Source organism: Nomascus leucogenys, chromosome 13, assembly GCF_006542625.1.
Source record: "Nomascus leucogenys isolate Asia chromosome 13, Asia_NLE_v1, whole genome shotgun sequence".
Lineage (NCBI taxonomy): Eukaryota > Metazoa > Chordata > Mammalia > Primates > Hylobatidae > Nomascus > Nomascus leucogenys.
In genome coordinates this window covers 75,448,415-76,427,682 of record NC_044393.1, presented here as the reverse complement: position 1 = coordinate 76,427,682, position 979,268 = coordinate 75,448,415, and the positions used below count along the sequence as shown (strand labels likewise).

Here is a 979,268-nt window from a genome sequence, read left to right as displayed (position 1 = left end):
AATATTTATACCTCATGTGTTAAATAAATGATGGTAATAACTTTGCCCTTATTCCTGACTTGTTAGGTATGCCATTAAATTTTACCAGCTTTTAAATGTTAGCTCTTAGACTGAAATACAGGTCTTTATCAGGTTAAAGATGTGGTTTGATGGTTCAAATATACTAAGCATTTTATTAGAAGTTGTTCAATTATATTAAGCATACTCTAGGCAACTAGAAATGATCATGTGATTTTACTTCTCTGGCCTATTATCACAATAAATTATGTTAATAGTTTCTCAATACTGGATTATTTCTGCATGAGATGTATCCTGTTAAATAATGGTGTTTTTCCCCTTTTTTTCTTGTAGCAATGTTGAACTCAATTTCTTACATTTTATTTGGATTATTGCACTTATATTTATGAATAAGATTGGGTGTAGTTTTACATTTTTGAATTCTACCTTTATCAGCTTAAAAACCTAGATTGGTACATAGCATATGAATTGCCTATTCTTTGGGGTCTGGAGAAACTCACCCATAACATTGTTTAGGCCTCAATCTCTTTAAGGGAGGTTGAGTAGAAGACAATTCTCTGAAAACTTAAAAAACCTTTTTTTTTAAGTTTTAACTGTCACGTCTTGAGTATCAATTTAAAAAATCATATTTTTAAAGAAAAACATGCATTTTCATAGAATTTTAAAATTTGTTGTCTATATATAATTATAATTAAAAATATTTTTCTCTGTATCTCTGGTTATGGCTTCTTTCTCATTTCTGGTCTTTTTAGTTACTTTTTTCCTTTCTTTTATTAGACTTGCCAGTCTTTTTAAGGAACCAACACTTAAGTATTTCATCAGTTCTATTTTTTCTATTTGATATAATATTAATATAACTTTTCATCTTTAATTCCTTCCTTTTTTATGTTTATTTTGTTGTTTTATGAATGTTTTGTACTAATTGATGGCTTAGTTCATTTATTTTCATTTTTTTATTTAATAATAGGACACATAAGACTATAACTTTGCCTCTGGGCACAGCTTTGACTGCATCTCAGAAGTTTTGGTATGTAGTCTCTTAATTGTTGCTATTTAAAAATAATGGATTATATTACTCTTTTTATTTTATTTTTGACATATTATTTAGGATAGTGTGAAGTTTTTGTTATTGTTAATCCTACTTTCTTTTTAATAAAGAAACATTAATATTTATGTTGCTACTTTAATAAAGAGCTGATTTTGTTTGGAAAAAGTGAAATTATCTCTGAAGCGGTCTCATCTGAAGTTGTATACAAGCACCGTGGAGAGTTCCTTGTTACAAGATTCTACCAACAGCATCAGCTAGTGGCAGCTATACTAATTATTGACAGCAGGGAATTCGTATACCACTAATGCCAATAATTTATGGGAATTCTGATTTTATAAAGTCCTATTTATCCATATGAAAGTTAAGAAAGAACTTTAAAAATGTTTATTGGACCTCAAGTATGATAAAACTTAAAAGGTCATCTGATAACTAGAGCAACTCATCAAAGTTTATGAAATCAGGAAGGATTTGAATATTGTGAAAATGGACTTTGTCTCAAAATGTTGGCATTAGAACTATTTTTCTTTTAGACTTGGCAAAAGTAGTTTGAAAAATATTTGTTTTTTATAATTACAGATGTAATTTATGTACATAAATAAAATAAAAATACCCTGTAACTTCATTACCCAGAGAAAAGCACAGCTAACATTCTGTTGTATTTCCTACTAAGATTGTTCCTGTAAATCTTTCTCTCTTTCTTTTTGTTGAATTGGGCTCATATTGTTTTTGCTTATTTTTTTTCACTTATTATCTGTGAGCATCTCCCTGTGATGTTGGAAATGGAGATGATTGGGAACTCATTGATCTCAGTAACTGTAGCTCTAGGGCAGGGCTCTTCTTGCTGTGGATTCTACTGTCCAAGCTGCTTGCTTTTCAAACTGGAGCCTTGAAGGCTCCATGATATCCTTCCACTTAATTCCTTTTTTTTTTTAACTGGCCATAAGTAGTTTCTATCCCGTATACTCAAGAACTCTGATACAGTGATTTTTTTTTTTTGGATTGATAGCATTTTCAGAATTCTACTGCCAAGAGATATATTATGCATACATGTGCAGGCATGTGTGCATACACACACACACACAGACACACACACATGCACGCACACACATACACACACATCATACAAGTCTGGGAAATATAACCTACTTTATTTGTCTATTGGGGATTCACAGGCCACATTCTTATATTAAAGGCTCCTGGACAGGTGCGGTAGCTCACACCTGTAATCCCAGCACTTTGGGAGACTGAGGCAGGTGGATCACTTGGGTCAGGAGTTTGAGACCAGCCTGGCCAACATGGTGAAACCTCGTCTCTACTAAAAACAAAACAAAACAAAAAAAGCTGGGCATGGTGGCACACACCTGTAGTCCCAGCTACTTGGGAGGCTGAGGCAGGAGAATTGCTTGAATCTGGGAGATGGAGGTTGAAGCCCCAAGATTGTGCCATTGCACTCCACATTCCAGCCTGGGTGACAGAGTGAGACGCTGTCAAAAAAAAAAAAAAAGCCTCCTAGAAGTTCTGCATTAAAGAAAAAATGTTTGCTTCAAAATATGTATTTCTTTCAAACATTTTGTTATTGAATACTTTCTTCTAATAAGACCTGTTAATAATTTTCATACAACTTTGGAAACAGTGAGTTTGTTTATTGGCTTAGCAACATACTCATAGGCCTTTAGTTTTGTTTCCACATATCAGTGTCAATTAAATTAGCATTAATAGTCAACTCTCAATTGATTTATCATATGGAGAAAGTTTACTTTCTTTATTTTTGAGATGGAGTTTCGCTCTTGTCACCCAGTGAAGTGCAATGGCACGGTCTCAGCTCACTGCAACTTCTGCCTCTCAGATTCAAGCGATTCTCCCACCTCAGCCCCCCGAGTAGCTGGGATTACTGTCACGCACCACCTAAATTTTGTATTTTTAGTAGAGACAGAGTTTCACCATGTTGGCCAGGCTGGTATCTAACTCCTGACCTCAGGTGATCCACCCACCTTGACCTCCCAAATTGCTGGGATTACAAGTGTGAGCCACTGCGCCTGGCCAGAGAAAGTTTACTTTCTGATGCCTCTTGTTGCTTACTGATTAGTTGGTTCCAGCAGTGCTATAGGATGTGATCTCAGGATTGCAGTCAGACTCAGGCAAGACAGGTCCTGCTTTGGACTCATACTTTACAGGGCTCTGCCCTGGCCCTCCTTTGGGTACTCCTGCTTTGCCAGGGTAAAGCATCTATGCAGCCAAGGGAATATGTCCACCTGGAACCTAAGCTTTCTTCTTTAGGCTACATTCTGGGCTCCTGGGGCCCAGAACTCTCAATCCAAACAGCCCTACCTTCAGGTCCATCCTATTGTGCCATCAATTGAGCACCCCAGGACCAAAGGGAAGCCAAAGGATGGCCATTTGCAGGGGTGTGGACACAGCCTGGTTCTGCAGGCTGAAGAACCACACACAGGCATGCGAGGCCCTTTGGCGAGATGCAGTGGGGGTGTGGGATAGGGATCTATACTTACCAGGCCACCATGTTCTAGCACAGAACTCCAAGGAATCTAAAAATTCTTAATTTGAGTGTAGCCTTCTAGGAAATTATGTAGGTATATTTGTCAGCATACAGCAATAGAACACATTTTATTTAACAATTCATTGGCTGGGTTTGCAACTTTGAAAATATTTGGGGCTGGGTGCAGTGGCTCATGCCTGTAGTCCCAGCTACTGAAGTGGCTGAGGCAGGAGGATCTCTTGTACCCAGGAGGTGGAAGCTGTAGTGAGCCATGATGCAGATCCTGACAGAAAGAAAAAGGGAAGGAAGGAAGGGAGGGAGGGAAAGAAAAGAAAAAGAAGAAAATATTTTGCCATATGGTATATAAGCTTCTGTTTTTACTCTTCAAATATTAGGGGTGAGATTGGTGCTTGGAGGCTACAAGCAAAAGTTGCAATCACAATGGCACTGGGAAGTCTTGGGGCCTCAAGGGAAAGTGGCTGCAGGGTGCAACTTGAGGGAGAACCCTGGGTGTCAGTCACAACACTCAGCCTGATGGAGCCCTAAAGCTTGGCATGAAGCACAAAAGCCTTCAGTCTTTGAATAGACCATACACTGAATAATGAGTACTTCAGCAGGGACCTCTGACCACAGTGGACTGAAGACTAGAGACTCTTACCCCAAGTCCTAGGCACTACAGAAGCCTCCAGAATTCTGTGCTCTTGAAGGCCTGCCAAAACATGACTGATTTTGATTTTTTTCCTACATTGGCAAGTGAGAAGCTCAGAAATCAGACTGAATTTTATTTAGAAAATTAAAGTAATAGCACATCTGTTAAACCCAAGTGTAATGGTATGAGAGTCACAGTAGCCAAATTGTGATAAGTACAGAATAGTACAAAACAAAGCACAGGATGCCTTGGAAGAGTGAAACAGAGGGACCTCTCTTGGTCTGGAAGTTGAGGGAAAGTTCCTAGAAAGGGCGACATTTAGCTAAGAGGTGAAAAATGAGCAGGGTTTTCAGAGAGTGTTAACAGTAAGAAAAGAAGAAGAGCATAGCAAATAGGAGAGAAGATCATATGGGGAGGTTGGAGGTGGGAGAGAGCAGGATGAATTAGAACTAAATGGAGGCCTGCAAGGTTTGGAAGTTGAAAGCAAGACAGAGTGGATGGATGAGACGAAGAGGAATGACACAATGATGCTCTATCACATCATGGTGCTCTATAAACCGCATCATGAACTTCTCCAGGAAAATAATCAGACCATGATTTTTACCTTCAATGATTGAGTTCATGGTTTAGTGGGAGACAAAATTCTAATGAGAAAATAATTCAAAGAGGTAAGTGCTGCACTAAAGATCTACTCACTGTTATCTGAGAGCATGGAAAAAGGAGCACTTAAATATTGCTGAGTGAATCAGAGAAGGATTTTCAAGAACTTGAGTGCTTAAGTTGAGCCTGGAAGTTGAGTGGGAGTTTTCTAGGACACAGATGGGTGGCGAAGGAAAGAGAAAGGGACAGGGAAGAGCAACAGCAAAATCTTAGGGGATAGAAAAATGCGGTATGGATGGAGGCTGGGGTGAATGTCTTGCTAAAGAGCTTGGATGTTTTTGTATGGGTGATGGCAAGTCTTTAAAGACTATGAGAAAGATCATTCCTAGAAAAATGTGGAGGATGAGTTTGAGGGATCTGAAATTGGTGCAGGGGAACATGGTAAAAATTGCCATTATACGGGTGAGAGGTGGAGTCCCTGAATGAGAGAACTGGTGCGGGGGCACCGTTGGGGAGAAGATGGTCTCAAGAGATGTTTCACCAGTGGAAGAAACCAACAGGCTTCCCCAGATCTTTGTGCCTCACTCAGCTTGGCTTCATACAACTGGTAAGTTAATAATGGGCCAATTTGTAAGAGAGAAATCTGATGATCCCTTTCACACTAACCTATCAATGATAGCAGCTCAATGTCATTTCTCAGAGAATGTTGAATTAAAAACAGTATTTCCGGAATGGGCAAAGAGTGTGTTGAATGATGGAATTTCAGATGCTTTGGGGCTTGATAGGGAGGTAATTACTGAGTGCAGGAAGGGCAGGAAGAAGAGACGCTGCTTCCCTTAAATCAGTGCTTCTCGGCTAGGGGCAATTTAGTCCCCCAGTGGACATTTGGCAGTCTGGAGGCACTTCTGGCTACCATAAACTTGGAGTGGATGTTCTAGAGGTCATTGTCCTTGCAATGCATGGGACAGCTCCCTCACAGCAAAGAATTGTCTAGCCCAATATGGCAATAGTGCTGAGGTTGAGAAACCCTGCCCTAAATCATACTTTGAGTGGCTCTACATGAAGACTTGCCCTATATCTGAGTAATGTAATTATTAGGTTAAACAATCATAACTTGTGGGACAAAACCAGAAAGTAACTTCCATTCCAGGTTTGAACTGCTCCTTTAAAATGATTCTGTGGGGTTTGTTCTTGATCTGTTATTGGCTGAAAACTTGGACACGCCTCATGAATTTTCTGGTCACTATTACACAATGAAAAAAGTCTTGAAACTGCAGAGTACATTCTCAATTCAGTAATTAGCATGTCTAGTCTCTATAATAATAATAAACTTGATTTAAAGTGGAGCCTCTCCCTTCCCCTGGCATGGGGAAGGCTGCGCTGGAGGAAGCTGGAGTGGCAGGCTTTTTCTCCCTTTCTGTGCCCAATGCCCCAACTCCTCCCCAGCTTGCCAAGCCTCTGGGGTTGGAGCATGGGGTGGGAGTAGGGGAAAGAGTGCCAGGAAAGTTCTTCATAGACTGATGGTGTAGTGAGTTGGCATGGAACTCTGTGCCTGGCAGGTATTTAAAGCTGATTCTCTCCTCTTGGATATTTTGGGGGAACTTTATTACCTAGAGTTCCCTTTTGTGAATAATACACTCTCTCCTAGCTTGGGGCTTCTTGAAAAACCATCTGTGGTAAAGAACCAAGGGATTTTGTTTTTGTTTTGTTTTAATTTCCATTCTGCCTTGGATTGATACTTTTGAAAACACACAGTAAAAATGAATTACCATGAAGATAAAATGAAAAAAAGTCATGCAAAATAGAAGCCCACGTTTTAAATCATCACATTGAATAGATATAAAATTACTGTCAAGCTGCTGTAAAATTTTCTAAAAGCTTACTTTCAAGGGCTGGGTGTAGTGGCTCATGCCTGTAATTCCAGCACTTTGGGAGGCCGAGGTGGACAGAACGCTTGAGCTCAGAAATTTGAGACTAGCCTGGCCAACATGGCAAAACACTGTCTTTACTAAAAATATAAAAGTTAGCCAGCTGTGGTGGCCTCTGACTGTGGTGCCAGCTACTCAGGAGGCTGAGGCAGGAGGATCACTTGATCCCCAGAGGTGGAGGTTGCAGTGGGCTGAGATCACACCACTGCACTACAGCCTCGACAACAGAGTGAGACCCTGTCTCAACAACAACAACAAAGCAAAGCTTACTTTCAATTTCTGTACTATTCCCATCATAGACCAGTAACAGTCAAGTAACAGTCAGTGGACCAGCCCTGATCCTTGTGCCCCACATGAAGAGCACAGATCTAACTCATTGCTCCTTCCCTTGTTTCCTAATGCCTGGGAGATGGTGATATTTGGCTTTTCTCCACTGAGGCTTGTCTGCTCTCACAGTGACTGAATCTCTCTCTTTCTCTCTCTCTCATTGTCCACTTCTGGTCCATGGAAAACACTAAGGCATCTTTTGCCCTGATGTGGCCCTGGAGTACAGGTTGCCCAGTGAGACATCCTCCCATGGCTCACTGCCCAGCTGCTAGCCAGCGGGTGCTCCTCAGGAGTGGTTGGACAGAACAATTGTTCCCTGCAAAGATGTCCATGTCTAATCCCCAGAACCAATGAACACATGTTGCTTTACATTGCAAAAAAGACTCTGCGATAGGGACGTGATTAAGGATCTTAAAACAGGGAGATGATCTCAGATTACCCAGGTGGTCCCAAATGTAATTATAAAGGTTCCTCTAAGTAAAAGAGGATCCAGGAGAATCAGAGAAGATGTGGATAGCAGAAGCAGAGGCTGGAGGGAGACACCAAGGAATGCCAGCAGCCTCAGAAGCTGGGCAAGGGAAGGGAAGTGATTCTCCTCTAGAGCTCCCAGAAGGAACACATCCCTGCTGATGCCTTGATCTTATCTGTGGATGAACGGAGACTTCTGATCTCCACAACTCTTTTTTTTGAGACAGTCTTGCTCTGTCACCCAGGCTGGAGTGCAGTAGTATGATTTTGGCTCATTGCAACATCTGCCTCCCCGGTTCAAGCAATTCTCCTGCCTCAGCCTCCCAACTAGTTGGGATTATAGGCGTGTGCCACCACTCCTGGCTAATTTTTGTATTTTTAGTAGAGACAGGGTTTCATCATGTTTGGCCAGGCTGGTCTTGAACTCCTGACCTCAGGTGATCCACCTGCCTTGGCCTCTCAAAGTGCTTTGACCTCCAGAAATTTAAGCTGACAAAAATGTGACTCCAGCCTGGGTGACAGAGCAAGACCTGGTCTAAAAAAAATATAGATAATAAACCCACTAAAATTGTGGTAATTTGTTGTAGCAGTAGTGGGAAACTAATACAAGCAAGACTATGACCAAAGTTCACTATAGCCTCAAATTTGAAGGAACGCATAATAACCAATCTGAGTGGTCCTTTAAAGTCCCTCTACTTTGACTTGTCATAGGTCAGATTTCAGTTTCATTTTTAAACTGCATGATGCTTGAAACCTTGGCATAACTCTCTCTTAAGCAGCTTCATAGCTCTTTGTGGAAAAAGAAATAAAGCCTCAAGCTTAACTGCCAGTCCTTAATGAGCAGTTTACCAATGTTGAACTGAATGAAAAAGCTTTCCAAAATTACAAGCCTTAAACCTGCAGTTTTACTTCTATGTCTTTTTTTATTGATACAGAATACCTGTGCATATTTTGGGGACACATGTGATATTTGCATACATGCATAAAAGTGATGATCAAATCAGGGTAATTGGAATATCGATCACCTCAAGCATTTATCTTTTCTTTTTGTGGGGAGGATTTTAGTTCTTCTCTTCTAGCTAGTTTGAACTATACAATATGTTATTATTAACTATGGTCACCTTACTGTATTATCAAATACTAGACAATACTCCTTCTAATTGTATTTTTGTACCCGTTAACCAACCTCACTTCATTCCCCCACCCCCTATTCCTTCCCCAGCCTCTGGTAATCACCAGTCAACTCTCTCTCTCCATGAGATCTACGTTTTTAGCTCCCACTTATGAGTGAGAACATGCAATATTTGTCTTTCTGTCCCTGGATTATTTAACGTAACATAATAACCTCCAGTTCCATCCATATTGCTGCAAATGACAGGATTTCATTCTCTTTATGGCCAAATAATATTCCATTGTGTGTATATAGCACGTTTTCTTTATCCATTCATCTGTTATTGGACACTTAGGTTGATTCTCTATCTTGGCTATTGCGAATAGTGCTGTGATAAACATGAGACTGCAGATATCTCTTCAATATTTTGACTTCCTTTCTTTTGGATATATACTCAGCAGTGAGACTGCTGGATGATATGGCGGTTCTATTTTCAGTCTTTTGAGAAACTTCCATACTCTTTTCTATAGTGACTGTACTAATTTACATTCCCACCAACAGTGTGTGAGCCTTCCTCTTTCTCTGCATCTTCACAAGCATCTGTTATTTTTTGTCTTTTTGATAAGCCATTTTAACTTGAGTGAGATGATATTTCATTGTGGTTTTAATTTTCATTTCTCTGGTGATTAGTGGTGTTGAGCACTTTTTCATATATCTGTTGGCTATTTGTATGTCTTCTTTTAAGAAATGTTTATTCAGACCTTTTGCCCATTTAAATTAAATTAATTAATTTTTTTGAGACAGAGTCTCATTCTGTCACCAGGCTGTAGTGCAGTGGCATGATCTTGGCTCACTGCAACCTCCACCTCCCGAGTTCAAGGAATTCTTGTGCCTCAGCCTCTTGAGTAGCTGGGATTACAGGCATGCACCACCACGCCTGGCTAACTTTTTAATATTTTTAGTAGAGATGGGGTTTTGCCATGTTGGCCAGGCTGTTCTGTAACTTCTGCCTTTTGCCCATTTTTAAATCAGATTATTTGTTTTTTAGTGAGTTGTTATTGTTCCTTATATATTCTGGCTATTAGTCTCTTGTCTGATGAAATATTTTCTCTCATTCTGTAGGTTGTGTCTTCATTTTTTTGATTGTTTCCTCTGCTGTGTAGAAGGTTTTTAGATTGATACAATCCCATTTGTCTATTTTAGCTTTTGTTGCCTATGCCTTTAAGATATTATCCAAAAAGTCTTTGTCCTGATCAGTTTCCCAAAACATTTCCCTTATATTGCTTTCCAGTAGTTTCTTAGTTTCAGATTTTAGATTTAAGTCTTTAATCCATTTTGATTTGATTTTTTTTGTGCTGTGAGAGATAAGGGCCTAGCTTCATTCTTCTGCGTATGGTTATTATGTTTTCCCAACACCATTTATTAAAGAGACTATCCTTTCTTCAGCATGTGTTCTTGACACTTTTGTGGAAAATGAGTTGGCTGTAAATGTGTGGATTTATTTTTGGGTTGTCTGTTCTGTTCCATTGGTCTATGTGTCTGTTTTTATGCCAGTATCATGCTTTTTTGTTTACTATGGCTTTGTAGTATATTTTGAAGTCAGGTAGTGTGATACGTTCAGCTTTATTCTTGTTGCTCAGGATTGCTTTGGCTATTCAGGGTCTTTTGTGGTTTCATATGAATTTTAGGACTGTTTTTCTCTATTTCTGTGAAGAATGTCATTGGTATTTTGATAGGGATTGCATTGAATCTGTAGATCACTTTGGGTAGTATGGATATTTTAACAATGTTAATTCTTCTAATCTATAAGCATGGGATATTCTATGTCATTCTTTAACATCATTAATTGTTTCTAAGTAAAAGGGATATGCAGTTAGCAATTCCACTTTAATTATTTTCTCTGACACTTTTAAAATACAAATATTTTAAAGTGCTTTGTAGAAATTAGATTTCATTCAAATAATGTCATTTATCCCTCTTTGTAGGTTTTTGTTAGCAGGAATCTGAAAATAATACATGCAAACCCAAGTTTTTTTTAGGATAAAGCAACACTTAAAGGAAAATACAGTTTGCTATTGTTTTACTCAACTGACTCTCACTAATCCATAATATATGATGCTTTATCATTGTGCATAATACATCAAATACAATGGCCTAATGCTAACCTCCTGAAAGCACTTCAGCTATTATAATGGAGATTCCATTTCTTTAAAGTCAGTAGAAGTTCTATATTTAATAAGGGTAGGCTGAGGTTCAGAAAGAAAGAACAGTGAGGGCAAGACTTAAAGTTCACAGCTCTCAGAAATATTCCTAGTCATACTTCATAATGTAGTTATTTGCTGACTAGTTAAAATGTAAAATAGCATATTAAATTCAATAGAATGTCAGAAGTTATTTCTCTAGATCAATTGCCCAGGAAATATCTCCACATAGTAGAATGATCATCCTCTTGCATATAAACGTTTCTAGTAGTTGCCCACATCAGCACCATATCATATACAGAAAATCAAAGGAACCAAATGAGGAACTAGAGATCTGTTGCTTGAGAAAATCCATTTTGAAAGGACTGATTTTCTGGCTGAAGCAAATGCTTTAGGATAATCATATTTTTAAAAAAGTTACACTTTATTTTTTTTTTCTTTTAGACTTCTGCATTCTCATGTAAGTTGAAAAAGATGACAAAGGAACAAAAAAGAAGAGACATGATTTGCTTTTGAGCTGTCATCATTCTGGAGTCCCCATCCAAAGAACTCAGATCATTTTGATTGAATGAGTTAATAGAAATGAATACAGAAAATTGAAGTACAAATTGAAAGAGAGTGTGACTTAATAGGATAAGCAGAGCTTTGGAACATGGATCTGACATCTAATCATTTTTTTTCACAGACACTATTCTATCTTTTGATGCTGACTTCTAGGTTTTGAATAAAGTGGAATACATAGAAGTCATTTAACTCAGTGCTCCTGGAAAACATAAGTTAATAAAAGTGAAACACTCTTAAAACACAATGAGATATAGAAAGTTTAACTATTTTATGTATATGGTCAAAGCCTGAAAGAAGGCTTTAGCCTTCACAGCTGGGAAAAGAAAAAGGAAACCTAGAATCTAGGAGTTAAGGTACTGTTCATGCTTTGTTTTCAACACTAATCTTTTTTTAAAAAACTTTTATTTTAAGTTCAAGGGTACATGTGCGGGTTTGTTACATAGGTAAACTTGTATCATGGGAGTTTATTGTACAGCTTGTTTCATCACCCAGGTACTAAGCCTAGTACCCATTAGTTGTTTTTCCTGATCCTCTCCTTCTTCCCACCCTCCACCCTCTGATAGGCCCCACTGTGTGTTGTTCCCTTCTATGTGTCTATGTGTTCTCATCATTTAGCTCCCACTTATAAGTGAGAACATGCAGTATTTGGTTTTCTGTTCCTCAGTTAGTTTGCTAAAAATAGTGGCCTCAAGTTCCATCCATTCCCTTGCAAAGGACATGATCTTGTTCTTTTTTAAGGCTGCATAGTATTCCATGGTGTATATATACCACATTTTCTTTATCCAGTCCACTATTGATGGGCATTTAGGTTGACTCCATGTCTTTGCTGTTGTGAGTAGCGCTGCAGTGAACATACACATGCATGTGTCTTTATAATATAACAATTTATATTCCTTTGGGTATATACCCAGTAATTGGATTGCTGGTTGAATGGTATTTCTGTCTTTAGGTCCTTGAGGAATTGCCCCATTGTCTTCCACAATGGTTCAACTAATATGCACTCCCACCAACAATATGTAAGTGTTCCTTTTTCTCCACAACCTTGCCAGCATCTGCTATTTTTTTGAATTTTTAATAATAGCCATTCTGACTGGTGTGAAATGGTATCTCATTGTAGTTTTGATTTGCATTTCTCTAATGATCAGTGATTTCAACACTAATCTTTAAATTTGTTTTAGGTAAGGCTTTTTCCCCCTTAATTACTTAGAAACTTGAAGTAATTTATGATGTATTTAAATGTCTACTCATAGATTTGAGTTTCACATTTTTGTATCGTGGAAATGCAAGTCATCAGTACTTTTCTAGGCTACCACTGGAAACCACATTTTACGTAGTCCTTTAAGTTAAAAAAAGTCCTCTTTCTTGTTAGAAGAATAAGCATAACCCTAATGATGGCCCACTGTTTTTTCTAGCAATGCACATTGGTATTCATCTCTAAGCTCCAACTGTATTAAATGTATTCTCATTTTAGTTGTATAACAGAAAGAGAAAATTTTAAAGATAATTTTCACTTATGTGTAAAAATGATTCCTGAAATGACAGCTGAATCCTTTCAGAGTACTCAGAGGAGATAAGCCCTGGTATTAATACTTCTGAAATCAGGGCTGTACCTTATCATAGTTTTCCATTTTTAGATGGGTCGTTTTTTATTTTTACGTTTAAGATTCCTGACATTGGTGGCAGTGGTGATTCTTTTATCTCAGTGCTACTACAAGAGAGAATCCAGTCTCTAACAAGATACTTAAAGCTTAAAAGGAGGTAGACTTGTCCTAAATTCTGCCTTGTCTGGAAGAAAGATCAGGTTGTTCAGAAGGTAGCCAGTTCCTCAGAGTTCAGGTACTGGCCTAAACTGGCCAATACAATCCCAAGTCTCCATGAAGATTTTTTTTTTGGTAAAGACAACAAATTCACTGATTGAGAAAAAAGTCTTCAGAAATGATACACTATGGTTCAGCATTGAAAAGTTACTATGTACAAGGAAAGGCACAGAAACAGAGCAATAGGACATACATTTGATACTGGTGAATCGGATATTCATTGCTGGAAGAACAACTTCAATTCTGTACTTTATTTCAAAACCAAGTGTTTTAAGGTACCTAAGAAAGGAAGTCTCTACAAGCAAAGGAAGGTGTGGTATGTTTCATTCCTGAGATATAGGCAAAAGGACAGCCTGTTGCAGCCCAATTAAAACCTCTGAAAACAGAAGAACTTGCCACGTCTCTCAGAATAGGTAATAGAATTTTAAAGCAAAGAGAGAAGCAGGTGGGATAAATCCATGCCTGGTGTAACTCTATCGTTAAGGAATCAAACATGAATTTATTGCAGACTTCCTGCTTACCTTTGACTAGACACTCCTTAACTTCAAGTGACATGTGATTTCATTGAGGAAGAAAATTAAACCATGAGTTTAGTCAAAGTGGCAATGCTTGTAAAACCTAGGTGTTCTTTGATGTGTCTTGAAATTATAATGTCAATGCAAAGGTGCTAGACAGGATCAAGATCAGGTTAGCACAGATTACTGGACACCTGTCTGTAAGTATAAAAGCAATTGTTTTAGTAAGTATAAAATAAAAATTCCAAAAGACAAGAAAGCAGTGTTATTTACTTCTTAGTAGTACATAAATGAGTGGCACCTTAGATTCCATGACTTGTTCTGGAATCCTATGTCTAGCACAGCACCATCATCCTGGGGGAGCTCAGTAAGAGGTTATTGACTTGCTGGCAGAATGAATGGCACAGTGCACCCTGCAGTTGGATGCTTTTTACATGGGCACTCAGGAAGTTTGCAAAGAACACCTAGGTTTTATTAGCATTGCCACTTTGACTAAACTCATAGTTTAATTTTTTTCCCTCAACTCAAGGTGGGTTATCACTGGCTGTATGGATTCCTATTATGCTTGGAATGTGCTCCCATTATTCCACATACTAACCAAAGAGGACATGTGTGTCACATTGGAAGAGACTTTAGTTATGTAGAAGAAAGGAGAGGCAGTAGCTCTAGATGTGAATTATTTTCTGTCTTAGCACCAGCTTTAGAATGGGGTATAGCAGAGAGACTAAGATTACGGGCTTTGGAGGAGTCAGGCAGGGACAGGTGGTACCACTGACTTGACAAGTGGCTTTCCTGAAGTTATTATCTAAGTCTCAGTAGCTTCCTCTGTGAAAGGATAATAATAAAGTAACTCCCATATAATGGGGGTGTGTGCTTAGCACAGTATCCGGCACATTATAAGTGTCCAATGAATGTTGTAATGATTGTTAAATATAGAAGGAATCAGTTTTCCCTCTCTAAATTATGGGAGACGAAAATACATGAAAAGTTATATGAATGAATTTTAGCCACCAGACTGGCTAAAATTATAGAAACTGGCAACACCAAATGTTGGCGAGCATATGGAGCAACTAGATTCTCCTATATTCATTGTTGCTGGGAGTGAAAAGTGGCAAAATTACTTTGAAAAAATTCTGGAAGATTCTTATAAAATTAAATATGCATCTATCCGATGACTCAGAAATTGTGGCCAGGCTCACAACTGTAATCCCAGCACTTTGGGAGGTCAGGAGTTCAAGACCAGCCTGACCAACATGGCAAAACCCTGTCTCTACTAAAAATACAAAAATTAGCTGGGCATGGTGGTGCATGCCTGTAGTCCCAGCTATTTGGGAGGCTGAGGCAGGGGAATTGCTTGAATCCTGGAGGTGGAGGTTGCAGTGAGCCGAGATCATGCCACTGTACTCCACCCTGGGTGACAGAGCGAGACTCCATCTCAAAAAAAAAAAAAAAAAAAAAAAAAAAAGAAATAAAAGAAAAGAAAAAAATTGTATCACTAAGTATTTATTGGAGGGAAATAAATGCATATGTCCACTCAAAGACTTGTACAAGTATATTCATATCAGCTTTATTTCTAATAGCTGGCTGGATACTGGCAACATCTGAAGTGTTCTTCAAGAGGAGAATGGACCAACTGTGGTGTATCCATACAATGGAATACTACTCAGCAATAAAAAGAATGGACCTCTGGCACTCCAAAAATCATGGATCAATCTCAAAACACCATGCTGAGTAAAGGAAGCTTTACACAAAAAGTATATAATGTGTGATTTTATTTCAACAGTTTTAGAATGGGCAAAATTGATCTATGGTAAAAATAAAAACTGAGAACAGTGGTTATATCTGGTGTGGGAGATAGGGATTGACTGGAGAGGGACCTGAGGGAACTTTCTAGAATTATTTTAATGTTCTAAACTTTGATAGAAGTTTGGATTAGACAGGTGAGTGCATTTGTCAAAACATAAATGACTTAAAATGTGTGCATTTCACTGTATGTAAATTTAATCTCAAAAAGAGGAAAGAATTATAGACAAATATTGAACTCTAGCTGGTGATATGCATGCTGATGTGTTCAGGAGTGACAGGTACTAATGTCTGCAATGTACTTTGCAATGCATCAAAAATAAGTTGAATAGAAGGATGAATACATGGATGGTAAATATGTTATAAAGAAATTATAGTAAGGTGTAAATGTAGTAAAATGTAAAAGATCAAAAAAAGATGATTAGAGGAATAGATGGATAAATATATTATAAAGCAAATGTAGTAAAATATTAACTGTCAGATTTAGGTGGGAGAATTCAGGTGTGCATAGTACAATTCTTCCCATGTTTCTGTATATTTGAAAACTTCTATAGTAAAAAGATGGGGAAATATGGCATATTTGCACTTGTCTAGTGGTGGGTTCCTCTTCCTAAAGTTGAGAGGTCATGGCATGCAACTCCCAGTTAGGCCTGTTCCTCCTCAGTTTTCTTTCTTCCCAGACAGTTCTATTCTATTTCCATTTGTTTTTGGGGTTTGATTTCTAGTTACTTCCTACACATTAGGGAGAACTCAAATGTTCTGTCTTGGCCTCTCTGCTTCTCAGCTATTATTGATGACAGTTTCTTAGGCCACTCAAATTCCTGTCCTCACCTAATCTCACCTGAGTTTCCTCAAGTCTTCTGAATTCTCCCAGCCTGCCTGGGATGGTTCTGCCTCCATAATCCGTAGACACTCCCTAAGATGGCGCACGGAGGGAAGAATGAGGTACTCATCTGGTGGCTTGGTCTATCCAATGCCGCTTCTTCATGGATGTATGTGTGTGTGCTTGATGGTGCTGGGTGCTTTTTTTTTTTAACTCTAGGAATTGGAATATTTATCCCACGAGAGATAAGGGCTGTCATATTAACCTTCTATAGTGTCAAGGGCACTGACTCAGAAGCCAGGAGACTGTTTTCTTCCCTGCTCTTCCACTAACTCTAGTCATACAACCCTGGGTGAATCATTTGCACTCTAGGCCTTAGCCCCTAAACCTGGAAAATAAGAGATTGGAGTAGAGACTGTGTAAGGACTGTTTTAGTTTTGAAAATCTGAGGCCAGGTGTTTAGATCAGTTCTGGATTCAAATCCTGTTTTATTGCTTTTTAATTATTGGTCTTAGCAAAGTTATTCATATTTTTTGAAAATCTAGTTTTTATCTGCAAAATAGGAATAATACTAACAGTGTAGTATTTGTGCTTATTTACAAAGCATGTAAAAACCTCAGCACAGGCTCTGGTACACAGTGAGTATGCTCCCAATGCTAGCTGCTACCACTGTTACTACTATTGCTGCTGCTTCTGCTACAGCTACTCCTACCATGAGAATAACCTGGAAAGGCTATTGTGAATATATTTAGCTGTAGAAGTCCTCCAAGGGCTTCATGTTTCTTTCTCTCTCTTGGAGACACCTTTATTGTTATTCTTTTTCCATTTAAATAAAGTGAACTTAAATATTTTCTCTCTGATTTAGAATTGCTTAGATGTATTTTCAGTAACTTTAGGGAGTGTGCTTTTTAAAAAACCATATTGATTTTTCAGGAAGGATATCATATTAAAAATAAGGATCCATTTTAATTCCACATTCTTTGCATGATCTTTCATCTTCTAAAGGCAACGATCTTCATAATCTTTGTTCTGCAAATCATAAGGACTAAACTGAAAAATCAATTCTTCCTAAGAAAGGAAAAAAGAACTGTTATTAAGAAGTAAAGAATAGTCTGAGGATGGTGTGAGCAGAAGATCAATGGAACCATCAGAGATGTCGTTAGTTCCTTACTAAAAACTAAACCATCACCTCGGGCTGTTGATGATGAACGTCTAATCCCATTGGAATCAATCCGTGGACATACAGGCAAATACCCATCAGCTTCAGCTCTCCGGATCTCTGCCTTTTTCTTTTCACTCTTAAAAGCAAAAACAAAAACAAAAGTCACAACAACTCAGAACATTAATTCTGTTAGATAAATACAATATTTAAAAAATAATTTTAGCATAAGACACAGGATGCTTTTAGCAATCTAATATCCTCTCCTAATTCGAAGCATTTAATTAGAACTTTTTTTTTTTATTATTATACTTTAGGTTTTAGGGTACATGTGCACAATGTGCAGGTTTGTTACATATGTATCCATGTGCCATGTTGATTTCCTGCACCCATTAACTCGTCATTTAGCATTAGGTATATCTCCTAATGCTGTCCCTCCCCCCTCCCCCCACCCCACAACAGTCCCTGGAATGTGATGTTCCCCTTCCTGTGTCCATGAGTTCTCATTGTTCAATTCCCACCTAGTTAATTAGAACTTTTAGAAGCCAGAGAGTACAACTTTTAACCCCAAAGTTGAGTTATATTTATAACATAAACAATAATACATTATTTCAGAATGCTAGGAATCTAGAATCGTGATTACACAAAAGACAAGAGTATTTGATCAGAAGTCCTTGATATATATATATTATATATATATATATATATATATATATGTATGTATCCTTTGTCTTGAAGCATCTTACCATCTCTTTGAGGGTCTTGTGGGAAATATGGGCGCAGAGGACAGAACCTGCAAATGTACACTTGTTAGCACTGTGGCTCCAAATCATAATGTAAAACCTTAGAGTGGAGGATTCCTTTGCTGCTACAAGAAGCATCTGTGAAGTGTGTACTAAGGGAGGCAGAAAGACCACTCTTTCTTTTAAGCTCATTTTAAAATCTCAGATCTCACCACTAATGGCAAGGAAAGCCAGTTTAAAGCAAGCCATCTCCTGGCCCCCTACCTAGGTCTTCTCAGGCTGGCACAGAAGTTCCTTGGCTGGGAGAGAGTTTGTGTCTCAACTTGGGAGATACTCAGACCCTGAGGCTCCCTGTACACAAGAGATCCAGTTGGGTAGAAAGAAAGCATGGGGAGGAGAGGAAGGTGAAGATGGCACCCAAGAGCCTAGCAGCTGTATCCAGGCTGCCAAATCCTTAGTTCCATGCACCAGTGGATAGAGAATAGTTGCAGCATCTTTTCTGAGGAGACTGAACAGGTGTAAGTTATATTTCTCAGTTGCTCCATCTGTACAATGAGAATAGTAATTTTCGCATAGGGTTGCAAGAATTAAATGAGCTAATTTATATAGTTATTACTATCTCCTGCATAATTATATCTTCAATAAATGTTAACAATTATTATCATGCACAGTCCCACAGAGCTTGATGTCAGTGTTAGATTACATGAAAGAATAAAGGTGATATGAAAGGTGCTGAATTGTGGCAAAGCCACTGCTTGGGTAGAACAAGGAGTTAAACTCATTTTCAGAAAGAATCTAAAATTTGCAGTTGTTAAAATTAAATATAGTTGTTGATATTAAATGTTGCCTGTGAAAGAAAACATTTCATCTTTTATTCCTCAAGTTAAACAGTAGACACTATAAACTCCATACTTTATCCAGATCACCGTCACCTTTGGAAAAGTACATGCAGTGGTGAAGTTCATCCTTCCACCATTATCTCCAGGGTTTTGAGCCCCAGAACTGTTGTGATAAAGATGCCCTCCCTTGCATGCCTGACTCTTCCTCACTGCCACATTGGGCATGTGGCTGGGAAAAGATTATCTGTTGTCCAGTTTAGATCAGAAATGTAACTTGATTACTAATCCCTTTTATTCCAATTTCCTAAAGAAACATGTTGTTTCTAAAAATTTTTACCATTAGTTACTCTATGAGAACAAACAGGATAAAATAAATGGGAGAAGCCCACAGTTAAAATGCAAATGTCTGAAGTTTTACAAAGTTAAATGTTCTTCTTGGGGCTAACTATGAAATTCGAATCCTGAGCCTGCAGCAGCAGGAGAGGTGAAAAGTGAAGAGAAAGAGACACCTGATAAATACAGAATGAGTGTTTTGTTTGTGGCAGGCATGATGTTCACATAGTCACAAAATTCAAGTGGTCAACACAAAATAAATTTCTTTAATCTAGAACAAAGTAATTAGAAAAAAATATATTCTTGCCAATTCAAAGTAGTGCAATCACTGTCAAACAGGGTCCTCCTTCCTCCTCTCCTCACCTGCTCCCTGGCTGTGATCTAAGTCCATGGGAGGTCTTACACATCACCCCAGGGACTTAGATCACAGCCAGGGAACAGGGGAGGAGAAGAGGAAGGAGGACTCTGTTTGACAAGGATGGGGTCTTACCCATCACCCCTAGGGACTCAGATCACAGCCAGGGAGCAGGGGAGGAGGAGAGGAAGGAGGACTCTGTTTGATAGTGATGGGGTCTTACCCATCACCCCCAGGGACTTAGATCTCTTAGGTCTGTGCCTAAGAGAACAGATACCACAGGGGAGCAAGACAGCCCAGATTCCCTCCCTGGACACCAGGGCTGTCTTGCTTCCCTGTGGCATCTGTTCTCTCAGGCACAGTCCACACATGGCGAGTGTTCCTCAGAAGTTCAGCATTTTCCTCTCCAGATTTGGTCCTAACCATAGCTCTGGTTGGCACTCGCTGTTCTGAGGGTCAGCAACATCCTCCCAGGCTCTACTGGTTCATCTGCAGCCTCAGCTATCAGTCTGCTCACCTGGAACCATTCACTCCTCAGTAGCTTTGCCGGCTTTCAATCATCGACTGCCTTCAATGCCTCTCTGGATTTCTTGGAGGCCTCAAGAATCGAGGTGGGAGAGGGATGTTCATCTCTGACCTAGCTCTGCTTACAGGGCCAGCTGCCAGGGTCCATGCTACTGCAGCTGCATGCTGGTGGGGAGTGCACAGAGGCTGCCTCCTTCCTGAGATCTCTGATGGCAAGCAGGGCACAGTTCCCCTCTGGTCTCAAATCCCCAATCTACTAAAAATTTTCAACTCTCTCCCCTCTACAGCTGAGAGGGAGCAGGCAAGGAACAGTGTGTGCCCCTAGGGCCTTCATGAAATTATTATCCATCGCAGGACAGTGGCACACCTGAGGGAACGCTATTCACATCATAGACACCATTGATTTGTACATTTATTCTGATGATTTTCACATATCTTGAGGACGGAGTGCTTTTTTTTTTTCTCTTCTAATTCACACAAAGATACCACATAGACAAATGGTAGCCCAGGTGCCCTGGCCAGTATGGAAACCCTTCTTCTCCTCTCCAGGCTCCTCTCCCCAGCCCAGAATCTGCCCTTCATGTGTTGGAAACTTGTTACTTACATCAACACACACCATTTCCCACTCTCTGGATTGTTGCTGAAATGCTGTGCTTATAGTTCTCTCGGCCTAGTTCTTGGTATTCAAGCTAAGATCTGGAAATCCAACCCATCTGACCACTTCCCCTAAGTCTTTCCTTTTACAAATACCTGGCTCTTAAAATGAAAAGTCAGAGCTATCAAGGCTCTAATTGGGAACTCAAAGCTGGGAATTTGACTCCATTCATGCTGGGCATGATGTTTCAGCACAGACAAAAGAGATCTTGGTAATGAAAAGATGAGGAACCACAGCTCTTGGCTCAGGTGAGATAGATAAAGAAACCAGCATGATTCTCCACACTTGCTGAACTAGCAGAGCAAGGAGAGAGGCACTGAGAGAGACGCCATCTAGGGATAAAGGTAAAGTGCCATTGGCTGGTGGGATGGCAGGAGGGGCGTCCATTGTGCTAAGTCTCACAAATATGTTCAGAGTGGACAGATTTGGACCAAGAGTGAAGAACCACCACAATGGTCCTGTCTCAGCTGAAGTTCTGTATAAGCCTATCAAGCCTTGGACGTGACCACTGGCTTCTGGGAAGCAGCCCTGTAGGAGAAACATGCCGTAGGATGCAGGCTTTTTCTGGGCACAGGTATGAGCTGTGTGAGATTGATGGAGGAACAGCCATCAACAGAGACAGGCGGGGCTTGTTTCAGCTTTGGAGGCTCACTAAGGGACGCATTAAAAGTGCAAACAGCATAGGGCAGACAGCAGGCTACTTGCAACCTTTGATCTCCTTCTTACCTATTAGAAACCACATTGTCAGATGTTTCTTTTTCAAAGGGGAGGATGATGCGATATAATCACCTTTCTACAAAACCTCTGTGAAAGCACCCAAGCTCAGCTCTGCTCAGCCTGCAGCCTGGGTTTGTGAAAAGCCCAGCCCTGCTCTCTTCATGTTTGGTTTTTCTGCTTTATTCATCACCTCCTACCTTACCACCGACTCACACAGCTAAGCTACCTCCCCTGGCCATGTCAGCTCCACACCAGCCTGGGAGGAAAGTGAAGTTTCAGAGTTTCATTATTACCTATAATTCAGAGAACTGCAAAAGCCCTGCTGTGCTGCAACTAAGGATTGCCGTACGTACATAACAGTTTTTTAAGAAGATAAAAATTTAAAAACAAAGAAAGGAACAGCAGAAAGCCTATAATATTTTAACTATTCTTTCTACAATTTTGATTTCTATTAATCTATGGAAACAGAGCACTAATCATATGACTTTAAAGGTATGTTGTTTAAAAGACTAGCTAGGAAGTCAACATTAACCTTCTATTTTACTTAAAAAAAAAGAATGACAAATGTATAATGAATCCTTGCAAGTCCAGCTTCCACATATTGCTAGCATCTGAGTTTATGTCAATGGAGTCCTTTATGTGACAGTGAGAGATGCCATCATTGAGGCTTTATTTTTATTCTGGTAATGTAGCTACTTGCACGGGAGAGAGAGAAGAGAACTCTCATCTATCGAGTGCCTAATATGAGTTGAGCTCTGTACTAGGTGCTCAGTATTTGTCATCTCATTTATTACCCCCAATAGTTTTGTAGAATATGTGTTAGTATCCCCATTTTATAGGTGAGTAGAAGGAGACTCTGAGAAACTATGTAATTGGATTAAGTGAACATAGCTGGTAAGTAGGATCTGAATCTAGGACCTTCTGATGTAGGACCTGACTCCAAAGTCCATGATATTTTTATTATGTCTATGACCTTGGATGGTCCAAATGCTTTAATCTTGTACTGGATTCCAGTGCATCGAAGTAATTTTACCATTTCTTTGGAAAAAAACCAGTCCCCCCAGTTCTACTTGGTTCACAAAATTCATGCTAGCCCCATTCTAGTAAATGCTATTACCTATCCATCCTCTTAGACCTTCCGACCAACTCTTAATTCTTTAAATGCTAATCTAAGCCTCTGTTTATGGCAAACACGTGTTCCCATCAAACAGGTTTATGTAATTATCTATAAACATCACCCAAAGAAAGCTATTCACACTTCTTTTTAGTTTTTTTTTAATTGGGTCACTGATGTTTTGATATTAATGGCTAGATTTACTTCAGTAATACTCGTTACACAGTAGAGACACATTTAATTTTTTTAGTCCAACATTTATAATGCTTCCCCCACTACTCACTTCTGAATCTTGTCAATTTTTATCATGAAGAATGGTCAGCTTTGAATTATTACATCATAAAGGGAACCCACAGTTATATTGCTCAAGGGACAAATGCTACCTAGGTAAATAAACCATGATATCTTGTATCTTAACATGAGTAATGCTGCTTGTAAATGACAGTACCTTGAGATATTTGTTAAAGTGAATGGGAAATTATGAGCAATTTCGATGCATGATCTGTACATTTCAAGTTTATTTGTCCATTCATTCTTTTATTCATTCAGTTAATTGGTTATTTTGTTTTCAAAAGACAATTGTGGTCTGGAATTTTCGGCAGAAGTATAGTAGAAACTTCAGTTAAACAAGCAGGCAAAATATCAGGACTTTTCTAATGAAGTGCATTGACTGTTAAGTGGCTGGTTCATTGGGTGGGAAGACAATGCTGCCACTAAGCTTTGGACTAAAGCTCTAAAGAAAGAGAATAAAAAAGAAACACTGTTGTGTACAACCTCCACACAGCACCAGTCTCCAGGATCCTCACTCAGGAGCTGCTAGACGCAGCTGCTCACTCTGGTTTCCATTTTTACATATTGGGATAGGGAGGGACCCACTGGGCCATCAAGAGGGACCTGTGCTTGATCTGGTTCTCTCAGAAATCTGTGAGTTTTTCCTGTAGGAAATGAGGCATGCTCTGTTTAGGCCAGTGAGTTTCCAGCTTTGATTCACATAAAAATCAACTAGAGTGCTTGTTGAAAATCTGGATTCCTAGACCACACCCGCAGAATTTAGATGTAGTAATGCTGTGGTGGGACCCAGTAATCAGCTTTATAACAAGCACTCCCTCTGCATGTTTTTTTTTTTTTTTTTTTTTTTTTTTTTTTTTTGAGACAGAGTCTTGCTCTGTCGCCCAGGCTGGAGTGCATTGGCACAATCTCGGCTCGCCGCAACCTCCCCCTGCCAGGTTCAAGCGATTCTCCTGCCTCAGCCTCCCAAGTAGCTGGGATTACAGGCACGTGCCACCATGCCCAACTAATTTTTTGTATTTTTAGTAGAGACGGGGTTTCACCATGTTAGCCACGATGGTCTCCATCTCCTGACCTCGTGATCTGCCCACCTCAGCCTGCCAAAGTGCTGGGATTACAGGCACTTGATCTGCACGATCTTGAAGCGAATGCTTTGGACCAAACTTGAAAAACCCTGTTTTAAGCATTTGGTCTCCAAAGCTGGAGAAGTCCAGAGGTTGGTTTCTCGAGGTCTAGATCCTGTTTCTACTTTCTGTATGACTTTGAGCAAGTTATACAACCATTCTGTGCCTCAGTTTCCCAAATAAAAAGGAGTGAATCTAATTCATGGAGTGAGAATTAAATGTGTTAATCCATTTAAAGCACTTAGAAGAATGCTTGGCACACAGTTGATGCTCAATAAAAGTTAGTTATTGTTAAGAACTGAAAGGAGAATTCATTGAGGCTTCTTCAAAACTTCTTTGTACATCTACTCTGGGACTTATCGGCCTAGAATGAACCAGAGATCAGGCCACACAATGAGGTTCATACCTATACACAGCTGTGACTACAACAATTTGAGTGCTTCTAAAGTTTTGTTTTTCCTTAGTTCAAGTCCATCAGGGAGAGAAGTAAAAAGCAGTGAGGTTGTCCTGTGGTGAAATGCTCTTCACTGGGCTATCTGACAGAGACATTTCCCAAATGCATTATTTGGGCAAAGTGAAACATTAAACGAATACATACAGAACAAGGTACTGCAAAGAGAATCTTGAAACAGAGTGTCAGTTTAACATAATCTGAAGAAGCACATTTTGTCTCTTCACTTTTCAGTCTTCTTGTGTTTGTTTTATAAGTAATGTCTTGGCATTTCATAGCACTCATTGGAGAAATGGGGAAAAGTATGTCTACTATATATTCCCAGAAGCAGAAGTTTCCTAAAAACTATCTTTAACACAGAAAATTATTATGTTTGATGTACTGAATGACTACCATATGCTAGGGAGTGAAAAGTACTGTCTTCTGACAAGAAGGCCAATAATCACACAGCTTTTCACAGAGCAGTAAAATATCCATAACAAGGCACTTCATTAAAAAATGCTAAATACTTACATGGTATGATGGTTAATACTATCAACTTGATTGGATTGAAGGATGCAAAGTATTGATCCTGGGGGTGTCTGTGAGGGTGTTGCCGAAATAGATTAACATTTGAGTCAGTGGGCTGGGAAAGGCAGACTCACCCTTAATCTGGGTGGGCACCATCTAGTTAGCTGCCAGCCTGCACAGAATATAAAGCAGGCAGAAAAACCATGAAAAGACTAGACTGGCTTAGCCTCCCAGCCTACATTTTTTCCTGTGCTGCATACTTCCTGCCCTCAAGCATCAGACTCCAAGTTCTTCAGCTTTGGGAATCCGACTGGCTTCCTTATTCCTCAGCTTGCAGACAGCCTATTGAGGGACCTTGTGATCATGTGAGTTAATACCACTTAATAAACTCCCCTTTATATAAATATCTATCCTATTCTGTTTCTCTAGATACACATGGTCTCTTGCTTTGTTTAAGTAATTGACATATGGCTATAGTCCATCTTGAAAACACTGACGGCATCTACTTTTAACATTATTATTTATCTTTTTTCTTGTAACAGGAGGAAAGAGCTTCTGCTCTTCAGTTCCCATAAATGTGAAGCCCTAGAGTAGGGTAAAGTCCCCGCTTTGTCTGCATCCTCTCCACTCATACTCCATACTCTGACTCTATCAGAGAGTATCCTACTCCTACTCTATGAAAGCCCCATCACATGGAGGGTTGCCTCTTTAGCTTCCCCCACAAGAGGAAGCAAAAGCTTAAAAAGAATCCATTATTCTTGGTCTTCCTGTCCATCTACATGGCTGTAGAATTATGGAATCAGTAGGTCCTGAATTTGCAATGTTCTGGAAAGAAACTTCTCCTTCTGTCCTCCTACTATTCTCATCTCCTAAAAAAATAAAAGTTAGGGGGTATTGTTGAATTTTTCTAAAAGCCTCTCAGAATACAGGATAGAGTTGGGAGCTTGTAATGAACCTGTTATTATTTTTTCTAATGTGCTTTTCAAAATTGTGACAAAATATACAAAACAAAACATAATATTTATCATTTTAACCATTGGTAAGTATGCAATTCAATGACATGACATACATTTATAGTGTAGTCATCACCACTTTCCATGCTTAAAACTTTCATCATTCCCAAAGAAAATTCTGTATCCATTAAACAATAACTCCACTTTCTCCCCTCCTCCTCCAGCCTCTGACAACCACCATTCTACTTTCTGTCTCTGAATTTGCCTATTCTAGGGACTTCATAAAAGTGGAACCACACAATATTTGCCCTTCTGTGTCTGGCTCACTTCACAATCTGTAATGTGTTCAAGGTCCATCTTTGTTGTAGCATGTGTCAGAATTTTATTTCTTTTTATGTCTGAATAATATTGCATCATATGTATGGACACATTTTGTTTTTCTATTTATCTGTTGATGGACACTTGAGTTGTTTCCACATTTTAGCTCTTGTGAATCATGCTGCTATGAACATTGTGTGCAACCATTTCCTTGAGACTCTGCTTTCAGTTCTTTTGTGTATACACCCATAAGTGGAATTGCTGAATCATATGGCAATTCTGTATTTAACCTTTTGAGAAACTGCCATACTGTTTTCCACAACACTGCCCTGTTTTATAGTCCCACCAGCAATGCATAAGCATGAGCATTCCAATTTCTACACAATATTGTCAACACTTGTCATTTTATTATTATTCTAGCCCTCCTAGTAGGTATAAGGTGATAGCTCATTATTATTTTTAAATTTTTAATTTGTTTTAAAATTTTATTTTAGGTTCAGGGGTACATATGCAGGTTTGTTATATAGAAAACTCATGTCACAGGGGTTTGCTGTGCAGATTATTTCATCACCCAGGTACTAATCCTAGTACTTATTAGTTATTTTTTCTGATCCTCTGCCCCTTCCCACTCTCAACCCTCAAGCAGGCCCCAGTGTCTGTTGTTCCCTTCCTAGTATCCAAGTGTTCTCATTTTTTAGCTCCCACTTATAAGTGAGAACTTGAGATATTTGATTTTCTGTTCCTGTGTTAGTTTGCTAAGGATGATGGCCTCCAGCTCCATTCATGTCCCTGCAAAGGATATTATCTTCTTCTTTTTCATGGCTGCATAGTATTCCATGGTGTATATGTGCCACATTTTCTTTATGCAGCCTGCCATTGATGGGCATTTAGGTTGATTTCTTAATTTTGCTATTGTGAATAGTGCTGCAATGAACATATGTGTGCATGTATCTTTATGGTAGAATGATTTATATTCCTTTGGGTTTATATCCAATAATGAGATTGCTGGGTTGAATGGTAGTTCTGTTTTTAACTCTTTGAGGAATTGTCACACTGTTTTCCACAATCAGTGGACTAATTTACACTCCTACCAAAAATATATAAGCATTCTCTTTTCTCCATAACCTCACCATCATCTATCTTTTGACTTTTTAATAATAGCTATTCTGACTGGTATGAGATGGTATCTCATTGTGGTTTTGATTTACATTTCTCTAATGGTCAGTATTATGAGCTTTTATTCACATGCTTTTTGGCCACATGTATGTCTTCTTTAGAAAAGTGTCTGTTCATGTCCTTTGCCCACTTTTTAATTATTTTTTTTTGTAAATTTAAGTTCCTTAAATTAGATTGGATTAGATTTGATTGGATATTAGACCTTTGTCAGATGCATAGTTTGCAAATATTTTCTCCCATTCTGTAGGCTGTCTGTTTACTCTGATAGTTTCCTTTGCTGTGCAGAAACCCTTTAGTTTAATGAGATCTCATTTGTCAATTTTTGCTTTTGCTGCAATTGCTTTTAGTGTCTTTGGCATAAAATCTTTGCCAGTTCCTATGTCCAGAATGGTATTACCTAGGTTATCTTCCAGGGTTTTTATAGTTTTGGGTTTTACATGTAAATCTTTAATGCATCAATCTTCTGCATAATGCTAGCCAGTTATCCCAGCACCATTTATTGACTAGGGATTCCTTTCCTCATTGCTTGTTTTTGTCAGTTTTGTTGACCGTCACATGATCGTAGGTGTGCGGCCTTATTTCTGGGCTCTGTATTCTGTTCCATTGGTCTATGTGTCTGTTTTTGTAGCAGTACCATGCTTTTTTGATTACCGTAGCCCTGTGGTATAATTTGAAGTTTGGTAGTGTGATGTCTCCAGCTTTGTTCTTTTTGCTTAAAATTGCCTTGGCTCTTCAAGGTCTTTTATTTATTTATTTTTTGGTTTTATATGAATTTTAAAAGTTTTTTCCTAGTTCTGTGAAGAATGTCATTGGTAGTTTGATAGAAACCTGTAAATTGCTTTGAGCAGTATGGCCGTTTTAATAATATTGATTCTTCCTCTCCATGAGCATGAAATGTTTTTCTATTTGTTTGTGTCATCTTCGATTTCTTTGAGTAGTGTTTTGTAATTCTCATTGCAGAGATCTTTCTGCTCCCTGGTCAGTTGTCTTCCTAGGCATTTTATTCTTTTTTGTGGTACTTATGAATGGGTCCAAATTCCTGATTTGGCTCTCGGCTTGGCTGTTTTTGGTGGGTGGAGAGGTCTGTAAAGGTCTATCAGATCCACTTGGTTCACTGAGTTCATGTCCTGGATATCTTTGTTAATTTTCTGCCTCAATGATCTAATATGTCAGTGGAGCGTTAAAGTCTCCCATTATTATTGTGTGGGAGAGTATGTCTTTTTCTAGGTCTCTAAGAACTTGCTTTAGGAATCTGGGTGCTCTTGTGTTGGTTGTGTATACATTTAGGATAGTTAGGTCTTCTTTTGGAATTGAAACCTTTACCATTATGTAATGAATGCCCTTCTTTGTCTTTTTTTGATTTTTGTCAGTTAAAAGTCTGTTTTGTCTGAAATTACGATTGTAACACCTTCTTTATTCTGATTTCCATTTGCTTGGTAGATTTTCTTCCATCCCTTCATTTTGAACCTATGGATGTCACTGCCTGTGAGTTGGGTCTCTTGAAAAGTATATCATTGGGTCTTGCTTTTTTATCCAGCTTGCCACTCTGTGCCTTTTACATGGGGCATTGGCATGGTTTGGCTGTGTCCCCATCCAAATCTCATCTTGAATTGTAGTTCCTATAATCCCTACACGTCATGGGAGGGACCAGGTGGAGATAATTGAATCATGGGGTGGTTTCCTGCATTCTGTTCTTGTGATAGAGAGTTAGTTCTAACAAGTCAGTTGGTAGGCTCTTGCTCAGTTGTGTTGCCCCCCTATATTTCCTCACAGTTGTAGCTGTGTTCCGTTTCAATTCTCTGAAAGTAAGGGCTCTTCTCCCACTTGAGTGCTGGATGTAGATTGCAGCTTGGCACTCCCAGGCTGCCCACCACAGCTCTGGGGTGATATTGGGGTTTAAGTTTTCTCCCCAACTTGGAGGTAAGAGAGGAAAGGACCTTTGCAGTGTTTGTGGCTGAGGGTCTTTTACTTGTCTCTTGAGGCTTCACCCCAGAGAGATGCAGGTCAGCAATTGCTTAGTGCAGTCATCCCAGGATGGGGTATCTGTGATGTGGGCCCAAGCTGGGGGTTCCTTGCCTGGTGACGAACAAGGAGGGTGGATGGGATTCATAGGAGATGGACTGACCTCCTTTCCTTGGGTTGACTGCTGCTTGTTGGAGGTGTGGATAAGGCACTTAAGGTTTTTGCTCCTTTGTTAGTCTGAGGGTAACAGGGGCAGAGGGGTTGTCAGATGCCTCTGGGAGTCTCTCCCCAGGGAAACCCAGGGTCATTACCAGTAGGTATGCTCAGCCATGGGTGGGGTGACTGTTCTGTGGTCATAAGCCAGGGGCTCTGCCTGGGGAAGAGTAGGGGTGGGAGTTCCAGGGAAGAAGGGCTCGACTCCCTTCCATATAGTGGCTATGATGTTCTGGAGGTGCCAACATAGTGACTAGGTCCTTTGTTCTTTTCCCAGCCCAAGGGCTGTTAGGGCTGTGCCACTGCAACTGCAGTGGTGGAGAAGTTGTGGGTTGACTCTGGGATTTTCTCCTCAGAGAAATGTTGGGTTGCTTCTGATTGAAGTGGTCAGGCAGGGGCAGGGTAGCTGGGCTGAAATCCCAGGTCAGGTGGCCCTGCCCAGTGAGGAAAAATGAGGACTGGGAACTGTGTGAAGAACAGTCTGGTCACTTTTCTGTAAAGTGGGTGCTCTGTGCAGGAGTTCCATCCAGCCTCTGGTCCCTATGGACTCTCCAGAGCCTGTCTCCAGAGCCTGTCTCCTTGCTCTCTCCAGAGTGTGGAGACAGCAAGGGCGAGGGCTGCAAGACAGCAAAGATGGCAACCCACCACTTCCACCGGGAGCTCTGTCCCAGGTAGTTGCAGAGTCTCTACTTGCTCCTCGGCAGGTGGTGGCTGGAGGACCTGCCCAGTGAGGAAATATGGGATGTAACAAATAGTCTGGCCACTTTTCCATAAGGATGCTGCAGTATGCTGGGAATTGGCTCCAGTCCCTAGTCACCTCGGATTTTGCAGTACCTAAAGATATCAACAGTGAAAGCTGTGAAATAGCAAAGATGGTGGCCTGCCCCTCCCACTTGGAGCTCCCTCCCAAGGAGGTATGGACCTGTTGCTGGACCAAACACACTGGCTGGGATGACAGGGCCCCCTGCTTGGGAGGCTCCACCCAGCGAGGAGGAATAGAAGTGGGGACTTGCATAAAAAAGCAGTCTGGCCACATTTCCATAGAGCAGCTGTGCTGTGTTTGGTGTCTGCTCAGCCCTTAATTGCCTTGGCCTCTCTAAAGCCTGAAGGCAACAACAGCTAAGGCTGTGAAACAGCAAAGATGGAAGCCTGCCCCTCCCTGTGGGAGCTCCATCTTAGGGAGGTGCAAAGCTGCTACCCAAAGCTTACTGGAATTCCAAGCCAGTGGGTCTTATCCTGCAAGGTGCTGTGGAAGTGGGGCCTGCAGACCATTGCTGCTCACCTCCCTGGATTCAGCCTCTTTCCTAGGGGTATGTGTAAGGGTCTAACCTCTTGCTTTGCCAGAGTTGCAGCCACTTTTGCTGGGAAGCCCAGAAATCTAAAGCTTTTAGGTCTTTGCGTGTGCCTGAGTGGCTGCTCTGCTGAGACTCCATGTAGCTCTGTGTGTCAGACTGAGGGCCCTGGAGAAGTGGGTTCATGAGGGTGACCCAAGGCTTGCAAAAGTTGTGGGAGAAGCATGAGTCCCTGGGGTTGCTCACTTACTCGCCCCTTCCCTGGGTTGGGCAGGCTCCCCTGGCTCTGGTGGCCTCCCAGGTGAGTGGTTGTCCTGCCTTGCTTTTCTCCATTCTGAATGGGTCAAGTTGTTTTCTTGATAAATTCCAATGCGTGTACATGGATGTATCAGTTGGAGGTGTGTATTTACTTGCTTCTTCTGTTTTTCTCCATGAGAGTGGCACACACTAGCTGTTTCTAGTCAGCCATCTCGGCCAGCCACCTCTGTAATTTGTTTTAATGTTGAATTTACAATCGAGTGTTGTGTCCTGTTCTTTCCCTCTCCCTATTAGCAAGTAAACTGTCTGCTATATTGATTTATCAGTGGTTATGCTCCAAATTACATTTCTATAATACAGAAAGTTTATCCAGTAATATAGTCTTTTAAGATCGTAAACTCCTCAAGTCTTGTAGTTTAATCCAGTAAGCTCTTATCTAATATCTATAATGGGTTACAGGGTAAGAAGGATAAAAGATGAACAAAGTTTATCCTTTCCCTCTAGGCATTTAGAGTCGGTTAGGCAAGAGAGATGTGCAACCATTAAAATAGTTCTGCTACAGTGAAAGTTTTGGTAAAGGCCATAATAGAGGTAAAAATTATAGTACAAAAATATATGGTTTACTGGAAAAAATGTTTACAAATATTTCTGATTAATCCAAGACTTATCATCTCAAAATTGTAAAGCTTGGAAGTCATTTAGTTCAAATCCCTCATTTGACCAAGATGTGGAACCTGAGATGCATAGAGGCAGAGTAATTTGCCCAAGGTCACATATCATGAGTTGTTAGTCTTAGATCTACTTCCATGGTCATGTTCTTCCCATGATGCCAAATTGTTTTTGGAGTTAGTTTCCTACTACAGTGAGGCACAAAAGAAGTGCTTCTTGATGAGGATGATGATTTAACCCAGAATCTATACACCACCCCTAATTTTTCTTCACTTAGAAAAAAGATTTTCTCTAGAAAATATTGTAATTAAGGTAAATTTTCTTGCAACTATCGCCCAAATATATCCCCCTACTCAAAGAAGACAGTCATTAAGAAAGAGAGGGACTCTGGGGTTGAAGTTGTGCATGCAGACACATGCACACACGTGTGTGTAGAGGGAGGTAGAGAGAAAGAGAACTTGTCTTTATTGTCTATTTCTTGGGCTTTGCTTCTTTTCAGATGTGGCTCTCCTTATATAATTCAGTGGAATCTGAAACGTATATATCCTATTAACATTTCAGGTTAATTTTTTGGAGCACTGATAATGTGCTGGGCTCTATGTGGAAAGATAAGTGAATCTGTTAAAATACATTTGCTGAGCACCTGTGATATACCAGGTACTGTCTTAAGTGTGGGAATCTAGGGGTGAACAAAACAGACAGTTCCTTCTCCAAAGAGGCTTAAATTCTAATGGGGGAAGGTAAGCAATGAACATGTAAATGAGATAACCTCAGTTATTGTACAGGCTGTGGAAGACAAAACCAGATAGTGTGGTAGAGGGTGGGTGGGGTTGGGGTTGGAGAGGCTCCAGCTAGCATGCTGGGGCATGAAATTTGAATGATGATGGGGCTGCAGACTCACAAAGATATATAAGAGAGGTATTCCAAGCAGAAAAACTGCAGGTGGGAACATGCTTTGCATGACCAAGGAACAACAAGAAGGGATGGCTGGTCAGGGTGCAATGAACAAGAGAGAAAGTGGTAGGATAAATATGTAAAGGTGATACATCATACAGAACCTTGTGTGAGACACTAAAGAGTTTGTTGTTTAAGTGTGATGAAAAACATGCTTTGGAAAGATCACTTGCTTTGGCTGCTGCATGAGAGAAAGACTTCAGGAGTCAAAAGCCAGAAGGGAGATTACGGGGATGCATCAGATGAGAGATAATGGCAGCAAATGAACTCAGGCGTAACAATGAAGAAGTTGAGAAGTAGTCAGATAGAAAAATATTTGGATTGAGGAATTGACAGGAATTATTTATGGATTAGATATAGAGTTTAAGGGGAAGAAAGGATGAAACTTAGGTTTCATCCCTCAAGGAACTAAGGGAGAAGGTGATGTGGTTTACTAATATGAGGAAAGATTTGTTCAAAAGGGGAGAACTTTTGGTTTAGGTGAGGAAAAGTTAAAATCAATAGTTCTGGCCATGTTAAATTTAAGATTTCTAGACATCTACATGAAACATGAAACTGGTGAGCAAGAAAATTGTGCTAAACTAGATAGATAGTCCATGTTGGAGAGAGAAATTTGGAAATCATCATCAAACTGGGGGTACTGAAATCCTAGAGTGGGTGAAATCATTTAGGAGGAGAGTGCTTAGGGAAGATAATAAAATAGGTCTGCGGAAAAGTTCTGAGTCACTTCATCATTTCATTGTTTTAAGAAAAGGACAAGCCAGCAAGGGAGACTGAGAAAAGCAACCACTGAGGTAGGAGGAAAACCAGGTGAGTGTGGGTCACAGAAGTCTAGAAAAGCAAGATTTTCTAGCATGATGGAGTGATCATTATGTCCAATAATCCCACTGTTTAGATGTCAGTCATTTATGGCCTTGATGAGAACCATTTCAGTGGTTCAATGAGGACAAAGCTGTATGAAAGTGGGTTGAGTAGAGAACAGGAGGCAGAAACAAACAAACAAAAAAAAACCAACGACAAAACAATGAGTGAAGAACTTGCTCCTGAAGTTTTGCTATGAAGAGGAGCCAAGAATCAAGGTGGTAATTGTGGAAATAATTTTTTTTAAAGATGATTTTTTTAAAGTCATTACAGTTTTAAGTCATTTTGTTTTATTTTCCAGTAGTTTTTTTAAAAAGTCATATTTATATGGTGCTAGGAATCACCCAGGAGAGAGAGAGAGAGAGAGAGAGAAAATGACTATGCTGAAGGGAAAGAGAAAAATCTAGAGGGATATTTTGGGGAAGTGCAAAGGAATGAATCTAGGCTATTTTTTCTGCATGTTGGGATTTTCTGGCAGAGCTGATGTCCCATCTGAGATTTGTGGTCATTCTGGGTATTTTAGAGGTCCAATAACATCCTTCCTTCTCTCCCAAAATTATAGCCAATTGAGGAAAATGCAGGTTTATTTTCCTCTGCTATCCCTCTATTCCTTTCAGGAAGATTAAGACAAATTTTTATTTGTTCAATGTATTTTACAAGTTTCCATCTTTCCTATATGGTGGCACAGTTCTTTCTGGGTCTTTTTTCCTTTTTCTTTCTATGTTCTGTCTGCCAGAGATTCTTAAAAACATGCTCCTTTGTATTTTGCCCTTTAGATTGTCCAATAGTGAGTTCTGAGTCTGCCCAAATTATTTGTTGCTAAAACAAATATTGTCTACCACATTCATGCATTGGATTATTCCTTCCAGGAGCAATACTCCCACTGTATCATTATCTGGCTTTTATATTTTTATCTTTCCTAGCTTCACTTTAGTCTATCTCACCTTTATTGGTACTTTCCACAGAGTCGTAATTTTATAAATTTTTCAAGCATGCTTTTTTAGGGCACTGACTACAAAAAAAAAACTATTGCCTGGAAACGCACCTAATATTTCTTCAAGTTTTTATCTAGTCTTCCAGATTATTCCTTTTAAATTTTGTTTAAATATGTGCAAGCATTTCTTTGAGAGTTTCTTAGTCCATTTTATGCTGCTATAGCAGAATACCACAGACTAGGTAATTTATAATGAACAGAAATTTATTTGGCTCATGATTCTGGAGGCTGAGAGGTCCAAGAGCATGGCACTGGCATCTGGTGAGGGCCTTAGTGCTGCATCATCCTATGTAGAAGGTGGAAGGGCAAGAGAGGGGGAGAGTGAGAGAGCATGATGGGACTGAACTCGCTTTTATAACCAAAATACTTTCAGGATAACTATCCTACTCCTGTGATAATGACTTTAATTCACTCATGAAGGTAGAGCCCTTGTGACCTAATCACCTTTGATTAGGCCCCATCTCCCAACACTGTTGCATTGGAGACTAAGTTCCCAACACATAAACTTTGGGGAACATGTTCAAACCATAGCAGGAATTTTACATTAAAATGAGCAAAAACATTCTGTGGTCTAATCTCATGCAATGTTATTATATTAAAAAAAAGAAATAGAATAACATCACATAAAAGAAAATTACCTCAGAAAGACATGCTCATTAATGGATTAAAGTGCTAAACTACCATTTCAAAACAAGCTAAAAGACATTTTTAAATCATACAAGACAGAATTAGAATTAGAAAGACTAAAGCTGACAGATAATTAAATAAAAATATTATAAACTAAAACAGTGATTGTAGGAAGAAAAACATCACTAGAAGCATCATAATATGAATAAACATTAAAAAATGCCAAAAAGGAAAGTGGAAAAGTTTAAACATTTATATAAATTCATAAAAAGAGATTTAAGAGAAAAATGACAAATAGTGAAGATGGGTCAAGAAGATCCAACATAAGGGTAATAGAAGTTTTTGAAGAAAAAATTCCAAGGAAGCAAACAGAATAAATAGTAGAAATTATACTTTAAGAAAACATTCCTAAAAAAATTAAAATGGCATACTGAAATAGCACACTTAAAATTTGTATGCAGAAAGACCAACGTGAAGACACATGCTTCTAGAATTTAAAGGAAAGGAAAAATCCTTTGTGCATACAGGCAAAACCTATCTAACCAACCAACAAAGTCCAAACATATGAACTACAAGAGAAAGAATATTAAACTTCTAACAGCAGTGCTTTATGACAGAAGAAAATTGAGCAGTGTATTTCAGCTACTCAAAGAAATAAAAAGTAGACAAGGAATTTTGTATCCAGAATAATTGACTTTCAAGTATAAAAGGCTTAGACAAACACAGCAGTATAAAAAAAACACAGGAAATATTGAACATTTCCTAAGGAATCCAGTAGACAGCAAGTTTCAGCCAACCAACACTATTAGAGAAACACTGATATAAATACAAGTGGTAATTATAATTGGTCCTGTTGTTATTCAGGGGACTGTTGTGTTTGTAATATGGGCTAAAGTAAAGGAGTAGTCATGGGTTATATTAATTCTTTTATTTCATGTGTCTGTCCTTGAGAACTAGGAGTCTGAATGTGGAAGAAAGGATTTTTAGATGTAACATAGGAGAGGTTAAGTAAAAACCCATAGTATTACTTTTGAATTGTGCTTCTTAACATTTCTATGCCAGGGGTATGGTCTTGAAATCCCTTTTCCCACTAAAAGACACAAGAAATAATTGAGGAAATAACTGATTCCAGGTCTGGGACAGGAAATGAATAAGATGAGTCTAGAATATCTTGTTATAAGAGCTAGTAAGATGACTATCAAACTGGAAGAGGTTCCCATTGGCTAGAGATGGGACAATCTAGCTTTATTAAGGACATGAAGTTCAATGGACTGAAACCCATAAAATATGTTTAAATTCATAAATTCATAATGATATATAATTATTGATAATATTCAGAAGATGACAGGAAATTAATTCATTATCTTGGAACCATCCACCCCATTTTTTTAAAGGAAAGAATAAAGCATTTACTATATGAACAATACAAGTGGGTACACTGGGTAACAAAATAGTAGATAAAATAAAACACCTACTTATAAAAATATTCCAGCTAATAAATAAAGACAAAGTGTAGAAATAGAATTTTACTACTCCCAATGAATTCATGAATCTGAATGATGTGTATTAATGGCTGCTAACATCACATGAGAGACAAAATAATTGCTTCCAGACTTACCAAAGGGATTTAACCTGAGTCTAATCAAGAGTCTGTTCCCAGCTGCTAATTTGCAGGAAGCACAAAGGACAGAATAATATGTTGAACCATGAGTCCGCACCATGAATCTGCAACCAGTGATATCCAGACTGTGGGAAACCAAGTCAAATGATATACAACCTCAAATAGATAAAATGTAAGAAAAAGAAAAAGATGGAAGGGAATATCTGTAGATTAAAAGAGACTTAAAAGAACTAATAAAATATTCAAAATGGGCAAGACTAAACTATTGAGTCCAAAGATACATGCATGCACGGGCAATAAAACAAAAAGAAATAAAAGGCAGCGATTATTATAATGTGGAGGTTACTTCTGGAGGGAGGGAGGAAGCTGTGATTGGGATTAGGATATGTGAAGGCTTCTGGAATGGTTGACAAAGGGCAATTTCTTTTAAAAAATATTTTAATTTTTGTGGGTACATAGTAGGTGTCTACATCTGTGGAGTACATGAGATATTTTGACACAGGTATGCAAAGTGTAATAATCACATCATAGAAAAAGAGGTATCCATTCCTTCTAGTATTTATCCTTTGTGTTACAAACAATCCAGTGATACCCTTTTAATTATTTTAAAATGTACAATTTAATTATTATTGACTATAACCCCCCTGTTGTGTTATCAAATACTGGGTCTCTTTTACTCTATTTTTTTGTACCCATTAGCCATTCTCACATTTCTACCCCACTCCACTACTACCCTCCTCAGCCTCTGGTAAGCATCCTTCTACTCTCTATCTCCATGAGTTCAATTGTTTTGATTTTTAGATCCAACAAATAAGTGAGAACATGCAATGTTTGTCTTTCTGGGGCTGGCTTATTTCACTTACCTTAATGGCCTCCAGCTCCATCCATGTTGTTGCAAATGACAGGATCTCATTTTCTTCTTATGGCTGAATGGTACTCCATTGTGTATATGTACCACATTTTCTTTATCCATTCGTCTGTTGATGGACACTTATGTTGCATCCAAATCTTGGCTATTGTGAATAGTGCTGCAAAAAACATGGGGGTGCAGATATCCCTTCAATATACTGATTTCGTTTCTTTTGATTATATACCCAGCTATGGGATTACTGGATCACATGGTAGCTCTATTTTTAGTTTTTTGAGGAACAAAAAGCTAAAAAATAACCTGTTTTCCATGGTGGTTATGCTAATTTACATTCCCATCAACAGTGTACGAGGGTTACCTTTCTCTGAATCTTCTCTAGCATTTTTATTGTCTGTCTTTTGGATAAAAGCCATTTTAACTGGGGTGAGATGATATGTAGTTTTGATTTGCATTTCTCTGATGATCAATAATGTTGAACACCTTTTCATATGCCTGTTTGCCATTTGTATGTCTTCTTTTGAGTAATATATATTTAAATCTTTTGTGTATTTTTAAATTGGATTATTAGACTTTATTCCCTACAGAGTTGTTTGAGCTCCTTATATATTCTTGTTACTAATCCCTTGTCAGATGGGTAGTTTGCAAATATTTTCTTCCATTCTGTGGGTTGTCTCTTCACTTTGTTGATTGTTTTCTTTGCTGTGCAGGAGATTTTTAACTTGATGTGATCCTATTTGTCCATTTTTGCTTTGGTTGTCTGTGCTTGTGGGGTATTACTCAAGAAATCTTTGCCCATTCCAATGTCCTTGAGAGTTTCTCCAATGTTTTTTTGTAGTAGTTTCATAGGTTGAGGCCTTAGATGTAAGTCTTTAATTGTTTTTGTTTGATTTTTGTATATGGTGAGAGATAGGGGTCTACTTTTATTCTTCTGAATATGGATATCCAGTTTTCCCAGCACCATCTATTGAAGACATTGTCTTTTCCCCCAGTGTACATTCTTGGCTCCTTTGTTAAAAATGAGTTCACCATAGATATGTGCATTTGTTTCTGGGTTATCTATTCTATTTCAGTGGTCTATTGGTCTATGTGTCTGTTTTTATGCCAACACCATGCTTCCTATATCTGTTTTGCTTCCTATATCTCTGTAGTATAATTTGAATCCAATAGTGTAATTCCTCCAGGTTTTTTTTTTTTTTTTTTTTTTTTTTTTTGCTCAGGATGGCTTTGGCTATTCTGGGTCTTTTTGGTTCCATGTAAATTTTACAATTGTTTTTTTCTATTTCTGTGAAGAATGTCATTGGCATTTTAATAGGGATTTTATTGAATCTGTAGATTGCTTTGGGCAATAAGGACATTTTAACAATATTGAGTCTTCCAACCTATGAACATGGAATAGCTTTCTTTTTTTGGTGTCCTCTTCAATTTCTTTCATCAGTATTTTATAGTTTTCATTATAGAGATCTTTCACTCCTTTGTTTAATTCCTAGGTATTGCATTTTTATTTGTGGCTATTGTTTTTTATTTCTTTTTCATGTTGTTCACTGTTGGCATATAGAAATGCAACTGATTTTTGTATGTTGATTTTGTATCCTGCACCTTTACTGATTTTATTGATCAGTTCTAACCACTTTTTGGTTGAGTCTTTAGGTTTTTTTAAATATAAGATTGTATCATCTGCAAACAAGGATAATTTGACTTCTTCCTTTCCAATTGCTATTTGTTTTTCTTGTCTTATTGCTCTAGCTAGGACTTCCAGTACTATGTTGAATAACAGTGGTTACAGTGGGCATCCTTGTTGTCTTCCAGATCTTAGAGGAAAGACTTTCAGTTTTTTCCCCATTCAGTATGATACTAGCTGTGGGTCTGTCATACACGGCTTTTATTATGTTGAGATATGTTCCTTCTATACACAGTTTTTTTTTTGGTGGGTATTTTTTTTAAATCTTAAAGGGATGTTGGGTTTTATTAAATGCCTTTTCAGCATCAGTTGAAATGATTATAAAGTTGTCATTCTTCATTCTGTTGATATGATGTACCATATTGATTGGCTTGTGTATGTTGAACCATAATTGCATTCCTGGGGAGAAATCCCACTTGGTCATGATGAATGCTCTATTTAATGCAATGTTGAATTAAGTTTGCTAGTATTTTGTTAAGGATTTTTACATCAATATTCATCAGAGATATTGGCCAGTAGTTTTCTTTCTTTGATGAGTCTTTGCCTGGTTTTGGTATCAGGATAATACTGGCCTCACAGAATGAGTTTGGAAGTATTCCCTCCTCTATTTTTTGAAATAATTTGAGTAGGGTTGATATTAGCTTTTTAAATATTTGGTAGAATTCAGCAGTGAAGTCATTAGGTCCTGGGTTGGGTTGGGTTGGGTTTGGGTTTTGTTTTTTTTTTTTTTAACTGGGAGACTTTTTATTATGGCTTTGATCTGGTTACTTGGTTATTGGTCTGTTCAAGTTTTGGATTACTTCATGGTTCAATCTTGGTAGGTTGTAGGTCTCTATGAATTTATCCATTTCCTCTAGATTTTCCAATTTATTGGCATATAGTTGCTCATAGTAACCACTAATAATCCTTTGATTTTCTGTGGTACCAATTGTAATTTCTCCTTTTTTTTTAAATCTCTTTTTAAAAATTTATTTGAGTCTTCCCTATTTTTTTTTTTTTTTTTTTTTTTTGAGATGGAGTTTCACTCTGTCACCCAGGCGGGAGTCACCAATCTTGGCCCACTGCAAGCTCTGCCTCCTGGGTTCATGCCATTCTCCTGCCTCAGCCTCCTGAGTAGCTGGGACTACAAGTGGCCACCACCACACCCAGCTAATTTTTTGTATTTTTAGTAGAGATGGGTTTTCACTGTGTTAGCCAGTATGGTCTCGATCTCCTGACCTTGTGATCTCCCCGCCTCAGCCTCCCAAAGTGCTGGGATTACAGGCGTGAGCCACCACACCCGGCTGAGTCTTCTCTATTTTTCTTAGTATGCCTATAGGTTTGTAAATTTTTTTTTTCAAAAAGCCAACTTTTCACTGATTTCAGTCAATATCTTCTATATTGTTTTTTCATTTCATTTTCATGTATTTCTGCTCTGATCTTTATTATTTCTTTTCTTCTATTAGCTGTGGATTTGGTTTGCACTTGCTTTTCTAATTCCTTAAAATGCATCATTATTTATTTGAAGTTTTTCTTCTTTTTTGATGTTGGCACTTATAGATGTAAATTTCTCTCTTAATACTGCTTTTGCTGTATCCCATAGGCTTTGGTATTTTGTGTCTCCATTGTCATTTGTTTCAAAGAAGTTTTAAATTTTCTTCTTAATTTCTTCATTGACCCACTGTTCATTCAGGAGGATGTTGTTTAATTTGTGCATGTTTATATAATCTCTAAAATTCTTCTCGTGTGGCAAGTTCTTGAGCTGTGTCATGGTTGGTTGTAAGAGTGTTTGCTTTATAATATTCACTAAGCTATATATTTGTTATATGCTATTTTCTGTTTCTGTTTTTTTATAATATAATGGTAAAGGAAATTCCATGTGGCTATGCTTTCTAAAGTCTAAGCCACCCTATCAAACTTCACCAGGAGCCTCTGATGAAGGCCAGCCCCAAATTTGAGGCTTAGCAAGTGAGGTTTCTTGGCTTTGCCCAGGAAAGAATTTGAGGCTTAGCCAGTGGTGGTAAACAGCAACTTTTTTTGAAGTGGCAGTGTATAGCAGCAGCAGAGGTACTACTCCTTGTGGAGCAGAGCTACCTCATAGGCAGTAGATACCCAGAGTAGCAGCTCAGAGGCAGTTCTGCACTCATATTTATACCCCCTTTTAATTATATGCAAATTAAGGGGCATTTTATGCAATTTCTAGGATGAGGGTGGTAATTTCCAGGTTGCTGGGCCCTTACCATGGAAAGGGGCAGTAACTTGTGGGTGTTGCCACGGCAATGGGAAACTGACATGGCACACTGATAGGTGTATCTTATGGGGAGGTGCTTCCACCCTGGGTCTGTTTTAGCTAGTCCTCCACTTGGTCCAGTGTCTGAGCCCCACCTCCAGAGTCTAGTCCTGTCTCTTACCTCACCTCAATCTCAAAGTGTTACTTTTTCCTCAAATTCCATTCTTCATTTATTTTTCAATATCTCAGCTCAGGCACAAGCCAGGCCTAATACATCCTGGTTTGCTAGGGGACAAGTCCTGATTTTCCTGGAGTGTTCCCTTTTTTTCTTTAAAGTGTCTCTGTTTGAGCAATGAAGTGTATAGTATAGCCACCCTCTTAATAAATAATGCTATCTCCTTTCTGTCCGAATTCAGACTTATTGAGAAATAGCCCATGAACCCAACTGATAGAAAGCAAAATGTCAGCTTCATAACTGATACAGCTGGTGGAGAATGAAGCTCTAGGTCTTGTTAACGTCTTACCTCAAAATTAGGCAGATGTACCACCTAGACACAAGCAGCACTGAGCACCATACCACCACTGTCCTCCACCCAGTCTGCAGTGGGGCCACCTCATGGAACAGCAGAGGAATGAGTAATGGAGGGTAGAGGGCAAAAAAGGCCAATAGTATTGCCTGCAGTGCTTCCTCTGCATGGAAACGTGAATCTGCAGAGAAGAGGTTTCCTCTGCAACTGTCACACATTTAAAATGAGGGCAGTTTTATGTATCGTTTTCTACAGCTCTGTTCCATGGGTCACTTGGATGCATTGAGCGAGTGCACAGGTTGGTTTAACTTGGCCTGGGATTTTGTTAGGTGACTGCTAAGGTCTAATATCAACCAACTGTAACCTATAAATTTATTTGGGTCAAATCAATCAATACTATAAAATATAAACCAAGGGGGGAAATTCAAATATTGGCCTTTTTTCAAATTGATAGTGGTATTGTTATGTTAAAAAGAGGTACTATCTTTAGAGATGTATAAGGAAATAGTTACAAATGAAATGGTAGCATGTCTGGGGTTGTCTTTGGAATAATCTAGTGGGTGGCCACGCATGGTGGTTCATGTCTATAATATCAGCACTTTGTGAGGCTGAGGTGGGGGGATCACTTGAACACAGGAGTTTGAAACCAGCCTGGACAAAGTAGTGAGACCCCCATCTCTACAAAAACAAAAATCTAGGGGAATGGGACTAGGTAAAAGAAGATGGTCCATGAGTTAATGATTGTTGACACAACTTTTATTTTTTTAAAAGCAGTCACCCATATTGTCACATTGCTGAAGCACAATAAGGACGCTGAAGACTAAGAAATACCCTTGGACTGAGTTGCTAGAAAGTCACTAGTGACCCTTAAGAGAGAAGTTTTGTAGATTTGTGAAGAGTCAAGAGAATGGAAGTGTAAGCTATATTTCAAGTCTTGAAGGAGTGAGAAATTAGGAAGTTGAAGAGCAAAGGACATAGAACTGCTGACAATAGAAAAAAATAACGTGCACTGTCTTTCTTCTTTATTTCACAAATGTACACAAATCAAATTTAGAATTATTTTAATAGTAGGATCAAATTATACATTATTACAGAGTGAAATATACAATTAGTAAAATGAAGAAATATTTAAATACTAAAAATACTTACATCAGAGTTTAATAGGGTTTTAACAATCATTACTCATTTTTTTAACTTTTCACTTAAAAATAATTTCACACTTACAAAATAGTTGTAAAAACAGTACAAAGGATATCTGCAAGCCCTTTGCCCAGATTCCCAGAAGCTTATACCTTACCTAATGATAGTAAAATTATTAGAATCAAGAAATTAACATTGATAGAGTACTATTAATAATGCATATCAAACTTCAGCAACCATTCCATGAATTTCCTTTCTGGTCCAAGACCTAATCCAGGGTTACATGATGGATTTAGTTATCATGTATCCTTAGGTCTTTTAATCTGTGCTAGTTCCTTGGTCTTTTTTGTCTTCCATGAACTTTGACACTTTTTGAAGAGTATTGACTGACCGGTTATTTCGAAGAATGTCACTCGGTTTGAATTTTTCTGATGTTTCTTCATGATTCAAATTAGGTTATGCACCCTTTTGGCAAGAAGACCATAAAATTGATATTCAATGCATCATATTGAGAAGCACATGATATCAACTTATTCCATTACCGGTGATAACTTTTAATCACTTAAGAAGATGTCTACCAGGCTTTTCCAAAAAGTTATTCTTTTTCCATGGTGATTAATATGCATCTATGGAAAGATACTTTGTGACTCAGTAAACTATTCTGTATCTCATCAAACTTTCAGAAGTTTAAGAATTTATCAGTTATTCTTGTCTGAAGAAAAATGATTACTGTGATGTTTGCCAAATTGATTTTCCATTTTCATCATTCCTTTATCCAACATCTATAAGTTGGAAGCCTACTGTGAGAAGATTTTATTTGTTTATTTATATCATTGTGGGCCCTTGGTTTCTTATTTTAGTCTATGGGTTGTATAATTTTTTCTTATTGTTACTTAAATTTCCTCAAATCTGACTATTGAGAGCCCCTCTAAGTTGGTTGCTGTGTCCTTTTGACATATTTTAAGTTGTTCTCATTTGAAATAAAGACATGCTAAAAATGTTGACTTAGAAGCTGAGAAGATACAAATCCAGAGACTTCTGGAGGCTCATCCCTTCTGCTTTTCCACAAGCTTGGAAAGAAGCTGATTCTTCAGAAGAGTAGGCTATCCAGAGGCTGACCTCAGGACAGTTCCCCTTTCTAAGAAGGTCATCTTCTTTCCATGACGTTCCCACTTTTTTATAGGTGTCTAGAGCTTTCTCGGCCCCTTTCCATGCTTTGATAACTATGTAAGGTGGCACAGGTGTGGGGTCCTTTCTCCAATGTGCTTTCCATGGTATGCCTGGATATTCGTGACGTGAGATTGCCTCACTGCAGGATAGCAAGAGGATGGAGCTCATAACCTCTGATGTTTCTTTGACTGCTTTTTCCTAAAAATCTTATTTCATATTTGTATCATGTGGTGTCCATGTCGTGTTTGCACAACAGATCACAGAATGCAACCCTATCATTTAGATTATACTCATGTAATAATTTTAAAGACTATTATAATTTTCCCCATGATGAAATTAATTATTGTGAGTACCACATAGACTAATATATACTTACTCTATGTAAGTTTTAACGAAATTATATGTGTCATTTTATACTGATTTACAGTATTTCTGTATTTTAATGGTGTAAAAATAAACTACTTAAACATGATATTATGAATGATTAGAAAATGGATGAAAGTGACAGTAAGTTAACAATTAATCTAAGTATAATGTACAATGAAAAATTAACAAGTCCAAATTAAGTTTTTGGGATATTTTACATTAGATTAGTTATGCATTGCTTAATGACAGAGATACCCTCTTCTGAGAAATGCATCACTAGAAGATTTTGTCATAGTTCAAACATCATAGTGTGTACTTACACAAACCTAGGTGGTATAGCCTACTACACACCCAGGCTATATAGCTTATTGTTCCTAGGCTACAAACCTGTACAGCATATTAGTGTATTGAATACTGTAGGACACTGGAACACAATGTAAGCATTTATGTATTCATCCATATCTAAACATAGAAAAGACGGTAAAAATACAGTATAAGAGATAAAGAAATGGTACACCTGCCTAAGGCACTTGCCATGAACAGAACTTACAGAACTCAAAGTTACTCTGGGTGTCAGTGAGTGAGTGGTGAGTGAATGTGAAGGCTTAGGACCTTGTTGTACACTACTGCGGACCATAAACACTGTATGCTTAGGCTACACTAAATTTATAAAGTTACGTTTCTTTATTCAATAATAAGTTAACCTTAACTTGTAACGTTTTCTACTTCATACATTTAAAATTTTTTCTAACTTTTTGACTTTTGTAATAACACTAATGTTAAAACACAAACACACTGTATAGCTGTATAGAAGTATTTTCTTTATAGCCTTATTCTGTAAACTTTTTTCTATTTTTAAAAATTTTGGGGGTCCAGTGTGGCAGTTTGCATTGTAATTCCAGTACTTTGGGAGACCAAGGTGGAAGGATTGCTTGAGCCTGAGAGTTTGAAGCTCAGTGAGCTGTGCTTGTACCATTGCACTCCAACCTGGACAAAAACAGACTCTAGCCTAGGCCTACACAGGATCAGGATCATCAGTATGACTGTCTTCCACCTCCACACCTTGCCCCACTAGAAGGTCTTCAGGGGCAATAATACACATGGAGCTACCATCTCCTATGATAGCAATGCCTTCTTCTGGAATACACCTGAAGGATCTGTCTGAGGCTGTTTTACAGTTAACTTTTTAAAAAACAAGTAGACATGGTACACTCTAAAATGATGATAAGTGTTGTCTAACAAATACATAACCCAGTAACGTAGTCATTTATTATTGTTATCAAGTGTTATGTACTATGCACAATTGCATGTGCTATACTTTTATGGACTGGCAGTGTGGCCCATTGCTGACTGAAACATCATGATGTGGTGCATGACTGTAATTTCAGGTATGGGCTATAAAGAAGCAAATATCAGTACAAATGTGCAAGTTTTTATGACAAAATATTTTGTTCAGTTTAATTGCTTTTAATTTTTTAAGAATTAAGAATGATTATATTTTGTGAGGTTTTGCTTTAATTTTCCAAGTGACTTCTAGACCCTAATGGATATACTGTGTTATTGCAGGGGCGTTCTGTGAGGGTGGAGCTTGAGACTCTTGGCATTTAAAAGGGGGCAGGGATTTAAGGTGAAAGGAGGCAAAGAGATACGCTAAAAAGGAAAGAAGGAAAGAAGGAAAAAAGGAAAGACAATTCAAGGAGGAAAATTTAATATCTATTCAGAGGCAAAATCATATTTGGCTCTGATTTGGCAGCTGAAAATAGAGAAGCTCAATTTTTGATTAAATTATGTAGTATATGCAGTGGGATGGGCTGGTGGAGTAAAGAGTTCATGCTCTGAAATCAGACCAACCTGGGTTTAGCTCCAGTGTCACCACTCATGAGCTGTGTGACGTTAGACAAGCTCCTGAACCTTCCTGAGGCTTATGTAAAATGACAATGTTTATGGTAAAGAACCTAGCACAGTGAGTAGACCATAATAAACTCTCTGTTAAGTGTGAGCTATTACCATTATCTGAGACCAAACAATGGGGCAGTCATTTAATTATACATTTAATATCAGTCTGAAACTATTAGGATGAAAGTGATGCCAATGAAAATGATCAATAATTTTGTGGTTTTACAGAAACATGGAACAGCCTCCCTTACATACGTAAATGAATCTGAGATTTTAAAAGCTCCCTGCCTGGGGCATTCTCAAGGATCCTGCCTCTCATATATCGTAATTAACTCCATTGTAACCACTGAGCTGAAGCTGTGGATTCCTTAGTGCCTGAAAGCTGACATTTAAAAACCGTGGACAGAGCTAATCTGAGGGTGGAAGAACATTGTATTGAGGTAGCACATGACTATTGAGAAAAAGGTGTTACCTTTTCTTACACAAAGTTTGACCACTTGAAGTTCAAATGAATGTGGGTTGATTGAAAATGCCTGGTGGTGTCATTTAGCTGTTTCTTAAAAAGGTTTTTGAAGACTTTAAGCTGTAACATTTGAGCCTGTGGAACTAAACAGATGCTTTCAGGGACTCGGTGTGAGTAGTGTTCTCCTATTATAGCCTGGGTCATAATTCATCAAATATTCCTGTAGTGGCCTGGAAGAGGCAATATATCTCCTGAGTATGCACAGGGGATGTATTCTAATGCTGGAAGATCTGGTTCAGTAACCGAAAACATATTTAGAGCTAAAAATGAAAATTCCAATGGGCAATCCCATGATTTAAATAAATGTTTAGGCTGGGCGCAGTGGCTCATGCCTATAATCTTAGGCTTTGGGAGGCTGAGGTGAGAGGATTGCTTGAGGCCAGGAGTTCAAGACATGCCTGGGCAACACAGAAATACCCTATATCTACAAAAAATGAAGAAATTATCTGGGCATGTGCTGCATGCCTGTAGACCCAGCTACTTGGGAGGCTGAGGCGAGAGGATCACTTGAGCCCAGGAGGTCGAGGCTCTAGTGAGCTGTGATTGCACAGCTGCACTCCAGCCTGGGTGACAAAGCAAGACCCTGTCTCTAAAATAAATACATAAACAAATACATTTCTAGAGGATCTGCTTCAAGTTAGCTAACCATCAGCTTCCAAGATGTTGATGCCATTTGTGCTCAGAACAGAACAAAGCTCTTGTGGGAACAGAATTATTACTAATTTTAATTTTTCAGGATAACCATTAGCATCTTTGCTCCAATCATAGAGCAGCCGAGTCCTGGTGATATGGGCTGATTTTGTGCTGTTGCAGATGACAATGTCACACTTGTTTTCTTGTATTTTTCACATTTTTCCATGAGTTGCCTGAAGTCATTCATTTAGTGGGTTATTGCCTTGGATAGTGTTTAACTGCTCTCAAGACTTCTGGAAATATTTGAAGCATGGGACAGGTGTGGCCAGCCTAGCCACCTTCTTATTCTTATCCCCACAAATGATCAGACTAGCAGTTCAATTAAGAGAAAATGCTTCCTAGCAAACTACCAGCCTGTTTGCTGAATGAGGTACTGTGGCATGGAAAACAGGGCCAGCCCTTGCAGTATTTTAGTTGAATTCACCTGCCTAATATTAAATAACATCTCCACTTCTCATCATTGGAAAGTAGAGAGACGAGGGCAAAAGCAGAAAGAAGATGTCGAAAACACACCAATGAGCAAGCCATATTCTCTAACTTCTGACCCAGGGACCATCACTTTGCTAACAAGAATTTCCAGTGGATTGCACCGATTCTTCCTTCTCATTCTATTTTCTTGTTTTTTTTCTTTCAACTTTTATTTTAGGTTCAGTAGGTACGTGTGCAGGTTTGTTACAAAGGTAAATTGCATGTTACTGGAGTTTGGTGTACAAATGATCCCATCACCCAGGTAGGGAGCATAGTACTGGATAGTTATTCTACCTTTACCCCCTCTCACTCTCTCATCCTCCCTGCTCTGGTAGTCTCAGGTTTCCATTGTTCTCATGTTTATGTCCATGTGTACTCAATATTAGCTCCTACTTATGAGTGAGAACATGTGATATTTAATTTTCTGTTCCTGCCTTAGTTTGCTTATGATAATGGCCTCCACCTTCATCTATGTTATTGTAAAGGACACAATTTCATTCTTTTTTATGGCTGCATAGTATTCCATAGTGGGTATGTACCACATTTTCTTTAGCCAGTCCACCATTGATGAGCATCTAGGTTGATTCTATGTATTTGCTATTGTGAATAGCACTGTAATGAACATTCGTGTGCATGTGTCTTTTTGGTAGAATGATTCATTTTCCTTTGGGTAAGATTGCAGGGTCAAATGCTAGTTCTGTTTTAAGTTCTTTGAGAAATCTCCAAACTGCTTTCCACAGAGGTTGACCTAATTTACATAACAACCAATAGTGTATAAGTGTTCCCTTTCCTCTGCAACCTCACCAGTGCGGGTTATTTTTAGACTTTTTAATAATAGCCATTCTAACTGGCATAAGATGGTATTTCATTGTGAGTTTGATTTGCATTTTTCTAATAATTGCTGATGTTGAGCGTTTTTTCATGTATTTGTTGGCCACATGAATGTCTTCTTTTGAGAAGTGTCTGTTCATGTCCTTTGCCTATTTTTAAATGAGATTATTTGTTTTTTGATCATTGAATTTTTACGTTCCTTATAGATTTTACATATTAGACCTTTGTCAGATGCATAGTTTGTGAATATTTTCTCCCATTCTGTACATTGTTTGTTTTCTCTATTGATAATTTCTTTTGTTGTGCAGAAGCTCTTTAATTAGTTTCTACTTGTCAATTTTTGGTTTTGTTGCAAATGCTTTTGTGGACTTAGACATAAATTATTTCCCAAGGCCCATGTCCGGAATGGTATTTTCTAGTTTTTCTTCTGGGATTTTAATAGTTTTACATTGAAGTTTTTAATCCATCTTGAGTTAATTTTTGTATATGGTGAGAGGTAGGGATCCAGATTCAATCTTCTGCATATGCCTACCAAGTTATCCCTGAACAATTTGTTGAATAAATAAGTCAATTTACCATTGCTTTTTATTGTCAATTTTGTTGAAGATCAGGCGGTTATAGGTGTGACTTTATATCTGGGTTTTCTATCCTGTTCCATTGGTCTATGTGTCTGTCTTTGTACCAGTACCATGCTGTTTTGTTTACTGTAGCCTTATAGTATAGTTTGAAATCATGTAGTAAGATGCTGCCAGCTTTGTTCTTTTTGCTTATAATTGCTTTGGCTATTTGGACTCTTTTATGGTTCCATATGAATTTTAGAATCTTTTTTTTCTAATTCTGTGAAAAATGACATTGGTAAATAGGAATAACATTGAATTTGTAAATTGCTTTGGGCTTATGGCCATTTTAACAATATCAATTCCTCCAATCCATGAGCATGTAATGTTTATTCATTTGTTTGTGTTATCTCTGATTTATTTCAACAGCATTTTGTAATTCTCATTGTAGAGATCTTTTACCTCCTTGGATAGCTGTTTTCCTAAGTTTTTCTAAAAAATTGTTTTTCTGGTTATTATATATGGGATTACGTTCTAGATTTGGCTCTCAGCTTGAGCGTTATTGGTGTATAGAAATGTTACTGAGTTTTGTACATTGATTTTGTAACCTGAACCTTTGCTGAAGTCATTTATCAGTTCTAGGAGCCTTTTGGCAGATTTCTTGAGGTTTTCTAGGTATAGCATTGTATTGTCAGCAAAGAGAGATAATTTGATTTCTTCTTTTCCTATCTGGGTGCTTTTTATTTCTTTGTTTTGCCTGATTGCTCTGGCTAGAACTTTCAGTACTATCTTGAATAGGAGTAGTGAGAATAGGCATCCTTTTCTTGTTACAGTTCTTAAGGGGAATGCTTCCAGTTTTTTCCCATTCAGTATGATGTTGGCTGTGGGTTTGTCATAGATGGCTTTTATTATTTTGAAGTATGTTTCTTTGATGCCTAGTTTGTTGAGGGTTTTTAACATGAAGGGGCATAGAATTTTACTGAAAGTTTTTTCTGCATGTATTGATATAAGCATATGATTTTTGTTTTTAATTCTGTTCACATGGTGAATCACATTGATTGATTTGTGTACGTTGATCTAACCTTACATCCTAGGGATAAAGCATACTTGATCATGATGAATTAACTTATTGATATGCTGCTGGATTCAGTTTGCAAGTATTTTCTTGGGCCAGGTTTTGGTATCAGAATGATGCTGGCCTTGTAGAATGAGTTAGGGAGAAGTCTCCACTTCTCTGATTTCTTGGAATAATTTTAGGAGGATTTGTACTAGCTCTTTGTTGTATGTCTGGTAGAATTCAGCTGTGAATCTGTCTGGTCCAGGACTTTTTTTAGCTGTTAGGTTTTTTAAATTACTGATTCCATTTTGGAACTTGTTACTGGTCTGTTCAGGGTTTCAGTTTCTTCCTGGTTTATTCTTGGGAGGTTGTGTGTTTCCAGGAATTTATCCATTTCTTCTAGGTTTTCTAGTTCATGTGCATAGAGATGTTAGTAATGGTCTCTGAGGTTTTTTTTTTTTTTTTGGTGGGGTCAGTTGTAATGTCATCTTTGTCATTTCTGATTGTGCTTATGTGGATTTTCTCTCATTCTTTCTTTGTTAACCTGGCTAGTGGTGTATCATTCTTATTTATTCTTTGAAAAAACCAAACTTTTGGTTTCATTGATCTTTTTAATGGATTTTTGAGTCTCAATTTCATTCAATTCTACTCTAATTTTGGTTATTTCTTTTCTTCTGCTAGCTTTGGGGTTAGTTTGTTCTTGATTTTCTGGTTCCTCTAGATATGATGTTAGGTTGTTAATTTGAGATCTTTCTAACTACTTGATGTAGGCATTTAGTACTATAAACTTTCCTTTTAACACTGCTTTAATGGTTTTCCAAAGACTTTGGTGTATTGTATCACTGTTTTCATTAGTTTCAAAAAGTTTTTGATTTCTGTCTTAATTTTGTTCGTTACCCAAAAGCTATTCAGGATCAAATTCTTTAATTTCTATGTAATTGTATTGTCTTGAGAGATCTTGGTATTGATTTCTACCTTTTTTGCACTGTGGTTTAAGAGGGTGGTTAGTATGATTTCAGTTGTTTTTAATTTATTGAGACTTGCTTTACAGCCGAGCATGTGGTTGATCTTGAGTATGTGCCATGGGCAGATAAGAAAAATGTAATTCTGTTGTTGTTCGATGGAGTATTTGGTAGATGTCTATTAAGTCCAATTAGTCAAGTGTTGAGTTTAAGTCCAGAATATCTTTGTTAGTTTTCTGCCTTGATGCTGTGTCTAATGCTGTCAGTGGGGCTGTTGAAGTCTCCCACTATTATCGTGTGGCTAAGTCTCTTTTTAAGTCTCTAAGAACTTGTCTTATGAATCTGGGTGCTCCAGTGTTGGGTGCATGTATATTTAGGATAGTTGAGTCTTCCTGTAGGACCCTTTATCATTATGTAATGCCCTTCTTTGTCCTTTTTGGTCATTGCTCGTTTAAGGTCTTTTTGATCTGATATAAGAATAGCAACCCCTGCTCTTTTTTTGTTTTCTATTTGCATAATAGATCTTTCTCCATCCCTTTGCTTTGAGCCTATGGGTGTTACGTGTGAGATGGGTCTCTTGAAGACAGCAGACAGTTGTGTCTTCCTTCCTTCTTTATCCAACTTGCTACTCTGCGTCTTTTAAATGGGGCATTTAGCCTGTTTACATTCAAGGTTAATATTGATACATGAGGATTTCATCCTATGATTATGTTGTTGGCTGGTCGTTATGTAAACTTGATTGTGTAGTTGCTTGCTAGTGTCAGTGGGCTATGTACTTAAGTGTGTTTTTCTTTTTCACTTAAAAGAAAGCTTTTATTAACAAAAGTTTTTCTGAATCTAGATTTCAACTTTAGTATTAAATAGTCCAAGGGTTTGATTTATGAACATTTATTCCAGTTTAGTCTTCTTAAATACATTTGTTTGCTGTATATGTTTAACAGGTAAAAGCTATCAATTACCAGCTATTTCAAAAACGGTAACTAACTACACTGGAAAACGCAAATGTATAGAATTTTATCATTAGATCAGAGTTTAAAAAATCAAAGGATAAGGATTTGTTTAAAAATCTCTTATCATTAGGGCATTACACCTTTTTCAGAACAAGTGTAATTTGCAGAAATTATACAAGGCAGATGTTCATCAAATATCAATTATTTAGTGATGTTTTATTTGGAAGAAATGTTATTTCACTTGTAAAAACTATCTCCAGTTACAAAAAAGAATCAGAAACCTTATTAAATTTAACCTGCTTTTACAAATGTCCTAAGAATTCTTAAGCTAAACAATTTTTAAGTAGAAAAATGATAATTTTAAAATAGTTTGTTATACTATTTCTATGGTTTATGTATATATATTAACTGTTCTGTTGATAGGAAACATGACTAGAAGTTTATCACATTAAGCACAGTAAAATAAAGGGAAGAGCTAATCATCTTCTAGTAAAAATACTCTCTATGCAACTGTTGCAAATGTCAAAGCTATTATTTAGTGGTTGATAATTGCCTGCTACAAAATATAAAACAAAGTACATTTATTGAACTGTTTTTCAATTTGAAGTTGCCCTCTGACATCCCAAATAAGGAATTCCCATAAATAAAAGCTGCAGTGCAATTCACCCAGTGGTTAGTTTCAGGCCAAGCCTCCCCCCACCATTATCCTTGTTCTTCCCCACCGCCCCCAAATCCTGCAGTGGCCCTGTATTATTAAAGACATTAAGTACCTGGGGTTTATGCTTCAGAGCAAAACATCATTTGAGTGATTTCAAATGATATACAGCTCCTTCATGTAAAAAAGATGTTTTGTGGTCACAATTACTTCAAAAAGTAATTATATTAAAATAATCTGACATATCATACCTCAGCAATTACAAAACCATGATTTTGACACATGAAAACTTTTAAGTTAGGCAAATGTGAAATGCTAAAAGATGTGAACAGCTGTTCTTCTAAGTTAGAGCACTGCAAAACCCAGGTAATGACTTTATTTTTTTCAGTAAACATAACCAGCCCGTGGTACAGCATACTAAATCACAAAGTACAAATCCAAGGAAGTTAATACCTTTACTAAGATACAAAACTTTGGCAAATCAATACAGTATTCTTTAATGAAACCATACTTTTGTTGGAGTCATGTTACTTTAGTAATAATTTTCATTCCAAAAATATTTAAGTACCAAATCAAAACACTGGTTTTGAATGGTGGTTTATAGCACGGCAAGTTATTTTACACAAAATATATTTTAAAACTATACAATTTCTCCTTTTAAGTGAGTTCCCTTGTGCAAGCTGTTGAAGTGTACAGCAGCAGGGCAAGGTGCGTCTATAGGAGGTGGCTCTGCTCCGTTCTGGGGTTGGTCCAAAGTCAGGTGGAGTTCCAATATATGAAAAGCTTGAAAATTCTACCTTAAGGAGATTCAATATCAATACCAATTTCCAAGGAGTTCTTGTTGAATTTTCACAGAAAGACTGGAACCCTCAAAATCAGATAGTAATTTCAAACAACATTAATTTCAGATGATCCCTTTTATTTAGAGGCCCTGCATCTGCTTTGATCAAAAATCTCATAGTCTTACACCAGTTTATAAAAAAAACTACCTAAAATATAGTTGTATTTTTTAAATAACAAATAAATATATAGTCAGCTTGGAGAGACCTGGGCTACCCAACGTTGTCTACCAACTTTCATGACCACTTCTCTGCAAATGCTGCTGCTGCCATTGGAGTCCTTATGCTTCCTCTTGCTGAGGCTGTCAGTTCTTCAATCTCAGCATTTAATTTATGTATTACCCATTCTATTGCTTCTTGGCCTTTACTAGTGTTTGAGGACATCATACTTGCCATCAGTTCTTCAAAGTAACTGCTGAGGCTAACTCCTTTCATGGTGATTATGGCTTCTTGAGTCAAAATAGTTTTTCCTGGGTCCTGAGGATGTGGTTTGTGTGTAAGTCTCTCATCTACTGAAACCATATTTGTAAATGAAATATTAGTAGATTTAAGTTTCATTGTTTTCTCTACAGGATCAACTACGGAATGTTCTTGCATGTATGTTTTCATTCTTGCTGCACCAATAAGAGACTTCACAATGGAAGGCAGTCCCCACTCTGTGCTGAGAAGTCTGTGGCTGTGCAACTTTCCAGAGGGATCTATATGTCTGTCCAACACATCAACTCCAACCACAGTTGGTTCATAGGGTTTGGGTATTTCTGCATTGCAGCTGTTGTAACAGTTTCCCATGGGTGGTCAAAGATGTGCTCCGAAGTCCAGATCTTCATGGTGCCGGCAGCCTGAGTGATGTCCAGGTGGTGCCAGGGACAACGAGGCACAGAGGCTACACCAGCCCCCACCCCCTGCACCTGCAAGTGTGTATGTGTGTATGTGTGTGTGTGTGTGTGTGTGTGTGTTTTTTTGATGGCAGAAATCTTTCTTTTGTTGCCATATTTAACACTTCCTTAAGGACCTTATGTAAGGTAGGCCTAGTGGTAAAACACTTCCTTACCATTTGCTTGTTTGAAAAGGATTTTATTTCTCCCTTGTTTACGAAGCTTAGTTTGGCTGGATATGAAATTCTTGGTTGGAAGTTCTTTTCTTTAAGGACACTGAAAATAGGCCCCCAATCTCTTCTGGCTTGTAAGGTTTCTGCTGAAAGGTCCACTGTTAACCTGATGGGGTTTTCTTTTTAAGTGACTGGCTCCTTTTCTCTACCTTTAAGATTTTTTTCTTTCCTGTTGGTCTTGGACAATCTGATGACTGTGTCTTGGAAATGGTCATCCTGTATAGTATCTTGCAGGGGTTTTCTGAATTTTTTGAATTGGCCTGTCAACCTCTCTAGCATGATTGGGAAAATTTTTGAAAATTATATACTGAAATATGTTTTCCAAGTTGCTTACTTTCTTTCCTTCTCTTTCAGGAATGTCAACGAGTCATAGGTTTGGTCTCCTTACATAATCCCATATTTCTTGGTGGTTTTGTTCATTTTTAAAAATTCTTTTTTTCTATATTTTTGTCTGCTTGCATTGAGTTAAAGGAGTAATCTTCAAGCTCTGAGATTTTTTCCTCAGCTTGGACTATTCTGTTGTTAATACTTCCATTGTATTCCAAAATTGCTGTAGTGAATTCTTCAATTCTGGAAGTTCAGTTTGAATCTTTCTTAAAATGGTTATATCATCTTTCAACTCTTGGATCATTTAAGTTGAATATAGTTGATTGACTTAAACTATAAGTTGGAGCTATGAATGTTTTCAGATGGAAAAGCCTCAGTATAGCACTCCTGAGCTGTGTCCTCTAGCCCTAGGGGGCTGGGACCATCCCCATGCCTTTGCCCTCTGGCCCCTCTAGGTTGAGCACTGGCTGTACTGAGGTTGGAGGGTTGAGGTGCTTCTAGGCCACTGGCAAAAGTGCTCTGTTGGTGGCTGCTGACTAAAGTGTTGCATCAGGGATTGCCAGCAAAAGCACTCCAGGAAGACAGTTGGGGGGCCATTGGTGAAAGTGCTCCAGTAGAGCAGTGGGGGCCACCAGTGAAAGTGCTATGGTGGGGTGGCAGGGGCCACCAGTAATAGCACTATGGTGTTGGTGATTGGCAAAAGTGCTCTGGCAGAGCAGGGGATGCTTCACTGTGTGCCTGATTTCATGGAAGTGGCCAGGCAGGGACCCTGGGAGGGACCAGTGGATGGGTATGTGTGTATGTAGATCACACTTAACTTGGTCCCATGGAAAAGACAGCCCTGCTTGCCAGGTCAAGCAGTTAACAAAGGTCACAGTCACCTAGAGAAGTATGGCGAGCCTTGTGGTATGTCCGTATTCCTTTGCACCCCTTTGTACACCAAATTCCCGAGGTTCCATGCAGACTGGATCTCTGTCTTTACTGTCTCTCCTGGTAGTTTTCCCTGCCAACTTAAATGCTCATGGGGGCCATGCAATCTCCTGCAGCTAGGATCCCAGTGGTCCATGGTAAGAGTTAGCCACTCTGCAATTCCCTCACTCACTCCTTGCTTGGGAGCTTTCAGGGGCAGGAATGAGACTCAGCACTTGGCAACCTTGTGCAGGGTTCCCAGCTTCCTCCCACTTCAGCCCCAGTATCTGCATCATTTCTCCATCCACTTTCAGTGCATTCTCTCATAAGATCTGTTTGGAATATGCCATGCTACTCTGGCCTCTCTTAGTGGGAGAAGCTCTTCCTGGCTGGATTTAGCCAGCCATCTTGTCCTTCTCCCGTTTTATCCCCATAATATCCTATTTTCTATCTCTCTTTCTTCTGAAGTTTTCTGATGGCCGTAAAAGGAATAAAAAGAAAAAAATAATTGGATGGAAACTTAATTTCCTCATCCAAAGAAAAAAAAAAGAGGGAAATGCTAGCTTTGTAACTTATAGTCTTTCCCCCGATCAGGGAGATCAGGGTTATTACCTTAGGGGAGAGACAAGTGAAGAAGACAAATTCTTGACTTTTAATTTCCAACAGTTTAATAGTTTCTTGATGTCTATGGCAGAGTCAAAGACTGAAATTGGATAAGTTCAGGTTTTTGAAAGAGAAAAGGTATTTTGATTTCCCAAAGCCTAAGAGACTGAAGGATTCAGAGCACAATGTTTATACAGTAGACACTAGAATGAGAAGACAGTGCGAAGTGACAGCTAATTCTTCCCCTCAACGGGCTTGGAGGTAGATGCTGATATGGCTCTGAGAGAAGTGCCTCATCCTCAGCCTCCACCATGGACCAGCAGCAATAATCATATCCAACCCATGTAGTATTTACTATGTGCCAGCCAGTATTCCAAGTATACATATTTTAATCCATTTACTCTTCTCAACAACCTTATGATGTAGATCCCATTTTGTAGATGAGAAAGCTGAGGCACGAAGGAGTCAAGAGACTGGCCCAAAGTCTCATAGCTAGTAAGTGGCAGAGCCAGTGTTTGCACTCTGGAAGTTTGACTCTAGAGTCCTTGTTTAGCAGTGACCAATCCCTGGGTGAGGTTGAGAGAAGGTTCAGATTGACTTGGAGGGTTCCAAGAGCAGAGAAAAATTGTGCTTGCTTTGTGGGTGAGGCCTGAGGGCACAGCAAACCTCATGGGCACATTGAAGCACTAGCAAAGCAGAGACGGCAATGAGGCCAATCTAGGTAAGAAGGGCTCTGGAAATTCTGAGACTCCTACAGCTTAGAGAAGAGCCCACAAGAATTTTCAATGTCCCTAGTGGGTTGTGGACGTGGCTGAGAGAGGTTGTGACAAGGGTTTCCAGTCAGGAGCAGCATGGAAAAGTCAGAGGCCATTGTGGACCCAAGCACACCAACAGAGGATGCTATGGAGATAGAGACTAGTGACCAAAGACCAGCAGGTGAAAGTGCTGTCATCAGATGCCAGTGGAGAAGCTGCCTCACTTCGCAGCACCATGATGCATGCAGTTCCCACAGAACTGCACTGACATCCCAAAACAATGAAAGGGAAAGCATGAAACCCTGAATTTGTCTAATTTTATCTTTGAAGTGACTGAAGAACCACTAATTTGAATTAATTTAAATCGGGAAGATTAACTTTCCTGCTACAGAGAAGATTCAGAGCCTGAGATAGAAGTTTAGCTTGATTACAGAGAAAAGTAAAGGTTCTATTTTTGCACTCCTGTTTATTGGCTTGTGAAAACTGTATTCAGTACATAATTCTACTTAAACCATATAAATTCAGCATGAGAAGCCACCATATGAACTTTCTGTTAAGTTTTCAAATATAAAAGTGCTTATTCACAATAGCAAAGAGTTGGAACCAACCCAAATGTCCAACAACGATAGACTGGATTAAGAAAATGTGGCACATATACACCATGGAATACTATGCAGCCATAAAAAATGATGAGTTCATGTCCTTTGTAGGGACATGGATGAAACTGGAAACCATCATGCTCAGTAAACTATCGCAGGGACAAAAAACCAAACACCACATGTTCTCACTCATAGGTGGGAATTGAACAATGAGAACTCATGGACACAGGAAGGGGAACATCACACTCCGGGGACTGTTGTGGGGTGGGGGGAGAGGGGACGGACAGCATTAGGAGATATACCTAATGCTAAATGACGACTTAATGGGTGCAGCACACCAACATGGCACATGGATACATATGTAACAAACCTGCACATTGTGCACATGTACCCTAAAACTTGAAGTATAATAATAAAAAAAAACAAATATAAAAGTGCTTGGTAGCTGGCCTGAGGAGATGAGATAGACTCTCAGTCCTTTGTTTCATGTTCTAGTGCAGACACAACTCCTTGAAAAGCAATTTCCACTCAATTACATTCACGTTGCCTAGGCTGGAAGCAGTAAAGGGAAATGAAGGACATTTCAGTGCCAATGTTATGTTGGTTACTGATACCAAATTATCTCTGGATTAGAAACATTGCGGTCCATATTGTGGCAGTAAAAGAACTTCATACCCTAGCTATGGATGAGGCTAATGTGTGGGTTTATAGACCTTGCATTCCCCAGAGTGCCTTATAAATCTGTGAGTTTTTCCCAAGTGCTCCATTTTACGTTTGGATCCTTGAAAGAGCTGGAAAATCAGATGAATAAACACACACACATGCTAAGAGCTACCCAGTTAATTATGCATGGCAGGAACTATACTTGTTCCATTTCTTTTTTCTGTTTATTTCATAAAGTTTTAAAAACATTTTTTGTCAGACAAACATTTTCTGAGGCAAAAGGGGCTTCTATTTTCTGAATAGAGGGGAACAAAAAAATCCCTCAATAAGAATTTATTGGCCTTGAAAAGAAGTTTAAATGGCCAAAGTGGGTCTGCAATCTGCTCCTAAACAAAGAACAAGCAGATTCTTATTGTTGCTGCAGTCATTTAATATTTCTTGTGAATCATCAGTGCAAAGAGCCCTATTTCGGACTCAGCACATAATTATTTCTTAGTTTTGTTGCTAATAGATAAGTATGTTTGAAGTCTTTTCCATCAGAATGTTCTTCATTGAGTCCAGGCATGGTGGCTCGTGCCTGTATTACCAGCACTTGGGGAGGCTGAGGCAGGAGGATCACTTAAGGCCAGGAGTTCAAGAGCAGCCTGCCCAACATAGAAAGACCCCATTTCTTAAAAAATTTTAGTTGGGCATGGTCGTGCACACCTGTAGTCTCAACTACTTGGGAGGCTGAAGTGGGAGGACAGCTTGAGCCCAGGAGTTTGAGGTTATAATGAATTATGACTGCACCACTGCACTCCAGCCTGGCAACAGAGCAAGACCCTGTCTCAAAGAAAAATGATCTTCATTGAATTTACTTGCATGCTTCTTTGCTAAATCAGCCTGCTGGCTGGGAGCCAGGGGAGGCTCTAAGTTGTTCTATGACTCTATGCTTCCATTTCTTTCTTATTGCTAAAATGAAGATAATATCTGCCGCAGACATGTATCGTAGAGATGCTAGGGTAATTTGTGAGTTATTACCTGAAAAGCACTTTAAGTAACTTAGGAGAAAATAATCATAAAGTATGAACCAGCATTACTTTCACATTGCCAAGGACAGATCTCACCACGTAACAGGTTGCCCCAAGAACATCCACTTAGGACAGAAAGTAGTGATTCAGAAGTCACTAAATGCATCTCACATTTTTCAACATCTCCTCATCCCAACACATGGAGCTGCAGGACCTAAGAGGCACAGGCCCTCAGCCTGTTTCACAGTCTCAGCATTTTAGTTCTCTTGTCTATCAACTCTGAAAATGCCATTCACAGGATTGCCTTAGAGAGTAAGTCACCAGAGTAATTAGAAAGTGCTTTACAAATAAAAAGTGCTATATATAATGAAGAATAATATTCAAGCACATGCATTTTGAGTGCAGAGATATGGGTATTTGTCTGTTCAACTTTTTATTTGCAGGAAATGAGTATGCTGGCTGAACTAAAGCTGTCTACAGCTTTTAAGACGACAGCTGTGAGATACTTAAAAACATATGCTGCTCCATGTTTTGTCTGCTTGACATTGCCAGATTGAAGATTTAAAATGAGTTTCAAAGAATTTCTATCATACTGCATATTTTGAAAGCTTTTTCATAAAGAACACAATTATTAACAGTCTACTAAGCCACCTCTCTGATGGGCCTGCTGTGGTAAATCCCACCAAAAGAATGGTGTGTCCAGTGGGTGACCAGAGTTTTCTTGGACATGTAAGAACTCTTTCAGCCTACAGCAGGGTCAACTGGAGTCCAAGATTGGCAACAGGCCCCCAACAGTAGCATAAATCTGAACGTTGTTAGTTTGGCGGACCATGGCTCATTTTCAATCCCTTTATGGTGTTATAAACACAATAATATTTTCTCCTTTATGCTTCTTTTGAACTGGGGGCACACATTGTCTGCATTCTGGATAGCTAGTCAGTGCTTGAACATTATGGTTGCCTAGTAAATCCTGAATAGCAGGCCACCATTGATGAAGAGCAGACACAAACAAGTATTTCGTCTCTTTCATATTTTCCAAGTTCCCCTGAAGTAGAGTTCAATGCCATTATGAAGATACTTTTTGTTCTCCAATTCTGAATTAGGAGTATGTATGACACATACTCCTTAGAGTTCCAAGAGAGTTATTATATTTTGGTTATGTCTTAGATGGAGGTTCCCTGATAGCAGATTCTGGGAAGCCAAAGGCCTCCTGGAAGATCCAGGCTATTTCTGCAGATTGCCCTTGTTGGAGAACTGCAGCCCTGAGCCTAGCAGGGTGGTTACTGATTGGACAGTCATGGCAACATCAAGCCAGCAGGGAAGGAAATGGTGAGTGAGGAGGCAGAGGGACAGATAACCCAGGGTGCTAAAGCTGACATCAGGGCATGACCATAGATGGGGAGAAGACTCTGGAGAGTGGGTGCCAAGATTAGGGGGAGGCTTGAGTACAGAATAAGGGTGGTCCGATAAAAGAAAAATATATCAAACACGTGAGAAACGAAGCCAGTTTGGGGAGGGGGAAATGGAAAAGGAATAGGGAGTAGTATAAAATTCGAAAGTAAAATAAAAGAGAGACTTTCCTAGGACCAAGTAAAGCAATGTGCCATGAGTTATGGAAGTCAATTAGCTCAATCCTCTGCTCCTGCTCCTCAACGAAGGAGGACAAAAACAAAAGCTAGATTCCAGCTTCTGCATCCTTTGTCCATGTAGCAAGGAGCGTTCCCCTGAAATAGTGACTCTCTTTTGTTCCATTAAAGATTTTAAACTTGCTGGGTGCAGTAACCCCAGTACTTTGGGAGGCTGAGGCAGGAGGATTGCTTGAGGCCAGGAGTTCAAGATCAGCCTGGGGAACATTGGAAGACCTCGTCACTACTAAAAATAAAAATAAAAAATCAGCCAGGCATGCTGGCACATGCCAGCTACTCAGGAAGCTGAGGTTGGAGGATCACTTGAGCCTGGCAGATTGAGGCTGCAGTGAGCTATGAAGGAGCCACTGTACTCCAGCCAGAACCAAATAGACCCAAGTAGGATTGAGACTAAATGACTATTTAGAGTAACAGTTGTATCATTTTAAAGTTTTAGGCAATACCCTTTTTGAAGATGCCTTAGATTTAGGAGTAGAAGTGTAAACATTAATTAAAGTAGATAAAACCAGATAGAGCAACTCTGTTAAACAGATTTCAAATGGCAAATGAAGACCCATTAAATTACACCTTATATTAATATAACTAGTGAGCATAGAAAGCATGCTTGTGTTGGAGCAAAAATGTAAGATTTTATTCTGCGATTTCATTTGAAGTTCTGCATCCTTTTCCCTAATTTTTAGTGTCTCCCAAGATTCTTGGAGGACAATTTTATTCTTCCTCTACCTTCTTTTCCTTTTACCTCTTCCTATTATTCTCCCTAGAATGCTTTGGGTCATAGACAGAGGTGAATGGGACTAGGGGGAATCAGAGTAAGATAAGAACTTTTTTTGGTGCCTAATTTGGCTTTTAAAAGTTCCTTTCCATTTCAAACCTTTTTTTTTTTTTTAAAGAAACAGTGAAATCCACCTAGGTAGTAAATGAACAATATTATCTTCTCTTATTCATATGATAGTCTCTTCATTTTCAGGTTTTATTCCATCAAAAGTTGACATTTTAACATAAAGTGAAATTTCCTCCCACTCCCCGCCATACAACTGGGAAAAGGCACCCTTTTGCGAGTAGTGTGATATGCAAGATTTTGTGAAAGGAGATTGTATCTAATACAGCCACAAATTTTAGGTATGTATCCATGCCTTTCTAGATCTGTGAACAGCTAAAAGTAGCAACATTTATGTTTAAAAATCATAAGAAATCAAAATTTAAACATAGAAACAGTGATTCATAACCATTTCAGTCCTGGGAAGATGGAAATAGTTGCTTCAAGCTTGAGAAGACCACCAGAGCAACTCATTAGGTTCAGTGTAAGCCTGTCCCAGTGCTGTCTTTCTTTGGACAAAGATTTAAGGCATGGTATGTAGCAAGTTCAGACTACCTGCTACACAGCCCTCTTGGGTGCAAGAGTTGCATAAGATGAGTCAGTTTTTGTGCCTAATTGTTATCATCTTTGTCTCACTGACAGGTGTAAACTTTATCAATTTGTCCCATGTTTGAATTTTTGATAAAGAGTCAAAAACCTAGTTGAACTTTTATATGAGAAGGAGTTTTGTCGAGCCCACAAGTGGTTCTCCATTGGGAGCTGAAGGCTTCCCCCTCCATCTGCAGGGGCGCCTTGAGATGTGGGTCAGGACTGTAAGACACATGGATGGATTAGTGAGAGGAGTAATGCAGGGAATGTAACCAAGCTGTCCCAGGCCACATTTGTCATTAGGGAGTAAGCCATGCTAGCATGAGCCCCCACCTGTCTGACTCTGGTGGCCTCTCAAGGTCACTTGCATTATTTCCGGGTGTTGTTTTTAGGGTGCTTTATGCACATCTTTGCACCAGGCTGGCAGCAGTGATTCGTGCACCCTTGATTCAGATTCTATTCTAACTTCGATGTGGTAATGTCACTTGGTGATTTCTCACTGCTGCCATGCCCAGCACAAGAATTCCTGCGACAAGTCTGGGCTGATTCCACGTTTCCAATGCTTCCAGAGTTCAGGTGTTCCTGCCTTCTTTAAGGGGCTGGGAGAATGGCCCTGCTGCCCTGCACTTTGTTCCCCTAGCCATGAGGTGGCTCTGCTACTCTGGAGCTGCACTAAATCTCTCAAACGCTTCAGTTTTGGAGTGAGGGACAGAGATGGAGTAGTTACCTTACCCTTTGCCCTTTCCTCTACGTTTGTCTTCTTAATCCTCCTCCCCTTTCATTACACCCACCCCAGTCTCTCCATGGTAGAAGACATAATGCTATGCATATGCCTGTGAGTGTGGGGACACAGGTGCTGGGGTGGGGACACAGCTTAAGAGAAGGGGGAAGGAAGGTTTGGCTGTCCTCAGTATTTGAGGCTCCACGCAGCCAGGTGAAAATATTGTGAAAATTAATTGGTGCATAGTTGGAGAGAATTGTGGGATTCCATCATTCCCCTTTATCTCTCTGCTTCTCTTTATTTAGTCTCTAGTGACCTCTGTGCCAAGATGGGCTTGCAAGTTCCCCTTGCATAGGGTTCCTTAAATTTCTGAAGTGGAGGGAAGAGTCTGGCTGGCAGATTGAGCCATCTCCTCACTGAACCTGAGAAAAGAAGGTCTTTATCTCTTCTGCTCAAGCCCAGGCCTTGAGTGAGAGACAGGGTGTCTGAGGCCCTCATGCACTTTAGAGCAGCCCCACAGGCAGCTGCAGGGACTTGGGTTTTTGAGAAAACAGAGTGGACATTTGCCTTGTGGGTCTCAGCAGCACCTTACCCAGAGGCTGGTGGCTGCAAAAGTGCTCAGGGCACCTTTATGAGCACTGGCAGGTATAAATAATATTTCAGAGAATATGTTGAGACTACTTAAATAAATAAACTTCTCCAGCATCTAAGCAATGCTCATTTACAGAAAGTCAATAGGCTAATTATCCTTAGCTATTTATAGAAAGAAGTCTCCCAAGGACAGAGAGTGACTTGACAACATTTTGTTGCATTATTACATTTACTTAATAATAAAGAAAACAAAATTTCTTTTAAAAATACCTTAGAACTTTAATTGCTCTTCCCTCAATAGGAGAAAAACCGAATGGCTGGAATTAACAGCTCTATCTTACTTCCGTAGAAATATATGGTTGGCAAAGCACTTTCCAATACACAACCTTGTTTAATCTTTACAACTGTACTGTTTGATGATGAGGAACAGGGCCACTAAGGGCTTTGCCCAGGGTCATACGGCCAGTGGGGAGCAGAGTAGGATCATCAGCTTTCAAATCTTATTTCATGATTCTTTAGTGCATCTTAAACTTAGAGTGAACTTGAACAAGGTGAATGTAAAGTCCTTAGCACTTCCAAGGCTATTTTAGCCCCTTCAAAAGTCTTTCCCTTTCTTTGGGAAACCCCTCAACTTTCTTTCTCTCTCTCTCTCTTTCTCTGTTTTTTCAGTGAAAATGTTTGAGAGATTTTTATGATTTTCCTTTTGAGTTCTTTGGCTATGAATACTCATTTTATTTAAAGGTTGGCTGAGATGTCTTTCTTAGCAAGCACAGTGAATACTCAGGAACTCTTGCAAGTGAGAAAAATCTATTCTACAAGTTGTTTTCAGATGTAATAAAGACTTTACATATATTACATTCAATAACTAATAGATTCTATATAATGTTATGTATGGTAGACATTTTATTAAGCATTTGTTTTAATTTTGCAGCTTGCTTTTCATATCTTTTTAGGGATTATAACTGTTCACAGGTCTTCAAAAAGCACATTTTCAGTTTTCCCATCTATAAATTGGATATAATAATAGCACCTACTTCATAAGGTTGTTATGAAGATTAAATCCCTTTCAGTTAATAAACTTAAAGCTCTCAGAATAGCAGCTAGCACATGGTACTCAAAAATCATTAGCTATTATTATTCCTGTTAGACAAAAGAGCTTTTATTATGCACCTCGCCACAGAACAAATTTGTAGGAAGCCAGCAATTCAACCATTGAATCCCAGTACAATCCATCTATTTATGCTAAATATCCAAATAATTTTGGAATATAGCTCTTAGGAAATGATATGGTTTAAGAGAACAGACTATAAGGTGTAATCATAGTCAACTATACCAAAGACATTAATGAGAATGTTTTAGTGAGAAGCAAAAATCAGTTCTTTCCAGTAGAGTAGAATAGAATAGAGTAGCATAGTATACAGTGGTTAAAAGCATTGATGTCCTGGCTGGGTCCGGTGGCTCACGCCTGTAATCCCAGCAATTTGGGAGGCCGAGGCGGGCAGATCACGAGGTCAGGAGATTGAGACCATCCTGGCTAACACGGTGAAACCCCGTCTCTACTAAAAATACAAAAAAAAAATTAGACGGGCCTGGTGGTGGGTGCCTGTAGTCCCAGATACACAGGGGGCTGAGGCAGGAGAATGGCGTGAACCCGGGAGGCGGAGCTTGCAGTGAGCCGAGATGGCGCCATTGCACTCCAGCCTGGGCAACAGAGCAAGACTCCATCTCAAAAAAAAAAGTAAAGTAAAGCATTGATGTCCTGTTTCAAATCTTGACTTTGACTTTACTATTTGTGTGATCTTGGTAAGTTACTTGAGCGCTCGAGACATCTGTTTCTTCATCCATAAAATAGAGGTATTAACAGTGTGTATATGAATGTCAGGGAAGGACAAAATGAGGCAGTACTTAGTCCAGTGCCTGGCGCTCAGAGTGATGGCCAACAAATGCTGGCTGTTAGAATCATGATTATGAACTTGGGGCCAGAGTCCAAACAGAGACTGGTTCTTTCTTTAGTCCAAGCAGTCCTATAGTCACTTACCCTCTTTCTATCTCCCACATACCCAGGTTTTGAAAAGCTTCAGATTCTTTGCTTATAGTGGAATAAAAAAATTTTGCATCTTTCCCTTTTTTTGAGATTTCAGTACCTCCCCAGATGTAAACCTCCATTTGAGAATCACTATACATTCTGCATATTTCTTCCAGCCAAGAAAATGTTGTCAAGTATTGATTTGCTTTCTGTAGTTTTTATTATGAAAAATGCACAGACATGTATTTATATTTTTGTATGTATATAGTTTCTGTATTTGAAAACATAATATTGAATCAATTTTTCTAAAAAAAACTTCTACAGCTACATTTTTTCATTCTTCTGTTCAATTTGTCCATCTGAAATATAGCCCATTAGTGGTAGAAGATAAAGTTCCAAGGATGCTATTCAGTTCAGTTGGCCATAGGTTGGAGAAGAACCCAAGCTTTCCAAGGAAATTTACTGTTGTCTGTGCGTACACACACACACACACACACACACACACACACACATTTATATTTAAATGTATAACTCATATTGTCATGAGTCACTTGTTTGAACTCTTTTATCAAAAGTAATCTATTTTTCTTTTAAGAGAAATAGTGATCATTAATTTCTATTAAGTATTTTTCTTTTTTCCTTGTGTAACAGCTTTTTATTTCAACCCCAACTTCTTTTATTTAAATGTGAAATTTGTAAGTCAAATATGGCAAATGGCATACAATGCAAAATTACCTTTAATTCATTACTTTACAGTTTTATTCATTTCCATAATAGGCTTCATAGTGGGAAAGTATTGACTTTTAAGCCAATTAATTTAGAAATGATTCCTATTTCTAAGACACAGCACTGGTCATAACCTATTCTATGGTTCATCACTTTTAGCTATGGATGAGCCTCAAAGAGATTTTGTAAGAGCTGAAAATTTGAAAATGGGGGTAAAACGAAGCAAGTAGATATTTGTGTTGGGCAGAAATTTGTACATTACCCCTGGGATGTGAGATAAGAAAAGTAAAATAAAATGTTCTAGAAAGGAAGAAAGGCAGAAGTTATGGCTTCATGCAGTTGAGTGGGTAAAAAATAAAGGAATGTTAGCATTAGACGTCCAAACAACATAACTAGATATGGATCACACAGGACATGGAGATTTTTAACCTATGTATGTAAGTCATTCCAAAAAACGATTAAAGGATAAAAATGCTTAGTTAATTTGTTACCAGAATCCCTCTGTGTTTAAAAATCACATTCACACTAATGTTAAATATAAAAATACCACATATCCTATGTTGATAGCATATGTTCCTGAGCCTTCTCCTAATATATCCCATGCCATAGAAAGGTTATCTGCTCATGAACTTATGTGTAGATTTTACATTTTATTTGCTTTATACAACACATAGTATTCTAAAAAATGAGTTGCTGTATATATATATATATTTTTTTTTTGAGACAGTCTTGCTCTTGTTTCCCAGGCTGGAGTGCAGTGGCACAATCTCAGCTCACCACACCCTCTGCCTCCCGGGTTCAAGTCAGTCTCCTGCTTCAGTCTCCCAAGTAGCTGGGATTATAGGCACACACCACCACGCCCCGCTAATTTTTATATTTTTGGTAGAGACGGGGTTTCACCATGTTGGCCAGGCTGGTCTCGAACTCCTGACCTCAAGTGTTCTGCTCACCTTGGCCTCCCAAAGTGCTGGGATTACAGACGTGAGCCACCGTGCCTAGCCCAAAATAAATTTTTATAAACAAGATGACTTTTAAACATTAGAGGAGGTCTCATTTGATTTTACTTATTTATTTTAAATTAAAACATTTATATATCTGGGGATACAAGTGCATTTTTGTTACATAAATACATTGTGCACGGGTGAAGTCTGGCCTTCTAGTGTGCCCCTCATCCAAATAGTGAACATTGTACTCAATAGGAAATTTTTCAGCTCCCATCTCTCCTATCCTCCCATGTTTTGGAGTCTCCAGTGTCCATTATTCCACCTGTATGTTCATGTGTACCCATTGTTTAGCTCCCATTTATAAGAGAGGACATGTGGTGTTTGACTTGAGGCCATTATTCTCAATGAAATAGCTCTCATTTTAAAGAATTGAATAATTATTATTTGATTTGGTAATTCTCTAAGCTCAACTATATTAGGTGTTCAAAACAGACAAAACACAAAGCAAAGACAGAAGAGCTCTGGGAAGAAAGAGAAAACAAAGATTGTTTATAATTGTTATAAATTGGGAGGGGAGGGCAGATTATACATATATATGTATAGCTGTATAGATATGTCTATACACATACACACATAGTGGTTGACAAAAGGAAAATATCTATGGACACACAAAAAATTCACAACATCAGTTGTATCTAGGAGGAGAACAGGATGGATGAGGGACAGGAAAATAGATGACTTTTCACTGTACATTATTCTGTACTACTTGAATTTTGAACCACGTGTATATGTTAACTCTTCTATCCCCTCAAAAGAAAGTGACAAAGGCTGTCTTTTGACTTTGTAGCTTTTTGGCTAGATACTGTTTGACTTTGTGAAAACACAGATCATTCCTTCATATATCTATAATTATTTAACGAGTGTCTATTATGTGCCAGCTACTGTTCCAGACCCTTGATTGATCACGGAAAACCTTTCTGAGGAAGTAACACATGGGCTGGACCGGAGTGTTCTGGGCGGAGGGAACAAATGCAGAATACTCAGGAGGGAGATGGGTGGAAGGACAAGCCATTTTTGAGTGAATGATCACTGTGTGGGCGGGGCCATGTTAGTGTGTGTGTGTGTGTGTGTGGGCATGTATAGGAAATAATGCACAACACTCTCTCAGGTTCACTTCAACACTGATCTACATCCCTGAAGGATGGCAGCATCAGCATTTCACCAGAATGCCAGGGAGCATGAATCCCTAAAACCATTTCTGGGTTATATTATTCATATTCTTAGGCCTTGCCACTCCGTATTGCCCCCATAAACACCAATAATCCTGGGAAGGAGCATATTAGGTCTTCCCTCACAGAGATAAGCTCAAGATATTCTTCCCTTATAATCAACGAGAACATTCAAAAAAGAAGAGAAGAAATGAGAATGGCAATTTGGCCTCATGTTCAGAATCAGCTGTGTGAATACTATCTTTGCAAGGAGGAGAGCATGGGCCCTATATCTTTGAGGATTTAGTGAGATTTAATGAGACCAGCTGGTCTGCAGCAAAATAATGCTACAGGTAGAGGCAGTAATTTACATGTCCCCCACCTCACGAGTTTTTTTCTTTAGAGTAGGTCATAAATATTTTTCCATTTATCGATAGCAACTTATCACATATCAAGTACTGTTCTAAGTGCTTTCATATATGAATTCATTTTATCCTCTTGACATCCTTATTGCTATTTCCATTTCACTGATAATGAAATGGAATTCCAGAGAGGTTAGATAACTTGACCTTATTTACAAAGTTAGTGAGCTCAGGCCTGGGCTTCAAACCTAGGCAGGCTACTTCCAGGGTCCATGCTCTCCTTGACTATATCAGCAAAAGAATACATCTAAACTGCCATATTTTCCATCTCAGAAGATTACCATTCAGTTTGAATATTGATGTAAACACCCTTAGACAAATAATAATTTAATAAAACTGAGTGCCAGCATTTAGATTACATGACAGTTAGAAAAGAGATAGAGAAGAAAGTTTATTGACTTGCATGTTCTATCAGAAGATTTGAATTGGTTTAATTCAATTTTCTAGATGAATTTTAAAAAAGAAATTAATATGGGGTAATATTGCACTCCTCTCTTATTAGATAAATATGTTAATAGAGTGCCTTTTGGATATGAAAGTTTAATAGTTAAAGGATCTGTTAAGCTTATCGTAGAGGCACCTTGGAACAGCAAACAAAGGGTGGTAAGCTCAGGGTCCCTATTCAATAGCCTCACGTTTATCTGTTCCATGGGACAAATTCTACCTTATTGCACCATTACATTTTATTCAGGCAATATTAGCAAGTACAATGACCTGTAAAGAAAAATTAACTTTCAATAAAGATATCAGGAATGAAGTAAAATATGAGAAGTTAATGCCCTTGCTGCTAGAAACCCTAAAATGTACCACAAAGTTCTAGCAGTAAAATTTCTTTGAAATACATGGTGCCTCGTGACAGGGCTTTTGTGGAAAAATACAATGTGAAAGAATACTCTTGCTCTTGCTAGCTATTTCCCAACAAATTGAAGATGATGTGGTTCCTTCTAAATGCCTCTACAAGATCTAACATTGTATCTATCATCTCTCATTTAACTATGCAGCATGGAGAAAATGCATAATTTACAAAATCTTTCTCTCAGATGTCAAGTTCCCCAAGCTGTGTGTATCTAGAGCTGAAGTTTCATTTATTACTGGCCCATGACTACGGGCCTAGGGATATTACTTTTTCTCAGACTCTGCTCCACACCCAGAAACACAGGTTTGCACCTAAAATATCAGAGTGGGAAGGGATTTGGCATGAGTCCAGTAGGAGGGCAGCAGCATTCAGGTATTAGCTTGGGAGCGTGTGAGTGTGTGCCTGTACATACATGTACACACCAAGCCCCCCACATACATGTATGTACACCCTCAACACCACACCTATGCATTCACACACATACACACTTAGACACATTCACACAGACACACGCACACACTCCTCTCCAGAGATGTCATATTTAAAGGTGGTTTCGTGAACATGGAAGAGGCCCTTGGCAAATTTAGTCCTATTTTAAAGTCCTGTTATAAAAAATAATCCCTGTAAACCCGAGCAGAATATTTGAAAAAGGACTAATCTACTAAAAAGTTGTTTGGACTTAAGGTAAGATCCCAGAATGTATAATTGAAGCACATCATCTCTGATGATAGGTAAGTAGTCATAATGCTCATGTCATGCCTCTGTTTGAGATCCTGCATTGTGTCCCTAATCCTCATCACTGTTAAAGGGTCAAAACCAAAGTTGACCCTTGAACAATGGGAGGATTAGGGGCATGGATGCACCAGGCAGTGAAAAATTCATGTATAACTTTTGACTTCCCCCAAACCTAACTACTAATAGCCTACTGTTGGGTGGAAGCTTCACTGACAGCAAAAGCAATTAATGCATATTTTGTATGCTACATGTATTATATACTATATTCCTATAATAAAGTAAGCTAGATAAAAGAAAATATTATTAAAAAGTCTTAAGGAAGAGAAAATGTATTTACTATTCAGTAAGTAGAAGTGAATCATCATAAATACTTGTTTCTTGTCTTCATATTGAGCAGACTGAGGAGGAGGAAGACGGGGGTTGGTCTTGCTATCTGAGGGATGGCAAAGGTGGAAGTGAAGGAGGTGGAAGAGGGGGCAGCAGAGGCAGGCACAGTTGGTGTAACTTTAGGAAAATATGTGGTAATTTATCTGACTTTTTTGCTTTTTCATGTCTCTAAAAATGTTTCTATTTAGTACCAATTCTTCCACCATTTGCTTTAGTTTCAGTGCCCATATATAGAAAGCCCATGTTGTAAAAGAAATCAAAAGCAATCTTGGATAATCTGAGCCCTTCTCCCAGATTGTCTAACGTCAATTTGTTTTCTGGCACTGCTTCTTCCACATCTTCTTCCTCATTGTCTAACACTGGTTCAGAAGAACTCACCTCCATCAAGTCATCTTCTGTTAATTCCTCTGGCATGGTATCTATTAACGCTTGAATATTTCCAAGATTCGTATCTCGAAACCCTTCACTCCCCAACTTTTTTGCCATATCCCCAATCTCTTTCATAATTTCCTTGATTGCCTCTTTTGTAAATTCTGGGAAGTTATGAACAACATCTGGATACAGTTTTCTCTAGCAGGAATTTATTGTTTCAGGCTTGATGGCTTGCATGAGCTTGTCTGTAAAAAGAGCATCATCTTCAATGGTGTAATCCTTCCAGACTTTCATGATGTTCTCCCTACCGGGTTCTCTTCCATAGCATTGACACTCCTTTCCATAGAGTACCATGTGTAATGAGCCTTGAAGGTCCTTATGATCCCTTGATTCAGAAGCTGAATTAGAGACATTGTGTTTGGGGACAAGTAGACCACTTCGACGCTTTTGGCGTTTACCTCATGGGGTTCTGGGTGGCCAGGGACATTGTCCAATATCAAAGAAGCTTAAAAGGCATTTCTTTTTTATTTACTTATGTATTTATTTTTATTATTCTTTAAGTTTTAGGGTACATGTGCACAACGTGCAGGTTAGTTACATATGTATACATGTGCCATGTTGGTGTGCTGCACTCATTAGCTCGTCATTTAACATTAGGTATATCTCCTAATGCTATCCCTCTCCCCTCCCCCCACCCCACAACAGGCCCCAGTGTGTTATGTTCCCCTTCCTGTGTCCATGTGTTCTCATTCTTCAATTCCCACCTATGAATGAGAACATGCGGCGTCCGGTTTTTTGTCCTTGCAATAGTTTGCTGAGAATGATGGTTTCCAGCTTCATCCATGTCCCTACAAAGGACATGAACTCATCCTTTTTTATGGCTGCATAGTATTCCATGGTGTATATGTGCCACATTTTCTTAATCCAGTCTATCGTTGTTGGACATTTGGGTTGGTTCCAACTCTTTGCTATTGTGAATAGTGCCGCAATAAACATACGTGTACATGTGTCTTTATAGCAGCATGATTTATAGTCCTTTGGGTATATACCCAGTAATGGGATGGCTGGGTCAAATGGTATTTCTAGTTCTAGATCCCTGAGGAATCGCCACACTGACTTCCACAATGGTTGAACTAGTTTACAGTCCCACTAACAGTGTAAAAGTGTTCCTATTTCTCCACATCCTCTCCAGCACCTGTTGTTTCCTGACTTTTTAATGATTGCCATTCTAACTGGTGTGAGATGGTATCTCATTGTGGTTTTGATTTGCATTTCTCTGATGGCCAATGATGATGAGCATTTTTTCATGTGTCTGTTGGCTGCATAAATGTCTTCTTCATTTATGTTCATATCCTTCGTCCACTTTTTGATGGGGTGGCTTGTTTTTTTTCTTGTAAATTTGTTTGAGTTCATTGTAGATTCTGGATATTAGCCCTTTGTCAGATGAGTAGGTTGCAAAAATTTTCTCCCATTCTGTGGGTTGCCTGTTCACTCCAATGGTAGTTTCTTTTGCTGTGCAGAAGCTCTTTAGTTTAATTAGATCCCATTTGTCAATTTTGGCTTTTGTTGCCATTGCTTTTGGTGTTCTAGACATGAAGTCCTTGCCCATGCCTATGTCCTGAATGGTATTGTAAAAGGCATTTCTTTATTAGTAAGGTACTTCCTGATTTCAGGGACAAAGCATTGATGGAATCAATTCAGAAAAAACGGGTTCTCGCTGTCCAGGCTTACTTGTACAACCAAAGACTGGCTGTTGGTGTTTATCTTTTTCCTTCAAGGCTCAGGGGTTAGCAGCTTTATAGATATGGGCAGTCCTGAGCATAAACCCAAATGCATTTGCATCATACAGTAGAATTAGACTATCCCTTTCTGCCTTAAATCCTGGTGCTTACATCTCTTCCTTACTAATAAATGTCTTTTGTGGCATTTCTCCTCACCAGAACATGGCACTTTCGTCTGCATGAAAAACCTGTTCAGGCAGATATCCTTTCTCGTCATGATTTGCTTAATGATGTCTGTTACCTCTTGGTTGGCAGAAGCTGCTTCTCCTGTTATCTTGACATTTTTAAAGCCAAAAATCTCTTTCTAAAATTATCAAGTCATCTTTTGCTGGCATTAAATTCTCTAGCTTTGGATTCTTCATTTTCCTTTTGCTTTAAGTTCTCATATAATGACTTTGCTTTTCCTTGAATCATACTGGAGTCTATAGGTATGCCTTTATTGTAGAAATCCTGCACCCACATTAAAGCTGCATTTTCAATATGAGATAAAAAGGTATTTTGCAAAATGTGCAAAGTTTCCGTGCCTGCTTGCATAGCTGCAGCAATGTGTTCACAGATTTTCTTTCTTTTTTCTTTTTTTACCATGGTACTTATGCTGGATCATTTATCTTGAAATGTTGGGCACCTGCAGCTGCAGAACTCAGTGTAGGGTACATATCAAGCAGATGTAATGGCATGGCTTTTCTCTCATGGCTTTTCTTGGGAGCACTTCCAGCATCACTAGTGGCACTTTGTATGGGTCTCATGATGTCATTCAAGGTTTATGGTATTGCACTAAACACAATAAAAAATATGCAAGAACTGCATCAGATAACTTTTTACTGAAATATGCAATTTTCTAGAGAGATGAACTGCTTATGTGGAGATGATTAGTGTCACATTTTAAGCACGTAATTGAGCTCACCAATAGCAATGGAAGGTGGCTATGAAAGTATTACAGTGTATACTACAGTTAATTTCATGCAGTTATGATTTAATACTGCATCTTTATGTTGGTTTACATTGATCTCAACTGTGAATGGTACCACGCAGGGTCTTTGTGTTGTGTGCATACACTCTGATAAGTTTTAACTTCCTATAATAAATTTGTGTAAATTTTATGATAGTAAATGATAACATAAGCTAGTATCTACATATATTTTACACATTAATGACATATCTAACATTTGTTAACTTTTTTTTTTTTTTTTGACAGCGTCTCACTCTGTCCCCTAAGCTGGAGTGTAGTGGTGTGATCATGGCTCACTGCAGCCTTGACCTCCTGGGCTCAAGCGATCCTCCTGCCTCAGCCTCCCAAGCAGCTGGGACTACAGGGGTACACCACCACACCTGGCTAATTTTTAAATTTTTTGTAGGGGCAGGGTCTCACTATATGGTCCAGGCTGATTTTCAATTTTTTTTTTTTATATTTCCAGGCAGTGTGGTTTGTCTGCAAGTTTTTTCAATTTGTCTCAAATCTCCAAAATGTGTTTCAATGTTTATTGAAAAAATGCCTCGTATAATTGGACCTGCACAGTTCAGACATGTTTTGTTCAAGGGTCAACTCTACTTCCCATTTCACCCAGTGTAGAAGCTGAAGTCCTCACAGTGCCTTTCAAGGCTTCCTCCTCCCTCCCTCCACCTTGAGGCCTTCACTTCAGCTCTTCCCCTGCCTGGAACACTTGTCCTCTGACTCATTCTCTCCCCACTCAGGTTAACTCCAATCTCACTGTCTCAAAGAAGCCCACTTTGTTCTGCTTTCCCACCCTGCTATCCTGATCTCATTTACCCGGTTCCCCCCTTTTTTCATTGTATTTAACACTTCTAACCTATGGTATAATTTACTTATTGATCTTACTTATTGTTTACCATTTAGCTCCTCTTTCTAAAATTTTAAGCTCCATGGGGACAGGAATCTTTGTTTCACTCACTTATGGGTCCCAAGGGACCAGAAAAAAGTCCTAAGTGAACAGTGGCATTCAGTAAGTATTTGCTGAATGCATGATTGAATTAATTGAACAACCACATTACAGATATTATCTTTAATCCTTTTAACAATCCTGAGCACTATGATTCCCATTTACTAGGTGAGAAAACTGGAGCTTAGCTAGATTATCTTGTCCAAAGCAAAAAGGGTTACCAAGAGCTAATGACAGGATTTATACCCAGGTCTGCCTTTCACCAAAGCCAGTGTGCATTCTTCAGTGCTGGTCTCACATCCTCTCAAGTAGGATTATCATAGATAGAAACAGACTGAGTTATGTTTTGTCATAACATGACAGAGGCGACCCCATACAAACCAAGGGAAGCCTGTGTTTTTTGTGATTCTGGGCTTGAACATGACCCTTCCTGTAGTTTTGAGGTTTTAGGGCAGGTGATTGAGGATCAGAGAGAGGGCACTATGGTCTGAAGGCTTACGTCTCCCCGAAAATTCATTTGTTGAAATTCTAACATCCGAAGTATTGAAAGGTGGGGACTTTGGGAGATGATTAGATCATGGGGGTAGAGCCCTAAGGAATGAGATTGGTGTCCTTCCCTTAAAAGAGACCCATGGAGTGTGGTGGTTCACACCTGCACTCCCAGCACTTTGGGAGGCCAAGGCGGGTGGATCACTTGAGGTCAGGAGTTCAAGACCAGCCTGACCAACATGGTGAAACCTTGTCTCTACTAAAAATACAAAAACTAGCCAGGCATGTTGGTGGGTGCCTGTAATCCCAGCTACTCGGGAGGCTGAGGCAGAGGAATTGCTTGAGCCCAGAAGGCAGATGTTGCAGTGAGCCAAGATTGCACCACTCTAGGCTAGGCAACAGAGAAAGACTCTGTCTAAAAAAAAAAAAAAAATTACGGAATTTGTTCACTGTTTCACCACATGAAGACACAGCTAGAAGGAGCCATCTATGAACCAGAAAGCCCTCACTGGATACTGTAATGAATCTTCCAGCACCTTGATCTTGAACTTCCCAGCGTTCAGAACTGTGAGAAATAAATTTCTATTGTTTAGAAGCCACTCGGTTTAGGATATTTTGTTATAGCAACCTGAAGGGACTAAGATGAAGGAGATGATTCCAGAAGGCTGAATTACACATTCCTGAATTTGCACATAAAATACACTAATCTAGAGAAAAAGGGAGAGAGTAGACCTGGGTCCAAAAGGATCTGCAGTAAGCAATATTGCATTCTCTTTGGTTTTGATTTTCAGGTCCCTATTCAGTAAACATCTCTTAAGATAGTGTCTCTCAAACTGGAGTGTGTTTAGAAATTTCCTGGGCATGGCCAAGTACAGTGGCTCACGCCTGAAATCCCAGCACATTGGGAGGCCAAGGCGGGTGGATCATTTGAGGTCAGGAGTTCGAGACCAGCCTGGCCAACATAGTGAAACCGTGTCTCTACTAAAAATACAAAAATTAGCCAGGCATGGTTGCTCACACCTGTAGTCCCAGCTACTGGGGATGCTGAGGCAGAAGAATTGCCTGAACCTGGGAGACAGAGGTTGTTGCAGTGAGCCAGAATTGTGCCACTGAACTCCAGACTGGGCAACAGAGTGAGACTCTGTCTCAAAAAAAAAAAAGAAAAAAAAAAGAAATTTCCTGGGCAGGATATTAAAAATATAGATTCCTAGGCTCCACTCCAGAAGTGCTGGTTTAGTACACCTGTGGAGCAGAAGTCTGCATTCTCAAGAAGCTCTTCAGCAGTTTCAAAGCAGGTGGCCCAGAGATCACACCAGAAATCTGGCCCTAAGATTCGTAAGTGAAAACAAAGTAAGTGACTTTAGGGACTTGTCAAGTCCTTCAGATGTTTGATATTTCAGTTTTTATCTTTTTCCTTAATAATGGAGGATTGCATCATATTAAGACATTGAAATTGGCTTAACTGCTCCCTCTAAGGAAGCTTTGCCATTTGGCTGGTTAGTGATTGGAACCTACTGACGGGTGGCCATTGGAATGCACAGTCCCTGCATGCAACATGTTTTCTGGAAATATTTGTTGACTTAAAATCCAAGTGGTTTGCAACTTCTCCTGAAGAACTCAATAAATGGAATACAGCAATTATTCTCAAGACTATTGTTAAGTTTAGTTGTTAAGATCCTAAGTACTTATGTCCCTAAGCTGTTCTCCCAAGTTCCACAATTTATGAGGTAGCTGGGTAAGTGGAAGTATTGAATCAATGACTTTCGTGGTATAGAAAATTCTTTCTTTTTCTTGACATCTCTTTGTTGTCACCATGTAGTTGGGAGATGCGCCTCCACAAAGACATGATTAAAGGGAAGTCTACACAATGAATTTGCTAATAGTATTTTCCCTGTTTACAACTAACTTCTGATTAAAGCCCTACACATGTACTCTCATTGGAGGTAAGGGTATAGCTGGCTGCCTGTTTCAAGTAGAACCTTAGTGGTTACAGCTTTGGAAAGACATCTATCTCAAGGTGAGAGCTTCATTTTTTAAAGTCATGAAATTAAATTTGTCACTTCATGAAGCTTAACTTTTCTTAGGGCTAATTATATCAAGACACATTCATAGAATGTTTTCTTAAACAGGAATCCCAGTGTACCCAATTGCAATGGAAGGACCACTTCCCCCAGCTGGTTGAATAAGCAGTCCATTCTTGGATGGTTTGGCAGCTATTGCTGAGAATGCTGCCTGGAGACCACCGAGTAAGAGTGAGGAAATACAGTGTTGCTAAAATAATATTTGGTTTAGCCTTATATATTGCCGTGTTAGCTTTCTACAGCTTAGGACTATTTTTGTCTAAATAAGTTCTGGTTAACTATATTTAGGGTCCTCTTTTCTTTCTTCTGAACTGAAGTTACATGTATAGTCAGGAGCTGCCCAACATTTTGGTCAACAATGGATGACATAAGTGGTCCCGTAAGATCGTGATGGAGCTGCAAATTTCCTGTTGGTTAGGAGTGTTCTATACAGTGAAAGGCTTAGTGACACCATGGCCCAGTAACATCTTAATGTCACAGTGCAATGTATTACTCACCTGTTTGTGGTGATGCTGGTGTAAGCAAGCCTACTGTGTTGACAGTTATATTAAAGTATGGCACATACAATTATGTATCGTATATAATATTAATGTTTATTATTATTATAGTAAATGACTGTGTTACTTGTTTATGTATTTACTATATTTTTAAGTGCTATCTTCCAGGGTACTCCTTTTGCCCATTTAAAAAAAGTTAACTGTAAAGCAGCCTCAGGCAGGTCTTCAGGAGGGATTTGAGAAGGCATTGTTATCCTAGGAGATGGCAGCAGCTCCATGGGTGTTATTGCCCCTGAATACCTTCCGGTGATGTTGATGATGCTGACCCTGTGTAGGCTTAGGCTACTGCCTGTGTTTTTGTCTTAGTTTAAAATAAAAAGTTTAAAAAATAAAAAACAATTAAAAATAGAAAAAAATATACAATAAAGAAAGAAAATTTTTGTATAGCTATATAATGTGTTTCAAGAAATGTATTATTACAAAAGAGTAAAAAAGTTTTTTTAAAAAAAATTAAAAAGTTTATGAAATAAAAATGTTATGGTTGGAGAAAGAAAAAATTTAAAATAAATTTAGCGTAGCCTAAGTGTACAGTGTTTATAAAGTCTACAGTTTCGTAATGTCCAAGGCCTTCACATTTCCTCACCACTTACTCAATGATTCACCCAAAGTAACTTTTCTTATTGCTCCATTCATGGAACCAGCTCTATTCATGGTAAGTGACCTAGACAGATGTAGCAGTTTTTAATTTTTTATACTGTGTTTTTACTGCATCTTTTCTATGTTTAGATAAATAAATACTTAACATTGTGGTACAATTGCCTACAGTATTCAGTACAGTAACATTCTGTACAGGTTTGTAGCTTAGAAGCAATAGGCTATACCATATAGTCTAGGTGTGCAGTGGATTATGCCCTCTAGGTTTGTGTAAGTACACAGTTTGATGTTAACACAACAATGAAATCATCTAATGACACATTTCTCAGAATGTATCCCTATCATTAGGTGGCATGTGACTGTATTTATTTTGGTAATCCTGTTGCTTTTGACCCCTTTATCAATTACCTCAAACTTTTATTATAACATTACTTAAACAACATTTAATAATTCATCTTATTGCTACATTTTATCAAGTTACTTTCCGATTCCTAATTTTATCTTCAAACTGTCTAAATTAAATGTAGTAATAATGACAACATGTGCCCCATTAGGGACCTTATCTTGAGGATGATCCTGAGGATCAGAGTGACTTACCTAAGGTCATCTAGCCCACCAGTGGTAAAATCTTGACTAGAAATCCCAGTCCTTTGGCCTTCTAGCTGGGGACACGGCCTCACATTCCTATGGCTAACAGGAGATATGGGAACTGTTTTCAGCTGTAGAATTGACAACTAACCAGCTTACCCGGGAGGACAATCTATTATCCTGGTCTCTTTAACACAGCATTCTAACCAAGAGAACCAGTCTGTGGGGGTTATCCCAGATGATCGGTCCCATTCATCATCATTACTAGAGGGATAATGAAGCAATGCTTGCTTTGTGTAGATCTCAATCTAATTACTCCAGCTAGTGAAATTTGTCTAAGAATTACAAAAAGTTCTCATTACCTCTATTTTATTGAAATGTTCAAATATTGGTGATAGGGTTTTGAAATTATTTCCCCTTTTAAAAAAGCATTAGCCCCTCTGAAGCCATATTTTTATTGTAGGCATGAAATTTCACAGTTTAAACAGAATATACATCCTTCTCATTGTTACATGGCACATACTCCAAAACTGACTACACAATTGGATAAAACAATACTCAGCAAATTCAAAGAACTGAAATCATATCAACCACACTCTTGGACCACAGCACAATAAAAATAGAAATCAATACTGAGAAAATCACTTAAAACCGTATAATTACATTGAAATTAAACAACCTGCGCCTGAATGACTTTTGGGTAAACAATGATATTAAGGCAGAAATCAGGAAATTATTTGAAGCTACTGAGAACAAAGATATAACACACCAGAATCTCTGGGATACGGCTAAGACAGTGTTAGGAAGGAAGTTTATAGCACTAAACGCCCACATTGAAAAGTGAGAAATATCACAAATTAACAACCTAACACCACAACTAAAAGAACTAGAGAAGCAAAAGCAAACCAACTCCAAAGCTAGCAGAAGACAAGAAATAACCAAAATCAGAGATGAACTGAAGAAAATTGAGACATGAAAATCCACACAAAAGAACATGAGTCTGGAATTTGGCTCTTTGAAAAAATTAATAAGATACACCCCTAGCTAGATTAATAAAGAAAAAAGAGAGAAGATCCAAATACACACAGTTAGAAATAACAAAGGGGATATTACCACTGATACCACAGAAATTTTTTTAAAAAACAAATTGGAGACTACTATAAACACCTCTATGCACACAAATTAGAAACTCTAGAAGAAATGAATGAATTCCTGGACACATATAACCTCGCAAAACTGAACCAGGAAGAAACTGAATCCTTGAATAGAGCAATAATGAGTTTCAAAATTGAATTAGTAATAAAAAGCATACAAACCACAAAAAGAAAAAAAAGCCTAGGACCAGATGGCTTCACAGCCAAATTCTACCAGGATATATAAAGAAGAATTGGTACCATTCCTATTGAAACTATTCCAAAAATTTGAGGAGGAGGGACTCCTTCCTAATTCTACGAGGCTGCATCATCCTAATACCAAAACCTGGCAGAGACACAACTGAAAAATAAAACTTCAGGCCAATATCCTTGATGAACATAGATGCAAGAATCCTCAATAAAATACTAGCAAATTGAGTCCAGCAGCACAGAAAAGAGCTAACTCACCATAATCAAGTAGACTTTATTGCTGGGATGCAAGGTTGATTCAACATAAGCAAATCAATAAATGTGATTCATTACATAAACAGAACTAAAAACAAAAACCACATGATTATTTCAATAGATTCAGAAAAGGCTTTCAATGAAGTTCAGCATCACTTCATGTTAAGAAACCCTCAATAAACTAGATATTGAAGGAACATACCTCAAAATGATAAGAGCCATCTATGACGAACCCACAGCCAACATCAGAATCAATGGGTAAAAGCTGGAAGCATTCTCTCTGAAAACCAGCACAAGAAAAGGTTGCTGTCTCTCACCTCCTATTCAACATAGCATTGGAAGTTCTGGCCAGAGCAATCGGGCAGCAAATAAATAAAAAGCATCCAAATATGAAGAGAGAAAGTCAAGCTATCACTGTTTGCAGTTGACATGATTCTATAACTAGAAAACCCTATAGACTTGGCCAAAAAGTTTCTTCAGCTGATAAACAACTTCAGCAAACTTTTAGGATATAAAATAAACAATCAAAAATCACGAGGATTCCTATACACCAACAACAAACAGGCTGAGAGTTAAATCAGGAATGCAATCCCATTCACAATGACAACAAAAAGAGTAAAATACCTAGGAATACAGCTAACTAGGGAGTAAAAGATCTCTACAACAGGAATTATAAAACACTCCTCAAAGAAATCAGAGATGACACAAACAGAAAATCATTCCAACTTATGGATAGAAAGAATCAATATTAAAATGGCCACAGTGCCCTAAGCAATCTACAGGTTCAATGCTATTTCTATCAAACTACCAATGACATTCTTCATAGAAGTAGAAAAAAACTATTTTAAAATTCCTGTGGAACCGAAAAAAGCGTTTGGATAGCCAAGGCAATCCTAAGCAAAAAGAACAAAGCTGGAGGCATCACATTAGCCAACTTTAAATTATTCTAGGGGGTTACCATTACCAAAAAAATATGGTACTGCCACAAAAACAGACACATAGACCAATGGGACGGAATAGAGAGTCCAGAAGTAAGGCCACACACCTACAATGATTTGACCTTCAACAAAGCTGACAAAAACAAGCAACAGGGAAAGGGCTCCCTAGTTCCAAGGTAACTGGATAGCCATCTGCAGAAGACTGAAACTGGACTGCTATCTCATACCACATACAGAAATATACTCAAGATGGATTAAAGACTTTTAAATGTACAACCGAAATCTATAAAAACTCTGGAAAATAACCTGAGAAATATCATTCTGGATATAGGACTTGGCCAAGATTTCAGGATGAAGATGCCAAAAGCAACTGCAACAAAAATAAAAATTGACAAATGGGATCTAATTCAACTAAAGAATTTCTGCCCAGCAAAAGAAACTATCAACAGATAGACAACCTACAGAATGGGAGAAGATATTTACAAACTATGCATCTGACAAAGGTCTAGTATCTGAAATCTTTAAGGAACTTAAACAAATTTAGAAGCAAACAAACAACCCCTTTAAAAAATGGGCAAAGGACATGAACAGACACTTCTCAAAAGAAGACATACATGTATCCAACAAATATGTGAAAAAATGCTCAACATCACTAATCACTAGAGAAATGCAAATCAAAACCACAATGAAATACCATCTCATATCGGTCAGAATGACTATTGTTAAAAGTAAAAAAATAACACATGCTGGCAAGGTTGCAGAGAAAAGAGAATACTTATACATTGCTGGTGGGAGTGTAAATTAGTTCAACCATTGCAAAAAGCAGTGTGGCTATTCCTCAAAGAACTTAAAGTAGAATCACCATTTGACCCAGCAATCCCGTTACTAGGTATATACCCAAAGGAATCTAAATCATTCTACCACAAAGACACATGCATGCATATGTTCATTGCAGCACTATTCACAATAGCAAGACATGGAATCTACCTAAATGCCCATCAACAGTAGACTGAACAAAGAAAATGTATATATATATATATACATTTATATATATATATATATATATATATATATATATATATATATGTCATGGAATACTTTGTAGCCATAAAAAGAACAAATCAAATTCTTTGCAGCAAAATGGACAGAATTAGAGGCCATTATCCTAAGCAAACTAACACAGGAACAGAAAACCAAATACCACATGTTCTCTCTGATATGTGGGAAGTAAATAGCAAAAACATATGGATACTAGGAGGGAAACAACAGACACTGGGCCTAGTTGGGGGTTGAGAATGGAGGAGGAAGAAGATCAGAAAAAATACCTATTTGGTACTATGCTTATTACCTGGGTGATGAAATTATCTGTACACCAAACCCCCATGACACACAGTTTACCTATGTAGCAAATGTGAATATGTACCCTGAACCTAAAATAAAAGTTAAAAATAAAAGAATAAATAAAAATTTTTCAAACTTTAGTTACTTTCAAAGAGAAAGGTAATCACTATTTGTTCTTTTCACTTGGTGAAAAACTGCAATGGCTTTTCATGTCCCTATTTTATCCAAAAGTACATTGAATTTTTCAAAAAGTACATTTTTCTCATATTTCCTAGTACAGAAATATGTAATGTGGGTACTGAATACACATTGTGAAAAGGATGCACAACTATTTGCTTTAGTAATCAAGACTTTCACAGAGAGAAGCCAAACTGCAAGGGAGTAGCCAAATGTCTTTATGTGTTTTGGGGTCAGAGAACCAGGTAGAACCACAGTTGAAAGTTCTATTTGCTAAATAACCTAATGTTTCTCTAATGATATATTGTGAAGACCCTTGATAAATTTTGTAAAGAGAAAATCATGACTCTCATGCAAATATAGAATGAGCAATTGTCAAAGATTTTATTCAACTCACTAATTAATGAGGAAACTTGAAAGACATTTAAAACTGGTTCCAAGAGCATTTTGAGTTGCTAGGAATTTATAGGCAATGCTAAAATAAGATGGAGGGATTAGATACAAAAGTGGTTAATATTCAGTAGAACCATAAACCATAACTCCTCTGGTTATCCACTGTAGCAAGCAAAAATCTACAGGTTAACCACTGTCTCTGCAGAGTTGTAAACTGGCCTTGGCAATAAAATGCCAACCAAGCTCAGCACTTGACTGAAAAGGTTCCCAGTAATCCCCTTTTGCCTATTTCCAAGTTTCAGATAATTTTCTGACACTGTGGTGTGCTAAAGTTTTCTTATCATCATGAATCTCTTACTTCCAGGTCTACTTCTTGCACTGATCCCTTTCTTCATCCTTTTATTACCTTTTTCTGTCTTTAATATGTATTTTCCCTTCTAGTTGAAACTACACTTAATTTTTGTCTTGGGCAAAAGTGAATTGTGGAATTTAATCTGTGACTTCCCTTTCAGTCAACTAATACTCTCCTCTTTTGTTTCATCCATCCCTCTGTCCTTCCATCATCCATCCATGCATCCATCTTTCCATCCATTCATTTTTCCATCAATTTTTATTCATTTGTTTTCACATTTATTCAACAAGTATCTACTGAACTCTGACTACAGGTAAAGCATGTGTTAGGTGGTGTGGAGAATAAATCCTTAACACATCATATTCATACCTTCTCTGAATTCAAGTTTATAAACTAGTTGGTGTGACAAACCATCCATGAAAATTATGAGTTATCTTTTTTTCACCAAGACTAAAATAATAAAATTTATCATTGTCACAATCCAATAGTTTTTTTGAATACCTACCTGGTCAACCAAGATTGGCCCTCTCCAAAGTGAATTATTATCAATACAGTTCCCCCTCCAAAAAGCAGAGTTTGATTGGGAAATTTTTAATTTTGCCTACAGAACCATATGCCGATTCAACAAAAATTTAGAGTCTGTCGTGCTCTGGGAACTGGATGGGCACTGGGAATACAACCTCACAGAACTTTGCTAAAAGGCAAGATCTTCCCTGGGATATGTTATCTTTCTACAGTACTGGTAGTCACTTAAATATTAATGTAGGATTTTTCAAGAGTAGATTTTTGTTTAGGATAGAGACTGTAAAGGCATTTGAACACTCAAGGGGTAAGAAGAGGAACCCTCTTGAATGAAGGAATGAAGAAAAACGACGATGGAGTTTCAGACATTTTAGGAATATATGAGAGAGTTGAGAGAGTTGTGAAGTTGTTTAGTTTTGTATTTTGTTTGTTTGTTTGTTTTGGACAGAAGAGGATTGGTTGGTTATTTGTTGGTTGGTTGATTGGTTGGTTAAGGAGAGACAGAAGAGAATTGAAGGGAGAGAAGGACATCACAGAAATACCACTTGGGCCCTGATTATGGGGGTGAGAGTAAGGCAGGTGGAATAAACAAGTTCTAGAAATGCGGAGGGCTTCATCATCTTAGTACATATAGGCACTAAACATGCCGCCAAGGTTGCATGGTAAGACACTTAGAAGCCATTCTTGAGAAGCCAAGTAGCTTAACCCTAGCTGAATTCAAAATTTAGAAAATCATACTTCCTTGTCTGTCTAATTAATATGTATACGGCTGCTTTCAGCATTTAGTTATTTGGTTTGACACAGTTTAGTGATCTAAACAGTCCTCTTTAATACACAGAAGAAATAGTCTGCGTATGTTAAGCATTAAGAGTTTCCATGATGCCCCTGTGTTAAAATGTTCATAATTTCACTCCTGGGGGACAGGGTATGAGGGATTGGCAAGAGGAAGACTAAGGACTAAGGTCACATTAGCTGCGGAAGAGGAGCTTTAGCAATCTTTGTCAGTTTGTTGGCATTGCCTAGAATTAATCCTGTTCTGAGGGAGGAGTCAAAGTTGTTGTAGGATCCATCCCTTTTATTCACATGTCTTGAAAATAAGATTGAAATAAAAGCTGTTGCTAGGATAATGCTGTGCTAAAGTGGAGGTAATGTTTAACACGTGCGTTTGGAAAATGTAAATAAATTGCCATATTTGCCTTCTTTATCTGTCTCCTCCATTTGAATGTACTTGTGGTGAAGACTTTTGGTCAGGTGAATTAAAAAACTCAGTAAACGTTAGAGCATGGTTTAGTAGAAAACATATTATTGCTTCTATTTAAAGTATACATTACATAGAATAATCTACAAAGAAATGTGTAATACTGTAAACATATATATTATGTATACATACTTAACTATAGTTAAAATTTACATTAGATACATATACATATATATATTTTTCTGTATATGCATAAGACTCAACCCATTGCCGTAACTCCCAGAAAGGAGTCCAACTACAGTCATGGCTAATGCCAAGTCCAGTAACCATGGGCTCTTTTAAGAGTCCTTGTGTGTGCAAAGGATGTGTCCAACATCAAGAAGTCAGTCTTCTATTCCCATCTTTTTCTATAACTCACCAGGGGACTTTGAGCAAATTGCTTCCTTGCTCTGGGCATCATCAGTTTTCTCATCATGACATGATGGGTTAGGACAGGATCATTCAATAGTTTTTTCTAGCTTATGGATTCTAGGTCTGACCAAAATTTAAGTTCTTTAGAAACAATGCTTCTGTTTTGGGGGTGACTTTCATTCTGTTCCTTCATTCCAAAGCAACCTTCTGGCCTCCCTTCCTGCCTTAGCTGCCCTACCCTTTCTTCTTCCCTTTCTGTTTTCTTCTCTTTCATCTTCTTTCAAGCCTAGTTGGAAGTTGTAGTCCTCATTGATAGAGGGAAGATTCAAACTTCCTCCCCTCACACTTTTGAACTTTTATAAAAAAGAATCTCAGACTTTATGTGGTTAATTTTAGCTTCACAAATGTATGTGCTTGAATGCATTTACCTGAAAACAATTCTTCTGAGAGAACAATGCTGGCAAAATGGCTGGTCTTGTCAGACGGTTAGATGACAGCGTACGAACTCTGCCGATTGTGCACAGTGCAGTCTCTGAAGACACGATAGTATTGCCGATCTGTTTACTCTGGAGTTTACAAAATTTTCACCTGATTTAGACTTGCACACAGTGTATTATCTAAACGTCTTTATGGTAGGACACTGGGTTTGCTTGAAATATTCACTAATGTGAGGGGATGTTTTGGCCTTGCCTGGCAGTGGGGAAGAGTGCAGCCCTGCCTTGTGGTGGCTGGAGCACCATCCAGGGACATGCAGGTGTCTCTGGGAGTTTTCCTAGTCAAGGCACTGCTGTGACACAGTCTGTAAGCTGTGACAGTGACAGGATTACACCTCAGAGTGCAGCAGCTGGAGGCCCTCCACATGCTGCTAAAACAGTATCAGAATTGAGGTGAAATGTTTAATTTTAGGCTTTTAAGAGCTAGGCCTTTTTTCTCCACAAAGCCTGAGATCAAATTGTTGCTTATCATCTTTATTTTCCTTGCTGGCGATAAAGTTCTTGACCATCATTCATCAAGAATGGATGCAGCAACAGATTTGCAATGTAGACTATTTAAACCAGTTTAACACTGAAAGCCCTGTTTTTTACTATCTATTGTAAGAAATCTTCAATCCACAGGTCATGTGCAGAGATTTTAAATTTAGTTCAGATTTGACAGTTTCCAATTGGAAACCTTGAACTTTTATTTTTGAAAATATCTCTTTCATCAAGGAAGGATTTGCTAAAAAGGTGCTCTTTTATCCTAATGCTAAGCACATGATATAGACACTGAATCCGACCATTATAGTTTGAGCGGGGACATGAAAATTCTTTTTCATCAAGGGTCACAGGAGAGAAAAATCTATTGAGGGTCACACCAATGAAAAATAACTTAACGGAGTTAAAACATAAGGATTTATAACAAATAAACATCTGTCAAGGTTTTAAATTTACAACAGCGAACAGGAAATTCTATTCCAGAAGTAAAACATATAATAAATATCTTTCTATCCTATAATTAGTTCACTTAAGGAGTGAGGACTGAAAGACATGGAGAAAGGAAGATGGAAGAAAGGAAAATGGAAAGGGAAAGGGTAGAGTTAGGAGACAAGGGGAGAAGAACCTGAAGAAGGAGGGAGAGAGAAGTAAGCAGGCACAGAATACAGAAACGGGGTCTTTCTGTAGGCCAGCCTAAAGACCCCTCCCAAATTTTGATCATCCAGTACCATGTCTTTGTGGAAAGATTAGTTTCCAGCTTTCATTCAAGTCTTCATATTTCATAACTCATAATCTGGACCCAGATCTGCCCTCCAGCTGCTGTTCTGGGCACAGTTCCCTTTCTTCCCTTATGGGTCCACTGCCCTGTGATCTCACTGCTCCCCATGCTGTTGGGCAGCTTTTCCTGCCTGCAGCCCCTAGCGTTCCCACCAGCCTGCACCTGCCTCAGCTCTACCACCACTTCCCCACTCCAAAAACTGCACCCAGAACTTGCTCCTGGCAATCCTCCTCGATTCCGCTTTTCTAGCTCAGAGAAGGGAACTGGGGATTCCTCCCTCACTTCTAATTTAAGGCAACAAAGACACAGATGGCTAGAGTCTTCTCTGCAGCCTTCATTTTCTCTCCTCTTTCTCCTTTCCTTCCTTCTTATTTGATTCCTTTGCTTCTTCTCTTTCTTTCTCCTCTCAGCTTGAAATGGGTGGAAAATTAACAAGTGCAATAACTCCTCCAAATTATTCTCTTTCACTCTTCTTCCCTTCAATGAAGTCACCGCTAAGTATGAATATGGAAGAAGTGAGAAGGAAGTAGGAAGAGGAGAAGAAAGGGAAAAATAAGATTGATATCAGGTACTGCAGGAGAAATCCTTTAGAGTGCTTTGTGACCACCCAGAAATAAAAGAATAAAATTAAAGCTGTTAAAAACCAGTGGGATCCCTGCCCACTGTTACTTCTTCACCTCACACACTTATTTTTCCCTGTTTGAAAAAATGCAATAACGCATTAACTCTCCATTAACTAGAGTGCTTTATAAATGGTATATGCTGTTCCTTGCTCAAGAGATCTAACTGTAGGTGAGCATGTTAAAAGCTTTACACGTCCCCTTGTAACAGAGCCTTCCAAGTACCAACTGTAGACCCACCTGTGGTAGGCAGACTTCTACGGTGGGGCCCAATAAGCCCTGCTTCCTGGCATTCATGTCATTGTGTAGTGTAATCACTTCCTTTCCATTGAGTGTGAGCTGGACCTAGACACTTATTTCTAATGAATAGGATATGGGCAAATGTGATGGGAATATGGCAAATCTTCCAAGATTAGATTATAAAAGGTGGTGACTTTCATCTTGCTGATATTCTTTTGCTCTCTTTCTCACTTGCTCACTCTAATGAAGGCAGTTACCATGTTATGCGCTGCCTTAGAGAGAGGCCCATGTGGCAAGGAACTAGGATGACCTCCACCCAACAGCCAGCAAAGAACTAAATCCTGCCAACAACCACTGAGTGAGCTTGGAAGCAGATCAGATTCCACCCCAGCCCATTTTCAAGACTCATCTTGAAATGACTGAGGCCTCAGGTAACATCTTGATTGCAGCCTTATGAGAAAACCTGAGCTGAAAACCTAGGTAAGCCATGCCTGGATTCCTGACCAATAGAAACTACAAGCTCATAAATATGTACAGTGTAAAACTGTTAGTTATGGGTGTACTTTGTTATGTAGCAGTAGATAATTAATATGTTGCCTTTTAGGTGAACTATTCCTTTAGCAGAGTCCTTTTTGGTATCTCAATACCCTTAGGTGGAATTCATGATTTGCTTACCTTAAGTCACATTTTGCATCCAGAAGATATTTTAATAAGATTTTTTTGAACTACCTGGGAAGGGGGAAACTGTTTCTCACAAGCACAGGAACACGCTCATTATTTCTTCTCTACCAATTCTTCCTAGAACAGCTTGGTCTTATCTTCTCAAAACTTTCCCAAACTCGTAGAGCACCCTGATCTGGCTTATATAATTTAGCTGTTGGTTGTGTATTTTCCTATATTTTCTCTATATGATTGTACATCTGTCAGGCTAAATTGGACTGTCTTATAATGTAGTGGCTATGACCTCATTTGAGTCCCTGAGCCAAATGGGTGTTCAAGAGCGAAAGAATCAAATAGCTTGGCTGGATTCATTATTGAGTTCATGCTCATTTATATCCTTTTGTTTGGCTATTACTACCCGGTCAGATGAAAGGCAGTAGCAAAACAAGCCAAAGAATTCTGTCACTAGAAGTCTCATGAAATTATTGCTCATTTCTGACATTAAGATTATCACAAGAAGTTTTTGTTATGAACTTAAACTCATATGAAATGTAATATAGATTGTTTTCTGGACAATATCAGCTAGCAGCTAACATTTATGTTCTATTTACCAAACATTGTCCTAATTGCTTTTCTTACTCAGGTTTCTGAGATTCAGAATAAAAATCTAATGAAATATAAAACAATGTAAGGTTTAAGTAATTTTTAAACCTAAAGAGATGAGATAAATGTATGAATCAAAGTCACATTAAGGATTAAGTGACATCCAGCAATTTTTACCAAGTGTTTTCAAATATGATGTATAGTAAGCTTTCTTTAGTGTCACCTTTTGGCCTCAAAGGGAGCTACACTGTGTTTGTGAGGGGTGGTAGTGGTGATAGTGGTGGTGATGGTGACAATGGTAGAGATGATGGTGATTGTGGTGGTAGAAGGAATGGTGGTGATGGTGGTGATGGTGGTTGTGGTCATGGTTGTGGTGATAGTGGTCATGGTTGTTGTGGTGATGGTTGTGGTGGTGATGGTGGTGGTGGTGATGGTGGTTGTTGTGGTGATGGTAGTGGTGGTGATGGTGGTGGTGGTGGTGATGGTGGTAGTGATGGTGATGATTGTGGTGAAGGTGGTGGTGGTAGTGGTGGTGGTGATGGTGGTGGTGATAATGGTAGTGATGGTTGTGGTGGTGGTGGTGATGGTGGTGGTGATAATGGTAGTGATGGTGGTGGTGGTAGTGGTGGTGATGGTGGTAGTGGTGTGATGGTGGTGGTGGTCATGGTGGTAGTGATGGTGATGATTGTGGTGAAGGTGGTGGTGGTAGTGGTGGTGGTGATGGTGGTGGTGGTGGTGGTGATGGTGGTAGTGGTGTGGTGGTGGTGGTGGTGGTGATGGTGGTAGTGATGGTGATGATTGTGGTGAAGGTGGTGGTGGTAGTGGTGGTGGTGATGGTGGTGGTGGTAGTGGTGGTGGTGATGGTGGTAGTGATTGTGGTGGTTGTGGTGAAGGTGGTTGTGGTGATGGCAGTGGTAATGGTGGTAGTGGTGGTAGTGGTGGTGATGGTTGTGGTAGTGGTAGTGATTGTGGTGGTGATGGTGGCAGTGGTGGTGATGATGGTGGTGGTTGTGGTGAAAGTGGTGCTGGTGGTTGTTGTGATGGTCATGGTGATGGTGGTGGTGGTTTTGGTGATTGTAGTAGTTGTGAAGGTGATGGTTGTATTAGCCCGTTCTCAAGCTGCTGTAAGGACATACCTGAGACTGGGTAATTTATAATGGAAAGAGGTTTAATTGACTCACAATTCCTCATGGCTGGGGAGGCCTCAGGAAACTTACAATCATGGTGGAAGGGGAAGCAAACATGTCCTTCACATGGCGGAAGGAAGGAGAAGTGCAGACTGAAATGGGGGAAAAGCCCCTTATAAAACCATCAGATCTCATGAGAACTCACTCACTATCACAAGAATAGCATGGAGGTAACTGTCCCCATGATTCAATTATCTCCCACTGGGTCCCTCCCACAACACATGGGGATTTTGGGAACTAGAATTCAAGATGAGATTTGGGTGGGAACACAGCCAAACCATATCATTAGTGGTGGTGATGGCAGAAGTTGTGGTGATAGCAGTAGTGGTGGGGTGGCTATTTGACTCTTTCCAGGTTACTCATCAGATAACTCATAATTACCTACTATGTGCTCAGGGACCCAAATGAAGTCACAGCCAGTACACCATAAGACAGTCTAGTTCAGCTTGACAGATGTGCAGCAATATAGAGAAATGTAGGAAAATAAACAACCGATGGCTGAACTGTGTGGGCATGATTAGGATGCTCTAGAAGTTTGGGAAGGTTTCTAAGGAGAAGATAGGACTAAACTGGTCTGAGATGGATGGGTACGGAAGAAAGTAAGTATGTTTCAGAGCTTGGGGGAAAAACAACTTCCTTTTCTCAGGTAGTTCAAAAGAACCTTTTTTTTTTTTTGATACTTGAGAGAGGTGATAAAAGAAGAGATGAAAAGCAATTCTCTGCCTTGGCCTGAAGATGTTCCTGGTCCCAGCGAGTGGCTATTCAGTGAAGAGGCAAACACTACAGTGAGGCAGAGGAGCTGCCTTATCTTAGGCCATGCCAGTGATAGGGAGGTCTGGGCTCAGGAAGGAGACAAATGTGGCCTTGTTCCTCTGAGTCATAAATGTTATCAAGGAAGGGCACATGACCATGATTACAGCTTGACCTCAATTGGTTCTTTGAGAAACAGGAACATCTTCCACCTGTGTTTCCTACGTTAGTGGAGACGGATGTTACCATGTCCACATTATAGGTGCTATAACAATTGAATTCCCAAATTTCAGTGACTCAGTGAGTTTCTCTTTCACCCAAAAATTCAATGTGGATGTTTCTGGTAGGAATGCAGCATTCCTCAGCTTGGAAATTTGAGGACCCAGGCCCTTGCATTTTGAGCTGCTAATCTCTATCTCCACTGGCAGAAGGAGAAAGAAAGGGTGAGAAGGTGTCTGCTTCTTGACTTCCTTGACCCAGAAGGGACACGCATCACTTTTGTTCATACTGTAAGTAAGAACTAGATATTTGACTCCAGCTGGATGCAAGGGAGGGAAGGGATATGTAGTTCCTGAGTGTGTGCGGCAGAGGGGACAGCCTCTTTCCAGTAAAAACTCTACACTATTGAAAGGGGAACATGAACCTTGGCCGGACAGGTGTCTTTTTGCCAACCACATGTTATAGGTCAGGAACTGCAGTACAGAAATGTGAAAGGGTCAAGATAATACGACATATTAATGGCAAAGTTAGGGGTGGAACTCAGCCTCTTTTTCCCCCCAGAAAATACTTGATGGAACCTTCTCAGTGTTAAACCCCATCTAAAGGGAGAGTGGAGTAAAAGAGAGAAAAGAGAGCTTCTGTGGCCATGGACAGATATGAGCAGATAGGCACCCCTTCCCTGGGCTCCTCCTTTCTCAGGTCTGCCTCCTTAGGCATTGCAAGCAAGTATTCATATATTTAAATGTGCTGCTTGCTGGCTGCCTGTGAGGAGAATGATTTCCTGAATGCAGTACATTTTAAATTTTAGTGAACGTCATTTCCTGGAATGTTTGCAAAACATGCAGCTTCCCAGGCCCCATCCCAGCAAGACTGATTCAAACAGCTCTGGGATAGGGCCCAGAAATCTGTGCTTACAATCAGCACCCCTGTGATTTTGAGGCAGGTGGTCCTTGCAACACACACAGAGAGGCATTGCCTTGATTAGCACAAGTTTTATGAGGTTTGCCTACACAGGTGTTGCAGAGGCTAACTGTGACCTGCCCTTATTGTCTTGTCCTTGACCCCTGATTACATATCACTTGCCTACTAACAGCCAGCCCCTGCGTTTTTTTTCCAGAGGTCTTTACATGACCTCTGGAGGCTGCTTTGCCATCCATGTGACAGGCTAGAATTGCCAGAGAATAAACATCATCTGGGAGCAGTTCTTAACTAACACCTTATAAGTGTTGGTGTATAGATACCCCAGCTCCCTCATCCCTCAGTTGGACCCACTCTCTGCTGTGTGTTTTACACTGACTTCCAGAGTTCCCCACTGGCATTAGGTACCAGGTGCCTACAGTGGTACCTAGCTTGATGATGCACCTTTTATTGGCTCACTTCCCCACCTGACTACTGGGATTCCCTCCACCTCTTAAACTACCTGCTCTTGAATCCTTGTTTCAGGTTGTACTTCTAGGGGAACCCAAATGAAGCCAGTAGAGATGCCCATATACTGTATGTCAGAAATTCTTAAAGCATCTTTCCCATGATTCGTGTATGCAGGTATGAGTTGACTGTGGAAGTGCAGAACACACTCATTCATGACATTGGTGTCATGAACCTCATTGGCTCTATCTGACTGTCAGTCTAACATGTCTGATCTTGCTTCTAGCAGCCAGTGTCTAATAAACTGAGCAAAACCCACGTGGTACACTCACTGCCACGTGCAGATGGTCTAGCAAGAAAAATATTGTCTTCGTTTCCAAAAGAAACAAATCCCATTCCCACTTTCCCCTGTCAGCTTTGCTCCATGTGGGAGCATCATGCTGTTGATATTTCTCTTGGGTGAGTAGCCTGCAAAGGTTCTCAGCCTTAATGATTACCCCAAAGCAGGAATTGTGGCATAAATCTCCATGTGTGGAATATATATCACAGCTTGAGTTAAATGGACCCCAAACATATGGCATTGTTTTTTGCATTTTCTAACACATGGGCAGTTTCTCACATTTTAAATCAACTGAAAATGAGAAGATTATAGGCAAATCTTCTTGGAGGATTAACTACTAGGAAATATACTTGGTTTGAATAAACATTTGGGGTGGGATGGAGGATGAGGTCAGACACTTTCCAAAGACAGATTGTATATTGCAGAAGGTGGGAGCCCAAGGGGAGGCAAGGTGGATGACTCTAGAATAACCTGCATGTCTGGACGGCCTGGTCTTCAGACACTCTCCCCTGACTCAGATTGCAACAATGAGCAAGCAGCATCATGGTGTTTGGCCCTGACGAATAAGAGGTTGTACAGCCAATGACTTTTTCCTATGAACCAGTCCCTCCTGGAGACAATCTTTCTTCCTGTGTCCCAGTGTTGCTATCAGTCTGGGCGAATTATAACCGGTACAGGAGCCTATGTCACTTGCTCAGGGGCTATTAGATAAAGCCATTGGAAACACTGAAGAATATATAGAAGGGCTCTATTCCTTATTGACCAGATTCCATGTAGGATTTGAGTGACGGTTCTACTTTGAGTATCAAGAGTTAAAGATGATGCAAAACCAAGCATCGGACTTGCACTTTCCTTAGGAGAGATCAAGTCTAGTTTTCTCGCAGAAGGCTGCACCAAAAAGGGCAGCGATGTGCCCGTAAGACATCAGTTCTCTGCAGGTAATGATCAATAGGGAAAGGAGAAAAGCAGTTCATTAGGCATTTCTTCCCCAAGCGGCTCACTCAGCTTCCTTAGGCCTCCAAAGCCACAGCCAGCCTTATTGCCCTTATTATTAAAATGGGCCCACTAGAGCACCAGGCTGCTGCCCTCTTGGCTCATGCCAGGCAACGACCCTACTGGCCCTGCAGCTGGCCCCTAGCCTACCCTGAAGACGATGTGTGGTCAGCAGTTGCGGATGCCCAACGTATTTGCGGGCCTCCTCTGCCTTTCCCCTCCGTCGTGTCTCTTTTCCCCTCAAATTTATTAATGCATACGTAGTAAAGGGTCTAACACGGACTTATTCATACCTCTACGTTATCTGCGATAACATTGCTCAGACCGAGATCATGGGTCTGGAGTTTGGGGTGGAGTGGGCTTCCTGCAATAGAAATCAGGCCGCTGCACTTAGTTTACACTTCTGGGGGAGGAGGGATCTCTTCCAGTCCCTAAGAAAAGAAAATCTTTAAAGCGTCTTACACGCAGGCATGCAACCAGGAAGTCTACCCAGCCCCATCTCCGCATAAATTAGGAGCTCTTCCCTCTTCCCACCTTCCTTGTCCCAAGTGGCACTGGCCACTGATCACCCTCTTCAGAGCTGCACCAGACATTCACAGGGAATTGAGGTTCCCTATGCAGAAAGGTTTTCAGACAGAGGACCCAGCCCATTTTCTCTCTCCAAATCCTCCTCCCTCCCTCTTTTGTGGTTGCAGATATAAAATAATGATTCAACAATCAAAGAGCCTCTCATAAGATGAGAGAAGGAAGGGAACGAAAGGGGAAGAGGTGCCCTGGGCTGAAAACCTGTAGATTTTTTCTAAGTGACAAAGGGCAAGGGTCCTTTTTTGAAATTAGGAGAGAGACAGCTGTTTCCTCAATCGAAACTTTGCACATTAAAACCAGCCTTGGGAAAAGCCAACACCACCAGGGAGGAAGTGCTATGGGGTTTTGAAGCCAGACACTGTGATTTCTGGCTCTAATACTTTCCAGCCGTGTCTCTAAGCCTCAGTTTCTGCCTCCATCTGTAGAATGGGATTAATAATTTTGATCATCTCACAGAGTTGAGGCGAAAATTAAAATAACCCGAACAGAACAGGCGATATATACAGGAATTAATGCAAGATTCCTGACATGATGCTTATAAGTTCATGATGCTTAGGAAGATAAAATTCATTGTAGAGATGCCGAACGGGGGTCTAGAGCCTGCCTTTTTGGGGTCTCTCCCGTCCTTCTCCATCCTCCTTATCTCTTGGGCTGCCCCCTCTCCCCCCGCGCCCCGCCCTCCCTGGCTCGCTCGGGCCTAGGGCGCCGCCTGCAGTTGCGCGCGGCCGCCTCTAGATGGAACTTTCTCACCAACGCAAGGCCCGGCCGGAGCAGCTACCCGGGAGCTGGGCGGCGAGGGGCTGCTTCCACTCATTCTGGCGGGTGCAGGGTCGGGGGGCCTGGGCGGTAACTAGTGGGGAGGAGCGCTGGACCGTGCACGTCGAGCCCGGCAGGTTTCCACAGGCGGCATGCGAAAGGAATCCCGAGGTTTCCCTGCATAACCTGAGCACGGCTCCTGCGGAGTTTCCTGCCCCGCATCTGCGGCTCCTTGAATTATCTCAATAAAATGACCGTCCCGGTAGCCACCCACGCCCCTTCCTGCAAGGTTCCCGCAGCAGACCGCGCTGTGTGGTACCTCGAGCCCTGGGGACTCTGTAGCACGCGTCCCTCAGACCCTCGGGGGCGGGGAGTGGGGAGACAATCGCCCGAGCCGTGGGGCGGGACAAATGGCGGAACCGCCGCGCGGCGCCAGGCAAACTTTGCAGGGGAATCGCGCGGCTTGCCGGCTCTACTTTAAGCATTCCCGAAAAGAAAGCATGTGGCGGGACACTTGTCATCTACCATGTGTTATTCTCGGTGACGCTTTCTGGAGCTGTGTTCACCGGGGACCCGGGCTCGCGGGTGCTGCCCGCTGTGCTCGGGGGGGGGCGTCGCGCCTCCCCGCGCCGGTCCCGGGCTCGCCAGGCAGCCGGAGCCGCTGGGCTCCTCCTCAGCCATATTCCTCCTTCTACCGCTCCCGCTTCTTCCCACCCTCTCACTCTGTCGTTGGGTCCTCCCCTTTTTCTTGGGGGCGGGGAAGGGGGGATGATTTTTAAAAATCAGAACTATTGACATTTCTGGTCTCCTCGTCGCTTCGGGCTGAAGCGCGGAGGGGGATCCGCGGGCCGAGGGTCCCCCTCCCTGCCCGCGCCAGGGCCGCTGGGTGACACCGAAATCCAGAGGCTCCCGCCCCTGGGGGGTTCCTCCTCCCGCTTCCCGAGGTGACTGGTTGGCGCGAAGCGATTGGCGATCCCGGGCGCGATCCCGGCCGCGGCTCCCCGCGCCGCGCCGGGTGAATGGCCGCGGGCGGAGGATCGGGAGGCGCCGGGCGCAGACCAATCGCGGCCGCCGGTGGGAGTATTTGTTATTCACATGGAAGAGACTTGGCGCCGGCTAGGCCAGCTCAGCCCCCTCAGCCCAGAGATCAGCCACAAGTGCGGCCGCTGTGCTCGCCTCACGCGGCGGCGGCGGCGGCGGCGGCGCTGACATGGAGCTGCGGGCCCCCAGCGGGCTTCCTCACCGCGCCCTCTGCGGGGAGCAGGGTAAGACTCGCTGCCCGGCAGCAGAAAGCGGCTCCGAGGAAAGCAAGTGCCGAATCACGGGACGAAAAGCCCCTGGCCCCCAAACTTCCCAGAAACGCCCTGCTTATTGGAAAAGGAGAATCCCCCCGTTTTATTCCCCTTTCCGTTTTCTTCTCTAAAACCTTTCAGCGGACAGCCAGGTGCACCATTCCTTCTCCAATCGCTCTAGTGATTTGCTTTTCCTGAGCACAAGTAGATGGCCCTGCGCGTCCGTAGTCTGTGAGAGAAATAGCGGGCGGAGGTGACGGGAATGGGGGGAGAAGGAGAGTGGGCACCAGGGGGCGAGGGGCTGGCCGGGCATTGGAGCTTGATTGGGTGTCTGTTGATTTTACGTTGCAAAGAACAAGGCAGCCACCCCTCTTGTCTGCCCGTGATTACATTACAGTAAAGAGGTTCAGAAAAGAGGGAGACTTCACCCGGAACTCCCAAGGCTTGGAGATGTGATCCCCCAAAAGTTTAGTCGGCGAATGGGAGACTGAACGGTGACGGGAAGGGGGCAGGCGCGCTCGGCGCTCTGACGGGGCGTGCGGCGGCAGGATTTTAAAGCGCTCTGCCTCGAATCGCCTGCCCCGGTTGACCTCCCGGACCTGCTCTGGTGGAATCCGGACTTGCCCCGCGGAGATGACGAGGTACCTTCGTTTCGCGAACCTAACAGGAGGGATTTCCGAAGTTAGCGGCTTCCGGGATGAGTCGGGGTAACCCCCGCCCTCTGAGCGTGGGCTGGATGGTTGTCGAACCAGGACCTAGGGAGGATGGGGGTCGCGGGGGAAGCCAGGCGCTTCAGGGTCCTCGACACCCGCATCCCCGCACGGCGCACGCTCTGCCTCGAGTTTGCGTTCTCCGAGTTAGCACGGCGATCTTGGGATTTCCGTGCCCCTCTTTTGTGGCTTTCGGGAAACGCTGGAGTTCCGTGTCCTGTTGGGGGTTGGGGGATGGAGAAAAGGTCTCGGGGATCTTGTTTAAAAAGCAAAGGCAAACGCGCCCCGACAGCTCCTCGGCAGCTCCCGCGGCTGGCGCGGCCCCAGTTTCGGGCGGCCCCGCGCGGGGCGTGGGCGCGGGCGCTCGGGCGGCCAGGTGCGGCGGGGGCGGAGGCTGCATCCCCAGCGCGCGGGGGCACCCGGGCGGCGCCGGAATGCCCCGGGGCGCGGGAAAGGCAAGAGCAGCCTGGCGCTCCCCCCAGGGCCCCAGTCTCTATCTACGCAGAACCCGGCTTCAACAGCCCAAGGAACTGAGAAGAAAAAGGAACGTGCGCTGGGGAACAGGGGATCCGGGCGGGCTGAGTGGCTGCTGTTATGGTAGAGATAGAAACAGAGAGGTAGAGATGGACCGCTCAGCCAGGCCAAGCGCGAAGCCCATCCGCCCAGCCAGAAAGCTCGGAGATCCCTTGAGCTTCGTACAGTTGGTGAAAAAATAACAGAATCACCAAAAAAGAAAAAAATTCCCTTCGTCTGACACGCGCTCCCTTGGTGCAAATGAAATGCGGAGGGACACGCGAGTCACCCAGTTGCGCAAAACCGCACCCCCGCGGTTCCCTGGGGAATTACTTCCCCCGTGGCCCAAACTGCGAAGCCTGGTGTCAGAGGGTGTCTGCGCACCCAGGATAGCGGGGGTGAAAACAGACCCCCTCGCCGGGTGCAGAAACCCTTAAGTCCCCTAAGCAAGTCCTACCCCGGGAGGGAATGCCTTATTTGCCATTTGGGGGATCCTTTCCCACAAACCTGAAGGTGCGGGAGTCTCTGGAACACCCAAGAATACACTAGAGTCTGGGCTACTACCGCGATTGAATACAAATCCTGCCAACTGACAGAACTGGAAAACAGGCTTGGTGGTGGAGATACAAGAAAAATCATGAACGGGAGAAATGCATTCCTATGGTAGTTTGTATTTTGCTTGAAAGAAAAATAGAGAAAAAGAGCCACCAGCAGGTAGATCGTGGATAAACAGCTTATTGCACTTGCCTGTAATTTCCATTTTCCGTTATGAAATTGTTTGTCAATAATTGCAAATGGCTACAGAAACCACTTTAGTTTACCTTGGTCACTTGCTTGTGAATAATACGGTGAAAGATCGCTGTAGGAGGCAGAATCAGCTGTGTGCAATTCATTCTCTGGTTCTTGAAAATGTGTGGCTCGATAATTTTGAAAAGAAAAGCTTCCTCCGTCGGGGAAAACGAACCAAGGTTTTTTAAAATGCAATTTTCCCATTTTAGAGTCAACTACAGGTTGTACCATGTCTAAGATAGAGAATTCTTGCTTTTGAATAAGGGATATGGGGAGAAATAGATGACGGGAGGCTTTGTAGGAGACAATCGACCCGGAATAAAGAAGAAGATACTGAGAACACAGCTCTATACTGTTATTTAGGCTCAATTTGTTCTGTTTGGATTGTGCTAGCTAGTTCTGCCCTGTTATGCACCCTTCGAAAGTTATGGCTGCTTGAATAATTCTAAAAACATCTACATCCAAAAGGAATAGAGAAAAGGAAGAGCTGAGCTCCAGTGAGTGCAGGAGAAAGTTAGAAGTCTGGAGAGATGTGCTCTTTTCAAAGTTGGCTGAGCAGGTTGAAGCTGCTTCGGGGCTTGTTTAATTGGTATTTATGCAGCAAATAACCCGTCTGACATTCACATTGGCAATTGCATGCCAATCTTTGTGTATGAATGTTCCGTTGTCTTCAGGGCACGATGCACAGCACACTACACACGTTTTTTTCCTTCCAAGTTTCCTTCCTATCACCTTCCTCAGGTAGTTAGAATGCCCATCATAAAGATGACCTTGCTTTAGTTGGGGGGAGTGGAGTTGCTCTGTCCCAGTGTCTTAAAAGAAGATACTGCTTGAATTTCTCTCTTCCTGGAACCACAGCCAAGATCTGGCCACATCTCCATGTCTGTCAAGTTGGCTGGCTTGTGGAGGTCCAGGAAACTTGCTGTTTTCTTGATAGACTCTGACTGGGCATCCCCAGACTCACAAATGTGGTTCATTCAGTAGGGATGGCCACTTCATGTTGTTCCCAGGAGAGGCTATGAGCTGAGAGTTGGCTGGCTTATTGTTTCCATTTTAAGAGAGGGTTTTCTTTCTGCTAGGAATTGGAATTTTGATTTGGGCTTTCTCTCTTCTTTTTTTTCTTTGATTTTCATTTCTACTTGGTACTTTGACAAATTGCAACAAACTCAGCCACTCACTGGGAGGGACCCTGAGCATAATATTGTCTCATCCCACCACTTTCTCAGTGGTGGGCGTTGCTGTTGGAATGATTTGAGAGGTACTATTGAGACGCTCCTGACTCCTAGCTCCCTGCTCTGGCTTGTTGCATTGCTAGCCTTAACCGTTATTAATGGTGATATTTCTTTGGTAAATAAATTATGGCTCTCCTAGGAATCATTTTGAGAATGCAGATGTTCCATTTGGGGATGACAGTAATGCATCTTCAGGCTTTGATACCTGCTAATGAATCCACTCACTCCCTGGGGAGGGCCAAGGTAATGAAAGAACAAAGGCACTGAGGGAAGGAAGAGACCTAGTTCCGGGGAGGTCAGGGCAGGGCAGGGCAGGGCAGGGCAGGGCAGGAGGTGAGCAGAAGTGGGAATATCTAGGGGAGGCCTCAGAGGAGTATAGATTGTTGGACACATGTGTTGCCAATTTCATACTTTTCCAGGCAGGGTTATGCCTAAAGCTAGAAAGCTGCTGGCTATTTATTGACTGACTTTTCCAGTGGTCATGACCCAGCGGTAGAAGCATTATATTGTACCTACAACTTAGGAAGTTTTCCGATTGTCTTGTTTTCACAACAGGAGATTATCTTGTCACCACTTTCTTCAGAATAGCGATTTAGATGCTCAGTGTCCCTGACCTTTAGTTCTCCAGGTGAGGCATGGTACTTCCGTTGACTTCTTCTTGCGTCCTTTCCAGTTTTCCTTCAAGCTCTGTGCTCTCCATATAGGCTTACCAGGGTTGACTTTTTTTGGACCTGTGACCCTTGTTAAGGTCTGACTAGACCCAAGTGTGATGAGAAAGTGGTTTTCTTAGATCTTCTAAGTAAATTACTCCAGTGACATATTTTAGTTCTAGGACAGATTGTTAAACTAATAGTATCCCTGTGCATTCTTATAGCACTTGGCAGTTTATAAAGTACTTTGACACACATTATATTGTTGGATTTCACAAACTGGAAGATGGGCGAAAATCATTCCCCATTTTAGAAACCAAGAAACTGAGATCTGGTTAAGTGACTTCCCAGTGCTATACAGTGAGTACTGGGGGAAGTAAGACTAGAATCAGTGTCCCCTAGGACTCTAGAACATCTCACTCACAGTCCTCATTATCAAATCAGGGTTAGTTTGCGATCCAGCATGGCCTCCTGCCCCCATGGGGCATGGAGTAAGGGAAGGAACATAATGGCAGTCCTGCATTTGAATCCTCGCCTGAGACTTTAGACACAGTCATATAATCTTTCTGTTTTCAGGTTCCTTAGATCCTGAATGGAGGCTATGATACCACCTCATAGTTGTATTTTAGAGAGAAATGAAATAATGTGTCTGCAGCTCCAGGCACACTGCTGGCATTCAGTAAGTGTTGATGTCACCCACTTTCTCTCTTCTTATCTGATACATATTATAAAAAGTAGCTTATCATTACTTTAAATATGGTCTTTTTGTGCAATAGCTGTGTTATTGGAAAAATAAGGGCACAAATTGAATTCTCCTAAATCAGACTGTTTTTTTAAATGCCTGGGATTTAGCTATTTAAAGGAAACCTGTGGTGAATTCTTTTGTAATGCAAATAATTACTTTCTAATTTATCTGTTTAGTAAGTCGAGCTTCTCCTGTATCAGATTTTTTAAAATATGAGGCTGGCTTGTGTAGAAGAGCTTTCACAATCCTCTCACTGATGAAAAAAAGTCACTCAACTTGCAAACAAAATCAGTTATTGTGTTCAGTTGGCAAAGCCTTGCTCGATGTTTGAGCGTAATCTCATATTCCCTTATTATTAAGTAATAGAATCTCAGAATAGGAAGCTGGAAGACACCTTAGAGATCATGTGGTCCATCTCACTCATTTCACAGATGAGGAAATGGAAGCACATAGGGGTGAGGGGACATGTTCAGTGTTACCAGCCAGTGACTGTCAGACAAAGATCTGATTCCAAGCCTCTGTTGCCAGGGGAGAGCTCTGTTTGCCCCATCCTCACTCTGCCCCACCAAGAATCCACAGACATGCACACATATTGCAGCATGGGAGATGATACAGAAATATGATGCATTTTCAAAACAACCAAAAGAGCTGCAAGTGTGAGCAGTCATATGAATTGATGAGAATATTCAGCTTAACCTTTTTGTTAAAGAGCTAAATGGAATGCAGCATAGGAATGCTGCTTTGGCCTTTTTATGAGAAAAAAATTACAATTCTTGGATAATGGTATTCCTCAGTGAGGATTTTACCCTATCATATTTTAATCATACCTGCTAAATGCCCAAGGAAGATGTGATGGCAGACCCAGAGAGACCCTGCATGTGTTGGTGGGTGTGTTCTCCTTGACATCAACCTGGCCAGGAGACCTCATTTGGAGCAGAAGTGTTTGGACAAACCGCATTGGATCTTCTCAGCCCTTTGAGAGATTCAGAAATCACCTGCCTGGAAATGCCCCCAGATTGTCCCTTCCTAATTAGTACGTTATTGTTCTTCCAGAGCTAAGCATCGAAGATGTGCACCTTTCTGAAAGATTGCAGTGGAGGGGCAGGGCTGTTCCCTTTTCTTGTGCTGCCACAGCGAGTCCCTGCAGCACTGGGGTCTTTCTCCAAGCACAGGACCCACCTTCTGGGACAGATGACTTTGGTGGCACTGCTACTTATCAGCTCACCGTCTCAGGGGTTGGGGCCATGTTCAATCCCTCTGAGCCTTCTTTTCTCATTTATGCAAGAGCTAATGCCTGGTGTATGAAAATTTATGGAGATACTGTGTTAGGTACTTGACACTGGTACAGAGAAGGTGTGTAGAAAATAAAGCAGAATTCTGGGCTCTGGCCAGTAAGGAGGTGTCCTTCTGGCCTTTTAGGAAACAGAGCACATTTAGGGGGCCACAGGCTCAGGGTCCAGCCAGGGTGCCTGCTTCCAGGAGTCTTAGGCCAGGGGACTGCCCATGGAGGGCCCAGTGATGTATGATGTGCCCTGTAAGTAAGGGTGGGCTGGCGGGGGAGTGCACAGGAAGGGCTATGAGGGTTCATGGTTAAGCCTCCCCAAAGGGTTCCACGGCCTCTCCCTGTGGGCCCAGACATAGTGCTGAGAGGATTTGTCCCCCTCTGAGATTGGTTTCAGGAGTCCAGACCTCACGCCTCCTTGAAACAGTCCAGCACAGGCCAGGCTTCTGCCACATGTCAGAGGCAGGTCAGTTTGAGAGAGGAGCTGTTTATACTTTAAATCAAACACAAAACATACAATAGAGGTATTTGGATCTATAGCTCTGAAGGATTATGGTTTCTTTAAAACTCATAGACTCCACTAGGATGAGTTTGGATTAAAGCTCACAAGAATTGTACCAGAGCAAGATAAGTAATTTAAGATTATACAATGAAACCTAACTGATGTAGTTTCTCACAAATTTTCAAATATATTTTTCCTTAGGTTTTTTAAAAGGGGAAACTAAACCTTCTGGCAGTGGAGTCTGATTTTTATGACAATGTATCAGATTTTGAAATAAATGCAAGATTTAAATATTTTATAAGTAGCTCTGATTTTATTGTTTAAAGTGACAAACGAAATTCAGTAAAAGCTCACCAACTGGGCAAATACAGAAACAGTTGCTCTGCTCTAGTAGAAAATGAATTACAGACTAAGTTAGCAACAATAACTCCTGTTTACTGAGCCAGATACTATGCTTTCCATGTGTGCTGTGTGGCAGGTTCTATCACCCCTTTACAGACAAGAAAAGCAAGCTTCAGAGAGGTTACGTGCAATTAATTCTATGTTCCAGAGACGGAAACTCCAGCAAAAATTCAAGTGAGCTGTCCAACAAATGAAACTGAAATGAAACCAAAACTGACCCTCTCCTTTTCCATTTCAGTGCATTCAACCACTAAACAAAACTGATTCCTGTCTCACTGCTATTCATCCCCCAATCTTTTTTTAAAAATTAAGGCTCCAAACAGAGCTACGAGATGCCAAAGAGAGTAAACAATATTGCAATCACCAATAATTTTAAAAGCGACTCAATTTTATTTCTTTCTGGACTGTACAGCAAGTGGAACTAGGTTAATGCCACATGGATAGGTAAGGGTGCATTGTGACGAACAGATGGGCTGTTTGTATGTTCGTCTGTAATTGAAAGCCACTTACTCTCTTAAGTGTTTTAAGTACTTGGGGGATGGCTTGGTGTAAAGAGGAAAGGCGGGCCCAAGACCTACTCCCCCTAGACATTTCTCCTTCACCTTATTTATTCATTTAGTCTGTACTCTGTCAGAACAAGGGTCAGCCCAGCCATGTGGAATTGGTCTCAAATTCTCAACTAGTGATCGGAGTTAATGGGGTTTTACTATCACGTGACTGGTTTTCCTTGTGAAACTGTTAAACACAATCTTACTTCTCTTAATGGGTGGCCGGTGTAATTTATGGCCTATCACTTAAATGGTTTCATCCAGAAAATCAGGTTGACTTTCTGAGTGTTTCCTTTTGTGGAATGCCTGAGGTCAGGCTGTTATTGAATCACAGATTTTCCGAGGGAAAAGCAGCTGCTAGGAGAATCCAGTGTGAGGGACTACCAGTTAAGTGGTGAGAAAAATCAGAAAGGACGAAGTATTTTGGGGGCAGCACAGAGGAAATCTAAGGCTTAATGTGTGCCGGGAGGCAGGGAATACTTGTCTTAGGCTGCACAGAACTATCTCAGCCGAGTGGGCCATTGGCTGGCGAGGCTGCAGGTGTTTGCTCAGAAATATGGGGCAGTGGGCTGCTATGAGCCCTCTTTTCTAATCTGAAAGTGCAAAAAATGCAGCTTTCTTTGAAGGTGTTTGGGCATATTTTAAGTTATCCCCCAGGGAAGCACCATCTTTCCTTTCGGGACAAGAAGGATAAAAAGAAAATTTTATGAACTGGAACTTGAACAAGTGAATGGAAAATACAAGCAGATGTTGGTTGGCTAGGGTACAGGAGAACTGTCCAAATTTCAGGTTTCAAACCCATATATAAATAGGTTAGAAATGAGCATTAGATTAACTATCTTGCCAAAGTAAATTGGTGCTCTTTATCCTCTTAATTAGCTGTGCATTACAAATCTCAGATTCCCTGTGTTAAGTCAGTTCTCATTTTCAGTCACATCTCTTCAAAAGTCGTTTGAAAAAAATCTTACGGAATTAAGGGTGAAGGCCGTAGGAAAAAAAACTTTGTAGATTTGCGTGTAGACTTTTTCACTTCAAGTTATTTCAATCTTGATGAATTTTTCCCCACTGAGTCAGACAAAATTAAGCAGCTCTTCAGTTGATCGCCAACTCTGATTTGCTCCTAGTGATTCTGGGATCAAGGCATGTTTCCCTCAGAACTGTTAATATACCCATTGCTCCCATCCCGACAAATTAATTGGAAACCCTGACAATGGTAATAGCAATATCTTCACATGTCACCTTCCCTGTGTGTTTCATTTTCAAGTCTTTGTTTTCTTACCAGAGAATAAGACAATTTATACGAAATAGCTGACTTTCTATGTTAATTTTTTTCACAAGCTACAAAACTTACACATTTTTTAGCTCTTTGGGTGGATTTTTTTCTCTCTTTCACTTTGTAATTGAATAATCACTTTTTCCTACTGGGTAATTTGAGGCACTAAAAAAAAGTCATTAACAGATGACTGGCTTGTTGAATACATCACAGAAAATAATATTTATTATGATTTTGTTGACAAAATTAGAATGCAAAATTCAGATAGCTGCAAAAAAAAAATAAAAACAGATTTGAAAAGAAATGGTGCCATCAGTTGCAGAATCTTTACCTTCATGGAAATAAGGTTTATTGAAATAAAATGATAAATAAAAATGCTTTCTGGCTTGGGGGAATCAACCTAGTTCCTGATACTGTTCTGTTTCCCTATCTGCAAAACAGATACTGTTCTGTTTCCCTTGTCATCAATCTCCCTGTTTAGATGCAGTGCAGCCAGGTGTTCAGAGTCACAGGGGGACAAAAAGAATTAGTTTCTTACTGAATAGGGGGTTTTTTTTTTAAAGAGGCTGGCATAAACAGGGCTGCAAAATGTAAAACATGTAGATCCACTGAACTGAACCCCCTTTTTTCCCCTCTTCCCAGGAATAATTCTGCTACAAGGCTGATTTCAAGGACATGAATTGTTGACCTCATCCCAACATCAGAACCTCAGATGTTCTAATTTTTGCACCATTCCAGGCAAGTTGATCTTATAAGGAAATAAAATTGAACCTTAGGGGTCTGATGGAAATTCACTGTGACATTCAAATCAAGAAAACTTGCTGATGCCCACAGAGCCTTTTCCCCATGGGCCCTGATGGTAGCCTCCAGAAGGTGCAGCCTCAGGTGGTCCCCTTTCTTCTGTGGCAAGAATAAACTTTGGGTCTTGGATTGTAATACCACCTGTGGAGAAAATGGTATGCGAGGGAAAGCGATCAGCCTCTTGCCCTTGTTTCTTCCTCTTGACCGCCAAGTTCTACTGGATCCTCACAATGATGCAAAGAACTCACAGCCAGGAGTATGCCCATTCCATACGGGTGGATGGGGACATTATTTTGGGGGGTCTCTTCCCTGTCCACGCAAAGGGAGAGAGAGGGGTGCCTTGTGGGGAGCTGAAGAAGGAAAAGGGGATTCACAGACTGGAGGCCATGCTTTATGCAATTGACCAGATTAACAAGGACCCTGATCTCCTTTCCAACATCACTCTGGGTGTTCGCATCCTCGACACGTGCTCTAGGGACACCTATGCTTTGGAGCAGTCTCTAACGTTCGTGCAGGCATTAATAGAGAAAGATGCTTCGGACGTGAAGTGTGCTAATGGAGATCCACCCATTTTCACCAAGCCTGACAAGATTTCTGGCGTCATAGGTGCTGCAGCAAGCTCCGTGTCCATCATGGTTGCTAACATTTTAAGACTTTTTAAGGTAGGTAAAGGCATTGTCTTTCTGACCATTGTGAAAGGACAATGAAATGCTATGACTCCAACTGCAGATTTAAGAAGAAAGTGAAGATGGTGAAGGTGCTCATAGACCCTTTTGGTGTCACCAGGTTCCTCAAATGGGGCATTCTGTATGGGGCATTCTACATGTATTGGTTTAGTTCCATTATTTACAATTAACTGGATTAATTTTGACTCTTTTTTTTTTCCTGAACAAAGAGAAAGGTGATAAGTTCTGTGATATATTGGGTCCTTGTCATCTTGGGATAACCTCCTTATTAGGCTCATTTTAAATTAAACAAGCATTTTTGCAGAGAATAATGAACTCTGAGCACATTTATCATGGAAAACATTTCTATGGTATTTGAGCTATTTAATTTACTGAGTGAAACTTCTTTAAGGTGGAATGCTCTGTTATGACAAAAGTTTGTCCATGAACAAACAGTATTTATTACTAATGTGTAGATGGGAGTGACACTCTGGGAGATGAGATGGCCATAAAATTGTCAGGCTTATTATAACTACAATAGAGCAGAACGTTATTAATTCAGACTGCTCTTATACAGACTTGGAATAATTATATATAATTCTTATTGCATTAAAAGTTCAAATTTAGCAGGATAAATTAGACTTTTTGATTTAGGTTTGGTGATCTATTACCCATATGTTACATTTATATATTGAATAAAATTGGAAATATGGAATAATATATGTAAAAATACTTTGAAAAGTATAAAGTGCCATGAGATAAAATTATTGTTAACTCACCATTTTCATTAACTTTCTCATTTTTTTATTAATAACCAATATGTAGTCTTTTGTAATAGACAAAATTTGTTTAATTGAAAATACTTTCACTCTGGTTTCTTACTTAGGGGAACATGAATTTTTCAACTTAATCTGAATTAATGAGCCTTTGTTTTATATTGTGAAAAATGGTTCCTGGCTGGGCGCAGTGGCTCACGCCTGTAATCCCAGCACTTTGGGAGGCCGAGGCGGGCGGATCATGAGGTCAGGAGATTGAGACCATCCTGGCTAACACGGTGAAACCCCGTCTCTACTAAAAAGATACAAAAAATTAGCCTGGTGTAGTGGCATATGCTTGTAGTCCCAGCTACTTGGGAGGCCGAGGGAGGAGAATTGCTTGAACCTGGGAGGTGGAGGTTGCAGTGAGCCGAGATCGTGCCACTACACTCCAGCCTGGGCGACAGAGCAAGGCTCTGTCTCAAAAAAAAAAAAAAGGTCCTATGCACATTAGATTTAGAAATATTAAAAGAATATAAAGAAGTTGGACAGATGACAGGTATTGTGACAAATGTGAACAAAGTGATGGGAAATGTCACACAAAAGATGAAAGGAATTGAATCAAAGGATTTCTGGCTTGGCAGATATCTCAGAGGCACATCTAGTCTGGCCCACTCATGACACTGGAATCCTCTTTCTAACATCCCCTTGAGTGGCTGTGCGGCCTCTGTATGGATTTTCCTAGTTTAGAAGAGAAAATGCTATGAGGCAACTTAATGGCTATTTTCAGATACATGAAATTTTCTCAAATAAGGAGGATGCTAAGCAGAAGCTCTCTGCGTCTAAGGAGTACTGAAGGGGCACAAACAGGCTTCAGGGTGTGCTGGAGACATTTGAGCAGGACATTAAGAAGCGCCTCTTGACAGTGAGAAGGACACAATTAAAACATATAGCCAGAGTTGCTCTAGTTCTCCATTTCTGGAAACCTTCAAGGGAAACTAGGCAGTTGTTAACCATTTCTCTTAGTTAGAGGGACTCCTTGCTTAGAGGGAAGATGTGGAACCAGAATTCTCCAGGTTTCCTCCCATATCTTGGGATCTAGGATTCCTCCCAGCTACCCCAGTTCTGTGCCACGTGGCATTTTCTGCTCTAGGGTGGTGTCCATCTCAGACATTTCTGTAACTCTTCTCTCTGATTTGGACTCCCTCCTCACCTGCTCCAAGGCATCTCTTTTCTATTTTTAACTTAGCAGCTGTGGTTCAAAAACATCACTTTTAGAGGAGAGGAAAAGTTTCCTAAGAATCTTCTCCTTTTGGTTTCCCTCCCCTTATAAACCAATTCGGGTTCCCGCCAATACCATTGTAATTCCTGTGAATCCTGGCTGTTTCCTGTAGCCTGGTGCCCAGCCAAAAGTGGGCAAGGATTTGAGGAGTGTGGTGGAGGAGATAAGGTGTTCATATGAGGTTTTCCAAGCTTGTGTGCATTTTTTTTTTTTTTTGGCCATAGAATCAGCTTATCTGCAAAATGGGAATAATAAGATTGTGTTAGATTGTTGGGTATATTTAATGAGAAAATGCAGGAAGGCTTCCATCAGGACCTGGTCATGTCTTTTGGTTTTTTGGGCTATTGAAGGAAACTCCAGGCCACTTAAAGGCAAGAGGGTGTTTTGTTTTTATGCACCGGGGATCTGGCTTCTCTCTTCTCTAGTCTTCCCTCACTGACTGGTTAGTTCTCTTAATTTCTTGGGTAATTCTGGAGGGACCCCATCTGACTGGGTGAGAGGGTTACTACTGACTCTCTGGGCAGAGTCCAATGCCCCAGGCCATCTCTTGAGACACCCACGAACACAAGAGCTGCCCTTAACTGAAGTGCAGGGAGTGGGTGGGTCACTTAGCGCCAGGAGGGGGCGCTGTTATGGTAGATGTCATGACTAGCATGATCGGTTCACTGGTCCAGAGTGCGCGTTTAATCTACAGAAGCAAATCTAGTTATTAACCAAGTTATTGGACTTGAAAATCGTCTGTAATTCGAAAGTCCATCAGTGAGATGTCAGTGCCTAGCCCATCTTACAGGTAATTCTGGAACCATAAGAATGTGAATTAGATAATAGCAACTTATGCTACTTTGATTTTTGTGTGACTTTCAAGAAGCACTCCATTTGTAGTATTAATTATAAAACAATTGTGATAGAAAATTGTCTATGTATGGATGACTTCTGTTTATACATATATGCTAGGACGGACATGAAATATTAGAATAGTTATCAGAGGAATGATTAGCAGTTAATGCATTGGAGATTGGCGTATAGCTCCTTTTTGAAAAATAATACTTTTCTTAAATACTAATTTTCCAAAGGCTATGACTTGAGTAAAAGTAAGTTTTATGACAGTTTTCTCAAGCTTAGGCCCTTTCAGGGTAGCAAAAGACCCACAGAATCTAAAAATATGCCCAGAAATTAATGTATTGCTAGTTATTCCCAGATAATGGAGTTAAAGAAGGTAGAGCATCTCCATTGAAGACATGCAATGAACCTGGATCATAAGGAATACAAACAGGGTCTTAATTCATGAACTTACTCACTGTCATGCTCAACAATAAACATAAATTGGGGTTTTAAGAATGTGGTTGCGATGTGTTTAAAATTTTATGGAAAATATTCGGGCCGAATTTGGAAGTGATCCCTAAATGTCTCAGTTTTCTTTTTTTGGACAACTTTAGCAAGGCCATGTATTTTACCTGCAGCATCTTCCTGAACTAAAATGTGAAGGAGACAACATCTTCCATGCAGCCCCATTTACCACCTTCTTCAGTCTTGCTCCTCCTGTGTCAGCCTCTCCAGTCCTTTATTCCTAAGTGTTCTCCTAATCAAAACCTGATGCAAGAGATCTATGTGTTGTCAGCTATCTGTGTTAGTATGTCTGTGTTTAAGTCAGAGGAGGATTTTATTTCCTTCAGGATCACTAATTGTGGAATGAAATGGGATTTGTCTTTGTAAAGGAGATGCTGGCATCAGAGGGAAGTGGTGTCATCCTATCTTTGTTTCTCTTCTTATCCAAGCTCAGAAGCAAATGAAAAAAACGGGCCTCTTTAACTTCAGGAGAGGGTTGAATAAGGGCCTGGAGCTGGACACAACCTGGGAACAGAAGATGCCATGTGGCGTAGGTCCATAGGATACTGAATGCTTTACTAGATTAGTGATATTCAACCCCGAGTGTATGGTGGGGTTCATACTGCTGTTGCCTCACCCACAAGGGGTGTGGGCTGCATTATTAAAACTACCTGGGAGGCTTTTCGAATGGCAGGATCCAGTGAATGACGTGTGCCTCCCAAGCCCCTCTCCGGGAACTATTTTTATTGAGATGAGTGTCTCATATCCCTCAGGTGTGTTGGGAGTGGAAACAAACTTGAGAGTTACAGAACAAGAATTTAATGATCTGAACTTTTTAGATGCACTAGTGTGCCCTAACACACACACACACATACATACGTGCACACACACATCGTATATCAGCTAACATGGGGCAGAGCAGACCTAGGTGATTGCTTCACTCATCTAGCATGCTAATGGCTTTAGATAACAGAGGTATCAATTAGAATAATGTGACATGTAACTGCAGAATAGCAGACCCAGAACAGCTCCATCCTATACAGAGGTATAAAGGACACCTCAGGGGCTTTTGTATTGAAGATAACCCAATGCAAAGAGGGGCCCAGCTCCCCCTAAGAGATTGTGTAGTTTGGAAAGAATTTAAAAAGGAGAGGGTCTTTGGAAATGTTTGAGAAGCCCATAAATTTGCGTTTTATAAAGAGCTCATTTTTTTCCCTTTTCTAGAACATTTCCACTCCTCTCCTTTAAAGCAAATCGATTCCTCCAAACACTAATCATATGTCTTACGTTGAGCAAAGATTGAATATTCTAAGTTAAAAATAGCACATTGATGCTGGAGGTAGCTCACATTAATGTCCACAAAGATGCATTGGGTCCTAAGAGGACACTGTCAAAGATAAATCCTCTCTCTTTTGTTTTTCTAGTTAACTTTACCTGGATTGTTAATTTTCTACCCTTGAAGGATAGGGGTTAGATAGTCTGTAGTGTATCCTTCCCAAAGCAATCAAATGAGACTTTTAAGTAGAAATCCATTTGTGGGTGGGCTAGATAATTTCACCCTATGTGGAAGTGTGCTGGTTATAAATGGCTAAAATTGATCTTCATGTGAAGTCAATGAAATACTGAGAAGCATCTTGTTTCCCTGGCAGTCTTCGCCTACCCTGCTATGTTTATGAAGATATATTTTCTTCCAAGAGACTCTACTAATTGTAGCAACCACTTCCATAAAGCCAAGCATTTTTTGAGTTATTTATTGCATACAATGGGTTTTATTAGCTGCAAAACTTTGAAAAAGTAAATCTGCCATATCCGGGCTCATCTAGAGATGAACTCATAAATGAGTGCAGTCAGTAAACTCAGTAGGAGGTAAATTTCGTGTTCAATCTCATTTGATGGCAAATAGATAATGGAATATTGGGAGATGGGCTTCTTCAGTCAACTCTTTGGTACTGTAGCAGGGTTTCATTTAACTTTGAAAAGAGCTCCCTCTCCTTAGATGAGAGAGGACTGGTAAGTAGCACTTAAACTCCCAGCTACAGAGATCTTTCAAAATGGGGACTTGGTAGTGTCTTTCCCCTTCTTAAAACTCTTTAATGGCTAGGGTTTTCCCCAGGATGAAGGTCCACCTCCACTTCGGGGATCCTTTTCTCACTTTCCTTGACTAGATTTTCTCTTTGATACAAGTAACAAAGAAGCAGCTTGTGCTTCCTTTCCTTAGCATCTCTGTCACTGGGTTGCAGTTGTTTACCTACTTGTCTGCATCCCCCACTAGACTGTAAGCACCATGTGGGCAGGGGCCGTGTCTATCTAGTTTGTTGCTGTATTCCTAGCACCCAGCATCGGCCTGTCAGAGAAATAATGAATGAATGAATAAATCATATCTCTCTACTCTCTCTCTCTCATCCCAATCTCAGTGTTGGAAATATGTGTTGAATAGATAGGAAAGAAGTATAATTTTGTTTATTTTTCTTGTATTCTCCTTTAGAAAAAGGAGGGTGATATGTTTAGGCTTTGTGTCTCCACCCAAATCTCATCCTGAAATGTAATCCCTATAATCCCCGCATGTCAAAGGAGAGACCAGGTGGAGGTAATTGAATCATGGGGGTGGTTTTCTCCATGCTGTTCTCGTGATAGTGAGTGAGTTCTCACGAGATCTGATGGTTTTATAAGGGGCTCTTCCCACTTTGCTTGGCGCTTCTCCGTCCTGCTACCTTGTGAGGAAGGTTTCTTGCTTCTCCTTTGCCTTCTGCCATAATTGAGTTTCCTGAGGCCTCCTCAGCCATGCTGAACTGTGAGTCAATTAAACCTCTTTCCTTTATAAGTTACCCAGTATCTGGCAGTTCTTTGTAGCAGTGTGAAAGCAGACTAATACAGAGGGAGAAGCGGAGAAAGAAGGAAACATGATTATATTTTGAGAGTTGCTATTTTCATGTGCTTTCTCTTTTTCCTACAAATTTCTGTTTAAACATATTTTTAACATTAAGAAATTGCACTGTATATTTCAAAATTGTTAAAAAAGTAGATCTTAAAGGTTTTCACCGTACACCAAAAAAAGCGTGAGGTGATGGATTTGTTAATTAGCCAATTTAATCACCCCATATTGTAAACATAAACCATCACATTTTACCCCATAAATACATATAAATTGTCAATCAAAAATAAAGTAAAATAATTAAGCAAAATACATGAACACATTCTCATTTTGGAAGGTTTAAGCAATAAATAGTATGAAAGGAAAGTCCACTTCTAAATGCATAAATCCGTTAATAACACATGCACACATGATTTTGTTAATAGATATGTGATTTATTGCTTTCTTTTTCACTTAATATATTTGGGAAAATTTTCCATGTTGGTTAATATAGATGTACTGCAGTAATTCTCAACCCCGGCTGCATGTTAGCATTGCCAGCGTAGCTTTTAAAAATTATGGATGCCCAAACCCTAGCCAGGACCAGTTAAATTGGTTGGGGTAGAGCCCTGCATTGGCATGTTTTAAAAGATCACCAGGTGATTCTGATGTTCGTTCAAGAATGAGAACTGCAAGACTTTATTTTTTTAATAATTGCTTGGTTTTTAATCATATGGATGGATCATACTTTATTTTACAAATCTCTGATAAACAAGTTACTTCCCTTTGCTCTTCAAATTTGTTATTTGAAAAACAGTTGAAACAATGCTAGAGCCTCATCCGAATACTATTAGCTCTAGAATGAATTTTGGTGGTGTAGGGCCCTTTCTTGGACCAGCAAAGGGGCCAGATGAGTGAATTGCTAAAAGCATCTTGCTGTAAGACAGGGTCACGGGACACAGACATTCCAAGTCATGTCTCTTCGAAACATGCAGTAACTTAGAATCAGCATCATGATCATATGCTCAGACAGTTCAGGGAGCACCATGACTCTTGGGCAGAGCACATTTTAAACTTGGTGAATTTAAATTAAATTTATTTTCTTTCCCCTAGCCTTAAATGGCCTGAAATCCTGAAGTGAATACCAAAGACATCTTAAGAGCGTGCTTAGTGATAAATGCCTATGTTTGGGGTGTTTTAAATAATGAGGTTGTTTGAAAAGTAGTGAGAAGTCTTTCCATAAGAATGGTTTGTGACTGGATGTTATATATTTTGGTTTACAAATTGTGTGAAAACCTTTCTAGAATAAGTCAGGGTCTATGTAAATAAATCTGCATAAGGAAAGTACTGTGCTCTTTCTACCCATTCACCCTAGAGACTGCAGGTTTTTAAATTTTATAGACTTCAGAGCAGTTTTAGGTTCACAGCACAACTGAAGATTGCAGTGGTTTTAACACACTTCCTGGGCTCTTCTGATAGCTTTTTGCAACCAAAGGTAATGCCTTCCTAGGAAGACTTAAAATCTGAAGGCTTTCCTGTGCTCAATCCAATGGTTATCACACTGTAGCATGCGAGAAATCACCCAGAGTGCTTGTTGAAACACGTGTTCCTGAGCCCACCTGCAGAGTTTCTGATTCAGTGGGTCCGGGGAGGCCCGGGGTGGGGTCTGAGAACTGCCATTTCTAATGGTTCCCAGGTGATGCTAATGCTGCTCTTTTGCACATCACGCTTTGGAAGCACTGCTCCATACAAATTGCTTGCTGGCTGACTTAGCAAGTCAAAGTGTGCAAAACAAAAATGAGATTTAACAATGTTCTGTCTGGCAGCAGCTTTTTTCTTTTGACACACACCTGGTTGGATTTCTGTTCATATTGGTCATAATCACAGCAGCTGTTGTGTGGATTTATTTTTAATTGTGTGCATTTTTGAGTTGTGTTCCTTATTAAGTAATGCATAGCTCATGAATAATAATCAGTGCAATGGTCACTTAAACAGAATTTCTTAAAGTAGGGTCAGGCAGATTACCATTTTACACATTTTTACTACTTGAGACAGTAGAGCAGACTGATTTAAGAAACTTAGATTGTAAGATACACATTAATTGGGAATTGAGAACAGTAAAAGATGAAAGAGGCTATGATTTCTCTCAGCTACCAGCAATTTGTCTTCAGAAACCATGACAGCTACCTCCTGATTTCCATTATGCAATGAGATTGCAAATAACATTCCACAGGAGTCTTAATCAATAGAGGGTCACAAGAGGCCCTTGTTTCTCCACAGTGGGAAAAGGGCTTATTTACCCATTTAATTGATATAACACACTTTCTGGCAAAAGAGACATCTCTTTTAGCTGTAATTGGGGGCTTTTCCTATCCCCAAACGCTGTCCTCACAACCTGCGTCTATACATCTAATCTTTATGTATCTTGAATACATAAGGAATACCAGGCTGGCAAGGTGTAGGGGTCTAGGCATAGCATTGTGCACAGCCACTGTTATCTGTTTCTAGAATGAGGCCAGTCTCTGCTGTATTACTTCATTAGGCTCAGCAAGCTAATAGACATGTGTTCTCAATGTTGGCCATTAGTCTCCCTCTAAGACTCTTCAAGGTTCCCTCTGGGATTAGGGAGGCTGGTTTCCTTGGTGTAATACAGCCCTGGCTTAGTCCCAGCTTCAGGGACACCATGGATCTGTCTCTGTATCTCCTGCAGTGCCACTGAGGCTCCCTTGGGACATGTGGATGGTGACTTATTCTTGCTCTAGTTTCTTACTCTTGCTTCCTCTCACATGGATTGAGAGTGACCTCTAGCTTCGACTAGTGCCTGTACTATTTCTTTACGTTGTGGCAATTCTATTTGTTAGTTTTCAGAGTGATTTATCATCTCATCTCAGAGTGTTTGAACTTATATTATTTCTAGAACAAATACCATGTCATACTGATGTAAATTTCTTAGATATTTGTGACTTACAGATATTATGTTTGTTATCAGGAGATGTCTGTTCAAATTATAGATTATTTTAACGTATTTATCTAGTGGTGCTGACACTCTTGAGTAAAATAGATTAATATGAATGATATGAAATAGGTTGGGCTCTGTAGTCAGACTGCCCGAGTTCAAACTTTGACCTAATGCTTGTTAACTGTGTTACCTTAAGCAAGATAGTTTATCTCTCTAATTCTTAAGCTTTCTTATCTGTTAAACAACCCAGGCCGGGTGCACTGGCTCACACCTGTAATCTCAGCGCTTTGGGAGGCCGAGGCAGGTGGATCACAAGGTCAGGAGTTCAAGACAAGCCTGACAAACATGGTGAAACCCCGTCTCTAATAAAAATACAAAATTAGCTGGGCATGGTGGCATGTGCTTGTAATCCTAGCTACTCAGGAGGCTGAGGCAGGAGAATCGCTTGAACCTGGGAGACAGAGGTTGCAGTGAGCCGAGATCGCGCCACTGCACTCCAGCCTGGGTAACAGAGCAAGACTCTGTCTCAAAAACCAAACGAAAAACCGCAGTTAATAATAGAACCTTTTTCATAAGGTATTTAATGAAGACAAGTAAGATACAGTTCAGAGTCCTAAGCAAAATCTCTGCTCCATAGGAGGCACCATAAATGTTTGTTATGATGATGATAATGAGGAGGAAGATATTTACGTCTGCTATTAAGAGGATATTCATTTTGAGTGGTACCTCTCCTCCAGTTTCTCAGCCATTCATGCTGACTTGCCCTATTTTGTGAACAAAGGCAGATTGGCATTAAAGGTGTAGTCACTGGTCAAGAGACAACTGATGGGCCAGGTGTGGTTGCACACACTTGTAATCTCAGCACTGTGGGAGGCCAAGGTGGATGGATTACTTGAGTCCAGGAGTTCAAGACCAGCTTGGGCATCTGAGACCAGCCTGAGCAACATGACAAGATCCTGTATCTATAAAAAATACAAAAATTAGCTGGGTGTGGTAGCATGCCTTTGTAGTTCCAGCTACTCTGGAGGCTGAGGTGGGAGGATTACTTGGGCCCAGGTGGTTGAGGCTGCAGTGAGCCATGATCATGTGACTGCACTCCAGCCTGGGAAACAGAGTGAGACCCTGTCTGTCTGTGTCTGTCTGTCTCTCTGTCTGTCTCTCTGTCTCTCTCACTCACTCACACACACACACAAAGAAACAGAACTGATGGCAGGTCCAGATTGGTTCTGGCATAGGGCAAGGCTATCTAGTTTTCTTGAAGGCCGAACTTGAGACTAGGACTTCATCAGCTCATGTTCCAGCCAAATGAGCTAAGAAGGTGGTGTACTGCTATCCTTCCAAATCCATGTGTTGGGTGGTGAGTCAGTTTTATTCAAAAAATGGAAAACCCAGAGAAACATTAGTTTTCTATTTTTTTAAATAAAGTTGCACAAAATTTTAATATTGTTTCAGCACCGAAAGAAAAATACTCTTAGGATTTAATTGTTTTTTTTAAAAAAAAAGAACAATAAAAAAGAAAAAATCACCAATTCTGGCTCACATAGGCCACAGGTTTGATGGTGGAGTTGTGGTTGAGCATGAACAGCTGAATAACCCCGGGGGTGGGTGGCAGCCCTCAAGCCTGTCCTTTGGGTTGGAATTCCCTTTCTTTTCCATGTGTGGTAAGGACAGAAACACAGGCCTGCTTCGGATGAAGAATGTTACCTTTTGTTGAGGGAAGAATTTTTTTTTCTGCCAGAGATGGCTGACATGACACTAATTCCTATCATCTCTGATACAAATGTCAGAATGAAAGCACTAAAAGGCTTCAGAAATACTTGTTGTAGAAGTCACATTCATTTTAAGACAATCAGAAAAACAGTGGAACTAAATGTATTGTATTCTGATTCACACTGTGACCTATCTTGTGCCACCTGTTTAAAATGTGACTAATTCAGTCAAACATATCAATTATGCCCTAGTAAATTCTCATTTCAATCAAATATGGATAATTTACTCAAATATAAAAGGACTTCACAGGGAAAGAAATCAATGCAGAGTTAATGTGATCTAGTCCTGTCCTAGCCTTGTGAGACAGTGCTGAACAGTGCCTGGTATAGCTTCTAAACCCAGTAAGTGCTAAATCTCTTTTTTTCCCCCACCACCGTCAAGAGAAGTAGAATAGTGTAAGAGATGGTAGCATTTAACCCACCTATTCTCCTTCTGTATCTTATTAATACAGGTAGGCAGGTAATAACCCACCAACAGGTCTATGCACCATCCCATAGGTATATGCAGCATGTTCGACATTGTAGTGGATAATATGAAAGAAAAGAAGACTCTAAGCCATCAATGTTGCTTGTACTCTAGTTGAGGGGAAATGACCAAAATCCTGTAAAATAACCACAAGCAATATAAAACTGTGTAAAAAGGGCTACAATGTGGTCCTGGGGTTTAAAAGAGAGGCTGACTTCATCCGAGGAAGCTGCAGTTAGCCAAGGTTTCTTAATCAGCTCTGTTACAGGCTGCTGCAACAGAATACCTTAGACTGGGTGGCTTAAACAATAGCCTTTTTTTTCCCCTCGCTTTTCTGGAAGCTGGAATTCTGAGATCAGGGTACCAGCTTGGTGGGTTCTTGGTGAAGGCCCTCTCCCTGGTTTATAGGTGCTGTCTCCTTGTTGAATCCTCACATGGTCCTGAGAGAGATAAGTAAAGCTCTCTCCTGTCTCTCCTTATAAGGGCACTTACAAGGGCTCCACGCTTATGAGTTAATTACCTCTTAAAGATGCCATCTTTAAATACCATCACAATGGGTGTTAGGATTTCAACATGAATTCTGGTGGGGGATACACATTCATTCCATAGCACAAGGCTTCATGCAGTAATGTGGGATCAGGCTGGGCTTAGAGGAATGGGTAGGAGTGTGCAAACTGAGAGGCTGAGAGAGGAGGAAGAGTCTTCCAAGACTGGGAATCCTGTGAACTTCTACCTGATGCCAGCTCATGTTCAGCTATGTGGGGGTGGAAGTATGTGGAAACCTCTTTCCCTCTCACAGCATCTCTCTGCTATGACAAAACTTCAAAGGATTATTTTAGGAGTCTCTAGGAGGATTAAAAATGAGGAAGGTTGGAGTGCTGTGTTCCCAACTTCCACTGCACACAAAACTGGGGGTCCCAGTAAAAACCCAAGCCAGTGAGCACAGAGCACCCAGAGGGCACAATGCCGTACCCTCTTAATCAGCACTGTAGAACAGCTAAACAGGGGTGAATTGCTGTCGAATTTAAGGAAAGTGTTATCAAACCTAGGAGAATCCCTCCTCCCAACCCTTTCCCCATCCTTTGCACTCTGGGAATCCATGTAACTTAAGATAAAACATTTTGCTTTATTTTTCATTTGCCACGTGCATATCTTGACTGTTTACACGGTTATCATTCAATGTAGATACACAATTAATTGCTAAGAGAGAAATTAAATGCATTGCCGATGAATTTATTTTATTTACTTCATTCCAATAAGAAAAGCCACCATTCTTGAGGGACTCATGGTTCTTTTCCGTTTTCCTAACCCTTGAGTATACAGGGAGTAATCATACCTACACTGTCTCTGTTTCAAAAGGTGGTCGTAGATCTCAGCAAGGTAAAAATTTGAGATTTGACAATATTCCAAGTGTAAAGGGTTTTGATTTGGAAATAGGTTCTGTATTCAAAATGGCATAAATGATTATTTTTCTTCTTTATGCTGTAGCACTTTAATTTGTAATTTCTACCCTGGTAACCCCACCTATTTAAATGAGAGCTCAATGTGAGATCTTTTGTTGCCTTTGAAACCACTGGTACAGAATTTTAAATCCTTGGATATTTTTCCTCTGCCTGAGAAAGGAAGATACAGGAAATATCATTTTTTTAGTTTGGGTAGCTTTATTTCATTTATATTCATGTAGCCCAAGCATCTAGTGAGTTTTGCTGGTGTATAAATTAATATTTACAGGTAAAACCTTGCTGAAAATAAAATAGATTAAGTGGAGAATATTTTTCCCACAGCTTTCATCTCTAACAAAAATGAAAAAAATCCAGCACCACTCCTTTACTGAATGCCCCATCTGTCGGCTCCTTGCTGCTCTGAGCCAATATCTTCTTGGGATTGTTTGGGGCCAAGGGTCTGCATGTGAAGCAGGGTGGGTTTAGCACATGCTGGGAGAATAGGGATTTTAATTAAGACTTATATTTACCCTTAAATATTTCTGTGAATTATGGAGAACTAAAATTGAAACCTGTATCTTTGGACTGAATTACAGTAAAATTTCAGCCTCTACTGATCAGTGTTATGCATAGTATATGATAAATTTTTTCAGATATTAAATCACTGATCTAATATATTGTAGTAGTACAGGATTGATGAATAAATATTATTTTAACACCTTATTTTTTTAAAATGTTATGATGTTTAAACTAATAGCATTAATATTTCATTCCAGTAAAGTGGTACAAGTTTAGATTTTGAAGTAAAATATTTGTATGATAAGAATTTCCCCAAAGAATCTATGCCCATCTAGAAAATGGTTCTTATGAAAGAAAAGTAGACAGTTTTGCATTGTACTTTGTCTTAGAATGAAGTTCAGTAGTAGAGTTCCATGGTTTTCAAATAAAATGGATAATACCCTATGATTCATGGATATTTGGACATTTTAAAGATGTTTTAGGAAGCTTGGCATAAAATAGTTTTTTTTTTAAGTGATTTTTTTCCTAATTCTCCAAATGCCTGGAATCATGAAACCTTAGAATTGGAAGAGATTTTTGAGGTTTTCTTATATAGCCTCTCATCCAAACCAAAGTCTATTCAAGTAAGACCCTTGATAGGTGGTGATTCAATACTGTCTTTGTTCTTCAATTTGAGTTAAACATCTCTCTGCTCAATTCCCCTGTCTTGTGCATCTCTTTTTCATGAGACAGTCCTTCAGCTGTTTGACGACCCCGTTCTTCCTGAGCCTTCAGTTCTCCAGGCTAAACATCACCTGCTCCCTATAACAGAAACAGTGCAAGAGGTAATGTTTATTGACAGCTTCCCATATGCCAGGCACTATGCTAAACACGTAACATGCCTGATCTTATTGGATCCTTACCACAATTCTGTCAGATAGGTATGGTTTTCAGATGAGGAACTGAGAATTATCTAAGGTTACATGGAAAGTAAGTGGTCATGTGATATTCAAACCTATGTGTCTGATGGACTCAAAAGTCCATGCTTTCAACCATTGCTTTTTACTGCCTTTTAGATGGTATGTTTTCAAATTATTTCTGTAGTTTCCTTTCTCTAAACACAGTCCTGCTGTTAGTTTAACCCCATTCTAAGTTAAAATAATTTTTCCTTGCCATTCTAGAAGACTGCCTTTGAGCAGGAAAATTAAGCCTTTTAATGCAGAGGACTTCAGCTCTGTAAGCCTCATACTCTTATTATATCGCTGGCTGGAATGGCAGATGGGCTGGCCAGCACACCCATGGTGGGCAGTGGCCTCAGTACAAGGATGGAGTCTGACTGCCCCGTGACCCCATGTATCTTCCCTGCTGCCGGAATGATCACATGGCTTCCAGAAACATTGTGTTCCTTTAGCAGCATTGATGGGAGCTTCCTATTGTTCCAGATGTTTTCTGAGGAGGATACTGGATAAGAGTTTGTATTATTACAGATGGTCAGAGCAGTTTATGTATCAGGAAGTTTTCCATGGAAGGAAGAATATATCCAAAATTCTATTTTGAAGCTGATGGCAAGATGTGGTGAACTTATTTGGATGTTAGGAAAACACTGTAAACACCAAAATAAATACTCGTGGTTTGCACTTACTCCTTTCCCAAACTAAAACAGGACCTGTGACAGCATTTCCTGAACACATGGGATCAAGCTCTAGATCAAATGATGAGTTGATAAAATGAACATATTTGTATTAAGCTTTTCATTTACTTCTCGTTTCCACGTCTAGAATCTAGAGTCTAGAATGGTTGGATGGATGTATTAGGACCAGGGTGTGTATGATATTATTAATGTCCGAAAAACAAACTACTCATTTTCACCTCTGTGGGGAGAGACTGGAGTTCTAACAGTGTCTCCTGTACCTTGGCAGAGGAAGAGTATTGGGTTCTTTCAGCCACTTTTTTGGGGGTAGACTTGGTCGGCAGCCCGACCTATCCATCCCTGTCCCAGCCTCAGAGCCTCCCAGTGGCGCTGCTGAGCTTTCTCCCATCACTACAGAGTCCGCCTCCTTCCTCTGTTAACCCTTGCGATTCCTTTCCGAGGCTCCTTTAACCTAAACTTAATGTATTTGACTCTACCTTTACTTTGGAAACACTTTTGATCTTTTTTAGAGTTCCTCTAGGTTTTCCTATTAGATAAAAACAGCTTTTTATACCTTTTGTTTCCATGGTAATGAATTCCAGGACTGCTTTATAAAACCACTAGCTTTGTGTGCCAGTGGAAAGTTGCAGCATTATGTACTAACACAATAAACATCAGCCCACCCATAAGAGGCGTGCAAGCCGGTAGAAACACTGTAGCACCACAGTCATGAAACGATGTGAGCATATTATTTTTTACTGCAATAAGCAGAATTTGGAACATGAGCCCTGCATTGCAGGCAAATGGTTTGGGAGCTCTAGCATGAATTCTAGTGTTCACTAATCAGCTCAAGGCAGAAAGAGCCAAATTAACTTGAGGCGTTTATTTTCAAATTTAACATTATATGGAAACCATGGAACCCCATTTCCAATTTTTTTGCAACCTTCCTGAGTTTTTACAAGTGCCAGTTCTCCTCTTAGGAAGTCCTAGGTGGGAGGAGAGGCTTCCTTGGGCAATTTACTTTTTGGTGTAAGGAAGATTGTTTCCAAAAAATTCAGGGAAATCTTCCTGGTTTGTCTGCAAATATACCTCTTAAGAATCTCAGGTACAGATCAGAACTCACAGAAAAATCTATTAGAGTTGGCTGAAGACAGGGCAAACATAAAAAGTAGATTTCCTGGGAAAAAATTGAAATATTTTTATAAAAGGCGATAGGCTTCTGAATACGTGGAAGGAGAAGGAATAATTGGAATTTGTTTTTTGTCAACCCTGACTCTGCCCTCTACAGCCTTCTCTTTGTTAGATCATGGGTTGGGGGAATGAGAAGCAAGAGAAAAGGCAGAAAGAACACGAGAGGTTGGAAAGAAAGATTAGAGGTGTGTGCTAAGTTGATTGTGCTAATTTGAAAAGAGACAATGAATCAAAGCTCCTTTTTCCCTATTGTAGATTTTAATATTTAAAGTTACCGGTGCCATTACTGATTATATTAAGATGCTTTTATGTTGATCTGATTAAAATTACATTTGAAATAATGAATGATATGTAATGTACAAATACCCTTATATTTGGAATAATGAATGACGTGTACAAATACCTTCCCAGATATGTATATTTTTTAAAGCGTAAACATTATCAAGAAGTGTAATGAAAGTTTTTAGAAGCATTCTTTTAGGAGATACAAAGTTAAGGGTCTAGAAACACAGAGCAGCACATGGTTTACTACAAGACTGTGGGGCTATCTTCTTGCCTGGAAGGATTCAGGACTCCTGTCCCTAATAAAATTAAAAGGGAGGTTCTCTGGAACTTAGTGTCTGTTTTGTCTTAGTATTTCTAAGTCAGAAAATGCCTATTATAAAATATCTATATAATATATAGTATATATATTATAAATATATAATCTATTATAAAATAGATATTATATCTATCTATAGGTAGAGTTTACCAACGCTGACTGATTTGTACCCAGCTCATTTAAGCATTTGGGGCACTGCTCCAAATTGTTGTTTCTTTCTTCCCCCTGACCTAGCTGCATCAGATCATTCTCAAAGACACCTTAGTTCCATTTTTTTTTTTTCCAGCAGATAGGTTGCACACAAAGCATAGCTTTTGGCTTTTGGTAAACAGAATGCAAATGTACTGTTCTCTCCCAGGAGGGAACCTCCACCATGCTGAAGGTGAGCTGAGACCTTGAGCCTTGACAAGGAGCCCCCTTTGGGTGTGCTGGCAGGTCAGCCTGTGGGCTTTGAGAAGAGCCTTCCATGAGCACCAGGGCACACATTCACCAATGCAAGGCAAAGCTCTGCGGAAAAGCCTGGTGGGTTCATCCCTGTCCCACCCTGGATGTACCCCCAGAACAGCAGAAATGACTGTGCTCCCCGCCTTGTGAAAAGGGTCTAGTTTTAAAGTGACCCAGCAGAAGGAGGGGCAGATGCCTCCATTCCTCCTCTCCAGTTTGTCCTGGGACCTTTTCCTGCTGTTCTGTGGGTTCTTTGAGCATTTTATAGAATCCAATTTTGATTTATCTATATTGCTTTAGAGTGTATCTTTTGACATGGCTTTTTAAACATGTAGACATACATGATTTATCATTGCCTACTATTATTTTCATTTTATTAGATCCAGTGAAGTATAGAAACCTAGATGTGGGCCAGGCACAGGGGCTCACACCTGTAATCCCAGCACTTTAGGAGGCCAAGGCGGGCAAATTGCTTGAGTTCAGGAATTCAGACCAGCCTAGGCAACATGGCAAGACCTTGTTTCTACAAAGAAGTAAAAGAAAAAGAAAATTACCTCCCTTTACCCTTCCCATTAAATGATTGTCTTAGAGATTTCTTTTGCATACCTTGAGAACCGCATTAGACAGTGTTAATGATTTTTTTAATCATCAACTCAATCTAGAAAACTCAGAAGCAAACTCGATTGTATTTATATTTTTGCCATGATTTTCTCTTCCTTCCTGATGTCCCAAGACATTCCTTCTTTTATCATTTCCTTTTTGTTTAGAGAACTTCCTTTAGTCATTATTTTAGGGCAGGTCTGCTAGTGACAAATCCTCTTAGTTTTTCTTCATCTGAGAATGTCATCCCTGAAGAATATTTTCTCTGGATATAGAATTTTGGATTGATAGTTCTTTCTTTCAGCACTTAAAAAATGTTGCACTGCTTCCCACGGGCCTCCTTGGTTTCTTTTGCAAAATCCTCTTTCATTCAAATCGTTCTTCCCCTATGGCTTCATGCATCATTTCTCTCTGGCTACTGTCAAGGCTTTTTCCTTTGTCTTTTTGTGGGACCGTGATGCATCTTTGGTGTGGATTTCTTTGTGTTTATCCCATTTGGTGCTCAGATTGTTGATTCTGTCTTTTGCCAACTTTGGAAAGTTTTATCCATTATTTCTTCAAATACTTTTCTAGCCCCATCCTCTTTTTCCTCTCCTTCTGGGAGTCAGATGACCTACCTTTAACATCTTTTTTTGTAGTTCAACACATCTCTGAGGCTTAGTTCATTTTTTTCTCCAGTCTAATTTATTTTGATTGTTTATGGGTAATTGTTTTATCTGTAAGTTCACAGATTTTTTTGGCCTCTGTTCTCTTTATTCTGCTGTTGAACCCATCCATTGAGTTTTTTTTTTTTTACATTTAATTTATAATATATTTCAGTTCCAGAGTTTCTACTTGGTTCTTCTATCTTCTGTTTCTTTGCTGATACTTCTCATTACTTTGCTAGTTCTTCGTAGTTTTTTGTTTCAAGAACGTTTGTAGTTGCTCTTGTAACAGGAGGAGGGGTCCTCTTACAGTTCTCCAGGTGACCTCCACTCCCACTGTTGGAATGGCTTCATTACTGCTGAGTGGTGGCTGGTAAGACCTGATTCTCTACCAGCCTCTTCTGACACCTCTGCAGCCATGTTGCCACCTAGCAGAGATGAAAGTCCAGCCTCCACACTCAGCCTCTCAGAAACTATCCTGGTGGAGGTGTTGGGGCTCCTCACTACTGTCTAGGTTCCCTACTAGGTCTTTGCTTGTATGAGTGAGTCCACAGTTTGTGTGTGCACGTGTGTGTGTGTGTGTGTGGTGCCGGGGGTTGTGTTTGGAGTAGAGTGGTTATTATCTAAACGTTTTCATTTTTTTCTTCAGTCTAAAAGGAGCTAGGCTGCTCCTTTCCTGGTTCTTTGGACAAAGAGAGGAGCTTTTTTTTGCTTATTTGTTTTTGGTCTATGTGTATTGGTGTTTCCAGGTTGCTGGCTTTTCAAGTATAGATGAGGAAATACATGAGGGAAAAAGAAAATTCAGGAACTCGTTGCCATGTGATTCCCTGGGTCCTGAGGTCCTTAACCCGCTCCCCACCTTTCGGTATCTTCTTATGCTTGTTTTAGATCTAATGCTCAGTTTTTAGCTAGACCTATGGGAGAAACAGGGAAGAGAATGTTTACTCTAACTTCCTGTCAAAGCCCCTCTTGATCCTTACATTTGTCTACACCAGATGCTCTTCTTGTTCCACTCTCAATGTCAGAGAACAGGGTGTGCTTTCGAGAACATCCAGTAATTCTTGTACGTAGCTTGGCTTGGAACAGGAACTGCTGCAGGGTAGAACAAGTCTCAAGCACTGGAGAACAGGAGGTAGAGGTGGTGAAGTGGCCCAGTCACTTGCTTTGTGGGTAGACAGACCTGGGTTCAAATCCTGTTTCTACCATATATTTGTTACTTAACCTTGATGAAGTTATTTAACTTCTCTGACCAATATTGTCCCCACCTGTTGCGAGGATTAGAAGGGACATATTTCTGGTGCCTGGAACATATCGGGCACTATACATGAATAGCCATTATTGTTACAAAGCAGGTTATAAGTTCTCCAGATATTTTGTCAATAATCTGATCTCTGCTGTGAAAGAAACCGGTGCAAACTCATTTTCTAGGATGCTGTTTTATGTAAACAAGTCATAGTTAAATAATTCCTCCAGAGTGACAAACCTTTTTAGTTTTGTATCCAGATAAGAACATCAGTTAGAACATGTAGCAAAAACAGTGATTCCTCTGAGAAAGTAGGGTAGCGTATTTTCAAAAGCAGTGGGTGGCTTGTTGGTGATTTGTGTTTTAAGACAGGGTCTTACCCTGTCACCCAGGCTGCAGTGCAGTAATGTGATCTCAGCTTACTGCAGTCTCCGCCTCCCAGGTCCAAGGGATTCTCATGCCTCAGCCTCCTGAATAGTTGGGACCATAGTTATGTGCCACCACACCCAGCTACTTTTTGTATCTTTTTTGCAAAGATGGGGTTTTGCCATGTTGGCCAGGCTGGTCTCGAACTCCTGGCCTCAAGTGATCCATCTGCCTTGGCCTCCCAAAGTGCTGGGATTGCTGGCATGAGCTACTGTATGTTGGTGATGTTAATGCTGTAATGAAAACCCTCATTCTCTGTTTAAGAGATTTCACCATGTAAGAAGCAAATTAAGGGACACTGGAGGGGCATTTCTCTGCTTCCTAAGGAGCACCGAAGACTAAATATTTTAGGGAGTGTTATGCTGCGGATAACCTCAGCTTGATGATTCACTGACTTTAGAGTTTCTTTCAGCTCCTAACTACAAGTCAGGTGAGAGCTGAGAGGGCAGGAGGGAGGGACTTGGTGCTTCTCCCAGGAGGAAGAGTGGACTTCTAGGCTGGAAGGGACAAGGGGGATATTCCTGACTGAGGGACTGGATTGAATGTTGATGGGCTCTGGATAAAGATTGTCATGGAAGCCATTTGAGCACTGTGGGGCCTGAACCAGTATACTTGCTTGGAATGCTCAGAGAGAACCCCAGTGTCAGGTTATATTCCCTAGAAGCAGAGCTGAATATAGGAGAATCTTAGCAAAATGAATTATTAACGAGCATTCTCAGGAGGAAAGGATGCACTTTCAGGTGAGGTCCATCCTGAGCCTGATCCTGTGGATGCCCTGAAGCATCAATCATAGCAGGGTGTGTTCTTCCTTGAGGCAAGAAAGTAGGAATTTTGTATCCTTGCATCAACCAGTCTTGGGCTATGGACAGCCTGGTCCGAAGTGATAATTCCCAGGCATACTTGGGCAAGGTGGCTTTATCACCCAAGAATGGTTCTCTGGAGAAGATTAGAGGTGTGAGGTTAGCAGTAGCACTGGTGACAGGTGGAAAAGGAATACTGGGCAGGGCTCAACGGGGTCTACAGCCCCAGGCTTCATCAGTGGTACCATGTGAAAACCACTGGCCTGGGTTACAGGAGGCTTGGCTTGTACTCCTTAATTTTCTTTATGACCTTGAGCAAGTCGTTCAGCCTCTCTGCCTTACATGTAAATGACAAGATTGGCATAGGTAGACTTTTAAGGCCTGTTTGACTCAGGTGAGTTGATTGAGAACATTTAATTTAGTAAGACCAGGGCTTCCTGGCCTATGGTTGGACCATAGAAACCTTCAAGAAGAGCAAAGGAGGGAAGTATGAAGTTACTGCCACATGGCTAGTGGCCCAGGAAGGTGCCTTTGGGGACTTGGAAGTGAAGAGGCTTCCTTACCTTGGGGGCTAGGGACCAGAATTATACCTGCATGGGCCAAGGGTGGAAGGGCTGCATGGCTTGGTGACCAAGGGGACAAGAAGGAAGACCACGTGAAGGATTGAGCCTAGAAAGCAGATTCTGGGAGGAGCCAAGCTTGCCTAAGTGGTTACAATGGGATTTACTCTGCTAAGAAGTTTGACTAAATATGTTCCGTGGCTGGGCACAGTGGCTGACACCTGTAATCCCAGCTACTTGGGAGGCCAAGGTAGGGGGAGTACTTGAGTCCAGGAGTTTGAGACCAGCCTGGGCAACATATTGAGACATTGTTTCTACAATTTTTTTTAAAATTAGCTAGACATGGTGGCATGCACCTATAGTCCCAGCTACTTGGGAGACTGAGATGGGAGGATCATTTGGGCCTGGGAGGTAGAGGCTATAGTGAGCCATGATTGAGCCACTGCACTCCAGCTTGGGCAACAGAGTGAGAGCCTGTCTCAAAATAAATAAATAAAACATTAAAAGAATGTGTTCGGCATCTGAACTTCAGCTTTTTATATTCTGTCAACATTTTTTCTTGATTTTCATTCCATTCTTCATTAGATGGAAGGCTTATTAAAGATCCTATTTTTTTGTAATTTGGTAATGTTATTAGTAATGTTTTAGGATAATTCCTTGACTTAATAGTTCTTTTACTGCAGCTTTTGCCCTGGTCAGTGGAGGAGGCATATGATTTTGTATTTTCATATATGTCCATGTGCTGGAACTGGACAGCTCTGGGGAGTAGTGAGAGAAGATAAAGTTGGGAAGACCTTAGCAATGTCAGTTCTGGAGCTGTCCGAAGTTAGTGGAGCTCCTCCCTCTACTGCCGACAGTTTCCTTCTCTAGGATAGGGTTTCTGATGAGAATATTTCATTGTTCTCTAACACAAGTAGTCAATGTTTTGCTCAGTTTCTTTTGCTGAAATAGTGGTATAGATTCAGTAGGTTGGGACGGTAGGAAGGTTCCAGTTTGGTGCAGCAAAAGGGAAGTCTTACCAAGGAGTGAGGTGCTTGTTTGCTGGGTCCTGCCAAGTTCAGGTATTGCTGAGTGGGTGGATCTTTTAAGAGGAGGAGTCTGTTTGCTCCCAGATCAGCAGATCCGTGGTGGTCTGCTGGGGCTTGTACCTCTCAGATGCCTTGTCTCCCCTGGATGTTGCTTTTGGGATGGGTATAGTTGTTCATGGGTGCATCGCTGAATTTGCATAAGGCTAGTGTGGCAATGGACTCTCAAAATATCTGTGGTCATAAATAGGAACTTACTTAAAATTTTAGGCCTAGGCAGGAACATCACTTGAGGCCAGGAGTTTGAGAACAGTCTGGGCAACATTGTGAGACCCCCACCTCTACAAAAAAAAAAAAAAAAAAATTAGCTTGGTTTGGTGGTGCATTCCTGTAGTCCCGTTGATTGGGAGGTTAAGGTTGGAGGACCACTGGAACAGGATTTCGAGGCTACAGTGAGCTAGGATCATGCCACTGTACTCCAGCCTGGGTACAGAGTGAGACCCTGTCTCAAAACTAAAAGAGTAAAATATTATGCGTGACTCTAAAACTAGTTTTATTTACAACGAAAAATTACTAATTCTAAGTACCTCCTTAGAAGATTTAGTAAAAATGACTTATGGTATAATTTCTGTCATGAGAGACAAAAGTTCTTTACTATATTTCTATCTTGAGGTAACTTTCTGTATTTCAGTCTTGAGGTAACAGCTGACATTCTCAGGAAGTGGCTTCCTTCCTTGGCTGAGATGTCACCTAGACAGATACAGATATCACCATTTGCTACTAATGATGATTGATGTTAGTAAAAAAAATGTTCTTCTATGTCAAGAGGGCACTTGGAAAGCAGGTCATAAAGAGCAGTTCTCACCATCGGAAAGCATTTGTTATCACTCATGCTTTGATGTGGCAAACACATTGCAGTTCTTGGCATAATGAGAGGCAGGTTTCAGGAGTTACTGCTGCAACCAACTCTTACCTGCCAAACTATAAAGACAAACTATTTTGAGGATTAAAGGATGGGATCCCTTTGTGCTTTGTGGAAGCAGAGCTGAAAGGTTCATAATGACAGAACCATTAGGAGGCATGAAAGAAAAAGAAGCAGCAAGGCTTAAAGTGTTCTGTGCTAGAAAGGAGTTGATGCCCTTTGAACATTTAAGTTCAAATAATGTGCCATACTTTATCTCCAAAGACAACACTACTGACCCACTGTCAGTAGACCATGGGCTGTGGGTTGCTTTCCAGCAGAGAGGATGGATTTTCTTCAGTTTTGTCTACTCATGCTTGACAGAGATTTCCTTTGGGACCAGTACCAGGCCCCAAGGAGCCCCAGCCTGGAGAAAGGGAGGCTGGATCATCATGGCTGACGCTCACTATGTACCAGGTTCCCTTCTCAGCATTTTACTGGACTCACCTCAGTTGTCCTTCACAACCAAGCACCCTATGAAGTAGCAATGCTTATTATCCTCACCTTACATTGAGGAAACTGAGGCTGAAGGAGGCAAAATAACTTGCCCAAGGCCACACAGCTAGTAAATGGTGCAGCTGGGATTTGAACTCATCAAGTCCAATGCTAGAGCTGAATGAGGCTCTTAAGCATTGTACCCTGCTATAGTGTAGTTAGCAGTTGGAAACATGGATGCTGGAGTCCAAAGAACATGGACTCAAATCCTCATTCCCCAGCTGGTCGCTATGTGAACCTGGGCAAGTGATTGAACACCGTTGGGGCAAGAAAGGAAGTCAGAAGCCTGGGACAAATCACGACACATAAGAAGCACTCAATGCATGCTGGCCACTGTTAGTGTTTTGGTTATTGTTTTGTTTTTATCCTGGAACAGAGCGAAGCTAAGAGGTAGTGGTTCTCTCCTTGAGGGTGAATAAGAAAGAATTAACTGGGCATTACCAATGTTGACAACGTGGATTTCTGGGCCCCACTCATGAGAGATGCTATTTCAGTGGTTCTGGGGGGTTGGATGGTAAATGGTTGGACCCAGTCACCTGCATTCTAAAGAAGGGCTTTCAATGATGTGGAGCGGTGGACTTCAGACTGGCCAGAGGTGGCATGTGCAAGGCTTTGGAATTTACCAAAATTCAGAGCTTAATTTTATAATTGATTTGTTTAGCTATAACTGAGTGACAGAGTGGAACACTGATATTCTGTAGACTATCTCTTAGTCATTAAAAAACAAAAACCAGCACAAAAGAAATCACCAAAAGGAGTCAATACGTTTTACAGTTCCAGTACTGGCCAATTCAGAATGTGTGCTGGAGCAAACACGGGAGTATCTAACAGACCTGCAGAGATGGGATATGAGAGACCTACGAGCCACATCCTGGTTTTATAGCTGCTGAAGGTGGGGGCCCCCAGGGGTAGAACGACTCTCTTAGAAATCATATGATTAGTTGATGGGAAAGTCTGAAACAGGACTTTGATATTTGGCCACCTGGCCATCTCTGGACAAGGGGCCAAAACTGGAACCTTTTGGGAAGCTCTGCATTCCCTGAATTCAGGGTGATAGCATGAAGTAAGGAGGAATCTCACACCTGCTTGTTGCTGCGTGTGCTTTTTCTGTCTGGATGCTTTTCTCCACCATGCCTGCCAGTAACTTCCAGCTTTTCTTTAGGGCCTTTGGTAAGCTGCCTTTTCAGGGACAGTTTCCCTGCCTGTGTCTTACACTTGCTCCCAACAGAGTTTGTTATGCCCCCTTTGGTCACTCCTGAACCTAATGGCATTTTTTGCACTTAGTTAATGTGTTTTGCTGCTGTCACCTTTCCTCTGATGCACTTAGATGGTACAAGTAGAGCCACCCTCCTATTTTGCATGCTTGCAGACATCACTGACAATTTATCCATTTATGTTTTCATCCATATGTATACCACAGAGCACCCACTACATATGCCAGGTACATTTAGAGAATATAGAGAAAAGTAAAGAATAAATGAGAAAATATACAAATAACTCAATAATTTAAGATACTGATATGGACTATGAAGAAAATTTAAAAAGGGTGATGTGACAGATAAATGATATGGTGGGAGAGATCCTTTTTACAGGGTTTTTAGGGAAGGGCCCTCTCAAAGTGTGTCTCATTTAAGCTGAGACTCATGATGAGAAGTGGGACCCATGTAAAGAACTAAGAATATTCTAGGTGGGAGGAAGAATATGTGCAAAAGAGCTAAAGTGAGAATGAACTAGGCACCTTTGAAAAGCAGAAGGAAGCTAGTATGGATAGAATGGAGTGAATAAGAGGAAGACTGGGAGACAGGCAGGGCCACATCTAGGAGGGCCTCCTTGTAGGCCATGGAGTTTGGATTACAACCTGGGAGTAATGGGAAGCTATTAGAGGTGCTTCAACAGGGAAATGGCATAGTGTGGGTTGTATTTTAAGAGATCACTCAGTAGTCTAGACTTGTCCTCAGATTCTTTTTTTTTTTTTTTTTTGAGACAGAGTCTTGCTCTGTCGCCCAGGCTGGAGTGCAGTGGTGCGATCTTGGCTCACTGCAACCTCCGCCTCCTGGGTTTAAGAAATTCTCCTGCCTCAGCCTCCCGAGTAGCTGGGATTACAGGTGCATGCCACCATACCCGGCTAATTTTTTGTATTTTTCGTAGAGACAGGGTTTCACTGTGCTGGCTGGTATCGTCTGAATCTCCTGACCTCGTGATCCACCCGCCTCGGCCTCCCAAAGTGCTGAGATTACAGGCGTGAGCCACCATGCCCGGCCTCAGATTCTTAATACAATACTCCAGGAAATCTCTACTTATTGATCAATTTGCACTTAAGGCCAGAAAATTTTTAGACATTCTAGCTAAACTCTTTGAGGGCCAAGTTCATGTTTTAATCACTTTTGTTTGCCTAGCACTTTGTACCTTGCAAAGAGCAGATTCTTGGTGAATATTTATTGTATGAATGAATGGTTTTTGCATTGTTTGATCCTTTGGCATAACAAAGTGGCAAGGCTCTCTCTGCTGCGTGACTTTTTAGCAAGTCCACTGAATGGTAGGTGGTAGCATATTGTGAAAATGGATTGGTTGACACCTCACCTCACCTCTGCTCACATTAAACATTTTTTTTAGTTCTAGAAAATTCAGTTGTAATTAAGCTGGAAGGTAACAGAGTAGGACCTCTCCAAAGCCCCTGAAATGACTGCCTTGCTAGCTTTTAAAGCATCAGATAGAGAAGGCCTGTTGAATGTTTGCTTCTAGTATTATGAAGAATAGATATTTGGAGAAACTCTCTCAATTACAGACACTGAGAAATGTTGAGTGTGGTATAAAAAACAACCTTTTAAATATGTAGCTAAGCTCATAAAAATTGAATGTAAATCTCTACAGAGTTAAAAATGGAGAGAGAGCTGACACCAGGGTGGTGAGGGAGGATCTAAGATATGGGCTGCCTTGGGAGTGTGTGCAGATAACAGAAACTGAGAGCTTCGGTTTTAATTGCCATACAACAGGGATGAGTAGGGGTGCACTGTGGAATGGGAGATGAGGACTTGGGCACTACAAGGTCAACAGAACTGATTAAGAGTCAGCAAAAGCCAGGAATCTTGAAGATCTACACCCTCAGTGAAAAGATGGACTAGAAAAATCCATTTGGCAAAGAAAAACTGCTATGAGAAATTGTTCTGGCCTTGGCTGGGGATGGGGGAAATGTCTCTCCTGAGAATTCTGAACTCATGAAGGTTTAGGGCTTAAACTCAAATTATCCACATATGCCGTCCAGGAAACCTCAAGCAAAGAATTAAGATAATTCCAGTTTGAGAGAGACTCAGGATTCCAGCAGAATCGGAAAAGAATCAGCTTTGTAGGAATGTTCCCACAGCTGTGGCTCTTTAGAATTCTCACAGATTAAAATCAACCACATATGACTTCACAATGAAAAGTTTCCAGTTACACAGAGTAAACAAGCCATCAGTGGAAACAACAAACAGTAGAATTAGACTTCCCAAGAACTTGAATTTAAGAATTATCAGTCAGAATATAAATGAAATGTCCTAAAATGTTTCTAGAAATAAAAGATGGATTTGAAAACATGAGCAAAAAGCTATTAAAAATGTCTAGGCAGAATTTGAAAAGGAAACAAATGAAATTTTTGAAATAAAATTATATTCAAAACTGATAACTCAAAAAGGAAAAAAAAAGGTTTTAACATCTGATATGGTTTGACTCTGTGTCCCTGCCCAAATCTCATCTCGAATTGTAATCCCCCACCTGTCAGGGGAGGGACCTGGTAGGAGGTAATTGGATCATGGGGGGAGATTTTCCCCATGCTGTTCTGTGATAGCGAGATCTGATGTTTAAAAGTGCGGCACTTCCTCTATCACTCTCCTTCTCCTGCCGCCATGTAAGACGTGTCTTGCTTCTCTTTCACCTTCTGCCATGATGGTAAGTTTCCTCAGGCCGCCCCAGCCACTTGGACCTGTGAGTCAATTAAACCTCTTTTCTTTATAAATTACCCTCTCTCAGGTAGTTCTTTATAGCAGTGTGAAAACAGACTAATACAACATCCAAATATTTTTCTGAAAATCACTGATTAGAGTTTGAGTTCATTATACTGTTATATGCAAAGTCTAAAAATCATAAGGATATACCATGATGAATTTCCATAAATTAATGTACTATGTAACCAGTGTTCAGATCAAGGAACAGAACATTACCAGCATCTCGTAAACCCCCTTTCTGTTCCCTTCATGTAATCTTTTACTCCAAGGTCAACCAGTATCCAAAAGTAGGGGTGTGACTATTATGCAAGTATCCTGAATTCTTATACCATTTTAATTTTGCCTATTAAAAACATTTTATTCATGGATTTATATACTATATAATCTTTTGTATGACCTTTGTCTCTCAACATATGAAAAAGGATATAAAAACTTCATATTTTTTCCATATAGTTATACTTATTTAATTTAGTATTCTATTGTGTGAATATGCCACATTCTACAGCTGTTGGGCATTTGGGTAATTTTCAGTTTTGGGCTATCGTTTATTCCTGTTGGGTTTATTCCTAGGAGTAGAATTGCTGGTGACAGAGTATGCATGTATTCAGCATTAGTAGAAATTGCCTAATGGTTTCCAATATTTTTCTAAACCAGATGAAATCTTGTGTGGAAGTTCAGTAAACAAAACCATATTCAAAACATCAAAACAAAGTAAACATAAAACCTAATGGAATGGATGGATGGATTAACAACAGATTAGACCTAGTGAAGGAAGAATCAGTGATTTGGAAGATAAATATGAGATATTGCCCGGAATGCAGCACAGAAAAAACAAAAGGATAGAAAAGGAGATTAAGAGATAAAGGATAAAATTAGAAGACCCAATTTATGTGTAATTGAAGAGAGCTCAGTAGAATGGAGTCAGGGAAAGAGAGCCTAAAATTAGCCAACTCAATATTATCCAATAATGTGAGCTACACACATAATTTAAAATTTTCTAGTGTATAATATATGTGTTTTTATTTAACTTGATATATGCAAAATATTTCAGCAGGATGATATAAAAATTATTGAGGTATTTTACATATGTCATACTAAGTCTTCAAAATCTAGTATATAATTTTGTACCTACAGCACATCTCAGTAGTTTAGGCTAGCCACATGTCAAGTGCTCAGAAGCCACATATGGGCTAGTGGCTACCATAATAGTGCACATTTAAGGTGCACTATCTAAGGTGCACATCTAAGGTGTATAAGGGAAGGTGAATTGAGTGAAGTTCCAGGCATTTGGAGAAGTGAGCCAGTTGAAGTAAGAGGGCTGTGTCATGACGGTGGGAGGAATGTGGGTAAGTGTATCACCATAGAGACAGCACTGGGCTTTGGGTTTACACACATTCATATCCCTCGGTACAATTATTATACCCTTCAACATCCAGTGAGTTGCAGAATTACAGCTGTTGAGTAGTTCAGAACAATAGCAAACAATAGCTTAGTACAAGAAGAGAAATCTATCTGTTGAATTTACTACAGAGGAGATTCAGGACCTCAGAATTTAATTGTCTTCATGCAAATTTGACCAGAAGCCTAAAGTGAGCATGTGTGACGTTTACATCAAAGATCACTGTGTGTATTAATAGAAGCAGGCTGGTTGGAAGTGGTTTTCATTTCTTTGGCTATAAGGATATGAAAACTTGACAATGAATACAAGTAGATTGTTACTTTGGTTTTCATGTCTCAGTTAAAAAATAACACCATGTCCTAGTGTGCTCATATAGCACAAAAGCTATATTATCAGGCTGTAGATCAAATACCATATGAACTTGACCCAAATAACCTCAGACTTCCTGCGAAATTCTATGTTTGGGTTAGATACGTGACTGTAGTCAGTTGATTCATTTTATTTTGACAGCTCAAAAACAGCGAAGCAGGGCACTTGGAATCTCTGTCTAGCCTCAGCTGTTTGAAAAATAGTAATAGAATTGAAAATATATTTCTGTCCTTAAAAACACCTCTAAAGTGCTGTATTTGTGTAATGATAACACTTTTTATGCTGGCTCTGCCGGTCCAAAAATAGGGGTGTGACTATTATGTAAGGGAGATCATTATGTAAGGTTGTGACCTTTATAATGGAACAATTCTTATTCCCATACTCTAAGCATGAAACTCAGCCAAATAAATGCTGCCATTATGTTTGATTATGGGGTAATAGTGAAATTATTGGTTTAATACAATTATCCCAAATACTGAAATATAGGGTTCTGTTAGTCTGTTCCCGTTGCTATAACAAAATACCTTAGACCAAGTAATTTGTAAATGATAGAAAATTATTTCTCAGTTTTTGAGATTGGTAAGTCCAGGATCAAGGTGCCAACAGATTTGGTGTCTGGTAAAGACTTGCCCTCTGTTCCACAGATGGTGTCTGGTTGCTGCATCTTCACAGGGTGGAAGGAGCCAAAGCGGGGTAAACTTGTTCCCTCAACCCATTTAAAAGGGCAATAATCCCAGCCATGAAGGTGGGGTCTTCCAGAGTCCTCACCTCTTAATAACATCACCCTGGGGGTTAAGTTCTGTGGTGGTTAATACTGAGTGTCAACTTGATTGAAGGATGCTAAGTATTGTTCCTTGGTGTGTCTGTGAGGGTGTTGCCAAAGGAGATTAACATTTGAGTCAGTGGACTGGGAGAGGCAGACCCACCCTCCATCTGGGTGGGCATAATCTAATCAGCTGCCAGCACACCTAGAATAAAGCAGGCAGAAGAATTCGGAATGACTAGACTGGCTGAGTGTTCCCGCCTTCATCTTTCTTCCATGCTGGATGCTTCCTGCCCTCGAACATTGGACTCCAACTTCTTCAGCTTTTGGACTCTTGGACTTACACTAGTGGTTTGCCAGGGGCTCTCAGGCTTTCGACCACATACTGAAGGCTGCACTATCAGCTTCCCTACTTTTGAGGTTTTGGGACTCAGACTCGCTTCCTTGCTCCTCAGCTTGCAAATGGCCTGTTGTGGGACCTCGCCTTGTGGTTGAGTGAGTCAATACTCCTTAATAAACTTCCCTTCATATATACATCTATCCTATTAGTCCTGTCCCTCCAGAGAACCCTCATACAAGTTGCAGTATATGCATTCTGGAGGGACATGAAGATTGAGGCCATGACAAGTGTTCTAGAAGGTTCTACCATACTAACTCTGAGATGTTCTTTGTATTGGCTTTCAGAAATTTACAAAACAGTCTGTCTAATGTACCTATATGGTACCTATAGTACTTTGGTACCTATATGGTACTAAATTGATCATCTTATAAAATATGTGAAAGCATGTCTGTCAGATGTTGAATCTTTTATTTGTGCTCATTTTCTATGAAACCAAAGGGATAGTGCCAGTGTTCCCCTGGTGTCTTGGAGCTGAGCACTGGTGGTGGTGAAGACCATCCAGTGGAAAGAGTGGTAGGCTAGAAGCTGGAGGGTCTGGTTGTGTGACTAGGGAAAGTCACTGGTCACTTTCTGTTTGGGTGCTTTTTCCACAGAAAAAATTTATCATATATGCTAGGATTGGAAGACATCTTAGAGATTATTTATTCTCACCTCACACCTAAATTATTAGAACTCTTTAAAGCATCTGCAACAAATAATGATCTAGTTTTGGCTTGAATGGGCCAGAGGCTACTCCCTTACAACACCACTGCTCCATTGTTTGGTGTTTCACAGGCGTGGAACATTCTTCTTTGTACTGAGCCAAAACCTTTTTAGCTAATGCCCAGCTCATAAACATTATTAAATATGTTTATTATTAAAGTAAAACATTATTAAATATGAATTTAAAAAAACTATGCAAATCTGTATCACTGTTTACTGGTGTGGTGTGGACCTAATGAATGCATCTAGTCTGAATTGTAATGCTTAAATTCTTACTTTCTTTTCAGCAAAACCCAAACTGAAAAAACTAACATCTTTGTGATGTGGCCTCATAATCCAGGCATTGAGCTGCTGTGGGTTTGTCTTGATAGGAGAGAAAAGAATTCTGCCTCTCTAGGTTAACTAGGAATGCTCACATTTTTTAAAGCTGGTTTTCAGGCTTATCTTTAGAGTTTAACATTCCAACTCTTAACAGGGTTAGGAATTCTCCCACTTCTACTTAACAGCTTGCTCCTCAGGACACGGAGAGCCTCCTAGGTTTCTCTAGTATGGGGTAGTGGGTGAATTATATGTTGTGGGGATGCTGCAGGTCCAGGAGCTCTCATTGAGCCATGGGGTTGGGGGTAGGGGGTTGCCCCTGATTTGTTGCTTTGTTTTACAGGATATTCATTCATTCTTAATTCACTCGCTAGTATTTGCTGAGAGTTCATGTGTTTAGCACAGCTTTGTCTCAGGAAGCCCTAAATATCCTCTTCAACATGTGTTACCTATCACCAGAGGAACTACAGTGAAGATGGAGCTACAGCAGGCTAGCTGGGGAGGCCCAGAGGACTGGACTTGGATCTCTGGGATTTCCCCTTGGGTACATTACAATCCCAAAAGGACCCTGCCCCTTTTCCCCACCAGTCTTAGTCCCTACATTTGAGGAGGATGCTGGGATCCCCCTGGTTCACTCCACTCCTGCCACCGTGGAAACTCTGACTCTAGCTCTGAAGGTGTAGAATTTAGACTGGAGCAGTGAGGGGGGTGGCAAGTCATGGAGCTGGAGACCAGGCAGGGGCTGCTGGATTCTCAGGGTTTCTGGAATGAATGTCCTTCTGTCACTTTCATGCTCCTCTTTCACTGAACAGTCAACAGCTGAGATCTTGGCTGGATTTCATACTGGACAGCGTATTCTTGACTTTACAAAAGGTGGTGGGGTGTTAACGAGCTTCCTTCCTGATTTAGCACTTGAGTAATTTTTTTCCAGCCACTGCTGTGTATCCCTACTCCTTATCCAGTGTGGTTTCCAGATGGATTTACTTCCTAGCAATTTCGGAGTGCAAACTAAAGGTGTAGTGTCTTGTTCTAGGTGCTAAATCTTGTTGAGGTAGAGAGAAGGGAGAAACCTGAACTATATTTAAACAAATACAGTAAGTCCCTCGGCTCGTGATTGGCTGGCCGTCGGTTCTTGCAGCTGTGCAGCAGCACCAAGCAGAACTTCATTTTACCTATTTATATCCCCGATGTTGAAACAAACACACACTATTAGACATTCCAGAGTAAAGCTCCTGTGGGAAATGGAACTGGGAACTATGTATCCCCAAGGGAAAGCCAGACATTCAAGGCAAAAGCTCAACAGGAAAACAAAGAAATTTGGGCTGCTTATACACTGGAAAACTCAATGCTGCTCTGTAATGATATGACTGAAAACAAGTGACTGCTACGATTACAGGCAGCATGAGGTGGAGGAGAGACTGGTAATGCTAGATCACATCAAGTGTACCAAATCAAGTGGTTAGAGGACTGGAGAAAGTGGCAGATCTGCGAGATTTGAGATGAACAAGCAAAGTGGTCATTGTAAAAGCTTTCTAATGACATGTATGGTCTGCCTCCCAAGAGGATCCTGACTTCCTTGAGGGAAGAGGCATGGCAGAGATCGGCTCTAGAGTCCCAGGGTTTGGTACAAACTTTGGTTTCCTACTCATTAGCCAAGTTACTCAACACGTCGCTATGTCAGTTTCATCATGGAAAAATCACAAGATCTTTAAATCTGTGGAGACTTTATTTCTTATAAAGGGTTATAGCCTGCAGGCTGGCCATTTTTGAAGGCTGGGAAGTGTAGCCTTTGGCAGAGGCTGTTAACAGACGCTTTGAGGGAGGAAGAGGTGGAACAGGAATTTATGCTGAGGTTGGCCAAGTATACATATTCAGCAGGTTACAGGAGGAGCTATGAATATTCATGAAGTGGGAGAGGTACATGTGTGATAAGCAAACATGCATATTACCTGCATCCCATATTCACTTTGGGGTAGAGACTTAACATTTAAGTGTCTTACAATTAGGCCTTATATGGCAAAAGGTAAGGCAGGGACACGAAGGCCCTCAAGTTTACAGCCTGTGTAAACCAGCCAGAATCAGTCCATGGTCCATGGTCTCTTATTAGGAGAAAGTTACTAAACCACAGCTGTCTCTTGTCCAATCAAAGCTGTGGGTATGGCTTGTGGAACTGGCTGGGAGTCAGCGTCTGGTGAGAGTGCTGCAGTTGTTTCAATAGTGCTTATCTTGAGGCCAGTGCTGGTTTAACTGCTAGAGAAAAAGAAAAACCTTCTGGCAGTTGGAACAGAATTTACTCTTTAAGTGTAGAGGGTGCATGACTTAACCCTTGCCTGGCATGGCCTTAGGTAATCTTTATAATTTGGTATCTTATTGCCACAGAGTCCATCTTGTTAGTCTTAGGATCTCTATGTTAACATTAATGCTGCTCAGTTGTTTTGTCTAAACCACAAAAAGGAGGGGATGTAATGAGACGTGTCTGGCTTCCCATCGCACCATGGCCAGAAACTCAGTTTCTAAGGTTTCTCTGGGGTCCCCTTAACCAAGAGGGGGTTTGTTCAGCCAGTTGGGGGCTTAGGATTTTAGTTTTAGTTCTCATCTATGGAATAGTCATGGTAATAACACCTTCCTAGCAGGATTGTGATGGGGATTGTCAATGGCAGATGATGTGCTTAGCATGGTGGCTGGTACTCCTTATGTGTTCAGTATCATTGTTATCTATATTTCTGTCATTCACATTGGTACTTGGCTCATTGCCAACATTCAGTAAGCATTTGTTGAATAAGTAAATGAGCATTTATGATTAGTGTTTTAATAAAAATTTCATCTTCACTTAATTACTTCCCTCCCTTGCTGGTAAATATTATTTGATGAATTACCGAGACATATCGAAAACTTGGGAATAAGGGTCCTGAAAATAAGGGTTCTGATGGTTCAAATGCATAGATAGTAAATACAAATATTTTCTCTTAAGAACATAATCAGCAATTTAATAAAAATAAAAATTGCTCTCCATATGCTTCATCATTTTGCAAATATAAATTAGTGTGCAGTTAACCATATTTCTCCCCAGGTCTGCTATTCCTCGTGTGTTTAATAAAAAGTGGCTGCATCCTCTCAAATATCTAAGCCAGAAACCAGGGGAATCATTGCTGGGATTTTTCCTTCATTCCTCACATGCATTCATGTTTGTGGTCATACAAGCCATGTCCCATTTCATATCCCGATTAGCTTCTGAACCTGTCCTGTGTGTCTGTCTCTGCTATTACTGCCTTAGACCAGCTACTGTCAACTCTTGTCTGCAATTAATGACATAGTGCTCTGGCTGATAATTAAGGAAAAGTCTTCTAGGAATGTCCAAGGTAACCAGTGGTTGAATTTCCTGCTGACAATCTCTTTAGTGTTTTTGCACAGAGGATTTATGAAGGATTTAAGCAGCTTGGATTACTGTGAGTCTGCAGAACACTGGAGGTGCTTGCTTCCTCTCTGGGTGAATTACACATGAGAAGACTGCTGTGGAAGCCTATTGGACATGCATTTGACATGCATGTGCCTGGGAGTTTTCTGAAGTTTTCTGTTATGGAGGCACACTGATTCTGAGGAAATAAAACTTCTCGTGAGTACAGGAGATGTAGCTGTGGAAAAGTCCAACACAGATGAGAAAACCATTTTCATATATATCAGAAAAATGTTATTTATTTTATCGAAGTTTATTTAGCAAAGCCCACACATGTCTTGAGGCTAACCTACTCAGGGCAGTTGATAGCCAGGGAATGTTATACAGGGTTATGGAATCAATCCTTCAGAATTCAGAGGCTAAACGTTTCCATATTGATTAGGAAAACCCCGGTTAAATGGATTACTATATTCAAATCGGCTGTTCTGAGAGAGGTCTTCACCGCACTTGGGCAAGCTTATTGATAGGCTTACCAGAATGGTTAGGGAATCCAGCCTGGCAAGGAATCGCAAAGCACATTGCTGGACTGGTGTGACTGCACCTCACCCACAAGAGCTGATCATCCTCTCTGTAGGTAGAGGTTGAGGAAGAGCCTGGGATGCACAGCATTTGGGTGGAGAAATACATTTGTCAGGAAATAAAATCGAATAGTTCGAAGACTGGTTCTGGTGCTGGCGTCCTTGATGCTGGTAGCTCAGTTCTCCCATCTATACCTGGCAGGGCTTCCTAACGGAGTCCAGGGTGGATTGTGGCTCTTCGAGCATCAGATTAGTCATCCCTGTGGGGATGTAGTTGCAAGAGATAATGGTCATATACATTTCTGCTTCTGGTGAAAAAAGAGGAACTTATTTTGTGGATAGGTGCCTGGAGAGAGATGAGGGAAAGAGATGAGAATACAAGGGAATACATGGAGCCTGGGTAGAGAGAGAGGTGAAGGTCAGAAGGGGAAAAAGTCGTGTTTGTGAAAGACCATGTGAAAGTTTGGGCACAAACAGAACCATAGGGCCCAGGTAACTAACTGTAATATCAGCAACTGGGGGAGCCTCCAGCTTTCTCTCTCCACCCTGCCGTAGATCCCAGGTGAGGTTTCACATACTGGGCCCTTCTGATGGCCTCTGCAGAGTGGTAGAGAGTGGCGAACAGTGGTAGAGATGCTGATTTTTATGTCAGTGACCTGGTGGTAGCCCTGTAGATGTGGCAGTGTGCCAGGTCTCTTGCCCGCCCCACAAGGAGACAACTAGCAAGAAGGCCAAAGTGGAGGGAAATGAGTGGTTGGTTTTGTGCACATGGCAGGACATCTGATAGTGCTCTCAAATTGGTTGGGGAAGGCTTCAAAGAAAGCCTCTGTCTTGGTAATTCAGGCATTAATGGAAATGTGACTACATTTGTTTTCGTAGGTTGGTGGCTCCTCCCATCTCACCGGCTTGAATGAAAGTTCTATGAGGTCAGAGGTTGTTTTGTTCACGGTTACATGCTTGGCACTTGGTAGGGACTCCATTCATATAGACTGAATGAATGACTCCATTACTAATGCTAGAAAAAAATAACATACAGGGCCAGCTGTAGCAGTGGCACGTCTGTTCGCACTGAAAAAGAAACTAAGGCAAAAGCACCACGTAAAATAGAATTGCCTGGATTTTCTTGTCTCATACAATCAGGATCAGCACAGTTTTGTCTTTCAGCAAACCAACAAATGGAAAAGGCGAAGGCTATTGAGTGGGTACTGCCTGTGTGACAGCTGTCAGCGTCATCCTCTAGCTCCTATAACTGTGGTTCTTGAGGCTCCCATGGCGAAGGGGAATGGAAATGAAGCCATTTGTACATAAGCTACATTTGGTGAAGAATAACAACTTATTGATTCAGGCTGTCCGGGAAGGCCATGTTTCTTCTCCGTGCCTTTTCATTTCTTGTCTGGGTTGCATTGAAAACATAAATTGTACTCAAATGTATTAATAGCTTTCTAATGTGAGCTCTCAGTCACAAAGAAATGAAAAGAATTATTTGAAGCACTAAAAAAGGCCAGGGTTTCAAGCTGGTTTATTTTACCTGATATGTTATAAAAAAAAAAAAAAAGAAAGAGCAACCGGACAGTAATGTCAAATCGGAGATGCCTCAGTATGGTTTTCTCAATAGAACTGAGTAATATATTAGTGAGTGCGTCTAACTAGCAAATGGGATCAGGAGCATCATGGAAATAAAGACAGAAAAGTGCCTTAACAGCTTTAAAATTCACAGATGGCAAATCAAGTAAAAGATCTGTTTATCACTCTCTGAACACTCTGTAAAATGCACATTGGAGGGCTAGGAAGTTTCTAATGGCAACTGCTGTGCTTTGGGAAAACTCGGTGGAACCCTTGGCTCTCTGACATTTAGCTGCTGCAGAATGGGGAAGCTGCTTTCCTGACCATATTGCTTTGGTACAGTAAAGTTGAGAAGCTGTTGTCCTTTGCTGGGAGTATCCGAAGGCAAAAGTTAGAGAGTTAGAAATGTATAATAATGCACTGGAGATTGTTAAGCCGTGTACTGTGTTTCATTAAGTCTTGTACAAACAGCTTGATAAAGAACATTACAGAATATTAAAAGCACTTTCTAGTGTTTAGGCTGTTTGTGTCTACAATTCAGTGAATGTTGTGTACATTAACTGCATGGCTTGAGTCCTGTTATTTTTATGCCATGAAAATGTAAATTAATAAACTCCACAATTAGATTCTATAATACATTTTGACTACAACTCTTACATTTAGCATATTTTATAAACATTTCAATTTGACCTGTCCTTATTTGCATGACATACGTTTATATAACTTTATGAAAATAACATTTAAGAAGTTCTACAATACAGGCATTTCTTTTCTAGTTATGGAGCTTTTTTTTCTCTTTCTTCTGTCTCTCCCACTCCCTTTTTCTTCCTTTGGTAAACCAATGCATGCAAAGTTCAACCTTTCAAAACTCCCCGCCACCCCCTCAACCCCCCTTTTTTCTGAGGTTTCGACAATTGGTTCTTATTTTTCAATTTATTTTATTTTGTTTTATTTCGAGATGGAGTCTTGCTCTGTCGCCCAGGCTGGAGTGCAGTGGTACAATCTTGGATCACTGCAACCTCCACTTCCCTGTCAAGCGATTCTCCTGGCTCAGCCTCCCAAGTAGCTGGGATTACAGGGTTGTACCACCATCCCTGGCTAATTTTTGTATTTTTAGTGTAGACAGGGTTTCACCATGTTGGCCAGGTGAGTCTCAAACTCTTCACCTCAGGTGTGATTCACTCGCCTCGGCCTCCCAAGGTGCTGGGATTACAGGCATGAGCCACTACGCCTGGCCTCAACTTTTAGATTCAGGAGGTATATGTGCAAGCTTGTTACAAGAGTATATTGTGTGATGCTGAAGTTTTGGGTGTGATTGAACCTGTTATCCAGGTAGTGAGCATAACAGCCAATAGGTAGTTTTTCAGCCCGACACCTGCACCCCTTATAGCCTCCAGTGTCTGTTTCCATTTTAACATCCATGTGTACCCCATCAAAACCCCAAATTTAATCACTTGGTTTCCTAATGATTTGCTATGTAATATGAAAATGTAAACATGTACTTGATAATATTTACCTATCCATAAATGATAGTTTCATTTATGACATGATCTCAATTAGATATCCAGTATTAATATGGATTCAGCCATGTTCTCCTAAAACATAATTCATGGTGAAAACCTGGTATGTAGCATTTGGCCTCAAAGACAAGTCTTAGGTCTGTCTTCTAATTAAATGTGAGGAAATTGTCTACATAGTTTAGGCCCCAACATTCTGGCTTTATCAAGCTAAAAAGATGAATGTATTCGGAAGATGAGGATTCTTGATCCTACCTACTTGATCCTCTGTGAATCCCCCTTAGGTCAGAGGGACTTCAAAAGATGAGAATGACTAATTTTTTAGAGGATTAGGATGAAACCAGCACATTTGAAGAGGTCCACAAGTATATGAGGTCTTATAACTTTACTGAAATCCTGCCACAAGTGGAAATTAATTCTGAGATTATCTACATGTAAGAGTTCCCAAAATACTGGTTTTTCTTTGTTCTTCTTAAAAAAAAAAAATCTAAAGAAGCTGGGATGAACTCAGAGCTGGGGGAAAGCTCTGAGTGTCCAATTAGTCAATCCCACCCCTTTGCTAAACAGATGAACTTACATAGACCAGAAAAGGTATGTGTGGGGATGAGCCTGAGGAAACTTGGCAGGTTTTTATAATGGAATTCTCCTTTTTAAAATTAAAATCATGTTGGGCATCTTGATTATTGACACATAACTGATCTGAAAGTTTTGTTTTACCTCCCAAACAATTTTGGGTTAGTCCATACCAAAGCTTTATTTCTCTTCTCTAAGAAAAAATATATATGATAAATACTTCTACAAGTAACTTAAAGCACTGCTGGTTATTTGACATATGTCTGCAAAAAAAGCAAAGCTGAAGAGTATTCTAAAAATAAATAGTATAATGAACTGAATAGTATTTTGTCTGAAGCCTTTTATGTTTTTCCCTTTAGAGCATCTTTCTGCTTAAAATAGGCACTGCCATCATCGTGTTCCTCTAGCTAATGAAGGTCCTGTACAGTTCTTGGACTGGGGGAAAACGGGAGAATGGTTTGTGCTTTTCTAAAAGGCACAATTTGCATCCTTTTTAACAACAGTCAGTGTGGTTTCAGACAAGGCTGCTGAAAGGTGAAATGAAAAGAAATCCTGTCCTCTTGTGCCCCCATTCTCTCATGATATAGCACAAACAATGCAGGGAACTGGGGTGGTTGTAATCCTGAAGGGGCAATCAGCATCCAAGCCAGTGGAACCTAACCTTTATCACGTGCCATCTCTGCAAAGATTCGAAAAGGCCTTGCTTCTTTTGTCACACAGACGGGTACATCTGTAAAAGAAGGGACTAACTAGTCACAATGGCTGAAAGGTTCTTTGTCTTTTACTTGTAAACTTGCAATAGGACCAACTCTTCATCTGTGACATATGTTCTCATTATTTGAAAGCAAGTTTAATTTCTACTTAATCATTCAATTGGCTGTGCATTAGCAATCATCTTCAAACAGAGTTGAAAATCCACTCTAGGAAAGGTGCCAGTGGCCCATGCCTGTAATACCTGCACTTTGGGAGGCTGAGGCAGGAGGATCACTTGAGGTCAACCTGGGGGCAACATAGTGAGACTCCTCTCTCTTAAAAAAAAAAAAAAATGGATGCAGTGGCTCACGCCTGTAATCCCAACACTTTGGGAGGCTGAGGCAGATGGATCACCTGAGCTCAGGAGTTCAAGACCAGCCTGACCAATATGGAGAAACCCCATCTCTACTAAAAATACAAAATTAGCCGGGCATGGTGGCACATGCCTGTAATCCCAGCTACTCAGGAAGGCTGAGGCAGGAGAATTGCTTGAACTCGGGAGGCGAAGGGTGCAGTGAGCCGAGATTGCACCATTGCACTCCAGCCTGGGCAACAAGGGCAAAAAAAAAAAAAAAAAAAAAAAAAATTAGGCATGGTGGTGCTTGCCTGTAATCTCAGTTACTTGGGAAGCTGAGGCAGGAGGGTCACGGAGCCCCGGAGTTTGAGGTTACAATGAGCTATGATCATACCACTGCACTCCAGACTCTAGCCTGGGTGACAGAGCAAAACTGTCTCTCAAAAAAAAAAAAAATCATTTCTATGAAAAATAGCACTGGACAATACAAGTCAGAGGTCATATTCTAACTTGGCTAATGGACAAACAAGACAAAACAACAAAAACCACCACAAAACATCTCTCAATGAAAGAAACAATAACAACAGTAGCTAGCATTTATTGAGGGCTTACTATACACAGGGTGCTTTATAAGAATTAGCTCATTTGGCCTTCCCAGCAGCTGTACAAGGAGATGCACCACAATTATGGTCATTTTCATTTCATAGGAAACTCGCTCAGGTGAGTTCAGTAACTTGACTAAGGCCACAGAGCAGATTTGGGATTCAAATTCAGTACATATCTGTGTTCATGGTGACAAAGACTTTTGTCCAGTTTATGTGCATCATATTGTGATCTGTGCCTAGTATTCAATAGCGCAGTAAGGAAATTACAGTTTACAATAATTTACTGTAATTTAAAAATAGCTAAAAGAAAATTTGTAATGTACCCAACACAGATAAATGAGGTGATGGATATCCCAATTACCATGATTTGATCATTATACATTGTATACATGTATCAAAATATCACATGTATTCCCCAAACTTGTACAATTATATCAAAAATACGAAAGTGTGAATATTGGTTAAACAAATGAACTATTTGATAATCAAGAATCAGACAACCTCATTAGGCCTAGATAAACCAAAAGGTCTTTTTTTTTTTTTTTTGATTCCACGTCTAGAAAGCAAAAGACATAGAGTATGAACATGGTTTGGGGTTTGCATTTCAAATACGTTTTGCTAAAGAAATGGCACTGGGTCTACATGTATTATCACCCAGAGGAGGTAAGTTTATAGAGTATAAGTGTTTCCTTTGCCCACTTTCTGTGCCCCACGTCATTTAGTAGTAGATGCCTCTGAGATAAGAACAATGAAGAATAATGTTCTCCCTTTTACCTTATGCCTAATCTATACTTGGTTCTCCTTCAGTGTTTGATACTTTGTTCTCACAAATAAATGGGCAACATCAAAGAAATCCCTGGTTTGCTTACCTTTTTATTGTTCACTCCTTTCTCAGGGATGTTTTCCCTTTGCTGTTCCCCCTTTTTTTTCTGACAGACATGATTCCTTTCATTGAAAGAGATGAAAGAAACTAGGATTGTTTAGTCACAACAAAACAAAACAAAATACACATACAAATCAATGAATTTTGAATTGTGAAGCACATTAGGAAAAAGTATTGTTTCTTTGGTCACAACCCTCTCCCTCTTGCTAGGATGTGCATAGAGATAGCTAATTAGCAACTCCTCTGAGATGAAAATCTTCAAGTACAAACTAAAATGTTGGCCCCTTCCAACTTCTTTGACAATTGTCTGTGTAGGTTGTCGAGATTTTGTGAAGTATCTTCTTAAAAAGTAGTTTACACATATAAAATTAAGTAATTTTTACATATGAGCATTTAAAAAGTGGATTAGAAGCCCTTTTGGAAATGAGTTAGAAATCTTGAGAATTTGAAACAAAACCAACTACCCAAAAAACCATCCTCAAATCCATATGCTTAAATGTGCTACGGTGATGCAAATAATATAGAAACAACCTAGACCAATATTAGTGAATTCATAATTACAATAAAATATATAGCTAATAGTTATCATGTATGTACCATGTATCAAGAGCTCTTCAAGATGGCCTCCCTGTAATCCCAGCTTCTTGAGAGGCTGAGGTGGGATGATTGCTTGAGCCCAGAAGTTTGAGACCAACAGGTTTGAGACCAACCTGGGCAACATAGCAAGACCCAGTCTCAAAACAAAACCACCTCTTATCACTTTAAATGTATTAGCTCATTTAGTCTTCACCAAAACCACATGATAGCACTCTTATTATCATCTCTGTGTTACAGGATGAGGAAACTGAGGCACAGAGAAGTTAAGTGACTTGTCCAAGATCAAACACCTGCAAAGTGAGAGAGTCCAGATTTAAACTCAGGCAGCCTTGCTCAAGGCTCTGCTTTGTTGCCTTCAAATTATGAATAAATTAACAGGTTATTTGGCAAGACTAGAGATAATTATGAGGAAAGTGTAACAATGTGGAAGCATGTGCAGAATAATGTTATCTAAAGGATACTTGGCTGGTAGGGGCATGTGTGGTTTTTTGTTTTTTTGTTTTTGAGATGCAGTCTTGCTCTGTTGCCCAGGCTGGAGTGCAGTGGTGCGATCTTGGCTCACTGCAACCTCTGCCTCCTGGGTTCAAGTGATTCTCCCACCTTAGCCTCCAAGTAGCTGGGACTACAGGCATGCACCATCACACCTGGCTAATTTTTATATTTTTGTAGAGATGAAATTTCACCATGTTGGTCAGGCTGGTCTCGAACTCCTGATCTCAAGTAATCTGCCCTGCCTCGACCTCCCCAAGTACTGGGATTATAGGCATGAGCCACTGTGCCCAGCTGGGCATGTATTCTTGTTATATAATGACTATGTAGATAGAGATTGAAAACTATTATGTAATAATGGTTGATATTAGGGTGTAGGAATCCCCCCAAACTTGAATGTCACATTATCTCTTCATAAATAAATTAATGAAAGCACATTAAAGTGCTCATTATCTATGTTTTTATTTTGCTATTAATACTTGTAGGTGATGTCATTTCATATATCCTTCACTAAGAGGTTATAATAATGTAGAGAGACTTAAGCTTTTTGTTTATTTTCCAAAAATTCATTTATTTATTCAATATTTATTAAATGCTGGTAGTTTACACTAGGCTGTATTTGGGTGCCGGGGAAGACAAAGATGTGTAAGGAAAAACAAATACCTACCTTTAAAGATAAAAACCAGGCATTTTGCAGGAGGGGGTGGGTAGGCAAGTACACAAGTAGCCTCAAAACAGTGGCATGAATGCTATGAAGAGAGATGCTCAGGGTTTTGTGGGAGCAGAGGGAAGAGCACCTCATTTTTCTGGATAGGCTCATAAAGGAGGCCCAGAGGAGTCACCTGAGTTAAGTCTGGAAGGAGGAGTAGGAAGTGTTCCTGGGAAAATGATAGGGAAGGCCCTTCTAAGTTGACAGGAGAGGGAGATGATAGTGCATAGGTCCAGAGGGGATAGAACTGGCCCCATTGAGGACTTTAAGTAATTCAACAAGTCTGAAATGGATAATTAGGGTTGCTGAATCTAAAAGGCCTGACTTGACAGGGTAGAATTCTGTAAGGTGTGCGGCTTAACTAGTTTTGTTTGTTCTGAGCTCTAATAATTATTAGCTAATTTTTAACTTACTGATTAGTTAAGATTTTCTCCCATTCAAGTAGTCGTAACAATATCTAGACTCTGGAATTTTTGAAGATGACAAAATTATTTGTTTTGAATGACTGATCCCATGTTCCATAAAGAAAACTATATATAAAATTAAATGGTGTAAGCATGTGTAGGTATGTTTTTCTCTGTATATCTACATTAAAATAGTAATAGAGGATAAACTAATTTTAAAGAATAGATAGTACATTTAAAATTTTTTTAAATTTTTAACTGACAGAATTTGTACATATATATCGGGTTCAATGAGTGGAATGAAGGTTGAAGCACCCTTTGTGGGAAGGATGGCAAAGAGAAATGGGTGAGGACCAAGTTGCTGTGGGAGTGATCTATAATAAGATCACTATTTGATCCCTATAAATAGCCCGACAAAACTAGAGAAGTCAACGTGAAACTTTATTTTGACGTTTTAATATTCTACTTGATATTTCACCTGGAATCTGGGGTGGGGGAAGGGGGATTTAGACACCTGTTTGTAAATGTGACCTGGAAGTCCCTGGAAAACGTGACTTGACTGGTATTTATTAATTCTTTTGATATAAAGTCTCTTAAAATGATTTTCCTATGTAAGTGTGACTAAGGAGTAATTTATGCTGATTTCCCTGATGTCTTGCCAAAATCAGTCTCATTACTTGGTATTCGCATTTTCCATGTCCCCCGTACAATCAGTCCATCAGGAAAGCTAGTTAAATGAGAGTTCAGATGACTTCTTAACGGATTAAACATTAAGGGTTTTGTTGGAATGGGGCCATTTTCCAAGTATTATTTATTTTCTTAATTTTAAAAAGTATTTGGTGCTTGAACAGATATGCCCTAGGATCCGCAAGTTACCTTGTCCTTTCATTATTATGCAGAAGGAGCAAATTAATCTTTAGGGTTATTAAAGGTTGAATGGGGGCTTTCTTCAAAATCTTCTATTTTATAAGCCTTGGAAGTAGAACGGATATTTAGAAGATAACCTAATCTGACACCCTGATAATAACAATACTCATAATGATAATAGCTAACATTTACTCTCACCTGTGTATTAGCTTATTTACACCGCAGTCCTGCAAACATTGTTATTTTACAGATGAAGAAACTAAAGCTAAGAGAGATTGATGAAGTTATCCAAGGTCATAACCTTGGTTCTTTGGACTCCAACTCTAAAGCCCACATTTTTCTGTCATCCTTTACTGTTTTGTTATATACTCGAGGATGCTGAGGCAGAGAAAAGCTAGTTATTGAAAACATAGGACTAGTTTTGAAAGAGTGGGGGGAAGCTACATCTTTGGACCCAGTCATTGGAGGAGCTCAGACCCTGTGGGTCAGCTGGTGGTAAATGAGGGTCTTGCTTCTTTCTGGGTGCCCTCTGTCACCAGTAGGGGTGGCTCATCTTTGAGATAGGGCCTCATGTGTCTTGCTCATGCTTCAAGTATAATTCATGTAATGACAGTGATTGAATGCTGATGCTCTTGGGATCTTATGTTGTATATTTGTGTTTGTTTTTGTTTTCTGATGCTTGGATCAATGATGAAAATGTTTCCTGAAAACATACTGCAGAAAGAGCTCTTTGGATGGGCTGGAATCTAAGTTTTAGAGATACCAAAGCTTATGAAAGCAGTTTCCTAAACTATGAGAGTATCTTTTCCCATCTTTTTCTGTCACTTGCAAGACTCTATAACATTTGAGAAGGTGATTATTAGGATATGTTCCATAGCCACTGTTCTTGACCCAAAGTATTACCAATTGCTCAAGAGAAGCTACTACCTCACTCCTGAAGCCTCAGAAAGACTCAAAGCCTCTTGAAATGCCATGGACGTCTTGCTGCAAATTAGAGTTGATATGAGAAGTAACCTACCTCACATTCACTTTGAAGTTTTGTCCTGTGGAGTTGACCTACCTGCTAGGGGATTCATTCCAATAAAGAAAAGTAGATTTTGACCAAATTGGGTCATCCAGCAAACAAATGATAGGAAAATTTCAAGCTTCACCACAGCCTGAAACATATGCCTGGGTCAGTGGTGTAAACTCTCTCTTCCATTGACCAGCACTTTGACTGGACATTGATGGAGGTTATGGCTTTTACATACTCATTTATGTTTGAAGGTTGTATGTATGATGATGTTGTGTTCTTTTGGTGAGAAGAAAAATATTAAAAATACCAACATGTATTAAAAGCATAAAAACAAATTTGTGTTATGCATTTACTTTGAGTAAGGCTCAATGTTAGCCACTTAGGAGCGTAACTGGGCATTCAAATATGGTTTTATCCTTAGAAAATGTGTAATCTATTAGGGAAACAGTGAATACTTACATAAGTCTTATGGTAGCTATATGGACAGCAGAGAAATTAAAAGTATTGTTTCTCTCTGGAGATCTCACTGACTTTGGATTTGGAGTACTTTAAAAAAGTGGGAAATTGGACCTTAAAAGATGAGTAAAATGTAGGTGTGGAGAGGCTTGAAGGTGGGAAACATGAGATACGTTTAGGGGAAGGGGATAAATAGGTCAGTCTGGCCAGCTTGAAGGTGGGAAACATGAGATACGTTTAGGGGAAGGGGATAAATAGGTCAGTCTGGCCAGAGCAGGGTCAGAGTGTGCATACAGAAAGTGGGTGTGGGTGAAAGCAGAAGGTGTGGACTGGCTGTGTTCCAGCTTGATATCTCTTCTCCAACAAGGCTTTGGGCAGCTTCAAGCATGATTAGACATTTTGTTTTAATAACATGAAGAACGTGAGGATGGCAGCCCAGTCCTTATACTTGTGTAGAACATGACCTTCATGTTCAGTGGTACCAGGGGTTCCTTTGCTGTGTACAACATAAAGTGCTCCCTGGCTTGGAGTCATATATTTTTTAAGTGTCTCAGACTTCTTTCCTTTGTGAGCCCTGATGGGCTCCCTGAGACTCGTGATAAAGCGCAAACCTATCAGGTGAAAGCAGATATGTCATAAATTAACACACAGGAGCTCAGAGAGCTTTCTTCGCAACAGTCTAGAATCTGAGATCACAAATTGCAGTATCTCCCAGAAACAAGATTTTAGAGTTCAGCTCCCTAGAGAAGTCACTTCCTCCATGCACACCCCTGCCTGAGGAATTTTAAACAACAACAACAAACTGCAAATGGACTAAAATTTAAATGAAGCTTTAGTATCTGTAACAAACTTTGGTTAGCTATTCAAAATAATGATGCATAATTTGGTAGCATAAAACGTATGTTCTTTTATGCATTTGCTCTGTTTACTTCCTCCAAGTTTTTATTTGAAAAGGTATTTCACATATATTCTGTGCCCCAGGTAGAATTTCTTAATCAGAATATTGTGCAGATCTCTTCATATTGAGTTTACTTATAAGGTGGCAATACATTAATGGGAGTAGCAGTTGTTAAACACCATTTTACAAAAAAGGAGAAACGTGTTTCATCAGTTTGCTACCACAAATTGAAACATACATGCAAAACCATGAGTTTTAATAAATGTGACATAAGTTAACAGAGCATGGAAGATAGAAGAATGGAAAATGGTGTCCCTAAATCAATTTAATGTGGTACCAGCCCCAAATAAACAACAGATTGGGCCTCTTCAGCAAAACACCCTAGAAAAACGAAGGTTGTCAGAAATTCTTCACAGTATGTTCTTCATCATATTGCAGCAGAGATTATCTGACAGAATTAAGCAGAAAGTCAGTTATGAGAAATTTGTCCTCTTGGTAGCTAATGTTGAAAATATTATTTATATTAACAGGCAAAATAGGCTGGTAGTACACAAGCAATTATCTAAATTTTATGGGTGTGGTTCTGCCCATAAATCTGTGTGATGATGGCATATCTCTTATGAGACTACATTACCTTTCAGGTTACCATAATTGCATTGAATGAAGAGAATGTCCACTTGAAGATTAAGGCATCAGAGTGATAGTCACTAGCAGATAGACAGGAAAAAGGTCCTGGTCTTCAGCAACAAAAGAAACTTTACAATTAGCTATAAATGAATATAATTTGAACACTGACCCCTTTTATATTCATTATATTCTCTGGAACTATTTCATTGCTAGAAGGTTAAGGGATTGAAATTAAAACACTCTCCTTTTTTATATGATAAAAACAATGTAGGTAGTTAAACTGTCAAATACATTGAACCCAGAAATAGAGATTCTGATTTTTGTAGAGATGAAATGTAATTTCATTTCAGCGTTCTTTCAATGTGACGCTTCTTCTGATATTGCAGAGTTATTTAGTCTTGGCCCTGATGTAAAGGAGTTGGTATTTCTAAAATATAAACTTACATAATTGAATCAGATGAGAAATACAAATCTAGGAATCAGAATGTAATACTTTTCATTTTGTCAAACCTGTTAAATGAGAGTATTAAATTTAAAATACTGAAATAATTTTTTAATCTATTCATAATCCTTGTTATATCAGATAGGATATTTTAATTCTCCTCTGTAAAAATTGGAAAAATGTACTGTTGTCATAGACTTACATAAACGTTCAAAGCTTTTAGTAGCTCATAAGTGTTTACCAGACCACTTGACTAAAGAATATCCATAGAAGAAAGAAATCAGTTCATTCACAGCATGATTTTTTTAGCTCAAGCTAATATTTAACTAATTATAATGACAATAAGAATGAGTTAAAAAATAATGTCTGAGCTAGATATTTATTAGAAAAAATAAGCACTGTCTTTTAGTTTGGTTACTTCAGTATCTATAAATATGCATGGGTTCCATCTTTGCAATTCATAATACTCTTTTTATTTTTATGTAAATATACTTGGGGTAGACTGCATCACTGGTCTTAATTCTCCATCTCTCCCTGTACCACTTCCTTTGCCATTTAACTTTACAGTTCATTTCCACTGAGGGCAGGACTTTTTTTTTTTTTTTTTTTTTTTTTTTTTTTTTTTTTTAAGACCGAGTTTTGCTCTGTCGCCCAGGCTGGAGTGCAATGGCATGGTCCCGGCTCACTGCAACCTCTGCCTCCAGGGTTCAAGCAATTCTCCTGCCTCAGCCTCCTGAGTAGCTGGGACTACAGGTGTGCACCACCACACCTGGCTAACTTTTGTATTTTTAGTAGAGATGGGGTTTCACCATGTTGGTCAGGCTGGTCTCGAACTCCAAAGGCAGGACATATTAACAATTCTCTGTTCCTGGGCTCCGCTGTGTGGCTTGCTTTGGCTACTAGAATGAGGTAGAGATGAGGGTATACCAGCTCTGAGCTTAGACCTCAAAAGCCCTCGCGTATTTCTAGTGGCAAGCTTCTCTTGCATCGCCATGACAACATGTCTGCATAGCCTGCTCTAGAGGATGAGAGATATGTGGCACAGGGCAGAGGAATCCCTGTTGCCCCAGCCAAGGCCAGCTGATATCAGCTAACTGCCAGCTGACTGCAGACGTGAAGAAGTCTGGCCAAGATTAGCAGAGCCATCTAGCCAGCCCTCAGCTGACCCAGGCATAAACAATACATGCTTATTGCTGAATGCTACTGAGGTTTTTGTGGCTGTTTGTTATGCAGTACTATTATGGAAGTAGATATCTGATACATTACTTTTGCGGCTCTACCATCAGAGGTCAAAATATGTTGACTTGTATTTTTCCAGCAGTGGGGATGAGTTGCTGTAAGCTGGTTGCTTTCTTTCAAAAGGTTCTCCTAACAGTATAAATTTGAGGGGGCTGATTGGCTCCTGGGGGTCACAGAATAGTTTTAACTCTGTAAGGCTCAATGGTTCATGAACCAGACAGAGATGCAGGCTTTGACCTTGACTTCTTTTCACCCACAGTTATCAGTTTTACCTCCTTTCCTTTGTTTCTATTTTTTCCTTTTTTTAATTGTTCAGCAAATATTAACTAAACATTTAGTGCTTCCTATGTCAGACAGTCATTAGACCACAGACTAGACTGAGGGAGAATTTGCAAAATGCACTTAATTTGAACCAATTAAGAAACAATTTAGGTAAAACATCAATTTGGGGATATGTGCTGAATATTTAGGCATACAGTTCTTCTATCAGGAGAAAGAAACTGGACCTGCTGTACAGGGCAATGAGACAGAATTCTGCAGATCCTCTATCAAACTGAATATAATGATGCCCATCCCCCTCTGGCCAGTCCTAAATAAAGCCACTTCTCTGCACTGGAGATGACTCATTGCATTCACAATAAGGCACTTGAGAATTACTGTTTACAGAAAGCATCACCAGCAGCAGGGTTTAAGAATACCCCACAGTGAAAACACAAACACATTTGTAATGATGAGTGATGGAAAAATATCTCAAACCTGCTTAGGTCTGCAGGTCTTCCTAGCATACTGTGTATACGTGTGTTAGGTGGTAGGGAGGAAATGCCACACTGGAAAGAGAACACTGAGGGTAGATGTTTGACTACAATCCAAATTCCTATAAAAGACACTTCTGAAGCTTCTAACTTTTATGGCAGTTTTGGATTTACGATACAATAGAAGAAGTTGGGAGATGGAAACCATGAGAAAATAAAAGTTCCTTTCACTGCTTTGAAGGCTCAGTGTTTATATGATCGTTTAATACAAGATAAAAGTCACAGGGATAGGAGTGTGGAGAACTGATTGGAGGAGAATTGTTGTCAACTCAGCCCTGGTGGATTGATGGGGGAGGCTCTGCCAGGTCAAGGTGAGTGAATGTCATCAAACTTGTCTGGAGGGTTTGGATTTGACTCCCTGGATAAAGTGAATTGCTTGATTTACTAACAAGCTTTGCTTGCTATTTGATACGCACTGTACCAGGCTTGGCTGGAGGTGCTTTTGATAGATTGGTTGGGGAGATTAAGCATGGCATGAAAACAAGTTAAAAAAAATTATGTCAAATGTACTATATGTACAAAGTAACAATCTTATGTACAAAATAATAAAGCAGAGATGGCAGTCCATTCATTGAAGATGGTTTTTTTCAAGGTGAGTGTTGGTCTTTTGCACAATGCTTGAGATGGAAATGACTTGGCTGAGACTATGTGATGAGTGCTCCAGAAGGGGCATGGCATTGGCAGGGGGTAGGGGTGGAAAGCTTCTTGGAGCTCAAGTAGCCCTTCATCCTAGAAACTGCAGCAAAGCTTAGATCTTCCTGTTCAGTATTTTATTAATGTCTTTAAGAACTTTTCACTGTAATTATTTGAGGCACAATCATTTAGAACCAATGACATTTGGCTCAGTCACTTACTAGTTATATGACTTGGGCCACGTACTGAGCTGTGTTTCAGTTTTCTATAAAGTGGAGTTATCAATAATGCTTCTATCATAAGTTTATTGTGAGGATACAATGAGCCCTCCTGAAATACCCCATGTAGAAGTGCTCAGAAATGATAACTGCTATTGCATGTCAAAGGTAGGAATTTTTAATTTTATTTCTAGAACCTAGCACTGTGTTCTTCCATTGCAGGCACTCAATAAATTTTGTTAGATGAATGTGTGAAGAGTGGCTGACGGCAAGGGGCCAACCACAAAAAAGATTGTTACATGAGATCAAATGAGTTCAGTGGAGGAATAATGAGTTCAGAGATAAAAGAGACCTTTGATTTTTTTCAGCCCCATTCTAGTATCATTTTTACAGATGAGAAAACAGGTCTGAGTACATTCAGTCATTTGAACGTAGTGAACAGGATGATGATATAAAGATATTGTATCGGAGAAAAATTATTCTAGAGTGGAAAGATGAAAGGAGTCAAGGAAGTGAGAACAGGAACCATGGGCTCCAAGGTCTATAATGGTAGACCTGACATAGCAGAGGCCATGATGGAGGGACATGCCTGAAAATCATGCAGAGAAAGAGCCAGGAGTTAGTGATTGAGAGGAGAGCTGAGAACACCAAATGCATATATGTGACAAAGGAGTTAGTGCCAGTTATGGCCTCTTAGCTGGTAGCTTCGCAGATTATCTGGGTGAACTCCTGTTTGCTATTTGTATGAAAAACCCTGAATTTAATGTTCTGACTTCAGGGATTGGAGACTCACTTAAACTATGCAGACAGACATGCAGTTCTTATTTTAATTTAGATGTTAAAAAACCACTCCTGCTTGCTTTGACATGACAATTCTTTAAAAAAGTAAATCCTCTCTCAAAATAGTTTTGTTTTGGCACTGGGGAAAAAAAGCATATACATATAACGTCTCAGGGTATGTAGTGTTGGGGTTATCATAACCTAGATGTTTTGATATTAAATGGCATTCTTTTAAACAGCTTGTACTTGTCTTTGTCAGGGAATACCACTTGGAAGAAGGCAGTTCTGGGCTCATTAATAAACACTATGTTCTTATTGTGTGTTCTCAACTAGAGTAGGAGATCTACAGATGTGTATCTTGCTCTCACTGTCTGAGGAGATGGATGCATTGAAGGTAAGAGGGGCCTCACTGAATTGTGCAGCACTTGCTATCTCTTGGTTGTGCACAACTGTGGAAGCCAACCTCAGGTGACTGAGTTCATATAACTCCAACTGCCAGAACTTTAGGGAGTCCTTTATTTCTCAGATCCCTCACCTCATGAAACACATCCCAAATGAGGTCCCCTTGACTAAGGTCTTTCATGCCCACCACAATCTCACAATAATTATGTGCTATGCATAAAGGGCAAGGAGAACAAAGAAGGCATAACCAACTTCTGGGGTTCAGAATAGGCTCCACAGAGCAGGTGCATCCTATTTACACTACTTTTCCCGTAAGTAAGGGTTCTTGAATTATAATTGAAAAGCCCTTATCAGCAAATTAATACATTTTATATTCTCTTTGTACATGTTTTATGCTTTTATCAGTAAGAGTTTAGGCAGGTAACAGATGAAGAGAAATAAACTAAGGAACAGTTTCAAAAATGTGGGCAAGGTCAAGAAAAGCTAATGAGGGGTGGTGCAAGAGCAGAAGGCAGCTGGGGAGAGGCTATCTGCTAGGAACTTGGGGAAGGAACCCAGCCATCCTCCACCACAGCACAGAAGGGAGGGAGTTTAGAAGATAAATACTCTTGCTTCACTCTCTTCCTGCCTTCTGCTCTCCTGCCACTTGGCCTTCCTGGGACGCCAGAGTGAAGGGATCCCTTAATGTAGACCATAAAGGCCAGACTGCTGGGGCAGATTGGACACAAGGTAGAAAGTGTTATCTGAAGAGGCAATGGAGAATATCTAGCACAATACCTGCTACAAGTCTTGGTTTGAACATTCGTATGTATCCATGTCTAATCAAAATATAAGGTCATTTTCCCCTCACCCCACCAAGACATTAATAAATATATTTGATTTACAACTGATCTAACTGGTTTTTCTTGCCTAGATATCTGCCCTGGTTATCTCTTTAGCCATGGTTTATACGATGTGTCTCTCTTCTCCACATCACCTCCTTCATCTGTCTGTTCTAAAGCTCTTTTTGTTTTATACTGTTATTGCATATTTATCATCATTCTGTATTCTCCATAGTACAAGTATATACATATAGAATTTTGTTTAGCTCTTTCCTCTGTTAAGTCTCAAATCAGTGCACACTATTAAGTCACAAAATATCCTAGTGAAATAGATAGTAATGCATATTTAATGAGAAAGAGGTTGAGAGACAGAAATTTATTCAGATGATTAAGTGGGTAAAATGTTTTGTGTCCAAGTGAAAGATTACTCACACCAAATTGTATACATAGATTATTGCTGGGATCACCTATTTCTTGAATACTACATTGCCAGGGATCCTGGATCTCTTCCTTCTTAATCTCCCAAATGCAACAAGTTCTCTTAAATAATATTGACGCCCGAGCTGATGAAATTGGCTGAGCCCAGTGCATGGGCAGTCATTTGGGTAAGGAATGAACTTTTTCATAAAATCCAACTTACCAAATTTTTTTTCATAGATTATGCTTTGGTGTTGTATCTAAAAATTCGTTGTCAAACTGAAGGTCACCTGAATTTTCTCCTCCGTTTTCTTCTAGAAATTTTATAATTTTGCATTTTATATTTTAGTTTATGGTCTGTTTTGAGTTAATTTTTGTTAAAGGTATAAGGCCTATGTCTAAGTTATTTTTCTTATTTTTGCATATAAACATCCAAATATTCCCATGGCATTTGTTGAAAAGGCTCTTTTTCCATTGAATTGCCATTGCTTCTGTGTCAAAGAGCAGTTGATTATATTTGTTTGGGTCTATTTCTGAGCTCAGTATTTCGTTCCATTTATCTAGTAATATATGTCTATTCTTTTGCTAATATGACATTGCCTTGATTACTGTGCCTTTATAGTAAGTTTTGAAATTGCCTATTATGTGTCATTCAAGCTTACTTTACTGTATTCTGTTGATTATTCTAGGTTTAAAACTTAAATGGATAAATTTTAGAATCAGGTAATTTATAAAATAGCTTGCTGAGATTTTGATTTGGATTGCTTTGAATTTATAGACCAAGTTGGGAAGAACTGACATCTTAACAATATTGAGTCTTCCTATCCTTGAAAGTGGAATATCGCTCCATTTATTTAGATTTTGTTTGATTTATCAGTTTTGTAGTTTTCTTCTTCAGATCTTATACATATTTTCTGAAACTTTATACCTAAGTATTTCATTTTTGGGGTGCTATTGCAAATGTATTTTCTCTCATTTCAAATACAAATTGGTCATTTTTGGCATATAGACGAGCAATTGACTTTTGTATATTAACCTTCTATTCTATAGTGACCTTGCTATACTCACTTATTAATTCCAGGAACTTTTTCCCCTATCCTTTGGAATTCTGCACAGAGAAAATTGTGAATAAAGAATTTAATTTTGTCCTCCCCAATCTGTATACCTTTAATTTCCTTTTCTTGTCTTATTTATTTAATTAGGACTTCCAGTATGATGTTAACTAGGAATGTTGTGAGGGGACATCCTTGCCTTGCTCATGATCTTAGAGAGTTACTGGTTTCCCACTATTAAGTAATGAGGTGTTTTGCAGCTGTTCTTTATCAAGTTGAAGAACTTTCCCTGCATTCCTACTTCGCTGATAATTTTTATTATACACGGATATTGGATTTTGTCAAATGCCTTTTCTGTACCAAGTATTGTAATATTGCTTTTTTTTCCCCTTAGCCTGTTGATGTGGTGAATTACATTCATTGGTTTTTAAACACTAAAACAGCCTTGCCTAGCTAGAATAAATCTCACTTGATCATGATGTATAATTATTTTTATATATTGTTGTATTTGATTTGCTAATATGTTGAGGATTTTTACATTTATCTTTGTGAGAGATATTGATCTATAGTTTTCCTTTCTTGGAATATTCTTATCTGCTTCTGGTGTTAGGGTAATTCTGGACTCATAGAATGAGTTAGGAATTGTTTCTATTTCCTGTAAGAGATAGTGGAAATTGTATCATTTTTTCCTTAAATTTTTGGTAGAATTCACCAGTGAAGCCATTTGAGCCTGGTGCTTTTGTTTTCGTGGTTGTTAATTATTGATTCAATTTCATTGGTAGATATGGTCCTCTTCAGATTATCTACTTTTCCTTTTGTGACTTTTGGTAGTTGTGTCTTTTGAAGAATTCATTCATTTTATCTAATTTGTGGGCAAAGAGTTGTTTGTACTATTTCTTTATTATCCTTTTAATGTCCATGTGATCAGTAGTGATGATCTTTCTTTCATTTCTGATATTAGTAATTTGTGTCTTCTATTTTTCTTGGTTAGCCTAACTAGAGGTTTATAAATTTTATTGAGCTTTTCAAAGAGCTTCTTTTGATTTCATTGATTTTTCTCTATTGTTTGCTGTTTAAAATTTTATTGATTTATGTTCTGATTTTTATTATGTTTCTTTTTATTACAGGCTTCCAAATTGTTCTTTTTCTCTAGTTTGTTTTTTATGGAGACTCTTTAGACTATTGATTTTATGTCTTCTTTTCTAACATATGCATTTAGTGCCATAATTTTCCTTTAGATCTACTTTACTGAATACCACAAATTTTGGTGCTATGTTTTCATTTTTGTTCAGGATATTTTCAATTTCTCTTGAGACTTCCACTTTGATCCCATGTGTTACTTAGAATTGTGTTGTTTAATCTTCATTTTTTTCTATTTTCCAGTTGTCTTTCTGATTTTGATCTATAGTTTAGTTCTGTTGTGATCTGAAAACATACTTAGTATGATTTCTATTCTTTTAAATTTGTTAATGTGTTTTTTTGATCCATAATGTTCTATCTTGGTTAGTATTCCATGTGAGCTTTAGAAGATGTGCATACATGTTAAGGATTATTATGTCTTTGTGGATACTACTTGTCTACCTTATGTTATGCCTTTAAGTATTTTTCCTGAAGTTGCATTTGTCTAAAATTAATACAGCTATTCCAGCTTCCTTTTGGTCAGCATTAGCATGGTATGTGCTCTATATCTATCCCTTTACTTTTAACATATTTGAGCTTTTATTTTTATTTTTCCATAAGTTATTGGAGTACAGGTGGTATTTGATTACATGAGTAAGTTCTTTAGTGGTGATTTGTGAGATTTTGGTTCATCCATCACCCGAGCAGTATACACTGCACCATATTTGTAGACTTTCATCCCTCGCCCCCCTCCCACTCTTCCCCCGAAGTCCCCAAAGTCCACTGTATCATTCTTATGCCTTTTCGTCCTCATAGCTTAGCTCTGACATATTAGTTAGAACATACGGTGTTTGGTTTTCCATTCCTGAGTTACTTCATTTAGAATAATAGTGTCCAATCTCATCTAAGTGACTGCAAGTGCTGTTAATTTATCCCTTTTTGTGGCTGCATAGTATTCCATCATATATCTGTCTGTCTATACACACACACACACACACACACCCCACTTTCTTTATCTACTCATTGATTTATGGGTATTTGGGTTGGTTCCACAATTTCGCTATTGTGCCACTATAAACATGCGTGTGCAAGTATCTTTTTCGAATAATGACTTCCTTTCCTCTGGCTAGATACCCAGTAGTGGGATTGCTGGGTTAAATGGTAGTTCTACTTTAAATTCTTTAAGGAATCTCCACACTATTTTCCATGGCGGCTATACTAATTTATATTTCCACTAGCAGTGTAGAAGTGTTCCCTGTTCACTGCATCCATGCCAACATCTACTGTTTTTGATTTTTTGATTATGGCCATTCTTGCAGAAGTAATATGATATCGCATTGTGGTTTTGGTTTGCATTTTCCTGATCATTAGTGATGTTGAGCATTTTTTTTTATCATTATACTTTAAGTTTTAGGGTACATGTGCACAATGTGCAGGTTTGTTACATATGTATCCATGTGCAATGTTGGTGCGCTGCACCCATTAACTTGCCATTCAGCATTAGGTATATCTACTAATGCTGTCCCTCCCCCATCCCCCCACCCCACAACAGTCCCTGGAGTGTGATGTTCCCCTTCCTGTGTCCATGTGTTCTCATTGTTCAATTCCCACCTATGAGTGAGAACATGCTGTGTTTGGTTTTCTGTCCTTGCGATAGTTTACTGAGAATGATGGTTTCTAGTTTCATCCATGTCCCTACAAAGGACATGAACTCATCATTTTTTATGGCTGCATAGTATTCCATGGTATATATGTGCCACATTTTCTTAATCCAGTCTATCGTTGTTGGACATTTGGGTTGGTTCCAAGTCTTTGCTATTGTGAATAGTGCCGCAATAAACATACGTGTGCATGTGTCTTTATAGCAGCATGATTTATAGTCCTTTGGGTGTATACCCAGTAATGGGATGGCTGGGTCAAATGGTATTTCTAGTTCTAGATCCCTGAGGAATTGCCACACTGACTTCCACAATGGTTGAACTAGTTTACAGTCCCACCAACAGTGTAAAAGTGTTCCTATTTCTCCACATCCTCTCCAGCACCTGTTGTTTCCTGACTTTTTAATGATGTCCATTCTAACTGGTGTGAGATGGTATCTCATTGTGGTTTTGATTTGCATTTCTCTGATGGCCAGTGATGAGCATTTTTTCATGTGTTTTTTGGCTACATAAATGTCTTCTTTTGAGAAGTGTCTGTTCATGTCCTTTGCCCACTTTTTGATGGGGTTGTTTGATTTTTCTTGTAAATTGGTTTTGAGTTCATTGTAGATTCTGGATATTAGCCCTTTGTCAGATGAGTAGGTTGCAAAAATTTTCTCCCATTTTGTAGGTTGCCTGTTCACTCTGATGTTAGTTTCTTTTGCTGTGCAGAAGCTCTTTAGTTTAATTAGATCCCATTTGTCAATTTTGGCTTTTGTTGCCATTGCTTTTGGTGTTTTAGACATGAAGTCCTTGCCCATGCCTATGTCCTGAATGGTATTGCCTAGGTTTTCTTCTAGGTTTTTATGGTTTTAGGTCTAACATTTAAGTCTTTAATCCATCTTGAATTAATTTTAGTATAAGGTGTAAGGAAGGGATCCAGTTTCAGCTTTCTACATATGGCTAGCCAGTTTTCCCAGCACCATTTATTAAATAGGGAATCCTTTTCCCATTGCTTGTTTTTGTCAGGTTTGTCAAAGATCAGATAGTTGTAGATATGTGGCATCATTTCTGAGGGCTCTGTTCTGATCCACTGATCTATGCCTCTGTTGTGGTACCAGTACCATGCTGTTTTGGTTACTGTAGCCTTGTAGTATAGTTTGAAGTCAGGTGGTGTGATGCCTCCAGCTTTGTTCTTTTGGCTTAGGATTGACTTGGCGATGCGGGCTCTTTTTTGGTTCCATATGAACTTTAAAGTAGTTTTTTCCAATTCTGTGAAGAAAGTCATTGGTAGCTTGATGGGGATGGCATTGAATCTATAAATTACCTTGGGCAGTATGGCCATTTTCACGATATTGATTCTTCCAACCCATGAGCATGGAATGTTCTTCCATTTGTTTGTATCCTCTTTTATTTCATTGAGCAGTGGTTTGTAGTTCTCCTTGAAGAGGTCTTTCATGTCCCTTGTAAATTGGATTCCTAGGTATTTTATTCTCTTTGAAGCAATTGTGAATGGGAGTTCACTCATGATTTGGCTCTCTGTCTGTGATTTGTGTACAAGAATGCCTGTGATTTTTGTACATTGATTTTGTATCCTGAGACTTTGCTGAAGTTGCTTATCCGTTTAAGGAGATTTTGGGCTGAGACAATGGGGTTTTCTAGATATACAATCATGCCATCTGCAAACAGGGACAATTTGACTTCCTCTTTTCCTAATTGAATACCCTTTATTTCCTTCTCCTGCCTGATTGCCCTGGCCAGAACTTCCAGCACTATGTTGAATAGGAGTGATGAGAGAGGGCATCCCTGTCTTGTGCCAGTTTTCAGAGGGAATGCTTCCAGTTTTTGCCCATTCAGTATAATATTGGCTGTGGGTTTGTCATAGATAGCTCTTATTATTTTGAGATATGTCCCATCAATACCTAATTTATTGAGAGTTTTTAGCATGAAGGGTTGTTGAATTTTGTCAAAGGCCTTTTCTGCATCTATTGAGATAATCATGTGGTTTTTGTCTTTGGTTCTGTTTATATGCTGGATTACATTTATTGATTTGCGTATGTTGAACCAGCCTTGCATCCCAGGGATGAAGCCCACTTGATCATGGTGTATAAGCTTTTTGATGTGCTGCTGGATTCAGTTTGCCAGTATTTTATTGAGGATTTTTGCATCAATGTTCATCAAGGATATTGGTCTGAAATTCTCTTGTTTGGTAGTGTCTCTGCCAGGCTTTGGTATCAGGACGATGCTGGCCTCATAAAATGTGTTAGGGAGGATTCCCTCTTTTTCTATTTATTGGAATAGTTTCAGAAGGAATGGTAGCAGTTCCTCCTTGTACCTCTGGTAGAATTCGGCTGTGAATCCATCAGGTCCTGGACTCTTTTTGGTTGGTAAGCTATTGATTATTGCCACAATTTCAGAGCCTGTTATTGGTCTATTCAGAGATTCAACTTCTTCCTGGTTTAGTCTTGCATTTTTTAATGTGTTTGTTGGCCATTTGTATATCTTTTGAGAATTGTTTATTTATGTCCTTAGCCCACTTCTTGATGGGATTGTTTGTTTTTTTCTTACTGGTTTGTTTGAGTTCATTGTAGATTTTGGATATTAGTCCTTTGTCAGATGTGTAGATTGTGAAGATTTTCTCCCCCTCTGTGGGTTGTCTGTTTACTCTGCTGACAGTTCCTTTTGCCATGCAAAAGCTCTTTAGTTTAATTAGGTCCCAGCTATTTATGTTTGTTTTTGTTGCATTTGCTTTTGGGTTCTTGGTCATGAAATCCTTGCCTAAGACAATGTCTAGAAGGGTTTTTCCAATGTTATCATCTAGAATTTTTATAGTTTCAGGTTTTAGGTTTCAGTCCTTAATACATCTTGAGTTGATTTTTGTATAAGGTGAGAGATGAGGATCCAGTTTTATTCTCCTCCATGTGGCTAGCCAATTATCCGGCATCATTTGTTGAAAAGGGTGTCCTTTCCCACTTGATGCTTTTGTTTGCTTTGTTGAAGATCAGTTGGCTGTAAGTATTTGGGTTTCTTTCTGGGTTCACTATCCTGTTTCAATGGTCTATGTGCCTATTTTTATACCAGTACCATGCTGTTTGGGTGACTATGGCCTTATAGTATAGTTTGAAATCAGGTAGTGTGATGCCACCAGATTTGTTCTTTTTGCTTAGTCTTGCTTTGGCTATGTGGGTTCTTTTTTGGTTCCATATGAATTTTAGAATTGTTTTTCTAATTCTGTGAAGAATGGTGGTGGTATTTTGATGGGGATTGTGTTGAATGTGTAGACTGCTTTTGGCAGTATGGTCATTCTCAGAATATTGATTCTACCCATCCCATGAGCATGGGATGTGTTTCCATTTGTTTATGTCATCTCTGATTTCTTTCAACAGTGTTTTGTAGTTTTCCTTTTAGAGGTCTTTTGACCCCTTGGTTAGGTGTATTCCTAAGTATTTTATTTCTTTTTTTGTAGCTATTGTAAAAGGGGTTGAGTTCTTGATTTGATTCTCTGCTTGTTTGCTGTTGGTGTATAGAAGAGCTACTGATTTTCATACATTAATCTTGTATGTGGAAACTTTGCTGAATTCTTTTGTTCTACGAGATTTCTGAAGGAGTTCGTGGGGTTTCAAGGTAAATGATCATATCATCAGTAAACAGCGACAGTTTGACTTTCTCTTTACTGATTTGGATACCATTTATTTCTTTTTCTTGTCTAATTGCTCTGACTAGGACTTCCACTACTATGTTGAAGAGGAGTGGTAAGAGTGGGCATCCTTGTCTTGTTCCAGTTCTTAGAGTGAATGCTTTCAACTTTTCCCCATTCAGTATTATGTTGGCTATGGTTTTGTCATAGATGGCTTTTATTACATTAAGGTATGTCCCTTGTATGCTGATTTTGCTGAGAGTTTTAATCACAAAGCAATGCTGGATTTTGTCGAATGCTTTTTCTGCATCTATTGAGATGAACATGTGATTTTTGTTTTTAATTCTGTTTATGTGGTGTATTTATTGACTTGCATATGTTAAACCATCCCTGCATCCCTGGTATGAAACTCATTTGATCATGGTGGGTTATCTTTTTGGTATGTTGTTGGATTTGGTTAGCTAGTATTTTGTTAAGGATTTTAGCGTCAATGTTCTTCAAGGATATCGGTCTGTAGTTTTCTTTTTTGGTTATGTCCTTTTCTGATTTTGGTATTAGGGTGATGCTGGCTTCAGAAGATGAATTAAGGAGGAGTCCTTCTTTATCTTGTGGAATAGTGTCAAAAGGATTGGTAACAATTCTTTTTTGGATGTCTGGTAGAATTCTGCTGTGAATTCGTCTGGTCCTGGACTTTTTTTGTTGGTAATTTTTAAATTACCATTGCAATCTCACTGCTTGTTATTGGTCTGTTCAGGGGATCTAATTCTTACTGATTTAAGCTAGAAGGTTTGTATCTTTACAATAATTTATCCATCTCTTCTTGGTTTTCTAGCTATGTGCGTAAATGTATCATAGTAGCCTTGAATGATCTTTTGTATTTCAGTGGTGTCAGTTGTAATATCTCCTGTTTTGTTTCTTAGTGAGGTTATTTGGATTTTCTCTCTTCTTTTCTTGGTTAATCTTGCTAATGGTCTATCAATTTTATTTATCTTTTTAAATAACCAGCTTTTTGTTTCATTTATCTTTTTTGTTTCAATTTCATTTAGTTCTGCTCTGATCTTTCATGGTAACTTCCTTTCTTCTGCTGGGTTTGGGTTTGGTTTGCTCTTGTTTCTCTTGCTCCTTGAGGTGTGACCTTAGAATGTCAGTTTGTGCTCTTTCAATCTTTTTGATATAGGCGCTTAGGGTTATGAACTTTCCTCTTAGCACCACCTTTGCTTTATTCCAGAGGTTTTCATAGGTTGTATCATTATTGTCATTCAGTTTGAATAATTTTTTAGTTTCCATCTTGATTTTGTTTTTGACCCAATACTCATTCAGGAACAGGTTATTTAATTTCCATGCACTTGCATGGTTCTGAAGGTTCCTTTTGAAGTTGATTTCCAGTTTTATTCCACTGTGTTCTGAGAGAGTGCTTGATATAATTTCAACTTTCTTAAGTTTATTGAGGCTCATTTCATGGCCTGTCATATGGTTTATCTTGGAGAAAGTTCCATGTGCTGTTAAATAGAACGTGTATTTTGCGGTTGTTGGATGAAATGTTCTCTATATATCTGTTAGGTGCATTTGTTCCAGGGTATAGTTTAAATCCATTGTTTCTTTGTTGACTTTCTGTCTTGATAACCTGTCTAGTGCTGTCAGTGGAGTATTGAAGTCTCCACTATTATTGTGTTGCTATCTCATTTCTTAGGTCTATTAGTAATTGTTTTATAAATTTGGGAGCTCCAGTGTTAGGTGCATATGTTTAGGATTGTGATATTTTTCTGTTGGACAAGGCCTTTTACCATTATATGATGTCCCTCTTTGTCTCTTTTAGCTGCTGTTGCTTTAAAGTTTGTTTTGTCTGATATAAGAATAGCTACCCTGCTGGCTTTTGGTGTCCATTTGCATGAAATGCCTTTTTCTACCACTTTAAGTTTATGTGAGTCTGTATGTGGTAGGTGAGTCTCCTGAAGGCAGTAGATGGTTGGTGAGTTCTTATCCATGCTGTGGTTCTGTATCTTTTAAGTGGAACGTTTAGGCCATTTACATTCAATGTATTATTGAGATGTGAGGTTCTGTTGCATTCATCTTGCTCTTTGTTGCCTGTATGCTTTGATTTTTTTGCTTTTTGTTTTGCTTCTTAACATGTATTTTTGTTTTATAGGTCCCGTATGATTTATGCTTTAAAGAGTTTGTTTTGATATGTTTCCAGGATTTGTTTCAAGATTTAGAACTCCCTTTAGCAGTTCTAGTAGTAGTGGCTTGGTAATAGGTGAATTCTCTCATTATTTGTTTGTCTGAAAACAACAGTATCTTTCCTTCGTAGATGATGCTTAGTTTTGCTGGATACAAAATTCTTGGCTGATAATTGTTTTGTTTGAGGAGACTGAATCCCTTCTAGCTTGCAGGGTTTCTCCAGAGAAATCTGCTGTTAATTTGATAGGTTTTTCTTTACAGGTTACCCGGTGCTTCTGTCTTACAGCTCTTACGTTTCCTTCATCTTAACTTTGGATAACCTCATGACAGTGTGCCTAGGCAAAGATCATTTTGTAATGAATTTTCCAGGTGTTCTTTGTACTTCTTGTATTTGGATGTCTAGGTATCTAGCAAGGCCAAGGAAATTTTCCTCGATTATTCCCCCAAATATGTTTTCCAAGCTTTTAGAATTCTATTCTTCCTCAGGAACACCAATTATTCTTAGGTTTGGTTGTTTAACATAATCCAAGACTTCTTGGAGGTTCTTAATCTTTTTCTTTGTCTTTGTTGGATTGGGTTAATTTGAAGACCTTGTCTTCGAGCTCTGAGTTTCTTTCTTCTACTTGCTCAATTATATTGCTGAGACTTTCCAGAGCATTTCACATTTTTAAAAGTGTGTCTAAAGTTTCCTGAATTTTTCATTGCTTTTTCTTTAAGCTATCTACTTCCTTGAATAATTTTCCCTTCAGTTCTTGCATGATTTTTTGGATTTCCTGGCACTGGGCTTCGCCTTTCTCTGGTCCTTCCCTGAATAGCTTAATAACTAACCTCCTGAGTTCTTTTTCAGGTAAATCAGGGATTTATTCTTGGTTTGGATCCATTGCTGGTGAACCAGTGTGATTTTTTTTGTGGGTGTTGAAGAGCCTTGTATTGTCATATTACCAGGGTTGGATTTCTGGTTCCTTGTCATTTGGGTGGCCTCTGTCAGAGGGAAGATCTAGGGCTGAAGGCTGTTGTTCAGATTCTTTTGTCCCTCAGGTGTTCCCTTGATGTAGTACCCTCCCTATTTTCCTATGGATGTGGCTTCCTGAGAGCCAAACTGCAGTGATTGTTGTCTCTCTTCTGAGTCTAGCCACCCAGTGAGACTGCCCAGCTCTGGACTGGTACTGGGGGTTGTCTGCACAGAGCCCTGTGATGTGAACCATCTATGGGTCTCTCAGCCATGGATACCGGTGATTGTTCAGGTGGAGGTGGCAGGGGTGTTCATTGGATTCTGTGAGTGTTCTTAGCTTTGGTGGTTTAATGCTCTATTTTTGTGCTGGTTGGCCTCCTGCCAGGAGGTGGCACTTTCCAGAAAGCATCAGCTGTAGGAGTATGGAGAGGGACTGGCAGTGGGCAGTGCCCTAGAACTCCCAAGATTATATGCCCTTTGTCTTCTGCTTCCAGGGTGGATAGGGAAGGACCATCAAGTGCAGGCAGGGCTAGGCATGTCTGAGCTCAGACTCATCTTGGGCAGGTCTTGCTGCAGCTGATGTGGAGGACAGGGTTGAGATTTCCAGGTCACTGGAGTTGTGTACCTAGGAGGATTATGGCTGCCTCTCCTGAGTCATGCAGGTTGTCAGGGAAGTGGGGGAAAGCCAGCAGTCACAGACCTCATCCAGATCTCACATAAACTGAAGGTCTCAGTCGCACTGTGCCCCCACCCCCAATAGCCCGGAGTCTGTTTCCTGGCGGAGGGTGTGACAGGCTTGAAAACTTGCCCTGGGCTACCCGCCTCCCAGCTGTGAAAGAAAAGGGCTTGATTCTTCGCCTGCCTGTGGAGTCTGCACACTGGATTTGCACCCTCCCCTGAGTTCTGAGCAGGAGGCTTCCCACCCTTCAAATTGTTACAAAGTTCAGCTAGAGATTTTCTTCCTCCTGTGGAGTTTTACCCCCTGCTCCTCTGGTCACCCTCCCAATGGATCCCTGTGGTGCCAGGCAGGAGTGGGCTGCTAGGGGACACAGCAAGCTCCCAGGGCCTTTCTGCTGCTTCCTCTCCCCTGTATTTCACTTGGCTCTCTAAATTGACTCAGCTCCAGGTAAAGTTGGAAACTTCTCCCACAAACAGACCTTCAGCTTCTCCAGTGAGGGTCTGGACTGGTACTGGGGGTTGTCTGCACAGAGCCCTGTGAGAGGAGATTCTCCTTTTCCCATTTCTGCAGTTAGGGCACTCACAGTATTTGGGGTGTCTCCCAGGTCCTGCAGGAGCAGTCCACTTCCTTCAGAGGGTCTGTGGGTCCTCTTGGGATTTCTGGTTTGTTCTTGCAGTCATTCTGGAGCTAAAATTCACAGTGTGAGCCTCTGTACGTTGCTGTCTCTGGAGCTGTAATCTAGTTCTGCCTCCTGTCTGCCATGATGATCCCACTTGAATTTTTAATATTTAGTTTCTGGTAGGCAACATATATTTGGACCTTGTTTTTTCAATCTACTCTGACTACCTTTTTGTTTACCTTGTGTTTTTAAACAATTAACATTTAAAGTGATTATTGGTATAGTTGTATAAATATCTATCATGTTCGTATCTGTTTTATAATAATTGCATTTGTTTCTTTTTTTGTTCCAGCGTTTTCCTGCCTTGTCTGTTTTTAATTGAGCACTTCATGTGATTTTATTTTATCTCCTTTCCTAGCAATTACATTTCTTAAAAATTTTTTTAATAGTGGTCTAGAGTTTGCAATATAAATTTTTAACTTATCTATATCCAGCTTCTAATAACACTCTACAATTGCATCTGCACTTCAGGTTCTTAATCATAACAGTATCCCTCATTTCTCCCTCCTATCTCTTATGACATTGCTGTCATTCATTTCACTTATTCATATTCTATAATCATCCAATACATTGTTAGTATTATTATTTTAAGTACAGTTATCAGATGATTGTATCTCCATTTATTCCTTCTCTATTAATTTTCCTTTATATAGATTTGAGTTTCTGACCTATATCATTTTCATTCTCCTTAAATAACTTTTTTTTTTTTTAAATTTCTGCAGTACAGGTCTTCTGGTAATGAATTCCCTCAGGGTAGTTATTATTATTTTTTGCATGAAGGAAGTCCTTCTCTTTTACTTTTGAAGAACAATTTTGCTAGATATAGAATTTCCAGGTTGGTGATTTTTGACTTTCAACACTTTAAATATTTCATTTCATTCTCTTCTTGCTTGCATAGTACTGATGAGAAGTCTGCTGTAATTCTTAAACTTGTTTTTCTATAGGTAAAGCATTTGTTCTTTCTGGCTTCTTTTAAGGTTTTCTCTTTGTAGTTGGTTTTCTGCAGTTTGAATATGCTATGCCTACAAGTAGTTTAAGTGTTTATCCTTTTCTCTGAACCTCATGGATTTGTGGTTTTGTGTTTGTCATTAATTTTGGAAAATTCTCAGCTGGTATTCTTTCAAGTATTTCTTCTGCTCCACTTTTTCTTCTCTTTCTGGTATTCAAATTATGTATGTTACACGTTTTGAAATTGTCCCACAGTTCTTTAATATTTTCTTCTGTTTTTTCCACTATAGTTTTTTTTTTGCATTTTAGTTTTCAAAGTTTCTATTGACATATCTTCAAGCTCACTGATTCTTTTTATAGCCATGTGCAGTCTACTGATGAGTCATTAAAAGGCATATTCAGTTCTGTTAGTGTTTGATCTCTGTCATTTCCTTTTGATTCTAAGACTTTTCTTAGTTTTGGTTACATTACCCATCTGTTCTTGCATGTTGTCTAATTTTATCATTAGACATTTTTTTTTCATTAGGTGGGTAAGCTTCATGAGTGATGGAGTCAAGGAAAACTTTCTAGAGCATGTAAAATTATATCAAATAGGGAGTTGCCATCTCCTTATAAGACTAATCTGGGTAGAAGCTGTCATTTATGAAAGAGAGGCTGATCTATTACACTCAACACAAAAGCTCCCTGTTTGTCCATAAGCTGTTCCCATACGTGACTACCTTAAGGGAAACAGGCATCTGTAATTTAAGCATTCACATGTAGGCTTCAGAAGTATGGAAGCCTACATACTGGAAAATTACCAGCTTAGAATTGAGTACTGGTAAGATACTTGATGTTTATGAACATCAGAGAAAACTTTAAAACAGCTTTTTATACATGGTTAGGAAATAGTCATTCTTATATTTGCCCAATCCTAGCTTCAAATTCAACTTTTGGTGGAAAGTGTGGGTAAAAATTGGTAACAACCTTGATGCTTTTCATCTTGCTTCTGATAGTACCAACCTTGGAAGAGACTGAAAAATAATTGAGAAGTTAAAAACCTTCTATTGTGACTAAGAAATATTAATACATTTTACTGAAAAAACGCATAGGTAGAATGAATGTAATAGTAGTTTTTAAAAAAGAGAATTTGAGGACCAAGAGGACCAATTAGGCTACCAGGAGACATCCTTTGGTCAGCTTTCCTGGGAGTAAAGTTCATAGGCCAGGTCAGTACCTCAGGAAACATCCTTTCCTTCTGCTCAGAGAATGAGTTGGCCTGAGGTAGAAGCTGGCTTTGGTTCAAACTTCAGGCAGTCAAATCTTTCTCCAGGGGTCTTCTTGCCTCTACTTTTCCTACTTCCTAGCATGGCTGCCATGCACAACTTCTGAGTTTGCCTTTCTTTTCACTATATCCTCCAATAATCCCTGTTCAGTTATAACAGTGAAAGAGGGAAATACAAATGGACAGGACATTATGTACATCTTGTGTATGTTTGAGAACTGTTAGCATTGTAGTCAATTGTAGATAGAAAATGTATGTATGATGAATATCTAAATATTGAGGTCTAGGGGTGTGTGTGTGTGTGTGTGTGTTGCTGTGAATGTTTCTGGTGTTCATTCCCACCTGTCAGTTATCTGCTTAATTGTCAGTTAAGGGCTAATTTAATTTATATCAAAAGTCAGTTTTCATAGGTTAAGAATTCAAGAGCAATTTATAGTTTTACAGAAGACTCTTGAAGATAGTAGGTGAAAAATAATCTCAAATGGTCAAAGTTTTAGCATCAGGTGGCACCTCTAGACCCTTACCTGAAGAATGCCTCTCCTAAATCTGAAAGGGTTGACCAGGTGTGCACCTTGGGGAAGATGCAAGGCAAGAAGCCAGGGAAGAATGGTACTCCTAGTCAGTCAGATCAGACGGATCAATCTTGGTGATGAATGGGGACAGATGTATTAGGTGGGTCACCCCATATCGCTCCAGGAAGATTGGAGGGCTTTTAAGGTAGTCAACCCACTTATACTAAGGCCACTGTTTTAAAAATCATGAGTTGTATCATGTCATTCCTCTGCTTAAAGCCCTGCGGTGGTTCCGTGTTTCACCCAGAGTAAAAGACAAAGTCCTTTTAAAGGTTTAAGAAAGCTCTGTACAATCTGATCCTCCTGACCTCTCTGATTTCATCTACTACTCCTTTCTTTCCCTTTCACTCTCTGCTTCATGTCCTTCTTGTCTTCCTGGAACAATCCAGGCCTGCCCCTTCCCCATGACCTTTGCACTGGTTGGTTTTCTCTGCCCAGAATACACTTTCCCTAGATGTCCACATGGCTAATTCTCAACTTTTTCAAGTTTTTGATCAAAAGACACCTTCCCAATAACCAATAGCTACGCTATTAAAACTCCAACTTCCTGGCACTGTTTTATCATGCTGAATTTATTATTTTTTTTCTATAGCCCTTACTGCCTTCTAACATATTACATAATTTACTTGTTCATTATGTGTGTTATTTGTCTGTGTTTTTCTATTAAAAGGCAACCTTCCAGAGGGCATGAAATAATATTCCTGGTGCCTAGACCAGTGCTTGGTACAGTGGTAGATGGTTAATGGTTATTTGTTGAATGAATAAAGGGGCGAATAAATGCATGTTAGTTACTTGTCTTCTACTCCTTTCTAGGAAGTGTTTTCTTCTAGTTTTCCTATAACCCACCATCTTAAGCCAGCTCACAATTTTGATGCAAGCTTGTATGAGACAAAAAAGTAAGAAAGTCAGAGAATCTGAGAAAACTCCAGAAGGCATGTTGGTACAACGCATGTTTGCACTCAGAGCACATAACATTTTAATCCTCCTTCCTTTAGGTGACAAAATTATCTTAAAAATTATTTTATATGAATAATATATGCATGATAATGGCCATAAAGGAAATACAAATTGTGGATTTTTTTTTTTTTTTTTGAGACAGTCTTGCACTGTCGCCCAGCCTGGAGTACCAATGGCATGATCTCGGCTCACTGCAACCTCCACTTCCTGGGCTCAGGTGATTCTCCTGCCTCATCCTCCTGAGTAGCTGGGAATACAGGCATATGCCACCACACCTGGCTAATTTTTTTTTGTATTTTTAGTACAGATGGGGTTTCATCATGTTGGTCAGGCTGGTCTTGAACTTCTGACCTCAGATGATCCACCTGCCTCGGCCTCCCAAAGGGCTGGGATTACAGGTGTGAACCACCACGCCCAGCCAAATTGTAGAAATTTTTTATTGGAGATCATATATATAATTATGCTAGTTAAAAAGTAAAGAAACATATAAAATGTTATGTACATAGAAGGAAAAATGTAATGGATTGGTAATTTTTAATTACATTAGTATAAATTTTTGCACAAAGGGAAAGAACTATTTATTGGTTTATGACAGTAATAAATATTATAGTTTATTAAATAATCATACAGGAATAACAAAAGAAATATCAATTTTAAAGATATTAAAGTTTAGTAAAATCATATATAAAGTTTACACTTACCAATAAAAATACTACATCTCACATTCCATATTTCAGTTCATCACTTTACATTTTTAAAAACAAAAATTTCATTAATCATGTGGAATGATGAATTAACTTGTTTCTTTTTTTTTTTTTACAATATCCTATAATTATTTATTTTGAATCTTCTGTTTAAATGTCAGAATATGGAGTATCATAAGATTTTTTTGAAGTGAGCTGGAATGATTCCCAAACCTTCACAAACTTGCTTATGGAACAGATATGTGTGTGTCCAAGACTGCATGTGTCTGGAGTCAGCTGTGTAACTGGGAGTTCTCTGAATTAGCTTACTTGTAGACTATAGTATATAGAGGTATACCTTGGGGATGTTGTGGGTTTGGTTCCAGATCATCACAATGCAGTGAATATTGCAATAAAGTGAATTAAACAAAATTTTTTGTTTCCCAGTTCATATAAAAGTTATATTTACACTATATTAGTCTATTAAATGTGCAATGGCATTATGTCTAAAAAGTAATATACATGCCTTAATTAAAAATTTATTGCTAAAAAATGCTAATGATCATGTAAGCCTTCAGTGAGTCTTGACTTGATGTTGATGGCTACTGACTAATCAGGGTCATGGTTGCTTAAGGTTGGGATGGCTATGGCAATTTCTTAAAATAAGGCAACAATGACGTTTGCCCCATCAGTTAACTCTTTCATAAAATATTTCTCTGTAGCATGCATTGCTGTTTGACAACATTTTATCCACATTAGGACTTCCTTCAAAAATTAGAGTCCATCCTCTCAAACCCTGCTGCTGCTTTACAAATTAAGTTTATGTCATTTTCTAAATCCTTTGTTGTCATTTCAATAATGGTCACAGTATTTTCACCAGGAATAGATTCTATCTCAAGAAACCACTTTGTTTGCTCATCCATAAGAAGCAACTTCTCATCTGTTCAAGTTTTATCATGAGATAGCAGCAATTCAGTCACACTTAAGGCTCTACTTCTAATTCTAGTTCTCTTGCTATTTGCATCACATCTGCAGTACTCCACCAAAGTTTTGAATCTCTCCAAGTTGTCCATGAAGGTTGGAATCAACTTCTTCCAAACTCCTGTTAATGTTGATATTTTGATCTCCTGAGTCACAAATGGTTTTTTTAATTCATTTTTTTTATTCCAATAGGTTTTTGGGGAATAGATGGTGTTTGGTTACATGAATAAGTTCTTTAGTGGTGATTTCTGAAATTTTGGTGCACCCATCACCCGAGCAGTGTACACTGTACCCAGTGGGTGGTTTTTTATCCCTCACCCATTTCCCACCCTTTCCCCTGAGTCCCCAAATCCATTGTATCATTCTTATGCCTTTGCATCCTCATAGCTTAGCTCCCACTTATAAGTGAGAACATACAATGTTTGGTTTTCCATTCCTGACTTAACTTCACTTAGACTACTGGTCTCCAGTTCCATTCAGGTTGGTGCAAATGCCATTATTTTCTTCATTTTTATGGCTGAGTAGTATTCCATGGTGTATGTGTGTGTATCACAATTTATCCACTCATTGATTGATGGGGATTTGGGCTGGCTCCGCATTTTTGCAACTGCAAATTGTGCTGCTGTAAACATGCATGTGAAAGCATCTTTTTTATGTAATGACTTGTTTTCCTGTGGGTAGGTACCCAGTAGTGGGATCGCTGGATCAAATGGTAGTTCTACATTTAGTTCTTTAAGGAATTTCTGCACTGTTTTCCGTAGTGGTTTTAGTAGTTTACATTTCCACCAGCAGTGTAGAAGTGTTCCATTTTCACCACATCCATGCCAACATCTATTATTTTTTCATTTTTTGAGTATGGAGATTCTTGCAGGAGTAAGTTGGTATCACATTGTGGTTTTGATTTGCATTTCCCTGATCATTTAAGTGATGTGGGGCATTTTTTCATGTTTGTTGGCCATTTGTATATCTTCTCTTGAGAACTGTCTGTTCCATGAATCACAAATGTTTTTAATGTCATCTAGAATGGTAAATCTTTTCCAGAAGGTTTTCTACATATTTTGCCCAGATTCATTAGAGAAGTCACTATCTATGGCAGGTATAGCCTTACAAAATATATTTCTTAACAATAAGACTTGAAAATTGAAATTATTCCTTGATCCATGGGCTACAGAATGGATACTGTGTTAGCAGGCATGAAAATCACAGTTATCTCCTTGTATATCTCCTTCAGAGCTCCTGGGTGACCAGTTACATTGTCTACGAACAATAATATTTTGAAAGGAATCTGTTTTCCTGAGCAGTAGGTCTCAACAGTAGGCTTAAAATATTCAGTAAATCATGCTGTAAACAGATGTTCTGTTGTTCAGACTTTGTTATTACATTTATAAAGCATAGGCAATGTAGATTTAGCATCATTCTTAAGGGCTCTAGGATTTTCAAAATGGTCAATGAGCATTGGCTTCAACTTAGTTACGAGCCACATTAGCCCTTAATAAGAGAATCAGCTTGTCTTTTGAAACTTTGAAGCTAAGCATTGAGCTTTCCTCTCTAGTTAATCCTGGATTGGAATCTTCTTCCAATAGAAGGCTGTTTTAGCTACACTGAAAATCTGTTGTCTAGTATAGCTGCCTTCATCAATGATCTTAGTTGGATCTTCTGGATAACTTGCTGCAGCTTCTACATCAGCCGTTGCTGCTTCCCCTTGCACTTTTATGCTTTGGAGATAGTTTCTTTCCTTAAACCTCATCAGCCAGCCTCTGCTTCAGACTTTAGTTCTGCCGGCTCCTCACCTTTCTCAGCCATCATAGAATTGAAGAGAGTTAAGATCTTGCTCTAGATTAGGCTTTGGCTTAAGGGAATGTTGTGGCTGGTTTGATCTTCTGTCCAAACCACTCTAACTTTCTCCATATCAGCAATAATGCTGTTTCACTTTCTTATCATTCATGTATTCACTGGGTAACACTTTTATTTTCTTAAGAATTTTTTCTTTATATTCACAACTTGGCTGTTTAGTGCAAGAGGCCTAGCTTTTGGCCAGTCTCAGGTTTTTATTTGCCTTCCTCATTAAGCTTCCTCATTTCTAGCTCTTTTTTCCCTTGCTTATTTCTGATTTTTATTCCACATAGAAATAAAAAACATTAAAAGTTAGAAGTTTTTTTTTTTTAATACTTTCCACGGTACATGTGCAGAACGTGCAGGTTTGTTACATAGGTATACACGTGCCACGGTAGTTTGCTGCACCCATCAACCTGTCATCTACATTAGGTATTTCTCCTAATGCTATCCCTCCCCTAGCCCCCCCACCCCCAACAGGCCCCCGTGTGTGATGTTCCCCTTCCTGTGTCCATGTGTTCTCATGGTTCAACTCCCACTTATGAGTGAGAACATGCAGCGTTTGGTTTTCTGTTCTTGTGTTAGTTTGCTGAGAATGATGGTTTCCAGCTCCATCCATGTCCCTGCAAAGGACATGAACTCGTACCTTTTTATGGCTCTATAGTATTCCATGGTGTATATGTGCCACATTTTCTTTATCCAGTCTATCACTGATGGGCATTTGGGTTGATTCCAAGTCTTTGCTATTGTGAACAGTGCTGCAATAAACATATGGGTGCATGTGCATGTGTCTTTATAGTAGTATGTTTTATAATCCTTTGGGTATATACCCAGTAATGGGATTGCTGGGTCAAATCGTATTTCTACTTCTAGATCCTTAAGGAATCACCACACTGACTTCCACAATGTTGAACTAATTTACACTCCCACCAACAGTGTAAAAGCATTCGTATTTCTCCACATCCTCTCCAGCATCTGTTGTTTCCTGACTTTTTAGTGATCACCATTCTACCTGGTGTGAGATGGTATCTCATTGTGGTTTTGATTTGCATTTCTCTAATGACCAATGATGAAGAACTTTTTAAAATATGTTGTTGTCTACATAAATGTCTTCTTTCGAGAAGTGTCTGTTCATATCCTTTGCCCACTTTTTGATGGGGTTGTTTCTTTCTTGTAAATTTAAGTTCTTTGTAGATTCTGGATATTAGCCCTTTGTCAGATGGATAGATTGGAAAAATTTTCTCCCATTCTGTATGTTGCCTGTTCACTCTGATGATAGTTTCTTTTGCTGTGCAGAAGCTCTTTAGTTTAATTAGATCCCATTTGTCAATTTTGGCTTTTGTTGCCATTGCTTTAGGTGTTTTAGTCATGAAGTCTTTGCCCATGCCTATGTCCTAAATGGTATTGCCTAGGTTTTCTTCTAGGGTTTTCATGGTTTTAGGTCTTTCATTAAGTCTAGCTTTTAATTTATAGTGAGAGGCTTCCTTTCACTTGAACACTCAGAAGCCATTGTATGGTTACTAACTGGCCTAGGTTTAATCTTGTGTCTGAGGGAATAGGAAGGTCTGAGAACAAGGAGGGAGATGGAGGAATGGCTGATCAGTGGAGCAGTGATGACACACAAAACTTATTGATTGAATTTGCCATTTTATATGGGCACATTTTGTGGTACCCCAAAACAATTACAATAATTAGATCAAAGGTCACTGATCACAGATCACCATAAAGGATATAATAATAATGAAAAAGTTTGAAGCATTTGCAAGGATGACCAAAATGTGACACAGAGACACAAGTGAGTACATGCTGCTGGAAAAATGACAGCGATAGACTTGTTTGATGAAAGGTTGCCACAGACCTTAAATCTGTGAAAAATGGAATATCTGTAAAGTGCAATAAAACATATGCCTGTATAAAAGGATGAGTAGTAAAAATGTGCTATTTTAAAGTTTGCATATATATTATTGAAACCCAACAGTAACCACAGCAATTGTTAGAACTTATACAACAAAGTTTTGGTGTGGAGGGAGCAGTATTTTATTACTTATATTAGTTGTTGGCATGTACATGATGATAAGAAGCAGACTGGTTTTTGGTCAGTTTCATTATTAAAACATTATTACTTGTATAAAGTGTTCGTTATGTTTGTAAATTCTCTACAGACAGGGTGCCTCCTTTTTGCCTGCAGATTGCCCCCACTTTCCACCTTCGGCCACACTGGGAAACCAGACTCTAAACCTTTTATGCCCAGATTTTAAAAGGATGTTTTAGAGTTAGTGATTTCCTACTCTTAGTGAAGAAACTTTCAATTTAATTCAACTCACACTTGCAGATCATAATTTTTAATCCAAACACAAAAGGAGCAAAAAAAGGCTCCTTTCCTTTGATCAGGGTAAAGTATTGTCTAGAAGATTAAAATAAGTTACCCCAGAGGGCACTTGAAGGTGAACCAATACTAGTTTAAACAGGTTATTTAAGAACAAATATTCAGATCCTTTAAAAAAATTTAAACTAGAACAATCCAGGATATTTTCATAAGAGGACTCCATAAGGATGTGAGAGTGGAAAAAGCTAGCATTTTCAGGTATCTTTTCTTCTCTGTAATATTTTAACTTGTGAGATGAGATTGAGTTTTTGTTATAAGAAAGCAACATTCTCATATTAATTTGTTTTAATATTTAAAACATTAATTGTTGCACATGCTAAAGAGCTTTGTGTTCAGTCCCATTGCCGCCTTTCCTGGCTCCTGGAATGTTTTGTGCATGAGCCAATCTTTGGCTGATGGCTCCGTCCCAGCACTCATGTGGACCCTGCAACAAGCTGAAAACCGGGCTGATTTTGTATGGCCCTCATTTATCACAACTTCAGAAACCAGGTTTATTAATCTGAGTTGCTGAGTTCCTGGCTGGCAAAGAAAGGCTCTAAATTTATGTGGCTTCAGTGAATTCCTTAATCTTAAGAATTTAATTTCTGAGCCTTTTATGTTTTCTAATCTTGAGTGATTTGGGGCCTTGTGCATAAAGAAGGAAAAAAAATCACCAGAGAAAAGAAGCAGGAGGTAAAGAGGAATGTTAAGCCAAGATATTTGTTTATATTTATTGCTTCACAGTGGGAAAAGTCCAGGATCTCAGGATTAAAGTATCCTGTATTATTTTATATATCTAGAGGTGAATGTGTGTTTTAAAATCATTCCATTAACCCACTTACAAAGGACTCATTGGTGATGATTTTCATTAGTAGAAATTTTTTTCCCTTGGGAAAAAGCATCCTATTTATCTTCCTGATTCTCCTGATACTTTCCAACACAAATCCTTATTTTATTCTCAGATTTTGAAATTGTCAGAAAACTGATGTCAGAGTTCTTGGATCATGTTGCTTCTACTCTCCCATGCCCAGATTTCTCTGATTCTCCCACTCCTACCAGTACCAAAAACACACCTCCCTGAAGTTAGCAGCTTCTTTTGGGATCTCCTTTCACTTTGGCTATATATGGCAGCAAAGAGAATAAAGAAGAGGGAGTAAAGAAGTGGAATAATTCAGTGACAATGACTCTGATATAAAAGGAAAACAGCTGAACAGTGGCATGAAACCAGTTTAAAGGTGTAAGGCAGGCTGTGGGCAATTTCTTAGGAAACAAAGGTGAAGAAAGTAAAAGGCCACGTTTGTGAAATGGCAGCAAGAGAAGACTCTGTCAACAGTGTGAAGAAGTTGTGATGACAAAGGACTGTGTTTGAAAAATTAGGTCAGTATTAGAAAACATAAGGAAGATAACATTTAAAATGAAAGGAGAATGCAGGTTTGGAATGCATGCTGAAGGTTTATGATGTGAACTTGTCCACTGATAAGTCTGCCAACCCAGGTTGGGATTTCTGGATTATCACAGCTACTGAGTTGGAAAATATATCATTCCCAAATATTTGAAAGCTTTTGATATATATATAGATATATATTTAAGAAGATTCTTTAGACTGTAAAATGAGTTTAAAAACTAATTTCCATATGTGTTTTATCATCAAAATGTCACCTTTTTAGAAAGGGCATCCCAGTCCACTTTACCAAAAATCATATTTTCCATCATTTTTACTCGTTTTGGTTTTGCCATAGCATTTAGCACTAGTTGAAACCTGAATATATATCTGTTTACGTGTTTATTATCTGCCTCTCCTGCTAGAAAGGAAGCTCCATGAGGGCAGGGGCTTTATGTTTTTCACTGTTACATCCTCAGGACTTAGAAAAAACCAGATATATAGTGGAATATTTGCTGAATAAATGGTAATAATAGTACCTAATATTGATTGAATGCCTAGTATTAGCCAATCTCAGACTCATTCAATACTGATATAAATCCTAATAAATAAGTACTGTTATTAATCCCATTTTGCAGATGATAAAACTGAGGGCTGAGAGGTTAAGTAACTTGCCCAAGGTCACCTAGGGATTGATGGAGGTGAGATAATAATTACTAAGAAGAGTTCCTTTTGGGCCAATATGATTAAGACAGACTTTAAAGGAGAGGTGAAACAAGCTAAATTTTGAGATGAGTGTTTTGAAGTGGAGAGAGAGCCAGGTACTCTATGATAGTGTGAGGAAAAGCTGCCTACGATGGCTATGAAAGAGGTTTTTATAAAGATTTCCAATAAGGTGTGCTGAGAGATAAGATTGGAACCCTCCAAAGTCTGTGTGTGCGAAGGCCAGTCCAAACTGGGTGAATACATTGTTCAATTTTCAAAAGAATTTAAGAAATAGTTTATAATACAGATCTTTTCTGAGTCAGATTGAATTGTTCTCCTAATTACAGTGAATTATTGAGATTTTACTGTCTAGTCCCAGTTCAGAAAGAACCACAAACAGATCATTTGTAGCCTTTACTTTTAGGGCTAGCTCCAGGCAAAATAAAGTAGGCCATTGTCGTTGTATTAGTCGTTCTTGCACTGCTATAAAGAAATACCTGATTCTGGGTAATTTATAAAGAAAAGAGGTTTAATTTGCTCATTGTTCTACAGGCTGTACAAGAGGCATGATGCTGGCATCTGCTCAGCTTCTGGGGAGGCTTCAGGAAACTTACAAACATTGTGGAAGGCAAAGGGGGAGCAGGCACATCACATGGCCAGAGCAGGAGCAAGAGAGTGAGGCGGGAGTTACTACACCTTTTAAATGATCAGATCTCACAAGAACTCACTATCCTGAGGACAGTGCCAAGGGGATGGTGCTAAACCAATCATGAGAAATTCATCCCCACATCTAATCACCTCCTGCCAGGCTTCACTTCCAACTTTGGGGATTACAATTCAACATGAGATTTGGTTGGGGACAATTATCCAAACTATATCATTTATCTTGCTGATATTCTCTGCTCATTCCTCCTCTGCTCCTGTGTCAGTCCAGGTCCCTATGGGAAACAGCATCTCCCAAAGGGGTGCTTAAACAATTTTTTTATTGTTAAAAAATTTCTTTATGATGGAAAATTTTAAACATGTGCAAAAGTAGAGAGAAAATTATAAAGATCCTGAACACTTTTACTTCGATGATTACCAAATCATGATCTCTTAGCTTTGACAATTATCAAATCATGACCAAACACGCTTCATTTAAATATCACTTTGTCCATAAATATTTCAGGATGTATCTCTAAAAGGTAAAGCCCACTTGAAAAATAATCACAGTATCATTGTTACACATGGAGAAATAATTCTGAAGAAAGTGGTTATGGAAGCATTTATTTAGAAGAGGAATTAAGGGAATTCAACATGGGATGGTGAAGCACCCACACGCTAGTTACAGGGGGAACCCCCTACCACCTAGGCTTGAAGAAGCTGCTGAAACCCATGGAGGTTGTATTTGTAGGAGAGTTCTGCCAGGCAGGACCCGTGGCCTTCAGCAGAGAAACAGTCACTGCCAACCCAGCAGGGAAAGAGGGTGTTATACGTAACTCAACTTGTCTCTCCTCCTACCTTCTCATCCCTGGCAAGTCCTTTGCATTGATTAAACTCAACAAGAAGCCAGAGAGAAGGGCAGGCTGTTATGGCCCCTGCCTGATAAGCTTCCTGAGGCCTCACCAGAAACAGATGCCAGGTCTATGCTCCCTGTACAGCCTGCATAACTGAGAGCCAATTAAACCTCTTTTCTTTGTAAATTACCCAGTCTCAGATATCTCTTTATAGCAATACAAGAACAGCCTACTACAACCCCTATCCCTCTGTTACACACCTTCTTCTGAAGATGTCTTTTCAGGCTTGCATTTACCACACTGTACCCCAGACCCCGGATCTATTTCTTTGGGCCCCACCCATCATCTACATAACTAAATACAATAATCTACTCTGTGAACAGTGATAAGGAGTAGAGTTAGATATTTTGGTTAAGAAAGCCCTTTCCCTTCCAAAGGCATTCCTATTTTCAGCCAATCTTGATGGTACAAAACAAGAGCTATATTTTAATATGCTAGCCTCAGACATTGATAAATCATGGCATAGGGAAGCTACTCCAACTGCCTTTCAAACTTATTTTGCTTTGCTGTGTTCCAATTAGGTTTAAAATAATAGATGAGAAAAAGTAGTTCTGGTTCATTTAAGACAAGCCTCCAGTAAAAGGCAGTTTGGAGTTTGCTGTTGGAAGCCAGCAGGGGTTATAAAATCCAGAGCCTAGTTAAATAAATCCTTTTACTATTAACTCCCTACTCAGACAGGAGGGAGAAACCAGAATGGTTAGTCTAGCAAAAAGAGAGAAGGGGAGATCCTTATAGTTAATACTTGGTTACCCAGGCAACCACTCCCTGACTGCAAGAAAGCCATCCTGAAGTCTTGATTAGATGGAAGAAAAAGGCCTGGGATCTTCCTTTCTGCTGCCTTCTCTTCTGGCCTGGGAAAAGAGGAACCAAGAAATAGGAATAAGTGGGAAAAAGCCCTGAATGGAGGTGTTGGTGAGAGAGAGGCGGTGGTTGAGGGAGGAAGGCTATCTTTTCACTGGTGCCTTCTTGTTAGAGCTGAGGAAGGGGCTGCCCCAAAGGCTTGGAGCCGTTTAGTCTTTCCAAACCACAGAACCCACCTGCAGCTCCTGTTCTTTGTGGCCTGGAAGGCCCCAGGGCTCCAAAATATCTTAGTTCTGGGAGAAAACGAGAGACCTGGAAGCACGGAATTTTCAGAACATAAGAGGATCTTACAAATGCTATATAGTTCAACATTGTATACCAGAAGAGTTAAAGGACCCATCAAGGATCACACATCTTGACAGGTGTGTGAGCAATGAGTAATATTGCATTGTGTTTACTCTAACATCCCTGTGATCAGCATGTGTCTTGCGGTTGATGTGATGAGGAAGTATTGAGTTATAATTTACTTGATAATTTTTTTTTCTCTCATAGTGGCACATAAAATAAGGGTACATCGTATAATCAGTGATCCTTAAATCCACTGAAATAGGGTAAACAGTGACAGAATAGTGTGTCTTTCTGCTGATGCACCCTTTAAATCTTTTTATATATATATATTTTTATTATACTTTAAGTTCTAGGGTACCCTTTAAATCTTGTTTGTCATTATAGTTGTGTTTATTCATGTCTTATAGAAATTATTTAATAGATTTTTTTGGTAGAAAAAGTGCATTCAAATAAAGAATGGTATCTTTTCTTTCCGATATCATCTGTTCATGTTTGGAATAAGTCTTTTGCTTCCGCAGCTCTACTGTACACATGCATGCACACACATAAGTGTATGCATGGACACACATGCACTAAAGTAATGCAATTCTCACATCAGCCCCCTGCAATTGCTTCCCTAGCTAGAGCTGACTGAGACTGAGTGTCAGGGTTTGGTGGTGATTGGATGATGGAAGAATCAATTTGTAGGAGTATAGGCTGGAAATGGGAGGGAAAATCTAGGACTGGAAGAAAGATTCTATCTCTCCAGCTGTTCCAGTAGAGCCTGGACCTCCCTGTCTCACAGATCAGCTTCCTCTTTTGTGCATCTTGTTTTTTCTAAATCTTGATGTTTCCCTCCTCTTTTCCTTCTTTGCTCTTCTCTCAGAGATCAAAGGGCCACACAGGTGGGATTTATCTTATGAAGACAGGAACATTATGTGATTTGTTGTTTTCCTACCTCAGGTTCGTGGTTCTTAAAAATTTGTATGGTCGTGTTTCTTCTTTCAATTAAAATTGTTTTTGTTGTAAGTAAAAATTTTAAGTGTATGGTAAAGAATGTTTAAGCAACTCAGAACAGTACAGAGAAGAAAGTAAGAAGAATGACCTCTAATCCCCGTCATCCAGAAATAATCATTGTCCTTGACTGTTTCTCCTCTAATCTGAGAACTCTTGTTTCTACTAAGAAAAGGCCACTCAGGCTCTGCTTTTTGGTGTTTGATCCACTTTTCTATTTCCTGGGAATAGGCTGGGAGCCAGAGAGCTCAGTCAAGGTGGGTGCAGGAGTTAGTCTGGATTCTCACCTCTGAGAGAGGTAATGCTAAATGTTCACCTAAGGGCGGGGGAGGGGGGGTGACCTCTATCCCTGCAGGCATCCCCACTTCTGATCCTCCCTCAATTCATCCTTAGCCTAGAGGCTTCTCTTTTACCGGAAAACTGCTTTTTCCTCCCTAGCATCCCTTCCACAGCTCCCCAGAAAAGGGAAAAAAGGCCCACCCTACTAAGTTGGCCTCTTTCCAGATCCATTATTGATGTGAGGGTGCAGGATTTTGCAGCTCTGCTGTATAACTTGTGAGGGGTGTGTGTGTGTGTGCGCGCGTGCGCGTGTGAGTTGGAACCTCCTTACACCCTTACACGGGCCACCCTGCTCTGCTCTGGAATCTTCTTTTTTTTTCCTCACCCATTATTTTCTGAGGTAATGGCCTTAGCTTGTGGCTTTTTCTTTGTTTGCTATGTGTTGGCGGGTTTTTGTTTTAATTTTTGTTTGCTAGTTTTTGTTAATTTTATTAAATTTGGATAGAGGGACATGACATGAGTGAGTTTCTTCTATCCTCCAACCCTGCAAGTCCTGTTGGCAGGTTTCCACTCCCAGTTAATGTGAATTTGGTAAACTCACTAATCAAACACCCTCCTTTTTTGCAAGGAGGGGTTATAAGGACCTCAGAGTGTATATTGGTGGCTAGGGTTTAATCTAAGTAGGTGTATATATGCTACCTCTCCTTTTATATGGTATTAGATTAGTGTTTTCTTGAAAGAGATGTATGTTAATAGTCTTTGAAATACCATTTTCCAGTTTTCTTATGCTTAGGCAATGCTTTTATAAAACCTCTCTATTAAACATATTCTTTTACATTCCATTAGAGTATTCTTTAGTTTTGCTTTCCTACTATAGAAGTAAAGTCAATTTTCAGAATCACCTTTTATTTGTGAAAACAAAGTAGGATGCTTCAGTTTTGCGAGCATGTTTTATTGCAATTTATGTCAGTTTTTCAGGGAGGAGTTCAGCATTTGGATTATTTTGTTTAAATTTTAGAATGCTGTAATTTAATAAAAACCAAGTCTTTGTCTTTGGTTTATTTGCCATTTAAATAACCACAACTCTTATGAAAAACAATGTAAAGCTTAGTGGCGCTGTACACATGTACAGCTAGGGAAGAAAAGCCTGTGGCAAAATGACTGTAAATATGATTTACTAAATGAGGATTATCTTAAGGAGATACACACAATTTAAACATTACAATTTTTTTTAAAGTTCAATTTTCAGTCCTGTCATTTTTTTTCTCCCAGAAATTTAAATGGCTTTTTATTGCCATGTATTCATTCCAGCATGTTTGACAACCTGTGTTGAAATCAATGCTGCAAGCTTTTATAGAGCTGTTTCAGCAGTGCCATACTTTTAAAGTTAGTAGTTGCCTTGTCTAAAAGCTTTGACAGTGTTTCTTTTCTCCTGACATTCTATGTAACAATTAATTAGGTCATCTTTAAAAATAGACGCTGGTGGCTAAACTCAACATACGCTCAGTGTTTCCTATTAATTTTCTGTGCTCACAAGTACTTTACCTTGCATCTTATTATCAAACAGTGACTAAAATGCTTAATTTAGATGAGTAATTTTAGACAAGAAGAACTGTATGTAGATCAGATCTGTTATTAGTTTGCACACAACAAAAGTGATGTGGAGAATACCCTGGAGAGATGAAATCAAAGCCTTCGTTTTCCTTTTCCATGGCCTGGTCCACTGAGCAGCTGTAACCACTTGCACACAGCCTGCTCTTACCAAACCTGAATGTGAGGAGGATTGCATCAGCGTAATTTCCATACAGGCTTTCTCCTGGGGAGCATGCTTCATGGCATGTTGGGGGACCAAGAGGACTTGCTTGGAGAGTTTTGTATGCTGTCACTCCAACTTAAGTTAGGGCCCTTCTAGAGGTCGTGAGGCAGATAGAGAAACAGAATGAAAACAACTAGTTGTTTATTGCTACCACCTACAGCTAGGGGGCAGTAAAAAGACCAGGAGAGCATATTCAGCCTTTTTTTTTTTTTTTTGGTATAGATGGTGTGATGGTCTGAATGTTTGTGTCCCCCCACGAATTCACATGTTAGAACCTAATACCCGACGTAATAGTATTAAGAGGTGGGGCCTTTGGGAAGTGATTAAGTCATGAGGGCTCCACTGTCATGAATAAGATTAGTGCCCTTATAAAAGAGGCTCCCTTGCTCCTTTTCCACCATGTGGTGACACATTAGCAAGGTGCCATCTTTGAAGCACAATCAAGCCCTCACCAGACACTGAATGTACTGGTGCCTTGATCTTGGACGTCCCTGCCTTTGAAACTGTGAGAAATAAGTTTCTGTTGTTTATAAATTACCCAGACTAAGATATTTTTATTATAGCAGCAGTAATGGTCGAAGACAAATGGAATGTCATGTCTTCACCCAAATGTGTGGTCAACCATTGGATTCCTGAGTTTTTTTCTGTCTCCACTGACGAGAGTGGATGGTGACGATGTCCTTTGTCTGAACTGGAAAAGACAATTTGTGGCTGGCCTTTCAGAATAGGACAGTTCTGAGAGCTATTCCATGTCCTCTGTAGGCTGACAGGCTTTTATGCCTGACCTGGTCTCAATGGTGTACTCCTTTGAGATGGGGTAAGGACATCTCTGAAAAAAGCAATTTTTAGGGCTATTAGAGCTGACAAAGTCTGGGTTTACTTGTATAAAATCTTTAGTTGCTATCTTGTAATTTTTTTTCTATTTATTCTCTCAAATGCCAATAATGTCTGACTTTCAGCCTCCACCCATCTTTGATGGGGTTGTTTGTTTTAATTACATCTTAGGTACTGAGAGTTAAGTTAATCATTATCCTTAGTTTAAAGCACATTGCCATCACTGATTGGTGCAAAGCCTTCTTCTTGTCTTATTTTCTTTCTCTTTCATCTTCCCTGATCACTGCTCCAATTCCCTTCTCTCCCTTAGCATTCACTTTGGTGTCTTTGATGTAATTGTTTTACATTATGTGTGTATCCTTCTTAAGTCTGTGATATTGTTTTGCATGTGAATGTGTTTTTAACTTTTATCAGTGGTATTGTACTATAAATCTTGCTTTGTTTTCTACTTTTATCCATGTAGCTATGCTTATCATTAATGCTTGGTTAGGCTGCAGTCACAACCAACTTGCATTTCTGTGTCAGCAACAATGTACATTTTTTTCATCCATGATAAAATGGGTTGGCTGTGGTTTTTCAAAATTACAGTATTAGACCATCCACTAAGTCTTGTTGTGTTCTCATTAATAAAGGAGAACACCTATTACTATATCATAAATTTGTTTTTAAAAAATATTTTGGTAACTATTTTTCAACATAAATGGTTTTATTTATAATCTTATGTATTTGTGTTATGCAATGAATAACAATTTTAAAATTTTTTTCATTTTAGAATGAGTCCATAGAATTCACCAGCTTGCCAAAGTGATTCATGACACCAAAACAAGAACCTTCAGTGTAGTCTGTTATTCCTTGATTCTTTTCTATACATTTGACTTCTTTTTTCCCTCTCTTCTCTCCTGTCCTCTTTTGTCCTCTTCTCTCCTCCTTTCTCCTCCCCATCCTCTTTTCTTTCTTTTTCTTTCTCCTCTTTCCTTATGTTTTCTCATTTCCTTGTTCTTTCCCCTCCTTCCCTCCCTCTATCCCTTCCTCTCTTCCTTCTTTTCCTTGTTAGACCTTTAATCTATAGTTTTTCACCTTTCTTTAATTCATAGAAATTTTCAGGAGTTATTTCCTCAACTACTTTATTATCCTCTCCTCTGAGACTCTTGTTAAAAAGATGTGGACACTTGTATATTTCACAGATCTTAACTATTACACTTTATATCTTTTTTCTTTCCCAATACCTTATGAGATAATTTCTGCATCTGCTCTCAATCATTGTTTGGTTGTATCCATTCTGCTATTTATTCCATCTAGGAAGTTGTTTCAACTTTATATTCTTCATATATTGTTTTTCTTTTCAGATTTTTATAACTTCTTGTTCCTGCTTCATGTTATCAATAATCTCTCTTCCCTCTTTGATGATATTTATTTTGCTTATTTTAACTTCTCAATTTCTCATTTTCGTTAGTTCTGATTTATTGGATGTAAGTTGTTCAGTGTATTGCCTCTCATCATGACTGCTGCCTTGAACCCTATCCCACTTTGTCTGCTTCAGGTATCAGGCATGTAGAGGAAGAGCCAAAGCCAGATCCTAGTCTTTGTCATTCCTGGTGAGTTTAAGAAGAGGAGGGTGATGGAGTGCCCCAGGACACAGAGTTCATATCACCAAAGCCTGTACTTGAGGTTAGCATTTGCTGCCTCTTTCTAAGAAACTCTGCTCTTACGTAAAACTGTCTATGCCTCTGCTCTGAGCCTGCTCTCTTTTTACACCTTAGTTTGCTAATTGGTTGTCAAGTCCTAAGCTTTGGGCTGTAGAGAGGGACAGTGAGGTAGAGGAACCATTTAGGGATAGGCTAATCTTCTCCCAACACAGCCCAGATTCCAGCTCTGCCCCAAATATACCCCGTAACTGCCACGAAGGTGGGCTGGTGCTGCTATTCTTCCACCCCAGTGGTGGTAAGAGAGCAAGTGAAGTTGTACAGAGCAAAGAGAGCCCAACTCACATGCATAGCCCCAGCCTATCCACTCACATACTGCCCCTCCTTCCTCCACACTGGCTGCCACTTTTCTTCCACACTTGCTTACGACCAATCTCTTTCTCCTCAGAGTTTCTTCATAGTCTTTATCTTAGGTTTCCAGATTTATACTCTTGTCTTTTATAAGTAACCACTGCTAGAATTAGCCACATCTTACAACAATGGGCTCTGGGGGTTATTAAACATTGGCAGCCATCAAGAGGGCCTCAATTCCAGGTTTTCTACTACCCTCTCCTGTGCTGAGCCACAAGTTTAGCCTCCTATTGTTTCCCATGTTAAGATGTTCCTTGATTTTCTTCCATGAGCACAGATCCCTAGAGACATTAAATCAAAATCAGCATAAGGAGGACAGGACTGATTTCATTCTTTCTCTACTTCTTATATAGTACTGACATGTGCTTCCAGGCTGTTTGTGTGCTTATTTTATAAACATGTTTATTGAGTGGAATTTTAAGGTCTTCACATGGAAAAACTTGTGAATAAAACTTTCGTGAACCGAACTTGCCATTTGGTTCCAGATAAGTTCTTTTTGTGCTTTTCTTTTTGTTTCCTGCGTGGTTCAATATGGTTCCAATTGCCACATATCCACCTCAGTCCACTTGGTAACTTAGCCTTTCCCTTCTCAAGGCTTGATGGTTTAGAAAGACATTCAGCATGCAGATGGGTGGGGTATGCAATATACCTCTTTGACCTCCCTCATGTATTTGTTCAATGAAGTAAATATTTTGGAAGATATTTTATTTTAAAAGATTGATGAGAGTTACGTAGGATGAATCAAAGAAAGAACTGCATCCTATTTCAAGAAAATAAATTTCTCCAAACAACAGAGCTATGATCCTAGAAAGTATAAAAACACCGGAAATGCTGTGCTGAGTTAGATCAGACCAACTGGATGTATCTTGCTCAGTGCTCCAGCTATGGTGGCAAAGTTACAGGTGGCACTTTGTGAGTAAGTGTGGGGTGGGCACGCCCTGCTGACAAAGTAAATAGCTCTAATTTCCACCCAGTGACATGCTGGAAACATCATCCTAGATTATAGCTAAGTCCTCCTTGGAACGTACTTGTACTTTCGAGTCTGTACCAATTCTTAGAATAAAACGTTTCATGTTTGCCACCTGCTGTGTAAAGTGGCACTCCTTTTATTTATTCTACAGCCACCTTCTTCAGGCTTTCAGGGGTGCCTTTAATTCTAATATTTGTGAATTTGGAGAATGAACAGTCTTATTTCCATAACCCACATGTCTTTTGTTATATTTTATACATCTTTAAATCAATATGAACCTTCTTGTTTCTAGACAGTTTGAGTTCAAAAACTGATAAAGAAATCAGTGTTCATTTAAATTATTTCTACTTTTTAGAAATTTTATTCAGACTCCAGTAGTGCATACATCGTATGTGTTCCTGAAATTAGTTAAAAAAAAAAAAAGTTATAGTCCATGGGTTGGAAAAAGGAAATAATCAAAAAGAATTGATATCTAAGAAATGTCATTTGTCTGCAAGGTAGATGAACAGTAAAACTTAATTCAACAGACATGCATTGAGAATCTATGATGTGCCAGTTGCTTTTCAAGTTATGGGGAACAAAGGTTAAGCGTAGTTTCTTCCATGCCTAAAGCCACGTTCAGGGACACAGTATGGGGTGGGCTTCTTTACTCTGTGAAAGGGGCAGGACAGGCTTTGTAGAAGAAGAGACATCTGAGAAGGAGGAGTGGGAATTTATAATGGAAGGGGTTGGGGAGAGAAAGGACTCCAGTGAGAGAGAACATCACTTACAACATCACTTGGTGTTTTAAGCCAGGAAGTACTTTGGAATAGCTGGAGCATAAGGTGCAGGAATGGAAGTAGCAGGAAGCAGCTGGAGGGAACTGCAGGTGGGGAACCGGGACTGGATCCTCAGCAAGAGAGCTAGGCGTGATTTATTATTTTTCTGCCTGAGTTCCAAGGAAAAGTGCCTTTTGCAAAGTTGGAAAGCTGGAGTATCAGAATGACAGGTTTCCTTTAAAGCTTTTCCCCAAACTCCAGGCTGACAAGCACAGTTTTCTTACAGAGGCAGTGATATATGGTGCTACACTGATTCTTTTGATCCTGTTTCTAGAAGCCTGCTACTCTCAAAGGTGGTTTTCCGCAGAGATAACTGGGCAGCCATCTCATACTCACCACCCGTGCTCCTCACGTCCCCTCACTTGTACCTCTCCTCAGCTGGCTTCCTGTGTACCAGTGACCTACCTTGAATGTAAAATCGAGGCCTCTGGTTTTTCTTTATGTATATGTTGGCCCTCACTATCAAATCAATTGTGTTTTGCAAACCTAAAAGAAGACCAGTATTTATTTACCATTTACTGTTTATGTTCAGACAATTCAGATATTTGCCATTTCTAATTGAGTCAAATATGAGCATCTACCTTACGCCAGGAGCTGTGCTAGGTGCTGGTGACACAAAATGAATTAAATCATTCAGTAGTAGAGTAAATTGACAGAAATGGATTGAGAGATTTGATGCTTCTCAAAGTTCATAGTCACCAACTTCAAATTGCCTAACTATCCGCTGTTTCCCAATTAACTTGCTCTACCATATCCCATAGTGACTCTTTCAAGTCACCACTCTCCCCACTTCCACTTTCTCAAGAAATGACTTTCTGCTACTTCACAGAGGAAGTGGAAGATATCTGACCCATACCATCACAACTTCCTCCAGACCTTTCAGCCTACAGCCTAATTCATCATGTGTCCCTCCTATCAAGGTTTCGGCTGTGGTCTGGATTTGATCTTCCACATTCTCATACTCCTTGTGCTATCAATTTTTTTATAAAATTTCTTTCCCCTTTACAACATTTCTGACTGCCAGGGACACCAGGATTGGACTTGTACTAGCTTGGTATAGCACTTGGATTAGCTGTAACTTCTTGACTGCAGAAGTGCTTCTGATGGCTGTGAAATATGCCTTTCCCATGGACTATAAATAAAAATGAGCTTCACACTTCATTAATGAATCCTTCCTCTCAATGTCCCAAGTGGTCCAAATGCTAAAGATACAGTATTTCACAGCAGGTTGTGTGATCAGTTATGTAACATACCCTTTAAGTAATTGGGTTATGGTCTTGTGATTAATGTACCCTGATATTCACATTGAGAAAATGGGGAGGGTGTTAAATACCTTAAGAAAATGAAGAGCTGTAAGAATTTTGTGATTCATGCGAATAAGACTGACTAATTTGTTCTACAAATGGAATGCCTGTGATTTAATTTTGATTGACAAGTGGTTCCAAACTATTAAGAACATAAGTAGTATATAACAATTGAACTGTAGTCCTGTGAAACATGTCTGAAAATTATTTTTATTCATGGTTTTACTTTTTGGTAAATTCCTTTGGTGATCTTTAGATGGTTTTCTCCAAGTGTCATCAGATGCATCTCCAATTTAAAGAAATAATCTCTGTATCATAATACCTACACTCTTGTATAAAGAGAGCTCAAAACAAATTGGCAAAGGAAAAGTCACCTAAGGACACTAGGCTGACCTTCCCCTGGGATCAATTATTGATTACTGTGGAGATAAACTGAAATGAGATTAGCTAGTCTGCTGATCCTCATGGAATTTGCAATCCAGGTTGAGTGTCTTTCAAAGCAGAATGAAGTTGTTAATCCGGTTGGTAGAATATTTCCTATGCCATAGATACTCTCAATCATGCTTATATTTGGATTTTAGGGAAAACCATATCTAGTATTTCTTTCTGACTTTGCTACCTTTACCTTTTCTGCCCTGTCTTGCCACTTTTGCCTGTTACCACCACCACCATCATCCTGTATGTCATAGTTTGGATTTCTGTATTGTGCCAAGTGCTTTACCTGCATTGCTATATACCCTTAGACCGGCTCCTGCAAGGTGATTGCAATGAGGAAAATGAGTTTCAAAGAGGTTAATGAACTTGCTCAAGTTTACTCACTAAGTGATAAAACTCACATGGCAACTAGGCCTGAATGTCTTAAAACATACGCTCTGGCCCCTTCCCACTCTGTCTGTCTTGCTGTCTTCCCTGTTCCTATAGTTTCTGTACTCTTTGTTCAGTTTTCCCTAAGGTGACAGGAAGTGAAGGAGAGATAGCAGTTTCCCTATTTTCAACACTAAAAATAAACATGAAAATTCAACAATTGGCAAGTGAGAAATCGTAAGTAACTTTAAAGGGTACTGGGAACACCTAATATTAACTGTTTTTTTTTAATCTACAGAATTAAAGGCTTTGGAATGCAAAAGAGAAACCTACGAAACCTCAGAATATAGAATATAATCTACATTCAGTAGTTCCAAGAGAAGAAAAGTGTAACATCTAGCTTTCTAACAAGCTTTCAAGGCACATAATATCTCTTCTTTAGATTTGTATTCTGTAAAGTACAAGTCCCTGGGCCTTGTATCATACTGAAGAGATTTTTCTCTGAGATTCTCTGTAAATACACAGGTTCAACTTTTGATACATCTCTGTGTATTTCTTAAAATCCCAGTAGAAAGCCATAAACTCAGGGGCTCAAGAACACCGTGAGGACAATAATGATGATGAAATGCAGAAGTTGCAGCGTGACTGGACAGCATCCTGATCACCTCCTATGTGAACTGTTGAAAATGTTGTTGATGATACCCTTAATTTGATGTGGCTTTTCACAACCATCCATAATTGGGTGTTGGGGTGTTTTTTCTTTTATGACACAAACAGATCTTCGGAAGAAATAAGAGGTCCTTAGATAAGAAATAGTAGAAATCCGAGGAAGATCCATGGAAGAGATAAGTTGCTTTTTGCTAGTGGGAGATGTGCTGGAGGTGGTCGCTCTGTATGGTGAAGAACCACAAGAACCCTTAGGTGGTTGAGTTTGTTGAAGTGTCATGTGATTTTCTCTATGGAGGTCAAGGCTGGAGAAGGATCTTGAATAGCATAACCTGTGAGGGCTAAAAACATACCCTCTAGGCCAGGTGGAGAGACTTTTGGAGTATAGAGTCTCCAGTGCTATCCTAAGGAGGCCTGACCTCCCACAGAGTTCTTGTGTATCAAGGAGCCGGGCAGCCACACACTTAGCGATGACAGCATATGTTGTTCCGCCAAGGAAAGAAAGTGCTTCATTTCTGCTAAAACCCGATGTGTATAGCTAAAACCTGTTGTTCTGCTAAAACCTGATGTATATAGCTAAAACCTGATGTTCTGCTAAAACCTGATGGGTACAAACTGGAAAAAACAAAAAGCAACTACCTTCTTAAGCCAGCATTTCATAGACTCGCCATGATGGCAATCTTGTTTTTGAGGCAGGGCTTACCTACTTCAGATACAGGTATGTAGTAACATCTGGAGGGTTTCTCTAATTCTGGGCTTTATGAAGCCAACCCAGGGGTCAGCTGAGAATGGTGGGCCCACACTGTGTAATGAGACCCATATAGACTCTACTCTCCTTCAACAGAAGGAAGCAGTAGAGCATAGAGGTTGAGGACAGGACCGGGAGTGGGATTCATTTTGAATCCCATGCCATCACTTTAAGTGGTGTGTTTGGGATGTGACTTTTACAGTCTTTGTTTTTTTCAATTGTCCCATCTGTAAAATGGGAATAATAATACTTATGGTCTATTATAGTCGTTGTCAATGAGGTAGGTAGAGTGCTTAGTGTAGCACTGGGCACCACCAACACTGAGTGCAAAAGAGAGCCAGTGGGGCTCTGATTTAAATTTCCAGTTTTTCCCCATTAAGACTTTGGACAGCCTGATGCCTTTGTCTTCTTTTCTGGTCAGGTTCTGGTAGCTCCTGGCTTCTACAGAGCCCTCCTGCATGTCCATGTGCCCTGTTCCACTGTCTTGAGAACAGCCACTGGTTTCAGTGACCAGCCTCCTTTTGAAGTCCCTGCCGTTGCAATGCCTCTGCTGTCAAATACCAATTCATTAGCAATTGTTTTCCAGGAGGCAGAATTTTTCTTTCATATGAGCCCTCCATTCTATGCCTGTCTTCTTTCCTGTTTCATTGAGGCAAGGGAAATAGAATTTTATTTATTTATAAAATAAATTGTATTGTATATATTCGAGGTATAAAACATGTTAAGGGATACATGTAGATAGTAAAAAGGTTACTATAGTGAAGCAAATTAACACATCCATTATCTCGCATGGTTACCCTTTGTTTTTGTGGTGAGAGCACTCATTTAGCATGAATCTCATATAGAGTACAATTTTATTACCTATGACCTTCGTGTTGTACATTAGACTTCTTCATTCTACATACCTGCTATTTTGTATCCTCTGACATACATTTCTTCATTCCCCCACCCTGACCCCATAACCACTGTTTTGTTCTCCATCTCTGATTTTTTAGATTCCACGTGTGAGGTCATGTGATTTTTTTTCCCCCCGTGTCTGCCTTATTTCACTTAGTCCTCTAGGCCCATCCATGTCGTGGCAAGTAGAATCTTGTTCAAGACTGAACAATATTCCATTGTATATTTGTACCACGGTTTCTTAAGCCATCTGTCCATTAGCTGACACTTAGGTTGTTTCCCTGTCTTGGCTGTTGGGAATAATGCTGCAATGAACATGGGAGTGCAGATGTCTTTACAAAGTGGTGATTTTATTTCCTTTGGGTATATGCCCAGAAGAGGGATTGTTAGGTCATATGGTAGCTCTATTTTTAATTTCTTTAGAAACCTCCATATTCTTTTCCATAATGGCTATACCAGTCTGCATTCCCACCAATAGTGTATGAATTCCCTTTTTCCATACCTTTGCCAACACTGGTTGTCTTCTGACTTTTTGATAATAACCATTCTAATCGGTGTGAAGTGGTATATCATGGTGGTTTTGATTTGCGTTTCTCTGATGACTAATGGTATTGTGTATCTTTTCATCTACCTATTGGCCATTTTTATGTCTTCTTTGGAGAATGTCTATTCAGGTCTTTTTAAAATTGAGTTATTTGTTTTCTACTATTAATATATGAATTCTTTATACATTTTAGATATTAACTCCTTATCAGATATATAGTTTGCAAATATTTTTTTCCCAATCTGTAGGTTGTCATTTCATTTCGTTGTTTTCTTTGCTGTGCAGAAGCTTTTTAGTTTGATGTAGTCTCATTTATTTTTGTTTTTGTGGCCTGACCTTTTCATGTGGTATCCAAAAAGTCATCAAGGCCAATGTCCATGAGCTGTTGCTCTTTCTCTTCTAGAAATTTTATAGTTTCTGGTCTTATGTTTAGGCCTTTTATTTAGAGTTGATTTTTGTGTGTGGTGTAAGATAAAGGTCTAATTTCATTCTTTTACATGTGGAAATCCAGTTTTCCCTGCACCATTTGTTGAAGACTCACCTTTCTCCATTGTTTTCCCTTGGTGCCCTTGACGAAAATTACTATGCTGTGTTTGCATTGTCATTTGTCCTAAGTTATTTTTAAGTTTTCCTTTTGCATTCTTCTTTGACCTATTGGTTGTTTAGGAGCATGTTATTTCCACATATTTGTGAATTTTCCAAGATTCTTCCTGTTACTGATTTCTAGTTTCATACCATTGTGGCCTGAAACAATACTGTATATGAGTACGGTATTCTTAAATTTGTTAAGATTGTTTTGTGGCCTAACATATGGTCTATCCTGGAGAATGTTCTATGTGTGTTGGAGAAAAATGTGCATGTATTATACTGCTGTTGGACAGAAATTTTTGTCTATGTCTCCTAGGCCCATTTGGTCAAAAGTGCTATTCAAGTCCAGTATTTCCTTATTATTATTTTTGCTTGGTCTATCTATTGTTGAAAGTGGGGTATTGAAGTCCCCTATGATCATTGTATTGCTATCTATTTCCCCATGTCCATTATTTGCTTTATGTATTTAGGTGCTCTGGTATGGGGTGCATATATATTTACAATAGCCATGTCCTCTTGATGAATTGATCCCTTAAACTTCTTTACTGGAAAAGTTGCTTTCTAATTGGTGGATTGGATTGGGCAGAAGTAGAGATACCTGAATTGACTCTGTTGCACCCATTTAAGAGATATTCCTTGTAGAATATTTCATGCCTAGTATGGGGAAGGTCAAGGCTTCTCAAACTTTATCATGTCTACAAATCACTGGGGGCATCTTGTTAAAATACAGAATCTGATTCAGTGGGTCTAGAGTGGGACCTGAGACTCTGTATCTTCAACAAGTTTCCAGATGATGCTGGTTCATGGGCAAGGGGGTGGGCCACATTAATGTGTTGAAGAGTTGAGTTCCAAGATGGGCAATAGTAGATACATTACTTTACAAACAACAAAGCTTACCGTGCTCCTCTATACTAATTTTTATTTATTTAACTCATTTTAAAGCTGCATTTGAGGCACCAATAATTTTACAAAGCTCTAATATTCTTTGGGTAAACAACATAAAATATATGGTAAAGTCTCGACATATAAATGTAAAAGGATTCAGGCATTATAGATAAAAGGAGAAAACAGCAAAATTGGGTTGCATTAGTTAATTCTGAAAAGCTTCTAAAAAGAGGTGTTTTGAACCCAACTTGAAAGATATGGCAAATGTGGATTAGAGGATATTAGAAATATACTAAGTTAGTATACTTGCACAGGGCAGAAGGTGGAATTAAGCCTTAGGGACAGCTGAAGCAAGGTGAGTCGGGGGGTAGGAGGGAATTTGCCCAAAGCAGAGACCAAGAGAAAACTGCAGCTTATTAGTAGTTAGCAGAGAAGTAGCCAGCCAAGCTTGCAGAGAGCGTTACGAAAGGGTTTAACAATATGTATTAGGAAACAAGGTCCTTTAAGGTAAACTTGAGCTTCCAACTCTCTATCAGTGAAGCCTGTCAGAGGACCCTCATCCTCAGCAGTAGGAAGGTAGCATTTTTACTTTCTGTACTTTGGCTGGAACATGTTTACTTTCAGCTTTGCTTGGTTTGGTGGTGGGGTTCAGACTTCTTGGGAAACACTGATTAGCTCTCTGAGGCTTTCTGTGGCTGCCCAACTTTCATTCATTGGACCATTCATTTGTAAATTCAATATTGTTGAATCTAGTGCCTCTATGTCTACTGAACCTCATGCTAAAGGTGTGATAATTGCATATTTGCAGTTAAATAGCAACAGCAATAATAGCACACAGAAAAATACCATCTAACTTAGGGAGAGATGCTTTCCTAATGCCTACCAAAGAGCTTCCTACACTGCGAGTAGACAATGGTTTTAGGTGATTAGTTTCTGTTCCCCTTTTGTTTCCCTAAGCAACCCCCTTTTTAAGTTGGAGACCCTTTCTTTGAGTTGAAGAGCCGGCAGGGGCCAACTTTTAGGTCATGGAAGATCCTCTCAAGAGGTATGGGACTGCAGAGGTGAGGTGGTATACAGAGTTACTGTCAGATGAATGCCAAATTTTAATGAGATTTTTGAGTAAGTGGAGGTGAACAGAGGGATGTTTGTGAAGGGGAGGGGATTAGTAGCCTTAGCTGTGTCCTACTAGAGCTGATACTCATCTTTTGTGAAATATCTGGATAACTGAACTAAAATATTCAGTTTTGATCTTGCAGATTAAAACAGGAATTTCAAGAAGACCATATGTCCTGGTTCTCATATTCTTCAGAATTCTCAGTTGGGGAAAAACACTTACATGTCCAAAACTTGGAATTTGTTGTCTCTGAGTTTTCCTGGGTTTGTCCCTGGGTTTCCCTTGTTTCCCTGTTCCTCTATCTCCTGGAGCCATGAGACCCCCGCACTGTTTTTTTCTGAGGCTCACTTTTGCCATGGAGAGCAGTTGTGAGTCTCTTCAAGCCATAGCTCTGGGAACCACAGTTTTCAGGAATTGCCATGCAAGGGACCCTAGAATGCCACAAGTATCTCCTACACTCTCTTCAGCGGCAGAGTGCCCCTGATGTGGGTTGTATTTCCTTAGGGTCTGCATGCCTTTTCTGAATGATTCTGAAGGGGAAAATATAACAGAGAGGCTGGCTACCCTATGAGACCTATCTATATTACACTTAAGAAACAACCAAACACCGCATGTTCTCACTCATAGGTGGGAACTGAACAATGAGAACTCATGGACATAGGAAGGGGAACATCACACTCCGGGGACTGTTGTGGGGTGGGGGGAGGGGGGAGGGACAGCATTAGGAGATATACCTAATGCTAAATGACGAGTTAATGGGTGCAGCAAAACAACATGGCACATGGATACATATGTAACAAACCTGCACATTGTGCACATGTACCCTAAAACCTAAAGTATAATAATAAAAGAAACAATTAAAGCAGAGTAGATTAAAAAATAGATCAATAACTTTTTAAACTTCAAATCTGACTTACTAAATACAGAGTATTTGTCTCCTGGACTTGCTGTCTCAATACTGGCTGCGGCTCATCTTAGTACCCTCTCAGGGCCCCAGAGAGGCCCAGAGCATCCTCTACCACCAGCTTGCTCCCATTTTGCCATAGCCCACTTTGCACCAGAGACCAAAAAAAGTGTTTCTCAAGGTGAATTTATCTTACAGAGACTGCTTTTTTTAAAGTAGGGTTGCCAGATAAAATGATGCCAATTAAACTTGAATTTCGGATAAACAATGAAGAATCTTTTATTGTAAGTATGTTACATGCAATATAGAAAACAAAAACACAAACTTATTTGTGTTTTTGTTCTGTTTGTTTTGCTAAATCCAGTAATCCTCAGAGCAGGATTTGTTCTATTTTCTTGTTAATTCACTGACTAAGTATCCTAGGCATCATTTTCAGCATTATTATGCCACTCTGCTTCAAAGTGTTGAATGGCCCATATTTATTTTCAAAAATAAATGAATTATATCTAATTTTGCTTTGAGAAATTAATAATGCCATTTGACACAATTAGCTACCCCTAGTGTATTACCAAATCAGAGACAGGTATTACAGATGTTCAGTAATACAAAAACTTGATATTATGGAATTGGGTTGCTAAGCTTGACAAAATTGTTAATTTGGATTTAACAGCCAGGCATGAATCTTTAATTGTAGAAAGACATTAAATACTTTAGTGTACTGTGCTTTTTCACAAGACATAGAAGTGCCTTGAAACAATTATTATACAATTATGCTATCACTTGCATCCTACATAATAAAGAGAATATGGTTCATAACACTGAGAAACTTGAAAAACGTATTTGCAAATGACATTATGACTATGTAAGTACATAAAAGGGAAATGTTTCTGATCATGATTAGTTTGGGGTTACCATGTTTGCAAGAAGAGATATTTAACTAGAATCAGATTTAACAATTTTCATCAGGCTGTTTACAGTTGAGAAATTAATTAAAATGTCATCTGTTTAATTACTATTTGTTATCCTTAATTAAAATGTTAATTGAGTACATTTGTGTGTGCAACATACTTAATATGTTGACTTTTTGACAAAAGCCATGACAATGTCTTCTACCTTTTACATTCAGATGTTTGTCGACTTAATGCAAATATTTTGGGGAAAAGATGCATATATTAAAGAAACATAAGAGCATAGTTTGAAAGATCATTTTTTTTCTGCTAGAACTGTAAATAACCGATCTGTAGGAAATTAGCACTTTAATCAGCAGAAAGTAGATCTACCAGAAATGTGCATTTTAGTCTTGTATTTGCATATGAGAAAGAAGGACAGAAATTAATCAGCTGTAAAATGTCCATCCAGAATGACATTTCTAAGTAAAGAAATTGATTATGGGGAGATGCACTTTAAACATGTTCTTGCCTCACTGACAGAACAGACTAAAGGATAATGAAAACCTTTATATTCTTTTATATTGATGTATACTTGACCTTTTCATTTGAGCAACATTTGAAATAGTTGTTTAAAACAACATATAGAACTATGCTGAATAATTAGTTTGGATTTTCTTTTAACAATGGTCATGATTTTTCTTTTTCACACAAACCTGTGGTATTGACCTCTTTTTAGTAAATAAACATATGCTGATTGTGTTTTGAAAAGCAAAGATATCTCATAGATCAGTATAAAAGCAAAATGGTTCCTTTTCAAATAATTTATGAAGGGTAGTGCTTTCCCAAAACAGCACTGGTTAGCAATAGCATCCACTGTGCCCTACCAGCAATGCAAGTCACTGGGGATTGAAAAGACAGATGATGGAATAGACATAGTTCTTTGCTCCTACTGAGCTTCAAGTTTAAAGAACTTACTCTTTTTTCTTCTTGATAAGCTTTATGACTTTAATGTCTAGTGGAATGAGATGAGCCAGCGCTGCTTAAGAAGTAATAATGAGAATAACAAATAAGCAGTTTTATTTAGTGCCCACACTGTTCCAAGTACCTGTCTTTTAATCCTCAAAACAATCCTGTATGTGCTATCATTATTCCCATTTTTCAGATGAGGAAATGAGTCACAGCCTTCTCAAGGTCACACAGCAAATAAGCAGTGAGGCTGGGAGTTGAGGCCAGATATTCTGGATAGAATCTATCCTCTTATTCTCCTACTAAACTTGTGGGTACTGAAAAAGTTTTGTGCAAGAGATATCAAAATATTTTTAGCACCCACACATTTATACCTATTGCAGCAAAGAGAAGAAAAAGTGCTTGTGTTAACTCTTTGGTTCTAAACTTAATGATTTGTTTATAGTTTTTTAATGACCATTAAATATTAAAGAATGATTAAAAGCAAACAAGGGGAAGCATAGGCCTGTAAAATAAGTTTTCTGAGAATAATTTTTAATTTTTTTCCATACATAATAAGCCTTTGCCCTTAATGGGGATACCATCAGTAATTTTGTGGGGCTACATGGCCTTTGTTAAAATTTTAGCTCTGCCACTTAGCCAAGTGATCATGGGCAAATTTTTTAACCTCTGTAAGCTTTAATATCTTCTTTTACAAAATGCAGATAATGATTTCTCCCTCACAGGGTCGTCATGAAGATTAAAGGTAAAGCACATAGCGTGCAATGATGGGCTTATGCTTATGCTAGACACCCACTAAATGTGAGCTACAGCTGTTACAAATTAAATAAGCAAATTATGTTGAGAGTTATCACACTGGATATTAGTTAATACCTATTAGGATATCTCTGAAGAGATTTAGTAACAACAGAGGTAGATGTATAGTTTAACTGGCTTAAGACAATAGGCTATCACAATTTCAGTGGTTTGCCCATTATTAGAAGTGACTATCTATTAAGGATAAAATGAATCTTCTCCATCTGTTACACCACTAGGAAATATCCGCCAAGAGCTGGTTCGTTTTGCTGTTTTCCTTCCCTTCCAACAGGCTTACCTGTTAGAACTGTAGGAAAAAGGCAAAATTAAAGGGGAAGATGCAAAACAGAGCCAAGAGAGCTTGGCTACAGGAAGCCATGCTTAATCTTAAAGGCCAGCTTGAAAGGGGAGAAGGGGAATGACTTGGACTGTCCCTTTCACTTCACCCCTCTAGGATTTTCCACTCTGGAAGGATGATTATTGGTTGGTTGACTCCTTGGAGTGGTGGAAAGATGCATGGGCATCTCCTTACTCTCAACAGTGACTTTCAAACGGTTATTTTTTTTTAAATCATGACTTACACTAATAAATATATTTTACATTGCTGTCTGTTCTACTAAACATCATAAATGCAGAGATTTTTATCTGTTGTCACTAATGTATCCAAGTGTCTAGAGAAGTACTTGGCACATGGTAAATGCTCAATAAATAGTTGTTGAATCAATCTGTCTCTCCATCCATCCATCCCATCCATCCATCCATCTATCCATGCATCTATCAATTCTATTAATCATCTTTTGTATATCAATTTTTCTGGAAAAATATTTCATCAAACATTGTTATGCTTACTATTTGCTTACAGTGCATTCTCAAATATTCATAAAAAGAAAAAAACTGAATTAATTTGAGTACATTTATTGATGGAGAGAACCTTAATAGGTCATTCTTTGCAATACTCAGGGTTATGATCTGCAATTTGAAAAACACTAATTGTCATTGGGAGCAATTGGCTTTGTGTGTAAATTGGCTTGTGTCATTGGGACTTCTCTTTCTTGCTGTCACAATGCCTCATTTAGCTTGTGTATTTCCCCAGTCCATGCGCTAGCTTGTGCACTCATATTACCCTAACCAACTGCGTGCTAGTAAAATAAGTCAGTTAGTATAAGCTGGGTATGGTGGCTCATGCTTGTAATCCCAGGACTTTGGGAGGCTGAGGTGAGAGGATCACTTGAAGTCAGGAGTTTGAGACCAGGCTGGATGACAAAGTGAGACCCCGTCTCTACAAAATTTTTTAAAAAATATTAGGTGCACATGGTGGTGCATACCTGTAACTTGGGAGGCTGAGGCAGGAGGATTGCTTGAGCCCAGGAAGTCCAGGCTGTAGTAAGCTATGATCACACCACTGTACTCCAGGCTGAGACCTGGTCTCTTAAAAAAAATAAAAATAAAAAAAATAAACACACACACACACACACACACACACACACACACACACACACACACACACAAGTCAACTAGTATTAGTTCTTGACCAGCTTCTGGGAAGTTCTGAAAGCATTTGTTGCACTCCAGTGGGTCCTATTTTTGTGAAGCCCCAGGCTAATGGTTCATTATTGGGTAGTGCCATAGTCTAGTCTTGGTCTGTGCCTGAGCTGGTTTGGATGTAGCTCTCCATAAAGGCAGAGGATTGCAAACAGTAACCTGTTATAAAGTTCTCTCCACAATGAGCATACTTCTCCATACAGATGCTGAAATTAAATTATTAATGGATTTTAACACTTTTAAAGTCTTTTTATTTCTTTTTGAGGTATCTGTACTTAAATTTTATGCTCACTGTAGCTATGAAGAAGGAAGGAGATGAGGTAGAGAAATTGATGCAATTAAGTGTTGTGATAGGTGTGAGAACTGTGAAAGTCTTTCATTTCCTGAGAAAATATGTGAGAGTAAAAAGGATAATGTATTCAAATGTTAGGTTCATTGTGAAGTAGGACTGGGGATCCTGTTTCTGTACGTTTTCTGATCTTCAACAATTTTTTGGATTATCTGACTAGAGAAAACAACATTTTGGCTTAAGTCTTGAGTAAAATTAAGGTAAACTATCTAGAAGAATTAATTGAATATGAATTCTAGCATCTACTCAGGTCTGAGTGCCATAGCTTCGCCAGGGCATCTAGAATGTCATGTGCCAAGATCTGGACCTGTAAACCCCTCAGTTGTGTGGGTGGGTTGGGCACTGGGGAGAGGTTAGGTTTACAGAAAGAGACAGGCAGGCTAAAGATGAGAGCTGCAGGGTTGGTGAGAAGGCAGCTGGTAGTGGCCTAATATAGCCATTGGCACCATATAGGTGCAGCAAGGTCTAATGAGCAAGGGTTGACAAATTGTGGAAGCTCAGTGATGGTCACCTCCAAAGCAGGTAATATTTGGAATTCCAAGGAGCAGACAAAATAACATTGAGTTAACATTGCTGTCAGCATGCAGACAATCACAAATTCTGAGTTGGGACTGGTAAGAATAATTCAGGGTCATAATCCTAGAGGGTCATACATCATGAGACCAATGATGAAAGTGTAGGAAAAAAAACACAACTTATATTATCAACATGGAGTGATAAATGGAGACTTTGTCTCCAGTTCAGGGCACATGCCTGGCTTTCAAAAGTGAGTCACAAGGATGGGTTTAATGACAAACAGCAGGAGTAACTTGACACTGACTACCAGAACATGAGGATCGTGTTCCTCCTTGCCAAATCAAGATCAGTTCTTGAGAGACAAAATTGGAGGTGACCCTAAAGCTGGGTGGCATTCAAGGGCCCCAGGTGTTCAGAAAAGGAAATGGAGAGATGGAAATCAGTCAGGGCCCTGGCAGTGGGCCCCTCATACTCCACCCAAGGGCATTTTAAATACAGGTAACAGCACTAGAATAAGAAGGGCAGAGCACTTGAAGTTAGACAGAATAAGTCAGAATCACTGAGGCTCATAGTAACCTGGGGTGTGAAATATCTTTTAAGTAGTTACATTGTAGTGTAGAAATATTATATTTGCCTTTCAACACCATTGATAAGGGACAATTGGGAAAATAGAACAGTGTTTCTCAACTGGAAGAGATTTACTGTCTCAGGGACATTTGGCAATGTCTGGAGACATTTTTTGGTTGTCACGACTGTGGGGTTGGGGACAGGGTTTGCTACTGTCTAATGAATAGAGACCAGGGATGCCACTAAACCTCTTACAATGCACAGGATGGCCCTTCACATCAAAGAATTAACCAGTCTAAGATGTCAATAGTGCTGAGATTGAGAAAAGCTGAAATAAAGATTACTCTGCATAGTCTTGATTGAATATTGAATTTATATGAGCAATGCAATATATTTCTGGGTGCACATAAATTAGTTCTGACTTTGTTGTTGGCAAAACATGACTCGACTAGAGAGTAAATAGCCTAGGCATATGCTTCCCTGGAGATGCAGAGCAACCCAGCCAGCAAGCAGAGTGGGGCTGCCCTGGAAAACATTGATCCATGGGCCTGTGAGGAAACCTGTGCTTCTAGCATGAGTGGTACATTGTCCCCAGCTGTGACATGGCTTCCATGGGATTCTGTGTAACGTTTACTATGTTTACTAGGGATCACTTGGCCTTTCCAGCTACTCTGACTTTTTCACTCTACATAACTTCCAGTAGAAAGAGCTTAAAGTTAAGGACTTGTGTATTTCTTTTTTTCCATGAATTTCTGCCTACTGCCCAGTCTTGGTCTACTCTAACACAGGCTTTCCATGAGCTACAGAGATTTAGTGCAGATAAAGGAAAACAATCGTAATGATGTACTTGCAGTGGAGGGTGCTGATGAGAGATTGATGATTATCTTGAGGAGGTTTGATGACTTTAAAAAAAGCAACTGATTCCAAAACTGAAACTTAAAATCTTTGCTTTGGGGGTAAGTGAATATTGCTTGAAGAATATATGCCAGGATTACTTTTTAAAAAATAGGTCTACTTAGACTTGATTACGAGGCAGTTTGCTCACTGCTCTTTTCTCTCTGAGATTTTTGCTTTCATGGCTCCATTTTTCAAGATGGTACCACACTAATGTGACTACTATGAGGTACTGTGACTGTCATAGTTAGCCTCAAAGTTGGATGTATTCAGGTTACATTTTGTTATCTCTTTTCTGTGGTAGGAAGAACATGAGGCCCTCAATAGGTATGTGAGGTGTTCCAGATACTGTCAAACTTAATGTACAAAGTGCAGTGTCTTGGTTCATGGGAGAAGTTTCTGGATAACTTACAATCATGAAACTATGAGAACACATTGTTCTTTCCACTGTCCACCAAATCTAAGCTGATGGGCTGGAAGTCAGCACAACAAAGTAGTTAGAATTTGTGGGCTCAGAGGTCAGACACACTTAAGTTGGAGTTCCACCTCTGCCACTTACTATTATAGAAGACCTTGGGCATGTCGCATATATCTGTCTGCTTACGGTTTCTTATCTGTGAAATGAGGAATATTGTTGTGAGGATTAAATAATATATGTGGCTCATTTGACAGAGTGCCAGTGTTAGTAAGGACAGAAAAAATGTTTTTGTTATTATCACTGTTGTTAATTGCATTGGACTCTGTTTTGTTCTGATTTTCTTCTTGTTTAAGACAGAGAGGGTGAGCTGAAAGTTGGGTTTCAGGTAGGTTGTGCTTTTTGGTATTCTTCAGTGCTTTTCATCACTAAAGAGAGTTGTTTTATCTCTTTTCTTTGGGTTTTTCCTTAAGTTGCCTTGGCATATGTGTGTATGTGTGTGTTACAATTTTTAAAATTTATAGTGATGCAGGTCAAATTCCAGGAGACAAATGCTTTATTAACCCAAATACTAGTTATGATGAAATGGAAATGTTGTGATCCCGTTAAACACCAAGTCATTCAGATCCTGGCCCTGGGATCAGTCAGATGACAGGAACCCTCAGCTTGTTTGTACAAATGAGAAGCCGTGAAGAAAATCTGCCTGCCTGGGCTGCATATTCTCCAAGTGAAGGGCTGGAGCAGTATTTCTTGTATGAGGATCATTTGGAGTGCTTGTGAAAATACAGGTTTCTGGACCCCGTGTGGGGAATGGACAGGTTCTGCAGATTCTAACTGATTTGATTATCTAAGAGATGATGTGTGTAGGGAATATTCGAGCCTCTGGGTATACTGGCCCAATTATATAAAATTAACAAAAAAATAATATTTCAAAAGAATGCAATGGGTGGGGAGGAGGATTCGATTACATGATTTTCTTGTTTGTAAGAGGTAGATTGAAGCAAGGGCTTTGCAGCTCTGCACTGAACCGTTAAGGGCTGTGGAAACTCTCTTGTGCTATCTGTTTTCAACATTCTTTGTGAAGAGGGAATTGGAGGTGCTGCTTTTATACTTTTGATTGGGACTGGATAACCAGTTTGGAGAAGAGAGAGAGGGAGAAAGTAAATATTTGATTTGTGGCAAACAGGCTGCTGTAATCTTGGCAAGTTGTTAAAAAATTAGGATCTCATTTTTAAAAGGAAAGGAGCTTAAGCAATTAGTACAAACTCTAAATTGAAACTTTCCTATGGGTTTAGAGTCAGGTAAAAAATATTTTAATTTCTTTACTTTTTCGCAAAGGACAGTAAATGAAGAAGATTGCCTCTAGGCAAAACTCAGTTATTTAACTTTTTACCCAGAAATTTTATTGCATTTTGAATCAAAGAAGAAATTCACCTGGTATTCAGGATTCATAGTTCTGTTTTTTTTTTTTTTAATAGCAAAGCAAATTAAATTTTGGAAAGCGACCCAGACAAACCCAAAGATGGCAAAACAATGGAAGAATTTTAAATTTTAACTTTAAGTAGAAAAACAAGAGCTCATTATCATAGCCAAGTAACCTAAGTTTAAAAAAGGAGAAAATTTATCAGGTTAAGAATGAACATTCTTCATTTTATGTTTAATTTACTTGATAAAATCTATTCACATACAGGAGGAGCCAACTGCGATTACCAAATATAAGTAGCAGTTTATTAGTTTCTATTATATGCTATGTGTTGTGCTAGATCTTGGGATTACAGAATTGGATATGACATAGTTCCTGTCTGTAATGGCCCGTAATGTAGTGAGGTGGTGAGAACATGAGCAGACAGTGCCTGTACAACTTGGGGGTATCCACATTACTAGGCATTTATAGCTCCAGTTTGCAAAGTGCCTACTCTCTGGCACTGTGCTAATGACCTGACTATATGGAATGTGTGTGTGTGTGTGTGTGTATGTTTATTCATGTGTATGTGTATAAACTCCAACTCCTAGAACAGTCCTGCTTTTATCTTCATTTTATAGATGAGATAATCAAGGCTTACACAGGTTAAGTCATCCAAGATCACATAGCTAGTTTTTAACAGAATTCATATTTGAACTTGGAGGTCTGAATGACCTTAAAACCTATGCTCTTTGCAGGATAATGTGACTTTTACCCTATGATCTAATTCTTGTATACATTCTTTAAAGCTAATATGCAATTATTCTTTTTTTTCAGAAATGTATGTAAATATCCTTAGATTGAAAGTCTTTTAGAAATTGCCTGTATCTGATGGGGAATTTTCTCAGGAGTGGAATATTTAAAAAGAGAGCTTGAGCTCTTAGCAATATGGGGCCCTTCTGCTTGGTACACATTCCTCTCGGAAAAAGAAGTGTAAGTGTCCAAAACATCCTCAAATGCTGACACATCCTCCTTGTTAAATGAACAATAAATTTACTCTTTGTAGAGATGTCTATTGCCTGTGTACATACATGTTTATAGAAATAGTGAGTTGAGTCTCAAAGTACAGCACAGATGCTGACATGTTTTTCCAGTCCTGGGTAAGTTTGTAGCTGAGCTTCGGTACTAGGATTTCAAAGATCTGAATCAAAAAATATATCCCTTCAGTGGAAAGAGAGAAGTCTCTGATCTGTCACAGCCTACTAAATTTATGTTTTAAATATCTTCACATTTTATGTTTTTTTTTTTTTTTTTTTTTTTTTGAGACGGAGTCCCGCTCTGTCGCCCAGGCTGGAGTGCAGTGGCGCAATCTCGGCTCACTGCAAGCTCCGCCTCCCGGGTTCACGCCATTCTCCTGCCTCAGCCTCTCCGAGTAGCTGGGACTACAGGCGCCCGCCACCACGCCCGGCTAATTTTTTATATTTTTTAGTAGAGACGGGGTTTCACCGTGGTCTCGATCTCCTGACCTCGTGATTCGCCCGCCTCGGCCTCCCAAAGTGCTGGGATTACAAGCGTGAGCCACCGCGCCCGGCCCACATTTTATGTTATAAAAGTTCTGCTGGCTTGTGCTTTATAACACACAATTGAATGGTACTATTATGGATGCTAGCTTCCTTCCAGGAGGTAGAATGAATACAACATAATCCATTCTGCCATAACATGAGCTATTAGAAGTGATGCTTCTGGCTATTAGGGGTAAATCATATCTGTGGAATGAATGAAGAGTTTAGACTATTCGCAGTGTATTGGATTTGCCTGTTTCACAACTGCATTCATTAAATTCAAATTTGATGAGAGCTGCTCATATTAAATTTGATAACCCCAATTCTAGCAAGTTACACATATTATAAAGCTCCTTTGAAAATTCTATGATATTCATGTTATTTTTGTCCTTTAATAACTAAGCCATTTTTAAATTAGGTGCCCATATGTAGCCATGTGTTAGTGAAAGTACTTCTTAATTTATGACTTTTATTGAATTAGTTCAGAATTCAGTGCTCTTGTCTGATTTTATCTTAATGCTTTGGTATTGAAGAATCTAAGATTACTGAATAATTTTAGTCTTTCAATTGAATTTGATGAACTTTTGTGGGACTCCTACAATATCCAGAGCATTGTGCAAGATGTAGTTGGTTTGAAGAAGAAAAATAATTCTCAATTTTTTGAAATTACTATCTAATGAAATAATAATAGTTAAGATCTATTTGCCAGAAATCAACAACCTCCTTGGAGCAAACCAAATGGAGAAAATGACCTATCTTATCATATTTAAATTTTTCTTAAGAATAAGAAGAACGATTGTAGATGAATGTAAATATAATCTCTCTGCCCAATTGCATGTAACAGTTTCATGCCTGGTTTATGAAAAAAATTACTCATTAATTCTTAATCTGTCAACTCTGACTTTCTAACTAGCCTCTTCTCACCTATTCCCATCCCGAACTACAGACCAATGTTAAATCTGGAGGGAAGGTGGGGAAAGATCAGTTGGAATTAGTAAAATGTCTTTATTATAAATATTTTAAATTGTAGTTCTATTATTTTCAAATATCTATAATAGCTCAAACACTACCTAAAATTTGGAACATTTTTAGTTAGATTTCTATACACCTGCTTTAGTGAACAGTGAAAAAAAGATTTACAATTAGTTTTACACAAAGCTCAGATTTATTTATATGGAAATGGGCATTCTTAGATTTCACAAAATAGTTTCTTTTGAATGGGTTATTTTTTTTCCTGAAAATGTTTTCATCATATGAATTTACCGAGTAAACTTCCTTTTTGAATGGATGATAAAAACATAAACCCTGACTCAACCTAAATCTTCTCTAATTCCAAATTAGTAAAGTCTAAATCATTGATCTAAAAAAAATGACAGGTAGTCATATTTTTATGATTAGAATTATTTAACACATCATTTTTTAGCATGATGTGTTAAACATAAAAATCTTTTTGCCTGTTATATTTTCATCATGTTAAATTTCTGTTATTCATATGTTTAATACATTTTTAAAAATTGTTTATGAAGTTTGCAGAAATGTTAGCTGTTTTAAAGGTCTTTGTGAAAGTTGCAGACTTATGTTCAGAGCTCAGGAGGAAGCTAGGTGAAATTTTGATAGACTTTTCACTTAGCTAAAATGTTTTTTATGTCCAGAAGATGTATGTCTTGCCTATATTTTATGTTAAGACCTTAATTTTTTTTGTATATAAGAAAATGTCTATCAGTTAACAGACCAGGAAATATGTGGGCACTGCTCTGATATTTATAATGTTTTAAAATATTATGGTAGCAAGATGAACAATGTTACATTTTGATTTTAATTTTTTCTCTTTAAAATTTGTTTTGCCTTTCCTACAATTCAAATTCTATTAATATTTTGACCATCTTTACCATTGATATCAAAAGTTTTAGTTCATGCTTGAAATAATCCCATTTGGTTCTCACACTTTCTTTGTTGAATCATTACAGATTTTAAGGTAAATCAGGCCCACTGGAATTCATGTAACAGTGATTTAACAAGTCAAGGTGCTATTTCATGGAGGTGAGATCTGTAACAAGATGTGACTGTTTAAATTGATCTTTGAAGTGTTGAACACCTTTATTGCAGCATAGTAGATATTTTCTCTTCTTTAGTAATTTTTGCCATTTTTTCTTAATGAAGGAAACTTTCTGAGCACAAATGTACTTAGCAACAAGTTCTTGATTTACCCGGAAGTTAAATCTTAATAGAGTGCCTGATAGAGTATATGATAATAACATGAAATTATAATGATAGCAGCTAATGCCTAGTCAGTACTTTTATGTACTAGGCTCTGTATTAAACGGTTTACATGTATTATTTAGTCTCATAGTTAGGCCTACTTTTTGGAAAGAGGAAGCTAAGGGATAAACCTATGAGGATGAATGGAGATAATATCCAACTCACAGAGATAAAATGAGATGGAAGTAGTGTACACACCCAGAATTTGCCTGGATGCCGAAGTTCATGTGCTTAATGAGTGCATCTGTCTCAATAAAGATACTTTTCTTGGCAGCCCACCTCATTTAGTCAGCTAGAACTTTCAGGAAGATAACACTTTTTGACTACTTTGTCATTCAGTAGCATACACATTATAGAGAATTAAGAAAAAAAAAACCCAAGAAGGGTGAAAAAATGCCAGTTTATCTTGTTTGTATTTATTAATTTTTTTTTTTTTTTTTGAGAGGGAGTCTTGCTCTGTCGCCCAGGCTGGAGTGCAGTGGCGCGATTTTGGCTCACTGCAAGCTCCGCCTCCCGGGTTCATGCCATTCCCCTGCCTCAGCCTCCCGAGTAGCTGAGATTACAGGCGCCCTCCACCATGCCCAACTAATTTTTTGTATGTTTAGTAGAGATGGGGTTTCACCGCGTTAGCCAGGATGGTCTCAATCTCCTGACCTCGTGATTCGCCCGCCTCGGCATCCCAAAGTGCTGGGATTTTGTTTGCTTTTTTAGAGACAGGGTTGTGGTTTTTTTTTTTGTTTTTTTTTTTGAGACAGACTCTCACTGTGTTGCCCAGACTGGAGTGCAATGGCGTGACCTCGGCTCACTGCAACCTCTGCCTCCCAGGTTCAAGCGATTCTCCTGCCTCAGCCTCCTGAGTAGCTGGGGTTACAGGCGTGCGCCACCATGCCCGGCTAATTTTTGTATTTTTAGTAGATATGGGGTTTCACCAGTTGGTCAGACTGGTCTCAAATTCCTGACCTCATGATCTGCCCACCTCCGCTTCCCAAAGTGCTGGGATTACAGGCGTGAGCCACTGCGCTCGGCCCTAGACAGGGTCTTCTTATGCTGCCCAGGCCGGTCTGCAGTGCCTGTGAACAGGCACAATTATAGTTTGCACTACTGGCTTTGAACTTTTGGGTACCAGCAATCCTTCTGCTTCCTGAGTAGCTGGGACTATAGGCATGTGCCACTATGCCCAGCTTGTTATCTGCTTTTTAAAACATTGGTAGAGATTTATGGGACTGATTCAATTCTTGAAACATTCCAGCTATTACTCTACCAAGGGCCTTACTTGGGGAATGTGGGTCTGGGGACTGGTCATGCTATGTGCCCTGCTTTTGCCAGTGAACGTCTGGGACTCCTCTTGTCCATTCATCCACTCCAGCCACAGAAGCATGTCGTAGAGTGCCCACACCTTTTCATTTCTTGGCATAATCACATCAGCTCTTCTGCTTGGCAACCTCTTCCTCAGGTACTTGCAAGGCCAGAAAGGCATGGCTCCCTCCTGTCCTTCAAATCTCAGCTTAAATGCCATGTTCTCAGAAAGTCCCTATCTGACCCTCCAAATAAAGTGAGATTCCTCCTCACTTTCATCTCTCCTACACACTATTTCCAGTGTACTGCTTTCATTAGCTTCTGTCAATTTGTTGTCTGTTTCACCTACTAGATCCTAAGCTTCTTGAACCATGTCTGTCTGTCTTATTGTGTCTCTAGCACTGAGCAGAATGGCATGTGATAGATACTCAGTACTAATATTTGAGAAATGTATGAATGAAAGACCAGATGACTTGGAAAGCTTGGAAAAGGAGAAGAAATAATTCAAAGGAACAAAATACAGTAAAAGTAACTTTCTCATTATAGCCTAAGCAAAGGAATTGAGATGAGTAGCAGCAAGCGAGAGGGGAAAGCATTTTCTGTTAGCATGTGAATCTCAGATTTGCCCGACCACTTTGAAAGTGAACAAGGGTGTCCCAACTTCATCTTCTGAGAAACAGCTGTGTCCCTGTTAACTTTTTTTTTTTCTAACAAAGCAAGACCCTGATTCCAAATCCAGGCCTCAGATTTGCTGTATTCCAGAGAAGGCTGATTGTGGCTTGCCATAGATAATGAAGACTGGTCTGTGGTGCATAATGGATTCTAGTTTGTCCCTATTTATTTTTTTTTTCCTTAAGACTGCTGAATTCAAAATAAATGACATGTTTTAAATGGCTACTCTTTATTTTGAAAAATGTTATTAGAGTTAAAAATTAAGTTCATGCTGTTCAGATTACTCTGGCATTTAAGAATTCAGAGCTGCATAGGTTTAGGGAAGAAAACATAATTAAGCATAAATAACAGATTCCAGGAAACAAAGGATAAAAAGAGGAAATGTTAAATTATAAGAGTAATATAGCAAGAAATAATAGACATGCAGCAAGTCTCCTACCACAAAATTGTGGTAGATGGGTTCAGTCAATTCTGTCTTTAAAGCCTGGTTGAAAAAAACACAGAAATGAGAATTATGGAAAATTGATTTCCTAAAAATATGTAAGTCATATTATCATTTTAATAAAATAAAAAAATTAGGAACTTGGGACTGTGAGATACCTTAAACCAGTGTCCCCTCAGGCAGAGAAGAATTGAGAAGGTGATATAAGGAAGCCCTCATTATCTGACAGTCCCTAGAGCTGGAATATGACACTTACATGTGATTCTACTTAGAATGGGAAAAAACTTTTTCAGATAACTAGTTTAAAAAATTGATTGAGGCTTTATATTAAAAATCAAAACAAAATTATGAAACCACTTTCCTCTGAAAACTTTGTTGTCTGTCCCTTGGTCTAATCATCGCAGAGGTCATATGTCCATGGTTTTGCACATGATTCTGGCAAGTTTTCAATGCTGCTTCCAGTGACTTTCTATAACCCTGGATCTTTTATAAGATTTCCAATTTCATTTTGCAGTTGTTTTGCATTTTACTTTTGGCTATTGTAAGCAATCAACAAGAAGTTGATTAAAAAATTTTGCCGGGAACAAAATGAAGATTGGGAGGGGGAGCCTGTTTCAGAGGTCAGTGGCTTAGTGAATATTTTCAGTTATGACAACTTGCTTCTCCATGCAACTCCTGCACTAAGGTTTCTTGGGCAACACATGCTCAGACAATTAAGAACTCTTGTAATTCTGCTCCCAAACAAAAAACTTTTTGTATTAGTCTATTATCATACTGCTACAAAATTATTACCTGAGACTGGGTCATCTATAAAGAAATGAGGTTCAATTGACTCACAGTTCTGCATGGCTGGAAAGGCCTCAGGAAACTTACAATCATGGCAGAAGGTGAAGGGAAAGCAAGGCATGTCTTACATGGCAGCAGGAGAAAGCCATCAGATCTCATGAGAACTCCTTCACTATCATAAAAACAGCATGTGGGAAACTGCCCCCATGATCCCATCACCTTCCACCAGGTCCCTCCCTCACTCTTGGGGATTATAATGCCAGATGAAATTTGGGTGGGCACACAGAGCTAAACCATGTAATTCCACCCCTGGCTCCTCCAAAATCTCATGCTTTTTTCACATTTCAAAACCAATCATGCCAGAAATTTCTTCTGCCAGATACACTATATCATCTTTCTCAAGTTCAAAGTTCCACATATCTCTAGGGCAGGGGCAAAATGCTGCCAGTGTCTTTTCAAAAGCATAACATGAGTGACCTGTACTCCACTTCTCAGTAAGTTCCTTATTTCCATCAGAGACCACCTCAGCCTGGACTTCATTGTCCATATCACTATCAGCATTTTTGTCAAAACCATTGAACAAGTCTATAGGAAGTTCTAAACATTTTTCTGCCTCTTGAGCCCTCCAAACTGTTCCAACCTCTGCCTGTTACCCATATCCAAAGTCACTTCCACATTTTCAGGTTATCTTTACAGCAGTACCCCACTCCCTGTACCAATTATCTGTATTAGTCTGTTCTCATGCTGCTATAAAGATACTACCTGAGACTGGGTAATTTATAAAGAAAAGAGGTTTAATTGACTCGCAGTTCCACATGGCTGGGGAGACCTCAGGAAACTTACAGTCATGATGCTTCTATGATTGGGAGGGGAAGGAAGACATATCATACATGGCAGCAGGAGACAGAGGAGGTGAAACTGCCACTTTTAAACCATTAGATCTCATGAGAACTCTCTATCATGAGAACAGCATGTGGGAAACTGCCTCCATGATTCAATCATCTCCCACCAGGTCTCTCCCTCACACATGGGGATTACAATCTCAGATGAGATTTGGGTGGGGACATAGAGCCAAACCATATCATTCCTCCTGACTTGCCACAAATTCTATTACCGAGAAATGACTCAGAGATTGAGTAGCTTCACAATTATCTTAATTGGCTGCAACAGTGGTCCAAATTCAGAAAATTATTGTTTGACCCACGTATTAGTTTTCTAGGACAAACTAGAAAGAGTAAAGAATCTCTATCATGACTTTGGCTTAAGGGACAATAACTACATTCATGATTGGGCTGCCAACAGCAGTCTTTTGGATTGATTTTTCTCATTGGTTTAGCTTTCCATGGTCTGGGAATTAAATCCCCTACTGTGTGCAATTTACACTTACTGAGAAGGGCAGTATCATGGCAAGCTGTTCTGTGTCATGTCTAGATGAGGATGAAAAATAAAATTTTTTAGCAGTTTTGCACAAGTGTTAGGGAATTTGATTTTTGACTGTTTTGAATATTTAACTTACATGAGTACATGTATATTTAAGGTATATAATAAAGTGACGATTAAAATTATACTAACAAAAGTTTGGTTTTATGCCCAACAATTTAGTTTCTCAAAGATATTGAGTACTTTTGCCTTGATGTGGGGAAAGCAGTTCAAAGGAAATAAATATCTGTTCATAAAGTAAGGCTATTAGCTAATAGCTTCAGCAAGGAATGGTAAATAAAAGTATTCAGTCTTGTTTATACCTCAACTGAAAGGCTAATAATTTTTGGGTTTATACCTTTGATTCTATAGATTTATTAAAAATGTTAGGATGTGAAAATGTTGACTTTAGCTGGGTTTCTGCTGTGAAATTCATGATGCATGAAATTTTGACATAGACATTCCTACATATCATTTATTCGTAGGAAGAAATAATTCCAATTTATCAGGTTGGATATGGTGAATAAGGAGTCATTCTGAAGTTATATGATTAATATTGATAATGCAATTGCCATAGGACCTTAATTTATGTGGTTTTATTTTTTGTCCTGTCAGTTTTCTTCCTTGTAATCAAATATTAGCTATTGTTCAGTCCTTTGCTGGGCCTTCTCCTGTGGCAGCTGCCATCCAAAAGCTGACTGGAGAAGAACAAATTCAGAAGGTAGATATAAAGGAAGCAGAGCTTATGACAGGGAACATTTTTTTCCCTGCTTATTCCTAGGGAAACTATATAGTATCATAGAAAGAATGTGGTCTTTGGAATCTGAAAGATTCTGGCTTAAACCTTACCCCTTATTCATTAGCTGTATGTAAGCAAAGGACCCTAACTTTCAAGTCTGTTTTCTTACCTATAAAGTAGAGATAATATCTGCTTTATAAGATAGTTGCAAAAGTTATAGTATACATAAAAGTACTTAGAAAGTTTACAATAATTAGTATTACAATAATTACTAAGATTGAAGGGATCTTTCAGATAAAGACAGATCACTTTGGTAAGAGTGAGTGGTAAACCTGGTACTTGGTGGGCAGGTTTCCTGATGGATAGCTGCCAGGCTGTATGGAAACAGTGGTATAAACAAAACGACTCAGCTTGATGGTCTTGGCATGAGACTTAACCTTCCAGTAACTCCACTGACATCAGAGTAGTATGATCCTCAAAACTAGATGATTATCAGGATAGTTGGAGAAAGTGCTTGGTGTCATCCTTAAACTGAATTAGAATCTCCATATGAGGTTAATAAATCTGATTTTTAAAAAGCCACCCAGGTAATTCTGACACTCAGCTTTGGAAACCACTTCTTAAGATTCAGACCCAGATTTTTCAAACCAACTGTGAGCATCATTGGGTGAGTAGCTACACATTATTTTTAAGACCCTTTATCTTTTATATTTTTTGATAACTATTGTTGTTTTCCACTGTGAACCAAATTAATATAATTCCTTAATATCATCAAAAACCCAGTCTATATTCACTTTGTATAAATTATCTCACAAATGTCTTTTTATAGTTGGTTTGTTTGAATCATTATTAAAAAACGTCCACACATCACATTTGGCTGATATATTCCTTAAGTCTTTCTTCTTTTTTAATATCATTGATTTGTTGGAAACACTGTGTCATTTACACTGTAGAATGTTCCATATTTTGGATTTGACTGTCTTCTCATGGTCATTTAACTTGCAGCTCTATTCTTGTATTTTATATAAATTTATATAATTTGACATTGAGGCTTGATTAGATTCAGGTTCAATTTATTTTGGGATTATAATATTTTAATGTGTTCCAGTTCATTGCAGTAGTTATTTTTTTAAATGCACATTGTCCCATTTTAGGTCAGTGGGAACTCCTTCATATTGGCTCTGGTGTTTTTTGACGCAACATAGTGTCCTTGATAATGTCCTTGCTCTCTGGCACAATAAGATGTCCCAGGTTCATTTTGCTGTATATCTAGAGGAGTGATTCTTAAAAGAACTTCGCTCCATTTCAGTAGGGGAATGGTATTTAGAGACCATAATCTGAGTGCCAGGAGAGCTCCTGGCTACTGCATTGTCATTGCATTTAGCCTTTTCAGAAGATACAGTTGGGAAATGCACACTTGAAAATAAATCATGAGTTTAGACTGACGTTTACAACTCAAATTTAAGATTACAGAATTTTTACTTAATTTGCTTTATTTTATACTAGTATCTCTTTAGTCTTATGCTGAAAATGTGAAGCCATTCATCTTAACTTGTACAGTTGTGCTGGCCCTCAGTCTATTTGCTCTTATATCTACTCTCCATCCTCTGTAATGTAGCAGGGATGACCCCTGAAGTTTGCATTTCTCTGATTCTCCTGTCAGCTGGCTTATAATTGGTCTTTGTTCTAGTAGGAGATTAGCAGGTGGGAAGGAGAGATACTTCAAATAATTTCTTCCCTTCCATCTCTGCCTGTGAATCATCTCCGGCAGCAGCTGTGTCTCCCCTGAAGCCTCAGCTCCCATTGTACTGGCTTGTCATGCTTCCGTCTTTCAATGAGTGACCCTGGCCTCCCTGGCTGTAGTTGTACCACCTTCTCTCTTTCTCTCTGGTTTAGGCATGGTAGTTGCTTCCTTTTGGTGCTAGTGTCTAGGTTGCCTCACTGTCCTTTGAATTTTAGTTCTTTTGCCACCCATGTAACTAATTCTTTACATTATGAGTCTTTCTGTCTTATTATATTCCAGTGGTTTCTATTACTTGATTAGACTGATGCAGTAGTATTGCTTAGTCATTTCACATTTCATTTCATCAACAGAATGTTGTGAATCTTTAGCTGTTTAGAACTTGTAAACTGAATCCTGACAGTCATTATTATCATGTCATTTATCAATCATCAGTCATCACACTGTGATACCATTTCATACATTTATGCTTTTCCTTTTTAATTTCAGCTGTTAGATTTTGTCTAGTTGTACTTCCCCTCTGGCTTCTGAATTTGCCATTCTGACTATCACCCCACTTCAGACCATTATGACAGCCTCCTTAAATATTGTAATAACTTCATAACTCTTTCCCTACCTCTAGTCCCTCTATTCTACAGTCTATTTTAAAATTTGTTGTCAGATTTATTTTTATAAAGTACAGATCTGATAATGTTGCACCATTAGAGAGAAAATCTGTGGCTCTCCACCACCTACCAAATTAAGCACAAAATTTGTGCTGGCCTTCAACATTCTCCACAAAATATCCCCAAAGCTACCTCTATGTTGAGACTCTCTTCATACATACTTCAGTCTATTTATCTAATGACATGCAAAATCCTTGGAAATAGGGAAGGCATCTCTGACTTTGCCATGGAGGATGTGTTGTTTGAAATGTTTTGTGGAGAGACCAAGTCAAATGAGGCTTAAAGATAGTAAGCAAATTTGTTTGTCACCATCATAGAAATGATTCCTTGTGCATTTATTAGAATTATTTTGATTACTCCAAACTCCTGAAAAGGCATATTAAATATTTGATTTTTTCCACATTTATTATCAGTTTTCAGGGTAAGAAATTGATGCCCAAGCAAGTTCTAGTGGTGACCAGTGTTTTTTTTAGTATTATTATGACTTCATGCATCATTGTATATTTTATATATTTGTATTCATTTAAGTTATTCTAGATGCACGTTGTCCCATCCTAGATAATGAGTCTGTCTTTTTCAGATGTTAAAACAGAGATTACAATGAATAAGTCCTTAAAGATAAAATGACATTCATATTTTATAGGCTTGTTTATTCAAGGCTGAGTCCTGGGTCTCTCTGGACTCATTTTAGAAGCAAAATGTTAGTGATTAAAGAAGCTACTTATTCTCAGAGAAGGTCGTTGTTGACTATTTTATTGTCACTATGGGCTCACTAGGTTCTTTGTCATAGGCTGTATTCGTTCGTTCATTCATTCATGTTTGTTGAACCTTTTAATACTAGTTACTCGAAATGTAGTAAGATGGACAGGACCACTGTCTTGCGAAGTTTAAATCCAACAGGAGCTACAGACATTAAACAATAAGTTACAAAAATAACTATACAATTCCAATGAAAGCAGACACTGTGAAGGAGAGATTCGGAGTATTATGAAAGCCTGTGTCACAAGGCTTTGACTTGCTGGGGGAGTGGAGCAGGGAAGGCTTTCCTGGGGAAGTGATGTTTAAGAAGAAATCAGAAGGATGAGCAAGAGTTTGGGTGGGTGGATATATGAGTAGGGAGCACAGCAAGTGAGAAGGTCTTAAAGAGAGAAGAAACACGGTCTCTTCAAGGACTGAAAAAAGGCCACTGTGCTGGAGTGTGGAGGCCTAGAGGATAACTGAAATAGATTGGAGAGGCATGCAGGGGCCAGGCCACGTGAGGCTTTCTTTGATCACGGTATGGATTGCACAGTTTTTAGAGGGTTGTCATAATGGGTTCTGCACTTGGCTGACGGTGGGAAATAGATTGGAAGGACATGAGAGTGTCTGCTGAGATGTCACAAGATATGTGAGTAAGAGCTAATAGGGCATAGGCCTAAAGGTGCCAGTGGAGATAAGATATGTCAAGACACCGAGATATTTTGAAGGTAAACAGAATATAGTGATTGCATGAACATGAGTGTTGAAGGATATGGAAGTAGGAAAACATTATACCAGGATTTCAAATAACTTAAGGAGGACTTGGTTTTGAAGGGTGTGTGCTGGGGTGGAAGGAGAGACCAGGCATTGATTGTTTAAAAAAATCTTTATTAAAGAATAACTTATAATAATATGCACCTAGTGTAAATGAGTATTTGATGAGTTTTGACAAATATATAAACCTGTATATCACAGTCACAATCAAGATACAGCATTTTTCCATCACCTAAAAAGTTTCCTTGTGCCATTTACAGTCCTCTTACCCTGCTCTGGCTCCAGGAAATCACTGATCTATTTTCTCACTATAGGTTAGATTTGTGTTTTCTGGAATTTCAATAAATGGAATCACGTTGTATGTAATCTTTTGGGATTGGCTTTTATTGCTCAGTATAATAGTTTTGAGATTCATTCATATCACTGTGTTCATTGGTAGTTTATTTTTATTGCCAAGTTGTATTTTATTTTATTGCTACACCACAGTTTGTTTATTCAGTCACCTATTGATGGATATTTAGGTTGTTTTCAATTTTGGGCTACTATGAATAAAATTGCGGTGAACATTTGAGTACAAGTCTTTGTATGAACATGTGTTTTTATATCTCTTGGGTAAGTATACCTAGTAATAGAATTGCTGGATTATGTGGTAGATGCACATATTTATATTTTATAAGTGTACATACATATGTACGTATGTGAGTGTGTGTATACCCCCCACACACATAAGGGATATATATATCTGCCAAATTATTTCAAAAGTGGTTGTAGCAATTTGCATTCTCAACAGCAATGTAGGAGAGTTTAAGTTGCTTCACATCATTGCCCTACTTGGTATTGTGTTTCTACCTTTGGGAATTCTAGTAAGTACGTAGTTATATCTCATTGATTTTAATTTTAATTTCCCTGAAGAGTAATATGATTTAGCATCTTTTTATTTATCCATTTGTATATCTTCTCTTCTGAATTTCTGTTCAAGTTTTTTACCCATTTTAAAATTTGGACTGTTTGTATTGTTGTGAGTTGTAAGCGTTCTTTAAAAATTCTAGGTAAAAGTCTTTAATCAGATATATCTTCCAAATATTTTCTCCTCAATCTGTGACTTGACTTATATTTTATTAATAATGATATGTGAAGAGGTTTCTCATTTTGGTGAATTCCAATTTGTTAATTCACTTTATGAACTGTGCTTTTTGTATCTTTTCTAAACATCTTTGTTTACCTCAATTTTGTGAAAATTTTCACTTTAGTTTTTCTAATAGTTTTATTAGTAGTAGTATTTAAATACATTTAAGGAGTGCAAGTGCAATTTTGTTGCATGGACATATTGTATAGTGGTGAAGTCTTGGCTTTTAGTGTATCCATCACCTGAATAATGTTCATTGTGCCCATTAAGTAATTTTTCATCACCCACCCCGTTTCTCTTCCCAACCCTTCTGAGTGTATTAGGAACTACCATTCTATATTCTGTATGTACACATTATTTAAGTCCCACTTATAAGTGGGAGCATAGGATACTTGACTTTCTGTTTCTGAGTAATTTCACTTAAGACAATGGCCTCCAGCTCCATTCATGTTGCTACAAAAGACATGCTTCATTATTTTTACAGCTGAATGGTATTTGTTGTCTATATGTACCTCATTTCTTTTATCCAGTCATCCACTGATAGACACTTAGGTTGAATCCATATCTTTAGCAAAGATTGTGAATAGTGCTATGATAAACATATGAGTACAGGTATCTTTTTGATATAGTGATTTCTTTTCCTTTGGGTAGATACCCAGTAGTGGGATTGTTGGATGATCAATGATAGTTCTACTTTTAATTCTTTGAGAAATCTCTTTACTGTTTTCCATAGAGATTGTAAAAATTTACATTTCTACCAACAGTGTATAAGCATTCCTTTTCTCCGCATCCTTACCAACATCTGTTATTTTTTGACTTTTTAATAGTAATGGTTCTGACTGGTGTAAGATGATATCTTATTGAGGTTTTAATGTGCATTTCTCTGATGATTAGTGATGTAAAGTATTTTTTCAAATGTCTGTTGGCCCTTTATATATCTTCTTTTGAAAACCGTCTTTTGCTCACTTTTTAATAGTTATTTGTGTGTGTGGTTTTTTTTTTTTTAGTTCCTTATAAATTCTGGATATTGGTCCCCTGATGGATGCATATTTTTCCAATATTTTCTCTAATTATGCAGGTTATCTGTTTGTTCACTCTGTTATTTCTTTTGCTGTGTTAAAGTTTTTTAGTTTAATTAAGTACTAATTTATCTAGTTTTGTTTCGGTTTCTTGTGCTTTTGAGGTCTTAGTCATGAATTCATTGTCTAGAAGAGTTTTGTCCTGAAGAGTTTTCCCTAGGTTTTCTTCTAGTATTTTTGTATCCTTGCATGTACTGCTGTATAGTTTTATTATTTATGTTTGGGTCAGTTGTCCACTTTGACTAATTCTTATGCATGGTGTGAGAATCAAGTGTCTTTTTTCTTCATATGGATATTCAGTTCTAGCACCATTCGTTGAGAAGTTATCCTTTCCCCTTTGAATTTTCTTGGCATCTTTATAGAAATTCAACCTACCATTTCTAAACTCTTCACTTTTTTTGATTAATCTCTATATCTAGCTTTATGCCAATCCTTTGCTTTGTTGATTACTGTAGTTCGATAGTTTGTTTAGAAAACATTTAATGAATTATTCAGATTTGCTCTTATTCTTCAAAATTATTGTAGCTATTGTAAATTCTTTGCATTTCCATACAAATTTTAGAATCAGCTTGCTAATTTCCAGTGAAATGGACAGTCTTGCATCTTGCAGACTCAGGGGAAAAGCATTGAGCCTTTCACCACTAGGTATGATTTTAGATGTATTTTTTCAACATGTCCATTATCATGTTGAGGATATTTCTGTAGAGTCTTAATAAGCTCAGACTTTACTTATTTATTTATCTATTTTGTGAATGGAAGTTGAATTTTTTCAAATGCTTTTTCTACACCAATTATGGTTTTGTGTTTATACCGTTAATATGGTGAATTGATTACATTCCTTGTCATTGTTTACTATTTTTATATACTCCTAAGGTTGATTTCTTAATATTTTGTTAAAGGGTAGGGGCTACATCTGGTTCCAGTTATTTCATTTTGGCTAGAAGCACAAGTCTGTGCAATCAGTTTTGATCATGTTGAATTTAAGGTAAATTTAAAATTTCTAAGTGGAGGTTCATTATCTAATTGGTAGTAGGTATGCATTTTAGAGAAGTCTGAGTTGACTATTTCAGAGATAAGTTTGGACATTGTAGTTATACTGACAGTGATCAAAGCCATAAACTTGTTGGACATTGTCATCTTGTGAGAATGAAAGGGTGCAAAAAAACTGGGGCTCAGGTCAGGCCTCAGGGAACCTCACTTTTAAATTGTAAGCAAATAAAGATGAACTAGAGGAGATGACAAGGAATATCTAGAGGGGTAGGAGAAAACCAAGAGAGTGTGTTGTAGAAGCCAAGTAAAATATTGTCCAGATTTTAATGCTGCTGATTCAAGTGAAATGAGGACAGCAAATTGACCATTGGATTTTGTGACATGAAAAGTTTTATGATCTTGCTTAGAGCAGTTTGAATACAGCCCTGGGACAAAAGCCAGTCTCAGTGCTGAAAAGTGAGTGGGAGGTAAGACAACGGAGAGGGTATTTAGTTGAAATTTTAAAGTTTGGTTGTAAAAGGTAGACAAATATTAGCTTGAGAGCTGGAGTTGGATAAGGAGTTGAGTAATGGTTTCTTTTATTTTCTTTTTTAAAAATATTTTCTTTTTGAATTGGAGAGGCTTGAGTATATACAAATGCCAGTAGAAAGGACCCAGTTGAAAGTACGTGGTTAATGACTTGAAAGAGAGAGGCAATAATCTATAATGTCAGGCTCAAAAAGGCTGCTGCATGTGCAATTCAGAGCAGAGTTGAGGCTTCACCTTAGATAGCAAAGGTGACATTTTTTCTTGTAACGCAAGGAAAGGGAAAGGAAGAAGGAAGGGAAGGTTTGTCATGTGATGATGGGAAATTAAGAGCTATCTTTAACTGACGGCTTCTATTTCTTATGGGGAAGAAAAAGATACATTCCACAAAATGTTTGAAAAATATTTGACCCATATTGAAATAGATCTGAGGAATTTTTGAAGAAAACTTGGTAATGTTTTATTAGAAACCATGGGCAGAATAATAAAGTTATCTTAGTTCATTTTGTATTGCTATAAAGGAATACCTGAGACTAAGAGTAATTTATGAAGAAAAAAGGTTTGTTTGGCTCATAGTTCTGATGGCTGGAAAGTTTAAGATTGGGTGTCTGCATCTGATGAGGGCCTGAGCCTGCCTCCACTCATGGCTGAAGGCAGAAAGGGAGCTAGAGTGTGCAGAGGTCACACACAGAGAGGAAATGTGAGACAGAGGGAAGGTGCCAGGCTCTTTTAAATAACTAGCTATTGAGGGAACTAACAGAGTGAGAACTCACTCCCCCAACCTTGGAAGGGCATTAACGTATTCAGGAAGGAGTCCCCCCAGGACCCAAACACCTCCCATTATGCCCCACCTCCAACACAGGATGAAATTTCAACGTGAGGTTTGGAGGGGACAAACATTCAAACCATAGCAGTTGTATAGGCACAGACATGTTTGATTGCAACATCTGGCTGATAACTAGTTTTGAAGGGACTCAGTAGCCCTGGTGACTATTATATGGATGAAATGAGACACCCTAAACCAAGGCTATGCCAGTCCAGAATGATGACTTACAGATGATTAATTCAATAGTAGCCACTTAGCAGGGATGGAAGGCTGGAGGGCAAACAGTGACTTCTTTGCTTATTCCATCTCCTGCTACAGGGGATTAAAAGTCTTTCTTTTCCTCTTTCCCATCTTCTCCTGTTCCTGAAGTTCAACGTTGACTCAAGCCACACTGCCTTCTCCACTCATCCCCTTACCCTTAGTCCCTAGTCTTACTTCTCTAATGCGGGTTTCTCAACCAGTATATTTAATCTACCCCCCACTTTTCTCAGTCCCTCTCCCAAAAAGTCTTTTTATGACGTGTTGAATTTTTTTATCTCAGTATTTCCATTTTCTTTTCAGGTGTTTTTCCTCCTGCATTTTTTGAGCTACCTTGAATTCCGCTTGTTGTCCTACTTTCTATTTGTTTACAAAAGAAAATGTCTACATTTGCAGTACCTCAATCCTAATTTAAGTTAGATTATATTCTTAAATGTCACCTTAAACTACTTTAAATCTCCTCAAATTTTTTTTCTTAGAATTAAAAATTAAAGGGCATCCAAAAAGCAATGTGTATGTCTCATCAAATTTGAGGTTGAAATGTTATTTTTTTTAAAAGACAGACGTGCCTAAAAGGTTTTCTTGTTTTTTCTTTTTCTTTTTTTTTTTTAAATAGCCTAATGATATTTACATACAGTCTCTAGCAAAGCATTATGGAGACATTTACATATTTAGATTATTTAGAAAATTAGAATTGGAAAGACAATAAATGTCTTCATATATCTAAGTTATGGTCTGTGCAAAAGGATTCAGCTACTCATAAAAAAAGAAAAGTATATTTTCATTTAAGCACCGAAAATGTGGGAAGCTTTTGAGAAGCAGTTTTACTAGGTAGACTGTTGATATTAAAAGTCAGGAATCCTGAGTTGTTTTACTGTCGCTAGTAAGCAGTTCATCAACAATGTCCATGTGTTATCTGCTATGTACAAAGTGCTTTCCTAGGATTTGCTGAAGAATAGCAGTGTATACCAGTGTCTCAGCTCATAAGCCTACTCTCTAAGGTAAAGTAGGTATAAGAAATGAATTTGCTTTTCAAAACTGAAGTGAAAGGAACTTTTTTTCTTTGATATCAAATAATTCTGACACTGAGCCACATTCACTAGGGTGTCAACAATTCAATCATATTCAGTTTGGAGACCTAGCCTTCAGTTTCCAAGGCTACTAATATGGTTTGGCTCTGTGTCCCCACCCAACTCCCATGTGGAATTGTAGTCCCCACGTGTTGAAGGTGTGGGGCCTGGTAAGAGGTGAGTGGATCATAGGGGTGGTTTCTAATGGTTTAGGACCATCCGCCGAATGCTGTCTCGTGATAGAATTCTCACAAGATGTGGTGGTTTAAAAGTGTGTGGCACTTCCCCCTTTGCATGCACTCTGTCTCCCTCACCCCTGCTGTGTTTGCTTTCCCTTTGCCTTTTGCTATGATTGTAAGTTTCCTGAGGCCTCCCAGCCATCCTTCCTGTACAGCCTGCAGAAAGAACTGTGAATCAATTAAACCACTTTTTTCATAAATTACACAGTCTTAGGTAGTTCTTTAGAGCAGTGTGAGAGTGGACTAATATAGGTACAGAGGAGTTAACCACAGAGATGCTCACTGTAGCCCCTGTGGGCTATTAAAAGGAGGGGGATTCCATTCCTTCTATGGCAAGCATGGGAAATGAGCTTCTTTGAGGGTTCCTGGGTTCTCAGGCACTACCAAGGAAGAAACTGAAGATCTCCCTCATTCCCAAGTCTCTGGTGAACTACTATTCTCTCCCTCTATTTCCATTTCCAATTCCTCCTCCTCAAACCTTGGGAGATGCCCCTCCTCTAGTAATTCAGCTCTATAACCTCTATAGGCCAAGTCTCCTGAAAATGAGCTAATTCGCCAAGACATGCAGGCTTGATTGCTCATGTGGAGGGCACAAAGGAAAAGAAATCATTTCATCCATCTCCTAAAGCAGTAACAATCAGACAGAAATGAATATCTTACTAAATTATCCTGCTGCATATGAATGCTATGGAAAATGTATCGATGACAAGGTACATTGCATCTTTTATTTGGCATTTCATCATGCAGGCTTTGCCAAATTTTTATTTTTCAAAAACTCATCTGTTATTTTCAAATAAGTAAGAAATATATTTAAAAAGCTTTTACTGACTCAACACTTGATATGACATATTTACTGGTCTATAGATTTATCATGACACTAAAAATAAACTCCATGCTAGCATTTGATGCAAGAACTGAAACATAATACTCTTAAAAACAGAAATTTGGATGCAGAATATTTTTGATATGAAATTTCTAATGATTATGAGATGTTCACCCTAGGATAAGTGAACATAATGTTCAAGGCATCAACTTCTTCATAAAGTGAATTAGAGGGAGCTTTTATATCTCCTCATAACAACATGCAGAGCTACCAAAATAATCTTTGCAATGAATGTGTTTAAATCCCTTTGAGCATGATATGGAAAAATTTCAAAGAGAAACAGGGCTCTTGAGTACACATTCAATGTTTCATACTATAGCAGAGCTTTTCCAATTTTATTGTGAACACGAATCACCTGGAGATCTTGTTAAAATTCAAAGTCTCATTCAGTAGGTCTGGGGTGGGGCCTGAGATTCTACATTTCTAAGAAGCTCCCAGGTGATGCTGATGCTGATGCTGTGGGTTTGCCAACAGCACTGAGTAGCAAGATTGTAGAGAAAACTTAGTGCCACAGTTACTGTAGTCAATACTGTTGAATTCATCTTTTGTAATGTGAACATATCTTTTATACCAAAACATATGAGCATATGTTTTCCTCTAGAGGAAATTTGGACCTTAAATTTAATTTTTAAAGAGTCTTCATTTCTGGTGGCCAACTGGCCACTGAGAGGTATGAAAAAGAGAGGGCTTTAAAGTAGTTTTTTCTAATTCTGTGAAGAAAGTCATTGGTAGCTTGATGGGGATGGCATTGAATCTATAAATTACCTTGGGCAGTATGGCCATTTTCACGATACTGATTCTTCCAACCCATGAGCATGGAATGTTCTTCCATTTGTTTGTATCCTCTTTTATTTCATTGAGCAGTGGTTTGTAGTTCTCCTTGAAGATGTCCTTCACATCCCTTGTAAGTTGGATTCCTAGGTATTTTATTCTCTTTGAAGCAATTGTGAATGGGAATTCACTCATGATTTGGCTCTCTGTTTGTCTGTGATTGGTGTACAAGAATGCTTGTGATTTTTGTACATTGATTTTGTATCCTGAGACTTTGCTGAAGTTGCTAATCAGCTTAAGGAGATTTTGGGCTGAGACAATGGGGTTTTCTAGATATACAATCATGCCATCTGCAAACAGGGACAATTTGACTTCCTCTTTTCCTAATTGAATACCCTTTATTTCCTTCTCCTGCCTGATTGCTCTGGCCAGAACTTCCAGCACTGTGTTGAATAGGAGTGGTGAGAGAGGGCATCCCTGTCTTGTGCCAGTTTTCAGAGGGAATGCTTCCAGTTCTTGCCCATTCAGTATGATATTGGCTGTGGGTTTGTCATAGATAGCTCTTATTATTTTGAGATAACTCAAAAGAGCCCGCATCGCCAAGTCAATCCTAAGCCAAAAGAACGAAGCTGGAGGCATCACGCTACCTGACTTCAAACTATACTACAAGGCTACAGTAACCAAAACAGCATGGTACTGGTACCACAACAGAGACATAGATCAATGGAACAGAACAGAGCCCTCAGAAATGATGCCGCATATCTACGACTATCTGATCTTTGACAAACCTGACAAAAACAAGAAATGGGGAAAGGATTCCCTATTTAATAAATGGTGCTGGGAAAACTGGCTAGCCATATGTAGAAAACTGAAACTGGATCCTTTCCTTACACCTTATACAAAAATTAATTCAAGATGGATTAAAGACTTAAATGTTAGACCTAAAACCATTAAAATCCTACAAGAAAACCTAGGCAATACCATTCAGGACATAGGCGTGGGCAAGGACTTCATGTCTAAAACACCAAAAGCAATGGCAACAAAAGCCAAAATTGACAAATGGGATCTAATTAAACTAAAGAGCTTCTGCACAGCAAAAGAAACTACCATCAGAGTGAACAGGCAACCTACAGAATGGGAGAAAATTTTTGCAACCTACTCATCTGACAAAGGGCTAATATCCAGAATCTACAATGAACTCAAGCAAATTTACAAGAAAAAAAACAACCCCATCAAAAAGTGGGCAAAGGACATGAACAGACACTTCTCAAAAGAAGACATTTATGCAGCCAAAGAACACATGAAGAAATGCTCATCATCACTGGCCATCAGAGAAATGCAAATCAAAACCACAGTGAGATACCATCTCACACCAGTTAGAATGGCCATCATTAAAAAATCAGGAAACAACAGGTGCTGGAGAGGATGTGGAGAAATAGGAACACTTTTACACTGTTGGTGGGACTGTAAACTAGTTCAACCATTGTGGAAGTGAGTGTGGCAATTCCTCAGGGATCTAGAACTAGAAATACCATTTGACCCAGCCATCCCATTACTGGGTGTATACCCAAAGGACTATAAATCATGCTGCTATAAAGACACATGCACACGTATGTTTATTGCGGCACTATTCACAATAACAAAGAGTTGGAACCAACCCAAATGTCCAACAACGATAGACTGGATTAAGAAAATGTGGCACATATACACCATGGAATACTATGCAGCCATAAAAAATGATGAGTTCATGTCCTTTGTAGGGACATGGATGAAACTGGAAAACATCATTCTCAGTAAACTATCGCAAGGACGAAAAACCAAACACAGCATGTTCTCACTCATAGGTGGGAATTGAACAATGAGAACTCATGGACACAGGAAGGGGAACATCACACTCCAGGGACTGTTGTAGGGTTGGGGGAGGGGGGAGGGACAGCATTAGGAGATATACCTAATGCTAAATGACGAGTTAATGGGTGCAGGAAATCAACATGGCACATGGATACATATGTAACAAACCTGCACATTGTGCACATGTACCCTAAAACCTAAAGTATAACAAAAAAAAAAAAAAGAGGGCTAAACAAGGCAGACCAAAGCCATGCATAGATGACAGCTGCATAGTTGGAAACTTCATATTTGGAAAGTGTGTGGTACTCACATAATTCTGGAACCCAGCCAATTGGCCAGCTATGACTTGAGGACCCCTGGTGCACCAGATGATCTTCAGTTTATGCTGGGATTGGTGTTTGTGACAAGTTTTGGGCATGTCGTTTTGAGATACCTGTTGGACACTTAAGAGAGAGGTCAAATAAGTAAGACATGGGTCTGGAACTCACTGAAGAGATTCAGACTGCATTTATAGGTTTGGAGTGGGTATGAGTGAAAACAAAAGAGTGTAGGCCATATCCTAAAGAACACTAACACTTAAAGGATGAAACAAAGGAAGAATAGCCAACAAAGGAGATAGAGATTTAAGAGGAAAATTGGAGAGCGAGTTATCCTTTAGGCCAAGTAAGAGAGTGTTGACATATAGTAAGTGCTTAACAAATACTTGTTGAAATGAAAAACAGGAACAAACAGAAAGCAGACTGAACTGGGCTCATGAACACCTTTCACTAAGACTACTGAATTGTTAGCTTTTCCTAAGCAATCTATAGCCTTTCATAGGTTTGTTTCTATCAGATGCTGTCTTCTCTGCCTGGAACACCTTTCAGTCATCTTTTCTTTCTTTCTTTCTTTCTTTCTTTCTTTCTTTCTTTCTTTCTTTCTTTCTTTCTTTTTCTTTCTTTTTCTTTCTTTCTTTCTTGTGTGTGTGTGTGTGTGTGTGTGTGTGTGTGTGACAGGATCTCGCTCTGTCACCCAGGCTGGAGTACAATGGCACAATCTTGGCTCACTGCAAACTCTGCCTCCCGTGTTCAAGTGATTCTCATACCTCAGCCTCTTGAGTAGCTGGGACTACAGGCACACGCCACCATGCCTGGTTAATTTTTGTATTTTTAGTAGAGATGGGATTTCACCATGTTGGCCAGGTTGGTCTTGAACTCCTGACCTCAAGCGATCCACCCAACTTGGCCTTCCAAAGTGCTGGGATTACAGGTGTGAGCCACCAGGCCTGGCCCCATTTCTTCGTTCTTGCCTCTGCTCCCCATTGCCTGTTGTGTTTAGATGTGCTCTCTCTGAACTTGGGAACTTGGCTAGCCCTTTTTGCATTTACCCTTCCCCTGTTGACCTATGTGATTGCTGTCCAACCTGCCCCAAACTTGTCTCAGACCATTTTGTTGGTACCCAACTGGGCCAGGAGGCCCCCCTCTGCAGAAGGAACCGTAGCAATTGGGATTGATGAAAACCAATGGAGGCAGATAATATTTAGCTGATCATAGATGCTAGTATCTCCTATTCACTGTGATACCATATATGGCAATGGTTGGTGATGTCTAAGCCCCCGCCAAGCCATGACTTACAACCCCAAAGGAGTTGTAGATGTGAACAGAGGTAGAAACAGGGAGGAAGCTGAACACCTGTGGGGAAAAAAAGCTACTGAAGAATTAATATCAGATTTACAAATGGACCCAAAGTAGTGGAGGGTAGAGATGTTTAAGAAATGAATCTGGGGTCGGACTACCTGAATTTGAATCTTATTCTGTCATTTACAAATTACTTGGTCTTGGGCAAGTTACTTCTCCAGATTATGGTTTAGTCATTCATAAAATGAAGCTAGAGCACTAAGCACAGTTCTTGGCCAATATAACATGTTAAATAATTGTTGGCAAAATGAACATGTACACATGTGTATGCACACACACATATGCACACATTATGGAATATGACACATAAAGAAGGCTTATAGAGAGCAGTAAGCTAGGCTTCCCAAAAATGTTGACAGGATGAAAGGGCTAATCAATTTGTTTAGGAGAAACTTAATGTATTGCCTTTTGGATACTGAGATGATGCCTTCTCAGAGGAACATATCCTTGCATTCTGTAGTATGTAGTGGAATAAAGGACTCTGAGTCATTTACATCCTTTTATCAACTTCTCCTGTTACCAGTGATGGCCATTTATGAAATCAGCTATTTGGTCTTTGGAAATGGAGTGGGTTTTCCCCCTGTGTAAATGGAGCTCGAATGAAGACCTTTAACCTCATGTGTACCTTCTTCTAACCTACTGAGTTTACTAACTTAGGTAACAGAAAGTAAATGAGAATTTCCAGTGCTATTAGGTGTTCAGAATCAGTACCTGAATGCTAGCTGGGAGATAAATAATGACTTGAAGACCAAGATTTTGTGAATGTGGATAATCACTAAAAATCCATGAAATTGCCAGCCAGGAAACTTATTTGCACAAACGTCCTTATCAACATTCTTTTTTATTTGCAGGAGTCAAATCATGTACTATTGGCTGGCAGAATGCCAGTCTAAATGGGATATTTGCCAGCTTAAAGTTTATTGACTTCAATTTGTTAGTTATAATTACTGACTTTTTATTTTATAATGTTCTAGTGCTGACATGCTTGGGGGAAAAATTGAACCACAGCAGTGATTGCACAGTAAGGAAATCAGAAGAGGAAAATTAAATGCTAGGTGATAGTTTGAAGTCAGCATTGATGGGAATGAGTGGGTGGGAGAGTTAAATTTTTAAGTAACTTAGCAAATGATGCTAATAAAGTGCCAATGACATTGTTTTGGTTTTTCTATTATAACACAATGTAATTTATTATTTTTTGTACTCATGTAAGAAAATCACTTTATAGAAAACTTTCACTGTCTTAAGCAGCTCATTTCAAAACTCTGCCTACTTTTTCTTTTAAAGAATAATAGAGATTTCATTTTGAAATCCCAAACTGCTTGAAGACTTTACCAAGAAGATATCAAAGAAACTGGCAGAAATAGAATGAAATCAGGGAATGCAATTCTCCATGTCTCCCTGGGATGCTGCCTCACTGAGCAGAGTTTCCAGAGGTGGACAGATGCATATATTTCTCTTTCCTCCTCTTGAGAGGTGCAGAAACTGTATGTTACCGTGTAAAGAAACAAACAAAGCAAAGCCAAGCCAGGTTCTTTTAGAATTAGTTCTAACCTGCTTCTCATATAGCTTGAAGTCCTATCCCAAAGCCTTCACTGCTTGAGTACAAAGAAGACAGTTTCCTCCTACTTTTCAGTCACTTATTTTTTACTTTCCTAAGGAAGGAAACAAATATTAGAGCTTATGAGTAATATAAGTATACATTTATTTTTTTCTGGGCTCTTGACTTAAAGTTGCTTCTTAGTGTCTTCTGTTTTCATTCATCTGTTTACCTTTCATCTATCCATTCATTTATTTATTCATGACTTACTCTTGCAAGCCTCAGGACTCAGAGATCTGTGAGAATGTAATGCAAGTCCCTGCTGATAAATTACGTAGCATTTTCTTGATAGTCCTGACATAAGAACCCCAGTTATGCGTATAGTATTTGAAAACATTATTTGTAATAAGCATGGGAGATGGTGGTCTATGGTTTAATATTTTTCAGCCTGTGGCAAGTTTTCTAAAATTAAGTACCTGTCAGTGGATTGCCTGTCCTCTTCATTTCTGCAAATTGGGTAGTGTACACATCTGAAGGAGATCTCAAGTGAAAGAGGCAATCTGTGGCTGGTGTTCAGTGTCCATTCCTTTTTCTTCTTCATTTTTCAATGTGTCAACTTAATGTCACTTCATCAGGGAAGCTTGACCTGTCCCTTGCGGACCAGGTGAGTGGCCCTGTAACTCTTAGCGGCAGATTCGTAGCTTTCACAACAACCATTACAATTGCGGTTAAATGTTTATTTGGTTGATTATTTATTGAATGCCTGCTTTTTCCATTTGGCCATATGCTCCATGGGGCTGGGAGGACCATGTATTGTTTACAGTCCTGTCTTCAGGGCCTGTCACCGTGTCTGGCATGTAGTAGGAGCTAATTTGTTGAATGAATTAATAAAAAAGTAACCATTAAAAACATTTAATTTAACTATTAGAAGAAGTGTATGTATTGGTTTAGCCTTTTAAATTTCTGTGTAATTTTGCATATGCACTGATTGTAATTTTTTAGAATCACAGAGTACTTAAATATATGGAAATTTAAATAAAACTGTTCAATTTTTTTAAAAAGGCAAAATTGAAGATAAGGAGGTGCTATAAACTAGAGAAACTATAAAATTAGTTGGAATATTAAAGTCCTCTTTTTAATTTTTTGAGTGGCAGTGTCTTTCTCTGTCACCCAGGCTGGAGTACAGTGGTGCAATTATAGGTCATTGTCACCTTGAATTCCTGGGCTCAAGTGATCTTGCAGCCTCGGCCTGCCAAGTAGCTGAGGCTACAGGTGCACCACCATGCCTGGCAAATTTTTTAATGTTTTACAGAGATGGAGGTCTACTATGTTGCCCAGGATGGTCTCAAACTCCTGGCCTCAAGGGATCCTACAGCCTCAGCCTCTCAAAAGGCTGGAATTACAGATGAAAGCCACTAGGCCAAGCCTAAAGTCCCTTTCTTTGAAAGTGAAAGTTTTAAATCCAACTTGCTAGTAGAACTTTTAGGGTAGTTAGGCTTAAAAATCCCCACACTACTAGTAACTTGATGGATTAGAACAATTCTTTTCCTAAGGAGCTGTTGTGCTTTCTCCTTGTAAAATGTAATTAGCAGATGTAAAAAAAGGTTTATTAATCTTATAGGGTATAATTATGATAATTATGGTTGCTTATATGTAAATTATTTCATGTTCATAGATTGCTTCTCTTTCATTTTAAGTAAACAGGTTAGAAGTCAAAATGCCATTACCAATTTGATTAAAATCATTACATTTCTTTCTAAAACATGGTATTAGTTATTTTATTTTCCATAAGAAATCCAAACTTCATTAGTCTAATCTTAGGATTGGGATTTTCAATAGCCAAATCAAAATGTCTTAGTGTAGATTTTCTTTTTTTTTTTTTTTTATTTAGGGTTTTAGGGTACATGTGCACAATGTGCAGGTTTGTTACATATGTATCCATGTGCCATGTTGATTTCCTGCACCCATTAACTCGTCATTTAGCATTAGGTGTATCTCAAAAATATTTGAAAGCATCAAATTATGAAAAATTATGAAAAAGTAATATAATGTAGTAATGTAGTAATATAATGTAGAAAACTGAAAATCTGCACAGCTATCCATACATTTAGTTCACATGTCCAGTGAGCAATGATTAATGGTGCCTTGGCTAGATAGCTTCTGCTTGGCCTGCCACAACCACTTTCTTTTGCTGTCTGCTGGCTGCCCTGGAAGGTTCCTTTGTGCAGGCAAAGTCAAGTTCTCTTGCTCTCTGGCTTCCAATAGATTTGGTCAGCGGGCAACCCAGCAGGAGGTGTGTATAAGGGAGAGGCCAGAATGTAATTTCCTTTTGAGTTTGCCAGGGGCTGGCTGTGTCCTTTTAGAGAGATTACTGCTCCCCTCAAGGTGGCTTCCGTTCATGACTCTGTAACTGCTCTCTCTTCGGGCTCTTGGGTAACAACTGCCAACCTCGACCTCTGACTCCTTCTGGGTTGTGGCTTTCCACTGCCTTCCCTATATGCTGCTCCTGCCTTGAAAATAGTCCCTTTATTTAGTCTCCTTGAGTCATTTGTTTTCTTTGCCTCTATGACTCATACAATACCCATGAAAAGGAGGTGAGAAAATGTGCCCTTTTACAATTCAATGGTCTATTCAAATGAATTATCTGAATCAACGTATGACTTTGTAAGTGTAATATATATTTATACTTTCAGGCAGATATAGATACAAAAACACACTCTTTATGTTTTGAAGAAAATGTGTCTCTCATGATTTGCTGCTAAAATTTTAGGTTCACCATTAGTAGCAAACCATCTTTGAATTATTCATCTAGCAGTGAGAATGGATTGATCTTGTCTCTCCTCTCTCAGGTTGACTTTGTTAGTGTGCTCTGCATTTGTGAGAGGAAGGTTCTGGTGAGGAGTGTGGTCTTCATCCTGGCCCATAATGGAATTCAACTCATGACCTTAAACCTACTAACTGTGTTACACTCAGCTGTGTTAACTAACCACAGGCCCCTTTGGTGCAGGTGTGTGTGTAAAGCTCTGCTTGGTCTTAATGAGCTCATGTTGGGGAGATAGATAAAAATATGGTGCAATATATTGTACTCCTGGCTCTCCTTGACCCCATGATTTCCCATTTCAGTAGGCTTCCTCTCCTTTGCTTTTGCTAAACTCTGTTGTGCATCAAAACCCAAAGGCTCACATCCTCCTCTGAATCAACTATGGGAACACAACTGAGAAGAAAAGGGCAGAGACTGAATTTCCTATTTGACACCAACTTGTACAAACAGGAATCTTAACTGTCGACTATGTGGACAGGATTATTCTGAGCCAGTCCTGATTTGGGGAAGGAATACTACTACTTCATGTTTTTGGATGCAAACTTGGGGTAATCATCCATTTTCTTTTTTGTTTCACTCTCTGGCTTTACAGTTGCTTTCTTCTTTTCCCTCTCCTTAGCCTGTTTTGATGAAGGTGGGAGGAACGTGAAACCTCAGGGCAGTGTCCGGGAGAGTTGGGCCAATGCTGGACGTTGACTTCTAGTCCTAACTCCTCATTTATATCTTATTTCTGATTATATACTGATGTTTTGCCACAAGCAACTAGTAGTTTTAATACTAGAGAGCAGTCAAGTATAAAAAGACAAAGTTAATGGCTATAATAATTATGCTTTTTTTGACCTGAGTTTTGCAGCAAAAACAAATCTACCCAGAGGCCAGGTGGTAGGAAGCTATCATCCTGATGGCCACTGTTGCTAACCACCATCACTGGAAAAGTGCTCAGGCAAGCACTACCCCCTAAGGGAAGAATGCGGCTTCAAGCTGATCTTTCATTGGAAAAAACCAATGATGTTATTGAGTAGCACAAAGAACCCACCCCGCCAACCTGCTTCACCAATTAAGTTCCACGATCAATGGACAAGGTTGTTTATAGAGAACAAAAACCTTTTTTGGCAAGCGGGGGGAGAAACGCTTTTTCATGGCGAAAATGTATGTGATTCAGGTCTTAAACTGTCTTCTGTCTGCAAACCTGTACTCAGATGTATGCAAGTTTCTTGCAGAAGGATTGAAATTTCCTAGAATTTGGAGGGGCTTCCTCTAAGCTGTGCTTTAGGTGGCTTTTTGCTAGCCTTGTCAGGGGTGTCTTGGCTTCCTTGGGATATTTAGCAAACCAGTAACTGTGGTGAACAGATGCAAAACTTACGGCATTCTGAATAGACAAAGCAAGTTTCAAGCTTATGGCAATATTTTGATGTGCAAGCAGTGGGAAACCTTGAGGCAGCTGAAGTTGTTCTTCCTTGGACCACAAAAAGAGTATTTCTGGTATCTAAAAGTCTCTGAGTCCCTTGGAGCCTCAGAAATCCTTTATTTCATCACTCAGTCATGTACAGTAAGGCTCAGTGAAAGCAACATGGAGAGAGACAGTTGGTTTGGGGGAGATGTAAGCACTTTTTTTCCCTGTCTGGAATATCCATCTTACAGATAAAGATAAGAAGGGGTAAATGATCAAATAATCTATGATGTTGGCTTTTGATTAGAAATGTAATTTTTATTCTTTAATGACACACTGAAGTCCATGGGCTGTCAAGGTGTTTTCCAAGATAGTTATGAAGTTTTCATGGCCATTTTTGGCATTTCAAAAAGCAAAGTGGCAGTTGTAAGCTTCCCTACAAGGAGACTGCACAGGCTACAACTGAAGCTGCACTTCGGTGATTTGAACTGGAATTCCATCACTTCAGCTTGGTAAAAACAGATGCCTTGTGCTGATCAGAAGTTTTGCAGCTGAACGGATCTTTGATTAAAAAAGAATATGGGAAATGGGTGGTGTTTTAACTTAAATAGTTTTATAGAAAAATCTTTCAAAGTTAGGATACATGGAAGAAAATAACAAAAGGAGTTCTTGATTAATGGATGGATGGGCTCATTTTACTTTCAATGAATATTTATTGAACACCTACTATCTCCTGGGAGCTCATGTTACATCTGTAAACAATGCAGAAAATAACCCTGTGGAATCTACATGTTAGTAGGGGAAATAGAATACACAAATTAATGCAGGTGGTGAAAGAGGAAGGAAATAAGTAGGGTGATGAGGTAATAATGGAAGGTGAGGAGACAACACTAGATGGGGTGGTCAGGGAAGGTCTGTTGAGCTGAGGCTGAAGGATGAGAAAGGCCAGAAAGGACTTACTTGGGAAAATGTTTGTGGTGATATGTGTGAGTGCTGGAGGTGAAACAAAAAGGAAGCCAGTGTGGTTGGATCAGGTGAGTGAGAGGGATAGGTGGTCAGTTGCCAGTTCAAAGGATCCTGTGACAAGAGGTTTGGGCTATATTCTAAGGGCAATGGGGAAATGATTGAAGGACTCTAAGCAAGATTTTTCTAAGATCTTTTTTTTTTTTTTTTTGAGACAGAGTTTTGTTCTTGGTGCCCAGGCTGGATTGCAATGGTGTGATTTTGGCTCACTGCAACCTCTGCCTCCCGGGTTCAAGTGATACTCTTGTCTCAGCCTCCTGAGTAGCTGGGATTACAGGCGCCCACCATTACGCCTGGCTAAGTTTTGGTATTTTTAGTAGTGATGGGGCTTCACCATGTTGACCAGGCTGGTCTCGAACTCCTGACCTCAGGTGATCTGCCCACCTCAGCCTCCCAAACTGCTGGGATTACAGGCGTGAGACACCGCACCCAGCCTTTAAGATCTATTTTTGTAAAATACCAGTTTTCTTGCTGATGTGGCATAGATTTGAGAAGAGCATGAATGGAAGCAGGAAGAAGAGTCAAGTGGCTTTAGGAATCCAGATATCACAATGGCTTGGACTAGGGTGTGGCTCTTTGCTCCACCATTGCTGCTAGGTCATAGCCTAAGATGGCTAATGGAACTCCAGGCATTATGTCCAAATTCTAGCCAGCAAGAAAGAAGGAGGATCATGAAAAAGGCATGCCTTCTCCTTTAAGGATCCTTTTCAGAAGCTTCACTTACCATTTCAAGGAAGGCTAGGAAATGTAGTCATGTTCTGGGTGGCTAGGTAAAAACTGGAGGTTTCATCTAGAAGAACAGATACTAGAAGACAATAATCTCTGCTAACCCCTGTTAATAATATATGTAAATGAATTTCTTTTGAAATACAATTTTAATCTCCTTGAGCTCTAAGTCAAATTTTTGGAATTTCTCGAGTTTGCAAGTCCAATATTCACAGAATAGCTAGTTAAATGTAGATTAAGTAATTAGCTTTATTAACAGCTGGGCAAGCACCAAATAACTCCCCAGGCACATGACTATCTGTTAAGAACTGCATTCGAGATAATTCAGCTTGAACCTGTGCCTCCTACTCTTGCACCACATCTCAACCTTGGGACCCACTTCTGCCTGCACAGAAGACTTAAAGTTCACTTGCAGTGAGTAGCATGGACTTCAAGTATTTCTCAAATGTCTGGTTGCCAGTGGAATATAGAGAGAAGAGGGTGGGCTTCCTTTCCAAGAATTGAGGCCCAGCATGGTCTCTTGACATTATAGAGAAAAGAAGCCTGAGACGTATGTGGACAGGTCAGAGAATAAAGGGAGAGCCTGCTATCCCCTTCTGCCCAATAAACGTAGAGCTCTGGCTTTGATTTCTTTCCCCCTCCATGGTGGGGAAAGTCAGTAAAGGAATGGAGAGTGAGAGAGGAAATATTTGTTCTGGAGCTCCCAAAGAGGGTGGAGTTGGGGGGTAGGAATCTCCTCTTCCGTGGGCTGAAGTGAGAATACAGTGAGAGAAGAAAAAGCGTTTTTCCTAACCAAAATAATTATTAGAAAAGTGGAATGTAAAAAAAATTTTTTTAAAAAGATGATGAGTGTCCTGAGTTATATAATTAATTGACTCAAATATGCTTCATTTGAGTAATAGAAATATGGCCTTATTTAAGCCCATACGATATTTTTATGAAGTCTCAGCACAAAGAAAACAAGAAATGAAGGAAAGCAAAATGACAGGTGTTTTCAAATATGCAATAGGATGCCTTAGGGAAATGAAGGAGAAAGGAAATGAGAAAGTCACCTAAGGACAGTGGTAGAGAAGGCTGGAAGGGCAGGTGGCTAGAGAAGGGCTAAGAAGTTAGGGCAGGGCTGAGATTGGGGAGCCACAGCAGTGTTGTCTTCTACAGAGACTTGTCATAGGGGAGTGTTCATCAGGCTTCTGGCACACCCAGGGGTAATGAAAGAGCAGTTCACAAAAAGATTATTTGTAAGTGTGGGCACATTTAGAAAAAACAAGGGATGATGAAGTGCTTAGGAGCCAACAGCAGTGGGGAGACCTTACAGGGGCAATGGTACAGAGTGGTCACTGGAATCTGGCAGAAGCTTTAGCTGTGGGTGAGGGGCTAGGGTGAGAAACACTGAGTCAGTGGAAGAAGCTGGGGGATAAATATCTAACTTCTTTCTGTCGCCTCTTGCCTTCCCATGTTCTGCTAGTGCCTCCGGGACAAACTCAACTAGAAGCCAGAGGCAAGGAAGCCCAGGCAGTATGGTCATAGAGAGCAGCCTCCCAGGATCTTTGGCAGGATAGGGAAGGATCAGGAGGGTCAAATGGAGAATAGCCCACACAATATTTTGGTGGAATTCCAGGGAGGAGGTGGTGGGGAAGAAGCTGTATTAAATTTCCTGCAGCAGTTTAATTAATTAATTGCCCTCAAACATTCATTGACCACTTGCTCTGCCTGGTGTTGGGGATACCAAATAAAGAAACAGAGACCCTGCTTGGTCTTGAGAGGATCATAAGCCAGCAGAGTCATGATTCTAATGTTAGATGGTGGAGGCTTTGGGAGACAGGAATAGCAAAAGACAGCTCTGCCTGGTGGAGTTAATGAAACTGTCCCCAGAGGGAGGTGACTTTTGAGCTGGATATTGAATTTGTGTAGAGGATCATTAGATAGAGGAGAGCATTAAATCTCCCTGGTATGGAGAAGGGTGAAGATGCTGTGAGAATATGGAGAGAAGGTACAGGTCAGGGGAGGAAGATGAGACAGAATCTGATGATCTTTGTGAACCAGACCGAAGAGTTTGTATTTTATCCTTTACGTTGGCAATGGGAGTTAACAGAGGCTTATAAAAGACACTACTTTTTTTTTTAAAGGATGGAGGAACTGATAATGGGTGCATTTCCTTGCAACTTCTTTTCTTGGGATGCTTTCCTTCTTTTTCCTTTCATTTTTTTTCTCTGCTTTTCTTCACCATTCACCACCTTTTTTTCCATTGTTGTGTTTCTGGTAATGAAACCTCCAAGGTTAAGGGGGTAGTTACAGTGGATTTGATGTAGGGAAAATAAAAGAAAACATTCCAGGTCTTTAAAAAAATTTCTACTTCAGTTGCCAGTAGGGGTTTAATTTGTGGATGGTAGAAATACTGGGGATGCTGGCACAGAAATTAAAATGCTTAATGAACCAATGCTTAGTGGTCTACCACAACAAAATAAAAATGAGATGTGACTTCATGAAAACTTGAAAACTTGTCTTGAAATACTATTCATATACCCTGATGTGTATTATTGTAGAGTGAAAAAATAAAAATACAAACACATACTCTCACATTACTTTCCCACACATTGATCTGCAAAGAGAAAACTCTTCAAGACTTTGGGGAGAAAGTCCATTACTGAATTAATCAAACAACCATCTTCTATCTGCACTTTTATTTTTTATACCCTTTGCACCTGTTTAATTAATCCTAAACATGAGGCTGACTGCTAATTAAACAGCCTGGTAGTGACTGACTGAAGGTAGTAATTTGAGATAATTAGTTTTGGTTTCAAACAATTTTCACACTTTCTGCTCATTTTTAGAAAGGGTGGCTCATTATTATAGGCAGGGTGGGAGTTGTGTAAGTCATTTTACTGCTGGACTCTTAGTAGCTCAGGAAGTGGGAGTATCGGTATCCAAAAAGGACAAAGAAATGGTATAGTGCTATACAATTTGCTATAGAATGCTCCCCTATTCCCTTCCCCCCACACAACCCCTGCTCGCACATACACAGAATTTCTTCTAAAGTGAAAGTCAGATGGCCGACTTATTTTCGTTAGAATATAGGAATGCACATACTTTTGATATTTGGGAAATTTTTACCTAGTAAGAGGTAGATCTCACTAAGTTATCCATGGTTTCCTTCCCAGGTCCTCTGAAAACAAACAAGAAAAGGTGAAAAAGGGCAAGATTTGGTGTGTGGTTTGAGATTTGGAGGGGTGTCTTTGCGAGTAGTCATGTACTATGGAGTCACAAAATCTAACCAGGGGAAAAATTTGTCAAGATAAGGCCAGTATTATCTGGCAGAGAAGGCAAAGGGCAGGATGAGGTGGGTCAGATGGTTTTCATGGTCCCACAGTGTTAACAAATAAGTTAACACAGTCCCCACTAGGAGAACAGAACCAGAAAGAATTTGGGGTTAAATGGGCCACGCTATTCTGGGTACTCACTGTTACGGCCAGTGTAGGTGGATCCAAGTTACATGGAAGGGGAATGAACAGTCAGCACCCTGGACAGCTCCAAGCACATTGCTCTGCTGCTGCTCCCGGGGTGACTTTTACGTTTTAGGAACTTCACTGTTATTTCACTGGCCACTAGTAGGGAATAGGACTCTCTAGACTTAGGAAGGTTATTTAGATGTTGAGAGCTTTACAAATATGTCAAGGGTGGAGTTGAAACGTTTATATAGATTGGGAATCATCTGTCTAGACTGTAGTGGGGACTATTGGATCCCAGAGTGTGCAGCCCTGTGGGGAAAGATGGAACTGCAACTCCGACATCCTCTTTGAGCACTGACATTAGCTGCAACATGTGATGTAGCATAAAGTTAATTTTTTCATGTACAAGTCAGACCTGCATCTTGAACCAAGCTGCCTGAATTAGGGCAACTTGGAGTCACTTTGATCTCTGAACTTTCACTCATACCACAGCATGGCAGCAGAGGAGTTACTATACACAATCACATAGCTCACTCTCCCACATTATTGAAAAATGACATAGGATTCCTCGTTTTGAAGAATTTCTGGCAATTCTCCCCATTAAAAGAAAAATAGTCTCTTCTAAAGAATTTATGGTCTGGATTCCCTTTTCTGTGATGTTTTGAAGGGGGTTAGAATGATGTTTCTATGAGAGGATATGTGGCTGCTGGCAGTTCTCAAATCTTTTTGTGGCACTCTGATTATATCAATAAACAGTCAATAGACTTGCAAAACTATTTAAAATAATTTACTAAAAATGTAGTCTTACAATTAAAATGGTATCAAGTGTAAAAAAATCTCATATTAAATTCCCTGTTAGTCATTGTATAGCATTTATGTCCTGTAAAGCCAAAGCCAGTTTCAGAGGCGATCTTTTCTGATGCATATGCCTTCATTTTTCTCTCCTTTCTGCACCAGTGCTTATCATGTACAGACTAAAAAAAGCAACATCAACAAAAGCACAAATGTTTTGCTTTGGCTCCAGAAACAATGGAAACTAAAGCAAAATGAAATTCTTTCTCACTGTTTAGAAATATTGTGCATTGAGAGAAAGTAAGCCTATGGGCCATTCAAAAATACTTTCTAATTAAATTGGTAGTCATAAAACTGTATTTTGGCTTCAGGTTGATATGTCTAGGTTTCTGGTATAGCCTTGGCTGTTTAGCTTGTATGACAATCCATCATTCTTCAAGATTCCTCATGGGTTGAAATGACCCATCATTTGTTTTGCAGATACCTCAAATCAGCTATGCATCCACAGCCCCAGAGCTAAGTGATAACACCAGGTATGACTTTTTCTCTCGAGTGGTTCCGCCTGACTCCTACCAAGCCCAAGCCATGGTGGACATCGTGACAGCACTGGGATGGAATTATGTGTCGACACTGGCTTCTGAGGGCAACTATGGTGAGAGCGGTGTGGAGGCCTTCACTCAGATCTCGAGGGAGATTGGTAAGCATATATTTATCAGATAATTGTATTTGGAGGTGACAGATTGCTGATGCCTGAGCATCTCCAAGTGCTCTCTTATCTGTAGGGAATAATTAGAACTCCTACAGATGCATGAACTAGGCTGTCCACTCTAGAGGGAAGCTGGGTTTATTATAAATGATTTTGTTTTTCGTAGGTCTATCAAGGTGACACTTGGGTGCTAATTTAGGAAGTAGGACTCCTGACTCAAATGAACATTTTTTAAAGTTGCCTGTTTTGACAAGGGAGTTTGCTGGCACATTAGAACCACTGTAAATTTGAATAAATGACATACTATTTGATTGTTCTAGATGGAAGTTTACATTAGCAAGTCATTAAATTTAAAAAAAGTCAGTGGAATTTAACATCCAACACTAGAGGGATTAAGTCTAGTAATCATCTTAAAACAATGCTGAAGTAGCCCCCAAGGCTATACTTAAGCAATATTCTTATTGTCATATTGACTTTTTGCATTTTTATTCTTAAAACTCTGAAGCTTAGGATGTGATGAAGGGCAAGATGTAAAAACTTGTTTACAACAAGGTACTGCTGATGTCTATCCTGGGCTTTTTTTTCAAGGTGCTTATTCAAGTGTCTAGGCATTTCACCATCTTGTATGTGTACCCATGAGGTTGTAAATCCATTCCACTACTTTGAAAACACAGAGCAAAACAAAGGAACAACTTAGAGCACAAATCTTAACTGATGATTTGTCAACAACGAATCTTTGTGAATGAAATATGTTATTGTTACTTAAGTACTATTATTCTTATTAAGAGTGAATTTTTCTATAAGTAATAATATTTTGTGGAAAAATTAAAGTGACCATTGATTGTTTTTCAGTAATTTTGAGCCTGAAGGAAGACATTATGTTGACAAATTTATTGTTTTTCTTAGAGGCCTGGACTCAGAAAAAGACCATGGGACTGATTTGGGCTTAACCGTAATTACCAAGGACAAAAAGTCTGATGTTATTGAAATAGGATTTTCACTTGAGAGACTTGCAGATGACTGCAAGCTTTTCTGTACATAGTAGGACATAGAAAATTATAATACACAATATTTAGTATCTTTAACATTTGTTCCACATTTGTGCTATTGCAGAAAATGTATGAAAGGCCTGGTCTTGTTGGACAGATTGGGCTAATTGATTTAATTGGACAACTGTTCACACCTGCTGTAAGTGTGCATTATGCCATAATCTTTGCTCTCTGGGAATTTATATCATTACTGCTATAAAACTGATTCAAAACATTCAATTGATCTTTAAATTATGACAAATTATATTATCTTCTTGGGTAACAATCTAAAGTTTATCCTTAGAGGAAATGCCCACTCAAATGAAAACAATAGCTTCTGGAAACAGGGTTAATGTATTATTTAAGCAGCTGATGTCAATTCTTACCAGAGTGATAATTTAGCAAGAGGAGAGAACTAATAGAGTATGTACTAAAATAAGTTTTCCACAGTGATCCTGGACATTCTGCAACTTGAGGACACATTTTATGTGCATGAGATAGATTACTATAAAAAATTCAAAACAGGACATAATCTGCCAATTGTTGCAGAATCCAGCAAAATGCATTGTTCTAAAAGTTAAGTGAAGCCACAGTTTTATTCTTTTGACTAAAATAAGAAATACTTCGTTTTTAATTTTTAGAGAGCATTGCTGTGCTTTGGTAATACTGTCACATAAAAGGATTTAGATGGTGCCATTCATTATTCCTGTTTCTATCATAGTCATTAGCATGGGAGAAAATAATTTTGGTTCCTTGTATATGCTCTTGATGAGAGCAACACATTTCTTCTGTGTTGATCTTTTCAGTATTCTGTGACTTGATTGGTTGTCCATTCTATTTCAGTTCTCACTTATCTGGGGAATGGAGGAGGGATGGATTGTCAATTAATATGCAGAATACTGAAAAGGCCAAATTAGTACCACACTGGAGTATGCCATGGAATATATTAAATATCAAAATCATCCCTCATTTTAATGACAAAGATTTTATCTAGAACAAAAATAGCTGAAAATTAAACCTTTTACATGACAATGATATTAATGGGAATGGCAAATGGTAGCAGCTTAACCCATTCTGAAATTATCTGATGTCTCTAATGAAAATTCATTAGTTCTGTAACATTTGCAGCTCTTACTACAACATTGATGACATCTGTCACCATGTTAGTAGTGTGTTTTTAAAAAAAACTCAGTAGCTTGACTGAGAAGGAGATGTATACTTTCAATTTTTTTGGAGTGTCTGCCCATTAATAGAATTGTATATTTCCCCAACTCATAATGTTTTCTGTACTTTGTTCTGAATTTCTCTTTAGCAACATTGATTGCTAAGAAATTTCTGTGTAAATTGAGTCTTCCTCTGTCTTACCTCTGATTAACTCAAGCAGATCATAATGGAACGATGGTGAAGTGAAAATTGGTTTAGTTATAAATTGCTTGTACAGTTTGATTAGAATGTTTTTCATTAAAAAAAAATCAGACTTGGGGAAGTGTCCTTTGCAAATCTGGGAGAATAGAGTTTATGAGTGTATGGTGGTCATGATCAGACCTCAGTGATGGCTTTTTCCTAGTTGAGATCTTTCTGAATGGGAGAGGGCCAGGAGACACTTGATAAAGACAAATAGCCCCTTGATATTCCAGCTGTTATAGTGTCATCCCAAGGCATCTCTTGACTATAGGATTACTGCTGGAGAAGGAAAAAAACCATATTTGGTATCAGCAAATAGCACAGTTTTACTGACTGGAGCATAGTTTGTATAGTGAATTATGGGAGACAAAATTGGAAGGCTTGACATAGACACATGATTATTTCCAGTCATAGGGTGTTTATTTTATCCTTGGTTTTCTAGACAATGGAGGTGTGTTAGGCCATTCCTGCATTGCTATAAAGAAATCCCTGAAAGTGAGTAATTTATGAGAAAAGAGGTTTAATTGGCTTATGGTTCTGTGGGCTGTACAGGAAGCATGGTGGCATCCACTTCTGGGGAGGCCTCAGGAGGCTTACAATCACGGCAGAAGGTGAAGCAGGAGCAAGGGGAGGGAGGTGCAACACACTTTTAAATGACCAGATTTTGTGAGAACTCACTATCTTGAAGACAGTACCAAGCAGTGAGAGATCTGCCCCCATGGCCCAAACACCTTCCACCAGGCCCTGCCTCCATCATTGGGGATTACATTTCTACATGAGATTTGGGTGGGGATAAATATCCAAACTATATCATTCCACCCTGGCTCCTCTCAAATCTCATGTCCTTTTCACATTGCAAAATACAATTATGCCTTCCCAATAGTCACCCCAAATGTTAACTCATTGTAGCATTAACTCAAAAGTCCAGGCTGGGTGTGATGGCTCATGTCTGTAATCCCAGCACTTTGGGAGGCTGAGTGGAGTTTGAGACCAGCCTGGCCAACATGGTGAAACCCAGTCTCTACTAAAAATAAAAAAATTAGCCAGGCATGGTGTCATGTGCCTGCTCTCCCAGCTACTTGGAGGCTGAGGCAGGAGAATTGCTTGAACCTGGGAGGTGGAGGTTGCAGTGAGCTGAGATTGCACCAATGTACTTCAACCTAGGTAACAGACCAAAACTCCATTTCAAAAAAAAAAAAAAGATGTCCAAGTCCAAAGTCTCATCTGAGACAAAACAAGTCCCTTCAACCTATGAGCCTGTAAAATAAAAAGTTATTTACTTCTAAGATACAATGTGAGTAGAGGCATTGGATAAACATTCCAGTTCTAAAAGGAAGAAATTGCCGAAAGAAAGGGGCTGCAGACCCCATGCAAGTTCAAAACTTCAAAACACAGCAGGAAAGTTATTACATCTTAAAGCTCCAAAATGGTTTCCTTTGGCTCCATGTCCCACATCCAGGGCACACTGTTGTGAGGGGTGGGCTCCCAAGGCCTTAGGCAGCTCCACCCCTGTGGCTTTTCAGGGTTCAGCCCTTGTGTCTTCTCTCGTAAGCTGAGTTAACTGCAGCTATTCCAGGCACAGGGTGCAAGCTGCTGGTGGATCTACTATTCTGGAGTCTGGAAGATGGTGGCCTCTTTCTAACAGCTCCATTTGGCAGTGCCCCACTGGGGACTCTGTGTGGGGGGTCCAACCCCACATTTTCCCTTGGCACTGCCCTTGTAGAGGTTTTCTGCGAGGGCTCTGCCCCATCAGCAGGCTTCTGCCTGGGTGCCCAGGCTTTTCCATACATCCTCTGAAAGTAGGCAGAGGGTGCCAAGCCTCATCACTCTTGCAGTCTGTGCGCTTGCAGGCTTAATGCCACATGGAGGCTGCCAAGGCTTATAGTGGCTCATACTCTCCAGAGCAGTGGCATGAGCAATATCTGGAGCCCTTTGAGCCAAGGCTAGAGCTGGAGTGGCTAGGATGTGGGTAACAGTGTCCTGAGGCTGCACAGGGCAGTGAGGCCCTATGACTCTAGGCTGTGATAGGAGGGACGGCTATGAAGGTCTCTTAAGTGCCGTGGAGGACTTTCCCCCATTGTCTTAGATATTAGGACTTGGCTCCTTTTAGTTATGCAAATATCTCTAGCAAGTGGTTGCTCCACAGCCTGCTTGAATTCCTCTCCTGAAAAAGCTTTTTCTTTCTCTGCCCAATGGCTAGGATATAAATTTTCCAAACTTTTATACCCTGCTTCCCTTTTAAATATAAGTTGCAGCTTTAAGTCATTCCTTTGCTTCCACATCTGATGTAGGTTATTAAAAGCAGCCAGGCCACATTTTGAATGCTTTACTGTATAGAAATTTCTTCTGCTGTATACCCTTGGTCATTACTTTCAAGTTCAAACTTCCACAGAGCCCTAAGGCATGGACAGAACGCAGCCAAGTTGTTTGCTAAGGCATAACACAGGTAACATTTCCTCCAGATTCCAGTAAGTCCCCATTTCCATCTGACACCTCAGCAGCCAGGATTTCACTGTCCATATCGCTATTACCATTTTGGTGAAAACCATTTAACTGATCTCTAAGAAGTTACAAAGTTTCCCTCATCTTCCTCTCTTCTTCGGAGCCCTCCAAACTCTTCCAGCCTCTGCCTGTTACCCAGTTCCCAAGTCACTTCCACATTTTCAGGTATCTTTATAGCAATGCCCCACCCCTCAGCACCAATCTTCTGTATTAGGCTGTTCTTTCATTTCTATAAAGAAATACCCAAGACTGGGTAATTTATGAGAAAAGAGGTTTAATTGGCTCATGTTTCTGCAGGCTGTACAGGAAGCATAGCAGCATCTGCTCCTTGGGAGGCCTTTTCAGGCTTACAATCATCACAGAAGGTAAAGCAGGAGCAAGCACACCACATAGTGAAAGCAAGAGCAAGAGAGAGTTGGGAATGGGAGAGATGCAACACACATTTCAGCGACCAGATCTTGTGGGAACTCACCATCCTGAAGAGAGCACCAAGCCATGAGGCTCTGCCCCCATGACCCAATACCTCCCACCAGGCCCCACCTTCAGCACTGGGGGTTACAATTGCACATGACATTTGGGCAGGGACAAATATTCAAATTATATCAGGAGGAAACTGCTGAGGAGAGGGGGATCTGTCAGAATGTATATTTAAGGTTATACTATAAGAAGTAGAAGACAAGGAGACCAGTTCAGGGGCCACTGCAATAACAATCTTGGCCTGATTTAGGGCAGTGATAATATAAATGGAAGAGGAGATAGACTTGGGGGTCATTTGTGAGGTGAAGTCTATGGAATTTAGTAACTGGACACAGAGCTTGAGGGTATGAAAGAAATTAAAGTTGAACTTGAAATTGCATATCTGGGTAACTAGGAAAAGGCAGGTACCATAAACAGAAAAGAGACAGTAAAATGAACACAGTAAACTTTAGGTACCAGTACATAGCTTTGTGGAGAAGAATAGCAAGGAACATTGATCTAGAGCCAAGCAGGAACTGAGATATAGATCAAAGCTCATTCTCATAAAATTGATGGTTGAGTATGGAAAGGTGGTTGCTAAGGTGAGAAGTATAGGGGAGTGAGGATGGACTCATTCGGAGAAGCTTTCATATAAAGGTGTGTGATATGGTTTTTCTGTGTCCTCACCGAAACCTCACCTTGAATTATATTAATCCCCATGTGTCAAGGGTGGGGCAAGGTGGAGATCATTGAATCATGGGGGTGGCTTCCCTCATACTGTTCTCATGGTAATGAGTAAGTCTCATGAGATCTGATGGTTTAATAAATGGGAGTTCCCCTGCACAAGCATTCTTTCCTGCCACCATGTAAGACGTGACTTTGTCCCTCATTTGCCTTCCACTGTGATTGTGAGGTCACCCCCAGCCATGTGGAACTGTGAATCAGTTAAACCTCTTTCCTTTATAAATTACTCAGTCTTGGGTATGTCTTTATTAGCATTGTGAGAACAGACTAATACAGTGTGGGAATAATGGCCTAGACATTGCAATAGGGAGGTAACAGTATGGTAGAGTGTTCTCTTTTCATGGGTTTATGATCATGGGAGGGCTGTCAGTCTCCTTTGAAGAAGACTTCAATTATGTGAGATGATAAAAGCAGCTCCTCAAAAAAATTTAAGGATGTTGAGCAGTGTTTCATAAGAAAACAGGAACTTTTGCCAGAATTCATAGCTGAACATGCACAGTAGGGTTGGGGTTAGGGCTAGGGTTCCTACATGAAGTGAGGTCCTTGAAAGGAGGTATTTTATAGTAAACTAGGTGGCTTAAATAATAGAAATTTATCATCTCACTGTTCTGGAGACTAGAAATAAAAAATTAAGGTGTCAACAGGGCCATGCTGCTTCTGAAACTTGTAGGAGAGAATCCCTCCTTGCCTCTATTAGCTTCTGGTGTTTGCTGACAATCCCTGGTATTCCTTGGCTCGTAGATGCATCACTCCAGTCTCTGCCTCTACCATCACATGACCATCTTCTTCTTGCGTTTGTCTCTGTGTCTTCTCTTCTTATAAAAATGAAGACATATTGGAATAAAGGCCCACCCTACTCCAGTATGACCTCATCTTAACTAACTACATTTGCAATGACCCTCTTTCCAAACAAGGTCACATTCTGAGGTACTAGGGTTAGGATTTCAATGTAGTTTTCTTGGGAGATAATTCAGTTTTTAACAGAGGGTGAAGGGAGGTTATACTCAGAAGGTTAGCTTCCAGTGATAGGGATGAGATTTGGGCTAGGAGGACAACAGGTTAGTAATAAGGATGAGAGGGGCTTAAGCAGACAGAATTTGGTTGACGGAGAAGCCTGTAATATAGGGAGTTCACAAATTCCTTTTGGAATGTTACAAATGTTACAGAATTCTACTCTCCCAATCCTGATTCTCGGGTAAATGAGGTAACCTAATGGATAATTCAGGGTTCCAGACTGGGGTAAGTGATGGGATCTCAGTGTCTGTCTGGCTTTCCTAGGTACAACTTCCCAGTAGGATCACAATAGACACTGCCAACATAGGTGTGTACCTGCTGTTCACCCGCTCCACTTTGTGTAATTCCGAGAAGCTTCTCTTTGATGACACCTGGAATATTACAGACATCCAGAGATTTTTTTCCGGCCTAATTTATTTTTATTTCCCCTTTTGGTCTTTTGGCCTGAGGGAAGGGAATAGCTTAGTTGCTGCTGGTTAGGACCTACATGTTACACAACTCTCAGCTATTAGATCTACAGTCCTCTATTTCTGTCTTGTTTTAATTCCTTGATATAATGTTTCATTGATATTATAATAAAGGGGTTGATAATATTCACTCATGCTTTTCCATCATAAGCTCTGGGCCTGGTGGCTCATGACTCAATAAGTGACTTCCTTTAGTCTTTAGGCAGGTTCCTTCCCTTCTTTGTCTTACAGTATTATTTTTAAAAGAAGACAGGATAATAAATCTTAATGCTACTGCTATCATTATAAGCTAAAGCTTTATCTTTGAAGATAAAAGGAATGTGGGAGAACATATCTTTTCATTGTAGATTTGCACAGTATGGCGGCACACCTTCTTTAATCAGTCATCATGTTTATGAATGGCTTATTGAAGATGACAGGCCTTCAAGTCGTCATTGCATACATTACAGGGGGCAGAATAGACCTAATTCTGTCAAATATTCTATATGTGTCTTTCTCCCCCTAAATTTGCAAATGCTGGAAGCTTCTGACTATTGTTTGACATGTTCCAAATATTAACGTCTTAGAGTTGGAAGGGACCAGAGAGTTGTTGGGATGGAAGATTCTGTTTGAAATGTTAATGTAATAAACCAATTTAATTAATTCATTTTTTGCGTATGTGAAATGACAGCTGCCAAAAAGTTTGATAGTGTTTTTTGTGTTTTTTTTTGTGTGTGAGGGTCAAGCAATAAAGTAAGGAAAATTTCATCCCTAGTGTAAAATTGAAACGTGTTCACTGATCATATTTTTAATGTATCTTAGTACAGTTTTAAAAGAAAGCATTTCCCCCTCTTGGGTTATAAACAAGAAGCAAGTTTCTGTTAACTGAAATGGATTCACTTTAAGATTAAAACAAAGTATTTTCAATGACAGAAAGGAAAGAATACATAAAGAGCAGTGTTTCCCCTCAGATGTTCATTGCTTTGGGAAAATGACTTCCAGCAGGCAAAAATCAATTTGACAAAAGTATTAATGTTGTAAAATGCTATGAATGAAAGGAAACAATTTAATTCAATTGAAAATTTTACTTTATATTCGTACAGCTGAGTTCCATTGATAACACCACATTTTGAGTTACAAATCATATTTAATTAATATTAACACCAGGTAATTGGCAAGAATAACTTCAAAGGAGGGCTGAGAAAATTGCAAATTGGAACTGCAGGTGCAGTGATACTGTAGAAGCTTTATAGGGATCCAAAGGACATGCATATGATTTTAACAATTATTGCAAAACCTGATCAAATAGAGTGTCATTTCAAAGCTGTTCTTCGCCCCAGCCATTCCTAATATTTAGGGCTTAGTAACTGCCAAGTAGCAACAGCTGCTATTAATATGAAACAGCAAACAGCATTCAAATAAGTGCTTTAAAACCTATGATTCTAATGCTGTAGTTAAGTTTTTAGTAAACAATGGCAGTTTGATGCAGTAGAACCAACCTTGGAGTTAGAAGCACTTCTTTAAATCCCTCTTTTTCAATTATGAGATTTCGTTAACAAGCTTCTCTGAGAATTAATTTCCTTGTCTGTAAAATGGAGGCCCTGTCTGCTCAGTAATAATCCAATGATATAATTCTTGTGAATGTTCTTTATAAACTCAAAAGTGTTACTTCATATCAGGTATTACTAGTGAAAGGAATGGGGATAATACAGATTTTCCCCCAAAAGGCATAACAAAGCTGTATATTATTATAAAGATGGTAGGTATGTTGCCTGGTGTGTAGGATATTTGAAATAGCAGAGTGTTTTTGCTGAATTTGTTAATTACCTTCAATCTTAGCTATATGTGGCTAAGATTCTACGTGAAAGACCAGAGAGGAAGCTTTCGAATGACTCCTGACCACCTCCCCTCTCTTTTCTCTTTTCCACTTCTCAATGCCATCCACTCACTTCTGGGCTAAGTATTCTACCCTGTCCTATTCTTGTCATCCTTGGTTATTGAATATTATTTACCATGTCACCTAACAGTTGCTTCTGCTTGAATGTGACCATTCAGTTACCACTTTAAAAGAGTTGATTGAGATTTGAGGACAAGTTTGGGGTATCTTGCCTCATCCTTAGCAATGTGCTTCCAGGGTCCCTGTGCTTAACTCTGTGGTACCACTTGCCACTCTGATTGTAGTGCTGATTTCTCTGTCAATCTCTACTATCAGCATGTGTTTTTTCTTAGTGGAAAGATCCCCAATACCCAGTATAGTACCTGGCATGAAACAGGTGCTTCATGAATTTCCGTTGAATGACCATTGTCACCAGATTCACGGTTGTGTTAGTAATGTGAGTTTGGGGGTAAGGTTTGCTCAGCCTCTGGGAACCAAAGGGCAGAGCTACTTCCAACCACACCTTATGCATTATCTTTGATAATGCATGGGAACCTTCAGGGGTTACTGTAATGTTAAGTCACTTAGAGTTCAAGTTTTTATTGCTGGCAAATACCAAAACTTATAATCTGTAGGCTCATCCCAACCCTAATCTCTTAGGCAGCACTGGGGAGTGGTTAAGAACTTCTCACTGGCTGGGTTTATGTTCCAGATTTGTCATTTTGTAGCAAAGGGATCTGGGTAACTTACTTAATCATGTTGTGCTCCAATTTATTCATGTGTAGAATGGGGATAACAATTGTATAAAAATTGGGTGAGATCATACCTAACAATGTGTGGCTCATGGCTAGTGTTCAACAATGGTCAATTTGTATTTTTTTTTTTTTTTTTTGAGACCCAGTCTCACTCTGTCACTCAGGCTGAAGTGCAGTGGCATGATCTCGGCTCACTGCACCCTCTGCCTCCTGGGTTCAAGCGATTCTCCTACCTCAGTCTCCCGAGTAGCTGGAATTACAGGTCCGTGCCCCCATGCCTGGCTGGTTTTTGTATTTTTAGTAGAGATAGGGTTTCACCATGTTGGCCAGGCTGGTCTTGAACTCCTGACTTCAAGTGATTCATCTGCCTTGGCCTCCCAAAGTGCTGGCATTACAGGCATGAACCACCACGCCCAGCCTCAATTTGTATCTTGTAAGGAGCCCAACTACACCAGCAGCTAGCCTATGAGTGTTCTTACTGGCCTGAATATGTATCCAATTTGCTCAATGAGCAAAAGGCAGCAGAGAGGCTAAATGCTCAATTAAGGGCAGCCCATTCTTGCCATTCCTGAAACTTGCTCTATACCTTAGCAGTGATCAATCTTATTGTTTCTTCACATAAATAATATACTACCTGGCATAATGCTGGCCCATAGTTAAATACATGAATTCATGAAATACCAGTCAGAAATGGCTCACCAAATCTGCTTGCTTCTTTTTCATTTTGAATCTTCTTAAGAATGAATCAATTCAGTGAGCATTTATAGTGCATGTGTCAGGTACTATAAATGTGTCAGGTACTTGTGCTGGGCTTTGAGGATACAGAGACAAATCATGGTCTTTGCTTTCTAGCAGGTCACTGTGTTTCAGAGAAGATGGAGATGCAAACAATTACAAATTCATGTGATCTTTGCCTCAGTGGAGGCATCATTTAGAGGCATTGCCCCCAAAACACTATGCCTGAGAGAGGGCATCCTGCAGTTCATATAAGGAAAAGACCTGGCATGAGACAGTGGAGCAGGACAGCTATGGACCCCAAGCTCAAAGGAAGTACACAGTGGCATATGAGTTAAAGTAATTCAGACAACTTGAGTAGAAACACAGTTTCCTAAGGAAATAAAGAATGCAAAAAGTTGAATGTAGAATATTATGCCAACTTTGTAATGTAATATATGAGAAATGTTTAATATGTGTAAAATATCTAGTGTTTGACGGTTCTTATTTCTTTATCTATTGATGATTACTCTCATGTATCCTCTTACATGCAATCAGTGTGTGGCTTTACCTGACAATATTAGTCCCTGCTTTCCATGATCACCCCTGCCAAGCATCACCCATGCCCTTGGCAGCAATTTTAATTTTGTTCAGTTCCTGAGTCTTAGCCAGGGCCAACAGCTTCTACCCAGCATCAACCCACAAGTTGCCAGGGTTTGGAATGGTTTTGTCATGATGGACCCTATATATGGTTGTCCTGGGGTGAACCCTGAGCCCTTCTCTGTCACTGCAAACTCACAGTGATGTCCCACCAGACATTTGACTTACACTTCAGATCCTTGGAGATGGACCCATCCCTATATTCTGGCCTCCTGATTTTGGACCATGACACACTACCTGTTCCTTGTCAACTTTACCTGACTGGGTTGAAAGGTCTCCTCCTCTGCCTTTATTCTCACACAGCTAGTAAGGTTTGACTATGCATGAAGCCATTGAGCAGAATCCTGGCTATTGTATGGGGCCCTGACCCCCTCTAGCTTGTTGTCTTTATATTTCTCATGTTCTTTTAGTGTCATACAAATGAATAAATGTGAATTCCCAAGCATAAGGGAGTTTAGCCTCAAGCGATAGTTTGAATCTCTTTCCCAGAGATTCCTATGCAAATGCTTCAAAAGGGCCAGGAGCTTCACATGAACTGTGTGGTCCCTGTTTTCAGTTATTTATTATTTCCTGCTACTAACTCCTATTGCCAACTGTATTAGTTTGCTAGGGCTGCTGTAACAAAATCCCATAAACTGGGTGGCTTGAACAACAGAATTGGCCTCCACAGTTTGGGAGCCAAAAACCTGAGATAAAGGTGTCAGCGGGCTTGGATCCTCTTGAGGCTGTGAGGAGGAATCTCTTCCAACCTCTGTCCTTGCTTCTTGTGGTTTGCTGGTAATATTTGGCATTCCCTGGCAAGTAGAAGCATCACTTCAGTCTCTGCTTTCCTCTTTACATGGCATCTCCCCAATTAATTAAGTTCTGTCTGACCCAAGCCCATATTTGTTCTGGTTCTTTGGGTGAATTTTGGCCCTGAGATTACCCATTTTCTCCTGAGGGATTAGCTTCTGTGATCAGAGCCTTGCCAGCTGGTCTCTGCATGCCTCCCAAGTCATGACAAGTGTGCTTCTCTCCCATGCTTAGCCCCAAAGAAATCACATTCTTTTATTTTCCTTTCCAAAGTGATTTCCTTGTTAAAGCCATTGTGTTTGGAAACTCCAGCACTAGATGAGAGCTTTAAGATGCAATCTGTACTTACTGTGTTGATAGAAGAACATAATATAAAAACGCCCTTCTGCAGAAATGAAGCAACATCAGAATCTATTTATATCTTTTTTTATAGGCCTTAAAAGAGTTGGCCTGAGAATTAGTGTGTTTTCTCAGTTTACTTCATCATGTATCAACTAAGCAACAAATATAGTTTCCTTGAAAATAAATGGCTTTATAATATAAAATCAGAAGGCTATCAGATGAATAGTTGATTGAAATAGGTGCCAGTTATTTCAGGGGTTACGTCTGTTGGTAGAACTGGGCTGCAGAGTCTCTGTCCTCTAGGATCTGCATGTTTGACAGACTGGGCTTCTTTCTTTGCCTTTTTCACTCTTACCTGACCAAAGCCATTTCATGATTCGTTGGGGGTCCCACAAGAGGAAGGCAGAGGAATGGAAAGAAAGTGAAACTCAAGTCAGCACATTTTGTTTCTTGTTAACAGCTCTGGGAAGAGATTTGGTTGGGAAAAGAATTTCAAGTAATGATTTAAACATATCTTCTGGCAGTTGTAGCAGTGAGGAAAAAAAATAATCTCTCTTGTAGCAGCTCAGATACACTTCCAAGGCATTGGTACTTACGGTCATACGACTCTAGAGTTACATTTACATCATGAATCATGGCTGGCATGTGCATAATGGGCTATTAAGGGAAATAGGGATGTTCAGAGTGCATTGCTAGCCTGTGTGTTTCATATCATGGAGGGAAACCACTGTTTTCCCCTTTAAAATGTTGCTTGATGATAGTGTCAGAGGAAACTGATGGATGGAATTATTCACGAGAGCTGATATGACATTTTATTTAACAAATATTTGAGCCCCTACTGTGTGTTGGGGCCTTGTTCTAGGTGGTAGGGATATGATGCTGAATGAGTCAGACCTGCTTCCGGTCCTCGTGCAGTTTCCGGTCAAGCTTACCCTCTTTGCATTTTTCATGTCCTTGTAGTCTCAGATCTCTCTAGGCTACAGGAATTTTGCCTAAGCCTACAGAGTGAGATGCCATGAACAGAGAGTCCATGAAAAGGTAGAGATGGCCTACATCTATCATAATAACTACTTGACCCCTTGGGTGTTTTGGAGATGCTAGAGTTCACTTGAGGTGTCCGTGGCATGCTGAGGGTAGGGGTCACACATTTGAATGAGAAAGAACATGTGTGCATGTGTTTTTGTGGGCACACACAGAAGGCTAGGCCTGGACCGAGGAAGGAGCTAGGCCAGCTTTTCCAGGTGCAGTTGTTTGGGAGCATTGCCAGGTGCAGGTGGCATGAAGAATTCCATTCAGGTTTATGGAGCACAGATCAGAGATGGTGGTCTTGGTGAGGACCTGAACCTACTGCCACAAGGCAAGAGAGTCACGTGTGCCACCTCACAGCCTTGTATCTCTGCATGTCCTCCACGTTAGTTTGGTTAACATTTTCTTTTCCTTCTTTTTTTTTTTTTCCCCCCGAGACAGAGTCTCACTCTGTCACCCAGGCTGTAGTGCAGTGGCACAACCTTGGCTCACTGCAATATCTGCTTCCTGCGTTCAAGTGATTCTCGCGCCTTAGCCTCCCAAGTAGCTGAGATTACAGTCATGCACCACCACACCCAGCTAGCTTTTTGTATTATTACTATTTTTTAGTAGAGACAAGATTTCACCATATTACCCAGGCTCATCTCAAACTCCTGGCCTCAAGAGATCCACCTGCCTTGGCCTCCTAAAGTGCTGGGATTATAGGCGTGGGCCACCGTGCCCAGCCAGTGTTTTATTTTCTTTCTGTTCACAGTTTATTTCCTGGAAGCCTTCCCTAATCTACATCCCCTCCTCTTCCCACCCAAGTTAGATTTCTGTTCTATGTATTCTGTCAAATGAAAACAAATCCAGACTTAGAGAAGGAGGGATTTTATTCAGAAGAAAGACCATTGCCACAGAGAGAATGCTCCAACCTCAGAAATTGGCAAGTGTCACAAAATCAAAAAGAAAGAGGCTTCCATTATACAGGGTAGGGAGAGATAAGCAAAAGCTTAATTAAAATTGTAAAAGGGGAGCAAGCAATGGAGGGATGACCAGTGGAGCGGGGGAATGACCAGTAGGACGAGGTGATAACCAGTGGGATGGGGGATGACTAGTGGGATGGTGGCGGGGGTCATCAGTGGGACGGGAATGATCAGTGGACGGGGGGATGACCAGTGGGACGAGGGGATGATCAGTGGGATGGTGGGGGGTGGTCATCAGTAGATCAGTGGGATGGGGGAATGATCAGTGGGATGGTGGGGGGGGTCATAAGTGGGACGGGGGATGATGAGTGGGACGGGGGGCATGACCTGTGGGACGGGGGGATGACGAGTGGGATGGGGGGGATGATCAGTGGGATGGTGGTGGGGGGATGACCAGTCATCAGTGAGACGGGGATGGTGGTGGGGGGATGACCAGTGGGATGGGGGGGATGATCGGTGGGACAGGGGAATGATCAGTGGAACTGGGGGATGACAAGTGGGATGGGGAGGATGATCAGTGGGGTATGACAGGAATTGTCCTGCTGTGGTCAGCTGATTCTCAGTGCAAGCTAATAAGGGGGCCACATTCCAGTGTTTAGTGCTTTCTCAGGCTTGGGGCCAAGTAGAATTCAGGGACCTGTAAAAAGGAGAGAATCCTAAGTTCTGTCAAGGCAAAGAGGGTACGAGGTGAACGACTGTGAACACTTGGTCAGTTTCTGAGGTCCCATGCAGACATCTTACCACTTTTTAAATTACTCCCTTCTTTTTCTTCAGAGGTGGAGAGCATACCACAGGCATCTTTCATTAGCACTGTAGCTGCACCGTCTAGAAGATAATCTGAGAGTGCTTGTTGAATGAATGAATAAGTGGACATGGCAGGTGAGTGCATGCTGGAGACAGGACATCAGGAAGCAGGTAGCTTGGAGAAAGTCAGATGGCGTGGCTAACGGTCCACGTAAAAATTGTTCTGTAGCAGAGGATGGGACCCTGCCCTAGGGTCAGGGCTCAGCATCTCATTCTGTTTAGCAGCAGTTGAGAGACATGGGATCTAGGTTCTGGGGCATGCCTGTGCCCTGCAACAGGAGGGCACACATGGGAAGGAAGGAGAGCCAGGAATCAGAATTAGGGCCAGGTTTCAGTTGGGAAACAGAAGCAGTAGCTTAAGTAGATGATAGCAGGATTGACACCCAGGTTGCTAAACTTGAGTCTGAAAACCAGAACCAGATAGTAGATCTACCATTCTTAGATTAAGAACCAGAGATCTGCTATGTCAGGCAAATAGAGTGGATGCAAAATCAGAAGTAGATAAATCTGATGAATATATTATTCCTCTTTCAATTGGTTTGGAATGTTCCAGGTATGTAACATGAGATGTGAGTCATGATTGCAAGATATCCTAAGGTCTAAAGCTTCTGCTATTGAGTCATGACTCCAGACCCTGATGAACTTGCTTATTCACCATTCATTTAACACATAATTGGTACCCAAATGAAGTTCCGAGAACTTGTTAGGTGCTGGGAATTTACAGATCTGGTAAAAGTCTTTGAAGGGATTTGATTTGGAGAGGTGTGGTACAGTTGAGGTACATGTGCAGAAACTGGATTGCAGGGTCAAGATGGAAGCAGAAGATTAGTTAGAAATTTATTGTGTGTCTCCAGGCAAGAGCTGGGATTGGCTTGGACCAGAGAGGGAATGAGGGCAGGAAGCAAGTTGGTATTGGCACAAGTGGTCACAAGGTCCCAGGCATGGAGGAGGGAAATCACGTGATGCTGTGGGGATCTATTCCATTGAAACAAAACTCATTTAAGACATCTTGGCCAACCGCAGTTTGTGTCCTGGAGCCCTTAGATTGGGATGGGTGTGTGCAGAATGACTATGTGGCTCCCCAGAAAGAATCTCACAGAGAATGATGAAGAGATGGGACATCAGATGAATTATTTCCTGGCAAAATTCCACTCAAGACTCAGCATCAATGATACTTCCTTAGTGAAGCCTTCCTGGATTCCCTTAAGTAGTGTTAGATGAGCTCTATTCTGTGATTGCAACATTGTGTGTGTACCTTCAGTAAAGAAAGCATTTATTTCACTGTCTCAGACAGGACTCAAATGTAAGCCTATGAGGCAATTTAGGGTCCAAAAACTTAAAACAGTATAGGAATAAATCTGAATTCTCAGGTAGGGTTAGCTCCACATTTTAAAATGAAGTCTACAGGAATGTATCTTGCTCCAGCTCTGGGCTCTGCTTTCTGGTGTGCTGGCTGTATGCTTAGGTTTTGCCCATGTGGTAGGAAGACGGCCACCAGCAGCTGTAGGCTTGCATACTGCCAGCTTAGTAACTGTATTCATTTCCCAGAGCCGCCTTAACAAATCACCACACACTGGGTGGCTCAAAACAACAGAAATTTATTCTCCCACAATTGTGGAGCCAGAAGTCCAAAATCAGGGTGTTGGCAGGGCTGGCTCCTTACAGAGGCTCTGAGGGAGGATCTGCTCCATGCTTCTGTCCTCACTTTTGGTGGCTGCCAACAATTCTTGGCATCCCTGTCTTGTAGCCACATAACTCCAGTCTCTGGCTTCATTGTCACATCACCTTTCTCTCTGTGTACTTGTATTTTCTCCTTTTCTGTCTCTTATAAGGACATTTGTCATCGGATTTAGGGCTCACTCTGTTCTAAGGTGATCTCATCTCGAATTCCCTACTGCAGTTATGTTTGCAAACACCTTATTCCAGATAAGGTCACATTCTGAGGCTCCAGGTGGATGTATCTTCTGGGGTGATATAGTTCAACCCAATACGGCACCTTTAGTGGAAAGGATGTGCTTCACTTCCATTTGTGTTCGCAGAAGTCCAAGGCTTGGCCCCCACTGTACAAGAAGTGACAGTTCATCACTCAAGCAATCACTGTGGCCTAGGGAAGGTGCTATTCACTTTAGCCATGCATGGGACATATGCCCATTTCTGGAGCTGGGGAGAGAAAGGTGGGGTGAGCTCCACTTGAAACATATGGTCAAAACCACAGAGAGGAGTCATTTCTTAAAGCTAAAGTGTGATGCTGTCCTACAACAAGAAGAAGAGCTGCCTGGCAGGTGAACCACACAGATGTCCATTGCACATGCTGTATGGTGTCAGTCCATTGACACCTCTGCGTTCTATGTAGACTGTAACTTTCTTGGGGGAATTAGCAACCTGGTCTTATTCATCAGTGCCCAGGGCATGAAAGAGCTCTAGCAACATATGTTAAATTCAGTTACAGTAGCCAAAATTCCCCTGAAAAGTAGGATCTAAATGTAACCATGCATCATAATATTTGTCAGAAATAGTTTTGGCTTTCATCTAAATGACAACAAAACAGTTTCAAGGACAAGAAAAAGCTTCTGTTGGAGCATTCTCCCCAGCTTTCAAAAGGCTCTCCATTCTATGCTGCCTTCACCAGCCCTAGTGTGTTGGCAATCAAAGGAATTAACCCAGGGCCTTCATGGTTATTGAGAGGAACCACATCTACCTACCCAGTAGTTATCTGTGGCAGAATGCAGACTTCACTCACCACCACCAATTGAGTCCAGTCAGTGAAAAGAGCACATATCGCATACCAGCTAAAGGGCTCCCCTAACAGGACTTCTCACCAATGGGTCACTCTGACCACTAGCTAATTGGATGGCAATCAGAGGAGCCCTGGCAAAAAGGAGAGAAACAGATATTTTGTTTGACTGTCATAAACGTGGCTGAGTCCTCTATTTTTACAGAAAATATTTTATTTCCTTTTATGGTTTCTAAATTATTTTTCATTTCTTCATTTAAAAAATGGAATTCCATGTGTGATTGTCAGGAAGCATGGAGGCCTTGTGTGTTCTGTGAATCGTGAAGCAGGCAAGGTGCTCTGGGGGAGCCCTATTATTGAGCACTGACTTTTAAAATGTCAATGTAACTGGTATATGTAATAGGTGAGACTCCATAGTACCACTTCTTTATTTTAAAATTTAAAATTTTCAGATTCATTTTATTTTTTTTTATTTTATTATGGTAAAAAGTCTTAAACATAAGCTCTATTCTTAACTAGTTTTTAAGAGCATGCTGCATTAGTGTTTACTGTGGGTGCAGTGTTGTACAGCAGATATCTAGAGCTTATTCATCTTGCTTGACTGAAACTTTTTGCCCATTGATTAAATAACTCCCCATTTTTCTCTTCCCATAGTTCCTGGCAACCACCATTCCACATTTTGATTCTATGAACTTAGCTATTTTTGATACCTCAAATGAGTCTTGCAGTACTTGTCTTTCTGTAATGGGCTGATTTCACTTAGCGTAATGTCCTCAAGCTTTGACTTTTGTTTTTGGAAACTTCTTAATTTTGCCTCCTCATACTGATTTTACACCTGTGAAGGTCTAGGATTCTCCCACCCCCATCTGGAAGATATATTGGTCTCTTACTCTTCATTCTCTAGTCACTTCTAAATATATGAAAAGTCTCATTTCAGTTATTAAAATGTCCAGTCCTGTGTAATAAAACTGAAATTCAGCCAAACTGAAAGTTTCTCCCCTCCCACAGCTTGGGGTTGCTCTAGGCTGGAACCCTGCAGTGGAGAAGGGCCTGGGGCTAAGGCTGGTTTCTTCTCTGCTGCTCTTTTCTCTCTTTTTCTCCTGCCCCAGCTGCAGGTCCTGTGTTAATGTCCTGTCACAGTTAAGGAAGCACCTTAGCAGCAAAGGCATTCCTGGCGTCAGGTGTCATAGTACCTGTCCTTAACTGGAGGTGCTCTCCTTTCCACCCCTATTTATTTTTTCCTTGGAGAAACTTTAGTTTTCTCCCCAGCTTTTGGCATCGAGCCCTCCCTATGGGCCAACATATGCTTCAGGTCTTGATCTCAGCAGCATGAACTTGTGAGTTCAGCTTTTCTCTCCCTTGCTGGTAAACAACAAGCTGGAGGTACAACTTGATTAATGAAGGTGGAACAAGAGCAGAACTCTGGTTTCTTTTATTTATGCTAAAACAAGAGATGTCCCTTGGTCACATTCCATAAGATGCACTGCACCCTGGCTGTGGGCACGGTGCTGTAATAGGCACTGGAGAGGGACACAATAGTTGCCCTTCAAAGTTTAGAGCCAAGATGAGAAAATAATTGCTAGATATACGCACATAAGCTGTGCAGGTGCAGAGGATGAGGTGACTGGTTCCAACCAGGGACATTATGGGAGGGCTTTATGGAGGGGAAGCTTGGGCTAGGTACTGAAGGAAGGGGAGGTACATGTAGACAGAGACCGGGGAAAGAGATAAAGGCATTTGAGACAATGTGTGCTTCATTGAGTTAAAGACTTTCATTGATGACTGCTCATGATTGCTTCGGAATTTGGATACATAGCTTTCTCAATTATTTAAAAAAATACTGGGCCGGGCGCGATGGCTCACGCCTGTAATCTCAGCACTTTTGGAGGCCAAGGCAGGTGGATCACGAGGTCAGGAGATTGAGACCATCCTGGCTAATATGGTGAAACCCGGCCTCTACTAAAAACACAAAAAATTAAGTGGGCGTGGTGGCGTGTGCCTGTAGTCCCAGCTACTTGGGATGCTGAGGCAGGAGAATCACTTGAACCCAGAAGGTGGAGGTTGCAGTGAGCTGAGATTGTGCCACTGCACTCTAGCCTGGGTGACAGAGCGAGACTCCATCTCAAAAAACAAAACAATGAAAAACAAACAAAAAACTTTGCTTCCTCTGGTATGAATGCCTTTGTTTTCTTCCTACCTTCAATTTTATGATCCAGAGGGCCTGCTCTATTGACAATATGTATGTTTCCAATATTCTTGATATGCATACTCAAGATAGATTAAAGACTTAAATGTAAGACCTAACACCATAAAAACCCTAGAAGAAAACCTAGGCAATACCATTCAGGACATAGGCATGGGCAAAGACTTCATGACTAAAACACCAAAAGCAATGGCAACAGAAGTGAAAATAGACAAAAGGGATCTAATTAAACTAAAGAGCTTCTGCACAGCAAAAGAAACTACCATCAGAGTGAACAGGAAACCTGTAGAATAGGAGAAAATTTTTGCAATCTACACATCTGACAAAGGGCTAATATCTAGAATCTACAAAGAACTTAAACAAGTTTACAAGAAAAAAAAACAACCCCATCGAAAAGCGGGCGAAGGATATGAACCGACACTTCTCAAAAGAACACATTTATGCAGCAAACAGACATATGAAAAAATGCTCATCATCACTGGTCATCAGAGAAATGCAAATCAAAACCACAATGAGATACCGTCTCACACCAGTTAGAATGGCGATCATTAAAAGGTGAGGAAACAAATGCTGGAGAGGATGTAGAGAAATAGGAATGCCTTTACACTGTTGTTGGGAATGTAAATTAGTTCAACCATTGTGGAAGACATTGTGGCAATTCCTCAAGGATCTAGAACTAGAAATACTATTTGACCCAGTGATCCCATTACTGGATATATGCCCAAAGGATTATAAATCATGCTACTATGAAGACACATGCACACGTGTGTTTACTGCGGCACTATTTGCAATAGCGAAGACTTGGAACCCATCCAAATGTCCATCAATGACAGACTGGATTAAGAAAATGTGGCACATATACACCATGGAATACTATGCAGCCATAAAAAAGGATGAGTTCATGTCCTTTGCAGGGACGTGGATGAAGCTGGAACCATCACTCTAAGCAAACTATCACAAGGACAGAAAACCAAACACTGCATGTTCTCACTTATAGGTGGGAATTGAGCAATGAGAACACTTGGACACAGGGCGGGGAACATCACGTACCAGGGTCTGTCAGTGGGTAGGGGGTTGGGGGAGGGATTGCATTAGGAGAAATACCTAAGGTAAATGACGAGTTGATGAGTGCAGCAAACCAACATGGCACATGTATACCTACATTAACAAACCTGCTCGTTGTGCACATGTACCCTAGAACTTGAAGTATTTAAAAAAAAAAAAAAAAAAAAAAAAAAAAAACCTGTGATCTTTCCTTCCACCAGTGCAGTGATTCCTGCACTGACACCACCAGTGTGAGTGGGTAAGTTAGTGATGGGACAGAAACACTTCTCAAGATCTTCAGGCTTGGCCAAGGTGAGTGAGGCTTAGAATCACTGTCTCCCTCAGTGATGATGTGCTCTGTCTTTCTGTAGATGTGACACAATTGTGCCATGGGTTAATTTTATTGACTTATAGAATCTAAGGCTTATTACAACCTCATGTCCCCCATGTTATTGATGGTCTTGTGTCCACAGAGAACTGTAACATTTTGTGTTTAAAAATTCTAGTGTTTGCAAATATCTTGAAGGAACAGCCTAGCCTCACTCTATTTTTAATATTCTGCAAATCCTTTCTCCCTTGGCCACCAACTCTGTTTAGAGGTTGAGAAACATCTTTTTAACTCCTAAAAGATAAAAAATATCTTATCAAAACTCTTCCCAAGGAAAAGTAGACCTACTTGCTGTTTTTTAGGCACCTTCAATGATTTTTAAGCCCTGTATTACATTATGAGATACTAAGTACTGTTTTTTTTTTTTTTTTCCTCACGAAGGGAGCAGATAAATCACAAATGTATTCTCTAGAAGTTTGTATCTCTGCTAAGGTCTCCAATACATGTATAAAGTACTTGTTCTCTTATTTCTGGGTAGTATGTTGTCAGGTGTTCAGGTTCCCCAAATGAACAGAACATAGCACTGTCTCCCAGGGATTTATAGTCTAGAGGGGGTGTTACTTACAGTGGTTGGTAAATTCTGTACTGAAGCTCTGGAAGGACAAGGATGATTTATTTTGCCCAGAGATATCAGGAAACACTTTCAGACAATAATGGTGTTTGAGCTGATTTTGGGGGAAAAGGGAGCAGCATTCCTTTCGAGAAAGAGGGGGGCAGCATTTGCAAAAGTTTAGAACCAAGGAAGGGTTATGGCAATTTCAAGGAAGCAGATTTTTGTTGTTGTTATTGTTAGGTAGGATGCAAGGTGTGTGGGGGCTTAGGAAAGGGATGATGGGGGGACCTTTTTTCTAAACCAAACTAAGGAGATAGGGCATTTGAAGAATTATGTAAAGGGCAGCAGCATGACCAGATTTGTGTTTGAGGGAGTTCCTTCTGATGGTAGGCTGAAAAATGGATGGAAAGATTCAGTCCATCTGTAGGCAGCAGGTTGAGTTAGTAGGGTGTTGCAATAGTCCAAGCAGGGAATAACAAGGTCCTAAATAAAGCTGTGGTTGCAAGGATGGAGGTGAGGTAACTAGTAGGAAGACCTTTAGGAAGTAGAATCAAACAGTTGCAAGCAATGGGGTATACAGAGTGAGGGAGAAGGAAGAGGCAGGGATGGTGCTCAAAGTTTTGGCTTTGGCACCTAGGTGAATAATTATATTATCAACGAAAGTGAGGAGAACAAAAAGAAATGCTTTGAGGTGAACTAATATTTTAAAAAATATTGAGTACCTTGTTCTGTTAAGTGCACAGTGTGATGGTTAATTTTATGCGTCAACTTATCTGGGCCAAGTTGCACAAGGTATGTGGACAAATATTATTTTGGATGTTTCTGTGGTTCTCATCCCATCAGCTGAAGGACTGAACAGAAGTTTGACCTTCCCTGAGCAAAAGGGAATTCCTCTTGGTTGTGTTTCTGTGGAGTACCCTGATTAAAGCAACAGGCTTTGAGGCCATGCTGCCTAGGTTCCGATCCTGCTCTGGCACTTGCCCGGTGACATCATTGTGTGACAATATTAGACAAATGATTTCTCCAAGCCCCACCTGCCACATCTGTAAACAAGGTTAACAATGTTCTTGACCTCCTATGGTTTTTGTAATCATTAAAAGAGAAAACCCATGTAAAGTTTTAAGCTTAGGATCCAGCATGCAATAAGCTTTTAAGAAATGTTTGCCATTATTATTATAATGGAGGAAACATTTACACAGTAGTGTTAATGACTAATAACAGCTAAGACTGTTACTTTCCCAGGAGAGATTTATGTCATAATAGGGATCAGAGTTTTCCATTAGAAGAATTAGCCTCTTAGCTTAATGCTTTGCACATTGAACTAATAGGTAAATATTCATTGACTGGTCGAATTATTTCCTGGTATCATTGAGTGGGATTGAGAACTAAAGCAGGTTAAGAAGGGAGAAACTGAGGCCCAGAGACATGAATAACTTAAGATCATAGAGTGAATTACAAGGAAAGACTAGCACCAGGGACTCAGGTTTCCTTGTTCCTGGTCTATTGGAGCAAGGAAGCCCACTCCTGAATCCATACCACATAACCAATCCCCAAGCTGCCACACCAGCCCTGGCAGAGTGGACTACATTTTATATCCTCTTTGGCAAAATCCCTAAAGAGCCTGTTCCTGAACAGACCAAAATATATAAAGACATTGTATTTTTTAATTAAATAAAAATGTTTCCAGGATTATCAGCCCGTATGAATATGGAATGAAAGAAGGCAAAGAGCGGTATAGTTTGTTCTCTTCCTTTTCTGGTGAGCATCTGCAGGAGCAGTGTGGGCTCAGTGTGTACCCACTGACTCTGTGTTCACTCTCCCTTGAATCCCCTGCCACTAGACTTCCTCTCTACTCACTCTGGTGAAATTACTATTACTTTCTTAGAGGTTCTTTCTGAGGCCAAGGCTAAGGCCTTTTCCTGGCTTCCTTCCTTCTTGACCCCTTTGCATCCTCCAGCACTGCTGATACCTTCAGAAATTGTCTCCTTTATCGGCACTCAGAATTCCTTCTCCCATGCTTCTCTCTCTGCACCTTTACCTCCTCCTACCCATTATGGCGAATGTTTCTAAAGGAACTGTCCTTGGCAATCTCATCCAAGCTTTCAGTTTCAATTGTCGTCTCTATGCTGATGACTCCCCAAATGATATCTTCAGTTCTGATGTCTCATCCGAGCTCCAGACTCACACTCTCTCATTCATATTCATCTGCTCTCTCTTTTTCCCTCTGCCTCCTCCCTCTCCTTCTGGCCCAGGCACAGTACTAGGTGTGGGGGTTTACCCATGAAGGCCGCAGTTTCTACCTTCGGGTTCCAGGTTAGTGGGAGAGAGACAGGCATTGACTCACCCAATTACAGCACTTCTGACAATTTGAAAAATACAGGGCAAAGATGTACCTAAGGTTCTGTGGGAACACAGGTAAGGTAGGTTACTAATGTTTCACTCTTTCTGGTTAGGGGTGATGCCAGGTGTGGCTCCATGAAGCCAATATCTGCATTGCATTGTGAAGAATGAGAAGGTGTTAGGTAAAAGGGCTCTAGGGACCATCCTGCTCTACTGCACAGGGATGGAGAAGGCAAGCATGTGTTTGCAATGGCAAGCTGTTCAGTGTGACTGGGGCACAGGATACATGGAGTTCAGGGTGGAGGCAGGTGAGGGAAATGGGGTATGAGAGAACAAGCTGTTCTGGGCGAAGGCTAGCCCAGAAAGGACCTTTCGTGCTATTCTAGGGATTAACTGTCTGCTAAACATCTCTAATTAGAATCCCATTCCTATATTCTCTGACACTGAAATCTTCTCCCTTAAATATCTCTGCTAACCATATTAAATTTGAGCTAACAAGGGGATACTGAGGGATGAATGTTTTGTTTATAGAATGCGTTCATTTATGGTAAAGGGAAGAAAGGTTGCTTTTGAGGGCAAGCAGGAAAGATCCATCCCAAAACTAGCTTAAATAATGAGTGCGTTTTTCCTCCTATATAGCAAGAAGTCTGGAAGTGTGTTGGCTGGTTGCGTCCCTCTGCAAATGAAGGCAGCGAGGATCCAGCTCCTTCCCACTGTTCTGTGCTTCTACCCTTAGCATGTGGTCTTTCTTATCAGTCAGCCCTCATTGTCTCCTGGTAGCAGGTCTAGGGATCACAAGTAAATGGTGACATCTATAGAAAAACAAAGGGAAGTTTGTCTTAAAATAATCTCTCCTTTTTTTTTTTAAAAAGAGCCAAAAAGCCTCCAGAGACTTCCAGGGGACCCTTCCTTATATCTCCTTGGCCAGAATTCAGTCGCATGCCTACTTTTAAATTAATACTTGGGAAAGGAGTGAGATTACAATATCTGAGTTAGACTATACATTCTCAGTGGTGGCAGAATTGCCACCGTGGTGACCAAAATTGGTTCTTGGGGACGGGGGATGTACTAGTTTCCTATGCTGCTATTACAGATGACCACAAATCTAGTGGTTTTAAACAAGATAGATTTATTATCTTTCATTTCTGGATGTTAGAAGCCCAATAATTACGGGCTGTAATTAAGGTGTGTTAATTATTCAGCAGAGCTGTGCTCCTTTCTTAATCTATTTTGCTGTGTTTTCCAGCTTCTAGAGGCTGCCAGCATTCCTTGGCTGTGGTCCCCTTCTGTCTTCAAAGCCAGCAATGATCAAGCGAGTCTTTTTTTTATGACGACCTTTCTCATTTATGACTCCTCTGCCTCCCTCTTCCCAATTTAAGGACACTTGTGGTTACAATGGGCCCAGCAGAATCATCTGGGATCATCTTCCTGTCTCAGATTCAGCTGGATAGCTACCTTAATTCCATTTGCAACCTTAATTTTCCTTTGCAGTGTAACCTACCATATTCACAGGTTCCAGAGATTAGAATGTGGATGTCTTTTTGGGGCTGTTTTTCTATGTACCACAGGGACAAAAATAATCTTAGATGTTACAATGGTTTATGTTCCTCCAAAGGATATTGTATCTGTGAAATTAAACTTTTACAGGATGGGGAAGGAGGTTTGAGAGTACTTAAGGAAAAAAAAAAAAACCTACGAAGTCTCCACTGGGGGCCTTTTTGTTTGATAAATACTGGGTATAACTAACTAAACTGAGATTCACCAGTTGGGCTCTGGCAGGGCCAATGTACTCCGAAGCAAATGGCCACTGCCAACCAGTAGTCCATGAGGAAGGAAAAAGGGGAAACAGCTACTGGGTCTGCAGGAGGTAGGATTTGCTCTAGGGGAGTTGTTTGAAGCTGAGGCAGGGTAGAGGAAGGGTAATCGGCTGGCATGAACTTTGACAGGGAAGAGCAAAATTCAGATGGTTTCTGTAGCTGTTAGCTCTTCCTCACTACTATTTTCTATTTGTTTTTATTTTATCTTTAAATAAAGGAAATGATGAAATATCTATCCTTAGAAGGCATCAAAGTTTGATTGTCATTAACTTTAAAAAATACATGGCCAGGAGTGGTGTCTCACGCCTGTAATCCCAGCACTTTGGGAAGCCGAGGCGGGTGGATCATCTGGGGTCAGGAGTTCGAGACCATCCTGGCCAACATGGTGAAACCCCGTCTCTACTGAAAATACAAAATTAGCCTGGTGTGGTGGTGGGTGCCTGTAATCCCATCTACTCGGGAGGCTGAGGCAAGAGAATCACTTGAACCTGGGAGGCAGAGGTTGCAGTAAGCCCACATCACACCACTGCACTCTAGCCTGAGAGACAGAGCGAGACTCTGTCTCAGAAAAAAAAGAAAAAACACAAAGCCCACATGTATATGTAAATAAATGACATTGCCTAGTACTTCAGTTATGCTTATATATCATGGTTGGATGGCTTGATGCAACAATATCTGGAAGATGAGATCAAAATCATTGATTAGAAGTGTTAAATTGAAATTTCCTATTTCTTTCATACATCCTTTTCCTTATAGATGAATGTCAATTTTTCTTTCTCACCAACCGATTGTTATCCAGAAGTTACTATTTGAAATTCCATTACTTAATGAAGTGCTTACAAAGCTTTGGAAAATTATTCCTAATTCTAAAATAATTATACCATGTATACTTAGTCAAGAAAAATCAGCATTTATGTGTGCTTTAGCAATATTTAGATAGGCTGTTACGTTTCTTCCTTTAAAATAGCCCTGATTGCAATGCGAATTGAAAGCTGTGATTCCATCACTGAAAACTGGGATGGGGACCATCTTCTCAGGTTGATATTCTCTGTCGACAATGGGTGTCTCTAAGAGCCATGTTGAGTCACCTTTGGATCTTCACACTAAGTGTGATCTTTTCAACCAAGGCTGTACCATGCATCATCATATAGTCATCCCCATGACATTTGTACCTTCTCTAACAAGAGTTATGATTGCCCTCAGCTACCAAGATAATCTCCACTCTTCTGCCAGGCTTGATAATAAGATTGGAGGAGCTGCTCTGTGAAGATTCAGTTTCATTCTATAAGGATTATTAAACACCAATTCTATGCCAGGAACTGTGCTAGAGGAGCTAAAAGGGAATGATCTATGCTGCTAAGTGGCTATGGTCTAACAAGGTAGACGGATGGTAGGACGGTGGTGTGTAAAAAGTGTCATGAAAGCACAGATGGAGGGGTGGAAAGAGGGACCAGGAAAGGCTGCCAGGGGAGGTGACATTTCATCTGGATCTTGTTAGTGCAACTGAAGTAAGAAAATGCTATTTTAAACTATTGCCACGTTCTAAGGAGGGTGGAAAGAATTTGGATATGCCTAGGACTGTAGTTGGTATTTGAATAGACATGGCTATAGCCAAGTCACTATAGATCAGGGTTTCCCAACCTACAGCCTTCTCAACTCTGTGACATTTGAGGCCAGATAATTTGCTGTTGTAGGAGCTGTCCTGTGCATTGCAGGATGTTTACCAGCATCCCTGGCCTCTACCTACTACATGTCAATTTCCAGCACCTCCTCACTGAAACAACCAAAAATGTCTTGAGATATTTTTAAATGTTCCCCAGTGAACAAAATACCCTCCAGTTGAGAGTTGCTACTTCTAAGTAGTAGAACAAGAAGGATACAGAATCTCAAGCAATCTTGAAAGGAGGAGAAAGGGGGAGCAAGAGAATGAGAAAGAAGAGTAAAAATAAGAAGATGGTAAAACTTGAGTTACCAAGGGGGTTGTTACCTGGCAGAGAGCATAATTAAAAAATGGGCCTGTCTACTGGCCAGTTCGAAGTGGTTTGTTTTAATGCAAACTGCCTCTAATACTCTCGTATTCACAGTGGCCCTGTGTGGGTGGTTTTTGTTTTGTTTTGGGTAACAGTCTTTGGAACGGGTTTGATTTTCACATATGATATAGGACAGAGAATGTCACCTTCACCCCAGTAGCTAGGCTATAACTGGAACTTGTGTTAGAAAAGGAGATTAGAAGCACAAGGCTGGAACCTGCTCTGGAAATCACAGCAATTTGGGGGAAGTTCATGGATGCACATGAAGAACAAATGAAAGGTTTAGGCGAATACAGTTTAAATCTCAAGGAGGGAAGAGATTCTGGTTGAGAAGATCTGGGTTATGCGGGAAAGAACATGCCAGTTAGAGTTTTCATATTACTTATGAAAACTCCTGACATTTGCGTGGCTGAACACCAGAGAGAGGGCTAGAGTGAACACCTGGGCTCTTTGAAGACCTCTTGAAGTTCTTATTCCAGCACAGTTGCCCTTCTCAGCACAGATACAGACACATACTCACACAGACACACATCTGCACACACACTCCGTTGAAGACCTGGACTTAGGAAAATAACATGGAAATAGTATGGGGCACAGAGTAACAAAGGCTATAAAGGGAGAACGGCACATGCATACGGGGTGCAGGTAGTGGTCGAAGGATTGGACTGGCTCACCCTTGGGATCTTTGTGTGACCCTGGAAGTCATTCCATCTCTCTGGACTTTAGTTTCTTCCTCATTAATGGCTTTGATTGGCCTAAATTGTCCACTGTTTAACCACGGGACAGCTCTAAAATACTGTGAATCCCTGAGAACGATAAGGCATAATGGGCGTGACTTCTGTTCTCCACTTGTGCAGGCCTTACCTAGAAGGGCATTTGTTTATAGAGCTTGAGCCAGACCAGCCCAGTGGATGCCAAAGCCGGTTTTGGAATGGACACGATGGCCAAGAGCAGAGCAAATGGCCTTGTTACAGCTTGGGGCTCTAGTCAGCCACCAGATCCCTGGGGGGTCCCTACCAGGTCTTGCTCTTCAGGGACTTCTTAAAGGGCATTAAGATCTGGGTGTTGTCATTGGAGGAAACTTAAGGAATAAAAGAAGAATGGAGGAAACTTAGGAATAAAAGAGAAGAATGGAAACCACTTCCACGTCAGGCGTTAATCTTCCTGAGCAGCTTCCTGCCTCATCCCAGCCTCTCTCTGTTCTTTCTGCTTTCCTGGGCTCAAAGCCACACTCCTTTTAGTAACTATTCATTGCTGATAATGATGAATGAAAACTGACCTTCTCCCCCAGATACTCTGGGTGTTTGCTGTGCTCTCAAGATGGATCTGAACATGGAACAGAAATAGAGGGCTTCTGTTTAATGTATATTACAGCATTAAAACTCTATTTGCCTCTTTTTTCTTTGTCCTCAGGTTATCCATCCCTGTTTGGGATTCGGGGCTGCCTTCATGAACGTTTTTGCTATACTGTGTCAAGTTGTTTACAATTTCTGCTTCTAATGCAGCTGTCAGATGCTCAAACTCTCTATTAGTCAAAGAGGCTCCCTACTGACCACCTTTCTCAAGTTTCTTCTTTTTACAATGTTTTTGACAAGACTAAGCATATCAAACCATCTTTTAACAATTGTAAAGCTTAATATTGGCCAGCATACAATTCAATTCATTAAACATTGTAGCACTGTCTCTGTGTCAGGCCTTCTGCTGGGTGCTCTTGGGTGGTATAAAGGTGAATAAGATAGGGAGTCGTTCCCCTAACTAATGCTACCCTTGTCAGTGAAACTGGTGGGAGCTTGGGAGACAGGTATGGGTGAGCAGGCTGTTTTGCCCCCTTTATTTCAGGATCCCAGTGAACATTAGTCCAACCAGGTGGTCAGTGCTGGCCATTCACATGCCTTCCTCTCCCTTCCCCAATAATGGGAAGAATCCCCTTGGCAAGTGGCTCAAAAACAGGTCTGGACTATGTCATAAATTAGATTCAACAGCTTCTTGGCAGGCTTCATAGGCCACTACTACTCCCTCCACATTATCCCACTCAAAACCAAAGAAGGTAGATTTATCTCATGGATAATAAGACAAATGTCCTTATTTATTCCGGATTTCTCTGTTGTTAGATATACCTCCCCCCAACCCCCTGCCCTACATATACTTCGCTCTGACTAAAAGCTTAAAATTCCAACTAAAACTAATTTATGAATGCATTTATCAAGTAAATATTTTAGTGTATTTCCATCAATTTTATTTTTTGTAATCACTTCCATTTTACTAAACTATGAATGTAGCCAAATTTTCTGTAGTGGTCCATTAGCTAAGTAATTGTGGGAAATATGTAATTATAAAGGACTTAAAGTAATGCTACATTTTGTGGAAAACACTATTTGTTACCTGTGATTAACTGGGTAACCTATAGATTGAGCTTAAAGCCTCACCTGGTGAACCTATAAGATCCTGGCGGCTGCCATCCCACCTCCCACCTTTATCCCTGAGATCTTTACTAGGAACTTGACTATGGACAGCATTTCTTACCACAGAAATCTCTGGGAAAATAAGCCTTTATACAAAATGAGTAAGACTCCTACATAAAATGTGGCTGTCTATAGGAAGGAAACACACCTATAACTCTGAGAGTGAAATTAGTTTCAAGAATACACAAAGGATGAAGCCAGTCTTTTGTTGGAATACTCTGCCTGGGAGACTGCTTGTAAACGGGACACTGATGAACACCTGAGGAGTATCTTAAAATCCAAAGTTTTCAATAGATCAGGGTGAGCCCTAGACAGGGCTTGACTGTATCAGTGAATCCAACTGTCCAGCTGTGTCAGGATGAAGGCACTAACTCATCCAAGAGGAGGTGCCAGCAAGAGATATTGTCAGTCTAGCATTTAAAAGGGGGAATGGTGAGCATATAGAAGGCAGTTTATTAATATCCAGCACTGTTAGGAGACAGGGCTGGGAGACTGGATGAAATATTTTGGTCTTACAGGCAAGGCAACTTGTATAATGGGGAAGGATGCTTTGGGTTATCTCAAGAGGCAGGTCTGAAAATCATCTTCTCATTTCAAATGATAGTGTGGGTTATCGTGAGCCAGTTCCAAGGTGGCTAGCAAAACTGAGTTGCTGGATATACAAAGCTGAGACTCATCACCTAGAACAGGGCAAGTGGGGACATCTCAGAAGCTCTGTCCCCAGAGGAGCAGCACCCTGCCTCATTCTCTTCCAGTACACATATTGTGACCCTCTGCTGTCCTTGTCCTTTGCCTATATTGCACAATTTCATGCTCAGATGTGATGGGTGAATGAAAATTGGAAATGTAAAACATTGACTATGTGGAATTAAATTTTCATGAATGACAAAAAGGCTGAGTTTTACATGGAAGTCCCCAGTAGCCACCCCTACCCCAGTAATGTTGCCCATGTTCTAGATTATAATCAACAGAATACTATTTTATTGCTACCTTCTATTATTTAAAAGTTTAATATTGTTTGGAATATCAGATTAATTCAGGATACTATTGTATTGCCATCTGGGCTTATCAGTAGCAACTACTTCCATTTGCAAGTCTTATTAAACAAAACACATTACAGCAATTTGTATGTGAAACATTCCAGCATTACTAAAACTTCTATAATGCTGAAAACACAAGTTAAATGAAAGCATATTCCTTTGGTTACCTAAGGTTTGATTAATGTTTCAGTCTTGTCTGTAGAAGGATTTTCAAGGACAAAAACTCCTTACAAAAACTTTAAACTATTTAAGAGCCAATGACTCATATTCGACAGGACTTTCTGTCTAGTTGGAGGAGCACAGTCTTATTATATATATAAAAATGTCTGAAGAAAGCTGGTTGCAATCTAGGGGATTCTCTGGGCTGGGTCTTTCTTCGTGCCCTCCGTCTGGTGGCTTGCTCCCACCTCATGATTCGTGAGAACCTGAGTGGCTCCTAAAGCTTGAACTCCAAATGACTCATGCTGTTTCTATTAATTTGCGGGGTCAGTTTTAGTTTCATAGACTTTGGGAAAGCCAAGCCAATCAGGCTGTGGAGCTAGACAAAATAATAATCATTCCCCTGACTAATAAAGGTCCCCATACCATTGGGGGGTAATAAAGGAGTCTTGTGGGTGATGCAGAGAACAGAGCCTGTACTTTCATTTTCCTGAAAGAGTAAGTGGAAGCTTCTCAGCTAGTAATCCCTGACCCGTCTAAAAGTATCCGTCTTCTCAAAACCTGCAATCATTATAAGCATCCTGAAGGATCATCTTCAGGGTTTCACTGATGGAATGCAGACCATCTGTCTTACTCATCTGCCCCCTTTGCAGTCATGGACCATTACTCCGCTCTTCTGTTCATGGGTTCAGAGTGATCCAGAGGCACTGGCCTTCTGCCCTGCATGCCTTTGTGTGGCTGATCCTTCCTGGCTTTTAAGCAATTTTCTAGGTCCTTCTAGTACTTAGAAGTTTGATCCCTCTCAAAGGTCTGCTCAGTGGGCTGGAATCGGGTGGTGTTTGTTCCTGCCTTCTGGGCAGAGGAAGGCGTTCTTCCTACAGCTGTGACGGTGATGACTGACTCTCCTCCTTTCCCCTTCACTTTCTCTTCCCTCCTCTGAGAGTTGTTCCTGTAGAATACTACTTTTTGAAGAAAAAGGGAAAAGGAAAAAGGAAGCAAGGATGGCCTTTTTTGAAGAAATAAAAGGGAGGTGGGCTAGCTTTGTCTCCCCTGGTGCCTTGTCAAAATAAAAAAGGTGAACTAGAACAGTGTCTGACCTTATCTTGCCCGTCTTCAAGAACTCCCTAAAAATAATGTTTAAGATGTATCATATGGGTTGGAAAAACACCTACAGCTTTCTCTCCCCAAATTGAACATCCTTTGTGTTTCTCTGTTTCTAGGTAGCACTCTATTTTCACTCATTCCATTTTACTGAATTAATATTTTTAAGTGCCCCTGATTTGTGTGTTGAGCCAGATGCTGCAAAAAAAAAAAAAGTATAATATGAGGGTTCAGCATTTAGTGCTGGCAGGGTGGGCAAGAAACAGACATAAAATTCTCATGAAACAGTGGAAGAAAGCGTATAACCAGTTTGAGAACAAATGATGCAGATATAAATGCTAAAAAGTTTCAGAGATCAATATAATCTGGAGTGGTTGTGAAAAATAATCCACAAACACAGTGAGACCTTGGAGAACATTAAAGGCCAGGCTGAAGATCATATTTTGTTCTACAGATAATGGGAAACTTTTAGGAAATATGTTAGCAGTCTCAGAGATCCTATTGGAAGAGGGGCGCACATAAGAACTCTTTGTGGAAGAACTGACTCAGTAAAATGTGAATGAAGAGTTTGTGCAGATAGGGACAGCTTCTGACACCCTCAAATGCAAGTATGAGGAAAATGAAGGGAGAATGCTTGCTGAGCTGAGACTACAGGGTAGTTGGGGGAAGCGTGGATTGTACAGGGTGATGTTTGGGTGAACCAGGTGTGCACAGGCAAGGAGACACTATATATTACACAGAATGGTGGAAGCTAGTTGTCTATGCCTGAAAACAGCATAAACCTCACCATGTCTCAGTGGGAAGAAGAGCCGCACTGAAGACAGCTTGAGTAAGAACTGAGCAATCAAAGGAATGGAGAGAAACTGGAGTTCAGGGGGTAATTTCAGTGGTATCAGTAGCATTCCACATAGCAAAACTGGGCATGTGGGAGTAGAGAGGGAAAATACTGAAAGCAAAGATACATATTTCTATTTTTACCATACTGAATTTCAGTTGGGGGTCTGATATTCAGTTTGAAAATCTTGAATGGAGAAGCGGCCAGTTGGATTTATTTCTGGCAAAAAAAATATGTATATATTAGAAAAGATCAACTATGAACCTCAACTATGTCACCATATTTTTAATCTATTAATTTGATTTGCATTCAGAGACCACATTATCTTTTGAGTTACAATGTTTCCTATTATCTTTGAACTGACCTCTACAAATAAGAAGAGAAATAGAAATGTCTGAGTTGCCAGGAAAGGTTATTTCCACCTAGCTTTTGATCCAGTCCAACTAACTAATGAATCCCCCGTCAGGGGCTAATAAAGGAGGCTTGTTGTGAGTGATGCAGAGAACGTAGCTCCAAATGGTCTTAAATTAATGTCTGTTCACCTTCATGCTTGACTTTGAGTCTAATGACATCCATGCACAAAGAAGGCAGGGTGTGGTGGTCTTAAATCATTATTTGAAAACCAAGTCTGTAGAAAAAAAGTCCAGTTTTAAGCTCATTAAGGGATCCTGCTGAATACTCTAGGATATCAAATTAACCATTTGAAAAAACCTTTTAAAGTTGAGTTGAAAAACTAGGACATTTTTTCAAATCTTTTGAGATTCTGTTTTTGAAGTGAATAAAACTCAGAGCTTTTTAGGTTTTTTTTTTCCCCCCAGCCACGATAAAGAGAACATTAAAGGACATTTGCTTAAACTACTTACATCAAGTCTAAGAAGTTACTTTGGAGAAATAACTTCTTTGGCACTGATGTTATTTTCTGTGAAATAGTAAGGATCATCTGGAACCTGGGACTCAGAAAATGCAGTTTGCAGACCCTGATATTTGGACTAGCTAGACGATTTGGAAGGTAAAACGAAGGTACCTATTCTGGTACATTATTTAATGCTGTTAGAAACTGAAGATGAAATGAACTGTTTCGGAATTTTTCTTAGGCAGAATTATAATATTTCCAAAAAGAAAAAATTACCTTTCTTCTCTTACCCAGTTTAATGGCTAGAGATTATGGGCTTTGAATTCAGAAAGAGACAGGTTCCAGTCTTAACTTTGCTGTCACCAGTTCTAGAACCCTGGGTTATTTTCCAAGTTTCATCATCTTTAACATGGGGATAATCATAGTCCCCTTCAGTTCAGAATTATTGTGAGAGTTAAACCAATTTGTTTATACATATAATGTGTTTGTGAGAATACACATGGTGATAGCTCTTAATTTTCACTAGTAATAAAAGTCAAAACTGAGGAAAATAATCTCTGTGCTAGCTCATTGTTTTCAACAAGCTTCTGAGAGACATCATGGTTTATAGTGACTTGAAGGGTCTTTGCTTGGACAAGGTTTAGGAAGAGTTATTGGCTGTATTGACTTCTATGCATTATTTCAGAAAGAACTCACAATTTCTGTGGTTTTTACTGTTCAAAGATGGTGGTGAACTTTATGTCATCTTCCATTTGATGCTTGTGTTTGTGATATAAGTAAAAATCAACTTCAGAGGTTTTAAAGGGTAGTACTCACTCTTCCACCTGGAAATCATGATTTTTCTTAGAAAACAATCAAACACAGTGAGGCGCTCAGAATGGGGCTTGTATATAATGATCCTTATGTAGAAACCAACACACTTGACAGATACATAAGTGAGTGGATGAATTGATTGTCCAAGTGTGTTTTAGAACATTTCAAGTATAAATATCAGGTTGTCTCTACCAGATATCCACTTTTTTTAGTGCAATGGTATTTTTAAAGATAAGTTAGATCTTGAAAGCTAAGGTAAATTTAAAAGAAAATGAACTGAATGTGTCCATCATCCTGTTACTGAGATTGGCAATGAATAGTGATGATGAACAATTTTTCAAATTTGAAAGTGACCTATTCGTTTTCAGATGGGATATTGGCAGGGAAAAAGGAAGGAAAATAACATTTGTTGAACACCTACTAATGTTGGACATGGTATTCTATATTTGCTATTTTATGACTTCTCACAAAATCCCTGGCAGTTGTGAGTTATAGTACCCATTTATCAAATGAGGAAAGTTTGTCTCAGAGAGGTTACGAAACTAGGATCATACACTTAACCAGTGGAATAAACAAATGCTCTTTATCATGATACCGTATTGCTGCTTCATTTGTAAAGGAATATTTGTCTTCTGTAGTAAAATAAATCAGCGTATAGAATATCACTAACTTCTAGTTCTGAGAGAGGAACCTTCTGGTGGGAAGAGGTGAATGTCAACAGTTCTCTACTTTCCTCTTGGGGTTCTCTCATCTGCTTTGTCCCAAGTATACAGTCCTCACCCTGGCAGCAAGTCATACTCATGAATCCCTATCTTTACAAAAGAATTTCCTACCCACAAAGGGGTGATTTCTTTTTTTTTTTAATTAAAATATTTGTTATTGGCCAGGCACAGTGGCTCATGCCTGTAGTCCCAGCACTTTGGGACGCCAAGGCAGTTGGATTACTTGAGGCCAGGAGTCGGAGACCAGCCTGGTCAACATGGCAAAACTCCATCTGTACTAAAAATACAAAAAATCTAGCTGGGCATCGTGGTGCGTGCCTGTAATCCCAGCTACCTGGGAGGCTGAGGCACGAGAATTGCTTGAACCCACAGGGTGGAGGTTGTAGTGAGCTGAGAGTGTGCCACGGCACTCCAGCCTGGGCAACAGAGTGAGACACTGTCTCTAAATAATACATAAATAAAAATAAAATATTGGTTATAATGGAGACAACAGTGTGTACTGGCTGCCTGTGGAAAGAGTGGAGAGAAACTTTGTCTTCCAGTGAAAATGGTTCAATATAACAGAAACCCCAATCTGAGTACCATATATTATGTTTATAATAACATTAAAGACTTTTCCTTCACAAAAGCAGGGAAGCCCTATAATTCTGGTGCGATCCTCCTCTCTTTATGTCAGTGTTTTAGTGGGAGCTTTTCTCTGTCCACACATGCTTAAGTATAAAGTGATGCATCCTGGCATAAATGAAAGAAAGAGAACAGCTGACTGGATTCAGCTAACAGGAGAGCACAAAGAGAAGACAGGCTAGGAGGATAAGGTCTTCTTATCCTCTCAGTAAATATGGGTATTTTATTCCCATATTCCTCCTCACTGTGTGGTGTAATCATCTCTACTCCAAGATTCAGCCTGTCTCCTGCTCTGGGACCAATCTTGTCTTCAGTCGGTAGCTGGTAAAAAGCTTTAATTAAATACTCCTGTTGCCCTTGCAGCAAGGTCGAGTCCAGCTCTGACCTTGTGTTCTGGCTCCAGCAAGGCAGCTTTTCTCCTGTTTCTAGGAAGAAATCCTTCTCCATGTGTGCCCGAGTTTTATTTGAAGGTTTTCCCTCAACCTGACCCTAGAGTGACTAACCTGGTTTGTCTAGGACTGTCTTGGGTTCAGCACCAAAAGTCCCATGTCTCAGGAAATGTTGCTGTCCCATGCATCCACAAATGGTCAGTTACACTGCAAGCTCCCATTCTGGTAATGTGCCTGGAATCCCCTTAGCACTAGGCGTGGCATTCTTATTGTCTCTTGCTACGTTTGAAACCTTTGAATAAATTGCCAAATACTCTGGCTATTGATGAGGGAGTTAATAAATTGAATTTGGAATGCTGGCTACAAGTTCCCCTAAATAATGTGATTTTGACTATCAAACCACCCACATCTTTTGAGCACAAATTCTAAATGATTACAATTTTGATTCGTAAAAGAATTTCTTTAATAGTAGATATTTCAGGAAATTATCCTTGACTAATAGGAGGGATGGAAGGAATGGGGGAAAACTCAAGGCTCACCATATCATGGTAAATTATTTATTTATTGTTTATTTAGTGGGAAAGGATCTCCTCTGTTGTGTGCTTTCAATGGTCTAAAGGGATTTGGCACAGTTACCTAAATACATGCAATTATAAACCGTATCTCCCTTTGCTGTTCTCCCTGAATCACCAGCCACCTTTCCCGGAACTTTGTTTAAATTCAAGTTTTACATGATCCTTAGAGTGCTGTTATTTGTAAGTAAAAAATTTAAATAATAATATGAAAATGAAGATTATTGTAACAATGATTTATCTAACAAGATGGGACCTGACATACTATTCTAAATTGGATTGAGTTTACTTTTGCTATAAAAGAAATGTCAGTTTTATCTAATGACACTTTTAATTGCTTGCATTGAATGCAGGATAATACCCTTTAAAACAAAGGGGAGACATTTAAGCATAATGAGGAATTCTCAAGAGCAGATTATAGAAATAAAGCTTTTATCTGTCATAGGCCGTCTCAGAGAGAGAAATGGACAAACCTAGTAAAGACTGTTCCAGATAGTTTCTGAAATCAAGCTAAATATTGAATGGGCAAAACAAACTTTCACAAAATTAGCTTACAGCAAGGCAAGTCTCCTTTAAGAATTTTAAATAAAGAGTACTACTTGATTGGGTAGAATTCTGTGTGCTGTTTACATGAACTGTCACATGGCAGGAATCGTTTAAAAAAAGAATACGGCACCTGTTACTACCAGATGTGTGGCTTCCTTTGCTACAGGATGATGGGTATACGTTGCAGAAATGCTCATGTGTGATTTGATTCCTGAGAAACAAGCATTTTTTTTGCTTTAATGGTAGTTTATGATGCTCCTCTTGAAGGGTCTCATGTGAGAACTCTTGGCCAACAAAGATGAAGGGCAACAGGGCCCTCACATGGGTAGGCTGTTGGTGCTGTGTGGAATGGACAGAGCCTACTCTAGAAAGCCTGTTGGCATTTGGGCCTTTATCACATCAGAGTGAATACTGGTACAAGAGACAGCACAGACTATTTGGGGAGAATCTCAGCTCTGCCACTTAATAGCTAGGCAGTTTTAGGCAAACCACTTGGCCTCTCCGAGCCCTGTTGTCCTCACTTATAAAATAATACCTCATTACGTTAAGTGAAATAAGCCAAGAACAAAACATTAAGCACCACGTGTTCTCACTCATATGTGGAAGCTAAATAGTTCATCTAATCAAAGAAAAAAGAGCAGAGGCTAGCAAAGGCTGGGAAGGGTAGGGGGAAAGGAGACATAGGGAGAGATGTGTTAAAGCTTACAAAATTACAGCTAGCTAGGAGGAATAAGTTTGTGTTCTCTAGCACTCTAGGATGACTACTGTTAATGATACACAGTTTCGAATAGAAGCAGGATATCGAATGTTTCTAATACAAAGAAATGATAAATATTTGAGTTGATGGATATGCTAATTACCTAGATCCCACTATACATTCTATATATCACAGTATCACTATGTAACTCATAAATATGTACAATTATGTGTCAGTTAAAAAACAGAATAAAAAATAATACCTTTCTCACAGGTTTGATTTGAGCATCAGATGAGATAATGTCTGAGAAAGTACCTTCTAAACTCTTAAATGCTACACAAAGGTTAACTATTTTCCCATAATGTGGTTTATAATTGCATGCGTTTAGGTATTCCGTCAGTCACAATGTTACCTTCAAAACCCAAGGCCTGATATCAGTTGTTCTGTGACACAGATATTACTCCTCTCCCTAGGTATGAGCATTATAAAAGGTTAGCACTATATTAAGTAATAGATCTATTGCTCTACTAAATTATTCATGATTATGTGTTCAGTGAATGATCGGTTTGATTGAAATAATCATCAGGTGTTCTCAGGGCTCTGGAGAAGAAGCTGATAAATGACATAAGGTTTCTTCAATGTGATGACTTTGCTACCATTAAAAATTAAGAAAAAACCATTAATTGAATCACTGTGGGAAAAAAAAGTCATCAAATTCCAATCTGGAGTGTTAAAGGATCTGTTTTTTGAAGTAATTATTCTTTTTAATACATCAAAGCTTTTCGGCAAAAGTTTCAGAATCGTGAATGATTTCAATGCTTTTCTGAAGATCAGTTTTTGAGTAAGAAAGAGAAAAAATCATTTCTTTTTTTTACAGGGAAAGATACGTTAATTTTTTTAAATGAAAGAATGAATAGGTCTGGTTCATTTTGACCAGGAATTTTAGTAGTTGTTGAAAAGGTTTGTGCTGGGAAATAGGTGCCCCCACCATCTCTGTCCCAGACTTCTCTGGTGGGCTCTGCAACTGTGGCAGTCACAAAAGAATGAGAATTCCACTTGGGCAGTCTGTTGTGATCTCGACTTGCTCACATCTAAATTAAACCACTTTCTACCTCCACCACCACAGCCCCCTGACATCCTCATTTTTGTCAGTAGCCCAACATTCTTCTTATCTTTCATCCTCAAATTATTCAGATTGTGCTTGTCTTTTTTGCTTTCCAGCATTTCTTTTTTTAAAACATTTAATTTATTTTAGGTTTGGGGCTACATGCGAATGTTCATTACACAGGTAAATGTGTCATGGGGGTTTGTTGTACATACTATTTCATCACCCAGGTATTAAGCCCAGTACCCAGTAGATATATTTTCTGCACCTGTCCATCCTCCCACTCTCTCACCTCAGGTAGACTCCAGTGTCTGTTGTTTCCTTCTTTGTGTTCATAAATTCTTATTTAGCTTCCATTTATAAGTGAGAACATGTGGTATTTGGTTTTCCATTCCTCCATCAGTTTGCCTAAGGATAATGGCCTCCAGCCATTCCATGTTCCTGCAAAAAACATTATCTGGTTCTTTTTTATGGCTGCATAGTATTCCATGGCATATATGTACTACATTTCCTTTATTCAATCTGTCATTGATGGGCATTTAGATTGATTCCACATCTTTGCTATTGTGAATAGTGCTGCAATGAACATTTATTATATGCATGTGTCTTTATAGTAGAATGATTTATATTCCTCTGGGTATATACCCAGTAATGGGATTGCTGGTTGGAATGGTACTTCTGCTTTTAGCTCTTTGAGGAATTGCCATACTGCTTTCCACAATGGTTGAACTAATTTGCACTCCCACCAACAGTGTATAAGTGTTCCCTCTCCTCTGCAACCTTGCCAGCCTGTTATTTTTTGACTTCTTAGTACTAGCCATTCTGACTGGTATAAGATGGTATCTCACTGTGGTTTTGATTAGTAATTCTCTAATGATCAGTGATATTGAGCTTTTTTTCATATCCTTGTTGGCCACATTTATGTCTTCTTTTGAGAAGTGTCTGTTCATGTCCTTTGCCCACTTTTCAATGGGGTTGTTTTTCTCTTATAAATTTGTTTAAGCTCCTTATAGATGTGGGATATTAGACCTTTGTCGGATACTAACCTTGAATAGCTAAATACCCCACTTAAAAGGCACAGAGTGGCAAGCTGAATAAAAAAGCAAAATCCAATGGTATGCTGTCTTCAAGAAACCCATCTCATGTGTAATGACACTCGTAGGCTCAAAATAAAGAGATGGAGGAAAATCTACTAAGCAAATAGAAAACAGAAAAAAGCAGGAGTTGTAATCCCAATTTCCAACAAAACAGATTTCAAGCCAACAAAGATAAAAAAAAAGGCAAAGAAGGGCATTACAAAATGGTAAAGGGTTCAATTCAACAAAAATACCTAACCTAAATATATATGCACTCAACACGGGCGCACCCACATTCATGAAGCAAGTTCTTAGAGACCCACAGAGACATAGACTTCTGTGCAATAATAGTGGAAGACTTCAACATTTTACTGACAGTATTAGAGAGATCATCAAGGCAGAAAATTAACAAAGATATTCAGGACCTAAACTCAACATTGGACCAAATGGGATATGATAGACCTCGTAGAACTTTCCATCTAAAACAATAGAATATACATTCTTCTCATTGCCAAATGGCATATACTCTAAAATCAACCACATAATTAGACATAAAACAATCCTCAACAAATGTAAAGGAACTGAAATCATACCAAACACACTCTCAGACCACAGCACAATAAAAATAGAAAGTCAAGACTTTGAAAATCACTCAAAGCCATCCAATTAAATGGAAATTAAACAACATGCTCATGAATGACTTTTGGGTAAACTGTGAAATTAAGGCAGAAATTAAGAAGTTCTTTGAAAATAATGAGAACAAACAAACAATGTACTGGAATCTCTGGGACACAGCTAACGTAGTTTTAGAGGGAAATTCGTAGCACTGAATGCCCACGTCAAAAAGATCTCAAATTAAAAACTTAATTTCACAACTGCAAGAATTAAAGAATAAATCCACCCCAAAGCTAGCAGAAGATGAGAAATAACAAAAATCAGAGCTGAACTGAAGAAAATCGAGACATGAGAAACCATGAGTTTATTTATTTATTTTTTCTTTTTGTTTGTTTTTGAGACAGAGTCTCACTCTGTCACCCAGGTTGGAGTGCAGTGGTGTAATCTCTGCTCACTGCAACCTCTGCCTTCCTGGTTGAAGTGATCCTATTGCCTCAGCCTCCCATGTAGCTGGAATTACAGGTGCCTGCCACCACAAGTGGCTAATTTTTGTATTTTTAGTAGAGACAGGGTTTCACCATGTTGGCTGGGCTGTTCTCAAACTCCTGACCTCAAGTGACTTGCCTACCTTGGCCTCCCTAAGTGCTGGGATTACAGGCATGAGCCACGCACCTGGCCTGGCCTAGGAGTTGTTTTTTTTTGTTTGTTTGTTTTTGATGGAGTCTCACTCTGTCATCCAGGCTGGAGGGCAGTGGCGCGATCTAGGCTCATTGCAAGCTCCGCCTCCTGGGTTCACGCCATTCTCCAGCCTCAGCCTCCCGAGTAGCCGGGACTACAGATGCCCGCCACCATGCCTGGTTACTTTTTTGTATGTTTTGGTAGAGACGGGTTTTCGCCATGTTAGCCAGCATGGTCTTGATCTCCTGACCTCGTGATCTGTCTGCCTCAGCCTCCCAAAGTGCTGGGATTACAGGTGTGAGCCACTGCACCCAGCAGGAGTTGGTTTTGTGAAAAAAAAATAATAATAATAATAATAAAATAGATAGGCCACTAGCTAGAGTAATAAAGAAGAAAAGGAGATCCAAATAAGCACAATTGGAATTGACGAAGGAAATATTACTACTGACCCCCACAGATATAAAAACAACCATCAGAAACTACTGTGAACACCTCTACACACACAAACTACGAAACCTAGAAGTGATGGATAAATTTCTGGACACATACACCCTCCCAAGACTGATCTAGGAAGAAAATGATTCCCTGAACAGACCAATAACCACCTCTAAAATTGAATCAGTGATAAATAGCCTACCAACCAAAAAGTCCAGGACCTGATGGATTCACTGCCAAATTCTACCAGGTATATAAAGAAAAGTACCAGCCATCCTTACAATATTTCTTATATACAATGTGTTCACAAGTCCTGACATTTATTTTGCTGAAAACATCTCTGGTTGGACTCTCACACCCCCATGTCCCCTGACACCAGCTGAACCCCAGCTTTCATGCTTGCAGTGTCATGGTGGCTCTGACTCCTGGAATTCCTCCAATTCCTCCTGAATCTTTCTACAGTACTGCTTTTATTACACCATTCCTTCTTCTATAAATGGCAATGACTCTCTATCGCATGCTGTGTCAAGCCAGCTCCTCTCTTGGTGTATCCTTTTTAGTCATGTATGTTTCCCCAGATTTGCTGGGATCCTCCTGCACCCCTGGCTTCACCAGCTTAGCTATCTGCCTTTTCCCCACATCATCTCTTTCTCTAAATTAGCTGAGATTAGCCTTTCTTCTTCTTTTGTTTCTTTCTCTCTCCTTTTTTGATGGAGTCTCCCTCTGTTGCCCAGGCTGGAGTGCAGTGGCGCGATATTGGCTCACTGCAACCTCTGCCTCCTGGGTTCAAGCGATTCTCCTGCCTCAGCCTCCTGAGTAGCTGGCATTACAGACACACATCACCATGCCTGGCAGCCTTTCTTCTGTAGGGAATTTTGGATGGTCCAGCATCAAGGAGGTCAAGAAGCTGCTTTGAAAATTGAGATTCACCAACTTTAACTTAAATTTAGGATTCTTTAGTTAATCAGTCTGGGGCTCTCCTATAGTGTGAAAAATCAAGAACATCCAGTATGGAAGTATAGTAGACTATTTCCATTCTGGTGGGAAAAGTATTCTCCCCCACTTTAGCATCTGCAGGCCTGAATCGAGCAGTGACAAGGTAGATACTGAGATTACATTAATAAAATCTGTCATCAGTAACGATAGCAGAGAGATGTCAGTCAACACCCCAGATGGTAGAGGAAGATCTGGAAACACAGTAGAGCTTGAACTTCCACAAGCATCAGCAGGGGGAGGAAGGGTGTGGGGGAAAGGAAGATAGAAGTGGAGATGAATATTCTGCTCCAGGGGCCCCAAAGCCAGAAATTATTGATTAAATTGGTAGCTTGATCTGTGCCCATTCACCTAGTAACCATGGGAAAATAAGTTGGGTTAATTTTAAAATAATGCCCAATTCATAGAGACACTTGAAAATGTTAATGTATTTTTTGGTTAAAAATAATGAGCTATCAGATTAATTCAAACAGCTGAATTTTGTAGTTTGTATAAGTATTAATTGCATTCCTTTTCAAGATCATTAAATAAGTAACTGAACTAAATGAGATAACATATGTAAATCACCTAGCACAATTTCTAGTAGCTAGCATAGTCCTTAATAAGCGGGAGTACTTTTACCCCTTCCTTTCTCTGAATTCGATGATTTAAAGAAAATTATTCATGTAGGTAAATAAAATTTAATGTCTCTCTGTGGATATTTTGCTTCAGTTCATGTGAATCTTAAGAGTCCTAAAGAAGCAGAAGAAAAGATATGGGGACAGAAAGAATAAGTGCAGTTGTTTGTTATACCTGTCTTAGGTATACAAGGTAGGTGTGCAACATGGAGGCAGGCACGTTTCATATGAACATGTTCAGCCCCACTTTCAGGGCCACCCTATTGCTATGTAACTGGACATATTTGCACAAATGAGTCCCTATTTGAAAAAGCCAATATGTGGAACCCTGAACTTGCCAAGTAGGCAAATTATGGGTGATTATTCCACTACAAAAGATTCTTTGCTCTGAAAGACAAAAAATGAGTTAAATGTTTTTTTTTCTTTTTGGCTACATGCATCTGTTGCTTAAACTAAATTCTATCTAGATGAAAACTACATTAATATACAGCTGAATAAATCTGCAAAAACTAGGAATTTCTGATGTTGCTATTCTTGTTTATCTTCTGGATTTGGAATTAAAAAAAGACATACCATACTTATAATTCTTAAAGAAACAAATCTTAAGAAGTTCACTAACTCCATATTCGACTGTTATATATTATTGGGTTCCCATTTTCAGCAGATATTTTGCCTATATTTTCTGTATTCCATTTACTAAATATATCACTTATTCAAGCAAATTTCATATTGTATCTTGTTTCTTACTATCCTATTCATGATAAAATTTTGTATAAACTATCAGTGAAAAAGAATTGTTATTTGAAAACTTTTTCTCTCTCTAACCAAATTAATACTTACTGCATGTCTTTTGGAGTGTAGGTACTAGTACTCTTCTTTGTATCATTTTATAAAATAGATATGTTAATGAATATATATGTATATATATCGTATATGAGTATTTATTTGGCCATACATTAAAGATTCAAAGCCATACATTAAAGATTTTATCAAGTTTAAATAATTGCTCTCATAACTTCTAAAAAGATATGTGTTTGTCTAGCTTAAAAGTGACATTTTAGAAACTTGTTTGAAAACTTGCCTTTCAATATCATGTAGTTCTCAGAAAGATGAAGTCTTTTGGGACTGAAATCCCCTCGAGTTTTTATTCTTTTGTCATGTCTAGTTTTTCAACACCTCTTGAGGATTGTGGTAGCTGTAGAAAATGTATACCAGTGACTTTCATGTGGGGCATAATGTCAGAATATATAACCACTTATCATTGACTGGGCTGAAGTGTTTCTTCAGTGCTTGTTTTAAAGGTGAATCAGCAGCAGGGATATTCCTAATCCATCCAATCCACAAGAAGAGAAGTTGCCAAGGTTTTTATTGCTGGTCAGATGCTTTCAAGAAAGTACAAGTGGCTTTTATTTTCAGTTTTTATTTGGTTACAAAGAGAGAAGGAACATATTTGGTCTCATGGATGGAAAATGCTCCTACAAGATAACTCCACTGCATTGATGTAGCATATTCATGAGTTATCTAGAGGCTGTTTGTAATTATGATGAAGGATTATGGTAATATGAGTGTGAGTCAGTACCTCTTAAAAGTCATTTATATGGGCCAGGTGCGGTGGCTCTTGCCTGTCATCCCAGCATTTTGGGAGGCCAAGGCGGGCGCAATCACAAGGTCAGGAGTTACAGACCAGCCAAACCAATATGGTGAAACCCGGTCTCTACTAAAAATACAAAAATTAGCTGGGTATGGTGGTGTGCACCTGTAATTCCAGCTACTCAGGAGGCTGAGGCAGGAGAATTGCTTGAACCCAGGAGGCAGAGGTTGCAGTGAGCTGATTGCGCCACTGCACTCTAGCCTGGGTGACAGAGCAAGACTCCATCTCAAAAAAAAAGAAAATTATATGAACCGATCATTTTGAGAAAACATCTACAAAATGATGGAGTTAGTCTAATACTTTGGTGTCTCCCACATGTCCGACTTGTCCAATTCTTGCATTTGAATCTGGAATTTTTTTCTCTTCTGCCTATTCATTTTTCAAGACACAAAAATATGTTATCTTCCCTATAGGATCTTCTTGGCAACCCTAGATTATCCTTTCCTTTTCTGAGTCCTCAGAACACTCTGTCATATCATCATTAGAGCCCTTAGCAGATTGTCTTGAAATCTGTTGCTCACCTGTCTCCCTTATTGCTCTGTGAGCACCTCAAGGTGACACTGTTTCTTCTTTTTCATCTCAGCCCTTGTACCTAGAACAGTGTCTGGCACACAGCAAATGAACTGATGAAAGAGAGGTCACACACTGACAGTCTGCACAAACCGCCCATTATGTTTAATGAACTGGTAACTACATATTTTTCGAAGAGTTCATACGTTAATTCAGATAACATTCAGATAAATGTCTCATCCAAATGCCCAGGTTTATCATGGTTGCTAACACGGAGACTCTGCTTGTCACCAAGCCTGTGATGGCAAAAGGCCCTCTCTCACAGCTTTCAACACCCCCTCCAGCCTTATATAAATGTCTCTAGTCAAAACTATTGACTGGATCTGCCTCCTATCCTCCATTACTTGCTATTTCAGAATGTTATAGAAGAGGAATATTGTGGTGAAGGAAAACAATTTGAGGAAGGTGGACATTGAGGGCAAGAAATTAGAAACAAAATAATTGAGTTTTTTTTTTTTTCACCAGCCTAAATATGATCCTATTTTAGGGCCTGGGAAAAAAAGGAGGAACTAACATTTATAAATGTTTATCTTTAAAATGGGATTCAAGTGTAACTAGTTATGGGGCAAGGTGAGTAACAAGCCATGAAATCTATCCGCATGAAAACTATCTCCTCCAACTCTAAGCTGTAACTTTCAAATTCTCCTAATTTGAGATCTAGGAAGTTTTAATAGACCAGGAAATGATTTGTCCAGTTGTTGTTCTCTCCTAACGACCAGGAGTGCGTTGACAAGAACAAAGAGAAACTTTAAAGCTCTCTTGCCCTTCCTGGGGCCAAGCTGTGGGGAGTGCTGATGAATTTAATTTGATGATATTATGCCATGACATTGTGTCAATATGCGATGATGTGTTGTGATGGCACAGCGTCATCACGTGGTGACGCAACATCATGACGTAAGACGTCACAACGCCAGTTAAAGACGTGATTCCAGGAGGGTTTTTAAACTGAGCAACAGATCCACAATTATTTAACTAAAAGCTTGAGATTTTAGAGAGGCAGCTAAACTATAAATTACAGGTTAGAAAATGTTTCTTTGCATGAATTATGGCTCTTTTTAAATTTGTATATGGCTCCTTCTAGAAATTGTAACCTCTGTTCTTGCAAGGCAGCTTTAGAAATCAAAATATAATTTCATTTAATAGACTGTTTCTATCACAAGTTTTCCCTATATTAGATTTTTTTTGTGGGATATGAGCTGGTGCTAAATTTAAGCATAATTTCACAATGAGATTTAGAAAATATAATCTTTTAATTTGCATATTTGTTAAAAATTATTTAGTACCTCATAGAGCTCCAGGTAAAATGATTTATAATTGAAATTATATTGTAACTAATATCTTTTCTGGGCATACATTTTATAATAATCTTGCACTCAGATTTTAATAAGAGATGTGTTAAAAAGGAGAAATGATTTGCAAATATGTTTTACTTTGTATATGTGTGAAATCTTGGAAAAACCTTTATATGTTTTGTGCCTCAGTTCTACCATCTTTAAAATGATGAAGATGCTTTTTTTATTATTTTTATAGTGATATTGTATGGACAAGCTATATGATGTTTGTAAATGTTCTTTGTGTTCTTTGGAACAAATGTTGTTATATAAATCTAGGGTACTATTAAATACCTTCTCCAGAGCTGCATAGACTCTGCTCATGAACTTGAAATCCAGTGGGGAAACATTTGTTAGATTAGAACCAAGATGGATTTTATGTTTGATTCTTCATCTTAACTTTTCCCTCTGATTGCTTCATTTCTAGATTTACATGTTTAGAAATGAGTTATGCTGAAGTATAGAAGACAGTGGCATAAAAATATTTTTGATATTTAAAGTTTTGGTAACTCTCTTCTGTAAACGTGGATATAAAGGTGTATGTTTCTCACTGGTGAAAGGAACTTTACAATCCACATTAGGGTGAATATAATTTGAGCAAAAGTTCAAATTTTTTTTTCACTCGTATGTAGCTTTGTCAGTTCACAATCCAGAGAATACTGGAAAAGCCTGAAGTGTCACAAAGCTGCTTCACTACATTTAATTTTCCGTGGTGAAGGGAGGAGATCGCTTTGTTGTTTTAAAATTCACTTTTGCTTTATCACTCCTTCTGCAGCTCCAGTAAAAATGTACCAAAATTTCATGTATCCTGAAAGTGATACATGACTTTTTGATGGAATTTGAAATGGTGGTTGATTACTTTTGAATACTTAAGCTCCACCGGTTAACAGCTCACATCTGCAGAAAAACAATTAGCAAATTTGTGAATTATCATTGGTTTACACATTAGACAAGCAAAGTAATTCTTTATAACGTTAACCAACAGGCTGTGTCTTGATTACAGGATATTGTTGTCCATTAATAAATGGAGCTATTTTTAGATTTTGCCGGTGTATATACGTTTTACTTGCTTGCCTTTCATGTCTCAGTCACCATTATGTGCCAGTCTCCAGGACCACCTGCATAATCTGTGGGGCCCAGTGTTCAAAAATTATTGACACTTTTAAGACATTGACAGTAGATCATTAGCTAAGTGTACCTCCCTTCTGCGTACAGGCCCTGGGCAGCTGCTCAGGTTGTACACCTATGCAGATCTGCTAGGCATGTCATGCATTTGGCAGCTTTGGATTTAATGTGCTTCTACAGTTTATGGCCTGTTTGTGTGACCTTCTCCTTCTTTAATGTTAGTTTTGGACTACTTACTTACTTTTATCTCTTTCTAGATAATAGTTTACTTATAATATTACTTTTATCTCTTTCTAGATAATAATTACTTTGTGCTGGCTGGGAATGATCTATGGCCATTTCTTGCTTATCTGTACTCAAGAATAATGTAGAGCAACATATCATCAAAAATTTCTTGAAATAACTTGAATTAATGAAACCTAATTTAAACTTGGGGAATGCCTAGTTCAAATGAAAGCTGAATTAAACAAAATTTTAATAACTTTATTTTTTCAAATGTGTACAGTATTCAGTAAGGACTGCTAGCAAGGACTTATAACTGTTCAGTCCTACCTGAGCTGAGCTAAAGAATGGGTCATTAAGAAATTGGGAAGATTTATTTGTACAGAAATCATAAGCTATTTATTTTTAATGGTGTGTTTTTTTGACTTTGGTTGTAAGGTCAAGCTTCCTCCCAGAATCTTGTTTACACTAACAATTTACTTCGCAAACTTTTTTTTTCCCCTTAGAGATAGCAAACCTTGATCCTATTTTCTTCTGAATTATTACACATTTCAAATGGTAGAATCTGAGCTAATGGGGCTTTGGTGTTTTTTCCACCTTGATAAGAAGCATATGTGTGTTATGTGAGTGTGTGTGTGTGTGTGTGTGTGTATACATATTTGGGGATGGGTAGCAGATTGGACTTCACATCATATCTTGCTGAGACCGTCAGTAATGTGAAAAAGTCTTTTGCAATCACCTTTCTCTTAGGCCATTTGTAGATTACGGATTTATTTTCTTTCAGGTTTGCAAGAGACCTCAAAATTCATTCAGACAAAGCTCCCACTAGTGACTTAATTCCCTATACGATATTCTACTAATCGGTTGTTCAGCCTTTTGTCCCTCTACCCAACATGGGAGAACTCACATTCTGATAAGTCCATACCATATATTTCTTTATTGTGCCAAGTCACAATCTCCTTTATTTGAGCCTATTAATTCTCATTTGACCTCTTTGGATCCTTCAGATGAAGACTATTTTCATTCCATAGACTACCTAAAAAATATTTAAAGATAGATGCCGTGTCCTTCTTTAGTTTTCTTTTCTGTAGATGAAAAACATCATTTTAAAAAATGTTCCCTTATCTGTCGTGGGGAAGTTTCTTCTGGTATAAGAAATTGAATATCCAGTTTGTCTATTTCTTTAAGGTTCAACACCAAAATCCATCTGCAGCATGGAGTTAAGTTATCTTTGGCAAGGAGAGCAGGCCTATAATCTCACCTCTCTGAGAAACTTTTATTTCTATTATTATAGAAATTTCTTGTTTCTATTATTGTACCTAAAGGTGGTATAGCTTATGGGCAGACATACCATATTGTTGGTTCGTATTGAATTTATTGCCAACCAAAGTTTCTATGTTTCTGTCTAGGTAGCTGCCAACTATTTTTTTTTTTTTTAGCATTCTGAACTTGAGAATTATTATTTTTGATCTTATGATTATCTCTGTTAAATTTCGATTTGTTCAACTTGACCCATATCTGTACACTACCATATCTATTTTGGTTTATACAACCTATTTATTATCCCACTCAACGTTTTGTCTTAACATTTTTAGGACCTTGTTGTCTATCTAAGCCATTGATAATATTTGGGAACAGAAAGAGGTCCAGAACAGAATCCTGTGGCTCAATTCTTTTTCCAGGTTGAGGTTCTTCTCTTATTCACTAGCCTTTTGGGTACAAATGTTCAACTAGTTACTAGTTGCCCTAACATCCAGTCTACATTTTTCCATCTTTTCTGTTTGGGTATGTTGTTTTCTGTTTTCTGTCAGACGTTTTGCTGTAATGCAATGCATATTATTGACTGCATTTTATAACCAAACAGACTAATAACCCCCTCAAAGAAAGTTATGAGGTTGATGTACATAATATGATATATTAAGCAGTTTAGTAGGATAAAATAGGTACCACAAATAATTTCCAAAGTCAGTCATTCACAGTAAAGTCAACCGTATTTACTTAAATAAGAATAAGGTCTGGATGGATCCCACTAAGTAATTCTCATTTTGGGCCCTCATTATTTTAGTTTTGAGTTAGTTTTTTAATCAGCGAGGCACATCATAACAGTGAATAATAGGAAATTTCAGGGGAGTACTAAGGAAGAAATATAAAGTTGTAGGTCAATGTCGAATGCCGGTTAGAAGTAATTAGATATACAAGGGTGAAGCTCTTATAAAGTTAATTTACAAAGCATATGTCTGTCTTTTGGGTATTAATATTATCACTGAGATGGACCAAGTCAGACTTAGAATGCTGACTCGTATTTAGTAGTACTGTAAACCTATACCAGTTAAGAAGTATCTACCTCTCAGAGTTACTGTAAGGATTAAAAGAGAAATTGTCATTTAATGTCACTAGCATAGTATATCAAATAGTATGAACTTAAAATTAATCCTGTTAATTCAGTAAGTGTTAACTGTATGCTGTTATGTGCCAGATATTGGGAATTTTTTGTATAATAACCAAGATGAAATGTATACTCCCCCCCCTTTTCTTTTCGAGACAGAGTCTCGCTCTGTCACTCAGGTTAGAGTGTAATGGTGTGGTCTTGGCTCACTGCAACCTCTGCCTCCCAGGTTCAAGGGATTCTCCTGCCTCAGCCTCCTGAGTAGCTGGAACTACAGGTAGCCGCCACTATGCCTAGCTAATTTTTGTATTTTAGTAGAGATGGGGTTTCTCCATGTTGGTCAGGCTGGTCTTGAACTCCTGACCTTGTGATCCACCTGCCGCAGCCTCCCAAAGTGCTGGGATTACAGGCGTGAGCCACTGCATCCAGCCCCTTCTGTTAAATGAAATACACATATATGTATATAATCAATATAAGTAAGTATAAACACACACATATACACACTGCATTGAATCTAGCTTGGATCTCATTAATGAGTTTATCATTTCTCAACCAAAAGAGTTCCAAACTTAGACTGAGACTGGCCACAATGCCAGATCAATGGATTTGTTAGGTCATTCCATAGAACCAAGGAGTTTCAAAGACGGGGAGACCTTGTAAATAACAAAGTCCATTTTGTCTATATCATAGATTAGGAAACTGAAGCCAAGAGATGTTGAATGATTTCCTAAAACCACTTAGTGCATTTTAGAGCTAAAACCATACATTAAATATGTTTCCTACCATATCACACTCACCAAGTGCCTAAAAAGGAGCATGGAACCCTCAAGCTTGTGATATGGTGTCACAAATCATAAGGTAGAAGATGCCATTTTAACTTGGCCTGCTGATTTGAGTGTGCAAATCAGTAAAACTGAAAAAGAAAACACATATTGATAGTGAGTATATTTTTTGTACATTGGAAATATTTTGTAGTAAATAATAAATTAGTCAAAATCAGTCGCCCTTTGTAGGCATAGTTCATCAATATTATGATGTTAATGTTGTTGAAATGACTGAGCACATTCAAAGACAGAATCTACACACTAACCTATTTGGAAAGGGAATTGCCTATGTAAGGCATAACGTGAGGGAAGATCAAAGGAATCAGTTACTAAACATGAGAAACTAAGCTTTCCTTCATTGAAAAAGTCAGCTAGTTGTATTGAATCATATCTAATGTTGGGGTGAGGGATAAGGAGATAGAGGTGATGCCTAAAAAGTAGGAATAAAGTAGTGAACATTGCTGTAATGTTGATTTGAAATTCTCTTCCACTTAGTGAAATTCATTGCTCAGGGAAAAGATTCTCCTTCAAGAAAAGGTTGCTTGCAAATTCAAGGTCATTTTCTAAATCCTACACTGCTTATCTATGTACCAAAATTTTCTGGTTTTATTTTTATTCTTTTTGCCTTAAAATATATCTTCGAACACAGGTTCTACAATTCCTGCTTTGTGATGTGTTATTAGTCCCCAGCCCATTTGCTGGGGCCATTGTAAACACGGGGCTATTAGGGTGGACAGCTGGACAGGGAACAACTACTGAGAAGGTTGTTGCCTGTGCATAGAGGGGATAAAGAGAAGGGGCTAAGAGTATTTCTATTTGAGAACCAAAATATATTGAAGAGGGTGCAAGAGGCAGAGAGCTTCAGAGGTCACTGAACTCAGCCCCTTCTATTTTGCAAATGGGAAATGAAGGCCCAGAGAGAGAAAGTAATCTGCCCAACACCAAAGAGCTAACACAAAATTGGGTTTACAACTCGGATAAATTGACAGCAGACTCCAATTGATTTTTTTTTCTTATCAAAAATTTTCATGAAGCATTTTAACTATACAGAAAAATACATAAAGTCATATAAGAAACCCATGTGTACCTATTCCCTTTCTCCCCAGGTCACATCTTAACCAATTGCTATATTTTCTTTAGATATTTTAAGAAATAAAATGGGTAAAGCCCCATGAATACACATCCCTGATTCCCCTTCTTCCTCTTTCCTAAGGGCTAACTATGTATCATTCTTATGCATGCCTTTATGATTTTACTACATGTGGGCATGCCACAAACAATATTCAGTATTGTTCAGCATGTTATAAATACTATATAAATGTTATCAAAATGTATGCATTGTTTTACAATCTGCTTTTTTTTTTTTTTTTTCTCAACATTATGTTTTTGAGATTTCTCTGTGTTGATACATGGAACTCCAGTTTATTCATTGTAACTGTGAGTAGTATTTCTATGCACAAATATGTCACAGTTTGTTAATTTGTATTTGGATAATTTTTCATTATTGGAAATGGTGCCATAGTGAACAAAAAGAATATATATATGGTTCTTTTTGCACTGGTGTGAGTTTCTTCAGATGTGAGTTTTTCTGCTGGTGGATCATGAAAAGGTTATGGTGAGCTGCTCAGGCCAACACAAATAGGGTCTGGGGCAAGCCTCTGGCAGTCTTATCCACTTAACATGGGGTATTGTACAAATGCCATCATTTTCTCTTTTGTTTAAACTTTTATTTTAGGTTCAGGGTACATGTGCAGGTTTTTTGCCACGAAGGGAAAAGGTTGGGAAACACTGCTGAAGAAGTGGTTCTCAGTCTTCACATGTCTCAGAATCAACTGGAGGGCTTATTAAAAAGATTGTTGAGTTTCGCTCCCTGAATTTCTGATTCTGTACACCCAGAGTGGGGCCCAAGTGTTTGCATTTTAACAAATCCCAAGTGGGGACCACCTTTCAGAGCCACTAAGGCATCTATCTAGGAGTTGACTTGTGGGTTCCAATTGATTATTCAAATACACTTTCATTATTGCAAATATTGTATTATAATTAGTATATCATATAATAAATCTGGAATATAATTTAAAAATAGAAATGATAGGATTCAAAAATCTACTAGCTTGGAATTTGCAAGCTTTTGTGTGAGAGAAAGATGGAGAGCATTTAATTATGCTCAGAAATAACCTCCCTATAATTGCAAATTCTGTGTTCCTTTTTGAGTGTGCAAACCAGGACAAGGACTTTAAAAAGATAATTACATGAGAAAAGCAGTCCTTCCTTCTTTCTCCTCTTATCTTTATGGTGTAATCAATAGGTCTACCACCATTCACCAAGGAAGAAAAAGTAAAAAGGGAAATGTTACAATTAGAACATCTTCGGCTCTCAGCAAAAGTTGCAGAGTTATCAGAATGTGTCTTTGATGCACACCTCTTTTGGGTCAGTGTGTGTCTATGGAAGTTCACTCTCACTCCTGTCCCTCCCATTGCATGCTTCGGCTTCTCTGGACACCTCTGCCTTCAGAACTTTCCTTCCCCTTCCATCTCCCCTTCTCAAAGGACATCTGTTTATCTCTCCTTGAAAAGATGACACCCCATTTATACCTTCAGTAAAAAGAGACTAATGAAATAAAATCTTTTGCAATCAACAATTCAGGTTGGTAGGGAGAATTGGTGCTGAAATGGACCTTCACTCCTACCTCCACCTCTAAAACACACTTGAAATGGATTCATACCTGGTGTGAAGTAGCACTTCCTCCATGGTTCCAGTCTTCTGAATGGTCTTGGTACCCTCCCTGTCTGAAAATGAGGGCTCCTTATCAGCTCCTGCTGTTCACACATCCCCCATGCACAGTTAGTCCCTGTTGACTTGAATCTGTTCACCTTCATCCACCCTGTCTCTGCCTCTGTCCAGATCACTGCACTTCTCATCTGGGTGATTGCAATGGCCTTCTAAATGTGCTCCATTCTTGTTCCCTTCCAGTCCATTCTTCACATAGTGGCCAGACTGACCTTTAAAAATAAGAGCTAAATATGTCATTCCACTGCTAAAAATCCTTCCTAAGTGGCATCTCATTGTCCTCAAAGTTAAATCCATATCTTTCAGCCCTACCTGACCTGGCCCTTGCCTGTCTCCAGTATCACTTTATGTGGCACCCACCTTGTGCTGCTTTCCAACACGCACACCAGACTCCCCCACTTCTTTTTTCCTAAGGCATTGGATTCTCCTCTGTATCAAGCACAAGCCCTTCTCTTTACTTGAGAAGTTCATTCCTCCCTCACTGCTTTGCTCTTCTCCTTGGTAACCTGTACCCTTCCTTCAAGTGGAGCTTAAGCATCACTTCCACAGGGCTGTCTTCCGTGACCATCGTCCCTCCACCATGCTGGCCTGGCTTTGCTCCCATGTTAAGAACAGCTCTACATCTTCCCTCCTTCTCATGGCTCTCCTAATGCTTCTAAGTATTTATTGTTTGGTTTTCCTACTAGGCTATAAGCTTAATGAGGATGGGAATCCTTGCCTATTTATTCTTAGCACTGAATCCCCAAGACCTAAGATTGTGCCTAGGGGCCACTTAATAATTGCAATAAATATCTGTGGCTGGTTGATATAAATTATTGACTGCATTTCCACATATGGATTGCACACACATATGTATGTGTTTGAATTTCTCAACATCATTTACTTGTAAACCTGTGTCAGTGTGCATGGTTTACAAAACTCAACATGAATAAACTGGAGATAAAATTTGTATGACCTACTTTTATGTTGTTTAACATAGAGCCACCCAGTTTGTCACTGAAGAATATACAGAAATATTTCATTAGCAAATCCTTCCATATATATTAGCATTCTTGCCAGTAATGTAGGCTACTCTCTCTGTGTGTGTGTATGTGTACGTTTAACAGAGAGAGAGAGAGAGATGATTTTTCTAGACCTACTAAAATTATGATGGAAGACATTTACAGTGTGCAAGATGAGATTTGAACACGGAATCTACCTATCAGTCAGCAGGCTTAAAAAAGAAGATTCAACACTCAAGTCATGAAGTGTCTTTTAAAGAATATAATTTGAAACTCTATGGGAGAATAAGAATATAATGGTGAGCCTCTAGTTCCTAGGGCTAGAGTAAATAAATTCCCAAGTCTATAGGTTTATTTGAAGCAAATCTAATACGTGAAAACTTAGGGGCTTTTATCCATAAGCGATTCAAGAACAAAATCCAGGAGTCTGGATCTATAGCATCCAACTAGTTTTTATTTTAAAAGTATGATTTATCTAAAAATTCATAAAATATAAAATATACATGATTAGTCTAAAATCATGAAACTCTTAAAATAATTATAATATCATACATTAAATAGTTTATGAAGCATTTTCACAAGGTGAAATCCAAACTAGTCTAACTTCAGATACCAACCTTTGACCTTGGATGGACTCTAGGTTTAAAACCAGCTCTGCTTTATATTAGCTGTGTGACTTGGCAAGTTATTTAAACTTTCCACGTCTTAGTTTCCACATCTGGAAGAAGGGCATAGTATATATCTTATCCAACTGCTGAGAGATTAAATGACGTGAATTCTCCCTCAATACTGCCATGGCCTCTTGAATGGCTTTGCAGCTTCTATAAACTGTACTCACCACAATAGCCAAAGTAAGCCTTTAAAAATCTGCCAGACCACCTTATTCCTCTGTTTAAAATCTTTCAGTGGCTTCTCATTTTGGTCAGAGTAAAGCCCACCAGGGCCTCTGCAATCTGGTCTCTATAACCTCTCTGATCTCACCTCCTATTCTCTCTGCTTCATCTGTCCCAGCTACCCCAATCTCCCTGCCATTGCCTGGACACACCAGGAATGCTCCTGCCATGGGCTTGGGGGTTCATGCTCTCACCTCTTTGAAATCTTTGTTTAGATGGCACCTTTGCAAAGAGGCCTGCTGAATATCCTTTACAAAACTGTAGTTCTTTCCCCTCCCCCTCCCACTTACCATTTTCTGTGTGTTTCCTTTTTCATCACTTACTATTTGCTCTATTTTTATTGTTCATCTCCCTCAATTAGAATGTAAGCTTCCCAAGGGCAGGAATCATTGTTTGTTCACTGTTATATTTCAGACACCTAGAACAGTGCCTTGCAAATAGCATTCAATAGATCTTTGTTGAGCAAATGAATTTTAAACAAAGTAACTTAGTAAAGCACCTAGCTATATATTGGCTATCACTATATATTGAAAAAATGTTGGACAGTTTTATTGTTTAATCAGAGGAAGATATTTTGCATTGCTTTTTTATTTTTTGAAACAGGGTCTCATTTTGTCACCCAGGCTATGTGTAGTGGTGTGATCACTGTTCACTACAGCCTTAACCTCAACCTCTGGGGCTCATGTGATTCTCCTACCTCAGCTGCTCCAGTAGCTGGCACTATAGGTATGAATCACCATGCCTGGCTAAGTGTTTCTGTTTTTTGTAGAGATGAGATTTCACTATGTTATTCAGGCTGGTCTCAGACTCCTGGGCTCAATCTGATACTCCTGCCTCAGCCTCCTAAAGTGCTGGATTATAGGCATGAGCCACTGCATCTGGACTGCATTGCTTTTTAAAAGTGTAGAATGGCAAGGGGAAAAAAAGAAGAGAGAAGGGAAAAAAGAAAGGGGAAAGAAGAGAGAAGAGGAGAGAAATGTAAACATGAAAGAAGGTAGAAGGAACAGAGATTAAGAGAAGTCAGGAAAAAAAAAAAACTTAAAGAAACCTCTTTGGCCTCCTTTCCTGCTTATTCACTAACCCCACAATTTAGAGCGAAAGTTGTAACAAGGGCAATTTAATATGCTGTATATTAGGGTGAGCAGTTTTTTTCTGTAAGGGGTCAAATGGTCAATATTTTAGGCTTTGTGGGCCATATGGTCTCTGTATCAACTACTCAACTATGTCACTGTGGCTCAAAAGCAGCCATGGGTAATATGTTATCAAATGGGTGTGGCTGTTTTCCAATAAAGTTTTAAAAAAAATTTTTAACAGCAAAAACAGGTTGTGTAGGCTGTAGTTTGCTGACCCCTGGCCCAATGTATATTGTTGCTAAATGTTCAGTGTAGACTGCAATGTAGGGATTAAATTAAAGAAAATCAAATGTCTTCATCAAGATCTATTCATGATGAAATCGCACACCAAACTAGGAATGCAAGGGGCCTTCCTTAACCTGATAAATAGTATTATAGTTAGCGAAAAATGACAGCAAACATAAATAGTAAAGGTGAAAATTTTAGAAGATATCTTTTAAAGAGAGTAAGACAGGAACGTTGCTATTTCTTTTTCCATTTATCATGATATTGTTAGTCCTGGATAATACAGTAGGGCAAGAAAGAGAAATGTTTATAAGGAAGAAGAAAGAAGAAAGTAAATTTGTTCATACTCAAGAGTATATCATTATTTAAAAGAAAATTCAAGATAATTCATAAATTTGCAAGGCCATTAGATATAAAATCAATATGCAAATTAATATTCTTATAATAATAAAAGCTAACATTTACATATAATTACTATGTGCCAGGCACTAGGCATTTGTTAACTTATTTATCTCTCACAAACAGTCACTTTATTAGGTAGCATTATTATTCCCATTTGAAATTTGAAAAAACTGAGGCACAGAGTGATAAAGAGCTTGCCCACGGTGACATACCTAGTAAGTAACTCCGTCTTCCATACCAGAACTAGCGCATTAAAAATGTAACAGAAAAAATGACTTTCTTTTCTTTTCTTTTTTTTTTTTTTTTTTTTTTTTTTTTTTGAGACAGAGTCTCGCCCTGTTGCCCAGGCTGGAGTGCAGTGGCGCGAACTCAGCTCACTGCAAGCTCCGCCTCCTGGGTTCACGCCATTCTCCTGCCTCAGCCTCCTGAGTAGCTGGGACTACAGGCGCCCACCACCACGCCTGGATAATTTTTTTGTATTTTTAGTAGAGACGGGGTTTCACTGTGTTAGCCAGGATGGTCTCAATTTCCTGACCTCATGATCTGCCTGCCTGAAAAAATGCTTTTCATAACATCAACTAAAACTATATGTTACTTAGGAAAAAATAGAAAATATAAACATTATTGAGAGAAAAGTCTGAAATGATTAGAGAAATAATACTATGCTTATTTAGATATGTGGGATGTTTCAGTATTGAAAAGCTGTCTAGTCACAATTGAAACATTTTGTGAAATTCCAATTAAATATCAACTGGTTGTGGTGTGTATGTGTGAGAGATTTGACAGATTCTATAATTCATATAAAATTTGAAAGAGTAGCCAGACAATTGTGAAACCCAAGCAAGCAGGCAGAAAACAAGGACTTGCCTATATATTGATTTGTAAAAAAGCTTCAGCACGTGACATGGGGCTTTGGAGTTAGCACAGGGATAGACAAATTGAGAGAACACAAGAGGTAGCTTGATAAGTTATGCACATGTGGGATCTGGGTATATGGTGGAGGTGGGATTGCCAATTAGTGAAGAAAGAATGGAATCTATTTTTTTGGTTGTTGTTGAAAATATAATTAAGTCTCTACACCATTTAAAAAAATTAAGATGGATTAGAGACCAAATGCAAAAAAGGAAACTTTATGACTGTATGTAGAATACAGTTACAGGATAGATAGGTAGATATAGATACAAAAGGATATTTTTATGATATCAGGTAAGGAAAAAATAATGGATTAGACTGCCTGGAGTTAGGCATCTCTCGAATGACTGAAGACTGAAAACAAAGGTAAACCTAGACCACATCCTGGTGGAAGATATTGGGATATATGATAGATCAAAGACTCCCACAAATTACTGAAAAAAAAAAAAAAAACTCCAGATAATGAAATAGAAAACAGGGGCAAAGAATATGAATATGCCACACTATTTATACATTATTTAATAAAACAGAAAATAAAATCTTTCCTTTACATTCTAATGGAGAGAAGGCAACCTATAATAAAATGAATAAACTTGACAGTATGTTCAAAGTTGATAAGTGCGATGGAACAAATTAATCAACAGTGATAGACTTTGAAGTCATGCATTTGAGTTGATAAAAGATTTCAGGAAATAACCTAAAATAATACTCTATAATATTTATAGGCACATATAAATATGGTAAAATATGGAAATGTCACTGAATATGAACCACATTCATGACATATAGTGGCTGTTTCTGAGGAGAAACAGAGGGAAATGGGATTTGGGAGTATAAATTCATTTGCAACTTTTTTAAAATAAAAAAATCTGAAGCAAATATGAAAAAATGTCATTTTTAAATTTTGGGTGGTGGATATGTAGGTTTTGCTATATTTTCCTTTGTACTTTTTTTGTGTACTAAAGAAAAAGATTGAAGCAAAGAATACACTTAAAGCACTTAGCATGTTGTTGCCTGACCCACTGGAAGTGGTCAGTATATGTTAGCCATTGCTGCTATAATTGCTGTTATGTCCCTATTTAATTACCTCCCTGCAAAGTCATTATATAGCCCTCAGCCTGCCTGACACCATCCCTGGCTGGACATTCCCTCTAAATTAGCTCTGCTGTCCTGCTTGACATGGAGGGATTTGAAGTTTCAAGCCAAACTTTGGTACTTAAATTCCTTGGTGATTGATTTTTTTTTTTAGCTAAACTGTAGTTCAAAAGAGTACCTACTGAGAAACATTGTGTGCATAATTTAGGTAGATTGCTAGTAAAATATTTATTTTAATTACTTTTAATATCTAAATTGTGCCAGAACTTTTAAATAGACTCAATTTCATGTCCCATGTGGAAAAGTAGATGCATCTTTCTAACCTTGGTTACTCTAGGGCAAGGTGTGTTAGCCACCCAGATTGATCTTCCTTGTCTGTAGGCAGGTGGAGTAGGGAGAGTGGGCTGTCCACCTGATGGTGGGGAACAGGAAATCTCCAGCCCTTGAGCTTGGTTCTGCTTCAGAGAGAGGGTGTGTGTGTGCCCATGATTTCTGAAGAGGGTTAATTATTCTGGGAACAGTAGCTTCCTCTCAGATGCCCTCCTGTGCAGCTGCTGTTGGCAGTATCTGGTGAGCTCTGAGCTTCCCCTCCACAGGTGCCCCCACTTCATCAGAGAGCCAGCTCAGTGCTGCTGGGGGAGCCCCTTCCTCTGTTCACCTCTCCCTTCTGAGCAAGGGATTAAGCAAGACTTGAGAAAATTAGGTCCTAAGAAGAGGCTTTAAAAATATGTAACTTGTGTGAAAAAGGTAAAACAAATCAAGTTTGTCTTTGGTATTCTCCAGCTCCCCCTTTAGGACTCCTGTCCCCCTAATCTCTAGAAACCTCTTGGTCACTGTTCTTTCGGAAGTCCATTGCCTTACCATGCACCTGGCTACCCAGCATCTCCTGCAGGTGACTCCAGAGCCACCTATCTGCAAAGGGTTTTTTTTTTTTATTTTTTTATTTTTTATTATACTTTAAGTTTTAGGGTACATGTGCACAATGTGCAGGTTTGTTACATATGTATACATGTGCCATGTTGGTGTGCTGCACCCATTAACTCGTCATTTAACATTAGGTATATCTCCTAATGCTATCCCTCCCCGCTCCCCCCACCCCACAACAGGCCCCGGTGTGTGATGTTCCCCTTCCTGTATCCATGTGTTCTCATTGTTCAATTCCCACCTATGAGTGAGAACATGCAGTGTTTGGTTTTTTGTTCTTGCGATAGTTTGCTGAGAATGATGGTTTCCAGCTTCATCCATGTCCCTACAAAGGACACGAACTCATCAATTTTTATGGCTGCATAGTATTCCATAGTGTATATGTGCCACATTTTCTTAATCCAGTCTATCGTTGTTGGACATTTGGGTTGGTTCCAAGTCTTTGCTATTGTGAATAGTGCCGCAATAAACATACAAGTGCATGTGTCTTTAGAGCAGCATGTTTTATAATCCTTTGGGTATATACCCAGTAATGGGATTGCTGGACTAAATGGTATTTCTAGTTCTAGATCCCTGAGGAATCGCCACACTGACTTCCACAATGGTTGAACTAGTTTACAGTCCCGCCAACAGTGTAAAAGTGTTCCTATTTCTCCACATCCTCTCCAGCACCTGTTGTTTCCTGACTTTTTAATGATTGCCATTCTAACTGGTGTGAGATGGTATCTCATTGTGGTTTTGATTTGCATTTCTCTGATGGCCAGTGATGATGAGCATTTTTTCATGTGTCTTTTGGCTGCATAAACGTCTTCTTTTGAGAAGTGTCTGTTCATATCCTTCTCCCACTCTTTGATGGGGTTGTTTGTTTTTTTTCTTGTAAATTTGTTTGAGTTCATTGTAGATTCTGGATATTACCCCTTTGTCAGATGAGTAGATTGCAAAATTTTTCTCCCATTCTGTAGGTTGCCTGTTCACTCTGATGGTAGTTTCTTTTGCTGTGCAGAAGCTCTTTAGTTTAATTAGATCCCATTTGTCAATTTTGGCTTTTGTTGCCATTGCTTTTGGTGTTTTAGACATGAAGTCCTTGCCCACGCCTATGTCCTGAATGGTATTGCCTAGGTTTTCTTGTAGGATTTTAATGGTTTTAGGTCTAACATGTAAGTCTTTAATCCATCTTGAATTAATTTTAGTGTAAGGTGTAAGGAAGGGATCCAGTTTCAGCTTTCTACATATGGCTAGCCAGTTTTCCCAGCACCATTTATTAAATAGGGAATCATTTCCCCATTTCTTGTTTTTGTCAGGTTTGTCAATCTGCAAAGGGTTTTATCTTTAAAATTCTTTTTCCGTTTCTTCCTAAAACCTTATCACCCATTGCACGTCCCCACTTCATCTTAATCAAAACCATGACCCCTCTATGCCTTGGCACCTGCCATTTCTTTGCTCTTCTGTCTAGATATATAACCCATTTCCTTTCTCTTTGGTGCTCTACTTGGCCCAGTTCAAATGCCAACCTGTTGCAATCCTGTTACTTATCCTGCAGACAGGTATTTTCCCCTGTCTCTGCTCTGGAGGCCCTTTGAACTGTAAAGTATTCCCCTGGCAGACAGAAAATGGAATCTTTGAGGCTGAGGCTCTCAAAGTTAAAACAGAACCAGGTGGTCCTAGCTGGGGGAAGGAACGGTAATTGTGTTCTCAGAAAGATGTAAAAGTATCACGGGACCTCTCTTTCTACAATCAAGCTAAACCAGTTCCTATTGTTAGTGCCAAGATGAACGGTGACCCAATCCCCCTTCCTCTCACCAGAAAGAAACATCCACCAAGAGTCCTGGTTTTGGGTTTGGAAACCAAACAGAGCTCAATCAGAGCTCAACCAATCAGAGCTCCCTTGAATCGACTGGATGAAACAGAGCTCAGCTGTATCAACCAAGCAGGGCTAAGCTGTATTGATCAATCAAAACTCAGCTGTGCCAGCCAACTAGCACTAAGCTAGTTTCCGTCGTTCATTTGCATAAACCAACCTGACTGGAAACCTGGGTAGGAGGTTTTTCTATAAAACACAACACTCTCATTGTTCTCCGGAACATAACTTCATTTTACACAGCAGGGTGTGTCTCTCTGATTTCCAAACTGTTCACTGGAATAAAGTCTCTTTCCTCCATATTCCTGTAGAGAACTTTTGTTCATAGAACATAATCTCTGTCAGCATATCTAATACATTGTACTATAACTGCCTGTTGGTACATTTATCTTCCTCTTAAATGGTAGAGAATACATTTTGATAATTTGTGTTTCCCCAAATAGCGTAGTGTCTGATCATTGGCACTAAATGAATTAATTAATTAATGAGTGAATGGAAACTTCTATTTTATAAGTCCAAGGAAGACACTGATAAATTTTGGGTTGAGGTGATGATGATTTGTGGGAGCCCATATGTCATATATTTCAGCCTTCTCTGCCTGAACATTACCCTGCACCGGCATTGTAAAGGAAGTAAAATGAAACACCTCAGCCTCCTCTCTCCTACAGATGCAACCCTGCCCTGAAACCTGCTGATCCCAGCCCACTGTCTATGCCCCATTTTGTTCCCCTGCTTTTGGGACTGGCCCTTGATTCAGAGAACTTAAGAAGAGCCTCACTGCCACTTTATGCTCTGGGTAATTTACCCCCTCCTTGCCTGACCACAGACATGCTAATTACTATCATTTAAAGGAACTACTTTCATTTATTATTAATCACTATAAAACTCTAATTCAATGTGTTTTCCATTATTTATTTCTCAAACATGAATTGAACACCTGCTGTCAACCACTATGCTACGTATTGGAGATGCAAGGATTGGACTTACATGTCAGATTAGTTATATCTTTTTGCTTTAAATCTGGCACATTTTTCTATTCATGTACTGTTTGTTTTTCCCCTTCTCTTCCTGATGTAGCATGTTAGACAGCTCATAGCTTTAAGAAGGAGGCATTTTGATTCCCCATCCAAAGGAAAGAAGGTAGGCTTGAAAGGTGAGAAGCAGAATGAGTTTGTGTGGTAACTTGGGACCAAACTCCCAACACCACGTTTGATCTTCCCATTCTGGGGTTAGCAAACTGGGCTTTGCTTTGGACAAGCCTCAGTGGGGTCATCACTGTCCTTATTTACATTATTAATTTGGGTAGTCTCTTTTTTTTTTTTTCCACAAGGAATATAAAGTAACTTGCAGGACAGTTATCTTCTATGTAGCTATAATTCTTCAATCATTGGGGTTTGGTTACACTGGTTTTACTCTTATAGAGCATGAAATATTTGTGTGCGAGAGAAAATGAGATGATTCTGTAGTTTCACTTTGGTAACTGAATAGGAAGCATGGTTCATTCAGTGGAAATTTGGATGGGCATTTGTGGCATCTGAGCGTAAAGTCCTTGCTGGGCACTGTCCGCAGTGATGGAGGTCTTCCAGTGAGGTGGCCATGAGAATGTGTCTCTCAGGTATTGGAATATAATAAACTGACAAACCCAACAGCTCTGCTCTGAAATCCATCACCAGTGCTGCCCATGAACTGTTCTTGGCTGGTGACTCAGCATAGCAGGGCGACTAAAGCATCCCATTCCTGGAGATACAGGACTCCTCTATAGTCTTGCAAAACTTGCCTTAGACCTGGACTATAATATCCCTCCTCCCCTACCCATCTCCCCTCCTTCCCTCCCTCCCCCTTCCCCTACCCATCTCCCCTCCTTCCCTCCCTCCCCCTCCCCTACCTATCTCCCCTCCTTCCCTCCCTCCCCCCTCCCCTCCCTCCCCCGTCCCACCCTCCCCATCCTCCCCACCCTCCCCTCCCCTCTCACCCTCCCCACCCTCCCCTCCCTCTCACCCTCTCCACCCTTTCCTCCTTTCCCCTCCCCTCCCCTCCCCTCCTTTCCCCTCCCTCCTTTCCCCTTCCCCCCGTCCTTTCCCCTTCCCCCCGTCCTTTCCCCTTCCCCTTCCCTTTCCCCTTTCCCCCTCCCCTCCGTTCCCCTTCACCTTCCCTTCCCCCTCCCCTCCCTTCCCCTTTGCCTTACTCCTCCCCTTGCTTCTCCTTCTCCTTCCCCCTCCCCTCCCCTCCCTTCTCCTTCTCCTTCCCCTCCCCTCCCTTCCCTTCTCCTTCTCCTTCCTGCTCCCCTCCCCTCCCTTCTCCTTCTCCTTCCCCTCCCTTCTTCTCCTTCCCCCTCCCTCCCTTCTCCTTCGCCCTCCCCTCCCTTCTCCTTCCCCCTCCCCTCCCTTCACCTTCCTCCTCCCCTCCCCTCCCCTCCCTTCACCTTCCTCCTCCCCTCCCTCCCCTCCCCTCCCTTCCCTTCCTGTTCCCCTCCCTTCCCTTCCCCCCTCCCTTCCCTTCCCCCCTCCCTTCCCTTCCTCCCCTCCCTTCCCTTCCTCCCCTCCCTTCCTCCCCTCCCTTCCCCTCCCTTCCCCCTCCCTTCCCTTCCCCTTCCCCCTTCCTTCCCCTTCACCCCCTTCCTTCCCCTTACCCATCCCTTCCTTCCCCTTCCCTCCCTTTCCCCTCCCCTCCCTTTCCCTTCCCTCCCCTCCCTGTCCCCTCCCCTCCCTTTCCCTTCCCCTCCCCTCCCTTTCCCCTCCCCTCCCTTTCCCCTCCCTCCCTTTCCCTTCCCCTCCCTTTCCCTTCCCCTCCCTTTCCCTTCCCCTTCCTTTCCCTTCCCCTCCCTTTCCCTTCCCCTCCCTTTCCCTTCCCCTCCTTTCCCTTCCCCTTCCTTTCCCTTCCCCTTCCTTTCCCTTCCCCTTCCTTTCCCTTCCCCTTCTCCCTCCCTTCCCCTTCCCCACCTTCCCTTCCCCCTGCCCTCCCCCTCCCTTCCCTTCCCCCCACCCTTCCCTTCCCCCCACCCTTCCCCTTTCCCCTTTCCCCTTCCCCTCCCTTCCCCCGTCCTTCCCCTTTCCCCTTCCTTCCCCCGTCCTTCCCCTTCCCCCTCCCTTCCCCTTCCTTCCCCTTTTCCCCTCCCCTTTCCCCTCCCTTCCCCTTCCTTCCCCTTTCCCCCTCCCCTCCCTTCCCTTCCCCCCTCCCCTTCCCTCCCTTCCCTTCCCCTCCCCATCCCTCCCTTCCCTTCCCCTCCCCTCCCTTCCCTTCCCCCTCCCCTCCCTCCCCCTCCTCTCCCCTCCCCTCCCCTCCCCCTCCCTTCCCCTTCCCCTCCCCTCCCCCTCCCCTCCCTTCCCCTTCCCCCTCCCCTCCCCCTCCCCTCCCCTTCCCCTTCCCCCTCCCCTCCCTTCCCCTTCCCCCTCCCCTCCCTTCCCCTTCCCCTTCCCTTCCCCCTCCCCTCCCTTCCCCTTCCCCTTCCCCCTCCCCTCCCTTCCCTTCCCCTTCCCCCTCCCTCCCTTCCCCTTCCCCCTCCCCTCCCTTCCCCTTCCCCTTCCCCCTCCCCTCCCTTCCCCTTCCCCTTCCCCTCCCCTCCCTTCCCCTTCCCCTTCCCCCTCCCCTCCCTTCCCCTTCCCCTCCCTTCCCCTTCCCTCCCTTCCCCTTCCCCCCTTCCCCTTCCCCCTCCCTCCCTTCCCCCTTCCCCTCCCCTCCCTTCCCCTTCCCCTTCCCCCTCCCTCCCTTCCCCTTCCCCTCCCCTTCCCCTTCCCCTTTCCCTTCCCCCTCCCCTCCCTTCCCCTTCCCCTCCTTCCCCTTCCCCTTTCCCTTCCCCCTCCCCTCCCTTCCCCTTCCCCTTTCCCCTCCCTTCCCTTCCCCTTCCCCCTCCCTTCCCTTCCCCTTCCCCTCCCTTCCCCTCCCCTCCCCTTCCCCCTCCCCTCCCCCTCCCCTCCCTTCCCCTTCCCCTCCCCCCTCCCCTCCCTTCCCCTTCCCCTTCCCTTCCCTTCCCCCTCCCCTCCCTTCCCCTTCCCCTTCCCCTCCCCCTCCCCTCCCTTCCCCTTCCCCTTCCCCTTCCCCTCCCTCCCCTTCCCCTTCCCCTTCCCCTTCCCCCTCCCATCCCCTTCCCCTTCCCCCTCCCCCTCCCATCCCCCCTCCAGTCTCTTGCCCTTCCCCTTCCCCTCTCTTGCCCTTCCCCTTCCCCTCTCTTGCCCTTCCCCTTCTCACTGGGGAGCAGACCAGACCAGCATTGTGGACTCACAGTTTTCCCAGCCTCCACAGACTCCCTCCTCATTTCCTCCCATAGGAGTTTCCCCAAATAAATTAATCTGCTGGGACTACCACAACAAATACTACAGACTCAGTGGCTTAAGGAACAGAAATTCATTTTCCCAAAATTCTAGATGTTAAAAGCCTGAGATCAAGGTGTTGGCAGGGTTGCTTTTTTCTGAGGCCTCCCTCTTTGGCTTTTAGATGGCTCTTTTCTCCCTGTGTCTTCGGTTGGTCTTCTGTGTCTGTGTCCTAATTTCCTGTTCTTATAAGAACACCAGTCCTATTGGACTGGGCCCATCATAATGACTGCATTTTAACTTGTTGGTCCTTTAACCTTTCTAAAGACCTTGTCACTAAATACAGCCACTTCTGAGCTACTGGAGGTTGGGACAACATATGAATGTTTAGTGCATCCCATAACACCTACTAAACTTCTTTCATGTTTAATCCTGTATTAACCTTTACTTTTTAGAGGAAGTGGGCCAATACACCCAGCCTCCCTAATGGGTCCCTCTGATTTCAGATTGCAGTGCACTAAGTTTGCTAAGCCTCAGAGACAACTGTGGGGTGAGGGATCTCTTTGACCTCCTACCTGTTTTGGAGGGTTCCCAAAGTCTTTAGCTTTAACTTTGTCTTTCAGACATTTCACTTTATATGCTATAGTAAGTTTGGCTATGGTTACCATGATTAAGTGAATTCACTATCCACTGTCATTATTTCTAGTTGTTAGTTGGTCAGATACAGCCATTGTTTTATTAGGTTCAAACCAAGAAGATAAAGAAATACCTACCACTCCATTTTAGCAGGTAATGTAAAGTTTTGTATGTCATCCACTGGTGGAGATTTTATTTTTCCATTTTTACAATGGATTATTTTTATTTAAGTTTTATAGGTAGGTTTCTGGCTTCTGAATTTTTTATTTGCTCTTTCTTTTAACTGACAGTCAAGAATATATATTCTTGTAGATAATCTTTTTATGTTCTTTATATGAGTTCACTCAAAGCTTATTATAATGTAATGAGCACATTAATATGAAATAAAGAGTTAAGATCTTAAATATCTTCTGTGTCAGAGAAAACAATTTTTCTGCCTGGACTGGAATGTCCTTTCACCAAATTTATATCCTATATTAAGGCTAAGTTCAAATCTCATTTTCTTCAGGTTGGTTTCTTACTTTGGCCCATCCTCTCCTCTCGTATTTTTCTATAAATCATGTGTACTGTAACTTTCTTACGTCTTGTCTTATATTTTTCTTCAGTGGCTTCAGGTATGTGTACAAACTCTGGTCCCCAGAGCTAGATTATCAATTTCCAGGCATATCTTGCTGTGTTATTTAGATGCTAAGGGAAAAACAAAAAGAGTATAAGATATGGTTCCTGTGAATGTCTCCTTTAATGTTGGAAATTGTGAGCAGCAAATTTTGAGGCTCAACTGACAGAAAACAACATTCAGTATGCAAATCAAGTGCAATTTATAATAAAAATTAGTGATAGATATGTATACTGCCATACGAATTAATAGACAAAAATGATACAGGTATTTCATATGTAACTGTAATTGGCATTTCTTTTACATAGTCAAACCATGTTTTCAATTTTTCTTCATTAATTCTGAGGTATACATTAAAAGCATCCAAGTTGGCAGTTTTTTCCTGACACTATATATAGTGTAACTAAACACACACACACCACACACACACACACACACACACACACACACACGGATGTGCATGCACGCGCATGCACATGTCTGGAATTCAGCATCTGACTAGCTATGACTCCTTGTGATCCTGTGTTCTGCAGGGCTGAGATATCTCTGCTATTGTTCGTGGTTCTGCAGGCTCCTCCTTTCACCTCTTTGTCCTCTAATTTAAAAGGTCCTCGTAGCCCCCACTCCTTGCTCCCTCTATCCTCCTTTGAAATTGTGAGACAGAAAAACTTTGGGGTTTGCAGCCTGGGCTGATGGATGCAGCAGGATGGTAATACTTTGAGAGAAAGGAAGCAGATGAGTGTCCAGAATGCCAGGTAAGTTATGGCATAAAGTGGGGGCAGGAACAGAGCAGGAGGGACCAGCATTCACAGTCTTTGGTCAGAGAGGAAAGAAGTGAGGTTGGGGGAGGGAGAGGCTCAGACAGGTGAGAGACCTGGGCTCTACCTTGGTTGACAGTAGCTTGGAAAATTCCCCCAAGTTTGCTGGGCTTGGAGCAAGTCCTGGGAGGCAAATCGGGGATTCCAGAAGCCTTGTGTATTCACCCAAGCAAGGGTTTGTTCTCTGGAATCTATAGACATGGCTTCAGTCTCAGAGATCCATGAGTTCCTGGAAGATTTTGGATAGCATTGTATACTTTTTTCCTAGTGAGAAGATCTATACCCTTAGCAAAGGGATCTGTGATTCAAACATTGGTTAAAAATCATTTCACCATCATGTAAAATGATTCTCTTAAATCAGTTTTTTGAGCTGATTATGTGGGAGGAAGTGTGGGGTTGAGCAAAGGAACTGAGAGAAGCTGAGGGGTAAGAGTATTCTGTCTCTCTGGCTCTTATCCTTCTGTTTGTCTATTTTAAATTAAAAGCAGGAGAAAATTAACAGGAAAGGTAAATGTGGGTCATGAAATAGAATCAGGAGCAAGATTAAGATGCCAATAAAACCTGTTTACTTGCTTAGGATAGGTCATAAATTTGGTTCTAACCAAAAAGAGTAACCTGGCTAGTTGAAAATGCCGTAGGATCCAAAAGAAAAGGCAGAACAATTGCTTTGGGAAAAGTCTTAGTCCTTAGTACTAAAGTTTAGTTTAGTCCTTAGTACTAAAACCAGACAGGGCTCTCTCCCCAGAATCATAATGAAGGGCACTCTTTAGTGTAACAAGCAGTGTCCTTACAATCTCCTAGCCATGAACCCATGGTCAAACCCCACAGACTTGTCTCTACGACTGACCAAACCAAATGGCAACTTTCGAAGTAGCAACTCAGTACAAGCAATCCTATTAGGGCCAATACTATGGGGATCCAAGGGTGAGGATCTGCTGCTCTTCCTTGCAAAATGGGCATTAGAGTTTTGAGTATTTGGGCAATATATAGGTGCTCCAGGCAGGCCATCAAATACAAAGGATTCCTTCCACCTAGTTGAGGATACAGACTGGGTAGCCATGAGTTTGCATTAAAATTGTGGATTCTGTGTTAACACTCATCTGCCTTAACAGTAATGCTGGAGAAAGGGTTGCAGTTTTCTTGCAGGGAAACTGAAGAGTTTTTGTTAGGATATGTGACTGAACAGAAAGATACCCCACTTCCATTAGGAAACAACAGGTGCTGGAGAGAATGTGGAGAAATAGGAATACTTTTACACTGTTGGTGGGACTGTAAACTAGTTCAACCATTGTGGAAGTCAGTGTGGCGATTCTTCAGGGATCTAGAACTAGAAATACCATTTGACCCAGCCATCCCATTACTGGGTATATACCCAAAGGACTATAAATCATGCTGCTATAAAGACACATGCACACGTACGTTTATTGCGGCACTATTCACAATAGCAAAGAGTTGGAACCAACCCAAATGTCCAACAACGATAGACTGGATTAAGAAACTGTGGCATATATACACCATGGAATACTATGCAGCCATAAAAAATGATGAGTTCATGTCCTTTGTAGGGACATGGATGAAACTGGAAACCATCATTCTCAGTAAACTATCGCAAGGACAAAAAACCAAACACCACATGTTCTCACTCATAGGTGGGAATTGAACAATGAGAACTCATGGACACAGGAAGGGGAACATCACACTCCAGGGACTGTTGTGGGGTGGGGGGAGGGGGGAGGGGGGAGGGACAGCATTAGGAGATATACCTAATGCTAAATGACGAGTTAATGGGTGCAGCAAACCAACATGCCACATGGATACGTATGTAACAAACCTGCACATTGTGCACATGTACCCTAAAACTTAAAGTATAATAATAATAAAAAAAGAAGGGTACAAGGGAGATTTACTAGTTGTATCATAAGCAGATTCCTTAACTCCTCTATACCTCAGTTTTTTTTAATATGGTAGGTATAAGAATTAGAACTGCACTTACACCAATTGAGTGAAATAAAGTGTAGAACACTGGACAACTGATAGTTATGACTTGTTAATTATTCACAAGAAAGCCAACTGGAATTAGCTTAACAAATATACTGGTCCAAATCTCAAAGGGCTTCATAATCTTTGAGGTGAGTGAAACGCAGTAATACTGATAAGGCCGGGCGCGGTGGCTCACGCTTGTAATCCCAGCACTTTGGGAGGCCGAGGCGGGCGGATCACGAGGTCAGGAGATCGAGACCACGGTGAAACCCCGTCTCTACTAAAAAATACAAAAAAAAATTAGCCGGGCGTGGTGGCGGGCGCCTGTAGTCCTAGCTTCTCGGAGAGGCTGAGGCAGGAGAATGGCGTGAGCCCGGGAGGCGGAGCTTGCAGTGAGCCGAGATTGCGCCACTGCACTCCAGCCTGGGCGACAGAGCGAGACTCCGTCTCAAAAAAAAAAATAAAAAATACTGATAAATATAGAGCAAGCCAGTAGTTTGTAATTAAAAGCCCAAATGTTGGGGGCAAGTAACAGCGGAAGTCAGAAGAGAGAAATACCTGTCATATTGTCAGGGAACGCTTGGTGGAAGGCGTGATGTGGAATTAAAAGAGGAAGAGGCTCAAGAGGAGAACAGAGTGAAAAAAGCCATCTGAGAGGGAAGCAGTATGGGATGGGAGCCTGTGTGGCTCCTCTACGGGAAGAATTAACTAACATTTTTTAATAGGTCCCTCTAGGCATGATGAAATCTGTGGGGATTAAGAAACATCACAGATTACCATTATGTCAAAAGGCAGCTTGTAAATTGCCACACCATTGACTGATTTCTCACACTATGTGGACTCTGATGCTCATCAACGTGCTGAAGGTGGAAGATAGAGAGGAAGCTGCCCCTGCCTTTTGAGGAGCTCAGTGTTTAGTTAGAGAGATAAGCTGAGAAACAAGTAATAACCGTGTGGAGAGTGGAATTGGGAAGCGGCTACTGCGGTTGGGCGCTCCAAGTGGCCGAAGTGGAGGTGGGAGAGCAGTCAGTTGAAGTCCAGCCAAGTATCCAACCAATCCAACCAGCCAGTCAATCACTTGGTTAATTTATGCAAACTACACAGGCCTGAGTAAATGTTTCACGACATTGACTGGTTGCTTTAGTGAATCAACCTACTCAAGTGTTTGCTGGCATTGTATAGACACAGCCTTAACAAGGCAAATATCACTGTAATCTCTTGCCTTTGAAATGATTCTATGGTGTTTTCCAGGGGATCTGGGCTAGTGATCTTGTCATGTTTTGACATTCTGCCCCACAGTGGGAAAAGAATTATTTTTTATGGAGTATCATTCATCATCTGAAATACAGCTCTGCAAATATTTTCAAATATTTCCAATGCTGGCATTATTTCAGTGATACAAAGATGTGTTTGAAATCTCTTTGAAGGCTAAAGTTCTTTTTCTGGCTGTTTACTGGCAACCAATCTAAACTGAGCTGCTTTCGTTTATGACCATGCTCACTTTCCTAGCTTTTAAAAGTATTTGCTTTTAAAGCTCTGCAGATATTTTTTTTCATGCCCACCCCAGCCAATCACTTTTGAAATGGCTTGAGTGAAAGTTCAGAGTTTTATGAGCTTTCCTACAGTAGTGCTATTTTTAGGAAGGAAAGAATGATATTTAGTTTTTTTCTTTTCCAAAAAACCAATTTTGTCTCCGTGATCTACTCTACAGCAATGTTCAGAGTTATTTGAGGGATAAAGTGAATACAATTTTGCTTTTACCCCTGGAGCTTGTATTAGTGAAAACACTGAATTTGTATAAGGTCAGGGATGTACCTCTGTGACATAGATTGTATAACCAATTCTGTAATCTGACTGCAGCCTCCTAGTCTGAACTTCAGTCAACAACAAGCACAAAGATAAACTTTGACCCTTTGTCAGATGAGTAGGTTGCAAAAATTTTCTGCCATTCTGTAGGTTGCCTGTTCACTCTGATGGTAGTTTCTTTTGCTGTGCAGAAGCTCTTTAGTTTAATTAGATCCCATTTGTCAATTTTGGCTTTTGTTGCCATTGCTTTTGGTGTTTTAGACATGAAGTCCTTGCCCACGCCTATGTCCTGAATGGTATTGCCTAGGTTTTCCTGTAGGATTTTAATGGTTTTAGGTCTAACATGTAAGTCTTTAATCCATCTTGAATTAATTTTTGTATAAGGTGTAAGGAAGGGATCCAGTTTCAGCTTTCTACATATGGCTAGCCAGTTTTCCCAGCACCATTTATTAAATAGGGAATCCTTTCCCCATTGCTTGTTTTTGTCAGGTTTGTCAAAGATCAGGTAGTTGTAGATATGTGGCATTATTTCTGAGGGCTCTGTTCTGTTCCATTGATCTATGTCTCTGTTGTGGTACCAGTACCATGCTGTTTTGGTTACTGTAGCCTTGTAGTGTAGTTTGAAGTCAGGTAGCGTGATGCCTCCAGCTTTGTTCTTTTGGCTTAGGATTGACTTGGCGATGCGGGCTCTTTTTTGGTTCCATATGAACTTTAAAGTAGTTTTTTCCAATTCTGTGAAGAAAGTCACTGGTAGCTTGATGGGGATGGCATTAAATCTATAAATTACCTTGGGCAGTATGGCCATTTTCACGATATTGATTCTTCCAACCCATGAGCATGGAATGTTCTTCCATTTGTTTGTATCCTCTTTTATTTCATTGAGCAGTGGTTTGTAGTTCTCCTTGAAGAGGTCCTTCACATCCCTTGTAAGTTGGATTCCTAGGTATTTTATTCTCTTTGAAGCAATTGTGAATGGGAGTTCACTCATGATTTGGCTCTCTGTTTGTCTGTGATTGGTGTACAAGAATGCTTGTGATTTTTGTACATTGATTTTGTATCCTGAGACTTTGCTGAAGTTGCTAATCAGCTTAAGGAGATTTTGGGCTGAGACGATGGGGTTTTCTAGATATACAATCATGCCATCTGCAAACAGGGACAATTTGACTTCCTCTTTTCCTAATTGAATACCCTTTATTTCCATCTCCTGCCTGATTGCTCTGGCGAGAACTTCCAGCACTATGTTTAATAGGAGTGGTGAGAGAGAGCATCCCTGTCTTGTGCCAGTTTTCAAAGGGAATGCTTCCAGTTTTTGCCCATTCAGTATGATATTGGCTGTGGGTTTGTCATAGATAGCTCTTATTATTTTGAGATATGTCCCATCAATACCTAATTTATTGAGAGTTTTTAGCATGAAGGGTTGTTGAATTTTGTCAGAGGCCTTTTCTGCATCTATTGAGATAATCATGTGGTTTTTGTCTTTGGTTCTGTTTATATGCTGGATTACATTTATTGATTTGCGTATGTTGAACCAGCCTTGCATCCCAGGGATGAAGCCCACTTGATCATGGTGGATAAGCTTTTTGATGTGCTGCTGGATTCGTTTTGCCAGTATTTTATTGAGAATTTTTGCATCAATGTTCATCAAGGATATTGGTCTGAAATTCTATTTTTTGGTTATGTCTCTGCCAGGCTTTGGTATCAGGACGATGCTGGCCTCATAAAATGTGTTAGGGAGGATTCCCTTTTTTTCTATCGATTGGAATAGTTTCAGAAGGAAAGGTACCAGTTGCTCCTTGTACCTCTGGTAGAATTCGGCTGTGAATCCATCAGGTCCTGGACTCTTTTTGGTTGGTAAGCTATTGATTATTGCCACAATTTCAAAGCCTGTTATTGGTCTATTCAGAGATTCAACTTCTTCCTGGTTTAGTCTTGGGAGGGTGTATGTGTCGAGGAATTTATCCATTTCTTCTAGATTTCCTAGTTTATTTGCATAGAGGTGTTTGTAGTATTCTCTGATGGTAGATTGTATTTCTGTGGGATTGGTGGTGATATCCCCTTTTTCATTTTTTATTTCATCTATTTGATTCTTCTCTCTTTTCTTCTTTGTTAGTCTTGCTAGCGGTCCATCAATTTTGCTGATCTTTTCAAAAAACCAGCTCCTGGATTCATTAATTTTTTGAAGGGTTTTTTGCTCTCTATTTCCTTCAGTTCTGCTCTGATTTTAGTTACTTCTGGCCTTCTGCTAGCTTTTGAATGTGTTTGTTCTTGCTTTTCTAGTTCTTTTAATTGTGATGTTAGGGTGTCAATTTTGGATCTTTCCTGCTTTCTCTTGTGGGCATTTAGTGCTATAAATTTCCCTCTACACACTGCTTTGAATGTGTCCCAGAGATTCTGGTATGTTGTGTCTTTGTTCTCGTTGGTTTCAAAGAACATCTTTATTTCTGCCTTCATTTTGTTATGTACCCAATAGTCATTCAGGAGCAGGTTGTTCAGTTTCCATGTAGTTGAGTGGTTTTGAGTGAGTTTCTTAATCCTGAGTTCTAGTTTGATTGCACTGTGTGTCAAAGAGCTAATATCCAGAATCTACAATGAACTCAAACAAATTTACAAGAAAAAAACAAACAACCCCATCAAAAAGTGGGTGAAGGATATGAACAGACACTTCTCAAAAGAAGACATTTATGCAGCCAAAAAACACATGAAAAAATGCTCATCATCACTGGCCATCAGAGAAATGCAAATCGAAACCACAATGAGATACCATCTCACACCAGTTAGAATGGCCATCATTAAAAAGTCAGGAAACAACAGGTGCTGGAGAGGATGTGGAGAAATAGGAACACTTTTACACTGTTGGTGGGACTGTAAACTAGTTCAACCATTGTGGAAGTCAGTGTGGTGATTCCTCAGGGATCTAGAACTAGAAATACCATTTGACCCAGCCATCCCATTACTGGGTGTATACCCAAAGGACTATAAATCATGCTGCTATAAAGACACATGCACACGTATGTTTATTGCGGCACTATTCACAATAGCAAAGAGTTGGAACCAACCCAAATGTCCAACAACGATAGACTGGATTAAGAAAATGTGGCACATATACACCATGGAATACTAGGCAGCCATAAAAAATGATGAGTTCATGTCCTTTGTAGGGACATGGATGAAACTGGAAACCATCATTCTCAGTAAACTATCGCAAGGACAAAAACCCAAACACCATATGTTCTCACGTTCTCACTCATAGGGGGAATTGAACAATGAGAACTCATGGACACAGGAAGGGGAACATCACACTCTGGGGACTGTTGTGGGGTGGGGGGAGGGGGGAGGGACAGCATTAGGAGATATACCTAATGCTAAATGACGAGTTAATGGGTGCAGCAAAACAACATGGCACATGGATACATATGTAACAAACCTGCACATTGCGCACATGTACCCTAAAACCTAAAGTATAATAAAAAAAGAAAAGAAAAAGAAAAAAAAAACAGATAAACTTTGCCATTTAGGTCTGGATATGAAGAGGGAAAAGGGAAGGAACAGGGAGAATAAGGTTAGTATAACAGAGCAACTGTTGGTTTTTTGTGCAGTGGATTAGCTGCTTTACGTCTTAAGTTTATTTTGGGGCAGTGTACCTGTAGTACAGATAATGAGGTGTGTAATATGGGCTTTTATCTTACTGTCTGTAGTCATTTGATCTGTTCAAGGGTCATAAACTCAAATGCCTATAATTGTTGGTCCAAGCTATATAAACATAACAGGCCAGCTGTGACACAATAGGGAATAATATTGCCAATGGCAAACTGGAGACTGTCCATGCATTTGTGTAAGACAGTTAAGGCTTTTCTGCAGGCTGAATTTGGCCACTTAGCATGGTTGGTTTGCAACTGCTAAAAGTACATGAGAAGAAAATGTATTTATATGTAACTGGTAGAGATGTGCCAATTAATTATGCAGTGATATCACTGTGTAGTTTGTCTTATATGTCCTTCTACAATTTGATAAACAGGATAAAGAAACAGTGGATGGAGGCATTCCATCTTGGAGATTCAGAATTTTCATTCTTTCAGAAAACTATTCCATTAGAGTATGACAATGAATCTTCCCAGCTTTAACTCTTGTGGTATGTCTTCTAGACAGCATAATTTGTGATGCACAGTTAGTGCTTATGGGGAAATAATTGAATAGATTAAAAGCAATGTGTTTACACATGTGATTTCAGCTTTCATTATTAATGGAGTCTACTCTTTTTAATGTATGTGTCCAGAATTTATATGAGGGTGATTGTTCTCTATATCTCTTAAAACATAGGAGTTGTGGTTTAATACTTAGGAAAGTCCCTTCTATCTAAAGATTTGTGGGAAAAGTGTGTATAATGTTTTGCATAATCAATGGAAAGCCATGATGAGGTGTATGAGATTTGGAGAAAGAATCCAGCTTCCCAGGTTTGAATTCTGGTTCTAACATATATGATTTCTATAACTTTGAGCAAACTACTTAACCTTTTAAATCTTCAGTTTTCTCATCTGCAAAATAAAATTTTCGTAAGGCTTAAATGAAGTGGTACAGGTAAAATGAGCTGATCAGTTCATGGTACATAGGTGCTCAATAAATGTTTAGATATTTCTACTACTTACAATTATAATTAACATTATTACTAGAGATACAGGTGTTCTAATCTGACATAGGGGCCATGGAGGTTATTTTGAGTAAGTCTCAATAATAATGTAAGGCTTGTAATATGGAACATTGGGAAAAACTTAAAAAAATTAAAAGCTGAAGATTTTTAGGCTGGAGAAATGAAGCCGAAGAAACGGAATATTGCTATTCAATCTGATTAAAGCATATGTTACTTAGGTCTGTAGATGAAAAGAATTAGAAGTTAACATAGCAGAAGATTTTTATAATTTTTAAGTGGAGGAAACATTGTAAATAAAGTTAAAAAAATAAAGCAACAGACCAGGAGACAAAAATAACATCTGAAAAAATTCTTGTCGCTATGCTCAAGAAAATATTATTAAAACAAGATGCCATGTTAGAAAAAAAAAAAAGGAAAAGAAACGAAAGGCCTCAGGGTAGTTTCTGGAGATCCACTGATTAAGGATATCTAGAATGGCCTTTGGGAGAAGTTTTAGATAGAAGCCCTTCTCTCTAGATTGTACAGCAAAAGATGCTTTTCAGTTCAGCATTTAGTAGAAATAACAACAACAAAAAGCAAAAATAAAATTTAAAAATAGAAAACTTTTATCCTTCTTATAGAAAAAAACCACAAGCTCTTAGTCATCCCCTCTTGTACCCAAATCTGGAGGAGATCCATACTGGGGAGAGTTGGAGTTTTGCGAAGGGAATGGATGATTTGAGGGCTAAGTGGTCTTTTTATATTTTCTTAAATTTCCCATGTTCATGCATAGTTAAAGATTTGGGCTATTTATCTCTGGTGGGAATTAAGATTGCTATTGATTTTTTAAGTACCCCAAATTGAGGCAGTAAATGAACCTTTACAAAGTACAGGGCTTCAATTTTCTATAAGGAGCAGAGCATTGCTCGAAAGATGGTTGGAATAATCTTTGGTGGTAGACTGCACAATTTGAGTGTCCCAGGAGTGTGGCCTGAGGGGGGTGGGGAAGGGTGAGCAAAAAGAGCTCACTCCTCTGAAATGCTGCTAGAGGCCAGTCACCCAATCAGTGAAAGTGAGTTGAATGTGACAGTGTCCTGGAGCAGGAGTACTGAGGGAAATAGCAATGCACAATTACAGGAAACGCTAAAGTAGAAAGTGTGAGAGCTGTTGGAGCATGTCTGCGAGGATTAAGTTCCTGAGATGAGCACAGTGGTGTCATTGGGGCTCAAAAAGAGAACAAACTGTAGCTTTGAAAAGTGCTGAACCATGAAATATATTTTAGATTTACGTTCGGAATAACAGGAATAGTAAAAGAATAGGTTCACCACTTGGACATGATGGTGTGATAGCATAGATATGGAGAAAAGAAAGACCAATTCACATCTTCATTTACTTCTATTTTTTTCTTTCTAGAAGAGCTAATAATCTTCAAATTGGGACAGGGGAGGACAAGAAATATGAATATGAACAACTAATTCCTAAGGTAGATGAGGAGAAAATAGAAGGTCTAGGCACTGTCACTGCCCCAGGCACAGATGTAGAACTTCTTAGGTATTAAAGGAATGTGAAGATTTGGCCCTGGAAATGGTGGAGTTCTGCAGGCACTTATGGAGCTTAAGAAGAATCTGAAGATGGAGAGGTATTGAGATTTTCAACAAAGGTACAAAGATTTTTGGAAGTTCAGAACAACAGTATTGATGTTTGGATAGTTTGTAGTGCTTTAGCAGATAACTCAATGACTTTTTTATGAAGAAAATAAGTGAACTATATACATATATTGCACTAACATAAACATACTTTTGAGAATAAGGTGATCTTATTAATTTGTTGATGTACTGTGTTTTTATTTCAACAGAGTATTTCTTAAAAGCTTTAGAGATTGTAACAGAGAGATACAATAAGAATATGAACTGCATGAGGGCACCATTAGATGGATTTAGGTGGATTTGCAGTGGGAGGAGAAGCTATGTTCAAAAAGGACCAATCCAGGTGGAGGTCTCTAGAACATTTCAGGGCTCTTCATTGGCTCCATTCTCTTCAGTTAATTGAAAATAAATAATTTTAAAAAAATAGTGTAAGTAGAGACATAGAAAAATGTTTGTCAAGTTTGCAGATAATGACAATATGACATCAACATTTTTAAAGCCTCTAGATACTGAAATCAGGGGAAAAAAACAAAAGGAAGAAATGTAATGGAGCTAAATATAAGATTCAGCATTTATGTTTCAAGAAGTGACTTGAACCAATACAGGATGTGGAGGTCTGATTTGACAGTAGTCTACATAAAGAAAACCTGGGGTTTGTGTTGACTACACAGTTGGCTTGATGTGAACCAACTGTGTGGTTCCTCTGCTGAAGAAATTAATTCTATATAACAAATGCCCCAAACCTAATGCAAGTGTAACCTGCATTAACAGAAGAGGATTGTCCGGCTCTTAGGAAGTTATAGTCCAACTGCTCTTCACTGGTAGACCACAGCTTAAAAGTAATATTAATGCTTCAGAGACGGTCAGCCAAGATGGTCAGTGGGTCTGGAAACCATGTAACATTAGAAGTCTTGTGAAAAAGAGGAGTCAGGAACATCCTTTCTATCCAAGAACATTTAAAAGGGATGTCATTCAGGAAAAAAGTAGTTTTCCTGTTGTTAAGTTGGCAGAAATAGGATAAATAGATGCACATTTTAGCTAAATGGACACAAGATTCTTTTTATTTTGAACTACCAGTCCTATTCAGAATGTTATGGGTTTCATTAGGATGTAGTTAATTCCCTGGTTTAGAAGTGTTCCAGATAGAATTCATTTAACAGATCTTTAATGAGTACCATTATGTGTCAGACACTGTTCTAGGTTCTGAGGATAGACTGAGATGGTGAAGATTAAGAAAAGAATGAGTTGACGTAAACGGAGAGTAAACTGATACATATCAATGGTATTTCCCCTGTTAGTCCTACAACTGGGGCTTTGGCTCAAAGTTGAGGACCAGAAAATTAAGTGCCCCTTTTTCTAAGTTGAAGGTGCTACTGGCCCCTGGAATAGCTCTCTTGAAGTACTTATTGAGAGGCACTGGGTAAGAACCAACCTCACCACTAAGCCCACCTGCACCAGTCAGTGTAAGAAGACTGGGAGGGGTGAACCTTCTGGGGAGTGCTTTTTCAGAGCTGAGCTATCCCCTTTCCTCCCATGAGGGAGAAGACCTCAGGTGTTAGAGCAGCTCCACTTGTAGGCATCTGGGGAGTGGCCAAGGTGCAGGAGCTGGACCAAGGTGTAGGAGTAGGAGTTTGAAGCACTCAATTTGAGGAAAGGCAAAAGTGTCATGGTCACCCCCTGGAAAGGTAGCAGAGAGGGTGCTGCCTTCAGAAAATCCCACTCCTTACCTGGGCAGATTTCTTGGTCAAGACTATACTGACTCAGCATAAAACCTTGAACACCTTTTATTCACCAGGCACATAAAAAGAATCTCTTGAGTGTTGATAATGGGGGAGGTTGTGTGTATGTTGTATGGTGAGGTTTGGGGGCAGAGGGCATATAAGAACTCTGTACTTTTTGATCAGTTGTGCTGTAAAACTAAAACTCTAAAAAATAAAGTCTATTAAAAATGGAACTTTATCTAACAAGGAGGCTCCCTATCTCTCAGCCTGGCAAATTGCATAAAGAGTCAAGACCCATTTGTGTGCTGTATTCAGGAGACCCATCTCAAATGCAAAGACAAACCTAGGCTCAACATAAAGGGATGGAGGAAGATCTACCAAGCAAATGGAAAGAAAAAAAAAAGTAGAGGTTGCAATCCTGGTCTCTGATAAAACGGAGTTTAAACCAACAAAGATCAAAAGAGGCAAAGGGCATTAAATAATGGTAAAGGGATCCATTCAACAAGAAGAGCTAACTATCCTAAATATATATGCACCCAATACAGGAGCACCCAGATTCATAAAGCAAGTTCTTAGAGACCTACAAAGAGACTTAGACTCCCACACAATAATAATGGGAGACTTTAACGCCCCACTGTCAATGTTAGACAGATCAATGAGACAGAAAATTAACAAGGATATCCAGGACTTGAACTCAGCTCTGCACCAAGCAGACCTAATAGACATCTACAGACCTCTCCACCTCAAATCAACAGAATATACATTCTCAGCACCACATTGCACTTATTCTAATATTGACCACATAATTGGAAGTAAAACACTCCTCAGCAAATGCAGAAGAAGAGAAATCATAACAAACTGTCTCTCTGACCACAGTTCAATCAAATTAGAACTCAGGATTAAGAAACTCACTCAAAACCACACAGATACGTGGAAACTGAACAACCTGCTCCTGAATAACTACTGGGTACATAACGAAATGAAGGCAGAAATAAAGATATTCTTTGAAACCAATGAGAACAAAGACACAACATATCAGAATCTCTGGGACACATTTAAAGCAGTGTGTAGAGGGAAATTTATAGCACTAAATGCCCATAAGAGAAAGCAGGAAAGATCTAAAACTGACACCCTAACATCACAATCAAAAGAACTAGAGAAGCAAGAGCAAACAAATTCAAAAGCTAGCAGAAGACAGGAAATAACTAAGATCAGAGCAGAACTGAAGGAGATAGAGACACCCAAAAAAAAAATCTTCAAAAAATCAACGAATCCAGGAGCTGGTTTTTTGAAAAGATCAACAAAATTGATAGACTGCTAGCAAGACTAATAAGAGAGAAGAATCAAATAGATGCAATAAAAAATGATAAAAGGGGATATCACCACCAATCCCACAGAAATACAAACTACCATCAGAGAATACTATAAACACCTCTGTGCAAATAAACTAGAAAATCTAGAAGAAATCGATAAATTCCTGGACACATATACCTTCCCAAGACTAAACCAGGAAGAAGCTGAATCTCTGAATAGACCAATAACAGGTTCTGAATTTGAGGCAATCATTAATAGCCTACCAACCAAAAAACGTCCAGGACCAGACAGATTCACAGCCAAATTCTACCACAGGTACAAAGAAGAGCTGGTATCACTCCTTCTGAAACTATTGCAATCAATAGAAAAAGAGGGACTCCTCCCTAACTCATTTTATGAGGCCAGCATCATCCTGACAACAAAGCCTGGCAGAGACACAACAAAAAAAGAGAATTTTAGGCCAATATCCCTGATGAACATCAATGCAAAAATCCTTAATACTGGCAAACTGAATCCAGCAGCACATCAAAAAGCTTATCTACCATGATCAAGTTGGCTTCATCCCTGGGATGCAAGCAAGGCTGGTTCAACATTCAAAAATCAATAATCGTAATCTGTCACATAAACAGAACCAATGACAAAAACCACATGATTATCTCAGTAGATGCAGAAAAGGCCTTTGACAAAATTCAACAGTCTTTCATGCTAAAAATTCTCCATAAACTAGGTATGGAGGTAATGTATCTCAAAATAAAAGCTATTTATGACAAACCCACAGCCAATATTGTAGTGAATGGGCAAAAACTGGAGGCATTCCCTTTGAAAACCGGCACAAGACAAGGATGACCTCTTTCACCACTCATATTCAACATAGTAATGGAAGTTCTGGCCAGGGCAATCAGGCAAGAGAAAGAAATAAAGGGTATTCAATTAGGAAAAGAGGAAGTCAATTTGTCTCTGTTTGCAGATGATATGACTGTATATTTAGAAAACCCCATAGTCTCAGCCCAAAATCTCCTTAAGCTGATAAGCAACTTCAGCAAAGTCTCAGGATACATAATCAGTGTGCAAAAATCACAAGCATTCCTATAAACCAATAACAGAAAAACAGAGAGCCAAATCATGAGTGAACTCCCATTCGCAATTGCTTCAAAGAGAATAAAATACCTAGGAATCCAACTTACTAGGAATATGAAGGACTTCTTCAAGGAGAATTATAAACCACTGCTCAATGAAATAAAAGAGAACACAAACAAATGGAAGAACATTCCATGCTCATGGGTTGGAAGAATCAATATTGTGAAAATGGCCATACTACCCAAGGTAATTTATAGATTCAATGCTATCCCCATCAAGCTACCAATGACTTTCTTCAAAGAATTGGAAAAAACTACTTTAAAGTTCATATGGAACAAAAAAAGAGCCTGCATAGCCAAGACAATCCTAAGCCAAAAGAACAAAGCTGGAGGCATCACACTACCTGACTTCAAACTACACTACAAGGCTATAGTAAACAAAACAGCATGGAACTGATACCAAAACAGATATATAGACCAATGGAACAGAACAGAGGCCTCAGAAATAACACCACACATCTACAACCATCTGATCTTTGACAAACCTGACAAAAACAAGCAATGGGGAAAGGATTCCCTATTTTAATAAATGGTGCTGGGAAAACTGGCTAGCCATATGTAGAAAGCTGAAACTGGATTCCTTCGTTATACCTTATACAAAAATTAACTCAAGATGGATTAAAGACTTAAATGTAAGACCTAAAACCATAAAAACCCTAGAAGAAAACCTAGACAATACCATTCAGGACATAGGCATGGGCAAAGACTTCATGACTAAAACACCAAAAGCAATGATGACAAAAGCCAAAATTGACCAATGGGATCTAATTAAACTAAAGCGCTTCTGCACAGCAAAAGAAACTATCATCAGAGTGAACAGGCAGCCTACAGAATGGGAGAAAATTTTTGCAATCCACCCATCTGACAAAGGGCTAATATGCAGAATCTACAAAGAACTTAAATTTACAAGAAAAAATCCATCAAAAAGTGGGCAAAGGATATGAACAGACACTTCTCAAAAGAAGACATTTATGCAGCCAACAGACATGAAAAAATGCTCATCATCACTGGTCATCAGAGAAAGGGAAATCAAAACCACAGTGAGATACCATCTCACACCAGTTAGAATGGCAATCATTAAAAAGTCAGGAAACACAGATGCTGGAGAGAATGTGGAGAAATAGGAATGCTTTTACACTGTTGGTGGGAGTGTAAGTTAGTTCAACCATTGTGGAAGACAGTGTGGTGATTCCTCAGGGATCTAGAACTAGAAATACCATTTGGCCCAGCAATATCATTACTGGGTATATACCCAAAGGATTATAAATCATTCTATAAAGACACATGCACACGTATGTTTGTTGTGGCACTATTCCCAATAGCAAAGACTTGGAACCTAGCCAAATGTCCATCAATGATAGACTGGATAAAGAAAATGTGGCACATATACACCATGGAATACTATGCAGCCATATAAAAGGATGAGTTCATGTTTTTTGCACGGACATGGATGGAGCTGGAAACCATTCTCAGCAAAATATCACAAGGACAGAAAACCAAACACCACATGTTCTCATTCATAAGTGGGAGTTGAACAATGAGAACAGAAGGACACAGGGAGGGGAACATCACACATCAGGGCCTGTCGGGGGGGGGAAGGGGGCTGGGGGAGGGATAACATTAGGAGAAATACCTAATGTAAATGATGAGTTGATGGGTGCAGCAAACCAACATGGCACATGTATACTTATGTAACAAACCTTCACCTTGTGCCCATGTACCCTAGAACTTAAAAGTGTATATATATACATATATATATATATAAAAATCACCTAGAAATGATATGATTCTAATTGTTAAAGTAGCTCTAGCTGCTTCTACTGGGAGCAAGCCTAGCTCCTCTATTTTTCAGAATGACAAAGATTTAGCTAATAGAGAAAATAGAGGCTGCTTTTGGCCAGCTCCCTTGTGGACTGTCTCTGGACAGGATATTGACTTCCAGTGAGTTGTACATAACTTGAAAAAAAATGTAAATATTGAGGATAAAGGAAACTCTAAGAAATGTTTGTTCCTGCACCTAGCACAGCACCTGGCACATACAAAGCATCCAGTACATGTTTATTCATATAAATAAATGAACAAATGGACTGTGGGACTAAAAGAGAGGCAGCTCCCAATCTCTAAACTAGCACATAGTGGAGCTAAAACACTGCACTTTGGCAAGGAAAAGGATGGGGGACAATATTGTTGTTTCATAACAGTCAAGCAAAATAGAAAATAAAGAGTCTCTCCCTTCATGCAGCTTTTCTCCTGGGTATGGTGGCTGGTATTGATGTTCCCCAAGGGTCTAGTGTCTGCGGAAAGAAGAGTAAGAAGTTTAAGGAGATAATGTAAAGAAGTGTGTAAAAAGAGGGGATTTCACTCCACTCTCTATCAAAAGACCCTGTAGTCTACCTTGTTCTGGGAACAGGAAGAGCCTAGATTTGAATAAATTTTGAGATGGATATTTTAAAATGAATAGGGCCAAGTCTTAAATGTCAAAGTGGGACTGCTCTTAGGCTGAAGTGGCTGAAAAGCTGTAGAATTTGGCCAAGTTTCTACAAAGGAGCTGATTCCTCTCAAGAAGGGGGAGTTGACATAGTACTGTTAGGGGAAGTAGCCTTATGTTTATGTCCTCATAAGCAGAGATTTTTCCATAAAATTATTACATAAATAAAGAAAAACAACAAAAACATACGAAGTGAAGGAAATAAAATGGAATTGGTGAGATCGTATGAAGGGGGGGAGGGCAGTGGAGTGGGAGGGATGAAGCTTTTCTAGGTAGGGTGTGTGGGGTTGCCCCAAGGAGGTGGCCTTTTGGAGCTGATGTCTGCATGAAAAGAAGGACCCAGCTGTTTGAAAACATGAGTGAGCTCTGCAGGCAAAGGCAACAGCAGGTGCTAAAACCAGGAACATGAGTCCAGTGTGACTCGAAGGAGGGAAGACCTGGTATGTGATGAGGTTGGGGATCAATTTCTGGGAGGCCTTGTGAGCCACAGGAAAGTTTGCATTTTATTTTATTCTCAGTGTGAAGTCTCTGGAGGGTTTTAGTCAGAAAAGGGACGTTGTCTCTTGTGTGTTAGAAGGATGCTTTTGAGTGATGTATGAAGAATGGAGAGGACAGGACGAGTGTGGAAACCACAGTAACTAGCTGTATTTTCCGACTATCGTATTAACATCTCAATTGTTGTCATTGTTAATGATGAATACAGAATAGCCCCCAGAAAACAGTGGAAACCCCTGATGGCAAATGCTGGACAAGTCTCTTTCTGTCTCCCTTAGCTTCATAGCAACTGTGAAATAATTGCTATTAAAGTATTAACAGCTGTCATATCCTTAGTGCTCACTAAGTGCCATGCCCTGGGCCAGGCATATTAATTAATCTTACCTTATTTAATCTTCATAAGAATATGCACCAGCAATGCTGTAGAAGAGGTGGCAGCTGTTAATAGCCAAATACAAGACTTGACAAGCTATCAATTTCGTTGAGCAAATGATTAGCAGTGCAGTGATGTAAAACCAATTCCATATTTGACTAAATTCCCTCTTTTAACAAAAGCTACTTTATTACTTTATTTACAGGCCTAGCCTTGGAGAAAAGACTTTAATATCAAAAAGAACACGTGAAATAGTCCTCCCTACATGCAGAGATATTTTGAAGTTACAGGCAGTGTCAGGAATACATCTCAGAAAAATTACTGATCATTTTCTAAAATGCCCTTCAGATGGTATGGCTTTTAATATTTAGAAATTTTATGTTACATAGTAGGTTCCAATGTAGTTTTTCTATTTATGGAGGGCCTCACTTTAATGAGCAAACAAGATTCCCTGGAGCTGTGCAAACACTGAATGAAGGATGACTGTGGATTTGAAATTGGAAATTTTTGTCAGCCAAGGAGTTTTTTGGGGGGTTTGTTTCCATGAATTCAGTTTTACAATTTTTACTTGATGCAATGATCAAAACCTTTTGGCTCTAAGCTAACATCCCTTTGAAAAGTAAAATTAATAGTTTAAAACTTAGAGGAGAAATAATCATGGTTTTAGGTTTTAGAATATGACTAGCTGTTGTGACTATTTAGAGCCAAATTTTCTCCTTAAATACCACTGTCCAGGTTTGAAAATTAACCTCTTTTATGTACAGTTGGAAAGTATTTTCAGTGTTTGTTCCTTTTGCATACTGTGTGGTTCTATGAATAACATGAGGGTTGTTGGCACTAATTGATAACAAAGACTTAAAAATAGGTTTTGCCATAATAATAAACTATAAATAATGGATGAATAAAGAACATTTTATAATTGTTTAAATTTTGTTCTGAGGGTTGTTGGCACTAATTGATAACAAAGCCTTAAAAATAGGTTTGCCATAATAATAAACTATAAATAATGGATGAATAAACAATGTTTATAATTGTTTAAATTTTCATCTAAATAAAGAAAAAACACCTGTGATAAAAGCCGAGAAAACCTGTTATGAAGAAAACAGTTTGGAAAACCAAAGTACTACCGAAAACATAAAAGTATCCTTTCAGGGTATTAGAAAAAACACCCTGTAAGTGGAAGTGTGCAGTTACTTCACACCAATGCTAGACACACAAGACTAAGCGGTGCGGGGCGGGGGGCACAGCTGGGTTTCTAGAAAGTCACCTACTCAATTTACTATGTTACTACTGTCAATTGAGCATTTTGCTAGGCATTTAAAAACATGTTCTCATAATATAGATCTTGCTCTCATTTTATAGATGGGGCAACTGTTTTAGAGAAATTAAGTGGGAGAACTGGGTTTTGAATTGAGGTCACTATGCTAGACTGCCTTCTAGTTATTGTAAAAAGCTGTAAAATTTAGGTGATTGGTGAAACAAAATGTACAGAAAAGTATAATACTCTTGCATTACAATTAATGAGATTTTTTTGATTAGTAAAAAGTATTCTCTTTCTGTCTCTGATGTCTTTCTTTCCTGATTCACATGCTTCTTCCTAGAAGTCATGATCTTGGGAACTGTGGACCCAACCTCTTCTTATTTACCTTTTGGCCTGAAACGAAATCCCTTATTCCCCCTTTGTTCCCCACCCCGTTCCTCCCCCCACCCCCATGCCTCTCCGTCTCTCTTCCCCTGTCAGGGTTGGGTGCATGAGTGGTCTGTGGTGCTTTGGGTAGGGTAAAGAATTATTATAGTCATTAAAAAAATTTTGTCTTTTATAAGTTGACATTTGCAATGGAAACTGATTTATATATTTAAATACATCTCCATTTTTAAATGAATTAAATTTTAGACAAATCCTTCAAACATCTAGAAGATCCTTACAGACCACATTGGAACTATACTTGAAGAACTACTGCTTCCCAGATTGCTTAGAGTTCAGACAGTTACCACACAGTGACCTGTGCTGCCATAATAAAATTTGTATTGGAAAAAAAAAAGAAACATTATCAGTTCAAAGGGAGAAAATAAGTGGCGTTATTCTAATAAGATCCAAAGGCAGTTTTAACTATGGCTTACTATCATGTTTGGGCTGTGAGCCAGCTAGTTCCTAGCCAGAAAAGTTAGAAGTGATAACAACAGTTTTAATATTGTTGTCAATTATTAGTCACCTACGACATAGGACTTAGGTTTGGATGCCATATTGTTTCATCGGATTCAACTCAATTATAAAACTGAAATGGAAGGACACAAAATTGTTTAAAAATCCTCTAAAATCAGAGACATAAAAATTGCTCATATCTTTTCATTGTATTTTCTAGTATCATTTCTAATCTGAATCTCATCTTGTATTTACCACTTTAAAAATGGTTGGGTTCGGTCTAACAAACTTAATAACTATTACTAGTTGTGTGGCTAAATTAATCTTTTTTCTAAAAATGTTTTTATGTCAATAGCTGAGGTCCCTGTTTTAAAAGACCACGGCAAGTAGATTTTTCTAGTGACATCACAGATATATATTGTCTTTTTCTGAATAAAGTCTACTAGGGATATTTAATTTAGGTGTAATTAAACAGAGTTAGAAGATCTACCACTTTGAGTCATTGATTGAACTGTTCAAACAACTGGATTGACTCACCTTTTTATACTACCTACAGTGACATAGCTGTAATGATTACATTGAGAAGTAACATATAGTTAACTTGCTGGAAATTAGTATCATCACTTAGTACCCACTTTTATTATTAGAAAAATAAAAATTACCAAGGAGAGAAAACAACAGTTTGGGTTTGGGCTTATTATATTTCTGAGAAGTTGATTTCTTTAAAAAAATTTTCCCTCTGCAGTACCTTTCTGGCTTCAGTTCCTTACAGGAAGCAGCTGGGGAGGTGTAGGATAGTAGTGAGGGCAGGGTTTCAGTGGAAAACATTCCTGGCCAAAGTCCTCTACAGTGTGGAAGCCAAGACTTCAGAGTCTTTCTGTCTCTTTTGGTCTCTGTCTCTCTTCCTCTCTCTTCTTTAGAAAATAATTGCTGTATTTGCAATACTTGTGAATATAAGTGAGCGTAAGTGGCTTTCTCCTGTAGCAGCCTTTTGAAAAATGTGAAGATGTTATTCCTTGTAAGCATTTAAAACTGAAGTTGAAAGAATAGAAAGTGTTGGCAATTGCACATCACACAATCGCTTATCTCTTCTTCAATAATGTACTGTTCAGCACAGTATCCATTCCCTGAGTGAAGGGAAGCTCTGTGGAATTGCCCTTTCTCCCACTTAAAAAGAGCTTTAATTTCCTATCTCAGATAATTGGACATTGAGATTCTTGTTTCCTGATTTATGATGATAATTAGGGCAACAGAAGAATAATACAAATTTGGCCACTGTCACATAAAATAAAACGAAATGTAATCTGAATAATTACAAGGCTAGGTGATGATGGTTCTTCCCCGCACCTTCTTAGGAGGGAAGCAGTGAGGCAACACATTTGTATTAAATGAATGGGCATTTTTGAGCTTGGCCAAGATGATGATACCATTCACACCTAGTTCCTGCAGGAAAATATGAATTCTAAGTATCCATAATTGTGGCTACTGTTTTATCACTAGAGTTATAAACATTTTGTTCTTACTGTCCCTTGCCTGCCAGACTGCCCTAAAAGAAGTGACATAGTCAGAAAGACAACTCATCAGGGAGGTGATGCTTGGTAAGGGGATTCCGGCTGCTCTCCTAGGGGAGATGTTTGTTTTCTTTATTTCTGTGCTGGTTCAAGGTGTGGGAGACGGACAGCTGTGAATGTGAGGGGTCACAGAAAGATGAGAGCAGGGTGAATTCATCAGGGAGCACTACCCCAAGTGCAACCTCTCTCTGCTCAGGGCTGTGCCCAGGCATATGACCCACACTGTATTTTTGGGAAAATGAGAGTGACTGCTGAAAGTTCTTTTCTAGTATAGCTTTGTGATTACATAATACTAACTTATTAGCCTTTTGAAAATGGAAACAGTCCTTAAAATATTCTTTTTGTGGTCTGCATGCTATTCTGATAATGGGCACAATTGCCACATTTGGGTTTCTGTGTATTTATAATCTTTGCCTCAGAATTTAAGTAGAAACGCTCTTTTCGTGTTACACTTAATTAGGTTGGGATCTGTTCTGTAGCAATGAATTTTACTAGCTTTTACTTCTGTTTCTTTTAATGAAAATTCCTCAAATGTAGTTCAGTGTAGAGAAAGGGCAAAAGAGAAAGGAGATAATGTTTGCAGAGAGCTTGCAGTGGTGTAGATAGGCCTTTGTGCTCATTGTGTTTGTTTATAAAGGATCTCATTTAATACTCACAAAATATAGGTATTCAGGAAACCAAAGCTCAGACAGATTGGGTGACTTGCTTTGGGTAACATAATTAGCATTCAATAGAGATAAGATTCAAATCTTAAGGTTTTTGGCTTCAAAGCTGTATCAGATTGGACACACCTTACAGTGAAATCTGTGTGGCAATGGACAATGTTATAGAGTGTGCCCGTGTAATGATTCTTGGTGTTTGTAATACTTGTTCAAGCTGGCGAGAGCTGATTTTTACATATCCTGCAAAATGGCAGTGTCATGACAAATCAATGTGTATAATTAGGAAAAGGAAAATGTTAGAAATCTATTTATGCTTTAATAATTAAAAAGGCACTGGTTTTCTGCCAAATCGACATACATTTTGGAATCAGACTGTAAGATAATTCTTTCTTGTTACTTATGATAAATAATGCTATTTAAATGTCTAGCCATTTGCTGTAGCACCTGGCTGAGCTCTCAGACCAACACTCCCATTACTTCCTCAGATGGTCTTGAGTCATATACAGCAATGGAGAAAGTTTGTGTTTAAGGAGAATGTTATGATGTGACAACTGTGTCTTTAAATATACCAGTTTTCAATAGTTTAAAGCTAAAAAGCTTCCGAGAGATAACGTTTACAATTCCAAAACCTTATCCTAAATAAGGTAACACATTCATTGTATAGTTTGATTATCCCATGTGTTTGTGTAGTGTGTCTACATTGTAAAAAGGGACTTTAAATGGTTTCTATTTTTGTTTCTGTATATGTCATCCCTACTTTGATCACTTCCTTAACAATAATAACTCCTCCTCCCACCCCACTACAACCCTGTATCAACTAGGGATTGTATTTGATTTCAAGTAAAAGAAACTAGTCTACGTTGGCTTAACCATATAGGAGTCTGCTTTTCTCACGTAACAAAGTGTACAGCTAGACAGTCTGGAACTGATGCAGTGGCTCCAAGATGCCCTCAAAGCTCTAGTGTCATCTGTTTTTCTCTTGTGTCTTCTTTAGTACGTGGCTTTCATTCTTATGGTTGCCTCATGTTACAAGATGACTGATCTACTTCCAACCTGTTGTTCAAGGTAAGAAAAAGAAAATCAGGTGTCAAGCAGGAAGGGGCTGTGTTACCACTGGGAAAGCAAAACTTCCTGGTAATCCTTAGCAGCCTCCTGCATATGACTTACTGGTCCGAATTGTCATAGTCACCCCTAGCTACAGGGCAGGCTGGCAAAATTAGTTATTTATCTAGGCTCATTGCTACCCTAAAAAATGTGGGGTTCTGTTAGTAGGTAGAACTGGTGAATGTGTATTGGGTAACAAGTTAGCAGTGTCCACCCTGACCCAAACCCTAGCCCTGAACTGCCTGCTTACACTTGGCTTTCGGAGTAGGATGGAAAATGGAGGAGGAAATGGTAAAAAAAAAAAAAAAAAAAAAAAAAAAAAAAAAAAAAAAAAAAAAAAAAAGAGAGAGAGAGAGAGAAAAAAGAGGCCGCTTTAAGATTTTCAGGGGGCTCTTTATTGCTCTCCATTGTGTGTTTTCTTCTCTTCCTTGGTGTTTTGCTGTCTCTGCTCTCTCTGACTTTGGTGATCACTTTTCCTTATTATTATTTTTTTTATTACTCATTTGCCAGGTATGTCATTTTCTTAGTGTAACCTTCTCTAACACTCCAGGCATAGTGAGGCAGCTGCCATTTATATATGCCCAGCACCTGGACCTTGTTTTTGTTTTTGATTTTTTCTTTTTTGCGGATTTATTACAATTACACTTATTGGTCTGTATGTGTGTATGTGTGTGTTACTTGTCCAGTGCTTTGCTCTGTTCTTCACTAGGCTATAAATTCCTTGAGGCCAGCGGCCATATTTACTTTGAATCTGTATATGCCTCCTCTCCCCAGTGTCTAACATGGTGCCTAGGATAAAGTGGATTCTCAATAAATATTTGAATAAATTAATAATGAATATATTTTGTTGGCTTTTCTTTCCTGTTTTTTCTTTTTTAAAAAATGCATTTCTTTTCATCCTGTTACTCTGTTCCCACTTTAAGCATTATTTAAGTATTTTCATTAATATTCATTCATTTATATTTCTTTTTCTCTGTCCCTGCTTTCCTCTCTCTTGGTTAATCTTCCCCTCTCTCAGATGAGTATTATCTTTACATTTCCATACCAGTTTTCTTACTCAGATTTCAGTTATCACACATCTGACTGCCTACTGCTTTTTAACTGGAATGCCTCTCCATCACCCCACACTCAACAAGTTCCAAATGACATGCATCAGCTCCCCATCTCAATTTTCTAGCCTCTGAAAAAGATGACACCTTCTTCTTTGAAAATGATGACACCTTCTTCTAGCTACTTAAGCTTGAAAACTTGGTGTCATTTGTGACATCATTTATTTATATCACTAAGGGCTATTTCTGCAGCTTGGCCAATAGCTCTAGCTGTTCTGTATTCTTATTGCCATCACATAGGGGTACAGTGTGTAGGGCTGTGGGTGCTTTGGGTGCTGGTACCTGTGGGATGGCAAGATCAAGGGTGACAGGAGTCAGCTGACCAATGTTCCCCATCAAGCTTTGCCAATTCACCACCCCAGTACGCTCATTTATATACCATGTTTTGGTGCTCATGACTCATGGAATAATCAATTTAGATAATTTGGGATTACTTCGTAGAATTTAAGAGGACTTAGCTACTTAAAATAGGTAGTGAATTTTATGATGGTAGATATGGACAACTTTTGCGGTATTGATGAAAAGATCGGAAAACAGTATTAAAGTCTGCAGATTATAATTGCAGTAATAAAGGGTTTTGTAAAGACAGATTAGATGTTCCCACTCAATCAATCTCATAATGCAGAAATTAGTGGTAATTTTTTGAAATTAATAGGTATGAAATTTAGGAAAGTTAGCACAATTGCTTCATAGATCTCATTAATCAAGATGTACATTTTTCTTTTATAGAAAGTAGTGAATTATCTGAATATATTGAATGAATAAATGAATAAGGCAGTGTCTCTATACTAAGATGACTGTTTGAAAAGTGAAAAAATTTTAATAAACTTTATTTTAGTATTTGTAAAAAATACTAAAATAAAAACCAGTTGTAAAAAAAACCATGAGCAAAGCCACATTTAACATGAATCTTCTAAAAGCATCTCGTGAATGTATAACTTTTGCATGGCTTTAGATTCGTGACTTACGTAGTGTTTCAGAAATTGAGAGAATATGTCATACATTACCCCAGTTGTTATAAAGAATGCAGGTTTCTCTAGGAATTTTTTTGTGTTTGGATTGAGAAAGAGCAATGGTTTATGATACATTTCATTTTTTGTTTGGTGCATTTGTCAAATTGAAATTTATCTCTGTCACCATGTTCTGTGGGAGAGGTTTTTTGATAGATACATATTTAGATATATAGGGCACAGAGGCAGTAACACGATTACATCGTTCTTAATTTCCCTGATTTTATATCATTTTTCTTGCTTTGTCATTCAAGCATCAATTTGATTATGGGGACTACACACAGAGAAAAGTGTTGTTTTTGGAATGCATAAAGACTTTGTTTCCTTTTAAGTTTACTTCACCTAGTTCTGGTCCTTTTAGTGTATCTAGGATTCGAATATAGGAATTAGGGCCATGCTTAGATTTCTGCTACAGTCTAACTCCCGTGGGAGGAATAGTGCCTCAAAAAGGAGATCAGAGACCATGATTCTATTCCTCTTTATTGGTGGATGTATTTCATTTATTATTTTTAGAGATGCTTCTCCTCTGGACATTTTCATCTGTTTTCCAATAGGGTAGAATAAATGTTATTTGGGTTTTCATCTATCATAATAGAAAGCTACTGTCATGAAGAGAAACTAGAGGCTTGAGAATTAGGGCAGTGTTAAGTCAAATAGCTAAGCTTGTTTGTATGGCAAAAACAGTGAATAAAAGATATTCAAGGAATTTTTTAAAATATGCCCAATCTTTTTCTTTGGATCTCATTCTCTCAAATGTCTTAACCCAAGAGGTTATAATTTAATGTCAGTTCAACTAAAATCATTTGAATTGATTGTCACTATTCAGCAATAAATTAAGTTCTTCCTCTTTCAGGTGGTTGGGCTTATTTCTTTTTTATACATCAACCTTCTGTGTGTTGATATATGTCGCTCTAATGAAGTAGGAAAATCAGCTCTATCAAAAACATACAGTAACAACCAGTCCTGGTGCTAGTAAAGCTCAGGTATTCTGTATACAAGGAACATTCTCTTTATCATTTTATGGAGGTGGAAAATCCAAGGGTAAGCAGCCACATTCATGTTTTAGATGTAATAGGGTAGTGGTCGAATTGCAAACAGTGAAAGTAAAAATCATGCCTATTGTTGAATAGCCTGTACCTTATGGTTTAAGGTCAACAGATGAATACAGAAAATGGCTTTAAAACTATACTCGCCGTTTGTAGGTTAACAGCCTAGTATCCATCTCCTTACCTTTTTCTCTTCCCACTTGAACCTCTGTTTTCCCAAAGAAACATTCCAGCTCCATCCTATCAGCATATCACAAATCTCTGGACACAGTGGTTTGGTCTATGTGATGTAATAGGAGGACACATATATTGGACGATCAGAATGACTCTTTCTCTTTCTTCTTTGGTTCGTGTTCATTGTCTCTCTCTCTCTCTCTCTTCTCTCTCTCTCCTTCTCTTTCCTTTCTCCCCTCCTATGTTGGATGTGCCTGAAGTATGAAGCGGTTCTTGCTACTGGTCAACTGACTTTGCTTCACAGGAAGGCCACACTTAAGCTGAAGTTGACACTCTAAGTGGCAGAAAGAAAGCATCCTAGCCAATTTAGAACCATCCCATTTAAAGGCAGGTGGCAAAACTAATTTAATTGCCTATAATTTCTTTACCATTTAAGAATTTTAAGCCAAATCTTGAATGTTGTACTCTTAAAGTCAATACTAATAATACCTATCAGCAATAGAGTTGTTACTGTGTGCTAGGCATTGTCCTAGGTAATTTATATTTATATGTTTGTTTAATCTGCACAACCATAGTATGAGTTAAATATTACCATCTCCATTTACAGATGAGGAAACTGAGGCACTGAGAATTTAAGTTACTTACACAAGGCACACAGCTAGCAAGTGGCAGAGTCAGAATTCGGTCCCAAAGGCCATGCTGCTAACCTACTAAGCCATGATGAGACGTTGAATTTGTAGAAGGCTATTCTGAAGATCATTTAGGTCTTCATCCTGAATATCCTAAAAGCAGCCCCTTGAAGACACTTTCACAGGTGGAGCTTTTGAGTACCAGATAAGTTAAAGTCTTGGTCATGGTTATATAACAAATGGGATGAAAAAGGCAGCGATGGTGTGCTAGAAAATAATTTGGATTGGTGAACACAATTTACTCCACTGTCTTTGAGGTCAGCGGCCCCTATTTGCTTCTCTGTCTTCTCAGTATCCCCAGGCATTCTGCCTTTCCATCTTTGACCTTGTCATTATCAATTACCATGTTCTGGGAATCCAGATGGTGCCTTGTCTGATTAGCCTCACTGCACACCAAGAGGAATGATCCTTTACATTTCTGCTGTGGCCCATAACTCACCAAGAGTCTTCTCATCTACAATCTCATTTGGGCCTTTCAGCCACCTTATGAGATGGGCTGATGCACTTTGTCTTAGGTGCTTATATGTCAATTTGCTTTATGTTAATTTGCATTTATAATCATCTTACCTTATAAGCAAGTGATTCTTCTGTATTGCATGTTGCTGAACTTGCAGCTGGACTATAAGCTCCATGAAGAGAGGATTTGATTATAGGTTTTATGCTTGACATTCCTTTGATAGAGTTCCCTCTTAGTTCACAGGATTCTCTCAAAAACAAAAACAGCCCCTGAAAAAGAACTCATTAAATTAATATCTGGCTTTCCAGAGTCAATAGTTAAATGTTCAGGAATATTGTCAGCAGGTTATTAATCTATTAGCAGTTTGACATCTATGGTAAGATTACTTATACCACAAAACTTGGGAAAGGCTACACATCAGGGTAACTCTTCATCCCTGCCCACTGCCCCCATCCCCACCAGAGAGCCAGTTAGCCAGGACACTCCTGTTTATAGCATTTCCATAGGAAATGTGGTCCATAGGCACCTGCCTTTCTTTCTCCTTTGTGGATTAGCTAGTAGCCGTGGGTCTAGTGTTTACACTAGGGGAGAAGGTGGAGGTGGGGTCACTCTGTTGGTCTCCATGCCTCTGCTGTCATGACTCTCTGAGCAGAGGATGACAGTTTATGTTCACTGTAGAAAACCAAACTACAGAAAACAGCTCAGAGAAAACTGGATTGGGAAGCCCAGAATGGGCATCACTTGAAACTGGCTGCCTCTCTGCTCCAGCCTGTGAGTCCTTCCACCCATCCTTGACTGAACTAGTTAACTGATCAAGCTGTGTTTATAGGGATATCAGGGTAACTTTGGGTATCACGTAAAAACATTCCTGATTAAAAGTGGTTTCAACCACAAGGATCGTTATTTACTTAACAGAAGTTCTAGAAATAAGAGGCCCGGAGTTGGTTCACTGCCTTAGCAATGGCCTCAATGACCCCAAGCTGTTTCTCATCCCCTCTCTGCCACCCTCCGTGTGTGAATAGTGTTTCTGCTTCTGGCTGCAAGAAGGCTGGAGTAGGACTAAACAATAAGATGCTAACACACCTTCCAAACTCTTGAGAATATTTTGGATTTGTGATAGAAACAATGGAAATCTTCTCTTTTTTCTTTTTCCTGAAGCAAGGATATTATTTTCTCCTTAAATAAGGTGTAACAGGAATAAAAGGGAAGTGGCAAATCTTACAGAATATTAAAAATAGCTTCATGGTAAAATAATTTTGAAGTATTTATTTCCAATTAGCAGGAAACTCCAGTGAGTCTGTATGATGGGCCATTAAGGAAGCCAGCAACCCAAGACCATCATAGAAGCTGTGATGTGAACTGAAGGAAAAACATTGCAAGAAAAATAAGCAAATGCTTTCATTATGACATCCAAGGCAGTAAAAATGCTATTTAAGTAGAGTGGAAGGCCCAAATGCCTGCAATTATGGAGTATTTAAATTTTTTTCACTTTGCAAAAAATTAAAATATTTATACTTTTATGGGAAGGAAAATTAGATAAAGCTGTCACATAAGATACTGAAATCCTAGGAATTAGTGTGCATCCCTGCTCTGAGAGACTTGCTCTTCTTTGTTTCTTATTGCTAGCACAGTATTGGGCACACCGGGTATACAGAATGAGTGAAAAGACAGTAAAGGATGCATGTAGTAGAACTATAGTACCAAGTAGAAATTGGTCTGGTCAGAAGGAAACCTAGGCCTGGGTTATTGGAACACAGATGGATTGGCTTCAGGTGGATTTGAGGAGTTGCACGTGTTTGGATCTCATTATTTCATTTTCTGCAGAGGAAACAGAGTTAGCCCAGAATCCAGTTAAGTGCAGAGAGCTTCCCAGCTAGGATCACTACACTCACATTTCCTTAGGGCCAGTTTTCTGGTTCAATCTCTTTGACACCAAATGTTATTTTTCCTTCAATACTGTTGGTGACAATTAAGTTATGAAATGATTAATGTCGATTCGCAGGTGGCTGATATTAGTATTTGCCAGCTCAAGTTTTTTGGTGTGGAAGGTACAGAGTTAATTCAAATGAGAGGCTGGATTAGAGAGCAGCTGTAGCGTTCATGCCAGTTGCATCATCCACTTAAAATGCAGAAGGAAGGCATTCTAGGCCGAGAAGGTAAGAAAGTACTATCACACAAAGTTTAGGGTATGAAGGAACTCTTGTAATCTTTCTGTAAGATTTTGATTTTTAAAAATAGTGATATGTGAGTACATATGGTATAAAGCTTTTGTTGGAAATGTGTCTTCAGTAAATCAGAAATGAAAATTTGCTTTAAGTGTTGAACATCACAACCTATTTTCATATTTTAAAAAACTACAACTATTCCTTAGAACACAATAGGTTTTGTCTTTTTGTAGAAGTCTTCATTGGGCTTCAGGCACAGAGTAAAGAGGAAGAAGAGAAGGCTATATATGCAAGTAGTTTAATAAACATTATATATCATGATCACAACTCCACATCCTAAGTGAGACATATAAATTTAGTAAAAATTGGAAGCACTATATTTGTGAAGGATAACAGCTTAGAACAATTTTAATTTATGTAGTTAAACCTCAAGTTATGCTTTGCATGTGGATTCTCATTGAATGCATATGTTCAAGTTAGCACAGTGACTTTGTTTTACTGAATGTTGACTCCTTTTTCTGGAGTAACATCTCCCCTTTCACAAAGAATATGTGAAAGGCCAAGGCTGTCCAATTTCGTAAGTATTGCTATGAGTTTTAAGGTTGTGCTATTTTGTATTCCATGAATTTGTTACTGAGTTTCATAGAATCTGATGGTCAAAAGAAATGTCTCCTAAATATTACCACAGACTGAGTAATACATGGATTTTAAAAAAGAGATAATATGTGAGAAAATGATGTAGTATAATAAGTAAAACTCAAGGACAATAATAAGTAATAATGAACTAGATGGTAATCTCTTTGAGCTCAGGACCCTTATTTAATAATTACTTTCCTCCTCATTCTCTTCCTCTTCCTCTTTCTGCTCCTCCTTCTCTTCCTTTCATTAAATCCTACACAAGTGGCTTTGAATATCATATCTACTCAAAAAACAGCTTTTGAATTAATGAGTGGATACCTAAATGTTTTTATCCCTCCTCAAATCTGGCTCACTATGTTGGGTATACTGAGTGATTGATAAGCATTTGTTCAATGAAGTTTTTGAATTCCAGAATTTTTTCACTAAGCTGAATTTTACAGTTTTTGCGTTTATATTGTACTGAGTGAGAAATTATCACAGTGTTGTTGGGTAAAGGTTTTAATGGTCCCACTTTAATAAATACATCATTTAGAATTAAACATGACATTATGTAAATACTGGGAAAAGGATTGAAATTAATTTGTTCAAATAGATTTTTTCTTTACAGTTTTGTATATCATTTTTCTTGTTTTGGTTTTATATATAGTTCCTGACATCCAGCCATTTTTACCATTTTCATGATTTTTTGACATACTTGCTTACCACCTGTACAGTTATTTCCCAATATTCTCTTTAAATTGATTCACTTTGCAATCTAAATTCATTTAAAGAGAAAACTTACATTAGTACCGTGAACAGAAAACCAGTATTCTCTGTTGCAAACAGAAGGCAACTATAGAAATAAATACAGTGTGATGAAAATGACATTATTAAATTTTGGCCAGTTCTGTTGCCTTGAGGGAGATTGAGCCTGAGATAAATTTTCTTAAAGAGAGTTTGGCAACTATTAGAGAAATATTAATATAAAAGACATATAGGCCAGGTGCGGTGGCTCATGCCTATAATCCCAGCACTTTGGGAGGCTGAGGCAGTTGGATCACTTCAGGTCAGGAGTTCGAGACCAGCCTGACCAACATGGTGTAACCCTGACACTACTAAAAATAAAAAAATTAGTTGGGTGTGATGGTGCATGCCTGTAGTCCCAGCTACTTGGGAGGCTGAGGCAGGGGGATCCTTGAACCCAGGAGGCAGAGGTTGCAGTGAGCCAAGATCACGCCACTGCAGTCCAGCCTGGGTGACAGAGCGAGACTCCATGGCAAAAAGAAAAAAAAAAGACATATAGATACTAAACTAAGCCTTATTTCTGACCATGCTATAAGGGTTGAAAAGAATTTAAAGGAGAATGACTTCTTTCTCTACTGGATCAAATACAAACTTCAACAAAGAAAAAAAAATCTAGATTTTTCACAATTCCAAATCAGTAGGGCTGTAATTCGTGACATTTTAGCACTCTGTAATTTTTGTGATAAAGTAAAAATTTTCTGTTCATTTTTACTTTTCTTTAAAACATACTCAAAATTAAGAACATAGGTTAGAGTGAAGCTTCCATTTTCCTGCGGTGCATTTATTTCCTGCTCAGTGGGTTACATGAGCAATGTTGAGGTTTTCTATGAGGTACCACTTACTCAGTCAGGTTTATACTTTCTGTATAATTAATGCTTTGTAAAGAATGTCATTCTAGGCAGTGCCCACATAGTTACAATACACATGTGAGTAAAGTGTTTCATTAACACTTTAGCGTCTTATGGAACAAACTCAGAAGAGCATAGGTATAAATGATCAAAATTCCAAATTAATGTAAATACAGCTAATGAGTTTTTATGCCACTTTTAAAATACTTTATTCTTTAGCTATTGCTTTGGACTGGATCTCTTAACGTTGATAAAGATCATTCTAGGTCATACTTGAAACACAATCCGTTTGACTCTCAGCTGAAAGAATTGATTTCTTAACAAGTAAAGTAATAGTTAATTTAGTCAAGCCCCTAGTGGTGTCACATTAATCAAAGTCAAACTGATTTTGTGCAGAGATGGAAAAAAAAAAAACAACTGGATCATTGGTTTCCCCTGTCACTAGAGGAAAAGTTATGTGGCTCAACACAGCCTGGCAAACTAAAAGAAGAAAGAATGCAAATGAAGTGTATGATTTAGAAATGTTAGATAAGATGGTGGCATGTGTTATGTAATGCTTCTTAATGAGAATTTTATAAATGATTTATTACACTGATGTAGGTAAAAATATATTTGAAAAGTGGAAAAGTCAAAGCAGTTGACATCTTCGATGAGCAACGGATATATATTTTACTTTCACTATATAGAAAGCAGCCTTCAAATATATAGAATATACTGTCATGACCAATGATTGATGCTTTATAATCCTGGGAACAGAGGCTGTTTTTAAAATGGCCATGGAATTTTTGAATATTGTTTTTTTACTACTAATTGACTTAAAAATAACAGATTTAAATTAAATCAAGCAGAAATGCCATTACAAGACAAAAACAAGGCTTAGGTAAATGTTTTACTTTTAATAGTTTGTCTGAACAAACATTGAGAGATTAAATTTCAACATAAAAACATAAATAGTTTGAAATAATTTAGAGAACAGCACATACTTTTCACAAATGCATTTCAAACAATTTAGTACCCAGGTCCTGAGGCATGAGGGAGAATTTTAATAGTGTATATTTATAAGCATGAATTTACTTTAAAATATAGATGGTTGAAATTTGGCATGTTTTCTTCTTCTTTCATATTCTTATATCCAAGTGTTTCTAAGATTTTCTAAAAGGAAGCTCATTATTTGAATCAGTCAGATGCTAAGTGGTGCAACATGAGGGTTATGGTTAAAATTCTACCTATCATGTTAATATTGAAAAGATTGTGTTCAACCCTGGCTGGATATTTGGGTCTACATGAGAAATTCTAGAAAGAACCCTTTACTCTTTGTATCATGTAATCAAATACCTATTTAAAGCCTCTGCCAGAAAGATAAAAATGGAGCAACTGGTAGAGACTGTACCTCTTAGTCTGACTTTCCTCTACTTGCCTGTCTTTCTTTGTTTCATTGTTTTTACACTTTCATATCAAAGCCAAAGAAACAATTAATCCTGACAAGTAGTGTGGGTGATTTTCAGGATCTGAGTGCCTACTGTAAATGTAAGAGGATCTGGTAAATTGACTCTTTTAGGTATAAATACAGCATTTTATGGCAATGTAGAAGCTTGGCAATGCTCTGAACATTGTTAATCTGCAATAGCTACTGGAAGTTAGGAGCTTTAACAGGAGCTCTGTTACAATGACTTCTAGAGTGGGGCATCTTTGACTTCTGAGTCCTACAATTCTGTTGGAGTTCTTAAGTAACAGCTACGTGTATCAGTTTAAGTTAAGGAGATACTTGATAACATATTTTATTTTTTTCTTCTTTTTTAAATTTTTTATTTTTTATTCTTGTACTTTAAGTTTTAGGGTACATGTGGACAATGTGCAGGTTTGTTACATATGTATCCATGTGACATGTTGGTGTGCTGCACCCATTAACTCGTCATTTTGCATTTGGTGTATCTCCTAATGCTATCCCTCCCCGTTCCCCCAACCCCACAACAGTCCCGGAGTGTGACGTTCCCCTTCCTGTGTCCATGTGTTCTCATTGTTCAATTCCCACCTATAAGTGAGAACATGTGGTGTTTGGATTTTTGTCCTTGCGACAGTTTACTGAGAATGATGATTTCCAGTTTCATCTATGTCCCTACAAAGGACATGAACTCATCATTTTTTATGGCTGCATAGTATTCCATGGTGTATATGTGCCACATTTTCTTAATCCAGTCTATCGTTGTTGGACATTTGGGTTGGTTCCAAGTCTTTGCTATTGTGAATAGTGCCGCGATAAACATACATGTGCATGTGTCTTTATAGCAGCATGATTTATAGTCCTTTGGATATATACCCAGTAATGGGATGGCTGGGTCAAATGATATTTCTAGTTCTAGATCCCTGAGGAATCACCACACTGACTTCCACAATGGTTGAACTAGTTTACAGTCCCACCAACAGTGTAAAAGTGTTCCTATTTCTCCACATCCTCTCCAGCACCTGTTGTTTCCTGACTTTTTAATGATGGCCATTCTAACTGGTGTGAGATGGTATCTCATTGTGGTTTTGATTTGCATTTCTCTGATGGCCAGTGATGATGAGCATTTTTTCATGTGTTTTTTGGCTGCATAAATGTCTTCCTTTGAGAAGTGTCTGTTCATGTCCTTTGCCCACTTTTTGATGGGATTATTTGTTTTTTTCTTGTAAATTTGTTTGAGTTCATAGTAGATTCTGGATATTAGCCCTTTGTCAGATGAGTAGTTTGTGAAAATTTTCTCCCATTTTGTAAGTTGCCTGTTCGCTCTGATGGTAGTTTCTTTTGCCTGTGCAGAAGCTCTGTAGTTTAATTAGATCCCATTTGTCAATTTTGGCTTTTGTTGCCATTGCTTTTGGTGCTTTAGACATGAAGTCCTTGCTCATACCTATGTCCTGAATGGTATTGCCTAGGTTTTCTTCTAGGGTTTTTGTGGTTTTAGGTCTAACATGTAAGTCTTTAATCCATCTTGAATTAAGTTTTGTATAAGGTGTAAGGAAGGCATCCAGTTTCAGCTTTCTACATATGGCTAGCCAGTTTTCCCAGCACCATTTATTAAATAGGGAATCCTTATCCCATTGCTTGTTTTTGTCAGGTTTGTCAAAGATCAGATAGTTGTAGATATGTGGTGTTATTTCTGAGGGCTCTGTTCTGTTTCATTGATCTATATCTCTGTTTTGGTACCAGTACCATGCTGTTTTGATTATGGTAGCCTTGTAGTATAGTTTGAAGTCAGGTAGCATGATGCCTCCAGCTTTGTTATTTTGGCTTAGGATTGGCTTGGCGATGCAGGCTCTTTTTTGGTTCCATATGAACTTTAAAGTAGTTTTTTCCAATTCTGTGAAGAAAGTCATTGGTAGCTTGATGGGGATGGCATTAAGTCTATAAATTACCTTGGGTAGTATGGCCATTTTCATGATATTGATTCTTCCAACCCATGAACATGGAATGTTCTTCCATTTGTTTGTATCCTCTTTTATTTCATTGAGCAGTGGTTTGTAGTTCTCCTTGAAGAGATCCTTCACATCCCTTGTAAGTTGGATTCCTAGGTATTTTATTCTCTTTGAAGCAATTGTGAATGGGAGTTCACTCATGATTTGGTTCTCTGTTTGTCTGTTATTGGTGTATAAGAATGCTTGTGATTTTTGTACATTGATTTTGTATCCTGAGACTTTGCTGAAGTTGCTTATCAGCTTAAGGAGATATTGGGCTGAGACAGTTGGGTTTTCTAGATATACAGTCATGTCATCTGCAAACAGGGACAATTTGACTTCCTCTTCTTCTAATCGAATACCCTTTATTTCCTTCTCCTGCCTAATTGCCCTGGCCAGAACTTCCAACACTATGTTGAATAGGAGTGGTGATATAGGGCATCCCTGTCTTGTGCCAGTTTTCAAAGGGAATGCTTCCAGTTTTTGCCCATTCAGTATGATATTGGCTGTGGGTCTGTCATAGATAGCTCTTACTATTTTGAGATATGTCCCACCAATACCTAATTTATTGAGAGTTTTTAGCATGAAGCGTTGTTGAATTTTGTCAGAGGCCTTTTCTGCATCTATTGAGATAATCATGTGGTTTTTGTCTTTGGTTCTGTTTATATGCTGGATTACATTTATTGATTTGCGTATGTTGAACCAGCCTTGCATCCCAGGGATGAAGCCCACTTGATCATAGTGGATAAGCTTTTTGATGTGCTGCTGGATTCAGTTTGCCAGTATTTTATTGAGGATATTTGCATCAATGTTCATCAAGGATATTGGTCTGAAATTCTCTTTTTTGGTTGTATCTCTGCCCGGCTTTGGTATCAGGATGATGCTGGCCTCATAAAATGAGTTAGGGAGGATTCCCTCTTTTTCTATGGATTGGAATAGTTTCAGAAGGAATGGTACCAGTTCCTCCTTGTACCTCTGGTAGAATTCAGCTGTGAATCCATCAGGTCCTGGACTCTTTTTGGTGGGTAAGCTATTGATAATTGCCACAATTTCAGAGCCTGTTATTGGTCTATTCAGAGATTCACCTTCTTCCTGGTTTAGTCTTGGGAGGGTGTATGTGTCGAGGAATTTATCCATTTCTTCTAGATTTTCTAGTTTATTTGCCTAGAGGTGTTTGTAGTATTCTCTGATGGTAGTTTGTATTTCTGTGGGATCGGCGGTGATATCCCCTTTATCATTTTTTATTGCATCTATTTGATTCTTCTCTCTTTTCTTCTTTATTAGTCTTGCTAGCAGTCGATCAATTTTGTTGATCTTCTCAAAAAACCAGCTCCTGGATTCATTAATTTTTTGAAGGGCTTTTTGTGTCTCTATTTCTTTCAGTTCTGCTCTGATTTTAGTTATTTCTTGCCTTCTGCTAGCTTTTGAATGTGTTTGTTCTTGCTTTTCTAGTTCTTTTAATTGTGATGTTAGGGTGTCAATTTTGGATCTTTCCTGCTTTCTCTTGTGGGCATTTAGTGCTATAAATTTCCCTCTACACACTGCTTTGAATGTGTCCCAGAGATTCTGGTATGTTGTGTCTTTGTTCTCGTTGGTTTCAAAGAACATCTTTATTTCCACCTTTGTTTTGTTATGTACCCAGTAGTCATTTCAGGAGCAGGTTGTTCAGTTTCCATGTAGTTGAGTGGTTTTGAGTGAGTTTCTTAATCCTGAGTTCTAGTTTGATTGCACTGTGGTCTGAGAGACAATTTGTTATAGTTTCTGTTCTTTTACATTTGCTGAGGAGAGCTTTACTTCCAACTATGTGGTCAATTTTGGAATAGATGTGGTGTGGTGCTGAAAAAAAATGTATATTCTGTTGATTTGGGGTGGAGAGTTCTGTAGATGTCTATTAGGTCCACTTGGTGCAGAGCTGAGTTCAATTCCTGGGTATCTTTGTTAACTTTCTGTCTTGTTTGTCTGTCTAATGTTGACAGTGGGGTGTTAAAATCTCCCATTATTATTGTGTGGGAGTCTAAGTCTCTTTCTAGGTCAGGACTTGCTTTATGAATCTGGGTGCTCCTGTATTGGGTGCATATATATTTAGGATAGTTAGCTCTTCTTGTTGAATTGATCCCTTTACCATTATGTAATGGCCTTCTTTGTCTCTTTTGATCTTTGTTGGTTTAAAGTCTGTTTTATCAGGGACTAGGATTGCAACCCCTGCCTTTTTTTGTTTTCCATTTGCTTGGTAGATCTTCCTCCATGCTTTTATTTTGAGCCTGTGTGTGTCTCTGCATGTGAGATGGGTTTCCTGAATACAGCACACTGATGGGTCTTGACTCTTTATCCACTTTGCCAGTCTGTGTCTTTTAATTGCAGCATTTATTCCATTTACATTTAAAGTTAATATTGTTATGTGTGAATTTGATCCTGTCATTATGATGTTAGCTGGTTATTTTGCTCGTTAGTTGATGCAGTTTCTTCCTAGACTTGATGGTCTTTACAATTTGGCATGATTTTGCAGTGGCTGGTACCGGTTGTTCCTTTCCATGTTTAGTGCTTCCTTCAGGAGCTCTTTTAGGGCAGGCCTGGTGGTGACAAAATCTCTCAGCATTTGCTTGTCTGTAACGATTTTATTTCTCCTTCACTTATGAAGCTTAGTTTGGCTGGATATGAAGTTCTGGGTTGAAAATTCTTTTCTTTAAGAATGTTGAATATCGGCCCCCACTCTCTTCTGGCTTGTAGAGTTTCTGCCGAGAGTGCCGCTGTTAGTCTGATGGGCCTCCCTTTGTGGGTAACCCAACCTTTCTCTCTGGCTGCCCTTAACATTTTTTCCTTCATTTCAACTTTGGTGAATCTGACAATTACGTGTCTTGGAGTTGCTCTTCTCGAGGAGTATCTTTGTGGCGTTCTCTGTATTTCCTGAATCTGAATGTTGGCCTGTCTTGCTAGATTGGGGAAGTTCTCCTGGATAATGTCCTGCAGAGTGTTTTCCAACTTGGTTCCATTCTCCCCGTCACTTTCAGGTACACCAATCAGATGTAGATTTGGTCTTTTCACATAGTCCCATATTTCTTGGAGGCTTTGTTCATTTCTTTTTATTCTTTTTTCTCTAGACTTCCCTTCTCGCTTCATTTCATTCATTTCATCTTCGATCTCTGATACCCTTTCTTCCAGTTGATCGCATTGGCTCCTGAGGCTTCTGCATTCTTCATGTAGTTCTCCAGCCTTGGCTTTCAGCTCCATCAGCTCCTTTAAGCACTTCTGTGTATTGGTTATTCTAGTTATACATTTGTCTAATTCTTTTTCAAAGATTCTAACTTCTTTGCCTTTGGCTTGAATTTCTTCCTGTAGCTCAGAGTAGTTTGATCGTCTGAAGCCTTCTCTCAACTCGTCAAAGTCATTCTGCGTCCAGCTTTGTTCCGTTGCTGGTGAGGAACTGCGTTCCTTTGGAGGAGGAGAGGTGCTCTGCTTTTTAGAGTTTCCAGTTTGTCTGCTCAGTTTTCTCCCCATCTTTGTGGTTTTATCTACTTTAGGTCTTTGATGATGGTGATGTACAGATGGGTTTTTGGTGTGGATGTCCTTTCTGTTTGTTAGTTTTCCTTCTAACAGACAGGACCCTCAGCTGCAGGTCTGTTGAAGTTTGCCAGAGGTCCACTCCAGACCCTGTTTGCCTGGGTGTCAGCAGCGGTGGCTGCAGAACAGCGGATTTTCGTGGATTGCGAATGCTGCTGCCTGATCGTTCCTCTGGAAGTTTTGTCTCAGAGGAGTACCTGGCCGTGTGAGGTGTCAGTGTGCCCCTCCTGGGGGTTGCGTCCCAGTTAGGCTGCTCGGGGGTCAGGGGCCCACTCGAGGAGGCAGTCTGCCTGTTCTCAGATCTCCAGCTGTGTGCTGGGAGAACCACTAGTCTCTTCAAAGCTGTCAGACAGGGACATTTTAGTCTGCAGAGGTTCCTGCTGTCTTTTTGTTTGTCTGTGCCCTGCCCCCAGAGGTGGAACCTACAGAGGCAGGCAGGCCTCCTTGAGCTGTGGTGGGTTCCATCCAGTTGGAGCTTCCTGGCTGCTTTGTTTACCTAATCAAGCCTGGGCAATGGCGGATGCCCCTCCCGCAGCCTCGCTGCCACCTTGCAGTTTAATCTCAGACTGCTGTGCTAGCAATCAGTGAGACTCTGTGGGCGTAGGACCCTCCGAGCCAGATGCGGGATATAATCTCCTGGTGTGCCGTTTTTTAAGCCTGTCGGTAAAGCGCAGTATTAGGGTGGGAGTGAGCAGATTTTCCAGGTGCCATCTGTCATCCCTTTCTTTGACTAGGAAAGGGAACTCTCTGACCCCTTGTGCTTCCCGAGTGAGGCAATGCCTCACCCTGCTTTGGCTCGCGCACGGTGCGCTGCACCCACTGTCCTGCGCCCACTGTCTGGCACTCCCTACTGAGATGAACCCGGTACCTCAGATGGAAATGCAGAAATCACCTGTCTTCTGTGTTGCTCACACTGGGAGCTGCAGACCAGAGCTGTTTCTATTCGGCCATCTTGGCTCCATCCTGATAACATTTTAATATAGAGTTTCACTTGGCATCTTTATAAAAGCCAGATGAAAAAGCTTTCACTCACTATGATTGCATGAAATTTATCTTGGCCTTGAACTTTCAAAAAATGCAAAAAAGTTACTCTCTTTTATTAAGATGTTAATCCTTACCACATTACCCTATGGTGGTCTGAAAGAATCCACTAGTGATAAAACATTGCTAGAAGTCAAACGTTAATAGTAAAAGTTAATGAAAGAAGTTATTAATATAAAGTAAAGCAGAGTGATGGGAAGAATCAAGGATTTTTACCTAAGGGGTAACATGTTTTCTTATGGGAGAATTAAAATTTTTAAAGAAGTAGAGCATAAAACAGACGAGAAACCCTTATATTTTTACCTCCCATATAAAGATAAAAATCTCTCCTACAGTCATGAGTGATGAATGTATTCTCTAGTTTTAAAAACGTGAGGGGTAATTAAACAAAAATGGCAGCTTATTAGCATAAGTGAAAACAAGTACTATATCCACCATGTCAACCAGCAATTTGTGTTAATTTTATATATAAATAGTTCTGAGATTACGTGGGGAAAATGATGGCCCTGAAAGAAAGGGATAAGGAGTTTGCAGCTCTTTGCCTTTGCTAGAGGGAGGAATTGGAATTGTTTCTCTCCAACACAGAATTTTAGGGAAAGATGGGTTCCACCTTCCACCAAGGATCCCAGTGTCTACTCGACTTCAGTTGACAGACTGAGGCTGGCTCCGTAAAATAAAAGACTGTTACTAAGAAAGAAGGAAAGGATTGACACTGGTGAGACATCTTCCACATTGAGTTGATTCCAGAGCTCCATAGGAGACAGAGGAAAGGTTATTGTATTAGTGAGGGCTCCTCAGGGAAATAGATCAAATAGGGGATGCATATATATCATATAGTACAATGGAACTTGAGATTATCTGGTGAGAACTAAGTATAAAGAAGAGAAGATGTTCAAGGGCTGAACTCTGGAGGATGTTGAGAAGGAGGATCCAGCAATGGAAACTGAGGAAAAAAAACTGCCAGAGAATGAAGAGGAAAACCAGTAAAGCACTGTTCGCATGAAGTCAAGCAAAGCTAGTGTTTGACAACAATGCTATTCTCCATTAAGTTAATACTCTTGAGAGACTGAATAATTGAGACACAAATATGGCAAGATAGAGGTTGTTAATGACCTTGATTCAAACAGTTCATGGGAGTAGTGGAGACAGGTGTCTGATTGGAGTGGATTAAAGAAAAAGCGGGTGGAGTAGATACCCTTTGCCAAAGAAGCAGAGAAATGGACGGAAGCTGAAGGGGCAAATAGAATTAAGGAAGTTTGTTTTGTTTGTTTGCTTTTAAAGGTGAGAGGCTTTTTATAACATGTTTACATGCAAATGGAAATGATCCAGTTGAGAGAGGAAAACTGCAGAGAAAGCAGCAAAGGAGGGGAAAATTCCGGTTCCAGAGTTCTTAAATGTTGGTGCTGGAATTCAGTGCACTGTGAAGAGTTGGTTTAGACGGACCAAGGAGATTTCATCCCTCATATTAGGAGGACAAATAAAGTGAATGGGTCAGTTACAAGTAAGTTAGAAGATTTGGTGATGGGAAAATGAGGAGATTTTCTTCTGATTACTTTTAGTTTTTCAGTTAAACAGAAGTCAAGGTCATCATCTGAGAGTGAAGGACAGTGGAAGGAGGGAGTATTGAAGGAGGCTTTGAGGCCGGAGGAAAATACGTAAAACAAATTTTTGAGAGAGTGGGAAAATGAATTTATTATGGAAACATAGAACGATGCTTGGTGGTGGGGAGGTCTTTTTAAGATTTGTGGTCATAAATTTAAGAAAATGAAGGCATTTCTTAAAATTCTTTCCTAAAGTTTACACAAAATCAGTTAATTCACATGAATGTTTTTCTTCGACTACTTCCAGCTGCTGAGGTGCAGGTAGGGAGCAGATAGAAAGTTGGGTTTTAACAGAGTTTGAGTTTGCTAGGTGAACACAGGAGAAAAAGAGGATAAGGAATATTGGAGTTACTAAAGCTAGTGCATGGAGTAGTCGTGGAGAGGTATACAGTGAACTAGTTGCTAAACCTTAAATCAAATGCAAGGGAGTGATTGAGAAAATAGTAGATAACTGTAAAACACTTATTGCAAATAGAATCATGCTTGGCAGAGTTACTCAGATCTACAACTTTGTGGAGATTGTGTCTGGTTGAAATAGTTCACAGCCTGCCCTTAGGGGGATTGAAACAATATATCGTAACCATCAATTAGCATTTTATTTTTCATTTTTTAGTACTTCTACCCTAAAAAGACATATATTGTCTGGAACAAAGTAAAAGCACAGTCTGTGTTTTTAGGGAATTGACATTCTACAAGAGACCTGGTAGAAAAGATACTAGATGTAGAAAAATGATTCACAATTTATTTTTTGTTGTTGTTGTTTAAGTGGGAACAACAGGCACATCAAGTTGTTTCTCAGCTCTTGTAGAGCAGAATGTAAATATTTATGGAATATAAACCCCTTTTAACAGTAGCACAGTTGGGCCTCTACAAATATGGAGTTCTCTTTCAGATACTTCAATTAGAGACAAATACCAGGCAAAAAAAAAAAAAAGTTCCTGGCAGTAAAGTTGTCATATATCAGACATAAGCAGAAATTCCCAAGACTTCACATACATAATCTGTAATCAGCACAAAATGATGGTTTTTTCCTCTTTATCTTCTTCTTCTTTCTCCTCCTTTTCTTCCTCTTTTGTAATGATTAGGTAACTAGGAAAGTGATAAAATAGTATCTTGGCAAATCAGTAATAGTCTGTTTCCTTCTTTCCTTCTTCATCCCTTTCTTTCCTTCTTTAATTTTTTAGTATTAATGACTGTATTGCTTTTATAAAAGTGACTATATGTTCATTATAAATATACAAGCAATAGAGGAAAGTCCAAAGAAACATGTAATAACTCAAATTTCACCTACTAGACATAATCATTATAATTTTGAAGGTTATGATTCTGGAAATCTCTCTGTGTTTATAGGTAAAAGGATGGATAGCAAGAACTGATAGCCACGTTATTTTTCTTCATTCTTAAAGTTGTTGAAAAACAATTTCACTAAAGCACTTTCTTACAGATGATCATTTATAAATTTTTCCAGGAATTTCTCGTGTCCTTTCAATATACAAGTTTATTTTTTACCTTAATATCAGTGAAGCTTTGTTGTACCATATCTTTTAATACATTTTCTGTCACATTTATTGTGTTACCTATCTTTTCTATCTTCTCTATATATTACTTTTAAATAATTGTTTTTGTTTCTGTGTCTTTTATCTGCATTACTGTGATGTCTCTCAAATGTTTCCTCTAGTGAGTAATTTAGTTTTCAACCTTGTCTATTCATTTCTTTGATCTTATTATTTTATTAATGATATTCTTTTGCCACTCTGTTTTATTACTTCTGCAATCTTTCTGATTCATTTTGTTGTTTCATCACCTGGTTCTAGAGCTATAGTAATTGAATTCATATCCATATAACTCATTTTATTAAAATAAAGTATTTGTGGTGAATTTTCATAAAAATATTTTTAAAAGGTGAGAGACACGATTTAAATAAGTGCTCTTATCTGATCATAATTGCAACTATTGATTGGATTCACCTAGTTTGAGTACTTTTTATTAATAATGTATGTGTTTATAAAGTCCTTAAAAAGATTTACTGAGAATGAAGGGCTCCACTCAGCAAAATGAATTGTTAAAATTAAACTAAACAATTAATTAATGTAAGTATATATACAGAAAAATTCATAAACAGATTGTATACAGATATATCTACATATTGTTTTGGAGTTAATTGTCAAGGTGTTGGTAAGACCCTTAACCACAAGATTCTAAGAGAATATCTCTAGCTGGTTGTAGTTGGATTATCTCTTTGTTATGGTCTTAGTTCCCATTTATTTAGTAATCTTTTGTATTCTATGCTGACCCATGCTGGCTCATGTTGGATTGGTCACTTTCAAAACTAAAAGCAGATATAATTGTAGAAAACAATTAGTCTGTCTACCATTGTTTAAGTTTAGACTTTGACATATTACCTCTTCATTAACTCAATTTCTGTAGTTTAGTGTCTGTCCTATTTGACATGACACAGCTACACATAATATGGAGTGCTCCAGAGAGTTGCAGTACTCTTCTAGTGCACAAATTGCAAAAATTTCTTGGCACAAAATGTCCTCTCTTTCTTCTCCTGTTGTGGAAGAGGTTTTATAGACTTTCTTCCTGTGGGTGGGAAGGGACTAATTCTCCATCTGGATGCCACCTGTAAAAGTTCACACTTTTTCTCAGAAGAAATTTAATCTATAGCAGCAAACTATTTCATGTTCTTTTAAGCAGTCCTTGTCACCATTCTCTAGGAGCTAAGTGTGGAGATTCTTTACAGGATGTTTTCCTAAGATGTTGCTGTTTATAGAATCAATGCCACTTGTATTTAAAATTCATTTAACAGAAGTAAACATCAACCATCAGTTGTAAAGTGTCCCTTGCAAAAATAATCATGCTATGTCTTCATGAGGGACAACTTGTAGAAAGTACATTATGATACATTTGATTTTGATTATGTATTTGGTTGTTATCTAGCCTGTCAGTCAACTCACTCCCACCTAACTGGAGGACTAAAAAGTTAAGTGTCCCTGGCAGAGCAGTGGAACAGTGAACCCATTAGTGCAGTGTTTCTCAAATTGTTTGAAGGCTATCTGTACTAGGATCACCAGAGAGAGGTTAGACCAGATCTTAGACCCCCATTCCCCAGACCTCTGGGAATTTGACTTAAGAACATGCAGTGTTTGAGAACCATAGTATTAGTATTAATATTAGTAGTAGTAGTAGTATTAGAAGTTGCCTGTAAGATCACCAGAGAAAGTGAACTTTATTAAACAACATAGAAAAACTGCACAATAAATTTATATCTGTGCAAAGAAGAATATATACACCATCACTTGGTTATGCTTTCAATGTTTTAAAATCATTCCTGGCTGAATACCTAGGGTTTCTGAAAAAATTCTTAAAGGACTACCTTGGAGGTGGAAGACTGAGTATTAGTGGACTGTCCTGGTCAAGGAGGCAATGGCAGTAACAAAAATGCACAAAATCTTATCGTTCCCAGATAAAGTGGTTTACTAATTAATGTACTTCTTGAGAGCTAGCCATGGCAGAGGTTTCCTAAATTCTGTCTCAAGCACCCACTGCCAAGAGCAGTTGTCATTTTTTAGGAGGAAGATGCCATATAGTGTTCTCCTGACTCTCAAACTGTTTAATCTGGGATACGTACATTGTAGTAGAAAAGACTGTGGATATTTCCCAGCTGGGTATGAGGAAGAAATTTTTTCTGGTGTTGCCAGTTACCTGGTATTCTGCTTATCCTTAAACTTAATTTATACCCACATTCCAGCTTACTTGTGGGTAAGTTTAGCCATATTGCATCGACGATGCATTCTGTCACAGCCTCAGCAAGTATATAATGTAGATTCAGTAATGGGTATAGATCCTTATTTCTACTCTTCTTTACTGAGGCATGATTTACATCTAACAACATGCATCCATTCTAGTTTGATGAGTTTTGACAAATGTATACACTTATGTAACCACCACCACTATAAAGATATAGACCGTTTTTATTATCCAAAAATGTTCTTTCTGCCACTTTGTAGTCACACCTCTCTCCTACCAGCCACAACCCCAGGCAATCAATGATGTGTGCTCTGTCATTACAGATTAGTTTTGCTTATTTTAGAGTTTCATATAAATGGAATGACACAGTGTGCCTTCCTTCTTTTGCTCAGAAAAATGTCTTTGAAATTCATTCATGTAACTGCATGTAATGATAATAACAATACTCTATTCTCTTATCGTTGCCTAGTAGTATTCCATTGAAAGGATGTGTCACAATTGGGCTATCCATTGACATATTGATGGATAGTTGGGTTATTTTCCAGTTTTGTGGCTACTATGAATAAATCTGATATGGTTATTGTTGCAGGGTTGGCATATGATTATTTCTCTTGGAATTGTTGGGTCATATGGCAGACATGTGTTTAACATTGTAAGAATCTGCCAAACAGATTTACAAAGTAGTGGCAATATTTTACTTTGCAACTAGCGTTGTATGAGAATTCCACTCGTTCTAGCCTTTTAATTTTTAGCCATTCTAATGACTTTGTAATGGTAACTAAATGTGGCTTAAAATGTGCATTTTTTGATGTACTTAGTGGCCTTTGTATTTTTACGAAGTGTCTGTTCAAATCTTTTGACAGTTTTTTAAATGAGTTTTTGTCCTCTTGTTGCTAAGATTCAGGTTATTAAGTTCTGGACACCTGTATGTATACACACACATATATAATTATAGTCTATATTTTTATATTAATGAATTGATATAATTTATCACTTTTGGGTTTTTTTGCAAAGTTTTCTCCTTTTAGGAGATTTTTTACATTTAGGTCTGTAATTGATAAGTTAATTTTGTGTATGATCTGAGGAAAGGTCAGAGTTTATGTATTCATATGCATATCTCGATGTTCCATACAATTTGTTGAAAACATTTTTCTTCCTGTTAAATTATCTTGGCACTTTGTCAGAAACTAATTGATCATATATGTGTCTATTTCTGACATTCTGTCATCTATTGATCAATATATCTACCGTTAACACCAATACTATGCTGTCTTGATTATTGTAGCGTTTCTGTGAGTCTTCAGATCAGATAATGGGAAATCATCCAACTTAGTTCTTTTCAAAATGATTTTGGCTATTGTGGGTCCTTTACATTTTAATATGTATTTCACAATCAATTTGTAGATTTCATAAAAAAGTCTCCTAGGATTTTGTTTTGTAAATAAGGGTGTTTTATTTACAAAATTAAATAAGGGTGTTTTATTTACAAAATGTTTTATTTATATAAAAAATATATAAAATTTGCTATTTTAACCATTTTTATTCAGTTCAGTGGCATTAATTACGTTTGCATTGTCATGTCACCAATATTTCCAAATTTTCCATCACCCCATATAGAAACTTTGTACATATTAAGCAATAACTCCTCATTCCCTCCAGCCCCTGGTAATCTGTAATCTACTTTATTTCTGTGAATGAGCCTACTCTAGGGAAATTTTCCAATTCTAGGTATTTATACACCATATAAGTGGAATCATACTATATTTTCTTTTTGCATCTGGTGTATGTCACTGAGTGTAATGGTTCTTAAAATGTTTTTTATTTTTAATTTTTGTAGGTACATAGTAAGTGTATATATTTATGGGGCATGTGAAATACTTTGATACGGGCATGCAATGTATATCATCATAGTAAATGGGATATCCATCCCCTTAAGAGTTATCCTTTGTGTTAGAAACAATCCAATTACATTCTTTTAGTTATTTAACAATGTACAATTAAGTTATTATTGACTATAGTCACCCTTTTGTGCTATCAAATACTAGGTCTTATTCATTGTTTCTAATTATTTTTTTCACCCATTAACAATTCCCACTCCCTGCCCCACCACATCCCCACTACTGTTCCCAGTTTCTGGTAACCATCCTTCTGCTATCTCCATGAGTTCAATTGTTTTAATTTTTAGTTCCCACAAATAAGTGGGAACATGCAAAGTTTGTATTTCTGTGCCTGGCTTATTTCACTTAACATAATGACCTCCAGTCTCATCCATGTTGCTGCAAATGACAGGATCTTATTCTTTCTTATGGCTCCAGTACTCCATTGTGTATGTGTACCACATTTTCTTTCTTCATTCATCTGTTGATGGACACTTCGGTTGCTTCCGGATATTGGCTATTGGCTATTGTGAACAGTGCTGCAACAAACATGGGAGTGAAGTGATCCCTTTGATATACTGATTTCTTTTCTTTTGGGTATATACTCAGGGGTTGGATTTCTAGATCGCATAGTCACTCTATTTTTAGTTTTTGAGGAACTTTCACACTGTTCTCTATATTGGTTGTAATAATTCACATTCTCACCAACAGTGTACCAGGGCTCCCTTTTCTCGACATTCTCTCCAGCATTTGTTACTGCTTGTCTTTTGGATATAAGCCATTTTAACTGGGGTGAGATGATATATCATTGCAGTTTTGATTTACATTTCTCTGATGATCGGTAACATTGAGCACCTTTTCATATGCCCGTCTGCCATTTGTCTTCTTTTGAGAAATGTCTGTTCAGATATTTTCCCCTTTTTAAAATCAGATTATTGTGTTTTTTTCCTATAGAGTTTTTATAGCTACTGCTATATTTTGGTTATTAGTTTCTCATCAGATGGGTAGTTTACAAATATTTTCTCCTATTCTGTGGGTTATCTTTTCACTTTGTTGATTGTTTCCTTTACTATGCAGAAGCTTTTTAACTGATGTGATCCCATTTGCCTGTTTTTGCTTTGGTTGCCTTTGCTTGTGCAGTATTATTCAAAAAATCTTTGCCTAGTCCAATGTCCTGAAGATTTTCCCCAATGTTTTGTTGTAGTAATTTCATGGTTTGAGGTCTTAGATTTAAGTTTTTAATCCACTTTGATTTGATTTTTGCATATGGCGAGAGATAGGGGTCTAGTTTCATTCTTCTGCATATGGATATCCAGTTTTCCCAGCATCATTTATTGAAGAGATGATTTTTCTCCAATGTATGTTCTTGGCAGCTTTGTTGAAAATGAGGATTTGTTTCTGGGTTATCTATTCTGTTCCATTGGTCTAGGTATCTGTTTGTATGCCAGTACCCTGCTGTTTTATTTGTTATTGCCCTGTAGTATAATTTAAAATCAGGTAATGTGGTTTCTCCAGTTCTGTTCTTTTTGCTCAAGATATCTTTGGCTAGTTGGGGTCTTTTGTAGTTCCATGTAAATCATAGGATTACTTTTTTATTTCTGTAAATAATGTCATTGGTATTTTGACAAGGATTACATTGAATCTGTAGATTGCTTTGGGTAGTATGGACATTTTAACAATATTGATTCCTTCAATCCTTGAACATGGAATGTCTTCATTTTTTTTGTGTCTTCAATGTCTTGTATCAGGGTTTTATAATTTTCATTGTAGAGTTTTTTAACTTAATTCCTTTGTATTTCATTTTATTTGTAGCTATATTAAATGGAATACCTTTTTTTATTTCTTTTTCAGATCATTTCATGTTGGCATACACAAATGCTACTAACTTTTCATATTGATTTTTTATTCTGCATCTTTACTGAATTTGTTTATCAGTTCTAACAGTTTTATGGTGGAGTGTTTAGGCTTTACCAAATATAATATAATACCATCTGCAAATAAGGATAATTTGATTTTTTCCTTTCCAATTTGGACACCATGTATTTCTTTCTCTTTTCTGTTTGCTCTAGCTAGGACTTCAGTACTATGTTGAATACCAGTGGTGACACTGGAGTCTTTGTTGTGTTCTAGAGCTTAGAGGAAAGGCTTTCAGTTTTTTCCCATTCTGTATAACACTAACTGTAGGTCTGTTATATATGGATTTTACTCTGTTGAGGTATGTTCTTTCTATATACAGTTCTTGAGGGTTTTAATCATAAGAAGATGTTAAATTTTAGCAAAAGGTTTTTCAGCATCAATCGAAATGATCATATAGTTTTTATCCTTCATTCTGTTGATATGATATATCACATTGATTGATTGGCATATGTTGAAACTGGGATAAACCCCACTTGGTCACGACGAATGATCTTTTTAATGTATTGTTGAATTCAGCTTGCTAGTATTTTGTGAGGATTTTTCTATCAATATTCATCGGGGATATTGGCCTATAGTTTTCTTTTTTGATGTGTCTTTGTCTGGTTTTGGTATCAGGATAATACTGGATTTATGGAATGAATTTGGAAGTATTTATTCTTCCATTTTTAAAATAGTTTGAGTAAGATTGGTATTAGTCCTTAACATGTCTTGTGGAATTCAGCACTGAAGCCATTGGTTCCCAGGCTTTTCTTTACTGGCAGGCTTTTTACTATAGCTTCAATCTTGTTACTTTGTTATTGGTCTGTTCCATTTTTGGGTTTCTTCATGGTTCAATCTGAATAGGTTGTTTGTGTCTAGGAATTTATCCATTTCCTCCACATGTTCCAATTTATTAGCATATAATTGCTTATAGTAGTCACTAATGATCCTTTAAATTTCTGCTGTATCAGTTGTAATGTCTTCTTTTTTCTCTCTGATTTTATTTGGATCGTCTTTTTTTTCTTAGTCTGGCTAAAGGTTTGCCAATTTTGCTTATCTTTTTTAAAAAAACAAACTTCTGGTTTTATTTATCTTTTATGTTGTTTTCTTCCTTTCAATTTCATTTATTTCTGCTCTGATGTTTATTTTTTTCTTCTAATAATTTGGGGTTTGGTTTGTTCTAGCTTTTCTAATTTTTTAAGATGCATTATTAGGCTGTTTATTTTAAGTGTTTCTTTTTTGATATAGGCACTTAAAGGTATATATTTTCCTCTTAGTATTGCTTTTGCTGTATCTTATGAGTTGTGGTATGTTGTGTTTCCATTATCATTTATTTCAAGAAATTTTTCAGTTTCCTTCTTTATTTCTTCATTGACCCACTGGTCATTCAGGAGCATATGATTCAATTTTCATGTGTGTTTTTAGTGTACAAAATTCCTCTTGTTACTGATGGGTAGCTTAATTTCATTGTGGTCAGAGAAGATGTTTTATATTATTTCAATTTCAATTGTTTTTGAATGTTTTAAGACTTGTTTTGTAGCCTGACTTATGGTCTGCCTGTGAGAATGATGCTGAGTTGAAGAATTTGTATTCTGTAGCCATTGGTTGAAACATTCTTTAAATATCTATTAGATGCATTCGTTCTATAGTCCAGATTAAGTCTGATGTTTCTTTGGACAGATTTTCCAGGCAGAAAATCAACAATGTTGAAAGTGGGGTGTTGAAATCTCCAGCTACTATTGTACTGAGGTCTGTCTCTCTCCTTAGCTCTAATAATACTTTATATATCTGGGTGTTCAAGTGTTGGGTACATATCTATTTACAATTGTTATATCCTCTTGCTGAATTGACCCACTTGCCATTATATAATAATGTTGTCTCTTCTTAGAGTTTTTGTCTTTAAATTTATTTTGTGAGATATAACTGTAGCTACTCCTGTTCTTTTTTGGTTTGCATTGCCATTAAATATTCCATTTCTTTCTTTTTAGTCTATGTGTATCTTTATAGTTGAAGTGTGTTTTTTATAAGCAACAGATCTTTGGGTCTTTTTTTAAAAATTCATTCAGCCATTCTATGCTTTTTGATTACAGAGTTTAGTTCATTTACATTTTATGTTGTTATTGACAAGTAAGGACTTTCTGTTGTTTGTCTTGTTGTACTGTCTGTGTCTTAAAAAGTTGTAGTTATTTTTGATTGGTTCATCATTTAGTCTTTTGACTTAAGATAAACATAGTTTACACACCACAATTACAGTGTTATAGTATTCTCTGTTTTTCTGTCTGCTTTCTACTGTCTGATTTTTGTACCTTCAAATGATTTCTTATTGCTTATTGTCCTTCTCTTTCAGACTGAAGAACTCCCATTAACCTTTCTTTTAGGGCAGGTCTGGTATTGATGAAATCCTTCAGCTTTTGTTTGTCTAGGAAAGTCTTTATTTCTCCTTCATGCTTGAAGGATATTTTCACAGAATATACTATTCTAGGGTAAAACGTTTTTATCCTTCTGTACTTTCAGTATGTCATGTCACTCTCTTCTGGCCAGTAAGGTTTCTACTGAAAACTCTGCCTACAGATGCATTAAAGTTCTATTGTGTGTTGTTGTTTTTTTTCTCTCTTGCTGCTTTTAGGATTCTTTATCTTTGAATTTGAGTATTAAATGCCTTTAGGTAGTATTCTTTGGGTAAAATCTGCTTGGTGTTCTATAACCTTCTTGTACTTGAATATTTATGTATTTCTCTAAGTTTGGAAGTTCTTTGATATTATCCCATTGAATAAACTTGCTACCCTCATCTCTTTCTCTACTTCCTCTTTAGGGCCAAGAACTCTTAGATTTGCCCTTTTGAAGCTATTTTCTAGATTCTGTAGGCTTACATTATTATTTTTTATTCTTTTTTGTCTCCTTTGACAGTGTATTACCAAGAAGCCTGTCTTCAAGCTCATTAATTCTTTCTTTTTGTTGATCAGTTATGTCATTAAGAGACTCTAAGGCATTCTTCAATACATCAGTTGCATTTTCAACTATAGAATTTCTGCTTGATTCTTATTATTTCAATCTCTTTGTTAAATTTATCTGATAGAATTCTGAATTCTTCTTTGTGTTATGTTGAATTTCTTTGAGTTTCCTCGAAAGAGCTATTTTGAATTCTCTGCCTGAAAGGCCACGTATCTCTGTTTCTCCAGGATTGGTCCCTGGTCCCTTATTTAGTTTGTATGGTGAGGTCATGTTTTCCTAGATGGTCTTGATGCTTCTGGATGTTTGTCTGTGTCTGGACATTAAAGAGTTGGGTATTTATTGTAGTCTTCTCAGTCTGAGCTTGTCTATACTCTATGCTCATTCTTCTTGGGAAGGCTTTCTAGATATTCAAAAGAGACTTGGGTTCCAAGCCCAGTAATACAGACTCATAAAGATACCACCTAGGTGGTCTTAGATAAGGTCTGGAAGAATTCCCTGGATTACCAGGAAGAAATTCTCGTTATCTTCTCCTACTTTCTTTTAAACAAATGAAGTCTTTCTTTCTGTGCTCAACCGCCTGGATCTGGGGATGGCATGATTCAAGCACCCCTGTGGCCACCACCACTGGGACTATCCCAGGTCAGACCTGAAGCCAGCACAGTACTGAGTCTCACACAACGTCCACTATATTTGCTACCTGACTACCACCTATGTTCTCTCAAGATTCTAGGGATCTACAGTCAGTAGGTGGGGAAGCCACAGATTTTGTCATTTCGTTCAGGGCAGTCAGTTTCCGCAGAACCCATGCAGTTCTAGAGATGCTATCTGGGAGCCCGGGATTAGAATAAAAAAAAAAAAAACTTAGAAATCTACCTGATGTTCTGTTGCATTGTGGCTAAGCTGGTACTCAGACCACAAGACAAAGCTCTTTCCATTCTTCTTTCCCCTTTCCACAGGCGGAGAAGCCTTTCCCTGTTGCCACCACCACCACTAGTCCATAGGGAGTTTTTCCAGGCCACCACTAAGGTTCACTTAAGGCCCAGGGGCTCTTCAGTCAGCTAGTGGTCAATGCTGCCAGGCCTGGGGCTCACTCTTCAGGGAAGTGGGCTCCCCTTTGGCCCAGGGCAGGTCTGTCAGTGCCATCCAATAGCCTATTCCTGGATTCAGGGATCCCTGAGAGCCCACTTGGTGCTCTGCGCTACTGTGGCTGAGCTGGTAGCTGAAGCCAGCACTCTCAGAGTCTTACCCAAGGCCAATGGTATACCACCTGGGTATTGCTGTTGGTGATTCAGGGTTCGGGGGCTCTTTAGTCAGAAGGTGATGAATTCTGCCAGTACTTGTTCATTCCCTTCAAGGAAGAAGTTTTTCTTCTGGCCAAGAGTGTGTCTAGAAATGTTATCTGGGAAGTAGGGCTGAGGATGCAGGCCTCACTACTCTGCCCACTGACCTACCCTATGTTGGTTTAGCTGGCATCCAAGGTACAAGACAAAGTCTCTTTGCTCTTCTGTCTCCTCTCCTCAGGTAGAAGGAAGGAGTCCTTTTACTGCTGCAAGCTTTGCTGCCTGTGGTTGTGGGAGGAGTTGCACAAGCACTCCCCTAGCTGGCCCATCTGGTGTCTTTCTAGGCCATGTGCCCCCCCAATCCACTGGCTCTAAGTCCAGCACAGCATCAGGACTTCCCTAAGAATTGCAGTCCTTGTGTCCTAGACTGCCTTTCAAGTTCACCTAGTATCCCAGAGCAGTTTAGTCTGCAGTAGCAAGACTTGCAGAGAAACTCAGGTTCAGACCATTGATATGGGCACTTCCTCTCTGGTTAGGTCTGGTCCAAATGCTCCCTTCATGTGTGGGCACTGGCTGAGTTCATCACGCTTTTGCTTTCCACTGTGACAGGGCAACACTCAGTTCAATGCAAAGTCCCCCAGTCACTGTGCTCTCCCTCCCCCGAGTGTACAGATTCTCTTTCTATGCCATGTAATCATTTCTGGGGAATGTGAGAGGGGTGGTCTCAGTGATTTAAGCCTGTCTTTCCTACCCATTTATTTCCTCTGTCAGCAATATAAAGTTAAAACCAGGTACTGTGATTGCTTACCTGATTTTTGTTTTTTATGAAGGTGCTTTTATTGTGTGTAGTCAGTTGTTAAAATGTGGTGTTCCTTTTAGGTGAGACAATTTGTGGAGACTTTTATTTGGCCATCTTGCTCCACCTTCAGCATAATGTTTTCAAGATTCATCTATGTTGTAGCATATATCAGAACTCCATTCCTTTTCGTGGATGAATAATATTCTACTGTATGTATATACCACATTTTTTTATCCATTCACCTGTTGATTGACTCTTGGGTTGTTTTTAACTTTTGCCTATTGTGAATTATCCAGCAATGATAAAAATATCTGTATGAGTCCGTGTTTTTTATTATATTAAGTATATGCCTACAAATGGAATTCCTGCGTCATATAGGCCTAGTGGGATTTTATTTCTGATTATACTGAGTTTATAGAAAAATTTGGAGTGAATTGTTATCTTAAATTTTAACCTCAAGTCTTCTGATCCATGAGCACTGTATATCTCTCTCTTAGTCAGCTTGGGATGCCATAACAAAATATCATAGACTGGGTAGCTGAAATAATAGAAATTTATTTTCTCATAGTTATGGATGTTGGGAAGTCCAAGATAAAGATGCTGGGAAGGTAAGTTTTATTTTGAAGTCCCTTCTCTTGGCTTGCAGGTGGCCACCATCTGTGTGCTCACATGACCTCTTGTTTGTGTACACACACACACACACGGAGAGAGAGATGGCACGCTCTCTGGTGTTTCTTCTTATAAAGACACTAATTGAATTATGAGGGCCCATCCTCATTGCCTCATGTAAACCCAATTACCTATCAAAGTACCCATTTATAATACTGTCACATTGAGTGTTAGGGTTTCAACATATAAACTGAGTAGAGAAGGGGACACAATTCACTCCATAGAAATGTCCTTATTTAATTTTTCTTTAATTTTTGTTGGTAATAATTTGTAATTTTTAATGAACTGCCTGTGCTCACATGTTGTTAGATTTAATCCTTAGTTTTACACGATTTTTGACGCTGTTGTGAATACATTTTGTTTTATTTCCAATTGCCTATTGTTAATATATAGAAATACAAATGATTGTTGTTTATTGAACTTGTATCCTGCAATATTGCTCAATTAACTTATTAGATTTAGTGGCTTTCTTTTTGTAGATTTTTAAGATTTTCTACATGCACAATACACTCTTTCTGAATAAAGACACTTTTATTTCTTCCTGTCTGTCTTCCTCATGTATCATTTTTTTCTTTTTGCTTTATTGAACTGGGACTTGCAGTATAATATTCAATAAGAGCAATGAGAGTAGACATTCTTGCCTCATCCCCAACCTTGTCAGGAGAGCATAGGAGCTTAGGACATTGTATTGGCATTTGTATATTTGTAACTAAGCAAGGCACTGTGATCAGTTTATTGGCTACGGTTTTTTTCCTTACTCAGATTCTGTAATCACTGGTTATGGTAGCTTTAGGCACTTTAACTCTGTTTCAATTAGACAAGTTCTTATTTATCTATAATTTTATATATTTAGCTGCTGCATATTTTTTTCAGATTCCATAACTTAAAATCATTTTAAAATTACTGGTATAATGTCATGCTATTGACTTTTATTAAAGTTCAAAACAGCCACTGAGCCTCGCCAGTGAAAACACTGTGTATTATGGAACTTAATTTTTCTTGGGGAAGGGCCATGAGACAAATTCCTACTGAAATTTAGTACTAAGGCTACACTCAGTATCAGCATATAAAAATATAGACCATACACCTTCCCTCTAAAATAATGAGATTTTTAAAATCAACTCTGTTTCCATTTTTGCTTTAGTAGAAGTTCACAGTTAAATGTTTTGCATAATTGTGGCCATGATGATTTTTTTATTTGCATCCTTTTTTCCCAGTATTTGCATATGTTTTGATTTATTTTAACAATCTTAATCTATTTATGTCTTTTGTTGTAAGTCAACTCAAATCCTTTTTAAAAAGGTTTAGATTAAAAATTATCTCTTTGAATTAATAAAAAAGCTATTTCATAAAAGGCCCTACCTTTTAAATAATTAATTGGCATAAATACCTACTTTTAAGAGGCTTAATGGAAAGCTATAAATGGAAAGTCTCTAGGCTTTGGAACACAGGCTTTTACTGGCCTTGTAAGATAAGCTGCTAAAGAGAAACAATTGGAGTGATGATCTTGTTGAAGTGAAGCAAAAATGCTTCTGACTAAAACAAAGCAAAACAACAGAGATCTGCTGTTTCCTTCAGTGATTAAAGAGAAATGATTGAATGTCCTGAAAATAACCTAATAAGTGGAACAGTAAAGATTCACCTGTCTCAGGTTTCTGGGTGGTATGGCAACAAGAAGTTATGAGGTTACTGCTAGTCATTTCAGTCTATCTTGTGCTGGAGGAAATGGCTTGTTTTGTATCACAATAATTAGAATAATATAAAAAATTTAAACCACATAGCAATTATTAGTTGACATTTGTGCTACCTAATTTAATCACACAAATGTACATTTTACATTTACATTATACATTTTCTTATTGTAAATTGTCTTCAGTTAAACTATATATAATGATGATTTTAAAAATAAAGAATTGACTTCTCTGACACCCTAAATGTTTAATTTTTATATGTAATTATTTGGAGAAAAAAGCAACATTTATTTTCAAAACATTTCTCTTTGTATTTAGTATTAAAGTGTGCCTTTAATGTTTGAGAGAAATACTTTGTGCCAAATTCAATGCCAAGTACTTTAAATGCATTGTTTTATATTTTTCACAACAATGCTATTGTAGCAATTTCACTTATGCCCATTTACAGATGAGAAATGGAGGCTTGGAAAAGTTTATTAACTTGCCCAAGGTCACACAGTAAAAGGCAGAACCAGGATTTAAACCATGGCTGTCTTAAGTAGCATCTGCATTGGAAAGCATTTGTCTGTAAGTAACTTCAAATTTTTTTAATTATCTGAAATATTTTTTTTTTTTTTTTTTTTTTTTTTTTTTTTTTTTTTTTTTTTTTTTTTTTGCAAATACATAATGCAGGCCTAGGTATTGTATGTTCAGGACATGATGAAGGGAGAAGTGCATGCCATTGTCTTTTTTTTTTTTTTATACGAAGCAAATCTTTCAAGAACCTCTGGTTTGCTTATTCATAGCCAAATATTCAAGGCATTCTTAGCTCAAGAAACAGGAAAATAAGCATTTAGTGTTCCTAGCCACAGAAGAAGGTGGCTGGGGCCTGGGAATGACTATCGTTGGCCAAACAACAGTGTCTGAGGCAATGAATATTACATAATGCTGATTCTCTTAGTTTAGCACTAGTGATATATTTTCATTGTCATTAAGCATGATGAATGGTAAGTAAAGGAATATTTTACTTCTCTTTAAGGTTTTAATCCAATTTTCCACCAGAGGGCTTTGGGGTGCTTTTCTCTGCCTTCCTATCCCCCATTTTTTTTTTTTTTTGAGTCAGGGTCACGCTCTGTCACCCAGGCTGGAGTGCAGTGGCTGGATCTCAGCTCACTGCAATCTCTACCTCCTGGGCTCAGGTGATCCTCCCACCTCAGCCTCCCAAGTAGCTGGGACCACAGGCACGCACCACCATGCCTGGCTATTTATTTTTATTTTCTGTATATTTTGTGAAGATGGGGTTTTGCCATGTTGCCCAGGCTGGTCTCAAACATCTGGGTTCAAGCAACCTGCCTGCCTTGGCCTCCCAAAGTGCTGAGATCATAAGCATGAGCCACCGTGCCCAGCCCCAATACCCCATTTTTGCAGTACTATATTATCTTTCCTGAACATGCCCTTGAAGTGGATACAGTAGTGTGTGTCAGGGTGGGAGGATGGCAAGAAAGAGGAACAAGAACCTGACCCCTGCTCTAGCTTAGGATTTAGTGGAAGACAAGGCAAACATATAGTTGAAAGTGTACAGGACACTGTGATTAGAGGTGCAGATTTCAGCTTATTTTCAAAGTTATAAAAAGGAGATAAGCTTGAATAATCAGGCATTGTTAATAGAATTTAAGCTGGTAAGCTTCGAAGCAGAGTTATGATTTATTATCTTGTTAACCTTTAACTTAATAATCAGAATAATTTAAAAGATAAGAAAAAAGTTTAAAAAACAGGTTCAGTGATAAAAGATTAAGAGAATTTAGGAAATTTAACTGAAAATAATAACTGTTAGTAAAGTTATAACTTGTGTTGGTTAATTAATGTAGTTAGGTTTGATTTATTGTACCCTAAGAGCCTCTTTGGGATCTCTGTACTTAGGGAGGTTAATATTAATAAGGATAATGACCAAATGACCATCATCATGTCTGGTCCCTCTGGAAATTTTTACAGATGGGATATAGTTTTATATGTCTGCGAGAAGTTTAGTGACATCATTCATTCAAACAATCATATATTAATGCATAGTCTGTGCCAGGAAATACATTTAGCCCCAGTGCTATAGAAGTCACAGTTCTTATTCTCAGGAGCTTTTGATCTAGGAGGGAGTTTGTCTTCCAGTACCCATTTGACTCTCTCACTTTATGGACCTACTGGTCCTACCTAAACGCCAAAGCCAACTTGACTATTTGAGTGAATTGACTGGTCAAGTTGGACAAAAATGCAAAATGAACAGTTAATAAGAATACTCAGGTTGTATGTATATAGTTTGTATCTTCCTGTTATCCAAAATAAAATGTAGAATTACTTATGTCAACTAAAATTCTGCTCTTCCTTACTGTACATACTAAGAACTCATTGAATAATGCTGTTGAATTTGACAAAAATCTGGGAATTACTAACTCAAAAAAATATGGCTTTACTGGCAGAAAAATGATTTGTACAAGAACACCCAATAGAGTACCTAGCACATAATAGGCACATAATTAACAATTTGACAAGTGAATGCTGCTAAATGAAAGCAAATGAATCACCATGTCTCTGTAGATTATTTTTCAAGAGTTAGTAGGACTTTTATAACTAAATTCTGTCACTTATGAAAATAGGAGACATTTTAGAAAAGTAGTTTGTGTTGGTTACTTAAGTCAAGTTAGGTTCAAATTATTGTGTCTTAAGAGCTTCTATAGCAATTTTGCTGGAAATATGTAAAGTGGTGCATGAAAGTTTTCTCATGGTATATCTAAATCCTCTGTTTAACTGACAAGTTCTTCTGATGTCCTTTGCACAAAATGACGCACGCATTTCGCACGAAGAGCGATGTGCTAGCTGGCAGTTGTTTGCTTCCTGCAGGGTTTTGATGGAAATGTTTTGTGATAGTAGCTTGGTATATATTCCTGACTTTTAGTTTGAAAAGCTCAGTGCATCTGTGTTGTCATTTTTTTTTTAAACGAAGAGCTTTAGTGTCTTTAATTTTGAAACACCCAAATTTTAAATCTCTGTGCCAAGATGGAGAGGACCATTCCTTAATGTATTTTTCTGCAGTGTCATTTTCTTTAAATCACAAGATTATTTCCACACACATACTAATTTTAAAATTGGAATGAGTACCTACTCCCATAGGTAAAGAGAAGAAACCTATTTATTTCAGGTGTTGTAATTTGATAAGAAGTTAGTTTAACTCTCTGGCTGTTGAATAATTTATAGTCATGCTTTGTCTGCTCAGGTACATGTGTTGGAGATAAAACTGTGAACAAGAAGGCCGGGCACGGTGGCTCACGCCTGTAATCCCAGCACTTTGGAAGGCCGAGGCAGGCGAATCACGAGGTCAGGAGATCGAGATCATCGTGGCTAACACGGTGAAACCCCATCTCTACTAAAAAAAAAAATACAAAAAATTAGCCGTGCGTGGTGGCAGGCGCCTGTAGTCCCAGCTACTCGGGAGGCTGAGGCAGGAGAATGGCGTGAACCTGGGAGGCGGAGCTTGCAGTGAGCCGAGATCACGCCACTGCACTCCAGCCTGGGTGACAGAGCGAGACTCTGTCTCAAAAAACAAACAAAAAAACAAACAAACCTGTGAACAAGATCTGCTTCTTGCCCTTAAAGAACGTTAACACTTAATATGCAAATATTGTGGTAGGCGTTGCTATAGGAGAAAACATAGAGTTTGGTGGATGCAGAGCAGGAGGTACATGAGCTAGTGGGATGAGAGTCAAGGAGACGTTGGGTGTTCGCATAGCAGCAGCCACATAGTGAAATCACTTTCAGATCTCTACCAGCGCACGTCTCCTTAGGTGTTTGAGATCTGAAGTCACTTTCAGATCTCAAAAAGAAAAGTTTTTTACACGACTAAAAACTATAACACCTTTATATTAAATTAGATTCCAAATATGGAAATGATTTAGAATATTGAGAGGTAGCCTAATGGAGTGCTTAAAAGCTCAGGCTCTGGAGCCAGACTCATAGGTTCAAATTCTGACTTTGCCATTTATTGATTCTAGGGACTTAGGCAAGATACTTCTCTTACATGCAGTTTTCCCATTTGAAAAATAGGGATGATATTACCTGACTCATAAGGTTGTTATGAGGATTAAATGAATTAATATTTATTTAAAAAGCTTGAAACATTGCCTGATGTAGCAAGTGCTGTATCAATGTTTGTTAAGTAAATATTGTTGTACAAATATAGAAGCACTTAAACACAATTAAACATTTTCCTGTTGTCTTTGATATGACTTATGTCTTCTGTACTTTTCTAAGTCAGTGGAGGTAATTCTGGTGGCCTGAAGCTCATGTTAAATGGTATCAGGAAATGGGTTAAACATTGATTCGCTATGATCTAGTCTCCTCTACTGAGAGGAAATTATTTCTGTATATTAATGTATATGGATATTTTCTATACATTTGTGTATATTAATAATTTTGAACATTTTTCAAGAGGTCTGAGTAACAAATATAAAAGTGCATAGCTTCTCAGAGACCACTACATTTATGATAACGGAAACAGAGATTATTATGAAGAAAAGTAAAAATAATTTGGACTTTAGTAACTTTAAGCATCAGTTAACTTCTTTAGTTGTATTTAAGATGTACTCTAACTACAAGAATTAATTCAGCCATAATAAAATATGACATAAGGATAAAAAGAATTTTCTTTCTCTTGATTACTAAAGCAGGTTATGATAATAAAAGTGACTTGGGATTACAGGCTGTGTGTGGTGACTCAAGCCTGTAATCCCAGCACTTTGGGAGGCGGAGGCAGGAGGATCATTTGAGCTTAGAAGTTTGAGACCAGGGTTGAAAGACCCTGTCTCTACAAAAAATGTTTAAAAAAAAGTAGTCAGGGGTGGTGGCACATGCTTGTAGTCCCAGCTACTCAGGAAGTTGAGGTGGAAGGATCACTTGAGCTCATGAGGTGGAGGCTGCAGAGACTAATGATTGTACCACAGGACTCCAGCTGGGACAATAGAACAAGACCCTGTCTAAAAAAAAAAAAATGACTTGAATTTTTGAATTTTTATACATTTAACCCTCATGGAAAAGGAATTATATATTTTTGAAAAGGTGATTAGAACATTTTAGCAATCTTTTAGTAGTTCTGCTTCAGTTACTGCTATGATTTAAATGTCCCCTCCAAAACTTATGTTGAAACTTAATCCCCAGTATGGCAGTATTGAGAGGTGGGGCCTTTAAGAGATGATTGGATAGTGAGGAACCTGCCTTTATGAACTGATTAGTGTATTCATGGCTGAATAGATAAATGGGTTATCATCAGAAGTGATTGATGGTTTTATCAGAAGAGGAAGAGAGACCTGAGTAAGCATGCTCAGCTTCCTCCCCATGTGATACCCGGCCCTGCACTGCCTTGAGACCCCACAGAGAGTCCCTGCCAGCAAGATGGCTCTCACCAGATGTGGTCCCTTGACTTTGGAGACTTCTCAGCCTCCATAACTGTAAGAAATAAATTATTTTCCATATAAATTAACCAGTTTCAGGTATTCTGTTATAAGCAACAGAAGGTGGACTCAGATAGTTACTAATTAACTCAAATTGTAATTTTGCTTCTCAGATCTTTAAAATACATAAGAGAAAAACATTTAGTTTGAGATCATAATAAATTAATGAGTTTTCTCTTTTTATTTTTTATCATTCTGTCCGGTGGTGAAGTTATTAATGATAACCAGATACTTTAGTTTGAGGTTGAGCTAATTTTAGTTTGTGGATGTTAATCCAAAAGTTGCCAACAGAAAGACATTCTGTGACTAATTCAAGCTATTGATCATGGGGCCCTATACCCTGTGGAAAAAGACATAATGTGGGCTTCATGCACGTGACAAGGAAATGGGAAATATTAATATATGTAAAGTTGGCCAAAATATGCTAAAATAGTTCACTTGTGCTTCTTAAAACTTTCATTTGTATCAATAAGCTCAGTAAATGATCTCTAAAAGCTTTTTTTCTACTTCATGCGTGTGTGTGTGTGCTGTGTGTGTGTGCTGTGTGTGTGTATGGTGGAAGAATTTATTGGAAACTGTAGGAGCATAATAATCAGGAAACTTTTAATTACATAAAATGAGTCATATGCAGGTATATATCACATGAACCAAAAGGTGCATCAGCCTGAAAAATCTAAAATCATTTTCAGAACCAAACAGTTTATAATTCTTACTCCTAAGTAAAATGGTATTTTAATAACAATTATTCAATTTTAGGGTTATATTTTCAAGGCAATAACTTCATGAAAAAGAAACTTGATTCCATAGATAATAGGGAGTCATAATGGATTACGGAGTAGGGTAATGACAAAATCTATATTAGGCAGGGTTCTCTAGAGTGACAGAACTAATAGGATATATTTATATCTGTCTGTCTATATATATGTAAAGGGGAGTTTATTAATTAGTATTAACTCACATGATCACAAGGGCTGACAATAGGCTGTCTGCAAGCTGAGGAGCAAGGAAGCCAGTCCGAGTCCCAAAGCTGAAGAAATTGGAGTCTGGTGTTCAAGGGCAGGAAGCATCTAGCACAGCAGAAAGATACAGGCTGGGAGGCTAGGCCACTCTAGCCTTTTCACGTTTTTCTGCCGACTTTATATTCTGACCTAATTAGCTAGCAGCTAATTAGGTGGTCCCCTGATTAAGGGTGGGTCTGCCTTTCCCAGCCCACTGACTCAAATGTTAATCTTTGGCAACACCCTCACAGACAAACCCAGGATCAATACTTTGAGTCCTTCAATCCCATCAAGTTGACACTCAGTATCAACCATCACAAGTCCACCCTTGCCAACTTGAATCCATACACATCCTGAGATCATATGTAATCTTCAAATAAAGACAATAATAAGGTCATAATTATGCCTAATATAATACAACTATCCTTCATGCAACTGGAAACACACCAATTCCCAAGCCAAATGCTATTCCATAGAGTTAACAATACTTAAATACTGATATGGGTATGAAGTCAATAAATCTTATGTCACATGATAAAGGAAAAAGGAAATAAAAGGAAGATATTTTCTTAGTACAAATGAAGATATTTTCTGTATACCTGCACAAACATGTTTTTAACAAGAGGAGGAGGAAATACTCATGACAATTACAGTCCTTGTTTCTGCAATTGGTCATGTGGTCATAGCTAGTATTGATGACTACACTCTTCTCCTACCCATTCTGTATTCCCTTTGCCTTTAGCAAGCACCTTAGCAGGCAGTGGGTTTTTTCCCTGGTGGAGTGACCCAAACCTTTATTCCTGAAGAGTCTGGGCCATTTGTAGTCCTGCCTGGATTGGGCTATTGTAGTTTCCCATTAACCTTAATCAGAGGGCATGGTAATACTAAGAGATGCCCTAATGGATCTCCTGTATTCCATGCATACTCTTCCTTACCTCTGTTGTGGAGTAGTAGACTGATTTCATCTTGATAGTCTGGGTCAGTCACCCCAGCCAACATTGTAACTCCCTTCTTAGCCTGTTGACTTAAAGGTAAGAGAAACCCCAAGTGTCCAGGTGGCAAAAATTTTGCTAGTGGGTCACCAAGGGTGATAATAAGAGGTGCCACTTCCACTTCCACCCCTGATTCCTGGACCCTGCATATTCTGGCTGTGGGAGAAACAGTACCATATATTGGATGCTGGTTCAGAGCATACACAGCCTTCTGGAGAACTTTGCCCCAGCCCTGAAAAGTATTGTCACCTAGTTGGCATTTTAATTGTGACTTCCAAAGGCAATTCTATTATCCTTTCAATCCAGCTGCTTCAGAATGGCCTTTTGATGGCACCACTCACCATCACTCCTAATGACCCACTAGCAAAATTTTGCTTCCTGTTCCCACAATATTATGTTCTGCTGGCCCAGAGGTCTTAGTTCCAGAGGGAGGAACACCAAGAGACACAACAATTATTCCTTTAAACTGGAAGTGAAGATTGCCACCTGGACACTTTGGGCTCCTCCTACCTTTAAGTCAACAGGCTAAGAAGGGAGTTACAGTGTTGGCTGGGGTGATTGACCCAGACTATCAAGATGAAATCAGTCTTCTACTACACAACAGAGGTAAGGAAGACTATGCATGGAATATAGGAGATACATTAGGGCATCTCTTAGTATTACCATGCCCTGTGATTAAGGTCAATGGGAAACTACAACAGCCCAATCCAGGCAGGACTACAGATGGCTCAGACCCTTCAGGAATGAAGGTTTGGGTCACTCCAGGAAAAAAACCATGACCTGCTGAGGTGCTTGCTAAAGGCAAAGGGAATACAGAATGGGTAGTAGAAGTTAGTCATCAGTACCAGCTATGACCACGTGACCAGTTGCAGAAATGAGGACTAATTGTCATGAGTATTTCTTCCTTCTTTTATTAAAAACATGTTTGTGCATGTATACACTTGTACTAAGAAAAGATCTTCATTTTATTTCCTTTTTCCTTTATCATGTGACATAAGATTTATTGACTTCATATCAGTATTTAAGTATTGTTAACTCTATGGAATAGCATTTGGTTTGGGGATTGGTGCGTTTCCAGTTGTATAAAGGATAGTTGTATTATGTTAGGCATAATTATGACCTTATTATTGTCTTTATTTGAAGATTATGTATGATCTCAGGAGATGTGTATAGATTCAAGTTGTCAAGGGGTGGACTTGTGATGGTTAATACTGAGTGTCAACTTGATTGGATTGAAGGACTCAAAGTATTGATTCTGGGTGTGTCTGTGAGGGTGTTGCCAAAGGAGGTTAACATTTGAGTCAGTGGGCTGGGAAGGAGAGACCCACCCTAATCTGGATAGGCACCATCTAATCAGCTGCCAGCATGGCAAGAATATAAAGTGGGCAGAAAAGTGTGAAAAGGTTAGACTGGCTTAGCCTCCCAGCCTACATCTTTCTCCCATACTGGATGCTTCCTGCCCTTGAACATTGGACTCCAAATTCTTCAGCTTTGGGACTCGGACGGGCTTCCTTGCTCCTCAGCTTGCAGACAGCCTATTGTGGGACCTTGTGATCATGTGAGTTAATACTACTTAATAAACTCCCTAGATAGATAAATAGATAGATATAGATATAGATGTATTTATCCTATTAGTTTTGTCACTCTAGAGAACCCCGACTAATAAGAGGCAGTATTTATTTGTCTTCCCTCTGTCAAACCTTGAGCCAACCACTTTTCTCAGATTGCCTGAGAAGATATAGAGAAAAGAACATACAAGATAGATGAGACATGGAGAAAAGAACTATTATTGGTGAAGACAGCTTCTTTACATGGTGAAGAGGATGAGAAAAGCCACCCTTAGGCAAAAGAACTCCATGGCATCTAAGAGGGTGCTATGGTTTAAATATTTTTTCCTTCCAAAGTTGAAACTTAATGCCCAGTGTGTTGGTATTGAGAAGTAGGGACTTTAAGAGGTGATTGGCTCATGAGAGATCTGTCCATAGGAATAGATTAGTCTATTCATGGATTAATGAGTTAATGGATTAACTGGTGGCATTATAAGAAGAGGAAGAGTGACTTGAGCTAGCACTTTAGCATGCTCAACTTCCTCGCTATGTGATACCTTGTACTACCTTAGGACTGTAGAGAGTGTCCACCAGCAAAAAGGCTCTCACCACATATGGTCTCTTAACTTTGGACTTCAAGGTCTCCATATACAAGAAATAAATTATTTAAAAATAAATCACCCATTTTCAGATATTCTAAGCAGCAAAAAACTGACTTATATATAGAGTGCAGAGCCCCAGAATGGCATAGGAGAAGACTTGTTGCTTCAGACAGGGTTCTTGGCATAATCAATGGTGAGGCTCCAAAACACAGCTGCAATTTTAGCCCTGGAGCCAGCTGTCCTGACTTTGGAAGTCCTAGCCCCAGTGAACTTGGCTGCTATGCCAATATCCCTTGAAGTGGTGCTGGTTTGGAAGCTGTGACTAGGGTTAAGTGAGGTCAGGGGATGTGGGGCTGCCAAACTGCTGAAGCTCTCATCTGTTAGTGTCTCTGGTTGTTTGAGAACCGCTGCAGAGAGTGGTGGGCTTAGCACCTGACAGGTGCTCTCAAACAGAGAAAGGTGGGAAGACACTTGGCACAGGTGTACATTTTTGGGGGTGAAAGACTGGGGCAAGGGAGCTTCCCTAGTTCAGAGAAGGTTGAGAGAGGCAATGACTGGCTCTTTTAAAAGTAGTTTTTAAAGTAGTTGTGATTTAGTGTGCATGACCAATTGTAAGGAGACAAAATTGAGACAATAAACCTTTTGGGGAGGTTGTTTTAGAGAGTCATGTATGAGAAATGACAGCTTAGTTAGTATGGCCTGCTGGGAATGAAAGAAAGGTAATAGTTCAAGAGAAATTCTGAAGATCTATCGCCAAGGTTAAGGAGCTGAGGAAGTGGTGTCTTCCAAGGGCAAATGCCTTGTAGTTTGTTGTACTATTTGAGAATATAAATAGTTAAGAGTTACATTTAAAACTGATGATTGAAAAGTTAAAGTTTGGAGAACATTTCAAGACAGAATCAAGGACAGAGGCAAGAATTAAGCTTTGAGTAAAAGTTCTAAAGAAACAAAGGCTGAAGAAACTCTAGATTCAAGTAAATATTAAAACCATTAGTTACTGTTATCTGAAGAAAATCAAGAGAAAGCAGGCCAACTGCTGTGGGGATGGATCCACTTGAATGAAACCAAAATATTTTGTTACCATGAAGCTAAAAATGATATAAACTAATACTGAAATTCATAACTGAAAGAATCATTTCCATTAGGTGTTGACTTCTTTATTGTTAATTTTTTTCCCATCAGAATGTAAGCTCCATGAGAGTAGGTGCCATGTCTGTTTTACTTGTGGTCATATGTTTGGTAGCTAGACAAGGGATTGATAAATATTTGTTGAATGAATAAATGAATAAACCGTTGCATACTCTGACCTTAAGTGGGAGATAAAGTCTGCCCAAGTCCAAGAACAATGTTTGCCCAAATTGAAAACAAAATGGCACACTGTCCAGTAGCGCAAAAGGGCACACTGTCCAGTAGCGCATGATGAAAATGTTCTGTATACTAGCCACATATGGCTATGGAGCAGTTGAAATGTGGCTTGTACATCTGAGGAACTAATCGCCACATGCAGCTTGTGACTACTGTATTGGGCAATGCAGATGTGTATAATGACTTCACCAGTTAGGAAACCTGCCTCTTCTGGGCAAATGTAACCTGTGCCAGGGTAGTGGCTTTGCCAGGGGCCAGAAGCAGTGTGGGACTTGGGAAGGAAATAACGGATTCACTGCTGGGGCTGGTTTTATTAATCCTTAGCCCAAGGGATAGGAGCTGTCTGCCAAGTTTATGTGAGATCCAGGTTACTTCACCAAGGAAAGAGAGCAGAGAGGTGTTTGGGTCCAAAGCCCTAGTTAGCAGTAAAAATGAATTTACTCTGAAGGTCTTTGTGAAAATACCTGTTAGAGAACTAGAGGCTTTCACAGATGACTAGAAAAACTTTAAGATTTAGGGATTCTGGTCACCTTTCTTTGTACCACATGAATGATAATTGCATTCGATCACTAAAAGATGGACTAGGCTCATATAAATGCTTAACAAACACTCAGACACCCAGGAATTCACAGTTGGGGAAAGCAACATCTTTCAATACTGTAAGTGTAGCAGATACTAAAAAATACTTCTATATATTTAGCTATGTATTCATTTAGATGAACATTTATATTTATCATGTATATCTAATTTTTATTAGATTTTGAAATACTCTACTGTGGTTTTTGTTTTAGCAGATTTACCTGGTTAGTTATAGCTTGCTTAGGCAAGTATTAGAATTATTCTGATTTCCTTGAGCTCCCTGCAGCTTGGCCGGGAGAGGAGGAGGGAGTTGTTCAGGAGTGTGCTAAATTGGCTTTGTATTTAGAATTCACCCAGTGATAATACATATCAATATCATGTATTGAGCTGCATGTAGGAGCAGATGTTTGGCATGTTTCAGGCTACTTCTGGGAATAGTCTGTATTGAAGAAAGGAAAGTATGCTTCAGATCTTTACACAAAATTTATGCAAGTGAATAAGGATTTCTCACAAAGGAAGAATGCCGGACAGACTATTATATTTAGCAAGAGAAAGTGTGCTGTGTGCAAATTCCCAAAGTCTGCCAGTATAGCAGAGGACAAAGAAATATTAATACGTTCCTGTTTTATAGAAGATTAGTTCTCTAACGAGCAAACAAGCAAGAAAACAGGGGAGTCTCTCAGGGTTTCCTGAAGATTGGTTCACCTCCCTTAGGCTAACCATTTGTTTTCATTGTCTTTATGAGAGAAAGTCTTTTGTAAGGATTTAATTTGCACCACAGGAAAATGTTTACATATTGGAATCTTAAGGTTTGGAGGGACTTTCAAAGATCATCTAACCCTGGCACCTATCTAACGCTTGACTTGGTTTTGGAAAAGTCTTGCCAAGGGTCATCCAATCAGGGTTTCAGCATCTTCGGGAGAGTGATCAGTGGCTCCCAAGCTGAGCCATTCTGTCCTTAGAGGACTTTGACACCGAGGTAACCTTAGAGAGTCTAATTCATCTGTCCTACTTGTAACCACTGGGGTCAAACACAACACCTCTAATTCTTTTTCCCAGTGAAGTTATTAGGATATTTGAGCATGCTGATCAGATCTCCAGGGTAAATATGCTTAAGTACTTTGAGGAATTCTTGGATATTATTGATTTGATTGTTTGTACATCTCAGGTCACGCTTGAATGTGCTCAGTTTCTCCATGCTTGTATTGCAGTACTTCATGGGTTGTCCGGGCTATACAGAGATAAGTGGGGCTTTTGCTTCCTTTTATACAGATTCTCTCCTCCTTTTCCTCTCCTTCCTCTCCTCTCCTGTCTTTTCCTCCCCTCCGCTCCCCTGCTCTTTTTCTCCTTCTTTCCTCTCCCCTCCTATAATACATTACATTTATTCATTCACTCAAAAATATTCCGTTTACTGTTGATTCACATTAACCTTTCTGTAGGCTAAAATCTTTAAGCCTTAGTTGCCTATATTGCTACTGTGCCACATCTTCTCCATTCTGTAGAAAACAATTGTCCTTTCGGAGTTAATCACATCATTTTACATTTACTTCTATTTCTTTTCAATTTATTTCTATTAATACTTTTCATTTGTGGATAATTCATTTCTATAAGTACTTTAAAATTTATTTTTATTAATTTAAGATATAGTCCTTGTCTCCAACCTGTCAGCTTCCAACCCCATTCAGTCATCCACATGGCCACTCTCCCTTCTACAAATTTTATGATGTCCACTCTATTTTCTTCCAGGACATTGAGTAACATGGTGAAACAAGTGGAACCCAGAAAAGAATTCTATGATTCTGAAATTTAGAACTAGATTGATGTTGGTCTACTAGTTAACACCGTTTGGATATAGCTGTTGAAACTGTTACTGATCTGCCTCACTGTCTGGGCACTCAGCTCCTGTAATCCATTTTGTCTACAAGATGAAGTTAAAAGACCTTCTGTTCTCTTTGGAGGTGATGTGTGCTAGGTTATCTTCAATTTCTGTAATCTTAGGAATTATATCAAAGAAGGAAAGGGCATTTGATGATTCTTATTTCCTTCTCCAGATGTTGTGTTGTCCTCTCTTTAGCATATTTCTTAGACAGGCAGTACCCTTTGATTCTCTAACAGACACGTAGGACTGAGAGGAGGATACCAGAAACAATTGAATATTCAGGTAATTATTATAAATTGTGATGCATTTGATGGTAGCACAAAACATAACAAGTTGCTTTGCCATATCAAATGAAATCCACTATTTTCTAGTCAGCAGAGAACTTGAAATAATTGATGTTTTTGTTAAAAAAAATCAGAACCTCTGAACCATGGCTAATTCTTATTTCTTAAGGTTTTTCTTGTATTTTCAAAGAACTTAAAATATTTAAATTTTTTAGCCACATCAGTGTCATGAAAATTCAGGAGATTTATATACATTTTGGTCAAAATAGAAGAGGCACACAAAGAATCCCTCAGTAAAAATAAAACCCTTGCAGCAAGGTGTGTGCTAATGAGTTAGTTGGATACAACAGTGATGGACAGAATTGAAAAATTTCAAATCAGTCTTTATCTTCTTATGTGGAAAATAGGTGTTGCATTCATTATGCAACTAAATCAAGGTAAAATCTGTAAAAAAAAAAAAAAAAAAAAAAAAAGAAAATAAAACCCCAACCCCCTGTCATCTCTACAGTAAAACAGGAACTAGTTTCCTATAAAGACATGGCTGTTTCCTTCTCATTCAAGTCAACAGATACTCTGTATGACCAATGTGACTGTTTCTAAGTTGTCATTATTCAGGTGACTGAGTTTTATATTAAATTTTATTCCACATGTGCAGTCGTTTAAATTATGTAGACATTTTAATAAAATCAGTGTTATCCTTTTGGAAACATAAGACCATTTTTTTGTTAAATTTCATGATACTTGTATTTTCGTTTTTTTTGTCGTTGTTTTGAGACAGAGTCTCACTCTGTTGCCCAGGCTGGAGTGCAGCGGCGCCATCTCGGTTCACTGCAAGCTCCGCCTCTTAGGTTCAAGCGATTCTCCTGCCTCAGCCTCCCGAGCAGCTGGGACCACAGGTGCCCACCACCACGCTCAGCTAAATTTTTGTATTTTTAGTAGAGACGGGTTTCACCATATTAGCCAGGATGGTCTTAATATCCTGACCTTGTGATCCGCCCCCTTTGGCCTCCCAAAGTGCTGGGATTATAGGCGATAGCCACTGCACCCGGCCAATACTTTGTATTTTCCATTCTCCAACTGGAAACATAAAAATTTAAGAACATCATAGTTTTAAAAAGAGTATTATGATAAAGCTTTAATTTCTGATTTTAGAAAGGAATTCAATATGGACCAGGACCAGAAGAGGTTTCTAAGGTATGAAAATATATTTTTCGAAGTATAGATTTCATTGATAGTGTATGTCTGTGTTTCCAGTACAGTGAGAAAATGAGAAAGTCATCCATATCCATGTTTTTCAACTTCATTATCACTATAATTTGTAACTATTTGGACCTTGAAGAAATGTCCTTGGCAGTCCCTGATTTCATGTTTGTCCATCTGGGTTGAGCCCTCGTTAGAAAATTAATAATAATTAAATTAATATTAACATAGGTAATAAGAGAGGCCAGGGTGGTCATGAGGGAGGCAGGAGTTAAAATGAAATTTTCTTAGTTGAAAGTTTATAAAAACAGCTATGAATTATTTCAACACTTCATTAGAGATTTACATTCTTAGAATTTTTGGAAGCTGAAATAAGTATTATTTTATTTTCTTGTTATAATTAACTCATGTGCATGGAGACTACCAGAGATAATTATTGAAGTTATTAGAAATTCTGAGCTCCCAAATAAAACTGTCATAAGATCTTGTCCTGTTCTGTGATGGCTTACAGAATTAATGCATTTCCTATGGGCAGGACTGTTAGCATAAAGTTGAGGGTAGGCCCATGCCTTCCCCACCTTCATTCAGGATTCCCAGAGTGAAGGCAAATGGGAGTGGCCATAAACTTGATAAGACAATCATATTATACAAAATCTACTTTCTTTGTTTTGAAACAAATTACAAACTGCAGTTTAAAACTCAAGATGGAAAATAGAAGCCTACTAGGGCCACGTCCTGGTAACATATGTGACCTTCATCATCCTCCCTTCTCCCTGAAATGTAAATCATGTTTTGTCTCCCTAAATAATCCTCAAATCTCAAGATTGGAATTCATGTTTAAGAAGAAAAACCTATCTTGGTCTAACACCTTGACACCTTCCAGCTAACTGTGCTATACTCTCCTTTGATCTGATTGACTGATGTGTTCTGGTCATGAACATGACCAGTTCATGTGGGTAACTGCTATTCAGTGGGAGAAGTCTTCTTCTAAGTTTAGAGGGTGGGTGCTCTTACACCAAGAGGAAATATTTTTTGTTTCATAAACAGTCTATGGAATTAGATGGTTGATTATGATATTGGGTTATATTCTTGTTCTAAGAATGGGGATTCCAGCCTATGAGCTCTCTCAGCTTTGAGGCATCTGAACTTTGAGTCCCACTTGCAGCTGTCACATTGACTAAGTAAGTGTTTTTTTTTTTTGAGACAGAGTCTCGCTCTGTCACCCAGGCTGGAGCGCAGTGGCGCAATTTTGGCTGACGGCAAGCTCCACCTTCCGGGTCCACACCATTCTCCTGCCTCAGCCTCCTGAGTAGCTGGGACTACAGGTGCCTGCCACCATGCCTGGCTAATTTTTTTTGATATTTTTAGTAGAGACGGGGTTTCACCATGTTAGCCAGGATGGTCTCAATATCCTGACCTTGTGATCTGCCCATCTAGGCCTCCCAAAGTGCTGGGATTAATTATAGGTGTGAGCCACTGTGGCCGGCCAAGTTAGTGGTTTTTAATCAGAATTGCACATCACAATAACCAGGGAAGCAAGCCCAAACTTATATCTCCAGCTACCTTATTTCATCAGTTCCAGTATGTACTTTTTTCCCCATATTTTCTCATTTTTGAAATCTGGATGTGCTTTACATTAGTTTGATAAAAGTTTTTTTTTTTCATGGTAGAGACATAATTTATTTTTGATAAATCCAAATAAAAACTGTACATGTCAAAATTTACATATGTAGTAACCAAATTAGAAAACATGATGAAATTAATGTTGATAACAACATAAATCTTCAATTTGGCTGTATATATCTTCTATCTTTGCTGTCTGTCTTCAGTTGAATTATAAATTTTATTGTGCATATGTGAGGCTTACAACATGATGTTATGGGACACATGTAGACAGGTGTTTCCTATAGTGAAGCAAACTAACATATCTATCATCTCTTGGAGTTACTTTTTTGGTGACAAAAGCAGGCAACTAAATCTACTTATTTAACGCAAATGCCCAATACAATACAATTTTATTAACTACACGTTGTGTATCTTTTATCCAAAATACTTGAGGCCAGAAGTGTTTCAGATTTGGGCCTTTTTCTGGATTTTGGAATATTTACACGTACATAATGAGATATCTGGGGGATGGGATCCAAGCCTAAACACAAAATTTATGCTTTATTACACTTTATACATATAGCCTAAAAGTAATTTTATTCAATATCTTAAATAATTTTGTTCATGAAACAAAGTTTGTGTATGTCGAATGATCAGAAGGCAATGTTGCCACTATCTCAGGTACCCGTGTAGCATCATGTCTGTGCTCAGAAAGTTCCAGATTTTGGAGCATTTTGGATTTTAGATCTTTGGATTATGGGTACTCAACCTACATAATCCTCATGTTGTTCATTATATTTCTGGACCTGTGCATCCTAAGTAACTGCTACTCTATCCTTTTATTCTCTATCTCTGTATAGTTGACGTTTTTTATTTAGACTCTACATATGAGAGAGATTATGGAATATTTTTCTATGTTTCATTTATTTCACTTAGAATAATCATGGTTTAATTTCTGCCTTATCTTCCTTAGTGATACATAAAATAATGGTGTATCTTATGATCAGTGGCATCTCAGAATCAATGAAATATTGATTGCATCAACATCTCTGAGGGGGATGGTGTCTCACTGTGTGAATTTTACAAAAGCTCTACAGTTGGGTCTGATGCACACCATTGGTTATAAATATGTTGAACTAGATCTTGGCATATTTTTAAAATTAACAACAATAATAAACTTATCACTGACATTCATTGGTTTCTCTGTTGCCAGGACCTGGGCTAAGCACTTTCTATACTTTTAATCTTATTTAATTATCCCAACAAACCTATTGGATAGGTGTTATTATCCCTACTATATGGATTAAGATACAGGCTTAGAGAGATGAAGTAACCTGTCCAAGGACATGTACATATTAGTAGAAGAGCAAGTACATGAGCCCAGGTGGGTTTCACTCCAAAGCTCTAACCACTAGTTATATAGCAAAGCAATCGTTTGTAAAGTGTGGTTTGCAGACCAGCAGCATCAGCATCCTCTGGGGATGTGTTAGAAATGCAAATTTTGGGGCCCTACTGCAGACCTAAGGTATGAGAAACTCTGAGAGTGGGGCCCAGTAATGTGTTTTTACAAGCTTTTCCAGGTGATTCTGGTGCATCCTAAACTATTAGAACTATTAAGACCTCTGTTGTATAGCGTACAATGCTCCTGCAATAGGAATATAAGACATAGCTAATAAAGATAGGACCTAATAAATTTTATTGGATAGCTGTCTGGCTCATATTGTAATTTTAAGATAATGCCATATTTGCAAGGTTGACTAAGCTTTTAGTTGCTTAATAACAAATAAAATTGCATTTGCTCAAATGTGCTTTAATTATAGTTCCCAGTAGGCAGAACTATGGTAACAAAATATACTAGGCTCTAATGTTTTTTGCATAATGAGCATAGTCAAAACACTTAGCATGAATGGATTACAATTCCCCATACTAGTTGGGAAAGCTTTAGAAGGACCACATGCTTTTCTTTGGTTTGACATCCTCTTGTCCTCAATCTTAGTCTAATCCTATTATTTCTTTTCTTTTAAAGTACAAAATATGGCATCTTTGTTCCTAAGAGGAAAGGATGAACTGACAAGATCCTTCCTTGTATTATCCTGGATTGATAGATTGGTTAAATCTAGCATTTGTAATGCAGATAGAAATAAACAGTTTCTGAACAAAAGCTGATTAAAGAATTTAGTTGAAAAAATAACCTGCTTGCTTAGTTAAAAAAAAAAAAGGTGATTGACATTAGGAATTAAGCATCCCCAAAGGATAACTAAATTTGATTCCAAGAAGAGAAAAGGCAGTGTAAAAAATAATATACCAAAGTGACAGTGTAGAGATGCCTGGTGAATATGATTGTGTCTACTCAACATCAGTACAACTATTTGAAAAGCACAACATTCAAATAGTAATTTTTTTGCTCTGCATGATGCAAAATAAGCAATTTGATTTTTCTTTTTTCACCAAATTGACTGGTTCTTGAATGTGTTATTTGACCCACAGTACCGTATTATCCACAGCATTTCCCAGATGACTGAACTAAGTAGATGTCTTACTGTTGTCTTTTCCTAATAGACATGTATGGGGATGAAGATAGGGGTAATTGGAAAAGGGGAAAGCATAGCATTTGGAACTTGGAAGTGGAAATTTTAGAAGCATGAGCACTACTCAGCCTAGGGACCTGTTATTCGGCTACAGTGACCTGCAGACCCTGTCTCTACCTCCACAGAATTGTGCACACTTATTAGTGCAGATTGGTGTCTTATAAATAGGGCAAAGGGATTGAAGGCCTTGTTGCAGATCTTGAAATGCTTTCTTTGTGATACCTGTTTCTGATGTGTGGCTTGAATTTCAAAATGTTACCTGATTTATACCCAAAAGCTATTTCCTCCTGGGTCTTTCTGCCTTGAATAAATCTTTGGATTTTTGCCTTATACACCCGGATCTTATTGCTGCCTGTGCTCCTGTTGCTATTTGGTCTCTATACTGGGAGTCTAAACCACCTGTCCAAACTCAAAACCTGCCGACAACCTCCATTTTAACTAATCTCTTCCAAATGGTTATTAGTTCTCCTCATGGACTCATAGCCCTCCTAGAAGATTCAGCTAAGATCATTGATGAAGGTGGCTACCATTGTAGTGTAATAGTTAAGTGCATTCGTAAGACTGGCCTTTAATTGAAGCCCCTATCAACAATTCAGTGATTGTAAAATCTGGAGTAACTTTCTGGGCTTCAGTTTCCTTATCTACTTTATATTCAGTGAGATGTATATGAATATATTTGAATGAGTGAAATGCTGACGAACATAAAATAGGATATGTTTAAGGCAGTTAGCAAAGCCTAATGCAAGGATAGAGTTCAACATATTTTTACCATTGTTATTATTATTTCCCTCCTATTCTTTGGTTATTTGTTTTTAATATTGTTACCACTCAGTCCCTGTATATATAAACTGGTCTGGATCTGTAAAAATTGTATGTTTATTATGTACAACATGATGTTTATATGTACAGGCATACCTCGCTTTATTGTACTTTACAGATAGTGTTTTGTTTTTTTTTTTTTTACAAATTGAAAGTTTGTGGCAACCCTACATTGAACAAGTCTATTGGTGACATTTTTCCAACAGCGTGTGTTCACTTAGTATCTCTGTGTCACATTTTGGTAATTTTCCTGATATTTCAAATTATTTTTACTATTATTATATCTGTTATGGTGATCTTTGATGTTACTATTGTGATTGTTTAGACAGTGAACTTGATTGAAAAATGTTATATGTTTTCTTACTACTACACTGACCAGGCATTCTCTTATCTCTGTCCCTCTTTTTGGACCTCCCTATGCCCTGAGACACAACAATATTGGAATTAGGTCAATTAATAACCCTACAGTGGTCCCTAGGTTATCAAGTGGAAGGAAGATTCATACCTCTGTCTTTCAATTAAAAGCTAGAAATGATGAAGCTTGGTGAGGAAAGCAGGTCGAAAGCTGAGACAGACTGAAAGCTAAGCCTCTTATGCCAAACAGCCAAATTGTGAATGCAACTGGAAAGTTCTTGAAGGGAATTGAAAATGCTACTCCAGTGAACACATGAATGATAAGAAAGAAAAACAGCCTTACTGCTGATATAGAGAAAGTTTTTGTGGTTTGGATAGAAGCTCAAACCAGCCACAACATTCCCATAAGCTAAAACCTAATCCAGAGCAAGGCCCTGACTCTCCTCAATTCTGTAAAGGCAGAGATAGGTGAAGAAGCTGCAGAAAAAGAATCTGAGGTTTCAGGAAAGAAGCTGTTTCCATAACCGGAAGTGCCAAGTAAAGCAGAAGGTGCTAATGTAGAAGCTGAAGCAACTTATCTAGGAGATTTAGTGAAGAGCATTGATGAAGGTGGCTACATTAAACAAGAGGTTTTTAATGTAGACAAAGCAGCCTTCTATTGGAAGACGTTGTCTAGGACTTTGATAGCTAGGGAGGAGAAGTCAATGCCTGGCTTCACAGGACAGGCTGACCCTCTTTTTTTTTTCGAGACGGAGTCTCGCTCTGTCACCCAGGCTGGATTGCAGTGGCATGATCTCGGCTCACTGCAAGCTCCGCCTCCCGGGTTCACGCCATTCTCCTGCCTCAGCCTCTCCGAGTAGCTGGGACTACAGGCGCCCGCCACCGCGCCCGGCTAATTTTTTGTATTTTTAGCAGAGACGGGGTTTCACCGTGGTCTCGATCTCCTGACCTCGTGATCCGCCTGCTTCGGCCTCCCAAAGTGCTGGGATTACAAGCGTGAGCCACTGCGCCTGGCCAGGCTGACCCTCTTGTTAGGTGCTAATGCAGCTGATGACTTTAAGTGGAAGCCAATGCTCATTTGCCATCTTGAAAACCCTGGGGCCCTTAAGAAGTATGTTAAATCTACTCTGCTTATGCCCTATAATTAGAACAACAAAGCTTGGATTACAGTACATGTCTTTATAGCATGGTTTAATGAATATTTTATGCTCACTCTTGAGACCTACTGCTCAGAAAAAAAAAAGATTCCTTTCAAAATAGTACTGCTCTTGACAACACACCTAGTCTTCCAAGGGCTCAGATGGACATACACAAGGAAATTAATGTTTTTATGCCAACTAACACAACATCCATTCTGCAGCCCATGGATCAAGGAGTAACTTAACCTCTCAAGTCTCATTATTTAGGAAATACTTTTTTTTTAAGGATATAGGTTTCCTAGATAGTGATACCTGTATGTATCTGGGCAAAGTAAATGAAGACTCCTGGAAAAAATTCATCATTCTAAATGCCAGTAAGAACATTTGTGATTCATGGGAGAAGGGAGAAATATCAACATTAACAGGAAGTTTGGAAGAAGTCGATGCCAACCTTTAGGGATGGCTTTGAGGTGTTCAAGACTGTAGTAGAGGAAATAACTGCAGATGTGATGGAAATAAGAGAACTAGAATTAGAAGTGGAATTTGATGATATGACTGAATTGCTTCAATCTCATAAAACTTGAATGGATGAAGAGTTATTTCTTATGGATGAGCAAAGAAAGTAATTTCTTGAGGTGGAATCTACTCCTGGTGAAGATGCTGTGAACATTGTTGAAATAACAAAGGATTTAGAATATTACATAAACTTAATTGATGAAGCAGTGGCAGAGTCTGAAAGGAGTGATTCCAATTTTGAAAGAACTTTTACTGTGGGTAAAATGCTATAACAGCATCGCATGCTACCAAGAAATTTCTTGTGAAAGGAAGAGTCAGTCAATGAAGTAAGCTTTATTGTTGTTTTATTTTACAAAATTGCCACAGCCACTCCATTTATCAGCAACCACCACCCTGATCAGTCAGCAGCCATCAACATCAGGACAAGACCCTCCACCAGCAAAAATATTATGATTTTCTGAAGGTTCAGATGATCCTTTGCATTTTTAGCAATAAAATATTTTAAAATTAATATGTGTACATTTTTTGATACAGTGCTGTTGCATACTCAGTGGACTACAATATAGCCTAAACATTACTTTTATATGCACTAGGAAATAAAGTTCATATGATTCATTTTATTGCAATATTCACTTAATTGCAGTGGTCTGAAATAGAACCTGTGACATCTCTGAGCTATGCCTGTATACATTGTGGGGTGACTAAATCAAGCTATTTAACATATGCATTCCTTTATACACTTAACAGTTTCCCTATTGGCTAGTCTTGGCTACTTCCATCCCACAACCATCCATATCCTGCCATTTATAAGACCAATGAAATTAGTATGAATCAAATAATTTCTTTAGAGAGTTTATTATTATATGCTAAAGCTTATCAGCATTGAGCCTTTGAATCAAATGGTTTCCTTAATCTTATGCAATAAGAAAAAGCTTTTTAGGAGTCTTTCTCCTAAAATTTTGTGATGATTTTTATGGAAGAAACTGTATCAAAATACAAATGTTTAATTCCATGGTTCTGACTTCCTAATTTGAGTAAATAGCAGAACTCAGGTAATACTAAAGCTTAACCATTTAATGCTTAGGATTGCTTCCTTGTTAATTAGGGCAACTTTATAGACATAATCATTGGTTTGGCTTCAAAGCTTGGCTGTTGCTTGGCCTTACAGCAGCAGTCAACTAATCTAAGCAATTTACCATTCTTATAACAAAGATGCAGAGGAAGAGGCAAAAGTACTTAAGTGGGTTTGGAAATCATTGCAGTTAAGACTTGATAGAGTCAGATGATTAGATAATGACTGGCATAGAAATATTTTATTGACCATGATTTAATAGCTTCACAATTTTCTTTTCATTTTAAGACCATTTACATACTTCTGAGTTGTTTAATAGATAAATCTTAGACAATGGCATTATAACATGATGGTGATACAATGATAAACTCATATATTACATCTAATGGATATCAAAGTGATAGTTTCTCCAAAACCAACAGATAAGACATTTTCATAAGCTGAAGTCATAAAACGCATTTACATCTGCATACATATCGTGTACATTTATAGGTGCACATTTAACTCTGCATGAATATTTATGTAGTCACACATATGAATTGGGATTTATTATTAGTGCTCAATATGGAATTGTAAAGTCATGGAGGCTTAAGGCAGTTTCCTCAAAACCTACTTTTGCTTCATTATGACTTATTGGTTTAAACTTAACCAGTTATATATTAATAGTACTGTTTTCTTTGAAGCGAGGACTATTCTTTTCAAAGCTTATTAGGACTGTATATGAATTTTGGACCTATTTAAGATTTGATGAATTGGATTAAAGAAATAACATCTGCAACCTTGTAAGTTTCTAATCATGAAGGCTGCTTTCTGTTTTATGTGATTGAACATTTTAAAGTGTTTTTGAAGAAGCATTTGCATTTGGGGGCAAATGGAAGAGACGATTTCCTAATGAAAGTCAAAAATGAAGAAACAAGGTCCATGTAATGCATCTGAGAGTGCTGTACTTTTTTTTTTTCTCAAGGGATGTAGATTTAAGAGGTTTTCACATAATCCAAGCTTGTGAGGCATTTATTCTGGCACAGATTACTGTTATCCATTGACTTTACAGAAATAAAGTGTGGGTTATTTTCCCTTTGAAAAATGTGTGTGAATATGTAGCTTTGATGATGTGAGTCATAGGAGGAAGTCTTAATAATCAGTGGTATCTCTGAATTGACATGAACAAAGTAAAAAGTAGAAGAATTTCATCTTCCATTGCTGTTAAATGGATTTGGAATTTAAGTCAAGTTTATAAGTTTATTCAAATCTTTCCTGGTCTAACCATGTATTTGATCAAATCCAAAAATCTTGATACATGATATATAAAGGGAGAAAGGTGTATACACACACACACACACACACACACACACACACACACACACACACAGAGTAAACAAGGCAGTGCCAACAACTACCAGAAACCCATCTGTCACCCATGATCCCAATATAGGTTATGTTATGGCCTAGGCATTCTATCTCTCAGGATGAATAAATCTAACAATAGATGCAGAGTCCTTATCTTTTTCTGTCCTGGGGAGATCAGAGAAGGTGGGGTTGGGCCTAAAGCGGACATTAAAATATTGTATTACAAAGCTAGCAGCCCCAGTTTTTGAACAATGGGTGCTTCACCTTCCCTCTCTACCGCTGTGCCTGCCCCATGACTTTAGTCCATCAGACCAGACCAGAATCACAATCCTGGTCCATCACTATCCTTTCCAAATACAATTCTGTTTTTCATTGACTTATTTTTTTCCGAAATCTAGGAGCGAGTTGAGTAGCAAATTATTTCTGTTGGCCCAGTTGTTTTGTTTCATTGAGAAGATGAGTTTACTAAATAAAACGTTTTCTGGCTGGGTCATGCTGACCAGTATAACAGTATCTTTAATTACTTTGCTACTAGAATAAAACATGTCTACTCCCTAAATCTAAGTATAGAAGTCATTATACATATATCACTATATATATATTTCTCTCTTTCTCTCTTTTATGGGAAGGTCATCATAATATTATTCTATATAAAAATTTCCAGCATGCAAGCTGATACCTACTATTGGTTTCCTTTCCTTTTAAGGTGAAATAATTGCAAACAACTTTAGGAAATCTCTGGCCAGGCGCAGTGGCTCATGACTGTAATCCCAGCACTTTGGGAGGCCAAGGCGGGTGGATCACTTGAACTTATGAGTTCTAGAGCAGCCTGGACAACATAGCGAGGCCCCATCTCTACTAAAAATACAAAAATTAACTGGGTGTGGTGGTACATGCCTGTAGTCCCAGGTACTTGTGGGGCTGAGGTGGGAGGATGGCTTGAACCCAGGAGGCAGAAGTTGCAGTGAACCAAGATCATGCCACTGCACTCCGGCCTGGAAGATAGAGCCAGACTTTGCCTCAAAACAAAAAAAAGAACAACAACAAAAGAAATCTCTGTACCTCCTCCTATACCCATAAATCCTTTCTTATATTCTTATGGAGATATATTTTGGCTCTCTTTTGGTTTTAGAGAGTGCTATTTCTTCTGTTTTTATATAATTTGAATGATATTTTTTGAATACTTCCTATGGCCACACATTGTGCTAGGGACTGGAGACAGGAAGATGAAAAGACATGGACTCGCCTTTAGGTAGCTCACAGTCTGGCAAGAAAAAAAAATCACTCAATTTTCTGCTTATTTATATGCATAAGTGTAATGAGAAGCTAATTACACTTACGTGTAATTACTAATGTCCAGAGTGTGCCAAGTGACTCAGAGTGTGGGGTCAGTGGGGATGCCAGTGGTCAGGCAAGGCTTCATAGAGGAGGAGTATACTGAACTTTACTGAATTTTTTTGAGAAAATAAGTGAATAAGGATATATTAGGGAAAAAACCCTTATGGTAGTGAGGGTGTAGGAACTCCTGTCAATAATAGTTTCATAATTATTACATATTAAAGTGATATTTCAGGTATCTTGGGTCAAATAACTTTATTATATTAAAATTTTAAATAATGAAAACTTTTAACCTTTTTAAAAACTTCTTAAAATGTGACTACTAGGAAATATAAAGTTACATACATGGCTTGTATCAGATTGCTATTGCGGAACACTTGTCTAGATATATTTTTAATGGAGGGGACAGTGTTTAACAAAATAAATGCTTAACAAATACTTTCTGACAAATTAATTGATAGTGTCTATGTTTTGTATAATATTTGGTACAAATGTTTCCTCTTTTTTTAAAATTTAAGTTCTCGGGTACATGTGCAGAATGTACAGATTTGTTACATAGGTATATTCGTGTCATGGTGGTTTGCTGTACCCATCACCCTGTCATCTAAATTAAGTATTTATCCTAATGCTATCCCTCCTCTGGCCCCCCAACCCCCTGACAGGACCTGGTGTGTGATGTTCCCCCCACGTGTCCATGTGTTCTCATTGTTCTACTCCCATTTATGAGTGAGAACATGTGGTGTTTGGTTTTCTGTTCTTGTGTTAGTTTGCTGAGAATGATGGTTTCCAGGTTCATCCATGTCCCTGCCAAAGACATGAACTCATCCTTTTTATGGCTGCATAGTATTCCATGGTGTATATGTGCCACATTTTCTTAATCCAATCTGTCATTGATGGGCATTTGGGTTGGTTCCAAGTCTTTGCTATTGGGAATACTACCACATTAAACACATGTGTGCATGTGTCTTTATAGTAGAATGATTTATAATCGTTTGGGTATATACCTAGTAATGGAATTGCTGGGTCAAATGATATTTCTGGTTCTAGATCCTTGAGGAATTGCCACACTGTCTTCCACAATGGTTGAACTAATTTACATTCCCACTAACAGTGTAAAAGCATTCCTATTTCTCCACATCTTTTCCAGCATCTGTTGTTTCCTGACTTTTTAATGATGGCCATTCCAACTAGCGTGAGATGGTATCTCACTGTGGTTTTGATTTGCATTTCTCTAATGACCAGTGATGATGAGCTTTTTTTCATATGTTTGTTGGCTGCATAAATGTCTTCTTTTGAGAATTGTCTGTTCGTATCATTTGCCCACTTTTTGAAGGGGTTGTTTGTTTTCTTGTAAATTTGTTTAAGTTCTTTGTAGATTCTGGATATTAGCCCTTTGTTAGATGAGTAGATTGCAAAAATTTTTTTTCCATTCTGTAGGCTGCCTGTTCACTCTGATGATAGTTTCTTTTGCTGTGCAGAAGCTCTTTAGTTTAATTAGATTTCATTTGTCAATTTTGGCTTTTGTTGCTATTGCTTTTGGTGTTTTAGTCATGAAGTCTTTGCCCATACCTATGTCCTCAATGGTATTGCCTAGGTTTTCTTCTAGAGTTTTTATGGTTTTAGGTCTTACATTTAAGTCTTTAATCCATCTTGAGTAGATTTTTGTATAAGGTGTAATGAAGGGGTCCAGTTTCAGTTTTCTGCATATGGCTAGCCAGTTTTCCCAGCACCATTTATTAAATAGGGAATTCTTTCCCCATTTCTTGTTTTTGTCAGGTTTGTCAAAGACCTGATGGTCGTAGATGTGTGGTGTTATTTCTGAGGCCTCTGTACTGTTCCATTGGTCTATATATCTGTTTTAGTACTAGTACCATGTTGTTTTGGTTCCTGTATCCTTGTAGTATAGTTTGAAGTCAGGCAGTGTGATGCCTCCAGCTTTGTTCTTTTTGCTTCAGATTGTCTTGGCTATGTGGGCTCTTTTTTGGTTCCGTATGAAATTAACAGTAGTTTTCTCCAATTCTGTGAAGAAAGTCAATGTGATAGTTTAATGGGGATAGCATTGAATCTATAAATTACTTTGGACAGTATGGCCATTTTCATGATATTGATTCTTCCTATCCATGAGCATGGAATGTCTTTCCATTTATTTGTGTCCTCTCTTATTTCCTTGAGCATTGGTTTTTCTCCTTGAAGAGGTCCTTCACATCCCTTGTAAGTTGTATTCCTAGGTATTTTATTTTCTGTGTAGCAATTGTGAGTGGGAGTTCACTCATGTTTTGGCTCTCTGTCTGTTATTGGTATATAGGAATGCTTGTGATTTTTGCACGTTGATTTTGTATCCTGAGACTGCTGAAGTTGCTTATCAGCTTAAGGAGATTTTAAGCTGAGACAAAGGGGTTTTCTAAATATACAATCATGTCATCTCTTTCTAGTTATGTGTATTTAAAATAATTCAGATTCAGTTGATAGTTATTGATTGCATGTGTTGGGGAAATTACTGGGCTAAGAAGAGAAATAATGTTCATTATGGAAACAGAAATAAACTGGTGATTGTATGGTATCAGATATGCAAAAATGAAATAGAATATGCAATTGGAAATGAATAGTCACTTGAATCTGGCCAAAATAAAGAGAAATTGATAATATAGAGAGCCTTATTTTTGTCATTATGGTCTCATGATAAGGCAAGTAAAAATATTTTTTTTCTAAACTAGAGTCTATTCTGTCTTGAAAAACAAACAAACAAAACTTAGTGAGTTATTTGGTTTGCATGCAGAATAGTGGAATAAATTCATTGATATAAACATAGGCAATGTATATGTATATTTACAAAGTTGGACAGAGACATACAGGAAGAGAAGTTAGGGTCAAAGATCTCTAAGTTTTCATTAGTGGAGAGGTGACTACAGAATTGAAGACTTTAGAGAACATAACTGTCTTGAGTACTAAGCACAAAACTTAGTTTTTGAGGGTAAGTGCATTGGAACAATCTGACCTATAGGGCAAACCACTGGCCAGAGCAAATATGTGGGTTGTGTAGTAAATCATTTACTGTGGGCTAAGCTGATCGTGTTATCATGGTGGGCAACATTTGCTCTAGCTGTAGGTATTCAAAGAAAACAATGTTAAGTGTTTTGAGCAAGCTCTTTTTGAAGAGGATTGGTTAAAATTGGAAATTGCTAACTGAGCTATTAAGAGGCACAGTATCTATAAATCAATTAAGTTGCATTATATTCTACTCCATTGCCAGTATTCATTTAAACATAAACTTCTGTGTGTTCCACTCACAGTAATACAAATCAAATGTTTAAGCTACTTTAACTAATTTTATAGTGTTTGTTTTTTGTTGAAATAAAGTGAAATAATTTTCTGATAAGCTTGAAGGGAAACAAATTTGTATTCAACAAATTCCTGGTGCTATAATCTTATTTTTGCTTTGCTTTTCACATCTTGACCCTATGCAGCAGCATGGGGGCATTGTAAAAAGCTGGGCTTTGGCATTTGAACATACCTGGTCTGAATAGTGTCTCTACTACTGATTGTTTGACTTTGGCCAAGTCACTTAATCTATCCAAGCCTCAATTTTCTTGGCCCTAATACCTACCCTTACAGGGATGTTAGGGGAGAAAATATAAAATGTATTGCTTAGCACATAATTGTTGTTTTATTTTTTTTACAAGGTTGAAAAGCATTCTGAGCAGGACAGTTAGTTTCGTGTAATAGAAAATGTAATTAAAATGAACATTGTATATATGAACAATGTTATTCTTCTGGTCCCAAGGTTTAGAAGGAGGAGAGAAAGAGTGTAGGGAAGAAGGTTAGGAGAGGGGAGAAGGGAGCCCATGGCAACAGCAAAGAAAGCTGCTTCGTTTCTCACTGGAGCCATTGGAGGGATCAAGTCTGTTCTATGTTGGATACAGAGAAATACTTAGAACCAGTACAGTTGAGAGAGGAGGAACAGCAGTACTGGGTGATTCTCTTCTGACGGGAGAACAGGCCTCAGATTTGCCTGACTAGCAGATGTCCAATCAAAAAGGGGGTGAAGAAATAAGCACTGCTCTCTCTCCTCCCATGAGGCTTGTGATGGGGACACGTGCTTTCCTTCAGGCTCCTGGGCCTCTATTCATATGCTGCCGGAGAGACAGTATGAAAACAGAACATGTACATAGCATCCGTTCTTGGGATCTGCTGTGTCTGAGGGCACCTGCTCTGTGGTGAGGCAGGAGTAGAGCCAGCTTAAGCAGAGTGTGGCACATAGTAGGATCCCATGGTGCTGACAGGACTAGAATGAATGCACACATCCCACAGTTTACAGGCCCCATGAGTATCTGCAGCATAAACAATTCAAGCTTTATTCTAGACAAATGAGACTCTTGTTATATTCACTTACACACAGTGATGGTATGAGAGAAGAAAAGAGAATGGAAATCAATGATAAATTAAGCAAAGGGTATTAACTTCCAAAAGACAAGCCCTTTAAATGCCTCTCAAAATTCTGCCTTTGCTTGTTTTACAAAACACTTTGATCAATGAAATGCAGTAGGTGAGGAGTTTCACACTTAGCAATTCTTTCTCCAAAGCCTATTTAGGATGAACCAGAAAATCTTTCACTTTTTTTTTTCCTAAGCTTAACCTTTTTACATACAGAAAGGATTTCTGTTATCTTCATTTAAAGTAAGACTTAGATAACTAAGATCAATTGAGTTTTGAGAGCTATACACTTTGTCCTTTAGCTATGATAATACCGTCAGAACTGTCTTTATGAAAATGAAGAAGGAGAATTGTTTGATGTATGAATATTTTCAAGAGCAGAACTGACTCCAGTTCTGGGCATCACATTTGTTTATATGTCAGTCATCCATAATGATGAAGGAGAGGTGTCTCCTGAAGGTGGGAATGTTCTTTGCTGAATTTTAAGTATTGCTAAACCATTTAGCAAGGAGATTTGAGATCCCACTCAATTCATATAGAAAGTGGGAATAGCAAGAAAAGAACAAAATTAAATGGCACTGCTTTCAAAACAGGAATAGCCTGGATTTTAAAAACTTACCTGCTTCAAAATGGCATAGTCCAATACCATTTGCATATTTGAATTCAAATCCTTTTTTATATGTATCTGGGGAAACAGCATCCAAAAATAGTTTTTCTGGGTCTAGAACAAAGCCAAATCTAGGTATTAGTCTAAGGCTCCAAAATTATTTTCTTATGTCTGCCCAAAATAAAGATGACTGCCTCTCCTTCTCCCCTGATAGAATCTCCTTTGAACATATGACTTAATACAATAAGTTTTCTTCAATTCTAAACCAATCTTCTCAGAATAGTGTAGTCTTTGGGCCATAATGTTAGTTTATTGTTTGTTCATTCTTGTTGAAACAAAACATTGTCTACCTTTTGATAATAAAAACTATTTTCTGTTTTCTGCATAGTTTCAAAACCCAAGTCATCTGAATTGTGTTTTTTAGAGGGAGTGTTTTTTTTCCCCTGGATTTTCGAAGAAGCCTGAATAAAACAGTATTGCATTAGTAAATTGGTTTTCATGTTTACAGACTTCTGCTAATTGTGACTTTACCTGAGTCTATTTTGATGACAAAGATGATATATATTTGCAGGAGATTTCTTTTTTTTCCCTCACCACTAGTTGCCAGAATCTTGTCAGAGTAGAAAAATTGGAAGATTGATTGGTGTCCTTTTCTTTTTCATTGATTTACCTGGGTTTCTGGCTGGCTGATGAATGTGTAGCATCAGGTGCTGTGGATTATGTGTGTGTGAAGAAAAAATAAAGAGCTCAATAACAAAAATAATAAATTCTACCCTTTCTAATGCTTACAGTTTGATAGGCATTGTAATAATTACTTCATACACATTATCTCTTTTAATCTTTGCAAGAACTGGCTCTTACAGATGAGGAAGCTGAGTTTAGAGAGGATAATTGATTTATTCAGTGCCATGCAGCTAACAAGTGATGAAACTGATTTTGCCTTAGGTTTATCTGACATCAGAACCCAGGCCAGGTGGCTTCTGATCAAATTATGACTTAGGATCAAATTAAATTCAAGATATCTGAGCCTACTGCTTTACTAGGAATCATGGAGGATGCAAAGACCACAAGGAATTTAGAGTCCTTTAAAGGAAAAAATAAATGTGTGCAAATAAGTAATAATTGGTAAGCAAATTTTTGCAGGTGAGCTTTAGATTTTTTTCCCTTGAAGGTAGCCCTTTTTGCTTGAAATCTCTGTACCTTTCAACCCCAGAAAGTATACATTTTCCTTGTAAAAGATGAGTCCCATTTCCATTGTTCAAGCTGAGTATGATGAATATATAAATTTCCATGACTTTCTTCTGTTCCCTGTACAATGTTATTATCTCTCAAATAAGCAATCAAAAATAGTCTTTAAATCATCTCCTTTATTCCTCAAGTTCACTGTTGCTAAATTTTGCTTCTAAACACTTCCTCTATCCCTCTTTTCTAGTTCTCTAATGTGGCTTTAGCTTGGGGACTTTCCATGTCTGGTTTGGTCAATTGTAGTTTTCTTTCTGTAGTATTGTAGTATTGGGCACTACTTTCTGTAGACTGTCCTTATTGCCTCTTATTATTGTGGTGTTTTTCTTTCAATTATAGGTTCTACCAAGTCAGTCCTTAAAATTTTTGTGGATTCACAAGACGCTGTGAATTAGAGCTAAGAGCCTTCACTCTCTGCTTCAAAGTCTTTTTCCCAGGGTTACTCTGTTAAAGGTCATTTGCCTCATCTCCTTTTATCTTCCAGATTTCTCCTTCCCTCTACCCAGGTTAAATTTTTTCCATGTTTCTGAAGCTTGTTAGGGAGTCAACAAAATGAAATATGAGTTTAAGTATATCCTCTGTGATGGTTACTCCCTCACAATTTTGATAACATTGGGCAGCTTTACTGAATTTACTTATGTATGAAATAAACTGGGTAGAGTGTTGAATTATTTGGTATATCTGCACATGAGGTTGAGAGCGGGGAAGAAGTAGAGAAAACCCTTAATATAATAATAGATTTGGATCTTTTCCATATAGATTATTCTTTAAGGGAATGTCACAGGATCCTTGGGGTGTCACTTTGCCAGCTGGAAGCCTCAGTGGTGGGTGGCGCCTTCTGCCTGAGTATTACTCGCTCCCACAGGGCCTGTTATGCCCACTTGTCCTGACAGGCTGAGCTCAGCCCACGCTACCAGTCTGGATCCCACACCTGCTAAGGGCGGGCCAGGTGAGGAGTGGCAGGGGGTGTGTGAACAAGCGAGCACTGGGTCCAGCCACTGCACACAGCCAGGCGCACTGGCTGCTGCAGTGGGGCAGGCAGCTCCAGGCGCCAGTCTGTGCAAGCCTGTGGCTGGACCAGATATACCGCAAGCGTCTTCTGCTGTGGGCACTGGTATTTGGGCAAGTGGAACGTGGTGGCACTTTAAAGCTTGGAGACACTAGGAACTGCAGAGCCCTGAGCCAGGAACTCAGAGCTCCTGGCTCAGGGAGCCCCTAGGTCTGGGCTCCCCGAAGGGCTGCAGCTCTTCTCACCTTCTCATTGCCTGCAATGTGGTGAGCGGGGGGCGTTTTTCAGCCCTGTTTGTGGTATAGCTCTTTCAGTCCCACCATTTGGTGGGTCCTGAGTTCTTGTCCCACATCCAGGAAGAATGAAGTATGTGGACTACTGGAGGATGAGCAAGGCAGAGAGGAGCTTCACTGAGCAACAAAACAGCTCTCAGGAGGGTAGCTCCTTTCTGCAGGCAGGTCACCCCAACAAGTTGAGGAGACCCCTGAGACCCGAGACACCAAGTAGGTGGCCCCTTCCTGCAGTTGGTAATCCCAGTGTCTGTCTAAGACTGGCTGAGTCCAGGAGTTTTTATGGGCTCAAAAGGGAGGAAGTGTGTGCTGATTGGTCCATGGGTGGCCATGGGTGGGCCCGGAAAAAGGACCTAAGTTCTCACTTCTGGCTGCAGACTCCACCTGGAATGGGCAGCCCTGCCTCCTGGCTTCAGGCCATAAGTGGGCGAGGACACACCTTTTTCTGCTCTCAGCCTGTCTACTTCCTGCCTCTGTTCATGGTGCCCAGGCTGTTCATGCCGAGGGGTGCCTGCAGGCCCACACTGAGCCACGCCCATCCCTCAGCCTCCCTCCTATGCTTGTTGGTGCCCAAAGTCCAGAGGGGGCTGAGGCAGCAGGGGCCTGGCATGTCAGTGCTGCTTTCAGTGCGCGCATACCCAGCTGAGTTGTAACAGTGCCTGGGCTCAGCTACAAATTTACTCTGCACTCGAGCGGGTGCTGGGAGCAGAGAGAGGCCAGGGATCAGGAGCAGGCACTTCTGAGCCTGCGGCGGCAGTGCGGGATTCCCACGCCCAGAAGCGTGGGACTTCAATTCGGTAGGGGGTGGGGCTCCCACCTATTCCTGCGGAGCCTTCCCCACTGCAGCTGGTGTCCCTGCCACAGCTGCTCCAGACAGGCTGCTGCTGCCATCAGGAAGAGACCTCATGGTTATCTAATTGTTGTGGGGAAGTGGAAGAGACTTTTATATTACAGGTTTTTGACTTTTTTTCCAGTTACCATGCTTTAGTGTTTATTTTTTTTCAACTCTCCGATTGAGATCTTCCTTACCTTCCAGGCACAAGCTCCTTCTACATCAATGTAGTAGACATATTGCAGCATCTATGGCTGCACCAATGTAGTAGTCTAACTTTATTAGGCTCCAGCATCAGCTGTGGAACTTTAAAAAAGTGTTCACACCGTGGTCCTGTCCCTGGGCTTCTGATTTGTTATCCAGAGTTGAAAAAACATTCATGTACTCATTAGAAGGTCTTTCATTGCATAGATTATTTTTCTTTTTCTACATCTGTCTTTATAACTCATTCATGGTAATAGTGGGCTCTGTATTGAGTGAAATATTCCATTATCAGAGAGAAGAAAAGATAAATTTTATCAGTTGAAAGAATAAAGTTTGCTTCTCATGTGTTCTGTGGTGAATTCTGACAAGATTCATGTCTTCTCATCAGAAGCTATTGATCTCTTCCTATTTTGTGCTTACTGTTTTTCCCTGCTCATGTTCCTGTCAGGTTAATAATGAAAGTATTAGAAAGTAATAAAGAAATCAAGTTGTATCCTCTTCAGTTCTCTTCATTTTAAGGGGTGAGGGGAGGGATAGCATTAGGAGATATACCTAATGTTAAATGATGAGTTAATGGGTGCAGCACACCAACATGGCACATGTATATACATGTAACAGACCTGCATGTTGTGCACATGTACCCTAAAACTTAAAGTATAATAAAAAAGGGAATGTTGAAAAAGAGCAAATTGAGACTTAGCATTTATTGAACACCTACTAACTGTCAGACACTATTCTTATTCACAATGCTGTGTGTAATCAAACAAAACTGGTGAGGTAGGCTTGGTTATTTGCCTTTTTCCAATGAAACTGAGGCTCAGAGAAATAAAATAATAGTAAGTGCTATAGTGGATCCTTCTAATTCCACAATACATGATCTTTTTTCTCATTGCCTCTTTGGACACCTTCAAACATTAAAGGTGGTCGTATATGCATGTTTCTTCTCCTTTTTCTTAAAACTGACAGTATCCCAATTTTAGAGTGATAAACATAGATTAAAATATTTTACATACATATTTTTGTTCCCAAGGCTTTAAAGTGCTGTTTATATTTTAGGTAGTTGATAATATACCAAAATTGGTTCCTCTCTATTGGACACGTCAAATTGGTGCTTTCTGTTGGGCACATCACATATACATGTGCAAAGGATGCCATTTAATTTGAACTTGACCATCCAATTTCCTTTTTAAAAAAAAACATTTCAAATGGGAATATAATCCCTAGAAAAGAAGTCCTACAATCACTAGGAAAATCCCCCATAGCAAACATCAGTGTGTACTCATTAAGTTGACAAACTTGTCAGGCTGTTCTCTTATTAAGGAAATAAACTCCTATCGAGATCCACAAATTCTTTAAATGCTATACAATTAAGCAGCACTGTAATGCAGAAAAAAAATCATTAAAATGTTAGAATCTGGAGTTTATCTGATTGAGTAGGGGAAAAGACCCATTGGGATTTGTTAACAGGAAGATAGAGTTGAATTGACAGAAATAATTAATCTCTTGAGGCCAGATAAAGAAAAGGAACCCATTTGAGTCTATGGAACACCCTCAAATACCTATAAATACTAGTTATAAAGAAAATAAATCATTTATGTTGACCCATGCTCCTGGGAAAGAGAGAATAGTTTTTGGAAACTGCTGGCGTAACTGGTGACTTGGAGTCCCTTTTATTTATTTAACTTCCTGGTCAGCAGAAAGAATGAGTTGATAGTGATTCAAACAATTTTTATTGAGAACTTTTCTGCAGTTCTAGTTTTTGCATCCAGTCAAGAGGAAAATGTTATTTTACAGCCTTTGTGTTGGTGTTGATGAGTTCTTAGCTGACTTCTTGAAGAAATGAAGGTGGGAGAGGTAGATAGGACACTTCTAAGAGAAGAGCTTAAACATTGGCTGTTATCCAGGCATGGGTAATCTTGCCTCTAGACAGAAATATTTTACTAGAGGTCACTGTTATTCCTTTTTTAAAAAAGGCTAGTAATAAATGTGTTCTTAATTTACATATACACCTTTTCCTCATTTTTGTTTGGGCTTATCTTAGTTGTTTCACTCTTATTCTTTTGCCTTTTATTTTGAATTGAAATGAAAAATTAAATGTGTAAAACACTGCAAGAAAATTCTGTAAGCTCTCCTCATTCTGAAGCCTGATAGTAATTATTATTTGGGGATTACAGGAAAATCTTACAGTGTAATTTAGAGATTCTTAATTTAGTCAGACTCTTCTTCTTTCTCTACCTTGCTTAGCAAAGATACTGTCTTTCCGATAAAATCTAAACTTTGTTTATTAACCTGTTTCCTCTTTCAACAAATATTTTTAATGCAAAGAGTAATACTAAAGTAATTACAATAAAAGCAAGCATGTATTGAATACATAGTATATTCCAGGTACTGTATAGATTATTTGACTTACTCTTCACAACCACTCTATGAGAAAGTTATTGTTATTATTATCTCAGTTGACAGATGAGGACATGTACAGTAAGGACATTAAATTGCTTCAGTAGCACAGTTAGAAAGTAATGAATCTATATAAAAGTCCAGGTCTGGAAATTAAATTGTAGCATTACTTACCTATTTCTCAGAAGGGGGAAGGGAAATACCAATTAAAATACAGGTTACATTTGAATTTCAGATAAACAACACATAACTTTTAGTATAAGTATGTCCCAAATATTGCCTGGGACATGGACATCCTATATTGCTATTTGCTAGATTTAGCAACCCTAGGAACACATTGGATTATTTGCAGAGTTAATTTTGAGCCAGAAGTTCTTTCAAGGGCATGTAGCCCTACTGTTTTAGGATCCAGGGGAAAGGCTTAGGGGTCTTCAGATTTTCATGTCCCCATGACTGGCAATAAAGTGAGATTTATGACCTTGCCATTCTGCCTTTTTAACTCCTCAGCAGTTTTTCATTTGACTTCCGAGAAAGTTTGCCTTTGATATTTCTAAGGGTGTGTGTCTCCTACCTGTTTTCTGAAGTGTTATCTGGAAAGTACATCTTAGGAAACAGTTTACCAATAACAACATGAAGAAAAGTAGAGGCAGGGAAGAATAAAGCAACAAGGAAAAGTTCCTGGCCGCTCTGTGTGCCAGCATTGGGCAACATCCTTTCCATATGGCATCTCGTTTGGTAGAAACAAGAGGCAGGAGTATATAATAGTGTATATTAAATATCTTCTAGTCATAGTTAGGTTTCTCTTAGACCTTGGCCAGGGGGTTCAATTTGAATGACTACTGGTGTTATCAGTAAATGAATAAGTAGAAATGCATATTATAAAGTAGTCATCCATTTAGCAGATAGTAAATTAAAATGTTGTATAATCCACTGGAGTTCAATATTGGGTCATTTTCTTCAAAGAAGAGAGAGGTATTAATTAGTTTGTTGCTTGGAGGCTTCATTATATATGCTTCATTCCCTTTGCTGTTGTAGCAAACAGTTCCTGGGCACTCTCAGGCCCTGACTGATTAACTTGCATAGCTTCCTCTTGATAGCTTTCCTTCTGACAGACATGGTTAAATAGGAAAGAGGTGGAGGAGTAGAAAAGAAAAAGAAGAAGAAGCAAAAAAAAAAACCTGGCTCTTTTCTTGATGAGTGAAAGCAAATAAATGCAACACATCAGCAAACAAAAGTGAAATACACTGCCCAAATTGTCCGTCTTAGCAATAGAGTTTCTTTAAGCCAAAAATCAAATGTAGTGGCGGTGTTTCACTGTCGGAGTTGCAAACAACTGAGAAATGACAAAAGCTTTTTAAGGCCACGGTCTTTGCAAGAGGGAAAGATGTCTTTCTGTCGAAACTGAAAAATTAAGATCGATTATAGCTGAGGAATAAAACCTCAGTGTGTTGAATTCAAGGGACAGAATTGTTGATAATAGATTCTTAAGTCATAATAAGTATCAAAAAGTGGAAACTTAGCAAAGTGTGGTTTCCCTGGTATAATTTTCACATCAGTGGTTTTTTTTCTCCCCCAACGTGGTCTTTCTCTTCAAAGGAGATTTACTTTTCCTAAAAACATTTTTAATTATGTTGAAGTAAAGGCAATACATTTTCTTTTAACTTTAAATTTCAAACTACCTTTAAAGAAAAGTTGCAAAAATGGAACAGAGAGTTTTCACATATCCCTGCCCTAGCCTCCCTCAATATTAAAATCTTACTTAACCAAAGTGCAATTATCAGAACCAAGAAATTAACATTGATATAATACCAATAATTAAACAAAAATCTTATTCAAATTCTACCGGTTTTTTCATCAATGTTTCGTTGTTGTTATTTTCCAGGATTCTGTTCAGGATCCCACGTCGCATTTTGTTGTTATTTCTCCTTAGTCTCCTGAAATCTGTAACAGTTTCTCATCTTTCCTTAACTTTTAAGGCCTTCATGTTTTTGAAGAGTATAGAATACTTATTTTCCCAAATTCCCCTCAATTTGGGCTTGTCTGATGTTTTCTCATGTTTGGTTTGAGGTTATGTGTTTTTGGCAAGAATTCCACAGAAATGATGTGGTCTTCTCAGCGCATCATGTCATGGGATTTGTGATGCCAATATTTTTTATTACTGGTGGTGTTGATCATGACCACTTGGTTAAGGTGGTTTCTGCTGGGTTCTCCACTTTATAGTTACTGTCTTTTCTCCTATTGTTAAAAAAGATCTTGGGGGACATGCTTTAAGACTGTGCAAATCCTGTTTTTCTTTAGACTGTGAACAAATTATTTCAGCATACATCCATGGATCTTGATTCTAGTTACAATTGTTATTATGGTGTTTGCTTAATGGTGGTTTTCCACTTCCCTCTTTCTTTCGACATTTATTAATTGGAATTCTACAGCCATGGAAGAGCTGTCTTTCTCTCCTATTTAGATAATAGATTATTTATATCCATGAGTATGAACTTATAGATATTTATTTGGTTTCATGGGTCATATTCTAATATTATTATTTAACTTGTTTAATTTGTTCCAGCTTTGGCTGTTAGGAGCTTCTTTTCATTTAGTATTTGTGCTCTCTTATTAAGCCCTTATTTATTTTGTTTGAACACTTTCTTACTTTTTTGCTTCACACTATATTCTAAGCTTATTTTTTTCATCCTGCTCTAGTCCTGAAATCAATCACTTGTCCAAGCTTTTTTCTTTCTTTCTTTCTTTTTTTTAATCAGAGAATGGTGTTTAGAAACTGAGATCTTCATGCTGGATGTGCTTATTACTACTGGGATGTCATTGCTCTAAGCCCTCTCAGCAGGCAGAGCCAGGAAATATATGCATACAAATAGCCTGCACATATACACACCTCTATATTTCTATATCTTTCTGTCTATATAGATATTTAAAGCCATTTGTACCATACAATTTATACTAAATACTGTAAACTCAGGGTTCACTTTTAGCTTTTTCCTGTCTTTATTTGTAATTTATTTCTCAAATAGTGAGAAATCTGCTTATTTTCCGTGATATGTTTACTTCTTTGTCTGATTCTAGTGAACACATACTTTCAGAATTGCTATCCCATACCCCTGTGAGAAACATATTTACTGACTAAATTCTAGCATTTATGCATTTATATTTGTCTTTAGCTTCATGGTATCCAGTCAAGATACTGTTTTCTGTAGTTATTTAGGTTAGTGTTACTATTCCCCATCCTTTCAGTGTAGTTTTGTAACTCACTTGTAATAGGCTTATTTGTTAATTTTGTATTGCATTTTGGATCCTCATCATGGTTAGTTTTACTTGTTGATTGCTTAGGGGCATGTGAAAAATGTGAATCATAACTGTGGTTCTAAGAGCCAGAGCTTTACAAAATTATACACCCAGGACAGTATCTGTCACTCCATCCTGTCTTGATACACATAACCATTTCCGTCTTCTTTCCAGCTCTTTGACACCTGCCCTCTGTAGATAGTTTCTTTAGTTTCTGGTGAATTCCTTCCATATTTTCTTTGTACAAATGGGCAGTTACATATGTGTTTTCTTATAATCACTTTTCCTATACAAAGAGTAACATAATATAGATACTCTTTTGCACTTAGCTTTTTTTTGCCTTAACAGTACATCCTGGAAGTTAGCCTGTATCAATTCAAAGAGATCTTCATTAATCTTTTTTACAGCATTATTGTACTCCATTTTGGAGATGTATGACAATATCTTCTTTATGTACCACTTTCCCTTGCAGATAAGTGTGCCAGTTAACAGACTAAGGAAGTTTAATATTATTATAAAAGAAGCAAGAATAAGACAGTTAAAAAAAAAAAAAGACTTGGACAAAGCTGCTACATGTAGCTGCTGCATTTAGGATCAATCCAGGTAGAACAAAACAGAAGTTAATCAGATGGTCTGTACCACCAAAAGTTTTTGACTTTTACAACTTACTAGTACTGTGAATTTGGGTAAGTTATTTAACATCCTCATGCCTAAGTTTCTCCAATTTATACATTAGGCATGATAAGAATACTTACCTCATAGGGTTACAGATAAGCCATGGGAAATGCTTAGCATGGGGTATGGAACATGGAAGCTAAAGCTGGCTATAATCATTATTGTGTTGCCATTTGCTCCTAAATGTACTAATTTTTACTCTAAGCTGAAGTTTTTGATGGTTTGGTTTATATACACAATTGAAAACACTTGGAATTAAAAAAATAGCTGTCTTTATATCAAAGCAATACTGAGAAAGAGAGAGAAATAGATAAAAATAAAATGAAAATTATCCCCAATTTTACTAACCAGAGAAAGTTGCTGTTAATATACTAGTATCAATTCTTCCAGATAATTTTCTATACTTATTTACAAAGTATGTATCTTTTGACAACAGATATATAGTTTAAACAGAATGTTATATTCCACATACCTGAATCATTCATCTCAATTTTTATTGTGAATATTTTTCTGCAGTGTTATTCTTCTTACCAGAAAGCTCTATCAGATCATTTGGTTATTCCAACCTAAGGTCTGATTAATCAAGTGTGAAACAAAATTGAATAAGCAGACAGGCAAACTAAGCAGAAATCTCAGTAAATTTTAATGTTTGAATCACCTGGGTCCTCAACCAGCTATATATTTTGTAAATGCAGTGTTTTCCAAGTACTTACCTAGAAAAGATAGAGTTAATTCAAAGAATTGAGCCACTGCTTTTCAGGCTTTGTTTGTGACGTTCATTTTAGTAGTACTGCAAAGTGAGGGAATTAACCTTAACTTCAAACCCACGTCTTTGATCTAAAATACTCGACAGAAGCCTACAGGCTTCCTCTAAGGCTGCAGTTTTAAAGAAGGCATTTTCATCATGACTATGGTTTTTAGAAATTGTAAGTTTCACAGTTTTGAAGAAGAATTAGTCAGGGAAAGTCTCCCAAAGCTCCCCGCTGCTCCCTTCCTCCTCTCCACCCTTCCTTATTCCTCTGGCTCCATTATGCAAGAAGTATTGCTGGTCTGTTAATATTGCCAACGTTTTGGATGGTGCTGAGACATAAGAAAATTTCCAGTGATGTAAAAAGATCTAGCTTTATTCTCATTTTTAAACTCATGTGGGCAAGCAATGAGTGGATAAAATTTCAGCAAAGTTTCCATCTAAAGGGACATTCTTAACTCCGATTCTTAACTCACAAAACCATGGAGATATTTGAGGATAGAGATAGGCATACTGCTTTTGCCATATGAAAAATAAACCTGTAATATATATATATATATATATATATATATATATATTTTTTTTTATTATACTTTAGGTTTTAGGGTACATATGCACAATGTGCAGGTTTGTTACATATGTATCCATGTGCCATGTTGGTTTGCTGCACCCATTAACTCGTCATTTAGCATTAGGTATATCTCCTAATGCTGTCCCTCCCCACTCCCCCCACCCCACAACAGTCCCCAGAGTGTGATGTTCCCCTTCCTGTGTCCATGAGTTCTCATTGTTCAATTCCCACCTATGAGTGGAACATGCGGTGTTTGGTTTTTTGTCCTTGCGATAGTTTACTGAGAATGATGGTTTCCAGTTTCATCCATGTCCCTACAAAGGACATGAACTCATCATTTTTTATGGCTGCATAGTATTCCATGGTGTATATGTGCCACATTTTCTTAATCCAGTCTATCGTTGTTGGACATTTGGGTTGGTTCCAAGTCTTTGCTATTGTGAATAGTGCCGCAATAAACATACGTGTGCATGTGTCTTTATAGCAGCATGATTTATAGTCCTTTGGGTATATACCCAGTAATGGGATGGCTGGGTCAAATGGTATTTCTAGTTCTAGATCCCTGAGGAATCGCCACACTGACTTCCACAATGGTTGAACTAATTTACAGTCCCACCAACAGTGTAAAAGTGTTCCTATTTCTCCACATCCTCTCCAGCACCTGTTGTTTCCTGACTTTTTAATGATGGCCATTCTAACTGGTGTGAGATGGTATCTCATTGTGATTTTGACTTGCGTTTCTCTGATGGCCAGTGATGATGAGCATTTTTCATGTGTTTTTTGGCTGCATAAATGTCTTCTTTTGAGAAGTGTCTGTTCATGTCCTTCGCCCACTTTTTGATGGGGTTGTTTGTTTTTTCTTGTAAATTTGTTTGAGTTCATTGTAGATTCTGGATATTAGCCCTCTGTCAGATGAGTAGGTTGCAAAAATTGTCTCCCATTCTATAGGTTGCCTGTTCACTCTGATGGTAGTTTCTTCTGCTGTGCAGAAGCTCTTTAGTTTAATTAGATCCCATTTGTCAATTTTGGCTTTTGTTGCCATTGCTTTTGGTGTTTTAGACATGAAGTCCTTGCCCACGCCTATGTCCTGAATGGTATTGCCTAGGTTTTCTTCTAGGGTTTTTATGGTTTTAGGTCTAACATGTAAGTCTTTAATCCATCTTGAATTAATTTTTGTATAAGGTGTAAGGAAGGGATCCAGTTTCAGCTTTCTCCATTTGGCTAGCCAGTTTTCCCAGCACCATTTATTAAATAGGGAATCCTTTCCCCATTTCTTGTTTTTGTCAGGTTTGTCAAAGATCAGATAGTTGTAGATATGCAGCATTATTTCTGAGGGCTCTGTTCTGTTCCATTGATCTATGTCTCTGTTGTGGTACCAGTACCATGCTGTTTTGGTTACTGTAGCCTTGTAGTATAGTTTGAAGTCAGGTAGCGTGATGCCTCCAGCTTTGTTGTTTTGGCTTAGGATCGACCTGGCGATGCAGGCTCTTTTTTGGTTCCATATGAACTTTAAAGTAGTTTTTTCAATTCTGTGAAGAAAGTCATTGGTAGCTTGATGGGGATGGCATTGAATCTATAAATTACCTTGGGCAGTATGGCCATTTTCATGATATTGATTCTTCCAACCCCTGAGCATGGAATGTTCTTCCATTTGTTTGTATCCTCTTTTATTTCATTGAGCAGTGGTTTGTAGTTCTCCTTGAAGAGGTCCTTCACATCCCTTGTAAGTTGATTCTGATACTCATTGCACCTTTTAAAAGAGGGTCTTCTTAGAGGTAGAAGGAGGAAAATCACTTACAACTTTTTATTATCTACTCCAAGGGTAGATCTGATATTTTATTTATCTTAACCTAATTATGCTTCATAAGAATCTAAGAAATGCTGCTGTGGATCAGGGAAGAGGCCTTTAAATGTAATGTTTTGTCTTCGAGGTCTCTGGAGGGAAGAGAATGGGAATGTGATATTGAGGAGAGTTCTTTTAGGACTGTGTCTCAGGTTCCAAGCTTCTCTAGAAATAGGCAAGGTGCTTTACTGCATGATGCTAAATGTTAATAATTATAATTGTGGATTGCTGAGTATTTGCCATGTTCCAGGAGTGCACAGATGAAATATAATTAATTGTATAATTTCTTCGAATAAATACAGGATACAAGGTAAGTGTTAGTGGTATCTCCATTTGATAGGTGAGGACCCTCAGGCTTGGAGAAGTGAAATAACCTTGTTGAAGTCACACAGTTACCAAGTTAGTAAGCCACCTGTTGAAATTTAACCAATGTCTGTTAGAATCTTTACTACCTTAGTGTCACTCAACTTTACTACCTTAATGTCACACAATCATCTGTGGTTGAATCTTACTGTGGGTCTCTGGGGTTCCCCCAAGTTCATGCTTCTCTTGGGTTCAGAGCAGCCTTTACGCACTGAGCCAGCCATGAGTGGCAGTTGGCTGTGGTCCTTGGGCTGGCCCATCTGAGAATCCTGAATGTCTCCAGTGCCTTCCCCAGGGGATGGGGTCATTGATGATGAATGGCACATTGAGGCTGGAGTGAAGGAAATCCAACAGAGACTAGAGGAAAGAGCAGCAGGCATGGACTAGCCTCCCACTGCTGTCCTTCCTTTCCTAAGTGGGCCCTCTCATCTTCTCTTCTTTAGGGACATGCTGTCTGTTGAAAGCAAGGACAGCCATGCCCATTACCTGTCTTTTAGTGGCTCCTTCTTCATCTCCCTAGACAAAAGTCAAAACTCCTTTCCTTGGCATCATCTGTTCTTGCCTATTTCTTCATTTATGCCTCCTGACATTCCCAGCCTGCATCCTAGGTGGAAGCATATCCAGCTGCTTACAGTCTCCCAAACACATCTGTGTGTGCATTTGTGTGTTTAAATGCCTTTGCATATCCTGTGTTCTGTGCCCTTTCCTCTCATGTCTTGTGTGCCTCAAAACTCCTTATTTTTCAAAATGCAGCTCAATTGTATCCTCCTCCATGAAAAATTCCCTGTCTCTTCATGCAGAGTAAGGTATTCCTTCCTCTGGATTCTCAGAGCATCCTATAAATTCCTGTCTAATCATGTGTGACAAGATTCAATAGTGTTTATCTTAGTTTTCACTTCTACCGGGCTGTGACCTCCATGAGGGCAACGGGTTTGTCTTGGAACTATGCATCCCTAGTGCCCAGCATAGTGTCTGTAAGTGTTCGATAAGTCTTACATGAGTGGGTTAACGGATGGATCTGGAATCACAAAACTTAAAAGCAGAACTTACCCTTTTTGCTAGGATGCTGTCTGACATTTGGTGAATCACAGGACCTTTCAGGACCTTAGCTTCCTCATCCTTGAGATGAAGATCTTGACCATTTCCTCTAACGGCTCATCCTTGGAGCACCATTAGCCAGTTTAACAATGAGGTATTAAGGAGTCTCCAATGGCAACTACTTGTCAGCTTGCTTTTGGCTAAAATCTTGATTTTAGTCCAAGTTTTTGAAGTGAGTGATTTGGACTGAGAGAAAGGACACTGAAATCTATGGAGACCAAAATGGAATGAAAAGGTTGTTTTTATAATAGGAAGGCCTCAGGGCTTGTTTCACTGTCACAGGCTCTTGGAATGTTCATATTGGGAGGAACCTAAGAAATAAGTCCAATAGCCTCTTTACTTCATATACACATATATATGTATATATATGCATATATATGTGTGTGTGTATGTGAGTGCATATATATATGTGATATATACAAATTAAGATAAACAAGTTATACTTAAAATATAAATTAAGTTACTTGCTCAAAATCCCAGCACTGGTCTGAAGCAGAATGCAGCCTCTGGAGTCGCCAGTTTGTACCCTTCTACTGCACCAAGCATTTGGTCTCTACAACTAAATATGTTGAATAATATTGACTGGTAATATGTACAAGGGGCAAAGTATTAATGTTACTCTCCAAGCTTCTGTTTCACAGTTGGCTCAGTACAGAGAAGACTTAATGACATATTAAACACCTTTGATTTCTCTTTATGTTCATATTGGCTTGGACTTTCCTGCCAAATGCAGCACAAATTAATGAACAATTTGTTGTTTGTTGTCTTTTTTCCCACATCAATTTGAATAGCATCACAAAGGGTAAATGAAGAGTAAATGAAGCCTCATAAAGGGTACTTGACAGGACACACCATGGTAGAAGATATGCTAAAATAACCCACTTAAGCCTCAGTTAGTGGGGCTCCAGCTTCATGGAAGATGAAGGACATATCTTCCAGATAAGAAACTGGACAGTTTGTGGGCAATATAGAGCAAGTTCTGATGTCAAACTCTAATGATGACATGAATCATAAAGACTTGGAATTGTTATATATTGTGTCTAGGTATGAATCAGCAGGTCACCTTTTCTCAAATGGATGGACCTGTTTTCCACTCTTAAAAATTTTACATCTGATGAATGTTTGTATCAATTAACTATTGAGGCATAACAAAACCATCCCAAAACTCAGTGGCTTAACATAATAAGCATTTACTATTGCTCATGAGTTTATAGGTCTGCTGCATATTTCTCTGATCTCAGCTTGGGTCTGTAGTCACTGTGGGTCAGGTAGGCAGATCTGTTGATCATGACTTGGCACTCTTGTATCTACAGGTTAGTATAGAATAGCTTGGGCTAGGATAACTAGCCTCTCCTGAACATGGTTTATCACTATCCAGCCGGCAAGTCCTGGTCTTTCTTTTCTTTTGACTTTTTCTTTCCTTTTCTCCCTCCCCTCCCCTCCCCTCCCCTCCCTTTCTGAGTTTTGCTCTGTCACCCAGGCTGAAGTACAGTGGCACACAGCTCAGGCTCATCGGAGCCTCAATTTATTAGGCCCAAGCGATCCTCCGATCTCAGTCTCCCAAGTAGCTCCGACTGCAGGTGGCACCACACTGGGCTACATTTGTAATATTTTGTAGAGAGTGGGGTCTCGCTATGTTGCTTAGGCTGGTCTTGAACTCCTGGACTCAAGTGAACCTCCTACCTTGGCCTCCCAGTGTTCTGGATTACAGGCATGAGCCACTGTGCCTAGCCAAGTCCAGGCTTTTTCTAAGAGTGTTTAAGTCTAACTGCAAGAGGGAGATCAAGGAAAACCACGACAGTCTCTTGAGACCTAACCTTGTAGTTGGCACATCATCATTTCATTTGTATTCTATAGGCCAAACCAACTCACAGGGCCAGCCAGAATCAGAAGGAAGAATGCAAAATTACAGGGCAAAGGGTATAGATATAGGAAGGACATTAATTGAGGCTTCACTGCAATCACATTGAACACATGAATATGTGTTCATAAATATGTGAAAAACACAGAATTAGGCATAGTAAAGGGAAAATTTCCTCTTTGGTCTTCTACTGTTCTATTTTCTTCCCTAAGTTACACTATTAATAATTCTGTGTATTCTTCCAGGCCTTTACATGTGTATCTCTACATAGGGATGGGGAAATATAACTTCCCCTGACAAAATGTATAGCTCTAGGGAGACTTTATAATACATTTTGATTTAAATGTTAATTATAGGTTGTATATCCCTTATCCAAAATGCCTGGGACCAGAAGTGTTTTGGATTTCAATTTCTTTCAAATGTTAGAATATTTGCATATACATAATGACATGTCTTGGGGATGGGACATAAGTATAAACATGAAATTCATTTGTTTCATGTCCATCTTATATGTATAGACTGAAGGCAGTTTTATACAATATGTTTTAACAATTTTGGGCATGAAACAAAGTTTTGACTGTGTTTTGACTGCAACCTGTCACATTTCAGGTGTGGAATTTTCTACTTGTGGCACCATGATGGCAATCAAAAAGTTTTGAATTTGAGAGTTTTGGATTTCAAACTTTCAGATCAGGGATGCTCAACCTGTATAAAATAATGTTTTAAAATACAGAAAACACAAATAAAATAAAAACTTCTATATCCATCACTCTGATTAAGTAATAGAAATATTTGTAACATAATTTAGAGATTTTCCCTTTATAAAGAAATAAAATGCTATAAATTGGAATATACCACCATGTATTTATTAATTGCTTATTTACTAATATTTAGGTTTTGTATTTTTTTTTGCCATTGTGAATATTTCTGCAGGGAACATTCTTGCATGGCTCCCTGTGTACATTTGTCAGGGTTTCCCTAGAGTAAACATCTACATATGTAATTTATGGATCTACGGCCTCTGCATCTTCACCTTTACTAGATATTTTCGTTCTCTTCCCCAAAAGGTTGGTACCAACTTCCTCACCCACCAGCAGGATATAAAAGTTTCCCCATATCTTAACTCACAATTGAGTTATTAATACTTCTCAGCCTGATGGATGTGAAATGACATCACATTGTTAGTCATTTTACATTTCTCTGATTATTATTGAAATTGAGCATCTTCTAATATACTTACTAGATTTTAGAATCATTTTGCTAGTGAAGTATTAATATATATCCTTTGTTCATTTTTATATGGGATTGTTTGGCTTTCTTTTCCTGACTTTTGTAAGTCCTTTTTATATTTTGGAGACTAATTATTTGTGTCTTACCTACATTCACTTATCCTCTTTTCAGTCTGTGGTTTGTCTTTTTGCTTAGTTTATGTTATCTTTTGGGTACTGAGGTCATAATAGAAACTTTGGCTAATTTGTTTTTCTATTTTCTGGAACAGTTGAAATTTAAGATGGATTCTGGCAAATCTCACTTCTAAACCTCTTTTTGACTACTGTTTAACATCTTTAATACTTTATATATTTACAGTAGAAACTAAGCTTTGCTTCAGCCCCCTGGGCTGTGTTGGGGGTTTCCCAATCCTCTCCTCAAAGCCTGTGCAGCCCTCGTGGGCCAAGTATCTAGTTTAAGTTCTCTGCTGGGCCACGGCCCAAGGCCAGGACTCCAGGCCCAGCCTCTAGGACCTGTATTCTTGAAAAATACACCTCTGGGATATTGCATGCAGCCCAGGTCCACCTCATATTCCTGACTTTTACTTCTGTATTTATTCATGGCTTCTGAGAACCTCCTATCTTTCTCTTAATTTCAGATCACATTATAAGATTTATTGTGTATATGTTTGATTCTGTGTTCCATTGTTGGTAGTCAGAGGAATGCCCATGTGAGCTTAGTCTCTCAGGTTGCCAGGAGCTCTCTGGAGAGGCTTAACATCTGATTCTGACGGGTACTATTAGTATCTCTTGGCTACAGTACTGATCTAAGGACCTGAGCTTTATTTGCTCATTAACAGATTTAGCACAAGAAGGAGGTCAGCAGATCTACCTGGAAAGACAGAAAATATTAATATACATTTTCATCTCAGGCATTTTATATTTAAACTTTCATCAAGCACGTGGGTGAAATGAGTTGTTTAGAAACAAAGAAAAATAATAAGGCTATGCCTTCCTTAGACAAGTGAAAAGCTCTTTTAGCAAATATTTGACAAATGTCTAAATCAATCCATATATGAATGTAAATTTGTCTGTTTACTCTCGATTGAGCTCAAGGCTGACTCACACCCATTTGCAGCGCTTGTTCTGTGAACATGAAGGACTCTATAGTCCTAATTTCGGCTCCCTCACCACCTTGCACATACACGGCGTCAATGAGAAAGAGGGAAGAAATGGATAAGGTTTCACCTTGAATCACCCCAAGAGCTATTCCTTCCTGTTAAAAACAAATGGAGTCTGGGCCAATGATTTAATGGATTTGATATGGAGAAGATGTCCCGCAAGGCCCCAAGCATATACCAACTTTCATATAAAATGATCTGTAAGCGTTGTGCCAGCCTTTGATCTTACCCTTAAGACAAGGATCTGAAATTGGAGGACCTTGACTTCCTAGCCTCCTACTGGTGCCTACCACACCTGTCTCTTTATCGTCATCTGCAGCTACTTTGATCTGCCTGTGCCCACAAGATCAGGGCTCTGCCACGTGTCCCACAGTCCCTGGCTGCTTGCTCTGGGTAGTGGAGACAGAAACAAGGGACTCAGAAGCCAGGGCACTGGTTGCGACTGAATTCTGGCATCTTTTGAGTGATTGTGACTGGTCTGATCTCTGGATTCCTGAAAACTTGGTGACTCTGACCATTAGTGATTTCTCAGTTTCTTCAGATGTTTCTGAACCTCCAGTTTCATGAGGTCCAGGATTCCCATACACCTGATGATCTGATAAAATCTAGAATCTTGCTTTTCAAAGTGAGAGCCAAAGGCCCAGCAGGTTTGGCATCGCTTGGGAGCTTATTAGTCAGGTCCCACCTGAGACATATTGAGCAGAATTTGTATTCTAATAAGATTCCCAAGTGATTCATATGTGCTGCTCTACTTGACTGAATTTCAACTCAGTATTGGGTATCAGTATCAGGATCCTTTTGTCAAAACATGAACCCCTCACAATAATGGACATATCCCCCTTCACCTGCCCAATTAAACAGAGTACTCTCTGTTGAATGACCAGTTCTCATGAGTCTGTGCTGCTGATGGAAGTGTGGCTGTCACTTGAATGTGTTAGCAAAGGAAACAAAGGTTAGAACCAGTGTGTCTCATCTTCACTCTGCCTGTTTCTGACCTGGACCACACCCTGATTCTTCTGGGCTGAGCAATATTTGATTATACTTCTCCAGTCCTAGTTGCGCTGGAGACTTGGACTGGGACATTCACATACTCCTCATGCTCTGCACCTCCCTGCTGCATGCTGGGCGAGCAGTAGCACAGACCAAGGTATTTGGCTTATTGTCATGGAACAGAGCAAACGTCCACATCCACCCATGTCAGGTCTAGGACCTTGGCCTTGTTAACACTGACCTCTAAACTGAGCTTGTTATTGCAACATTCCTTGTCAGGTAATGAGTGCTTAAGCACCCACTGCTTCCAATTATAATGAATTATTGGCAATATGGGCTCAGCCTTCAAGCAACTTTCACAGTCTGAAGTGGGGAAATGATATAAAGAAGAGAGGACAAAAGACATGCAGAATGGAAAAACAAATAATAGCATGTAGGCCTGCCAGGTGGTTATCTTGGACCACATGGTATTTCATTATCAGGTAGTTTTGACACTTAAAAAATAGATACGTTCTCAATATAGTAACGACAGCCTTCCATACTACGACTTGATTATTGGGAATGTAGATGCTTGGAAATTTGCTTGCTTATGTAATCAAACATCCAGAAGGTAGTTTTCCTGCCTGATTCTTTTTGAAAGTCTGGAGAAGTCACCTTGCCAAATTCACTACCCAGAAAACAATTCATGAGGTTAACAGGCTTTGCTAATTCTCTCAAATTTTTACTCCAACTCAAGTGAGGAAAATATTGCAGAAAGATATGCCAAAGTGTATTTTAATTGTAAACCAATTTTTGTTGTTTAAAGAAAGAGAAAGTTTCTGGTTATCCTATATATTTGGAAGAAAATATTTATGGCCCACCTGAGGTAAGAGTGGGGGGACTTGCCAGCAGATTTTTTTAAAAGAAATGTTTCTAGGTAGATGTGATTTTTGTTTATAACATTGATTATTTGTAAATCTCTCAGACTTTTGGGTTTATAGATTCTGCAACCACGGTTGCATTTGAGTATTATCTTGTTTGCTATTTTTCTGGAAGTAAAAGTTAACTAGTTTTAAAAATGACACGAACTTGCCTTACTAATTAAACACTTTCTTTTTTTGTTTTTTTTGAGACAGTCTTGCTCTGTTGCCCAGGCTAGAGTGCAGTGGCGTGATCTCGGCTCACTGTAGGCTCCACCTCCTGGGTTCACGCCATTCTTCTGCCTCAGCCTCCCAAGTAGCTGGGACCACAGGCACCCGTCACCATGCCCAGCTAATTTTTTGTATTTTTTTTTTTTTTTTTTAGAGAGACGGGGTTTCACTGTGTTGGCCAGGATGGTCTTGATCTCCTGACCTTGTGATCCACCTGCCTCAGCCTCCCAAAGTACTGGGATTACAGGCGTGAGCCACAGTGCCCAGCCTGAAACACTTTCAAATAAATATATTTTATTTCTAGGAAGGGATTTAATTTTCTTGCTTTGATTATGGCAAGATTTGATTTCAGGAAGTGCAGAATTAGAATTGTTTCTGCTGAGATTGAAAATGTCCACTGGATAGACGTCCTTTGGCCCAGTGTTTCCTAAGCACATGGCCAAAGCAGTGCAAGGCACTGGGAAGTCCCCATGTATGATGACAAATGCTCATGACTAATGAGTCAGTGTGGGCAGATAGGTAGAATTTCAACTCTGATCACCATCCTGTATAAAAACCTGCTGCGGAGATGATTTAACTAAAATGTATAAAACTCTGTCCCTCATTATCAGCACCTTTTTATCAAGGTAGATGCAAACAGATAGCTAGAAAGGGGCCAACTAAGCAAACAATGCTCTACAGAGTCCCTTTTTCAACAACGTCATCTGCATTGCTTACACAGTGGGCACTGGCTCTAGGCTGGGCTCTTAGCCGGGACAACCAGCCAAGGACCAAACAATCCAGCTGGACAAATCCAAAAGCATCCTCAAAGGAAGAGAAGGAACAACAACAACAAAAAATTGACCCAAAATGACAATCATAGAAGACATCCAAAACTTTGCAAGGGATATTATAGCATAACCAGGAGTTCTGGAATAAGTCTGTGCCTATGTGAGGTTACCAGTAGAACACTTCAATTGGGAGCTCATCTTTTGTTTTGAGTGATGGAGGATCAAGGGCTCTTGTCTACGTGGTGACAACAAAGTTGATGGATTCTGGTCTTAGCTCTGACACCGCTGAGCAGTGTGAGTTGGGCCTACATACTCCTCTGAGGCCTCAGTGAAGAGGGTAGCAATTTTAACCATTCCAGTGAGTGCCCACCATATGCAGCCAAGATGGTCGCAGGGACCATGGCATTAGGGAATGGAAGCAGATGAACCCTGTAGCCACTCAGCAAGAGGCTCCATGGCTGAGAAAAATCAGCTTAGAAAACTGGGTCAGACCTGGGTGGTGACTATATCAGAAACCTGCAAGAGGAAACACTGTAAATGCATTAGCCAGGGCAAAATTGATTATTTAAAAAATAAAGATAAAACAATGGATTAAATAAGCCATGCTAAATAGCTTCTGCCCTGATAGAAACGGGATAAATAATTGGAATTGCAGGTGGGGGGTAGTGGGAGGGTTCTATTTTAATCCAGAGAAGAAAAAGACTCATTTTCCCTTCAGTTTCAAGCATGTGCTTTAGTTTCAGATTCATCTTCATGTTACAGGTAAAAGATAAAGGCCCCTGGTCCACCCTGGATGTTGGGTAAAATGATTACACTAATTGTCCCAATCAGCTCCCTGAAGGTTAAGATAACATTTACTTTGCAGATATACTTTTAGTTTGTAAAATCATTAAGTTTTGGAGGATACTGGATGACACACATTGCTGTAATTATCACTTAGCCTGGAGTGGTCAACTTAGTTGAACAGAATGTGACACTAATAAGAAACAATGTTGTGGATACAATCTCATGCAAGCTCTTTGACTTCACAGAGTGGGAGAAGTCTGTGTTTCATGAATACATCCCATCTCTGGACAACAGGCCTGCAAAAATAACATTTTGGTATCGATCGAGATTGGGAGAGAATGAATATGTGTGGTCAGTATGGGCCATTAGTATGATGAGACAGATAGCACAAAGCATTTACCCTACAACCAGTGGGTCTCAAATACATGCAGGCACAATTTTCTTATGATAAGGTATTTTACTATTTTATGTAGCCATAACTATAGCAGTAATAAACTTTCCGTCATCTATTATCTGAATGCTTACTCTTTCTAGGCGTAGTAGTAACCAGGTGTTTGAATTTCCTCATTTAATACTCATAGCAGTCCATGAGGGAGATATTGTTTCTCCATGTTATAGAGGAGGAAACCTAGTCTCACAGATGTGTGGAGACTTGTCCAATATCAGTCAATTAGGGAGTGATAATTCAAAGACTTGTTCTTATTTAGGTGGACTCAGCTAAATAAGGGTGACATGGGAATTAGCTTCTCAAACCTAGAAGTATATTTTTATTTTATCACATAGATCGTGCTTTTCATGCTAAGGTATCAACACACGTGGTAAATGAGTGAATGCCCTGATTGAATTCGTGTCTTTCCTTAAAACCCAAGGCACTGGGCATTTTGTGGCTTGCCAACCTGAGAAGGAGGTCAGTCTCATAGAACACTGATGGTTAAGATGCCTGTCTTCTGATTGACAGAGGTATTTTTACAATCAGGTGGCAATGATTTTAGACAAAATTAATTGAAATTGTACTATGAACTGGGCACTGCCCCAAGTGCTTTGTACATTATCTCATTTGATCCACAGGAAACTGAAGCACAGACAGCTGAGGCTTAGAGAGTCTAGGTAAGTAGCTGAAGGTCAGGCAGCCTGTAATTGGGGGAATTAGGATGTATAAACGATCCATCTATTTTCAGGATCAGACCACTTCACTGCCTGTATACTATGTGATTTTATTTTCTGATATTTGTTAATATTTGCACATGTAACCATTTATCAGTTGAGATAACTTTCCTTTATGGGATTCCTTCTTGAGTTGATCAAGTGATAGTTTATTATTAGCTTTAAACTATTGAAAAAGAAGAAAATTGCCTTAACTTTACAATTCTTTTTTTAAGATAAAGTGTTTTCAAATTGAATATAGTTTTACTTATTCAAATGAATTTTCTTAGCTGTGCTTTGGTGAGGGATGCTGGATTTTAATGCACTTACTACTTTATCTTATAACCACCTCTTCTTTCTAAAGTGACAGTTTTTAGGTCCTCACCTTTAGCTCATGCATATGTATACACAATATGTAGACTTTGCACTCAAACCACTTTGCTTTCCAATTTTCTCCTATATTAATTAGGGTACAGGTTTGGCAGCTGTAAAATTAGATGTCAAAATGTAATACTTCAAACAACATAGACGTTGTTTAGGAAGGCATTTCAGGGAGGGTAGGCAGCTTGGCTCCATGAAGTCACCAGAAACTCAGGTTCTGTCTTATTGCTCTGCACCCCCGGGCAACTGTCCCCATCCATGTGCTCAGTGGTGGCACCCTCCTTCACATCTGCATTCTGGCCCATGAGAAGGGGGAAGGAACAGAGAAAGTTAAGGACAAAAAATTTCCTTTATAAACATGTATATCATTGGCTAAAATTCATATTTTATTGGCCAAAATCTAGTTATATGACCATGTCTAGTTAGCTACAAGAGGGGATTGTGAAATGTAGGCTCTGGCTGAGCCACCTTTCTTATCTAAAAGGACAAGAGAGGAATGGACATGGGAGATAACGAACAGTCTCTGTTCCCAACTTGTCTCTCTAGAATCCAAGTATCCCTTCCTACCCTTCATCCCACGTAGAGGATATGCCCACCTTCTTCCCAAAGAGGCAAACCAAAGCCCATTTATTTACTGCACCCAGCTGAGAGTCCAGGTCTCTGGGATATGTCTAGGTCTCTCTATCAGGATGGATGTGCCTCCAGTGACCCTGGCACTAAAGGATGAGTTATCTGCTATGAAATCCCTACTTGGAAAGGGAAAATAGGAAGCCAACAGCAGAATCTGGTCAGTAGGAGTTAACACTTTGTTGTTGTTGTTATTACATTTCTCTGGGCAAGAACTATTTGGCAGTCTTTATTAGGTCATCTTGGCCACTCCAGACTCACTCTCTGGGTATAACTCCCTGTCCATTTTCCCTGATGGCCTCTGTCTTTTGTGGCCACATCTGTGGTGGGTGTTAGAGAATATGCCCTCATTGGTAGCTTCCCCCCTTGTACAGCTTGCTTTCTACTGGTGCAGGCCTGGGAAACTGAGATTTGGTTTAGTGATTAAACAGTCACTAGCTCTGTCAGCCGGGTTTTTGTTTTCTTTGGCAATGTAATACCCACAAAAATTCCAGTCTGTCTGCTTCCAGTTCCACATTAAAGTAGCCTTTGGTTAGAGTTTTTAACTACCTTTTGATTTATTGGCTTCGTAGCTTATTTATCGGCTTGGTAGCCCACTCCTAACTCCCTCAGTTTAAGGGCTTCTTCCTTGAGGTCATCTGAAGCAATAGGCTCGAATGGGAAATCCAGGCCTGCCCTACCTGAGTGTTTGAACTGGCTCCCATTGTGTGGCCTAGGAGAATACAGGAGGTTCTGAAGGATGCTCTGAGCAACAATCTTCCCTTGTACTGCTTAGGGAACAGAAAAAGTTGGCTTTTCTAGCAGGAGTCCTCAGCTTTCCAGCCATCAATATCTGTATCTCTGTCCTTACAGCCTGTGACCCTGGTCTCAGATATTGTTATGGCAATACCCACTTCTAGGTAGAAACTCTATATTAGAATACAGGCTAAACTGCTGTAACAGAGATTTGTGAAAGTAGCTTAAACAAGCTAGAAATTTCTTTCTTTTTTGCCCAATCATCTCAGTCAAGGCGGGTAGGTGGCCCAGGATGGGTCGGTACTTCTGCTCTGCAACATTGATTAGAGAAAGCCCCGATTCCTTCTATTTGTTACTCTGCTGAGTCCCCGGGAGTTGCTCTCAGCTGCAGCACTGAAACTGGTTCCCACAATCCTGCTCACATTCCAGTCTGCAGGAAGGGGCAAGTGGGAGAGAAAGTGGAGGGTGAATATTGTCCTTAGGAAACATGAGCTGAAAAGTATACACATCCTTCCTAGTTATACCTTATTGGCCAAAACTTAGTCCTTTAACCACTCCAAGGTGCAAAGAAGGCTGGTGGAAGTAGGGAGGTGTAGTCTCTAGTGGGATAGCCATTTGCCTAAATAAAATTCAGGGAATTCTATAACTGAAAGGGAGAGTGAAGAGTGGATAGTGGGGGGAGTCAAATAGTCTCTAACACAATCCTATTGACGGATTATAAAATGAGGTTAAAACATGACTGAAGTCGTGGCAGGCCCTTAAATACTTTCTCTTTCCTAAGGAGTCTATCCATCATGAAAAGTGATAGGAAAGAAAAATCTCCTCTTGGTCCTGTTACTCAGCTCTCTCCCTGTGTTCTTACAAATACAATGTGAGTTGAGTTTTAAGAAAAAAAATCACAGGATAAGTGATCAAACGTTTTAAGTTCGAATATCCATCATTTTCTGAGTTCCTTTCAGCCAACCACATTATAATTTAATCACGGAAACGTATCTGTGTGTCTGGAAAGGTGGTTATAACTAGTTCCAAGCAGCATGATTTAGATGGTTTTTATCTTTTCTTAATACTGCCATTGTTGCCAGCCCAGATAGAGTAATTCAGGCTTGGTAGTGGTAATGTCTGTCTGAGAGCAAGCACACTTATGCTGGTGAATGAAGATGTAAAAATGATGAGCTTACCCTGTCTGAATCTCTGCTGCCCCTGAGAACACTGAAACTGTAGACGAAACTGCTTTCTGAGTTTACATTGAGGAGCAAGATTTATTTAGGATGAGAGGAGGAGGAAAACACAGAGGTGGCATCAAGCCTGGGAAAGTGAGTAGGGTTGGAAAATGTGGTTTGAAAGGTATACGTATGTATTGTTTTCTGATGTGGTAAGTTCATGTGGACATCTATAAGCAATTTCCTTGTCATCTCAGTTGAACTGTTATCATCTCTAACACACAATTGTCAAAATTCACTTCTGAACCTTGCTAGTGTGCACACCTGTGCCTTTGCATCCCTCACCATTCAGTAAGTTGACAAGTAACTGCAGTTCTGATGCTGTGGCCTTTGTCTCATTCTGACCTTGAAATTGTTGTTCTCCTCCCCCATGTCCACATAGCATCTCCTCAACTCTGATAACATACTTTTCTAGTGTTTTGTCAGCTTTAGTTGCTGCCATCCTGCCTGGATGTTGAAGATTGCCAGTTCCAGTAAGTTTGCGTTTTACAGACTCTACCATGGTATCTCTGCAACTTTTGCTGTTAGTAGTTCTGAGCTAAGGAGTTCTGGGTCTCAGCCAAAACAGTTAACTGTGTCTTTGTGTCCTTCATTTCCTTTCCCTCTTGTTTTTGCGTCTTTGCCATTTAAGTTTCCCTCTTCAACCCAAAGCCCTAGGTAGCCTAAAGTGATCTACACAAGCATGATGCCTCTCTGTAGTTTCATGCTTTGTTTTTAAAAATGTAGAATGCCAATCTTGGATTCTACAGCACAATTTATTCATTTGTTAAATAAACAAATGATCTAAATTACTACCAGTTAGAACGTTCATCTCCCTATGCTTCCAATATTTAAGAAAAACATAATTTGCAGGAAAATAAACTTGTTTATCCTGTGGCTTTGCACAATCTTTTTGACACGTGGCTCCAAACCTCCAAGGAGTCAAAGTATTCCTCTTTGAGAAACATATACTATCTTAGTCAAAGAAATTAAGCTCTGTGAGATTTATGCTAAGGAATATTGTTTATGAAAGTAAAGACTCTCTCAGAAAGCCAGAAATCATATCACAGAAAAGACTACCTCCTTTAGATCCAGTCCTACCAACCAACCATTCTAGTTTCTGCCCATGTCTCATTTGACCCATGTAAGTGTTTACTGCCTCTCTTTTGACCCTAACTACAAGTACAAAGTATCTGAGATTTCTGTCTCTGACCCTTAAGTGTAACCTCATACTATTTAGTGTTTTTTGACTTTAATATTGCCAGTCATTTGAAGATATGTTTTATTCATTTGCCTTTCAATTTTTTTGTATTGCTATTTCTCTGGCCTAGATATTGCCAGTATGTTCATTTTTAACTCTGTGGTTTAACCTCCATGTACACCATTATTAAAATCAATTTTAAAAAGTCATAAGCATACTGTGGAGACCCATCACTGAACATTTTTATGAATGATTTAGAGTGGGGCTAAATAATTACATTTTGTGGCTGAAAGACTCTCAGTTGATAAGTTAGAGGGCTAATCCATTTCTTTGCCTTCTTAAATATATACTAGAACTATGTATTTTTAGATCCATTTTATAATGTAGAAGCATCTTGATATCATAGTTGAGAACTCCGGGGAATTTTGCCTCCATCCACATTTCTCTAAGTCTGACTCCTTAAGTATTTGGGAAAGTACTTCGTTAAGTTTAAGTATCAACATCATGAAGAGTTGTATGGGGTATACAAAAGGAAAAATGTCTTACCCCTAGCAAGTGGGGCATAAGGGGACACAGTAAACATGTATCAACAAATATATTAAGGGCTTAATGGGTAGCAAAGAATGAAGTGATTAAGTATCCATGCCCTCCACGTGTATTCACTGAGCTCTGCTGCTTCCCAAACATTGTGCTAGTCCCAGAGAGGTGATAGAGAATGAAACAGACATGGTTCCTGCTCTCATGGGTCCATGGATGATGTACCCTATATTTATTCAGCACATATTACATGACAGACATTTTTCTGCATCCTTTACATGTACTAGTTGTTAATCTTTACAATAACATTATGAGGTATGAAATACATTTATTTACAACTAGGAGTTGTTGGAACCAAGATTTGAACCCTAGCATTTCTCTCCATGGCCCTTGACTTCCCCACTGTCCTCCTACATAATCAGCCAGTATGTCCAGAGTTATCGACCTGTAAGCTGTGATTAGTGCTAAGAACACCAGGTACTGTGAGAATTTAATTGGGATTGGTAAATGTGGGTTCAGAGAAGACTACATAGAGAATAGTTAAAAGTAGCCAGTGAAGTGTAAATGGTACAGAGACTGGACCAAGTCACAGCACTTGGTGTGTTCAGCTTTTACCTGACTAGAGGAAATTTCCAGATAACGTTCATCCAATCCTTAATCTATGTTCTTCACTCTTTCCAGGATGTACTATTTGCCTGCATTGCTCTTCGCCCCTGACTGTACAACCTAAAGGAGCCCTCCCCTTGCTTTTCTGTAACTTTGAATCCAGTCCCTTTAAAAACATTTTCTGGAGAAGAGGAAGATAAATGTGTTCTGTCAATTGCATTCTGCTGGGGACTAAGCCACATTGCAGCTGTGTTTGTGATGCTGAAGGCGTCATTCTTGTAACTGTGAGAGGATGGGTCTTTCTAGGAGTCAGCACACATAATTCCTTAGAGAAAGAATCTCGGGCTTTTCACTATCAGAGTCATCCTCATTCTGGTTTTAGCCTTTCCTGGATAGGGATAGGTTTCAGCCACTAGAACTCTGACAGCTCTCTTAACTTATTGCTTCTTGATATGATATAACTCCACAACCTGAGATCTTCTCTACTTCATTTCATAGCCAATCTGGTCTTAATCGGACATTTGAGGGAATCCATCTATCTCTGTCTTTCTTGCCTCCACAATCTGAATCGCACAAATTCATTTCTGACAGTTCTTTAGAATTTTTCTTCTTTATGTGACCTGATAATATTCACTCCTGCCTGGCTATAAGGCACTATTATTCTTTTTTCACATATCCTAATTTGTAAGACCTGAACCTCTCCAAGAAAGTGGAGAGAAGAAAGTGCTTAACTCATTTCATTAAACTTAATTTGTAGTCTCCAGGCATATTTGTATATTATTTACCTGCTATCCTTTGAATGCAATAATATGCCTTAATATGTATGTCTATTTTCTCTAGCAAGATAGTGTACTCTTTAAGGTGAGCACTATGCTTTTATAAAATAATTTTTCACAGAATCCTGTATGTTGATCAACCATGGATACACAAGTACGTGTCTTAAATAACTAATACTGTGGTAATTCTTTACTCAATTATCTGTGATTATTTTTGTGTAGTGCCAACCTTGAATTTAGTTTGTCAGCTAAAAATACATCCTTTATTTTACATTAACTAAGGATAAACAATTTAATCATTGATTGACCTTTCTTAACTGTCTTACTTTTGGCATTGAGGAGTATTAGCCTTTACACACTTTGGTTTCCACTGCCCTTTAAGTAAATGTCAGAATGCCGCAATTAACTTAATAGATTCTTAAGAAAGACTCATAGCAAAGGCAAACTAAACAAAGTAGTCAACCTACCAACCAACATAAAACAGTCTTGAGAATAGAAAAAATCATTTATGGGCATCTTTTAGAGGTGCTAGTGAGATTCCTGCATTGGTAAGGTTGACCCAAGATTACCCTTAAGTTTCTTTCTAAGATGCTATTTTAAAATTTACAGGATAAATTGAAGAAGATGATTAAAAGGAATGTTAGTTAGCATAGTAAGTAGAAAAATGAGGGCTTTGGAGTTTGTTGTGAGAAGGGCAATAGTTATTTTGAGTTAGATGCTGAGTGCTGTGTGATGCTCTCAAAGCAACCATGATAAATTATTAAGTATTTGTAATTTATTATACACATCAGAAAATATATTGCAATGTGAGCTGATGTCACTAAATAGCACTGGCTGAGGCATTTGTCTAGAATGTTGTGTGAGATTGAGGAAGCAGTGGACTCATTAGTAACTCAGATTGTTGCAGGAGACTGTGTTTTTCTTCCTATAAGGTTTTTTTTTTTTTACAACTTCAAACTAGAAAATGAAGAATTATAAAGACATATTTACATTGTTCAGTTGGCTTGGTGAGACTTCTGCCCTCTGAAATTATTGAGATAATACCAGTATTTTCCGAAACATGAATTTGACTTCTATTTGAAACAATGTTTTATAAATTCTTGATTAATATTTTGGGCTTTTGACGTTTTAGTTATCTGTGAATGATATGAAATGCTATTAATCTATTGTTTGTTAACCTAGTTACAACCTACATGTTCTATTATGCTCACTGCAATTTTATAAAGAATAATTTATACTAAGCATGCAAAAGCATGCCTCAGGTAAGGATTAATCCGTAAGCCCCTAGAGATTACCATTTTTCATAGAATCTTTGCAACCTGAGTGTTTTCATGTACTGATTCAAAGCACATCATTGAATTTGTATTTGGAAGAGAATAAAATATATTCTTGCATTTTATTTCTTAGCAATTATAGGAGCTCTTGTCATATGCTGTGGCTTGTTAGCTCTGGCACACCTTGAAAATCTTTATTTTCCATTACTCCTGAAAATTATTTTAAAAATCGTCCTCTATTTTAACTAATGCTTTTTTTCCCTTGCATATTCTAAATTTTACCTCCATTCCAATGCATTCAGTATCAGCTCTGCTGATACAGACAAATTGTTTCACTGCCCTTGAGAGGATTTCCTGAAAACTTCAAAAGTATCTGTCCATCTGCACCAAGCAATGAGCCTGCTGGAGAGAGGTGGAAGGAGAAGTGAGGGGGTATGTGAGTGCCAGATGGATGGGGACACAGGAGGCTTGGAAAAGCAGAGAAAGATAGAGTTCAGGAACAGGCCAGGGTATAACAAAGAGCAGGGATTATGAATACAAAATACACCTCAGTTGCAAGGCGAAAAGTAGGGGTCTCCAAGAATTCTGACTATGAATATCACTTATAATACTCGGCTCACATGAAAACATTTAATAATTGAGAGGGATTATCAGCTCATAATCTAACTATGTTTTGTAACCCATTAGAAGTTAGAAGGAAGAGTGGCCATGAAAACTAAATAGGATAACAATTAGGCTGATAGGATGATGGAACTGGATTATCAGAGGAAATGAAAACTTGGTTGAAGACCCATCATTATCATTTGTTTAATGTTGTGCTTTCCCTTGTCTAGAACCTTGTCTGAGACCTCATCTGACATTCCTGAGGCAAAAACATATCACAGTCAGGAGGAGGACTGGGCAAGACCAGAGCAGTGTGTCTTCCCCAGAGAGGTTTTCCCATGCGTTTGTAGGACTGCCGATCCCTTGGTTAATTTCTAACCCACACTGAGCAATTTATTTTGTATGCCAGCCACTGTTCTAGCTGTTCTGCATGTGCTAGCTCATATAGCTCATATCAACTCTATGAGGTCAGTACTACTACTATTGCCATTAAAATAAGGAGAAAACAGGCACAGAGAAGTTAAGTAGCTTCAGTAAGATCACACAGCCAGGAAATAGGAACTGGGTTTGAAGCACACGCAGTCTGGCTCTAGAGTCTTCATTCTTAATCACTGCTGTCTCCTTCCTATCTAATATAGCTCAGTAAGGGCTTTGCTCCACAAGAATCACATTCTAATTGGTGAAGACACAGGGCTATGATTCCTGTCTTAAGCCTCTGTTGATGGAGACTCCACATTCATCTTTAGCTTCTATATTCTTGTTAATTCAATGAAATACATGAAAGTACAGTATAAATTGCAAAGACCAATACAAATATTTAATTATCTCCCAAACAGGGGAATTTGTCCCTTAGGTCCTCCTCAAATTTAAGTTTCTTTATATTTTAAATCTTGTATGAGTACAGAATTCTGCTCTACCAAAAAGGGTAGACACTAGCCACATGTGGCTATTCAAATTTAAATTAAAGGCTGGACACGGTGGCTCATGCCTGTAATCCCAGCACTTTGGGAGGCTGAGGGGGGTGGATCACCTGAGTTCAGGAGTTCAAGACCAGCCTGGCCAACATGGTGAAACTCCGTCTCTACTAAAAATATAAAAATTAGCCGGGCATAGTGGCATGCGCCTGCAGTCCCAGCTATGCAGGAGGCTGAGGCAGGAGAATTGCTTGACCCTGGGAGGCAGAAGTTGCGGTGAGCCGGGGTCGCGTCACTGCACTCCAGCCTGGGTGACAGAGCGAGACTCTGCCTCAAAAAAAAAAATAAAATAAAAAATAAAAATAAATTTAAAACTCAGTTTCTTAGTCACTCTAGCTGTATTTCGTATTCTCAATTGTCCTATGTTGTGCTAGTGGCTGCTGTCTTCAACAGCACAGCTATAAAATGTGGTCATCATAGCAGAAAGTTCCACTGGCCAGCACTAGACAGATTACAAAAGGCAGTATTTCCTTTCAAATGAGGCAACATAATAATTAAATCACATTGGCATTGGACTATCTTATTTTTAAGCTTTTTTATGCTTATAGAATTAATATGATATAATGTCTCTTCCCCCTCGGTCTTCTTGCTTACTTATTAATTCCTTTAAGCAAATTTCCTTGTTCTTGTTCCTTTTGTTTTCCTCCTTTTTTCTACTTCAACTCCTTCTTCCATACTGAGTATGTGTGAAAGCAGCTGCCAGAGCCCATTAAATGCATCAACACCTTTGCCTGTGGGCAGTCTGCTTGCAGCCTTGCTTCTTCAGACAACCTTTTCTGACCTGCAAGAGGATTCTCTGATACAGCCAGATTGGACCTGAGGTTCTGCATCACCCTTGAATATGTATTTTTTTTCCTTAAAAGTGTTCACACTTTCTTTTTAAAATAGTTTTGTAGTTCCTCCTATTATTATAAGGGTAGGCCTCATATTTAATGTACTTGTCAAAGATGGTATCCATATTATATTTAGTAAGTCACACAAGATGAACAATTTTATGTATCTTTTAGGCCAGCAAATGCTTTAACAGTGCCTTGCACTTTTTTTTGTTTTGTTTCATTTTGTTTTTTTTGAGGCAGGATCTAACTGTGTCGCCCATGCTGGAGTACACTGGCATGATCTTGGCTCACTGCATCCTCCGCCTCCTGGGCTCAAGTGATCCTCCCACGTCAGCCCCGCAAATATCTGGTACTACGGGTGCAAGCCACCATATCCAGCTAATTTTTGTGTCTCTTTTTGTAGAGATAGGGTTTCATCACGTTGCCCAGGCTGGTCTCGAACCCCTGAGCTAAAGCCATTCACCCACCTTGGCCTCCCAAAGTGCTAGGATTACAGGTGTGAGTTACCACGCCTGGGCGCCTTGCACATTGTTATTATTATTTATACTTTAAGTTCAGGCACATGTGCAGAATGTGCAGGTTTGTTACATAGGTATACATGTGCCATGGTGGTTTGCTGCACCTATCACTCCATCATCTACATTAGGTATTTCTCCTAATGCTATCCCTCCCCTTGCCCCCCACCCCCGAACAGGCCCCAGTGTGTGATGTTCTCCTCCCTGTGTCCATGTGTTCTCATTGTTCAACTCCCACTTATGAGTGAGAACATGCAGTGTTTGGTTTCCTGTCCTTGTGTTAGTTTTCTGAGAATGATGATTTCCAGCTTCATCCATGTCCCTGCAAAGGACATGAACTCATGCTTTTTTTAAGGCTGCATAGTATTCCATAATGTGTATGTACCACATTTTCTTAATCCAGTCTATCATTGATGGACATTTGGGTTGGTTTCACATCTTTGCTAATGTGAACAGTGCCACAGTAAACATACATGTGCATGTGTCTTTATAGTAGAATGATTTATAATCCTTTGGGTATATACCCAGTAATGGTATTTCTAGATATAGATCCACTGTCTTCCACAATGGTTGAACTAATTTACACTCCCACCAACAGTGTAAAAGCATTCCTATTTCTCCACATCCTCTCCAGTATCTGTTGTTTCTTGACTTTTTAATGATCACCATTCTAACTGGCATCAGATGGTATCTCATTGTGGTTTTGATTTGCATTTCTCTGATGACCAGTGATGATGAGCTTTTTTTCATATGTTTGTTGGCTGCATAAATGTCTTCTTTTGAGAAGTGTCTGTTCATATCCTTCTCCCACTTTTTGATGGGGTTGTTTTTTTCTTTTAAATTTGTTTAACAGACCATTTGCCCAGTCACAAATAGCAGAAATTTAAAAGAGACCCTTTGATTTTTAAAGTCATGATAAACAGGGCTGGGCATGGTGGCTCACACCTATAATCCCACCACTTTGGGAGCCTGAGTAGGGAGGATTACTTGAAGCCAGGAGTTCAAAACCAGCCTGGTCAACATAGTGAGACCTTGTCTCTAAAGAAAAAAATACATACTGCCGAGTGTGATGGCATATGGCTGTAGTCCTAGCTACTTGGGAAGCTGATGTAGTAAGATCAGTTGAGCCTAGGAGTTTGAGATTACAGTGAACTGTGAAAGCACCACTGCATTCTAGCCTGGGTGACGGAGTGAGACCTTGCTTCTAAAAATTTTTGTTTTTAAATATAATAAAAATAAAAATTGAGATGGACTGTTTGATAAGGTACTACCACTAGAAGACATTGAACAGAGACTGGAGCATTCATTTATTTATTTGTTAATCCAACAAACATGTATTTACCACCACTAAGGGCTCACACTCTGCAGGACACTGAAGATGCAGAGTTAAAAGCACATTTCTAACCTTAATCAATAGGCTGATTGGGAAAATGTGGAACTAGACAAACACAGTGCAATGGAATAAATGCTCCAATTAGAGGTTTATAACCTGTTTGAATGAGATTATGAATGTCCAACCAATGCTGGGAAGACAAGTTGGGAAGGTGTCTTGGAGGAGTGGACCCTTGAAAGGCATCTTGCAGGACATGTCCAGATGAAGGTTTGTAAGAGCATGAAATTAGTTGGTGGCAGATGGTTGTGGAGTTACTGATGTGAGATCAGACTGAAGTCTGAGCTAAATTATGAAGAGCCTTGTGTGCTATGCCATGAAGTTCAGATTTTGTCCTGGAAGAAAACATGCTATTGAAGTATTTAAACAGAGAAGTAGCGTTCAACATCAGATTGAAATTTTAGACCACATACAGTATGTCAACTATTGAACCAGAGGCAGAAATACTGGCAAAGAGGTTATTACAGTAACCCAGGTGAGAGGTAAGGAGGACTTGAACTAAGGCCGTGGCAGTGAGGAGAAAGAAATGATGGCTGGAGTAGACTTAAGAGGGATTTGGGGTTTGAAACAGTAGGACTTAGTGACTCATTGAATGAGGGCAATTAAGCACAGTGAGGGGTGTAAGATAATTATCAGGTCTCCATCAAAGATATTGCTGCAAAAATTTCTCCATGGATGAAAGACTAGGTTAAATAATATCTATAGTCTTTTACAGGTCTATGAGCTATAATTTAAAATTTTATTAACTTTCAGAGCTCCTGACAGCTTACACTAATAATTTAAAATGTAATACAGCTAACATATAACACTTACATAGTATGATGGGATATCATTTTCCATATATTACATTAGGAGAACACTAACCATATAGTATTCAATATTGGCAAGTCTGCTATATAATCATATATTTCTAATAAAAGTATAAATTGGTATAAATCTTTTGGAAAACAATTTGGCACTATGTACCAAAAGCTATAAATACATTCAACCTGCCATGAATTTATATCAAGGATACAGAAAACAGAATAGAAGAAGAAAGCTATATCAGGGAAGTATGTATTGCGGTGATATTTAGAACTGTGAAATATTGGTCATGACCTAAATGTCCAAGAAGAAGGAGAAGAGTAAGTAAAATTGGTTACATCAATTCTGTGGGATATTAGGTAGCTAGGAAAATGATGACTATGAGGACTATACAAGGAACGACTGTGTGCCAAGACTTAAACCACATCTTAGGTTCAAAATCAAATGTTCTTTCTGTTGCTTCTCTTGCGATAGCATGATAATGCTCAGTGGGAAACCAAACACAAAAAGTACATGCACATTAATAATTTATGGATTTTTGTGGATAAAGACTGAAAGAAATAATTTTTAGTGCTAGGATGGTAGGAATATGGACAATATTTTTAGTTAGAAATTTTTCTTTATGTCTTTGTGCTATTACTCCACAATGATGTTTTAACAATTAAAAAAGTAAAAAAATACCAAATCAGTTTTATTTTGGTTTCAGAATTGTATTGTTTAGATCTTCAGCTTTCCCACAGATTGCTTGTTATTATCCTTCCCAATTTAGAAGAGTTAGATATTTAATAATAGAACACATGTGCAGCAATTCTAGTACTGCATTCTGCTTTCTAAAAATTCATTCAGCACAAATTTCACAGAAGCCCACCTACACGTTTGAGCTATCTAATTTTTCACAGTTTTATGCCCATGTTGTGCTATGGCACCCATGCAAAAATAACTTGAATGGTAACCATTCGGCAGAAAAATAGAAGAAATCTTTGTGATAGCTCTGAAAATGATGAATCAAGTGCCATTTTGGGGAGTTTTTCATGTTTAATAATAATAAATGGAAAACATGAAGAAAAAGTTCCTGTTTTGAGGTCTTGCTCTCTTCTGTCACACTCTACCTGAAGTTATTAACCACTATCTCCTTTCCCTCCATTTCTATATATTTTCTCTCTCTCTCTGTCTCTCTCTCTCTCTCTGTGTGTGTGTGTGTGTGTGTGTGTGTGTGTGTCTTCTTTGCCTGTTTTTCTCTTGGTCTCACATAAATTTTCTTGCCTGCTGAGTTTCTAGGACGTTCACTGGGGTCTTGTTTTCCTGGAGTATTGTGAAGCAGCATTTATCTGCCTATGGATTTGGTTCTTATAAGGGCCAGTGACCTCTTTCTCCTTCATTTTCCTCATTCAACTTCTTATATACATTATAAGCTCAGAGAGGCTCCTAAGTTCATTAAATTCTTTTGCATGATGCTGTGTACAATTAGAGCCAGATAAGAACCTGATTCTTACTGACATCATCAGCTTCTAAGATTAGTATATTTTTCTATAAAGAGAGAATCAGAAGGAAGGGAAGAAGGAAGGAAGGAAAAAGGAAGGAAAGAAAAGGAGGAAGGAAAGAAAGAAAAGCAAAAAGGCAGGCAGTATCATGCATGTGAGGATTGTGGATATGAGTTGGTGGAGGGTGAGAAAAACCTGTTACTAGAAGACAATGTGCCAACCTGATATCACACGAGTTACTATATCTGGGACATCCATGAGATCCAGAGGGATTATGCAGTCTAATCCCTGTTGTAGAATGACATAATGCAGGAAAATAACTTAACATCTTTTGAGTTACATGATCGTTCCCAAGTCTATGCCCAAGTGATGTTTGAAATCCATGAGATTTAAAATGAATATTTATTATTTGGTATTAAAATGAAGGAATGCCCTATGAATCCAATACCTTTTATTTCTTTCATCACTTGGATCCCAAATTATCTGTCAGTTGGGATACAGTCCCCTTGCTGGGCATGCGCCTCAGTGTGAGACCTTTCCCCCTATTGCTGATGTTTGATTCTCCTTTCTCTTGTGTAAGTGACGGGGGAGAAAGGAGTCTCTTCATTCAGCAAGGAGTCTAGACGTAGGTGGCCCATTTGCTGTTGGAAAAGAAACCACTCAGATCCTTTCTGGAGAACTGTGAGGTAATTAATTCTAGAGCTTCAGTGTCTACCATATATTAAAAAATACATGTAGATGTATTTGAATCACAGATTAATGGAATCTGTGATTTATTTCTCAAATAGAACTCATCAAGTTTCAATCTGAATGGGTTAGTTCAGACTTTGCCAAGAAGCTTTCTCAAACCTCTTCTCTTCCTAAAAGCACTCATGCCAGAGTTTCAAGCTCTATCTGGAGGAGTTGGAAGACAGCCACTGATATATTTCACACTCTACTCCCTTTCCTTATGAAACACTACTGAACACCTACCAAAGTTATAAACTCGCATACTTCATAGCTAGGACACTAAACTCTGCCAAGGTACATGACTGCAAATACCTACCTCTGGGTTCTCACGTGTTTGCCTGTTCTCTGAAGCCGTTTTGTCCACTGAATTTCATTTTCTTATGGCCCTTGAAGTGCTTAAAAAAGATTACTTGGGTAATAATTATGTCTGTATGTGAGAGAACTCTTATTTTCTTTATTATAGCAACAAACATAATATTATATTGCAAACAATATCCAGATAAAGTGTCAGTAGTTGTTTTGATTAAATCATAGGTCTTATTTGTTATTAAAACCAATTACTGATATATCTGAAAAGAACTTTTGACATTTGGATATCAGACCAATTAGAGACAGATTAGTAGGTTAGTGTTGACTTACATGAAAAGCAGATGCTTTAAACCCAGGCAACATGGATTTTCATGTGGTCCTTATTATTTTAATCAATGCATGTTGTTTTCTGGATTTTGTTCCTAAAAATATTAAACAAGTACCTGTTATGCCACAAAACAAACAATCAGCATAAGTTAATACAGGCACAGGCATAAAGGTGCAGAAATGTTTTAAAGAGAAACCTGGTTACAGAAGATGCTTCCCTAACATATAGGACTAAAATTATCTTACTATCTTTAAACTCTTTTTTCCTCTGTATTAGTTTGTTCTCGCATTGGTATAAAGAAATACCTGAGACTGGGTAATTTATAAAGACAAGAGGTTTAATTGGCTCATGATTCTGCAGGCTGAACAGGAAGCATAGTGGCATCTGCTTCTGGGGAGGCCTCAGGGAGCTTTTACTCATGGTGGAAGGCAAAGTGGGAACAGGTGTCTTACATGGCAGGGGCAGGACCAAGAGAGGGAGGGGGAGGTGCTACATTTAAACAACCAGATCTTGTGAGAACTCACTTACTGTACAGTAGCAAGGGTGGACGGTGCTAAACCATTCATGAGAACTCTGCCCCCATGATCCAATCACCTCCCACCAGGCCCCACCTCCAGCATTGGGGATTACATTTCAATATGAGATTTGGATGAGGACACATCCAAACCATATCATCCCCACTCTCACTTAATGACCTTAAAAATCAGGGCCCCAAACATGTATTTTACCCAAGTGGTATTGTATATAGTGCTACTGGACTTAACAAAAACCCACTGCCCTCCCTGTACTTTTGAATCTTGATCCCCAAGAACAATTGTTTCCAACCTCTTTAGCTCTTTTTCTGGTATTTGTCTCCATTTTTCACATAACATTTTTATGTTGCTATTTCTTGATTTTTTTTTTTTTTAGCTTTCATTTTGATTGTCTACTACGGAAGATGATGACTTAACTCCCCACAGTGCACACATTGCACATGGATGTGTGTATGAACACACATACACTTCCTTTCCTCCAATCTTTCCAGTAGGATTGTATCATAATTCTGATTTAGTTAGTATTCAGTGCTTGTATTATCATGATTCTGCATTTGATGTTGGAGTTAATCTAGTGTACTAAAATACCATTTCTATTCTTAAACATTTTGTTTTTCCTGAAATTAATCATTTCTTGCTTTGTCATATGCTAAGATTTCTATATAACTTACCAATTCATCCTCAAACTTTGACAGAACTGTACATATCCTTTCAGTATATCCACCTCAAACACCTCAGTTTCTTTTCTTCTTGGAGATTCTTCTGGAGGCTTCCATTTCCCTGCTCTAATCTGGGTGGTATGATCTTTGGACCTTTGATGGCTGTTAACTCTGCTTCTCTTCATCATCACTTTGAGAAATCCCCTTTCCTTCTCCTGTGCTGAATTCCCTGCTACTTGGATTCTGGGTCTTGTTCGTTCTTGTTTCCTTTCTTGATTGGAAAGCTTCCTTCCATCCCTGAGAAGCTTCCTAAAAAAGGTATGTATGGAAGGTAAATGACTTTTTTTTTAGTTTTCGTCATATTTTAAATAGACTTTATTCTACCCACACACTTGATATATAGTTTGGCTTGCTTTCTTTTCATTTCAAATAAAACTCATTTTTTCTTACAATTTTGAAGGTGTTGCTCCATTTTCTTCTGACTTCACATTATTGCTGTGAAAATCCTGAAACCATTCTGAGCCTTAATCCCTCTCTGTAATCGGTTTTTACTCACAAGTGTTTTAAAATTTTGTGTTAATGTTCCTTCCTATAGGGTTTTCTTCCTTCCCCTTCCTTCCCTTTTCTTTTTGCTGGCACTTTACATGTATTTTCAATCCAAAAGTTCTTGTTCTTCAGTTCCGAGAAATATTCTTAAATTTTTCTTTGGTAATGGCCTCTTTTTATTTTCTCTTTTGGGGATTTCAAAATTGGAAAGTTAAGCCTCTTGAATGAATTCTCCAATTTTATGGTCATTTTCATTTGTTTTACTTTCTGAAATATTTTCTCAACTTGCTCTTATACCTTATCTATTGAGATATTTTTGTCTTTTCCTTTTTAATTTCTAGGAGCTGTTTCTTGCCCTCTGAATGTTTCTATTCTTTTAGCCTCCTATTCTTGTTGCATGGACACACTTCTTGTCTCTGAGGATATTAATAATCTTGAAGTTATCTGTGTATGTCTTATTTCTATGTCCTCTAAGTTTATCTCTTCTGTTTGTTTCGGTGCCTGACTTTCACAGTAGAGGCTCCTCTCAAATGTCTGCTATGATATTAAGAGTGAGGTGCTGACATGGTGTTTGTGAGCCTTGGAAGTGAGGACAAATTCATTGGCCAGTGGGCTTTACTTTAGCTCGAGCAGGTGGAATTAGTCATTTAGTTGGGAAGCATCCATATAAGTATCAGTATGTCATTACCCTTGGACCAGATTCTCCAGAGAAGACTCTTCCAATTTTCCGTATGGGGTTTAGTGGGGGCAGGGGTGGGTGGGGGGAGATAAGTTAGGCTACTGCAGTCTGGATGCTAAATAGGGAGAGGGGACCAGGGACTATCCATTCAGTGTGCAGACTTTTATTCTGTAGAAACTCGCTATGTCTTCAGCTGTGTTTGATGTCCCTGAGTTCATCCTCTATAGAAAATGACTCTCTGATCTTCTGTGCAGAGGGACTGGAGTTGAGGGAAGGGACTTTAGAGATTTTCAACCAACTCCATTTTCAACCGCACCTTCTGGAGCCTCTGGTACCTCCACTCCAGGGCCTTCATCATGTTAAGTGGAACACCAGCTTTCTTTCTGTTGGCCTCATCCACAGCCCCACTCCTTGTGGGCTCTCACTGAGCTTTTTCTATTCTGGTAAGTCAATTGCAACTTGGTAATCATCTGCTTTTCAGCTTTCAAAACATTGATGACATTTCTCTCCTCTTTTCCCCGCCTTTTTTACAGTAGACAACTTAGTTGGGTATTTGGAGGAATTAGAGTGTCTTAGCTCAGGTTGCTAAATCAAAATACCATAAACTGAGTAGCTTAAAGAAGAGACATTTATTTATCACAGTTCTGGAGGCTGGAAAGTCTGAGATTAGGATGTTAGCCTGGTTGGGTTCTTGGTGAGGGCTGTCTTCCTGGCTTGCAGATGATGGCCTTCTGACTGTGTTCTCACATGGTGAATGGAGACAGAGACAGAGAGAGATCAGTCTGATCTTTCCTCTTCTATTAAGGACACTAATCCCATGTGGGAGTCTTACTCTCATGACTTCATCTAAACCTCATTACCTCCTAAAGGTAATACTATTACATCAGAGGGGTAGGGCTTCAACATGTGAATTTTAAGGGTATACAGACATTCAGTTTATAACATGGAGGTAAATAAATGTGTTCTATTTTCTATGCTGAACAAGAGGCCAGGCCATGCAACAGTCCTTTTTTTTTGCTGCTGCTATTAGTGAGTCTCAAGAGTAACAGGATGGAAGTAATTGAAAGGGTGCTGTATCAGGTGGCTCATCTCCATTTTCAGGTTTTTAAAATGGGAAAGACAGAGTAAGAGAAGGGAAAGGGAAGGGAGAGAAAGGGAAAGTTGAGCAGGATCAAGAAATAGGAGAGAGAAATGGACGAGGAGAGGAAAAGCAAGGCTATTATTGAATAGTAAAATGGAAGCCATTGTTGTCTTCATCTTCAGCCCATCCCCAACACTCCTTTCATTTTCTTTTTTTTGAACTGACAAGAGAACTATAATGCTTCAATGAACTGGTCATCAGACCCCTACCACCTGACCAAGGCGTCAATACTCTAACAAAAAATAAGTTTTTAAGATCCCCAGTCATGCTTCGACTTGTGAAGTCAGGATTTATAATTTTGAATTGGAAAAGTTTTCTGATGTACCCTCTAGTTCATCTCCTGTAGGCTTTTCAAAAAGCAATTTATTGTATTTTACATGATGTTCTATTCCCATATTAGAACTTACATAATTCACAGTACTCATGGGAGGCAGCTATGTGGTATATTCATAGAAACACAAAATGTTGAAATTCAAAGGCATCTTGAGATCATCCTGTCAAGCACCCTTCTTTTTACAAATGAAGGAACTGATAGCCACAAATGTTACACATCTTGCCCAGGGTCATGCAGAGGGAACATGGGTGTGCTCCATTGCAGGGATGAGAAGAGGATAGCATGCCATGAGTGAACTTGAACGAGTGCTTCTGTTACTCTGTTTATATTCCAGGATCTTTTTTTTTTAAACAAGCTAAGCTGCTTTTCATTTGTAGATATTTACATGTTATATATGGTTAAGCTATAATGCATTTGCAAGGAGAATGAGTTTTATCTAGAAGTCACTGCATCAACGGAAATTGTAGAAATTATATCACAGAAATTTATGAAGTAACAAATTGTTATTCTTTTGTCATTTGCAGTTCTGATTGGTTTTCATTTTTGTGCTTGGATGATGTTGGGATTGTTGAAAGCTTAATGTTCTTTTCTAAGAACCCCCGTAGATAAACAATACCATTTAATGCAGAATGTTATAAAACACCTGCTATATTTCCTATAACACTGAGAATGTAGATGTTTTTGGTTTCAGTAAAAGATTGTTTGACAATGCATCTTTAAATTATGCAATATTGACCTGGCTTGCACATTTTCAGAATTTCCAATAATAGGAATAAATTTTTAAAAACCTATTCTCACAAGTTCTGATGTGTTTTAACATTAAAATAAAGCCTTGTAGATAGCTGTTTGATTAGTTGTGATTACATTTTATTGAGTCCAGCTGAAATCCTTCGTTCTTAGGATTGATGTGTTGCTATTTCCTCTTCCAGTGGTCATTTTAATGGTTAACTTGATTTTTTTCTGTATTCCTTCTACAGTAACATGAGTTGTCTGCTTCTTATTGTGGAAAAGTGAGATTAAGTCTCCTTTTGTACATAAAGCAGGGTGTTTATTACATCATATTTAATGACAACATTGTCAAAGGAAATATGCATCTCTGTGGAATGGTAGTATCCATTAGAAATAGATTTTGCTGGTTTTTGGCTGGCTGAATCAAGCATAATCTCACTTCTGAAATGTTTTCTGACTTGTTGATTCTGATGCATATCAATGTATCATACAACTATTTTTTATGCTTCTCTAACCACGTAATTCCAAGGCCGCTGGCAAGAGCCAGTAAATCTTACTTACAGTTGCCAAATTCCATTTTCTTGGTCTTTTGTCCCTAGGCTGCCCTATATGATAGCATTTCTCACATCAAATTGTAATATTTGTTTACATATTGTGTTGTTTACTGTTATCTCCTGAAGATGAGAGACTGTGTCTTCTTATTCATTCATGTAACTCCAGATTCTAACAGAGAGCTCAGCATGTAGCCAGAGCTCAGTTAATGCTCCATGAGTGATGACAGGCAGACCTGGGTTTATGGAGAAAATAGCTTGCAATAGGCTCTTTTGAGAGGATGTCAGTCAATGAAATTTCTGTCCAACTTGAACCAGACCAAAACACATTTATCTAAACTGTGCAGCCTTGATGATGTAAAACTTTGAAGTTCACATTTTGAATATACCACCTTACCTGTTGATGTTGTATTTAATTATGAACATTGAGGTGACCTAATGACCAAGGAGACAATTATTGAGAGATAATAGCAAAGTACAGTAATTATTTGCTATTAGGATTAGGTTGACAAGGTTTGCATTTGACTCCTCAATAGCCGTGTGATCTTGGGGACAGTTTTTTCCATGTAAAAAGAAATTTATAATGTTTACCCTACTAACTTGATAGCATTAGGATATTATGAGGCTGAAATTAGATATTAAAACATTAGTGAAATTGTATTTTTCTGTTTAAATATATTATTATTTGCTGTTTGTTCTAAAAGTAGATCTTTCATTAAGGAAAAGGTGATAGAATCGTGTGTGTGTGTGTGTGTGTTTGTGTGTGTGTGGTTGGAGGAGGTTCTTGCATCTCAAGCTACTAACTGTCTTCTATTTTGAATAACATCTAATCCAAAATGTATTTTGACAAGAGTCCTTCAAAGAATTATGCTGGGCATGGTAGCTTCCACCTGTAATCCCAGCACTTTCGGAGGCAGAGGCAGTAGTATTGCTTGAGGCCAGGAGCTGGCCAACATAGCAAGACCTCTATCTCCACAAAAAACAAAAACATTAGCCAGGCATGGTGGCACACAACTGTAGTCCTAGCTACTTGAGAGGCCAGGGTAGGATTGTCCCTGGAGCCCAAGAAAATGTTAGATGGCTTGCTATCCAAAACATATGTATTCACTATCCTTTCTTTTTAGTACTATCTGAATCCAAAAAGTTAAAAACATAACTGCATTTTTAACCTTCTTATGTACTAAATACATGGATCAAATCCTCCTATAGGGAATGATCTTGCATTACCTAGGGAAACACTACACGTTACTTGTATCTCCTTGAAAGACTGAGTTTTTAAATGCTTTGGGTGCTGATGTTTGTTCTCTGAAGTTCATTTCCTAGTTTGGTTACTGCCATACATTGGTCACTGTACAACCCTTGCTCAGAAGGGTTATTTGGCTAAAATAATAATGACCTTTCTGCTATCAGTTTCTTCTTTCTTAAATTGAGAATCTCAGCCATTGTATCTGTTGAAAATGCTGCTTTGAGCAAAGACCCCTCACTGTTTGAAAGCTAATACATAGCAGAATTCGGGTAATGCTGATAAGTAGAATCAGATATTACTTGGTGCTGAGTAGAAGAGTGCACATAGATTATAAGCTCTAATAGCTGCTGTTGATGTACTGTTGAGAATGTCCTATCTGCAGAAGGTATTTGGAAATGATTTTATGATATGTACACATATAACACAGACACCAAGATACTTTGCCTTTTTCTGAATGATGGTGGTTTTAAAACATGGATATGCTTATCTATTTATTAGATAATTTCACTGTATCAGGAAACAGTGGCTTCTTATTTATTCACGTATTTGTCACACATCCAATGAGTGTTCACAGCTATCAGGCTTCGCTAGACTTAGAGATACACTGGGGTGTTTAATTGGTGCAATTCTGTAATGAAATTATTAATTCTGTAATGGGCTTAATGCAAAGTCTAATGCTGTTTTTTTTTTTAAAGTCCAGAACAGGTAAGAAATTTAAACAGTGCTCACTTTGATTTCAATATCGCCTTTGTCATAATGGTTTTTCCAGGCAGTGGGCTGGAAAATACGTCAGAGAGTCTGTTCATATCGGTCATTTGAGCATTTAGAGGGAGTTAGTTTTCTCTTTTGAAACTTTCCTGTCATATTTTTTGCTGCAGATTCTGGGAAACTCATTTGAAATGGCAAAAACAAATAGATAGAACAAAATAAAGATCACAAATCACTCACCAAAAAATAATCCAAAAAAGAATACAAATGCACAAGCACATTAATGAAATTCATTTAAACCTTGTCGAGTGCTCCTTCTCCAATTGTTTCTCACCCCACACTTGCTTTTTTGACCCTACAGAGAATTCCTTTTCTGCCCAGTTCCATAGATACCTCTGGACTGGGTGTTCTCTCTCAGCTCTCCTCTTTCTACTCTTGTTCTCTTTCATTCTCCCCGGACACCATTTCTCTTCTCCCCTTTCCCCTTCCTAGTTCTCTTCTTTTATATTTCTTTCTTTGTTTCTCTGAATCTTTCCCAGTTCCTGTACCCATGTCTCCTTAGACATTTCTAATTCAAAGGAAGAGGTAAGAAGAGGCAACATATCAGACATTCATTTCTATTGTGGTGAGCGTAAGTTTTTCTTCTAACTATACAGCTTTCTGCAGCCGACTCTGTATCCCCCTTGAGGAATCTCTAGTGTGAGCTGTGATTCTGTGTATACTTGGGGAATGAAATTTGAGGTTTCTAGAAATAATGCAGGTGAATATCACTTGATGAAAGGCAATCACTGTTTCTGTGTGGGGGCTGTTGATTTTGATTTTAAACAATTTACAACTAGCAGGTGTTTTCTTAGGCAAACATAATGTGTTGAGTGTCTATTGAATCTCTTCACAAAGCCCATTTGGGGAGCATCTTCTCAATCTTCAGATGAGGGACAGAGGTACAAAGAAGCCACCTCACTTACCCAGTCTCACATAGCTAAGAAGAGAAGGGCCAGGATTTGGACCTAGGAAGTCTGACCCTAGAGATGAGATTCATGTTCACTCCACTCCTCTGTTCCTCTGAGCAGACCTCCAGATCTGTGGTGAGTTGTGGCTGAGTGAGAGCCCAGCGTGGACACTGACCCTGTGAATCTACCTAGACCTGATCCACCTCCAAATCACAGCATCTGTCTGAGAGTACATCTGCAGACAGGCAGGAGAGGGACTCTCTGTGCCACGGTCCTTTTCTTTTCTTTTTAATTATGATTTTCTTTTTTTAAAAAAGTATCTATTTTTATTTTGGATTTGGGGGAATACATGTGCAGGTTTGTTACAAGGTTATATTGTGTGATGCTGAGGATCGGGTTTCTGTTGATCCCATCACCCAGATGATGAACATAGTACCCAATAGGAAGTTTTCAGCCCTTGCCCCACTCCCTCCATCCTTGTGGAGTTTCCAATGTCTATTGTTCCCATCTTTATGTCTGTGTGTACCCAAGATTTAGCTCACACTTATAAGTAAGAACATGAAATATTTTGTTTTCTGTTTCTGCATTAATTTGCTTAGGATTATGGCCTCTGGCTGCATCCACATTGCTGCAAAGGACAAGATTTCACTTTTTTATGGCTGTATAGCATTACACATTGTATATCTACCACATTTTCTTTATCCAGTCCACTGCTGATGGGCACCTAGGTTGTTTCCACGTCTTTGCTATTGTAATAGTGCTATGAGGAACATATAGGTACATGTGTCTTTTTGGTAGAACAATTTCTTTTCCTTTGGGTAGATACCAAGTAATGGGGTTGCTGGGTTGAGTGGTAGTTCTGTTTTTGGTTCTTTGAGAAATCTTCATACTTCTTTCCACGGTGGCTGAACTAATTTACATTCCCACCAACAGTGTGTAAGTCTTCCTTTTTCTCTGTAGCCTCATCAACACGTTATTTTTTGACTTTTAATAATAGTCATTCTGACTGGTGTGTGATGATGTCTCATAGTGGTTTTGACCTGCATTTCTCTGTGACTAGTGATGTTGAGCATTTTTTTTTCATATGTTTGTTAGCCACCTGTACGTCTTCTTTTGAGAAGTGTCTGCTTCTGTTGCAGTCTCGTTTCATAGTGGATTGTCTTTATTTCCCTATGCATGGTAGCACATGCTTCTTCTGTACCATTCCTTCATTGCATTGCTTTTCAGAGTCCCTTTAAGATTCCACATGGCATTTGATAGAGGAAAAAGTATAAAATGTTTGAAAGTGAGAAAGAGAAAATGAACATAAATATAAGTGCAGTTTTGCTCTTTTAATCCGTGTTGGTAGAGATAACACTTTTTCTTTACAGTGATGTGCGAGATAAATCTTCCCTTTTGCAAAGTACACTTTAAGCTGATAAACTTACAGCTTCATGTTGTGCACTTTCCTGCTAAGTCCCAGTTGTACACCACATGAGGAGGTGAAAATATTGTTACAGGAGGCGTGATTACACTTATTTAAACCATAGAATAAATTTTACTCAGCTACCACTAAAGGACCAATTACTTTAGGCCAAATTGTTAGTTTACTTACGTTTTCAGAAAGATGGAAATATAAATGATGCTAAGGATATTTAGGGTAGAGAGTTTATGTGTTTCTGTTGCCTTAAAAAAAGACACCTGGTCATTTTGTTTTGCTCCTTGCTATTATCTGAAGGCATGTTCATAAGAAATAAATAATGGTGGATGGGCTGTATCACATTTTTATTAGATCAAAGAATGTTTAATTCTAGGCAAATTTCTTATCGTCAAACTGTAAGTCTAATCATTTTTAACCAATAGTCTAGTCATTCTCCTTAACGATCGATAAAATGGTAATTTTGTTTGCTTATTTGTACACCAAAACCAAGGTCTGTCATGTAGCTCTAACAAATTATGTAACCAGAGGCTTGAGTTGACTTAGGAAGAATTTAATTTGATGGAAATTGTGAACCAACTTGAGATACTGATACTACTGTAGTCATGTTGTTTTTTTAAAAAGCTCACTTAGTATTCTATACACAGCTTTGTAAGTAATTTCATCCCAATAAGTTAATCCTCAATTTCCATCACAGTTGGAACTTGGTGCTGTGACATTGTTTCTTGTTTTATTTTTCTCCTATTATTATTAATAGTGATTTTTGTCTTATAAATGATCAACTAAAAACATAATTCTTTATCCTTTTAGATTGGTTTAACAAAACTTCTTTATTGAAATACCAGAAAGAATTAAGATCCTATTTCTCCTACTCGTGCTGACTACAATTCCAGTTTTCTACCATTTGTATAGATTGCCTTTCTTTGTGCAACAAGACGTCTTTGAAAGGAAGTTTTAACATTAAACAATAACATTCTATTAATTATTTGCCTTATATGGCAAACAATAGTATACTATTGTTTCAGAAAAATATCTGCATTTTTGTATAAATTTCAATTATACGTTATTAACACTAATGTACATATGGTGAATTGACCTTCAAGATCCCATCAGTGCATGACCTGTTATTCCTATTTCTGGGAGTGCTATAGGCAGACAGCCTTCAGCTCTGAACCCCGTGAGGGAGTGCCCTGGCTACAGAGAGCTGCCTTGCCCAAGGTCACCTTCCCCTCTTCCAGAGTGGCCCAAATCTGATGACTCATTGTATTGGTCAGGGTTCTCCAGAGAAACAGAACCAAAGAGATTTTTTGTCAGATACTGGCTTACATAATTATGGAGGCTGAAAAGTTTTACAATCTGCTGTCTGCAAATTGGAGACCCAAGAAAACCAGTGGTGTAATTTGAATGCCTCAGAGCCAGAGGCACTGAGAGCAGAAGATCAATGTCCCAGCTCAAGCAGTCAGGCTGAGTTCATTCAGCCTTCGTCTACATTTTTGTTCCATTTAGGCCCTCAATGATCCCAGCCTGCATTGGAGAAGGTAATCTGCTTTACTCAGTCCACTAATTCAAGTGCTAATTTTTTCTCTCTTTTTTTATTTGTTTGTTTGTTTTTGAGACAGAGTCTCGCTCTGTCGCCCAGACTGGAGTGCAGTGGCATGATCTCAGCTCACTGCAAGCTCTGCCTCCCAGGTTCACGCCATTCTCCTGCTTCAGCCTCCCAGGTATCTGGGACTACGGGTGCCCGCCACCACGCCCGGCTAATTTTTTTTTTTTTTTTGTATTTTTAGTAGAGACGGGGTTTCACCATGTTAGCCAGGATGGTCTTGATCTCCTGACCTCATGATCTGCCCACCTTGGCCTCCCAAAGTGCTGGAATTACAGGCATGAGCCACCCCGCCCAGCCAATCTTTTCTGACACACCTAGAAATAATATTTAACCAGCTATGTGGGCAGCTTGTGGCTCAGTCAAACTGATACATAAAATGAATCATCACACTGATTGATGTGGAGGTATAATGGCCTGGCCTTTGTGGCCTGTTTTAAAGCAACTCTGAAGGCCATTCTTGTCTCAGAACTTCTTGTGGTGTCAGCAGCCTGTCACTGGGCCACAGCCAGCTGGATTTCTCTGCCTGGATTTCTCTGCTTCCCCTGAGCCCTCCATCAGGTAGATGCCAAGAGCAAATTTTGTGCATTTCAAACTCCTTCTGAGGTCTGCTTCTAGGAGAGTCCAACAGTATTATCTCAACACATTAGATTCCAGCCTCTTAAAAAGATAGCACAAATGTTTGAATGAAACAGAACATGTGGTTGTTTCCATAACAACTTTTGCTTAACAATTGGCACCCGTTAATATTTTAATTGTTTTAACCATTTTATTAAAGAGTTAAATTCTAATGTCAACTCAGATATTGGAGCCAAATTTTTGCTACTTATGGAATCCATTTGAAAGGAGAATTAATTCTTGGGGGTAGGAACTGGGGGATGGGAGAAGAATGTAAATAACTTTTCTCATTCTCTCACCTTAAAATTGCCCCGACCACATTGTAATCAACAATGATGAAGAGTGAAATCTAGTCATTTCATCTATTGGCACAGGCAAGTGAGCAAGTATCACTTTTCAGAATTTAGGATGTTTGATAATATTACCCATAAAATGGTGAAGTTTCAAAAATATGATCTGTTGAAAAACCCTTATTTTAGGGCTGAATATCAAGTATCTCTCAGTGTTGGTGATGATTCTTGTCTGATTATGATTATTACTGTTATTAACACTAATAATAATGTGCTACATTGGCATAGGAATTTACCCTTTATAATTGGATTCTCACAGTATACCTGAGAGATAGTTATTATGAACCTCATTACAGAGATGAGGAAACTGAGAGATGAGAGACTTTTCAAGATTACATGGGGCCACCCTCAGATCTTCTGACAAGTCTATTTTCTTTCTCATTCCACCATCTCTCTGCACTAGCAAATCAATACATACAAGCCTTTTATCTCTCATATCTGAGACAACTGAACACTCACCCACAAGTCTCAGCCTTCTAAAGAGGTAAAAATTCTGAAGTGGCATTATTTACAAATTTGCTCTTGTATCAATATGAGGAAATTCTAATGCCACTCTACAGATGAATACACTAAGGCTTAGGTAGTATTCTAATTCATGGCACCCTAATAAAAACTATTTTTGGAGGCAGATCCCATTTCAGTGACAACTTCCTCTGAATTGTCATGGCCAAATTTTTTTTTTTACTTCTTTTAATGACAGCTACTTTTAAGCATATATTTACATGTAGCCCTACTTGATGGAGAAGTCTTTGAAAGCAGCAGTGTCTCATTTCTGTTTCTCTGTCCTAGTAGTACCTGTCACAACTCTTCCATTTATTCATTCAACAAATATTTGTTGAAGTCTATGTACCAAACACAGTGATACGTGTTGGGGTATACTGATAAATTTGAAAGACAAGGTTCAATACTCATGGATTTCTAACCAAAGAAGAAAAAGAAAAAGAAGTAACAAAAAAAAAAAACAAGTAAAATTAAAATTATTATGATTGCTGCAGTACAAAAGAAGTGGAAGACAAGAACCTCAGAAAAGTCTTCCTGAGAACATGCATCAATAGAAACAATTGGAAAGTTTGGAGGGTAGACTGACTATATGCTGAAGAGCTTTAAGTCACTTCTATAATCTGCATGGATTCCAAGTATTTTAATTAAGCTCTTATTTAGGATAACAGAAGGACTGTATTTATGTAGCTGTCAACTAGATTTACAAGGGACAACTGGCAGGGTTTTAAAAAAAGAGTCTTTAAATTTGCTTTATCTTATCCATCAGTCATTTGCAGTCACTAAGCCATTAAGCCACAGGTATAGTCAATTGTGGATGGGCAAGATGATGGAAGAAGTCTAGACTTAGAGGCAGATAAATCTGGCTTTGAACCTGGATTTCAGTATCTTGCAAGCTGTTGGTACCCCTGTTTCTCATTTTCCTTATCAGAAAGATGGTCATGATACAAACTTTCAAGTTCTGCCATTAGGAATAGAGATGGTGTCATTGAGTAAATGAGACTGGAAAGGAGTGATCATGTGTATTGTAAAGTATACATAAAGTGTTAAATTCAACAAATGATCTTTAAATTATTGTTAAGTAACCAGAAGGAAAAAAAATACACAGGCTGCAAGGAAACGAGCCAGGAAATTCTAGAAAACAGCCAGTTATAAACTCCTTCATACAACATTTTGCCTGTAAATACTAAGCTTTAAAAATTACAGAACAGGAACACCCCTGCAGAATAGGAAAGTTAATGTCCCTTGAATTGTACACAATTAGTAATCTTTCAGACTGAGACATGGAAGAATAGATGTGGTGGACACATTCTTTGATGAAGGGCAACTTCTCTTCCTCTCACCCACCCCAGGAATTTAAATCAGGACACAGAGTCTCTTTAAAAAGTCAAGCAATGGATGTGGAGTATCGTATGGAAAACGTATCTTTGAGGTCTGAATCTTTGAATTTCATTTTATTTTTAAAACCAAATTCTAACAGTATATAATGACCTCTTCCTCTTATGAAGTCATAGGACTATTTTAGGGGATGATCTATTTGTCATTTATGACTGAACTGTGGTATATCTTATGCTGTTATCTGTGTTACCTAATTTACACCCTTGTCTGACATTTCTTATGTGTACGTATTGTCATTCAATTATATCATAACTGCTGAGGACTGGCAGTCTTTGTCTGTAGCTCCTGAAACATAGTAGACCATGAGTGCTTATGAACAGATTAGCTGTCTGGCTTTTTAACTGATATAAAGAAAGAAAGTGTGAATGGGTATCAGGGTTAAGGAAATAATCCCAGTCTTCTAACTACAATCATTTGAGAAATAATTAATCTGCACTTTAATAAAATATCCACAGGCACCAAACAGCACAATGCCATGTGGAACAGGTTCTCTACAAGCATTTGTTCAGCTTAAATAGATTAATAGTTCAGTGCCTCTTTCCAGGAAAATTCAAACTGACCAGGTTGAAAGATATGAGGTGAGGTACAGGAATAGCAAAAAGTGAAATGGATTTAAGCTATGTTAAAATTCAACTCAGCTAACTCAGCTCTTTACAAACAAAAATGTTTAATAGGTCCATGGTGAATAAATAATGAATTCAGATTAAACTATGTTTGGATTGCTTGTTTGCTTATTCTGAAACAGTAATAATAAAAATTTTCAGAACTTAATTTTTTATGGCTACAGAGTCAGTAACAGTCTCAGAATGATACTCAGCATATAACATGTCTTTAATGGGATGCTTAAGTAATCATGGCAATTTAATTAAAAGGGCAGTCATCTTTTGAAACAGCTATTGTTCCCTAGAGTGTGTTACTTCATGTTACATTTTTGCAGTTACCTAACGTTTCCACTCACGGAGGTTTGTTTGTTTGCATTTTAAAGAAATTATACATAGTCTTCAACTTACCTCTAGACTTCATTCCAAAAGTTTTCTCAAAATATGTAATCACTCCTTTCCTCCTTCTCCAAACCTGATTTTTTTCAGAGTTCTATAATTCACCTTTTCTATTGCTGATTTAAATATTCTCTATCAGTGACCTCTTTGCCCCACAACACTTCAAATACCTATCAGCCCCTGAGGAAAGCATTACAATTCCCTTCTCTCTCTTTAGCTCCAGATTCACTTTTTCAGTTTGACATTCCATGCATACTTTGAAGACAACCGGCCTCCAATCAAAATAATTCTTTCCTCCTCCTTATCCTCCTGGATTTCCCACTTGTTTAATGATACCATCACATAACTGGTCACAAAGACCAAATCCTTGGAGTCATACTTAGTGGTTTCCCATTGCTTCGCTACTTACATCAAATCAACACAAAGCCCCATTGATTCTGACTCAGAGATTCTGCCTTAACTCCAGCTGCTCCTCCCCAGCACCGGTAGTGCTGGCTCAGTCATCATTTCCCACTGCCTATTCCAATACCTCCTTGCTGGGCTCGTTGCCTCCTGTTCATCCCACTTCAGGCTGCCCTCTGTATCAGCGATCCTCATCCATTTTTCTTCCGTGGAGTGCAAAGCTCATACATGAGACATATTCCTATGGGCCACTCAAAGATCGAAGAAATAGAAACATTTAGTGAGAAAGTTAAGCATTTAATTATTCATAGTCTTCCATAGGCCCTGCAGAGCCACATGCAATCGGACCCTTATCTCCATCTCATTTTTGTTGCCCACTCCTCTCACCCTCATTCATTGACGCCCCTGGCCCTTTCCTGCCCTTTCCCACCCTTTCCCATGCTCTCATGCTTTTGATCTCAACTACATTACATCACTTTAGGGTGGCTTTCCCTGAGCAGTCCTCAATCTAAATTAAATTCCTTTGCTCTTCCTCACAGGGCTCATTATAATTTATAATTATGTATTATTTCTTCTTCTTCTTCTGCCTCTTCTGCTTCCTCCTCCTCCTCCTTCCCCTTCTTCCTCCTCTTTCTTCCTCCTCCTCTTTCTTCCTCCTCCCTCTTCCTCCTCCCCCTCCTCTTCCTCCTCCTCCTCCTCCCTCTTCCTCCTCCTCCTCCTCCCTCTTCCTCCTCCTCCTCCCTCTTCCTCCTCCTCCTCCTCCCTCTTCCTCCTCCTCCCTCTTCCTCCTCCTCCTCTTCCTCCTCCCTCTTCTTCCTCCTCCTCCTCCTCCCTCTTCCTCCTCCTCTTCCTCCTCCTCCTCCCTCTTCCTCCTCCTCCCTCTTCCTCCTCCTCCCTCTTCCTCCTCCTCTTTCTTCGTCCTCCTCCTCCTCTTCTTCCTCCTCCTCCTCTTTCTTCTTCCTTCTCCTCCTTCTTTCTTCTTCCTCCTCCTCCTTCTTTCTCTTCCTCCTCCTCCTTCTTTCTCTTCCTCCTACTCCTCCTCCATCTCTTCCTCCTCCTCCTCCTCCATCTCTTTCTCCTACTCCTCCTCCATCTCTTTCTCCTACTCCTCCTCCATCTCTTCTTCCTACTCCTCCTCCTCCTCCTCCATCTCTTCCTCCTCCTCCTCCTCCATCTCTTCCTCCTCTTCCTCCTCCTCCTCCGTCTCCTCCTCTGTCTCTTCCTCCTCCTCCTCCTCCTCCTCCGTCTCCTCCTCCTCCTCTCCTCCTCCTCCGTCTCCTCCTCTGTCTCTTCCTCCTCCTCCCATTTGCTCCTCCTCCTTCCATTTCCTCCTCCTCCTTCCATTTCCTCCTCTTCTTTCTCCTCTTCCTCCTCCTTCCTCTTCCTCCTTCTTCCTCTTCCTCTTTCTCCTCCTCCTTCTCTTCCTCCTTCTCCTCCCCCTCCTTCTCCTCCCCCTTCTCCTCCCCTTTCTCCTCCCCCTTCTCCTCCTCCTCCTTCTCCTTCTCCTCCTCCTTCTCCTCCTCCTTCTCCTGCTCTTCTTTCTCCTCTCCGTTCTTTTTCTCTCCTTCTTCTTTCTTTTTATTTTGCATTAAGCCTGATTTACCCACAATATTTCTGAATTCTGTGAACTTAAAGAATTTCTTTTATTCACCATTGTGTCCACAGCACCCACACAGTATCTAGCAGATACTGGGCATTCAAGAAATATTTACTGAAGGAATGAATCAATTATCACAACTAGTGGTGGTATATCAGTAGACCAGCTAACTGCAGGTAGTGACACAGCCCAATCTGTGTATTATGGGCAATTCCCACCCCTGGGATGCATATTATAAGGTTACTAAGAGTCCTGCTATTACAGGCATAATTCTGAATGTTCTCTAACTTATGAGAAAAATAGTTTTATATACCAGCACCAGTTAGTCATACATCTGCTGTACATATTAGGTCCGATCACAGTGCCCTGGAAATCTATCATTTGGCTACCAGACGTTTCTTCTTTGAAAGTCTACTAAAGCATAAAGCTCGGCATGTACTTCTCCTGCTGATGAACCTAATGGATTCCCATTGTTTTCAGGATAAAGTCCAAGTTATTTGATGTCTTAGTCTCTTTGGGATGCCATAATAAATTATTATAGGAGACCAGTGCGGTGTTGGTGGCATGTGCCTGTAATCCCAGTTACTCCGGAGGATGAGGTGGGCAAATCACTGGAGCCTAGGGCTTTGAGGCTACAGTGAGCTATGATCTGGCCACTGCACTCCAGCTTGGGTGACAGAGTGACACCCCCATATCTAAAAAATAAAAAATAAAAATTATCATATACTGGATGGCTTAATCAATAGTAATTTATTTTTACAGTTCTGGAGGCTGAAGGTCAGAGAGCAAGGTGCCAGCATGGTCAAGAGCTGATGAGGGCCCTCTTCCTGGTTCAGTGTCTTTTTGCTGTGCCCTCACATGGCAGATGGTGCAAGAAATCTCTCTGGAGTCTTTTTTATAAGGGCACTAATCCCATTCATAAGGACTCCACTCTCATGACCTAATCACCTCCCAACAGTCCCATCTCCTAATCCTTTCACACTGGGGATTAAGTTTTAACATATGAACACTCAGCCTACAGAATTTGGCTTGTCTAACAAAGCCATCCTCAAGCTGGACCTGGTCATTGTTTCCAACTTCAAACCCAGCCAGTCTCTACCATAGGCCATGATCATGCTAGGTTTTTACATACTTTGGCCTCCACCAGACATGTTCCACTTTTGTCCCCAAATGGATGTATATTTGCTCTTTAAAATTCAGCTCTCTCAAGCACTTTAGTTACTCCTCCTTCTGTGTTCTCATTGTATTCAGTATCCTATTAATTATATACTTTATTATCTATTCCATGGTAACTTATTCAAATGCCTATTTCCCAGACTAGGTGGTAACTCCTGGATTAGACTGTGCATTTCCAATGTTGAGCCCAGTGCATAGAATATAATGGCATCCAATAACAGTTGGATGACTGAGTGCATTATGAGTTGTTTGGAAGTAAAAATGCCTTTGCCTACTGAAGCAATGCTATAAATGGTGATTTAATTCTTAGCTGACTGAAAAAAAAATACTGTTTATACCATAATGCAATTGAAACCTATTGCTAATATTGCTTTCTCATCTAGTTTCAGAATGTTATCTCTCTGTTTCACTGCAATTAGGGGAACCTCTTTCTTCTCCTCCTACCCCAGCCCAGAGGCAGAGATCTTTTCTCTACTTTTCTCTTTTGTCCCTCATTGCCTAAGAAGGAGAGGCCAAAAGAAGATTCTTTCATTTTACTTGCAGTGAAAATGAGATGGTATTTCTGCCATTTCTATTTTCACAGTGGAGATGTATGTCAATCCAAAGTTGGCATCTTTGGGGTTTGCCTGTGTCTTACATAGTCTTGAAGACCACTTGTCTCATAAGACATTGCTATGCTGATGTGTGAGGACCTTGCTGCAGTTCTATTAGCTATACAATGAAATTAACTTTAAAAGAAGTCTACTAGTAAATAAAAGTAACAAAAGGACCTTGCTACTTAATAAGGGTCTCAACTATAAGACATACTCATACTTTTATTAATTCTGTCACTTGTCCTTTGGCTTATGTTGCATAAATCAAAAGAGCCCTTCTTCTTTCCACCTTTTGACTCTCATCACACATCTTATACACCTTGGTTTTCTTAGCTATATCCACAAAAATTATGTTTAAATTTTGGGAAACAAACCCATGTCTGATTAATAATTGTTGTCATTTATTTGGTGAATATATTATAATGCAAACAAACACAATTGCTCTTAATAGGTGAGAGTGACACATATTTTGAGAAATAATATTCATACAGAAGTATGTGCTTTTATAAAGTAGCTAATTGGGTTTGCTAATTAAATAAATGGTCTTTCTGAATCACCCCCTCCCTTCTTTTTTAAATAGGTGGTGTTTGCATTGCTCAGTCACAGAAAATCCCACGTGAACCAAGACCTGGAGAATTTGAAAAAATTATCAAACGCCTGCTAGAAACACCTAATGCTCGAGCAGTGATTATGTTTGCCAATGAGGATGACATCAGGTGCTGATTACTTTTCTTCTGTATGTAGGGTCAGATTTGAGTCCCATATCCTCTTTCTAACATATTTCATGTTCAACATAAAAGCTTGTAATTCCCTTCCAATAACAGACTGCCTTCTGCTGCCTTCTAGTTTGTAAATCTGAAATACCTACAGAGTAAAACTTGGGGACTAAATGAGATAAGACAAACAAAGATGATAGACAGAATGATGTGAATGAGGTTAAGGATAAGGCTAATTAACATATGTTGGAGTTAGTCTCTGCTATCTTGCTTTTAGGAGATGATAAGACTTGGGCAGTTAGAATGATCATCTTAATTGTTAAACAGTGACCTACCGAGTGTATACAACTTCCTAAAGCTGGTCTTGTAATATTCATAATTGTGGTATTTTTAATACATGTGATATGCATTATTTATTTTTATTCCTATAGGAGGATATTGGAAGCAGCAAAAAAACTAAACCAAAGTGGGCATTTTCTCTGGATTGGCTCAGATAGTTGGGGATCCAAAATAGCACCTGTCTATCAGCAAGAGGAGATTGCAGAAGGGGCTGTGACAATTTTGCCCAAACGAGCATCAATTGATGGTAAGAATGCACCGTAGAGAATTTGTTTTATTCCAGTTGGATCTGAACTCAAAGGCAAAACTGGAGTATCATAATATGAGGAAATGCACTCATTACTGATGGATTGATACAAATTTTAGCTTTGGTGGCAGAATTGTCAAGACCAGTATTTAAACCAGCATGCATATGCATATATATATATATATATATATATATATATATATACCTATATATGTATATATGTATTGTGTGCGTGTGTGTGTGTGTGTGTGTATTTAGGAAAGAGGACCCATTATATTTTTTTAAGAAAAAGACCATAGTCAGTTATTTCCATTATGTTAGTAATTGCATTTTGAGTTTGAGTTTGCATATTTCCATGGGTATTTATGGTGGTTATAGCATTGTTGGAGGGAAATGCTTGATTTATAGAAAATGAATATATGATGCTGGGCTTATCATATGGATAAATAAATGCAACAGGAAAGACTTGGAGCATCCTGAAAGGCAGTCTATCTTCTAAACATCTTTTCCAGTCGGTTTGACAGTAACTGAAATTCTCATCTTAACATTATCCTCTGGAGTAAGGCATTATTTCCAGGGGATCTCCCTTCAATAAAGCAGTTACCTGAGCAAACCGACACTTGAGTTCATGACTCCATAAGATGACATTAACATGATTGCTTTATTGAATTAGCTGAAAACAGAACATATAGGACGGAGAAATTTTGAAGTATGTGGAAACACAGGAAAGTCTGAAACATTGTTCCATGCTAGGAAAGAGAAAAGAATGAGGGAAGTTGAAGTTGGGTTCTGAGTATTCAGGATTCAGCATGAAGTCACTGGTTGCTGCCTCTGGGAGAAGTAGAGTAGGAGAGGGTATAAGAAGGACGCTGACACCAGGCTTTCCTGTTGTACTTATTCATAGAGCCAGGTGCTTGAGTACTGGTGGTGGTGTGGGGGGATTGTCCATTGATCCTCCTTGACGTTTGCCGTAAGAGAGGCCTTATTTATGGGCTACTGGCTTTCTCTCATTTATTATGTGTTTTTTTTTCTTCTCATGCAGTGATCAGAATATAATGTCCATTTGAAAGTTCTGACAATATTTAATTTTGAAAGAATGTTAAAATCATACCTTTCTCCTTTGAAATAGGATTTGATCGATACTTTAGAAGCCGAACTCTTGCCAATAATCGAAGAAATGTGTGGTTTGCAGAATTTTGGGAGGAGAATTTTGGCTGTAAGTTAGGATCACATGGGAAAAGGAACAGTCATATAAAGAAATGCACAGGTAACCACTCAAATGTTTCCTGTGGTGCATTTGTTTCATTTTCACTTGTTTTCATTACTTGATAAATTACGTTTTACTATATGGATAATGATGAGTGTATTTTCTATTTTTTGTGTCTTTTTGTTATAGTGTCTCAGGGCTGAGAATACACTGATCATTCAACAAACTTAAATTTGTTTATTGGTTCTTTCAATTGATCAGCAAGTTTTTATTGAACATATACCATGCATACAGTACTGGGGTATCTGGGAAACATTTATTGTCTACTTTGGAAAATGTACTTTATTAGGTTTGATGGAATACAGACAAATAAGACATGGTATTGCTCTCCAGGGGTTCAAAATGTAATATATATCATAATAAGTTGCTATAAGACAGTATTTTTCAACTATTTTAATCCCTGTCCCCTATAATACTATTATTTTCTTAAATCCTGCATAGCAGCTATCCTGGAACATGTATGATTTTTTTGATGCTTTACTTTCCGTAGCTTGTGCTTAAAAATAATAATGATATTGAATATGCATTTTTGAATATATGATTAAAACTATATTTATTTTCAGATGATTGTGCACATAGAAAAAAAAGCATAATTTTTTTTTTCTTTTTGAGACAGAGTTTTGCTCTTTCGCCCAGGGTGGAGTGCAGTGGCACAATCTTGGCTCATTGCAACCTCCACCTTTTGGTTTCAAGCGATTCTTCTGCCTCAGCCTCCTGAGTAGCTGGGACTACACGTGCGTGCCACAACTCCTGGCTAATTTTTGTATTTTTAGTAGAGACGGGGTTTCACCATGTTGGCCAGGCTGGTCTCAAACTCCTGACCTCGTGATCCACCCACCTTGGCCTCCCAAAGTGCTGGGATTACAGGCGTGAGCCACCATGCCTGGCCCAAAACCACATAATTTAAAAAGTTACTTAGAACTGAGTAGTAAATTTAGCAAGGTTACAGATATGAGGTCAATATAAACATTCATTTTTAATATATATATTAGAAACTAACACATAGAAAATGAAATTTAAAGAATACTGCTGATAGTAGGATCAAAAACATACAACATAAGGGTCAATTTTACAAAAAATGCACGAATCCTTTACACTGAAAACTACACAACTTGAATGTGTGTTTTAGAAATGATTCATTCCTTCTTCTACCCCACCACCCCCAGACTTTGATATGTCCTCCTTTCCCTCCTCCTCACTTTCTTTGGAAATAGCTGTTCAAGTAAAAGATGTAATATACTAACAGCTAGCACAGACGTATAAACAGAGACAGAACAAGGAGGTGGAAATGGGTGCCACGCTGTGGAAGAATCTGATTTCAGGCTTCTATGTGCCAGGCACTTTTCCAGGAGCTGAGTTGAGTGAAGAAAGGCAATATTCATGCTGACGGGGCTTACATTTGAGTGTGGGGAGATGGACACTCCATAATAAACATAAATGAACACATGTGTTCAGATGCTGAGATGTGCTTAGAAGAAATACAACAGATTAACTGTGAAAGACTAACCTGGGTATTAGGAGGAGGAAGGTAATTAGACTTTGTGGTCTGAGTATGCCTCGCCAGAGGAGGTGACATTTGAGATAAGACCTGAGTGACAAGAAGTGGTCAGTTGTGTAAAGATATGACAGGAGTGCATGACAAGCTCTAGCGCCAGAGTAAGGCTCTTTTGTTCAAAGTACAGGAAAAAAAAAATAGTTCAGGGAGTTTGGAGCAAGAGTGAATATCGCGAGAGGAAGCGTGATGACAGCTGAGGCTTTGGTGATAGTCTGGAGCCAGATCATGCACGATCTTGAAGTTCTTTCCAGAAGTTCCAGAGTTGAGGAATTTGGGCTTTATTCTACCAGTAGGACACAATGTCTTGAGGCTCTTCTTAGAGAATTGCTCAGGCACTCGGTTCAAGAAGATTTGCCTGGCAAAAGTGTGAGGAGGATTGGGGTTCAGGGGAGAAAATGGAGGCAGGTCAATGAGGACTCATCCAGTATCCTGGGGACAGGCCGTCATGGTCTAAGAAGAGCTAACTAGGGGCCGGGCACGGTGGTGCACACCTGTAATCCTAGCACTTTGGAAGGCCGAGGTGGGCGTATTGCCTGAGCTCAGGAGTTTGAGACCAGCCTGGGCAACATGGTGAAAATCCATCTCTACTAAAAATACAAAAATTAGCCCGGCGTGGTGGCGGGCGCCTATAGTCCCAGCTACTTGGGAGGCTGAGGCAGGAGAATTGCTTGAACCCGGGAGGTGGAGGTTGCAGTGAGCCAAGATTGTGCCACTGCACTCCAGCCTGGGCGACAGAGTGAGACTCCATCTCAAAAAAAAAAAAAAAAAAAAAAGCTAGCTAGGGATGTAACACACAGGACAGACGCTCTGGTAGGTAGTGTTATATTTATCTAACGCTATATAGTGTTATATTTATATAACAACCAGCTGAGTGGTTGATGCTGGGGCGAAGATCGTTAAATCATGGAGGATGCTGATGTTAAACCTCTATCAGGGAGGTCTAGGAAAATGGTGATGTAATTAATTAACAGAGGAAAAATAAAATAAATAGAATGGTTAGGTGTTTGGGAATAAACTTGAATTTTGTTCTGAGATAGCCCCATGAAACTGGCCAGCAGGTGGCAGCATAAGGTCTGGGACCCCATAGACAGTTCACTAAAATTTGAGATTAGAGAGTCTTGGATATTTTGAAGTTAAAGACAAAAGCAGAGATGCCATTGCCATGGGAGACTGAGGAAAGATAAGGAGTGATGACTGAGAATTCAAGGGCAGGAACCAGGAAAGGACACTGAGAATGCTGGGCTTGGGGGAAGGAGATGAACCGGGAGTCAAGGTTGTCTCAGTCTCCAGGAGAAAGACAGGTGCGTGAGGTTTCAGTGTGGCAGGGACCTGCAGCTGAGAGATAAGGGTGTGCCTGGGTAACCAAATTAGAGGGGTTGAGAGAGAACAGAATAGAAGTGGAGGAAGGGATGCTGTTTCAAGAAGTTTTGAGAGAAAGAAAGTAGATATGGTGGGAGAGCTTGAGAAAGAATTGGAGATTTCTTTAGGATAGGGCGCATTTAAGCATGTTTTCAAAAAAAAAAAAAGAGAAGGGATAACTAGTGAAAGAGAATAAATGCAGAGTAGGATCTTGATGGAAATTTTAAGGAGAGGCATTAAAGACCAATGTTACCTTTAAATCATGTGATTTGGTTGGGGGAAAAAAGATACACACAAACATATATGTAATCAGAGAGGAAAGTTCTATGATTAAATGCTAAATTTGGATATAGATAATTAGGGAAGTTCAGAAAATGTATGTAAGTTCATATTGTAAAATCCAAAGCTCTGTGGATGAGATGAGTGTTTGATGACAAGAAGGATTTGGGAAAGACATCCAAGATGAGAAGAAATGGGGAGTCAGCAGGACAAAGGCATGGAGTAGGGCGTGATGTGTAGGTGCGTGAACAGCAGTAAAAAGGTCCAGGTCTTTGGACAGGAGGATACATGAATGGAAAATACAAAGTGGCAGTTTATAGAAGGGTTTGGAAGGAGAGTTTAGACACTTACATGCTTTCCACTGAGATATATTTTACACTATGCTTAACTTTGAGTTCTGAATGTTACTGTTTGATTCTCTTTAAATTCATTTCCTGTTATTTAGACTGCATTAGTGAAAATACCCCAGTTAATGAAATGGATAGACTCATACACACACACACACACACACACACACACACACACACACACACATACACACACACACTCTCTCTCTCTCTCTCTCTCTCTTAACCACATAATTTTTTAATAGGCTGTTTTCAGAATAACCAGTTTCTCCAAACTCATATTTTATTTTTTTTAAACTCATAAGTGGGAGTTGAACAATGAGAACATATGGACACAGGGAGGGGAACATCACACAGTGGGGCCTGTCAGGGAGTTGAGGGCAAAAGCAGAGAGAGAATTAGGCCAAATACCTAATGCATGCAGGGCTTAAAACCTAGATGATGGGTTGATGGGCGCAGCAAACCACCATGGCACATGTATACCTATGTAACAAACCTGCACGTTCTACACATGCATCCCAGAGCTTAAAGTACAATAACAAAAATCATATTTTCTAAGTTCAGTCGAGGTATGTAGCTGTTCCTTTAGCATCTGTAGATAGTGTATGACTAGACTTTTATTTCAGGCACAAATACTGAACTGGTTTGTGGCCGAATCCAGATTCTGTGGCATGTCTGCCTCCAAATCCTTTGATTTATTTGGGTGTTGCTAAAATTATAACAATTTGTCTAATTAGAACTATTTCTAGTGCAATGAAAATGGTGTTTACTCCAAGTGCTAGGGCAAATGCACCCCTAGGGAACTGGGTCAGTAAACAGATTTTCATGCAAATTCCATTGTGGGTGATACCAAAATAACTTGTCTCTGGGTAGAATACAACACTAATTTAATTTTTTAAAAAAGCAACATATGACAGTTTTCAGATGATGAGAGAAGATATTTCTCCCCCAAATTACCATTTTACCCAGTTTTCATTTCTGTTTTAGGGGAGAAGGGGAGATGATCTGGCATGTTAGTGGTCAAATGTACTTGAAAGGAAAAATTTATAGGATATTCACGAGTAGAGGTGTCCAGTGTTTGCAAAGTGTTTTAAAATGTGGCCTTAAAAAGTTTACATTTTAACTACGTGCAATGAGTTAAAAAGTTAAGGCACTCTGAAAGTGAGATATCCATGAGGCCCTTTTTGTGCATTCAGAATATCATTGGTAGGTTAGGTTATACGTGTTGAGTAACATTTTACTTAGGCGACGGTAATCTGTGAATGTAATTATTTGCTTCCGTTGGGGGCAATATTGGCAATGTATTTACATGGATGAGAGAGTGCTTCCTAGCAGGGAGGGGCTTCTGTCCTACCAATTTTCCAGAGCTAGAACATCTTCAAGCAGTGAGGAGCATTTCTTCCTGAAATTTACTCAGTAGAAACAGTTTTCTGAGATAATTTTCCCCTCTAGAATCTCAGGGAAGCTTTCAAAAAGATGTGATATTACTGCTAACTTTTGATTTGCTGGCCAAATTCCAAGTGAGGTAATTCCTACCATCCACTTAGCTATTTATGTAGTTATTATTGCTTCTGAGAGCTGCTGAGTTCTGAAAGCTACTACTACTTAATCCTACTTAAAATTCCCTTTGTCTTTCTCAAGAAAAAAGGACTCTTTTATACTTGTTATCAGTGGTGATGGGTGTTATTTTATAGACTTTTATCTGACCTCTCCCTCCCTCCCTTCCTCCCTCATTGTACTCTCAGGCTTAATGTCTTTCCACTCTCCAAAACCCAGACACCCACAGACTGTCTTGAGAATTGCATCTTCATCCTCTCCCTGTCTTTACACATTTTACACACTTATTTCCCCACTCAGGCCTCTGCCACAATTCCTCTCCCTTCATCTCATTTTTTCTCATTCCTACCTTTTCTCTGATCAGTCCCTTCCTTGACCTTGTTTTGTCTAGCAATATTCTCACTGGCAATAGAGAGTCTTTCTTCAGAGGTTTTGCTTTACTTTTTAAATGACTGTCATTCTGATTTCTTGTCTTCTATAGTGAGGACTCGATAGTGAATATTGCAGAGACCTGAGTATGTGGGTTAAGCTGCTAAACAAAAGCCAGCTCCCTCTGGACTCAGGCCGGGTCTTTTCCTTCCTGCCTCCATCACGAATTGTAAATAGCTCTGCCCTTATCGAAACAACATCCCTTGACTGACCCAGTAAATACAGTTGATTCCATATCCTATCTTAAAACCTTCCTTTGTTTCATTCATCCATCCATTCATTCATTATTCATTTAGTTGTTTATACATTTTGAATCTCACCATGTGCCAGGCACTATGCTTCAGATAGAGAGACAAACAACAGACCTCCCTTGCTCTCAAGGAGCTCATAAAGACATATACACTATCTTGTGGAATTTGAGGTGTTTTCTTTGCTGGGTTTTAATTCTCAGCCAGGAGGCTGGGGCACTGCTGCTTAGCCTGCATACAGCTGACACTCAGATACTAAATAGTGGGAGCATATGCTATGCAAAATGGCCTATTGATTCTTATTTATGATGATAGAAATAGCGGTAATGGAAAAAGCAATGCACAAATATGTTTCTTCCCACAAACAAGCAATCCTGTCAGTGAACCAAATAGCAGGCTCAATAATTAGCTCCCTGAAAGACCTGTCAGTTTATTTTCTGGTGCTAGATTAACTATGTAACTTTTCAGGTATAACTACCTCTCAGCAGTCCTCTGTTTGTTTTGTGAAGTTATGAAAGGTATAAGCTCTCCTGTATTCACTCAGGATGCATAGAGACCATATGAAGGAAGTAGGTAGTCATCAAGGGGGATGAATTTACATAATTTGATTTGGTGATTGAGAGTGAAAGATAACCCAGGTAGGTTCCCCTGAATTAAAATGTGTTCTGCCATACCCATTTGTCCCCTTGCCTAGAGTAAAACTCTGTTAGGGGAGAATGCCTTTACATTAGCACTATGAGGTAGCCATCCATATGCTCTTGTTCTTTGCAAGTAAAATAGCAGAAATCCAAGGATGACTTATTTATGCTGTTTCTGAGATTTCATGTTGAATTTCAATAGATCCATCTGAGATGACAAAACAGGCATTGATTTCAGCCATACTGGATTTCAGAATTTAGAGCTGGGATGTAAAATAAGAATCAATCTCTTGTTTTCTAGTGAAGAAACTAGAACCCAGAGAAGTAAAGTGAATTATTGACAAATCACAGTGTTAATCTCAGAGCTGCAGCCAGGATCCTGGTTTCTTTTATTTGGATTTGTCCTTGACATTTATATCCTCCATTTATTATTTACTTATATTAGACATTTTACCACATAGTTGAAAAATATTTTCCTGTTTTGCTCTTTATGATACCGTATGTGTGATGCAATACATTTTGGAATTTTAATCACCAACTATAAAGTGAAGCAAAAATAACATATTGGTTATTACCTAATCCTTTATAAAGTAGTAAATATTTTAATATTCTTCACATTGATTTTCAGTTATACATGTAGTTTTTGCTAGTGGGTCTTGAACAGAATAAACCTTTACATCCAGTTCCCTGGCCCCTTGCCTTGTATAAGAGTAGACCTATGACTACATTAAGCAAAAAACAAAATAGGAGAAACTATCAACTAGAAGTTTCTATAACTCTAAGTCCAATGACATTGAATTATAGCAGTTCACGTTGCTAAATTATAGTTAGTTTACTCATTTATTCATTCTCTTAAAGAAAAAAAATCTATTTTAAAGCAATATGGGAAGCACTATGTCTAACAGCATTTCTAGAACGTTAGCATGCACACAAATCACTTGAGTACCTTGTTAACATGCAGATTTTGATTTTGTAGCTCTGGAGGTAGGCATTCTGCATTTCTGACCAGTTCCAGGTGACGTGGATCCTGGTGAGCTCTAGGGTATACTTTGAGTAACAGAGAATATTAGAGTTAGTTTATAATGATAACCATAGCACGTGAAGCTAAATGAGAAAAATAAACATTCAACTGTGCTAAAGGTTATTGATAAACTCAAGGTGTCTTACAGAAGATAGTCTAAACAAGACTTGACTTATACATTGTCAATGCAAAGACATGTAATCAGTATCCAGCTTTATATACTTACTTGAGTATGTATTCAAATCAGTAAAGTATAATGACAGAGTAATATGTATATGTGTGTGTGCGCGTGTTTTTCTCATTAGTAAATTTGAAAGTGGGAAGCTTAATTACTAAATTACTAAATTTAAATAAACGTACACAGATGCATCTGTATCTTCAAAGTCTGCAGATTGTAAAGTTTTCCATCAGAAACAAAAAATATTCTGAAAACTTAAAAAACTGTACTGTCGATTGTGAATACCCATAGAGTGGAGGAGTTGAAGAGGTCCTTAGAAATTATTTAGCTCAGTTTCCTCACTTTGCAGTAAGGGAAATTGAGGCTCATCTGGTCAAGTTAGTTGTCTAAATCCCTGTAGCTACCTAACGATGATAGGACTAAAGTCTGATTTGATACTTGCTTCTTTCCTTCATCCTTTCCTGCTCTGAAGACCTTTACCAAAGTGGGGCTGAGTTGCAGTGACCCATTCTACTATTTTTCCTGGTATATGGGCCAGTATGTTTTTTTGTTGGGCACCTAAGGTTAAGTATTCCCTCTTTGTGAAGCGCCTGACTTCTAAGAGGGTCAGATTGATACATTTGGTCTGAGAACCTAACATTTTTAGAAGGGAAGCAATTCTAGTTAAAATTTCGAGTATTTAAATGCTCACATTTTTTCAGACAATAATTTAAAGCAGAAAAATGCTCATCCTACAGAGAAAAAATAAGTTCAGGAGTCCGGGAAATCCTTTCTGCAAAACCCACAACAGAAGCTGGCATTAGCTTGATTGATTGGAAGATGAATGTATCTGAATAAACACAATCTCTGGAATATTACACTGAAGAACTCAGAAATGGAAAAGAGAATATAGGCAAACAGGTGACAGTTCAGCACTTTTGATCACCAATTATTTGAAAAACTAGGTAAGGCTTGGGCCAGAGAGGATGAGAAAGTTTAGAAAAATACAGAAACAGTAGGATAAATTGTCTTCCTTTAAATGGCTGTTAAACTTCAGTTGAGGGAACCATTCATTAAAACCAAACAAAATTTTAAAAAGGAACAATGTATGGATGATTCAGTATCAGGAAAACTTGATTTCTCCTCTTTTCAAAAATGATACAAAGCAGATAAATACAGGAGACTATATTTCAAAAATAAAATTTATTCTCTATGTTTTATCTTGGGATTCTTTTTAACTCAGAGGATTTCAGAGTCTCATAGATATGATTTGCTGAAATACAAGAGAATTACCATAAACTCTTAGGAACATAGCTAAACAAAAGAACTAGCTGAACAAAGGATTGGATACAGTAGGGCAAAGGAGACATAAAGTGTGATTAGAGCTTACTAAGGCTAATTGAGAAAACCTACTGAAGAGTCTTGATTATTTTTTGATTACTTATGACATTTGTTAAACTCTATATTGTGCTAAACATCTGCCCTCAAGGAGCTTATATTTTGTGGGGAAGATAATAGTCAGACAATAGTTTGTAAGTTGCTAGTAAGCAGGGTCTGTATCCTCAGGACTTAGCATATGCTTAGCATTATATATCTGTTAAGTTAATTAATTGATCTATAATGTATGGCCAAATAGTCCTCCTGTTCTTCATTATAGTGATGTAGATATGATGCATGGTGCCTAGCTTGGCATGCATTTGATAAATAGTTTAATTGTTGGAATGATGTTTTTTAATAAAAGAAAAAGCTCAACATAGTTATAAAAGGGCTTTTACTGTAATTTAAGAAGAAAATATACTATTCTGATAGTTTGTCTTTAAATTCCTAACTGCGATGCTAATTTAAATGGGAATATGATTCTAGAAACACATATAGGCCTGTGTCCTATAAAATCAGTCAAATTTTAATTGGAATATTTGGTTACCTGAATATTTAACTGGAATATTTGGTTACCTGAATATTTAATTGGTCATTATAAATGCCATGACTCCATAGTGTTTTGTTTTTCTAAAAAAAAAAAATTACATTTATACTATTTGAGGGGAAAGCACTTTATTTCCATACTACCTCTAATGAGGTAACAGAATAATGAAAAGACAACTTGGAGTACATAATGGAAAATTTCATTTAAAAAGGTTTCATTTATACAATTTTTAAAATGTAAAAAGTTATACAAATGTTAAAACTGTATTTATTTATACAATTTAAGCATTTTCTAAAAAATTATTAGTTTATTAGGGTTTCTTTTTTTTTTTTTTTTTTTTACCCTGCAAGAACATGAGCTTCATGTAGGAAGAGATTTTGTTTCATTCATAGCTGCGTCTCGGTGCCTTGGGTGGCATCTGGCACAAATAGGCTTCCTTAAAATATTTGTGGAATAAATGAAAGAATTAAATTCAGCTTATTTTCTGCTCTTTGTCAAGCACTAGCTATTAGATGTCAAGGACATGTTCGTGAGCAAAATGAAAATGGTTCTTGTCCTCATGGGTCTTACAGTCTAATTGGGAAAGTGAATAATTTAGCCCAGTTCCTGCAATGCAATGTGTTATGTTAAGTGAATAGCCAGCATATAGCAGGGAGAACTGATGTAGCCTAAGGGAGAAGATTGGTATCATTGAAGTTGAGACTAAAATATGAGCAGAATTAAGAAAAAGAGGTTATAAGTAGTAGTATTATTTTAACCAAAGGGTGGCACAAAGACCAGTGGACAAGAGAAAGGATGGCAGTTGTAGAGACTAGGAGAAGGGGATAGTAAGAGAGTAAGGATAGAGACCTAGGCAAGGGACAGATCATATAAGACTTTATATGCCTCAAGAGGCAGTTGAAAAATGTTTTGAAAGTCAATGAATGGGCACCAGAAGGTTTTAAGCAGAATAATAGAATCACCATCTTAGAAAGATTATTCTGGCTGTAGTATGGACAATGTATTGGTGAGGCATAACACTGGAGGAAGGGAGACCCATGAGATACTACAGTGATTTTCCAGAAATGATAGCGGCCCAGCCTGTGATGGTTGCACTGTACTAGGAATGGACAGAAGTAGATGGATATAGTAATAAAAAGACATTTTAGGGATATGTGTAGGGCTCGGCACTTAATTGGATGTTTAAGGAGAGGACAAATCATGGATGATGCCTTGATTCTTGGAATGGGAAATTTGGTCATTGATTGAAAGAGCATTCCTGATATAATGAGTGATTGGGGAAGAGGGGGAAGGAGGATGATGAATTTTGTGGGGTATACTGAGTTTAAGGAGCCTGTGAGATATACAGCTGCAGATGTCTGGGAAGTGTTAGTTGCTTATGTGAGTCTGAAGCTAAGAATACAAGGTCTTGCTGAGACAGAGAATTGGGGCCTCACTAGTATATTAATGGGACTTGGTGGGACAGACCCAGAAAGTATGTGGAGTGGAAATTGCAGAGGGCCTGAGATAGAGCCTTGAGGACTCAGAAATGTGTTGAAGGAGAGGACCCTGGCATTCCAGTTTCTCTAGAAATTGTTTTCCCTGTCCATAAGTGGAGCCCCTCTGGCCATATGTCTATTCTACAACCCTGATCCTCTCCCTGGTGTCTCTTCAGCTACAACTGATTGATTTAACACTGAGCTCTTCACCAAAGCTAAATTATCAGAATCCTTCTGAGTAATATCTAAAATGGGAGTGAAAGGAGGAGGATCATTCTCTCTCAGGGGGTGGGAGGCAGTAGTTTGAGGCTGTGAGATATGAGGCTAGAAAGTTTCCACCACAAGGGGGAAGCTGACCTGGAAGAATAATATTGACTTGTGCAACAGAATAAAGGTGACAGATGGAAAGAGTTCTGATGGTGATGAGGACCTTAACCAGGCTCTTCTTGTAGATATGTGAGATAGTTCAAGGTTCTCCTAATTATGTTTTCTCATTTTTAGCTAGCAACCTAGAGTCCAGACTAATACATTATAATAATACTTGCCTCATAGAGCAGTTGGGAAGTTAAAGGAAATAATATGCATAAAGATTATTGCCTGCTACTTAGGGAATATAACAGATACTGTTGCTTACTGATTTAACAACTTCCTTTTCTTTGAAGGCAGCACTGTCTAATAGAACTTTCTGAGGTGAAGAAGATTTTTCCATATCTGTATTGTTCAATAGAGCAGCCATTAGTGACATGTGGCTATTGGTCACTTGATGGAATATGGCTAGTGCAAACTGAAAAAATAGAATTTCAAATTGTATTTAACTTTAATTACTTTACTCTTAAATGTAAATGTAACTTTGATTTCTTTACATTTAAATGTGGCTAATGACTCATATTGGACAGCAGAAGTCTAGGGTGATAGACCTATAGAACAACAATTTTTAAAGCCATTTGGGTTGGATTTTCTATCATTTGCAGCTGCAAGCATCCTAACTAATACAATGTATTAAAAATAAGTGGAAATGATTTATTTAACATGGCATGAACATCCCTCATTTTAAGATGATATTAAAGAATTAAATTTTTGTTTTTATATAGAAATTCTGAATTAAGTCAGGAGATGAATATTTGCAATACACACAAATTATTTATATTAAACTAATTTCTCACAGGTTTCCTAAGTACTGACTTCCTGGTCAGTGAATATAAAATGTGGTTTGATTTATTAAAATTAAAGTGATATACAGCTTTTCAACAACTTTTCATTCAGATGTATTTCTACATAAGTTGCAGAATTATAAAACACACATATTAGAGATTGTCCCTAACTTTATCAAAATAATTCTCCTTTGGGTTCCTTTAACAACATGCCCTCTAGTCTACCAAAATATTATTTTACAGATGGTGGGGGTGTGCTACTTGCAACCCAGATAGACAGTAATTCAGCTGAGCATTTTTCTTTGCAGTAAGTGAAAATCTGTTCAAAGTGCTAGAAGGTTTATCAACTGGACCATAAGACCCAAGAGGAACTAAGTGTTTCTGTTATGCTTTCTGTGTCTAATAATTCCCAGCCTTGTTAGTAGACACTCAAACACTGCATCCTAGCTGTTGAATCTTGGGTAGGTAACGTAATCTCTGAGAAATTTTGATAAATGCTAATTTTCCGTGTTTTTAGATTTTGGTGGTGAGAGTGGTGGTTGCTACCTCTATGCCTGTCTTTCACAAAGGTCACTCAAATTGCTCTGGTTTCTTTTTATGTTACCAAAATGCTCTGTAGCTAAACTGTTGAGCTTAAATGTCAAACTTGCATTATGTTTAGAAATGGGTACTTATCTCTTTATGCACCTTTCCCTTACACCCCAATGGTGGGCCGACATAGGATGTGGTAGAGGAGTTAGTATTCTGACAAATAGGTGATGTCATTCCACCCATGTACCACTTTCCATTAAATCTTTGACCCATATATAACCTTTAGCGGCAGGTTTGTTTGCTTACATCACTGTGATCAAATGGTTAGAATTGTAGATTTTCATTTGGGAAAATGATTATTATTTTTTATTAAGGACGTTATTGCTGGTTTGAATTATCCTTTTGTTCATGCACAACAAAGCTTTCCCTAGCCCTTCTGTGGGAGGTGGAAAGATGCTCTTCACCTGCCTCCTACCCAGATCTCTTTCAGAAAGAAAATAGGCAGTGCTAGCTAAGCTGTTGGATGGGAGCAATATTCAGTCCTTTGCCAAGAGAGATCCTAGACTCCAGATATGCCAATTCAGCAAACCACAGGGAGATTATCTAAAACTGAAAAAGGGCTCAGGAATCCATCAGAATATGAGATAATTTAAATAAAATTTAAATCCTACTGGCCAAAAGAGAATGAGAGGACATTAGAGAAGGAAGGAAACTTGGAGGTCATCGTGTCCGATATTTTGCTGAGCGTCACCTCTCAGGCTGATGTAAAATGAGGACAGGGAGTACATAGAAACATTTTGGTTTTTCTGATTCGGTAGTACTCTTGAAGGCCTTTATTGGTGGTGCAAAATGAGGCTCTCTCATTGACTCTAAATAGGGTTATTAGCAGCACGCAGAAGGATTTCCACTGTGATCTTTTCTTTGTCCCTAGTCAGAGTGAAGGCATAGGTCTGAAGCAGGCTGATAGCTTTGGAAGTGAAAAGTGCTGGCAGACTGAGGGCACAGAACGGGCTGTCTGCCAGTGTTGGGTTCAGCACCCTGAGGAGTGTCATTTGTCGGATCCACTTTTATGAAACAGAAGCCCTCTTTTGTGTATTTGTACCTGTGAAAGGGAGCAGTGGTATAGCTGATCCAAAGTAGCAGAAGAACAAATAATTCATATTGACCTAGGATGCTCACCTACCCCCTCTTCTGCAGGAGTGTTAGTTTGCATGTCAATACATGGCCAGCCTCCTTGGATTCTGGCATGATGCTTTCCATAGGGGTTTCATTAACTGGTGTGAAAGTTTATTTCAGTAGAGTCCAGGAAACTGTTAGCTTTTTGTCTCTGCCTAATGACAGAAAATGTCCCCTGTTACTGATTTCTTTGTGGGACCAGTCTGCATCATTCCTAAGACTGACACAAAGCCCCGCTTGAGCGTGTGGGATGAACGGCATGACTCACACGTTCCCCTGGAGGACTGCAGGTTTGATTAAATGTTTAAATGACCTTTTAGGACAGATGATTATGAGGATGGGCAAACAATTTGTTCTTTCAATTCTTAATAACTTCAGTGTGTATTTGTAGGGGGAGGTATATGTAGACAGTTTGGAGGAATGTGGACAAGAGATGGGTAATCACTGGAGATGAGGGTGATGATGATGGTAATTGGATATAAATAAGCAGAGAGTAAGATTTGTCAAAAAGGGGCAAACTCATCACTGTTCTCAATATCTCCCTTCTTTCACTTCAAACACAGACACTCACAGCATGTTCTGTTTCTGATAACTTCCTAATCACACAGGAGCTCCAGGATTTCTCAAGGACCACAGCCCTGTGGCCAGAAATCTTTTTTCCTTGACTGCTCTCTGGGCAGCTCAGTAGTATCTTTAACATGGCAAATATAAAGATAGCAGATTCACTACAAGGACACCTCGAGAAAAATACTGCCTGCATTTGTAAACCATACACACTCTTATTATTCAATTTGTCTTTATGGAAACTATCAGTTAGCTACAGGTTTCCTTTCCTATGTCTGATGTATCTATCTCTAGTTGATTCTTTCTCTCTAACTCTAGTTCTTGAAACACTCTCTGCTGGTTTGATTTTCAGGTACATTCATCCTCTTTTCAGATTCCAGAATGAAAACTTCCTTTTTGAGATAGACTACCTCTTCCTTAGTCCACCTGGCCCTTATCCACGTCCCTTGAATGAGTTTTCTTTGTCTGGACACATTTCTGAAGTAATGCTTCTCTGTACTCCCAAAATGCAGCTCTTCCTTCTTTTGGCCTTTTGCTGTGTTCTGTTACATTATTTCATTGCCACTCAGAATAAGCACTAGACAGACATCTAAGGTTTAACTTTACATTTTATATATTTTATTATATCAAAAACTGGTCACATATAAACTATAGTACTTGGGAATTGAGGGTATTACTTTCTTGAGAAGATATTACTCAAAAATATATACATTTTGGATAATGAAATTTTAACAGTATAAGATGAATTAGCAATGATGTTTTTCAGAAAACATGTATGCAGTAACTTCATTTATATGACCATGTTATTAATCTATAGGCATTAATGGATTTATGTAGCCTGTTCAGAAATTAATGAAGCCTGTTTATTCTATGGATTTTCTTATTAGCTCCTTCCCTCTTCTTTTGTCTTCTTGGCATCACTGTTGACATCACTGGTGGGAATCCCACTGCTGCAGCCATTGCAAGTGTTTTTGGTGATTATTATTCACTTAGGCACCTTTGTGCGCTGGATCTCTGATCAAATTATTTTGAAATTTTAATATGAAATACATAGGAGAAAAAATTGAAAATGTGTAGAAGTAGGCAAGCTTTTCTTTGTTAAAAAAAAGTGTAATTTAATAGAGTAAGAGGTGTGAAATATGTCAGGAATTTTGCTAACATAAAATTTCATCGTTTGTCCAGTTGTGTACTTAATGGATTCATCTTAAGTATACAGTAATTCCTGGCAATAATGTGGGGAAGCTCAGATTTACTTTTCATTTCAGATTTACTTTTTAGTATGTAAAATGACCCCTATCTTCAATATCTCTACATTTTAACACCTGCTTTGTTTTTACAATAGAGGCCCTTGTTTGGAACAAAGCCACTTAAGTTAAGCTGAACATCATTGTACCTGCACAGTTACCTGGGTTATCTGTGGTTGTGATGAAAATTACACCACCATAATCACCCCAGGCTACTTACAAGGCACCTTCACAGAAATGATACTGTGCCAAGTGCCACAAAGAATATCAAAATGCAGCCCCTGCTTCAGGGGCTTATGTTTCCAAGGGGAAAAAAACTGGCCTTTGGATTTAGATAAGAAACTTTATTGTGACTACAAATTGGATTTCCTGTTTTTATTTCAGGAAAGTTATATTTGAAGGTAGAAGATAGCTAGAATTGCCCTTTCTCTCACCCCCGGAGGGTTTGAAACCATTCTTGAATGAGTAAATGTATTCAAAAATTTAAAATTAAATCAGATTTGTTATACGGAATCATTTAAACCTAATTTCTTAATTAAAGGCATTGTAAGTTCACTTTCTGTTCCTTAGGTGTAAAAATCTCATGCTACAAAAAACAAGAATAGATTCCACTGCTGGGGTGAAAAGCCACGACTTTTCTTCCTGTGTTCTGTTTCCCAGGCCTATCAAAGATATTTAAGTACTGAGTTAGGTCTGGCTAGGGAACTCCCCTGACTGCTTTAGGGGCACAGATGATAGGGAAGAAAAGAGTAGACTGTGGGGTTAGTCTTGGATTGATTTCTGTATTCCCCTTTGATGTTGACAGCTGCTTCCTGTTAGGAACTTCTGTTGGAAGCATACTTCTTACCTGAATAAAGGTCTGGGTTTGTACAGTTCTACCTTGACTTATTTACCAAGGCTCCTAAACCATATAGCACATCACTATGAATACATTCAGGGTGGGGGCAATGGATCCTACCTAGATCCCTGTAACGCCAGCGTGGTTCTGCAACCATCATTCATGGATAAGGACCAAGACTGGGCTGCTCTGGTTGAAAAAGCTGTTGGATGATATGGGGTTTGTGCCACAGTGTGGTGAATTCATTTTCCATGATATGCTGGGCTCACTCAGCAAGGCCAGCTGAAAGCTGAGTCTGCTTTGGATGCAGAGGTACGTAGTCAGTGGCTGTGCACAGGACAGGACTTTGGGATGTACAGAAGGATATACTATCCTTACAAATACTTCCTTTACCTGTTTGCTGATGAGCAAGACTCCAGGAATAGGATACAAGGCCCCTAACTTGTTTTAACTCTCTGATTAGGTCAGATCTCCCTACTGTATGCCCGTAGTGCACCATACTCATTTTAGCTTTTATTATGGTTACAGTTGTACATTTATTTGTGGGGTTGTTTGATGGATATTTATCTCTTATTAAATTGTAAGCTCCATGAAGATAAGGAGCATATCTTTTTGCTTACCTTTGTGGCCACTGTGCCTGCCACATAGAAGGCACTGAATAATCCTTTGTTAAATGAATAACTAGACCTAAAAAATACTTCAAGGTAGGTGATGCAGTCATTAAGTTCACACTACAATGAAAGACAGTTCTTCCCAACAGGACATTATATGTTTTTTCTACTATCATTTCTATTTGCTAAATTGACTTTGAGGTTGAGAAATTGGGCTATGACGCAATATGTGCATAAAATCTTCAACAAATACTGCGTTCCATTTTTTTAAAGCAAGGATAAGGATGAAAAAAATAAAAAGATGAAAGAGGTTATTTAAGCTACTGATATCCAGTTGTTGGTTGAAAAAATATGTGGCTGTTTGCATTTTGTTAGCCACGGAACTCCCATATAAACATTTCTATCTTTGACAAAGGTTTATGCAATTGATCTGGCTGCTCATTTTTCCCCCTTGATTTCCTTTTTTTAATTGACAGGTGAATGACATTTAGTTCTCGGTTGTGGAAAATGCTCTTAATGCCTCTATCTTTTAAGGAGATGTTCCTATATCTCAGTTACTTTGAATATAGTTTTTTGTTTTGTTTTTAATTTATGGCATCAGCGAATGATTTACACCATAGTGTTAACTAGTGCTCATGAGGATGCTGATTTTAGCAGAATCCTAGGGAACCAACAGAAAAAAATCACAGCTAATTTTAGTATTTGTAGGGCCTTATGACAGATATATCTGAATACTATTATTCACCCTTGATAACTTCTTGCTAAATTATCTGTATTGTCTCCTGTCTAATTTTATTTCTTTCATTGAATACACATATTTTATACATCTGATATTTTAGAAAATGTGCTTGGAAAAAATGTCTATTTTTCCATTTCTCCATTGATGATCAATTTATCTAATCTGTGTATCTGTCATCCATCTCTAAACCTAATTTTTGGATACATATACAACCAATAGATGTGGGATATACCAACAATATAATTGCATGATAGTCTCAGTTAAAAAGTTTGGTCTGTCTCTGTGAATTTGATTCTTCTGCTTTGCATGATTCTGGCTGAGTCCTTTCATCTGGTGCTAGTTTTTGAATACATATTAGGGCTGCTTCCAATCCATCTGAAATGCAGTCTCATGAGAACATAGGTCTACAATCTAAAAAAATATACTTTGATTATTCTTGATACATAAAACAATAGCTATTTTTATAGAGTTAGAAGGAATATTAGAGATTATTTATCTTATATCCCTTTTTTACAGACTGAAAAGCTGGAATCAATTGGAGTAAGTAACTTACAAAAGGGACAAAGAAAAGAACCAGGATGAGAAATTCCATATGTCTTCTTATCATACAATTCAATCCTGTGAATTGTTGATTATTTGCTTTACTATTCTAAATGACTTATGCATGCCGTTTTATTTGTCTTTCTAGCATCAAAATAAAAGAAGGCCTATTTCTTCTTCTTCTACCAGTTGCATAGTTAAAATGAGGTTGAACATTGTCTTGTAAATTCAGGGTGTTTACCTAGCCCAGGAAAATCAGGCCTAAGCAGACAAAGGAGACTTCGAATGATTTATCTAAACACCTAAATTAGTTACATCATGATTTATCTGTGAAGCTTCTCGAGTTTTGTTGTCATACTCTGGATGGAGGCCAATCAGAAATGACCCTTAAGATTTGACTCTGTCTAGCCAGTCTCCCCTTGACCAAGGAGAACATTTGGGCATGAACTGTAGTTTTCATTGTCCTCTGACCAACTCAGATTAGAAATAGCTACCTGAGGCCAGCCTTTAGTTCTATTTTGATCAAACTGTCTTATAGACACAGCCTTCAGCCTTCTCTGTGACCTTTGAAAACTGCCCCAGGGTAAAGGCGAATTACAAATACTATTAAGCTTGATGAGTAATCAACTCAGTAATGAGGATACTATTTCACATTCTTAGGTGTAGATGCTTTTTCTCTGTGGGATGCCTGAGTAGGAAATTCTGATGGCTCCAAATGTGGCCACAACATCAGGAGGCTCTCCTGTTGTAGAGATTTCCCTGAAACTGAACTCTGGAGGATGAAACATTTGGTGTAGATACTTGACCTTCTAAAAATAAAGCTGTATGTATGTATGTATGTATCTATTTTTCTCATAGCAGCAATTAGTCTGAAATCTAATGCCTTGTCAGTGAACATAACAATTTTTGTAAATGTTCTCCTCTTAGCTTTTAAGATTTTTTTTAGCGATGAGTCAAATTATACTCAGATTTTTATAGGTTATCCCTAGTATTCTTGTTTCTTGTTATTGAAGATATTCAAATGTTAATATATTGTAATAAGAAGCTCAAAAAGAGCAGAATGACCTCTTCCTTACCCCCTTAGTGATACAGACAAATAGAGTATTTGTTCATGTTATATTTTGCCTTTTATTTTTAAATCAAGGAGGTTGAATTAGAGACAGAGCAGAATAAGCAAAAACCTGAAGCTATAAATTTCTAGGTCAATCCAAATACATAAAGCATTAAAAAATGTCAGATGCGAAGCTAGATGCAAACTGACAGGGAAAAAATAAAAAAACCTGTTTGTGTACTTAAAGCCCCAAACCAAAAGCAAAATTAAAATTTGTGCTGACCCCTCTCCCTTGGGGCTGCAGATGTCACTGCTGTCCAGGGCACCGTCTGTTACTGAGTGGAAGGAAGAGGAATGGCATCCAAGTCACTAGTGTAAAATAAAATCGTCTGCCTGCCAAATCCTGAAGATGTCCTGCCATATTTGTTAAGGCCAGGGGATGGAGGGTAGAGGTGAGCAACAAAGGTGATACTGTTTGATTCTTGTCTTTTATGACTCATTCTTTTATTATTACATGTTTTGTAAGAGGTTTTATACTTATACACATATAATTTTTATTTAGTCACAGCAGTAATTACAATTTATTTACCACTTATGGGACAAGATATTTTATACACATTTTTTCACTGGATATCCAGGACTATTATACAAACTGAGTATTACTCTTATATTAAAGGTAAGGAAATAGCTTCTAACTAAGCAAACTTGCTCAAAGTGACACATAGACTGAGGTCTGTGGCTGTTCTCTTACTCCAAATGTGGGGTATCTCAGAAATTGCCATCCTTCAGAAGGCTACAGTGTAGTTCAGACTGTGCAAATTGTTCTCCATTTGCCATGCCCCCATGCACTCAACACTATTCCATGTCTTCCCTGTGCTCTGGGAAGCTGACCCTTGTCATTTGCATGACTGGGACTCTGCTCTCTGTGTTTATCTTGGGTGAGGCCTGTGGAAGGCTCTAGCAGGATATTGGAGGGCAGGAAGAGAAAGAAGTCAGGATATTTCTTCTTCATATCCTACTTCGGCCCTGTGTGCTGGCCGTGATCATGTCCTTTCAGGATATAACTCCCTTTACCCTGTTCTCCTCTGTACCTCTTCTGAAGCAGGGCTCCTAAGGAAACACTGCTCCTTTTCCTTGACTGTTTATCCGTAGGGGTAGTATTATATTCTCACCATTGCTATCCTTTGGGTGCCCTGCCATCTTGTTTGCTCCTTAAGTCTGTCTACAATTTATGCAAATAAATCCTTTATTAAAATCTCTTTAGTTGAACACTCTGGGATGAATTCTGTTTTTCTTTTCTGGGACCATGACTAATACAGAGGCTGATTCTACACCCACATGAAAATATATCAAAGATAATTTGCAAAGCATGTTTGAAAGCTCTACATTAGGATCACTAGCACTAGCATGCCAAAAGGCACAGATAAGAAAATACAGGGCATAGCAAAATATTGTTTCTTCTTAATAAAGAACCTGCCTCAGGGAGAGACTAGGCTGGTGAGAAGGGGGAAAGACTTTAAGAGTCTTATAGACCAGGCATTAGAGAATTGTGATAGGTTTTTGAGCCTGTGATAAAAGCTGTGTTTGGGGAAGATTTTTCTAGCAACCATTTGTAGGAACAGTGGAATTAGGAAAAAAGGGTGACAGTAAGGAGGACAGTTAAAAGGCTTTTAAACTAAGCCAGTGTAAAGTGATTGGAGGCAGGTTCACAAAGTGGCAACAAGTATGAAAAATAAGGAATGAAATAAATAGTGAAAGAAACATTATTACTATTGGAATTTGCATTCTTGCCCATGTGATGCATTTGCTTTAAATTGGTGTAAGCTCTTCACATGCAGAGGGCCCATATGCCTTGATGTAACATTAGATCAAGTGGCAGAAGCTAAATTTGGAATTAAGGCAATATTTGATTGTAGAGAACATCATTCTCGTTTCTAGCTCTTGGACTTTATGTGGAAGCACTTTAAGTCCTAAGAGGCTAATTTTAATTCAATCTATTTAGTTAACAATATTTCAGATCCTTAATTTTTAGTTTCCAGATGATCAGACTCCTCAGCTGGAAATCCAAGGGCATTATAGACTTCAAGCAAATTGCATGTGCATTAAGACTATTGAACTTGGGACGAGTAATCCTATAAAAGCGAAATCATTGCTGAAGCATTTTTGTAATCATGTATTCCTCCTGCATGTTCATTTGAAAATGTTCTCTTTTGGTGTGGAGGCAAATGAGCTGATTATATTGAGCTCTATCCACCAATTTATTTATTCATCTAATAAACATTTTAATGAATGGATATCAGGCACATTTATGTTTTACCCAAGAGACTTATTTAACAGTCATTCAACCATTTGGTCATTAATAGTGAAAAGGTCATAGGCTTTGGCATGAGGCAGGCCTGGGTTTGAAACAGATCTTTGCCATTTCGTAGAAGGGTTGTTTTAAGGCAAATTATTTTTTTAGACACCTTTTCAGTTTTTCTGTTAAAGGAAAAATTGTTTGTAAAGACTGCATTGTGACTGAGAAAGGGCACGCAAACTAGATGAGTTTAATCCTCCTATCTCTCACCCCTGACTAACCTTATATGTATACACAAATACACAATGCTCCAAGTTGGATGTGAAACAAATGGTAGTATAATACTCGCTCTTAAATATAGTTGCAGATAGCCACAAAATGGAAAACCATTTAAGGATGTGAGAAAATTAGTACAATAAAGAAGAAAATACAGAATAACTTTTCCTTCTGTTATTTAACTGGTGTAAAATTAATTCCTTGACTCTCATATTTTGTCAACAAATATGATAATGTATGTGGTGATGTACTGCTTTGCCTTGAGAAGAAAAAAATAATTATAGCCATAAAATATTTAAGAAAATTCTGGAAATAAGAGTAATAGAATTAATTTTTTCAAACATTTCCCAAATGTGTTTTAAATGGCTTTCCTGAAGGAGAAAGAGAGAGGGAGAGAAAAAAAGAGAACATTTAGATATAATTACAGATGAGACCTATGCATAATATTAGTGGACTTAAAAATAATCATGCATATTTATAGCTAAATTGCTAATTAACATTCTCAGAATTTTGTTTAATGTAAGCAAGTTATCCTAATAGGGTTAGGGCAAAAACAATATGATAAAGATTGAAATATGTGGCTATTTAAAAGCACTGAAAACTTGACTAAATTGCCCCTCCCCCTCCCTTAGACATAAACAATTAAGCCTCATCATGTTTCTTTTTTCTTCCCTCCCACCCCCTCCCCCCACCCCACCCCAAGACAGAGTCTCACTACTCTGTGGCCCAGGCTGGAGTGCAATGGCACCGTCTTGGCTCACTGCAACCTCCGCCTTCTGAGTTCAAGCAATTCTCCTGTCTTAGCCTCCTGAGTAGCTGAGATTACAGGGGCCTGCCACTGTGCCTGGCTAATTTTTGTATTTTTAGTAGAGACGGGGTTTCCTGTCATATTGGCCAGGCTGGTCTCGAACTCCCGACCTCAGGTGATCCACCTGCCTCCACCTCCCAAAGTGCTAGGATTACAGGCATAAGCCACTGTGCCCGGCCTCATCATATTTTTTAAATAATAAAAAGGGCAAGTTTTAGAAGACAGTGTCTTAAGGCTGGGTGCGGTGGCTCATGCCTGTAATCCCAGCACTTTGGGAGGCCAAAATGGGTGGATAACTTGAGGTCAGGAGTTCGGGAACAGCCTGACCAACATGGTGAAACCCTATCCCATCTCTGCTGAAAGCACAAATAAATTAGCCAGGCATGATGGCAGGTGCCCATAGTCCCAGCTATTCGGGAGGCTGAAGCTGGAGAATCGCTTGAACCCAGGAAGTGGAGGTTGCAGTGAGCCGAGATGGCGCCACTGCACTCCAGCCTGTGTGACAGAACAAGACTCTGTCTCAAAAAAAAAAAAAAAAAAAGGCAATATATTAAGATACAACAACACTTTGAGCCTTTGCTGATTGTTGATGAGTTTCAAACTCACAGAGGGTTTTGAAGAAAGGCTGTCAGAACACACGGGCTGAAGTCTTGTCTATGCCTGTTACTAAATAGCAGTGTGAGCTTCTGGAGGATTCTGAACTCTCTCAGCCTCTGTGAAATGGAGATAACATTTCATGTGGAGCTGCCTCAGAGATGTTGGGGAAATCATATGGAAATCAAGTATGGCTGTCAACAAGTTTTGTGAATTGTAAATGACCTTAAGCATATAAAGTATTAGTCATCTATTCACTCATTTGCAAATAGAGCATGCCTAGCGTTAGGAGGCACGTGGTGGGGTTGGGGGTGTCATTAACATGGTGAATGAGATCTCGAGAAGCAGTGTGTTCCCCTGGGTAAGGGCATGGGCTTTGGAGTTAAACCCACCCAGAGTAATTCAGGGCTCATCACTCCGTGACCTCCTGTCCTGAGACCTTAATTTGTCCAATGTTTCATCATTGTAAATCCCAGTTTCTTTAACGTGGATATGAAAAAACATCATATATTTCACAGGGGAGTTATGAGGATGTGAGAACTATGATCAAGCACTTCATATGTTCAAAGTGCTCAATGACAGTTGGCAACTATCAATCAACTCTTCAAACGTTATATCTCTAATCAAGGAAAGCAGGCATTTGCACCAGTAATGACAGAACAAAACAACATGGGAGAGTAGTAGTATAAACAACTTTGAGAGTTCATAGGTGGGCTGCCATACTTTCAGCTAGAGTGATAAGTAAAGACTTTGGAGACAGGTAAATATTAAGAATAAATCTTGAAGAATGAGTCATATCTCAATAGGAAGAGATATGGTTGGTGGACAGCATTTCAGGTAGACAGAGAATAGAATGAGCTAAAGTGTAGAGATGAGACATTTGAGTAGTCCAGTTATCTACACTAGCACTGTCCAATAGAACTTCTGTCCATGAAGGCAATGTTGTATGAACGTTCTGTCCAATATGGTAGCCACTAGCAGCTGTTGAACACTTGACATGTGGATAGTGTGACTGAGGAGTTGAATTTTTTATTTTATTTTAATTAGTATACATTTTAAAACCACATCTGACGAGTGCCAGCTCAAACCATAGGATACACGGAGAGGAGTTTAGTGTGATAAGATCCAAACAGATTGGCAAATTTTGAAGAACTTAACTGCTAGGCCAACAAGTTTAGATTCCAAAATAGAACAAACATATTTAGAAGCAGGCAAAACAAAAGAATACGTTTATGAAGGAGACCGAAAAATTGCAGAGAGAGAAATAGGAAGGCCAGGAATCCAACAAGGAATGGGCATTGAAGAAAGGCTTGCCTCGTACTGTTAGTTAGAAGCCAATGGGTATAGGAAAAAAATTTGTTAGATTTGGTAATTCAGAACTTCTTTGTGACTTTCAGAAAAAAAGTTTCCCCTGAGTGGTAGAGGTGAAAAGAATATTGCAGGAAATTAGGAGTAAGTTAGGCTGAATAGAGGCAACATGGAACAGCCTTTTTAAAAAAAAAAAAAAAAAAAGTTTGTATTCCTAGAGTTATAGGATAAAGCATTACACACTAAGTTAGTCCCAGCAAGTACTGTATATATGCCAAGTAAGTGGAGTTCTTGCAGGCAAACTAGGTAGTTTCAATGCCAGGTGTGAAATTATAGTGGTTTAGATAAAATTTTGAAGCAATTCTACAAATAAGTACTCTGAGTCATGACATTTTTAGGCCACATTGAAAACAGTAGCTGAAAGAATACAAACAATGTTGAAATCATATCTAAGCCCCTTGCTGAGTTTATATTCTGAGCTAAGGATAGATTAGCCTCATGCCCTTATATGATGAAAAACTGTTTTGTTTTTCTTGCACAGCACAGTTAGGTATCAGAAAAAGGGGGAGGAGTATCCTCATGGATACCTCAAAGACAAGTAACCCATGGACAGAGGACAGAGAAATTTCATGCAAAGACAGATTTTCCTATCTCTTATGATTAAATTCTCTCAGTTTCCTCATTATGAAAATCATTTGGGATACTTGATAAATGTATAAAATCTTCTGCCTCAATTCATACTGGTCAATATAAATCTTAGCTTGGGGATCTGAATTTTTAATTAGCACCTGAGCGATTCTTAGTATCAGACAATTTTAGGAAATGTTTATTTATTCATCCTTTCAACAAACACCAATGGAGTGTTTTTTCCATATTGCAGACATTGAGATACTAGGACACAAAGATAATTAAGATGTGATTTCTAGCCTCAAGAAATTGTTCTGGAAGAGGAGACAGTAAATGCCATGTAAGAAATGGTTTGGTAGCTGTTGCAAAAGAAGCACAGAGAAGGGCAGCTCAGCACTGGGGAGACCATGGAAAGCTGTGCTTGGGGAAGATAAAGTTTGAGTAGGATGTTCAAGGATAAGCCAACCAGATACACAGGGAGTGCGAGAGAAAAGCACTCTTTTCAGGATAAATGTCACATTAAAGACAAGAAGAGATTGTGTTGGGTCTATGAATACTACTGAATTCAACACAGCTGGAAAACAGGTTTTCCATGAGATAATGGCCTGTGCGGCAACAGACAAAGGCATTTTTGTACCAGAGCACAAAAATAAGTGCCTAGTTATTTTCAAGGTAATGTGAAATCATTAAAGGGTAATCTGGGGTTGGTGAGATTGGAGAGAGGGAGACCCATTAAAAACTTAATACATTAATTCAGGTGAGAGGTGATGCTGTCTGACCTAAGGCAATAACCACAGAGGTAGAATGGAAAGAACAGTTTTTGATAAATAGTTGGTGATTTATTACGTATGACATAATCAGACGGTAGTTATTTTGATCTTTTTATTAATATTGTCGCAATGAAATGAACTGAATTGCTGAATAATTGATTTTGTAGATGGCTCACATATGGCTCACATGATACATTTAGCCATGATGGGGAACATATAATTGTTTGCTATTCATACCTATGGTGACTTCTTAAATTGGATTGCTATTGGACAAGATTTTCAGTATTTATCCCATTGATTTAAGGAGACACCAACGCAGAGGATGGTCTAAGAGGTTTTCACAGTTGCTTCTGTGGGTATCCCAAACTCTTTGATATTATATAGGTGAGGAAGTATGTACTGCTTACTACCTATTTAAGTTCTTCCTAGTATTCTGGCCCTTTAACAGTTTATTCTGTTTGGTTTTTTTTCCTTCTTTGATTACTTACAGTTGTAATACCTTTTAAAAACATTTTATATCTCTTCCTTGACTTATTCCAAATTCAAATTAATATATAGAATATGTATATTTACAAAATATGTTAACTAAATGAATTATTTTTGAATTATTTTGAGACTTTCTAAAATAAAGTATCTTGAGTTGTCATGAAACTAACTTTGAAAGATGGTGATTTATAGTGACAATATTTGTGGCCATGCAGGAAAAGAGGCACTGGACGTTTCAATAAGCAGTTTAATAGAATTTAAATATATGACATCCAATTACTGACAGAATACAAAGCATCATAAAGTATGCTTTGCAGACATATTTTATAAATTGGAACACCTTAAGGATTCATAGCATTTGTGTAAAATGTGTGGTCGTTAACACATTTTAATACATTGATTCTATTGTGGAAGGTCCTGTGATATGGAGTGTTGAACAATTAAAATGGTCAAATGTACTTCCATGTTTATGCAATTTGCATTCATAGGAAGAAAATGGGTAATGCAGAAGGAACATTGGCCTAGAGAAGCTTACTGAAGCAAGGGAATTTGGAGTGAGATAGGCATGGTTTGGGATTCTGACTCTTCTAGCTTTGTGAACCTTAATGAATGGGTTCACCTCCCATAGCTTCCCTTTCCTCAATTGTAATATGGGAATAAAAATGCTTACTTACAGGGTTGTGTTGAGGATTAAATGAGATAACGAAAGTAAAATGTCAGTATGGCATCTGAGTCATGGTATGCCCAGTGGAAAAATAACAGCAATCACTATTATTTAAAAAAATCAGGATTAAAGATTCTAGTTGCAGTCCAGCTACAAATTCATGATGATCTTGAACAAGTCACAGTTTCTGTCAGGATCTGAGCCTCTTCATTTGTAAAATGAAGCTAATAGACTGGATGAATTCCATATTTGATGACTAAAGTTAGGATTCAATGACTTATATGAGTCACATCTGAACTTGTGTCAGAAAATTTATTAAATAAAAAGTTTTATTTTACCCCAGTCATGCACCTCCTTTATAATCATTGAGAATGCATTTAATCCAAAATGATTTAGAGGCTGCAGGAATGTTGATTCTAAAAGCATGATGGGTATCTTGGTGAAGAATTCCATCAGGCAGTTAGAGAAGAAACTCAGGAAAGAAGGTAGAGCTAAAAAACATGGGAATTTGACAACACAAATGATATTTAAAGAATGAAAGTGACTAACACTTCCTCAGAAACAAAAATGTATGCAGGCAAATTTTACATTTATATATATTTTTCCTAATATTCATAGCAGGGGTAACCCATTAAGAATAACACTACTTCTTAATTCTAAAATGTTTACAAAATATTGACTTAGAATATAAAATCTAAAAAACAATTTGAATGTCCACATAATTCTGTCATGATAATTAGCAGATTTTTGATGCATTCGGGATAGGTGAGGCCAATTACTTTTTGAGATCATGGATGCATTTTCTATGTGTCTCAGCCCGATAGGTTGCCATGTTGAGAGCCTGAACATAGAATATGGCTTAAGACAAAGAAAACTCTAGAAAAGGTAAAGCCAGGAACTTAGAGATTCACATTTTTGGCTTATTCACCCTCAATTACATCCAGTTAATTTGAACTAATGATACTTTTCTGCTTATTCTCCTCTACATGTGCTCATTCTCGAGAGGTTGTATAGGATAGGGATTGGGCATTTGATTTTGGAGCTAGATTTCCTGGGTTGAGGTAACTTTAGGGAAGTTATTTTACTCTGAATGGTAGGTTCCACAGGCAGGAATTAATATTAGTACCTATTATCTAAGGGTTTGTGAGAGTGAAATTAGATAATATAGATATGGAACACTTAGGCCAAAATCTGATACACAGTTTATAAGCATCAACCATTTTTTCCTTCAGTTATTAAAATAAGTTTCGCCTCTCTCAAGGCTAAATTTTAAAAAGTTCTTTAGTTTTAAGGGAAACTAATGTGCTTAGTGGATTTGGTCATGTTCGGAATAGAAAAAAATTGCAATGAATATGGTTGTTTTTGAATTGACCTGTCAATTTCATCAGAAAGCCAGATTGAATGTACTGTGCAGACACAATTTAAGTTGAAAAGTGCTCCCCAATGAAAGTTATCAAAGGTGAAGCAATAGTAACACATTCCAGAAGAGGAAAACTGCATCTTTAAAACTGTATGTGTGTGTATGTATGTGTGGGTGTGTGTTTTAAACTATAGTAGAGAGTATGAACATCTAGCATAATACTGGGAATTTGCTAAATTCTTTTTATTAATATAAAATAAATGTTATAAGTTGAGTGCTTTGTAATTGTGTTTATAGGAAAAAAAGACATTTCACAAAAGTTATCTTCTTTTTTTTACTCTGAAACTATGACATATGCCTGATGGATATAGATTTTCATTTTAAAAATTAAAGAGCGGCTCAAATGAGTTTAGTTATTTTCTTCGATGATGAAATGCTCCCCGGAGGTGGACCAAGAGGAGTGATAAATCTTTGATGCACCTGTGTAATATATGCAGTACACTGCTGAGAGTATCTGGTTTTGAGGTTTCAGTGGCAGAACACCAACTGCAGGGAATCTGGATATTCTAGCATAGTTCTGACCTTAAATGTATTATCTACTGAAAAGAACAATGCACAGTTTTGAAAATGTTAACATGATCTCAAAAAAAGGTGAGTGTTATCTTCCATACTTTAAAAACACTGTACCAAACAGCTTAAACTGCTAGTGTCCCTTTAACTTTAAAATAGAGGCTTCATTTATTTAGATGACTGCTATTTAGGGTATCCTAAACAACATCTTAGTAGCGGAAAGAATTAATACTCCTAATATTCCTTTTGGTGCTGGGAAATGGCCTCCGGGTAAGACAAAGAGGTATGGACTGATAACACAATGGAATGTGAATGGCTTTTTCCCTATGGTTCTAAGCATGTGTCCTCCAGCTTCCCAAATGTTCTTAGCACTTCAGAATGAAGAGGAAAACGGGGAAAGGTTAGGAAAGCAGAAAATAAGAGATAGGGCAGAACAGCCCTTTGAAGAGTTTGCTCATCCTCAAAAATAAAGACATAGAGTTGAAGTTGTCCTGAGAACAGCAGAGTCCCTTCGCTTCCTTCCATCCTATGCACATGCAAAGATCAAGAGCAGAAGTAGCTTTCATGCCAAGACACCCAGATCACTTATAGACATACACAAGTTTACTCTGTGAGGGTCCCTGTGTGTGGACTGGCAATATCTGCACATTCTTCATGCAAATGATAAAATATAAAGGATGTTTAGAACCCACAAACATAACACATCTTATGAATCATATGTATTAAAAGTATTTTAGTTTATGATCAACCACAAAGTTGTCTCTTTTATTGAACACTTTGCTTTTAATTTAACAGTTCTAGTATTTACTGTGTGTACAAGTATCTATAATGCTTATAGATGGATTTAATTTCATATTCTCAAGTTGTTTTCAGAAGCCAGTCTTTACCATATAACGCAAAATGTACAAAATAGTTTACAAACTCTACTTTTGTCATATATTGGCAGGCTCTTTAACAACTAGAAAGACAAGATGTAAAATTGACTCATTTGTTCATTATGTATACCACATAGAGAACAAAGTAAAATAAAATGCACAGAACATTCAGGATAAGACGGCTAATCTTGGCTTACTATAAAATGACTGGCGTGGAGCCCGTTCCTCTTCTTTCTTCCGCCTTGTTCCCTGAACCAGTGCACACATACAATGTATACTGCTCAAAAAGGCGATTTGGTTATTTCATTTCCAAAAGACAAATGTCGTATGAATTTTATCAAGGATATTTATAAAACGTGCTCTTTTATTACTACCTTAAACATGTATAAGGCATTCCAGAACATCTATAAAGATTCAATATTTCAGAAAAGTACTTAACGTTGTTAACTATTTGTACACTTATTAGGAATAAAATGCATACACAGAACAATAAGTGTAATAAAAAGTCTTCAAAGTGTGACCAGTTTGTCATAGGCTTATAGAGAACGATTCTATTCATTTTTGTGGACTTCTGCTCCATCTCCTCTAAAACCCACTGAGTGAACATGGACTTATGTGGCTCTTGTTGTCACTTCTAGAGGTGGTCTCACAATTCCATATCCAAAAGTCAAAAGTCATTTTCAGAAGACATGTCTTTCCTATGATTTCTTCTTTCTTCCTCTTTTTAAATAAGACATTTACAAGATGTGGGATTTTCTAGCATACCTTAGAACTTCTTTACAAACAGAAGGCCAAGATATAGCAAAATAAGTTTTCCTCTCAAAAAATGGGGGGAAACTTGAGTGCAGCTCTTTCATATGCTACAGGCATGCCTTGTTTTATTGTACTTTGCAGTTTTTGCATTTTTTACAAATTGCAGAGCTGTGGCAACCCTACATCAAGCAAGTCTATCAGTGCCAACTTTCTAATGGCATGGTGCTCGCTCAGTGTTTTGATTTCACATTTTGTTAATTCGCACAATACTTCAAACTTCTTTATTGTAATATCTGTTACAGTGATCTGTTTTCAGGAGTCTTTGATGTTACTGTTGTAATTGTTTGGGGGCACTACAAACCCTATCTCTGATTGAGAAATTTTGTGTGTCTTCTGACTGCTTCAGCAACCTGCTGTTCCCCCATTGCTTTCCCTTTTTTCAGGCTTTCCTAGTCCCTGAGCCACAATAATATTGGAATTTGGCCAATTAATAACCCTACAATGACCTCTAAATCTTCAAGTGAAAGGAAGAGTCATGTATCTCTCACTTTAAATAAAAAACTAGAAAAGATGAAGATCAGTGAGGAAGGCACATGGAAAGCTGATGTAGGCTGAAATGTAGGCCTCTTGCGCCAAGCAGAGAGCCAAGCTGTAGATGCAAAGGGAAAATTCTTGAAAATTAAAAGTGGTACTCCAAGGAACAGGCAAATGATAAGCAAGTGAACCATGCTTACTGCTGATATGGAGAAAGTTTGAGTGGTCTGGATAGAAGATCAAATAAGCCACAACGTTCCCTTAAGCCAAAGCCTAATAAAGAGCAAGACCCTAATTCTCTCCAGTTTCTTGAGGGCTGATCGAGGTGAGGAAGCTGCCGAAGAAAATAACTAGCAGAAGTTACTTCATGAGGTTTAAGTAAAGTCATCATCTACATAACAGAAAAGCACAAGGTGAAGCAGCAAGTGCTGATGTACAAACTTCAGCAAGTTATCCAGAAGACCTAGCCAGGAGCATTGATCAAGGTGGATACACTAAACATTAGATTTTCAATGTAGAAGAAGATTCCATCTAGGACTGTTTTGTTTTTTTTTTTAATCTATGAGGAAAAGTCAATACCTGGCTTCACATCTCCAAAGGACAAGCTGACCTTCTTGTCAGGGGCTAATGCGGCTGGTGAAAGCGTATGCTCATTGACCATTCTGAAAATCGTAGAAGTGAAAATCTGAAAATCTATTTAAGTGAAAGTGTATGCTCATTGACCATTCTGAAAATCGTAGAGCCCTTAAGAATTATGCTAAATCTCCTCTGCCTGTGCTCTATAAATGGAATAACAAAGCCTGGATGACAGCACATCTGCTTACAGCATTGTTTACTGAATACTTTAAGCCCACTATTGAAACCTACTACCCAGAAAGAAAAGGTTTCTTTCAAAGTATAACTGCTCATTGACAATGTACCTGGTCACTCAAGAGCTCTGATGGAAGTGTACAAAGTGATTAATGCTATTTTCATATCTGCTAACATAGCATCCATTCTGCAACCCATGGATCAAGGAGTGATTTTGACTTTCAAACCTGATTGTTACAAAAGTACATTTCATAAGGTTATAGCTCCCATACATAGTGACTTCTCTGATGAATCTGAGAAAAGTACACTGAAAACATTCTAGAAAATCATAATTCTAGATGCCATTAAGAACAATCGTGATGCATGGAAATAAGCCAATATATAATGGGAGGAGGGCAAAACAGACTTAGAAGAAATTGATTTCATCCCTTGTAAATGTCTTCGAGGGTTTCAAGATTTCAAGGGAAGAAGTAACTGCAGTTGTGGTAGAAATAGCAAGAGAACTAGAATTAGAAGTAAAGTCTGAAGATGTGACTGGATTGCTGCAATATTATCAAACTTGAACAGATGAGGAGTTGCTTCTTATGGATGAGCAAAGAAAGTAGTTTCTTGACATGGAATCTATTTCTCATGAAGATGCTTCAAACATTGTTGAGATGTCGACAAAGACTTATAATTTCATATAAGCTTAGTTGATAAAGCAGTGGCAAGATTTGAGAGGATTGAACTCCAATTTTGAAAAGTTTTTCTGTAGGTAAAATGCTATCAAACAGCATCGCATACTACAGAGAAATCTTCTGTGAAAGGAAGAGTCAATCAATGCAGCAAACTTCATTGTTGTCTTATTTTAATAAATTGCCACAAGCAGCCCAACCTTCAGCAACCACCACCCTGATGATTCAGCTTCCATCAACATGGAGGCAAGACCCTCCACCAGCAGAAAGGTGACTTGCTGAAGCTCATGCTGAAAGCATTTTTAGCAACAAAGTATTTTTAAAATCACGTATGTACCTTGTTTTTCTGATATAATGCTATCACACACTAATATAGTAGAGCGTAAACATAATTCATATGCACACTGGGAAACCAAAAATTTCATGGGTCTCACTTCATTGTGGTAGTGTAGAACAAAACATGCAATATCTCTGAGATATCTGTATATACACTGGTCTTCTATTAATGGCTACTTAATCTTCCCAAAGGATGGCAGACACATCCTGTTGGCCAAATGTGGCGGCCCATTGTTTTACCATTTCTCTCTTCCCACATCAAGGTCTGGTTCTGATTAACCAACTATTCTAGCCTCAGCTCATTTTCCAGGTCCCTTAAGGGCCAGTACAGAGTAGCATCTTGTTCACTAGGGACACAGTGGTCACCTCAGATCTGGGATCTGTACAGCTTCTTAGCCTGAGGCTGAGCATCTTGAGCTCGAGTCCACACTGGCCCACTCTTTCAACTCCCGATTCCCCTCTTGGGTTGGGGTTGCCGTGTTCCTCCCAGCCTTCCATGTCCTTCACACAGTAGTGTTGTTTACTCTGGGCATGGTGGGGGCTCAGCTGTGACCTGCAGAGCTGGGGCCCAGTGGGTCTGGCTTGGAGAGGTCACAGGCAGGATGGGGATTGCTGCCATCAGGGCCTAAGCCTGGCCCTGTGCCTGAGAGCACTCAGCTCACCCAGCAGCCTGAGAGCTAGGGGCCCAGAGGGTGCCAGCCAAGCTCTATGTCTTACCGTGCTCTCTGCTAGAACTCACACCTTCATTTTCATACTTCATTTTTCCTCTGATTAACATTTAGAAAAGAGAAGAATCAAATAGACACAATAAAAAATGATAAAGGGGATATCACCACCGATCCCACAGAAACACAATCTACCATCAGAGAATACTACAAACACCTCTAGGCAAATAAACTAGAAAATCTAGAAGAAATGGATAAATTCCTCGACAAATACACCCTCCCAAGACTAAACCAGGAAGAAGTTGAATCTCTGAATAGACCAATAACAGGCTCTGAAATTGTGGCAATAATCAATAGCTTACCAACCAAAAAGAGTCCAGGACCTGATGGATTCACAGCCGAATTCTACCAGAGGTACAAGGAGGAACTGGTACCATTCCTTCTGAAACTATTCCAATCCATAGAAAAAGAGGGAATCCTCCCTAACACATTTTATGAAGCCAGCATCGTCCTGATACCAAAGCCTGGCAGAGATACAACCAAAAACGAGAATTTCAGACCAATATCCTTGATGAACAATTGATGCAAAAATCCTCAATAAAATACTGGCAAACCGAATCCAGCAGCACATCAAAAAGCTCATCCACCATGATCAAGTGGGCGTCATCCCTGGGATGCAAGGCTGGTTCAACATACGCAAATCAATAAATGTAATCCAGCATATAAACAGAACCAAAGACAAAAACCACATGATTATCTCAATAGATGCAGAAAAGGCCTTTGACAAAATTCAACAACCCTTCATGCTAAAAACTCTCAATAAATTAGGTATTAACGGGACGTATCTCAAAATCATAAGAGCTATCTATGACAAACCCACAGTCAATATCATACTGAATTGGCAAAAACTGGAAGCATTCCCTTTGAAAACTGGCACAAGACAGGGATGCCCTCTCTCACCACTCCTATTCAACATAGTGCTGGAAGTTCTGGCCAGAGCAATCAGGCAGGAGAAGGAAATAAAGGGTATTTAATTAGGAAAAGAGGAAGTCAAATTGTCCCTGTTTGCAGATGACATGATTGTATATCTGTATGTCTCAGCCCAAAATCTCCTTAAGCTGATAGGCAACTTCAGCAAAGTCTCAGGATACAAAATCAATGTACAAAAATCACAAGCATTCTTGTACACCAATCACAGGCAAACAGAGCCAAATCATGAGTGAACTCCCGTTCACAATTGCTTCAAAGAGAATAAAATACCTAGGAATCCAACTTACAAGGGACGTGAAGGATCTCTTCAAGGAGAACTACAAACCACTGCTCAATGAAATAAAAGAGGATACAAACAAATGGAAGAACATTCCATGCTCATGGGTTGGAAGAATCAGTATCGTGAAAATGGCCACACTGCCCAAGGTAATTTATAGATTCAATGCCATCCCCATCAAGCTACCAATGACTTTCTTCACAGAAGTGATGTTGGATTAGGCAATGGTTTCTTAGACATGCCACCAAAAAACGTAAGAAATAAAAGCGAAAAATAGATAAATGGGACATTGAAATTAAAAACTTTCATGCTTCAAAGGAAACCACCAAGAAAGTGAAAGAACAACCCATGGAATAAGAGAAGATATTTGCAAATCACATATCTGATAAGGCATTTGTAGCTAAAATATAAAGAACTATTACAACTCAATAAAAGACAACCCAACTAAAAATGGATAAAAGATTTAAACAGACATTTCTCCAAAGAAAAGTATAGAAATGGCCAATAAGAACCTGAAAAGATGCTCAACACCATTAGTCACCAGGGAACTGAAAAATCAAAACCATAATTAGATACCACTTCACACCCACCAGGATGGCTGTTATAAAAAAGACAGATAACGAGTTTTGGCAAGGATGTGGAAAAATTGGAAATGTCCTACGTTGCTGGCAGGAATGGAAGATGCTATAGCCAGTTTGAAAAACAGTCTGGCAATTTCCCAAACAGTTAAGTAAAGTTACCATATATTCCACCAGTTCTACTCTTAGCTATGTACCTAAGAGAATTGAAACCACACATACACACAAAAATTTGTATGTGAATATTCATGACAGCATCATTTATATTAGCCAAAAAGTGGAAACAAGTCAAATATCCATCAATTAATGAACAGGTAAATAAAATGTGGCATACCCGTACAATGGAATATTATTTGGCAATAAAAATAAATTACTCATAGATGCTACACCGTTGATAAACCTTGAAAGCATGATGCTAAGTGAAAGCAAACCAGTCGCAAAGGACCACCTGTTATGAGTCCATTTATATGGAATATCCAGAATGGGTGCATCTATAAAAAGGAAAAGTAAATTAGTGATCGCCTAGGGTTGGGTGGTGAAGGGACGGGAACAGGATGATTAAAGAGTGGTATGTAAGGGGAATAGGGCTTCTTTTTGGGTAATAAAAATCTTCTAAAATAGGTTGATAGATGAGCTGTGCTGTGTATATATTAAAAGCCATTGAATTGTTCATTTTAAATGGGTGAATTGTGTGACATGTGAAGTATATCTCAATAAAGCTGTTACCAAACTGAAAGTTCTTTGTTGATTAGAAGAATAAAGCCTAAGGAAGATCTTCGGAAACACCAAAAGTGATATGAAGAACTGAGGTGACATCAAAGGTTCTTTGTTCCATGCCAAAATTATATAAACACTGGAAAAAGCATAATTTTAAAAATTCCTATACCAAGAAAGGCTGAAACTAAGACAAATGACCAAGTTTTATAAACAAAGAAGAAACACAGTGAAGAGAGCTCAGGAAGTATCAAAACTTGACATGAGAAATCAATACTGGATACTGAAGCTGGGTTTGGAATTGGAGCCAAGCTCCTTGAACAAATCTCAGAGCTAGGATTCTGCTTAGCTCACAAACACAGTACTAAAAAGTCTCCACAGCCTTAGGAAGCCAAAAGAAAACTGGTTATTTGTCCAGGGCTGTGGGTTGGCAAGACCACATCTGTGCCCTGTACCAGAGTAGGCCCTGAATTTACACTACGCTCACAGTAGTGTATAGGAATCCCAAACAGAGAAAATAATGCAAAAATTGGCCTATAATTGCTAACATGTATGGGGTCTCAGCAGAAGAGACCACTGATTGTACTATAGAAGTGATTTCTTGTAGGGATGGTTTCATGCAAAACAACTGCCAAAACAAAACAAAAACACAGCAGCTCATAGTAAAAAAATTGCAATATCAGAAAATGAATCAGCCTGAAGTAGAATCAGCAAATAAGTCTAGAAATATAGAATAATCTGAGACATTAAAAAATAAATTTGATATCTTAAAAGGTATAGACTTAAAGCTATATAGGCATATAGATATATAGGCATGTATACATAGGTATATATGTATATAAGTATAGACTTACAGGTTTGTAGGCAGTTATGAACTAAAATGAAATTTCTAGAAATAAAATTATCAATAGATTGGATAAACAGTGGACCAGACAACTAATTAGATAATTAGTGAGTTTGAAGTTAATTATAAAGAAATCACCCATGATGGAATACATAGACCTAGAAATATGGAAATAGAGAAGTCAAGGATAGAATTAAAAAAATCTAAAGCAGGAATTCCAGAATAAGAGTATAGGAAGAATGAAGGAGAGGCAATAGCCAAGTAGGTAACTGTATATAGTAGAAAAGTGAATCCCCAGACTGATGCAACAACCAGGCCCACTTAGAAACATCACAGTGAAACTGTGAAATGGATAGGAATGAAATGGAAAGGAAATCTTTAAAGATACTGATGTCCTGGGCATAGTGGCTCATACCTGTAATCCCAACACTTTGGGAGGCTGAGGCAGGAGGATTGCTTGAGGCCAGGTGTTCAAGAACAGCCTGGAAAACATAACAAGACTTTGTCACTACAAAAAAAAAAAAAAAAAAAAGCCACACATAGCAAAATGAAGTAACTTAACCAAGCATGTATTTGTATATGTTTATATATCTATATAATAAAAATGAAAAATATATCAGGTAAATTAGAACAAAAAGAAAAAACGGTGTATAGTGTATAGTAAATATCAGACAAAATAGAATTTGTAGTTAACCATTAGTAAAGATAAAGAGAAATATTAATAAAGATATCAAAATATGCATTATGAAATAAAATGAATTTACAAAGCAAAACATTAACAAAATAAGATGAAATTATCCAAATAGGAGATGTTAACACATTACCTCAGAAATTAATAAATTAGATGAAAATATTTAGAAAAAATATAGACTTCAATAACTCACTGAAGCTGATATGACAGATGCATGTATGACTGCATGCTCTGCAAATGCAAATATCTATTCTCAAGCATGCTAAATTCAGAGGCAGGTTTTTTTTGTGGTGGTTGTTAAGAGCAGACTATGGGGTTTGACTAAGCTTGTCTTAGCACTGCGGCTTGGCAGCTGTGTTACTTGGTTAAGTTAGTTTATCTTGCTGTGGCTCAGATGCTTCATTCGTAAATTACTGATCATCATAGTACCTTGTGCGTTTGTGAGCTTTAACAAGTTGAAACATATTAACTGTTTAGAATAGTGCCTAACACATGGTAAATACTTGAAAAATGTGAGTTGGTATTATTACTCTCGATGACTGCAAAAGAAGAAGCACGAAATTCCATGAAATAAATGTAATAAAATGTGGCACCAACTATAAAAAATAGTCCCCACTTCCCCATATAGCTGGAAATTGAAAAATAGACTTCTAAATAATTCATGAGTTAATGAAGAAAGTTAAATAGCTATCAAACAATATTTGTAACTAAATCAGTGAACATAGTATATATAAAAACTTGTGGCATACAGTGATCACTTAAATTGAAGTTTCCAAAAATGACTGTTCATATCAGAAAATAAGTCATTTGGAACTAAATAAAAGAAGGTTCAACCCAAGCAGTTAGAGAAGGAATAGCAGAGAACCTCTAATGAAAGTGGGAAGGGGAAAAGCATACAAGAAGCACAAAGTAATAAAATAGCAAACAGAAAGAATGGAGAAATTACTAACAAAATACAAAAGATGGATTTTTGAAAAGGATGTTGAAATAGACAAGCCCATGGCAAAATCGATCAATTTAAAAAGCACACATTAACACATACAGGCAATATGAGAAATCAAAATATCATTTCAGATCTAGTGAAGATTTTTAAATTCTGAGAGAAGAATTTGAACATGTTATGCTAAATAACCTGCAATCTTAGACTAACTGAACAATTTTCTAAATATAAATTTTCAATATCAACATAGGAAGAGAACATCTAAATATACTAATATTATAATTTAAAGCGTTAAATTAATAGTAAAAATGCTGCTTTCTTCCACAAGGATGCATGCTGTAAGTTAGTATTTATTGTAGCTAGGTCCTAGCCTATGCAATAAAGTTAAGAAAATAAAGAATGGAAATGGAAAATAAAGAACAAAGTGTTTGGTTGCATAAGTATGTACATAGAAAATCCAAGAGCACTTACTGACAGATTTTAGAAGTAATAATTTTGTTGTATATAAGAATCATTTAAGAATATTTTTATAATACAGAAACAAAGAAAAATATTACATTTAAAAAATCGAAGTAGCAATGATAGCCATAAAATGCCTATAAGAGATCTAGGTATTATTTTTGTACCTTTATTACAAAACGGAATAGAGATCTCAGAAACTGACCATATAAAACATCAAATTAATTGGATGGCATTAAAAATCAGTGAGGAGAGGATAGATTGTTGATGACATTGAAGTAATAAGCTATACAAAGATAAATTGGGTTTGTAGCTGACATTTAAAACAAACTAAAATGTAGACAAATTTAAACACATAGATATTGAAGCAAACATAGTTTAAATTTTGTAGAAAATATAGGGGAATCTATACATATATATTCTGCCTTGGAATACCAAGAGATTTCTTTAAAAGCATACAAAAACAAACAAAACCCAAAAAACGCAAACCAAAACAAAACAAAAACAAGCCAAAAAGGAGAAGACAGATCAATTTAACTACACCACAACTACTTAAAAGCTGTAGTATATCAAAATAAAAAGCTAAAAGGGCAGTTACAGATCAAAAAATGATAATTGTGTTATATATACTTGAGTCTTTTTATATAACAAAACAAAAAAAGATTAGGTTCCAGGCCTATAACTCCAACGAATTAGTAAGAAATGAAAACCAGTTTACTGAATAGAATAAAAACCCAAGAATGGAAACAAGGAATTTATAACAAGGCATAAGAAAATGGTCAATAAATAAGAAAATGTTCAAGCTTACCAGTAATCAAGATCATACAAGTTTAAAAAAAATCAAGGACATAAAATTTTATGTCTCATCAGGTAAGAAAAAAAATGAAAATATCTGGCCATACCAAATATGGGAGAAGTTACAGGGAATTGGAAATTATCAAATACTAGTGGTGGGAGAATAAATTGGTAAAACTACTTTAGAGGGCAATTTAGCAATATCTAGTAATGTTGAAAATTTGCATTTTATACAAGTAATAGTAGGGAAATTCTCATATATGTGCCATGGATGTTAATAGCTGCATTGATTTTAATAGTGAAAAATTGGAAACAATGTAGATTACCACTTATATATGACATATTATGTAAGAGTTAAAATAAACGCACTGTATCTTCATGTACTAACATTGGCCAAATATTGAGAGCATAGTGGTGATAGAAACAAATAAAAGCATGCTATAATACGCTCTTTATAAATAGATACATATGAGGGAAGATAAAAATGTGGATGGGGAAGGATTCACAGCAACTGCAGTATTATAATAATGCCTGGGTAGGAGAATTAATTTTTGGTGGTATGTGATCTAACAGGAGAATAGCTGGCTGATATGGAATGGGAAATGCATGTCTGAGCATGGCTGAAGGCCACAGAGGAAAATTCACCCATGAAAGATTTACAGTGATTGTGGGAGTCACAAACCATACAACAATTTTAATATGTTCACCATACTAAATGGATTCTTCATTATTTATAAGTCTTCTCAGTTATATACTAATATTCACAGGTCAAGAGAGTGATTTTATTTCCAGAAAAGCAACAGAACATGAATATATAAAAAGTATATTTAGAAAAGCAAAAGGACATGAATATATAAAAAATGTGCAGTATTTTTCCAATATTCCCAATTTAAAATCCATGTTTTGGCCAGTAAATGTGTTATGTAGAATGTAGTAGAATATTTGAACACATTATGCTTGCAGTTTCCATAAATAAATCTGCTGCTGTTTAAAAGAATTGGAGTTAATATCTACAAACTGGGTAAAATATTAGCACATTTTTAATGAGATTTCGTTTATGCTTTTATTGTAAAACGATTTGTTCTGTAACCATTTTAATTAGTATTTGTTTCTTTAGAATGGATAATATGCTTTAATTTCACAAATATATCTATATTGCAAGTATCTTAGTAGAGGCAATCATCTTCTAAATAATTTTTACCAAAATACGTTTCTTAAGAAGATATAGATTCTTATTCGTATATTTTACAGACTCACCACCAATAGTCTATTAATAGCTTCTATAGCAGACTTTTCCTTAAGGATCTTAGATTAAGGCCAATGTGGCTTGCATAAAAGTAGCAAAGGGAAGAGTAACAGAAGATGAAGTCAGAGAGTTGAGGAGGAGGTGTCCAGATCATTAGTTAAATGAAAGAGTGAATCAGCCACTTTTAAAATATGAATATGTAGTATAAGATTGAGAAAATGAATTTATAATCTGGATAGGAATCTAGGTTCCATCATAAACGTCTTTTTGTAAGTTATTTGTCCTTTTGTTCCCTCAGTTTTTCAGTCTGCAAAAATGGGACTCACAGTGTTACTGGATTGTTTTGATAGTTAAATGTGATAACTTAATTCTGTAGTAAATACGAGAATTAAATTTGAGAAATAAATTCCTCAGAATTTATATTGCAGAATGCTGGATACATATTCGTGTCTAACACATATTAGTATTCCTTCCTTTCACTCTTCTCAATTAACATATTCTCTTCAAGCTATAAGGGCAGTGGGGAAGTTCAAATTGCTTTAGGAAGAGCTATAAACAAAATCAATGACCCAGGATTTACCATGAAAGAAAGTGGAATCTTGTTCACATAGTAAAATAGAAGCATGATTTGTTTAGAATCTTCAGGATGCATAATGGATAGGCTTCTGGAGGCCCATGCACCACTCAAATTGTATGTAATTATCTTTATGTATATGCATTTCATTTAGATTTCTGTCTAAACTTGCATCAGACTCTCAAAGTACCCATCTCCTCTGAAATATTAGCATGCGCTGGCTCTTAAATATGAATGGTACATCCTTTATAAAACAGAATGATACTGAGGATCATCCAGGCTACTTTTCACATTTGGATAAGCGCATTTGCTTCACTTTCAAAATGTGAACTGCACATACACCAAAAATTCTTGTTCCTTTCTCTTTCCCTCTCCATTAAATTCAAATAGCTTGGGGAAAGTGCAACAGATCTGATCTTCGTCCATCATACCTCAAGATGAGTTAATTCCCTGGGAATATGAGGTGGGGTGATAAAGGGCTTCTAACATGGAGTTGACTTCACTTTGTCAAATTTAGTAGGGGCAAGCCCAGCTTTTATCTATTCACATTTAATAAATTTCAATTAAAAACTTACTGTGTGCCACAAGCTGCGCCAGGTACTCGACCTGTCTTGGTGAACCAGAGAGGGAAGTAAGCAAACAAACCAGCAAGGAGATTTTATTTTATTTTATTTTATTTATTTTTTATTTTTATTATTATTTTTTATTATTATTATACTTTAAGTTTTAGGGTACATGTGCACAATGTGCAGGTTTGTTACGTATGTATCCATGTGCCATGTTGGTGTGCTGCACCCATTAACTCGTCATTTAGCATTAGGTATATCTCCTAATGCTATCCCTCCCCCCACCCCCCCCACCCCACAACAGTCCCCGCAGTGTGATGTTCCCCTTCCTGTGTCCATGTGTTCTCATTGTTCAATTCCCACCTATGAGTGAGAACATGCGGTGTTTGATTTTTTGTCCTTGTGATAGTTTACTGAGAATGATGATTTCCAATTTCATCCATGTCCCTACAAAGGACATGAACTCATCATTTTTTATGGCTGCATAGTATTCCATGGTGTATATGTGCCACATTTTCTTAATCCAGTCTATCGTTGTTGGACATTTGGGTTGGTTCCAAGTCTTTGCTATTGTGAATAGTGCCGCGATAAACATACATGTGCATGTGTCTTTATAGCAGCATGATTTATAGTCCTTTGGATATATACCCAGTAATGGGATGGCTGGGTCAAATGGTATTTCTATTTCTAGATCCCTGAGGAATTGCCACACTGACTTCCACAATAGTTGAACTAGTTTACAGTCCCACCAACAGTGTAAAAGTGTTCCTATTTCTCCACATCCTCTCCAGCACCTGTTGTTTCCTGACTTTTTAATGATGGCCATTCTAACTGGTGTGAGATGGTATCTCATTGTGGTTTTGATTTGCATTTCTCTGATGGCCAGTGATGACAAGCATTTTTTCATGTGTTTTTTGGCTGCATAAATGTCTTCTTTTGAGAGGTGTCTGTTCATGTCCTTCACCCACTTTTTGATGGGGTTGTTTGTTTTTTTTCTTGTAAATTTGTTTGGGTTCATTGTAGATTCTGGATGTTAGCCCTTTGTCAGATGAGTAGTTTGTGAAAATTTTCTCCCATTTTGTAGGTTGCCTGTTCACTCTGATGGTAGTTTCTTTTGCTGTGCAGAAGCTCTTTAGTTTAATTAGATCCCATTTGTCAATTTTGGCTTTTGTTGCCATTGCTTTTGGTGTTTTAGACATGAAGTCCTTGCCCATGCCTATGTCCTGAATGGTAATGCCTAGGTTTTCTTCTAGGGTTTTTATAGCTTTAGGTCTAACAGGTAAGTCTTTAATCCATCTTGAATTAATTTTTGTATAAGGTGTAAGGAAGGGATCCAGTTTCAGCTTTCTCCATATGACTAGCCAGTTTTCCCAGCACCATTTATTAAATAGGGAATCCTTTCCCCATTGCTTGTTTTTGTCAGGTTTGTCAAAGATCAGATGGTTGTAGATATGCGGCGTTATTTCTGAGGGCTCTGTTCTGTTCCATTGATCTATATCTCTGTTTTGGTACCAGTACCATGCTGTTTTGGTTACTGTAGCCTTGTAGTATAGTTTGAAGTCAGGTATTGTGATGCCTCCAGCTTTGTTCTTTTGGCTTAAGATTGACTTGACGATGTGGGCTCTTTTTTGGTTCCATATGAACTTTAAAGTAGCTTTTTCCAATTTTGTGAAGAAAGTCATTGGTAGCTTGATGGGGATGGCATTGAATCTATAAATTACCTTGGGCAGTGTGGCCATTTTCATGATATTGATTCTTCCAACCCATGAGCATGGAATGTTCTTCCATTTATTTGTGTCCTCTTTTATTTCATTGAGCAGTGCTTTGTAGTTCTCCTTGAAGAGGTCCTTCACGTCCCTTGTAAGTTGGATTCCTAGGTATTTTATTCTCTTTGAAGCAATTGTGAATGGGAGTTCACTCATGATTTGGCTCTCTGTCTGTTATTGGTGTATAAGAATGCTTGTGATTTTTGTACATTGATTTTGTATCCTGAGACTTTGCTGAAGTTGCTAATCAGCTTAAGGAGATTTTGGGCTGAGACAATGGGGTTTTCTAGATATACAATCATGTCATCTGCAAACAGGGACAATTTGACTTCCTGTTTTCCTGATTGAATACCCTTTATTTCCTTCTCCTGCCTGATTGCCTTGGCCAGAACTTCCAGCACTATGTTGAATAGGAGTGGTGAGAGAGGGCATCCCTGTCTTGTGCCAGTTTTCGAAGGGAATGCTTCCAGTTTTTGCCTGTTCAGTATGATATTGGCTGTGGGTCTGTCACAGATAGCTCTTATTATTTTGAGATATGTCCCATCAATACCTAATTTATTGAGAGTTTTTAGCATGAAGGGTTGTTGAATTTTGTCAAAGGCCTTTTCTGCATCTATTGAGATAATCATGTGGTTTTTGTCTTTGGTTCTGTTTATATGCTGGATTACATTTATTGATTTGCGTATGTTGAACCAGCCTTGCATCCCAGGGATGAAGCCCACTTGATCATGGTGGATAACCTTTTTAATGTGCTGCTGGTTTCGGTTCGCCAGTATTTTATTGAGGATTTTTGCATCTTAAAGTACAGGGGCAGGGGACTGGGGGTGGGGACAGGGGTGTGGGGATGTGTAGGGAGAGGTATATGTGCCCTGATGGAAACCAACCCTGCTGCCTTTAGGGGGGCTGTTTTATCATGTGGTGGTCTGGGAAGGTCTTGGAAGGTGGTGTGTGTGGAGTGGGGGGTGGAGGGACACATTAGACTGGGACTGCCAAGAAAAGAGCAAGGAAAACCAATAACAAGGCAGAGGCCTCAGGTAATTGGGAAAAGGTATGTCCTGTTCAAGGAACAGAAAGGAGTGTCAAAAGACAAAATTATAACAAATTTAAAGACCTTAATTGGCATTATTTGCAAATCTAGAATCCATAAAATGTAAGTGTTCCAATGAGTTGATCAGAGGGGGTTAGTTTTAACAGGACTGGAAAAAAACAGAAACAAGGAACATGAAGTAGAGGGTCATTTCAGCATTACTTTTCTTGCAGGGTGGGAGTAGGGAGACAGAACAGTGGAAACATAACTTAAAGCAGAGGGAACTTCATTATCATGCCGATGGAAGATTGAAACTGGCCTGTTTCATCAATTGGTTGTTTGGTGACAGAACTTTGGTGTGGGTTTTTATCTTTCAGCCCTTTATCTGTTGGAGCTGAGTGCAGGAGCTTAGTTCAAAACAATGGCCTTCTATAATTTTTATTTAACGGAAGCCAGTGTGGCTTGAGCATCCTGTGTGAGGGAGACAGGTAAGCAGTAAGGTTGGAGGGGCAGGCAGGAGTCCGATCATACCAATGCTTATAGGCCAGGTTTGGGAATTTGGGTTTTTCTGTAAGAGAAATAGGAGTAAATTTAAAAATTCTGAGTAGAAGGAGTGACCTGATTTAAGTGTTTAAACTATGACTCCCGGTGATCCTTGGAAAAGGGACTATAGGGGTCAATGTAGATATAGGGAGTCCCCCTAGATCAAAACTGTCAAGATATCTTCCAAGTTCTATCACTTCCAAATGTATATCTCAGATCCAGCCTCTTCTTTGGCAGTGTAGGGTTGAAGGGAAGGGGTTAATTACCAAGTTCTTGGCTTGAATAACTAGGTGAATGGGGTTATTATTTTCTTTGATGAGAAAGACTAGGAAGTCTCAGATTTTAGTGTGTGGAGAGTGGAAAATTGTTTCTTCCTCTCCCTTCCTTCCTCTCTTCCTTCCTTCCTTTTTTCCTTCCTTCCCCTTCTTTAGACAGGTTCTCACTGTTTGCCCAGGCTGGAAATGTAGTGGCAGGATTGTAGCTCACTGCAGCCTTGAACTTCTGGGCTCAAGAGATCCTCCCACCTCAGCCTCCTAAGTGGCTGTGACTACAGGCATCTGCCATCACAGATGTTCTCTATTTTCAATATATCAAGTTTTAGGTACCTAGTAAACATCCAGTAATATAATAGAATATAGGAGTCTAAAGTGCAGAGGAACTGTGCAGCCTTGAGATGAAGATTGAGAATCAACAATATACAAAGGCTGTTTTAACCACAGGATGAATAAGACAGAGAAGTAAAGAAGACCTGGGTAGGCAGTTCATCTCACCTGACACGTGTTGCTCCAAGAGAAAGCATAGAAATTATTTTGTAGCCACAAGTGGGAGTTGAGTCAAGCCTGGGAGGATTTCTCTTCTTTTTTTTTTATTAAGATGAACTTTTTTTAGAACATATTTGTTTATGAATGGAAGTGATCCAGTTTTAGGGAGTAAATGATGATGCCAGGAGAAGATGGCTCACTGCAATTGTGAGGATTAAGGGTTGAGACATGTCTTCTATCCATAGGTCAGATATTCAACTTCCTTTCTTTACTTGGGTAACTCAGTGGAAAATAGTTGCTTATAAATGCAGCTGCCACCCCTGCCTGCAGAATCACAGGCAATAACACCATTTGGTTAAGAGGTTTTATAAAGCATAGACAGACTCCTCTAGGCATGAATAAAAGCAAAGATACCCTCCTGTGTAGTTGTTGTGGTAGTACGCAGAATTTTCCCTACTATTTGAATCTCTCCCTTGTCCCTTCTAGAATAGACATAGTTTCTCTAGTGAGTAATTAGGTCAATTTTTAAGATCCTTTGAGTAAAGATCTTCCTATTCATGGAAAAGAATGTTTATTTTGCTTTTGCCGCAGAGTAAATGTACCATGCAATTACAAAGAACTTTTTTATCATTAAGACGTTTGCATCAAGAATCTAGTCTCAGAGAACTTTCTCAAAGGACTGGAAGAAAGGTACACTAATTCCCCAAATGCCACAAAAGAAGAGGTAATTGTCCCAGCCAAGAAGTCTGCCACCTACAGGGCAGAAGGAAAGAATGCACGAATCTTCCAGTGGATAATACTTCACTTTCATGGGTGTTCCCCATAACAAGAATTAAACAGCAATGTGTAACTTACTAACTTTTCCCTGACCTAAGGGCTTCAAAGTTTTATCATTGCTTGGTTTAGGTGATGACTTAGCATTGTTGTATATTTGCCCCCATTTCCAATTCCTGCATCAAGAAATCTCCCCCAAGTGAATTAGCTAAAATATTTCCTGCTTTATGTACATCATGGGACTAGATATTATGAATTTATTCAGTGGTCTGATTGACCTCTAAACTTAGTTATATAAAGGAAGATATCACCGTGTAACAGAACTCATCCCCAAGGCTACTCCAGACAAAATTAGGAGAATAACAAATAAATGCAAATGAAAGTCATGTAGAAATAGTACTGTTTCCCCTATAAATTCTAATCACTCAAACTCTATGTCCATATTTCAACTGCATCTACTCAGATCCTTCAGCACAGATTGTTGAAAAAATAAATGTAGCGATGTTATTTTTGTTATTTGATTTTTTAATTTATAAGCATTCCCTGCAGATATCACAGTGACAGCAAATTTATAGAGTGCTAACAAAAAGGATGCACTGGGTGGAAATATTTTAAGATATGATATTTCTTCAAGTAATTACTTGCACCAGTAAGGTCTGTAGTTGTAACATTTTGCATATAAGCCTGTTCTTTTGTTAATTATTTGAGTTCAGGAATAAAATAGACGGAATTTACTTTTGGAAAAAAAATGTAGATTTTTAGTAATATGTGAGAAGAAGTACAAAAAGCTGATGAAAGTTCATGCTTCTTAATCATTGAAGCCACTTTTCTCCTTTAAGGAAAGACTCTCCATTCTCACAATCCAGCATCTGGCATAGAGCTTCACATGGCAAATGGCATCAGGAAGCCAGGAGTGTTTTCCTGACAGCCTGGTTGGGCCATCTTCTCCTGGACACCTGCTGTGTTCCAGGGACTTTATCACCTCTTTGATTGCTGGCAGTTCACTTCATGATCAGTGTTAAGTATATTCTCCATGGGAAGGAAGTGTGGGATATAAAAAAAATCATAAGAGGGCTGGGCATGGTGGCTCACACCTGTAATCTCAGCACTTTGGGAGACCAAGGCGGGTGGATCGCTTCAGGTCAGGAGTTTGAGACCAGCCTTGCCAACACGGTGAAACCCAATCTCTACTAAAAATACAAAAATTAGCCAGGCATGGTAGTACATGCCTGTAATCCCAGCTACTGAGGAGGCTGAGACAGGCGAATTGCTTGAACCTGAGAGGCAGAGGTTGCAGCGAGCCAAGATCGCTCTATTGCACTCCAGCCTGGGGGATAGAGCGAGACTCCGTTTAAAAAAAAAAAAAAAAATCGTAAGGGCTGCCCTTTACAAATTCTGGTTCTGTGACTTCCTAGGGTGACTTTGGGCAAGTTTCTTAGCTGTTCTGAGACTTAGTTTTATCATCTGTAGAATGAGATTAACAGTATATATCTTCAGGGTTGCTGACAGAATTTAAAATAAAATATGCAAGTTAGCTAGCACAATGTAGATGATCCAAAAGTGGTAGCCACTCACCTCTTCACAAACCGTAGTTCATGGACCATGTAAGTCAAGAATTAAGGTACAACTATTATGAGTAAGAAAAAAAAGAAATACTCTCCAGTTTCTTATAAAAGGATTCATATTTCCTGAGGTTATGGTCTACATCTGTAATTCAATTAAAAATATATAGAAAATATTCTTAAGGTTATTACCATCTATGACAAACCCACAGCCAACATTATACTGAACAGGGAAAAACTGAAAGCATTCCCCCTGAGAACTGGAACAAGACAAGGATGCCCACTTTCACCACTTCTATTCAACATAGTACTGGAAGTCCTAGCCAGAGCAATCAGACAAGAGAAAGAAATAAAGGGCATCCAAATCAGTAAAGAGAAAGTAAAAACTGTTGCTGTTCACCAGTGATATGCCTAGAAAATGTTTTTGACATGCACTATGGATAATGCAAAAATAGGTAAGTTATTATTACCCATAAGGAATATTCATATACAAATTGTAATGCAAGGTAGGTAATGGTTTAAGAGAATTCCAACAAGCTACAGAAGCACAGTAAAGACAGAAATTACTTTTGGTTTAACAACTAAGGAAGACAAAATAAGACATAATAGCTAAGAATGAAGTAACCTTAACATTTGCATAAATGTAGATGCATGGAAGAGCACTCCTGAGAAATTAAAGATTCTCAAGGCATGATCCCAGCACCAGCTGCTTCTGCATCACCTGGGAATTTGTGAGAAATGTAAGATTTTGTGTTCCACCCCAGACCTAGTGAGTCAGAAATTCTGTGGATTCTTCCGATGACATGAGTTTTAACAAGCCTTCCAGGTGATTCTGATGCATACTAAAATTATATCCACTAGATTAAACCATCCAAGTGAAAGTAAGAGCTGGGAAAGATAAAGCCATTTCAGGGGATGGAAGATAGTTCAATTTTTCTGGACTTTATGGTGTAAGAGAGGCAGTGGCAAAAGAAAAAGCTAGGTTGATGTAATCTAAATGAAGGATTTCCCTGTTACATTTAAGCTAGTTTTGGCTTTATTCCACTGGTGGAGGGGAACCATGGAAAAGGCTGTTGAGGGAACAGGGACAAAGCACTGTGAGAGATTTTAAAACTTGAGAGCAACTCATTTTCTGCCCACTAAAAGGCTCACTGAACCAGAAAGAATTACAGTAGACACATTAAATGGTTTTCCCAGTTCCCTTTCTGGGAAGCATCCGTACCCCACCCCCACTTCTCCCACCCTGATGTTCATGTACCAATCTTTACAGCTGTGAGCCTCCTTCCAGCTGTGTTTTCCCAGTTGACCACAACCTCCACTGATGGGCAAGCATGGGTACCTGACTCAGCCAGAGCCAATAAGGATCCATTCCTTTTTACTGCATAGTGAAAAGGAGATTCTATAACTGGGAGAAAGCAAAGGAGAGAGAGGAAAGAGGAAAAGCAAATAACGGAGAAGTTGGAGAGCAAGTGAAGAGAGGAGTGGGAGAGAACAGGAGCACACCTCCAGGCATATGGCACCTGGGTCCTGCCCATTCCTGAGGCCCAGCACCATTCATAGGTGCCTTAGGTTCCAGGTACTGCCACTGTATCCTTACAGTAAAGTCCCTTTTTTGCTTAAGCTACTTGCTGCTTATCAAGGTGCAATGATATCGAATTTAAGTCTATATGTATACATAATCTTGTGTCAAAGATTACTTATGTAGAGTGGGTCATGCATAAAAAGACTTGGTTAACTTGTATGTTTTTCTGGGTCCAGAAAGAGTCCTAACTGCTTCATAGGTTAAGTTAGAAACCAGGCTTCCTGTCTCTAGAAGGCAGCCTCTGCAAGACTTGTGCATCAGAGGCTCACCTATTCTTTCTATGACCTGGAGCCTCTTAAAGTAAGTGCAAAATTTAACACAGCAAAATAAAGAGAACAAAGACTTTAAAAAAAAAAAACACCTTGCGACCTCCATCATCAATTTTTACACGTTACAGATCAAACAAAACCCTAGTAACTGATGATGCAGAGAAAAGCAGATGCCAAATTCAGCATGCTCTGTCTCCAGTGATCTGATTCTTTCATCCTCTAAGGCCAGTCGAGTAACATCACTGTTAACATAAAACGGCTGAAAGAAACAGAGGAGGCAAGTAGTACTGGTATTACTCCATCTAATACATCCTTCTTTGAAAACCCTGGACTTGTGGCCTGTATTTATGAAACATTCCACCCATCACAAAATTGTTTTCTCTGAACTTTGAAAATAATGAGGATGCTAGCAAAGTTACTGTTTACTTCTGAACTGCTTGGAGCAACACTAGGTCATTTGAACAAAACTAAATTAAAAATGTTAATCTATTATGATCAAGGACAACCCAAAACTTACAAATACTGAAAAAGGTGAATTTTTATCCATTTTTTATAAATACATATATTTAAGCATACAAATATATGAAAATAAATATACAGAAATAAATATAAACATATAAAAGTATATAACATGCACATATTTTGATCCAAGATTAATTACACAGGCTGGATTATGTGAGGAATAAGTCACACATCACTAGATTTTGAAAATACAACACTTGAAAATTCTCTTAAAATACTCTCAATACATTTTAAGATTTCTAAGAAGGTTTATTAAATGTTCCAATTTGGCACAAAAGCAATTTCTAATCTTTCTAGTTCAGTTCTATAAACCTATTTACTGTCAGCTCTTTCTTTTCATTTATTCCTTTTGTTAGGACTAGGATAATTTAATTAGGATAAAAGAGAAGGGTAATGATCACTGAATACCATCCTGCTATTGACAACTTGTGGCCCTTCCAGCTACTAACTGAGGAACTGCTACTGTCTTCGATTTTTTGTTTGTTTGTTTGTAATGATACATTCCTCCAACTCCCTAGCTAAGCTTTTGTCTAATGATATCTAAGAAGGGAAAAACATGTCAGGCACTGCTGTCTAGCCCAAAGCATAATGTTATGGCTCATGCTGGGCCTGGCTGCCTAGGATCTGGGATACACAGAAACAGGCACAAAGAATGGCTGGAGCGGGGCACTCTCTGGGCAGGGAGGGATGACTCAGATGGATACAGTGCCACTGGCTTGAGCATACACAACAGGTAGACATCTCCATCCACGAAGGAGATCGGAACCAGAAACAGCATCACACCTATGCATATTTAACACCAACCCCTCCAGCCAGTGGAGATATGGGCTAGACTGCTCTGCCAGGCAGCCATCCTCCTCAGTCTCAGTATCTACTGTCTCTGGCATGGCAATACAGCACTCATGCAACAAATACGTACTGAGTACTCTTTATACAGCTGTAAAAAACCCAAAAGTCTTGTCCCTATGGGGGTTAGGAGAGAAAGAATTAACTAAAATGGTAAATATATAGTATATTAGCTAGAAAGTAATGTAAGTGCTAAGGGGAAAAATAAAGCAGGGAAATGTGGAGGGGAAATGTCAGGTGTGGGAGGTTACCATTTTAGACAGAAAGGCTGGGGAGGAACACCCTGAGGTGACATTCAAGTAAAACCCTGGGGGAAGGGAGGAAGGAATACATGGAGATAGCTGGGGAAAAAGTTTTCTGGGCAGAGAAGACCATTGCAAAGGCCCTGAACAGTCATCTGGGCAGAGAAGACCATTGCAAATGGGTGATTTTCTAGGTGTTCAAAGGACAACAAGGAGGTGTAGCTAAAACAGTGTGGGTTAGGGTGGGGATAACAGGAGATGAGGTCAGATAGAAGATCCAGACCAAGCACATCATAGAAAGGCTCTTGGCTCTCTTACTCTGAGATGGGAAGTTATGCGAGGGTTTTCCACAGATGGGTGGCATGATCTGACTTACTTTCTAACAGGATTATTCTGGCTGCTGAGTTGAGAATCCACTTAAGTGGAGAAAGGGTAGAATCAGGGTGGGGGCAGTTAGGAGTTATTCCAGTAGTCCAGGAGGGGCATGATGGTGACTTGGAACAGAGGGATAGCCCTGGAGAGGTGACAAGTTCTCAAATTCTGGGTACATTTCGTAAGTGCAGCCATCAGGATTTGCCAAATATCAGATGTATGATAGATAAAGTATGTATGAGTCAAGAAAGGTTTGGGGTCTGAATAAATGGAAAGGATGGAGTTACCTAAACAACGATGGGGAAGTGTACCCCAATAAGCAGATTGGGAGGGGACCATCAGGACACTAGATTTAGATATGTTCAGTATGAAAAGCCATGTAGATGAAGACTTTTTGGCTGTCATGGCCATTCATGGCTATAAGAACTAGGGATATAAATTTGAGAATATTCAGCATATTGATGGAATTTAAAGTCGTGGGATTAAATGAGATTAGACAAAAGCAACCCCTGACATTCAGGAGCCTGCCTCGCGCTATCACCTAAGCCCTGGTGTTCCCCTGTTGCCCATAAACAATTGCATTGAACACCAACACTGGGCAAGGCCACTCTGACCACAGTGAATCAAGAAAAAAGACACAGACAAAACATGAACATTTTTTAAAGAAGATCAACTATCTTCCTATTTCAATTATTGACTGTTGCTTCTTTGCTAGTTACAGTTGTAGCTTTGCTCTAGTCTGCCCTTCTCTATAGATATATTGAGATAATCATAGAAGTTTCAGACAGCCCTCAATCCAGAGGGAAACTTCCCTTCCTTGGACTTTCTCCAAAATCATCCAACCAAATTCTAAACCTTGTAATAATCCTTTCTAACCCCATCTTACTAAAACTGTCATGGTTACCTATGTATGAGTATGTGTTCTCCCTGTTGTAGTGAGTAATAAACCCAACTTTCTCAACTACAGGTGTGTTCCAGGTGTGTTTGGATGGAAGGAATTGACTTAGAAAATACATAAACAATTTAAGAGCTCTAAGGACTGGGCCCTGAAGCACTCCAACACGTAAAGGACAGGGAGATGAAAAGGGTCAATTAAGGATACTGAAAAGAACAGTCAGGGGCATAAAAGGTAAACCAGGAATGTATGCTGTTCTGGAAGCCAAGTGTAGATGAAAATGACCAACTGCATCAATTGCTTTAGAGCGGTCAAGTAAGACAAGGACTGAGAGCCGATTTGGCAACTTTATTAGTGACCTTGACAAGGACAACTGGATGGTGGAAATTATGATTGATGTAGATTCAGGAGAGAATAAGGAAGAGAAACTGGAGGCAGCATGCATAGACAACTCTTTTAAAATATCTTGATGCAAAGGGAAGGAGAGAAAAAGCAATAACTGGAGGGTGAAGTGGGATCAAAAGAGGGCTGCATTAAGATTCGAGAAATAGCACTTTTCTACATTGATTGGACAAACAATCCAGTAGAGAGGGGACATTATGGTGCAGGAGAGAAAGTACTGCTGGGGCCATGTTCTTTTTTGAATGGAGCTGGGACCTATTGTACAAGTGGAAGGGTTGGCTAAGTGGGAGCATGGTAAAGGGAGAGGAGATGGGTATGCAGGTATGCAGACCAGATGAGGTGGGTGGGAGCAAAGCTTAGGGAAGAGGTTCCTTCCCTTGTAATTGCTTCTAGTTCTTAGAGAATGGGGATGCAAGATCATCAGCTGACAGTGAGGATAGGAGGAAATATTTGAGGTTCAAGGTTTGAGGAGACAGAAGGAAATAGTTGTTTAGGAGAACGAAAGTAGATGGGGGTTTAGGGAAATAAAGAATGATTGCTGAGCAGCATAAAGAACTCTCTTAAATTAAGCAAACAATTCATTTTCCATGTACTTATTCTTTCAGTAAATATTTACATAAACATATAATAGGAAATGTAGGATATGAAGCTATGAACTCCTCTGCTTATTACCTTCTCTCCTCTCTAATTGTGAGAATTCCTAAGGTTATCTTCTCAGTTCCTCTTTTTTCCCTTTTAAAATTCCCTCCTTTGAGACATCATTCAATCCCATGCTTTCAGGTATAGTGTAGAGCCTAGGGTAAAGTATTCCCAAATATATGCTTTCTCATCAAAACTAGACCAACTGTCCAGTAAAATTATAGTGGGACAACTATTTATCGTTTTAAATTTTCTTTCTTTCTGTTTTTTTCTTTTGAGACAGGGTGATATGGTTTGGCTGTGTCCCCATCCAAATCTCATCTTGAATTCCCATGTGTTGTGGGAGTGACCTGGTGGGAGGTAACTGAATCATAGGGGCAGGTTGTTCCTATGCTGTTCTCATAATAGTGAAGGAGTCTCATGAGATCTGATGGTTTTATAAGGGGGAGTTTCCCTGCATAAGCTCTCTCTCTGTGGCTGCTTCCACCCATGTAAGATGTGACTTACTCCTCCTCGCCTTCCACCATGATTGTGAGGCTTCCCTAGCCATATGTAACTGTAAGTCCATTAAACCTCTTCCTTTTGTAAATTGCCCAGTCTTGGGTATGTCTTTATCAGCAGTGTGAAAACAGACTAATACACAGGGTTTTGTTCTGTTGCCCAGGCTGGAGTACAGTGGTGCAATCTTGATTCATGGCAGCCTCGACCTCCTGAGCTCAAGTGATCCTCCTACCTCAGCTTCCCATATAGCTGGGACTACAGGCATGCACCACCATGCCCAGATAATTTTGTATTTTTTTTGTAGAGATTGACTTTCGCCATGTTGCCCAGGCTGGTCTCGAATTTCTGGCCTCAAGTGATCTGCCCCGGTGCTGGGATTACAGGTGTGAGTCATCATGCCCAACCTGTCATTTAAAATTTTCTAGCAGCCACATTAATAAAAGTAAAAAGACACAAGGTAAAACTAATTTTAATATATTTTATTTAACCCAACTATCTGAAATATTATTTCAAGAAATAAGATAAACAATATTGAGATATTTTACATTTTTTTGTGCTAAGTGTTCAAAATTCAGTGTGTACTTTTTCTTAGAGCACTTCTCAATTCAAACCAGCCACATTTCAATAATGCAATAGCCATATGTGGTCTTAATGAACAGTACAGCTCTAGACTCTCATTTTCCAATGACCACTGGACACTTCTGCCTCGATATCCCACAAGAACAACTGAAAATTTTCTAAGCCAAATTAATCCTATCTGCTCAGATCTGTTCCTCTTCCTGTCTTTATTAAATTTCTATTTTATTTTGTCCTCTCTCATTTTCCATTGAGAAAAGGGTCAGAACAAGTGCTCTTGGAAGTCTCCTTTCTGTTCCTATCATCACACTAGTTCTCACCATGATAATTTCTACCTTGACAATTGCAATAACCTCCTAACTGGTCTCTCCATTTGTAATCTCCTCTCCATTTTATGCTTTGCTTCAGGAGAAATCCCTCTTGATCTCAGGTTTCATGATGTCACTTTAAGTCTTGCTGGAAGGACATTGGTGCAGATTTTAGTTCCCAAAGTGGATCCACCAATATATCTATCCCACATTTTCTCCTCATACAACGTACAGTTGATACTTGTCTACGTGGAGATGAGGTCCATATTCTCTCCCCTTGAATCTGGGAAGGCTTGTGATCAAAACAGATGCAAAGTTGCAAAACTTCTGAGTTAGGTCATAAAAAGCAATAATGGCTTTCACCTGATTCTCTCTCTTGGGCTCATGTCTTGGGATCCCTGAGCTGAAATGCAAAAAGCTCAGCTATTCTGAAGCTACCATGTAAGAGAAATCATGTGGGGAGACCACATGGAGACAGAGATGTCTAGGGATCCCCAACTCTAATACTATTTGTTTGGTACTTAAGATGACACCAGCCCCTACACCTCAAGGGGCATCAGTGGATGCTGAGTGGAACAGGGATGAGCTATCTACTTTACATCCTACCCAGATTGCAGGGTCATACGCAAAATAAATTTTGCTGTTGCTCATTCAGTTTGGGGCATTTTGTTACACAGCATTAGATATCTAGAACACTTGTCACTTCTCACTTTTTTTCTTTGTATATCATCCACCTGCCTAATCCTAGGAGTTTCATTATGTACTCAAGGTGATAAGAATAAGTCTTTGGCACACACATACAAAAACTGGAAAAAGCTAGTGTTGTTCTATAAGAACAAATTGATTAACAGTTGCCTTTCACCTCATTCTAGTCTCTTACTTGTGTTGCATAGAAAATGAGGCTTGGGCTATATTAGACAAAGTAAGGATAGCTTCTGTGAATGTCAACTGAGCTGTGAAAGATACTATCAATTTTATATTACTTACCTTAACCACACATCCAAAGTAAACTCATTTTAAAATATAAAGAATGCTGCAAACTAATTGTATAGAGATAATTTTAAAAATAGACATAAGTCATGCCTTTCTTAGGATTATATTTAATAAATGGAGAATATGGTTTCTTGCATTTTATACTATAGTGCAATAGGAAAAATACCAGGGTAGGAATTGTGTTTTTGATGTGTGTTCTGGCCCTGGCCCACACTGGGTAACATGAGAGAGTGAACTCAATAATTGATAAAGCTCTCCCTCTGTTTTAGAACTAAACTGCTATAGTCTTTTTTGTTTCTACTCTCTTTTATTTTAACCTTCTTTCTTCCTTCTCTCTTCCTTCTTTATTTTTTTGCTTTATAACATATTTGTGGATTTTTATATTTTTTGTTAATAAATAGTTGGGAAGTCAAATGTCATGGTATTAATGTCCATAAAGCAGAATCTATTATTGAATTTTTTGAATATCAGCTACGTACAAATGGGACATATTATTCAACTCCAGGGTTACAAATGTCTGTGCTTACCAGAAAACTCATTACAGAAAATTTTGTTCTTTTCTTAGAATAACATAGCCCTTTGGGCTATATCTTTCAGTAACCAAAGTTTCCCTCCTGTAATGTTACTTAGACAACGTTCTAAAGATAAGATACCATTACACTGAAGTTCACACTGTGTGATTATTTTGTGGACAAAATGATTTTGTCACCTCAAGTAGGAATTTGTGGTGGGCGAGAGGGGATCATCTTCTCCTACATTTGGTTTTATTGATAAATGCTTTTGCATCTTATGTAGTTACATTTTTGAGTGAAGGAGTTTAATTTTTAGTTTGAGTTTTAACAGTAGATTTCCAAAGTTTCCTTGACAAACTCTTAAATCTAGAATGTCATATTCCACTTCTCCTGAATTTGCTGCATTTCCTGGCTCCACATTTAGTATCTATATGACTTGTGCAACTTAACTGATCTTACTGAGCCCCAAATATGTGTATAATATTCAGAATTTTTATGAAAGATATATTTTATACTATTATATATATTTTATATTGCTGGAAATATAATAGGAATTAATTATTGTTATTTCCATTTTTTATAGGAAGAATAGAATCAGTGATGATAATCTACCCTTCCCAACATCCATCTAGCCCCACTCCCCTGCACATTTTTTTCCCATCTCCTTCTCTGCATCACTCTAAGGAACTCACCCTGACCCTCTCTCCCACACATGCCTTCCCTGACATGATATCTAGACTTCAAACCCTAGGACAGGAACTCATCCTTACAAAAAGATATTAGTTCCTTGTTTTAATGGAATTTCCTTCTCTCCATGATCTTATGTAAGTAATATAATTTTTGTAGTGTATATTATTTTTGAATATATAAGTTCCCAACAAAGATACAAATATTTATACACTCACAAGAAAGGATTCTTTAAATATATGCTTTTTTGACTTGACTTTGCCTGGCTATTGGTATGAGATTGTACAAATGTATTTTAATATTTTTCTTTAAGCTTTATTTGTTTTCTCATCAGGCTATGGTATGTAAAGGAAGTTTAGTAATGAATGATTCATTTCTGTGCAGATTGTGAGATGGAAAAATGCTGATAAGTATACTTTATTTTTACTCCTTTGGGATAAGAAAAAGGATAAGACTAAGTTGGCCTAGGTTGAGCTAAGGCATCTAGCATTGAAAGGGAAGATGGAACAACTGCTCATAGAAGCATATGTAACCTCCTCAGCCTTGTCCAATACCCTCTTTTAAACTGCTGAATATCCCTGTCTGGAAGGGATTTCTTGAACTATTTTTCTCCAAGAGCACAAATATGTCACTAGTAATAAAGCTGCAGGAATAAAATAGTCATAGTCACCAGATATAAGGCGGCCGTTAAAGTTTAAAGTGGTCTGATTACATTAAAGTCAATTCTCAGTTAATGGAAGACTGAATATGCATCTAACCAACCTCCATGCCTCTGTTGCTGAGTAGCCCATCACTACTTCTTGCCAATGGCCCAGAGGGCAAGAGGGGCAAGGTAAGGTAGAGATGGTGTGGGCTTGGAGTCAGGGCAATTAGGGTGCAAATCCTGGATCCCACTTACTATTTGTGTATAGTTGTGATACTATACAAGGGCTAAGGACTAAATTCCACCCCCTCTCACAAATAAGTTCATATGTTGGAGCCCTAACCTCCAATGTGACTATTTGGAGATAGGGCTTTTAGGAGCTTATTAAGGTTAAACGACAGTGTAAGAGTGAAGTGCTAATCCAATGGTATTGGTGGCTTTATAAGAAGAAAAGATCATTTTCTCTGTCTCTCCATGCATGCGCAGAGGAAATGCCACGTAAGCACACAGCAAGAAGGCAGCCATTTGCAAACCAGAAAGAGAGCTCTCCCCAGAACCTGACCATGCTGGCACCCTGATGTTGGACTTCCAGCCTCCAAAACTGTTAGAGAATACACTGCTGTTCTTTAGCCACTCAATCTATAGTATTTTATTATGGCAGCCTGAGCAAACAGACAAAAAGTGACTTAACCCTTTGTCTCTTTGTTACAATAGAAATAATAATACCTACTTCACAAGATCATTGTGAGGACTAAAAGAGATCATGTACATAAGGACTTGGACATTTAAAGAAAAGAAGAAAAGTTTCAGCAAAAATATTGTCCATATTTATATATGATTGCAAAACAAGTTTGGTTACATACCCCTCGCCCCATGGCTCAGACACTTTCAGAATGCTTGTTAAAATATAGATTCTTGGACCCACGTTAGACCTAAAGAATTAGAATCTCTCTGAAAGGGCTAAATAATTTGGATTTTAACAAATTCCAGATGATCTTTTGTACACTAAAATTTAGGGGCACTGCCCCAAAGGAATGGTACAATAATCAGTGTCTCAAAATGTTGTTCTGTAAATGCTTAATGCCAGGAACTCAGATTAAAGCAGTTTATGTCAGTAGATTCCAATCAACAAGCAGAAGATTAACAGAAGTTATTGTCTGAAAGCTACTATCTGAGTCTGCTTGGCTATTGTTAATCAGCACATGAATTCTTTAGATGTACTATAAAGGACAGTGAGTGAGTGCTGGTTGTAAAATTAATTAAGATAATGTAATAAGATCCCTGTGCAATTTTATAAATTGCCACCCTATTTAAATATCACTTTCTGATCAATTATATATGAGAACACAGTGTGTTCAGGGAGAAAAAAAGAACTGAAAGAAGTTACTGCTCATGATTCTTTATCTGTGCTGTCTTGAATAAAAAAGTAGCAGGTGAAGTTGTCTTCTGTAGGCACACGTAACAACTGAGCAGAAGGAAAACAGCAGCGCTGTTCCTCCCTGGCTCACAGAAATATTGACTCCTTTTTTAGTGATACTAAGTCTCATCTAAATGATTAAATCTTTAAAAAGAATGCCAAATACCCAGCAAATGGTAATTACAATGCCTAATCCACCTCCTCACTTCTTCGTGCAAGACAATATTTACTCTGGGTTATGTGTTTGCCAGAACAATCACAGCCCAGCTTCAGCTGGTGGGTGTTCAGCTGTATCTTTGCCATGCATTTTTGCAGGATGCTATGAAGACCCAACTGAAACTAAGAAGCTTCGTCAATGGTTAAAAATGTCTCACTAGAAATGTATTTGCATTTCACTTGGATCTCAATTTGATTTCTTTTTTTATTCCAAATAATTTTAGCTCTCTTCTCTCTTCCTTCCTTTTCTATGTGCCTAATCTCACAAGCCATATGTGATAATAAGTTTTTTTTCTATTTTATAGTCCCCTTTAGTTTATATAATGGATTTAGTCCTTATTGAGCTTCTACCATGTACTAGGCACACTGCTAGTTACTGAAGTCCAGATCTGCCAAAACTGACATGAAATAAAACAGGAGGCTGAAATCCCAACACTTCATAGAGCATATTTGTCATGACCCTCAGAATTATGTCAATCATTATGTGTTATGGATAGTTATCTTCTTTCAGGAAAGTTATCTTCTTTCATTTGTAAGATATTTTGTAAGTCTCATTATCATTTTTATCATGTTTGAACAGTTGTTTGCAAATTAAATGCTTTAATTTTTTCCCTTCCAATTCCCCTCCAACATTTTTCACAATTGTATTAGTTCCCTATTGCTGCTGTAACAAATTACCACAAATTTAGTGTCTTAAAAGAACACAAGCGTATTGTCTTACAGTTCTGGAGGTTAGATGTTTGAAATGGGTCTCTCTGGACTAAAATCAAGGTATCAGCAGGACTGCATTCTTTTCTGAAGGCTCTAGGGAGAATCTGTTATCTTGCCCTTTTCAGCTTCTAGAAGCTGCTTCCATTCATTGGCTTATGGACACCTTCTATCTTCAAAGCCAGCAATGACCAGTGGAGTCTTTCTGATTATACCTTCTCTCTGGTCTGGCTCTTCTGCCTCCCTCTTCCTCATTAAAGCAGCTTTGTGATCATATTGGGTCTTCTGAGATAATCCAGGGTTAATCTTCTTATTTTAAATCCAGTTGATCAGCCATCTTAATCCCATCTCCAACCTTAATTCTCCTATGCAAATAATACATTCACACGTTCAAGAGGGAAAGACATGAACATCTTTGGTGGCAGGCATAAGTCTGCCTATCACAAATATGTAGTGATTCTTTCCTGTTTCAGAAGTTAAATGATATTTAGTAAGTCTTTTTCTTCTTACTATACAGTTTTGGGTGGGAGTTCCTCTTCTCTTCGGCAGTTTGTGACTTAGAAATCACTTGCTTTCAGGGTCAGCTACACAAACTATAAAGACTTACCTGGTTTGCAGTATCCTATTGCCTCTTAAACATCCCTTTCTAGTATCCTTCTGCTCAAGGCCCTCCCGTTGTCCTCCTGGATCTACAGCTGGCTGTGCCTTTGTATTTTTCCCTTGTTATTTGACCTTTGTTCTCTTTAGTGAGTATTCTCTTCTCTATTCCATTTTATTATAGGCAGATAAACCATATTTAAATTTTTTCTTCAAATTATTGTGTTCTTTCTTTGGCAAAAACATTAAATGGTTTAACAATTTATTGATCATATCTAACTTTTTCTGCCAATGTAGATGTATGAGCTTCTGTTTTATTCCACACTGTCATATTTATGCCTCCCAACAACATTTGTTTGAAAATAAAGGCCAGGGCTGGTTGCGGTGGCTCACGCCTGTAATCCCAGCATTTTAGGGGGCCAAGGCGGGCAGATCACGAGGTCAGGAGATCGAGACCATCCCTGCTAACACGGTGAAACCCCATCTCTACTAAAAATACAAAAAAAAAAAAAAAAAAGTTAGCCAGGCATGGTGGTGGTCACCTGTAGTCTCAGCTACTTGGGAAGCTGAGTCAGGAGGATGGGGTGAATCTGGGACGCGGAGCTTGCAGTAAGCCGAGATTGCGCCACTGCACTCCAGTCCAGGTGACAGAGCAAGAGTCCATCTCAAAAAATAAATAAATAAAATAAAGGCCAGACTTCATTCAGATTTCTTTGATTTTTACCTAATGCATGTTCATTTTCTGTCTTGGGATCTATGTTACATTTAGTCAGTAAATGCAGTGAAAGTGACATTCTGGGACTTCTGATGCTAAGTCAGAAGAAGACTTATACCTTCTCTCCAAGACTCTATGAAAAGACACCCCACTCTCTGAGACCACCATATCAGAGGGGCTAGCATAGGTGCTATGGTCAATTGTCCAGCTGAGCCCATTCTTCTAGCCATTACCACCAAGACTGCAGAAATGTAAGTAAAGCTGACTTGAGCTCTCTGGAGCAGCCCAACCACCAGCAGAATACCACCAAGTGACTTCTGTTAATGCCATATGACACAGATAATTTCTTAGGCAGGCCCTTCCTGAATTCTTGACCCACACATTTATAACAGATGATAAGATGGTTGTCGTTATTATAAGTCACAAAATTTGGGGGCTATTTTGTTATATAGCAAGAGATGACAAGCATTACTGAATGGCTCTCTGGTCCTGATAGTGAATCATGCAGGAAAAGTTAAGGCTCATTCTATGTCAATTTTAAAGCTGGCATATGGCCAATGCATGCATTATTCCAGTACATTAAATAAAGGACTTCATTTTTAGGCTCAGTCAGAGCCTTTAATCTTTATATACATATCTATTTGCACAAAAATGAAATATATCTTCTTTGTTACATTTTCAGATCTTCCTCTGATAGGGGCAAGAGTAATCTAACAAACATTGTTTATGAAAACAAGCTCTAACCTATTTTGTGACATAAAATTGGTATATACTTTCTACCATTAAAATGAAAGGAAATTATTAAATTGATAGGAAATTATCTTTCTTTCAAAAGTAAGTATTCCCTTTTATATTAGAAACTTACACAAAGTTCATTTTATTTTCTTGGTGTAAATATATTCATTAGCAAGTCATGCTGTGGTGTGGAATTTGAGAAAGTTTTCGCAATAAAAAAATACATAATCAACAATTAATTTTTAAATAAAAAGCCCAAAGACACAAGTATTGATATAACATGAGTATCTGCATATCTTTATAAGCCATGTGGTTATGATAACAATATAATGAATGAGAAAAAAACTATGCTTGAAAGTAGCAATAAATTCTTTTCCAATAAAAGATGAAAATGCTGTATCATCAAAGTGTTAAAAAATTTTAGAGTGGATACAATGAAAGTCAGTTATGAAATACTGTATACAAAAGGAAGGAAAAATAGTAGTATCCAGTTAGTTTTTAAATAAAAAGGCAATAGAGCTAAACCTAATTAATTATGATAACTTGATTCATGAATGACCTGCAGTTTATCTTTCTATTTATGGAAACAAAAATATTTGCTTGGAAATTTGGATAATTTAAGACTGCAGAGAAATGTTCAACCAATTTCAGGTTAAGGGAAACTGTTTTCAAGATCAGATGCAATTTGCATGGAAATAACATTTTAATTACTTATCAGGCTTGAATACCATCAAAACTGATCCCAGATGGATAACTGATGGATTAATATAGTTTGATTTATTATATATGGTGGTGAAAAAACAACTAAAATTGCATTAAAAAAGTCACTCATACAGATGTTTTCATTTATCAGACTTAGTGAAGCAGTTAGTATCTCTAGAAAGCTCCATATTGGGCTGATTGATGTAAGAACTTGAAGAATAAGTATGTACATTCAGCAAAGGGATGTCTGGATATGGAGTGGTTGGTTCATGAGAAAGTCATCTTGTGAATAATTCAATTAAGCACTCTTGAGCTCCCCAGTAAGGTTATCTGATATCAAGCACCACTTCAGGTGAGCCGAGAGTTTTGGGAACAGAGTCAAAACTCTGTTCAGTTTGGCTAAGAACTCCCTTAACCAAACTGAAATGGACAAACTGAAAGGCACAAAGTGTTTTTAGCCCAATTTCTTTTCCCAGTGGCTCTCTTCTATTCCCCTACCAGGTATCTCCTTCCTCTGTTATTCCCAGGTCATCGTTTTCTCCTCTCAAATTTGTAATTCTCCATATCAGATTTTGTCAGCTGATGAAAAACTTGGTCCTAAATGTGAATGTATTCAGTGTTTTACATTCTTTAGATGTCTTGCATCATCAGGAAGAGCTGACTATTTTAATATCTGTATCTTTGAGCTAGAGACCCCCGAGTTTGAGTCTGAGTGATTCCATTTACCCAAAGCACTGCTTCTCAATATTCATGTGCATATAAATCACTTGGATATCTTATTAAAATCCAGATCCTAATTCATTAGATCAGGGACTTGAGCCTGAGATTCTGCATTTCAGACGAGCTGTCGGGTGATGTTGTAGCTGCTATTCCATGGACCATGTTTTGCTTAGCAGAAGCCTAGAACATCTTACCTGCCTCTGTTTTCTATCAACTGAATATAATACTGCCCCTACTTCCTACAGTTGATGCGGGTGTTACATGTGTGCCTTATGTAAAGTGCCTGGTATAGTTCCCGGCCAAGAATCATGCAGTGTATGGTGGTAGTGGTGGTAGCAGCACGTAGTGTGGAGATAATTAGAGTTTTAATAATATATTGGGAAATTTCAGGCTGAAGGCCTTGCAAGTAATTTTTAGGTATAGGAACTTACTCAGATACCAAATGCCATTCTTCAGAAGCAGCCATTCAGTCACCTGCACCTAAGGCTTTCCCTGATGGGCAAAGCATACACCTGAATAGTTCCTTAGTTGTCCTCCAATAATTTAAGACTACAGAGGCTTCTGAGAGTCCATGGTAATCTTTTAGGTTTTGTGGTCTAGTCGCTTATATGATGTGAGCCGTGAGTTAACATTTTCTTTCACAGCCTGACTTAGATGTTTTAAATGGCAAATTCAGGAGGGAACAATGTAAGAGTCTTTGTTTCATTTTATTTTGTTTGTTAGTAACTACAGATCTGGAATAATCTTCACTGAGTGTTTCGGAAAGCGGAGAATTAAAAGGCAACATTACAGTGCTTCTTAGCATTAATAAAACAGTATGTGGGATATAGAAGTAAAGCATGATTTTCACCTCACCTTTACCTCTAGGGGGCTTCAAGAACTTGAAATGAAACTTTCCCCTTGATAAAGAATAGTAGGTGGGGAAGGTTATGAATCACTTCTTTAATGTCTTTGGTTGCTTACATTACTCTTTAATTCCAGGAAACTCTGCATATAAGTGCAAAAAACCCAGAGTTTCAATACTTCAGTGCTGAACAAGCAGAGCAGAGAAACAAAAGAAGGAAGGTGATATTACCAATACTTGGCTATGTCACTGGAGTCTTACTGCCCATGTTTTATTGGCTGATGTTTCAGGGAAACACTTTTTTTCTTGAGTCTTTTTTTTCCCCCCAAGATACTATTTCTAAAAGGTCAGTTATTTGTCATGTAACTACTACTGCATATTAAAATGCACAATGCATCAAATTAGAATAAGCTAAAAATACTCTAGCAGTTCATGCAGTACATATTTTAATGATATTATTTTTACGATTAGTGTGTTTAAGGGCACAGATAGTATTTACAATGGAGTATCTCTCAAGATTTTCAGACTTGAGGCAATGGTTATCTTTCATAATCCATTTGAAATAGCCTTCACGGTCTCTTTAACTTTAAGAGGATATGTTTTCCTTCTCAGATTTTTTAAGGGAAGCACTATACGACTTTGATTTTCTGCAGTACTGCTTGAAAGATGAAGATGTCAAGATGGATGACAGCTAATGAACTGGATGCTCAATAGTTCATCACCTTGGTTTTTCCTGAAACCATTTCTTGTCCTTGCCTGGTAAATTGAAATCACTTGACTTTGTTGCAATACCTGACAGGAGTCAAATCCCTAAAATATCCAGGCAGAAGTAAATTCTTTTAGCATCACAAATCTTCTGCTGTCCATGCTCGTTAGGCCAGTGGGTTAAGGTGAAAAAAGATGAGACCACAGTCATGTTCATCTGGCACTTGTTGGCTCCTTTCACTTAGATAAAAAGTGCTCTAGACATAGATCTTCTCACCTTGTCATTGGAAGAGGGAATGAAGTGAGAATTGTGCGTATCAACATGAATGAATTTCCACTCTTGGAAAAATAACTTAGACAGTAAGTCCACTCATGAATGGCCATTTGTATCATCTTGGCTTTTAAAGTATATTTACAGTTTTCTTGTTTATTCATACAGTTGTCAAGGCATATTTGCATATAAAGTGGCATGTACCCTACATCTTTTCTAAATTACTAAAATAGTCCATATAAATAGAACAACTAAATAATACCAATTGATTCCTTTTTATGTAACATAGTAGCATAAACTGTATTAAAGGAAATAGTCTTAATGAAGATTTTGATATACCTGATGTGGCATCAACTTTAGTTGTAAATTATAAGGAATCATTGTTATTCATTGTCTATAATATTCTTTAAATACCAAGCTTTATCAGTACTAAATGTGAGGCCTTTCTGGATATGCCTATGCTGACTAAATGAAGACTATAATGATCAATTTAAAAGTTCCTTGGTTCATAATCTTGACCTAAGAAAGAAAATAATGTCTTAAATCTGAGTGGTGCTTTCCAATTTGCAAAAGTGAATATATTCCTATTATGTTAAAATATATAAAATTATTAGATTAATGCCCATATTTATAGATAAAATAAAGCTCAGAGAAATTGGGTGACTTACCTAAGATAATATAATTGTCAGAACTGGGATTTTATTAATTTAATATTATTTGTTTAGTTTGTACTGCATGCTAGTTACCATGTATAAGACTTCAGAAATCTTATGGTCTAATGAGGGAAAGAGAAATTAGATGAATAATTACACAAATATATAATCATCTATGTTGATGATTCAAATGTTTCAAAGGAAGCATAGAGCATGCTCTGAAAGAAAATAGAGCACCTGATTAAGAATGTGGGACAGGCAATGACTGAATTTAAGGGGTGACATGCAGTCTGAGACCTGAAAGATGAGCAGGAGACAGCAGGTGAGTATGAGGCAGGGGAGGAGCCAGAGAGTGCTAGATAAGTAGGATGAAGCTTGCTGAACTGGAGAGATTGAAGGGAGGCCAGTGTGAATGAGGAGGAGAGAATAGGTGATGAGACTGAAAAGAGAGGCAGGAGGCAGCTCAGCAGAATATTGTCGGCTATGTTATGGAATTTGAATTTAAGTGACACAGAAGGTAGGAGAATGGCATGATCCACCTTGAACCAGGTATTCAGCTGCAAGTTCAGTGGCTATCACCAACATACATCATCATTCTTCTGGTGGTGCTCCCAGGAAATTTTTATTTTCTTGTCTGTATTTATTTATTGAATGTTTAAATACACCATTTTCTTATATACAATGAGTATATGAGTATTTGATCTGTTGGCTGCCATAACTGATGAGTCTTGCAAATTTTTTAGCCTTTGAGAGGACTTAATTTTGGCCAAGAAATTAATGTAAGGTTCTAGAAAAACTGTATTTCATTCTCTGTGAGCTTCAGTAATGTGGAATTCATCTTATATTTTGAGATAATTTTTTCTTATGTTAAAGAAGTGGTTGCTTGATGCTTTTGATCAAAATGGAATGAACTGCCCAAAGAAGGAATTTTTTTAAAATATGGGATGATGCCCTTGACTGTCAGCTTTTTCTCTTACTTCCATTCTCATTCATCAGCCTTGGCAGCCTATATCTAGATGTTGAACAAGTATTCTGCCCTTGAAGATGGCTTGACCCTTTTAGAGTTTGTGTTTGTATTTTAAAGGAGAGAAATATACTCACTTTGAAGTTGTTTGCTTGAAAACCACCTACACTTCTGTCCTTTGAATTAATTTTCTAAAGTTTTTGAGAGACAGGACATAGAGATGGGATTATCCACATAATTTTAGTTTTCCTGAGGGAATCAATTTGTGTGCCAAATGGCATTCTGAGACCAGTACTTACCAATCACTTGAAACCAAAATCCATAATAAACCTTAACCTTTGAAAAACCTTATGGCGTTAAAGAAATTAAATGGATTTTAAAGATATAAGTATTCAATTTAATTTCAACAATAGTTAATCATTTATCACTACAAACTTTTTTTTATGCTTATCAAACTGCTCTACAATGTGCCAATGATGACAAGTTCCTAGGCACTTGGAACTTGGTCGACAGATTTTTATTATATTTCCCGAGTCCCATCTTTACTGAGGCACATTTCACCAGAATCACTGACACAGGCAATTTCAGTTGGTATTAAGAAGGTCCTCATCTTTAAAGAAGAGTGGCCTGTAGGAATTATGCATTATTTTCTACTTGCTTATTCTTTTAGTAAAACATAACTTGCATAAATCCAGTATAGAAATAGCTTAATAATAAACAGTGCTATGAAGACATTCATTTTTATTTTACTTGAAACATCAGTAGTTTCATGTATTTGTATTTAAAGGACAACTTGAATTTTTGTAGGGAAATACGCTACACGGTAAAAGTAATTTTAATTCTCAGCGTTGTAATTCTGTTTTATTTTTCTTTTCTTTCTTTTTTTTTTTTTTTTTGAGATAGAGTTTTGCTCTGTCACCCAGGCTGGAGTGCAGTGGTACAAGCATGGCTCACTGAAGCCTCAACCTCCTGGGCTCAAGCAACCCTCCCACCTTAGCCTCCCAAGTAGCTGGGACTACAGGCACACACCACCACACCTGGCTAATTTTTTAGTTATTTTTTAGAGACAGGGTCTCAAACTCCTAAGCTCAAGCAATCCTCTCAGTGTGGCCTCCCAAAGTGCTGGGATTACAGTGTGAGCCCCAGCCCAGCCTATAATGCTGTTTCTTTTGGTGCTTCCTTTTTAAGCTTATAAACAATAATCGTTTTTAGAATAATCATTATATGTGTGTTGCAAAACACTTTGAAGCTGTTAAGTTTGTGATTTCAGTATTTTAAAAAATAAGCCCCAGAAATTAAATCTATTAAAGCCTTGTCCATTCAGGGTTTTTAATCTGACTACACTGCATTATCTTTAGGACAACTGAAAAATCGGTTCTCCTTATGACTTTTTTCTGGATGTTATTGTTTTGTTAGTTGGAACCATTTACAACCATACATTTTCCTTCATGTTTATCACAGAAGACAAAATGAACCGATAAATGGAAAAACATTACTTGGACTTCAATATAATCCTCATAGGATTGTTATTGTTGTTATTACTATTATTGTTTATTTCAAAAGACTTTTCCTTGTTATATTGTAAGGGAGATGCCCTCTTTCTCAGGGTGAGTGCTCATTGGCCAGAGTGACTCCACTACGATATGCACAATTGAATTCCCATGTATTGTTTCCCCTTAAAATCTATCTTAAAATCTTATTTTTAGATTGGATATGAGGATTCTCGCCAGGTGTTTTCTTTTTGTGTCCTCCCTATCAAAGATAGTTTTCTAAAGGCCATGGCAATGGGGGAAAGGATGGGAATTGGACAGTGAGTACATCTATATTACCTAGCACCATTTGGTTGACATTTATGTGGGAGCACCTCTGTTGGCACCTCCTGGTTCTGGCTTTTACCATCCATAGGACAGTCTGATCTCTGAATACACTTCTTTCAGTCATTGAGGCACAGCACAGGCACTTGAAAGCAATCTCTTCTGCTTGAAGCTAAGCCAGGACAGAATTTCTCACAATGTGGCCAGTGGACCCTTACAACAGAACTTCCTGGACTGCTTTTGAAAGTGTTTTCTGTCCACCTCCCAGATGGAATGAATCAGAATCACAAATGTTGAAGGATGAGTAATCTGCATTTTTCCTAAATCTCCCCAAGTGGTTCTTAGGCACCCTAAAGCTTGACGACCATTGTTATGTACTGAATGTTTATGTCCTCCCTGATCCCAAATTTGTATGTTGAAGCCATAATCCTCAAGTGATAGGATTAGGAGGCAGGGTCTTTGGGAGGTTTAGGTTTAGCTGAAGTCATGAAGGTGGAGCTCCATGATGGGATTAGTGCCCTTATAAGACGAGAAAGAGACACACTGGCTTCCTCTCTGTCTCTCATGTGATAAAGCAAGAAGGCAGCCATCTGCAAGCTAGAAAGAGCAGATCAGGTTAGAACCTGACCATACTGGCACCCTGATCTTGGACTTCCCAGCCTCCAGAACTGTAAGAAATATATGTCTGTTATTTAAGCCATCTGATCTATGGCATTTTGTTATAGCAGACTGAACAAACTAAGATAACTAGTATCCTAGGCAAAACTACCTGTATCTGGACATAGCTGGAGTTAACTTTATTCTTGAGGGTGGGAATAAAGACCTGGGGTGCAAAGAGTGATTACTCAGATGATAAGTTCTCGCAAATAGTTGTCTAAATTTTTCTACTGCTGTGACTGTTGCCTTTTATCAGGTATCTTTGTACCACCTCTTCCTTACCGTTCGAGTATCTCTTTCCAACAGCTGCATTTGGTGCAGAAAAGTTTTCAAAGAGCCCTCAGGTGTTGGATTTAAACTTGTAAGTGTCTTCATTCCTAATTTGCCCTTGGCTAGCCAAGAGACTGATTGTGCAAGACTCCTTATGTTTCTGCAGAGTTAACTAAATTTGCTTTACGATTAAATTTGAGAATACCATGTGACCTCCCAGTACACATTAAAATTGAAAACATCCCTTTAGTCTTCAACATAAAATCGTGTCATTATTTTTGAGATTCTTCAAAATTCATGATCTGTCATTGAATTTTCTGAAATTAAAACAGCATGTTAACAAATGGTAGTAAATGTGATTTATGGTGTAATATAGCTATTCAACATATGCTGTAGCTTTTAATTCTTGGTTATTACTATTAGCCAGAGAATAACTGCAAAATGCTTTAGAAAAATAAACTAATAGAAGAATGTTTTATCTAAAATAAAAGTACCAAAAGTACAGGTTTCTACATTTTGTTGAGAAGGTTAGTCACGTGGTTTAGCAAAATGAAAGCCTGCAGCTACTCTCTCATCCCTTTTTGTAACAGTAGCTTTATATTGAATATCTTCTTAGTACTATGACTATGTTTGATGACATAATGTGCAAGTCTAGGTTAAACAATTTTTAAAAAGTAGGCAAATTAATTATAGTATAGAAAAAAGTTGCTATTTTAACTCAACTTTATAGTGTTTTATTATGTATATTGGGGTGTTTTTTTTCTGGCTTTATCTGAATAGAGAGTGAGTTTAGATGCACAATATATAAATAGGTTTAAGTGTGGCTTAAATGAATTCAAAGAAAAGGTGTTTACAATGAGTTGTTAAGACAAGTAAGACGATGTTTGAATGCACATTCCTAGCTTTATAAAATTGATATCATAAAACAATCATTGCTACCAGTGTGTACTATTGTCATTCTAGATCACAGGCCTGAGTAGATAAGGGATCTAGTCCACTATGGCACTTCTTTCTTTCTTTTCCTTTTCTTTTTTTTTTTTTTTTTGGAAGATGGCATTGTGTTGCATACTAACTCTTGGAAAATGATCTGAGTTCTAGCCATGATTCTGCCCCCAAGCTTGAGGCTCACTGAGCTTTTGGCACATAGTAGGTACACAATAAATGCTTGAAGATGCATTTTTGCAGTTATATAAGTCTGCACTTATTTATTGATACAGCTTTCACACTTGAAAATGAAAATAGACGATATATTCTACCAAACTTTCAGAGATGTAAACTCTTAAAATGAAACAGAAAACAAGTTTAACAGTTCAAATGTGTAACATTCAAGAAATTAATTTACTTATAGACATGTTATTTGCCTGTAAGAGTTTCACGGTTTCCTTTTTTTAAACAGTGTTTAGGTTTTTCATATCATAAGTTGTCAATTACAGTCAGGACTATTTTTCTTGGTATGGTTATCTTATTTTACCCAGTCCTTTAACAGTATTAAGTACCATTCCCAAAGCATAGCCTTTTGCAATATTCTGAGGCTATTCATGGTGGAAACTCTGGACTTGAATTGAGAAAACTTGGTAATCTGCCACTGATTAGCCTTTGACTCTGGACAAGTCATTTAATGTCTCTACACCTTAGATTTCCTCACTGTTAGTTAGGTATAACAATAGTAATAAGGAAAATAACACTCATTGAGTGTTTATGCATTTTAAAGAAGTACATGTTTGGGGCCGGGTGCAGTGGCTCATGCCTGTAATCTCAGCACTTTGGGAGGCCAAGACGGGCGGATCACGAGGTCAGGAGATTGAGGCCATCCTGGCTAACATGGTGAAACTCTGTCTCTACTAAAAATACAAAAAACTAGCCAGGCACGGTGGCACGCATCTGTAGTCCCAGCTACTTGGGAGGCTGGGGCAGGAGAATCATTTGAACCCAGGAGGTGGAGGTTGCAGTGAGCCGAGATCGCGCCACTGCACTCCAGCCTGGGTGACAGAGCGGGACTGTCTCAAAAAAAAAAAAAAAAGTACATGTTTGGATACTCACTTTGTAAACGCTGATGCAGCAACAGACACCAAAGATTATCCCAAGTGGCCTTCCCAAATTTTCTGTTTTCAAATTACTCTCCTGAGGAAGAGAGGCTTTTTGAAAGAGTTTTGCAGTATTGAGGTTTTCATGACTAATGGTCATTCAGCCTCCTTTGCTGCCTACTTTAATTTTACCACATATGAGTTAGAGAGGAAAGAGCCAGTATAATGGGACTGCTAACAGTTCATGAAAGCCAAAAGATTCCAAAAAATTTGTTAGTCACTAACCAAGAAGGTGAAGAAAATAATTTTTAAAATCTTATATCCCTATTTTTGCTTAAAAAGATACTTCCATTGGTATCTCAAGCTGTATTTCCTGAAGAATCATATACTTTTGGGATGGGTGCCATTAGTGGTCATGACTGTGACCTGACAAATAGAAAGATAAAATGATCCACACCTTGGAGCCTGCCATGGCCTTAGCCACAGTTGGTAGGACACATAAGTATGCCAACACTGTGAACACAGTTCTGTAGGTAGCATATCCTCTTCTCCACTCACAAGGCTGCCTTCCCCCAGTCAACAGGAATGGGCAGTGGGGAGAAACCTGCCATTATTAGGCACTAATGACTTCCTGGGAAGTGGATCAACAAACTTTTAAAGCACAGTACATTTTATTTATTGGTTTCTTATTTACCATTGACTTTGACTCTTTCTCTTGTGCACTTTGATACAGACATAAAAATACATACTTTTTTTGTGACACAATGCTAAGGGAGCAATTGAAACAAACTTGGCAACATCCCATTGCTGTAAATTCACCCAGGCTGTCTGCCACTGGAGAACATGAAATGACTAATTGAGGGATAAACAATGCTTATTTCAACCTAAGAAATAATAACAATAACAGTGATGACTATATTTTAATATGAATAACAGTTTCTTTAGTTTTATGTAAAAATCAATAAAATAATTTTTAGATAATCCTATATTTATTGACTGGTAACATGGAATCTAAACAAAAGTGTTATTTTTATGCAAATACAGATTTAAGAGAGATTCCCTTCTCTCTCCCCGAACCTCTGCTCTGACACACACACGCACGTGCGTGCACACACAAACACACACACACATGATCTTATATATGGAAATCCTGGAAATCCACCAGCCACCAAATTTGCAGATAGGAGAGAAGGCAAATTTAGGACCTGGAATGTGGTTGCTTGTTCAACTCTTGTGTACATTGAGTTAAGGTTTAAGCTGCTGTATCAGAAATGCAGTCTCTCTACCTCTAAACTATTCAAATGAGCCTACTGAGCCCTTGAAATGTGGCTGCTCTGGATTAACATATGTTCTGAGTGTAACATACACATTGATTGCAGAAACTTAGAATGAAAAAAAGAATGCATAATATCTAAATATTTTTAATATTGATAACATTTGGAAATGATAATATTTTGGATGTATTGGCTAAACCAGATATGTAACTGAAGTTAATTTCACCTCTTTTTACTTAATGTGGCAATCGTAAATTTTAAAATAACATATGTGGCCCCTATTATATTTATCTTAGATAGGATCACATCTAGCTAATGGCCAGGGACCTAGATTAAACTCCAATACTATGGATAAAGAGAAGAATGGATTGAAGGGACAACTAATACTCTGCCTCACTTCTGTATCTCTAGTAGTGTTTGCTCAGTGTATCTTAATTTAACAGCTGGTTGGATAACTGCATTTGGATCCCAAATTGTGTCAGACTGGAGTGAGGACAAAATTAAACAGAGTGATGTAGCATGTCCTAAATTTTACCCATACAATTACAGGATTGGAAAAACAGCTACGGCTATATATTTATTTTTAAAATAGAAGCTTTTCTTTTGTGGTCAGCTAATGTGTCAGTTATATGATGTGACTACCACAAAATTTAATTGCAGGCTTAGACTGCATTAATAAAATCTTATTTCAAAGACCATATGACATTCTTTACCTACTGTCTACTTTGTTGTGTTTATATGTATAGTGGCTTAGTAGGTTTGGTGGCATAAAATAAATCATACTTTAGAAGGCTCAACTTTAGAATCATAGTAGAGTTGGTTGGGGGATCTGTTCCATTTGTAATTCATGTAGGATATCCCTTAGAGATGTTTGGAATACAGTTGTGTATATGGGATGAAGACTAGGAGACAGAAATGTGTTGAAGGCATTGATGTGGGAGTTGTCTGCATCTGGATAGCAAGTAAAACCAGATATGCAGATGCATTAATCTAAGAAGAGTGTGTAGTCAGAGATAAGCACTCTCAACGTTTGGAGGTAGTTTATCATCAAAGGAGCCAGGAAAGGGGACTGAGGAAAGCACTAAGAGATAGGAGCCTATAGTTCCAGATACTTTGAGGCTGAGGCAGGAGGATCACTTGAGCCGCAGGAGTCTGAGGCTGTAGTGTGCTATGATCATGCCTGTGAATAGACACTGCACTCCAGCCTGGGCAACATAGTGAGATCCCATCTCTAAAGAAAGGGAGAGAATGAAGGAGGGAAAGAAAGAGACAAAGAGAGAGACAGAGAAGGAAGGGAATGGAAGAAAGGAGAGAAGGAGAAAGACAAAGGAAAAGAAAGAAAAATAAAAGAGGAAGGAAAGGAAGGAAGGAAGGGCCTGAGTGCAGGTAAGCACTCAGAAAATAAAAAATCAGAGGTAAATCATGCAAATGTGTTGTGGCAGCTAAATGCGTGTGTAAAGAAGATAGTCCTCAGCAGTGACAAAAATACTACGTGGTCTAGGAGTAAAGGCTTGAGAAGTTTCTTTTAAAGAAACTTTAAATGACAAGAGAGTTCTTGGTGTCCTTAACCAGAGCAGTTTCAATGGACTGATGGAGACTGAGGCCAGTGAACAGTAGATTGAGAAGCAAGAGGAAATGAAATGCAGTCAGTGAGAGGATATAATTCTTACAAAACACTTTCCTGCGACATACTGCTATCATGATCTCTTGATATGATGCCTTGAGAAGGACACAGTGTCAGCTCTGTGGCATTCTTACTAAAAAATGTAAGAAGTTTTCAAAATTTCATAATGAATAAATATCAGACAAACCCCCAATGAAGAGCAGTCTACCAAATAACTGATTAGTTATTTTCAAAGGTGTTGAGATCATGACTGGGAAAGACAAAGGAATTACTATAGATTATAGGAGACTAAGGAGAAATCACAGTTGCAATGTGGGATTCTGGACTGGATCCTGGAACAGAAAATTACATTATGAAAAAACTGGTCAGATCCGGAAAAGGCCTGTAGTTTAATATAGTATTGCACTGATGGTAATTTCCTAGTTTTGATAATTGTACCATGGTTATGCAATGTGTTAACTTTAGAGGAAGCAGGATAAGGGGAATATGGGAACTCTTTGTAGTATCTGGAAACTTTTCTTTAAATCTAAAATTAGCTAAGAAAAAAGAATTGCTCTGAAGGGAAGGAGAGTGATGGGGGATGGCTGGAAAGAATATGAAGCTGAGGAGAGCTCAAAATTATCAATAGTAGTGAAAATGATTGCTGATGTTTTCCAAAAGGTTATCATGTGCGAGGGACCATGCTAAGTGCTTTGTGGAAACTTATTCATTCCCTGTTCATAACCATACTATGGATGGAATGTTGTTGTTATTCCACTTTTGTAGATACGGAAAGGGAAACATGAAGGGGGCCAAACATGATCACACAGCAGTAAGTGGTAGAGCTCGGATTTTGAGGCTGATTTCCTAAGGCACTGCAGTATATGTCTTTTCAAAACAGGAGAGAATTAGGTGTATTTAAATGCTTGAAGGATGGGTGCATTAGATGAAGAGAATAGAAAACACAAGGAAAAGAGGAGATAGGAAACAAAGGGTGAAATCCAGCAAACGGTGAAATAAATATTGACATTGCATCTGTGGTAATAGTTGGGGAAGTTTAAGGGATCAGTAGAAAGGTAACAACTGTGTGTCATTTATACTGGTCGGAGATTGAGACAGAGTCTTGCTCCGTTGCCCAGGCTGAAGTGCAGTGGCACAATCTCAGCTCACTGCAACCTCTGCCTCCCAGGTTCAAGCAGTTCTCCTGCCTCAGCCTCCTGAGGTAGTTGGGACTACAGGTGTGCGCCACCATGCCCGGCTAATTTCTGTAGTTTTTGCAGAGACAGGCTTTCGCCATTTTGCCCAGGCTGCTCTCAAACTCCCGGCCTCAAGTGATCCGCCCACCTTGGCCTCTCAAAGTGCTGTGATTACAGGCATGAGCCACCATGCCCTAGGATGGTCTTTAATTTCTTTGTGAAGCAGTAGTGAGGCCTTCAGCTCATAGGAGGAAGATGGCAGGGTTGGAAATTTGAGTGAGCAGAAAGGGTTTAAGCAGCCAGTGTGGAGAAACAGAGAAAGAACTGGTAAAGAACATGCAGAGGAGGTCCAGGCTGTGCTGAGAATGAGGTGGCAAGACCACACCTATCCGTGGTTTCACTGTCTCATATGGCTTTCTATTATGTGATCTCTAGTTCATGGCGTGGACTGTTGAATTTATCCAAGGTTCAGTTTTTGTCAGGTGGGTGCCAGAAAAATAATGATTAAGGAAGAGAAAGATGTTGTAAAGAAAAGGTAGAATAGATAGACTCAAATCTAACCAATGGAAATGAGGTGAAGACAGGGTGGTGCTGAAGAAGTGACGGCAGTCAGTATATTGTTTCAATTTGGATTTCTTTGATTAGTAGTGAGTGGTGAATGCTTTTCATATATTTATTAGCCATCTATATTTCTCATTTTGTATATCATCTTTTCCAAAAGATAATTTTTTGAGGAATATGTAAGAACAGTTTATGTTTTAAAGATATAATGTATTTATTCAACAGGTATATTTCAAATATTTTCAGTTTTGTGTTTTGCATTTTTACTTTCTTTCTAGAAGATTTTATTTAAACCAATAGACCCACACAGTTCAAAAAAAAGCCATTAACAAGTGGCTATGAAATTTAAATGTAATTTGAATTGTGTTTAAATGAAATAAAATTGCTAAAATGAAATAAAATTAAAAATTTAGTTAGGAAGTCTCACTAGCTAAATTTCAAGCAACCGGTAGTTATGTGTGGGTAGAAGCTACTGTATTAGACAGTGTACCTATAAAATTTTTCCATCATTGCTGAAGGTTATATTGCTATAACTCTGCTATGGAATTTTTTTTTAGTTGGAAAAGCTGATATTGCTTTCTTTTTATTGATGGTTGCCTTCGGATTCATGCTTAGAAAGGTCTTTTCCATTCCCCAACATGATATAAATGTGACTTTTTATTTCCTACTAGTATTTCTATAGTCTTTAAAAAAATCTATTTACATTGTTAATATTTCTAGAATGTATTTTTTTGTATTGAACGAGCTGAGGTCTTACTCATATTTAAAAAATTTTAACATATATCCCAATAAAATTAAATGAAGTCAAAATGGCATCTTTAACATTTAATGAATACTTAAATATTCATAGTTTATTTATTGAATATTTATTATATTGATTTGTCTGTTAGAATTAGTTTCACTTTGATGAATATTCATCAAAGAGATTAATATGATGAAGACTAAGACACGATTACTTCCCCCATGAAATTCATAGTTTAGCAGGGAGGCAATAGACACAACAAATATTTACAATGCTATGTGAGTGTATTTGTAAGAATGTGAAAATGAGTCCAATGTGGTTTCAAAGGTTATTAAAGTGGCTCTATATTTGGGAAGTTGTGAGATTAGGGTTAATGTGGAATATGAGCATGCACATGTGTGTGTTTCTGTGTGTGTATGTGTGTCTGTCTGAATAGGAAGGGAGTGAGAAAGGGGAGCGTGAGGGGACAGTAATACGATAAACTATGGTGAAACTAAATTGTGAAATATTTTGTGTGTGACTCTCTGGCTTGTTAGCCATCCAAAGATTTGTTCTCTGGGAAGACAGATCTCCTCTTCAGTTAAGGATCAGTTGCTGGCTGGGTAGACACAGAAACAGGGAGATCCCTCAGATGGCCACCCTAGTTGCAGTTCAGGTGAGAGCTGAAGGGGGCCTGAACTGGGATATTAGCAGTGGGATGGATTAGAGAGTCTCTCAGAAGGTGGAAGTGATGGGTTGGTAATAATTGGATTTGGAAGAAATCTCTAATTGATTGATATTCCAAGGTATACCTGTAGACTGAAGTATGCCTCCGGTTCTGCCAAGAATGAATCGGTTTGTTGACATGGGACAGCTGAGTATTAGGCAATGAGTCATTCACCTTACTACTATCATTTCCTCGTCAAAGTTTTAATAATTAGATGTGATTTCCTTATGTTTGAACATAGCCGGAATTTAGCATGGAAGAGAATCTTAATGCTAGAGAAAAATTACTTACCTTTGTTCATCACAGTGCCAAGATTAATTCTGATAAGAGTGATGTGGTTACAACTTTTAAAATTTTAAATGTATGACTCAGCATTTTCCCTTTTACAGAACTTATCTGAGGCAGACCGAATAAGCCAGGAAGAATAAAATTATTATAGTTGAAAGATTTGACATTTGATTTTTTTATTGCATTGAGGGTCTAAAACTTAATGACAGTAAGCAAGAAGAGGTTATCCTTGTTTCCTGCAATTATATCTTCTGGTTTTCCTTCCTGGAAAATATTTAACAGAACAGTTGATTTTATTCACTTAAAGAAGATAATCAAACCCTTAGCCAATACCACAGAAAATTAAATTTAGATTTAACGGGTTTTAGGGCATGCTTTTACTAAATATCTCAAGTTGTGTTTCCTAAGATTTATGGAATGAAAATATCTTGTCTAGAAGCCAATTTTATTGTTTGACTGGTAAAAATGAGACATTTCTGTTAATATTACATTTGACTAATATATGTTCTGTTAAGATGTTAAAAAGTCACAGTTTTCTTAGAAGATTCCTTTTCCTTTACCATCTTCCTTTTTATCCAGTTGGAAACAAATCCTTTAATAATTTTTTGTTTAATTTCACTGTTCTTGCTGTTCACCAAAAAGAGTCAAAGAAGTTTAAGACTTATGTGCAATAATTCACTAGTTGAATGTCCTTTGATTCTAAGTGTTGTTTTTTTGATTCCATAAGGTTTGCAAAAATTTTTGTTTGCTGTGGTATTTACTATAGTTTGGGAAAATAAAGTGTGTCCAGAGGAAATTTTTAAAAATAGAAAATCTAACGATATAACTATACAGAATGAATGTATGATATTTTCATTTTATCCTTTTAAAAGGACGTTTTACTTACCTCAGTGAAATTAATTCTTTTTCATTGAGGTGAGTTATTGACTCATAAAACAGCAATGCTCAAACGACCTCCCCTTCAACCACTCCCCTCAAATGTCTGCTTCTGAAAATCAATTGCTCAAAACTGATGATAGCAAAAGTGGTCAGGATGTGTTTAGAGGATGATAAATGATAGGGAAGGACTTTTCATAAATATGCAACCTACAGGATACTTTCTAAATTTACTGGCAACTGTACGTCGATAATCCTCAGTAAATAAACTGAACCTTACAAATGAATCAGACAAGCAAAACTCGTCACCCCTCAAGTAAATTATTTCTAAAGGAACTGGTAAATATTTTGAAAATATTTAAATGGATATTTATGACATTGATTAAGTGAAGACACATGCATATTCTCCATAGTATCATTTTATTGTAATTCCCTTCACTGTACTAGAAGGAGCTAAATAGTAAATATTACACAGCCTACTCTAGGTTGTTTAGATATTAAAATAGCAAGAAATTATAAGATATAAGGAATATTCACCAAAGGTAGTGAAGATAAGTATTAATGGAGACAAAATTTAGTTGTATTCCAAATTCTACCCCTTGTCAAAAATATATAAGTAATCCAGTTAGTAACCATATAGTTTTACGAACACCATTTTAAAGAAAAATAGAAATGAAAAAAGGGGGCAATAAATGTGTGGAAACAATTGAAATGTATATAAATCAATGTTGAACTTTTCATCATATTAGATTCATAGCATGAGAAATTGGTATTAGATATTAAGGATTTTTAAAGGAGTATAACAATGTGGTTATATTTCATAACAGAGTCTTTATTTCTTAAAGATATATAATGAAATATTACAAATGAAATAATGATGTTTGGGATTTTCTTCAAATAAAATATAATGGAAGCGTGAATAGAAGGACTATGGATAAAAAAGATTGCCCATGAGTTGACAATTTGTGAAACTGGGTGATGAATACATTGAGATTTGTCATACTATTTGTGTACCTCTGTATATGCTTGAAATTATACACTACACTACACTACACACACACACACACACACACAAAATCATATACTATCTCATATTAGGTAGCAAACAGCAAGATACAGTTACCATCCCATCTGAAGAACATAGCTATTATCAGAAACCATCATCATCATCATCATCATCATCCTCACATTTAATCATTACACCAAATCCATTTAGGTGATTACACTACTCTTATTTTTCAGAAGCGGAAACTAGGACTTAGAGATATTAACAATCTTTTCCAAGGTAGATATCTATTGAATATCAGAACTGGTGATTTTAAGGTCTATTTACTTTCCTACATTATTAGTACACTTGCTAGAGTTTAGTATTCTGGGTTGCCTGTGGACATCGTACAAGGATGTGTGAAAATAAATTAAAACTACCTAAATGATAACAAACTATTTATTCAGAGCTTGTTATAGTTCCAGATAACATCACTTGCACTTTTCGGAGATTCAGAGATAGGCAGGAGAGTGGTAAAGCCTTATATTGAATTAAAAAAGCAAAGATACTATACATGCTCTGATAGGACATTCTTGGCATGGGAAAGCTGGAGGTAAGCTACCTGGAAGTGGGGCATCTTACGTGTTTGGTTTGGGATGCATATTTGGATTTTTCTTTTGGCCCTGAGTTGAGAATAGGGACAAAATGTAGGGAAGCTGGCTGAAGCTTGCAGACTGTGGTTTGGTTTCCCAGGCTCATTGCTGTGGAGATTGTGCATCAGAGTGCTACTGTCATATATTGTGACTATATTTATATATATAAAATATCTGGCCATTGTCTATTTGTATGTTTAGTCTCAGTCTCACCTTTGCATCATTCTCATGGAAGGCTTGAGACCTTCACCATTTAGGGATTGTTCAGTTGTACATATAGTCATCATTTCCCAAGATCTTGACCTTTTTGTTGTGTTATCATCATGGCTATCATCTGATAAGAGAGTGGCTGCACAGAAGTATCTAAGACTCTAGATAGAATGCAACAGATCAGCATCATGAGCACTATGACAAAAAGAATAGTTTATAGTCCTTACAAGACGTTTTGGGTCCAAGAACCTAAATTGCCCAATTGAGGCTGTGAGAAAAATTTCTACAGGGCATGAGGATCGCCTTAGAGATTTAGGTAGCTTTTTTGTAAGGTAGCATATAGCCTGTTCTACCTTGCCTGTTTTATTAATTCATGTACAGCAAGAAGTATTAGCATTGGCACAGATTCCACCATGGCTAGCCAACAAGAAATTAGTGCAATGAGATTATGCATTACTACTGCTGATGAGTTAAGACTGATGTGTATTACATCTAGGGCAGAGTTGGTACTGTTAATAACTTCTGTTAGAGTTAATGTTAAATTTCTTAGTCTTTTCTATGTATACGATTTCTGGTGTTGGGAACACTGTTCTATTATTCATATAAACAATGAGTCAGTAATTCTCCCTGATAAAATGCTTCAAAGGTGGCCTCATTTTGGAACTTGTATTTGAGTCAGAATTTCCAGCCTTGATGATTTATAAAATCAGGGTCTCTGTGTCCCAAAAACTTGAGGTGTTAGCCTGAGGCAAATGAGACCAGGAATTTTTGTCACGAACTGGACAGCCATGGACAAAAAGAATTATTTATGACATGAGGTTCGAACCAAGGCCTCACATTAGCTGAGTTACATATTTGAATCTCTATTACTGTCTTCCTGGCATGAAGTAATTGGCCCATTGTCCAGTGAAGATTATGGAATTCAAATTTAGAATTATGTAGAGTCTGATAAACAGGCAGTAAGAATTGGTTCTTTTTCTGGTATAGAGAGACAACAGCAAAGTCATAGGTTGATTTGTTTAAAGTCATTTGTCCATGTAGGTACAAGTGGAAATGTCACTGATTATAATTTGCTGGGGTATCATTTGATGAGACTAGGATTGCTCAGAGGTTTTTTATCAGGGCTTCTGGTTCTGGTTGACCTATACAGCAGTCTGTAATATTGAGGGCAGTGGCTAATTTTTGGAAAAAAAATATAAGAATGGCATTGGAATGAGTATGTTCTGACTTAATTATAATAGACAAAAAAAGAGAAAAAGAACCATTATTAGTGGATGACAATCAGGGCTCTATGGAAAATGAGGAAGAGTGGTAACAGGTAAGAAGATTAAAAAACAAACAAGTATGCAAAAAGCAAACTAACAGGGGTTTTAGGTTTGATGTATTGGGTGCAAGCTGTCTACTGTCTGAAATCATCTTTTTCTGGAGGTTTTGGATCAGCCATCTGCTTCTGAAGACCAACTATTTCTATAATATCTCTAAGAATTCTGTTTAAGTTTTTCTGTTGGAGTAGCCTTCCAGTTGTGTAGAATATTGGCTTGCTTCTTTAGTTTTGAAACATGAATCCAAGGATTGATCTCTGGAGTTTCAATGATGTATTTGTTGTTAAAAGTATCCGATAAAGTCCCTTACAGGGGAGGTTCAAGAACAGTTTTTTCTAACGTCTGTTCCAATCATCAGGATCTCCTGTTGAAGATCATAAAGAGGCTGTGTAGGAAGGGGTCGTAAACAAGTTAAGAAGTCAGTCTTATTGGTGATAAAACTGAGTATACTACATGAGCCTCTTTTGATATTTTGTCATATTTTTGTGTAGCAGGGTAGTCTAATACCGTAGGTGGTGTCCATAAATGAAGGGGCCTTCCAGTTACCAGTTCATAGGTAGATAACCAATAATTCTCTAAGCAGGTGGACCATATGGCCATAAGTGCTGGTGGAAATAACTTTGGCCTCCCAAAGGAGGCTCACATCCTTCAGAAAGCTTGCTAATTTTAATGATGCTATTGGTTCTTGCAACTTTTCTAGAAGATTGTGAGTAATAAAGGCAGTGTCGTTTCTGAGTAAGGGACAATGCATTACAGATTTCTTTTACAATGGCTCCAATAAAACATGAGCCTTGGTTACTTGTTATAAAAGTTGGTATGCCCCAAATTAGAAATGCATTATCAAGGAGCTTTGTAGTGATTGTGAAGGCTGTAGCTTTTCAGCAAGGAGATGTTTCAACCAATCCTGAAAATAGACATACGAGTTTCATGGAGAATGGAAACTGGACAAAACCTATCTGAAGGTGTTAAGTGTTCTTGAGGTTTCACATCCACTTTTATAGTTTCTCCAAGATGCTGTTGGGTTGACAGGTGACACATGATCTAAAAATAGCCTCATCAGTCCGTAAATCTTCCCCACCAATGTTGATTTAAGATAGTAACAAATTTGTCTGCACCATGATGAGTAGTTTTATAGAGAAATTTTGTTCATATACATTGGAAGTTACTCATGTCTCCAGTGTGCTCATTGGGGGTGCCAGAGATGATCTGTGTGAAATGTGCAGCCAGAGTTTTTCCATTCTTCCTTTTTAGGATTTTAGGAACTTAACATTGCTATTTCATAATGACTTTTTGAATATTTCAAGGGATTTATTCTTTGAGGATTTAATTCGGCTCATAACCTTGGTGAAGCCTGCTTATTGGCAGAATGATCTGCTATAGCATTTTCCCCAAACTTTCGTACTATCAGTTTTTGCATGGGCTTCAACCTTTGTAAGAGCCACCTCCCTAGGAAGCATCTAAAAGTTTCTTTTTTTAAACTTTTAAGTTCAGGGGTACATGCGTAGGTTTGTTATATAGGTAAACCTGGGTCATAGGGGTTTGTTGTGCAGATTATTTCATCACCCAGGTATTAAGCTTAGTTCCCTTTAGTTATTTTTATAGATTCTCTCACTCCTCCCACCCTCCGCCCCCTGGTAGGCATAAAAACACATGCAGGTAAATGTTCACTGCAGCACTATTCACAATAGCAAAGCCATGAAATCAACCTAAATGCCCGTTGGTGGTAGACTGCATAAAAGTTTCTTGTCTGTTTTTGATGGAAGTTCCAGCAGAGATGAGAAACCTCCTTGGTTGCAAAGCATCCCAAAGTCATGTACTACTGCAAAAGCATACCTGCTCTATGTATGCATGTTTACTTTCTAGGGTTTTGCTAGATGGTAAGCTCTAGTAAGCATAATATATTCTGCCACCTGAGCTGATGGTACCTCAGTTGGAGGAGTATAGAGTGTCCTCCCTTGGGATCTGCAGGGGATTAGTTTCAGGACTCCTCCTACAGATACCAAAATTCAAGTACACTCGAGTTTCCTATATAAAATGTAATATTTGCATATAATCTACACATATCCTCCTGTATGCAGTCATGGGCCACATAACAATGTTTTGGTCAATGACAGACTTCATTTGCAACAGTGATACCCTAAGATTATAATACCATACTTTTACTGTACCTCTCCTATGTACTTGCCATTGTGTTAAATTACTTACACTATTCAGTATAGTAACATGTTGTATATCTTTACAGCCTAGGAGCGCTAGGGTATACCATATAGCCTAGGAGTGTAGTAAGCTATACCACCTAGGTTTGTGTAAGTACAGTCTGCAATGTTCACACAATGATAAAATTATCTAACAATGCATTTCTCATAAAGTATCCCCCCTCATTAATTAATGCATGACTATACTTTAAATCATCTCATGATTGCTTAAAATACCTAATATATGTAAATGCTATGCAAATGGTTGTTTACTGTATTTTTGTGTTATTTTTTCTAATTTTTTAAAAAAGCTACTTGTATAAATTTATGGGGTACAAGTGTAATTTGGTTACATGGATATATTGCATAGTGGTGAACTCAGGGTTTTTAGTGTATCCTTCACCAGAATAATGCATATTGTACCTATTAAGTGATTTTTCATCTTCACCCCTCTCACCCCTCCACCCTTCAAAACCTTCGTTGCCTATCATTTCTTCTAAGAACTGGAACAATACAAATATGCCCACTTTCACCACTCCTATTCAATATAGTACTGGAAGTCCTAGCCAGAGCAATTAGGCAAGAAGAAAGAAAAGACATCCAAACTAGAAAAAAAAGGATGTCAAATTATCCCTATTCACTAATGATATAATCTTATATCTAATAAACCCTGAAGACTCTACCAAAAGACTAGATTTGATAAATGAATCCAGTAAAGTTTCAGGGTACAAAATCAACAAATAAAAATAAGTAACCTTTGTATACACCAATAATCATCTAGCTGAGAACCAAATCAAGAAGGTAACCCCATTTATTATAGCCACAGAAAACCCCAAAATACCTAGGAATATATTTAACCAAGGAAGTGAACGATTTCTACAAGGAAAACTACAAAACACTAATGAAGAAATTGTAGATGACATTAAAAAATGGAACAACATCCTATTCTCATGATTCAGAAGAATTAATATCATTAAAATGACCATACTGCCCAAAACTATATAAAGATTCAATGCACTTCCTACCAAAATACCAGTGTATTTTTTCATGAAATTAGAAAAAAATCCTAAAATCTGTATGAAACCAAAGAAAAAAAAATCCCGAATACCCAAAGCAAGCAAAAAGAACAAAGCAGAAGGTATCAAATTACCTGAATTCAAATTATACTACAAGGCTATAGTAACCAAAACAGCATGGTACTAGTATAAAAACAGACATATAGATCAATAAACAGAATAGAGTAGCCAGAAATAAAGCCACGTACTTACAGCCAATCAATCTTTGACAAAGTCTACAAGAACATACATTGGGAATGAACACGCTTTTCCATAAATGACGCTAGGAAAATTGGATAGCCATATGCAGAAGAATGAAACTGGGCCTCTATCTCTCACCATATACAAATATCAACTCAAGATGGATTAAAGATTTAAATGTGAGACCTGATACTATAACAATACTTGAAGAAAACCTAGGGAAAACTCTCCTGAATATTTTCTATCTGTGGTTGGTGGAATTCTTGGTTGAGGAGCCTACAGATGTGGAGGGCCAAGTGTACTCTAAAGGAGAGCTTAAATTAGCGAGGGATAACATATCCTGTTTGATAACCTCGAGTTTCTGTTTTGAGGCATCCACCAACAAATAATATTAGGTGAGGGTCATTCCAATGGGAATCTCTAATAAATCTGAGTGAGGTACATAAAGTTCCTTCACTTAGGTAAGATAATTGTAAAGTTTCCCTTCTTTTGGTAGGAGCAGGAGAGTGAGAGGACTTAGGGTACTGTAGTGGTGACTTTTAGTAATGTGGGAGGGAGAGAGTAACAGAGTCTCATAAGAGGTTAACTAACTGGCTGAAAAGCATTGTTTGCTCTTAGTCAGTAGCAATGTCTGTACTGTGTAAGGAACCATGAAGTCAAGTGGGAAGCTAAGAACTAATTCAGCAGAAGCATTGACAATTTTTGCAGCAATGGCTATTGTCCTGAGACGAGGAGGCTAAGTCTGTGCAACCAGGTCATGGGTGCAGTTATAGTAAGCAGTGTGTTTCTGTTGCTTCTCTTGAATTTGAGTTTGAACCTCAACCTGTCCAGATTACTCATGCACAAATAGGTAAAAGAGCTTTTTGTAGTTAAGGGTTCTTAGAGAAGATGAGGCTCTTAAAGAGCCTTCTTTGGATTACAGAAGCCCTGTTCATGTTTTTCCTCTCAGAGGAGAGTATCTTTTATTGAAGCCCTAGTCAATTCATAAAGAGATGTTGCATTCCCAGAAAAGTTTGGCACACATTATCTTCAGTATCAATTAAACTTAGAATTTCTCTAAGTTTAGAGGGCCAGGACAAGTTGAATTGTCTTTATCATGAGATTATGTTTTCCCCTTTGTATATAGGTCATATCCTAAATAATTGACTCTATTTTGGCATAATTATAATTTATTTTTTGAAATGTTATGTCGTTTTCTGCTAAGACTGAGAGTAAGTAAGTGGAATACCTCCTACAGGCTTTGTTGTCCTCTGAACAAAGTAAGAGATTATCTACATACTGTATCAAAACTGAATCAGAAGGGAAACCTATGTCTTTTAAGTCTTATTTGAGAATCTAGGAAAATAGGAGGGTCTTTAGTGAATGCCTAAGGCGTGACTGTCTGAGTATATTGTTGCACTCCCCAGGTGAAGGTATAAAAGCATTGACTTCACTACAGACACTCTGAGAAGGGCAGAGCAGAGATCTGTTCCAGTGCAGCAAGTGGCTGGCATTTGGAATTGATGAGAGGATGGTAGGTTACGTTCTATGGGGAAATTAAGGATAATAATTTTGTGGATGGCCCTGAGGTCTTGAATAAATCAATATTCTCACTTGTTTGGTTTCTTTACTGGCAGAACGGGAGTGTTACAAAGGCTAGTGTAGAGTATGGGCAGGCCTTCGATATAAGGCTTTTATCTATAGGTTTAAGTCATTCCTTTGCGTTTTGGATATTGGGGGAGTTTGGATAACTGGTAGAATCTTTCTGAAGTTTAACAGATTTTCCTCTAATTATTTTTCCTATGTCATTAGAAAGTTTAGCCCATGGAGTGTCAGGTAAAATGTTGTGGTAAGCAGAATAACAGTCCCTCAAAGATGTTCACATCCTACTGTCCAGAAACTATGTCATCCTATATGTCAAAGGGGGTTCAGTTTGTAGATGGAATTAAGATCGCTAATTAGTTGACTTTTACATTATCCAGGTGGGCCCAATATAATCACAGTGGTCCTTATAAGTAGAAGAAGAAGGCTGGTATTAGAGAGATTTCAAGATGCCCCACTGCTTCTTTTGAAAGTGGAGGAAGAGCCCATGAGCCATGGAATTTAGGTGGCTTTTAAAAGCTAAAATACGCAAGGCAACAGATTCTCCCTTTGAGATTCTAGGAGTAATGCAAATCTGGTGACCCTTGATTTTAGCCCAGTTAGACCCATTTTGCACTTATGACCTACAGAACTGTAAAATAATAAATATGTGTTGTTTTAAGCCACTATGTTTGTGGTAATTTGTTACAGTTTCAATAGGAAACTAATCCATGTATCAGGAGCTTTATCTGCAGTAGGCATCAAATGTAATGGAGGAGGCAAAGATATACCAGAGCAGACACAATTTCATAATGAATAGAGGAGGACTCTGGAACCTCAAGAAATAGTTCTTCTGGTTTGCATTTCATGATACAGTTTCATTTGCAAAGTAAGTCACTTCCTATTAAAATTTCAGGGATGGTATCACAGAGAAGGAAGGAATGTTTTTTACTCAAGAGCCCAAGGATTACAGTTAAAGATTGAGATATAGGAACAATCTGTGCATTATTTGAAAAACCTACCACATATGTTGTATGTTTGCTGTAAGGAAGAGGCTGAACAAAGGTGACAGGATTTAATGAAGAGTAGCTCTTGTACCTGCCAGCAGGTTGACCATCTATATTACAGTTAGTTCATCTTGAGTGTTTAAAGTAAGGTAGGATATTGGGTGCTTTTTCTTTCTTCAGATTACCCTCACAGATCTGAATTGAGAGATTTTTCTTTGACTTGGTATTTATTTTGCATGATGGGACAATCTTTTTTTCCAGTATCTCTTCTGTTTTTAATACTTGCAAGTATCCTTTTCAGTAGGTGATGGGTCAGAAAGTGAGCTACCTAGCTGTTTGATATGCAGGTCTCTAAGTTTATTTTGGGTCTTGTCTTGTTTGGGTTCTGAAGCCCTTTAAAAATGTTCTGTACGATATTGTAATTCAGGTAAAAGGGGCTACTTCTTATGCTAATTTCTGTTGCTAAATTGAGTCTCCAATTTCACGTGTAATTCATTGACAAATATCCTATAGTGTCATCTTTTCTCTGTTTGCATGACTGAATTATAGCCCAATCTATTTTTACTGTAGCTGTTTCAGGACTAGGATATTTTTTTCTACCCTGAGGTTTATTGTGGAAAGAGGGATCATCTAGGTCTCTTTTTTGAGTCAGTCCAGTCCATTTTTGCCATTTAGGATTTAGTGTCTGAGGTTCCAACCAACGTACATTTAAGTTGTCATAGGTCAAGCATGTATGGGTTGTATGCACTCAAAATATTCTAAATTATTCCATGAATACGTGCTAGTCTTGTGTGGAGTTACAAGAATCCTTAATTATAGCTTTTAATTCAGCTCAGATCTGAGGCCTAAATTCTAGAATTGCCTACATGCCTGGGACCACTTGGGACTAGGAAGGTTGGGTCTTTAGAGGCAACTGGGATTTTAGGGTTTTAGGAGAATCATTTGGAAAAGGTAGGGAGTCCAGACAAGGAGAAGTGAAGGGAGGAGATGATGGAAGAGTGGCAGGAGAGATAATAATGAAGGGGGAAAAGGGAAAAGGGAAACCTGGATATAAGGAGGCAACTGAAGGACTAGAAAGGGAGGAATTTACTAGGGAAGTGCATCTCGCTTGATTTTTAAGTTTGTCAAACCGAGGGTTAGCCTAGACCAAAGCATCTTTTAGTGAAGAAGTTTTTAAATCAGAATTTCATTTGGAGGCCTCTGCATAAGAGAAAAACGCTGCTCCTTAGGCCTGAGAAATCTTACTCCTTTTTTTTTCCTAAGGCACCTCTCAAATGAACATTTTTTTTCAAGTCAAAGTAGCCTTTGGTCTCAATATTTTTTTTCGTGAACTTGTGCCATTTAGGGAGCTATGCTCAAGAGTTAGGACTGCAATGACAGTACATAAAAGAAGCAGAAGTTTTTCTTGGAGGAGAAGACCTAGTCTTAACCTCAGGAGACCTGCCAAAAATTAGTCAAAAGTAATGCTTGTGTACTTCATGTCTCAGGTCCTCAACAAGTCAGCTGCCTATAAATGCAGACCTGACAATATATATCCCCTGGTAGTGGGAGGTGACAACATGCTAGCAGCCCTCGCTCACTCTCGGATCCTCGTCGGCCTCGGTGTCCGCTCTGGCTGGGCTCGAGGAGCGAGTCAGCCCGCCGCGCTCCCTCTGCTGGCGGGGAAGTGTGGAGGGAGACGCGCGGGCGGGAGCTGGGGCTGCGCGTGGCCACCGTTGCAGGTTCCGGATAGGCGCGGGCTCCGCAAGCCCCGCACTCCGCGGCACAGCCGGCCGGCACCTGCTGGGCTTGACTGGGAGAGGAGCTCCCTCTGGGCTGCCAAAGTGGCCGGCTAGGTGCCGCAAAGTCCCGCGGCGCGCCTGCCAGTGAGAGGTGAAGCCGGCTGGGTTTCTGGGATGGGTGGGGACTTGGAGAACTTTTCTGTCTAGCTAAAGGATTGTAAACACACCAATCAGCACTCTGTGTCTAGCCAAAGGTTTGTAAATGCACCAATCAGCACTCTGTCAAAACGGACCAATCATCTCTCTGTAAAATGGACCAATCAGGATGTGGGTGGGGCCAGATAAGGGAATAAAAGCAGGCGACGGGCGCCAGCAGCGACAACGCGCTCGGGTCTTCTTCCGAGGTTTGGAGGTTTTGTCATTTTGCTCTTTGCAGTAAATCTTGCTGCTGCTCACTCTTTGGGTCCATGCCACCTTTCTGAGCTGCAACACGGCAAAGGTCTGCAGCTTCACTCCTGAAGGCAGCGAGACCACGAACCCACCAGAAGGAATAAACTCTGGACACATCTGAAGGAACAAACTCTGGACACACCATCTTTAAGAACTTTAACACTCACTGCGGGGGTCTGCAGCTTCATTCTTGAAGTCAGCGAGACCAAGAACCCACCAATTCTGGACACAGTAGGCTGATCATCAGGGACAAAACTGTCTGAATGAAACAAAACTTCAGGACCCCAAAAACAAAATAGAGTAGAAGAAAGACCTCGTCCAGTTTTATTGGTGACTCGCAGCAAAGTTTGTACAAATGGAAACTGGTCTGGTGAGAACCGAAAGTCTATGAGACCGGCTCAAACTGTAGGCTTATAGGACTCATGCCTGTGCTCTCCCCTGGGATTCTCCTTCTAATGATAAACACTTTCAGACAGTCTGACACAGAAGAACAAAAGAAAGCAAAGAGGGTGTGTAGGAAAGGCCTGCCAAGGATGTCAAACAAATGGGAGACAGTAACAAAACTTGGATACCAAACAGAATAAACAGCTAAGGAACTCAGTGAAAAGATAGCTGAGTTCAGACCTCATGCTGACTTTCCACATCTGCATGGATGCAAGCCACAAGCAGCAAGCTGTAAGAGGTATCCATGGGTACTGCACCTGATTGAAACCTAGGGACAGAAACAATGGGCAGTGCAGACCATGTCTCAGTGGAACATCTAGGAATACTGGGGGAATAACAAAGACTACTCAAACGAGAATAAGTGGAGGTATTCACGCAGAACTTGCTACAGCAAGGGAATCGGCTACCATCACTTGCCTGATTCCAAGACCGGCAGGGGGATGCGGAAGCTTTATTCAACAAATATATGCGTATTAAATAGTTCCAGGTATGCTCTGATTGGACATTATTGCCAGGGGGAAGCTGAAGGTAGGTTAACCAGAGGTGGGGCATCTTATGTGATGGGTTTGGGGGATCATTTTTGGCATTTTGAATTGGTCCCAAGTTGCAAGAGTGGGGACAAAAAATAGGGAAGCTGACAGTCATTGAGTAGGTCAAGTCCTGACCTTTCTGAGCCAATTTCTTTAGGAGTTATGGTTTGGCTTTCTAGGCTTATGAGAGGGATCATGAGTGAGAGTTCTATTACGATTCATGGGCTGACCATTGGGATTGGTATACTCAGCATCTCAGATGGAAGGAAAGTGTCACAATAGGTTCATGGAGAATATCGAGTGGTAAGAGGAGCACGGTCTGGGCAAGGAATTTCCCCCTGCTGTTGATTTATTTATTTGGAGCAGAGGGTGAAGTTTCTTGTAGAATAGTTTCTAGCAGAGCAAGATAGAGTTGGTTAAAGATTCTAAAAGTCCTACAAATTATTAACAAGCCTGAGCATAGGTAGAATAAATCATAACAGAAGCTAGATATAGTTAATTCCATCTCATATCGTTTGTTATACAGAGGCGTATCAGCTACCACACCCAAGTTGCTGTAATCAGCCCTAAAGAAATGGGCAAAAACTGGAAGCATTCCCTCTGAAAACTGGCACAAGACAGGGATGCCCTCTCTCACCGCTCCTATTCAACATAGTGCTGGAAGTTCTGGCCAGAGCAATCAGGCAGGAGAAGGAAATAAAAGGTATTCAATTAGGAAAAGAGGAAGTCAAATTGTCCCTGTTTGCAGATGACATGATTGTATATCTAGAAAACCCCATTGTCTCAGCCCAAAATCTCCTTAAGCTGATTAGCAATTTCAGCGAAGTCTCAGGATACAAAATTAATGTACAAAAATCACAAGCATTCTTGTACACCAATAACAGACAAACAGAGAGCCAAATCATGAGTGAACTCCCATTCACAATTGCTTCAAAGAGAATAAAATACCTAGGAATCCAACTTACAAGGGATGTGAAGGACCTCTTCAAGGAGAACTACAAACCACTGCTCAATGAAATAAAAGAGGATACAAACAAATGGAAGAACATTCCATGCTCATGGGTTGGAAGAATCAATATCGTGAAAATGGCCATACTGCCCAAGGTAATTTATAGATTCAATGCCATCCCCATCAAGCTACCAATGACTTTCTTCACAGAATTGGAAAAAACTACTTTAAAGTTCATATGGAACCAAAAAAGAGCCCGCATCGCCAAGTCAATCGTAAGCCAAAAGAACAAAGCTGGAGGCATCACGCTACCTGACTTTAAACTATACTACAAGGCTACAGTAACCAAAACAGCATGGTACTGGTACCACAACAGAGACATAGATCAATGGAACAGAACAGAGCCCTCAGAAATGATGCCGCATAGCTACAACTATCTGATCTTTGACAAACCTGACAAAAACAAGAAATGGGGAAAGGATTCCCTATTTAATAAATGGTGCTGGGAAAACTGGCTAGCCATATGTAGAAAGCTGAAACTGGATCCCTTCCTTACACCTTATACAAAAATTAATTCAAGATGGATTAAAGACTTATATGTTAGACCTAAAACCATTAAAATCCTACAAGAAAACCTAGGCAATACCATTCAGGACATAGGCGTGGGCAAGGACTTCATGTCTAAAACACCAAAAGCAATGGCAACAAAAGCCAAAATCGACAAATGGGATCTCATTAAACTAAAGAGCTTCTGCACAGCAAAAGAAACTATCATCAGAATTAACAGGCAACCTACAGAATGGGAGAAAATTTTTGCAACCTACTCATCTGACAAAGGGCTAATATCCAGAATCTATAATGAACTCAAACAAATTTACAAGAAAAAAACAAACAACCCCATCAAAAAGTGGGGAGAGGACATGAACAGACACTTCTCAAAAGAAGACATTTATGCAGCCAGAAAACACATGAAGAAATGCTCATCATCACTGGCCATCAGAGAAATGCAAATCAAAACCACAGTGAGATACCATCTCACACCAGTTAGAATGGCCATCATTAAAAAATCAGGAAACAACAGGTGCTGGAGAGGATGTGGAGAAATAGGAACACTTTTACACTGTTGGTGGGACTGTAAACTAGTTCAACCATTGTGGAAGTCAGTGTGGCGATTCCTCAGGGATCTCGAACTAGAAATACCATTTGACCCAGCCATCCCATTACTGGGTATATACCCAAAGGACTATAAATCATGCTGCTATAAAGACACATGCACACGTATGTTTATTGCGGCACTATTCACAATAGCAAAGAGTTGGAACCAACCCAAATGTCCAACAACGATAGACTGGATTAAGAAAATATGGCACATATACACCATGGAATACTATGCAGCCATAAAAAATGATGAGTTCGTGTCCTTTGTAGGGACATGGATGAAACTGGAAAACATCATTCTCAGTAAACTATCGCAAGGACAAAAAACCAAACACCGCATGTTCTCACTCATAGGTGGGAATTGAACAATGAGAACTCATGGACACAGGAAGGGGAACATCACACTCCGGGGACTGTTGTGGGGTGGGGGGAGGGGGGAGGGACAGCATTAGGAGATACACCTAATGCTAAATGACGAGTTAATGGGTGCAGGAAATCAACATGGCACATGGATACATATGTAACAAACCTGCACATTGTGCACATGTACCCTAAAACCCTAAAGTATAATAATAATAAAAAAAAAAAAATAATAAAATAAAAAAAAAAAAAAAAAAAAAAAAAGAAAGGGGCACTATTTTTAGTTCAGGCTGTAATGTTTTCAGCCTGTAGAACATCCTTAATGAAGATAAAATGCAGGTGTCTTTGTTGAATGGATCTTGAAGTGGAATTATAACTAGGTTTTGTTTAAGCTGCATCTGTTAAAGGTGGAAGCAGGGAGAAGGATGCAGAGAAGAGAGAGGAGAGGAGGGAGCTCTCAAGCCAGGTTTTTCACACAGAAAATTCTGAGGTCAATAGGTTAATGGCAAAATGTTTACTTCAACTGGCTGCCTGGCCTGGCCAATTATGGCAGGAGAATAAACAAAGGAATCAGACAATGAGGCGGGATAGAGTTGGAGGGGATTTGTAGAAAATAAAATGATTGTGTGCAGTCATTTCAGTATATCTTGGTTATGTTTGGAATATTTGGAAAGATAACGAAAAGAAGTGATCCTGCTAAGTGAGAGATTTCCTTAAAGTAGTAGAGATAAGGGAAAAAAGCTAAGCTGCCAGACAGCTGTAGGAAAAGCCAAGTGGCTGGTGAATCAGGCCAATGGAATACAACATTGATAAGAGCTGTAATTGCAAAAGTGCAGACTGAGAGGACAGTTAGGAGAGGAGATTGAAATCAGTTTTAGAAGAGAGAGTGTATCCCTTTGATAATTACCCTTCTGCATCTTTTGTGATTAGGGTACAAGCAATGGTAAGTTAACTATTCCATTTTTAAAATCTGACCATTAAAAGAAAAGGTACTCAGTCAGGGACTTGCATTAAGTCATGATAATAGAATTAATGACAATTTACTATGTGCCAGGCATACTGCCTTAAACTTAGCACTTTAAACACATGATCTCTCATTTAATCCTACGAGGCAGGTGTATCCTTAACACTATGTTACAGGTCAAGACAGTTAGGTTTAACGAGAATAAATACTCTGCCCAAGTAAGTGGTGAACAACTTAAATTCATGGCTGTTTGATACTGGGGCTGGAGTTCTTGACCATTGTAGTCAGCACCCTTGCTTAGAGATAATTAAGGACTTTGTTTACTTGGTTTGTGGGGTCATAGAACAATGCTTAAATCTCACAATAACTAGAATGTGCAGGACTGGAAGAAAGGCAAAGATCATCTCTGAGGATGTGGAAGAATGTAAACTCATTATAGAATTTATGAAAACATTGATAATAAGACAGCTAACCATGAGACTCAAACTACCTATAATTTTTTTTGACTTTGATTTATATTTGCAAAGAGAACCTTGCTTCTCATTACCTTTCTATATAAGTATGTACGTTTATGATTAGAGTTCCCTCCTCTCCACTAAGTGCTGGAGGCTTTGTAAGTAGTTTTGTATTTTGAAAGTATTAAACTACACATCTTAGGGAGAGTATCTATGGAGCTACCCGCAGTCTGTGCCCACATGTACCTGTGATGCTACTCAATAAACCAATATTGCCCCCTGCTGGTAGCTTCTCTGAACTTCAGACACAAGGTTCCAAAGTCCTTGCTAGTAAAGGATGTATTTTAAAGGGAAGTGAAATCATGGCACCCAAAACATTTACAATGAAAAGCCAGAATAATTTGGGGCCTCACAGGCACCAAGAGAATCACTAATTTATTCAAAGACGATTTTCATTTACGAATAGATAATTGACTGTTTGGAAACTGATCTCTTTGACCTGCCTCTGTTAAATCAGCCTCCATCTCACTTTCAAGGTCAGTAAATTCTGCTAAGGACGACCTGTACATTTATGCCTGTTCACCAGGTTTATGGTCCACAGTCTATTAGCTTATCCATATGATGCTGTGATTATGTGAATGAACACCATTTCCTTGAACCAAGTAGTCATTGTCTCCATGATATTCTCAGTGCATTTTGACCTTTGTGCTTCCAAAGGATGAAGATTTTTCTTTCCTAATTTAAAACTTTAGTTTTGTGGCTTTATTCCAGTTTGTGGCATGGCTTCTAGTGATTCTGCCATTTATGCTGCAGCTCTTAAGGAAAATAGGCATGGTTAGGATAATGTGTTCTGATGGAGTATTCTAGAAGGCCAAACGAAGAGACTGGCCAGAAAAATCACAGGTGTGGGGTTCACTCAAAAATTCTTCTAACTTTTCCACTTAGCAAAATGCCTTTCAACTATGTTATTTCAAATGACAGGAACTCCTTTTTTTAAGGCTGAATATCATTCCCTTGTGTATATATGCCACGTTTTCTTTATCCATTCATCCACTGATGAACACTTTGGTTAGTAAAATAAGCCAGGCACAGAAAGACAAATACTGAATAATCTCACTTTTATATGGAATCTTAAAAAGTTGAGTTCATAGAAGCAGAAAGTAGAATAGTGATTACCACAGTCTTGGAGAAGGGAGATTGGGAAGATATTAGCCAAAGGATACAAAGTTAGATATGGCAAAGTAAGTTCAAAACATCTATGGTACATCACCCTGACTACAGTTAGAAGCAATATATTGTATACTAGAAAATTGCCAAGAGAGTATATTTTAAGTGTTCTAACCACAAAAAAGACATACATATGTGAGGTAATGCATGTGTGAAATAGCTTGATTTAACCATTCCACAATGTATAAAATACCAAAACATCATTTTGTACACCATAAATATATAGTTTTTATTTGCTAATTTTAAAAGTGCTTCTAACATAACAAGGCAAACGTAGAGCTATCACTGTTCTTCAGAATATTGCATCAGTAATATAGTGACACATTACTTATGTTAGCTAAATAAACCATTAGGCAACTCACTTGCTGGAAGTCCAATGTAACCAATGTTGATGTTTAACTCTTTTTATTAATAGTTCCTTGTATAGTTGAGAAAGTGTACAAAGCAATAAAATCTGACTCAAAGCAAAGGAGACAGACAACCCACAAAGGAGACAGACAACCCACTATGGCCTATCTTCCCTCTGTAACTAGTCGCTCGGAAAGGGTGAGCCCTCTCTACTTACCTTCTTCCTATGAGAGGGGACCCCTTCTGAATATTTTGTTTGCTGACTCTCTCCCTCTCCCTCCCCTCTGCATTGTAAATATTTACATATTTTTTTATTTTTAACCAACATGCATTACAATAATACATACATATTATAGAAAATTATATACAGACAAGAAAATATTTAATTAATAACCTATTAAATACCAGCCACATAATAATACTGACTATTTTGGTGCCCTCTGCAAACATAAGCATATCATCATTTTCATTTTACCCTAAATAAATTATAAGAAAAATAGTATTCATTAAACTTGTTGTTTCTATTATAGCAATATGTCAAAAACAACCTTTAAGTTAATAATTATAGATCTAGATCATAAATTTTTATGGTCACAAAGCATTCCATTATATACATGTTCATTATTGTTGGTTGCTTTAATAGACATCACCTCTACCTCTAATTAAGATATATTTCTACAAGTGGCATTGCGGCATGAAGCATATACACATTTTTAAAGTTCTTTTAAATGTTGGCAAATGGTTATCTAGAGAATGGGAATCAACTTATCACTAGCAGTATATAAGACATCAGTGGGTGAAAAATAAGTGTTATAGCATGGCTTTGATTTGTATTTGACACAAGTGAGGTTAACACTTTTCACGTGCATATTGGTTGATTGTATTTCCTTTTTTTTGAATATCCTATTTATAAGCTTGGCCATTTAGATTTTAAAAATTTATTTCAAATATTTCTCATTTTTCTTATTTATTTTAAGCAGCTTTTTCCATATACAGTGTTACATATTTGTTCATCAGATATTACAAATATTTATCCAAGATATTTATTTGCTTTTTAATAGTACTAATAATACATGGCTTTAAAAATATTTTACAAGTTTTATATTTTTATTCAGTTAAACATATTAATCATTCTTTTTAAGGCTTCTGACTAGTATTATTCCTTAAAGTTCTTTCTCAAGGCGGGGAAATATTAGTGCTCTATTTTCTTTTAAACACTTTATTTTAAAAGTTAATTAATCTAGAATTTATTTTGGTGTACATTTGAGAAAAGGATTGAACACTTTTTCTCCCCAAATTATTGGCTGGGATACCACATAAAGGATCCTAGAGGGCTGGATATTCTTTGAAACTTCATGCCCTCCAAGTGGCACAGTTGGGATGATGTGAGCTGCAAGCTCATAGGCTGGTCAAAGAAACAAATTAGCATGTAGCAAGAGAGACCAACCTCTAACTCACTAATGTTCTACATTTCTTTGTCATTGAATATAAGAAGAATCACTATTGATGAACTAGGGCATGGCTGCATTACAGTTATAAATATTTAAATGGGAAAAATGGGAAAGTCTACTGAAGGCAGCACTTTCATAGTACAGGAGTGAGAAGGAAGCCTGATGGGTGTGCAGATGGACTTCTAAAGGGAGCGTAGACTGCATTAGGAAGGACACTTTGATGAATGATAGAGGCTGGTCTCCTTCCTGGGTCTGTACAAAGCAATGCATTAGGATATGATGAGATTCGTAGAGCTTATGGTTTTTAAGGAACCACAAAGTAATTTGGCAAAGTAGAATATTTGTATCAGCATTCATCATTATTAATATCATTGTCATCTAAAAAAAAATCTTGAAAGTTAGAGCTTGTGTTGGAGAATAACCATGTCATCATACTTGAAAAAAGAGGATGTATATACTTTCTGATTTTGTAAAGTAAGATGATTATTCCTATTCTAACTGTCTTCTGAAAAGGCATTGGAACTCATCAGCTCCTTTTCCTGGCTTCAGTTTCCTTGGGATGAGGAGGAGATTACTGGATTCTGAAGTTTTGTGCTGATTTGCCTCAAATCCAGGCCTGTCTCATCCAGGTTCTTAGAAGTCTCAATGAGCTAAGTAAACCCAACTTAGAGGGAGCAGATTGGACAGGTGAGGAGGCATAGCAAAGGTATTAGTAATAATTGTTGCTATTATAGCAAGAACATGAACCACATTTATAGAATGCCTGCCACACTTCAGCCACTATTTCTTGTACTCTATGAGCAGTACTTTGGTTACTAATAGCTGAGTGCCCCAGCTGGGGAATCTGCTTCCTACAGTCTAGGGATGGAGGAAGAAGGAATGGAGGTACTATCTTTGGAATGAATTTTCTAGGTACAAGGAGGGATTCTTGATACTTAATCTATCCTGTGTTCCTGTGTGCCAAGCTGAGAATCAAAGAGGTTGTTTAAAATCGGTTGTGTGACCTTACGCATAAATATCATCATGTCTACACTATTGTTACTGTATTTTAAATGATTTCTGCTTGTCTCTTACATCCACCCTACTAATCTTCATCAGACCAACGTGCTCCTCATTACTGATTGGTATTTGCCATCTTCTTATTTGTCTCACGTGGGATGTTTGTTGAAAATGGAGATTCCTGAGCTTGCCTTCAGTTTTAGTACCAGGTGTTTCCACTAAATGCTGGAGTGGTACTTCTCCAATTATCAGTGTGTTCAAGAATCCTATGGGGATCTTGTCAAAATGAAGAATCTGATTCAAGAGGTTGGAGTGGGCCCTGAGAGTCTGCATTTCTATCTGTTCCCAGATGATGTTGATGCTGCTGGTCCATAGATCACACTTTGGGCAGCAAGAGATGAGAGTGTCTACACTAGTTACTATGGCATTTTAGTCCCTCTATATCTTTGGCCCATTTTCAACTCCCCAAATGAGTTCTCTAAGCTCCTTATATAATGTCTCTGAGGCAGTCAAACCAGGCTCTGGAGTGTTCTCCAATAGTGCTACCTAGGCCCTGCCTTGGAACTTTTGCTCCAAGTTATTATCACTGTTGTTGTTTCTGATCCGCATTCATCAAACACAGACACTTCTTGGGAGACTTTCCCAGTCTCATCTGATAGGTAAGGCTTTTTCCAACAGCCCCAGCCCTCTAATGCTTCCTGCTCTCTGACCTCCTGTGCAAATGCCAGTCATCTGTCCTCAGGGATGTGTCAGGAGCAGCAAGTCTCAGAACTTCACTCTTGGACGTATGAGAAGTTCAGTTGAGTAAAACGTCTTGTTGAAGGAAACTGTCCCATTTTCCCTTTTGATTTTCTACACAGGCCTGCTACTAGGCAGGAGCCAAGGCTGACATGGAGACAGCTCAGCCCTATTTCTCTTTACTGTCTCTTTACTGGATGCACAGGATGGTCTTGCTGGACCATCCCTGTGATTATCTCGGATATGTGCTGATGATTCAGAATGATCCAGGGTGTGGCCCTGAGGACATACTGAAGCACCCCTATCACTATGAGGTGGCCATGGCCATGTCTTCCTCCCCTTCTCTAAACGTAAAGAAAAATATTCATATTTTTACCGAGTTTTTCTTTGCCTTAGACTTCTGGACTATTTCATCTGGATCTGTAATTTTTCCCCATCAGGACTCTCCTTGATGTCTTTGTTCTATCTTGGTAAAATGCAAATGTTGAAGCCTTTTTTCTTAATCCTGAGTTATACACTTTGAATCTGCTTTTGGGCATTCTCTTTGCCCCTATGAAGGTAATGCACACTACACGATGGAAAAAAATGCTCTAAAGTGTTAATCCCAATATAATGCAAGACAAGTTGAAGACAGTGGACTTGGCAACGTGTAAATATGGGAAAGAATTCTGAGACTTTCTTTAGTGCAGAATTTAGAGCATCTTGATGTCATTTGGCCCTTCTCTTAGAGGCATTCTCTTCTTGCAGTTTTCCTGGGGATGTAAACTTATCCCCAAATAAGACAATCTCGAATCATTTTTCAAATACTATCAGTGGTTAGATACACTTCTATGCATTAAATAGGCTTGCTCAATATTTGTTTTCTCCTTAATCTTACTTTTAATGGGAACATCAAAATATATCTTTAGATAGCATTGGGCTTGAGCCAGACAAAAGTTCATGTTGCTGTGTAAGGGAGAAGAGAGGGAGCAGTCAATTTTAAGCTCCTTTGTTGTTTTACACAATCTTAGTCCTAGGTACAGATTTTAGAATAATATTTCATGTTCTAAGAGTAATTTTTATCCAATGATTAGACCTTTAAATTTTTCAACACTCTCCCCCTAAAGTTTTTAAGGTCAAAGATCATGAATAAATCCATGCTTGATAGACTAAAAGGTTTTAGCTTCAGAGAATTGTCAGTAGACTTCAGATTGGAGCAGTCTTTCTATTCTGTTACTTGCGAGTTATTGATAAATTTGCACACTGCTGGCTGCAGTCCTAATGAATATATTCATGGACCATGGAGCATGGCTTGGTATTTAGAGAAATCCAAAATATGATTTTTTTTTAAATAGAGTTGGAAATGTTATTGGTGATTTAGTATTTTAAAAAAATAACAAGAATGTGTGCTATTTTACTTTTAATTCCAGATTAAATGTTAAAAATGTAAATAATAGATGATAAACCACAAATGATGTTCTTAGGCCATTCAGTTTAAGCCACCTTTACTAATGCTATTCACAGCACAGATGAAGTATTTATAAAAATTAAGAGATTTAGCATGGTAACTGATTAAATTCTAACCTTTATACTGACAGAAAAGCTAGGAGAATTATAAGCCATGAATATCTCAAGAATTAATGAACTGCAAGTCTGATAATAACTCATAGGGTGGGGATAGGAAGCTTTCACATTTAATGACCATTTCTGTAGTCTGGAGTTCAGTTTGAACTTTTATTTTTATTTTCAGTAAATGGATTATAATTGTAAAATGTCCAATTAGACTCTCCCTTTCAAAAGGAGAGAACAGCGCACTTCTGATCCTGAAATTTGAATTTAACTGGGCATCTTGCATATTTATTTCTTAAATCTGGCAACCCACATTTATTTATCCCAAAGAGAGATAAGATGATGAGCTCAGTGTAGGACTGAATTTTATAATGCCTTGAATTGAGACAAGCCCCAGTGGGTCCTCCAAAATTGTTTCTGGGAATAATGATCTTTATTTGCTAATAATATAATATCCATGAGAGGAGGGCTATTCTTTTTGGAGGCTGCTTTAACTAGAGGATCTTAGCCAGAGGAGTCTATGCCATGCATTCACAGAGGGCTAGTGTTCTACTAGACCAAAAGGGAGGAATGGGCACACTGTGAACCTCAAATGACGTGGCATCTTGTGCTTAGTTTATTTTTAATTTAAAGGGATTTAGTGTGTAAACACTAAATCACCAGGTTCCTATGAGCCACTCTACTATCATTATTAGTGAGAAATAATTTACCAGGAGCCATGACAAATGGTCATTAGGAGTGCCATGTTAACTCAGTGAAGGTCATTTAAGTCATCCACCGGCCATTTATGTTTCCCTCTTTGGTAAACACCACATTTTAAAGAAGTGGATTAATTATCAAAATCTAGAGATATATGCTAATAGATATCAAGATAATTTTAGAATTTCATTTTTTTTTCGGAAGCAAGATGATGGCTAAGTGTTTGATATGATATGATGTGTTGATGTGATACTGGGAATATACCTTTTAAGGAAATATCAGGAAATCTGAAATCATGGATGACAGAGATAAATTATATAAAAAAGGCTTAAATGGGCATGTACTTTTCTCATATTAATTAATTTGTGTTCTTTCTTCATTTACAAAGGTACGTTACAAAGATATATTCTTGTTAAAATTTATTTAGTAACTCCTGAAATCAGTTATCTGATTAGAATTCAGCTTTGTTTTAATTTCATCTTTAAAATCTTAACTCATATATATTAAGGAAAATTAGAAGCTGAAATTCTTCTTGAGAAAATGTTATTTTAAGGGTCATATATTGATGTTTTATTTTATTGTAAATTATTTTTATGTGTAGACTATGTTGATGTTTTAAATGTGGGGTGACTGTAATGGGGAAACTGCCTTTCCAAAAATTTTGGGCTTTTGTTTTTCCAGTCTTATTTTATTCTAACTTCACTGGCTGCAGCAACATACATCCAGTAACCTTAATCTTCTCCCTTACTGTGTAAAACTGTGGATGATTTTGTGCTTGTGTTTATCCACATGGATCCCCATTCATTGGACAATTGGATAATGTCTAAAGGCTCCTAACTTTTTCGCAAGGAGGTAATACTGTTAATTTTCTGCTGCCAGGTGAACGCTTCAAGGCAGACTGAATGGCATTGAGACAGGTGGTTGTTACTCATGACTCCTCTGCTAATGGGAATTCTGGTGATCCAAAAAGAGGGATTTGTGACTGTAGAAGCCAATTTTCCAATTATAAAAGAATTTAGCTGATCATGGACACCAACTTTTTGGAAACTCTCGTTTTATTTAGTATTTTCTAAAAATGATATTTTATTTTAAAAAGATGAGTCTTATGTTGATACTTTTCATTTATTATAAACTTACCTAAAAATCAGTCAACACCTGTGAAATTTTGGGGAAAACAAATGAGTGTATGAAATAGTGGAGCTGTGATGGGTACTTCACTTTATTTGCTTCTGAGCTAGATTGATTCAACTCTGCGCCTAATACCTGAGAGTCTCTGTGTAGTCATGTCTTTCGATATCTTTAGAGCCTAGTTTTAGTATCAGTTTTCCATCTCAACTGCCCAGTTGACTCAAAAAGGAAAGCTTTTTAAAAATCTTGTTGTGCCTGAGCTTTATAACTTGGGTTGCCAAATGTAATAAATAAGAACATGGGATGTTTAGTTAGATTCAAATTTCAGATAAACAACAATTATTTTGTTAGTATGAGCATGTTAAAGAAATACCTTCTGTATTTTATTTGGCAACACTGCCCATGGCCCATAGATTCTGGCTTAATTGCTCTGGGCTGAGGTCTGACCATTGGTGTTTTTATAAATTTTCCAGGTGAGTATAATGTACAGCCGACTTGGGAACCACTAGCTAGCTTGGCAGTGTTTCACAAACTGTAGTGTGCACAGGAATCACCAGAAATATTTGTGAAAATGCAGTTTCCAAATTCCCCTCCAGTTAATTCACTAAGGTGGAGTTACAGAACGTTAACAAGCATCCTGGTTAATTCTAGTTACAGGTGTGTGAACCACCACACTTTGACAAACACCATTTTAGGGCATATTAACAAGCACTGCTGTTTCTTTTATTTTTAAATTAGTGTTGTGGTCTTGTTATTTTTTAAAACTCAGAATAATAAAATACCAGGGTACAGCATAATGCACTGGTTAAGTATGAACACTATTTTTATATATTAGAATAAATGATATTGATTAGGAAGATGTTTTTCAGAAGAAAAATCAATATGAATTGTGTCCTGTTGTTTGCTGTCATTACTTAGCAAATAAAATACATTTATCTTCTGAATTGAAAAATGGGTCTGTGATGACAGTATGTTAACTTTAAGGACCCCATTTTTCTGAAGACTCTAATCTTTGGTAACTGGAGAAAATGACCTTTGGAGACACTAAACCTGGGAATTGCCACTAACAATTTAGGACTGGTTGTAAGCTCCTGCTGAGCAAAATGGCTGTGAGAATGCATTCCACAAGGTTAACAGTCAGATTTTTTTCAAGATTGTCTATCAGGATAAATAATGTGGATAATACTACTAGTGCTAAGGGCTATTTTTTTTCTTCTATTTCTTATGTGGTTTCAGTAATAAAGAGAGCAAAGACATTCTGTCTGATTTTAGCCTCTTTATTTTTGTGATTTCTGAGTTTCAAATCGATATTTTTCTTAAAGAAAACCCAGGCAAGTAAATATTGTGTGTTATTTTCAAGGGCCATTTAAATGGATGGAAATCTCTACTGCTGTTAATGATCCAGAGTAATTCCTTATTGGTGTGATTATTTCCCATAATTTATTAAGACATTATTGATTAACCACAAAGCCCATTTTATATTAGTAGACGTTTCTATATGCCATCATTGACCTCACATCCCCTTCCATGGTTCTTTTAGTTAGTGTGGTCTTTGTTGTTATTTATTCCTTTTGTTCCAATTTCCTTCAAATATGGAAATAGGATATATTTTCTAAGTTTCTCTGCTTTAGCAAAACTGAACAATTGCTATTTGCTTGTTATTACAAACGTTTACTGGCTACTCAATTGGATCAACCTGTCTAAATTCTTTGTGGTATTGTGACTCTATAGGTTAAAAGGCTACTATTATTCTAAGGAGACTTGTGATTGCTTTCAAGTCCTAGTTCTGTTTGTTTTGTTAACTTTGAGTCTAGTAAATCCTCGCACAGAAACTAGGAAATCAGGTTTATACAACTCTTTACAGTTTTCACAATGACTTCACATGCATTTTTAAAATTTGGTCCTCTCAGGAGTTGTGTGGGGTCTGCAGGGCAGGAGTAATTATGAATCCCACTTTTCAAATCAGGAGACTCAAGCTTAGAATTTTAAGTGGCCTGTACTGATAAGTCTGGAAGTGCTGGAATTTTTCCTTAAATGTGGACCTTCTGACCGCAGTGCCCTTTCCACTCTATCATAACCTTCTCTTATTAGAGCAAACCGAACTAAGCAAAATGATAAAGTGCAGTTGGTAGATATTGGTTCACATAGCAACGATTACTTAATTTTTTCAAAGTATTGATCAGAAAGGAGGTAGAAAAAGAGGAGACTTTATCACAAGTAGAAAAAGAAAACACGTAAGTAAAGATTTGAAAACAAGCTGATAGGAAAACTGTCATGAAAAATCTTCACATAGTTCTAGATCCCTGAGGAATCGCCACACTGACTTCCACAATGGTTGAACTACTTTACGGTCCCACCAACAGTGTGAAAGTGTTCCTATTTCTCCACATCCTCTCCAGCACCTGTTGTTTCTTTTTAATGATGGCCATTCTAACTGGTGTGAGATGGTATCTCATTGTGGTTTTGATTTGCATTTCTCTGATGGCCAATGATGATGAGCATTTTTTCATGTGTTTTTTGGCTGCATAAATGTCTTCTTTTGAGAAGTGTCTGTTCACATCCTTCACCCGCTTTTCGATGAGGTTGTTTTTTTCTTGTAAATTTGTTTGAGTTCATTGTAGATTCTGGATATTAGCCCTTTGTGGGATGAGTAGGTTGTGAAAATTTTCTCCCATTCTGTAGGTTGCCTGTTCACTCTGATGGTAGTTTCTTTTGCTGTGCAGAAGCTCTTTAGTTTAATTAGATCCCATTTGTCAATTTTGGCTTTTGTTGCCATTGCTTTTGGTGTTTTAGACATGAAGTCCTTGCCCATGCCTATGTCCTGAATGGTATTGCCTAGGTTTTCTTCTAGGGTTTTTATGGTTTTATGTCTAACATGTAAGTCTTTAATCCATCTCAAATCAATTTCTGTATAAGGTGTAAGGAAGGGATCCAGTTTCAGCTTTCTCCATTTGGCTAGCCAGTTTTCCCAGCACCATTTATTAAATAGGGAATCCTTTCCCCATTTCCTGTTTTTGTCAGGTTTGTCAAAGATCAGATAGTTGTAGATATGTGGCATTATTTCTGAGGGCTCTGTTCTGTTCCATTGATCTATGTCTCTGTTGTGGTACCAATACCATTTGATGCAGCCATCCCATTACTGGGTATATACCCAAAGGACTGTAAATCATGCTGCTATAAAGACACATGCACACGTATGTTTGTTGCAGCACTATTCACAATAGCAAAGACTTGGAACCAACCCAAATGTCCAACAACGATAGACTGGATTAAGAAAATGTGGCACATATACATCATGGAATACTATGCAGCCATAAAAAATGATGAGTTCATGTCCTTTGTAGGGACATGGATGAAACTGGAAACCATCATTCTCAGTAAACTATCGCAAGGACAAAAAACCAAACACCGCATGTTCTCACTCATAGGTGTGAATTGAACAGTGAGAACTCATGGACACAGGAAGGGGAACATCACACTCCAGGGACTGTTGTGGGGTGGGGGGAGGGGGGAGGGACAGCATTAGGAGATATACCTAATGCTAAATGATGAGTTAATGGGTGCAGCACAACAACATGTCACATGGATACATATGTAACAAACCTGCACATTGTGCACATGTACCCTAAAACCTAAAGTATAATTAAAAAAAAAAAAAATCTTCACATAGCAGCATGATCATGTTCAACACACTCTTCCAACTCTTTTCTGTTTCTGGAAGGGAAAAGAAGGTACAGGGGCTTAGCACAAACATAAAAGAGTGTTCTGCAGTTTAAGTTGTATTGCAGGGAAGAATCTGATGTACAATCTTTACAGTAGACGTCAGTAGAGAAGGAGAAAATGAAAGACAGAATGTTGAAGGAACATGTATCTTTTGTGGCTGACGGGCGGTGCAGGAGGAGCCAAAGAAGAAATGGGATCCTGCTGTGGCCAGTCACCATACTGATGGTTGGCAAGTGTTCAAAACTGTTAGAAAGTGCAGCTACTTCTGTTTCCCATAGTCACAGAAAAAGCTTCAACAAAGTGAATACACTATTCATGGCTGGGATGGAAAAAAAGCACCCCGTAACCTACATAGAGGCCTTTTTCTCTTTCATTGGAAAAACAATGGCTTTATTTTCTGGAACTGTAGATGTGTTGCAGATTGAAACTGCTTGAATTGTAGGGCTGTGGTAGTGAAGTCAGGGGAGACAACCAAGTTCAGATTAATTCATGATTAAAGCTGAGAGTTAATTTAGAGTAACAGTACCTAATTGCTTACAGTTTAAGCCAGTGGGCCCTCAAACTTTAGGAGAAATCAGAATCACTTTATTAGAGTATAGATTATTGGGCCCTAGCCAAGAGGTTCTACTTAAGCAGGGCTGGGGAGAGACTGGAGAATTTACTTTTCTAATAAGTTTCCTGACAAGGTGATGCCGCTGTTGCTAGTACAGAGACCACACATTGCTAACTTTTGGTTTAGATACTGCTTTGATTAGGTTTCCAGGAGCAATAGATATTGGTTAAAAGAGAACACAAGCATTCACCATGATGTTCTTTTAAATTTCCATCAAGAATACAAAGAGTGACCAGACATGGAGAGGCCACCCAGGACTGGAGGAAGCTCAGATCCTCCTGCTGACCTCTCCTAGCGTTTTTTGCTGAGGGGCATCCTGGCACCGTGGGCCTTGCTCTCCAGATACTGGGATAACAGCAGCATTTTGCATGTACCACAGGCATTTAAAATCACCACTCTGAAACCATTTCACTTATAATCTGTGACCTTCCACTGAACGGATGTTTCCAAATACCAGGCACTCCTGATTTCAGAAGCAAACTCAGCATCAGTAAGCCCACCTTCTCACTGAGGAATGCAGAGTACTCAGGTGTGCCTGTTCGGTGTATCTGTCTCCATCTTTCTGAGAAACTTGTTTCACTGCAATTACATGTCCAGTTTCAGTATAGAGATTAATAGCCTGATTAATATTGATGTTTATCTGTTTTAGGGTTGCATTTTTTAAAAAATGGAATCCAGTTAACCACCCCTATGGTTCTTTTACCCACAAGCTGTGACCAAGAGTTGGCAACAAAATAATGACTATGAGCAAATTACTTTGAAAGATCATTTAAGGCCTATGCTTTTGAACACAGTCCTGTTGCACTTGCAATAGACATTACAAGTCAGTTTCCCCTTCAGATTTCCTAAGCAAGGGAAAGAGAGAATGTCTCCTCCTTGACTCTGTAGTCGAATGTGTGCAGAACTCAGAGTGTGAGTCACCACCTCAAGTTGGCAGCCTCCCTCGTTACAGCAGGACTTTGCAAAACAAAAAGTCTGGGAAAGCTGCCTCATATAAGACAATGTAGACAATGCTTTGCATTTAAAATATGAAAATAGTGCAGAAGGTAGAAAGATTATAGCAACTCTGAAAGAAGTTCTGTTTTGTGAAAGCAAGTCACAAAGGTAGGCAAAGAATGCTAGTAGCAAGAGAAGATATTCAATTATCTAAGCACGACATCTCAAATTGTCTTTTTAAAAAAATGTAATAATGTAATATTCGTAAGAACTGTGTGCTATGCCTGAATAGGTCCCTGTCTCTCTCCCTGGTGTAATAACTGCATGTATGAGATGTACAAGTCATTATTGCACATTGTTTGGGTGGGAGTGACACTCTATTCATAAGCTAGGCACTTTAGGATGTACATTTATTCCAACAGATGCTTAGACTCCATTTAGAACACTGGCACTGTCATTTATCAAATGGCCCCCTAGTGGTATCAAAGAGTTAATGAGGATCTCAAATTTCCTACCAAATGCTCCACAGGAAAGATATCTGACTCCCATTCTTCAGTCTAGGAGAGCAGTTGGCACTTTCTGACATTCATGCCAAGTCATCCTACCCAGAGCCCTAGATTCTCACCGACCCAGTCACCAGGCATTCCTGTCTGCATCCACACTTTATGGAGCATCACTGCTGCCCTTCCTCATTCACCTTCGCTTGTTTCGACTCTGGATTGATTTTATCATATGTTCCTGCCATCATAAGTGCAGCCCTGGCTCCAGGGCTGGTCTCTGACTTGGCAAAAACCTCTTCACCCTCTGACTGCCTTGGCACAACCATAAGAAAACAAAGCGGATTCACCTCTAGGACTTACAATCATAATCCTTAATGAAAAAAAGTAAACTTTTAAATAAAATGCTAATACAATGGCTAATGCAACGACATGAATAATTACAAATACCAAACAAAATTCCTGACATTTAATTTAAAATGTTGGTGTGAATGGGTATATTATCTATTGCATCTTTATGAAGCTACATGAAGGTAAACTTCTTGGGAAGTAGAGTATCTCTATATCAAATGACAGAAAATTTCAATACACACTTTAGCTAGTATTATGCATTTTTTAAAAAGTAGAATATCTTTAACAATGTCATTAAGAATGTGTTCTTGGCCAGGTGTGGTGGCTCATGCCTGTAATTCCAGCACTTCGGGAGGCTGAGGCGGGTGGACCACTTGAGCCCAGAACTTTGAGACCAGCCTGGGCAACATGGTGAAGCCCTGTCTCTACTAAAAATACAAAAATTAGCCGAGCATTGTGGCACACACCTGTAATCCCAGCTACTCAGGAGGCTGAGGCAGGAGAATCGTTTGAACCTGGGAGGCAGAGGTTGCAGTGAGCCGAGATTGTGCCATTGAACTCCAGCCTGGGCGACAAGAGCGAAACTCTGTCCAAAAAAAAAGAGAGAGAGAGAGAGAGAGAGAATGTGTTTTCACATAGAGACCAGTTCTGGAATTAAGCAAATAAAATAGTTGGATTTCATACTCCAACATGCCAGTTGGAAAACAGTTTAGAGATTCAACTCTGAAAAAAATCAAGAGTCTTTGTCGTTCTCCTTTTCCAGATATATCTATACCTGAGAATATACGACATAACTTATATAGCAAACCTTCTATAGAAAGGGACTTAATGGAAAGTGTAAATGGATGGAGTAGCAAAAAGCAGCTTGCACTTTCTATTTTACTAGAATGAAATAATTTTTACCAAGTCACCGTATCAGATAATATCCATATATTTTTCGGAGAGCATTTTTCATATTTCTGCAGGCTTGTTATTTGTCATTGGCAAATAAGAAGCTACTTTCTCCTGTTGCTGAGTTTTAGATGTTTATATTTTAAACCTGTGTTATTTGTCATGCTCTATGGGGTTTTAACATTAAAAAAATAAATTAGCGGCTGTGGAACATTAACCTGTACATATGGATGCTGGTACTGATGAAGGCCACAGCCGCTTAAGAATTGCGGAGTCCCTGTCATCTGTCAGGGCAGCGAAGATAAAAAGCTTGAAGACACCATAAATTTATAACATGGAAGCTGACGACGAGTTTCTTACTGTTTCTTTTTGTGTTGCCTTGTTTGCCGGGCCATAATTATAAACTGATTACAGCTAGAGGAAAAAAAAAATGCCTTTGTTGTTCTTTCACAGAATAGTAATTACTCTGTATTGTGCTTCATTGTGTCTTTTTTTTGGTTAGTCTTTTGAACATTATTAGTATATCTTGGATTTCAGTATGGCTTCTGGCAAGCAGGAAATGCAAAATAAGTGTAATATACATAAGATGTTTATAGTGATTATCTTATTGCATGTTATGTATCGTATTGTAGACAAATTAAGTCTATGCTATGAAAAACCGTCTTGCTTTCCTATCTATAGTCATTTGTAATACGTTTGATGTGGTCTTTGCTGTTTGCTCTATTTCTCCTTTCTCTTCCTTGATAATATATAGGTAGCTCAGCAAAAGTCATATCAAAGTCAATGCCATATGTTATAAGATTTCAAATACACTCTGAGCAATATGAAAAATCTGTTTCTCTGTGAAAATAGCTTATCTTTCATTAAGGCTGAATTTACATCCACTGAAGACAAAACAATGGACTTTTTTTTTCTGTCTCTGAGGTTTGTTTTTTTTTTTTTTTTAACTGACCAAATCTACCTCTAATTGCTTTCTCATAGGCACAATCTGCAAACTCAACTCCTAGAGTCTAGGTCTAATTAAATGCTCTCATGGTTTGCTACTAATTGTATGTTCAACTATAAAGTTATGATAGAGTCCATTTGTAGAGGAAACAGAATTCATTCTTCATGTCATTTAACACAATTGTATTTTATTTTACCATTTCAAAAGATGGGGGAAGAATCACATTCTAGGGCATAGGAGATATTTGAGTGACTCTGAAAAAAAGAAAATATAAAAATATAAAGAAGATGTAGTATAAGTAGGATGGGAGGTGTTAAAAAGCACATACAATTTTGAGTGAACAAGGCATAAATGTTAAAGATATCTGAAAGAGTTTTTTTTGTTTTTGTTTTTGTTTTTGTTTTTTGAGATGGAGTCTTGCTCTGCTACCCAGGCTAAAGTGCAGTGGTATACTCTCGGCTCACTGCAACCTTCACTTCCCGGGTTCAAGCAATTCTCCTGTCTCAGCCTCTCAAGTAGCTGGGTTTACAGGTGCCCACCACCAGGCCCAGCTAATTTTTGTATTTTTCTTAGAGATGGGGTTTTGTCATGTTGGCTAGACTGGTCTCAAAATCCTGACCTCAGGTAATCCTCCCTCCTTGGCCTCCCAAAGTGCTAGGATTACAAGCATGAGCCATCACACCGGCCAGATTGTTTTAATGATAGAAATCTACATTTTTCAGGTAACTCGTCATTTTTGTCGGATTTGATCAAAGATTCACTGAGGAAAATAAAGGAGTTGCATTTTTTAATGTGGTACTTTCAAACAGAAATAATTAGATGGAGATTTTCCCCTTTAGCCATTTGTGATATATTTAATTTTTAGGTGACATTTTTTGTCGAAGAGAATGAAACAGATCGCAAACGAAAAGTTTTAGGAATTTCTCTGAATATTAGTGAAATTAACTAAAAATTACATTTCAGTAGAATTTACCCTAGTTAATGAATTCTCATATTGAGGCATGATGATCTACAAATATGTAAGATGATATTGAATATCCAGAAATAGAAATAAAAGATGAAGATCAGATTATTGAAGTATACAATATCGACCACAGCAAGTCAAGGCAAGAGAAGGTTATGAAGTAAAAAAGAACAGAAACATAGCAGCAAATAAATAAAATGGGATGCTATTTGGAAAAGTGATCAAGGAGAATAGAAAATATTTTGTAAATATAATAGGAATAGAGGAAGTTTGAGAATTTTTCTCATAGGTTGAGAAAGAATTGATTTAATAATATTTTTCACATGTATTTTACAATGGAAGATTTGTACTTTTGAAGAAAGACTTCATTAATAGAGTAATACATAGCAAGTTGTTTTAAGGGTAAATGAGTTTTCATATTTAATTTCAAATGACTAGTATCGAAAGGAAACTAGGCCTTTGCTACTTTGATAACAAAAGTAACACTGTGGGATTTAGTTGGAATTATTATTACTCCCTCTCCTCTTTTTGTTGAATTCTGGAAATCTGAGAAGAGGACTTTGGGATAGTTGAAATAAATGGCCATCTAAATTTGTTGATTCTCGCCCACATGAAACTTGTTGGTGACATAAATTCCAGAAGTGATAACATGTTGACAAAATGCACTCAGAGTGGTCACACCCGGGCATTATCAGTCATTAATATTTCTGTGTGAAGCAGTTTCTTTTGCTGGTATTGGGCACTTGCTGGGCAGAGATGTGGAGAAAGAAGGATGGCTATTTAGAGGAGATAATGATCTAGAACTGCAAAAGCAAGAAGCACTGGAGACTAATTTAGCCTCCCTCATTACTAGGTTAGATGTGTACTACGCATGGGTGCAGAACAGAGCCAGCATTGTGACCCAGAAAAACATTTGCAAAATGAAAACAATATGATGCTGAAAATAACTCTGTGAGCTTAACTAAGAGTAAAAAATAGTCATACAGTTCAGAAACCCTTTGTCAGATTAATCAGATCTTCTAAATTAGATTGGCACATCTAGCTAATGGACAAAAAGTTCATACATGGTAACTATAATAACTTTTGAATTTGTCTTATCAATTTATAATATTATTAGAGTATAAGAGTATAGAGTAGAACAACTAGTTCTTATTAAGGAACATGATGGGTTATAGAATTGTACTAAAAATAAAGGACAAGGGGATGCCATGAGGCGGCCTGTACAGGTAGGACATAAATCTACTTATAACTTTTTGTAACATGGCAGTGGAAATGACCCCTCACTGCAGGAATGGCTGACATAGAAGGCTGGGATAGAGGACACTCACGTTTTTTGAGATGTTACCATGTGCACTGGAAATAAAATGATGAATGAAAATAAACATGATCCCTGCCCTTGTGAACCATGAATGAAATTGTCTTAAAATTAGATAGGAAAGCAGGATGAATTTAAAAACAACAGATAACAGAATGTCTTTAAAGGCTTTTATTTTTTCCTTGTTTATTTTGTAAACAGTAATTGGTTCATTAAAAAGTTCATTAATTTGGTGAGTAGGTGAAACTAGAAAAGAGGTACTCAGGTAAATAGGTATTTTAAAGTCAAATGTAAAAATTTTGAATCTTAAGTGACTTGTCCTCTGAAAAGGGGCACAAGAAAACTGTAGAAATTGTAGTTTTTATTTGATTGATTCCTTACAACACTTTGAAGTAGGAGGTCATTATTCTCTCTTTCACCACAGATGGAGACAGTGAAAGCAAAAGAGGTTGTTATTTGCCATAGATAACAGAGTTAGTAAGAGGAGGGATTTTTCTTATAAATTTTACGGTTTTCCTAGTGCTCCAGAAAACCTCAAAAGACTGGTAAAATTAAAAGTCAAAATGTGGTGGAGTATGTTTAGTATCCTTGGGTTTAGACACAAGGAGATCATAGTTATATATCATATAAGATTGTGTCCAGCTAAAAGTAACAGAGAGTGGAAATAACATTTGTTTCAATGAGATATAAAACCCCATTTTTGTGTCGGGTAAAATCTAGAGGAGGTGGTGCAGGAAGGGTGCAGCGGCGCTGCTTTACCCAGGCTGTAGTGACCTAGACTCCTTCTAGTTTATTACTCTGCCATCTCCACATTGTGGCTCTAATTCCTCGTGGTTCCAGGTGACAGGTAGAGCTCCAGTGATTACATCTGCCATTTAGGTGGCAGGATGGAGAACAGGATGAAAAAGGATAAAGAAGCAAAAGACATGTACCTGGGTCTTTTAAGAAAGGTTCCTAAAAATTACCACGCTCTACATTTGCCTACATCCTATTGGCGGCAGCTAAATTTGGCTGCAAAGGAGACTGGAAAATAAAGTCTTTATTCTGACCAAGTCATGCCTTCCTAAAAATCGTGGGTTCTAATACTATGTAAGAAGTGGTGAATTGGTATGAGGTACAACTAATGGTCTCTGCCTAGGTAGCATTGGTGTGTGGTTGGGATAGAAGTCAAATTGCAGCAGCCAAGATGTGCATTGCAATGAGGAAGTAGAAGCATAAAGGCTCTTCTAAAGAGCTTGACTGAAAGAGAGGGTGTTTCACCAGATTGCTGCAATACCTGAGTCTATCTTGTTCCTAAAATCATTGGAAGACTATTAGAAAACTCACATATTAAAAAATGACACGTTAAGCCAGGCACAGTGGCATTCACCTATAGTCTTAGTTACTTGAGAGGCTGAGGCAAGACGATTGCTTGAGCCCAGGAGTCCATGGCTGAGGTGTGCTATGATCATGCCTGTGAGTAGCTACTGCACTCCAGCCTGGAAAAGTCACCTCATATAGAAGCTGAACGCAAACTTGTGATAAAAAGTCAAAGGCCAAATGGTTACTATGTGCTTACAGTACTAGTGTTAGTTGAAACTGGTCTTTCCTAGGATCTGGTAACATGTTTATATCTTCATCTAAATTCATTACACTGTACATGGTCATGTTCTTTATTGTTTAGACCTGAGTTGTAATAAAAAGAGATAGATCACTTTGAATAGACAGGCAGAGTTGGGATTCTTGGCTTATCACTTACTAAATCTACAATAATGGGCAGGTTATTTCACCTGAGCTTCAGTTTTCCTAAAAAACAGTAATACTTGCCTCATAGAGTGATTACAAGCATTATGTAACAATCTGCCCAACTTGTCTAGCATGGTGGTAGGCTCGTAATAGATCCCAATAAATGCTTAGGTCTTTCCCTTTCAGCTTCTGTGAAGAAGGCTATTTATGAACATGTGTACATTTGCACCATTATGTCTGAATGTTCTCTTTATCATACCTGTTTTCTCTCCAAGTCCTTGGTGCCAGTAACATAATTTGGGGAGCAAAAATAAATCACTGAGAAAAGCAGATTTGTTAGAAATAAGTTTAAAGTGCATCTCAGGCTATGATTTTCACATTGGTTCTAAATTTATCAAATTTCTATTTATAATTTTTCTCACAAAATATGTTTTGATATTCAAAGCACGCAACGAAAGTTTAAAGATGAAAATATTTTTAATTCTTTTTTTGCATGTGCAAGCATTGAAAGTTTAAAGATGAAAATGTTTTCGATTTTTTTTTTTTTGTTTTTGTACACAAGGGTAATAATGAGAGATTTAGTAGGTCATGCATTATCTCTCAAGGTGAAACCAGGGTTTGTTCCTTAATGATTTAGTTCTTACTGGGCCAAAATTCCACTTTAGTTTTGGAATGTTTTCCAGGTCCTGATGCGGCCCACTAAAGCTCACACAAACCATGTGCTGTAATTTAGCTTATATGTAATGTTGAAGGACATCACATTTTATATTAGATTATTTTTTTTAAAGAAAAGATGTGTTAAATTTCACTCCCTTTTTATTGTAAGGTAGGTTTGTAGTCAAAAACCACAGTTTTTGATCTGAGGCTATAGATGAGGTCTGCCTAATGAACACTGATGTTTTATTGATTGTATAGGAAGTGTTGAAATATAGCCACAGGTTCCTGATTTATGAAGGGTTTGAAATGAGCTGTCATGTGAGCACTTACCTCATCTTGGATCTGTTGTACCAACATTGTCTAATATAGTTAGTCTCAGATGATCTATTTCCTCTATTATGGAAATTATCCTGCCAGTCCATGTGAAGAGAAACAAAAAGCAAACACCCCATACCAACTCTACCTTTTATGTATATTTATTTGAACGTTTGCAATGTTCAATTTGTTACTATTTGCAATGAACTTGATTTCTGCATGTTTTCTTCATTTTGGAAATACACTGTTTGTGACCAACTACATTGATTTTATTATCACTAACAGGCCATGGCCTATATGAAGCTTAGAAAAAAGCAGGTAGGGCTGGGTGCAGTGGCTGAGTAAATATATGCCTTCAGAAATAGAAGGCATAGATTTAGTTTGTTTGACAATGTTTTCCTTACTGCACTTTACTGTATCTCATAATAGTTTCCTAGAGTGGCTCTTCATAGAATATTAAAGTAAAAAGATTTATGGAGAGCTAATTGGGATTATCTTACTTATACATCCTTCTTGAGAAAGAAACTCAGGTTAGGTTGGTTTAACAACATTGATATTAACCTAAGATGTATTTGGGTACCAGATTAGCCCCAGCAGGAGCTCAGAGAAGTTAGGTCCAGCCCTGGTCTTCCATAGGATTTTAGATCATTGGGGGAGAAAATAATACCTGGAAACAAGCTGTAAATAAAAATGATGACTGAAAGATGAATCCTGCTTATTCATTAAACACAGTCTGCAGCCTCTGTGTTTACTGATTCCTGGTGAGGAGTTGGAGCGAGTGTACAGTTTGCATCTCTGAAGATGTCCGATAGAAGCAGAGGTTGATTGAATTAATTGGAAGGCAGCAAGAGAGGTCATCTTGTCTGGTCCCTGTCCCTATGAAGAATGGCACAGAAACTCTCCCAGACAGATTGCAACCTGCTTTAATCAGCCACTGGCACTATACCTAATGCCTGTGCTGTGACCCCTAAAATTGGGAAGAAAAGTGAAAGACCTAGTCAGTCATCCAGAGGATTGACCGCATTGTGCAGAGGCAAGAATTGTTTTCATTTTTCATCTGGGTGGTCCAATACTACACACAGACACCCTAAAATTTTCACTTAAAGGATATGCATCATAAACTTCAGGCACTTTTGGGCCTTTATTTACAAATTTAAGTTTCTGTTATAAAATCGTTTGTGTTTAGATTTTTTTGCCATTTCAAAACCAAATGCTGTGGTTCTTTGTTGTTGGTTTTCGCTGATACAGTTTCCCTTTGGAGGTAAGAGAGAATCTGCCCATTACTCATACTTTCTTGTTATTCATTTATTTTCATACTTCATTATTCTTTCAATGCTTTTAATTCCTCATGGGCAAACTCATTCAGTGATTTCCTTCAGTTTTAGTTGCCCTCAATAGAACTTAATTACAATGGGAGAGAAAATGCAGCTGAAAAGAGACATGATATAAAACAAGAGTCATGGAATTAAGTGATTAGGGTTCTATTCCTGGCTGTGCCTCTTCACAGGTTATCAGACCTGGAAAAAAAATCACTCAGTTCCTCTGTCTCAGTTTCACTATTTGTGAAATAATAGAATTGGACTAGGTTAATGAGTTTCAATTTTTTTTACTTCACTCCAGATTAATAATATATTGTTTATGGCAACACAGTATACAAACCCACCTTTCAACTGAAACAAAGACTCAAGAAACAATACTTCCTGTTACTATTTGCAATGAACTTGATTTCTACCTGTTTTCTTTATTTTGGAAATACGCTGTGTGTGACCAACTACATTGATTTTATTATCACTAATAGGTCATGATAGCTTAGAAAAAAGCAGATACGGCTGGGTGCAGTGGCTCACGCCTATAATTCCAACACTGAGAGGCCAAGATGGGAAGATTGCTTGAGGCCAGTTAAGACCAGCCTGAGCAACATGAGGAGACCCCATCTCTACAAAAAATTTAAAAATTAGCTGGTCGTGGTGGCTCATGCCCATGGTCCATTCTACTGGGGAGGCTGAAATGGGATGATGTCCTGAGCCCAGGAGGTCAAGGCTACAGTGAGCCTTGATCACGCCACTGCACTCCAGTCTGGGTGACAGAGTGAGACCCTGTCTCAAAATAAATAAATAAATTTTTAGAAAAAGGCAGATAGGATGAGATTATTTTAACATAAGCATTTCTATTAATTACAATTTTAAGGTATCATAACATGTGTTCCCGTGATAATATTACTTCATTGTTGACAAAATCTTAAAAAGAGAATGGAAAGGGGAAATGTTTTATTTTTCTATGTTTATATTTAAAGCAGGTCATCACATTGACTATTCAGCTTTTTGCTTAAAAGGGAATACCTGAGAGAGTACTATTAGTAACTTGCAAATAGAATGAAGTCAGTTGTTGAATGGTGACACATTCTTGAAAACAATTCTGATGCCATCTCTTTCTCTGTTCCTGGGTTGGAATTTATAACCTAGGGAGATTGTAAGTAATAAAAATAATGATAACCCAGTGTTGGAACCTTGAACTTGGACATATTCATGCTACAAATAAGGCAGATTACATTCTCATAGTGGCAAGTGAGTATACAATTTTTAGGAGGTGCAGGCTAGTGGGATTCCCCTGACCTGTCATAACAGGAACAAACTCACCATGTTGACCGTGCATTAGGTAAATGTGCAGTTATCTGGCTGGCAGGACATGATATTTCTGGCCTAGACACAGTTGCCCATCTAATTGAGCAGCACTGGCATCTGTCCAGATACTTAAGCCAAGAACCTAGAAGTCACCGTTGGGTACCACTCTTTGCTATAGTGCCCATAGCCAAATCCTGTTGTTTTTATCCTCTGTTTTGTCTAGTGCAATCACATTTCTCCACCTTCATCACCACCTTAGCCCATGACACCATATGCTCCTTTCTGAACTATAAAATCACCTCCCAATCTGCCTACTCCATTTGCTCTTCCCTCCTTCCTATTTGTTCTCTTGACTCAGTGCTCTTTTAGAACTGGAAATCTGGTTATGTTACCTTTTGATGGCTTCCCTCTGCTTTTAGAAAGAAGACAGACTCCAGGTCATTTGCATTGTCCCATAATCTGGCCCTGCCCCCATCAGGCCTCACCTGTGTCTCCCTCTTTCTTCCCCTGCTGCAGCCTCACTGGCTGAGCCTCAATCCTTGTACTCTTCTGCTGCCCCCATCAATGGGCTTTTGCCACTGCTGTCATCCTGTGCTCCTCTCTACTTCCCTTGCCCACCTAATTCACTCCCATTTATCTTTCAGATCGTAGTTGTAGTGTCACTCTATGACAGCAAGGAGTAGGTCAGTTTTTGTTTACCATTGTATCCTGCTCATTGCTTAGTATATCACACAAGCTTAGTGAATGATAATAATAAAGATAATAATATCATCTTATATAGTGCCTATTCTTTTCAACATTCTTCTGACTGCCTAATATATATACTAACTCATATAATTATGACAACAACCCTATGGGGGAGATATTATTGTTATCCCCATTTTACAGATAAGATGCATAGGAGGTTAAAGGGCTTACTCAAAGCCTCATAACTAGTAAATGGTGGTATTGAGATTTGAACCCAGGCAGATTGGAAGCAGGGTGGTTGGTCTCAATCACAGAACTAAATTACCTTTCTCATGCTTAGTAATTGAATATATGAATATATACTGAGTTTAACTTTCTGTTGTAATCTCTTTCATTTGTATAATTGAAAAAGTGTTGTATGTTATAGAAGATTAAGTATTTTATAGCTTCACATATCAAATAGTGATGTTCATTTATTTACTACATAAGGTGCCAGATGCCTTACATTATCTCATTTAATCCTCACAGCAGCCGTGCAACATAGGTCATAAATTCCTATTTTATGAGTGAAGAATTCAGAGACTTGGAGGCAGAGCCTAAAATCTTAATCTGGTCTCAAAACCCACGCTATTTTATATTTTTCCTTGTTGTGTAGAAGAGATAGGACTTAAATCTGGGCTTGCTAGGATGTGTAGAATTTAAATGAGAGAAAAATGTTGAGCATTAAAAATAGATATTTATAAATTATACCAGTTAATGAAACTAAATCATTTTATAAAGCTACAAAACATAAAATATTGAAGAATTAACTTAAAAAGAAATATGTGAGTGACATATCTTTATTAAGGATTCCTAAAGAAGATTTGAATAAACAGACTCTATGTTAGCAAATGGAGGCTTAGTATTGTAGCTATGTCTTTCATAATTAATTTTAAAAATTGATGTGACTAATAAAAGTTCTAACTTTTTGAACTGGTTTAATTAGTTATAAAGACTATTAGACTAATCAGAAATTTTTAAAAAGAGTATGATAGAGTACAACATGAACCAATGGTATAACATAAACACATAATAATCATAAAAATGTAGCATTGGCATATTAAGAGAAAAATGGCCTAGAGCAGAAAATCCAGAGAGGTGTTCAAGAATATATAAAAATTTGATATGTTACAAGTAATGTTATATAAATTATTTGGGAAATTAATATACATGTAATAAATAACACTGGGAGAATTGGTTCACAATTTGGAAAATGTAAAAGTTATGATCCTTAACCCAAATATCACATTGAATATAACAAAAGAATTAATCGCAAAAATATTAATCTGTTGAATGATTAAAGATTAGATAAGAATCTTAATGAAAGATTAAGGACAAGATAAAAAACCATGCTTTTCTATAACATAGGGAAATTCTCGTTATAGGTGAAGTGAATATAGCATATTAAAAAGAGTGTATCACTTTCATGTTTAAAAATAAAGAGGCAAAGAGAGAAATGTTGTAAGACACCACACCAGTACACAAATGGTCATTAAGCTGGGAGGCTAATAGATGTTTTTTTTTTTATTTTCTTTCTACGCTTTTATTTTCCATATTTCTAGTATTAATATGTATTACTTTTGTAATTTAAAAAATAGACTATATTTTTAAAAGGTAAATCCTGAGCCAAGTCATGGGGTCTGAAATGACTGTAACATATTGGGGATGGGGGGAGAATTAGAAGTCCTATCTGCTGAAGTGGTAATTTCAAGGCCCAAATTTGAATTGTATGGGGAGGATTGTCTTTAATATGCCTTAAAAAGAGAAACATTAACTATGATATATCAAGTTTTATAAATTATTTTAAATCAAAATTTGTCTCTCATGTGTATGATCTAAGATAATTATGTAGAAAAATGAAAATAATTGAATTTAATCAAACAGGCTTTTCTTTGTTCAGGGACTTAGGGATGTATCTATGAAATAATTTGCTTTTCTGAAAGTCTTTCTTTTAAACTGGTTGTTTTGCCTGAAGATACACTCTTAATCTTATTTGCCACTTACCTTAGGTTTTTCAGTGTTTTAGAAACCCTAGGGCATTGCATGGAAATTTTTAATACCTGAAGGGGACACCTGGCACCTGCCTGAAGCACTTTCTATTTCCTGCGGGGCACAAAGGAGAGATGTTATTGTGAGCTGATCTAGAGCTCTTCAGTGGTTGATTTACAAGTGTCTCCTCATGTGTCCTCAGGCAGCTAAGAGCCTTCAGTTCTTGCTGCTACATTTAAATTACAGAAGAAGATAGAGAGCAGGTGATTTTCAGCAAAGGACCCTTGTCTTCTAATTTTCTCTGCTCTTTGTAAATAGATAAGGTAGTGGCTCAAATTACTTCATTAGTCCAATACATCTGTCTCTACAGGTCCTTGACAGAGCCAGCTGAAGAATCCACAAAGCAGAATCTTGGGTGTGAAATTCTCTTTTGAGTTTGATGTTATATTTTAAGAAAAATCACATAGAGGCATAGACTCAGACACACCACCTTCCAAGACTAAAATACTTTAGTCATTTTTATAAATATAAATGTATAAGCTTTATTAGCGTTGGTCTTTATCACACATGTCCAGTCCTTTTGCTTGGGAATTTCAGCCATTTTATGACAACTTTTCCATAAGTGGATGGCTGAAATTCACAAGAAGTTTTTTTTGTTTAACAGTTCAGAAAAATGCTTAAAATGTTATAGAAACTTTTTTCCTTTTTAAGTGTAGTTCAATATAAGTATTGGCATTTTTGTTAGTATTTGTTAATACTTATTGTCAGTATTTCTGTAAAAGTTTATATTTTATAATATTTTTTGACTCCTGCTACACTATTGTCTTTAAAGATTAACGCAAGTGCATGAACACATTACACATAGAGAACCTGCATTTACAGTTAATTTAAGAGACAAGCTAATCATTGGTCTGGTAGGTGTAAGTGAAAGGGGAGTTTGGAGAAGCAAAATATAAACCTGAACTGGAAGAATCAAAGGAAATTTCACAGAGGAGAAGGAATAGCGGTAATGGCAGAGGTTTTGAGTCATGTAGACCTGATTTTAAATTACCATTTACTGCCATTACTTTGCAATCTTGGGTAAATTATTTGACTTTTTGAATCTCAGTTCTTCTATTTGTAGAAGAGTAGTAATAATAATTTAGAATTAAAGGGATACTATTTGTGAAGTGCTCTTATTTTAATTATTTGTATCCTGCCTCTTCCCTTTCACTTGTCTGACCTTATTTTCCATAATTGATTCATTTAGCCAGCGTATCAGAAAAAGAAGAGACCTAAAAACTTCTCTTTTTTGAGGAACCAGATCTGGTCAATGGCTCTAAGTCTAAGAATAATGGAAATGTGGTGACACAGTGAACGAAAACTCTGAAGGCAGGAAAAAATTAATCCAGGTTGACGTTTGGTATTTTTGTTAGTGCAGAATTTCCAGGTCTCAGCAGTAGCCCAGTTACCGTATACTTCATACTGTTTTGGAGAACTGGGTTTATTCCATCACACTTACTTGAAGATTACTTAAATAATCTTCAAGGGATCTTAGAGAGTATAAGGAGGAAGCAGTTAGAAATAAGAGAACATGCCTTAAAATCCAGAACTTCAGAGCTGGAGGGGCCCTGACAGAGCATCTTGTTCAGTTCTCTAATTTTTACCGAGAAGTAACCAAAAGCCAGAGAGATCATGTTTTGCCCAAGGCCACAAAGTTAATTGGTTGTGGTGTTAGAACTAGAATGCAAGTCTGGCTTCTCAGGCCATTGGTTTTACTGCAACACTGCATAAGGTGCTCTACTCCAACGTAGCTTCTTCGATTATGCCAGTGTTGCAAATAAATGATCAACCACGTTGTTGGTATGTGATTACTCTAAACATTTGGGCCTTTTATTCTTTTAATAATTAAACATCTATGTAAAGTCTATACTCTGTTAGAGGATATAATAAATAGCACAGAACATTAAAAATCGTCCTTTTTATTGAGGTCTTGATGCCCTTAGGAAGATACCATTAACCAAATCTTCACCTGATTTTTCAAACTGTTCATGGTGCCAATTGTCTACTACCTAGCATCAGAACCCTGAGTTGTTCATTGCCTCCTGATCTTTACTGCCATATTTAATCAGATAGTTAGATTCTGTCAATTTGGCATCTAAAACATATTTTCTCTCACTCCTTTGTTTTCATTTCCCTGGGTCATCCTGTTTCCACTTTCTGCATAACCTGCCTCCCAACTTATCTCTACCTTCAACCTATGCTTGCTTCAATTGATTTTACACATTATTCTCAGCAATAATTTTAAATATTGATCATAGTTCTCCATTTCAAGTGAACAATATTCAGTATTTAAGCCTAGTATTTAAGATGCTCTATAATCTAATCTAGGCTACATTTGGGAAGAAAATCATTAAGTATTAACTAATTTGAGGTGACGTCTCCCCTGAGGTTTGGAAACATCTAGGCAAGGAATGAAGAGAGTGAGCAGTTGAATAAAGGCCTGCATTTGGAGATCTTATGTAATATTCAAGGACCTAAGAGTGGAGCAGAGAGATGGGTGGTGCAGCACATGAAGCTGGAGGGATGAGGAGCCCCATTACACAGGTCCCTAAGAGCAGCAATGCCAGCTGAAGGCCCAAGATTAGTGACATGGTTCAGGAAGGTGTCCAAGGCCACTCGCCTTCTAAGCTGTCCAGCTGGGACCTGGATCCCGATCTACCTGACTGATCCTCTCTCTCCCCTAGCCAGCTGCTTCTATCAGTCAGTTTGCCTTTCTGTCTCACCTCAGGGTTCATGTTTTCATCTGTCTTCAGTATGGGAGGTGCATACTTTCATGTGTGGATCCTAGTGCTCTGGAGATATTCCTGTATAATTGAACATGCTTGTATTTCTACCTTATGTTCCCCCTATTGTATCCTGGACCCCAAATCAGTTTAAATTCAGTAAAAAAAAACAAAAAAAAAACAAAACCTATTTGTCATCTTGATAGCGCTTACTCTTTAGTGTGTGATGTGGTTCTTGGCATGGTTCTCATGGATTTAAAAGTCACCGCACTATACAGTAATAATGTATCTGTGTCACATTGGGAAAAGCACAATGTAAAGCATGTCAGTCTTGTTCCTGGTTATCAATAGGCAGAGAAGCTCCTGTGAAATTCAGAATGACTTTGAAATCTGGGCCTAGATGCATGAATATATTTATTCATAGCAGGTTCACAAATTCCCTTCTTCCTCTTTGCCATTCTCTCTGCAGCAACTCCAAGAAACTGACTTAATTATTTAAAATAGTTGCTTCATAATTCAGAAAAATTCAGGGAGAAACTTTAAAAAATACTTCTTAATCTACAAATTTAGATTGTGGGATTATTTATACTCCAAGCTGAGATGGTTGTTAAAAAAAGGCAACCAATTGGATGTTTGATTTCCCTGGAATTAAGCAACTGGTATGACTTCCATTTGTTTTTTAACTTGAATTGACCAACTGCTTATTGGACCATCATTGCATTGATGTTAGAAGTTTTATATGCCTAATTTCAGGACAATTAAATTAGCCCTCTGACATTTTAACTTATAAAACTGAACTCTATCCTGAGAAATGGGAAATTCTTAGAAAGCAATGCTTTGCAACCACAATGCATCAAAGAGTCTGAAATTTCTCTTAGGCTCATCTTAGGAACTTACATTGTAACATATACAATGTTTTGCCAGCTTAAGCCAATTTGCCTTTTTTACTGAAAGGAACAAAACCCAAGAATATATACCACAAAGTGTGAAAGACCTTAACTAAAGTACGTGTGATATTTTTTAGACCAATAAGAATTTATTATTTTCCAGGAAACTGAGATCCAGTCACAAGATTTAGATTTCATTAATGAAGATGTAAAACAATCTTCCCATACAATTTAGGAGGCTGACTTCCTCTCTTGCCATGCAAACACTTTGCTATATGTTGTTAATTTTAAGCTATACACTAAAACACATCGCAACTTTACAATCAGTGATATTTAAAATGGTTAGCTGACATACAGCCTTTGACAATATTTAGCACTTCATAGCAATACGTTAACACTAACTTTAGAAACTATAGCATAATGAAATTTTACAGCCAATTAGGTTGATGAGTCACTGTCAGCTTCCTAAACTCCTCTTTTAGACGAATGAGAGAATCAAATATGGGAAGTGAGGAGCAAATTCTAGCTGCTGTAAAATCTTAAGTGTCATCATGAGGTTGAAGTGTTAAGGAACAGAAAAACACATTGTCTAAACAGCCTGAAAAGAAATCAAATGATTCACTTTTAAGTTTAGAAATGGTAATAGTGTTCAGTCTTTCAGTTTGTCACCATATGCTTACATTGATTTATGGGGACATTCTTACAGTGTTCATTGATTCACATGTGGCACCAGTTACTAGGCAGACTTCTGAACTCTTTAAAAGAACAAAAATGTACGAAGTTGAATATGTTTAATCAACAGTCAAAATAATTGGAGTTTATAACTAGAAAAGAAAATGAATAATTTGAATAGTAAAATTTTAAATGTTTCTTTAATAAGATTATGTGTATTTGATTGTTCATTTAGAGCTATTGTATATAAAGTTGAATTTTTAGTTTTATTTTTTGGTAGGGACAGGGTCTCACTCTGCTGCCCAGGCTGGTCTTGAACTCCTGACATCAAGCAATCCTCCCACCTCAGCCTTTCGAAATCTTGGGATTACAGCTGTGAGCTACCACACCAGGCTGTTTATTTTTTAAGAAATGCTGAGGAAGAGTGTATGTATTAAATTGGAGCATGTCGATTACAGTTTATCAGGAAATTATTGAACGCTGAGGAGTATCTTTATAAATTGACAGGGAAGTTGCACTGGCATTAAAATAAAGTGATAATATATTAAATATAATAAAATAATATATTAAATTGAGGTTGGACTGGCACTAAAATGATAATATGTTAAATTAAGAACGTTTTAGGATAGAGTAAGTTTGAAACTATAAAACATTCACACATGTCTAGCTGTTACATGAATTCCATGGGTTGTAAAAAATTTCCAAATTCCTTAATGGTCTTGTAGTCATTGCTTCATTTGAAGCCATTTGGCTTAGGCATTTTCTGCCAGTTCTGTGTCCACTCTCCACCCTTCACCATCCTGCAGTAATGGAAATGTAGAAGTCCTCCCTTTTCTTTAAAGCCCACAAAATAAAAAATAATTAGATTAAAAACAAATAATATTTACAGAAGAGGTGTGTGAGGCGTGTGTGTGTGTGTGTGTGTGTGTGTGTGTGTGTGTGTATGTGTCTGCAGCAGAGTTGTTTACAGAGCAGCAATACAAACAACCTGGAATGTTAGATTTCCCCCTGCCATTATTGTACCTTAGGCTCAAGCCTTTCTCTGTGTTGCTGCATCCTCCTTTCCCTCCTCTCTATCTTTTTCTTCCTACTGCTTTCTATTTTCTGTTTCCACCCTTTCAGGAGGAACACATTCAATTCCTGCTTATTGGACCATCATTGCATTGATGTTAGAAGTTTTATATGCCTAATTTCAGGACAATTAAATTAGCCTTCTGACATTTTAACTCTATCCTGAGAAATGGGAAATTCTTTCTTATTTGCAGATCTTTCTTGTCTTTCTGGCTTCTACCCTTGTCATCAGCTCCAGGCCTCCCTGTGTGTCTAAGGACATGGTGGAAGCTTTGAAATGGGTAAATATTGGGAATTGTGTTCTTTGACTCTTCATCTAGTGAGGAAAGGGGAAGAATTTGATTAGATTTTCTTCAGGTTGTGCATATCATGAAAGAATTATTTTTATTTTCACACTTCAGTACCATAAAATTCTCTAAACAATAGATCTATAGTGATATTTTTGAGGATTGCTGTATGGAAGAGCAGAAATTTCCTAAAGCTGGCCCACAGACTCAGCTGGTTGCACCAGAATCTCTTGGCGAGTTGTTGAAATGACAGATCCTTCATGTCCCAAGTAGGGAGATTCTGACCCAGCAAGTCTGGGGTGGTGCTGAGAAATCTGTACTTATGGAGAGAACCAAATGTGGAAACAACTGCCCTAAACCTCACTGTCTTCATTTTCCGTTATCAAGTTCAGGGATGCAAAATAAATGAAACACAGGGATATCCATCCAGACCTAGCGACTAATCCTCAAAGTCGTTATTGGGTCTTCTCTCTGAAATTTCCTCATCACTTGCGTCTTTGTTCATAAGCAACCATCCTGGTTTTCCTAGGGTTCTTCAGGTTTTGGTCCTAGGTCCTGAGAAGCCCCTCGGTCCTGGACTAACAAGAGGGGATAGTCACCAGACTAGAATCGGTAAGGAAATAATAGCATCTATTTGGTTGCTGTAACCATCCTTCAATATTTTTTTTACGAATGCTCTACTTTGTGGTTAAAGCCATGGGAGAGAAATTTTAGGCAGAAGGGGAAAGGGTCGTTTTCACAGGAAACTTGATGAGTGATTCTGGGAACAAGCAGTGTTGTCCTAAGACTCAGGAGACAAAAGTATAACCTAGAGATAGGGAGAGAGCATAGTCCCCATGTCTTGTGGATCTTAGCTTAGATCATGCAGCTAAAGTAGGTTGAAGGAGAAAATATACCTTTTGAGAAGTAGTCTTCTCTGACTGTGCTCACAAACTTGCAAAACTTTCAGTAGGATATTTTAGGGAATCCCCTGCAGAGATAGCCTCGTTTTACATATATTGTTTGATATGGAAGCAGCAGACTACATAGAGATATGGTAGGCCATTGGAAATATGGGACGATAGCAGTTAGACAGCAAGAAAGGTTTAGAAAACTAATTTTCCAAAAGCTAACTTCCAAAATGAATTAAACTAATTATTATAAATTGATCTAATGTTCTGGACTCTGTAGCCAACATTTTATAGTCCAATTTATATTTCTAGACTGTAGAAATTTTAGTAGTTGACAAAATTGACAATGAGCAGATTCTGAGGTTGGAGGTGAAGAAACTCAGCCTTGGAGAATGAAAAGTTGAGATGTGAGAAAATCAGGAAACCCATGCCAAACAGGGAGGAGCAGAATTCAGCATCATGATGGACCACAGAGACCAGAATACCAACCAAGAGCATCTAAAAGAACAGAGTATCACAAGTGATTAAGACCAGAGGAAAAACAAAAACAATAATTGGATGAATAAAAATAAAACTGACCACTATTTTTGTTTAGAAAAAAAAACACTAGTTTTTCAGAGTGTAAATATCCAAATATAAACCACTTTAATTCAACTCTCTAAATAAATAGGTTATATGCATTGGTGTTTAGAAAACAAATACTTGTTGAATTTAAATACAATTTATTCAAGGTTAGTAACATCCATGGAAAGTTTAAAATACTTGCTTTTGTCTAAGTGTTACCAGTTGTGTAAGGGTTGGTGAGGGATGTAGAAGTAATAGGAGATCATTTTTTGTTCCCTTAATAAACTCTTGATGTCCCTTTCATAATTTTTTCTTGCATACCCAAAATTCTTGCCATCTACCAAATTTTTCTTGGGCTTGCAGTCTGAGATCTATGAATGCTTCCCAAACCTGCCCTGTGTACCCCATGTAATTATAATCTCCATGAGTCTCAGTTTCCTTGCTTTTAAAATGATAATGGTGGATCATAGTTGATCTCTCATTTATATTTCATTTAAAATATATTTCTATTCCATATTAAATTATAAACACCAACCTAAAAGTAATCTCCAGTGCCAATTATCAGCCCCAAACACAGGTACATTTATTCTGAGTGACATTCATTTTGAGGTATCTACATCTTTTTAATAGAAATTCTAAATAGAAAATTGAGTTCAAAAAGAAAATAAATTGAATGATTATTATAAAGATAACCAGGGTCACTTAAGGGAGTATTGTCATATAATAGTTACAAAAATGCTCCCAAATAGAGCACGTTCAAAATTAGAACTGATTTGATAGGTGGTGAAAGACCTTACTTTGGGCCACTAATTAAATGACACTCCTGGAGCTGAGATAGATGGCAAGAATGACACACTACACATTTTACTTAAAAGATCAAGCCACTACCAAAATGTTATGTAATTGCTAGAATGCACGATATAATAGGACTCAATAAGGTGGAAATAAAGATAATGAAACTATACATCTTTTATTTACTTTATATCGTTTTGTTGCTAATGAAATAGTTTTACTCTTTCCAAATAAACTCAATATCCAGTTTAAAAACCTGTAAGTATAGAATTAATCAGAAGTGAAATCAAATAGTCGTGTCTCATTAAGTGTTCCTCAAATGATGGAAATCTTAGCTCTAATGCCGTCTTTTATTGGAATCTAACATCAACTGATGGTTTTTACTTTTTTATTTTGCAGGGCTGGAGCGAATTGCTCGGGATTCATCTTACGAACAGGAAGGAAAGGTCCAATTTGTAATTGATGCAGTATATTCCATGGCTTACGCCCTGCACAATATGCACAAAGATCTCTGCCCTGGATACATTGGCCTTTGTCCACGAATGAGTACCATTGATGGGAAAGAGCTACTTGGTTATATTCGGGCTGTAAATTTTAATGGTAAGTTACAGCGTGTGTGTGTGTCTAAATACATTAAAAGCAACAGGGTGTGTTTTTCCTCCTATATATAGAAGATACCCAGGCAGAGTGGAAAACACAGGATTAGAAGCAGTTCTCTTCTTTGATCAGAAGTGTGAGTTTTTCCACCTGCTTTTAAATCTCAAACATTTTTTATGTTACCATTAATCTATGTGTGAAGGAAGCAAAAGTTTAAAATAAGCCTCTATCAATCAAAATGTTCTACTTAAATATCACTATTGAAGAGATCACTTAGAAGGCTTATTTGAAACCACTGACATTAGATTTCTTTGAAAATATTTTGTTCATGCCATTATTAGAGAAGAGATTGTAGATATTTTGTTTTGAAACTGATTTTAAACTTTTGAAACAGTAAGTTGACTTGAAGAAAATGGATGATTTGGAGTTGCTATATATTTATACTCAATGAGTGTTAAGTGTCTGTGTTTTCTGTTTCCTTATATTTTTCTCAATGACTCAGTCCTTTGGAAGCAAAGGGATGCACACAATGTAGACAGGATTTTTATACTGTAAAAGCAGAAATGTTTCTGTGACTGCCACAAGAAACTGATACAGAATATACTGGATTCACAGTATTTGATTGAGAATAGCCCAACTGCCTGTCTGAAGTGATGGAATTATTGAATGCTGCTGTTCTTTCATGAGAGTTGCAATGGTTGTTGCCCGTGACTTTGATCATTATTTTCAAATGAAATGATAGAATGCTCTGAGCTGTCTAATACTTTTGGTTTGGCTTTAATCTATACAATGGACATGTCTTGAGACACACAGAGCACTGCACCGTGTATCATAACACACTCCAGTGACCTCAGCTGCCAGCGTTTCTCAGAAAAGCACAAGGTCATCTTCAATTTAGAATTCAAGTGGAAACTTCTTCGTTTTTTTTTTTTTTTTTGCATTTTTTGCATTTTTCCTTTAAAGGCAACCTAAGACAGAATTTGGTTTAAATTCAACACACATTGTCTGTGGCAGAATATTTGTGAAACATTACATAACATTAATCTTTTTGTTGGGAATATGAACACTAACAGGAGTTTGAAAATAATTTTTATGCAATTATGAAATTGATCAAAAGAGGAATATTGCAATACAAGGTTGTTTACCATAACCTGAGGTTGGGGAACACTTCCTTTGTCTAATATTGCTAGTTAAGAGGTGGGAAGAATAACGCAGATAAGTGAAGTTTCCATAGAACTGAAGCTCACCTCCAGAAGACAGGGAAGTCTTTTAAAGAAGCACCAAAGAAAGCATTTTAAAGGCAAATTACTAATTTGTCTTTCATCTTAACGGTAGATCAAAACCTAACCCTTCCTTGATGACTTCAATTATTATAATTATTATACCATCCTGTAATATAATGATACTATTAAAGACTTAAAGAATATCTTAATGTAATGGCTATTAAAAGGATTTGCCTCTAGACTCCAATAATCTTTGAGTTCTATCCACTTTTTATAATTTTTTTTTTTTACATTATCAAAGTGTTGCTGTTGCTGTGCTTCTTTTTAGGACAGGTGCTGATGATACTTTACTGGGGAAAATAGACAAAACATTCATGGCACTTAGAGTTTCCTGGAGAACTTAGGTATTAAATAAGCACACAAAAATGTAATTATGTAATCTGCAATGAGTGCTGAAAAGGGAGGTATTCTGGATTTAGAGTTTATAATAGTGGACATTTCCCTAATATAGGGATTTAGGAACAGATGAAATCTGAAGAGAGTAGGTGTCTGAGGTAAGGGTAGAGCAATAGGCCGGGCCATGTAGACCATGTGAGGTCTTGTAGGCCATTATTAAGGTTTGTTCTTCATCTCGAAAGCAACAAGAACCTATTGGAGCATAATAGAACTGTGTCTGATATAAGGCTACGTATATCTCAGATGAGGGTTATGGAAAATAAATAAATCTTATTATATGAACTTAAAAGACAATCTCTTTGAGCTCTTTGGAGATTGATTTTGCTGGGGTTGAGTCTTGATTGTATTCCAGTAACTGATAATACATGATAAGAGACCTGAAGATAAGCAAATGAACATAGAATACATAATTCTGTTGATTTTCAGTAATTTCCAGGATATTCATCACATTTTATTATTGACTTACGTATTCATGTTCATTCTGTTTATGATAAAAATGACACACAAAGCGTTCAAATAAAAGAGCACCATCAAAACTACTAAAGGAGGAAGAAACAAATACGGTAAGCAGAATAAAGGATGAAATCATTAACTTTTGAGCTTCTTAAGCAGTCAAAGCATAAAGGGACCGACAATGTGATTTATAATTTTCATTATATGATAGAAGCAAGCCTACCTATTTTTCAAGAGAGAACAAATTTTCTTGGAAATTACTTCCAAAAGAAAGGTGTCATGTGCGACTTTGACAGCCAAGTGAGCAATGTTAATTAACAAAATTTTACAGCAAAAGCAGAAGTCTTCTCTTGCTGTTTTGCATTTGTACCCCCAATCAAAGTTAAGAAATGAAGTAACTCTTATAACACTGGAAGTATATTTCATTAAAGATGTTTCCAAGGAGGAGGAAGATAATCATCCTTGATTTAGATGTATAACTCTTTTGAGCCCTAATGATATGGGGATGTACCATACTCTGAAGAATAAATAAAGAACATCTCCCTTATACTCTAGTTTTAAGACTCTGTCGTCAAAAATATCCTACTCAGAAATCTAACATTTCAATCTGTTAAAAAACAAGAACTGTTGGCTTGAAGGGATTGGCATAGCCCTGGCTGGTCCACTTCCTTAGTCTTGCTTACTGGTCTTGGAAGTACCTTGAAGAGTCCCAGTGGCTCTATGAAGCACACATACAATCTGCAGACTTACACATATCATTGCTCTTCGCAGGGATTTAACAGCAGCCGGAAGTAGACTTTTGGAGCTTGTGTTAGCTGTTAGGAACCTAGAAAACAGCTATGTTATGTTGTTAATTGGAAACTAGTTGAGTTAGTTATGTTGGTGATAGCCAGTGTTCTCACCTGGTGGGAGAGCTGACCCACCTCCCTAACACCAAAAGTGCAAGGAGGCCATTGGCCAAAACAAGGTTTGCTCAGGACCAATTTTTAATTTTCTGAAGAACCCAGATGTGCTTGACTAGAATCAGAGCTGCTTATTATACACGACAACAAAAAATATTATATATTAGAAGGTTTTTAGCCTAGCTATTGCCAGTTGTCAAAGAATGAGCTTTATAAGGCAACTGCCAAGTTTGTACAGTGTGGCCTTCTAGATTGTCTGCCAGGATCAGTGAGCTACAAAAGGTACTCCAAGGAATTAAAAAAATTGACCCATTAGATGGAATTACTTAGTAATGCCCATTTAAAATTGAATAGTGGCTATCCCAATGTGTAATTTTTGTATAGATAAAATTTTTGTTAAATTAGTTCTTTTTGACATAATTAGATATCAGGATACATTTCTTTGTATGCTCCTTTTTAGTTTGAGATAGTAAAACTGTGTTATTGGTGTGGAGGAAGATTCTGCTTCCAGTTTATAGGAGCAGGAGGTGAAGTAGCCAGAGCACTGGAAGCTCATCAGATGATTGGTACAAAAATAAAGATAACTGTTTGTTTGTTAAAATTTAATCTTTCTCACATTGTAACCAGGTATGTGGTATGCTTACTTAAGCAATGGTTTAAAGATATGTAAAAGATTGTGCTTCTTCCAGTGTATCATTTAATTGACAAAGCAAAGAATATGTTAGAATTTAGAGTGATAAATGAGTAGTATTTCAGGCCAGAATTATTTCATTAAAAAATAACTAACTAAAGCTGGAATATTCAGTCAAACTGCTGAACTGTAGAGTACTAATTGGCATCAACGACATAAGCTACAATGGTGGTTTAATTGAATGTAATCACTGAAACTGATTTTTTTAAATCACTGAAAAAAGGTACCTGAACCATCTTCTGCATCTGTATTTTAAGCACATTCTGAATCATAGTGTATCCAGAATTACTCATGTTTTCCTTACAAGTTTTCTTAACATCTTTTATCTACTTGGGAAGCCAGAAGGAAACAAAGACTTTCCTTTTAGGGTTACTTTTATTGCTGCTATCTGAACAAAATGTTATTTCTATAATTTTTAAACCCTAAGATTTATCAACAAATATAGAGAAAAGGAGGTCAGTATTTTAGGAACTTGTCAATTTCTTACTCCAGACTGATCTATAGGCAATAAAATATTAATTCTGTACATCTTGTATAGAATCAAAGATTTTTCTGTTGCTATGAGAACCTTATTTATCATAAAGAAAGTGTTGGATAGAATTTCAGAGCTATCTCCCTACTCCCTTGCCCTATAGCTGAGCTCATGTCAGGGCAGGTCAAGCACAGTGGCCTATTAATCCAAATTGTTTGATTGTATGTAACCAACCAACTTTAGAAAGCAACTAAAACTTGCTTAATTAAGCTGAAATGAAGAATTTGTGAATGTGCATCAGGAAACCCCACAGCAGGAATAGAAATGAGTCTAAAGAAAGAACTGGTCCTATGAAATAAAAACCTATAAGAAAAAAAAAGCATCTCTGTCTTTCTGTCTGTCTGCTTTATCTGTTTCTCTTTATATTGGTTTTCTCTTCTTCTAGGTTCACAGGGTAGCAGAGGGTCTACATTTCTAGGGTTTAGATATTCTTTAAGACACTTGTTAAAACTAACTTTTTTTTTTTAAGTCTCAATGTCAACTTCTTGGAAGCTTGAATCTCATTAGCCAAACTTAGGTTGTATGTCAGATCTGTTCCAGATTTTCGTTGTACAGGAGGAAGTAGTACAAACTTGGTTGTCGCAGACCACACCCTATAGATAAAGGAGACATTTAGAAAGTTTCTATAAGTGCCTTATGGGGAAAGCTTAAGCAGGGAGGTGGAAACCGGAGAGAGGGGTGATGCCTAGGTATGTGAATCTCATTGCTTCTTTAGGTGGATGAGTTTGTGTTAGTCTGAGGGAGACAGGAATCAGGTATCATCTGTGATAATTGGAGAGAAGAGTCAACTTCGGAATTTTGTAATGCAAACCCTCGTATTGGGATTGAATTCTCTGACACCAAGAGGAAGGAAGCAGCTTCCCTAAACTCAGCAGTGAGTTGTGATCTAAATATTTCAGTGCTCAATATTCCAAGAATAATATGGAAATGTTTGTTAGATTGTAGAGACCAGTACAGAGATAGAAGTTATCAGCATCTTCTTCCCTTTAGAAACCTTATTGATTTCAGAGAGTTAATGCAAAATTTCCAAATATGCAATTTGAGAGTCTCTGAACACTGTAGTCTGATTTTGAAGGAGATTTGTTAGCATAAAATACCTTTAAGCTATCTGAAAGGAATAATTATAGTTTAACATTAGAAAATATACTACAATCATGCTAATAGGTCAAATAAGACAATAATAAACATTTCATAAGATTGTGTAAAGTCATATGATAAAAATACTAGCCTAATTTATGTTACAAATACAAAACAAAAAAACTAGAAATTGAACAAATATTTAACATAAAGCACATCTTTCTCAATCTATAACATTATATATTTATAGTTATTCTTATCAAAGAGATGGATTAAACCTATTACCACTGTTATTAATATTCTATCAGTTTTAACCAGTGTGATAAACATGAAACAAAACGACAAAGATTATTACTGTAAGGAAAAAATTATTTCATGATAATTTTCAAATTATTTGATCTCAACAATACTTAGAAAGATAAAACCTAACATTAATATTAGAACATTAAGACTTTTCTACATAGTATTAAGAAGTCATTGTTAATACATGGGAACTGGAATGCTTGTTTTCTTTTGCAAAAATTATTTAAAATATTTTGGAATAAATTGAACCTGTTTGAAGACAACTTTACTGAGAGACATACAACATATTTGAAAAAACGGAGAGACATTTCTTGTTTATGGACAGAAGAGCTAAGCATAGGAAAAACGTTAATTCTTTCTGAATAAATCTGTATTCAGGCATGTTATAATTCCAGTAGAAATAACTAGGCAATATTTTCTGGAATTTTAATAGTATTTTAAATTTTAAATATGAGAGTAAATGAGCAAAAATTACTAGAGTGATTTTAAGGAAAAATATTCCTACCAAACATTTAACACTTAAGCATAATGTTAAACTACAATAATCAATCCAGTATGAAACTAATACCAGAACAGACATGTGATAAACTGCAATAATCAATCCAGTATGAAACTAGTACCAAAATAGACATGCGATAAGTGAATCCAAATAGAAATAGAAACATGTAATGATGATAAATAAGTAAATAATTCTACAATTGTGTGTGTGTGTATATATATCAATTTATCATATGATAATGGTGGCTTTAGAACTCAGTGGGAAATAACATTTTATTAAGAGTTTACAGTAGATTCACCTGAGATGATTTTTCCACATAAGAAAGTATTATCCATTGAAATTTATTTTAGAATTATGTGAAAAAGAAGCAAAAGAATAAAGAAAATAAAATGCAGGATAAGGTTGATTTGATTTGAATGGGAAAGTTTAAAATCAGTAAAAGAAATTATTTTAAAAAATGCCATGTTTGATTCTTTAAAAGTATAACACTTGGATATTAAAAATTATCATGAACATAATTTCAAAACGGAAATTATAAGGATTCATTGGGGGGTTGTGTCAAAACATGAATATCCTAAATATTAAAAGAACCACATGAATTGATATGAACTATGCAATCTCTAAGAGATCAATTGACAAAACTTGTAAATGTTAATAAACATTTGAAAAAATGTTAAGTCTCACTTATAATCAAAGAAAAGCCAATTCATCAATGAGAGACTATTTTCCCCTTATCAAATTTATGAAGACTTAAACATTTATAGTTACTAAAATGTATTATATTGATCGGCATTGTTTTTTTGGAGATCATTTGCCTGGTGTACATATCAAATTCTTATTTTCTTATTTCTAGAGATGTATTCTAAGAAAATTATTAACAATAATTATATTTACAGTAATTCATTGAAAAAAACAAATCACAATTTCACTGTTTTTAACTAAAACCCACTAACAATATATTGTATAGTATAAAATCACTCTAGTTATTTTTGCTCATTTACTCTCATAATTTTAAATTACTATGAAAATTCCAGAAAATACTGCCTAGTTATTTCTACTGGGATTATAATATGCCTTAATACAGATTTATTCAGAAAGAATTAACATTTTTCCTATACTTAGCTCTTCTGTCCATAAACAACAAATGTCTTTCTGTTTTTTCAAATATGCTGTGTGACTCTCAGTAAAGTTGGCATAACACTATATAATGGTGTTGACTGCGTATTTGGGATCCTAGGTTTTTTTCCCTAGTTCTGCCACTTTTCTGTGTTGCGAGCCCATCCAAGCCTCTCAACTTCATCTTTTAAATGGAAAGATTATACTAAAGTGATCTAATATTTGAGTTCTCTTCCAGGTCTGAATTCTCTACATAATCTTTTAAAGCCAAAGGTGTTCTTTACAAGAAAAAAAAAAAATTGATGCCTATCAGTGTTCTTGTCTTTCTTTAGTTGTTTATATTCATGTTTATCTTTCATAAATCATTTATTTATTTTACATATAGTTTATTGATTCTCTTCTAAGGTACCTAATTTTTACAAGAGTGCTGTGTCTTTTAAAATTGAGAATACACAGATTAAGACAGTGTGCATCAGTGAGTTGCCAAATATCATAGCTTAACAGTGGAGGTACAGAAACCTGTTACTAACAATAATTCAATTTGATAAGTGATATGATAGAGGAATGAGCACTTACAAACACAGCATAAGGTTGAGAGTAAGAAACTACATAAGGGAAGCTTAAAGATTACAACACAGAGCAAGTGACATCTAATTTAAGTTACAAATAGAAAGTGACATTTCTTCTGGTGGACAAGATGTGGAAAAGGTATTCATGACAGAGAAGGCAGTTTAATAATAGCTTGAAGACTGGGAAGAGCATTCACATTCTAAGAAAGTTGAGCATCCACTGTGGAAGAATGTAACACAGTGGTTGTGGGGGCAGTCAGGTGATGAGACTGTAAGATGAGCTTGGGCCTGCTTAGAAACCTCTGCCAAGTTTGGCTTTGAATTTGACACAGCAGGGAAAAAGGAATGGAGCTTTTTAGCAGGACAGTGAAGTGCTAGGGGGTAAGCGTTTTAGAAAAGTAACTATGGCAGCAATTTGAAAACTGAAGCAAGTGAGGTTAAAGACAGGGATGGTATGTTTAAGAGATAGTTCCAGTAGTCACAATGAGAAAATAGTATCTAAAATAGGAAAGTAAAGGTACATGTGAAATGGAAAGAAGTCAAAGATAGAGGAAGGAAATACAGAATTATTTGAATGACTCTGTTCTAGGTACTGTGCTTTGACTAGAAACCAAAGAAGTATCTTAACTTCCCCAGTGATCTCTCTTTATAACTGTTTGTGACAACCTCATTACTGGAGATAATTCAGTATTTTAGTAAATATACTATTGATGTAATCAACTTGACGCTACTTTGTTTCATCGGCTTTTTTTTTTTTTTTTTTTTTTTTTTTTTTGAGAGACGGAGTCTCGCTCTGTCACCCAGGCTGGAGTGCAGTGGTGGTGTGATCTCGGCTCACTGCAACCTCCGCCTCCCGAGTTCAAGCAATTCTTCTTCCGCAGCCTCCCCAGTGGCTGGGACTACAGGTGCATGCCACCAAGCCGGCTAATTTCTTTTGTATTTTAGTAGAAGACGGGGTTTCACCGTGTTGCCCAGGCTGGTCTCAAACTCCTGAGCTCAGGCAATCTGCCCACCTTGGCCTACCAAAGTGCTAGGATTGCAGGCGTGAATCATCGAGCCCGGCCTCATCTACTTTTATAAGTAGAAAATGAGACAGAAATTCATTATATGGAAAAATTGACATAAAATGTCATCTCTTGAAGTTATGGTGCATAATTTCCTTATGATTAAATTTACTTGTCTAGTAAATGAAATAAAGTCAAATAGATTGATTATCTGTTGATCTAAAAATAATATCCTTTTTAATAATTGTCTCAGAAATACAATTGAGGAAATTAATAATTTGGAAATATATAATTCTTGAAGTCTTCTTATCGCTATATAATCAATATTACTGTATATCCATTCACTTTTTAAAAATTTATAAATATTTTTAGGAATAAATAGGTCGATTCACAATTAAGTAATTTTTTTGTTTCTGATGAAGAAGGCATGAAGCTAGCTATAAAGTATTAATCTTACCCATTAAATCACCATGAAATTTAGCACTGTAATTCTACCTGCCTCTGTTTTCTAACCGAGTGAGGTGTTAAACTGTGGGGTTTTCAAAGTCTGATTTCTTGTATAGTCTTGAAGGACAAGGTTTATATCTCTTATTTCTCCCTTAAAATATAAGGACTTACATGTGGGCCAAGACTGAGCCAGCATTGAAGAAAAGCTTGAAGCAAATCAGTTTTTACTCTAGCTCTTCCTAGAGTCCTACTCAACTTCATCCACTGTGTTGGGCTTCTTTTATCATTCTTTATTTTTGTAATTCCTGGTCGTCTTCATCACATTTGAAAAAAAGCAGGATAAATGATAAACCCTGGAGAGAGGTGGAGTACCATGGGCTTAATAATTGAGGGCTGACCTTGGGTCTAAACTGGGATGCAGTAATGAGCCTTGAATGAAGAATGAGGAAACAGATGTAGGAACAGAGAGGATCTGAGGTGGTGGGAAAAGTTTCTGAAGGAGTTTATATCTAATAGTTTGTATTTTTTTCTAGCGACCAGAAACACAAACTTTATACTCAGTTTGAATCTAGCTTTACAACTTTCGACACCTTGTAACAGTGGCCAAGCAACAAAACCTCTATAAATTTTTGTTTCCTCATTTATAAAAAAAGATGATAAGAATATATATAGTATATCTATTTTGGTTTCCTCTCAGGTTTAAATGTAAGGTGATGATACATAGACAACACTTAAAAATATATAAACTGTACAAAATATGGAGAATATTTTATCAATAGAGATTTGACAGACTGCTTGGGTCATCTTACAAAAATGATGAGATGACTGAGTTGGGACTGAGGACTTGAGAATCTTTAGAAAGATGCAGACTTAGAAAGTACTACATATGGCCGGGTGCGGTGGCTCACGCTTGTAATCCCAGCACTTTGGGAGGCCGAGGCGGGCGGATCACGAGGTCAGGAGATCGAGACCACAGTGAAACCCCGTCTCTACTAAAAATACAAAAAAAAAAAAATTAGCCGGGCGTGGTGGCGGGCGCCTGTAGTCCCAGCTACTCGGAGGCTGAGGCAGGAGAATGGTGTGAACCCGGGAGGCGGAGCTTGCAGTGAGCCGAGAGTGCGCCACTGCACTCCAGCCTGGGCGACAGAGCGAGACTCCGTCTCAAAAAAAAAAAAAAAAAAAAAAAAGAAAATACTACATATAAGGATCAGTTTGGGAGGTGAAAACAAGGCAGGAGTTGGAAAGGGTGCTTCTGCCACAGCACCAACCAACAGGGTATTTTCAGCAGTGCCAGGTCCTCGGATATAGGAACAGAAATGTGAATGTTTTCATGACATTCATAAAGTAAATAGGAAAGTACTTTACTGCTGAGATGGGCATCTAATGAATCTAGAATTGACCAGGTGGGGTTCATTCTCTCATTATTTGTCCTTGTTTCTTCAAAATTATATATTACTTTTTTTATTGATGGTATTTAATGGAGTTGCGCCCATGTTATTAGGGATAATTATTTTCTTAGTGGTATTTTGCTTCAGAAAGAATCTACCCAAAAATTATAATGGAGACTTGATTATTTTTCCTCTTTAAATCTGTTAACCTTTATAATTACATTAAGGTTTAAACACAAAATTAGTTTGAAAGTGAGGGATAGGGGCTGGACGCTGTGGCTTATGCCTGTAATCCCAGAATTTGGGAGGCCAAGGTTGGTGGATCACTTGAAGTCAGGAGTTTGAGACCAGCCTGGCCAACATGGTGAAACCCCATCTCTACTAAAAATACAAAAATTAGCCCGGCGTGGTGATGCACACCTGTAATCCCAGCTGCTAGGGAGGCTGAGGCAGGAGAATTGCTTGAACCCAGGAGGTGGAGGTTGCAGTGAGCCAGGATCCCGCCACTGCACTTCAGCCTAGATGATAGAGGGAGACTCTGTCTCAAAAAGAAAAAGAAAGAAAAAGTGAGGAACATTAATGAAAAAATTCCTTTAAATTCTTGTGCCTAATTATTATGCTTTTGGGATTTTAGTTTTCCCAGTCTTTTGGATGTGTTTAAAAATGATTATAAAATAACTTTAGACTCATATAAACACCTTGTCTGTAGCTAAGTGAACAATTACTCAATTTTAATTAAAAAAATCTGTAAGTATGCATTTATGGTATTTATGTTCATATGTCACAAACATTCATTTAACATTTATTAAATGTCTATTATGTGCCCAACTGTGCCATTTGTATTTTTTCTCCGTTCCATCTCTGACTTCTTTTACTTCATCTTCCTTTATATCCTAAAATTCTTCTTCTCTCCTCTTGTCCTCTTTCTTCCCAATGTTTCTCTGTTTGCCCTTGTGATCATTCAGTAACCAAGAGAGTGGCAAGTGGCTAGGATCGTGAACTTTTGAGAGACAGACATGAGCTCATATCCTAGCTCTTCCACTAATGTTGAAAGATCTTGGATAAGTTATTTATATTTTATAAGCCTTTATGGCCTCATCTTTGGATGGAAAAAATAATAATACCTACCTCATAGCGTTATCGTGAGCATTTAATAAGATAATTCATGCTTAAGAACTTAACACGATGCCTGGCACAGTGATGGTAACTATTATTTTTTTCTGCTCCTGACAATAAACCCTCAGTATATATTTACTGAATTTCAAATATACACACATAAAAACCCACCAAATACATGCCCATCCACACTAATTCCTTTACATGCCTTAGATTTCAAAGCATCAGATAAATCTCCTGTAATCAGTAATATTGTGCTGTTTGAATTTAATTTCTTATTTCTTCAAGGTGTTATTCATCTATTCCCAAAAGGGTTAGGCTTTTTAGTTTGCCCTTTCTTTTTTCTCTTGCAGTCACCTCCTGAACCCTTGATTTCTTATTAGAACCTTAGGGTAAGATATGGGAGTAAAATGACCTAAAACCTATATGGATATATCTAGCCTCAAGTAAAATGACAGGATAGATAAGAAGGTGGAGGCTGTTGGTTGAAAAGGTGTTCAGGGAGTGTGTACTAGAATACAATACACCTCCTAGGTTAAGAGTCTCTTCAGAAACTTAGTTGTTGCCTGGGAGGAGACCCTCTTTCCTTTGCAGAGTTAAACTGTTGCCCTTTGATCACACCCAACTCAATCAGAGAAAAGCCCTTGTAGCACTGCCCAGTTGACTCAGTTGTCCATGCTCACAGAACAGAGATAAGTGGATTCTGCATGACAGAACTAGTTAAAAGTCATATGCCCTATTTATTTAAAAAAGTAATTCAAATGGAAATGAAAATACACATTTTGGCAAGTACAATTTATACTTAATCCTGCTTAAGAAAGCTCTAATTTTCCCCAGATCTTGGGCTTTTTATTGTTGTTAACTTTAGAGAAAGCATAAAATACATACAGAAGAGTGCAATAAATCTATAGCTTAGTGAATTTTCATAAACTGAAAGCACCCCACACAGAATCCAGAACACCAAACCAAACCCCCAAATCCTCAGCCGGCACCTCAAAACCCTCCTGGATTCTCTATTCCTCATTACACCCGTGCCAGGAAGTCGCTCTCCTAACTTTTGATAGCACAGACTAGGGGTTCCTGCTTTTAAACTTTATACAAATAAAATTGTATAATCTGTACTTTTAAATGTCTGGCTTCATTTCACAGCAATTTTTAATAAAGATAAAATATATTTCCACCATTATCTGTCTCTATTAATGTTAGATTCAATTATTTAAATTTACTTTGTTGGATATTCATATTTAATTTTTAAAGCCGAAGAAATTATTTTATGAAATAACATTTAATATCTATTAATGAGGTTTAAATTTATAAAGGTTTACATTTTAGTACAATACCCATAATTTCTTTGAAACTGGTAAAGAAAATATTACCTTCATGAACCTTCTCGTCTTGGTTTTGTTGTCGTCATTCTTTTAAATAATAAACTTCATTTTGTAGAGCAGTTTTAATCTCACAGCAAAACTGAGCGGAATGTATAGGAGTATCCATAGTTCTATGTTGAGGTGCATTCTCTGACCTAAAAGTCCTCTGTCCTCCACCTCTCTATATTTCCTTCCCACCTCATCTCTGGCAACCACTGATCTTTTAACTATCTCCACAGTTTTGCCTTTTCCAGATGTCATATAGTTGGAATTATACAGTACCTAGCTTTTTCAGATTTGCCTCTTTCACTTACTGATATACGTTTGGGCTTTCTCCATGTCTTTTTATGGCCTGGTAGTTCATTTCATCTTACTATTATTGAATTTTAAGGGCTCTTTGTATATTTTAATATAGTTGTCCTTTATCAGTTGTGTCTTTTCCATATATTTTCTCCCAGTCTGTGGCTTGTCTTCTGCTTCTCTTGAATGTATCTTTTCCAGAGCAGAAGTTTTTCATTTTAATGAAGCCTAGCTTATCAATTCTTTCTCTTATAAATTGTGTTTTTGGTGCTGTAGCTAGAAAGCATCCCCATACCCAGTGTTATTTAGACTTTCTCGTATGTTATTATCTTCTAATAGTTTTAATAGTTTTCCCTTTTACATTTAGGTCTATATGATTCATTTTGAGTTTGTGTAAAGAGAATAAGGTCTGTGCCTAGATTTATTTATATTTTTTTTGCATGGGGTTGTCCAGTTGTTCCAGCACTATTTGTTGAACACATCCTTTTTTTTCCACTTTGAGATTTGAGGATGAAACTTTTGCCCATACTCAATTGTTCAAATGTCATTAAAAGTGAAGTCAAGTGTTCTTTGTAGTCAGAATTGTGTGTATATGTATCATTGTTGTTGTTATTTTTGTGATTGTTGGGACTGAAGGAACATAAATATTGTCTAAACAATGATGAAATAAATAAAAACTAATAAGGTTGAACTGAAAAACTACCCAGGGAAAATATTACTGCATAGGATTTATTGGCCGGCTGTTGAGCACTTGATTAATCTGTATGGATATTAAATGTAATTCCTGAAATATTTCATCTTCCAGGAAACAGCATTCTTACATCTGTTTCAGTTTCAATTGACACCATCAGAAAATAATCTAATCCCATCAGTCTCTGTCCTAGGCACTGAGGAGAAGAAAATTATACTCCCCCAGCTAATTCTCCAGGGTATTTCCAAAGTACTAAAAACATCAGTAAAAGGTTACCAACGTTTTCTTTCTCTTAGCATGTAATTGTTTCATTTTACCAGGGAGGAAAACACATTTGCTTTTCTTCACTTAGTTGTTAATGACAGCATGTCAGAGTTGTCACACATTCTAGAGTGAATAAATTCTAGAGTGCTAAAGAGACATTTGAGAAAACTGCAGTGTTCTTGATCGTACTTTGCTCCTTTTTCTAAAAATAAGTGCTTTCTGATTTTTCTATCCCCGTATTTATTCTGAAATGACATCAGCCGTCTGCAAAAAAAAAAAAAAAAAAAAAAAAGCTTTTGACTGACATTTCAGACATTTTTTCCAGGTAGTAGTTAAATAAGAATTACTTGGGTATATCTCTCTGATCCTTGTAGATAAACTTCAGTCAAAACCATAAAGAGAATTGACACTTCTTATACACAGAAACTATCTTGGGGAGAGGGAGCGGAAAGACATTTTCACTGTTAAAGACTGCAATTAACTAGTAGATTTAAATGAGAAAGTTTTTCGTTTCATCTTAAACAGTCTATGTGCATAGGCGCAAACTATCAGATATTGTTAAAAAATAATGAGATTTTTTATTGCAATGTTAGCATAATACTTTCTTTTTATACCTTTACAGGTTATGTGCTTCATCAGTTTAGCACTATGTGAACCTTTCAAATGAGCTGCAGATACAAAGTTTAAATGATACTACTTTGGACAATGATATGCTAATATATGAATAAACAAACACCATTTCGTGTTGGATTTTTTTTTCTTTTTAGCATTATTGAAACCATCTTTTGGCTTTTGAGCATGATGGCAATGTGCTTTACTGGTACTGAAGCAGAAAATAACCAGTCCATAAATTTTCTAGCAGCCTCCAGACACAAAATGTTTATGAAAATAAAATAGCATATTTTGCAAACTCCAGAATGGTTTCAGCTGAATAGCTTTAAGTCCTACCACAGGTCTAACTAGAAAGTGAATTTATAATAACAAGAGCTTTTAAGTTTACAATGGAGTGTGTGCGCATAAACACACAGCTACCTGTCTTTATATAGAAATAGAGGAAATAAAAAGAATAAAATGATATATGTAAAGAAAGGATATGTTTTCTTGCCAATGTCAAGATAAATTTTTCTAACTTCATAGAGATATTGAGTAAAAGTAGATTTTGAATTGCTTCATACCTTTGAACAGTGACTGGATTAAACCAAATGACATTTGAGCTTGTGTTAGCTTTTGGCTGGCATTTACAGAAAATGTTTCCAGAGCCAGTTCACTACCTATATTGTTATTATTGTTTTTAATCTTAAGAATCGAACAAGAAACAAATATGCTCAGAGTACTGTGGACAACATCTATCTTCTTTACTACATTTTAAGAGCATCATAATTTAGGCATGATACTATTGCAGATTAATGTAATGAGCTATTTTAAAACTTTAGCGATTTATTGCAGGTTTTTAAATACTGCATTCTGAATGGCCCCATGGGAAAGGTGTTTAATTGACATATGCAAGTTTAGGTGATTCTATTTGATAATGCAAGGGACTATGCTCACAGATTCAATCTAACATAAAAAATTAACCCTGTGCATTTCAAGCGTTCCTTGAAATAATAATACCTGATTAGCCTATCCATTTCTAATGTTTGGTCTGAATTAGGAAAAAAACTGTTAAATGCCATATCATTATCCGGCGGTGGTTCTCTAAGATTTTAAGTATTTCTCTTTGTAGACAAGGGAATATGAATACTTAATCACCGTGATTGAAAAGTCTTTGCACAGTTTCCTGGCAAGGCAATGATATCACAAATACATAAAGATTGATGCATTCCAGTGTGGATTCAGATCACTTAAAATGTAGATTCGGAGGGGTAGAATAAAATACACTATATGGCATTTAGAAAAATAATAAATTGCTTTAAACTGCCTGCCTATTTTGTATTGTTTTCGCTATCCCATGTTTGAATAATAAACATTCTTTTAGTATCTGAGGTGGAAAATAATCTCATCATTTGAGATTTATATTCAAACTAATGTATGTATATATACAAAGATGATAAGCTCCTAATAAGTACCCCAGGTTTTCTTATTTCAATACTCAGTGGTAAATTTCTTTGGTGATAAATTTAAAATTTAACCATATTAAATCATTTTAACTGCGAATCATCTTGAATTTTTTCAAATTACAATAAAAATTTCAGACATCTTAATGCTTTTAATTTTAATATGTGTGTGTGTATATACATTTGTGTGTACATATATGTGTGTATATATGTGTGCGTATATATACGTATATGTATGTGTGTATATCTATATATATGTATATATGCCTGTGTGTGTGAGTATATATATATTCTGTCATTAGCCCTAATTGTCCTGTCTAGTAGAGCAACTGAGCATTATTATGCCATTTGACAACATACATATATATGTAAAATTTAAATATAGAATAAATAATTCTTCAAGGGCTCAAATCCTGGCTTTACCACTTAACTAGGTAGGTGAACTAGATATATGCTTCACCATATTTAAGACTCACAGATAGTCAAGGAATTGGGACTAGATCCAGAATTTTCAATTCTATGTTCAATGCTCCAAGTATCAAAGGAGCTAAAAGAGGACATTGCTCTGAAGATAGCCAATTAAAATTGCTAAATCTGCATTCATTCCTCAAGCTAGTCATTGAACAGATTATTAATCAGTGCTTACTATATACTAGGCATTGTTAGGAGCTGAATAAGCAAAACACAAACCCTGTCCTCAGGAGGATGCAGTTTAGTAACACATATACTTAACAAGCAACTACAAAATGTAAAGTATTTCCATGCAGAAACAGGATATTGTCAGAGGAGGAGAGTGGGACTAATTAGGTAGGGAAGTCAAGGAAAATGTCACCAAGATAGAGGTATTTGAACTGAGTCCTGATTTGTAAGAAGGATAAGAGCCTAGGAAAAGCTGTTACAAAAGCTTTTAGACAGAAAAGAGATTTGTGTAAGCACCATAGTAAATTCTCTTCTGTCATGGGAGTCAGAGCCCTTTGTGCTAAAAAGTATGTTATTTCCTGAAGTTCTCACAGTATGATTTGCTCTTTAGAGTTAAAATGACACATCATCTAGTAAACACTTTGTAGAAACCCATGGAAATCCTTATAGCTATTCTCACAGTGTTTAGCATCCAGGCATGTCTTCTACATGAGTCTGTACTACACCCTACTGTAGTTAGGAAGTACTGATTTTTAAAGTGTTTTCTTGAAGTTCACGCTGTGAACATGACACTACTGAACACTGAAAATATTTTGTCTTGCAAATACCTCCTAGATTTTAATTGCAGCTTCTGGAAAGTATAGCATAGCAAACTACATCAGATAACAACTAGTCAAATGTTAATTAATTTTCATAGTCATTTTTTTTAGAGACTTGGTCTTGCTTTGTTGACCAGATTGGAGTGCAGTGGCTTTTCACAGGCATACTATAGTGCACTACTGCCTTGAACTCAAGACTTCATGTGATTCTCCTGCCTCAGCCTTCTGAGTAACTGAGAATACAGGCACGTGCCACTGTGACCACCAATATAGCCATTTTAATGACTGCTGTAAGCTTCTATGGAAAGTAAACGCTCTCCACTTGATCTTATCATTGAATTCCTCCCACTCCATGCAAGGAGGAAGAGGTTGAATTGGATGGGTTAGATTTGAGATTTAACTCTTTGCTGCTGGGTGGAGTCATCACCTGGCTAAAAGCAAGTGAGCAAGGCTCTTGTTGGAGGATTCCCTAAAGGAATGATAATGAGGTGGTGAGTGCGCTCTCTAAGCAGTTCAGGCCTCCTAGCTTTTCTTCTAAGGATGTGCTTTCTCACATACAGTGGCTGACCAAAGATCACTCTTCTGGCCTGAGAAGGCCTGGGGCAGATTGGTCCAGTTCAACTCAAAATTAGGCCCTGCTTATATAACTGAGTCACTTTTCTAACTGAAATAGGGGCAAGGAGCCCTCCTTATTGTCTGTTCTAGTTTATGAATTTTCACTATGGAGTTTCAGGCCATAGTCATAGCTAGTAATAAAGTGCAATGGTGCCTTCCTTTGCCTCTTTTGTGTGTATGTTTCCTTGGAGACCTCCACAGGAGGAGGATTGGCTAAGCCAAGGAGGGACTTGGGTATTCCTAGTTTTTCTGTCTAAATGATTCAAGTCACTTACACAGCCCCAATTAATGCAAGTCCTCTAAAGAGCCCCAAATTAACTTTAAGACAAGGTAAATTTAACTACATGTACATACATACATGCACAAGGCAAACACACACACAATAGAAAAGTTAGTAATAGGTATAAGAAATATCCTTCTAAGAAATAATGTTTAAATTGTCCTCTCCATTGTAATACAGAGCAGAAACTTAGGAATGCAACAATATTTTCCTTTTTTTAAAAAAAAGCCATACAAAAAAGAGACACAGAAAATGACTCTTCTGTTGACTATTGATGTTAAGTACAATTCCTAGATTTAAAATCTCGTTTTGTGGACTGACTTAGTCACATTGGTTTTCTTTCTTTCTTTCTGGAATTTCCAATGGAAAATGTGAGACTGATACAAGTGCTAACATTTATTGAGTCCTTATGATGTGTCAGGTAGATTTCTAGGCATTATTTCTATATTATTCCTCAAAATAATAAAGTAGGGATAATTTTTATCCTTATTTCTGCAGATGAGGAAACTGAAGCATACATTTAGTACCCATACAAGTTAAGTGGTGAAGCCAGGATTTGTGACTTTGAAGAATCACTTCATTCTTAGTTGTAGTCCTAATTACAGGGTGATTAAGGTAATCACTATGGTAATTAAGGTATACCACCTCTAATGATAACTGCTTTTGTAGAAGCAGGGGAAAACTTATTAGTGAAAAAAATATGTGTCTAAAAGAGAAAGCAAAGAACCTTTATACTTTAGACAGAACACTGGGACTAATAGAGTCAGACTAGTTCTCTCTAAGTGTAAGATTATGTGAAGCAAAGTGAAAACAGGAACTGAGGAGCAAAAGCCAAAAAAAGAGTTGTTTTAAAGAATTGGAAGATAGTGGCTAAAACAAATATGAAGTCAAGATAAATCTTTCGAAAGTTCATTACAGTCATATTTGAGGCTTGGATATTAACATTCATGACTTTTTTGAGGCTGAGGAGTGGACATTAAGGTTCTTTCCAGCCCATTATTTTTTTCTTCGTCGGCTTAATTGAGGCGAAATATAGACACGGTAAAACCCATCAATTTCAAGTGTACAATTTGAGGTTTCATTTTTTTAACAAATATATACAGTGGTGTAACCACCACTGCAGTTATGATTTAGAACACTTTTATCACCTCAAGTGTTCTCTCCTGTCTCTTTGCAGTGTCGTGTCCTGAATCCCATTTCTCAGAAATCACTGATTGCTTTCTATCATTAGATTTTTTTAATTTAAAAAGGTAGTATGAATGGAGTTACACATTTTGCAGATTTTGTGTTCTTTCTTCCACTTAGCACAAAGTTTTTAAAATTTACCTGTGTTGTGTCTATTGGTAGTTCATTCATTGCCCACCTCCCTTTGTGCATATCACAATTTGTGTATTTGTTCATTAGTTGATGGACATTTGGATTGTTTCCAGTTTTCCCCATGAAGAATAAAGCTTTTATGAAAGTTCAAGTACAGCTGTTTGTGAGAATATATGCTTTTGTTTCTCTTGGCTAAATTCTTGGGAATAGAAGTTAAAGATTCTATGGTAAGAAGACGTTTAACTGTACAAGAGACTGACAAACTGTTTTCTAAAGTGACCATACCATTTTGCATCACTAACAGCAATATATGACAGTTTCAGTTGCTGTACTCCTCTCCAACAGTTGATATTGTCATATTGTCAGTCATTTTAATTTTAGCTATTCTCGTGAGTGTATAGTCGTTACTCACTGTGGCTCTAATTTGCATTTCTCTGGTCACTAGTTATCTTGTATATCTTTCTATAAGCTTATTAGCCATTCCTATATCTTCTCTGATCAAGTATCTTCAAATCTTTTGTCTATTTTTAAAAACTGAACTATTTACGGCTTACCCTTAAACTGTAAAAAATCTTCATTCATTCTGAAAATTAGACCTTTATTAATTATAGTATTTATATTTATTTTATATAAAATATGTAATATTTGTTTATATATTTAACAAATATTTTTCTTTTCACTTTCATAATGGTATCTTTTGAGAAACATTCTCAATTCTGATGAAGGCTAATTTGTCAACTTTTTAAAATGAATCTTACTTGTTTTTCATAGCTAAGAAATTTGTGCCTAACTCAAGCTTATGAATTTTTTTTCATTGTTTCTTCTCAAAGTTTTATAGTTTTAGCTCTTATATTTAAGTCTGTGATCCTTAGAAAGGTGATTTTATTTTATTTTATTTTTTTTTTTGAGATGGAGTCTCACTCTCTCACCTAGGCTGGAGTGCAGTGGCATGATCTTGGCTCACTGCAACCTCTCCCTCTGGGTTCAAGCGATTCTCCTGCCTCAGCTTCTGGAGTAGCTGGGATTACAGGCACGCACCAGCATGTCTGGCTAGTTTTTAAACATTTTTTGGTTAGAGATGAGGTTTCATCATGTTGGTCAGGCTGGTCTCGAACTCTTGACCTCAAGTGATCCGCCCGCCTTGGCCTCCCAAAATACTGGGATTACAGGTGTGAGGTACTGTGGTACCTAGCCGGTGAAGGGTAATTTTAAAATATGAGGTGAAGCTTGAGGTTTATCTTAAAAATATCGATATTAATTGTTCTACTACCAGTATTTGAAAAGACTGTTTCCCATTGTGTTATATTTATACTTTTGCTGTAAATCAGTTGAATACATGTGTGTAAGTCTATTTTTGGATTTGCTATCTTGTTCTAAAGGTCTATATGTGTGTGCGTATTCTAATACCCCACTGTCTAGATTATTATAGTTTTATATTAGGAATTGAAATCAAATAGTGTAAATTCTCTTTGTTTTTCTTTTTAAAAATTGCTTTGGTATTCTATGACTTTTGCATCTATGTATCAATTTTATAATCCATTTGTCAATTTTTACAAAAAAAAAAAAAAAAAACCCGACCTCCTCTGATTTTAGTTGGTATTGCATTGAATCTATAGATCTATTTGGAGAGAATTGACATCTTATGGTTCAGTCTTCCCATCTATAAACATTATCTTTCCACTATTTAGGTGTTTTAAAATTTATCTCCACAATGTTTTAAATTTTCAGCATATAGGTGTTCCATATATTTTGTTAAATTTCTCTTTATTTCATATTTTTGATGGTCTTGTGAGTACAGTTATTTAAAAAATAACCATTTCTAGTTTGGTAATGGAAAAACTTATTTTTGTATGTTCACTTTGTGTCCAACAATCTTTATTAACTCATATTTTTTCAGCTGCTTTTTGGTAGACTCCTTAGGCCTTTCGACTTAATCTTGTTATCCATAAATGAAGATAGTTTTATTACTTCCTTTCCAATATGCATGATGTTTAATTCTTCTTCCTACTTTATGCTACTGGTTAGGTCTTCCATTGCAATGTTGGATTGTACTGGAAAATGATAAACTAAGACATCCTTGTCTTTTTTCCTGTCATAGACAGAAATAATTACCTTTTCACCATTAAGTATGATGTACCAATATAGGTAAATCTAGAAAACATGAGTGATACAAGCTAGCTGTAGAATAGTGTGATAATATGACACAATAAAATAATATAAAATATATGAACATTAATACATACTATATGTTTCTGTAGATAGAAACATATATGCAAAATGAATAAAAATATACATAGGAATAATAAATACCGAGGTAGTGTTTGTCTCTGGAAAGCAAGGAGATGGAGAAGAATTGGACTGAAGGAAAATTTTTAATTCTTCAGTTGTATTTGTATGGTTTTATTACTCAAAGCAAAACTGAAAGAAAAAGTATCCGTAGTATTTATGAAAGTGGAGAAAATAGGAAGAATATTATTAGCATCCTGAGAAATGTAAGCATAAAGAAGATACAGTGAATACTGTATATATTTTTGTTAGTAATGAGAATAAAGTTGGTTAATATGTTAGCATCAGAATATGAATAGTATTAAAACCAAATAGAATAATTTAGATTTGATAGTGTAGGCAAAAGGGAGTCATTGTAGTTTCTTGATGTGTTACTAGGCTTATTATATTCTAGTAAGTCACCATCAAATGGATTGTTTGGTCTTGATTATAAAATCTTTATCCAAACCAGGGAGTTTGATCTTAGAGGGACTAGTCAAACAGGTAACAAAAATGTGTAAAACTGGCAGAATGCATGACCACAGAGCATAATAGGGCTAGTGGCTAGGAATGAATGCCTTTAAATGCCTAAAATTCAAATGTAAATGTGGTTTTTTTGTCCAACAAAATAGTTTTGTAGTTGAAGTTACGAAGCATGAAACAGTAATAGCAAACTACAGACAAGTAGTCTGTCTTTGAGAAAGTAACGTCTATATATATGGCTGTCCTCTTGTAACCAGGCATTCCAAGGTAAATTGAAGTGTGATTTGACATTTAATGGTACTGAATATATGCTATGTTGAAAATAGTGTAATATAGTGTTGGGAGGGCACCAATGATACATTTGACTAACACTTTGCCCTAAACATGCAAAAAAAAAAAAAAATTAGGAGTTAAGATACATACATTTAAATATAATAAGCAAAACATATTAGCATGAAACCATTAACAACACAGTAACTACACAGTGGTTTACTGTTCTTTCTTTTATATTCAGTCATTATAAACTACATAGAAGTATGAAACTGAAAAATTAAAGTGTAATTTATGTTGTATATGCCTTGTATGAAAGATCATTGTTATCAAGACTTTTCTTGCTTTATTGAGCAATTTTAGATATTTAAATTTAAATATCTAAAAATTTAAATTTAATATTTAATTAAAAACCAAATAGAATAATTTAGATTTGGTAGTGTAGGCAAAAGGGAGTCATTGTAGTTTCTTGATGTGTTACTAGGCTTATATGCTAGTAATTCACCATCAAATGGATTGTTTGGTCTTGATTATAAAATCTTTATCAAAACCAGGGAATTTGATCTTCTTAGAGGGACTAGTCAAACAGGTAACATAAATGTGTAAAACTGGCAAATGCATTTTAATACTATCTAAAAATTAAATTTAAAAAGTTTAAATTTCGCTTTTTGTTACTAATTATAAAAGTTTTTAACTTTTAGGGTACTGTTATGATGGTGGTCTCAATAAAGCAATAATAATATCTGAATCAGAAAATTTCATTTCTATATTCCAGATAACCATGGATGAATTTCCTGGTTATTCATAAATTTATAGTCTGCCACTATTAAAGATTTATAATCTTAGGGAACATACAATGACTCATGTAGTTTATGAATATAATTTCAATAATATGAGTACTATGGCATAACATAGAAATGTCTCCATTGGCATGGCCATACATTGAAGGTTTATTTGTATAATTTTTGTCTAATTCACAGGAAATGTGATATTTTAATAGATATGAATCTTCTAAATTTTTATTTTGATATTTTCCCTGGTGAGCTGAAAAAATGAATGTACTTCATTTGTTTTGAATCATCACATTAAAACTCTAGTTGTAATATTTTATAATGGCCCCTTTGTGACTTTAATAAGCAGTATTCTCTTAGCTTTCTTTAGGGCAGATAAATATATCCAAATCAAAAGAGAATTTTCAGAAGATATAAATTTGTTATATATCTATTGTATATATAAATTTATTATATATCTGAGTTGCTTATGAATTATAGAGATGCTGTAAATGGAATACAGATACACATAATTCTAAATAGCTTTTTATTGTGAGGGTGGTATTTAATATTTGGAAGGAGAGAAACACAAGATAAGAGGAATAATCTTGTGAAAATCCAGTGTACAAGAAGAAATTCAATAAGCATGACTTAGGGAGAATATGTTTATAAGCAGAGGTTGTACAATGGAACAGAATAAAAAAGAATGAAGCTTCACAGCTATGATTTATCATCACAAAAGAAAAAGACAAACTATGCACATTTTAGCCTAGTGTTAATATTAGGGGGAAGAAAACCCAAAAGCAAAGTACAAGGTAATACATTTTCATTAATTGAGCAAATGTGATTGAATAATTTCAGTTTTGGACCTATGAGAGCTCTCTGTGGAATATTCAAGTGAAGATATTTAGGAAGGAGTTGGACATATACACACAGATGCAGACACACACATCACACACACATACACAGAAGAGAAACAAGTATGACTATGTCTTAATATGAATAACAATGGAAATTGTAAGTACCCTGACAACAGGAACTGTGTCCTGGTTTCTTCCACTATATCTGGCATATAGCAAGGACTGAAAAATGTTGAATAAATGACATGAAGATCATTGAATCTATACAGATAAGAATCAAACTCAACAGAATGAAAAATAGCATTGCCAGAGAAATGATCTTTTTTTTCTATTAAATTGTAGAGAATCCTAACATATATATTCTAAATCAGCAGTTATATTCTAACTCAAACATTTTGGTCCTAGCAAACCTTTACACTTAAAGATTATTAAGGATTCCAAGAAGCTCTTGTGTGCATTGTCATTGATTATATTAGATATTAAAAGTGAGAAACATTTAAAATGTGTTTGATTCATTTTAAAATAATAAGTTACATTCTAAAAATAATAAATCAATTATATGTTAATAATAAATCAATTACATGTTAATAAATAACATATTTTAATGAAAATAGCCATTGCAAAAGAATAAAAAATTGTGAGAAGAGTGATATTGTTTGACAATTTTACAAATCCCTTTAATGTCCACATTACTAGAAGACAGCTTGCATTCTTATGTCTTCTACTGCATTCAATCTGTTGCCATGTTAAATTCTGGGTGAGGAATATAAAGAAATCTGGTCTGACACATATCTAGTTGTAAAATAAGAGTATTTTCATAACATTTTCAGATAATCTTTGGTATCGCACCAAAATATGACAAATATTGTTTGATAAAGATTAATTTCAGTTTTCTGAGACTGTTCAATAAACTTAAAATTCATTGGTCTATGTTGTGCTTTAAATAGATATTTTAATCATAGAAGCTTTAAAATATTTGCAAAATATTGATTCACTGAGTTATGTATCTATTTTAAATGTTGGAACATTTTATTGTATAATAACAAAACATTACACTAGTTGTTATCACCACCAATGTAATCAGAAAACTCTGATCAGAAAACCTGGACTTTATTTGAGGGGTATGCTAGTTTTCCAGAATATTAATTATTATATGAAGGCCCAAATTTTATCATTGGTAAAAAATTCTGTCAGTTTTTCTTGAGCTAATAGCTTAACTTTATTCATTTTTAAGAAAAATCTTCCAAACACCCAAGTCTTAATAACCATGGTTTATATGTCAGTCGTTTCTTCAAGAAAAAAACATGCCATTAAAAAGATGGCTAATTCAGATCACAACTCAATCATATAAATGCTCCCCTCACCCCTGCTGAGTCAACCATCATGCTTTGGTCTGGAACAGCAGTGCCTCAGTTCTACATTTCACTGCTTTTTTACTCACACGTCAAGGTTTTAATCAATAAATTTTGCTTCTTCATCTTGGCCATTCTTAAGTGAAACTAGCAATTTTTTTTTTTCCATTGCAAGTGTGTAGCAGTGAGGAATATAATGACTACTAGTATAGTTCGGCACCACTGTCTGCTTCATTGTAAAATATCAGTGATTTTACCATTGTTGCTTTTTCTTTTTCTTCTTATTTTTTTTTTTACCATAAGTGCAAATGTCAACACATTGGAAAGGCAAATACAATTTTAATATTGCTATGAAAATGTTTTTCACCTGGCAGATCACTGGAAAGGGTCTTGGGGCCCCCTAGGGATCTGTGGACTACATTGAGAGCCACTATTCTAAATAATTTCTCTCCGTAAGTACTATTGTATGAAGTAAGAAGAAACAGACTATTACAAAAACATGTAAGCAAGGTATACTGTTAGAGAAGCGACTCAAATATTACTTTGTTTGAAAATTTTAATACCTCCACTTGGTATAATTTTTTAAAAGTAATACTAAGTTTTTAAAAGTAATACCAAAATAGAGAAAATGTTATGTTTAGCAATGGCTACATTTCTGTTCCATTTTCACTCCAGGTGCATATTCTTTTTATTTATTTTTTATTGCTATAGGATTGTGATTGAAATATAATTTAGTATAGTTTAAGACACTTGTCTAAAGGGTCAGCATAGAGTATGATATGAAAAGTGGATCATTTTAATAGCACATCCACTGAAAATCAATCTGTGTTCCTGAGACATTACCTTATATGTCTTCAAATATTTAAAAATGAGTGGTGGAGATTTTATTGGATCTGCATTATAGCACATTAAACTATAATACCTTTATATGGGAACATGACTTTTTAAATTGCCAATCAGTTGTATCCTTTCACTGAAATCATACTACATATGTCCTAGGCTCAGTTATGCACTAGTCTACTTTTCAGATATGAATGGCTTTATGCTTTATTTTTCAAAGCGCACTTTCATTTAGTATATACCATACAATGAGTTAAAGCCATTAGGGGAGGTACCAAGTGATTGAGGTGAGCTTTGGGCTCCGTTCATTGCAGTCCCCAGTGTATAAATATGATTTCAACAAATTTGTGTTGAATACCTGCAATATGCCAGACAGCGGATCAACCTCTGTTGGGGGAGTGCTGGAAATGAAGATAGATATGTAAGATAGACTCCCTTCCCCCAGAAAACTTGAAATCTAAAGGAAAGCCAGCCTTATAAATAAGCAGTTATTAAAATGTATCCGAATTAACTACTGACCAGAATTAGTAATTAACTAGTGACTAGAATTAAGTATACACATGATTGTTTTATGGGAGTCCAGTGGAAGGAATGATGTATTCTGACTGAGAAACTTAGAGAAAGAGGAAGGAGTATTTTGTCAGGTCTTATGGGAGTAAGTGAGATTTTGCTGGATGGGGACTTGGTTTGTCGGTTATATTCCAGGCAGAAGGCAGGCTAAGAGTCTGGGCACTGAGGGTAAAATATTTGGCATGGTTGATTAATGGTGAGTTGGCCGCAATGCACAGTAGGAGAGGTGGCTGTGAGGGCTGGCCTTGGAGAAGTGGTGTGGGGTGGGGGCTGTGAGGTTAATCCTTGAAATGCTTACCCAGATCTTTTTTAAAGTCCCAAATTAAAGGAAATAGGATACTGTTGTAGGACTGTTTTGCAGTCCTAAAACATGCCTTCAAGCTGCCTTTTCCCTTGCCTTTTCAGTCTTTCTGGTGGCATATAGACTTTTGAGCATAGCCAGTATGTCTTTCTACCTATATAAAGTTAAAAAATATGAGAATAAGTTTTAAACATTGGCCCAATTTTGTTACAATATTTTAATTTAATTACTGCAGCAATCATAATAATAATACAGCTGACCCTGGAACAACACAGATTTAAACTGTATAGATCTACTTACAAATGGATTTTTTTTTTCACCTGAATGCAGATGGAAAATACAGGGTTTGCAGGTATGAAACGCGCCTGTACTGAAGACCAACTTTTCCTGTGGGCAGCTTTGCAGGGCCAAGTGTGGAAGTTTAATATCTCAGATTTTGGTGTGGGGGGTGGGTGTCCTGGAACCAATTCCAAGCTTATACAGACGGATGACTGTAATGGATGTGTTGTCTCATTTAATCCTCCTCCTCATCACTCTCTGAAGGTGGCACTCTTGGGATCCCCATTTTACAGGCAAGGAACTTAGTCTTTTAAAAGTAGGTGACAGCATTGGGATTTGAATCCACTCTTAAACATCATGCTGTACTGCTTCCCACAATCTTGTGAAAGTGGCTCCTATTATTTCCATTTTACAAAGAAGGAAACGAAGGCTCAGGAAGATTAATAAGGGAAATTATTTTCCCTTATTATTATACTATCATAAATAACAAAGCTAGGATTTTAGTATCTATTCGTGGTGTTCCTCAGAACTTTTGTTCTTGTCATGACATCATGCTGTCAGCTCGTGTTAGACCGGTCTTCCTGAGGACATTTCAGTTCTTCTCCCACTTTCAGGACCAGAGTTGCAAGGGAAAATCCTGGCCTGTTCCCAGGGTAAGCAGAGAGGAGAGCAATTGATGCTTACAAAATTGTCTACCCTTGCAGACATATCATGTGCATCTCTGAATTAAAAGCTATTATGTGACAGTCCTCCCAATGGAAAATCAAGTGCTTGGAGAATATGATTCCTTTCCTCTGTTTGAAAACAGTTTTACTTTTGGTGGTGGTTGTTTTCTGCAGGTAAGCAAGGTTAGTGATTTCTGTGTATTGGAAACAGCCTCATTAGAATCAACTCAGGAACACTGAACACACACACACACACGTATGCACACAGATTTACGGAATTCTGATTCAGTGGATCCCGAGTACTGCCAGTTATTTATTTTCTAAAAGCTTTTCAGTGGAGTCAGACCAGAAGAGTGTAATGGTGAAAGCCTACTCTCTGTAGCCACATCTCACTGGTTTTATTCACAGCCATATAAGCAAGTATTAGTTTTACACTTGCAATCATTTTCTATATAGAGGATAGTTAATTGCCCATATTGATTTTATTTATCACTAATTCTTAAGTTCCCCCACTTTCTACTTCTCATTTTCATAGTAATATAAGTTTTAGATGGGAAGATGTATTTTGGGTTATTCTATTGTTAATATCTTATGTGGTTTACTGAAGGAAGGTGTTAGAGTTTCTCTGTTGGGAAATGTCTGTGCTTCGGTATTGTCTTGAAATTCTACATTACTACTTATTATAGCAGGTTGACAAACATACCTGAATAACATGAATCTTTAAGACAAGAATCTGCTGCCAAAACCACCTGTGGAAAGAGGAATCTTTCAGCACATTTTCATGACCTTTCAAATCAAGAATTGCTGAGTTCATGTCAGAAATGATAGCGTTTTCTTTCCAAAGCAGTGAAACTGAGGTCAACAGTATAAATGATTTGTTCAAGGTCAGGGAAGGAGTGCTTACTTGAGTCTCAATTTGTGACTTGGGACCACCTTTTGTGTCAGTTATCAGCACAGATTTCCCTGTTTAGCAGAAAAAGCTCAGTATAAGAAAGATTGTATATAAATTATGCATAAAGTACCATTTTAGTCAAGACTTTAAAAAATGCCACTGATCCTTTTCATACCCATCCTGAAAAGGTTCTTATTTTCTGTCTTTGTACTGTTTGTACAAACTAATTCAATTTGACTTGATACAAATTACCTCCTAGGGAATAAAAAATTGCCCCATGTTAATAATCAGAGGTGTATTAGCTTGTGGCATATTGTTCAGTGGAGTACCTACTGTGATTGGTATCAACTTGAGTCTTGAGAAGCATTTTTATTGTTCAAGAGCTAGGTAAACAGTATGTTAATTGTGTGACTGGTTGCTTTTATCATTCTCAATGTTTCCTGGCATTTATTTATGTGAAAAATGTATTGTTTGGAAAGGTCCTTTGGGATCTCTCAGAACAATACTATATAAATGTAGACCATTATAGTTATTGATACAGTCATGTGTCACAACATTGGGGGCATGTTCTGAGAAATGTGTTCTTAGGTGATTTCGTCACTGTGCAAACATCATAGAAGTATTTACACAAACCTAGATGGTATAGTCTGCTACACACCTAGGCTATATGGTGTATATTGCTCCTAGGCTATGTATCTGTACAGCATGTTACTGTACTGAACACTGTAGGCAATTTTATCACAATGGTATTTGTGTATCTAAACCTATCTAAACATAGAAACACACCGGGGACTGTTGTGGGGTGGGGGGAGGGGGGAGGGATAGCATTAGGAGATATACCTAATGCTAAATGACGAGTTAATGGGTGCAGCACACCAACATGGCATACGTATACATATGTAACAAACCTGCACGTTGTGCACATGTACCCTAAAACTTAAAGTATAATAAAAAAAAAGAAAATTACAGTAAAAATTCAGTATTATAATCTTATGTATATGTAGTCTGTTATTGACCGAAATATGTGTGGTGCATGACTGTAATTTATAGCTGATGTTAGAGTTATAAACAAGCATTAGTAATAACTGGAAATAATTATACAAAGGGGTTGTGGGAGGATCACCACCAATCTCAAAAAGGAATAATGAGAGAAGATTGCATTAGGAAAATTGAGAATACTGATTTAAATCTATTGGAAAGAAGTGATCTAAAACACTGCTATTAAATATTAGGTGACTAAACGTAACACCATGGTCTTATCAAAAATGTAAGATGCTAAGAGGTGAATATAACGTATTTATTTATACTCTAATATAAACTATGTTTTGTGTGTGATGTGTGTGTGTGTGCAAACACAATTTTGAGTAACTTTGGATGGAATCTCAAGGTGATTCGCTCTAATTCCCAGCTACTGCTCCTATTCTTGCTGCTACTTTATTAGAACTTTTGTCATCAGATTAGAATGGGAAAAGGGAGTTTATCTTTTCTTCCATTAAAATTGATTTAAAAAGACCTTATTTCTGCTTGAAAAGGATGTTGCCAACATATGCCTTGTGAAAGAATTAGATAATAATTAGTCCTTTTAAATGTAATGGTTGATATGAGGATGTCTGCATTCTTCATTCTCTTCTTTAATAAACTATTTGGAAAACTGCCCTACACTACAGCCACACTGCCCATTTCCCTCTTCAGCCTTCTGGAATCTGGTTCCTTCTCCTTTTCTTCCTCCCTGTACCACCATTTCCTTCAGATCTGATTTGCACATTGCTGAAGGCTCCGAACATTTGTGTTGCTCATCCTAAGTTATGTTGTTAAAGCATCTGAGACACTTTACCTTCTTGGAGTTTTTCATCAACATCTGTGGATCTCTCCCTTCTTCTCCTTCCTTCCTCCCCTACTCCTCTTCCTCCCCCTCCTCCTTTTTTTCCTTCTTTTCCTTCTCCTCTTCCAGCAATTAAATATTTATAGTCTATCTACCACTCATGCTTTCCTCAACATAGAATTTCCCAGGGCTCTATGCTGGTTCCTCCGTTCTTTCTGCATCCCCCAACCCCCACCCCCCACCCCCCTACTGGTAAGCTTGACCACTCCTATGGCTTCAGCCTTCTCTTCTATACAGATGATTCTCATCTCTCTAGAAAGATCCAGACCTTTCACTTCTCCAACTGTATCCTTCACTTGGATGTTCAACTCATCAAGTTCAAAATTAGGTGTATCAACTCTCACTTCGCACCTATTTCTTCTCTTGAGTTTCTCATCTTAGTGAGTTAAACAGCATCCAACCTGGTCTTCCAAGTCAGCAAACTAGAACCAGTTTAAACTACTAAACTTGTTTTCAGTATTTCACCGGTAATGAAATATCTTGCAAAGCTGTTCTTCCTCACTAGATTGCTCCTATCTTAATTATTTCAATAACATTTTATTCCCCTCTCTCTAGTGGGCTATGTGCAGCAGCCAGAGGGCTTGTTTTCAAAACACTTCTATCATCATACTTTCCTCTTGCTTAAAGTCATGAAATGGCTCCCTGCAGCTTTCAGCATCCTGCCCCAACTCCTTGGCTTAACACATCATACCTGTTCTGAAAAGGTTCTTATTTTCTGTCTTTGTACTGTATGTGCCCTTTTCTCTGGCTATGCTGGACTTGTGATTCTGGAAATGGGTCATGCCCATCTTTGTGATAGCACATATGTTGTTCCTTTTCCTGAATAATTCTCTCTTCTGTCTTTGACATGTCACCTTTTACTCTTTATTTTTCAAAATGCATTTCACATTTTACTCTTTATCTTTCAAAACTGAGGTCAAAAGTTACCTCTAGAAAGGCTTCTCTGGCTTGAGATCACCCTCATTAGTGTTAGTCTGATTTTGACGCTCCACCTACATGCTCCTTTATCAGTAGGTAGGACTTACCATACTGCAATTGAATTGCAAATTTACTTGTCTGCCTCCACCCTAGACTACAGCTTTTTAAGAGTGGGAGTCTTGACTTACTTGACCTTACATTCTTAGGACTTAGTTTAGTGCATAGCTAAGAAGTGTTCAATAGATGTTTGCTGAATGAATGAAAAACTTAATGGGCATTTGAAATGGCTTTTTCTAAGTCTGGACATTGCTCAGGAAGGGAATGGAGAAATTACATACTAGTGAATTTTCAGTCTAGTATTAAATTTAATATCATGAGAGAGGTTGTAACCACCCAGCAGGTTCACCTTGCCCGCTGCCTAGACAGAGCCGATTTATCAAGACAGGGGAATTACGATAGAGAAAGAGCAATTAAAGAGTAATTCATGCAGAGCTGGCTGTGCAGGAGACTGGAGTTTTATTACCACCCAAATCAGTCTCTCTGAGCATTCGGGGATCAGAGTTTTTAAGAATAATTTGGTGGGTGGGGGTGCCAGTAAATTGGAAGTACTGATTGGTCAGGTCAGAGATGAAATCATAGGGAGTCAAAGCTGTCTTCTTGCACTGAGTCAGTTCCTTGGTAGAGACCACAAGATCAGATGAACCAGCTTATCCATCTTGGGTGGTGCCAGCTGATCCATGAAGTGCAGGGTCTGGAAAATATCTGAAGCAGTGGTCTTAGGCTTTACAATAGTGATGTTACCCTCAGGAGCAATTTGGGGAGGGCTGGAATCTTGTAGTCTCCAGCTGCATGATTCGTAAACCATAGTTTCTAATCTTGTGGCTAATTTGTTAGTCCTACAAAGGCAGTCTAGTCCCCAGGCAGGAAGCAGGTTTGTTTTGGGAATGGGCTATTATCATCTTTGATTTAAACTATAAACAGTTCCTCCCAAAGGAACAGGACCGCTTGAAGGTTAGAAGCAAGATGGAGTTGGTTAGGTCAGATCTCTTTCACTGTCTCAGTTATAATTTTGCAATGGTGGTTTCAAGGTTATTATTAGGGGAAGAATGAGAAAGACTGTATTTTATTGAAATGGTACTAAGTTGAGAGATGATTTTGAATCTCTAGAAACTCAATAGTATTACTGTGATGCCAATAATACTGACTTAAAGATTTTCCAATGAGATGAATCTTTGGGTATTTACAAACATAAGCACATTTTGTTTCATATGAAAAAGCTATTTACAGTAGTACTGACTGCACTTTTCCATTTCTATTAAGCTATCTTGGCATCATGTAGCCTCTGAGGAAATACAGTAGCAAAGGTTAGAAATATTTAAAGCACTTTTTTCCCTAAATGTAAGGAGAGGGACACAAAAACATCCAGTTTGCAGTTATAAACTCATAACATTGACACATAATTAATGAGTAACCTTGTCCAAATTACAGGATGGGCTGAGTATATCAAGCATGACAAATGGAAATGCTTTTGCTTGGTTCAGCAGATTGTGTTTATAAACTCTAGAGCACTTTTGATCCCTCTTTTGGGGGGTTATGTTTGCACGTGGCTTAAGAAATTAAAAATAAACCAGAATTTAAATAGGTACATAGTTGTAAAGGTGTTGCATATTTCCAATTAGTGAGAAGAGACCATACGTGCCTATGTGTTAAGTTAGGTTAAGTTTCTGATTTAGCATGGCACATTTTGTTGGAGGATTTCCTGGCCCCTGGTTCTGGAATAGATCACAGAATTGCTGTTGGTGTTGCCCATACAAACTAGAGTGGTATAGGAAAATGCCCCATTTATGCTGAGCCATGAGTCTTTTGTACCCAGAGCTTACATCAGCCTTCTGGAAGAACTTAACATTAACAATCTGTGCACTTCTATTTAAGGTATTGTATAAAAATATTGGGCTCTTCTGGTTCTTGAATTAAAGTTAGCATTAGCAAGGCTTCATTCTCATCCAGGGAAAGAAAGATGGGTAGTGCCCAGGTGTCCCTGCTTCTGCTTCCAGCTTTTTACTGTTCAGAGAACCCATTCCCTGCAGGTGCTCAAATGGGACTCACATTGTCTCCATCTGTCTCTTTTATTCTGTGTCTCTCTTTGTTCTTGTGATTAGAGCTTTTGAGTTGTGGGTGCTGTCTAAAAAAGAGTCTTTGTGTTTTCTTGATTTTAGTCTACTGCGAGGACAGGGTCTTTACAATAGTAAATAGCTTTTCATTCTGAAAAAATAAATAATTTATCTTAATCTCGGTAACAATATGGTGTCCTTTGTATATAAAGAAGATGACAATTTACTTGTTCAATTATTTTCATGGAAAAATTCTTAGGCATGTAATCTCTGCCTTTAAGATTCTTGAGAGCTACTCTCAAATTGCTGTTCATAGTCATATACATAATAGTAACATATCAATTTACGTATCTTCCCACACATTCACCAAAACTGGGTATTATTATTTTTCATCTTTATCTACATCAGTGGTGAACTTAATTTTATTATTATTTAAATTTGCATATCATTGATTCCTGAGATTTAGAGTTTTTGTATACTAATTAGCCATTGTATTTATTCTTTTGCAAATTGCCTGTTCATTACTTTGCCTATTTTTCTTTTAGAATATTCCTCTGTTTCCTTTTGATTGTCAAAATCTCTTTGAGACTACATACATTAATCTGTTGTCTGACATATATTTTACAATTGTATTTCTGTAATTCATCTATTCATATTTGGTGTTACTCGCCCTACAGCAATTTAAACAAATTGTGAGGGCCCATCCATCAAGGTTCTCCTCTGCACTTTCTGTCATGTTATGCCTAGAAATGTGTAATAGTCCTGTGGAAGATCTGCTGTGAAAGGCCTGGATTGGCCAAAAATATTAACTCTCAAAAAGGTTTCTCTTCTTTTGTGCTACCAACTCTCTACTAAATAAGAGTAATATAAATAAGCAAACCCTCCCTTGATTACTGACTACCAAATGTCTCTCTTTCCTGGTGCTAAAGACCTTTCTCTTTTCTCACCACTGCTTCCAGAGTGCAGATGTCAATAAAATATTTTGTTTTACTCTTACCTGATAAGTTCATGTTTACTATTATATCTTGTTCACAGGTCAATCTTTGAACTGGGAAATTAGTTTTAAACTAAAATAGCTATAGTACGCTTTCAGGACTTTTAAAAATATGTATTTTCTTGTAGCTTTTTCATGATGTCATTTTAATAATGAAACATTTAATTCATCTTCATTTTATATGGTAAGATATGAAATAGACATCTAATATTTTTGAGTTTTTAATAGCCAGTATCCAAAGTTATCTCTCAAAAAACTCATCAAATTTTTTTAGTGATGTGGAAGGCCACTTTAATATATTATTAAAATGTAATAATATAAAATATTAAGAATATATTATTATACAATATTATATTTTCTAGATCTGCTTATGAATTGTCTATTTTATTAATCTGGCTATCTTTTTTGTGCTAGTATATCATTATTTAAAATATTGCCATGATATATGTTAATATCTAGTAGGGCAAGCCACTGCCATTAGAATGGGTTTCAAAATTTTATTGGCTTTGTTTTTGAACATATAAATACATGTTTTAAAATTTATCCACTTAACTGGAATTTTTTTAGGAATAGGATAAACTTACAGGTAAACTTCAAAAAAATACTGTATCTGTACAGGGGAGCAATGTGTACAGTTTTTATTCAACTCATATTATTTCTCAGTAGTATATTATAATTTTTAATGTAGTTCTGGGAAATTCCCACTAAGTTTATGGAGATTTGATATTTGCTGATGTTATTAATGTGTTATAATTGCTAATTAAATTTTTCTCATCTCAGATAATTGTAGGTATATTAAGAAGTTATTGATATGCTTAAAATAATAATTTTTAAGTAGCACTTTTTATTTACTAACTGCTTCCAGTGGAATTTCAGATTATCAGTTATTTATATTCTTATTTCTTTTACTTGTCTAATTGCATTGGTTAGCACATCTGGAATGACATGGAGTACTGATTGTGATGCTGGGCATTCCCGTTTTGACCCTAATCCTCAAATATTGCAATTTTTAAATAATCCCTGCCAATCTCTGATAGTTACTGTTGACCATGCTAAAAATGATTTCTAATTTAAAGTTTTACTAAATATAGATACACTATAAATTTTGTCAAATGCCTTGTCACCTGTCAACATGATGATATATTTTTGTCCATTATTAATGCATTTATCAATTTTTTCCAAATGTCTAACTACACAGTTTTTTGTGGAATAAATACTTCTTTGATACTGTATATTGTTTTTTAATATAACGTTAGATTTAATTTTACTTAATATTTAGTATTTTATTGAGAACTTTTTGCATTAATATTTATAAATGAGACTTAGTTACAGGGCTTTATTTTTTTTTTCCTCTTTTTTTTCCGAGCAAGCCACTTATTTTTTTAATTAGGAAGAAAGAGACACTGTTCATTTCCAAACATATAGCCTGACATATAGCCTGTAAAATAACAATACATTATTATATTATCAATTTAATATATATTATATATAATAAAGTAAACAAATACTTTCACAAAGTAAAAGCAAGAAAAATTTGTGCTTTGCTAATCTTTCTTTTATTACAACTTCCATTAGGATGGATCAATTAATGTTAAAATGTCCTTTAATAGTTCTAACATTTTTTTCACTTTATAACTTTATCAGGAAGGACATTGCTCTTTATAGGTGAGTTAGCGAGGAAGAAAAAAAAGCGATGACTAACATGATCTAAATCAGGGGTGCCCAGTCATTTGGCTTCCCTGGGCCACATTGGAAGAAGAAGAATTGTCATGGGCCACATGTAAAACACACTAACACCAATGATAGCTGATGAGCTTAAAAAATAAATTGCAAACAATTTTCCTAATGTTTTAAGAAAGTTTACAGATTTGTGTTGGGCTGCATTCCAAGCTGTCCTGGGACACATGCGTGTAGCCCATAGGCCATGGTTGGGTAACCGTTATCTAAACATAACTGATTTAGCTTGAATATGCCTTTAAACTAAACAGGATTTTTTTATTCCTAAACTATTCTTAAGAACATTCAGATTTTCCATCTCTTGAAATTTTGGTACAGAGGACAGTGATTCAATGGAAAGTATTCTACACTTGAAAAAATTTAACAATGATAAACGAAGGTATTTTCCTTATGTGGGTTTCATGATACACTGTAACATAGTTGAGCAGACCTTCACCTAAGCAGAAATTACTAGCTCAAATGGACTGCACAAATAAGGATAAGTGAATTTTTTGATCTGCTTTATAAAGCTCTCTATACGCCATATTCACATTTTTAATGACACAGGAAAAATGTTTTCTTTTTTCATATGCTAAGTGATTACAGCTAGAGAGGTTGACCTCACTAATATGTCTTCCTCTAATTTAGGATATGAATAGATTCTACTAATAACTCTTAAGGCAAAATTCACACAAGATGCAAATTTCAAAAGAATAAAAATAATGTGTTAATTGGGGACTTTGGATTTTTCTTAAATGACTTAGAGATATTTGCTGTTGCTCTGAATGGATATAGAAGACTGAATTACATAATTTCTTAATGGGCCTTTTAACTTTTATAACAGATGTTCTTTTACAACTGGTCTTTTATCATCATTAATAATCTGCCTGCAGTTTTTCAGTTGTATAGTATAAAGTAGTTTATTGAAATTATATTAAACATTTAATATGGTGAAAAAATATATTATGATAATATTCTGGCTACAAACTAAATTTAATGACTGTATACAAGAAATAACTACTGGCACATTTAAGTAAGAGTTTTGGTGATGCATGCTGAGGGATTGTCAATATGGTAGCTTTCTAGACATTTTTTACCCCATGGCAATTCTTCCAATATCAAATGATGTTATACCCTCAAAATAGGAAATATATATTATCTGTTAGAAGTCTTTACAGTACTGCTCTAAGAACATCTCATTTAAAAAGGGGAAAATACTCCTTAATAATACAAATAATATACTTAATTGATTACTTAGATTTATTTTCCATTTATGGATATTTATTAGACATCATAGAAAATGAGGAAATAAAATGATATAGTCTCATTGTCTCTGGAAAAATATTTATGATATAAATTATATGAATATATATATGTATTGATAGTACCATGATCATTGTAATAATTGTGCATGTACTGGAGAAATATTCTAATCTAAATATTGACTTATTCCTTGTGGTATTGTGGAATATGGGAATATGTTAATTGTAGAAGTCAGCAGGAGATTTGGGATGCCTAGAAATAGTTCATTTTGGTAATAAAATGTCACAGAATGCACAAGTTAAGATGGTCAGTTTCTGGTAGGTACTTTGTTTCTGTTTTATTTACTACCATTGGGAATATTCGGCCAATATTACTTCAATTTCTCCTTTTAGAAAATTTACAAATTAAAAATAAATATAGGAAAGGGAATAGGTGGAAATAAAAATCAGGAAACGCAAAAGGTGATTCTTCAAATTTCTGGCATGATTCAAGTTCCAGGGCAAATATTTAATTCAAATTGGGTCTAGAGGCAAGTCAGTTACACAGGAAGTGCTCAGGGTATTGAGTGGTTCTCTCACACCCTCCTGAGAGTGGCCAGAGTATCACAGTGAATAAAATGGCTTCTCTATGAGATCTCTTTCTAATTAATCAATATTACAGCTTTACCATGGGGACACCAGGAGAAAACAAACGATGAAAAAAATCTTTTATACACATTTCTTTCCAATTGACAAATTTGGCTTAATATGAAAAATTCATCTAAAGTCTTCATTCTTTGAGGTCCCTTTAAGCATATAATTGTATTCCAAATTAATTCTTAAAACATGTATAATTTGTTATAACTTTTAACAAGGTTTGTTAATAAAATGCTGTAATGTTTACCAAACAATTATATTCGAGAAGAGATGTTATACATATTTATCAAAAAGTGAATTTGATAACTAAGTAAATGCCAACTATTATCCCTAAATGTAGATAGTAAATAACATTATTCCTTCTATGCTCTGTATCTAAACTACCTGTTTCCCTAATTTTTAATTTAATTAATGCCTCAACATTATCTTGATTTTGATACATCAAAGTAGTAACTTTCTCCATATTGAGCCTCATATTTAAGCAGTTGCCAACTATTGCTGTTTTGTTTATCACACTGTATCTTTCACGTTCCCTTCTCTCTTTTCAAATGTTTGTGACAGGCTTCTATCCTGCCTCATTCTTCCACAGATACAGGTTAGTGCCCCTTAGCTACTTGATTTTTCATGGTCAAAGTTCTCAACAGTTCCACATTGTTTACAAAGTAAAATATTTCTTAATTTCCTGGTCTGACATCCAGGTCCCCCCACAGTCTACCCCAAATTCACTTTTCCAAATTTACATCCTGATATCCTACAGTGATTTCTGTATTTCCAGTCCAGCTGGTGTATTCACTGTGGCAAAAATTGACCTTGAGCATCTTTAATCTTGGATCTTTACTCAGGCATTTTCCAACTTCAAAAGTGCTCTTATTTTATTTTTTTTTCCTATCCATACAAATACACATCTTTTCTTTCAAATCTTTGATCAAGCTTCATAGCCTTCATTATGATCCCAAATTATTTCAACTTCTAAATCAGTGCATTGCTAAGTACTATTTCTTTGACACATTTATGGTGTATGTGTGGAACTGTTGCTAATCTTTTCAACTAGTTCCATGAGTCTTATAGTCTGATCTGAATAGAAGACACTGAAACATTACTCTTACATTACTTCTTTATTCCTAAGTTGTTGCTTTTGATTCCCCTCTTATTTGATTGATGTGTTTTGTTTTTCCAATTGAACTTTCTCAGTAAAAGATCGTCTTTCTAAACTCTTGCATATCTGATACTATATTTCTGTTATCTTAGCTTGGAACACAGACTTTTGCTCCAGAACTCTTTAGATTTGTTACCTTGTCATCCAGCAGTTAATGTAGTAGAGGTAGCTTAGGACAATCTCATGTCCATTCCTCTTTAGTTAAGGTCTTCACTTTTGCCTCAATGCTTGAGAGACATTTACTTATTCTTATAAACCCAAAAATAATTTTGAGTTGTTAAGCCTTCAGTGGGATTTCAGAGCTTGAGATCCTCTCTCTGAGATCTTAGATGAGGAAAAAGAAGTCATAGGAGACACAAGGTAACCACATACAAAAGTCACTTCATTTAGGCCTAGTCAGTTACCCAGTATCTGCCAAATGTAGAACTTCTAAATGGGAAAACACAATTGATGTTTTGGAACTTAGTGAAGTTACCTGTTTGCTACTTCCCCAGTGCTGGACTGGTAAAAGAGTGGAGAACTAAGACAGGGAGAGAAAGGAGAAGAAATCTATTACACGGCATATAAGATATGGGCAACTGGGTCTTAGTTTGGCTGCAGACTCCTGGAATCGACATGGCCTTCATTTTTCCACCCAGGGGGTAAGGAAGCTGAGATAGTTATCTTCCCCCTCACCATAGTGTGAAGGCCATTCCCTGGAGTTTTGACTCCTTGGCTCTTCTGTCCTGCTTAGCACATAGGTTGAACATGCTCCTGGGGCCAGATGACATTTTCTGGCTACAGATTGCAGGTACTATCAGTGTGAAGCCATCAGAGCACTCTGGAATGGTGACTGAGGAGAGGGTGGGGCAGCAATCATGTGGGCTACAATTGGTGCCACGTGAGAAAATGAAGCAAAGGGAGGGTGAATAGCTAGCTGAACTTCATACAGGCGGGAGGGGACAGAATCAGGTCTTTAATCACTATGATAGCTTGCCGTTGCGCTCAAGGGCTGTGAAGCCTTTATGGCAGGGTGAGGAGAAAAAGAGTGAAGGAAGCTGCTACTTAAGCAGTGTGGTCAGAGAAAAAGCTTTTCTGAAGAGGTCCTGTGTGAACAGAGGCCTGAAGGAAATGAAGTGGTGAGGCCAGCGATTATCTCAGGAAAGAACTTGCCAGCTAGAAGAATGTCTGACATGTTTAAGGTACAGCAAAGAGACCAGGGTGGGCAGAACAGGGAATAAGGACAGCAGCTGGGACTACCTCACGTAGGGCCCAGAAGCCAGCAGGAAGCCTTCCCTGGATCGTGGATAGTGTCCCTCCTTGTCACCCGTTGAGCCGATCAGTTTTCTGAGTTGTTCCTCTAGCTCCTGTATTGAAGTGTTTTCAAAGGTCTTCTCTTCCTATGACTTTTCAGAATCAAGTTTTCCTTGTCTTCGAGTCTTTTTCAAAGTTACTGTATGTTTTTATTTTCTTGTTTGTGCATTTGTGTGGACGGCCCACCTCTCCAGAGCCAGTGTGGGTATGCTGCTTTTCTGAGCTTCTTTCTCTGCTCCTTTGTTTGGTCTTTCACAGACTGAGAAGACAATTGGAGCACAAAGCTCCAAGCCCAGTTCCTAGTATCTAGGAGGCTTTCCTTGTCTGCATCATTACTGCTCTGCAGTGGGATCTTTCCTTCTACTCCCACTGTGAGCCAGCCAGCTGGGGTCCATATTTCTTCAGGAAGCAAAGGGAAATTAGTGGTTCTGCACAGACAGTATTCCAAGCAGCGCTGTCGGCAGGGGCATAGACAGGAGGAGCTTTGTGTGGCACAGCACTGTGAGAATGGCCTTAGTTCATGTGTTTCTCCCTTCCTTGATTTGCTACCCATGTGCTGCAGTCCCCTACTGGATCTGTGAAGAGAGCACTAATGGCAGTGGGGAGGGTGCGCGGCGGATAGTGGCAGAGGATTACTCATGCTGCCTTTGAAAGCAGCGGCTGTGGAGTAGACAAGTTCTCAACAATTTTCTTCTTGGCATTTCTTAAAATGAGGTTCACATGCATGACTCACTTCCTTTTGTGTCTATAGGACTTAGTAGCTCCGCCCCTTTCTTTCAGAATGTCAATCATGTCAGAATGTAAGCACCAATAATGTAATCTTATGTGTAATTATGCTCAAGTGTACATACAATAATACTAGTAAAAAACTACTTGCTATACACATCCCAGCTGGCTGTAACGCCCTGCTACGCAGTTTTCAGGTTGTTAAAATTCTATCATGTCTTAAAGGTTGTGGGAGATAGATATAGGGTGTGGAGAGGCAAACAGCAGGGGAGGACCTATAGTTTTGTTTTTTTTAGGGGTGTGTGTGTTTGTGTGTGTGTATGTGTGTGTATAATTTCAGATGAGCAAATGTTTTCTTTTCTGGGCAATCCACCAGGTATGCTTTAAAATCTGCTTTAAGCCATTTTAAAATTCTTTCCAGATCCTGGAATTAGGCTTACCGTAAGTACCTGCTTTAAGTGAGGTATTTCTTTTTATGTTTTCCTTAGTGTTTATAGTTATTTTAGGGGGAAGTTAGAAAAGTTTGTATCTGGGACATCTACCTATATGGAAACTGATCCCATTGAGTTGTTGAGATCTTCATTGTACCAATTCATTAAGCATAGGTTTCTTATTAAATTCCCATGTAGTCATGTACTATATTTAAAAATCTTACATTATTCTGAGGCAATTAAACTTGGAATCAAATTTTTTTTCTAAATATATACAGATTTCATATATTAATATATGAATGTCAATGATTAGCATTTTTTAAAAAGTATGTTCTTACTGCACTCAAATGTCTCATACCCAACCCACAGAATTATATAGGATATTCTAAATGCAGTCTTGTTGAACCTATATATTGATATATATTAATATTATATGTAAATATTTTATATTTGTGTCATTTAACTACTTAAATATTTGGTTTAAATATATTTAGATAATAGTTAAAATTATTTTATTTTTATGATTAAATACACGTAAGTATGTATAGAATTTATGAAAAAGTTATGCAGTAATTGGAACGTAGCTAATTGAGAACTATGATATACTTTGGGTGAATTTTATTTTATTAAAGAGGAAAATGATATATCGAGAATATGTAAATTTATATTAAGTGCTTGACAATATTTTTATGAATAATAACACATTACTCATGCAAACCAGAAATAGGTTTTTTTTCTTGGAGCAAATCTTGGGTGGCCTATCTTGGTTTTGTCAGAATTTTCTTTAGATTGGAAGGTTTGCTGGGCTTACAGTTTCAGATTTTTAAAAAACACTTATTTCATCTTTGTATAGCTCTGCAGTAAGATATACTAATTTTTATAAAAATCTGAAGATTTTTCTGGGAGATAGGGGCAGATACTTCCCAATTCCTCTTTTGTTTTCTGAGTTACAATGGACTCTGTCTCACTAGTAGGAAAGGGCCGTCAGATTCTGGAGGATTTGGGGGAAGATAATGGCAATAGGACCAGGGTCCAAGCCCTGTTCTGGGCCAGGATGGGGAGTAAGTGACAGAAATTGTTGACCACTTGGAGGATTGGGACCACCTTGCCTGGGAGAAGCTTCTTATCCCAAAGCAGTGGCCAGAGCTGGGACCCACTTATCAGCACAGGCACAGAGGTGTAACACCCCTTTGGAGTCTGGATCCACATGCTTGTGAAGGGTCTGGATTAGTGTATCAAAGAACTATTGACTCCAAGTCTCCTGGTCCATCTAGCAGGCAAGCCACTGAAGTGTAGGGGCTTGCCTGCTCTCCAAGAATCATAGAACAAGGGGTCTGTGACTGCCACTAAAATGGGGACTTCCTTATCCTCTACCTTTTTTTTTTAAAAACCTGATCCATGAATGATGACAATGATAATAGTGGCTGGCATAGAGTTTACTATGCATCAGACACTCTTAAAAGAGTTTAACATGTATTAATTATATTACTTCTCAAAAAATGCTGTGAGAAAGTATTATTACTTCCATTTAACATTTTCTTCAAAATGAAACACAGAGAGATACTGTAGCTTGGATATTTGTCCCCACCCAAATCTGCTGTTGAAATGCAATCTCTAGTGTTAGAGATGGGGCCTAGTGGGTGGTGTTTTCATCCTGGGGGCAGATCCCTCATGAATGGCTTAGGCCATCCCCTTGATAACACATGAGCTCTCACTCTTGAGTTCACAGGATATCTGGTTGTGTAAAAGTGTGTGGCACCTCCAACCTAACCTCCTTTACTCCTACTCTGACCATGTGATATGCTTGTTCCCACTTTGCCTTCCGCCATAATTGTAAGTTTCCTGAGGTCTCTCTGGAAGCTGAGCAGATGCTGATGCCATGCTTCTTATATAACCTGCATATATAAGCCAATAAAACCCCTTTTCTTTTTAAATTACCCAATCCCAGGTATTTATTTATAGCAATGCAAGAACAGCCATTATAACACAGGTACATTTAAATGTCCAACCTGGTAATTGGTTAAGTCGGCCTCATAAGCTTATATTCTTAGCTTCTAGGTCATTCTTTATTTCTATTGGAATCCAGAAGACATTCTGTTACAGTCAGGGCTTTAGAGTAGGAGTGGACCAGATTGGATTATTCTGTATTCCCTCCACTTTTAGCCTTACTATTAGTCAACATAGGGATTGTGGACCTTCGGCCTAGGCAGTGTAAGTCTTGGAAAGAAGAGATAGGGCCTCCTGCTGCTATTTGTGAGGTATTGAGCATCATGATCTGGGGCCTGACGAGGGCATATTCTTTGCCCAGTTGTAAAGAGGGATGCCTTGGGTTGAAATAAACATGCATCACATGTATTTATGTACATGATTATTCACAATCTAACAGATCACTTTCTTTCATTACCAAGTATAATAAAACTACCCTTACAGAAGCCAATTTTGTCTGAAAATACAAATCTAAAAGTTGGCCACAATCTACCTGTCTGTTGATAACTTGTAGACTGTGCACTTTGATACTTTCAGAAACATCTTCAGTCATCTTGAGCAAACATCTGTTCTTGTCATCTCCTTTGCAATTCATTTTCACAGCATGCACCTCATCTGAGAGAACCCACAGACTGTAAAACCTGACACAAGGTACTATTTGTTTCCAGCTATATATAAGAATGTGCATCCATTCAAGTAACTTCAGATGTCTTGTTTATTTCATTTTCTTCTCTTCCCCAAGCCAATGATTTTTCTCTTCTTTTTAAAGTGCTGCTTAAAATCAGTTTTTAAGATAACAGGAGATGTATTAAAACAGTCAAAGCCCCCAAATCTTTTTTTTTTTTTTGCAAATAGTTTATTATACATATGTACAGTTGGTAAAAGAAATGTTTCATTTCTTTATAACCTCATTATGTTCATTCTTTAAAAAGCTCAAAGGGAAAAGCAGTGCTTTAGTGATGGCCGCACTTCAGTATTGTAAGACAAAGTACAGGGTTTGGGTCTGAATTGAAAAGATTTTTGATTGTGTAGATTCAGGATTAGACCCAAAATTGTGTGCCTTTGAGTTTGATCACCATTCAAGCCAAGCCCTGAGGCTTTTGACATTGTGAGACAGATCAAAGGATAAAAAGAAAAATCACTGCAGATAAAATTCAGTTCACACATTTGAAAGACAGGTATATCCTATATACCATTGGGGTGTAGGGTCAAGCTGTTAGTGCTGATGAGATGTCAGCTCAAGAGAGCAGAAAACATTTTATGTTGTGATGACGGTAGAATGGCCAACACACTGATCTTTAATCTCTGTGTTTGCTAGAGGGAAAAAGTGAAGGAAGGCAGCAAAATAAACACAAAGCAGTTTCCTCAAAAGCCATCTGAAAGCTCCGAGTCTCCCCATACTCTTCTTAGAGATGCCAATGAAAATTCTACCTCTGTCTAGTGAAAGTTTATTTTTTTCTCATTTTCCTGTTTTGTAAAAATAAGACAAAAATTACAAAGAAATACCTTTGGTCGAAGAAGTATTAATATATAAAATTCAGTTGTGTATAAGAGATCCACATGTATTTTTGTCTATAAACACTAAAAGTTTTATATTTTATTAGCATATTCTGAGAATTATGAATCTTGGAATTGTAAAGAGAGTGTGTATGGGGTCATAGAAATAATCTACTTATCCTTTCTGTGTCATCCTTTTCAAATGAACATACTGCAACATTTTTGGTTAAAAGTTAAATTTTTCTTTTATTATATTCACATGTGAAACCCTTGTCAGGAAGGTATTCTGTCAGAAGAATGATGACTGCTCTAATAACCACCTATTCATTTAAGAGGCAATTTGTGGTCGGGCGCAGTTGCTCACACCTGTAATCCCAGCTGAGGTGGGAGGATCGCTTGAGCCTGGGACTTTGAGAACAGCCTGGGCCACATAGACCCTGTCTCTACAAAAAAAAAATTTTAAATTATCCAGGTTTGGTGGCACATGCCTATAGTCCCAGCTACTCAGGAGGCCGAAGAAGGAGGATTACTTGAGCCCAGGAAGTTGAGGCTGCAATGATTATGCCACTCTACTCCAGTCTGGGTGACAGAGCCAGATCCCGTCTCAAAAAAAAAAAAAAAAAACAAAAACAAAAACTTGTGAGAATAACATGAGTTAAATATACATAATAAAGGAAGAACAGGAAGAGAGGACAAGAAAGGAATGTAAGAAGCAGCAGAAGAGGAGGGAGTGAGAAGTAAGAAACGGTATGTTTATAGTATATTGATATAACAGCTACTCTTACTGGAGACATTATAAATTAGAGACACTGATAAAATTATCACTATTACTTTAAAAAATATAAGATTGGAATTAGAAGAAGTAAGGGAAAAGAAAAATATAGAGCTTACTATAGAAATCAGTAAATACCTTTTATTTCTTTTTTTTTTTCAAGACTAAAGATTTTCTTTTAACCTAACAGCTGCCGCTTTAAAGAAAAAAAAATCCACCCACTCTTCAGGTCTCTGTCTATTTGTGATTTGCCAGCTCCCTGGAAGCCTGGTGAATTGTGTGGCATTTTTGCACAGAAAGATTGCCCTGCTAAAAACTAGTAGATCACAGCCTGGGCAAACTTCAGCTATCACAGGGCTGTCCAATAATACACCTCTGTAAGGTGTCGTGGTGGTTCCTTGGCCCTTCATTGTTATTTGTCACACATGTTGACTCTCACAGACTTAGAACAGCATACTTTCATGTATGACATGACTGACACCTTGACAAAATCATTTACAACCTAGTCTATGACTCCTTTTAGTACAATACCTGAACCACACCTACCCAGTTACTGGAATATAATTGCAGCAGAATTCCTATAGGTTTGAAAACATACTGGTGAATACTTTATTGAGTAAACATTTTATTTTGACTGCTTAATGTAGTTTAGAAAGTGAAATCTATGCTTGTGTTAATAACAACTACTTTCAAAATATCCTTTTATATCACTCAGTAAGTTAAAACGAATAATGCATACTGTGATAATTTATTGATTGTGTGCCAAAAATTATGCAAAATACTTTTATCCCATCAATATTATCTCATTTATTAATTTATATTTTATGGTAACTTTGCAAAGTGTATATTATTATAATACACACGTAAAAAAAGATCTGGAGTTCACAGAGGTTTAATAATTTTTCTAAACCCTCCCACCTTTTCAGTAGCTAATCTAAGAATTGAACTCACATGTGTTTGACTCCAAAACCCAGGTAATTCCATTATCTCACAATATGCAGTATTGATTATATATTAAATTATTTCCAAAGTATATAAAAGTAACTATGAAAGATGATGGTACAGACCCTAATATTTTTCCTTAAAGAAGTAGATAGTAAGGTTATTTAGCTGGAAAGTATGGCAGGTTATGAAAATGATTTGGAGCCAGCTTCATGAGAAATGTATTTGGGTATCTCTAAGGAGTTCATAGTCATGGTGAGAGCCCAAGTGAAAGTGGCTGACACAAACATATAATAGTGCAGTAACTGGAACTTTGTGGCACTCAGGCCATTCTGGACATGGAAGAGATAGAAAGCATGAACAATAGAGCTGATCCCTGCAGCGAATAATTCTAGAGGGCTGGAGATGCAAGTCAAATGGAAAGTCTGAAGTTCACATGTGGTTACATCTACCTTTGACTCTCAGTTGGCTATGATGCCCGTGCAAAGTAGCTAGTGGAGGCATCACCCTGAAAAGTCCTGGCCTCCACCGCACAGCAGCAAAACAACTCACTAGCACAGGGAGACAAAAGCTCATCACTACAAATTCTTGCAAATGACTCACCCCAGGTTGTAAAATTTCAGAATCAAAATCCCAAAAATCTATGAATCAACTATACCCCCACCCTAGAACTTGAGCCTAAAATAGTCAGGTTTAAATACTCTTGGTCACTGAAGTATGCATTTTTTTTAACCTCCTAATATGGAACAAGCTTAGCCTTCCCTCTGGAAAACTCAGTAAATAGATAAAAAAAACACTGAAGTTGTTATTATTTTTGAGATGGAGTCTTGCTCTGTCTCCCAGGCTGGAGTACAGTGGCGCAATCTCAGCTCACTGCAAGCTCCGCCTCCCGAGTTCACGCCGTTCTCCTGCCTCAGCCTCCCGAGTAGCTCTGGGACTACAGGTGCCGGCCACCACACTCAGCTAATTTTTTGTATTTTTTTTTTAGTAGAGACGGGGTTTCACCGTGTTGGCCAGGGTGGTCTCGATCTCCTGACCTCGTGATCCGCCTGCCTCGGCCTCCCGAAGTGCTGAGATTACAGACGTGAGCCACCGCGCCTGGCCAACACTGAAGTTATTATAGACATCACCATTCAAACTAAGGAACCTATCTAACTATGTACTTATGAAAGAGTTACTTCTAGAAATAAGCAAAGAGTTTAGATGATGTTAAATTTATGTTCTTAGCATGGTTTCTAAGTAAATGAATTTTTATCCACAAAATTATTCAGATATTAACCAAAATAATGGGTAATTTAAGTCCTGTTATAATTTTGAGTAAATAAATTATTGCCTCCTAAATTTGTATGTTTTTACAAGTATGTAGATTGGTAATATGTAATATAAAGGGAATGTATTTTAAAATGTTAGATTCCACAATTATTTGAAGTAGAAATGCAGGTTACACTACACAGTCTACTTATTTGAAATAGTATGTAGAGAAAGCGTGGTTATTGGTCTGTATTACTTTTCCTAATTGTCTCTCTCTGGGGAAGCTTTGTCCATAGTTGTATGTCCCAAACATGTTTGAGCTGCCCTCCTGGTGTGAAGGAGGGTGAAGGATGGCTGTGTCTGGTGAGCCCTCTTACTCCCAGCACTTGTGTCCCTGGATGGCTCACAGCATGTTACATGAAATCTCCACAAATCCTGTTTCACCCTCCACCCCACAAGCCTTGACCTCCCTGTCAGTCACACTAATGCTTTCCATCTCCACCCCTCTAGAATTATTTGCCTCAGGGATCAGCTCCATTGTCCATACTTTCTCTCTCTTCCCCGTCCAGAGTTGCCTGAGGGCCATAGATTTCAGTGACTATACCATAATACATTTGTGCCAGCCACTTTCATTCAGGCGCCCACCACAATTATGACCCTCTAATAGATGCCCAAATCTCACAAAGATGGTCCCAAGTCATTTTCATAATCTGCATCTCTCAGGCAAATGATCTTACTCCCTATTTCTTCAGGGAAAAGTTTTTGGCTCTTGACTGTCATCTTTCGTGTAGTTCCTTTTCTCCACCTCAAAAGATTTTAAGGAACTCTTTTTTTTTCTGCTCCTCTTGACATGTTTATCAGCCCTCCCTATTGGTGAAAGAAGAGCATGCTGGCCTCTTAGAGAATAACCCCTCCACTCATGTTCATGATTCTTCCTCTTCTCCCTCTTCTCCCTCATGCTTTCCCCTCAATCACTCCCATTTCTTCAGTTTCTCTCTCCTCACCGATAATTTATCTTCTACCTACAAACATTGTGAAAAATCATACATGAGAGTAGAGAGATCCTTAGAAACATCCTCAGGGAGAATGAAAATTCTTGGCTCTTGAAGTTTCTGGGCACAGGCACACATAGAATACGCAACAGAATAGAAGTTTTGGACAAAAGAGAGCGTGCATCAGGATGGTGGAGGTGAAAACCAACATTTCATAGGGGAATTTAGGAAAGGAATCCTGAGTGATGCATTATGAAGTCATACGTTCTAGCAGCACCCACCTTCAGCACCCAAGGAGAATGACATAGGCAGATGCCACAGGGGAGCAAAGGGTGTTATAGAAAAACAGTAACTATTACAAGCCTAACTGATCCCTTTCTGAATCTCAATAGTTTTTTTTCTGTAGAGAAATAACTTAGCTGTCAAATATACTTCTCTGGCTAACCGCTTCATAACTCCAGATAGTTACAGAAATTGTTGCTGCCAACATGAGTCTTAAATTAGACCAATTAGACTGCAACTCAGGAGTCTAAGACCCTGACTATATACAAGGAAAAAAAAAAACTATTTTGAAAAAGAAGCCAGACGAGCATTTTAGAGAGAGAGAAAAAAAAGTGTTTATTCAATATTTATTCAGTTTTCATGCCTAAATTTAAATGCTTCTTAATTCAGTTAAATTGTGTCAAATTGAGTATTATTAAGCACTTACTATATGTCTGTCTGTTATAGAGGATGCAAATATATTTATGCCTAAGTGATATAAAATCTATTTTAGGTGAAAGGACTTATGCATGTGAAAAAAATTAGAGAGCAGAGTTCAATTATAAGCAACCGTGAAAATATATGCTCAGTTAATAACCTATAATGGTGGTCAGAAAAAATAAAATCAGTTTTGGATGGAATTATCCATAAAGGAAATGGGAAAGAACAGCCATTGACAGTAATAGAAAAGGTATTTGAAAAGAGAGGAGTAAGGTTACCTCAGCCTACAAAAGCAAAATTTTAGCTATAGAAACCTGGCCTAGTTATATTTGAATATTGGTGTTGGAGAGATAGAGATGGGTGCAAACAAGTACAGTAGATCCTTAAACAACATGGATTTGAGCTGCATGGATCCATTTATCCATGAATTTTTTTTCAATAAATGTATTGGAAATTTTTTTGGAGATGTGTGACAATTTGAGGTAATTCACAGATAAACTGTGTAGCTTAGAAGTAGCAAAAGATTAAAAAGGTAGGTATACTGTAAATGCAAAAAATGTAGATTCTAGCCTATTTTATTATTTACTGCCATAAAACATACACAAATCTATTATTAAAAAGTTCGTCAAAACTTACACACTTTCAGACCGTACATGGTGCCATTTGCAGTTGAGAGAAATGTAAACAAACTTAAGGGTGCAGTATTAAATCATAACTGCATGAAATGAACAGTAATACATATGTACTACTGTAATAATTTTGTAACCACCTGTTGCTGCTATTGTGGTGAGCTCAAGTGTTGTGAGTATCTGCTTAAAATGCCTTGTGATGCTAATCATCTCCACATGAGCAATTTCATCTCTCCAGTAAATTGTGTATAGCAATAAAAAGTGATGTGTCAATGTTCTTGTATTTTTCATTGCATTTAGTGCAATACTGTAAACCTTGAAAGCACCATGGGACCCATACAAAGTGCCAGTAGTAATGCTTGAAGTGCTCCCAAGAAACAGAGAAAGTCATGACATTACAGGAAAAAGTTGGCTTGCTTGATGTGTACCATAGATTGAGATCTGCAGCCATGGTTGCCTACCATTTCAGACAGAAGATTCATCTTGACAACAGATGACATACACTTATGATATCGATAAATACAATACAGTTCTATGAATGCATTTCCTCTTCCTTATGATTTTCTTAATACCATTTTTTCTCTAGCTTACTTTATTGTAAGAATAGAGTGTGTTTATATATATATATACACATATATATCATATAAAACATGTGTTAATCGACTGTATATGTTACCAGTAAGGCTTCTGGTCAACAGCAGGCTACGAGTAGTTAACTTTGGGGGGAGCCAAAAGTTATATGCAGATTTCTGCATTGTTTGAGTGTCAACTGTATATATGAAAAAGGGGATGATCTCTTCCATGAAGCCACTGCCTATGTTGCATTTCATTTGGGCTCCCATATACTTCTAGGAAACCTTTCTTTGGTAAATTTTACAGTAGAATCTCATGGTTAAAAGCACAGGATTTGAAGCCAGACTGTCTGGTTCAAAGTTTGCTTACACCACTTAGTGAATGACATTAAGCAAATTATTCAGCTTTTCTGTAACTTAGGTTTTTTCCATGTGTAAAATGGAGATAACAAGAGAACCTACTTGATAAGACTATTGTGAAAATTAAATGACTTAAATGTGTAAAATATCAAGCACAACATCTGGCACAAAGTAAGCACTTTGTAGGTAGATACTATTATTATTATTATTATTATTATTATTATTATTATTATTATTATTATTTGAGATGGAGTCTTGCTGTGTCACCCAGACTGGAGTAGAGTGGCTCGATCTAGGCTCACCACAACCTCTGCCTCCTGGCTTCAAGCAATCCCCCTGCCTCAGCCTCCCAAGTAGCTGGGACTACAGGTATACATCACCACACTCAGCTAATTTTTGTATTTTTTTTTTTTTTTTTTTTTTTTAGTAAAGACGAGGTTTCACAATGTTGGCCAGGCTGTACTTGGACTCCTTACCTCAAGTGATCCACCCGCCTTGACCTCCCAAAGTGCTAAGATTACAGGTGTGAGCCACCGTGCCCGGCCAATACTATCATTATTGAATTACCTTCTGCTTGTTTCTGAGCTTCATGACAGAGGCTATGCATTTATTTATTTAATTTAAAAATGTTTAATTAACAAAGATTGAATATATTCAAGGTGTACAATGTGTACAATGTGATGATTAGATATACATATACAGTGTGTAGTGGTTATCACAATTAAACTAACACATCCATCCCCACCCATGCTGCACCCTAGATCATCAAACGTATTCATTATAACTGAAAGTTTATATCCTTTGACTAACACCTACTCATTTTCCCCACCCACTAGCCTTTGAAGAATGCCACTCTATTATCAGCTTCTATGAGCTCAGCATTTTTAGATTTCACATACAGGCGTACCTTTTTTATTTATTTATTTATTTATTTTTTTACTTTAAGTTCTTAGATACATGTGCAGAATGTGCATGTTTGTTACATAAGTATACATGTGCCATGGTGGTTTGCTGCACCCATCAACCCATCAGCTAGGTTTTAAACCCTGCATGCATTAGGTGTTTGTCCTAATGCTCTCCCTCCCCTTGTTCCCTACCTGCCAACAGGCCTGGTGTGTGATGTTTCCCTCCCCGTGTCCATGTGTTCTCATTGCTCAACTCCCACTTATGAGTGAGAACATGCGGTGTTTGGTTTTCTGTTCCTGTGTTAGTTTGCTGAGAATGATGGTACCTAGCTTCATCCATGTCCCTGCAGAGGATATGAACTCATTCTTTTTTATGACTGCATAGTGTTCCATGGTGTATATGTGCCACATTTTCTTTATCTAGTCTATCATTGATGGGCATTCGGTTTGGTTCCAAGTCTTTGCTATTGTGAATATGCTGTAATAAACATGCACGTGCATGTGTCTTTATAGCAGAATGATTTATAATCCTTTGGGTATATATTCAGTAATGGGATTACTGGGTCAAATGGTATTTCTGGTTCTAGATCCTTGAGGAACCACCACACTGCCTTCCACAATGGTTGAACTAATTTACACTCCCACCAAAACAGTGTAAAGGCATTCCTATTTTTCCACATCCTCACCAGCATCTGTTGTTTCCTGACTTTTTAATGATCGCTATTCTAACTGGTGTGAGATGGTGTCTCGTTGTGGTTTTGATTTGCATTTCTCTATCGACCAGTGATGATGAGGTTTTTTTCACGTTTGTTAGCCGCATAAATGTCTTCTTTTGAGAAGTGTCTATTCATATCCTTTGCCCACTTTTTGATGGGTTTTTTTTTTCTTGTAAATTTGTTTAAATTCCTTTTAGATTCTGGATATTAGACCTTTATCAGATGGATAGATTGCAAAATTTTTCTCCTATTCTGTAGGTTGCCTGTTCACTCTGATGATAGTTTTCTTTGCTGAGCAGAAGCTCTTTAGTTTAATTAGATCCCATTTGTCAGTTTTGGCTTTTGTTGCAATTGCTTTTGGTGTACCATGTTTTATTGCCCCTCATAGGTACTGTGTTTCTTACAAATTGCAGGCTTGTGAGAACTCTATGTCAAACAAGTCGGTGGGTGCTGTTTTTCCAACATCATGTGCTTGCTTTGTTTCTCTGTTTCACATTTTGGTAATTCTCACAATATTTCAAAAGTTTTTATTATTACATCTCTTACGGTGACCTGTGATCAGTGATCTTTGATATTATTATAATTGTTTTGGAGCATCATAAACTCCATCTGTATAAGATGGGAAACTTAATAAATTTTGTGTGTGTTCTGACTTCTCCACCAACCTGCTATTCTCCCATCTCTCTTTCTCTCTTTGGGCCTCCGTATTCCGTAAACCATCACAATATTGAAATAAGGTTAATTAATAACCCTACAATGACTTCTAAGTGTTCAATTGAAAGGAAGAACCACTTTAAGTCAAAAGCTTAGTAAGGAAGCCATGTTGAAAGCTGAGACAGGGTGAAAGCTAAGCCTCTTGTGCCAGTTAGCCAACTTGTGAAAGCAAAGGAAAAGTTCTTAAATTAAAAGTGCTACTCCAGTTAACACACAAATGATGAGAAAGTGAAACAGTCTTATTGCTTATAAAGTTTTGATTCATCTGTATAGAAGATCAAACCAGTCACAACATTCCTTTATGCCAAAGCCTAATCCAGAGCCAAGCCCTACTCTCTTCAATTCTATGAAGGCTGATAGTGGAGAGGAAGCTGCAGAGGTTGGTTCATGAGGTTTAAGAAAAAAGGCCATCTCCATAACATAAAAGTGCAAGGTGAGCAGCAAATGTTGATATAGAAGCTTCAGCAAGTTATCCCAAAGATCTAACGAAGATCATTGATGAAGGTGGCCATGCTAAATAACAGATTTTCAGTGTAGGTGAATCAGCCTTCTATTGGAAGAGGATGTCATCTAGAAATTCATAGCCAGAAAGAAGTCAGTGCCTGGCTTCAAAGCTTCAAAAGACAGTCTGACTCTTTTGTTAGGGGCTAATGCAGCTAGTGACTTTAAATTGAAGCCAATGTTCATTGACTATTCTGAAAACCCTAGGGCTCTTAAGAATTATGCTAAATCTAGTCTGTCAGTGCAAACAATGCCTAGTTGATATCATATTTGTTTATAGCATGGTTTACTGAATATTTTCAGCCTAGTGTTGAGACCTACTGCTCAGAAAAAAAGATTGTTTTCAAATCATTAATGCTCATTGAAAATATACCTGGTCACCCAAAAGATCTGATGAAGATATACAAGGAGTTTAATGTTGTTTTCATGCCTGCTAACATAACATCTGTTCTTCAGCCCATGGATCAAGCAGTATTTTGACTTTCAAGTCTTACTATTTAAGAAATATATTTTATTTTACTTTATGTTTTTGAGACAGTCTCACTGTGATGTCCAGGCTGGAGTGCAGTGGCACAATCTGGGCCCACCACAACCTCCACCTCCTGGGTTCAAGCGATTCTCATGCCTCAGCCTCCTGAGTAGCTGGGATTGCAGGTATGCATCACCATGCCCAGGTAATTTTTTTCTATTTTTAGTAGAGACGGTTTCACTGTGTTGGCCAGACCTGTCTCAAACTCCTGGCCTCAAGTGATCCACCTGCCTTGGCCTCCCAAAGTACTGGGATTACAGGCATGAGCCATGCACCCAGCCAAGAAATATATTTTATAAGGCTATAGCTGCCATAGATTGTGATTCTTCTTATGGATCCAGGCAAAGGAAATTGAACACCTTCTGAAAAAAATTCACCATTCTAGATGCCATTAAGAACATTCACGATTAATGGAAGGAGGCCAAAATATAAACATTAACAGAAGTTTGGCAGAAATTGATTCCAACCCTCATGGATGAATTTAAAGGGTTCAAGACTTCAGTGGAGGAAGTAACTGCAAATGTGGCAAAAATAGCAAGAGATCTAGAATTAGAAAGTAGAGCCTGAGGATGTGACTGAATTGCTGTAATTCCATAATCAAATTTGAATGGAGGAAGAGTACGTTCTTATGGATGATCAAAGAAAGTGGTTTCTTGAGATAGAATCTACTCCTGTAGAAGGTGCTGTGAACGTTATTGAAATGACAACAAAGGATTTAGAATATTATGTAAACTTAGTTAATAAGGCAGCAGCAGGGCTTGAAAGGATTGACTCCAATTTTGAAAGAAGTTCTACTCTGGGCAAAATGCTGTTGAACAGCATAACATGTTACAGAGAAATCTTTCATAAAAGGATATGTGAATCAACGCCGTACTTTATTGTTGTATTGTTTATGAAATTGCCACGCAATTCCAACCTTCAGCAACCGCCACTCTGATCAGTCAGCAGCCGTCAACATCGAGGCAAGACCCTCCACTAGCCAAAAGATTATGACTTGCCGAAGGCTCAGATGATAATTAGCATTTTAAGCAATAAAATATTTTTAAAATAAATTATGTACTTTCTTAGACATAATGCTGCTGTACACTTAGTAGACGATTATAGAGTATAAAACTAACTTTTATATGGGAAATCAGAATATTTGTGTGACTCACCGTATTGTGATATTCAGTGTACTGTGGTGATTTGGAACTGGACCTGCAATGTTTACAAGGTATGCTTGTATAAGTGAGAACATAATGGTATTTGTCTTTCTGTGCCTGACTTATTTTACATAGCATAACATCCCCTGAGTTCATCCATGTTGTTGCAAATGACAAGTTTTCTTTTTTTAATGTTTGAATAATATTCCATTGTATATATGTACCTCAATTTCTTTACTCATTCTTCTGTCCATGGACACTTAGGTTGTTTCCATAGCGTTCCTATTGTAAATAATGCTACAGTGGAAAAGGAGGAATACCTCTCCAAAATATTTATTTTATTTTTTAGATATATACCCAAAGTCGGAGTGCTGGTTCATATGGTAGCTCTGTTTTTAATTTTTAAAGGAATCTCTGTACTGTTTTCGGTAATAGCTGTTCCAGTACATTCCCACCAACAGTGTACAAGGGTTCATTTTCTCCACACCCTTTGCAACACTTATGTCTTCTATTATTTCTCCTCCTCCTTCCTCCTCTTCCTCCTCCTTCTTCCTCTTCCTCTTCTTCATCCTCTTCTTCCTCCTCCTCATCCTCTTGTTTTTCTTTTATTTATTTATTTTTAAACAGAGATGAGATCTTGCTATATTGCCTAGGCTGGTCTCAAACTCCTGGGCTGACACAATCCTCCCACTTCAGCCTTCTGCATAGCTGGGATTACAGGCATGAGCTACTCACCTAGCTTCTTGTCTTTTTCATAGCAGCTGTCTTAATAGGTGTGAGGTGATATTTCATTGCAGTTTTAATTTGCATTTCTCTAATGATTAGTAATGTTGAGCATCTTTTCGTGTACCTGTTAGAATTTGTCTATTTTCTTTGGAAATATGTCTATTCAGAGCCTTTCCTTGTTTTTTCAAAACTTTTTATTTGACAAAAAATTTTATATATTTGTTTTGTATAACATTGTTTGTAATACACATACATCATGGAATGGTTAAATTGAGCTAATTAACATATGCATTACTTCACATATTTTGCAGTGAGAACACAAATTCTACTTTTTATGGAGTTTTCAAGGGTAGAATACATTGTATTAACTATATCACCATGTTTTACAATAAACATCTTAAAATTTATTCTTCCTATCTAAAACTTTGAATCCCCTCACCGACATCTCCCCAACTGCTCCCCACATCCTTCATTTCCCAAGTATTCCAGCCCCTGGTAACCACCATTGTATGCTCTACCTCCATGAGTACAACTCTTGTAGATTCCACATATAACTGAGTTTATGAGGCTTTTTTTTTTGTGCCTGCCTTATTTCATTTAATGTCCTCCATGTTCATCCATGTTATTGCAAATCACAGAATTTCTTTAGAATAGTACTCTACTGTATATACTATTCAGCCTCCATATATATATATGGAGTTTTCTCTATATGATATATAATCTGTATATGATATATATAGAGAGAGAATCATATATATAGATATATATATTTATGTCACATTTTCTTCATCCATTCATCCATTGACAGACACTTAGGCTGTCCATATCTTCACTATTGTGAATAATGCTGCAATGAACATGACAGTGCAGATATCTATTTAATATACTGATTTCATTCCTTTGGAAATATACCTAGTAGTGATTTGTTGGATCATATGGTAGTTCTATTTTTAATTTTTTGAGAAACCTCCCTACTGTTTTCTGTAATGGTTACACTAATTTACATTCCTACCAACTATATACAAAAATTTCATTTTTCCACATTTCTGACAGCATTTATCTTTCATTTTTGATAATAGATATTCTAAAAGGTGTGTAGTGATACCTCATTATGATTTTAATTTGTATTTGAGGATTAGTGATGTTGAACATTTTTTCATATACCTATTGAACATCTGTATATCTTCTTTTGGAAATGCCTATTCAGGTCCTTTGTCCATTTTTTAACTGGATTCTTTGTTTTCTTACTATTTATTTGTATGAATTTCTCATATAATTTGAATATTAGCCCCTTATCAGATATATGGTTTGCAAATGTTTTCTCTCATTATGTGTTGCCTTTTCATTTTGTTGACTTTTTCCTTTGCTGTGCAGAAGCTTTTGAGTTTGATATAGTCCCACTTGGTATTGTTTGCTTTTATTGCTGTGCTCTTGGTGTTCTAGCCAAAAAAGCATAGTCAAGACCAATGTCAAGGAGATTTTCTCCATGTTTTTTTCCTAGGCTTTTAATGGTTTCAAGTCTTACATTTAGATCTTCAATCCATTTTGAGTTGATTTTTGTGTATGGTGTAAGATAAAGGGCAAATGTCATTTTCATGTAGGTACTCAGTTTTTCAAACATAATTTATAAAAGAGACTTTCTTTCCTTATTGTTAAATATCAGTTGACCATATATGAATGGGTTTATTTCTGGGTTCTCTATTTAGTTCTGCCAGGGGGCTGTGCCTTTAATGTGTTGAAACTCTGAGCCTAGTGTAGACCTAGAGTATTGGAGAAGTAAACAAATATTTGATAAAGAAAAGATAGTCTATTTAAATGAAGCATTGTCTAATACTATACACCCCCTTCCCCACATACAGACCTTATGGCAAGATACAATTTGCTTAGTTATATCTTGTATTTGCTTAATTGTATATTAATACAATTTGCCCTCATGCCATTATAGTAGTCATCTTGTTTCCAGCTGGCTTACAACTTGGACTCCTCTCTGAAATTCTGAAAGTCAGTGCAGAAACTTTAGCCTTATTTAAAAAAATACTTCTACACAATAATAGCTATAGCGTTTTTGTGGAGATGAAAGTTAATCTACCTTTGTTTCTCTGGTGAGCCATGGTAGGTTCCTGAGCAGGGGAGCATTGTAATAATAGCAGTGTTTTAGGATTTCCTTTTTCGTTAGACATTTTTAAAAAATAGAGATAGGGTTTTGCCATGTTGCCCAGGCTAGTCTTGAACTCCTGGACTCAAGCGATCTGCCCACCTTTCCCTCTCAAATTGCTAGGATTACAGGCATGAGCTGCCATACCCAGCCAGGAATATTTATGTAGTAAATATGTAGAAAGTAGATTGTCTTGAAGACAGAGCAGCTATAAGGTGGCCAGGTAGGCATGAGGTAAAAAGGACTAGGACCCCAGTGAGCATTTTGTCTACCTTTGCAGTAGACATGGCAGATACCAGGTGTATATTAAGACTATTAAATAATGGGGACCATTGGAAATAACATGTGAAGAATGCACATAATGCTTTTTGAAACCAGACTTACAATATCTTACATTATCTGTGGCTGTAACTACTCATGTTCACTTTTTCCTTTAGTGTGAAGTATTAGTAAAGGCAAAACATTCTGCATTCTGAGAGTTGACCTACTGTGGTGATCATTTTATGTGTTAACTTGACTGGACCACAAGGTACCCAGGTTAAACATCATTCTCAGCATTTCTATGAGGGTGTTTTAGGTTGAGATTTACCTTTAAATTGGTAGTCTGAGTAAGGCAGATTACTCTTCCTAATGTTATGGGCCTCATTCATGCGGTTGACAGCCTGAATAGGACAAATTGGCTGACCTTCTCCAAGGAAAGATTTCCCCCCACCTTACTGACTTCAAACTGGGACATTGGCTTTTCTCTGCCTTCTGATTTGAACTGAAAAATCAGCTCTTCCTGAGACTCAAACTTACTGACCTTTGGACAGGAACTAGACCATTAGCACTCCTGGGTCTCCAGCTGGCCACCTCACCCTGTAGACCTTGGGATTTGTCAGTCACCATAATAATGTGAGCCATTCTTTATATCAAAATGTATTTATTATAAGGAATTGGCTCATTGGTTCTGTTTCTCTGGAGACCCCTGATTGGAACACCTATACTATAGATTTCTAAAATCTACTAGGCAATTTCTCTCAGGTTCACATGGATATTGAAACAAAGAGAAAAATTCAGATGTTACTTGCAAACATCTTCTTCCTACTAAATAAATTTTCCATGACATTAAAATTAATATCAACTGTGGCAATTACGTGTTCTTTTCTCTCTTAAAGTAATGGTAATTTTATCTAAAATTCATTTCATAGTGATATATTTAATGATTACTTGGGGCTTCTTTACTTACATTAATTAGGCTTTAACAAAACAAACAACCCATAAAATAAATAGCTTGAAATTAATATAGTGAACATTCATTAAAAAAAATCTCTTGGTTTCTTAATTTACTGCTGCTTCTGAATAAATATGCTCAGATATTTTTATTTTCTTTTAGTGTGAATCATTTCAACTTAAAGATTAGATGTTTAAATATTTTGAGGCTCTCCAATGTTTTCCAACAGTGAAAAATCTTAAAAGTTTTACATCTCTTAATGACTATGAGTTCAAATAACACATTCATGATAACCTGTTAGTTTAATATACATACATGTTAACCTATATATATTAAACTAACTTTTTAACTGATTACATATTAGTTTCATGTACATCCATACATATATATTTGTTTAGGCCTGTGCACAAATATATGTACACACACACGTACACAGGCTTGTCCACGCATAGATCTATGTATATTCTCTCTGTAATTATTTCAGACAAACAAATTTATTTAAGTGCAGATAAAATGTTTGTTTAGTGACTTACATAGCTACTTTTCGATGTATGGCAATCATAACATCAACCTCAGCCACAATGGTATTGATGATTATGATGATAAAACTTGTATATGTAATGGGCTTAGCAAGTTTGTGCAGCAAGGAGATTGGCATGATGGCCCATGGTATACTGCAATGCTAGGATTATATTTATAAGAATAGCAAGTCAGCTCTCCAGATAGTAATTATAGCAAAGTAAGCAGACTTCAACTTATAGTCTCAGGGCTACTGATTATCAGGGAACCCCTGATAGTCACGTAGGTTCTTTTCTATTTTCCCTAAGTGTCAGCCAGGTTGAGAAATAAAGGGACAGAGTACAAAAGAGAGAAATTTTAAAGCTGGGCGTCCAGGGGAGACATCCCATGTCGGTAGGTTCCGTGATGCCCCACAAGCCGCAAAACCAGCAAGTTTTTATTAGGGATTTTCAAGAGGGGAGGGAATGTACGAATAGGGTGTGGGTCACAGAGATCACATACTTCACAAGGTAATAGAATATCACAAGGCAAATGGAGGCAGTGCGAGATCACAGGACCACAAGACTGGGGTGAAATTAAAATTGCTAGTGAAGTTTTGGGCACCATTGTCATTGATAACATCTTATCAGGAGACAGGGTTTGAGAGCAACCGGTCGGACCAAAGTTTATTAGGCGGGAATTTCCTCATCCTAATAAGCCTGGGAGCGCTGTGGGAGATGGGGGCTTATTTCATCCCTACAGCTCCATCATAGAAAATGGCCACACCCAAAGGGGCCATTTCAGAGACCTACCCTCAGGGGCGCATTCTCTTTCTCAGGGATGTTCCTTGCTGAGAAAAAGAATTCAGCGATATTTCTCCCATTTGCTTTTCAAAGAAGAGAAATAGGGCTCTGTTCCACCCTGCTCACCGGTGGTCAGAGTTTAAGGTTATCTCTCTTGTTCCCTGAATATTGCTGTTATCCTGTTCTTTTTTCAAGGTGCCCAGATTTCATATTGTTCAAACATACATGCTCTACAATTTGTGCAGTTAACACAATCATCACAGGGTCCTGAGGCGACCTACATCCTCCTCAGTTTACGAAAATGATGGGATTAAGAGATTAAAGACAAGCATAGGAAATCACAAGGGTATTGATTGGAGAAGTGATAAGTGTCCATGAAGTCTTCACAATTTATGTTTAGAGATTGCAGTAAAGACAGGCATAAGAAATTATAAAAGTATTAATTTGGGGAACTAATAAATGTCCATGAAATCTTCACAATCCACATTCTTCTGCCATGGCTTCAACTGATCTCTCCGTTCGGGGTCCCTGACTTCCCACAACAACTGATCAGGGTTGAAAGAATGTAGGAAACATATAATAAGAGGGTTGTAGATGTCCTGACAGTCTGACTTAATCATTTGCTGGTAGTATAGGTAGACAGAAGAAGTCCAGTTCTTCCTGGGCCTGAGGAAGTGTTTGTGAATTTGCAGGTAAGGACAGGGTCTGTGGTTGTAGGGTTAATAGAGGGAATGGCTGATAGGCTTTGGTAAGAGCCAACATAAGAAAGAGGTGCTTTGGTGGCCAGGTGTGGTGGCTTAAGCCTATAATCTCAGCATGCTGGGGGCCAAGGCTGGAGGATTGCTTGAACCCAGGAGTTTGAGATCAGACTGGGCAACATAGCAAGACTCTGTCTCAACAAAAAAATTTTAAAAATTAGCTAGGTATGGCAGAGCACACCTGTAGTCCTAGATACTTGAAAGGTTGAGGCAGGAGGGTCGCTCAAGGCCAGGAGTTTGAGGCTACAGTGAGCTGTGATCATACGACTGCACTTCAGCCTGAGTGATAAAGACGAGACCTCATATAAAAAATGAAAGAGGTGCTTGGATGCACTGTGCTCTGAGGTTTTGTTTCTGACTCTTGTGTTAAAATGTCTTGACCCTAGGACCTGGTTTAGATGAGGATTTCCATGGAAAACTGACTTCCTTTGCAGATTCTTATTTATAAAACTCTCCTTGTCAAAGTCTTATGTCTGGTTTGCATCTCAACTTTGACTTGTGCAACCAAAGATACCCAAAAACAAAATGAAAACAAACTCTTGATGCTTCAAACATATGTTTATTCTATCCTATGCGTCTCTGTTTTAATGAATTACAGCACATCTACCTTCTGATCTAGCTGAAAGCCAAGGATTTAATTCCTCCTTTTCCTCACCCCTGCTAGTACTACTGACATAGTCCTATACTAATCTTCCTGATTTAATTCCTTTTCTGCAAGGCATCTAGTCTAATATTCTTAAAACTAGATCATGCCTGATTGAAACTCCTCAATGAATTCCCAATACGCTAGGAAAAAATCTGAACTTGTCTCTCACTGACATGGCCCTGATCAGACTCCCACAGTGTCTCATTTTTTGCATTCCCCCCTCTTCATTCCTCCAGCAACAGTAACTTTATTCTTGTGGCTTGAATGTGCCAAGTCTTTTCCCAGCCTCGACCCTGTACGCTTGCTATTTTCTCAGTCTGGAATTCTCTTCCCCTTATTTGCCACATGACTCCTTTTCATTCTTTAGGTCTTTATCACTCAGCATTCTGTGACAGATAACAGAAACCACTCCATTTTAATCAGAAGGGAACTTAACTTGGTAAGTTAGTGCTTACAATTTTTTAGAAGGTCTTGGGAATAGCTCTTGATGTGGAGCTATTCCAGACTCCAAGAACACCACCGCAGAACTGGCCCTCTACATCTGCCTCATCAGGAAGCTGGGGAGTTAGGAGGCTGCTGTCTCAACTGCTGGCTTCAGGGTTGTACTACTGTAACCATGAGTAGGGGATCAGGAAGTGGAGTCAGAACCATTACCTTCAGGAACACATCTTATGTGCTGTCTGACAATAAGGAGGCTGGACTTCTGTGCCAGTGAAGTAGACACCTTCTCTGCCACTGCATCGTCCTTCTACAGTTTAGTTCTGAATCGGTGCTTCGCATGAGTATATCTGGTTGTCTGGGTCTAAATCCAGATCCCTAGCTGCGGAGGAGGATATGAAACATAGCTTTTAGCTTTCCAGTTTCTGGAGTATAAGAAGGTATGCAAAATGAGGTTGAAACAGATGATGGTCTGCCAGAAGGCCTCCCCTCATTCCACCTGTCCAGCCCATGAAATCCTATTATATCATCCTCTTTATTCCCATAATAGCAGTTATAATCTCTACCCTTTTTATTTTTCATGTGTATACTGTATGAGTCTTCCAGTGCTGGACTGTAAGCTCCACAAGGCAGGGGGCTTTCCTTACTTATGCAGGACTTGGCATGCGCAAATGCTAGCACAAATGTGTTGCTGAATTGAGTTGAATAAATGAATAAATAGAGCCTACTTACTGTTTCTGTATTCACTAAAGGACACTCATTGGTCTCTGACAAGATTCCCTTTTAGTTGGGGCGACCATATAACTTGTTGCTCAAATAGGGACACTTTGGAGAGAGAAATGGGTAGCATGATTAATAATTATACTAAGACAGAAGGCATGACATGGGGCTGTCTAAAGCAAACCAGGGATATAGTCATTAACTCATTATAATCACTCTTCTCTGACAGACTTATCTTCTTAGGTTGCCTCAGAGGGATCCAGATGTCTCTACCCTGGCCAACTGTTTTTACTCCTTCATTTTCCAGTAGTTGGGTAAAGATTTTGGTTGCATGGACTATAACAACAGTTTCATACTTCTTGTGGGATTTCTAAAACTAAAAAAAAATTTCTCACAATATTTTACTATCTAGACTATTTGAACTTGATTCTAGATCTTGTAAGAAAAATCAAAAGCAGGGTTCTAGTGTATGGTTTTCCAATGTCATTTTAAGTAGGTTACTCAGCAATCACTGGGAGAGTTTACTAGAAACAGATTTTTAAAAACATCTCTCTTGGAGCTACTCATTTCTTTAGAGGAGCTCAAGAATCCATTCCTTGTGAAACTACCAGTGAGTATGGTGCATGGTTAGATTTTAAGAACCATGAGATAAGAAGCGTCTGAGGCCTCTTCTATATTTGGTACAAGGATTAATAAGTACTTTTAACATATATAATCATTGGCATTAACTATGGTAAAAGCTGTAAATGATTCAGCAATGGGAACTGACAGGCTACTGTGCTCCAGCGTGCAGGATGTCTGTGTGATGTGATGCATGTGTTTGCAATACAAGGCAGCCCACCCCCAGCCTTCCGGCCTGCAGCTGAGATCAACTGTGACTAACCTGATTCCAAAACTAGCTGACTCATTTCATTGCTTCCTGTTTCTCTTATTATACTTTGAAATGTTTTCAGTGAAGAGCCTAGCACTCTGCCCAGTGTACTGTAAGTGCTTGGTAATTATTGGTTATATATATATATATACACACATTTATTAAAAGAAGGAAGGAAGAAAAGGAATGGAAGAGAAGGGGAGAGGGAGGGAACGAAGGAGGGATCAAATAATGAGGCAATATGGTAAATATAGTAGAGAAACAAATTTACGGTTCTTTATCAGGATGCAATTTTAGGAATTTAGGATTTAGGAACATAAACACAAAGTATCTTGGGAACAGGACAAAATTATGTCCTCTGTTGTTTCAGATGACTTGTTAAAAACTGAAATTTTGTTGCACTGGTTTTTACACATCTGAGTGCTAAGGTAACTGCTTGTTTGCCTGAATGTAACTTAAAAATATATGTAATGGAGATTTTTTATTTCTTTAAATGATGTTAACAGGTTGATATGAGAATGGACCTGCTCAGGGTGAACTAAATTGGGACTGGAGTCCCAATTTATCACCCTCATCAAATTATGTAATTTATTTCTTTCAAAATATTAAACTTTAAAATACAGATTATAACAACATTTATTTTAGAGTTATGAGAATATGAGAATCAAGTGAGCTAATGAATGAGACTCATTGTTCTGAGAATCAAGTGAGCTAATGAATGAGAAAGTTCTAGGAAATTTTTTTTTTTTTTTTTTTTTTTGAGACAGACTCTCGCTGTTGCCCAGGCTGGAGTGCAGTGGCGTGATCTCGGCTCACTGCAGGCTCCGCCTCCCGGGGTTCACGCCATTCTCCTGCCTCAGCCTCCGGAGTAGCTGGGACTACAGGCGCCCACCACCTCGCCCGGCTAATTTTTCATATTTTTAGTAGAGACGGGGTTTCACTGTGTTAGCCAGGATGGTCTGGATCTCCTGACCTCGTGATCTGCCCGCCTCGGCCTGGGATTACAGGCGTGAGCCACCGCGCCCAGCCGGAAATATTTTAAAGTGAGAATAAAAAAGATTACTTGCCCTTTTCACTGAAACAAGTTTTCTTAAAAATCAATCATTAATAACTAGAATATGGAGGCACGCTGTATTCAAATCTGTTGCAGTCTTCAGCCTTATTTTCATTATACTGAGTTCTTGATTTCTTGATATATTTTACGTCCAACATGGTTTCTTTCAGATACCAGTATCTGAAAGAGCTTTTTAATGAAATAGATTTTTAATATTCATTCATTGTCTAGATATTGTGAAATTGCTGTTGTTCTATACCAATCTTAGACATAATACAACCTGCAGTTACTGATGTGAAATTGAATGGAGAAACTTCATTCTGTAAAGTTGAATCAGTGATTAAAATAACCCTATGAACTATCTGAACAGTGTGTGTGCCTTGGTTCTGGTTTTCTTCTATCTAATTGCAGTCCCAGTATCAGTTAACATCCTCCATCTCCCTGTGCAATGATGCTTACTTACTCTGAACAGATGTTATAGTGACTGGAAAAAAATCAGTTTATCCATCAATAGACCTAGATCTCATATCTCCTAAAAATGTACTTTCTATCATTCTCTTTTGAGCCAGTATTTATTATTGTCCCAAAAATGCATTGCAACTGGAGAGATGCAGCCAGCTTAGGCAAGCATGCCTCTAGCAGGCTTAGGGCATTTCTGGGCCACTCTGTCTCTTTATGTGGAGCCTGGAAATGATTGTTTGACACACACCAAAGGGAGAACTTCATCAGACACTGAAAATGGTAACTTGGAGCCTGCAAAAATACTTCCGATTGCTCCAGGGGTGGAGAAGAGTAAAAATGCAGAAACATAAAAGTCAAAATCAAAATGTAATAGAAAAATGAAAGAGGAAATAGAAAAGGAAGAAGGTGATAAAAATAAATGTATGAACTGCTTTTTTATTTAGCAGTCTTATCAAAATCACAGGGTTTTTTTTGTCAGAGTCTCAAATCCTTAGGCATCTCATGAAATATCATGAATTTTCAATGTGTTTTAAATTTTACATTTTTGAAAGCAAGGGAATTTTCCTACATACCGTATCAGTCCAGCAGATACAAACTAGCACAACAGAACTCTTATAAACTTATTTTTGTCGAATTCACTTCTTGTAAAAGCAGTATAGTTACAATTGAGGGAAATAATGGAAAATGGCTTTGCTGTGAATTTTGATGGCTTTGTTGAATCTTTAAATCTAACCTCATTCCGTCTATCATTAGTCTTTTCCTTTCATGCCCTTTGATGGCAATCGTGTTTTACAGATGAACCCATTAATTCACTGGGAGGTTAAGTGATTAGCTCTGCCTGGCAGTCAGGTGCAGGGTTAAGATTAGATAAAAGTCCCTCAGGGTCTAGTGATTGCTAAACTTTGAGGACAGTGACCCTCCTTATTATAAAACCAGACATTCAGAAATTATCTAACAGCTTCTTTCACCACATTCCAAAGAAAGTTTATTTACCTTTACAGAGAAAGTGCCGATGATGGTTTTAAAAACCAGGTTGCTAGAAAGACACTTTCTCCTCAGAAGCTAATATAATTTAGAGAGAATTTCTTGAGATAAATATAAATGTATTTCAATTTATGCGTTGCCTACCTAATTAATGATAAAGTATTTTTTTGGCTTGTTAATATTCCAGGCACCCCAACAAGCTCTACTGGGGTTACAAAGGTATGCAGCTCATAGAACCAGCCCACATTGAGTCATTCATTGTTTCGTTGCTTCATTCATTCATGACAGTCAATTCATTTATGACAGTTGTTGAATTTACGAAAAAATAGCTTGATTAGGAAAGGTTTCACGGTCTAGATTGTATCAGATGGATAAAATGTTAACAGGCATAGAAGTGTGAGTCATTCCAGGTATAGGAAATAACACAACAATCTCCCTCCTAAATTCTGTGGTAGAAAGACATAGTAACATTTATTGAGTAGCATATGCGCTGATATGCCTAGAGCATTTTGTAATATGTGGAAAGTAATTTTAATATAAGTTAAATATTTATAAAATACATATTTAAAAGATAAGCATCATTTTTTCTTCAATTTTGTGATTCATCTAGTTTTCTGTAAATGGTAGAAAATAGAACAATTCTATTATATTCCAATCCTTCCTCCACAACCCTCTCAGTAAAATTATAACAAAGAGCAAGCCACAACATAATTCCCCTTCCACTTACTGTAGAAGAAAAACAACTCTTAATATTAATTGTGAGGGTTTCACCAGAGTATTGCCTAATTAAAGATGACCAGAGAAGCGGCAGCCTCAGAGACTCCTTTAATTTGACAGCCTGAATACTTAGCATGTCTAAGAGTAGTTCTCAGGGGTAGTTCCACAATCTATTCCATTTGTATAACCCTCCAGAACTTCACTGAGACAACAGGAGTATGTAAAGGAATAACTTGCTTCCATGAACAACAAATATTTACTGTATTTGCTTGCATTGTTTCTCAACTTTTTAGTAAATATTTTATTTCTGAAATGAACTGTTTTATGGAAAAATTCCTTCAAGATGCAGATTTCAGTGAACTTGGGGTTCCAGCCATTGCAGCCTTTAGTATAATTTCCACCTGAAGGTTGGGTAAGAGCATTTTTGAAGAGATATGAGCAACACTTAAGCACCCCTTCTATATTTTCAGCAAATAGTGTTTTTAATGCTTCTTTGTTCTTCCCTTGTTAAATCTTCAGATTAGTAACTGCTGATTAATGCCCCAAAGAGAAGGGATTATAGGCAGATAAGTATTGCATACTGATTTCCCTAAATTTGGGGTTGGGGAGAAAAACGGAAAGATGTGAGTAAATGTTATAAACATTTCAAAAGAAAAAAATATGACCCACACTGGGGAGATGTGTTAATCTGTTGTTCAGGCAATGAAAGTGCATTGCTTTCCTTCTTTTATTGTGTATATTTAAGGCATACAACACGATGCTTTGATGCATGTATATTACATATATATTTAGTGAAATATACCAAGGTCAAGCACATTAACATATCCATCATGTCACAGAATTACCTTCTTTTTTATTTTTTGGTGGTAACAGCACCGAAAATCTGCTGTCTTAGCCAGCTTCTAGTATATAATACAAATTATTGACTGTAGTCCTCATGCTGTACATCAGCTCTTGAGACTTACTTATTTCAGTTGTTTATGTAACTGCAACTTTGTACCCATTGATGTGCATTTCTCCATTCCCCACCCCCTCCTTGTCCCTGATAACCAGGCTTGACTTTTTTTTTTTTAATTCCACACATAAGTGAGAACATACAACATTTGTCTTTCTGTACCTGGCTTATTTCACTTAGCATAATGTCCTCCAGGTTTGTCCATTTTGTCACAAATGGCAGGATTTTCTTTTTTTTTTTTAAAGGCTGAACAATATTCTATTGTGTATATATTATGCATTTTCTTTATCCATTCATCCCTTGAGGGACACTTAGGTTGCTTTCATATCTTGGCTATTGTGAATAGTGCTGCAACGAACATTGACGTGCGGATATTTCTACAAGGTGCTGATTTCACTTCCTTTTGGGTGTATAACCAGAAGAGGGATTGCTGGGTCATATGTTTTAACTTCCTAGGTGGAAGCCCCCCATAGTTTTGAAGGCCTGTATTCAGTAAACTGTCTACAATAATCCCATCTGAGCCTCCTTTTCTTCAGCGTCTGTCTCTCTTTGTTTTGGCATCTATCTTCTCTGATTTCTTCCTTCCCACGCCCCTTCTCCATTGCCAGTTCCTTTTAGCCTCAGCAAATAAACATGTTCAAGTTTCTTATTTCATAAGAGAAAAGTAAAAATAAACAAAAACATAACCTTTAAACCTTCTTTCTCTCTCTCAGTAATAGTTCCTTAAAGAGAGGAGGCTTCCATGTGTTACCACTGCGTCATTATCCTCAGCATACTAACACAGGAACAGAAAATCAAAGACTGCATGTTCTCACTTGTAAGTGGGAGCTGAACGATGAGAAAAGATGGATACAGGGAGGGGAACAACACACACTGGGGCCTGTCAGGAGTAGGGGGCAGGGAAAGAGAGAGCATCAATATCAATAGCTAATACATGCGGGGCTTAATACCTAGGTGATGGGTTGATAGGTACAGCAAACCACCATGGCAGACGTTTACCTGTGTAACAAACCTGCACATCCTACTTATGTATCCCAGACTTAAAATAAAATGCATTTCGTAAAAGAGTTTTTTTTTTTTCTTAAATTTTGCATCCAATTGCGTGCATCACTCACTTCACCCTAGTCCTGGCCCTGTGTATCCACTTGTGCATTTCACAGGTAACTCAAGCTATTTGTATTCTACCTTCAATCAAGCCTTCTTTCACACTGTTACTCCCTGTTTCTGTGAACGTCATCACATTTCACCTGGTTGTAAAAGCCAGAAAGCTGGCTTGCCTTCACCCTTTTCTTTATCCCTGTCTCTCCAATCTTATAATCAATGATCATTTGTTGCCTCTTATGGCTCTTTAATATCTTTCTTCAGAAATACTGTCTCTACTTAAGACCCTCCTCATTTCTTTCCTGAATTGACAAGAATTGTCCTCTAACTATTCTTTGGTGCTAATATTCCCCCGCCCCATCCTTCTCTGTTATTTACATAATTGTGGCCAGAGAAATTTTTCTAAAATGCAAATCTGCTCATACATCCTTGACTACTTAAAGTCTTTCAATACGTTTTTATTGGCTTAGCATAAAATCCAAAATCCTTAGCAAGCCGTATAAAAACCTTAATCATCTGGACCTGCTAAGCCCTTCATTTTTATCTCTTGTCACTGACCAATTAAGACCTTTGTCGAAATACTTGCAGGGGTTTATATTTCTCACAGCATTGGGCCTTCTAATATGCTATTTCTTCTGCCTGAAATTCTCTTCCTTTAAAACTCAATTCATAGGGCACATTATCCAGGAATACTTCTTGATGTTTACAGTTTCAGCTAGGCATTCATTCCATCTACTTCCTGTAATTCAGTACTTCCGTTTCATAGCTGATACTGTTTCCTGGTCAGCCTGGTCTCCATGCTATGAGCTATTTGGGAACAGAGACCATATCTTTTAATCCTGTGTCTTTAGTACATTATACAGTTCTTGGAAGAAAGGTATTTCCAAATGATAGAAGATATCAGTATGGAATATTATTCTTTTCTCGTTTTCTTCATAATAATAACAGAATTCCCTTTAAAAATGTTTTAATATATTACTAATTTAATATTTTGATGGATCAAGATTTGGCTATCTGCCTAGAAATAGTTTTTCTTGGATATAGGCATCTCAGTCGCTCCCATCTCTATCCCTCCTCTGTTGGAAAAGCCACCCATCCATGCAATCCTAGTACAAACGGAGATGCTTAAAAATCATGATATTTTATTCAGAGGGTATCTATGAGGCAAGATTGGGGATGCAGGGAAAGAGTAGTTTAACAACTGACAGGACCATGCACATTCTGTTTCTCCATTCTTAAGCTCAGACTCTCAGATACATGTTAGAATTAAGGCATGAGACCATTATTGTTGGCCACATTAAATGCCTCTGACTGGACTTGGAGCTGAACAGGAATTGCATGGACATCTAGTCCAGACAAGGAGCCTCAAGAGACAAACGTATCTCGGGGTTCTGACTGACCTAGACTAATATAATTTAATAGCAAATGCATGAAAGCGTCATTAAATCTAACTAGTTTTGCCTAAGCAAAACCCAGAGGAGAAATGTAGATCTAAAATAAGACTTAGTATATCTCAACACTCAAGAGCTTTCCTGATCACTTTAAGGCATGCTAACAATTTTCCATACATATGACAGTTATGAGGCAATTAATGGAATATTTTGCAAATCAATTGCAAAAAAGAGAAGAAAAAAATTGAGTAAGTAACAGCTGAAGTAAAAAATGAAACTGCTATAAATATAGATAATAGCTTCCATTAAAAGTGTCTTCCAACATTGGAAAGTTTAATCACAGTTACACTCAAATCATTGGTTACACTCTATTTCACAGTTCTGGCTTGGGAAAATCTATGCACTATTAAACATGATACGTTCAATGTTTTTTTATAATATCTGGTCAGCAGTGGAAAATTTTGTTAGCTAATTTCATTAACAAGTTTCAGTTTCATTTAATTCTGACAATAATAATTAAAAAGCAAGTACTATTTTTTAGATGGTGCGTGTCTAATCTGTAGAGGGGGAGGAATTTTTCTAAACGTAGAGGAATTGAGTCAAAATCACATAGGGAAATATAAATAGACCTAACTATTTATATTTAGTTAATAAATATAACTATATATAGTTTGTTTTCTTATAAATAAATAACAAAAACATAGTTGGGAGAAATATTTGCCTCAAATATAAGAGAAACGTTTAATATGTTGAATATTTACAATAGTCATACAAATTTCTAATGACCTATCTTAAAAAATCTTAAAATAGCAATTTACAAAGGGCATATTCCAACAATTTATGAAAGAAACTACATTTGACTGATACATTTATGAAAATGATTAAGACTTAGATGTAATAAATGAAACATAACTTGAGATATATTTTTCATCTTTTGAAATAGAAAATACTTTCAGAAGAAATATTTTGGATTGATAAGAAGGCACAGAGATCAGACTACTATTTTATATGCCTGGCAAAAGATTAAACAAACTATAAAACAAAACTATCTAGAAAATAATTTGGCAAAATATTTTGTTCTTGCTCTTTGGTTCAGAAACACTACTTCCAAGAATTTTACCCTAAGAAGTAATGTAAAACTTTTAGAAAAAGTATTTGTACCTATTTTAAAAGCTTTTTATGTTAGAAAACAAAGGATATATAAATGTCAATAAAATGGATTATAATACAGGCATTAATATTGATGCTTATAATAATTTAACAAAATGAGACCATGCTTATACACATAAAATGCAAAGCATCTACATGGTGTGATGTATTGTACTTATATACACCAAAACACTGAAAGAAGAATGCTAATTCATTACAGTGATTATCTGTGGTTGCCAATCTTATTGTTAACTATTGTTTTCTTGTATTTTTAAAATATATTTTTGATTTTTCATAAGAAGCATTTATTATTTTCATAATCAGAAAAAAAGGCATTTCTAATAAAAGAAATTTGGTTGGAAATGTATCACAAAGGAATAATAATGTTAATATAACACTGCCTATTATCCGCTAACCTCAAGTAAATTAGTAGATTATTTGTACCCGTGTTGACAATTTGGTTTCCCGTCTTGCCATTTGTTATTCCAGTGAATGACTGCTGTGATCTTTAGAGGAGGTGACATATCCAATTAATCTCAGTGAAGTTTGAGGCGATTAGTATGTTATTCACTCTTCCAGCCAACTTTTTCCTATTGAGGGTTTGGAGAGTGAAGTGGGGAGAAGGCAACACCATTCTTACTGCTACAATAATTTAATAAGGATAGTTAAATAAACAAAGCATTAGGCTGTGAAGAGAAATTGCCCATAAAGTATAACCTACTAATTTTCTGATCCTGCTTCCAAATATCTGATTGATATTTGGAAGGTGATTATTTTACTCTTTCAGGATTTGACCTTTGATAGGAATCAACTCCCTAAGGAATAGTTTGGTTAAACCAAACCTTAACTGAATTCAAAGTTAGTAAGGAACTCGTCCTCAATACGGAAGAGAAAAAGTTTCAGGGTTTTATTTTTTTTTTCCAGTCAGAACAGTGTATAGCTACATTCTGCAGTTAAGAGAAGCAATATTGGATGTAGTCTTTGGGATTTTAATATATTCTCAGTTTACTGCTTAGTGCCGTAGTATTTTTCCATTATGTGCTGCTGCAAGAATTCAATCTTCCCAGGATGGCATATTGAACACACCTTCCATGTGGAGAGTAATGCCTTGTCCTGAAGAAAGTCCCCTCCATTCTCAACATTTTTAACACATGTCATCTAATGTTGACATCAAGGATATGGAGAGGGCCTTAGTCATCACTGTCCTTGGTGGGGGACACTTAGAGGCCTTTGGGACTCAACCTCAGAAATTTCCTCATCATTCTTTGTCACTCTCATTCTATAGCAAGTCAGCATATCTGCTACTGTTCCAGAGTTTCACCCAATTATAGTAGAACTTCAAAGGTTGTGGTATCAAAATTAAAGTTCTGGTACTCAAGAATGTGTTTATAACTTTAGTGATACACATAGAACTAACTGTTGGATGGAGAAAGTTCGTTAGCCCACTCACTTCTGTGTCAAGGTCTTTATTATAGGAAAAGCTTGATTCCCATTGTGAATGGGCAACACTGTCTTTTCTATTCCTGGCTTTCCCCTCCAGTTCTCTTTCTTTTCAGCCCGTTTCCCTCTCCTTCAAAATTCCAAAGCTCTGATCTTCCCTCCATCCTACCCTAAACTTGCCGTTGAGAAAGAACTCCATACAATCCTTCATGATCAGACCTAAATGTAAGTTTACAATGAGGTTTCTGTCATTCTTCCTGTTATTTGCATTTAAAAGGGCCCGAAGATCTAGGTAGTCTACCAGGATTAAATTCTCACTGAGTAGAATTCCTTTTTTTTTTTTTTTTTTTTTTTTTTGAGACGGAGTCTTGCTCTGTCGCCCAGGCTGGAGTGCAGTGGCGCAATCTCGGCTCACTGCAAGCTCCGCCTCCCGGGTTCACGCCATTCTCCTGCCTCAGCCTCTCCGAGTAGCTGGGACTACAGGCGCCCGGAGTAGAATTCCTTGAGTTAGCAGATCTGTCAGGTGTATTTTAGGGGTTGGTGTCTCTTTCACCCAGCCAGCTATGTTTGTAATTAAGGGCAGCACTGAAGTTGATCTGCTCCACTCTTACCCTCCTGCTTGCATGCTTACTTTCGTTCTTGTGGGGGCCCCAGTATTATGCCTTCAGGTGGGCCTAAACAGACTCTCATTCCTCCAATATTGTCTTAACTCATTACTAAAGTGTTGGTTCTTCTGGCCAGCTCTAGTGATAACAGCAATGGCCTGTCTGGAGTGACTGTTGCCATGACACTGGCTGCAGTGGGGGAGGTGCGGCCAGGGCTGAGCCCTCTCAGGAACAGATGGAAGCCCTGCTCCCTTCCAAGTTGGAGGGGCAGGAACCTCACTCCCCCAGGCATCACTGCAGCGACCTAGCTGCAGCTGCAGACTCAGGCATCTCTGCGCTTTTGGGGGCCTGGGAAGCCCCTTTTCCCCTGCAGGATCAGAAGTACCTGCTCCCCCTGCCTGGCCTCTCCCCACTCCCGGTGCCTGCTCTGATTTCAGAGCAAAGTTAAGGCTGAGCTCAGGCGCTGTCGCAACCTGGCCAGGTGCATGCATGCACACTTGGGGCAGCATTAACACACCAGACCCCTGCCACCTCACCCCCCTCTGGACTCTGGGCACTGATGAGCATGAGAGGGAGGCCAAGATGGGGGCTAAGGGCAGCTCAGTGTTGGCTTGCAGGCACCCCTCGGCATGAATAGCCTGGATGCCGTGGGCACTGTAAATGGCAGGTTAATGACAATGGGAGGCAGACAGGCTCCTGGGTAGAAAGGGGCTGTTCCCTGTTGAAACCCCGCCTTCAGGCCAGTTCTGCAGATGGGAGTGAGAACTTGCCGTGCTTTTTCCAGGCCCACCCATGGCTGCCCATGGACCAATCAGCATTCACTACCTCCCCTCTGAAGCCTATAAAAACCCTGGATTCAAGCCAGACTCAGGCAAATGATGAGCTGACCATCATTTGGTCAGACAGGAGCTACTCATTATGAGTCTCCTCTTTGCTGAGAGCTGAGCAGACAATGGGATGCCCTGCCTGCAGAGAAAAGCTACCCACTGCAGGTCTCCTCTGAGTTGTTTAGTAAAGAACCTCTTTGCCTTGCTCACCCTTCACTTGTCTGTGTACCTCATCCTTCCTGGATGTGGGACAAGAACTGGGGACCCACCAAATGGTGGGGCTGAAAGAACTATAACACACACAGGGCCAAAACACACCCCTTGCTCACCATGTTGTGGTCTACTAGAAGCAGAGAAGAGCTGCAGCCCTTCGGGGAGCCCAGGCCAAGGAACTCCCTGAGCCAGGGCTGTGACACACTCTTGGGGCTCTGCGGTTCCTGGTATCTTCAAGCTTCTGGGCACCACTGCGTTCCCCAGTGCCAGCCGTGGAAGCTGCTTGTGGTATGCCTGGTTCAGCTACAGCCTTGCAGGGAGCTGGCACCCCGCCACAGCCAGTGTGCCTGGCTGTGCACAGTTGCTGGATCCCATGCTTGCTTGCTCACATACCCCTCACCACTCCGTGCCTGGCTTGCCCTTGGCATGCGTGGCAACCAGGCCAGTAGCGCGAGCTAAGCACAGCCTGCCAGGCCGAGTGGGCGTAATGAGCCCAGCGGGCCCCAGCAAAACTCAGGCAAAGGCGCCATCAGCCACAGAGGTTTTCAGCCAGAAAAGCAACACTCCAAGGATCCTGTGACACTAGTAGCAGTAGGAATAAAATCAGAAGCAATTCCCAGCTCCAACACAAGAAGTTTAGCCCTGGAAACCTTAGTTTGCTTTGACTACTTTATTTACACACAGTTTATCTTTTATGTCATCCTCGGGCCAACTTCCTTATAATCTGCTCTATAGAGAATCTCCCACTTTACAGCTTAAACACAGGAAAACAGACCCTCCCCGCCAGAACTTATTTATTCAGTCCAACTACTGTAATAGAAACATATAGCCTCTCCGAGTCCAGTAGCATAAGAGCAATTTTACCCATGATCATGCAGAAGCTTCTGCTTATATATTTATTATATACATAAACTATATATGTATATATAAACATAAGTAAAATAGCTATTGGGTCATTATTACAAGTGAAAATGCAATCTACACTTGTTGGTGAGATAAATTGACAGAGTAGATCTACTTCTGGCCAGTCCCTCTCATTCTGCAAATCTCTTTTGGAAAATCCTTTCCAGCCACCCCCTAGATCCCAACCTTCTCACCCCTGACACACATACACTTTACTGGCAGTCTTCAGTTATCTAGTGAATGATTTTTTTGAGGTCAGCACTGTGACATTATCATTCAGTTGAGAAATTGAGGCTACTCAGCTTTCATTATTTTAGCTATAAGTACATTTTCTTCTATTAGCCATGTAAAATAGGCCCAGTGCTAAAACATTTTAAATATATTATCTTGCCCAGCCTTCACAATAACTTACTGTTGTTGGCATAATTCCTCTGTTACAAATGAGGATACTGAGGCTAAGAATGGTTGTTGCTTGTCTCAGGTTGCCATTGTGCACAGGGCTCAAGACATATTCCACAGAATCATTTGGTTAAGGAACAGGCTTTATTGGGGGAAATTATAGGCTGGAGTCAGCAAGAGAGGCACACATTCCTGAAGCCTCTTGGCCTCCCACAGAGAGGTAAGCCAGGGCCAGTCCCTTGCTGGATACATAGTGGGTTTATATTACATTAAAGCAACATTGCCTGTGATTGGTCTCTGTTCTTATAGAGCAAGAAGAAGAGACTCTGCAGACAGGCTATTTGTATAACAGGTATAATTGTCAGCTGTTTTCCTGAGTTTTCTGAGGAAGCCAGCTGCTCAAAACCTGGGAAGCTTGGAACCAGTGGAAAGATGCAGTTGCTCCTTTACGGGTGAATAAAGCACTGTAACACCATCAAAAAAGGTATGAACCTTTTTTTTGTAGAGGACAAGCGAGAGCTCTCATTGTGAGTTATTTTATTGTCCAGAGAACTGAGAGAAAGCATTCCCAGCCACTTTTTGAAAAGTCTGCATTACATGCCATAGACACTGTGTGTGTGTGTGTGCCTGCACGCGTGTGTGTGTGTGCGTGTGTGTGTGTGTGTATCAGAAAGAGAGAGAAAATAGGGAAAGGAGGGGCAGAATTTAAACCAAGATCTCTATGACTCCAAAGCTGGTATGTTATCTATTTTCTGTAATACTTGCCAAACTTCTGATATTTTTTTCGTTCTATCTGCAACTTCCTAAACTCACTCTCATTGTCATCTAGCTCAGCTCTACTCCACCCCAAGACAACTACTCTTCTGTTCACTCCTTTTATAAACCACTGAGAATATTTATTCTAAGTGAAACTATGTCTCTAAATCCCGGAGACCTCTTTTACCTTTCCTTAATTATACTTAGGGCTCTATTCATCACCGACCTCCCTTGAAAAATTTCTCTAGTCGAGAGTACTGCTCTCTCACTCAGCTGCATAAATAGGGCCGCAGAGGACTCAGAGTGCTTTTTTGCATAGAGATCCTTGTTCCTTTAATTTCCTGAAAAATATGAATGCATGTTTCCAATATTCACTTTACCCATCTATGACATTTTTTTGAATTCTCATCCCTCCTACATTTAATTGACAACTCTTTCTCTATATTTCATAATACCCTGAACATATGTATATGAGAGAACCTGGCACAAAGGTTTTATTTACATGTATCTTCTCCTATCGGATATGAGAATTTTAAGGGCATTCAGACAGTGAAAAACAAAGACACAGAATGCGATAGGGTATTTGCAGTATACATAATGATTGAAACGCTTGTGTATAGTCTAGAATGGCTATTTTTTTAAAAAGCCTACAAATCAGTGAGTATAAAAAATACAACCCAATAGAAAAAATGAGCATGTGATTTGAACATGGACTTACTTCACCAATACAAAGAAGAAAAGTTAAAATGGTCCTAATAATCTAGGAAATGCAAGTTAGATCTGTAAATCTAGGTCTATTAATCTAGGAAATGCAAGTTAAAGATAAGATAGCAACATCTGTCTATAAGAATGACTAAATTTAAAGGAAACAGAATATCGGGTCTTGACAAGAGTCTGAAGCTGTAGGATTCTTGCACACTGTTGTGAGGCATGTAGTGTCCTAAACCTCCCTGTAAAACAGATAGGCAATATCTACTATGTTTGAAGACAGGCATACCAGATGATCTACCAGTTCCATTCTTGGTTACATACTTAATGGAAATACACATCCATTTGCAACAAGGCATAAATAAAAGCATGTTTCTAGCAGTAATGTGCGTAATAGCTAAAGCTAGAAACAATCCATATATTCACTAATACTAGAATAGATACGTAAGTTATAGTGTGTCCATGTAATGGAATACTATTCAGCAATGAAAATAAGTGAATTACAGATAACCATAACAATGGAGATACTTCTCACAAGCAAACTCAAAAGTAGCCTAGCAGATAAAGTTCAAGTGGAGAGAAAGTGATTTCTTTTATGTAAAGTTAGAAAAATAACAGGCAAAAACTAAACTAAAAGGTTTAGATTACACTGTTAGGTAAAAATGATTTTAAAAAATCAAGACAAAGTTTATCTTAAAAGTCAGAGTGGCTATCAAGAGTAGAGATTTGTGGTTAGCAGCTGGTACAGCAGGGCACATGAGGACATGTGTGCTGGGGAGTGACCCCCGAATGTGCCAACCATATTCCATCTCCTGACCTGTGTGGTGGTCACACAGGTGCTTGTTTTGTAATAATTCACTGAGACATGTGGTTTGGTTTTATTCAGTTTTCTGTGTATGTATTGTATTTTATATTTTAAAAGCATTATAAAAAGATAAAAACTGGTAGATGCAAGCTACTGAAATTGTAGGGTGATAGGCACCCTGAGAGGGACAAGACAGGTCAATAATTCCTGGGCTGGTTTTTCACATATCTTCGGGTAGAAGGCAATAGTAATGTTACAGGATCCATGGGGTGTCGCTTTTCTGGCTGGAAACCTCTATGGCTGGTGGCACTTTTGCCTGAATTTTCACTGGGCCTGCTGGGCTCATTCTGCCCACTTGGCCTGGCAGGCTGCACTTGGCTCACACTACTGGCCTGGATCCTATGCCTCCAAGGGGGACTGTGAGTCAGGCGTGGAGTGGTGAGGGGAGTGTGAGCGAGTGTGGGGTCTGGCCAACGTGCACAGCCAGACACACTGGCTGCTGCTGCAGGCCAGGCAGTTCCAGGTGCCGGTATTGGTGCTGGCTCTCTGTGAGGCTACAGCTGGACCAGGAGGACTGCAAACAGCTTCCCCAGCTGGCACTGGCGAATGCAGTAGTTCCTGGAAGCTTGGAGATGTCAGGAACTTCAGGGCCCCAAAGAGGGAGTCATTGCCCTGGCTCAGGGAGCTCCCAGAGCTGGGCTCCCTGAAGGGCCACAGCTCTTCTCTCCTTCTCTTCACCCACAACGTGGCAAGCAAGGGGCACGTTTCAGCCCGGTTTCTATTACAGCTTTTAGCCTTGCCATTCAGCAGGTACCAAGGTCTTGTCCTGAGTCCAGGAAGAATGAGATATGCAGACAAGTGGAGGATGAGCAAGACGAAGAGGAGCTTTATTGAGCAATAGAACAGCTTAGAAGAGACTCTCAGTGGGCAGCTCCTCTCTGTAGCCAGGGCATCCCAGTGAGTGTTCATCTCTCAGCAGAGAGGGTAGCTCCTCTCTGCATTTGGTCATCCCATTGTCTCCTCAACTTTCAGCAGAGAGGAGACCCTGGGGTGGGCAGCTCCTCTTTGCAGCTTGTGATCTGGTCATCTCCCCATCATCTCTCTGTCATCTGCTTGAGTTTGGCTGAGTCTGGGGGTTTTTATGGGCCTCAGAGGGGAGGAAGTGCATGTTGATTGGTCCATGGGCACCCATGTGGGCCCAGGGAAAAGCGCCACGAGTTCACCTTCTGGTATGCAGGAATGGCTCCCAGCCCCCAGGGTTCAGGCCCTCCCCAGCTTGAAGGTGGGGCATCACTGAGGACCTTCCCACTTCTGCCCAGGAGCCTGTCTGCCTCCTGTCACCATTCATGGCACCCAGACTTCATGCCAAGGGGAACCTGCAGGCCAGTACCCCACTGTCCTCAGCACCCCTTGTGTCTCCCTCCTGTGCTTGTCCACACCCAAAGTTTAGAGGGAGCCAAGGCAGTAGGGGGTTGGTGTGTCACTGCTGCCCTGAGCATGTGCCCCTGGCCAGACTGCAACAGTGCACAGGCTTGGCCCCAACCTTACTCCAAGATCAGAGCACACACTGACAGTGGGGAGAAGCCAGGCAGTGGAAGCAGACACCTCTGAGCCTGCAGGGGTCAGAAGGGCCTTCCTGGGCCCCCAGGAACACAGAGATGCCTGGGTCCAGAGTTGAGGCAGAGCAGCTGCAGCTGCACCTGGGGAGCTCCCACATGGCTAACTCAGAAGGGGCCAGTCTCCCACTTGACCAGGGCTCTTGCAGGCTCCCTGAAGCATGGTACCACCCCAGGCCCAGCTCCACCTGGGGTCCCCTCTCTGCTCACCCCTCTGTGCCCAACCACGCTGCTCCCCCGCCTGTAGGCAACTTGGCCTAGCCCCATCATGGTGGCCTCCAGGGTGGTAGGCTCCAGGGGGTATCCCAGGGGAAGTCTCTAGGGACTATTTGCCTCTTCCCCATGACCTCCCCATAGCAGTGGCTGTCAAGAGTGGCAAGCAGGGCCGGGGCCTGGAGTGGGTACTGCCCGGCTGCGTGAAGGTGGGGGCAGTGCAGTCAGCTGCCTTGGAGACGCAGGGCACAGGGGTCCCATGGCCACCACTGCTGCCCTGCAGCCTCTCCTGCTGCTACCACTTGTGCCTCCTTGCTGCAGCAGGTGTAATGGCAACAGCCGCTCTGGATGGCCCACCGCTGCCATCAGTAACACATTAAGCCAGATGCTAGTGCATTGCTTGCCTCCGAGATCACAGTGTGGAAGGTAATGAAGGATGACATGAAAGTCTAGATTTTCAGACTTCAACAACTTGTGACTAACAAAATAATACAAACAAAATACACAGAACACAAGATGTATGGGCTCCCAATTCCTAAACTAGTAGAAAATCTAGGCTTTACCCAAGTTTTCCTTACCCAGATAATCCCTAGAATCTGCAGTTTTGGTCATGTTTAATCCTGAGCCTGTCTGTCTTGCTACACATCTATGACCCTGTGCTGGAGAGATGCAACTCCATTATACTGCTTCAAGCCAGACTTTTCAGAAGGTGCTCTTGGGTAGGCCACCTACTACCTCCAATGGAGCCCTGGTGCCATTGAAGTCTTACGGGTCTACAGATATGGTAGATAATCAAGGCCCCTTCTCTTGCTAACCTAGTGCATTGCTTGAGGACACCTCTGTCCCAAGTGCAGATCTCTGCCACTCCCCCTAAAATTTGGTCCATCAAATTGTGAAGGAGGATATTCTCTTCCACAGAGTCCTGTTACAAAGACACAAGTTACAGCAAGAATCGCTGGGAGCCGAGTGTGATAATACACAAAGTGGGCCACTTTCCTGAAGCTGAGTCCTTGGACCCAAGAGGATTCTAGAATCAGCCACAGTCTGCTGTGACTACAATAGCCTTCCTCTTCAACAGACAGATGCTAGGTTCAGAGTATCAGCCTACACCACCCACTCCGTATACAGTGATCGTGCCCTAAGTACAATTTTTTTTCTTTCTCACATTCTTCTCTCCATTTATTTCCCTATCTTTCCATCCTCTCTACTTCTTTCCTTCCTGTTCACCTTCCCTTCATCCACAAATATTTACATGCTAGATACTATGCTAGGCAATGTAGAGTACAGTAGTGAAAAAATTGAACATGATCCCTCTTTCATGGAGGTTACAATTGCCTGCCTTTCTGGCTTTATTTGGGGTTATCTGAAAACCTCGGAAATGTTTTAATGCTATCTCACACAAAAGGGAGTGCAGTCCAAATTCATTTTCTCCCAGGAGCCTTTTAATCTACTATTATCTCATCACTCATGGATGAAAAGAGCTGTGGGAAGGAAGACCCACACATCATCCAAAGACCGTAAGTCTTTCCAACAAAAGCAATCAATTTCCAGGCTCCTGTCTGGACAAAATATCTTGTTTATGCAACATATATTGTATGTAATGTATTTAAACACCTGATTGAATATTAAGAAAACAGCATTGGATTTTATTTAATTAATACAATATATACTTGACCTTCAGTAAGGTTTACATGTGAACAGTTAAGTGGAGAGATGGAGGGAGGGGAGAAAGAAACACCTAGGAGAAAAGAAGAAGGGAAAATTAAGGAAAAAGAGAAAGGCTCACTAGGTCTGAAATACTTCTGCACTTTATGTTGTGAGTTGAAGAATGTGATTACCTTATCTCTGCCCTGTGAAAGGCTAATGAATTGTTTAACAAGAGTTTCAGCTCTTTAGCTTCTCTCTGCTTGAAATATCAGAGGCTTCATTGGGAATGAGTTAGTCATAGCACCAAACAGAGAAGAAAATGAGGTAAGACAACAGCACAGACAGACCAGGTTAATGTAAGGCCGGTTAGATTTAAACTAAGTCCTTGCCTGGGTACTTTTTAATCCCACAGCAATTCAATTATGTTAGGGTGGGGAGTAGGAAACAATTGTGGGTTCAGCAAATGTAGAGAACAAGTTTCTCACTTGGGCAGGTTTCCCTGACTTCACCATTTTTCTGACTGCTGTGGTCTGCTTCTTCAGTATATCCTACCACAGGGGTCACACACTTTTGTTTTGTTTTGTTTTTTTGAGACAGAGTCTTGTTCTGTTGCCCAGGCTGGAGTGCAGTGGCACGATCTAGGCTCACTGAAACCTCCGCTTCCCAGGTTCAAGCGATTCTCCTACCTCAGTCTCCAGAGCATCTGGGACTACAGGGGCGCACCACTATGCCCAGCTAATTTTTGTATTTTTAGTAAAGACAGGGCTTCACCATATTGGCCACGCTGGTCTGAAACTCCTGACCTCCTGATCTGCCCACCTCGACCTCCCAAAGTGCTGGGATTACAGGCTTAAGCCACCACGCCCAGCCCACACACTTTTTCTGTAAGGAGTCATATAATACATATGTTAAGCTTTGCAGGCTAGATTATTTCAGTTGCAACTACTAAACTTTTCTGTTGTAGCCTCAAAACAGCCATAGACAATAGGTAAATGAATGGGTGAGGCCGAGTCGCCAGAAAATTGTCTTTGCTAAAACATTGGCAGGCAAAAACAGTGCCGACCATTCTTTGCTGACCCCCGTCTTAGTGAATAAGTGTGTAAGCTTTACATAGGAAACGATTGAGTTCAAATTAGAACTATCATCTGCGAGATTTGTAACCTTTGCCAAGGAACTTAACCTCTCTAAGCAGCTGTTTTCTCATCTCCAAATTGGGGATAATAAAGCCTCCCTTATGATACCATGAGAAATAGATCGTTATGAAAATTGCCCAAGACAGTGCCTGAGATGTATTATGTCTTCAATAGAGGACAGCTATCATTATTAGTTGCTCACTCTCCATTCATGCATTCAGTCATTCAGACATTTAGAGAGTGCCTATTGTGTGTCAGATATTTAGTACAGTGGGAATACAATAATACATAATGTCTATCCCTGATCTAAAGGTACTAAATAGTATAGGAGGGAAAATAAACGTGTATAAGCATTTATATGGTAAGGAATCAGTGCTAAGAAAGGTACTGTGTGGCTCGCGCTTGTAATCCCAGCACTTTGGGAGGCCAAGGCGGGCAGATCACGAGGTCAGGAGATCGAGACCACCATGAAACCCTGTCTCTACTAAAAATACAAAAAAATTAGCCGGGCATGGTGGCGAGCGCCTGTAGTCCCAGCTACTCAGAGAGGCTGAGGCAGGAGAATGGCGTGAACCCCGGAGGTGGAGCTTGCAGTGAGCCGAGATTGCGCCACTGCACTCTAGCCTGGGCGACAGAGCGAGACTCCGTCTCAAAAAAAAAAAGAAATTCTTTGGGAACTACTAAGGGTATATACATTTATCTAGTTTAGTTTTGAAGCTTCCTGGCTTTGAATGAGACTTTTTATATTTAGAGAAGTTGCTAATTTATTTCCCATTATAATTAACCGTAAATAATAAATACAGTAAATAAGAAGGAAACAGCTTCCAAAGTTTAAAGAGCGTATTTTCTTTTTCTGGAAAACTTGCCTGGATACATAATCATTGTCAATTAAAACTGTGTGTTTAGAGAAGGCGAGATCATTGAAGCTATTGTGCTCTTGAATTTATCAACTGAAAAGGATCCTTCTTCTGTCTGCCTCTTAAAGCATGTATCTAGCAGTTGAAAGTAAATACACCTCAGTGTGATGCCTGGAAGTCTGTGTACTTGGGAATGAGACAAAGTCCCTGCTCTGTCACTGATGATTGATTCAGTCTGAAGGAAAACCCTCAAATATCCGAATCGTTGAGTTTCAGCCTAGCTTTTGTTTTCTCTGATGAGGAATAGCTCCGGGGATAATAATGCATGGATAGTACTTTCTGTCTGGTTTGCAATCTTATGTTAAATGTCATTGCCAGGAGGTGGCCAGTAGCTTTGGAGTCATGAGGAAAGTACCTTAGGTAGATTTAGCTCTCATGCACACCAACAACAGTGGCAGCTCTCAGGCCCTGATTGTGGAGAGTGGAGGATGGACCACTCTTGGAAGGGGGTCAGAGCTGGTGAAGAAATGCTGCTGCCACAGAGCAGAAGAGAACAACTTTTGCTAAATAATGAGATACCTATTGAGGAATCCTAAAATAATAGGGGGGAGTTCTAGTGGGCTAGCTATTCTGCATCAGTATATGGGGCAAGAATGTGAATGCAGAAAGGGCAAGAATGAGTATGCAGAAAATTGCGTCTAATAAATATAGGGCTTAAGGAGTCAGAGAACTGGCTGCCTAACAAGTTATTTTCTCTACCTGCTTACTGTTCTTTCAAATATTTCTAAAGTACTTATAAATATGTTCCTGAATCACTTCTTATTAAACTCTAAAAATAAATGTATTTTGTTTTTATTATTTAAAGCAATCACACAATGGAAAGGGGAAAGGCGGTAGTGATACACAGGTGAATACACACGTGTGTGTGTGAACAGAAACTAACAAGGGAAACTCAGTCATGTAAAGAGTAACCAAACACACACTTCATGGGCTTCTGAAAAGCACTGAGGGCTTTGCTTTATTAGAATGAGTGGTATCTGGATACCAATAAAAGTTGGAGAAAACAAATATTTCTGGGAAATCAGCATAAAATTAGTTATTCTTACATTCTGCTAAGCAAAGCGTGCTACTAATAATGTTAGCAGTGCACCAGGGCAGATAGACAATGATAAAATGGTTATATTAGTGACAAATAGGTTACTTACAGGAGTTATTAATCTAAAACTCTCCTTCCTTACTTGGCATCATTAAATGGATTGTCTTGTATGCCACTGAGAGGCAAGACCTAACAATAAGAAAGAAGTAATTGGAAAAATTCACACATTTAATGTAGAAATATACTGCATTTCTTCCATTGTAATATCTATTGCAAAACAAACTTTATATAATAATAATTTATTTGCTGCATAAAGGGCATTAAAGATACATAACTAAAAAGCAAGTCTCAATTATTTGGAAACTTGAACATGTGCTAATAATTGCTTCTTGATCAAAGAAATGTGGGTTATATATTTCAACACTCTTATTGAAGGTTGAGCAGGCTGGTCAGGCAGGACTAGAGGTGAGCTTATAGTCTCACCTCTTCTTGACAGTCTTCTGTCAATGAGATTGACAGTGTTCTGTTCACAATCTCCTAGTTCGTGCACCATAAATAACTACCAGTTGGGAGCTTGCTGTAGCAGAGATATGCCACTCATGCTGTAAGTGGTCTGGAACTGGTTCCTTCTGGTGGGTTCTTGGTCTCGCTGACTTCAAGAATGAAGCTGTGGACCCTTGCGGTGAGTGTTACAGTTCTTAAAGATGGTGTGTCCGGAGTTTGTTCCTTCTGATGTTCAGATGTGTCTGGAGTTTATTCCTTCCGGTAGGTTCGTGGTCTCGCTGACTTCACGAGGGAAGCCGCAGACCTTCGCAGTGAGTGTTACAGCTCTTAAAGGTAGTGCGGACCCGGCCGGGCGCGGTGGCTCACGCTTGTAATCCCAGCACTTTGGGAGGCCGAGGCGGGCAGATCACGAGGTCAGGAGATCGAGACCACGGTGAAACCCCGTCTCTACTAAAAATACAAAAAATTAGCTGGGCGTGGTGGCGGGCGCCTGTAGTCCCAGCTACTCGGAGAGGCTGAGGCAGGAGAATGGCGTGAACCCGGGAGGTGGAGCTTGCAGTGAGCCGAGCTCGTGCCACTTCACTCCAGCCTGGGTGAAAGAGCAAGACTCTGTCTCAAAAAAAAAAAAAAAAAAAAAAAGGTAGTGCGGACCCAAAGAGTGAGCAGCAGCAAGATTTATTATGAAGAGCGAAAGAACAAAGCTTCCACAATATGGAAGGGGACCCAAGCAGGTTGCCGCTGCTGGCTCACGTGGCCAGCTTTTATTCCCTTATTTGGCTCCACCCACATCCTGCTGATTGGTCCATTTTACAGAGCACTGATTGGTCCATTTTACAGAGTGCTGATTGGTGCATTTACAAACCTTTAGCTAGACACAGAGCGCTGATTGGTGCATTTATACTCCTTTAGCTAGACAGAAAAGTTCTCCAAGTCCCCACCCAATTAGCTAGACACAGAGTGCTGATTGGTGCATTTACAATCCATTAGCTAGACAGAAAAGTTCTCCAAGTTCCCACCTGATTAGCTAGACACAGAGTGCTGATTGGTGTATTTACAACCCTTTAGCTAGACAGAAAAGTTCTCTAAGTCCCCACCCGACCCAGAAGCCCAGCCGGCTTCACTTCTCAATGTCAATGAGATTGACAGTTTTCTATTCACAATCTGGTGGTTTGTGCACCATAAATAACTACCAGTTGGCAGCTTGCTGTAACAGAGATATGCCACTCTTGCTACAAGGACTTTGACTTCAGTTCCAGTTGTGCATCTCATTGTGCAATCTGGGGTGAGCCTCCTATTTATTAAGTTCCATCTTCATCTTTTTTTTTTTTTACTGAGATGGAGTCTTGCTCTCTTGCCCAGGCTGGAGTGCACTGGAGCAATCTTGGCTCACTGCAACCCCCACCTCCTGGGTTCAAGCGATTTTCCTGCCTCAGCCTCCTGGGTAGCTAGGATTACAGGTGCCTGTCACCTGGCCTGGCTCATTTTTCTATGTTTTAGTAGAGATGGGGTTTTGCCATGTTGGCCAGGCTGGTCTTAAACTCCTGACCTCAAGTGATCTGCCCATCTCATCCTTGCAAAGTGCTGATTTTACAAGCGTGAGCCACTGCACCCGGCCTATTAAGTTCCATCTTTAATGAGACCCTCTGAGAAAAATAGCCCTTGCATTGACAGATTGGGTTTCATCACCCTATTTTATGTTCTTTCAGCATCTTGTACTTCTCATGTATGGTGATTATTACAATTACAATTTAATTATTTGCTAATTACAGCTGAGTATTGTGGGTCCTAATCAACACTATATTTCCAGCTTCTACCTTACTATCTGGCATATGGTTGATGCTCCATTTATATTTGTTGAGTAAATAAAGTTGTTTCACTCTCTAGGCATTAGTGTTTCCATCAGTTAGATAAGAACATTATACTAAAAGGTCTTTATAGAGTTCTTCCAGCCCTTAAATTCTGTATTAATTTTCTTTTAATATATCTTCATTTGAAATCTTGTATCAGAGGAAATTCTAGCTTTTGTTTGTTTGTTTTTGTTTTTTTTTTGTTTGTTTCTTTGTTTTTTTAATTATATTTTAGGTTTTAGGGTACAAGTGCACAATGTGCAGGTTTGTTACATATGTATCCATGTGCCATGTTGATTTCCTGCACCCATTAACTCGTCATTTAGCATTAGGTATATCTCCTAATGCTGTCCCTCCCCCCTCCCCGCACCCCACAACAGTCCCCGGAGTGTGATGTTCCCCTTCCTGTGTCCATGAGTTCTCATTGTTCAGTTCCCACCTATGAGTGAGAACATGCGGTGTTTGGTTTTTTGTCCTTGCGATAGTTTACTGAGAATGATGTTTTCCAGTTTCATCCATGTCCCTACAAAGGACATGAACTCATCATTTTTTATGGCTGCATAGTATTCCATGGTGTATATGTGCCACATTTTCTTAATCCAGTCTATCATTGTTGGACATTTGGGTTGGTTCCAACTCTTTGCTATTGTGAATAGTGCCGCAATAAACATACGTGTGCATGTGTCTTTATAGCAGCATGATTTATAGTCCTTTGGGTATATACCCAGTAATGGGATGGCTGGGTCAAATGGTATTTCTAGTTCTAGATCCCTGAGGAATCGCCACACTGACTTCCAGAATGGTTGAACTAGTTTACAGTCCCACCAACAGTGTAGAAGTGTTCCTATTTCTCCACATCCTCTCCAGCACCTGTTGTTTCCTGATTTTTAAATGATGGCCATTCTAACTGGTGTGAGATGGTATCTCACTGTGGTTTCGATTTGCATTTCTCTGATGGCCAGTGATGATGAGCATTTCTTCATGTGTTTTTTGGCTGCATAAATGTCTTCTTTTGAGAAGTGTCTGTTCATGTCCTTTGCCCACTTTTTGATGGGGTTGTTTGTTTTTTTCTTGTAAATTTGTTTGAGTTCATTGTAGATTCTGGATATTAGCCCTTTGTCAGATGAGTAGGTTGCAAAAATTTTCTCCCATTCTGTAGGTTGCCTGTTCACTCTGATGGTAGTTTCTTTTGCTGTGCAGAAGCTCTTTAGTTTAATTAGATTCCATTTGTCAATTTTGGCTTTTGTTGCCATTGCTTTTGGTGTTTTAGACATGAAATCCTTGTCCATGCCTATGTCCTGAATGGTATTGCCTAGGTTTTCTTGTAGGATTTTAATGGTTTTAGGTCTAACATTTAAGTCTTTAAGAGAATTTCAGACCAATATCCTTGATGAACATTGATGCAAAAATCCTCAATAAAATACTGGCAAACCGAATCCAGCAGCACATCAAAAAGCTTATCCACCATAATCAAGTGGGCTTCATCCCTGGGATGCAAGGCTGGTTCAACATACGCAAATCAATAAATGTAATCCAGCATATAAACAGAACCAAAGACAAAAACCACATGATTATCTCAATAGATGCAGAAAAGGCCTTTGACAAAATTCAACAACCTTTCATGCTAAAAACTCTCAATAAATTAGGTATTGATGGGACATATCTCAAAATAATAAGAGCTATCTATGACAAACCCACAGCCAATATCATACTGAATGGGCAAAAACTGGAAGCATTCCCTCTGAAAACTGGCACAAGACAGGGATGCCCTCTCTCACCGCTCCTATTCAACATAGTGCTGGAAGTTCTGGCCAGAGCAATCAGGCAGGAGAAGGAAATAAAGGGTATTCAATTAGGAAAAGAGGAAGTCAAATTGTCCCTGTTTGCAGATGACATGATTGTATATCTAGAAAACCCCATTGTCTCAGCCCAAAATCTCCTTAAGCTGATTAGCAACTTCAGCAAAGTCTCAGGATACAAAATCAATGTACAAAAATCACAAGCATTCTTGTACACCAATAACAGACAAACAGAGAGCCAAATCATGAGTGAACTCCCATTCACAATTGCTTCAAAGAGAACAAAATACCTAGGAATCCAACTTACAAGGGATGTGAAGGACCTCTTCAAGGAGAACTACAAACCACTGCTCAGTGAAATAAAAGAGGATACAAACAAATGGAAGAACATTCCATGCTCATGGGTTGGAAGAATCAATATCGTGAAAATGGCCATACTGCCCAAGGTAATTTATAGATTCAATGCCATCCCCATCAAGCTACCAATGACTTTCTTCACAGAATTGGAAAAAACTACTTTAAAGTTCATATGGAACCAAAAAAGAGCCTGCATCACCAAGTCAATCTTAAGCCAAAAGAACAAAGCTGGAGGCATCACGCTACCTGACTTTAAACTATACTACAAGGCTACAGTAACCAAAACAGCATGGTACTGGTACCACAACAGAGACATAGATCAATGGAACAGAACAGAGCCCTCAGAAATGATGCCGCATATCTACAACTATCTGATCTTTGACAAACCTGACAAAAACAAGAAATGGGGAAAGGATTCCCTATTTAATAAATGGTGCTGGGAAAACTGGCTAGCCATATGTAGAAAGCTGAAACTGGATCCCTTCCTTACACCTTATACAAAAATTAATTCAAGATGGATTAAAGAAATTCTAGCTTTTAATTATGAATTGTTTGTCCATGTGTCCAAAAATAATAGTAGATAAAATATACGTCTAGGAAAGATTTCCTGCAGTATGTACATTTGATGCAATAATTTTAGGCATTTAAAAATGAACTGCAATAATTTAAAAATGGGCTAGCAGAGCATTCTCCATTGGACCACAAGCTTCTTGAAGGGAGGTACTATGCTTACTCATCTTTTAAACTCTAGGTCTAGCACATACCCTGGAAGATGGCCCACAGTCTTTACTAAATTAATAAGGGAGGTCAAGTGAAAAAAAATGGTGGCAAAATAGAAATAATGCAATGGAAAGCTTTGTTGGCAGAAGCCTGAGGAGTTTGAAGGAAAAATGGGATTAGATAAAGGTACTCAAGTGGGATATTTTAATTTCTTATTAATGATTTACGAGAGTTTTAGACAAAGACATTTCTGTACTTAAAAACAGTTTCCAAATTACCACTTACAATATTTTTATCATTTAAATTTAAAACAATAGAGAGGACCGAGTGCTTAATTGGAGACTCCCACTCCTCACTGTTAGTCAATTTTGGAAAATTCCATCTGTTCCTGAAATTAAAATACTGTATGCAACTGTCATCGCAACCTGGATATCTGTCAAAAAGAAGGAAGTGGCAAGCACACTGAAGATGCATAAGGTCCTCCAGGCAGCTGAGTACCACTTAATGGAAAACTGTTTACAAAATGATTTTTTTTTAACAGAGTACTTCTGAGAAGTGCTCTTAGTTTATCAGAAAGAGGAGAGCTGCTGTTTGAAAAGTGCTTTAAGAAGCTTGGATAAAGATATTTCTCTTAAAAAATTCTGCTTCATTGTAATTTTTCCTCCCCTTGCCCCCCAAAAGAATGTTTCAGAATCAACACATTTCTCCTTCCAACTTCACACAAATATAACACTCAGTGGCTTTTTTATGGATGAAAGACTTGAGCTACTCAGTAGTTACAACATGACCAAAGATACTTCAGAATCAGATTACTGCATGGTATTCTTTGATTATTTTCTTTGAATCAAGAACACTATTCTATATCTACTCAACAACTATTAAACATAAAGCAGGTATGTCCTAAATATAAAAAATAAACTATAAAGGGTAGAAGTGTCTTTTTTTTAGATCTGTGTAAATCCTAACCTTCAAAAGAAGTTTACAAAGAAAAATGATCAAATTCCAGTACTAAATATAAAATCTTATTTTTTTGAGTTTTAAAAACTTCTATTGTGAAGTTTAGCACACATACAGAAAATTGAACAAAACATAAAGCTTAATTGATCCGCACTAAGGGAACACCATCATAACTACCATCAGGTTAATAAGTAGAATGTTCCCAGTGCCCAGGATGCCTCTTCCATGCCCCTTGTTATCAATCGGGATTCCATCAGAGGAAACAGTGAGATCTGCTATAGGAGATGGGATTTGTTCCAGGGATTTGACCTTACACGACTGTGGGAGCTTGGTGAACAGTTAGTTTGTTTTAATTTGTTATTTCAGTACCTTTTGGAATACAAATGGTTTTTGGTTTCATGGATGAACTGTATAGTGGTGAAGTTGGCTTTTAGGATACCTGTCATCCAAATAGTGTATGTTGTACCTAATAGATAGTTTATTAATCCCTCATTCTCCTCCTCAAAACTCCCTCTGAGCCTCCAATGTCTATTATACCATTCTGTATGCCTTTGTGTACCCATAGCTTAGTTCCTATTTATAAATAAGAACACATGGTATTTGGTTTTCTGTTTGTGAGTCACTTCACTTAGAATAATAGCCTATAGTTCCATCCAAGTTGCTTCAAAAGATATTATTTCATTATTTTTTATGGCTGAGTAGTATTCCATGGTGTATATATATGACATTTTATTTATACACTCATCGGTTGATGGGCTCTTAGGTGAATCCGTATCTTTGTAATTGTGAATTGTACTATGATAACCATATGTGTGCAGGTGTCTTTTTGATATGGCTTCTTCTCCTTTAGGTGGAAGCCCCTAGTAGTGGGATTGCTAGATTGAATGGAAGATCTACTTTTAGTTCTTTGAGAAATTTCCGTGCTATTTTCTATAGAGGCTGTACTAGTTTATATTCCAATCTCCAGTGTGTAAGTGTTCCCTTTCACTACATCTGTGCCAACATCTATTGTTTTTGCATTTTTTTAATGATGGCCATTCTGACTGAATAGGTGGTATCTCATTGTGGTTTTAATTTACATTTCCCTGATGATTAGTGATGTTGAGGATTTCCTCATATGTTTGGTGGTCATTTGCGTATCTTCTTTTGAGAAATGTCTCTTCATGTCCCACTTTTTAATGGTATCATTTTTTTCCTGCTGATTTGAGTTCCTTGTAGATTCTGGATATTAGACCTTTGGTCGTTGTAAAGTTTGCAAATATTTTCTTGCACTTTGTAGGTTGTATGTTTACTCTGTTGATTATTTTGCTATGCAGGTGCTGTTTAGTTTAATTAGGCCTCATTTATTTCTTTTTGTTGCATTCGTTTTTGGGGTCTTAGCCACAAATTCTTTGCCTAGACCAATATCCAGAAGAGTTTTTCTTAGGTTTTCTTCTAGAGGCTTTTTGGTTTCAGGTGTTAGATTTAAGTATTTAATCAACTTTGAGTTAATTTTTATATGTAGTGAGAGATAGAGCTCCAGTTTCATTCTTTTACATGTGACTTTCAATTTACCCAGCACCGTTTATTGAATAGAGTGTCCTTTCCCTAGTGTATGTTTTTCTCTGCCTTGTAGAAGATCAGTTGGTTGTATTTGGCTTTATTTCTGAGTTCTCTATTCTATTCCATTGGTCTATGTATTTACTATTATACCAGTACCATGCTGTCTTGGTTACTATAGCCTTGTAGTATAATTTGAAGTCAGGTAATGTGATTCCTCTGGTTTTGTTCTTTTTGCTTGGTATTTCTTTGGCTATTCAGGCTCTTTTTTGGTTCCATATGAATTTTAGGATTTTTATTTTTAGTTCTGTGAAAAATTATGTTGGTATTTTGGTAAGAATTGCATTGAATCTGCAGACTGCTTTGGGCAGGATGGCCATTTTCATAACATTAATTCTTCTAATTCATAAGCATGGGATGTTTTTCCATGTGTTTGTGTCATCTATGATTTATTTCAGCAGCATGTGAGTCTCCTTGTAGAAATCTTTCACCCCCTTGGTTAAGTATATTCCTGGGTTCATTTGTTCTTTATAGCTATAGTAAATGGGATTGGGTTCTTGATTTGTTTTTGGTTTGGTTGTTATCAGTGTATAGCAGTGCTACTGATTTGTGTACATTGGTTTTATAACCTGAGACTTAAGTGAATGTGTCAAATCTGGGAGTCTTTTGGAAGTGTCTTTAGGGTCTTCTAGGTATAAGATTATATCATCAGCAAACAGAAATAGTTTTGAGTTCCTCTTTTCCTATTTGGATGACCTTTCTTCTTTCTTTTGCCTGACTGCTCTGGCTAGGACTTCCTGCACTCTATTGAACAGAAGTGGTGAAAGTGGGCATCCTGATCTTGTTCCAGTTCTTAAGGGTGATGCTTTTAACTTCTGCCCATTCAGTATTATGCTGGCTATGGGTTTGTCATAGATGGCTTTTATTATTTTGAGCTATGTTCTTTCTATTCCTAGTTTGTTGAAGATTTTTACCAAAAAGGGATGCTAGATTTTAGAAAATATTTTTCTGCATCTATTGAGATGATCGTATGGTTTTTGTTAGTACTTCTATGTACACAGTGAATCACATTTACTGACTTGTGTTTGTTGAACCATCCCTGCATCCTTAGGATGAAGCCCACTTGATCGTGGTGAATTATTTTTATGATGTGCTGTTGGATTTAGCTTGCTAGTATTTTGTTAAGGATTTTTGCATCTATATTCCTCAGGGATAGTGATCTATAGTTTTCTCTTTTGTTGTTATTTCCTTTCCTGGCTTAGGTATCAGGGTGATACGAGCTTTGTAATGAGATAGGGAGGATTCCCTCCTTCTCAATCTTTTGAAATAGTTTCAGTAGGATTGGTACCAATTCTTTTTGAATATATGGTAGAATTTGGCTGTGAATCCATTTGATTGTGGTTTTTGTTTTGTAGGGAGATTTTTTTTAAGTTATTACTGGTTCAATCTTGCTGTGTGCTATTGGTCTGTTCAGGATTTCTGTTTCTTCCTGTAAAATCTAAATGTTGCTAATGTTTGGTTTGCATCAATGTTGTTGCTTCAAACCAAAGATAACTACTGATACCTTGACCTATGTACTTTGTAAAGGCCCTACCTCCAAATAGCATTACATTTAGGGTTAGAATTTCAACATATGAGTTTTGGGTGGACATGAACGTTCAGTTCATAAAAGATTATTTGAGACACAAAGTGACTTCCCTGGAAGTTCCTTTCTTCTCCTCACCCTAGCCCTTGAAGAATGAAGGGATCAATATTTGGCCCATATCCATTCCTACATTTATGGCATGTCTATGTACTTTAGCTCTCTAACGAGAAATGTGACCAGAATTCTGATTCTTTTTTTCCCCCTGTTATTTTTCCTTATCTAGGTTTTGTGCTTAGTATGTACAAATCTGATGGTGATTGCCAGCAAATATTGATCTATGTAATTTGGCTAAATGGCCAGCAGCCTGCCTTGTTGCCATGGTTGCTTACTCAGATTTTTCTTTTCTTTTTTTTTCTGGGGCTACATGATCTTCTTGGGCAGGCCAATTGTACTTTTTTCCTTTATTATACTTATTTCATTAAATTATAGTTATTTTTTATTTTTATACTGTGAGTTCTTGAATGCCAGGACCTACAACTAATTATTTCTCCAGTATATTTCTTATAATAGTTTTCTTAGAAACCTAAGTTTGACCCATTCAGTGGTCTTATTAATGTGATAACTAATGTGAAACCAGCACTATTAAGATGCTTTGAGTATAGATACAAACAGTGTGTGTTTCTGTAGATTCGAATTTGAGGGTGTGAGTACCAACTGAATGGAAGACAATGTACCCTCTTATTTAGGGGAGAAAGAATCTCAAATAGTTCACAGTAAACGTTATCACCTTCATTTAAGGATTGTAACTAGGGAAAAACACACTGCCTTTTATATTCCTCAGTTGTTATGACACAGACAGCTATAAGTCTACTTAGTTGCTATTTGGGGATTATTAAATCTCTAGTAAGCAGTACAGTAGAGCTGGAGTATGGATTTTGTGGAATCAGTGGCATGAGTAGGGAAAGAAAATAAATGGGAAGAGGCCAGCAGGTTGAGAGATGGAATAAGAATCTGAAGAGATTGAATTGTAGTGTTTGAGTTAGGTAGAAATGATGTTCAACTGGAGTGCAGTTTATATTGTACTGAATCAATTAATAGAATTGAGGAAAAGGTCTATATTGATATATTTAAGTTCTCATGTCAGTGTGCAGTATCAGTGAAGAAGGCTAATAGAACGCCAACTAAGATTAGGGAAATATTAATAATATGTAATACTTCTCCAGAGTGTTTCATAAAACCAAAGACACTGAGTTGGAAAGTATCTTAGAGATCATATAGTCTACCTCTCCCACTATCTCCTTAACTTTTATATTTAATACATGCTAATAAATGTTAGAATTTGGAGCAGCACATTAGGAGGGATTAAAACACTCAACAACTAAAAAGTTATCAGTTATTAAAACTCAGCATCTACCATGACGAATTTGGTAAGCATGACCTTGCTTTCTAAAAGGAAAAAGCATAGCAAACTACACTTTGTATCTAGCAGCTCACTCGGCCCCACACACCTCTCTATAAAGACAGCGGGAGGATGGGAATCCATGTGTTCTTGGCTTGTTGATCCTGTCTTTGCATGTTTCCTCTTTCTCCAGTAAAGTCTATTTCTAGTGAGGCAACGTAGAATTTGTCTCAAACCATTGTGCATTACATGGCTACCTTAAGTGGATCCACTTTGCAAGACACCTGTGTATATATCCTGTAAATCCATTATCTCCCACTTGAAAGCATTTCCCTAAATTGCCCAAGTAGTGTTGTAGGACTTTCCCTTAGTTCAACTAAAGACAGGGTCCTTGTCTGTCCCACAGCCATAAAAATGTAGACTTGCAGATCATCTGAACAGTGAGTAAGCAGGGTTTTGTTGGAGGAAAAGGAAGAAAAGGGAGAAGCAGGGACTTGCACAAGGCCAGAGTCCCTGTTAGAGCACTTCCTGCCAGGTTGTTTGAATCCCAGGTTCCAAATAGGAAGAGGAGGAGCACAGCTCCTCCCTGCTGCAAAGGGTGCCAACTTCCGTGGCTCCACCGCAGTGGGCAGGCCGCTTGGAGTTTCTCCAGGCACCCCCTCCCACCTGGCTGTCTCATACCACTTTCTAGAGAAAAACATCTAACTACCATTAGATTAAGGATAGGGACAAAGAACTATCTTAACTGCTTCCTCCTGATAAGGGGGCAGTGTTTTGGGGAAACAGCAGGCAGAGCACCCTCAGAGGCCTATCTAAGGGTTCCTGGCAGAAGGGGCCATGTGAGAGGCTCTGGTTACAGGAGTGTTTGGAGTTTGATGCTTGAAAGTAAGAACAGACACACCACATTATTAGAAAACATGTATCAAAATGAAACAAGGGGAAGGGTAAGGATAGCCAAAAAAATCCTGAGGCCTTTTACCAGTTTGCATAGGGAGAGGGAAGCCAAAAGCCCTACTGGCAAAGGAACTTTACCCTTTTGCCAGCATGTTGTGCTTCTGGGTTCCTTTCCCCGAGCTCGATCCTAAGCCAACAAGTTTAAGGTTTGGGAAAGTAACTTTTCCCAGTTTGGAGGATTCATTAGAGGGAAGTGTCTCAGTACAGAGACACGATTACCTATTTGTGAAGAGAGACCAGAGGAAGAGAAAAGAAGACAAGGTGCCTTTTAAAGGATTCCCAGGGCCTTAGGATGCATTCTAAAGGGGTACAGAGTGAATACAAATGGCTACCCATCTAGAAAAAGGGGAGCAGGCATCCCTGGTTCCTTTCTCTTCGTAGCAGATACCCACAATACATAAGGAAGAGAGGGAAGAGCGTCCTTTTCCTCTTCTGTCCTTGCATCCCCAGGGTCCAGCAGATGCCACCATGGGTGTCAAAGCGACTTGAACCCATGAAGCAGGGAGGACCTAGAGAATAGGAATTACCCACTCTCACCTATGCCACTATCTCCACTACTGTCAGTAGCCTTGGAGTTCCTTAGACTTCCTTTATGCCATGGATTTTAACATGGCCTTTATTCATGAAAGCTTGGGGTTGGTTTAATCGGTAGAAATCAGCCATGCTCACATGTGCTATCCCTTTTAACTTCTGTTATTTTCTGCCTCTGGATCCCTCAGATCCAGCTTTCCTTCCTAGGGTTTTTACCTGAAGCTTGGAATTGAGTTTCAGACAAAAATGTGTCTCAGCAGGGATTGCATGGACTCCTTATCATAAGCCAAATGCTAAGGTCAAACTGGAGCTGAGTTCTCCAACAAGAGAGGAATGGATGTCTTGTGACACACCCAGATAACTGGTAGCCATAGTTATGCTTGCTGGGATTTGGGTGGATGGCGCTTGGCTTTGGTTAGCTACCTTGGTCTTACTTTCCCAAAAAGGAATCCTCTGGGTTATGGGCATCCTATTTATTCCCACCACCTGGCAGGATTTGTAGGATAACTGTTCAGAACTAGACTATTGATCCAGATTTCTACATTACCCATCCCTCTTGTTCTTTCTGAGCTGCAGCTGGGGATCGGTGGTTGGTTCACAGGAACAAGCAGGGTTGATCTAAAATGTAGGTGAAAACTTGAAAACGACTGGTGAGTTTAGAATTTAATGACAAGCATGTGATAAGTTTTGAAACATGATTTCTCTCTTGCGAGTCCTCATTTTTGTTAAATATCATCATGACTGAATGATTTACAAAATATACTTTAGTCTTATACTTGGCCTGGTTATGTGCATAAAGGGCAGCAACAATAACTATTTCTACATAGGCCTTTTGAATTAGCTTTCATGGAACTCTGTTTCCCAAGGAATCTTAGATAAGACCTTTTAAAGCCAAGCCCAGCCATGGGTTTGTATTGTGAAATACCTGTGAGTTGGGTGATTTTCTCCTCTTAAGGTCCCAAGATAAACTTGGAGCTCCTGGACCTGTTAGTGACATTCTTTACTGACCACAGGTCAAGAACCCTGTACAGGGAGTACATAGACAAGGGGATGAGGCCAGTTTCCCATTAGATTTTTATTGGCTCTGCAAGTCAAGATTGAGTCCTTAAAGGGAAGCATACCCTTCCAGTCAAAACCCTGGTAAAATAACTACTTTCTCTAATTGTGTCCTGTTGCAAAAGAAAAATGGATTCTTATTGTACTGATGCAAACAACTATATTGCCATAAGAATACTCACAGATAGTTTCCAAATTCTAGAGGAACCAGGCAGAGAGAAACAAACATGCTCCAAATTTTGACCACAGGAGTGTATACTTTACTTAATTATTAAATGCAGTAAATAGTTCAAACTAAGTTTCCTTGACTATAAAAAAAAAAAACAAAAGCAAGGATCAGCAATTTTCCAAGCAAAAGTCAAAAAGATTTGCTTTAGCTTCCTGAGTTCAGTCCATTTACTTAACTCTTGTTTTGCTTGACATTCATGAACATTTCAGCTCTTTATGAGTCCTGCACTTTTTCCTTTATTCCAATGTTACAGTCTCTAAAGTTATCAGAAGCCTGTATTTGAAAGTACCTGTTAAAGTTGTGTAGCTTATTATAAACCATCTTTTGAAAGGATTAAAACAAGATGACAATTGTCTGTGAATAACAAAATGTCCAGGGTAGTTATAGTTAGACACACAATTGACAAAGAAGTTTTGTTATCACTGTGTTTTACAATAACTTAACATAACAACCTTAATTATGATTTATGTCATATACTTAGACCTTAGAATTTTAGAAATCCCATACAATTTTGGAGCATATATTAGGATTATATATGTTATATTAGTATTATATATGTTAGTATTATCCACCAAGATAATACTAATATATGTTCCAAAATTGTATGGGATTTCTAAAATTCTAAGGTCTAAGTATATGACATAAATCATAATTAAGGTTGTTATGTTAAGTTATTGTAAAACACAGTGATAACAAAACTTCTTTGTCAATTGTGTGTCTAACTGTAACTACCCTGGACATTTTGTTATGATTGAGCATCATTTTGGCAATCTCATGTACCTAAACATGTCAGATAATCCTTTTTACCTCTCTTTTCTAGACACTTCAGGGGCCCTCTGAAGTATTCAAAAAACCAGGTGCCAGGGAAGACAATTTTGAAACTGAAGTTTGATTTTGGGAAAGCTGTCAAATATGTTTAAAACACTTAATATTATGAAATAGAATTCCAGATTGCCATAAATTATTTATTTTGCCAAAATGACTCAGAAATTTTAAAGAAGCAAAAACCTTTTATAACCCTTTTGAATTTTGTTAAGGAGCAGATTAGCATTTTAAGAATACCTTGCTATTCTTATATTTTAATGCTCAATTTACAGAAAAACCATATAATACCCTTTTTTGAATTTAGTCAATATGTTCACCCAGAGAACCTCTTCTGCAAGCTTGATTTCCCCAGTTCTTCTACCACTTGTTTGAACCTTTGGCTTTCTCTTATCTAATTTAAAACAATACTTTAACCCTAGGCAAAAAATTTATATTTCCATGCCTTCTTATAACGTTTTACAAAGAAAAACCACAATTTTACTGTTCTTACACCCCTTGCAGGTAAATCTATTTTGAGTAGTCTCAATTACATGTTATAATGGTAACCCCAACTATTGTTATCGTTAAGGTGAAACTTGGTAAGTTGCCTTAATTGTGTGCTAAGTGCAGCCAAGGTTTGACTGTAGCATAATTAGGGGCATGGTTAGTTCCATAGTCCCCAGGCCTTACCAATTGTGAAGCCAGCAAGTCAAATAGTTCTCAAAACCCAAAAAGCAGTTTGTAACCTCACAACACTTAGAAAACTTTGCATCTGACCTGCATTTTACTAATAGTCCTTAGGGGTGTTTTTATTTCTTAAAGATTAAAGTCACATGAACTGAAAGGTACCATAGATTTTATCTTCCCTTTAAAAACATCAGATCCAAGCAATTGTCTTTCTTTTGGCCAAATTAATTAGAGCTTTTTTTTTTTTCTTGTTGACATTTTTTTTTTTTTTAATTTTTTATTTTACTTTAGTTCCAGGATACATGTGCAGAATGTGCAGGTTTGTTACATATGTATACATGTACCATTGTGCTTTGCTGCACCTATCAACCAGTTATCTATGTTTTAAGCCCCACATTCATTAGATATTTGTCCTAATGCTCTCCTTCCTCTTGCCCCCAACTCCCTGACAGGCCCAGGTGTTTGATGTTCCCCTCCCTGTGTCCATGTGTTCTCAGTGTTCAACTCCCACTTATGAGTGAGAACATGCAGTGTTTGGTTTTCTGTTCCTGTGTTAGTTTGCTGAGAATGATGGCTTCCACCTTCATCCACGTCTCTGCAAAGGACATGACCTCATTCGTTTTTATGGCTGCATAGTATTCCATGGTATATATGTGTTACATTTTCTTTATCTTTATTGCAGCACTATTTACAATAGCAAAGTCTTGGAACCAACCCAAATGCCCATCAGTAATAATTAGAACTCTTTTGACAGACATTACACACAATACACAGACAGGCGGAAGGAAACCCAGTCGCTGGGTGAAGCCTGGCCTAGTAAAACATCTGAAAAAAAACTTTAAAAGTTAACTGCCAACAGAATGGAGAAGGGGAAAGAAAAAAGAACAGTTTAAAAATGCCTGGGGAAGAACCTCTTATTCTTAGGTAAGTGGTCCCTCCACCAAGAGAAAAGCTAATTTGCTGTCTGATGGAGCTGAACCCCTTGACCAGGGAGGTGGAAGGCTGTGGCAGCATGCCTGGCTGCGAACCAGCCAGTGGCTGTGCAGGACCCTTGGGCCACGCCTCCCAGTGCCGGCAGGGATGGGGGTGGCGGTGGGGAGCTGCTGCTCACAGGTGGGTCTCGAAAAAGGAAGGCAAAGGCATGAAAAGGCCTGGGAGAGACAGAGGGTTGGGGGCGTGGTTCTCCACCCTCAGAAGTCCGGGGATGTAAAGGCTTAGAAGCAACAGTAAGAGTTTGAGTCCCCATTTCACTCACTGCTTCTTGAGTCCCCACGTTGCAGGCCAAAAATGTTTCAAGACTTTTCCTTAGTTCAGCTAACGATGGGGTTCTTGTCCGTCTTACGGCCATGAAAATTTAGGCTCACAAACGGTTTGAATGGTGAGTAAAGCAGGGTTTTATTGGGTGAAAAGGAAGAAAGGGGGGTAAACAGGGACTCTCACAAGGCCAGAGTCCCCGCTAGAGTGCTTCCCACTGGGTTGTTGGAATCCCAGGTTCCACGCAGGAAGAGGAGGAGCCCGGCTCCTCACCGCTGCAAAGGGCTGGAACTTCTGTGGCTCCACCCCAGTGGGCAGGCCGCTTGGAGTTTCTCTAGGCACCCCTTTGCTGTCTCAGTAGGTTGGTGGTGTATTCAATCCACATAGGGTGTGGTTTTTGCTTCTAACAACAGATAAAGATCTAAGCAAAAGTATGGCAGTCTACTCTTGCTGCTTCCCATGGCCACATGTTGCTCTTGCATCCTGTCCTCTGCCATGGTGAGGCTACTGCTGGTCTGGATGCAATGGTGACACCGCCGTGGATATTCACACAAACATGCTCAGCTGTTGTGCCACAAAGTCTCCCCACAGTGTCTTGCATCCAGAGCAGTTCTTGGTATTAGTCAGAAGCTGTGCCCAACAGCTTCGCCTTTAAATACCTGTCTTGGGCCTGGCTCACCAGCCTACACCATTCCTATTCCTTTTCATTAAGGTGAAGTTGTGCTTCCCTTCCACCTTCTCCTCAGCTTTGAATCCTGGAAGTCCATTGTCAGATTCTCATTCTCTTTTCCTTCTGAAGCTTCAACTTTGCATTGTAGTAGCTTTAGGAAGTTGTGGTTTGATCAATTACAAAATTATTTTCTGTTTTGATTCTCCCTGAATAATTGGCACATTTTCCTTCTAAAATTACAAAGAAAGACAAGCAAAAATAATTTGCTTCAAGGTGTGTTTCTGTAAGCTTCAAAATATTTTAAGAACATTCTACAGTGACACCCCAATTAAGCTTTACGTTTGTAGGCATCCTGCTTCCTGCTACTTCCACATACAATGTTTCAACTTGAAGACAACTATCAACTATCATATTAACATTCAAATAGCATCTTAGTATGTGGCTTTGGGCAAATCTTTGTGCTTCAGTTTGCTTTATTGTAGAGTGAGGATAATAATAATGGTATATACATCTCTGGTTATTGCAAAAATTGAATGAATTAATATATGCTAAGTTCCTAGGACAGTGTCTGACATAGAGTAAGTGCTATTTTTGTGTTACCTGTTATTATTATCATTATTGTTGTTATTACCATTAGGTCAAAATCCTTTACTCCAAACCTTGAGACCAGCTATATTTTGAAATTCCTATTATTGGGTTTTTGTTAAAGGCAATACAGAGATACACTGGTGATATTATGTAATATCCCCAATGGAGCATAAGGCAGAATCCCATAATCAAGTATATTAATATGTATGCAAATATGTACAGCAAGTGATATGTACGACAAGTTGAAATAGATAAGGAGCATAGATACCTTCTCTATTTCAGATCAGGATTTGACAAAAATTAAACATAGTTTTGGTTATCAAACACTTTGGATTTTAAAACTGCAGATAAGGGATTGCAAATCTGTGTTGTTACTATTATTGTTCTTATTCTTTTTTTTTTAATCAATGTTAGAATTTACTCTCCTATTATTTTTTTGTATGGTTCTCAGTTTGCCACTGTCTTGCTTAAGCTGAGGTTCCCAGAGTGGAACATGTTATTTTGGGTGTGACATGCTGGACTCAGTAGGATTGATACATCAGCCTCTTAATGTTGATATTAATGCTTTTGTGGCCAGCTCACCAATTATGAGTTTTAATCAGCAAAAACGTTCTTTATTTCATCTCATATTTTATCTTATTATTTTTGTGTAACTGGTCTTTGAAAAAATAAGTTTCTCCCTGTGAAATTGTTTTTCCACTTGAAATTTAATTTTTCAGGCTTGGCACATTTTCCTAGTCTGATGAGATAATTTTGGATCCTGACTCTGTCATCTCAATATCTGCTATTCCCATGCATCAGAAGTAACTTTGATCAGCATGTCTTAATCCAATTTGGTGATAAAAATATTGAAAAGGAGAGTGCCAAGGGCAGAGTTGACATTGCTCATTAGTAAACATTAGTCAACACTATTTGGAATAGCCATTCAACTCATTAAAATACATCAGACTCTATGACAATTCATATTTCCATCCTTGACTCTAACTATCAAAAAGATCTTTGTCTGAGGTCTTGTTAAAATCCACATTTGATCTATCTACAGAAATCCCATGACATGTACTGCAGTAGCCCTAATGAAGAAGGAAATAAGGAGGCTCTCACCTAATTTAGTCTTTATAAACCCGTTTCCTCTTCCTGTTTGCTTTCACTCTTTCAAAGTCATCACAAAAATCGGTTTGATAATCTGTTCCTCAGATTATCAAAAAGATTATTGAAAACAATAAAACATGCAGTACTCTTGGCATGTTGATATATGTTAAAGATGACTACATAATTTGTCATTCAAATAAAGATAGTTTTATATAATTTAATATATTTTATATAATTTCAACTTTTATTTTTGATTCAAGGAGTACAAGCGCATGTTTAGGTATATCGCATGATGCTAAGGTTTTGTGGTGTAAATGATCCTATCACTTAGTTAGTGAGTATGGTACCTAATAGATTTTTGCCTCTTCCCCCCTCCTTCTTTCCCTCTTCTAGTAGTCCCCAGTGTCTGTTGTTCTCATCTTAATGTCCACGTGTACCCAATGCTTAGCTCTCACTTATGAGTGAGAACATGCAGTATGTGGTTCCTGCATTAATTTTCTTAGGATAATGGCCTCTAGCTGCATCCAGAGTGCTGCAAAGGACATGATTTCATTCTTTTTTATGGCTGCATAGTATTCTATGGTGAATACGTATTAGGTTTTCTTTACCTAATCCATTGTTGATAGGCACCCAGGTTGATTCCATGTCTTGCTATTGCAAATAGTGTTGCAATACACATACAAGTGCATGTGTCTTTTTGGTAGAATGATTTATGTTCCTTTGGTATCTTCCCAGTAATGGGATTTCTGGGTTGAATGGTAGCTCTGTTGTAACTTCTTTGAGAAATCTCCAGACTGCTTTCCACAGTGACTGAACTAATTTACATTCCCACCAACAGTGTATTTTCTCCACAGCATTACCAACATCTGTTATTTTTAACTTTTAAATAATAGCCATTCTGACTGGTGTGAGATGGTATCTCATGTGGTTTTGATTTGCATTTATCTGATGATTAATGATGTTGAGCATTTTTCCATGTTTTTTGGCTGCTTTTGTGTTTTCTTTTAAGAAGTGTCTATTTATATCTTTTGCCCACTTTTTAGTGGAGTTATTGGTTTTTACAATTGTCTTGCTGAATTGTTTAAGTTCTTTATAGATTCTGGATATTAGAACTTTGTTGGATGCATAGTTTGCAAATATTTTCTCCCATTCTGTAGTTTGCAGTTTGATAGTTTCTTTTGCTGTGTAGAGGGTTTTTAGTTGAATTAGGTCCTAGTTATTGTTATTTTTATTGCAGTTGCTTTTGAGGACTTATTCATATTTTTTTCCCAAGGCCAATGACCAGAATTGTATTTCCTAAGTTTTCTTCTAGGATTCTTATAGTTTGAGGTCTTACATTTAACTTTTTAATCTATCTTCAATTATTTGTTGTATATAGTGAAAGGTAGGGGTCCAGTTTCATTCTTCCACATATGGCTAGCCAGTTATTCCAGGACCATATATTGAACAGGGAGCCTTTTTTCCATTGCTTATTTTTGTCAACTTTGTTGAAGATCAGATGACTTTATTTCTGGGTTTCCTATTCTGTTACATTAGTCTATGTGTCTGTTTTTATACCAGTACCAGGCTGTTTTTGTTTCTTTAGCCTTAAAGTATAGTTTGAAATTGGATAACATGATGCCCTTGGCTTTGTTCTTTTTGCTTAGTATTGCTTTGAGTATTTGGGCTCTTTTTTGGTTCCATATGAATTTTAGAATAGTTTTTCGAATTCTATGAGAAATAACATTGGTAATTTGATAGGAATAGCATTGAATCTGTAGACTGCTTTGGGCAGTATGACCATTTTAACAATATTGATTCTTCTAATCCATGAGCATGGATTGTTTTTTGTTTTGTTTGTGTCATCTCTGATTTCTTTCAGCAGTGTCTTGTAGTCCCTTTAGAGATCTTTCACCTCCTAGGTTAAATATATTCCTAGATTTGTGTGTATGTGTGGCTATTGTAAATGGGATCATGTTCTTGATTTGGCTCTCAGCTTGAGCATTATTGGTGTATAGAAATGCTACTGATTTCTCCACTTTGATTTTGTATCCAGACACTTTACTGAAGTCATTTATCAGAATAGGAGCCTTTTGGTGGAGTCTGTGAGGGTTTTCTAGGTATAGAATAATATTGTCAGGGAAGAGAGATAATTTGATGATGTATTTTCCTATTTGGATGCCTTTGATTTCTTTTTCTTGCCTGGTTGCTCTGACTAGGAATTCCAGTACTATGTTGAATAGGAGTGGTGGGAGCGGGCATCCGTGTCTTGTTCCTGTTCTAAGTGGGGATGCATCCAGCTTTTGCCTGTTCAGTATGATGTTGGCTGTGGGTTTGTCATAGATGGCTCTTATTATTTTGAGATATGTTCTTTTGATGCCTAGTTTTTTGAAAGTTTTTATCATGAAGTGTTGTTAGATTTTATCAAAAGCTTTTTCTGCATCTATTGAAATGATCACATGTGGTTTTAAAAAATTCTGTTTCTGTGGTGAATCGCATTTATTGATTTGCATATGTTGAACCAGCCTTGCATCCTGGAAATGAAGCCTACTTAATCATGGTGAATTAACTTTTTGATTCAGTTTGCTGAATGGATTCAATGCTGCTGGATTCAGTTTGCTAGTATTTTGTTGAGGATTTTTGAATCTATGTTCATCAGGGATATTGGCCTGTAGTTTTCTTTTTTCTTTGTGTCTTTGCCAGCTTTTGGTATCCGGGTTATGCTAGCTTCATAAAATGAGTTAGAGAGGAGTCCCTCCTCCTCCATTTTTTGGAATAGTGTCAGTAGGATTGGTACCACTTCTTCTTTGTCTATCTGGTGGAATTTGGCCGTGAATCCATCTGCTGTGGGGCTTTTGTTTGTTAGTATTACTGATTCAACTTTGGAACTTGATATTGGTCTGCTCAGTGCTTAAAATCTTTTAAAATGGAAAGAAGGTCTATTAATAGCTATGCCAGAAAGGCAGGCATAAGCTAGGAATATCTCAGACAAATGAGGACATGTGGTCGCCCATAAGTGAACATGGCTGAGAGTCTCTAATTCCTTCAGAGTGAGAAAATGCCTTTTACAATATCCCTGTCTGTCCAGCTTCGTGCCTGGCTTCATGCCAGTATTGACACCAACACTCTTTAATAGACAGTTCTCCTCTATTACAGAAAAGAATGAGAAGTAGAGCAGCACCCCATCCATCAACACTAAACATTTCATAATCCATTTCCTCTGTGATGAACAGAAGCTCCTTGGCTTTACGACTCTTGTTGTACTGGATGATACTTTAAAAAGAAAAAAAAATAGAATATTTTTCTTGCTGTCTATATATTTTCAAGCCTTAGCTTATTATGTTTTTGAGCTTTCCTGACTCTACACTTTAGGAACGTTCTCCTCTGTGCTGTCTGTCCTTCTATGATTTGCACAAATCCTTATGAAATTTGAGGTCATCAGAGATTCCTATGGATCTCTTTAGATATGCCTTCCTGCCACCACCTTTTTTGTTTTCTGAATTATTTGCGGAAGAAAAATTGAAATTTCTTTCTGAATAGTCTAATAAACCTCTTTAGTCTTCTTCCATTTCAGAGTTTCAGCCATGGTTTCATGCTCCCCTTTATTAGGACTTTTTTTGAAGGCTCCCTTCCTGGCTTCTATTCATCTGATTAAAGCTAATGTTCCTTTCACTAGATCTCATGAGGCTTTAGATGTCATAGACACTTTTTTCCTATGGTTTCTTTCATTTTCACACTCCCAATCTACTTGGTGGCCAGAATTAATTTGAAAAATTGCAGTTTTCCTCACTGCTTATTCTATTATCTTCAGCATAATTTATACATTTCTATTAAGAGATCCCTTTGCAGTCTTATTTTCCTTTAAGCCTCCCAATTCCTGGAGAAAATAAAAAACAAAACAAAACAAACTTGAAGAACCTGTTACCAAATGTAAATTTAGAGCAATTTGGAAAATCTTAAGGTATTTATTATAAAATTAAAACTGAGCAAAGTAGGAATATAGTCATGGTATTTTAACAGTTAACAACAATGCCTTTTTAGTCATGTATCAAATCATATGCTTTGCACACAGAGTTATAGAATCATTAAATATGAGACAAGGCAGAAATCAGGCCACTGTGAAGACATGGGAACTTTCTCTTATTAAAGTGGCATATTGATTTGAAACAAGTTGTTAAGGAGCTACTTTTTTACTTCCATCTCTATGAGTGGATTTTAAATCTGCTCTCTTGGGAGGAAGAGTGTGGCAGTCACACTTCTGATGCTTGTATATTTCCAATTCCTCTTCTTCCTACTCAAAGAAGGAGGCATGACCAACCCCCGAGTGAGGCAGGTAAAGGCCCCCCACAGCCCATTTGTGACAGTGCAGAGGCACTACAAGGAAGAACTGACGCTTGGGCTTCCATTCTCAGGCTCTTCCGGTGTTTGTTTTCTTGCTCCTCATGATTACCAATGAAACAGGGGCTATTCATGCTGGCTGACCCCCATCCTGTAATGAGTGGAGTCCTGAGGGTCCCAGGGCTGGGTTTAGAAAGTGATTTAGAAGGTACAATGTATTCTCCTTTTGGCCTTTAAATGTTTTACAAGGGTACGCTTAAAAACATGATTTTTTAAAAACATATGTTTTATATTAGAAGACATAAAAATTCAAATTCAATAAAGATCATTTACAAGAAAATAAAGAGTTTTTTTAAGTTTTAATTTGTGTAGGTATATTGTAGGTATATATACTTACGGAGTACATGAGATGTTTTGATACAGGCATGCAGTGCATAATGATCACATCATGGGAAATGATGTATCCATCCCTTCAAGTGTTTATGTTTACACTTTGTGTTACAAACAATCCGATTACACTCTTTTAGTAAAATGTAAATTAAGTCATTGTTGACTATAGTCACCCTGTTGTGCTATCAAATACTATGTCTTATTCATTCTTTCTGTTTTTTTAACCCATTAACCATCCCCACCTCCTCTCCATGCCATCTCCCTTACTACCCTTCCCAGTCTCTGGTAACCTTCTATTCTCTATCTCTATGAGTTCAATTGAAAAACCTGATTTGTTTTGACAGTTGATACTGACCCTTATACATTTATACTCTACTGGACAGAAACTAGGAAGTGATTAGGGGTGAAATATAATTTGGGCAGAGAAGTTCACCTTGGACTTTCCCAAAAAATATTTAGAGGGAGTGCTCGTTAGAAGAATGACAGTTTCATATACTTTTGTTAATTCCCTCTTGGAACTTTAACCGGAAGTTTTGGCAGTCTGATTAGTCAGGGGTATTTTCTGAGAAAAGAATAATTAAGGAGGGATAATTGCACTAAAAGTAATTAAAACATTATTCAGCCATACTGATTTTAATATTGTAGCAGACTTATATTACTAGCCAGGCAAATCAGTGGACTTCAATAAAAAGTGTAGAAATGTATCCAAACACCTGTAATCATTTAGTATATAATAGAAGTGGCATTTAAAATTAGTGGGACACAATGTTTTATTCAAAATATAGTGTTGGCACAAATTTGGAGAAAATTAAACTTATATTTATTTGTATCATAGTCTCTAAAATAACGTTCACAGGTATTAGGGAGTTAAATAATCCCTAGTGTTTACTGAGTATTTATTATGTGCCAGATATTATGCCCTGCACTTTATATAGATTATCCAATTTATTACTTTTAACTGCTCTGTGAGGCAAATACTGACACTACTTATTAGTTTTATGATGAAGAAATTAAAGCACAGATCAGATTAACCATAGATCAGTGGAGGCAGAATAGATCATAAGATTAAGGTCAGTGTTAGGAATGCCTTCCAGTCCCCACGCTTTTAACCAATACTCCTTAAAAGAACTAAATGAAACTACTGCTGAATATGTATATGTAGTTGCAGCACAGAGATCTTTCAAAACTTGTCACCACAAACAAAAACCATGAAGGAAAAAATTTAGCTGCATAAAAACTAAAGGCCTCCCCTCTTGAAGAAAATACCTTAAATGAAATAAGACGAATCAATGATATTTTAAATGTGTATGACAGAGGATGGATTAATATATTTAATATAAAGAACTCTTTTAAAAAGCTTAATACTCTAGGAAAAAAATGGACAGTAACATGAAACCAATATACAAAAGAAGTATAAATGGCCCAAAACATGAAAAATGATTAATCTTACTAGCACACAAATAAATGCAAACAAAATCAAGGATATCAATCCACACTTTTATTTGAAATAGTGGAAATACAAAGACCCAAGTTTTTAACTTTAGAGAATTGATGAAAAGCAGTAGAATTTAATGCAGTCTTTAATGTTTTAAGAATAAAATGAAATGGCAAAGCACACAATGTATTGCCAAGTAAAAAGAAAGGAAAAGGGTCTCACTTTTATTTATAAACAAGGCACAGTTGTGCATATGAATTAAATACTAGTATGTAATGCACCAAATTGTTAACAGTGGTCATTTCTAAGTGGAAGGCTTATTATGGTTGAATATTTTTCTCTCTTCTTAAAATATCTTTCCCTTCTGTTTTCCAAATATTCTAAATGGACGTGTCATATTTGTATTTAGGAAAAAAAATATGTATGTATAGTGAAGTTAACACTCAAAACCACTCCAGAGCATCACTTCCCTTTTCTAGTTATTTTTAGTTTACAAAGTTCAATCACATACACATTATTATTTAACAGAAATGCTACCACAGGTAGGTTCCCCCTGCCACTTGTAATAGCCTGATTTTCTATTTGACAATTTTGGAGATTGTAGGAGATCGGTCAGGGTGGTGGGAAAAATTATAGAAAGATGGAAACCTTCCTGGAAGGCCGGGAGGTTTTGCAAAAGCTTTGGGAAAGGATTTGACTGAAGGCAGTGAATTCTCTAAGAGTAGATAACAAGGAAGTGTAAGGGAATTGATCAAGGTAGGTTAGTTTACTTAGGCCTGGGAACCTGGGGGCAGGGGGCGGTCGGGGGGCTCGCAACCATATTAATTACCTACAAGTGTGTTGCCTCAAGGCCTTTGTCTTTATATCTGTACTGAATAAATGACCGCAGCGGCCACTTGTCAAGGCTGCAGCCTCTGTGACTCTTTACGGCATCCACCTTGATGTCTGTGAGTGGCTCAGTTCCCTAGCCGCATGGCCGGCAAAAAACCTGTGTCTCTGTACATGTTTTCCTCTGTCATTTGGCCAGGGTCTGTTGGTCGGGCCCGGCAGGAGACGAAGAGGATTTTTTTTCCAATCTATTATTGGGATTTCTAGTCTTCCTTCTTTACATAAAGTGTATTCCTCCATTCCAGTTCCTTAGAGCACATCATCCCTGGTTCCCTGGTGTAAAAAGTTGAAGTATTTTGCTCCGGTTGATCTAGAATGTGGTCTTCTTATAAACTGTTAACAGATAAACCCAATGCCACAGGATTCATCTTGGGTCAGGTTGCAGTATTGAGTGGACTGTGGACATAGATAACAGGTGATAACTGTGCCTCACATTTATCATCCCCAAACTTCTTGGATTCAATGCTGTCTTAGGCTCTTTCCAAGACTGCCAGGTTTAGCTCCTGTTCTCTGCTCATCCAGTCCTACTCATTGGTTCCAATCACTAGTTCTGTTCTTTGTAAATCATTTTACTTTCTCCCTCAAGTATAAGGCCAGGCCATTTTCTTTATCTTCTCTTTGGTCTCTGGAGAAGCATGACTTTATTCTTTTTGGAATTTGAGTTCACCAACATTTAGCTTCTGTTCAGAACTGCCTTCCATGACTCTGGGAGCCATAATTCAGCTCGTGGCTCCTGGACTGTTATTGGAAATATGTGGCCTCAGCATATATTATGCCATCAACTTCCCTCAGCTGAATCTCACCCGTTCTTTCTGCCTACTTCTCTTTATTTATTTTTCCTGTTTCTCCTTTTGAACTTATATGACTTTTAAAAGATCTAGTTCCATTAAATTCTTTCCCAGCGGCTCAGGCCATTCCAGCCAACACATCATCAGCTGCAGGCTGTTGTTTCTTCTTAAAAAATTAATATAACCGTTAGCATCTCTTTACTTAATTTTAGTTTGTCGTTTCCTGCTTTAGAGAACACAAATCTATAATGAGGATTAGGGAGGAGTTCCCCCTATGCATACACAGGCCACAGGCCTTCTTTCCTGCACGCTTTAAAATCACTCTGCGGAGGCTCCTCTGTGGGTTTTCCCCACTGACTCCAGCCCCACCACGATGGCTCACTAATTAAACAACTGAATTCAAAGGTTCAAGTACATTCCCAGCATACACACTATATCATTAGGTTTATGCAAACAAAGTAGTTTTACTGAATTTATACTTTTGACCCGTTATATTTAGGCAAACACTTTCTTCCTAAAGCCTGCAGACTCTGGAGTTCAGAAGTTCTGAAATTCACAGATGCTGAGAGTGGTAGAAGCTTGGAACTATTACACATGCCCTCTGATTTCAAAGTTTATGTTCATAAAACATTGATTGCCCTAATAATTAGTAAATGTTAGAAATTTATATTTGGTTTACTAATGCAGTGTAATTGTTATCTTGTTTGTAAATTGGAATTGTATGTGACATTTTTTTGGGGGGGGATTGTTTTTACTGCTAAGAAAATATGTCAGTGTCCACTGCTCTATTAGGTTGGTACAAGAGTATTTGCGGTTTTCACCACAATTAAAAACCATAATTACTTTTGCACCAATGTAATATTTAATGTCAAGCAAGTAACTTAAGCTCATTTTTCCTTTCTAAAAGGTTATTTTTGTGCGTACAGGCACAACCTGACTTGATCTCTGTGATTCCGTATTAATTTCCCTATGCCTTATTTTCCTCACCTAAAAAAAATGAAGACAGTACCTCATGGATTTCTCTTGAAGAATAAATAATAGAAACCATTGTAGCACTCAGTAAATATAAATTGCTGTACGAACATTACTAAATCACAGCCATTGTGCTGTCTACATAAGCACTTTTCATTTGGGTTCCTTGCTAATGCATTAATCTGTTGCCAGAGGTAAGACCCTGCAACCGATGTCAGAAGTGGATGAATTTGTTGCCCTGAATACGCCTAGCTTTTAAAGGCGATGCTTACTGATGAGAGGCATAACATTTTTATTATTATTATTATTAATGATAAACACAGCTACTCTGTGAACACAAGCATCTCCAACATGCAGAAATAACCCCTCTCTGTCCCAGCTGTTAACTCTGATCTCCTTTTAATGGCTGTGGTTCTGTTTGGTAGGTCTGTTTTTTATTTTTTTATTTTTGAGACAGAGTCTTGCTTTGTCATCTAGGCTAGAGTGCAGTGGCACAATCTCAGCTCACTGCAGCCTCCGCCTCCCAGGTTCAAGCGATTCTCCTGCCTCAGCCTCCTGAGCAGCTGGGATTACAGGCACGCACCACCAAACCTGGCTCATTTTTGTATTTTTAGTAGAAACCATGTTGGTCAGGCTGGTCTCAATCTCCTGACCTTGTGATCCGCCTGCCTTGGCCTCCCAAAGTGCTGAGTTTATAGGAGTGAGCCACTGTGCCTGGCCTGTTTGGTAGGTCTTGCTTCCAAAACAACATGAGGAGGAGTGGCGACTGTTAGATCTTTCACCAATTCAGATGCCGATAAGATGCCCCAGGCAGTCAAGGCTGGCTTTTGCCTAAGCCCCTCCTTCACATTTCTCACTGTTTTGGCTACCAGAAGAAAAGGATGTGTGAGGCACAATCAGCAAGTTACTCTAGTTAGTTATCTTACCCCAATCTCCAAATCCTCAGAACTCTGGCATTTAATGCCCCTTGGAATCATTTTATTGTTATTATTTCTAGTCTATAGTTTGTAACTCCACTTCTCCCCTCCCCAACAAACGGAAAGCCAATACTAAAAGTTCAGTGGACAGTTCCCTGAATTTGATGATTGGTAGGCAATTTAAGAAAAATTTTATTATTTATGTTACATTACCAGCTATGAAGAAAGGGTTGAGTGCAATATCTATTTCTCTCAATAGGAGAAAGTGCAAAGATTAGCCCATTTTCTGTGTGTTTCCATAAATATAGTTACCCTGGAATGTGATTGTAATGCTATATTTTTCCCTTGTGTCATGCTTTCGAAATGTATCTACCTTGGGAGTCAGTTAAATCACATGTGGATGTTTTAAATAATCCTTGTGATTAAGCAGGTAACATATCTTCTTTAGATTTGGACTAGCTATTTTGTTTCCATCATCATTTTGGACATTAGTTGATAAATTAAAACAATAATACTGATTCAGATGCCTAATATGTTTGTAATGAGATATCCAAGAAAATGTCATCTCATGTGTTTATTTCTAGTTAGTGTCCATCAGGATAAGCATGGTTTAAGATGAATAACCAGTAGTTGAGACCAAGAAGGATGATGTATTAGTCCGCTTTAACACTGCTATAAAGATACTGAGACTGAGAGAGACAGCAACAGAGAGAGAGACAGACAGAGAGACAGAGAGAGAAAGAGAGAGACCATAATCCAATCACCTCCCATCAGATCTCTCCCTCAACACATAGGGATGATAATTTGAGATGAGATTTAGGTGGGGATACAGAGTCAAACTATATCAGATGAAATGTTTTAAATTTTCCATTATATTTAAAAAGATTATGGGATGCAATTGGGATCTCATAGGATAAGTGGACAGAGAAGATTGTGGTGCAGAACTCAACCAGATGATCTAATATGGTGGGTTCTGAATATTACATTGAAAACATGAGTGAATGATAGACTGGCAAAGGAATAGGAAGAGCTAAGGATATTGTTATTGTCTTTATGACAATAAAAAGTTATGAAAAGCACATTTACGCAGAATCAATCACATTTTCTTTCTGAAAAATAAAAGCTATGTTGTACCATCCATTTTGTGTATGTTCTTTTTTTACTTTTCTGGCCAAATTTTCTCAGTTCTATTTCTTTGGGTCACTTCTTGCACTTGCCAGAGACGTTTCCTCCAATCAACGATTATTTGCATTAGTTCCCCGTGGCTCTTCCTGAATTTTTTCAGTGGCATAGTAATTTTTGCTTGAACATTCCCTACTGCTTTAATTTTCACTCCTGTTTTAAATTCTTCATTAACTTTAATTAAGCTTTCCCAAGGCTTAAATACCTATAAAACTTTTTAAAGCTTAATCATTTGATTTGCCTGCTCAGCTTCCCTAGTCTTACCTGGTTTTAAGACTGTTAAACCTAAAATTGTGCCTGGGAGATGGTGTGATCACAGAAGGGAAAAGAAATGATGACATTGTTATTGACAGTTTAATGATGAGTTTCACTGGAAAGATCTCCCACTTCAGTGTTCTTTGTGTTTCATGCTGATAAGCCGGTAATAATTTTAAATGCCTTCATTTTAGATTTAATTTATTAAAAACACTTATAGTTTTCAAGTCCACATAAATACTGGGTACAATTCGTTCGGTCTAGAAGAAAATGAACCTTACATTGTCCTTTGCAAATTTTGTCGCTTACCTCAGCAAGGCTCTTTGATTTTAATTCTGCAGACCATAAGCCTGCCATAATTTTTCTGATTAAGAATTTAGAACTAGAGGTTGATCTTAAGGATAAAGTATCACATTTTTCTTCAATTTGAAGATAAAGAAATTAAAGCCCAGAGAGGTTAAGTTTGCAGAGCAGGATACTAGCAGAGCCAGAGCAGAACCCAGGGATTTGAATGCTCTGAGGTTCGTTCACACACCAGTCACCAGGGACGATCAGTATAACCATAAGCCAGAAAGACCATGAGTTGGTCTGAAAAACCACACTTGTCACCTCACCTAATTCAGGGCCAGTTGTAGAGGAATAATAAGAATGTACCTGAATGTGCTTAGGGGTCCAGTTATTTCTATAAATGGGTATATAGGGAGTTCACTTTAATTCTAATGGATGACATTTCCTCTTGACTGTAGGGAAAGCTGTAACTCTCTTATGATCCCACGATATGGACTCTAGGACTATGCCTTTGTGACTTTCAAATTCAGCAGTTGTTTATAGTTTGTGTTATAAGATCTCCTGCCAATTATTAAAGGTATCTTTTCTATTATTTGAAATAGCTTTGTGTTCAATTGTTTCCTCTTCTTCCCCACAATGCATATTACCAGGATAGGCTCTGTTACTACTTCTGAGGATGACAAATAGAAATATAGTTTGCTCTTTGATGAGAAAGAAAACAACACTATTGGACTGAAGTGCATTAAAACAAATACCCAGAGTATTCATGGGTATTCTTGTTCCAGATTAATTGCCCTGGACTATAATTTTTATTTGAGCTTTGTGGTTTTTGAAGTTTCCATATGTAACATAATCCCTTTTTTATTGTAAGCCATAGAAGCAGCTGAAAACTGAACCACTTTGATAAAGTAAGTATATTTTCTGTAAAGGTTTATGTGCTTTCAGAAACTAATTCTTGTCTATATAATCAGTGTAATTTTCTTCTTATTTCTGTTGTAGTTACCTTACTTAATATAATTTGAGACAAAATCAGTTATTTTAATGCAAAAAGGAAATGGTTTTATCTTCCTATTAACAAGGCCACTTATTTGGCCATTTCTGTGAAATAAATGGTTTGAATGAATTCCCCTAATTGAATATTGAATTGCCTGTTTTAGTAAGGATCACCCTCTCCTTACCACTCTGTCACCCAGGATGGAATGCAGTGGCAATCGTAGCTCACTGCAGCCTCAAACTCCTGGGCTCAAGTGATCCTCCACCTCAGCCTCCCCAATAGTTGGGACTACAGGCATGTACCAACACACCTTGCTATTTAAAAAATGTTTTTGTAGAGGTGTATTCTCACTATCTTGCCTGGCTGGTTTTGGCCATTTTTGAACACTTTTGATTCTCACACATTTTATAGAGCTTTCCCTAAAGTGCACAGCTCTTTATTCCTTAGGCGGATCTTAAAATAGGGAGATCCTTATTTTATTGGGATGAGGTCAGTGTTCCTGTGACTAATCACTGAGTTGCATATGTCACTGAGAAAAACTGTTCCGCTAAGCTACAGAGATTCTTGACATTGGGAAGGAGACACATAGAGTTAGCCTTAAGCCTGTTAGAATAAAAAGTGTAAGCCTTCTGTATTGGTCAGGGTTCTTTAGAGTGATATAACTAATAGGTTATATATACATATATAAAGGGGAGTTTATTAAGGAATTAACTCACACAATCAAAGGTCCCACAATAGGCTGTCTGCAAGCTGAGAAACAAGGAAGCCAGTATGAGCCCCAAAGCTGAAGAACTTGGAGTCTGATGTTCGAGGGCAGGAAGCATCCAGCATGGGAGAAAGATGTAGGATTGGAGGCTAGGCCAGTCTAGTCTTTTCACATTTTTCTGCCTGCTTTATATTCTGGCCATGCTGGCAGCTGATTAGATGGTGCCCACCATATGATTTCTTTGTCACCCACTTTGTCACCCAGATGAAGGGTAGGTTTGCCTTTCCCAGCCCACTGACTCAAATGTTAGTCTCCTTTGGCAACACCCTCACAGACACACCCAGTATCAATCCCTTGCATCCTTCAATCCAGTCAAGTTGACACTCAGTAGTAACCATTGTAAGTCTACCCGTTGTTGACTTGAACCCATACGCATCTGAGATCACACATTATCTTCAAATAAAGACAATAATGAGGTCATAATTACACCTAACATAATGCAGCTATCCTTTGTACAACCAGAAATGCACCAATCCCCAACCCAAATGCTATTACATAAAGCTAACAATACTTACATGCTAATATGAAGTCAATAAATCTGATGTCACATGTTAAAAGAAAAAGGAAATAAAATGAACATATTTCCTTAGTACAAGTATATACATGCACAAACATGTTTTTAACAAAAGAAGGAGGAAATACTCATGACAATTACAGTCCTCGTTTCTGCAACTGGTCACATGGTCGTAGCTGGTATTGATGACTACCTTCTTCTACCCATTCTGTATTCCCTTTGCCTTCAGCAAGCACCCCAGCAGGTCATGGTTTTTTCCTGGTGGAGTGACCCAAACCTTCATTCCTGAAGGGTCTTGGCCATTTGTAGTCCTGCCTGGATTGGGCTGTTGTAGTTTCCCATTGACCTGAACCACAGGGCATGGTAATACTAAGAGATGCGGCAATTGATCTACTGTATTCCATGCGTACTCTTCTTTACCTCCATTGTGGAGCAGTAGACTGATTTCATCTTGATAGTCTGGGTCAGTCACCCCAGCTAACACTGTAACTCCCTTCTTAGCCTGTTGACTTAAAGGTAGGAGGAGCCCAAAGTGTCCAGGTGGCAATCTTAACATCCAGTCTAATGGAATTATTGTTGTGTCTCCTGGTGGCAGCATTCCTCCCTCTGGAACTAAGACCTCTAGGCGAGCAGAACATAATGTCGTGGTACCAGGAAGCACAAATTTTGCTGGTGGATCACTAAGGGTGATGGTGAGTGCTGCCACTTCCACTTCTACCCCTTGATTCCCGGACCAGTGAATATTGGCTATGGGAGAAACAGTACCATATATAGGACGCCGATTCAGAGCATACACAGCCTTCCAGAGGACTTTGCCCCAGCCCTGCAAAGTATTGTTACCTAGTTGGCATTTTAATTGTGACTTCAAAAGGCCATTCTGCCATTCTGTCAATCCAGCTGCTTCAGGATGATGGGGAACATGGTAAGACTAGTGAATTCCATGAGCATGAGCCCACTGCCACACTTCTTTGGCCATAAAGTGAGTGCCTTGGTCAGAGGCAATGCTGTGTGGGATACCATGACAGTGGACAAGGCATTCTGTGAGTCCATGGATGGTGGTCTTGGCAGAAGCATTGCGTGCAGAACAGGCAAACATATCTGGAGTACGTGTCTATTCCAGTGAGGACAAACCTCTGCCCTTTCCGTGATGGAAGAGGTCCAGTATAATCAACCTGCCACCAGGTAGATGGCTGATCACCTCAAGGAATGCTGCCATATTGAGGGCTCAGTGTCAGTCTCTGCTTCTGGCAAATTGGTCACTCAGCAGTGGCCGTACCTAGGTCAGCCCTGGTGAGTGGAAGTCCATGTTGCTGAGCCCGTGCATAACGTCCATCCCTGCCACAATGGCCACTTTGTTTATGGGCCCACTGGGTGATGACGGGGGTGGCTGGGGAAAGAGGCTGAATGTTATCCATTGAATGGGTTATCCTGTCCACTTGATTATTAAAATCATCCTCTGCTGAAGTCACCTGTTGGTGAGTGCTCACTTGGGATACAAATATCTTCAGAGTCTTTGACCACTCAGAGAGGTCTATTCACATACCTCTTCCTCAAATTTCTTTGTTGCCAATTTTCCAATCATGCTTCTTCCAAGTCCCTGACCGTCCAGCCAAACCACTGGCTACAGCCCATCAATCAGTATATAATCACACATCTGGCCATTTCTCCTTCCATGCAAAGTGCACATCCAGATGCACTGCTTGAAGTTCTGCCCATGGGGGAAGATTTCCCTTCACTGCTGTCCTTCAGGGATATCCTAGAAAGGGGCTATAATGCTACAGCTGTCCTCTTTTGGGTGGTGCCTGCGTATTGTGCAGAACCATCTGTGAACCAGGCCCTGGTCTTCTCTTCCTCTGTCAACTGATTGTAGGGAACTCTCCATGAGGCCATTGGTGCAGGCTGGGTGAGAGAAGGCAGGGTGGCAGGACTGGAGACCATGGGCATTTGAGCCATTTCCTCATGTAACTTCAGGACCTGCTCAAACCTGATCACATATATACCACTTCCATTTGATGATGGAATGCTGTGGACATGACCCACTTTGTGAGTAGATGGGTCAGAAAGCACCCAGTTCATGATAGGCAGTTCAGGTGATAGGCAGACATGGTGACTTGATGACCCATAGTCAAATGTTCAGTTTCCACCAAAGCCCAGTAACAGGCCAAGAGCTATCTCTCAAAAGGAGAGTAGTTATCTGCAGGAGATGGCAGAGCCTTGCTCCAAAATCCTAGAGGCCTCTGCTGTGATTCACCTGTGGGGGCCTGCCAAAGGCTCCAAATAGCATCCGTATCTTCTCCTGATACCTCAAGCACCATTGGATCTCTTGGGTCATATGACCCAAGTGGCAGAGCAGCTTGCACAGCAGCCTGTACCTGTTGCAGAGCCTTCTCCTGTTCTGGACACCATGCAAAACTGGCAGCCTTTCGGGTCACTCGATAAATGGGCCAAAGTAACACATCCAACTGAGGAATGTATTGCCTCCAAACCAAATAGGCCCATTAGGCGCTGTGCCTCTTTCTTGGTTGTAGGAGGGGCCAAATGCAGCAACTTATCCTTCACCTTAGAAGGAATATCTCTACTGACTCCACTCCAGGTACCAAAATCTGTATTAGTCAAGGTTCTCTGGAGGGACAGAACTAATAGGGTAGATCTATATATAAAAGACAGTTTATTAAAGAGTATTAACTCACACGATCACAATGTCCCTCAACAGGCTGTCTGCAAGCTGAGAAGCAAGGAAGCCAGTCTGAGTCCCAAAGCTGAAGAACTTGGAGTCCGATATTTGAGGACAGGAAGCATCCAGCACGGGAGAAAGATGTAGGCTGGGAGGCTAAGCCAGTCTAGTCTTTTCATGTTTTTCTGCCTGCTTTATATTCTGGCTGTGCTGGCAGCTGATTAGATGGTGGCCACCCATATTAAGGGTGGGTCTGCCTTTCACAGCCCACTGACTCAATGTTAATCTCCTTTGGCAACACCCTCACAGACCCACCCAGGGTCAATACCTTGCATCCTTCAATCCAATCAAGTTGACACTCAGTATTAACCATCATACCCTCTTAAGCGGATCTCCCTCCTTTGTCTCTGTTATCACATTTATAATAGATAATTCACGTTTGGGATCCACATTTTTTAGACATAGATTAAGATAGTGTGATTTACTTGACTAAGAAATGCACCAAGCTAACATAGCTTCTAAAAGTGAGTCTATGATCATGAGACTGTCTTCTCACAGCCATTTTGTAAATGACTGGGAAATGAAGTCTCCAAATTATATCATCACTGTAGGGATGCCACAGAAGTAAAGATAACTACTCCAGTAAATATGGTGGGAATATGGTGTTTCCCTATCTTCTTCATCTAAGGATTATATTGCTCTAATAAATGGGTCTTAATATCACTGTCATTGTTCAGCATTTGTTCATTTAAAGATATCGTTTAAATCATAGTAAATTTTTCTGTTTCAGTTTGTGTGTATGTTTCAGATAATGGAGTTTCTAGATATGCAACTTGTTGGTACCTAACAGAAAATGTCATCCCTGATCCAAAATCATAAATGCATCCAGTCGTCTGAGAAATTAGCCAGATTTGGCTTTTGGTTTTGGATCTCAGCTAATGAATCTGTCCTGTTAGACAGTTCTATTGTTCTTACCCTTCTCTTTAGAGCTGTGACAGACACTGCACAAAGAAAACACTACAGACCACAGAGGACTCATGGGTGTTGTGATTGAAAATAATTAATTCAAACATTGGACAGATATTTTTGAATAGCAACTCTGTGTACCTGGCACTACATTAGGCATAAAATACTAGAGATAGATAAAATAGACCAATTGTCATTTTTTATGAAAATCAGAAAATTTTTATTAAAATGACAATTTTAATGAAAATCAGACAGGGAAGATAGATAATAATCACATTAAAATCAGTGATTTCTGTGAACTATGATAGGTATATAGGGGATGGCTTGAGAGGGTGTAATAAGGACTCTTTGCTGACACTGACAGGATAAAAACGTCTCTCTGAAGTTTGCAGTGAGGTCATGTCAGGTGGGCAGCACCTTCCTGGCAGAGTAAACAGCTCGTGCAAAGGTCCCAAAACAGAAAAGCCTATCGGTTTTAAGGAGGTGAAATGAGGTAGGATCATGGAGAATTAAATGTGGGATGGCGCATATGATGCAGCTAAGGAGCTAGCCAGAATCTAAATTGTTCATTGTTTTGGAAGTGATAGTAAGAACTTTGGATTTCTTCCAATGTACAATGGCACACCATTGAAGATTTTGATTAAGGTAATTACATGATTTTGTTTCTAGAAATTTAGTTTGCTATGAAGAAAAATGCATTGGAAGAGAACAACATGGGAAAAGGGTGAGACATTTTACAGGCAGGTGTTTTGGTGCATTTGTGAGACAATGGTGATTCAACTTAGGGTGGTAACAAATGCAGAGAGAAATGAGTGGACAAATTCGAAGTGTATTTTGAGGCAAAACCGACCACTTGGAAAATGTATAAAGAGAGAGCTTTCAATGATGGCTGCAGATTCTTCATGTAAGCAACTCTGGATGGTGTTTCCATATGCTAAGAGGCAAGTGGTTTGGAATGGAGGAGAGGGAGCTTGATAGTTCATTTCTGCATTGTGTAATTTGAGATGGCTATGAAATATCTGAGTTGGAATGTCAGGGGCGTAGTTGAATATATGAATATGAAATTTGAAGAAGGGAATAGGCTGAGTTAGATATTTGACTAGAATTTTTCATTGCAAGCAATAAAAGCCAAATATGGCAAATTCAACTCATAATATATATATTTAGATGTACCTATAAATAGATATATTTATATATCTATTTATATCTATCTATATCTATATCTATCCATCTGTCTATGTAGAGAGCAAGATCCCCTTAAATCCTTCACAATAAATGTGCTTATACATTTGTTGATTTAGGGGGGTCTTGCTGTGTTGCATAGGCTGGCCTTAAGCTATGGGACTCAAGCAGTCTTCCCACCTCAGTTCCTGAGTAGCTGGGACTACAAGCATGCACCACTGTGCCTGGCTCCTAAAAGAGATTTATTAAAAGATACTGTGAAGTTTGCAGACTTTCCAGCATTACCCACTGGGAACAAGGCCCTAGAATCACCCCCTAAAAGTCATCTGAGAAAGACAACATTGCTGCCACCCCTGGGCAAAATCATGATGGCTCCTAGTAAATATAGCACCAGCCCTGGCCACTGTATGCAGGAAATGGGACAACCATCTCTCTTCCTCTGGAGAGTGTTGTTTAATGAAATGCAACATGAGAGAACAATTACAGAAGAATAACACCAATAGTATTACCAGCTATAAAAACTGACAATTATAGAATCTTTGCTATGTGCCAAGTACAAGATTAAGCACTTTGCATGGATTATAACATTTAATCACTACAAAACACCAATGGAGGAAAATAATTGCTATCCTCATTTTATAGATGAGGAAGTTTAAAAGTTTATAGATGAATCCGGTATGTAATGAGCCTTGGATTCAGACTTACCTAAGCCTGCAGAATGCCTTCTCTTAAGCATGTGGGTGGTATCACGCAGCTGAGAGGCCACTGTAAGGAAGAACTGATAAGCATCTCCTGGTTTGGCAACATGGACACAATTTGTAGCCTTTGAAATGGAAGTTTCAATGCTGAGAGAGGGAGGAAATTATAGAGGGATGAAAGATGAAGGAAGATGGATTAGTGGGTGGAGATAGCCTTTTAGGTAACTTTTTTGAGACCTTTGGCTGAAAAAGGAAAGTAGAAAGATACAGTGGTAGCTGAAGAAGGATCAGGGTATCAAAGGAACTTCCTTCCTTCCTTCCTTCCTTGCTTCCTTGCTTCCTTCCTTACCTCTCCCCTTCCTTCTTTCCCTCCTTCTCTCTTCCTTTTCTTCTTCTCTCTCTTCCACCCTGAAGTCACTTCTTCCTTTATTCCTAAAGTAAACCATTCTGCATTTGAATGCAGATAGGTTAAGTCTTGGCAGGGAAGAAGAGGTTAAGAAAGCAGTAAGACATAATAACCTGTGAATAGAGTCCCCTGGGCATATGAAGGGATGACGACCAGAGTACAGTGGGATTGACCCTTAATGTAACACTTTCTCTCTACTTCAGCTCTAGAGACAGAGAGGGAGGGGGTGAGTAAAAGACCTTGAAAATTCAGTTGTGGAATAAAAGTAGGGGCTATGGTGTATGACTTCTATTTTCCCTGGTAAAATATAGGGTAAGATCATCAGCTGAGGCAAAAGGAAAATGGAAACTGAGATTTAGTAGGAGGTAGAAGAGGGGCACTATTTGTTGAGCCCAGTGAGAGAGAGCCAGACGGCTATGAAATCTAGTGAGATTTCCAGGCAGTGTTGAAGTCTTTTGAATATTAATGATCATGAAGTTGAAGTACTACTTAGCACTAATCAGACAAGCCATGTTTTATTTCTCTTTCCCTCACCAGAAAAACATTTTAAACTTGTAATGTGGTCACTTAATGAGTTCTTCCTGTTCACTGTGTAGATAAAATTAATCAATTGAGATGGTGCTATTGCAGTATAGAGTTTAATTGGCACAAGTTCAGCCCATGTGGGAGAACTGGAGCTATCACTCAATCTCCCTAGCAGCTTGGAGGCTAGGGTTTTTATGGACTGTTTGGTGGGCAGGGGGCTAGGGAATTGATGCTGCTGATTGGTTGGGAATAAAAACATAGGGGTGTGGAAAACAGCCCTGGTGTGCTGAGTCTTCCTCTGGGTGGGGCCATGGGACCAATTGAGTCATGAGTCACAAGTTTTGGTGGGATTCATCTGAAAAAGTACTCAAAAACCAATCTTAGGTTCCACAATAATGATGTTATCTATAGGAGCAATTGGAGAAGTCAAAGATCTTGTGACCTCTGGCCACATGACCCCTGAGCAGTAAGAGATTAGAGAAACTATGCCTACATCTCAGCAGAGTTCAGGTTCCTCCCATAATCCTATTCTTGTGGCCTTTTATTAGTCTAACAAAGGTGGTTTTTGTTCCCTGAGCAAGGAAAGGGTTAGTTTTAAGGGGAGATTAGTATCATCCTAGCTTTCAAGGTAAACTATAAACTAAATTCCTTCAAAAGTTAGCTTGGCCTATGCCTGGGAATGACCAAGGACACCTCAGAGGTCAGAAGTAAGATGGCATCAATCCTGTCAGACTTCTCTTGCTATCATGATTTTGCAAAGGCAGTTTCAATAACACTGGGGAGAGTGTAGAGAATGGACTGTAGACTGAACAGAACTCAGAACAGGGAGACATTTGTATCCTCACAGAGAATAATTCTTCCTTTTGGGAAAATGGTTATCTATTATGAACTTTCCTGAGTGTGGTTCCCTGGACCCTGGTCATGGCTGTTACTGCAGACAACATCCAGTTATTTGTCTTGATAGCCAACTATTAAACTGAAATAATTCACTGTGTTGCCAGTTGTTCTTTCCCCACTGTGGGAGTTAGAAAGCATTTGGAAATTGGTTATATCATATAATACTTGCACTGTATATACAGTCTTCCAGAATAGGGAAGATTTAGGCAACAGTCTGGTAAGTGAAGTGCGAGCTATGAAAACACATAAACTAGCCAATATTTTCATGAGATTTTGATTGAATAGACTAATTTTCAATAGGAGGAAAACCATCCTCTTTTGCAGCATGACTTCTGTCCTTGGGGATGTATCCTTTCTGTCCATGGAAAACACTGCATATGGTCGCGGCATCAGACATATTTAATCCTTGAAAATTAGATCTTAAAGCAGAAAAGCCAAGGGATGATATGAGTTCTCACACTTTGTCTACATTCCTTTCAAAATCCCAACCAAATTATAATGAAAGAGGGAATATTTATGAGTAAAGTATGAGGCTGCTGTTGACATGAGACATTTATGATTCAAACTTTACGTTTAAATTCGAAAATATGATATATTTTAATATTAAACTTCATTCCACAAAGTTTGGACTGATTGATTCACAGTTAGCACTGAAGGACAAATTTTGGAATTGCAACATTGATCCAAGATACCACCTAATGTAAGATTCACCATCGACTTTAGAAGCATATTTCTGCAAAAGATGAAACGCTGCATTAAATGTACATGATTTCCTTTTAACCAAACCCACGTTTTCATACATTTATTCAAATGATTTTATTTGACTAGACTCTTCTGTATCATGATCAAAAGTTGAGTCTAAGCCTTTATCATATATAGTCTGTGCATTCTGCACGACCTTCGGTGACCCAGTGTTGAGTGACTTCCCAAAGCCTGTGCTTCTGATCTTGACCTCTTCACTTGCCTTAGCTTTGACAGAATAATGTTGAAGCATAGGGAAGAATACCAGGTTTTGTTGGCATTTCCTATTTTGCTGAATTCCCAGTTTTAAATTTTCCATAATAGAAGTAGATACTGCTGTATATTAAACAGTTTTTCTTGAACATCAGCTGGAAGCTTTTGACAGTAATTGAGTTTTAGTCTTTAATTAAACATAGTGGATCTCTGGAATGTCTCATAGTTTTTAAAATCCTATGATATTCCAAGATATTTGACAAATTCTGTTGCTTTTAATTATCCTTTTGCATGTGTATTAGGTGATTTTTAAACTTAATAACTATACATATACATGGACATACACACACATATAAATATACACAAGGTTTTAATTATATGTGTATATATTCTTTCTTAAAAATTGGAAACCACTTGATGTTGGACTTATGATAATACACTTTTTTTTTTTTTTTTTTTTACCTACAGTGATTCGTTGCTTCAAACTATATATATATATATATTTTTTTTTTTTTTTTTTTTTGAGACAAGTTCTCACTCTGTCACCATGCTGGAGTACAGTGGCACAATCTCAGCTCACTGAAACTTCTGCCCCATGGGGCTCAAGCAATCCTTCTACCTCAGCCTCCCAAGTAGCTGGGACCACAGGCATGTCTCACCATGCCTGGCTATTTTTTTGTATTTTAGTAGAGATGGGTCTTGCCATGTTGCCCAGGCTGGTCTCAAATTCCTATGCTCAAACAATCCACCCTCCTCACCCTCCCAACATGGTGGGATTATAGGCTTGAGCCACTGCACCTGGCCTGCTTCAAACAATATTACTAACAATGATAGTTAACATTTATTAAGCCCTTCCTATGTGCCAAACACAATTCTTGGCACTCATTAATATTAACTCATGTAATCCTTACACTTACCCTATTGTCACCCCCATTTTACAGATAAGAAACAGGAGAGAAAGTAACTTCCCCAGAATCACCTGGCTCTTGAGTGGAAGAACTAGATCGGAAGCTTCTGATTCTAGCAAGCGTGTTTTTTACCACTAGCAACACTGCCTCTTAAAGAAAATCTGCTTTCTTCAACTCTATCTCTATCGCATTTGATACAACAACCCTTTGCTTGAATGTTGTATTACAGCATCATGTTTTTTTTTGTTGTTGTTGTGTTTTGAGATGGAGTCTCGCTCTGTCACCCAGGCTGGAGGGCAGTGGCATGATCTCAGCTCACTGCAAGATCTGTCTGCCTCCCAGGTTCACACATTCTCCCACCTCAGCCTCCCGAGTAGCTGGGACTACAGATGTCCACCACCACTCCTGGCTAATGTTTTTGGTATTTTTAGTAGAGATGGGGTTTCACCGTGTTAGCCAGGATGGTCTTGATCTCCTGCCCTCGTGATCCGCCCGCCTCGGCCTCCCAAAGTGCTGGGATTACAGGCGTGAGCCACCGCCCCCGGCCTACATCATCATCTTTTTTGATGACATTTTAAATCACAATTAGAAATAAAAATGTAAAGTCCAGTGATGTGTGGTGCTTCCAGTGAAAGTGACGCAGGGATGAGCATCAAATACCTTCAGCACAAAGCCAAGTTGTGCAATGTGCTCGTCACAACCACTGTAAAATATATACTCATTAAGAAATGTTTGTGTGTAGGAAATATGTTCTTTAGACTAATGAGATATAGTAACAATAATGAAGAGCTACCATTTATTCACTGCTTCCTATGTGGCTGACCCTTTATGACAGACGATGCTAGTGCCTACCCAATATCTACTCATTTTGTATGGCTGAATACAGTCTAATTTACTTTGGAATAGCAGTGTGCCCACCCAAGTTCTAGTTAGAGGAGCTCCCATTACAGTCTTGCCAAGGAGGTGTAACCGGAAGACAGAAGGTTAAAGTGTGGAGAAGATTTCTTTTTTTCGGATAAAAAAGAACAGTTTTGCCACAAGAGACATGTGCTTTGGGTACTCATACCTTTGTGCCTCAGCTGCTGTTGTCTACTCTGCCCATTTTACCTTTCCAAATCCCACCCACCCTCCAGGCTCTGCTGCAAGATCTCATGTAGTGGTGTAGAAAGAGGCCTGTGGATTAGTGGCCATGGGTAATTTTTTTCACTAAATTAATGAATTTTTCTAAGCTTTATTTTTCTCATCATGAAATAGTAAAACTCCCTACTTGTCAGGGATGTGAGGATTAAATGGAATAATGTAAGAAGGCTTCTCCATATGGTAGCTGGAACAAAACAGTGAATACTTTCTCAAAGAAGCTTTCTCTGTGCTCAGCAGAAATGATCTTGCTCTTTCTCCCCCAAGGGCCACTCTGCACCATGCTTACTCCATGTCACATGTTATTTTTTCTTTATTTTGATTAATAGTATTTGTGTCTTTCTTACCAAATAAAGGAAAGCTTCTTGAAGTCACTGACCCTTGCTCATAGTGAGTTTCTTTTTATTGGACTAAAAGTATATGTTATTCTAGAGCTTAAGCCAACCTAAATTTATCTCACAGATTTGCAGACTTTTTCTTTGTTTTGGGTTCAGAACAGTAGATGGTCAGTTTAAAAGATTTTATTGAATAGTCACAGATCATTGCACTGGGGACAAAGAGAGCAAGTAAATAGATATAGGCAAGAGAAACTTTTAAAAAGTAAAATATTCCCATTGCTAACAGAGCACTTGAAGAATATGATTCAAAATGAAATATAAGCTGATGTTAACTATGCAGGCTTTTGTCAGTGACCAAAGTAGTAGTGTATAAAGCAGGTGATATGACATTTTATGGTGCATTTATACCAATTTTCTTTAAAAAGTGCTAATAATAGTAGAATATATTGATTCACACTAGATTATTAAACACCCTCTTGGTTAGAGGTAGTTCACTTTTTAATGACATATTACCGAGCAGTATGTTCTTTCAGTTATTTTGGGTTTGATATGGCAAGAAGAGTAGCAAAATATAATTCAGATGGGGCCGCTCTTCTCATGAGTTTTCCCACCTGTATACACCTGAAATAAAGAAAGTGAAATCGGGAGAGGGGGAGAGAGCAGAAAGGAAGAAGGAAGATTGGGTAGGAGGGGGGATGGTACAGAACAGCTACTCCAGTTTCAGAAAATGACAGGGATGGAAGGAGGGGAGTAGACATACGTTGTCAAGAAATCCAACCAGACAGCTTTACTCCTCTAGGCTCAAAAACTGCAGAAAATATATGTGCACCCACCCTAATATATATTCTTTGTCCATACTGATACAGAGCGAGAGAGATTGGTAATATAAATGCATACTTTTATACATAAATCAATATATAAATGCGTACTTTTATGCATAAATCAATATGCATAGGTATTAAAGTAGTTGATTTCCTCTCAAACATCAATCTAGCTCATTGATATAATTCTAGAAAATAAACTAGCTTTGTTTTCCCTCAGTTTGAAATAATATTTTATCCTTAGTTATTCTAGTTTATTCTCATAAAATACTCCACCTCCCTGTCTCCCACACATGGCATATGGTATCCAATGACAATCATAAATATCTTGACCTCTCCTTCTTAACGCCTCATAAACTAGAACTCCAGCCATTAATTGCACTAAAGGCTATCATAGGCTCTGATTAATTATATTGATATGTTATAAAGTTCTTGAAACATTGTCTTTTTTCTTTATGTATAAAATGGACTCTTTTGATGACTTAGGCTCTAAGTGAGACTATTGGAAAGATTTCATATCTCACATTCCTTCGACTGCACAATATATTATGGTCTGTGTGTTCTGGTTATGTGTTAATAGTTTTCTGACATTTGAAATCACAGACCCATTTGAACCACATGGAGTGCTTTTATTTCAAAGGAATTCAGCCTTAAATACAGATGGGCTTGTCTGCATGGTCTAGATGACATTTTTATAACCTGTAATGATCTTCAGCAAGATGTGGTTAATGATTCTTCACATCATCCAACTAGAAAGTGCTTAGTTGTTGGTCTCATTCACACCACAGCTTCTGAGTCTGCTGAACACAAAATTATTACTGTCAGAATTGGCTAATGAAAATCTAGGTATTGCTACATTATTCATTTAATCGTGATCAGTATTAATCCCAATATTGCTGTCCCCTGTTTTAACCTTTGTCATGCTACTTTAGTGTAATTTCACTTTTTGCTTTTTGCAACAATACCCTTCCTAGGCTTGTAGGGAAGAAATGTCCTAACTTTGCCTCTTCTTGCTTGGCTGTGACTGCAGAATGAGCTAGTCCTGCTGGAGACTGGCTTCCAGCAGTGTTATGAGCCCTACTAATGTAATCAGACTGAAAATTAAGAAAACTATCATAAAAGGTACAAAGAAGCCAAGAGATAAGCCTATGGAATTGTCTTCATGTCCCTTCTATTTGCCCCTTTGCACTCTCAAATAACTCCCCTTTGGGCCTTTGGACCCCACACTGCTGGAAATAAATTTAATAAATGGTTGTTAAGCATCTGCTTTGGCTAAGGCACTATGCCATGGGATGGGAGGATACATCCTTATCGCTTACAGTTTATGACCTCATATGTACTATGTAGTCAGTAGATGCACTTCCATGCAAAACAAAATAGATGACCTAAAGAGAGATGCAAGCAGAGTGTTAAAGTTACTTCTGAATGGCAGGAAAAGAGCATGCCAAGGAGGTGGCATCTGGACAAGCACTTGAAAGAAGATTCAGAGTTTCACAGCAGAAGAAAAGACAGATACACATTTTAGGTTGTTTGAAGTGCTTGAGCAATTTTGGGAGAGTGGATGTCCCTGGGGAAGCCAGCATGTAGCTCCAGTGGACCACGTGGCTAGAGTAGATTGTGTGGTGAGATTCAGTGGCACGTGAGGTGGAAAATGCAGTGAGGCCGAAGTAGAGTACAAAAGTGGCAGTGGGGTGCCCAGAAGGCCAGTGAAACTGGGCCCACAGTCAAAGGAAAGATACATGGGACAACTTACAGAAATTACTTGGTGAAGAACCTGGTATAGTATATTCAGGGAAAGAATGAGTGTCTCCAGGGTGTCTAGACTGGGATGTTTCTGACTTGTTCTGTAGTGCCCTAGCACCTATAAATATACCTAAGAAGCAAGATAGACTAAGTTACGTAGCAGGCAAATGTTATCTTAGGTACATCCGAGTGATTTATACTTGACAATTGCTTTTTATCCTGCTGGCCCTCTCTGTGGTGCTCCATTCCATTCTCTAGTGACTTCTGGCTGACCTATAATACATGTCCACCCAGCATCCCCTTCCAATACTCTAGGCTGCCTTTCTAAATAAATCTACTTGTCTATATGCCCCATCCCATCAGAATCCTGCACTGAGTTATTTAACAGATGAAGTTGTCTGTGCTAATACATGAACAAATTAGTGGGTTAACTTCCCAAAGCAATAATTCTTTTGCATTTTACATATAATCTTCTGGTGAATCCAAATAGTTATGCTAATAGTGGGAATTTCTCTGCCTTGTACCAGAGCAGTAGGAAGATATCTGGAGGCTTCTATGTCATACAAGATGCTTCCCTTCTTTTTGTGGATAGAGTTGGCTCTTTCTAGAAACACAATGAGGGAAAGGAAAAGTGTTATTAAAATTAATCAGTGGTACTTGGGCAACCCAGTTTACAAAACTAAAGGAAAAATATATTTTAGCACCTGGTAAAAGTTTATTTTAAAAATATAAATGTATTATTTTAAAAAATCATATCACACCCATGTTACAGAAAAGTATGGTATATAATGCTTTTATTTATTTATTTTTTTCAAAATATACTTTCATCATGGAAAAGTGTCGGTTTAAACAAACTTCAGGAGATAGGAGGAATGGGAAATTAATATTATCACTACTAACAGTGACCTGCTTTTTATGAAGATTTTTCATTTATTTCACAGGTGATCTCATATATATTTGTATCATCTACCTTCAGGGGAAGAATTGTTCGTGTTGGGTACTTCTAAAATACAGAAATCATGATCCTTTCTGCCGAAATGCAGCTACCTTAGGGGCAGATGGTAATGATTACTCGAAAGGCCACAGACTGCTATAAACAAATTAAGCATAGAAGGGACACATTTTATGAGAGACTTAAAGGGACTTCGAGGTAGCAAGAACATAATTACTCAAATTAAATTTGGCCTACACAGCAGGCTAATGCTTCTTTTCTAGCCACACGTTTCAGGGAGACTTTAATGTTCTACACTGTAATATTGTGTGCAAGGAGAAATAAGTATCTTTCAACAGAGCAATGATGTCTAAGCCATTTTTGTATTTGCTTTTTGGTTGTTATCTGGAAATATCCAGAACCATTATTTATTTATTTATTTATTTATTTATTTATTTATTTAACTATTTTTTAATTATAGCAAAATATACATAACAGAATATGCCATTTTAATTATTTTTGAGTTTGGTGATGTTAAGTGCATTCACCTTGTTCAGCAACCATCACTACTACTCATCTCCAGAACAAGAGTCCTTATTTTTGTTCCATAGTTATTTTTATTTATATGATTATGTATAGTTAAAGCAATATGGTTTTCTTTTATTTTCTTTTTTTTGCCTACCATATCCTTCCCTCGCATCCAAATTTTATGACTATTTCAAAAATAGATTTTTAATTCAAATGTGTTTTTGTCTCAAGAAGGTAAACCATACTTTCCAGCAATTGGGAACTAACATCCCAGTGTGAAAAACACAGGGAATTGGAAATGTTTGGCCTCTCCAGGACTGTGTTGCTCCTGCTGTAAATATGAGTTCATTATAATTATGGAAAGTCCTAGCCAACAGTATTTGAGTTGACATTCTCATGCTTCAGGGTAACTCCATAGAGTCTACTTTAGAGGACCAATATTGTCTCTTATTTGAGAGGTAGAAGCATGACTTCTACAATTTTAATTCTTCCAAGTGGTTTTAAAATTCACTTATTCATTAAGCCAATACATACTTATGTTTATATTTTCTGTGTTGTACATACAAATGCACTGAGAGAGAAAGCTGCATGCCCCACCTACCTGAGCATGGACTAGGGCAGTGAGTAAACTAACACGTTACTCTGGGAAAGAATTTTGGAAGAGAGATCTAGTGTGTAGAGAAGATACAACACAATGTAATCAGTCTTTCTATTCATTCCGTAACCACAATAAAATATCCCAATAAACTTTTTGGTGTCATGACTCCTTTGAGCTTTGAATTAATTATTCTCTCCAGGATAATGCATTTTCACATGCATGCTAGCATATTTAATTGGATATTGGCCCTCAGATAATAGTTTTCTTTTGTCGATATACAAACAATGAACTTGACAATGGGCCAATAAAGTGTTATTTTTTTCCTCCTCTCCAATGAGATAATATGATCATTTGTTCTTATAAGGTAACATTGCAAATTATCCTTAAATGTGGCATAGCTATTTTAATAACATCATTGCTATTGAGATGATGAAGAACTTTAGAAATCCATGCAACAAAAGTTAAATAAAATGTAAAAACCTAAATAAATATAAATAAGTTGTATATGATTGAAAGATAAAATGTCACAAGGCATCCAGTTTATTAAAGGCACTTTCAATTATTGTGCTTTTGTTATTTTTTTAAAAATTCCTATTTTGTGTTTGAATTTAGTTAGGGTATGAGAACAAATTAACTAATGAGATAACCTACAGACTGAGATGAATTCCTACAAGCTTTCAGATGACAGAAAAAAAAAACTAGAAGTATGGTCTCTGATTTTGCTTTTCTTTCAGATAAAAGGGGCTTGCACAATCTTCTTTTGTATCGTTGATCCTCTGTATCCATGGATTCTGCATCTGTAGATTCAAAAAACCATGGATGGAAAATATTTTTTAAAAAATTGCATTTGTATTGAACATGTACAGACTTTTTTATCGTCATTATTCTCTATACAATACAGTGTAACAGCTATTTACATAATATTTACCTTGTAGTAGGTATAAGTAATTTAGAGTTAATTTAAAGTATACAGGAGGATGTCCATAGGTTATATACCATTTTATATCAGGAACTTGAGTTTCCTTGGATTTTAGTATCCATGGGAGGTCTAGGAACCAAGCCTCTCTGGACCCCAGGGAAGAACTTTACATATTATATACACTATTCTCCTATGCTGCTCTCATAATTTAAAAATACAAAATATATATTTTATATAAGTTTCTGAGAGATTTTTAGTCATAAAGCTAAATGCGTCTATAAACTTCAGAAAGCCCAATTCCAAAAGGCATTTAAATCAGAATGCATAAAGCATTTAGCAATTTCAAAGGAAGAAAAATATAGCTTCATAAAAATTCTAAAGAATATTTTTATTTTCTTTTCAGACATTTTGGAACGTGTAAAACATCCCCTTATGAATTGAAAAAATACATATATGTGAAATGCCGGCTCCATTTACCTGTAATATCAACTTTCTAGTACAAGAGTGTTTGTGGTTTTAATGGTGAATTTACGATGTGTAAATGCTTGTGTGTATTTAGGAAATCTAATATTGGTTGAATAAAGTGGTAAATTTATTATCTCATAAACTCATGGTTGAGCTGAATCACATTATAGTCCTTTAACAAGTGTGTCTGTGATCTGAGTGGCAGTCAGCACAAAGCAAGGGATCAGGTTTCCTCTCCCAAGTAAGATAAAGAACAGGTATGCCACCTGTGTTATGCATTTGGATAGGCAATTTTGCCTACTGATGCTAATTCCAGTAATGTACCAGAGTTCTTAGGGAGAGGTAGTTCAAAAATATGAGACTCATAACAAAAATTTAAAAAAAACTCCTCAGAGCATGTGGTGTAAAACTTATATTTCTGAAAGAATACATTTTGTGATGTACCCAAATTTTAATTTTATTCTCAGGAACAAATAAGTGCATTAAAACTCTATAAACTTAGGCCTCAACAGAAGGCAATAATACTCAAAGTAAAGGGTTGTATGAGTTTAGTGTTCTTAATTAATATATATTTTTAGAGTTAGTCGGATTCAGTTGATCAATTTTTCAATTAGCCAAATATAGTGGGAAATGCAGAAAGTTGATATTAGTCACCAATATGAGCATAAATAGCTATAAGGCATTAACTCTTTTCAAATGGGAATTCATGTTGACGAAAATGAAATGTCAACTTGTTTATTTTTTATATACTCTTGATCGAATCAATGGGCAAGGAAAGATAAAATTAGCTTTTTGAATTAATTAGTTATTGGGCTGAACAAAATTATTGACTTATTCTACTTTCATAGATGTGGCACTGAGGCAGGGAGACTGTAACAATTATTGATAACATATAGCACTTTTTTAAATGTTTAGTCATTTAATTCTCCAGCCCAGTCTATGATGTGGGTGACTTTCACACCCGTAAGAGGAGGGAACATGCACAGGGATGGTGTCTCAGGATCTCACAGTGATGGCAGGTTTGAGTCTAAAGCCTCTGCTCTTTCTACCACTAGACTCTTCTCTCTTTGGATGGTTGTCTAGTCATGACCCTCATGGAGATTATTTAACATTTCATCATTAAATGTAAACATTAACATCACTGCTTTGGAGATAAAATCACTAAAATCTCAGGTATTGTCTTAAGTAAAGGCTAGACTTACATTTCTGTATACTCATAATGTCTGCAAATAAGGACTCAATAATCATTTGATAATATTAGTAATCATTTCAGTGGAGATGATGAAAATGTACAATCTCCCTGAAAGGTGGGGGGAGGAAAGAAGGCAGGAAGGCCAGGGGGAGAAGGCAGGCAGGGGTGTGCTTCTAGGTGTGTTGGAGGACTGGGCTGTTAGAAAGCGCTCTGGTATGCCAATTTTGAGCTTGCAGCCAGTAGCAAATATGAGCAAACCCCAGATACTATAGGGGTTTAAGATAACATTGAGATTGAATAGTCTAGAGCTAAGTTTTGAAATGCAAAGGAAACAAGGAAAATGAGAAACCAAGTTTCACTTGCCTGTGGGGTCAGGAAACCCATTCAGTTGATGAATGGGAAGGGGAAAATAAGGCAAAGCCTAGAGAAATTCACAAGGTGGGGTCAGATCTTCCTTGTGACTTATTTTATGTGGCACTGCAGTACTTCAATATGGGAATGCTAGGGGCACTTAACAAGACAGCTGATAATGGCCTGGGGTAGAACTGACTTTTTATTTTTGCAGATACATCTAAAAGCCACTTTAAAACACTTCTAATCAATCTTAATTCCTTTATTTTTTAATTCAGTGTGTTTCCATATAAAAGAACTTTAAAATGGCAATAGGATATTTCCTCTAATGATCATGAATAATAACCTCCTTCTCCTTTTAAATGAAGCCAAGAAATTTATTCCTAATTTAAACTAAATTCTATGTAACATTCTTCTGTAAATGATAACTAATATACTAATAAAATCCATAAAATTACATTGAAAGCACAGCTGTTTTAAGATAAAATAGGCATTTTTTATATACTTGTGATATACTAAAAATATGAGAAATAGAATATTCTCTTTTAATTAGTATTAAAACTAAACTGAATTAATTATAAAATAGAGACTTAAATTCTTGATTAATATGAACATTCTATATATACCAAATAGTTATTTAGTGGAAGAGGTTATTTTAACATACAAAAAATTGTATTTTTGGACATGGATTTAATTCCTAGTGCTTTTCAAAAAGACAGATGTGTTTTTAACTATTTAAAGGTCTTCAACATTTAAGATTAAATGATATATCAGTGTCATGAAAACTGTTTCAGTCATTTGTTTTAGCACAATTGTTTTCATTTTAATCAATAAGATTTTGTCATCCAAGTGCTCCAAGTAGCTTATGTCTATAGACACAGACCAAGAGCAAATAATATCAAGATCTTCGAGAGCATTGATGCTAGTGCTCATCAATTGTTGAACACACACATTTCCTTTTTTTTTTTTTTTTTTTCTGGTACTAACATCTTCTAGACAAAACTACATGAATATTATTGGTGGTCTTCTCAGTTCAAGTCTGGCCAACTTGAACTGGACTCACTGGTGAACTGTAATTTGTTTTTTTGTTTGTTTGTTTGTTACAGAACCAGGGTAATGGAACTAGGCTCTTCCACATTTCTTCTCAACTTTATGGGGGAAAACATTGTGGTCAGCAGATTCTGAGAGCTACTTCTACCTGCTAAAATTTGCTTATATTAGCCATTGTTATGACGTGTATTGTTTACCAAAATATACCTTTTCTTATTTTATTCTTCCAGGTCTTCCATCTTTCCTATATTTAAAGCAAATATTTTTAATGCCTTTTTAATAAAAATAAAATGATTATTACAGGAAATAAAATAATAGAGAGGAAAATTTAGATCAGTTTACATTTTACTAACAAAAATAATCTAATTTTGGTGCCTAACTTTAAAAAATATGTATCTGTATCATGCTCTCCCTCCTCCTATCCTCTACTGTCTGACAGGCCCCAGTGTGTGTTGTTCCCCCACGTCTCCATAGGTGCCCATCATTCAGCTCCTACCTATAAGTAAGAACATGCTGTATTTGATACTCTTTTCCTGAATTAGTTTGTTGAGGATAATGGCTTCCAGCTCCATCCATATCCCTGCAAAGGACATTATCTTGTTCCTTTTTATGGCTGCATAGTATTCCATGGTGTATATGTACCACATTTTCTTTATCCAGTCTATTATTGATGGGTATTTAGGTTGATTCCGTGACTTTGTTATTGTGAATAGTGTTGTAGTAAACATATGTGTGCATGTATCTTTGCAATAGAATGATTTATATTTCTTTGGGTATATACCGAATAATGAGATTGCTGGGTCAAATGGTATTTCTGGTTTTAAATCTTTGAGGAATCACCAAACTGTCTTCCGCAGTGGGTAAATTAATTTACATTCCCACCAACAGTGTAAAAGTGTTCCTATTCTTCCACAACCTCACAAGCATCTGTTGTTTCTCGATTTTTTAATAATTGCCATTTTGACTGGCATGAGATGGTATCTCATTGTGGTTTTGATTTGCATTTCTCTAATGATCAGTGATGTTGAACTTTCTTTCACATGTTTGTTGGCTGCACGTATGTCTTTTTTTTGAGAAGTATCTTTCTATTCTTTGCCCACTTTTTAATGGGCTCGTTTGTTTTTTTCTTATAAATTTGCTTAAGTTTCTTGTAGATTCTGGTTATCAGACCTTTGTCAGATGGATAGATTGCAAAAATTTTCTCCCATTCTGTGGGTTGTCTGTTTGCTCTGATGATAGTTTTGTTTGCTGTGCAGAAGCTCTTTAGTATAATTAGATCCAGTTTGTCAATTTTTCCTTTTGTTGCAATTGCTTTTGGTGATTTCATCATAAAATCTTTGCCTATGCCTATGTCCTGAATGGTATTGCCTAGATTTTCTTCTAGGGTTTTATATTTTTGGGTTTTACATTTAAGTCTTTAATCCATCTTGAGTTAATTTTTGTATAAGGTGTAAAAAAGCAATCCAGTTTCAATTTTCTGCATATGGCTAGCCAGTTCTCCCAGCACCATTTATTAAATCAGGAGTCCTTCTGCCATTGCTTGTTTTTGTCAGATTTGTCAAAGATCAGATGGTTGTAAATGTGTGGTTTTATTTCTGAGTCTCTATTCTGTTATATTGGTCTATGTGCCTGTTTTTGTACCAGTACCATGCTGTTTTGGTTACCGTAGTGTTGTAGTATAGTTTGAAGTCAGGTAGCATGATGCCTCCAGCTTTGTTCCTTTTTCTTGTGATTGTCTTGGCTATGCGAGCTCTTTTTTGTTTTTAATATCAATTTTAAAATAGTTTTTTTTTCTAATTCTGTGAAGAATATCCTTGGTAGTTTAATGGGAATAGTATTGAATCTATAAATTGCTTTGGGCAGTATGGCCATTTTTACGATATTGATTCTTCCTATCCATGATGATGAAATGAGTTTCCATTTGTTTGTGTCATCTCTGATTTCTTTGGGCAGTGGTTTGTAGTTCTCCTTGAAGAGGTCCTTAACTTCCCTTGTTAGCTATATTCCTAGGTATTTTATTATTTTTGTAGCAGTTGTGAAAGGGAGTTCATTCATGATTTGGCTCTTGGCTTGCCTGTTGGTGTATAGAAATGCTAGTGCTTTTTGCACATTGATTGTGTATCCTAAGACTTTGCAGAAGTGGTTTATCAACATAAGAATCTTTTAGACGGAGATTTTGGGGTTTTCTATACTAGATATAGGATCATGTCATCTGCAAACAAAGATAATTTGACTTCCTTTCTTCCTATTTGAATACCCTTTATTTTTTTCTTTTGCCTGATTTCCCTGGCTAGAACTTCTAATACTGTGTTGAGTAGGAATGGTAAGAGAGGGCATCTTTGTCTTGTGCCAGTTTTCAAGGGGAATGCTTTCAGCTTTTGCCTATTCAATATGATATTGGCTGTGTGGGTTTGTAGTCTATGGCTCTTATTATTTTGAGACATGTTCCTTCAATACCTAGTTTATTGAGAGTTTTTAACATGAAGGATGTTGAATTTTATCAAAGGCCTTTTCTGCATCCATTGAGATAATCATATGATTTTTGTCTTTAGTTCTGTGTACATGATGAATCACATTTGATGACTTGTATATGTTGAACCAACCTTGCATCTCGGGGATGAAGTCTACTTGATCATCCTGGATAAACTTTTTGGTGTGCTGCTGAATTCAGTTTGCTAGTATTTTGTTGATTGTTTTTCCATTGAATTTCATCAAGGATATTGGCCTGAAGTTTTTGTTGTTGCATCTCTGCTAGGTTTTGGTATTAGGAAGATGCTGGCCTCATTTAACGACTTAGAGAGGAATCCATCCTTTTCAATTTTTTTGGAATAGTGTCAGTAGGAATGGTACCAGCTCTTCTTTGTACCTCTGGTAGAATTCAGTTGCTAATCTATCTGGTCCTGGACTTTTTGTGGTTGGTAGCCTATTTATTACTGCCTCAGTTTCAGACTTGTTATTGGTCTAGTCAGGGATTCAATTTCTTCCTGGTCAATAAAACTTTTTATTCTCTAAATTTTCCTCTGATGACAGCCTTGGTCACATTCTTTAGGTATTTTGATATATTGTTGTCTATTAAATAGTACTCTATGATTTTAATTTTAATTTTTTCTTTGACTAATTAATTAAAATAAATGCTTAGTTTTTTGTTCTAAATCTTTGGAGGCTATTGTTTTTTTCTTACTTGGTGTTGTGTTAACTTTTCAATTTTTTAAGACTTTTGTTAATAATTTCATGTTTTATCACATAATGGTCAGAGAATATGATCTAATATTTCAAAATCATGATTGTCAGCATTTCATTTTGGCAGAAAATTATCATTTTTGTAAATGTTTTAGATACATTTGAAAAGAAAATATATTAATTAATAATTATTGTTTTCATCAGTTTGATAGGCCAACTTCTGAAAGGATTATGCTAAAGTCAGACTATGTTTTGTTTTTAATTGATGGCAATTTTAAAATATATTTCACTGTGTCTTTTAATTATGCTCCACATTGTTATGCATGCAATGTAGAATAGAAACACCTCAAATCACCACAGTAACATAGACAATTCACATTTATCACAGTGGCCTAATATTCATTGACAGTTAATGTAATTGCAGAAAATCAGGTCCTTTATAAATAAATAATCTGCTATCTTTTTAAGTTAAATCCATAAATTATTGTTAGAGATGAGTAGATGTCTCCTAGTTTGATATTTTTTTTTATTTCTTCAGACACTTTGGCATCTGTTCCTGTAAAGTCCTGTGTATTTGATTGGCTCACTGTAATTCTGCAAATATTAAGAAAATATTAATTGTTAAATACATTGAAAGACTATACCTTATTCAAACAGTAAATTATTACAAAGGCATGCATAACCCAAGATAAAAGAACAATTTGAAACTTAGCAAGAAGTGAAATAATGACTCAACTGGGAAAAGGTGAATTTCTGCCTGATTTTACTCTTTGAAAAGTGTACAAAGTGAAAAAAAATGAATTAAGCTTTTTGGCTTAAAAATTTAATGCGATTCTAATCCCACACAGTTATAGTTTATAAACTGGAAATAACAGACAGAAGGTTGACTCATAAAATCTAAAAATGTGCAGAAAAGCTGCTTTAGAGAATTGGGTAAAGGCAATTCTGTATGTGACCTATTTTGTCTGGGTTCATTGACCTCCAGGGAGGATTCATATTCTCCATGGGCACAATAGCAAGGCTAAGTAGCATTCAGTTAATTCACTTAGTTACACAAAAGTTAAATAATTGTTGTTTAGTATACCCTTTCTTTGCCATAGTTTTAATGTGGATTTTCCCCATTTTTTAAATGTTTATTATTTGATTTATTATTTCTACCTTTCATTTCCCTCCCTCACTTTTTCATTATCCCTTCCTCTCTTTTTTCCTCCTCCTCCCTCTTCTGCTTTTTTTCCCTCTATTTATTGGCTGTTTGGCTTATGACACATAGTTATCATTGATCCATGCAAAGTGACTTTCATTTATTTATTTATTTAGTTATTTAGAAATGTAATATGCACCTATGAAAACACTCTTACGTCCCCAAAAGCTGGTATTTTGACAGAAAGCTATATTTAAACATGTATTTAAATCACCAACCCATTCTCATTCCTCCTGAATAACCAAAAATACTCCTTTGCCTTTTAAAATACATTTGTCTTGCATCTGATATATTCTCAAAATGAATGAAAACATTTTAAATAATTGTTACACCTTTATAAAATGTGCCTCGTATACTTACTTTTTTCATTTAATATATTGCTGAGATTTATCTGTATTTGTGGCCATCTCTGTAGCTCATCCATTTTGACTGCAGTATAATATTCCATTATATGAATTTACCATATGCCATGATTGATTTGTTCACTATCCTGTGGGCATTTAGGGCAATTCCAGTTGAGTTATACAAAACTTTCAAGAAAGATATTATTACAAGCTTACTCAAACATTTGCAGGCAATAGGAAAAGAGGGACTAGGCCTGGCACAGTGGCTCACACCTGTAATCCTAGCACTTTGGGAAGCTGAGGTAGGCGGTTCACTAGATCAGGAGATCAAGATCATCCTGGAAACACAGTGAAACCCTGTCTCTACTAAAAATACAAAAATTAGCCGGGCATGGTGGCACGTGCCTGTAATCCCAGCTACTCAGGAGGCTGAGGCAGGAGAATCGCTTGAACCTGGGAGGTGGAGGTCACAGTGAGCTGAGATCACGCCACTGCACTCCAGCCTGGGCGACAGAGTGAGACTGTGTCTCGAAAAAAAAAAAAAAGAAAAGAAAAAGAGGGACTACTTTCCCATTTATTCTTTGAGGTAAGTATAACCTGATACCCAAACAAGAACATTATAAGAAACAAAAATTACAGATCCTTCTCACTCATAAGTATGAATGTTAACATTCTAAACAAAACATTAGCAGATCGAATCCAATAGTGAATAAAAATACAAATTATTGAAATCAAGTTGCGTTCACTCCATGTTTCCATAATGCAACATTTGGAAATATAGAAATATAATTCATTATGGTAACAGATTAAAGGAAAAAAGATTGCTAACATTTAAAATATATTCATGATAAAAATGTTAGTTCATTTAGAATATGAGGGACTTTCTTAAACTGATGAAAAGTGAACATAAAAGGCTTAAATGAATATGATACTAACTGGGGAATATGGGAGACATTCTTTTAAAGTTAAAAAAAATGCAAAGGTGTTCACCACTGCCACTTCTTATTAGCATTGTACTGAAGGTCCTAGATAGTACAATAAGAAAAGAAGAAAAAATATTTAAGCTACAAGAACTATTAAGGGAGACATAAAAATATAAATATTTGCAGATAACTTGATGCTTTCCATAGAAATAAAAAATCTAGAGATCAATTATTAGGTATAATAAGAGAATTTGCAATGCTTTCTCAAACATGAAACTACTGACATTTTGGATAATTTACTGCTGTAGGACACTGTCCTGTGCCTTGTGGGATGTTTAGTAGCATCTTTGACCTCTTCCACTAGTTGCCAGTAACATCACCTTCCCAGTTGGGATTATCAAAAATATCTCCAGACATTGTGCCAAATATCCTCTGAGGGACAAAATCACCTCTAGTTGAGAACCACTCAGCTAGCTATAAGACCGACAACAGAAAAAGTTAGCTGCATTCTGTATACTAGCAGCAAAGTAATAGATAATGTTGTTTAAGAAACATTAACAACAGTATCAGATAATATTATCTAGGAATAAATGTACAAAAATGGTTAGGTGCTATGAAAAGAAAATTATAAAACTGTTCTAAGACTTATAAAAGAAGGTCTAAATAATGGAAGCAAGCAATACACATGGTTAGGAAGATAATATAAAGATATTACATCTTTCCCTATTGATTTGCAGATTTTATAAATTCTCCAGTGATAATCCACACAGTGTTTTTCATGGAAATTATTAAGATGGTTCTACATTAAAAACATATTTTAATAGAGACAAGGTCTCACTTTGTTGGCCAGGCTGGTTTCGAACTCCCGGGGTCAAGCAATCCTCCTGCCTGAGCCTCCCAAAATGCTAGGATTACAGGCATGAGCCAACATGCCAGCCAGATTGTTCTACATTTTATATGGAAAAGTATAAAGCAAAGAGAAGGCAGAACACTTCTGAGAAAGAAAAACAGGAAACTTGTCATACTGCTTTGTGTTATTATAAAACTTTAGTAATTTATATTGACCATTGGTATTGTGTCAAGGATGGACAAATGGGTGAATGCAATAGGATAGGCCAGAACAAGATCCATTTACAGATCTTAGATATAAAATAGAAGCATTGCTCCAGCCAGTAGGAAAGAGGGTATTATTCAACAAAAAGAACTGAAAAAATGGCTACCAATATAGAAGAAATTGAAATTGTATTTCTACCTCATATCCCATACCTACTATGGTAGGGATGTCAACTACAGGTATATTAAATGAAAATATCAACAGCAAAATTTAAAAACTCTTAGTAAAAAATGTAAACTAATAACTTTTAGACTTGGGGGTACAAAAGAGATTCTTATACAAGCCATGAGAGCATCATTATAAAGACTGATAAATGTGACTCTTGTAAGTCCAGATGGAAAGAGAATCTTTCTTTTTCCACCAACACAGTGGACTAGTTGATGAAAGACCTTTTCCTAGTACAGCAAATTTGAAAAGGTTGGACTATATGTACACACACACACACACACACACCTCTCATATATGTAATCATCACTATTAGAGATACAATGATTAATAAAGCAAAGTCCTTTTTATAATGGAAGTCATATATACACATTTTTATATGTAAAGTATTTAATGTACCCCAGAAAAAATAATAAAGGGCTTCAAGTACATAAGATGAAGAAAGGATTTCTGTTACAGAATAAAAATATGTTAGATTCAGGGTATTGTAACATATTTTGGTTTGTTCTCACATTCATTTTAAGATATATTACCTAATCTTGCCTAATTATTATATGTTCTTTGTTATTTCTTTCCTTTAGCCAAACATTTGATATTTTAATAGTCTCTTTGGTTACCTTTCTTACAGGAGATTTTATTTAAACCTCCTAATTCATCTGCTTCCCTGAGATGCATATCACGGAATAATGGATCTTTTCCTATTTTAAAACTTTAATCAGCTTATTTGAGTACTATAAATGCAATTATAGGTTCTATTTCTATTTCTCAAATCATGCTATTCATTAATGACAATGGCACTTTGCAATCTTAAAGCACCTTTTATCCAAGGATCATAAAGACATTTCCACAGAAGAAATTACTATTGTTATCTCAGTTTTTTGATAGATCAAGAAGAAGAGTTGGTTCAGAGAATTAGAAATGCTATTCAACTACATTTCTTGTCCTGTCTTTTTTTTTTTTTTAACACACCAAAACGGTTAAAGCCATTTTCAACCTAAAATTGGGCACACATTTTTAACAGTTCTGTATTTGGTTTTTATATGGAAAAGAATTGTGTATTTTAGCCAAGGTAATAAACATGAATACTTATCCAGTGCAATTCTGAAGAATGATTACACTTTGTCAAGTCCACCTTATATTATATATATGCGCATTGAAGTAATGAGTATTAACTCTTAAGGAAAATCTGAAACAAGTTATTAATCCATGCCAGTGTCTGATACCCACTCTACACTATTCTTGAAGCTTTATAATGTGACATGAAGTGAAACATTTATTTCCAGACTTAATATGATTTCACTTATTCATTTAATAACTATTCATTGAGAACTCACTAGATACTTGGATGTTATGGGTGTCTGCTGGAAGAAATAGACTGACAACCTGTAATGACTGAAACAGAATAGAAGTTTGTTTTATACTCACACAATTATGCTAAAGGGATGGTGGATTAACAGGTTAGTGGCACAGATCTTCATGCACTCACGCTGGAATCCAGCCTAATGTAAGTTCTGTCATTTTTAATATGTACATGCTCAAAGTGTCCAGCATGACATTTTCATTCTAGCCAGCTAGGAAGAGAAAAGACCATAGAAGACCGCTTAGGGGGTTTTAATGCACTCCTAAGTAGTGCATATCACGTATGCTCACATTTGATTGTCTGGAACTAATAATTTGGCCATGCCTAAGTGCAAGGAAGACTGGAAAAGGGTAGCCTAGCTATGTGCCCAGGAAAAAGATAATATGTATTTGGATCTTTTTTGAAAAGATCCAATAGTCTGAGCTATATATATGGTAGACAATGTGATAGGAATATTTTCCACAATCACAAGCATATCATCCAACGATTTATATCGATCAGTTAAATAAACCGTATATTTTTAGATATTTAAAAGTACTATGAAGGCAATAATGTGTGTAATAGTGAATGACAGGGATAGGAATCAGGCTAAATTAGATATGGTGATCTGGCAAGCCTCTCTTGATATTTTGGGTGGGACATGTGTAATGAAAGAAGCCAGTCAGAAGATCAAGTTGGGAAGAACACTGGAAAGAGAAAACAGAAAATCCCTGAGAGAGAGCAACCTTCATGTGCTTGCAAACAGAGAGAAGACCAGGTTGGAAGGAGTGTAGAAAATGAGCAGGATCAGATAAATAAGAGACTTAAAGGCCATGATAAGCCTTTGAGTTTTATTCTAAGTGAAATGGGAAGCCATTGAAGGATATCAAGAAGAGGGATATTATTTGATTTGTGTTTCACTGTCATTCTGAATGCAGGGTAGAGAGTGGATTGTTGTTGTTCAGTGTGAATGCAGGATACCTGCTAAGAGTTCAGGGAGAAGTTATAGTAGCCAAGACAAGGTTAATGGAAGAGGGGGTAAAAAGAATGGGCAAATTCTAGATACATTCTGAAGATAGAACCTGTCCATGCATTAGGTGTAAGCTTTTTTGAACAGGGGGTGGGGACAGGTTCTCTCTCTGTCACCCAGGCTGGAGTGCAGTGGTGCTATCACAGCTCACTGCAGCTTCCACCTCCCGGGCTCAAGCCATCCTCCCAACTCAGCCTCTTAAGTGGCTGGGATTACAGGTATATGCCACCATGCCTGGCATAGATATGGGCCTTGTTGATTTTTACCTCTGGAGCAGTTTAGATTTTATTTTAGGATCTGGTCTCCAGATCTGGCATCCACCGAGCCACACATCAGTCTTTGGTTGGTCCACATACGTTTAGGGAAGAAATGAGTGAAGGGGGTTCAGTCCAGTTGAAGAGGAGGCCAGATTAGAAAGGCTCAGCAGTGGGCCTTCATCCCCAGTGAATGGAGTGTTGGAGCGAGGGAGCAGTGGCTGCTCAAATTATCTGCCTTTTAGACCTGTGTTGTTTTAATATGGTCAGCACTAACCATGTGGGTGTTGAGCACTTGAAACAGGGCTAATCTGAATTGTGATAAGCTGTAGTATAAAGTATACATAAGATTTTGAAGGCTTAGGAAATAAGTGCATAAAGTACCTCAATATTTCTATATTGATTATATTTTGATGTGATATTTTTCATATGTTTATATAAAGTATATTAAAATTAATGTCGCCATTAAAAATATTTAGACTTTTTAAGAAAATAATTTACATTTACAAAAAAACTGAACATAGAGCACAATTTCTATATTACACCCCTCCACACACACATAGTTCCCCCAACTGTCAACATCTTGTATGAATGTGGTACATGTATGAAAGCTAATGGATCAGTATGATACATTATTATTAACAGAAGTCCTTAGTTTACATTAAGATTTAGTCCTGTGTGTTGCTATAGATGTGGGTATTAAATTAGGTTTTGAATTGATTGAATGGATGGACAGTAATCAGCTGCTTACTAAGCAGAGACGACTGTCTGAAGAACATGTTTGGAAATATGTAAGAATCAAGCATTGTGTCTGAGATAATTATCGAACAATAATGTGGAGATACAGATAATTGGAAAAGTCTGCATTCAGGGCTAGACATACAAATTTGAGACTCATCAGTGGAGGAATGAGGTTACATTTCCACTTAAAATGTGTCAAAGAGTAAAAGAGAAATAAAGTGGAGAAAATGAACACAATTTTACCATGAAGGAGAGTAAAAATTGAAGCAGTAGCTGAATGAGTCTGTGGGGATAGAGTAACGGGTTTTGGTTGCTTTCTTCTTGAGAGCTATTAGAACTGATTTGTAAATTGATGGGGATACTTCTGCCAAAAGTCTAAATTTGTTGATGTAAAAGAAAGAAAAGATAACTGTGAACTGAAAGTGCATGGAAGGTGAGAGTGATGGGGCCCCAGCACCAAGGGAGGACATGCCTTTGATTGGACCTGGGACATGTGTTGCATCAGGAGGGATGGGAGAATATGAGTGTGGATGCAGGTGGGCGGTAGATTTTGTGGTGGAATTATGAGGAAGTTTTTGTATTGCTGCCTTTTCTCAGGGGAAACGTATGAAGCAAGCTGGAATGACAGGGGAAGGAAGGAGGGATGAGAATAAGTCATGAAACAGTCAAATATTACCTAGAAGGGAGGGGGAAACTGACCAACTGGGAAAGTGTGATAGGATTGCAGAGCAATGCTGATTGTCCATGTGAAATCTGAGGGTATGAATTTAAAGTAAGACCAGATAGCAGGGACAAGGTAAAGGAAGTGAGGCATCTAGCATGCAAAATTCAGGGAGATAGATTCCCTCTTGGAGTCATGCCCCGGGCATCTCATTTGCCTCAGCCTAGTCCTTGTCTTGTCAGACAATAAAATTTTATCATTTTATTAAACAATGTTCAGCTGCTTGGGTGCAGGCAAAGAAGATGTACCATTGAATTTAATCATGACTGTGATTTTGATAGAGCAATTCATTGGACAGAGAGAAGCACAAGAGAATAGAGGGTATTTCCTAGGAAGATCATAGAACATGTCTAGGAATAGGAGAGAAGAGTCACTGTCATGGGAGGGAAGCAGAGTGACAAAACGGAGTGATTAATGAATTGGTAAGTGTAAGTATAGGAAATCATATAATTGTTGCAGTGAGGATGGAAGGCGGTGTCCAAAGAGGAAAATTTTGGAGATGATATAGTTACTAGACAACTTTCAGAGAGTGACTATGACGGTATGTGTCAAGATGCATGAATGAATTTTTTTTTTAAATGGTAATTGGCGCCAGGCGTGATGTCTCACACCTGTAATCCCAGCACTTTGGGAGGCAGAGGTGGGTGGATCACCTGAGGTCAGGAGTTAAAAACCAGCCTTGCCAACATGGTGAAACCCTGTCTCTACTAAAACTACAGAAATTGGCCAGGCATGGTGGCACATGCCTGTAATCCCAGCTACTCAGGAAGCTGAGACAGGAGAATCACTTGAACCTGAGAGGCAGAGGTTGCAGTGAGCCGAGATGGAGCCACTGCACTCCAGCCTGGAGGACAGAGACAAGACTTCATCTCAAATCAAACAAACAAGCAAACAAAAAAGGTAATTGGAAATAAGTAAGTCTAACTCTGCAGCCAGGATGTTGAGTGATGAGTAAATGATACTACCACCAAAGAGATAACAGAAATATGCTTGGAGAAGAATACAGTAAGTCACATGCTAAAGGCTTCAGAGAACTGGGGTGAGTAATTGATACATATAAGAGTAATCAAATTCCTAAATAATAAAACTATATGATTTTAATTCAAATATGTGAATCTATTTAAGTGTAATAAATACTTAGTAAAGTAAATGGATAAGGAAAGACAGTATGAATAATTGAGACACTGTTGAAAATTGCTACTTCGTATGGCATTTTGGTCAATGACAAATCTCACATATTTATTCTTTATTTAAGGGTGCTAAAAATTACTAAATTAACCGATTTCATTTCTAGCTTTCCTATTTTTTTTCTACTTTTCCAATAGTTTAGGCAGTGATGAGCAGGACAATAAAGTTTTGGTAGCAGGAGGGGAGCAGAAAAGTAATAAACTTGATAATAAAAAACTGAGAGGATTGCACTTATAAAGAGATTTGTAATTTTTGCACATAAAGGTGAATGCATTATTTTTACATTGTGTTTTGCATGGTGTAAACAAGAAAATGTATACTAAGGGGGCATAAGGGCAGCCAAAGGAATGGAAGATGATGAGTGTTTGCATTCATTGCACATCTATTGTGTACCAGTCATATACACTGTCATCTCATGCAACGCTTGTAACAGTTTAGGAAGTTTGGGGTTATTATGCCTGCTTGGCAGATGAGAAAACAGGCTTAAGGAGGGTAACTTACTCAGATCACACAGGTAATTGGTAGAGCCAGAAAGCAGACTCTAGTCCCTGCATCCCAAGCCCATATTCTTCCCCTGCACAATATTCAAAAGAGCCAACATTTGCAAAAAAATCTTCATTGAATATATCATTTTCCCTACAAAGCCATGTTGGAGTGCTTGAGATGCCTACAAATAAAAATATATTTTTTCACACATTTCTTATTGAACAGAAAATATTCAAGGAGATGTGTGACCTCTAAGGGTATCACCTGATGAGTAAACATTACCTCACAACTCCATTTTGTTTGTTTCCATTTCTGCACTAGCACATGTGGATGGAGAAGTTTGTTTTAAGAGAGCATCTCACTCTGTCACCTGGAGTTGGAGTGCAGTAGTGCAATTCTAGTTTACTGTAACCTCAAGCTCCTGGTCTCAAGCAATCTTTCCACCCCAGCCTCCTGAGTAATGAGGAGTACAGGTACATGCCACCCTGCCTGGCTAATTTATCTTTTGGTAGAGATGGGGGTCTCACTGTGTTGCCCAGGCTGGTCTTGAACTCCTGGCCTGAAGAGATCCTCCTACCCCAGACTCCCAAAGTGCTGAGATTACAAGTATGAGCCACTGCACCCAGCCTGAAAACTATTTTAAAAAATCCACTTTTGCCTGGGCACATTTATTCATGCCTGTAATTCCAGCATTTTGGGAGGCCAAGGAGGGAGGATTGCTTGACCCCAGGAGTTTGAGACCAGCCTGGGCAGCATGGCAAAACCCTATGTCTACCAAAAATTACAAAAATTAGCTGGGCATGGTGGCACAGGCCTGTGATCCCGCTACTCAGGAGGCCAAGGTTGGAGGATCCCTCGATCCTAGGAGTCAGATGTTGCAGTGAGCCAAGGTGACACCACTGAGTTCCAGCCTGAGTGACAGAGGGAGACCCTGTCCACCACCCTCCTCAAAAACAAAATTAATACACATCAAAATTTATGAAATACCTAAAGTATAGGATGGAGAGAAATAAGACAGGAAAATTTGAGCATAATGTATCATGTAAAATATGTGTGAATATTGCTTAATCAAATATATTTAAGTTATAATTCTTTTTTTAATGTAAATAGCATTTCTTTTTTTTCCTTTTTTTATTATACTTTAAGTTCTAGGGTGCATGTGCACAATGTGCAGCTTTGTTACATATGTATCCATGTGCCATGTTGATGTGCTGCACCCATTAACTTGTCATTTACATTAGGTATATCTCCTAATGCTATCCCTCCTCACTTCCCCCACCCCACAACAGGCCCCAGTGTGTGATGTTCCCCTTCCTGTGTCCAAGTGTTCTCACTGTTCAATTCCCACCTGTGAGTGAGAACATGTGATGTTTGGTTTTTTGTTCTTGGGATAGTTTGCTGAGAACGATGATTTCCAGCTTCATCCATGTCTCTACAAAGGACATGAACTCATCCTTTTTTATGACTGCATAGTATTCTGTGGTGTATATGTGCCACCTTTTCTTAATCCAGTCTATCATTGTTGGACATTTAGGTTAGTTCCAAGTCTTTGCTACTGTGAATAGTGCCACAATAAACATACATGTGCATGTGCCTTTATAGCAGCATAATTTATAATCCTTTGGGAATACACCCAGTAATGGGATGGCTGGGTCAAATGATATTTCTAGTTCTAGATCCCTTGAGGAATCGCCACACTGTCTTCCACAATGGTTGAACTAGTTTACAGTCCCACCAACAGTGTAAAAGTGTTCCTATTTCTCCACATCCTCTCCAGCACCTGTTGTTTCCTGACTTTTTAATGATCGCCATTCTAACTGGTGTGAGATGGTATCTCATTGTGGTTTTGATTTGCATTTCTCTGATGGCCAGTGATGATGAGCATTTTTTCATGTGTTTGTTGGCTGCATAAATGTCTTCTTTTGAGAAGAGTCTGTTCATATCCTTTGTGCACTTGTCGGTGGGGTTGTTTTTTCTCTTGTAAATTTGTTTGAGTTCTTTGTAGATTTTGGATATTAGCCCTTTGTCAGATGAGTAGATTGTAAAAATTGTCTCCCATTCTGTAGGTTGCCTGTTCACTCTGATGGTAGTTCCTTTTGCTGTGTAGAAGCTACTTAGTTTAATTAGATCCCATTTGTGAATTTTGGCTTTTGTTGCCATTGCTTTTGGTGTTTTAGACATGAAGTCCTTGCCCACGCCTATGTCCTGAATGGTATTGCCCAGGTTTTCTAGGGTTTTTATGTTTTTAGGTCTAACATTTAAGTCTTTAATCCATCTTGAATTAATTTTTGTGTAAGGCGTAAGGAAGGGATCCAGTTTCAGCTTTTTCCATATGGCTAGCCAGTTTTCCCAGCACCATTTATTAAATATGGAATCGTTTCCCCATTTCTTGTTTTTGTCAGGTTTGTCAAAGATCAGATGGTTGTAGATGTGTGGTATTATTTCTGAGGGCTCTGTTATGTTCCATTGGTTTATATCTCTGTTTTGGTACCAGTACCATGCTGCTTTGGTTACCACAGCCTTGTAGTATAGTTTGAAGTCAGGTAGCGTGATGCCTCCAGCTTTGTTCTTTTAGCTTAGGATTGACTTGGCGATGCGGGCTCTTTTTTGGTTCCATATGAACTTTAAAGTAGTTTTTTCCAATTCTGTGAAGAAAGTCATTGGTAGCTTGATGGGGATGGCATTGAATCTATAAATTACCTTGGGCAGTATGGCTATTTTCATGATATTTTCTTCCCATCCATGAGCATGGAATGTTCTCCCATTTGTTTGTATCCTCTTTTATTTCGTTGAGCAGTGGTTTGTAGTTCTCCTTGAAGAGGTCCTTCACATCCCTTGTGAGTTGGATTCCTATGTATTTTATTCTGTTTGAAGCAATTGTGAATGGGAGTTCACTCAAGATTTGGCTCTCTGTCTGTTACTGGTGTATAAGAATGCTTGTGATTTTCGCACATTGATTTTGTGTCCTGAGACTTTGCTGAAGTTGCTTATCAGCTTAAGGAGATTTTGGGCTGAGACAATGGGGTTTTCTAAATATACAATCATGTCATCTGCAAACAGGGACAATTTGACTTCCTCTTTTCCTAATTGAATACTCTTTATTTCTTTCTCCTGCCTGATTGCCCTGGCCAGAACTTCCAACACTATGTTGAATAGGAGTGGTGAGAGAGAGCATCCTTGTCTTGTGCCAGTTTTCAAAGGGAATGCTTCCAGTTTTTGCCCATTCAGTATGAGATTGTCTGTGGGTTTGTCATAAATGGCTCTTATTATTTTGAGATACGTCCCATCAATACCTAATTTATTGAGAGTTTTTAGCATGAAGGGCTGATGAATTTTGTCAAAGGCCTTTTCTGCATCTATTGAGATAATCATGTGGTTTTTGTCGTTGGTTCTGTTTATATGCTGGATTACGTTTACTGATTTGCGTATGCTGAACCAGCCTTTCATCCCAGGGATGAAGCCCACTTGTTCGTGGTGGATAAGCTTTTTGATGTGCTGCTGGGTTCGGTTTGCCAGTATTTTTATTGAGGATTTTTGCATCGATGTTCGTCAGGGATATTGGTCTAAAATTCTCTTTTTTTGTTGTGTCTCTGCCATGCTTTTGTATCAGGATGATGCTGGCCTCATAAAATGAGTTAGGGAGGATTTCCTCTTTTTCTATTGATTGGAATAGTTTCAGAAGAAATGGTACCAGCTCCTCCTTGTATTTCTGGTAGAATTTGGCTGTAAATCTGTCTGGTCCTGGACTTTTTTTGGTTGGTAGGCTATTAATTAATGCCTCAATTTCAGAGTCTGTTGTTGGTCTATTCAGGGATTCAAGTTCTTCCTGGTTTAGTCTTGGGAGGATGTATGTGTCGAGGAATTTATCCATTTCTTCTAGATTTTCTAGTTTATTTGCGTAGAGGTGTTTATAGTATTCTCTGATGGTAATTTGTATTTCTTTGGGATCAGTGGTGATATCCCCTTTATCATTTTTTTATTTCATTTTTTTGATTCTTCTCTCTTTTCTTCTTTATTAGTCCTGCTAGCAGTCTATCAATTTTGTTGATCTTTTCAAAAAACCAGCTCCTGGATTCATTGATTTTTTGAAGAGTTTTTTTTGTGTCTCTATCTCCTTCGGTTCAGCTCTGATCTTAGTTATTTCCTGTCTTCTGCTAGCTTTTGAATGTGTTTGCTCTTGCTTCTCTAGTTCTTTTAATTGTGATGTTAGGGTGTCGATTTTAGATCTTTCCTGCTTTCTCTTGTGGGCATTTAGTGCTATAAATTTCCCTCTGAACACTGTTTTAAATGTGTCCCAGAGATTCTGATATGTTGTGTCTTTGTTCTCATTGGTTTCAAAGAACATCTTTATTTCTGCCATCATTTCGTCATGTACCCAGTAGTCATTCAGGAGCAGGTTGTTCAGTTTCCATGTAGTTGAGCGGTTTTGAGTGAGTTTCTTAATCCTGAGTTCTAGTTTGATTGCACTGTGGTCTGAGAGATAGTTTGTTATAATTTCTGTTCTTTTACATTTGCTGAGGAGAGCTTTACTTCCAACTATGTGGTCAATTTTGGAATAAGTGCGATGTGGTGCTGAGACGAATGTATATTCTGTTGATTTGGGGTGGAGAGTTCTGTAGATGTCTATTAGGTCCGCTTTATGCAGAGCTGAGTTCAATTCCTGGATATCCTTGTTAACTTTCTGTCTAATGTTGACAGTGGGGTGTTAAAGTCTCCCATTATTATTGTGTGGGAGTCTAAGTCTCTTTGTTGGTCTCTAAGGACTTGCTTTATGAATCTGGGTGCTCCTGTATTGGGTGCATATATATTTAGGATAGTTATCTCTTCTTGTTGAATTGATCCCTTTACCATTATGTAATGGCCTTCTTTGTCTCTTTTGATCTTTGTTGGTTTAAAGTCTGTTTTATCAGAGACTAGGATTGCAACCGCTGCCTTTTTTTGTTTTCCATTTGCTTGGTAGATCTTTCTCCATCCCTTTATTTTGAGCCTATGTGTGTCTCTGCATGTGAGATGGGTCTCCTGAATACAGCACACTGATAGGTCTTGACTTTTTATCCAATTTGCCAGTCTGTGTCTTTTAATTGGAGCATTTAGCCCATTTACATTTAAGGTTAATATCTTTATGTGGCATTTAATCCTGTCATTATGATGTTATCTGGTTATTTTGCTCGTTAGTTGATGCAGTTTCTTCCTAGCCTTGATGGTCTTTACAATTTGGCATGTTTTTGCAGTGGCTGGTACCGGTTGTTCCTTTCCATCTTTAGTTCTTCCTTCAGGAGCTCTTGTAGGGCAGGCCTGGTGGTGACAAAATCTCTCAGCATTTGCTTGTCTCTAAAGGATTTTATTTCTCCTTCACTTATGAAGCTTAATTAGGCTGGATATGAAATTCTGGGTTGAAAATTCTTTTCTTTAGGAATGTCGAATATCGGCCCCCACTCTCTTCTGGCTTGTAGAGTTTCTGCCGAGAGATCCGCTATTAGTCTAATTGGTTTCCCTTTGTGGGTAACCCGACCTTTCTCTCTGGCTGCCCTTAACATTTTTTCCTTCATTTCAACTTTGGTGAATCCGACAATTATGTGTCTTGGAGTTGCTCTTCTCGAGAAGTATCTTTGTGGTGTTCTCTGTATTTCCTGAATCTGAATGTTGGCCTGCCTTGCTAGGTTGGGGAAGTTCTCCTGGATAATATCCTGCAGGTGTTTTCCAAATTGGTTCCATTCTCCCTGTCACTTTCATGTACACCAGACATAGATTTGGTCTTTTCACATAGTCCCATATTTCTTGGAGGCTTTGTTCATTTCTTTTTACTTTTTTTTCTCTAAACTTCTGTTGTCGCTTCATTGCATTCATTTAATCTTCAATCACTGATACCCTTTCTTCCAGTTGATCAAATCAGCTACTGAAGCTTGTGCATTCATCATGTAGTTCTCGTGCAATGGTTTTCAGCTCCATCAGGTCATTTAAGGACTTCTCCACACTGTTTATTCTAGTTAGCCATTCGTCCAATTTTTTTTCAAGGTTTTTAACTTCTTTGCATTGGGTTTGAACTTCCTCCTTTAGCTCGGAGAAGTTTGATCATCTGAAGCCTTTTCTCAGCTTGTCAAAGTCATTCTCCATCCAGCTTTGTTCCATTGCTGGTGAGGAGCTGCATTCCTTTGGAGGGGGAGAGGTGCTCTGATTTTTAGAATTTTCAGCTTTTCTGCTCTGTTTTTTCCCCATCTTTGTGGTTTTTATCTACCTTTGGTCTTTGATGATGGTGATGTACAGATGGGGTTTCGGTGTGGATGTCCTTTCTGTCTATTAGTTTCCTTCTAACAGTCAGGACCCTCAGCTGCAGGTCTGTTGGAGTTTGCTAGAGGTCCACTCCAGACCCTGTTTGCCTGGGTATCAGCAGCAGGGGCTGCAGAATAGCGAATATTGCTGAACAGCAAATGATGCTGCCTGATCATTCCTCTGGAAGCTTTGTCTCAGAGGGGGTACCTGGCTGTGTGAGGTGTCAGTCTGCCCCTGCTGGGGGGTACCTTGCAGTTAGGCTACTTGGAGGTCAGGGACCTACTTGAGGAGGCAGTCTGTCCGTTCTCAGATCTCAAACTCCATGCTGGGAGAACCACTACTCTCTTCAAAGCTGTCAGACAGGGACATTTAAGTCTGCAGAAGTCTGCTGCCATTTGTTTGGCTATGCCCTGCCCCCAGAGGTGGAGTCTACAGAGGCAGGCAGGCCTCTTTGAGCTGCGATGGGCTCCACCCAGTTTGAGGGAATCCCAGCTGCTTTGTTTACCTCCTCAATCCTCAGCAATGGCGGGTGCCCCTCCCCCAGCCTGGCTGCTGCCTTGCAGTTGGATCTCAGTCTGCTGTGCTAGTAATGAGTGAGGCTCCGTAGGCATGGGACCCTCTGAGCCAGGTGTGGGATATAATCTCCTGGCGTGCCGTTTGCTAAGACCATTGGAAAAGCGCAGTATTAGGGTGGGAGTGACCCGATTTTCCAGGTGCCATCTGTCACCCCTTCCCTTGGCTAGGAAAGGGAATTCCCTGACCCCTTGCACTTCCCGGATGAGGCGATGCCTCGCCCTGCTTTGGCTCACACTCGGTGGGCTGCACCCACTGTCCTGCCCACACTGTCTGACAAGCCCCAGTGAGATGAACCTGGTACCTCAGTTGGAAATGTAGAAATCACCCGTCTTCTGTGTGGCTCACACAGGGAGCTATAGACTGGAGCTGTTCTTATTTGGCCATCTTGGAACCCCCGTCTGTCCAAGTTATATTTCTTACCTGTGTTGTTATTAAACCTTGATAAATTAATGACTATATTAGCAGACATTTGTCATTTGAAATTTTTTTGTGGACAAAAAAATATTTGCCACTTAATTCTGTTTCTCAGAGTGGCCAGTTTCAGTACAATGATATTTTTAAAAGATGGCCAACTTGTAGGAATTATTAAACAGCTAATGAGTTAGTTCCTTATGGCTACTCAACGATGCTCTTTCTACATTGACCAGAGTTCCATGGCAGTCATTTGAAATGAGTCAATATGTAATGGAATCAGTTCTTCCTGAAAGAGAGTTGATGTAATTCAACTGCAAGCCTAGTTTAAGACTAGAAATTGCATTAGGAAAACAAGACTCAAGGGTCATCAGTAATAAAAACCACTTCAGCTACTGGTGATTAACTCAGAGCCCATTCACAGATATGTCAAAGTTTCCCCGTGGTTTCTAATGTCACATTAATAACAAGGTGAGAGGATTTGTTTGGTTTTTCCATTTATGAATATAAAAGATGACAGGAAATATACACGAAATTCATAATGTCATAAAGAGGGAAGCATGGATTTGCTTGGGATCATTAGGGGATGCCTCTTTCATGCTTTCCTGTAATTTATTGATTACTCGCTCAGTACTGAACACTGTCTTTGCTGCAGTGCTTACAAGGAGAATAGATACTTTTGCCTTTCCTAAGAAGACCATAGTTTTGTGAAGATGCCGGGGGTCCACCCAGTGTTGAGGACATAATAGGCTCTAAAAAAGTATCTGTGGAATAAATGTTTGGTCAGGTATAGGATGGATACTAAAAGTCTGTGGAATGTTGCGAGTGCTTCGATATTTCATGTTAGGACATAAAGAGGTGGTTGGGCACCTTCCCCAGGGTTGGAGTAAGATTAAGCTTCTGTAAGTGCATGACCCTTGAGCCACATCTTGAAGGAATTATATAGAGAGGGGTAAGGAGGAAAGAGGATGGGAAATTAGAGAAAATAGCCTGAGCAAAAACAGAATGGTGAGACAGAGCATAATGAATTTAGGGACCGGAATTTTAGGTATAGGTGGCATTGCGTTGAAAGAGAACAGAGATTAGTGAGAGTGACATCATGAAAATTTATACGCTCACTGAGTTTATATGTTCTCATATAGACAGTGGCTCTCAAACACAGCATTTCCACAAAACAACAGAAGAAATTATAGTTCATATGTAATATGTCATACTAAATGTTTTATATATATTGATTCACTTAATCCTTACATATCCCTCTGAGGTAGGAATTGCTATTAGCCCACTATATACCTGAGAAATGTGAGATATAGGGAAATTAAGAAATGCACTCAAGACACCACATCAATAAGTGACAGAGGGGCGTTTGAACCCAATGATCTGTCTCCAGAACCCACACTCATAACTGCTTTAGAATATTGCACCTTAATACAATGTCAAATTTAGTGTAACTTGATTTTAATAATGATGTTCAAAGTATCTAAGTTGGAAATTATTCTGTTTTGTGACAATGTGGCTCTCCAATGAGTTCTCTTGAGAGGCTTTCTTGACTTGGATATAGAAATAGCTAACACATTAGGAATTATGTATAACTCAGGGTATATTCATGGTATGTGTTATACAAATTACATTATTTCATCATAGGTAGTGTTATTGTGAAAAAGATTGGGAACTGCTGTTGTCGAAGATGAGGAGTCATGGAGTCAAGGAGGTGACAACTTGGGATATTTTAAGTAGAGAAAATTAAGTATCCCTTTATTGAGGAGAGAATATGTAATTAAAATATTTCACAGTGACATATAAATGTCAGGAATTGATCATGTTAATGTGAAATTCTTAACATACGTGTTTTTCCAGCCAGAAATATCTTCCTCATTTGAATTTCAATAATCTTTTGTCTAGCCATCACTTAGAGAACTTTCAACATCCTTTCTATTACTATGTGTTGGTGTGTACTGAAAGTAAATGTGGAGTGAATAATTTAACTATCCGCATACACTGTTCTAAGCACTTGACAAGTATTGATTACTTAATTCTCACAACAACTCTATGAGAAAAGTATCATTATTACTCCCATTTTACAGGTGAAGAAACTGAGGATTTAAGAGGTTAACCTGCTCGAGGTCACTAGGAGCTGAGAAAGGTTTTGGTCAGGTTTGGCAAATAGGTTCCACTTGAATATTAAGGAGTAGCTAAGATAGCATTGCGTGATTGGAGAGCTCTTATTTTATTCCCTGAGTAATGTATATCTATCGATTTATATATAAAGTCATTTCTCATGTGAATTAATAATAATAGTAATAATAATGTACGTACAGCTCTTTTAGGACTTCAAAATTTATTCATATTTATTGTTAAGTCTCTGTGGTAAGTGAAGGAAAAGGGACATACACAAGTTGTGGAAATCAGTGGGGAATGGAGTGAGCCTGGACATGGAACTTCCAGTTCTGAGAGCAGTGCTCTTTCTTCCATGCGGTGCCATCTCTTGCAGCCTCAGCAGTTCCTGATGATACCAGATATCTGTAGTCTCATCAGAGAACTCACACTATGTTTAGATTTTAGGAAGAATCAAGAAAACAGAATATTAGACATCTGTCCATTAATTACTGGAAAAGTCTTCACATTGTTGTTATGTGACTCTGATTACATTTATTTACAGGTTACTGTGTTTTTTGATAAAGTCATTGATTTGTTTGATAAGTTAAATATTTTAGAATTTTGTGATGGCTGGTAATTAGGTAAACAACTCTATAGATAGAATAAGAAACTCATTATAAGATGGGAATATGTACAGTTGGCATATATAACTATTAGTAATGTATACTTTTGGAGAATACAATATAAGACAGAGATAATGGGAAGGGGAAACTCTCTAGCACAGTTTAGAAATTAAATCCAGTATCCTGTGAGAAGAGAGTCAGATAAAAGGCCTGCAGAGGGAAGACAGACACCAAGACAAGGGATTGGTGTCAGGTGAATTTTTCAAGATAGGAAAGAATTATCAAAAAAAAAATGTAGAGAAGCCTAAAAGCTGTTAGAGAAAAGGAAAGTCTATATAGATAGTGAAGCTAGATGGAACAAGAAGACATTGGGGTGGTGATCCATTTCTACTCTTCCCCTGTAATTACATAAAAGTTAATAAGAGGGAAAGTAAAAGTGAGCAGAAACTATTAAGAGAAAAGATGAAAACTTTGAGGGGAATGGAGTTTGGAAAAGACTACAGTTCTTGCATCCTGCTGCTCTGCCACTGTTAGACCTGTCACTGTGAAGGGGGAGAACAATCATGATCTGAGCAGAGTTGGGACTTCCCGTAGATCACTGCCTCACCCATTGAGAGGTTCCCAACAGTAGACCACATTGATATACTCTTGGGCAGAGGTAGCAGAGGCACAGGAACAGTGCTCTCTAACTGCTTTAGAGTGTTTGGAAAAAGCAAAACTCAGGATTCTGGCCAGAACATTCTCCTGCCATATTTTGAATTGCTGTTTGTAGTTCGTACTGTACAATAGCTGTCATGCTTCAAAACATTTACATTTTTCTCTATTAACTATCATACCTTGTAGCCAGTATTGAATATTCAGCCTATCAACTTTCATTTATTTAGCCGTTATGTGCATTGCTTAACTTGGATACTCATCATTTACTTTCTAATGTGTACAATAAAGCACGTCTCACTTGTGTATGTATGTCTGGGCTTCTTTTCATGTAAAAGATATTATGCTATCAAGAATGACCTTGTATGGATTGCAATCTTTGTATCACTTACTGCACACAATATATTTTTATCTACCATTCCTTCTAAAAGAAAAATAAGCCCAGTGGGCTAACTTACTAAAACTTTATTAACATTGTTTTCTAAATCTTTATAGGCAGTGCTGGCACTCCTGTCACTTTTAATGAAAATGGAGATGCTCCTGGACGTTATGACATCTTCCAGTATCAAATAACCAACAAAAGCACAGAATACAAAGTCATCGGCCACTGGACGAATCAGCTTCATCTAAAAGCAAGTATTGTTATAAACATATATTAATGTATATAGCTCTCCAGGAGGGATGCCTTATTTTTAAGTATATAACTTTTGCTAGAATAGATTTTCCCCATAAATAAACTTTTAGAAAATATATGACTTGATTCTCTCTTCAATTTAAAAATGTTATGGACATTCTTAAGCCTCTTTAGAGAAATCTCCTGATATCTGTAAGAATTTAATGAATGATCTGATTTTTTTCCTGCAATTGACTATACACGTAGAGAAATTTTGCCCTTTTAAGAAAGAGTAATTTGTTGTAATCTTTGTACATTTTTTGTATGTCTGTGTGTTGGAGGTGGGGTGGAATCGACTGAATATGCCCTTATTTATAAATTCGGGCTTAAAAAAAGGGCACATCTGGATGACAGGGTGAAAACCCATCTCTACTAAAAATACAAAAAAAAATTAGCCAGGGGTGGTAGTGGGCACCTGTAGTCCCGGCTATTCGGGAGGCTGAGGCAGGAGAATGGCGTGAACCCGGGAGGCGGAGCTTGCAGTGAGCCGTGATCGCGCCACTACACTCTAGCCTGGGCGACAGAGCGAGATTCCGTCTCAAAAAAAAAAAAAAAAAAAAAAAAAAGGCACATCACCTTTGCCACATCACAAGGTGAGACCTTCTGGCTATATCTGGTTGATGGAAGTGAATCATACTCTGTGTTTATATTGCCTCTTTCAATTGCAACACCAGGGAAAGTTGATGTATCCAAGGGTGATGTTCAGATTATTTAACAGCCTTTAGAGCTACCTCCTGTTTTTGTCTACCGCAAGCACTCTTCAGGTCCAAGGTCCATTAATTCTGCAGTTTCCGCAAGTGGCCACGTGAGGGCGACTTGAAGAGCCCAGCCGGAAGCAAGTTCCCAAGGCCTAGGATTGGTGCCCAAAAGCACCTGGGCATTTGCCTGCCAGGTGCCACACCATCACCCAGGGTTCTGTTTCTTTCGGCTGGAGTCTGATGGGTACCCAGTGGGGTTAGCACGTGGGGATGGCAGTACGGAGGAGGAACTTCATCAGGTTTCCCAGGCTGGTGGGCACTCCCTCAGAGGAGCTCTCTTAGGGCAGAGGTCTTTGAGGGATTTGGGGAGAGCTGCTAGGTACCATCATTCTTCAGTCCTAAGGGGTTCTGGAACAGGAAACCAATTCTGAACTTGATGGATAAGGGAGGCCCAGGAAATCAGTGCACAGGGCTGTGGATGCTGGGGGAGGGGAGGGCAGGGAGGGCAGCATCTACTTACCACCAGGTAAAGAAGTATTTCACGTTTTAACAGCCCTTTGCCCCGTATTAGTGCACAGTGGCTTTTTTAGGTGTAGAGAAGTATGGAGCACGTTCTGTAGTCTCAGTCGAGGTTTGGAGTTCATTCATCCAGCATCTCTTCCACAGAAACGTAGGACTATTCACAGAAATTTGGTGGCCAGGAAATAACTACAAGAACAGTAGACAGTAGGATGTTTTTAAAATGCTTCAAATAAACTAGGAAAATATTCTTCTTCTGTTGTATTGTTTTAATGTGTAATTCACTCTTTCCTCTAACAAAAAATATCTCTTCTTGATTCTGAGAGCTACCATGATACTGTGAGAGTGTGTACATGCTTTCTCATGTTTGAACCTAATCAAAAGACATCAATTTGATATTTTTAATCAATTTTTTTGTTTTGTATTTCCAAATATGTCCCCCGAAGTGATATGTCTATGCAGCACCAGTCACCCAAGTTCTCAGAAAAGTAGACAATGAGAAATTACAAAACTAGAGAGATTATGATTTATTTTCTTCCTCATAATTATTACAGCTATGCATTTAATAATGCACAGACAGCTTATGTTTCTAACTATTGTGATACATAAGGCCACATATCAATACTTTACTACTTCTAGGCGCTTCATGAAATCTTATCCATTATTCTGCAATCCAAATTGACATTTATTGAAACATAACTTTGATAATGCCACAGGTTATTGATAATCAATAGCTTTTTGACAGAAGCCCTTTTGAAAGAGGGCCTATGGGAAATGAAATAAGATGGAAATGATTTGACAAGGTCTAAGATAGGAAAGTTACTTTTTATCTGACTTTTATTAATGTCAAACTGCCTATCATTAATATATTCTGATGATTAGGGATTTACACAGCAAAATCCAGTGCTTGAGAAACATATACGCTAACATACAATACCATTACGTAACATAATTTTACACACAAGTATACATATGTACACATCTCGCCATATACGCATAATGTAGTTATAAAACTTCCTATTGAATCTCAAGCTGCTCTTTTATGTACATTTAACAGTGCATGAAAATTTTATGTTTATGACTGTGTTATCATTCATAAAATGTATCAAAACAATTTGTGAAAATTATTTCTCATGCACGATTATGATCATTTATAACTAGATAGCATTGCTGGTTTTACTGAAATGGAAAATGCAGCTCTTAGAAGAAAAAACAATAAATTGCACTGTGGAGACAGGTTATAAATTAAGAATTGAATTCTGAGGATTATCAGGACAAATCAAATGACTTTTATCCTCAGGAGTTGGATTAGTCACCTGCTTGGAGGTGGAACAGTAGAGCACTTGGCAAGCTACCAACTTGTTAATGTTCTGCTTAGATCTATGGCAAAGCACTAAACAAATTATTCGCCTCAGTTTTATCATGTCTAAAATGAAAACAGTAGCACCCACCTTATATGGTTGTAATAAGCATTAAATGAAGTACCACAATAAAGCACTTTGCCCAGTGTTTGGTACACCTGATATCTATAAATGTTACTTAAGATTAATTCAGTATCTCAATATTCTACGTGGTCAGTGAGAGACCTGATAGAAAGTGAGTGTACTGGGTAAAGCAAAGGTCCTATTAGAAGAGGGACTTGAGTTTGTGTGAGAAAGTTCAGAGACAATCTTTGCATTTAAAATGCTGACTGTCCCCACAGCCAGTCCTTTCTGCCTGTCCTTGACATTGGCCTTAATACTTGGAAAATCCCTCTGCACTCAAAAAGCAAACTTTATATAAGATAAATTTATTTTCCTGTGCTACCATGTGGATAGGTATCATCACCTAGGCAGTTATTTTTTGAATGGATTTAGTAAATTCAGTCTGTGCTCATACTCTGTTAACAGGTGTTGAGACTATAGTGAATATCTGAACCCTGTTCTTGGGGAACTCACAGATTAGAAGGAGAGACAAACACTTGGACCAACCATTCTAGCGCAATGAAGCAGGTGCACTGATGAAGGTATATATATGGGTTTGCAACGGCAGCCTAGAGAGAGGTTGCTAATCTGGCCCGACCTCTGGTGGAAATTGTCACTGTGGCCAAAGGAGGATACTGACAGGAGGATTTACTCTTATCCATATACCCTATCTCTTCTTGTTCTATTAAACCAGATTTATGATAGCTTTCACATTCTCAGTGGTAAGCATTTATTAGTCAGTTATTGGATTGAACTCTGCTTGTTTTCGAAGAGCCAGTTTTTCTGGCTGAATTCAACCATAGTATAAATTTGTACAAAGAGGGTATATGGTTAGGCATATTGGAATGCAGTAAATTTGCCTTGAATATCTCTTAGCGGATTGAATGAATTTTTTAAATAAGTAGATTATTCTTTTTCTTTTTCCTAGTAAATATATTAGGTATTTCATTTCCTCAAAAACATTGTCTTTATTGTTCCAAACCTTCCTGTTTCTTTTTTCTTTTTATGAAACTAACATGTGTTCTTAATTTGGCAATTACAACCAGCATAATTTGTTTAAGTCTTCTACTCAGTAATCTCAGCCCACACATGAAGGGTGTATTGTCTACCTGAGAGTGAATTTAAACAATGAGTCTCTCTATTTTGTTAGGCAGAATCTCTCAAGAGGCAGGTGGTCCTTATTAGTGATTAGAAAACATACTGTAACCTAGAGGTTCAGAGTAAACAGAAGAGCCTGAACTGTGAAAAGAACAGCCATATGCTGCTCTGTGTCCACAGGGAGAATGTGTATTGGGGATACTGTATGGGCCAAAAATAACCCAGGGCTTTTTTTTTTTAAATGCTTTTTCCAACCAGATCCACTTTTTCTTGATTACTGTAGGAATGAAACATATGTTTTTATTGGTTTCAACATATTATTCTTTTTATAATCAAGGAAAAAAGTTGAATATAAATGATAAATAACAAAGAATAGTGACTTCACAAGAGTGTCCCAGTCTGCCCAATTATTAGTGGCAGAGTGTAATTTGGAAGGGTGATTTGAAGGAGAAACTGACTTAATGATTTTGAACCTGATTTAATTTTCAGTGGATGACTCCATAGAAGAAAAACTTCTGACAGGGTACTGAGCTTTAAGCCTCAGTTTTCTCATCTAAGTGGGATAATAGATATTATTATGAATAGTAAATGCATTGTAATATGGTGATCAAGAAAAAGATCTCAAAGTCAAACAGAAAATATTTGAATTCTGACCTTTCATTCATGAGCTGTGTAGCCTTGGGCATGTGACTTAGGTTCCTTATCTAACTACTTGGTAGAGTTCTGAGATCATCAAGGAAATTGGATGTACAAAAATCCTAGAACATTGACTAGTACATATTAAGCATTGAACGAATGTGATAATAATAATTTTTGTTTTGTTTTGCCAGTACAACCAGCCTACTATAGAGGACCTGTAGTGGGTATTTCAGTATGAAATCAAACTGAAGCTGCATTTGCAGTCTTCTTTCTGTCTTTATTCTGATGTTCTGAATAGGGAGTAGCTGTAAAGAGAGGTATATGCACCATGATAACTTGTCTGTCTACACAATAAGCCCAAAGTATTTGTTTTGATATTTTAAAAAGTAGACTCTGTGATTCAAATGCTTTGGGAAAAACTAAAACTTGAGCAAACTTTCTGATGGAATTTTGCTCCACCAAATTGGTGTTTACCACAAACCTGTAGTATAGTATTTATTTTAATTGAATGTATGTATTTTCCTACAGATGATCAGCTAAATATATACATGCTATACGTATGTATACTGGGGCTTCCTTGGCTTGCTTGGATTAAAAAAAGGGAAAATTCCTGAGTCTCCCCATTCGTCTCAGGGATTTTGTTTTTATTCTGGATAAACATCAACTGTTTTTTTAATGCGAAAATCATTAGTTTCATTAATTTCATAGAGGAACAGCTTTTATATAATGAAAAGTATTAAAATGGTTTTGAGGTAGCAATGGACTGAATAGAGTTGAAACAGGGTTTGAGAAATGAATAGAGTTGAAACAGGGTTTGAGAAAAGACTTGACCTTTGTTTGCTTTGACTGTTAGGAAACATGCATTTTCTCTTTGCCTCTGTTTCTCTGTTTGCAAAGTTGCTTACATGTGAAAATGCTCTTTTCTATGATTGTCAGTGCACACACATACATACATATATATATACACAAACACGTACGTACATACATATATATATATATATGTATGTGTGTTCACCCTATTAAATAAGTATTATACGAAGCACTCCTTTTCCTACAGAGCATAAATGTGAGTCAATTCCCTGGGCCCTTTCTCTATATTCTGTTAGAACTTTAAATGCCACTCTAGTTCTTAACTTTGTACTCGATTATGAAAATACTTTGTTCTGTTTCCTTTCCCTGCAACAAGATGATTTTTAAAACTGTGTATTTGTTTATTAGATGCTAATTTATTCTTTTCAAAAAGTCATTTTGAGGTTATTACTTATATCTCTGTTTATAAAATAACAAGATATAAGGTAACAATATGATTTGGTAAAGTCATATTATTCACACATTGAGCAAGTGTTAAGGTGATTAAATTTTAACTACATTCTTGCCAAGCCCAGAGTAAGTACTCGATAAGTGTGTATTTAATATGTCAGGAATAATATGCTGATCTTTTCTACATATTGACTGAACATAAATGAATGATCCAAGATTATCTATTAGGAAGTACACTCATGCACAGATTATTTATTCAGTGACTGTTCCCTGCCAGGCAGGATGATAGTCCATGGTGGGGCATCAGTATAAGATATACAGTCATCCCTAATGTAGATATGGGTAATTGGTTTCAGGACCCCACATATACCAAAATCTATGCATGATCATTTCCCCCAGTCAGCCTTGCAGAAGCCATGCATATGAAAAATCGGGCCTTCTTATATGCAGGTTTCACATCTGCCAATACAATATTTTCTGTCTGTGTTCGATTGAAAAAAACCAATGTAGAAGTAGACCCATACACTCCAAACCCATGTTGTCCAAGAGTCAGCTGTATTTCCAGATATCAATGGGTTTCTAATTCATTAAAGGCAACCATATACTCATAACTACAATAATTGTATAATTAAACAGGTACAGATTAAATAATAAACTATTTGAATTCAGTGGTTTGAATGTGAATTCAAGGAATCAATGATCACCTTAAACTAGGGACACTGGATAGTTTCTTGACATAGATGAAATTCAAACTAGACTTTAAATTCTTTTAATGATCAGAAATATTTGGAAGAACATATAGGCCATTGAAAAAGCATCCATTCCTCCATCCACCATTCATCCATTCATGTATTCATTTTGTAAAACAGCGCCTCCAGTTTGCCAGTGCTGTAGTGCAGGCTGGGATGGTTTAGAAGTGTCTCAGATTCAGTTCATTGTGTCATCCATGAAGTAACAGGACTGTGCAGGTTCAGCATCCCAGGATATGTCTCTTTCATGAGCCCATACTAATACATGCAGCTGTGTTCCTTTATTCTTTTTCAACTTTAAACACACATTCATTATTAGCAAAGTATGATCAGCATTCACAAGGAAACATATTCTCTCTTGGTCTAGAGGCTGGGGAAGTAGAGAATTGTGTTGGTGTATCTGGTTTAAAACATTTCAGTACAAATGGGTCAAAAAGACCGTAGCAGTTAGATGGCCTGATAGATGCAGCCTGACTCTTACCTTCCGTTCTCAGAGAAGCAAGATAATTGTAGGCAAGGAACCTGTTCTACTTGGCTTTATGTCTTTAATGATTAGTATAATATGGGACTTACTAAATGTTCATGAATAAATTAATAAAGCAAAAATTTAAAGCACTGTTATCTTTACAAGGCCAAAAAGGTGAGCTGACCCTATGATACTGAGATAATGTATAACCGAGGAGCACACTGTAGTAAGGGTAGAGCTCAAGCTATTGTCAAGGTAATCAAGGACAAACTCCAGAATGGATAATCACGTTAAAAGATCCTTGCAATCAGGCCAGATAGAATCTGTGGGAAAGTCCAAAGTTACACACAGGAGCAAGAGGAGTGCATGTATGCGACCCAGATAAAATTCTGTGGGGCACATTGTTACTATTACCACTGGCTTTTATTCTTGCCCATGCCATTTGCAGACCTTCAAATACTGCAGACAGCCTTAGAGTTACTGAGTGACTTCTGATAACTGCCTTTGAGGAGCATTTGCCATTGAATGGGCAGATCTATTCTGCTTACACAAGGACTTCATAATGCAAGTTGTTAAGTACAATAATACAGATGAAGACGTTGTCTAGGTTTTCATAGAGAGATGGATAAAGTCTCAGTTTCTTTTGGGGACTGAGTATGATTCTGAGCTCCCCGAACAGAGGACAATCTGATCAGAGAACGTTGTGGGGAATGAAGAGAGATAGCTTGAACTTAAATTCTATAAGACCTCATATACCATGACAACATTTTAAGATATTTTTGAGCTATAGTGGGTTTTTCAACAGAGAGATACTCACATTTAAGTTTCAGGACAATGTCTTTGGCAGCAAAGTGCAGATTAGCTGGAGAAGAGGTAGTCTGTGAGCTAAGTCAAAGCTGTAATTAAGATTTTTTTTTCTATTTTACTTAATTTTCTGATAGATTCTCTCTTGCCTATTTACCTACTTTGTTCCGGCCTTAATTCATAAAATATTTTGAAAGGCCTTACTAAAATACATTTATCACAGTAGGACAAATAAATAAGTGAGGACATTAGGAAGAAGGGATAAAGAGTGTTAGTGAATTTTAGTTCATACTCAACTTAGATTTTCCCAATAATAATAACAAATAGACTCGTCTAGGCTGTTCAGTAGAGTAGGTGAATAATCTTGTTACTATTTTAAGAATATACAAAACTATGCCATACCAAATCTGATTTAATCTGATTAGGACTTGAGAAGCTGAATTCAGTTATTTAGGCCCAGTTGGAGGCAGGTTTCTAGGGCAATCTACTAGTATTCAGGGTGCCTAGTTGTTTGTCAGGGAGAAATAGGGCATTAAAAACCTATCATTATAAAAACATAGGAGAAAACCACAAGAGTTTAATTAGTTATTTAAATAATAACTGAAAATGACAAATAGAGAAGAAACAAAAAAGGTAGGCTTCACATATGACTGAGAACATGTGATATTTGTGAACAGAATGATCGTTAGCAAAGGCAGGGAGGAGTAGGGGGAAGGGAATTAAGAAGGCTAGGTAGTGGGCACAAAAATATAGTCAGATAGAAGGAAGGAGTTCTAGTGTTCAGTAGCACTATAGGATGATGATAGTTAGCAATACTTTATTGCACATTTGAAAATAGCTGGAAGAGAAGATTCAGAATGTTCCCAACACAAAGAAATGATAAATGTTTGAAGGAGATCCTGAATCCCCTGATTTTATCATTACATATTGTATGCGTGTATCAAAATGTCACATGTCCCCCACAGACATGCACAACTATAATGTATCCATAAAAATTAAAAAGTTCAAAGATAGTGGTTTAATTAGAAAAGGAAAATCAAAGAAAGTGATGCTGCTTAAAGACATAACATAAAACAAGAAACGCGTTTTTATACCAGCACCAAAGATGGATAAAAGAAGCTAGTGACTCGACTTTTATGGGTATAATAAAGTAATAAAAATGAAAATAAATGATATTTTAATCCTTATTTTAACCTTGGGAGGAGTAAAATAAGTACAATTTTAACATAACAAGTAGAATAAGGTTGAAATAAGGTTATAAACATAAAATGAAGCTCTGGAATGGAGGAATAACTGGTAAGAAGTCATCTTATTATGGTAGATTTACATGTGAATCCTGTATCCTAGAGTACTTTTAAAAGCTCAGTGGGTTTCATCAGTGTTATGTGAAATCTAAAACAAGAGAATTACAACTAAGAACTGAAAAGTATTGTATATGAATTAAAATATGTAGCCTCCCATTGTAGATAGGCCAGTGATTTATAAGAGCAAGACAAAAGACTAATTAATGTTTATTGACTGAATCAAAAATTTCTCATGACATCTTTCCTCAAAGCTTCCAATAATTAACTGAGGGAGGAGAGCCAAAAGCTAGGATCCTCCTAAACTCCCTATACTATGTTAATATGGTCATGGATGCCATATTTTCAACTGAAGTTACAGAAATATGCAATTGTGTATAATCTCAGGGATTTGAGGTGTAAAATGTTTTCTCTTTAGATTATTTCTCTTTAGTTGTGTATTTAAATGATGAAATATACAACAAGGACATAGAAATGTACTAAATTTTACTAGTATTTGATTGCTTTCATTTATTATAAAATCATTTTTATTGATGTTATTGTGAGATAATTGCAGATACATTTGCAGTTGTAGGAAATAATTAAGATTCCATGTCCCTTTTACATAGTTTTTTCCAATGATAACATTTTGCAAAATTATTGTACAGTATCACAACTAGGATACTGACATTTATATAATCTACCAATCTTATTCAGATCTCCCTAGTTTTACTTGTATTCCTCTGTGTGTGTGAATGCATATGCTTATATTATGTATTTGGTTCTCTGCTATTTTGTTAACCATTTATACCTGTGTATGTGCTACCACAGTAAACATACAGAACATTTCTGTTATCGCAAGGATTCCTTATGTTGACTTGTTATATCCATATTGATTTCTCTCCCATATGCCTCTCTCCCAAATGCCTGACAACCACTAATGTGTTCTCTATTTACATAATTTTGTCATTTCTAGAATGTTATACAACCCCTTCAATAAGTGGGCAAAGGACATGAAAAGACATTTCTCAAAAGAAGACATACATGTAGCTAACAAGTATATGAAAAAACGCTCAACTTTACTAATCATTAGAAAAACGCAAATCAAAACCACAATCAGATGCCATCTCACACCAGTCAGAATAGCTATTATTAAAAAGTCAAAAAAAGCAGATGCTGGTGAGGTTATGGAGAAAATGGGAATGTTTATACACTGCTGGTGGGAATGTAAATTAGTTTGGCCATTGTGGAAATCAGTTTGGAGATTTCTCAAAGAACTTAAAACAGGATTACCATTCATCCCAGCAATCCCATTACTGGGGTATATACCCAAAGGAATACAAATAGTTTTGGTTTTGGGGTTTTTTTTTGATTCAGAGTCTCACTCTGTTATCCACTCTGGAGAGCAGTGGCGCTATCTCAGCTCACTGTAACCACTGCCTCCTGAGTTCAAGCGATTCTTGTGGCTCAGCCTCCTGAGTAGCCTGTGCCACCACACCCAGCTAATTTTTGTATTTTTAGTAAAGACATGGTTTCACCATATTGTCCAGGCTGGTCTCAAACTCGTGAACTGAAGTGATCTGGCTGCTTTGGCTGCCCAAATGTTGGGATTACAGGCATGAGCTACTGCGACCATCTGGACTATAAATCATTCTATCATAAAGACACATGCATGTGCATGTTAATTGCAGCACTGTTCACAATAGGAAAGACGTGGAATCATCCTAAATGCCCATCAACAGTAGACTGAATAAAGAAAATGTGGTATGTATACATCATGGAATACTACACGGCCTTATAAAAGAAGGAGATCATGTCCTTTGCAGAAACATGGATACCCTATTAAGTACTATACTTATTACCTTGGTGTCAAAATAATATGTACACCAAACCCCTGTAACATACCCTTTACCTATATAACAAACCTGGGCCAGGTGCAGTGGCTCACACCTATAATCCTAGCACTTTGGGAGGCCCAGACAGGCTGATTGCTTGAGTCCAGGAGTTTGAGACCAGCCCGGGCAACATGACAAACCCCATCTCAATAAAATAAATAAAATAAAATAAAATAAAATAAATAAAAAAAATAAAAATAAATACCAAAATTAGCTGGGGTGGTGGTATGTGCCTATAGTCCCAGCTACTGGGGAAGGGGAGGTTGCAGTGAGTCGCGATCATGTCACTGCACTCCAACCTGGGCAAAACAGTGAGACCCTTTTTCAAAAACAAAAACAAAAGAACAAAAATCCACAAACCAAACTTCACATGTACCCCTGAACCTAAAATAAAAGTAAAAATAAAGTAATATAAAATTTTCATCAAAGCTGTGTAAACAAATCACACAGCATGTAAGCCTTTGGAGTTTGCTTTTTTTACTGAGCATATATTTTTTTTTAATTTCATCCAAGTTGCTGCATTGCTTTTTATTGAGTAGTACCCTTTTTTTTTTTTTTTTTTTTTTGAGATGGAGTCTTTCTCTGTCCCCCAGGCTGGAGTGCAGTGGCGTGATCTCGGCTCACTGCTAGCTCTGCCTCCCAGGTTCACGCCATTCTCCTGCCTCAGCCTCCCATGTAGCTGGGACTACAGGCACCCGCCACCATGCCCGGCTAATTTTTTGTATTTTTAGTAGAGACGGCATTTCACCGTGTTAGCCAGGATGGTCTGGATCTCCTGACCTCATGATCCGCCCGCCTTGGCCTCCCAAAGTGCTGGGATTACAGGCTTGAGCCACCGCGCCCGGCTTAGTGAGTAGTACTCTAATGATGAATGTACCAAGGCTTGTTTAACCACCCACCCTTTAAAGGACACCTGTAAAATAGCTATGAAGAAACCTGCCATGAGCATTTATTGAATTGTATTTAGAGAACAGCAGGGTAGAGTGATGTCTTGTCTCAGAACTGAACTAGACCATTTCTTAATGGACAGATAAAATTTATGTATTTACTATGTACAGCATGATGTTTTGAAGTACATATACATTGTGGAATGTTTAAATCTAGCTAACCTAAGCATTACCTCACATAGTCATGATGTGATAAGAACACTTTATATCCACTCTTTTAGCATTTCTAATGAATACAATATATTATTATCTATGGTCACTATGCTGTATAGATCTCTTGAACGTATTCCTCCTAAGTGAAATTTTGTATCCTTTGCCCAATATCTCACAAATTCTGCCATCCTCCCATGACCCAAGCCCTTGTTAACCATCATTCTACTCTCTGCGTCTTTCTAGATTCCATATATGAGTGAGATAATATGGTATTTATCTTTCTGTGCCTGGCTGATTTTACTCAACATAATGTCCTCTAGCTTCATCCAAGTTTTCACAGATCACAGTATTTCATTCTTTTTATGGATAAACAGTATTCCATTATGTATATTCACCACATTTTCCTTATCCATTCATCCACTGAGGGACACTTAGGTTGGTTCTACATATTGGCTATCATGAATAATGCTACAAGGAACATGATAGCACAGATATATCTTCAACATACTGATTTCACTTCCCCTGGATATATATTGAGTAGGAGATGGCCAGATCATATAGTAGTTCTATTTTTAATTTTTTGAGGAAACTTCATATTATTTTCCATAATGGCTGCACTAATTTACATTCCCACGGCAGCTTGCAAAATTCCATTTTCTCCATATCCTCACTAATTCTTTTTATCTTTTTGATAATAGCTATTCTATCATTTGTGAAGTGATACCTCATTATGGTTTTAATTTGCATTTTCGTAATTATTAGTGATGTTGGGCATTTTTTCATATACCTATTGGCTATTTGTATGTCTTCTTTTGAAAAGCATCTATTTAGGTCCTTTGCCCAATTTTTACCAGGTTATTTGTTTTCTTGCTAATGAGCTGTTTGAGTATCATATATTTTGGATAAAACCTTTTGCCAGATGTATAATTTACAAATATTTTCTCCCATTCTGTAGGTTGTCTCTTCACTCTTGTTGATTGTTTCCTTTACTGTGCAGAAGCTTTTAAGTGTTGTATAATCCCCTCATTTATTTTTGCTTTTGTTGTCTGTGCTTTTGGAGTCACATCCAAAAAGTCATTACTTAGACCTATGCCATGGAGATTTTCTCCCATGTTTTCTTATAGCAGTTTCATAGTTTTGGGTCTTATATTTAAGTATTTAATCCATTTTCAGTTAATTTTCATATGATGTGAGAAAATTACCTAAATTTATTCTTCTGCATGTAGATATCCAGTTTTCCCAACACCAGTTATTGAAAAGACTGTAATTTCTCCATTGTATGTTCTTGATACCTTTGTTGAATCAGTTTGCTGTAAATGTATGGATTTATTTCAGGGCTCTCTATTCTGTTCCATTGGTACATTTGTTTTCATGCCAGTACTATGCTGTTATAGTAACTATAGCTTTGTTTTATATTTTAAAGTTAGGTAACATGATGCAGCTTTGTTCTTTTCACTCCAGATTGTGTTGGCTATTCAAAGTCTGTTGTAGTTTCATACAAATTTTAAAATTGCTTTTCCTAGTTCTGTGAAGAATGGCACTTGCATTTTGATAGGGATTGCATTGAATCTGTAGATTGCTTGGTGTAGTATGGACATTTTAACAATGTCAGCTTTTTCAATCTGTGAACACAGGATATCTTTTCATTTATTTCTATCCTCTCAATTTTTTTCACCAGTATTTCATAATTTTCAATGTATAGATCTTCTAACTCCTTGTTTAAATTTATTCACAAGTGTTTTATTTTTTGTAGTTATGTAAAGGGGATCGCTTTCTTGACTTTTTTCAGATTTTTCGCTGATTTTTGTATGTTGATTTTGTGTAATGTAACGTTACTGAATTTGGATATTCTAGTAGTTTTTTAGTGTTTGTTATACATAACAGCATGTCATCTACAAACAACGACAGTATATCTTCTTCTTTTCTAATTTGGATTCATTGTTTTTCTTTCTCTTGCCTATTGCTTTGGCTATGACCTCCAGTATGTACTAAATAGAAGTGGCAAGAGTGGCCACTCTTGTCTGATTCTAGATCTTAGAGAAAAAGCTTCCAACTTTTCCCCAGTGAGTATGATGTTAGCTATGGGTTTGTCATATAGGACCTTTATTGTGTTGATGTACATGCTTTGTATACCTAATTTGTTGAGAGTTTTTATCAAGAAAGTATGTTGAATGTTGTCAAGTATTTTGTATCTGCATCTATTGAAATGATCATACGTTTTTTGTTCCCCCTTCAGTTAATGTGATGTATCACATTTATTAATTTACGTATGTTGAACCATCCTTGTATCCCTAAGATGAATCCCACTTGATCATGCTGAATGATCTTTTTAATGTGCCTTTGAATTCTGTTTGCCAATATTTTGTTGAAGATGTTTTACATCAGTGTTCATCAGGGATATTGGCTTGAGTTTTTGTTTTTTTTTTTGGTAGTGTTTTTATCTGGCTTTGGTATCAGAGTGTTGCTGATCTTGTAAAATGAGTTTGGAAGTATTCCCTGTTCAATTTTTTAAGAGTTTTAAATAATTGGTATGAGTTGTTCTTTAAGTTTTTGATAGAATGAAGCCATCAGGTTCTGGGCTTTTTTTTTTTTTTGATGGGAGACTTTATATTATTGATTCAATCTCCTTACTCATTATTGGTCTGTTTATGTGTTTATTCATTATTGATCTGCTAAGATTTTCTATTTCTTAATAGTGTAGTCTTGGTAAGTCATATACATCAAGGAATTTACCCATTTTTTCTGGGTTTTTCTATTTGTTTGCATGTAATTGTTCATTGTAGCCTCATGATCTTTTGTGTTTCTGATTTATCAGTTGTAATGTCTCCTTTTTCATTTATGACTTTATTTATTTGTGTCTCTTTAAGTTTTGTCAAATTTGTTAATCTTTTCCAGAAACCAACTCTTAGTTTTGTTGATCTTTTCTATTGAGTTTCTAATATGTATTTTATTTATTTCTGTGATGATCTTTTTTTTTTTCCATCCTTCTACTAACTTTGAGCTTAGTTTGTTCTTGTTTTTCTAGTTCCTTAAGGTACGAAGTTAGGTTATTTACTTGAGACTGTTCTTTTTTGATGCAAGCATTTATTGCTATGAACTTTCCTCTTTGAACTGTTTCTGTTGTATCCCACAGGTTTGGGTATGTTGTATGTTCATTTTTGTTTGTCTCAAGAAATTTTTAAATTTATCTTTGAATGTACTGTAAATATCTGTTAAGTCCATTTGTTCTAGGTTATAGTTTAAATCCGTTGTTTCTTTGTTGACTTTCTGTCTTGATGACCTGTCTAATGCTGTCAGTGGAGTATTGAAGTCCCCCACTATTAATGTGTTGCTGTCTATCTCATTTCTTAGGTCTGGTAGTAATCATTTTATAAATTTGGAAGCTCCAGTTTTAGGTGCATATATATGTAGGATTGTGATACTTTTCTGTTGTACAAGGCCTCTTATCATTGTATAATGTCCCTCTTTGTCTTTTTTAACTGCTGTTGCTTTAAAGTTTATCTGATATAAGAATAACTATCTGCTCTCTTTTGGTTTCCATTTACATGGAATTTTTTTTTCCACCCCTTTATCTTAAGCTTGTGTGAGTTCTTGTGTGTTAGGTGAGTCTCTTGGAGGCAGCAGATACTTAGTTGGTGAATTATTATCCATTCTGCCATTCTGTATCTTTTAAGTGGAACATTTAAGCCATTTACATTCAACGTTGGTATTGAGATGTGAGGTACTATTCATTGTGCTATTTGTTGCCTAAATAGCTTTTTTTTAAAAAAAATTATGGTGTTGTTTTATGGGTCCTGTGAGATTTATGCTTTAAGGAGGTTCTGTTTTGATGAATTTCAAGGATTTGTTTCAAGATTTAGAACTCCTTTTAGTAGTTCTTACAGTGCTGGCTTGGTAGTGGTCTATTCTCTTAGCATTTGTTTGTCTGAAAAATACTGTTTCTTTCCTTTGTTTATTAAGCTTAGTTTCACTGGATCTAAAATTATTGGCTGATAATTGTTTTGTTTAAGTAGGCTGAAGATAGGACCCCAGTCTCTTCTAGTGTGAAGGGTTTCTGCTGAGAAATCTGCTGTTAATCTGATAGGTTTTCCTTTATAGGTTACCTGGTGCTTTTGCCTCACAGCTTTTAAGATTCTTTCCTTCATCTTAACTGTAGACAACCTGATGACAATGTGCGTAGGTGATAATCTTTTTGTGATGAATTTCCCAGGTATTCTTTGAGCTTCTTGTATTTGAATGTCTAGATCTCTAGCAAGACTGGGAAAGTTTTCCTTGATTATTCCCCCATACATGTTTTCCAAACTTTTAGATTTCTTCATCAGGAATACCAGTTATTCTTAGGTTTGGTCATTTAACATAATCCCATACTTCTTGGAGGCTTTGTTCATTTTTTTTAAATTCTTTTTTTCTTTGTCTTTGTTCTATTGGATTATTTCAAAAACCTTGTCTTTGAGCTCTGAAGTTCTTTCTTCTGCTTGTTCAATTCTATTGCTGAGACTTTCAGTGCATTTTGCATTTCTATAAGTGTATCATTGATTTCCAGAAGTTGTGATATTTTTATTTATGCTATCAATTTCACTGAAGATTTTTCCCTTATATCTTCAATAATTTTTTTTTTATTTCATGAAATTGGACTTCACTTTTCTCTGCTGCCTCCTTAATTAGCTTAATAATTGGCCTTCTGAATTCTTTTTCTGGCATATCAAGACTTTCTTCATGGTTTGGATCCATTACTGGTGACCTAGTGTGATATTTTGAGGGTGCTAAACAACCTTGTTTTGTCATTACCAGAAGTGATTTTCTGGTTCCTTTTCATTTGTGTAGGCTATGTCAGAGGGAAGATCTGGGATTCAAGGGCTGCTGTTCAGACTCTTTTGTCCCATGGGGTGCTCCCTTGATGTAGTACTCTTTCTCTTTTCCTAGGCATGTGGCTTCCTGAGAGCCAAACTATATGGATTATTATTTCTCTTCTGGATCTAGTCACCCAGCAGGGCTACCTGGTTCCAGGCTGCTACTAGGAGGTGTCTGCACAGAGTTCTGTGATGTGAACCATCTTACGGTCTCTTAGCCATGGATAGCAGCACCTGCTCCAGTGGAGGTGACAGGGGAGTGAAATGTATTCTGTGAGGGTCCATAGTTGTATTATTGTTGTTTATTGCACTAGTTTTGTGCTGATTGGCCTCCTGCCAGGAGGTGGCACTTTCAAGAGAGCATGAGCTGTGGTAGTATAGGGAAGATCAGGCAGTGGCTGGAGCCCTAGAACTCCCAAGAGAATCTGACCTTTGTCTTCAGCTACCAGGGTGGGTTGAGAAATACCATCAAGTTGGGGCAGGGTTAGACATGTCTGAGCTGATTCTCCTTGGGCAGGGCTTGCTGCAGCTGCTGTGGGGGTTGGGGTTGTGGTTTCCGGGTCAATGGAGTTATGTTACCAGAAGGATTATGGCTGCCTCTGCTGTGTCATGTAGGTTGCCAGGGAAGTGGGAGACAGCCGACAGTTACAGGCCCCACCCAGCTCCCATGCAACCCAAAAGGCCAGTCTCACTCTCACTGTGCCTCCCCACAACAGCACTGAGTTTGTTTTCAGGCAGTGGGCAAGCAGGGCTAAGAACTTGCCCCAGGCTACCAGCCTCCCAGCTGAGAAAGCAAGCAGGACTTTCAGGTTTCACACCTCCTTGCCTCCCTGTGTCTGCACTCTGGATTCACTCCCTCCCCCAAGTTCTGTCCAAGAAATTTTGCACGTTTGGTTGGAATTGTTACAAAGTTCAGCCTGAGGTTTCTTTTTATCTGTGGTCTTTTCCCAGTTCCACTGGCAGCCCTCCCCAAGGATCTCTGTGAGACAAAGTCAGAAATGGCTTCCTTGGGGACCCAGAGAGCCCACAGGGCTCTTCCAGCACTTCCTCTACTCCTGGATTTCACTCGGCTCTCTAAATTGTTTCAGTTCTAGGTAGGGTCAAATCCTTCTCCCATAACCTAGACCTTTGAGTTCCCCAGTGAGGGTGTGTGTTCAGGGATGGACAATCCCCCTTTCCCACTTTCATACTTTGAGCACTCTTAGTATTTGGGCTGTCTCCTGGGTCCTACAGGAGCAATCTGCCTCCTTCAAAGGGTCTGTGGATTCTCTTGGCTTTTCTGGTATGTTCCTGCAGTAGTTCTTTCAGCAAAAATTCATGATGTATCTCCACATGCTGCTCTGCCTGTCTGAGTGGGAGCTGCAATTTAGTCCTGCCTCCCATCTGCCATTTTCCCCCATAAATGCTATGTATCACATTTTCTTTATCCAATTCACCACTGATGGGCATCTGGGTTGATGTCATGTCTTTGCTTTTGTGAATAGCTCTGTGATAAGCATATGAGTGCATGTGTCTTTTTGGTAGAATGATTTATTTTCCTTTGGGCATATATCCAGTAATGAGATTGCTGGGTTGAATGGTAGTTCAACTCTTAGTTCTTTGGGAATTCTGCAAACTGCTTTTCACAGTGGGTGAAATAATTTATATCCCCACCAACAGGTAATCATCAGAGAAATGCAAATCAAAACACTTTTCATCTTTCTATCAATATTATACTGTCTGTGGCACTAGAACCAAACTCTTACTGAGTATCCAAGACTTCATTAAAGTTGTCTCTGCTCTGTCTTTCTTGAGTTATTCTAATACTCTTCTAGACTTGTCTGTAAGTAGTTCTCATTTGACTGCTTTTCTAGCTGTCAGAGCCATGGGTACATATGTTTTTTTACATTCAGGTCATTTCATTAGATTCAAAAATCAGATATGAGTTCTAGATGAAGCCATTACATTGTCCTTGAGACTACTGACCCAACATCCTTGTGAGATTTTTCTGAGGGGAATCAGAGGAGACTGCAGTTGTCATATGCTATATAAATCCCCTACTAAGAACATACCTTAAACTTAGTGACTGTGCTTTCTTTCTCTTTTTCTTTAATCTTGGTATTTTTAATTACACAAATGTAAACTCTTCAGATATTATTTTTCATACCTCACATTACTTTTTTTTTCTTTTTTTTATTATACTTTAAGTTCTAGGGTACATGTGCACAACGTGCAGGTTTGTTACATATGTATACATGTGCCGTGTTGGTGTGCTGCACCCTTTAACTCGTCATTTACATTAGGTATATCTCCTAAGGCTATCCCTCCCCCCTCACCCCACCCCATGACAGGCCCTGGTGTGTGATGTTCCCCTTCCTGTGTCCAAGTGTTCTTATTGTTCAATTCCCACCTATGAGTGAGAACATGCGGTGTTTGATTTTTTGTCCCTGTGATAGTTTGCTGAGAATGATGGTTTCCAGCTTCATCCATGTCCCTACAAAGAACACGAACTCATCCTTTTTTATGGCTGCATAGTATTCCATGGTGTATATGTGCCCCATTTTCTTAATCCAGTCTATCGTTGATGGACATTTGGGTTGGTTCCAAGTCTTTGCTCTTGTGAATAGTGCTGCAATAAACATACGTGTGCATGTGTCTTTATAGCAGCATGATTTATAATCCTTTGGGTATATACCCAGTAATGGGATGGCTGGGTCAAATGGTATTTCTAGTTCTAGATCCTTGAGGAATCGCCACACTGTCTTCCACAATGGTTGAACCAGTTTACAGTCCCACCAACAGTGTAAAGGTGTTCCTATTTCTCCACATCCTCTCAGCACCTGTTGTTTCCTGACTTTTTCGCCATTTTAACTGGTGTGAGATGGTATCTCATTGTGATTTTGATTTGCATTTCTCTGATGGCCAGTGATGATGAGCATTTTTTCATGTGTCTGTTGGCTGCATAAATGTCTTCTTTTGAGATGTGTCTGTTTATATCCTTTGCCCAGTTTTTGATGGGGTTGTTTTTTTCTTGTAAATTTGTTTAAGTTCTTTTTAGATTCTGGATATTAGCCCTTTGTCAGATGAGTGGATTGCAAAAAATTTTCTCCCATTCTGTAGGTTGCCTGTTCACTCTGATGGTAGTTTCTTTTGCTGTGCAGAAGTTCTTTAGTTTAATTAGATCCCATTTGTGAATTTTGGCTTTTGTTGCCATTGCTTTTGGTGTTTTAGACATGAAGTCCTTGCCCATGCCTATGTCCTGAATGGTATTGCCTAGGTTTTCTTCTAGGGTTTTTATGGTTTTAGGTCTAACATGTAAGTCTTTAATCCATCTTGAATTAATTATTGTATAAGGTGTAAGGAAGGGATCCAGTTTCAGCTTTCTCCATATGGCTAGCCAGTTTTCCCAGCACCCTTTATTAAATAGGGAATCCTTTCCCCATTTCTTGTTTTTGTCAGGTTTGTCAAAGATCAGATGGTTGTAAATATGTAGTATTATTTCTGAGGGCTCTGTTCCATTCCATTGGCCTGTATCTCTGTTTTGGTACCAGTACCGTGCTGTTTTGGTTACTGTAGCCTTGTAGTATAGTTTGAAGTCAGGTAGCGTGATGCCTCCAGCTTTGTTCTTTTGGCTTAGGATTGACTTGGCAATGCGGGCTCTTTTTTGGTTCCATATGAACTTTAAAGTAGTTTTTTCCAATTCTGTGAAGAAAGTCATTGGTAGCTTGATGGGGATGGCATTAAATCTATAAATTACCTTGGGTAGTATGGCCATTTTCACGATATTGATTCTTCCTATCCATGAGCATGGAATGTTCTTCCATTTGTTTGTGTTCTCTTTTATTTCGTTGAGCAGTGGTTTGTAGTTTTCCTTGAAGAGGTCCTTCACATCCCTTGTAAGTTGTATTCCTAGGTATTTTATTCTCTGTGAAGCAATTGTGAATGGGAGTTCACTCAGAATTTGGCTCTCTGTTTGTCTGTTATTGGTGTATAAGAATGCTTGTGATTTTTGCACATTGATTTTATATCCTGAGACTTTGCTGAAGTTGCTTATCAGCTTAAGGAGATTTTGGGTTGAGATAATGGGGTTTTCTAAATATACAATCGTGTCATCTGCAAACAGGGACAATTTGACTTCCTCTTTTCCTAATTGAATACCCTTTATTTCTTTCTCCTGCCTGATTGCCCTGGCCAGAACTTCCAACACCATGTTGAATAGGAGTGGTGAGAGAGGGCATCCCTGTCTTGTGCCAGTTTTCAAAGGGAGTGCTTCCAGTTTTTGCCCATTCAGTATGATATTGGCTGTGGGTTTGTCATAAATAGCTCTTATTATTTTGAGATACGTCCCATCAATACCTAATTTATTGAGAGTTTTTAGCATGAAGGGCTGATGAATTTTGTCAAAGGCCTTTTCTGCATCTATTGAGATAATCATGTGGTTTTTGTCATTGGTTCTGTTTATATGCTGGATTACGTTTATTGATTTGCCTTCAATTTTTTAAACTTAGGCAACTAATTATCCTGTTTCTAATGTTAGTTTATTGAATAATTGGCTGATTTTTATAAATAGTATCCATAAAATGTGTAACAGGGGTAGATTTCATGTTGTTAAAGGCACAAATGAACTTGATAGACCTTATGAAGATTGTGATGATACAAAAAGCATAATTGGAAATTAGGAGATGTGTTTTTAACTCTCACTAGTACTCAGATGGTTTTATGCTTTATTGTTTAATATGTAGTGCCTCAATTTCCATATTCATAGAATTAGGAATTTGCTAGAGTTATTCACCAAAATTTCTTCCTGATATATTCTCTAACTATTTATTTCAGATATTGAAAATTAGGTTAGAGTGTATTTTTCTGCTTATTTATTTATTTTTATAGTTAAAAGATACTCTAATAAGTTTGTGGTCTCACTTATTTGTATAAATAGGAGTGATGCTATACTCACAGTGTTTAAGAATTCAGAGATCTTCCTTATATGATTAATAACACATTTTATTTTCAATTGGGTTATTTATTTTAAAGAAGGATGAGTGCTTATAGCTTATGAAAACTAAAACTAACATGAGAGAGTACAGTAACCACTTATTTTGCTTACCATTGTTTTAATAAACATGTAAAAATTATTAAAAATGACTATGATATTTTTTTTTTGCTCTCACAGCAGCATGTATTAAAAGATGCTTTTAAAAATAGGGCTCTGCTACAGGGAAGCTAAATTTATTCTATTAGGTAGACTAAATTAAAACAGGGCTAAGCGGAAATGACTAATGTGATTTGGGAAATGCTAATTGTTTGAAAACCACTCTTTGATGAAGATGAAAGAAGAGTTAAGTTCTGTGTTTGTAAAGTTAGGAGTTTTTATGTTTTATAGAAGAGCAGACCACAAATGAGCTATAAATGTAAGCTAGTCTTATTTTGCTTCTCATGAAAAGAAAATTAAATGAGTTAGGAATTTCAGCTGTGCCATCTAAAATTTGGTTACATTCAGCTTGTAACATTGAGACAATCAGTCAACAAACATTTATAGGCATACCTCAGAGATACTACAGGTTAGTGTCAGACATGCACATTAAGGTGAGTCCCTTTCTCCACTAAAAATACCTAAATTAGTTGGGCATGGTGGCGTGTGCCTGTAATTCCAGGTTCTGGGGAGGCTGAGGCAGGAGAATGGCTTGAACCCAGGAGGTGGAGGTTGCAATGAGCCCAGATTGCACCACTGCACTCCAGCCTGGGTGATGGTGTGAGACTCTGTCTCAAAAAATAAAAAAAAAAAGTTATCTTTACAGTATACTTTAGTCTATTAAGTGTGCAATGGCAATATATCTAAAAAAATACATATCTTAATTTTGAAATAGTAATTGTTAAAAAGTGCTGATGATCTGAGTCTTCACTGAGTCATAATCTTTTTGTTGGTAGAGGTCTTGCCTCTGCGTTGATAGCTGCTAATAATTAGGGTGGCAGTTGCTGAAGGTTGCGGAGGCTGTGGCAATTTTAAAAAATAAGACAACATTGAGTTTGCCATGTAAATGAACTCTTTCATGAAAGATTTATCTGCAGCATATGATCCTGTTTGGTAACACTTTACCTACTGTAGAAGTTACTTTGAAATTGGAATGAATCTCAAACTGTATTGCTGCTTTATCAACTATGTTTATGTAATATTCGAAATCGTTTGTTGTCATTTCAACAATGTTCACCAAATCCTCAGCAGGAGTAGATTCTGTCTCAAGAAACCACTTTCTTTGCTCATTCATAGGAAGCAGTTACTCATCTGTTCAAGTTTTATCATGAGATTGTAGCAATTCAGTCACATCTTCAGGCTCCAATTCGAATCTAGTTCTCTTGGTATTTCTATCACTTCTACAGTTACTTCCTCCACTGAAGATTAAACACCTCAAAGTCATCCATGAGAGTGGAATCAACTTTTTCCAAACTCTTGTTAATATTTATATTTTGACCTCTTTTAATGAATCTTGAATGTTCTCAGTGGCATCTAGAATGGTGAAGCCTTTCCAGGAAGTTTTCAATGTATTTTCTCCAGATCTATCAGAGGAATCAGTATGGCAGCTACAGCATTAAGAAATGTATTACTTTTCTTTTCTTTCTTTTTTTTATTTTTATTATTTTATGTGTATGTATGTGTGAGACAGAGTTTCATTCCTGTCACCCAGGCTGGGAGTGCAATGGTACAATCTTGGCTTACTGCAACCTCCTTTCCCGGATTCAAGCAATTCTCCTGCCTCAGCCTTCCAAGTAGCTGGGAGTACAGGCGTGCATGACCACACTCGGCTAATTTTTGTATTTTTAGTAGAGATGGGTTTTCATCATGTTGGCCAGGCTGGTCTCAAACTCCTGACCTCAGGTCATCCACCCGCCTTAGCCTCCCAAAGTGCTGGGACTACAGGCATGAGCCACCACGCCTGGCAAGAAGTGTATTTCTTAAGTAATAAGACCTGAAATTCAAAATCACTCCTTGATATTTGGCCTACGGATTGGATGTTGTATATTCAGGCATGAAAACAACATTGATCTCTCTATATAACTCCACTGGAGCTTTGGGGTGACTAAGTACCTTGTCAAAGACCAGTAATGTTTTAAAGGGAATCTTTTTTTATGAGAAGTGCATCCCAATGGTATGTTTAAAATATTCAGTAAACCATGTTGTAAACCAACATACATGAAACTACAAAGCCTGGGTGACAGCCTGGGTAACAGGCTTTGTATTTCCATTTATGCAACACAGGCCGACTAGATTGAGCATAATTCTAAAGGGCCCTAGATTTTTCAGAATGGTCAATGAGCATTGGATTCAGTTTAAAGTCACCTGCTTCATTAGGCCCTAATAAGAGAGTCAGATTCTCCTTTGAAGCTTTGAAGCCAGGCATTGACTTCTTTCTAGCAATGGAAGTCTTAGATGGCCCCTTCTTTCAATAGAAGGCTGTTTCTTCTCCATTTAAAATCTATTGATTATTGTAGCCACCTTCATTCATTATCTTATCTAGATTGCCTGGATAACTTGCTTTGGCTCCCATATGAGTACTTGCCACATCACCTTGCACTTTTATGTTATAGAGGTTGCTTTGTTCCTTAAATCTCATGAACAAACCTCTGCTATCTTCAAGCTTTTCTTGTGCAGCGTCTTCACCTCTGCCAGCTTTCATAGACTTAAAAAAGTTAGGACCTTGCTTTGGATTAGGCTTTGGTTTAAGGGAATGTTGTGGATGGTTTGATCTTCTATCCAGACCACTAAATCTTTCTCCATATCAGCAATAAGGCTGTTTTACTTTCTTATTATTTATGTGTTCCCTGGAGTGGAACTTTTTATTTTCTTCAATAACTTTTCCTTTGCATTTACAACTTGGTTAACTATTTGGTGGAAGAGGCCTAATTTTTTATCTGTCTCAGCTTTTGATATACCTTCCTCATTAAATATTATCATCTCTAGCTTCTGATTTAAAGTTAGATGTGTCTTTCACTTGAACAATTAGAGGCCATTGTAGTGTTGGTAGTTGGCCTAATTTCAATATTGTTGTTTCTTAGGGAATATCAAGGCCCAAAGAGAGGTATAGAGATGGGGGAACAGGAGGTTTATTGAGCAGTCAGAACACACAACATTTATCAGTTATCTGTGTTGATTTATAGAGGTGTAGTTCTGTTGCACTCCATAACAATTATAATAGTAACAAAACAGATCACAGACCACAGATCACCAAAACAGATTATAATAATGAAAAAGCTTGAAATATAAGAATTACCAAAATGTGACACAGAGACATGAAGTGGATACATGCTGTTTGAAAAATGGTGCTGAGAAACTTGCTCGGCCTTCAACTTGCAAAAAAACATGCTATCCGTGAAGTACAATAAAAAAAGCACCATAATGTGAGGTGTACCTGTATTGCCCTTTTATTTGTATACAGTAAACAGTTTTATGTTTGAAGGTAGATGTATTAGACCTCAGGTATAGTGATCACGTCTCAATTCTATCTTCATCACAGGCATGAGCTTATTCATTTCCTGAGACTCCTGAGAGTTCTTCTCACTCTTTATCAGGTCTTCACAAATTGGTATGTTAAACTTTCCTCCTGAGATGAGGTTTTGCATCTGCTACCAGCTCGATAAGCAATTACTGGGCATTCCATGAAAAATAGAACTTTTTCATATCCTTTAAGAGATTGTTAAGAAGTAATTGGCCTTGGAAAGCTAATACCATTCCGCTACCCTTTTGGGCATATCTTCCCAAAGGGCAGAATTTTATTCATTTTCTGAGAATTTGTGATGACTCTGAACATTAAGAGATGGTCTCTCTTACAGTGTTTTTTTTTTTAAATTTTTAATTTTTTTCTAAAACTTGAAAACCTAAGGCCGAAATAAAAACAAGATGATAGCTGTGGTTCTTGTCCAGGTCAGCATTTTCTCAAAGCCTTCCTCAGAACACTGGTTCTGCAGTCTTTTAAATAGCTACTATATATGCATAAAAAGGCTTCCTGGTCAAATAAATTTAGGGAATGTTAGGATAATTGTTTTCATTTTTTTCTTTTTTTTAAAGACCTCTTGGAGACTTTAATATGCTAATATACTTCGTGACTGATGGAGAGGTGGATATTAGGTATACTTTTTAATAAATTGTTTTAACTATGAATTCCTTTTTACTTGAAGAATATTTATGGAATGAATATTCCTTAAACCTTCTTTGAGAAATGTTGGCTTCTGTTGAATTTTCCATCTAAGTTGGATTACATATTTATTAACTCGTTCGATCTTTACTATAATTCTGTGAATTAGGTACTCTTTGAGTGACCATTTTATAGAAGAGGAAACTATGATTAACAATAAGTTGCTTATTTAAGTTCATTCAGCTAGTGGAGACATAGCTAAAATTCAAAAGCATATATATCTGATGCCAATGTTCATGCTTTCAGGAATACCAGTAAATGGAAATCAGGCAGAAGTTGACGACTGATTGGATTTGGGAGACCAGGAGAAGGTGGAGCTCATGATGAGTCTTAAGTAGACGAGAATGCAGAAGAAAGAGATTTTAGGAAAAAGAATAAAGCCTTAAGAAGATGATCACATTTAAGCTAGATGGATCTAGACTATTCTGGACAAGGGACATGAAGATAGGGAATACCAGGGGTAGAGAATGGATTGCACCAAGGCAAAAAGAGTCTTGGAATTTTCATGAAAAACAGAGGGACTAAGAAGAGAAATCATAGAAGTCCTATTTAAAAAGAAAATTGTGGAGTTTGGATTTCAACTTGGAACATGGCTTTTATCCTGTAACTGTTATCAGTCACTACTCTAAGGAAATAACCTGATGCCAGCTGGACATTAGGAAGATTAACTGTATCAATGTCTATAAAAAGATGGCCCTCAGAGAAAACCATCATTTAACAGTGCACCTTGACCATTCAAATTATTAGTGAATAGGCATGTATTTAATTTATAACTTACTGAAAAAAATTTAAAAATAATTTGTTCTAACCACAACTTTTTTTTTTCATATGAGATAAGCATGTTTTCTTTTTACCAAATATCCTGGTTTATTCTGTAGTATTTCCTTAATATTTATCTGATCTCATTTTAAGGAATTTAGGGACCTTTTAAGGGAGATATATCATTTCAAAATTTACTTAGTAACCTTTTCTATAACATTGATTAACAGAGTATTAAATACATATCTTATTTAAGTTAATTAGTTTTTACTATTTCCTTAAATGCCACAATTTTGCATAAGTGAATGAGTTAGTGGACAAATTCAGAAGACATTGGGGCTGAGCTTTAGTTCAGTCGACAACTTATGGACACTCCTGGTGCAATCTTAGAAGAAAGGCAAGTAAAAATGCCTTTTCCTAGAATACCAACTGATTTTTCCCTTCTCATAAAAACTTTATAAAACTATTTGGCCAATGATGACACATTCTACCTGCATCAGAGCAAAGCCTAGTTGTCAGGTCTGTTGCCTGCCATGGACTTATTAAGATGTCACTATTCCAGTGTTGAGGCTGACTCCAGTCAGCATGTTACTGCACTGAAATCTTTCCTCATATGTGAATTGAAAGTTCTGATTATATAGAGATTCTTAGTTTTTAGAAAATTTTTAAAGATCAAAAGAATTTTTTATGTGAAAATACTTTGAAAACTTCAAAACACTGTAGAATTGTTGCTTATTATTTATGGGAGCCATAGCCATTTTGTATAAAGAATACCAGTCACAAAAAGTCACATGAAAAGAACAAAAAACAAAATTCAACTTTGTCCTTTTTTCTTGTTAGAGAATTTTTGATGTATTTTGAAGTGTAAATTTAGTCCTAATTGGATTTGCACACATTTAAACAGAACCATACTTCTAATATTTTGTTTTCTCTAACTTTTGTGTCTTTCTTTTTCTTTTTCTTTTATTTTGTATTTTTAGTGGGAGGAGTAGAATCTTTTACCTCTACTTAGAAAAATACCATTTCATACCTACTTTACATAAGATAATGGCCACGAAAAAGTCTGGTACTCTTACTGGCACACAGAGTAGATTCTCAGTAAATGTGGGTTAAATCTGAAAAATTTCCTTGTAGGGTTATGACAACAAGGTTGTCACCCTTGCTTCAAATGGATAAGGCCAGGGTGGGAAGAGAAAAATAGGTCTTTTTTAAGTTCTCTTTTTTTTCCTCTTTAAGTTTAATAATTGTCCGATAGCTAATATCTAATGTAAAATACTACTAAAATTTGAGAACTGAATTAAAGACCAAATTAAAAATGGTTATTTTTATGAATGTGCCTTTATAGAGCCTTCAGGTAGACTTTAGTGCATATCTTTAAAGCACATAAAAGATAGATGCTTTTTGTAACTGGAGCCCCTCATCCTTCTAGAGTATACCTCCGCAGCATGACAGCCATCTGCTGCTGCTCCCTAGTGGCTGCCCCTAAACTGCCCAGATTGTCTAAATGTTGAGTGGAAGAAGAGAAAGGAACAGCTGTTCTGGAGCTTTGTGGCTGCCTCTGCCCTCCTCACCACCTGGCAAATGCACAGCTCAGCTCATGGAGCCAGCAGACACACTAAGTCAAGCTGCATTCTTCTCCACACCACTTGTTCATTCCTCACATAAGCTACTGATCTCCTTTCTGCCATCTTTTATCCTTCTCTTTTCTGTTACTTCCATCCGATCTTTAGGATGCTAAGTGGAAATGGGATAGGGAGACTGAACAGCTGTACCCAGAGAGGACAAATTGTATCCTGTTTTCCATCTTACTATTTTTATTACTTTAACCAAAAATTCTTTTAAAAACCTACATGTGAGAAATATATGTAAATACATCATTTCATAGAACTTCCAATCAACCCATTATGATGGGTATTGCTTTTTATATGTAACAGGAAAAATATGCATATAAGACTAGTAAGACTTTCTCACTTTAGTCTTCTCTTTAAAAAGAAACATCTTTGCTGCCCATAATCAGACTGATGAATGAGAGGGAGAATCAGGAATCGTTGAAATCAGTTTGATTGATTTACACTGAAAACATAAGAGAAGGAAATGAATAGATGTAGGAGATGAAAAGGAGGGAATAGAGAAAGAAGCATGGGTTGGGTTTGGTGGGAGATTTTAAGAGTTATGAAAGAAGAAAGAGAGTCTTTGGGGCAACTGCAAAATGAGAAAGATACATATTAAAAGAGGCGGGGAGAGAGTGAGAAAAAAATGCTTTGAATTGAGAGCCCTTCCATGGAGAAAGCATGCTCAAGAGGGTACAAAAAGGCTTTTAAGAAATTGTACTGGGTTACGTAGAGATTTATCTTTTGGCATTGCTGAGAAATTTCAATGAATATTTAAGTTGCTTTCAAATTAGTTTTCGATGTTTAGACATTATGCTATAGTTCCATGAGGCAACTGAGTTTTCTGTGGTTACAGTACTGGAATGTAAAATGTCACATCTACTTTCTATTTTGGAGTAAATCATCACCTAGGACATACAGTAGAGTAGAATTTCATAGTGTTTTACGCTTGGAAATTTCACAGAAATTTGTCTTTGGTTGTCCTTGGAATATTATACTAAAGTTAGAGGGAAATTTTGTTACTACTCTGAGATTAAGAGTAGTGCTTTCTGCTGATAATCTACTATTTGGTATTGGATTACTAAATGGATTACATTTTAAAGTTAGTGTTAAATGATTACACTAAATCAAGACTTCCTAGGAAGTTCCTTTAGGTAACTGCAGATTGGAAATTAGCTTTTCAACTTTATCTCCCAAGAGGTCAACTATGTTAAGAAACGAGAGACCATTCAGGATGGAGGAAGGAGTTGCGGCACCCATGCCTAGATTGGGTGATAACTTAAATCTCTGCTCTCCTGACTGTGGTTTTATCCTGTGGTTAGACTTAGAAACCACCAGTACTACTAGGAATTTAAGGAATTGATGGCCAAGTTTGGAAAAATAGGACTCTGAGTTATGGATAAAATTTCCCACTGAAACAGGACAGCTATGATAAGCTGTGGAGCCATTGGATTGGTAGTGAAATGAATGATTGCACAGTTTGGCTTTAGGATGTTTTCCTGGAGTCAAAACATTGCACAACCTGTGCGTTTGAAGAAGACAAGAAGACCACCTCACTGACCTAGAAAGGATACAACAGAGTCAATGGGGGCTGTAAGTGTAAGTCTGGTTTATAATTAGACTTTGATAGTGAAGAGAGAAATATCCACCTTTGCAGTCAGACTGGAGCTCATTGACATTTTGAGGAATAAAACTCAGGAGCTCAGGATCCTCACTGACATTTTAAGGAATAGAAAATGAAAATATCAAAAAGGTGGGAAGAGAGAAAAAGAGATGAGAGTCAGTCAGTCTGGGCTGATGGAGGATTTCTTTAGAGGTTTAACAGAAGAAAGAGATTTGAGGATAGTTGCAAGTATTAGAGATATTAAAAGTTGGGGGCCGGGTGTGGTGGTTTATGCCTCTAATCCAAGCACTTTGGGAGGCCGAGATGGGTGAATCGCTTCACCTTAGGAGTTTGAGATCAGACTGGGCAACATGGTGAAACCCTATCTCTACAAAAAATACAAAAATTATCTGGGCATGGTGGCTTGTGCATGTAGTTCCAGTTACCTGGGGGACTGAGATGGGAGGATCACTTGAGGCCAGGAGGTGGAGGTTGCAGTGGGTGGAGATCACATCGCTGCACTCCAACCTGGGTGACAGAGTGAGACCCTGCCTCAAAAAACAAAAGAAAAAACCAAAACAGAACAATACAAAAAGTTGGGGAAAATGACTTTTTGTTTGCTCTGTGCTAAGAATTGAGTCTTCTTTTGCCATTTGTGAGTGACATCAAGAAATATTTTAATCACTTCTCAAAATGTTGGTGAGAGTTTAGTTTTTAAATATTACATAATTCTGGGCCCAGTCTACATGGGGCATTGATTTTGCAGATGTTAAACATATTTACAGATGAGGAAACCAAAGCTCAGAGACTAGAAAGGGCTTACTCATGACTCTCCAGCTATTGCACTTGACCAATACTAAAGCTGTTTGCATTACACAGTGGTTGCCTCAATCAGCCTCCATCATGTTTCTTGTTAGTAACCATTCTGGGAGAAGAGTGGATGAGAGCTAATAATTGGGTGATGAGAGAAATATATTTGGGTTCAAGACCAAAAATTGCACTTGGAAGTTAAGTTCTCAAAATAAGAGAGACACCAATATAAGAAGGAAAGCAAAACTCATTATACTGCCTTAGGAAATATGATTTTTTTTAAGGGGTTGGCACCTCCCAAATGCGAGAGTATCACAGGTTTACGATTTCAAAAAACTGTGTATGTAAACAAGGATAATGTTTCTGAGTTCCACATTGACATCTGATTATTCAATTATGTCGGTTTGGTTGAATTTTTTTTCTTACCTTAAGTTCAAAGATACAACTCATGGGTCAAGTAGCAGATTTTATTTTATTCCCTAAAGCAGCGGTTCCCAACATTTTTGGCACCAGAGGCTGGAAGACAGTTTTTCCATGGACTGGGGGTGAGGGAGGATGGTTTTGGGATGATTTAAGTGCATTACATTTATTATGCACTTTATTTCTATTATTATTATAATACATTGTAATATATAATGAAATAATTATACAACTCACCTTAATGCAGAATCAGTGGGAGCCCTGAGCTTATTTTCCTGCAACTACAGGGTTCCATCTGGGGGTGATGGGAGACAGTGGCATATCATCAGGCATTAGATTCTCATAACAATTATGCATCCTAGATCCCTCGCATGCTGAGTTCACAATAGGGCTCACACTCCTATGAGAATCTGATGCCTCTGCTGATCTGACAGGAGGCAGAACTCAGGCAGTAATGCTTGTGCTGCTCTCCTCCTGCTACGCAGCCCAGTTCCTAACAGGCCACAAACCGGTACCAGTCTATGGCCTGGGGGCTGGGGACCCCTGCCCTAGAGGATCTGTTGTCTACCCTTGCAGTATATGGTTGCTCAAAGTTAACTGAGGGAAAAGGAATCACCAGAGAATTCGAGCCAGTTCTGAGACAGAGCTTGGAATTCAATAGGGCTGACAGAAAACTGTGAGTCATGTTATACTACCCTTGCCTAATAGAGTCAGTATTCATCAGGGAATCTCTTCACAAGAAGTGCCGAGTCCACACCTTAACGGTCAGGTCGATCAATGGTATCAGACAATAGATGTAGTCTCGGGGCCAGTCTGCAAAACAGTCTAAAAAAAATTAAAAGGAGCCTGTTTCTAAAAAAAAATAGTACAGTGTACTCTGTGAGTGTCTAATTAAAAAGAAAATGAAAAAGAAGTGGAATGTTAGTTGCCTTGGGGGATTTCAGGTCACAAAGCACTCAAAGACTTAACTTTGTAGAAAAAAAGCAAAGTGAAGAGGGAGTTGGAAAACACATCTGAAGATTCAGGTAGTAAGATTTCAAACCTCAGTCCTGAAGATGTAGCTTCATCACTGACTGTATAATAGGTGGGAAAATCCCTAACTCCTTAGAGATGACACTTAACATCCAGCATTGGAATGTGTTATGATGAATACATGGTTTTCCAAATTCATCACATTCTTTTTAAATATCCCTTTAGTCTCTGTTTACAGACTTACTGGACTGCTTGCCAAGCCTGCACTCAGTCATGCTGGAACTCTCTAAAGTTATCTAAGAGCTGTATTATATTCCAGCCAAAATCAGTGGAGTTGCTTATCTCCCACATTGATGAGGAGTTTAATGTTCTGCCAGTAACTATAGTAATGGTTTTGATGTAATGGTATATTTATTAAACCAATAGCTATGGTTCAGTGGTGGAACATTGAACAAGCCTCATTGGCTGAAGCCAGAAATGTGCATTTCTTCTCCAGGGTAGGTGGGTGATGGTAACAGTGTCATTTAAAAGGGTGTTTTAAGTTTTACTTCTTAATTTCTTTTGAAGTTTTTATTTTAGAAGATTGCTTTAAGTCAAAAGCAAGAATATCTGATTTCACTTCTCCAGACCTTTGGACCTCCTTAGAGAGGCAACCTTTTTGAATTGTTTGCAGTATTTTTGTTAATAACTACAAATATTATACCTCAAATTCTTCATCTATTAGGTTATTTACTGAGAATGTGATAAGAAAGGTTGGAATTTGAGGATGGGCATGGTGGCTCACACCTGTAATCCCAGCACTTTGGGAAGCCAAGGTGGATGGATCACCTGACTCTCAGGAGTTTGAGACCATCCTGAGCAACATGGTGAAACCCTGTCTCTACTAAAAATTCAAAAATTAGCCAGGCATGGTGGCACACTCCCTGTAGTCCCAGCTACTTGAGAGGCTGAGAAAGGAGAATCACTTGAACCTGGGAGGCGGACATTGCAATGAGCCGAGATAATGCCACTGAATTCTAGTCTCGGTGATAGAGTGAGACTCTGTCTCAAAAAAATTAAAAAATAAATAAAATGAAATAAAGGTAAGAATTTGTTTACTTTTGCTGTCTTTCATACCCTCTTCCCTCCCCAAAGCTTGCTTTGTATATTTTTGAGATTCTGATTTTTCTTCTAGTAAATTTTGTGGCCCCAGAAAAGTATACTTAATCCTCTATTTTTGGTTACAGCTTTTTGACATATATCTTGACTCCCTGTTTCATCAAAAAATACTAAAATATATATACTTTGCTCTGCTGTTTCTTCTCACATATACAACCTATTTTTTGTTTGTTTGTTTTGAGCCACACTTTTACATCATCCCATTGTGAATACTGGCATTCTGTCTTGTAAGAATAATAAAATTTTCTTTTTCTTTATTCCTGGGTTGACTCTAATAGGAGAAAACAAACATTTACGTTATGATGACTATGTAAACATTATTTAAGTTCTGGGCTAAGATTCCATTTCCCACTTCAAAATATCTGACACCATAAACCTGGGGCCATTTAAAAGAGGATGTTGCTGGCATCAAGGTCACCTGTATTCTCTTCTCTTGTATTCAATCTATTGCTTAATGTTCTAATGCATTTTTACTTGCTTTATATTTAGATTTAAAAAATTTTAATGTTGTTTCCAATCATCATTCTTTTAGTTTTTCTTGCACCATTTGTGGTTATGCATTATCTCTGTGTCTTTCTCTGTCTTCATTATCTTTATGGGTCTTCTTTCAACCCCCTTAGGGATGTCACTTCTGTACCTCTGTGTCTCCTTGTTTTCAGCTTTGCTGGTTGCTTTTTAGTTTGCCACGCAACTACCCTCTTGTGAATTCCTTTCTCTACCATTCTGGGATGGAATATCATTTCATAGATTCCAAGTTTTCCTCCTTCTTAGTTTACTTCTGAATGTTTGGAGTGCATCCTAAAAGAAATTCCCAGGATAGATGCAAAGGAAGGAAGCTATCTCAGAAAATGTCTTACAGATAGCTTTATTCTGGCTTACATTTCAACTGATAGTTTTGTTGGATTTGGAAACAACAATAGAAAATTTTCCATCAGAACTTTAAAGGTATTACTTTGTTATTTTTAGTATTGTCAATAATAAATCAAATACCTTTGTAAGAAACTAGGGTAATTTGGCATCCTTCAGCATTCCCTGTGCAGAGCAGCCATCGGATGTTGTGATGTGGACATTCATGTGTATCTATCAGCATTGGAACATTTCTTTGTATTATTTTATAGATATTATACCATACAAATCTTCTCTGGTCTTTATTTTTGGAATTCTGTTAACCAAATAATACCCTGTGGGATGATCCTTGATCTTGCTAACACTGTCTCTCATATTTATCTTTTTGCTTGATGCATTCTACATGTTCTCAATTTTATCCTTTATGTTTGTACATATGTATTTTCCTCTCTAATCTCTATATTACTTATAACTTTTAAAAGTTCGTTTTCCTTCTTTGGAATAATTCAGTATCTTCCAAGACCAAAGAGTTTCGTTTTATCTTCTGGCCTCTCCTGCTGTGTGGTGATACATGGTTTAAGACATTCCTGGGGCCAGGTGTGGTGGCTCATGCCTGTAATCCCAACACTTTGGGAGGTCGAGGCAGGAGGATCATGAGGTCAGGAGTTCGAGACCAGCCTGGCCAACATGGTGAAACCCCATCTCTACTAAAGATAGAAAAAATTAACCAGGCATGGTGGCATGCATCTGTAATCCCAGCTACTCGGGAGGCTGAGGCAGGAGTATCACTTGAACCCAGGAGGCAGAGGTTGCAGCGAGTCGAGATCAAGCCATTGCATTCCAGCCTGGGTGACAGGATGAGACTCCATCTCAAAAAAAAAAAATTCCTGGATATTTGGAATTGGTATCCTCTGCTGCTACGAAAAACGATTGACTTGTTTTTGCCCTGGATTTCTGATCTGAAGGGGAAGTCAGGCCAGGGATTCAGACTCTTTGCAGATCAAAGGAGAGTGGGAAATACTTGTTGCCAGGCAAAGAGGATATTTGTTCTTATGGGAAGGGCCAGCATGCACACTAGAAATCCTATTATTCCCAGAATTTTGTTCATTTTCTTAAAGAAGAGCCCTCTGGTTTCTTGCCCAGGGGTAAATGCCAGCTGAGTGGGATGGGTCTCCCATCCTTGTCCTGTATATAGATCATCAATGGCTCTGTAGTTAGACTCTTTATTTTCAGTACAGTATTTAATCTCATTTAAATCTCATAAAATCTAAATTACTTCCTATCTCTGTGTGCTGTGTCTCCATGGGATTCCCTTTGGGAAAATAGATTGTAATTGAAGCTGTCTTGCAGTATATTTCAGTTTGTGAATTTTCTACTTATTTTTATCTATCAACCTATGGGCTTGTACTTTATATTTCTGACATTTATTAAAAATTTCTTGTATTGGGAATGATTTCCTTTGCATTTTGTATAATTACATGGTCTCTAATGACTTTATTCTCTCTTGCATACTTAGACTGCAGAAGGGCTCTGGAGTGATGAACAGCAAGTCATGAGCCAGGTCCTAGGCCAGCTGTGTTAGTGTGGTTTGAAAGTGACTCATGCAATGTTGTCTCATTTGTGAAGAGGGTAGTTGCCTGTTGGTTATGCAGACAATTAGATTTAGAAAAAAAGTGACAAACATCACAGAAATGGTATTTGAATATAATCACAACTCATTCTGCTGGCATTCTGAATATATGTTCTGAAAAGCCAAGGTTTGGGGATCTCAGCTTTTTGGGGTATTTATGAATGAATATGTGAATCAACAAGACACCTATTTTCAGAAAGAGTCTTGGATTGTGTTGTTGCTCTTCCCCAAGTCTGGTTTTCCTGAGCTGGAGCAGCCAGGGGAAGTGTCGTGGTAATTCTTATGGGTAGGGGTAATGGGGGGAATGCCAGAGAATGCTCCTGGAATTTTTAATAGTTTTATAATTTAGTGTCAGTGGCATACAGGTAAAGGAAGATGTTTTTCAATAAGTCTTCAACCTTCCAATAAATGGTGATGGGACTAGTGCCAAATTATTCATTGTCACCACTTATAAAAACTTCTTTAGAGACTTCTTGTCAGTAGGTGGATTGCTGTCTAGGAGTACAGGAGATATTTTGAATTTCTAATTTCTAGTTTATTTTATATTCATACAATGAAGTAGGCTATTGCAGCTGGAGTGGCTTAATGCTTTGAGCCCTAAAGTTATAATTTAAGAAGTATCCTACCTGACAGATGTCTAAGACCCATATCCCACTTCATGCTCACTCATGCAAGGATTTTTCATCCAACACTATTCTACACTGTCTCCCAGTGAGGAAGTACAGGTGAACTGAAATTACAAATGAAATTACAGAAGGCCAGAACATATGAATATGTAATATAGAGAGTGGGCATAGGGCAAAGTATTGATTGAAAATAAACAAGATGAGAAGGAAGTAGCTAGGGAAAAGAAAAAGGCAATAGACAACAAAAGAAAATATCAAGTTAGTTTAGGAATCAAGGAAATTAGAAAACTTGATGTAATCTGGAGCCAGGGAAGGGTTACAGTGAAAATCAGAATGTTCTGGTCATGAAATCCACGTGGATAAATAATAGACTCACAATTCAGGTGACTGTGGAGAAAGGAAATTATATCTTATGGGGATAAGTTGTTCTTCAAGCCCTCATTGATAACTCCAAGCATTTTTAAGGACTGGAATTTAAAAAGGATGATGTCTAAGAATGATATTGTTTAGATGTGCAAAACTGGCAGACCTAGGATTGACTTAGGTGCCTGTAATTTGCCTTTCTGTATTCAGCTTAGAGTTCTAACACCTTGCAGCTGATAATAGAGTAGATTTTCTTTCTGAATGGATGAGACTGCATTTTTGGATAATTTATATTGTTGGCAGGATGTGGGAAAAGACACGCTTTACCACACATTACTGAGAGAAACCACTTGGCCCCTTCGGTTGTCACAGCAAAACTGATGAACAGTTCCTACAGAACGTTTCCTCCCTGAGTTTTCCACCTGGTTTCATTCCAATTTTAGTGACTATGTGCTAACACTGCTAGAGAAGTACTGGTGTGTCAGTATTTGACTGGCAGCTCTGATGTGGACGCAAAGTGTCCTTTTCTTCCTGTAGTAGAATACAATTAAAAATAAAATTCACTTTCAGCATTTTTGTTTCTTTTTGAAGAAGTTCAGTATATCTCGGGGGAACAAAAATGTGGATACATGGAGCCTGTCATGGTCATTAAATACCCAGGTTGGAAAGTACCTCTGTGCAAACAATAGTTATGTGGCACTTTTGCCAGCTTCATTTTAAGGAACAAATTAGAGAAACATTGGCTTGTGACTACATTATGTAAAATACAAAACGAAACTGGAGTAAGAAACTACCAGTCTTTAGATGGCCCACTGATTTGAGAGGAGAAACAAAATTTTTCTTGTTAGATAGTTGTGGATCTTTTGTGTGTTCATTGGAGCAGCTAAACTTTGGGGCATAAATGGAAAGAAAACAATTTGAAGAAGTAAAATAGAGTGGAATTTTGAAAAGTCTTCTGAGTATGGGGCTGAATCACTGCTGTTTAGCAGGTGATTGACAAAGGCATTGTTCTTCTCTGGTTTATTTATTCAGGATTATGTATCCTGATTGTTTTTTCTTCTTGATTTTCCTTGCAATAGTATCAACCCTGATAGTGATTTTATGGTTGCTCAGTACATTTCATCTTGGCTAGATCCCAAATCCCTTTGAAATGATTTCCAACTTATTAAAGAACTACAAACAATTGTCACAATGCTGAAGCCACCAAATACGCTCTAGCAGCATCCTTTGTTTTGATTTAATTTTAAGATTATAAAAATCTTATGGAAGAATCATTCCCTTTATTTTGTAGCTTGATCAATATTTTTAAACTTTAGTGTGGTCATTTATAATGAAAATGAAGGACAACATAAATTTTTGTAGTACTTTTCATCAGTTTAATGATCTGCATATAAATTTAGGAATAATCATTTACTTCAAAGTCAGTCATTGAAAAAATCTTCTCAACTCCCAGTTATATGAAGTTTAAATAATAGTCTGCAGAGGTGAGAGGCAGAGAGAGAGAGAGAGGGAGGAGCTCTGCAGCTTTCTTGGAGAAATGTAACCTAGAAACGCAGATGTTTTGTATGCTAATCAGGTAACCCTAAGTAACTTAGTTTTAAAGACTTACATCAGTTCCGAATTACCTGTGTTAATAGAGTTTTAAAATAAGAAGGTAATGGCTTATGTGGAAATATTTTAGTTTTGGAATATATATTTTTCTTTCTGTTAACATAACTATGGATGTATTTGATATCTTGAATGTTCACTTTAAACAGAGTAGTGAATTCATGTTGGAAAGGTTTAAGGAAAGAGGAGGCACATACATACTCCTGAAGCTTCCTTCCTTCTTTGCCTCACTATCTCTGTTCTGTTCTTCTTTCCAACTTTGAGACCCTCACTAAAACTAATATAACACAGTAGCCAAATGTCTTTTCTTTTTATAATTTTAACTAGTTTACCAAATAATTTTAATTTGTTGGAGATATAAACAAGACATTATTTCTTCTTTTTTTGTCCTATAGAAGAGTTGAGTGCAGATTCCATAGCTTTCTGATAATTTTTGGCTATTAAAATTAATTCACCATCATTTAGGACGGCAATCCTCATATCCTCTCTGAAGCTTACCCCTTACATCCTCCACCGTAAACTAGAGATGTTATTTTGTCCAAACAAAGTATGAGTGAGGGCTCATGGGCAAGGATGATGGTGGGTCCAGGGTTGGTATTCTCTTTCTGAATATAACATCTTATTTTTGTCTCTTTATAGCTGGGTGGGAGCAATGAGGATTTATACATGAGACCAAGTTCTTCTTACCTAACCGGAGGCTTATCAGTAATGGGGAAATATCTTTTTATTTTATTTTATTTTTTGCACCAGAGAGCTAATTTATTTATCACTAAAAGTCTACACAATTAAAGAAATGTTGTATTATAATTAAAAACACAACATGAAATCTACCCTCTTAGCAAATTTTTTTTTATTATTATACTTTAAGTTTTAGGGTACATGTGCACAATGTGCAGGTTTGTTATATATGTATACAAGTGCCATGTTTGTGTGCTGCACCCATTAACTCGTCATTTACATTAGGTATATCTCCTAATGCTATCCCTCCCCCCTCCACCCACCCCACAACAGTCCCTGGTGTGTGATGTTCCCCTTCCTGTGTCCATGTGTTCTCATTGTTCAATTCCCACCTATGAGTGAGAACATGCGGTGTTTGGTTTTTTTGTCCTTGCGATAGTTTGCGGAGAATGATGGTTTCCAGCTTCATCTATGTCCCTACAAAGAACACGAACTCATCATTTTTTATCCCCTAAACAAATTTTTAAGTGCACAATACATTATTGTTGACTACAGCTACAATGTTGTCCAGTAGGTCTCTAGAGCCTATTCATCTTGCTCAATTGAAACTTTAAAATGTTGATGAATAAGTTCTCATTTATTCCTGCCCCCAGTCCCTGGCAACATCCATCCCACTCTCATTCTATGAATTTGATTATTATATGATTCCACTCATATAAGTGGTAACCACCATTCTAAACTTGACTTCTATGAGACCAACTTCTTTCGATTCCACATATGAGTGAGATCATGTAGTATTTGTCTTTCTGTGACTGGCTTATTTCCTTTAGCTAATATCCTTAAGGTTTGTTTATGTTGTCACGTATTGCAGAATTTCCTCTTTAAAAATGATAAGTAATATTTCATGGTATTGATGCATCTCATTTTCTTTTCCATTCATCTGCCAGTAAACATTTAGATTGTTTCCACATCTTGACTCTTGTGAACAGTACTGTGGTGAAGATAGGAATACTAATATCTCTTTGAGACCCTGATTTCAATTCTTTTGGATAATACTCAGAAGGCAGACCGCTGGGTCATGGGGTAGTTCTATTTTTACCTTTTGAGGAACCTCCATGCTGTATTCCATAGCGACTACACCATTCCTCATTTCCACCAAGAGTGTGCAAGGGTTCCAGTTTCTCCATATGCTCACCAACATTGGTTGTTTTTTTGATAATAGTCATTCTGACAGGTGTGAGGTGATACCTCATTGTGATTTTGATTTGCATTTTCCTGATTATGCAAATCATCAGGAAATAATATTGAGCATTTGTTCTCATAGCTATTGGCCATTTGTAGATCTTCTTTGGATAAATGTCTATTCAGCTATTCTGCCTATATTTTAAGTTGGGTTAGTTTTTTTGCTATTGATTGTAGAAGTTTCTTACCAATTTTGAAAACTAACTCATTCTCAGATATATCGCTTGCAAGTATGTTTTCTGATTTCATAGATTGTCATTTTACTGCTTTCTTTGCTCTGCAGAAGCTTTTTATTTGATGTAGTGCCTCTTATTTTTGTTTTCTTCGCCAGTGCTTTGGATGTCAAATTCATCAAATCATTGCCTAGATGAATGTCATGGAGATTTTCTCCTATTTTTTCTAGCAATATTATAATTCCAGGTCTTACATTTAGTTCTTTAATCCTTTTTGACTTGATTTTTGCATGTGGCAATAATAAAAGTGCCAGTTTTATTCTTGTGCATGTGGATATCTAGTTTTCCCAACATTATTTGTTGAAAAGACTGTCCTTTCCCCATTGTATATTCTTGGCATCCTCACTGAAGATCAGTTGACCAAATATTCACAGATTTATTTCTGGGGTCTCTATTCTGTTCTATTGGCTTATATGTCTGTATTTATACCAGTATCTTATCATTTTGATTTTTGTAGCTTTGTAATATATTTTGAAATCAAGAAGGGAGATGCCTCCTGCTGTGTTCTTCTGGCTCAAAATTGCTTTGCTATTTGGATTCTTTTATAGTTTAATATAAATTTTAGGATTTTTTCTACTTCTATAAAGTTTCTTTGGGATTTTAATAGGGATTGCATAGAATCTGTAGATCACTTTGAGTAGTCTGGCATTTTCACAATATTAAGCCTTCTAATCCATAAATACAGGATGTCTTTCCATTTGTTTGTGTCTTTAATTTCTTTCATCAATATTCTTTAATTTTCAGTATATAAGTCTTTCATCTCCTTAGGCTTATTTCTAGGTATTTTTATTATTTGTGATGCTATTGTAAATGAGACTGTTTTCCCAATTTTTTCAGATAGTTTGTCATTAATATATAGCAATACAATTGATTTTTATGTTGATTTTGTGTCATTTAACTATTGAATTTGTTTGTTCTAACAGTTTTTTTTAAAATAATTGAGTCTTTAGAGTTTTGTATACATAAAATGATGTCATCTGCAAACAGGGACAATTTTGCTTCTTTCCAGTTTGGATACCTTTTACTTTCTTTTCTTGTCTAATTGCTCTGTCTGGGACTTCCATTACTGTGTTGAATAGAAGTGCTAAGAGTAGGCATCCTTGCCTTTGTCCTGATCTTTCAACTTTTCACCACTGAGTGTGATGTCACCTGTAGGCTTTTCATATGTGGTCTTTATTATGTTGAGGTATTTTCCTTCTAGTCCTAGTTTGTCGTCAGTTTTTATATGGAAGTGTGGTTGAATTTCGTCAAATGCCTTTTCTGCTTCCATTTGGACGATTGTGGAATTTTTATCCTTTATTAATGATTAACTGATTTTCATATGTTGCCATCCTTGCAACTCAGGGATAAATCCCAATTGGCCATGGTGTATGATCCTTTTAATGTGCTATTGGATTTGATTTGCTAGTATTTTGTTGAGAATTTTGCTTCTATACTCATCAGGAATATTGGCTTGTAGCTTTCTTTTCCTTTGTTGTATTTGGCTTTGGTATGAGGGTAATGCTGGCCTCAAAAAATTAGTTTGGAAGTGTTCTCTCCTCTTCAGTTTTTTTGGAATAGTTTGAGAAGGGTTGGCATTAAATCTTTAAATGTTTGGTGTAATTCAGCAGTTAAGCCATCTGGTCCTGCACTTTTCTTTGTAGGGACATTTTTTTATTACTGGTTCAATCTCCACACTAATTTTAAGTATGTTCGGACTTCATATTTCTTAAAGATTCAGTCTTGGTAAGTTCTTCTAGTGATTTTTTTCATTTCTTTTAGATTATCTGGTTTGTCTGAGTATAATTACTTTTAGCAGCCTCTTATAATTTATTTTATTTCATTGGCATCAGTTGCAATGGGGAAATATCTTTGACTTCGCTCTGGTTCAGTCTGGTTCCATATACTGGTGACCATGGCTGACAGGTGGTTTCCAAATCAGTGGTGTGCTTTGCTTCCTTGAGTTGAGTTCAGCTTCAACTAGTATCTTCTTTGATGAGGAGACCTTCAGAAAACAGCAGGCCTATCATCTCTTGGCCCTTGCTATTGATCAAAATCCCCAATTAAAACACTTTCACTAGGAAAGATGTCTCATTGCCCAGTGGCTGCCAGAAAAGACTAGGGCACCTGCCCATCATCTGACTTTCATTTCTTTTTCACGTGGAGGTGGGACCACCCAAACTGCTAAATTCTCTTTGTCATCTCCAAAGGGTTCTGGTAGCCATCTACTAGACCTAAATATAACCATAACCATCACCCTAACTTTTTGCCTTGGACCTGATGAAACTCTATTATAATTTTCATACCACTGGTTCAGAATTCTCCAGAAATTCTCCAGCCTTTAGAAATTTCTAGCGATAAGCACTTTCTCTGTTAATGTACACTTTCACACATGTGAGAAATCAATAAATTTCATGCACTAAGAAGTTCTAAAATAAACTATCTTACCATCCTTCTCTGTAGTGGTAGCCCCAAGTATACCTGTAGGTTTTGTCGCTCAGCAAATATCCACCTAGAATATCTTTTTATGCAGCTATCAGCAGTCTCCACAAGTGGTTCAGTTGGAGAACTGTCCTTCTGAGGGAAAGAGCCAAAGCCACTCCCCTAAACATGGCTCTTTCCCAGAGGCTGACAAGCCACAGCTTGATGCCCTTGAGCCCTTCCCTCTTAGTTTTCTCCCTAAAAAATGAGATTTAAGAAGAAGGGTGGATGGGAACTTGCTCAAGTAGGGCTGCCTCTGGCATGTCTTGGTTGGCCTTCAGGATGGCTGTCTGACTCCTCTTAGAATATAAAGTAAAGGTAGTTTTTGGGAAGCTCTTCTCAGACCTTTCAGCTTTAGGATTTACCTGGATTTCCAGGTAAAGGAAAAATCCTACTCAATATTCTATTACACTACAATTTCTTAGTATTTGCACTGTTGACATGAGAAATAATGAATATTTTTGGTTAAATATGTTTTTTTTTAAAGTTAACCGGGCAAGTAGAAGTTTTGGTATTATAAAAGAGGACTTAAGAAGAATTGTTCAAAATATCAAGAATTTAAAATTACTATTGATGCTGTAAATCACCAAGGGGTAGAATGTTATGCCTGTGTGTTGTACAAGGCCAGATGCCTTACTAAGTGCAGTGTAACAAGAGGAAGCACACGTAAGTGCTAAGGGGCATGAGATTACTATGTTCATTATAACGGGCTTCTAAGCTTTCAAACATCATATCCACATATTGTCCAATGGGCAGTACTGAAACAGCTTGGATACATTTGTTATAATAATTAGTTAACCATATATTTCTTTAGTAAATCTTTGTTTGGGTCATCTTTTTGACATTTAGAGCTTGTTCACTTAAAACCTTTGCTTATTTATTTATTTATTTATTTTTTTTTTGAGATGGAGTTTTGCTATTGTTGCCCAGGCTGGAGTGCAGTGGCATGATCTCGGCTTACCGCAACATCTGCCTCCAGGGTTCAAGCGGTTCTCCTGCCTCAGCCTCCCAAGTAGCTGGGATTACAGGCATATGCCACCACACCGGCTATTTTTTTTTTGTATTTTTTAGTAGCAACAGGGTTTCTCCATGTTGGTCAGGCTGGTCTCGAACTCCCGACCTCAGGTGATCTGCCCACTTTGGCCTCCCAAAGTGCTGGGATTACAGGCATGAGCCACCATGCCCAGCAACCTTCGCTTATTTTTAAGATAAATTATACCTGAATTTCATGTTTAAATTTAGATTCTTAAATTACATTCCACATTGAAACTTCTTATTTAGTTTACATTAACTGAGCATTTCTTCAACAATAAACACTTAGTATTGCATTTCTTTGAACCTCAATATAATAGACATTCCCGATACCAGGACTCCATTGTTAATTAAGACTCAAAAACTAACTGGGAAGCCAACCAGCCATTCTGTTAAGCCATACTAAACAGTTTGGAACAAACTGGGAGTGTGCATGTTCCTATTATTACAGAAAATTACAAGGTTTTGGTGATGCCTTTGATGCAAGTAAATCTTTTGTGATTTATCTTTATCTAGTGTTTTCCCCAAATACTCCTACATAAAGCTTTGGACAGCAAGACACTTTGTCTCTCTCAACTTTAGTTCACTCTTTTTAATGACCCATCTAGCTTAGCAGTTTATGGATTTATCATGTCTAATTTTTTATATTCACCCTCTGAATTATATTTTCAGATATCAGGGTATTGGGAAATAATGTTTTCTAAGACTGAGTCAATTAGATATTATTTATTAATCTTAGAAGAAAATGCCCTATATTCACATTCCCATCTTAAAATGAAAGAAATGAATAAATAAAATTTTTAAATAAATAAAATGAAAGATAATTCAAGTTTAAATGAGGGAGAATCTATACTGTTGCTGTTGATCAGACCATTGTGTTATCGTTTTGGTAATAATATGGTATGGCATCCTGGATTGGTTTTTATTTTACTACTTTTTTTTTAATTTTTTGAAATAGAGTCTCACTCTGTTGCCCAGGCTGGAGTGTAGTGGCATGATCTTGACTCACTGCAACCTCCGCCCTGGGTTCAAGCAATTCTTCTGCCTCAGCCTCCTAAGTAGCTGGGATCACAGGCACGAGCCACCACACCCGGCTAATTTTTATATTTTTAGTAGAGATGGGGTTTCACCATATTGGCCGGGCTGGTCTCGAACTCCTGACCTCGTGATCTGCCCACCTTGGCCTCCCAAAGTGCTGGGACTACAGGCTTGAGCCACTGCGCCCGGCCTATTTTACTACTTTTGTAGCTGTTTTTTCTAAGGAAGTACAAGACAAAAGGTGCCAATAATGGCAATTATGGTTAACCTGGGTGAAATAAAGATTTGAGCAGGAATATATATTTCAATGTGCGGACAGCTGGCAGGATTAGTAGACCACGTAGTGTGTCTGTCACAAGGAAGTAGTGGACTAATCAAGTCTTAGATAAAAGATCTGATTTCTAGTATTGAACGTCAAATGTTTACAATAAGTTCAAATTAAAGAGAGGGTTGAAAAAGCTCACATGATTTCATGGGCTGCTATAATAATGAAATTACTTACAGGATTATCATTTATGTGTATACGTTATTAGCATTCCTATTTAGCCAACTTGATAAATATGCATTTGATTCATTTCTATTGAATAGCAATACTGTCCTTATCCCATTCCTAAATGTCATCAACTTCAGAATTGTTTAATTCTTTCTTGAAATTGGAATGCTAGTACTTCAAAATGATATTTATAGAATTATTGCAGTGCTGCTTTATAGCATTTTGGGTCTTCTTGGAGAAACCTGTTATAGAAAATGATGTATTTCTTATATAAGGCCTGTTTACCATGCTGTGTTCCTATACAAAAACAGTGAATTTTGATCAGTAAATCTTATCTGTGGTGTTAGTTTCCTTTGGTATTGTGCTGGTTCATTTCATCTCTGTGCAGAAATTTTTATTTATTTATTCACTCATTGATAGATAACAATAGAAGGCTGACTAAAAGCATTCCCCCCCCACCGCTGCTTGAAATCTCAAAATATAAACAAACATCTTTCTAGAATTTCTGAACGAAGAATACAGTAATTTTTATATAATTTTCTCTATTCTTTTCTGAGTTTCCATTACATAAATCAATGTTATTCATAGGTTTTATAAACCATATGAAATATTAGCAATGAGTTATAATTAGAAATCTTGCTCTAACTTGACTTCCAGTTAAAAAATCAGTGACTTATATTATCACTGATATAGACTAAAAATTATGTGGATTTGAAAACATCACTGCTCAACATTTTGATATTGTCATCTGAAATAGAAAATCAGTCATGCCTTTAAAAAATAAAGCAAAGGCAGCGCAGGTTGTAAGTGTTGCTGCTGATATGTAAGTACAGCTTAGCCTTCTGCTCGACAATGCAGCTTTCTATCTTTAGGTTAGATTTCAAGTGGCAATGCATTTGTCACTCCAGCGTTCTCAGATCATAAAATGATCATGTCTGTTGACACAATTACTGATGCTGCTATTCAAGACTGGAGAGTGATTGAAGAGAATTTCAAAGAGAAAATATATCCAGTAGCAAATGGAGACATGGATGACTTTCAAAGGCAGTAAACTCACTATTCTTACATCGAGCCTACAATTGAAATTTTCAGTTCCAATTTAAAGTAATAGTTTACATTCATACCAGGTGGATTCCTGAAATTTCCAATTTATACTCAGATTTACGGGTGGAAGGACTTACAGAATCAATTGAGCATTTTTTAGTTCTGATTCTAAACACACTGTCCACCACTTTTGTCCCAGTATAAGTTGTTAAGCCATCTCAAAGGTGTTTTAGAAGGAACTGTTGCACAAGACAATGTGATCCATTCAAGAATTATCCAGCACAGCAGTAATTGAGATGAGGTTTGAATCTCTTTATTAAAGTTGGAGAGCACTAATAGCTTACCAACTAGTGTCAAAATTACCAGTAGCTGGTTCAGTGTGGCGGCTTATGCCTGTAATCCCAGCACTTTGAGAGGCCGAGGCAGGTGGATCACTTGAGGTCAGGAGTTTGAGACCAGTCAGGGTAACATGATGAAACCCTGTCTCTACTAAAAATGCAAAAATTGGCCTGGTGTGGTGGTACGTGCCTGTAATCCCAGGTACTAGATTACAGGCTGGGATGAGAATGAGGCTGAGGCATGAGAATCACTTGAACCCGGGAGGCAGAGTTTGCAGTGAGCCAAGATCGCACCACTGCACTCCAGCCTGGGCCGTCTAAAAAAAAAAAAAAAATGATTACCAGTAGCTGACACTTCCTTCAAGATCAATATCAAACTTGCTCTGACTTTCCAGCTATCTGGAGCCCATTTCCTTGTGCACATTACTCACACCACTTAGAAGCCATGATTTGCTCTGGAAAAATACATGTGAGGTTGCCTTGCATCAGTACCTGTCTCTCTCTTCACTAATTTTAGCTGCTGTTGCCCCACCTGGCTTGATTCTTGAATTCCTGATTCCTAAACTATTCCTGGTCTTTGGTTAGATTCACTACTTTGGTCTTTGCAATGTATCTTTGTTTTCCTGATTCCTTACCACTTTCGATATTGAATGATGACTTATTGCTCTTTGTACAGGCCATTTAGGTACAGTCAGCCCTTAGAATCTGTGGGTTCTACATCTGTGGATTCAATCAACCATAGGTTGAAAATATTCAGAAAAAAAAAAAGGAATGGTTGTGTCTGTGCTAAACATGTAAAGACATTTTTTCCTCATCATTATTCCCTAAAAACTACAGTATAAACACTATTTTCATAGAATTTACATTGTATGAGGCATTGTAATTAACCTAGAGATGATTTCAAGTATGCAGCAGGATGTGAGTAGGTTATAAGCAAATATTACACCATCTTATATAAAAGACTTCAGAATCCATGGATTTTGGCATCTGGAAGGTCCTGGAAACAGCATACAGAGGCATACAGAGGTTGAGAGGGTGGCTTTGTGGTTAAGCTACCTGGGTTGAGCACAGCTTTGCTACTTACTTTGTGTGTATATATACATGTATATACACATGGCCCTTGGCAAATTAGATTTTCTCACTTTGTGTAATTTTCTTCAATTGTACAATTATGATATCAATAGGGATGTTTTAAGATTAATAAAGAAATACATAAAAAGAACTCTGAACTATACTTGGTACACAGTTGTAAGCTATTAGTCATTTTTGCTCTTCACCACGGTACTTACTTATACTTAACTCTCTGCTAACCTACCACAAATCATACATGCTACCTAGAATTTTGATCCTACCCTTCCACCCTTTTAATCCTGAGCTTACTCGAGTTGCGTTATGACAGTGAATTATAAATTTGTTGAAATGTACCTTATAAATGTGATCCGTGAAAATTCTTCAAATCCAATAACAGATGCCATATGTTAATATGAATTTATGTTAATTTTAATTCAAATTATTCTTCTATTATTTTGTGAAATCAGAATTCCTTTATAATTTATAGTTTAAAGCAAACTTAAAGTACATCTTTTTATTACTTTTTGGTATTCAACATGTGCCTAGCAAGCTCATATAGTATATACATAATATACATACATATACACATACTTTGTCAATATACACATACATATATACATACTTTGTCATCCACATATATGTTGCCGTATTTCTATATTTACACTTTGCCCAAATTCTGAGCATACAAAGATGAATAAGATATGGCAATGAATGAATAAAAAGATCTTACTAAGAAAACATTAAAACTTTTTTAGAGCTACTCATTACACTGGTATTAGCTAGAATTTCATATTTTAATTCTTTACTCACAGTGAATTCTATAATAGGAAGGGTTGTACAGCAACAATAAGGAATTTCCAGAAATTTCTTATGATTTGCACTTGTGGTTGTTTTACTAAAACTGAAAGGAAGATTGTCACAAGAGTGAAGATGGATCCTGGCAAGATGGAAATAGAAGCAGCAATGAAGTTCCCTGTGCTGGCGTGAGAGAAAAATTTGCAGAGACAGTAAGGATGAACCAAGAGTGATTCCAAGGTGGTAACCGAGCACCTGAGCCCGTCTCTGTCAGATACATGTTACTTTTCTTGTTATTTGCTATCCTTGTGGTAATGGATCCAGAGCATTATCCAGTCTTACCCTAATACAGCTGCCTTTGCTCTCTTTTAAGATTTCAAAGTTTTCTTCTTAAATATACTCTATTGAGGAGAAAATCTCCAGCAAGGCACTGTGAGGTCTTCTGTACTTGCCAGTGTCTGTTGGGAGACAACGTTCCAGTGAATATCACAGGAAGATATCCCTGATCCCTTCTTTAGGGGAACAGCTTCCCCACAGGCAGCTCATTTTTCAGAGCAAGAATAGGGGTCTACCTTGTCTTTTTCTTTGTGTTTCTTCTTTGTGCTGTTCCTTGGCCCTTTACTTGAAAACAGTACTTAATAGTATATCCATACTTCTTTCAAGTAGTTTTATGAATTACAAATAAAACTAAAGACACCAATGGACACCAATGAAGAAGTCTTTCATTTATCTCTGATTAGGGAAAGAAACTAAAGAAAATGGAATGGAACTGACATTCTCTTTAGAGGCAAAATGCATTTTTGGAACAAAAATACATACATTTGGAGTCTTTTGATTACATCTTTTTAAAATAAATAGTCTGAACCATGACTGACATTTACAAGACTGGAGGTTCTCCCGTGAAAAAGGGGAAAGTTTTCTAATCAAAATTATGGACACTTTTTTTTTTTTTTTTTTTTTTCCGAGACGGAGTCTTGCTCTGTCCCCCAGGCTGAAGTGCAGTGGTGTGATCTCGGCTCACTGCAACCTCTGCCTCCTGCGTTCAAGCAATTCTCCTGCCTCAGCCTCCTGAGTAACTGTGATTACAGGGGCCTTCCACCACACCTGGCTAATTTTTGTATTTTTAGTAGAGATGGGGTTTCACCATGTTGGCCAGGCTGGTCTTGAACTCCTGACCTCAGGTGATCCACCCACCTCGGCCTCCCAAAGTGCTGGGATTGCAGGCATGAGCCACCACGCCTGGCCCACTTTTCTTTTCTTTTTTTTTTTTTTTTTTTTTTTATAGAGGAGGACTGCTTCTCCATTGTCACTCTAGTTGTAGTGTCATTCCTGAGCCTTGGTTTGAGGCTTTACAATAGTAGGTGCTAATCTGAAAAACACAAAACAATAACTAGTTTTAAAGGCTTGACTAACTTTGAGAGCTGAAATTATTCAAACATGCAGCTTCTCTCATGAGTTATTTTATTTCATGGATACAGAGTATTTTGTCTCTCATTCAAGTAACTTTAAATAAGGGGATAATTCTTCAACTATATGTATCCAATCCCAAGGTAATTTATTATTTTGGGAAGTAAGGGTAAGAAAGTGTTCAAGCTGTTTTTGGTTTTTCAGAGATGGGAATATGTTCACATTTCAACTGGATGTTTTTGGTGCTTTGGAGAGATAGTCATTGTACTTCATTTTAGTATTCTGAGATGAGTTTTCCTTGATATGTCCTTTTACAGTCAATCAAATTGCTTTTCATGGGCATTAGCAAATATTAAGCAGAAATATTCAAATATATGGTTCAAAGAGGAATTCAATCTGAGAGCATTTGTATTCCACACTTATTTTAGGAAGAATAAAGTGAGCATTTGCATCTGTACAAGTAAACAAACACTGAATAGAAAACTGAGCTAAACATAGCTATAAAGGTTGAACAACAGTAACAAGCTGCTAGTAGGTGCTTCATTTAGTGATCTGAAGTGTCAAATAGCAGAAACCCTCATAATAAATTATTTTGCTTTAAAAATAATTTGATATAAGAACAATTATAATTATACTAATAAGAACAATTATAAACAATTAATAACTGGGTAAATTAATAAGAATATGAAATATAACAAATATGGTACATGCAGGTTTTTGTGGTAATGGTTCATTTCCAATAATTAATGGATCTGATTTATGTTTGGATCATATTTCTGTGTGACAAGACAGGGATTCTAGTTTATAGCTGTTCTTAGCGTTGTCTGGTAGTGATGCAAGATAAATTTAACCATACACTGTTGGTTATTCTGCCTACCTCTTAGTCCAGGCTATGAAGATAGTCTCGGCCTGAGCAATTAATCTGGAGCTCCTTTCATCATTTGCATACTTTGCTTCTTCACGTCCAGCTATGGGCACTCTGTTTGAAACCTAACTTAGCACCGTGTCATGGGATCGACTATAAATTGTACCTTACTCTCCCCTATTCACACGGACCAGATTAAGCTTTCTGTGAATCTATCAAAAAGATAAATTACATCTGTTTTGTTCTATTGGTGTTTCTGTTCTAAATAATTTTATTTATGTTCTTTGTTTTGTTTTTAAGTGTTTCTTTGAGTTTTAACATCATAATTTATTCTTACTGCTCTCACATTTTCATTTTGAGTTACAGGCAACACATCTATCATTTCCATTCTAAAAATAAGAGGAATCTCTGTGCCACAAATTGGAATCTCAAATTCCAACTTACTCTTTTCTTCTTGCATTTATCCTATTATTTGCCAAACAAATCAGGAAGTTCTTTAAGAATGATAAATATTAACCATATGATGTTCGTAATATATTAGAAACAAAGTTATATAATTTAGTGCCCTAAAAATAACATATATGACAATAAAAAGGAAGACTGGAAACAAAAACAGAAAATTTAAGAAAAACTATTTCTGAAAACTTTTATAAAAATAATTTTGGTTAACTATAATTTCTATCTCATTTCTTCCTCTAAGCAGGAGACTATTTCTAGGTTTTGTTATATGCCATGTGCTTTGCCTTTTGTTCTTTTCTTCCTTGTGACTCTTTTTAATTTTTGTTTTTTTGAAATAGGGTTTCATTCTGTCACTCAGGCCAGAGTGCAGTGGCACGATCATAACTCACTGCAGCCTCAACCTCCTGGGCTCAAGCAATCCTTCCACCTCAGCTTCCTGAGTAGCTGGAACTACAGGCATGTGCCACCACATCAGGCTAATTATTATTATTATTATTATTATTATTTGTAGAAATTGGGTCTTGCTATGTTACCTTGGCTGGTCTCAAACTTCTTAGCTCAAGCTGTCCACCCACCTCAGCCTCCCAGAGTGCTGGGATTACAGGCATGAGCCACTGCACCTGGCCTCCCTTATTACTCTTTTGCTTGATTTATTAATGAGTTGGTTTCTCTAAAACTTATCTTTTTGTTTTTATTTTTATCTACAATTTAAAAAAAACGTATGTCTGTATTTACACATTTATTAATTAAAGATGTGCCATTTTCTGTTCCTTTACACTGAAACTAATAGCTTAAACAATTTTAGGAAGCACTTAATTCATTTTAAATTTCATTTCTTTGAGAAAAGATTGGAATATATTTTTCCAAATATGAAACAATGATACATTATTAAATATGTACTTGCAGAAGATAGGTGTTGAAAATGAAAAATAAAATAAAGTACATAAGAGTACCATGAACATTGGGAGCAAATCCCATTTTGTATCTTTTGCAGTTTGGTGAGTAATGAAACTAACTGCCCTGCCACTGGAAATCCAAAATGCCTCCAGCTTTCCTCTTGTGTTTACATGTACTCTTATATTTTGATTGATAAGCTATCATTGGTTTGCTTTCCAGCTATATCCATTTTTACAAACATCATCACCTGACAAATCTCTTGAGATGAGTGCAATGAAACCATATTTTGTATTGTAATCAATACAATTGGGTATTAGGTTAGCTTCTGAGAGTTCAATATCTGAGTCTGAGTTCAGGTTACTACCATGTGATATTCTTAATATATTCAAAACTAGATGTATTAGATGTACTAGAGGGTTCATGTTATGCACTGGGAGATGGAGACAGGTTATAATCCATGCCAAGCAGAGTATCACATTGAGTTTTATTCATTCATGTGACGAATTCGCCTTTCAGAACTACTTTTGGTCAAACAAAATATTGTTTTGGAGAAGTCAGGGTCACAAAGCTGGCATTTTAATATTTCATTCCATTTTAAAAGTGAAAAAAAGAGAGCTTCAACACTGTGCTTATTTAATTAAAATAACCCAACAGAATATGTCACATAAAATGTATCAGTTACATAGTAATGAAATTATAGCAATGGTACACCAGAGCTGTACATTTTCTGGAATAAATTTTATACAAAGAAGAGAACATTTGGGATTTTTTAAAAATAATTTATCTGTTGTTTATTATAGTGATGTTAAAATGGGAACTAGAAAATAGAATCTCTATCCAATTTAAGCAGGAAGTAGGGGATATATCACATTTATTTTAGGAAGAAGAATAGCAGCAGTTACGGTGTTGGGCGGAATAAGTAGGTGAGTGAACAGGAGGAGGGATTGGTGGTGGTTGTTGATGATAATAATAACTATTGCTAACTATGACTATTATGCCCACCCTGTTCTAAGTTCTTTATATGGATTCATCCATTTAATACTAAAAAATCGTCTGAAGTAAGGTTTTACTGATTTATTTTCTCAGCTGGGGAAATTGAGGCTCAGGGAAATATGTTTAGTAAGTTATAAATAAGAGACTTAAATCCTGATCTGATTCTAAAACTTAATGTTTATTTAAAGATGAAAATTTTCAAAGTGCCTTGTCAATATGGCTTTCAAGTTATGTAGAATGCTTTTATTATTAGAAACTAGAAATTTATAATGACAAAAGATAGATTTTCCTATTTAAAGATAAACCAGACCAATAACATGTATAACCATTTTCAATAAATGTAATTAGCTAAAATGCCTTGGCCAACAAATAACACATAGTAAGTGCTTAGGAATTTTGCCATTATACATTCTATTTTATATTTCAGAGTGAGGTTAACTGGATATTCAATCCTAGAAAGTTTGTATAATGAAGAGAAAGTATATAGAAATGGATTTTGGAATATTAGCTTGTATTGTGTAATTCTCAAAAGTGCCCAAAGAATGTTGGCACATATTTGCTTTATTACGTTTATGCTATTACTTCCTAATACTTATAAAAATTGAAAGTTGGATTATATCTCAAGATTGTACATTAAAAATATTATCAGCACCTTTTTTGTGCAAATGCTAGCTTAAGTAAAATAATATGGAGCCAAAGTATAAGGCATATTTAAGGTACATATTAGGCACTGTTCCTGACTTAAAGGAGATTTAAAACTAATAGAGGAGTTCATTATAATATAGGAGCATAATGAAATTATCATACAAATGATACCAACAAAATTGCATGATGTGAGAGGAAGGATGGACCACTTATGATTCAAGTGATCAGGGACAAATTAATGGATGAGGCATTTGAAATAATTCTTGAAGAAACAGTAGTGTTTTGACAGCTAGGAATGGAAGAATGGTCTTCAAAGCAGAGGCAAAACAAGAGTAAATAGAGACTTACGTAAGAGAAGATGAATACAAAAATTGAGTGAAGCATATAACTTTCGTATGGGCATTTTATGTGATGCTCAAAAGGTAGATTGGGAAAGAGTGTTTGAGGGCATAAAGTCAGGTTACTAAAGTTTATTTTGCTTTGTAACCTGTGAGAAGTTGTAAATTTTCATTAGAGCAGTAAACAAGTAAACAAAGAGAATGTTAAAAGTATTTTTATCCGGCCCTGATTTCTATGTGCAAGGTGGATTAGAAGAGAAAGAAAGCCTAGCAATGTTTCCTTTGTGGTAGTCAAGGAATGGCATTATGATAAATGGTTCCAGCAGGGCCAGAAAAAACCATGGATGGATAAAAAAAATTTACATATGGTTGCCAATATAGGACATAAAACTGAGTTGAAAAAAATTAGAGAATCAAGAAGAAAATGTTTAGGCCAAATGGTGAATCCATTTGTAGAGTTGATGAGCTTTATGTCTCATACTTTAGTTCTATCTCACAGCAGTTGGTCAGCAGGCCATTGGAAATACTCTAGTTCATAAGTAACAAGATCAGGATTGAAGTACAGCAATGATGTTTAAGGCCAGGGAATAGTTGGGACCTCTGACAAAGACAAGTCAAAAAATAAGAAGGATAAAACCATGGGCAGTCATAGGGGAACTATCAACGAGAAGAGTGAACCAGCATTCATGACAAGAGAGAAATAACAGTGTTCAGATCTCAAGTAAGGAGGGCTTCAAAAAAGAGATAGATAGAAAAGAGGCCATTAGATTTGAATGCTGATACCTTTCTCGTGAGCATTTAAAATGAATAGATTGTAAAAGCTATTTTGCATGGGGAAAATGGTACAGGGGACATAAAGCATTGCTTCTAAAGGTATGGTCAAGAAAGAAAAAGAATGCAGCAGTTAAAGAATACAACTATGTCACAGATGGTATTTTCAAGGTGTGGGAGACCAGGGATGTTTAAAAAGCAATACAGCAATATTATATTATGTTATATTATTATTTTATTTCATAAATATGGTATTTTCTTATTATTTTCCTTTTTTATATTTTAATTACATCTGAATGTCAGAGTCAAGGCTGTGTATTTGAGTTTTTTCATCTCTTTTTTTTCTCCCTCAATTAGACTTGCCATCTATCTGTAATTTCAACTGGCTATTCCATAGAGGCTGTTCTTGGATTTTGTTTTTAATTAATTCACCATTATTCTATTTCTAAGTCTTTTATTATTAATTCTTCCCTTTACTTCTTATAGTTTTATGTATTATTTGTGCCTACCCTCTATAATTAATACTAAGTTCATTTATTTTTATTTCCTATTTTAAAATAAAACTGAATGATACAAATTTTTGTTATAAGTACAGATTTGTGTGTAACACTTTAGTTTTGATGCAGCTTTCTCATTATCTTTTATTTCTAAATGGTCCTAATTGCACTTTTGACCTGACTAATTGGAAAGAGTTATTGTTTAATTTCTAAATGGTTGCATTTTATGTCTATAATCTTATTTCTTTCTAGTTTTACTACAGAGTTATCAGAAAATGTGGCCTAAACAAAGTTTTCTTTAAAAAACTTTTAATCTAGTAAGAATTTCTTTATGATTCTTTTTTAAAAATACATTTTCGGCTTCATAAAATGTGTTAGGAGGATTCCCTCTTTTTCTATCGATTGGAATAGTTTCAGAAGGAATGGTACCAATTCCTCCTTGTACTCTGGTAGAATTCGGCTGTGAATCCATCAGGTCCTGGACTCTTTTTGGTTGGTAAGCTATTGATTATTGCCACAATTTCAGAGCCTGTTATTGTCTATTCAGAGATTCAACTTCTTCTGGTTTAGTCTTGGAGGTGTATTGTTGAGGAATTTATCCATTTCTTCTAGATTTTCTTTATTTGCATAGAGGTTTGTAATATTCTCTGATGGTAGATTGTATTTCTGTGGGATCGGTGTGATATCCCCTTTTTCGTTTTTTATTGCATCTATTTGATTCTTCTCTCTTTTCTTCTTTATTAGTCTTGCTAGCGGTCCATCAATTTTGTTGATCTTTTCAAAAAACCAGCTCCTGGATTCATTAATTTTTTGAAGGGTTTTTTGTGTCTCTATTTCCTTCAGTTCTGCTCTGATTTTAGTTATTTCTAGCCTTCTGCTAGCTTTTGAATGTGTTTGCTCTTGCTTTTCTAGTTCTTTTAATTGTGATGTTAGGGAGTCAATTTTGGATCTTTCCTGCTTTCTCTTGTGGGCGTTTAGTGCTATAAATTTCCCTCTACACACTGCTTTGAATGTGTCCCAGAGATTCTGGTATGTTGTGTCTTTGTTCTCGTTGGTTTCAAAGAACATCTTTATTTCTGCCTTCATTTCATTATGTACCCAATAGTCATTCAGGAGCAGGTTGTTCAGTTTCCATGTAGTAGAGCGGTTTTGAGTGAGTTTCTTAATCCTGAGTTCTAGTTTGATTGCACTGTGGTCTGAGAGACAGTTTGTTATAATTTCTGTTCTTTTACATTTGCTGAGGAGAGCTTTACTTCCAACTATGTGGTCAATTTTGGAATAGGTGTGGTGTGGTGCTGAAAAAAATGTATATTCTGTTGACTTGGGGTGGAGAGTTCTGTAGATGTCTATTAGGTCCACTTTATGTAGAGCTGAGTTCAATTCCTGGATATCCTTGTTAACTTTCTGTCTCGTTGATCTGTCTAATGCTGACAGTGGGGTGTTAAAATCTCCCATTATTATTGTGTGGGAGTTTAAGTCCCTTTGTAGGTCACTCAGGACTTGCTTTATGAATCTGGGTGCTCCTGTGTTGGGTGCATATATATTTAGGATAGTTAGCTCTTCTTGATGAATTGATCCCTTTACCATTATGTAATGGCCTTCTTTGTCTCTTTTGATCTTTGTTGGTTTAAAGTCTATTTTATCAGAGACTAGGATTGCAACCCCTGCCTTTTTTTGTTTTCCAGTTGCTTGATAGATCTTCCTCCATCCCTTTATTTTGAGTCTATGTGTGTCTCTGCACGTGAGATGGGTTTCCTGAATACAGCACACTGATGGGTCCTGACTCCTTATCCAGTTTGCCAGTCTGTGTCTTTTGATTGGAGCATTTAGCCCATTTACATTTAACGTTAATATTGTTATGTGTGAATCTGATCCTGTCATTATGATGTTAGTTGGTTATTTTGCTCGTTAGTTGCTATAGTTTCTTCCTAGTCTCGATGGTCTTTACAATTTGGCATGTTTTTGCAGTGGCTGGTACCGGTTGTTCCTTTCCATGTTTAGTGCTTCCTTCAGGAGCTCTTTTAGGGCAGGCCTGGTGGTGACAAAATCACTCAGCGTTTGCTTGTCTGTAAAGTGTTTTATTTCTCCTTCACTTATGAAGCTTAGTTTGGCGGGATAGGAGATTCTGGGTTGAAAATTCTTTTCTTTAAGAATGTTGAATATCGGCCCCCACTCTTTTCTGGCTTGTAGAGTTTCTGCTGAGAGATCAGCTGTTAGTCTGATGGGCTTCCCTTTGTGGGTAACCCGACCTTTCTCTCTGGCTGCCCTTAACATTTTTTCTTTCATTTCAACTTTGGTGAATCTGACAATAATGTGTCTTGGAGTTGCCCTTCTCGAGGAGTATCTTTGTGGCGTTCTCTGTATTTCCTGAATCTGAATGCTGGCCTGCCTTGCTAGATTGGGGAAGTTCTCCTGGATAATATCTTGCAGAGTGTTTTCCAACTTGGTTCCATTCTCCCCATCATTTTCAGGTACGCCAATCAGACGTAGGTTTGGTCTTTTCACATAGTCCCAAATTTCTTGGAGGCTTTGTTCATTTCTTTTTATCCTTTTTTCTCTAAACTTCCCTTCTCTTTTCATTTCATTCATTTCATCTTCCATCAGCGATACCCTTTCTTCCAGTTGATCGCATCTGCTACTGAGGCTTCTGCAATCTTCGCGTAGTTCTCGAAACTTGGCTTTCAGCTCCATCGGCTCCTTGAAGCCCTTCTCTCCATTGGTTATTCTAGTTATCCATTCTTCTAATTTTTTTTCAAAGTTTTTAACTTCTTTGCTGTTGTTTTGAATTTCCTCTCGTAGCTCAGAGTAGTTTGATCGTCTGAAGCCTTCTTCTCTCAACTCATCAAAGTCAGCCTCCATCCAGCTTTGTTCCGTTGCTGGTGAGGAACTGCGTTCCTTTGGAGGAGGAGAGGTGCTCTGTTTTTTAGAGTTTCCAGCATCGTCCTGATACCAAAACCTGGCAGAGACATAACCAAAAAAGAGAATTTCAGACCAATATCCTTGATGAACATTGATGCAAAAATCCTCAATAAAATACTGGCAAACCGAATCCAGCAGCACATCAAAAAGCTTATCCACCATGATCAAGTGGGCTTCATCCCTGGGATGCAAGGCTGGTTCAACATACGCAAATCAATAAATGTAATCCAACATATAAACAGTACCAAAGACAAAAACCACATGATTATCTCAATAGATGCAGAAAAGGCCTTTGACAAAATTCAACAACCCTTCATGCTAAAAACTCTCAATAAATTAGGTATTGATGGGACGTATCTCAAAATAATAAGAGCTATCTACGACAAACCCACAGCCAATATCATACTGAATGGGCAAAAACTGGAAGCATTCCCTCTGAAAACTGGCACAAGACAGGGATGCCCTCTCTCACCGCTCCTGTTCAACATAGTGCTGGAAGTTCTGGCCAGAGCAATCAGGCAGGAGAAGGAAATAAAAGGTATTCAATTAGGAAAAGAGGAAGTCAAATTGTCCCTGTTTGCAGATGACATGATTGTATATCTAGAAAACCCCATTGTCTCAGCCCAAAATCTCCTTAAGCTGATTAGCAACTTCAGCGAAGTCTCAGGATACAAAATTAATGTACAAAAATCACAAGCATTCTTGTACACCAATAACAGACAAACAGAGAGCCAAATCATGAGTGAACTCCCATTCACAATTGCTTCAAAGAGAATAAAATACCTAGGAATCCAACTTACAAGGGATGTGAAGGACCTCTTCAAGGAGAACTACAAACCACTGCTCAATGAAATAAAAGAGGATACAAACAAATGGAAGAACATTCCATGCTCATGGGTTGGAAGAATCAATATCGTGAAAATGGCCATACTGCCCAAGGTAATTTATAGATTCAATGCCATCCCCATCAAGCTACCAATGACTTTCTTCACAGAATTGGAAAAAACTACTTTAAAGTTCATATGGAACCAAAAAAGAGCCCGCATCGCCAAGTCAATCCTAAGCCAAAAGAACAAAGCTGGAGGCATCACGCTACCTGACTTTAAACTATACTACAAGGCTACAGTAACCAAAACAGCATGGTACTGGTACCACAACAGAGACATAGATCAATGGAACAGAACAGAGCCCTCAGAAATGATGCCGCATATCTACAACTATCTGATCTTTGACAAACCTGACAAAAACAAGAAATGGGGAAAGGATTCCCTATTTAATAAATGGTGCTGGGAAAACTGGCTAGCCATATGTAGAAAGCTGCAACTGGATCCCTTCCTTACACCTTATACAAAAATTAATTCAAGATGGATTAAAGACTTATATGTTAGACCTAAAACCATTAAAATCCTACAAGAAAACCTAGGCAATACCATTCAGGACATAGGCGTGGGCAAGGACTTCATGTCTAAAACACCAAAAGCAATGGCAACAAAAGCCAAAATCGACAAATGGGATCTCATTAAACTAAAGAGCTTCTGCACAGCAAAAGAAACTATCATCAGAATGAACAGGCAACCTACAGAATGGGAGAAAATTTTTGCAACCTACTCATCTGACAAAGGGCTAATATCCAGAATCTATAACGAACTCAAACAAATTTACAAGAAAAAAACAAACAACCCCATCAAAAAGTGGGCAGAGGACATGAACAGACACTTCTCAAAAGAAGACATTTATGCAGCCAGAAAACACATGAAGAAATGCTCATCATCACTGGCCATCAGAGAAATGCAAATCAAAACCACAGTGAGATACCATCTCACACCAGTTAGAATGGCCATCATTAAAAAATCAGGAAACAACAGGTGCTGGAGAGGTTGTGGAGAAATAGGAACACTTTTACACTGTTGGTGGGACTGTAAACTAGTTCAACCATTGTGGAAGTCAGTGTGGCGATCCCTCAGGGATCTCGAACTAGAAATACCATTTGACCCAGCCATCCCATTACTGGGTATATACCCAAAGGACTATAAATCATGCTGCTATAAAGACACATGCACACGTATGTTTATTGCGGCACTATTCACAATAGCAAAGAGTTGGAACCAACCCAAATGTCCAACAACGATAGACTGGATTAAGAAAATGTGGCACATATACACCATGGAATACTATGCAGCCATAAAAAATGATGAGTTCGTGTCCTTTGTAGGGACATGGATGAAACTGGAAACCATCATTCTCAGTAAACTATCGCAAGGACAAAAAACCAAACACCGCATGTTCTCACTCATAGGTGGGAATTGAACAATGAGAACTCATGGACACAGGAAGGGGAACATCACACTCCGGGGACTGTTGTGGGTGGGGGGAGGGGGAGGGACAGCATAAGGAGATACACCTAATGCTAAATGACGAGTTAATGGGTGCAGGAAATCAACATGGCACATGGATACATATGTAACAAACCTGCACATTGTGCACATGTACCCTAAAACCCTAAAGTATAATAATAATAAAAAAAAAAAAAAAAAAAAAAAAAAAAAAAAAAAAAAAAAATACATTTTCGGCTGGGTGCGGTGGCTTGTGCCTGTAATCCCAGCACTTTGGGAGGCCGAGGCGGGCTGATCATGAGGTCAAGAGATTGAGACCATCCTGGCCAACATGGTGAAACCCCATCTCTACTAAAAATACAAAACTTAGCCAGGCATGGTAGCGTGTGCCTGTAGTCCCAGCTGCTCCGGGGGCTGAGGCAGGAGAATTGCCTGAATCCAGGAGGCGGAGGTTGCAGTGAACCGAAATCACTCCACTGCACTCCAGCCTGGGGACAGAGGGAGACTGTGTCTTGGAAAAAAAAAAGCAAAAAAACAAAAACAAAATCATTTTCACTGAACTCTGGAACTTGTCAATTTGTCATTTTTCTAACAGTTTTTTTTTTTCTTGCTGTTTGCTTTGTTGCCCATAAAACAACATGCAAGTTCTATTTTCATTGAGACCTGGGTGTTTGGATCTAGATTAGTGTTATTATATTCTTACATTTACATGATGTATCCTTCATAACTATTTTTGATATTATAATCCTGTTTTATAATTAACTTTACTCACATTTTTGTAGGTTTCTCACATGTTTCAGCAATCACAGTCATTTCTTTTACATTATGGCTCCTTTATTGGACTTCTCAAGTTTGCTTGAATTTTTCGTGTATTGCATTACATATTCAGGTAATTTTTCCCAATAAAGTATCTTTAAATGTTATATTTTCTGAATGATTGTATATCTGAGAGTTTCCCTCTAGTCCTCAAATGTCAAATAAACCTTGTCATATTATTAATTATGTGATCATAAGAGTTTCTCCTAAAAAGTATTATGCTTCTTTTTATTCTGCGTTTGTATTGTGGCAGAATAACTAGAAATAAATAAAAGTATAAACATAAAATACAACCATTTAGAAATTAAATAATAACTTTTCAGTAAGTCAGGTCAAAAGTACAATCGGGACCATATAAAAATAAAAGATAATGAGAAGGCTGCATCAAAACTTGATACTATCTGTTTAAAAGATTTTTACTAGATGATTTTGTCAGGGGTGGGGGTTCCTTGCTTGAATTTTATTGGGCTTTTCTTTGACTTGAAATTCCCCACCAAAATAATCTTACGTTTTGTCAGTTCCTTCCATTGATTTTGACTTTCAATCTATTTGAGTAGATGTTTCTTCAGAAAAAAAATCTTTCCTCATATCTTTGATTTTATTTTTCTATAACAGCTGTTTGGATTTCCCCATCAGAAATGTTAATCATCTATAATTTTCTCAATAGCCTCTGTCTTCTCTTTTCTTCCATATTTTCTATTATATTTTCCATGTCTGTATTTTTGTCTTCAGTGGTTTGAGGAAGAAGCTTTATGTGGTTTCTACATTAATAATTTGATTTTATGCAAACTCTACCCTGCACTTTAGTGTTTTCTTTGTGGATTTAAATTTGACATTCCATTTTTAGCTCTCCGTACTTTGTTTCTTATCTGTCTTCCTTTTCGATTAGGTTTCTTAACTTTTAATTTCAACTTGCTCTTCTTTAAAATGCTTATTAAATTTGTTTATAATTATGATTTTAAAAGTCCATTTGTCCCACCAAGCTCATTTGGAAGAGGGCAGCCCCCAGTACTTCTGCCTCTACTTTCAGATGCCCAAAGTCAACTACAGTCAACTTTTTAAATTAATGGTCTTTGATGTGTTTTATTCTTCTCTCCTGAATAACTTGCTCACACTTAACTTTCTACTTTTTACTTTTCTGCTTCGTTTGTTTATATTGACTTCTCACCGTGGGAAATGAGGAATTATCTCCTTTATACCTATTTTACCCCTGTTATTTACACTTTCTCTCCTATCATCTTCCCAATGTAGCTACACCATACCTTACATTATCATGGGCATATAGATGCTGCTCATAACTGTGTCACCTGTTATGCTTTGATTACTTTTATTTTCTTGGAATTTTTTTGTTGTTGTCCTTATAGATAGTAGCCATAATTTTTAAAGTTATCTGCTTAAATACTTAGTGTTTCTGTTTTGGTTTTCATATAATTAAGGTTTGTTTTTTATATACTTAAGGACGATTTACTCCCGAACTTTCTACCAGAGGACATTTGGATAGTTAACAAGTTTATGTTCTTTTTATTTTTCCTTTGTTTGTTATACTTTAAGTTCTAGGGTACATGTGCACAACGTGCAGGTTTGTTACATATGTATACATGTGCCATGTTGGTTTGCTGTACCCATCAACTCACCATCTACATTAGGCATTTCCCCTAATGCTATCCCTCCCCCAGCCCATCCCCCACCCCGCCCTACCCTACAGCAGGCCCTGTTGTGTGATGTTAACGTTTATCTTCTTAGAGAGTCTCTCCAGCTTCTCCAATTTAGACTGGTACCCGTCTAGATGAACAGCACAGCTTGCATCCTAGGATCTCCGTTGACTGTCATTCTGAATATGTTCTTTGCATCTTTTTTGTGGTGGATTCACATCTTTTTCGTGGTGTATCTCCTATTACCTGTAGCCAACTCCCCCTCATCCTTCACTTATTTTCTTATTTAGGTTCAGCACATCAACTAGTGTTTTCGTTTTTTTTTTAATTTTGTTTTTTTGCTCTCCAGAATCTTTTACGATCTATTTGTTCTCAGGATTCTGACATCTCTGCAAGATATAAACTAATGTTTGTATATTTTTATATGTTGTTCTGGAATCTCAGTAGAATCTTTTAATCCAGAATTTCATATACTTTCATTCTGGAAAAATTCCGATATTTTTGTTTAATAATTCCAGCTCACTATTTGCTTTTCCACGAATTCTTCTTATAAATATTAGGCATGCTGAAATTATCTTTAATTAACTTTTTTTGCCTAATTTATTTCTCTATGTCTTTTTGCTTAAATTTCTGGGAGATTATCTCAACTTTACCTTCAAATTATTCTCTTGAGTCTTCATTTCTGAGATTATAATCAGAATTATAATTATCCAGAATTATAATTTATTATGAATAATAGTGAATAATAATGTATCATAGACATATTATTAAACATAATAATTATAGTTAATTTATTGTTTCATGCTTTCTGAATTTTTTAATAGAAACTTCCTATTTCATGCGTCTATTTTTTAAAAAGTCTCAAGTTATAGATAACTTTAGATACCTCCCTCTCCATGCATTGGGGAAAAAGACTCTATTTTCCCCAAATTACTTTTCTCTCTATTTGTTTAATGTTGATTTTGCATGGCAGAAAATTTCTTCAAATGCCCGTTGATCTTTGGACGTCCATTTATATGTAAGGGAGCACTAAAGCACTAATTTAAAACTCTTTGCACTTGGATGAGTCTGTTGACAGAGAGCTTCATTGAAAAATCACCTAATATTATAACATTTTGATCTTTTATGTTGCTAAATCTAAAATTTCCCAAAGATGCATCTTCAGATCCCTTGTTAATTGTATAAGGCTGGCTAATAGTATTCCGTGACCCAGGTGGGAAAAAAGATCTGGAAAACTCAAAACTCAGGATTCAGATTTTTACTTGGTACAACTAATTTCTCGATGGTATCCCAATACCAACTGTGCCAGGTGTCTTCCATCCAAGAGACCCCTTGATTTACTTTGTAGGAAGAGTTCCATTTAGGGTTACTTTGAGTAAAACATGCTAAATTCATACAAAAATGATTATGATGTCTCATATGGAATGAAATGACTAGAATAATCGTAGCTGGAGAGAGTATCTTACTGTAATGATCATGAGGGAAAAGGAATCACTAGGATGTAGCATTCTCAAACCATGAAACAAATGTTTACCTTATTCTAAGTGTCCTGTGAGAACAAATCCTTTAAATAAATTACTACCAAATTATTTTGCTTCTTCTTTCTAAATCTGTTTTAAACTTCCTCTTTCTTTTCTATTCTCAGTGAACTGATTGCCTGGCCTGACACATTCATCCCCTGTTCCTGTCTAAGGCCTCTCCTGTCTAGGGCCGTATTCTCTTCACTTGGACTATTATTTTAAATGCCTTATGCTGACTTCACTGTCTCCTATCTCCTCTGCTCCCTCTTCTGGATGGGATGTTCCTAATAGAGTTGGTTTTCAAAACATTTTGGCTATCTATTATGGGTCATGCACTGCCCCGGGAGCATTGAGGAGAGGCAGTAAAATGTGATTCAGTAGTTCACCCTGGACTCGAATCTCTTAGACATCATTTAGTAGCTGTGTGATGTGATGCATATCAGCTACTGTTCTATATTTCTTTAAACAAAATAGGAGGAAAATACTTAACTCACGGGTTTGCTATAAGCACTAAATGTTAAGTGATTAGAACAATCTGACACATAGTATGTCCTCAATAAATGTTATTATTATTACTCCTATTATTATTATTACTATTATTATCATCTTTATGTTTTGTTTGTTTACTAATATAAAATAGCTTGCCACTGAAAATATTTATTCCAAACCTCTTTATCTTTAACATTCTGAAGGCGTGTTCCTGTAAACTTCTATAGATTGCATTAAATGCACGTTGAGTCATATGGGCTAACACTGAAATGGATGGAAAAGTGTTTTGCACTGAACAGAACATCTCCTATGTTGTTCAAAATATCACAGAATAATTTATAATGAATTATCCCAGTTTCTGCATGCACAAATCAAATTAGTACATAGAAAAAAGAAATGTACATAATTAAATGAAATATTCTGAAAATTTGCAGAATTGCCATTAGGAAGTATTAGTTCTGAGCTGATTTTAGTATTATTAGCTTCTATTTATTAGCAATGAAGGATCAATTTAATTAGATTTAGTTATCATAAAGTACTGACCATATAGATTCAATGTAATTATTTATGTATAACATTTAAGTCATATTTTAAAACTTAGCTGACTTTTAAGTTCAAAAATATGAATACTATACTTCTAAATACTATTCACAAAAATATAACACTAAAATAGTTAAAATAGTAATTTTTATGGTAAACATTCAGATGAAGTAATCCTACCTGAAAACATTTTTTTGAAGGAAATTATTTGAAACTCTAAATTTGGCCATCAATAATATAATCATGAACATAGTAACAAAAGCATAACTCAATGGCTTCTAATTTAAAATGGTCACTCTGTGATATCCAAATTAGAATTATCATAAGTTAAAATTTAAGGGAAAAGATTATTCTACTTCAATACTTTTGCAACAAATGCCATATGTGCCCTGCATATTTGCATATGCACTGTTTGGGGTGAAGCCTTATAATAAAGTTACTACATCCCATTTACCCAAAATATTACACATCTGACTTCCTACACTCTTCACTTAAACCACCTCATCCACAATACATATGCCAACATGCACACTCAAGATGCCACCATCCGTGGACTCAGAGTTAAGGGGAGAAGGCACTCTTATATGTGGCTTTTTCTGCATAGAACTGGAGGAAAGATGGGGCATTTCATGTAACAATTATCAGAAACTACCATTAAGAGCCGAGATTGTTGGAAGATAAAAGCAAAGAATAGCAGATCTGGATGAAATCCAGAGATGGAGGCTTTTGACTTTTTGCTCCTGATATAATTTTTAGACAGACCAGCTGTATTTAATGATGGCTAGAGAGTAGATATCTTTTCTCCAGTGCTCCTCTCAGTCCTAATAAAGGAATCTGCAGAGTTTCTGTCTTTCACATCATCTGTTCATAAAATACCTTGAAAGCCAGGTATGGTGGCTTATGCCTGTAATCCAGCACTTTGGGAGGCCGAGGCGGGCTGATCAAGAGGTCAGGAGTCCGGGACCAGCCTGACCAATATGGTGAAACCCTGTCTCTACTAAAAATACAAAAATTAACCGGGCATGGTGGCGTGAGCCTATAGTCTCAGCTACTCAGGAGGCTGAGGCAGAAGAATCGTCTGAACCCGGGAGGCGAAGGTTAGTGAGCTGAGATCGTGCCACCTCACTCCAGCCTGGGCAACAGAGTGAGATTCCGCTCAAAAAAAAAAAAAAAAGAAAAAAATAAACTTTCAAAATATTAATTTGTTAGGTCTTCCAAATATCCTTGTGAGGTATGCATCAGGGTACTTAGTCTCCTCAAAATTAGCTTCTCTGAAGCTATGGATGACATAATCTAGCGACCATACAGATTTAGGAAACGATAAGTTTAGTACTTCCATCTGCCTACTGCCTAAAACCAGGCCTACTCAAAACACTAGATAGAGAGAAGTTATAAATTTCTAGTCATAGACAAGTTTATCACATGTTCTGTTTATTAATCAAGTTATATATTTATCAAACATGGAACTCCTACTAAATCCTAGGTCTTATATAGGGGTTGGGTGGTCCTTGAGATTAATGTATTCTCAGTCTGGTGGGGAAATAAACACATCAACAGATAATCACCATATAATGCCAAAGTGTTACAATAAAAATATGTCTTGGAGGAGGTTGAAATACAGAGGAGGAACATATCTACCTGTCTGGGGCAAAGTAAATAAGAGAAGACTTCACAGAAAAGTTATCTCATGACGGTAACCAAGGCCGCTAAATTTTCAAATCCTATGGTTATGAATTTTACTGTCTTCATACATTGCCAACTACTTCATCATTCCTGAAGTTAACTATTTGTTTGGCCTCTTGCACTGTGGACTAGATTCTTCCCTAGTTACCATTTGATCATGTTTTTACATCGTTTTCCACTAGTCTTCCTGACTGTGCTTCTTAAATTGACTCTTTGCAGTGCTCCATTTGTGCCATCTTCTCTTTGTACTTTTCATCATGTCTGTGGGAGAGAGCTGTCTCATAAATATTAATGACCTCAATTGCCTTGCATATACGTGTGCCTTTGAAATCTTTACCTCTAGGCAAACTTGACTCACAAACCCATGAACTAAGTCATGATCGGCCTTTCAAAACCAGTCATTCTCCTGTGGCCCCTTTTCAGTGAAGGATACCACTACCTATTCACATGGCATTTTAGTCTTTCTTCATTCATTCAAAACCAGTTACTGATGCCTATTAGGTCTTAGTCATGATGTTAGGATCTGGAACACAGTGGTGGAAAATCAGACCTGACTTCTACTCTCCTGAGGAAAATAAACTTTTAATTAGTGGCTTAGCGAAGTACAGTTCATTACTTGCATGTGTCAGAATCACTAGAGGAAGGAGGGATTCTTTTAAACATGCCAACATAGGGTTATTTCTCAGACCTGTTGAGTTGTAATCTCTAAGAATGAGAAATATACATTTTAAGTAAACTTTTAAGTGATTCTTAGGAGTATAACCTAAAATTTAAAACCCACTTTTTAAAATAACAATGAAATCAAACAAATACATAATCATGTACTGTAAAAGTCCGTGGAAGAACACTAAAAGGACTAAGGAGGATTTCTAAATGATGGTTGTGCATTGCCTGGGAGTTAGACAGGGACAAGATCATGCATAGATGTCCATGCATGCTGGTTTATTGGATTTCTGTATGCAGTGGAAAGAAGTGAAACGCTAAGGATGGATGTCAAATCAGAAAACTAGATGCCATCTTTTCATTCATCTTTTGCCCTTACTCTACCATGATCTCTGTTGTCTTTACTGAATCTCAAATCTATCCTATCTTCTTCATCACCACCACTTAGATGTAATTCACAAGGTCTTGTTTTGCCTGACATTATGGCAGTATTTCTCTAATTCATATTCTTGCTTCTCTGCCATCCTCCCTCTGATCTGTCACCACAGCGATCTCTCTAAAATTAAAAAATAATACTCTCATGTCATATGTTTGCCTAAAAGTCCTTTAATTACTTACCACAGTTTTAAAGAAATAAGGCTGGAAACTTGGTGCTGCTTACAAAGCCCTTCGTTATATGGCCACTGACTGTCTTGTATTCATACACACCATGTTCTAATCATACCATATTGCTTACAGTGATTACAATGTGTGTTTGCTTATAGGATTCATCCAACCAGAAATGCCTTTCTTTGTCTTCTCCAGTTCCATTTTATCTTTCAAGGCAGTTTCACCTCCCCTGAGAAACTTTTTACCCCTGTGTTGATGCTGAAGTGCCCCAGCTCTATGTTCCCCTAGTACCCTTTGCATGACTCTTTAACATCACTTGTAATTTTTATAATCATTACATATTAATTGACTTTCTGTTCCATGGACTGTGATTCTATGAAAGAAGAAACTGTTTTATTCCTTTCTGTATGTACAGCCCCTAGTACAAATCTATGTTTATTAGCTGACAAATGAGGTATCTTTTGACTGTGCTTTATTAATACAAATGCCAACCCTTTAGAGCCTGTATTAGTTTTCTAGGGTTGCCATAACAAAGTACCACAGACTGGGTGGCTTAAATAACAGAAATTTATTTTCTCATAGTTTTGGAGGCCAGAAGTCCAAGATGTTGGCATAGTTGTTTTTCTCTGAGGCCTCTCTCCTTGACTTATAGATGGGTTTCTCCTTGTGCCATTTCATGGCCTTCCCTCTATTCACGCCTGCGTCCTAATTCTGTCTCCTTGTAAAAACATCAGTTATATTGGATAATGTCCCACCCTAGTAATCTTATTTTACTTTAATTACCCTTTAAAAATTCTGTCTCCAAATACAGTCACATTCTGAGATATTGAGGGATAAGACTTCAACGTATGAATTTTGGGAGGTACACAATTCAACCCATAACAGAATTCCTTAGCACTAGCGAAGTATTTAGTGATTAGAATGCTATGATCTCAAGTAGCTCTTAGCTCCAGGAATCTTTCTCCTATGTACCTTTGTACCTGATAATCTGTATCTAACAAGTTTAGATGGTCCTTGAAGAAGCAGCTAACAGAATCCTCACATTTTTCCCATGGCCATTGCCATTCCTCACATTCCTGTCACCATCTTTCATCTGGAATTCTGCAACAGCCTCAGCGTGACTGACTTCTCTGTAGTCTTGGACTCCTGCAGTCTTCTTTCTACCCTACAGTCCAGAGATTCTAAAACGTGACTCATCATCTTTATCCTAGCTATATCCCTATGGAAGATCCCAACTACCTTCAGGATGGCATCCAAACTCCTCTCAATGGCTCACAAGGCCCTTCATGATCTCACATGTACCCTCTTTCCTGGCCTGTTTCTTGCTACTCCATCCACTGGTTTTATCTACCTTCCTGCTATTCTTAATACTTTTAGTTCCTCCAGTTTGTCAAGGCTTTTTGAAACTATATCTTAGTAATTTTGTTTTTTGCCTGATGTGCTGTTGAGATCCTCTTCTGTGCCTTGTCTCCTGTACAACCTCCAGACTGCTGTCTGCACATCCATGAACCCTGGGCTTCGTGGTCCTGCTGTGTGCTCCTCTTGCAGTTCCATTTCCTCATCCTTCTGTAAGGGAGCCTCACTGTGAGCTGTGATTGGTCTTTGTTCTTCTGTCTCCCCATCTACATTGTGTCTGGAGGGCACATGTCTTGGTCTTGTTGAATTCTCACATTGAACTTTGTGCCTTGAACAAAATGGGCATGCACTATGTTTTTGTACAGCATTATAGGACTGAGTCTTAAAACCGCTTGAAAATATCAACTTAAATAGTCTCCACATTTTTAAATAACAGCTTTATAGAGATAACTTACATGCCAAAAATGATCTCTTTCAAAGTATGCAATTCAATGGTTCTTCATATATTCACAGTGCTGCACATCCATCACCAATATCTAACTTTAGATCATTTTCATCATCATCCAAGAAATCCTATGCCCTTTAGTGATCATTCTCTATTTCCTTCCCCTTAGCTCCTGGAATTCAATGGATTTGCATATTCTGGATGTTATATATAAAATAAAAACGTGCAATATTAGTATTTTGTGATTAGCTGCTTTCTTTTCTTCGTGTGATATGTTCAAGGTCCATCCATTTTTTTAGTAGGTGTCAATACACTATTCCTTTTTATTGCTAAGTAATATAGATATACCACATTTTTTATCCTTTCATCAGTTAATGGACATTTGGGTTGTTTCTGGTTTTGGGGGGTATTATGAATAATGCTGTTATGAACATTTATACACAAATTTTTGTGGGAATATATCTTTTTAACTATCTTTGATATATACCTAGAAGTGGAATTGCTAGGTCATATTGAAACTGTATGTTTAGCTTTCTAAGGAATTGTCAAATTTTCCAAAGCTACAGTACCATTTTATATTGCCACAGCAATGCAAAGAATTCCAAATGTCTTCATCCGCATCTTCATCAACACTTGCTATTGTCTTTATTTTTTATTATAATAGTCCTAGTTGGTGCACTGGTTTTGATTTAGGTTTCCCTGATAGCTAATAATGTCAAGTATATTTTCATGCACTGTTGACAATTTGTATGTCTTCTTTGGGACATGTCTATTCAATTTATTAGCTCATTTCTAATTGGATTATTGGTCTTTTAACTTGAATTTTTACAGTTTTTAAAAAATATATTCTGGATACAGATCCCTTATTAGAGATAATAATGACTTGAACATATTTTTTTTGCCTATCCTGTGGGTTGTCTTTTAGCAATGCTGGTGGTGTCTCTTGACCTACACAATTATTTAACATAGATGAAGTGCAATTTATTTTTTTTGTTGTTGTTGCTTCTGCTTTTGGTGTCATATCTAAAAAACACTGCCTAACACAAGGTCACAGAGATTTACTCCTGTTTTCTTCTAAGAGTTTTTAAGTTTTAGTTGTTGCATTGTGTCTTAGATACTTTTTGAGTTAATTTTTGTATACGGTGTGAGGTAGGTATATAACTTCATTATTTTGCATATGGATATCCAGTTATTTTGGCATCATTTTTTGAAAAAAAATTCTTTATTGAATTTTCTTTGTATCTTGTCAAAAATGACGTGACCATACAGGTAGAGGTTTATTTCTGGACTCTCTAGTCTATGCCACTAATTTGTTTACTATTATGCCTGTACTATATTGTCTTGATTATGACATTCTTTGTAGTAAGTTTTAAAATCAGGAAATGTGAATACTCCATCTTTATTCTTTGCTTTCAAAATTTTGGCTACTCTGGGTTCCTTATATTTCCATATAAATTTTAGGATCAGATTATCAATTTCAGTGAAGAAGCCAGCTGAGATTTTGACTGGGATTGTGTTGAATATGTATGCAGATCAATGTGGGAAATATTGCTATCTTAGCAATAGTAAATCATCTTATTCATAAACACAGGATTTCTTTTCAACTATTTATCCTTTTTTTTTCACTTTTTTTCAGTGATGTTTTTTAGTTTTTCCTGGGTCAGTCATGTGCTTCTTTTACTAAGTTTATCCCTAAGTATTTTATTTTCGATGTTAATGTAAATGAAATTATTTTCTGAATTTTATTTTAAATTGTCTTTAAAATAGGAGAAGTCTTCGCACTTTTAAAGGTTATATAGATCTGGAACATCACAAAAAAAATAGGATTTCAGCCTAGGGATCATCTCAAGCATATTAGATATTTCAAAGGACACGGGCCACTTTGAAGAAGAGATAAATATTGTTTTCTTTGTGGTCACTTAAAGCTGTAAATGACTCAAAGGAAATGCAGAATATTAAGAAATATATATATAGACACATATAATACATATAATTATATAATTTTATATTCTGTTATCAAATTAACTGTGCAACATGTACTCATTCATGTGTGAATCATGTGATATGCAAAATACGATACCAAATTTTGAAATTTTAAGTACCCATGCAGATTGTATGCATTTATATGAAATTTAATGAGTAATGGTTTAAAAATAATCATTAGTGTCTCTGGAAGTAATTGCACATGCAGTCTTCCATTACTTAAGTCAGGCATGTTGAGTTTTGAATATCGAGGTGTCAAACTAGCCAACAAAATAATTATTAACACTATACTTACATATAGAGCAAGAGGAAATGTGTTAAGAATGGTATGACTAAGTATCAGTTATCTGTAAACATTGTATTTAAAATTTCCCCACATCCTGTATATGGTAAGCACATTAAGAAAGATACCACTTGATATTTAGGAAAAACATTGTATTAGAGATATTAGATTGAGAGTTCTGTAATGAATACTGAAAATTATTAATTATAATGGGGCTTTTAGTTGTTCAATATTCTTGTAATCCTTTCTTCAGGAGTTATTAAAACTATACAGAAGAAAATTATTCTATAAAAATTATATTCTTTTTAAAGAGTTTATAAAACAGTACTCCTGGTTGACTTTTCTGAAAAGATTGAAAATTTAAAAATGTAAGCACACTCACCCAGAAACTTTGGTTTCATGATTCTTTGTGTACTTGTCTGCAATAATAACAGGATTTGACAGCAGAAACCAGCTGATGACTTACATTTTGTGAAATGCACTGGATTGAAACCTATTGAATGAATCACTATTGGTAAACATTGTCCAGATAAGAATGGGCCATTGTTTTGTCCCTGGAAGATCTATCTATATAACTATCCTCCATTTGTTATACCGTGTATTTTAGACTGAAAATGTCTTAATAACAATACCAAAGGTGAGGAAGGCAAATTTTAAAAATATATGGTTAAGGCATCTCTTTATACTTATAATGAAAGATGGTATAATTTGTTAATATAGCAATAAAGAGGGTTGAGTAATCTTTGTTTATGCTTTGTAACAGTTGTGGAAATTAGGCAGTTTTCATTTACTTTCAAATAGTGGCTTTTTTTGGTTTGTTTGTCTGTTTTTTTGACGGAGTCTTGCTCTGTCACCCAGGCTGGAGTGCAGTGGCGTGATCTCAGCTCACTGCAAGCTCCGCCTCCCGGGTTCACACCATTCTCCTGCCTCAGCCTCCCAAGTAGCTGGGACTACAGGCACCCGCCACCACGCCCGGCTAATTTTTTTGTATTTTTAGAAGAGACAAGGTTTCACCGTGTTGGCCAGGATGGTCTCAATCTCCTGACCTCGTGATCCGCCAGCCTCGGCCTCCCAAAGTGCTGGGATTACACGCTTGAGCCACCACATCCAACCCAAATAGTGTTGGTTTTAATCATCATTTAGCAACTATGTAAAATAAGTTGTTAGTCTCAAATATTCCTGTATTTGTAAGATCCTTGTTCAAGCATTTGTTATTTGTCCTTTCTTGAAGTGGATACTAGTTGGTTTTCAGACTTTAGCTATGAAATCAATTCACAGCATAGTTTAACATAGATTCCTTGATGAAAATGAAGTCATGCATATTTAGCATGTATATTTAACATATGTGTTAAAACATAATCTATAAACTATAACATTACAGTCTCCTTTATAATAAAAGTTACACATATTGCTTAATTTTTTTTACTTAAAGAAAATTCATAGCTGTTAAAAAACTGGTATTTTTCATATTCTTATAACTTTAATTTATGAAAAACGTTTTTTCACTGGTTCAAAACATTAAAAATTATCAAGGAAAATTTCACATTTAGCTTATAATGATAAATAGTTATCCTATGTAATGAAACTTACCTAGTATAGGTACATTTCTTTTTTAACACGTCTTATGTTCTTCTGAGAAGTAAAGCATATTGAGAATTAAAGCTTCCGACATGTGGTTAGAGAAACTGAACTTTAAGGTTTCTTGAAGTTTAATGTTTCCAATTTTTTTTTGCTGTTTTTCATTTTTTGTTTTGTTTTGTTTTGTGTTTTTGAGCAGGAACATTGTAAATCTATGGAAGTTCCCCAAAAAATGCAATTTTGTTTCTACAGTAATTAGCTTTTAAATATAACCTTCAAAAATGTATTTTCTTATCTTATAAGAGTCCATTAGGTTGTAAAGTTAATTCCTGAAGCACCCAGTGGAGCATTTCATTTTTTTTCTCAGTATTTTTGAAAGAAATCACTGTGTGCTTCCATTTACCTTTATTTCTTTCTTCCTGCAATCTTATAAGTAAATAAAATATAATATTTTTAAGTCGTTAAAACCTAATAAGAAACTAGAGGGTTATAATGGATTATATTTCCTTTGTGGTGAGCTGACAGGATAGATCTAATAGTCTCAAATGCCCTGATGACATATGACAGATGAAGTAGCATCTACTTTCTCAAGGAAGGATGTCTGAAATTAAAGACACAAAGTCTCTACTCTACTTTGAGGAGATTCGACAGCCCTCTAAAACGATAGAGCTTGAAGACTACAGTTCTCTGGCCTCAACCATTCACCCTAGATTCAAGAGAGGAAAGCATTCTTAAGTAATCTTTCATGAGAACAATTTCAGTCACCTGATGGTCAGAGAGTAAACCACCATAAGAATGATGAAGGAATATTGCTAAAGCTACATACTTCGGGCTGCTTTGGAAGTATACAGTCGCTGTCCCTGGGTGTGCCTTCTGGATAGATAGCTACACTGACATTAAAATGAAAGTGGCCACCAAGTAGCTAAGTTTAATTTGAGCTGCATTCATTTTCTGTTGTTGCAGAACAAATAACTCCAAAATGTAGCAGTTTAAAACAATAAACATCATCTCACAACATTTCTGTAGATCAGAAATTCAGGAACAAGTTAGCTGTGTTTTCCTGGCTCAGGGTCTTTCATGAGGTTGTATTCAAAATGTCATTCAGATGTCACCTGAAGGCTTGACTGGAGCCAGATGATGACTTTCTGGGTGGCCCCTTCACATGCATGGGAAGTTGGTGCTTGTTGTGGGCAGGAGGCCTCCATTCTTTCCACAGGGCTGCTGAGAGTTTTCATGATGAGGTAGGAGGGACTTGGCTCTGGAGGTGGGACTTGGACACTGGACCAAACTGAGGACTAGCTAAAACAGGGACAGGACAGAAGCAGCTTCCCGTAAGACATGCCCACCATTGCCATGGCAGTTACAGCCTCTTTCCATGGCAATGACCTGCAACCCGGTAGTTATTACCTTTTTCCTAGAAATTTCTGCATAATCCACCCCTTTCTCTGCATGAATTGAAAGTAGGTATAAACACGATTGCAGAACTTGCCTGAGCTGCTGCTCTCTGCCTGTAGGGTAACTCTGCCCTGCAGGAACAGTCATGGAGCTACCGCCATCAGCTTGCCCTTGAATTCTTTCCTGGGTGAAGCCAAGAATTCTGGCAGGCTTGGTCCCACTTTGGGGCTCGTCTGTCCTGCATCAGTGACACTGGAGTGCTTCCACTCGAGTGAATTATCCAGCAGAGAGCAAGGCCAAAACCAAAATGCCTTTTATGACCTGGCCTCAGAAGAGACATATCATCATTTCTGGAATATACTATTGTTTACACAGACTAGCCCTATTCGAAGTGGGAGGGGGCCACAGGAGTACATCAGTTTTCAGAAGTGAGGTTATTGGGGTCCACAGTGGAGACTGACTACCACAGAGTATAGTAATTCTTTTGGATTATTAGTAAAGGCAAACTTATGAAAATAAGTTGTTCTTTTTTTCTGAAACATTGCTTCATCTCCCTTTCTGTGCCTCTTGAGTACCCTCTGTTTCCATATCCCAGTACTTCCAAGCTGTCTCCTTATTCCTCAGGGATCTGCTGTGGTGCCTTTTCCATCCTTTCTCCCTCATGAATTCAACAAATATGTATTGAGGGCAAATTGTGTGCCAGTCACTGTTTGTTCACACCAGTGAAAAAATTACTCACTTCATAGAGCTTACCTTTTGTAGTAGCTGCTTTTCATAGTAAGTGGTCTCCTGTCATCCGTAATTTTCAGTTTTGTCCTATTAGCATTCTGCTAAAATTACTGTATGTCTAATAAGAAAAACAAATTCAAGGTCAGAGATCAATGATTGGCACTGTCTCTTTCACGAACTGCTTGTATCTCGATAGAGTTATGCTATGATTTAACCTGAAAGCATAAGGTCGAATTTTAAGGCCCTGAAGCAGATACTAAGCAAAGTAGGGAAAATCTCATTTGTACTAATTTCCCTGCTTTAAATCACCACAGGGCCACTTTTGTTCAGTAAAAAAAATTACCATCAAGTTATCTCATTCCGCATAGTGTTTGGCACAACATGGAAATGCAAGACTGAAGAATAAAAGGATATTTCAAGCCTAAACAGGGGCAAAACACATTAATATAGTTATCTCCATGAACACATGAGGAAAGTCAGAGATTAAAGTAACTCATTTTGCCATTTCCTTTCAAAATTGATGCAGTGTGATTTGAATTTCCCTAAGTATGGTAGAAAGACATGGATCATCTTTTATATATGTTTATATCCTAACCCAGGGTTTCAGGGATTCTGGCATTTATATTTGTGATTAACTCTAAAGCATCTTTTTACGGGGCTTCTTATGATTTTTTTGTATTTTATTTTTTTAGTTTTAAAACTGTTTTGACCAATAAATCTCTCTCCACATGTCACATTGGTCAGCATTGAGGAGGTAAATGGAAACTAATGACATTCATCAAGTTGATGAGGTGAATGATATATTGGATCCAGTCACTTAACACTTTCATAAAGTCAATATAAGGGAAAAAAAAAACTAGATTCTTATTATGGTAAACTGTATTTGTACTGTCAGCATTCTATGATATATCACAAACCCCTGGCTAGGATTAGGATATTATAAATGGGGGAAAAATGGAAGGCTCATTAATTTTTTATACTCACAGGTGGAAGACATGCAGTGGGCTCATAGAGAACATACTCACCCGGCGTCTGTCTGCAGCCTGCCGTGTAAGCCGGGGGAGAGGAAGAAAACGGTGAAAGGGGTTCCTTGCTGCTGGCACTGTGAACGCTGTGAAGGTTACAACTACCAGGTGGATGAGCTGTCCTGTGAACTTTGCCCTCTGGATCAGAGACCCAACATGAACCGCACAGGCTGCCAGCTTATCCCCATCATCAAATTGGAGTGGCATTCTCCCTGGGCTGTGGTGCCTGTGTTTGTTGCAATATTGGGAATCATCGCCACCACCTTTGTGATCGTGACCTTTGTCCGCTATAATGACACACCTATCGTGAGGGCTTCAGGACGCGAACTTAGTTACGTGCTCCTAACAGGGATTTTTCTCTGTTATTCAATCACCTTTTTAATGATTGCAGCACCAGATACAATCATATGCTCCTTCCGACGGATCTTCCTAGGACTTGGCATGTGTTTCAGCTATGCAGCCCTTCTGACCAAAACAAACCGTATCCACCGAATATTTGAGCAGGGGAAGAAATCTGTCACAGCGCCCAAGTTTATTAGTCCAGCATCTCAGCTGGTGATCACCTTCAGCTTCATCTCCGTCCAGCTCCTTGGAGTGTTTGTCTGGTTTGTTGTGGATCCCCCCCATATCATCATTGACTATGGAGAGCAGCGGACACTAGATCCAGAGAAGGCCAGGGGAGTGCTCAAGTGTGACATTTCTGATCTCTCACTCATTTGTTCACTTGGATACAGTATCCTCTTGATGGTCACTTGTACTGTTTATGCCATTAAAACGAGAGGTGTCCCGGAGACTTTCAATGAAGCCAAACCTATTGGATTTACCATGTATACCACCTGCATCATTTGGTTAGCTTTCATCCCCATCTTTTTTGGTACAGCCCAGTCAGCAGAAAAGGTAAGTAGAAGGAAATGCACTTGACAACATTTTCCTGGATTTAACATCTTCTTTTAGGATGCTTTTCCTCCTTTTATTTGGTTCACTTATATTCTCTAAAGATGCTTCAGTCTGTGCTATTCTTACTTAGCATTCATATATATATATATATATATATATATATATATATATATATATCTGTCCATCAAGGTCACATTGCTTTGAATTTGTGTTGACAAAGCCTGATTTTCCATGAAAAACACTTTAATGTGTCCTCCTTGGCAAGGTTGAAAATTGACAAAGCTCACATCACTTTCTGAGTCTCCTTTCCCAGCTCTGCTATCTGCTAACATCACTGTTCTTTTCCAAATGTTAATTAAAAGAGGAAGGAAGAAAGGGCAGACATGGTTCACAGGGGTAAGCTGTCCCCGAGATATGCCACGGCATGATAAATGCCTTCTTTTCTGTTTTATGTAACTCTGGGATAAAGCCATTGCTTGGTAATTATGATGATTTTAGTCATGGAAGCAGAGTTTATAGTGAAATAATCACACACACATACAAAAACTGAATGGCTTCGTTCAGTCTGAACCATCTTACTTCTCAGTCCCCATTCTTGTTACTTTTTCATATGTGGAAATTGATGATGAGGGTAAAGAAGGCAACCATGGACAATTATATAAAGCAGCTTATAAATTTTAGAAGGCAAAGATCAATGGACTCCCCCAAAGTAATTTCTTTTGTCACTAATCTCTTGTTAATGTTTTCCACATACAATACTGCTGGTAAAGAATATCTGTATAGGAAGGGAGTGCTTGCTGAGTTGGATGTTGTAGTTGTATGTACAGAAAAGCAGAGAACTAAGGGAACTCTGAATTCCACTTTTCGGGTAGTGGGATGGAGATAAACCAGCTTGAAAAACAGAGGAGAATGCTGTCTTTCTGTAATGATAGCCCTTCTGCCCTGATGGGCATGTGAGAGAGTCCTTTCAGAGTGAGGACTTGATTGTTCCATCCTCTGACACCAGAAATTGTGAGAAAAATGAAATGTCCTGGGGTAATTACATTTCCCAGGCTATAACATTCCAAGGAGGTTCTGCATGACCCAGCAGAAAATCCCAGCAAATTCACAGAAAATTTCCACAACAACGGGACAGAAAGCTCATTAGTATGAGTATTCATCCCTTCCTCAATCCATGTGGCCTTCAACTATTTTTGGACAAATAATGTACTTCAGCAAACTTGCTGCTGAAGAGAATAAACTTGTGGTTCTATTAAATAGGTTTTTTGAAGGAAATTTTTAAAAAATAACCATTTTCTCTCAGAACAATAACATTGCAGAGTTGTAGATGCCCCCTGAGGAGCAGTGATGAAGATGATAAGAATTTCACAGTGAAATGGACACATGAATATGCCAGAGGGTGGAGGTTGCCCTGTGTTGCTGAGACTGTGGGAGGTGTTCATTCATTTGAAAACCTGGGGGTTATGCTTAATTTTATGGGTGTCTATATAGCTATGCCTACGCAGATATGATTGAGTGTGGCTAGCAAAATTCCTTTTTCTTTCTTAGCTTTCTGAAATCAAACTAAATCTAAGAAGCACACTGAAAGACACATTATAAAATATGTTAATGGATTCATTTTGTATTTATAATATAGTTGAATGTGAAAAAGGCTAAATAAATCAATTAAGAAATGCTAACTCTAGGAATTTTGAGAATATTTTAGAGTCCACAAATTATTTAGTCATGGAAATGTTGAATTTAAGTTAGCTCTACATCAAGGGCTATCATATTATAAATAGCTAAGATTTTGGTACTGAGGTACTTCACATTATAAAATTTTGTGTTACCCTAAATCTACATCTGAAAATTTGCTACCTGCTATTCTCTGTCCAAGTTTCTTTTACTATTCAAGACAATACATGAAATGATTGACAAGCCTGGGAAACATAACAAGACCCTATCGCTACAATAATAAAAATAAAAAATTAGCCGGGCATGGTGTTGTGCACCTGTAGTCCAAGCTATTCAGGAGGCTGAAGCAGCAGGGATTGCTTGAGCCCAGGAGTTCAAGGTTATGGTGAGATAGGATCATGCCACTGCACTACAGGCTGGGAAGCAGAGTGAGACCTGGTCTCTACCAAAAAATAAATAAATAAATGCTTGAGAATGTTTATGTTTTCACATTGCTTAAATTATTGACATGAATATTAAAAATGAACAAAACTTGTATATCTCTATAAGGAGGCTTTAAATGTTGTATTGACCTTGGAGGACCAAAGAGCTGGTTAGTCCTCCATTTTCATTTGTACCGTTCAGACAATCAGCCCCATGTTATCAACTTGAATTGTTTACTACAGCTAGCTAGTGCACACGTCCATTAACCCAGCAGCTCCTTATTGAGCATTGTGTCCTGCCTTGAACTAATTATTGAGCCCATGTCAGTCGGCTTCCCTGATCCTTCTTTGCAAGGCTGAGTCTGGCTCCCAGCCCATGCTTTCCTGATGCCTGCCGGCACCAGCAAGGTGCCAGGCTCAAAATCAGAAAAAGATCAGGCTCAAGGGCAGGGGAAGATGGTGAGGGGTCAGATCTGTGATGAGAAAGAAAACAATAGAACTGTGCGTTCTGCAACTGTGCATTGGTGACACCGAATTTACAACATGTAGAAGAGCAAAATGTCTTCCAGTATGCATTTAATTGTTTCTTCTCAGAATAACGTCAGAGAATGCATCGAACCATACAGGTCTCTCTGAAATTACAAGTAGCAGGAATAACAACTAAACTTAGTTGAAAAGTTTAGACAGATGTTTTGGAAAACATTTGGGTAAAATCAAGTTATAAAGGGACACGTAGCAGTTATGAAGACAGATAGCTTTCTGAAGTGCCTTTATTCAATGATATATCATTTAACTTCCCCACATTCCTTTGTCCTCTGTTTTTGAATGAATCATTTTGAATGAATCAAGATGAATCATTTTTCCCAATAGATTTTAATAACATCGTTTGTAGCTACTGCTGAATTCAACTAAATTATGGTATAAATGCACCTTTTGTTTCCCTATAGAAAAGTGGTGTGAAGGAAGGGTAGACCATTGAGGCATGGCCACACAATAACACAAACTCACATAATTGTACTGAAAAGAGAAAAAAATTAAAATGTAATTAACTTAATAGTCAGGAGAAGTATCCTTAGGGATGGTAAGGGGCTGTAAGGATGGCAGAAATCTCTAAAACATATTTTATCATCCTTAATTGGGCTCATAAAATCGAGATAATCAGACAAGGGTTATGACACTGTCAACCTCCAATGAGCACTCTGCTTCTTCTAGAGCATCCAATGGAAACAAGACTAAACACCCTCAAAGTGGAAAAGAAAATAAAACTCAAAAAGGCAAAAAAAGAAAAAAAAAGAAAAAACCTCCAATAAATCTCAAACCAGCTTTTCTTCCAGTGGCCTCAGGATGCACAGCAGCTTAAGTCAGAAACCTGGTTGTCACCTTAGACTCCTCCCTCTACTCACTCCTGCCCCTTTATTTCCTCTTCTCACTTTTAAAAGTCATCGTTATTGTGGACAATAAGCAATGTCTGTCTGAATGAATATGTCTCTTAACATATAGCTCTTCTTATAGTCCATTCTCAATAAATGCCTATTCAATGAGCTAATATTAATGATATAATAATATAAATGCATATTTGTGATTTAAGTTAGACTATAGCACAATGGGAATCTTCTGTATGCATCTTATTGTATTCTCCATTATAACAATTTTTTTCTGAAAAAAATGGTTTCCCATTTAATGATGGGTCATGTAGATTTTTTTTCTAAAAAGTTGTCATTATCACTTATTCTCAAATAGGACTACTACATGTTTAAAGAGAAGAGCAAGCAAGAATTATTTAAAGGAGGGCAGTAGAAATGATTATCAGTATCCACATTGTATGTTTGTAATCGTTAATCACTGCATATAACTATCTTAGGCTATCTGTTGGTAAACTATATACCATTTTCTTTCTTTCTTTTTTTTTTTTTTTTTTTTTTTTGAGATTAAGTCTTGCTCTGTTGCCCAGGCTGGAGTGCAGTGGCGCCATCCTGGCTCATTGCAACCTCTGCCTCCCAGGTTCAAGCGATTCTCTTGCCTCAGCCTCTCAAGTAGCTAGGATTACAGATGTACACCATTATGCCCAGCGAATTTTGTATTTTTAGTAGAGATGGGGTTTCACCATGTTGGCCAGGCTGGTCTTGAACTCCTGACCTCATGATCCACCTGCCTCAGCCTCCCAAAGTGCTGGGATTACAGGCATGAGCCACCGCGCTCGGCCAACTATATACCATTTTCTTTCCTTGTCAGTTCACAGTCATTTGAAGCAGATCCTTTTGAAAGGTGTCACATTACAGAACTATTTAATGTATTATGGTCGATTTTTTGTGGACAAGATCAATTATACCAGACTGTTGCAATCTGCTCTGGAAGGGGGAAGTAAATTTTAAAAAGACTGGAAAAGAAAGCATTTATGTGGCCTCATTTATGCTCTTAGTTTAAATGATATGCTTGTGAAGATTCAGAGGAAACATGGAATTCTCATGTAGGGCCCATGCAGGCAGGACTGCCAAGTGGCTCTCCTAGGGAATGCTGCCTTATATAAGTTTTTGTTTTTGTTTTTATTTTTTTCTGATTGTGCTGCATATTATTCCTGCAGAAAATTACGAACTTTAACATTTAGAGGAATTCTTTTGGGGGAAGCCATCTTCTTTGATAGCACAAATAAAATTTGCTCAGTGAATCTTTTTAGATTACACATCCAACTTTTGGGGGTTCTGAGGAAGCTGTGGGGCCGAAGATTACTTAATTTAAGTGTTGATTATTAGTGACATTGTGGTATTTTTCAATTGAAATTGAGTTTACAAACAGTTTGAATTCTCTGCCCAAATTACAATAATTTATGCAACTAGACCATTGGATACTCAGGCTGGGAACTTACAGCTAGAGCTAACACATCGAAATGGTTCAGCTTTCTGAATATGATTGAAAAATCCTGAGGTACTAGATTTGATTAAGACTGAAATGTGAATATTTTCAGAGTCATAGCGACCATGACTTTATGTTAAAATGCTTTAGGAGAATATCATATACACAAACCTTATCTTTTCTATACAGACAGAACCTTAATGACACCCAGGACTGTTGATAATACAGAATGTAGTGACTGATTTACTTATTATGATTTTGTAAGACATTTTTTATGCTTTAGTAGATGCTTATCTCTCATGGAACATACAGGGTGCCAGGAAGAACAGATTGCAAGCAAACAGTTCCTTTTGGCTGTAACCACATATATATATATATTTTTTATGTTGAGAAATGTAAAAGAAAAATCTAAATGTGGTATCATATGGGTTAGTACCACCTACCTTAAGGTGTGCAAAAAATATTTAACCAAGTATTAATATATATTCCGGGCTATCTAAAATAAATTCGAAACAGATTTATTTGAATAATTAAAAGAAATATATAAAAAGAAATTTAACCTGGTTTCTGGTTCAAGTTAATGGCTGGCACAAAGACACATGTATGTCCTCCATCTAAGGTAACAATTAAATGACAAAAATAATGAGATTTTAAAAAAGAAAACTAGAAGGAAAGGAGAAAGGGAGAGAGAATGAGAGGAAGCCATTATATTGTTAGAACCAACGTTTGGTAAAACTGAGAAACTCTCGGGAAGTAAAAGCCAGTTGGGTCTGATTTATGGAGAAATTCAAAGAAGGGAAGCACAACCCAAGATGCATACATGGTTCTTACTATAAAAGTCCCAGATAATTTCCAAACCTAAAGTCAACATAAAGTCCTGAAGCAGGCATCAGAGTGACCATTAGGGAAATATTTAAAGAACTGCATTTCAGGAGATATGGGCCAGCTGGGCTTCTCATTTCCCCTTTCTGCTCCAACCTTAATGTAGAAAGAGTTCCAGTTAAAAGAAAGAACTCTTAAAAAATGGGAATTATGTGAGGACAGAGGACTTCTGTACCTATAAGGCACTGAGAGAGAAAGAGCAGAATTGGAAGTGACTTTATTTCAGATATGGCCGGGGGAATAGGAAATACAGCTCCACCTAGGAAAAGAATATAAGTGTCTCAACTCTTACAACAGGTTTCTCCTGGGGTAAGTTCCAGGCTGCTTGCTTGCCAATATCCATGCATCTTTAAGAGAAGCGAGCCAGGTAAAACAATCACTAAACTCACAAGTTCATAGTCAGCCCTCTCAAACAAAGAAAACAGGCCCCACCAGTAATCTTTGTCATGCAGCCTGGTCCTCCCATTATAATTCTACATCAACAGCTAAGGATGGCAGGATAACTGCAGAAAACCCAGAGCAGAATTTTGAAACACTAAAAAAGAAACAAACAAAACAGCATTAACTGACTCAAAAAAAAAAAAAAAAACAACAACAAAAACCAAAAACCAAAAACACAATCCCACAGGTAATTCAGGAAATATAAGAAAATGTTCTTTAAAAAAACACAATTTTAACTAGCGTTTTAAGAGTGAATCAAGAAAATATTGAACACATACCCATACACACACATGCAAGTGGCTGTGGAAAATATCAGTCAGGGAATAAGCATATGATCCCAGAAATTAAAATTATGAATGTGAAAATAAAAAGCTGAACAGATGTGCTGAAACATAGAACCAGAGCAGAGATCTAGAGGGCAAAATAAAAGTCAGAACTGGAAAGAAAAGTGAAAAAGAGGAAAATATGAGGAAAAGTTAAGACATGTTGAGCATAAATGCAAGATCCCAATATATATCTAATAAACATCCTAGAAGAGGAAACAGAGACAAAGAATGGAAATAATCTAAATACAAAAACAAAACAGAAGGAAGATTTCACAACTGAAGAAAGGAAATTCTTAAAATTGAAAAAATGGAAAGGGCCAAACATCTTAGTAGATTTTCACTAATTGACAGAAAATTCTACGAACTTTTAGAAGGGAAAAAAAGATACCCACAAAGAATGAACATCAGATCTCATGTGCCTGCTTGAATTCTAAACAGAATTGAGCAAAGTCTTTCTTGAGGGAGCAGTGTTTTAAACTTAAAATTCTATAGCCAACCAAACTATCAATCCATGTTAGGCTAAAAATGTAAATGGCCCAGAAAATCTGATGCCTACATATCTACATATGAATTATCCAAAAAAGCATGTCAGATATGAGACAGTAAGGCAGTGGCAATCACATATGATCACATATGATAGAAGGATTTTTTTTAACTTTTTTTTTTAACTCGAGAAAGGATATATTAGACCCTGGTGGTTAATATATTCACTATATATTCATATATATCCATAATCCTTTAAAAGCCAGGATTTTAATAATTATGCTTACTCCTTTTCTGCAAGTCCAGTCATGCTACTTGAATAAATCTGAAGGGAATAATATTTAGTAGCTATAATATAGTAATTGCTTTTTGAATTGGTATTATATTGTTAGAAGGAATCTAGAAAAAAATAGAGAAGTATTATCTACTAATGTAAATAATGTAAATATTATACAAACAAATATACAAATAAATATTATCTGCTAATGTGAGTAATGTAAATATTATACAAACCCTCTAAGTAAAAAATAGTAATATAACTTTAAAAAATTGAGGGGTCTGGCCGGGCATGGTGGCTCATGCCTGTAATGCCAGCACTTTGGGAGGTCGAGGTGGGCAGATCGCTGACGCCAGGAGTTCTAGACCAGCTTGGCCAACCTGGCGATACCCCATCTCTATTAAAAATACAAAAATTAGCCTGGCATAATGGCAGGTGCCTGTAATCCCACCTACTCTGAAGCCTGAGGCAGGAGAATCACTTGAACTGGGAGACGGAGGCTGCAGTGAGCTGAGATTGTTCCCACTGCACTCCAGCCTGGGTGATAGAGTGATACTCTTTCAAAAAAAAATAAATAAATAAATAAAAATTGAGACGTCTGTGAAAAGGGACAATAGAGAGGGGACTTGTGCAAACACTAAATCACTCTTCTATTTCTGTGAGTAGCCAATAGATACAATCTAAAATTGGTAACTCAAGAGATATAAGTGCATTCTTTACACAACAGGAAAAACAAAACAAAAAAACATTCAAACTCATTAATTCTATAGAATGGGATCAGGAGATGGAAGATTATTCAAGTGTAAATCATTGCATACAGAAGAATTTGAGTGAAAGTCTCAAGAAAAACTTTTCTAAGACAACATAAAGGTATATTTTCATATTAGGGGCTTTTGATATATAATAAATGTTTAAAGAAAATCTTTTAGATGCAGAAATGGATGAATGATTTTGAATTTGTAAAATGACTTGAAATCTTTGGTTGACACAAATCTTTTTTGAATGTCATCTTCTTTAGGTTTAATACAATTGCTAAATAAATACTTTTCAATGGCCACAATTTAAGTGTCAGCTTATAGCTGATGATGGCATTTCATCAAAAATATTTGTTAAATGTTTGCTTCATGCAAAAACCTTTGGTATTCAGAAAAATGCAAAAATGAATAAGAAGTCATCAAATTTTTAAGGGTCAAGTCAGGGGATAATACCAAGTGCAGAGGTGACTGGTCAAGGCAGAGTAAGATAATGGAGGTGAAGTTCACAGTATGAGGTCTTGGGACAAGGGATGGTGAACGGATGAAGAAACTCTCCATGAAGGAAATGGGAATTTAAAAAGGCCTGAAGGAAAGAAACAGATGCAAACGGTCTTCTAGACAATAGAAATAGTGGGTTTACACTTTCAGAAAAGGGAAAGTCGGGCATTGTTTGTAAAACCTGTGACCAAAAACCTGTTTTAAATTTAGGAAAGCCACAAGGAGAACTGGGAGGTCACATATTCCTTTTTTCCTTGTTAAAAACACACCTTTTCCACTGAAAACGTATTTTCCAGTGTGCGTGAAAAATTATACGGTTACTATAAAATAAAGATAGTCAGATAATTGGGAGTCATTTTATGAAGGGATTTAAGCCATGTTTATACTTCATTTGCTAGGGATTTGAGTATATTTATTCTTTTTGAGCATGAATATGTTCTTGGTGCCATTATATTTTGTGAAATTTCTCTGCCAGTGGAGAGTCTGAAGAGTTGCAGGGGATGTGGATAAGAAAAAATAAAATAACAAGTTTGTTGAGGAAATCCAGGCAAGAAATACTGGGGGCTTGACATGTGGCAGTGGAAGTGGAAAGAAGAGGACTCCTTTCAAGTTGAATTAGGAACAGAAGACAATGGAAAATGAGATGTTTGCAGTTTATGGCATATGATTTTGCTTGTAGTGTGCAACCTTCTTTGGGGCTGCTACAAGAGTTCTACCCAATTGGACTTCAAGGAAGAGTCATAGCCTTCTTTCTGGTCTGGAATAAAAGAGCAAACCATTTTTTAAATGGCTAATGACTGCATCTAGACAAGTATGGAGAAGAGTATTTGGGCTCAAAATAGTGAAAATTGGGTAAAAATCAATTTGTGTGGATAAAAGCAAAAGTAAACATACACAGCATGAGTATCTGGTAGATTATGATTTTGAGTAAACAAATCTGCTAAATAATGTGGAAACGAAGTTTGATAGTTGAAATAAAAGGCACACTCTTTAGAAATAAAAGCCAAATTATTTGTAAATGATGCATCCAATTTAAATATATAATCACCAGTTTATTATATAAATTTGAAAGTTAAATGGATTTTTTTTTAATTTTTATTTTTTTTAATTTTATTATTATATTTTAGGTTTTAGGGTACATGTGCACAATGTGCAGGTTTGTTACATATGTATCCATGTGCCATGTTGATTTCCTGCACCCATTAACTCGTCATTTAGCATTAGGTATATCTCCTAATGCTGTCCCTCCCCCCTCCCCAACCCCACAACAGTCCCCGGAGTGTGATGTTCCCCTTCCTGTGTCCATGAGTTCTCATTGTTCAATTCCCACCTATGAGTGAGAACATGTGGTGTTTGGTTTTTTGTCCTTGCGATAGTTTACTGAGAATGATGTTTTCCAGTTTCATCCATGTCCCTACAAAGGACATGAACTCATCATTTTTTATGGCTGCGTATTATTCCATGGTGTATATGTGCCACATTTTCTTAATCCAGTCTATCGTTGTTGGACATTTGGGTTGGTTCCAAGTCTTTGCTATTGTGAATAGTGCCGCAATAAACATACGTAAATGGATTTTATATTACAATGCGCTTGGGCAAATTTTAGAGTAATCTTTATTTTTACTACTTGTCATGGTCATGAGCAAATTCACTAAATATTTTTTTCTTTACCACAACTCAGTTTTGTGTAATTTTGAGTGCCTTGCATATAAAATCAGAATTAGTCAGTTTTCAATTATTCTGTTGTTTTTCTTTAAAATCCTTTTTTAAAGTAATATATTGAGTCCATAAGGTAATCCGCAGGGTTCTGTATTTTGGCAGTGTTTTGAATCCTGTTCACAGGGACTGGTTTTCAACCAATCAAATAGCATCCACACTAATTGTAGGTTTTTGTGGGATTTTAGAAAAGGAATTAAGGTTACCATTTTGAAAAAAAAAAAGTTCAAAAATTGCAATCAGTTGAATGTTTTCACTTGGAATTTTAGACTCTCTATGTTGTTTGTTCAGTCAAGTGTATCTTGGGAAAAATACCAAGAAATGTATTTTCCTTTGTCTGTTGGCTTAAACCCTATAGAATACAGCTTCCTCTATAACCTTTTTGAATATATACTGAGACTCAAATTATACACACGTATGTACTTATAGCTTCTGTAGAAGATTTCATGTTCTCAGATGAGATTAAATGTCATATGTTTCTCCTGGCAGCTGCTTTCTTTAAAATCCTCATATACTCAAATTGAATTGAATCGAAAATAGTATTGGTAGATTGTGAGCCTGTCATAAACCCTTAAAGTGTTCACATCAGCAGGCAGCTTATCACTGTAGCGCTGTCCTTTCTTCAACAAAACATTTTCCCCATGCTAAAATGTCCAATCAAATGGCAATTTATCAAACACTTGGTTACACTGCCTATTTATTGGCAAGAACCGACAATAACAAGCACGAAATAATTACATTCGAAATGCAAAAGAAGAATATGTGTAGAAGATGGCAAGAAGACTAGCAATGAGTAAAGGGAGTCACTGCCATAGGATAATAATGTACATGTCTCCAAAGAAGGCCCTCAAATTACCTATTTCCACCTCTGTTATTATTTTATATATTTTTTATGTATAGCACAGGCATAGATTGGTGATTGCTAATATGTCCTCATTTTATATCTTCCCCTCCCCTGCACTCTGGGAAACCACATTGCTTTGAATCTTTTTGTTTCTTTGTCTTCTTTATCTCGTCTTCCTTCTGTTCAAGTTGCCCCTGATTTTGGCCTTTCTCCCAGGCACTATTCCCTTGACGTTTTCATTATTCACATATCTCCTGCTAGAAAAGCTGCATTCATGCTTTCCTCACTGCTTTCTTAATCTCTGCCCTTTTACATCTTCAAAAATGTGAACTAAAACAATCCAAAACTGGGATCGGAAAGCCATCCAAAACCCAAATTGTGAAATTAAGCTATCTAAAACCCCAAATGTATCATATTTAAAATGGTCACTATTCGTTGAACGTCTCCTATCGTGCCAAAAACCAGGTAATATTATTTATATTTAAACCATTTTTTTTCTCTAAACTTCTTTTTAGAATAATAAAAACTTCTTTTTAGAAGTTTAGAGAAAAGAAGTTAGACTTCTTTTTAGACTTCTCTTCTTTCTTCTCCTGTTTAGACTCTGTCAACAAATTACAGTGTTTGTTTGAAATTTCTCCTACATCTATGTTTTTCCTTCTCATTTCCAAGGTCAAATCTCCTTTTGTCCATAGGTCTCAGGCTTAAAACCTACCTTATGTTTCTGTGTTATGCTCAGTGTCTATTTTATTTCCTCCTTTGTATATCAACATTATCTCTGTCTTTCAGAGATCCAGACTTGGAAGGTGACACTGACTTCTCTTCTTTTTACCCTGTTTAGACTCTGTCAACAAATTGTAGTGTTTGTTTGAAATTTCTCCTAGATCTATTTTTTTCCTTCTCACTTCCAAGGTCAAATCTCTAGTCCACATCTGGGTGGAATCTGTTTAGTTGTAAGATGCTCTTATTTTAGAAAAAGATTGCTAGCTACGTAAGCACTGATCACTGTACTCGAAAGTGACTTCCAGATTTTTGCCATAAAGTTCTTGCACAACACTTCTTCTTTGTCACTTCTTTTAGATGAGATCGGGCACGTTCAGGGTGGTATGGCTGTAGACCGCCACTTCTTTTATAGTTACTCAATCAGTCCATTTTTGTTTTAACACCATCATTCTGCTGCATACTAACAGCACTGTTTGAGCCAGAAGTGGCCCGCCATCATGGAGCTTGAATTCTGTAGAAGAGACTTTTTTAAAGGGATAATTTAGTTACTCAGTAAAAATTGCTATGTGTACTCTCAATGGTGCTATTAAGGGTTCTTAAAGTAAAATTAATTCCTATTGACCATTAGCTCAAATCCAAACTTTCCAAACTTTGTCTTTGTTAATACCACTTTCATTTTGTTATACCACTCTTCATTTCAGTGAAACCAATATTCTTATGAAATCAACTAATCCTTGAAATCATCCTTATTAATACAAGTTCTAAACACGTATGTGCTCTATCTGGATGTCTGTTATTTTACATTTCCAGATTTGTGTTCTGTGCTGTTCTTCAGTTATTTATGCAACTATGGTTGTATTTCCGTTCAGTGATTCCTCAGGAAGAGATCATTATAATTCTTGTGCATTCTTCCCAACTCTCACTTCTTGCTAGCCCCACAAAGTGCTTCGCAACTAGTTTTGAAGTACAAGGTTTTTGTTGAAATTGATAAAAAGAAAAGAAAAAAGGATAAATATTTTTAAGCCAATTCTGAGTTAATGTGTTCCAAAAAGTGAGTTAAAAGTAAAGGAAATGATTGGCCTGGTAGATAAGAAATTGAGATTCTTGTCTCATTAAAATCTCTGTGGCCTTGATTAAGGAAGTTATCTTCTCTGAATCTTTGTCCTCTTACCTCAAGTAAGGTGACAACTTGACTATGTAGTCTCTAAGGGTCTGTTTAATTCTAAGATGCTCTTATTTTAGAAAAAAAAATGCCAGCTACGTAAGAAATGGTCAACTACTCAGAGGCATGACCTAATTTTTAAGCAAATGCACATGAAGATTATTATGCATATTCAGTGAGGGATGCAAATGAATGCAGGAAGCATTTTAGAAGATAAATGTACTTAAGATGGATTATTGGTCTCATAAACCTTAATCAAGCACATTTACATCAACATAGCATGATACAAATGTATGATCCAGAATCTGAATTACTTTTCCAAAGAGCCCTGTGGGGTATCTATTGATACCATATGTTTAAGTTTAGAGCTAGGCAGAAAGAGGAAGAAGACACTCAGTACTCAGTACTTTACATTAATTTATAAATTTCTTGCTCTCTGTTTGCAAAAATAAAAGTATAGCCCACAGCAGACACCTCTCAGTATATCAGATTTTGCTAGTTGAACATTACCTAACTTTTCTGTGGCTCATTCTACTTCTCATTATTTTTTGTTTGTCATTCAAAATGTTTTTCCTCTTATGGAAATACATAAGTCACAAGCTGGAAGACTGATGTGACCCCAGAAATTAGTGTGTAAAGTAATCTCTTATTAGAAACTGATTTTTTATTTCTCTTGACATTAGTGAGTTCCTTATCCTCTTCTACTACATTTTCCTTATACTGCCAGTTAATGTAGTATCATAAATTGCTCTGCCTCAATGTCCAAAAAAGAGGGAAGGACACTGTGTCTACTAAGCAGTCCTGTCATGAAAAATTGTAAAGTGTTGGTGACAAGAACCAGTTAAGTTCCCTTGTATGTCTTTTTCTCTTGACTCTTCCTATGGAACCTAAGAAAAAAGCAGTGCTTTAAAGTACTTCTGTAATTGGGAACAAGAAAAGCTGTAATTTTCTTAAAAATAAATTCATGATAGTTTAAGACTTAATTCAAATATGGAAATGATATAGGTGACGAGTTCTCTTCCTTTGGTTAAAATCCTATGGGGCAATCTATCTAAAATAATTATTTCCCTTAGACTGGAAATCTTCAAAAGCAGTTGCTTTTCTCCAGAATCTTAATTCCGCAAACTCTTATGCCATTATCTATGAGCTCTATGAAGATATTAGTGCAAGTTGAAAAAAGTTTTGATTATTTTGAAAAATAAAGGCCATATTCACAACACACATGATATTTTATATAATCAATTCTAACTGATCACAATGTGTGATCGTTACAAACTTTACACTATTTAACATAACAACTTGAGCAATTAAATCACATTCAGTTTAATTGCATGGAGGCAGCATGGTATACTGTTTCAAAGCATGGATGTAGAGACTGGATGCTTGACACGAATTGTGGTTTGGGCATGTACTAAGTGATGTGGCATATATTCCCACTCTAAGCCTCAGCTCGTGTCTGTAAAATGGGGATAAAAACAATGCTTAGCACATAGGATTGGTTTGAGTATTGACTAAGACTCCTGCTTCTTCTTACTCATGTGTTGGTAATGGTGATGAACGTGAGATGGCGATTCTTCATTTGCCATGCTGACCAACCTAAATCCCTTTGGCATTCTCTAAACTCTGCTTTCCCTACTTTTGTGCTGATGCATTTGGTCACTTGAGAAATGTTAAGTTTATATTCTTGTTATGTAAATCTGCTCTAACTATAGTACTTATAAGCATTGTATTCTTCTGGTGTAAAACTGGCCCTAAACAGACACAAAATGTTTCATATTTTCGTGTGATTTAATGGAATTGAGCCCAATTATTTAATATCAATTACTAAATTGTTTTGTATTTAAAGTAAAATTATTTTTATGACCGTAATATGACTCTAAGTAGAAAGAGATATGTTATAACATGATTTGTTTATAAGACTTTTTTTCTATTCTCCACACTCTAATAACATAGTCTGTCAAGAAATCTTTGAATATGTGTTTTTTTAAAAGAATTCATATATTTGCAATATTTGATTAAAAAGCATAAACAATTTATTTTCTGGAGGAAGACAACCATAGTATTTTGATGTGAAATTCACTTTGAGATAATTTTGGAACATATCTTAGATAAAGTAAGATATATACAAGTCACAGTATTTTTCAATTTGATCCACTCATACTATGAATTCCTAAATCATGGCTTATTTCTCAAATTGCCTCCCATGTTCTCTTTCTTAGAATATTACACTAATTTAAAGCTGTGCCACGTAATCAGGTATTATACCAAAGGGGTCTCTTTCTTGCTGCTATCCTACCGGAAGCATACTTTCTGTCAAGAAAACATAGATGCTTGCTTAGTTTAATTTCATGCAATAGCAGCATGCTTCTTTCTGATTTCTGTTAGCCAAATATTTATTTTGAGTCATTTAAAATTCTGAAAAAAAAAAAAAAAAAAACACTTCAGCTTCTATTTGAAACCATTCCAACACCAACTGCATTTGTATTTGGGTCTCAGTTCTCCATAAGAGGTCTTAACAGATGATCCCACAAATTCTTTTTCAGTTCTCCAGAGGAACAGTGTTCAGAGTTTCCTAGGTTAGGGTTGCTAGACTTATGAAATAGAAATGCAGATGTTACGTTAAATTTTAATTTCAGATAAACAATGGATAATTATTTTGTGTAAATATGTCCTACACAATATTTCTGACATCCTAAAATATAATTATCTGAAAATAAAATGTAACTGGATGTCCTGTATTATATCCAGCAACTTTATTCTAGGTTGATGACACCAGATTGATAAGATGAATCATAAACAACAAACAAAAAGTTGGAATACTGAAATACTTGCTATAAGAATTTAATAAAATTCTACAAATACATTTAAGGCACAAAAACATTAATTAATCATGCAAATATTGTTTAAATTACAAGAAAAATATATAAAGTAGACCAATGTTCCTTGAATAGATGACATAAAATTCAACAGTTAATAGTTGTGTTAAGCAGAATAAAGGCCTCTGAAAGATGTGAACATTCTAATCACCAGAACCTGTGAATATAATATAATAAATGTCAAAAAAGAATTAAGGTAATAGATGGAATCAAGGCTGCTGATCAACTGACCTTAAAATAAGGAGATTATCCTAGATTACCTGGTTGTGTCTCAAATATGGAAGAAGGAGGCGGAAGAAGGAGGCAGAAGAGTCTGTAGTGCGACCTGAGACTCAACTTGCCATTGCTGGCTTTGAAGATGGAAGGGGCCATGAGCCAAGGAATGCAGAAAGCAGCCTCTAAAAGTTGAACAAGGTGAGAACACAGATTGCCCCCCTAAGGCCTCCAAAAGCAATGCAATCTTGCTGCTAATTTGATTTTAGCCAAGTGAGACCCATTTCCAACTTTTGACTCCAAAACTGCAGGGCAGTAACTTTGTGTTGTTTTAGGCTGCTGAGTTTCTGGTAATTTTGTTACAACAGCAATAGGAAACTTATACAGTAAGTAAATACTGTGTACATTATTGATTTAGATGACTTTTTGTATAATTTTTTACTGTTTTTAGACATGACATGCAATTCCTTAAGATTATCTTATAATAATGATGATTTTAAAAATGTGTTTAATCTTAAACATTTTTCAAAGGATATGAAAGTACAATTTGAAACATGACATATTAAGCTGATATACTACACATTAAGCATGCTGATTCACATTTGATCACATGTATAGTAAATGAAGATATATAACTTTGAAGAAAACTTTCAAGCCAATTTCAATTATTATATATGGTGAGATTAAGATACAGCCATTGCAAAAACGAAACAAAATCCAAAATATAAGTCAAATAAAAGTTGTATATTTTACATACCCCCTGACACACACACTTATATCAGACACTCATAAATATGGGGGACTTTCATATAATAATTTTAAAGAAAAATAGATTATAAGGATTGTAATATGTAATTATAATAATTTAATAAGTGTACTATTGCTAGTACAATACAAATTGAGTTTGCTAGCTCATTTTTAAACTCTAGAAGGAAATTCCTATGAAACATTCAATGAAATACTAAAAAATTCTTAGAATCTGGTTGATACAGAAATATTAACCCTTCCAAATAATATTTAGAATTTTAATTAGTACAATGAGAATGGTAATGAACAATGGCTAGAGATATACATTTCCTCTAAAATGTATTATCTAAATATATATTCGTATTCATTTCTATATACACTTTTTATTTAATTTTATAAGAATTGATCTTTTCTCAGGTGTAAAATGTTTTAAAGTCATATTCAAAGTTCCTCTTGCCATGTGTTACCTTCCTGTATTCCTGGTCTTATATAGTTTTGTATTCTCTGTCCTCAAGGTGTTGAGTAAAAGCTTAGAGAAAGAGAAGAATACACATGCTAATGCATACTTTGACCACAGTTATACAAAGATCATTTCATAAATATTCACCCATTTTCCTGATAGTAAAACTTAGTTTCATGGAATTTGTAGTTGTAAAACTGGGATTTAAACACAAGTTTGGTTTTGAAGCCTAAAGTCTCCAAAGCTCAAATTGTTTAAGCCATACCCACTGCTTCATTTTAAGCATTCACTACAGCTTTATTGAACTAGGCTCCTATAAAACCACATAGAAATTGGATGCATCCTCCTTCATATGGAGTAATATCAGATTTCTTGTTGGTATCCCAATTGCAAGTCAGTGGGAGAAACAAAAACAGATGGACCACAACTCCAGCATCTGCTGACTTGCTGGGGCTATTTAAGTCACTAAATGCTCATCTCTGTAGGCACTGGGATACTTATTTTCCTCATCTCTGTGTTTCCTGTACCCAGCACTGTGCTTGACAATATAATAGGTAAGCAGGATATTTTATTTGAAGAAATGAACAAATGCCTGATTGCACAAATAAGGCTGACTCTGTTCTCTCTACTTTGTTTCTTTTTAGAACCTGATGACTAAAATTTTGTTCTTGAAACACCTAAAAAGAACTCCAATAAAAAGCTACATGTAGGCAGTTTTCATTTATGAAGAGAGGGTAATTCAGTGTTTGGTAGTATACACCTCTGATTATAATCAATTTGGAATCAGTATTTAATCTATTTAGGTTGATGGAGAATTTATAATATAGACAAACAGGTCTCTAAGTCCTCCTTCTCTTACTACCCATGTTCTCAGCATTTCTAATCTCTATTTCATAACCTAAAAAACAGGTTTCACCTGAGTTCAGTCCTACTTACCTAAGGATAAAAGTAAGGAGAGGCTGGGCGCGGTGGCTCACGCTTGTAATCCCAGCACTTTGGGAGGCCGAGGCGGGCGGATCACGAGGTCAGGAGATCGAGACCACAGTGAAACCCCGTCTCTACTAAAAATACAAAAAAAAAAAAAAATTAGCCGGGCGTGGTGGCGGGCGCCTGTAGTCCCAGCTACTCGGAGAGGCTGAGGCAGGAGAATGGCGTGAACCCGGGAGGCGGAGCTTGCAGTGAGCCGAGATTGCGCCACTGCACTCCAGCCTGGGTGACAGAGCGAGACTCCGTCTCAAAAAAAAAAAAAAAAAAAAAAAAGTAAGGAGAAAGGAGAGAGGTGATAATGAAGGGAAATGTATGCTGTGTCAGCATGGTGATAACAGACAGTAGGGCAACCGGAAGTGGAGAATAAGCTGACATTGTGCCAATAGTGTTAGCAAAGACTGGAAAGTGGCTATGTGGACAAGTTTCTTCCAGCTGCATAATGCAGATTTGCTAGTGCCCCACTGAACTTCCTAAGAAGTCCTGGTTTAAGATACTAACATTAGCTAGAGCCAGTGATGGAAATGAAAGCTATCTAGTTTAACTATCCTGAGTTTCACCAGCCTTTGGTGAAATATCCATGTAGTGTTTGCTGTTTTTATCACTACACGTGCTTGTCCTGGGATTCTTAAAAAAAAAATACCCAAAAGGTCAGTTAAGAGGACCACACACATTGATTCTAAACAATATGATCTTACTGCAGGTTTTAAAGCATATGGATTTTAGAAATTGTTTCCATGGCTCATTTTTTTTTAAAAACAAGAGCTTTATTTCTTAATTGACAGACTTTGGTACAACATATTAGACCAATTTTTAAAGACTTATTTTTAAAAGGCTACAGAGAAAATAATTCCATTGTCTGAAACATAAAAGAATCCAGAAAACTGGTAATGATAGGAAAACTCTAGGCTTTTTATAATTGACATTTTGAAACAAAAGGATATATTGGCTCTGCCATTTGTAGCTTTTGGTGTTGTGATCCATGAAAATAATGGTCTGTCTTCAATCTATCAAGTCACAGACAATGAGCTATATTCTGGATTTTGTTGGTGTCTGAATTTTTTCCTGCCTAAGAGATGGCCCCAGCAACAGCACCTATTTCCAGGGCACTTCCCTTCCTGATGGAATAAAGACATTTTGGAGTGAAATAAACTCAAGCAGGTGTAGCAATTCAAGCCATTCATCTCAGCACTATTCCCATATCTTTCCAGTCAACCTCATATGCATGGTTTGGATGGTCAGGATAAACATTTTCTTATTCTTTGATTTTGCTTTTGAAGGAGTGCTGAGGCAGCCTGGAAATGTCCAAAGCCTCTTATACCTGTGTTTCAGCTGTAGATTATGATATCTGTGGAGCTTGTATCCCAAGCTGGGGACATCAGGCAGAGCCACAGCCTAGGATTTGGAGCAGATACTGGATGGTTCAGTTTTATACCGTAGAGGGATTGATGGTGTGAGCAATAACGGGGAGGCCACAAGAGGCTGCAGCACCATTTGTTGAGAGGTCAGGTATCGAGAGTGTGGCTCTCAGACTGGCATACGGCACCTTGTTAACCACGTTCTCCTACCAGGAAATATGGGATCTCATTTGAATCAACCTATCGGGGAATAATATGGAGGTCTGTTCTGAGCCTGTAGGGAATCTGCACAAAGTAGCCACCAGCACAGTTAATAACGGGATTGCCTGGCAACTATCTCTTTCCAGCCATAGCTGAATATACCAGTTGATCAGGTCAATCTTATTCTTTAACTTCCTCTGGGGAGGTATACAGTGAGTTGAAGACGACAATGGCCAATTTTCATCCTATCTGCTGGGGGAGAAGGGAAACAGATCTGAATTGCTATGTTTCTCATCCTCCAATACTGGTTATTAATCTATATGCAGAAAATGCCTTTCTTAACTTTTCATTTCTGTAGAGTTATCAAGATCCTTAATTTTGAGACTCAGCCTCTTATACCGGCTAATTTTCTGCCTTTTCAGGACTTAAAAGTTTGTTTTAACTCAGTCTTCTATGCGTTCAACTTTCCTTTAGATCCAACCCCACATATGATTTTGCAACTAATTTATTTTACTTTTATTTTTTCTTTGGCCTTTTTGGCATTCTTATGGACTTTATAACTCACAGCCAAACTCTAGAGATTTCCCATTGGATCTCTCATCACTTTAACACTTAGAGTTTTACCAAATTGGCTGAAGAATTATTTCCAGCAGTAACCATATATATTTTTTCGACAGTTTTCTAAATTCACATTGGTGCATTCCTTGGCCTTTGTACCACATTTAAATTCCTAATTTTCCTAGTACTCGATCTGATTAACACACTATTAACACAGTCATTCATTGAAGCACATGCTCTTCATCTCCTTGGTGGTAACTTTCCTGTGGTAGCTAGCCTTATGATAACTTGCCTCCAATGGGATAAAAGACGTAACCCATAGAGTCACCCTCATCACAATTGACCTTGGAGGGAAGAATGATTTGAAAACCACAAGAGGTATATAAAATTGCCATGTTGTCTATAGATTTGTTGAGGATGTTTTTATTCTAAAATTCTCAAGGAGTTGTATTGCTGAGATGATATAATTCAAATTAACTTTCCTTCAGTCATGTCAAAGTTCATTATATTCATGACTTACTCAGCCTCAGCAGCTGTTGGAATTTGACACAGGTGTAAACCAGAAGTGGTGGGTGATCATACCATAGCAGACCATAATAGACAGCACAGCCCTGAAATTTTCACTGAGCTTCATCTTAGTGAGTCTCCCAACTACGTGAAGACCATGGGATAGCTGTTACTGGCAGTACTGATCTCCCTACAACCCACTACCTGCTTATAGATATCTCCATAGAGAAAAAGAAAAGGCAGACTTCTCATTATATAGATGAGTATGAATTGTAAGAATATCCTCAGATGGCTTCTTACCTGTCTGCTTCACCAACACACTTTGACCATGGCTATGTAAGAGCCAGGTTTGGAGGATGTGGTGCTAATGAGTCCAAGGCCACTGGTTAAATCTCCATGTAGCTCTGTGGCAAGCCCTCAAACTAGTTATCTCTAAAGACTGACTTCTAATTTTGGTCAAAATATTTCACAAATATGTGCCAATGTCACATGGAGGGCAGTGAAGGAATATGTGCAGAGTACATTGTCAGCACTGAGAGAGCTCTTAAAAGACACTGAGTCCAATTACTCACTAAAAAATGATGCTAACCAATGCATCAGTTCAGATGATGCCTAAATGCCTCCAGTAACTAGAAGCTCTTTATCTTCCAAGCTAATGTATAACATAGTTGGCAGCAATGACTCTAAGTTGCTCCTTAAGTCAAGTTAAAATGTATCTCTTTTTAAATATACCAAATGGAGCCATAAAAACAATCTAACCCTCTTCCACGTGGCAATCAATCAATTTGTTACATATTTGAGGGTAGCCACCGTGGTTCTTTGAAATTTATTTTCACTTTAAACATGCTTATTTCCTTCAAAAGTCCTTCAGATATTTGGTTTTTTCCATTTTAAATGTTCAATAAATCCCTCTTGAAATCTTTGACAAGAATGAAGCAGAGGGTGCCAAGAGATATTGGAATAGCACAGGCCAGTTCTCTCAGGGAACTAGATTAGATAGCTCTCTTAATGAATACTACGATCACATCATCTTTTATTTGGAAGCCATATCAACTCTTAAATCATACTGAGCTCATTTTTTTTTTTTTGCTAAAACCTATGTATTTTTAAAGTGTACTTCTGCTGAGCCATGGATAGTGTCCAATGTCATTTGTATACTTTTTTAAAGCTTATAAAATATTGCTGTATTATTTAAGAAAGAACTTAGAAAAGTCTGCTTTCTGCCAAAAGAAATGTGCAGCTACAGATAAAAAGCATGCTGCAACTTTGTGATCATGTTAGGAATACCTCATTCATATCCTTCTTCCCAGAGGGAACTCAGTATTGCTACAGGTGCATGTCATCTGGACTTGCAGACAATTTTACCTTTCTTTCTAATAGACATCATGTGTGCATGTATGTGTATGTGCTTAAAGCTTCCTCTTCTGGTATTGCCAGAATGACAACAATGGGAATAATTGTCCTATTTTTTTATTTGCATCTATGAAGTTCTATTTCTCACTTGTTATCATCACAATTTTATTTTATTTATTACCTATGTCCTATGTGTAGAGGTGTCTGAGGTCATTTAGGACATTTTCTGCCCTTTTCTCTGGTGTTTTTTCCTAAATGTCTAGGTACCACGATGAACTGTGCAATTAGATGGTCCTGATTTCAAATTTTATCTCTACCATTTGTTAGCTCTGAGAATTTTAGCAAGATTTAAATCAATTAAGTCTCATTTAAAAAAATCTGTGTATTGGAAGTGATAATTGCCTACCTCAAAGGGATACTGGGGCATTGAATCAGATATCTTCAAGTGCCTGGGATATAGTAAGCATTCACTTATTTGTAATAATACTTTTATTATTACTTTGTTTTAATGTGCTTTCTACACTGTATTTGTCTTCATAATGTGCTCAATTTGTAATTTATTTCACAACTTAATGTGGGCTTTTATTCATCTCTCCATGTTCAATTTATTTATGTGCATATCAGCCATTACCTGGACAAATGCAAACTTTCTGAATCCCAAAAATAATGACCTTTATTGCCTCAAGTGTCTGTCTTTCTGGTGTCATAAGCCACATCGCAGAAATCAAAATTCCACTATGTGGTATTAGCTATGCAGCCAACCATTCTCCTGCAGCAATAACCTATCTATTTTGATATTTTAACCATGTTGAAAATTTAACACCTTTTAGAAGAAAAAGGTGTTAAAAATGTTTATCCTAAAATATTCACTTTTCTGCACCTGTCTTTAAGAGTTCCAATATGCTTTTTAAATTTACTTTGGGCATCATTTGTCCTTCTTGCTCCCAGGAATAATTAGGAAACAGTAGCAATTAGCAAATTTAAGTGACTGCATCCAAGTATATGTTATGGAGAGACAACCTTTATGTAAATCACCTGGGTCAGATCTGTGTAGAACCACTCCTAGTGATGCCCTCCATTTGTAATTACGTTGGTACTTGCAAACACAGTTGCTGTCTAACATGGATCTACTAATAGTACTGATTTATGAAGTGGGACAGAGCTTCATATATTTTATGCCATTCTAGGATTGAAAATTTCCTCTAAACTCTTCTTTATATATATCATTCATTCTTCAAAACACATGCTAGATTATTTGAGAGGCAACCCAGTTTTCCTAACTAATTTACCTTTCAACTCTTATTTGATGGCTGTGCTTGACAATTATAAGTATAAATGTTTGGAAGGATCGTTTATAACACATTTATTGCATCCACTGAAATAAGCTTTTCTCTAAATATTACTGAAAGATACAACAAATAATTTTACTGCACTAAAACAAATCTCATTTATTGTTGCCATGATTGGAATGTCTGTCACCTCCAAAACTCATGTTGAGATTTAATTGCCAATGTAACAGTATTGGGATGTGGGGCCTCATGGGAGGTGTTTAGGTCATGAGGCTCCATCCTCATGAATGGAGGAATATCATTTTTAAACGGGCTTTTAGGAATGGGCTCTCTCTTTTGTCATTCTACTCTCTACCATGTGATGACACAGCAAGAGGGCCTTTAGAAGATAACAGCACCTTGAGCTTGGATTTTTCAGCCCCCCAGAACTGTGAGAAATAAATGTGTGTGTCTGTGTGTGTGTGTCAGTGTGTGTGTGTTTTGATAAATTACCCAGTCTGTGGTATTCTATTATAGCAACACAAAACAAACTGAGATAATAATATACAAAAATATAATGTACAAAGGTATAAAAATGTAATTTAGGCCAGAAGCTGAAGTTGGAGGTGTAGATTACTTCTTCAGTCATAATTAATGAATACTCTATCATGAGGGTTTATTGAACATGTTCACTTGTTGACGTTCTATACTTGTCCTGCCAATGCAGGTACTTACTCCTTACTTTGAGTAAAACAGTGGAAACATAGAGGGTTTTGAAATGAACAGAGAGGATGGGAAGAGAGAGAACCCAGACCCCAGAGATGATTGGACTAATAGAAATGGAGTTGTTGTTGAACAGACTGAGGTCATGGAAAACTTGGGGGAGGGTCATACAGGGAATTAGGGTTGAAGATGAGGTGTTAGGGGGTGTTTAGGGCCAAGTTGCTTGAAAAGAATAGACAAGCTCGAAAAAGAAGGAATTGTTAATAAGAGCAGATGTTCCATTCAGGCCCTGGGCTGCGGACCTTCATCAAAGGGAAGTTGGTACTTTAATGTTGCCAGTAGTGAAGGGCAAATACAATTAGATTTCAGAGAAAGAGAAGACTTCAGGAGTTTAGACAGAAAAAAGTACCAGTAAAGAATCAATTATTAAAGCTCTACTTTTTACAATTTGGCAATATGGATAAATTCACCCAAATAAATTATGATTTATTACAGGTCATAGTTATACTAATAGCAAACTCTAATTGATTGCAGAAGAGAAAAATGATGTATTTGTAGCCAATATTTGTTGAGTAATTACTAAGTGCCAGACACTGCTGTTCATGACACAAGTTCATCCTCACACTGGCACCATAAGACGTGCTATTTTTATTCAATTTTATAAATGAGACAGATGAAGAAATTGACATCTACAGAAAGGAGGTGATTTGCCTGAGGTCACAAAGATAGGTGAGTGGCAGAGCTGGGATTTGAAGACATGCTGTCTGGCTTCTGACATCATTTCTTTATGAGAAAGCACATTGCCACAAGAAAATTACTTGCGGAAAGTAAAAGGAGGAGGACCACTTACTTGGCTGTAGGTGATTTGGAAGGCTTCATTGAGAGCCTCTTTAGATTGAATTAGCTCCCTCTCCTTGCATGTCTGTGACATATTTTGTATGCCCTGCCTATGTAATTTACTGCATTTTATTTTACATATCAGTGTGCATCTGTGTCTTCACCCCTAGATTGTTATTTCCTTGAAGGGAAGAGTTGCGTTTTAGTTACATACGTAACCTGTTGCCTAGCAGAGGAAGCACAGAGAGAGGTTGAATAAATGTTTCTTTTTTTTTTGTTGTTTCGAGGCAGAGTCTTACCCTGTTGCCCAGGCTAGAGTGCACTGGTGTGATCTTGGCTCACGGCAACCTTTTTTCCTGGGTTCAAGTGATTCTCGTGCTTCAGCCTCCCAAGTAGCTGGGGTTACAGGTGTGCACCACCATGCCTGGCTAATTATTGTATTTTTAGAGAGGAAGGGGTTTCACCATATTGACCAGACTGGTCTCTAACTCCTGACCTCAAGTGATCTGCCCGCCTGGGCCTCTCAAAGTGCTGGGAAGGAAATGTTTATTGAATAAATTATTGAGGCTTAAATGATGAGTATAATTGTCAGAGGTGGGAAGGGGTTTTCTGGGAAAGAATAGTCCCTTCTGGAAGTTTGCAGTCAGAATAGGCAGTAGATCTAACATCCACATTGTGAAGGTAAGAGTTTTGTAGGGAGTACATTTGAAAGAAGCGTCATAAAGTCATGTAGGGAAAACCCAAATGCTCACTGATGGATGACTGGATAAACAAAACATGACATGTGTGTGTACACACACAATCGTGTGTGTGTGTACACATAAACGCAGTGGAATATTATCCGGCCTTAAAAAAGAAGAAAAGCCTGCCATTTGCAACAATGTTGGATGAACCTGGAGGATACTATGCTAAGTGAAATAAGCCAGACACAGAAAGACAAATATTGTATGATCTCACTTATATGTGGAATAGTAAATAGTCAAACTGAAAGAAGCAGAGAGTAGCATGGTGGTTGACAGGGACTAGGAGGAGGAGAGGAATGGGGAGACAGGGCAAAAGATGCGAAGTTTCAGTTATGCAAGATAAGTTCTGGACCCCTAATGTACAGTATGGTGAATATAGTTAGCAACACCTATTATATACTTGAAACTTTCTAAGAGCATAGATCTTAAGTGCTCTCACCACAGGAATAAAAAAGAGAAAATATTAAATATGTTAGGTGATGGATATGTTAATTAGCTAAATTGTGGTGATCATTTCATAGCATATATGTATATCAAGATGTCAAGTTTTATACCTTAAATATATGCAGTTTTTATTTGACAATTATACTTCGACAAGCTGTTTTTAAAAAGCAGATTAAAACTTTTAAAAATTATATAAAGTGCGGCAGGAGACATCTAGAAAGGGCAGACTGGACCTAAGGTTTGTTTACCTCAATTTTCCTTGTTAGGACTTTATTTACCTTCAACTATGTCCATGTAAAAGTAGTTTGCAGAGCAATTGCTCCTTTCAGTTTGGGGAACATCAGTTCTTGTCCTAGATTCTGAGGAGTTCTCTGGCCACCACTGGTCTGAATTAGCCTTCATTGAGTAAGGACCATTTTTAGATTGGGGATGTGTAAATGGGGGCAAAACACCTACGAATTTATACATTCTGTAAGAAATCCATGGAAAGAACTAAAGTCTGTCTATTCAAGAAGATACTTCAGGTATTAACTTGGGGCCATTCAAGTTAGTGTTCATGTTAATTAGTGGTTAGATTTATTATAAGCCTACACAATTAAGACACTAAAGTAAATTTGGGTGTTGCAAGAAGGAACACAGAACTGTTGTGGTTTTCATATGTCTATAAGTCTGCTTATACAACAAATCCATTTTAGTCCTAGTGAAGGTTTGCTTGCATCCATCAATCTGTAGCCTAATTGGTGACAAGAATTGCTTCTTCTGTTCACTATTCCACTTCAACACTTGAAACTGAAGAATGACTCCAACTGCACAATTGAAGCCCTTCATTTTTCCTTCTTGGAATGAAAAACTTCTATAACTTGGCTCCACTACCAGTTATCCATGCTTGTTAACTTGTGATTTTGATATTTTGTATTATAGTTAGTAATAAAGATTTAGTTATTTGGAAATTAGTGGACAAGAAGCTCTTTTCCAGAGCACTGTTGTAAAATTTTGGGCACCCAATCATTTATCTTGTGTAAACACTGGTAAATATGTTACTGGAAAAAAATAAAATCAGGGACAATCAATTAATATCATATATTAGTTTATTTTTATCACGAACATATGTGACTTTAGCAGAAAAATTGAAAAATAACTGGTGAATTGATTGATTAAAGATGTAATTTTTAAAAACTTCTATTTTGGGTTCGGGGCACATGTGCAGGTGTGTTATATAGGTAAATTGCGTGTCATGGGGGTTTGGTAGACAGATTGTTTCACCACCCAGGTAATAGGCATAGTACCCAGTAGGTAGGTTTTCAGTTCTCATTTTATATGTCTATTGATACATAAAAAATTAAAAGTTGTCAGCAAAGTCATCAGTATACTGGCACCATACATACACATTATCACCATAAATGTAGAAAATAGGAAATAAATAAATCAGTAGAAAAAGTCCGTGTTTCCAAGGAAGGACATTTTTGACTTATAATAACAAATGAAACACTGAGTTAATATGAGAATAGGAAACTAATAGTGAATTTTAAAATGTTTTCGTTTACATTTAATAAGGGGCTGTATCTTGTTAAAATGCAATATGCGCGTCTTGACTAGTCACTCATTATAAAACATTTGAGAATTATAAAGACATATGATTCTGTGAAAATAGAGTGTCTGTAAATCACGTGTACATTTCCAAAATGGCTTTGGAAGTGTTTCACCCAGACATTATCAAACCAAACTCCATGAGAAAAATGAGATGGGCAATAAAAAGGAAAATATTAGTGAAGATAGACTGTTACGTGGTGATGACAGAACAACCCCTAATTCTCAGTGGCTCATAAGAACAGAAGTTATTTTTGTTTTGTTTTAATTCATGCAAAGCCTGCAGTGAATTGGGAGACCTTCCAGAGCCACATCCTTCATGTGATCAATGGACAATTAGAAATGCTTCCATCTGGAAGGTGAAAGCAGAGAGCTAGAGAATCAAACAATGGCTCTTGAATGCCTCAGCCCGGAAGTGATAGATGCCACTTCTGCTCAGATGTCATTGGTGTGACCTAGCTACACAACTCCCCTGTCTACATGAGACCTGGGGAAGGAGGGCCTAATACACACTGCTATTTGGTGAGTGGCAACTATCTGTGTCATGGATGTTAACTTTATAAGAATTTCTTAATGTACAGACTATTTTAAAATTTTACTATATAATGCATATTTCTGAAGTACACATTAAGCTAAAAGATTTTAAACCTTTTTTGTAAATATGCCAGATTTATTAATAAAGTACCACAATATCTGCTAACAACAGATTTGCTAAAAACAAATTGCTAACAACAATGAAACAATTGCTAACAACAATGAAAAAAGTCTTGCCAGATTTTCCTAGCCTTCTAGTCCTGTGTTCATGTCAATATTTGATAATCCCAAACTAATCCTCATAAAATATAAGTAATTTGGATCTTCTGCTTTCAAAACTTTGGTTTATGAAAGAAACACTAGTCTAATTAGTTACAGAAAACAGTCTCATGTCTGATCAGGCTTTTCCAGAGATACAACTCATATTCATCTTACATTTGTGTACTCTGGCATGACCCCCTTCTCCATCTTGTCCCTCTCTTTGCTGTATTTTTGCTTTTTATTTTATTTTATTTTAATCATGTGAGCCTCATTCCCGTATCAGCATATCAGATCCAGATATGCTGCTGCTTGATGACAGGAGAAGATGAAAGCTAACAATCCCAGATCATTTCCTCATGTTTCAGTGACCCTAGTAGGAAGATAAATACTGTCTCCATTCCTGGAAATCATTTTGGTTGATCTTGTTTGAGTCTCATTCCCTAGCAGTGAACCAATCCCACTTGCCATAGGAATGAGGTCCTGATGAAAGGCTTGAGACTCATAATCATTCCCGTGCTGACATCCAGGAAGAGTCTTTGCTTTACAGCACCACTGGAACCAGCTGGAATATGGAGCAAAGGACTGTTCCCATAGAAACAGAAAGGTCCCTTCAACCTATGTCTGTGGATTATGTTTAATAATTATTTCTACTCTTTTAACTCTGAGTCCATATTGGACATCCCAAATTATGTATTATAAAGTACACATCCAATCAGCAGCATTTTTATGCCTCTAATTTTTAAAATGTTTTAAATAACCATTAAGCTGGAATTAAAAGCATTCTCAAGTCATTTACCAAGAATAAATCATAAGGAATAAGAACCAGAAGCTCTAGTTTAGACTATATAATTATTTTAAAACACCAAGTATCTGCAGAGTTTTACTGAAACAATCTCAGTACATAAACCAATGTTTTCCTCTTCTGTAAATATTTTAGCAAACTTTCTTTTCAAGTCAAATGCAAATATTCATCGTTTTCTCTAAAATTGGTATTTTTTTTTATATATAGCAGACACTTTTGTGGATTAGAGGGAGAACTAATCAATCGGATCTATCTGTAACACTTTGAGCAGATAGATTTGGAAACTTCTTTCTCCCCCCACTCCTGTAAACAGATCTAAGAGGGGGGCTTCTGAACTACATTTGTTGTGATTGTGCTGCCCTTGCATACCTCTTAAACATGCCACCATATATGTGGGTACTTAGCTTGTCACTGTAGAGATGTATAGCATTAAAGGACAGGTAGCTGTTTGCCATTTTCTTCCATTCTTAAGTGATCACTAAATTATAAATCTTTTTCCTTTTTTTGTGTTTCATTCTTAGAATGAACATTTCTGGCCTTTGCATCCCAAACATTTAAAGACAACCTCACTTAGTCTTATAATGACAGGTTCTTCTCCATTAAGACCAAGAGTTTATATCAATCCCAACAGGTCATATGGTAACTGTAATCAGTCCAACCTTGCTGCTGGTTTTTGCTCTAAAAAAGTAAATCATATCAAATTATCAAGCCCTGCAAACATTCTACGAGCACCTGTATCTACCAGGCATTGATCATTTCGGTAATAGGCACCCTGCCACTACACCCAGGTCCTTCTGGCTGATTAAAATCTGTACTGCTGACAGTTGGCCTGCCCAGACCTGCCCCGACTCTTCCTGGACCCCACTGACACTCATTCTCCCTTCTTGTAGCAGCCTTCATTGATAGTTATACTGTCAGACACCAACTTCCAGCCTGCCTGAACCTGCTCTCTGACCTGAGATTTGGATCTCTTGAAGAGTTAGCTAAGTCTCTAGAACTTGTCCAGCCTGATTCAAAGTTTTCCCAAATCCCCGGTGACAAGTATTTGCTCTTATTTAATGTTGTTTACTCACTGTTGTTTCTAAGAAATATTATCTCTGCCACTGCTGCTGACCTGTCAGCCTTCTCCCTTTTCTTCTACTTTCTTTTCCTCTTTCTTCTTCACTGACTGCCACTTTGCCGCTGCTTCTTGGGCTTCACATGGTTAACCAATCTCAGTGCAGGTATCTTTTGGAGTCTTGGTTCTTCTCAGCTGGGATCATATGAGTAGTCTATGTGATGAACACATTTGTCTCCCCTTCCAACTATTTTTTGTTTGAAAATTCAGAAAATGCGATGGTTGAAAAATCAACTGAAAAGTTGATTTTTGGATAGCCAATGTTCGATGTGCCTCCGTAATGAAGCCCTGCTCCTTTGACTATTCTTTTCCTTTTAAAAAATCATTTTCCACTTCTGTACTCAATGTTAAAAATCTGTAGAATGGAAGTATTAGCATTTACTTTTGTAACTAGTTCTGCTGTAAAACATAAGTAATTCATGCGGTACTTTTGGAAATACACTCATAAAATACATGATATGAATACGAAGTCTTACCATAATTCAAATGAGTACATTATTATTGGATGTAAGCAGCATAGAAATAGAAAGCACTAAAAAATTATAAGAATAAAGGACTGTCCTAAAATAGTTTATTTATAAAGGGTCAGAAAAAATAAACATGTGATTTGATAAACAAAGACTAAGGGAGAGCATAACAAATAGCAAATAGCTTAATGGTCTACAAAATAAGCAAACATTCATACTATGTTAATTTGACACTATGCAATTAAAATTAAGTCAAACTCCCTTTTGGTTGATACATTACCTCCTAATTTATATCATAATGCATTAAAAGCTATGTAAGGAAAACCTCCATAGATGACTAACAGAAGCTGAGCCTCTGCTGTATAATAATTGGTCACACTTATTCACATTTATTACTACATGCCAAACACTGTGCTGAGTATTTTTTACGCATTAAACTTACTGAATATTTTTCATGCATTGTGTTTCTTCCTACTGTTCTTTTCCAAACATATTGTTCTGATCTCTGATCTTTCCTCTAAGTACCAAATGTAGAGCTTAGTCCTCTGAGGAAGAATGCTGCCAACTGTGCCAATTCTTATGGGGAGGTACATGAGACCCTTTAGAAGGATGACAGGAACTGAAGACCAGAAGCAAAAGTTGCTGTTGGGTTGAGGGTTGTTGCTGGGAGACTCTGGAAGGGAAAAATCCCTTCTCTCCTCCTGTCTTCCATCTCCCTCTAGCACCTTCTATTCAAAGAATGAAGCAGAAATCTGACTAACAAGAAGAAACCTGCAAATGGAACCTACAAAAGTGGAATTTATGTAGAGAGTAGAATGGTGGTTACCAGAGGTTGAGGGGGCAGGGGAGACAGGACAGGAAAAGGGGAAATGTTGATGAAAGGGCACAAAATTTCAGTAAGACAGGAGGACTAGGTTCTGGTGTCCTGTTGTATAGCAAGGTGACTATAGTTAATAAGAATGTATTGTACATTTCAAAATGGATGAAAGAGTGGACTTTAAATGTCCTCATCATAAAGAAATCATAAGTACTTGAGGTGATAAATATATTAATTAGCATGATTTGATCATTCTACATATATATAATATATATGCACATATCAAAACATCACACCCCGTAAATATATACAATTGTTGTTTTTAGTTTTATTTTTAATTGACACATAGTAATTGTATATATAGAATACAATGTTATTAACTATAATTACCTTGCTGTGCAATAGATCACTAGAACTTATGTCTCCAATCTAATTGACCAACATTTCCTTTTTCCCCATCCACCCACCTCCCCCCAGCCTCTGGTAACCACCATTCTACTCTCTATTTCTATGAGTTCTTTAGATTGTCTTCTGTGACGTTTTTAAATTCCACGCATAAATGAGATCAGATGATATTTTTCTCTCTGTGCCTGTCTTATTTCACTTAACATGTCTCCCAGCTCATCCGTGTTGTCACAAATAACAGACATTCCCTTTTTTTTAAAGGCCGAATAGTATTTCACTGTGTAGAAATACTCAAATGGAAACAACACTTAGGTCGACTATTGTGAGTAATGCTTTATTTAATGAACACAGGAGTGCAGACATCCCTTCATCATACCAATGTCATTTTTGGGGGGTCTATACCTAGCAGTAAGATTGTTGGATCACATGATAATTCTACTTTTTTTTTGAAGAACTTCTATACTATTTTCCAAAATGGTTTTACTAATTTACAATATGACCAACAGTGAGTGTAGAAGGGTTTCCTTTTCTACACATCCTTGCCAACATTTAAGCTCTTTCCTCTTTTGATAATAGCTAATCTAACAGGTATAAGATGACATCTCATTGTGGTTTGTTAATTAAAAATAAAATAGAACCTTAAGAAAATAAAAAAAAAAATATAGTTTGCAGACACTCTTCCCCCAGCACCACAGAGTATATAGAAGAGTGGATTTGGAGAGATTCAAATGTGGAGAGGTTTGTTGAGAGACAACTTCATAAACGGAAAAGATAATAAATATGAATTCTGAGTAAATCTCTCATAGATTCTCCCAAATTTCACATCTGTTCTTCCAGGCATTTTAAAAAATTGTTACATATCTAGTAACAAAATAAATATGCATTTGTATTCTTGTCATGATATTTTATTTTATGCCAACAATAAATGTAGAGATTCACTATAGGTCAATAACTTTGATTTCATCTAATTAACAAGTTACCTTCATCACTTAATGCAATGTAAATACATAATTTATGACCCATAATCAAATTTCACATAATAAAAGTCCTAATTTGACACATTAGCTACATTATGTCCATTAGAGCTTGTCTTTTACAGGTACTGCCAATGAAGCTTGAATATATTGGTATAGCACAGGGCAGAAGTAAGGTGGAAAAAGTGAAGAAGTAAATTATGCTATAAAGTATTTACCATCAATTGCCAGCTCATTAATCAGACAAAAACAATAGAGACAGCCAACAGTGCATTTCCCCCCACTTTTCTGGAGACTTACTGCCTCCTGTGTGAGTGAGTGTTTTCTGCAGAGCCGTTTTCAATTGTCTATGATGATATGCCAGCAAGGGGCTTCCCATGCTATGGTCTATTAAAATGGTACCCTGGAAACCAGGTACTCTTGCAGGAAGCAGAATCTCCTGAGGCCCCCACTAATGGGCAGGGGTCAAAAGGCTAATACCCTTGCTTTTATGGTCCTGACAAAGAGATTATGCCTCTCTTTGGCCCTTAATACCATCTTCCTTTACTTGATCCCACACAGTTTATGATGCATGAGCAGTCAAGATGTTTCTTTTTTCCTTTCTTTATAAGAGACAGTTTTCTAGGTACAAATATACGTCAGAACATTTGAGTTTCTTAAAGTACTTGCAGCTTGAATATGCAAAGCTGTCCCTCCGTATACACCGCTCTCCCATGTCCTTTGGTAAATTCCAAGAATTTTTATGGCCTCAGAGCCCACCTCTCATCATGAAATTCTCTAACCCTTGGAGACTTGTGTCTGACTTCCTTAAGTTTCCAGAATCCATCCTTTTCTTCTCTAGGAGATATTTCAGGGTCAAGGGATTTCTTTGTCTTAGGCTTGATTTTCTAGCCCTCATCTAAAAATGTATTTCTGTTGCACTCCAATTATTCCCTTGCACTTTATGTTCCATTCAAGAAGCAAGAGGTCCCCACCTACACTCTACTGACAAATGCCCTTTAATGCTTGTCTTTCGTGGCTGATCTACTGATGCCCATTCCTCCCTCCATTTTATCATAGGGCACTCTCAGCATCATAGGTTACTACTGCCTATCATTTAAGACTCACATTTATACATTAGTACATATGGGTTTAACCCAACATTGCAATGCAGCCTTTAAGTTTTACATTTACCATTTACAGAAAGATTGTAATGTATTCATAGGGGATAAAACCCATTCCATCTAGAATAATTTTAAGAGGTTAAACCAATTATTGGGTTGTTATAATGACAGAAATGGGGCAAGGACATCAACAGGCCAAGGAGAATGTCCAGACAGGGCAGTTCCAACTGGGACTGTCTAATATTATTTCGAATATATCTACATACACAGCCAGTCATTTGACAAGAATAGCCAGTGAATCCCTCTTTAGAAATTAGTAACTTCAGGCAGTTGCAGCTTAAAATGCCAAGTTAGATGTCAGAGTGCTAATGAAAAGACCCTGAATTTTGGAGACAGACATACCCAGGTTTGAAGGATGGCCCTCCATTCACTGTTTCTGCTCCCAAGTTTCCTCATATTTAAATAGTTTTTAAGGCTTTTAAGAAAATGAATGAATTGGCAAATGTAAAGTTGAAAGCATAGTACAGTACACATTACTGTAATAATTAGTATTTCTCATGTGTGCCCCCATCATCTTTCTATAATCTGCTACATCTTTTATTTTGGAGGGATGTTGGCTCTCTGCTACTCTGCATTCTATCCACATGCTGAAATTGGCTCATAATCACTATGCCCAACCCTTGCTATTTGTGTATGGTATTAAATATTAGCCTATTTCACACCTTCTCAATGATAACATTATTGCCCCCAAAGGGATTAAAATTGGTTATTTGCACAGCAGCAGCAAAAAAAAAATACAAAACTCACTGTCTTTTTATGAATAAAGCACAGATATGCATTCAGTACATACAGGGGTATACCGTGCATGTATGCTGTTTAAATTTCACCTGTGGGAGGGGAGATTAGGAAATAATGTCTAAAAAGGCTTTTTTATGAGGAACAATATGAGAAATCAATTGAGAAACACTCAATTCATTTAACTACATCACCCCAATTTCTCCTACAACCATCCTACTAGTTCTACAACTGATTAGACAGGGAAGAACTTGTCCAAAGCCACCGAGTTATTGAGTGATAATCATATAGTTTACGTGCAACTGACCTCTGGATGATTTTACCTTCAGAGGGAGAGGTTGACAAATTAGATATTATAGTAAAACACAATGGCAAAAAACATGGTTCCAGTGAACATTTCCTCATTCAGAAAAGTCTGTTAGCATCTAAGTGGAAGTGACAGATGTGTCTTGGTTTCACAGTGGTGGAACTATTGAAACCTTTGGCTCAAAAAATCTGAGAACTTCTCTTCTAAAAGCACAAATGGAGCCGTCAATACTTCTTGTCATAGAAGAATAAGGAAGACTGAGTTTTAGTTCTACCTGTGTCAGGAATGTGTGAAATGTCACTTAATGTATGTAGACCTCATTTATCTAATCTATAAAATTTGCAGATTTTCTTTCATTTCTTCCCTTTCCTTCTTTCCTTCCCTCCTACCTTCCTTCCTTTCTTCCATATATCCATCCTTCCTTCCACCCTCTCTCCCTTTCTTCCTTCCTTCCTCCCTCTCTGTCTGTCCTTTCCTTTCTGCATTCCTTTTGTTTTTAGTAGCAAAAATTATTTCCAAAATAAAATCTCTCTGAAACTCTAAGTGTAAAATAGAAGAAACAGAGCTCAGAGGGTCAGAGTCCTGTTTACTACCCCCACCCTAACATTCATCAAGTATCTCAGGACTCTGGATCCCTGTGGAATCCAGTTAGAAGACCACTGAATTCAGTTTTGAAGTATTTGGCTTTGAGTTTCTACTCCGAAGTAGTTTTTTGAATCTACCAACAGTTATTGTGCAAACAATTTTATCAGCATGCACGTATGCCTAGTGAGATTGGATATTTTCGTTAGCCACCTTGCCAACGAGTTTTTATCGTTACCCAAACACACACACATTTATGCATATTTAAATATGTGCTTAAGAAGCAGAAAGATATGAGTTAATGGATTCCTTAACAACAGTTGTCACATGAGTAGGCTGAGCTGATCTTTACACATTAGTTCTCAGTATAAGAATTTAACCAGATAGTTGCTGTCTTTACAAACAAAACTTTTGATACTCCTAATGATGAGGACCAGATGAAAAAATAATAATTTAAAACTTGTTACTTAGCAGGCACTGTGTATTCATATACTCCCTTACCCAAACTGGAGATCCCAATTAGAATTCTACATTTAAGTTCCTGGGTAGTTGGTTTCTACTCCAAGTTCAGCTTAATATCAAACTTAGAATAAAAATGATCAAGGCCTTGCAATCCTTCTGGATGTGTCACATCTTTTCTGATTGCTGTACTGTCATCATTGCAGTCTTCTCAGTAGCATCCCCCAATTAATGGATTTTAGTCTACTTACCTCATTTAGTTCTAAAATATTTGTGTCTTTCTTATTCTTGCTTGTATTTCTGGTCTGACTTTGCCAGTTAGGTAAGAGCAGATTTCAGCTTGATGTGCTGGCTCTAACCCAACTTTCTCTTCTAAAATTTTCCATTAACTGACCTCTTTTTTGGAGCACACACGTTTTCAGATGCCTAACTTCATGCCATGGGACTGTCATATTCTTACTTTTTTCCTGACCTCTTAGCCTTGGACCTGGCTCTGTACCAGCACTGTTGCACAGTTTGCAAATGCTTGTATTGTTAAACAGTTGAAAGATTAAACAGTTATTTAATGTGTAAGGGTTGCATTTTATTTAATTGATTTTTAATTTAATGTTTTTGGTATTATAAAGTCAATTAATAAGTGATCTTAGGAAATTATTTTGCTGTGAACTTAATTGAACATATTCACAAACCGTCATCTATTTTAACCAAGTATATCGTATTTTCCAATGTTCAGTTTTCTTCAAAGGGAACGTATTTTGTACACTCTTAAACATTGTATTTTGTAATTTTAGTAAACTAAGCCAGCAGAGTATCAATGTATTTTCAAGAAAAGTGCAATTTGAAATTCTGCATTTTTAACAGTGGCAGTGGCTATGGCATTCAAATGTACAATTCTATTTTTGAAGACTTGAAGTGTTTTGTTACTTTCTGTCTTTGTGTGTGTGTGTGTGTGTGTGTGTGTGTGTGTGTGTGTGTGTGTGTAATGTATGCAGAAATGTACTAGGAGCTCTTTGAAATAAAAAGAAAATAAGTAGAGTATCAAAGATTTACCTGTCTTCCTCAAGCATTTTCTAAGTGCTTGCAATCAATTACTATGCTTCTTCTCCGGGCTTATATTTTACTGTTTTTGTTTATTTAAAGAGATAAAAATATAAATGATTAACATCAAGACTTGAATTTTTGGATGTCTTTATTATGCGATAGATGATAGGGCTACTAAAGCTACCTGAAAATCATTAGAATTAAGTGTATGACTGACAACCTGTATGTGGTTTGCAGACATTCTCTAAGATTGTTTGAAATGATGTTTCGCTTACATAATAGTAAGTAGTGTGTCCATCTATTTGAGCTAATGGTGATATTGCAACTTTAAAAAATGGTGACAATTTACACTACTTGCATCAGAAGAGTTGTTAGTGTATGAGAATTACAATCATGCTGCTGTCTCCCTACAGACTCTAAACCAATTACACAATTAATACAGAGGTATAAATGAATGAGAAAATGGTCATCTTCATTACTGGTAAATATGTGATGGAAAGTAGAGCTTGGATTAGAGAGCTGAACTCTGGCTTCCTAATACCCCATGCTTCCCCAGTGGCCATGAGTGTGATTCTTGAGACTCATTATCAGAGAGAGGAAGCAGCTCCGCAGAGCTGTGACTTCCCCTGCCAGTCATGCCAGGGAAGCTGCTCCACATGACAACCTTCTACAGCCAGCTGATCCCGAAAAGAGAAACTTGGAAGAAGGGCTGAGTTATGTATTCCTAGTGCCTTTGTCTAATCTTACTGATCAGATAAATTACTCCCCCCCTTCCAGAGGGAACCATCTAGATGTCTGGCTAAAAGACAGATTAGGGAGACCTGCATATAGAGTTGGTAGTTGAAAACTCTAGGGTAGCCATTATTATTCCAACTTAGAAAATGAGAAAGCACCCTGATAGAGGTCAGGGACTCCGTCAAGGTCACAGAGCTAGTCACTGATGGAGCAAAGCTTCAGATGTTCTACTTAGGGAGGCTGTATTAGTCAAAGGTAGCACAGCTGTAGAACTGTGCTATTGCATACAGCTGATCATTTTCTTCTCACATAGTGGTTGCCATGGAATTTTCAACAGCTCAGTCCCATCTTGTGCTAAAATCTGTTCTTCAGGGAAAGATGATCATTGCTCCATTAGCACATCCCCATTAATCTTTTGGTAGATGCTACTCTCTTCTCTGTCTGAGAGAAACTTCACTCAATTTCTTTGAGCCAGAACCTCCTAAGCCTCATGGTCACTGTCCTCTGCTCTGCTTCTTCACTCCAACTCTGCCCTGTCTCACCACATGTGAGATACTCTGTGCTCTGTATCTGGACAGTGCCCCCAGTCTCTCCTGCTGTTAGTCCTGCTGTTGCATTTTGTAACATAGCCCTGCTTTCTTAAAGCTGGATGCTTTCTACCCTCTATTTTCCACGTTGAATAGATTAAGATCACTTAAGATTATTAACCATAAAAAGGGAAAGGGGATTTCATAGTGGAGCAATTTTACTAGATGAAAATGTTTTATCCACTCTGTTCTCTAATAAAAACAAACAAACAAACAAAGCTCAACAAAAAAATTCTCAACAACTTTATCCAACAAAATCAATACACAAACCTTCCCAATGCTTTTCTCCCCTCCCGACATGTGCTGGTGCCCATACTGATATGTTTTACATTCACCCTAGGAAAAATAATTTAATGGACTTGGAGAGGCTTTCCAGGCAATATTCAAACGCATGTATCATGTGTCCACTTGTGATTTCTGCTTATGTTACCATTTTGATTGTATATCAGCTCTGCCAAGGAAGAGGTCCACCTGACAGAATTACCTAATTTTGAAATCTATGTATAAGGAATACCTATCTGTAAAGCTATTTACATCTTTATCTATTAACTCAGTGATTCCAATATAATAAAAATACCTAAGTTCAAAACATGGATTGAATCTTAATTTTTATAAAAGCAATTCTATTTAGTTAAATGTTACCAAATAGTTACTGTGACCCAATTATATTAATAAAGAACTGGCTTGAGGTGAATTAGTAGGAAGAAAGCTTCAGAGACAGAAAACCTGTGATGGAGGCCAGCTTCAACAATCGCCCTGTGACCATGCCGTTGTGCAAGTCAGTAATTTCCTTTCTGTCTTAAAGTTCTTCACGTATACAGTGGGAATAATAACACTGTACTCATTGATTGTGTTGGGATTAAATTAAGATAATGTAAAGTTCTTAGTACAGTTCCTACCACATAAAGGCCAGGTGCAGTGGCTCACGCCTGTAATCCCAGCAATTTGTGAGGCTGAGGCAGGTGAATCACTTGAGTCCAGGAGTTTGAGATCAGCCTGGGCAACATGGCGAAACCCCATCTCTAAAAAAGATACAAAAATTAGCCAGGCATGGTGGTGCATGCCTATAGTCCCAGCTACTTGGGAGGCTAAAGCAGGAGGATCATTTGAGCCCAGGAGGTTGCAGTAAGCTGAGATCGCACCACTGTACTCCAGCCTAGGTGACAGACTGAGACCCTGTCTCAAAGAAAAATAAAAGTTATTCAGAAATGTTAATTATGTAATCATTGAATTGTTAAAGCTTGTGGAAATTGAGCGTAATTGATACTATGAATGAAAGAAGGGATGGCTTTTTTTTTTTTTTTTTTTTTTTTTTGAGACAGAGTCTTGCTGTGTCACCCAGGCTGGAGTGCAGTAGCACGATCTCGGCTCATTGCAAGCTCCGCCTGCTGGGTTCACGCCATTCTCCTGCCTCAGCCTCTCCGAGTAGCTGGGACTACAGGTGCCCGCCACCATGCCCGGCTAATTTTTTTGTATTTTTAGTAGAGAGGGGGTTTCACCGTGGTCTCGATCTCCTGACCTCGTGATCCGCCCGCCTCGGCCTCCCAAAGTGCTGGGATTACAAGCCTGAGCCACCGCGCCCGGCCAGGATGGCTTTTTTATTTTTCTTCTCTGAAGTCCACTTTCCTATTTAGATACTGAGTCAAACAAATACATGAGGAAACAGGTTTTGTGGAAATATATATGATCTGTATGAATGATTAAAATATTCTGAAATTTATTGAAGGCTAGACAGGAAACAGTGAGATCTTTTCCACACCCACAGATTCATTATTTTCTTATATTGCTAAAGTTATTTCCAACTATTATCTCATTTATTCTTTCAACAGCCCTTCCTATTGTTAACATGGTTTTACAAACATGACACCTGTGGCTAAGAAAGATAAAATAAATTGGCTAAAGTTTCACAGAAGCTATAAGAAAAAAATCAGGAGAATTCGCATGGTCTTCATTTCCCATTCATTGTTGTTTGTATGAGGCCCCATTACTTCTAACGGTATGAAAATTTGTAAAAGTTGTTAAGTTATGTACATTTACATTTGCATACTTATAAAATGCAAGCACTATAAATTTGTGAATAATCTTTTTCCTAAACTGAAGTTCTTTGAAAAAGGACATAAAGTTTTTATGAAAATGTAAATGACAAAAACAATATCCATTTCATTGTAGTTCCCTGTAAAATGAAGATAATAGACACACTATTTTAAAACGTTTTTGTTTTTGAACATTTGTAATGGTCCTGGATTAAGTTTCATTAAAATAAAAGAAGATGGGCTAAATTGAGAAAATTGTCTAGGGCCTATGGAGAGGAAAATCATGTTTCTGTGAAATAGTATATAACTTCATGAAACCCATAAGATGCTAGTAATGCTTATAGTGCTTATTTTTGAAATTTCAAGATAAAGCCAGTTTGGTTGGAAACATTCAACCTCAGACATCATGGTAGATAGGGTAATTACAGATTCAACAAACTTCACTAATCATTTGAAACATTCTTTCCAATGGTACATCATATAGAAGGTTTTCAATTCATGTTGGCAATTATTGACAAAATTACCATAGAAGAAGAAAGAGTATAACTTTGGAGCTGAATGGTTCGAAAATATACTCACATTCAGGATTCTGTAATGAATTTACTATGCCTTGGACATATTACTTAACCTCTTTAAATTACCTTTTCTAATTTTTAAAATGGGAGGCTACTGGGATTTTTCTAGAATTAGAGATCACCTATATGAAAAGTCTACAATGTAGTGTAAGCTGCATAAAAGACGGTGATTGTCTGAGTTTTCCTGAAAGCAGAAGTCTGAGACACAGACATGCATGCAGGCAGTTTATTTGGGAGGAAGAATCTGTGGGGAAACGTTGTGACTGAAACAGGGGAGGCAGCAGAGGTGTGTAAGGGTGTGTCTAGAGTCCATGGGGCCTCCACTCTCCTAAGACCACTGAAACGTGGAGACCACCTCCTCTATGTATCCATCTGAATAACAGGAGGCTAGAACGTTTGTCCATTGGCATAGTTCTTGTTCTCTAAGGATCTATTTCTTCTAACCTAATTTTAAAAGAAATGGCACATGCTTATTAATACCCTTTTTTGTCAAGATGCTATGATTATTGATTGCCAAAGCTCTCTAAAGCTAGTCTTTCCACTGTTAAGGCTTCAAGATTTTATAAACAAGATGGAAGACTTTATTCAGCAGAATATGCTACCATTTTTAAGAGAACAGCAGTTGTCAGCATGCAGGGAATGTGCTCTTACCAAGGGCTTGGCTGAAATGAAGAGGTCGTCATATTAGGGAACTTGGATAAGAGGAGAAAGATGAAATAAACAAGACACAACATGTTGGTACGGGTAATGTATTAGCCAGAATTCTCCACAGAAACAGAACCAGTAGGCCACAGATATAGATACGTAAGAGGAGGTTTAGTATGGGAATTGGCTCATGCAGTTATGGAAACTGAGAAGTCTCACCATCTGCTCTCTACAAGCTTGAGAACCAGGAAAGCCAGTGGGCAATGGTGTCACTCCCAGTTTGAGTCTGAAGGCCTGAAAACTACAGGGGGGTTGGGAGTAACTGGTCTCAGAGTTCAAAGACCCAAGAACCAAGAACTCTGATGTCCTGGCTCTGTGGGGCATGGGGAGAGAGAGAGAGAGGTCGGGGGGAAGGGGAGGGGGAGGAATTTGTTCTTCCTTTGCCTCTTGGTTCTATTTGGGCCCTCACTGGATTGGATGCTGCCCACCCATGTTGGTGAAGACACATCTTCTTTATTCTGTCTACTGCTTTGCACGCTCATCTCTTCAGGAAACACACTCACTCACACACCAAGAAATAATGTTTTTCCAGCTATCTGGGCATCCCTTAAGTCTAGTTAAGTTGACACATAAAAGTAATTATGACACATAACTTTCAGAGAAATGAAGGTTGCTGTGGATGAGGGTGAAACCTTAAAGGGAAAAAGAAAAGTCTAAAGATTTTTTACAAGATCTTTCTTTGTGGTATCGTGTATAAATCTGTAATACGTCTTCAAAGTCTTGTTTTTCTTTACAGCTTTCAGAGTTAGACTACTAATACCGGGTAATAAGGCGTCTTTGCTTTATGTGGATTATATATGAAATCTGTGCACACATAGTACTTTGCCAATATTCAAATCATCCTCTATGACAAGTACTGCATACCTCAAGGTACTTGGATTTAATTCTCAAAGATGTCCCCATTGTGTGTCTTTAGTTCTTCTAATTGTCATGCTGTGCATCTAGTTATGTTATAGCTGATATTGATTTGCAATTAATGTGCAGGACTCAGGTTAATAACTATGCCAAAAGATTGCATTTGATTACTACATTGTTTCAAAAAAAACTTTCTCATAAAATACTTCATTTAAATATCAGAACGGGGATAAGCATTTCACTGTTGCAGACACTGGGACTCAAATGTGTTTTGTTCTCTAAATCCATATGCTTCTTTAAGTCTATACTATGTGGACAGTTGAATTTAGATCTTCTATTTCCTAGCCTAGGTTTTTTCCACTATATATGGCTGCATTGTCATATTCGTATGCTTGAAATTGTACACTGCTTTATAAATTGATATTCTATATTAAGTATATCTTTGATATATATTAGTTACCCAAAGTAGAGGACATGATAAAATAATTTATAATATTAAATGTTTTCCCTACAAATACAATAGGGGCACATATGTATTTGTGACCTACACTAAAAATATTGATTTATAAAATTCAAGATATTATTATCATTATCATATGCATAACTCTGTGCAGAGTGCTATAACAAAGTCAGAAGAACTAAAAATCTTTGCCTTTGGACGTCTGACAATCTAGTTTGGAAGATAATTCTAATTCCCAAAGAAAAATCATAAATAGCATATAAGTGAGTACATATCCAATAATATAGAAAATAATTCAGAGATCTGGAATGGAGATGAATTGGACTGGCTCCTGGAAGATTGAATGATTTATATATTGTAAATATTGGGAAGAATGTGAAATTAGAAGATGAGGGGGAAAAAGGTGTGTTTTACAAAAGTGAAAAAATCTGTTTTACTCAAGGTTATCAATGGAGTAGAACAAGATTATGGATGGATGTTAGGCATAAGAATTTAGACTTGAGGCTTTTAGCATAACATTTTCCTGAGTGTGACCTGAAAACATCCAGGATACCCAAAGACATTTTCAGGGACTGTGAAGAACGATGAACCCTATTTTCATAATAATACTAAACCATCATTTGTGTTTTTCACTGAGTTGACATCTACACTGCTGGTACAAAAGTACTGGTGGGCAAAATTGCTAGTGTGTTAATATGAATGTTGGCACTGCCACCAAAACAGTTATTAGTCATTCTGTTCTTCACTACCATTAACTTCCTGTTTTTTTTTTCTCTGTCCAGTTACAGTTGAATGCTATTGATAAAGCAAGGAAAATTATTAAGTTTATTAAATCTCAGTTTACCAGGTTTCTACATGATAAGAAAGAAGAACTTCTAATCCTTAAAGTATGATGGTTGCTTCAAGGAAAAGCTCTTACGAGGTTAGGTTGAAAGCTGATCTAGTTGCTTTTTTCATGAAATGCCCATTTTAGTTGAAGGAATGACTGACAGATAATTATGTTTATTCAAACTTGGACATATGGTGGATATTTCCTTGAAAATGAGTGGAGTAAGCTTGTCACTTCAAAGAAACAAACTGACAGTATTTGTTGCCAATGATAAAATCTGAGCTTTCAAGCAAAAAGTAGAATTTTGGAAAATGTATTCCATCACCATGAGCTTGATAGCATTTCCGTTCTTAAATACTTTTTGATGAGATTGGTGACGATATTAACAAGTGTATTTTTTATATTCTATAGTAAAATCTGTCAGCTCAGTGTACCAATGTTGACCAGGTGAGAAATGTATGATATTAGGAAATCATCATGAAAAAAGTAGATGCATAGATGAAAGATCCATTTAAAGTGCAAAACTGACCAATGGATTTTAATATAATAGTATATGGAAAGTTCATTGACATTGTTTTGGCTTCTACACTGCCATTAACCTTCCAGAAACTACCCCAGTCAAGTAATAGGGTAGTATCAAAATAAATAAATCTATAATTATCAGAAAAAGTTATCAAAATATTACTTCTATCTCATGTGGTGGCACATCCCTGTAGTCCCCGCTACTTGGGAGGTTGAGAAGGGGGACTGCTTGAGCCCAGGAGTTTGAATCTAGCCTAGAAAACATTGCAGACCCCATCTCTTAGAAAAATTAAAATACGTCTCAATTTTTCAACCATATTGCATGTCTGCAGCGGGGTTTTCATTATATACCTTTACCAAACAACTTATAGATTGAATCTAGAAGAAAATATGAGAATCTAGTTGTCTTCTATTAAGCCACTAACTAAAGATATTTGCAAAAATGTAAAAAAAGAAGCCACTCCTCAATAACACTTTGCTTTGAAAAGAACACTAAGTATGCACACTAAGTAACTTAAATGCTTTATAATTTGAGGTTGATAAACTGATATGGTAATTACTGTTGAAACAGAGCACTGCTCTATAGTACCTGTGATAAAAATTGTGGTGACTGATGCTCAAGTCTGGTTATAAGTGTTTTGGAAATATGAACATTTGATTAACAGCTAACACGTTGTAGTTATCTGTACTCTGGACTAGTCAAATTTTGTTTTTCCAATTTTCCATAGGGACACATTAGTAATCTTTGTAAGCCCTTCAGTAAATCATAAGATCCCTTTATTGGATCATAACCAGCATTGAGTTTTAATTTTCATAAAATGTATTCCTTGAAAAACGCTAACGGGCTTACCTTTGTTATTATAAATAGATACATAATTGTTTAAATATTTCTCAGTTTTAATTTCAAATATGGTAAATATCAACAGACGTAATCCACAAAAAACAAAGCACTGAGGTATCCTCGATATTTTGTAAGATTTTAAAGGGGTCATGAGCCCTATCAAGATTTTTAAAAATCATGAGATCTATATATGTAGCTTACGAATGATTACAGCCTTCAAGATGGTGATTCTGACAGGCTGGTAAGTGTAACCTTCAGGCGAAACCAGCAGGCACTTTGAGGGAGGAGAGAGTGGAACAGGGATATATGCTGACAAGGTTGGCCAAGTAAACATATTCAACAGGTTTGAGAAGGTCTTATGGATATTCACAAAGGGAGTCCTGACACATGGATACTGAACAAACATGTATGTTACATGTGTCCCATGTTCACTTTGGAGTGGAGACAACATTTAAATGCATTACAATTAGGTCCTATATGTCAAAAGGTGAGGCAGGAACATGAAGGCATTCAAATGTGCAGCCTCTGAGCACAGGCCAGACTGAGCCAAGTGGTTGGTGGTCTCTTACCATGATAAAGTTACTGAAATTAGTCTCTTAGTCAATCAGAGCTATGTAGCTATGGTTTGTTGGACAGGGGATTCAATTGGTCAGTGTCTGATGAATGAGCTGCAATTATATTGCTTATCTAGAGGCCAGGGCTTGTTTACCTACTAGAAAAAGAAAAACCTTGTGGCAGTTATAACAGAGTTTATTCTTCAATTGTAGAGGTATGTGACTTAATGCTTGCCTGGCATGGCCTTAGGTCATGTTTGTAATGTGTTATCTTATTGCCATGAAAAGAGTTCGCTCTGTTGGTTGTCATCTCTAGTTTATCATTAATGCTGGTCAGTTGTGTTTAAACTGCAAAAAGGAGGGAGTATAATGAGGCATGTCCCCATTCTGTCTTGGCCAGGAACTCAGTTTTTTAAGGTTTCTCTGGAGTCCCTTTGGCCAAGGGAGGGTCCATTCAATCATGTGAGGAGCTTAGGATTGTAGTTTTAGTTCTCAGGCCAAAAAGGTTAACAACTGCTAATTTGGCAGAAGGGCAACCACTGAAGATTTTTGAGTCTTCAGTTTTGTCTCCCTTGTACCCAGTGTCTATACTATAATAGAGAGGTCTGATTTTAATTCTTCTTTAAATCCCTTCAAAGGCCAAGTTCTTTCACATTCCTTAACACTTCAATAAAGGCCCCTATGAAGATCCTCTAGCTTTCATCCCCAGACACCACTCATCATTTCACATATTGCAATTACTTATGGGGATCCAGGACACACCCCACTGTGCTATTTCAGTGCCCTCATGCCTTAGCTTGTGCTATTTCCCTCTCCTGGAAAGCCTTTCATGCCTTTTTTTTTTTTGCTGCCTATGTATGATTTGTCTATTAAGACCTTGATTGTACTCATTTCCCTTGGGAAACTGTAGCTGAACTCCAAATCTGGGTCATGTGTTACCCCATATTATTATGACATTGCTTGATTCTGTGTCCATTTTCTCTAGTGGCTAGTAAGCTTCTTCAGGACAGAAACCTTGTGCCTAACACGTAGTTAATGCTTAAAAATGCTTATTGCATTTGCATTTGCTTGCTCAATAATGCTTGCATAATCAATGATAATAAATGCTTGCTTAAAAATAATTAATACAAACACTAGTTAGGAGAGTTAGTCTGATAACTACCTCGAAAATGATTTCAAGTCAGAAAGGTCCATAGTATGACTTAAGCAAAATTCTGGTAAACAAACAAAATCAAGTACATAAGGCAGACTCACTTTTTCCTCCTTGTTTACATGCAGATCGAGTGACAATAAAAAATTTTCAAAAAAAAAATAACATTTAACAATAGATCCATGCTAGCACAGCCTTACCCAGCTTTCCAAAAATGGGGTCAGTTATTTAATATTTTTAATAGCACATTTGTTTTATGAAGGCCAGCTCTCACATTTTAAGGTCATTGTTACAAATTTGATTTCCGTGCAAGAGGTTTTAAAGAAACAAAAACTTTTGGAATAAACATTTAGCATAACTTTAAAAAAAATCACTGTACCAATGTTAAAATATGAATAAATTGAATTTAATTTCTTGCTTGGAATAAAGTAGTGGTAAGTAAAAGTAGTAGTAAGTAAAGTAATTTAAGTAGTAGTTACTTTAAAAATGAGGGTACTTTGTTATGAATGTGCTCGTTGCCCTGCAATGACTAACTTTAAATTCATCTAGACGTGAGAAACACATTTGACTACAGAAATGATAGATGAGCACTTCTTATTAATATTTCTATATCTTAATGCTATTGAAATGCATGCTAAGGGATCCCAGTCTTATTTGTTTTTTTGCTTTTCTAGATGTCATTCCATTTCAGCTATTTCCGTAGTCATAATGTAAGTCTATTTGCGTACCATGTGGGCTGAGTTTGCACAGCTGTCCTTGCCAAAGGCTGCCCTGCAATTGTTCCACCATTGGGGTAACCAGCTGTTACTTGTTTAAGGCCTCCATCATTTTGTATGACAGCGTAACTTAATTATGCCCTGCTTTGGAGATGTTAAATGAAATTATCTTCAAAAGAAGTGCACTTCATTTAATATTTTTCTCCATCAAGTACTTGAACTGTGACATTTACGTCATAAGCACTAAGTAACTAAATGCTTTATAAATTGAGGCCTTCTGATAGGGTAATTATTATTGCAGCAAAACACTTTTCCAAAAGTACCTGTGATAAACGTTGTAGTGACTGATGCTCAAGTCTGGTTATAAGGTTTTTGAAAATACAGAAATTTGATTAACAGATAACATGTTTATTTACACTCTAGACCAGATAAATTTTGTTTTTCAAATTTTGGGTAGGGATGCATTAGTGGTTTTTGTCAGCCCTTCAGTAGATCATAAAATCTCTTTAATGTATCATGACCAGGGAAGGAAGGAAGGGAGGAAGGGAGGAAGAGAGGAAAGGAGGGAGGCAGGGAGGGAAAACTAAGGGTAAGTTTTATGAAATTTTATTTTAGTTATATATAAAATACCTGTGATAAACATTGTAGTGACTGCTGCTCAAGTCTAGTTATAAGTGTTTTGGAAATATGAAGATTTGATTAACAGATATCATGTTTATATATACTCTAGACCAGATAAATGTTTTTCAAATTTTGGTTAGGGACGCATTAGTGGTTTTTGTCAGCCCTTCAATAGATAATAAAATCTCCTTAATGCATCATGATGAAGGAAGGAAGGAAGGAAGGAAGGAAGGAAGGAAGGAAGGAAAGGAAAGGAAGGAAAGGAAGGGAGGGAGAGAATAGTGAATACTAAGGGTACGTTTTATGAAATTTTATTTTAGTTATATATAAAGTATCTGTGATAAACATTGTAGTGACTGATGCTCAAGTCTAGTTATAAGTGTTTAGGAAATATTAAAATTTGATTAACAAATAACATATTTATATATACTCTAGACCAGATAAATGTTGTTTTTCAAATTTTGGTTAGGGACGCATTAGTGGCTTTTGTCAGCCTTTCAATAGACTATAAAATCTCTTTAATGCATCATGACGAAGGAAGGAAGGAAGGGGAAGGAAAGGAAGGAAGGATTTTATTTTATAATTATGTATTATATATATTTAGTTATATATTTATATAACTAAAATAAATATAGTTATATATGTAACTAAAATAAATTATACATATACATATATATGTAACTAAAATAAGTATACACATAAACATCTTGGATAAGATATAAATGTTTTTCTTAGTGTGGATACCCTGTCAAAAAAGTTTAAAAACCAAAATCATGATACTGTCACATAAACCTTTATAGAATTTACCAGATTAAACTCCTGAACACACTTGTAATCTCACAGATATTTGCCCATGGTCATGTTTTTCCCCTTTAACTTCTTTTTCTATTTTTTAAACTATAGTAAAATTACACAGAAGATAAAATGTACTCTCAGCCATTTTTAAGTATACAGTGCAATGATGCTAAGTGTATTCATATTGTTGTGCAATCAGCACCACCATTTTTCTCTATAACTCTTTGCATCTTACAAAACTGAAATTCTATACCCATTAAACAATGTCTTCTCAATTCCTCTTCCCCCAGACCCTGGATCTACCATTCTGCTTTGTGTCTGTGATTTTGAGTACTCCAGGTACCTTATATAAGCAGAATCATGTTTGTCTTTTTTGTGACCTGCTTGTTTCACTTAGCATAATGTCTTCCAGATTCATTCATGTTGAAGCGTATGTCAGAGTTTCCTTTTTGAGGCTGAATAATATTCCATAGTATGTTTATACCACATTTTGTTTTTCCATTCATCTGTCAGTGGACACTGAAGTTGTTTCCAGGTTTTAGCTCTTATGAATAATGCTATTGTGAACATAGGCATACAAATATCTCCTCAAGACCCTGCTTTCAATACTTTGTGGCATATATCCAGAAGTGGAATTGCTGGGTTATATAGTAATTCTATTTTTAATTTTATGAGGAACTGCCATATTGTTTTCCAAAGCAACATTACCATTTTACATTACTACAAACAGGGCACAGAGATTCCAGTATCTCCATATTCTCACCAACATGTGTTTTCCGTGTTTGTAGTAGTAGCCATCCTAATGGGTATCAGGTGGTGTCTCATACTCATGATTTGCATTTTCCTACTTATCAGTGATGCTGTGCATCATTTTATTTGCTTATTAGCCATTCATAATCTTCTTTGAAGAATTGTCTATTCAAGTCCTTTGCCCATTTCTTAATATAGTTGTTTGTTTTTCCCCTAATTTTTAAATTTGAGATATTTTTAGACTTACAAAAGCATTATGAAAGTGACACAAAAAGCTCTCCTTCGTCCTTTTCCCAGCTTTCCCTAATATGAACATTGCATATAACCATGGTAAGTAAAATGATCAAAACAAATAAACTAACATACTAAGAAAACTACCAACTTTATTCAGATTTCAACAATTTTTCCATTAATATCCTCTTTGAGTCGTAATATCTAACCCCGGATCCCACGTTATCTTAAGTTGTCATGCTTCCTTAGATTTTTTTAATCTGTGACAGTTCCTCAGGCTTTCTTCAAATTTAATAAGCTTGAGAATTTGAATAGTACTGGTCAGTTAACTTCGTAAAGTGCCCCTCACTTTTCTCTTGATTAGATTGAATGTATATACTGTTGGGAAGATTGTCACACAAATAATACACTCTTATCTTTGTATCATATCAAGGGTATGATGTCTTATGTCATATGTACTAATATGCAGTAATGTTTTATTACTTGTGAATGAACCTTGCTCATTTGCTTAAGGTAGCTTTTTCCAGATTTCTCCGTTATGAAGTTATGATTTTTTCATTGGTAATTGATAAATATTTATTTGGAGGAGATTTTTGTAAATGTACAAATAGGTGTTTATTCTTAAAACATATCCACTAAATTTGTCATCCATAACTGGATCTTGTCTATAGCAATTATTACTGTGATGTTCTAGTGATGATTTTCTACTTCCCTTATTCCTTTTTCGTTCACTAATTGGAATTATCCTTTAAGGAAAAGCTTTCCTTTCTCTTCAATTTATTTATTCAGATATTTATGTCAGTTTGGACACATAAATATTTATTTTATTTATTGGTTTATAATCCAATCTAATCATTATATATTTTGCCGCTCAAATTTGTTAGCTTTGACCTTTGGGAGCTCTTTGAGATGGCTTCTGTTTACTTTTGGCATGCCCCATCATTTTTGTAAAAATCATTTCCTTAAATTTTGTACCCCAAGATGTTCCAGGTTCATCTTGTATTTTCCCTGTTACAACCCTGGGATCAATGTCTTCTGCAAGGATGCTGGAGAATGGTATTTAGAAATCAAAATCTGGATGCTAAGTGTGCCCATTACTACTGGGGTGTCACTGTCTCTAGGCTGTCTCAAAGCTAGAAAACATGTATATGCACTAAGCCATGGGCACAGGCACCTATTTATTTATTTTTGCATCTATTTATGTATATATACATGTACACATAAATATATATTGGAAGCCATTGCATTTTACTGATACCTCTGACTTTGAACCAACATTACAAGGGTCATTCTAACTTTTCCTGTTTTCTTGATTGTACCTTCTTTCTCAGACAGTGAGAAATTTGGCTCCCTTTATATACAATATATATCTTTATTTGTTAAGCCCTGGTATATGTATACAGTAGCTTACAAATCTAACCCATAGCTCTGTGAGAAACAAATTTACCAATTATAGTTTTTGTGTACAACTGATTTTGTCTTTAACCGTACAGTAGCTAGTCAAAACACCATTTTATTTATTTATTTATTTATTTATTTATTTATTTATTTATTGAGACAGAGTCTCACTCTGTCAACCAGACTGGAGTGCAGTGGCACAATTTCAGCTCACCTCAACCTCTGCCTCTCAGGTTAGCACAATTCTTGTGCTTCACCTCCCAGGTAGCTGGGACTACAGGTGTGCACCACCACACCTGGCTAATTTCTGTATTTTTAGTAGAGAGAGAGTTTCACCTTGTTGGCCAGGCAGGTCTCAAACTTATGGCCTCATGTGGTCTGTCTGCCTCTGCCTCCCAAAGTGTTGGAATTACAGGCGTGCACCACTGAGCCTGGCCCAAAACACCATTGTTCAGTTACTCAGGTCATTTCCTTTCTTCTTCACCCACTTCAGTCTAGTTATATAATTTATTTGTAATATTGTTAGATTGATTCATCAGTCTGCATTCCACCTTGGGTTGCCATCACATTCTGGTTGATTTTTTTCCCTCTTGGTCGTGTCATAAATGAAAATAGATAGACAACAAGTGTTTAAAAATGTGGAGAAATTGGAGCCTTGTATATTGCTGAGGAGATTATAATATGATAGAGCTACTTTGGAAGACAATTTGGCAGTTCCTCAAAATGTTAAGTATAGTTTCTATATAACACAGTGGTTCTATCTATCTATCTATCTATCTATCTATCTATCTATCTATCTATCTATCTATCGATCATCTCCATGATAAAGTTTGAAAGTCCACATAAAAATCTGTTCATGAATGTTCATAATACCATTATTTAAAATAGTCAAAAACTGGAAACAACCCAAATAAACATCAGCCGATTAGTGGATAAACCCAAGGTGGTTTATCTATATGATGAAATATTATTTGGCAACCAAAAGAAATTAAGTACTGATACATGCTATGAAATGGATAAACCTTGAAAACATTATGCTACATGAAAGAAGGCAATCACAAGATTGCATGTAGTATGAGGCTATTTTTATAAAATGTCCAAATTTAGGCAGATACACAGAGACATACAGAGATTACCTAGGGCTAGGGGAAGGGGTCATGGAGAGTATTGCTAATGGGTACAGGGAGAATAAAATATTCTAAAATTAGATTACATTTATGGTTGCAAAGCTCTGAATATACTAAAAACTTCTGAATTGTGTACTTTAAGTGTATATATGAATTCTGTATCAATAACTTTATTTAAAAATGTCTTAATGCACAACTCTCTTCCATTACATTAAAAGTAATTCAGTTTACCAACACAAGATTAGGATCATTTCATTTGCTTGTGAAGAACAGAATATTATCATATATTTACTAGTGTAGACTTTTAGCATAAAAGGCTGATAAGGTAGTTGAGGTTTGTCAAAATTTCAAGCAAAAGAAAATTAATATCATGATGTAGAGACTAAAGATCATCTTCTGAGAAATATGTGAAAATATCTAGCCCATTACCACCTACCCCTCTTTTGAAAACAGATTTACCCATATTTAATTATAAAAATGGCTATTATGTTATACATTTCTGCTTTGATCTAGGACAGTATTGACTCTTCATATTCTTTATCATAAATATATTTTGGTGTTAGTTCATAAGGTGAAAACTAGGGACCCCAATAGTAGAGAGGGCAAGAAGCTTACTAAAAATTAGCACAGCCGTTTAGTGTTCGACCTAGTTATCAAATCTGCGTCTAACTTATCCCAAAGCCCTGATACTTTCTAGTGATTACCAGCATGAATTTTGAGAATGATTTCTCAATTAGAATGCTCATATCATTTGGCTACTTTGAAGACAATTTTATAGCTTCTAAGAGAAACCATTTTTTAATGTAATAAACAGTATGCAAAATATTGCTTTTATTCTGAATTTTAAGTCTAAGTAATATACAAAAACCATGAAAATTAAATAGATTATTTACTCTTAGGTATTAATTATTCTAATTATGAGAAAAATAATCATAGGTAAACAGGAAAAAAATTGAAACTGACCAGAGAAGTGATCATTTATTTCCTTATCTCACACCAGTAATGTCTCTGATCCAGCTTTGGATATTTAAAGAATAATCTCATATTTATGTTTTACCTTCCTCAAGATGGATTTAAGACAATATGCATACATAAAATCAGAATATTAAAGTATAAAGTAAATGTGACATTCAGAACAAAGAAAAGAAAATTAACTTAGGCAAGAAAGGATAAAGCAAGAGATGAGATTAATAATTGTTGTGTGTTAAATGGTGTCTCCCAAAAAGATAGTCCTACCTCCTAAGCTCTGGAAGTTGTAAATGTGATCTTATATGGAAAAGAGGCCTTAGCAGATCTAAAGTTAATGATTTTGCTCTGTGATCATCCTGAATTAGCCAAGTGGGACTTGAATCCAATGACAGGTGTCCTTAGAGTAGAAGAGAAGGCCATGTGGACATGGAAGCAGAAATTGAAGTTATGCAGCCACCAACCAAGGAATGCTTGGAGCCATCAGAAGCTAGAAGAGGGAAAGACAGAACTGCATGGCCAACACCTTGATTTTGAACTTTTGGTCTCCAGACTTGAAAACAAACAAAAGAAGCTTCTGTTGTTTCTTCTATCCACCCAGTTTGTGTGAATTTGTTAGAACAGCCACAGGAAAGTAACACAATACTCTAAATAAATTGTCTTGGTATAAACGTTTTTAAAATTTCTTTCCTTTTTTCCCTCCCTTTCTTCTTTCCTTCCTTTCTCCCTCCCTTTGTCACTCCCTCCCTTCTTCCCTTCTTTCCTTCCTCTTTTCTTTCTTTCTCCCTCCCTTTGTCACTCCCTCCCTTCCTCCCTTCTTTCCTTCCTCTTTTCTTTCTTTCTTTCTCTTTCTTTTCTTTCTTTCTCTTTCTTTCTTTCTTTCTTTCTTTCTTTCTTTCTTTCTTTTTCTTTCTCTTCTCCTTTTCTCATTCTCTTTATTGAGACATAATTGACAAATAAAAAGTATATATATATATTGAGGATATCTGACATGATGATTTCATACATGTATACACTGCAGAAATAATTACCACAATAAAGATAATTAACATATTCATCACCTCACATAGTTATCTTTGTGTCTGTGTGTCAGGTGAGAACACTTAAGATCTACTCTCTTAACAAATTTTTAGTATACAAAACAGTCACCATGCTGCCACATTAAATCTCCAGAACTTATTTATTGTTAACTGAAACTTTATACTCTTTGACCAACATTACCCCATTTCCCCCACCCACCAGCTCCTGGCAAGCAAGATTCCAGTCTCTGCTTCTATAAGTTCAACTTTTTTAGATTCCACATATAAGTGGGATAATGCAATATTTGTTTTTCTATGTCTGCCTTACTTCACTTAGCCTAATGTTCTCCAAGTTCATCCATGTTGTACCATATGTTAGAATTTCTTTTCTTTTTAAGGCTGAATAATATTCTATTAAAGAATTGAATATATCTCACTTTTAAAATTCATTTCCTGCTGACAGATACTTAGGTTATTTCCATATCTCTGCTATTGTGAATAATGCTGCAATGAATATGGAAGTGCAGATATCTCCTTGAGATACTGATTTCATTCGTTTTAGATATATACCCAAAGTGCTAGATTGTATGGCAGTTTTTTTTTAATTTTTTTGAGGAATCTTCATACTGTTTTTCATAATGGCTATAACAATTTATATCCCTATAAACAGTGTGCAATGTTTTCCTTTTCTCCCCATCCTTGTCAACATTTGTTATTTTTTTCTTTTGGATAATAGCCAATCTAACAGTTGTGAGGAAATGTGTCATTGTTGTTTTGATTTGCATTTCCTTCATGATTATTGTTGAGTGTCTTTTCATATACCTATTGGTCGTTTGTATATCCTCTTTGAAAACATGTCTATTCAGGTCCTTTGCCCATTTTAAAATCAGGGATTTCTTTTGCTATTGAGTTGTATGACTTTCCTATATATTTTGGACATAACCCGTTATTAGGTGTATGGTTTGCAAATACTTTCTCTATTTCACAACTTGTATTTTTATTTGCTGTTTCCTTTCCTGCACAGAAGCACTTTTTAGAGATGGCTCTTTCTGTTACCCAGGCTAGAGTGCAGTGGCACAATCTCATAGCTCACTGCATAGCCTCGAACCCCTGGGCTCAAGCAACCTGCCTACCTCAGCCTCTTAGCTGGAACTACAGGCATATGCCATCATGCCTGGCTAATCTTTTATTTTTGTATTTTTAGAGATGAGTATTGCTATGTTGCCCAGTCTGAAAACAACATAACTTGGTTTGTCTCAAACTCCTGTCCTTAAGCTGTCCTCCCACCTCAGCCTCCTGAGTTGCTGGGATTACAGGATGAAGAAGCTTTTTAATTTGATGTAATCCCATTTGTTTTATTTTTGTTGCTGGTGTTTTTGGTGTTGCATAAAAAAACCTTGCCAAGACCAACATAAAGGAGCTTTTCCCTGTGTTTTATGCAAAGAGTTTTAAGGTTTCAGAAGGTCATATATTTAATGCATTCATTTTGAGTTATTTTTTATGTATGAGATAAGATAAAACTTCAATTTCATTATTTTTCATGTGAATATCCAGTTTTCCCACCACCATTTGATGGATGATGCTTTCCCCATTGCATATTTTTGGAACCCTTGTTAAAGATTAGGTGACTGCATATGTGTAGCTTTTTTCTGAGCTCTTTATTGTGTTCCATTGGTCTATAAGTCTGTTTTTATGCCAGCACCATGCTGTTTTGATTACTGTAGCTTTGTAATATAGTTTCTAATGAGGCAGTCCGATGTCTTCAACTTTGTTCTTCTTTCTCAAGATTACTTTGGCTATTTGGGGTTATCTGTGGTTCCATACAATTTTAGGATTATTTTTTCCTATTTCTATTTTTAAAAAGTCGTTTTAATTTTCATAGGCATTACATTGAATTTGTAGATCATGTTGGATAGTATAAGAATTTTAACAATATTAATTATTCCAATTCATGAACATGGACTCTCTTTCCACAAGTGTCTTTCTTCAATTTTTTCATCAATGTCTTATGGTTGTCAGTACACAGATCTTCCACCTCCTTAAACTTTTGTCTATGTATTTTATTTTTTTAATGTGATGGCACATAGAATTTTTTTCTTAATTGGATAGTTTGTTATTTAGTGTATAGAAATTCAACCGATTTTTATATATTGGTTTTGTATCCTGCAACTATACTGAATTTGTCTATGCTAACAGTTTTTTTCATAGTTTTTAGGTTTTCCTGTATGTAAAATCATGTCATTTGTAAACATTAGTCATTTCACTTCTTCCATTCTGATTAGGATGACGTTTATCTTTTTATTCTTGCATAATTGCTTTGGTTACAACTCCCAATACTATGTTGAATAGAAATGGCAAAAGTAGGCACCCTTGTCTTGTTCCTCATCTTAGAGGAAAAGCTATCAGCTTTTCACCACTGAGTATGATATTAGCTGTGATTTTGTTATATATGGCATTTGTTATGTTGAGGATCTTTCCACCTAATTTGTTGAGAATTATTTTTATCATGAAAGGATGTTGAATTTTGTCAAATGTCTTTTCTGCATCTATTGAGATGATCATATAATTTTTATCCTTTGTTCTATAAGTGTGGTGTATCACATTAACTGATTTGTGTACATGAAACCATCTTTACATCCCAGGGATAAAACCCACTTGATTTTGCTGAATGAATGATACATTTCATGTGCTGTTATTTCTTACATGCCAGTCTTATATGAGGCAGGAAAACCCTCCCCTGCAAGCCTAGGAAGGAAAAAGCTATAGCAGCACAGTAGCTTCCTTCAAGAAAATTCCCTATTCAACTCACAGCCTATCTCTAGGACTCTTTAAAGTCTTTTGAGGATTAACATAGGTGTTCAGTTAAGGATTAAAAATACATACAGGTTGCTGCAGGAGAATGGCGTGAACCCGGGAGGCGGAGCTTGCAGTGAGCCGAGATTGCGCCACTGCACTCCAGCCTGGGCGACAGAGCGAGAGTCCGTCTAAAAAAAAAAAAACAAAATACATACAGGTTGGGCATGGTGGCTCTTGCCCATAATCCCAGCTCTTTGGGGTCCCAGGCAGATTACTTGAGCCCAAGAATTCAAGAGCAGCCTGGGCAACATGGTGAAACCTCATCTCTACAAAAAATTAAACAATTAGACAGGCATGGTGGCCTATGCTTGTAGTCCCAGCTACTCAGGAGGCTGAGGTGAGAGGATCGCTTAAGCCTGGGAGGTAGGGGTTGCAGTGAGCCAAGATCCTGCCACTGCACTCTAGCCTGGGTGACACAGTGAGACCCTGTCTCCAAATACACACACACACACACACACACACACACACACATATGAATGTGTGTGCATGTATGTGTATTTCAAATACCTCCTTTGCAAATACTTTTTAGTTGGAAGTCTAGCACTTCATTTTGGAATGTGGAAAATAAATCATTCCAAATTGTTTTAGGACATCAACTGAAACTGATTGAGATAATTAAATGTGTGAGATATTGCTGAGAGATCAATGAATATAAAATGAATATAAAAATGATACATTAGTCCATTTTCATAGTGCTATGAAGAAATACCTGAGACTGGGTAATTTATAAAGAAAAACAGGTTTAATGGATTCATAGTTCCACATGGCTTAGGAGGCATCAGAATCATGGTGGAAGGTGAAGGAGGAGCAAAGGCACATCTTACCTTGTGACAGGCAAGAGAGTTTGTGCAGAGTAACTGCCCTTTATAAAACCATCAGATCTCATGAGACATATTCACTTCCATGAGAACAGATGGGAAAAACCTGCCCCCATGATTAAATTACCTCCAAACGGGTCCCTCCCAAGACACATGGGGATTGTGGAAGCTATAATTCAAGATAAGATTTGGGTGGGGACACAAAGCCTAAGCATATTATTCCAAGCTGGCCCCTCACTAATCTCATATCCTCATATTTCAAAACTAACTATGCCTTCCCAACAGTCCACTAATGTTTTAACTCATTTCAGCATTAACTCAAAAGTCCACGGTCCAAAGTCTCATGTGAGGCAAGGCAAATCCCTTGTGCCTATGAGCCTACAAAATCAAAAGCAAGTTAGTTACTTCCTAGATACACTGGGTACAAGCATTGGGTAAATACACCTGTTCCAAATGGGAGAAATTCAACAAAATGAAGGAGCTAGAGGCCCCATGCAAGTTTGAAATCCAGTAGGACTGTCAAATCTTAAAGCTCCAAAATGATCTTCTTTGACTACATGTTTCACATCCAGGTCATGCTGATGCAAGAGGTTCCCATGGTCTTGGGTAGCTTTGTCCCTGTGGCTTTGCAGAATACCACCCCAGTTCCAGCTGCTTTCATGGGCTGCCATTGAGTGTCTGCAGCTTTTCCAAGTGCAAGGTGTAAGCTCTAGGTGGATCTACCATTCTGGGGTCTGGAGGACAGTGGCCCTCTTCTCACAGCTCCACTAGGCAGTGCCCCAGTGGGGACTCTGTGTGGAGGCTCTCATCCCACATTTTCCTTCCATACTGCCCTAGCAGAGGTTCTGTAGGAGGGCTCCGCTCCTGCAGCACACCTCTGCCTGGACATCCAGACATTTCCAAACATCCTCTGAAATCTAGGCAGAGGTTACCAAATCTCAATTCTTGACTTTTGTGCACACACAGGCCGAACGCCATTTATAAACTGCCAAAGCTTGTGGCTTGTACCCTCTGAAGCAATGGCCTGAGCTGTACATTGTCCCCTTTTAGCCATGGCTGGGACTCAGGGCACCGAGTCCCGAGACTGCACGAAGCAGTAGGGTCCTGGGCTCTGCCCAGGAAACCATTTTTCCACCCAGTCCTCCAGGCCTATGTTGGGAGGAGCTGCCATAAAGACCTCTGACATACTCTGGAGACATTTTCCCCATTGTCTTAGCAGTGAACATTTGGCTTCTCATTACTCATGCAAATTTCTGCAGCTGGCTTGAATTTCTCCTCAGAAAATGGGTTTTCATTTTCTATTGCATTGTCAGCTGCAAATTTTTCAAACTTCTATGCTCTGCTTCCATTTTAAACATAAGTTTCAATTCCAAACCATATCTTTGTGAATGAATAAAACTGAATGTTTTTAAGGGCACCCAAGTCACATCTTGAATGCCTTGCTGCTTAGAAATTTCTTCTGCCAGATAAATCATCTCTCTCAAGGTCAAAGTTCCACAGATCTCTAAGGCAGGGGCAAAATGCCACCAGTCTATTTACTAAAGTGTGGCAAGAATCACCTTTGCTCCAGTTCACAATAAGTTTCTTATTTCCACCTGAGACCACCTCAGCCTGGGTTCATTATTGATATTACTATCAGCATTTTGGTCAAAACCATTCAAAAAGTCTCTAGGAAGCTCCAAAGTTTCCCACATCATCCTGTCTTCTTCCGAGACTTCCAAACTCTTCCAACCTCTGCCTGTTACCCAGTTCCACAGTTTTTTCCACATTTTCAGGTATCTTACTAGCAGTACCCCACTCTGCCAATAACAATTTACTGTATTAGTCCTTTCTTAACACTGCTAATGAAGACATACTGGAGACTAGGTAATTTATAAAGGAAAGAGGTTTAATTGACACACAGTTCAGTATGGCTGGGAGGGCCTCGGGAAACTTAGAATCGTGGCAGAAGGAGAAATAAACACATCCTTCTTCACATGGCAGTAGGACGGAGAAGTGCAGAGCAAAGGAGTGAGGGGAAGCCCCGTATTAAACCATCAGATCTCATGAGAACTCACTCACTATCACAAGAATAGCATGGAGGTAACCACCCACATGATTCAATTCCCTCCCACTGAGTCCCTCCCATGAGATGTGGAGATTGTGGGAGCTACAGTTCAAAATGATATTTGGGTGGGGACATAGCCAAACCATATCAGATGGAGAAATGGTCATTTTGATTTGACAACATGGGGGTTAACTTGACAAAAGCAGTTTTCATAAAGGAGTGAGGGGAAAGCCTAATTAGAGTATGTTCAGAAAAGAATGAAAGGAAGGCAAGTGGATTCAGCAAATACAGATAACAGTTTCACTGAATTTTACTGTAGAATGGTGAATATTGATTTTTAAAAATATTTGTGAATTAGAGAATCTCAGAAGACTTTTCATAAGATAGAATGTGATAGCCTCTTTCTGGTATGACAAGAATAATCCAGTAGATGGATTATTCTCTGGTAAAATTGAAAATGTATGTATGTGAGGAAAACAAGTTCCAAGTGTGTCCTTTATTAGGTGAAGGAGATGGAATCTTATGCACAAGTGGTTGTTCGTCTTATATACTAACAGCAATAAATGCTGAAACAAAGATTAAAGGAGTCAGTAGATTGTTGAAAGTTGTATAGAAGTTTGTGAAGTTCTCCAGTTGTCTTTTCTATTTTCTTTGTGAGATAAGAACTATTTTATCAAATAAAAGTTAAGAGAAGAGGGGGTATCGCAGTTTTTAGGAAAGGTACATTAATTAGTCATGTTCGTGAAAGGTAGGATTGAAGAGGACAATCTAATGGAATAGCGTGCTGCCCGAGATTCACTTGAGGTTTATCATTAACCATTTAAAATGAGTCTAATCGACAATAAGCTAACTTTCAGCATTCTGGTAGGTTTTAGCACTTTTGCAACAGAAGTAGCAGTGAGTTAGATTTTAGCAGGTTGGAACTTTCTTTTTTGGACACAAACAATGGCAGGAGATAGGAACAAAGAAGTAAAGGATTTTTCAAAGCAATGCTTTTAATAACAATGAAATCCAAGACAGATAATGAAGGAATAGATGAATATGAGAGGGCTTATATCCTGGAGTATCACAGGAAATTGTAGGATTGAAGAATTGTTATGTGGGTAAGAGAAGAAATAGGCTTGAAAAAGTAGGGTAGTGGTCAGAGCTCAGGATGTTTGAAGTTAAGACATTGGCAAGTGTGCAATTATTATTAAGACAAATGAGAGAAAATGATTATTGCAAGTGAGAAATGAAAAGGATTGAAAGGCCAAGGAATTGGGTGGGCCATCAATGTATATGTTGATATCAAAAAGAATAGTAGAGGAGAGAGAGAGAGATTTAGCTGGATACAAAACCTTCAATATTATGTCAGTGTTAAACACTGTCTTTTTTCTTGTTATTCAGCATTTCAATTCTTTTTGCACCAGTTGTCTCTCTGGGATTGTAGGCAAGTGATAAGGGCAGATATTGAAATTTTATGGTCAACACCAGATATTCAAAATGTCCTACAGTGCTTTATGGTCTTCATGGTTTATGAGGCAATTTCATATGCATTATCTTATTTATTTTTATAGTTATCTAGTGAGACAATTAGAGATGATATTGTTATAAAAGCTTTATAGATGAGGAAATTGAAGTTTGATTATATTAAATCATTTGCCACTATATCTATGGCTGGAAAATGATTTAAAAAAATTTTCCATGAGACCAATTTCCACATGGATATGTTCTGAGAATGGTAAATGGAAGAAGTTTATTGAGTATCACAACCAAATATATTGACCTCATTCTTTGACATGTTTATAAAGCCCCTGCCTTTGCCTGAATATTGATATGCAATGGAATTTTTAAAAAATTCTTAAACATATTTGATTTTGTTTTCAGAATACATTTTAATTTTTTCTGCCTTTTCCTGAGATAAACACTAAATATTTTGTTTTAAGCACACATAGTAATTCATAACGTGTTAGTTATTGTAGTAATGCATTATTAAGAGTATACACTTTGTTTAAAAGGAACTAGACTAACTATACTTATAAATACAGATGTAAAAGAGTAAATAAAATAGTGGAAGCAACAATTCAATAGAATTAAAATACTGTCACAATGAGAATATATTAAATATACAAGGAAATCTAATTATTTTGTCTAATCATAAAAGCCTTAAGATACTATAAATGGAATATGAAAAAGGCATGAGGCCTTCAATATCTATTCTTTTTTAAAAGAAAAGAGATTGATGTGAAAACTAGTAATAGAAAAATGCTCTCATTTGCTGATGAAGAAAATTTGTCTTAAAGAATTAAAGCCATTCATAATGATAAGATTATAGAGGCATTCTTGAAAACTCAGCAACAAAATAAACTAACACAAGAACAGAAAACCAAACACCGCATGTTCTCACTCATAAGTGGGAGTTGAACAATGAGAACACATGGGCACAGGGAGGGGAACATCACACACTGAAGCCTGTCGGGGGGTGGGGGGCTAGGAGAGGGATAGCATTAGGAGAAATACCTAATGTAGATGATGGGTTGATGGGTGCAGCAAACCACCATGGCATGTGTATACCTATGTAACAAGCCTGCATGTTCTGCACATGTATACCCAAACTTAAAGTATAATAATAATAAAAAAAGAATGCTTATTCCTTAATTTTATTTAGAATTTACCCAGAAATTCAAGGCCAATGCAATATGTCCTGAGGATTAATTTTTTGTGTCAACTTAACTGGGCAAAGGGATGCCTTATAGCCAATAAAGCATTATATCTGGGTATCTTTATGAGTTTGTTTCCAGAAGAGATTAGCATTTGGATAGGTAGACTGAGTAAAGAAGACCACCCCTCTACCAGTGTGGGTGGGCATCATCCAATCCATTGATGGCCTGAATAGAACAAAAAGGTATAGGAAGGGAAAATTCCATCTCTCTTCTTCAGCTGGGGCGTCTGTTGTTTTCTGCTCTGGGACATCAGGCCTTTGGAATCGGACCAGAACTTAACATCATTGGCTCCCCTGGTTGTCAGGTCTTTGGACTTTGAACTATGCCACTGGCTTTTCTGATTCCCCAGCCTGCAGATGGCAGATCATGGAAGTTCTCAGCCTCTATAATTGTGTGAGCCAATTTCCATAATGTATACATATATCAATAGGAAATTGGTATTTGGAGAACCCTGACTAATATGGGCATTATACAGAATCAAGAATTCTGCTTCTTAAAAAGGAAGAGGAAAAATAATCTTTCTTTTTTCAACTATCATATTCCCAGAATATCAACAGCCATCAAGTAAATGCTTCTTACATTAATAAGGAATACAATGACCAGATGCATTTTAAATGGAAAAAAATCAACATCTCTCTTATATCCTATCAATAACCTGTTAGAAAGTGTGATGGGTTAAAAAATACCCTCTTTATAATGGAACCATTACATTCTTTAGAACAATTCTAGCTAAAAGAAATAGTACCTTTTTAAAGAAAATTACAGGATTCCACTGAAAGACTGAAAACAAGATTTGAATAAAAGATACACTTGTTGACAGGAAGACTGAAAAAGTATAAAAAGGCAAATTTTTCTTAACTAAACTTCACTTAAATTAATATCCATTTATAACTTAAAATGCATTATTAGCAAACTAAGCATATAAGAGAATTTATCTAATCTGATAATAAGTACTTTATAAAATGCAGCAGATATCATACTTAACAGTGAATTGCTAAAAGTTTTCTTCCTGGATTTGGGAAAAAAGCAAGGATGCCTACTTGTTTTTCATACTGAAAATAATCTGTTATTCAATATTGTACTGATGTTCCTATCTAGTGCAAGACAATAAAAAGAAAAAAGACATAAAGTTTAGAAAGAAAAGGTAAGATTCAATATTTGCAGATGACATAAACTCTGTGTAAAGATATTCCAAAAGAAATTACAGATAAACTGTTAGAATCAATAAGTTTAACAAGTTCACTGAATATAAGATCAATATACAAAATTACATTTCTATATAGAAGGAATGAATGCATGAAAATAAAAATATAAAATTTACAACAGCATAAATATCAAATAACTAAAAATATATCTAATAAAATAAATGACCTCTACATCGAAAACTACAAAATAGTAGAGAAACAAATTAAAGAGGACTTGATTAAATGGAAGTATATAAAAATTCATGGACCAGAAGATTCAATTTTATAAAGATATCAAATACCGAGATTGAGCTATACATTAATGCAATCCTAATCAAAATCCCAGTAGGCATGTGTGTGTGTGTGTATTGAAAATTGTCAAGCTGACTGTAAAATTTTTATGGAATTATACAGGACCAAGAAGAGCGAAGACAGTCTGGAGAAAAAAAATTAAGTTGGAAGACATACACTACCAACTATTGAGGTTTGCTGTCAAATTATGCAGTAACAAAGCAGCAGGTATTGATACAAGGATGGAAAAATAGCCCAATGGAATGGAATAGAGTTAAGAAACAGACCCAGTCATATATGTTCACCTGATTCATGATAATGGTCACAATGGAGGGTTGTGGAAATTCTTTTTCAACATATGTGGCTGAGAGAATTTGATTATCAAAAAAAGTATGCTAGGAGAGTAAGGAAAAAATAATCTGAAAGTGCTAAACTTAATGGTAATATTAAGTACACAGAAAAACAGACTATTATAATACTGTAATTGTCATGTGTAAACTACCCATCTTGAGTAAAAAGAGTAAGAAATGAACCGATCAAAAATAACAACTACAACAATTTTTCAAGACATAGACAATACACTAAGATATACATGGAAAGAACAAAAAGCTCAAAAGTGGGGGGATGAAGTTAAAGTTTAAGTTTAGAGTTCTTAATAGTTTTCTCTTTGTTTATTAGTTTTTGTAATGTGTTACATTGTCATGAGTTTAAAATAATAGCTGTCATCGGTCTAAAAAAAAAAGATGATATTTGCAAGCCTCATGGCAACCTCAAATCAAAAAGCATACAACAGATAAACAATGAAAAATTAGCAAAAAATTAAAACATACCAACAGAGAAAGATCACCTCCACTGAAAGGAAGTCAGAAAGGAAGGAAGAGAAGACCACAAAACAATCACAAAACAAATAACAAAATGACAAGAGTAAGTCCTTACTTATCAATAGTAACATCGAATGTAAATAGGCTAAACTCTTCAATCAAAAGACAGAGTGACAGAATGGATTAAAAAATCAAAAAAAATAATTAAAAAAAAAAAACTACAAGACCCAATTATCTGTTGCCCACAAGAAACACACTTCACCATAAAGATGCATAGACTGAAAATAAAGGAAGGGAAAAATACATTCCTTGTAAATTGGAACCAAAAAGGAACAAGGGTAGCTATACGTTTATCAGACAAAATAGATTTCAAGACAAAAACTATAAAAAGATGGCAAGCCACACAGTAAAAGAAGTGGAAGATATTTGCATTATACATACAAGAAACTTGTATCCATAATATGTAATGGAGGAGCTAAAGTTGATAAGAAAAAAGATAAATGACTCAATAGAAAATGGGCAAAAAATTTGATCACTTTCAGAAGAAGATACTCAAATGCTCAATAATTATAGGAAAAGCAATTCAACTTCTTTAATCATAGAAAACTGCAAATTAAAACTATAGCTACATTTTATGTAGTAGAAACACACCATAATGGCAAAAATAAAAAATTCAGGCAATCTGAAGTGCTGGTTAGGATGTAGAGTATTTAGAATTATCTTCATCTACTACAGTCTTAGTTAGTTCAACTACTTTGGAAAATTCTTTGGCAATACCTACCTAATAACCAAAAAGCATTATTGAATATATCATTATAGGCACTGGACATACAGCAATGAGAAAAGCAGAAAATACAATACTTGGCTTTATAGGTTTCACAATAAACAGATAAACACATATAATTTTAAAAATATGATAGTTATAAATGATAGGGAGAAAAATAAATCAAAAAAGGAGGATAAGGAGTAATGAAGGGTGTAATTTTAGACAATATGGTCCCAAACTAGAAACAAAATCTAAATATATAATATCAGTATATTATTTTTATTTATACATAATAATTATACATATTTTGGGGTACATGTGGTATTTTGACGTATGATACAAGTGTAAGGATCAAATCAGGGTATTTAGGATATCCATAGTATAAAACATTATTTCTTTGTGTTGGGATCATTTCAAATCTTTTCTTCTAGCTGTTTTGAAATATATAACGAATTATTGTTAACTATAGTCACTCTACTGTGCTATTGAATACTAGAACTTATCCGTTTCATCTAACTCTATGTTTGTACCCACTATTTTAATATATGTTATCAATAGGATCAAAATTATGCAGCTATTAAAATTAGATTAATCTGAAAAAATCTGAAAAGTACTTTTAAATGTCTATGGCCAAAGAATTAATAATCACACTATTCTAACTATGCAAGATTGTCTTCATTTAAATATAGTGTTTATATATAAATAGCAAAAAGTTCCAGTTGTTACGTTTTACATATTTCTATATATATAAATATATATCTTTATATAAATATAATAATATCTAATATAAATATAATTATATATAATATGTAAAACATAACAACTGGAACTTTTTGCTAAAAAAATTAGTCAATGTTACAAAATGGAAATTTATGTCATGAAAAGATCATAATTGTTAAAATTAAAGTAAAATATGTGGCAATAAATTGTATATATTTTGTATATATTTTGACACACTGCAATTCATCAAAGAGTAAGCATTGTAGAACTCTGAGTTCATGTTGTCTAGTCTTGCAATAAATATAAATAAGCATATAAATAGATCACATACATATTAATAGAATGAATCATATAATGTGTATTTCTTTTGAAGTAAAATACATTTACAAAGATTTTTTATTGACTTTTGGAAATATATTAATAAATGTGAATTAGCATTCAAAAGTATTGCAAAATTAACAGTAAATAAATATTTGTCTATAGTATATATTTGCAAAGAGTTATTCAATTATTATATCCCTAAATAAAACTCTATGGGTTTTAAAAATTTGTTTTACAAATTAATAATATAATTCCTATATCAACAACGGAAGTAATTTTCTACAAATGCAATTGGCTTTAGGCTTTGCCATATTCAAAGAGTCACTCTAACCTTCGCACAATCATATTTTTGTAAGTTTGTCTGGTTGATAAGAGATATTGAGTAAATATGATTTGTGTAGTTCATTTCACTGGTGTGAGAGGGAGCCGTTGAAATGTAATTTCACTTCTATTCTTTTATTAGTTGTTTCAATAACACACACACATACATGCACTTGTAAAACAATGATTCTTCTTGTTTAGGTTCTACTATATTTTATTTTATAAAAATAATTTATATTCATTGTTGAACATTTGAAAAATGTAGACCAAAATACCAGAAAGAAGTAAACATCATTCATGGTTCTAGCGCATATAAACAGCCAGAGTTAATGTTTTGGTTTGTTTCCTTCTAACTGGTCTTACAGAGAAATGTGTGTGTTGAGATCATACTATAGAAATGGTTCTGGCCTCAATATGTATGATTCTTAAAATTATATTGTTTCCCACGTTATTAAAATTACTTCATAATGCCAATAATGGCTGTGCCATTATTTATATACTCAGTTGTATTTTTGTTCACTGGGTTATGTCAACTTTCTACTTTCCATAAACAATTCCTAATGAACATCTTTGTAAATGATTTTTTTCATATATGTGATTTGTATATATTTTAAAAAGAACAGAATCCAAGTGGGAAATTACTGGTTTGGATAACAATAATCAAATATTGTTCACTTCCCTTCATATTTCAAGAGTCATTGCAACACTTTTTTACATCAAGGCATAGATAGGTTTACCTTAGTTTATCATCAATTTTCTTTTATATTCTTACCTCATTGAGTCACATGTTTTCTCAAAATTTGTGGAACTCAGCTGTCTTTCCTTTGTAGAACCATGGAATTACGCATTCAGAAAAAGGGAAGTACTGAGTACACAGACTTTAGAGCCAGAGAACCTGGATTAGCACTATGACCTTAGGCAAGTGGCCTTACATTGCTGTGCCTCAGCTTCTTCATCTGCAGTGTGGGAATAAACACAGCACCTCCGTCAAAGAGTTGTGTGAATTCATATAAAGTAAGAATGCATGTAAAGTGCTTACAGAGAGCCCAGTACATAATCAACTATTACAAATGCAGTTCATTATTAAGTTTCTGGGAGTTCTCCCTTCTGATATTTTGTCTTTTTGGTTTTAGTTTGGTCTGTAAGGCAGAAAAGTCTCATTTTTCCACCCTGACTTGGGTTTTCTAAGTTTCTTACTGGACTATAGTCTTGGCCAGATGATTTGATCTTTGCATCTAGTTCTGTCTTTGGCTTGGATCTGTTGTTTCAGCCTTCTTGCTCCCTGATCAACATTTACTGAAAGCAAGAAGTTCCTAAATTTCTTATTTGACAGAAAAATGGAGGTAGAAATACTTGAGGGAAAATATCAATACTGAAAAATATTAACATCCAACAGTTGTGTTATTTCAGTACTTTCCAAACACTTTTTTATACATTATTCACAACCAACCCTCTGAGTTTACCAGGTCAGGAAACGTTTTTTGTGTTTTACATATGAAAAACAAGACTCATACAAGTTAATTATTGGCCTGGAGTTACCATATTCAAGGGTGTGAAAGTTAAGCATTTAATTTTGTGGCTTTCTGACTCTCTCAGTAGAATGCCCTTCCAACTACACTAAAAAGTTTGCAGAATATGTTAGTCAGCCTTTATTTGTGTGTGCTGCTATAATAAGCAACCCTGAAATCAGTGGCTTGCAAAAACAACAATGCTTTATTTCTGATCTGCATTTCATACCAAGGAGTATGGTTCCACTGCTGAAGGACAGCCCTCACCTGGAATGTACCTTCCCTTGACAGATGTAAAGAACAAGGATCAACCAATCAGTGATGCTTAAAGCTTCTGTTCAGGCATGGTCTGTACCGTATCTGCTAATGACTCATTGTCTAAAACATATCACATAATGAACCCAGACATGGATGGGATAGAGAAGAATGCTCTGAGGAGAATAATATGATATACAATAGAAATTCGTGACATACAAAGACACAGATGAAAAAGTCTTTACAGTATAAATAACAAGGAAGTATCAACATTCAAAGAAAAGAAATAAGAAATTATAGAACTTGGCAAAAGTTTACTGTGTCAGAAGAGTTATCAAGGATAGTTTTGTAGCTTTATTTTTTTCTTAAATATTCAGAGATCGGCAATAGTTGTTTCCAGAGACAAAGAAGTTGGTTAGAGGCAGTGTCAGATTTGAACTAGCTGAGGCAAAGAGGTCAAAAGAGAAAGTTGTACATCAGGCACAAGTGCAAAGCTGCTGACATAGGAATTTTAGGCTATTAACTTGACAGCCCAGCTTCCTTTTGGAAATGCTGTTATATAGACTTCCTTTACTATAAACTCCCTCAGGTACTGAAGGCTATATAAAGTGCCTGAAATGATTCTTCCTTGAAAACTTAATAAAAAGCCTAGCTTGGTACTTTCTTTCCCTAACCAAAGACCGAGGTCACTGAACCTAGGAATAAATTTAATGGCTTGGGATTATATATGATAGACTAGACACTTTGTTAGAACATTGTATTAATGTGCACAAGGTCAATCGTTACAATCCATCTGAGGATACTGTAATTTCATTTTTCTGCCATAGCCATGGAAGTTATCTGTCATCCTGCTCAGTTTTCACTTGTTACTTAGTCAGAGGGGCTGACTAACCAGTTATACGATACGTATCCACCACTTGCAGGAAAATAATTCAAAGTATATGCACTGAGTATACAATTTTATTTCCCGCTTACATAGTAGTCTGAGGTAGTTCCTGGTTGAATGGCAATTTTCTTCCATAGTGTGATTCAGGAACCCCTATGTCTTCCATCCTATAGCTTTGCATCCCCTGATGTCTCCTCATCATAAATAATAGAATCAGCAACAGGAGGTAAGAGTTTCTAGGGAAAAGTGCACACATATTAATTCTGTAAAACACTTTTATGACATTTATCATCTTGTTCACATTATATAGGTTGAAAACTAGTCAAATAACCACACTACATCTAGTCAGAACAGTCTATGGCTGGTCAGGCACTCCCCAGAAACAATCCAATACAATGGAAGAAGGAGTACACATTTTGGTGTCCTGTTAGCTACCTATGCCACATCCCTTTTCCCTATTACAACTGTCTGTCTTTTTCTCCTGAGTGTCATCTTGGTAAAATGCTACATTTATAAAGTTGCTTGGTAAAAATAATAAAGGGAAAAAAAAAGTATAGGACCACTTTTTCTATCACATCAAGAGAAAGAATACTCAATATTTCCTCCATGACAATTAAAGTTTTCACCTGAGTGCAATTAGTCTGAAAACTGAAGCATCAGTAGTTTGGACATATTTGGAACTCAGCCTATCAGATTTACTAATGGAATAATTTATCCACATATTTCTTTACTCCTACTCTTAGGAACATGGTTTTAATAATAGCATCCAGATGGCCTTCCAACTTAAAAATGGTTTATGTTCCAAAATTATGCTGGTAAATTGATTTGTGGCATTTGAGATATAATTTTATACATATAATATTACATGTGATAATTGTCTTTATGCCATCCATAAAAGTCTATCTAACTAATTGTCTAACTGAAATACATGACCTTTGCATTGAAAACTGTAGTAAATATTGTTATTGTGATGTGGGTAATTACCATAAAAATCCTAGTCAATAAAGATTCATTTTGAATATAAAATATTTAATTAAAATTTTTGACACCATAATATATAAAACAGCTATTATAACTGCACATACCTTATCTGATAATAGCTAGATGTGCTTTTTTATTACTGAGGAAAATACAAGTTACCCTATTTAATACCTATATTTTCACACTTGGAAAAGTTCACATTCTATCACAGTAAAGTGTGGTAAAACTTAACAGCCTCAATTTTAAAATATACTTGGAACAAGTCATAACTAGTTTTATTGCAAAAGATTCCTGTACACATTTATATTAATTTTGGTACCTTGAAAGGCTGCCTGGCAAGCCACTTCCATAAGGAAACATGCATTATGAGAAGTGAGAAATATCCATCCCTTCTACATATTTTTAGTTACCTGTCACTCCTTGACAACAATGCTCACATCACTAAAGCATGTGACGTAACTCTTTATATTTATTATAAGTGAAAAATGAAATAACTTAAAGGAAAATGCAACATAATATAAATAATCTCTTACTAAAAACAACACATTAAGCCAAAAGAATTTTACAGAATGTATTACAAGAAACTAAACACAGTATTGAAGATTCTAGCTGTGATCATGAGAATGAGATGTAGAATTCATCCGAAATAACAGCATCATTTGGGACTGAGAGCAAGCCTAGGTACCAGAGCTAGAACCTCCAATGAATGAAAGCAACTGATGGCAGATACGGGAGCAAGGATGGAAGAGGATGTAGAGTTGAATGTTAAGACAATTTCAAAGGCAGGATATTGGAGAAAAAGACAAGTCTGGAAGCAGCAAAGGGGAATAAAGGATGGTCCAACCTTATCATCTTCCCTGAGGAATATAAGTTGAAGAAATAAAGACAATCATGACTTGAAAGTCTGGGGTGGAAACAACTCTCTTGGAAAGAGCAGATTCAGTTAACACCACAAGGGCAGAGGCAGGGAGAAGAGGCTGGGGATAGAGAGGAGTTGTGGTTGTGGGTTAGGAGTACAAAGCACACTAAAATGGATTTACAGGTGAGAGATGTGTAACGAATTGAGTGATTTTCAATAAAATTCAGAGTATTCTAGTTGGTTCAGTGGAATATTGTGTCTGAGCTGCATCACTTTGGGAGCTGACTGGCTATTAGAGGAGTAATCTGCTGTCCTTATTCTCAACAGAACACAGGGCTTCAATAAGAGAAGACTCAGTCAGACTGCTAATGACCTAAGGACTATTCAGGACCTAAGAAGGTTGTCCAGTTGATCTGGGTGGGGGGAAAATAGGTCATCTGAACCCAGGACATCAATGAAGTTAATGAAACTAGTAGCATAAGGCACTATGCTCATCGAAAAGAGGGGTATTTCAGATGACGTCTGAGTTCACTGTCCTAGGATATTTAGATGCCTAGGGCTTCTGATTGACTAATGGCTCCAAAATATACTTACGAGTTTCTTGGTTCTAGCTCATACTTCACAACTCTCTTGTTCTGAGAACTTATGTCAGTTGCAGGGCTACCAGCAAGGTAATGACTGTCATGAAATGGTCCTAGAAGCTGTCTCAAACTGTTGTGGGAGGGACTTCGGGCTAGTTTCTCATTGAAAATTGTACATAAGGCTTTTCTCCTTCACTCTCTTGTATTTAGCTCTTTCAGGTACCTGGTCACAGTAATAATCTTAAAGCCCTGTAGGTGCTTTATTCAGAGTAATGCCTCTGCTAAAGCTGGTGAGGATTTTCAACCATAGATAAGACTGTGCAACAACCAAGCTCTCTTTTACATCACAGAGCTTATGGAATAATGTGCAAGAAGAGGACTTTTTGTCTGTGGTCTAGAGTTATGAGTACTGGTCAAAGCATTCTCCACCTTTCACTGGTTGTTACTTGAAACCTACAGTTTCTTAGGCTGTGATTACTGAGTGTTTTAAGGTTTTGGCCTATTTGAAATGATTTTGTCTTTTCCTGAAAGCTGTCATTACCACAAATAATTGAGTCTTCAACATGGGGTTCTTAGTGACAATTTTTGAAATCAGTACACACTGTAGCAGATCACTGGTCTCATACTAGTGCATGCTTCATCTTGGCTAGGTATAGTGACTTGGAGAGGTCCCCATATGTATAGATAAAGTTTTAATTTTCTGGAGTGCTTCAGCCATAGCTAGTATCCAAGCAGACCCATATATCTATATCAGACATGGTAGTGACCAATTATAGAAAGTTCTAAATGTCATGTCTGAGAATTTTCCTCTCTTGAAACCTGGCTGCTTTGACCTTCATGGGAATCTTCTGGAGGCACCAGTCCTAGCAGTAAGATTTTCTTATACCCAGGAACATCTCCCTGTAGATTGTCTCAGAGATGTAGTAAGTCTAGGGCTGTCAGGATCTAGGCAGACATGACAAGAGCAGGTAAAAATATTGCTGAATCATGGCGGGTCATGATCCTTGAGTTGTGGTAGATACCGTTTACCAAGGTGTGGAACACAGAAAGGGTTCTGAGTCTTTGAGGCTGAGTTGGAAGTGGTTAGTTGTCTTATGCTTTCCACCCTTTCAGATAGAGTTCCCTTTTCATCTTCCTCAACTCACCTTATCATAGGGCTGTCCTTAGTAAAGGGGCCAATCTTAGTAAATATCCAGGCTCCCCAGAGATAGCCCATGGATAACGGGTGAGTGGAGCCTCTGCATTGCCACCGTAATTAGTTTTTTCAGCACATTGGGAAAACATGCTCACCAATATTTTCTTCCTTTCAAATAGCAGCAAGGCACTATAAAATATTAGAAGAGGAGATTGAACATCAGAAAAATTGTCTCTGCCACTATATTTGCTATGCACTTGCATTGCTAATTCTGAAAAGGACTGTACCCTACCTAATACACAATGAAAAGCAAAATAAAAATGCTGATGTAAATCTCAGGATGAGAGGTGGGGGAACAGCACAGGAGCTGGGGGTGAATACTTTTCTTGTTTTCCTTGTTCTCACTCCATGATTTAGTAAAAAGAACCCCGGCTCTCTCTCGGGCAGGGTCATCATTCCGTCAGTCATGTACTACCTTTCTGATTTACCCACCATAGTTTTAGTTCTATATAGTTTTGTTTTCTCACTTCTAATATCTATTTCCTGGGCAATCTTGCATTTTTTCTAGATACATATATGTAGTGGCATAAAGTTAAGCAAAATTTGCTTTTATAATTTAAAAAAATCTAATTTGTACCTGTACTTCCATCTTATTTTTCATTTCTGTGTGGACTTATCATATTACCAAATATGATACAGTTTATGACTACTGTAGTTTTTTGTCTTATCGCTTTCTTTTTTTAAATCAAATACTTTCTTCTTTCTCTATTGAGTTTACTTTTTTTTTTCTGTTAAAGTTTACCTAGTTCCATGATTAATTTTTGAGATTTCCTGCATCCTAACATTGCCATTTTGGACTTTAAATTTTCCTTCAAGCACCACTTAGGTTGTATCTACAAGTTTTCATACATACTGTTTTCATGATTGTTCAACTTCTAAATAGTTTGTACTTTCCTTTTTGTAGGAGTTACTTACAGGGATGATATTTGGTTTCCAAATAACAACTCATATTTATTTATAAATTATAATTTTAATTTGATTACCTTTTTAGGTGAAAGGATATAGTCTCATGTTTCCTGTTATGAAAATTTTATTTTTGTTGCTGGATAACCTAATTCATAATTGATCTCCGTGAAGCTCATTTATGTTTTAAAATAATGCAATGAAAATGATAATTTTATTACTGAGTTATTCAAACTATTCTTAATTATATATTGTATAATCAAATTTCTGTCTTTGAAAAGATGAATTAAAATCTCTCATGATGGTGATGGATTGGTCCATCCTTGCATTTCTATAATGCGTTGCTTACATACATTGTGATAATGGGTTAAGTGTATGTGTGTATATATATTCTTTGCATAATTTAATGATTTTATCTTGCATTCTATTTTGTCCTATATTAATATTACTTTCCAGATTTCTTTGTTTACATTTTTCTGGCATAGAAAATGTATTTTTAACTTGGCTTATTATAATCTTTATATATACTTTTCTGTTTTTGAGAATACAATTTAAAATCAAACCTGATAATATCTGTTTTTAAATAGGGAATTTAGTCTTTATTATGAAAATTACTGATTTATGTTTGCTAATGTTTTCTGTTTTCTTTTTACTATGTTCTCATGTTTCCTTTTTTGTCTTCTCTGAAATTATTTTAACTGATCAAGTTTTCTCTCATTTTTTTCATTTGATAGTTCAGGAGTTTTAGATCCTATTTTCATTTTTTTCTAAGTTGCTCTTAAACTTTAAACATACACTTTAACTATTTTTTTTTGACTAACAACATTTAGGACTAATTTGCTGGCATATTTTTAAAATCTTATATCACATCTTCTTCCCTTTTTAGGAATAATTACCAAATTATTGGTAATTTATGTCTTGTTTCTTGTTTGCTTGGTCAACCTTGTGAGTGGTTTAATTTTACAGTCTTTCCAAAGATTTTTTTTAGCTTTGTTGATTTTCTTTATGTTACATTTGTGTTCTATTTTATTGACTTTTATCTTTATTATTTCATTCCTTCTATATTGATTGGATTTAATTTTCTCTCCTTTTTCTGTAGTTTTTTGAGATGAATAATCATATCAAGATTTCTTCTTTTCTGTCTGCTTTAGCTATATCCCACGACTTTTGATATGTTGTATCTTGATTATTATTCAGTTCAAACTATTTGCTAATTTCCATTGTTTTTCTTTTGACTTATGAGTGATTTAGAAATGTATTGTTTAATTTTCAAACAGTTGGCAATTTTCTTATCTTTTGTTATTTATTTCCAACCTAGCTCTATTTTCTAATCTGATTTCACATTAGTCAAATAGCATATCCTGTATTTAAATCCATGAAATTTTTTAGGATTTCCCAGAATGTGGCCATCTGGTAATTTTTTTCTGTACAATTTAATAGATTATTTTTCATAAGTTTTGGGAAATTATTGTCCAGTGTCTCTTTTAAGTGTTTCTTTTTACCTATTATATCTCTCCTTTCTTTCTAGGACTTCAGATTCATGTTTATTCAAATTTTGTATCATGTTTTATATATCCCCAATAATTTCTTCCTGGATTTTAAAAATATTTATAGTCTCCATCCTTCACTGTCGATTTTTTTTTACTGATTTATCTTTAATTCATCAGTCATTTCCTGCCATGTAGCTAATTAGTTATGAAACTCATCTATTCAATTCAATTATTATATTTTTCACTCCTATAATTTTTGACTTGAATACACACACACACACACACGCATTCCAGTCCTCTGGTGAAAATATCTTATTATGCATTTTCCTCAATACATTTATGTTAAAGTTTTGTCTGAGAAGCCTGGTTCTGATCATCTGTGGCACCATTTCTATCACCTGTTTAGTGTTTGTTGTTGTTTGCCCATGGTTTTTGGTCATTTGTTTTTGTGTCCTAGCATGCCTGGCTGGTAATCTTTTATTGAATACCTGACATTGTACATTTTTTAAAAATGTAGATGTTATATATATTGTTATTTCCTTCTAGAGAAGCTTCAATTGTCTACTAGTCAGCAATTGAAATATATATATCAAGACATTTCACCTTGATATAATCTGGGATTGGGATAATTCGAGGATAAGTTTCAGGCTTTTATGGATTTGTCTATTTCTGATTTACCTTCCCTCCTCAGCAATATCCCTTTAGATATATTAGCTAAATGTCTGATATTTTATGAATAATCATTCTCCTCCATGGACCTGAATTCCAACTGAATTCTCTCTGAATCTAGATTATGTTTGATTTTTTTTTTTTAGCTTGCTGCTTTCTTACACTTAGGATTCAGCAAAGTCTCAAGGAAAAAAAAGGTATAAAATACCAGGTTTACTTCTCTGTAGTACCCTAGAATCGTGGGTCCTTAAGTCCTGATGGCAATGATAACCCCAAATTCCAGATTTTATCTCCCTAGTCCCATGAGACTGCTGACAGGTCTGTCTAAAGATTTCTGTCTTTCCTATGTAGAATCAGTACGTTACCTGGGAATAGGAAGCAGTGGAGAGTGCTGGACATATGTCAATGTGCTTTCTTTTTCCTTCCTAGGATCTTGAGCCCCGGAGTCCTGGCTACCTTGGTTCTCCTCTGATGCCTCCAAATAGTCTTTTTTTCCCCTAACTTTATGACTGTTTTATAGTTATTCTCAGAAGTTGGTTTGGTTTGATTATAGCTACTCCTCCATAGCCAGAATCAGAAGTCCTTCATGTATTCAGATTTTATTTTAATGATTAAAATGTTAGCTTCTATGAATTTATTTGGTATTTTTATGGATTTGTTATTTGTTCAAAACTTCTCTAAGATAACAGTAATTTTAATTCCACGATCTTCCTTCTTTAGCTGTATTGGATCTATTTTTGTATGTTTATGTTATTCTCTTTGTAAGGTGTCTTGGTCCTCCTTAAGTATTTGCTAATTCTTGGTTGTCAGTTCATCTGTATTTGAATCCAACTTTGCCTGCCTGCTGTATTGTCAATAGCCTTGGTGCTATAGAGGTGGAATGGTGCCTGTGCAGCAACACTGTGCTGGCAATTTGTCTTCTGAATGTAGGGAATCCCTGTTCCTTCTGGTGGCCAGTGGTTCATCAAACACTTTTCTGCTCCAGCCCAGTGCAAACTCAATGCTAAACATCACTTAAAAGATTAACTTATCCAGCTCTTCAGGCCCATATTCTCAGCTAGATTATTTTGTCAAGCTTAACAAGATATAGTTCTAAGAAAGCCAGAGCTGCTTTAGGATCCACATGAGGTTTTTATTTATGAAGAAATTAGCTGATTAATAACAGCAGAAACCCTCTAAATGCACAACTAAATATTAATTGAAGTACTTTAACTGTGCCTCTATTATTTAGAAGAAATTTGGCCCAAATCTATTAGAAAAGTGATGCTTTTCTGATTTGGAGAGGACTCAAGTCATATTAATCCTGCTCTTTCACTTCTCGGTGTATTTATGGGGGCCAGATGGTGTGTGGTAAGGATATGGGCTTTCAAATTAGAGAAACCTCAGTTTGAATCTACACTTTATTTTCATGTATTGTATGACTTTTCAAAAATGACTGTGTCTCAAAAATGACTTCTTCGTGACTGTGTAATTCTCAAAAATAGACTTACTTATTCCTACCTTACAGGATTAGTGTGAGGGGTTAAATAAGTGCATAAAAGTTTTGGCATAATGCTGTACCTGATCCTCAGTAATTGATAGATATTATGGTTGTAGTTATTGTACAGTATCTAAACTCATCATTTTAATCAATATCAGAAATCTTTGAGATTCTATTGGTATATTTAACCACAACCAACTACTATCACAGAACTTTCAGAACTTTTTCAGTGATATTAATTTCCCATTCCTGTTAGTTTTCCAGGGCTGGTATAACTAAGTATCACACACAGCGTGGCTTAAACAACAGAAATCAATTTTCTCATAGTGCTGGATACTAGAAGTCTGAGATCAAGGTGTCAACAAGGTTATTTTCTTCTGAGGCCTCTCTCCATGGCTTGTAGATGGCCATCTTTTCCCTGTGTTATCACGTGATCTTCCTTCTGTGTGTCTTGTGTCCTAATTTCTTCTTCTTATAAGCACATCAGGCATATGGGATTAGGGACCACCAAAATGACCTGATCGTAACTTAATTACCTCTTTAAAGACCCCATCTTCAAATGCAGTCACATTCTGAGGTACTGGGGGTTAGGCCTTCAAAATACAAATGCTGGAGGAGACAAAATTCAGCCCATAACACCATTTTTCTTGATTCTTCCTATATTAAGGGATATCACCAGAAAAAAAAATAGCACTTTTAAAACATCATATGCCTCCACAAAAGCACCTGCACTGAGTTACTGGATCAATTATTTTGTCTTTAAAAAAGGTTACAGAGAAAATATCTATTTGACCAAGATTTAGTGCCTTTCGCAAAACTACAGTTGAACCATTTTCATAATTTTACCAACTTTCCTTAGATAACACAACCTGAATTTATTATTTAGCCTAAAATTTAAATTCTAGCAAAGCTTCCATCTCTAGGCAGTGATAAATATAGGATTCAACATATTTTCTCTTTTCCTGGCTTCTAGAACTGTAGACAGATAGATAGAGACAGAGATACTTTAAAATATAGTTCAGAGATAAATTTTGTTCCTGAAACAATTGTTTCCTCTTCCTTGCTTCTTTCTAAACTAATTTATACTTTTATTTATTTGTTCTCTACCTGAAAATATTGTTTATTATATTTTGATATCCGTTCAAATGATAATTAAAGACATCCCCATTGCTGTTATTCCCAGTTCTGTCCATGCTGCTGCAGTGATAAAGGGCCAAAAGTTACCATGGAAGCAGAAATCCACGAGGGAAAACGTGAGCAAAAATACCTGTAAAGGAGGAATTAATAAGCACTGAGAGAGTAGACACCTTGTATTAATTTTCATATACATATCCCAGTAGAAAATGCAGCATCAGTTTATTTACTATATTTCTGTAATTCTTATATATAATAATTGAAAATTAAAGACCACATTTTATTTAATAATGCCATATTTTTAAATTTTTACTCTATTTTTAAATTTTCCATCAGGCTTTAATAAAAACAAATTATTTGCTAATCCAAATATTAGAGATCACATATGTTTAATTATAGTCATTATAAATCAGATAGATTTTTTGCTTCTTTAACAGATCTTGAGCTTCCTTACATGGTTCTTTCCTATCATTAGAGAAGCTGATATTCTGCTTGTTGGTTGATGCTGTATCATTCTCTTCAGCTGGTTTCCACCTCTCCCAAACATTCCAAGGTGAAGCGTTCAGAAAGACCTCACAGGAGGGAGAACAAACCCTGCTCTGCATCTATAGTCTTCCTTCACAATTCTTCATTCGTAGCTTCTGATTTGACTCTTCATGTTGCAAATATGTGTCCTGAGCCGAAAGGGTATGTGATAAGTGACTGCAAATGGATTACAGACAACTTGTCTCCACCTCCACTAATGAAAACACAGTCAATGTATCTGACCTGCTGCTGGGTCAGCAGCACCGTGATTTCTACCTGACAGGAGAAACACAACACTCAGGATGATGATTTTTCCCAGAGTTAAATTGGACTATAATTCTTTGCTGTGGTGACTCTAAAGTTTCCCACAAACATAAAGTATATTTCCTTATGAATAAATCATTTTGCTTGTGTGTGTGTGTGTGTGTGTGTGTGTGTGTGTGTGTGTGTGTGTTTCTGTTATAAAGGCTAAAAGTCTTGGAGCTGATTTTGAGAGAGAAGTAGTGTTAAGTGTTTCTGGTGTGGAGAATGAAGGAAGATGAATAGAGAACAGGTTGTCAAGGTTATATGATGACAATAAGAGCTATCCCTTATTAATTAATATATCCCAGGCTCTGTGCCAGTGTTTATATATGTTGTCTCATTAAATCCTTTGATTTAAGTCTATGAAAGCTTAGAAGTAGTGTGAGTGCCCGACCCTCAGTTATACAGTTAACTTGGGGAGGTATTGAGGGCAGATCTCAGAGCTCTCCTATTCCCCAAAGTGAAAACCACTGACTTTGAATTATACTGTTCATTGCTGATCGAGAGCAAAATGGCCCATTATTACCAAGTTTACTGTTTAAAAGGGCATTATGTTTATCTGCCTAAGATTACATTTCTCTCCCAGCCTAGAGATTGCTATGAAAAAGAATGGAGTCCTCCAGTCCTCCAGTTTTCTGATATTTTGTAGTTTTAGTATCTGTTTTTTTTTTCTTTCTTGGAAATACATAAGTTATGTTCCTTAAAACCCAAATTTGGGAGTATGAACCCACACCAACTCAAAAGATTATAGAGAAAGTCTGTTATCCAGACAGTTTTCTTTCCTTTTTTTTTTTTTATTATACTTTTACGGTACATGGGCACAACGTGCAGGTTTGTTACATATGTATACATGTGCCATGTTGGTGTGCTGCACCCATTAACTCGTCATTTACGTTAGGTATATCTCCTAATGCTATCCCTCCCCTCTACCCCCACCCCACAACAGGCCCCGGGGTGTGATGTTCCCCTTCCTGTGTCCAAGTGTTCTCATTGTTCAATTCCCACCTGTGAGTGAGAACATGCGGTGTTTGGTTTTTTGTCCTTATGATAGTTTGCTGAGAATGATGGTTTCCAGCTTCATCCACGTCCCTACAAAGGACATGAACTCATCATTTTTTATGGCTGTGCAGTATTCCATAGTGTATATGTGCCACATTTTCTTAATCCAGACAGTTTTCTAAGTGCTGAGTTTACAGCCGTGAACGACACAGGTAAAATTCCCAATATTCGTGGAATTTTTATTCTAGGTAGGGGAAATAGATACCACATACATTAAATGAGTAAAATATATAGACTTTTAGGATATAATGTGTTAGATACTAAGGAGTGTGATAAAGCTAGGAATACTGGTAGAAGGTTGGGGGTTACAATTTTCAATGGTGTGTTCAGGAAAGGTCTCACTGAGCCGGGGCATTTCAGTAAAGACCTGAAGGCAGTGAAGAGGCAAGCCACCAGATGTAAAAGTCTGAAAGTAGAAGCATGCCTGGTGTGTTCCAGGATCAGCCAGGGAGCCAGTATGGGTGGAAGGGAATGAGTAAAAAAAGAGTAAACCAGAGGAGTTCTCAGAGGATCTTGTGGACCATTGTCAAGATACCATCAATGGGAAGTCATTGGAGAGTAGGCTTTGGAGAGTAGGAGTGACCTAATTCAGTTTGTGAATAATGGGATTATTCTAGCTTCTGTGTTAGGATCAATCAGATGCTCAAACAGAAGAGAGCAAGGGCAGCAGGAAAGAGAACACTAGGACAGTTACAGTACTGATCCAAATGAGAGATGATGATGGCTCTGAGCAATGTAACACCAGTGGAGACATTCTGAAACTTCTAAGCAAATTTTGAAGGTACAATCAATAGGATTTGGTCATAGATAGGGTGGGAGTATAAAAAAGGAGTAAAAGACAATTTCAAGTTCCCTGTCCACCTGCTCTCCCAAGAACCAGAAGCATGGTATTAATGAGATAGGGTAGACCACTGGGAGATCAAATTTAGGGATGAAGATTGGGAATCAGAGGCTTGCTAAGTTTCAGATACTGCCAGACACCGAAGGGAGTGACCCAAAAGGCAAATGCGTTTCCTAAGAAAAGCGTGGAATTTGTCAGTATATAAGTGATTTTTAAAAGAGGACTAGCTATATAATTTGTGGAACCCAGTAGGAAATGAAAATGCAGGAGTCTTTCTTTAACAATTATTACAGACTTCAAAACATTTGCAGCAGAGCATTAAACCAAGCATGGGGCCCTTCTAGTACAGGGTCTTGTGTACAAGTGCACACCCATGAAGCTTGTGTTGGTTTAAGGGTATAATTCTAAATATGATCAGCAAGCGAGTAAGAGACAGAGAGAAAAAGACTAAGCAGTGAAACTAGGAAGATATTTAATGTAAACAAGACAGGAACAAAATAAAAACGTTTGATATGAGCTCGGTAGTGGTTCCAGGCTCAGCCAGCAAAGCTGAATGGTTGCCTCTGGTTTTTGCAATTTTCAATTGCTAGGGGAATTTTATGAGTTTGGACTTTTGCATGATAGATTGATTTGGGGTGTTATCACCCACAGGGCAACTCCAGTTTCTCTATAAACTTCTTCATCTTTAAAAAAAAAAATCACTTCTAGTAGTAAATGGTATTTTGAAGCCCATTGGCTGCTAAAAAGCAAAAGAAAACCCATTTTTTGATGCAGGTTTCACTTTGGCAGACACGCAGATGAGGAAGTAGAAACAGAAGCAGAGAATTACAGGCTGTCAGTGTTAGTGTAGCTTTCTAACTGGTCAAACGGTATACAAAGCAGCCAAACAGAACCTGGTGACTAAAACAAAGTGGTAAGATTAAACCATCGAGGGCAAAACAGAAATAGTCAGAAATAAATACTGAATCTGTTTCTTATCACGTGGCATAAAGTTGCTTTGAGTGTTAGGTTTCATAATAGTTTACCTTAGTTACCAAGGGGTTGCAAAAATACCAGGTTGGATGTCAGAGTCTGTGGTGGTCTGTGCACTGACAGCTGGTTGAAAGCAAAAGACTGACCTTTATCCTGGAAAAATATAATCTCCTCCCTCCTCACTCTTCCTGGAATCTTTAATGATTCCACATCATGACCTACATTGAGCAGACCTTGATATGTAAAAATGACCTATTCAGAGTTTGAAGAGGGAACTGTAATAGGTCCCAGAAAAGATTTCATATTGGTATGCTCCATTGTCACAGCTCGCCCCTGGCTTATCTAGAGATTGCTTAAATCTGCTTCAGTGCATCTGACTGCTTCAGGTTCAAAATGTCCATGGGGCATGGAGGCACAGTAAGTAACAAGCCATCAGTGCATGTGATAGGAAAGATAGTCCCCATCCTCTGGGTGTTAGTATTTTGGAGTGACAGGGCCAGGAGGGAGCACATAAGAGAAGGCTGGGAAAGAGAAGATTATTATTAACATATCCAATATCATTGCTAGCATCTCTTGAATTTTTGTGGGTTAGTGGGAGTTAATACAGTCCCCTCCTGCATTCTGATGAGCTGTAACTTTGAGGTAAAGAGCTGTTATATTATTCTAAGAATGTGGCCCAGGCAGTAAATACGGTCTTGAGTTCACATTTGGATAAAATTTTATTCTGTCTACATTGAAGTGAGATTACAAAGGCCTTTTCCTCAACATCATATAGTCAGAGCCTGGCTATCAGCTCTTCTCTAAACAAAACTGGTTTGAACAAGTGTGTAATAGGTCTTTCTTGTGTCCTATACTCCTGGGAGGATACTTTGTTAGCATATTTTTAGATGCAAAGTTGTAGGGTAAAGAATGTTTCTTGAGCTATCTTGTATCTGTAAGAGATTTTATAAATATATCATTCTACCCTGTAACTCCTCTATGAGAAAAGTATTACCCCCAACCCCACCCCGTGACATAGATAAGAACCTACTGTTCAGAGAAGAAAATAAGATACCATATTTGTCCAATAACCAGGGAAGATTGATTAGTTTGGATTGTAGCCTGGGAGGTTGGTTTGGAGGCTTTAATCACCCAGAAAGTAACTCTGGAGTTTCTCTGTAAACTTTATCTTTTAAAAAAAATGTATATAAGTGGTGGTTCTAGAATTCGTACCCAGGTCTACTGGAACATATTCCTTCCATGGCCCTGTAACAAATGCTAGGCCACTGTAAGGTTGTGGACTTTAGGGTATGATTTGTGTTGTTTTTTTTTTTTAACTTTTAAGTTCAGGGATACAAGTACATGTTTGTTATATAGGTAGACTTGTGTCATGGGGGGGTTTGTTGTATAGATTATTTTATCACACATGATTTTGTGGATTTTTTTAACTTTTATTTTCCTGTATGGCTCAAGTAATCAGAATTTTCTATAGATATACAAAAATCCATGCATTTTTAAAAATAAAGTGTTTATTTTCCAATGTTAAATATAGTCTCTCAACTTCTTATTAAATATGGGAGATATTCAGAATTCTATAATCCATGCTATTAAGGATTGAGTTTCTCTAGAGTGACAATAGGTGGCATTTCCATTTCTTTGCTTGTTTTGCTGTTACTGCTTTCATTGAGGTTATGACATGTATGATTTTTTCAAAGATGAATTTCAAAAACTCAGTCTAATCATACATAGTCCATGGCCCTGTAACAAATGCTAGGCCACGGTAAGGTTGTGGACTTTAGGGTATGAGTTTGTGGATTTTTTTAACTTTTATTTTAAGTTCAGGGATACAAGTGCAGGTTTGTTATACAGGTAAACTTGTGTCATGGGGGTTTGTTGTACAGATTATTTTTATCACCCATGTATTAAGCCTAGTACCTGTTATTATTTTTCCTGATCCTCTCCCTTCTCCCACGCGTCACCCTCCAAAAGGCCCCAGTGTGTGATGTTCCCCTCTATGTCTCCATGTGTTCTCATCATTTAGCTCCCACTTATAAGTGAGAACAAGCAGTATTTGGTTTTCTATTCTTGTGTTAGTTTGCTAAGGATTTTGTTAGATGCCTTTCCGGTATTAAACTCACATTAAAATTTTTCAGAAACTGTCTTAAGAAAGTACATAATTAAGATCAGCATTTTGGTATAATTTGAAAGTATAGTGTCTAATGAAGAGCTTGCTACACTAACCATGGTACTATTTAATTCTAATGTCTGTGTTTATTACATCTTTCATTGAGTTGGCTTGCCAAAAGGATAGACTGCGGTAATTTATTTAACGAGGAAGCTAGCATTCCAGAGTCCTCTTCATGTCTAATATTTAGCAGGATTAAATTTACTATATATCACAGAAATTATTCCAAATAAGAGAAGACTATTATTTATATTTTTGGTAGCAGAGAAAATTTATAGGATGTTTATTACAAAAATATTTTTATACTGTTTGGACTAGTACTATACGTGTTAGCAAGACTAACAGATTAAGGCACATTTAAAAAATCCAACTAATCAGTATAGATGTTCCCATCATTTTATGGCTGTTTCGTTGTTGGATTTGTTTGTTTGTTTTTAGGCTAATTGACCTGAAAGAGTCTGACTGGGACAAAACTGATGGTTTTCTATTTGACGGGCATTGGAACATGTGCGGGTGTGGTTTGTACTTTGCCACATTCTTTTCTTACCTTTATGTCCTCTCTCTGCAGTCAATTTTCTATGTAGGTTTTTGCAGCAATGCTAGCTTGAAAATAAGCAGGAATTCAAAAAAGATTAACCAATACTAAAGAAGCTTAGGAATGTTTAAAATAATAAGTTGCTTAAAAGTAGATGGCAAAGCTTAGCGAGATTTATGAGCCGTAAACGTACACATCCCTATTTCATTGGGATGGTCTTAATTTTAGTGAATCTTGTAAACTTTGTAGTAAATCTCGTTAAAGTGTTTTCCACACTTACAATGAGCTCTTATGCAAGGACAGCCTTAGTGGCAGATGAACTGGACAGTAAATTCAGCAATGTGCATGGTATGATTTTATATCCAAAGACAGTTTCTTAGCTTGTGCCTCACATCCTGCTCATGGTTTGGACAGTTCTTTACCTCAAGGTTTTGCCATCTGTTAAGAGAAAACTTCTCCTCTAGGAAAAGGCAACACTAATGCTGATTCAGTTATTTACCCTTGAGGGTGAATGGTTTTTTTTTTTGTGTTTTTTGTTTGTTTGTTTGTTTTTTGATTCTTTATTTAAAAGGACACAATTAGTTTGGTCTCGAGGATTGCCAGATGAGATCTAACTAGTATGATAGATGTTAGCAAGACTAACAGATTAAAACATATTTAAAAAATCCAACTAATCAGGATCATATTCAGAGATGTAAATAGAGTGAACAGATCTATTAACGAGGGTCGTAGATATGACAAAGGGAGACTGTCTTTACAGTCTTAAGATGTGGTTTTTCCGTGGCCTCAGTATCCCAAGTTATTTGGGGAAAATTCTATTTTGAGCTCAGGACATGAAAAGTGGAACCAGATCAAAGGTTTTTGTTTCTGTTTTTAAAGAATGAAATACTGCTGTTTCTGTTTCTATACCATAACCAAAAAAGAAAAAGCCAAAGCAGTGATTTTAGCTTTAGTTTTTTTTTTGAGATTCTTAACCTCTAGCTTGTAGAAAGAAAAACCTTCCAGAAAGATCTCTCTCTGTAAGTATCAGAGCAGTCGATTTCAGTGGGATAAGGGCAAGCAATGGGCACAGGGGGAGAATTTCAGAATGCAGTGACTGGGACGATATCCCCAGTGCATATATCTTGGAGGGAGGAGATCTTACATATTTTATAAAAGCACCTGACTTATTTTGATATGATGCTATCATTGAGAACCTTATGGAAGTGTTCTTTAGAGGGACTGTTAAAAAAAAATCAAGCCCTTATGACATGCCTGTGATTTTTGGTAGTTGGAATTATGTAATAATGTGAAGATGCAACCGCTAGCATTATTCAAGCACTGGTGTGTAATAGTGATGTTCTGGAATGTTGCACTCCCACTCTATTTTCACTATATATACTTACCTTCTGGGTTAAACTTATTGCTAAAATAACACTTGGCCCACTAGTACCTTCTAAAGAAGTTCTGTGTGGCATTGTTAGCGTTCCTTATGTATGTTTATTTAAAATCTAAAAAGGAAAATAAGCTCCACCAGCTTGGTTGTTTGTATTTTTATTTTAAGAAATTGGGTTCAATAAAAAAATAACCTTACTCATTTACATTTGCAGGTTAGGATACAGGAATGGTTGACTATAATTAAGAACAATTTCAATAAGTGCCTTTTAATGTGCCTTTAGCAGAGAAGCTGGAACAATTTTAGAAAATAGTATGTTATTTGCATTATCTCCTACTGTTAGGCTTACCAACAGTGATTCTTTTTTTTTTCTTCCCTCAGATGTACATCCAGACAACAACACTTACTGTCTCCATGAGTTTAAGTGCTTCAGTGTCTCTGGGCATGCTCTATATGCCCAAGGTTTATATTATAATTTTTCATCCAGAACAGAATGTTCAAAAACGCAAGAGGAGCTTCAAGGCTGTGGTGACAGCTGCCACCATGCAAAGCAAACTGATCCAAAAAGGAAATGACAGACCAAATGGCGAGGTGAAAAGTGAACTCTGTGAGAGTCTTGAAACCAACAGTAAGTCATCTGTAGAGTTTCCGATGGTCAAGAGCGGGAGCGCTTCCTAATAGATGTACGTTGAACATTCTTCTCCTAGTCTTGGGGATTGTGCTACGTGTTTCCAGGGGCATGGTGGTACTCACATACCGTGACACCATCACATTTGAAACCATTCGAAGCAAATGGTCTCTCAAGATGAGTGGCTGTTCTACAAACTTGCTCCCAGCATCTCTTTTACAAAGCATGACATTCAGATCTTTCTTTTGAAGCATTACAAAGCTTGATATTTGAAAGCATCATCTTTTTATAAAAACTATCTTTTAGTACTTAGAAACAATTCCACAATTTTTCTTGTTCAATATTGGGTGCTTTTTATAGTATCAATAGTTTACTGATATTTATGGAATATCACTACAGATCTTACACAAATAAATTATGTTATTTGTGCCTTTAGGGAAATGAGAACTCTAGTTAGCCAATATGTTTAGTTAAGTCACAGTTAATACTTGTTTCTCCCACATGGTCCCCTTTCCTTGGGCTTCCTGAGGGCTTCCCTTGACTTCCCTTCTTGGATATATTAAGATAATTAAAGTTCTTCTTTAAAAGCCTCATGATCCTGGAAATAGAATCTCTTCTACAATCGCCTTTCCATTTTTCTGTTCTTTACCTATTTTCTTCTCTACAGTCCACCCAGGAAAAAGCACATGATAACAATACACAGAAATCAGTGCTCAACCAGTAGAATTTAACTGATCTATTGAAGCCCATCTTGGTATCTATGAAAGAGTGGCAAATAATTTAAAGATTTGTATGGTAAAATACCAGAAAGCTGAGTACGGTAAACATTACAACATTTACCTTACTAGGTTCTACAGATGAATCAGAAAAGAAAGAAAAGCAAGGGTACTTGTATTAGAGTGGCTTCCAGTCTTTTGGAATATAGTATAGGGATTCAATATTTGTTTTTTCTGTTTGAAACAGGAGCTTGCTCTGTTGCCCAGACTGGAGTGCAGTGGTATGATCTAGGCTCACTGCAGCCTCTACCTCCTGGGTTCAAGTGATCCTCCCACCTCAGCCTTCCAAATAGCTAGGACTGCAGTCATGTGCTGCCATGCCCAGCTAATTTTGTTTGTTTGTTTGTTTATTTTGTAGAGACAGGGTCTCACTATGCTGCCCAGGCTAGTCTCTAACTCCTAGGCTCAAGTGATCATCCCACCTAAGCCTCCAAAAGTGCTAGGATTGCAGGTGTGAGTTACCACACCCAGCCAGGCATTAAGGACAAAATCCTATGCAAAAATATTCTCTTCCTCTCATATTCATCCAGCAGTCTATATCCCCTACTCTCCATACTTTTGACACTAAATATAAGAAAAAACTAAAAGTTAATTTTATTTGGTTTGATTATTATAGCAACTTATGGTCTACATTCCATCTACAAACCTTCTTTTCTATCAAGATTTCTAGATGAGCATTGTCTGCTCTAATTTACCATACACAGAACTATCCTGTGATAGTTAATTAGCATGGCTTAATTAGACATATTGGTTTCAGTTACTATCAGCTTACCTGGAATCATTAGCCAGATTAGCTTCGGGTCACCAGCACCAAATTTAGTCACGTGTAGAGAAATGAACCTTACAAGAATTTCACAAACACCCCCCAATACCTTTCTGCAAACATGAAACCTCATGAAGTAAGAAATATAAGAAGCAAGGTAAGGATGGGCTTTCGTAACAAATCATTACATTCATCTCTGAGTATAGGTAAGCAATTTACTAATGATAAACCTATTTCGGCTCTTAGCAAAAGGTATATTGTAACTGCCATTAAAGGCATCAAAGTAGAATGCTTGTGATTTGAGGACAGAATTTTATCTTTTTTCTTACCTTGAGAGCATCAGTGTAGGAAGTTGAAACCTATTATAGGATGCCAATAAACTGCTGTTGGCCAGTGATGTAATTTGAACACTGGCATTTCTCAGTATGACTCACCAGTCTATTGTACCTGTTTTTCTCTTTTTTTTTTTTTCCTTTTTAGCAGCAATCCAGAAAACTTTATAAAATACGGTTGCCAAATAAAAGAACCAAACTTTTAGTGTTATAAATACCAGTCATCCAGACTCACCTTTGGAAAGTGATGGATAAAAAATTTAATAAACTTTTTCACCACTTTAAAGAATAAATACATGCCCTGAAAAACAAAATTCTCAGTATTGATAAGAACTAATCTCATATTATTGAAGTAAATCTCATACATATACTGTTTTCCTTTGGTTATTTTCTATTAATGTTGAAATGGAAATCATATAGCCTGCATGTATTTCTCTATGTTCTCTAAAATAAGAATGAAAGATTGCAAAAACAAGGCCTATTTGGAGGGTAAGCCTATAATATTCTGAAGAAGTCAGATGCTCACTTTTAGAAGGTGAGGTCAAGTCAAAAAGTGAATCAAGATAATATCAATTACTGCCTGGAAAAAAGGTTTAATTGTACTTTGGAGATTTTAGTGCATTGATCTTTTACAGGAATATAATTTAGGTTTGAATAAGTTGGGCCCAAGTAAAGTGATTACAGTATACTCATTCAGGAGAGAAAGGTGTATGACATCTTCGCACATCCTTCCACAATCCTACTCGAGGTCACCATTTTTAATGTTTGTTCACTTACATGGCCATTCTACAATGAAAGGTAGATTTGTGTTCAAGATTTTAAAGTTTCAAAAGCTACACAGAATAAATATAAGTAATACAACCTGGATGGGAAACCAATGAGTGCCGTGTTAGTTGCTGAATTTGCAGACTGTAGTTTACATTTTTAAAAAAGGTCAAGTGTTATTTCACAGCAGAATGCGAGGGGAGTTAGAAACCAAGTTGATATATATGAATTTTGCCAACTGTACCCAATTAACAAATGCTGTACATAGTATTCTTTAAGCTATGTTCATGAATAATTCAGGAAAACAGCTGCTGCTGGAGGTAGATTTGTTTTCTCTAGCTTATGAACACAGTGTGGTGCACACAAGGAAATTAATTTACTGTTGCTGTGCTCAAAAACTGATTTTCATATGAGCATATTCATCACCACTGTGAAAAAAATCTCCCTATGAACTCATGTGTACATCTCTGATTCATTTTGCTCTATAATACTTCTGGGATAAAGATTCTTGCGAGGTATCTGCCATCCACAAAGTTTGTCCCTTATCATTGCTTTCATGCTGACTAAATCATCTGATTCCAGAACCTTACACTTCCTTTTCTAACCAGTAGAAAAATTAGCATTACTGTCCTTTTGTGAATTGTTTTCTCGATTCTCAATAGAATTCTACCATTTTCTTTATAGAAACCACGTTTAAGAGTTCAAAAAATAGTATGTTAATTTTTAGTTAGCTACAGAGCCCCAAAGTTGGAAAGATCCCTAAAACTGGTCTAATCCAAACTGCCATCTGTTGAATGGACATCTTCTGAAAACTATATTGTTCAAGATCTATCAGCCCTTGTTACTCTATTTCAACCATAATTCTTTTTCTAGCTATATACAAATTTTATAACTATTTCATACATTTTAGTTATTGTTGAAAATATTGAACAGTGTAGGAAGTTGAATGACCCTTTTAAGTCATTTTTATCACTCTTATGACAATTTTTCTCCACCTTGTCTGTGAAGATTATATGAAAGTCCTTCAAAAACAGAACCGAAGGACAGATTTTATTTTCTCAGAGGAAATTTAGAGGCATATGAGAGTATTATATAAATTATAAATAAAAAGTAAAAGTGAGTGATCATAGAAAATCATTGTGTTTCACTTCACACCAAACCAAATGTAACAAATATTTTACCTTTTGGAAAGGTTAAGTAGAAAGTAAGACTCCATTAGGTCTCATGTATGGTTCATGGAAAGAAAAGAAAAGAAAGAAGAAAGAAAGGGAGGTAGGGAGGAAAGGAGGGAGGGAGGCAGGGAGGGAGGGAGGCTGGTTCTATACTGGTTCTTCCAGACTACAGCTGTTCCATCCCAATCTATTCTGCTTTCATCCTTACAGGAACCCAGTACTGTAGGTTTTGAACCAGTAATAAAACTGAGGTCCAGTAACCTGGCCCAATGATTTTTTTTTTTTTCACGCATTTTGCAGGCAATAGAACGTAATTTAAAACCAGGTCTAAAGTCTACTTCCTTTGCACTGTGCCACAATAATAACCTAGAAGGGTAAGCAATGTAGATAAGATAAGCAGATACGTCAACTGTTTTTAGCCTGAAGCTCATAATATTCAATGAAATAAAAAATAACAACAACAAAAAACATTTATAGTAGCACTTCTTAGGGCTATCTGAGTTAATTTTAGTGGTTGTGAACTTTGTATGAACTTGGTCTCTGGTAAAAACTTGTCTAGTCCATCAATAGTGTCACTAAGATGGAATGAGTCTGACTGTCAGTTATTTCAGAGGAGGAACTTTACAATTTCTAGTCTTATTCAATGTTCAATAAATAAATTATTTTCTAAAAATCTGTTTCATCCTGAATTGGATTCATATATTGAAACACATACATTCTTTGCTTTTTAAAATATCTTTTATCTTATGATTATTCATTCCAGAATTACACGAAAAAATAGGACATCACATTTGAATTTTAGGACAGAGATTCATTGCATCACATCTTTAAACAATACAAAGGAATTATTTGGATTTAGATTTATATTCTCCAGAAGCTTAGGCATGAGTGTAAATTTGGCATAATATCTCTGTAATGGTCTTACAATAACGAGTTTTACTTTACAGTATGTTGGCAACAGAACAATTAAACATTTCTTTGAGTCTTTATTTTCTTAAATTTTATCTTCATTTGTCTCCTTTTGATGAAACCAAAAGAAACCATAAATATGCATTGGCAATTCACATGTTTACTATTCTATATATTTGATATTTTAGCATGTTTACCTCTAGAGTCTAAGATTATTGTGTATTTTTAAGTGGAAGATGTATTCATTCTCATAGGACAGCTAATTATAATTACTTAACTTTTTAGGTCATTACATCAGCCTCTAAGAATTGAGGTCTTTGACTTAGGTAGTAAAAGATGTTTTTTATATTTTGTAGGATAGATAATTGATCTGTTCTTTCATTTTACATATATGCAAATGTAAAATTTTACCAAAATATTAAAGATTAGCACTTTTATATTTTTAGTTTTCTAGTAAATATCTATATGCTATAAATGAGGCTACTGACTTTGACAGATTAAAATTGCTGCAGCATTTTTATTTCTACTGTCATTTAATTTTTACTACAGTCATGCATTTCTTGATGACATGTTCTAAGAAATGTGTTGTTAGGCAATTTTGTCTTTGTGCAAACATCATACAGTGTACTTACACAAACCAAATGGTATAGCCTATGTCACACCCAGACAATATGGTGTAGCCTAGTCTACTTAAGCTACAAATCTGTACAGCATGTTACTGTCCTGAATTGTGTACACAATTGTAATGCAATATTTGTATATCTAAACATAGTAGAGATACAGTAAAAATAGAGTATACAAGATAAAAAATGGTATACATGTAAATAGGGAACTTACTCTGAATGGAGCTTGTAGGACTGGAAGTTGCCCTGGGTCATTAAGTGAATGAGTGGTGATTGAATGTGAAGGCCTAGGACATGACAGTACTATAAATTTTTTTGTTTTGTTTTGAGATGGAGTCTTGCTCTGTTGCCCAGGCTGGAGTGCAGGGGCATGATCTCGGCTCACTGCAACCTCTGCCTCTCGGTTCAAGCAATTATCCTGCCTCAGCCTCCTGAGTAATTGGGATTACAGGCATGTGCCACCATGCCCGGCTAATTTTTGTATTTTTAGTAGACTCGGGATTTCACCATGCTGGTCAAGCTTGTTTCAAACTCCTGACCTCATGATCCACCCGCCTAGGCCTCCCAAAGGGCTGGGATTACAGTGTGAGTCTCTGCACCCGGCCACTGTAGATATTGTAAAAACTCTACACTTAGACTACACTAAATTTATTTTAAACATTTCCTTTTTCAATATATACTATTTTAGGTTACTATTACTTTACTTTATAAACTTTTTATTCTTTTTAAATTTTGACTTGTTTGTAATAAAAACTTAAAACACAAACACATTGTCCAGCTATAAAAAATATTTTCTCTTTATACCCTTACTCAAGGATAGACTTTTTTCTATTTTTATTTATTCATTTTACTTTTTAAAATTTTGTGTTAAAAACTAAGACACACACACACACCCAAACACACACTAGCCTAGGCCTTCACGGGGTCAGGATTATCAATATCACTTCCACCTCCATATCTTATTCCACTGGAAGGTCTTCAGGGGCAATAACACGCATGGAGCTGTCATCTCTCGTAATAGCAATGCCTTATTCGGGAATACCCCTGGAGGGTCTGCCTGAGGCTGTTTTACGGTTAACTTTATAATGTATAAGTAGAAGAAGTGCACTTTAAAATAATGATAAAAAGTATAGTGTAGTAAATACTTAAACCAGTAGCATAGTCGTTTGTTATCATTATGAAGTACTATGTACTGTATATAATTGTATGTGCTATGCTTTTTCATGACTGGTAGTATGGGAAATTTGTTTACACAACAAACCACAAACATGTGAATTATGTGTTGTGTTATGTGTTGTGTTGTGTTACGTGTTCACTGGGTGATAGGAGTTTTTCAGGTCCATTATAATCTATGGGACCACCTTTATATAATGCAGTCTGCTGTCGAGCTGAAATGTCATTATGCTGTGCATGACTGTGAATGGTTTAAAAATAATGAGTAACATGCTGTAAAAGCTGGATATTAATAAAAAGTTATTACAGGACTTGAATTTTAAAATCATATTAACAAAAGGATGTATTATTATATATCATTTTAATTTGTCCTCATTTATCTTAACAGCTTCTTCTACCAAGACAACATATATCAGCTACAGCAATCATTCAATCTGAAACAGGGAAATAGCACAATCTGAAGAGATGTGGTATATGATCTTAAACAATGAACATGAGACCACAAAAATTCACTCCTGGAGATCTCCGTAGACTACAATCAATCAAATCAATAGTCAGTCTTGTAAGGAACAAAAATTAGCCATGAGCCAAAAGTATCAATAAACGGGGAGTGAAGAAACCCGTTTTATACAATAAAACCAATGAGTGTCACGCTAAAGTATTGCTTACTCATGAGCAGTTAAAAAAAATCACAAAAGGAAAACTAATGTTAGCTTGTGAAAAAAAAAATGCTGTTGAAATAAATCATGTCTGATGTTATTCTTGTAAGTATTTTTCTGTGATTGTGAGAACTCCCGTTCCTGTCCCACATTGTTTAACTTGTATAAGACAGTGAGTCTGTTTCTTGTAATGGCTGACCGGATTGAAGCCCTGGGTTGTGCTAAAAATAAATGCAATGATTGATGCATGCAATTTTTTATACAAATAATTTATTTCTAATAATAAAGGAATGTTTTGCAAATGTTGAGAGTTGTTTCGTTCCAGTTTTAAAGCTAGGGAAAACTCTTCTTTCTCTTTGGCACTTCTGCTGTTTTTTAGCTCCTTCTATGAAAGCCCTGATGTTCTGAGAAAATATTTCTTTGAGGAATGTGTTTTTGTACATTTGTGTGCATATGAGGAAGATTGTCTTTTATTCCTATATTAAAAGGCATTATTTGTGTAAGACTTTGTGAATATTTCAAGATTTTTGTGGTAGCTTTTCATAGTAACTGCTCCTTTTTTGAAGAATCAAGCAATAGTTTGAGGTAAATTGCTTTGAGTTAATTAACAAATGATGAATTAAACTTTACTTTGGAGAATGGAGTATGAAAATTACCATTTGAAAGTACATCAAAACATGTCACTGAAATTCCCCATTACATTCCTAAATCAAAACTTTTGCATAATGAAATATCCTGTGGTACGTAGTATTAACCTTTTCTCACCTGGGCATAAAAATCACCGAAATCAGTGAAGTAATGGGCCTTACCTAGTACATTCTTCAATGCAGAGAATTAGCATATTTATTCCCTTGGCACCACTAAAGAAGCCACAGTTCAGATAACATATCAATGCTTTCTTATTTTCCAAATGAAAACATTCATTGGTTCATGGAACAGTATCATTAAAGAGAGAGGAAACAGGGAGCCTGTCTCATACTAGTAAACCATGCCAGAATGGATAAAAGGAGGCTGATAATGGCTTTCAAATCTGTACCATTTTTGTCATGGGCTCCTCTGTGCCATACAATCCCAGACATCCATCAAGTCAGTGGGTCTCCACAATCATTTTGTTAGTGAATGTTCTCTCTGCTGAGTTAGCTTGGATGGCTCGTTGCACTCCTTACAGATATAAAGAGCTGTCTGTGCTCTGTAGCTTCAACCCAGTTACCGACAGTTACTTTATTTAATAGAGAAGGTTGAAGTAGCAGAGCGCAGGTTCCTTCAACATACAGTGACATTTCCTAGATAGCAACAAAGACATATTGCTGCATATAGACGGAAATGTGTATCTATTGGCTTTTTGTTGAGTTTCTCCTAATAATAATGGTTGTTTGTAGATAATATTTAAATCAAGGAGTAAGGACATTATTTTCAAGTTTTCAGATCATCTGAATTACTGATAATGCAATCCTGTAATCGGGATCCTAAACTCACCTCTAGGTGTGCCTTTCTAGATAAGACCTAGACTAAGCAAAATAAACCCATTACTGCATATTAAGTATATTGTGCCATGTAGCTCAGTACCAATAGCCATACAAGAAGTAATTATAATTGTATTTTAATTTTTAAGTTGAAATTTTTTTTCCATTTTGGAGATTGTTTGTGGTTTATAAGTTGTTTTTTTACTTCATTTTAACTAAGCATCTATATGTTTTGTTGAGAAAATTGCTTGAATTATAAAAGCCTTACATTTCACTCAGAGAGCAAAACTCAAGTATATTTTTATTTACTAATTTCATTTACTAATTGACTCTAATCAGGTTCAGTGCATGTGACAGGGTGATTATGAGAGCTAAGCTGGCTCTCAGGCCAAATGTGGGTTTTCATTATTATTGTTACTTAAAAAAAATGTTGAAGTTTTAGGAAGAAAAATAAAATACCAAGCATAATTCATGACATTTCAAAATTCTTCATCCTACTACCAACCTACCAACGGGTTGTTTTTCCTAAGTACTTTAACAAATAATTGATACTTGCTTGGGGTTATACAAAATCTTATTTAATTCACAATAAAGTTGAATAATAGCTCTTGTGGATTTACATATAGCCAGTCATCGCTTGTAACATTATCTCAGTGGGAAACATTCTGCTGATGAAACTACCACCTTTTTCAGGCAGTGGGAGGATAAACTCCCTCAGCCTCTTACAGTAGGAGCTGGAGAATTCTTCCTTCCACTGTGTTTATTTTCTCAGGGATTTTGCTGAGGGCTTGAGAGGTAGTCATATAGGGTGGGACAATGGTGGTGAGGTATCCTGTAGGAGGGATTTAGTATGTGCCAGTAGTGGATCATAAGTCCCATGCTTTAAAATGAACTGTCTGTGTACTATAGATAAGCAAATGCAAAGTTGCATGGAAAAATGCACTATTATATTCTTTAGAATTGACTAAGAAATGTCAATTTTTTTTTTATTCTGGCTAAGAAATGTCATATCTAATCTCAACATGCCAGAGGGAACGCTAAAAATGTAGCCTGAGGTAATATGCAGCAAATGTCACTAGTAGACAATGAGAGATATATTAGTGTGACCTTGGACCAAATCTGACCTCAGTTTTTAAGATATTTCTAGCTTATAATAGTTAATATTTTAAAATGTCTAAATCAATGATAGCCACAAACTAATCTTATTTTTAAACAAAACTACTCATAAATTTAAACTTGAGGGATGACTCTTTGAACATGAACAGGAACCTAATAACTTGATTTTTAGTGTTTATCATAAATTTTTACACAAAATGTGACATTTCAGATGAACAAGATTTTGCTTTTTTAGAAAATTAAATACCGTATTACATGAAATCTTACTAGGAACAGAAGTTTTTGTCATTTATGTTTTCTTCCCCTTTTAACACAATATATTATTTACCAATATTTCTTGACAGTGTAGAAATAATACTAACAATTTTCTAAACTATATTAGTCAATACTGATGTTTTATTCAGTCAGCAATTGGAAGAAATCACATTCTTAAATCCTATTATGCAACCTTACCAATTTTTATCATTTCATTTTTGAGTTTCTCCTAATAAATTCCTAAAAAGAAAATTGGTTGTTTGTATTTCCATCCACCTTCTAGAATGAAATGGCCAGAAGCAACAATGAGACTGCATGCAAGAATGAGTGAGAATACCAAATATAGAATACTCTTATTGTATACAGTGATCTTTAGAAATGTTTCTTTTTGATTTTTTATTGTTCTCCTTTAATGAAGATGAAAATAGTGTAGAAAAGTTTGACCACAGCTAGAAAAATAAAATATTTCCTTAAGAAGAAATTATTGTCTTTGAATACTCAGAAAGTTGCAGACGGCCACTTGATAAGTGTCATATTACAGGGGTAGTGGGAGAAAACAGCACATAATTTTATTTTTTAAAAAACCTATTTTCTATGGCTGTTTTATTACAGTTTTCTCTTTCAAATTTTTTTGTATTATAATCTTTAGTGGTGGTGTTACTTTTGGGCACCTTTTTAAAAAAGGACATTCAGAATATTTTTGTTTGTTGAACTCAGTCTCATCACTATAAAGTCTAATATTTTATTTTGATTTATCTGTTTTAAGAGTGACAAGGATGGACATAAACAAATTTGAACTATGAAGTGTTTTTTTCTAGTTGCCTACTGCTTAGGTGGTTATTGTAAAGTTAATTTTTACAAATAACTTGTTACAAAGTCATAAAGTAACAAGCATGGATCAAGGCTTATGAAAACCCAAGAATTAACCATGTAATAACTTGGATGGGAAGAATGGGTGATGCGTTTATAGAAAACAGGAAAGACGAATGATGAATGTAATGTTTCAGGTTGTAAAGTAAGCATTATCAGGTTACTTGCCAATCAACTATGTCCCATTAGGTAAAGTCAATAGAATATAGGTTAATTTTGAGAGCTAATAAAAAATATTAGTGTTAAAGTATAATTTTGTAAAAGTCAAAAGCAACTCTTAAAAGTAAAATGAACAAGTCAAGGATTTTATTCAACTCATTACCTAATGAGGGAACAAATAAGATCTTGAAACTAGTCCAAAGAGCATTTGAGAAGCTAGTTGTATGTATATATTATATAATATAAATAAATATTGAGATAAATGAGAGGATTAGATAAAAAACTGGTTTAATATCCTACAGTATAATAGTAAACCATAACATTTCAGGTTATATGTTCCATTGGACAGACATTATTTGCATTTCTACTGGATGAAACTGTACTAAGTAACCCCTATGCCTAGAGTTGTAAAGTAGCTTTGTCGATAGACTCAAATGAAGCCCTCTACAGAAAGAATAGCCATTCATATTTTTTGCTATTGCTAAATTTTGGATAATTTCTGTGATGAGTGATAATTTATTACTTTACTTTCCCTAACTGTAAACATTACATTGGCAACATAGGAATAATAAAGATCACAAACACACCAAAAATTACATGAAGATAAGTCAGTAATGGAGAAGCTCTGGTATGGGGCTGTTGGAATTATTCTTTCCTATCTCAAATCTTAACTGTATCTCCAATTCAGAACTGAATGTGTAAAATGATAAGGTGAATAACTGGGAATAAAAGTGTACTTTCCTTCAGGTAACATCACTGACAGTTCTACAAATAATTTTTGAAAGTATGACTTACTCCTTTTGTCCCATACGTACTGCCATCTCTAGTGAATACTTTCTCTCCTCTTTTGTAGTATATTCTCCTAAAATGGGAAATCAGCTTTTCAAGAGTGTCCCTGAAGATGACAAACTATGGATAGTTTACTTATTTCCATGAGTTCCTTCTACTTGTCATTGGCTATCAACCCTGGCCCTTCCTAACAAAGCCTTCTTCAAATCCTGACAACTTCAAGGCAGGAGAAGCAAGAATGAAAGAAGTCATCTTAATCAAAGATGGGGAGAGGAAACAGGTATGATTAGTGGGGCTCTGCTTTTCCATAAACATCCTAGAATTTAATAACCTCTGTCTATCCCTTACTTCTGTCTGGCATCCTAAGCTCTGCAGAGCAGGATAATGGGGAGCGTGGGACCATGGGACTCCCTTTCCATAGGGAGCCCGTTTTCTGAATAGAATCTTGGCAGCTCTGGAGCTCAATGTTCCCTTTGAAGATCTTTACTAACCTCCTGGAAGAAGAAATGAGGCAGCACAAGGCAAAATTATAAAGTAGATGAAATGTGGCTTATTGACTTTTCTGTTTTCTGGATTTTTTTCCCCTCATGATGTTCTCCAATTTCTTTTTACCTCTTGCCAATGTCACCCAGGTGGCCAATATCCTCAGTATACATTCTGGGTACTCAGATCCCTTTCCCAGTTTCCATCTTCTGACTCACTGTTACTTTCCTCTGTTCCAATAATTCAACCCCAATTACTTTTCTGTGTCAAACTTCCCTGCATTCTCAACACACACAGATACCATAGAGGCATATCAAAGGCCCCAGGGGAAGATAGCACAGCTGGATTTTAAGTAATAAACAATATAATTAAAATGGTTTAATCATTTATTTTGTTCAGAAAGTACTGAGTACCTGCTATGTAGCAGACATTGTGTAGGTGCTGAGAATATAACAGAAAAAAGTATTGGCTGCCATCATGGCATTTATATTTCTGTAGAAGAGATGAATAGTAAACAAGATACACAAATGTACGGTATGTTAGAAAGTGATAAATGCTGAGAAGAAAAATCAGGGAAAATGATGGATAGGAAAATAGTTTAAGAAGTAAAATTGTGAAGTGGAGGACAGGGTTGGAATGTTAGGTAGGATGGCTAAGAAAGATGACATTTGAGTACAGGTCTAAAAAGATGAGGGGTTAATCCAGGTAGTCTCTTGGGAAAGAGAATTTCAAGCTAAGAGCATCAAGGAGACAGCCCCTGAAGCAGCAGCTTGTCTAGACAAAGCAAAGGTGAAAGAAGTTAGGGGTGAATTATAAGATCTTGTAGGGCCTGGTCAGTCATTGAAAGACCTTCACATTTCACCTTTAGTGATAGGAAATCATTACAGGATTTTGAGCAGAAAAGTAACATGATAAGTATTAATTTTAATTGAGTCTTTCTAAATTATCTGAGGTGAGATTAGCCTTAAAGAAGCCAATATCAGGAACACAGTCTTCCCTTAGAAGATTTTTGGAAAATCTAGGTTAGAAATAATCATGACTTGGACTGGGCAAAGCAGCGGAGGTAATGAGAAGTGGTCAGACTGTGGAAATTTTCAACAAAGATCTGCCATTAGGATCTGCTTTAGTTTTTATGTCGTCTTCTGGTAAATAAGCTCCGTGTCTTTCAAGTGCTTACCTTTTTTTCCATTCATTATTTCATCCATTCAATCATTCACTTTTTCATTCTTACAATAAAACCAATGTGAAAAATCATATATTAATTATTATGTGGGGGTACAAGGAGCTTACTAACTGGGAGTGATGATAATATCTAATAACAATTATAAGTATAATAATAATAATAGCTAAGATTATCGGGCACTTGTATATCAGACACCATGCTAAGTGCTATGGAGTAGGTCTGGCATTCACCTTATGGGCTAGGTGCTATTATTACTCCTATTTATAGATGATGAACTGGAAGCAAAAGTTGATTAGCTAACTTGCTGTAGGTCATAGCATACATAGGTGCACAGCTGGGACTGAGCTGCAGTTTCAGACAAAATGTGCCAGATGAGAACAAAATGCTGTGGGGTCCAGAATAGAGACACTCCCATTCAACTGGGAAAATTAGGTACAAGCCTGTGAAAGAAATTCCTGGAATTCTTCGATTTGGTTGTTGATATCAGTGTTTCATGAATTACAACCTCTTTCTAGGACAGTTATCAAATCTTCTTGGCTTTGGGAAATAGATTTATGTTGGGGAATACTCTTTGGGTAAATTCAAGTTAGTGACAACTTTTTATTTGACAGTTTTCATTTTTATTGATTTGTCCATAATGTGAAGTTTTTAGTTACCCATGCACATCACAAGACAAGATACAGAATGTAGGCCTTTTTCTTTACATAGTTCATGATCTGTTATGTTATATGGAAAATTTTTCAAGTAATATGAAAGAAATGAGAAAAAATGACAATACTACTTGAGGGACTTATTTACAACTTCGGTTCACAAAAGCTAACCTAGTTATATAATTTGCCTTATTTAACTTTATTCAGAAATTTATCCAAATTGTTTGTGAGTGTGCTCTTGTTATACCCCTAGGATGGCAAGCTGTGATTGTTTCTTTCATGCACAAGTAGTTTCTTGGGTAACTAGTGCATCAACTACTTCATAATACATAGCACATTATTATTATAATGTCTTCCAAACAGGAAGATCAGGGCCAAAGATTATTAAAGCTCAATGTCAAATCATTTCCCAGTATTTGAGCCAAGAATAGGACCTAAAAATCCACAATACTGGGCTAACACCACCTCTCCTGGACAACATGACCCCACCATCACCGCTGCATCTTGAACATTGTTGTTACCTAATATTTACTAGACCTGCAACCTTAGTATTGGTGTTAATAGAAACTGTCTACATTCCCGAAGTCTTTTGCAATGGAAACTCTTGGCAGAGCAAAAAAGGCAGACTTGGCAGTAATCTTGCTAAATTTTTCTGGCAGGGCCAAACCTTCTAGGTCACAGGGGAGAGGTAAGGTGTTTGGATACTTAGCTGACACTCACCTTTACTGGATACGTCAACCAACTTAGCCAAAAAGGTTTCCTAGATATTTTAAAGTTTTAACAGTGTAGGTACTATCCAGTCATCTTCACTCCCCAGCATGTATGCATGTGCACATACACACATACACACACATTCTAACATGGGTAATGATTTTTTTTTTTACAGCAAATATGTTTCAATCTTTTTTTTAGATTTTATTATTATTATACTTTAAGTTTTAGGGTACATGTGCACAAAGTGCAGGTTTGTTACATATGTATCCATGTGCCATGTTGGTGTGCTGCACCCATTAACTCCTCATTTAGCATTAGGTATATCTCCTAATGCTATCCCTCCCCCTCCCCCCACCCCACAACAGTCCCCAGAGTGTAATATGCCCCTTCCTGTGTCCATGTGTTCTCATTGTTCAATTCCCAACTATGAGTGAGAACATGCGGTGTTTGGTTTTTTGTCCTTGCGATACTTTGCTGAGAATGACGGTTTCCCGCTTCATCCATGTCTCTACAAAGACATAAACTCATCATATTTTATGGCTGCATAGTATTCCATGGTGTATATGTGCCACATTTTCTTAATCTGGTCTATCATTGTTGGACATTTGGGTTGGTTCCAAGTCTTTGCTATTGTGAATAGTGCTGCAATAAACATAGGTGTGCCTGTGTCTTTATAGCAGCATGATTTATAATCCTTTGGATATATACCCAGTAATGGGATGGCTGGGTCAAATGGTAATTCTAGTTCTAGATCCTTGAGGAATCGCCACACTGACTTCTACAATGGTTGAACTAGTTTACAGTCCTACCAACAGTGTAAAAGTGTTCCCATTTTTCCACATCCTCTCCAGCACCTGTTGTTTCCTGACTTTTTAATGATCACCATTCTAACTGGTGTGAGATGGTATCTCATTGTGGTTTTGATTTGCATTTCTCTGATGGCCAGTGATGATGAGCATTTTTTCATGTGTCTTTTGGCTGTATAAATGTCTTCTTTTAAGAAGTGTCTGTACATATCCTTTGGCCACTTTTTGATGGGGTTGTTTTTTTTTCTTGTAAATTTGTCTGAGTTCATTGTAGATTCTAGATATTAGCCCTTTGTCAGAGTAGGTTGCAAAAATTTTCTCCCACTCTGTAGGTTGCCTGTTCACTCCGACGGTAGTTTCTTTTGCTGTGCAGAAGCTCTTTAGTTTAATTAGATCCCATTTGTCAATTTTGGCTTTTGTTGCCATTGCTTTTGGTGTTTTAGACATGAAGTCCTTGCCCACGCCTATGTCCTGAATGGTATTGCCTAGGTTTTCTTCTAGGGTTTTTATGGTTTTATGTCTAACAGGTAAGTCTTTAATCCATCTTGAATTAATTTTTGTATAAGGTGTAAGGAAGGGATCCAGTTTCAGCTTTCTACATACAGTGAGCCAGTTTTCCCAGCACCATTTATTAAATAGGGAATCCTTTCCCCATTGCTTGTTTTTGTCAGGTTTGTCAAAGATCAGATAGTTGTAGATATGCAGCATTATTTCTGAGGGCTCTCTTGTGTTCCATTGATCTATATCTCTGTTTTGGTACCAGTACCATGCTGTTTTGGTTACTGTAGCCTTGTAGTATAGTTTGAAGTCAGGTAGCGTGATGCCTCCAGCTTTGTTCTTTTGGCTTAGGATTGACTTGGTGACGCGGGCTCTTTTTTGGTTCCATATGAACTTTAAAGTAGTTTTTTCCAATTCAGTGAAGAAAGTCATTGGCAGCTTGATGGGGATGGCATTGAATCTCTAAATTACCTTGGGCAGTATGGCCATTTTCACGATATTGATTCTTCCAACCCATGAGCATGGAATGCTCTTCCATTTGTTTGTATCCTCTTTTATTTCATTGAGCAGTGGTTTGTAGTTCTCCTTGAAGAGTTCCTTCACATCCCTTATAAGTTGGATTCCTAGGTATTTTATTCTCTTTGAAGCAATTGTGAATGGGAGTTCACTCATGATTTGCCTCTCTGTTTGTCTGTTATTGGTGTACAAGAATGCTTGTGATTTTTGTACATTGATTTTGTATCCTGAGACTTTGCTGAAATTGCTAATCAGCTTAAGGAGATTTTGGGCTGAGACAATGGAGTTTTCTAGATATACAATCATGTCATCTGCAAACAGGGACAATTTGACCTCCTCTTTTCCTAATTGAATGCCCTTTATTTCCTTCTCCTGCCTGATTGCCCTGGCCAGAACTTCCAACACTGTGTTGAATAGGAGTGGTGAGAGAGGGCATCCCTGTCTTGTGCCAGTTTTCAAAGGGAATGCTTCCAGTTTTTCCCCATTCAGTATGATATTGGCTGTGTGTTTGTCATAGATAGCTCTTATTATTTTGAGATACGCCCCATGAATACCTAATTTATTGAGAGCTTTTAGCATGAAGGGTTGTTGAATTTTGTCAAAGGCCTTTTCTGCATCTATTGAGATAATCATGTGGTTTTTGTCTTTGGTTCTGTTTATATGCTGGATCACATTTATTGATTTTCATATGTTGAACCAGCCTTGCATCCCAGGGATGAAGCCCACTTTATCATGGTGGATAAGCTTTTTAATGTGCTGCTGGATTCGGTTTGCCAGTATTTTATTGAGGATTTTTGCATCTATGTTCATCAGGGATATTGGTCTAAAATTCTTTTTTTGTTGTGTTTTTGCCAGGTTTTCATATCAGGATGATGCTGGCCTCATAAAATGAGTTAGGGAGGATTCCCTCTTTTTCTATTGATTGGAATAGTTTCAGGAGGAGTGGTACCAGCTCCTCCTTGTACCTCTGGTAGAATTTGGCTGTGAATCCATCTGGTCCTGGACTTTTTTTGGTTGGTAAGCTATTAATTATTGCCTCAATTTCAGAGCCTGTTATTGGTCTATTCAGGGATTTAAGTTCTTCCTGGTTTAGTCTTGGGAGGGTGTATGTGTTGAGGAATTTATCCATTTCTTATAGATTTTCTTTTTTTTCATTTTATTTTTTTTATTTTATTTGCATAGAGGTGTTTATAGTATTCTCTGATGGTAGTTTGTATTTCTGTGGGATCGGTGGTGATATCCCCTTTGTCATTTTTTATTGCGTCTATTTGATTCTTCTCTCTTTTCTTCTTCATTAGTCTTGCTAGCGGTCTATCAATTTTGTTGATCTTTTCAAAAAAAGCAGCTCCTGGATTCATTGATTTTTTGAAGAGTTTTTTATGTCTCTGTTTCCTTAAGTTCTGCTCTGATCTTAGTTATTTCTTGCCTTCTGCTAGCTTTTGAATGTGTTTGCTCTTGCTTCTCTAGTTCTTTTAATTGCAATGTTAGGGTGTCAATTTTAGATCTTTCCTGCTTTCTCTTGTGGGCATTTAGTGCTATAAATTTCCCTCTACACACTGCTTTGAATGTGTCCCAGAGATTCTGGTATGTTGCGTCTTTGTTCTCATTGGTTTCAAAGAACATCTTTATTTCTGCCTTCATTTCGTTATGTACCCAGTAGTCATTCAGGAGCAGGTTGTTCAGTTCCCATGTAGTTGAGAGGTTTTGAGTGAGTTTCTTAATCCTGAGTTCTAGTTTGATTGCACTGTGGCCTGAGAGACAGTTTGTTATAATTTCTGTTCTTTTACATTTGCTGAGGAGAGCTTTACTTCCAACTACATGGTCAGTTTTGGAATAGGTGTGGTGTGGTGTGGTGCTGAAAAAAAACGTATATTCTGTTGATTTGGGGTGGAGAGTTCTGTAGATGTCTATTAGGTCCGCTTGGTGCAGAGCTGAGTTCAAGTCCTGGATATCCTTGTTAATTTTCTGTCTCATTGATCTGTCTAATGTTGACAGTGGGGTGTTAAAGTCTCCCATTATTATTGTGTGGGAGTCTGTCTCTTTGTAGGTCACTAAGGACTTGCTTTATGTATCTGGGTGCTCCTGTGTTGGGTGCATATATATTTAGGATAGTTAGCTCTTCTTGTTGAATTGATCCCTTTACCATTATGTAATGGCCTTCTTTGTCTCTTTTGGTCTTTGTTGGTTTAAAGTCTGTTTTATCCGAGACTAGGATTGCAACCCCTGCCTTTTTTTGTTTTCCATTTGCTTGGTAGATCTTCCTCCATCCCTTTATTTTGAGCCTATGTGAGTCTCTGCACGTGAGATGGGTTTCCTGAATACAGCACACTGATGGGTCTTGACTATCCAATTTGCCAGTCTGTGTCTTTTAATTGGAGCATTTAGCCCATTTACATTTAAGGTTAATATTGTTATGTGTGAATTTGATCCTGTCATTATGATGTTATCTGGTTATTTTGCCCGTTAGTTGATGCAGTTTCTTCCTAGCCTTGATGATCTTTACAACTTGGCATGTTTTTGCAGTGGCTGGTACCAGTTGTTCCTTTCCATGCTTAGTGCTTCCTTCAAAAGCTCTTTTAGGCAGGACTGGTGGTGACAAAATCTCTCAGCATTTGCTCGTCTGTAAAGTATTTTATTTCTCCTTCACTTATGAAGCTTAGTTTGGCTGGATATGAAATTCTTGGTTGAAAATTATTTTCTTTAAAAATGTTGAATTTTGGCCCCCACTCTCTTCTGGCTTGTAGAGTTTCTGCTGAGAGATCAGCTGTTAGTCTGATGGGCTTCCCTTTGTGGGTAACCCGACCTTTCTCTCTGACTGCCCTTAACATTTCCTTCATTTCAACTTTGGTGAATCTGACAATTACATGTCTTGGAGTTGCTCTTCTTGAGGAGTATCTTTATGGCATTCTCTGTATTTCCTGAGCTTGAATGTTGGCCTGCCTTTCTAGATTGGGGAAGTTCTCCTGGATAATATCCTGCAGAGTGTTTTTCAAGTTAGTTCCATTCTCCCCGTCACTTTCAGGTACACCAATCAGATGTAGATTTGGTCTTTTCACATAGTCCCATATTTCTTGGAGGCTTTGTTTGTTTCTTTTTATCCTTTTTTCTCTAACCTTCTCTTCACACTTCATTTCATTCATTTCATCTTCCATCGCTGATACCCTTTCTTCCAGTTGATCACATCGGCTACTGAGGCTTGTGCATTCGTCATGTAGTTCTTGTGTCATGGTTTTCAACTCCATCAGGTCCTTTAAGGACTTTTCTGCATTGGTTATTCTAGTTAGCCATTCGTCTAATTTTTTTTCAAAGTTTTTAACTTCTTTGCCATTGGTTCAAACTTCCTCCTTTAGCTTGGAGTAGTTTGATCTTCTGAAGCCTTCTTCTCTCAACTCGTCAAAGTCATTGTCCATCCAGCTTTGTTCCATTGCTGGTGAGGAGCTGTGTTCCTTTTTAGGAGGAGAGGCGTTCTGATTTTTAGAGTTTCCGGTTTTTCTGCTCTGTTTTTTCCCCATATTTGTGGTTTTATCTACCTTTGGTCTTTAATGATGGTGACGTACAGATGGGTTTTTGGTGTGGATGTCCTTTCTGTTTGTTAGTTTTCCTTCTAACAGTCAGGACCCTCAGCTGCAGGTCTGTTGGAGTTTGCTGGAGGTGCACTCCAGACCCTGTTTTCCTGGGTATCAGCAGTGGTGGCTGCAGAACAGCGGATATTGGTGAACCGCAAATGCTGCTGCCTAATCGTTCCTCTGGAAGGTTTGTCTCAGAGGAGTACCCGGCCATGTGAGGTGTCAATCCGCCCTTACTGGGGGGTGTCTCCTAGTTAGGCTACTCGGGAGTCAGGGACCCACTTGAGGAGGCAGTCTGCCTGTTCTTGGATCTCAAGCTGTGTGCTGGGAGAACCACTACTCTCTTCAAAGCTGTCAGACAGGGACATTTAAGTCTGCAGAGGTTACTGCTGCCTTTTGTTTGTCTGTGCCCTGCCCCAGAGGTGGAGCCTACAGAGGCAGGCAGGCCTCCTTAAGCTGTGGTGGGCTCCACCCATTTCAAGCTTCCTGGCCGCTTTGTTTACCTACTCAAGCCTTGGCAATGGTGGGCACCCCTACCCCAGCCTCGCTGCCACTTTGCAGTTTGATCTGAGACTGCTGTGCTAGCAATGAGCGAGGCTCCATGGGCGTAGGACCCTCCAAGCCAGGTGCAGGATATAATCTCCTGGTGTGCCATTTGTTAAGCCCGTTGGAAAAGCGCAGTATTAGGGTGGGAGTGACCCAGTTTTCCAGGTGCCATCTGTCACCCCTTTCTTTGACTAGGAAAGGGAATTCCCTGACCCCTTGCACTTCAGCTCATCACGATGCGCTGCACCCACTGTCCTGCACCCACTGTCCTGCACTCCCCAGTGAGATGAACCCAGTACCTCAGTTGGAAATGCAGAAATCACCCATCTTCTGCATCGCTCATGCTGGGAGCTATAGAATGGAGCTGTTCCTATTCGGCCATCTTGGCTCCACCTCCTGATTTTTAAGAAGCAAAAGCTAGGCCCCGTTTGAGTCACATGAAAGAAAATTTCAAATGTGAACTTTGTTAGACCTATCTTATGTTGTAGCCAAGATTTCAGATCATGCATCTTTTATTAGCAAGGATCTGAGATCTGAAATAGATGCTTAATGGAGCCCTGAGGCTGTTGGACAAGCACAATAGTCCACAATGACTTTATGGAGTGGGTCACTGAAACAGAGCACAGAAGGGTTTCAGTGTTATGCCTTAACTATTATGAAGAAGTTGTAATAGCCTGTTGTAGCAGAAACCTCTTAGCAAGTACCTAAATACCAGTTTACACAGTAGGGATTTTTAATTAACAGTGACAACTGTCTTTTATTGATGAGATTACTTTTTACTAGTGACCAATAAGAGAAGAATTCAGCTGATTCAACCTACTTAATTTCTAAATATATTGACTGTATAATATTCAAATACAATTACCATATTTGTGGGTCTCATTCTGCCTATAGAATATAAAAAGTGGTATATTTAATATGAAAAATAGATAATGTCTTCTTAGTACATTCCTTATTGCTGTCAGCTTTAGAAATTCACAAATGTGTTAACATATATTTTAACTTAATTTTCACCATTAATACATAATAATGATTCCTTCTTTCAATCAGTATATATTCTGAGGTCAGTATTAAAATCCAGGATGAAATGGCTTATGCAGAATTAAGCTAAATAAATATTTAAAATTGCTTTAAACATGTAGTAATGACAAAGTTCAGCTATACTATGGAATTGAAATCTTTAATGGACATATTTTGTTTAAAGGTTGTGCATAGGTCACTTGCATACCCACACGCTAAAATTTTTCTTTTTAATTTTTCATAGCTGGATAAAATCAATTTATGATTGCATAGAGCACAGATACTTCTTTTCAATGGAAAATTTAGCAGCAAATATTTAAGGTATATTCTAAAATTGTATAATTTTAAAGGATTAATATAAATGCTATAAGTATGGTATGGTTGGTCCACGTACTAAGTTGACTGGCATTATATTTTGAAGCATAAAATACAAAAAGAAGCATGTATATCATATATCAACAGATGGTGCTAATTAAACTAAAATATTGGAAGCCTATATAAATGTATTTGGGGAAGTCATTTTACAAGATAGGTAATGAGCAAACAGGGAGCTCAGTTCTCATGTTTCTGGTGGACACATATATTATCATTTCATCATGCTCAGTATCATAGAATGACCTAAAACTAGGCCTTTTAAGATAGTGTGTCAATCTATAAGCCTAAAATTAGTTCAAAATAAAAAGTTTTAAAAGACAACCCATATATATGCCTTTCTTCTCTTTTCTGATTAGTAACTACTGACCCCAGCAGTTCACTTTGAGGGTACATAGGACACAAATATTTCAGAAAACTTATAAAATGAAAATGCTTTAAATATAGTTTTAATCCAGTACTTCTCCAAGAGTTGTCTGAAAACCACTTGCATCAGGATTAATTGGAATGTGGTTCATAAGGTAGATTCTGAAGACCTGCTGAATTCTACTGAATTAGAATTTCAGAGTGACTCTAGATTTTAAATTAGTACCTGTGAGAGTCCAGTACTCAATATATTTGAGAACCACTCAATTGGAGGGATAAGTTGAAGGAACTCTGTTATATACACAGTGCAACCTAAATATAGTTTTTTTCTGTTAAACCTTATCATTTTTAGCCTAACTTTGATCAGTTCTTTGTACTGCATTAAGATTACATATAAGTATATGAAGATTTTAACAGAATATGAAATTACAGTAGTGTTTAAATGACCAAGACCCTTTGTAGTTCCTATATGATATGAAGACTTTATCTCAGCATTCTTCTTAATCTCAATGAAAAGTCTTTTCCATACAATAGTGATTTACCATTATCTATTTAATAAAGTCTAGAACCAATAACATTTACTGCTCAGTCTGGTAAACTTGAAAAGACTTTCCTATGATCTAACTCTCCCCATTCCAGCACCACACCCTAATGGGTAGAAGTGCATTTAAACATGCATATGAATAATAGGGATCATCCTCCCACCAGTATTTTGCTCTTATATCTCAAACAAAGACATAGTTTGTCATGTCATGGGTCACTAGGGAGTAAATGTGGCATGCAAAATCGATTAGATTCTAACTATTAGCAATATAGTAATATATAATGAGATTACTTTATGGATATTACAAATTATTCTTTAAGAATCCTGAAAATGTTGACCTGTGTGCATACCTAAGTTTAATGTCATCTCTTTTCTTGGTCCATATTCCTCCTCATGTTACCAAACTTGTTTTTTTTTCTCTTTCTCTTTTTATAAAAAATGATGGAATGCATTTTTGCATAAATAAAAAATACTTATGTACTCATGATGTGTTTTTCTCAGCACTTTGCCTCTCTGTGACATGAAGTAAAGCCTATTGAGACAACAGAAGCTCTCTCTATTGAAAAGTCAGAACCTAATAAACCCTCTCTGAGAAGGACCTCTTCCCTAGTTGAATAGTTGGATAATGGTGTGTGGTTTGTCATGCCACTGTCTTTGTTTTCTATATATGCTAACAATTGTCTTTGCATTTAGGTCAGTATGATGTAATACTCTTTAAAGGCAATAGAACTCATTTGGTGTTAAAATAAGCACAGTGATCAGACATAGAAATAGTTTGTCACATCCTGTTTTTAAGGTAGATTATGAAAACCTGACGAATTAGACGTACTAAATTAGAATTTCAGGGTATAAGGCTCTAGATTTTAAACTAGTACCTGTGAGAGACCAGTACTCAATAAAATTTGAGAACCATTAGGTTATATGGATGAACTGAAGGAACTCTCTTAAATTACTGGAGTGTTACTCCAATAATTCGAGCAAATCTGAGGGCAGTCATAGTTGAACAGAGATAGTAACAAGCAAGAATAATCAGATGAACATGAACTGAAATCATTATACTATAGAAAGTTTTGAAGGAAAAATAGAAAGAACTAAGCATGTTAAGTTAGAAGACAAGACTTAAGTCAAGAGAAACCTAATACCAGATGCTTGGGCTTGCTTAGAAGAGGGATTGAATTTGGTTAAGTTATAAGGCATATTAAAACTGTCTCTCAGTGTTACAAGGTTTCAGACAGAAGCTATGTGACTGTCTCTTAGAAATGTGCAGAAATTTCTTGTTTTAAACCATCAGGTGCAACTAGATGACCCTTCAGTTTATTCCAGCAATGATGTGCTGCTTACCTACAATGCGCCAATCACCCTGCTAGGGGCTGCAAGGAACACAAAGGAGAAAAGACACCATCTGTTTTCTCAACTGTGATAGATGTTAGAAGAAAAGCAAAAAACCCTGTGGGGTTTCACAGCAGGGATATGTTTCATAGCTAAGATTCTCTTGATTTGTGAGTCCCTTTTGAGATTCATCATGCAGTTATTAGAGTGATATTGAATAGGATTCAAAATCTATCAACCACAATTAACCTGGAAAAGAAAAATCATCTTACATAGTAGAGGACTTAAGTCAAGTCCTCTAACAAGTATAACATGAGCAGAGACAGGCATGGGTAAATGTGGGAGATTGTAGGATGTTTCTAGAAAACTATTTTTTAAATATCTGCTCAGGATGACTAATATGCCAGTGTGATGCACGTCTTTCAGGTATACATGTATAAAATCTATATTCACTGACAAATAAAAAGCAAACATGAAAATGCAAATTCAAGCACATTAAAATTTGTTTTAAAATGCAATCTCATTAATCTGTACTTTAACAGCAAACCACATAGATCACATTAAATAGTTTTCTGACTGTCAGCCTAATATAAATTTCAGCTTTCTGGAAATGACATGATCTATTTTTGTTTTGTCTTGTATGCTTTTCTTCTCTTTTTTGTTTTTTAAGCTCATGCCTGTTATTTCTGAACAAACCTTCATGAAATGTTTATGAACATTGTTGTGGATTTTACTAGATGGATAGTGTTAACCCATAGTAACCTGACAAGGGGAAAGTTAGAGGAAGACCTACCTCAACCTCACTCTTCTTCTGCCCTCAGATCTCCTATGGATGCCTTCTATTGGCGGAACCCAAGAGAGCTTTTTGATAGCTTCCATGTGTGTCAGCCTACAAGGCACACAATAGAGTGTATGAAGCTAGAGCGTGCTCTAGGGAGTTCAATAAAGTAGACCATTGCTTATTGTTTGCAAGCCTCCTTTGTATGTATTTGGGGTACAACGATACAGTGAACAGTCTCTGCCCTTCAGGAAGTCAGATGAGTAAATAGGGAAATTCCTAGTGGTTTTGTGAGTATTTTGTTAGAAATAGGCCTGGGAGGCTCAGGACAAATAGAAAGGACTTAACCTATAGTAGCTTCCTTCTCCTATGCACCATCAGTATTTATATAAAACCACAATTGCCACAAAAGTAAAACAGAATAAAGATGAAATTAATGGAGTAGTGTAGTTTCCAAGTCCCATTTTGCCATCACAAAGCTCCAAATCGAGGGATATTTTTCTGAATCCAGCTGATTATTTATTTATGCAGGCTGCATACCTCATTCTATGGCACTTCACAGATATTTTGCTTTATACAAATTGAAGGTTTGTGGCAACCCTGCCTCAAGCAAGTCTAGCAGCATGATTTTTCCAACAGCATGTGCTCACTTCATGTCTCTGTGTCACATTTTAGTAATTCTCAAAACACTTCAAGCTTTATTATTATTACTGTAATTACATTTGTTATGGTGATCTGTGATCAATGATCTTTGATGTTACTACTGTAATTGTTTTGGGGAGCCACGAAACCATACCCATTCCCTGGCCTCCCTATTCCCTGAGGCACAACAATAGTGAAATTAGGCCAATTAATAACCCTACAATTACCTCTAAGTGTTCAAGTGAAAGGAAGAATTGCATGTCTCACACTTTAAATCAAAAACTAAAAATAATTCAACTTAGTGAGGAAGGCATGTTCAAAGCTGAGACAGGCTGAAAACTAGACCTCTTACACCCAACAGTTAGCCAAGTTGTGAATGCAAAGGGTAAGTTATTGAAGGAAATTAAAAGTGCTGCTTCAGTGAACTCATTAATGGTAAGAAAACACAACATTATTGCTAATATAGACAAAGTTTTAGTGGTCTGGATAGAAGATCAAACCAGCCACAATGTTTCCTTAAGCTGAAACCTGATCCAGAACAAGGCTCTAACTCTTTTCAATTCTAGGAAGGCTAAGAGAGCTGAGGAAGCTGCAAAAGAAAACTGTGAGGCTAACAGAGGTTGGTTCGTGAGATTTAAGGAAAAAACAACCTGTATAAGTGTAAGATGATGCAGTAACTACTGATGTGGAAGTTGCAACAAGTTATCCAGGCAACCTGGCTAAGACAATGAATGGAGGTGGCCATACTAAACAAAAGATTTTTAGTGTAGATCAAACAGCCCTCTTATTAGAAGAGGATGCCATCTAGATCTTTTGTAGCCAGAAAAAAGCCAATACCAGGCTTCAAAATTTCAAAGGACCGCCTGATTCTCTTATTTAGAGCTAATGAAGCTGGTGACTTTAAATTGAAGCCAATTTAAAGCCATTGGCCATTCTGAAAATCCTAGGTACCTTAAGAATTATGCTAAATCTACTCAGCCTGTGGTCTATACATGGAACAACAAAGCCTGAATGACAGTACATCTGTGTACAACATGGTTTACTGAATATTTTAAGCCCACTGTTGAGATGTGCTTCTTAGGGAAAAATATCCGTTTCAAAATGTGGGCTACTCATTGACAATGCGCCTGGTCACCCAAGAGCTCTGATGGAGATGTACCAGAAGACTTGTTTTCATGCCTGCTAACACAACATCCATTCTGTACCCCATGGATCAAGGAGTAATTTTGATTTTCAAGTCTTATTATTTAAGAAACACATTTTTGTAAGGCTATAGCTGCTATAGTGAGTATTCTCAAGGATCTAGGCAAAGTAAATTGAAAACTCTCTGGAAAGTATTAATCCACTAAGAACATTCGTGATTCATGGGAGGAGCTCAAAATATCGACATTAACAGGTGTTTGGAAGAAGTTTATTTCAACTGCCATGAAAGACTTTGAAGATTCAAGGCTTCAGTGGAGAAAGTAACTGCAGATGTGGCAGAAATAGCAAGAGAACTAGAATTAGAATCAAAGCTTGAAGATGTGAGTGAATTGCTGCAATGTCATTTTAAACTTTAATGAAAAAGGAGTTGTTTCCTTGGATGAGCAAAAAAAGCGATTTCTTGAAATGGGATCTACTCTTGGTGAAGATGTTGTGAACACTGTTGAAATGACAACAAAGAATTTAGAATATTGAGTGAACTTAGTTGATAAAGCAGCAGGAGAGTTTGAGAGTATTGACTCTAATTTTGAAATAAATTCTGTTGTGGGTCAAATGCTATCAAACAGCATCACGTTTTACAGAGAAATCTTTCACAAAAGGACGAGTCAGTCAATGCAGCAAACTTCATTGCTGTCTTATTTTTAGAAATTGCCACAGCTACCCCAGCCTTCATCACCCACTATCCTGATTAGTCAGCAGTCATCAACATTGAAGCAAAAACCTTCACCAGCAAAAAGGTGACTTGCTGAGAGCTCAGATGATTGTCATTATTATTAAATAATAAAGACTTTTTAAAATTAAGTTACGTACATTGTTTTGGACATAATACTATTGCACACAATATACTACAATATAGTATAAACATAACTTTTATATGTACTGGGAAACCAAAAACCTGTGTGAATTGATTTATTGTGATATTTGCCTTATTGTAATGGTCTGGAACAGAACCTGGAATATCTCCAAACTATACCTGTAGAAAGAAAAATATAGGTTAAACTTCTTAAAATTTAATATTTAACATTCTCATGACTAAACCCACTTAAAACAACCTTAACAACAAAAATGAGAGGAGAAAGAAATGTGTTTTGTTGCTCCATGAATCAAGTATAAGTTATGATTTATTTGCCAGAAAGAAAAGTCTACTCCCTTTTAGGTTAAGAGATGACAAGATAGATATTTTATACAGCAGGGTTTTGTTCTGGTTTTTATTTCTAGATCTCAGACCCCTGACCCCAGAAACGCAAGGGCTTTGATTTTGTGAGGATCCAAAAAAATCATTCATCCTTTGGGCCTTGACTACTTTATCTGTAAAATGGAAGTAATAGACTTTCTATTTCCTTCAGAAGACCTCCATTTTGATAACTAATATGAACCTCATAAAAAATGTTTTGAGCTCCCTGGAGGTCAGCTACTTGCTGGGATAAAGTGGGTTATTATAACAGCACTTCTTGAGCTATTGGTACTTACAGCAAACAAAAACAAAATATATCATATCCTGTTGAAACTGCCCTTGGATAGAAAGAGTGCAATTATCCAAGGTTGAAATTGATTGCAGAGTGTCTGTGAACATCTGGACTTTTATAAAGTGTGTCTTTGGAGCCCTAAGATCTGTAGGCTATTTGCAGAAGTGGACTGCTCTTACAGAAGAGGTGAGAATAATACACTCTTCCTGTTTTTGAACATTTTAGTATCTTGGTAGGTTCAGAAAAATGATAAAATTCCTTTTCCCCTGCAGTCTCAGCCATAGCAATGCTGCCATTTTTAAGTGAAGGGATGAAGGTAGATTTTTCTCTCTTTTGGAAGAATCATTAGTGTAACCTTTAAAGAGAGGCAGCAGATGTGGAAACAGCACAGGTTGTTTCAGGCAACTGAATTTCAAATCTGACTTTGACAGTATGTGTGGTATTAAATCAATCTTCTCAGGTCATTTATGAAACCAGACCCATTGAACCAGACCCTCTAGAAGTGACTTTCAGGCTCATGTCTTTGGAGAAAGTTTCATGGGGGACTCCCATGAGCAGCCCATTCATGGGAGTAGGTAAAGTTCATAACATAATTTTTGTGTTTAAGAAATGGTATTCTGCAGCCTCATACCCTTTCTCCACAACTCTTCAGATCTCCAGTTCAACCCTTACTTTTCCATGCCAAAAAAAAAAAAAAGGGGGGGCGGGAGAAATTTGGAAATTTGGCTGTATAGACCTATCATGGGCATAGCAACCACAATCTCAGTCAGGCTCTGCCTCTCCCATGGGCACGGAAAAAATGGTGATGGCGTGAGAGATAGTTCTGTTTTCTTATCCTGTATAGGTTAAGTTAAAACAGAAACCATTGGTTAGCTAGCTCCTATTTCAGCCAATATTCCTAACCTTGGAATATAACTCAAAAAATGAAAAGTCATTCGATCACCAAGGGTAGGGTTAATAAAAAATAACAACCTAAAAATAGGGAGAAGAGAAAGTAGAAGTAATATTTGGGTCTTGTTCTTGGGTACCTTGAAAAGATTATTTTAAAGGTGGCATTTGTTCTAGTGATGCAAAGATGCAGAATCTTGCCCTCAGGCACAAGTGCTCCTCTAAGAGTTCCTTGGGAATACACACATGTGTGTGCACACATACACACGCACTCACACACAACTGAGGCAAGGAAACAAAATAACTAACCATTACCCTTACTGGCTGGAGTTGAAACCTAAATTCCAAAGCAAGACCTAGAATATTTGTTCTCAAAGTAAGGTTCCCAGATCAGTATCTAAGTATTACCTGAAAACTTATTAGAAGTGCAAATTCTCACGCCTCATCTCAGAGCTACTCAGTCTGCCATTCTGAAAAGGGGCTTAGCAGTCTGTATTTTTTAAGGAGTTCTGCTGGTGATTTGGACGCGTTACTTATATTTAAGGACCAAAGACTTAAAAGAACAACATAAACTATGGTCACGAGGTCTTCCTACTTTCTCCAAAGTCTATCCCAGGTCTTTGGTTTTAAATTCAGAACTGAGGGTCGGGCATGGTGGCTCACGCCTGTAATCCCAGCACTTTGGGAGGCAGAGGTGGGTGGATCATGAGGTCAAGAGATCGAGACCATCCTGGCCAACATGATGAAACCCCATCTCTACTTAAAACACAAAAATTAGCTGGGCGTGGTGGTGCATGTCTGTAGTTCCAGCTATTCAGGAAGAGGCTGAGGCAGGAGAATCACTTGAACCCAGGAGGCAGAGCTTGCAGTGAGCAGAGATCACGCCGCTGCACTCCAGCCTGGGGCCTGGGTGAAAGAGTGAGACTCCATTTCAAAAAAAAAAAAAAGTTCAGAACTGAGGAAGGTAGATGTAAAGTTAGAGGAGGATGTAAAGGACTGAGAGGTCGAATAAAAGAAACCATTTATTTCAATGCCCCGAGGGAGTTGCTGGTTTGGGATGCCTGCTCTTGATCTCTTCAAACCAGGGTAATAGCTGTTGGACTGACAAAAAAAAGCACTGGGGATGGAGGTGGTGAAGTCACTGATTACCCACAAGGCAGACTCACCATTGTGCTTAAGGCAATAATATTTTTGGACAAACTTTGCTGAACATGTTTACATTTGTTTTACTCTCTAATGATGTTTTCATTAAGGACGACATATGAATGAAGCACCATAGTCCTTAAGTGTGTAGGGCTTCTAAATATCTTAATCTTGTCCTAGAATGGAGGTGAGAGGAAAGAAAAGAGAGTATGCACTGAAGAGTGTTAGGGAGCTAGCTAGCAAGCCTTCTCATTTGCAGTTAGCAGGCATTGATCGACTGTCCCCTTACCATTCAGGTTCTATAGACATTAATGAAGATATTAACTGTAACCATTATCTTTTTGCTCCACATTTACTGGTTGCTGCTTTAAGTCAGTATTCTCAACCTGATGTAACAACTGATCTCATTGGGTAGAGAGGGTCTTACTCTTGGGGAGGAGTGAGGGCTATGAAGTAAGGTCACAGTCTTCCCCTAGATGTTGACAGCTCTTACGTACTCAGGATGTCAATTTTCACAGTGCACACTTCTTATTGTCACTCCTGCACAAGAGAGAAGGAAAGTAAGGTCAACTTTAAATCTACTAAACTGTTTGAAGTTGTATAACCTGTGACATTGGCCAAACCAATGCTACTTCTAAGGCAAAGCCGTAGGTGACTACTTAATTTTAAGATATTAAAATAAAATAAAATTTAAAATTCAGTTCATCAGTTGTACTAGCCACATTTAAAGTGCTCAGTAGCCACATGTGGCTGGTGACTGTCATACTGGACAATGCAGATATAGAACATCACACAGCTGGAGGTGTGAGAGGGAGTTAAAGGTGAGGGTGTGGTGATCATTTAATATTAATAAGTCACATATCACAGAAGTCACAATGTGACGTATAGATTCCACTTAGCATCTCTGAACACAGGGCACATGCTTCTGTGTTGAAGGTCAATCAGAAGGAGACTATCCTGCACCCTAGGCCATTAGGAGTTTCAGGAACACAGCTTTATAATCACAGAATCTCTCTGTGAACAGAGTTCTGTCCTATCATCACTGAAGAGAGCCACTGACTCTGTTTCCCCAACAACCTTACTCCCTATGCTACTCTCTTCGTCCTTCCTTTATTTTACAATCAAGACCCTTATCATGGGCAAAGTCAAATAAGCAAGCATAGCTAACTGCCTGCAATTCCTATTTACCCCAGTCTTATTGTATTTACAGTACTGTCTTTTTCTTTTCCCAGTGATGCACCAGGAGCCATTCACCTGACAGGCATGGAAGGTCAGCATATCTTTCAAGTTTTTCTGAACCCTTTTCTCAGATTTCCTTCGGGTCAGAGCAATTAGAACATAGTGAGCAATGAGGGCTGAGGTGCTAGAAGTCCCTTTCCCCCACACCCTACGTTTACAAGATAAATATATATCATATAAAACAATTGCATTTTTTCAGTAACCTTCTTTTTGCCTCATATTGCAAGATAATTGTGAAAAGAGGGTGAGTAAAAAGAGGGAAATTTCTAGATTCCCATTAGCAATTTTTTTTCCTGAAGTCAACGGACTAGCAATGGTTGTTTTCTCCAGCTGACTGATGAGCATGGAAGGAGAGTTAACTGAGTAATGGAGCTAAGTGCATATGTAGAATAATAAGCAAAAATAATTTAACAAATACCATAGATACTCCTGGTAGCTGTGTTTGTCTATGTGTGTGGGTTTTCTTTGCTGATGTGGTTTGAAGGCCATTTCTGAGCTCTGCCAGTCCAGTCCAATTTATGTGATTCTCACCTGAAATAGAATGATTGTAAAGCATTATGCAGCACCATATTTCTGCATTTACATATCAGCAACTCTGTTTCTGAAAAGATTGAAGGGAAGTTTTCCCTGTAAAAATTAACACTTTTGAGAAAAATTAAATCTATAATCATATAAAGGGTGGCTATAAAATCATAAAACTGAATTCTCAAGTCACACACCCAATCAATCTCATTAACTTATATCTTGTAAATAGACAAGTGTTTTCCACGTCAGATTTATGTTACTTGTCATTTATATAGAATACAATATAATTTAACAGCATGGCCCAGGAATATATCAGATAAAAGGTAAAATGCCTTGATCATTTATAAAACAAAAATTGACTACAGTTTATAAATGTAATGGACAAAATACAGCAATGACACAAGTTAGAGTCAAATTCTGTACATAAAAATTGAGTACAAGCAGGCACATGCATAGTAAGACTCCTCCAAATTATACTAATTGGGAGATAGGATAATCAAATTTGGGAGAAAATCCAAATTACAGAATATGTTCGATTAAGAATGCAGTCTTGCTATACTCAGAGAAATGACGAAAACAACAAAAATAATTGCTGACAAGATATTTCCAGGTACAGCCTGACCTCTTCTAATCAGCATATTTTACTGCAAAATGAGTAGAAGAATGTTTCATTGGTTAGGACGCAGATGGTGAAACCAGATGAACTTTCAGGATCTTTCCAGACCATGACCCATGATTCCATGATCTTTAAGTAACAACATCTAGTTATGTAAAACGAATTAATGTGATAAAGCAGTCAAACACACTTCTTTCAAATAGGGTAAACATATTTTCTATAATATTCTTTATGCTTTGCTTTTCAAGAGATAGCATAAAGCCAAACTACATAAAAGACAGGTCAAATTATTATATATTTCAGATTAATGGAAAATGAATTAATAAAATTCTTCTTAGATAAATATCTTCAGTATGCATACTTGAGAGCAATGACGTGGTTGAGTCCAAGTTCTGGCTCAAGTGATTGTTTTACAATCTCTTTAACCTCTAGCAGGGAGTTTAAACACATCATTTCTGATGGTTCTTTCTTGTCTAATTCTGCTTGTGTATACGCAGTTTTAATTCCCTTGCAATCTATACACAACACATGACATTAATCCAAAGGAATTTAGGGGTTACAGTTCATTTCTTATTAAATTGACTTATGTCTTTAAACCCAAAAGAGTGCAAACTCATCTGAAAAATTACTGTGTTTTGCTTTCTATCATTGGTGGAAATCTTTCTAATAGTAATTACTTTTATATCTAATCTAAAAAGTGCTTTCATATTGGTCTTTTATTGTTAGACCTTAAGAAAATAACACGCAAAGAGATTCTATGATACTCTCAATTCCAGTTGTCCCACTGATGGCTTAGAAATACTCTTTGGCAAGAATAAGACAAGAAGCCAATGACTTTTTAGCAGGCTTGATGGTGAGGTGGAATACCCGTAAACACGTATGCCCTGGGAAAACCTTAATACAGGTGATATGGTGGAACTTGTCCTACCTGTCATAATGTTGAGTTTCTTCAACATTAGTGGTAGGTTTTCTTCATCTGCTCTGGCTACTATAACAACAGAAAAATCTCATAACCTGGGGGCTAAAACAACAGACATTTATTTCTCACAGATCTTGAGGCTAGAAAGTCTATTTAAATGCTGTCTGATTTGGTTTCTAGTGAGAGCTTTCTACCTGGCTTGCAATTGGCTATCTTCTCTTTGTGTCCTCACAGAGTTAGGGGACAGAGGAAAAGCTCTCTGGTTTCTTTTTACAAGGGAACTAATCCCAACATGAGGGCCCGGCTCTCATGACCACATGAAAACCTAATTACCTCCCAAAGGTTGCATCTTCAATAACAAGGATATTGAAAGCATAATGAAGATATAGTATAAAAGTATAATAATGATTATACTTTCAATATCTTATATGATGGTATTGAAGATGGAAACTTTGGGAGGTATAGGGGCTTAAGGCTTCAACATATAAGTTTTGGGGGAACACAACTCACTGCAAAGTAGAGTAGAATTCTTGGGGAGCCCAATAGCGGGAGTATTCACAAACAGAGGCCAGAGAGCAGAAAAGCGACATCTTGATTAATTACTCGATTCAGCTGACTTCTCCAGAGCTTATACACCTTAAGATTGTTTTAAACTTTGCTCCATGTTATAAAGCCAGCAAGAATTAGAAAGAAATCCTGAGAATGATACTCTCCCAATAAGAAATTAATTAAGATTGGAAAAGTTATATACCCAATGTATTTCCTGAAAGTTGTGTGTTTTCATTTTGAGAAAAATGAAACACTAAGTAGAGAAAATATTTTTATTTTAGGTAGAAACTGAAAATATAACCTCACATTGGAGAAAGGCCTTATTTAAAAAAAAAAAAGAAAGAAAAAAGAAAGGATAGCCTCTGCCTACTAAGTATTCTGCATTCATGTATCACTCAGTTGCCAGATTTGCGAGAAGACTGGGTTCAGTTCATAAAGGCTGACTTCTCCATTTTTGATTGTTGGTCTAACTACCAACTGGTCAGTCTAGTGAAATCAGTCGAAAGAGCCACTAAATTTATATATTTACATCCAGAGTACAATCCTCAAAATGCAAAACAGTATTTTCAGTGATTTAATGATCTTTTTTTCTGACATTCATCATTCCAAAACACTTCAGTGCATTTTGTTACCATGATTGCAAGAACACGAGGGATCTTGGTTTGATAAGAGTATCAACCGACCAATAGTACAACTTGTTTTATTTGGAAAGTTTGAAAATAGTTTGACCACAATATGAGTGGTTCTCCCCATGATAGATAGTTTGTTTCACCAATATCTCTCTTCTTCAATTTGCTTGTCAATTTTATAGTAATTATAGTGACCTGCGACCTTGCCAAGGTTTATGTTTACTGGATCAGTAAAAGAAGTATGCCATACTGAAACACAGGGAAGAAAAAAATAACAACAATATGACTTTGGAGATGAACAAATACTATATTGATATTCAGCTACAGCTTCTAAAAATGCTCACAGGGTGTTTGGAAATTGCATTTCTAGATGTTATGGGCGTTGGGTCTTTCAACCATGTAATGAATATATTTTTTTCCTCCATTTATTTATTACTGGTAGAAATTGAGTGATGGACTTTTCCACTGATGCCCCTGTCCATGTTTATTTTCTCATTACTCCAGTCAGCATTGTAATCTGGCAATACAAAACAAGTTACGTTTGGGTTGATATACAGAAGCAATCCTTCTTTCATATAATTTTCGTCTGTCACCATCATCTCCACTAAGATGCAGAACAGGGAATGACAGAATGATTGGTTTTATCTATATTTTTGGTTTATTTTTCTTTGAATGGCAGTCCCAGAGAGCACAATTTTCAAGGTAAAATAACAAAACTATGATTATTTCAAATGGCAGGGTCTGATGGAGGATTATAAATTCTCAGCTAAAAGTGCCAAATACTTTAGACCAGTAGCTGGAAATTGTATTCTGGAGATTGCTTGGAATCGGAATCTCTGCTTCTCAGAATCTCTTTCTTCGTTTAAGAAAATGAACTGTTTCCTAAAAATGGCAGAAGGCCAAAAAAAAAAAAAAAGGAAAAAAGAAAAAAACATAGCACCAAATAACAAGGTGAAAGCAAATTCAAGTAAAATTGACTGTATGTCTTTCTTCACATTGGTTGCACTTGCTAATAGTACTTTTCAAAGGTATGCTTTGTTGTTTTCTAAAGAGAAAAAGGTTTTATAAAGCCCATTTTAACTTCAGTTTTTCAAATGATACAAATTCAAACACAATTACATACATCTAATAAGCTTAAAATGTATTTATTTTCAATCCCTAACTGCAGGCTCATCACAAATTAAATACTTGATGACAAAGAAGAGCTATATGGTAGATGCAAACAAAGTTGAGGTTCACCTACTTAAATATGATGAACTCCCCAAACAAGATACTTGTTTCTCAGGCTTGGGGGTTGAACTGAGCAGTGACAATAGGGGAATATTTAGGAAAAGATGGAAACGATGTCTCAAATACTTTGATCAACATTCTTCTTTGGCTGTCATCTACAGCAGAACAATAACAATATTTTCAAACCTAAATGAGAATATTGCTGTGCTGAACCATTTCGTGTTAAAATGTGACAGTGGGGTTGTCTGACCATTTGCCTTCTAAATGGGTTTTTAGACTAAGGAAAGCCTAGAATGCTGAGGGCAGCTCTGTTTCCATAACCCACAAAATCTGACCTAATGAAGTCAACCACATGTGTCACCTCATTCGTTGTTGGTCTATCATAGCAGAAAATACCCAGGGAGATTGGTGTGGCCGATTTAATACTAAATTATCTGATTTCAGTGAAAATATTCTGGCAATCTTAATGAGCATCAAATTGGAGACTCCACTGATCCCCCATCCCTTTTGCTTAATGCCAAAACGAAACATCTTAGGACTACAAGCAATGTTAATACTTACCAATATTTACTCTCAAAATGGAGGGCTTCCCAGTTTCTTAATCACCTCTGAGCTATGGATACAGCCAATCCAGATGGTCCAGGTTAAAACAAGTCTTGGACCAAGAGTATCTGAATTAAGGAATTGGATTATTGTGATTTCAATAGATTCTGCTTTGCTTTGCTAGTAAAAGGCAAAACCTTGTATTTCTTTTGGGAACAGTAGTATGATTCATCGAGCCATCAGTGGAGAGATGGATGTTCAAATTAATTATGAATGAATGATGTTTAGTAGGTGGTCTTTAACATATCACTAAGATAGAAAAAAGTTAAATAGATGAGCATTTTACAAAGCAATTCTAAATTTGATCGACGTCATAGATATGTCTGCTTTGCGGTCTGAGATAAGAGGACCAAGAAATTTTCCCATGAATTGCTATTTTTTGTTTTTTTTTTTTTGAGACGGAGTCTTGCTGTCTCCCAGGCTAGAGTGCAGTGGCGCGATCTCGGCTCACTGCAAGCTCCTCCTCCCGGGTTTACACCATTCTCCTGCCTCAGCCTCCCGAGTAACTGGGACTACAGGTGCCCGCCATCACGCCTGGCTAATTTTTTGTATATTTAGTAGAGACTGGGTTTCACTGTGTTAGCCAGGATGGTCTTGATCTCCTGACCTGGTGATCCACCCACCTCGGCCTCCCAAAGTGCTGGGATTACAGGCGTGAGCCACCACGCCCAGCCATGAATTGCTATTTTTAACTAAGCATGTTTGATTACTTATTTCTTATTATATTTGGAGGGTAAGCAATGGAGAGGCAAGGAAAGAAGAATAAAATCTGTGAGTAAAATAGATATGGCAAGAGAATATTCCCAAAGCGAGGAGCATCTTTGAATGATTTTATTCTACCTGAAGAAATTGAAACATTATGGAAAGATCTTCTCTATATTTTTTACCCTATCTCAAAATATGTATGCAGCTCAAAAACAAAGATAGAGGGGTCTCTTGGCAATGGTTTTGATCACTTTAGTGGGTCATTGAAATGCTTCATAAAAAGTAACAATTTTTAAAGTTGTTCTGAATGTTATATTACACATTAAAGCTACAGTAATTTTAATTAAATAATTAAAAACTTGATATTTCTATTATTTATATATGTTAAAATAAAACCAAGATGATACTATGGAAACCAAAAATCACATAGTTGCCAAATTTTGCCAGTACAATTAAGTAGCTCTAGAAACAACTTGTTTCTATCAAAAATAAAACAATAGGTAGTTTTCTCTAAAAATAGGCCACTTGAACAGTTATATGTAGCTAATATTGCACATTGAGGGCTTTTAAAATTAATTTCTTTTTTTAGTTTTTAATTTTTGTGGGTACATAGTAGGTGTATATATTTATGGGGTACATGAGACACTTTGATACAGGCATGCAATGTATAATAATCACATCATGGTAAACGGGCTAAAGCATTTATCCTTTGTCTTAAAAACAATCCAGTCACACTTTTTTAGTTATTTTAAAGTGTATCAAAATAATTCTTCTGTAAATGACATTTATTCTTAAATTCTTTAAGAAAAGCTGTAAGTTTATTTACTATCATCCAGCATAAAATAAATGACAGCATAGAATGTGGCTTGTGACACATTGTCCTAATGTCCTTAAAAACATGTTAAAAGAAGAAATAAGTTATTGAAGAGCCAAGGACTAAGGAATAAAATTTGATGTTACTATCTGTGTCTGTTAAAATCTGCAGAGACAACCACCCTTCTAAAGGCCTTCTTTCTAAAAACAATATATTATTTCAGTTATTTGTTTATTTTTTGTTGACAAAAATTGCACATATTTATGGTGTAAAACATGCCATTTTGATATATGTAAATATTGTGGAATGGTTAAATCAAGCTATTCAAAATATGCATTACCTCATGTACTTTTTTGTGGTTAGGACATTTAAAACCTCTTCTTTTAGCAATTTTCAAGTATACAATATATAAAGGCTTTCTTTTGTAAGAGGGGTATTTTCCTACTGAATCAAGTCAGTAATGGAATTGAGACTAACTTCTCTGGGCCATCTCTGAAGAGACAAAATTGTGATTATAATTACTGATAATATGTGAGTTGAAGTTTAAATGTTTCAGCTGCAGTAAAACATGAGTTATTTTAACATAAATCAGTCAAGCAAAAATGTTGGATATAAAGCTTACCTCCAAAGATTAAAAAAAAAAAGCTTCCCAAAGGCAAAGATTTTCTTCTGTTTTATTTACTAATGAATTCTAAGCTACTAGAACCATAAGTATACGGTAGGCACTTTAGCAATTAAATATTTGTTGAATGAGGAAATGAATGAATACGTAACAAGCAATATTGGAGCATGTGATATGAATAAAATATTCAACAATCCTTCAAACAATTTATATGGATTATCTTCTTTGCTGTACTACTGTATATGGTATTTATATTACCTTCATTTACATGTGAGTAAACTGAGGCACAGAACGATTAAGAAATTCACCTGAGTTCATTATCTTTTAAATAGTCTTGCCAAGTACTCAGTTGCCTGACTTCAAAACCCACTCTCTTAACCACTTCCAATTCCACAAATGCAGGACTTACGCTCTTTCCCTGTACCTAACCCTAACATTTTTACTATAGTGAAATGTAAGTCAAAGTTAACTGTTAAACACACTCTCTAGATATACATCAAAGCTCAATGATAAATGTGTTTAAGTGCATCTGCCATTAATGATATGATTTTTTTTTGCATACATCTGTAGCAATCAGAATTGATAAGATCTAATATCCAATGCTGGCAGGCATGTTAATTTTTTGACATATTTTTACAAACCAGCATTGAAGCTTATATAATTATTATTGGTTGATCTAGTTTCTCAGTTTTCTGTAATGTAAAAAGAATTTGGGTCCTAAAATGTTCATATTTGCAGTACCACAAAAAGAGCTACAATCATCATTCCAGAACACCCTTGAACATTCTAAGTGTCGAATTACCTTTTTGTCACTTCTGTAAAAGCCTAGGTTACGTTACAAAATGTAACAGTTTTAGAAGGAGAAAACATAATATAGTAACAGGAATGCCAATATTTCACACAGTGGGTCTCAGGAAACCTGATTCATGTTTCGACGACATTCATTCCCTGTTCTAGCGAAGCTCCCATTCCAGCTGCACCTTGATGCCAAGTCAACTGGATGCTGACCAGACTAATCCTCCTCTGGAACTAGAAAGCGTTCAGCATATGATTAAACAGGGCAAATTTTCTAATGATGTTTAGCTGTTTCTCATCTGAGTTAAAAATGTCAAAGATGCTTGGGCACCATTTAAACATTAAGCCATACACAGCCACTACCAATACAGTTGAGATAGGGTGAGTTTCTATTCTCTCAACTGCCCTAGTAGCTTTGGTTTGCAGTTTCTTGGTGCGAATGTGTACTTGGCTCGAGATTCAATACAGCCTTACTTTTCATTTCCATCACTCGCTTTTCCCTCATAACTTTCAATGTGTAGGGAAAGGGATTGTGCTCTTCCATTTCAGTAGTTTTATTATGTTTTACTTGAATCAAGATAATGTTCAAGTTCCAAAAATATTCAGATTAGGGTAGAGTTTTTAGCTTAAAGGAACTCCCCTGAAATTAACCAGAGTTATTTATTTCGAGAAATAAATCGTGAACCATGAGTGAAGCAGAGGTACCTGAAAGAAATCAAGGGTGGTTACCAGTTGAAGGTTAGAATACTACAGTCAGCATTTAAGAAGGAAGGAAGATAACGGTTTGGCATTGAATATTAAAGTTTGCATAGTGAGGCAGGCAGAAAGGACTTGGGGACCTTGAGCACCCAGGGATGTTAGCCATTTCACTTCTCTGCCAGAACTTGATGAGAAGGAAAATCGGCCACACTGCTGAATCATGCTTTCATTTTCATTTTTTACTTTTGTGTTTTTTGAAATGATAGCTGCCCTGGTAAAGACTTCTAATTGTTGCTGAATATTCATTATCCTCCTCTTATATGGTAACAGGCACTTCAGTTTTTAGCTGGATATATTCCTACCTGTAACAAAGACCCTATTTCATTTTTCCCATGCAAATGGTGTGACCATGAACCTTCTCTTCTCTCTTTTACCTTCCTGCTGTTTAAAACACAAACACCCAGCTGATTGCTGGCAAATAAGCAAAACCAATTCAATGGAAGAAAGAGATTCTTTTTAACAAATAGTGCTGAAACAATTGGCATCAACTTCCAAAAAAAGTGAACTTTGACCTAAAGCCCATGCTTTACACAAAATTAACTCAAAATAGATATAAAATGTAAAACTATAAAGCTTTTTAAACAACATATGGGAGAAAATCTTCATGACCTAGGGTTAGCAAAAAATTCTTAGACATGGCATCAAGTCATGATCCACAAGAGAAAAAAATATTAAACTTCATCAAAATTAAATACTTTTGCTCTGGGAAAGACTATACTAAAAAATGAAAACACAAGCCACCGATTTAGAGAAAACATTCGCAAATCACATATCAGGCATAATACTCATATCCACAATATTTCAAGAACTCTCTACACCCAACAGCAGGAAAACAAGTAATACAATTAAAAAATGAGCAAAGCGTTTCACAGATATATTATCAAAGACAATATTCGAGGGACAAATAAACATAGTAAAAGATGTTCAATTAGCCCTTAAGAAATGCAAATGAAAGTGACTATGAGACACCATACATATCTATTGATATGGTTAAACAATTTTAAATATATGTCAAATGCTGACAAGGTTGTGAAGAAACTGGATCTCTCTTACACTGCTTGTGGAAACATAAATGATACGGCCAATCAATAAATTGGTCTGGAAGTTCATTGCAAAATTAAACATATACTTACCATAGGACCCAGCACTTGCACTTTTGGTTATTTATCCTAGAGAAATGAAACGTGTGTGTGTTGTGTGTGTGTGTGTGTGTATGTACGTGAATATTCGTAGAAGTTTTATTTACAATAGCTAAAAACTGGAAATGATCCAAATATCCTGTGAGATGGTTAAACAAACTGTGGTACATCCAGACAATGGAATACTATTCAGCAATAAAAAGGAATGAACTATTGATACATGCAGTGATTTCATTCAATCTTCAGGATATTATGCTTAGGGGAAAAAAAAATGCAGTCTCAAAAGATTACATACTGTATGGTTTCATTAATATAAAATTCTTGAAATGGCAAAATTATAGAGATGGGCAACATCTTAGTGGTTGCCAGGGGTTAGAAAAGAGAATGTAGGGTGATTATACAGGGTTAGCATGAGGTAAGCATTTTGTAGTAATGGAACAATTCTGTATCTTCATTATAATGATCATTATACATCCAAATCCATTTTTGTAATAATTGTTATATAATTATTTACAGAACCATACAAAAGTAAATGTATGCAAAAAATAAAGAAAACAGAATACTGTTTGTAGTCTGCATAATTGTACTGTTCTAATTAATTTCCTGGATTTCATAGTGCTTTTTATTTAAATAAGATGTCACTGTTGAGCGGAGTTGGATGATAGTTACATAAGACCTGTCTATACTATTTTTGCAACTTTCTGTGGGTCTGAGTCTATAATTATTTCAAAACAAAAAAGTTTAAATGAAACATTGTTGGTTAATGAAGTTATGAAAAGGGGCTAGAAAGAGTTAAATGAACAATTAAATTTCATGAGTAAACAAATATTTATAATATTATGTCTTCGATTGTATGCAGAAAATATTGTTAATAAAATAGAAATTTATTTCAAAGGCAAAACAAAAACAAACACAAAAATAAACAAAAAAGCACCATCCAGATATAATGGTTAGAGCTGCTTGCCTGGACTAGAAGGTGAAATTTATCTTTAAATAATAGCAGATTGATAAGAGAGAAATCATTGTGGGGCTACTCTTCAAGCCCTGGAGAGCTTATGTTTACAAATGGTTTTATTTATATACATTTTATTTATGCCACTTTTATTTTATATTTTTATGTCTCACAAACAAACCTGATGTATCTACTCATATTATAACAAGTATATAACTATATTTGTTAATATATAAGAACAAACTGATGAAATATAGTTGCATTTGATATAATAGTATACAAATATGTATATATAATATAATATTAACACATAATCAAATATAATTAGTATTTATTGTCCAGGCTATGTTGACTCAAATAACCAAAAGTAGAATCCAAATTTACCACTTTGCTTATTTGTTTACTGGGATTCCACCTGATGTGCTTTGCATCTACTCATGATGTCAGCAGCTTTATCTCATATGAGCATGTGAAAATAACACTGTTGAAACTTTTATGGCTTTGAAGACCACACTGCATGTAATCACTATGTTTTCTTCCCACTTTCTTTAACATGAGAGTGCAATATGAGATGACACTATCTAATTTCAAGAGATCATGAATTCTGACCCGTAACATGAAAACCCAACTCCTCTTGAGGCTGAGTAACTATCTGGCTCTAGACTAAGACAATGTTTTTGATAGCTAAGTGATTTATATTTGATATTGTACCCAGATCCCAGGGCATCCTCTTTCATACATTTAAGTTTACATATTTAATATTTTAGGACTTGATGATTGGCACCCCACTTTTATTTTATTGGAGTAAAATTTAGACAACCGATGTCATTCAAAAGAATATAATAACAATAGGATGTTATATGGGATGAATTTCTTGGTGCTCACCTTTCAGTACAAACTGTCTGGCCTCACTGGGTGCTGCTGGCCCCTGGAAAGCTGCCCAGTAGCATCCTCCCTCATTGGTATTCTCAGGATTTTCTTCATTCATGGTCAATGTCCCTGTTCTTCTATTCTGATTGTTTTACACTGAGTATCCTTCAAATTAGAATTAGATATGACCCTGTATTAGTCCATTTTCACACTGCCAATAAAGACATATCTGAGACTGGGCAATTTACAAAAGAAAGAGGTTTACTTGGACTTACAGTTCCATGTTGCTGGAGAGGCCTCACAATCATGATAGAAGGCAAAGAGGAGCAAGTCACATCTTACATGGATGGCGGCAGGCAAAAAGAGAGAGCTGGTGCAGAGAAACTCCTGTTTTTAACATCATCAGATCTTGTGAGACCTAGTCACTATCACGAGAACAGCATGGGAAAGACCTGCCCCCATGATTCAGTCATCGCCCACTGGGTCCCTCCCACAACCTGTGGGAATTATGGGAGCTTCAAGATGAGATTTGGGTGGGGACACAGAGCCAAACAATATCAGACTCCCAAATTAAGGTTTATACATTATTTTCTTAAATAATTTTTAAGTGTATGTCACATAGTTCAGAGTACAGGACATTATACTTCACTCCTGTTTTTAGCTTAATTCTCAATGTATTTTTTGACCTAATAGAGAATTTTCACTGGAAATCCTAAAAATCACAGAAGATGTAAGCCATTCCAATTCATGGATTAAGATGATATCTTCACAGACATCAATGATAATCTGACAGGACAGTTTGATCATCTCAATTAAATATTGGTTTCTTTACCTGCTGTAACAGAATACAGCTTCCCTGCAGTCATGTCTCCCTCTATTTTAACCTGTTTTATTTATGACCACATAGCAGAAGATGATAGTAATTTCTAGAAAGATCAAAGAGAAATAATTTAATTTGTTCCATTTACTAGTTAGCACCTTTAATGATACCATGTCAGTATTCTCTAATTAGTGCTGAAAAATTTTAATACTTAGGCCAGTAAGTAGTAAGTATTATAACTAGACAGTAAGACTTACTTGGGAAATTATGACCCCCTTCCAGCAGATATGTTCTTGTTCTTTTTATGTTTATTTTCTGAGTACAGAAAATAAGCCCAACAGTGCCATCACTCGCACTCATTGAACTTTTTTTGAGTGAATAAATAAATGTGTGCATGAAGAAAATGAATGGTGGAGGCTGATGCTTGCTCTCTGTCACCAAACTAGCTATAATCCCAGCATGTATGGTACAAAATAATAAACTATTATTGTGGCACTGGGTTTGGGCAGGATTGGATAAATATTTTCAAGGGAAAATTGGGTTTCAGGAGATGAAAAGACTGGCCATAGAGAGAAAAATTATAAATCTACAGATTGCTAGAAGAGAAAAGCTTGAGTTGGGCTGTGTTTAAACATAAACTAAAGGAGAGAATTAAAACAAATATATAGATATTTGGAAGTATATATTTGTATTGAGTAAATAAACATAGAAAACTGTTCATTGTGAAAATAAATTGTTCTTTGTACCATTTTCTTCTTGTTGTTAATATCTTAGTCTCTCCATTTTCCCAGTCTGATTCATATGAAATTTCTAATCATCATGATACGGAAAGCAAGTGCTCTATACATACTGTCCCGTGATCTTTGCCTCTGACCTGTTCAGGGCTCTCACAATTCATGAATATTTTATCCAGGAGTATTGAGAGCTTGGCCATCATACTCTCTGCTAATTGTAAAAAGAACTTCCAACCAAACATTATTTTCAAATTTAAGGTTAGGACCCAATTAAATCCTGCCTTTTGCCGCTGAATAATCCACACTTCATTCACCTTCACGTAAATGGTAAATTTTAATACTGTGTGATTATGATGCTTTTTCCAGGGAATAAGACAACATATTTGGCTCTTTTCCAAAAGTATCTAAGGTTTTACAAGAATTGCATTTGTCTGTCTTATACAAAAAGTTGTGGATGATTTCTCTTTTACGTTTTGAGGGGAAAGAAGATTAAATATATATTCAATGTCTTACGTATATAGAGCTTTTTTGGTTCTTTCTTAAAAATAATTAAGATGTTTAGCACAATTCCTATATGGTGCTTTAAAGGTGAGAGTCAGTTAGATAGTCGGTGATCTGACTAATCGCTCCGTATATTCCAGCAATATTCAACTAAAGCCAGTTTATCCTGTGTTTTCCAAGTTTCAGACATGTAAGTCTAAGAACACTGTCAAAATGCCCATAAACTCGGACATAGTAATAAACTTCACATGTCAATTGGTTTAGAAATTCTTTGCTGATTTTATTCACATAACCATTAATTTTAGTAATAACTAAATAATAACTAGCTAGTAAATCATACCAATGTGTTAAGAGTACTTTAGTGGGAGAGGATTCAAGTAGTTTTGTTGGTATAGAGGAAAAACAGCAGCTTTAGAGTTGCCAATTGTTGCATATTCTCTAGAATACAACATTTTTAGATTAATTTTGAGAGGAAGTTGTACCTTATCTTTGAGGAAGTGGGGAATGGCATTCATAGATTTTTTAAAATTTTTCTAATGTAAAGGCCAATATCCCCAGTCTGAAAGGGAATAATTAGAGGCAATGAGAAGAAAAAATACTGGCAAATAATAATGAAAATTTTATTTTCTTTCAGATGAATTTGAATTTTGAGATGTTTTACTTTTAGAGAAATGAAGACAACAAAGTTGCATAAAGCAACAGAAGAAAGCTTTTGTTTCTTCTCTAGGAACCTCATAAGGGGTGAGAGTCTTGACTTCTGTCAGGGGAGTCTGAGGCGGTCGGTCACTCCTGTGTGGTGGGTGAACTGGCCTCTTGAAATGATAGTAGCCTGGGGGTTGGGAGCACCTTCATTCAGTAGAAGAATCTGGAGGTATGACTAGGAGTATACATTTTTTTTTTCTCAGTTTAGTTAACTTTTTTTTTAACCTTTCTATTGTCCCCAAGATTTTGATGAACTTTTGTTAAAATTGATAGCCAGGTCTGAGAATTTCTTTGCACAACTGGGAGAAGAGTTTGTGTTCTCCTTTAGGATGAAATAGTGTAGGAGACCAGGATTATTTAAACTAACTTGACCATAGAACAGAGGAGAACCAGAGAAGAAGGAAGAAGAGACTAAGTGACCATTAGGCTGCATAAAACACAAATGCATTTGGTGGAGTTTTTCTAAAATCGTAAGTGGCAAAGGCTTGGCTTCCTCTGACCAAACATGCTAGGCAATTTAGGTGTTATACGAATAATCCTTTAAGCCTGGAGAAGTTGCAGATGAGTTATAGAGAAATATCTGGTTAAACAGACAAATAACAAATTGAGCTGAACAGTTTCTAGTAAAGGCCATTAAATAAGGAAAGAGTGAGCATATAGTTAGTTGATGCTTAATGAACATCATTATTTATTCAGCTACATTTTTTGAAAAATAATCATGTTGAGTTTTGGTATACTGATTTATGTAAAAAATACGTTTAATCACAAATGGTATTATTTTTGAGACACAGGTACATGGAGCACAATCAGTATGCATTCTAAGATTAATTGATTCAAAGATTCAGTTTGAAGATGATGAGACTAAAGAATACGCCACAGGGCTTAAGGCTTTAAGACACTAAGTCTGTGCTGATAAAAACAAAGCTAAGTGATTAATCAATCTAATAAATTAGATTAATTCAGGCAGTCAACCTGGATAACATGAGGGAAATATTATTGTTTTCTTCAACAGCAAGTATTTTTGTCTGTAATTGTTCTTAATCATTCAAACAATTGAATTAGCTTTTTTATTCTGCTTGCATGCGTGACTTTTCTTGACATAGTTTGTTTTCTGTGAGTTAAATACTTCATTTTTGAAGGTTTTCTATCATATGCCCTGCCTTTGTTGGTGATCATACAAAAGTTGTCCTTGTGATGTGATTTTCCCCATAAAATATGTATCATTTCAATTATCTGATTTTTCCCCTTTCTTCATTTTATTAGTATAAATTCAGTGACAGCCACCCATATTGTGACCTTGATTTTCCTGTTTAAATCTTACTTTATCTCTTCCATAAAATTTTCATTTACTTTGTCTGTACATTTATCTTAATTGGCCTTTAGTTCTTTCAATTAAGTGTATCTCTATCAATGTTTGCTATGACCAGGACAAGTGGTGAGTAACAGTGCTATTGTGTCCGGAATTGGTGGGTTCTTGGTCTCACTGACTTCAAGAATGAAGCCGAGGACCCTCGCGGTGAGTGTTACAGCTCTTAAGGTGGTGCGTCTGGAGTTTGTTCCTTCTGATGTTCAGATGTGTTCAGTTTCTTTCTTCTGGTGGGTTCGTTGGTCTCGCTGGCTCAGGAGTGAAGCTGCAGACCTTCGCGGTGAGTGTTATAGCTCTTAAGGCGGCGCATCTGGAGTTGTTTGTTCCTCCCGGTGGGCTCGTGGTCTCGCCGGCTTCAGGAGTGAGGCTGCAGACCTTCGCGGTGAGTGTTACAGCTCATAAAAGCAGTGTGGACCCAAAGAGTGAGGAGTAGTAAGATTTACTGCAAAGAGCCAAAGAACAAAGCTCCCACAGTGAGGAAGGGAACCTGAGCGGGTTGGCACTGCTGGTTCTGGCAGCCTGCTTTTATTCTCTTATTTGGCTCCACTCACGTCCTGCTGATTGGTAGAGCCGAGTGGTCTGTTTTGACAGGGCACTGATTGCTGCGTTTACAATCCCTGAGCTAGACATAAAGGTTCTCCACATCTCCACCAGACTCAGGAGCCCAGCTGGCTTCACCCAGTGAATCCTGCACCGGGCTGCAGGTGGAGCTGCCTGCTAGTCCCGCGCCGTGCGCTTGCACTCCTCAGCCCTTAGGTGGTCGATGGGACTGGGCGCCGTGGAGCAGGGGGCGGCGCTCGTCAGGGAGGCTCAGGCCGCACAGGAGCCCGTGGAGAGGGTGGGAGGCTCAGGCATGGCGGGTTGCAGGTCCCGAGCCCTGCCCCGCGGGAAGGCAGCTAAAGTCCGGTGAGAAATCGAGTGCAGTGTCGGTGGGCTGGCACTGCTGGGGGACCCAGTACACCCTCCGCACCCGCTGGCCAGGTGCTAAGTCCCTCATTGCCCGGGGCCAGCAGGGCCCGCCGGCTGGCTCAGAGAGCGGGCCCGCCAAGCCCACGCCCACCCGGAACTCCAGCTGGCCCGCAAGCGCTGCGCGCAGCCCGGGTTCTGGCTCGCGCCTCTCCCTCCTCACCTCCCTGCAAGCTGAGGGAGCCGGCTCTGGCCTTGGCCAGCTCAGAAAGGGGCTCCCACAGTGCAGCGGTGGGCTGAAGGGCCCCTCAAGTGCCGCCAAAGTGGGAGCCCAGGCAGGGGGGGCGCCGAGAGCGAGCAAGGGCTGTGAGGACTGCCAGCAAGCTGTCACCTCTCACTATGTTAAGTAAGTATGAGTCAGATAACTACAGCCCCAGGAAAGCTATGTCTTTTTCTCCTCCTTGAAAGCCCAAGGACCAAGAGAAGGACAAGCGAGGTTATTAGAATGAGAGTTATACCTTTGTATTAGAGCCAGGGTTTACAGCTGTCCTGCGAGTTCATTTGAGTAGTCATCAAGAAAAGTCATTTATTGCTGTGATGATAATGTCAAGCACTTGTAGCTCATTAAATGCAAATCAGATATTTACAGAAAAAACTCTTTGAATTTTGGTGAAATATATTACTTATTTTCAGTAGATTAGAAGGTAGACCTGACAATTCAATCATGTAGGAATTTAAGAAACAAAACAGCTGCTGCTCTGTTTGAGACAATGTATTAGATTGGGGAAAAATAACCCAATATCTAGTAGTATTTGATTTTCCTATTTCTCTTCTTTTCCATGGGAATGGAAAGTAATATTAAGAAAATGTAGAAATCCAATCTGCGTTTTCTTTTTTTTACTATGGTCATAAAGCTCGTGTGAGATATATTTCCCCAAAATGGAAAGAATATGTAACTTATAGAAGAAAAACCATTTCTGATGGTAAGGCATAAATATGTTCAGCTATCAACACTTATAACATTTCTCTTTATATAATTTTTGCTGAGATCCTATTTTATTTTTCTCTGCAACCTATATGATTTGTTGACCCATCTCTATAAGATCCTTGAAGAAACGTTGTTTGCTTTATTACTATAAATCGTAATTTTATTACTTTATAAATCTTTTCTTTCTGACAAAATAAAACTAGTTCAATATATCCAGCTAAGTTTGTTAACAGGAAAGTACAAGTAATAGAAGAAAACAAAAGAAAATTAATATATAGGTTTAGCAGAAACAATTTTTTTGAATGGCAAACTAAGGCTACAGAATTTTTTTAAGTAAACTCATCATCAGATTTTAAAGTTGCAGGACATATTAAAAAGGATATTGCACAGTCTCTTTATTTTGCCAGTCTAGAAACTAACGCTAAGAGATCTTAAAAATACTTGCCTCAAGCTGTTAGATAAGAGTATTATTAGCTGCAGGGTCTTTCCCTGACCTGAGGCTTAGCTAGAGAAGGATGAAGAAGATGGAGATATAATTTATCGTATCTTAAACCTACACCTAAACCTCCGGTGCTAGGTTGAGGGAGATGGCATCATCTCCAGGTTCTACATGGAGAGTAGAATCAAGGGTCTTCCTTTTCCCTCAGTTACTTAATTGTTACATCTCCGTGTCTAAGCCAAAGCCCAGTGTGTGTGATAAATAAACCTAAACTCTCATATCTGACTTTTAATCACTGTATACTCTGCTTGAGGGCTAGGAAAATGATAGGCTGTTTTATCATTTTCCC

At 37.8% G+C, this 979,268-nt stretch overlaps 2 protein-coding genes across 4 annotated transcripts; one reads left to right on the top strand and one right to left on the bottom strand.

Annotated features, from left to right (window-relative positions):
- Nucleotides 1-54,703: 54,703 nt before the first annotated feature.
- On the bottom strand, nt 54,704-55,255 carry LOC101176263 (PRELI domain containing protein 3B-like). The gene has a single exon (XM_012512167.2). It carries the CDS (start codon nt 55,253-55,255, stop codon nt 54,704-54,706), a length of 552 nt encoding a protein of 183 aa, XP_012367621.2.
- A 43,256-nt stretch (nt 55,256-98,511) lies between these two features.
- On the top strand, nt 98,512-936,438 carry GRM8 (glutamate metabotropic receptor 8). Of its 3 annotated transcripts, XR_004033054.1 has the most exons (12): nt 98,512-98,732; nt 108,048-108,868; nt 250,241-250,457; nt 466,600-466,735; nt 467,167-467,321; nt 468,451-468,588; nt 599,739-599,939; nt 761,950-762,086; nt 839,793-840,728; nt 928,714-929,015; nt 929,628-929,845; nt 935,862-936,385. XR_004033054.1 is itself a non-coding variant. In XM_030826389.1 (11 exons), exons 2-11 carry the CDS (start codon nt 108,359-108,361, stop codon nt 935,909-935,911), a joined length of 2,727 nt encoding a protein of 908 aa, XP_030682249.1. In that variant the 5' UTR covers nt 98,673-98,732; nt 108,048-108,358; the 3' UTR covers nt 935,912-936,438. The 3 variants fall into 3 exon arrangements, 2 of the variants coding, with proteins under 2 accessions (XP_030682249.1, XP_030682250.1); XM_030826389.1 differs by lacking the exon at nt 929,628-929,845 and having other exon boundaries at nt 98,673-98,732; nt 928,714-928,960; nt 935,862-936,438; XM_030826390.1 differs by lacking the exons at nt 98,512-98,732; nt 929,628-929,845 and adding an exon at nt 99,155-99,400.
- Nucleotides 936,439-979,268: the final 42,830 nt, after the last annotated feature.

What these genes read in the sequence shown, in the direction of transcription:
- LOC101176263 (XM_012512167.2), bottom strand. Translation starts at nt 55,255, where the DNA reads ATGGGAAACTGTTACAACAGCTGCAATGCAGAAATACCCAAACCCTAT.
- GRM8 (XM_030826389.1), top strand. Translation starts at nt 108,359, where the DNA reads ATGGTATGCGAGGGAAAGCGATCAGCCTCTTGCCCTTGTTTCTTCCTC. An exon ending in TCAGATCTCGAGGGAGATTG is followed by an intron (nt 250,458 to 466,599) that starts GTAAGCATATAT and finishes TTTTTTAAATAG; the next exon opens with GTGGTGTTTGCATTGCTCAG. An exon ending in CAGCCCAGTCAGCAGAAAAG is followed by an intron (nt 840,729 to 928,713) that starts GTAAGTAGAAGG and finishes TTCTTCCCTCAG; the next exon opens with ATGTACATCCAGACAACAAC.